Here is a 1,153,433-nt window from a genome sequence, read left to right as displayed (position 1 = left end):
TGCCCTGGAGCCGGATGCCTCCATCCTCAGCCATGGCTGGCGGGGACTCTCTCGTCCCAGCTCCTCCTCCGCCCCCTCCGCGTCCTCGCCTCCCCTGTGCAGTGGCGCCCGGCGGAGCCTCGCGTGCCACCTCCCGACCATCGCCGGTAGATTTGGCGACTGGAGCTCCTGCAGGAGCTGCGGACGAGAGCGTGCGCCTGCCCCTCTGAGTTGCCCGGCTCCACTCCCTCGTGCAGGGCGGGTGGGGCGCCTGGTCTGCAGGGCTTGCGGTTGCAGCCCTGGCGTTGGGGACGTGGAGGGGCGTGGGAAGGTGCGTGCAGGACCCGCGCGACTCGCAGCGGCGTCTCCGCCCGGGGGGGCGTGAAGGCGCCGGGTTCCCGAGCTTCCGCGGCTTTCCCCACCCCTCGCTCGCGGAAAAGCCACGTCCTGCCGCCCCCTCCCTCCCCGGACACGTACCTCCTCGCCCCTCCTCGGAGCTCTTTTCGGATTTGCTCGCGCTTCTGGTCTTGAGAGTCCTGGACTGTTTCCCGGGAAGGCAGCCCTGGGCAGAGCGCCCTCGGAGCCGCCGGCGCCGGCCCGGCTCCCTCCGGGGTCCCAGCAGCTGCTTCTCTTTCTCCGGCTCGGGCTGCAGGGCTAAGCATCCCTGGACCAGGGGCCCCGCGGAAACCTGTCGCGGGGAGACGTCGCCGGGGCTTGGCTGGAGCGGGAGGACCCACCTCGCCTCCGGGAGACGCGCACCTTTGTCACCCTCCACGCGCCAAGGAAGTTTCGAAGGTAGAGAATCGGTCCCCAACTTCCTCCGGACATGAATCAGACAGCAGGAGCCTCCAATAACGTCAGGTGTCCCCCGGGGAAAGGCCACAAGGTAAGGGACCCGCGACGGAGGGGCTGGAGCGGGACCTTGGAGAGCAGGTGGCGGCTGCCTTCTGCGGGCGAGCGGACACTCTCTGGCTTGTGGGTTCCGAGCTGCCGTCCGCCCCTCCTCGACCCGAGAGGGGGGTCCTTGGGTCCAGACAGTGGACGAGGGGCGCCGGGGTTTGTGCGAAGAGGAGGTGTTTAATCGACGCAAAGCCAACGCCAGGCTCTGCAGGTGCACCTGCTCTGGGCTGCGCGGGGCTCGGCTCGCTCGCTGGGGCTGCAGCTGTCTCCCAGGATTGCGGAGATTTCGGGGTGGGGGCGGGCGGGAGAGGTCAGCGGTGGGCAGCTGGGTCCCTCGGAATCGGACTGTGACCCCCCTGGGCCGGAGCTTCCGGAAGGGGCTTCCCGGGAGGCATTCTGGGCTCTGCCCGGGGCGCACGCTCTTGTCGGTGTCTCGGGCGCGTGCTTAATTAACTTTAATGGGCAGCTGCGTGCCTGGATTGATTTCGAGGAAATGACTGACGTTCGGAGAAAAGAGGGCGGGCAGCGGCCTGAGGAGCCGTCCCAGAACCGCCCCGGTAGCGTCGAGTGTGAGAGAGATGCCTAGGGAAGCTTCTCTTTCCACCAGCAGAGAAGCAGATCCCTACGGAGGTCTCGGAGGTCTCGGGTCCCCGCGGTCACGTGCGCAGCTCAGCCTTGCTTGGCCTTGGCCATTCTTCTCAGCCTCGCCGGTGCCCCCCTTAGGTTGCCGTTTCTTAAGGAAACTCCTTACCTGGGCTGTAGAGGGAAGCTGTGTGGCCGTGTGTATATTAATGTGCTTTAAAAATATTTTAGAGTATTTCTGTTTGTTTTGAATTGAAAGCAAGCAAGCAAGTACTTTGGATCTTAGGTTTGATGGTTTGATTGGTAGCCTGAGTCTGTGTGCTGTAAGCTTTTGTCTTGCGTTTGCTACGGCTGTTTTTGCCTCTACGTTTTTGTATGCAGAGGCATACGTGTTTACTAGCATGGGAGTAAAAGATTATTCCCATTAATATCTATTCGTTGGGAGTTGGACCTATGTGGAGCTGGCATTAGTAATGATATTAGATGCATTCATAGATGAAGGAACTCCTGGTCTGTTGAGTTATATAAGGATTTAGGATGGGAGACTTTTATTTCTACTCCAATCAGGTCTAGGGGAAATATTTGGATCCACAAGTCATATCTTGATGTCCTTTCTCATTAACTGTGATTCGAGCAGTTACACTTTTCACATTTGCCTTATTTAATATCCATAGGAAGTGTCTTTTTCATATGCATAAGCTGGGATTATGACTTTAAAAATAATCAAGTTTCACTCATCAGTGAGTATGTAGTAGAGATATTCAGAAGATCATTCAGTAATTTCTTTTAAGAAATGCCTTCAGTTCCAGGGGTAAAGTGGCTTCTTGGCAAGACTGCAGGGTATTGACACCAATAAAACTTTCCGGGAAGTGTTCAGATACACAGCAACAATTTAGAAGGAACTAGAAAACCTTTAGTCATGAGTTAGGGATCACACTATGCATCCGGCAGGTGTCCAACAAATGCTAGGGCCATTGAATCATATTAATTCAGTGAACAGTCATCCATCATTCATTTAGCAAACCTTGTCAGCTCCTGCTAAGTCCAAGAACCCAAACCCATCCACTTAGAGATTGTCTTCACTGACTAGAACCCAGCTGTAGTCATTCTGCCCTTGGTGCTTTAAAACCTCTGATTTCCCATTGCCTAATGTGAGATTGTGAATTATCCATTTTCTGGAGGAAGACGTTTCCAACCCCCTTCCTCCAAGAGAATCTGGTTAAGTTGTAGCTGCCCTCACAGCTTGTAGATGGCCATGGGTAGTTTGTCTCAGAGGTGGCTGCCGTGAGATGCGAATGCTGGGATGGAGGGTTAGGGAGCATTCTGGCGAGAGTGAGGGGCATGTAGCCGGCAGGAGTGAACAGTGCAACTTGAAAAGTACTGGACAGACCAAGTGAGACTTCAGTTGCAATAGTTTTAAAAACAACTCAAACTCAATAGTATCTGTTTATTTTATTAGACTTTTGAAATAAATTTGTTCCCATTTTCCACTGTTGGAGGGTTCCTCTTGGGAGGAAGGGCCTCAACCTCTCTGGAAAAGCTTTCTGTTGGGCTCACTTTTGTGTGATTCATTTACTGATTCCTGTCACAGCGATCCCTGCCTGGCAGTGTATCACGATTTGTTCTGGTGCAGACACTCCTGGGGAAACACTTTCCATCTTTCTCTTTTCAGGTGGCTGCTCTGTGGTTGAGTTGAGCTCATGTGTTGAACCCTCAGAACGGGGAGAAGAAAGATCCTTTTTGTAGCTTTGTAACTTCATTGTTGCTGACCATGGGGGTCACTGACCATCTGCTCATAGCTGCTAAGGACCACAGAAGGTGACCAGTTCGACGGTCACCCCTCGTATGGGCAGGAGCCACTGGCCCTGGGAAGATGGCTCCCAAGAGTGACAGTCCCCTGGGACTGGGAAAGTAAAATGTCCCCGTGGGATCACACAGTCCCGCCTACCCGGTATTGGTCAGGGCACAGTGAGCAAATTCATCAAGCACCTGCTAGGTAGTGGTCAGCAGCTAAGGCTGCTGTACAGACACCAGGAGGAAGCCTAAGGTTGGGTGCAGCCCATGGAACAATGGAACCCACCTGCCTGGGGTTCATAGGGGTGGATTTGCATCCACAGGGCTCCCTGACTTCTGCCAGCTCTGGTGTGATACCCTCTGGAAACTCACTGTCTTTCTTTCTTCTTTTAAACATACAAAACTGATTACATACAAAGTGCAATTCACATATGAATACAAAGGAAATACACCAAACTCTTAACTGTGATTAACCTCAGCTCAGGAGGCAGAGTGATTCTTATTTGGGCTCTACTTTCAGGCAAATCTTCTAGAGTCATAATGTAGTGCAGGTTTTTTTTTTTTTTGAGAGCTTAATGAAAATATTTTGCAGTGATATTACTAAACTGTATGAACATTTAAAATTTTTGGTTTGAGTAACTTTGATTATCTTTGTGCCAGGGAGTTATCAAAATCCAATATAACCTTCATAAAAAGAAGAGCCGTGATTTTATTACGTGCACAAATGTTTGCCTTTATCACAGTCTAGAAGATACTGAAGTCTACTGTGTAAAACATGGGATTGCTAACACATCTCATTGTGGAACCGCCGGACAGCTTAAACTCCAGTGTGTGCTCACTCAGATCCAAACTTATTCTTCCTACAAAATTATTCTGTAGTTCGTTGAAGTTTTTTTCCTTACGTTTTTCTCCATAGTTGTTAACTTGTTAATTGCTTCATCACCACACATTACGAATTCTTTTCTCCATTGCTTTTGGAAACATGAGCTGTCAGTAGTGCATGGAAAGGACTGCGCTGATGGGGGTGGGGACTGCCGGACAGCCTCACATTCTGTTTTCTGACTGTTGCTGAAATCTCGGCTGCCTCTGACCACCGATGACAACTACAAATGCGGAGATGGGAGTTGGAAGAAACAGAAAAAGTAGCTTTAATTGATCAGCAGCAAAGAAGGAGCACAGCAGGCCAGTGCTTCAAGGACTGTGCCCCGCCCCCCGCCGTGGATAGTGAGGCGTCTTACAGGGTCAAGGAGCAGGGCGTGGTCAGCTCGTGGACATCATCCTGATTGGTGGGTGGTGAGGTCATTGGGAGTCAGCCGCCATCAATTTATGGCTCCAACCCATCTGGGGTCTACAAGCTTGTGGGCAGCACGCGGTTGACTTCTCCCCGCCCCCCAGGGGGCGGGGCTTCAGCACCTGCACAACTGCTTTCAGGACGTGGCTCAGAATATTACCGTAGTCCTTGAGAAAGAACTAAAAGTCCTTAGCTTCGTCGAATGGCTAAACTATTATTCCTCTGTCTTGACTGTTTTCCTTTTTCTCTGTATTTTCTCACTTCTCTGATTAAATTGCTGCTTTGCAGTTTCTCTGAGGACAAAAGGCAGGTGGAGGGAATGAGCCGGGGTCCACTCTGGGAGGCCTTGCAGGGCCCTGCTTGGTTACATGACCTTCTGGCTAGAGTGTTAAATTTCTAAGGTCATGCATAGTTAGAGGAAAATAAACATTCACATTGAAGAGATTTGATACACTGATCCACTAGATAACAGTTGCACTTAAAGCTTTGATTTCAGTTGCTTTTATGCTGGGCACTTTTGTAATTGCTTGGAGAGGTTGTCAAGAGGCTGAGATAGCTGGTTGACCTGGGGACTGGACCCCAGCAGGTGAAGGCTTCTCACTGCTCCCCCATCTGTGGGTGGGACGTCTGCCCTCCATTCCCACAGTGAGAGCCCTTCCAAGGACACAGCCTTGAGAGAGGTGGTCATGAGACCATCTAGACTGAACCAAGTGAAGGCCTCTCTATATACATGAAGATTCTGGCAAGCAGTGTGGTGATCTGCTGGTCTTGTGGCCACCCAAGGTCTAAGTCCCTTTCTTCTTAAAGCTGCCACCTGCTCATCTGGAGTGGTCTGCCACTTTCAAGCTATGGCAGTGGCCACGAAGCCTATCTTCTGCAAAATCTGCTAACTTTGGGCTGTTCTCCAGTGCCTTTGATTGTCTGGTTTGCATTTTGCACGGAGATAGTTGTATGTGTGCAGCTGGTTGGACACAACCTTACCTCTGCCGTCGTTGGGACCGAGGCTCCCTCTGTCTTTCTCACCAGTAAATTCGGTGCCCAGACTTTAGAATCAGTGGCTTGGGGAGCCTCACCTCCTAGAGCTCTAGAATCAGTGGCATCAGGTTTCTATGATAATAGCTCATCAGCCTTAGTCCTGACTTTATTTTCTTTAATCTTCCGTCGAGGCTTGGTGCTTCTCTGCGCTTCGAGACCGTATCCAGGGAAGAAGGGTCAGCCCACGTGACTCCTTCCAGCGACGCTTACTCCCCTGTCTTCTCCCCACTGCGCTGTGTTCTTTTTGTTTTTGTCTTTTTGCCATTTCTTGGGCCACTCTTCTGGCATATGGAGGTTCCCAGGCTAAGGGTTGAATCAGAGGTGTAGCCGCCGGCCTGCGCCACAGCCACAGCCACAGCAATGCCAGATCCAAACCACGTCTGTGACCTACACCACAGCTCATGGCAATGCCAGACCCTTAACCCACTGAGCGAGGCTGAGGATCGAACCTGGGTCTTCATGGACGCTAATCAGATTCATTTCCACTGCACTGCGACGGGAACGCCTATCTATTCTTTATATACTGTATATACCATACACACACACACACCACACACACACACTCACTAGCTTGCATCTGTTAAGCCCCCAACTTACCATCCATCCCTCCACCACCTCCCCTCTCCCTTTGGTACCCACAAGTCTGTTCTCTCTGTCGGCGAGACTGTTTCTGTTTTGTGGATAAGTTCATTTGTGTCGTATTTGATTTTAGTTTATTTATTTATTTACTTATCTATCGGTCTTTTTGTCTTTTTAGGGCTGTACTCATGGCATATGGAAGTTCCCAGGCAAGGGGTCCAATCGGAGCTGAAGCCGCCGGCCTACACCACAGCCATGCAATGTGGGATCCGAGCCGCCTCTGCGATCTACACCATGCGAAGCTCACGGCCACACCGGATCCTTAACCTGCTGAGCAAGGCCAGGGATCGAACCCCCAACCTCCTGGCTTCTTGTCAGATTCGTTTCCACCGCACCACAACGGGCACTCCCATTTGTGTCCTATTTTAGGTGCCACATGTGAGTGCGACCACACGGTGTCTGTCTTTCTCTTTCTGGCTGACTTCCCTTAGCGACTTTGGCGGCACCCGTGTTGCTGCAGGTGGCCTTCTTTCAAGAGGATCCTCTGCATCCTAAGAGCCAATGTGTTGTAATAGCTGCACATGGAGTGCAACCTGTAAAACGGTATAAAATTAAAGATTAAAGAAAACACCCAAGACCTGGCATCATAGGGAGTGTTGCTCAAACCTCTCATGTCGTAAAGGCTGAGACCCAGTAAAATACAATTAGTTAACGAGAGAGTCAAGACCCGGCTCCCAGGTGTTGGCAGATTCCGTGGAACCAGGCTGTTCACGTGTCTTTTCCATTTGAGCAGAAAGCCAAGGGTCACGTGCTGTACAGGTGGGCGTGTGCGGTGAGTGGATCAGCCTAAGGAGGCGTCATGGGTATTTCACATTCCCAAGGGCGTGTCCTGGTCAGGGTCTGTCTTGCCTGCCAGGCTCTTTTGCTGAGCAAAGGGCTTCCTTGTTTGATTGATGATGTCTGCAAGAAATAGGAAACTCAAGTAAATAAAAAAATGTATTTTTTTTTTTTTTTTTACTACCCAGAATCTAAATCATCCTGGAGAATTTTAGAACATTTAATGGAATGCATAAAACATAAATTGCTTTAATGACTTCCAGGATATTAAGGAAAATCTATTTATGTTATTTTGGTTTTACATTTTATGGATTTTTAAAATTTTTAATTGTGCTCGTTTCATCAGTAAAATACATAAAACAAACATAAGCTCATGCATAAGTTAAATTTCCAGGAATAGAGGGTAGTAAATGAGAAGTCATTGTTTTTCTGGTCTAACGTGTGGGATTGTTTTATTTAAGTCAAAATCTGTGTACCTCAAGCGCAGTATTTTAATGATCTCACATCTTGTATCCTGTGAAGGAAATAGCCTGGAATTTTATGAACCCCAAATCTGATATTATTTTTGACTTTGGACCTGGAAATCTGTGTATAGTCTCGGAGGTGGGGGAAAGTTATCTGATGCCTTGCGCCTTCTCTCCCCACGATTTTAGGGCCTTCGAAAGGTTGCATTGTTTTCATGCCACACAACTGTAAATGCTCTTCCAATGTCTCTAGCTTCCTTCTTTATTTTTTAATTTAATTTTTCTTCATTTTTTAAATTGACCTATAGTTGATTTACAATGTTGAGTTAATTTCAGGTATACAGCAAAGTGATTCAGTTACACACACATACATATATTCTTTTTCATATTCTTCTCTCATATAAATTATTATAAGATATCGAGTATGGGTCCCCGTGCTCGACAGTAGGCCCTTGTTATTTATCTCTTTCATAAATGGGAGTGTGTATCTGTTAATCCCAAACTTATATCTTCCTTTTTTAAATGAAATTTTCAAATGCGATGTCGAGACGTCATAAGACATTTAGGCGTGATTAGATAATTACAAATGATATTGGACAAAATGTGGTTACAACAGAACAAGCTCATATATTTTTTTTATGCTTTTGAGGGCCACACCTGTGGCATATGGAGGTTCCCGGGCTGGGGATCCAATCGGAGCTTCAGCTGCTGGCCTACCCCACAGCCACAGCCACGCCAGGATCTGAGCCACATCCGTGACCTATACCACAGCTCACGGCAACGCCAGATCCTTAACCAACCGAACGAGGTCAGGGATCAAACTGGAAACCTCATGGTTCCCAGTCGGATTCATTTCCACTGCGCCACGATGGGAACTCCTTTTTTTTTTCAAGTTCGTATTTTTATTTTTATTTTTCATAAAATAAAAGATGCAGATGCACCAGGCCTACGTTAGAGTAATCTCGAATGTACGAGCGCAGATGTGGATAAACTCTTTTGGTGGAGGATTATGGATGGAGGAAGTGTGAAAATAGGGGAAGAGAGTAAGGGTTGAGCTGTGCCTCCTGTTTGGGGTGGGGCTCAGGGGAGTGGTTGCAGCTCCCTGGGCCTTTTTTTTTTTTTCCCCCATTAGTTGAAAACTAAGGATACCCACTAGGACTCAGAGCCCCATCAAGCTCTTATTTGCTGACATTCCAACCCTAGAAACTGCCATAGGCAAAGTGGTTCCATTATTAAGACATCCCAGAGTTCCCGTCATGGCACAGTGGTTCACGAATCCGACTAGGAACCATGAGGTTGCGGGTTCCATCCCTGCCCTTGCTCAGTGGGTGAAGGATCCAGCGTTGCCATGAGTTGTGGTGTAGGTTGCAGATGCGGCTTGGATCCTGCATTGCTGTGGCTCTGGCGTAGGCCGGCGGCTACAGCTCCGATTCGACCCCTAGGCTAGGAACCTCCATATGCTGTGAGAGCAGCCCAAGGAATGGCAAAAACAAACAAACAAACAAAAAAAAACAAAGGCATTATTAAGACATCCCTGGGCATAGAAATCCAAGGTAGTTCTGTAGTAAAATACACTCCATGGAAACTCTACGCCAGTGGAAGTCCTTCACCCTTTAGTAGAAAACAAACACATACTTTGAATATCTGATGTAAGTTTGAGCCTGAAGATGGGAAGGCACTGAATGAAATGAAAAGGTGATCAACAATTTGACATGGCTTCTCTATCCCCCACTTTTTATAACTTTTTCTTTCTTTTTTTTTTTTGCCTTTTTAGGGCTGAACCCATAGCATATAGAGGTTCCCAGGCTAGGGGTTAAATCGAAGCTACAGCTGCCAGTCTACACCATAGCCACGACAGCAACAGGGGATCTGAGCCGCATCTGCAACCTACACTACAGCTCACAACAATGCCGGATCCTTAATCCCCTGAGTGAGGCCAGGCATCGATCCAGCATCCTCATGGATCCTAGTGGGGATTCTTAAGGACTGAGCCACAAAGGGAACTCCCCATTACTTTTTCTTGAGTGTTAATCTTATTTCATCTTCATAGCAGCCACTAAGGTAGATACTTAAATTTTTATTTTTCCTTTTATTTTTTTCAACCGAGGAAACTGAGCTCCATGGTTATATGCAAATCACTGATGGTCACAGGGCTTGTCAAATGAATAAAATGTTTTCAAACTGAAAATGTGTAATGTGAGTGATACATGAACATTTTATTCAGTAACCTTCATTTATGCTTCTTTCAGCCTCTAAGTCTACCTATTACTTTCTTCAGTGCCGAGTATTATTTATGCATCTCATAGGCATTGGAATCCTTGTTTACTATTCTTAAAAAAAAAAAGATGGAGTTCCCCTGCAGTGCCATGGGCTAAGGAGCTGGTGTTGTCACTGCAGTGGCTTGGGCATGCATCTGTATGTTCATATCAGCATTATTCATAATAGCTGAGACCTAAAACACCCTAAATATACATCAACAGATGAATGGATTGAGAAGATGTGGTACCTCTAGACATTGAAATACTACTCAGCCAGAAAAAAGAATGAAATAATGCCATTTGCAGCAACATGGATGCAACCAGAGAGTCCCATACTGAGTGAAATAAGTCAAAAAGAGAAAGACAAGCCCCATATGCTATCACTTCTATGTGGAGGCTAAAATATGGTGCAAACTAACCTCTCTACAAAACAGAAACAGACTCAAAGACATAGAGAACAAACCTGTGGATGCCGAGGGGGAGGGAGAGAGGGTAGGATGGACAGGGAGTTTGGGGTTAGTAGATGCAAACTGTTGCATGTGGAGTGGATAAGCAATGAGATCCTGCTGTACAGCACAGGGAACTATATCATACTCTTGGGATAAATCGTGATGAAAGATAACCTGAGAAGAATGTCTATGTATGTATGACTGAGTCACTTTGCTGTACAGCAGACACTGGCACAACATTGCAAATCAACTATACGTTAATTTTTTAATGTAAATAAAAAATGAATAAAGTCAAATAGTAGGATTGTAGTTGGTCAGAGAAGAGGGCAGTCGGAAGTGTTTTGGTCGCAGGAGGGCCTCACACAGGAAGGCAGAGTCATTGCTCACTGCTCTTTCTCTGTATCCCACAGTCACAGAAATAGCAGGTGGCCTCAAGGCTCCACAGGCAAGAAACTTTTTCTGTTTCCCTAATTGGTGACTGTAATCTTTAGCAACTAAGGGACCCATGGAGGGCTAATAGACTCTTATTATGTAACATTTCCTGTCTTGGCTTCCGATGCTTTTTGTCTGTGACCCTTGAGAATAGATTTTCATTCCTGCCATTGTAGGAACTCTGCAGCTTCACTTCCTCTGTGTAATAGTCAAAAGTCCGAGAAGAAATTGTCAAGAGGGAGCATGGTAGGAAAAAAAAAAAAGAATAACCAGGCGATGTGTATCATCTTCTGCCACACTGTATCGGCTTTTGTCCTGGTGCAACATTTCTTTCCTAATACGCTCATCAAACTGCCAGCTGGCCATCTGTGCAACAGAGATGCTATTCATTGCTTTCCGGGACTGTCGATGGCCTGTGAGAAGGACTCTGGGCGCAGCTAAGTACACCAGGGCTGACCACCTGCTCCCAGGGCCACACCGCCACCGCCACCGGGTGAGCGGAGCCAGTCAAACAGTCTGTTGGAGATTGGAGCTGAGAGACGCACCCATCAGGGGACGGGGACTCGTGTGTAAAACCACATCGATGCCGGTGGCCACGCACGGCCAGGGGATGCTGAGGATGGCTGTTGGGAGAAGGGCGGAAGCAGCAGCGATGACAGAAATGATGTCCCCGAGAGGCAGAGGACCTGCCTCACTTTGCTTTCTGGCAACAGATGATGTGAAGCCTGAATCGACTCCCCTGTGGTTTCCTCTTAGGCTCCTCCTGTTCTCTGAGATGTCCTGCGACGTGAAATTGATGGAACATAGAGAAAAGCCTTTCATTACCAGCAGGATTTCCTCTGTTCTCTCCCTCTCCTCTCAACTACCAAATAGAAGTGTGTGTGTTGAACAAACTTTGTGAGGAGCTCTTTGCCTTCTTGCTTTGTATCTCAAGAGGCGCAGGGATGGGAGCAGGAGGTGGGGAGAAGACGGTCACTAAATGCTGTTGAAGCAGGTGTGGGAGGGGTGGCCTCGGTCCAGGTTGTTCCAGGGCTGAGCTGGAGCCCACCCTCCCAAAAACGGAGGGTGTCTGGGAGGCTTTGTGGCAGGAGACGAAAGGGAACAAGACAGAAAAAGATGGTGTCGGTGGCGGCCACGAGATGTTACGTTGGGAAGCAGAACAGCAGTGTTTGTGTGTCACTTTCCAGAGACGTGTCCCCAACACCTCTGGGCTCACCGAGGTGCTCTAGGGCCAGACCTGGGTCTTCTGTGCCTTCGGAGTTGGGGCGTTTGATGTAACAGTGAGCATAGATGAGGTTGGAACAAGGTCCCGATGGCCCAAGGGGGCCCAGAAAATCCAGATTGTGTCTACAATGCATGTGTTATTGGTTTGGTTTGGTTTTGTAATATGAGCTACTCTGTTGGGTTTCTCCATTTGTCGCCGGATTAAATGAGCCTTAACAAAATAGTGAGGAATGTTAAAGTCCCGGGTGGCTCAATAAGCCTTAGACTCGCCCTCCTTCTTCAGTGAATCCCCAGCATTCCACTGACTGCGGTAGGCTCTTGGGACCATCGTGAAACCACTTTTGTGGGTTTTTTTTCCAACTGTGCCTGGGACACACATCGTCTGCACTTTGTCCCCAGATTTGCAAAGCCCGTTAGCTTTCTCTGGTCCTTTGGCATGACCAGCCGCGTGATTTCCTAAGTGACAATGCCCAGCCCGCTAATTTCACAAAGTTAACTCCCCAATTCATGCAAAGACAGGCTTCTCCGGCTCCCAGCTCGCTCTGCTTCTGGAAGCCTGGGGGAGGGGGCGCTTCTCTGTGCCTCCTCCCTGGTGCATTTCTCACTCCTCTTCTGCACCCCCAGTCCCCATTTGTCACTTCTTCGAGGTTGAGTTCAGGCAGGGAAGAGAGTGGGGGGAAAGGCAGAGTGAATATGGTGGGCGAACGGTCACCCTGGGGATGTGGCAGATGCACCAAAGGGACCTTGTCCTGGGGAACTTTCAGGGCGTTTTCTTTGGACGCACTCCCCCCTGGCCCCTCGCCCTCCAGGATATTGACTGTCTGTGGCAAACAATGAAGTTTTTGGAAGAAATAGGCAAAGAAAGCCTGTATTTCCTTGCTCACACTGTTTACTGATACTGCATCAAGAAGACTTCCTGTTTTCTTTCAGGTATGATTCACCAGGACATTATCAAAACTACTTAATCTTTCTAAATAGTTCCTGTATTCTTCAAGTAGCTGTTTTAATTCTAGCCACATCAGACTCCGCTAAATGACTGGCGGAATCCGTGGCAGGGGCGCTGAGCTGTCACATCACTGACGCTGCTGGGTTGCAGAGCTGTAAGTTGAGGAGGGGTCCAGAGAAAGATTGATGGAAAAGGCAAAGAGACCCAGTCGCAGTCTTTAAATGAGGTGTCATTCCAAACAAGAAATGCCACTCGGACATTTACCAGCTGGAAAAGAGGAAGGAGAGGGGGACGAGAAGGAATGTACATTAAACTTATGAAGTCCAGCTACGCCTTCCTGATTTTACCTCCCCGTGGTCCCGTGAAGCACACGTTTCCCCTTCGTCATAAAGGAGAGCAGAAAAATACGCATCTTTGGTCCCTCTGTTACATTTCAGCTTTTATTTTAAAGGACAGGTTAAGGACGTTACTGCACTAAAGGCAGCTTTGAAGATGGAACAGTCACGTGTCAGATTTATGTCCTTACCCAACTTTTCAAACAGTGAGAAAAGCTCTACATACATGTATTCGATTTTATGGGGGACATGGACGTCTCATTCCTGACCCATCAGATACCATAATTTTTTATTTTTTTTATTTTTATTTTTTATTTTTTTGTCTTTTTGCCATTTCTTGGGCCACTCTCGCTGCATATGGAGGTTCCCAGGCTAGGGGTCCAATCGGAGCTGTAGCCACTGGCCTACACCAGAGCCACAGCAACGCGGGATCCGAGCCACGTCTGCAACCTACACCACAGCTCACGGCAACGCCGGATCGTTAACCCACTGAGCAAGGGCAGGGATCGAACCCACAACCTCATGGTTCCTAGTCGGATTCATTATCCACTGCGTCACGACGGGAACTCCCACAGTTTTTTAAATTTACATCACTCGACATGAAAGTTCTCTTTGCAGTGCTCTGGAGACAAGGGGCTCCACACGTATCCATTTTTGTTTTGTTTTGTGTTGAAATTCGTCCCCGGAACTGAAGTCACAGAAGGACACGAAGGCAGCTCCAGGGGCGGGGACCCGTGAGGAAATTTGAGGCAACGTGAGTTCTTTTAACGTCCTCTGGATCAATTGCGGCGTCTGCAGTAGGAGGTTCAGCGTTCGAAAACTGGTCGTGGAATTTGGGTTGCAGGAGAAAACTAGTGATTTGGGTCTGGGTGTGGTGTTACGGGAAATAAACTAGAAAGTTCATACAGGGCAGTCAAGCAATGTCTAGACAGCAGTGAGACTGCAGTTGGAAAGAAAGATGTACATCCATGGTGCACTCGGAGTGGTTAACCCCCTTGGGTAAAGTGCAGCGGTTTGGAAGAGGAGGAATAACCTTTGTGATTAGCGGTGATGAGGCAGGAAAAGGAAGATGGTTTCTCTGTGGATAAAGGGTGGAGTACGGTGTCCCGGACGCAGCCTCCTTTCATGGAACCCTGCTGTGGTCCTCGGAGGTCCTCTTGTAAAGAGGACGCAGAGGGTAAAGTAACTTGCCGAGGGTCAAAGGGCCATGAAGATGCAGACCTGGCTTCAGACCCAGACTCTGAATCTCACTGCACTGTGCTCAGCGCATCCTGGAGAGTGAATGGGAAAGAGGAAGTCAGTGAGCCAGCATCTTCCTTTGCTAGTTGGTCACCGGTCGGTCGTTGAATAAATAAAGCTCTTCTACATTAGAAGAGCGTCGTCTTACAGGAGCAGCCGCCTCCTGCTTTTGGGGAAATGATGGGCTCTGATGTCTTTGCTGAAAGACCGTTTATTTTCCCCAGCTGATCTTGCATCCATTAAATCTCACAGCTCTCTCATTAGTTCTAATGAGTTTTTGCTGATGCTGTATGTTTGCTCCTTCTATCCACACATGATGACAGCTCACTTCTCTCCCCCCTCTCCTCTCTTCTTTCTTTCCCGCCCCGAAGCATGTGGAGTTCCCAGGTCGGGGATCAGATCCGAGCCGCTGTTGCAACCTTCTGGATCCTCTTTAACCCATTGTACCACGGCAGGAACTCCTCTTACTTTCCATACCTTATTGTTCCAATTTATTTATCTTTTCTTAGGCTCTATGTTAGGACTTCTGGTACCATTAAACAGTAATATTTCTACTGAGCATTGCACACCGTTCTAGAATGACTGGGGGAGCAATGGTATGATTTACCGAGATGGACAAAAATGAGAGAAGAGCAGTTTGGAGGCAAATAGAATCACCCCTCTGACACGTCCAAGTCTACATGAACGTGTGTTTTGGAAAGAGGTGACATGAGATTTAGACTTGGGAATCCTCAGCTTATGGGTTTTATTTTATTTATGTATGTATGTATGTATTTATTTTTAGGGCCACACCTGCAGCATATGGAGGTTCCCAGGCTAGGGGTCCAATCCGAGTTAACAGCTGCTGGCCTACACCACAGCCACAGCAACACCAGATCCAAGCTGCGTCTGTGACCTACACCACAACTCTTGGCAACACCCAATCCTAACTAACCCAGTGAGAAGAGCCAGGGGCCAAAACTGCGTCCTCATGGTTACTAGTCAGATTCGTTTCTGCTGAGCCACAGCAGGAACTCCCGTGGGTATTCTTTTAAAGGGTGAGATGACCTTCCAAGTTCTGCTCCAGGATGTTAAGAGCTGGAGAGAGAGTCGCACCCACCCTTACGATGAGACAAATTCAGTTGACGTGCTAGTTCACGGTGAGGGTGTTTTTGAATCCCTGGAAGAGATGAAGTTAAGGACAGTCAACCAGCCCAACTCGAGGGAGATGGGAGGCCACAGGCAAGGCAGGACTCAGACCCAATAGGAAGAATTCAGCTGGAAGAGTCCTGACTTCGTGAAGGTTAAGTGCAGGCAGGTGGGAACCCGAAGCCTCTGGGGCTGCTTATTGGGGGCAGGGGAACCTTCACAGCCTCCTGAGCCGAAAGTATTGTGTCATGAATGATAACTCATGCAGCTTGCATCCTGGAACAGAAAAAGGCTCTCCATGGAAAAGTTTGGGAAATTCAGCACATTCTTTTTTTTATTATTAAAGTATAGTTGATTTACAATGTCGTACCAATTTCACCAACACATTGGTTAATTAAGAGCGTTGGAGCAATATTACTTTACTGACTTTGCTGCTTATCCTGTTGCTCTGGAGGTGATAACGTTGGGGTGTGCCGGAATTCTCACCTATATTTGCAACTTTTTTGTAAGACCAAAGGGACTTAAAAATAAAGGGTTTTTAAATGGGAGTTTAAGAATTATGGAGACGAGTGTATGGAGGAACATGTGAAACTGGTTATCGTTTTTAAAACAAGCAAACAGAGGAAGGAGCACTTCTGGAAGCTGAGCGTGAGGGTTTAGAGAAAATATATACCAGGGAATATATTCCTCAGCCATAATAAAGACTGGAATAATGCCACTTGCAGCAGTGTGGGTGGATCTAGAGATTGTCATACGAAATGAAATAAACCAAAGACAAATATCATATGCTATTGCTTAGTGTGGAATCTTACAAAGTGGGACAAATGAACTTATTTACAAAACAGAAATAGACCCACAGACATAGAAAATAAACTTATGATTACCAAAGGGGAAAGAGGGGGACAGATACCTTAAGAATTTGGGATTAGCAGATATACACTACTGTGTATAAAACAGACAAACCCCAAGGATCTACTTTACCGCACAGGAAACTATACTTACACCTTGTAATCACCTGAAATAGAAAAGAATCCGAAAAATAATATGTCCACATGTAGACCTGAAACTAACACAATGTGGTAAATCAACTTTATTTCAATAAAAACCAATTTTAAAAAAGTTTGGAGAGGAAAAGCAGTGCCAAGAAAATAATGTCTGGCAAACGGAGAAAACGACACGGCTGGAACTGCACCTGTGCAGGTCCCGCCCGTGGACCCATCCTCCAGCAGAGGTGATGCCGCGGTTCCCTGAGGGCGGGGGCTGGTCAGTCTTCTGGCAGTTAACAGGGCACACGAGCACAGTATCGAGTTTGGGAGAGGCTTTGCCACGTAACTCCTTCATGAAAACCCAATTCCGTGTTTCCCCACATTCTTTAGCTGTGAGTACTTTTTTCAAAGAGCCCTTTGATATCAGCTTCACGAGTTCAGGAGTGAGGTCGGCTTGGGGCCAGTTATACAAATGCAGTTCACACCACAGAATAGCTATTTATTCCTTAAGCAGGTTTGTATGTATGCATGCAGGTATTTTTATTTTTTATCTTCAGGGCTACACCTGTGGCATATAGAAATTCCTGGGCTAGGTGTTGAATCAAAGCTGCACCTGCCAGCCTACGCCACAGCCAGATCTGAGCCTCGTCTGTGACCTATGCTGCAGCTTAACCCATGGATCCTTAACCCGTTGACTAAGGCCAGGGATCAGACCTGCATCCTCACAGACATGGTTCTTAACCCACTGAGCCACAAAGAGAACTCCAAACGAGTATTTATTACACATCAGGTAACATCCCTTTAGACCTGGGGTGCTGAAGAAAAAGACTTGGGCAAAACTCACATAGACACAGGCATGACAAGAGCGTAGTGGCCTTGGGTCAAATGAGAGTGAAACACCCCAAGAGCATGGAGGTACAGAGATGAGAACCGGATCTCCCAAGCCTGCTGATAGGGATGCAGTGAGAATCCAAACGGGTGGGGGGGGTAAATCCAGAGGCATGTGCTGTCATGGAGAGAAAGGATTTTGAGGTCGGTTCCTCCTACCCACTCGTCCTCTTGGTTTCCACGTGGATTTTGATGCAACGAGGCGGCCTTTCAGCAAAGCTGTTTCCCCATGCGGTGGGTTGTGACATGATGTCTTCTGATAATCTTGGATTTGGAGGACGGGAAATAAATCCAGTTTCTAATGCTAGAGTAGGAATAAAAAGGAAAATAATGAGCCCTGATTGCCGTGATAAATTTCCCTGTCATATTCATTACACTTCTCTGCTGTGCCATTTGTGCGGGAGACCTTGATGAGGCCTGGACCATTTGATGTACTTGGGCTCGGAAGTTTGATGTACGCTCTCGGAATTGTTTTAGGCGAGAGAGTTTTTCCTGCTGATTCATGAATTATGTGGGCAAGTCAGAAGAATGAAGCATGATGGCCACTTCTGGGTCCATTTCTCATCTTTGCCCATGCAGACGGAAGTCTTCTTCAGACTCTGGATCAGCCACCCGTCACTTTAGAGTCCTGAAGTTTCCATCCAAGATGAGGAATAGCCCGGCAGCTTGCCCGACTCCCTCATTAATCCTGGATCAAAATTCCCCAGGGCTTCGGGGAGATCCTTTCAGGCAGAGCAGAGGCAGATGTGGGAGGGAGTGATGGGCCACGGAAGATGTTGGGGGAGCCTGTGCTCACGGGCCTGCTAGCCGGCTGACCAGGGATGGGAGGGACAGGTGAGTGGCCCCTCCAGGACCAGGCGCCATCCCTGTGCGCATAGCCCCCGGCACTGCCCCTCCATCAGACCAGCCCCCTGGAGGAAAGCCAGGCCCTGCGGACTCCTTGGCCCCTGAGAGCAATTCTGTGTCCCTGGGCATCTCTCTGGGAAGAAGGGGAAAGGCAGCTCTGCTGCCTACCTCCTGCTGACCCTCTGGAAGCATCACCCTTGTGTCATTGCGGTGCCTGGAAGCAGGAGGTGACGTGAGGTCACAGGAAAGCCCCTTCCTCTGCCATCTGCCTCTGCAGACACAGAGACGATGTCCAGAGCGAATGACTTTATCCAATCCAGTCTGTCTTAAGGGTCTTTGAATTTTTGCCTAATTTAGGAGATGTTATGGATTTTTTTTTTAATACATCAAGACACCTAAGTCGGTGATAAAGCAGTCATCGTTAATTGTTTTGAGGTCGCCAAGGACTTGAATACCCTGAAGAAAGCCGTGAGCCCTCTCCCCAGAGAAATCCACACGTGAACCTGGTTGTGTACATGACACATGGTATTGACGAGTCAGTCTAGAAGGAACACTCAGGGTCATTGCAGAAGAGACTGGTGTTCTCCCCCATATCTGTGCCAGGGTTTCTTCTTTGTGGGCATCGGGCTCTTTGGGAGGGTTTAGTTCTCTCCTCATTTACTGAGTTAACCCTGATTCATCTAAGCCAGAAAGAATGACACATCCCCTTAGTCACCCCAAAGGGACCGGCTCCAGGAGCTCAGGGCTAACCAGTTAGTCTGACATTGCCCAGGTCGTGGTGGGTATGGCCCAGTGATCTCAAACGGCAGGATTTTCCCCGGGAAGCTAGGATATAGCCACAGCCTTGAACAAAACCTGCAGACACTCCTGGCGCAGATAGGATTAAGCGTCTCTTTGTGAGAGCTTGGACATCCCTTAGTGTTTGTCCCCTTTTCGTGTGTTTACTGTTATTTGCAACAAAATGAATTCAATTTTTTCCTCATGGATACTGGTCAGGTTCATTTACCACTGAGCCACGATGGGAACTCCAGTTTGTCATTCTTCTTAAAATTTAAAAGAATATGACAGTTACAATGAGTGCTCAGTGAGTAAATTAAATGAGTTTTCCTTGTTTCCTCTGTACATCTAGTATCGCATGTGTAAAGTGCATAGGAGTTCCCTGGTGGCTCAGTGCGTTAAGGATCTGGCATTGTCACTGCTGTGGCTCTGGTTACAGCTGTGGCGCAGGTTCGATCCCTGGCCCAGGAACTTTCACATGCTGTGGGAATGGCAAAAAAAGAATAAAGTACATCAACAAACGTAATAACTATGTAATCAGAATTTTGCAAAGAACGTTGCCGTCATGTAATCTAGCCCGTGTTGCAAATCCCAATTCATCAATCTCGAAACAAAAACCATACATTTCTGTATTTAGTAGTAGTTTAATTGCAGAAGACGGAGGTTCTGAGTTGGAATTACATGGTAGTGAAAATGATAAAGAATATTCTTTTTGACTTCTCAGAATTGACTCTACCTTCTTCATTAACATTTAGCTAGCATTTATCCTGTAATCTTTTATGTCATCGAGAAGAATCAAATGTTTGAAAGGTAGATATCTGATAACCCTCCGTGTCTTAGTTTGTCTTGTTTTTGAAAGGAATTAGTATGGGGTGATATATTGTGATAAGAATGACTGAATTTCAGGTGAAGATATATGCCTTATGATTTCCGTTTTAAATCTTAACCACCCACAGAGTTAAATTGCAGTGAAGCTCATAAAAATCACCCACTGTAATTAATGACACATTGCAATTCTAATGATACGCTTTAGGAGTCTGAAAAGATCTAGTGGTCCGTTATTAATAGGACACCCCCCAAAAAAGTCTGTGTGTGTGTGTGTGTGTGTGTCCCTGAAATGCTGGATTTCACAGGGAATAGGCAGGTGGAGAATGACGGGAAGTTGATATAAATTTCATTTCTATTTCCTAGATTCGAGTAACATAATTAAGCCCCCAAATATCAGACCAACACTGAAGACTGACTAAGCATCCTTGTTTATCGAAAGATAAAATTTTCTCTGGCTGATCGATGGCTAATTCTCCATCATCCAGTACAGTGGGGTGAGAATCAAGTTGTAACTCCACCTAACTTACCGGTAATGAGGAAATCTAAATAACAGAGCCACCTTTGTCAAGAGTAGACTTTAGGGGAGTTCCCGTCGTGGCTCAGTGGTTAACGAATCCAACTAGGAACTATGAGGTTGTGGGTTCGATCCCTGGCCTCGCTCAGTGGGTTAAGGATCTGGCGTTGCCATGAGCTGTGGTGCAGGTCGAAGATGCAGCTCGGATCCAGCATTGCTGTGGCTCTGGTGTAGACCGATGTCTACAGCTCAGATTAGACCCCTAGTCTGGGACCTTCCATGTGCCACGGATGCAGCCCTAGAAAAGAGAAAAAGACAAAAAAAAAAAAAAAAGAGTAGCCTTTAGGGCTTTTTGGTCCCCTCTTGTCGCTGTTGTTGTCGTCCTTGTTTTCTGTCTGTTGGCATGTTTTTCAGTCTGTGCAAAATGAGCGGCTAGAAGTCAGAATGAGCTTGGACCCCCAGGAGGTAGCAGGGAAGAGGTGGTTATCATGGGTCATTGCAAACCCAGATCTCTCTGTGCTTGGATCTGTGCCTTCCCGTCAGTTCCCCTGGGCGGGCTGTCTGCTCTCTGGTCAGTTGCTAGTCTGCAACTTCCATGAGGACAGGGCTCTGGTCATTGAGCCACCCCAGCTGCCTAGAACGGGGTCTGGCAGATGGAGATTCAATACGTAGTTGTTGATCGAATTAATCATGCACATTTGGTATTTTGTAGGGCAATTCCATCCTTTTATTTCTCATCTTTTTTATTTATTAATCTTTTTCAATCATTACCAGATGTCTTCCCATTTTTTCATTTTTCCAAATTAACTGTGCTACATTTATTCAATTTTGAAGATGACCTATTGTTACTGTTATGGTGGGTGTGCCCTGCAAACCTATCATAATTTTAGGGCATTTCTTAAGTTTTACTTTTCTCACTGAAAAGGGGAGGCTGTTATTGCGTCATTTTTAAAAGTTTTTCGAGAACTTAATTGTTGTAGGCTTATCCTACATAGGTTTTTTTTGTTGTTGTTTGTTTGTTTTTCCTTTTTTTAGGGCTTCAGGTGCAGCAGATGGAAGTTCCCAGGCTAGGGGTCGAATTGCAGCTGTAGCTGCTGGCCTACACCGCAGTCACAGAAACATCAGATCCGAGCTGCATCTGCAATCTACACCACAGCTCATGGCAACGCCAGATCCTTAACCCACTGAGCCAGGCCAAGGATTGAACCCACGTCCTCATGGATACTAGTCCGGTTCATTACCACTGAGCCACAACGGGAACTCCCGTGTTAGTTTTTATTCCTACGTGAAGCAGACAGTCAAGTTCTACTAACGATCTAAAGGTGCTTCTAAAAATGAAGAGATAACAGCATCCACTTCTCAGTGAGAAAACTTATTCGTCTTGTAAACCTGTATCCATTGCCTCTCCTAACGGAATATATCCGCTAAGCCCACGCTGACTTTTCTGTACATTTATGTTGTAATCAGCCAACTACTGGACCATGACTCAGAGGTTTTCAGTCGGGCCGATTGAGTGGTCTTGCCAGACAGTGATCATTTTTTACTTCTCTTTTGCAGAATTCATACTTCCATCTTTTTATATCAACTCTTTCTTTAGTTACATTAACGGTATGAGGAGCAATGCTGGTTAAAAGTAGCCATCTAAGTACATGAGCAATTACTGTATCAATGCAAATACGAACATGGTGAAAAGAGGGTAATAATATTAACGAATTCATGAAATAACATTTCAGATGACAAAACCGCTGAAGTTACTCTTGGGGTCTATAAGCTTGAGAAGATTGTTCTTCCTTATTCACCACTGCTTAGGGAAGCAAACATGTGTCTAGAAGTGAATTTGGCGCTACCTGGAAAGAACTCTGGGGGAGATTTTTTTTTTTTTTTCTTTTAGGAACGTGTCTTGAAAAAAATTGGATGAATATACAAAAATATGTGTAAAGAAATAAATGTTCATTATAATAAGGGGGAAAAAGCAATATACTATGCAAACCTACATAGCCATTCTCCAGAGATGGTGTCCTTTATACATGCAACAGAGTCGACTGGGAAAAGCGTTCCATTTTTGTTTATACAAATTATGCATAAAAATTAATTTATTAATTAATATGTAAAAATGTCATCAGAAAAAGTTTGTTTCCTGTGGTTGTATTTAGATACGAAGGTTGGGAGTGATTTACACTTCCTGTTTTCCTGGGTTCTGTCTGTTTTGTCTGATTTTCTGCAATGGTGCTCTGAACTGAAAAGGCATTCCTTCCAGGAGCCTCTAGCGCACATCGGAGGATCCAGAGCAGGGAGAGAAGAAAACCCTCTTTTTTTTTTTTTTTTTTTTTTTTTTTTTTTGTCTTTTTGCCTTTCCTAGGGCCGCTCCCTCGGCATATGGAGGTTCCCAGGCTAGGGGTCTAATCGGAGCTGTAGCCACTGGCCTACACCACAGCAACACTGGATCCGAGCCGCGTCTGCAACCTACACCACAGCTCACAGCAACGCTGGATCCTTAACCCACTGCACGAGCCAGGGATCAAACCCGCAACCTCGTGGTTCCTAGTCGGATTCGTTAACCACTGAGCCATGACGGGAACTCTAGAAAAACATTATTGACACGTTAGTAGCTCTGTACTGGCCTTTCTCAGGCTGGCTAGATTCATGTAGCCAACCCACGTCTACTTTCATGAGATTTTCTCCTATGGCAGGAAGAAGAAATTCTAAGTTCTTTACGAATGAGAGAATCACTTGAAAATATCTATTTTCTAGACACTGAATCTGAAAACCCATGGCCGTGTTGCCTGTGGGTATGGTTGGGGGGAATTTTTTTCTTTTGCATAGTAGGATCCACTGGTCCAGCGGTCGTGTGGATCCACTGGCCTCTTGGTTGCATTTAATACACCGTATTCTGGACGTCGATTGAATGATGTGTTCAAAATTAGGACTGTATGACTTTTCCCCTTCGTGGTGGTCTGATTCTCCGACCCTGATTCTCTGTTTGTTTATTGGTGTTTGCAGTCTTTATTTAAAGTATAGCTGATTTACAGTGTTGTGCCAGTTTCTGCTGTGCACGCAGCAGAGGGACCCAGTCACACATATGCGTACATTCCCCTTCCTGTATTACCTTCCATCATGATCTATCCTCAGAGACTGGGTATAGTTTCCAAGCTATACAGTGGGACCTCATTGCTTATCCATTCTAAATTATTTTTTTTCATTTTTTTGGTAATAATCCTTGAAAACCCTTTTTTTAAATTTTATTGGATTTTAGTTGATGTGTAATGTTGTGTTAGTGGCAGGTGTGCAGCAGCATGAATCAGTTGCATATAGAATGTATCCATTCTTTTTCAGATTCTTTTCCCTTACAGGTTATTACAAGGCATTAGTATAGTTCCCTGTACTATACAGTAGGTCCTTTTAACTTATCTATTTTATAGGTAATAGTGTGTGTGTGTTAATCCCAAACTCCTCATATATCCTCCCCCCACCCACATTTCCCCTTTGCTAACGGTAGGTTTGATTTTGACACGTGTGAGTCTGTTTTTCTTTTGTAAATAAGTTCGTTTGTTTGTATCCTTTTTTAAGATTTCCACGTAGAAGTGATATCGTATGATATTTGTCTTTCTCTGACTTACTTCATACACTATGATCATTTCCATTATTATTTGGACCTAATTATTTATCATTGCAAAACTTTTGCTGGAGAAAGAGCCGCATGAGAAGAAGCTCATTAGCTCAATGATGCTGAGACATGCCAGCTTCAACGCCGGCTCTGTACCCTGTTCTGTTGTTTCTGCATCACGTGGGCTTTGCAGTGAGGACATCGCAAAGTCTGTGCATGCCCGTGGGACCCAGTCCTCATTGCCTGCACACGGGTGCCCTGGTCAAGGGGGCTCCTTCTGTCATCGCTTTGAGTTCTGTAGATTGCGGTAGCTACTTGTGCTGGGGCAGTTGACATCAAAATTCCTTCCTGCTGTTACCTGAAATTCTTCTGTTGGCACCTCGGGTAGGAAAGTGCCAGTGTTAGGACTGGCGATTAGGGGAAAATCTAGCTGTCAGTAGGGGAGACACCTTTTAAGAGATCCTGCATCCCTAATGTTCTGATGGCGCAGAAGATGCCACTGTGTCGAAGATCAGAAGTAGTGATAAGGCAAAGCGTCAGGGTTTACTGCTCTGGGTGTTTGTAAATGTCTTCATAACATTTCTATATGGAAGTAAAGCTGATTTACAATCCCGTGTTAGTTTCGGGTGTATAGCAAAGTGATTCAGTTATATATATGTGTGTGTGTGCACGCGCGTGTACATTCTTTTTCGTACTCTTTTCCACTACAGGAAAGAATGCTTTTTCATATTCTTTTCCACTCCACTCTTTTCAGTTCCCTGTGCTGTACAGTAGAACCTCGTTGTTTATCCATCCTGTATATGAAATAGTTTGCATCTGCTGGTTCCAAACTCCCCATCCGTCCCTTCCCCACCCCACCTTCCCCTTGGCAACCACAAGTCTGTTCTCTTTATCTGCGGCAAAAGTCTTACTGTAAAATAATGTTTCTTACAGTCAGTGGTATCTTAGATTCAAGCATCATATTTTGTAACGTCCCCTTTACAGTCCTGAAATAGAATTCATAGATCATAAGACTATATATATGTATATATATATATATATATATAATTTTCAAAAATCAATACACTCGTCTCTCTCCAATATGGCAGACAAATAAAAGGATGTTAATATGTGTTCTCTGTGAGAATCCTTTTTTTCTTTTTGTCTTTTTGCTATTTCTTGGGCTGCTCCCGCGGCATATGGAGGTTCCCAGGCTAGGGGCTGAATCGGAGCTGTAGCCACCGGCCTACGCCAGAGCCACAGCAACGCGGGATCCGAGCCGCGTCTGCAACCTACACCACAGCTCACCGCAACGCCGGATCGTTAACCCACTGAGCAAGGGCAGGGATCGAACCCGCAACCTCATGGTTCCTAGTCGGATTCGTTAACCACTGCGCCACGACGGGAACTCCTTTTTTTTTTTTGCACCGCTAAGCCCGAACACGTAATGAAGTAGTAGTCAGCTATTCGGATCCACCTATGATACATGACATCAGACTAGAGAGAAATGGTCATCGGAAGCCGTTCATTCCAAGAAGCCCATGAAAAGAAAGTGCCCAGGTACAGCTGGATGCTGGAGTGAAGAGCTGCACTACAACAAACAATAGCAGAATGCTTTGTAGTGATGGCACCAAGAAGAAAAGAACCTTACTTGAGGTGGCGATGACACAGCTTGGAAAATTATAAACCTCTGAGGTAGAAGTAATGAGGGGGCCTTTTCACAGAAGAGCTGGGGATCGTTTCCACGTGCAATGTCAGCATAACTGCCTCTGTTTTGACATTGGACGGGACAGTGACAGCTATCATTTAAAGTATATTCTCTGCTAGGGAATTCTTCTGAAAGTCCCGGTGGGAATCGGTTCTCTAGCACTTGAAATGATCCTGGAGACAAGGGACAGTGTTCTTCAAAACTCAACCAGAGGCGTTCCCGTCATGGCGCAGGGGTTAATGAACCCGACTGGGAACCATGAGGATGCGGGTTCGATCCCTGGCCTCGCTCAGTGGGTTAGGGATCCGGCGTTGCCGTGAGCTGTGGTGTAGGTTGCAGATGCGGCTCAGATCCCACATTACTGTGGCTGTGGTGTAGGCTGGTGGCTACAGCTCTGATTCGACCCCTAGCTTGGGAACCTCCATATGCTGCTAGAAAAGGCAAAAAGACAAAAGAAAAAAAAAAGTCAACTGGATAAAATCATAACACAGGTGCCTGTAGAGAACTTGCACATAGACCTCTGGGGGTATTATCTGAGAAGAGTGGGAAAAATAACAGCTCATCCCAAAATGGATAAATAACTTGAGTCATTGATTTTCATAAAGTAAGTTTACATCGTTGGGCTGTATAATTTTAAGATGTGTAAGTTGGCAAGAATGTGAAATATGTTTTTAAATCACCTTTATGAATGGAATTCGGTGAGATCCCTGCCTTTGGTGTGACTTCATCCACTGTAATCATATTTGCTTTTCAATCTCCCGGAAGGAGTCTCAAACCTCTTCTCTTACACATCACTGCAGCTTTTGCTGCCACATTTCTCCACTAAATAGGACACTGAAATGTTTGCGGTACGTGGAGTAGGTGTATGGCATAAATAAATTATTCTGTTGCTCAAGACTGCATCTTTAATCCCCAGAATCATTCCTCTGCACAATCATATTCTCTCAAAGGTTTTTGTATGTTCATGTAACTTCTTGTAAAACATAGTTATCCCGTGATAACCATGTCCTCGGCCCAGTCCATTCAGGCTGCTGTAACAAACATACCACAGCCAGAGAGAGATTAACTTTTGCAGAGGCTGGAGGCCGGGAAGTCAAAGATCAAAGGCGCCATGGGACTCAGGGCCTTTTGCGGGGGGCACTTCCTGGCCCAGAGAAGGTTGGCTTGTCATTGTGTCTTCATGGGGCAGAAGGGAAGAAGGAGCTCCCCAGTGTTTCTTTATAGGGCACTGATCCCATTCATTGGGGCCCCACCCTCATGACCTAATCACCCCAAAGGCCTCACCTCCAAATACCTTCACACTGGGGGTTAGGTTTCAACATGGGGCTTGGAGGGAACACAAGCATTCAGGCCATAGTGGTACTCAAGTGGTGAAAATTTATTATCTAGGCGTTCCCATCATGGCTCAGCAGTAACGAACCCGATTAGTGTCCATGAGGATACGGGTTTGATCTGTGGCCTCGCTCAGTGGGTTAAGGATCCGGCGTTGCCGTGAGCTGTGGTGCAGGTCACAGATGCTGCTTAGATCCTGCGTATACTGTGGCTGTGGTGTAGGCCTGCAGCTGCAGCTCCAATTCAACCCTTAGCCTGGGGATCTCCATATGCCACACCTAAAAAAGCAAAAAAATAAAATAAAATAAAAAATTTAAAAAGATAAGAGCACTGTGTGAAAAGCTCCTTTTGGAAGTAGGGAGTTCCTGTCGTGGCTTAGTGGTAACAAACCTGACTAGTATCCACGAGAATCCAGGTTCGATCCCTGGCCTTGCTCAGTGGGTTAAGGATTCAGTGTTGCTGTGGCTGTGGTGTAGGTCAGCAGCTGTAGCTCCTGTTCGACCCCTAGCCTGGGAACCTCCATATGCTGTGGGTGTAGCCCTAAAGAAAAATAATAATAAATAAGAAAAAATGGAAATAAATTTGAAAAGCTAGAATTATGAGAAAAATTACAAAACAACATACACATTCAAATTTATCTAATTTAGCTCTTGTTGTATTTAGTGATGCTTCATTTGCTTCAAGCAGAGAAAGCAGACATTATTCAATAAGTGATGCTGGAACAGTTAGCTTTCTGGAAGAAAATCAACTTAAAAGCTCTATAGCATAAACACATAATATTGAATTCCAGATATATTTGGGGAAAAAAGTCATACAAAATTATAATGAAGATAGTGGATAGAAAAATATATTCACGGGGTGAGAGTAAAGAAAAATGCTTGAAAGAACCCTGAAAGCTTTTAATTTATAATTTTTTTAATCCATGAGAATGGAAGGCAAAGTGTGAAAAATATTTAGAGCAAATGTAACAAAATTTCATCAAACTAATAACTAAAGAAGTGAAGTTCTGGCGTTTCCGTCGTGGTGTAGCGGAAACGAATCCAACTAGGAACCATGAGGTTGCGGGTTTGATCCCTGGCCTTGCTCAGTGGGTTAAGGATCTGGCGTTGCTGTGAGCTGTGGTGTAGGTCACAGACGTGGCTCGGATCTTGAGTTGCTGTGGCTGTGGTGTAGGCCAACGGCTACAGGTCTGATTTGACCTCTAGCCTGGGAACCTCCATATCCGAGGGTTCAGCCCTAAAAAGGACAAAAAGACAAAACGAAAAAGAAAGAAAGAAAAAGAAATGAAGTTCTCATTGATGCTAGTTTAACAAAAAGTATTGAAATGATAACCATCATTTGGTAGAATTATGTGTACATGTCGTGTAGATAACATAGAGCAGACACATCCACGGAGTAATAAATATGTGTGTGTGATGGATGCACACAGGCGATAAAGTTTTAAATGACTGTGTATTAAATGAACAAAAGAAGATTGAAATAGGGTATCTTGCGATACATATGTAGTGTTTATATATCACATGCATTTGACACAATGGCAAATAGTCATCTTCGAGAGTATTTTCAATCTTCCTAAGGCTCAGGTCCATGAGAACATCAGAACCTTAGTCAGTGGGTGACAGTATCCTCCAGTGAAAGCTCGAAATAACGAGATACATGGAAAATGTTCTGCAAACACATTGGAAGTCACTGCATTCTTTTTTTCTTTTCTTTTCTTTTTTTTTTTTTTTTTTTTTTGGTCTTTTTAGGCCACACCCGTTGCATATGGAGGTTCCCAGGCTAGGGGTCGAATCTTAGCTATAGCCACTGGCCTACACCACAGCCACAGCAACTCAGGATCCAAGCCATGTCTGCGACCTACACCACAGCTCATGGCAACGCCAGATCCTTAACCCACTGATCAAGGGCAGGGATCGAACCCGTGTCCTCATGGATGCTAATCGTGTTCGTTAACCACTGAGCCACGACAAGAACTCCAGCCACTGCTTTCTTAAGGATACTTCTAAAGACTTTTTCTTCAGTGTGTATATATTCCCAGTCATAACATAATAAAGGCTCAGAAATATTTGTAATTATCTCTGTCCTTCTAAACTTTATTTGATGCACTTTGCAATATTGGTGTTTAACCTCACTGTGTTTGAGATCTTATATTAGCTTAAAATTTGGAAACACACTTTGGTATTTTTATCCTTGCACTTTCCCCAGGATGACCACTGAGTTATAATACATTCATTTATCAAAACTTTGAGAAGGTGACCTTTATCGTGATTTATCAGGAAATAGTCCCTCCGGTTTTTAAAATTTTATTTTTATTAGCATGTAGCTGACTTACAGTGTTGTGTCAATGTCTGCTGTACAGCAAAGTGGCCCAGTCATACATATAGATACATTGTTTTTCTCACACGTTCTTCCATCATGTTGTATCCCAGGATGTTGGGTAGAGTTCCCTCTGCTGTACAGCAGGACCTCACTGCTTATCCATTCTCAGTGTGATAGTTTGCATCTACCAACCCCAAACTCCCCATCTGTCCACTCTATTCAGTTGATTACTTTTTGCACATTTGACATTTTTAGCCTACATCAGTGTTTTCACATTACCAGGGAGATGACGTGTGGATGATATTAGGTGAGTGTTTGTTTCTTAGTGAACATTCTCGAAAACCTCAGTAAACCTCAGGTCAACTAATATTTAATGCCTACTGTCTCCTATTTCTCTGCGGAGCTATTTCGAGCTTTGTCATCTTGGGGAGATGAGGTACCCATGACACGATGAGAGAAACATTCAAAAGAAGCTAGAGTGAGTGAGCAGAAGAAAACTGAAAATATTATCAATTGGTAAGAGGCAGGTACATAAACAAAAAAAAAAAATGCTCATGAAATTCAGAGAAGCTTGTGTCAGCTTCTGTCCTAAGGCGGACCGTGAAGTTTATCTGACTGTTTTTTTCCTAGTCCTCTTTTTTCTTACTTTCGAAGGTTTTCACACTTCTAGCATGTTCCTTTATTTTCAAAAAAAGTCTGGTAGGGAGGAAGGGCGGGTATTGATCCTTTCATCTCTAAGCCAGAAGGAGAAACTCATGGAAAATTTAAGTGACTTGCCGAAGGTCAAAGAGTTTCCCGGCAGGAACACTGGATGTCGAAGTCACTGAGCTGGAGTTCTGGAAGCTTCCATCTGTAGCAGGTGACCTAGTAGGCCCCAGCGTCCAGGACTGGAAGGGGACAGGCCCGAATCACGGACACACTTCTGCACACATCCCCAACCCACCGGCATGTCACCTGGGACCAGGGGGGAGACCCCCCGCCCCAGCACGGGGGGCCCTCCATGACAGTAATCATGGAAACCCCAGGCCCAAGTTCAGGGCCCGCCTGTGCTGACCGATGGGGATGCCTTCACGGAATGAGTCATCTTGAGCTTGCTTTGGGGGTGCCATTGCTGCAAGGCCAACACTTACTGAGGTTCTGATAAAGTTAATGTTTCTATGTGAGAATTCTATGTGTGCTCCAGAAATTTGACAGATGATAAGGAAGAAAAGACAAACAAAAATACTGACTTCTGGCTGAGTGGTGGAATCGCTCCTCCACTAGCCTGAAGCATGCCATCTGATTAGCCGTCTTTCAGGGCCAGGTATTACCTTCTCAGCTCAATTACTGATGCTTTAAAATGCACGAACGTTTTCTTTCTGTGATGGTGCCACCTGCCCATCTCTGGCTACTCAGAAAAGGCACAGGGAAAGAACGTTTTCTTTCTTCTGTCTAAAGATGAAATTGGGTTTTAAAGTTTGAAAACTGTGTTAGTCATCGAACAAGAAGCCCTCCGCCTCTTCTTCGTCTAAATGATTGGAGAGAAGTGTCTCACTGGGTCAGGAAATCCTACAGGCTCTTCCTTCAAAATACCTCCAGGAGTTCCCGTTGTGGCTCAGTGGTTAACGAACCCGACTAGGAACCATGAGGTTGCAGGTTCGATCCCTGGCCTCGCTCAGTGGGTAGAGGATCTGGCGTTGCCGTGAGCTGTGGTGTAGGTCACAGATGCGGCTCAGATCCCGTGTTGCTGTGGCTCTGGCATAGGCCGGTGGCTACAGCTCTGATTCGACCCCTAGCGTGGGAACCTCCATACGCTGCGAAAGCAGCCCAAGAAAATGGCAAAAAGACAAAAAAAAAAAAAAAAAAAACCCTCCAGAACCTGATCATGTCTCTGCACCCTGGTTGCCACTGTCGGAGCCACCCATCACTGCCACACTTCATGGCTGGTCTGCTTCTCTCCCTGTCCCTCTGTCGTGTTCAGCACGGCAGGCAGAGTGGTCCTGGAAAGATCTAAGTGGGCGGCTCTCAGGGGTCTACTCAAGCCCCTGCAAGGACAAGGGATGAGTTCTCATGCAGCGTAAACCCAGTCCCTACAGCAGCCCCTGAGCCCTCAGCCTGCCTCTCACCACCTGCTGCTGGCTTGTCACTCCCCTAAACGTCCCTCTGCCACCCAGCATGCCCCAGCCTAAGATATGTGTCCACTCTTCTCACCATGGGCAAACTCTTCACCCAGGTACCTGTGTGCCCTACTCCCCAGAGAGTTCAAGTCTTTGCTGCAGCGTTCACTTCCCAAGGAAGCCTTGCCTGTCCCCTGATTGGCTGCTGTGCTCTGCTTGCTCCCACTCTGGATCGTTCTCATCCACTTCTGTTTGTCCACTTTTTCATAATGCCATGATCCCGCTCTCCTAATGCCGAGGCTGTGTTCCGCATGTCGATATCTCTAACTAAAACTGGGGGGCCTCCCAACCATCTCCGGGGTCAGGGAAGGGAGGTGGATGTTGCTGCCCTAACTTATGCCCTTACCAGCAAAACTGAGAGCGCAGGCTTGCAAGAAACTCCCATTAACAGTGAAAGGCTCTGAAGGGCACCCCAGATGATATTGTTCAAGGAAAAAGTGATATCGATTTGAGGTGCATTGAAAAATGCTTTCGAAGGGTCCATCCTGAATGTGAAAATGTTGTCGAAGTGGCTTAACCCATTTATTGCCTTCCTTTTTTATCGAAGTATCATTGATTTTCGATGTTGTGTTAGTTTCAGGTGTACGGAAAAGCAGTTTAGTTATAGATACGTATTCTTTTTCAAATTCTTTTCCGTCGTAGGTTATTACAAGATGTTGAATCTAGTTCCCTGTGTGTTACCGTAGGTCCTTGTTCCTCCAGTTTATACACAGTAACATGTCTGTGCTAATCCCACATTCGTATTGAATCCCTCTCTCTCTCTCCTTCCCCTTTGGTAACCGGAATGTTGTCTTCTCTGTCTGAGTCTGTTTCGGTCTTGTAGGTAAATTCATTTGGATCATTTCTGAAGATTTCACATCGAAGTGATATCATGTGACGCGTGTCTTTCTCTTTCCAACTGACTCCCCTCCGTACGGTCGTTTCTGGGTCCACGCATGTTGCAGCAAATGGCAAGATTTCATTCCTTGTTGTCGCAGAGTAACATGCCAACATTGTGTATATCATGTACCACGTCCTCTCCATCCATTTCTCTGCAGATGGACCTTTCATGTTGTGGCTCTTGGGCATAGTGCTGCCAGGAACATCGGGGTTCGTGTCAACGTGTTAGTTTCCCATCCTTTCTGGATACGTGCCCAGGAATGGGATTGCAGGATCAAAATTAGTAACTCCCTTTTTAATTTTTTAAGGAAGCTCCACTCTGTTCTCCATCGTGGCTGCACCAGTTTATACCCCCACCAATAGTGCAGGAGGGTCCCCTTTTCTCCACACCTTCTCCAGCCTGTATTCTTTGTGGTCTTTTTAATGATGGCCGTTCTGACTCGTGTGAGGTGGTACCTCATTGTAGTTCTGATTCGCTTTTCTCTAATGCTTAGCGGTCTTGAGCCTCTTTTCATGTGCCTGCTGGCCATCGGTATGTCTTCTTTGGAGAAATGTCTGTTTAGGCTATTTCATCCTTTCTTATTGACAGGAGTGATATATGATAAATAATAATGTATAAATAAATCCCAAGTATTATTTTAATAAACTAAAGACAAGGGAAAATTAGTGTTTTGGATTTTAATCTCAGAATGCCATTTCTTTCTCAGTGGTACATAAAATAATGGTTTGTCTTACAACAGATGCTGTTTTTGACTGATAAGATATGGTATATAATTTACTTATTTTCATGTTTGTAATCTATCAACTTTATTTTCAGGGTTGAGTTTTATGTATTCGTTTTAGAGTCTCTTGCACTATTATGTATTTTTAAATTGAGAGGTAGACATATAATAACGTGCTGATTTGGGGTGTACATCATAGTGATTCAGTGTTTGTATTTATTGTGAGATGATCACCCCAGTAAATGAACATCCATCACCATGTGTGGTTTCACATTTTTTTTCCTGTGATGAGAACGTTTAAGATCTATTTCCCAGCACTGTTCTAACAACCATGCAAAACTCTTCTGTAGTCACCGTGCTGTACCTTACACCCCCAGGCTTATTCATCTTACAGCGGGAGGTTTGTATCTTTGACCCCTTCACTTGGTTTGCTCCCCTCATCCCCCCCCAATGCCCGCTCCCCCCACCCGTGTCGACTGCCATTCTGTTCTCCGGACCTGTGACCTTTTTTTCTTTGAAATCTTCTTTTCCTTGCAAAATATGCGTTCTCCTTCTGGTCATTTTTATACTGCTGTGGGTGTTACTCTCATGGCTGCTTAAGAATGACCATTTCTCTTAGTTACAGTGGTGTTACCTGGGCAGGAATTGACCTAGTTTCAGAATGAAGATGGGAGACACAGGAAAAAGAATAGAGATGAGAGCAAGTGGTTTTTTTTTTTTTTTTTTTGAATATAAATAAATACTATGATGGAAATCTGAGTTAGCAAAATGCACTAGAAGGTCGACTTATGATTATTAAGAGTGATTTAACTACACCACAGCCACAGCAATGCAGGATCCGAGCTGCATCTCTGGCCTACACCACAGCTCATGGCAACTCCGGATCCTTAACCCACTGAGCGAGGCCAGGGATCGAACCCACAACCTCATGGTTCCTAGTTGGATTCATTTCCACTGTGCCCCAAGGGGAACTCCCACACAGCCTTTTTATCTCCATCTTTTTTACTTCATAAAACGGCAGAATCCTTCTCCTCCTGTCTTGGTAATTAACATGTCACATGTAATATTTAGAAAGGTGAAAATTCTTTAGAAATTAGACTGGACCAACATCCTTCACCTTAAAAGACAACAGGCGTCGAGGGGAAGGGCCTAGGAGATTTGATGTCTGTTTTAGGGATGTGCACGGCTGCAGGCAGAGGGCGGAAACAGAGGGTCCCGGTCCGAAACCCAGCTGGCTTCCTGGACATGGGCCAGTCTTTCCTGAAAGTGTGTAACTGAGGGAACGGTACTTACCTGAGATTTTTAGCTGTGTCTAGGTGAAGCACAGATGACAGGCCATTCCTTAGATTCTCTGAGCCCGAGTGTGTGTTCTGATCTGGATGCCTCCAGATCAGAGGCGGGAGGGAGGCTCAGAGGCAGCCCAAACCGCGGGTGCCAAAGCTGAAGCCTCTGCTCCCCGCCGCTCTTCCCTTCCAAACACCCACATCCATTCCTTCCGTGGCTCCGAGTGATGCTCTGGCTGGAAGGCAGCCTCTGCCTGGAAGCCGCGGGGGGAGGGCGAAGTGGGAGAGAAGAATGGGCTCCCCTGGACGGCAGTAGGGGGACCTGGAGGGAGCAGCACACCTCCCCGCTTAGGAAGAGGAGTTCCAGCACACATCTGCACGCAGGTGCTTCTCAACAGCATCCGCATCCTTCCTCTTCCTTTGGTTTTTTTTCTTTTCCTTTATTTATTTAAAAAAATTTTAAATCGACGTATAGATGGTTTACAGGGTTGTTCCAATTTCTGCAGTACGTCGGAGTGACTCAGTGTTACATAGATGTGCATATATACACTACATAGATATATAAAGTGTGCGTGTGTGTGTGTGTATATATATAAGTGTGTGTGTGTACACACACATACATTCACACATTCTTTTTCAGATTCTTTTTCCATCACGGTCTATCCCCAGAGACGGGGTAGAGTTCCCTGTGCTCTACAGCAGGACCTTGTTTCTGTCCACCTACTCTTCCCTTTGACATTAATCTCTGCTCTCTAGGCCTCAAAGCCTCGGTCCCCACCCCACCATGTTTTAGGGTTCACTTAGCTGTTTGTTTGCTTGCTTTTGTCTTTTGTGGGCTGCACCCACAGCCTATGGAGGTTCCCAGGCTAGGGGTCTAATTGGAGCTGAAGCCTCTGGACTACACTACAGCCACTGCAGCGTGGGATCTGAGCCCCATCTGCAACCTACACCACAGCTCACGGCAATGCAGCATCCTGCACCCACTGAGCAAGGCCAGGGATCGAACTCTCATCCTCATGGGTGTTAGTTGGGTTTGCTAATCACTGAGCCCTGACAGGAACTCCTCACTTGGCTGTTTATCATGTCTCTGTATCCACTTTTACCTAGCAAAACGCCTAGCATGGATCAGAGGTTCAAAAAGTGATGCTACAAGTTCCCTGGTGGCTCAGCTGGTTAAGGATCCTGAGTTGCCAGTGCAGCGTCTTGGGTTTCAGCATCTTGGGTTGCCGCTATGCCGTGGATTCCATTCCTGGCCCACTGTGGGTGCGGCCGAAAAAAAGTGATGATGGAGGAATAGGACATGCATGTGACGGAAGCTCACCTCCTTCCAACAGTCCACAGTCCTGTGAACTCTCAGTGGCCAAAGAGTTCTCCCCTTTCTGCTCCTCTTCTACGAGTCCTGCTTAGAATGTTCTAGTTGGAGGGATGGCCGTGAGCTGTACTGCTCAGGGAGCCATAGGTTTGAGGATGGTGTGATGAACATGTAATCAAGAGAGCCAGGTATGAAACACATCTTTTAAAAAATGAACCAAAAAATTCCCTCTCCTTAAGTACTTCTGAGAATAGCCGGGACTCAGTTTAATTTAGGGACTCAGGTTACCCTGATACCTACGTCAGAGCTTAAAACCCAAGAAACTAACACATGTTGCAGTTTAACCTCAGGCACCTGCTTTTACGTCTTAACACTGGAACCAGCTCCTTGGCGTTCGATTGGATACGCTTATTGGTGAACACTTGCCTTTTGAAGGATTTCCTAGGAGAAAAGGGCTTTGTGGTCTTGGATCTGTTTCCTTCTAAGTGTATGTTCCTTGCTGAGTCCAGTAGTCCCTCTGAGCCACACTTTCTCTTCTCCTACGGGTGGGGCTTATGCCATGGCTTCTCCTCACCGTCCTTGTAGGGATCAAAGGAGTTAATTGATGCGCGCCCTTTCAGATGCCTTCAGATCGAGGCATCGCTCATGTGTTAGGGACTCTGATTACTCAGGGAACACGTTTGCAACCTAGTAGAACTCCCCAAGGCCTTAAAGGAGCTGCGGATAGGAAGAATTCCAGTTGGATTAAGGAGGAAAATGCTTTGGTGTCTGCAGGGGGCTCTCTGGCCACCTCCCGCTGCAGTTGTAGACAAACCTCACTGCCTCGATGCCCTTTAAGCACTTCTGCGTGACAGCAGCTCGGCGAGCACCAGGCCTGCCATCCTTCAGCTACACAGTCTGTGTTCTCCTCTTCTTTTCCTGAACCACTGAAATAGCAGCATCGTTCAGAGCAGCTCATTTCTGGGGTTGACAGCTGGATTTCAGAGCTGGAAGAGAACTCAGGGACGGGGAGATCGTAGAACGTAGGATTAGCCAGCCCCTCAGTGGCCTGTGCCGTTTTTAGCAAATCATATAAAACTCTAGGTGGAACAAGTGCATTTTCCTATAGTGGTTTTTATTTCAGTCCTAATAGTGATTCCAATACACAGTCAAGAAAAATGGCCAAAATTATGCCACTGGAACATGAGGTCATGGGGAGAAAGGGTAGGAAATATTTATAGTTGCAAACGAGGCTCTTGGAGGAAAACCCAGCCATTTGTCTCACTAGTGCTTATCCCAGAAACAGTAGAAATTTCAATGGAATGGTTTGTTTTTTTCCTCAGCATCCCTTTTCTCCTACCTATTTCTCTCCAAAATAATCCAAATGCCTGCCTCTCCTTTTTTAAAAAAATTGTTTTATGGCCGTATAGTTGATTTACAATGTCCGGTTAATTTCTGTTGTGCAGCAAAGCGATTCATGTATATATCTGTATGTATCTCCATCTATCTATATGCGCATACATTCTTTTTCATGTTCTTCTCCATTATGGTTTATCACTTTGGCTCACCTTCTTTTTCCTTTTTGCACATTTTCTTATTATACTTGATTTACAGTGTTGCGTCAATTTCCGCCGTACGGCATGGTGAGCCAGTCACACGTATGTCCTTTTTCTCATATTATCTTCCGTCATGGCCCATCCCGGGAGATCGGATAGAGTTCCCTGTGCAAGACCTCACTGCTTATCCATTCTAAACGGACTCGTTTGCATCTCCCAACCCCAGACTCCCTGTCCATCCCACTCCCTCCCTGCTCCCTCTCGGCAACCACGAATCTATTCTGTGTGTCTGTGCCTCTCCTCCTTGAAAAGCCCTGGGATCTATCCTGTGACATGTTCTTGATATTTCTGACTTAGATACTCACACCCTGAGTCCCAGCCAAGTCTTATTTTTATTTCATTGAGAGTTTAAAGAACACGTGATGATAAAACGATGGGCACTTGGCCTGAAGGTCCAAGACAGGTCACACAGCATAAGTGTGCCTGTGTCATCAAATGAGGACCCCAGTCCCAATCCCACAGTGTGTGTGCAGGCTTCCCCAAAGCCAGACGGAATCCTCGCAGGCCAGCAGGGTGCCTGAGAATTCACCTCAGTCCTGACACCGTCGATGGGAGGTAGGAGCAGATGCCGCAGGTGAAGGGTGCACACCCACCAGCCACCTTCCCCTTCAGGGTCAATCGCCAGCCCAGGTCCTGCCTGTGCCTCTGACCAGCTGCTGCCACCATGGACTCCAGGGATGGAGTCACCTGCTGATGAGCACAATGTTCGAGAAAACCCATTTCCTCACTAGATCGTCATTTTTCTTTTCTTTTTATGGCCACCCCTGCAGCATATGGAGGTTCCCAGACTAGGGGTCGAACTGGAGCTGCAGCTGCCAGTCTACACACAGCCACCACACCACCAGATTTAAGTCGTGTCTGTGACCTACGCCACAACTCACGGCAACGCCAGATCCTTAACCCACTGAACAAGCCCAGGGATCGAACCTATATCCTCACGGATATTAATCAGGTTCTTAACCCACTGAGCCACAAAGGAGACTCCAAAATCATCAATTTATAAGGAAATCAAAGAAAACATAGCAACAAAGGCCAGAAGGGATGAATGGGGCCAGGCGTGGGGAGAGGCCACAGAGCTTCCTGCCCCCTGACAGCGCCCTCGCCGTCCCCACATGTTCACCGCCGTCACGCTCTTGGAACCCTGTCTGTCTAGGTTTCTATGGAGACATCATCACACAGGCATGATTGGTTGAATCATCAGCCATTGGCAATGGAGTCAACCCCCAGCCCTTCCCCCAGCCCAGATCCCGGTTTGGGACTGAAAGTTCCAGCCCTCTCTTCATGGGCTTGGTTCTCAGGCCCCCAGCCCCCACCCTTGAGTGGGATCCAGAGGTCACCTCCCCTGAAGGATTTTCAGGACCCGAGACCAGAAACCAAGTATGATTCCATCACGTTATTGCTCAGGAAATTCCCAGAAACTGGCTGAAGACCGCATTGGTATTTTTCCTATAAAGCACAATGTGGCAAATATCCAAGATACTCTTTTTTTTTTTTTTTTTCTGTCTTTTGCTTTTTTAGGGCTGCATCTGCCGCATATGGAAGTTCCCAGGCTAGGGGTCGAATGGCAGCTACAGCTGCCGGTCTACACCACAGCCATAGCAAGGCCAGATTCAAGCCGCCTCTGTGACCTACACCACAGCCCATGGCAGTGCCGGATCCTTGACCCATGGAGTGAGGCCAGGGGTTGAACCTGCATCCTCATGGATCCTAGTTGGATTCGTTTCTGCTGTGCCACTATGGGCATGCCGAGATGCTCTTTTTTTGAAGAACTGTTCTGTTAGAGCATGGCTTAAACACACAGTCCACCTGTGCCTTAACCAGGACTGGACTATGATACACGCTCCACACAGGCGTCTTACGTAACCTGGCCTAGTCTGTTCCTCAGGACACATTAGCATCCGCAAGGATGCAATAACCAAGAAGAAAAGGGTCCCCAAGTGCTGATAAGGTTCTGCAGATGAGGCAGGGTGCTGCGCAGTGAACTGTAGAAGAGTAAACGGTTACCATGGGAACGAAGCAGATTGGTGGTACCTGACCTGACCCAGTGGCCACCCGGGAGGCCTGCGTTAAAAGATGCTCAAACACGTTCTTCTCAATATGTCCTATCTCACTCAGAACAATTTGACGTCTTATCAGGTTGAGCTTTGCTCTCTCAAACACGCAGTTTATCATACAGATCTCTGGGGTACAGCAGCTTCGATGGATGATGCTGGCAGAGGGGTCTGTCCCTGCGTCAGGAAGCCGAGGCACCCCCAGGGTCTGCTGCCTGGGAGTTGGCAGCCAGAGCCGGAGTCCCCTGCTTCGTGGTCTTCCCCGGGTGGGTTTCCTCGTTATCTCTTCAGGGCCCCTCTGCTGGTAGGAGGTGGCAGGTCCATCCTTTGGGGAAGGCTGCCTCTGAGTGGTGGCAGGAAGGGGGACCACAGAGGCATGGATGTTTGAAGTCAGAGGAACCCCGAGGCGCTTGGTCTGGATCCTTATCTCACAGATGCAGAAAGGAGAGCTCTTCTCTTAAGGGCACAAGCCTGTCATGGAAAGTCCATGTTCTCTATTAAGATGCGGAAAGGCCCTTTCGATGCTGATGTAACTGCAGTCTTTTGGCTGGACCGTCTTCCCAGTTCCAGCCCGAGATTTTTACGTGAATTCTTGAAATTCACGAAGGAGGGCAGTTTGCATGGTGAGTTGCTGCTGGGTGCTGCCTTGTCTGTGTTTGTTGCTGTTTGATCAGTCGTGCCAACTACAGAAAGTAAGTAACCTCCACAGGCGGCTGAAGGCATAGATTTAGCATAAACCACGTTGATGGGGCACAGCTCTGGGCCATCTGTCCTGCCCCAAAGGCACAGCCCACCCAGATTCCTTGGCTTCCTCTGCTCCGTCTCCTCTTCCCCTGGGTCCTCCACAGACACGCTTTCCTCCTCTCTGTGTCCCTCTTGTCCTCGTACTCAGCAAGTGCTCACAAAGGAACAACTCTTGTATGGATTCTCTTTGTCTTCCAAGGAGAGAGGAACTCTGGCTCATCCTAATTTGATTTGACTTTTCCAGCCAGGTGGATTCTCCCTGGGGCTAAGTTCCCCTTTTAAAAACAGGGCCAGGGACTATGGAAGACAGTATGGAGGTTCCTCAGAAAGCTGAAAATACGGTTGTCTTATGATCTAGCAATTCCAGTCCTGGGCGCATATCCAGCCAAAACTACAACTCAAGAAGATACATGCACCCGTGTTCATAGCAATGCTATTCGCAGTAGCCAAGACATGGACACAACCTAAATGTCCATCATCAGAGGAATGGATACAGAAGATGTGGTTGTGTGTGTGTATATAGTGGAATATTACTCAGCCATAAAAAATGAAATAAGACCATTTGCAGCCACATGGATGGACCTAGAGATTATTATACCAAGCGAAGTAAGTCAGACAGAGAAAGACAAATACCATACGATATCACTTATATGTGGAATCTAAAATAGGACAAACAAACTTAGCTATGAAACGGAAACAGACTCACAGAGAACAGACTTGTGGCTGCCAAGGGGGAGGGATGGTTTGGGACTTTGTGGTCTGCAGATGTGAACTAGTATATATGGGATCAATAAACAATAAGGCCCTACTGTGGAGCGCAGGGAACTGTATTCAAAATCCTATGATAAACCATAATGGAAAAGCGTATGAAAAATGCGTTTATATGCATAACTGAATTACTCTGCTCCCTAGCAGAAATTCACACAGCGTTGTAAATCAACTATACTTCAATTTTAAAAAATTGGGCCACAGAGGGAAGAGAATCCTTAGAGAATTCTATCTATTTTCATGTCTGAGGATGTGTAAACAGCTTTTTGTAGATTTGGTTCGCATTACTTCTGTCCAAGGTCCTTACCCAGCCAACCCACTGTAACCCTGAACTTCAGGTGAGTTTGGGTCTGGCACCTGCAGACCGTCCTACTTGGACACGGGCTGTGACTAAACTGCAAAGTCACAGGGACGGTCTCAGGACAGGAAGGTCTGCCAAGTGCTGCTTCAGGGAACATGTGAGCACCCAGCTCTGAAAGGAACCAGAAGAGACCCTCGAAACATGGTTTTCCAGAAGGAATGAGTCAAAGCCCCATGATTCTTTGCTGGATGCCAAGCCAAGAAGCCCAACTCCCCAGAGAAAGTGATTGGTCAAGGCTGGAAGGGCTGACATGGGGCGGGGATGCTTAGCATCACGAAGCCTCAGTCTCCATGGAAACCCCGTGGATTCTATGATCTCCCTCTGGACCAACAAGTCACCCTATGTTGTCAGCCTGCAGTGAACTTCAAGAAGGCCTGGTGAGTTTGGAAATCTCCGGTGCACTATAAACAAAGACCAAGTTTTTTTTTTTTTTTTTTGAAAGGAGGGAAGAAAAGTCTTCGTGTGCAGCCCTTAAAGGTTAATGGTAGTGAAGATGAGTCGTTGCAGGTTTTGTAAAATGCAGAATCCCACACCAAAATGCCTAATGAAGGTGCTTCTTCCATCAGCATGATTGTTGCTGTCCTTTCTAGGGTTAGCCTTTCGGATATCAAAATCCCAGAGTATCCTAGTGACACTTCGGCAGAAGAGGCTCCGTAGACTCCTGATGTGTTAATCTTCAGTTGAGCAAGGTAATCGTGAGGTTACTTGGGGAGTTTTCCCAAGGCAGAGCAGGCCAGAGAGGGGGTCGGAACGCTTGTTGAAACTTGCAAATCTGGCATCTCTGTGCCTTGCAGATTATCTGTATTTCACGTGTAATGCGTTCATCTTCACCAACTGGCCTTCTGAATGATTCCTCGTTACTCTACAGATTTCATGAAAGATAGTTATGGAATGAAAATAGTATACATGAAGAGAGTATCACACACGAGTGGAATAAAGGATGCCCCGTTTTTTCCAGAATCTAGCTCACATCCTCCGTGTCATTTATTATGTAAATCAATATGCTCGTCACATATCCTGTCCCAAACATAATGTCAGGCAGATTTAAGTAGCTAAATATAAAAGCAGAAATAAGGATAACGTGGCACCATGAAAACCAAGAAAAATGAAGATAATTACCTGCTCCATCAATAGAGAAGAACATTCTCAGCATAAAAGCAATAAAATGATCATGAAGAAAACCTATTCTTAGATTGTAATGGTCTAATAAACAAGTTATATGTGTAAACATTATACCTTTAAAGTCTAGAGCAGGTGGAGTTCCCGCTGTGGCGCAGTGGGATTGGCAGTGTCTCTGGACCGCTGGGACACAGGTTTGATCCCCAGCCCAACACAGTGGGTTAAGGATCCAGTATGGATTGCTGTGGCTGTGGCATAGGCTGGAATGGTCTCAGATGTCATACCTGCCCGGGAATTCCATATGCTGCAGGGTGGCCAAAAAAGAGAAAAAAAAAAAGGCTATAGCAGAAATACAAGGGAAGCAAAAATCAGATAAGCTATTTGCAACACATTTCATATGTACTGTACTTAATGTAGTAAGAGATGAAATGTATTTTTAGGAGTTTCCGTCATGGCTCAGTGGTTAACGAATCCGACTAGGAACCATGAGGTTGTGGGTTCGATCCCTGGCCTTGCTCCATGGGTTAAGGATCCAGCATTGCTGTGAGCTGTGGTGTAGGTTGCAGACAAGCCTCGGATCTGGCGATGCTATGGCTCTGGCGAAAGCCGGCAGCTATGACTCAGGTTAGACACCTAGCCTGGGAACCTCCATATGCCACGGGAGTGGCCCTAGAAAATACCAAAAATATATATATAATTTTTTTAATTGGGCAAAATACATAATCAAGATGTTCCAGAAATAGATATGGATATGCTACAATATGATTTAGCATAATCAAGATGTTCCAGAAATAGATATGGATATGCTACAATATGATTTAGCAATCCCACTGCTGGGCATCTATCTGGAGAAAGCCATAATTTGAAAAGAACTATGCACCCCAGTGTTCACTATAGCACTATTTATGATAGCAAGACATGGAAGCATCCTAAATGTCCATCAATAGAGGAACGGGTGTAGAAGATGTGGTACATACATACAATAGAATACTACGCAGCCATAAAAAAGAACGAAACCATGCCATTTGCAGCAACATGGATGGACCTAGAGATTCTCATACTAAGCAAAGTCAGACAGAGAAAGGCAAATATCATGATATCACTTCTATGGGGAATCTTTAAAAATGATGCAAACGAACGGATTTACAAAACAGAAACAGACTCACAGACATAGAAAACAAATTTGTGGTTTCCATAGGGAAAGGGGGGGAGACGATGGATTAGGGGTTTGGATTAGATGTGCACACTCTTGTATATGGAACAGTTGGTCAATGGGGACCTGAGGTCTAACACCAAGGAACTCTACCCAATATTCTGCCCCAACCTATATCAGAATGGATATACGTATAACTGAATCACTTTGCTGTACAGCAGAAATGAACACAGCATCGTAAATCACCTGTACTTCAGTAAAATAAAAAAGGCATGTTCTAGGACTCTCCTGATGGCTTAAGGATCCGGCATTGTCTCTGCAGCAGCTCAGGTTGCTGCTGTGGTGTGGGTTCGATCCCTGGCCCCGGAACTTCCACATGCCACAGGCATGGCTACTAAAAGAGATGTTCCGAAAAGTGGAAGGAAGCTGGAACCCATTAATAATTACTGCTGTCTTGTGCGTGATACTGAGAACTTGGAAATAACCACTTCTTCTATGAAGAAATATTGATGATGGGACCAAATTATGATACATTCATATAATATTCAAGGTTCTGTGTCAAGCTACTGGACAAAGATTGTATAATTAAATCTCCTGTCTTTCCTCAAAACGTGTACGAGTGAAGACATAGTCATAGGACTATGGTTATAAGACACTGAAAAGCCAAGAGGGAAGCAGAAAATTAAGATATTGTGGAGTTCCCATCATGGCTCAGTGGTTAACAAATTGAACTAGGAACCACAAGGTTGAGGGTTCGATCCCTGGCCTTGCTCAGTGGGTTAAGGATCCAGCGTTGCAGTGAGCTGTGATGTAGGTTGCAGACTCAGCTTGGATCCCATGTTGCTGTGGCTGTTGTGTAGGCCGGTGGCTACAGCTCTGATTAGTCTCCTAGCCTGGGAACCTCCATATACCACAGGTGCGGCCCTAGAAGAAGACAAAAAGACACACACACACACAAAAGATATTGAGAAAGTCCCATAAGACGTAAAGATGGGATCGTGTGAACAAATCGATCCTAGTAAGGCAAGTTCGAGAAGCTTTCAGCCCTGGAGACCTTTTCATTGGGGACACGCTCTGGTCCCTAACACGCTGGCTACGTGGCAGCTGCAGAGAGCAACAGTGAGTGAATGAAGCGACTGCTTTTTGGAAGGGACCCGAGGCAGTTCCTACTAAGCCCGCTCTCCTGTCACCCACCTGCAGAGCTGAGGGAGTTGCCTCTGCCTGAGAGGGTGACACTGCAGACCGAGGGAGAGAAGGAACGTTCACCAAGCGATGCTAAATAAAGCAGCAGCTTACTCGTGTGGGAAAACATAAAACCAGCAACTCTTGCTCCAAATTCCCACGGAAACGGAGTCCAGGTGCATTACAGGTAGAGAACAGACCTGTCGTTGCCAAGGGGGAGGGGGGTGGGAGGGAGGGAGTGGGAGGGACGGGGAGTTTGGGGTTATAGATGCAAACGATCCCATTGAGAATGGATAAGCAATGAGGTCCTGCTGTACAGCACAGGGAACTGCATCCAGTCTCCTGGAACAGACCATGATGGAAGATAATATAAGAAAAATTATACACACACGTGACTGGGTCTCTTTACTGTGCAGCCGAAATTGGGCCATTGTGAAGCAAGTATACTTTAATTTACTTTAATTTTTAAAAAAAGAGCCATAGAGATAAGAGACCCACACACACAAAAAAAACGGGTAAATATGGAAAGCAACACTAAAGCTTTTGGCAAGTACATAGACAAATATCTTAATGACCCCACTGGGGTGGAAAGGGTTTCACAGACAAGACACACACGTTACAAACCACACCCACCACAAAAGGTGTAAATCATTGGCGCATTATAAGAGATCATTTTTTTAAAGTATGGGGCTGGAGGAGCTACCACAGTCTACATGGAAAGAGAATTCATTTGATCTTTTTTTTTTTTGTCTTTTTACCATTTCTTGGGCCACTCCCGCGGCATATGGAGGCTCCCAGGCTAGGGGTCCAATCGGAGCTGTAGCCACCAGCCTGCACCACAGCCACAGCAACGTGGGATCCGAGCTACATCTGTGACCTACACCACAGCTCACGGCAACGCCGGATCCTTAACCCACTGAGCGAGGCCAGGGATTGAACCTGCAACCTCATGGTTCCTAGTTGGATTTGTTAACCACTGAGCCAGGACAGGAACTCTGAATTCATGTGATCTTTAAAGCTAGGAACGTTTTTCTTTTAGGGGGTGCAAATTTAATCATTTAAAATTCCATCTCCTCTTTGGCTTCTCCCAGGGTGTGGCGGCCCTGGATGAAGGGTGCAAAGGTCCAGTGATTTTTCGTGCTTGTCTGAAATAGTTCCCACTTCAAAAGAGAAAAAGATAACCAAGGATAGTCTTTTCCCATCCAGGTTATCGAAACATGCTTCCACAAATCAATAAATGAAATATGAACCATTGAATATAAAAATGGACCAGTGATACCATCCAGCAACCCAAGGAGAGAAAACCCCAATGGGCAATAATACATTGATCTGAACGATCTTGGATTGTATATATCGTCAGGAAAGCACAGGTTCAAACTCCAGTGAGACATCATTTCTCACTGTCACAATGGCAAACCGGCACCTCCTGACACAGCCACGTATTGGAGAGAGGAACAGCGGCAGTTGTCATTACGTGACGGGTAGAAAGGGCCACCCACCCTGGCAAAGTTAATGAGGGAGTGGTTCCAGCCCATGCATAAGCCCTGGAGGGACTCCTTCCAGGAGGCTGTTCAGTGCTGGGATGGAGATACATGCAAGACTGTTTATCGCAGCCTTGTTTGTACAAGAGACACTTGGGGAACAATTATTAAAGGCACTAGTGGAGGCGTGGATACGTGGCATACAGCATCAAACTGTGACGGGCTAGGCAGGGAGGGGGGCACAGCTGCCTGAATCAATCTGGGGGAGCTTCACGCACCCAGCACTGAGGGGAAAGTCAAGTTGCAGGGGGCGTGCCGTATATGGTGCCATCCTGGAGTGTAAAGTGCCAAGCGAGGATGTGCCCTGAGTAGCCAGGTAGAAGCTAAGGTAGCTGAAGCAGGTTTGTTTGGTTTTTTTCCCTGTGTTTTTATTATACTGCTTTTCTTTTCCTTCTGAGTTGTGTTATTTTGGAACGTTTGATGATAGTCTTTTTTATGGATCAAATATATCATCTTATTCCTTGCATTTCTTATCAATTCCTTTATGGTATCTGAAGAACAGAAGCCTTTTCTTTTTCTTTTTCTTTTTTTGTTACTAGTCGACGCTATCAAATTTCCTTTTGGGTTAGTATGGCTTGTTTAAGAAATGTTTTCTTCCCTCAAGTTTATGAAGTTATTGTCCCATATCATCCTCGAGATGTTTCATAAATTTGCCTTCCACATTTAGGTCTTTATATTTTATGGCATTCATCTTTGCAAATTGTGAGCATGGCTTTTTTCAAGCGGCTACCTGATTGACCCATTGAAGCAGATATTTGAATGTGTGGGCTAATAAATACCAGATTTAGGATGACGGTGCGCCCTGGATGGGCAGGAGGAAAACGCCATTCGGGGTTGGCAGGGCGGGTACGCAACTGTGTTTGTTAGGTTTTGTTGCTTAACCTGGGTAATGGGTGCGAGGGTCATGTGATTTTTTTGTTTGTTTGTTTTCTCTCTGCGTGTCTGAGATAGTTCTTACTTCAAAAAGAACAGAGGGGTTCCTGCTGTGGCTCATCGGGTTTAGAACCCGACCTAGTGTCCGTGAGGGTGCACGTTCGATGCCTGGCCTTGCTCAGTGGGTTAAGGATCCGGCGTTGCCAAAAGCTGAGGCATAGGTCACAGATGCGGCTCCGATGCCACTGCTGGCCTGGGAACGTCCATATGCTGCAGGTATGATGGTAAAAAGTAAAAAAAAAAAAAAAGAAAAAAAAACAACAAAGAACAAAAAAAGAAACAGAAGATAAAAAATAATCAAAGAGAGTAGAGCATATTTCCCAGAGCTGAGGACATCTCTTCAAATGGAAAAGACCCACAAATAGGACAAATGAAAATAAGATCCATGCCATCCGTGATATTCATATTTAATGTGTAATTTTAGATGAATCTGAGGACATGTTCTTAAAAGCCAGAAGTAGGAGGGAGGAGGGCAGGGAGATACGGGGAGAGAGGAATATTCCATGAAGCAAAGCAGGCTCCTTACAAAGAAATACAAGTTCTTTGATGCTTTGCTTATTAAAATGCCTCAACCGGAAGACAGTGGAGAACTGTCCCCAAGGTTGGGAGGGACCCTCCAAGATGTGACCCCGACCAAGCTTCCCGGGAGTGTGGAGATGAAACAAAGACATTTTTGCCTTGCAAACTTGGATGCATTTTTCTTAACACAAACCACCTCAGGAAAAGATAATTAAGATTGTACTCCAGCAAAGCAAAATCAGAGCCTAAGAAGAGAGAGCAAGTTATTTTATTTATTTTTATTTTTTGTCTTTTTAGGGCCACACCTGAGGCACATGGAGCTTCCCAGGCTAGGAGGCGAATCAGAGCCACAGCTGCCAACCTACACCAGAGCCACAGCAACGCGGGATCCGAGCCACATCTGCGACCTACACCACAGCTCACGGCAACGCCAGATGCTTAACCCATGGAGCGAGGCCAGGGATCAAACCTGAATCCTCGTGGATACTAGTTAAACACTGCACCACCATGGGAACTCCCCACAAGCTATTTTAAAAGGATGAAAGTAAACAAGGAAAAAGTAAAAAAAAAAAAAAAAAAAAAAAAAAAAAAAAAAAAAAAAAAGAAAAAGAAAAAAATCATTAGGGATAATAGTCCAAAATGACAGGTGGGCAGCCTGGAAGGTAAATTACAGCTTTCAATAAATATTAAATTTAACAAATCTCAGAGTTCCCGCTGTGTCTCAGTGGTTAGTGAACCCAACTAGAATCCATGAGGTTGTGGGTTCAATCCCCAGCCTCGCTCAGTGGGTTAAGGATCTGGCGTTGCTATGAGCTGTGGTGTAGGTCGCAGACACAGCTCAGATCCGGCGTTGTTGTGGCTGTGGTGTAGGCCAGTGGCTACAGCTCTGATTCGACCCCTAGCCTGGGAACCTCCATATGCCGCAGGTGCGGCCCTAAAAAGACCAAAAAAAAAAAAAATTTAAGAAATCACGTATATGATTTTTGGGGTTGTAAAAAGATCTACTACTTCTATTTAAGAAGATGAAAAATTGAGTTGACGTCCTCAGTCTTGCCAAATAAAGCTGTTGCTTGTAAGCTAGAGCTTTATTTGTCCTACGAAAGAAAAAAGGTTGCCAATTGTATTTCTCCCAAATGCTTTCATCTCCCTTAGCACTTTAATTTTATATTTTATTGAAAAAGTCCATTGGAGTTCCGTCGTGGCTCAGTGGTTAACCAATCCGACTAGGAACCATGAAGTTGCGGGTTCCATCCCTGGCCTCGCTCAGTGGGTCGGGGATCCAGCGTTGCCGTGAGCTATGGTGTAGGTTGCAGACGTGTCTCGGGTCCCGCGTTGCTGTGGCTCTGGCATAGACTGGTGGCTACGGCTCCGATTAGACCCCTAGCTTGGGAAGCTCCATATGCCACGGGTGTGGCCCTAAAAACACACACACAAAAAAAAAAGAAAGAAAGAAAAAGAAAAAGTCCATTTGGAATTATTTAAAATTTTTAAAAATCATAGACCAAGAGGAAGCATAATTAAAAGGGAAAATATTAAATTGGTTATATATTGCTAAAATGCTCAGATTCAGAGTAATTTTCAATAGAGAGGCTTTCTTGTTGGTGTTTTCGGTCCATCGTCGTCTTGCCGTGAGTCACATGGTCAATGCACGTTTCTTCCCTTCCCTTCTCTTCTTTTCTGTTCCCTTCCCTTCCCCACCCTCAGCATATGGAAGTTCCTGGGCCAGGGATCGAATCTGAGCTGCACCTGCAACCCAGCACCCGATCCTTAACCCACTGCATCATGGCAGGAACTCCCGACATTTCTCTAACAATGTTACACTATTGTATTTTATTTTTTATTTTTATTTTTTAATTTTTTTTGGGTCTTTTTGCCTTTTTAGAGCTGTTCCCGCAGCATATGGAATCACTTCGTTTTTAAGGACTATTTGTTCAGTTTTTGTTTCTGCTTATTATTCTTGGTATTTTCATTGTCATTTATGTTTCTCGCCACACACACACCCCCATTGTTTCCATAAAAGAGGCTCCACTTGATCTTAAAGCTAGAAACCTTTTTCTTCTGGGGTGCAAGTTTATTAACTGAAAATCCCATCTCCTCTATGGCTTTAGTCACACTGCTCAATGCCACAGGGAATAGTTACAGAATCCTACCATTTTCAACATTTTTAACTAATTTTGAGTTTCCCGAGTATATCAGAAAAGGTTTACTTGCAATTTTAGAACAGCATGTAAATACTACAGACCTTGATATTAGCGCAGTGAAGAGAAGGTTTCATCCTGGAAAGCACAAGAGGTAATACAGGTGCCAACATTCTTCATCCTACATCCTGCATCCCTCAGGAAGTGCTGTCTAAAACTGATGGGTACATCATTACCAAAGGCAGTTCAACCTGCCATAGTAAATAGACCCTGAAATCCCAGTCTTTTCAGTGGTAGGTTCTCTTTCCATCACTTAAGTGAAGGTAGGTGACCTTGAAGATGCTGAGTCAAGGGCCCAGGTCCCTCCCACTTGTGGATTCATCATCTCTGAATATTTGAGAAGATTTTCACTCTAACCTCAGAGTTGGAAAGAGCCATAGGGTTCTCAGAATGTGTCTGGGATGCTTTATGGGCCAGGCCTGAGAAGAGCCTCTGCTTCTGCCACATTCCAACAGCGAGAACTTAGTCCCACCAAGAGCGGGCTGGGACGTGCAATGAGCTGTGTCACTTGCAGGAAAAGGAACATCGGCTGGGTGAGTAGTAAACAGATGTCCTCCGAAATGGGCACAGAAACGGGGATTCAGATTTGTTATGAAGATGGTAATGATGATTTAAAATTTGTTAGGCAATGATGATGATTTTTAAAAAGTGAAAATATAATGGAAGAAAAGTTGTTAGAAAGAGAACAGTTGAAAATTAGGACCAACAGGCATGTGCAAAGATGCTCAGTGTCACTGATTTTTAGAGAAATGTACATCAGAATTACAGTGAGGTATCAGCTCACACCAGTCAGAGTGACTGTCATTAAAAATTCTATAAACAGTAGATGCTGGGGAGGGTGCGGAGAAGAAGGAACCTTCCTACACTGTTGGTGGGAATGTAAGTTGGTGCAGCCCCTGTGGCGAACAGGATGGAAGTTCTTCAGAGAAGTGAAAATAGAATTACCATACGATCCAGCAAGCCCACTCCTGGGCTAATTCCAGACAAAACCAGAATTTGAATAGATCTGTGCACCCCAGCGTTCATAGCAGCGCTATTTTAATGGCCAAGACATGGAAGCAACCTAAATGTCCATTGAAAGAGGAGTGGTTAGGAGTTCCCACAGTGGCTCAGCAGAAACGAACCTGACGTGTATCCATGAGAACAAAAGTTCGATCCCTGGTCTTGCTCAGTGGGTTAAGGATCTGGCGTTGCCATGAGCAGTGGTGTAGGTCGCAGATGCGGCTCAGATCCTGCGGTGCTGTGGCCATGGTGTAGACTGGAAGCTGCAGTTCCAATTCAACCCTAGCCTGGGAACCTCCATATGCTGTGGGTACAGCCCTAAAAAGACCAAAAAAAAAAAAAAAAAAAAAGAAAAGAAAAGAAAAGAAAGAAAGAGGAATGGACAAAGAAGATGTGATACATGCAGACAATGGAATACTACTCAACCATAAAAAAGAATGAAATAATGCCATTTGCAGCAACATGGATGAACCTAGAGATTCTCATACTAAGTGAAGTAAGTCAGAGAAAGACACATATGATATCACTTACATGTGGAATCTAACAAAGTGACACAAATGAATTTATTTACAAAACAGAAACAAACTCAAAGACCTAGAAAACAAATGTAAGGTTATCAGAGGGGCTAGCAGGTGGGGGGGATAAATTAGGAATTTGGGATTAAAATATACATACTGCTATAAAGAAAACAGGTAAACAAAAAGGCCCTACTGTAGAGCACAGGGAACTGTATTCAATGTCCTGTAATAACCTGTAATGGGAAAGAATCTAAAAAAGACATGTGGCGTTCTGGTTGTGATGCAGCGGGTTAAGAACCCAACATAGGGTCTGTGTGAGGATGTGGGTTCAATCCCTGGCCGCACTCAGTGGGTTAAGGATCCAGTGTTGCTGCAAACTGCAGCATAGCTCCCAGAGGTGGCTCGGATCCACTGTGGCTGTGGCTTTGGCCTCAGGTGCAGCATGGATTCGGCCCCTAGCCCGGGCACTTCTATATGCCACAGGCATGGCTCTAAAAGAAAAATAATAATGGTAATAATAAATTTAAAATAAAAAGAATATAGGTATGTATATAAAACGGAATCACTTTGCTGTACACCTGAAGCTGACACGGCATTGTAAATTAACGACGCTTCAATTTTAAAAAATGCTTTTAAAAAAAGGACAATAGGAGTTAAATTCTTCATCTTCTGCATCAGGCAGTCTGTAGATTCTGTTGGAAGTTGGTAAATCAAGAAGTAGCTGCCTAAGCTTCTTTCCCAGGCCCTGGAGGAAGCTCCCAGGGACACGAACTAATTGGGTGGTGCGGATGCTGGCTTTGGTGATGACTGTGGTGGTGAAGGATAATTTACATTTTTATTGTTACTTTTCTGTGCTGTTTTGAAGTTTCATTCTTCCGCCTATGGCTATCTTTTGTTATCGTTCAATTAATCATAGTAAGAGTGGTAAAACAGAAGCAAAAATATTAAAGCCCAGGGCAGAGAGCCACTTGAATAATAAGTAACTATAGACAAGGAATAAGAAACAACATTGTTTCGTAACATGTATTAGCACACGAACAACGAATCCCCATCATATTAGGGGCGAAATGCAGGATACAAAATTTTTGACAAATACAAGCTGTTTCATATAAGTAATAGGCCTAGAAAAGCCTAGAAGGAAACTGTTATTATTTTGGTACCATTTACTTATGATGAATTCTTTGATCGTCTTTACATTTGTCTCATTTTGTCTTTATTATTTCCTAGATGTATTCCTAGATTTATGATGAATTCTATGACGGCCTGTACTTTTGCGTCTAGAAATTGAAATTGATTCTAGTCTCAAAAAAAAGTAGAGATGAGCCCTGAATGAAAACATGATAACGTGTCAGTGAAGCCGCGTATGTGGTGCTTGGAACTGGCGTTGTCTGATGATGGAATAACCGTGAGATCGAGGGATCGAGGTCCTAGGGTTTTATCCCAAATATATTGCTAATTACACACGTGGTCCCACGTGAGTGACTCTATCCGTGCCTCCGTTTCTCATTTGCCAAGTGATGTTTACATTTTCAGTAACCACAAGCGGCACATGTTCTTACAACCTTACTTGTAATGTGCTTGTGCTACGGAAGGATGTGAAGCCGATTCAAGACCGCAGAGCCCAGCGGTAAGAACGGGGCTTCTTTTTTTCTTCTTCAGGGACAAGGCACCTGCGAGGTGGGGAGAGTCTGGCTGAGATTCAGCTAAAATCTGCTGCCTGTGGCTTTTATCCCTTGGCCTTATTTTTGCAGCTTCAGTGTAGAGCCCGCAAAACTCTTCAGGGGAACACGTCTGCCCTTCTCGTCTCTAACTAGAGAGTCCCCATTCACGGTCCCTCTGTCTTTCTGCCACTCCCTCATCAGGGTGGCTTGATGACTCAACTAGTGCACTTATAATATTCTGTCAACTGGAAAAAAAAATGCACCGTCTGAAAGGTGAGAATTGTTTTATTCCATGGACAAAACAGAGGACTTAAGCCCGAGACGCAGCCTCTCAGGGCCATAGCTCGGAGGGGTGATGGTGGGGGGACGGTGGAGCCAGGATATAGAGGAGTTTTTGCAGCAAAGACCAGGGAGCATCAAAAGATGACTGTCAAGGAATTCCCGTTGTGGCTCAGTGGTTAACGAATCCGACTAGGAACCATGAGGTTGCAGGTTTGATCCCTGGACTTGCTCGGTGGGTTAAGGATCCGGTGTTGCCCTGAGCTGTGGTGTAGGTTGCAGACATGGCTTGGATCCCACGTTGCTGTGGCTCTGGCGTAGGCCAGTGGCTACAGCTTCAATTAGACCCCTAGCCTGGGAACCTCCATATGCCGCAGGTGTGGCCCTAGAAAAGGCAAAAAGACAAAAAAAAAAAAAAAAAAAAAAAGGAGGAATTTCCTGCACCCCTTTAAAAAAAAAAAAAAAGATGACTGTTAATTAAAGAAAGCCAGACATCTCAAGTTAAAGAATTCAGCGCTTTTCTAAGTATGCGGAGATGCGAGAGTCTGGGCTCCCGACATCATTTCTTTGATACACACCTCAGCTCTCTGGGGCTGGAATCCTGTGCTTTCTCATCCTGAGTCCTCCTGGGGTGCATCGCTGGGGGCAGCTGCAGTGGCTGACGGCTTGTCAGGGGGCAGTCCAGCCCAGGCAGCTCCTGTTGCCGTCCTGAGCGCCCTCAGGGCTCCCTGTGGGGTCGGCTGCAATGTGATGGCTTGATGGCTGCAGCATCCTTGATATGACAGCAACATTTTTTCACCCACAATTCCATATCCTCTGTTCCTGGTGACTTAAAAAATTATGCATAACCTAGGAGTTCCCATCGTGGCTCAGTGGTTAACGAATCCGACTATGAACCATGAGGTTGCGGGTTCGATCCCTGGCCTTGCTCAGTGGGTTAAGGATCCGGCGTTGCCATGAGCTGTGGTGTAGGTTGCAAGCATGGCTCGGATCCCGCGTTGCTGTAGCTGTGGTGTAGGCCGGCGGCTACAGCTCTGATTGGACCCCTAGCCTGGGAACCTCCATATGCCACAGAGGCAGCCCTAGAAAAGGCAAAAAGACAAAAAAAAATTATGCATAACCTAAAAGTTGAGAGTTAAGTTTTATTTGGGGCAAAATGAGGACCAGAGCCGGAGGCAGCCTTCCGAGAGCGCTGGGAAACCCTCCAAAGAGGTCGGGGGAAGGTCCGCGTGGAGGGGATTCGGGTGAAGGGGGAGGTCCAGGCAGCCGGGCACACATTGTGCAGAGGTCACCGCTAGTCTCATGAAGGTCACTGCTGGTCATGAGAAGCGGACGTCACCATGAAGGACTTCAGGGCTTTTCTAGATACGAGGCGATGCGAGAACTGGGCTCATACAGTCTTCTCCTGAAAATACCTGACGATCTGACAGCCTGTTCTGCCAGTTTTCCCAGAGCCCAGAGTCCTCCCTCCTGGTCTCCCCCCTGAGCTCCTTCAGGGGGTGTCGAGGGTCCGCAGCTGCCGAGGCTCCTCATTCAATCCGAATACGATCAGGTGGCCCGTGCCCGTCCCAGCTCACAGTCCCAACCTGCCCTCCTCCGCCTTCTTCCGCTCGGTTATTTGGCTGTGTGAAGTGGCTGTAGGAGAAGAAGAAATTTCTGATGCCATAGAGTACCTCTGCAAAGGACTGAATGCTGGGTCCCCCCAGATCCATCCATTGAAATCGAAGCCCCTAATGTGATGACATCAGGAGATGGGGCTTTGGGGAGACAGGTCAGGACGGTGCAGCCCTCACGATGGGAGTTTAGCCCTCACATAGGGACCCCTCCGACTCTCTCAGTTGCTTCCTACCACGTCAGGATGCAGTGAAAAAAAAAAGTCCGCAGCCTTACCCAGAACCTGACTGCAGCCCCCCCTCCTCCGAATCCCAGCCTCCAAAACCGAGAGCTAGATTTGGGTTGTGGCTAAGCCACCAGGCCATGATGTTGGGTTTCCCCAGCCTGAAAGGACCACGACAGCCACTTCCCCCAATCCCGGAACACACTTCAGGTCTCCAATTTTATATCAAAGGCGGTGGCACGTTGCCTGCCCACCATGGAGCTGGCACAGCTCTTCGTCAGCTAATATTTCGAAGGCGTACCAGAAATAAAATCAGTCTTTAAATACGCATATAATGAGGAGCATTAAACAACCCGCTGGTGGACAGAAAATATTTACTTGTTTGTACGTAGTTAGCTGATCTAACAAAAAAATACATCTGGGAGATCCCAGCCAGAAATATTTCCTAGTGATAAAATATAAACCCTTTATGGATTACACACCTTTTCCCCTCTCTTAAGATTTCCAAAAAAATGACCCTTTCTGTACAACTTAAATAACATCGGGCTTTCTGGAGTGCTTACCGCATTCGTATCAGCACTCAGTTAAAATATATGTTCAGTACCGTATTTTTTTCTAGTCTTTTAAGAAAGCTTCACACAAGTGCTTTTTCAAAGGCTTTTGAAAATGAAATATTCCAAGAGGGTCTCATGTATCACTGCTGAATTGAGTAATTCTTAGCAATTACACTGAAATCCGTTCACTTTGGAGTCAGCCTTCTTTCCTGAATCTGTCGCATAATGAATGATGCTCCTTCTCAAAGCTTACTTAGCACCTTTGCAAAAATGACAACTTGAATTTCACTGAGAGTGCCTAGATTTAACTTGCAAACTCCGTGATCTTTGCTTTGCTGTGGAATTCCTTTTTTTTTTTTTCCGTCTTTTGCCTTTTAGGGCTGCGCCTGTGGCATATGGAGGTTCCCAGGCTAGGGGTTGAATCGGAGCTGCAGCTGCCGGTCTACACCACAGCCACGGCAACGACAGATCCAAGCCGTGTCTTCGACCTATACCACAGCTCACAGCAACGCCAGATCCTTAACCCACTGAGTGAGGCCAGGGATCGAACCTGCAACCTCATGGTTCCTAGTCGGATTCATTTCCGCTGTGCCATGGCGGGAACGCCTGCTGTGGAATTCTTGATGGGGGTAAGAAGCCACACTATTGGCCTTTAGTAGTTTGATCCGGTGAATAAGTTGTTCCATTTCTTCTCCTATAACTCCCCCCCCACCCAACCCTCCACAGGGGCTTTCTTGACTCTGGCTTCTGGTTGAATTAGGTCAGCGAGAGTCACTGGTGGAGCCAGAAGGAGACGATGGGGGTGATTGGGGTCCCCAAGTAGGAATGACGACCCTCCACTGCCTAATGTTCCCGTCAGGCAGGGCTGCCCTGCAGCTACTGGGTAAATGATGCACAACAGAATCCCCCACTGGCACAAACACTGCCTCCTCCTCCATCCCGGCTCCACGTCCTCTGCCACGTCTTCTCTGAATCCTCCAGATGTGGGTGGGCAGGAGGCACAGCAGATCCAATAATTAGTATAGAGTTTGCACACAGATATACCACATTTGATGGAATCCCTTTTCCTCCCTGGATCCTCAGACCACCCCCCTTTGAAACACACATGTTTATCCTGCTCAGTTTTCCACCCTCCGTGTCTAATGGACTGTAGGACCATAGCAGGTGCCCAGTCAATGTTTGTTGAATGAAGTTACGGTCATTTTTAGAAAAAAACGACTTTGCCAGTATGTATACACTGTTAAGCATGCATGCCTGGCACCGTGAAAAAATTCGAAATAGCCTTAACAGTCTTCTTAGGAAGAATCGCCCCTGTAAAGGCAGCAAGTGGAATATGCAAACAGCTCATACAACTCAACAGCAACAAAACAACCCAATTGAAAAGTGGGCAGGAGGGAGTGCCCGCTGTGGTCTGGCTTGGCTCTGTGGAGGTGCCCACTTGATCCTCCCCCCGTGCAGTGGGTTAAGGATCTGTCGCTACTGCAGCTGTGGCGTAGGTCGCAATGGAGGCTTGAAATCTACCCCTGAAACTTCCATGTGCTGCACATGGGGGGAAAAAAATGTATGCATATATAAATAAATAAATAGAAAACAAGGAACAGCCGAGGTGTAGTGTATTATTGTAGTTATTATTATTACTTTTCAACGCTAAGATAAAATTTCCAGTTAGGAAAGGAATTACTGTAGATCCAATTTGAGAATATCCTCATGGGCAAAAATAGAAAATATATATGAATATGTGTTTATGCTTGCGTGGGAAATTTCTCAAAAGATCCACAGAAGCTCTGGGTCATGGGGCTGGCAGCTGGGGCGAGGCTGGGAACTTGCCGTTCATTTCTGCCTTTCTGTGTGTGAGCAGATGTACCACGTGACCGGGTTACTGTCATAACTGTATCCCCCCAGGCTCTAAAGGAGAAGATGATTTTGCAAACATGTAACGTGGGAAAAGATCTCGTTGGAAAGAATGTTAAAACCCAATGGCATCCCTACCAGAGACAGCTGCATTTGGGGGTAGTTCTAACTCAGGGTCCACAGCACACTTAAATGTACTTCCTCCATAATTGCATTTCTTGGATTTCTTTCAAATCATCCCCAGTGTGTGGTGCTGTTAAATAGATACATTATGGTCGTGTATTTATCTTTCTCTGAGCTCCCTGGCTGCATGATTAGTTAGGCAGAAATGCAGGGCGGTGAGCAGTCCTAGAAGCGATATTCTGCAACTCGGGAGGCAAGAGAAGCTCCGGCAAAGCGTTCTAAAAACTCGAGGACCATATTCTGCTGCTTTAGTCTATGTAGTGGCTTCTCCTCTTCCGGTTTCTCCCTCTCTTCCTGAGTTTCTCCTTCCTTCCTTCCTTTGATGGTGAATCTCCAGGGTTGCGTCCCCCTTCATCTGACCACCCAGCATCTATTGACTCTCTAGCTGTGACAGGCAGTGTTCTGGGCACTGAGGGTACAACTGTGGGGAAACCAAGGTCCCTGCTGGATGGCGGGGCTCTTACCGGTGCTGTGAATGGGGTCTGAGGGCCACCCCCTCCAGGGTCACCTGCCTTGTTTTCAGGCACTCAGCAGGGTGTGGGGAGGGAGCAGGAATGGGGCGAGTCAAACACGCTGACGCATGGCTCAGGGCATCCTTTATGAGTCGCCTGAAACAGGGACAGTGGAGACCCCTTCTTAGAGCTTCCAGGAGCACGTGTTTCTGGTTCAGTGTAACCACGTGCTCCTCAGCCACCCTGTGTGCTCCGCCACCCGCAACCCACAGGAAGGGAAGCCGATACTTCATCTGAGAAGGCGTTTGGGCACAGAACTGCATCTTGGAAGCTGTGCGCAGTTTCCTTCTGTATTTAGAGGAATCCGAAGGAGAAGGGAAAGTAGCATCAGGCAGTGATAAGGCACTGGTCTCCCGGTTACAGCTTTAAGTACCTATTAAGCTGTATAAATCCTCTTCAGAGATATTAACTCACCATCAGTGGCAGTGGATTGGTGTCAGGAACTTTTTCAGCTCTAGCTGTCCGCCAAGAGTCTTCAGTGACGTCAACACCTTGGAAAGACACATCAGACTCTTCTCCAAGGTGAGCTTAGAAGGATTTCAGAGCTTCCATCCTTGGATGTTTGCTTCCTACCGCTGCAAAACCTGCTAAAAACAATCTCATGTTAAATTGTCTTACTCACTCATAAATCTAATGTGTGTGCACCACATTTAAAGAAATTGGGAGGAGATAAGATGCCACCTGTGATGGACGTGTTTAATACACACCGTGATTGGCGGGAGCGCACACTGCCCTTGGATTCATGTTCTTGAGAATCTTGCACGTTTTCTGGCCTTTCCAAGCACAATTACAAGTCAGACTTTGGAAGACTCTTGGCCCTGGAACATCTTCCAACAGAAGTCAGAGAGAAGGCCATTAAGATGAAGTACAAGGACAGACGTGTGGACGGAGTTTGGATGGGAACATTTTTCTCTCCGTGTGGACTTCCAATTTGGCCACCATGTGGTTGTTCTATGCGTGTACTGGGAACAATGGTTTGGGAGTTCTAGAAGGTGTGTATTAAACATGTCCATCCATGTAGCATCTTATCTCCTTCCAATTTCTTTTCTTTTTTTTTTTTTTGGCCACACCCACTGCGTATGGAAGTTTCCGGCCCAGGAGTTGAATCCAAGCTGAAGCTGCAACCTACACCGTACCTGCAGCAACCCTGGAAGTGTTAACCCACTGTGCCACGGTGGGGGCGCCTTTCATTCCGAATTTGATGTCCTTATGACTTGAGAAATAGTTTTGCATGAGGAAAGAACAATAGCTTCGGATACATTTCACATGTTTTGACTAAAGAGCTTAGGCAAAAGGGAAAATATAAGTCATTTTATTAAATATGGACTGTTTTACTTCCACGAAATCAAAGACTGATTAGTATATTTTAAGGAAGCTCTCCTGCATTTATTTGATTCACTTCATGTCCATAAATATAACTGATGTAGATTTCACATTCTTTCTACATTTGTGTACCCCATTAGAAAAAAATAAAATGGGGGGGGGAATAAATTAAACTAAAAATCCTCTGAACATAGAAACAGTAACACTGAGTGGGTCCAGGGCTTTAAAAATAAGTCATAAATGAATGAATGAGAATGAAATATTAAATCTGACCCATGGGATGCCATAGGAATATATGGAACAGACAGGGTATTTTATATTTAGCAATGATTGATTTTTTTTCCCCTAAGCATATCATTGTCATTCCAAAGATAACATGCAATTCTAAGCATAGATGACTTTATTTCCATTTGCAGTCGTTTGGAATAATTTTTACTCCTCCCTTTCCGAGACACACATTATCTGGGACAAAGGTGACAGTTCACCCCAGACCCGTTATAATCCCAAAGCTCTTCTCCTTATGCCCTGGCAGCCCCGGGGCAGATGTGGGATGGCATTAGAGGGAGAGATTTGCTCGTCAGTGTGGCCCAGCAAGGAGTGTTTTGTTTTCCCTTGCCTTGTACGGAAAGCTTAGACCTTGAGTTCAACCCTTGGATAGAGATTTGGGTCTGTGGTTTTCTGGTGGGGGCCTGGCATCTCTCAAGGCAATGTTAAAAATTGACCCAATAATCTCCTAAAGTATTCCTCTCTCACAAATGCTGGGGGGGTCGTGCCTTCGTATGGCAAAAGGGATTCTCCAGAGTTCATGAGACTTGTTGGTAAAAGTCATCGCCGCCTCGGAGCCCTGTGTCCTGCCCGCATCAGCCGACTGTCCCACAGTAGACACGATCTCATCTTGATCTTCCCTTGGTACCAGCAGGAGCACAATTGCACCTGCTCGAGACTCACACTGGAATGTTTCTGACGGGAGGAGGAGGTCACACTCGCTGGTCTGGCTTTGCAACCTCTGTGCATCACATCCTCAGGTTCTGGCTGCCTGCTACACACAGCCCTCAACCTCAGAAGCCTGCAATCCTGTGCCCTGAAAGTCCCACTCACTTCAGCGCATGCCTGCAAGCAGTTCCGTTTCGTGTCCTGGCTTGTGTGTCTCACCGTGTGGAGCCCCAGACACGTTCCTCTTTCAGCATCCTTGCATCACAGTGGACCACTTCCAACACCAGGCTTTCTAAGCCACTCCTTGTCTTAGGATACCTAGGGTTACCTTGTATGTTAAACTCTCGCTTTGTTGCTCAGTAGCCTTAGTACATCCTATCTCTTCAGAAATATTAAAAGGGTATCAAAGAAAGTCAGGGTCAGTTCTTTTCTTTTTTTTTTTTTTTATTATTTTCCCACTGTACAGCAAGGGGGTCAGGTCATCCTTAGATGTATACATTGCAGTTACAGTTTTTTCCCCCACCCTTTCTTCTGTTGCGACATGAGTATCTAGACATAGTTCTCAATGCTATTCAGCAGGATCTCCTTGTAAATCTATTCTAGGTTGTGTCTGATAAGCCCAAGTTCTTTTCTTTCTATGATCATATCATGCTGCAGATGCTCAGTGATGGGCTTAATCCTTCCGGGGTTCACTCTCTTGAGAAAACACTTCCAGGAGAGTGAAGTTTCTCTCCTTTTTTTTTTTTTTAATTGGAGTATAGTTGATTTACAGCGTTGTTAGTTTCAGGTGTACAGCAAAGTGATTCAGTTTTATTTATGTATATATATATATATATATATACATAAAACTAATATATATATAGATTCAACTTTTTTAGATTCTTCTTTCTTATAGGTTATTATAAGATATTGAATATAGTTCTCTGTGCTATACAGAAGGTCCTAGTTGGTTATATGTTTTATATATAGTAGCATGTACATATGAATCCCAAACTCCTAATTTATCCCTCCCCAACTAGCTATGTCTGTGAGTCTTCTTCTGTTTTGTAAATATGCTCATTTGTATCATTTTTTATTTGATTCCACGTATTAGATCTCATATGGTATTTATTAGATCTCATATGATATTTGTCCTTCTCTGTCGGACCTCACTTAGTTTGATAATCTCTAAGTCCGTCCATGTTGCTGCAAATGATGTTATTTCATTCTTCTTCATGGCTGAGTAGTATTCCCTTGTGTATATGTGCCCCGTCTTTTTTATCCATTCCTCTGCTGATGGACACTTAGGTTACTTCCATGTCTTGACTTGGTTTCTTTATATGTAAAATGAGGATTTATATTCACTTCAGTTGGTTATTCTAAAGAGTAAATTACAAGATAAAAGAAAGAGCCTGCTCGTCTCATGAAGAATTATGGTGGTCACCCCCCATCACCTTTGGTTCCCATAGCAACTTACAAATATTATCTCATCTGATTCCTGAGACACCGTTATGAGTGTTGTGAGATTCTTGAGACAGTATTATGAGATGGAACAGGCATTTTTATTTCCACTTCTCTGTTGAACAATATTAAGGGTGATTTTTAGACTGACTTGCTAGCAAGCAGTATTTACTGGAACTTTGGAATCGTAATCATACTTTGGTACCTTGGCCTGTTGAATAATTGTTGAGTAAATAAACAACTCGAGGCAAGAAGACTGTGTTTTCATGCAGAGAGATGATGTGGCAAACAAATAGACATCAACCCAGTTAAATTAAGTAGCTATATGTATATTTATTTTCTTGACATACAGTTGATTTACAATATTGTGTTAATTTCTGCTATACAGCAAAGCGACCCAGATATACATATAAATTCTTTTTCAGGTTCTTTTCCATTATGGTTTATCGCAGGATATTGAGTATAGGTCCCTGTGCTATTATGCAGTAGGACCTTGGGTTGTGGCTATATTTTAAAGCTAAATTTCAGTTTTGAGTATTTAAGTAGGTCACGGGAGAACATTTGTATTTTCATCCTACAATTCGATTAGCAAATGCTACACAAAATATCTCAGCAACCCAATGCAGTACTATGGCCTATTAGGGGATGAGGGAAATTGATCCAGGAGTTCCCGTTGTGGCTCAGTGGGTTAAGGACTCAATGTTTTCTCTGTGAGGATGCAGGTTTGCTCCCTGGCTTCACTCAGTGGGTTAAGGATCCAGTGTGGCTGTGGCATAGGCTCAGCAGCAGCTCCGAATCATCCCCTAGCCTGGAAACGTCCATATGCCACAGGTGTGGCCCTAAAAAGAAAAAAAGAGAGAGAGATTGGCATACTAAGAACTTCCGTCTCTTGGCTGAAGTGACTTGAAGGTGCCCCCTGTGTTCTTATTATACACGCCGAAAACAGACTGTAAATTGATCTGATGGTAATGAATCCAGAGGTGAACTAAGGGAAATAAACTGAATTTACTTCTAACTTACTGTTCCTTGTCAGTTTCCTTCCTTTGTAATATACTTCATAACAAAATGCCTGACGTGATTTCGTGATGAGTGTGATTAATACTAAGGTGGTTTTTAAGGAGTATGAGTAAATAGTCAGAGGAAACAATGTTTTAAATATAAAAGCTATCTTCCTGGTGTAGCGCAGATACCTAGAAAAAGACTAAGCTTGCCCTCTGCTGGAATTCAGAATTACACCACTGGCAGTTTTAGGAGCATAGGGAAGAAGAATCTACGTGTCTTTTACTTCCCACGTTGAAAATTCGAGCCTTCTTTTACCAACTTGGTTAAACCACTTTAGTGTCTGTTCTAAACATAGATCCAACTATAGGAACCAAATGCTGTCAGGGTAGAGCTTCCACGTCCTCCTGGAAGACGGCTTTGGCGAGCAAATGGTCAGGTCGTCTACAAAGTAATCAGAGCCATCATTCCTGCTCTTACTCATTTTGCAAAATAGAAGTAATCAACCGGCAGACGATTAGGAGTCTTAGTAGTTTTGCCTGGGTGTTCGGTACTTAATATAACCCCAGGAATAAAATCATGCCAGCCTCTAAAACATCATCCATCAAGTGGCGGTGACTGCAGACTTGGGAGTTGAGGGAAGGGGAGGTATCAGGCACCAGATGCTGGTCACTAGCCTTTGGAAGAAGCCGTCCTCCCAGCTTCTTAGCTCTGAGCATCGCTAGGGTTATCACAGCACCTGCTGCTGCACCAGTGCCAGTGAGGGCGGCAGGCTGGCGACGCCCGTGGAGGATGGAGGCAGAGGTGACGAGTACGGATCAGCTGGAAGGTGAGGTGCTGACGGCTGATGTGAAGCCCGGGAAAGTGGAGCGCTCTTCCTCCCTCCCTTCCTCCGTCCATCCCTCCCTCTCTGCCTTCCTTTTTTCTTTTCTCCTTTCTTTTTTTTGGCCACCTAGAGGCATATGGACTTCCCAGGCCAGAGATCAGATCTAAGCCACGGCTGCCCCGATGCTGGTCCCTAAGCCACGACACCCGGCCAGGGATCAAACCCGTGTCTCGGCCTTGCAGAGACACCACTGATCCCATTGCACCGCAGCGAGAGCGCCTGTCCTCGCCTGCTTGCTAAAGGTGGTTTAGCCCTCTCCCTCGTGAGATTTCCAGCAGACAGCAGCCGATCCCTATACTGTGCTGCGACGTGAGCCTTTACACCTGCACCCTCAGGCATGCGCAGACCTCAGAATCTGGAAAGTAAGAAGTTTTTATGCCAAATAATGCAGGTCAACAAAGCAAATCGTTTCATGGATCTCTTTGGCTCAAGTCTTTCTCACCTGTTATTATTGCATCTGGCCAAAGGTTCAGAGAGAAAATAGTGCCGTGTGATCCATAGAAGCTAGAAAAGCAAGCCTTTGGGGGCGGGGGCGGGGGTGGGGGTGGGGGGAGAAGGAGTAGCACATCCCAGACCTCTGCATCAGCCTGCCATTCAGACTTTAGTGTCTAAAATAGCAGGCTGCTCTGATTTTCAAGCAGTCAGAGCAAAGTGGATTTAGAAGTTACATACGCCTCCATGGAGGACATTATATAACTTATTTGTTCTGGTTTTCGTTAATAGCAGCAACTGGCTCCTATTGCCTCGATTAAGGGTGTTCTGCAAAAATAGGAGAATCGCAGTTTTTTTTCCCTAGTTTACAGAAAAATAGCCAATGGGTTGCTTTTTTCTCTTTTTCTTTTTCTTTCTTTCTTTCTTTTTTTTTTTTTTTTTTTTTTTGGCCCTTTTTAGGGCCGCATCCACAGCACATGGAGGTTCCCAGGGTAGGGGTCAAATTGGAGCTGTAGCCGCCGGCCTACACCACAGCCACAGCAACACGGGATCCAAGCCGCGTCTGCCACCTGCACCACAGCTCATGGCAATAGCGGATCCCCAACCCACTGAGCGAGGCCGGGGATCGAACCCGCCACCTCATGGATGCTAGTTGGGTTCGTCACTGCTGAGCCGTGAAGGGAACTCCCAGTGAATTACATTTTACCGATCTTCAAGCTTCTCTCAATACTTTTCATAAGACGGGTACCTACCAGGACTCTGCATGTTGCACATTGATCTCGATGAGGCATGATATGTGTTTAGATTTAGGTATTTTGAGGAAATTTACTATCACCCCACAGTGTTTTGTAACCAGGTCCTGAATTCCAGAGCTCTTCTAGGTGAACAAATCTTAGATTCCCGGTGAATTCCAGTTAAAATTCTCAAAGCTGAGATGCGCTATGAGGATAGAATTTTTACTTGTAATGGCCTGTGATAGCTCTTTGTTCTTTTAAGATTCCACTCCCTGGGCCCCAGGTGAGAATGGAGGAGGCCAGCTCTGGGAAGGGGGTTCCTGCGGGAAAGAAAGCAAGAGTAACCTTGGAGAGGGAAATAAATAGGGCCAGTATGGACTTTTCTGAGCCGTAGGAAAAATGCATGCGTACAATCAGGTGCAATCCTCATACTGGACATCCGAGAAAAAACAAAACAAAACAAGGGTGTTCCGGCAGGAGCAGGCCTGTCACTGGGCAGAGGGCTTCCCCCCAACACCACAGTCCAGGCAGCAGGTTGATGGCTGGGTCAGAGTCCCCGGGGTGAGGCGGCACAGAGCAGATTTCTCTCTGATCTGTGTTTTATTCTTCTCCGCGTTCCTGTGACTCTGGACCACAGCTTGTTGATGGAAATCAGCAAGCAGTTATAATCCTGGAGGTTAACTCTGCCTGATGGAGTCCGACGGAAAGAAGTGAGGATTATGCTATGATATCAGTAACCCTGAAACAAGACAGAGATAAAATAAAGAGAACCAGAAACGCCGGGGGGTCGCCGGAGGGGTGGGTGATTGAAATGGCAGAAGCCAAACTCAGGGCAAAAGAGCTCACAGCAAGGCGCACCTTATCTCAGCTCCGTCTCTTGGTCGGAGAAGTGGGAAGCTTAGCCTTGAACTCGACCGAGAAGACTGGTGCTGGGTTGAGACACAGAGGCCACGTTTTGCCCGAAGCCAATGTGGCTGGACCATGACATCTGCTTTCTCTTCTGCTAAAATACTGCAGTGGTATCGCTCTGATGCGACTGGGCTCCGACCTGAAACTCTCCCCCATTTAAACCGGAGAAATTAGAGGCATTGTAGTTTTTGAATAACATTCAGAGTTCACCACCAGAGGCTGGTAAACTTGCCACCTGCAGGACTTGGTCACCAGATGGTTGGCTCCTTCTGCTGCATTTCTGGGTCTGGAGCTAGGGTGGGTGGAGCCCCAAAATTTGTATTTCTGACAAGTTCCTGGGTTGTGCTGCTGCTGGTCTGAGACCCACGTTGACCAACCCTGGTCCACATTAATGCCTAATAAGCCAGGACCCACTTGTCTGGCTATGGACTGAGGTGTTCTTTCCTCCTTTGGAGAAGATGAACTAAGAGAAAAAGTTATAATTCTTATACTGGGACCACCGACTAGAAATTAAAAAAAAAGAGTAATGTGACAATCAGATTTTCATCTGGCAGGTTAAATAAAATGTAAAGACAAAGGCATATGTCCTTTGTCATCTTTTGAGGTCCTTCGGGGCGTATATGATCTCTGTGCTGAGGCCTTAAGGGCGTAATTCCTGGCCAGAGGTTTTGCCGTGGAATGATGAGCCATTGAGCCGTTCACTTGAGTTATGCAGCCTGAAGATGGTACCTGGTAGGGCAAGCTCCCCTGTACCCACACTCTGAGCCCCCTCCCAGGCAGATTCACCCAGTCTCACAAGATCACAACAGAGGGACGCTTCCCCCTGGGACAGGCTCTTTCCTCCTTCCTGGATCACGGCTGCAGCTACAGAGTTCCCGTCTCCCTTAAACGTTTTTACCGCGGACATAAACAGAGTCCTTAGGCTGACTGCATTCAGACACCTCCTCACTGTGGGCTGATGCATCCAGTGGTTCTCAAGCTGTAGCACCAAGCTCACTTGGGGGACGCATTAGAAAACAGATTCCTGGGAGGGTTTCCTGGTGGCTCAGTGGGTTGAGGGTCCCACGTTGTCACTGTTGTGGTGCAGGTTTGATCCCTTGATCCCTGGCCTTCATGCGAATTTCTGCATGCTGCCAAATAAATAAATAAATAAATAAATAATAAATTCCTGAGACCCACTCCAGAATTTCTGCCTCAAGTCCATGTCTGATGCTGGAACTCCAAAATCCACACTTGGGGTTTCCAGCTGAGGGTGTTGCTGCTGGTCTACATGTGGAAAACCATGGGCCTGTGTCACAAATACATGGAAAAATTCTACGTTGTGAAGTGCAGATAATTATTCAGAACCGTGCAGACATGGGCCTTTGCCACTGTCCATTGGTAGCAGCTCACATAACCATCCTGTCCCGTAGTCTGATGAGAAAGAGGTAATTTTCCTGAATGTATGTTTTTGCTGCTTCGACTTGGTGCCAGGGCAAAATGCAAATAAGATGCCAGTTTTAATGAAGACCCCTTCTAACATTTAGTATGATATGCCATTCCAGCTTGCTTCACCCTGCTTGCCACCAACGCGTGGCACTGTCGAAATGTCCATTACTGCTCTCAGTTACCAACTGCATTAAAGACATCAGAGAAAAGAACACACTTCCCCAAAATTCTCAGTCCAGGAAAGAGTGGATGCAGTTCAAGGACCTTCATGTAATGTTAGGTTTCTAATGTTAAGTCATAGAAATTAGAGAATGGAATTAAAATGCATTTAATCCTTCAGGAAAGAGTCTTACTTTTCTTTAAGCAACTTGTGCATTTTACCCTGTAATGTGGTTGTAATATTTGCATTAATTTTTGTATTACGTAGGAAGAGGGCAGGAATGGGGGGCGGGGAGGTGTCAGATTTGCCTCCAGCGAAATAACACTCCTTGCCCCCCAGTCCTTACCTCCTGGGATAAGTTCAAGAAAGCTTTTCTTGGGGGAGGGAGTGGGATGGATTGGGAGCTTGGGGTTAATAGATACAGACTATTGCCTTTGGAATGGATTAGCAATGAGATCCTGCTGTGTAGCCCTGGGAACGATGTCTGGTCACTTACGATGGAGCATGATAATGCGAGAAAAAAGAATGTATCCATGTATGTGTAACTGGGTCACCATGCTGTACAGTAGGAAAAAAATAATGTGTTGGGGAAATTTAAAAAAAATAAAATTATTCCAAGTGCAAAAAAAAAAAAAAAGTTTTTCTCATTAAATGAGCCTATGAAACCAAAGCCAAGGGTCTGTCAGAGGAACAGTGCACTTGACAGAGCCCTGATCCATCAGGGAAATGGCACCCAATGAGGTAGCCGGTGAAACACTCATCCTGAGAAACAGGATGAGAAACAGTTGGGGTGGCTAGAAAGAGAGCAGAACCTCAGCTGCAGCATCATCTCAGTGGGCTGCCATTTGAGCCTCAAAGAGGACAGAAGATCCTCTGCAATATAGTGACACAAAATACCAGCTGAGCTCCTCAAATCACACTCACTGACAATACCAAGCTTCGTCTTCAGAAATATTACCTAATGATAGATAGAACCCTTCAGCATGGTGCAAGATGTTTTGGAGAAATGAAATCCCAGGCTTGCAAACACTTTTCACTACATTGCTTATCCCCAGAGAGGCACTGCTACTTTGAGAGTCAGAACAGCACTTCTTTGATCACTGAATTCCACGAGTAACTTCCAGCAAGTTGCACAAGGAAAGCCTCATGTCACAGGTGACAAGGGATGCGGACGATGGAGGGGCCCGCCTTCAAGACTGAAACCTTCTCGTCTTGTTGGCCGCCCACTCCGTGCTTTCTCTTCCCAGTTGCAAACGCTACGTTCAGGCTGCTCCAACGCATTTTTCTCGTGCTGAATGAGGCATTGAATTAAATTTTCTAAATACAAATTAAAGAGGATCTCTGTATTACCGGGAAGATTTGTGTCTTGTTAAACAATCTAATGGTTTGAGTCCAGGGAGTTTGCAAGAACGACTCCAACAAATTGGTCTGGCCCCGACTTTAAAATCTTTTCACATTTCCCTTGTATATGCCGCACAAATGCATAAATCTTAAAGCAACTAGCGTCAGCTGAAAAAAGAAATGTTCTAAGCATTTACCGTGAATAAAAGATATCTGAGAAAATAGGATGAGGGAAATTGGGAAAGATTGAAACGAGCAGCAATAACGGCCGAGCTGATTGAGCCCACTTCAAGAAAAGAGGACACGGGCCGGCCGTGGATAGAGTGCTTTCTCCTGTCTGTGCAAGATATTTATCTTGACGAAGAAATGTCCAAATACAAAGTGATTGTTGCTGTCTGTCTTTAACTGTATCTGCTCCTGTGTGATTCACTAATGTAACATGTATCCCTATTCTCCTTGGCTTCTTATCGATGGCCACGTGGAAATAAACAACCCATGGCTGTGAGATGGAGGGAGTGCCTATGACATGTAAATTGATGAAGGCACGAGCTTTGGGTCTCATCAGGTGGTTCCTATAAGCCAACATCAGGCACACATGCTTAATGGTTTTTTTGTTTTTTTTTTTTTTTTTTTTTTTTGGTCTAGAGGTATCTAGAGGTTCCCAGGCTAGGGGTCCAGTCGGAGCTGTAGCACCTGGCCTGAGCCAGAGCCACAGCAACACAGGATCCGAGCCACGTCTGCGACCAACACTACAGCTCATGGCAATGCCTTTGGATCCTAAACCCACTGAGCAAGGCCAGGGATCGAACCCGCAACCTCATGGTTCCTAGTGGGATTCACTAACCACTGAGCCACGACGGGAACTCCATGCTTAATGTTTTTTGATCCGTACTGCCAGCTTGCCCTCCAGAAAGGTTACACAAGCTTACAGTATAAGAACCAGTAGACAGAGATGCTACCAAACTTGACCTGTACCGAGACAACTGAGTAGTGTGCGACGAAATATCTCCTTATTGGCTTACTTGGCCTTCTTTTCGTGGTATAGTGTCTGGTTGTAGTTCTTTTGGATTTACTGTTCTTACTCTTTGCTGATCAGTTTGGCGAAGACATTCGATCGATCAGCTCCTGTAATTCAGTCGTCTTGTGGTTAATATTCTTATGTGCCTTTGAGTTTTCTCTCTCCTTTTTTGAGATATTTCATTATTGTCTTGCATTCCATCTTCTTCTTTATGGTTTCTGTCTGGTGATTCATGTTTGGAACTGCCTCCCTATTCCAAAATTACATAAATTTTTATCTTGATTTTCTCGTCCTTTTATGACTTCGTCTTTTATATTTAAATCCTCAAAACATGGGGGTTTGACTTTACAGTAGTGAGTACGGCAGAGATTTACCTGCCTTATTTTCCAAAATGAATAGGTCACAAAACCTATTGAAGTAATTTTTTTTCTTTGATTGGAAATCCACTTTCATCCTACAGTAAATTATCATTTATATCCGTCGCTATGACTCAGAGGCAAATTTTAGTCTCTAAATCTTGTAATAAACTTTAGGACACATGAGGCATTCCTGTAATATTCAAATCCCTCCAAATTCTTCACAGATATTATTTGGACTATTTCCAAGATTGTGATAGATCCTTTTAGTGAATAAAAAATTGACTCTCTCCCCCAGTACAAGTCTTGTCCTCTGTACCAGGGTCAGCACATGCTTTATGTAAATATTTGAGGTTTTTGACCACAGGGTCTCTGTGCTACTCAGCTCTGCTGTCCTGCCAAAGAGGCAGCTTGGGTGGTGGCTCTGCAACGGTGGTACTTCTCTCCAGAGAGTCTTTATTATGTGTGGGCTTTATTTATTGAATTGCATGTAATTTTCACAAAAAATTTTAATTTCCACCAAGTGGAAAATAGTCTTCTTCTGACTTTTCCCCTCAACAATTAAAAAAGGTAACACATCCTTAGCTTATGGGGCAGGCAAAAGCCAGTGCGTTATCAATAGACTGGTAAAATATATTGTTTTGAGTTGGCATGGGTATCGGTTAGGTGAGGTGACTTACTACCAAGTTATATAGACAACCAAACTACAGAAAAACAGAAGTTCATGGGTATGTAGACATGAGCAAAAATCTTTTTATTTTTTCTTTTAAGGCTGCACCCGCTTCACATGGAGTTCCCAGGCTAGGGGTCGAATCAGAGCTATAGCTGCTGGCCTACACCACAGCCACAGCCAAGGTAACACCAGATCCGAGCCGCATCTGCCACCTACACCACAGCTCACGGCAACACCAGATCCTTAACCTACTGAGAGAGGCCAGGGATCGAACCCGCAACCTCATGGTTCCTAGTCAGATTTGTTTCTGCTGCGCCATGACGGGAACTCCCAAAAATCTTTTAAGTATTTATGTGTAATATCCCATCTTCTGTCACTATATAATGTACAGAAGAAATTGAGACTAGGAGATCAGCTATACTTTAATAAAAATTCCAAGCGGCAAATAAGTTTTAAGGATCTAATGTACAGCACAGTAACAATAATTAACAATACTGTATTGTATACCTGAAACTTCTTAAGAAAGTATATCCTTTTTTTTTTTTTTTTTTTTTTTGCTTTTTAGGGCCGCACTTGAGGCATATGGCAGTTCCCAGGTTAGGGACTGAATTGGAGCTGCAGCTGCCGGCCTACACCACAGCCACAGCAACGCAGGATCCAGAGCTGCATCTGCAACCTACCCCACAGCTCACAGCAGTGCAGGATCCTGGACCCCCTGGGCAAGGCCAGGGATCAAACCCGCATCCTCATAGTTACTAGTCAGGTTCATTTCTGCTGCACCACAGCGGGAACTCCTCCATTTCTCTTTGGATGCACACATTTCATGTTATCGAAAGGGGTTGGTGGATGTAAGGTGACATTTAGGATGGAGAAGCGGCGAGGTCCTGCTGTGCAGCAGAGGGAACTCTATCCAGTCTCTTGGGAGAGATCATGTGGAAGATAATATGAGAAAAGGAATGTATATGTGTACATATATGTATGACTGAGTCACTTTGCTTGTACAGCAGAAATTGGCACAACATCGTAAATCATCTGTACTTTAGAACAAAGGAGGAACTTCCCTTTGTGGCTCAGTGATAACGAGCCCGACTAGTATCCATGAGGATGTGGGTTCTATCCCTGGCCTCGCTCAGTGGGTTAAGGATCCGACGTTACTGTGAGCTATGGCGTAGGTCACAGACATGGCTCGGATCTGGCGTTGCTGTGGCTGTGGTGTAGGCTGGCAGCTGTAGCTCCAATTTGACCCCTAGCCTGGGAACCTCCATATGTCGCAGGTGTGGCCCTAAAAAGCAATACATATGTACATACATACAAACATAAATACATAAATAAATAAAACAAATTCCTTTTCCTATAATAATTTTGTCAGATGCTTGCATAGTGCTACAGATTTCTTTTGATCAGTGTATCTTATAATTTCTTATTCTATGCCTTCTATCTTTCTGTGTACTTATTTTTTGAGATGCCTTCCTAAGCCGAGTAAGTAAAGATTTTAGTTTTGTCTTTACTCGAAGTCTTTATCTTTTAGTTTCAGATTTAACTATGGCTATAATTGCTAGTACATTGAAATTCTCCTCTCTACTCTTCTGCTTTTTATTTGTCACACTTGGGTAAGCTTTTCTTCTCTTGCCTTGCTTTCTTTTGAATTAAATAAACTAATTCATTTTCTTTCTTCAGGAATATGAAAATGAAATACACTTTTTTTTTTTTTTACGGCCACATCTGATGCCTATGGAAGTTTCAGGGCCAGGGATTGACTCCAAGCCTTAGTTGAGATCTACTCCACAGCTGCAGCAACTCCGGATGCTTTAACCCACTGTGCCCGGCTGGGGATCGAACCTGCACCTCCACAGTGACCTGAGCCGCCACAGTCAGCTCCTTAACCCACTGTGCCAGGGCAGGAACTCCTGAAATATGCTCCTTCTGCCTTTGGTCATTACCACAGACACTCTAACAAGCCATTGAATGTAATATGTCAACATTTAATCAATTTCTTTATTCTCATCTCAGCAAACACGGACTTGAGGCGAATTTACCTCTAATCACGTCCGCCCTGCCTTTGCTCTGACTGTCCTAGTACTGCTGAGGCTTTAACATGCTTGATTGTTTTTCCAATGGTTTTAATCATAGATGGTCCCTGACTTATGATGGTTCAGCTGAAGTTTTTTTTTTTTTTTTTTTTTACTTCCTGATGGTGTGAAGACGATACCCATTCAGCAGAAGCTGTCCTTGGAATGTGAATTTGGATCCTGTCCCGGGAAGTGCTGTGTGGTCCCATCCTCTCTTGTGATGCCCAGCAGGGCAGCGAGTGGCAGCCCCCGGCAGCCCTGCAATCACAAGAGGGAACCACGATCCACTGACAAGCATCCTGGACCCAGAGGCTGTGCTGCTTTCCGCGTTCAGCACAGGGTCCGTTAAATGACATGAGATAGTCAACAGTTACAGAGCGACAGAGTTACGGAGTTACACATAGAGCAGACCTGTTAGAGGACTGTGCCCAGCTGGGGGCCAATAGGAGTGTCCTGGGCACATCTGAGGTGGGCAGGGCCAAGCTGCTGTGGGCCCTGGGTCAGGTGTGTTACACGCGTTTTCAACTTAGGATATTTTCAACTTACGATGGGTTGATGGAGATGTAACGCCATTGTCAGTCGAGGAAGATCTGTATTTTGACTGTTTAAATTATTATTATCCATTGACTTCACTCTTTTATCTCGCTTGAATAAATACATATGCGTGGAACCTTCCCATAGGAGAGACAGGTGCATGTTAGCTTTATAACACATCGCCTGAAGGTGTTCCACATTCACTGTCCTTAGTTTTACTTGCAGCCAGAGAGAGCAGAGCATTTCAGGTGCTTCACACCCCCCTCAATGCTTGGTCAGGTTTATTTTAGCCATTCTAATGGGTTTTAAAATATTTTTCCCAGATAACATACAGGGCGGAGCAACTTATTCATTTCCTGTGCTTATGGGCGTCTCAAATTAATTCTTCTCTTTTTATTCAAGTCCTTTTACCATTTTATTATCAGGAGGCTTATCTTCTGCTGATTGGTAGGGATGCTTTCTCCATTCAGGACACAAGTCCTTCGTCAGATACATGCAAATGCCTTCTCCTAGTCTGCCTTTCACCCTTCATGGTTTCTTTTGATGAGCAGAAGTTGTCAGTAGTGGTGAAGTCCAGTGTGTGTGTGAACTTCTTTATGTGTCTTAGAAGGATATTTACACCTGTTTCATGGTCCAGCATGTGCTCTACTTCAGTTGAAGTTCATGTGCTACACCTGTCTCACCTTACGGAGTTCCACTTATATGTACATTTTATCACGTTATTGTCTAAGAGTTGAAGAGGGCTCTGTTCTTTTTTCAGTCCTATATTTTTCTTCTCATTTCTTCAGATTGGGCGGTAACTGTTGACATACCCTTAAGTCCACAGGCAGCTTCTCCTGCCATCTCCAACTGATGTTAAGAACATCCAAGGATCTTTTTTTCAAATGTCAGATGTTTTTCAGTGTTTGAATTTCCACTCAATTTATTTTTCGGACTGTACCTGTCTCTACGGGGATTACCCATCTTTTCACTCCTTAGAACCATTTTTCCCTTTAAGCTGTGGCCGTATGTGTAATAGCTGTGCTTGGTTTTTTGTCTGCTGATCCCAAACTATTGATGACTCAAGGTCTGTTGCTATGGGCTGTGTTCTCTTGAGTGTGTATAATACTTCACTATTTCCTTTGCACATCTAGTCTTCCAGATATTGCCTTCCATAGGCTACCTGGTGTCTTCCTCACACATCTGTGCTTCACAGGTCTGTTTTGTTGTTGTCTTTTTATCTTTTTTAGGGCCGCACCCGCAGCATATGGAGGTTCCCAGGCTAGGGGTTGAATCGGAGCTGTAGCCACCTGCCTACACCACAGCCACAGCGATAGCAGATCCCCAACCCATTGAGCGAGGCCAGGGATCAGACCCACAACCTCATGGTTCCTAGTTGGATTCGTTTCCGCTGCACCACGACGGGAACCCCTTCACAGGTCTGTTAAAACATTTGCGAGATTTTGTGGGCAGACTTTGGCCCCTCCCACTGTGGCTCCTTCATTTCTGAGATTTCCCACCACAATGTACAGCTGCCCTGGCTGCCTCAAACCCTCTGCTGTGGCACCTATAGCCAATAAGCCTGGGGCTCTCTGCTTTCTTTCTAACTATGCTGTATTCCATGAACTGAGAGTTTCATTAGGGGAAAGATGGATCTAACTTAGTGAATGTCTCTCCTTTCAAGGGTTCAGCTTATCTCTCCTTTTTAGGGGCTCTCTAGAAGCATCAAATTGTGTTATTTTTAAATTTTTTTCTGGAGTTGACAAGAGTAGTCTGATGTAAGCTACTAAACCATTACTACAATCAGAACTGTCCCAGTTGGTGTTTTAGCACGTCAGCTCCCTCGAGCTGTGCTTTATGTGGTTATACTCATCCTTTGCTTTTTGTGTTTTTATTTCTATACATTCTCCAAATATTCTTCTAGTTTGGCCTGTGAGTTTTGATAGTCACTGGTCTGTCATCACACTTTCAATGATTTCTTGAAACACAGTCATTCTACTCATTTTACTTTCTGTCTCCTGCATCCTGGGGGCTGATATACAAGGGGAGGGTGGCTTCTTTTGATTTTAAGTCATGATGGCTTTTTCATGTTTATGTGAGCTGTTTTCTTATTGTAAGTTTTTCTTCCCTTTGAAACTTTGCCTATAGAAATTCTTTGAAGGTGGACATTAAAGTACATTTCTACAGAGAAGAATTTGTTGTATTGTCCTTAACCAAAATATGGGGGACAGATCTAAAACTGGGTTGCCATAAAGTAAAATTTGGTTTGTTGCTTTGGGAGCCACACATATAATGTGATGGTGGTCAGGAATAATAATTTTTTTTGTACTGTTCCACAAGCAATAAGCCTGAGCCAGACCATTTTCCCTAAAGGCCTCATGCAGAGGGTGTGCTTTTTTAGGCACCACTGGTGTCATCCCTCTGCCATTTCAACCTAACTCAATCTCTGGCCATCAACCCCACCTCCCGGGCTGCTTGGGACTAGAACTTGTATCCTTTCCTGATGCTCCATTAAAAACCCTAAAATTTCTCCTACTTAAACTCCTATTAAAAGCACATATTTTCTTTTTTTGGTCTTTTTGCCATTTCTTGAGCTGCTCCCGTGGCATATGAAGGTTCCCAGGCTAGGGGTTGCATCGGAGCTGCAGCCACTGGCCTACGCCAGAGCCACAGCAACTCGGGATCCGAGCCTCATCTTGACCTACACTACAGCTCATGGCAACGCCAGATCCTCAACCCATTGAGCGAGGCCAGGGATCGAACCCACAACCTCACGGTTCCTAGTCGGATTCGTTAACCACTGCGCCACGATGGGAACTCCAACATATATTTTCTTAAAAAAGAAAGAACAGTTAAGCATTTCTTTTGGAATGCTGTAACGCCAAGCCCTTGTTTCCTCCAAAGGTCTCTTTAGTGATTTTGCTGGGAAAGGAGGTTTTCCTATCAGCCTTTGTTTCGTGCATTTCAAAGCTGTGTCTTTAGTTCATAAGGACTTCTGGGCTTTTTGGCTGTTCTTGGGAAATTATTCTCATCACTGATAAGAAAGGTCCTCCTTGTACATCCCACCAATACCGCCTTTGTTTTCTGCTTTGTCTCTGCTATGTCTAAGCATAACTGTACCTCTCATCCTTGTCAGCATTTGCCTGGTATTTTCTTTATAGAACTTTATTTTTATCTCTTATATTATGACGTATCTTATACTGGGTGAAAAATCACAAGAACACCCTGGTAGTTAAATAGATAAATGTGGACCATTTGTCATTATTGGGAGTGTGAATATTTTTGGATATAGTCCTCCTATATTACTTTGTGCTGTCTTCTTTTAATACTTCCTAGCCACAAGTCTGTTCTCTGTGAGTCTGTTTCTGTTTCTCAGGTATGTTCATTCATGTCATATTTTAGATTCCACAGGCAATTGATAGCATATGGTATTTGTTTTTCTCTGACTTACTTCACTTAGTATGTGACTCTCTAGGTCCATCCATGTTGCTGCAAATGGCATTATTTTGTTCTTTTTTATGGCTGAATAATATTCCATTGCATATATGTACCACATCTTCTCTATCCATTCATCTGTCAGTGGACATTTCGGTTGTTTCCATGTCTTGACTCGTGTGACTAGTGCTGCAATGAACACTGGGGCACATGCATCCTTCTGAAATGTAGTTTTGTAGGAATGTGTGCCCAGGAGTGGGATTGCTGGATCATATGGTAGTTGTATTTTTAGTTTTTTGAGGTACCTCCATACTGGTTTCCATAGTGGTTGTGCCAGTTTACATTTCCACTAACATGTAGGAGGGTTCCCTTTTCTCCACACCCTCCCCAGGGTTTATTATTTGTAGACATTTTCATGATGGCCATTCTGACTGGGATGAGGTGGTAGCTGGTTGTAGTTTTGATTTTCCAGCTCTTATTTTCCCCTTCTTGTGTTATTATCTGTTGCTCTATGAAAGTATCCCTAGACTCAGTGGCTAACACATACGTATTTATTGGCTCAGTGGCCGTGGGTCTGGAGTCTGAACACAGCTTCCCGGCTCCTCTGCTCACATCTCACCAACCTGCAGTCCGGTGTCCACCTGTGGCTGCAGTCACATCTGAGGCTTCGTGGGGGAAGGACCCACTTCCAAACTCATGTGGTCACTGGCTGCCCTCAGTTCCTGGGGGGGCTGTTGGAGGGAGGGTCTCTGTTTCTTGCTGGTTGTCATCTGGATGCCACATGCGTCTCCTCACACCCATCCAACTGCTCATTCAGGGCAGGTGGCTTCTTCAAAGCCAGCAGGAAGCAGACCCTCCTGGAGGACTGATGTACACGCAGTCACAAAACACCTATTGCCTTTGCCGTATGCTCTTGTTAGAAGAACATCCCAGGTCCTCTCCACTCCAGGAGAAGGGGCCACCCACGTGCATGGACACCAAGAGGCAGGGGACCGGACGACCACCATAGTGTCTGTCCACTGTATCTCCCAGCTCTTTGTGCACTGAGATTATTTTCTTTGTTGCTTTTTTAGGTGGTTTGGGATTATTCATATATATTTTTAAAATTGGTTTTATTGAAGTAGAGTTGATTTACAGTGTGTTAATTTCTGCAGTACAGCTAAGTGATTCAGTTATGCATATAGATACATATTCTTTCTCACATTCTTTTCCATTATGGTTTATTATAGGATATTGACTATGGTTCCTGGCGCTCTATAGCAGGATCTTGCTATTTATTTTTAACATTGTTACTCATATTTTCCCAACAGTGTCTGGAGTTGATTCCATTATATGTTCTTTGCCAAATACATTCAGGTTATTTAATGGGTAATATTATGGGTTAAAAATATTAGTGCTAATCTGAGGTGTTGGATGTGATCCAGAGAAGAGCTTGCCCTAAACATAATTACGGTTTCAGAGGAGTTATTCACTGTGGGTTCATATCTGAGCCTACCCTAGGAGCAGCGCCCTGGGCCTTTGTCCCTTAGCTCTGTGCCCTTAGGTAAACACACCTTCCCCAGTCCCCGTTCTCAAGGGACCTATTTGCTAACTTAGGAGAAAAAGTAATTTAGCCTCAAGTGTTAGTGACTAATAGCATCTTTTTTTTTTCTTTCTTACTTATTTATTGTTTTTAGGGACACTCGTGTGGCATAGGGAAGTTTCCAGGCTAAGGGTCAAATCGGAGCTGCAGCCGCTGGCCTACACCGCAGTCACAGCAACATGGGATCCGAGCCACATCTGCAATCTACACCACAGCTCACGGCAACGCCGGATCCTTAACCCACGGAGTGAGGTCAGGGATTGAACCTGCGTCCTCATGGATGTTAGGTTCGTTTCCTCTGAGTCATGATGGGAACTCCCTAATAGTATCTTTTTATGTGATTATTGAAATCACATTTTCATGATCTCCAAGGCCTGTGTGCCTGAATCCAGGGGAGCAAAGCATCATGAGGGCCATTGACTCTGTCAGAGGATCAATCTGCTACGTGTCCGAGCTCTGAGCAGGATAATCAGTCGGCACCAGCCCCGTGAAGTGTGGCGTTAGAACTTCTGTCTATACCAGTATGCATCTCTGCCCTTTGAAAACGCCAGAACACAGCTGTACTAAACATCTGAACAATGCTGGTCCCTTAGCTCATGGACTCTGTTCACTTTGCAAGGATAGAAAATATTAATGGAAATTCTGATACATGCGCCAAATGAATTCCTTTTCCATCACGGAGAAGGTTTTTAAAAATGGAAATCATTTGGAGTTGCTGCTCTGGTGCAGTGGGTCGAGGATCTGACTGCAGGGGCTTGGGTCACTGCAGAGGCTTGGGTTCGATCCCCGGCCCGACATAGTGGGTTAAAGGATTTGGCATTGTCACAGTTGTGGTGTGGGTCATGGCTGTGGCTCAGATTTGGTCCCTAGCCTGGCAGCTTCCACATGCCATGGGTGTAGCTGAACAAAAAAAAAAAAAGGAAATAATTTGTTCCCTTACAAGACCATGTTTTAGGTCACAAACCAGCCTGACATTTTCATTTAAAATTTTTTAAAAAATCATTTTCCTTTTCTAACAGGCTAGGCAAAATCCTTACTAGTTCTGTAGAGAATATTGAACATACTTCCAATTTATGCTTATTAGTATGGGTGTCCTTAGAACTCAGAAATCCTGTGTATGTGTGTGTGTGTGTGTGTTTATAAAATTGCTGGCACAAGTTGCTCCAGTCAATATTTAAAGTGCTAAGCTCAACACAAAATCTAAAATTCTATCAGAGAGGAGCTGCTTCTGCCGCTTGACAAATGTCCTCCCTGCCGAGCCCCTGCTCACAGCTTTTTCTGGCTGTGACTTTGGAACAAAGCCACGATTCTCCCACCGGAGAATGTTTGGGGATGTACTTTGAATGCTAAGTCATCTGCAATGATGCTTTTTTCATCCACTGATTGTGCGGTGTGAAGACATCAGTTAAACTAAAGAGAAAGCAAAATTGGTGCCATACCTAGACTAGTTGTGATGCTTAGCACACGCGAGCACGTACCCAGAATACGTTCTGATCAGGGTGTGGCTATGGAGATGTTGGCGATGGGTTTGCCTGGAGTCACTCATATCAGATCTGCCGAGTGCTCAAACCATGTCATTAAGGACAAAATATGAAGTAGCTGGAATCTGTGAAAATTTGGATGTGGTCAGGGTAGGTTGTCCTTGGTACCAGCGAGGAACAGGTTCATGCAGTGAATCAAGGGTATAGAAATATTACAAACTGGGTTCTCGGCTGGCTCCAAGCTTGTCACTGGCCCTGAAATCGTGGGCATGTGATGGTTTTCAAGCACCATTTACAAACGATGGGCAGTTCGTGCCACCTCTTTCTAATTGCCTCCTCATGGTGGTGCAGGGGACACCCCCTCAGCGTGGCTGCCGTCGTCAGTTTCTTTTTGTTGTTTCTTCTCTGTACCCTATTTATTTTTTCTTTTTATGGTCACACATGCGGCATGTGGAGGTTCCCAGGCTAGGGGTCGAATCGGAGCTGTAGCCGCCAGCCTACACCACAGCCGCAGCAACATGGGATCTGAGCCGTGTCTGTGACCTACACCACAGCTCACAGCAACACCGGATCCTTAACCCACGGAGCAAGGCCAGAGATTGAACCTGCAACCTCATGGATACTAGCTGAGTTCTGAACCCACTGAGCCACAACAGGAACGCCTCCTTCTCCTTCTTACTTGAAAAGGACGAGTTGATTTTGAGGGAGACTCATGACCTGATGACCTCTGGATGGGTGGTCACCGTAGTTGAGAGAAGGACACTGGGCAGATGATTGCGGCCCCCAGGCATCAGTTTCTTATTCCTGATTTGGGGACAGTCACCCCGGGGATTGGTCCTGCTGCAGCGAGGTGATGGGAACAGTTTTGCTTCCAGGAAAGGCAGAGATGCTGGCGGGAGCATCCGCACGGTGTCCTCCAGGGAGGGGCTGGACCTGGCCAGGACCGGATGCTGGCTCTCCTCCGCCTCCCTCCCTGTATCCTCTGTGATGCTCCCACCCACCTCCGCCTCCGCCTGCATCACACCAAAGGTGGACTTGCCTAAGTCCTGGGTCAGCATTTCCAAGAACCGTTTGCTTCCTCTGAAAACCTTATCTGCGAGCGCGTTTCCGGCTTGCTGTGCAAGGAATTAAACCCACCCCGCTGGCTTGCAATAATAACTCCCCCGCCTGCTGCTTTGGAGACCTTGGTGTGTTTCCTTCAGCTTGAAACAGAAATGCTTCATGAAGATGAGGTTTTTCTGTCCTTTCCATACAGAGGAGTTGCCGCATGTGAGTGGGAAGAACGTGTGTGACGTGGTGGCGTTCAGGGAGGCCACACATCATTATCATCATCTGCGGCCGTGAGGGCGGCCCCAGGCTGGCCGGCGACAGTTTACTGTGGTGCGTGGTGATGCCGTAAAGGGATGTTTATACCCCCCACCCCCGACCCCTTGGCCATTCAGAAATTCATAACTCTAGAAATGCCTTCTGCAGATCGAGCATCTGTCTGTCTTCAGCATCTCCCTAGCTTTACCCTGGAAACGTATAGGCCACAGAAGGAGGACAAAGGCATAGGATTCTTGGGGACGTGGCTCAGATCGTCAGTGTTGAAAAATGAGACACATGAACATGGGGAGATCTCGACAAGGCTCTTTCCTTCTGCAGAAGGGCGCAGGTGCTCCAAAAAGCACACGCACCGAGCAAAGGACCCTCCCCTGTGGATCCCTAACGCAGGTGATGGACTGTCCCCTTCCCACGGGTCAGGTCAGGGCGCACATTCTGCTCTGGTGGCTCATTTGAAACACATGGTTCCTGGGAGAAGAGGGAAAGACGAGGGGGGTCGCAGGAGGGCGAAACCAGAGAAAAATGGAGTCACCAAGATTTCCTTCGAGAGCAAAGACATTCTGTTACTTTCCACAGATGGACCAGAACATAAAAAGTCGCTGGACCATCAACTAATCACCCACCCCTCTGCGGGCACCATGGGAGTGTTAGAATCTTTCATGACAGGGTCTGAGGCTGGCATGGGAGAGGGGGACCAGCCACATGGAGGCCAGGCTGGGGTGAGATGGAGGGAATGGGCAGAGCTGGAGAATGTAGCCAAAATCCGGCCTCTGTACCCAGGTACCAAATGGAATCTCAGAGATGGAGTTATGGGTGAAGTCAAAAAGAATAGCTTTATGGTTTTGCCAGGCAAAGTGGGCCACCTCGGGCTGATGCCCTCAAGACTGAGTCCCAATCCGGTGGTGGGAGTGGGTGTCAGGCATTTCATTGTCAAGGGGGCGGGGTTGCTGATAAGGATCCAGGTGCCTGCCGGGCCTGCAGGCCTTCAGTCTAGACCTCAGCTGGAGTCAAGTGTTTCTCCATAGGCTTCTGTTGTTCTCAAGGTTACCAAACTGTGACCTTCCCTCTGGAATGAAGGCTGCTCCATCAAGGAGTTAACCTCTTCCCTGGGGGTGGGAAACTCAAAGGTAATTGTTCCGTGTTTCTTTGAGGAGGAACGGGGACCTGCCCCCAGGCTGCATCATTGTTTCTTGGCTGCTCCTCCCGTGTCTCTGTGTCCCTCCCTGGATCAGCAGCTGCTTAAACTTGCCCTTTGGAACTCAGGGAAGGTCATGGGGGCTGCAAGAAGTCTACTTGCAAAAAAACAAGAGAAGGGGGACCCAGAAAGGCTTTGGTACCCAGCCCCCCACCCCCATCCCGGGCGTCCTACTCGGTTTCAATACGGGGTGGGGGGGTGCAGTCCAAGGACAGGTGGAGACATTGTTATGGACTGAATGCGTGCCCTCAAAATGCACATGAGACCCTCCCCCCACAACGTGATGGTATCAGGGCCTCTGGAAGGTGATTAAGATTAGAAGAGGTTATGGGTCTTGGGTCTTCAAGAATGGATTTGGTGGCCTAATGAGAGTCACAGAGAGTTTATGAGGACACAGTGAGGTCTTCAGCCCAGAAGAGGGCCACAGCGGGCACAGAGGCTGCCAGCACCTTGACCGTGGGCTTCCCAGCCTCAGAACTATGAGCAATCGATTTCTGTTGTGTATAAGCCACCCCGTCTGTGGCATTTGGTCAGAGCAGCCCAGACAGACTAAGACAGACTTGACCTGCCTGAGCCTCCAACTCAGACTCAAGACACGTGTCATACTGCAGCCCCGACTCGAGGCTGGAATCAGACAAGGAGACAGGAGGCGCACATCCAAGGGAACACAGTAGGGCCACTTATCCAAGTCAGTGACAAGGTACGAGGAACCACGTGCTCCTTGAGAGACGGCCGTCCAGCCCAAGTCGTGCCGGAAACAGAAGGCGAGACACGAGGACTGAAATCATAGTTCGGAGCTGGGCAGGGGAGCAACTCTAAGACACACGTGCAGAATCTGAGTTCTGGCTCCACCGTTAACAAGCGATGGGACGGCGTGTCTGTACCGGAGATGGGCGTGATGGTGCCTGTTGAATAGGGCTGGGCTGAGTCTAAGTCAGCCAAGGCATGAACACCTAACCCAACAAACCCCAGCTGCGACAATGCTAGATCCTTTAACCCACCGCGCCGGCTGGGGATCGAACCCATGCCTCTGCAGTGACCCGAGCCTGCAGTGGCCCTTTCTTTTTCATTATACAAATCCCTATCACCATTCCAGAATAACCAAAGAGTGCACCTTCTACTCCTGGGTATTTTTAAAAGAGGACCACTCTTTTGGTCTAAAGGAATGACTTGCATAGAGTTAAACTGCAAATGCTTTGGCACCTGGGGGGCTCCCCATCCTGTTGGGGCTGAGGCTGTGCAGGCACCTCCGCCCCTCCCTTCACGGTTCTCCACCCTCTCAGGACCACGGACAGCACCCGCGCTCTGCGGCTGCCGCTTGGGCGGGGCTCAGACAGGAGGAGCAGCTCAGAAGGGGTGGGTGGGCGCGCTCCTCCCCTCCCCCTCCCACAGGCAGCTTCCGCTGGGCACCCCGGTAAGCAGCGGCCCTTGCTGGGGTCAGTTCCTGTCCCCTTCCAGCCTAAGCCTGGGGAATGGCTACTGGCCCAGGTACTGTGCTGTTCTTAGCTGTGTGTCCCAAATCTTGCCCACCCCTTTAAAAACTGTCCTCCGATTTTGCTCTCCTCCCTCTCCCACCAGGAGTGTGCCATCTCTGTGCTGCCCTGGGCACTCCTGGAGCCCTTTAAGCCACACCCGGATCATTATTACCATGGCTTTGGAGCGCTTCCGAGAACATTCAGCCTCGCTCCCTTTTCTCATCACCTGTAACAGCTGACATTTTAACCTTTGGCATAGAGCTGCTCACAGGCCCGCCTAATGGGCCCACAAAGCAGAGGAGAGAGAAATGAATGCTCCTTGCTTGCAGTTCCCTGTTTTAATTATGTAGAATATGGTAATTTTAAAAAGCATTACTGAGATGCTTAGTCAAGTAGCAGGTGTTACAAAATTGCATTTTTATTATCCTTCCCCTTAGCAGACATGGAAATTATGGTCTCCCCAGCTATTTTACCACTCGCTAAATGTTCCTTGTCAGTTATCACAGATAATGCTTCTTTTTAAATCCTATGCCGACAATGAGAGACTTTTAGCTTAATTAATTTTCTATATTAGAAGACTTTATATAAATGTAAGATAGTGGGATTAGTATTATTAACAAGAAGCGTTATCATCAACTATGAACGTATTTATAATTTATATGTATAAAAGGGAGTCCCTGCTGCAAAAATAGGAAAAATTACGGGTAAAATTGATGGTCTCAACATTAAAACTTTCCGCAGAGCTACACTTTCTAAGTAGGACATATCTGACCAATGACTTGATATAAATAAATAGTAATTGATTATCCATGTATTCTGATGCATCCAGCATATCCAGAAGAGAGAAACATGCCCCCGAACTGCCCTAATAAGAAGGAGGGAGGTTTGGGTGACGGGTGAATAGGAGGCGGACGCCTGGGAGGCCAGGATGTGGGTTTGAAGACAAAATACATGCTCTCAAACCTTCTTAACCATGAGCTGCGCACTCAGTACAGTTGAGAGAAATGCAGCCTATTGCACCACATACGTTATCCACAGACTAGACCACCTGCTCCGGTAGAGGGCGTCTCCTTCTAGCATCAAGACAAAGAGACGTTTACTCACTGAAAGAAACTTTGGGGCAATGGAGGGGAAATACGGGAAATACTCTTTTTCCTTTTTCTTTTTCCTTTTGGGCCACACCAACAGCATATGCAGGTTCCCAGGCTAGGGGTTGAATCAGAGCTATAGCTTGCTGGCCTACACCACAGCCACAGCCACGCCAGATCCGAGCTGCATCTGTGACCTACACCACAGCTCATGGCAACACCAGATCCTTAACCCACTGAGTGAGGCCAGGGATCGAACCTATGTCCTCATGGATGTCGGTCAGATTCATTTCCGCTGAGCCACGATGGGAACTCCTCAGGGAAAATATTCTTGATGGCATCAGTGAACTGGTTTTCAATCCCACAAGACTGTCCCCAATTCAGATGCCAATCACAGGTAGTGGGTCCCAGAGTTCCCATTGTGGCTCAGCAGAAACAAATCTGACTAGTATCCATGAGGACGTGGGTTCGATCCCTGGCTTCGCGCAGTGGGTCGGCGATCTGGCATTGCTGTGAGCTGGAGTGTAGATCAAAGATGTGGCTCGGATTTGGCATTGCTGTGGCTGTGGTGTAGGCCTGCAGCTGTAGCTCCGATTTGACCCCTAGCCTGCGAACTTCCATATACTGCAGGTGCGGCCCCAAAAAGCAAAAAAAAACAAAAACAAAAACAAAAAACCACCAAAAAACCCAAGCAGTGGGCCCCCCCCATTACCCACTGTCTGTCCAACTTGACTACGAATTAGGCCTCCATGAACCCCCTTTTTGAGCTCAGTAATTTGGTACAACCCCTCGCAGAACTCATGTATTTGCTTTTACATGTACTTGTTTCTCGTGAAGCGTGTGATAAGGGATACAGATGGATAGCCAGATGAAGAGGTGCATGGGGGAGGTCTGGGGGGGCCCCCACAGCTTCCATGTCCTCCCCAGGTTTGTCGCCCTCCCTGGACCTCCAACCCGGAAGCTCTCTGAACCGTGTTGATTGGAGATTTTTATGGCATCTCCTTTACATAGGCACGATTGATGAATAATTCCACCCCAGCCCCTCTTCCCTCCTCAGAGGGTGGAGAGGTGAGGCAGAAAGTTCTCATCTGATTTGGTCTTTCATGTGACCAGCACTAAACCATCCCAAACTATCCAGGAATCCACCCAGAGTCACCACATTAGACCAGAAGACACTCCTACACCCAGCCAATCCTCAGGGATTTAGGAACTCTGTGCCAGGAACTGGAGTCAAAGAACAAATATTGGAACAAAAGATGCTCCCGGTACACAGGAAATTACAAGGGTGCCCTGTGTCAGGAACTGCAGGCAGAAACTGAATATCTGTTTCTCATTATGCCAGAGACCCACGGTGGTACCATCAGCAAAAGCAATCTGATGATGGCTTAATCATAGCTGTCAGTTCATTCATCTTCCCCAAGTTTTGTTGTGGTATCAGAAAGGCTAGATCTCTCAGGAGAATCACAGGGACAAAAATGGCAAGCCATCTATGGGAATTTACCAGTCAAAAAAGGTGGGCAAAGAAATGCCCTTTATTCATCTCCATCCCTGCAGAGATTGGACTCAGGCAACCAGTCCCCCAACCTGGACCTGAGAAATAAAGGAAAGAGGAAGATGAGGAGAGGAGGCAGGAAAATGATTAAATATCGGGATGGCACGATGATAGATGCCGTTGGAAATGACGGAGATTTTAAAATATGAAAGAGAGAAAGAAAAAAAAAGGAAGAAGGAAGGAGAGAGGGAACATTTTTAGGGCTGCACCTGCAGCTTATGGAGGTTCCCAGGCTAGGGGTCCAATCGGAGCTGTAGCTGGCAGCCTGCGCCACAGCCACAGAAATGTGTCTGTGACCTACACCACAGCTCACGGCCTCGCCGGATCCTTAATCCACTGAGTGAAGCCAGGGATCGAACCTGTGTCCTCATGGATGCTAGTCAGGTTTGTTAACTGCTGAGCCAGAACGGGAACTCCAAACATCTATCCCTTTAGAAGCTCCTGCAGGACCGCCCCGCCCCAACTCTGAGAATGCAAAAGCCATGATCCTCTTTTGTTCTCGGACCTTGGTCCGTCAGCATCAAGGTCAAGCCCAGAAGTGGGTCCCACTGCAACATCTCAGATCTACAACGAAGTGCCTTTCAGCTTTCACACCTGCTGCCCTGTAAACTCTCTCCTTCGCTCACAAAGCAGCCCCAGCTAATTCTCAAGCTCTAAGTTTTTGTTTTGTTTTTAGAAGTTGTACATAAAGCATGTCTAAAATGGTTTCTCCTGATAGACAGGTTTTTTTTTTTTTTTTTTTTTTTCCCTAAGTGAAATTACAGTGGCAAAGGGAAAACAAGCTAGATTTGATGGCATCAGTTCTGTTTTGTATAGTGTGGCTTTTTCTTCAAATATCTCAACAATCTTCAGGTGTTCAAAATATTTAAAATGTTTATAAAAAGTATACACTTAGAGAGGTTTAGCGCTGAGCAATAAATGGGTAACATGTGACTTAAAATATCAAAGAGCATTTTTCTTAATGCAAAAAAGAATCCTACAGCTAAACATAGGCAAGATAGGACAAGAGGGAAAAACAGGCAAATATCGTGAGCAGACAGTTTATATGGAAAAAGATATTTAAGAAGATGGGTTGACTCTTAAATAGCATTCAGTGGTACGTAAGATTTTATCTTAAATGTTTTATTTCTGCTTAAAACATAAACGTGCATTTGTGACCCAGTCTCTTCACATGATCGGCATTTCCTGTTTTCCCCATTAACTAATTGTCCCCGTGAGGCACTACCTTTTATTTCCGACTTTAGTTGCTTTACATTAAAACTTAACAATTGTCCACGTGCAGACTCCTTCTAGTTTTCCTGTTTAACCTTCACAATCTTCTTCACAGTTTTACAGAGAGAGAACGTTCATACACACATTTCACCCACGCAAAGCGTGCAACTCCATAATGTTTGATATGTTTACAGAGTTGGGGGGCCATCAACTTAATTTTAGAACCAAAGGAATGCGTAGACCCATTTGCAGTCACCCCTGATGAACGCTCCCCCCCTTCCCCCCAAGCCCAAGCTCCCCTATCCAATCCCAGGCAACCCCTACCGTTTGTCTCTCCGTCTCCCTTACCTGGACATGGCATGTAAATGGAGTCGTACACCCTGGAGTCTTTGGGACCGGCTTCTTGGACTCAGCATAGGCTGTTTCTAAGATCCCTTGCAGTGTGACCGGAATCAGCACCTCATTTCGTTTACGGCGGGAGAATATTCCATTGTAAGACTCCCTCCTGTTCTGTTTCTCAGCTCATCTGCTGATGGATGCTTGGCTCATGTCCTCCTTTTGCCGATTCTAAATCATGCTGCTGTGAACATGTGCCCACAAGTTTTGGTGGGCACGTGCCTTCCCTTCTTTTGAGATGTACCCAGATCGGTTTTGCTGGGTCAGATGTCCTGAACATCAGACATTTGCAGGAACTGCCAGACTTTTCCAAGCAGCTGCACCCATTTACCTTCCCACCCGCAATGGACGAGGGACCTCATTTCCCCACGTCCTCACCAACAGCTGTTAGTATCTGACTTTTTTTTTTTTTTTTTTTTGGTCTCTTTTGTATCTGACTTTTTAAAATAGGGATGTCAGTGGATGTGAAAGGACCGCTTGTGGTTTTGAGTTACTGTGACTTTTGTAGGAAAACAAAAGAGTCAAACTTATATTTTGAAAAATGGATGCTTGTGGCATTTTTAGCAGGGAGGAACTCACGTGTGGGGGGTGTGCTTCAGCCACAGAGTTGCCGTGGGGCTTGCGACGCCAGACCATTCCGGATGGATGATTCCTCTTGATCGCTGGGATGGAGGACAGGTTCCTGACAATCATTCAGGGCTTCGTTCCTTTCTGGGCCCGTATAACCGCAGGCGCGAGAAAAGAACCCTGGCCAAAGTGCAGAGATCTGTGCGTTCCCAGCTCCAGGTTTAAACTGAATGCATAATCGCAGAGGCAAAGTCAAGTCCCTTTTTTAACCTACAAACATTTGCTGTGTTCACAGCTTTCGGTCCATAAGCACTGGGCTTTTTCTCTTCTACGAAAGATTCTGCAGGAACCCTAAAATATGTATTCTGCTATCCTGCTTCTGTTAGGCAGGTGTTATATAAAGGGATTTTACGTGGCCTAAATATAATAGGATTTTCATACATTTAATTGCTTGTATTTTCCAATAATTTGCTTATTTACAAAGCTTCTGTCTATAGATATTCCTGTAAAAGAGCTGTCCATAACTGATACTTCTGGGTGTTCCCTGGCGGCTCAGCTGATTAAGGACCTGGCATTGTCACCGCTATGGCTCCGGTCACTGCTGGGGCTTGGGTTTGATCGCTGGGCCAGACACTTCTGCATGCTACAGCATGGCCTAAAAGAAAAAAGTTAATACTTCTTACGTTTCATTAAGAAAGTATTTAATAGCAACAACAACACTGCATGAGTCAGGAGGTCTTCCCTGCGCTAAGGAGGCGGGGTTAGCTGAGCAGGTGAAATCGTTGTGGTTTTAGGCCAGAATGTTGAATCCTGGCACGACCAGGGATGTGAAACCCAGGCTCTGCACCCTGCACGCCTCCCCTTGTGAATCGGGTACATGGTAGAACACACGAGTCAATGGCCGGTGGAGACGAGACGCTCCACTCCATCCCAAACGCGTGGTGGTCCATAGAAATCTACAACCTAAAGTAGCTGGGGCCCCTTTAAGGTAGGGGACTGGACAACGTCATCACATTCCTGAGAAGTTCATGATGTCAGGGGCTCGAGGAAAAGACCCCTCTCCACTTGTTCGAGGCCAGAGACAGAGATTAACTGACACACTTTCCTCTTGGTCTACACCGGGACAGGGGAAAGCGCCGCCAAAGCTTAAGGTCTTCTGATTAGATCTGGAAGCTCGTTTATGTATCCACTTGGGATTTCTCTGACTTCGATTTCACCAGTAGAACAACCTAACTAGGCATAAAAAAGGGATGAAAAAACTGTATGATGTCAGGTCTTGCTTAAGAGTGCAGTGGACATAACAGTGGCATCCGTGTCCCTTCACTCATGGTCTCCTTTGTCCAAGAAACACGTACTGAACACCTTCTTTTTATCTGACACAGGTTGAGAGCACGAGGACCCAAAGAGAAGCAGGCCAGCACATGCCCTCCTGGGTACAGGGAAGCTGACATGGAAAAATACACGAGATAAATTATTGGAAGGGCTGCTTTAGCTGTAAGAAAGATAAGGGCTTATGTGCCATCACAGCAATTAAATTTTTTTAATTTTAATTTTTTTATTTTAATTTTTTTTGTCTTTTTGCTTTTTCTAGGGCCACTCCTGCGGCATATGGAGGTTCCCAGGCTAGGGGTCGAATAGGAGCTGTAGCCACTGGCCTACGCCAGAGCCATAGCAATGCGGGATCCAAGCCGCGTCTGTGACCTACACCACAGCTCACGGCAACGCCGGATCCTTAACCCACTGAGCAAGGCCAGGGACTGAACCCACAACCTCATGGCTCCTAGTCGGATTTGTTAACCACTGTGCCACGACGGAAACTCCTAATTTTTATTTTTTAAAGTATTCTATTTTCTTTTTTATGTTTATTGTAGTTGATTTCCAATATTTGGTCAATTTCTGCCCAATTTTCTAATTTTTAAAATTGAACTCTGGTTGATCTGTGGTGTCCAACCTAGAGAGTTTAATGTTCCGGTATCCTGGAGTTGATGCTAAATTTAGTCTCCATCTCTTGGTGACGGGCTCCTGCGTGGTGGCGAAGGAGGAGTTGAGCAATGGTTCGTATGCAAGCAGGGTGACATTGATCTTAACGAGTTTTGCATCAGGGATGCGTCAGGGTCTGTCAAGCAGACTTCCTGCCACCGGGTCCATAGGCTCATTGTCCCTGCTCAGAATCCCTGCAGCAGCTTCGCAGGGGCCTGGCCTCTTGGCCTTTGGGGGCAGCTTGGAGAAGACAGTCATTTTTAAAACATGGATCTAGCTGTGTCCTTCTCCACATGGGGGCTGTGGCCCCGTCACCGTCTTTCCCATAGGAGATGGCTTGCGGGACTGTCACTGCTGGTCTCAGCCTGCCTTTCCATTCTCATCTTCCACCCCCCAGCCCTGCATCTGGGGGCTCGCTCTCTGAACCACTCATGAACTTCCTCTGGCGGCTGTCCCTGCCCCTGGCTCCACGTCCCTAACTGCTGCAGCTACATTGCTCCTTTGAGACATGTCTCAGCTGTCACCACAGGCTTTCGCTTTCTCTGGTGTTTGTCTAAACACTCCACAGGCCTTATTATTTCCATTCTTGTATCATATTTCTCTTCTTCAGATTGCTGTTGTCACTCTTGTTAATTTTGATGTCTCCCACCAGACCCTGTAACATCCCTGAGGATAAAGAATGTTTCCTATAATAAAATCACTGTGCTTGGTATATTATTAGTGTCACATCATAGTTGAAGTTAATTTGTTTAATTCCTAAATGTTTTCCCCAAACCACTATTGTCATCCCTGCGCCTTTTGTCAAATAAATTCCGACAGACCTCATGTTTTTCCAGAAGATATCGTCCTGAAAGCTTATGGGTAAATCAAATTATATAGAATGAGCAGTCAGAAAGCTCACCATTCAAAGACTGTCCGTCCTGAATTAATCTGTCTTTTTTCTTATGCCCTGTGATGATTAGTTTTATGAGTCAACCTGACTGGGCCACGGGGTGCCCAGATGTTTGTTCAGACAGTACTTTGGGTGTGTCTCTTAGGATGTTTCTGCCTGAGATTAATAGTCAGCAGAGTGAGTAAAGCTGACTGCCCTTCCTAACATGGGTGGGCCTTGTCCAATCAGTTGAAGACATGAGAGACTGAGTGAGGGGATTTTCTACTTGACTGCTCTGAGCTGAGACCTCAGTTTTTTTCTTGCCCTCAGGCTCAAACTAAAACATTAACTTTTCTTGGGTCTTGAGCCTGTTGACTCAGGGGCCAGAACTTATACCGCTGGTTCTCCTGGGTCTCCAGCTTTCTGACTGTAGATCTTGGGACTTGACCAGCCTTCAAATGCATGTGAGCCAATATCTTATAATAAATTTATGTATTATAAGATGGACTGCATAATTATATAATCTATGCAATAAACTTATAGATTTATTATAGATACATATATGTATCTATATATAGCCATAGACTGTGTGTGTGTGTGTGTGTGTGTTCTTTTTCTCTGGAGAGCCCATTGAGGATGGAGCAGAAGGATGGACAAAACAGTGGCTCCGTTAGAGCAGGTTTGGAGAGAGCCTCTCAAAGTCCACGAGTCCACACTAAGCAAAAGTAGACGGGACACAGGTGCTGCAAAGTGTGGCAGATCCCCTGCTCAGACCTCACACATGATGTGGTGAAAACCATGAGATAAACATGCCCTCTTGTAGACCAGACAACAGCAAAAACTAGAGAGATAAGCCAACACTCACTGATAAATATAGGACGCCCTTTGGATCCCATGTTTATAAATGCAGGGGGGAGAAAAAAAACATTTTGGAGTTCCCGATGTGGTACAGTGGGTTAAGGATCCAGTGTTGTCGCTGCAGTGGTTCGGGTTGCAGCTGTGGCTCAGATTTGACCCCTAGCCTGGGAACTTCCATATGCTGCAGGTGTGGCCCTAAAAAGACAAACAAACAGAATTTAGATGGGCAGCATTTTTTGGTCCACGTTAAGCTGGATTTAGTGTGAAGGTCCACAGGACAAGATGATGGGTCTCTGTGTTCATTTCTAGAGAAAAGTCGTCATTAAGGATCCTAACATAGGGGTTCCCATTGTGGCTCAGCAGTAATGAACTCAGCTAGTATCTAAGAGGACGTGGGTTCGATCCCTGGCCTTGCTCAGTGGGTTAAGGATCCAGTGTTGCTGTGGCTGTGGTGTAGGCTGGTAGCTACAGCTCAGATTCAACTCCTAGCCTGGGAACTTCCCTATGCTACGGATGTGGCCGTACAAAGACAAAAAAGGAAAAAAAAAGAAGAATCCTGACATAGGAGAGTGTTTCTTAAATCTAAAAAAAATGCCGTGGTGGTTATGCCTGCCACTTTCCTGGCAAATCCACATTCCTTTATTTACTTTTCATTTTTTTGTCTTTTTGCCTTTTCTAGGGCCGCTCCCGTGGCCTATGGAGGTTCTCAGGCTAGGGGTCGAATTGGAGCTGTAGCTGCCGGCCTACATCACAGCCGCAGCAACGCAGCATCGGAGCCCTGTCTGCAACTAACACCACAGCTCACGGCAACCCCGGATCTTTAACGCACTGAGCAAGGCCATGGATCGAACCTGCAACCTCATGGTTCCTAGTTGGATTGGTTAACGAGAACTCCACATTCCTTTAAAAGCTGCTCTTCAACTCAGTTTTCACCAGTTTCTTCCACTTACCTCTTAAACCAAATCATTAATTACAAGTATTTTTCACTTGGAAACCAACTGCTTGCATATGCTTATATATACGTATAATATGCATATATATATGTTTAATATATGCAGGCATTGTGGGTAATTTACACATAATTACTGTTGCAATTGCTCAGAATTCCCTGCTTGCGTGGGTTGGAGACTGGACTCTTATTCATTCTTACACGTGATTTTTTGTGAATGTAAAAAACCGGAAAAGCTTCTCAAACCCCTCCCAGCCTCTCTTTCCCGCCACTTGCCCCCCAGGCGAGGACGCGCGCGCGCGCGCGCACACACACACACACACACACACACACACACACACACACACACACACACACACACGTGAGTTCAAGCCTGATGCGCTGATGCCTGTTGGAATAGCTCCAGTTCTGCCTGGGCAGCGGCCTGGTCCTCGGTGGAGGAAAGCCGCGGCGTGGGGAGACCTCCTCTGTGCGCTCTTCCCCGCCGCTGGGGTTGGTCAGCATTTGAATTTGACCACCAGCAGCAGGCGCGCGCTCGGGAGCGCGCTCCGTGTGTGGTCCAGGAAGCTAACCCGCGGGAGTGAACCATTCATCCGCCCGGGAGAGCCCAGGGGGTGGTGATCTGGAAACCCAGGGCTCGGTACCTGGGCCACCCGCCGTTAGGGGTGGAGTAGGGTTGGGGGATTGGAGTGGGGTTCGGGCTCCGGGGCCAGGCCGGCTCCTAGGGGCGGGGCGGGGCTGTGGGAAGCCGGTGGGTTCCGGTGCGAAGAAACAAAGACGCCCGAGGGGCCGAGGCGGGGGCGGGGGGCGTTGTGAAGCCTAGAAAGCCAGGTGTGCGGGCACAGGGTGGCGGTACGCGCTGGCGCCGGCACCTGCTGCTGCCGAGCAAGGCGCCCTGTGCCGTGGACATGTCGCGGCGGCAGATTCAGATGCAGACCCGGAGTGCAACCATGGAGACGCAGTGTGCGTCCCTTGGTAACCCGAAACAACATTATTTATGAGCTCTCAGCTCCCCCCTCCTCAGCTTTGCCGCGCTAGCAGCCGACGTGCCGGGCAGCGCCCGGCTCTGCCTGGTCTCTCCCTGCTCTCCCGCGGGCGCAGCCAGGAGGTAGTCGCCGCCGATCCAGCGCACACGCCGGGCGCAAGGCGGCGGCTCCACCCGCGGGCATCGCGGTAGTGCCTGTTTGTAAAAACCTAGAGAGCGTGCGCCGCGTACACCCGGCCGGAGGGGAGGGGGCGTCTAACCCAGCAGGGGCTGCTTCCAGGGGCTTCCGGCTCTGTCCAGACAGTTCGGCTCCCTGAACCTTGGTGCAGCCCGAGGCTTCCTGGTCCAGCCGGCTTCAGGCAGAGCAACCAGTGTGTGTACGCGCGCGCGTGCACACACTCAGACACACAGGCACATACACACAGGCCCGCCCGCCCTGCTGTCGCCGCCGCCCCGCCGGGGTCCCCGCCCTGAGGGACAAGTGCGGCGCCCGCGCTGCCTGCCCAGCAGCCCCGGAGGCGGCCGCGCCGCCCAGTGTCCCCGCGTGCGCCCCGCGCGTCGCGCCGCTGTCGCTGGCGGAGCGCGGACCGCCGGCTGGCCGGACACGCAGGCTGCCAGAGCTGGCCCCGCAGCTCGCAGCCTTTTCCCCGCGCCCCCGCTCCCGGCGCCCGGCTTTTGTTGAAAACAGCAACCCCCACACCTTCCTCTCCGGCTTATTTTTCTTTCTGCGCGGCGGCCAAAAAGAGTTGATTGCTATTGTGATCCGCCGGGGAGGGGAGAGGGGCAGGGTGGCGCAGGGGGAGACCCAAGCGCTGGAAGAATTTTTTTTTTTCCTTCAAAAGCCAACTCCACCCAGTCCTCGGCCGGTCCGATTTCTACTTTTATCGTCACCGAGACAATGGATTAAGTTACTCTTCTCTGGGCCAGAAGTCAGGTTCGGACTTGGGGCAGCATGAAGGAAAAGGCGATGATTAAGACGGCTAAAATGCAAGGGAACGTGATGGTGAGTGCGGGCGGGCGAGGCGCGCGGGGCCCGGGAAAACCCGCAGTGGGTACCGGTGATGGGGGGCGAGTCCCAACCCCCGGGAACGACCGCGAACCCCGTGCGGGGCGCGGCGCCGCCGCCGCCACTTCCCACCTGGACACCCCCCCCCCCCCGGCCTCCTCCCTCCCCCGCCCCCGGCCCAGCGGCGGCCGCCTGGGTGCGGAGGATCGGGTGTTTATTCGCCAATTGCAACTTTGCGGCTCTGCGCGCCCTCGGCTTTGGGCAGGTGGCTTGTGCCTTGGGCGAGGGGCCGGGCGTGCGAGGTGGGGAAGGGGCGGCAGACCAGCCCTCGCCGGCCACCCGTGGGTCCCAGTTCCCAGCCGAGCCCCCGGGCCGTTTGGGGAGACTTGCGGAGAGCGAGGTCGCCGAGGCCAGGGGAGGAGCGCTGGGCCCGGGTGCCCGCGCCGGCCTCGGGGCTGCGAGTTCCGGAGCCTGAGACCTGTTGGGGTCCGCCGACCTGGGGCTCACTCGGGCGGGAGCCCGTCGCTCGGCTCCGGCTGCTGTCGCCGCGGCCGCCGGCCGGGCGGGGCCCTGCTCCCGGGTGTGACAACGATGGCTCCCCCGAAAGGCTGGCTGTGCCGGCGAGCGTCACAGCGGCACATCCTCCCCGGGAGGAGGACTGCGCGCCGGGGACACCTCCGATCGGCGGGGGGGCTCAGGGCTGCAGGCCAGGGGCCATCTTCGCCTTGCCAACTTTGCTAACTCGAGGACCCCGGCGTCCCGCCTCCCCGCCGCCCCCGCCCGCTTCCGGGGACCGCGGCACCTTTGGCGCCCCAGCGGCCCGCTTCGTGAGCGCGGGCGGGGGACCGCGGGGGGTCAGGGCGCCGGACCCTCCTGGCGAGGACGAGGAGGTTGCCATCTTGGTCTCTGGAAAACTGTGTGTGTGCCGGAGCGTGTTTATTTGGCGGATGGTTTAACCCTTTCGGGGTTGGTGTGGGATGCTTGGGAGGAGGGACTCTGCCTTCCTCCCACACGCCCGCCTGCCGGGACTTTGTCGTAGGGGAGCGGTCGCGAGGTGGGGAGTGCAGTGTGACTTTGGAGGTACGCGTGGGAAGGCAGGAATTCCTTCAGGTGCAGAGTCTCCCTTTGGTGACCACGGGAATGGGGTCCCTGCGGTGGGAGGCGGGGAGCAGAGGTGTGTTTGGGAGAAGCCAGTCAGCGATCCATCTGGAGGTCTTGCTGTAAACAAAAAGAGACCAGACAGGACAGATTTCTTCGCTTCGAACCCGTCCCCAGCCGGGCTTAACCACGCCCACAGCAGGACACCTGTTGCCTGGCGGGGAAGGAGCACCACCCCTTCAGAACTTGACTTTGGCCTGGGGTGTGCGCTCTGCTCCAGACAGACCTTGCGCGCAAAGTAACTGTATCCAAGGGGCTATTTTGTGGAACCCCCACCCCACCCCCCAGATGACAGGCCCCTCTTTCAAAGGCCTTCATCAGGCTGGTCCTCTGGCTGCCTGAGCGGCAGACCTACTTGTGAAAATACATCTGCATCCCTCATTTCCCCACTGCCTGTTTAGCTGTTGTGGTGTTCAGCATAATTTCTTATAGAAACAGGGCAGACCCGTGCGTGGAGTAATGTTTTCGTATTAAATTCCCACCCACACCCGCAATTCTTGTCTTGTGTGATGCGGTGGTGTTCTAGTAAAACCTACACACTTGGGACAAGGCCAGAGAGAGGCTTTTAGAGTCGTCCTAGTGATAATAACGATGATGGGGCAATATGGATTCTCCACCTCATCTGTTGTCCATTAAGTGTTTCTTCTAACTTAGGTGACACATTGTGACAGGGCAACATCTTTATGTGGCATCTTCATTAAAAAAAAACAAAAACCAAAAAAAAAAACCAACTTTTAAGGTCTTTGCTCCCACCGTCCCGTCTCTGCATTTATTTCAGAAAATAAAGACCGAGGAGAAAGCTCATCTCATTTTCACTCACACTCTGAATCAGGCTGTTCTTGGGGTGCCTGCTGTGTATCCTTCTCTGTGTCTGCGTTTCATAAGGGCAGTCAGAGTGGGTTGATCCAAGCCTGGAGAGTTCTACAGCCACCAGTCATGCTTGTAGGATGGTCCGATTGTTGTTGGCCTGCGAGAGGAAGGAGACACAGACTCGCCTTCTCATTCTGTCAGTTCTTCAGTGGATCATTATCCCTCTGCAGTCGTGTTTGTGCCTTTTCTGAAATGTCGCGTTCCACCTGAACCCACGCAGCTTTGATTGAGTGATCCTGCTGCCCTGCAGTCATTATTTGGAGACTTAGGGAGCCCCAGTTTCTCATCAGCTGTCTTGAAGGCTCTGCCTAACCACAGCCTCTCTCGCATTGGTTGATGGGCAGATTCTGTGCCCTGGCAGCCTGATTGGCATTCAGGTAAGAGTTGACATTCCCGATGAGGAGGGGCTGATCTCCTCCTGTGATTGGTGCTTGAGTTGCTGCCCATCTGACTGCTGGGAAGAGGGGTGGAACGTGCTAGATTAGGCAGCATCTGACCCTCGAGAGGTGGGCAGCGAGCCTTGGACACAGACTCTCCTCACCCATGTCCTCATGCGTGACCATCCTGGACCTGGGGACTCTTGTTCCCAAGAACTGTGACAGTGGCACCTGGCTTGTCTTGGCGGTGCCATAACCCTTACGCACACGTCTGTGTGCATCAAACCTTAGCGGACGTTGTATTTCGTACGCGTTGCTCTAGAAGTTCACTGCTGCTGCCGCCGGGTAGGTGATGGAGGAGGAGGAGATTGTGCTGGCACGCGCCCTCGTCTCCTTCTGGCTGCGTAAATGGGTGAAAAAAAATAACGGGCCGAATCATTCACAATTTCTGTTTTAATTCTCGAGGAGAGTCTTTTTCATAAACTTTATTTTTCTTGTGCTGAGAACTCAGCCAGCCACGTTCCGCCTGCGATGTCATCCACCCGGAGAGAGATGGAGATTCTTTTCACTCTCTCGAAACAGAAACTGTTTTTAAAAAATAACTGTATTCTCCATGTTCCTGTTGGGGCTCAGCGAAAGCAAGCCCGACTGGTATCCATGAGGTTGCAGGTTCGATCCCTGGCCTCGCTCTGGTGTTGCCATGAGCTGTGGTGTCGGTCGCAGATGCGGCTCAGAGATCTGGTGCTGTGGCTGTGGTGTAGACCAGCAGCTGCAGCTCCGGTTGGACCCGTAGCCTGGGAACTTCCAGATGCTGTGCGCATGGCCCTAAAAAGCAAAAAATAAAAAAATAACTGTATTTTCATAAAATCTGCATTTGAAAATTTTGCGTGGGGGATGACTTGCACTTTTTTCCCACCCAATCTTCCTCTATTCTTTTGTTGATATCCTTCTTTTTAACCGTCGTTTAAATTAAATGGGCTATTTGAGGGCGGCATATCCTCTTCCAGTAGGTTCTAGGGTCAGTGGAAAATTCTATTATCCAGAGGCTATTACTTCCTGCTAAATTCCCTTACTCTATCCATACGAGCTTTTCCCAGACATTGAGTTGCTTACTGGAGATTGAGTTAAAAAATCAAAGTCCCAGGGCTACCCTCTGCCCTATGTGGCAGTGTCCCCTTTCCTTGGTGTGTGTGTGTGTGTGTGTGTGTGTGTGTGTGTGTGTGAGTGGGTGGCTCTGCGAGCAGATGGTGGGTAAATGAGGATGGACAGGCCCTTGGTGACCATAGCTGTGTCACAGGAGGTTCAGCGAAGAGACACTGAGGTCTGCCACCCCCTGGGATGCCTGAGACTCGCATGGTTGATTGATGTTGGCTTTAAGTGCAAGTCGCAGTCTGGGAGTTCACTGCTCACATAGGGAAAGCTGATGTCCTCCTGTGGCCACTGGCACTGCTTGTAGGGCTCTGGCCACTGATTGCATCTGCCCGTGATGTCAAGAGCTCCGGGTCTTTTCCGACTTTGCCTTCCCCTTCCTGTGCTGAGTGGAACCCTGGGCAGAAGTGCCCACACGAGGGCGGGCTCTCAGGCTCTTTGGGTACCTGACTGAGTTCCATGAAACAGGGTGACTTCCCAGTGTTGATGCTCTGCTTGTAATAAGCCTAGTGAGCAAAGGAAAGGCTTTGAGGTTTCCAGGTGAGTTATGGGGCTTTGGGTGGGACACAGGACCCCACAGCCCACTTGGGAACAGTGACTGACGTTTGTGAGATGACTTTTAGAGGATCCAGTATCTTCCCTCCGTTGGCCGGTAGTTGGAAACAAGACACCTGCCTCCTTGTGGGAGTTGGCATCCTAGTGACATAAAAGCTGTGGTGCTGGCCCTGAATGTGGTGTGTATTGGGTGGCATTTGTATATTGGGTGGCTGTCTTGAAGTGGGTTCCAGAATTATTTTGGAGGTCACGGGTTTCTGAGACTATCCCCATGCATCCCGGGGGTGTGATAGGTACCTCCATGTGTCTCCTTCCTAGTCGGTCAACATCCATTCATAAAAGCAACCCCATCACCGTCCTCTCCAAATATTGATTCATCCCACCTGTCAGCGGGGGGGCGGGACGTGTGAAGCAGGTGCCGTTCTACACCCCACTCAAACAGAAGTCTCGGGATTGGGAAGGCGTTAAACACCAACTTTGAATAAAAGATTGAGAGAGGTGCTCGGATTTCCAGGAATAAGGTCTTAGACCCGGAAAGAGGTGATCAGCGACGGAAGTTTCGTAACTTGTCTGGAATAGAACTGTAGTGAAAAGGGAGGGCTTTCCTGACTTTCCAGGGTCCTTTGTAGGTCTTGACTTCATGGCTCGCTGAGTCTTCCTCTTGGGATGTGTAAACACCCTACATTGGCTGTCTCCTGTGCCACCCTCATTCCTCTCCCTCCTCTGATCTGTCCCACTTGCTGATCAGATTACTCCGCACTTGCTCACCGTCTGGAGTTTGAACTCCCTGTGTTGATACCAAGAGGTGTGGTGGGTTCCCAGGACGTTAGCATCTTCCTTCTCTCTCGGTCAGGTGCTGGGCAGGGAGCATCCAGGTGGATGCATGCACCAGCCAATGGACAGATGTTCTTTTCTCTACTCAGCATGGGCAGCCTTTGGGAGAAGGGTCCGTGGGTCTGGTTGTACTTTTCTTTCTTTCTTTTATTTTAAGGATCTCTCCAAGGTCGAATGCCTCTGATCACAGAAGAGAGAATTCTATACCTAGTGTGTTTTCCATTTATACCTACGGTGAAATTGCAGCTCGTGCTCATTTTAGGGGTCGCCATGGGTGGTTTTTTCCAACACCACCAGGCAGTTGTCTGACACCAGCTGGGTGTCCTGTTATTCAACTCGGTTCCAACACTGTCTGTCTGGAGGTGGCATCATATCCCACAGGTTAAGGGCTCCATCACAAGATTCGCCCCACTTCTGGCTCCAGTTTCAAGTCCAGGTGCTCGTGACAATTGGCAGGAGATTAGAGGTTCCCAGGACTCCTCTCGGAGTTCCATTAATTTGCTAGAATGGCTCAGAGAACTCGGGACTCGAGGCTGCTTACTAGATTGCTAGTTTTATTACAAAGGATATTAAAATATAAATGAAGAGCCATAGGAAGAGGTATACAGGGTGAGGTCTAGAAGGTTCCCAGACACAGGAGCTTCTGACCCTGGAGAGTTGGGGGTGCTTCTACCCCTGAAGTGTCCAGTTCACCCACCCCAAAGCCCTCCCAACCCCATCCTTTTGGGTTTTTCTGGGGCCTCCGTGACATAGGCAGGGTTGAATCGACCCCTTCCCGAAGGTCACGGGGGAGGGGGGTGTGAATGAGAGCTTCCACCCTCTAATCATGGTTGGTTCTCCTGGAGATCACCCCTTATCTTTAGGGGACTTCCCCTATCCTTAGGGGGTCACCTCATTAACAGAAATTCAGCTGTCATTTAACGGGGCTTCTCATTTACTCTGAGTCTCTGAAGCAGTTTCAGGAATGGAGACAAAAGACTACGTATTAGGGCAGAAGATGCCCGCATCGGACCTGTCGCTCCAGAGAATCCAAGGCTTCAGGAGCCGAGAACCTTGGATGCAGAGCAAACTGTATTTGCTGTAAATCACAGCATCCCAGTTACATAACTGCTGCCTCCGTGCCCTTTTTATTGGGGGGGGGTCATAAATTTACCCCGGTTCGTTGTTGTCTTCTCCCTTCCTTCCTTTAAAATACATTCAGGGATGCAGAGAATTTTGTGACCTCTTGGGTTATGGGAGGCAGTTCCATTCAATTAACAGGACCGCAGTGTAGCGCTCAAGAAAGCACGCCACGCCGGCCGAGAGGGCAAGGACGGGGCCAGGCAGAACCCGGCAGAATCCCCCTTTGCCCCTGCGGCTCCTGTGAGGTCGGGGTCCATCCAAGAGGCGGACTGTCTGGGGATCCAGCCGGGCAGTGAGTTTCAGCTGCGGCCGGGAGGCACAGACCTCAGGGATGTGGTGGAGGACCCAGAGGTGTCAGGTGATGCTGTGGGCAGGTGGGGCCCAGGGCGGTTGTCCCAGGGCAGAGATCCCAGCCTCGATCTCCGTTTAAGTCACCAGAGGAACTTTAGTACCAGGGGAGTGGCTGGTCACACCAAATGGCCAACACACACACACCAACAAACATATATCCCTTCAACACACACATATATGCACATATGTACACCCAACACAAACATATCTGTACACACACTCCCTCAATACTCACACAGACACCTCAGCGTGCACACATACACCCCCCCCACCCAGCGTACACACACAGACTTACCCACCATACAGCCTTCTAACATACATGTGCCCACATGTGCATGTGCATACACACACCCAACACACATGCATACAGCTGCACACAGCCCCAGTGCCCACACATGCACACACCTCAATACAAAATACCCAGCACACACACACACACACACACACACACACACACACGAACCCGACACACAGCCCTCCAGCATCCATGTACCCCCATAGACACCTGCATAGTCACACGCAGCACACACATACATGCATATGCACACACCCCAGTACCTACACACACGAAACCTATGCCCAAGACACCCGACACACACACAAAACAGATATAACACATGCTCACTCACGCACACACAGTCACACAGCCAGGCAGGCCACGTTCTTTTTTTTTTTTTTTTTTTTTTGTCTTTGTGCCTTTTCTTGGGCCACTCTTGCGGCATATGGAGGTTCCCAGGCTAGGGGTCGAATCGGAGCTGTAGCCACCGGCCTACGCCAGAGCCACAGCAACATGGGATCCGAGCCGCATCTTCGACCTACACCACAGCCCACGGCAACGCCAGATCCTTAACTCACTGAGGAAGGCGGGGACTGAACCCACAACCTCATGGTTCCTAGTCAGATTCACTAACCACTGCACCACGACAGGAACTCCCCATGCAACGTTCTGATGTAGTCGTTGCAGCCTGGGCGTTACTGTGCTTGAGGGTGGTTCTCTTGGCAGCCAAGACGGAGAACCACTGGACTGGGGGTAACTTTTTAATCAACGGTTGTCACCAAGGCCTGAACACGCGAAGCTGCCATTTAGCAGAAGCCCTCTCTGCTCATGGAAGGGCAGAGTCAGGTGTGTTTCAGGGGCGGTGGAGGAGGCAAAGTGTCTGGGAAGACAAGAGGAGGGTCCAGAACAAGGACAGGGAAGAGGCCCTCGGGGGAGAGAAGGAGGGAGGAGCCAGGGAGAGCTGGGCAGGGCTCTGTGCCCTGGGTACAGCCTGGGGAGGGGACGCGGGCCCAAAGCCCACTGTCCTCTGCTTTTGCTTCTTGCCCAGAGCCGAGCCATCCGTTTGACTGCAAGATGCTCTGTTTGTGATTGACCTGAACATTTATTTCAGACCCATAGAGCGAGGCGGGTCAAAGAGGGACCACGGCTTCTGGAGCAGCAGGAGAGATTCCAGAATTTGCCATCAGCTCTCTGAGCAGCCTCTGCAAGCGGCTCCCTGGTCCGCTGTTTGCTCGTGTGTAAAATCAGGGCGTTTGAAAAGATGTTCATTCCTGAAGTCCCTTTTGACGCTGCTGGCGGTGGCCTTGTTTCTTCAATGCTGACCTCAGGGCATGCTTGAGAAGTAACCTTCCAGCCAGAACAAATGTTTTGTTGGCCGTAATTCCCTCGGCACTGACTTAGGTGGTTGTCTTCCAGCTTGCTGGCCTGTCTTGCAGTGTCACTGTTTATAGGTGGCGTAAATGTGTACACCAGTTCGTAACTCACAAAGTCAAAGGCCGTCATTCCAGAACCTTCGCTGACGCGGGCAGAACTGTGTGCGTGTGCCCCTGCCTGCAGGTCTGCTGTGACGCACACACGTCCCAGATGTAAGCGCTTGCACCACGGCCGAGCAGAGTGCAGGCTTGGTGGATGGGAGCTCTGTGGGCACAAGCCCTTGGGTAGCTCTTGACTGTCTTAGCTATTGAGGGGAGTCACCACGCAGTAAGAACCGTGGTGCCCAAGGGTGTTCTGGCTTCCAGCCCGTGCTCACTCATCTGTGGCGATAAAAGGGCGGGGGCACACGCACACAGTTCTGCCTGCGTCAGCGAAGGTTCTGGAATGACGGCCTTTGACTTTGTGAGTTACGAACTGGCCGGCCACAAGACCTGGTCATTGATGCGCTGGCTGTGGTTGGGTTTGGCCTTGGGAAGAAATGCAGGGCTGATCACTTCATCGTAATGGTATTTGAAAGGTAAGATTTTTCTCCTTTTTTTCCCCCCTCAGCCTGCTAGGCTGATGCCCCAGTTAGGCAGCATAGAGAGTTTTACTTCAAATCATACTCATTTTGTGATTTGGGGATTGTGTATACGCAGCTTGCAGTAGACCTTGTGCTGATAGGAACCCAAGTATGAATTGAATGAACTGGAAAACAGTCTCGTATCCTCCCAGTGCTTGACGCCGAAATGGATTTTCTAGAGTCCATTTTTGACTCCAGCTGCATAGGCCAATTTTCTATACCTTCTTCTTCTGTGTGTTTGGAAAATGAGAATCAGTGTTCAAAATTCTCCTTTTCCGACAAAAAGATTCAATGAGAGACTGGAGTCGCCATGCTCCGGCAGAAAAAGGATTGACACATTTTATAAAATTTAATCTAATGATTACAACAGGAAACCAAGGGTTTTCTGGTTAAATACTAGTTTCCCAGAAATTTCTGTTTCTCAGGCCAAATCAAATTCTGATAAGCTTTCCATAATAGATTTTTTTTTTTTTTTTTTTTTTTTTGCTATTCTGCTTCCTATGACTCAGTTAATTGTGCCTGTTTTAAGATGACCCCGCTATCGTTTCAAACTTCCGTATGCTAATAACTTAGAGTTTCTTGAGCATCGGTAGAGATTATGAAGCAACTTTGCATCCACTGTCTCATGACATTAGAGCGACCCATTGTGTTGACAGGGCAAATACCATTTCTGGTTTTGGTGGAAAGAGCTGAGTCTGGGAGAAGTGATTTCGTGGGAGGGTCAGGGCTCAGCTGCTCCCCACTCCCAGCTCAGGGTCTTTGCTGCCCACTGCGTATTCTCGCAAAAGTCCTCTTCTTTCCAGCTACAACTGGAAGGAAACATCGAGCCCGAAGGTTGGAAGGGAATCTAGAGATCATCTGGAAGGAGATCTGTTCTAATGCTTTGTCCTTTTGGGATTTCTAGCCTTTTCTAGAAAAATATGTAGGAACTAGAAACTGGCTCTTATTTTTTAATTTATTTTAGTGACATATATTTGATCTACAATGTTGTGTTAATTTCTGCTATACAGCAAAGTGATTCAGTAATCCATATATATATATGTGTATGTATGTATTCTTTTTCATGTTTTTTTCATGATGGTTTATCACAGACTGTTAAATGGAGTTCCCCGTGCGGTGCCGTAGAACCTTACTGCGTATCCGTCTTTTATATAATAGTTTGCACCTGCGAGTCCCAAACTCCCAATCCATCCCTCCTGCTTGGCAACCATCAGTCTCTTCTCTCTGTCTGTGAATCTGTTTCTGTTTCATAGAGAGGTTCATTTGTGTCATAGTTTAGATTCCACGTGACATTGTAGGGTATCTGTCTTTCTCTTTCTGACTTACTTCACTTAGTATGATAATCTTTGGGTCCATCCATGCTGCCGCAAATGGCATTATTTTATTCTTTTTTATGGTTGAGTAGTATTCCGTTGTGGATATATGCCACATCTTCTTTTTTTTAGAAAAATTTATTGGAGTATGGTTGATTCACAATGTGTTAATTTCTGCTATATAGCAAAGCGATTCAGTTATCCATATATATATATATATATATATATATATTCTTTTTCATGTTTTTGTTTTATGATGATTTATCACAGAATATTGAATATAGTTCCCTGTGCTGTGCAGTAGAACCTTATTGCTTATCCGTCCTTTATATAATAGTTTGCATCTGCGAGTCCCAAACTCCCAATCCATCCCTCCTGCTTGGCAACCACCAGTCTCTTCCCTCTGTCTGTGAATCTGTTTCTGTTTCATAGAGAGGTTCATTTGTGTCATAGTTTAGATTCCACCTGATATCAAATGGTATTTGTCTTTCGCTTTCTGACCTACTTCACTTAGTATGATAATCTTTGGGTCCATCCATGCTGCCACAAATGGCATTATTTTATTCTTTTTTATGGTTGAGTAGTATTCCATTGTAAATCTATACATCTTCTTTTAAAAAATTTATTGGAGGAGTTCCCATTGTGGCTCATTGGAAACAAACCCGACCATGAGGTTGTGGGTTCAATCCCTGGCCTTGCTCAGTGGGTTAACGATCTGGTGTTGCCGTGAGCTGTGGTGTAGGTTGCAGACGCGGCTCGGATCCCGCATTGCTGTGGCTGTGGTGCAGGCTGGCAGCTATAGCTCTGATTCGACCCCTAGCCTGGGAACCTCCGTATGCCGTGGGTGTGGCCCTTAAGAGAAAAAATTTATTGGATTATAGTTGATTTAACAATGTTGTATTCGTTTCAGGTATATAGCAAAGGGATGTACATATATCCATTCTTTGTTCAGATTCTTGTCCCATGTAGGTTATTACGGAGTACTGAGTGCAGTTCCATGTGCTATACGGTAGGTCCCTGTTGGGTATCTACCTTATAAATAGTAGTGTGTACATATTAACCCCAAACTCCTAATTTATCTCTCCCCCTCACATTTCTCCTTTGGCAACCCATAGGTTTGTTTTTGAAATCTGTGCATCTGTTTCTGTTTTTATAAGTATGTTCATTCGTACCACGTTTTTATTGGATTCCACGTATAAGTGATATCATATAGTATTTGTCTGACTTACCTCACTTAGTATTGTAATGTCTAGGTCCATCCATGTGGCTGCAAGTGGCTTTATTTCATTCTTTTTATGGCTGAACAATATTCCATTGTCTATGTGTATCATGTCGTCTTTATCCATGCCTCTGTTGATGGACTTTTAGGTCATTCTGGACAAGTCCGGTCTTCGAGAACTTTCTTCTTGTTCCTTTGAAGCCTACCTTCAGGCACCTTCCCACAGTTCTAGTTCTAAGCCTCTGACAACAGAAAGTTAGTCTAATCCCTATTTTTAAGGGACAGTCTGACCTTTCATCTGACAGCTGTCCTGTGTCTCCTTTGTGGACTCTTTACCAGGAAAAACGTCTCCATGTCTCTCCAGTTTATTTACATTTGATCAGAGGGACCATGAATTTGACCATTAGAAATACCTTGTTTCCACCCAACCATTGCTGTCTTTTTCTGTTTCTCGGCTTCCCCAAGTTTCTTCCTATTTTATTGTTGTTGATTTTTCACCTGTTTAAAACGAACATACAGAGCTGTGCTTAAGTCCAGGTCGTCTTTTCAGAATGTGGCAGCATCTTTTCTGAAAATCTCCGGAGAATTGAAGGCTGGGACTTCCGGACAGAAAGTCGTGGCATTTACAAGTGGCTTGGGTTTGGTTGCAGAAAAGACGGCAGCAGCCCCTGCAAAACTTTGCAACAATAATGACCCTTGTGCAAAAGCAAAGATGATTTCATTCTAGCTGATAGAAGGTGAAAATCTCTCGCCTGCTCTTTGATGCATAGGAAGCAGTTCAGTATCACCTGGAAACAAGAAACTCTCCAACAGCTTATAATGAGCCTTCCTTTTTTTTTTTGTCTTTTGTCTTTTGTCTTTTTAGGGCCACACCTGTGGCATATGGAGGTTCCCAGCCTGGGGGTTGAATCAGAGCTGAAGCCCCCTGCCTACACCTTAGCCACAGCAACACCAGATCTGAGCCAGGTCTGTGACCACCACAGCTCGTGGCAATGCTGGATCCTCAACCCACTGAGCAAGGCCAGGGATCGAACCCGAGTCCTCATGGATGCTAGTCAGGTTCATTAACTGCTGAGCTACAATGGGAACTCCTATAATTAACCTTTCTATTTCCTTGAGAAGCATCACGTTACTGAACCAAACTTGGGTCTGCTTGCCCGAGTGCGGTAGAGCCAACCCATTGACGCTGGCTTGTGGTGAAGGACAGTGTTTAGGGCCGGCATCAAGCAAGGAGTCCAGGTAGCTCGTGCTTAAGAGGCTCGAACTCCCCGAAGGCTTTGAGGGAAAGGTTTTTAAAGACAGAGGAAAGAAGGGGACTTGCTGGTGGGGGGATGATCAACCCATGGATGTTCCTCCCATGGGTGGGTGCTGGGGTCCCTGGGAGTCAGCATCATTCACCTGGTTTTAGCCAGTCCGGGCTCTGCATGCTGGTGGGCAGCATGCACTTTTTTTTTATCTTTTATTTTTTTTGTCTTTTTTTTTGCTATTTCTTGGGCCGCTCCTGCAGCATATGGAGGTTCCCAGGCTAGGGGTCCAATTGGAGCCGTAGCCACCAGCCTACGCCAGAGCCACAGCCATGTGGGATCCAAGCCGCGTCTGCAACCTACACCCCAGCTCACGGCAACGCCGGATCGTTAACCCACTGAGCAAGGGCAAGGACCGAACCCGCAACCTCATGGTTCCTAGTCGGATTCGTTAACCACTGCGCCACGATGGGAACTCCCACTTTTTTTTAAAATTTATTTTTATTTTTTATTATTTTTTTAATAGTTATTTCCCCAGTTGTTTTCCTACTATCCAGCAGGGTGACCCAGTTACACATACATGGACACATTATTTTCTCTCCCATGATCTTGCTCCATCATAAGTGATGCGACATCGTTCCCAGGGCTACACAGTGGGATCTCATTGCGCATCCAGTCCAAAGGCAAGAGTTTGCATCTATTAACCCCAAGCTCCCCAACCACCCCACCCCTTCCCCCTCCCCCTTGCACTTGACTTTTCTTCCACCTGGCGGGGTTTCAGTATCTGCAAAACAGCTCCAAGCACGTGGCTCAGAATATTCTCTATAGCCCTCAAGGGAGGAAGAAGGGCCCGGGACCTTGTTGAATGGCTAAACTATTTATTATTTTGTCTTGCTTGCCTTTTTTCCCGTCTTTCAGCATTTGCTCATTTCTCTGATTAAAGGTACTCTTTGGAACTCAGGGAATGCCTCGGAAGCTAAAGTTTTCCTACAGACTTGGAGGCAGGCAGAGGACATGGGGGTGGCCTGTTCTGGGAAGGCCCCATAGGGCCCGGTTCTGTTATAATATTACATTCCGTGGTGGGAGGTTATCTGCCTAAGGACCCTCTTGTAAAAGGAGGGAGAAGCTTAACTAGGGGAAGGCATGTGAAAAGCACTTGAGGAGTTCCCGCTGTGGCACAGTGGGTTAGGAATGCGACAGCAGCGCCTTGGGTCATTGTGGAGGTGTGGGTTCCATCCCTGGCCTGGCTCAGTGGGTGAAGCATCTGGCGTTGCTGTGAGCTGTGGTCTAGGTCACAGACGTGGCTCGGATCTGGTGTTGCTGTGGCTCTGGCATAGGCCGGCAGCTGCAGCTTGGATTAGACCCTTTGCCTGGGACCCTCCATGTGCCGCACATTCCTCGAAAAGAAAAGAAAATAGAACAGATCTGTCGGGAGAGTTGAGATGGGCTGGAAGATACTAACAGAGCCTTTGGGAACCACTGACCCCCGACTCTTGGGCAGAACTGTCCTCAGTTGTGGGGATCAGAGGCCTTCCAAAGAGAGCCACGTCGATGGGCAGGCAGGGGCTGTGAGACAGCACGAGTGATGCAGACTGCTCTTATGTCACCTCGACGCCAAGATCGTGCCTGCCTCGTGTGCGCTCTAAGGTTGTGATTCACCTCTGAAGGTTTGAGCAGGTGGTGGGCTTTGCTGTCTGGAATGTACCTCTTGCTCAGCTCTCCTCGCTCTAGGGAAGCGGTGCTTTTTGCAGGCTGACTGGCTGCTCTCCGAAGTCTTGCTGGTGATTCATTGCTGTGGAAGAAGGGAGATGGAGAGAAGCCAGGCGGTGGGTTTCATTAATGTTCAGAATGGCAGGTGCACAGAAGCTCAGAGGGGAAGGAGAGGCATTGTCCTCTCTTAACACCTGCTGCTGCTTCGTCGGAGTCCCCTGAACCAAGCAGACGTCCTCCCTCAAGACGGTGACGTGCCAGCTCTGTTTTTCCTGTGGGACTTGCATCACGCCCGGCTAGAGGATCTTGAGTCCTGCTCCTAAGACAGGATCCCCGCCTGAACCCCACCAGCCCCTCATGACCCCAGCCTCAAAGAGAATCCCTTGACGCCACAGAAGGTCAGGTGTTGGCTGACCAAGAAATGGGAGGGGTCTCTCCCTCATCCCCCTTTTGTGTCTTGGTTTGCTTGTGTTTTTTCCCAAATTATGTTTTTCTCTGAAAATACGATTTGGGTTAATAAGCCTACTGGAGAGGGAAGGACCGAAGGGCTACTGGTTTCTGGAAAGGAGAGGAGGCTGGGTTATCAGCTTGCCCAGACCAGGTGCCGAGTGCCCTCTGCTGTGTGGACACCCTTGACAAATTGATCCGCTATGAAGGAGAAATGTTGCTGCCGTATCATAAACAAAGGAGGTTGCAGCCATCAAGCCGTCATTACAGCCTCTCGGAGGGTGAGCCCCGAGGGAGCTCAGGGTGAACACGAATGGGCTGCCGCTGCAAGCCTTCAGCCCCTGCAGGCCCCCCCCCCCCCCCCCCCCCCGCCAATAGTGTTCCCTGAGGGGTTCAGGACGGGAAAGAACAGGACCCTGGTCCTAGATGGCCAAGATGCACATCAAAGGAAAGAGGTCAGTGCGCCCAGACTCTTGCACCTCCCCGTCCTAGAAAAGCGCTAATGCATTAACTTGAGACATCTGGTTTTCTTTAATTAACAGTCATCTTTTGATGTTGCGACTCTTTGGTCTTTGTTGCAAAAAAACCGCCTGTATATCCTGGCTCCGTCCTCACCTCTAGGGAACAGTCCTTCAGCGCTATCTGGAGAGGCTTCCTCCTGGGTTTACAGTCCTCAGAAATGCAACAAAATGTAATTTTCAACTTTGCCATTGTGCTTTTTTTTTTTTGGTCTATACCGCTTTGGTCTCAGATTTTGACTGCCGCTTAAGTGCTCCAAAGGCTGCTTTGCAAAACACAACAGTGTGATTTAATTTGATCTCTCCACTGCTGCCCTGCTCCCGAGAAATGTGTTAGGCTCCGAATACTTGAGCTGCAGTTAAAAGGAGGGTGTTGAAGTCATCAGTGCACACGGACTCTGCTTGAGGGGCGTGTGCGTGTGTGTGCGCGCGCACGCGCGTGTGCACGCAGGCACCGCTGGGCTCGTGTGTGCTCCCTGGTACGTGAATACTTAAGAGGCTAAGCTTTACATTCTGCTCGTCGGGATATTTCAAGACCATACAATCGAATCTAAAACAAATGCAGGAGTTGCCCTGCTGTAAATTCCCAGTTTGGTTTCTGAAGATGAACCACGCATCACGCCTGTTGACCTGAAGAAAAACACGTCATAGGACTTGGGGGTGTGCGTTTGATTGGGGGACCGCCTGAGGACTGTGGCCAGGAGACAGCCTGTCAGGAAGGGGAGAAGCCAGTTTCTGGGTGATTTTTGGCTGGAAAGCAGGTGCAAATCCAGTGTACCTCGCGGTGAGAGATTACTGCTAATCACGGAACAAATATCCCAGGTTAAGGATTTTAGTGCTTTTCTACGCAGGGAAGACGCAGGAACCTGGGGTCATTGGGGTTCTAACTGGGATGTGCATTCCCTCGCTGAGGGCCTGCCTGTCCGCAGTACCCGTTGCCTCATCCTGTTGACATCCTAGATTCCTCCAGCCCTTTGCGGGGGTTAGGACTTAACTCTGTGGCACTGGAGGGGATTTACCAGTTCTCATACCTTCTGTGGTGAAGGGCCCTTTGTTTTTGTCTTTGGAAATTGCCATGCCATCATGGATCGGTACTTTTATACAATGTGATAACAATGCAGTAAGTTAAGCAATGAATGATAAAGTACACAACCAGAGTTTGTGTTCTTAGATCCCAGAGTGTGGCATTACCCTGTCCAGTGGCTCTAAGCTTTTCTGAATGCATTACCCTGTCCAGTGGCTCCATTGCTGTGCTTGTTCTCAGGTGGCTCTGGGCTTCGAGGGCTGTACCCCGACCACTAGACCCCCCAGGGCCAGCAGACTTGATAGAGGTCCCCAGTCCTTGTCCCTCTGGAGAAAAAAATTGGCAAAGAGACTGAGGGAAGTGAGGCAAATAGAGTGTTTATTAAGAGAGACGCATAGGCGGGCTGGGCTGGAGCCAGGAGAGACAGACAACAGAAGGAAAGCTCCCTGTGCTTTGGAGGTGGTTTCCATCCCTTGCATGGGGCCGTCCTTCCGGCTTCCTCTGGCCCATGGTCTTGCTTGGTCTGGGCTTGAGCCCACCCTTGGCCAGACTCAGGACCCTCCCCCCCGTGTGCACACAGCATCTTTTAGCCGAGACGGGTCTCTGGGAAGTTGGCGGGGTGGGCTGTGGTCTGGCGTCTCTGACCCCAGCGGGAACTTTTTGCGCGTGTGTCATAGCCGAGGTCTCCTTGACCTCAAGCATGGGAAATAGGTGGTCTCTCTTTTCTCCACGGCTCCTCCTTGCTCCTGCCATCAGCTTTACCTTGAAGTATCTGTTCACAGGGCACAGGTTCCAGCTGTCCGCCAGGACCCGCATCTGCTGCCTCCTACTGGCCTCTCACAGAACCAGGGACAAGAGGTTGCCCCGGGCTCTGGCCTGAGGCCACGCCCACCGTGCAGGGGGCGCGGCCTTGGGAAGCCTCGGTGTGGGAAGCCTGGGGGTGCGCAGCCGGCTGTCACCTGCCCAGGCCCCTGGTGGGAAATATAATGAAACACAAAATCTCCTCCCAGCCCAGGAAAATCTCACCACCAAGTCCAAAGAGAAAGAAGCCACTTTCATTATTGAATAAGTGTTCAACTGTACTGCAAAGACGGGCAGAACCCCCTCTTCTCGGTAGCTAAGTGGGTCGAAACGATGGTGTTTACAACATGGAGTCTGGTGGCAGGTTTGGCCTGTCTCTCCCCAGGAGCCTGGGAGGCCAGTAAGCTTTAGTCTTCTTTTTTTTTTTTTTTTTTTTTTTTTTTTTTTTTTCTTTTTAGGGCCACACTCACAGCGCATGGAAGGTCCCAGGCTAGGGGTCGAATCTGAGCTGTAGCTGCCTGCCTACGCCACAGCCAGAGCAACGTGGGATCCTTAACCCACTGAGCGAGGCCAGCGATGGAACCTCCGTCCTCATGGATACTAGTCGGGTTCATTACCGCTGAGCCATAACAGGAACTCCCAGCTTTATCCTTGGGGATTACTTTTTAGAGATGGTTCCTGCATCCTTGAGGAAACGTTTCTGGGTTGTGAGACTGGCCAGAGGCTTATTTAACAATTAAAAAGATGTATAAACAAGATTTGAAAAGAACAGAGGAAGAAGGTCAGGAAAAAAAAAAGGTGGGGAGTGCGGTGCCTCTTCTCTTATTTGCAACAGAGAAAATTAAGCCGATTGTTTGTAATTTATATTATTTATATTTGCCCTCGTGCCCCTAAATTCCAATGGTGACACGTCCTGTTTATTTTTCTTTTCTGCCTTATCAGTAGCATGCTTTATGGGAGCAACCAGGTCTATGAGTTACAACCACCAAATTACTTTCTTAGAGTAACCGTTTCATTTAAAAAATGATTCTTCTTCTTCTTCTTTTTTTTTTTTTTTTTTTTTGCTTTTTAGGGCCACACCCTCGGTATATGGAGGTTCCCAGGCAAGGGGTTGAATTGGAGCTGTAGCTGCCGGCCTGCACCACAGCCACGGCAACTCGGGATCCTTAACCCACTGAAGGAGGCCAGGGATCAAACCTGCATCCTCATGGATACTAGTCGGATTCATTTCCGCTGCACCATGACATAGAACTCCCTTAAAAATGATTCTTGATGGGGTGCTGACAGGGTGGAATTAGACTTTCCTTTTTTTTTTTTTTTTTTTTTGAGTTTGGTCATTAAGGAAGAACTGGGTGTTTTCCCACTTTTTGCTGAAGTTTCTCAGGGGCTCTGATTCTTTTCAGTGATTCATTTCTTTAGACATTTAGGAAATGTTAATTACTGCCCATAGGACTTTGTTCTAAAGTCCATCACAAAGGCTTTTCTCCTTCTTCAGTACCTATAAGGGAGACGCTGTTAAAAATGCTCTCGTGCAGATTTTAGAATCCCCTGTTACATTAACAGTGCAAACGACAGCTGATGCTTCGCTGTGACCCAGCAATGCTAGGGGGCTTAGAAATGTTTGAGGACCACCCAACAAATTCGGGAGATGGGGAATTTTTTGTGCAGACTAGTTCCTTGAAAAAATGGACTCAGGGTGAATTTAGGGAATCAGAAGAGCTGGAAGGTCAGTGCGGTGCAGCACGGGGGTCTCTGCCAACCCTTTTCCCCCAGATCACGGAGTAGCTCATGGAGTCTGGGGGAAGGGTCGCTGCAGTAGAGTTAGAAGGCGGAATGTCCTCCTTCCAGCAAAGCCGAGGAAGGCGAGGAGAGGGCTCTCACAAAACTAGGTCAAGGATGATAAGAAGAACCATCCTCTTGAGAAGAAGGTCACACCTCTAACTGGAAGGATGACTGCAGCAACCTCGTTCCTTGGGGCTGTGCCTTTAGAGCAGAAGAGGGAAGATGCCCTGCAGCGTTTCTCTGCTGCCCGGGAGCTCTTCGTGCAGGGCGGGTGGGAACGGCGATTCCGACCCTTTGCGGTGGCTCTTCTTGTGTTGACACACATTCCCCCGCGGTCTTGGCACAAGTGCATCTTCTTCTAGAAGCTTTTCTGTCCACTTCACCCCACCTGTCTTCCGTCCTCTCTCCCCTGGACTCCTTGATGTGAAACGCAAATGAGGAGGGTGAGTGGTCCTCGTGCTGCTGTATGGTCGTAGCAGCAATGGATCGAGTGCCTTCTGGACGTTCCCAGGTGGAACCTTTAGAGTAGAGCTTTTGGGGGAAATATATCCCCAAAGGTAGCAGAGAAAGAAAACACCTGTCCCCTTCGAGGAAGTGTGGAACCAGGGTGTGTTGTCCATTGCAGGAGATCTGCAGAGAATTTGAAGGAGGGTAGCCCCACCCCTTATACCACCAAGCAGGTATAGCCCCTTCCATGTGTGTTTTTATGATAAACTCTAACTAGTCCTCAAGTGAGAGACCTTGACGGTACAATCGTGGACACGGTTCATGCCAACTGGACCTGGTCAATGGGTGAGTGTCTGTGTCATTTTTTTGGCTTCATCCAGAGAGAAAGCAAGCCCTTGTGGCTTTATGACAGGAGGGAGCTTTGCATGTTGGAGCGAGACATCCACTCATATTAATGTTAGACACCTGCCCACCGCCACCCCCCAACCCCGGCAGCAACAGGGCGAGGGGCAGCTCTCTCCCTGTTGGCATTTTAGAAAGATGCTCCTGGGATGCTGGGAAAGGCATTCGTGGGTCAGAAGGCTGATGAAATGGCTTCTCTGGGCTTCAAAAAGAGACATTTCAGAGAAATGAAAGAAGTGCTTACAATTGCAAGTTTTCGAAGGTAAACAAAAAAGGAGAGGAGGGAATCCCACCATTTTCAACGGGGAGAATAAACCTTTTATTATTTACCCCCTTTTTATTGAAGCATAGTTGATTTAAAATGTTTCAGGTGTACAGCAGTCTGATTCAGTTATCCATATGTACCTATTTCTTCTCAGATTCTTTTCCATGATAGGTTATGACAAGATACCAAGTTGAGTTCCCTGTGCTTACAGTAGGTCCTTGTCGTTTATCTGTTTTCTGTGTAGAGTGTGTATCTGTTAATCCCCCCCATTCATCCCTTCTCCCACCCCAAGCCTCTTATTTTTTTAAATTATTTTTTAAAAATGATTTATTTTTTCCATCATAGCTGGTTGACCGTGTTCTGTCAGTTTTCTACTGTACAGCAAGGTGACCCAATCACAAATACATATATACATTCTTTTTCTCACATTGTCCTCCATCCTGCTCCATCGCAAGTGACTAGATATAGTTCCCTGTGCTACACAGCAGGATCTCATTGCTTATCCATTCTAAAGGCAATAGTTTGCATCTATTAACCCCATATTCTCAGTCCATCCCATTCCTTCCCTCTCCCGCTTGGCAACCACAAGTCTGTTCTCCAAGTCCGTGATTTTCTTTTCTGTAGAAAGATTCATTTGTGCCCTACATTAGATTCCAGATATGAGTGATATCATATGGTATTTGTCTTTCTCTTTCTGACTTACTTTGCTTCATATGAGAGTCTCTAGTTCCATTCATGTTGCTGCAATGGCGTTATTTTGTTCTTTTTTATGGCTGAGTAGTATTCCATTGTATATATGTACCACATCTTCTTAATCCATTCATCTGTCGATGGACATTTAGGTTGTTTCCATGTCTTGGCTATTGTGAATAGTGCTGCAGTGAACATAGGAGTGCATGTGTCTTTTTCAAGGAAAGTTTTGTCTGCATATATGCCAGGAGTGGGATTGCAGGGTCATATGGGCGTTCTATATTTAGTTTTCTAAAGTACCTCCATACTGTTTTCCATAGTCCAAGCCTCTTATTTTTAATTTGGATTTGTCTTTAGAGCCCTAACATTCAAATGAGTCACCTGGACAATAGCCAGCAAAGCTACCGACACTCACCTGTTGAAATGTCAATAGGATTTGAGGCAAAATTGAGGCTCAGGTGACTGCCAGGGACCCCGGTGCTTGGTGGAACCGTTTCTTCTTCCAAGAATTATATGAGCAAGGAAGGCAATGAGCTGCATACCTGGAGCCGGGCTTGCCGTGGGCTGGAGGCGTAAGAGTCCTGCCGCAGGGGCAGGGTAGGCTGATTGCAATGAGCCACGTACCTGGAGCCAGGCTTGTGGGCTGGAGGCATGAGGGTGATTTTTTTCAGTGCTTGGCAGGTGGTAAGCAAGCAGGTGGGCACTTGGCATGCTGCCCGTCACCAGACTCCCATAGTGGTCCTGGCTGGAGGTAAAATTATCTCCATGTATCAAATGCAGCTCCAAGACCTCCCGCTGGAAAATTGCTGTGGTCACTTAGGTAGAAGGAAGAAAGCCAGGATCACCAAGCTGGGAGACGCGGGGCTCACTCTATGGTTTTAAGAGAAGGGATCAAGCTTTGGATTGCCCAGGCAAAGAGGGACCCCTTTAGTACATTAAAGAGGCCGTTACTCGGTAAGCTGTGATGCCCTGTTTCCCGAGGCCGCATGAAGGGCATTGAAAGCTCATCCAGTAATTCAGTTTGGTGGCTCTAATGACACCTTTACTTTGCATTGTATCTTCTTACCCTTCATCACAGCATCTTTCTTTTTGCATTTTTTTCAAGTTTTACTGAAGCATCGTTGACTTATTTTGCGATCATCTCACCTGCACCACAGAGTGGTTCAGTGGCACACACACACACACATAGCCATTCTGTTTTAGATTCTCTTCCCATTTAGGGTATCATAGGATACGGGGGAGTGTTCTCTGAGCTGTGCAGCAGGTCCCCGTTGACGTCCATTCCGTATACGGTAGTGACATCATCTTTTAATTACTTCTTCAATTTGGGCTCCACAACGAAAGGTTTGTGTTAATTAGAAATTATGCCCAAGACGTTAAATTTTTTCTGCATTACAGGCGTTCCCCAGCTGCACCCTGTCTGCTACTTACATGGGAGGGAACTTTGCTTAGAGGGCTCTTTGCTGTTTGCAATCCCTACCTACGTCTGTGACAAGCGAAGGGTCCCCTTTGTAAGGAAGCAGGTGGGCAGATTTCTTCCACTGGGCAGAGCAGTAACACTTGGGGACTCTTGGGCCCTGGCTTTGGATCCCTTACCCTTGGGCAGTTCGCCTGTCCCAGCATCCTCATCAGTGCAGAGCAGAGCAAGGGGAGGGGATAAAACTGAACTCCAGTGATGCTAATGATCTCATCAAAAGGCCGCGGCTGGAGCCGTGGGACCGTGGTGGTGACAGCGAACATTCTGGATCTCACGTCGCCTAATCATTGCTCGCGGGGCTGGCGGGTGATGGGCCTATGCTCACCATCTAGGGAGTGTCTCCTCTGGAGGCGTCATGCAGGTCATCAAGGAGACCCCCTCGGTGGACCAAATACGGTCCTGCTCTGGGGCTTCCATTCTAGTGGCAAAGGTAATACATAACTGATCCACAGCCGACTCCCTGCTGCAAGTCTGATGCGCTCCGCAAAAAAAGTCAACTGAGATTCTTAGTATTCCAGCACAGCCGCTGCAGTCCTGTTTGCGATGATTTTACACAGAAAAAAGGAGTTTTGAGGAGTTCCCATCTTGGCGCAGCAAAAACGAATCCGATGAGGAACCATGAGGTTGCAGGTTCAATCCCTGGCCTTGCTCAGTGGGTTAAGGATCCGTTGTTGCCATGGACTGTGGTGTAGGTTGTAGACGCGGCTCGGATCCTGCATCGCTGTGGCTGTGGTGTAGGCAGGCAACTGGAGCTCTGATTTGACCCCTAGCCTGGGAACTTCCATATGCCTTAGGTGCGGCCCTAAAAAGCACCCCCCACCCCCAAAAAAAGAGAGAGGAGTTTTGAGACTAGCATCTTTGTGGAAGGTATGATCCATCAATGATAAAGATGATTCTCCCAAACTGTCCATCCAAGACAAAATAAAAATGTCATAATTTTGCTGGATTTTTTAAAAAAGTTAAATTTTATTTATTTATTTAGTTGACTCCTGTGGCATGCAGAAGTTCCTAGGACAGGGATCAAACCCACGTCATAGCAGTGACAATGCCGGATCCTTAACCTACTGTGGCACAACCGAAGTCTGAAATGCCATAATTTTGAGTAGCTCTCTTTCTTCTTTTTATGGCTGCGCTTGTGGCCTATAGAAGTTCCCAGGCCAGGATTCACATCAGAGCTGCATCTGTGGCCTACGTCGCCAGCACAGCCACACCAGATCTGAGCCACATCTGAGACCTATGCTGTGGCATCTGGCAATGCCGGATCTTTAACCCACGGAGTGAGGCCGGGGATCAAACTCGCATCTTCAGAGAGACAGCTTTGGGTCCTGAAGCTGCTGAGTCCCCATGGGAACACCTGCATATTTCTTGAAAGGGATTACATCTGTATATAGCAGCAGTTTGCTCCTACCGCAAGGAGCTTAAAGAGAGAAGAATTTCAATGCGATTGAGAGCGAAGCTTGAGTCTCCGTAGTCTGTGAGTGTTGTGGGAGAAGTCGAGGGTACCCAGCTGAGGAGAGGCCTGCCGAGTCCCTTGGTTAGGTGTGAAGACGTGCTCAGAGGTGTCAGGAAGTACGCGGGTCACCGGAGAGGAACGCCAGGTGAGCAGAACCAGTTTTGACATGTGGAGCTGGAAGGCGACGTAGTCCCGAAACCAGATCCCAGAGAACATAGAGCCAAATCAGAGTGAATCACTAGATAGAAAAGCGACAGGGACGCTTAGCTAGCGGGACCTGGCATCCCCAAAGTTGAGAACAAATGAACTAAGAAGGCGAATGGAAGGGTCATGCGTGTGCTTTTGTTTATAGATGGAATCTGTTTTCAGAGCCTTAAAGGACCCTCAGACCCAGCTCTGATGAAGAGATAGGTTCAAGTAGAAGAGAAATACTGCAAGCATCTGTTAAATTAGTGTCAAAGCTCACTCGCCACTGGAAAAGCCAAAATTTAAGAGCCAGGCTTTCTGGCGCCTTTTGTGCTGGTCGGAGCACAGCTGGATGTTCGGTTTGGGGACTTTAGCAGAGAGGAACAGAAGAGAGGTGTCACGATCACCAAAGGTGAGCTGTGGTTTGGCAACGGAGATGTGCAATGCATCATGGTTAACGAGGGGTGAAGATTCGTTTTATGTCAAGTGTCAACCTGACTGGGCCACAGTGCCCAGCCGTTTGGTCAGAAATTATTCTGCACATTTCTGTGAGGGGGATTTTGAATGAGATCAATATTTAAGCCAGTGGGCTTCGAGTAAAGCCGATTGCCCCCCATGAGGTGGGTGGGCCTCACCCAATCAGGTGAAGGCCTGGATCAAAACGCTCTCCTCCCCCGAGCAAGAGGGAATTGTGCAGCAGCAGACAGCCGTCAGACGTGAACCACAACATCAGCCCCTTCCTGGGTCTCTGCCTTTCCACCCACCCTGTAGATTTCAGACTTGCCAGCCTCCATACTTGAGTGAGCCAAATTAAAATAAAATCTCTTTTTATCTGAGTGCACACACCATTGGCTCTGTTTCTCTGCAGGGTGATGACTACAGAAGTCAGGGATATGGGATGGAGGGCATGACAAGTGTTCAGAAGTATCTGGAGGGCTCTCTTGGAAATAGGTTCAGATTTATTTCATGTGATTGTTGCAGCACTCCAGATCCTAGGATTGAAATTGGAGGCTGGCAGGGTTTAGCTGCATCGAAGGAAGAGAGAAGAAATTGACACACTGATATAAAAATTAAAAAGGGGGGGGAGTTCCCTGGTGGCATAGTGGTTAAAGGTCTGTGTCGTCAGTGCTGTGGCTTGGGTCGCTGCTGTGGTGCAGTTCCATCTCTGGCCCAGAAACTTCTGCATGCCACAGGCACAGCAAAGAAAGAAAGGAAGAAAGAGAGAAAGAAGCAGCAAGCTCTCAGGTATAAACATGATGAAGCTGCGGAGGATGGTGTGAGATTGGCCTTTTTCCACGTGCCACAGCGCAGCCATAACCAATGTGTGCCAGATGGCACAATTCGAAACATTTTAGTGCTTGTCAAGTTAAAGGGGAATCAATTGGACAAGATATTGTAGAAATGACTCCGTGTGTCCGTTGAGAGTTAGAATTTTTTTTCATAACTGGTGGCCCAGTTATACGTACCTTCTTTTTCTCGCCTTCTCCTCCATCACGTTCCATCACGTTCTATCATGAGTGATTTGATATAGTTCCCTGTGCTCTCCAGCCGGATCTCATCGCTTGTCTACAAAACAGATCTCTCAATTCACTCCTTCCAAAAACCGTGTTCCTTGGGCTCCTCGATCTCAGTGGAAGGGCAGAACCATCATTCGTGGCGGAGGTGCAAGCTCAGACTCCGGGATGGTCCTTGGTTCCTCTCTTTCCTTCACCCATCACGGCCAGTCTCTCCATCCTCAAGCTGCTCAGGCTCCAGGTGCCTCCTGAATCTGCCAGCTTCTCGTCTCCTTGAGGACTTTCACCTCGGGCCGCGCCGCCATCCTCTCTTACCTGGACCAGAAATAGCATCCTCTTTGGCCTCCCTGCCTCCACTGTGGGTCAGACACAGATGATTCCTCTGTAGCCTCCAGAGGATCTTTTTCAACACAGGTCAGGTTACTTCCTCAGTGGCCTCTCACTCCAGGAGGATACACCCGTCTCCTTACCCAACCGCCCCCTGTTTGCAGCCTCACCTGGTCCCCGCCGCTCCCCCATCCTGCTCTAACCTGCTGGCCTCCCTGAGATCCCTGCAGCCCATCAGCCTGATTCAGCCTCTGTTCCCTTCTTTTCCTCCCCTTGGCCAAGACTCCCTGCCGTAGATACTGGCCTAGTCCTTCTGGAATGCTCTTCCTCCAGACCTTCACACTAAAACTCTTCTTCACTCTGTGACTCCCGCCCCAGTATCATGATGCCTCCATTGTCCTGCGCTAACCAGCATCTGGTACTTTCTTGGAGTCATTCTATGTGTGCATTAGCTGCAATGACCCTGGAATGTGAGCTCCTTGGAGTGAGGTCTTGCCTTTTTCACTTTCTGCCTCCCCAGTGCCTGACACATGACGGTGCTCCGGGATTGGGCAGGTTATGATCTTTTATAAAACCCTTTTGGGTGGCACTCTCTATCTTTTGAATGTTTACAATTTTTTTTCTTTTTTTTTATTACTCAATGAATCTATCACCTCTGTAGTTGTAGAATGATCATCACAATCCAATTTCACAGGATTTCCATCCCACAACCCAAGCACATCCCCCACCCCCAAAATGGTCTCCTCTGGAGACCATAAGTTTTTCAATGTCTGTGAGTCAGCATCTGCTCTGCAAAGAAGTTCAGTCTGTCCTTTTTTCAGATTCCAAATGTCAGTGAAAGCGTTTGATGTTGGTGTCTCATTGTATGGCTGACGTCACGTAGCAGGATAATTTCTAGGTCCATCCGTGTTGCAAAAAATGCCGGCATCTCGTTCTTTTTAATGGCTGAGTAGTATTCCATTGTGTATATGTGCCACATCTTCTTGATCTACTCCTCTGTCGATGGGCATTTAGGTTGTTTCCATGTCTTGGCTGTTGCAAATAGTGCTGCAGTGCACATCGGAGTACATGTGTCTTTGCGAGTCCTGGTTTTCTCTGGGTAGATGCCCAGGAGTGGGATTGCTGGATCCAATGGTAGTTCTAGTTTTAGTTTTCTCAGGCATCTCCATACTGTTTTCCACAGTGGTTGCACCAATTTTGAATGTTTACAATTAAAAAAAATTTTTTTTCATTGAAATGTAGTTTATTTACAATGTCATGTGTTAGTTTTAAGTATAGAGCAAAGTGATTCAGTTATACATACTTATACATTCTTTTCCACTATAGGTTATGACAAGACATGGAGGATAGTTCCCTGGGCTATACAGTAGGTCCTTGTTGGTTATTTATTCTCTGAATAGTAGTGTGTATGTGTTGATCTCAAATCCTAATTTACCTCCCCTTCCCTTTGGGAATCATGAGTTTGTTTTCTGTGTCTGTAAGTCTGCCGCTGTGATGTAAATAAGTTCATTTCTATCTTTTTTTTGGGGGGGGTCTTTTTGTCTTTTCTAGGGCTGCACCCGCGGCATGTGGAGGTTCCCAGGCTAGGGGTCTCATCGGAGCTGTTGCTGCCGTCCCGCACCACAGCCACAACAGTGCCAGATCCAAGCCATGTCTGCAACCTACACCACAGCTTATGGCAACACCAGATCCTTAACCCACGGAGCGAGGCCAGGGATCGAACCCGCAACCTCATGGTTCCTAGTCAGATTCGTTAACCACTGAGCCACCACGGGAACTCCCCCTTTTTTTTCCGATTCCACATATGAGCGCTATCATATAATGTTTGTCTTTCTCTCTCTGGGTCACTTCACTTAGTATGACAATTTTTAGGGCCATCCTTGTTGCTGCAAAAAATGACATAAATGTTCAAATAGCAAAACATGACCCTGTTTTCCACGTACACGTGTCTTCCATTAAGAAGGAATGTGTAAAATCTTTATTAGCACAGATAACCTTTTCAAAAGCGCATGTATTAAGATTGGAGTAAAATTTACCCTAAAGATAAACGGAAAAACAAAAACAAAAACAAACAGGTTTGCCATTGAGAGGAATTCAAGGCATAATAGAGTTCCTGTTGTGGCTCAGTGGGTTAAGAACCTGACTAGTATCCAAGAGGACACAGGTTCGATCCCTGGCCTTGCTCCGTGGGTTGAGGATCTGGTGTGGCCGTGAGCTGTGGTGTAGGTTGCAGACACGGCTCGGATCTGGTGTGGCTGTGGCTGTCAAACAGGCCAGCAGCTGCAGCTCCGATTTGATCCCTAGCCTGGGAACGTCTCAATGCTGCAGGTACAGCCCTAAAAAGAAAAAAAAAGAGTAATTCAAGGCATAAAAAAATACAAACTATTAATGAATTTGAAGTGGGGGTGGGATTATTGAATCTGCTCGATACTGTGTAGTGACGTCTATGGTGAAAGAATCTGAAAAAGTATGGATACAGGTGTACATAAGTGAGTCACTTTGCAAGAAGCATCCTGTGTGGATTGTCACGTATAAATAAAATGATAGCTGTGTCAATCCATCCCCGCTTGCAATGCACTGGCAACATTGTAACATGCACCCTCATAAATTGAGGTCAACAGAAGTTCCTTCTGCAGGCACCTGATACTGAGAGAAATCCGTGTCCTGTTCCTTTACCGTCGGCAGCTCAGTTTCAATGCGGATCGGTTCTGACAACTATTTTTAAGCAGTTTTCCTGTCATGTCTCTCCTCTTTGGATCAGGCACCGTCGGGGACACTCAGTGCTGGGCACGTTCTGTTAGGCACTTATTGAGGCAAGAGTGCCGGCCGGATGCCGTCCAGCTGGTCCTGGGACACGTCCAGAACCACTTAGCTGAGAACTCTGCGTTCAGTGAGGAATTCAGAACTTTTGAGAGTTGAAGACACTAACTCAGTGCTTTTTTGTATGTTAGGAAGCCTCCTCAGTGGTGCCTGGGGTACCACCCCCTAACCCAAACCATGAGATTTCTATGAAAAAGGATATCCACACTAAATGGAATAAATAAAATGATTGATTGCTTCAGATCAGTCCCTGTAAGTTCTGCCCCCAGATGAGTTCAGGTCAGATCAGATTTTGTTGCCTGCTGAGTCTTGGAGAACTTGATGGAGTTGGAAATTATAACATCAAGATATGAACACGCTCAAGTGAAACGAGTAGGAGTCATCGAGTTGGCTGCGGGTAGGAAGTGGTGTGGGGCCACTCGGAGGGGAGAGACAGTGAGAACTCGGGGAGCAGGGGCTTCAGGAAGGGGGTACACCTGCAGCTGTGCTGTGGCCGAGGAGCCTCTGCAGACAGCTGCGTCCTCCCCACCTGCACCCAGGCTCCCTTTCCTATTTCATTTCTGCTGTCAAAATAGCTCTTTGAATTTGGTGCTTAGAAGGGTTTAGAGATACTAAAAATTGCAGCATTTCCTACAGAGCTATTTGTAAGAAGAAAGCAATTGAGGTGGAGAAGTGGGTTGTTGAAAATAATAGGGTGAACTTGAAAGAGGAAAAAAAAAAGAGGATTAAAATAAGGGCAGACTTTGTGATATTGAAATTTCTCCAACTCAGTCTTCTTCAAAGAGTTTTATTTTGGTTTTTCTGAAGGGGTAGAAAATTAAGCTTTCAAAAATGATGTGTTGATTAAATTATTCATTAAACTTTTAAAATTAAATTTAAATTACATGTATTAGGTATGTATATATACTATATATATATATATAATTTATAGAAAGGAACAGTTAAGCTGTTGAACAGCTAAGAGGTCCATTCTCCAGGTCATCTCTATGGCCTCCCCATTAAGACTCTAATCAGTAAGGAGATGTACATATATACGATGGAATACTACGCAGCCATAAAAAAGAACAAAATAATGTCATTTGCAGCAACATGGATGCATCTAGAGATTCTCATGCTAAATGAAGTAAGTCAGAAGGAAAGACAGTCATACCATATGATATCACATATATGTGGACTCTTTAAAAATGATACAAACGGACCTATCTACAAAACAGAGATGGACTCACAGACATAGAGAACAGGCTTGTGGTTGCCAAAGAGGAGGGGAGAGGGAGTGGGATGGACAGAGAGTTTGGGGTTAGTAGATGCAAAGTATTCCATTTAGGATGGATAAGCAGGGAGGTCCCACTGCACAGCGCAGGGAACTGTATCCAGTCTCCTGGGATAGATCATGATGGAAATGATTATTAAAACGGAAAGTAGGGAGTTTCTGGTAGGGCTCAGTGGTAACGAATCCGACTAGCATCCATGAAGTTGCAGGTTCAATCCCTGGCCTCGCTCAGTGGGTTAAGGTTCTGGCATTGCCGTGAGCGGAGGGGTAGGTCACAGATTCAGCTCAGGTCCCACGTTGCTGTGGCTGTGGCGTAGCTACAGCTCTGATTTCTGATTTTACCACTAGCCTGGGAACTTCCGTATGCTGTGGGTGCATTTCACTTTTTTTAGGCCTTGGAAACATTTTAAAGCATTGCAGGGAAGCCCTTTATCATTGCATGCCTGGGAGTCTCTGTTCTAAACTGGAGAACACAATGAATATTCCACGTCTGGCTCTGAGTGATAAAAGAGAGTTCAGCTGGTTCTGGAGGGTTCTTCTTTGCAAGGCATTGCCCATATCGTCACCTATGAGGGTTCTATATTAGCAACGCGGAGTTTCTTATGAATGCCAAGAATCGAGCGGCACCTCTTATTTTCTGAGTAGCCAGAGAGAAAACTTACTTTTGCGATCGACCGAAAACTGACGGATTTCACGAAGCCAGTTGCTACGTCCAGAATTTCCCGTTTCTTTTTCCCTGATGTGCCAGCTGTGTGTGCCTGAGTCGTTGTATCAGGAGGGAGCCCGTTCAAGTTTCAGGACTGTCTTCTGACCGCAGGACATTTGCGGGCGACAGCTCCACCGAGTTCTGCTTTGCATGGCAGATTTAAGGGTGCCATTCAGGGCATGGAGCCCTTGCACAGCCTTATGTTATACTGCTGTCACCAAAATGAATTCGTAACGTTTTCCTCACTCCAAAAAAGTTGGTTTTGAATGTGGATCTTGGGAAAGTCACTTATTCTTACTGTGTGCAGATGAAGATGTCAAGGCTCAGAAACCACCTCTGTTGTCAGCTCACGCGGTGCACAGGTGTGACCTTTGAGAGTGCCCTCTGCCTTTGTGTTGTTGGTTCGCAAGCTGTACCAGTATTCGGTTATTATTAGATGATTTTTCTCTCTGCTTGGAGCGCTTCCCTTCCCTCTCCTGAGCTCCTCCATCAGGAGGTCTGAAGTCTTGCTTTTATTTATAAGTAAAAATGTCAAATTGCTTTTGCTATTGTCTCGCTAGCATTGCTAATACCCTCTTGAGTTTGAAGCAGGAAAGGTGTCTCATGGTCTAACCATGGAACCTCTTCCGTTTTAAGTCTGTATGCGCTTGGAGGGGAGGCGTTTGTTCTTAAAAACCTGCTGGGGGAGTTCCCCTTGTGGCACGGCAGAAAGGAATCCAATTCATATCCATGAGGATGCGGGTTCGATCCCTGGCCTTGCCCAGTGGGTTAAGGACCTGGCGTTGCTGTGGCTGTGGTGTAGGCCGGCAGCTGCAGCTCCAATTGGACCCCTAGCCTGGGAACTTCCATATGCCGTGGGTGTATCTACAAAAAGAAAAGAAAAAAAAAAAAAAAGAAAAAAAAGAAAAAAAAAACGCCACTTGCAGATCATTGTGTTGAGGGAGAAGCACAAAAATCAGGCTCAGAGCTTACGTGGGGACCCCAGGATTTCTGTTCCCAGTTGTGCAGAAACCCACGCCTCCCAAATGTAATAGCAACCTGCCAAGCGTGCTATAAGGGTGTCCAAAGTGATTCTGCCACGTAAGAGACTAGAGAAAGTCCAGATTTTGGCCCATTTTCTGGCCTCCTTGGGGATGTCCTAAAATAGAGTGCCCCGCCTGGTGCCCCGCCCCCATTCCGGACACCCCGTGCATCTTAGCTCCAGATGTTAGTGCAGCCCGACTCTCCTGGCAGCTGTTTGATGACGTCCACTCTTCTTTGGCTAATTTCTTATTAGAACTCCCTCCAAAGTTAGGGAGGTGGAAGCAGAGATGAAAAGGATCATCACTGACGGTGAGAGGGAGCACTTTGAGGAGGGTCGGTCGACGGGGATGGAACTTAGGTGTGAGGTGACGACAGGTGGAAGGTGACACTGGCCCCTTGAGCTGAGGATGGAGCTGCTGCCTGTGCGAAATTGCTTCTCTGCCTGGACCAGCTGATTCCTGTGTTGCTTCCTGTAAGTTTAATTTAAAAGAAAGAAAAAAAAGAGAGTTCTCGTCGTGGTGCAGTGGTTAACGAATCCGACTAGGAACCTTGAGGTTGCGGGTTCGGTCCCTGGCCTTGCTCTGTGGGTTGAGGATCTGGCATTGCCGTGAGCTGTGGTGTAGGTTGCAGACATGGCTTGGATCCAGCGTGGCTGTGGCTGTGGTGTAGGCCGGTGGCTACAGCTCTGATTGGACCCCTAGCCTGGGAACCTCCATTTGCTGTGGGAGCGGTCCAAGAAATGGCAAAAAAAAAAAAAAAAAAAAAGAGAGAGAGAGAGAGAGAGTAAATAATACTATTTAAAACTACAGGACACTAATATCTTTAGCCGTGTCTCAAAAGGATGAACACATCAGAATTTGAGAAAAGCAAAAATCAGGAAACCCGAGGCAGCCCTCACCTGCGCCTGGAGCTGTCCCTCCAAGACCAGTAGCTCCTCTGTTCGTGGTTCCAGAGAAGCATGTTCTTGGAGCCGTGGGGCCTGAACTGTCTGCCGCCTTTTCTTCCCTGATGCCTTTTCTCCTGTCTTTCCCCCTGTTCATCAGGGTTGCATGGCTCACACTGGCTCTTGCTTGGAAAGCTATAAAAAGGAAAGAACATATTTACCTTTTAAAAAATGTATTTTATTGAAGTGGAGTTGATTGACCATGTTGTGTTAATTTCTACTACACAGCCAAGTGATTCAGTGATACGTATAAATACAAATATATATATACATTCTTTTCCATATTCTTTCCCATTATGATTTATCACCGGATATTGAAGATGGTTCCCTGGGCGACAGTCGATCCTTGTGGTTTATGTAGTTTTTTTTTTTTTTTTTTCTGTCTTTTTGCTATTTCTTGGGCCGCTCCCGCGGCATATGGAGGTTCCCAGGCTAGGGGTCGAATCGGAGCCATAGCCGCCGGCCTACGCCAGAGCCACAGCAACGCGGGATCCGAGCCGCATCTGCAACCTACACCACAGCTCACGGCAACGCCGGATCCCCAACCCACTGAGCAAGGGCAGGGACCGAACCCGCAACCTCATGGTTCCTAGTCGGATTCGTTAACCACTGCGCCACGACGGGAACTCCTGTATCTTTTTTTGTTGGGATTCCCCTGTCAGTGATAGCAAATGATATTTGCCTCTGTGTGCTCATCTCCAGGTCCATCCATGTTGCTGCCAATACCATCATTTCATTCTTTTTTCTGGCCGAGTCGCGAACGTATTTACCAGTTATTTTATAAATGTTGTCACCGTAGGAGCATGCACGTGGGCAAGTGTGTAAGCAGGTGTGTTGAAGAACAATTTCTGGGGAGCTTTCTTATTTCTGTATCTGTGGCCGACTCCCATGACATGTTGTGACATGATTTTTCCCATGACATGTTGTGACATAATTTTTGTCTCCAGTGTGGGGCACCAGTGACTCTCGCTGTCACAGTAGAGCGGGTAGGAACCACGGCTTGGCTTTTCAAACTGGAGTGAGCCATCTGGATCATCTGAAAAAAATCTTTCTAGAATGTTTCCGTGCGGTTGGTCTGGGGTGGGACCTGGGATTCACCCAGAGGGGTGCTGTCGCTGCATCCTGGAGTCTCTTTCTAAGCGGCGAGGTCTCCTAGGGCCCATGGTTTGGTGAGCCCCACAGGTTTCCCCCAAGACTGCTGTTTCTGCACCTCGGTTCATGGAGGTGAGGGCACCTGCTTATCACAGTTGGATCAGGAAGGTTTTTTCCTGGGAGGAAAGGGCTGCTTGGAGAAAACATGCCACTTTCCTAGAACTTTTCACCAGTGTGTAAACCCATTCAGAAAGTGATTGCACATAGGTAGGAGGGATATGGGGAGTTCCCTTGTGGTGCAGCAGATTAAGGATCTGGCATTCTTCACTGCCGTGGCCCAGGTCACTGTCTTGGCGTGGGTTCAGTCCCTGGTTGGGGAACGTTCACAGGCTTTGAACACGGCCAAATCAATCAATCAATCAATAAAATGCATCTTTTCTTTCCAAAAGAAACAAAAAGAGAAATATTTGTCACCTCTGGGCAATTTTAAACTCCTGGATGTTTTACAAATAGAAGGTTGTTGGGGCATCACTTTCCCACCTCTGCCTCCCGGGCACTAAGGGTTTCTGAGTCCAGAAGGCATGGATGCTGTTAGGAAGTGGCTACCAGGCTTCCCCTCCCAGACACCTGGGTGGAGCCCAGGTATCTAAAGGTTCTGGGAAGATAGGAATTAAGTACCTCCAGCCAAAAAAAAAAAAAAAAAAAAAAAAAAAAAAGTTTATGAAACCTTGCTGCAGACTTAGAATACTTCCACGGGTTATATGACTCTTCCAGCCCAGTGTGCCAAGAGTGGACTAAGCCTCCTGTTTAAAAATAGTACTCTTGGGAGTTCCCGTTGTGGGCAGGGGAAATGAATCCAACCAGTATTCGTAAGGACGTGAGTTCAATCCCTGGCCTTGCTCAGTGGGTTAAGAATCTGGCGTTGCTGTGAGCTGTGGTGTAGGTCGCAGGTGTGGCTCAGATCTGGCATTGCTGTGGCTCTGGCGTGGGCAGGCAGCAACAGCTTTGATTAAACCCCTAGCCTGAGAATCTCCATCTGCCGCAGGTACGGCCCTCAAAATGACAAAAAATAAATAAATAAATAAAAATAAAAATAGTACTCTTGGGAGTTCCCATTGTGGGCAGGGGAAATGAATCCAACTAGTTCCGTAAGGACATGGGTTCAATCCCTGGCCTTGCTCAGCAGGTTAAGGATCCAGCATAGTGGTGAGCTACGGTGTAGGTGGCAGACACAGCTCGGATCCAGCATTGCTGTGACTGTGGTGTAGGCCGGCAGCTGCAGCTCCAAGTCGACCCCTAGCCAGGGAACCTCCATATGCTGCAGGTGTGGCCCTAAAAAAAATTAGAAATAAAATAAGAACAAAAATAGTGCTTTTGTCTTTACCTTTCATATTTCCATCATTTCCCGCAGCATCAGGCTGTTATTTTTACCTTTCTGCTGATGGAAGAAGAAGAACCCTTTCAAAGCCCTCTCCAAAATGACCAGATCTTGATCCTATCGCTCTTGGTCACACAATTCCCAAAATCACCTAGTTCTCTATAAACCGCTTCGTTGATCCTTCGCGCCGTTTCCCGTCCTCCTGGAAGCGTCAGGAGAGGCTGCGGGATCAACGCTGACGTTCGTGCCGGTTGTTCGTTTTAATCCCGTGAGAACACACGGCCTCGGGCACACTCGGCCTGTGCATTAAGCCCCACACTGTGTCATTCTTCACGGGACGGTGGCTGCCACCCACGTCATAGACCCGAAAGTTAGCATCCGTGAACCATACCTCAGTGGTCTTTGCAACAGGACCCGAGGGTACTTGGATCACTATGGAAACGGACATGGAAAATAGAGGGAAATACACAATGTAACAAGTTTTTAAATTTATTGTGCTCTTTCTTGACTTATAGTTGATTGACAGTGTTGTGTTCATTTTGTTGTCCAAAAAGGTGATTCGGTTATGCACCTGCATACCCATGCTTTTTGTGAATCTTCTTTCCCATGACGGTTGAGCACAGGATCTGAAGTGTAGCCCCCTGTGCTCTGCAGGAGGGGTTCAGCCCCTCTGTGGATACTAGCTCACATCTGCTAACGCCAGCCTTCCACGTCTGCTGACCCCCGCCTCCTACGTGAAATATAACTTTAAATCGCTCATTTGAAGAGGTCTTCATTATTCCTTCGGATATAACTGAGAAGAAGGTAGCAGTAAAGCCTCCTTGCAGCTAAATGTGTTTTTGCAGCCTTAAAATGCCTGATCCTGTGAGTTAGCAATGACGGTCACTTCCACCAAGGCAGAGGGGCGAGGTAAGACCGAGGCACTTCCCCTGTGATCCAGCTCTCACTTCCCATCCACGGACCCTGCAGTTGTGCCCCAGTGGGGACAGCAGGAGACCTTCTCAGAACTTCTTGGAGAAGATCACGGTCTGTAACCGTGGCTTTGGCTGCAGCGAGATGTTTGCAAATATCACCTCTTCCCTAGACAGTCATTCAGTTCCTTGCCCCACAGACCTGGCCATGCGATTTGTATTGTCCCCTCAAACGTGGGCAAAGGTGACAGCTTCACTTACAAACAGAAGTGATGGGAGTCTGCTGGTGGCTCTCCTCGCCGCTCCTCTCCCCTCAGGAGATCAGCATGTGCCCTGGGTGGGGACGATGCTGTCAGCCTGGGTCCCAGAGTGGAGGGGACCCTGAGCAGAGCGCCTGCTGACCCATGGTGGACATTTAGCAAGAGTGAGAAACAAGCCTTGTTCTTATAAAGCCTCGGAGAGCCTGGAGATGCTTGTTACCGCCGCCCAACCCAGCCCATCCTGCCTGGTACCAGACGCCTTTGATGCGAACATCAGGGCTCCTGGAATTATGTTTATGTTAAAAATTATAGTGTCCCATTATTGCAAAAAAGGATTAAACACAGCTTAAAAATACACCTGACGCAATGGAATTAAAAGGCACAAGATTCCTTATAACACAGACACACATGCGTGAGTAAAAAAAATGAGGGCAGAAACATACATTCAGAGTGAGCCTGATACCATCTGATGGGATGCCAGCTGTGAAGTGCCTACCCAGGGCAGCAGCCTGTGGGCTGGGGCTCTTTCTGGAAGCTGTTACAAAGAGGAGCACGTTCAGGCTTCAGTAAACCAGGGCTTTCCTCTCCGGCGAGCTGCGCATACAGCAAAAGATAGCAGGGCGGGAGGAAGGCTCCGCCACTTTATTAAGAGCTGAGCAGGTTCACAGCAGCCTCTGAAATGGAGTTCTGGACTCAGGCACTTGCTCTAGGTCACAGGCTGGGGAGAACCTCCTGCCTCCTGTTCCTGCCCAGCTCCCATGTCTCATCCTTTGTCCCAACGGCACCAACATACCTGCCCAGGAAGGAGGACAGCCAGGTGTGGCCATGCTGACACACCCAGCGGTGTCCCCCAGCGAGTGAACACGGAAAAGCTGAGTCTTTGCACGACCTCCCATCCCCTCTGCTTCCATCAGGGGACAGGAAGCCGGCAGCACCAGCTCTGCCTTCGGTCACTGCAACCCCGCAAACCGCTAAATCTGATCAATTAATGTCCTGGTCTCCCCTGGGAACCCAGAGGTGGGAGAGTCATTAATGACTGCGATCAGGTGCAAGGCCTCCCATCTACCCCCCCTGCCCCCCCAAACTGCAGACCCTGCTGGGTTTTCTCTTCTTGGTTGAAGATACAAGCAGCTCTTCCAGCCACCTGTCACCGATATCACACGGCATCTCAAGTCTGAGAGGCACATTATTTGCATGTTTTTCGATCTTTCATACCACGGTGTGTCCCAGAAGTAATGACATGTCCTGTTTGAATGGGGAGTCATTTTTCTCTGTAAGTGATCCCTGAAAGGATGTGTATTGAACCAGGGATCTCTGAAATTCGACGAAATGTGACAAAAGGACATTTGTCAGAGCAGAAGTATCCCCTCGCATCCGAGAAGTAGGGGTTCTGCAGGGTTTGTGCGGGGTTTATGGGGGGCTTCGCAAGACCAGCTGCTCTGGGTGCTGGGCACCCTGCTTTGGAGCACACCAGGTGCAGGAAGCCATGGCGGGAACCCCTAGTCCCTGACAGCACAGGTTCCATGGTTGGGGACTGGAAAGCCCCTGCTCCAAGTGGCCAGAGACACCTCCTTGTGGCAGCCAGTGCTATAGATGGCCTTTGAATCCCCAGGAACCACAGAAGGCATGGAGGATGGAGTCAGATGCTGCCAGCCAGGCAGGAAGTCAGGACACCCCAAGTGGCAAAGGGATGTAAAGGGAAGTGAGATGATCGGGCCCTGGGGACTTAGGGGGCCGATCTTAGAACCCTCAGATCTCTTTATGGTGAAAACCGTTGCTCGTTGGGAAGACTTGCTTCCCAAGACAGAAGGTGGGGTGAACAGAACATCCTAAACCTTGAAAGTGGCCAATTCTGCTTTTGCTGTGTGTGTGTGTGTGTGAGAGAGAGAGTGAGAGAGAGAGATTGTTTTTCTTTTTATGGCCACACCTGCGGCATATGGAGATTCCCAGGCTAGGAGTCAAGTGGGTCCTTAACCCACTGAGTGAGGCCAGGGGTCAAACCAGCATCCTCACGGACGCTGTGTCCGATTCTTAGCTCATGGAGCCACAACGGGAACGCCTCGGTGGTGTGTGTTTTTGATCTTGCAGGCTAAGCATTTTGAGATGTAATTTGCAGACAATCGCACTAAGCTGAGGGTTGACACTTTCTTGGGACGTTCAAGAGCCTGGGGAAGACGTGTTCATGAGCAGAAGACTCACTGCGGCAGGGAGGGAACCGGGGGAGCAACGGCTGTGTCTCACTCTCACGTTTTCACGGGACCACCGGGGACCGGAGCTCCCGAGTGGGAGGGGGTGGGACACAGAAGGCTGGGATTGGACGTCCACACCACGTCGATCACGCCATGCTTCACCGGCACCAAACTTGTTAAATCGGCACCAAACTTGTTAAATCTGTGCATAAAGTCGTGTACAGTTCCTCACCAGCTGGATAACCCTGGGCTCCTCATCCGATTTCTCTGTGCCTCAGTTTTCTTAAGTGTAATGTGGAATATTAATAGTATTGCCGTTTGGGCGTTCCCGTAGTGGCTCAGTGGATAACGAATCCAACTAGGAACCATGAGGTTGAGGGTTCGGTCCTGCCCTTGCTCAGTGGGTTAAGGATCCGGCGTTGTTGTGAGCTGTGGTGTAGGTCGCAGACGTGGCTCGGGTCCCGCGTTGCTGTGGCTCTGGCGTAGACCGGTGGCTACAGCTCCAATTAGACCCCTAGCCTGGGAACCTCCATATGCCACGGGAGTGGCCCTAGAAAAGGCAAAAAGACTATATATATATAGTATTGCCATTTGGGTTTTTGAGGAGGTTTAAATGAACATCTTATATATAATATGTGTGTGTATCTTATGTATGTACACCCATGTCTACACATATGTTCACTGATGCAAATGAAAGCCGCTATGAAGCCCCTATAGCCAACTCTCCCTCCTTCTTGGAGATCTGACTTAAGCTCTCAGCTCTGGGCCCTTTCCAGGGTTTTGCTTCTTCTTTAGAGATGACAGCAAGGAAACCCCTGCCTTGGTTCTGGATCTGGCTTCTGGAAGGGCGAGAGCTACTGCAGCCCCGACTGCTCGGTCACTATGCTGATGAGCAGTGGACCCTCTGCCTGGCTGATGGGCTGAGTCATCGAGGGCTGGATCCAAAGAGCCCAGGGCTCTGGGGCAGGTGTTCCTGTGGGCGCCCACAAGGCAGGCTGTGTGCAGTAAAAACTTGGGGTTCCCTGGTGGCTCAGCAGGGGAAGACAGAATGCCGGCGTTATCACTGCCGCAGCTCCGGTTATTGCTGTGGGGTGGGCGCTCTCCCTGGCTGGGAATGTCCATGTGCTGTCGGTGTGGCTGAAAAAAAAAAAGAGAAAGAAATCTTGCCGTTTGGGACAACATGACTCGATCTTGAGTATCTCATGCGAAGGGAAATGGGTCGGACAGAGAAAGACAAATGCCACAGGGTTTCAATTCATAGGAGGAACATAAAACCAACAAAATGGGGAAACCAACCCAAACAAAAACAAACACAGACATCCATCCCTCTTAGGAACCAGCAGCAGATAGATGGTATTTTAATTTAATTAATTAATTTATTATTATTATTTTTGTCTTTTTGCCTTTTCTAGGGCCGCACCCGCGGCATATGGAGGTTCCCAGGCTAGGGGTCCAATCGGAGCTGTAGCTGCCTGCCTATGCCAGCGTCACAGCAACGCGTCTGCAACCTACACCACAGCTCATGGCAATGCCAGATCCCCAAACCACTGAGCAAGGGCAGGGACCGAACCCGCAACCTCATGGTTCCTCGTTGGATGTGTTAACCACTGCGCCACGACGGGAGCTCCACTGCATGTTTTTAAGGAGCACAGCGTGACGAAGGTGGCTACTGGGGAGTATTAATAGGTGAGTCCCCTTTTCTGCATTTTCCCCATGGGAAACTGATGACTGATTCAGATCCCCTCCAGAGCTTCTGCTCTCGAAAAGTCTGGAGGAACTGGTTTTGGAGAAACTACTGGTCAACTGAGAGTGAATTAACTGACGGTTCATGGAACCAAAGCTCTGCAATCCTTGTGGGCCCTGCCGTGGAGCCATCACTTAGAAGCACCTGTCAGCCCTGAAATCAGAACCCACTTGGTGTGGAAACAGAATCCCATTCCCTCCGTGCCCGGTTCCTTGGAGCCAGTTGCCCTCCCCACCCCCTACCCCGTCCCTCCCTACGGTAGGACAGCAGGAAGCGGCAGCATCCCTCACATCCAGCTTATGAGACATGGAGTCAGAGCAGCCCCTTGGGGACCATCGTCCTCAGGGAAGATGACAGGACCTCCAGGCTCAGCAGCCACCGCCTGCTGATGGTTTCGGGGGAAGCGGTCACGACAGACTTTTCAAGAGTGCTGGCTCTCGTGAAATCCTATCACGTGATCCACTCAGAAGCCACTCCATGTGGGCTCAGGGAGGCACACTTCAGCTGTGGAATTCCCTTAGAGTGTGGCATCCTAGCAACACATTCTCTTTTTTAAAAAACATGTTTTATTGAAGTATCGGTGATGGACAATGTTGTGTGAATTTCTCCTGTCCAGCAAAGTGACTGATACATATATATGTATATATTCATATTCTTTTCCGTCGTGATTTCAGTATCTCAGGATACTGAATGCAGGGCTGTACGGTAGGACCTAGGTAGGTTCATTTGTGTCCTGTTTTAGATTCCACATGTAAGTGATATCACATGGGGTTTGTCTTTCTGACTTATTTTGCGTAGAATGATAATCTCTAGGCTCCTGTACGTTGCTGCCCGTGGCATTATTTTCATTCTTTTTCATGGCTGAGTCATATTCCCTTGTGTATTTGTACCACCTCTTCGGTGGATGGACACTTGGGTTGTTGCCACGTCTCGGCTGTTGGGAAGGATGCTGCGGGGAACGTGGGCGGGCGTGTGTCTTTGTGAGTCATGTTTTCATGTAGATGTGGGCACAGGAGTGGAATTGCTCGGTCATTTGGCAACGCTGCTTTTGGCTTTTTGAAGACCCGTCACACTGTTTCCCATCGTGGCTGTGCCAAGTGACGGGGGCATACATTCGTTGGCATATCTTGCATCTGTGGGGGAAAGAAAAAAAGACAGTTATTCAGTGGTGGCAAAAACACGTGTCTCTCCTTACAGGAACACCTTCCGCCTGTTTGCTGGAGTCTTGGGGCTTTCTCACCTCACCCCAGGGCCCTCCTCTTCTAAAGGCTTCCCCTGATTTTTACTCACGCTTAGAACAGCAGTGACTCAGAACCTAAGGCGTCACCCTTCGGAGGCTGGCCCCCCGGACCATGTCCCAGAGCGAGGGGCGCTAAGGGGTAACCCTGGTCGTGCCAGGAGGTGATGGGGTTTGAGGATCCGAGGCTGCCCCCTCGGAGTGAGCGTGGGGTGGCCTTGACTCGGGGAAATCTTTAGTGAACGTGGCTGCCACCAGGCCCACCGTGGCAACCCTGCTTCCCAGGCACAGCGCGCTTTGCAATAGCATGAAGCATGACTCATTTTCTAAAATGGTTCTGGGAGCCATTCTCCAAAAGGAATTCCAAAAATATTGTGAACGGAGGCAGCGTTTCGAGGATTAGCTGTGCTGCATCCCAAGGTGACTCTCCTGCAGGAAATCAGGCTTCTTCGTCGGTGTGTCTCGGCTGATCTCTAAAAGCAGCCTCGGAAGACTGTAGGTCACACTCGTGTACCGAGAGCTTCTCTACTGAATTAGAAACGCTGACTAATTACCAGGAACTGCGTATAAAATCCCAGGGATCAGAAACTCACTGACTGAAAGCTCACATTAACCACTTTTTTTTTTTTTTTTGGTCTTTTTTAGGGCCACACCCATAGCATATGGAAGTTCCCAGGCTAGGAGTCGAATCGGAGCTGCAGCTGCCAGTCTACACCACAGCCACAGCAACACAGGGTCCGAGCTGGGTCTACAACCTACACTACCACTCACGGCAACACCAGATCCTTAACCCACTGAGTGAGGCCTGGGATCAAACCTGCGTCCTCATGGATACTAGGCAGATGCATTTCCACTGAGCCACGATAACTCCCACGTGAACCGCTTTCTGAAAGAAAGTAACATTCAGCATTTAGGATTAGAAGGGAGGTGCTTGAAAGATGTGCCGTTTTAGGAAGAAAAGTCTCACATTGGTCAGAGCTCTCTCCAAGAGAAGGCAGCAGCACTCAGCTGGTGCAGAGCTTTCTAGAACCTTCGACAGTCTTTCTATGAAGTTAAATGACGTTTTGTTGTCATTCTAGTCTCATGGCGATAAATACAACTTTTCTTTCTTCAGGTAAACATTCTAGGAAGAAAAATATTGTTCTTTTGCTCAACAAACTGGTTATTAAAGTATTTCATGGGGAGAAGCCTATTTAAATTCCCTGCCCTGTCCGCCTCTGAGGCTGTCAGGAACAGCCTTCCTCCCAGCCGTGATTTCTGTCATACCCCGAGGACACCAGTTCCTTTGATAAGTGCTTTTTCTTTGGACGACAATTGAATTTTATTTATTTATTTATTTATTTACTTATTTACTTATTTATTTATTTATTGTCTTTTTGCCATTTCTTGGGCTGCTCCCGCGGCATATGGAGATTCCCAGGCTAGGAGTCGAATCGCAGCTGTAGCTGCCAGCCTACACCACAGCCACAGCCACGCAGGATCCGAGCTGCGTCTGCAACCTACACCGCAGCTCACAGCAATGCCGGATCCTTCACCCACTGAGCAAGGCCAGGGATTGAACCCTCAACCTCATGGTTCCTACTCAGATTCGTTAACCACTGCGCCACGACGGGAACTCCGACAATTGAATTTTAGTATGTTTATCTTGAACTTGTATGATGGCTGGTGGCCTCAGCCCTGAAAAGCAGCAGCCCCTCCTAAAGATGTCCCCATGGGTGTGGACATCACAGGACCAGAGATCCAGCTGTTCTGCAGCCCTTTGGGGTCTCAGTTGGCCTCGCCCATCAGCTGGTCTTCTGCCTGAAGCAGCCTTCCTGCGCTGGTTCATTTAAGGGGTTCCGGAGTAGCTCCTCTCCCAAAACGGGCAGGAAAGCTGTCCCCTCTCCTTCGTTTTCGGAGCAGAACCGCAGAAGGAACTCTGTTGATCATTTGCAGATGACAAAGGTGGCAGCTGTGAAAAGCAAGAGTCGATCTTGTTTTCTTGTCTTTTTGCTGTTTGCCTTTGATTGATCGTTTTGTTTATATAAATTCGAGGCCACCAGCATCCACAGACGGGCAGGTCTTCTGATAGAGACAGCTTCCTTTCTTTTCCCCAAAGAACACTCAGAGAGGTGGCAGTGGCCGGAGAACACCGGCCATTGGTCCCCGTGGGCTCAGGACAATGAGCCAGAAGCAGCTGTAGTCAAGAAGCATCACTCCTTAGACTTGCTCCAACCGTGGGGGAAGGTCACGGGCGCTGGAATCCACCCAAGCTCATGACTGTCGTGGTTGGAGGGGGGCTGGACCCCGGGAGCCTGATTTCCATCCAAGGTCATCGTCTTTGTCTTTTCTGTCCCTGCCCTTGACCCCTGATGCGGATCTACCTGCGAGAGCCCTGTTTCAACCGGACGTGGGAAAACAGTTTTTGACCTGGTGATGTGCAGAAGCCCATTGATCTGGGACATTTTTCGACTCCGGGACATTTGCTGCCGGGTTTGCCATGCGGCACGGTCAGCTCCTGGCCCCGCTTCTGCCTGGAGGGACGGGCGTCCGGGGTGATGCAGCTGGAAACGGGGGGCCCGCCCAGCTCGTGCCCTGGCCAGCTCAGACACGTCTTTGTCCGGGTTGAAAATATAATGACCTTCCTAATAACGAGAAGGGGAAGCCGTGCCAGCATGTTCGCTGTGTCTTTCTCAGCGCCAGGGACACTTCTCCCATCTTCCCCGAGTTAATTTGTTCAGATGCTTCACTGACTGTCTGGCATTGAACCAGCCGCTCGGTGGCACATTAATAGGCAAAGAGGAAATGAAAACGTGGCCCCTCAGATAATGCAGACAGGTCTGTCTCTCCACCAGCCCGTTCTTTACCTTTCCAAAAATTATTTTGTTCCAGTATCGTTTATGACAGGATATTGAATATGGAATCGAGTTCCCTGTGCTCGACTGTAGGACCTTGCTGTTTATGCATCCCATAGATGCCAGTTGGCATCTTCTGACGCCAATCTCTCATCCTTCCCCCCGCCACCCGCTCCCCCTTGGCAACCGCAAGTCTGTTCTCTCTGTGTCTGTGAGTCTGTTTCTGTGTCGTAGACAGGTTCACTGGTGTCGCAGTTTAGATTCCACACAGAGCTGATATTACGTAGTATGTGTCTGTCTCTGGCTGACTTCACTGTGATGAGCCCTAGGTTCCTTCCTGCTGCTGCGAATCCATTCTGTGCAAATCCATTTGGTGTGTTGTCCTTGCCCACCTCCCGTCTCTCTCTCACACACACACGTGCACACGCACACACCCGGCTGGCTGCCACCCCCTCTATGGATACATAAGTCGGTACGTGCCAGGTGCTTTAGTGACCCAGGCAGGCAGGGTGGACACTGGTCAGCGGATCGGGTGCTGGATGCCTGGTGGCAGCATGACTTTCTCTGTCCTGGCTGAGGAACCGGAGGCTCAGAGGGGGCTGGGGCATCCCGGGAACACCGGGGACAGTGGGTGGACAGCCTGACGGGGGCGGAGCTGGTCCTGCCAGGTGGCGTGGAAACGACAGAAGGACGGACCTTGCGAACAGGGACAGCCCCGTAAGCTCATCACCTGCTGGGCTCAGCAGACGAGTGAAAGGGCAGGAGACAGCCGAAGGCAGCAGGTGCCGGGGGAGAGAGGGCCTGGAAGCAGACCCATGGGGACACGGGTGGGCTAGGTCCGTAGGAGAAGGAGTGGCTCAGAGGCTGAGGGGTGGAGGGGGAGTGTCCTGAGGGGGCAGTGCCATGGCCAAGCTGCCAGGCTGTGAGTCACAGCTGTTAGGATGTGATTCCTCCACCCAGGACAGACCGCTGCCTCTTTGAACACCTGCGCATCAAGCCCCCCCACCCAGAGGGCCTTCCCACCCTCAGTGCAGAGCAGACCAGCCTAGGCCCACCTCCCCACCCTCACACAGGCCCTGTCCCGCCCCAGGCACACACGGCAGTGGCCACATGCTTGGACCCATCATCCGGTTGATTGTGGTACCCCGGGGAATATGCGACAGCGGCCCCCCTGCACAGACACAGAAACTGAGGCTCCCATGGTCAGGCCCTCCTGCGCCCGGGCTCTGGCTCTGGTCCACGTGTCCACCAAGCAGTGCTGCCGACCGGCTCAGCTGACCTCCCTCCCACTCAAGGGCCGACTGTCCGGAGCCCGTGGGGGACCCAGCCACCTGCTCCTTCCTGTGCCCATCTTTCTCCGAGGACCTGGTCTGCAGTACATTCCTGCCACCCGCACACGTGAGGAGCCACTAGCTAGTGGGCTGAAATGTTACTGAATTTGCTTCTATTGCCCAGGACCCCAGTGTCACATCAAACCCTCAGCGGCGTCTGGGCTGAGACGCTTATCTGGAGGGGAAAGTACAGCTGTGTGGTCCACTCTGGCCAGAAGCTCTAACTCTTCCTAGGAAACAAGTAAGTTTTATAGCAAAGTCAGAAGGTGCCAGTTTTCATAGAGGCTCACAAACTGGTGCCTAGAGCCAGGCCCACCTATGAAGGTAACACCGTGATCAGCAAAGCGGGGACACAGGGGGGGTCAGCTGGCAGCAGCTGTTTGAAAGAGGTGCTTTGTGTTCTGGATTGAAATACATTGGGATGGTCAGGGCTGGGTGGCCCTGCTGGCTCAGGACGGAGAACCGAGGTCCGACACCATTGTAGGGACCACGAGCTTGTCCCCAGCTTGCTGCCAGCTCCTTCCTGGTGCAGAGCGAGGGGACATCCCCTGTCCCCTGAAGCCAGACGCTGCCCTGGGACTGAGTGATTGCACCTGCGATGGGGAACAAGTGGCGAGTGGCACCTCAGTGCAGCCTACAGAGCAGTGAGGCGCGAAGTCCTGTGGCTTAAGCCTCTGGGTATGTGTCGCTTTGCAAACCCAGCTGCCCAGGCCAACCAAGACACCAAGCAGAAGCCTACGCGATTCCTCAGGGAGCGATGCTCAAGACTGGGGCCCCAGGAGCCTTGAGAGGGGGGTTGCCTGGAGCATGGCTCCCAGGCTCTGAGTGGGTGTGGGTGAACAAGGAACCGTGTGGACATGGGGCCCCGGAGGATGCGACAGCTTGGGGCCATGATTCTTTGTGGCTCAGTGGTTAACAAATCTGACTAGGAACCATGAGGTTGCGGGTTCGATTCCTGGCCTTGTTGCTGTGAGCTGTGGTATAGGTTGCAGACGCGGCTCTGATTTGACCCCTAGCCTGGGAACCTCCATATGCCGCAGGTGTGGCCCTAGAAAAGACAAAAAAAAAAAAAAAGAAAAAAAAAGCATCTTGTCTCAAATTCTAGAGCCACTCTGGGGATAGACAGAGGGCCTAGCCGGTCCCGTGAGCCCACAGTGAGGAGACGGGGCGGGAGGTCCTGCTTGCCCATGGTTGCCCCTCAGGGGAGGCCTCTTAGGGAAAAGCAGCCCTTCCCTCCTGATTCTCACTGAGACCCCAGCACCTCCTGTCCTTCTTCCCTCCGAGCTGCCCCTGGTGTCTGTCTTGGCTCCGTTCACCCTGGTGTCGGAGGGCTGGGGGGGGGGAGGGGGAGGGGCTGCGGGGAAAGGGCCTTGAGCCGCCCCTCGGCGGCCGTGGAACAAGAATGCACACTCTTTGGTTTCAGCTCTTGAGATTATGGGGGAGGAAGTGGAATGGAGGGGGAGTTTGGGGGAGTAGATGGAAGCTATTCCGTTTATAATGGATGAGCAGTGAGGTCCTGCTGTGCAGCACGGGGAACTCTGTCCGGTCTCTGGGGAGAGACCATGATGGAAGAGGGAGTGAGAAAAAGAATGTGGGCACGTGGGTGACTGGGCCGCTCGGCCGAACAGCAGAAATTGGCACAACACTGTCAATCACCTGTGATAAAATAAAATAAAAAGGAAAAACAAAGAACACCCCAGACTGATGAGATTCCACAAGCAGAGTCCCACTCTCCTTAGGAAAGGGTGGCGTGGGTTCGAAGGACTGTTTGGGAAGCTCAAGGGTCCTCGTGTGCTTTCTACCCCGGGGCCCTTCCCTCTCTGAAGAGGGGGTGTCTCCCCCCCCAGCCCCCATTCCCCCTCCCCGCTTGGAGGCTGCGTGGACCCTGAGACCCAGGCCGTGTGCTGTGTCTGGCACCTCCTGGCTCCTGTTTCCCACCTTCTCTCTGCCCTTCATTCTGCTCCTGCGTTGGGCTCAGATGAGCAGGCGAGCTTTCCAGATCTGGGCAGCGGGGACTTCCTTTGGGCACCGAACTCTGTCGTTGGGCGGCTCAAAAGGTGCACGAGGAAGCGGTCAGATTGACACTTGACGTTTAGACGGGCCTTCAGATCCTCTTAGGAAAAAATGAGGGTGTCTCGAGTAGAGAACCAAGCTTCTCGGTCTTAAGAGAGCAAAGCCAGGAGAACGACACTGGATCTTTCAAAAAAGCAGACAGACTCTCCTGCTTCTGGGAGGCCGAGTGCTAGGAAACATCTAATAGATGAGAAAAAAACCAGCACGCATCGAAGGAGCGGTTCGTTCACACATGCAGCGGGTGCTGGGCTTTCTAGGGATATTGCGGTTCAGCCCCATGAGCCTAAGGCCGTCCCCAGGGGCCACGACCCCCTCCACCCACCCCACCCTCTCCTTTCCTGGCTTCCCTTTTTTCGTTTTCTATTCTTCAAGCCCTGTCCCTTATAGAAGGAAAGCAAAGAACAGCGGAGAATCCACAGCCCCCCAAGTGCCTCTTCTTAGGGCGCCTTGCACGGTCATCACATTTGTCGCAGTGCTTGCAGGGCCCACCTGAGCCTCCTGGTTAGACCGTCTGCAGTGGCTCAACCTCATCCTCTCATGAAACATTCTCAGGCCGTCCGCACAAAAGCACTTTTCCAACATCCATCCATGCCAGCACAAAAGTAGGTTTTAATTCATTGGTGTGCTCCTATGATACAAAGGTTCCCCTCTTTTCCTAAGTAAAATGCATTTTTTTTTCTGGGCTGCCACTGTAATTCTCTACAAATTGGGGGGAAAAATACTCACTAAAAGGGAGAATGATGTCCTTTTTGGTAATATTTTTATTTTTCAGTGCGTAGCATAAAAGGGTATGTTAAGAGCATCCTCCACTAAGTTAGAAATACTGCTGTTACCCGCTTTATAGATGGTACACACTCCTTATTTTTTGGTCGATATTGACTCAATGCTGAAAACTGTCTAGGTGCTACATAGAGTCTGGAAAGTACAAGCATTACATTTATAGGGGCGTGTCATTTTCTCTGACTGCCAAGGATTATTCTCTTATTTATTGGACAAATGTTTATGAGGTGCCTGCTCGGTGCCAGAGCAACAAGCGAAATAGACATGGCCCCGGGCCTGGTAGAGTCCACACGTTCACGGTCTGGCCAGGAAGACAGAGATTCGGCAAGCAATCATCGAAATTAGTCTTCAAAGATAACTATGGGAGTTCCCGTCGTGGCTCAGGGGTTAACACATGCGATTAGGAATCATGAGGTTGCGGGTTCGATCCCTGGCCTTGCTCCATGGGTTAAGGATCCAGCATTGCCATGAGCTGTGGTGTAGGTTGCAGACGCGGCTTGGTTCCCGTGTTGCTGTGGCTGTGGCTAGGCCGGCGGCTACAGCTCCGATTCGACCCCTAGCCTGGGAACCTCCATATGCCGCGGGAGCGGCCCAATCAAATGGCAAAAAGACAAAAAGAAAAAAGAAAAAGGAAAAGATAATTATGATAAGGACTCAAAGGTGAGAGGGGGGCTCTGGGAGGCTGCTCATGGAAGGACTTGACTGAGGCGAGGGTTCGGGACCCCGTCCGAGGACAGGTCTGTTTGAATGGCTTCGTTCATGTACTTGGCATTTCTGTGCATGGGAGAGGCCTCGGGCTTGATCCAGGGAGATGGGAGATGGAAAAGACGAGATGCATTCGCGTTCCCAGGAAGCTCCACACTCCGGTGAGAAAGACACATAGATAAGCCGACGTGCACAGACGGTGTTCTGGGAGGTAATTTGCTGATGCTCCCAGGAGACGGCTGCAGAGAGGACAAGGGTGGCTCTTGGACGGCCCAGGGATGACCTATAGCCTAAAGCTCGCGCTTCCAAAGCCAGAGCAAAGAAACTGATGCTCAGAGAGCAGAAGCATCGTCACAGCAGCCGGAAACAGAGAAGGCCCCTGACTGTTTTGACCCTGCTGGTGGTGTAGCCACACCTGCTGGGGTAGCCTGGCTCCTTCCTTTAAATAAAGTCCTGCAGACCTGAGCGAGGGCCCCCGCACTTCCTCCTCCCTCTGGACGCTGCTTCCAGGGACAAGGTTTGGCCAGTCCCTGCGCGTTGAAAGCAGAAAGCACGCAGGGAAAGCCGTTGGTCCCCCCCGCCCAGCTGCAAAGCTGAAACTGGCCTCCCCTCCCCCACTGGACAGTCAGCCCGGGTGTTGGCAGAGGGTCGAGGACATGGACTCCCCCGATGAGACCTCTGTGTGGTGGCTTCAGTAGGATGGATACAGGCCACATGGGCAGGAACTCAAGCTTCTAGGCCTAGCCGACTGTTGCTCTGTCGCCACTCAGGCTCGGCGTGCACTAAGAAACAGCGTGTTTGCACTAAAGTAGCCTTTGTGAGATTGTGCAGGGAGATCCTCATTTATAAGGGACACTCACTCAAGTCCCAGAGAGGCACAGTGGCTCGCTCCATGTCGGGCCACACCCCCTCCACCTGTGCTGTCTGTCACGACTCCCGTTTCTTCTTACACCTCCCCAGGCGTTGGCTCTTGTGTCCAAACATCTGTAAATGCCCAGGCGCCCACCCCGTAACCCCACCCTCTGGAGGAACCAGCCTGCCCAGCGGGAATTCAAGCCACCTGCTCAGCTGCCCCAGCGTCTTCATTTCGGTGGTCCCAGCCCGGGCCAGATCTAAATCAAAGCCGCGTGTTTTCGAAGCATCATTGCTTCAAGACGAGTCATCTGGCCTCTTCTTTCAATCAGCTCACCGCTCTTAAAATCCCCCCCCCTACCCCCGCCCCCAGAGAAAGTCAGGAACGTGCAGAGCTATGGCTGGTCAGGAATTCGGATCCTGGGAGAGATCCCAGAGGCCCCGAGGGGTCGAGGCCGTTCTCCCCAGTGACCACGTGGCTTCAAGAACCTTCCTGTGGTCGACCCGGAAGTTAGCCATGAATCAGACCCAGGCCGTCTCCACCGGGGGAGGTCTGGTTTAGTCGTAGACGTGTGCCCTGTGCACGTTTTCCCACAAAGGTGAATGAGCTATAGTGTGTGTCAGGCACGTAACACATACCGGGAGAGACACAGAAATAAGCCCTTGAAGCCATAGAGCCCGTTGTCCTGAAGGACCAGCTGCCGTTGGTACCAGGTCAGGTGCTATGTACCTGGAACCCGTGGATGCCAGGAGAACAGACCGAGAGAGCGGCAGACAAGGGCATCAGCCCATCAGCTCCCTGACCTGCGTCTGGGTGGGGGCCGGGGGTGGGGGGCGGGGGCTGTGACAGAGCAGACCCCCAGGCCCCTCTGAATTTGGTGGTTGAGTCTCTGTCCCCGTCGCCATGGGCAGAGCTGGACACGGCTGCACCAGCTCCAGGCAGCTCCATCCCTTGGGTGACTTTTTCGTGCAAAAGAAAGAAGACAGGGGACCCTGTGGGGGTGTCATCTTCATCTCTAGCAGCCTGCGTGCGTTTCCCAGTGTCTGCCGTCCATGCCGGCAGCTTTGGGTCTTTTTCAGAAATGCGGATTCAAAGGATAAGCTTTTCAAACTTCACTGGCTGCAGAGCTAAAGAAGGCACATTGGGGCAAGATAAGAAATACAATCCTATTTTAAAAGGGTACATTTCTGCCCCTGAAGCTTCGGAATGACACATCAGAGGAATTTCCAGAGTGTGCTAAATAAGAATCTGTCTCCGCCTGTCTCTTTTTCTGTTTCTCTCTACATGCTGCCCACTCAAGCGGTGCCTGAAGGGCTGGCCCTTCCCCAGCCTCTGTCCAGTTTGGCGCCAGCAAGGTGCACTTTTTGTTTGTTTGTTTGTTTGTTTCGGGCTGCACCTGCGGCATATGGAAGTTCCCAGGCCTGTGGGATGGGCGATCGAATCAGAGCTGCATCTGCCAGCCTACACCACAGCCACAGCAATGCCAGATCCGAGCCACGTCTGTGACCTACGCCACGGCTCCTTAAGCTAGGGAGCGAGGCCAGGGATGGAGCTGAGTCCTCATAGATACTCATCAGGTTCGTTACTGCTGACCACAAGGCAGCTCTGCTAGCTGGACGTTTCCACTGCAAAGGGCTGGAGGGCTGCCCACTCGTCCACCCCTGTACCCGCCTTTATTAACTGTCTTCAGTGGGCTGGGCCTTGCCCCACATCCTGGCCTTGAACCGCAGACCCTTCTGGCTGGATTCTGCATCTTCTCACTCTGAGATGGACAGGATTCTCACCTGCCCACAGCACCTGTTGGTTGATGCCTGGGGCCCTCCTAAGAAGCCATAAGCCTTTTCACGATGCCAGGCAATGAGAAGGACCCTACTGGTTCCCTGGGGAGCCTGTGGGCGTGGGCTCTTGACCCCCAAAGGCACTCTCTGGTGTTGATTCTTTCGTGAGAGCTGTGTGGTTTAGGAGGAAGCGTAAAGCCACGGAGCTCTTTAAGCTGGGAGGGCTGGAGCACAGAGTGCAGGGAGGAGGCGGGCCTCCAAGATCAGTGCCAGGAGGTGGCCCAGCTTTTAGTCCTTGGGTGCACAGCCTGCTGGTCTGGAAACCTCTCCTCACAGGGAACCTGGAGGGAGGAGGGAGCCTCAGCATCCTTGGACCTCGGGCGGGGGTAGGGGGGCCTGCCGGGTACCACCTGCCTCCTCCCTCCCACCTGCGCAGAACTTTCATCTTCTGCTTGCTTGTTGGGCACCATGTCCAGGCAGCACAGAATGGGAGGGACAAGCCCTGTGCTCACGGTGGAACAGCCACTGTGCTCGGAGCTGACCTTTCTAAGGTAACGACCAGGACGCTGCTCAGATCTCGGGCTGGCCTGGCCCGATGATGGTGATGGTGAGCTAGCCCATGTGAGACGCTGGCATTCCTTCACCCTCCCGTTGTTCTCATATCTGCTGCCCTCTTCCCTTTGGGACTCTTCTGACTTTGTAGGTGCTTCGTGAGAGCCTTGTTCTTCACTCGATATCCTTAATGAAGTTTTATTCAGAAGGGTTCAAAGGCAATCATTTTATTAATGAGAGACCTCCTAAATACCCAAATCTAAATATCCAAAGGAATGAATCTCTAATGGCCAATTTGTGGCATTCTGCCTGTCACGCAGGGAGATACTTTGAGTCTACAGAGACCTTCCTGTGTCTCTCAAATTCTGTCTGAAAATGTCTGCTGATTTCCTGAGTGCGATCCATTCAAAAGAATGACTAATCCTGGAAATTTCAGACATTAGCTGGATTCAGTACTTTAGTTCCATTCAGGGGCCTGGCAGGGCTGTGAGCACCGCCAGGCCGTGTCCGGCCAGCCCCCTTCTGCCTCTGGTGCTCCCCGGAGGTTTCCTTTGGCTCCTCTGCCTGCTTTCAGATCTTCATTGACTTTCTAATGGCTTGCTCTGTTTTCCTTCCCTTCCTCTTGTCAATGTCAATTGCAGACACCCCCAGGAAGCCACACACACGCTCCATTCAGCTCCTGCCTGGGTGTGAATGAACTAGGAGCCGGGGAGGAATTTTTCACAGATGATTGCCAGAAAAAATGTGTCTGCCAGCGTCTGTGTTTATAAAATGCAGTGCTGCTTCCCCAAAGCCAGTCTCGTTTGTTAAACATGGAATAGAGAATTTGTATTTAATATTAAGCACCTCCTTAGCCCTGGTGGGCTGCGGCAATGGATGCTGCTTGTCTGGAGACAGAGAAGCAGGGAGAAGGATGCGCCCCCAGCGCCAGCCTGGTGCAGGGGCCCTGCCTGCCGCCCACTCCCTCCCCCACCCCACCTAGCTACTCACTTAGGCAAATGAGCATCTGCTGTGTACACGGAAAATGGTCCATGGGAAATTAAGGATGCTGCTGCTGCTGCTGCTGCTGCTGCTGGCCTGTGAAGGAGGCCCTGGATGATCAACAGAAGGCAGATTGTTCAAGAAGCCCTGGGGATGCACTGATTCTAGAACCCCGGCTCCAGTCTGTCTGGCCCTTCACGTGGCGGCGAGCACATGGTCCTGCCCACGTGTGTGTGAGCGTGAGTGTGTGTGTGTGTGTGCACTCACCCTCCCCTGGAATAAGACCTTCCCCAGCCGCTTGTTTGAACACAAACTCAGCCCAGACATCTCTTTGGATCCATGAGTAGAGGGGTGGGGAAGGTGGTGTGGCCCCTGCTGGGTCCGTGGGACGCGGAGGCTGTGTTCTGAGGGACAAGGAGGTGGGAGCGGGGACATTCCAGGCAGAGAAGGAAGAGCACAAAGGTCACTGTCCTAAGAAGGTCTGTGGGCGGCTGGGAGGTGACCTGGCTGTGACACACAGAGGTCAGCGGCAGTGCCCAGGATGGGCAGAGGGGCTTGAAGGCCATGAGGCCAGTAGCGGGTACATGTAATTTCATGTTTGGGTTTTTTTTTTTTTCCAATTTGAGACGTCTTCCTTTTATTTTATTTTACTGAAGTATAATTGATTTACAATATTGTGTTAGTTTCAGGTGTACAGCACAGCAATTCAGTTTTTTATGCACACACACACATATATACATATACGCACATAGGTGTATATATATTTTTTCTTTAATGGCCGCACCTGCACCCCGTGGAAGTTCCTGGGCAGGGGTTCAATCGAGCTGCAGCTTCGGCCTCCCCTCAGCTGTGATTCTTACCCCCTGCACCAGAGCAGGAGCTCCCATTTTTCAGATTCTTCTCCCCTTTGGTTTATTACGAAGTATTGAGTGTAGTTCCCTGTGCTGTGTGTGCAGTAGGTCCTTGCTGATGACCTGTCTTGTATACAGTAGTGTATCTATGTTAACCCCCGCCTGCTAGTTTTGTCCCTTGGAAGATGACACCCCATGAGGGCACGCGCCCCACTTGTTAGTTCCTGGAACAAACCAGGGTGTTTCTGAACCAGGCCCCCTGACTGGTCCTTTGCCAGGGGCATCTGCTTCAGGGACCCCCGCGACCACCGTCTCTAAAGGGGCATCCGGATCTCGCTGGCCGGATGGCTCGCCCCGCCCTTGACCACAGAGCGCCACCCTGCCTGGACTCCTGTCAGAATTCTACGGCCTCGCAGTGGCCCTGTCACTCTGTCCCCTTGCGTAGCGTGGTCAGTCTCTCTTCTTCTCTTTTTGCAGTTACTGGCAACAGGCCCATCCCAGTGCTGTGACTCTGTGGGTTTGTGGCACCTCTGTAGACGGAGGTGGGGAGACAGATGAAGAGGATTTAGGGCAGGCACGGGCTTTCCTCTTGTTATTATTTGGACACTGAAGCCTCACCATGCTGGTGCCTGCTTGAGAGATGGTGGGAGAGAGAGTGTGTGTGTGTGTGTGTGTGTGTGTGTGTGTGTTTGTGAAAGACTAGAGTTTGGCAGTAAGGGGGGATTGGGCCTGAGTGTGCCTGGATGTTTTTGCCGTGAATTTTGGCCCTATTGCAAGAAAACCAGCAAACCGACAGGACTCGTTCTGCGAGTCAGAAATCGCTTGGGGGCTGGGCTTGGCCTGAGCCATCACTCGCTTCATGGCTTTTTGAAAAACCACTTTGAAGCATGAAGATGCGTATTGAGGTGGATAAATGGGACCTAGAGAGATTTTCTACTCTGTCTTCCTTACTGGGATTTTATTTTATTTTTTAAGGCTATGCAAACCTGTTGAAGAATATATACAGTGTCATAGGAGGTAAAAGAAGCCCCCCCAGACCGCTGTCTGTACGGAACCCCCACCTGTCCCCACCCCTGCGAGCCTCCCGGGGGTCGATAACTGTGGTTCCCGAGAAAGGGTAGAGGCTTCTCAGTCCAGCAGTCCTCAAGAGTGTCCAATATGACAGGTTCAACAGGCTCAAATAAACAGGGGCGTTAACGGCGACTGAAGAGATTAATTTTGATTCACATTTAGGGCATGTCGTGACGCCAAGAAAGAACTAGGAAGGAGAAGGTCCCTGTGGTCTCTCCTCTTAAGAAGCTCGTGATTCATTTCGTCATGTTTTTAAAGATACTTTGAAAATGCAAATGCGTAAAACAGAACCACAGATGATCTTGCGTGTTCCAAACCTCGTTGACCACCCAGTGCGGTTCTGCATGAGAGGACAGGGGTGCCACCCAGACGCTCATTGCCCAGGCATCTGGCAGGGTCTGGGCCCAGCTCCCCTGCAGGAGCAGGGTGGGGGTGGGGGTGGGGGTGGGGTGTGCTCGGAGGCCTAGCCTTTCTTGCAGGCACTGATGCCTTTTCAAAAGGGGCTTTTAGGCTGTTAAGACTGGTGGTTGCCAGGGCGGGGGGGGGGGGGGGGGGGAAAGCGGGATGCATGAGGAGTTTGGATTAGTAGATGCAAACTATTCCATTGAGAACAGATAAGCAATGAGGTCCTGCTGAACCGCTCAGGGTGCTCTATCCAACCACTTGTGCTAGAATATAATAAAAGATAATACGAGAAAAAGAATGTATATGGAGTTCCCATCGTGGCGCGGTGGGTAAGGAATCCGATCAGGAACCATGAGGTTGCGGGTTCTGTCCCTGGCCTTGCTCCGTGGGTTAAGGATCTGGTGTGGCCGTGAGCTGTGGTGTGGGTCGCAGACGCGGCTTGGATCCCGCGTTGCTGTGGCTCTGGCGTAGGCCGGTGGCCACAGCTCTGATTAGACCCATAGCCTGGGAACCTCCATATGCCACGGGAGTGGCCCTAGAAAAGGCAAAAAGACAAAAAAAAAAAAAAGAAAGAAAGAAAAAGAATGCATATGTGTGTGTGATGGGGTCACTTTGCTGTACAGCAGAAATTGACAGAACATTGTCAATCAACTATAATATTGTTTATCTATAAACAATAAAAAGTAAGAAAAGGCAGCTGCAAAGGTTCAATACATTTGCCTTGTCTGTGGGGGGGCACGTTCCAAGGCCCCCAAGAGATGCCCGAAATCACAAACATACTGAACCCTCTCTGTTCTGTTTCTTCTTCTTCTTCTTCTTTTTTTTTTTTTTGTCTTTTTGCCATTTCTTGGGCTGCTCCTGCAGCATATGGAGGTTCCCAGGCTAGGGGTTGAATCGGAGCTGTAGCCCCCGGCCTACGCCAGAGCCACAGCAACACGGGATCCGAGCCACCGCGTCTGCGACCTACACCACAGCTCACGGCAATGCTGGATCCTTAACCCACTGAGCGAGGCCAGGGACCGAACCCGAAACCTCATGGTTCCTGGTCAGGTTCGTTAACCACTGAGCCACGCCGGGAACTCCCTGTTCTGTTTCTTCTTATAGACACATACCAATGATAAGTTTACTTTATAAATTAGGCACCATGAGAACTTGACAACAATAACTAATAATAGAATAGAACAATTATAACAATACACTAAAAAAGTTATTCAATATTCACTCTCTCGCGACATATCATATTATATGCGTTTCATGCTATTTCCATCTTAACTAAGCGCTTATCACAAACGGGGGCCATACCTTGGGGTTTGAAGCGTGATGGCAAAACTAGCACGAATTTCTTTTTCCTTCTTCACAGTTTCAGGGATGGACCATCTGTAGATCTTATCAACTTCTGGGTACAATTTTTCCTTTGCTTGTTAAGTCAAGAGCTTTCATTTTTCCACTTAAAGGAGGCACTTCTCTCCAGATTGCCAGCCTCTCTCTTCTTGTGCTCGGGGGCATTTATTAAGTAAAATCAGGGTCCCTGAAACACAAACATTCTGATAACCCAGACAGCGAAGTGGCAGGGACACAGATGACGGGAATGCAGACTGGGGCACCTGAGGCTGAGCGGAACCCACCAGTGCTGTAGCATCCAGAGTGGCCAGTTGGAAGATCGATCTGGAACGTGGAGAGAGGCCGGACCTGGGGGTCAGGTGGGGTCACGGACGTGTCGGGGTGAGGAGGCCACCGGCACACGAGACCTCTTACGGAGAGAGGGAAGGACGGCGTGATGGGACCAGGACCCAGACAGCGTTTGCACAGTGAGCAGATCAACAGGCAGGAGGCGGCAGAGGGGGCAGAGGGAAGTGGGGAGTTCAGGGCTTGGGGAGGATCCAAAATGCCAAAGAGGGGGGCCCATCCGATGTCCAGAGCCGTTCTGAGGACCCATGAGGACGGAAAGACAGAGGACTTTGCTTGCAGAGTGAATAGGAGGCAAAACCAAAACCAAAACGCTGAAATCATGAGGGCAGAACAGTCTGCCTATAAAACCAGCCGCTCATGGGAGCTCCGACGCAGGAGTCACAACCCAAGGCCAAGGGAGGGCGTTGTTTTCTTCGTGATCGGAAGGTCTGAGGCTCTTCCTGGTTGAAGGAGGATGCTCGGGGCTGAGAAGGGCTTACACACAGTCTGGGGGGGCCGGGCGGTTGCTGGAGGATGGGCCCTAGATGCCAGGAGCAGCCGCTGCTTCCTGTCTTGTTTCTGCTACAGACCCTGGAGCCTCTCTTAAGGCTTCCTGGCACACTGCCCACCCCTCCACATTTTGACCGAGGGACCCAGGTTTCGGGGGGTCGCTGGCTCTGTCCAGATCCCTTTCCTAGGTGGTCATGGCTCAGGCTGTGAGGTCCGTAAAGAAGGTGCAGGTAATGGATCAGCCTTACCCCGGAGGCTCTTGCGGTCGGGTTGGTGAGCACCTTATTTGATGTTGCTTTGTTTGGGGGGACAGCCTCCTACCCCTTCTCGCACCTCCCATAAGAAACCTTGGCTTGTATCTTTTCCCCTGGGGAACAACATAATCCAGAAAGCCCTGCTGTGATTATCTCACTGCCCTGTCCAACAGCTCTGTGCTCTCGGGGTGTTTGTCTGGATGGATTGTGGTAGAAGCCCTGCCTCCTAAATGCCAGACCTATGGCTGGCTGTTCTCATGATGCTTTCTGGAATGATGCTTTGGTTTTTGTTGTTGGTTTGTTTTGGTTCTATCTTGGCTGTGTTCGCAGTGTGCTGACGTTCCCGAGCCAGGGATCAAATCCTCGCCACCGCAGCAACCGGAGCCGTAGCAGTGACCACGCTGGATCCTTACCCACTAGCCACCAGGGACTCCTGTAGAGGAATGGTTACCTGGTTAATGTCGTAAGTGCTCAGTTGATGTGAAGTGAAATTTTCTACCGTTTGTCACTTCTTTCTTGAGCTGCTCCCGTGGTGTATGGAGGTTCTCAGGCTAGGGGTCCAATCGGAGCTGTAGCTGCCAGTCTACACCACAGCCACAGCAACTCGGGATCCGAGCCACATCTGCGACCCACAGCACAGCTCACGGCAACACCAGATCCTTAACCCACTGAGCAAGGCCAGGGATCGAACCCGCAACCTCATGGTTCCTAGTCGGATTCGTTACCCACTGCGCCACGACGGGAACTCCTGTGTCACTTCTTTGTAGCTGCTGTTCACGAGGACCTGGCGACCCGACCACGAAACAGCTGTGACCCCCTCCCCACTTTATGGAGGATTCTGTTAGGGGCCCGGGAGGTGAGGCGGCTGTTGTCATGTACCGCGTACAGCTGATGTATCACCGGGTCAATCTTGAGGATTCAAATCCAGATTTTTAAAAATCTAATCTCTTAATGGGTACGTTTTAAAATGTTTTACTTTTTTTTTTTTCATTTTGTAAAGTTTCCTTGAAATACAGTTGATGTACTCAAATCCAGAGTTTAATTCTCTCCAGTGTGTGGACATCAGATCCAGTGTTGAATTAATTTTTTTTTTTTTTCCTTGAGAGGATTCCATCAAGAAGGGCAGTTTGGTTTTGCCAGACACAGCCTGTGCTGGGCTCTGAGTTCAGGACAGAGGTGCCCACCCTCCAAAGGGCTAAGATACAGGGAATCAAGGTTTCGTTACATCCTGGGGCGGGGGCGCATCTTGATTCCTTCTCGTGAAGAAAGGACCACTTGAAAGGCCTATTTCTTTCTCTACTCCCTACTTATTTTATTAATGGTTTATAAGTCTCAGCTGACTCTCAGGGCAGAATAAATCACACCCTTCACCATGAGAACTTGAGAGGAAAACAAGCGTTTGGTTAAAACAATTTATGGCAAATGCTTAAAACTAGTAGACCCCGCAATCTTTCAAGGTCTTGTCAAGTGCAGAAGTCAGTCAGAAATGACTGAAAAAGGCTTACCGTAGAGAGCTCTAAATCTTTGCATAGTCAAGTGTATCTTAATGCAGGAGAAAATTATTCCTGTAAATCTTTCCCTGAAAGAATTTTCGTGTTCTTGTCTGTAATCTTACAATGTGGCGAGGTGGGGAGAGACAAAAGCCCGTATTATCTCCAGCCTGCAGCAGCGAAATGAGATAGTTCAGAAGGTATTCCTTGAAGAAGCCCCGGAAATAAATGTGAATATTTCCATTATCTTTTTTATTTGCTAGTCTCACCCACTTCTCAACACATTTTTTTTTTTATCTTCCTTTAAATGTCCAGAGTGCCCTCAAATCTGTATTTCATTTTATCCTCAATACCAGCAGAATTAAATACGGGCTGGTGTTATCACTACCACTTTACAGATAAGGAGACAGAAGACGAGAGATTCGGGATAATTTCCTAAGATCACACAGCCTGGTGGAGATAGAACCAGAGGGGGGACGTGGATCTCCCCGCATTTTTTCCCCAAGTAAAACATTTCTAGGAGTGCCCGTTGTGGTTCAGCAGATTATGAACCTGACTAGTATCTGTGAGGATGTGGGTTGGATCCCTGGCCCTGCTCAGTGGGTTAAGGATCCAGCGTTGCTGCCAGCTGTGGTATAGGTCACAGAGGTGGCTTGGATCCAAAAGCAAAACAAAAGAAAAATGTCTCATCTCTTCTAAAAGTATCCTTAAAATTCTGTGTGTTTTCGCTGAAGCTCATTCAAGGGTGGCTGTGGTTCAGGATATAGATGATGGGAGGTGAGTCTTGAGAGACCTCGCCCCCACGTCTGCTCATTTCCTGCGTCTCTTGGGCACGTGGGTGGCTTTTCAGGGCCCCGCTTTGCTCTTGTGTGAAATGATGGAGCTGCAAAAGGAGTGGTTGCCTGATCACCTGAACTACAACTCAGAAATTTGAGAATTTTTGTCATGCTGTTGTGTCAGTCAGGGTTCTCCAGAGACACTCTACCCGCAGGATACGTGTGTGTGTGTGTGTGTGTGTGTGTGTACATATATATGAAGAGATTAGGAATGTAAGTTTTGTTGGCTTGGCAATTCAATTATTCAAGAAAGGAAATCCTTTTTTGGAGGGTTATGAAGCATAGTTTCTTATTTTTATTTATTTTTATTTTTATTACTCAATGAATTTATTACATTTGTACTTGTGCAATGATCATCACAATCCAATTTTATAGGATTTCCATCCCATAACACCAGCCCATCCCCCAACCCCCCCGACTGTCTCCTTTGGAGACCATAAGTGTTTCAAAGTCTGTGAGTCAGCATCTGTTCTGCGAAGAAGTTCAGTCTGTCCTTTGTTCAGATTCCACCTGTCAGTGAAAGCATTGGATGTTGGTGTCTCCTTGTCTGACTGACGTCACTTAGCAGGATAATGTCTAGGTCCATCCATGTTGCTACAATTGCTGGTATTTCGTTCCTTTTAATGGCTGAGGAATGAAGCATAGTTTTTTTTTTTTTAAGTTTTTAAAGTTCCGTGGAAGTAAAGTTGGTTGACACTGTTGTCATCCCCTTTCCTGAAAGGAATGTTATTTCAAGGAGGGGGCTCACAATTGCGGGGTTGGCAGGTGTGGAGTCTGCAGGCCAGGTCAGCAGGCTGGAAACGCGGGAATCGGTTCTACACTACGGTCGGGGGGCAGAATTCCTTCCTGCAGGAAAGAGGGTTTGCTTTTCAGGCCTTCAGCGAATCGGGTGAGGCCCGTCCGTGTTATGGAGAATAAGATGCTTAAAGTCAGCGGATCATAGATGCTCACCCTGTCTACCAAACAGACCCCTTCACAGAAACGTCTAGACGAGCACTGGACTAAACAGCTGGGCACCGGAGCCTAGCGAAGCAGACACCTATGATGAGCCAACACAACTGTGGCGCAGCGTCTCTTTGGACTACGATGCCTGCTGTAAAAGACAAGCATCACTGCTACAGGGATGTGTGTTTCTTTGGTCCAAAGAGACCTAAATTGCTTCGACAACTATGACCAAGTACGGTCCAGCCTGAGGAATTTCGCGGGAGGTCAAATTGCCAAACTAAGAAAATTTAAATTTCCAATACTGGAGTGCCTTTCCCTGCCCATCTGCTAATTTTCCCAGTTTAAATTTGAGGACACTCAGCTCTTCCTTGTAGCACAAATATTCATGCCTGTCCAAGAAGCTTGATCAGGTTGATGCACCATCGACATGATATTAAACCGAGGCTGAAAACCCGATGCCGATGCCCAGCGAGGTCGGGCAGATAAGAGACAGGAGCACGAGGACGCAGGAGGGGTGGGTAGTAGGTGTGCAGCTGGGGCCACGGTGACCCGGAGGTCACCAGCCTGACCTTGGATGTTCTTGCCAGTTGTCACGATGACCAGAGCTCCTCATAGTTTAAGATAAGCTGTCAATGTGAGTTATTATATCAAATTCCGAATTTTTACAGCGTTGGCAATTACCTGGTAAACAGTGAACTTCATTGTTTACTTCGCTAGCGGGCTACCAGAGTGCGGCATCTCTGGATCTCAGCAGGTGTCGTTCTGCCATGATGTCGTTATGAATCAGATGGAGGAGAATGTGCCAGAAAAGAAGGCAGTGGCGTGTGGATTAACATCCCCCCGCAAAGAAAGCCTTGAGGGGTTTCTGCAGACCTCTGTTCATCCTGCTCTAATGAATGATCGTATTCATGGCTTTGACGGAGAAATAAAATCTTCTCGGAGGAGAAAGTCATCCTGACACCAGCATCCTTGATACATAGGCGGGCTTCCCGCAGCCTCTTTAGTACGTTGCATGCATTGTGTGACCTAAGCTCATAATTGTCAGGGAAGACCCTATGATGGTTCGTGGGTGTTATTTAATTTATTTATTTACTTTCTGTCTTTTTAGGGCTGCACCCACGGCATGTGGAGGTTCCCAGGCTAGGGGTCGAATCTGAGCTACAGCTGCTGGCCTACACCCCAGCCACAGCCGCTCAGGATCCGAGCCGCATCTGCCACCTATACCACAGCTCACGGCAACACCGGATCCTTAACCCACTGAGCAAGGCCAGGGATCGAACCCGCAACCTCATGGTTCCTAGTCGGATTCGTGAACCACTGCGCCACGACGGGAACTCCCAGAGCCTTCACTCTTAATCAGCACGCTCGCGCAGATGAGTTATTCAGTCTGAGGGTGACGGAAGGGAGGGACAGGTTGTCATGGTGTGGATGACACGTCCTGCCCTTCATCCCTTCCTGCCACTGAGCCCTCTGCTGGGTGACCCTGAGAAGGTGGCCAGGGAAGCCTGCTGTTCAGCCTGCTCAGCCCCCTGCAGCCGGCTGCTTAGTGCAGAACCCCGGTTCAGGGGGTGCTGGGCTGCCCAGGAGACAGAGTGAGGGGAGGCTGGAGATGGGGAGCGGAAGGCCTGCGAGGCATGGGGGGGTTTGCCCTGGAAGAGAGGAAACTGCATTCAAAGCTGGGAGGCAGGGGGTTCCCACCAAGGCGCTGTAGGTTATGAGTCCGAATGAAGTGGCTCGGGTCCCTGCGGAGGCATGGGTTTGATCGCCTGCTCAGCACAGTGGGTTAAGGATCTGGTGTTGCTGAAGCTGCAGCTTGGATTCAGTCCCTGGCCTGGGAACTTCCATATGCTGCAGGTGCAGCCATAAAAGAAGAAAGAAAGAAAAAAGCAAAGTTGGAGTTCCCATCGTGGCACAGTAGTTAACAAATCCGACTAGGAACCATGAGGTTGCGGGTTCGATCCCTGGCCTCGATCAGTGGGTTAAGGATCCAGCGTTGCCGTGAGCAGTGGTGTAGGTCACAGACGTGGCTTGGATCCGGTGTTGCTGTGGCTGTTGTGTAGGCCAGCGGTTACAGCTCTGGGAACTGTAACCCCTAGCCTGGGAACCTCCATATACTGCGGGTGTGGCCCTAAATGACCAAAAAAAAAAAAAAAGAAAGAAAGAAGCAAAGTTGGGAGCCAGAGGAGCATGAAAGCAGCTGTTGGCTCATGGAGTGTAGACGACCCCCACGTTGGGTCTTACACGTCCACAGGCAGGGGCAGGAGGAGGCAGTCGCCATCTCTGATGGCTTCCCTGTGGGGACCAGCTGGCCCAGCCCGTCTGACTCAGGAATCCAGGCTACTTGGCTGGGCATTTTCTTAGTGGTTCCCAAAGGATGGGCTAACATCAGCTGCTCCGAGGACCACAGGTCTTTGTGGTTTTCGAGAACTTCACACTTTCAGCCTGTGGATGGGCAGATTTCTTAAAGGCAACCCCATGGTGTAGCAGGTTTTTTCCCACCCCTCAGCCAACCCCGGCTCCAGCACCTTGGGGTGTCTCAGTTCTCTTGCATGTGTATTTATCTGTCCCAGCTTCTAGAAGCAGCTCTATGATGTGATGCCATGGCTGCCTGCTGTGCTCATTATCTGGAGCCAGTTCTCATCAGTGCTTTAAAAACTGCCCTCCATGTGAAAGCTTTGAGGATTTTCCTAGTGTTAAGAAAATAAAGCAGACAAAACCCAGGTAGGATCTCAGTTCTAAATTCTGACGAATGAAGAAGTTACAAGAAGGCAGACTTTGGATCCATCTCTCTGTAAATTCTTCCTCACATTGTTCCTAAAAGGAGTAGATGATCTTTGGAGGAAATGACTTCCTGTCACTAAAACAGAGGTACACCCTCCAGGGCTCTTCTGGGACCCCCCCCCCACACCTCCTGTCCTCTGCCTGCCTCTTGTCCCTAGAAAACCTTTAGCTAAAGAGTAAATCTAATCGGAGAAGTGAGAAGATGCAGAGGCTAAGCAAAGCAGTCAATTAGGACCAAACAACAATCCTTCAGTCATCAAGCAAAGTCAAGAATTTTCGTTTCACCTTCAGGGCTATAGATAATATTCTGAGCCATGTCCTGTGAGCTGTCTCGTAGATGCTGAGACCCCTGCCAGGTGGAAGATGTGAATGACACAATGACCAGACTGTAGCCAGGACATCAGTGGCTACAGTCCCGAGAAATGGCCTCTAGGAATTGGGAACAAACTGACCCTGGAACTGAAGATGCATTGTCCTTGAAACAGTCAAGGTGACGCTGGTCAGACCACCCATGACCAATTTCAAGATGACTGTCCGAGCTGACTGCTGTTTCTATGTGTAGCTTTCCCCTTCCAAAGCTGCTGCTCCTGATCAGTCACGGGAAGTTGGCCTTTGGACATGAGTCCGCCTTCTCCCCAGGTCTCCTGAATAAACCCAGCTTTCCTTTCTTCCAACACTTGCCCCGTGTATTGGCTTTTGTGTGACTATACCTGCGTTTGATAACATCACTAGTGAGGTGCCGTTGGAGAGACAGCTGTTCAAGCCACGCATGGAGGCCGAGCAATAATCCAGCCGGTGGCCTGGTCTTCCAGGTTCTGCGGGGTCAGAAAATAAGGCTAGAACGTGAGAGAGAGCGTGTGCGAGGACTTGAAGCTCACACTGTGCCCGTTGCAGTGCCGCGTCCCCCCAGCTCAGCATGATCCCCTGCTGGGTCTGCAGTTGGGGTCTGTTGTATGGACGGGGATCTCCAGCCATTCTGCAGCCCCTGCAGAGCCAGGCCCTGCCTCTCAGAGCTTGTGAAAACATCCACATCCACCCACATCCCAGCTGACCACAGGGATCCTGGTGACGGGAGCTGGCGGACTTCCTCATCCGAATGCCACGGACTCTGGGTGTACAGGGAAGAGGATGAGGCACGGAAGGGTTTATCCTTCCCTAATTCGGCACTGACCCCTGGGTCATTCATCTTATTCTCCACTCTCCCCGTTTTCTGATGTTTGAGCATAAAAAGTTTGGAGCCACCACTTTCTGTCTCATTCTTCTGTCATGTGGAGAGACATATATTGATTTCCTTCCTCCCTGAGGTCACGTGCGCTGTGGTTGATCACTTTGGACAGGCTCTCTGACTCACGGTGACAAGGGACGGGAACTGCCGTAGCCAGGAGACCCCACAAGAAGTAAAGACTTGGAGTTCCCGTCGTGGCTCAGTGGTTAACGAATCCGACTAGAAACCATGAGGTTGCGGGTTCGATCCCTGGCCTTGCTCAGTGGGTTGAGGATCCGGTGTTGCCGTGAGCTGTGGTGTAGGTTGCAGATGCAGCTTGGATCCCACGTTGCTGTGGCTGTGGCATAGGCCGGTGGCTGCAGCTCCGATTCGATCCCCTAGTTTGGGAACCTCCACATGCCGCGGGAGTGGCCCAAGAAATGGCAAAAAGACAAAAAGACAAAAAAAAAAAAAAGAAGTAAACACTTGATGCTGGTGTGAAGGCTAGTGGGGCGGGAGCAGGTACCCGTAAGTGGAGGCTGCCCTCTCTGCTCTATTTCTTCCGACGTTGTCCTGAAGGATTGCCTGCCCCGCCCGCTCCAGGGGAAAGAGCTGGGAGACTCCACATGGAGGCATCCGTGGTCCAGGCATGCACCCCATTCTGCTGGGCAGAACTTTGTCCTGGAACCAGGCCCACCCCTACCCCGCCCCGCAAGGCAGGCTGGGAAATGCCGACCGGGTGGGTGAGTGAAGAAAGATGGGGAGACGTGCCCCAGACACACCTGCTCGTCTGGCCTGGAGCCCAGGGTCTTGAGTAATGCTGGGTACATCTGTTTCTTTTGAGTCTGATTTTTTTTTTTTTTAAACCGCAGGATATTTGGAGGGGCCTCGCATTCTTGGCACCTCTCTCTCTCCCACCTATAGGCACACAGGGCCCCCCCCCACCAAGGCAACCTCACTTAGAGCAAGAGCGGCTACACCTGCAATCAGCTCTCTGGACTCTGCTCCCTGACAGCACCTGCCAGCTCTCCCTGAGCATCTGGCTCATTTCCTGAGCCGCCTGGGGAGAGGGCCTCTGGTCCGTCAGGGCCTCCGCTGAGCATCCGTGACCATGGACGAATTAAAACAAAAACAAAACAGAACCGCTTCCCAAGCCCTGGGAAGGCGAACTCCGCTCTGCACGCCCACGCCCTCTCCCACTCCCTCTGCTTGTGGGAACATTTACCTGCTTGGCAGGGACAGCTGCCCAGGGAACCCACGTACTCCCCTCCTGCCATGCGTCCCGAGATTCTCTAATGAGAGGCGTTGGGTGGCACAAATTAGTGATGGCATATTTCGAAGGCGAGCCAAGCACTTGGCCTGCTCTCCGCTCTGCTGGGGGCCGGGGGTGGGGTGGCTGTTTTGATGCTGATGGTCGCTAAGGGTAAGGAAATGACAATAGCAGTAAGCCAGGACCCCCCACCCACCCTGCCCCCGCAGTCTAATTAGCAGGCCTTGGACTTCAGCGCCCTGAGCGGTGTTCCTGGCACAGAGCATGTCTGCTGCTAACGGGGCCCTGAACCCAACTGCACATGCTCAGCTGGTGTGGGGCGCGGGTCCCCCCTACTGTCCTATTTTGGAGGGGACTTTCTCCCCCTCCTTTTAAAAAATTTTTACTGCAGCCTCCTGCAGAAAAGAATATGATTTGTTGAAATAGTAAAAAAACTCATTACCTACAGACACTTTAGGTGGGAAGCCAAATTGTTAACTTTTTCTCCTAATTAATTCCCACTCTGAAAGGATGAACTAGAGTTTGTTTTCCACTCTGTTTTGGTGTGGGGAGAGCTGATTGCAATGAGATTTATGCCACCTCCCGCTACACATCCTACTTCTGGGTGTAATTACCATGCAGTGGGGGGTTTATTCCTTTACCTTTTTTTTCCCTCTTGCCAGCCCCTGTCCTGCATTCTCTCTCTCTCTCTCTCTCTCTCTCATTAGGATACATTTACCACCTCTCATGGCTGTGTGTGCTCAGCCAGTTCACTGGGCTTGTTGCTGCTGGATGGGTCTCAGGAGAGCTTGATGAGAAGCTGCAGGAGGACCCCACCCACATGGGGCTAGATCGGCCCTCCCTTGGGTTGGCTTGTATCTCTAAGTCCCCTTGCTGGGCTGAGTGTGTGTGTGTGTGTGTGTGTGTGTGTGTGTGTGTGTGTGTGTAAGGCTGGATACCTGGACAGTGGATAGATGTAAATTACATATACATTACATTGAACATGACAAATCCTATTTCAAGTTTTAAAATATTTTTTGTCTTTGAACTCCATGGATTTGGCTTTGTCTTCTCTCAGGACCTTTTCCTAGGAGTGGGCATCAGAGGTGTAAGACAAGGGCAATTATTTGTATAATCTCATTGCAAGCTTTTAAACAGTGCCATATAGATGAGTTTATACCGTGGTGGGAGTTTCAGGTGTACAGCAAAGTGATTCAGTTGCACACGTGTAATACAGATATTCTTTTTCCGATCCTTTTCCCTCAGAGGCTACTTCAACACGTTGAGTGTACTTCCCTGTGCTGCGCAGTAGGTCTTTTTGTTGGTTGTCTATTTCGTGTGTGGCAAGGTCTGTATGTTGTAAATTCTGAACTTCTCATTTATCCCTCCTTTTGGTGACTGTAAGTTTGTTTCCTGTGTCTGTGGGTCTCTTTCTATCTTGTAAAGAAGTTGACTTGTATCTTTTTTTTTTTGGATTCCACGTATAATAAGTGCTATATGACATCTGCCTTTCTCTGACTTCACGAAGCGTGAGAATGTCTCGGTCCCTCCGTGAGGCTGCAGATGGCATGATTTTGTTCTTTTTTACAGCTGAGTGATAAGCTCACTCACCTTTTCTGATAGAATAAAAATGTAAAGTGCCTAGTGTGTTAAGAAGACTCTAGAGAGACACATCAGCATTTGTGATGCCTTTGCAGTATTTTTGTGCGCGGCCATGGACCCGCCTCTGTAAAGTACACAGAGGTAAGACTATGTCGTAATGAATCTGATTTTTTTTCTGTTACATTTACTATAAATAATAGTAAATTATTGGCAGGTGGCATGATGAGGCTGTCATGTGATCAAGGGTGCGGCTTTTTTTTGCAGTTTCCGTGACCGATTCTTTTGAGTCTCTTCCGAAATTGGGGGCAGCCGTCGACCCCCCAGAGGAGAGATGTTTGGTTTTTGAAAACAGCCCCAAGCCATGTGGAGGCGAGGCTGACACGGTGTGTGACAGCCCTCTTGCAGCTGGGCTGGTGTTGCGCAGCAGCCAGAGGGACTGGGGTGTAGACATTGTCTCCTCACTGCAATGATTTCACTTTGTTCAAACAGATGGGCCACGTTCTTCACAGCAGCTGCCTTCCGGATCAGGAAAAAGGCTTGTGGGAAAACGCCGTTTGGGCATCTGCCCTGCATGTTCTAGGAACAGATCAGCGGTGGTTGGCACAAGGGAAAGTGGAAACGGAAGAGTGGGAGCAAAGGTTGAACTTGACTTTGTTGCAGGGAAGCTCACGCACCACGTGCTGGTCCAGCTCCCTCTGAGCACTTGGGGTTTTCATCCCTGGGGAAGGGGTGTGTCCGCTCTGCAGGTGATAAGCTTCCAGGTGGGGGTCTTGAGCTGATACCTACCTCCAGGGGGGTGGGGGTCCTTGGGTGATGTGGGTGCCCATCATTGCCTGCGGACACGCCTGCCTCCTCCATTGGGATCCCTTCAGGGAAAAGTCCAGCCTTTCCAAGGGGTTCTAAACCCTCCCGGATGTTCGGTGTCTTGGGAGCCTTCCTGCTCTTCCCCATCCCAAGCGGGCGGGTAGTGGAAAATCCTGCTGTGCTTCGACTTTTCATAGCGGTGGTTATTTCTAACACGCCTTTAATGACGATTAGTCTTTGAAAATTGCTCAGAGCTATTTTAAGGCGTCTCAGAATAAAACATTTCTCCAGGAAGGTGAGAGAAGCAGATGCCCCACAGCTGCTGAGAACAGTGATCTCTGGCACGGATCCAAGCCCCTTTGTGCTCAAGGTTCAGGTACCAGCTCAACAAACTGGCTTCGCCTGCATCGGGAATCTGAAGCTCTGCGTTTAAACCTCATGTCCTCTGCTTACCCTCTCAGGAGGAGTTGGAAGATGATGGAGTTCCCTTTTCCTGGCCATTCACCCACCAGGTCTGTTCCTACCTGTCGTTCTCCGGGGTGATGGCACCTCTGGCATGGCTGGAGGGTTCAGGAGAGGGCTCCTCTCCCAAAGGGAGTGATGCTCGCCGTTGTCTGAGTCGGTCCACTGTCTGCCCAGAACACAGTGCAGCCACCTTGTGTCATACCTCATGGCTGATTCGTTTCCTGTAGTAGCGCCAATTATACAGAAGAGATTGTGTAGCTGGGGAGAAAAAACAGGCAGCACCATATTTCTGGCAAAGCATCCTGTCCTGGCATTCTGGAGGCAGCTCAGATCTCCATTTAAAAGAGCCTGAATCCAATCCAAAAATGGGCAGAAGACCTAAATAGACATTTCTACAAAGAAGACATACAGATGGCCAACAGGTACATGAGAAGATGCTCAACATCACTAACTATTATCGAGATGCAAACTGCAATGAGGTACCACCTCACACTAGTCAGAATGGCCATCATTAAAAAGTCTACAAATAACAAATGCTAGAGGGGGTGTGGAGAAAAGGGGACCCTCCTTCACTGTTGATGGGAATGTAAACTGGAATAGCCACTATGGAAAACAGTATGGAGATTCCTAAAAACGAAATATGGAACTACCATATGATCCAGCAATCCCACTCCTAGGCATCTATCTAGAGAAAACCATAGTTTGAAAAGATACATGCACCCCAGTGCTCATAGCAGCACTATTCACAATAGCCAAGACATGGAAACAGCCTAAATGTCAACAGCAAAGTGGATAAAGAGGACGTGGTACATACATACAATGGAATGTGGTACATACATACAATGGAATACTACTCAGCCATGAAAAGAAGGAAATCACACCATTTGTAACAACATGGATGGACCTAGAGATGATCATACCATGTGAAGCAAGTTCTAAAGAAAAAGAAAATTCCATGATATCGCTTAATATGGAATCTAAAAAGTGATACAGATGAACCTCTCTACAAAACAGAAACAGACTCACAGACATAGAAAACAAATGTATGGTTCTCCAAGGGAGAGGAGAGGTCAGGGGAGGGATAAATGAGGAGGTTGGGGTGAACATACACACACTACTGTGTATAAGGTGGGTAAACAACAAGGACCTATGATCTGGCACAGGGAACTCTATTCGATATCCTGTAATAGACCATCATTGAAAAGAAAAGAAATTAACCAAGAAAATATGTTTTAAAAAGAACCCAGATGAGCTTGGGGTTAATAGATGCAAACTGTTGCCTTTGGAATGGATGCGCAATGAGATCCCGCTGTGTAGCCCTGGGAACTGTGTCTCGTCACTTAGGATGGAGCAAGATCATGTGTGAAATAGAACGTGTACATGCATGTGTCACTGGGTCACCATGCTGTCCAGAAAAAAACATTGCATTGGGGAAATAATTAAAAAAAATAAATCTAAAAAAATGACCGAAACGCCAGCCCAAATGGATGATTGCGTTTGAAAGGAAAAATCTGGAAGCAGCAGTGGGTCTCCTGAGGAGAACCACCTTCCCCATGGTCATAGTCTTGATGACTAGCTCTGTGCTGTGGTTTTTTAATCCAATGGTTTACTTTAAATCCTTATCCGGCTTGGTGTATTTCTACAGAATTTGATACCAGTGACCTTGCTTCTCTTTGATGTTGGCTTCGCCCTTTGTTGCTGTGATAATACGTGCTCTTGCTTTTTTCTGCCAACTATTTCAAGTCTCTTTTGTGCTTCTCTGTGTTCCTGAACTTTCAGCACTGGTCCCTGGCCTTCCTCTCCTCAGTCCTCTTAATTATGTCATGTCCTAAGTCACCATGACTTCATTTGCTCCTTGGGTCTCACAGACACCCCTTCCTGCCACATGTTCCGTCCCAGCCCCTGTTGCTTGAGAACTTCCTCTTGAACATTTTGAAAGGCTCATGGGCAACAGGGCAGAAGGGAAACACATCATCTGCCCCTCGAAACTTTCTCTCCTTCCCGTATGTCCTCTCACAGTGAATGGTGCTGCCATGTGCCCCAGAGACAATCTAGAAGCTGAAGAATCATCTTTAGACCCCACCTCCTCATTGAAGTCACATACGACGACCAGCAATTCCTGGAATTTAATGTGACGTTTCCCCTTGCCAGGCCTTGGCGCATGTGCTTTCTTTTTGGATGCTTTTCCTTCATTTCTGTACTTCACAAACTCCTACACATCCTTCAAGACCCAATTCCAAGGTACTTTGTATTTTGGAGACTTGAGGCCCCCTCCTATCCAGAGTGAGTGAACTGCTCCTTCATGTGTTTCCTCTAAAGATTTGCAGTATTTTTTATCACACTTATTGAAGGCTCCTGGGCTAGGAAATTAGCCTCGCCAGGGCTGTCACTGTTTTAAGGAATATGCCATATTGTAAAGTGGACGACGGGAGCGAAATGGACGTGAGGTAGGAAAGAGGACAGGAAGGGTGGGTGAAAAGAAAGAACGTAGTACATGTGTAGCGAGAGCCAGGAAGGACTGGGGTGAAAGCTGGGGGACCCTGTGGGTTCCCTCCTGAGGTTCAGGGTCAGAGCTGGAGAAAGCCTCCTGCCTCAGAGGCCACTTTCTGTGCGATGGAGTCCCTTGTTCCTTTATAAATACTTCTCTAAAGCATGGAAGGGACGGAGTTCCCTGGCGGCCTAGTGGTTAAGGATTTGGCATCACTGCTGTGCTCAGGTTCAGTCCCTGGCCCAAGAACTTCCCATGTCATGAGTGTGGCCAGAACATAAATAAAAGATAAGGTGTGGAAGGGACGAGGCCCTTCATTGAGCCCTCACAGCTCAGACTACTGAGAATTTACTATTTGTGAATATGTGCTAATTTCGTGATTTTCTAACAAAACTTTGTCTGGCCTTATGTGTTAAGATGTAATGAGTTTTTCTGGAAAATGTGTGTTAGATGCTTCCATTATTGGCATTTCTGCAACTATGACAGAGTCTAGTGATAAACACCGGCCAAGGTCATCGGCAGCAGCAGCTGCCCACCGGGACCACCAGGCCCATGAACTGTGCTCTCTGGATGCCCTTGGGCTCAGGCGCTAGGCCCCCAACCCTCTGTCTGCACCTGCTCCCATGAGACTTTGCTCCCATGGGGCCTCAGTTGTCACGTGAGCTTCCAGAACAGGGGACCGGGTGGGCATCCTGCACCAGCATTGCTGGCTTCTTCCTTGTTCACAGGTGTCATTTCTGAGACGTGGTGGCAGGAGCAGGTGTATGAGAGCTGGCCTGGCTCCTATGCCCTCCTCATTCTTCTTTTCTCCATGTTTCTTTTTTTGGGAAAAAAGAAGCTTTTGGGTTCATTGGGACACGTGTGTTATTAATTTTGGCTGTGTTTGGTTCCTCATATCAGGAAGTGTTTTGTCTGTCGGCCAGTATTTTAATCTGCTACCATGGCCCTTATCTAGCACATCTCATAGTACTTATTGTCGAAAAGAGTCTGGGGCCTGGAGTTCCCGTCGTGGCTCAGCGGTTGGCAAACCCGAGTAGGAACCATCAGGATGTGGGTTCGATCCCTGGCCTCGCTCAGGAGGTTAAGGATCCAGCGTTGCTGTGAGCTGTGGTGTAGGCCAGTGGCTACAGCTCTGATTGGACCCCTGGCCTGGGAACCTCCACATGCTGCAGGTGTGGCCTTCAAAAGACACACACACACACACACACACACACACACACACACAAAATCTGGGGCCTACACTCCCATACTAGCTGCCAGTTTGGGTCTTGGGCATATCGCGGTGTCTCTGCATCTACACCACTCAGCTGTTAAACAGTTGGTTGTTTCCTTGGTTTCCCCTTGTTGACCCCTGTAGACCTGGTTTTGTCCACAAGACCCAGGTGCTAAGAATTAAACCCTGGCTCCCACGGTGAGTTCCTCTGTGGACAAAGATGCACGTAGCTTCATTTCATCCGTCTGTGAAAAACTAAGCCAGGGCACCCCTTGTATAATATTTCCATCACCCGGAGAGGTCACAGCCCTACAGGTGTCCTGCTCAACTGGAACCATCCTTGTTTCTGTACAGAAGGATTTGCCCGCTTTCCTGTGGAGCTGCCGTTGATGGTTGATTGATTTTTTGATGATACAGACTTGATGAGGGTTCAGCTCTCCACGGAGGAAAGTGATACCAGAGAGATTTATAAATTTTCGGGCCCTTGGAAAAGGGTGGATGGGAGAGAGGCTTTGTGAAGGGAGCTGCTTGACTTTGTGACATTGAAGGGGACAGATGAATGAGCGAGGAGGATCAAAGAAGAATCAGAAAAGCATCTCCCTGGGGGTGGCAAAAAGCTCCTCGGGTTTGGGGAAAATCTTTTGTGTTGCAAGGTGATGAGATTGAAAAATACAGCTATATTCAGGTTTCTGACATCAACTGTATTCGACTATAGTCTCAATTGACTCGTGTATGTGTGTGTGTGTGTGTACGTGAGCACACGTGTGAGTGGGTCTGGTGTTTATGACACAGCTAATTTTCTTTTCTTTTTTTTATTTTAAGGCTGCACCCGCAGCACACGGAGGTTCCCAGGCTAGGGGTCTAATCGGAGTTGTAGCTGCTGGCCTACACCACAGCCAGAGCAACGCCAGATCCGAGCCACATCTGCAACCTACACCACAGCTTATGGCAACACCTGTCCTTAACCCAGTGAGCGAGGCCAGGGATCGAACCTGTGTCCTCATGGATCCTAATCAGATTGGTTTTCACTGAGCCACCACGGGAACTCCGACGCAGTTAATTTTCCTATGAGATTTTTTTTTTTAGAGAAAACACGCCCCACCCCCCTGCCCCCAGAAGCCTCCACCCACCATCCACCAGAGAAGAAGGGCAACGGTCCCCACTGCCTCCATCCTGCCCTCCCCCTCTGTCCCATAGCCTCTCGTCTCCCTGTCCCGACCCATGCTGGTCCCTGCATCTCACGGCTGTCCTGTTCCGCTGAAGGAAAGTGATTAAACAGATTATTCGTAAGCGACTTGTTAAAAGCAAGTAGGGCTTTTATAAAGCACGACTCTTCCTAGAAGAGGTATGAGACAGCATGGAGAAAACCTCCTTTCTCCCAGAGTCAGCCCGTCAGACACAGACTTCAGGGAGATCCAGGCCTCAAAGGCGAGGGGAGATTTTATCTGCCTGGGAGTTCCCGTCGTGGCTCAGTGGTTAGCGAATCTGCCTAGGAACCATGAGGTTGCGGGTTCGATCCCTGCCCTTGCTCAGTGGGTTAAGGATCCAGCGTTGCTGTGAGCTGTGGTGAGGTCGCAGATGTGGTTCAGATCCCGCGTTGCTGTGGCTGTGGTGTAGGCCGGCGGCCACAGCTCCGATTCGACCCTTAGCCTGGGAACCTCCATATGCCACGGGAGTGGCCCTAGAAAAGGCAAAAAGACAAAACAAAACCAAAAAACAGATTTTATCTGCCCGCGTGAGCAGCCTGTCCTGTGCTCGCTGCGGATGCGGGTGGCCTAGGGTCCCGTCCCTGTGGTCCTTCTCCTACCCGAGGTGCACCACATGCTGCATAATTTAGCTGTCAGTTTCCCTTGAGGAGATGTCGACTGAAAAAACAGAGCACAACGGAGAGTTGTGAGTTACGATTTGGGGCAAAATGGGGCTGCAGCCCGGGAGGCAGCATTCAGAGAGCTGAGAAACCGCTCCACAGAGGTCGGGGGAAGGTCAGTATAGACGTGATTTTAGCGAAGGGGGTACGTGCAGTCAGGCTCACATCCCAGCAGCAGCTTGACGCTTGTCACAAGGACCAGAGGTCGCCGCGCACAATTTTAGTGCTTTTCTAAATATGAGAAGATGCAAGATTTGGGCTCCTAAAACCTTCTCCTGAAAACCTCTCACTCTCTGGACCACCTGTTCTGCCAGTTTTCCCAGAGCGCAGAGGGCCCCCCTCCCGACCCCCCCCCAACCCTGAGCTCCTTTCAGGGGGTGCTGGGGGTCACGGGGTGCCGCGGGTCAGGGGTCACAGCAGGTGGCAAGTGGCATGTCTCACTGGCATTTTGAATCCGGATTGTTCTTAGACACCGCTGAAGAGCAGGGGCCTGAGCTCTGACAAGGCGTGCGTGGCCTCAGCTGGACAGGCCCGCAGCCCACAGTGCAGGGGGGTCCCAGCAGAGCCCCCCAGAGGTCACCAGGACATCTTGCAGAGATGGGGCGGGGGCACGTGGTAGGATTGGCTGCCTGGCCCCCTTTTTCAGCTGTCCCCCTGGGCATGTTTCTCGGGCAGGCTGAATGCGATGCTGTCCTCTGCTGGATCACACTCAGGTGACCCCGAGACAACCTGCCCACCCCCCACCCCCCAACCCCCTGGTCCTCTTGGATTTCCCACCACAAGCTTGGGAGCTGTCTCCGGGGCCTCTTGTTGGCAATCTGTGGGATTTGTGTGTGTGAGAGAGCATTCATTCTCTTGCAAACTATACACGGGCAAAAGTCAAGGGTTCGTAAAGCTTAGGAACTGGGAATCCGAGAAGGAGGAGTTAATTCAGTTACAGAAACAGGACGTGGCGAAAGCAGCCGAGGTGTGGAGTGGGGGCTCTCTGCTGATACTAGCTCAGTGCCTGGCACCCAACTCTGGGCTCAGAGAGACCAGCAGTGAGCTTGGCTGGTGCTCCCTTGATCAGGATCTCCAGGAATCTTGTGAGATCCCAGAGAGTGGAATGGGCTTGGTGGTGCAGCCTGCCCTGTCCTCCTGAAGGGCGGCCCCGGAACATTCCGACACGAGTTCCCTCCAAACCGTGCACTCCCACGGGCTGCGCGAACGTGCAGGGAGCGCAGACGCCGTCGGGGAGCTCACTGGAGAGCAAATCTTCTCATTGTCTTTTTACTTTTTAAACACTTTACGCAAAATTCTGATTAAGAAGGAAGAGGTGGATAGCAGCGGTATCTGCAATCGTCCAGACATGGAAAGAACGCACGTGTCATCTCAGAGGAATGGAGAAAGAAGATGGGGTACAGACGCATGATGGAATACCACTCAGCCACAAAAAGCATGAAATAATGCCATTCACAGCAACATGGGTGCACCTAGAGATTCTCACACTCGGTGAAGTAAGAGAGAAAGACACATATATGATATCACTTCTATGCGGAATCTAAAAGAGGGCACAAATGGACTTATCTATGAAACAGACAGAGACTCACAGACAGGACAGACTTGTGGTTTCCAGGGGGAGGGGAGAGGGATGGACTGGGCGTTTGGGATTGGCAGGTGCATGCTGTCATGTGTAGGTTATGGATCACCAACAAGCTCCTACCGTACAGCACTGGGAGCTATAGTCAATATCCTGCGACAAATTAATGGGAAAGAATGTGAACAAGAACAGATATTAAATGTATATATAAAAGAATTAGGAGGTGGAGCAAGGCTCCTTTGTCTCCACGTCCTTTTGCTCACCCCCAAAGTATTCAGTCTAATGTTTTTGCTCTATGTCCTTTTCTTTAAATCGGTTATTATAAAGATATATACCCTCGAACTCATGGGGATGCTTTTTAATGATGAGATGTCCTACGGACGGGTAATTCACAAACCATAAAGTTGACATTTTTAAGTGCATAATTAAACTGGGGTTCAGTATACGCAAAGTTATGCAACCTACACCCTGATCCAAGTTGAGACTATTTTATCATCTCAAGGAAGAAACCCATACTCCACGGTAGTCAATCCGCAGTAGTCAGTTCATGCTGAACCCGCCCTGGTCACCACTTGTCTTTTTACTTTTTGGCCGCACCTGTGGCATCTGGCAGTTTCTGGGCTGGGAATCGAACCTGCTCCTCAGCAGAGACCTTAACCTGCTGCGCCACAGCCAGCCCTTCCCACCTTTAGTCTTTTAGTTTCTGACACTTTGCTTATTCTGGACGTTTTCTGGAAGTAGAAGTCTGCGTTCTCTGCGAGTGGCTTCTTTCGTCTGGTGCAGTGTTCTCTGGGGTCGTAGGCTGCCATGTGCATCAGAGCATCATTCCTTTTCATGACCGAATAATGTCCCCGTGTGCGGCAATGCCACGTTTGTGTATCTGTACATCAGCTGTGGACACTGGTCACAGGTAACGCTGCCCTGATCATCCGTGACAGGCTTGATGTGGGCATGTGCTCCCCAGGCGTAGGGACCTTGGTTGATCTGGTAGCTGTGTGTTACCTGCTTACCCAGAGGCGATGCGGTGCTGGGACAAGTCACAGTGACATAAAGCCTCTGTTCTTGACAATATTGAGCCATTCTCTTTGAACTGACACTCCTGGGGTGTTTCAGGCCATTGGTTAATTTCAGGTTCTGAAGGAGCAGGTTTTGAGCGCGTCTGCTGTTGATGTTATTGTGTTTATGAGCAGTAGCTTCCTTGCACCTGCTCGCTATGTCAGGATGACGGGCTACAAAGTTCAGGAAGTGGTGCTGTGCCGTAGCTCTCATCCTGGTTCCTAGTTTCCCCTCATTTCTTTGCTTTTGACCCCAGTTAGTGTCCATTCTTGAGCTTTGCTTGTAAGTGATGCATAGTATTCCGGAGACCGAGTTCCATTAGACTCCCCACCTTTCGCAGAAAGACACCCTAACGGGGGAACTGTCCTATAGCTAGGAGGGGGATTCCTCTGAAATATTTTCCCTTCCTTGCACTGTAAGCTCATACTCCATTGTTTTCCTTCATCCACTTTTGGGCCCATCTTTATTGAGGCAAAAATCTCCATTCGTTAACGTTTCTTGATACTAGAGTGTAATTTGATGAGTTTTTCAAAAACGTGTCAAGTCATGTGAGCATCATCACAGCCATGATGTCAAATATTTTTATCACCAAAAGCAGTTGCCTTCACGCCTTTACAGGCAATTCCTTCCTCTCCATGCTGGCTTTTGGAAGCCGTGAGTCTGCTGTCTATCACAGCAGTAGGTTTAGTCTAGAATCTCATGTGAATGGAATCTGGGTATGTTTCCTTTTGTGTCTAGAATCTTTTTTTTTTTTTTCTTGCTATTTCTTGGGCCGCTCCTGTGGCATATGGAGGTTCCCAGGCTAGGGGTCCAATCGGAGCTGTATAGCCACCGGCCTACGCCAGAGCCACAGCAACGCAGGATCCGAGCCGCGTCTGCAACCTACACCACAGCTCACGGCAACGCCGGATCGTCAACCCACTGAGCAAGGCCAGAGATCGAACCCGCAACCTCATGGTTCCTAGTCGGATTCGTTAACCACTGCGCCACGACGGGAACTCCCTAGAATCTTTCTCTTAGTAAAAAGCTTCTGAGATTCAGCAGTGCCGTAGACTCTCAGGGGTTAGTCACGTCCTTTAAAAATGTTTTTATTGGAACAGGGTTGACTTACCAAAGTTGTGTTAGCTTCAGGTGGACGGCAAAGTGAGTCAGTTAGACATGTATCCATTCTTTTTCAGGTTCATTTCCCAAATAGGCCACCACAGAGTATTGGGTCAATTTCCCTGTGATGCACAGCAGGTGTTTGCTACTTACCAGTTCTGTATGTAGGTGGTACATATAGACAACAGAATACTATTTGACCATAAAATGGCCATTTGCTGCAACATAGATGGACCTAGCGATTATCACACAAACGAAGAAGTCAGACTTCCTTTGTATCATTGTGGAGAATTTTGTTGTGTGCCCATGGCTCTCTTGGTTTATCCCCTCAACAGTGGAGGGACATTTGGGTTATTTCCTGGTTTTGGCTCTTTTGAATAAAGCTCTCAACACTCACATACAGGTAATTTTGTGAATATAACTTTTCATTTCTTTTGGGACAATACCTTGGAGTAGAACTTCTAGTCATCCAATAAGTGCCTGTTTTATACGACACTAGCACATGGCGAGTAATGGTTTCGTGAATTTGCTTGCCTCTGTAACTTCTTTGGTAAAGGGACTTTGTAAATTGGGCTAATTTATTATTAGGCTATTTGCCTTCATCTTATGGAATTGTGAGAGTTCTAAATATGTATTAAATAAATATTTTGTAAATAACTTCTTCCGCAGTGGCTTGGTTTGTTTTCGTAACAGCCTCAACAGTGCTTTTTTGAAGAGCAAAGTCTTTTAATTTGAAGTCTAATTTATCATTTTTTTCTTGTATGATTTTGCTTTTTCATGTCCTATTTTGTCTCATCCAAGATCAGTAAGTTTTTTTCGTTTTTGGAAATTTTATTGTTTGCTTAAATTTAGTTCTGTAATTCATTTCATATTAATTTTCTTTCTTTTCTTTTTTTTAGGGTTACAGGCAGGTCTTTGTATGTATTTGTATCATATTTGAACCACTGAATCACTTTGCTCTATAGCAGAAATTAGCAAAATATTGCAAATCAGCTATACTCAATAATTTTTTTTAAATGCCTGAAGTCAAACAATGGCTCTACCACTCACTACGTGTATGATCTGGGGAGACGGACAGAGTTTCTTTCAGGCTCGTCTTCTCATCTCTAAAACGGGGAAACCACAGAATCCATTTCTCAGAGATGTTAGGAGCATTACTTAAGTTAGTTCTTGAAAAGCTCACAGCAGATACAGAAGATTTTCAGTAAATTCCTATGACTGTTATTCTTGGCTTTGTTATTACTCTTCTCATTTTAATTTTTTTGGAGTATAGTTGACTTACAATGGTGTGTTAGTTTCAGGTATACAGTGGAGCAATCAGTCATCCATATAAATATATCCATGCTTTTTTTCCATGTAGGTTATTACAAACTATTAAGGAGGTTGCCCGGTGCTGTGCAGTAGATTCTCATTAACTATCTTTCAATACACTGTGTGTCTGTGTTATTCTCTGCCTCTTACTTCTTCTCCTCCCCACCCCCGCCACACCATAGTTTCCTCTTTGGAAACCATAAGTGTGATTTTGAAACCTGTGACTTTGTGTTATTATTATTTTGACCGACAACATGCAGGGTGTTGGGTGGAGTTTGGCCTCGGAGTGGGAGCCCTGGAGGCAGGTGAACCACAGACATGAATAAGCTGAGACCTGGAATCAATCTTTTTTTTTTAATTGAAGTATGCTCGATTTATAGTACTGGCTTAGTTTCAGGTGTACAGCACAGCAGTGCAGTTACACACACACATATATGTATTTATGAGATAGATAACATATATCATGAGATAACAATAATATATGAGATATGAGATCTATAACATATATCGTTATATATACGTTCTTCAGAGTCTTTTCCATTAGAGGTGATTTTACAGAATCACCTTGGACCCAGTCACTAGGTCCTCGGACCCAGAGTCAGTTCTTCCGAAGGAACGAGAAGCCTGGGTCCTCGAGGCCCCGCAGGTTCTCAAGTCTTGGGTAGTAAGGGGTCTCAGCCAGCCGCTTTCATCCTCTCGGGGACTTTTTTCTCAACGACGACGATAGTGAGGAAACCTAATCACACCACCAGCGACATCAAAACACCAGTTCATTCCACTTTGGCCACAGCCAACCGTGGTGTAAAGCCAGGTTTGCCGTGATGCTGAAGCCTTTATCGCTCAGGGATTCGGGCGCCGCACGGAGGCCCTTTGATAAAAGCGCACTCCACCCCCCCCCCCGCAAAACCCTAATAATGGACAATGTGGTTCTTTAAAAATAGCAAGAACTTCCGATTCCATCAAAAGACATCTTAGATGTAATTGTACAGTGAAAGGAAGCGATCTGATGTTTAACCTGGATGGGAAGGGCGGAAACGACTTTCATGGAAAGTGAAGCAGCAGTGTTACCATTTTTCAAAACTCCGTTGCCTGAAATGCATCCCCGTGGAGCTGGGAACGTGGTACCTGGTTATGCGTGAGGAGAGGAGGGAGAGACCACACAGGCGTGTCCCGGCGGCATCACTGCTGGATTTAGAAGGGCAGTGTCAGGTGGGCTGTGCTCACAGCATCCCCAAGAGCTGGAAGGACCATCGAGCCTGTGGGCTGGGACCCCTTTCCCGCTCCTTCCCAAGCTTTCCCCTTCCCCTGCGCTCCTTCCCAGCCTTGGAGACCTCTGCGTGGGTGCTTTTTGTTTTTGTTTGTCATGGCACCAGTGTGCCTTAAATTCAGAAATCCCCCAGTTTCCTTTCTTCTTCTCCTCTGCGCCCCTATTCTCCGCATGCCCTAAGCCTAACTGGGAGCCCTGTGGTCCTGCTGTCATCTCAGATGGCATGGTCCTGCTCTCCTCTCCAGCTGGACCACACACAGGCACACCTTCGTGCAAGGGCTGCTGGGAAATGTAGTCCTGGGCTGGGGAGGCGCAAAGTTGCTGTAGGGAAGAGGAGACGCATGCTGTGGTTGATGGCCAGCCATCTCCGCCACCGTCTGTCTGTCCTGTCCTGTTGTATCACCTGTGTTGTAATTGCTCCTGTGTGCGTCCATCCCCAGGGTCTCTGCTCCTAGAGATAAGTGCTGTCACGTGTTTATCTTTGCTTTTCCAGCATCGTTTCATACACATGTCTTTTACACACACACACACACACACACACACACACACATTTACAGGTAAAATTTGGGGCAAGACACTGGCTCTCTCTGAAGATCATTTTGCACTGCAAGTTTGTGGCTATCCCAAGATTAAAAACTGGGTCTCCTAATTCCAACGTCAGAGCCATCTCTCCTTATATCTGTGATTATGATCTGATCTATACAGTAACTTAAGAATTCAAGAGGCGTTCCTGTTGTGGCTCAGGGGGTTAAGTATCTGACATAGTGTCCGTGAGGATGTGGGTTCAATCCCCAGCCTTGCTCAGTGGGTTAAGGATCCAGCAATGCTGAAAGCTGTGGCACAGGTCGCAGACGTTGCTCCGATCCGATGTTGCCGCGGCTGTAGTGTCGGTCACAGGTGCAGTTCCAAATGCACCCCAAGCCGGGAAACTTCCATATGCCCCAGGTATGGCCCTAAAAAGGAAAAAAAAGAATTCAAGAAATTACACAGTAACTTAACAATTCAAGAAAACTTTATACCAAAGTGCTTCCTTCTACATCTTCAAAGGAGAGCTTAGGAAAAACTCGACAACCACATATTCGGTCACACCAGCAGAAATCAACCCCAAAATTGAGGCAGATGGGAGCGAGGGGAGGGAGGTGTCCTGGGCTCTGTCGTTGCCGCCTTGGCAAACCCTGAGCTTCAGAGAAGCCATCTTCGTGCAGAGGCTGCCTCCAGCAGGTGCAGCTGTAGGGGAAACCGCCCCCTCTTCTTCCTGCTGCAGCACAAGGAACATTATGGAAATGGGGCTCCCGGCTGCCCTGACAGCTGTATTTGCATCCTGAGTTAGGAAGGGGCCTGATTGGGCAAAAGTGCACCATGCCCAGGGACCCACTGCATCTGTCTTATTTGTTCTTCCATGTGTCTCCCCAGGAGGACTTCTTTTTCTTTTCTTTTCTTTTCTTTTTTTTTTTTTTAATTTTATGGAGGTGTAGTTGAAGTTCACGTTCATTCTGTGGACCTGAACTGAATCCCCACTTCCGGCCCCTCCCTGTACTCAGGAGATCCATGAATACAGGGAGGTCCATGGTCACATGGTGCTGTGACCCTGTGACCAGGGCCCTGAGGACATCAGCGTCCTTGCTCACAACTGTCCAGACCCCACGCTTCCAGCCAGAGAGGAGGTGATGGTGCCCTGTGTCCTGGGGCTGAATGATGGGCTCTGGACAGGAAGTAAGGCCTGGGTGGTGTCATATTGTTTTTTGAATTTAGTTTGCCCTCGAGATGCTTTGGATTCCATAAATCCAGTGGGAAAGCGGACCATTCCATATCCCAGGAGAGGTGGAAGAATGGAGCCAAGTAGCAGAGAAAAAAGAAAAGAGACCCTGTAACACGCCAGGGAATAAAGAAACTAAGTTTCTTGGATGTGGCATTTGACAATTTGAAGTGGATGGATAATGAAATTGCTGATATGGGTGGAATCGGGACTCTGGAACCAAATAAATTACTTCAAGTATGTGAGTATGGAAATCCTTCTTTTGGAGTTCCCGATGCGGCTCAGGGGGTTAAGAACCCAACACAGTGTCTGTGAGGATGAGGGTTCGATCCAGCATTGCCGCAGGCCGAGGCGTAAGTTGGAGATGCGGCTTGGATCTGGTGTGGTGGGGCTGGGGTGTCGGCCAGCAGCTGCAGCTCCAGTTCCACCCCTAGCCTGGGAACCTCCATATGCTGCAGGTGCTGCCCTACAAAAGAAAAAAAGAAAGAGAATCTTTTGAGTTCATAATTGTCCTCTGAGGAGAAATCTTTGGAGAAGGAAAAAAGACCTTAGCAGCCATCTGAACCATAGCTGTGTCTTACTTCTAGGCATCTGATTAATCACGAGGGTAACTCTACTAACTTCTCTTTCAAAACAAATGCTCAGTTCATTGTTTAGAAACTCTGTGTAGAGAAAGAGGGAGAAAACCCTTGGTTCCACTGGTGGCACTTAATTTAAATGAAGTCTTTTCTTGCTCAGTCTTCACTGGACATGAAAAAGAGATAGCCATTTGGTACTCTTTAGAGATGTCTTCATGCAAAAAAATTGCTTTTAAACTGGTTCCATGCCATCAGGTCTTCTTCAAAAATTCTCAGTGCCTTTGGTCTATTTGTCTAAGTAGAGAAATAAGTACTTGTACTAATTTTTTATGGCTTCCTCTGAACTCCTTCCAAGGTCTGTTCATCTTATTCTGCAGGCCCCAGATGGGGCATGACATTGTTTTTTAAGTGTTTTTTTTTTTTTTTTGTCTTTTTAGGGTTGCATCCACGGCATATGGAGGTTCCAAGGCTAAGGGTTGAATAATAGTAGCTGTAGCTGCCAGCCTCCACCACAGCCATAGCAGCGTGGGATCCAAGCCATGTCTGCGACCTACACCACCGCTCATGGCAACACTGAATCCTTAACCCACGGAGCAGGCCAGGAATCGAACCCACGTACGCACGAATGCGAGTCAGGTTGTTACCAAGGAACTGCCGTGGGAACTCTAAGATATGACATTTTTAATTAAGATGCCATCCGGCCAGACACTTGCTGAGGCCTTCCAAATCGGAAACAGTGCCCTTGAGAAAAGATTGGGCAAATAGAAAGAATTTAACCTCCTCGTCTCCACCCACATTTGGAAGGCCTCTGGTCAGCTAGAGCCAGGCGCCGAGAAACACAGAAATCACACCAGAAACGACAGCAGAATTGAGTGTAATCTTTGTCCATGTCACTGAGATGCAGCAAGACTGAATTCAGCTTTTAACCAGAATCACTGGTGAGCGTCTCCTTTTAAAACCCTGCAAGTTCTTGGTTTTTCAGGCATAGACGAGTATATAGAAAAAAAGTCATAGATGGTTTAAATTTCAGCAAGAAATACTGTTGCCTTCTTGTAAGGAAAACTGGCCAGGAAAACTGGTCCTTGGGGCAGGTGGCATTCATGTGTCATGGTTCCTTCATACTACAGAACACCTGGCACAGGGATGGACTCATAATGTGGGTACTCAAGAGATTTAGGGTGTCATTTCATGTGCATGAAACTCTAGAAAAAAGAAAAAAAAAAGGGAGTTCCCATCGTGGCGCAGTGGTTAACGAATCCGACTAGGAACCATGAGGTGGCGGGTTCAGTCCCTGCCCTTGCTCAGCGGGTTAAGGATCGGCGTTGCCGTGAGCTGTGGTGTAGGTTGCAGACGCGGCTCAGATCCCGTTGCTGTGGCTCTGGTGTAGGCCTGTGGCTACAGCTCCGATTCGACCCCTAGCCTGGGAACCTCCATATGCCGCGGGAGCGGCCCAAAGAAATAGCAAAAAGACAAAAAAAAAAAAAAAAAAAAAAAAAGACGTACTTAGAAAATAAGTTTGTAGTCAAGTCACATTGCCCCAGAGTAAGATCTATTTGGTTCGGTTCGGTTTGCTTAATATTTAGGCAGGCAAAGGTATTTAGAAAATAAGCATATGTTTTTATTGTTTAGATGTCATTCATTGTTGGATAAAACTGTGATGCATCCCTTCGAGTTTCATGGCAGTCCCCCTGCAGTTTCATCCATGATTACAAGAGAGAACTCTCAAAGACAAGGAGCAGATATTAATAAACTTTTTTTTTTTTTTGAAAGCTTTCCATCAGTGTACCGTTCAACCCAGGGAGACTCCTGGTATTGTTCCTGCAGCTGAAATGCCTTTTCATTATGTTGACTCACTAGCTATTAGATTCTGTGTGTGGACTGAGCAGGTTTCAAAAAGCATCCCCAGGTAGGTATGTTTCTTAGAGTCTCAGGACAAAACTCCTCTGGGAAGCTTATTCTGCCTTGTGGGGGAGCGGTGGGGAAAGACTGCAAAGAATTCCAGTCCGCAGAGAAGGATCTTGGTAATCGCCACATAAATTAATAGCCATGAGAAGGAAGGAAGCCAGACACCATCGTGTGTGTGTGTGTGTGGTGTGTGTGTGTGTGTGGGTGGGTGTGGGTGTGTATGCGCCCGTGTGCCCTTAGAAAACTAAACTAAATGTCAGTAATATTCCATCTCCATCAGACTTATAGCTTCATCTCCTGACCCCGGGACAGTGAAACTGTTCAGAGCAGATCGGTGGAGGGGGCGTGTGGTTCCGAGCTCTGCCCTTTTGTCCGGGGTGAGTTGTCGTGGCAGGGCTGGTGGTGAGAGTCCTGAGGCTCTGTGCCCGGGGAAGGACAGGCACGGCTTTCTTCATCCGCTTCCCCTTGGTACCACTGATTTGTTGTCTGAGTTAAATATAGAGTTCAGTATGCAGGTGTGTGTAAGTGCAGCATAAATAAAGCTGTATTCTGCTTCGGAGCCAAGGGGGCTCCCTCTGGGGAGCTGATGTCATTTATGAGCAATGAGCAGCAGCAGCACATGGGTGTGGGGTGCTTTGTCACCGGCCAGTATGGAATTGGTCATCGGGATGAGCTTGGAGGGGGGCGTAGAGGCAGGGGAGAGAAGATGCCCGATGGAACTAAACTGGGGCACCGGGACTTGAACCCTGGAAGCCAGTCCCCAAACTCATGGACAGCCAGCCACTCAGCACCTTTTCCCCAGTGACCCTTTGTCCCCAGAAAATCCCAGAATGTCAAGATGGGATTTTCTCGGTGAGCTTCGTCTTAGGTGGGTGTTTTTTTGCCCCTTCCTTTTTCCTTGACGGAGGAGGGAGGAAGGGCGCGAAAGGGTGATGCATCAAGCTGAGGGATGACGAGAAGCTGGCGGCTCTTGCTCCTCGCGCCGGCCAGGAGGGCTGACAGTGCTGGAGTGGGGCTGGGCAGAGCCGCTCCTGGGGTTTGGATGCTAGCAAGGTGAGCGTATGGGCCTGGCCGCTATGTCCCTCCTGATTGCCACCCGGCAGAAAGTGGCGACCACTGTGTCCTCCAGTCTCCCTGCAGAGCTGGTAAGGGGTGTGTCTGCATGCGCGTGGGGGGCGGAGGGGGGGGGCCAGGGGCCAGTTTACCTTGATTCCTTTGGAATGAGGCTTGAGGTTGACACTTTTTCTTTTCTCCCAAATTCTGATCTTACCCACCCCTTTTCCAGACTTGAATGTCACCTAGACTGCTGAGAAAGCAAAGAGGGAGAGGGGTCAGGGAGGGAGACTTTTCCAGCCTGCCCTCCCCCCCCCAGGAGATGCCTGCCCTCAGGGAGGGAGCCCAGGGCGGTCCTGGAAGAAGGGGAGCTGGGAGTTTGCACCCGGATCACTTCCTCCTAGGGATGGGCAAGCGTGGAGGAGCGGAAGCGCTAGGAAATCAGGGACATGAGGAATTATGGAGATTCCGGCAGTAAGTCGGAGGAATAAATGATTCCCGGAAATGCAGTTTTGGTGAACTCCAATTTACTATGGAGATTGCATTGCTTTCCCAGGGCATAAAAGCGAGGAGTCAGCGGAAGACGTGGAGTGTGATGCGTGGCAGCAAAGCTGAGGAGGGGTGGGGTGGAGAGTGGTGGGAGACGAATGATTCAACTCCTTCAGCTGGGGTTTCTTTGCTCAGGAAACTTAAGTCAGCATTTTACCCTGGCAGGGGACGTGGGTGTCTTCCCAGATAAACCCTCTCCTCGCCTTTCACTGCCATCCCCAGCCAAGGGCTCACGGTAGAGAAGGTGGGCTGAGTAGTGGGGTGAGGACGAGGACGGGGTACCCCGTGCCCAGGGCTGTGTGTGTGAGCCTGTGTACAGGTGTGAGTGAGAATATGTAAGTGTGAAAGCTCGTGGGAGTGTGTGGGAGTGTGTGTGCAGAGCCGGGTGGGCGTTTGAGGCGTTTGAGGCTGTGGGACGGAGGAGGTCTGGTCCTCGCCCTTCTCTCCAAGGACCAAGGACAGCATGGTTATCACCTTGTCTGGGATGCTGGAGGAGGGGCCAGAGCAGTGCCCGCCCAATCCGGCCTCACCTGACGCCCCGGCAGGCGGCCCCGCCCACAGACGGCCCCGCCCAGTGACCACGCCCTCCCCGCCAGCCCCGCCCACACCTGGCCAGCCGCCCCAGCCCCAGTCTTGCCTGTGATTTCCAGGGTGACCCTTGTATTGCAGAGGAGTCACGAGAACTAAGAGGAGAACTGTTTAAATTCTGAAATGGACATGTCTTTCTTTTACCTCCTCCCAGAGCCGTTCTGTCACTTCCAATATGCAGTTGGGAAAATGGGAGGCATTTGTTGTGGGGCTGTGTGTCGGGGAGAGTGCTCAGATGGGCATGATATTTTTTTTTCACCTTTAGTACCGGCGTTTATTGCTTAGGCAACGTGGGGTGACTTCCAAGAACAGGCGAGTCCCTAACCTGCTTTTTGTGCAGCCTCCGAAGGTGGGAGTGGGGGGTCCACAAGCTCAAAGACTGGCGAGTTCCCATGGCTTTATGTTGTGCCATTCTTGGTATGAGGGCATTCTTGGCACAGGGTCGTGGATGGGGGGCAGCCAGTCTGCAGTTAACACATGTGGGAAGTAACATAATGTCTTTCTATCAAAGGAAATGCTGGTGACTCCATTTTGCTGAAATGCCTTCCTGTGACCCCCACCCCCCCCTTTCTGTCTTTTCCCAGTAACAATTGTTTCAAATTAGCCAACGGGAAGAAAGTGCGCCCTGACCCGACCCATGGGAAGGGGACAGGTCCATCACCTGCGTTAGGGATAAATAGGGGAGGGTCCTTTGTTCGGCATCCACACTTTTTGGAGCGCCTGCGCCCTTCTGCAGAAGTAAAGAGCCTTGTCGAGATTTCTCCTTGTCCACGTGTCTCACTTTCCACCCTGAGGACCTGAGCCAGAGTTATTGTAATTCCAACACCCATAATTTTATTTTGTTTATTTTTGAGGGGAAATCCTTTTCCCCTTTGTCCCAGCTTTCTTGGGATTTAATGGACATACAACATCATGTAAATCTAGGGTGTACCATGTGACGACGAGATGCTCTTACGTCTCGCCAAGCGATTGCCACGGTCGGGGTGATGACGAAAGAGGCCAGCTCAGGGAATTACCATTTCTTTTTTAACCTGTAATTTTAAAGCCCACCGAAGCAAAGAAGAGGAAGGAAAGACTTCTGAGCTTATGACGCTTCGGAAAGAGAGGTTCTGTTGCTCTTTGAGGATTTTCCATTGTGAGCCGAAAGCGGATTCAGATTTTCCATCCCCTCTGGGTTGTTCTTTGTCGAGAATGTCTTGGGCACAAAATGTCAGGAGGCAAACCCCACAGAGAAGGTGCAACCGTCCTTAGAGTGACAGGAAAAAGGGGTCTCTGGAAGCCGGAGGATGGCTGTCGGTGCTTGCACCCCACAAAGTCTAGAAAAGCAGCCTGCTGCCCATCTGAAGTCAGGGTGGCTGTGATCAGCACCCAGAGCAGATGTGGATTTTGGGGGGAAGAGATGAATTCACTGCGCTTTGAGGAGGGCGTTGATGTGTAAACGTACATTGGTGAGGGAAGCAACCATTTAAATATGTGTTTCTTTTGGGTGTCATTTGAGCTCTTAAAAAAGGAAAATAGGGCAAAACTTCCTTTCCCTGAATTCAGTAGCTTACATTTTTAGAGGAAAATAGACAGTCGAGAGGAAAGTAAACAGTCAAGGAAAACTACAGAAATCTCTCCGCAAGTTTTTAGCAGCTATTATTCCCCCCCCCCCCCCCCGCCAGGGTCGCCCTTGAGGCTTATGGTGGTTCCCAGGCTAGTGGTTGAATCAGAGCTGCCGCCACCGGCCTACACCACAGCCACAGCAATGTGGGATCCAAGCCTCGTCTGCAGCCTACACCGCAGCTCCTGGCAATACCGGATCCTTAACCCACTGATGGAGGCCAGGGATCAAACCTGCATCCTCATGGATGAGCCACGTCGGGAACTCCATTTAGTAGCTATTCTAATCAAAATTAATTTATTTATAGTTAAAATTAGTGTTAATTTTTTTTTAAAGGAGATTCGGTTTTCTGCAGCTGTGATGTTTAGTCTCCTTTTATGGGTTAAACTAATGTATGTTTACTTATAGCCTCTGGGCTCTGGCAGCATCTGTCTTTACAGCATTATTTCACCCAAGCCATGGGACCAGTCTTGAGGACACAGTCCCACTGGGTCATTCACTGGCCATCAGTCTGTGCAGGACGCTGACTCTTCCCACTCATGGTCCTGCAGGTCTCTTGAGCCGGCCCCAGAGTTGCAGTCTCGCACCCTCCGTACGTCTCCTCCCCAGCTTCTCTCTTTTCCGTTTCATGCATATGTGGCAGGGATTTCAAAAAGTGTTGATTCAGTGAATGGATGAGCCAGTGTTTTTGAAAACAATGGATCTAGCACCAGAATGAAGCCTATCATCTTCCAAACACACCCCCGGCTGTCTTTCTTTGACTTCCTCCATGCTGACACCAATATTTATTTAAACTCTATTTGGTCTGGGTAAGAAGTATTGTGTGGGCATGGTCTGCCAGAGCCAGGGGTGCCTTAGGAAATTCTGCCTCAAAGATGCTTGAAGTTCTATTCCTAATGTATCTTTTGTGATGTTTCAACCTTAGCAGCAAATCACAGGGAACCACACCTGGTTACTGTTGAAACACAAAGTTGCACCTTTGGGAGTTTCCCTTGTGACTCCCTGGAAATGAACCAGACTAGTATCCGTGAGGAGGAGAGTTTGGTCCCTGATCCCACCTTGCCCTCGAGCTGTGGTTTAGGTCGCAGATGTGGTTTGGATCTGGTGTAACTGAGACTGTGGCTGTGGTGTAGGCTGGCAGCTGTAGCTCCAATTCAACCCCTAGCCTGGCAATGTCCATATGCCGAGGGTGTGGCCCTAAAAAGCGGAAACAAACAAAGTAGCAAAGTTGTAACTTTGGAGAGTGTTTGTGCTCTTGCTCCTCTTCCCCGCCACCGCCCCCAATCCCCAATCCATACACCTCACTTCATCTTTGTGTCTGCAGAGGTGATAGGACAACAGAGGAAAAAAAAATTAGAAAACAGGAAAAATTTGGAAAACTAGGAAGAAATTGGAATAATAGGAAAAGAATTGTGTGCATGTGGGTGTGTGTGTGTGGATGTGAGTTCTAGCCCCAGAATCAGGTCCCTCAGTCATCTCCACCATCCATGGCATTCTTCTACCCTTGCTTGAGTTGGACTGTTCATTTTATATTTCCCCAAGATCCCTTGGGGGGCAGAATCTAGACCACATTGAAAAATAGATGGTGGTTAATACCCCAGCTTCTCAGTCACCCAGCACATCACCTGCTTGGACTCAGGGAAGCACCTTTAGGTGTCATCTTTACTAAGAGGGGCACTGCCTCTGTTAGCAGCAGATGGATGGGTGTGAAGTGCAATTTCTTTTAGGGGTTCTTTTCTTTTCTTTTTTCTTTTTTTTTTTTTTGTCTTTTTGCCTTTTCTAGGGCCGGTCCTGCGGCATATGGAGGTTCCCAGGCTAGGGGTCGAATCGGAGCTGTAGCCGCTGGCCTACGCCACAGCCACAGCAACGTAGGATCCAAGCCGCGTCTGCGACCTACACCACAGCTCATGGCAACGCCGGATCATCAACCCACTGAGCGAGGCCAGGGATCGAACCCGCAACTCATGGTTCCTAGTCAGATTCATTAACCACTGAGCCACGACGGGAACTCCAGGGGTTCTTTTTTAAAAATTTATTGAGGTGCAGTTGATTTACAATGTTTTGTTAATTTCAGTTGTACAGCAAAATAATTGAGTTATACACACATATGTATCTTTTCAGACTCTTTTCCCTTATAGGTTGTTACAAAATATTGAGTAGAATTCCCTGTGTTCTACAGCAGGTCCTTGTTGTTTATCTGTTTTATATACAGTAGTATATATCTCTTAATCCCAAACTCCCAATGTATCCCTCCCACTACCCCCTTTCCCCTTTGGTAATGGTAGGTTTGTTTTTGAAGTCTGTGAGTCTGTTTCTGTTTTGCGAATAAGTTCTTTTGTATCACTTTCTAGTAGATTCCACATATAAGTGCTATCATATGATATTCGTCTTTCTCTGTCTGACTTCCTTCGCTTAGTGCAATACTCTCCGGGTCCATCCATGTAGCTGCCCATGGCACTGTTTGATTCTTTTTATGGCTGAGTGATATTCCATTGTATACACGTACCATATCTCCTTCATCCAGTCCTCTGTTGATGGACATTTAGGTTGCTTCCACGTCTTGGCTGTTGTTAAGAGTGCTGCAGTGCACACTGGGGTGCATGTATCTTTTCAAATTATGGTTTTCTCTGGATATATGCCCAGGAGTGGGATTTCTGGGTCATGTGGCAACTCTACTGTTAGTTTTTTGAGCTGCCTTTGCAGTGCTTTTCTTTGAGGGGGCTCTTAAGGGAACTTCTATGAGGGCTGTTGGGTCAATGATGTAGCGTTATATAGATTTACACTCTCCTTTATTAGATCTAGAAGGAGTTGCCTCAGCTTTTTCCTTTTACAGGTGAAAGTCAATGACCTCTTTCAGTTGAGTGCTATGATTCTAATCCAGACGGTGTCAGTCCTAGTTCAGGGTGTTTCCCTGTGGCGGCTGCCTCTTCCCTCAGGTGCCTCAAAGGAACAAAGCGAGAATGAGGGAATAAGAAGCAAGGCTGCTACTTTCAGGAAAGAGTCCTTCTCTCAAACCGTGCCATGTGAGATAGGAACTTCTCCATCTGCCTGTGGGTTCCATGCCATCAACTTTCAGCAGAACTTCCGCTGCAATATTCAAGGGAAGTGGGATATGTGAGGGCACGGGGTGGGAAGTTACCTTAGGGCTAATTTTTAAATCCTTTTTGTATCCAATATGAAATGCACCATTTGCTATTTTAGGGATATCAGAATTACTTCTGTGCCCTGTGTTTTGATGTCTAGAGAGAACCATCCAGTTGATCAAGGATGACTATAGGTTTAGTCTTGGAAGCATCTTGACTGATTCTCAAACATCTGCTGGAAGTCGCTCATAGAAGTTCCCACCATGGCGCATCAGGATCAGTGGCATCTTGGGGGCACTGGGTCACAGGTTTGATCCCAGGCCTGGCACAGTGGGTTGAGGATCTGGCGTTGCCACAGCTGCGGCTTAAGTCCTGACTATGGGTCGGATCTGATTCCTGGCCCGGGAACTCCATGTGCTGCAGGGTGGCCAAAAATGGGAAAAGAAGAAGAAGAAGCAACTGCCTATAAACTAATTTTTCTGTTTTTTCTTGTTTTTCTGTTTTTTGTTTTTGTTTTTGTTTTGTTTTGTTTTGTTTTCCTGTTTATTAAAGGCTCCCTCCTTTTTAGTAATACTGACGGGTTGTATCTTGTCAGAGCAAAGAACAGTAAACAAGTCAGGGATGCATTTCTTCAAGGTTTAAAGAAAAAAAAAGAACAGACCAGCACGTACACAGCGAGTCAGAGTGGCCGTGGTCCCTGGGAAGGTGTCTTCTCATCAGACTCCCAGCTGAGTGTCCCAGGAAGAGGGGCGTTTAATCTCTATTTTTGACATGAACATTCCTTACTTCTGGTCAGTGTGCCCTTTTCTCTAACAATGAAAGCAGGTGTACAGTGCATGTTTGCTAGGCCACAAATAGACTGCTTTAGTTGGCATGAAGTCCAGGTTACCTCATGTATAAGCCAGGGTGACGTCCGCAGATCTCCGCGTGTGAACATGTCTTTTCTGAGTTGCAGGTGTCTGTTTTCATTTCATTTGGTATTGGTTTGCAGAGAAAGAGGAGGTAAGATAAAAGAGATAGCATTCCGTGATTGGATATTTTGTTCTTGGCTGCAGCCACAGCATGCAAAAGTTCCCAGGCTAGGGATCGAACTCGTGCTGCAGCAGTGACCTGAGCCACAGCAGTAGAGACCTCCAGGCCCGTAATCCCCTGAACCACCAGTGGACTCCCTGTGATTGGATAGTTTTTAAAATTAGGATTTTCAAATATGTCCATTAGTGGAACAGTTCCTTCTGTCTTAAAAAGTCGGTGAATAGAGAAAACGTGGGAAGTTCTTGCTTCTCCTTCAAGGCTCAATCTTACAGTTTATTTCTCAGGAAAACCTCTGGCCTTCCCGGTCCAGACAGACCTAGCCGTCCTCAGCCCTCTGCATTTGGCCTCAGCCCCTTAGGATTAATGGAATAAGCCGTGTGTCTTGTGTATCCGTGTTTTATCACTACAGTATGTCGTACGTTGTGTGTGGGGGAAGCAGAACAGACAACTTCACACTCGAGTGTGTATCTTCCCTTCAGACTCCTTCCTTTGGTAGTTGTCGTGGGTCCTTTCCTTCCAAGCTTTCTGAATAACTTTTACCTGTTCAAGTTCTTTCAATCTTCCCGATGGATAATCTTTTCAAACAATCTGCAAACAATAAAAAATACTTTGGTGCCAAGAAGAGTAAATAAAACAGATACCCAGAGTGAGGGATGTGGGATTTGGTTTCCTAAAAAAATAGTTGTCCTAAAAGTAAGGAAACTGATTGTGTCCGGGTGTGTGTCATCAGTGTGGGGTCCCTCTGGGAATTACCTGTGGAGCAGAAGTGCGCTCAGCCATGGCACGGCTGCTGAAATAAATGACGAGGTAATTTGAGGGAAGGCATATTCTCTCTCTCTCTCTTTTTTTTTTAAATCAGCACCCACGGCATATGGAGGTTCCCAGGCTAGGGGTCGCATCAGAGCTGTAGCCGCCGGTCTACACCACAGCCACAGCAACGCCAGATCCTTAACCCACTGAGCAAGGCCAGGGGTCGAACCCGAAACTTCATGGTTCCTAGTTAGGTTCGTTTCCTCTTCGCCATCATGGGAACTCCTTTTTTTTTTTTTTCCATATTCTCTTTGAATTAAAGACACCCCCCCCCCATCTCTCTTAGGCCTATAATCACACCAGGCTGTCCTTTCTCCTGTACCGATGGCTTCTCCAGGATGCCTGGAGTCATGCATTTCTTTACACATTACACCGCAGCTCACCTGGTGTTGAAGTCCAGATGCTCTCATAATGGCAGTCACAGCTTGGTCTTCCCAGCTTGAACTGGAGAAGAGTCTCATGGGATGAGGCAGCTGCAGGGTATATGGAAGCTCTCACTCTGGGGAGTCACCCTCACTTTGGGGTGCACACTAAGTGCCCCTGTCCCCAGCAGGCTGGTTTGGGGATTGCTGCTTCCCCTCTGGCTTTCCTGCCCCAGTGTTGACTCCAGACATGTGGACACAAATGCCTCAGGGCTGAGACCAAGCCAGGTCCATATTTAAATACCCATTTCCCAATATCTCTGTGAGTGAGTGAATTACATGCCCTTTATAAGTCAGTCTCATCCAACACATGTTTCTTAGGTAAGTTATTGCCCTAAACTGGATGTTCACCGGCCACCTCTGAAGGCTCCTTCCCATGCTTCCTGCTTCCTTACCTAAAACAGAGGCCAACTGATGCTCCCGAAATACAAAAAGCACACATGCTCTTGCACATGCCTGTTTCACATTCAAACAAGCCGATCATGCTCATTGGAACACAACCTTTCTCTTATTTTAGGTGCTCCCAAGTGAAAGCAGCTGAACTTAAGATCAGGCGAATGCATTTATCAAACATTCAACAAGTGCTTGCTGGGCATCTGCAGTGCAGCTGGGGATGTAGCTGTGTACCAAAGAGACAACGTTTTGTGTTCATGTCATGTGCATTTTAATGAGAGAAGACAGCATGAAAGAAATACTTGTCAGGTGGTGACACATGCTAAGAGAAGAATAAAGCTGGGAGAGGGGGTGATAGGGAAAATCTGTTTCAGAAAGAAAGGTCCTAGAAGGCCTTTCTGATAAAGGTATGTGAGCAAGAACTGAGTGGGGAAAGGGCCAGAGCTGTGAGCTTATCCCAGGAGAGTCAGCGGTGTCTCTTGTCACGTTCCAGCAGAGTTCTCCTCTGCCCTTGGGTCACAGAAGAGAGGGAAGCAGCAAATTAAGATATTATGGCGTTCCCATCATGGCTCAGTGGTTAACGAATCCAGCTAGGAACCATGAGGTTGCGGGTTCGATCCCTGGCCTTGCTCAGTGGGTTAAGGACCCGGCATTGCTGTGAGCTGTGGTGTAGGTTGCAGACTCGGCTTGAATCCTGAGTTGCTGTGGCTCTGGCATAGGCCGGTGGCTACAGCTCTGATGCGACCCCTAGCCTGGGAACCTCCATATGCCGTGGGAGCAGCCCTAGAAAAGACAAACGACAACAACAACAATAACAAAAACCCAACTTTCCTAACGGTGTTTGTAGAACTGTCTTTTTTCTGAAACTGTTAGCTCCTTGAAGATAAAGCTTTTCTTTGCACCTCGACCTTTATCAAGGGCTCAGTAGATATTTTCTGAACAGATGAATCCTGTCCATCGATAGTCAGTTATGCCTCTGCATGGACAAAAGTTCTCTTGTGTTCCAAAACAGTAGGAAACGGCTAGAGGACTGTGGCAGTGTCATGAGACTCGTATCACTTAAACATGCTCGAAGACTGATTCCATCTCCCTGAAGCCCTGGCTCAGCCATGGCGGGAATCTGTAATGTCCTCCAGATGCGACATGAGGAGCCCAACCCTTGCCTGCAAGGAGAAGCAGACACCATGAGTTAGGTGTTCTCAGGGCCTGAGCTGGAAGTTTTATGCCTGTGCATAACCTTCTCCAAAAGTATCAATGCTTTGGGGTCGTGAAGGACATAATGGGGCTACTTACCTTGAGCTGCAGCTCCTTGAGTACCCCGATTTTAGTTGTAAGTAACTCCTTGGTGTCACCTGCACGTGTGCAGCCAGGACATCTTGCAGTCAGTACAGAAACCTGACAGAGAGAACAGCACTAACTCCTCTGGGATACTTGTTTCTGGTATCTTGTTCATTCCTTCTGCCTTTTCCCATCAAATCCACAGAGCCTCGCTTGACCTCTTGGGCACTCACTGACTTCCTGCTTCTCTGAATCCACGTAGCATTTACTGTTTAAACCAAACGAGTCTTTCAGTGAACATTTCCTGTTGAATAATCCCAGTGATGGAAATAGAGTCATGATCAAGGGCAATAAGCTCCTTAAAGGGGCCATTTTTTATAGTCCATTTCTAGGCTACTTAAGATCATTTTGCAATTTCAGTTTGGCTGGAGAATCAAGATGAAATGACATTCTTAAACTCTTCAAAGGTGGAAAATTTATATTCAAATAGCGGGGAAAATAAGTCTAAGCAGCTTTGCCGTGTGATTTGCATAGCGTGTTACGCATTTAGCATTTATGACTGAAATGGACGGGAAGTGAATAGGTTCTGGGCCTGACAGTGTTTCCTTTGAACACAAATCTATCTTAGGGCTGTCAGAGCCAGTGGGAAGATTCCTTCAGAACCAAAACATTGGTCACTGGCACAAAATATTTTGACATTTTCACTTCAAATCAAGATGCTGGAATGCAGTCCCTCCAAAGTCCATAAACCTGACACAGGGCCAAGCAAGTAAATGGAGTTCTGATTCCTCATTAGCTTTGTGCTGATTGCAACCTGTGGGCATCTCAAGAGGGTTTGGTTCCTTGTCTGCTGAGAGGAGGAGGACTCAGTGCCTGGCTAAAGGCCCCTGTAGTTCTCTACTTAGCATTACTTATGCAGGGGTGTTCTGGCTGACAGCCCTGCCCAGGGATCCTGTGCTCTCAAGCAGAGAAAGTCTGCCCTTCCTGCATGCCCAGGGCCTCGGACCTGACCTCTGGCTTTGCACCAAGAAGACTCACTGCCAAGGTTCTGGTCTTTCCATCAGAAGAATTGAGTTTCCTGACCTTGGGAAGCTGCTTGGGCTTCACTGTTTTCATCTTGAAAGAGAAGCATTTGGAAGAAGAGAAAAAAATATGAGCAACAGTTAACACTTCCTCGGAACGTACAATCTCCTGGATGTTTTAATTCACTCAGAGCAGACAGCTCTGCGACAGATACCCCCTAGCCTCTCCCATTCATAGAAGGGAACCTGAGTGACTCGTCCCGGGGCACACAGCTGGTAGACCAGATGTCTCCCTGGGAGCCCAGGCATGGATCTGCTCAGCCGGTCTCCCCATGCTGTCTGCCAGCTGAGCCCCAGGCCCAGGCTGAGGAGATGTGGAGAAAGGAGAGGACTGGCAGATTGCAGGGAGGGGACCGCTTTCCTGATGGCCACCTTTGTGGGCCACCACTGTCTTCTCAGGATGCCTGAGAATGCTGCACACCCCCGCCCCCCCCCCCATCTCTGCCTTCCTTTCCTGTCCTACCTCCCTTGGAGACCAATCCAGCCCTGGGTCATAGCCTAGCATCAGAAATCCTGCCAATAAACCATTGTGGAAGCTCTAAAACAACGCCCTCTTCATCAGAGAGGCCCCAGGCTGCCAAGGTGGTGAGAACATTCCGTGACCTCACCTGGAGATGCTTCCCAGCATGGCCCGGTCTCCAGGTCCTCCTTCATCAGAAAGCCATCAATCACAGCCATAACTACACCTTGCTGGACTCCTGTAGCTCCGATAGGACTTGGTGATAGTCACTCATGAAGCTCTTTCTTCAAACAAAACCTTTAAGTAGGTGCAGGATACGGAAGGATCCCGGGGAGCCGGCTCTGGCTCTGGCTGGTGGAGGTGCGGACAGACAGAGCTCTGCGGCTCCACCCTCAGGCTGCCTCGCCCGCCCCAGGCATCTCTGTGCATCCCAGCGCGCCCCAGAAGGCAGACCCTAAAGGGTACTTGACAGTCACTGAGCTCAGTGACCTCCAAGGCCCCTGCCACTTCTAAACACTGCTTCCGTTCTGCTTCCTGGTACTGAAGATACTTTAGAAGGTCCCACAGATGGGTGCTCACTCGCAATGTTATTATAGACCGTGAATAGGCAACATTAAATTTTATGATGAAACAAGGGAGAGGAATCTGTATGGTTACCTTTTCCTGCCCCAGTGGACCTCCCGCTTCCCAGGGAGCAGTTTGGACAACTCAATATCGGCCACGCTGTGCCGCTGTCACCGCTGGAACCCTCGGCTTTTTGTGAACTCCCTTCAGTTTGGTCATCTGTACTATTCTTGGTTACCTACCCCGGGCATTTTTGTATTGTGTTTTGTTTCTTATGTGTATTGTTTCAAAGTTGCAGTCATACCAACTTTTTTTTTTTCATAGATTTGAAAGTTTACTCAAGTACCTTAAGTTCAAAGATGCCCTGTAGATACAAAGTTTAGCTGTCCTACAAAGCCGAGGCAGGTACATGGATCTCAAGGAACTTGAGTGAAGAGTCATGTTTAGTGCAATCCAAGTCTTCGCCCTTCCCAATGTCATGGCTGTTTCTCTCTTCTGGGAAGAATAAGTCTTGGCTGCTTTGTCATACCTCTGGCCAGCTTACTGCTAAGTGTAGTAAGTGGCTGCCACTGTAATAGAATTTGTGGAGTGCTAAAATCAAGATGCCCCTAAATATTTCCTTTATAGATGAGCAGCTGTGCCAGAAAGATCTGTGTGGTTCAAACCTATGCCCCAAGGCTAAGAGCTTTTCTAAAACGCCAGAATTCCTGCAGGTCTTGGCTGTGCCTCACTCGTTCCTGGCAATACCTGGGGTATCATAGGTATCCTGAACAGGCACCTTCCACAGGAGCCCTCACAAAGCTGCGAGATAACGACCAAAACGCACCCCTTGGAGCTTAGACATCTTTACGCATGTGTGTTTGTCCCAGATAACAAGATGGGAAGGAAAAAAAAAAAAAAAAACAACCCAAAAAACAAGTTAAACGTAGACGGATACTTTGGGGCTTCCTGAGTTCGTAGAGCATTTTGCTGCTTGGATTTCTCTTCTGTCATCAGCTAATGTGTCCACCACATTTCCCAGGTCGTCACTAGATGTGCTGCATGTCGGGAACTACGTACAAATCATCAAATTGGGGGCGGGGTGCACGTTTGGGTGGAAGGACTCAACAGGCAGCATCCTTTTGGTGTTAGTTTAGGCACATTTCCAAGGTCAAGTGGTCTTGGGGATATTGATGCTGAATCTCCAGGGTTTGGGCTCAAATAGCAGAAAATCAAAACGCGTCAATGAGTTTCCTGTGGCTTTTGGTGATGGCTGTGTTTGTTGTTTGTTTGTTTGGTTTTGACTTTTTGCCTTTTCTAGGGCCACCTCCGTGGCATATGGAGGTTCCCAGGCTAGGGGTGCAATCGGAGCTGTAGCTGCCAGCCTACACCACAGCCACAGCAACACAGGATCCAAGCCGAGTCTGTGACCTACACCACAGCTCACGGCCACGCCAGATCCTTAACCCACTGAGCAAGGCCAGGGATCGAACCTGCAACTCATGGTTCCTAGTCGGATTCGTTAACCACTGAGCCACGACGGGAACTCCCTATATTTTTGATGTATAGAAAACAGCGACAAGAGTAGCCCTCCAAACTCTGAACTGATTTTTAAACAGTTTCTGTGTGCACAGGTGAAGCCACAAAGATTGTGGTCAGAGCCAGAGCGCCCAGTCCCTCCATGTCTCTTAAGATGATCTGGAGTTTTTGTGCTCCGCTTCCAAGGGCTTAGAGACTGCAGTTTATGTGGAGAATTTTGTGCAACTTTCTGTTTGTTACAGTGTTATCATCTTGCTTCTTATTGGCTGTACAGATAGAGTCAATGCCTTCCTAAGGGGCGTTTCTCTTAAGATAGGCCCTCTGCATACTTGTCTCCTGTTACGGTCGTGAATGGCTTTAAAGAGGGCCGGGATGGTCTGGTTTGTCAAAAGATGGCTTACATCTGTCCTTTTCTGTGTTTTTATTGTTTTCGATAATGGAGCCACAAGCAGACCTGAGGAGAAAAATAACTTTGGAGTTCCTGTTGTGCATCAGTGGGTTACGAGCCTGACGTAGTGTCGGTGAGGATGAGAGTCTGATCCCTGGCCTTGTTCAGTGGGTTAAGGATGTGGCGTTGCTGTGAGTTTCGGCATAGATCACAGATGCAACTTGGATCCTGCATTGCTGGGGCTGTGGCGTAGGCCTGCAGCTACAGCGCCCATTCAACCCCTAGCTTGGGTACTTCTCTAAGCTGCAGGAGCAGCCCTAAAAAGAAGCAAACAAACAAACAAACAAACAAAAAAAAAACCTTTATTTCACAACCTACAAAAAACATTGTCAGGCACGAGACAGATTCTTATTCCCCAAGGGAATATATAGGCAAAGAAATGAACGAAGTTGCGATTATATGAAAAGACCCGTTTTTCAGATTGTATCTTGGAGGTCTTTCATCACAACTCAGCCTTAGAAGGTCCTTAATTCGATTCGACTCTGGTGGGTTCTGCCCCAACATAGGGAATCCCCAGCTCTGTTGTGGGGGGCAGGGGGGGGGCTGCAGGATCTGCCTGTGTTTGCACAGAGGGGCCTCACTCAGCTGGTTTCACTGTTCTCATGGGGGCACAGCAGATAAAAGGCACACGCTTTGGTGGTTGGTCCTTGGGGGTCAGAGCCTGGGACCCAACTTCCGATCTTTTCTAAATGAAAATTAACTGCCTGGGAAGGAAGTGTATGACGTCATTTACAGTAATTAATAGCGTATCAAGAATTCGGTTTGGGGGCTGGGAGATGCTCAGAAGAGGCTTGAAGAGTATGGAATGCAGGAGCTGGGGGCGCCGCAGCGAGGGGGGCCCCCCATGCGGCGCAGCTGTCACCCAGGAGGCTGGACCTGCTGGAGGGATGGTTTGGGGCGAGGTGTGGCCTGCCACATCCTGGAGGGAAGCGTGGAGGACGCAGGTGGGGAGGCTTTTTTTCCCAGCTACCTTCATGTTCAACAGCATGTGGTGCTTCTGCGGGAGGCGGTGAGTTCCCTCTGTCATGACGGAGCATCTGGGTGTCCTGCAGCTCTGCTTGGGCACCATGCTTGTCCTGGCCCCTGTGTCTCAAGGCCGTGGGCGGGCCTGGAGGCTCAGGACCCAGGGTGGGGCTGTCCCTGGGTGGACGTGAGGGGCTGCAGGGCTGGAGGAAGCTGGACCTCAGGGACCTGTCCAGACAGTTAGTGCCCAGGGATCCGGGTGGTGGGTGCGGCCCAGTGACGGGAAACACAGCTCGTAGGAGGGTCTACACCATCCTTGGGTCCATAATAACACACGCATTGTCGAGGACAAACCTCAACCCAAACTGTAGGCTTACACCTCAGGTGTTTTTCCTCGATGGGGGGTAGACCCCGGGATGTTGGGGTTCAAGGATTGTATTTCATCTAGAGTCAGAATCCATCCATGGACCTCAGGACAGCCTTTGTGGTGGGGAGAGGTGGATATAAATGGCTGGAGGCAGAAATAGGTTTTATTCTGGCTTCTGTTATCTGTGGTTCCTTCCAGTGGCTTTCTCAGTGCCCACAGGGGTGCTCAAGTGCTAAATGCGGCCACCTTTGAAGTCACAGAGAGGCGGACGCCAGGGCTGGTCTCTCCAGCAGCAAAGCCGGGATTACATAATTCAGCCTCTGGGGTGGGCTGTGCGGCCACGTGGACTGAGCTGCAGTCCCTGTTCTGCCAGAGGCTGTATTTGTACCACGTGCATAGGACGTGGTAGGGCTCGGGGCGGGGAAATCAGAAACTAGTCCTTGAAGAGCGCACCGCAGAGTATCTGTCTCTTGGAAGCCCTCGGTAATTGTTTGCTGGGATTGTTTACAGTCATCCCAGGCAGAGCCAGGGGTCTTCAGTTGTCCCGGTTGGCGTGGCTGGGGATTTGGTGCAAAATCTGAAAGGGTCCTGGGTTTCCGTCTCACCCCAGGGGCTCACCTGGGAAGAGGCTCAGCTCTTCCGAAACTGCTAGATGTGTAGGAAGTGACGTGAGGGGCGCCCCCTGGCGTTCGGAGGTGCGGCGGCTCAGAGGGAAAGCACCTGAGCTGTGGCCACTCGCCCAAGCTTTTCACTCTGCACTCCGGTGAGTGCGTATTTGGCCTTTTCGGCAAACATTCCCATGCTTATACCGGAATCTAAGAAGTTGCTGTTTGTTCCTGTCACGTTTTAGAGTGATGTCGGGCATCTGGCAGGGGTTGGCAAGCTTGCTTTCCTGCAGGACCCCAGGGAGCATTTGAAATGTATCCACCGAGATCCTAACCAGGAGATGGGCTCTAAAGGGATTCCGGAAAAACCCAGGTCTCTGGTTTCAAAAATGCCCAGCTGCAAAGCTACAGAATCAAAAAAGTATGGTCCTGGCACAGAAATAGACACTTAGATCCGGGAACAGAATAAAGAGCTCAGAAATAAATCCGTACACTCAGAGTCAGTTCGTTTATGACAAAAGAGGCAAGAATATCCAGTGGAGGAAAGACAGTCTCAAATAAGTGTGCTTCAAAAAACTGGACAGTGACACGTGAAAGAATGATATGAGAACACCCTCTAATACCACGTACAAAAATAAAATGAGTTAAAGACCTAAGTGCAAGACCTGAACCCATAAAACTCCTAGAAGAGAACACAGGCGGAACACTCTGACGTAAATTGCAGCAATATTTTTTTTTTGGATCCGTCTCCTAAAGCAAAGGAAGCAAAAGCAAAAATAAACAAATCAGACCTAATTAAACTTAAAAGCCTTTGCACGGCAAAGGAAACCATCAACCAAACGAAAAGACAGCCTACTGAAGGGGAGGACATATTTGCAAGTGCTATGACTTGTGAAGGGTTAGTATCCAAAATATATAAACAGCTCATACAACTCATCATCCAAAAACACGCTGATTCAAAAATGGACAGAAGGTCTGACGAGACATTTTACCAAAGAGGAAGTGGCAGATGGCCAGCAGGCACACGGAGAGATGCCCAACATCGCTGATCATCAGAGAAATGCAAATTAAAACCACCGTGAGATAGCACCTCACACCTGTCAGAATAGCTGTCATCAACAAGAACACGAGTAGCAAATACTGGCAAGAACGTGAAGAAAAGGGAACCCTTGCACGATCTGGGGGGACTGTAAATTGGTGCAGCCACTATGGAAACTTGTATGGAAGTTTCTCAAAAATAGAACTACTATATGATGCAGCAGTTCCATCCTTGAGTATATATATATATATAGAAAGAAAGAAAATGCTAATTCAAGAAGATACAAGCACCCAAATGTGTATTGCAACACTGTTTGCAGTAGCCAAGGTAGGGAAGCAAGCTTAGTGTCCGTAAACAGATGAATGAATGGAGAAAGAAGACAGGGTGTATATACATGCAATTGGATATTACCCAGCCATAAAAAGAATGATATTCGGCTATTTATAACAACATGCATGGACTTGGAGCATATTATGCTACATGAAATAAATCAGAAAGAGAAAGATAGGAGTTCCCGTCGTGGCGCAGTGGTTACTGAATCCACTGGGAACCATGAGGTTGTGGGTTCGATCCTGGCCTTGCTTAGTGGGTTAAGGATCTGGCGTTGCCATGAGCTGTGTGTAGGTCACAGATGAGGCTCGGATCCCACGTTGCTGTGGTTGTGGCATAGGCTGGTGGCTACAGCTCCGATTCGACCCCTAGCCTGGGAACCTCCATATGCTGCAGGAGCAAAAAGACAAACAAACAAAAAAAAAGAAAGATAAAAACTGTATGATATCCTTATATGTGGCATCTAAAAAATACAGCAAACTAATGCCTATCACAAAAACAGAAACAGACTCAGATATAGAGAACAAACAAGTGGTTACAAGTGGGGAGAGGGGTGGACAGAGAGCCAAGAAAGGGTAGGGCTTAACAGGTACAAACAATTGTGCATAAAATATATAAGCTACATGGACATATTGTACGGCAGAGAGAATATAGCCAATAACTGTAAATGGAATATAACCTTTAAAAATTGTGAGTGAAGCTTATATAATATTGTACATCCACTGTACCTCAATTAAAAAAAAAATCCTAGGAGTGGTTCAGTGGTTAAGAACCTGGTAGAGTGTCATAGGGATTTAGGTTTGCTCCTTGGTCTTGCTCAGTGGGTTAAGGATCCAGCATTGCCCCAAGCTGTGGCCTGGGTCACAGAGGCGGCTTGGATCTGGCATTGCTGTGGCTGTGGCCTGGGTCACAGATGCAGCTTCGATCTAGCGTTGCTGTGGCCAGATCCGCAGCAACTGCAGCTCCAATTTGACCCCTAGCCTGGGAACTTCCATATGCTGCAGTTGCAGCCCTTAAAAATAAAAAATAAAAAAAATCATAAAATGAGCAGCCAAGGAAAATAGCTTCTGAGAGTTCTGCTGGGGCACAATGGAAACAAACCTGACCGGTATCCATGAGGACTTGGGTTCAATCCCTGGCCTCACTCAGTGGGTTAAGGATCCGGCGTTGCCGTAAGCTGTGGTGTAGGTCACAGACACAGCTTGGATCTGGCATGGCTGTGGCTGTGGCTGTGGTGTAGGTCGGCAGCTGCAGCTCCGATTCGACCCTTAGCCTGGGAACTTCCATATGCTGTGGGTGTGGCCCTAAAAAGAGAAAAGAAAAAAGAAAAAAAAGTAGCTTCTGATAGTTCTTTTTTTTAACCCTCATGAGGAGCCTGAGAGAGAATGAGGCAGGGGTCCTTGTGCCCATTCTACAGATGAGGCAAGCAGCACGGGGAGGGTAAGAGGTGCTGAGCTCACGTACTTAGGTCGGGTGCTGCTCGGGGTCGTTAGAGCTCTGTTCACTGGCCAGCACTTCCCGCATCTGACTGGCTGAGCCCGGGAACATGCATTTCTTAGAGCAAGCAGGGAACTTGCTTTCCGGACCCCCATCAGGGGAGAGTCTTGGGGTCTTTCCATCCTTCGGTCCAAGCCCCTTCCCTCTCCTCCGTGCTGGCCTGTCTCAGGGTTCTTCACTCCCAGGCGTGTGGGCAGAACAGAGAGCTTGGCTGTGTGTGGCCAGACCGATGCTGATGGATGGCTGTGTCCTGCGTTCAGGTTCTGTTGGCCCCAGAACTCAGGAGTGCCGCCCACCTGGCTGCAAAGGATTCTGGGGAATGTAGTCTTCCTGCGTGTCTAGGAGAAACAGCCTAGTGTGGTGAAACTAAGGTGTCGTTTCTGTCACTGCTAATGACCTTAGGGCCATGAAAGCTGAGTAGTGAGAATCTTCTTTCTAAGGATGGAAAACCCTGAGATTCAGGAAAACTCACGGACTTGGGAGAGGCCACCCCCTGAGAAAGGGGGACAACAGAGGATTTAAGCTCATCTCCTACCTCCGTGTCCAGAGAGCTTGGGCCAGTCCACACTCGCTGCCCATAGCGTGTAGGGCTGGAACAAAGCTGGGCCCAAACTCGGAGCTCCCAGCTGTTCTCTTAGCACTGTGTCCCCTGTGTGATCGGAGCTGGGTTACCACGTGGACGGGGGACTCAGGCAGGAGCAAGTCTTCATGACCGGAGGGAAAAAAGCAACTTTAGAGGTTTCTGGCAGGTTTTCCTGTTAGCAAGTGGAAATGAGTTCTTCGACTTCCTTAAATCTGATCCTTCCTCTCCTGACGGCCTTCTCTCTCAAAGCCTCACAGGATTAGAGCTGCAGGCCCTGCAATAATGAGAACCTTACTTGTAACCCTTGGAGAACTCTGCACTGCAGCTGCCTCCCTGGGGAAATACCCTCCAGGCTTGTTTTCTGTTCAGCATTTCCAAACAGGTACACTTCCAAACGAGAACTTTTCTGGAAGCCAGGAGAATCTGTCTTACTAAGTGACATTTCTCCTCCTTCAGCGGCCTCGCCCCAGTGGTCCTGTTTGTTCACGTCCAGCTGAGCCAGGAGCTGCTCCTCCTCCCCCTGGCCCCCAGCAAGCCCAGGGAGCTGCCCCCTGTCAGTGGCATATGGTCTGAGGGCATCCCAGCAGCTCCAGGCTGACCCACCAGCCCAGGGCGTCCAGCCATGAGCTCATCCTTTCAGAAGACGAATGGGGCTCAGCCAGCACTCGGCCTGGTGACCTTGGGACACTGAGGCTCCAGGAGAATTCATTGGGCTTCCAGGCCTGTGTGAAACATCCCTGACCCTCAGCTCTGGCCCCGCGGGAGGGACCCGGAGCCCTGCCTGGCTGGCCTCCTGCTGAGATGGACAGCAGGGGTCCTGGCCACTCTGCATCTGTCATGAGAGTCTCCTCTCTTTTCCCAGGCCAAGTTCAGTGTCAGAGGCCTCTTGCCAGCTCATTCATTCCTTCTGATGGCCAAGGACCACACAGGTCTCTCCTGCTCTCTGGGTCCAGAGCCCTCATGGCATGAAGCAGCCATCCTGCCCCCTCCCCTCCCCCGCCAGAGGTGGTGGCCACTTTCTCACCCCAGAAGTGACTTCAGAAAAGATTGAAAGATGCAACTGAATGGCATCACCTGAGCAGGAAGACCCCGTAAACCCTGGTCCCAGGCACGTGCAGAAAACTAGGACTTTGTCCTCAGCCCCTTGCATGAGGCAAATGACCTCTACATGCCTAAGGTCACGAGGTCATTAAAGGTAGGCGTGCCCAGAACTAGAAGGGTCCCCATTGCTGTCACGCCGCCCAGCCAGGGGGGTCCTGGTGGGCGGTAGGAATCTTCTTTTCCTTCAAGGTTGCTGAGCCGTGGCCCTTCCTGACCTGGCACCACCGGCTCCCAGAAGGGCAGCCCGACTTGGCCGAGTCCCTGGACTTGGCCTTCCGTCAAAAGCCTCTAAATAAAGAATACGCTTCAGCTCACCTTCTCCTCCCAGGTCTGGTGCTGCTGCATCCATCTTTCAGAAGCGGAAGGCAGCATCTCCACGTCCGCCACCCCACGCGTGGCGCTCTCATCTGAGTGGTCAGGACGGCAGCTCAGAGGCCTGGCCCGGTGCAGCATCAGAGTCCCAAAAACTCACATCAAACGGTCCCCAGGGGAGACCCCCACTCAGGAGGGATCCTGGAGTCCCAGCAGTCAGAGACTCATCATTTAAAGCAGCATCACTGATTCACCACGATATCTCCTGAATGATTTCTCATGGATTGATGAGCCTGTCTCCTTGCGTATCAATGCCTGGCTTTATTCCAAACCAGAAGATGAAATGCTGGATTAGGTTTGGGTCTCAGCTTCTATTTTTTCTGTTTTATTGATCCAAGTGGCAGCTACAGATCGAAGCATGAGCTGGATTGTCCCTTCCATTCATTTTTTTAAATGGGCTTTTATTTTCCTCAGTGATGAATGAGGGGAGATTGACTTCTGGAGACAGAGCTTGAAGTCCCTGAAGCAACCCAGAGTTTGGAACTGTTGAAGAACTGGACTGTGCAATTGCATGGAAATTGGGCTCAGAACACACCTCTATCCAGGTTCGTGCCCAAGTCCATTTGGTTCCTGGCATGCAACCCTTGAAGAATGGTATTTGGCTTTTGTTTATTTGGCATTTCAGATGCTCATGCATCTGGCTCCCATGCCAGTCAGAAAGAGTCACAACTGGAGGTCCCGTTGCGGCTCAGCAGGTTAAGAACCCAGCGTCGTCCCCGTGAAGATGTGGGTTCGATCCCTGGCCTTGCTCAGGGGGTTCAGGATCTGGTGTTGCTGCAAGTTGCAGCGTAGGTCGCAGTTGCATCTTGGATCCAGCGTGGCTGCGGCTGTGGTGTAGGCCTGCTGCTGTTGCTCCGATTCAGTTCCCAGCCCAGACCTTCCATATGCCACAGGTGCAGCCCTTAAAAGAAAAAAAGAGGAAGAAGAAGAAAGACAAAAGAAAGAGCCAGAACTGGAAGTGGGCAGGTCGGTTGCAACGGAGTGGAGTCACGTGAGCAGGACCTTATGGAGACCCCTCCCTACGGTGCACTGGGATGCTGCTGAGTGTAGGGTCCTCCTGCAGCACCTCTGTGTCCCCTTACGTCGCCCTGCAGGCCAGCATGGTCGTCAGCCCCTCCAGGCACCCCGCCCGCCAAAGAAAGGCCAGACAGACCCCGCCCTTGATCCACCAGAACTTCTGCTGGGAGGTGGCATCTCGGTGGGTGTGATCCCCGCCCTGCTTTCCAGCAATGAGAAGTGAGGCTCGCACCCCAGGCAAGTGAGGATGCGCCTGTGTAGCTGCCATTTCCATCAGGAGACCCCACGGCTTGATTTGTAGTGTTTGGGGTTCACGCTCTGGGAACCATGGCTTTAGATGGTTCCATGGCACAGGAAGCTGCTGAAATCTAAGCTACCTCACTAGGGAGACACCCCCCCCCCCCACCAGTGAATCGTTTTTAAGTATGCCGTGAGACCTACACTCCAAGCTCGGTTCCTAAACTTTAAAAACTCAGAAATGACAAAAATGGTCAAGGCAAGAGATGCGGATTCTATGGATCATTATTTCTCTCTCACTTGAGGCAAAGATTTGTGTGGCAGCAGAGGCGGGTGCCTGGAGCCAAGCGTCTCCAAGATGTTGGGGACGTGGCTCGGATCATCAGTGTTGGAAAATGAGACACACGAACGCGGGGAGATCTCGACAAGGCTCTTTCCTGCTGCAGAAGGGCTCGGGAGCTCCAAAAAGCGCGCGCCAAAGGACCCTCCCCTGTGGATCCCTAACGCAGGTGATGGACTGTCCCCTTCCCATGCGTCGGGTCAGGGCGCACCCTCTTCCGGTTGGCTCATTTGAAACACATGGTTCCTGGGAGAAGAGGGAAAGAGGAGGGGGTGCAGGAGGGCGAAACCGGAGCAAAACGGAGTCACCAAGATTTCCTTTGATGGAAAAGACACTATGTCACTTTGCACAGAGAAAGGCAGGTTTTTAAACAAATGAAATTGCCAAGGGTGCATCTCAGCAGCTTTCCACTCGCACTCTTGAGATTAGTCACTGCGCGTTTAGTGCTGGAAAGGGGCTGGGTGACGATCTCCCCCTCTCGTCGCAGAAGAGAAGGCTGAGGCTCAGAGAGACACCCACTCTCACGTCCTAGAGCCAGGACGTTGAAACGCTGGTCTGAAAACCTGTGGACGGTAATTCTCACGTTACGCTCTTGTGAGGAAACTGTATAACGTGATGGGAAGGATTATACTAGTGGCAAACCACTACCTGCTGCCAAGGTAGATGTTATGTCCATTTTACAGATGGTAAAACACACGCTCAGAAACACTAAGTCACCTCCCTGGGGTCACAGAGAAAAAGGGTGTCTGAGCCAGATTTAGTATCTCGGCGGGTGCCACCAGAAAGCCAAGTGCCTTGTGTATTTTCTTCCCATTGTATGAAAATGCATTTTTCTTGCCCCCCCCCTTTTGGCAGACACGTTCCTTCCAAAGAAACTAACAATGAAAGACCTACATGTAAGCGCTTAAACTACTGAACTCTTAGAGGAGAAGCCTAGACATCCTCTGTAACAATAGAGCCAAGTAGAAATTCCAGAACTGAGAAAGATCCTATCTGAAAAGAAAAAAATCTAACTGTGACCTTGGATTAAGCCATGGTTTCTGAGATGGGACCCCGAAAGCACAAACAACAAAGGAAAAATAGATACATCGGACATAATCAAAATTAACAAGTTTTGGAGTTCCCTGGTGGCTCAGCAGGATAAGGATCCAGCGTTGTTACTGCTATGGCTCTGGTGACTGCTGTGGCCTGGGTTTGATTCCTGGCTCAGGAACTTCCTCATGCCACAGGCACGGCCAACATTTTTTTAATGTATTAAGAAGTTTTGTGCATCAGGGAACACCATCGGGGCAGCGGAAGAGTTCACAGGATGGGAGAAAGGTTTGGCACCTCACATGTCCAGCACGAGATTTGTATCTTGAACATATAAAGACTGTAATTCGGAGTTCCCGTTGTGACTTAGCTGGTTAAAAACCCAATGTGGTCTCCGTGAGGATGCAGGTTCGATCTCTGGCCTCACTCAGTGGGTTGCAAGCTACAGTGTTGGATCTGGCCTTGCTGTGGCTGTGGTGTAGGCAGGCGGCTGCAGCTCTGATTCGACCCCTAGCCTGAGAACTTCCATATGCTGCTGGTGTGGCCCTAAAACAACAAGACAAAACAAAACAAAGCTATAATTCAGTAATCAAAAAGGAAACAGTGTAATTGAAAGGGAGCCCATGTTATGTGTATCTTTTTAAAAAAAAAATCAATGCATTGTTTATAACAACCATTACAAATTTCTTGTGCAATTTTTCCATCCATCATCTGTGAGTCTAATCCTATGGAGTGATTTCCTCTGGGAAACGGGTCTGTTTCTGGTCCTCCGTCTGTCTAATAACTTTTCATTGAATGTAGCACATCGTGGATGATATGTCACAAAGAATTGAGTTTTAACATTTCTTTAAAGTGTTTCCGTTGTGTTCTGGGAGACAGTTGGCTTCCGGGCTGGTCAGAGCAGGTCTGTGTCAGAGGCTGGTGGCCGCCCCCGCTGCCAGCTGCTCTGTAGACTCAGGCTCTGATTCTTGGTTCCTTCCCGTTGAGGCCAGCGCTCCCCTGCTGTCTCCGCTTCTCTGGGCTGTAGGTTGACCGTGACCCCAAGGTGGACAGCTGGTGTGAACAAGGAGCTTGCGATTGCTTGCCCTGCTCTCGGGTCGCTGCCCTGCACGACCTGTGATCTGTTACCCGAACACACTTGTTTCCTGTATTTAGTCCAGTGATGGAATTGCTGCAGTGGGAGGTTCAGTCTGATAATTCTCTGTTGGGACCCGAACCACAGATCTCGCCTCCTTATCCGTTTTAGAAATACTTAAATGGTTTGCAATGTTTAAATCCTCTTGTGGGGGGAAGTTCAAGGTAAATCCTACAGCGAACAAAGCATTTGGAGTGCCCGTGCATTCCTTTGAGACATCAACAGGTTTAGGTTGGTTTTTTTTGAGGAGTTAGAAATTTGGTAAAACCAAATAGAGTTAAACAAGGGACAGCTATTTTGAGTTAAAACGTCACACTGTTCTACTCAGAGGGTATTGTGCCGAGAAATATTGTACAATTCTCATTTTATAGGTGCAGACATGTGGCGTCGTCCTCTGTGTGGCATGGGCTCGCCTGGGGACATGGTTTCAAGGACACCCTGTGTCTGTCTCACTCTGGACCACAACGCAATAGCCTGATCACATCTTCCTCTCTTGATTGATCTGCTCCCTCATACTTCCACTCATCTAGAAAATTTGCCAGGACCGTAAAAGGGACAGATATTAGCTCTTTCAAATAACTCCGCTGTCCCCTGGCTTTAAACAATCGACATCATCAGCTGCTCGTGGCCAAACGTTGAAGGAAAGAGCAGTCGGATCCCTAACTGCTCCCCTTTGCTGAGCTCTCCCGTGCCGTCAGCTTTCCCATCTCTCCCCGTCCTGTTTCGCAGGCTCCCCCGGCCTCTGGGACTCACCGTCAGGTGCTGCCTCCTTTCCTTCCAGTGCGGTGTTTGGCGCTGCAGCTGGCTTAGTCGGTAGTTCACGACCTCGTGGTTCTCATCAAAACCCTCCCAGCTCTTCAGCCTCCGTGTTCCAGTTCCTCGCATCCTGTGCCGCTCTTGATAAGCCCAAATGAACCTCCTTTCACCGTGCTTACAGGTCTCCCAACGAGAATGAAGCAGCGATTCTGGATCTTAAAGGATCAGGACGGAGCGCTCACTAATGACCCCATCAAAGGTCAAACCATCCCGTTTCATAATCCGGGACACCTGCATGAGAACGGTGGCTCTTTATTCAGCGCAGTCCTTCCAGAATGTGCTTTTGGAATGGTCCCATTTTTCATTCGGACACTTGAACCTGATGACATGAAATTTTGGAGAAACCCACCTCCTCGATGACGCCTCGCCTCAGTGGCGTGAGAGAGGACGAAGCGCCTCGTAGCAGCTTCCAGGGTTCCTGGAGACCCTCCGTCTCCTCTGTCCCCAGCGTCCCTTCCGCCTCTTTTTCCTTTTCGGCAGCGTCTGACTTCACTGACCTTTATCTTGAAACGCTCCCTTGGGGTTTTCCTCTGACGGCGCTGGCCGCTCCTTTTCCGCATCCTCGATTGATTCCATGTCTTCTGCTTGACCTGTTAGCGTTGAAATGCCTTAGAGCCCAAGTCCCATGTGTCTGCTCTTTTCTGAGCTCTCGTATTTCTGGATGAGCTCTTCCACCTTCGTGGTCTCAGATGCTAGGGATGTGGTGAGGATTTCTGATAGCTGTCTCCAGCCTGGTCCTAGCAGTTGAACCCCAAACGCGGTTTTCAGGGTGCCCATCTGACCTCTCCACGCACAGCCCTTCCTCAGTCAAGCTATGACTCCTCATTCCCGTAGTTTCCCAAAATTGTTCTTGGGCCATCATTTCCCGTCTGGGTATCGGGTACCCACCACCACCCCGTTGCTCAAATCAGGAACCTTCGAGCGACAATGCATTCCTCTTTTGTCTTTTGCCTCGTGACTGTTCTAACCCATTCAGCCCCTCCTACAATCCCACTTTTCAAAATATATCCTCAATCAATTCATTATGCCCCACCCCCACTGCTACCCTACCGGTCCTGGCCAGCATCGTCTCTCATCTGCATCGCTGAGGTCACTTCCCAAAGATGCCCCCCCCGCCCCTGCCGTGCCTCTTCTTCCCTCCTATAATCCATTCTCCATAAGGAAGCCAGCCCCCCACAATCCTGTAAAGATGTAAATCAGAGCAGATCACCCCCCTGGCCATCCTAGCCTGAAGCTCCTTAGCAAGATGCGAAGCTGCCTTGCAAGATCCCGCCTCCCTGCAGTGCCCGTGCTCTGGACATGCCCGTCCACTTTCTCTTCCTCAAGTGTGCCAAGGCCTTCCTGCCGCGGCACCCTCATCTCTGCCGTTCCCTCTGCCTGCAACGCTCTGAAACAGGGGGCCACGTGGCTGCCTCCTTCTCGTCATTCGAGTCAACCCAAAGGTCGCCTTCTCAGAGAGGTGCTCCCCAACCACTTTGCTTAAAATCTACCCCCCGACCCCGCAATCAGACCATTTCCAAATTCTGTTTTTTTTTCTCCTAAACATGTATCACTATAAAGACATGGACCGGAAATAGTTATTGGCGGCGATTTGGGTTCCCCTCTCTGAGGAGGGAAGGCCCTTATCGATGGTGTTTTGTTGTTGTCCGTGGTCCAGTGCCCTCAGTATATGTATGTATGAAGTCAGTGTGTCTAACCGATAAAATCGGAACCTTCAGTTTTAAAAGTGGGTTTCTTTCTCTCAGGGATGCCACGTATCTGGCATGCAGGATAATGAACCGGAAGCCTAGACTCCCGGCTAGAAGGCTGACTTTGCCTGGGCTGAACCTGGGCTCCCGTTTGCTTCTGAACCAGACACTGTCCCACCTTCCTCTCTTCATAGGGTTCCTGGGAGATCGGATGGAAATACAAGTAGCATCGTAGAAAGCACCCCGGGAATGTTAGGTCTTCGATCATGTTCCCCCTGAAACAGCCCCTCGCAGAGCTTTCTGTGCTCTGATGCAGAAAAAGGCAGAGTTCGTGTGACTAGGCTGTGGTCAGACAGCCTGAGCTTCAAGGCCCTGGCATCTTACACCCACAGGACCAGCTGGACCCCTGGCGGGTGGTGGTGGTGGCCAGGGCAAGCATCCCTCCCGTACCCATCAAAGTACCACCACCGAGATGTCCCCCCCAGCTGTCCTCATCTGGTTTGAGATTGTGCTTCCTGTGACCTTGATCAGTAACACCCATGTCATCCCCTTGCTGTACCGCGGAGCCCAGCACCGTGCCAGCTCAGGCTAGGTGCTCCAGGATTAAAAGTTCCATGGGGGCAGGGGCAGTGGCTGCGGGGGTAGGAAGTGGGAGGAGGTCGCTGAGAGGAATGAGAGCGAAGGTTCCAGGCCATTGTTTGCCCATCGGGCACTGTTTCCTTCACTCTCTGGAGACTCAGCATGCCAGCTCTGCTTTTCCTCCTCGACTCGTCGTGACATCCAAGACAGCAATTGTCCCAGTGCCTGGAAGGAAGAGAAGAGTTCAGGAGTTCCCGACGTGGCACAGCAGAAACGAATCTGACTAGGAACCAGGACGTTGCAGGTTGATCCCTGGCCTCACTCTGTGGGTTAAGGATCCGGCATTGCCATGAGCTGTGGTGTAGGTCACAGATGCAGCTCAGATCCTGTGTTGCAGTGGCTGTGGCGTTGGCCGGTGGCTACAGTTACAATTGGACCCCTAGCCTGGGAACCTCCATATGCTGTGAGTGTAGCCCTGGGGAAAAAAAAAAAAGAGTTCATGAGCTTGCTGAGCTCCCAAGCAGGCATGTTTGGGACTTTCAGTGGAGTGGTTGTCACAACATTATATAACTCTCACTGGAGGGGAGGCTTCCAGGCTGTTCCCAGCGGCGGGGCGCAGGGTGACTGGTCACCCTTCAAAGAAGCGTGTGCTGCTCTTTCTACTTGGAGGAAATCACGGTGGGTGGACTCTTGCTAGAAGGAAGCAGGCTGAGCACATTGCAGGAGCAGAATGGAAGGTACCTGAGGCTTCTGGAAGGGCCTCTTCTCTCCCACAGGACAGGCAGAGAGCCCTTCCGAGGCCTGTTTGTTTTTCATTAAGACCCATCCTTTGCGGACCAGAAATGGTTCCTCATGGCATTTCCGCCACCGTTTTGCAGCTTCTCAGTTATCACTTTCCCCCACATCCTCAGAGCTTCACATCCAGCCCTTAAAGCTAGTTTGAAGGGAGGGAATTGGGTGACAGGCAAAACAAACACCATAAATAGAGAAAACAATTCCCAAAGATTCTGCCCCATTCTGAGATGAATAACGCAAACCTCCATGGTGTTTGTTATGTATGATGCAAACAGTCAGTATTGATGATGCGCAGAGAGAAATGGCTGGCACCAGTTAACAACTCCTCTGGGTTCGGGCTACACAACTACCATGTCCCATCTTATTGAAAGAGTTTCTTATCTTTTTTAAAATTTAATTTTGTGAATCATGTGATGTTGATAAGAGGAAAACCAATATCCTGTCTAAAGCCATATTTCTTCACTCCTCCCACCTCTGTCAAATATTTACCTGCCTCTGCCATTTTCTTTTCTTTCTTCTTAATTTTCAACACTGGGTTACTACGTATTTAGCACACACAGTGTAACTAGCTTCAGTAGCTCATCGTTTTCATCCAGAGATGTTTTATTCCAAGACGGGGAGCATGTGAAGTGATTGCCTTGGTTTTCAGATTCCCTCCAGAGGGAGCGTAGTCTTTAAAGAATTGTGGCAAGAAACACTGGCAGAATGTGGCCGTGTCCACATTCTGAGGATGGTGTTAGTATTGATTTAGTAACAGCCTACAAACAATGACCAAAAGCACAGTTCTTCCGAACTCTCAGTTTTCCCTTCCTGCTGTTACCGATCACAGTAGGTGATGCTCTATTCGATCCAGCCTTGCTCTGCATCTCAGGGAGCCTTCATTTGCTTTGGGTCCTGCAGGAACCACATGCGTTGTGGGGTCCGGGTGGTCACGAGGAATCAATCCTATGCTGTTCTCTCCGGAGAATGTGTGAATTGTCTTTGTATCTCTTGCTGACCACACCCTGGACTTGCAGCTCCACACACACCCCTGGGTTCAGGTGAAGCTCCAGGACGTTACACACACACACACAAAACATACAGAGCACACACACACAGTACACAGAAACACACAGTACACACACACACAAAGAGTACACAGACACAGTACACATACAACACACACACAGAGTACACACACACATTACACAGAAACACATAGTACATACACAACACACAGAGTACACACACAGAATACACAAACACACAGTACAAACACACACTACACACACACACACACAGAGTACACAAACAGTACACACACAACACAGAGTACACACACACATTACACAAAAACACAGTACAAACACAACACACAGTACACACGCACACACAGAGTACACACTCATACACCAGCTCTACTATCAGATGTCAGGATGCAGGGTTTGTTTATATTCTGAATTCTGTGTCCATATGTTTTTAATTTTGTCCTTCAGATAAAAAGAGCAGAGCTTCTCCATAGAAAACCAGTGTGAACATTTCTACTCCTGAGTGTGGCACAGGGTGAAGGGGATGGAAGGAGAAAGATAAGGGGAGAGGAGGTAGAAAAAAGAGAGGCAGTTCCTGCTGTGACTCAGCGGTAATGAACCCAGCTAGCATCCCTGAGGACGCAGGTTTGATCCCTGGCCTCGCTCAGTGGGTTAAGGATCCGGCGTAGCCGTGAGCTGTGGTGCAGGTCACAGACCCAGTGTGGATCCTGTGTTGCTGTGGCTGTGGTGATAAGAAAGAAAAAATCATTTGAAAAGCTACTTGAACACGGAAAATAAGACACTAAGAACCCAAGCGACACAGAGCGGATTGTGCCAGGCTGAGGGCAGGTGGGGACTGCGGGCATTTGCCTTTGAGAAGGAAGGAGAGAGGAGAAAGCAGAGGGAAAAAGGAAAGGTGTGAGAGCGGAGCTCGAAAGTTGGGGAGTGAGCACAAGGGAAACGTGGAAGCGCCGGGAGAAGCCCTAGCGCTGAGGTCGGAAGGGGCTCCGAGCCTTGCCCGCCCCCTGATTGAAAGATGCTCGTGCCATGCACGTCCTGCCACGAACCATCCCCGCTCTGCTTAGAAGCCTCCTCTTGGGCACTAACAGTAGCCTCGTGAGAGTTGTGTGTGTGTGTGTGCAAATGTACACACCTACCCTGGGCGTCTTTGCAACCTTTATCCACAGAGTTGTCATGGAGGGGTGTCACTTACACAGGGAGGGGGCCTGGAGCGGGGTCCAGAGAGGGTCCTGCTCTCACACACACACACACACACACACACACACACACACCCTCACACACACGCATGCATGCATGCACGCGCACACACATGCGCACACACACCACACACACACATGCACACACACCCTTCTTAGGTCTGTGTTCCCCAGATCCCAGGGGCTTGCTTTTTCACACCATCTGCATCACAAAAGCTGTAGGACTTTGCCATTTGCTTTCATAGAATTGGCACGTTTGAAGCACTGCCTTTGTGTCTCTTCAATAACAGATTGTGGTATTACAAAGACTTTAGAGACTTGTCCAAAAATACTTTAGAAGTCTTTGTTCAGTTACTCCAAAATGGAGAAAAAAGATTAGAATAGATTTGTCGGTCCCGGTTAAAAATACATCCAAATGGTTATTTGAAGAGGGGGCTGTCAAAACATCTCACCTAGAGCAATTTTAGTTTGAGTTTTTACTACTCTTAAATGCTTACCTGTGACCTTTGATGTTCTGATTATTCTGGGACTCCTGGCGTTTCTATTCGCTCAGTCTGCCAAGAGAGGAAGTTTTAGTCCCAGGCTGCATAATTTCCTTCTCAGCCATAAAATAATTTCTTTTCCAAAGGTGTGGAGGAGAAGGAATTGTGGGAGCAAATATGGTATTTATCATTTGAATTAAAAGACTCAACCTGGCCCACGGTCCGGCCAGCAATCCACACATCGTGTCTGTTGTTCGGTGCCCGATTCAGAGAATTTGATTAGTTGATGTGTTTATATGCGAGCATCGTGGGCATCCAAACCACTTTCGTGTGTATTATTTTCCTTGTCATCCGCAAATCATCCTGCGGAAAGATGGATGGTAATTGAATAAGTTGCCGTGAGGACTTAAAGACGGGGCTTGTTGGAGACAGCAGATTTATTAGAGGATCCATTTCCTTTTTTATTTTACGCCAGCGCTCATCAGAACACGTCTTTCCAAACACGGGAAACTAGAAAAAGTAGATGGGGCTTCTCAAACTTTTAGTCACATAGGCCTGAACTGGAGGTGCCCGTGGCCACCCTCCCACCCCCCCACCCCAAGGGCTCTTTGCAGCCTAAGCCCCACGGCAGGGCTGGAGGAGCCTTGCATGTCCCATAGTGTCCAAACCATCAGCCACAGCCTGCCAGACGCCAAAGGTCATGATTTGGGAGGTGGGAACTGGGTGGGGGGAGCAGACATTAAAACAGCAGCGACTCAGTTTTAGTGGTTGGTACCCGAAGGCAGGACTATTGATGTACAGTATTTAACACATGATGCTCCTCAGGTCATCTGATTACTTCCTAAGGAGGGTCAGGAGAAGTGGAGTCTTGAGATGAAGACTACGTTTCGCTCAGAAGACAAGACGAGGCTGTCTGCTGGGGTGGGCAAAAGAGGGCAGGGAAGAAAAAAGATGATTCAGAGGTAGGAGGCTGGGAAGAAGACTGGAGGAGGATGCCGGGAGAAAGGGTGCCTTTCGCTGACATCGGAGCAGCGTGGACCCGTCGCCAGTTTACCTTGTGCAGCCCCATCTTTCGTCCTCTGCTGCCTTGTATTTACATAACATTCTTCTCATCATCTGTCACAACGGATGATCCAAAGCATTGCGGTGATGAACGCGCCTGCCCTTTCTTAAAAGAATGACGCTGGCCTCCTTAGCGCTTCAGAGTTTTCCAGTCTCTTGCACATTTGCTCTTTTCAAATGTCACTGGTGACACACGAGAAGGTCATGAAATTCAGTTAAGGGGTCATGATCAGCCTAAAAAAAAAAAATGCAAGAAAAAAAAATCAAGACCCGGTGCAAAGTATCTAAGAAAATGAGCTGTTACTTCCTGGAATGTTGTGTATTACGTGTGGCTTTCGTGTAAGTTTACTGTGAGGCCTTGTAAAATACACCTCTCATAACAGACTGTCCTCATAAAAGTTTGAGAAGCTCAGAACCCCTTTTGGGACCATGAGAAAGGAGAGGGACGCAGAAAGGAAATGGTTAACTTCGTGGTCTGAGCTGTTCAAACACTGCCCTGGGAAGGCCAGTCTTTGGGACAGACCCTTGGCTGCTGGGGCGTTTGCTTCCAGCCCTGGAAACATCATGCCCTGGGGAAGAGGGCTGTGTGTCCTGGCCTTGGGCCATGTGGTACCAATTTGATCAAGGCGCTTGTCCTCACGCGGGATTTCCAGGGAAGCCTGATTTTGCCCTGAGGTGGTCTGGAGGTGGAGGTCCGTTTTGTGGGTGCCCCGTGCCTCCATGACTGCTCCCTAATAAACCCCCAGCACCAAGCCTCAGGGGAACCTCCATGGGGAATTAAGCATGTTTCTGCGATTCCAGGAGCAGAGACCAGGCAGCTTACACCGGTTCCTCCTGGATTCGGGCTCAGGGACTGTTTCCTCTTCCTGGCTTTAACCTGTATCTCTTGCTGTACTAAATTGTCCCTGAGCCTCATAGTTTTTTTCTGAGTGCTTTGACTCCTAGGGAATTACTGAGCCTTGGGATGGTCTGGGGGCCCCTGAGCCGAATCAGGTGTACGAGTGACACGTGGAGGAGGTGAGAAGCTGGCCGGAACGCATGCCACGTGGGTCTGGACCACGGCTAGACAAGGGCTTGCAGGCTCCAGCGGAGGGGTTTCAGGACACTACCTGTCCAAGTGTCGTCGGCTGGGCTCCCCCCAGGTGAGACCACCAGAAAAGGAATATCTTACCCCTCTCTCAGTCTCCATGGAGGGCGTGAACCCAGTGCACAAAACTACCAGGGCCTGTCATAAAGTTTATCTCCAAAAATAGTCCTGGCTTTTCCGAGATTGTTTGTCTGGACCTAGTCTGTCCATCAAGGAATGACCTCAATGGTATTTAATTGTTTACATTATTTTTCATGATGGTATATGGTAACCAATGAACCATCTCTTCAGAATCCACAAGGGTTAAAATCAGTATGAAATGCAAGTCCAAAGCCCAAAAGAAAGTTGAGTGAGGGCAGTTCTTTCTCGATTCCTTGTCGGGCTTGCTCTTATCATTCCCTGTTGTGTGGGGAAAACAACACAAAAAGATGAATAGTGAAAGCTTTGAAATCTAACTATGAGGGCGTTCCAAAGGAAATTAAACCTAGCACGATTACGTTTTAAAAATATAAATATGGAGTTCCCGTCGTGGCGCAGTGGTTAACGAATCCGACTAGGAACCATGAGGTTGCGGTTCGATCCCTGCCTTGCTCAGTGGGTTAAGGGTCCGGCGTTGCTGTGAGCTGTGGTGTAGGTTGCAGACGCGGCTCGGATCCCACGTTGCTGTGGCTCTGGCGTAGGCCAGTGGCTGCAGCTCCGATTAGACCCCTAGCCTGGGAACCTCCATGTGCCGTGGGAGCGGCCTGAGAAATAGCAAAAAAAGGACAAAAAAAAAAAAATATATATATATAAATATAAGAGAGCATCTTAGCACCTAGCCCTTCCCATCCGGCTATAGCTCTTTTCCCATCAGGAGGCAGAAAAGAAATTTTGAGAACCCTTATTAATGAATGATGAATTTTTATGGCACTTCTCCTAAACGTTTTCTTGCATCGTTAACTGAGTTGATTCTCCCAGGTTCTACTTGCCATTTAATCATTTCCAAACCCTACATAGTTTGAGAACAGCTGTTGGATTCTAGCTTCTGTTTCCCAAGAGCCCTGGGGTTTGGGTGGAAATCTCGGCTGAGATGGGAGGAAGACCAGCCGGCGGGTGGTCAAGGCTGGGCCCCGTCCCTCTGCATCGACCAGCGTGGCCAGGAGACCCCACGATACCAATGGGGAGACCACAGGCGTGGGGGAGGGAGACCAGGAGGGCACTGCTGGACCTCGGGTCCCCACGGATACGCCCCCTCCCAAGGGGCCTCTCCTCCTCCCAGGGGGCTTTTCTCTGGGTTCCATGCCTGCGGGACCACACCATGCTAAACCCCTTGGGTTTTGATCAGCTAATTTCAGCCGTTGCCATAGCACCATCCGGAAAGACAGCGCCCCCCTCCGAGGAGCCGCGTGCTCTGCTCTTTCTCGGCCATAACGGCTCATCACCTCTGCTCACTCGCCTCTCCTCCAAGTCCGAGTTCCACGGAGAGTTTACTGTTTGCTTTTGAACCTGCGCAAGCATCTCTGGATCCTGGATTCTGACAGCCCTAAATCTCAAGATTTGGTCCCCTGGGTCACTTTTGATCCATTCTCCACTTTCAGTAAATTTCTTTCCCCAGCCTACCCTTCCTGTTGGAAAGCTTCATGCTTTCTAGAAAATTGAAATATAATCGATTTCAAAAGTTCCAGGTGCACAGCTAAGTGATTCAGTTATACATGTAGATGGATGGATGGATGGATGGATAGAGTCTTTGCCATTATAGGTTATTACAGGATATTGAGTGGGGTTCCCCGTTCTCTACATGGGTCCTTGTTTGTCTATTTTGTGTACAGTGCTGTGTGTCCGTGAATCCCAAACTCCCAATTCACCCCTCCCCGCCTTTCCCCTTTGGGAACGTACGTACGTTTGTTTTCTCTGTCTGAGACTCTGTTTCTGAAATGATCATGTCCCTTCATCGTTTATTCAGAGCGCAGAGGAATTTAGACACGGGGTCTTTCACTCTCCCGGCCACGTGTGTTTCCCACTGAGGACCCGTGAGCTCTGTATTCCACTTAGTAAACACAGCTCGCATCCGTGTTGACACTGCCTTCCTCTGGCAGGTGTCCGGAATCTCAGGCTCCCGATCTCACACTCAGGGCTCCCTCTCTCCGCTCTGGCTCTGCCTCCAGCTCAGGTATCTCTCCAGGTCGCTGTTTCCACTGGAGTCTGTGGATGGGCGCCCTGGGTTCTGCGCCACTTAAACCTGTGTTTCTGATGCATCAGCGCCTGGCTTTCCAGCCTCAGTGTTTAGGCCTCTGGCCCCCACCCCCCCGCCCCGTTCCCTGTTTTGTCTTCCTGTCTCTCCTTCTCTGTGGCTTGCCTTTCTCTGCACCCTGCCATCCCCAGCTGGATCCCATCAGCCGGGCCCTTTGCCTCCGGTCCCTGCACCTTTCCTGGTCACCTGTGTGCCCTCCTCTGAGGTCTCAGGTGACACAGACCCTGCATGCAGCGCTCTCCCCTCCTCTCTGGTTCTCCCCGGCCCTGGGCAGCCGGCTTTTCCCTTCTTCCAGGAGGATGCTAAGAGCCTCTTCCTCCCTCTGCTCCGCCGGAAGCCCCCGCCCGCAGCCTCCTTCTTCCTCAAGCTCTAGGAGATGTGTCTGCCCCTCTTCAAGTGCAGCGGAGCCCGAGTCTGTCTTCCTACATCCACCCGAACCCAGAGCAAGGTGAGCCACCTCCTCGCAGGTCCCCGTCTTGGTCCCGTGGCGCTGTTGGTTTTGCCACGTGGGGCAGAGCTGAGCAGTCATGGACAGCATCGCGCCTCCTTCCTCGCCCACAGGGCGCCTGTGCCAGGTGCCCTTGGGTTCTGGGCCCCCGACCTGGCTTGTCCTCGGCCACCCCTGGGTCAGCCGTGACACTTGTTTGTTTGCAGTTCCTTGAGCGAGAGGCTCCAAGTATGTCCCAATACGTTGCCTTATTCTCTCTGGCAGAATTTGGTTTCAGCACGGTTCTCTCTGCAAACCATAGCATGTTCGCCTCGTTTGCTGAAGCCTTTAAGGCACGGCTGTCGGTAGCTCAACAAGGTCACACTTCATCCAAGCCCATCTTTCCCCCGAGTGGACGGGCCCAAGGTCGCGCTCCATCCATGGGCCTTCTTCCCGCTGAGTGGACAGGCCACCCTCCCCTTGCCTGCCCCCCCCAGGGCCCCCTGCTCTTCCCCAAGTGATGCTCTTTCTCCAAAGTAAGGCCAGAGTTCCCGTGTGCGTTTCGAATCCGACTAGGCCATGATTGCGGTCTCCCTGCCTTGCTCAGTGGTACGATCGGTGTTGCGTGAGCTGGGTAGGTTGCAGACTCGGCTCGGATCCCGCGTTGCTGTGGCTCTGGCTGGTGGTACGTCCGATTAGACCCTAGCCTGGACTCCATATGCGTGGAGCGCCAAAAATACAAAAAAAAAGACAGTGTGTCTGTCACGATGCTGAGGGTCCCTCTAGGAGCGGTGCCGGCTCACGCCCCGTGGGGGTTCGCCCAGCAAGGCCTGCGGCAGAGCCAGCATTTCAAAGGCTGCTTTTGCTGCTCAGAGGGTACATGGTGGAGGCTTCTGGAAGCCACTGGGCCTGTGGGGAGTCCCGGCCTCTGCCCAGCCTTGTAGACCTTGGCCTCGGTGTCCAGGCCACGTGCTCAGAGTCCTCTCTGGCTCTGGTCCTTTCTCTCCAGGACGCCGCACCCCTCCCCGGAAACGCCTTTCCAGAAGTTGCTGATGGTCCTCCCCCAACGAGCTTGTCCGTGAACCGTTTCCCGGCTCGGCGACATTTCAGGGGATCTCAGGGTCCTCGAGCTGTTTACACACAGGCAGCTTGGCTCAGGCCCCTCCCTGAGACCGTCCCCTGGAAGCTTCCACTGCCTCCGGCCAAGGCAGCGCCTTAGTGGCCATCGCCTGTCCCTCCTGTCCTTCCTGCCCTTGGCCGGAGTCGTTGCTTCCTGCTCACCCCCAGGGCACCACCCACTCAGGTGATGACCTGTGTACCAGTTTCACCAGCTGAAGTTGTAAAGAAAACATTTTGACCCGAAGATCCCACCTCGAGGACCAGGCTTCTCTGTTCCTGAAGGTTCTGGGTTTTCCTCAGCCCCAGGATCCTTTTAAACCATAAGCCTGGACCCCTCCTTCTCACCCCAACGCTCAAACAAGATTTCTGAGCATCGGGTCTCAGGGGTCCATGACCTTGGATGAAAGAAGAAGAGCTCATGGTTATTTTCACTGATGTCTGCCTGATACCCGTGACCTTCCCCCCGTCTGTTGACCAAAAAACCACGGCAATTTTGCTGTTACCTGTTCCACCAAGTCATAGGCGTTTTCGCGTCACAATTGAAGGGGTCTCAAAATGTATGGTTGGCTCTTGTCATGAACTGAAGACTGGAGTTGCTTCAGCCCTGGCCCTGCTTCCTGGGCTCTGGGACTGGGGGCAGACCCTCCGGCAGAAAGGCTGCTGTGGCTCAGGACCTGGAAGCCCAGCAGCCTTTCAGCCGCCAAACTTCCAGCAGCTGCTCTCACGGTTGGCGTTTAACTCCCAAGCCGGGGAGATCCTGATGTGTCTGGAGACCAGAATATCTTTTCCTTATGAAGCGAGTTACGAAAGCTTCCATTCTCATGCCCTGATCATGTTTCTTTGCAAAACAGGCGTTCCGCGGCTATAATCATCAAAACGCAAATGTCGTCCAACTTGATGGGATGTTTCCTTGGGAGACACATCCCATAGTTAAACGGTATTAAATTATTGAAGCCAAAACAGCCCTGGTGCTAGTGTCATTAAGCTCCGAATCTTACTTGCATGGCCTGCGCTTTAAATGTACTACGTTGTGGAGTTCCCGTCGTGGCGCAGTGGTTAAGGAATCCGACTAGGAACCATGAGGTTGCGGGTTCGATCCCTGCCCTTGCTCAGTGGGTTAACGATCCGGCGTTGCCGTGAGCTGTGGTGTAGGTCGCAGATGCGGCTCGGATCCCGCGTTGCTGTGGCTGTGGCGTAGGCCAGTGGCTACAGCTCCGGTCCGACCCCTGGCCTGGGAACCTCCATATGCCGCAGGAGCGGCCCAAAGAAATAGAAAAAAGACAAAAAAAAAAAAAAAAAAAAAAAAGTACTACGTTGTGATAATAATGTGATGATAAACCTGCATGAATACATTTTTTCTATTTTAAAAAATATCCCCAAAGAATGGGTTTTCTCTGTCATTTGATGGATTTTATTTTGTGTTTTTAAATATAGGATTCTGAGAAGGGAGTCGTAGGTGTCACCAGTTGTCCGAGGGGTTCATCTTTTGGGGGTCTCATTTAAAGAGACAGAAAGATCTAGACGGTCTGTGCTAGAGACACTTGCCTTATCGTCTCTCCACTAAATTTTCCGGCCTCAATCCCTTTTGTCTTCAAAATTTACCTCCCAAATAAGTATGTTACTATTTATAGTAATTGCCTCATGCCTTCCTGTATTTTGAGGCTGTCCCCAGCTCATCAATAAAATTGCTGATCTCAGCTATAACTAGAGAGGGTTCCTGTGCAGAAGGGATTTCCCTGTATTACCCCCCAACATCCTTAAATCCTTAGCCCAAGACCCTGCAAGGGCGGGAGATGGAGCCGGCCTCTTGGGTTGTGGTCCTAGGACTCTAGGAAGTTTGATTTGTAGCTGCTATATTAGATGCTGTGGACTCCTTGAAATATCTTTCAAAATAAATACATACAGCATAGTTAGTTTTTTTCTTCTGCTTTGTCCCTGGAATATATACACATTTGCATTTAAGAAAAAGAAGAGGACCGCTCATCGTGGCTCAGTGAGTTAAGGACCTGACATAGCATCCACGAGAATGAGGGTTCGATGCCTGGCCTCACTCAGTGGGTTAAAGATCGGCATGGCCGTGAGCTGTGGTGTAGGTCACAGATGCGGCTCACATCTGGCGTTGCTATGGTTCTGGTGTAGGCTGGCAGCTGTAGCTCCGATGTGACCCCTAGCCTGTGGCCGTAGAGAGGAAAAAGAAGAAGAAAAAAGAAAACGTTTGTTTTCTCTTTGTCTCTCTCTGTCTCTCTTTTTGTTTGTTCCTCTGCACTGGGGTTTGACTCTGCAGCCGAGACTCTTGCATTCTGAGGCTGTTTCCTTGTCTCCAAACAGAGAGGGTCCATCTGAATCGCCTCCAGAGCCTCGTCCAGCATCAGCACCGTTTACGCGCAGTGTGAGGAAGGGCTGCCTCGGCCCCTCGAGCGAGGCGTGATGGTTCTTTTCCAGACCATAGGGTCAGAGGATTGCCTGCCGGGCTCTAAATCTTCCCATGAGAGGGGCCTGTGCCCCCCGGTCCCCTGTCTCATGTGTCTTTGCTGCAGTTGGATTTGTCATCCTGAGTGGTTCCATTGGCTATTTCTTGGTGGGTTAATTTTCTAGAAAAGAAAAGATCCCGTTCATGATCACGGTTCTTTTTGGAAACTCATAGGATCTTAAATATGCTACGTATTGGTTCAAAATGCCTCTTTTCACTTGGTGCCCATTCCAGTGCCAACAAGGAGGAGCAGATGTTTTTTTTTTACAAAAGGTTCCCTTTTCAATGTACTCTATTATATGACGTTGTTTCTAGACCCCTTTGCAATGTGAATGTAGTTGATCAATTATAGTTCATTTGTAGGCATCAAACAGCCCGTGGTTTTTTTCTTTTTTCTTTTGTTATTGAAGCATAGTTCATTTACAGTCTCGTGTTAGCTTCAAGTGATTCAGTTGTGTGCTATATGTGTGCGTGTATATATATATATATATATATTCTTTTTTGGATTCTTTTCCATTATAGGCTGTTACCAGGTACTGAGTAAAGTTCCCTGTGCTCTAAGTAGGTCTGTATGGTCACCAGTTTCATGTCTAGTAGTGTGTATACGTTAATCCCAAACTCCCAGTTTATCTCTCCCCTGACTCCCACTATCCCTTTGGTAACCATAAGCTTGTGTTCTTTGTTCGTGAGTCTCTTTCTGTTTTGTAAATAAGCTCTCTTGTCTCATGTTTGGATTACACAGGTAAGGGATATCGAATGGTCGTTGTCTTTCTGCATCTGAAAGCACGTGTTTCTAGAGACCTTGGTCTGTTGGTGCCAGGGCGTCACTGAGATGGTTGCTCTGAATGCTGCAAATGCTACGGTCCGCTATTAGGGCTTCCAGCTCCATCAACATCGACTTAGGAAGTGGGGGGTCAACTAAACACACCCCCTTTTTGCTCTGTACCGGTTGTCAAGCTAAATGTGTGCCTTCTCCGAAACTATACCACCTATGCTTTTATCTAAAAATAGGATGTGCCCGGTCAGATCCTTACAAAGCAAGCAAGGTGTTTCTGTTGCTGGTAGGATATCTTTTAAGCAGGAAAGAAGCTCAAGGATGTCCTTGTTCCAAGCCTGTGAATGGATAGTCAAGGCAACTGAGATTCAGGGGAAGACGTGCAAGTTGCCTGAGGTCATACAGGCGAGAAGGTGGGGCAGTCCCCTCCGTTACTGCTCCAGGTCCTGCCATGCCTTTCTGCCACCTCTGAACACCACTGCCTGTGCCATGATCCCTTCTCCATGGCCAAGCTCCCTGATGCCAATTTATCAGTCTCCCTTCCTCCCTTTCTCTCCTTCCTTTGTGTGTGTGTGTGTGTGTGTGTGTGTGTGTGTGTGTGTTGCGATCTTGACTCCTCTTTTGTCCTGCCTTTGACTTAAGACAAGGTGCAGTTTTTTGGTGCTTGACGTGTACAGCACAGCTGCCCAGCACTTTCCTTTCCCTTTTATTAGTGCAAATTATTAATCCATCCTTACACATAATGCCATCTTTAAATGGTCTGAAAGTATGAAACCAGCCAAGGACAAACAAGTTATCCTTGCCAATGTGTGGGCATTGTTTGCGTCACCCTTCAGGAATCTTGGCACTTGTGATTCATTTGAAATTCACTGTTTTTTTTTTTCTCTCCTTTCCCTTCTATCATTGACTTACCTGAAGGTTACTTTTGTTTTCTAAAGACTCAAGCAATAGGAAATTGAGGTTGGTCCATCAGTTTATGTGGTCAGTCCTAATCACTAGTTGAATGGCCACACCCATCCGATCCAGATTGAGAGAAATGACCTTTTCTGAAGCAAAAACCTAAGCAAAATGGCCAAAACCCGCAGCTTCAACTTGACCTGTTCCTAGACCTTGATATCTTGCTACAGCATCCTTCCCATTCAATCCTGAGGCCCCTGGGCCAGCACTCTGTAAGGGTATTTCCTGGGGTCTGCATTTTGGGGTACAGTCCACACCCTTCCTTTGGGAAGAAATCACTCACTGGCTACTTGCGAGGCTTCCGTGGGCAGAGAACGCTGCGCCACCATGTTTGAATGAGGTCGTGAGAAGGGTCCATTAGAAAAGGATTACGGGAGTTCCCATCGTGGCGCAGTGGTTAACAAATCCGACTAGGAACCATGAGGTTGCGGGTTCGGTCCCTGCCTTGCTCAGTGGGTTAACGATCCGGCGTTGCCGTGAGCTGTGGTGTAGGTTGCAGACGCGGCTCAGATCCCGCGTTGCTGTGGCTCTGGCGTAGGCCGGTGGCTACAGCTCCGATTCAACCCCTAGCCTGGGAACCTCCATATGCCGTGGGAGCGGCCCAAGAAATGGCAAAAAGACAAAAAAAAAAAAAAAAAAAAAAAAAAAAGAAAAGAAAAGGATTATGCTGTGGTCAAGTGATGGATTTACTTTAGGACTTGAAAATAAATAAGGATGGTGAATAAGTTACCCTCTTACAATTCATCACCTTTCATGTGTAGCAGTGACACAATAATACCGTAATCACTTTGGCTTTCCATGTTAAATCAGGGGAATCATGTCATTCATTACGGATAATGAACCAGCAACACAAGCCTGAAGTGACGTCTCCCATCCACTAATGATTTGTTGTATTCCTTTCTGCCCCTCATCAGTTCCTTCTCCCTGCGGGACTTCCTTGTGATGGTGGTGGTAAAACCAAGGGGACTGAGACATCCAGCTCCTGATTACACATTCCGTCTCTATGTCCTGAGATTCTAGCATGAATGCTTTTATCCAGAGAGGCATTTGTCAACTTACGCGCACCTAGAAAGGCCATCTGGAAGATGGAAAAGCATCAAGAAGCTCGGAAGGATACCAGAGGCACCGACTGAATGTTTTTTAATCTTGTCTCAGCCGCAGATATCCACAGAGATTATTCCCATAGATCATTCTGCCGCCATTGGCCCTTTTTGGACGTCTTTGGTACAATATTTTTATTAGCTATATTGACAAAAAGAGGAGAGCAAGTTTCCTTGATGTCAGAGACCTTGGCAAACACAAAGGCTTTAAAAAATGAATAGACTGTCTTATAAATGTGGACCCTTTGGCTGAACCACGGGTGAAGGGGCAAGAATGGTGCAGCATCGGGGAGAGTGTGTGTGTGTGTGCGCGTGCGAGCACACTCACTCAGACACACGCATAGACTAAAATAACATCCGATAACACGTTGACTTAATCCTTTTAGCAATGTTCTAAAATAGTGTTAATCTCTACTTTCTCCCATGAGAAACCTGAAGGAACCGAGTTCCGAAGGTATTGCCTACAGCAACCTCGAGGCCCCGAGTTCGGGAGGGTTTTTGTCCTGTCATTTGAGATGTCATGTGGCTGTGGCTTCCGTTTTCATGGGCAGGTGAGATGCAGAAAGAGCCCCAGCTCAGATGGTGCCCGGCAGATGATGCCTGGGCATCCTTTTGACTCTTCTCAGGAAGCAGGGCTAGGAAACAGACCAGACTTCCCTCTATGGCAAGTGTTCTATTCCTTCCAGCAAGGAGGTGTTTTCCACCATGCGGTACAACTTCTGGTTTTCACTTGTTTTATTCAGTGTCCGTGGGAGACCAGTTATGTATGTATAGTGGTGACCCTTGTGCCAGCTTTGCACGAATGTTTGCACCATTCCACGGAGGAGGTGACATTCCTTGGGATCTAGAAAGTCGATAGAATCTTGCATCTTCAGTGAGCATGCCTGGTCCTCAGAAATCATGGTAGGAGTTATATCCCAAGGCCAAAGAAAGTCAAGAAAAATTTGAGAATAATATCCAAAATTATGACATTGTTCTGTTGCATTTTTCTTAGTCTTTGCAGCTCAAGGCTGATTAGACCTGTGAGTCGTGATGCAGACATGTGGAAATCCCTGGGCTCAGTGAAAAATCATGTTAATTGTAGTATCAGGGAGTAAGCTGTGTTTGAGCAGCTTTGAACTTGGCAGGGCGACATCGTTCCCAGGCACCAGAGAGAAGAGTGGTAGTTAGCCGTGACCCTGGCAGGTACCTCGGAGGAAAGATTTCAATCTGTTTACACTCCGCAAATTCATTTTCCCTCCGAGTATTCCCAGATGTCCACTGAGACAGAATCATCAAACTAATAGTAAAAATCTTCCAGGACCACAGAGCAAAACTTATCCAAAGGCTCTGGCTGGAGCCAGAGGTGTTTTTTCTTTTCTTTTCTTTATTATTTATTTATTTATTTTTGCTTTTGAGGGCCACACCTGCAGCATATGGAAGTTCCCAGGCTAGGGGTCGAATCAGAGCTCCAGCTGCTGGCCTACGCCACAGCTACAGCAACGCAGGATCCCCGACGCACTGAGCAAGGCCAGGGATCGAACCCAAAACCTCATGGTTCCTAATTCTCCACAATGGGAACGCCCAGAGATGTTTTTTCCAGGTTCACAGGTAACCCTTCAAGGAATCCCTGTTAACAGCCACACTTAGTCTTTAAAATAACTCACTAGATGAATAAATAAGTGAATAATGTAAGCATTCAACACTGCTAGTATATATAAGAAATCAATTAATTTCATAATCTGGAAATATTACATTGGCTTCTTATCAATGGTCTTAATTCCATTTGGACAGATAGCCACACTGGGAGGATTTAATAACTATTATAAGTGGCATTGTGCAATATCCATTCCTCTAGGATACTATTCTTAACGATTTTTATTTTTTCCATTATAGTTGATTTACAGGGTTCTGTCAATGTCTACTGTACAGCAAAGCGACCCAGTCACACATATATGTACCCATCCTTTTACTCACGTTTTCCTCCATCCTGCTCCATCGCAAGTGACTAGATATGGTTCCCTGTGCTAGACAGCAGGATCTCATTGCTTACCCACTCCAAAGGCAATAGCTTGCATCCACCAACCCCAGACTCCCAGTCCATCCCACTCCCTCTCCCTCGGCAACCACAAGTCTGTTCTCCAAGTCCGGGTTTCTTTTCTGTAGAAACGTTCATTTGTGCCGTATATTAGATTCCAGATATAAGTGATATCATGTGGTATTTGTCTTTCTCTTTCTTTCTTTTTTTTTTTTTTTTTTTTTTTTTGTCTTTTTGCCATTTCTTGGGCTGCTCTGGCGGCATATGGAGGTTCCCAGGCTAGGAGTCGAATTGCAGCTGTAGCTGCCAGCCTACGCCAGGGCCACAGCAACGCAGGATCCGAGCCGCGTCTGCAACCTACACCACAGCTCACGGCAACACCGGATCGTTAACCCACTGAGCAAGGGCAGGGATCGAACCCGCAACCTCATGGTTCCTAGTCGGATTCGTTAACCACTGCGCCACGACGGGAACTCCTGTCTTTCTCTTTCTGACTTCACTTAGTATGAGAGTCTCTGGTTCCATCCATGTTGCTGCGAATGACATTATTTTTGTTCTTTTTTATGGCTGAGTAGTATTCCATCATGTATATGTACCACATCTTAATCCATTCACCTGCAGATGGACATTTAGGTTGTTTCCATGTCTAGGCTATTGTGAATCGTGCTGCAGTGAACATACGGGTGTAGGTATCTTTTTCAATGAAAGTTTTATCTGGATATATACCCAAGAGTGGGATTGCTGGGTCACATGGTCATTCTATATTTGTTTTCCAAGGATCTCCATACTGTTTTCCATAGTGGCTGCACCAGTTTACATTCCCACCAACAGTGCAGGAGGATTCCCTTTTCTCCACACCCTCTCCAGCATTTGTTGTTTTAGGATACTTTTTTGTTTGTTTGTTTTTTTAGGGCCGCACCTGTGGCATATGGAGGTTCCCAGGCCAGGGGTCTAATCGGAGCTGCAGCTGCCGCCACGCCACAGCCACAGCAATGCAGGATCTGAGCCACATCTTCGACCTACACCCCAGCTCACGGCAACACCAGATCCTTAACCCTCTGAGCGAGGCCAGGGATTGAACTTGCAACCTCATGGTTCCTAGTCAGGTTCGTTTCCGCTGTGCCACGACGGAAACTCCTAGGATACTTTTTAATGAGCCTTTTAGAGATAAATGGCCACGCCACTCACAGAAAACAAAAAACTCTAATGAAAGCCCTTTCTCTGCTCACCCTATTAGACCTCCTCTGGAGAGAAGGCCTGTTCATTCCTGAAAGCTCCTAGGAGGCAAGCAGGATGCTGAGGCTGCCCAGCTCTGGTGCCTTGAGTGCATCTCCTTAATGAATTAGGACAGAATCTTTCTCGCTGACACATATGCCCAGATGTTTCGCTTGATTGATATCCAACTATTTGTCTTTCTCTACTTGCCTGGGGAATGTAGGATGTTAGCAGGCAATAAATCCTGCCCTTCCACCAAGACGTATCGATAAATTCAGGGCAAGAGCGTCTAAACGTGCTTCCGCACATCTTTGCCATGATAGGCAACCGAGCTTTGCGACCATATTTTAGTGCTGTTGTTACCGAAGGCTCGTGTAGTCATCTGACAAATGCCCATTGCTTCTGCCCAGGGTCCCGGTCTCTGTCATAGGCACCGGTGTGAACAGTGAAGGCGATGGGATAGCCCTCTTCTCAAGGAGTTTGTACCTCGGGGGAGGGGACCCAGGGGGGCCGTCCACGTCAGGAGGAGCTGGGGTGCCCGCGGGGTGGCAGGTCTTTCGGATTCCTTAAAATCATGCGCTGGAGTTCCCGTTGTGGCGCAGTGCTGAACGAATCCGACTAGGAATCATGAGGTTGTGGGTTCGATCCCTGGCCTGGCTCAATGGGTTGGGGATCCGGCATTGCCGTGAGCTGTGGCGGAGGTTGCAGACGCGGCTCGGATCCCACGTTGCTGTGGCTCTGGCGTTGGCCGGTGGCTACAGATCTGACTGGACCCCTAGCCTGGGAACCTCCATATGCTGCAGGAAGTGGCCCTAGAAGAGGCAAAAAGACAAAATAATAATAATAAAATAAAATAAAATAAAAATAAGATCATGCCCTGATTTCCGAACTAGCATGGCCTGCCTGTGGGTCATGGTCGTCGATTCTGAAAGACGCTCTTGTGGTGATAACAGCCTCTTCTCATGACTGGTGTCTCCGTGGTCGTCCGTCTGAGCTCCTTCCACTAGATTCCCAGGGCGGTTCCTTCCCGCGGACCTCCTCCGAGAAGACCTTGTCTGGATGAGGGGGACTTCAGGGAGCGTCCCTCTGGTTCGAGCACCTTCTCTGTATACTGCAGACTTCCTCACGTGCGTCGTACTCAGACGCATACTTTCTTCCTAAGGAACTTCTGATGGGGGAGATACGGCAGAGTCTGTCACATTCAGGCTGAGCAAATGTGTGTTGCCTGAGTGAATGAATGGCAGCAGGTAGAGGTGGGTGTATTTTGCAAGGCAGGTACTTGCTGATGTGATCTGGTCTCAGCAAGATGACAAGTAACTTCTAAAAAATCATGGAAGACCTCTTGGAGGGAGTGCTTTTGGGGTGGGCTTGGATGGAAGGCTAGGAGCGCGCCCGCTGGAAATTGCATTTCACCACTCCCTGCGATGTGCTTTGGTGTGTGACTCATCAAAATGACAGAGGAAAGTGACCAGAAGTCTAACGGGGATGTTTCTTCCAGCAGAGGACTTGGACAGAGCTGGCTGGAACCCCTGCTCTGAAATACCTACACCGCAGGACTTCTAAAATTACCCACTACTACGGGTTTGTAAAACATGATTATAAAACTCCCCCACAATGGAATCTGTTATTAATTTCATCAACAAAACCCACAATGGGAATTCCCGTTGTCGCTCAGCAGGTTATAAACCTGACTAGTGTCCATGAGGATGCAGGTTCAATCCCTTGCCTGGCTTACTGGGTTGGGGATCCCGTGTTGCTGTGGCTGTGGTGTAGACCAGCAGCTACAGCTCCAGTTTGATCCCTAGCCTGGGAACTTCCATATGCCACAGGTGTGGCCCTAAAAAGCAAAAAACAAAACAAAACAAAAACAAACCCCCCCAAACCAAGCCAAAACCCTTCATGGATTGAAAGTTTACAGATAAATTCAGAGTTTATAAGTAGGTGTCAGGGGACCTATTGATGTCCTCGCTTCCAAGATCCATTGCGAGTTTGTATAAAGTGAGCATTTTTGTTTGTTTTGGTTTGGTTTTGGGTTTTTTGTTTGTTTGTTTGTTTTGCTTTTTAGGGCCACACCTGTGGCATATGGAAGTTCTCAGGCTAGGAGTTGAATCAGAGCTGCAGCCAGCCTACACCACAGCCACAGCAATGTGGATCTGAGCCACAGCTGAGATCTATGCCACAACTTGTGGCAATGCTGGATCCTTAACCCACTGGGCGAGGCCAGGGATTGAACCTACATCCTCATGGTATTAGTCGGGTTCTTAACCCCCGGAGCCACAATGGAACTCCAAAAATGATAATGTTTTAAAATCTGACTGAGGAGTTCCCTTCGTGGCGCAGCAGAAACGAATCCGACTAGAAACCATGAGGTTGCAGGTTCGATCCTGCGTTGCTGTGGCTGTGGTGTAGGCTGGCAGCCGTAGCTCTGATTCAACCCCTAGCCTGGGAACCTCCACATGCCGAGGGTGTGGCCCTAACAACACAAAAATCTGAAGATAAATTGTAAAGCTGTCTTTTCCCGATTAACGAATCACTTTTCAAAGATCATAAAATTCGTATTCTTCATGAAGACGGGTTCCGACATGACCTGTGTGAGGCTGCTTTCCCAGGTCCTGCATTTATTTCCTATATTTGGGGGAAGGGCGTCCGCTCTCAGAGCATAACCTCTTCTCTCTGGATGTCTTTTTATCTGGAAGGAGGAGGAAGAGGCGGAGGATGGGGTGAGGGAGAAGGAGGAGGAATCGAGGAGAAGACGAAGAAAGTGACAGGTGAAATCGACCAAAAATAGGCCAGATAATGTTTGCTTCCAACGCAGTCTCTCACCCCTTCTCAACTTCATCCTCTCCCACGTCACCAGCGCTAGTTCAGTGTCCCATGCACTGAGGACCCAGGGATAAAGAAGGCCAAAGATGATCCGGAATCCTTTCTGAACGGTGAAATTCTTGGCACGCAGACCCGTCTATAGGACCTGCCTGTCCCCCAGGATGAATGGGAATTTAGCTCATTATTGTTCACCCCACCCCCCGATATTTCAGGAATATCTCCAATATCAAATGAGAAGACAGAGTTACAAGTCATTGTTGACTTGTCTTTCGTTTTCTGAGAGCATTTTAAAAACATTTGAAGCATGAAAACTGAGAACGGCCGTCTTCCTTTTCATAGGAAACCAAAGTCTTCTAAGGCGGCCTCGTTTCCTTTGTGATCAGGCAGCAATGGTGTGATCAGAATGCAGGCTGTCCTTAGTCATTCCTGGGCTGGGCAAAGCCTGCGTGTCGGAACTCCCATAGCGCCCTCAAGTGGCCGTGTCAAGCTCTGCGTTGCTTTCCATCTGCCCCAAACGAGCACATTCACAAGACTCTATTTGCATTGTCTGCTGTGTTTGCTGTGCTGCTTTTGTTTCTGCAGTTGATGGAATTCATCAAAGGGGTATCGGAACAAAGAGCTGTAAGTGAGTAGGCTCTGCCGAGGTGTTTGGGGATGGCAGGAATGTTGTCACAAGGATGCTGTTGGGGTAGAAGGACTGGGAAGAGAAACAAGAAGAAGGAATCCGAGGAAAAGAAGGACCCGCGAGACCATGAGAAATGTGTTTGCCTATTTTCTTCGCGTTCTTTCCTTCCTCTGGATCAAGACAAAGAACAAACACACAAACCCAAACAATCGGAATAGGCTACAAGCTGCAAGATAAGGGAGCACACTTTCTGAGCCTGCTTTTCTTTCTTTTTTCAACTCCCAAGTGCTGCCAAAAATCATCTGATTTATTACTGGCCCTTGCTGCGGATATACAGGAGGCTGATAAACATGGAGCAAAATTCCTATCCAACCAACTTTTGGGGACCACCAGCCCTGAAGGCTGGATAAAAATGCAAAGGCATTGCCCTCTCCATGAGCTATTGCAGGAGGCAATTCCAGAGCTTCATTTGAGGAGTAATACAAACACATATGTGAACCAAAATAAGTTTCTTCTCGGAGATTCAGAGTGCAAATTTCTGTACGTTCAGCGGGGCTGGAATATATTTACTTGTATTTTTGAGCTTGACCCCGACTCCTGGTGCCCTGGACACGTCCGGCCTGCAGGTGGCCCACCCAACTCCTGCTATGGTCTGGAGGGTTCCAAGCCCCTCACCCTGCAGCTCACAGAAGCCCCGGTTGACTGGGATCCAAACAGACGCTTCTGACACCAAGTCCAGGGTTGCTTTTTAGGAGCCCCTCTGAAGCAATGAGGTTGCACAGGGAACAACACTTGGGGACCACCAAAGTGCTGCTCCGTCTAAGAGTTTTATTCTCATTATTTAATTTGGGAAAGCAGTGACTCTTCCCTCCCTTCTCCGCTCCCTGTTTTTGAGCCAGGCCACTTCTCTGTGGCGTTATCCACCCTGGATAGAGACTAGCTCATAGGACGTGTTTGTTCACATCTCTAGGAGACTTTTGAGAGCTGAAATCCATTTTCCCCCAGGTACTCTGGTTGGAAGACTGTGTCAGAATCAACACGAAGTCCAAATGCCCAATCGTAGACAAGAAGAAGAATAAGGTGGAAAATCTTGATGTGTTTCCTAGAGTAGGAAGTATAGACAGCCCCCGTTCTTCCAAAGGGTGGGTATACATAAGAAACGTTGGCTTTCCTCTATGATAACAGGGCCTTGGAACCTTTCAGGAACCTGGATGTGTCCATAAAGCCGCTCATCCGCGTGTTGTAGATGAGAACACTGACACGCCGTAAATTCTCCTCGTGCAAAGAGTCCTTTGAAGAAGAGCCAGAGGTCACACTGTGTCTGTTGGGAGCCCCTTGGGCTGAATCACTCTTCCTGACGCGAAGGGGCTAAAATGTGGTTTTTTAAATTAGGAGGCTGTTCTAGATTTAGTTGAGTAGCTCTGTGCTGTTGTCACTCTGGGTTTGCATCAGTGCAGGCGTTTTCCCCCTTCTTCTCATGGCCACAAAGAGGCTGCAGTAGCTCCGTGCTTTCATGTCCTTACACACTGTGTTCAGAAACCAAAAATCTGGGGGGCAAGGTGGGGGGAGAGGGAAGTGGTCCCTCCTGGTACCCCTGTCTCCTGTCCAAGAGGGCACGATCTTTTGAATGCCACCCAGAAAACTTTTTTACGTTTCCTTAGCCAAGTAGATACCCTTAACGTGAGGACAGAAATTCTACAGTGATGGGGAGAAAGTGAGAAGGGATGGGGTGCAACTTTGGGGGAACCCAGAGTCAATCCCACAGGCAGGGCTCACCACTGAGAGTGAAGGATTGTGTGTGTAAGCAGATGCTTCCGGAAAAATTTCCCAGAATTCCTCTGGAAAACAACTAGAAAAGCTTTCTTTGGTACTTTCTCCAAAGTGCTAAGTTAATGCATAATAGGCAGCTTTTTCCCCAGTATAAAGCATCATATGAATCTAGGTGTTTTTTTTTTTTTTTTTTTAAGCAAATGAACAATAGGATTTATCTTTGTGAAGCTTTTCAATCATGCAGAGAAAGATGTGGTCCAGGAGCTAAAAAACCAGGATGGCCATAATCTCAGATGGGGATTTTCTTTTCCTTGAAAGATGGTTGACGTCAAAGGGAGATGGAGTCTGTGCGTCCCTTGCTTTAACTCCCTTCCTGTCGCTGTGCCAGTCGGTCAAGGAAATCACCATCATTCCGCTGTAATCCTAAGGAGAGACCAAGGGCTGACGGCTTAACCTGAAAGGGTCTGTTCTCCGAAATGCCATCCCCTCGTGGAGCTGCCTTTCACCATGTGGATAAATCCAGGCAGACCGCCTGCTTTGCCAGGGAATCAGTAGCGAACTCTTGAGCGCAGGTCCTGAGGTTCACGTGGAGTGGACAGCAGTGAAACGCAGATGTCACGGGTGGATGTACTGTTAGACTTGTACTCATTCCAACTTTTCCCACAAGCGTTCCCATCATGGTCTGAGAGTCCCACTCGAGGGTCTGGTCTGAGTAGGTCACTGGTTGGAAGTTTTATGCTCTGTCTTAGCATGTTCATGCGTTTTGTATTCTAGTCCATTGTATGTTTGGATGTAAGAATTGTAGTTGTTTTTTTTCTTTGAGGAAATGAAGACTTCCAGAAAGACGATTATCTTATGAATTTGAATATCTCGATTTAGAAACTCGGAGCTCGTTTAGAGCATATACACAGCCATTTACATCTCATTTAGAGCTACACTGAGGTTGTGTGGGATTTTCGAGCAGAGAGAGAAGAAAGGAATCCCGAAACTCAGACACACACCTAGCCTTACGCGGCTTCTTTAGATGGCGAAGAAGTCCCTTGAAAGCAGTAATTTAGCCTTTATCCTCTCTCGCGCAGATCGAAGTGGTTCTGTATGAGTGATGCGGTTTGGATCTTGTTGGGGTGTAAGGAAGTCATAGTGGTGATTATGGGGGTACCACGGGGGATGCGGTGATGGCACCTGCAAGGCACCCCAGGCTCAGGCCGAGGAAGGAACAGAACACACCTTATCCCATTGTACCTGGTTTTGCTGTGAGTGCGGAAGAATCTGTCCAAATTGCAGGCTTAGGTGGCCGATGGATTTATTTATCTGGCCAGTGGGCAGTTTCTGTTGCCCTGACAAGCAAAATATAAACATAAGCAATTGTGAAGAGAATAACTTTGGGGTGTTCCAAATTACGCGGGCTTGAAATGCCGTGGGTGGTATAGACAAACCTATCTTTCCGAAGAAAATGGTTCAGATGTGGGTATAGAGGGGCTGATAGAGTTACAGTGGACAGTGAATCGAATTATCCACGTGAAGCAAACGCGTGGCTTCATTTCAGTTTTATTGCCCCTATAACATCATCTGTTTTCATTATAGATGATGCATCTCATATCCACAGACACAAGGACCAGGGTTTTGCATCGATAACTCTTGTATTTGCTCAGGGCGGTGTGAACATACATCAGATTGAAGTTTCTTTTCTTTTCTTTTCTTTTCTTTTTTTTTTTTTTGCTATTTCTTTGGGCTGCTCCCTCGACATTTGGAGGTTCCCAGGCTAGGGGTTGAATCGGAGCTGTAGCCCCTAGCCTACGCCAGAGCCACAGCAACGCAGGATCCGAGCCGCGTCTGCAACCTACACCACAGCTCACGGCAACGCCAGGTCGTTAACCCACTGAGCAAGGGCAGGGACCAAACCCGCAACCTCATGGTTCCCAGTTGGATTCTCAACCACTGCGCTACGACGGGAACTCCTGAAGTTTCTTTTCTTTTGCAGGGTTAGGTCCCATACTTCACGGTCAGAGTCTGTTCTGTGTACACCGTTGTCTTTAGCCAGAAATAGTAACTGTGGGCATGTGAGAATGCATTAAAATTCTAAACAAACTATTGAGCCCCCTAAAGAAGCATCAACCCATTTTTCTTTTTTAAGGCTGCACGCATGGCACATGGACGTTACCAAGCTAGGGGTCAGGTTGGAGCGACGGCTGCCGGCCTCCACCACAGCCACAGCAACGCAGGTCCGAGCCTCGCCTGTGACCTACACCAGCTCACAGCAACACCGGCTCCTTAACCCACAGAGCAAGGCCAGGGATCGAACCCGAAGTCTCGGGGTTCCTAGTCGGAGTCCTTTCCACTGCGCCACGACGGGAACGCTATCCCATCAGCCCATTTTTCAATGTGCAGGTATAGTCCTGGGAAATTTGGAGGAAATCTTGAGTGAGGATGAATAAAAAATGGATTTAAAATTGAACATTTTAATGGGTCTGAAAGGAGTAGATTCAGGAAAATTAAGTTCATAAAAGTTGGTTTTCAACTTGAACATGTTTATTAGCTTCATTGATTTTTAATTCACGACAAGATTTTTTTTATTGCATTCAAAAAGCAGTAAGTCTGTACCAGAGGCACTGAGGAATTTTAATGAAATTAATTTTGAATGTAAGGCTTTTTTTTCCCCCCTTGCAGTTCTGTAGAGCTCGCCTGCCAAAGTGCATATATTCCGACGAGGTGGGAGAAGCTCTTTGCTAAGGTGCAAAATCAAAGTTTCTCTGAGATAAGCCCTAGTAGGAACTGTATCTTAGCTTCGACAGTCTCTTTGGTATCTGATTTGTCAGTTCCCTTTTGGTCTCTAACATCTTCCTGAGATGAGCCTTACACATCGCAATTTAAGAGTAAAACAGGGAGTTCCCGTCGTGGCTCAGTGATTAACGCATCCGACTAGGAACCATGAGGTTGCAGGTTCGATCCCTGACCTCGCTCAGTGGGTTAAGGATCGGGCATTGCTGTGAGCTCTGGTGTAGGTCACAGATGTGGCTCAGATCCCGCATTGCTGTGGCTGTGGTATAGGCCAGCAGCAACAGCTCCGATTCGACCCCTAGGCTGGGAACCTCTATATGCCGCCGGGGCAGCCCTAGAAAAGGCAAAAAGACAAAAAGACAAAAAAAAAAAAAAAAAAAGCATTCTGGAAAATGTCCTGAAGGAACCAACTGGCCTCGTTCTATTCTGACTTTGAGTGAACTGCTAAGATAACCCCCATTTATTTAAATAAGCGAGGCCAGCCTCTGTACCCTCGGGGAAAATCCCCACCCGCTGGGTTAGGGTTAGGGTTAGGGTTAGGGTTAGGGTCTTAATGGATAAGCCCTTCCTGGGAGCAAGCAAACAGCCAGAGAATCTTTAAGTTGACCTTGATGCTGTTTAGAGAAATGCTCTCGTGACTCTTCTAGGGCAGGGCTTGTTTCGCAGACTTGAGGGTCGCTCCGAAGCACCTGGTGGGCTTATGAAACTGCCGGTGGCTGCCTCCAGCCTTGAGTTTGCGATCCTGTAGGTTTGGGGTGGGGCTCAGAATCTTCACTCCAACACAGTTCTAAGGGATCCTTACACTCCCGGTCCAAGGACAGTCTTGGAGAGCCACTGGGCTTTTGGATTGAAAATCCTCCTCTGTGTTCCTACCGTACGCGACGAGGGTGTCCTCCAGTGGTTTCTAACAGTCTTTGTCTAATGAAACCAGCAGGGCTGTAAGTGCAGCCACACGAGCAAGAGATCAAGAAAACCACATCTGTTCATCAAAGGAAGGCCTTGTCCCTCCGGCCTTGGAACTTATAGCATCAGTCCTGATTCCCTGAGAGAAGGGCTGGCTGTAATCTGTAGGGGAGCAGGGACGATGTGCATTTTCGTGGTCCCTCCCAGCCCTGGGACACAGCTAGAACCGACCAAGGGCTGGCCCATGGCGGGCATTCGAGTATTTCCTGAATACGCACGGGAAGTGCGTGCGACAGGCATTGACATCAGCTGCACCGTGCTTCACAGTGGACTTGGTTTTAGGTTTAGTGAGCATGATGTCAGCATGTTCTGTGACCAGCCATCTCCCCCACAGTGGCTTCCAGAAAATCAAGATTCCCATTGCTTGAACCTGTCTACCTGCAGTGCTTTGCTATACAGCAGAAATTCCCACAACAAGGTAAATCAATGCTATGTCCATAAAACTTCAAACAAATATATAACACTAAAAAAAAAGAAAGAGTCCCACTTCTGTCGGTCGGCTGTGATACAGCTGGTCTGCCGTGGGCGCAGCTGAGTGGCTTGGCTTGGTGCTCCTTGCCCGCTGAGCTTAACTCCAAACTATGGGGTGGGTTCAAGTCTCTCCAAGTGTGTTTGGAGGCCAAGCAGAGGTGGCCTCAGCTACCCCAGGCCATGTTCTTGTATGGGGAATCACTTGGGTGCCAGGGTCAGCCAGGCCCTGCGGGTACGTCGAAGGCCACGTGTCCACTCACAATTCCACCGGCCAAAGCAAGCCGTACAGAAGTCACGCTGAAAGGTGTATGGGGTGAGTGGACATTTCTGAGTAGCGTTCCAGTCCCTCTCTGTTCTGAGACTGGAAATAGTGACTGACCTCAAAGATGGATCATTAGGGGCTAGAAACTCCTGGCTTGGAGATGCAGTCATGCTGACAGCTGTGTGGACCCTTGGAGGAGAGGCGTTGCTCAGAATCCCCCATCACACACTTGAGAAGGGGATGGTTCTTCTTGGCGCTTGCTCCATAGTCAAGGCTGGTTTGTTTTCCTTTTCACGCAGGCCCTGGTTGTTTGTTCATTACTTTTATTGGTGCTCTTCCAGGCAATGCCCTACCTCAAAGGACTAGTCTTAATTCTGGCAACATTTGACATGGGTAAGAGAGAGAGGGAAGCGGTTCTTTGAGAGACTTTTGCAAATTTGACTGAGCAGATGTCTGGGAAGCAGGTGGCCCTTCTCCCTCCTGGGCATGCCTCGGGGATGGCTTCTGGGCCTGACTGTCTAAGGTGTTTCATTGCCGCTATTTGTCATCGAGAGGAAGCCCTTTTCTCTCTTCCTTTTCTGTGTCTGGAAGCCAGATGCATGAATGCACTGGGACACGCAGCGGTTGGACCAGGAGGCCAGTGCCCTGGGCTTAGCTCACCTTCTTGTGCTCTTTCCGGCTGGTGGGTTAAGTCAGCCTCACCCCCAGCCTTCCTTAAATTCTAGTCCGGCTGTTCATTCGAAGACCACACCACATCCCCTTCCATTCTTTCTAACTGAGGTAGTTTCTAATAGAGCCACAGCCTTTTCATTTTCTGTAAGGACTTCTCCGGGCCTGCAGTTGAGTGTAATTTACGTGGAGGGTTAAATGAGTCAGCATTAGCTCTGTTTTCTGCTGTCTAATGAAGATCCTACGTTTGCCTGACCCTGTTTCCATCCATTCTTTTTTTTTTTTTTTGCCATTTCTTGAGCAGCTCCTGCGGCATATGGAGGTTCCCAGGCTAGGGGTCCAATCGGAGCTGTAGCTGCTGTCCTACACCACAGCCACAGCAACACAGGGTCCGAGCTGCATCTGCGACCCACACCACAGCTCACGGCAACACCGGATCCTTAACCCACTGAGCAAGGCCAGGGATTGAACCCGCAACCTCATGGTTCCTAGTCGGATTCGTTAACCACTGAGCCACGATGGGAACTCCTGTTTCCATCCATTCTTTTCTTTTCCATTGCTCCATCGCAGTGAAAGCCTAAGAATCCCTTTGGGTGACATGATGAAGAAAAAAAGCCCCCCAGATCCCCAAACAAGTGAGGGTCTGAGCCCTGGACTTCGAGGCCTCTCTCAAGTTCAGGGTTATGGCCAAACCGGACTTGGTCCTTGGACATGCCTGCCGTCGGTCACAAGAGAGAGCAGATAAAAGCCTTCTCTTCTTCTGTCACCTCTGTTGGTTAAAAAAGGGAGGCGCTGCATTGCAGAGGCTCGCAAATGTCACTTGAACATGAAAGGGAAGCAGATGCAACTTAATTCACCTGGGGTTTGAAAGGCAAGGCGCTCTGGGGGCATTGCGGAGTGGAAGTCACTCCCCTTGTAATCGAATAACGCATGATGCATGAATGCAGACCTTTCAGACGACAACGTGGTTGTGCTCAAACCATCAGCAGAGACAGACAGAGCCAACAGACCTCTGAGGTTCAGGCCCTAAACATCTTAGGAGCCGCGGAAAGCATGGGGGAAGTTCTCCCTGCATAATCAGAAAATGGGAGCCGTCGGAGGTGGGTCCCTCCTTTGGGGGTAAAGGGATTATTTAGATCATTTCTGAGGCGAGGTTTGTAGTAAAAGGTGAACTTTGATAACTCCTCAGAGAGTAGCAAGGAATTTGTAGAGAATGAAAAATACACAGTCTGCTGATCCCAGTCCCAAGCAAGGAGCGATGGAGGAGCAGAGGGATGAAGGGGGAAGAGGAGGATGACAAGTGGGAGGAAAGGGGGAGTGGGTCACGGTCCAGGGTCCATGGCAGAGGTGACAGATGGGGGGGATCCGATCCGTTCCCACAGCCCCCCACCCCACCCCGGCCAAGAAGGATTCAACTAGGCTTCGTTGAATCAGTGGTGGTTTACTTGCTTGGGATCAGCTTTGCCAGGTGCACTGACAACCATGAACTTGTGTAGGAGCTGTTGGAGCAGGTCGTCGTATGTATATTATGAACTTTGTGTAAAAAGCAGGCAAATGCACAACCTCCGTACTAAGATGCTGGGGGAAAGTGCTGCTGGAAATTCACATTTAACTGTATTAATTTTAGAATAAGCCTTTTTGTGTGTGTTAAAATAAGTGTTTTTCTTTAAAATGTATTCATCTTTAAGTATCCATTTGAAATGCTCCAGGGGAACTCAGCTCATGCTTTAGTTCTGAGTTAAAGCCAGGAGTGGCAGTTCCCTTTTTTTGTGGTTGAAGTTTCCTATTTGTCAAGTTTGTAAAGAAGTTGGACTATTGGAGTTTCCATGGTGGCTCAGCCAGTTAAGAATATGACTAGTATTCATGAGGTTGTGGGTTCGATCCCTAGCCTCACTCAGTGGGTTAAGGATCTCGTGTTGCCGTGAGCTGTGGTGTAGGTCACAGATGCAGCTCAGATCTGGTATGGCTGTGGCTGTGGTGTAGGCTGGCAGCTGCAGCTCGGATTCAGCCCCTAGCCTGGGAACTTCCATATGCCACCGGTGCAGCCCTAAAGAGAAGAGAGAGAGAGAAAAAAAGAAGTTTGCTCCTCGGACCTGTATTCATAGTCATCTTGCAAAGAAATAATTATTTTAAAGAGAGAGCACGCTCTGGATTTATGTAATTTGTACTGTGTTTTCTCAAGCTACTGATATACTTGTTTCCTTTCTCCCTATTTGTATGAGTACAAGGTGGTAATATATTAAAAAACACTGATGCCCGGCGTTTGGGGGAAGCCCTCTGTCAGAGTATGCTAAGGTGGCCATTTCATTTCTCCAAATAGCAATGTTTGGAAAAGAATAAAACTATTAAACAGGGTGCTGTTCTTTCCAAGAGAAAGTAAACTACTGGATATAATTCTGTCCTAGAAATAGGAAAACCTCTTAGGTAATGCAAATCATGCTTAGGCTGCAGGACTCAATATACTTGTGGTATTTTTACAATGCTTAGCTTGCATAGAGACCAAAACCTTCCCTTTATTGTCATTTAAAAAAATGACTCTCCGCCGGATTTTGCAGCATCTGCCTTTGACTTGTCATATTTGTTGTGTAAATTGGTTCCAGGGAACGTAAACACACACTCACACCTTTATTTACTGAACAGGGAAGAAATAATCGTATGAAACTAGACTAGAAAAAAATGGGTTGGTGAACATGGTTTTAAGCAATCTTGAGGAATTAAAATCTTGATATGAAATAATCCACCAAAGGTTTTCAAAAATGCTTCCCCATACCTAGCCAGTAAGCAGGGTTGGAAATCTTCAATGGAATGCATTCAAGAGAGTCAGGTATTCAAGGTTGAATGGGAGCAGTGGTGTTGACACGTTTCTCTGCTTAGGTACCCCTGCTCTTCAGAATCCGTTTCCTTATTTAGGGGATGGGGTTCTGAAAAGCTTATCCGAAGCAGGAAGCGAATCAATTATGTACCATAAAGGGCCCCAGTTTGCAGCCCTCTGCAGTGACATGACTTTTCATCCTAAAATATGAGGGTTTCTTCTTTGCAGTTGGGACCGCAGAGTCCTAACAGTATATCCCAAAAGGCACTGTGTAACAATGCTTAAGGCGAATTTGGATGTGCGCACATGCTTGCACACATGCACGCGCAGACTCACACTCAACGTCTAGAACATTCTTTAAAATGAATTGTGCTCAGTGTGCAGGTGGAGGAGCGCTTGGCCCTGGTTCTGGAGGGCATCCGGGAAGCTTTGCGGTGGGCAGATGGTTCCAGGTGATTCGTCTCCCTGCCTTCGTATTCACATTGGCCCCCTTGCGGGGGGGGGGGGGCTCTGCTTGTCCTGGACCACCCCCCCCCGCCCCCTGCCCTCCATTTATCCTGATTAACTTTCAGATATGCTTCTCTTAACCCAGATTTGGCACCTCCGCTCTTCCCCCAATCATTTATGAGTTCAATAGCTTTTTTTTTTTTTCATTTTATACACTATTTTAAATAAAAACTACTGAGGCTGTCGGAATTATTTAGTCAGGGTTTTTAACTTCTACCAAATTGTAATTTGAAGACCCACGGGCTCACTTGGGATTAAAATGCTAAGAGCCAGGCACTCGTGTGCCCTTCTTATCTCACTTTCCATCTATTCTGTTCTTGCAGATAGGCACACATTTATGAAGTATTGTGTGTAGTATCGAAACTATTTCCGTATAAATACTGTGTTTTGTATAAACTATCCTGGTACAAGAACTATTTATCATGATTCTTTCAATTTGTGCAAATACATAGTCACCTTTCATACATATGTGTGCACATATATTTCAAAAGTCAGACCCTAACAGTGTCTATATTTAGTGAAATGTCAGCTCTAGTTGCTGCAGCGAGGAGCAGCAGGGGCTTGCCTTTTAAGTGGCTTTGGAAAGGCAGCTTCAAGGATCTAAAGCACAGCTGGGCGCAGGAGGAGAGCTAAGAGCAAGATTTCCTATTTATCCAAACGTGATGACTTTTCAAGTTTAGTTTTATGGTTCTAGTAATTGTTGCCTCTGTCTTCAAAGTCAAGGGAAGCATTGATGCCCTAGGTCTGTGGGTGGGACATCTGTCTGTGCTATGGTGTTGGTGGTGGGGGAGCCTCCCAGCTGTCTGGATACTGGTTGTATTTGTTTCTACAGTTTCTGTAAAGGAAACATTCTTTCGCATGATAAGATTGCACTAATCCTCTTATTGAAGGGAAACCACAGTGGATTTGATTAAACAGAGGATAGGTGTGGTATAAATTTAAATTCGAGCCAGACTACCTGCTAGATGGACAGCTTGGGAAGAGGGTGGAAAGGATTGCAATGGGGTCTTCTCCCAATTATTCGCCTGCATCCAGTTTCTCCCCCCAAGTTCAGTTCACAGAGGGAGGAAGCAATTTCAGGACCAGGGACCAGCGAGGACGGAGGTGTCTGTCTGTCCTCAGTCTGTCTGTCTGTCTCTCTCTCTGGGATTTCTGGGCCTGGACAGGGTGCCAGGAGATGACCTTGGACTCAGATCTAACAAAGGCTGGCAGCCTGCAGTAGGGCCTGCCGATTGCCCGAGGCCTCGCCTGCTTTTCTGAAATGGCCACGGAAACCAAGGCGGAGCAGAAGCACCGCTGGAAGGTGAAGATGCCCACGCTGACCTGGAGTGGAAGGGGCAGCGTGGCGTCTGGACCGGTCCAATCTCTCCACCCACCACCCTTCCTCCGGAATGCAGGGTCCTAGTCTTGGCTGAGCTCAGGTTGGGACAGATCCATCCCAACCAGAGGGTAGCAAACAACTGGGAAAGGGCTGCGCGGGGAGGATGGGGGTTCGAGACCAGAAGGACGGGCGCCCAGATCCTCAAGAAAGACGATGGTGCGGACTCCAGCAGGAGAGAGAGGATCCCCGAGGCCAGAGGCCTGGAGGAATGGACCCCGGGAAAGGGAGGGGAGAAAGCAGCCAGTCAGCCTGCGGTCTGGAGTCGGAGCCCAGCGCCGAGGCACAGCCCATGTTTTTCCACACAGGGGCGCTGGAGCACGTTTTAATGCAGCAAGATGAGAATGCGCACGCTGACCCGTGCACCCCACCTGGGGTCGTTTCAGCCCTCCCACTGCCCCTCACGGGGGTGGAGGGGGAGGACGGGCTTTGGAAAAGTTGCCAGCATCACGGCTGTCGCCGCCTCCGATGGCATTTATTGGAGAAGAAAATGGAGTTCGCGATACACACAAATAAGTGCGAGCAGGAGCGTTTCATGGAGTTGCTCTGAAGGCAGCCACAGGCCTTCCCCAGCTTGCCTTCCGTGACCTTTTCCTTCCCTTTTTGCTGAGATCGGGCGAAGGAAAAGGGATGTTTTTGGAGACGGGCTTGGCTTGGGAAGGAAGGGGCGGGGGTCGTCAGAGACCACGTCCCCTGAGCGCCCCCTCTCGCAGCCCCGCAGTTTGATCTCTCCACCCTCCGCCCCGCCCCGTGCGCACCCCTAGGCTCTAGGGGTCTCGACTCGAGCTGTGTCAAGTTAGGCAAGAACAGCTGGGAGAGAAACACGAGGGGGAAGCGCCTGCGAGGGCGCGGGGCTGCAGCTGCCAGCCGGGCGAGCGCGTGGACGCGGAGCGCAGCCCCGCGCTGAGCCGAGGCTGGCGTCAGGGGGTGGGGGGGAGGCCTCCCCCTCCCTCCGTGCCCCCGACGCCCCCTCCCCATCGCCCACCCCTTCTCGGCCTGCGCTCTCTGCGCTCCCGGGGCCCGGAACCCCGGATCCCGCAGCGCGTCCCCGATCCCAGCCCGCACCCCGACTGCGTGGCCCCGCCGCCTCCTGGCTGCCAGCCCCGGCCACCCGGGCCCCGTTCAGGGCGGGTGGAGGGGCCGCGTGGGGAGAGGGAGGGGGAGGAGCAGCGGCGCGGGGGGCCCGGGGCGGGGGAGCGCGGAGATTCGCTCCGGATGCTCGCCCGTCTCTAGGTGGTGCCAAATTCCAGGGCCTAGGCATTTTCCCTCCCTTTACGTTGTTTTGGTGGTTGTGTTTGCCCTTCGTTCGGTGGCTGTGATTAGGCCGTGCGTGGCCGCGGCGAGGAGTTGCAAAGCAGAACAGAAAAGAGGGAGCGAACACACCCCCAGACCCCGGCCTCGCCGAGCCGCCGGGGGAGGGGGCGGAGGAGGCTGAGCCCGGCCGTCGCCCAGCGGCGACTTGAGAGTGGCGCGCGGGAGGAGCGGCTGCGCTGCCGCGGTCCTTTCTTCTCCCTCTTCTCCGTCTTCGTCCCCGGGTCCCCCGCCGCGGGTGGGGAGCGGGACCCCGAGAGGGAAAAGCCGAGAGAAAAACGCCCGGGAGAAGGCCGGCGCGAGCGCGCGCGGAGACCGATGGCTTCGCTGTACCAGAGGTTCACCGGCAAGATCAACACCTCGCGGTCCTTCCCGGCGCCCCCGGAGGCGAGTCGCCTCCTGGGCGGCCAGGGGCCCGAGGAAGACGGCGCGGGACCCAAGCCCCTCGGAGCCCAGGCGCCCGCGGCGGGGCCCCGGGAGCGCGGCGGCGGCGGCGGCGGCGCGGGTGGCCGGCCCCGGTTCCAGTACCAGGCGCGGAGCGACTGTGACGACGAGGACGTAAGAGCATCTTGGTGGGTGGGTGGGTGGAGGGCGGCGCGGGGCTCGGGCGGCGCGCGGGGAAGACGCGCCGGCGCCGCGTCTGCGGGGGTCTTGGGGCGCCCGCCTCGCTCCCCTCCCCCATGCCTCCCGGGAGCGCCCCACAAATACACTCCTTGCGCGGATGTCGGTCACCGCCGTCCTGGAGCGGGTCCCTGTCTGCAGCGGCGGCGCCCAGGAGTTGGTGGCTTTCGGAGAGCAGCGTTGGTGGAGCTGCGCCGCTGGGATGTGGAACAGGCTGGGGGTCAGGGATGAGTGGATGTCTGGTGTCTAGTGCATGGTTCCCTGGATCCGAAGGAGAGAATTCCATCTGTCTCTGCTTACAAGTTGGTTTCTCTTTTCTTTCTCCCTTTGCTCTCGCCGCCCTCCCTCCCTCCTTTTCTTCTTCTTCCTCTTTCTCTTCTTCGTCTCTGACTCCTTTGTAACTGGAGGAAGAGACGGTCTTAGGCTCTTTTCCTCCCCCTCCCACCTGTCACTGGAATCTGTCTTGTGCCCTCCTGACCTCCCAGGCTGCCCCTTCACACACGTGCCTCCACCCCTCACTTCTCCACCACTTCCCCCTTCCCTCCACTGCCCGTAGGGTGATGGTGATGGTGGTGGTTTTGCCTTCTGAAAAAATACAATGCAAGCCCCGGCATCCGCCCAATCTCCTGTCCCAGGGCCCAGCACAATTTTTGCTGATGCCAGTCGGGCCCTGCCTGTCCGGGATCCTAACCTTGGACTAGCAACAATCTCAGACTGTGTCAGCGGAAAACTTCTCCAGGAGCGCGTTTTCTACTCTTCTTGGGCTGGAAGCCTGGGTTTCAAAGGTTGGATTTGCATATCACCTTAGTAACAGATGACTCAGGCAGGACACCAGCCGCCGGGGATGATGGATGATGGATGAGTCGGCCACCTTTCTTGATCCCTTCAGCTATAGGAGGGCCAGGGAGAGAGGAAACATGTTTCTGAGACCTCCTCTTGCCAGAAAAAAAAAAAAAAAAGAGAGAAAAATCCCAGGCAAGCACTCAGACAGGCAGGCAGGGCTGGCTGGGCTGATGCAGCCCCTCGAGATAGCCTGGGTGTGCGGGATTGTAGAGCTGACTGCGTGTGGCCCTGGGAGTTTCCCACCTGGACAGCCCCTGGGCCCAGGTCCTCACATATGCCTCTCAGACAAGCCTCTCTGCCCTGATGTACGCAGGGCGGTTCATGTCCCTGCACTGAGCGGGTCGTTCAGCGTATGTCCTGCCTTGGGTCACTGGTTTCTGTTTGGTGTTATGAATGGGGGATGTGGAGACTACCATAGAGATGATGAAAGTTTGTGGGACTTGTGTGGGGGGGGGGCGTGCGCGTGTGCGCGCACACACACACACACACACACGTATCAGATCTTCTCGAGATTTTCTTATTTTGGATTATTTCCAGGCTCCCCGGGTTGCTTAGAGAGCTCTCAGAGAGACGTCCCTGGCTTCCGTGGGTCAGGTCCTGAGTGAAATGCTTGAATTCTCAGGCTCAAGGATCCAGAATCTTTAAGGACGGGTCTCACTGGGGCAGTTGAAACATTCTCAAGGATGGAACTATTGAGAATCTTGGGGAAGACAACTGAGCTGCAATGCAGACAGAAGTGAGGCACCTTTTGCCTTAAATCTGACTTAAGACTGTTGGGTCCTGTTCTGCTTGGGCGAAGAACGACGAGTGATTTCTTCTTTCCTGGCTCTAGGTGTCGCTAGGAGAAAGGACACCGGAGGCTTTCTGAATTGCGTTTTAGATGCTCTTCACCCATCCTCCCCACCCCCCATCTTAGCTTTGAACTATATTCCTTCTTTTCAGTTTGATATATGTCTAGAACTGTTTCTCAGGTCAGCAAAAGGCTAGAACCGAGGAACACATTATGAATTTAACATTTGCAAATGATTTCTGCTGAATGACTTGACAGGGTACATGTAATTTACATTCATTGACTTCTGAGATCAGTGGTTTTTTTTTTTTCCTGGAAAATACAGAAAAGTGTATATGTGTGTGCATAAATGTAAATATAGTGTATTGTATATAGTATCCTTAGGAAATACATACATACGTATATGTATATATACACCATATTTAAAACGTATGATGAAACAATGACACCTGGCTAAATGTGGTATGAATGTCTTGAAAACCTTTATGTGCTTTTCTCAGAAAAATATACAAAATTGGAAACAGCGTGTCTAAAAATCTACTAAAAGATGTATGTATTAAACAAATTACTCTTCCTCTAGGAGCAATGGCTGCAATTTGCTTGATAGGAGTTATTACTATCTGAAGAAAGTAGATGGAAACACCGCTTTTCTAGAGTTCCCCTGTGGTGCAGTGGGTTAAGGATCTGCATTGTCACTGCAGCGCTCCAGTCCCTGCTGTGGCGAGGGTTTGATCCCTGTCCCGGGAACTTCCGCATGTTTTGCCCACAGCCAAAAAAATAATGACTGCTTTTCTGGTATTAGTCGTTGTCACAAATAAAGAATCATGAGTAATCATTCTGCTACCCAGATTTAAACCTGGAGATATAAACTAGTTAGGGACACATTGCACATTATTCTGTGTATCTTTGGTGTGACCATGTGACATTTCCCTAAACAGTTTGGCTCCCAGTGGCACAGGTGGGAGCTATCCAAGGTCCTGAAGCATCCTCTGCATCAGCACACAGGACCTCTTCAGCACTACGTCTGGAGTCCCAACAGTAAGCTGGTGGTATTATCATTCTTCTGTAGCTTGTGGTCAGGGAAGGCTGTTCCATGGAACAGGTGCAGCTCTCCACCTTGGTTACTGAGATGCTGGTAAGCAGCCTACCTTTAAAATCCAATGAAATGTCTGCCTTCTCTGTCTTCCTCTGTACAAAGGGGGAAAGAAAATATAGTTCTTGAGCTCTGTACGTGTGTACGCAACATGCCTGAATGTGACCGAGAGTGGCAGTTCCTCGCAAAATAAAATTGAAGGTAGTCCCCAGGTTTAGAAGAGAGGGGTCACATGCTGAGGTCATGTGGCAGGTAACTAACTGGCAGTGCAGTGCCTATCTTCACCAACTACACACCGCAGGGACTGCTCCACTGTGTGGCACCACATCAGACCCTCTTTGGGGTGGGTGAGTTTTAAGACATGATGTTCAGCCTTGAAATAGAAATAAAGCCAGATCGCTTTTTTGATTAGCGTTTCCCCATCAATCTTAGATTTATTTAAATATGAAGTCAGTAACATGGGAATCCCCTAGATTTCTTTAAATATAAAGGCAATGATGTGGGAACCCCCTTTCAGTAATCAATAGCTGTTTTGAGGTAAAACTCATTCTCTATGTTTAAAAATAAGTTGACTCTTAAAGGAAATGGTGCCGGAAGTGACTTTTACTGGCGTTTAAAAACTTCCAATAAGAAATAACTTCAACTAATTTCACGATACTGAACCCTGTCATGTCCCTGCTCGAGCTTTTCCTTTGGGTTTCATAAAGGCTCTGGATGTCTTGGAGCCCTGTCCAGACAGTAGTCCTCTTGGAGCCATGTCAGCATGTTCCTGTATTCTTCATTTTTGGTGACACGTGATTTCCTAACAATACAAATGTGATGACAGTAGATTTCAAAACAGCAAATTGGCCAAAACAGAGATTGAGCAAAAATCACTGCTCATGATGTCTATCAGCTTATGATGTATTTCATCTTCCTGAATGTCTGCGGCAACCAGCCCTTCGTCTCACTCTCCACGCTGATTTTTCACTGGTATGATGTCAACAACCTCTTAGTTTCTCCTTGGGGTTCATCAGCATTAATTTTTTAGGTAGCATAGTTCCACAGAAATCCTTATATGCCCGTTACTTTCTTTTGCTCCAATTTTAAATGCTTCTTTCAATATTTAATTACACATTATCTTGAGAAAAAGGCTCAAACTTCCACCCATCGGCACGATCCCTTTGGTTGCATGACTCACGTGCCAGTGCTGAGTGTAACTCACCTACAGAACAGCGATCGGATCTTGCAGGGTCATTTGGAGCTTCCAGCTTCTGCATCAAGCCATCTACAACGGATTCCATCAACGTGTGACAAAGATCCTCTTGCCCTTGTTAGCTGGGTGGCAGACTTCCTGTGATTGTCTTCCCTGCAGAAACTGCCCAGGAATGTCATCAGTGTCCTCTTAATGGCGTTGTTTTAATGGCCTGAGTGATCTTTAATCTTTGTTGTCATCACTTTTGCTCTTGAGGACACCCCCCTGCCCTTCAACCCTTTTTCTTGGGCTCTTTCGTAATGTTGCATGAATTCCTGTCCTCTTCTCTCTGACCTCGGCCTTGGCAACTCTTTGGTCCATCATTTTTCCCTCCTCCCTTTAGTGCAGGAGATTGGAGAACCTACACTCTCAGGTTTGGGTGAAGACTTTCCATGCTTTCCCTTCCATGCTTTCTTCTTACGATGCAGTAGATGCTGGATGAATGAGGATGAAGACAAAGGGAGCTGAGTATATTTTGCAGCTTTGGTATGCACAGATGGCAAAATTATTACTAATTTTATTACTCAAATTATTCCTCTGATGGACCTCTCCTAGGATTTCTTCGGAAGGTCATCTGCTTCTCTGTTTCCCAGACTTGCGGAAGTGTGGATTGGAAGAACTGTGGAGTCACCACTTGATCTCTCTTACCAGCTTCCCTCCGCATGCCAAGCAGCTGCCCTAGATGGTTGCTGTGGTACTGACAAGATAATCCATGTGGACTATATTCCTAACACTGCCACTCCCCTTCTCTCATTCCAAATAACTTTCTGCCTCATCTCCTTATTTCTGCGTCTCTTAAAGCTGTCTCTTCCACCCTTGAGCGTGGCCTGCAATATACATAAGGATGCACAGTTACCTTTGCTCAGTATCTTGATGTCCTCCTTGTGCCATGAAGTATTTCCCTAGATAAGCATTGAGGTACCCTGGTGGGTTTCATGCCCTAACACACTGTATCCTGGTTCCCTGCTGGATCCCATCGCTGTCTTCCTGAAAAAGTTTGTTTTCTTCGCTTCAGAATGTAGGTTAAACTCATGAGAAGTGTTTCCTGCCTAAAACAGCCACTCTTGGAATGTTTTGGGAAAGGATCCATAGCACAGTGATACCGATCTTTGCTGACTGTCTCAGGCCAGAGCCTGGAGTCATAATTGGGAAGTCGTCTATGTCACAAGGAAATAAGACTGGTGACGTCAGGATTGAGTACCAGCTGACTGATGGCGAAGCCCAACATAGCATCAAAAGTGCATTGCCTCTGCATTGCACCTTGTATTTTTAAAAAACACCACTGCGTGTATCTCATTTCACCTTCATCCTTCCCTCGGCTGGGAGGAGAACCATAACAAAGAGCTCATCTGTTGCTGGAAGATGAAGAAGGCTCAGCCTGACTTTTTTCCTTTGGATGAGGCAGTTGTCGACTAGGAATTAGAGCAAACACATGTCAACGTGTTAACAAGCCTTTGCTCTCTGGAGTCAGCCAAAAAAGTGTGTTTGCTGAAAGCCAAATTTATGTATGAAAAATGAGCATTCTGCCTTTTCAGTCGATGCGAGTTCTGTGTAGCAGTAAGACATTTGGAAGTGGGCATGGCAGCCTCCTTTCTGCTTTCCTTTTATTCCTGCCAGTGCACACTTTTAAATAATTTACTTGTGTATGTTACTTGTAGATTTAGGGAGGTCTGAAGCCTTAGAGTAACGTAACATCCATTTATATTTTTGACAATGGACTCAAATCCCTTTCCCTCATCAGATTAATATCCTAGCATCATTGCGTAGACAGGAATTTCTCCAGATGTTGGCTTTGGACATTTTTTTTCTGGGTCAAATAGAGCTTTTTATTTCATACCCCAAGCCTTTTCTCCTTCAGAGGCAGCATGATTAATGAGCTTAATTTTTGCAAGCAACTGGCAGGAGTTGCTGAGTAAGATGTACATGCTGATTGCATATAACCCTGTTCCTTTTAATTACTCTGATGATAACAATGCATTTATCAAGTGCATACGAAATGCTTCTTCGCCGTGTGCAATATTGATCCCTGTCATAGGACATTGCCTGTAAAGATAATCTGTACAGGAATTCTTTTCAAATTAAATTCTGCCTAATTTAGTGTTAAGGGCACTGAGTGCCCATGTGCCGTCTGATGATTTGCTTCCATTTTAAGCACATTGCTTTGGTTTTATGTACATGTAAAAAAAAAAAAAAAAAGCACTCAGCCTTTCTGGTTAATGACTTTGGGGAACATATTCTCTCTAGAATGATCTGGTATCGTGAGATTATCTGAAATCGAACATTTAAACATTTGAGAACGTCTCATTTTACACACGAGAAGACGACGCGTAATTGTGTGAATAAGATTGTGCGAATCACGTGTGTTCTCTGGACCTCAGCGCAGCTCAGCCTCCCCTCTGTCCTGTCTCCTTTTCAGTCTACTCTGTGGCTCCATAATTGAGTGGAGGAATTCGCGTAATTATATCACTGCATTTTAAAAGTCTGAACATTATGAAATCTAACAGCCTAAATGATTTCGGTTCTAAATGGGTATGCTAATTGCTAGAGAGAAAAACAAACAGTTTGGCCCCAGTAGTATACACGTTTTCCCTGCATGGGTTTCCCCAATAGTTTTACTGTTTTCTCCATATATGTCTTTTTTTTCTTCTCCCTCTCTCTTTTTTAAGGCTGCACTGGGCCATGTGAAAGTTCCCGGGCTCGGGGTCACATTGGAGCTGCAGCTACAGGCCTATGCCCCAGCCATGGCAACACCAGATCTGAGCTGCATCTGTGACCTACACCACAGCGCAGCTCATGGCAACGCCAGATCCATGGTGGGGAGTCCCTTCATGTATTTCCTTCTGTTTCCCAACACCTCCCAGATTCATTTGAAGCACAAGAAATGTTCAGCTTTATCCCATGATCAAGGAACATATATGGGGAATTTCGCAGGAAGCCTAGAAGCCAGTAAGGCCCCCAAGATCTAGAGAGAAGCCGTTTAGGTGGTGAGCGCCCTGCTTCCCAGATCGGAGCATCTCAGTTGGCAGCAGCAGGTCCCGGGGATGCTCTGGGCAAAGGCCTGGCGGGGATGGAGCTCTTGGAGGGATGCAGGAAAGAGGGAGAGGCCAGGCGCTGCATATGGAGCAGTTCTCACGTCAGAAAAGACAAGCCGACCTTCACTTAAACCTGCGGCGTGCAGAGAAACAGCTTGAAGGCATTTAGTTTGCACTAAAATCATCCGAGTGCGAGTGAAAACACACACACACAGTTTTTATTTTCTTATTAAAAGATAGTTGATTTACAGTGTTGGGTCACTTTCTGCTGTACGCCAAAGTGACCCAGTCATGCATATACACGTTCTTTCTCCCATATTATCTCCCATCATGGTCTATCCCAGGAGACTGGACAGAGTTCCCTGTGCTGCACAGCAGGACCTCATTGCTTCTCCATTCTCAATGGAATAGTTGGCGTCTGCTAACCCCAGGCTTCCCGACCCTCCCCCTTGGCAACCACAAGTCTGTTCTCCTTGTCTGGGAGTCTGATGCTGTTCTGTAGACAGGTTCATTTCACACACTTTTTTTTTTTTTTTTGGTCATTTTAGGGCTACACCCGCGGCATATGGAGGTTGCCAGGCTAGGGGTCAAATTGGAGCTGTAGCTGCCGGCCTACGCCAGAGCCACAGCCACGCCAAATCCGAGCCATGTCTGCAACCAACACCACAGCTCACAGCAACGCCAGATCCTTAACCCACTGAGCAAGGCCAGGGATCGAACCCGCAACCTTATGGTTCCTAGTCGGATTCGTTAGCTACTGCGCCACAACGGGGACTCCCACACACGGTTATTAATTCTCAGTGAACTTAAGGATCTTTCTTAAGTCACAGTCACTGTAAAAACCAATTTTTAACTTTCTGTAGTGTTTGGATTTCATGTGCTGTCAGCTTTTACCTTAGATAATTTGGGGTCAATTTAACATGCTTCTGTTAAAAAGAAGTGGGATAGGTGACATCAGCATCGTCCCCAGCTGGGACTTGAGAAGCCCAATGGGGCCTTTCCATCTCCTATTGTTTACTGTTTAGGAAGATTTATTTTAAAGACAGAACTACTGGGACTTCTCGTTGTGACTCAGTGGGTTAAGAGCCCAACTAGTGTCCATGAAGATGTGGGTTCGATCCCTGGCCTTGCTCCATGGGTTAAGGATCCAGCATTATCATAAGCTGTGGTGTAAGTCACAGATGCGGTTCAGGTCCAGCATTGCTGTGGCTGTGGTGTAGGCTGGCAGCTGCAGCACCGATTCAGCCCCTAGCCCGGGAACTTCCACATGCTATAAAAAGAAAAATTGTTTTAAAAAGATAGAACTACTGGAATTAAGAGAGCCGCTTCATATAGCAACGGGCTCTTTGCTATATGATCTGTGATGTATTTATGTGATTGTATGTATTTATCGTATTTGATGTGTACCTAATATATTTTAAGGTGACATCAGCCAGAAAGGCAGCAGGAATGGAACAAGGGAACATTGAAAGAACTAGAAATAACGGAAGCTGGAAGGGAAGGAAGGACAAGGCAGAAACCAGAGCGGAGAAGTGCAGGAATCAGGGCTCCAGTCTCCTTCACTATTTTCTCTAAAACACTCGCACTATTAAGCTGTACGCAGACCCTGCCCGTGACTCATGCACAATGTCCTCCAATAATTAAAAGATTGAAAACAAAAAGGAGAACCCTCTTTAAAAGTCCTAGGAGGGGGAGTTCCCGTCATGGCGCAGTGGTTAACGAATCTGACTAGGAACCATGAGGTTTCGGGTTCGATCCCTGGCCTTGCTCAGTGGGTTGAGGATCCGGCGTTGCCCTGGGCTGTGGTGTAGGTTGCAGACACGGCTCGGATCCTGCATTGCTGTGGCTGTGGTGTAGGCCGGCGGGTACAGCTCCGGTTCGACCCCTAGCCTGGGAACCTCCATATGCTGCGAGAGTGGCCCAAGAAATGGCAAAAAGACCAAAAAAAAAAAAAAAAAGTCCTAAGAGATGATGTTGGGACAGCATCACCCGGCTTGAGCCCATGGGCGTGGGGGCTAAACGTTACTGTGGGGGCGTCCCGTGCACAGCGTCTGGACCCTGATGGCATCATCTGTGGGCAGAACCAGCACTTCCTCACCTTCTTCTACGGGAAGTTGCCTTCCACCTTCCTGCATCTCACACCAGACTTCTTAGTTCTCAAAAGGACGGAAGTGGAGATCCCTCTGGGAGTCAGCAGGTGCTCAGTGCAGGAGTCTTCTCCATCTCGTCATTCCCTGTCTTTAGGGGGCATGTTTGCTGGGTGACGAGGAGGAATAAGAAGGGACCTGTTTCCTGAAACACAGGTGTGTGCGTTCGTGGCAGGGGTCAGGTGGGGAGGGAGGAACTGGACAGTCGGAGTGGACAGGTGGGTTTCTAGATAGGGAGGATGAAAGCAAACGTTGTAGCCGCCAGGGTCTCGAGGAGGGTCAGCCTTAGAAACCCGCTTTCCGGGCTTTGGCTGGAGAGCTTTCAAGTCAGAAAGGGGGTCAGAGGTTCACTCCGGGAGGCCTTGACTTTCCCCGCGAGGAGCGACGTCTCAGGCCCTGAGTCTGTGTCCTTGGTGGGTGCTCTGCTCTTCCGTGTTAAGTGGATCCTGGACTCCATTTTACACAGACCTGCTTTTAGGGTGTAGACACAGGCCTGCTTCTCAGGAACAGAGAGCATCGTCGGTATTCTTTCTCCCCAGTCCGGGTCCTGGCCAGGGCCCAGTAATCTGCATTTTTGCATGTGGAAGGGTGTCACGAGCGTCTTTGCCTTCTCCCCAGGTTTTTCGTTCCTCCGAATGGATGGAAAATTCAGCTCCTAAAGGCCTGCTTCTCTGTCGGAGGGAGAGGGGGGGTGCCATAAAAGAGGGGACACCGTTTCTATAGCAACAGCGGCTGCCTGTGATGGGCAGGGCTGTCTGGTTTCCTTGTCGGGCACTGGCCTCCGAGAACAGCAATCCCTGATACGCTTCCTCGCCGCTGTCCTGAGGCTCCGCTGAGATCCTATCAGCCAGTGGCTTTTGTTTCCACAGGTACGAGGAGCGCACCTGAGCGGAATCCTGATGTTGTCTGATCTTTCATCCTGCTGCCTCTGCTCCAGCGGGTCTTTTTTTTTTTCATCATAGCCGTAGGAAGAGCACAGTCTTATTCTTTAGGCTTTTACTGCTCCTGGGCTTCATCACTGTGTCTCTGAAGCAGGGCAGGGCTCGAGGGGTCATTTCTGGCCCCCCGTGTCTACCACCCCCGCTTCCAGACACCTGACAATCCTCTTCCTCCGTTCAGAGACTTCCAGAAGTTTTCCCACCATTGCCCAAGCGGTGCTGCCTCTTGTCCCCAGCTGGTGCATCCTGATGCCAGGCCAGCCCACTGCCGTCTCTTCTCACCTCACTGCTGACAGCGGCTCTTGAGGGTCAGAGCTGCCCTCGCTTCTCCGGGCTGGGAACCATGCAGGGGCCGCCCAGTTCCCCAGTTCAAGCCAAGGTTCCTGTAACGACCGGAAAGCCCTGCGTGAGCGGCCTTCACCTTGGCTGTGCCGTCTGCCTGACCACCCTTCCTTCCTGCCCCCCAGGTCTCTGCTTCAGCATCGCTCTCTCAAGGGTCCACACCGCCCGCCCGCCTTGCTGATAGGCAGCCTCCCCCCGTTCCTGATGTGCCCCACCCGAGCTTCCCTCTCCCCAGAGCGTTTCTCACCGTCAGTATGTTACGTCATTTTCTTCTTACACCTGTTTTATTTTTGTCACCGCTGCTTGGGTATCAGCCAGCTAGTCTCAGGATCTCCGGCTGATTCGTTTCCCGATGTCTCCTGGTGCCTCGTACGGTGCCCGGTACAAAGCGCTCAGGAGGGTCTTTGTTAAAGGGGTGGATGAAGACTGATCGCCTTCCGGCACGGAATCTCTGCTCGCTTCTGCTGGACCGATCACAGGGCCCTTACCCCACTTCTCCCGATTTCTTTTGAAGTTGAAAGAATTCAGAAACTGGAATGCTGAGCCTCCTGCGTGGCTGCTTTGCAAGTGTCTGCAAATGGATCCTCTTCCTTGCGGGAGCTCATGTGTTGTTGAGTTGAATCAGGCTCTTCCTTCAGACAGCAGTCGAGACAAAATAGTTGCCAGGGAGGCAGTAGAATTTACTTTTGTAGGACCTGCTTGAGATGCATAATAGTTAGCATTTGTAATGTGTTGTCTGAGTTTAAAAATCCGTATGAATTAGGAGTTCCCGTCGTGGTGCAGTGGTGAACGAATCCGACCAGGAACCATGAGGTTGCGAGTTCGATCCCTGGCCTTGCTCAGTGGATTAAGAATCCGGCGTTGCCGTGAGCTGTGGTGTAGGTCGCAGACGTGGCTCGGATCCCACGTTGCTGTGGCTGTGGTGTAGGCCGGCGGTTACAGCTTCGATTAGACCCCTAGCCTGGGAACCTCCATGTGCCGTGAGTGTGACCCTAGAAAAGACAAAAAGACCGAAAAAAAAAATCAGTATGAATTAAATTTTCTATGTCTGTTTCTGCTGACCCTGTGTGTGTGTGTGTTTATCAGAGAAAGTCATCCCGTTAGGGAAAATGCAAATCTTTGAGAAGAAAAGATTCTTATAAATAGAGCAGTAGCAATAAGTTGGTTTTGATTAGAAATTTGCATTTTACCTAATTTTTAAGTTAAGGGGAGGAAAAAGATCACATCGTCTTTTTCCCACAGTACCTGTGCTCCTCTCTTTCTCTGGCAGGTAGAAAGTCAAATCAGAGTGTTTTTCAACCTGGACATCTTTAGAAGGAAACTGAAGTTCCCAGACCAAAATGCACAGATTTGGGCAGAAACAAAATGTTCCTGGATTCTGTAATTTATTTGAAACTGCCCGAGGCTCTGTGGCTACCTGCGACATTCGTTTTTATGATAATAAAGTCAGAGCTGTCTGCACTTGGGATGGAATTAGAACAGGGAGCTGGAACCTTTAGGTCTGACCCTGACATGCCTTTCTCTGTCCGTCTACACCCTGGCCTGGCAGGGCTGCCCTCCAGAACCTGTCTCACGTCTGCAGTGAAACCTTTTTTTTTTTTTTGGCTTTTTAGGCCACACCTGTGGCCTATACAAGTTCCCAGGCTAGGGGTCGAATCGGAGCTGCAGCTGCCAGCCCACATCACAGCCACAGCCATGCCAGATTCGAGCTGAGTCTGTGACCTACAGCACAGCTCACAGCAACGCCAGATCCTTAACCCACTGAGCGGGCCCAGGGATGGAACCCGTGTCCTCATGGTTCTTAACCCACTCAGCCACAATGGGAACTCCTGCAGCGAGCCTTGGATTCAAGACTCCTTGAAGCAATTATGCGAAATAAAGATTTGCAGTTTCGTTTTCTATGGCCAGACGGGGTGGGGTCGTGGATAGATGCTGTGTGTTCTCTTATGCCCTGACCCAACAGGGCTGAGCTGTTTCACCACTTTGTGGGTGGAAGGGGAGAGCCGTCACACCAGACCCTCCGTTTGGAGTAGGTCTGTGTCACAGGCAGTGATCTGAACGGGTCATCGGGGACCTGCAGGCAAGCTCATCTTTCATCTAAAGACACACTAATAAGCACGTGCAGTTCCTTATTTGTCAGCCGGGGCAGAGTGCAGGCAATTAGATAAAGATAATGCAGCAGATAATAAGGAGGTGCATAGCCCTGGACTTTGGCTCTCTGACCACCGGATTTAAAGTAGCCAGAGTGCCTCAGAACACGTAAGGCCAAAATCTGCCCCCCAGATCTCCCCAAAGTATGATTTCTGCGGTAATGACGTGCAGAATAGGACGGTGGGTTAATGTGCCAGACTTGCAAAACTGGACAGCCTACTTCAAGTCTAGAGAGAGAGGGGTGGATGGTGCACTTGAGAAGCCACCTCACACCCCTCCCCCTGTCTGGCTGTCTGCACCTGAGAGGCCCAGGGAGCCCTGGACCCTGCAGAGCCACCGGCAGAATGGCCCTGGCAGGGGATCCACCCCCAGGGCCCGCCGTCCCCCTCGCTGGCTCTGAGCCTCAGGTGTGCAATTGCAGGTGCTCAGGGATGATCCCAGAGCCACCACATCAGCCTCGACTGTGGGAGCACGGTCATCCAGTGGTCCAGGACACACAATTGTCCCGAGGAGGAGGGAGGCCACGGGGTATGTGGGTGGGGGTCGGGGGAGGGCGCCTCGGGGAGGACAGCAGCCTGGCATGCAGACTCGGGGTTCTGGGAGCCGGGGCAGGGGATGGGATCCAGGAAGGTCATATGTCTCGGGGGCGGGGGGAAGCATCCTGTGAGCACTATGTCCACCTTAACTGACCCGTAGAAGCCAGACCCCAGGCCTCGTTTGAATTTGTTGTGATTTTTCAGGCTGCTTCCTGAGTGATGAGTTCCTGATTGGAGCCTCCAGAGCTTGAGCCTCTCTTTAAAGCAATTACACCTTTATTTTTTTCTGGCTGTATCCATGGAAGGTTCTAGTTCAGGGATCCAACCTGTGCCACAGCAGTGACAACACCAGAACCATAACCTGCTGAGCCACCAAGGACCTCCAGCCATTGTGCTTTGAGAATATTTTACTTGGAGTTCCTGCTGTGGCATAGTGGGTGAAGACTCTAACTGCAGCTGCTCAGGTCGCTGTGGAGGTGTGGCTTCGATCACAGGTTAAAGGATCTGGCATTGATGCAGCTGCAGCATAGGCCACAGCTGCGGCTCGGATTTGGTCCCTGGCCCAGGAACTGCCATGTGCCCCAGGTACAACCAGAAAAAAAATTTTTTTTAATAAAAGAAAATCTTTCACTTGTCTGTACCATTTCATATGAGAAAGGGACGTTGGTATTACTGAGTTCTGGAACAGCGGCTCAAACATCCCAGAAACGCACAGTTACTAACTAGCAGGCTTTTGTCATGACCTGTTCTTGCTGTGGTTCGTGAAAGCCCTGCACGGAAGGCCAGTTGTGTGTCCACCCGACACCGTGATCGCCGGACACAGGGCTGGGCTGTCTCTGATGGTCCGCATCATGGGCAGGGTACCACAGGAGGTGGGCAGCCTGCCACGGTGGCTGGGCTGGCCCAGGACCCAGACCGCCTGGGCTTGGACTCTGACTCTGCTTACCCCTTCCTCATCATTTAGCCTTACACAGTTCCTTTTACTGTTTTTTGGACTTCAGCCTCCTCCTTTATAAAATGAGGGGCCAAGCGATGCTATTATTCTCATTGGCTTATTGAGCAGTTAGAGTTCCCGCATGTAAAACACTTGGATCGCGGATGAGCCCAAGCTTATCCTAAAGTCCTTGCTGCAAGATGTAGTTGCTCCGGGAAGGAAGGAGGCAGGGCCTGGCTGTGCCCTGAGGCGAAGCGTCTTGGGGCTGGAACTGGGAGGGAAGGGAGTGTGATAAACCCCAGGGGTCGCATAGGCGTCGACTCCAGCTGTGATGCCATGTTTTTATAACTTACCTGTGACTTTGATGAGTGGTTTGGTCATGGGAGCTGGCCTGAGTGGTTCCGTGGTTTTAGGTCCTCCTAATTCTTTTTTTTTTTTTAATTTGTCTTTTTAGGGCTGTACCCGCAGCATATGGAGGTTCCCAGACTAGGGGTCTAATTGGAGCTGTTGCTGCGACGTACGCCACAGCTGCAGCCACGCAGGATCTGAGCCGCGTCTGTGACCTACACCATAGCTCATGGCAACGCCGGATCCTTAACCCACTGAGCGAGGCCAGGGATCGAACCCGCAGCCTCATGGTTCCTAGTCATATTGGTTTTCGCTGCACCACGACAGGAACTCCAGGTCCTCCTAATTCTGATGCCAGAATTAATCAGAGTTTATCAGGCTTCCCTCGAGGTGGGCTTGTAGCCTTCACCCTCCTGCCTGACTTTGAGGCAGGAAACCTGGAGATTTGGAACCAGAGGTTCTGGGTCAGACGTCCCTCCTGAGAGGAGAACAGACCAGGAAGGGCAGTAGGTTCTGGGAGATTCATCCCTAGGGTGTGTCATCTTGACAAAGACCAGAACTCGCCAAGGATGTTCCCGGGGACCCTCTGGAGCCTGAAGCCTTAAAACTAAGCTAGGAAAACAGGGTGGCGGGGCGGGGGGGGCATGTAAAACATGGCTTCTCTTGGAGTCCATTCTGTGATTGCAATTTTGAAATATTACACGTGGTGAGTGCTTAGTAAATAACATTTCGCCAGTTGTGGGCAGAGTAAGTCCAACCAGGAGACACTGAAAATATTACTGAGGAGCTGGCTGCGAGGGGAAGGGGAAGCCAAGGCCCGGGGGGTTTGACTTGAGGATTTATTATTCAAGAACAGGCTGGCAAGCACACCATATGAAACACAGTGAAAGAAGGTGTGGACTCGGTGGAGCTGTTTAGGAAAACAGTGGGAAATTCGACCGCTATGGAAAGGGTGCTGGCCAGAAACGGACGTATTGAACCCCACTTCTCATTCTCTTCCTCTTAAATTTCGCTTTAACCTAATGCCTGGCTTTGAATCACCTCTGACTCTATTAGCCGTGATGTCGGCAAATTTTCTTTCCATTTTGGAACATTCCAGAAGCCTCCCCACTCACTCGGGCACCAGAAACAGATGGATGGAGACCTGGGTGTCTCGTCAGATTGTCTGCTCAGAAGGCAGATGTTCCTTTGAAGTGGCTTCTGTGACTTTATGAGGCTGGAGAAGGCTCTGCTTCACCCCCAGCAAGGGAGAGGGGACAGCCATCAACAGTGAGAGAGGGTATTTAGAGTCAGTGGCACCTTGGTGGCATTTCTCCTGGAGAAGAGACCAAGGAAGGTGGCGTAGTTCTTCCACTCTCGGGTTTATCTAGTCAAATGATGGCCTGTCTCTGTCTGTCTGTCTGTCTCTCCCCCCACCCACCTATCTGTCTCTCACAGACACACACACACACACACACACACACACACACACACACACGCACACACAGGAATGCCCTACACAGTGATTAGCCCAAGCGGTAGATGCCGCACCTTTGAAAGCAGGACTTGCCAGGCCCTTGATCTGGATGTTCCTCTTGGAGGCTCAGAAGCCTCGAGCTCACAGACTAAGGTTTCCCCCGACCCCCCCCGGGGCCCAGAACTCACCACACCTGCCGGCTTTCCCAGGACTCAGGTCGTGGTGCGAGGTCAGGGTGTGGACCACACATCAAGGTGCCGAATCTCTCCTGGACGTGGGCAGCAGCCCCCTGAGCTCACCAGGGCATGGGCCAGAAGGTGCAAGATCCCCAGACACGTGAGAGAGAGAGGGGCGGGGGACGTGGAGGCTTTGCCCAAGGGACACAGCCTCGGTGAGTTCTCTACACGCAGAAACACTCCAATGCCGACTCAGAGGAGCAGTGAAAGCCTGGGAAAGGGATCATGGGAGTTCCCATTATGGCTCAGTGGGTTAAGGACCTGACGTTGTCTCTTTGAGGATGTGGGTTCAATCCCTGGCCCTGCTCAGTGGGTTAAGGATCTGGTGTTGCCATGAGCTGTGTGTAGGTCACAGACGTGGCTCAGATCTGGTGCTGCTGTGGCTGGGGTGTAAGCTGGCCCCTTCGGCTCCAATTCAACCCCTCACCTGGGAACCTCCATATGCCTCAGGTGCGGCCCTAAAGAAAAGAAATAAGCAGGCATCAGGTCTCATGAAATACTCGTTGGTCAACCCTGGTGCCTAAATCATCCTGAGGTTGGCTCGTGGGCCTCGGCAGTTCCGAGTCTGCCCGCTGACCACGCACCTCACGGAGGCTGATGGGCGGTGGGTGTATCTTACTAAGTCAGGAGGACCTAGCATGTCTCTGGGCACCTGACTTGCTCTCTGAGTCAGTGTTGCTCAAAGCTCAGTGCCTTCCAAGCTCCTGTGTTTCCAGCCTCTCAAGGAAGCACATGTCAGGCTACTTCGAGAGCAGAAACGCATGGCAGGAATATGAAAGGAAGTTGCCGATTAACCCAGCTCAACCGAGAGGCAAGATGCAGATTTCAGTGAAGCCAGGCCAGAATGAGAAGGGGAAATCTCTGTCCAATTTTGGAAAAGCTCCTGATAGCTCTGAAAGCCTTGCGTTGGGGAAAAGTGTAGCCCATATTTTTTTTTTTTTTGTCTTTTTTTTTCTTTTTTGTTGTTGTTGTTGTTATTGTTGCTATTTCTTGGGCTGCTCCCGCGGCATATGGAGGTTCCCAGGCTAGGGGTTGAATCGGAGCTGTAGCCGCCGGCCTACGCCAGAGCCACAGCAACGCGGGATCCGAGCCGCGTCTGCAACCTACACCACAGCTCACGGCAACGCCGGATCGTTAACCCACTGAGCAAGCGCAGGGACCGAACCCGCAACCTCATGGTTCCTAGTCGGATTCGTTAACCACTGCGCCACGACGGGAACTCCCCCATATTTTTTTAATGACATGATTCTAGTTCAGTGTTGAGAAGTCAGAGCACATTTGCTTGTTGGGAATAATCAGCAGCTCCTGGCATTTTTCCTGGTCTTTGTGGCTCCAAGACTGGCCTGGTCTCACTTTCATTGAGTTCAAATAAAATCTGTTGACGAGTAAGATATAAAATTTCACTTAAAAATAAAATTATGGGAGTTCCTACTGTGGCTCGGCGGAAATGAATCATACTAGCCACCATGAGGACGTAGGTTCGATCCCTGGCCTCACTCAGTGGGTTAAGGACCCAGCATTGCCATGAACTGTGGTGTAGGTCGCAGACGCGGCTTGAATCTGGGTTGCTATGGCTGTGGTATAGGCTGGATTCAACCCCTAGCCTGGGTATGCCTCCGTATGCTGTGGGTGCGGCCCTTAAAAAGACCAAAATAAATAAATAAATAATAAGTTTTAAAAAATTATGAAAAACCTAACTTAATCTAATTCTTTTACCATCCGTAAGTGTGCGTGTATTTAACTGTTAGCTTTGCAGTTCCTTGGAAGTAAGATCGGGTGCTTGTTAGAGAGCTTAGGAGACGCTATGCAGATGCACGTGCCAAGCTGCCTTGAAATGTCTGCTCATGCAGAAAAGAGTTCATGGCCAAGAAGTTTGGGAAACATTGAACTCTTTTATTTGAGGTGTTCTTGATTTACAGTTTCAGGGGTACAGCAAAGGGATTCAGTTACACATCTACATATATGTATCTATCTATCTATCCTTTCTCTCTCTCTCTCTCTCTCTTTTTTTTTCTTTTTGTCTCTTAGGACTGTACCTGCAGCATATGGAGGTTCCCAGGCTAGGGGTTGAATCAGAGCTGTAGCTGCCGGCCTATGCCAGAGCCACAGCAGCGCAGGATCTGAGCCGAGTCTGCAACCTACACCACAGCTCACGGCAACGCCGGATCCTTAACCCACTGAGTAAGGGCAGAGATCGAACCCACAACCTCCTGGTTCCTAGTCGGATTCGTTAACCACTGCACCACGACAGGAACTCCGTGAATTCTTAAGATTATCGTATTTGCTTTAAATAAAAGCTTTGCAGTGAAATGAGCATGTGGAGTAGGCGTGTCTATGGCAGGATGTCTCCCTCGTTTACGGCGGTTTGTGGAATGGCAGTATTTGGGGTCCCAGAATGCGTCCCCTCCCCGCGTCCGCAGGAGGAGGAAATCTGCGGCTCCTGCTGCCTTGGCCTCACATCCAAGTTATCAGACGATACACGCTTGTCTGTGACCCCAGCCTTTTCCCAGAGCTGCTCTAACACACACCCCAAACTGGGAGGCTTCGACCCACAGGCGTGTGTGGAATCACCGTTTTGGAGGCAGAAGTCCAGCATCCTGGTGATCGCAGACCACCCTCCTCTGAAACCCGTGGGGCTGGGGGGGGGGACCTGTCCACATTGTTCCAGCTTCTGGGGGGCCCGGCGTTCCTTGGCTTGTGGCCGCCTCGTTGTCGCATTTTCTCTGTGGGTCCCTTCCCTTCGTCTCCGGACTCCAGGATATGGGACCTAGGGCCACTGGACCCCAGCGTGCCTTGAACTAATGACCTCTGCAACAACCCTCTTGTTAAGCAGGGACACAGCCTGGGGTGGGGACCGCATACCTTTTTAGGGAACCCAATTCAACGGGTAACTCTGACTTCCTGATGATTTTCTCAAAGGAGGTAGCCTTTTGGTTATTCTAAACTGTTTGGAGGGTCACTCCCTGTCTTGTTGGAGTTTTAAGGGCCAATGATTTGTCACTTACGTTTGACTCATCTGGTCCGTATCGTGGATCTGTTAGTCAATCATTATTGCCGTTGGATTGGTGCTTGCTGTTCTGGGTGAGTTTTCGTTTGGGGAAAGCAATGGGGGGAGGAAGAGAGGAAACTGAATTTTTTTTTAGTTAGAAAAGCCAAAATGAGGCGTTCCCCTCATGGCTCAGTGGTTGACGAATCCAACTAGGAACGATGGGGTTGCAGGTTCGATCCCTGGCCTTGCTCAGTGGGTTAAGGATCCGGCGATGCCATGAGCTGTGGTGTAGGTCACAGACGCGGCTCGGATCCCGCATTGCTGTGGCTCTGGCATAGGCTGGCGGGTACAGCTCCGATTCGACCCCTAGCCTGGGAACCTCCATATGCCGCGGGAGCAGCCCTGGGAATGGCAAAAAAAAAAAAAGAAAAAAAAGAAAGAAAAGCCAAAATGATAAGATATTGAGGTATTTTTTTCATTGTGCTCATGTATGTATATGGTCACGGTCAAGGCTGAATGGCTTAAACAGGCAAGGGATCTTCGTGGGTTAGTTAGTGTCATTGGACTCCAGAGAATGGCACCCGGACTGTCCAAACCCAGAGGTGTCTAAACCGTTCCTTTTTTTCCCGCAGACGGCCCTCTTCATCCGCGGGCTTCTCTAGGTCCTGTTCTAGGATGCTGTGTGCCCTGTGGGTCTGGGAACCACAACTGCTAATTATATGATGGAGAAACCGCAGGACCTCCACACCTGTCTCTGTCCTCCTGTTCCAAGGCCTGGCAAATAAGGCCCTGGCAGGATCCCTGTTGGCAGAGGAGGCCTTACTGCTTGCTATTCCTTATTTCTTCTTTCAACCCCACAGAGATTGCCAACATGAGTAGCAGGGAAATTAGAAAATAGAAGTAGGGAGTGGCAGAGTTCCTGTTGTGGCTCAGAGGGTTGGGAACGCGACATAGTGTCCATGAGGATGCGGGTTCAATCCCTGGCCTCACTCCTTGGGTTAAGGATCCAGCATGTCTGTGAGCTGTGAGCATGGGTCACAGATGTGGCTCAGATCCCATGTGGCTGTGGCTGGGGTGTAGGCCAGCAGCTACAGCTCCAATTCGGCCCCTAGCCCAGGAGCTTCCGTATGCCGCAGGTGCAGCCCTAAAAAATATAGTTAAAAGTGAGGCGTTTCTAGACGGCACTAGAAAACCTGTGTGTATGCCGAGCTGTCAGAACACGCAGGTGTCTAGAACCTGATGCTCCGACGGTAACCAAACACCTTATCCATGCCTAGCTCCAGGGCTGGCGTCCTGGGGGCCAGGATGTTGGCCTCATGGTTTTCCCTCCAGCCCCTCGAGCGTGGGGCGCGGGCTCCCCAGGGGTGAGGGGAGGAGCCAGATGTGTACGGAGCAGTCACGTGAGCAAGGTTCCTAGGACGCTGCTCCAAACCTGCCTGTCCCAAACCTGCATTCACACCTGTGACTGGTGATGGCCAGTGTCGCCCCTGCTTTTAGCCCCGATGCTGAGTGGAAGCACTGGGGACTCGGGTGAGAACGGTGTGGAGAGGTTCTCAGGGCTGCAGGGAGCTGTTCTGACTTGCTTCCGGCCAGCACCGCCCGTGCCTCTCCCTGGGGGCTGGGCCATGTCATCGCTGTCCCTTTGGGAGCAATCGCAGTGTCCCCACCCGAGTTTCTGACACTGTGAACAGGCGGGTAGCAGTTTCTCTGCTGAGCTCCACTTTTCCTTCTTCCCTTTATAGACCCCTTTTTATGGCCCCCCTTCCTGAAATCCCACCCCCAGTCTGGGTTGAACGTCCCTGCGACAGGCTCCCAGATGTCGTCTGTACACAGCTGTAGGAGCACGTATCACGCACACCACAGAGGAAATTGCTACCTTCTCTGTCTTTTCCCCTGGAATTGGAGCTCGTGGAGGTCAAGGGCCAAGCCTGTGCTCCAGGCCTCCGTGGGGTCCAGCCCGGGGCTGGCGATGTGGTCACGACTCAGAACTCATGCATCCACCCTGCTTGTCACGCTATGCTCATCGCTTCACCAGTCAACAGTCCAGCAGGGGAAACGCGGACCTAAATGGCTAATTCCGGGGGCTGACCGTGGAGAAGAGGCAGGAGGGGTGCAGCCGCCTGGTCCCCGGGGGCCCCCGCTGCGGTCGCTTCTCCATTATTCATCATTTCCGTCCCAGACACCTCCCCGCGTGCCGCGCTCCGTTGGAAAGACAGGAGGCTATTTTTAAGATGTGTCCTTTCCAAAAGCAAGGGCCCCGTCTCCCTCGGGCTTTCTGGCTCCTTCCCAGCCGTGGGTAAAATCTCTGTTTTTAGGGAGAGAGGGGAGTGTTTCCCGGGAAGAAATGCAAATGTCACAGGCTATTAAAAGCAGCGTCGCCTCTGCTGCTCTTTCCGCTGCCATCCATCCAGGGACTCGGCGGCCACCCTGAGGGATGTTTTCTTGTTGCAAGTCTGCTTTTCCAAGATGCCCCGTTTCTGCCTTCAGCTGGGCCTCGACTGTCATCTGAGTGCCCTGGCTGGCTGGGGCGGCCCCTGGGTCCTGCGTCTCAGCTGCCTGGCCCCTGAGCCTTCCAGCACCCCATGCGGTCTTGCCTCCGCGCCAGGCACACAGGCTCACCCCTGGCCCCTCTGTTCCTCGCCATTTCATGACAAAGCCTAGACGTCCTTCAAGGCAGCCCGGTGTCACATTCCCTGTGCTGCGTGTGGACGTGGGGACAGGGCCATCAGAGGTCCCTTCCTTGCTGCCCAGGACACCACTCTGTACAGTCAGCACAGAACAAGGGGCGTCACCATGATTTGTGCACATACTGGCGTCGCCGCCAGGTCCGAGCCCCTTCAAGACAAGGGCGTGTCTTTTCTTTTTTCTTTTTTTTTTTTTTTGGTCTTTTTGTCTTTTTTGTTGTTGTTGTCTTGTTGTTGTTGTCTTGGGCCGCTCCCGCGGCATATGGAGGTTCCCAGGCTAGGGGTCGAATCGGAGCTACAGCTGCCGGCCTACGCCAGAGCCACAGCAATGCGGGATCCGAGCCGCATCTGCAACCTACACCACAGCTCACGGCAACGCCGGATCGTTAACCCACTGAGCAAGGGCAGGGACTGAACCCGCAACCTCATGGTTCCTAGTTGGATTCGTTAACCACTGCGCCACGACGGGAACTCCAGGGCGTGTCTTTTCTTTCTGGAGCAGCTCGTGCTTGAAGCGCAGCACAGATAAAATCCATGTGTGAAGTAGGCAGAACATGTGATTAGCGAGAGGTACCCCTTTCTCTGGGTTATGTCTGAAGTTTCAGCACCTGTGTGTTTTCTGAAACAGGCAGAGCCGTCCATATGACGAGCAGAGGAGTAGGTAAAACTGACTCCCATCACTGGTCTGGTCCAGGGCCCGGGGAACTTTGTTCTTCCCCAAGGACTGCATGTGAGGCCTCTCTCCGGGCTTGTGATGGAGCCAGCCTTGGTCACATGCCCCCAGACTGGGAACCGGTCATGTCTCGCTTGCAGCATGAGCCCGCCCTGTCAACGGGAGAGGGACCAGTGGTGGGGGCGGGGGGGGGGGGCGCATCAGGATGAAGGGTCCTTGGAACTTGCCAGCTCCTTGGGGTCATTCTGCATCTTCCTCACAGAATCCCTGCCCCTCAGGTCCTGTGCTCCTGCTCTTGGCTCCCAAAGGTGGTCTCACGGGCCTGTCTTGCATCCTGGATGTGTGACGGGGCCTGGGTCTGGTCCCTGCGACAACTGTCCCTCTCCCTTCAGCCGTAGCTCCTGGTGTGTGTGTAGCTGTGAGGCCTGTCACCAGCGCCACTGACAGCAAGCCTGGGAGAAGGCGGAAACAAATGAGAAGAGAGGAGGCGAGGAGGCTGTGAGGCTGCGAAAAATGCTCAGTTTCCAGGATCCCATTCCTGAGACGTTCCTTGATTGAGAAAAAACCGCGAGGGGCCCAGGGGAGACAAAACCGGCAGTAAAACGCAGCCCCTCCTACCCCCTCCCCTCGCTGCCTGGGGAAGGGCAGGCAGGCCCCCCGAGTTCCGGGAATTAACCCCTTACTCCACGGGCCCCCTTCCCCTCTGCTGACTAGTATCTGTAAGAGCGTTGGCACTCGAGCATGATGGGCGTGGGTACCAGTTAGGACCCGGTCAGTGGGGTGAGCAAAATAAGCCTGCCTGTCCCCATGCAGCCCCCACAGTTCCTCCGAGAGGCACTGCCCTGCTGCCCCCGGGCCTCAGATGGGGCTGGCTCCGGAGTCAGGCCAAGCTCTGCTCGGGGAGCAGCAGGGCCCCGGGCTGGGGGTCTCCTCCAGTCAAGCTGGCATGAGGGCTTCAGAATGGGGGAGCGTATCCTGGGTACCCCTGCTTGTCCCCCTGGCCCACCCTGGGAAGGGTCTCCAGCAGGACCCGGATGGAACCGTCTTTGATGATGGAGGTATTGTCCACCTGTGCTGTCGGGACCAGTGGCCAGTGTGGCTGCTGAGCACTTGGGCTGTGGTTTGTGCCACTGAATTTTCACATTTTATTTCATCGTCACCTATTTATGTTTAGACGGCCCTGGGTGGCCGGTGGCTGCCGTATTGGACAGTGTAGGCTGTGGGGTCAGGCTGAGAAATCTGTATGCAGGTAAGCAATAGGAAGACGTGCTGATGTGGGTTTTATTTGTTTGAAAACCCCTATAGGAGTCACTTTACAGGTACAAGGAGTTCAGTCGGTGGGTCTTCATCAAAGAAATAGTCCTTGCCTTCATGGTGTACACGTTGCCTTGCCTTATTACTATCTGATAGCATGTGCAAAGGGCCTGTGCTCAAAAGAGGAGAGACGCTGAATTCTTTTTTTTTTTTAATGATTATTTATTTATTTGGCCACCCCTTGGCACATGGGGTTCCCGGGCAAGGGATCAGATTTTGCCTCATTGCAGCTGCGGGTACTTAACCCACTGTGCCTGGCCAGGTATTGAACCTGCATCCCTGAGCTCCAGAGACACCACAGATTCCATTGCGCCACAGCAGGGACTCTGAGACTCTTAATTCTGTCTCGGGCGCATCAGGGATTGTTTTGGGAGGCTCGAGTGCATGTGCTCGTTCCTCCCAGGTGAGCAGGCGATGACCGTGGGAGGGAGGAGGCTGTCCCCGGCTGAGGCGGCAGCCCCTTCAAGGGCCCAGGCCCTCGAAAGAGGCTCAGGGCACCCACGCACGCAGGTGGACCTAAAGAGGGGTGTTGCGTCGACGGGGCGAAGTGATGGGAAAGGACTGGGAGAGGGGGTCGTGGGGCTCACACCCGAGGTCACCCTTTTCAGGGTGATGGGAAGCCGTGGGACACTGGATGTGGACACGTGGCAGGGTCCCCTGTAGTTCATTTAAGAAACTGTTCCGCGTTCAGCCTGGAGAATGGCCCGGGGATGCTCGGTTGAGGGAGAGGGGACATTTGGAGGGAATCAGCCAGGAGATCTTGCCCAGACGGCCTTGGTGGCCTCCTCGGAAAGTGTGGAAGTCGAGCAGCAGATGGAAGCCGTCGCAAGCACAGGTCACCTCTGGTTGCGCCAAGGGTGTCTGTTGTTTCGTTTCGGCTTCAGGGTTTCCCAAATAGCAGGTCACACCGGAAAGAAGGGGACAAGGCGAGAGGGGTTTTGAGGCTGAGGGGACCTGGCAGACGTTGGTGAGGAATGAGACGTGAAAGGAGAGCTGAACGTTCGTGTTCCCCCAGATTCTAAGTTCAAGCCCCCCCCACCCCTCCTCCCGCCGCCCCGCAATGTGGTGGTATTCGGAGATGGACCACTGGCAGATAATTCGGGTTAGATGAGGCCGGGACGGTGGGGCCCTTGGGATGAGATTTTCGTCTTTAGAAGAGAGGCTTCTTCCTCTCCCGCTGCCACGTGAGGACACTGCACAAAGGAGGCCGTTGCCAGCCAGGAAGAGGGTTCCTGCCAGGCCCGGCCGTGGGCACCGTGGCCAGTTGCATGTCCAGCCTCTGGACCCACGAGGAGAGGAAGCCTGCTGTTTAAGCCGCCCCGCCCATGGTGATTTGTCCTCGTGGCCTCATCGGACAGACACCGTCAGGAAAAGGGAGTGTGGCATCGGTGCTGAGAGAGGGACGGAGCCAGTGGAGCCAGTGGAGGAGGCAAGAGTAATGGGTTTGGGGTATAAAGAGCCCGATGTGGGGAAAGACCAGGAAGGGAGACGTTTGCATTTTGACACCATTACTCTCTTGGTGACATCTGAAGCTGTGCCGCTGAGGAGGTGGCCCCGGGAGAAGTGGGTCGAGAGGACGGCAGGTGAACACACTCAGGATCCTGCAAGGTGTTCAAGGCATCAGGGGACTTCCCGCTATGGCGCAAGGAGATCGAGACATCTCTGGAGCACTGGGACACAGGTTCGAACCCTGGCCTGGCACAGCGGGTTAAGGATCTGGCATTGCTGCAGCTGTGGCATAGGTCGAAACTCCCCCTCAGAGGTGATCCCTGGCCCAGTGACTCCATGTGCTGCGGGGTGGCTCAAAAGGAAAAAAAGGGGGGGGCATCAGGCAGGGCAGGAGCGGCTAAAAAGAAGGGGAGGGAAGGCCATCGTGGAGCCCAAGGACAGTCAGCTCCTTAGATGAGAAGGCATCGCGCCCGCAAGTCCCGTGAAGGCAGGAAACGCCCTGGGGATTCGGCAAGTGGGCATTATTGGTGTCCACGGCCAGACTGGTTTTAGGAGCACAGGTGCGGGGGAGGTCGCCATGGCTGGCACAAGGAGGGTACATCACACACTGGAAAATGAACGGGAATGACAAAAACCTGAGGCATGAAGTCAGCCCAGACTGAGAGAGCTCTGGAGTTTCTTGCAAAATCCTGGAAGGGCCGTCCTCGGGCATGGTGGCAGCTCCCGGGGCAGCCTGCAGATGCCCGGAAGATGCCATCCAATGAAGGACGGGATGGAGGACCCTGGGTGGTACAGAGGGCCTCCTCAGCCCCAGGGGTGCTCTGATGCCAGACTCTCGACAGTTGGAAGGTTAGTCAGTTACCCCCAGGGCCTCAATGCACCACTTTAGTCTTACTGGAAATTAACCTGTGAGTCTTGTCAAATAACAAAGAATTGGGGTCTTCCCTGCACTTACACAAAAGTGCACACACCCCTCTTTTAAGGGACAACAAAAATCAGCCACAGCAAGTCTGGAGACCCCTAAGCACCTCAGAGCTGACGGTCCTGTGCTAAGTTCTAGGGGACAGACCTTAGCATAGGACCTGTGTAAGGCCTGTGCTGTGGCCAAGGGTCAAGAGTTGGACTGCAGAACAGGTGCCAGGTAGGAGCCGTATTTGAGGGATGGTTACCTAAAGTCAAATCCTAAATTATTTCCATATTCTGCATTGAAAACATGCATAGTTTATTTATTTAGTTTTTGTCTTTTTGTCTTTTCTAGGGCCGCACGCACGGCACATGGAGGTTCCCAGGCTAGGGGCTGAATCGGAGCTGTAGCCACCAGCCTACGCCACAGCCACAGCAACACGGGATCTGAGTTGCATCTGCGACCTACACGACAGCTCACGGCAACGCCGGATCCTTAACCCACTGAGCGAGGCCAGGGATCGAACCCGCAACCTCGTGGTTCCTAGTCAGATTCGTTAACCGCTGAGCCACGACAGGAACGCCTGCATAGTTTATTTTTGATACATCTTGAAATAAAAATAAAACTGTAACAATAGAGAACTTGATGATTAACTTACTTGCTTTTTCCTCTGTTATGACAATTTTAAGAGTTAATAACTGGGCCCCAGAATCTGAGGGAAAAAAATACAGTTTTTGGAAATATTCAAATGATATTTATGAAAGTATTTGTCCTGTTATTTATATTTTAAATGCTTACTTTGGAACTCAGGGTAGTATTTTGTTTTTAAAACACTGAAACCTGGTTGACAGCTGGCTTTTCACAGACCACTGGTTATTTTCTTTACTTTTAATAATCCTTTATTTCATCATAAATAAATGTTCCTGTATTTGCTAGAGTCAGATGAATTAATCAAGTCAGCAGTTACTTGATTCCTCCTTAAAGAGGCCTTAAAAAAAAAAAAAAGAAACATGGCTTTGCAAAATTCCAAGTAATTTGGCGGACTTAAAAAAAAAATCAGTTTTGTCGGGAGTACCCTTTGTGGCTCAGCGATAACGAATCCAATAATATCTGTGAAGACGTAGGTTCAATCCTTTGGCCTGGCTCAGTGGGTGAAGGATCTGGTGTTGCCATGAACTGTGGTGCAGGTCGCAGATGCAGCTTGGATCCTGTGTTGCTGTGGCTGTGGTGTAGGCCGGCGCTACAAAAACTAAACAAGTAAATAAACTCTGCATGATTTGGAATGGATCTATTCATTTATGAGCTTTCTCCTCATTTACACAGAGGTCCTGGAAAACTTTTAGGTGTTTTATGTGGTCAGGAGGTAGATGTGTTAGATCTGACTCACATGCTTTCCATTTTTCCTTCAACGCTTCTGTTTGCTTCTCTAAGATTTATTTTTCCCGAACGGCATATTCAGTTGCTGAGGTCATGCAAAATTCTTCAAGAAAATAACCGAGTCAGTTTTCTTTATGAAAATCCGTTTTAAGCAAGAATGGCCCTCCGTTTAACAGAAAACCGAAATTGGTAGCATGGGGCATTCTTTCTTGAATACTGGGTCAATCGAGGGACCGGCCGACTGTATTTGTGATGTTCGCTCCGACCCTCTCTAAGGAGGTGGATTATCCGTGGACTCATCTCTGAAAATCGCGAATGAGCTGTGGCTTATTGAGGTCCTGGCATGCTATTGATGGCCCTTATTCTTTCACAACGCCTTTAAACCACCCTCGCTGAGCTAATGGAGGTGCCACCTTGGGAGGATTGCGCATAAAGCGACACAAGAACCGCATAGTGTAAGATGGTAGCTCCTCCCACACGTGCCTGTGTGCGTGCGTGTTATTTTTTGCTGACACCGTTTCCGTGATCAGGTGATGCCTTTCCACGGGAGAGGCTGAACTAGAGCAAACTAACCATCGGAATCAGAGTTTGCCAGGATGATCCCGAACAAGTGAGTTATGTACACTGCTGGTATTCACGGGCCCCTGAGATGGACCTGGGGTTGCTGGCACAAAGGAGAGAGGGAAAGATGCGTCATTTGCCTTCTCTGTGTGCCAGCATTTCAATACATTCTCTTACCCTAGCCTCATCATAACCCAGTGTGGCGGGGCTTCTTCTCCTTTTTACAGAGATGGAAACTGGGTCTTAGATTAAGCGACCTGCCCAAGGCTTCCAGGTAGTGAGAGGGAGAAGCACAGTGAGAACCCAGAACTTTCTGATTTTATTTTATTTTTTTGTCTTTTTGCCATTTCTTGGACCGCTCCCATGGCATATGGAGGTTCCCAGGCTAGGGGTCTAATCAGAGCTGTAGCCACCGGTCTGCGCCACAGCAATTTGGGATCTGAGCCGCGTCTGCAACCTACACCACAGCTCACGGCAACGCCGGATCCTTAACCCACTGAGCAAGGCCAGGGATTGAACCCGCAACCTTCTGGTTCCTAGTCGGATTCGTTAACCCCTGAGACACAACGGGAACTCTGGAGAACTTTCTGATTTTAAAAGCCTTGTTTCTTCCCCTCCCCTGGTTCCCACGTCAGAATGGCACATCTTCATCCTTCAGCTCCATCGGCATCGTCTTCATCAAACGGCGACTGGGGCACTACGTTTATGGAGATTTACAAACATATATGAAAGTAGAAGGCATGACATCATAAACCCCGCTGTGTAACTCTTGGTCAAAATTGCTGCACCCATTTCACAGCCGGGAATATTGAGGCTAATCCGAGATGTCATGTCATTTCCACGGAAACTAGGTCCTTGCCTTGATGGTCCTGGTTCGTTTCGTTTTGTGCGAAGCCTTTACACAAACAGTGCCCTAGAATGTCTTCCTGCAAGAGGGTAGGAAGGTCCCTCTCTCATTAGTGAAATGCAGATTATTGAGGAGCGGGTGGGGTGGAGGGGGTCGGGGAGGTGCTGGAGTCGTCTTGGGTCAGCTTCCCTGGGTATCTCAAGGAAATCCAGCCAATGAAATTAGCCTAGAAATCTCAATCCCTCGAAAACAGAAAAATCAGCCGTGTTAAGGAAACACCTATAATCTCAGTAGCTTAAATTTTGCATCTGGGCACCCCGTGTGCGTGCTGATGTGGGCGTTCAGACTAGGCGTGTGTACTTTGAAGGTGTGGACAGCAGAGGGCAGAGTTTACTGAGTAGCTTCTGTTTTCCAGGCTTTGCAACAGTGCCAGGAGGCTTGAGGAGGAACGCAGCAGGGATCAAACACTGCTCCTTAGGCCAGAAGGGAGAATGTGTCCTGGGAGGGAAAGCTGGCCAGACGGGCAGGGCTTGGATCAGGTTCCGGCTCTGAGAGTGCCCCTTCAGTTCCATCATCATTTCAGGATTTTTCCTGAGGGGGGCTTGTCTTTGGAGAGTTGAATGCCTGTCACTGAGGTTTGTTTTGTGATAAACAAAACCCCTGTCCAGAAGCCTGGCCCCCTGACTGTGCTCACGGCAGGTGGGGATGGGGTGCTGGGCTGAGCTGATCCAGGTGTTTTGCAAAACCTCCTGGGCATCACTGCATACCTGACAGAATGCCAGGTGGGGTCTGACCCTGTTGAGTCCTGAGAAAGCTGTCTGGTTGTGCATGTGTGACATGTGGGTCTGTCTGTCTTCCAGGCTTACAACAGGCTAGTGGTTTTGAAATACTACAGCAGGCATTGGGCGAGGACGGGGCGTGGCCTAACCAGAGTTATCAGCTATCCATAGGCTCCTGCTACCAGATAGAGTGGTTTTTTCCCCACTGTCCACCAAGGGTGGTTGGGCTGTACTGAGTCTGACATTCAGAAGCATAGCCTGTAAGCTGTGCCTGCCTACCTTCGGGCTGGTCCCAGCACCATGCTCATGTGCTCAGGGGCGTAGGTTTGATCCCCTGGTGGCGGATCACGGCGGATGGATAAACTTGATTGTCTGAAGCTACACGAACCCTGACTCTGGGCTGCGCCGTCTGCAAGTGCTGTGCTCAGGGGATCCTGGGCTTGGAGGGCTGGGCCTCAATCACACAGGCCCCGCCGGCGACGGGCCTGATGACCAGGAGGAGCACAAGCAGTGTCTGTCCCCCCTCCTGACAACCCTCCTGCTTCCAGCTTGTCACTTGTCCTGTCTACAGCCTGGTACTCTGTGCTCTCCGCAGGTTAGTTCTTGGCTTCAAATTTCCCCACATCCCTTAGACCGAAGTTCCTGGTATGACACAAGGATCCTCAGAAGAAACTGGTATTCATGGATGCGAAAAGTTATTTAATTTCTTTGTGGCCACCCCTGTGGCATGGGGAAGTTCCTGGGCCAGGGATGGAACCCATGCCACAGCTGTAACCAGAACCATGGCAGTAACAACGCCAGATCCTTAACCCATTCGGCCACTAGAGAACTCCTATTATTTAATTAAAAAATATGTTATTATTATTTCTGTCGAGGGCCACACCGTGGCACGTGGAGGTTCCCAGGCTAGGGGTCGAATCAGTGATGTAGCCGCCAGTCTACACCACAGCCACAGCAGTGCCAGATCCCGAGCTGCACCGTGACATGCATCACAGCTCACAGCAACGGGAGATCCTTAACCCACTGAATGAGGCCAGGGATCTAACCTGCATCCTCATGGATACTAGTTGGGTTTGTTACTGCTGAGCCACAACGGGAACTCCAAAAATATGTTATTATTTTCACAATAAACCAATCCTACACCGATTTGATCAAGTCAAATTTTCTTAATAAAAAGTTCAATTGATTTTTTTTTTCCTCACAGAACTTAAGCTGATTCTAAATCAAGGTATCAATTCCCTGGGGCAAGGGAGGGGACTAGAGGAGTAAACAAAAAAAGGCATATCTGCGCTTATACTTTTATAAAAATGCACATAAATAGATGGGGGGTTGTATATACCCAGCAGCAGCCAGTGGCAGTCTTGGAGGAAAGAGGATAGGAAAGATGACGGTTATTTTTTTTATGATCTGTACCGTGTGAGTTGTGAGGTTTGCAAATATTAATGAATGAATGAAATAAGGTAAGAACAAATTCTGTGGATGCGTAAAAGACCGAGGTAAACAGGACAGTCATGAAGGGGATTTCTGTCTAACTAGATGCCAAGCCTTATTCCAATGACTGAGGTCATTGTGATTGCTGTGCCTCACAGGTGTTGGGGGACAGACTGCCCAGACCAAGGGGCAGAACAGAAATGGCCACACAACTCACTCAAACATGAATCCACTTAATCCTTACAACCATCCCTGAATGCTTTAGGAAAACTGAAGAAGGAAAGGTTAAAAGCCCAACATATGTATGAGTAATTGGCAAAGAGAGGAGTTGTCACACATTGGTAGGAAACATTATTTAATAAATATAAATCGTTTATTGATCTAGAAAAAACATAATCAGTTGCCTTTCTCATTTTATAGAAAAAAAAACCCATGAGGATTAAAGAATAAAATTTTTGGAATTCCCTGGTGGCTCAGCAGGTTAAGGACTCAGAGTCATCACTGCCAGGGCAAGGGTGCAGTCTCTGGCCCCAGAACTTCTGCATTCCATGGGTGCAGCCAAAAGGAGCAGTAAAATTTTTCGTAAACTTTAGGAGAAAATATGGAACATCTTTATAGGAATTAGGGCATGGAAGGATGTCTTACACAACACAAAAATGTGCAAGTGATAAAGGAAAAAAATAAATATTTTTCTATAGGCAGAAAATTGACAAAACAAGCCGCAGACTAGATGAACACATAGCTGCACATATAACTGATATAGAATTAGCGTCCATAACATTTAAATCCTTAGGAATCAGTAAATAATAGATAAATAAACTAATAGGAAAAGACAAAAGCTATCAGTGGGTACACTCCAAATTTGGAAACCAGAATGACCAATAAACTTCCCTAAAGAGTTCCAGTCACGCTGGCAGTCAGTAAAATGCAAATAAAAATTTATGAGGCCCAGGTGAGATTTCAAAAATGTAAAGCATCTAAAATTGTTATAATTTGGAGGAAAATGAATTCATACATATTGTTTGTCATAGAAAAGTAGGTACAGCTATCCATGAAAGCAATTTAGAATTGTCTCTAATTAGAATTCTCTTTAATAAGAGTGGAAGCTGTTTATATGCTGTACCCTACAATTCTCCCTCTAGATATAGTCCCTAGAGTAGACTGACATGTGAAAGTGAGGATTGATGCATAGAAGTATTTATTTAACAGAAGACAAAACAATTTAATATTTATAAATAGGGAACAAGTAAGTCATGGTAGTATATTCATGATTAAAATACTACACAGCAATCAAATGAATGAACTAGATATTTTGATTTACTATGGATATGCCCAAAATACCCCTTTGCATGGTGACAAAGATTATAGGTGTGGAATGATACCATCTAGGTCAAATTTGAGCCACACAAAACAGTTATTGTTTCTTGTTGCTGATGTATGAAGATAAAGTAAAAAAAAAAAGATAAAAAGTATAATAATGCAGGATGAAAACATGCACACCAACTCCAAGCTCAGGTTATTGGGAAAGGAGAAGGAAGGAACCTTGTGGCCAGTTCTGGGCCTCAACTGTTTCATAAGGTTTTAGTTTTAAAGATATTATTGTAAGTACAACCAAGTGATAGCATGTTAAACCATGAATGTGCTGTATTCTGTATATGAAATATAATTTCATATTTCATACTTTTTAAAGAGTGAAGGGGAGTTTTAGAAGAAATATAGTCATATTCATGTCAAGTACCATTGGTTTCAATGGAAAGAGGGACATGTCTCTAGTTGAGGATGGTGTGTGTGCAGAGGACCAGTATGAAGTGTGGGGAATGCCCTTGACCTGGAGGCCCTCCTGAAGCAGCCTCAGTACTTGAGACACTGACCAGAGCCTCTCAATGCATCAACCTGCCAGAGCATCATTTCCCCCTTCAGGTTATTGGGGACAGGTTTGCTGTATGCATAAGGGCCTCATATAGTGGCTCTCCAAGGGCCTGATACTGAAAAGAAAGCAGCCAAACAGGGAAGGGAGGGTCAAGAGCCAGGAACTGGGCGAGTTCCACCTCATCGTGTAATTAGAGAGTGGCCATGAGCATATATGTTCTTGAAAAGAAATGCAAACTTAGAAATACATATGTTAGAATGGATAGCCCTATCTGAGCCCACTCTCCCCTGGCTGTGGCAAATAATTCTAATGCCCCCTTCCTAACTTAAATTTAGTGCATAGATGATAAAACTTGTATGCATACACCATCCCCCCAATTCAATATAGGTGAAATAAAATAATGTGTAGTAAAGTAACATGTTAGGTGTTCAGACCCTAAATGGCAGTGTCCTGCTACAGCATTCATGGCGACAATGAGGAAATCAAAGCTTATGCCTGCTTATAAAGAATAAAACTGGGTTGAAAACAAAGAAGATCTGAAATTGAAATAAACTGGGAAAAGCGAGTCCCAATTTCTTCCTAAAACAGATAATACAGATGAACCCTAGAATTCGCAAGTGTCAGGATAAGTCATGATAGCCTTGTTTTATTTGTATGAGAAAAGAAGAGGAGAAGCATTATCCATTGAAGTAAAGAAAGGCTGCAGCCCAGGATGGGTTGTAAGTCGTCAGAGTGGAGAACGTGGGGGCTGTGAGAATCTCGGTGCTGGTTCAGGGCTTATTTTTCAGTGTGATGTCAAACCAGCGTCTTCTGTGATTATGACATGTATGGGAGGGGAGGCCATCTCCGCTTGTCAAGGCACACATTCCGTCTTCGGTATGTAACAAGGCCTTGGAGACAGCATCCTTTGCTCCTCAATGCGGAACACATGGTGGATTGGAAAAAGAACCAGAAAGAGAGAAGGTGTGTAATAAAGGACCCAGAGTTCCTGCTGTGGCTCAGTGGTTTAAGAACCCAACTCGTATCCAGAGGATGCAGTTCAATCCCTGGCCTCGCTCAGTGGGTGAAGGACCTGGCATTGCTATGGGCTATGGCGTAAGTTGCAGACATGCTGGGATCTGGTGTGGCTGGGGTGTAGATTGGTGGCTGCGGCTCCAATTCAACCTCTAGCCAGGGAGCTTCCATATGCCATGGGTGTGGCCCTGGGAAAAAAAAAAAAGAAAAAAGAAAGAAACCCAAAGGACCCTATCAGGAAAAGACTGAAAAACAAGAGACACCTTCCTTCCCGGGAAATAATTTCAATATGTAATTTTCACAATGTAGATTTATCATTGGGTTATAACTTTTAAGCACATGGGAAACACTATAAAATTTTCTTTTTTTTGGCTGCACCCACGACATATGGAAGTTCCCGGGCCAGGTATCGAACCCTCACCACTACAGAGACGACACTGGATCCCCAACCCACTGTGCCATAGCAGGAACTCCTCTTTGTAAATGACCTTCTTAACAGAATTTATTGAGACTACATTTCCTGTGCTTTTATTGAAAATACCTTTGGTTCTGAGATGTTCATGTGTAACCAAGACGTTTTAAAATCACTTTGGATTGTTCCGCTGTGTCGTAACAGGGCCTCCAAACCCAAACCACCCACTCTGTTGGTTCTGCAACAATATACTAACTAGACATAATGTTGACGACAAGGGAACCAGCTTCCTTTTCCATAAGTAGCTTGTTCAGTTCCTTTATTTCCTTGTAAAATCACTCAGTATCACCATGCACTGAAGTACCACTGATTTATCCTTGCTGTGGGTGGACCCCGTGAGCCACACAGCTTCTCAGGTGCACAGACGGTAGCCTCCTGGCCTGCACTCGAAATGCCAGCGGAGTCTTGCCCTCCTTGTGATGACTGAAAAAGCTCCTCATTTCAAAAATGCCTTTTCATTTGCGGAATATTTAATTTTTCTCCAGGAGTTGTTTTTATTTCATCAGCTGGGCAGTAACCACATGAGAGCAAAGGCCAGGTGATGGATCTCCTTTAAAAGCACCTGCTGAGAATAGGATAAATGCTCTGGGAAAAGGATGTAGGGAAAATGATGAAAGAATAAATTCTGGGAGTGCCTTTGTGGTGCCTTGGGTTAAGGATTTCCATTGTTACTGCAGGGGCTCAGGTCACTGCCGGGATGTGGGTTTGATCCCTGGCCTGGAAACCTCCACATGCCCTGGGTGTAGACCAAAAGAAAAAAAAAAGAAAGAAAAAAAAAAGAAATTCTTTCTTCCTTATGTTATGCTGTAATTCTCTTCAACTGAGGGGTATGTGCAGGCACACACACACACACACACACACACACACACACACACACACACACATTTTTTAGACTTCATTAAACCTGCATACATCTTCCACCCTAAAGACAGAGCAAGACTCCAAAATGTAAGAAAGATTTAAAATTCTCTTAGATTCTGAGCAAGATGGGGGCAAAGTCAAGCTGCTGAATTATTCCCCAAAGCTCATTTAGTGACAAAGTTGTAGGTTGGTTAGGCTTGTTAAAGCTGCAGCAAAGTGCTTAGTTGAGGAATTACAAAAATTAGAAACCAGTGTAGGATATAAATTAAGACTATCTGGAGGCTAGAAAGATTTGGGGATTTTTTTTTTTTTTTTTTGGTTGTTGTTAAAATATCCAGCCAACTCCTGAAAAATAATGAGTGGTTGCTATAGCAACCGTGCTTTCGCACGACACACGGAAGAACATGAAAAGGACTGGAATCAAAGGAAGCCACCTGGCTTTCAACTTTAATTTTGGAGAAAGAAATTCACCAAAAATGATTTCTAAAACAAACTCTATTTTATTTTCCTTTTAAAATTACTTTAGAGCGGGAAAAAAAAAGCGTTGTCTTTCTCTTTTAAAATTCAAAACCCTACCTCGAATTCCCAAGGAGATGAAAACATTTTCTTTCCATGTCAGAGTGCCCTGCCCTCCCTCCACACCTTCATAGGCATCTCCACGAAATTGCTTCTGAAGCGGTTTTGAGGATTGCTGTCCTCGAAGGCCAGCTAACAGGTTTTCCTTGGGCACCTGCTCTCTGCTCCGCAGCTGCTCTTGAAGGAGATGCAGCCCATGGCCTTGCTCTCAAGGGTTCCTGTCCACTTGGCTCAATATCAACAGCTCTTGGGAACCTGTGGAGAAAATTTAAATAGAAGTCAGCAAATGGAGAGGAGGAGTTATTAAAGGCAGAAAGGATATGCCTTCGAAAAGAAGGCTCCCAAGAAAGGGAAACAACCCAAGGGCCCATCAACATGGATGAAGCAGAGGAGCGGATGAAGAAGACGTGGTACTCCGTGGAATGGTACCCCATACACGACGGAATATGACTCAGCCAGAAAGAGAAAGGCAAAGGTCATGTGTCATCACTTATATGTGGAATCTGAAATAGGACACGAATGAGCAGACTCAGACGGAGCGAACAGACTTGTGGTTGCCAAGGGGGATGGTGGGGAGGGATCAGCGGATGTGAACTCGTGTCTAAGGATGGATAAATACCAAGGTCCTACAGGAGAGCAGAGGGAACTACAGTCAATAGCCTGTGATCCACCAGAAGAAAAGCATATAAAAAAGTGTATATATATATACTTTATATATATATATATATATATATATATATATATATATATATATTGTGTGTGTATGTATGGATAACGGAGCCACTCTGCTGTACCGCAGGAATTCACACAACATTGTAAATCAACTATACTTCAGTAAAATTAAAAAAAAAAAAGAAAGGAAGGCTCAAAGTGAGGGGGCAAGGCAGAGCCTGAATTCTCCATTGGCAGGAATTTGGACACAGTTAGCGGGGTGATTGCAGGATGAGGAGAGGGTGGTACCCAGGAAAAGGTATCAGACTGGAGGGGGCATGGGACGTGACTTCAGGGTCGGGAGACAGGCAAGGGGACTTGGGGACAGCCGCAGCTTCTCTGACTCTGGGTGGGCTTGGGAGCCCCCTGCCCCTCTGAGCTGGCCCTGGAGATCCTGCGGTGCTGCCCCCTGCCCTGCAACCCCCCCACCCCGCTTCCTTCCACGTTCAGACCCCCCAGTCAACCTCCAGACTCTCTCAGGGAAGTTTGTTTCACTGTCATCGGAGCCAGGGGCAGGGCCATGCTTGAGGAATAATTCAGGGTCCCAGGAACTGGACGGGGCAGCCACAGTGGGTGGGGTCTGAAAGGCATCAGATTCAAAGTGGGAGGGGGCACAGGGAAGCCACCAGGGATGGTAAAGGGTCCGGGGTCTCCTGCACCCCAGGTGGGCGGGACTAGGGAGCTCTGTCATTAGGGGCCAGAGGGAGGAGGGGTGCAGGCAGGGGGGCGGCCCTGGAGGAGGGGGCTGGAGCCTGAACACCTGCCTTCTGTGGCTCCCGCCAACAGCCCTCAGCTTCTATCCATCATGTCATGTCCCCTTGAAGCGGGGCAGCGAGGTCGGCTGGATCTGGTCCACCAGCACCTGCCGAGCCGGGAGTGGGAGGAGATGGGAGTCTCACCTGGTGAGGTCCCCATCCTGGGGACACAAGGAACCTGACAGCAGTTTAGGTCGTGCGTCTTTTTTCCTACCTGAGGCAGCAGGGGAGACGTGCTCGTGCATCTGGAAAGGTTGCCCAGGAAACCGTGTACCTTATTGTCCAGACTGGGGGACTTTTGAGGGCAGACTGCCATTAGTTAAACTTCACCCTGGAACACAGACTCCGTGAGCTAGACTGTGTCTAGCAAAACGGGGACATACGGTCACACGTATCTCTGCCTCCCACCCCCTCCCCCGTCTCAGTGTCCCTGCCACGTGTACCGTCACAGGTTGGAGGATGTAGCCGTGAGGATGCAGTCGATGCGGCGTGGGATAGGCTGGCCTGGGAACCTTCTAGAAAAGGGCGGCACGATGGGCATTGGGACTCAGTGAGATAAGACAAAAACCAGTCTATACCAGGAGCAATAACACCTCCTTATGCCTGGAGAGAAGCAGACAGGTCTGCTCCACATGCTGCTTGGAGACACCAGAACCTTCAGAAAGGGTCTTTCAATGTGTGTTCGTTATGAGAGGGAACTGGGCTTTCTTTCTGGGCATCTTTCTGTGGCTTAGTTTGTTGTAGAAAGTGACAGCTCTTTTTTTTTTTTTTTGCTTTTTAGGGCCACACCCACGGCATATGGAAGTTCCCAGGCTAGGGGTCAAGTCGGAGCTATAGCTGCCGGCCTACACCACAGCTACAACAGGAGCTCCCAAGAGTGACCGCTCTTGATGTTGGCCAATAGGCTTGTGTGTGCATAATGCAAAAATGGGTGTTTATCTTCACGACGGGTCCTGAAGGCTTCTGGGCTCACTTTTCCTGGGCTGGGCTCCCCCTTCCTTCATATGAAGAATCAGCTGGAGACGTGACCTTCCCTTCAAAGACATTATGTCCTGGATATACAGTGGGCTTGGGTGATATCAGCCCCTAGGAGCCTGTCCACACAGCACAGAAAATAACTGAGTGGTTGTCTTGGGGGAAGGGTGCTGGTCCGTGTGGGAACCCAGCCCCACCCCCTGGCCCTGGGCTATCACTGAACCAGTGAATGAATGAACACACCTCGTTCAGTGTATGCTGGCACCTGCTCCAAGGGTAGAACTCCGTAGAAAGTCCTTTTTCGTCTCTTGCACCTTCACTGGAGGTTCCCTGCAGGCTGGTTTTGATGTTCTCAGTACTTCAACTCTATAGAGGAGCAAACTGAATCCTGGAAGTTTGGGAACTCGAGGCGGCGTTGCAGACGGAGTTCTTGTGATGGAGAGAAGAGTGTGGCTTTTGGAGTCAGACAGTGGGGTTCAGATCTGGGTTCTTCCAGAGAGGACTGTCAGGGAGCTCACATTAACATTCCTCTGGTGGGTAAAAGGGGATAACACCTCTTCTGTTCCTCTAAGTGGCGAGAGGGGAGCAGGGCATAGCCAGCCCCCCAGGCCACTCACTGGGGCCCTGTCTCCCCGGGTCGGCTGGAATCAGTGTGGATCGGATCCAGCTTGCTCAGGCCTGGTCCGCTGCCACCTAACGTTCTCCTTGATAAGGTGTGGCATCCACAGACCTGGGCAGGAAGAGCTGGAAATAAAGAACCCCTGCTTGCTTAGGACTTGCTGTGCGTGTGTGTGTGGTGCGCGTGCGCGCGCACGAGACTGACTAGTTTGAACAGTGAATCGTTAGTTTCGTGCCACATGCCATGGTACTAGGCTGCTGCCCTGACCTGATTTTGACTACCTGCCCTGAGGGACTGGACCAAGGAGACCCTCCTTGGAGGAGAGATGGCCCAGCTGCTCAGGTAGGCAGGCTCTAAAAAACTCTCTGGGAGTTCCTATTGTGGCTTAGCTGTAACAAACCCCACTAGTATCCATGAGGATGCAGGTTCGATCCCTGGCCCCTGCTCAATGGGTTAAGGATCCCGAGTTACCCTGAGCTGTGGTGTAGGTGGCAGACGCGGCTCGGGATCGGTGTTGCTGTGGCTGGGGCTGTGGCATAGGCCGGCGGCTACAGCTCCCATTCACCCCTAGCCTGGGTACTTCCATACGCCGCAGGTGCAGCCCTAAAAAGAGAGAAAGAGAGAAAACCCCTCTAAATGTCTCCTCGTCCTGCTCATCTCTCTTTAGATGCCAGGAAATGGCGAGAGAGGCCCATGAGGTCGGAACTTCTGGAGGAAATCTTTCCACCCTCTTCCCCGACCCTTCATCTTTGGCCCCTGTCACCCAGGCCTCCGTCCCACCGCTTCCTCCCTCTTCCTTTTTTTCTAATGCCCTAAACCACCGATCAAACGGCTGAGCACTGCCTGTGTCCAGGTTTTCTAAGGTGGAGGCATAGGTGGATATAGGAGCAGCTCAAGGATGGTCCTGGGGAACTTTCAGTGAAGGAAGAAGGGAATGCACATCTTATCTTTTCTCACCAGCCACTGGGCATCTTTCTCTGGGAGATACTCCTGGGGCCGGGCAGCCTCTCCAGCCATTCCTTTCCTGGGCTGGTGGCTTCATTCATTCAGACTGGCCTGGGTACTTCCAAGACTTTGTGCCCACAAGGGTTTGGAGGGACAGGAAGGGGAGGGATGAAGCAGCCCCACACATTGTGGGGTTTCCCTGGATCCCAGAAGCCACAACCGAGAATGAGTTGTGTTCTGAGGAAGAGAAGTACTGTAATTAACACAGTGCTTTAGCGTTTATAGTGTGCGTTTCTGTACTTGTTAAAAAAAAGATGTCATCTGATTCTCTCCCGACGTGGGGGGACCCTGATCTTGTGTAGCTAGCCAGCATGGTGGAGTTGAATTTTTAACCTTAAATCCAAGGTTTAAAGCGGGCTCGTGGAAGCAGCGGAGGATATGCCAGAGGAGCAAGAGCAAGGTTGTGCCCTTTGATAAGGATGGAGACGGAGCCTGGTTTCTACTTCACAGGAGGAAAATGGTAAAGATAACACCGAACCGAGAAAACCTAGGCTCTTTGACCTACGAGGCTCATTGACGAGATGTCAGGAAAGTGACGTCTTCCATGAGACTGCAGGTCCCCCAGACTCCGTTTTCATCACGTGACTCCCTTCTCCAAAGCGCGTCTGGAATCCTCGAGTGAAAGGGACAGCTGGGGCCAACTTCTCATAGGCTGGCATCGGTTTCCTCCCACTCTGCTCTCCAGCTCTGTGTTCAAAGACCCAACTCCGTGCATGCCCTCCGCCCTCAGCCATGGGGTCTGGGTGCCTTCCAGACTCACCATCCCGACGAGCCAGGCTCAAGGAGAAACCAAAATGACTGTCTTTTATCACCATGATTTTATAAAAGAAAGGACATTTTAACATTAAAAAACATGTAGGAAGAACATATTTTCCATATAAATACCATGGTTTTTATTTATTTCTTAATTTTCCTTTTTTTTTTTGGTCTTTTTTAGGGCCGCACCCGCAGCATGTGGAGGTTCCCAGGCTAGGGGTCGAATCGGAGCCGTAGCGCCGGCCTACACCACAGCCACAGCAGCACAGGATCCGAGCCGAGTCTGTGACCTACACCACAGCTCATGGCAACACTAGATCCTTAACCCACGGAGCAAGGCCAGGGATCGAACCCGCAACCTCACGGTTCCTAGTTCAGATTCGTTAACCACTGAACCACGATGGGGACTCCCTCTTTATTGTCTTTTTTAAGGTTTCATTGAAGTAGAGTTGGTTTGCAATGTTGCAATCATGTCTGCTGTTCAAGAAAGGGATTCAGTTGTCCATGCACACACATCCATTCTCTTTCAGATTCTTTTCCCACATAGACCACCACAGACCGCTGGTAGAGTTCCCCGCGCTATACAACAGCTCCCCCTTGGCCGGTCATTCCATAGACCTCAGTGTGCGTCTGCCAGTCCCAACCCCCAGTCCATCTCCCCGCACCTGTCTCCTTTGGAAACCATAACTTTTTCAAAGTCTCGGAGTCTGTTTCTGTTCTGCAAACAAATTCATTTGCATGCTTTTTAGAGATTCCACATTTAAGTGATAGCGTTTGATGTTTGTCTTTCACTGTCTAACTTCACTCAGTGTGATTATCTCTAGGTCCATCCAGGTTGCTGCAGAGGCGTGATTTCCTTCTTTTTTACGGCTGAGTCATATTCCTTTGTATAAGTGTACCACATAGATACCATGGCTTTTAATGGAAAAAAAATCTTACCTTTACAAAACACTCATTCTCTCTCTCTCTCTCTCTTAAATTACCACCAATTTTGAAGATATCATTAAGGACCAGAGATCCATAGACAAGCATTTAGGAGTCACTGATGCGTTTCACGCTGGATGAGACTATTTCACCATCTGGAGTGTTCTTCTGCATCTTCTTTTATCCAAGTCTAACACTCCTTCCGGTCCCCAATTGCCCATCCCTGCTCTGAAGCCTTCCCCAGCATCCCGCAGGCTCCACCTCCCCCAACCCAGAGCTTTCTTGTCTGCTTGCCCCAAGCAGCCTTTGTGGCATCTTTTCTATACTGAGTATTCTCTTCCGTGCCTTGCCGAGGAAATAAGAAGCATTTTCTATCTCCTTTTAACTTCTATTATTTGTATCAAATGCTACCGCCTAAGTAAGCTTTGAGAGGCAGCTGAATAATAGGAGACGTTCTGTGATGTACTTGCTGTCCTCTGGAGCTGTGTTGTTTAATTAGATGTACTTCGGTTGTTTAGTGACCTAAGTTAAGGCAGAGGATCGAGAGAGTAGCCTCACATATGTTGTTATTAAAAATTATCACGTTAAAGAAAAGCTGCGGCTTTCTAACTTTCATACTGTGCTCAGCATTTGCTGCTAACCAACGTAAAACACAGATCTTGGATTAAAGCTGCAAGAGACCATTGCATTTGTGTGAGTTGTTTCAAAATAGATACATATGCTCTCTATGATTTCTCGTCCCAAAGAATCTGGAACCCAATTGATGGGAGACAGCTGGAGATGCAGTGACTTTGAGAATCTCAGAGGGAATCAGAAGCTCCGAGGGACCCAGGGAACGCAGTTTGGACAAGTTGGAGGAGTGTCCTGGGCACAGGAGACTCTGCCCATGACTGAGGGCAGAAGCAAACACGGCCTGGTCAACAGCATGTATGGAAAGGGTGCAGCTGTATTTTTCCTTGGCTTTGATTCTGTCCTGGCTCTCACCTGCGGTCAGCTTTACATGGAAGGGAAGTGCCAGTGGGTCCCCCATGGAGACAGGTGACTCTTGTGGGCTCTGGTGAAGCCCCTCGATCTGCTGTCTGCAGGCTGGACCCCAGCACAGCCGGGGCTGTGGTTCAGTCTGAGTCTGAAGGTCTGGGAACCACGGGGACTGATGGGCAGGAGATGCACTGTCCATCTCAGTGGTCAGGCAGCAGTGGAGGCTCGTCCTTCCCCTAACGTTTGGTCTCTTCAGCCCTTGGCAGACCGGATGGTACCCACCTGCCCTGGGGTGGGGAGGGGGGCGATCTCTTGTACTAAGACCACTGATTTACATGCAAAGCCCGCCTGGAAACACTCTCACAGATGCACCCAGGAACCACGTTTAACCCGGGGGGCTCTGTGGTCAGTCATGCTGACACATAGACTGAACCACCAATTGTCCTGACATTGGAAACGGGAAAGTTCTGCAGGTGCTTTCCGAGGTGGATCCGCTGCCGTCTGGATGTGGAGGAGGAGTGTGGGACCCAGGGTCGGAGCGAGGCTGCTTGGGGGGTAAACGTGCAGAGATGCAAGCAGAGGAGGGGGCGTGGAGGAGGCCGGACCCCTGAAGGGAGGGTTCCGGCGGCAGGTGGCAGCACACAGGCGCCTTCCTGTAAGTGAGCGGGCATCTGTCTGCAGTGTTTCCCTGCTGGTCATCCCTCAGGCAGACCCGGAGCCTGAGGGGTCTCTAGTTCGGCAGCTCCCTGGGCGTCTGCTGCCTTTCCCTGCTTTTCCAACCAGGGTTCCCTGAGGGTAAATTCCTGTCAAACGGGGAATTGTGGAGCTTGGTGGTGAAGTCTAAAAGGATGGTCACCAAGCTCGGTGGTGACTGTGACCCAAAGATACCACGTTTGGGGATTTCTAAACACGCGCACAGTGAGGCTGGATTGACATCCCTACCTGAGAACAGGTACTTCTGGTGCCGACGTCGAGGCTCCAGGACCCACGCGGCGCTGTGTGGAGGGGTCCGCGGCCATCCACGCATGCGCAGACCTGCTGGGCAGCAGCAGGGGCACCGACCCCGTTAGTCTTTTCAGGGGTGCTGTGCCCAGATTCACAGTCCTGTGCCCTTCGCTGGAATCTGCCCTCTGGGCCAGTCTTGTGACTGCACTTCTGGGGCAGTGGGAGCCCCCCACGGTGCAGAGCTTGCCCCAACCATTGGCTGAACCCCAAACAGCCCTCTGCCTGGCTTGGCAGAGCCCGGTCTCTCCTGCCTTTGTCCACAGAAGCCTGTGCTCCTCGCCTGCCTGACACCCCCACTGCCCATCCAGATTACCTGACCTGACCTTGACCCTGGGCTGCTGTGGCTGCCTCGCATCCTGGCTCATTGCACAGGGATGCTGCCGTGATGGAGGCTGTCTGCCCTGACATGTTTCTTCTTCTGAGGCAGTTCCCTTAACTGCGGTTTGGCAAAACCCTTCTTTCAAGGGTCATAGGCTTCAGAACAGCGTGGCGTGTGGCCATCCTGTTCCTGCTCCGTGAGGTCAGTGAGCAGGGTCCATACAGTTCAGGCAGCTCACCCCGATCCTGTGCCACTTAATTCTTCACCTCTGCCCTGTTTGGAAGCCGAGGATGCTGTCTGGGGAAGCCAGGTAAGATTGGAAGAGAGGTGCCTTTATGCAGGGGGTGTGCACAAGTCTTAGAGGTTTTAGCTGATTCTCAGTGCCAGTCGAGCCATCTCGTGGCGTGGCCGAGTCCGAACGGGTGGAAATGTGGCAGCTGCTCATTCCATCTGGAGCACAGTGTCCAGTTCTAGGAAAGCCCCCTTTTTCTAGCTTTCCTTTTTTTATTGTGGTATAGTTGATTTGCAACATTGTGTTAGTGTCTGCTGAACAGCACAGTGATTCAGTCACACATATATATCCAGTCTCATTTCAAATAGTCTTTTCCATTATGGCTTATCACAGGATATTGAATGTAATTCTCTCTGCTGTACAGAATGATCTTGTTGTTTATCCGTTTTATATATACTAGTTTGCATCTGCTAATCCCAGGCTCCCAATCTGCCCCTCTCCCAGCAGCCTCCCCCTTGGCAACCTCAAGTCTGTTCTCTGTGTTCTTGAGTCTGTTTCTCTTGTGTAGATAAGTTCAATTGTGTCATATTTTTAGATTCCACATGTAAGTGCTATCATATATTTGCCTTTGTCTGACATACATCACTTAATATGATCATCCCTAGGTCAATCCATGGACCTGTGAATGGCGTTGTTTCATTCTTTTTTGTGGCTGCGTCGTATTCCATTGTGTATGTGTACCACATCTTCTCGATCCATTCCCCTGTGGATGGACACTTAGGTTGTTTCCACGGGAGACCTGTTTTTAAGAGAAACTTGTACTTTCCCTGGAGTTATTGTCTAAAACTATGATAGCAAGTATAGCACAGGGAACTATATCTAGTCACTTATGATGGAACATGATGGAGGATAATGTGAGAAAAACAATGTGTGTGTGTGGTGTGTGTGTGTGTGTGTGTATAGGACTGGGTCACTTTGCCATACAATAGAAAAGTGACAGAACACTGTAAACCAACTATAATGGAAAAAATAAAAATCATTATGTAGTAAAAAAAAATAATAATTGTGATAGCAACTCACCATTCATGGACATTTACATTTGAAGTAATTATACCTGAAACTGACACATTGTAAATGAACCATACTTCAAAAAAACAATGATTTGAAACATTAAATAAATGTGAACCCTCCGATTTTCCAGCACCAGCCGCTCGGAGCCTGTGTGCCCAGGGCTGGAGAATTAGGCAGCACAGACCCAGAGCGTTTCCTTCTTCTCAGAAAGATGTCCCGAGTGGTGTCAGCCAGGGTGGCAGGGAGTCTGAGATCCTGTGGTCTTGAGGGGTTGTTGAAAAAACTGAAGCTGAAAAGCAAAAGCTATGCAGGGTCTATGCTGTGGAAACAGATGGTTCTCAACAACGGCTCAAGAGAACTTAAAGTCTAATAGAGGGACTGTTCAAAGGAGTAGGTTTTAGTCCACACAAGTACAGCATTTTTATCAGAACCAGACAGAAAGAGGAGTGTGAGTGGTGGTCCCTGGAACCGAGAGGTTCTTTCATTCGCGGTGTCGGCATAACAGGTGTGTGGTTACTGGAGATACTGGGGGCCGGGGGGGGGGGGTTGGGGTCCTGCCGTGTCATGCAAAGATTTTAGAACCAGGTCAGTGTGGCCCCAATCCCAGTTCTGTCACTTTCCAGCTGTATGCGTGAGCCCCGAGACCCCCCCCTCCAGCTTCACCTCAATAAAGTGGGGACAGGAGTAGAACTGTCTTAAAATAGCATTGTGGGTATTGGTGAGATGACGAATACACAAGCATCCAGGGCGGGTACAGATGCGTAGTGGGTGCTCAGCCCATGCTGCCTTCCGCCCTCCCGTCCTCTTCCCAGCCGGTTCCAGCTGCCCAGAAGGACACCATCCTGATCTGTGTCCATTCGTTGTGCATGTCTGACGTGCTAATGAAAATCCACCCCGGAGTTCCTGTCGTGGCGCAGTGGAAACGAATCCGACTAGGAACCGTGAAGTTTCGGGTTCGATCCCTGGCCTCGCTCAGTGGGTTAAGGATCCGGCGTGGCCGTGAGCTGTGCTGCAGGTCGCAGACGTGGCTTGGATCTGGCATTGCTGTGACTCTGGCATAGGTGGCAGCTGCAGCTCTGTTAGACCCCTAGCCTGGGAACCTCCATATACATGCTGCAGGTGCAGCCCTAGAAAAGACAAAAACAAAACAAAAGAAAACTCCACCCCACTCAGGAAGTCAGGTGGAAATGCGAGGAACTGAGGCTATCATAGGGTTACCCCTGCATCCTTCCTAGTGTGTTTTCAAACTAAACTGTTTTAAAGTTTTTGATTTTTATTTTTTTACATTTTGAAATGATAGCTGATTTACCATGTTGTGCCAATTTCTGCTGCACAGCAGAGTGAGTCACTTACACACATACCTCCTTTTTCACATCATTTTCCAGCATGGTCTTTTCAAGAGACTGGTTCTTTTTTTTGTCTTTTTGCCATTTCTTGGGCCGCTCCCGCGGCATATGGAGGTTCCAGGCTAGGGGTCTAATAGGAGCTGCAGCCACTGGCCTACGCCAGAGCCACGCAACTGGGATCCGATCCGCATCTGCACCTACACCACAGCCAGGCAACGCCGGATCGTTAACCTACTGAGCAAGGCCAGGGACCGAACCCGCAACCTCATGGTTCCTAGACGGATTCGTGAACCACTGCGCCACGACGGGAACTCCACAAGAGACTGGTTCTGGTTCCGTGTGCTGCACAGTAGGGGACTTACTCGCCCTCGTAACAAGCTGTGCCCCAGAGGTGGGGAACCACCCTGCGAGGTGGGTCCCATCCAGTACGGACCCATCACAGTCCTTCCAATAAGGGTTATGTGTGTAAGGTTCCGAGTGTTGATCCACTGGGGTCCTACCTAAGACCAGAGTGTTTAGTTGTAAATCGCATAAGAAAAACCGCAGAGGGAGAGTGTCGTTACGGGAATCAGATCGCAACTGATAGAGCGTCTTTAACCCCAGTCAGTATTCTAGGTCCAGTCGTTGTGGCGGTGTGCTGTTCCTGCTAACAGCGGTCCCCCGCCCAGTTCCAGGATCCTACCCAGAGTCACCGGGGTATTCACTTGTTCTGCCTCTTTCATCTCCTTTCAGTGCAATGTCTCCTCCATCTGTCTTTCTTGTCTTTGGCGACCTTTCCATGTTTGAGGTTTTCTGCAGCGTGTCTCTCAGTGTGATTTGTTGGGTGTATGCTTGTCGTTAGAATTTTGGCCAGATAGCCCAGGGTGCAGCGGAAACCAGGGATGGGGGTCCTCTTTGGGGTGTTTGCTCTGCAGGGGTCCCTCCCTCCCTGCTCAGCATCTGCCCCCTCCCGTTGTCTTCTCATCACGAAGTTTCTGCTGCAGGCAGACACCTGCAGGCGGGTGGCCTCTGTATGCAGCAGCAGCCTGTTCTGTCCTGATGTAACATGGATGCTGTTTCTTGGCTTCGTGAAAGCTCAGCTTTGACTCCTGCTCCTGACAGACCCTTCTAGAAACCCACCTGGGGCTTCCCTCTTGCTCTAGAGGAATCACTCCTGTCTTCCTGTCCCTTCCAGATAGAGGTGGTCTTTTCAAACCTCACCCTCAGGGTGGGTGCGGAGGGCAGGTAGGCTCTTGTTGAGAGTTGGGGTGGCACGCAGGTGTAATGCTGGTTGCTCCCAGGCCAGGGTCCCCTGTTCTCTCTCCCTCTGGGTCCATTCTATCCCTGGATTCCGGGATAGAAGGCATGAGTCTGGCAGATTCCTGTTTCGCACTTGCGACCCAGCTTCGGGTAACTTCCAGGCAAAGGGGGGTCAAGGCGAAGGAGAACAGAGTGTGGGAAAGGGGGGCGGCCCTTGCGGTTCTGCCACAGACTGCTCTTCCTCGGCATGCACAGGTGGTGTCACTTTCAGTGTGTGTCCCCACAGCCATAGCATGGCTGTGTCATCATCATCTCTACGATCAGCTACAGCTTCAAAAACAGATGGTCTGGAGGTCCCGGTGTGGCTCAGCAATAACGAATCTGACTAGCATCCATGAGGACGTAGGTTCGATCCCTGGCCTCACTCAGTGGGTTAAGGATCCAGCATTGTTGTGAGCTGTGGTGTAGGTCACAGACGCAGCTTGGATCCTGTGTTGCTGTGGCTGTGGGCAGGCCAGTGGCTACAGCTCTGAATCGATCCCGAGCCTGGGAACCTCCATATGCAGTGGGCAGGAGGCTAAAAAGACCAAAAAAAAAAAAGAGAAAAAGAAGCTGGTCTTCTAGTTATTTCTGCAGCAAAAATGGGTTTATGCAGGATCAGCAGAGGATTGCAACTCGGGGTCTGCAAACAGGTCGAGTCCCATGCAAGTCCCTGCAGGCAAGGGAAGCACAAGCTTTTATACAGGGGACCAGGGAGTGGGCAGGGCTCCAGTAAACAAGGTCCAGGCTTTTCATTGGCTGAGTCCTTGCCGGGAAAGGGGAGCTCCACTATCCTGCAGGTGGTGAGCACGCCCCCTGCTGGTCTCTCAACGCTGTTGCATTGAGGGTTCTGCTTCCTGACTTTTTCATTTAATGGATTGTTCTAGGAGGACTATGCTCATTAGACTTTTATGACAAGCCTATGAATTAGATGCCACTACCCCTTTGTACAGATGGAGGTACAGACTAGAGCTAAATCTCCTTTATTTCAGGGACGAGGAACTTGTAGCTCAGGTTGTGTCATTTGCCAAAGTTCACTCAGCCGGTTGGTGTGAGACCCTGCTGGTCTGGTCTCGGGTGTGTGGTTTAAGCACTGTGGGCCTTGGCTTCCTCGCCCACAGCCTTGGGTCACCGGAGTCAGTGCCTGGAGGTCATCAGGAGTCTAAAACAGGTGGAGCTATGCCCGACATGTGAAAGGCCAGCTCATTCCCCCCTCAGGGAAAGAGGACAGACGCAGGCCGGTCCCCTCTCACCAGACACTGAGCTTCCATCAGAACAGACTCAGAAAGGAGCTGCCCTTGAAGTGCTGGTGGATTTAGAGAGATGGAGAGAAGTGCAGGAGGAAGGGCCCCCACTGAACAGAGAGGCTGTGAGGGCACCACTGTCATAGGTCCAGCCACCTGCCACCTGCCCCCCACCTTTCATGGGTCTGGGCTGTGCCTTGGTTGTCTGAGCGCATAGCAGAAAGGCTGGATCATCCACCAAGAAGGCTTTTCTATAACAACCTGCCAGGACATGGGTTGAGACGGATCCTGAATGAGGGGCCTTTTCCTGATGGCTTTTTCTCTCTAAGCAACCTCTTTGGCCTTAAATAATAATTTTTTTTTAATCCATGGTCAGTCCTCATTAAATGAAATAGTAGAGGAGCAGTAGAAGGGGAACCCTCAGCGCCCGGGAGGTCACCTGTTCTCCCAAGAAGCTCCCGACTCGACAGCACCCAAAGCAAGAGGCAGTGTTTTGAGGGAAAGAAGAGCTCCCCACGGTGTCTTGCCCCGTCCCCGAGCCCCTCTGAGGAGGTGGACCTGATGCCCCATCTTTCTCCCGCCCGCCGTGTCTGACGCCTCTGAAGGGCCCGTTGTAGTGGCAGGTGTGTGCTCAGTAGAGAGTGAGGTGGTTCCAGAAGAGCACCTGGGACCCGGTTTACAGGGGAAATAGTTGTGTCAACAAGTGATTCGCCCCAGCAGCGCCCCCTGGACCAGTCCCCCAGGTCCCAGGTGAGAGCAGGCAGGTGGAAGGAGGAAGAGCTGGCTCGGTGCTGCTTGCAGCCACCCTTGGTTACAGTGGGGTCGCCCGAAGTCAGAGGTGACAGTTAAGCTTCTCCAAAGACCTTGAATGACACGTCTATTCAGTAGAACGAGGAGGCAGGGATTGGTGGAAAGCAATGGAGATTTGGGTCAAGTCCTGACCGGACCGTTTTCTGGGCACAGAAATTGACACGCCACGAAATCAATTCAGTGTATGCATGTGCGGGAAAAATGATAAATAATCGCATTTCCCCCTTTTACAGAAGAGAAAAATTCCCAGAGACTTAAATGACTTGATAAAGTTCTCTCATCATCGACCCTGTGCTTCCAGTCCCAGAAAAGATAAGAATGGAGCACCCAACATTTGGGTATTTATATAAGAATGTCCTTGTATCAGTGAAGCAAGTTGGTGACATGAAATCGCTAATGTGCGTGAGACGCTATAAGACAGTCCTTTGTGCCTACTGGATTTCTTGGTATTGGTGCTATGTCCATATAGCAAAACAGTATGTCATCATTAAAATCATATTTTGGAAGGACTGTTCATTATATAAGAAAATCTCTATATTACAGCAGTAAGTGAGCACAGTGGGAAAATAAAATCTAAAACTGGATATAGAGTCCAAATATTGTAAAAATACTGGGGAAAAGTAACACAGTGACCCTGTGATATTGGCTGTGTCTCTGAGGATGAGATTATGATGACATAATAATTTTTATTTTATTCTACATTCTTCCAGATATTTTGCAATTAGCGTCAATTATATGTATAGCTTCCCCAAAAGCCCCACCCCAACATGCTTAATTTAAAATACAACCAGGGGAGTTTCCGTCGTGGCGCAGTGGGAATCCGACTAGGAACCATGAGGTTGCGGGTTCGGTCCCTGCCCTTGCTCAGTAGGTTAACGATCTGGCGTTGCCGTGAGCTGTGGTGTAGGTTGCAGATGCGGCTCGGATCCTGCGTTGCTGTGGCTCTGGCATAGGCCAGTGGCTACAGCTCCGATTGGACCCCTAGCCTGGGAACCTCCATATGCTGCGGGAGCGGCCCAAGAAATAGCAACAACAACAACAACAAAAGACAAAAAGACAAAAGACAAAAAATAAAATAAAATAAAATAAAATAAAATAAAATAAAATAAAATAAAATAAAATAAAATAAAATAAAATAAAATACAACCAGGAGTTCCCATTGTGGCTCAGCAGTTTAGGAACCCGACTGGTATCTGTGAGGAGGCGGGTTCAATCCCTGGCCTCATTCAGTGGGTTAAGAATCTGGCAGCGCCACAAGCTGTGCTGTAGGTGGTAGATGCATTTTGGTTCTGATGTTGCCATGGCTGTGGTGTGGACTGGCAGTTGCAGCTCCAATTCGACTCCTGACCTAGGAACTTGCTTACGCTGCAGGTGCATCCATAGGAAGAAAAAATAAATAACAACCAAACAGGTATTAGTAGTCATGGTTATATGGCCAGACTGCCTGGGAAGTGGGTCAGCTCTGGGAGCAGAGGGTGATGGCTGGGGTTTCACAGCACGGCTCCCGCCACGCAATACCCAGCCTTTCCCGCTGCCCTCTTCGGAGCTGTGTCCGTGTTCCAGACCATGTGACCCCTCACTATCTGGCCCTCAGTTGGCCCCGGCTCTGCTCACCCCCACTTCCCACTTGGTGAAGTGTGGGTACACCTGGAACCAGCTGGTCACGCCCCACTTCCCGGCCGCTGCTCAGCCTCCTGGCTGACTGTCCAGACACTGCGGAGGTGGCCTCACTTTGGTCTCCGGGAGAGAAGGGCTGGTGTCTGACAACAGAAACAAGGAAGCAGTGTCGCTGGTCATTTATCCAGGAATCCTGGGACGCAAGGTGCATTTCCACTTCTTGCGCTGTTAGAAGCTCCTCGAGGGCAGGAGCCCTTGCAAGTCAGCAGCCTGGCTCCAGGGTGCCCAGCAGGATGCTACAGACACAGGATGAGCTCAGGAAACTTTGTGTCCTTTTTACAGTGACATGTTAATTTCCGCCGTATATCAAAGTGATTTGATTATATACACATATTATTTTTTATATTCTTTCCCATTATGGTTTATTGCAGGATATTGAACACAGTTCCCTGTGCTCTGCAGTAGGATCTTGTTGTTTCTCCATCCTGTATAGAATAGTTTGCATCCGCTAACCTCAAACTCCCAATCCTGCCCTCCTCCTACGGCCCCCTCCATCTTAGCCACCACAAGTCTGTTCTCTTTGTCTGTAAGTCTATTTCTCTTTTGTGTCCTATTTTAGATTCCACATTTAAGTGAGATCTTATTTGTCTTTCTCTTTCTGATTTATTTGGCTTAGTATGACAGTCTCTAGTTCTATCCATGTTGCTACAAATGGCATTATTTCCTTCTTTTTCATAGCTGAGTAGTATTCCATTGTGTATATGTACCACATCTTCTGGATCCGTTCCTCTGGGACACTTAGGTGGTTTCCATGTCTTGGCTATTGTGAATAGTGCTGCTGTGAACATAGGGGTGGATGTGTCTTTTCAAATTTGCATCTTCTCTGTATATATGCACAGGAATGGGGTGGCTGTGTCATATGGTAATTCCACTTGCAGTTTTTGAGGAACCTCTGTACTGTTTTCCATGGTGGTGAAACCAACTTAACATCCACCCTGTGCCACAAGAGCAACCCAAGCCAGTGAAGTGACAATGCTGCATCCTTAACCTGTAGGACGGCTCCCTTTTCTCTGCACCATCCCCAGTATTTGTTATTTATTGACTTTTTAGTGGTGGCCATCCTGGCCAGTGTGAGATGGTACCTTATTGTCGTTTTGATTTGCGTTTCTCTGATCATTAGCGATGCTGAGCCTCTTTTCATGTGCCTATTGGCCATCTGTATGTTTTCTTCAGAGAAATGTCTATTTAGGTTCAACTTTGAAACATCAACTGTCTTTATGTATCCATCAAATTCCTCTGTAAACAGGAAGATTGTGTTTAGCAGAATCATGTTTTTAAAATACGGTATTATCCCATTTGAAGTTTGGTTATGGATGTGTGACAAATTACCCCACGTTTTTTAGTTATTTAAAAAAACAAGCATTTATTATTTCCCAGTGTCTAGAGGACAGGCATTTGAAAGCGCTCAGCTGGAAGGTCTGGCTTAGAGCTCTCGGGACAGAACATCCTAGATGCTGGGTGGGCAGCATTGTCTGAAAGCCCCACGGGGGTGGCAGCCCCACGTGGCTGTTGTCAGGGGCCCTCCGTTGGGTCATGTGAGCCCTTCCTCGTAATGTGGCATCTGGCTTCTCGCCAAATAAAAGATCGGGGTGGAGGTGGGGGGCAGAGACGGACCAGGATGGAGGTGCAGTGCTTTTTTATGACCTAGGGTCCCCAGTTGCTCTCAGGCAGTTGTCGTCACTCACAAGAAACAAGTCCCAGGGTCCAGCCCACACACTCTTGAAGGGAGAGGCCTCAGAGACTGTGTGGCCATACTTTTGGGTTTCAGGAAGTTCAGGAGGTTCAGTGAAGCGGGACCGAGCTGCTGGGCTCCGGCGGGGCTCTGAGGAGTGGCATAGACACCGCCTTGTCAATGTCCAGACTTCCGGGGACCCCTCCTGCCCCCTGCTGGCGGCGTTCACGTCCAGGAGGGGTGGCCCCGCTGACTGGCCCCAGCGTGAACCGCCCTCCCGTCTTTAGGATGCTGAGGATCGAAGGACAGCAGTGTCTGGAGTCCCCTGCCTTTTGCCATCCAGCTCGAAAAGGGGACGGTCACCCCTGCCATGGGAAACACCTTACTGCTGCCTCACTGGGCCGTGATGTGTGTGGTTCCTTCATCTTCCCTTGCAGGGACTTGGAGGGGACCCTTGCACCCGTACACCTCCACTTCTCAACGTGCGTCCAAACAAAACAAGCCTCTAAATTCATTCCCGCCCCTTAAAATGTCTCTACAGGTAAATCGTGCCTGGCTGGTCGTCCCCACGGACACCGTAAACAGCCTCTAGATTTGCTTCACAGGCAGTCGCATGAGCACTTTGGCTCTTCTGATGGAGAGGAAAGATTTGCGATTATTAGGGAGAATGGCCGAACAGACGCACGTCTTTGGCAGGCAGCGAAAATGGGAATCAAGTGACAGAAAGCGGAAGTTTGTCCCTCTTAAGGGAGGGGCTCACTGGACCCAGAGCAGAGTGGAGGAAAATCTACCCCATCACCCTTTCTCTGAATTACAGCGATACCGGCTTATATTAGAAATGAAACAAGCCCTTCACTCATCAGTAAATACTGAGCCCCCCAGGTGTGTTGCCAGGCTCCAGAACTGCATTAACCATTTGGGGTACAGAAGGGAACACCAAAAACCCTCACCTTCATCAGGCTTATATTCTAATGGGTAGAAACCCCCCCCCAAAAAAAAACCAACCCCAAGTACATCAGTAAAAATGATTATATTTTATCTGGTGATGAAGTCTAAGGAAAAAAACCACGGAAAGTGTGGCCAGGGTGGACCCTGAGACGCTGACACGTGGCCGTAGAGCTGAGTGCGGCAAGAGTGACCATGGGCTCTTGCAGGGAAAACCACTGCAAGCAAAGAGCAGAGCAATGCAAAGGTCCTGAGGCCAGCAGGCCTGTTGTGTTACAAGGAAAACCACCGCAAGAACACAGCAGAGCAATGCAAAGGTCCTGAGGCCAGCGGGCCGGTCTGTTACAAGGAAAACCACCACAAGAACACAGCAGAGCAATGCAAAGGTCCTGAGGCCAGCGGGCCGGTCTGTTACAAGGAAAACCACAAGAACACAGCAGAGCAATGCAAAGGTCCTGAGGCCAGCAGGCCCGGTCTGTTATAAGGACATCAAGGAGGCCTTTGTGGCTGGAGGAAGGTCAGGGGCACAAGGAAGAGCCTGATCAGGTCAAGCCTTATTGGCTGATATTTAAGGAATTTGCCTTTAACCCGGGTGAATTGGCAGCTGCCGGAGGGTGGGAGGGAAGAGGCCCCCACCTGACAGATGTTTTCCAGGGTCTTCGTACCCCCTGACTGCTTCGCTGAGTCACCCCCACCTTCCTCCATCACAGGCACATCCTGCCCGTCCTTCAGTCTTTGCTTGCACGTCCTTTTCTGAAACGCTCCCTCTGGCACTTCAGACACAGATTAACTGCATCCCCTGAGCCCCAGGAGCCTCCTGTGCTTATTTCTACCTCGGCACCTAGCTCTGCATCAGGCATTGCCGGTGGGATTTCCTCTGGTCCAGAGGAGCCAGGGAGGATGGACTGCCTTATGGTAAGGGTACCTCGCTGGAGCTCAGGATTCCTGATTTACTTCTTCTCCTCCCCTCTTCCCTCCCTCCCTTCCCCTTTTCTTTTTTTTTTTCTTCTTTCAACACACACCTATAATCCCAGACAGTAGAAGGAGAAGAATGAAGCGAAGCAAGATGCTTAGAAGGGAGGCTGTAAGAACCAGAGGAAGAGGGCAAAGCAGAGAAAGGAGTGAGCAGCAGCGGTTCCTGAATAACAGAGACCAGAAGTGTGTGCTCAGAAGATGCCCTTCGAGTTCATGGTTAGGACATGGCTTGGGAGCTGTGTGTAAATTTGAGCACTTGTTGTTCTCACTCTGCTGCTCACCCTCCATTCATCCCTTCACTCGTTTGCTCAGTAAATATCTGCATGAGGACCCGACTGACCGTACAAGGAATAAGCATTATTTCTCAGCCTCCTGGCCAGTTTGCATTAGGTCTTTTGTTTGAGTTTTGTAAAATTATAGTTGATTTACAGTGTTGTGTCAATTTCTGCTGTACAGCAAAGTGACCTAGTAATACACTCACACACACACACACACACACACACACACACACACACACACACACACTCACTCCCTTTCTCATGCTATGTTCCATCATGGTCTATCCCAAGAGACCGGATACAGTTCCCTGTGCTGTACAGTGGGACCTCATTGCTTATCCATTCTAAGTGGAATAGTTTCCATCTACGAACCCCAAACTCCCCATCCATCCCATGCTCTCCTTCACCCCCTTGGCAACCACAAGTCTGTTCTCTATGTCTGTGACTCTGTTTCTGCTCTATAGAGAGGTTCGTCCATGCCGTAATTTAGATTCCGTATATAAGTGATATCATATGATATTTGTCTTTCTCCTTCTGACGTCACTTAGTATGAAATTCTCTAGTTGCATCCATGCTGCTGCAAATGGCATTACTTTGTTCTTTTTTATGGCTGAGTAGTATTCCATTGTGTATATGATGTACCACATCTTCTAAATCCGTTCATCTGTTGATGGACATTTGGGTTGTTACCATGTCTTGGCTGTTGTGGTAGGGCTGCAGTGAACATAGGGGTGCATGTAACTTTTTGAATGAAAGTTTTGTCTGGATTGCTGGGTCACATGGTCGTTCTATGTTTAGTTTTCTGAGGAACCTCCATACTCTTCTCCCTGGTGGTTGCATCAATTTACATTCCCACCAGCAGTGTAGGAGGGTCCCCTTTTCTCCACACCCTCTCCAGCACTTGTGATTTGTGGGCTTTTTAATGAAGGCTATTCTGACCAGCACGAGGTGGCAGGTCCTTGTAGTTTTGATTTGCATTTCTCTGATAATTAGGAAAGTTGAGCATCTTTTCATGTGCCTGTTGGCCATCTATATGCCTTCTTTGGAGAAATGTCTGTTTAGGTCTTCTGCCCACTTTTCGATTGGGTTGTTGGTTTTTGTTGCTGAGTTGTGTAAGTCGTTTGTATATTTTGGACATGAAGCCCTTGTCAGCTGCATCGTTGCAACCACTTTCTCCCATTTCATAGGTTGTCTTTTCTGTCTTTTTTTAAAATGGTTTTAACTTTGCTGTGCACAAGCTTTTTAAGTTTGAATAGGTCCCATTTGCCTGGCATCAGCCGTACCAAGGTGTTTGTAGGTCAGTCTCCCAAGACAATAGAAATGAAAGCAAAAATAAACCAAGGGGACTAAGACGGTTTAACCAATCGTCCTGGGCTTGCTGACCTCCCACTGTCCGGGCTCCTCCTTGCTGATTTTCGGTGTGGCCACTGCCCCGAGCTCTGACCTTCCTCTTTGTCCCTCCCGACCTCGCCACGGGACCACGGGACCACGGGACCTTAGGCACGACGTGAGGCTTTGCCTTCCTGGAATCACCTCTTCCTGTGCTGGGTCCGCCCCTCGGCACAGCGGCTCGTCCCTCAAAGCTGGTGGCTGCCCACTGGTTGGGAAAGGCTCCTGGCTGGAGGGGCAAGGAAGGGCATGTGCTTTTCTTGCTGTTTTTTTTTGCCCAGACCTTGAGAAATGTTGCTGGACAATGTTGTCATAGTCTATGAAGCTTGTTTGTCAGTGGCTGGAAACCTGGACACGCGTGATGAGCGGCCCGGGAGGACTAAGGCGTTCTTCCCTGCTCACTGTCAAAGTCAGGTGCGGCGCCCGCAACGGAACTGCTTCCGTGACCCAGCGGATGTGTTCTGATGGTTAAGCAGAGTCTTTCAGAGCCGCCCAGACTTCTGAAAACTGGCTGCTCATGTGAATTTATTTGGTGGCTTGGACTTGGCCCCCACTTGAGACTTTCCCCAGGGGTCTTCTAGCTTTTGTAGACACGTTTGGGTTTCTGTTGTGCATTTACCTGCTTCTGCATGTTGTAGCTCTTAACCTACGAACAATTCATGGCAGACACAACTAAGATTAGGGACAAATACTCAAAGATCTGACTCTGGTCCCCCCCTGCTTCTCTGACAGATAATCTAAGGATCAGAACACCTTGCATGAAAGAAGGCAAGGGGGCAGGCGGGGACCTGGCCACGGCTCATTGCCTCCCCCTTGTTCATTGTTCACGTGGAGAGGGTCGGCCAGAACCCCCGATGGGAGACGTGATCTAAGCAAAGAGCTGGTCAAAGCGCCTCTAGCCCTGGGCTTTCCAGTCCTGGCCAGTCCCTGGGTGGGTGAGCCTTGCCTCTGATCCACTGCGACAGGCGTGGTTGCAAGCCACACTCAGCCCTTCCTGCAGCAGCCAGCACACCCCGTGTCCCAGGTCGAGGCTCCCTGAACTCACCGTCTCCAGGGCCTGAATCTTTTTTTTTTTTTTTTCTTCTTCTCAATTTTATTATTTATTTATTTATTTATTTTTGTCTTTTGTCTTTTTTTTTGTTGTTGTTGTTGTTGTTATTGTTGCTATTTCTTGGGCCGCTCCCGCGGCATATGGAGGTTCCCAGGCTAGGGGTTGAATCGGAGCTGTAGCCACCGGCGTACGCCAGAGCCACAGCAACGCGGGATCCGAGCCGCATCTGCAACCTACACCACAGCTCACGGCAACGCCGGATCATTAACCCACTGAGCAAGGGCAGGGACCGAACCCGCAACCTCATGGTTCCTAGTCGGATTCGTTAACCACTGCGCCACGACGGGAACTCCAAGGGCCTGAATCTTGAGGAGGAGCCCTCGTTGCTCATGACAGCTCAGCCGCTCTTTGGCACCTGGCTGACACCCTTTCGTGCTCCCTTTGCCCTTCCTTGGGATCCGGCGGTAGCCCATCAATTACATGAATCCCCAGACACAGGAAGCCCCAGCGGGTCTGTGCCTCTGGTCTGCGCGTTCCCATTCTACGGCCCCTTGAAGCAGAGAGACAAGGACCTCTTACTCTGGGTGAGCCCCTCCTTGGGACTCACTTGGATATAATTTCGTTTAGAGCATCGTGAGCAAACCCAGCTCAGTTAGTCGCTGCCTTTGCTCCCAGAGAGAGCATCACCTGTTAAACGGTCTCTACTGTGAAAACTCTGCTTTTGTACCGGTCTGTCCTCCCTGCCAGGGGCTCAGTCCTTTCAGAATAGGAACGGAAATTCTGGCTCTGATCCGTCTGCATCTCCAGCGGCGCTTTAGGGGCCTGACAGGTGTCATCTCCTTGGTGCTCATTTATTGAACGTGCTGGTGGACAGTGACTTTTTTTTTTTTTTACTTTTTTATCCTTTATATATATATATATATATTTTTTTTTTCTACTGCACAGCATGGCGACCCAGTTACACATATGTGTGTACATTCTTTTTTCTCACATTACCTGTTCCATCATAAGTGACTAGACAGAGTTCCCCGAGTGCTACACAGCAGGATCCCATTGCTCATCCATCCTGAAGGCAACATTCTGCATCTGTTTACCCCAAGCTCCTGATCCCTCCCACGCCCTCCCCTTCCCCTGTGGCCACTACAAGTCTTTTCTCCAAGTGATTTTCTTTTCTGTGGAAAGCTTCCTTTGTGCCGTGTAGTAGATTCCAGATATAAGTGACATCATGTGGTATTGGTGACAGTGACTTTTCAGGGATGAGCAGAACAGGTGTGGTTTATATTCTAGCTAAAGGGTCAAACCCATGCCATTAAGCACATATTAAAAGTTGTCGTGGAGTTCCTGCTATGGCGCCGTGGGTTAAGAATCCAACGGCAGCAGCTAGGGTTGCTTTGGAGGCACGGGTTCAATCCCCCAACCAGAGGCGTGTGTTCAGGGATCTGGCATAGGTTGCAACTGTGGCTTTCATTCCGTCCCTGGCCAGTTCCCGTCCCTGGAACTTCCATATGCCGCAGGTGCAGCCATAAAAAAATTTTACGGTAATTATCACAAAGTCACGAACTCTTGCTCTGGCCACCTCATAGGATCGATTGTGCCCTGAGTGGTGTCTTCAGTCCCCAACACAGACTGCCTACACCGTTCAGAGTCCTTCCCTTCAAATCTGACATGACAGCTAACTGCGGACGGATCCCGCTGTGCTGCCTGCGCCAGGCTGGGCGCTGGCGATTCCAGAGTCGTTCACTCCGTTTGTGTTCCGGTGGGACGAGGGGGTAGGTGGTAGAGGAAGGAGAAGCAGTGATCCCGTGGTGGTGACCTTTAGGAGGTGTGTGAAGAGTGACCGGGGCGGGGGTGGGGTGGGGGGGCTTTGCTGGGGGAGGGTTGGGAGGTCTAAGAAGATGACGCATGAACTGAGACCGAAGCGGCAGAGGAACCAGCCTGTCCCCAGGGAGAGGCAAATGCTTTACCTGCGGGGAAAAGGGACCTGGACCTCTGGACCACTGATGAGATGGGACGGCCGTGAGGCCGGTGTGGCGGGCGGGGTTGTGCAGGGGAGGGTGTGAGGAAAGGGGGTCAGGGCCCTGGAGAGGAGTCTGAGCAGGGGCGCCCTGAAACTGGACCTACCACACATGTGGACGTGGAGGTGGGGGCCCTGACCTTGACAGCATGTATGAGGAGGCAGGGGGCTGTGGCTCTCTTGGTGGCATTCAGGCCTGTGGGAAGGAAGCCTGACCTAGTGCCAGGCACTGGCACAGAGATGCGCCAGCTCTGGGGCTCCGTGATGCCAACACTGACCAGGGACCTTCCCTATCTGGTGACAGCCCAGACCCGGGCCCGGAATGTCCACTCGAAGGCCCTTTTCACAGGGGGGCTGAGTATCCGCTCTGTCCCAGAGCTCAGAGGGATAATTTGATTTCATTTGAACTTCAGCAGCTCTCATTGCCTTTGAAGTCTCATTCAGTTGAATTTAATAACAAGTAAATAATTCATGAGGGCTGGGACATGAAAGGAAGAGGACAATAAAGAAAGGGACCCGCCAGATACAGAGAGGGCACCTTGTCCCCCAGCCCTGCCTCCGTGATGGGCAGGTCAGCTTGTGTGGGGGGGGTGCCATCACTCCTTCAGGATGCTCCGAGTGACATCTGTGGGCCCGGGCTTGAGCCAGTCGTGGGCACAGGCTCGCCCCTGCCCCTCCGGCTCTCAGCCACCAATTTGCTCAGGGGCCCGCGGTCCTCTCTGAGCCACTGTTTCCTGCCTGTACGATGTCAGAGCCTTTACTGAAACAATTGATTCAGACAGAGGTCCTGCGTGGGTATGAAACGGTTCGATCAGGTCATTTACACGCTGCTAAAGCATCACCCAGAGATCCTTTGCTAGGTGCAGGGAGAGAGCTGTCAATCACCATCTCAAACGAGCTCTCAGTCTCCACGTTCCCAACGGCCAGACAGACACGTTCTGCGCGGCCGTAGGAAGTGGCCAGCATCACACTCAGAGACGCCATCGAGGTTAGGCTGAAAGTCATCAAGCTCTTTGTCACTTTCATTTCCTAGGAGACATGGATACAAAGTATCGATATAGACACCAGGAGAAGGCAATCAGAAAAAGCCACAGGTTGACAAGTAGCCCATTTTTTTTTCTACAACCCCCTGATGTTCTGGAGGCTGGCAGCTGCTAGGGTGGGCACATTCTAGACTAAAACACACAAACCCCTCCACGGGCAACTTGTTAAATCCTCATTTATACAAACCAGCTCCACAAGATGTACTTGAATAATGAGGGAAGTTCTTAAATGCGAGACGACCTTCAGAAATCATATTCATTTTTTGGAGTTCCCGTCGTGGCTCAGTGGTTAATGAATCCAACTAGGAACCATAAGGTGGCAGGTTCGATCCCTGGCCTCGCTCAGTGGGTTAAGGACCCAGCGTGGCTGTGAGCTGTGGTGTAGGTCTCAGACACGGCTCGGATCCCATGTTGCTGTGGCTCTGGCCTAGGCCAGTGGCTACGGCTCCGATTCGACCCCTAGCCTGGAAACCTCCATATGCTGCGGCTGTGGCCCTAGAAAAGGCAAAAAGACAAAGAAAAAAAAAAAAGAAAAGAAAAAAGAAATCATATTCATTTTTAAAAAAGTGTGACATGTGGGGAGTGTCTCTTGTAGCTAGTTAAGAACCCGACTGGTATCCATGAGGATGTGGGTTTGATCCCTGGCCTCGAACCAGGGGGTTAAAGGATCTGGCATTGCCGCCAGCTGCGGTGTAGATCACCCATGTGGCTGTGGCTGTGGTGTAGGCCGGCAGCTGCTGCTCCTATTCGACCCCTAGCCTGGAAACCGCCACATGCCACAGGTGTGGCTATAAAGATATATATGTGTATGATAAAAGGTGTGAAATGTGTTAAATTAGCTACCTAGGAAGACATCTAGCGCTTGGGGTCTCCCTTCTTAAGAGTTGTCCAACCCAGATTTTTTGTAAGATGCATATTGAATTGTTTATAGGCCACATGCCGTTAATGTTTGTATTCACTTCAAATAAGTTTTGAAAGTATATAAAGAGGTAGTGGGGGAATGAGGAACACCTGTCAACAGCTGGATGATGGGAGTAGGAAAATTAATTATACCCAATGATGCTGTCTAGTTTTTTTTTTTTAAGTTGCCTGCTAAGATTTATTGGTGGTATTGGTGGTAGGTGCATTTAATCTCTGGTAGCCCATTATTCTTCTTAAAGGGTAAAGAATGAGTCGATTTGATTAACACTCCATTAACCACCCATTGTCACCCATCCAGACACTGAACCTCTGAAGGAGCAAAGCCCTGATGGGTATGTTTTGGCAGCAGAACAAGGAGAGGGGACCCTTCAGAGCTTAGGACCCTCATGGGGGTGGAGGGTCTGCAAGACCCGTAGCCTCAGATACCTGGTGTCCACACCAAGGGGAGGTGAGAGAGGCTGAATTAAAATTGTGGTGGAAGACGAGGGGGCGCTCAAAAAAGTAAAACACAGCACTTAATACGTTGACTGCATATTGATCGCTATTTAAAAAAAAAAAAAAAATACCCAGAGGTTCACATGGCTCTAGAGAGAAGTGTAAATAATCAACATAGTTGAAGTGGGAGGGCTGGGAGCCGTGTTTTGATGGCTTTCTAAGGCTGGGTGTTTATCAAGGGTAGTTTTCAGGCTGCAGATGGGCAGGGAGTTGTGCAGGGGGTGGGGACCACATTTGCACCCTGTTGGTCTCCCATGGGGGTTTTGGAGGCAGAAATAGTCAATTTAGTGAGTTTGTTCAATTCAGCCCAACTCAAGTGTTTGTGCTGTTGGACGCCAGCTCAGCTCATCTCGTGTGGCCGCAGGAAGCACAGAGATGTGGTGTCTCCTCCGGGGTGGAGTTACCGGAAACAGAAAACTCCAAGGCCGAACCCCTCCACTGGCTGGCCAGTCAGGGAAGAACCCCACTGACCCTGGATCTAGTGTTTACTGCCAAGTGGACGTGCTGTGACAGCAGAGATTAGCAGGAGGCAAGGACAGAAGGGGGAGGGAAACCCATGAAGGGACATCAGGCCCGTGTCAGAAGCCTGCACAACCTGACAGAAGAGAGATGGGGCACGTCCATGCTCTGCGGGGTGGGACCCGTGGAAGAGAGGTCACGTCCATGATACATGGGAGGGGACCCACGGAAGAGAGGTGGGGCACGTCCATGCTATTCAGATGGGCCAAAGAGTGGTGGGGCTTTGGCAGTGCTGAGTGGGTTTCCCGCAGGATTAGCTGGTGTTCACCTGTATGTAAGAATTTCTTAGAAGGTTCCACTCTTCAAGCTCATGCCTCCAAGAGGAAAAGGGTAGGGAGACCTCCATATCTCTCTAGGTGGTTGAGCAGACAGACCCACGGCCCCAGGATCTGGAAATTGCTGTCCATCCAAAGTTAGAAAACCTTGCATGGTCTGGGGCCACTGACAGTCTGGATGGAGGGAAGCAACCAGAGAGCGCGGGAGGTCAGTGTGGGCTGGAGGGCTGGGTGCGAGCAGGTTTAGGATAAAGGATAATGAGAGAAGGGTGAAGAGGAGGGGCATTGGAGAGATCAGCTGTTTGGGGGCCAGAAGGAGACCTTGCTCATTCAGAATGGGGCTTCCAAGCTCAAGAGTGAAAACAGAATTTGAATGGTCCCGTGTTGGAGGCTCGATTGGAGGGGCAGACCCTGGGTTTGTTGTGATTGGCGATTAGCAGTGCCCCTCACTGGTGCGGCTGAGCATCAGTTTTTGATCAGGGCTCTGGCATCAGACTTGCAGGGTTCCAGGGAGCAGATGTCAGGCCTTCAGCAGCACCAGCTGCATGGGGTCGAATTGGTAGGAGAGCTCCATGCCCCCGCTCCCATCACCCCGCTTCACCCTGCCATGACCCGATGTCCTCACCTGTAGCAGGGTAAGCATGGTGTCTGCCTCAGAAGACCGGGGTGAGCATCAGACAAGGAAACCTATGCCAGTTCATCTCACTGTGCCTGGCACACGACACTCACTCAGTAAACATAGGCCATTGTTATTGTCACAGGTGCTTATACTATCCAGGCACCTGTCAGAGGGAGTCATGATTTAGACCAATGGCTAATGGAAAACACTTATGTCAGTTATTTTCTTGTCTGGGTGGTGCCAGAAGGAACAGTAAAAATAAAAACAAGCATGATTGTTTGCAGACCTGTTTTAGTTGATGGAATTAGATGTCTCTTCTATTTTTCTTTGTCCTCACCCTGCGCCATAAAATCTCATCTAAATATAACTAAGGGGAATTTTCCCACATCGTCAAAATATTTCGAGGCATAGATCTGGATCCTTTTACTTAACAGAAAAATAGTGACGTGCATGTATTTCTAATTTTCTAAAAAAAGCTTTGTTTAAATTTCATTTAGACCCAAATAGTCCGGGACGGGGCAAAAGAACCCTTGTTTTCCAGTTGACCCTCCTTTATGCCAAAACATTCTCCTTGCATGTTGGCCAGAGTGCATCACAAAGGCGGGGAACACTGCTCCAAGGTGGAGTAATTAGGAACGTTCAGCATCCTTGAACTTGAACATACCGGAGTTGCCCAGGATACTTCGTGTTCGGTATTCTATCCTGGCAACGAAATCAACATTTACATCATAATTCCCATCAGACTCCGGGAACCTGCTGTCCAAGAGAGTCCTAAACCAGCTGGTGAATTTAAATCAGATATTACGCTGTCGACAAAGGAAGGAGAAATCGTGAAGCTTTCTAACAGGGAACACATTGACAAGAGATGAAAGGCATCCTTCAGTAAGTATTGGGGAAAACTGCTGTCAACTTTCTGATCGTGACAGAATGCTTTGCAGAAATATTTTGCAAGAGTTGAGCTCCCGGAAAAGGCGCTCCGACTGTTCTTCTCTCTGTCACAAGGTGCTTCTACTCAGGACCTCATTTCACACAGCCCCGGTCACCCCAGCCGGACTCAGCAAATGCCAGACTCTTTGCAGTTCAATGGCGACGTCTCAGTTTTCCATGGCAGAACCATCCCTTTCAGATGATCTTGACCCTATCATGTTCTAGCCGAATCATCTCGAGCCGGTTACTTCAACTTTTTGGGTCTCAGTTTTGTTATCTGCAAAATGGGCACAATAGTGCCCTCACCGTATAAAGATTACATGAGATCGTGAGCCAGACACATGAGAGTGAAAGTTAACTTTCATTCAGTTACTGAGGTCGGGGAAGGAGGAGACAGTGGGGGCCACAGTACAGAGGTTATTTCCCAGTGAGTTTCAAAAATTCCGCAGGAGTTTTATCTTCCTAAAAATGAGGATCCTAACTGCAGGGCTCACACCCTCTCCCAGGGCGTTAGGCTCCGCTGCCAAAGCAGATACAAAGAGTGGAGTTGGGAACATAATGATACAGTTCATCTTTCATCTCCGGGACCCACTTACAGAGTTTCCATTTTCCAACTGTTTTCACCTGTGCCTGGGAGGCTTCTGCCGTCTGCCAGAGTGTCTGCCCTGAATTCCATGAGCTTTCTGTGATACTGGGTGTTTAAGCTTGTGCGGATGCTTGCCCCTAGCCATGGTCTGATTCTGACATGGGCTTGCCTGGAAGCATGCGAGGGCTGAGGCGGGAGGGGTTGGTGGAGACGGAGGTAAGAAATTGCTCATCAGTCCTGGTGCTGCACTGCTGGCTGACTGCTCCCAGCTCCCTGGCATGTGACGTTACGAGGGATGAGGGGCAAACTGGGATTTACGTCTGCCAGGCAAAGGGAACCTTACTTGAGAGTTCAAATTCTAAGCCGAAGGAAAGGATTTCACTCCAGTTATTAACAGCTTAGTTATAAAGTCAGATAGAAAGCCAAATACGTGTTTTTTTGCGACAAATGGTCCAATCCCTGCCCTTCACAAACATTCAGTGGCCATAAATCCTTCCCATGCCCACTCTTACAGACATGTGCTGTGTGTGCCAGCTAAGGTTTACTTTAGTTACTCAGGTAGATTTTAAAATCTGGGACTGTCTTTTACTTCATTTAGATTTTCTTCTCCAGAAGAGGGAACCCTCCCACCCTGTTGGTGGGAAAGTAAATTGGTGCCGCCACTATGGAGAACAGCATGGAGGTTCCTTCAACAACTAAAAATAGAGTTGCCATATGACCCAGCAAAACCACTCCTGGGCGTATGTCCAGAGAATACTCTAGTTCTAAAAGGTACATGCACCCCAATGTTCACAGCAGCACTATTTACAGTAGCCAGGACATGCAAGCAACCTAAATGTCTATAAACAGGTGAATGGATAAAGATAATGTGGTACCTGTACACAATGGAATATTACTCAGCCATAAAAAAGATTGAAATACTGCCATTGGTAGCAACATGGATGGACTTAGAGATGATCATCCTAAGCAAAGTAAGTCAGAGAGAGACAAACATAATATGATATCACTTGTGGAATCTAAAGAATAATAGAAATGAATCTATATGTGAAACAGAAATAGACTCACAGACACAGAAGACAAGCTTATGATTACCAAAGGGCAAAGGGGGAGACGGGATTAATTAGGAGTATGGGATTAGCAGGCATACACACTACTATGTAGAAAGCAGGTAAATAACGGGGACCTGCCATATAACACAGAGAACTATAGGCAGTGTCTTCAAATAACTCGTAATGGAAAAGAATCCAAAGCTGTACACCTGAAACTAGCACAATATTGTAAATAAACTATCGTGAAATTAAACATTTCTCCTCCAAATAAGAATTTAATCAATAAATCTTGAACGAATGGGTGCATGGATGGATGGATGGATGGGTAGATGTATAAATGGATGAATGGGTGCATGAATGGATGCACAGATGAATGGATAGGTGGGTGGATGGATACATAGGTGGATGGATGGGATTTTTACTCTCCAATAAAACTTTTACATTCAACTTTGTTTTGCAAAACAATACGCAGAATACTTGATTCAAATTACTTATTTCCTATCGGCCTTTAGAAATCAGAGTCCCTCTTGAATATTCACCTGTGGGAGAGACAGGAAGCATCCCTATTCTGGCCTCTGCTGCTCCACAAATGCCTCTGGGTAAATTTGACCTGAAGCCATTCAGTTACGCTTAGATTTGCTAATTCTCCTGAAAGTCACTGAAAAGGGACTGTTCACCTTATACTTTTCCCAGCAAAACAAAGCCCAAGGCATTTGCTCCTCAGCACAGGTCTGAGTAGTAGCTCCTCAGTGTCTATCGGAGATTCAGATATTCCTTCATCTCAGCCTCTCTCGAACTGCTTGATGAGCCCATTGTTAGAAGCGGTGGTTTCCTTTGCAGCGTTTCTGATCCATCTCCCCTGATTTCTTCTTTACTGATGGATTAATCTAGCCAAGCTTCTGCTGAACCAGAGGTCACAATTATTCAAGGGCTAGCTCTTTTCTTAGAAGATGGAGAACAATTCTATGAAAATGAGAGGATATGAATAGAAAAATAGAACAAAATGAGCAAATCCCAAGCTCGGACTGAGCCCAGAGCAGATCCGGTTCTTGCTCTTCTTTAGCTCAGTACAGGCTGGTGAAACGGCTTCCTCTGAGTGAGGACCTCAGGGCTCCCCAAGATCCTCAGGCATCAAAAAGACCTCTTTTCATGAGCTTTTGCTTTCTGTAGCAGCAAGGTGGACCCCTGGGAATCATTGCATGCAACCAAAAATATCTTTTAAAGGGATCCCTTTGATTATCAGAAACCTAATTTATTCTTCTCATTTCCCAAGCATTTCATTTACTAGATCTGTTAAGACATCCTATTATTGCATACAAGATAAATTTGTAAATTTCACATACGAATCACTCACCATAATTTATTGGAGGGATCTCAGCACAGGACACCCAGCGTTTTACCTTTGAGGCATATACATTACTTTTAAGGAATTATATTTTTACCCACTTTAAGCCATCCTTTTTTAAGGCCTGAATCCTATAACCCTTGTCTCTGTGTCGTCATGTTTTGTGTTGACACACTCAGCACATGATGTGTCTTTATCTGTCCTTGAGGGTGAAGGGAATCTAGGTTTCGGACTGAAGTGGAACAAGAGCCATTCTTACCTCAGTGCTAGTTCTTTCAAGACTCTTCTTGAACACGAGACTCAGATTCCTTTTTCTAGCTTCTCTTGCAAATCTGTATGTTTTTCATTGTTTAACCTGATTTGGAACCTGCCATCGCACAACCATGAAACATGATGACGTGCAAAACAAGTGTCCAATGCCTTGAACGTGGGAGAGATTCCTGCTAGAGGCTGCTGCTTAACTAACTGAGCACTTGCTAGATCTGATCTGCCCAATGGGGCGGATGGGAAAGGGCTGGATAAGATATCGGGGGTACAGGTGAACAGGCAGGTACAGAGCCACACACAGTGTTTCCAAGTGAGGGGTACACATGGCCCAGAAGTCATCCTGCCAGAGGGACTCTTCTGTCCTGGTGGAGCCCAGTGCCTGCTGGTTCTGGGACTGAGACACGGAGGTGATGGCAGTTTCTCTGCCAGTCTGCCTCAGGGTCTCCGCCTGCTGTGATTATGCATGCGGAGAAAAACAGCCGTCTGGATGAGACTGAACTTGCCACCCATCACAGGGCTAAAGAGGAGATGCTTGTGTCTTCATGTCAGGGGTGTTGCTTGACAGCTGAGAGACAGGAAGGAAGAAACAAAACCTGTGAGTGATGTTAAGGCGAGAGAATCTAGTGTCAGAGACATACAGCTCTTCCTAGAGATTTGGCAAGTTCAGAATAAGCCACAAGGCAACACGTGTCATTTATTCAGGCAGCTGTAAATCTCTTCCTCTGCACATCTGCAGTGGCATATCTGTGAAGTGTCCTCACCATCACATATGCCATGGCAGGAAGATGACAACCGTGCATTGATTTCTGCAGAGAATGCGAAGTCTCCAGAGACGCCGTAAAATCTGAGTGTCTTGTTTCCGGAGGATCACGGGCATGTTTATAAAACCTGAATACCTTCTGGAAGGTTAGCGGTCCCCAGGTAAGAGGGAGGGGCAGGAGGCCTGTGGAGGTCTTGATCTTTTTTTGGAGGGAGTCGTGTGCCTTTTGACAATTTCATAAGCACATGACACACAATGTTGCATCACTGGGGCATCAAGAATGGCTGCCCTGAAGGAGGAAGGAGATACCTCTGTCCGTGGTTATCAGTCAGGACCAGTAGTAGCTATCCAGCCAAGATGTGGTCCCCGCCAACAATATTCATGCAGACAGTACCAAGCTTGTGAGTCATTGATGGGAAGCACAGAGGGAGGGCCATTGTAGACTAGCAAAGAAGGCAGAACTCTTCTAAGGTGTGTTCAGTGTGTGCTTCCAGAAACATCTACGGAGGGTGGGAGAGGCTTCATGGTGCCCTCTGCATAGAGACAGTTCTGCTTCAGTTCCTGGTCTGATCTTATAACACATCCACCAAGACACTCACTGGTTCTTTGCTGTTATCTCTGATTTAGCTCCTCTAAAATAAAAACCAACTGTGAACACTTCCAGGATTTTATGATCTCCTGTGACACAGCAAAGCTAGGAGATAGGTAATAGCATTCATACTTTTTTAACTGGTGAAGATGTGGAAACGCAGAAATATTAGGTAATTGACCTGGGATGGGTCGTCCTAGCATCAACCTGTGATGTTGGGAATTTCCCAGAGTCCCTCTGTGTGTATGTGCTTCTGAGTTGGAGTTGGTGAGAAGGGAAGCTGTGAGAGCTTTGGGAGGTAAAGTGAAGCAGGGGTTAGAGACAAACGTGGAAGGACCAGAAGGCTCCAGCTCACCTGTTCTTTGCTGCCTCGTGCCTTCCCCCAAGCCTAGCTTTCTTTCCTTATTGCCAGCCCTGCTGACCAACGCTGACCCCAGGGTCCCCACCAGAGGCTTTCAAGGTGTTTTCTGCACACTTTTATTTCCCAGGCTGTCCCCACAGATGTCCCCACGGTCTAATTCCTGTAGTAGATAGCACTCAATAATGGTCAAAAGTTTTACTCCCAAACTTGAACTCTGAGTAATATGTTCCCTATGGCTAGCTAGGTGAGAGGTGCTGCCTTATGTTTCATGAACTTTTGTTTATTTATTTATTTAGTCTTCTTAGTGCTGCACTCATGGCATATAGAGGTTCCCAGGCTAGGGGTCAAATCTGAGCCGCAGCCGCTGGCCTACACCACAGCCACAGCTATGGGAAATCAAGCCGTGTCTTCAACCTACACCACTGCAGTGCGTGGCAACACCAAGCTCACAGCAACACCAGATCCTTAACTCACTAAGTGGGGCCAGGGATCGAACTTGCATCCTCATGGATGCTAGACAGATTCGTTTCCACTGAGCCATGACGGGAAGTCTTTCATGAACTTTTGATTTGTATCATTTTTTCATTGCCTTTTATTGTGTTAAGATTTCTCCTTTCTTCAACTTCCTTCCTTGTACCTGGTATTTTTAAAGGGGTTTTCCTAAAACTTAGTGCCCTGAACTAACAATTGAAGAGTTGATTGTAATGGTGGAAATGCATCATCTAGAGATATCTCTTTGCTTTATAAAAGTAACAGAAGTGGCTCCTTATAAAATAACATTCTAAGAGACTAATACACTTTTGACTAGAATCAGTACACATGAGAAACACTAATGTGGTGGGAAGTCGTAGGAAGTCATCCTGGAATGAAAAATTCACCCTGGATAATTAATAATGGTCAGTCTAGCTAAAGATCTGTTACCTTTGGATTTTCAAAGAACCAACTTCTCACTGCATGGATTTATTATTTTTCTCTTTCCAATTTCATTTCTTCTGCTCTATTCTTTTCTTTCCTCTGCTTGCTTTGGGTTTAGTTGGTCTTTTTTTTTTGTGAGTTTCTTAAGGTGGGATGTTAGGTTATTGATTCAAGATGTTTTTTCTTAATATTATATAGTTTACAGCTACGATTTTCCCTCTAAATGTGGCTTTCACTGCATCCCATAAGTTTTGATATGTTGTGCTTTCATTTTCATTCAGCTCAAAGTATTTTTTAATTTCCCTTATGGTTTCTTCCTCCATCCATTGGTTGTTTATGAGTGTGTTGTTTAATTTCTACATATTGGTGGGAATTTTCCACCTGTTGTTGATTTCTAGATTCATCCATTGTAATCAGGAAAGATACTTTGTATGCTTTTAACCTTTAAAATTTATTGGAAGACTTGTTTTGTGGCCTGACATAGGGTTTGTCCTGGATAATGTTTCATGTGCACTTAAGGAGAATGAGTATTCTGGTGCTGTTAGGCTGTAGGAGTTTGTAATGATTCATAACGGACCTAGGTTTCTAACAGACTTTCCAGACAGAACCTACCACTGAACTCAACATACACACACAATTCAATTTTCCTTTTTCTCTCCGTAAAACTACATTATAGCTTCCAAATTCAAATATAAACATATATTTTCTTGGCTGTCTGGTATTTAAAATGGTCTGTCATCCCAGAAACCATTCAACTGGCTGTATTTCTCACAGTGCTGGTCATTACTGAAAAGACCCACATGTGACTATTCGCTTTAATGGAAATACCATTTTATCTTATTTTCCATTTCATACACTCTAGAAATTTGCACGTAAACCTAAAGAAGGACACAGCTGTGGAAAACACTGGGTTTTGCTTCTCTCTGAGCCTCTGTGTTTGTTGGCTCAAAGGTAAATTACCTTTCGGGAGCCCAAAGAAATAAAATAATGATCAGAAATGATTATTCCCATCCATCCCAGGCCATCCCTGAAGAGAGAGCAGCCTCCGTTTGTGTGTTTGTTTCCTGACCAGAGGTAGCCTGGCCTGAAGGATGAGCGTGTGACCAGGAATATAAGACAGTCCCTGAGCGTAGGACCCAGAGCCTGTTAACATGTAAACTGCAGTGGAAACCGTATAAAACCAAGGAAAAGAAATCAAGACGTGGTCCACACACGTAAGATTTGATGTTGAAATAACATCTTGTAACAGATAGGCCCCCTCATCTAATATATGAAATAAATGTAGGTTGTTGGAAAGAGATGCAAGACTAAATTGTCTGTCACTTTCTAGCTGAATGTTTCTTAGACTCTGGGCCCCTTGGTGTGTCCATGAGTCCCGTGGCAGTGCTCATAATGCCCCCTTCAGGGATTTGCTGTAATCAGCAGCAGCAGTGTCTTAAAGTGCTGTTATGGTGCCCAGTGTGCAATGCATCTTTAGCACAGAGTTGTATTTTTATCACTGTTAAAAGTTATTCTTTGAGATTTTGAGTCTTTCTCTCAACTTTGGACCCTGACCACGAGACCTTCCTCCCTCTGACCATCACATTCCTTGGTTTCTATGCCCAGCAGCCATTGGGTAGGTCTTAAGCCAGCAGCCAGAGCACCCAGGGGGATCCTTGGGTGCTGTTTTACTGTCTAGACAATCAGCACTGCATCCAAGTACCGGAAGCTGAGCTGACAGACCCACTGGGGTTGTTTATAACAAGGAAATGGGTGTCTCAGGGGAAAACAACTACAGCAAAGACTCTGAAGTTCTCATCGTGGCTCAGTGGCTAACAAATCTGACTAGGAACCATGAGGTTGCGGGTTCGATCCCTGGCCTTGCTCAGTGGGTTAAAGATCCAGTGTTGCTGTGAGCTGTGGTGTAGGTTGCAGACACAGCTTGGATCCCTTGTTGCTGTGGCTCTGGCGTTGGCCGGGCGGCTACAGCTCTGATTCGACCCCTAACCTGGGAACCTCCATCTGCCGCGGGAGCAGCCCAAGAAATCGCAAAAAAAAGAAAAAAAGAAAAGCAAAACAACACTGGAGTTCCCGCTCTTGGCGCAGTGGGTTAACAATCCAGCTTGTCTCTGTGGAGGCACCAGCACGGTGGGCTAAGGATCCAGCCTCACCGTGGGTAGGTCGCAGCCCCTGCTCCGATTGGATCCCTGGCCCGGGAACTTTCATAGGCCACGGGTGCAGCTGAAAAAGAAAAACAAAAGAAAATGACTTCCAACAAAGGAGACCACGGAGGTGTGTCTGGTGAGATTGGAAGACAGAGAAAAAAACATGAAGTTACCAAACACTAACATGAGGACAGCAAAGGCGCTGGTGATGCCACACGGAGGTCTCTGGGGACATGTGACCCAGAGCAGTGGAAGTCAGAGCCAGAGGAGAGTCGGTGGAAGGGTGGATGGAGGTGAGAAGGAGAGGCCCTGTGACAGGGAGGTGACTGAGCCAGGCGGAGGCTCTGCCAGGACCGAGTGAGGGCTGCCCTCGGTCCCCAAGCCCTTGCCAGGGTCTTCCTGCTCCTCTCTACATACAGCCCACGTTTCCCAAAACTCTGAAAATTTGTGCAAAGCCAACACGTGTGGCATCATATCTTGGCTGTACTTCCATTACATAAGATGCTGTCTTGCTAGAGAGAAACAGAACTGTAATGAAATGATGGCGCAGAAAATGGGTGACCATTTTTTTCTTTTCTTTTTTTTATTGGAGTGTAGTTGATTTACAATGTTGTGTTATGTTCAGGGGCACAGCAATGCGAGTCAGTTGTATAACCATATATATCTGTTTTCTTTAGCGCCTTTTCCTCATTAGTTATTACAAAATATTGAGTAGAATTCCCTGTGCTGTACGTGTCCTTGAAGATGTCTCTTTTGTGTATCGTCGTGTTTATACATTAATCCCAACCTCCTAATTTATCCCTCCCGCCCCCTTTCCCCTTTGGTCACCATAAATTTGTTTTCCATGTCTGAGAGTCTGTTTTGCAGATAGGTTCATTTGTGTCCTATTTTAGATTTCACATGTAAGTGCTATCGTATGATATTTGTCTTTCCCTGTCTGACTTACTTCACTTAGTATGATAATCTCTAGGTGCATCCATGTTGCTGCAAAGGGCATTATTCCGTTCTTTGTTATGGCTGAGTAATATTCCCTTGTGTATATGTACCGCCTCTTTTCTATCCATTCCTCTGTTGATGGACACTTAGGTTGTTTCCATGTCTTGACTATAGTCATAAACATGAGGGTGCGTAGCTCTTTTCCAAGTATGGTTTTCAAACCTTCACACTGTTTTCCGTAGTGGTTGTACCAATTTACATTCCCACCAACAGTGTCAGAGGGTTTCCTCTTCTCCACACCCTCCCCAGCATGTGTTATTTGTAGACTTTTTATGGTGGCTGTGAAAAGATGGTCAGTGTTGCTCATTATAAGAAATGCAAATAAAAAACTAGGGTGCCCGTTCATGCCCGGTGCCTTTATGGGAATGCGGTCAGCACACTGGGAGGTCTAGAGAAAATAAATCAAATGGACAGTCCAGCCATGTAACATGGCCTTTTACAGTAACATGAGAATTCTGACCCACCATCAATAGGACACATGCTGGGGTCATTTTACCAGGGGGCGGAGATGGATGTGCGCAGTCACTTTCTTCGGCTGGCACTCACCAGATGTGATGGCCCCCTGGCTTCGGGGATGATGCCTGGTGCGAGAATGAAGCGACTGGACTCACAGCACAGAGATGAAAACTGAGACAGTCTTTCTTCTGCTGGAAAAGCCTAGAATTAACAGGCCACCAAGAAATCACCCTCTAGATAGATGCCTTAGCAGATTCTAAATGGTCTTTCCATGGAGTTCAATTCCACGTTGCTGTAACTGGCTTTGTGAGCCTCGATCCTTGGGGTCCAATTAGTTATGTGGCTCCGCCAGGAATTCAGGGAAACTTTCTGTCTGGAAGAATCAAATGGTGGTTTTTACACGGATAAAACCTGGGCTCTCCAGGTCTTGAATCCATTCATTGACTTGTTCCCTGTAAGGGGCCCCACCTCCTCGGAAATCAACCCAGGCATCGGTCAGAGAAAGGGCTAGTTTGTCATCCAGGCAAATACTTGATGCCTGGGTCTTGGAACTTGAAGGTGAGGCGTTCAGTCAATCAGCCGGAAATTTGCAACTTCTTTGCAATTCTCTTTGACTCCAGGAGACAGAGCACATCTAGAAACTGTCAATATACAAACACAGCTGTACACAGAATTTACATTTCAGTCGACTAAACATACAGCAGTGCGATTGACTTAAGCTGGATTGGCAAAACTGGAAATTGACCTAGACACGAGGTGACCCATCATTTACCATTCAAATGGGGGACATCAGAGGGGAAAGCGGGGGGTGCTTAGCATTCGTGTCAAGACCACAGAATCACCTTGGTTGGCCTTGGGGGAGCCAGGATGCACTGTCACCTTGCAGAGGGTTTGGGGCGTGTTGGTCTTACTCTTCCCTGTCAGGAAAGCCAAGAGACCAAAAGATAGATCCCCTCTGGGTAAATCAGCTAAACTTGACCTTGAGAGTCCATTCCCAGAATTATCAGGAGTGTAGTTTTCAGGAGCTTGCAATTTTGTGCACAGATTTTAAGTTCTGCCGTTTTTCCACTCCTGTCGCTATGTGCTCCGGTCTCTGCTGGAATTTTTACCGGGAAACATGGTTAAAATGTATTGGGTGCAGAACTAGGATATTTCAAAGCAGGCTAAAGGATTTGAAGATATTTGAAAAGTGTTTGCCGAGAAGAAGCCTGCCGAGCTTATGAGGCCACCTCCACTTTGCCTTCTGAGTGCACCGATTTTGCTATCCTTGAAGACTTTATCATTTGAATTTTAAAAATCTCTACTTTTATTCCCTACTCATCGTGACTTTCTTCATTTCTTAATCCCAGGCTGGCTTCGACGATTTTTCCCAAAGTCTTTCTAATCTTCCGGCCCTTGGGGGAATAGTGGAATTAGATTTAAAATAATTACCTTTAAAGAGTCCCCGTTTCGACTCAGCAGGTTTAAGAGCCTGACATAGTGTTGAGAGGAGGCAGGTTCGATCCCTGGCCTTGCTCCGTGGGTTAAGGATCTGGCATTGCCACAAGCTGAGGTGTAGGTCACAGATGCAGCTCGGATCCTGCATTGCTGTGGCTGTGGCTGTGGCATAGGCTGGCAGCTGCAGCTCTGATTTGACCCCCTAACCTGGGAACCTCCATATGCTGCGGGTGTGGTCCTAAAAAATAATAATAATTTGCTTGAGTTATGTGTGTCCTCTCTTATTTTCCTTTGAAATTCCACTTTTTAAAAATTCTTTCTGTGTTGCTGAAACATTACCCATAATGTTCATTTTTACAGTCAGATCGACTATATTTGATATGGTTTGGGCATTTCGTAGATACTGACTTAGGTTGTTTTAAAGCAAGTAAATTAATATCTCAAAGCCACAACCAAAACCAGAAGCTAATGCCAGTGGTCCTTGTGGCCATTTTAAGACAACAGTGATCCCTGTGGACATTTTAAAAAACCACTTGCCCAGAGAAAAGGGCTATAAGATGGAACACTTTTTTTTTTCTTATGTCAGGACCACGTTACACTTATTTCAAGTCCGGGTGAAAACATGAGAGTTAGAGTCTTTGCTGAGGAGAGTGAATCACACAAAGCGTGGGGCTCGCCTTGGGAGGGGCCCCAGCGTGTCCCCGGCTGAACTGCTTGTCCCCTTGCAGTCAGGCTCTGTTTCCAAGGGCTGCAAGCTTACGGCCACCTCCTGCCTCCCTGGTTGTGCTGGGGGTGGGGGACCAGGGCGGTGCCACTAAAGATAGCTGTTTCCGAGGGTGGGAAGACCCCATTCCTTGCCCTGGCTTGGCCCCCCACCGCGGGCAGTATCGGGATCAGTTTGAGAACAGAGAGAGAGTCCTTTGCTGAGGCTGCTCTTTGCTGGACCCTCGCCCTGCAAGGTGTTCCGGCTCTGACCTGAGCTACACCTGTCCTCCGCAAGGACATCAGTTCAGATCTGCTTCCGGTGAGAAGCTGGAGTCTCTGTCCCTCTACGAACACAAAGATGAGGGCTGAGATGGATATGGGGTGTGGGGGGCGGGGGGGAGCGGAGAGGAGGTGAGAAAGAGAGATGAGCCAGAGAACTACTCCCAAGAGGGGCCCCCCTGCAGTGTGTGGACAGGTCCACCGGCCGCCTTTACAGTGTGGTGGGTGTCACGGCATCACCGCCCTGGTCAGCTGGCATCGATAGCCCAGGCGTGGCTCCCCACATCCCTGACTTTTATTTAAGGGCACAAGCTTCTCCTCCTGGAAGAGGCTCTGGAGCCGCGTCCTCGGTCCTGCTGTCGCTCGCATGTCCTGTAGATGGGGGCTGTTGGACTGTACAAATAAAAGTGAGTTGGAGGGTTCCCACTGTAGTGCAATGGGGTCAGCGGCATCTCTGCTGTGCCGGGACACAGGTTCGATTCTCGGCCTGACACAGTGGGTTAAAGGATCATGCGTTGCCACAGTTGCAGGGTAGGTCACAACTGTGGCTCGGATCTGATCCCTGACCTGGGAGCTTCATATGCTTTGGGGCGGTCAAAAAAAGAAGGAAAAAAAAGTGAGTTGGTATATCTGACAGCAGCCACACCTACAGACATTTAGCCAAAGGCAGCCTGAGCTGGGACCCAAATCAGGGTTTTCCTGCTTGGTCTCCCCAAGCCTGGGAGGAGTAACTGCCGAATCACTGTTAGGCCATTTGCCGAAGGATCACACTCTAGAGGTTCTGGCTTTAGCTGAGTCACCCAAGATGCAGCATATTCCTTTCGGGGTCAGAAAGGGGGTAGTGAGCAGTGGCGGCTGGGCGCTTCTTCTCCACCTTGTTGAGGCATCATGTCTTCATCAAGGATCTTGAAAAATCCATCCCTTGTTAAGGACCTGACATTGCTGCAAATCGTGGCGTAGGTTGCAGGTGCTGCTCGGATCCTACGTTGCTGTGGTGTAGACCAGCAGCTGCAGCGCCCATTTGACCCCTAGCCTGGAACTTCTATATGCTGCAGGTGCAGCTGTTAAAAACAACAACAACAATGACAAAAACAAACAAACAAACAAAATCTCAAAACCACCCCCACTCCTTTGTCCCCTCCCAAACCTCAAAGTTTCTTTCTCCTGATGTGCTGCTTTTAGACACTCAAGCTTGGCAAGGGGTGGTCACCTCACCCTGGACATGCCTGAAAGAGAGAAGGGAAGCTTGAAGGGCTCTTGGCTGCCGTTTCCTACATTCTGTCCACTGGAGTCAGAGTAACAAAGATGCCACCTAGGAAGGCGACTTCAACAAGAAGGCATCTCTAGGCAGAGCCAGGTTTGCGCCTCAGCGTGAGAGCTGCTTCTCCTGTACTTCTTAGCTGTTATAGACGGTGGCTCCCTTATAACCTGGGTGGTTCGTATCCAAAGATGGAACTAGAGTTGTGGTGACCTTTTTCTTGGTTTTTGTTGATGCTGGAACCCCAGCCGGGATCTAGAATTCTTTTTTTCAGACAAAAGTGACAGATGGCCAAACTCAACCCTTCTGCTGGTGCTCCTTCTCCTGCCACTTTAGCCTCAAATCATAAGCATGTTCAAAGACAACAGCGTTTAGACTTCCTTCGCAAATACAGCCAAACCACGTTTTATCGCATCTGTCTTCATTGCTCTTCACAAATATTGTTTCTGATAAATTGAAGGTTGGTGGTGACCTTGCACTGAGCAAGTGCATCCGTGTCATTTTTCCAGGAGCATTGGCTCACTTCATGTCTTGGTGTCACATGCTGGTAATGCTCCTTACCTTTCAAACTTTTCTGATTATTATTAGATTTTTATGGTGGTCAGTGATCTTTGCTGGTACTGAGACTTACTGAAGTCTCAGATGATGGTGAGCGTTTTTTTAGCAATAAAATATTTTTTAATTAAAGTGTGTGCATTTTTAGAAAGAATGCAATTGCACACTTGGTAGACTACAGCAGAGGGTAAACATAATTTTTCTATGCACTGAGAAACCTAAAATTCACTTTATTGTAATATTCACTTTATCATAGTGATCTGGAACCGAGCCCACAATACCTCCAAGGTCTCCCTGTGTAGCTGTAAATAAACATATAAATGTAATTGTGACTTTACAATACACATGAGATAAATAAAGCAAGAATAGTCTCTCGGAGATGTGGCAAAGACAGCTATGGACAAAGCACCATGGACAGTGCTTGGATCTGATGTTTTCAGGTCTTTCTGGAACACATGGCCCATAGAGAAATGATTCTTTGTTGTCAGCTGGGGATTCAAGGGAGTCAGCCTAAGCCTAAAGGAGGCAGCATGTTTTAATCAGTTGCCAAGAGGGAGGAAGTGGGATGGACGGGGAGTTTAGGCTTAGCAAATGCAAACCATTGCATTTACATGGGTAAGCCATGAGGTCCTGCTGTCCAGCACAGGGCGCTATATTCAGCCCTTTGGGATAGACCAAGATGGAAGATCCTACGAGAAAAAGAACGTATCTATGTGTATGACTGGGTCTCTGTGCTATACAGCAGACACTGACTCAACATTGTAAACAACTATACTTTAATAAAAAATATTCATGTACCTTAAAAAAATAAAAATAAAAAAGAGGAGTGAGCTAGACGTCATCAGACAGCAGATTCCAGCAGGATCCCGTGCACTAAATGAGGGACTTGGGCAAAGAAATCCACTTCCTGGGTTTTACCTTTACGTTGGGGGAGGAGTGGGTTGGATTTCTGTTTACTCTCAGTTCGGCACGATGGTCAAAGGTGTTATGGGGGGGGAAATGATCAAATTAGTTTGAGGAATTTTATTTATTATTTATTTATTTATTTATTTAGTCTGTTTAGGGCCGCACCTGCAGCATATGGAAGTTCCCAGGCTAGAGGGGTTGATTCAGAGCTGCAGCTGCTGGCCTACACCACAGCCACAGCAACGCCAGATCCGAGCCACATCTGCCACCTCTGCTGGATCCTTAACTCACTGTGGGAGGCCAGGGATCAAACCCGAGTCCTCATGGATACTAGTCAGGTTCGTTACCACTGAGCCACAACGGGAGCTCCAAGGTTGATGAATTTTAGACTTTATGCCATTCCATTGACCTCCTTATCGTAAGACTTGGAGCCTGTCTTAAGCTGATGTGAAACACACAAAGCTTCCAGAAGGGAGGGTAGCAAGTGTCACGAGCTGGACTCAGTGGCCACAGGTCTTTTTCCCAAGGAGTATCCATTGTGACTGATGAAATCCAGACCCATGTTGGGAAAACTGCACAGATGACCTGACAGGCTTCTTCCCTTCTTGTAGTCTCTGGCGGTGGCTGCATAGAGGAGGTGAAAATTAGAGTTTCCTGTCAACGGTTCTCATTGCTAAATCAAGTGGAAGCCCAGGGCGATGGGAACGGCCCGTTCAGAAATAGGTCATTGCCATCAGCTGCTTTTCTGTCTTTTGTTCTGTAATTATAATGGGCATCGGGAAAGTTATCAAAATCCTATTTGGAGAATATTGGATTAGCAGAATGTTTGATTAAATCAATAATTGGCATGGTAAGGGACTTTTCTCGTGCTAATTACATCTGGAAGAACCAAAGTTGTCTGTGGGGATAAAATGTGAAGCTTTGTTCATTATGTAAATGAAGATAACTTAAGGAAAAAAAATTCTGAAAAGGTGCCCTTTGGATCCTGGCTAATGGAGAGAGACTCCAGGAGAAAAAGAATGAATCGTCTCATGAAACTTGATACCAATTCTAATTATAATAGAAATGAGTTCAATTCATAAATTGTGTATTCCTCTGAAAAGTTAAATAGTAGCCTGAAAATGTAAAAATAAATTGGATCTTTCATTTTCACACACACACACACACAGTTTTTTTTTTTTTATTTCAATAAATAAAACATAGTATCCTTGAAGAAAAAGCATGGCAACCTGAAGCATTTGGCAGATTAGGTCAGGCCTTACCCACTTCTTCCTAAATTTAAATCGAGGGGGAGAAGTCGTTTCAGCTTCTACACATTGAGTCCTAGACCTTGGCAGTCTAGTGGGTCACTGTCTGTTTTGAGGCAAAAATCACTAAACTCCAGTCTCCTTCCACTCTTGTTAGCAGAGAAAGGGCTGAGCAGCTGGTTGCGTGGCTGGGCCTATTGCGTGCTCATCATTGGTCTAAGTATCCCCCTTGGCTTGCTGAATATACTCTCTGCATGTCAAGCGAGGTGTTTGATGTCACAAAGGGAAGCGGGACGTTGGTTATGGTCCTCGGCTTGGCTCACCCTTTGAGGAGATCGGGGTCTCCAGCCTCGCACCTCTGAGACCACCAACCGGTGCGTGGACATCTCACCCGCCCCCTCCGTTCCCTGCCTCCTCGGATTCTTCAGGCCTCTGCAGGACCTCCTCATCCCTGGTGTCTCCCTCCTCCTTTCCTGTGGCCACGCCCCTGCCTCGGCCCCTCCTCTTCTCCCTCCTCCTTTCCCGTGGCCACGCCCCTGCCTCGGCCCCTCCTCTTCTCCCTCCTCCTTTCCCGTGGCCACGCCCCTGCCTCGGCCCCTCTTCTCCCTCCTCCTTTCCCGTGGCCACGCCCCTGTCTCGGCTCCTCCTCTTCTCCCTCCTCCTTCCCTGTGGCCACGCCCCTGCCTCGGCCCCTCCCTCCATTTCTGGAGTCTCCTCAGCGGTCTGTTCCTTCTCCTCCTGCCAGTGCCTTTCGTACTTTGCAGCAAAAAGGGATTGTTCATGCCCTCGGTGGATTTCCGTTGCCCTCACGCTAAAGTCTGCACTCCTGGGTCAGGAACAAAGAGCCTGCCGTCATGTGGCCTCGTCCCCTACTGTGCCTCCAGGGCGCAGCTGCCAGCTGCCCGTGGGTGCCCTGCATTCTCAGGGCTTTGACCTTTCATTCTCTTTTCCCAGGATGGTTTTCCCACCCTTCTCCTCCAGCGAAAGCATCGCTTATCATTTTAGTCCCAGTTCACGTTGGCTCCTCAGGAATGCTTCCCGCTCGCTGCAAATGAGTGTGTTCCCTCCGCACTGCACCCTCTGCCTTGCCCTGGTTTGTGAACCCTGGACAGAGGCAGAGAGACAGAGAGACAGAGAAACAGACAGAGAGAGAGAGACAGATAGAGACAGAATATAAAAATTAATCCTTGTAGGGGGTTCCCATCGTGGCGCAGAGGAAACGAATCCGACTAGGAACCATGAGGGTGTGGGTTCGATCTCTGGCCTCGCTCAGTTAGGATCTGGCATTGCAGTGAGCTGTGGTGTAGGTCGCAGACGCGGCTTGGATCCTGCGTTGCTGTGGCTCTGGCGTAGGCTGGTGGCTACAGCTCTGGTTGAACCCCTAGCCTGGGAACCTCCATATGCTGCAGAAGCGGCCCCTAAGAGAGAGAAAAGACAAAAAAATAAAAAATAAATAATCATTGTAGTAATTATCCTCATTATCACTGATAAAAATATGCCCCCAAAGAAGGTAACTCCAGGCTATGACTGTAGGTGCCTTAAAAATGGCACTTTCCATCTTTAAAACGTGTCGCTGTCCCACCTCACAGATCACGAAATGGATTCCGGGCGGTGAAATGCAGTCCCCGAGCGCCCACAGCGAGTCGGATGCCACTCTGGGCTTTGTCCCTCCCTCCTCCTTCTCCAGCCCCCCCCCCCCGACACAGGTGTCCCCCCAGAGATTGGTCCATGTCCTTAGTGGCCACGAAAAAGTTCCTGCGTAGGACTGAAGAACCTCCGTCAGAGAAGAGTCCTCGTCAGGAGATGTGAGGACACTCAGATAGGACGCTGGTCCCCAGGGGCTCCGGAAACAGGAGACAAGTGACTTGTGGCTCAGTCATTTTTATAGAGCTTGGAGGCCCTCAAAGAGTAGATAAAAAAGCACTTCCTTGATGGCCTCGTGCTTTAGGGACCCGGTGTTGTTACTGCTGCAGTTCAGGTCACTGCTCTGATGCGGGTTCAGTCCTTGACTAAGGAACTTCAGCATGTCACCAGTGTGGCCAAAATAATAATAATAATAATAATAATAATAGTAATAATAATAATGGATAAAACGAGAAAAATGTGGGTCTTGAAGAGGAAAAGTGTGAGGTGGGGCTGATCTCATTCTGGGGTGGCAGGTCCCCAGCCGGATGTGGGGCAGGTGAGGTTATTTTCAGTAGTGGCTTTGGAATCCTTGGGGCGCCCTTGATCTCTGGCTCCCACAAGCTTGGTGACTCACTGTCCCCTCACAGACTTGGCCTCACGCCAGGGAGGCAGCCAGCCAGCTCAGGGGTGCCCTCGGGACTGCGTGAGCCTCCTGCCGGCTCCCTCCACCTCCCCCTGCCTCTGCTAATCAGGGGTCTGCACCCCGCTGGGCAGCCCGCCTGTGGGAGGAGACACAGCCCACGCAGAACGAGCTTCCAGGGCTGGAAGTCACTTGCACACTGGGCATCGCCGAAGCTCAGTGCAGTTTCCGGACATGGAAACATTTCCTTCCCAGAAGGTAGGTTGGCTGTGGATCACGGAGACGTGTCGTTTCCAGGCATCCCTCAGGGGAGCCCCAAGGGTGTGACAGACAAGTGCTCTTTGTCCACTGGGCGCTGCTGGCCCTGTGGGGCTGGGACTTCTTTTAAACATAGAAGCCAGGGAGGAAGCAGCATTTCTGGGTAGAAGTGTCTGGCACTGTGGTCTCGTGCCCATTCCCTCGTCCCCCTTATAGGCATGTCCTTAGATTCATTCGCAGACCCGTCTGCAGAAAGGTGGGAGCCTGCAGGGACCCCAGCACGCGGTCGGGAGAAGGAAGGAGATGCTGTGAGCAAATGCCCAGATGCCCAGCTGTACTCGTTCTGCAGGTTCCCTGCCTGGTGCCTTGATCCCGTTCAACCCCAGGTCGCATCCTGGCTCCTCACGCCCACCCTTCACGGGGTCCGTCCGTCATACACAGTTTCATATGGTGTGTGAGTCCAAAGCAGTTTCTTGTCCTCAGGGAGTCCCGTGTCATCTGGCCTCTGCCATTGTCCCAGCCTCCCCTTCCCAGGAGCGCGTGTCCGCTTCGTTTCCTGTGTGCACCCACTTCCCTTGAGGGGGAACTGCTTTGTGCGTCCAGGGATGGCTGCACACTTTGTGTGTGCCTGCCTACCTACACACGCACCGCAGATACGGGGGACACGTGGCTTTCTCAGCTCTCTCTCTCCTCCCCCCGACTCCCTCCGTCCAGTGCACCTGCTGGGTTGCTCCTTACGTGTCGCGGGTCTCTCCGTGGTGTTTCATTGAGACGTGCATTTTGCTCTCTGTAGCCTTTACTTAGAAGGGCCATGATTTAATGACAGTCAGAGTCACCCCTAGCTAGACGGCAGGTTCCAGGACGGCAGAACCCACTAGACAGTGTTCTCTGCAGGATCTCCAGAGCCAGCCACCCCTGACCAGGGTCACCAAATATCTCTTAACTGAAGGAATATATCATAGCCGAGGAGTCTGTCCTTAGGAATCATAATTCAATGTAAATTATGGGCTTGGGGTATTTTTTTTTTTTTTTAGCCACACTCATGGCATGTAGAAATTCCTGGCTCAGGGATCAAACTCTGCACCACAGCAGTAACTGGAGCCACTGCGGTGACAACGCTGGATCCTTAACCCACTGCCCACAAAGGAACTCTAGGCTTGGAGTATTTGCGTGTGTATCTTACACAATTGAAATTTGTATTAACACATACAACCCATCAGTTTCTCTGCAACTTGACATACTTCTAAGCATGCTACAGAATCTTTATTCCAGATTTTTGGAAAGGTGAAGAGCAGATTTCATTTCGTTTCACTTGGACAGGGAGCAGTATTTGGTACCCTTCTGTCAATACATTTTCAGATACGCATCACTCGGGAACCTCCTAAACCCTTTCAAAATGCTCTCACCGGCCCTTAACACACTGCTTGCCCCTCATTTCTCAGACACTTCAAACCTGGAGGATGGCTTCTGGAAACCTCGATTCATAAGTCCTCCAGGAGTTCTCTGGACAAAGGTAACGTACAGCATAATGTTATTACTGAAACCTCGGAACCGGATGCAAAGAAGATAATTTAGGCAGCGCTCTGAAAAACATTAATCTACTAATGCCTAAAAGGAGGAGACTTGCAAAAACGACTGCAAACATAATTTTACTCCAACCAATGAGCGCAGTCCACAGAAATCCACTCCCTAGAAGTTATAGCGCAGTCCTATAGCCAGTCTCTCCGAGTAAAACACGATGGAAGATCGTATGAGAAAAAGAATGTACACGTATGTATGACTGGGTCTCTATGCTGTACAGCAGAAATTGCCACGACACTGTAAACCCACTATACTCTAATAAAAATTTGTTAAAATTTACCGCACAGTCCAGCTGCAGAGCTGTGCTCAGCATGGTTGCAATTTACCTGTAGGTGGAGGCATCGGAACTGCCCTTCCTCCTCTCAGCCTAAATCCCTTCAAGAGACTGCAGGCACCTGCAAAGAACCCTTGAAAAACATCCTCAGGAACCCAAGTGTCCCCTTACACCTTCCTGATGTTAGTCCTGAAAATGGTTTATAAGGGCAGAGAAATGACCGGAAAAACCTCTTGGTTTCCACGCCCTGGAGGACAGCTTCTCCAACCTTTTATGCGACTCTCCGAACCCAGCTGCACCTGCTTCTGGCCTGACCAGTTTGGGGGCTGCCTGGTCCCCCCCGGGCCCCGAATGGTCCTTGGAGGAGGGAAGTCCGTTCTGGAAGCCAGCCCCCTTCCCTCATAACCCGTCCCCCGCCAGCCCGCGCAGCCCTTCTTCTTCACCCTGCATGTGGAGCGGGCGAGGCTCTGATCCGGAGCCATCACACAAAAGCAGAAAAGCGCGCAATCTTGGAATGTGCAGGGATCTTAGGGATGTGTGAGTCGAGTCGGTGCCTCCTCCCCCAGCCCATTCTAGGGATGAAATATCATATTTCAGCACTGGGTTGAAATCTCTGCAGGAGGGGTTGCCATGAGGAATCCATCCATCACAGAGCAAGGAAGAGCCAGTTGGCCGGTGTCAGAGTCTCTGCCAAGGGTCCCTGGTGCTTTAGACCTGGGAGAACGGTGTGGGGGGGGGGCACCTGGGTGGGATGTAATTATCCTGTTGGAAAGAGCCCAAGTCTTGGATGCACACTTCCCTTCCCTGTGGGAACAGGTGCTCAGGGATGAGCGTGGCCACCGGCAGCCGTGACCTTCATGTCCCCCTCCTGGGGCATGGAGAACGAGGATACCAGGCTATCATCGTAGTGATTTAAATTGAAAGTGACTCTCATCTCGGCAGGGGGGGGGTCAAGGTGGCCTCTTCCTCCCAAAGTGTCAGGCCCTTTTCTCCCCCTCGGCTCTGTGTGCAGTACACCGCTGTCCAGGGGTTGCCCCAGAGCCTTAGCTGGTGTCATTCCTAGAAGCTGGGATTAGTCCCTCCAAGCCTGGGTCTCTCGGAGGAAAGAAACAGACCAGTTTTCAGACATCGCCACCCTGGCTTCTGCTCCCTGTGTGTTTCCTTTGCATCCATGCCTCTCCTTTGCAAACGGGGTGTTTCTATGAGCAAAATATACCTGATCTGGACAGCTTGGCTTACTCTCTCAGAAGTTCATTAAAAGCTTGCTTGCACGCCCATCACGGCTTTTTACGAGACATGGCCAAGGTGTTTCATGTGTCTCATGGCAATAAGCACACTTCTCCTGGAGGAACCTGTACCGTTTACGTAAAGAAGACACTTAATTCAAGTGAAGGGAAACAGTGAGTGAGGGAATGCTTGATGATGGCATGGGCGGTGCTTTGGGCAGCGAAAGCAGTGTTTGGGAAAACCTCAAGATGCTCAGAGCTTGAGGAAAGCTTGGATCACGCAGCTAAGTCCCGGTAATAGACACACACAGAGACACCGATGCGGTGCCAGCCCGGCTCACCCGGAGGACAGATTCCCAGGAGAGCTGCCAGGCTGAGCCCTGGAACGTGTCAACCACGGCCCGTGATTGCCCGTGAGTTCTTCCATCACGAGAATGGATACTGATCCTCTTTGGGAACCATTCGGTTGGAAACCCGAGACCAGTACTGTCACAGCCTCGACCTGCGACTGCGTGGACAAAATTGCAAAGGCTGGAAAGAGAAAAAATGTCACCATGAGTTTGACTCGGGGGGAGGAGGCCTCTGCTGTCAAGCCATGTGTTTGAGCAATGATGTTTCTAAATTGATTGTGTGTAATATTAATTGAACACGGCAACCGTGGACAGGAACCCAGTTCAGCACGGAGAGCATTGAGGCCTGTCCAGTGACTGAAGTGAGCGGACAACGTCACGCAGCGAATAAACACCTTATCTGTCAGCCTGACGAGGAAGCGTGGCAGGTACCCGAGAAACACCTGGACCGGAAACACCTCCCGTCCCAGCCGTGGTGCCCACATTACTGTGACCCCCCTGGATGTGTGACAGGAGTTCCTCCTTCTCCTGAGAGCAGAGGAAGCGGACCTGACCTGGCGGTGGGGCAGGTGCAAGGAGCACCCCCTGCCCCAAGGGATTTCATGGGCAGCACGTGTCCTTAGGGGTCCAGTGAGACCAGCTCCACCCGCTTCCCATCGGCCGGCTCTTTGCCCGCCTTATACCCACCTCTCCCTCTAGGGTTCATGCTGGACCACAACCACCAAGCCGCCTCTGCATCCCCCTCTGCCCCCAGCAGTAAACAAGCCTCTGTGCAGCTCCCACCACCAGTTGGCTGCAGAGAGAGTCAGAGAAACAGTGGCGTTGCCCTTCAGCGACAAGGAGACAGGTCACGATGCTCCTTTGCTCTCATATCTACAGGACCTTCCAGCTGTGGTCCTGCCTCCGCATGCAGACCAAGCTTACCCGAAATACCTGCACTGGTGTCCCGCTCCTGCTTCTGCTCCCAGTTCCTAAGTTCTGGGAGCGAGCAGTGATGCAGAGCCCTGTAGGGCTCAAGGGTGGAGGAGCAGCGGGGAAGGCGCTGATCAGATTCCTCCACAAGCACGCTGGGTCCCCGGGAGTGGCCCAGCCACTGGCCGCCACCTCTTGCACCTGGCACTCCAGACCCTGCCCTGAACACCACGTTGCTTTGATGTTAAATACACACCTGAGGAGCCCGCCTGAAATTCAAAGTCCATATTTATAGGTTGTGGATCCCACCCTGAGCTCTCTTCATTTGTATGCACTTCTGAGAAAAGGGCCAGATCTGAGAAGACAACCATAATTCCATTAGCACACATTGACCCACATGTTATAAAAGAAAGGCCAGATATCCCAAAGTTATGAATCTTACTTTTTTCTTTCTTTATTTATTTTATTTTATTTATTTTATTTTATTTTTTTTGCGTTTTAAGGCTGCACTGATGGCATATGGAAGTTCCCAGGCTAGGAGTCAAATCGGAGCTGTAGCCACTGGCCTACACCACAGCCACAGCCACAACCATGCAGGATCTGAGCTGCATCTGCGAGCTACACCACAGCTCATGATAATGCCAGATCCTTAACCCACAGAGCGAGGCCAGGGACTGAACCTGGGTCCTCATGGCTACTAGTCGGGTTCGTTAACCGCTGAGCCATGACAGGAACTCCCCGAAGTTATTAATCTATTCACACTAAGTTTGCTCTGCACATGATATGAGACAGGCAGGTGGACACGGGTGACTCTTCACTGTGTTATAATTCACAACACTTGCCCTGTCAAATCCAAGAAGCTGATGTGACGAAGCCTTTGAAATACCACGGGGATTGAGCTTGTTAGTATCTCTGTCAAAATGCCAGTGTATACACAGCACTATCTAAATCCATGGAGTTTTAGAAACATCATTTAAAAGAAAGGCTCGCTTCTAATAATAACACAGTGATGAACCACAGTGATTGGAGAATTGCCTCAAAACCTTTTTGGAAGTGGGCAGAGTGTAAATAAATCAGCTCCTATATAAAGAAGATGCCTGAGGGCTTGTGACCTTCTGGTCATCAGATTTCTATGTATCAAATTAGAGATACATAGAATCACCCACTAAGTTATCCGGAACATCCCTTGGGGTAGAATTCTGTGAGCTTTCTGTAAATCCCAGCTTGCATTGAAGACCCATTGGCTTTTGACTTTGTTGATGAAAGTGGAGTCTGCTTTCCTGCCAAGCTCATGACCCAGCATTAAAGGGCTCCAGGCTCATCCCTGGAGAGATTCTCAGGTTTTGGGGGGCGCGGATGTGTGGCTCTTGTTGGCTACAGCACCTGCGTACCGAGACGAGGATATCCAGTTTTGGAAAGCCATAATTAGTAGTTTATTTTCTTTCTATATTGAAGAGGGTGAAAGCACCACATGGGCTTCGTTATGGCTCTTCTTTCTCTTGCGCCTTCATTTTCCAAATGGAGACATTGAGGCTTCTGCCTTTGTTACCTGAGTTTCTGGAAACATCCGAATTTTATGACCTTGCAGTGTGTACTTTGGCACACAGTAGGTTTTCAGCAGATATTATTTGAATAGATGAATGAATGAAGGAATGAATTCGGTGTATGTTCCTAACTGCCTTTGGGTTCTGACTGTATTTTGCAACATTCCATTCCTTCAGCTTTGGTAGAGGGAACCTTTATAAACCTGAGAGCCAGAATCCCTGGGACAGCCCCGACTAACTGAGAGGGAATTACATGTGCACTCAATGAGCGTTTCTGTCCAGTCTCAGGTAAAGCAGGTGGCTTATCCTTTATGTCATGAGAAGACATCCTCAATAAAATATTTCTCAGATGTCCCCAAGGAAACGAGAAATGGAATGACCCATCTATTTTTCCGTAGTAATCCTAACAAAAGTAACTAGAGCTGACTGAGCTATTGGAGAAATGAGTCACCTTGGATTTCACCTGTCGCCGGGCTGGTGTCAAAGGTGGATCTAGATATGAGATAGTGCCCTGTAAGTGAGGCCCGCTGCTGGCTTGCAGCCGACTGTATCAACAAGAGGTAAACCGACTGCCCAGAAAGAGACCTCAGCTGAAGTACCCTCGATTCATTAAGCATCACTTATTCTGAATCCTCTTGTTATTTGTGGCTTAGAATTGAAAGACACCACACTCCCGAGAAAGGTACAGAGATTACCACAAGATAAATTGATAATGACCTCATCCTCAGTTCATTCTACAGGTACTCAGTTACGGGGTTTAAATAAGTGAGAGGGGTCATATTTTTAAGTGTATTAGGAGGAGAATATTGGCGCTTAAGTGAAATCAGCACAATGTGCTGAATAACGGATCAGACGCTTTCGTGTGGTTGGCATTAGATCATTTACTGGGTTTGAGATTTGGGTGTCTAAGGTGAATATATCCATCCCTGGGCCGACAAGTGGGGAACAGAGACACGAAGACAGTCTCGGGTCGCCTGTTCATAGTGTTCCCCAAATATGTTTAAACGCGGGATGTGAAAATGATGAAAAATGTGTTTCTATATTGTGAGATGGGGGGTGGTTCTGAAAGCTACCAAGTATGAAAAACCTCTCGCATCGCATCTTTAAGATGAAATATTCATTAATTTTTGTAGTATTTATGCATTACTTAGTTTTGTTCTTGAGTGTACTGTTGACTGGATTTGGCTGGACTTTCACTTGAGTCGCCACTTTAGCCACTATTTATATAATTGAGAAAACAATGGAAACGGCGTTCATGGGATCTCTGCCTCCTGTCTGTGGAATCCTATCCTTTCTGCGTTTTTCTGTTCATTTTGACCAAAAAAAGAGCAAAATGTGAAAATACAAATCACACACACACACACACACACACACACACTTATGTGGGGGAAGAGCCTAGATGCTGCTGAAACAGACCTACTGTCAGCATCACAGCAGATGTTCATCTGCCAGCCCTGAACCCAGGTCTGAACTTGACACTCACAGCCTTCCATATGCCAGTACATGGTGCCCAGAGAGCAGATTGTTTCAAGGTCAAATGAACCCTCTACGATGTATTCTTTGCCAGTATCCTTTGCTGAGTAGCCGTGGTCAGACACTGCAGGGTGTAAGAAAGCTGTGGAAAGCAGCCTGGGATTTCGTGGTCATCCCCCAGGCTGACTGCAGGCTAGTCTGGTGCCTGCTTTGTGTGCTCAGAGCTCAGTGCCAGGCTGGGGAGGAGCTGGGAGGAGTGGAGTCTGCTTCGCTCGGAAGGAAATGGGCAGCCCATGCGGAAGGGGTCGTGGGTGCCAAGTGAACCTCCCCAGTGATCACAGTTCTTGAAAGTTCTAAATCAGGGCGTTCCCATCGTGGCGCAGTGGAAATGAATCCAACTAGAAACCATGAGGTTGTGGGTTCAATCCCTGGCCTCGCTCAGTGGGTCAAGGACCTGGTGTTGCCCTGGTGGAGGTCACAGATGCTGCACGGATCCTGAGTGGCTCTGGCTGTGGTGAAGGCTGGCAGCTGCAGTTCCGATTTGACCCCTAGCCTGGGAACCGCCATATGCTGCAGGAGCAGCCCTGAAAAGCAAAAGCAAAAAAAGAAAAATAGAAAAAAAGAAAAAAGGAAGTTCTAAATTGGCTCCTTGGTATTCCATCTGAGGTGATGTAACACCCTGAACCAATCACAACTATGATGCTGTCAGTAGATTCCAGAGTTTTTAAGCCACGTGACTGGGGAATAATACATGTTTAGCTCTCAAATAAGCTTTAACGCAGCTTAACATTTTATTTTTTCATAAGCAATCGATATTTAGGGAGAAAAATTAAAAAGTGAGTAATCAACTAAATTAAAAACAAGTAGAAAAAGAAATAGAAAAGTGACCTGTGGAGTTGCCGTTGTGGCGCAGCAGAAACAAATCTGACTAGGATCCATGTGGACGCAGGTTCGATCCCTGGCCTCGCTCACTGGGTTAAGGATCCGGCGTTGCCGTGAGCTGTGGTGTAGGTTGCAGATGAGGCTCAGATCCGTGGCTGTGGTGTAGGCCGGTGACTATCGTTCTGATTCAGCCCCCTGGTCTGGATCCTCCATATGCCTTGGGTGCGGCCCGAAAAAGACAAAAAAGAACAAAGAAAAGAAAAGTGACCTGTGATCTAATCCCTCAGAGGTCATCCCTGTAAAGTCTGGCAAATATGCCTTCTGTGATTTTCTAGGCACCTGTGGTTCTGTTTAGATCGACATCTATCTATAGAGCATCTCTTTGTGCGTATAAATACGTTTCCGTTACAGAAATGGTGTCGCATTTCTGTCACCTGTCTTTTTGCATAGGCACTAACGGGGAACACGTTTTCATGTCACTGACCACACATTTGTCATTTTTTCCTGGCCGCTTGACCCCGTTTCTGGTCTGTGCCGTGGCAGCGCTTGGGCCCTGACAGCTAGGGAACCACTCACCTCCTGGCAAGGCAACCTCTGCACTTTGGCGGAGAGCGTCCTTAGGAAAACATTTCCCGAAATAGAGTCGCTAGGTCAGAGTTATGTTTTTGATACATTTGGTGTGTGCTGGAAATCTGTCTTTTAGAAAAGTTCTGTTCATCTATTTTCTCACCAGCTGTACATAAACAAGCCATTCTCATCGGACTTGCGTCAGCACGAGGTATTATAATGCTTCATTGTTGCCCTCTGATGGGTGGTGACTATTCATTTGCATTTTGTTGATTTACAGGTGAGGTTGACCTTTTTTCATGTTTATTGACCATTGTTTTTTCTTGCCTCTTCATGTCCATTATTCCTGCCATTGGAGGAATTTTTTTTTTTTTTGTCTTTTTGCCTTTTCTAGGGCCACACCTGCGGCATATGGAGGTTCCCAGGCTAGGGGTCGAATCGGAGCTGTAGCTGCCGGCCTACGCCAGAGCCACAGCAACACCAGATCCGAGCCATGTGTGCGACCTACACTACAGCTCATGGCAATGCCGGATCCTCAACCCACTGAATGAGGCCAGGGATCGAACCCGCAACCTCATGGTTCCTAGTCAGATTCGTTAACCGCTGAGCCACAGCAGGAACTCCCGGATGAGATTTTTTTTTTTTTTTTCCCCATTGCTCTGCAAGGTCTTTATTTGTTGGTGTGTTGGTGTTTTTACTGTGGTGCATTGCTTTTTTTCCATATATGTTGCAATTGCCTCCCACGCTCGCCTTCGCTTTATTATATGGCTTTCAATTTGATTTATATTTTGTCACAGACAAAAATCTTTACTTTTTATGTAGCCAAATTCACGAGTCTTTTCCATTATGCTTTCTTAAATATTCAGAATCTCTGTGAATTCCCTTGTTTGCCCGGATAGTGAAGCTAAAAAAACAGCAGTAGGGTAGACATTGCCCCTCCTGAAGCCGGGATGATGTCATTTGTGGCAAGTGTCATTGACATAGGGGTAGAGAGCCTTCTGATGTTCACAGCTGAAGTATGGTAGAAGGAAGGCACAGCGGAGTCCCATGCGGTGATGCAGTTACCAAATGTGGGAAGTGGGAGTCTCAGACAACCCCCTACCTACAATTTCCCCTTCCTTTTTTACCTGCACCACTCCTAGTTATCCAAGGAAGCCCTAACCCAGGTGCTGCTGTGAAGGGATCTGCTGATGGAATTAAGGTCCCCGATCAGTTGACCTTCAAATAGTGAGATACTAGGGCTGACCTCATGACATGTGCAGGATTTTCTCTGGCTGGTTGCAGAAGGGGCATTCGCTGTGGATGGCCTGGAAGCAAGCACATGTCCTTGTCATGAACCACCAATGGGGGCGGGGCCACAGGGCAAGGCCACGTAGCAAAGAAACATGGGTGCCTCTGAGGGCTGAGAGCCATCCTGGGCGACCTCAGTCCTACAGACCACAGGAGAAGAATGCTGCCAACCACCCGGGAACCTGCAAGAGGACTCCAAGCCCCCAGAGCAGTTCACACCTTGCTTGTCCGTGCCTGTCACCTCAGCACCTGGGGGGTGTCTTTTGTACAGCAGGTGTTCAGTATGGGTTTGTGGAAATCCACGGTCCTAACTGAACACCCATATCAAAGAATTTCACATCTCCTCTTTATGCGGCTTGCCTTATTCCGATAAATATCCTGGGCAGACTGATCGGATGGACTTGTATTGGGGAAAGACAGATTAAAATGATGACCACCTCACACAGCCGTGGACTACATGAAGGAGGCTTGAGGGCGTAAACCAGAAGCATCTCGTCTCTCTCGTCTCTTTCCCTCCCTCCTTCTGACTCTCTTCTTTCTCTTCCGGAGCAGGAGGACACGCACAAGCATAGGACTAAAGTTTTAGGGGACATCTGTCGCGCTGTTGCTCTTCTACTTGACTGTAGGCTGGGTGTGGGAGCTTTGACTTTTGACTTCATTCATTTCTGTATTTGATTCTTTTCCCACAACAATCATGAAATTCTTTTGTAGTTTTTAAACAGCCAGGACAGAGCCAGTGTTACCTGTATCTCCGGTTCCTCTTTCCTACAGGAACCCCTCCCGGCTTAGACGGCCTGCCCAGGTGGGTCACATTTCAGATGAGCTTCCCCAAGTTTTCCAGGGGCCAGAACAGGTCCTATAGGTACCCTGGCAGCCTGAGCCCTGCAGTCATTTCACAGGATGAGCAGACGTCACCTTCACTTGAATGTGGACATACTCTGGTGAAGGGTGGAAGGTCCCCTTCCTGATACCCTTGTCCTCCTGTGTCTTAGTCCCTTGGGGCTGCTTCAGCCACAAAGGTTTATCTCTCCCAATTCTGGAGGCTGGGGATTCTGGAAGTTCTGGTGTCTGGGGAGGATGCTTCTCCTGCTTTGGAGACACCACCTTTTCCCCGTGTCCTGGCAGACAGAGGGAGCACCAGTCTCTTCTAAGAAGGACACGAATCCCATTATGGGGCCCACCCTCATGACCTCATCTGAACTGAATTATTGCCCAGTCTCCAAATAGTATCCCTTTGGGGTCAGGGCTTCAACATCTGGGTTTTGGAGGAACAGAAACCCTCAGTGCGCACGCCCTGCCTGTCTGGAATGCTTCATCTTTGGCCACCAGCAGTCACCTATGGGCTAAGACTGGACCGGGACACTCACTTCCAACTCGCTCTTGACCAGTGTTCCCAGCCGGTGTCTGGACGGGGGAGTGGGGTGGAGGTGGGAAGGCAGACTCTTCTTAGAGGGGAGGGGAGGGGAGAGGAGGGATATGAGGGAATAGAGACCTAGTTGTGAGCACGGGACTTGGGGCCAGCCTCTGCTCCTTACCGGACACCTGATTTGTCCTAAGTCAGTCTTGCCTCATCTCGAAAATGCGTCATAATGGGACAAGCCCAGGAGTGATGGGAAGTCATGCATTAACAGGAAGAGCTGGCGTGTGCCGGGTCCTACCGCAAGTGCTTTTCCGGTTTCACCGGATGCATCACTGATGATGGTAAATGCTTGCTCATTACTGTTAACAGCTTTAATTTTTTGAAGCAATGGTATTTAATTTATTTTGAAATTGCAAATGTCATTAAAGGAAACGTGCTATTTTTAGGGCATGCATTGAAAACACTTCCAAAATCTCTCACCCTCCTGCTTCCTACTCAGAACCGGTGCTAAATAGGGGTCCTCATGACTTCCGGAAGCTCTGCACACCGAGTCGGCTGCCGACTGGGTCCAGACGAGCGTAAGCGTAGGTGGGGCAACACTGTGGGTGGGACAAGGTCTGCCCCTCAGTCCTGGTTCTGCCTTGAGATGCCTGGGTCTGCACGATTATCCCAGCCTCTGTGCACGAGGAAGTGGAAACCAGCCATGAAATGGGGATTTAGCTCAAAGCGGGAGGCATGGCGAGCGGAGTCTGGAAAGCGAATGGCGGAGGAGATGGTGCAGAAAAAATGCCCGGGTGCTGTCCGTGGTCATTGCCTGCAGCCTCTAAACCCGCAGGGCAGCAGCACTGTATCAGCAGAACATTCGTTGTGCCCTTTATTATAAGGCAACATGAATTCTGCTGTCAGTTCTGTCTAGAACCCTGCAGGTGCCTGCGCAGCCTGCAGGCCCCACCCCCTGGCTCTCTGCTGGCGGGGATTGGCTGCTGGCGGACCCCCTTCCCGCCCAGCCCGCCCCGGCTGAAGCCCAGCAGGCAGCCCCTAGGGTCCTTTTGCAGCTACCCTGCCTCCTGGCTGCTGGATGGGGAATTGCAGTGAGATTCTTTCCTTCGAAGCGCCTCCTGGTGAAACATCCGGAGCTGGTCCCGCAGCATCAGGTGGACGTGTGCGGAGTGGTTAATGAGGCCTCGGAACCGTTATATCGGGGAGGACTGACCTGTTTACAAACACGATGGCAGATCGGCACCGCTCTGGTGGGTCCCGGCTGCTCTTCTTTGAGGCCCCACGGAGAGCATCCCAGCTTGGCCGATGCAGAGCTGTATTATTAAAAAAGGCTTGAGTCTCAGTGATGTTTCAGGCGTTTGGAAGGAAATGTCTGGGAAGAAACAGAAAAGATTGTAGAGAAACTGGAGTTCCCGTCGTGGCGCAGTGGTTGATGAATCCGACTAGGCGCCATGAGGTTGAGGGTTCGATCCCTGGCCTTGCTCAGTGGGTTAAGGATCCTGCGTTGCTGTGAGCTGTGGTGTAGGTCGCAGACGCGGCTCGGATCCCGTGTTGCTGTGGCTCTGGCGACAGCTGGTGGCTATGGCTCCGATTCGACCCTAGCCTGGGAACCTCCATATGCCAAGGGAGCGGCCCTAGAAAAGGCAAAAAGATCAAATAAATAAATAAATAAAATAAGAAAATATTATAGGGAAATGGCAAACTACTTATTTTTTTAACTGCTGAGCCAGGAATCCCAAGTATTAGCAGGGGTCAGGGGGAGATTCTAGGCTCAAGGGGAAAGAGAACAAGAGTGAAGCCTCTCATTAAGCCAGGGATGTGGAGGAAACCGGGCAGGGAGGTTGGTGGGGGGTGGGGGTGGCAGTTCAGGCCCTGGACTTACAGACAGGTGGGTACCACTGCTCTCCTGACGAGAACAGGCCAGGGAGAGCTTGGATTTGTATTGTTATAGTTATTAACAAAGAAAAGCCACCAAACACCTGAAAACAAATGGATGGATGTTTTTCTCATATCTCTGGAATCGCCAGGGTTTCTGCTAATGGCCTTCTGACTCTTTATGAAGACATGAGCCCATACTCATGCTTTTTCTTTGCTGTCCTAAGCGGGGAGAAAAAGTGCCACCAGGACATTTGGACGTGTCACCTTCAATAAGGAGCCTTTCTTTTGAAAATGTGTAGTTCAGCAATAGGGAATAAATTGAATTTTTGAGAGCTGCCTTTCTCCTTGGACTAGACCCACTTCCTTTGTCCTGGGCTCCTGGGTGCCACTCACCTCGGCTGACAGAGAGAAATGTGGGAAGGCACCAAGATGCCTGAAAACAGCCCCGGGGGCTTATCCATCAGTCCAGCAGTCTGTGGGACAAAGGCTCCGAGGGGTGGTGGCGACACAGCTTTTTCTGGGAGAGTGTGTGGAAAAGAAAGCAACTGGGGAAGGGTTTGCCCTGAGAGCAGTTAGCCCGGGAAAGAGGGAGGCCCAGATTCGTTGCAGAAGCTCAGAGCATTAAATCTCAGAAGGATGGGAGTGCCCCCGAATTATGGCCGCCTCTAGTCCTGGCACATGGAGAGAAGACACAGGGAGTTAGTCTAATCTGACACCCAAAGATGTGCCATTGGTGATGTTACTGATGTTGATTCTGGCGTTATACACACCTGCATAGGGTCGAGCCTGGCAGGTGCACAGCGTAGTTGGAACACTCAGCCTTTTCAGGGTTATGATCTTTTTCCTTCTAAGCATCACGGCATCCTGCTCACCCCCGGCTGGCTCTGGTACCCACAGAGTCCACAGTCCTTGAAAAAGAAGGGTCCTCTGTGATGCCAGGAATGAGCTAAGAATTTCATCTCGAGGAGTTCCCATTGTAGCTCAGTGGGTTAAGGACCTGATGCTGTCTCTGTGAGGATACGGGTACACTTGTGAGTTCAGGCTCCATCGTTGCTGCAAACTGCAGCTCTCATTACACCCTGGCCTTGGAACTTCCATATACCACAGATGCAACCATTAAAAAAAATTAGAATTTCATCGAGCAGGCAGCTTCCCCGAACCCCCCTCTCCTGGGCCCTCACTGCCCCAACACCTGACACTGACTCTGTAACCCCCCTCCTGGAATGCTGGCCCAGGCGGCTCCCTCAGCTGCTCACTTTCACACCTACGTTTATACTTGTGCAAGAACAGAATTTGAGGGCATGTTCAGGCAACTGGTGACTCACATTGGAGGCTCTGCCAGCATGCTCTCCCTGCAGGTCGCCTTCCTCAGGCCCCATTGCTGGCTATTTCTCTGTGCCCTGCCCTTGAAGACCGGGAGGAGAAAGGAGGCGAGGCAGCCTGTCCTCTGCCTGGCAGATGCTTTCTGGTGACTGCTTCTTCACCCGGGTCTTGGCTCTGGTCCCCAACAGCACCCAAACCCATGTTTCCAATAGCTGATCGGCTTCCACTCGGATGTTGAGCTTGACTCTGCCACTTGGATGATAGCTTCCATCCTTTTCTCAAACCCGGCTGGGTTTTCAGGTGATACTGCTAAGGTCCGTGCAGTCAGCCAGCCTGAGCAGGCGCTTCCCAGGTGCTGGGACTCACACGGCTGCTGTTCACTGTTCAGATGCTCCCTGGATATTTCCGTCGACCTCTCATCTCTCATCTCACTTCCCTAACTCTATTCTCAGGAAGAAGAAACTTACCTCCGTTTGGGTGCATCCCTCCGATTCAGACCCGGGCTGTCCTCAGTAGGGTTTCTGCCTCCAGAGCACATCCGACTGGTCCATGAGCCACTGGTCACATTTTATCTGATCCTCTCACCTTCTTGATGACTGTCCTTCAGACCCCTTATTTGATTATTTCTTGCTCTCCATAGGAACTTAATTTTCTCTTATTGTTCTTTGAAAAATTTCAGTGCCTTTTGGTGTCTGCCTCAGGCTGAGAATCTCTGGGGACCTGAGATCCCTAGATGTCATTCCTATGCAGGGATTTTATTAGGGAGCCCTTGGGACCAACTCCTTTGGGAAGGGCAGGGAGTTGGAAGGGCAGACGGCAGGGGTGAAGTGCAGTGTGGGGTCTGTGGAGGTCTCTGCTGACCCACAGGGAGATTGGAGCTGGTCCATAGAAACTTCTCCTCCACCATCTGCTGAATGTGGACCTAGGACATGATGCAGTTGGCTCCTAGAAGCTGGGATGGGCTGTCTCTGCCACCCTGCTGGTTCCACCTATGAGCCACCAGCCACCAACTCTCCCAGCTTTGGAGACCCTGGGGACCTCAGCTGTGAAGGGTCAGGGGGCCGAACTTGGCAGCACACCACAGCGCCCCCTGTGTTTTTGTTTATTCCATCAGTGCCGCTGCTTTCAAGAGTTGGGGTCTAATAAGTACTCACTAGTACTACACCCATCTGGTCCAAGCCCTTCGTCCATGCTCCCATTGTATTCTGCTGATTTGGCTCCCCCACCTGTCCTGTTAGGACCTGCCCCTACGTCCACCCAAAGCCACCATTTGATGCTAAGTAGATAACCTCCTATTACAGACACAAGTACAAGTATTTCTCCCTCCCCTGTGGTTCCACTGAAAGTTCCGTATCTGGAGGCGCTATGATAAGTCTCTGAGCATAAAGAGTGAAAACATGAGCAAGAGTCTTTCCTGACAGCTGGTGAGATGTCACCCACGAAGGCAGCTGCACCTGTTCTGGGCCAGACTTTAGTCTTTGAACTAGTCTCTTCCTAAGGCCAAGGGAGCTTCTGCTGTGTGGACTTGTAGCAAAATCTCAACTCCACAGTGCTTAAACAAGAGGCGAGTTATTACTTGGGAGCTTCTGCTGTGTGGACTTGTAGCAAAATCTCAACTCCACAGTGCTTAAACAAGAGGCGAGTTATTACTTGTGGATAAAAGCCCTTTGTCACATCAGGCATCTCACATCCATTGGTAAATATGGGTGACCTTTCGAGGTGGCCTCAGCTGACTGCTGCTGCTTTGCTAGGTGCCACCCTCTGCCTGTCACTGCTTGATCACGCTCAGTAGCCTTCCCCAGAGCAGAGGTCATTGGACTCAGGCTCTGTGCACCATTCAGTCTCAGTGTCCATTATTGAACTCTCCAGTTGTGTTGTGAAAGCCGCCACGGACAACACGTAAACGAATGTGTGTGAGTGGTAGTGTACCAATAAAACTTTCTTTATAAATACAGCAGGCCCACAGGCTGCGATTGGCTGACTCGTGCTCCAGAGTGTAGCCCGAAGAGGAGCTCAGAAGCAAGGGCTCAGATGGGGGTGGCGTAGCCTCTTGAACACGATGACACCGTTGCGTCTTTGGTTGAGTCATTTAGAGCTTTAGCCATCATTTAATTCACAGCTGACGATTCATCTGTCAACCCTAGAACATTGTCTAATCCCCAACCCCATCCCTATTAGCAAAGAAGCGATGGAGGAGCCGGCTCTTGGGAGACTTCCAGCATCAGGACAAGTTTGGTCTCCGCTGCTGCACTTGCCGTCTTGGAGGCGTCCTAGGGTGGCTTTTCATCCCTCCCATCCATATTTTGCTGGGCCAACTCACTGAAATCTTTTTGAAATGAGAACCAGAGTGATATCTCTGACTATAAAGTCTTGGTAGACTGTATCCAGTTAAGCCTTTTGGTTGCTGAATGTTAACCAGTTGGGTGTGTTTGTGGGCTTTTTGGGCTAATGAGCTCCTGGATGGTCACTGGGGTGATTAAACTGCCTGAGGTCTTGAAACCCTCCCGCTCCTTCCCATTTTTCCATGTCAGATGCCCCACAAAACAGATGGACGCTCTCAGTTACACATGACTGAGGCGACCCAAGCAACACATAATGAGAGTCACCCCAAAGTACTCAGATGAATCCCTAAAGCCAGTGCAGGGTGTGACCAGGATATTATTTAAATTCAGAGGACAACAACTATAGCTGGAACTCAAGACTCCTTCTGGCCTGAGCTTTTACTTAAAGTTAGTTGCCTGAGGTTCCTGTAGAGGTGATTTGATGACTTTCCAGGGCCTTCTAAGAAATAGGAGAAATAAGACATAGCAACAGATGAAGAAATAGCCACAGACTGTATTAGATTTCTCTTGAAAAGAAACCTTAATCAAAGGTTTCTGGGGCACACCACCCCCAGCCTGGATCCAGTTCAGCCCACGAGCACAGCATCTCCTCTGATGGATGCAGAGCTCACAAATAATGATGACACATGTGACTCTGTCCCTTTGCAGGGCCGCGGCAGGTGGGCGGTGCCATTATGTGGACAATTGAAGCTGCCCAGATGCTTCCTCTGAACTGCTGACCGCTGAGCCACTGTATCCTAGCGGCAGGCCTGGGCTGACGTGGCCGGTGCAGCCACGCTCCTGCGCATTCCCAGTGGTTCCTGTTCGAGCATCTTCCTGCTCGGTTGGCTTTCCGTGGTCAAGGCTCGGTCCGAGTTCCTTGGTCCCTAATGCCTTCCTGACTAGAAAGTTCCTCTTGAGAAACAGCAGGTACAACAATGTCTTGGGAGTCCACTCAGTTCCTCTTCCCAGCTTCAACCCTCAGCCCCCTGGGGTTTCCGACCCTGGTTGGGGTCCAACCCCCGTCCCATGACTTTAGACTTTTGCCCTGACCCCATGTGGTAGCCCTTGCAAGGGTCAGGCTGGGGAGGTTGCTGGACCCCCTCCGTGTGGATGGAGCCCTTCGGCGCCCCCGTTAGGAATGAAGGGTTCCCTGAGCGTCTCTCCCTGCAAGCCCCACAGGCCAGAGGGGAGTCAGGTAGTGAGGGGCCAGGCTGCAGAGCTCCTACCCAGAACTCCAAGCTCTTAACCTTCCAGGGCGACATTCCACCCTGGGAGCTCTGCGTGCAAAGAGGTAGCTGTGAGTCCTGATGATTGGAGGGTTCCTGGGAAGTTGCTAGAAGGGTCCTCTAACCTTGTGGTAGCGGAGCAGTGCCTTTCAAAAGCATCACACTCCCTGCAGGGACCACAGGCTTCGGTTTGCATGACAGGAAGCCATCCACGTCAAATGGTGTGTGATCCCCCAGGCCGCTGCCCCAGTGCAGCTGGGTCCTTTATAATCTGTCATGTTCAATAAGCCTTGGATGGCAGCCTCTGGCCCCAAGAAACGGAAGGCCGTGGCCCTAAACGCCCACTTTTGTCTTGGCAAAGTTATGTGTTCCTTGAGTATTTTCCAATGTTTGTCTTAGAAAACCAGGGACACTGTCACTGTTCAACCCCCAGGGGGCCCCATGCTCTGCTGTACCTTCCTCCAAAGTCTTACATCTCCAGCGCCTGGTCCCGTTCAGCCCTCGGTCCCCCAAGCCCAGCCTGGATGCGGACTGGCCCTCTCTGCCAGCCAGATGCAAAGCTGCCAGCTGGGGCATCAGCCAGGGTGTTTCTCTGCCTTTCCACCGTGTCAGACACAAAATCCAGAATGTTCATGTGGCTGTCTTGATCTTTGCTGCTTTTTCAGATCAAATGAATAAGATGGCTTCAATCAGAAGGTGTTATATCTGTGAGACACTGAGACCTACCCTTCTCCCTCCCCCAACAAAAATAAGAGCTCTGCTCCTTCCCTTATTCTATCTACCTGACAAACAGCACCTGGGTCCAGAGAAGCTAGAGAGAGAGGGTTCTCACAGCGCTACCCTGTAATCCCTCTACCGGGTGTAGAGAATGGCTAGGGCCTACAAACCCTCAGCACTGCCTACGGGTTTCTTGTACTGATTCTCAGAAGAGCCATTCGTCTGTTGCATCAGATGATAGATCAGTCGCAGCTGGAGAGGTTCCATGGTTCCCCAGACCCAGAGGTCTACATAGAAAAAATGGGACTTGAAGCCAGGTCACCTCTCTCCATGTTCTTGTGCTTTATTCCACCTGAGTCAGGAGTCAGATGATCACCTGTAAACGATGCCACAGTTCTCAAGGAATTCACTTCTTCTTCTTCTTTTTTTTTTTGATTTTAGGGCCACACGTGCCACATATGGAGGTTCCCAGGCTCGGGGTCTACTCTGAGCTGCAGCTGCCAGCCTACACCACAGCCACAGCAACGTGGAATCTGAGTTTCATCTGTGACCTACTCCACAGCTGACAGCAACACCAGATCCTGAACCCGCTGAGCAAGGCCAGGGATAGAACCCACGTCCTCATGGATCCTAGTCAGGTTCATAACCTGCTGAGCCACAGCAGGAACTCCCAGGAATGAACTTCTTTTAGGCCATTATGTGTTATTTAGTGCCTCCTTCATTGTACTAAAAAAGGTAACCTATTTCTACAAGCGCATCCCCAGCTAAGGCTTTTTAAGGGTGGAAAGTCATTGATTTTCCTCTGACACACTCTCTTTCAAGGGGTTAGGCGTTCCTCTGTGGTCTGTGCCTTGTCTGCTATCATGGAAAGATTGGCTTAGGGATGCATTTCGTTATCGGGAGTACAGAGAGCCAAATGGAACCTGTCTCGTAGACCCTCCATCCGTCACCTGGCTGGCTGTCCCCAGTGGGTGGTGATGGAGGATGTGGGGACATTTAGGAAGGTCGCCCCCCACCACCCGCCCAGTGTACAGCAAACCTTGGCATAGCTCCAGCCTCTGGCATTTCGATTGTGCATGAGTGAGAGTCATTTTCAGAAGCTAGAGGGAGGTGATTTGGAAAACAGCTTAGAGGCAGATAGTTAATTAATCCTAAAGCCATCTCTCTTTATCATCTTGGCAAAGAAATGCCTATCTTAATACCATTCAATAGAGGACTCGCTAATTTTCGACTTAGCCCCGGCAGGTGGGGGCGGGAGAATGCCCAAAACAGGGAAGTCATTTGACCTCAAGAAATGCCTGTTCTTTTGGAGTTCTCTTGTGGCGCAGCGTGTTAAGGCTCCAGCATTGTCGGTTACCAGCTCTGGCTGCTGCTGTGCTTCGGGTTGGATCCCTGGTCCAGGAACTTCCAAATGCTGCGAACATGACCCAAAACATTCCCATTCTTGTGAAAATAACCATAAATAATTCAGTGCCTATAGTTCCCCCAATTAAAATACTCATGGCTTTAAAACCAGGGGCAGCTCTTCTGCCAGTGAACAGTCCAGAGCCACCGAAAAATGCAGCCCAACACTGCACCATACTTTTCTTATCTTTCAGTGGACGCTTCTGTTCCTTTTGCTTGGCCTTCTTGGGATGAGAGCTGTCTCGGTGATCTTTCCACTCTAGTTTTCTTTGCTGAGCAGGCCTTGATGTTCTTTGCTCTTTACCTAAGATGTGACCTTGGTTTTTCTAGAAGATGCCTTGTGTGCTAGACTCTGCAAGCCAGGGCACTCCACTCCCATTCCCAGGCTGTCTTGAGTGCGTTGTAATCTCTAAGTATTGGGAGGAGGAGCCCAAATTGTCATTTACACAGTCTCTGCTCCCATGTTTTCCCCAGTCCTATCACTTAAGGTTCAATGACCAACCAACCACAGCAGGTAAAGTCCTTGGGAGATGGGAGCCTGAGAGGAGAAAGGGAGACGCTTGTGTCCCAGCATGGAGGGACAGCCCATCGCCGGTGTACTTGACCTGGGAGCAGCCGTGCTCTGGTGGCGGGGCTTGCTCGGAGCCAGCCTCGGGCTCAGGACGCCTGGAGTGAGCCAGGAGGAGGGCTCCATGGTCCACTTTCCTTTGCGTCTCTTTCTAAGGACAGATACAGTGACATAAGGGCCCACAAGGCGGTTTCTCATGAGCACCAAGAGCGTGTTCTTACTCACCCCAAACAGAGCACCCTTGACCCACTTCTGGACCAAACGCTGCCCAGCAAACGCAGAGCCGTCTTCCCTGAGTGGGACTCGGTGCCACTTGGAGTCCCCGATGAGCGGGTCTCTGGTGACAGTGACTTCGGCGATTGTGAGCTCTAGAGGACACGGACAGCACCTAGCCCTACCGCTCACTGAAAGCGCCACATTCTTCCTTTTCCTCTGAAAGAAGTATCTGCTACTATGCTCGACGCATCCTAAACATTCCGAGAGAAACAAGTGCGGTGAATGAAGCCGCATCCCTGTCGGGGCTATTCCGTCGCTGGATGCTGGCTGTTAATGTTTAGGTTGAGATTGTTGCAGCTGATATGAAAACAGTATGTGATTGTATCTCTGAACATTGATCCTGGGCATTTGCCAACACGTTGATGTAATATCTTCTAAAGAAGGCTTCATTTAATTATAAATACGTCTGTTTCGCTTCTCTCTCTCTCTCGTCCAAAAATATGCTGGGGTCCCTCTCAAAGCTCAGAGCCAGCGTGGTCAAGTGCAATCAAGAGCGAGACCTGGGTCGGGGTAGGTGTCGCTGGTGTGAAGGGAGGGTTTGGCAAGATCCCAGATTCACCGAATACGGTCCCAGCCCACGTGTGGACTCTGAGTGGCCTGTCATCCAAAGATAGTCTCTCCCTGTGCTTCTTATGAATTGATGGTCTTACAATTCCATAGAGATTTATTGTTATATACATTTAAGGGTTACTGCTTGAGTTTTTAAAGACAATTGAACTCTTGACTATGAAGGCAAAAATTAGCGCCCGGCTGCAGTCTGCTGAGGACCCACTTCCGGCCCCCCGTGTATGCCTCCCACCAAGCGCCTGGCAAGGCCACCAAGCTTCAGCTCCCCCGCCCACAGGGGAGTCAAGATGGGCACCTGGTCTTTCTGTGCTGCCAGCGTTTTGAGTTGGCCGTGGCTGTTTGTTTTGGTTATTTTTGCTTTTATCCCTGTTTCATTTCCATTTGAAATCACCCTTTCTTTCTTTGGCTGAAATCAAATAATCCACCACGACGTATCAGAGATGCAGGTCTGTTCCATAAATTCTTATCATCTCAAGTCATCCCAAAACTAATTCATGAGATTTGTTGCATCGTAGTTCCAACATAAAGCGTCAGTGTCCCGACCGGTGAGGCAGGTATAGTAACGAGAGGTCCAGTGTGCTGGCTCAGTGATGCTTTCTGATCTCAGCAAATTCTTTTGTGAATGGGATTGGTTGGTATTTGAGTTGGGAGGTGATTTGTCATATGCGCCGTGGGCAGAAAGGCTTATCGGCCACCAGAAGGGATCTGTGGATTTCAACAGGCTCCAGGGAGCCAGGGATGGGCAGCTGGGTGGCACCTGGGCCGTGGAAGTGCAGGGACGAGGGCAGCTCTCTGGTCCCCATCCGGTCTCTCCCTCCTGCTCACCCTCCTGCCAGCTGTCCTCGGAGACAGGCATCTTCCCTGGGTCCAGCCCAGGGCTTGGAGCCGACCCTTCCCCCGGACTCCCAAGTGGGAAGAGCCCCAAGGTTCCTCATCGCTCTCCCTGTCCACCTGCCTGGCTTGGCTACCACCCCTGGGCATCATGTTCTGATAGGATGAGCCAAGCCTCTTCCTGGCGCCTGTGGTCTGGCCTCTGTCACCATCAGACTGATAGGCTGACAGGTCCAGGACCGTCCATGGAGTTCCCTTTCCAGTGTAGGTTATAGGCATCTAGGATTTCTGACTATCTTCTACCATAAGGCCTTTAAGAGCCTCTCTCTCTCTCTCCACCCCCCCTCCCTTCCTCCCTCCCTCCCTTGATCCCTCTAGGAATTAATACCTTGAACGTTCAATCTCATCTATGTTTTCTCTAAAACTGCGAGAACCAACAAGTGACTCTGCACCATCTCCACAGCCGTGCTTCCAACATCACCACCGTGTGTGACTTAACCTGGTACTTTTCACTCACTGCTACATTTGCAATGTCCATACCAGAATATCCACCCTTTTAAAGAGTACACTTCAACGGTTTTTTGTGTCTTCACGGAATTGTGCAGCCACCACGTGAATCTCACTTCAGAGCATTTTCATCACCCCAACGTCACCCCGTGTCCATTAGCTGTCACTTCTCATTCATCCCTAACCCAGCTTCCAGCAACCTCTCATTATTATTGTTAGTTTCTATTTGCCTCTTCTGGTCCTGTCATCTCAATGGAACTAGGTAACATGTGCTCTGTGTAAATGGCTTAGGATGTCATTTAGGATAATGTTTTGTAAAGATCCGTCCATGCTGTAGCACATATCAGAACTTCAATTCCTGAAACATAACCTCGTGTGTGGACGCAACACCACATCCTGCTCATCCACTCGTCACTTGGCGGAGTTGGAGTTTGGGTGGTTTCCATAGTTTGTCTGTGGTGAGTGAGGCTGTCATGAGTGGCTGTGCAGAAGGCTTCATGAGGACGTGGCTACGAAATTCTATAATGCAGAGTGTGGAGACCCACAGGTCAAGAGGCCTTGGTAGGAGGGTAGGTGCTTGACCATAAGGAAGTGTTTTCTCTATTAAACAGTCCATGAAGCATCCCATCTCGTCTGTATCTTCTTTCTTCCTGTCCAGTCCATTCATGCGTTTACTCCATCAGTAAACAATGAGCATGATTTTTCAGGTACTTTATTGGGTTCCAGTGATGCTTCAGTTAACCACTTGCGTATTTTTCAATGAAATTGGGCATTTCATTCCTTTTTTTTTTTGGTCTTCTTGCCTTTTCTAGGGCCGCACCCGCAGCATATGGAGGTTCCCAGGCTAGGGGTCCAATCGGAGCTGTAGCCACCAGCCTACACCACAGCCACAGCAATGTGGGATCCGAGCCGCGTCTGCAACCTACACCACAGCTCACAGCAACACCGGATCCTTAACCCACTGAGCAAGGCCAGGGATTGAACCCGCAAACCTCATGGTTCCTAGTCAGATTCGTTAACCACTGAGCCACGACGGGAACTCCAGGGCATTTCATTCCTTAGAGAGAGAACTTTTTAAATTCTAAAAGGCAGTGGTGTTGAAAAATGTTGGACTCCTCCTCCAGGCATTAAACCCTCCATTAAAATAAGCAATTTCAAGATATTTGGTTTTTCTCTAATTGATGCCTTTCCTCTAGGGTTTTTTTTTTTTTTTTTTGCGGGGGGGGGATGCATTTTATTTTGGTTTGTGTCTTAAAACTTCTCCTGTCCTTGGCATATCCCCAGAGTGATATATTCTGCAATATGTTAAAGAAGCTTTGTTTCCTAACTGGGATTCGGTTCCTTTTCCCCACTTTTAATTATAGTTTAAGTCTGCAGCCTTATTAACCTCCTCCAGTTGGAGGTTTCTTTCCTTTGAGGTTTTGGATTTGCCCATCAGAGGCGCTCTGCTAGGTGGCAGCTCTGTGTGAAGCCCCCGTGCTCAGTGCTGAGGGGAATGCAAAGCTGGATTGCATCTCGGCAGCAGACCCCACATCTGCCCTCGTTGGTGCCATGTGCCAGGGAGGAATTCTGTGTGTGAGGTCCCCTTGGAGGGGCCGCCCCTGGATCCCATCACAGGGTAGGGAACCAAGAGAGTGGCGTGCAAGCTTAGGAGCTAGCAGGGAACCTTCCGGCCTCATAAGGGAAGAAAGAGATACAATTGACCACGGCAGGTGGCGGGGAGTTCGGGTCTACCAAGGGCTGGACTGTAGCACAGATCACCATCTGAAGAACTTTTGAGAATGTGGACCTAGAACATGCCACACACACACACACACACACACACACCCCATTGACTAGTCCAGAACCCCAGCGGTGGGTCACGGGGTTGGGGGTGTTTATGTGGAGCTTCATAGGTGCCAGGGTTGGTTGGGAGCCTCTTTTCTTGCAAGCGGGAATTGTTTAGGGCTATGAGGGTAAAGGTGAAGCGTGGACCACTTGGCACAAGCCTTGGCACGGCCACCCCCAGCTCGAGGTCAAAGGTGAGGCTCTACGTGAAAGAGAAAGGAGTTTGGCAGGAAGTACCTGCTCTCACGTTCCATTCAGTCTTGTTGGTGGGGGGAAGAGCATGTAACCAACGGAGACAGGAGGCTACACAGGAAAAGAGTCAAAGGACAGGGTGGACACTGAGTTCTGTAAGTGACCACAGGAAAGAAAGGGCTGCCTGGAGAGCCAGCCCCCAGGAAGGGTTGGTATGCGGGGCTGACTATGAACTTGCTCTGAAAGGTTGTTCTCTCTGATAAAGATCCTGTGCCCCATCCTGTGTTTTCTCTACATCATCCTCTTTCATGTCCAAGTCATGAATGTATTCACACAACACGTCAACGTGTACGAACCAATGCCTATTTGCCAGGCAGTGTATTGGGTCTCAGCAATACTTAGCTCTTCAGTGCTCCCCCAGTGTGTGCGTGGGGGGGGAAGAAATGTATTGTGGTTTCCCTTCTTTACTTTGCCATCAGAGATGTGACAACAAGGGGCTGTGTGTGCGCGAAGGCAGGGTTGCCTGCCAGCTTCCCTGGAGAAGGTTTCTCTTTCCAGGGTGGATTTAAACAACGGGGAAGAATTTTCCAGGTCACCAAGAGCTGTGCCTTTCCGATTTCTCTCTTTATTCTTTCTTCTGTTGGAAACCCTTCTGTAATGCTCCCTTCCTGGTCCCTCAGCCTACCTTGTTCCTTCTGCGTGTCAACTCTTATCCATCCTGGGGGGGTCTCTCCTCTTTTCAGTGTTTCTCACTATAACTTTGGGACTGACAATGGATGCCTTCAAAAGAAAAAGAAAATGTAAGCCTAATCTACGAGTTATTCTATTTGGAGTAAAGGGAAGCTGGAAGGTACTCCACAGGCAAACATAACTCTGGCCCCTGTAAAGTTACTAAAATGGCTTTCAGTCTCCAGAGAAGGAGATGTGTCTGGACATTTTTCTCAGCATCACTTCATCCTTGCAGAAAGCCGGTGAAATCTGAGATTCTCTTTCAGATACCAGGTACCAGGAGCAGTGCTAGGTCATCTGCCATAGACTCTGACACACTGGCCTTAGGGGACAAATATTGAGGTCTTGGATGAGGTATAGTTCATTGGAGATTCTGATCTTTCTCAAGATTCCTTCCCACGGGCTCAGCTGGGCAGCACAGGCATGCAAAAGAATGCAAGTGCCTGAGAACTGCCTCGACTTTCAAGCCCCCCTCCCATTTGCATGTGTTAAAATAGATCCTTCTCCACTGACCAGTTGGAAGTAAGTCCCTCACCTGTTTGTCTTTAAAGGCATCCTTGCACATTCCTCCATAGTCAGCCAGTATTAAATATCTGCTCAAAAATCCAGCCCTGTTCTGGATGTTTGGGGCATAGAAGCAAAGAGGGAGGTATTTTCTTTTCTTTCCTTTCCTTTTTTTTTTAAAAACAAAACAAAACAAAACAAAAAAAAAAAACAATTTGGAGTTCCCCTCGTGGCTCAGTGGTTAATGAATCCGACTAGGAACCATGAGGTTGCAGGTTCGATCCCTGGCCTTGCTCAGTGGGTTAAGGATCCGGTGTTGCCGTGAGCTGTGGTGTAGGTTGCAGACGAGGCTCAGATCCCACGTTGCTGTGGCTGTGGTGTAGGCTGGCAGCTACAGCTCTGATTGGACCCCTAGCCTGGGAACCTCCATATGCTGCAGGAACGGCGCTAGAAAAGGCAAAAAGACAAAAAATAAAATAAAATAAAATAAAATAAACCAGTTTATTAAAGTATAGTTGATTTACAATGTTCTGTCGATTTCTGCTGTACAGCAAAGCAACCCAGCATACATATATATACATACATTCTTTTTCTCATGTTATTCTCCATCATATTCTATCAGGAGTGATTGGATAGAGTGAGGGAGGTATTTTCCACCCAAGAGTTTAAAATTAAATTGCAGCCGTATGTGTGCTCATGTGGAGATTTGTGGGGGTAACGGCTTTCCATGAACCCCTGTGTCTGTCCAAACTGGATGCAGTCCATACATTTTAAAATGATACAGAAAAAAACTTGTTTACAAAACAGGAACAGATGCATAGATTGCAGAGTCAAACTTATGGTTACCAAAGGGGACAGGTGGGATGGGGTGGGGTGGGGGGATACATTAGGGGGTTGGTTTTAACAGATACACGCTGCCATATGTGAAGCAGGTAACCAACAAGGACCTCCTTGCAGCACAGGGAACGCTACGCAATACTGTGCAGTAACCTCTATGGGAAAAGAATCTGAAAAACCAATGGATATATGTACATGCATAACTGAATCACTTCGCTGTACACCTGAAGCTAACACACCATCGGAAGTCAACTATAAGCCAATAACATTTTCACAAATAAGAGAAAATCCTTTTAAAAACTATGGACATGCTTGTCAGGAAAACCACCAAAGGGAGACTACTCTTGGCTTGCAGTTTATTTTTGTTTCAGCCCTGCCTTCCCATTAGGTATGAACAGCTAGAAACCTTACTGTCTTTAGAAGGGAACAGCAGGGGCGAATAAGGCATGGAGGGGAGAGCAGGTGCAGAAAGGACAAGTCGGTAACATAGAAGAAAGGACCCGGACCTCAGGGCTTCGCTGCCCAGACAAACTGATGCTTCGCATTTTCCAGAGAGCGCCTCGGATGAGTCCCAAACTCCTGCATGAATGCAGGGCTACTGGTGCCAGGTGAGTTCTGAGCAGAGCCATGTTCAGAATGTTTTCAGCGGACGTTTCTGTTTCTTAGCCTGAGTTTCCTTGCTGAGGTCATGCGTTTTGCCCAAGGCAAATGATCACTTGGAAATGCTTTCATATTTTCAGCCAGATCTTGAGATTCAAGGAGCTACACCCTTTGCGTAAGCATTTTACAGTTTCCAGAACTGTCATCTAGAGGAGTCAGGCCGGCTCCTGGGCCCTGGTGCTTCCCAGGACAGCTTTCTTTCCAAGATGAGACCTGCCACTTCCAGAAACAGAGCCTTTCCAGGGCTGTGACCTGCAGTCCTTGTTTTCGAGGGGCATTTGAGCTCCATGCTCCAGTGTTACCTGTGTTGACTTAGCAAGAATTCAGATTTTTTCTGTTCATTTGATGGTGTTTTTCGTTGTGAGAAACAGCTCTCTTGGTTTGTAACTGCTGAGCATGAATGGTTTCCTTTCATCTCTGCCAAATGCCTGTAAGACAGCTTCAAGGATCCTGTATTTCAGGAGGGTCAACTGAGGCTCAGGTGAGATTACCCGTGTGGCTCAAAGTCAGAGAGCCTGTAAACTAGGTGCACGTAGATCCTGCCCGTGTCGGCCAGCCTCGACCTTCCTAAGCCTGTCCGTCTCCCAGGGCTGAGGCCACAGGGTCTGCTTGGCGCTATTGCCACGGTCCTTACCGAGGACAGACTGGCCTGTCTCGCACCTGTCACCTGTCAGGCGGCTTGCCTCCTGATGCAGCTACTCCCTGGGCCCTGATCCAATCTCATTTGGAGCCTTTATCAGTGAGCAAATCTGTTTCTTTCTATTCGATGCCGTTGAGGCAGAGGCAGACAGATGGGTGGCTAAAGATAACACCAGGGAAACCAGCCTCCCAGGAAGGGACAGAGCCACTGCAGTTAAACGTTGCCCCCTCCCTAGAGGCTGTGGAGTCAACAGAAAATCTGATGAGGGTCCCGAGACTACGGGCCTGTGGCAGCCCAGACAGAGGGGAGGCAGGAGCAGCCCAGACGGCCTGATTAATCCTGCTCTAGGTAGATACACAGGATCAATAAAATAAATGAGCTGTTTTATCCAGGCCAGCCATTCTGATCCAGAGATGCAGACACAGAGAGAAACGCAGACACCCTGATCACCCGGGTAGAACCTGCTGGCCTGTCCTTTGTGGAGAATGCGGGCGGTAAGAAAACACAGCGTGAGTCATTCTTTACTCTGAAGCAGGGCTGTGCACCGGCATCTGCCCTGCAAAACAAAAGCAGAGGCAGCGATCAGACCCGAGGCAGATGGGTTATCCGCACACAGCAGGTCTCCAGGCCAAGGCTGAGGTGCCTTCTGCTTTTATGCATTTATTTGTTCATTTTTGACGTAGAGTTGATTGACAGCGCTGTGTTCCTTGAAGCTGTACAGCAAAGTGATTCAGTTAGATGTGTATATACGTTCTTTGTCAAATTTTTCTCCGTTGTGGTTTATCATAGGCCGTTGACTACAGTTCTCGATGCTGTGCCGTAGGGCCTCGTTGTTTATCCCTTCTGTGTCTAATAGCTGACACCTGCTAACCCCAGGCTCCCCGTCCATCCCACTTCCTCCCTCTCCCCCTTGGCAACTGCAAGTCTGGTCTCTATGTCTACGAGGTCGTTTCTGTTTTATAGATAGGTTCATTTGTGTCCTATTTTAGATTCCACGTATTAGTGATATCATATGGTATTTGTCTTTCTCTTTCTCATTTACTTCACTTAGTATGATCATTTCTGGTCCATCCATGTTGCTGCAGATGGCATTGTTTCATTCTTTTTTATGGCTGAGTAGTATTCCGTTGTATATATATGTACCACGTCTTCTTTATCCATTCCTCTGTCAATGGACATTTAGGTTGTTTCCATGTCTTGGTTCTTTAAAATAGTGCTGATGTAAACATAGGGGGGCATGTATCTTTTTGAGCGATAGTTTTGTTGGAAAATGTTCCCAGGAGTGGGATTGTTGGATCACGTGGTAACTCTATCCTTAGTTTTCTGAGGAACCGCCGTACTGTTTTCCATCTTCTAACAAAGATGTTTGACACAGGCCTTCGTGCAGCTTTCTAGAGTCAATGGACTCTTACTTGTTGAGTCTAACTTGATGCACGTTCCATTGACATCAGGGCTGGTCAGATGTTAGGCATTTGTAGTGACTTGTGGAGGAATGTGAAATGTATTTCTCTAATAAGAAAGACGCTAGTGATAGGGAACCCACCAGGAACCAAGCGCTCTTCAAACATTAGCTGATAAAATCTCACCACCACCCAATGACATAGGTGCTGCCATCCCTGTTTTTTTGTTTTGTTTTTTTTTTTTGTCTTTTGTCTTTTGTTGTTGTTGTTGTTGTTGTTGCTATCTCTTGGGCCGCTTCCGCGGCATATGGAGGTTCCCAGGCTAGGGGTTGAATCGGAGCTGTAGCCACCGGCCTACGCCAGAGCCACAGCAACGCGGGATCCGAGCCGCGTCTGCAACCTACACCACAGCTCACAGCAACACCGGATCCTTAACCCACTGAGCAAGGGCAGGGACCGAACCCGCGACCTCATGGTTCCTAGTCAGATTTGTTAACCACTGCGCCACGACGGGAACTCCCCATCCCTGTTTTTTTAAGGGCCACACCCATGGCATATGGAGGTTCCCAGGCTAGGGGTCAAATCAGAGCTTCAGCTGCCAGCCTACACCACAGCCACAGCAATGCCAGATCCAAGCCACGTCTGCGACCTACACCACAGCTCACGGCAACACCGGATCCTTAACCCACTGAGCGAGGCCCGCGATCAAACCTGCGTCCTCATGGATACTAGTCAGATTCGTTTCCACTGAGCCCCAATAGGAACTCCCATCCCTATTTTTAGATGAGGAAACTAAAGTCTAGATACCTGGCTGGTGGTATGTTTCTGTAGCAAGTGATACATCTCTACTTGGGGAAAGGCAAAGTCATCATCATCACCTTCACAGCATCTTCATCATCACCATCATGTCACCATCCTTATTACATCATCATCGTATCATCATGATCATCGTCACCCCGTCACCATCACGTCATCATCATGATCATCGTCACCCCGTCATCATCACCAGCCTCATCACATCATTACCATCATCCTCATATCATCATCATCACCGTCTTTACCATCATGACATCATCACCCTGACGTCATCATCATAGCACCACCATCATGACATCATCATGACGTCTTCAACATGATCATCGTCACCCCATCATCATCATCACCAGCCTCATCGCATCATTATCATCCGCACATCATCCTCACTATCATTACCATCATGACATCATCACCATGACGTCATCGCCCTTTCATATGAGGAGCTAAATATCTTGTTTAAGATCCCTCCAGTGGCTCATAAATAAAATTTAGAGCCAGGATTTTTATTAAAATTAAAATGGCGCACCTTGGACCATGAGCTCCTCCTCAGACGCCCGAGGCCCTGAATCCCCACATCCCTTCATTCCATAGATTGCCCTGATACGTGATGGCTCTCAACAGCTGTCATGACACTCTGATCAGCCCGCCTTTATCCCAGCAGAGCCAGCTCCATCCCATCCACATGGCCGTCACCCATCTGACGGCATCTGCTTTCTGTGAGCCATTGTCCAAAGGGACCTTTGTAGGTTCCATCTCCTAAAACTCCTAAGTCTTGTCTGTTATCCTGAGGATCCTATGTATCCTTCGTTGCTAGTCCTAATTTTCTTCTTTGCGCACACCTCGGACATGATGTTTTAGACTCTCCTTTGCTTCTGAAAACCAGCTCTTCTGCAGGTCTCTTTGTCCTGTGCTGGGAGGTTGTCTCCATTAACTTGACCAGGCTCTTAGTCCTCATGGGGCTCAGCTGTGGCCTTTGTCCTGAGGACCTATATAGGGATTCCTCAGTTCCGAGAATTATTATCCTAGGTGTCCTTCTAGGTTTTTTGACCAGACCTGTGTTCCCATGGTTGACCTTGGCCTAAAACCTCACCATTTCCACAATGACTGATACAAAGAAACTGACCGCGGTCAAGGGAAGGGAAGTAGGAAGAACCGAACTATGAGGATGAGCAAAAGCCACAGGAATAGGATATGTGTCCTTCGAAACTGCACTCTGTGGATGGGTTCATCTTCTATCCCTGGATTAGTGCCTTTTTCTCCCAAGGCTGGATTTACATTGGCCCATTTGACTTTTTCTGCTGTGGAGAACTGTTTTGCCCTTCTGAGCTGTAAGGTTGCAGCACCGGCTGATGTGTGTCAGGAAGGAGCAGAAACACCTTTGTAATCACAGAACAGCTCTCTTGGTATCTCCACTATCTCCTTCCCTCCTGCTCCTGGCTGGTGTGTGCCTGGAAAACCAAGTCGGTTTATTTATTGGCTTGAAGTGTGAGAGCTGTGTGCCCGGAGTTGGTAGGTAAATTTCTTTCTTTCTTTTTTTTTTTTTTTTATTGGTCTTTTTGCCATTTCTTTGCGCCGCTCCCACGGCATGTGGAGGTTCCCAGGCTAGGGGTTGAATCGGAGCTGTAGCTGCCGGCCTACGCCAGAGCCACAGCAACGTGGGATCTGAGCCGTGTCTGCGACCTACACCACAGCTCACAGCAACACCGGATCCTTAACCCACTGAGCAAGGCCAGGGATCGAACCTGCAACCTCATGGTTCCTACTCGGATTCGTTAACCACTGAGCCACGACAAGAACACCTTGGTAGGTGAATTTCTACATGAGCTTTTGTTCTCATGACCTGGGTTCTTGGCTCGTGGGCGGGTTGCCTGGATCTGGATTCTATGGACTTTGGCTTCTCCTCTGTCAAACAATGGACTGTCTTTTCTGGCTCCAACATCCCATATCCTGGAATTCAACGCTGCTGCCCAGGGTACATCCCAACAAAGCTGGAAGGGGTTTGCTTGATATTTTACCCTTGGAAATTCCGAGAGCAGGGACTGGTCTGTCCTTGGACACTGCTATATCTCCACGGTCCCTCCCAGTGCCTGGCACATGGCAGTTATTTCATAGGACCCTGAGCTGAGATTATAGAAGGTATTTATAGTCATAGTCCAGAAAGAGCCCTGGGAAAATTGGCTTTTGTTCTCTGCATATCCTAGTGCTGTTCCTTTCATAAGACCCTGCTTGACGGGTATGGGGCTGATCGAGTTTGCATTTTGATAACTGACATATACCATGTACGAGCCCCAGAACTCATATCGAAATCAGGCCTCCGCGTGAAGCCCATTCCCATCTTCCAACCCCAGGCCTAAGAGTCACCTAAGATGTGAGCAGAACAAAGGCTGGCCTGAGCTGAGAGCTGTGAGATGGTCCAGGTCCACGTGGAGGAGCCTTTGGAACATTCTCTAGACTCACCGTTCACCTTTGTAATCCTGCCAAGGAGTCCCCACCAACACCTGCGACGTCGGAACAAGGCCTTCCCTTCCCTGCTCTGCCCATCCCGCTGGGCCCTTGAAACTTACATGGCCCCTGATGACTTCGAGTGCAGAGCTTCCAGGATGGTAATTTCTCTCTTACATCGATGCATGAGTTTTCTGTTTTTTCTCACTAACGTAGTGACTGAAACGGGCTGGCACTGTTATTCTCATTTAATGCATGACCACAGTGGGATCCAGAGAGGTTACTGACCCAAAGAGAAGTCTCCTTTGGCTTCTGTCGCCCCTGAAGAAGGATGCGCCTGCCTCTAAATGAGCTGTATTCCAATATTTTATACCGATGCCACACCCCGTCCTTCCCGCCACCCGTCCTTCCCTCCCTCCATCCTCCCCTTCCTGCCCCACCCTCCCCGTCCTTCCCCCCTCCTCCCCTCCCCGCCTTCCCCTTCCCTCCCTCCCTGCCCCTTTCCCCTTCCCCCCGCTTCTTTCCTTCAGTCACTCATGCCACAAATATTTAATGAGCCCCAACTATGTGCCAGGGGCTGTGGAATATTTTGGAAATCATGCAAGAAAAGAATTAAAATGAATATATAAACAAGAAGGTATCAAAGAACAATAAGAGCCCTGATGAAATTTTTTTAAGGGCTGCACCCCAGGCCTAAGGAAGTTCCAGGCTAGGATTCAAATCAGTTGCAGCTGCCAGCCTATCCCACAGCCACAGCAATGCCAGATCTGAGCCAGATCTGCAGCCTTCACCACTGCTCACAGCAACACCGGATCCCCAACCCACTGAACGAGGCCAGGGATGGAACCCTCATCCTCATGGATACTAGTCAGATTCGTTTCTGTTAAGCCACTATGAGAACTCCCGAAAAAAAGTTTTTTTTTTTTCTGTCTTTTGTCCTTTTAGGGCTGTACCTGCAACATATGGAGGTTCCCAGGCTAGGGGTCCAATCGAAACTGTAGCCGACGGCCTACACCACAGCCACAGCAACACAGGATCGGAGCCGCGTCTGCGACCTACACCACAGCTCACAGCAACACCAGATCCTTAACCCATGGAGCGAGGTCAGGGATCGAACCTGCAACCTTGTGGTTCCTAGTTGGATTCATTTCTGCTGCACCTCAGTGGGAACCCCCCCCAAATTTTTTAATGGTGATCCTGCAAATGACCCCATGAGAGGGAAACTAAATAAGTGTTATCTGAGCACCTTACTGTGTGAAGAAGTAAAGAACATTCCAGATAGAGAGAATCCGACTGTTTGAATCTTTGCATGTTGTTATCAGCTGCGTAGGTCTGCACCCCAGACTATTTAACCATGACGTTCACTCTTGACCTCCTTGCCTTGGATTAGGTTCTAAGTCCTGGGCCACAGCTGAGCAAGTTCGTATACAGGCAGATGTGATTGGCTCTTTTGTCTTGAATGCCGGCTCCGCCCCCACAGGGTGCATCCGTTTGGATGCATCTCTTACTTGCTTGAAGTTTTAGTTTTCCCACCGAAAAGAGGATATAGTAAGAGGACCTATGTAACATCGCTGGAAGAGAATTAGATGAGTTGCTCTATTTACAGGGAAGGGCACATTTTAAAAAATTGCAGTTAAAAAACACACAATATAAAATGAACCGTCCTAGCTGCTGTAAACGTACCTACCTACTGTTCAGCCGTGTGGAGTGTATTCACATTGTCGTGAAACAAATCTCCAGTGCCGGGTACATTTTTAGGGAACAACCTGTGTTAGAAATTAATCTTTGCTATTTACACGTTTTCACAAACAGTCTCTTATCACTAATTATGAAACTAAGACCAAGACATGTCAGCATCTGAGAGTTAGCCTCAGCTGTGGTCAGCAGCTCCCTAGAAATGTTTTGTTTTGTTTAGAATTTTCTTTGAACACCGTTTCTTCATTACTGCAAACCTGGCTCCTGGCAGATAAGCCGATATCCCTGAGTTTAAATACCCGATTTTGCATTATTTCAGTGGAGATTTTGATCCCGCTAATGGACACACGTCTTTACCTTCCATTCTGTCCCCCTTCCCATCTTCATTATCTCATTGTAGCTTTTCCCCCCTAATTTCTTTTGGGTATTTTTTCTCCCCCCCCTTCTCCTCTCATTTCTTCTGTCATCCCTTCTTCAACCCACCACTGCTTGTTTTAATTCAGTGAGGTTGAAATTGATGATGCTTGGACCAATTAGACATGCCTACAGCTTGATCTTCAGACAAAACCAGGATTCAGTGACGTCAGAAAGAGACAGACACATACCATATGATATCACTTACATGTGGAGTCTAATATACGGCACAAATGAACCTGTCCACAGAAAAGAAACAAACACAGGGGCCTGGACAATAGACTTGTGGTTGCCGAGGGGGAGGGAGTGGGATGGGCGGGGAGTTTGGGGTTAGCAGATGCAAACTGTTGCATTTGGGGTGGGTAAGCAATGGGGTCCTGCACAGGGAACTGTATGCGACCACTTGTGATGGAACATGATGGAAGATAATATGAGAAAAAGAATGTACATCTATGTGTGACTGGGTCACTTTGCTGTACAGCAGAAATTGACTGGACATTTTAAATCCACTATAATAAAAAAAATTTTTTAAAAAACCAAACCAGTATTGAGCCATGACAAAACCAAGCAGGTGGCACAGCAGTGGTAGCTGAGCTGCAAAGGAAGTTGACCTTCATGGCTAAGGAGTGCTTTTGTCCCCATAACCACACCCCTGAGCTTCCTTTTGGCCAAATCAACTATGGAAATAAATTATTCAAGAAAATTTCAGAGAATTCTTGCTGGCTCCCAGCCTCTGAAACTCTAACCAGACACTGGGTTTGAGTTATATATTTGCCTGTGGAAAGACTTCTGGATGAATTGATGCGCAATGGGGCAAAACCTCATTAATTTAATTTTTATTTATTTTAAATGTCACATAATATGGAGTTATTTCCCAGTTAAAGGTTCCTATGCCTGAATTATTCTTAATATTTGATAGCGCCTTCCACACAAAAAAGGACGTTCGTGACCCAGGAAGTAGGCAGAATTTTGGGTCCTATGATCTCTGTCCCCTGGTGTCACACCGGTGGCTGTGTCACAGTACATGGCACAGGGATTTTATAGATGGAATTAGGTTTCCTAGCCAGTGGATCTTACGATAGGGAGTTTATCTTAGATTATCTGGGTGGACTCCTTATAATTCCATGAGCCCCCAAAAGAAAGAATCCTGCCAAACAGAATGTCTTCCCCAGAGCCTTTGAAAGAGACACAGTCCTGCCGAGATATATATATATATATTTATATATATAGTCTTTTTGCCATTTCTTGGGCCGCTCCCGCGGCATATGGAGGTTCCCAGGCTAGGGGTCTAATCCGAGCTGTAGCTGCCAGCCTACACCACAGCCACAGCAGCTCAGGATCTGAGCCGTGTCTGCGACCTACACCACAGCTCACGGCAACGCCGGATCCTTAACCCACGGAGCAAGGCCAGGGATCGAACCCGCCACCTCATGGTTCCTCGTCAGATTCATTCACCACTGCGCCACGACGGGAACTCCATCCTGCCGCTATTTTGATTTCTACCTTGTTAGACCTTAAGCAGCGAGTCCAGCCACACTGCGCTGGACTTCTGCCCTAGAGAACTGCAGGATGAGGAATGAGTGCTGCTTTAAGCCGTCAAGTCTGCGGCAACTTGTCACAGCAGCTGCAGAAGACTAATACACGCTCCATGCACTGGCGGGTTATTAGCTTCTGGTTGTGGCTCTTTTTTTGTCTTGCAGAGGATAGATTTATGCCGCTCTCACCACAGCTTTTTGCCGCAACTGCTTTCTGGCCAACACTGTCCATGGACAGGAGCCCGAGCTGACATAAATACAGTTGCATAGGTTAGGATGGAGTTAATTGACCTTTCGGAAACAGGTGACACCGTTCCCTCCTAGAAATACGCCCTAAGCAAGTGAGTTGGGTCAAAGCGTAGGCTCTGATGTGGTGCTTGCACCACAGGACTCCCTGGAGACCAGGTGTGTTCCCTGGGAAGTAAGTCACGAGTGTAGGATTCTGTGGCTCTTGCCACATGTGTTGTCTCTGAGTCTCTGCAGATCACAGCAGGGCTGTGCCGTTTTGATGGGTACCCAGGCGATTCTGCTGCTGCCAACATTTGAAAACCAGGGCTGTACTCAGCCATCTAAATAGCTGGTTGAGACCCAGTGGAGCACTCAGTTAGTACAAGAGACCATCTTTTCCAAAACAAACAAACAAACAAACAAGGTGAGCAGAAAAGAAAAGAGAACATCGGAATGCCTTGCAATAATAGGGATAACTGTGTTTGGTGAAACTTTTTTTCTGTGTGAGTGCATCTGTGTATGTGTGTGTGAACCCATGCATTTGCACGCGTGTGTATACAGGATCACCATGCAAAACATCACAAAGATAACAGATATTTGAGAGACACTGCTATAATCTGATCCCGTGAATTCCAAGCCTTTGTCTGGTTCTCACCAATGAACGGGGGCTCCGCTACAAATGCTCGATGTCTGCCTCCCTGGCCTGCCTGTTACAGGGCTACTGTGTAAAGAGGGATGACACGGGACATGGAGGGGACCTGACCAGCCACACTAGAGACTCTCAGTGGCACAGTTCCTTTCCCTTGGGGACCTGGCCTGCTAAATATGTCAATGGAAAGCATTTACTGTGTCCAGTGGAGAATAAAATTCCTTCAGGCATTTCCCAGAGATGCACACCTGTTAAATACGAGAAGCTGGCTGGCTGCAGATGTGTAGAAGTGTCTTCCAGGTCGGATAAGATGTCGGTTGATGCAGAGCAATGACATGTAACTGAAGCAGTCTCTTCAAAATCAGCTTCAACAATGCAACCCAAAACTACAATGGGGGAGTTCCCGTCGTGGCGCAGTGGTTAACGAATCCGACTAGGAACCATGAGGTTGCGGGTTCGATCCCTGGCCTTGCTCAGTGGGTTAAGGACCCGGCATTGCTGTGAGCTGTGGTGTAGGTCACAGATGTGGCTCGGATCCTGCGTTGCTGTGGCTCTGGCGTAGGCTGGTGGCTACAGCTCCAATTCGACCCCTAGCTTGGGAACCTCCATATGTCGCGGGAGCGGCCCTAGAACAGCCAAAAAGAAAAAAAAAAAAAAAAAAAAAACTACAATGGGGCGCCACCTCACACCGGTCAGAATGGCCATCATCAGAAAGTTCTACAAATAACAAATGCTAGAGAGGGTGTGGAGAAAAGGGGACCCTCCTACACTGCTGGTGGGAATGTAAATTGGTACAACCACTGTGGAGGACAGTATGGAGTGTCCTTAAAACGAAATATAAAACTATCATACAATCCAGGAATCCCTCTGCTGGGTACACATCCAGAGAAAATCATAATTCAAAAAGATACCTGCACCTCAGTGTTCATTGCAGCAATATTTACAGTAAGTCGTGGACGCAACCTAGATGTCCACGGACAGAGGAATGGATAGAGAAGGTGTGCACATACATACAATGGAATATTACTCAGCCATAAAAAAGAACGAAATACTGCAATTTGCAGCAACAAGGATGGTGCAACTAGAGATGATCACACCAAGTGACGTGAGTCAGGTAAAGAAAGACAAATGTCATGTGACATCACTTACATGTGGAATCTTTTTTTTTTTTTTTGCTTTTTAGGGCCACACCTGTGGCATATGGGCATATGGAAGTTCCCAGGGGTCCAATCAGCGCTGCAGGGGCCAGCCACAGCCACAGCATCTTGGGATCCAGGCCGCTTCTGTGACCTATAGCACCGCTCAGGGAAGTGCAGGATCCTTAACCCACTGAGTTGAGGCCAGGGATCAAACCCCCATCCTTATGGATACTAGCTGGGTTCGTTTCCACTGCGCCACAGTGGGAACTCCTACTTAGACTTTTAAAAAGAACCGTCTCTGGTATGAAAACTTCAGGTTGATTTTGAAGTGGAAACCCTTCCCTTAGCCAGTGCGATGCCAGCCACAGCGGGCCTAACAGTGGTTCTTGGGTACCAGGCGGGGTACTGAGTACTCTCGTATGCCTATAGTATAACCCATCAGCTGACAGGAGAGGATAAAGGGGCTCGGAGGGGCAGGGCTGGCATTCTGTCATGGTAGTCAGAGCTGAGGCAGGAGAGTGAGGCCCCGCCTCTGGGCCCAGGGCTCTTCCCAGAAAACCAAGCCATGTCCCTGCCTGCCATCCTCCGACCAGCTGTGGCCCCTCACAGAGCAGAGGGGTGCACATACCCTGGTCCAGATCCTGAGAGTAGATGTTAAGTCTTGGAGATTTTTCTTCCTGAAAGAAGGTGGCATTTGCACATTTCTGTGCAGTGAGCTCTGAAGAACAAAAGGTCATTGGCAATGGGAAGAGAAAACCTTTATATAGACAGCATCCTGCAATTACTGCAGAGAGGTTTGCCTTCACCCCTTGATCAGGAAGCCGAGGCGTCGTTGTGGAGCAAACTCAGAAACACCCGAGGCCTCAAGGATCCCCACGCCCCTTTTAAAGTGCTTTCATGCTGACCGTCGTTGTTCTTTTTTCCTTTGGCTCTTATCTTCCCTCGCTGACCACAAAGCCGACAGCCACAGGAAGGCAGAAAAGTACAATAAATGGGCCTTCTCTCCCCATCCCTAGCGGACATAGCGTCGTTGGAATAAGTCATAGAGCCTTGCAAAAAGCAACGCTCTGAAAACACTGAGGCCAGGGGAAGGCTCTCTCAATGGTCAAAAGGCCTCCCGGCTGAGCGCAGGCCTTCTCACACCGGTCCCTGTATAATGGAAGGAAGCCACCAGCTATGGCTTTCTCCTGCAATACACAGCTCACATTTATAGCGAGTTCCACAGTTTGAAAAGTCACTGTCACATTCTGTGACAGCCCTTTCCGTGTATGTCCCGGGTCTCAGACTGGGGGGGAAGAGGGGAGTCCTGGGTCTCAGACTCGGGGGAAGGAGGGAGAGCCTTTGGACGTGCCCCCAGACTACCTGGAGCAGGGTCTGTGCCCCTTAAGATGGAACCCGAGGGAAGAGGCAAGACCCCCTGGAAAGGCTCGATGGTGCCCTTTTGGAGGCTGGGTCCTCGTCTCTTTGGACCCCAGCCTCGCCAAAGTGTTCTGTGCCCCAAGGCAACACGAAACCAGCAGGGTACCGCACTTAAGGGAATAATGCAGAAGGAAATAACATCTCTTGACCAGAGACAAGTGGTCAGAAGGTGCCTCCCTGCGTAAACCCACAGACCTGGACCAGTCACGGGGTGTGACCCAGTGGTGACCGAGGCGGAGCTGCCTGTCATCCCATCAGACAAAACATCGGATTCCTCTGAAACCTGGCGCCAGTGAACCCAGCTACAGAACAGAAACAGACTCACAGACACAGAGAACGGATTTATGGTCGCTGAGCAGGAAATGGGAGGAAGTGGGATGGATGGGGAGTTTGGGGTTAGTAGACGCCAACTATTCCACTGAGAATGGAGAAGCAATGAGGTCCTGCTGTGCAGCACAGGGAACTCTGTCCAGTCTCCTGGGATAGACCATGATGGGAGATAATATGGGAGAAAGAACGTGTATATGCATGACTGGGTCGCTTTGGCATACAGCGGAAAGTTGACCCAGCACTGTAAATCAACTATAGTTAATAAAAAAGAACAACACTATAAACACCACCTCGGATGTTATAACGATCCCTCGGATATATAATGTTCTTGCCCACCTGAACTTGTAGATCCCATAGGGAACCAAGACAGGACAAAGTCAGGGTCCCAGGTGGTAATGCGGTATGTTTATATAAAGTTGAGTTAAAGAGTATTTAAGTGGCCGCTGGAGTCAGATTGGGAAAGGATGAGTCTTGAAATGGTTATTTATTTTTATTGTTTATTTTTTTGTCTTTTTGCCTTTTCTAGGGCTGCTCCCGCGGCATATGGAGGTTCCCAGGCTAGGGGTCCAATCGGAGCTGTAGCCACTGGCCTACACCAGAGCCACAGCAACGCGGGATCTGAGCCGCGTCTGTGACCTACATCATAGCTCACGGCAACGCCAGATCCTTAACCCACTGAGCAAGGCCAGGGATCGAACCCACCACCTCACGGTTCCTAGTCGGATTCGTTAACCACTGAGCCACGACGGGAACTCCCTTGAAATGATTATTTACCTTAGAAGCCATAGACCTGGATGAGGATATTCCAGCGCTGAATTTGCGACTACTTAAAATTCAGCCCTTATAAATACAAGAGATGTACTTCGTGAATGTGGCCCTGAAACTCAAACAATAAGTTACCTGTGGTTATCTCTAACTCAGGGGAGACTAGAGAGCTTTGGTAACCCCGACACCCCCCCGCCCCCGCTCCCCACCCCGCCAGTGCAGTCATGGCTGTCACTTCCCCCCCAGTCAAAACTCTAGTTTCGTTGTAAGGCTTATCCTGTTCTGTTCATGCCAGGAATCACTAACTTGCTCTGGAAAGCTTGACCTGATTTGAATGTCATTTTATCTTTTTAAAGTATAAAACTGCCTTCATAGTTGTTAATTTTCTATGAAATCTCTCATTTCATGACATCTGACCCTACTTAGCAATCACTTTGCGGATATGCTACCATTTCCACAAGGCAAAAGTTTAAACAAGGATGGACTCATTTATTTAAAATTCAGGGCGTTCTCTTGTGGCGCAGTGGGTTAATGATCCGGCATTGTCACTGCAGCAGCTCGCATCGCTGGCCCGGCAACTTCCACACACTGCAGAAACAGCCAAAAAAAAAAAAAAAAAAAAAATCCAAATCAATAAATCAGTAATGTTATGTTTGATAAAAATTGGAGCTAAAAGTGACATTGCAATTCTTGGTTTGCCCACAGTGTCATAAAGATTTGGAATCTCACAGGAGGAATTCTCACTTAATACATTGAAAAAAGAAAAAAAAACCTTTCTGTGTAGAAATGTAAGGACGTGCAAGGTACCTTTTAAAATATGGCTTATTAACAAAATATCTGAGTTAATGCCGGTTTTTTGGGAAACTTCAACAACTGTCCCTTTCACCCCGAACACTGAGGTTTATGAATATCCTTTTCTTGGAAGTGACATGGATAATAAAAGTATAAATGACTTAGAAAATTATGATAAGCGTGGCAGAATCTCATTTTTTTAAGCTTTGCATAATGAAGGATGACACCTACCTTTCCTTACCCATATTTTTCAGTGATTAAAAGTTTTCCTGATGCTAAGGTTCTCCGTGGTCTGTTTCCAGGGTTACGAATCCATCATACGTACCTTTCCAAAAATCATATAAATTCTAGTTCACACTATTTTTATCAGCCATCGATGAAATATTTATCAGCTTTTCTTGGTCCCTCGCCCACAGGTCTTACTTAAAAGACTCTTTAAAGGGGAAGCACCAGAAGCCCCGCCAAGTCACGTGCCTCGGCGTGGCATCATTTTGTCAGCAGTCCCGACCTCTGTAGGTGTCTTATGTTGCTTAACTTAGAACTTCTCTTAAGTGGGAAGTTGAAGAACCCTGAGCTTAATCACTTGCTGTGTTTCCATAGCGACACGATCTATAGATGCCTACAAAGCTGATGCATTTCCATCCCCAAATACAGCCACGCAGCCCTTGAAAATGGCTTGTGAGAGGTCCTGAATTCCAGTAAACCTTTAAGCTCCTAAGAGTATCACCATTTCTTTGTCTTGGCTTTCCATCCTAATAAAAGAATACACTACTGTCTTTCCCATAGAAGGGGGTGGTGCTGTCCAGATGGTGGTGACCTGGCATCATTTGAGGGGCACTGAAAAAGCCCCCCACCCCAGCCCTGGGATCACTCTTTGTGCTTACCGGCTCTGGTGCCAGAAATGTGCCAGTGTTGGTTTTGAGTGGGGTGTCACCATCTCAAAGATGAATGGCCTGCATAGCGATGTCCCATCAAGGGCAGCAGGACACTAAGGTTCGGAGCCCTCTGCCCCCTCCATGCAAAGGGGTGAGGAGAAGCCACGCTCACCAAACCTAGACTTTTCCTGTACGCCAATGGCAGACAATGTACAGCTTCTTTTGTGAATTATTTAGTATGTAAAGTGCTGTGCTGTTATTTGAGAAGCACTCATTTGAATCCCTTGCATCTGCATGTGGACTTGAAATCACGCCTTTTGCCATTTTATTTTTTTGTTTTTAATTGACGTGGGGTGGATTTGCAATGTTGATTTGCAGTGTCATTTTGGGTGTACAGCAAAGTGACTCGGTTATATTCTTTTTTCAGATTCTTTTCCATTATAGGTTATTATTAGATAATGAATATAATTCCCTGTGCTATATAGCAGGTCCTTGTTATCGGTTTTATGTATAGTAGCGAGGATGCGTTCTTCCCAGACTCTTAATTTATCCCCCCCCCCTTTCTCCTTTGGTAAAATCATAGGTTTATTTTCCATGTCTGTGAGTCTATTTCTGGTTTGTAAATAAGTTCATTTGCATCCTTTGTGAGATTCCGCATTTCGTTGATAGCATAGGATACCTGTCTTTCTCTGTCTGACTTACTTCACTTAGTGTGATAAACTCCAGGTTCACGCAGGTACCTGCAAATGGCCCTATTTCATTCCTATTTTGGGGCGCAGAGAGTTTAGGAACATCATCTTCTAAAGGTCTCTGGGCTCAGCCTTGTGGTTGTCAGTCTGGCTGTTGGGGGGTTCGGGAGGGTGAACAAGCGCAATGGTTCACTTCCAAAATCACAAAGCATCATCACACATCCAAACCTTGGAAAGTGTGTTTTGGGGTGACCGCTGATTGCTTCGGGAGAAGACAAACTAAGGCAATGACTTTACAGGTTGGAACAGCCAGGATAGGCTATGTTACACTCCAGTAACAAACACGCCCCAGAGCTCTGAGGAAGAAAAGCCACCTGTCTGTCCCTTGTCTCCAGAAGGGCCCTGCTTCTCTGCCCTTCCTCACCCGTTGCGCTGTGATGTGGTGAGGGAGGCTCTGAGCATCTCGCAATCTCAGGTGCTGATGCTGCCCTGGCACGTTGCTTCTTTCCAGAAGTCATCGACCCGACCGGAGCTGTCATGTGGTTTCTGCCAGTCACAAGGGACCAGGCGTGATCTCATAAAGGTGCCCAGAGCCAAAAACGTTTGGCCACCAGCACCACCCCCACACAGGGATGGTCCTATGCGTATCATTGGACGGACAACTTCCAGAAGTGAAGCATGCGTGTTATTCTGTGATGACCAGGAGGCTTTACGCTGCGTCCCTCTGATCCCGTGTGTGGTCCTGACCGGCAACCAGATTCTGCCTCCCCGTGAAGAGAACACTCAGAACCAGCTGCTCGGGGTGAAAGCACAGCCCATGCAGCCTGGTCTTTGGGTGTTCTCTCAGAAACAGACCCCGGGTTCTCCTGCCTCTTTCTCCAGAATCTTCCTTCCTCATGTCCTTATGTGCCTGAGATCGCGTCCCTGAAGTGGAGCTGGTATCCTTCGGGTAGAGATGAGGCTGCTCCATAGGCTGATGCCAGCACCTGTGGCGCGCACGTCCCAGGTACAGATGCTTGACCTTCGAGCTAGCAGTTTCCACCCGCCCCCTGGCATTGCCCAGCCTTCTGGCCCGTCATCACTTTCTCTCTTCCTCCTCATCTCCTGGCCCTCTTTGGTTTAGTTCGGCTGGTTTTCTCAAGCTCTTTGGTTTATTCCTTCACCCCTGCCTCTAAACCACCTTTTAAGCACATCACTTGCACGGTGCTAAAAATGTCCTAAACATTCATCCCTCCAAAGTGGGTGTCCCTTCTCGGCTTCTGTGTGATGCCTGGCAGCTCCCTCGAAGCTGATGTACTGTCGTGGTCCATGACCATGAGAGAGAAGGGGTGTGGGGTGCGTTAGAGTGGTTGTTTAGATGAGGCTCCTGTTGTAAAAGGTGTCTGGGGAGTTCCCTGGTCACTCAGGGGGTTAAGGATCTGGCATTGTCACTGCTGTGGCATGGGTTCAATCCCTGGCCCAGGAACTTCCCCATGCTGCAGGTGTCTGAGTGCAAATTATCGAAACATGTTCAATCCTCTGTGAAGGCAGGATCTCCGTGGAGGAGTCGCTCTTCCAGGCTGATGCTGGGAACACTGGGGGCAGCAGGGCCAGCCGCATGACACCCCGATATTCACATTCTCCCTCCCCTGGGACCCCTCCTCATCACCGAGAGTTCACCAGGCTTCCACGCTGTCCTGGGCACAGTCAGGCATTCAGAGACTGTGGACTGGCCTCTGCCCTTGGGAAGCTCTTGGTCTCATTGAGTGGGTCTGTTCAGGGAAAAACAGCAGATAAGTAAAGCACTGCCACACTGGACTGCCAGCGTCACAGGCACCGAGCTGGGGCTTGTGGGGTGCTTGTGTGGCTTGTGCTTGTTGACCCAGAAGCTGCCATAGAGCCGGACGAAGAGTCAGTACTCAAAACCATGGCTGGGATGCGTCTATTACAGAATGATGGTGGAGGTGGGCGTGACGAACTCCGGGTCTGTCCATCTTCATACGCTTTTCTCTGATGGGGCACTGAGACGTTTGGGGAGGGATCTGTAGATACAGTTCGCAGCATCCTAAACCGTGTTTAACACGGCTCTGAAATACCTCTTCTCCCTGACAGGATTAAGTGGGTAATGACTACATCTCTGTTTCTCTGAGTAGATGTGGCCAACCCTAGCAATCAGCATTTACCCTTTATCAGGAATCCCGGATAGAAAGCCCTGTCCCCCGTATTCCAGACACGCCCCTGATCTGAACCCCAAACAGGAAGGAAGGACCAGCCAGGCACCAGGCAGACCTTCAGCCTTAGGCAAGGCTGATCATTTTGAACGGAGACAAACATCAGCGTGTGTCTTTCCCTGAGCAGAATATGATTTTGGATTTAGCCCATGTGACGTAGGAAAAAGAAAGCAGGGCCACTGAGAGACCAGCTTCTCACCGGGGGCTCTTCTCTCTGGCCCCCATCGGCTTGGGCCTGCAAGGTCTCTGCTCCCCTGATCCCCAGAGGCTGAGAATGGCAGGTGCCGTGATTGGTTGCTTTGTGCTGAGCTGCAGGCTCTGCGGTTGCTGGAAAGCAGCACTAAAAGCCAGGGAGGTTCTCTGATTGCAAGAATCCCCGGCCATCAGCCCTCGCGCTGCTTCACATCAGCCTGCGGGAGTCCCACGGACTTCCTGGCACCTGCAGAGGGTACACTTCTGACCTGCAAGCGGCAGGGATGAGCACGTCCAGGCTGCCCGGAGTGAACAGATTAAAACGGTTTTGGAGGGTGAGTAAAAGGACGCAAATCACCTTACTGGGGGAAAAAAAGTTAATTTCTAGGGGAAAAAAAAAAAAGCTAACCTGCTATGCCTGCCTTATCTTACAAAGCTCACGTTTTCAACTGCGCCTAGGAGATGCCTTGCCCAAGGTTTAGACAGTTTGGAATTTAATTCTAACTCATCCGCAGAAGATGCAGTCAGCAGCCACTTTACCTTGGGGTATTTCCTCACAGCAAAAGTTTTCTAGAAGAGGCAGGTCAGCGAAGTGAGCTGCTATGTGACGGCTGAGGGGACCTCCTGCCACCTGCGCATAGACCAGCGTACTCGGATCTTAGCCTCGGGGTGTGGTGTCCAGTGGGAGGGTTCATAGCTAAAATCCTGAAATTAAGGTCTCTCTGTGTTTTCTTTCGGACTGTGTAGTCTCTCAGCAGCTCTGGATATCTAGAAGGAGAAAGCTAAGAAAATCTCAAGCTTTGTATGGCACTCTTAAAGCATTCAAAAGCAAAAGCAGGTGCCATCGCAAACCGTTCAAGTGTGTGCTATGAATCTAATCCTCTGGAACGAGGAGACCAGCCCCACGCCAGCCTGAGAGCAGGTAGCTTCTGGAATTTCATCTTCTGCCTCTCCCCACGGACGCGTAAAACCCCCGTGGACGTCTTAGCTTGTTTTCCGTTGTCACAATCTGGATTCAGAGCAACAAGTAAAGACTTCTTTTCTGAGTAGTTGCTTGGGATTCAGGGGAATGGGAAATAGTCAGGCCTCTCATCCATCTGTCAAAACCCTGGGGTCTCCAGGATCTAGGGAGGAATGAGGGACCTGAGGGTGGTAGTCGGTGACCCCTTAGTAGAAATGGCAGCGCTGGAGCAAAGTTGTGGGTAGGTTCCCAGCTTGCTCGGACATGATCTGAGCCTATGATTTTTGTGGGTGTGCTGGAATGAGGTGCTGCTCATTGGAAGTCACTTCATTTGATGAATACGTAACAGGTCGTCTGTGCATTGAATGCATCTCTGACCGTCTGTGAGCTGCAGTTCGTTCTGTGTGATGCTCTCAGTCATTGAAGAACGGCCTGGGCTTATAAATGTGTTGAGTCAATTACTTCATGAGTCGTAATATCTCTTTATCTGAACGTGTCGGGATCTGATAATGTGATTTTGCCAGTAATGGTGACATGACTGCTTAAGAAGCAAGGAGCTGCATTCCATAACTGCATTCAGAGCAATTCCCTCCCAAATGGAAGCATATATATATATATAGTGTGTGTGTGTGTGTGTGTGTGTGTGTGTGTGTGTGTATTTCATCTGTGTAAACAAGAGCATTTTAAAACCATTTAAATGGTGAAACTGCAGAAGCACCAAATGCTGCTCGGCACAGCCCTGGGCTGAAAGTCCGAGAAGCAACCTTTTGGTGGGATTCGTCTCTTGATCTTGGACACGCTGTTGCTTAAGGGCCTTCACTTCCCATCTGGAGAGAGTGGATGGATCTTCCCAGCCCTGATTTAATCTGAGCACATGGAACACGGATCTCTCTGCGCTCCTGGTTCACCAGACATCTGTCTAGATTGTGTCTGAGAAAGCCTGATTGTTGCGTGTCCTTCCTTTTTCACAGAGCAAGCTTCCTTTTAGCTATTAACATGCCCAAGGGTCTAAAAACATCACCTGCAGCCCCCCAATGCTTCACCTGAACCCCTCGATAAGCTGCGTCTGGAAGGGAGACCCCGGGGGCCTCGGTGTCCTCTGTGTGGTGCACACAGACTCACGAACTCAACGCACCTGCGATGGCCCTAGTCCCTGGAAGGGGGCCTCCGATGAGTATAAAAAGACACCCAGATTCCTCCAGCTGCAGCTCCGTCCAGATGGGGAAGCCGGTTCTAACTCATCTGAGGATAACGTCCTTCATTATTTAGAGACAGACATTTAAACAGGCAGGGTCATGACTCTGTAGCCTCAGCTCTGAATGATTCGCCCTCTTTTCCCCCGGCGGTCGTGTGCTGATAACTCCAGATTGTTCTTTGTAACATGTCTAAACATCAAAGGTAGATTAGAAAACAGTTTCCCAGAAAGGGTTTTGAAGCCCCGTCGTGGAGTGGCTCTGCAGCATCACAGGCAAACAGCAAAGCGAAGTGCCCGGCTTCTTCCATCTGGCCGCCTCATGTCCCCAGGCTACACCCCGTCCAAGTCACAGGCTGGATGGAGCTCCCCCAGTGCCGTCACCTGCTTCGGTGACAACTCCTACACGTGATTAGGGCAACTTTGAAGGAAGCTTGGCTGTGGCGGTTTGCAGTCAGTGGCAGTGGCCATCTTCCCATGGTTTTGGTGGCTTCTGTATGTTTGTATTTTGTTATCAGTAGCTAGTGGGAGTTGTTTAAACAAACCTGGGACTGGTCCACCTGCACTGGTTGGAAAGAGAAATGCTTGGGGATCCCTGCTTGAAATGGCTCTGCTGTTTAGACTGCATGCCATAGTCAAGGGATTTTCCGGTTTCCCAGGAAAATCTATAAATCCAGTTATTGGATGCTGAGTGAAGGCCTTTGATTCAACAGAAGTTTGATAACGGAAATCTGTGGACCAGAAAAGCTGTTGTTGGCTACGGTGACAGGAAACCACCCACACTTGAGCACTGAGGAATAGCCACGCTCCGGAAGGGCAGGGTGTTGTCATAGAGCCACAAGCAGGTGCAAGAAATTCCAGTGCCACCCCCTCTTTCCCATGGTTTTGCCCTAAGCGTCAGGTGACCACCCTACACGTGGGTTCTTCTTCTCTATACAACTGGGGTGAAGAGTATACATCAAATGAGTGTGATTCTCTGTCCAGGTGGTATAATATCATCTCCAGGAAGCTTTCTTTTACTGTCTGTACCCGGGCTCCACAGCACTCCAATTAAGTTGAGTCACCGTAGGTGGGGCCCGTGATAGCAACATTTTTTAAAGCTCTCCAGGTCGTTCTAATGGGCAGCCAGCATGAAAAATAGTGAGATAATCTGCAGGTCCCTCTGGGTCTTCCATTCTATATAAGAAGATTCTCTAATGGTTATTTCTCAAGGTCAAAAGCTCTGTACCGTTTATATTGTGGTCGTGACAGTGCTTAATATTCTGGTCATTTCAAGAGACGATGGTTGAAAGTGATAGAGCCAAAGATACAAAGGCCTTTATTCCCCACCCATGCCCCACAGTGGCTTTTCAGGCTGGAGACTGAATATCCTTGGTGTAGACAAGGCATCTAATGGCCATCTGAATTTTTAATTCCCTAATGGGATACTCTAGTGTCAAGTAGATACAACCAGAGAAAATCACACTTTCCCCCAACTCCAAGCTTGTTTTTGTTGTCCCTGAGGTCTGATCAGGTGTTAGGTATATAGCGACTAAGAAGACGTCGTCCTGAGGTTAATTAATTTACAATCCAGTGCCAGTGGAAAAGAAGCAGTGGTTGTGTGCTTTGGGCGGATCTAGTCTAATATTTGGCTGTGCAATTTTCCAGTCTCAAAAACTTGGCTCGTGCCTCCAGAACTGGAAGGAAGACCCTCGCCCCTGTCATTTGCCCACTTAATGGTAGTTGAGCTTGGCGGGGGGTAAACATTTTGTTCTTCTGTCCACACTTCTTTGGGACACAAAGATGTCCCCAAAGCACACACGCTCCCAGCCTTGCACCCACAGGTACTCTGAAAGCATAAAGCGTTTGCACTGACGTTCCGCAACATACGTAATGTGTTTAGATAGGCAAGCCTACTTTGAGGCATTTCAATAAAGGAGAAAATTACAGTGGGCTCTTTCAGGAGCAACAGCACAAACATGAACACCAGCTTACAACACGTGCTAGTGTTTGATTCTGTCCCTGGGGAGTCTGAGGCGGTTCCAGGTTTGGCGTCTTCGCATCCCAGGTTTACCTCCGTATCTAACTCTCAGGCAGGCTTTCTTTGGGTCTCGGAGAGAAAGTGGTCCGAGCACCTGCGGTCTAGTTGTAGGATTCAGTTGCCTCTAGGACCTGGGTTTAGTAGGGAAGCCGTTTCCTCGCTGTGAACCTCTGTGTCTCATCTGCGTTGGGATGAGATTAGTCTTTCCCTAATGTCCCGGGATTCTCCCTGGACCATTTCCTTCAGCTTCTTAGGAAATAAGAAAGACTTTTTTTTTTTTCACTGCTTGTGGCGTGTGGGAGTTCCCCAGCCAGGGATCGAAACTGCACCACTGCAGACGCTCGAATGGCAGCAATGACAACACCGATCCTGAACCCACTGCACCGCCAGGGAACTCCAGGAAAGAATGTTTTAAAGCTGTTAATCCAAAAAGGGAGTCAGAAAGGTTAATGAATTCCTTGTCCTCCAGGGGCTAACCAGTCCACTGACCTACCAGTGCAGTTTGGTAGAAAAGGCATCGGCACTGCAGGGCAATTAGATTTGAATGTGGATCCTTCCGCAACCCATTGAACCCCAATTCCCTCTGATGGGAGGAAAAGCTGGTAACACTAGTATTATGCCCTTAGGGTATATATTTGGATGAAGATTGAAGTGGGTGACATCTGCACGGCACATAGTATGAAAACACCAGCACGTAGTAGGTGCTCAGCTAATGAGGTCAGGATACAGCTCACTGTCAAGGGAGGCTGAAGGCACTCATCCCAGCCAGATGTCTGCCCCGCCAATGAGGAGTCTCTGCGTAGTGGCTCGGCGGTGCGGGAGAGGTCCTGGGGTTGCAGTGGTGCCTTTGATGCAGGCAAACATCGCATCCCAGCCGCCCAAGATGGTGGCGTAAATGATGTCGTGACGTAGGTGCCTCCATCCCGTTCCTTTCTCCCTCCTCCGGTGCATCTCTGGGTGGAGACCAAGGACTGTCCTTGGAGTTGAATGTCTCTTTGTAGTCTAGCTTTTATTTTCGTGTGTTATCTCTCCACACAATGCCGAGCAACTGCTTTCAGCTCTTGGAGGGGAACAAAATGTAATCCATTTGCACAATTCTATTTCTCAAAGTCTCTAAGACGTCAAGTAACCAGTGACATTTCCCAGCCAGGCATTTTTGGTGTCAGGTAGACCCTGTCACGGCTCTTTATTTGGCCTTGAATACGGCCCTTTAGAGGAAGTTCTGAGTTTCTTTTAACCAACCCTCAAAAATGATTAATTTGGCCCTTTACTCATGAACATTAAAAGCTGGAAGTTAATAAATATTTTATGATCCCGAAGCTACCATGCATAGCTGATTGATATTGAGGACTGACGAACTGAGGGCACAGAGAAGGCTTCCTCTTTCCAGAACCTGCACAATCAATGTAAAGTGGGCTTTCACCAACCCGCTGGGTGTGTAACTAAGGTCGGCTGGAGCAGGAGTCTCTGGGGAATGGGGCTGCCTGGAATCCTGGTGTCGCTCCTGGACGATCTCCAGTTAGTCAGAGCTTCACTCCTCTGCCCACTGTTCCAGGTGAAGGTGGCTAGAATTCCAAAGAGAGGGAAATGGCCTTACTAGCAACACTGTCAGTTCATCCAGTGATGTCAAGACGTCAACGAAATAGATACCACTTCTTTCTCAGAAGGTGGTGGGTTCCTGGGCTAGAATGTAGTTTTGCAAATCAGATGTCAATCTTGCAATAAGAAGCAGGCAATTCTTCCTGTCTTGTCCTCTTTGCCAGTATGAAAAGGACTTAGGTATACATTTAGCTCAGACGGTGTAATTTTTTGCTGCAAATATGTTCAGGAACTCAGCTGCCATGTTGGCTGTCTTTAAAGATTTTTCTTTCTATCCCTCGTGAACCAGAACAGATGCTTCAGGTTTGCTATCGATTAGACGGATGGACCTTTCAAACAAGCTGAAAGAACTAGGATACCTAAGGCCAGTTTTTTCCAAAGGTCTAAAAATCACATGAGTTCACCTTGTGTGCTGGCAAGAGCTGTTACTTCTTGGAGATAAAGAGCATCAGATAGGTTTTTCTTGGGAAGGCCTTTCAAAGAACTATTCCTAACCAGTCTAATCTTGAAGAAGCTGGCCCTGTCTTATGCTCATAGAGGAACCTAGAAAGTTTCTACTGTCAAGCATTTTGAAAGACAATATACTGAATTGTACGGGGGGAAAATGCATATATGAGATGTGAATTGTCAGATAATTTGCTTGATAGCGAATGACCAAGGAGCAACCGATATGGTGGCAGAGAAACCCAATGAACAAACGTGGGGATAGGATGTCTGTGGATATTTTATGATTAGGGAAATAATTTCCTGGATGGACATTCTATGTTTTGATGGTCGATGCCATTTTCTGCCAATGTTGCTCAAGGCAAGTCACATAGTGTGAGATACAAACATACTTGCAAGATTTTCACATGTTGTGATTTAAACCTGGTTACCAGCATCTTAATGAAGAAAAGACTGATAATTATCCTTGACAACGAGTATGTGGAGGAACCCGCTTTTGTAGGCAGATGGATTTCTTAGGGTAAATGGAGTGGCTCTTTAATCACCTCACTCTCGTTGCCTTACCTGTAAAATAGTGATGAGATTACTTATCCTGGAAGATTTTGTGAGACACGAATGAGATCACAATGTAATGAGCAAGCATGGGGACTGTCACTCACTGACTAGGACAAGCGTCTCTTTTTCCTCCTATGGGCACAAGCCCATGTTTAATCTTTAGCTACAGCTTGTAGATTGAGGGTGTGTGTGCTAAGTAAGTATCCTTGAACAAATGGATGGATGGATGCATGGATAGTTGGATGGATGGATAGATGAATGGATGGTTGGATGGATGGATGGATGGTTGGATGGATGGATGGTAGATGAATGGATGGTTGGATGGTTGGATGGATGGATAGTTGGGTGGATGGATGGATGGGTGCTTGGATGGATGGATAGATAAATGGATGGATAATGGTTGGATGGATGGATGGTTGGATGGATGGATAGATGAATGCATGGTTGGATAGATGGATGGATGGTTGGATGGATGGATGCATGGATAGTTGGATGGATGGATGGATGAATGCATGGTTGGATAGATGGATGGATGGATGGTTGGATGGATGGATAGTTGGGTGGACGGATGGATGGGTGCTTGGATGGATGGATAGATAAATGGATGGATAATGGTTGGATGGATGGATGGTTGGTTGGATGAAGCTAGCTTACATCCAATTTATGTCTACATTAAAATTTATGATTGAATATGAATCACTCAGGAATTCATCAAGTCTATTTTTAATCAGTTCACATGAACTTCAGCCTCATTACTGATATTAACATTACGTATTATCTGAAAATACCAGAAAAGATTCCTTTCCTCTGTTATTTTTATTCTTGCCTGACCCTCTTTAGAAATAGTCACAGTATTGGGTAGTTTGGCTATTAGCCTTTATACATAGACATTATCCATGCAGTGCTTGTATTCATCTTTGAATTTAAGAGAGCCCTTTGATCTAGGAAGTAGAATGTGTCTACTCTGCATTTATCAGTTAAGAAAAGAAGGCAGAAAAAAACCAGTCATTTAGCCGCAGCTTTTTAGGGGACAAATGTTGGTGGATTTCTGCCTCTTGATGCTCGGGTATCTTGTGTCTTAAGCTGCAGGAATGCTGAACTTGAGGTAAAGACAGACTTAAAAAAGCAAGCATTTAGATCATGAGACCTCGTCTTTGCAAAGATTTTTTAAAAGTCTTAGCTGAGTAGGCAGTTACCATTGATTTCTTTTTTAACACTGAATTTTCTTTTTCCTGTTAAACTGGTTAAGAGCATTATCTGTTCCTTTACTAAAATTCTTAATTCCCATTTGATGACCCACCGACAAACAACAAACTTCTCCTACCTCTAAAATGCCCAAATCTAACTCCTGCAAAAGTTAGCTAATACCTAATCACCAGCTGATCAATTAGACGTTTCAGTTCCCTGACTGCTTCTAGGCACCAAGCCTTTTGTTGGTCGCAGGACAAATTCAGGCAGAGGGGTGAATGAGGGTGCGGGGATTTAGTATAAGAATGCATAGAGGTGAGTTCCCACTGTGGCACGGTGGTTGAGGACCTGGCATTGCTACAGCTGTGGTGTAGTCCCAGCAGCGACTTGGATTCGATCCCTGGCCCAGGAACTTCCAAACACTGGAGGTACGGCCATTTAAAAAAAAAAAATTCACAGCGCGGAGTGTGAAGCGCCCAAGAGACAGGAATAAAGTGCCGTTGAAATACCCAACAGGGCAATTCATTTGGTCTGAGGGCAGGGAGCTTGGAGGAAGACCACAAAAAAGAGAGATTTCAATGAAGAATAAGAAAAAAATTCCCATATGGACCAAATGGAGTCCAAGCAGAGGAAACAGCCGTCCAAGGCATCACGACGTGAACATTATAGAAACCTACGCAAACAAGACTGTTCCCGTCTGGCTAGTGAGGGAGGGGTCCGGGGTGGGAGTGGGGATGGGGCTGACCGAGTGGGGACACGTCCTATCAGCAAGGATGAGAAACTCGGGAGTCACTGACCCTGGAATTATTCCCAATAGCAAACCTAGAAGATCATGCATTTTCTATTCAGTGTTTTGTAAATAACACTCAGAGATAACGCTTCCTCTATTTCCATATATTTAGGTGGGCAAACTAGGGGTTCTTAGGCATCTTTGCCTGTTGTTGCTGTGGACTAGCCAACCAGCTCCGGGGATAGGTTGCAGGAGTTGTTGTTTGTGGCTATTGACATGCAGATTTCCATACCAGATTGAAGATATTGGGATAAATCAAAAGGCTATAATATGTCTTGATTCGCTTGGTGTCTGTTCTTGAGCATTACCTGTATGTACAGCCATGTGCTAGAAATCTCGGGCGTGATGGGAGAAACGGGAAAAACAGCAGCATGTGTGCCCTGGACTTGTCATTTACATACCGTTTTTATACGTCTGCCGTTTGATATGCTGTCTCGTGCTGTCCATGGAGAAGCAGGAGTCGAATATTGTTGGAGCTGTATTTGGGTAAAAGTTAAATAGAGCAGCTAAGTTTTGGTTGAAGCCTTGAATGGTGGGTGATGTCTTAATAAACAGAGAAGTTTGGTTGAGGCGATGTGAGGGAGCAGGCTGAATGGAGGGAGGGAGACAAGGACATCTTGGAAATGGAACGGCCGAAACAGAGGATGCTCGTTCCATGTCGGCAAGACAGTCAACACATTTGAGGAGTTCCCGGTGTGGCTCAGAGGGGTAAGGACCCAACGTTGTCTCAGTAAGGATACAGGTTCGATCCCTGGCCTCGCTCAGTGGGTTAAGGATCCAGCGTTGCCATAAGCTGTGGTGTAGGTCGCAGATGTGGCTCAGATCCTGTGTTGCTGTGGCTGTGGTGTGGCCAGCAGCTAGAGCTCTGATTATACCCCTAGCCTGGGAACCTCCATATGCTGCAGGTGCGGCCCTAAAAAGAAAAGAAAAAAGAAAAAAGCTGGTCAGCACATTGGAAATGTTGGGTGGATCCATGAGTATGGAGCTCTTAGGGTCTTTTATCCTTCCTGATGCTCTAATGTATTTGATGTCTGCCTTCACAGGCGGTGCTCCCCTCGGGGGGGCGGCGGGGGCGAGCCTCCAGGACTGGGGCTTAGAAGGGGGCAGAGCCTCCCCTGGAGTACCATTCTCAAAGTCAAGCAGAAACATTAAAATAGGAGGAGAGCAAAATTATTTATCTCCCCTGCCCACCCTGTGTGTCTGTGTGCACGCAGACTTGGGGACCAGCCTCAAAGGCCAAAGCCAAACGCAAGCCCTCCAGCCTCGCAAGTGCAGTCCTTGTCCATATGCAAAAGGGCACCTGTTCTCTGGAGGAAGACTGTGCCGGTTCGAGTTCGGTCTGATGAAGTCCAGGAAAAAGGGTTTCTCAGCGGAGAGGATGCCTAACGGCAGAGAAAAGCTGTCTGCAGCCCTCGATCTACCCACTTTTTTTCTTAAATGGTTTCCACTGTGGATCTCAGAAACCCATCCCACCTCCGGGTGCTGTCGCTGCTCGTGTTGTTTGAAAAAATCAATAGATTATTTTTGACGATAAAGGCGCTGTTTGGGGAGGTACAGGGTAAGGAAACGGAAATCAGGTGTCTGTCCAGCCGGGGGATGAAATAGAAAAGAATCATCATACAAATCCAGATGAAACGGTGTGGATCATACGTGTGCAATTCTGATTATCTTTTTGGAACAGCTTTATTGATGTAAGGGACATACTTACTGGATACTTACTGGACACTGGATATTTGACTGTATACTTTACTGCATGTACAAAGGGGATAATTTGATAAGCTTTGGCATGTGTGTATATCCAGAAACCAACCCCCAAATCAGGATGTGTAATGACTAGATCATCACCCTAGCCGTGTCCCCGAGAATGAGGAAATGAATTTAGCAAATTTTTGTGTTCTTCAGACTCATCTGAATTTCTGGGGGTGCCTTTGATGTTCTGTCCAGTGTTGGTTTCCAGGCAGGTAATTACCTTTCAGCCGAGGAGACGTTCACGCTGCTGCTTTCAAGGAGCACCTGGGCTCAGGGACCCAGAGCCAAGTCTCTGCAAAGGCCTTGGCTTAGATTCATCTGGAAACATTGCCTCGGCCCCTCAGAAAGCTGCCGGGTGCCGGCTCCATCAGGGGTGCAAGCCCGCCTCCCGACGAGCATGGAAGGTCCTGTATAGCGAGTCTCCTGTCCCATATTCCCACTTAGTCGAAGTTCAGCTTTTCCCCCAAAGATCAGGTGGATCCCCGCTGCGTGACTTTTAGTCCGGAGTTCGCTGGGAGTCAAGGAAACTCTCCCTTCTCCTGTCTCACCTCCACGTTCCCCTGGGGGAGCCCCATCCTCCGGAGGGCCCCTTTCTGAACCTAGAGCTTCTGCTGCAGCTTCCACTTTGCAGAACCCAGCTTTGTGTTGTTACCAAGCTTGGCCTCCCTCGCAGGTTGCGTAGATTTCTGTACCCCCTGCCGAGGCTCCTAAGGTCCGTGGAAGCACGTATTTTTCAATATTACGATGGTGGTGGTTCTGCAGTCTCTGGAGACCAGGCGGGTTCAAGCCGGATCTGGGCATCCGGGACACGTGAGGAGGGCAGACGTCCCTGTATTGGCCTCACACATGGTAGTGGCAGCAGAGACAGTCCCGTCCACCTTTTATACCTGTACAGGGCAACGTTGGCATTTGCCAAGATGCTACACGACAGGTGGCCGTCGTCACACTTACGCCACGTGCACATGCGTGACTGCCGTTTGGGGACAGTTGTGCGTCCTTCCTCAGCCAAACAACGTGGCAGACAGAGCCTGGCTCACTCCACGTTCCCCACAGACCGCGTGGTGAACTTGGGTCTGCGGAAGCAGTTTATTGAGGGCCACGCAGCACCTGGGTAAAGCCAGGACTGTGGAGGGTGCTTTTCTTTATTCAAAGCAGTAACAGAATCCTCAGGGAATAACCCGACCTTTTGAACAGGTAGCTTCCTTTTGAACAGGAAGCCTTCAGGCACCTTTGTCTGTTGCCTCTCCCCGCCCCCCAGCCTCCATCCCCCCCCCCCCTAGCCTCCCTCCCTCCAGCCTCCCTCCCAAACCCCCCACCCCACCCCCCACCACCCAGCTCAGTCTGGAGGCCCATGGAAACAACTAGAGATAAACCTTCCCCTCACCGCCATTCAGGCACAAGCCTTCCCTCGGGATCCTCCATCATCAGAGGTCAGAGCCTGATCCGTGCTTTGCAAGCAGAAGGTGGCCCAGATGGAAAAAGGAGACTTTCAGAGTTCCTGTCATGGCGCAGTGGTTAACGAATCCGACTAGGAACCATGTGGTTGTGGGTTCGATCCCTGCCCTTGCTCAGTGGGTTAATGATCCGGTGTTGCCGTGAGCTGTGGTGTAGGTTGCAGATGCGGCTCGGATCCCGCGTTGCTGTGGCTCTGGCGTAGGCCGGTGGCTACAGCTCCGATTCAACCCCTAGCCTGGGAACCTCCATATGCCACGGGAGCAGTCCAAGAAATAGCAAAAAGACAAAAAAAAGAAAGAAAAAGAAAAGAAAAAGAAAAAGGAGACTTTCCCTGACACTCGCCTCTTTTCCCCAGTCTTGGCTCCATGACATCATAGGCACAGGGCCATGGAGGTGGCAGCCACTGACCCAGGTCAGTCAGTTTATCTGTGGACGATGAGGGGCTCTCATGAAGCCCTTCTGACATAGCAGGATGTCCACGCCAATCCCCCTTTGTTCCGGAGATGAGTCAGTAATAGTCAATTAATATAGACGATGTCACCCAGCAGTTAGATTAGAGTGGCTTTGCCACTCGGATCCCGGCCACTGAGCCTAATCACATCCGCCTAGAGGGCCACCCACGAGGATGGAAAAGGGCAGAGAAAGTAAACTCTGCTCCTCGCAGACCTAGAATTGCTTTCCTGCCAGCGGCACATCCAGCATGTGGCCTCCTCTCCCCGCCCCAGCCCCGCCCAGAGCAGAAGAGAAGGGTACCCCTCTCTGCCGTGACACCACGGGCGTCTGGGCAGGGAGTAAGGCCACTTGGGTTTTACAGCTGAAATCAGCACTTACAACTGCAGGCTGGTGATAATGACCAGGCAGCGGTGGACGTTCAAAATTGTGAACATCCAGGGGCATGGAGCCCCCGTGTGATGTGGGCTGTGCTGTGTGTCTACAGATTGCGCTGCTATTTTTTTTTTTTTTTTTTCTGTTTGCGCTCTTTCCTCTTCCTTCCATATAGATGGGATTGTTTTGTGACTTCATGTCATCTTTTGTCTGTTCTCTCTTACTCATGCAGAGGGTGGGAGAGTGGGCAAAAGGGTCCTTTGTGTAATTTTCACTTCTTCTATTTAAAATTTTCTCCAACAGCCTAAGCATGATTCAACTTTGATTATATAACAGAGATAATTCTGCATCCAAATGGTTACAGAACTGAAGGACCTCATCTGTAGTCGATAGAGGTCAGGCACCTGCGTGTGTCCGGGGTTCTCCAGAGGAACAGAACCAATGTTATAAGGAATGGGCTCACATGTGTATGGAGACTGACGAGTCCCAAGATCTGTAGGTGCACTGGCAGGCAGAGACCCCAGAGTTGATGGGTAGTTCCAGGCTGCTAGGTGGTTCCAGGCTGCTAGGTAGTTCCAGGCTGATGGATAGGTAGTTCCAGCTGAATCCAAAGCCTGGAGATCCAGGAGCTCTGATGGTGTAAGTTCGAGTCCAGAGGTGAGAAAAGGCTGAAAGCATCAGGCAGGAGGCATTCGCTGTGACCTGGGGTTCGGTCAGCATTTTATTCTGTTCAGGCCTTCACCTGATTGGATGAGGCCCACCATGTCAGGAAGGGCAATCTGCTTTCCTTGGCACTTGGATTCAAATGTTAACCTCATCCCGAAACAGCCACACAGACACACCCAGAATAAAGTCCAAATGTCGGGGCGCCTGTGGCCCAGCCAAGCTGACATAAAATTCCTCATCACAGCACATAGGGACAAAGGGGCTTCCGAAGCCTCCCCCCGGCCTCATCCCTTAGCTCAGGAATGAGTCTTGCATTAGATGACGGTTGATGAGGATGGAATGGGTTGGTGGGCCTGCCCTTCTGGATCCACAGCCACCTGCCCTCACTTTCCCCAGAAGAGCCCCAGGTGGACACAGGACTCACTCTGGGTCGGCATCGTGGTCCCCCACCCCGTCACGATCGACTCACCTGGGCCATTGGTTTACAGGAAAGGTTTATAGGCTTTGCCCCAATGTGGGGAGGCCTGGCTGGAGACACCGCCAGGGCTCGTCTGCAGTTGCAGGCTGCCTCCTGAGTCAGGATCTGCTCCCTTTCAGAACTTCTCCCTAGGTTTTGACTCCTTGGTAGCTTCAAATGTTCGGCAGCAATTTAGAGGTTTCTTGGTTATTCGTAATCTTTTAGCCTACTATCCTTTATCAACTAAGCAGGACTTATTTTTTTTTCTTTTTTTTTGTCTTTTTCTAGGGTTGCACCCGGGGCATATGGAGGTTCCCAGGCTAGGGGTCCAATCGGAGCTACAGCGGCCGGCCTACACCACAGCCACAGCCACGCCAGATCCGAGCCGTGTCTGCAACCTACACCACAGCTCATGGCAACGCCAGATCTTTAACCCACGGAGCGAGGCCAGGGATCGAACCTGCAACCTCATGGTTCCTACTCAGATTCATTAGCCACTGCGCCATGACGGGAACTCCATTTTTCTTGATGAACAGTTAATTTTGGACAAAGCTATGGGTGGCAGAGTTAGAATTACACATTTCATTAGTGTGTTTATCTCTTTTATTAGTTCTCTCTGAAGAATTTTCGCACGAGCCTAGCACTGGGTAAGTGACAGAAAATGCCGCATGGCTGCCCTCAGCAGGTGTTCTTGAGAAACTGGCCCAATGGTGAGGAGTCCGTTCTGCGATGCCCGGCACTCCTCAGGCTGGTAGGCTGGGCGTCCCGTCTACCCGGGTGGCACAGAGAAACCCTCCAGGGAGCTTTTCCAAATAGGAACCCTGCTAGAGGCCACAGGCCAGGGTTCTGGTTTAATCACTTTAGGGCACGGCCTGGGCTGCGCAATTATTAAGGTCCCCAATGGGTTCTGATGTGTGGCTAGGGAAGCGAACCACTGGGGCAGAGCTTGGGCGATGTCCGGTCTTTAAAAACCACTTGAAAAGAAAAAAAAAAAAAAAACAAACTCAGGGAGTTCCCGTCGTGGCGCAGTGGTTAACGAATCCGACTAGGAACCATGAGGTTGCAGGTTTGGTCCCTGCCCTTGCTCAGTGGGTTAATGATCCGGCGTTGCCGTGAGCTGTGGTGTAGGTTGCAGACGCGGCTCGGATCCCACATTGCTGTGGCTCTGGAGTAGGCCGGTGGCTACAGCTCCGATGCGACCCCTAGCCTGGGAACCTCTATATGCCGAGGGAGCGGCCCAAAAATAGCAAAAAGCCAAAAAAAAATAAAAAAAATAAAAATAAAAAAAAATAAAAACCACTTGAGCCACTGCAAAAAAGGTCTGGGAGTTTAGCTAATGCACATGCTGACGGTCAGTGCCAAACCCTACTGGGGCCATTCCGGAGTGTTTTCATCTCAGAAAAGTTTAAAACATAGAACCTTGTAGTTCCCGTCTCCTATAAGAACTCATAAGAGAAACTTCTAGCTTTCCTGTATGAGATTTCCAAGCATCATATTTTTTTTTCCCCTGAATTTTCTTTTTTTTTTTTTTTTTTGTCTTTTTGCCATTTCTTGGGTCGCTCCTGCGGCATATGGAGGTTCCCAGGCTAGGGGTCTAATCGGAGCTGTAGCCACTGACCTACGCCAGGGCCACAGCAACGTAGGATCCGAGCCGCGTCTGCAACCTACACCACAGCTCACGGCAACGCCGGATCGTTAACCCACTGAGCAATGGCAGGGATCGAACCTGCAACCTCATGGTTCCTAGTCGGATTCGTTAACCACTGCGCCATGACGGGAACTCCTCCCCTGAATTTTCTTTGGAAGCATGGTGAGAGCAAAGCAGGAAGACCAAACAATGCTACTATTATTTTAGTGCCCGGAAAACGCGAGGTTGCAAACATGTTTATCGCTTGAAACTTTAATCCCACCTTGGTCCACGGGCTGTTGTGAAGCTTTGTGTCAATTGAACAAATGCTGTCCAGGGTTGAAAACTTCCTGATCTCCTTGGGGAGTCCTGATGCAAGACACGGGCAGGATCTTCTTAGAATTGGCTTCCTTTTTTTAAGCTTTGTGACGCTCCCCTTCCACCTTTGAGATGAATGAAGGAAGCCCAGATCTGGCTCCACAGCCCTTGCTGGCTCTTCTTGATGTGCTCAGATTTTATAATCGGCAGGAGAAAGAACAACTTGAGTCATAGTTTCAGGGTCTGGGGAGAGGATTTCCATTTTGAAAATGGGTTTTTCCAGGCCCTCAAAGTCTGTCGCCTGCTGGTGGTCTAGGCTTCTGCCTACCTCGAACACTCATTGTCATTTAGACTCTGACAACCCTGCGGATACTTTTCTGGGACACTCATAAAAATAGGAAGGCACAGGGACAGCAGGTCACAAATCAGGAACTTTGAGGCTGGCTCCATGCAACAACGACTCATCGCTCTGCCCTCTCCAGACTCTGTGTGAGCTATGGCTGCAGATGGGTCAATTTGCTTATGGTGACTCCAGCATTAGTCATTAGTAAACCCATGTGTGATGGTTGTACTGCAAAGGAAACGCTTAAACCACACAAGTAAGAGGACAGACAATTCAAACCTGGAACGTTAATACTATTTTCACAACAGAGTTGTTGAGAGCATTAAATATGGAAACGAGGTGAAGTTAGCTCATGCCTGGTATATCAAAGTTGCAGTTAGCATCGAGAGTCAATGTTTGTCTTTTGTTTTCCATGCTGGTTATTAACAAGATATTGAATATAGTGCCCTGTGCTATACTCTAGGACCTTGTTTATCCAGCCTATATGTAAGAGTTGGCCTCCACGAACCCCAAAATCCCACAAATCTGTTTTCTGTGAGTCTGATTCTATTTCATAGGCAAGTTCACTGGTGTCATATTTTAGATGCCACATATAAGTGATATTGTATGATATTTGTCTTTGTGTTTCCGACTTGACTTAGTATAAGAATCTCTAGGTCCATCCATGTTGCTGCAAATTGCATTACTTTCATTTTTTATGGCTGAGTAGTATTCCATTGTGTATACCTACCGAATCTTCTCAATTCATTCATCTGTTGATGGACATCTAGGGTGTTTCCATGTCTTGGCTATTGTGAATAGTGCTGCTGTGGACATTAGGGTGCATGTATGTTTTCTTTTTCTTTTTTTGTCTTTTCTAGGGCTGCTCCTGCGGTAAATGGAGGTTCCCAAGCTAGGGGTCTAATTGGATCTGTAGCCACCGGCCTACACCACAACCACAGCAACTCGGGATCCGAGCCACGTCTGTGACCTACACCACAGCTCATGGCAATTCCGGATCCTTAACCCACTGAACAAGGCCAGGTCGAACCCACAACCTCATGGTTCTTAGTCAGATTCATTAACCACTGCGCCACGACGGGAACTCCAAGGGTGCATGTATGTTTTCAAATGAGAGTTTTGTTTGGATATATGCCCAAGACTGGGATTACTGATCCTGTGGCAATAGAGTATATATTTTTGCTGCTGCTTTGATATTGAAGTTGCACAAATGCAAGTAGATAATGGACTGTGACAACAATTATCCGGATAGCATGGGCCCCAAACCTCACCCCTGAAGGAACGCCTTCCTCTACACACCACAAGCAGGATTTGAGGCCATCTTCAGGTGGTGGGGTGTGGCCTGGCCATCACACAGCCTTCTTTGGCTTCCTGGCCCCGGTCAGAAACTGGTCTATGCCCATGACCTGCACTCTGTGTGGCTGGCACAGAAATGTCCCTACCCCTGGGTATTTGTAGACATCACAGCAAGGACAGGCCTAACAGGGCAGAGGTGGCTGGGTGAGTCATAAACAACCGGCACATCAATACCTGGGCACAGAGGGGACCAGGCAGGTAAAAGCGAGACGCTTGGAGGAGACGCCTGCCTTGTGCTGCGGGGCAGCCCTGCCCGCGCCTGCGACCTCGTGCCCTTCCAGGGGCTGTTCCAGCGCAGCGTCCTGTATGGCAGGAAAATGGAGACCCTCGTGGCCCCCTTCCAGGGCTCTTAGGAAAGGGACTCGGTGTGTGGAAAGGGCCTATGAAGCACACGCGCTGAATAGATCATTACTCTGGTGGTAACTTAGCTGGTGGGGGGGGGGGGCGGGGAGCTCTTAGCAAGTTCCAGGGACCTGGTTCTCTATGGAGCCTGCATCCCAGACACCAAGCCCTGGAACGGTGCTCATCTCACTTAAGGGTCGGCTCTCCCTGGGCTTCCCTGTGTGATCTCCCCGCAGCCCCTGCCCCCGGGGCCTCCAGGAACAGCCTGGAGAGGCTGGGGCATCATCGCCTGCTGCTCTGTAGCCCCATCCATGGAGACAGCTGTAAACAGACCCATCTACGTCCCCCCCCGCCCCGGGCTGAACTGCTTCAGCGGGGCACACGGCTCCTGGATGGCCATGCTGGAGGGAGGCCGGGAGCCCTCTTCTGATTCCCTCAAGATCCTGGCTCCTCTGTCCAGCCTGTGACCGAGCCGGGTGGGGTGAGGGGTGGGAGGTGGGGAGGGAGGGGGCCTTGGGCCCCGCCCAGAGTGATGCCTTCCCCGCTGGGGACGCATGACAGACCCTGGTGAGTCTTCTTGGCAAGGATGTGCTCGCACATGCAGCTCTGATTTCCTTGAATCGTCGGAAGTCACACGGCGCTGGCCACCCTTGGGGCAGGTCGTCCTCAAGGGTAAGTGGGGAAAGGTGTGTTTGTTTTCTGTGGCCTGATGGATGGTCTAGGAGAGCTTTGCCTGGAAGTAGCCGTAACGCAGGACTGTAGTTTTGCTTCTGTTACCCACCAGTTTACCCAAACCTGCGTGTTTGATACGTGTATTCACCCCCTGGGATTCTTTACATGTAGGTAAAGAAGGACCATCTCTGTATAATGGATCTATACACACATATAAACACAGTTTACTCACAAACTGCACTTGTCTGGGCATTTTTTTTTTCCTGTGCTAGACGCCACTTTCTCTGTCCCAGGCATTAGATTATGGCTCCGCTCCTGAGCCTGTTGTCATGTGTGTATTTTGATGAGCACACTTTGTGTGAGCACCGTGTGGAGACAGCACGGGCTCCTTCCTGAACCCCTGATACTGTTTTCTCCGAGTGTTTTCCTTCCCTTGTGAAGAACGGCCTTGGGGCTCAGCAGTTTTGTCCCCTTGTTTGAAGTAAGCTTTTCACTGTGGGATCACTGTAGATTTGAATCCACATGGAGGAGGTGACACGGGAAGATCTGGGGGACCTTTCAGCGGGTTTCGCGCAGGGGTGCCGTCCTGCAGAACCAGAGCATTCAACAACCAAGCCGGGACTTTGACCTTGATGCAGACAGGACCGGGGACGGTCCATTCCCCCACCCCCCCGCCCCCGGATCTCCCCTGGTGCTACTGCACAGCCCCTCGTGCCCCCTCCCTGCTTAACCCTGGTCTGTGCTACGCTGATCTCTCCAGCTCTGCAATGTTTTCCTTTCCAGAATGTTACACAGATCGAATCACAGTGTTTGTAACCTTTGGGATTGGCTTTTTCCACTCAGCATGTTTCTCTGCAGATTATTTATATACCCTCGTGTGGTTTGAAAGAATCCGGAGCCTCTGAAAAGCCCGAGTCAGGATCCAAGGACATCGGAGCCATAGGGCAGCCGTCCGTGAGTGACAGGTTCAGAAAGGTCCTCTGTCACTGAGAGGTGGCGGACAGCTGAGGACAGACTGCTTTAATTTTGCCAGAAGCCGAACTGGGAGACGAGGCCCAGTCCCTGCCCAGCCCCCCCCCCCCGACAGGGGATGCTTGGCCACCCCCACCTTCCTGGTCACCAGCACGGCGGTGACCCCTGTTTCACAGCCTGCAGGAGCTTGTGCGTGTGCCCCCCAGCCCAGCCTGAGCCTCCTCCCTCCTGCTCGATGATTGCAATCAAAAGAAATGCATCTCCTCGAATGCTTTGTCACGTGTGATTTGTAAACATTTTGTTGGGAAGGAAGGTCCTTAAAGAAGCCGCCCAAGGGATGACGACCTTGCATGGGACAAAGTCAGATGTCGTCCTTGCCTTTTCTGGGGCTCAAGTCTTAGCCCGTGTCCCACCTCTAGTCTCGTTCTCGTCTCCTCTCCAAAAACATCCCGCCCTGCAGAGCTCTCACACCTCTGCTCCCGGACCCTTGCAGACCCGGACCGTCAGGGACCCCTCCCCTTCCCCACCTCTCTACTCGGTTCTCTGAGCACCTCGGGGCTCCTCCTGCCGGAAACCCACAGCCTTCCCTGCAGCCCCACCTGCGTGTCACCACTGCCATTTGTCTGGTAGCTCGAAGCTTCACAGAGGCCAGGTCTGCAAGGAAAAAGTATCCTGTGTGTGTTCCTGATGCTTTGGTCATTTGGAGTCGTCTCACGAAGTTACCTTTTCATCTGTAGTAGAAACTTTGCTGATGCAACCAAGTCAGTTGACGTCTCTCTTGGCTGGGCTCCTCATACACCCCATGGCCCCACCGACCCATCTGGACACCAGCAGGGAGCTTTTACAGAACTAACCATGGCTTCAGGTCAACTCTTTTCTCATCCATGTCTCATAAACCATTGAAAGGTCCTGAAAATGTTGTGATGAGGGCTGTGTGTTAGAGCGAAGGAAGTAGCTTAGAAAGAGAGGTGGTGGTGGTGCGGCATTATGAGTGTACTAAGTGCCGCTGAACCGTTTACTTTAAAATGGTTGATTTTTAAAGTGTGGATTTCCGTTGGGTAAATTATTCTTTTAAATGAGTATCATGTTGGGAGTTCCCGCTGTGGCACAGTAGGTTAGGAATCCAACTGCAGTGGCTCAGGTCTCTGTGGAGGAGGTACGGGTTGGATCCCCAGCCCAACCCAGGGGGTTAAGGATCTGGCATGGTTGCAGCTGGAGTGTAGCTTGCAGCTGCAGCTTGGATTCCATCCTTGGCCTGGGAAGTTCCATGTGCCGAGGGTACAGCCATTAAAAAACATTTGAAGGGTTCCTGTTGTGGCGCAACGGGATTGGTGGCATATTGGGAGCCCTGGGACTCGGTTCGATCCCCAGCCTGGCACAGTGGGTTAAGGATCCAGCATTGCCACAGCTGTGGCTTAGGTGGCAGCTGTGGCTTGGATCTGATCTCTGGCCCGGGAGCTCCATATGCCTCGGGGAAGCCAACAAAGTAAAAAAATAAAAGCAGAAAATAAATGTGTGTGATATCTCTTCAAAGGTGAAGCCCCCAGTCTTTTCTCAGTAGATAAATACTCCTGTTATCTACAGGGGTGCGGATAGAGCATTCCCGAATATATTCGAGCAAAAGCTTAGAAGGTCCATGGCGTGAGAAAGGGCAGAAGAGTCCCAAAGATGCTCTTTTTCTCAGTGTCAGTCCTTAAAATGGCATATAATTAAAGACTCAAAGACGGGAGCTTTGCACGTTCAGCTTGCAAGAATTTGGGGGGGGGATATCAAAATGAAAAATGTGACATCTATCGTTGGCAAAGCAACCTTAGCCCACCCACATGGCACATATGTAAAAGTTGCCAGTGACGGATTCTTTCAAATCCCGGGCTTGATATAAGCAACTCAGTTAATCATTCTAACTGTGAAAACCTAATTATATGCGTTCCCTGACATTTTGAAATTTACAAGTGTCCTGTCATGCGTTTCTGTCTAGAAAAGGAGCTCCAGTGTTTAGCAGGATATAATTTACTTTTAGATTTTATATAGTCTATTTATCAATTTGCATGATTTTGAAAAAGCAGTGGAGAACGCTGGCACCAAATATAGACACATGTTGCATTGACGTCGATGTCGCTGAATCCGTTTCCCGGCTCTGCTCTCTGCAGCCTGTTCGCTGTTAAATCTAGTCACGTGAGGGTAAAAAGACTTTTCCAAGGAGCGGGACCCCAAAACTCTGGATCGCAGTGATTGTAATCTGCAGTTAATTGGTTGTGATTGGAGCAAAACGATCTTGGCTCTAAAGACTGTTGATGAAAAATCAATCAGTCAAGCTAAGAAAGAAAGGGAAATTTTTATTTGAAGATTACAGCCAAATTTGAGGACGAACACCCAGGAAGAGCATCTCAGAAAGGTTTGAGAACTGGTCCCCCATTACGAGTCAAGGCAGGCTATCCTGTTGTGGCTCACTGGGCTGAGATCCTTACGTGGTGTCCATGAGGATGTGGGTTCGATCCCCGGCCTCAATCAATGGGTCAAGGATCCGGCTTTCCATGAGCTGTGGTGGAGGTTGCAGACGTGGCTCGGATCCCACGTTGCTGTGGCTGCGGTGTAGGCCAGCAGCTGTAGCTCCGACTGGACTCCTAGCCTGGAAATGTCTATATGCTGCAGGTATGGCCCTAAAAAGAAAAAAAAAAAAAAAAAGTCAAGGCATAGTTATGTGAGTTTTTGAGGCAGAGGGCTGGACACCAAAGTACGTGTTACTGACAGTTTACCAGATCCAGACCTAAGAGGCGTCATCACGGTCAAGGACAAGACCAAGGACAGATGCCCTCTTTTAAGCCCTGGGAGAATGCTGCTCTTTTTGGTTGAGCAGGTGTTCCTCAGTTGGGGGAGGCTTGGTCCAAGCGTAACACAGACACACGGTGCACAGCGGGGAGAAGGGGAGGCCAAAGGCCAGAAAATGTTTGCTTTCCGTTTTGCTTGTCTTGCCATAGAAGTAGGATTTTATTTCCTACTTCAAAACAAATTGGCTTTTAAACAGACCTAGAGTCATGTGCAGAGTAAGACACACTGGTTTTCCCGTTCAGAGTCTCACTTTATAAACAAAGCACAGAACCCAGAGGGTCCTCTTTGGGGCAGGAATCTTTAAGACAAATGTTTTTGTAAAAGTAGCATCTTTTCTTTTATTTTATTAATTTTAGTGGCGTATCGTTGATTTAGAAAGTTGTTAGTATCAGGTGTACAGCAACGTGACTCAGTATACATATATTAATATTCCTTCCCAGATTCTTTTCCCACATAGGTTATTACAAAATATTGAGTATACTTGCCTGGGCTGTACGGCAGGTCCTTGTTGGTTATCTATTTTATATGTAGTTGTGTGTATATATGAATCCCCAACTCCCAATTTATCTCTCCCCTTACGTTTCACTTCAAACTGTTTCTGTTGTATCAATGGTTTAAAGTAGCATCTGTTTCGAAAAGCCATTGTAGATGGATCTTTACATGTAATCGAATTCTCCTAATTATGTATCTTTTTGATTTCTTTTATCTCAGTGGTATGATGCAGAAAACAGGCATTGGCTCATAGTTCCTCACCACTTCAACATGAAAAGAAAATAAATCATCAACCTCCATGAGTCCTTGTGGCCTCAGAATATCAAAACCTTGTACTGCTGAGACCACACGGTAATTACAGGGGTCCAGAAACGGAGGCCAAAAAGGTCTTAGGAGCTAAGAGTTGGCTAGAGAAAAGGAAGCGTTTCCTTGGACAAAGATAGAGCTGAACTGGTGACAGTTGCCAGAATCTCACTGCCTATGTTTTTCTCATCAGTATTTGAAGAGCCCCAGGTAACCAAAGATACCCCATCCTCTGCAGTGCCCAGATTGCCCTGGCTGATTCAGCCTTCTGGAACCTGCGATGTGCTATTTGTCACTCCTCTGGTCATATTCCACTCTGCCCAACATAATAAATATTAAGCAAGCGCTATGTACTTACATAATTTGCAGAATTGATCGGCTGACTTAAAAGCTTGATTCCCTAACAGAAGAAAATGGAGTGCTTTGTGCAAAGGTTAAATGCACGGTTTAATTGGCAATTGTGCATTAGAAACCTATTGTAAAGCGATTACAGTTTGAGGGACGGTCCAGATAGCACAGCGAGGGACATAAGTTTTCAATTTTGGCCATTAAAAAAAATCGGGTCCTGGAATTTAAGTGGAAAAAAAAAAAAAAAATGGGGCAGCCTCAGTCTGGATAAGTGCCTCACCAGAAAGTAATTTTCCTCTTCCTACACTCTGCTTCCCACCTTGGAATTTTGAACACGCTAAATATGCAGATTTTAAAGATTCGTCCCTTGCCTAAGTAATTTATTTGGATCTAGGAAATTGTTACATTTCAGAGAAACACACACACACACACACACACACACACACACACACACACACAATCTTGGTCATGTTGGGTATCTACCATTTCAGTTGCAGGAAATGGAACTCAAGCAAAGTCTTCTGAAACTAAGTGAGGCTGAGCAAGAGCATTTCATGACAGTGATTTCCCAAAAATATTAAAGAGAGTGCCTAGCAGGAAGTTAAGGCTGTCGTGTCCCCTGTGGGACGTGAATGACGTGCCCTCCCGTCTTCCAGTTAGAGTCGGATCGGATCGGATCGGGAGCCTGAAGCCACGCAAAGTGGTCGTAGGTAAATCTGGGTCCCAAAGAGCACTGTTAGATTTCAGGGGCCTGCTCCCTCTCGGGCAGAGGCTGACCCCCAGGGAGGTCTATTCTAGAATGTTCACCCTCGTCAGGTGCCTGCATTTTTCCTGAAGGCTGCCCAGAGGCCTGACGAGGCACTTCTCATCTGCAGGATTCCTGCTCGGCGGGTAAGGCTTTGGGTGGCTTTCCCTTCTGTCTCTCACCATCATCGGCCAGTTTAGAGAATGAGCAGCGGTACGTCTGGTGGGACATGAAAATCCCCCTTGTCGTTCCCAGATCTCGGACGCACAGTGAAGTTGAAACCAGAAAACCCTTCTTCAGATGTGATCAAAAAGGATCCCGTGACGTCCGAGTTACTGAGTTTTCCATCCTCGTAAGACAGAGTGTAAGCGTAGAGAAGCCCAGTGGAAGCCACCAGGCGTTATGAGCACAGTCTTTTGTGACTGTGAGTTCAGAAAGGGCTTTTTGCCTCTTGCCTAAGGTGAAAGCCAGGTCAGGCCTCCACAGCCTTTAGGCATCACTGCGATGCTCATGGTGGCTCTTGGTTCTGGGATGGAAACACTGAGTGTCCGAGAGAAACTAGAGAGTCCCATGGCATTGACCCACCCATTGGAAACCTGAAAACACGTGCATTTAGACCTCAGCGCAGGCATCTCTAATGCAACAGGACTTCCAGGAGGCTGTGGGATGCTGCCTGGGAAATACCACAGCTTCAGACTCTCTCTCTGGTTAGGCTGAGAAAACCTCGCAGCAAGAACCATTCCCAATTTTGAACCAAATGACAGTGAAGGGGATTGAAGAGCATCCATAGCGGCTATCGTGGTCTGTGCACATAGGTCAGAAAGGAAGAATTTTCCGGCATAGCGAGGCAAAGAGAAAGAGCGTATTGAGAAAAGAAACACTGCTAGCACAGCGGGATGACTTCCTGATGACACAGCAAGCCGACCCCATGCACAGGGTCATGTCTGGTTTTATAGCCCAGGCTGAGGGGAGGTCTCAGGATACACCTGTGGCTCTGCTGATTGGTTGGGGAAAGAGGGGTCTTGTTGGTTGGTTGGGGGCATATAAGGCCCCTATAGGGGGGGCAGGGTGAGGAGTGGGCCACATACCTTTCCTAGGAGGGGGCAGAAGGAGTAGACCAGGTTGCTCGAGGTGGGAGAGGGGCCATTGTGGTGAGACCAGCAGGGCGATGCTAAGAGTCTGGTCATTCTTGTCTTGGCCAGAGGCTTTGAGTTCTGTCTCCTTGAAGGGGCCTTGAAGTCCACCAGCAGCATTTCATTAACTCTTTTTCCTGTAATCTTCCATCTCCCCATTTGGTGGAAGAATGGTCATCACAACAGGAGATGGACACAAGATGGCTCAGTACTAACAAATGCCTCGTTGGCTCAACGTGGCTGCTCAGAAGCCTGCCTCCCATCTGCTTTTCTGAACAGGACCTACAGTAACCATGGTGAATATGGTGTCCTGAGATGCTGCTGGGTCTTCCCTGAGCAAATCTGCCTCTGCCAGTAGCCTGCCATGGTGCCTGAGACCCTGTCGCCTGTCACTGTGCTGGTGAAGAGCTTGAGCCCTGGGCAAGGCTGCAGAGCCGAGTTCTGGCTTTACTTTTGCCTATTGTTTTCCATCATGGTTTATCCCAGAAGATTGAATATAGTTCCCTGTACTCTGCAGTAGTTGTTTTATCCATCTTATGTGTGATAGTTTGCCTCTGCTAATCCCAGACTCCTAACCCCCCACCCCCAGCGACTGCAAGTCTGTTTTTGTGTCTCTGGATCTGTTTCTGCTTTGTAGATTAAGTTCATTTGGGCCAGAGTTTAGATTCCACATCTAAGTCATATCATATGATATGAAATATGCCTGACTTGCTTCGTTTAGTAGGATAACCTCTAGGTCTGTCCCTATAGTTGAAAATGGCAGTGTTTCATTCTCTTTACGGCTGAGCAATATCCCATTGTGTGTAGGTACCACATCTTCTTAATCCATTCATCTGTTGATGGACATTTAGGTGGCTTGCATGTCTTGGCTATTGCGAGTAGCACTGCAGCGAGCATAGGGGTCCATGTATCTTTTATATTTTTGTCCAGATGTCTGCCCAGCAGGGGGATGGCTGGATCATAGGGTTGCTCTATATTAGTTGAGGAACCTCCATCCTGTTCTCCATAGTGGTTGTACCAACTTACATTCCCACCAACACCCTCCCTGGCATTTATTGCTGGTAGACTTTTTGATGGTGGCCATTCTGACTGCTGTGCGGTGATACCTCCTTGTAGTTTTGCTGTGTATTTCTCTAATAATTAGTGATCATGAGCATCTTTTCATGTGTCTGTTGGCCATCTGTATCTCTTCTTCGGAGAAAAGACTATTTAGGTCTTCTGCCCATCTTTTTGTTGGGTCGTTTGTCTTGTTACTGAGTTATGTAAGCTGTTGGTGTATTGGGGGAATTACTGGCTTGAGTTCTTACTAACCCAGTGATTTAGAGGAAAATGTGAAATGGTGATAATGGCAATACTACCTCATAATGGCATTGGTTGGGTGGGGTTGAGTTAACACCTGTAAAAATCTCAAAATAGCACCTGATGCATCATGAGCCTGCAGTAAAGTTTCTTGTTTTTACTATATGACCTCAGGACCCTGTCCAGTACCTGTAAGACACAGCAAAAAACCGCTCAGAGGAACGAGTGACTTAAGTCTCCTTCAGACCCCTGGGCTGAGGCTGTGGGGAAAGGCATTCTTGGAGGGGAGGGGAGGGGTGGCAGGGGCCTGCAGACCGGGCCTGTGTGCACGGAGGACGGGCTGAGTGGCACCAGGGTTCCTACCATTTGGGAGACAGAAGGGGCACCCTGTGTGCCTAGAAAGGCCTGGAGCATCTGTGATGGACAAGGAGGCCATGACCAAGGTGACTGTGCAGACCTGGAGCTGTGAGGGTGTCAGGTCCATCCTGGTCTCGCACAAACGCTCTCATGATACAGATATTAATATTCCCGTTTCACAGATAACCAGTCCAAGAGTGTCTCCCCGCTGGGATCCGAACCAGGTTACTGTCCAAACTTGGAACCACTCATGTTTCAGCTGAGGCTCCCCAGCTGTCGGAGGTGGAGGAGCGGTGGGGCAGTGCTCTGCATCCCCCAAGAAGCTCCTGTGAATCCAGGTTGTCCTTCCTAGAAAGCAGGCTCCCAGGGCAGCTCCCCCTTCCCCTAGGGCAGAACCAGCATTGGCATCACTGGAGGGGCTGTCACTTATGTCCATAACCAGGTGTGGCCAGGTGGGATGGGTCGGGGAGGAAACCACGGGTCCAGGAAGAGGAGAGCCACCCCTGGGATTTCCAGTTCTAGGCAGGGGTGCATGGGACCTTGGAGGAAAGGATGCTTATGTCCACTGGTGGGCTTCTCTTTTGAGGCACCTGCTCAGGAGGTCACAACAGGGACGTGTCACCACTTTGTGTCCTTTAAGCAATTCTGGGATCAGCCAGGGTGAAAGCCCAGCTCTTTAAAAAGTTGCTCTTGGGTGGAGAACTTTGACCTACCTCTTGCTCAGGACCTGGGAAGAAAAGCATGGTTGTGGTTTTTCTTTTAGGTGCTAAGATGGATTGTTTCAGGGCTTCACGTTTTCCTCTTCTCCCCTCCATAAGCGGGAGGGTTTGGCTGCTGTGACCTTTGTTGCAGAGTCCATGGCTCTCTGTGATAATCTCCAGCACTGAGTCTTTCCAAGCTGCAGCTCCTCCTTCATGTTTGTCCTGGAGACGCTTAAACAACCCTCCCCTTGATCCATGCTGAGGGTTCAGGCAGCCCCATCTTGACCCCCCCCCCAATTTATACATCCTGTGCCTCATACGTGGAGGGACAGGGCACAGAGGGTCACATGGCCAGCCTGTGATGGGCCTCCTAGGATGCAATTGCCACTGCTCCTTTTCTCCATGGAGGTAACTTCAGTGTAAGAAATCCTGACTGAGTCTTGTGTTTCTGCAGCCACAGGTTTCAGAGGACAATGACTGCCCATTTTAGGACAGATTCCCCTGGCATTTCATTTATATTTTGTAATACTTTTTTTCTAGTCCTTTGAAAGAAACGACAAATGCAATCCTGGTACCATGTCAATATTCCCTAAACAAATAAAAACACCCAGCATGTAGGAATTCTGGGAAGATCAATGAAAATTGAACAAGGCTTCCCATGCACGCAAAACAGGGGCTCTATTTGCGCTAAGTAATTAATGCTGAGAATCTCAACCGCACCAACCTTTCCTGCATTGTTAAAAGAGTCCAAGGAAAGAGCAGGTGATCCCAGCGGCTTAGGGTCTTTTCAGTTGTAAGCACAAAGGCACGTGATGCTGGAGGACAGGGGTCTCGGCTTGGGAGGGAGCTTGGCAATAGCCGTGGTCTCAAGAGCTGGGGCATCAATCAACCCTCAAGTGTGTCTTGAGAAGCTACTCTGTAAATCAATGTTCAATTCCTTCATTCTTTGGAAAGATTATTTACTGAGGACCTCCCACGCACCATCCTGAGTCATCACACAGGATAAAATCCCGGTCCTAGAAAATCACAGGCCGCTGGAAGATGGCACAGGAAAATGGCCATAATGCAAGATGGCAGGTGCATTCATGCAGGAACAGAAAAGATGCTCAGAGTGCAAAGGCAGGGATGGGGTCATGGGTCTCAGAGCAGGGTGTCGGAGGAGTTCATCCAAGAGAGATCCCTGAGCTTCCCAAGGACCAGGCTGCCCCAGGACAAGAAGGAGATTTGAGAAGGCATCCCACAAACACGCAGAGTGTACAGAGGAATTGAAGCATGTCACAATGGAGGGGAAGCCAGCCCCCATTCTTAGACCAACTCCCACAGCTCTCTAGGAGTGACCCTTCCCTCAAGGCATCTGATTCCAGGTGCAGAGCTTTGCTTCTTTAGGCTCTTGGCTGAGGCTGGATGTTATTTCATAACCCAGACCTGCAGGTATGGGAAAGGAGGCACCGCGGTGAAGACAGCAGGTCAGAGGAAGAGAATTCAATTGCATTCCAGAATAATGGCAGGGAACGTGTTTCACCTGTCTAAGAACTTAAACCACAGAATTTCTCTAGGCATTTCAGCTCATAATGGCTGCAAACTATCTTCTCTGCCCTTAAGTCTGATCTCAGAGAGACAGCAGTGAGTGATGGCTTGAAGCAAGATCGCAATTCCTTGCTCAGGAATCGAACCTGGGCAGCCTGGGTGAAAACCAGGAATCCTAGCCACTAGACCAGCTAAAAGCCAAGAGCAGAATTGCCCTGATTCTTGCCCCCATTGAAAGTAAGAATGTTTCAAGGAGGCAAAGACTGTAAAAACAGGTACAAAGTTTACTGTCAGAAACACAGAACATCTTGGGAGAGCACCCAGAGAAGTTGTCTATTTAAGACGGAAGCAAGGCAGTAACGCACACCCAAAGGAGGAGTGTAGGTATAGGAGAGAGCTCCAGAGAGGTGATTTTATTTTTTTTTTTATTTCTTTTTTATTACTCAATGAATCTATCACCTCTGTAGTTGTAGAATGATCATCACAATCCAGTTTCACAGGATTTCCATCCCACAGCCCAAGCACCTCCCTCCACCCCCCTCACTGTCTCCTCCGGAGACCATACGTTTTTCAAAGTCCGTGAGTCAGCATCTGTTCTGCAAAGAAGTTCAGTCTGTCCTTTTTTCAGATTCCACATGTCAGTGAAAGCATTTGATGTTGGCGTCTCCTTGTATGGCTGACGTCACTTAGCAGGATAATTTCTAGGTCCATCCATGTGGCTGCAAAGGCTGGTATTTTGTTCCCTTTCATGGCTGAGGAATAGTCCGTTGTGTATATGGACCCCATCTTCTGGATCCACTCCTTTTTTTTTTTTTTTTTTTTTTTTGTCTTTTTTGCTATTTCTTTGGGCCGCTCCAGCGGCATATGGAGGTTCCCAGGCTAGGGGTCTAATCGGAGCTGTAGCCACCGGCCTACGCCAGAGCCACAGCAACGCGGGATCCGAGCCGCGTCTGCAACCTACACCACAGCTCACGGCAACGCCGGACCGTTAACCCACTGAGCAAGGGCAGGGACCGAACCCGCAACCTCATGGTTTCTAGTCGGATTCGCTAACCACTGCGCCACGACAGGAACTCCTTTTTTTTTTTTTTTTTTTTCCTTTTTTTAACCTCTTATAGGAGTCAGTTCTTCCGGGTCTCTGTCTTCCTTTGGCCGGGTATCTTGTTTCATCTTTCACACGTGACCAGCCCTCCCCAATCGGTATACACATATTTGGCCAAGTCGGATTCCAGAGCAAAGCATGATGGGAAGGTTATCTACACTTTTTATGGTCTAGCATCTCTTCCCTTTCTGACCCAAAGGGGTCTTTCCGCCTGTGTAGAGTTGGCATGTCCCTGCCTGCGAGGATGGGAAGTACGTGACCTCTTGGTCTTCTGATCCTGTCATTACCATCGTTTAAAGGGTCCACAGAAGTGAAGTCCCAGCTATTTTCTGTGCCTGAGGTTATTTCCGTCTTGAAGTATGAACAGGTGGCTGGTGGTACGTGTCTATCCTGGAGTCCGGCTACCTCCTGCCTCACGCAAGGCCTGTGTTTTCACGCCCGTGCCCATCCCTTTCATCTTCTCTCAGGCCGCTGAGTGTTCAGGGAAGAATTCCTGCAGGAAGAGACGGGGCCAAGTGCACCAGGGATGCAAAAGAATCCAACAGCTGAACTCCCCGGTGCCCTTGGATCCCAGCATCGGCCCGAAAGGGACAGCTGAGGCCTTGCCCTCCGGCCACCTGCTTCCACACATGCCTCAGGCTGCCCGTCCTCCCGCTCGTAAGACCCCCCTCATCTCTCCCTCAGGGACTGTGCCAGCTGGAGAGCAGAGAGGATTAAGGACTCTGTCAACAGCTTCCAAACACGGGGACAATTGCCAAGACGCAAAGGAGTCTGGCTGCCTCTCTCTGACAGCCCTGTCCACCTGGAGGTGAACATGCTGCCTGGTCCCCACAGCTATGCGTTCCGTGTGGCACTGTCACAAGTCAGGAAGTGAAAACCTCCCCCGGCTGGGAGCCACGTCCTCCCCTCCAGCCTGAAGAATGTCGTTGCCTGGTTGGCGTGGCTGCCGGGGCCCCTCCTGCCACTCCCAGGAAACAGCTGCCCTCTGTCTCCGTGATGCTGAATAATGCATGCACCACCAGGTGGGGGCCCTTTGGGAAACTGGGGAGACAGACAGACGGCCTCGACGTTCCAGGGACTGGGCTGCATTTCCAAGCAGAAGCAGCTCTGTTCCCTTCTCATACGTGGCACCCGGGACGGGCACACTGGAGGGTGATCTTTGGGGGTCATCCAAGCCTCCTGTTCCAGCCACTAAATTGCGCCTCCAAGGAGCAATTTGTAGCAACCTGCAGCCCTCGAGGACAAGCGACGGCAAACACTCAGAGCGCGGCAGGCACAGCCACTAATGAGCAACAAAGTCCCTGCTTCTTTGAAATGGTGACACAGCCCGAGAAGCTGGCAGCACCCTTAACACATTGCAAATATGTGTTTAGGTTCTAAATGACAGGGCTTTCAAGACCAAAGTCTCTCTGAAAATTCCAGCAACCCAATTTATCCACCAAAGCACCACGCGGGGCATCTATTTTACATGGGGCCATTTGAAATGGAGATTTGAGAAATGTGCTCTTGCTGTAGGGCCTCCAGAAAGAGACCTGATGTGCTCACGGATTCTCGTGACCCCTGAGGACTCTGCCGTAGAGTCTTAACCAGCCCTCGCCTGGCGCCTGGCGCATCCCCGGTACTCACGAGATCTCTTAATGGAAAAAAGCATGAGTAATGGAAGGAGCAAATGGCCCCGTGGAAGCCCGGAGGCAAGAGTGCGCGCTTTGGAGTCAGGCACACCCAGTTCAGAGGCCACATCCACGTCTGCCTTTGTTGGCAAATTCTGTAAACGCTGCTACCTTCTCCGAAAGCTGGGGAGGAAATGCTTATCCCTTAAGGTGTTGCTGTGTGGCTCCAGAGAGCTCTTGCCTGGTCTCAAGAGCAGTTTAATAAACATCAGCTCCCATCGGTTGCTTTACATCTGCAGGCGGAGAGGGAACTTGGATGGTTTCACGGAGACCGGAAGAGAGGAGAGTTTGCTGTATGACTGACTGTGGAGGTTACACCAAAGAGAGCGGAGGAACCAGAGCTCCGGCCTCTGGATGGTCAGGGGAGCGCTGCTCTTGCCTCCCCCAGCAGGGTGGTCTCCGCTGCAGGGAAGGGGCCCCTCCCTCGTTTACCAGTCCGCTCGCTGGGACAAGTGCGGTCTGTGGACCAGCATCTCAGCATCACCTGAGAGCCCTTTAGAAATGCAGAATCCCCTGCTCCAGCCCCAGGCAGGTTAGAATTGGAACCTACCCCTTCACAAGATCCCAGATGATTCATGGTCCCTTTGAAAGGAAACACGGGCCGGTCTTCTTCGTCCGTCTCCTTGATTGATGAAGTCCCACGGCTGGAGGGAGAGGGCGCACGTGGAGATCTCTCTGAATATTAGGCTGAATTGAGCAACCTGCCGATAAAACAGAGCATGTCTATCTTATCCTAATCCTACCTACTGCTTTTATCAAAGGGACCATCCTGGGCCCCGTATACAGATGCATTTTTCCGGGTCCTCTTTTTCCTCCAATTACAAGAAAGGATACGGGTATTGAGGGCCTGTAAGGAGGCACCCACACAGCAGCCAGTTTATCTCTGAGCATCTGGAAGACAGAAGCAAACTTGCCTGGCTTAAGGGACCTCCCGGGAGCCACCAGGGCCCCGGCTTACTCCATGAGGAGGGCGCCTCACCTAGGAAAGCTCTGGGACCCAGGGAAAGGGTGAGCCCCTCGGGGTTCCTCCTCCAGCCGCTGGACCCTCTCTGCCCACAGCTTTTGCCAACCATCTGTCTTACTGGAGAGTAACACAAACTCTTCTGGAAAAATAATGGAGGATGGCTCAATGTGAGAATGTGGATTCCAGTTTCTTGTCCTGTCAAGCTCAGAGGAGAGCGTTTTGGAAGATCTGATATTCACAAGGGCCCGTTTCCAGGGACAAAGGTCACACATGGTCCAGGGATCAGGGATGGGGCTGCAGGAGCTCTTGGCTTTGGAGAGGGAGAGGGAGAATCCCTGGCCAAGACCCAGAGATCCTTACACATCCTTCTTCATCCAGAGGAAAGGAGAGGGCTTTATGATGGTCTTCCTTCAAAGGGGGTTTCTCTTCCAATTATAAACAGCTATGGGTCCTTCTTCCTTCCCATTGCCTGGTAAAGCTGCACCAGCTCCTCCAGGGGCGCCAACTCGCAGGAGAGGCCAGTGTGTTCTCACTCCCCCAGCTGCCCTTGGCTGCTCTGTCCTGCCCTGGTACCATGACTGACGGTGTTTTTAGCAAAGTTCCAGTCTTTGTGTAACTGTTGTTTCTGCCAGATCACAGACTTCCCACGTGTTCAGGCTTCACCCTACAGCTCAATTCAACCTGACGAAGGGATTAACTGTGGAAGCAGAACCCTGCTTTCTGAGAACCAAGGAAACACTTGAGAATATATGAGACCTGTACGAAACACTTGAGAATATATGAGACCTGTACCGATTGAACCCATGTTCCGTAGGTAGGCGGTTTCTCTTCCCACGAAGTGGGAATGAAAATGCTTACCTTGTAGAGGTTTAAACATCAGCTCCACCTCAAGGAAATAGAATTACAAAAAAAAAAAAAACCCTCAGGAATCATCATTTGGTGAATACTCTCATTAGATTCTTTTTGCAAAAGCACAAACGTAAACAGATGAAGGAGGGTGTGGGGGTTGTCAGGACTAAGAAACAGCCTGAGGTTTTGCACCTGTTCCCCTCTAGGGTCCCTCATCCACAAATACTTGGGGCGCTGAAGCCCCATCGGCCCATTGAAGTGAAATTGGTCCTTGATGCTTCCAAATGCCAGCTTACGTGGAATTGCAAATTATTTGACCCCGCTCCACACCAAAAGGGTAGAGCAGGATGGAAAGGAATCTCAAATTCAAAGCATTAAGAGCTTTTGCTCCCTGTACATCAAGTGTCTCTGAAATGGTACTGTGTACACGGGACCGTGAGTTCCCTTTTGGCCACTCATTTTTTTTTTTTAAGACAATTACATTTGGAAAATTACATCTTATAAAAGAAAATAAAAGCCTTTAAGCTATAAACAGACATATTGTTCTTTTTTTTTTATTTTCCCACTGTACAGCAAGGGGTCAGGTTATCCTTACATGTATACGTTACAATTACATTTTTTCCCCACCCTTTGTTCTGTTGCAACATGAGTATCTAGACAAAGTTCTCAATGCTATTCAGCAGGATCTCCTTGTAAATCTATTCTAGGTTGTGTCTGATAAGCCCAAGCTCCCGATCCCTCCCACTCCCTCCCCCTCCCATCAGGCAGCCACAAGTCTCTTCTCCAAGTCCATGATTTTCTTTTCTGAGGAGATGTTCATTTGTGCTGGATATTAGATTCCTGTTATAAGTGACATCATATGGTATTTGTCTTTGTCTTTCTGGCTCATTTCACCCAGTATGAGATTCTCTAGTTCCATCCATGTTGCTGCAAATGGCATGATGTCATCCTTTTTTATGGCTGAGTAGTATTCCATTGTGTATATATACCACATCTTCCGAATCCAGTCATCTGTCGATGGACATTTGGGTTGTTTCCATGTCCTGGCTATTGTGAATAGTGCTGCAATGAACATGCGGGTGCATGTGTCTTTTTAAGTAGAGTTTTGTCCGGATAGATGCCCAAGAGTGGGATTGTGGGGTCATATGGACATTCTATGTATAGATTTCTAAGGTATCTCCAAAGTGTTCTCCATAGTGGCTGTACCAGTTGACATTCCCACCAGCAGTGCAGGAGGGTTCCCTTTTCTCTGCAGCCCCTCCAGCACTTGTTATTTGTGGATTTATTAATGATGGCCATTCTGACTGGTGTGAGGTGGTATCTCATGGTAGTTTTGATTTGCATAGATATTGTTCTTAAAAGCAGGTGCCATTCGGTAGCTAACCTGTTCTTCCCGAGGGTCGTGGAAGCCAGGGAGGTCTGTTGAGGAAACACGAAGGTGATGGATACCCAGGGCATCGGAGGGCTGAGTTCCCCCCTCACCCCCGTCCCCTTACTGCACGGTGGGGCCAGTGGACCCCTTTACTGTTTCCACCTTCCTCTGCCAGCTTCAGGATGGCAAAGCTCAGAAGCACTGATGTGACCACAGAGGAAGACGAGAGGAGAGGGGGCCCAGATCATCCAGTCCGTCTCAGGGTTCAGGCTCAGGAACAGGAGTCACGTGGCATCAGAGGGACTCTGGAGAGGCCGGGTGGGAAGGAATTCATGGTGATTCATTATACATTCTCACCCTGCTCTAGCTTACTGGATGTTCAAGTTTATTTCTCCGAGCACTTGGAATGTAATTAATATAAAAGAAAAGAAGCAAAATAAATCAAGGAATGCTGGAGCACTTCACATTTAAAATCCATCCAACATCGGTTTTCCCATTTTTTTCAACAGAAAACAAATTACCCCAGGGCGCTGCTGAGATGGATTTTGCATTTATACTGCCTTTGGGTGGACAGTCAGTTAAGATACTGGGTAAGCCAGGGAGTTGCTTGTATCAAAGCGAGCAGAAGAGAGGCAGCAAGTGCCATTATCACAAGGCTCCTGGCTTCCCAGTTCACCTGCTGGCTCCCCTCCCCACCCACTCCACCCTTGTCCAACAGCCTTTTAACAGTTAAAGGCACTTGGAGTTCCCAACTTGACACAACAGGATCAGCAGCATCTCTGCAGCACCAGGATGCAGGTCCAATCCCCCGCCCGGCACAGTGGGTTAAAGGATCCAGCGTTGCCGCAGCTGAGGCATAGGTTGAAACTGTGGCTCAGATCTGATCCCTGGCCCTGGCCCAGGAATTCCATATGCCGAGCAGTGGCCAACAACAACAACAAAAGTTGCAGCTGTCCTAAAGTGCCCAGACTTACGGGTTACCTTCAAAGAGCTGTGAGAGGGTAACCCTATCTTCCAAGATAGCTGGAATATCATATTAATATTAAATCACCTTCTTCAGCATATGCATCAGTTCAGAGGTCGCCCACTGCATATGTGTTCACCTTTGGGTGGCCTGAATGCAAGGAAATGTGGATTATTCACGGGCTCTCTTTGGGTTGCTGGAGTCCTTAATACAGCTTTTGTCTCCTAATGTATTTGGTAGGCTCTTTGTGTATGATCGCATTATGTGGGTATTGCCGGCAGTAAATTTTAAATTATATAGTCTGCAGTTTTGCACTAAGAGATGGTAGGAGATGATTCATCATTTTCCTTGTCTTCCTGTTTACATGCCGACACATAATTCATGCTCAGAAACCATCTTTCAGCTCATCTGGAAGCGCTCCACTGCGCCACCCCAGAATCTGTCTCTGCCAATCTGGTGTTATAAATCACTTTTCTATTAAACAGCAGGGCTAGAAATGCAAACATATGTACTTTAAATATGTGGAGCCATCTCCGATTCCCCACCAATGAGCCAAAATTAAAGGATTGTCCCCCCAAAATGTGCTAGACTTGAAAGAATGAGTTCTTTGACTTTAGAGCCTCAGAAATTCGCGTCATCTGTATACACATGTTGAAGAGATGAACACATATCAGTTTCCCAGATGGGTCTATATTTGGGGACTGTGCATTTTGCAGGGTTCTTGGCACACTGAATCTTTATTGTTCCAAAAAAATTGCTTTGTGAGATTTTTTTTGGGAAGTCCATTAAATGGCAAGAAAATAAAAAAATCTGCTTAAATTATGAGCTTGACGTGCTATGAAACCAGGTGTCATCCAACTCCTTGACCTTGGCCCTCCGGCCAGGAAAGTGAAGCCAGGATTCAGAATGATGCTCCAGACTCAGCAGTGCTCTTTTTAAAACATTTTTAAATGATTTTTATTTTTTCCACTATAATTCGTTTACAGTGTTCTGTCAATTTCTATTGCACAGCAAAGTGACCCATTCACAATATATATATATATATATATATACATTCTTTTTCTCACATTATCCTCCATCCTGCTCCATCCCAAGTGACTAGATATAGTTCCCTGTGCTAGACAGCAGATCTCACTGCTTACCCACTCCAAAGGCAATAGTTTGCATCTCTTAACCCCAGCTTCCCAGTCCATCCCACTCCCTCCCTCTCCCCCTCCCCCTCGGCAACCGCAATTCTGTTCTCCAAATCCATGAGTTTCTTTTCTGTGAAAAGTTCATTTGTGTATGTTAGATTCCAGATATCAGTGATGTCACATGCAGGGCTCTTAATCTCAACAGAGACAAAATCCAGTTCACCAAACCCGCCTACCTCTAAGGATCTGGATTTGGACATTTCAGAGTTTCTGCAGCAACTGCTGTTTTGCCCAGCGAATGCACATAATCGTGGCACTCCAGACTCCCTGAACTTTGGTGTTATCTGATTTCACTCTACAGATAACACGCAGACTCGTGAAACCCTTCACCTGGTATTCTTCGGGGAGGGAGAACGTCCCAGGGAACTGATGCTTATCCATTTAAGAGGTTTTGTTTGCGTGTGTGTTTTACAGTGCAGCTGTTTTATTGGAATCTTTTGAAACTGTCTTTCATTATTAAGTGCATGTGTATTTTCTTAAGCAAAGTGCACCCAACCCAATGCTGTTTCATTCTTGGGTTCCGCTGAGACTTGTTATGACTGCGTGGGTCTCACTGTCACGGTCAGGTACCTGCGTCAGAGCTCACCTGGCCTTCTATCTGGGTCCTCTAAGGGGTGTGTTCCAAGCCTTAGTTTGCCAGGCTTGTTTTTTAAATGAAGAGCTGATAAATCCTAAAGAAATGCTGTAGTCCCTCTGTACAGAGTCAAGCGTGATGACTTCCATGAGCGAGTTTTACCTTCAATTCCCGAGATCCCAGGGCTCTTGGTGGGGGTGGGGTAGGTGCTTCTTCCTTCCTTGTGGCTGGTCTTTACCGCGTGATCTCCAGGTCATTAGGGACTTAGCATATGCATGGGCAGCATGTGCAGGTCTTCGTTGGAACTTGACTTTGAAGAGTGTTGGCCAGGTGCCCACGTGGACACAGGGTCCCTTCTCTCACCCCGGCTCCCTTCCTCCCCCATCCAGCCTCTTTCTTCCTTTATTACTTTTGTTAAACAGCCTATTCCCTGACCTTTTCGAGCCTCTGACTCAGTGGCTTCGCTTTTGTGAGCAATAAATCACAAAAGTGGCTTAACTATTGAAAATTTCATGAAAATGGTTATGATAATGACTTCATTACTCTCTGAGATTTCCACATCTTCTCTTGGTTCCAAGGGAAGCTGGCCGTGCAGAGGCACCTGAGAATTGCTATTAACCTCGGCTGAATTAAAAATAGGATGAGCAGTGTTGGAAGCAGGCCAAGCCTTTTGCAGAGATAATGGTCATATTAGAGCCTCCCCAGTTTAAATATAACACTGTTGCATTATTTTTTTAAAAAGGCATATGAGTTCATGGTAAACTAAGGATGTAATTTAATTTTCCCTAAATTAGTTAGAAAAAAAAAAAAGAAAAATCTTTACGGTGCTTAATTCGGTGACCACAGGGACAGAAAGTCTTTGGGGGTGTGTCTCTGCAGCATGTCTCATGACCCCCTCATTCTGCCCCAAAGCCCCAATTCTGCCTTCTTCCTCTTCTCCTGAGATCCGCCTGCATCCACACTGCTGTCTTCTCCCAGACCCGAGTTCACTCTACCCGTTTTCATCTCTAAGCACCTAACCCTCCATTTCCTCCCACACCCCGGAAGATGCTCATTTCCAGAGCAACATGCAAAGTCCACCTTCTCCGCCGTGCTTCCTCCAGCTCTAGCAGGCCAACCTCCCTCACGTTCCCCGTGGTTCTCCTGCTCCCCACGGCGGCGTTGGGGATAGAAGGACAGAGACCGGGAATACAATAGAAGGTACCCTGCAATAGAGAGGGGTCTTCCAGTAGATCTCTCCCGATCAGGAAGACCATGTCCCACTTTCGAATCTCCTTGGGCTCACCTGCCTCCCCTTTGGATCTGTGTTGATCCGCTCCAGGCTGAGGTTAAAGGCACACGTGCTCGATCGGGAACCTTGATGGCTTAGTTGGCAGGAGCTACAGTGCCCTAAACTTACGGGTCCCAGGAAGGGTCTTGGTTGCCATCCTTCATCGCATAGGATGTTACACTCCTTCCTTAAATGCTGTACTGTGCAATTATTCATCCAATGGTTATCCTTGAGCTATCCTCCACACCCCGTGAGGGTGTGGCGCCCCTGGTGAAAATCGGGGAGCGAGGGTTGAGCGTGAATGAGAAGAGTTGTATTTTCCACTCCTGGAGGCTTTGGACAAATGTGCATGACCTGAGTCTGTACCTCCTCCCACGACAGACCCCTCCCCTCCAGAGAAGCATTAAAGAGATGCTTCTCTTGGGCAACGAGAGGACGTGACCAAGGATGAGCTGAGTGTGTGCAGACCTTCTCCGCCAGCAGAAGCACAGCGCCCCAGGGCTGGGGTGGTGGCCTTACTGCCGGATGTGCTTGCTGCCCATCCATCCACCCGTTCATCTGTTTCACAAATGTCTCTCGCGCAGGCACTGGTGCTAAGTGCCGGGGGTTCCGTGAGCACGAGAGAACTCCTGATGTCGAGTCAGAGAGTCGGACGAGAATCCCATGGGACTGCATAAAAGAGGGTAAAATTGTCCCTGAGACTCGTGTCCTGAGAGGGCTGAGATGCTGGTCAAGGGCCTGGGGTCACAGATCTAACCTGCCTTCCCTGGGGAGCCTGAAACTGAGACCTGGAGGGCGAGTAAGATATGTAAAGAGATGACGACGGAGTTCCCGACATGGTGTGGTGGCAACAAACCCAACTAGTATCCCTGAGGACGCAGGTTCGATCTCTGGCCTCGCTCAGTGGGTTAGGATCTGGCGTTGCTGTGGGCTGTGGTGTAGGTCACAGGTGTGGCTCGGATCTGGTGCTGCTGTGGCTGGGGTGTAGGTCAGCAGCTGCAGCTCCGATTCGACCCCTAGCCTGGGAACTTCCATATGCCGTAGGTGTGGCCCTAAGTTTTTTTTAAAAAATTAAAAATGAAATCAAAAGCTGGTGAGAACATTCTAGGCAGAAAGAAACTGCAGAGCCCTGTGCAGGTGGCTCAGGTTGAGTGTGGCCGGGGAGAGAGGATGGAGGGACTGGGAGATGTGTGCAGCCCTCCTGTGTCCTCTGGGCCACGTTACAGAGCTTGGCGTCATCCTAAGAGCAGGGGGACCATGACAAGTGCTGGGGGGATTGTGTAGGGTGGGAATGGTACCACATCTGCCAAAACCCCCATTCTCTTGGGCACGGAGAGCAGTTGGAAGGAGAGTCAGCCTGGATGTGAAAGAACAGCTCGGTAGTCCTGCTGGTACCCGGGCCAGGAACAGCACCAGCCTGGACTGTGAAGGGGATGGTTGACGTGGAGAGAAACAGGCAGTGCTCAGGGGTCCATGTGACCAAGTGTTGGGGATCAGAGGAAGGGAGGTACCCAGGATGGCTGCTAAGTTCTGCACCCCAAAGTAACAATATAGCCCAACTTTGGTGAAACCGTACCCTGCTCATGTTTCGGAATTGGTCCCCAGGCTGCCCCGATCGACTGCAAAGTTTGGTTTTTCATGAGTCATGGCATCAAATCAAGACCTAACTTTTAAAATTTGCCTCGTACATTGAACAACAGAATGAGCCATCTGAGCATGAACATCTGACAACTTCAATAGTTTTCCTTTTCAAAATGGAAATCACAACTCTTCCCCAATGTACAGAGTTCGACTTCACAATTCACCGAAATTAATCAACGACAAAAAGAAGATTCCTAGTAGTAGCTGGAGGAAATTAACATCAGCAGCAGTATTTGATGGCATAAGAGGTCTTTTGCAGTGTATGATCAGTTCCTTAATTGGTAGCATTTTTACAAAGATTTTTATTGCAGAATAAGCTTATCATGAACAGGAAATGACACAGACCTTTCACACGTTTTTGGGTTTTCAGAAAAATGTGTTTGTATGGGCAGTTTTCTGAAATGAGTCCGTATGATACATGCATGTATAATAATAATAGGTACATGAGGGAATTCCCGTCGTGGCGCAGTGGAAACAAATCCGACTAGGAACCATGAGGTTGTGGGGTCGATCTCCGGCCTTGCTCAGTCGGTTAAGGATCCAGCGTTGCTGTGAGCTGTGCTGTAGGTCGCAGGGGCAGCTTGGATCCCTCGTGGCTGTGGCTGTGGCTCTGGTGTAGGCAGTTGTAGCTCCAATTCGACCCCTAGCCTGGGAACTTCCATGTGCTGCGGGTGCGGCCCTAAAAAGCAAAAAATAACAAAAATAAAAATACCAATAGGTACATGATTTTGAGCAAATCACATTACCTCTCTTGATCTCCCCTTTTTTGGTAATGGAGTCCTTAGATTGTATGTTATCTAAATCTTTAGCTTTTCAGATTTTTTTTTTAATCCGCTATTTCACTGTCACTGCTTCTGCCCAGCGATAAAAGAAGGTTTGCTTGTGATTATAAGAAAAATTGGGGAAGAAGAGAAGACTTACTGGTTTGAGAGCTACTGTTACTATGTGACAGACTCTGTGTGTGTGTGTGTGTGTAAAATCTCATTAGTCATCATAGCACCTGTAACGTCTGTGTAGGCAAGGTTTCGTTTTATCCCATCTAAGAATAAATAGACCAACATTTAAGGAACAAAGTCATGACAAACTTCTCTAATTTAAACGTAGGATTGTCTGGCTTTGAAGACAAAATTCTTCCCCCCCCCACCCCCCACCCCGCCATTGGAGCCTCTCATTTTCCAGCAGCCCCCACCCAACTTCTGTCAGTGGAAGCTGTAACATTTTGATTAGCAAGTGATGTTTTAAAGCAGCCTTGTGATTTTTGTCCCAATAGCCCTAATCTGTAGCTTACAGGCGATTGTGTTTAGGGTGCAATTAAGCCAGGGAGAAGCACAAGGAGGACGCTAAGCGGTTCAGTTTTAAAGTATTCCTTTCTAAGAGGCATCTGAGGCACGTAACTTTTCACTTAGGTGTCTAAGATGCCCACGTCATTATGTGCGTCCCTTGAGAGGGAACCAGGATCCCGCCCCGAGGCTGTGCTGTTCTTTCTTGACTGTTCCTCCCTGGTCCCTGCATCCCCTCCCTTCCCTGATCAGCAACTGTCTGAACCTGCCCCTTGGAACTCAGGGAAGGTCCTGGAGGCTGAATGAGGCCCCTTTCCTAAAAACAAGAGACGGGGGACACAGAGAGATGTTTGTGCCCAGGAGCCCCACGGGGCCCTGCTTGGTTACATTTTTGAGCCTTAAAAATGAAGGAAATTCTGGAGTTTCCATCGTGGTGCAATGGTTAACACATCCGACTAGGAACCATGAGGTGGCAGGTTCTATCCTTGGCCTCACTCAGTGGGTTAAGGATCCATCGTTGCTGTGGCTGTGGTGTAGGCCAGTGTCTACAGCTCCGATTAGCCCCCTAGCCTGGGAACCTCCATATGCCGTGAGTGTGGCCATAGAAAAGACAAAAAAAAAAGAAGGAAATTCTGACAGCGGCTCCAATATGGGGGAACCTGGAGGACGTGCGCTGAGTAAAATAAGCCATCACAGGACACATCTATATGCTTGTCCATGTACACGAGGAATCAAAAATACTCAAATTCGTTGAGTCGGAAAATAGAATGGCAGTTGCCGGGGGGCAGAGACATTGCTGTTCAGCAGGTGTGAGTTTCACTTGTGCAAAAGATGAATCAGCGGTGGGTGTGTAATACACTGTGTGACTAAGGCTAAGAACACTGTATTGAACACTTGAAACTTTGCCAAGAGGGTAGATCTTACGCTATCTGATTCTACCACCCTGATAAGATTAGAGCATCCTTGCAGAGGTACCTACGAGGCGTCCTTCCTTCCCCGCCAACCCTGAGTGTGCTTCTCTGTACTGCTCAGCATCCTCCTGGACTTTTCTCAACTCACTATCCTGGGAGGGGTTTACAAGCTGTGAGGCTGAGCATGGGGTTGTCATTCGAAAGTGCTTCAAGAGTCAGTGCCAGGCACGGTCATTGTCGTATCAGGTGGTGGGAGCCCCTGTCATTGATGGGCGTGGACCACCAGGCAAAACTAGGATACGCTGGGCATTGCTCGACCTCTGTCTTTTATCTCATGCGTCTGCTCGGTCCCTCCTTCACTCCTGCTACCATTTATTTAACCTGCTTCGAAATTTCAGGAGGAAAATCAGTGGATGAGAAATCAATAAAGATGAACCCTCGCCCATATGCAGAAACATCATGAGGGATATTGTTCTTCCTTATCCTAGGAACGGCAAATGTAAAGGATGGTATTACAAACGCGATAGCTCAAGCGTAGCAGAATTAATAACCAAATGGGATCTCCAGATCAATAATTCTCAAATGGTTTTGCGCAGTATGGTAATTCCCAGTGAATCTTTCAGACTGAATCGGACAGTCTTATTTTAAAAGCAAGTTGGAGTGACTTTTATTCCCATGAAAGATGCCAACTTGATAGTTTAAAAAATTGGTAGTTTATTTTTTCGTTTTTTGTCTTTTGTCTTTCTAGGGCTGCACCCATGGCATATGGAGGTTCCCAGGCTAGGGGTCAAATCGGAGTGTAGCTGCCAGCCTACACCACAGCCACAGCAATGCCAGATCTGAGCCGCATCTGTGACCTACACCACAGCTCACGACAAGGCCAGATCCTTAACCCACTGAACGAGGCCAGGGATCAAACCCGAAACCTCATCATTCCTAGTTGGATTCCTTTCCGTTGCGCCACGACAGGAACTACAATTGGTTTTGTTTTTTGTTTTTTGTTTTGATAGTTTAAACCCAACACTGCAGAGGTAGCGTATAGGAAGTCAGTTCTTTCTCTGCATTTCTCAGAGGTCCTGGACTTGTCGAACCCCTTTCAAGTGCTTATTCATTTCATTTCCACTACAAAGTTGGCATGTAAAAAGGTACTGTGTATTCCTCCTTTTAAGGGAGGATACTAGTAGACACACCTTGGTTTCAAATAAGTCACTTTGTTTTGGTAGTTAAATAGCAGAGAGGTCTCTTTGGCGTCAGTGCTGTCAGGAGACCAATGGGCAGGCTGAAAAAAAAAAGAGAGAGAAAAGGAAATAGGGAAAGGACCTGTTTTCCTTAATTTTTAGTAAGACCCTCTAGATATTGTCTCAGGCTCACAAGGGACAGAAGAAGAATTCGAATCAGCCTGCAAAGAGATTATTCAAAGTAACATGGATTTACTTTTGAGTCCTGCTTCATATTTTTAAACACATGCTTTGGGCTTGTCAAGAGCCTGGAGAAGAGATACTTCTGGTTTGGAAACCGAAGGTCCTAGAGGAAATGTAGGGGCACAGAATCAGACGGGGAACCCGAGAAGCTTTTTAACCGTTAACATCCCCCCCCCGACGCCCCCCCCCCATACAGATGCAGACAGACAGACAGACACACACACACATTTGTAGCTGATATCACGGACTTAACTCATGAAAGTGTTCACGAAGGGAAGGTTCTTGTCTCCTCACAGGGAATTCAGAAAGTGAGAAAGAAAGGTGAGGATTTATTTAAGTGAGAAATAACACCTCTTAAAGAGAGGCAGGCAGGCAGAGGAGCCAGCAGCTGAGATGCAGGGGTTTGGGGCTTAGAGCCTTAGTCCTTAATCTTCATTCCACCTCCACCTTCCCTTCCCGAAGGGAGGAGGGATTTCTGTCCTTCTTTAGCTTTGACTGGATGTGTCCCGGCATCGGTGCATGATGGGTACTTCTTATCTGCAAGGCTAATTGTATTATAATTTTATTGTAATGAGGGCATAAGGAGCAACAGGTTACCTTCGGATGCTGGAGAATCCCGCCCTCTTCCTCGTTTCTTTGTCTGCCTCCAGGGCTCTGATGGCCCCGAAATATGTGGCTTCCTGTCAGTCTGGAGGGTCCTGCTTTGCTTGGTCTGCCCATGGACGCTGCTGTTTGCATGATGCGGGGTTTCCTGCCATCTGGCCCGTGCCCCCTTCTGTGCTCATGCCTAGCTACCTGCCTGCTGTACCAAGAGGTTCTATAGGCAGGCAGGAGGCGTGAGAGACACGGTCCCCAGCTCAGTAAGTATTCGGTAGAGGTCTGCTCTGCCAAGAATGCCAGTCAGAAAACCACTTCTCCCTTTCACAAGGTAGAGCCAATCAGACGGGCTGCTTGGATGCAGAGAGCTGACATTGGAGATGATTGCTCCTCCGCCCCACGGCTGTGACTTCCTCTTCATCAAGGGACTCAAGCAGCCTTTTCCCCCTCGGGGTCCTGTTCCTTCAGCTCTGAATGAAAGTTCTTCCCAAGGTGTGACCATGGCCACTGCCTGCAACACAGTGACAGAGCTCGAATGTCCTCTGGCCCCACCACTTCATTTTACACCGGAGAGGCTCGCGGCTCAAACTGATGCGGGAACTCGGCCGGCGTCCCTCTCTGAGGTGGACGTACGGATTGGGAACATCCCTAAAGCGCCCTCAGTCACCTCTCTCTGGTCCCTTGTGCTTCTCCACCTCCTCCCTAAAACGCCAAGTCCAGGGTTGTGGTTTTCCAATGAGGTCCCTGGAGATTTCCAGGTTGTGCCATTTTTCCTGCTCAGTAACATTTATTACATGAGTCCTGGGCGTTTCCGTTGTGGCTCAGTGGTAAAGAACCCAACTAGCATCCTTGAAGATGCAGGTTCACTCTCTGGTCTCGCTTGGTGGGTTAAGCATCTGGTGTTGCCGTGAGCTGTAGTGTAGGTCGCAGAGGTGGCTCGGATCTAGCGTTGCGGTGGCTCTGGTGTGGACCGGCAGCTGCAGTTCCAATTTGACCCCTAGCCTGGGAACCTCCACATGCTGCGAGTGTGGCCCTAAAAAAGACCAAAAAAAAAAAAAGCGCACTAAAGGCAGACTGTGCTTACCTATAGGATATTTGATCAACAGCAGTGTCAAAAGAAAGCAAGGCTGAGGATAACATCAACGTCAGTCCAAATGATGCTACCTGTGTGTGCTTAAAAGGGCAGTGTGTGTGTTTGCATTAAAGACAAACACTTTATCTCACGCCTTCCGTCAAAGCCTGGTAAATGGCAATTATTTGGTTTTGACACTTGGAAGCCTACATCCAGCGATAGAGGTACTTCTGCACGCTGAGCAGTGTTTTTCGCTCTGCTGCAGACTCCAACGCTGACGGGAACCCCGGGAGTTCTTGATGAGGTTGTCTCTGTTAGCAGCTCTGGTTTTGTGCTGATCCCACAGAGTGATAGCTTGGGCACAGTGTCTCTGGCATGAGAGATGAGGCAGCATATGCCCTCCCCTGTTGCCTCTGCCCTGCCACATGCCACGGCAGGTGGCTGAGAAACACCAGGCAGTCCTGAGCGGAGAGAGGAGGGTCACCCCACAGTCGGCTGTGGACCGCTGGTCTCCATCCTTTGGGTCCCTCCATCCCCACTGTGGCCGGAGCAGGTTGGCAGCTTGCCTAGGACCACGGGTCTGAGCTTGGGTGCCTCAGGCTGGATGCTTAGAACCGAGACGCAAGTGTCAGGGTAAAGCCGGGCTCAGGAGTCAGGATGAGGACCCTCTCTGGGTCTGAGGGCACAGGGCAGGAGGTGGTCTCAGCACTGGAGGATGCCAGGGAGATGTAACCATCCCAACCCCGCGAACGGGAGGAACACGCTCCCAAAGCCAGCAGGACCGAATGCCTGCAGGCAGCACACATCTGAAAGCAGGACCCCAGCCCCCACGCTGCCCCCGCCCCCGGCAAAGGATGGCTGGACACCCTTGGGCAGGTCTCCAGCCTTAGAAGGTTGTGTTCCATCTACATCATCCACGCAGGGACCAGGGCAGGAGGATGCAGGGAGACAGGTCCAGGGTGGCTGGACCACGGCAGGGCTGCACCTAGAGGCTGGGCTACATTCAGAGCCCAGGGACCCCAGCGCTGGGGAAAGGAGGCTGCAGGGGCTGGAGTAAGAAGGGCTGGACCCCGATGGGATCACAGGCTTGTGGACGTCTGGGAATGAGACTGTGCCTGTGGACACACGCCGACGGATTCTTCCCATGCTGACATCCTTGTTGTGGTAATACCGAGTGATCGCGGGCGTTTGCCACACTGGTCTGTCCGTGGGGCTCTGAGGAGCATGAAGGACAAGGCAGGGTTGACCAATGAGTTTGATTAACGTAAAGCAACCTGCAGTTTGGCGTTTGCATGTAAAGGCAGATTCTGTTTTCCTGACTCCACCAAGTTCCTGGGACCGAGGTTGTCACTGGGGCTTTGCTCTGCAGCGGGTCTGTGGAGACCGGGAGGGAGCGAGTGCTGCCAGTCCTTTTTGGATGATTGGGATCGCTGGGTCATCTCTGGCCACCGCAGCATCATGCTGGGCTGCTTGCCAACCTGCCGGATTCCCAGGAGCAAGATGCTTTTCTTTCCCAAACATTTGCTGAGCACCTGCTCTGTCCAGAACCATGTCTGTGCGTTATTCCCCTTGGCCTCCCAGTAAAACCTGGAGGATGCCCATTTTACAGATGAGCACACTGAGGCTCCGCAAAGTCGCCTACGGTCATAGCATTGAGAGGTGATGGAGGCAGAGGCCTCGAGGGTCCACTGTCACTGGTCCTGTGTTTCCCCCGAGCTACATCCTCGTTTCTCTCACTGGTCTGTCCCACTCCCTCCTGTTACCCGCGAGCAGAACAGCACTAGAATCGCACGAAGCCGCTTCACCTCCCGCCCACCCACAGGCCCCTTTTCACGCAGAGCCTCCCTGGGGCAGGGCCTGCTGCTCTCGGTGGTCCGGAGGGAGGTATTATCATTGCCGTCCTTCACAAGGAACCGGTGGAAAGTTTGTGTTTTGTATTGCATTTATAGACAATAAAATTTTATGACTGTTTTCCTGAATATATCATGTAGGAATTTCTCTGCCTCAGCTTCTAAAACTTTTGAATTTATGCTGCTCGGAGTCCAGGTCATTCTGTGAACAAAAAAGTCTCTGCAGGCCACGGATGACCTTGAAAGAGGTGTCTTCGGCCTTCATCAAAAACCAGCAACCAGGAGTTCCCACGTGGCTTATTGGGTTAAGGATCCAGCATTGTCACTGCTGTGGTTCAGGTCATTGTTGTGTTGTGGGTTCGATCCCTGCCCCAGGAACGTCTGTGTGCCACGGATATGGCCAATTAAAAAAAAAAAAAAGGCGGAACCAACTTTAGGAAGGAGATGGACTGTCTAGGATGGGCTGGGGGAGGCGGGGGATGGAGAGACTCGGCGAGTCTGCACGTCCTTAGAGCAGAGCTCGGGGCGGGACAAGGATGGACGCTGATGTGATTAAATGATTTTCCGAGATGAAGATGCCAGTGGCTCCTCTGGATCAGTTTTCCATCTTGACTCTTGCTCGCGACATGGGGAGCCTCCGCTCTGCTATTCCAGACGACTGTCTAGTCCCCACCCCAGGCCTGCCCCATGTCCTTTCTGTGCCTCTCTGCTTGTCCGTCCCTTACCTTTGGAAGACCACCTGTCCCCTTTCTTCTAGATCATTCTACTCACTGATGCAGCATCATGAATCCCTGACTCATTAAGCCTAAAAGGCCTAGAGTCACCGTCAGCGAGGGCCGTGCATGTCCACCCCGAAAGGTTGTCAGTGGCTTGCTTAGGAGTTTTGAATATCACGCTTATTCATGGCCTTTGAGGTCAGTGGGCATCCTGGCCGATAGCCATCCTCCGGGTCCATCCGCCAGAGGGGACATGGCAGCGCCCAGCATCGTCATTCCCACCTGTGTCACGGAGCTAGAAGGAACGACAGGTTTGCTAGATGATAAGAGTTACCGCAGCAGCGTGGTCTCTCACGAACGCTTGCCCCAGGACCAGCAGAAGGAGATCAGGCCTGGGAGGGCCGGGGCAGGACAGGATGATGGGGCAGGGGTGGGGGTGGCGAGGGTACAGGTACTGAAATAAAGTAGCAGGCGTGCTCTTCATTGGCTCAGGAGTCCAGTCACGTGCAGGCAGAGAACCAGCGATCAAGGGTAACTGACAGCAAACGCCAGGCCGAGAAGCGGAATCCGAGGCTGACCACCTGGACCTCCAGGCAGGTCCCCTGCAGTGAGGAGAGCTTCTCCACGGAGAGCAGAATCCAGACAAAATCCCCGGGTTTGGGTCCAGGCCCGGATCCCTGGGAAGAAGACGAGCCCCCTGTCCACGTTGGACCCGTGTCCAGGGGGCCTCTGTAATTAGCCCTACTTTCCTTCCGTGTTTCATCAAACCTTTTGTCTAGTCAAGGAGTGGTCTTCACTGCTGCTTCTCTGCACAGCTCAATCAGGGTATTTAGATCTGTGTCTCCAACTGTATTTTCATTTATGTGTTTTTTTTTGTTTGTTTGTTTTTGGTCTTTTTAGGGCTGCATCCACAGCATATGAAAGTTCCCAGGCTAGGGGTGGAATTAGAGCTACAGCTGCTGGTCTACACCACAGCCACCGCAACACCAGATCCCAGCCGCATCTGCAACCTACACCACAGCTCAGGGCAACACCAGATTCTCAACCCACTCATCGAGGTCAGGGATCGAATCCCGCACCCTCAGGGATGTTAGTCAGGTTCTTAACCCACTGCGCCACCACAGGAACTCCCTGTATCTGCATGTGTATCTCAATGCTTCCCGGCTTAGGACAGGCAGGCAGGAGCCGGAAGTCGGTGGAAAACCACGAGAATGAGTTGGGAAAAGGCTTGAGGGCCAGGCACCAGGAAGTGCTGGAATCTGCAAGGATGCTCCCAGCCTCATCTCGCTACTTATGTTACAGATGACTAAATTTCCTGCTGGTGTTGCTAGTAAGTAATGGCTGGTTGTGTGTTCTGAAGAAAGAAACGGGGTTAAAAGGATTTCACCGGGAAGCCCAAGAATGAACCTGTCGACTGTGTGGAGGGAAGGTCCGACCCATCGTGAACTGGAATGATCTCTGAGAGTTTGAATTGAGGCATTTTTTCCATGAGAATGGCTGGAAGAGAGAGAGAAGCACGTAGGCTGCAAACACAGCAGTGGGATGCAGTTATGACTTACAGGTGGCTGCAGAGAAGGGGCTTCTGCAGGCATTCATTTGTGGATTCAATGATAAATCATTCATCACTGCAGTCATATAAAATATTTAGAGAGCAGAGCACCTGTGCTTAAGGAGATCTAGGCTAATGAAATGTGAAGCGCACTTGTTACGGTTGAATTGGGTCCACCAGAAAATCATATGTTGAAGTCCTCTTACCTTTCAACACTCAGAATCTTGCCTTATTTGGAAAGAGGCATTTCAGATGTCGTTAGTTAAGATGAGGTCACGATGGAGTGGATTGGACCCTTAATTCCAAATGATGTGTGCCTCAGAAAGCGGCAGACCCGGTACGTGTAGAGAGAGCATCACGTGAAGATGAAGGCAGAGATGACGTGCTGTGGTGACAAAGCCAGGGACACCCAAGACTTAAGCCCCGGAAGCCAGGAGGGAGGCTGGCAGACTGTCCCTCCCAGCCTCAGGAGGAACCAGTGCTGACACTTTGACTTGGGACTTCCAGCCTCCAGAACTAAGAAAAAAGCTTTCTGTTGTGGAAAGCACCCAGCTTGGGGCACTTTGTTACAGCAGCTTTAGCACACTGATACAGTACTTGAGAACAACTGGAAGGCAATACGAAGCAGAACTTGTGAATAGAGCAAATATTACAATGTTCGCAAATATATTACAGAGTGAGAGTGTGTGGGTTGGGATTACTCGGAAAAGCCTCCTAGAGAAATGGAGTGGCATATTTAAGGGAGGGTGGGGTTGGTCTGGGAGGATACATTCTTTCAGCACGTACTGCTTAGTCATCCATCAAAGCGTATTGGGGTGGCGACCATGCCAGTTGTCCTGGTAGGCGCAGAGCCCTGAACTACATTTGGACAAAGCAGAGGTGTCGCCTTTCCACAGAAGAAGTTCCTGGACAGAGCAAACAGCAGAAGCAAAGGCCAAGTTTGGAAATGATCCCCTCCGAAGGCTGTTCCGGAAAGGAGGTGGCCTGGGTGCTCTGGCCACTTCTTTAATGGGGCGCTCTTGGCAATGACCTCCCGTGGTATTTGCTATCTGGGGTGTGAGAGGGAGTCAGATCTTGGGGATGGATTTTTGTTTTACCATCATGTGGAAAAAAAAAATCCAGCTCTGAGCCAGGTGCCTTGTAAAAGGTTGCACCAGCAGTTGTTGGCCTGTGACATCTCTGTGTTTTCAGCTTCCTAAGCACCTGCCGGGGACCAGCCAGGACCCTCGCTTCCTTCTGGGTCCAGGCCTTCTCCCAGGACGTTTCACTCCGAGCCTCTATTCTGGGTCCTGATCACCACTCCCCCTGCCCCACCTTGTGCTGGAGGGGCTCCAGTGTTAGTACTTAAGCAGACAAATCATCAGTTCAACCCCCACCCTCCCATTCGGAACAAAGCCAGTTCTCTGGTGATGTGGCCTTCCTGGCGGCAGGTAAAGCAGCTTCACCTTTTCCTCCTTCGTTTCCTAGAGGGTAGCATTATAAACAATTTATGGGAAGAATCATTTCAGAAGCCCGAGAGAGTCACACCAAACGACACCTGTAAGCCTTGAGAAACCCATCATTTGCGACCCCACGGCACTTTGGAGAATGTCTGATCTCTGCGTTACGGAAGAGGAGCCCAGGTCCCCAGGGGCCCGCAGACCTGCCCCAGGTCCAGGAGGGATACAGGGAAGGAGGACAGACGGGAGCATGGTTTTATTGAGACATAACTGCCATGCCACGCTCACTCTATGTTTAAAGTGTACACGTAATGACTTACACGCGTCATGAAATGATTGTCACAGAAGTTTAGTGAACGTCCATCATCTCATACTGATGCACAAGTAAAGAAATGGAAACAAAGTTTTCCCTGGTGATGAGAACTCTTAGGATTTACTCTCAACAATTTTTATACCGCATACAGCTATGTTCATTATATTTCAGTTGCTTTCTTTTTTTCTACATCTTTGTCGCTATCGATATTTTCATCTTTTATTTTTATTTATTTTTTTGTCTTGTAAAATTTTTTTTTTACTGTTGTTTCCCCAGTACAATTTTTTTTTCTGCCGTACAGCATAGTGACCCAGGTACGTATACATGTACACATTCTTTTTTCTCCCATTATCATGCTCTGTCATAAATGATTAGACATAGTTCTCAGTGCTACACAGCAGGATCTCATTGCTAATCCATTCCATTCCAAAAGCAATAGTTTGCATCCATTAACCCCAAGCTCCCAATCCATCCCACTCCCTCCCCCTCCCCCTAGGCAACCACAAGTCTATTCTCCAAGTTCATGAGTTTCTTTTCTGTGGAAAGGTTCATTTGTGCTATATACTAGATTCCAGATATAAATGATATCATATGGTATTTGTCTTTCTCTTTCTGACTTACTTCACTCAGTGTGAGTCTCTAGTTTATCCATGTTGCTGTAAATGACAGGATTTCATTCTTTTTTATGGCTGAGTAGTATTCCATTGTGTATATATACCACATCTTCCTAATCTAGTCTTCTGTTGATGGACATTTGGGTTGTTTCCATGTCTTGGCTATTGCAAATAGAGCTGCAATGAACATGCGGGTACATGTTCTTTTTTAAGGAAAGTTTTGTCCGGGCATATGCCCAAGAGTGGGGTTGCTGTGTCATGTGGTAGTTCTATGTATAGTTTTCTAAGGTATTTCCATACTGTTTTCCATAGTGGCTGTACCACCTTACAGTCCCACAGGAGGGTTCCCTTTTCTCTACACCCCTCCAGCAACTGTTATTTGTAGACTTATTAATGATGATCAGTCTGAGTGGTGTGAGGTGGTATCTCCTGGTAGTTTTGATTTGCATTTCTCTAATAATCAGGGATGTTGAACATTTATTCATGTGCTTGTTGGCCATCTGTATATCTTCCTTGGAGAATTGTCTATTCAGCTCTTTTGCCCATTTTTCCATTGAGTGGTTGGCTTTTTTGCTGTTGAGTTGTATAAGTTGCTTGTATATTTTAGAGATTAAGCCCTTGTCCGTTGCATCATTTGAAACTATTTTCTCCCATCCTGTAAGTTGTCTTTTTGTTTTCTTTTGCTGTGCAAAATCTTGTCAGTTTAATTAGGTCCCATTGGTTTATTTTTGCTTTTATTTCTGTTGCTTTGGGAGACAGAATTGAAGTATAGTTGATTTAAAGTACCTTCTTAGTTTCAGGCATGCAACAAAGGGATTCAGTAATACATACATGTATGTGTGTATGATTGAATATGTACTTATATATGTATCCTTTTTAAAATTCTTTTCCCTTAAGGTTATTACAAGATATTGAATACAGTTCCCTGTGCTATAGAGTAAGTCCACACACACACACACACACACACACACACACACACACACACACATTTTTAACGGATGCATTTGTGGCATATGGAAGTTCCCAGGCTAGGGGTCCAATTGGAGCTGCAGCTGCAGGCCTATACCACAGCCACGGCAACACCAGATCCAAGCTGCATCTGCAAACCGTGCCGCAGCTTGTGGTGACACAAAATCTTAACCCACTGAGTGAGGTCAGGGATGGAACCCAAATCCTCATGGAAAATATGTTGAGTTCTTAACCCACGGTGCCACAGTGGGAACTCCAGTAGTATGTATATTTTTAAATTTAGACATACCTGGGTTGGGATCCTCTTTCCCAAACTTGCTGATGGAAAAATCTGGTGGGATAGACTGGGGTCTTGGGGTTAGTAAACGCAAACTATTCCATTTAGAATGGATAAGCAGTGAGGTCCTGCTGTGCAGCACAGGGAACTATATCCAGTCTCCTGGGATAGACCATGACGGAAAAGATTATAAAAAAAAAATATGTACATATATGTGTAACAGAGTCACTTTGCTGTACAGCAGAAATTAGCACAACATTGTAAACCAACTATAATAAAAAAATGAAAAATCTTTTAAAAATAATATAACTTTTAAAACTTTGGTTTCCTCATTTATGAATCAAGGCTTCCTAGAGCTTCCAGGCAATTCAGACACAAGATTTCTGCACAGCGTCTTACTGATCGCCCCCCGCCGGGACCAAGCCGGCCCACCTCACAGCATAGCTGAGCCGGAACAGGCCTGGTCCACAGAAGCCCAGGCTCCCAATGTCCCTGTCACCTCCTGCATCAGAATCTTGACTGGGTGACAAAGTAAAGGGGGACATGGGCCACCACATGGTGGCCCAGCTTTGGTTTGTTTCTGTAACACCTTATTGAAATATAATTAACACACCATACAGGTCATTAAAAAAAAAAAAAAAAAAAGAGCTCAGATTCAGATCCAGATACTGGTTCAAATCCTGGCCTTGCTACTTCACTGCAGAATTGGGGGCAGAGTAGTTAACCTCCTGTTACTTTCGTCATCATGCCCTAGTTTCCTGGGCAGTAAATGGGCACCGTGATGATGCCCACCTCCCAGGGCTGTTGTGGGGATGGAGGGAGTTTGTCCAGGGAAAGTGCCTAGGGAACTATCTGCAAATGCAACTCTTATTAGTGGCAATGGTGAAGGGACTTGGCTGCAAATGATAGACGGCTCTGGCTAAGACCTTTGCTAAACAGATCCTAGTGGACCCACCCAAAGAGAAATAAACAGTGTGCAATTCAGTGTTCTTCCGTATATATAGCCTTTTCACCCAGCCCTGTAATCATTACCGCCATTCATTTTAGGAAGTTTTCATCACCCCTCCTAAAACTGGACCCATGAGTAGTCGCTCTTCAGCCCCTGTCCCCAGCCCCCGGCAGCTTACTTCCTGTTTCTGTGGATTTGCCTATTCCGGGCACTTCAGGTACATTGAATTGTACAGTGACCTCCTGGTCTGGCGCCTCTCACGTGGCATCATGTCTTCAAGCTTCATCCGTGTCACAGCCTGTGTCAGTGCGTCGTTCCTTTTCCCTGCTGAGGAACCACACAGGGTTCTTTCTGTTTGTTTTTTCTCTTTTCTATGGCCGCACCTGCGGCACATGGAGATTCCCAGGCTAGGAGTCCAATGGGAGCTGGTAACTGCTGGCCTACACCACAGCCACAGCAACGCCAGATCCTTAACCCACTGAGCGAGGCCAGGGATTGAACCCACAACCTCGTGGTTCCTAGTCGGATTCGTTAACCACTGAGCCGTGATGGGAACTCCACCACACAGTGTTCTTGTCTCATTTGTTTTACTGCACTATAGTTGATTTACAGAGGTGTGTAAATTCTGCTATACAGCAAAGTGATTCAAGTGATATATATACACCTAGTTTTTGCATATTCCTTTTCATGGGGTTTATCCCAGGACAGTGAATAGAGTTCCCTGTGCTGTGGAGTAGGACCTTGGTGTTTATCCATCCTGGATGTACTAGTTTGCATCTGCTGACTCCAAACTCCCCATCCTTCCCTCCCCCACCCCTCCACCTTGGCAACCACAAGTCTGTTCTCTGTGTCTGTGAGTCTGTTTCTGTTTCATAGGTAAATTCATTTGTGTCCTATGTTAGATTCCACATATAAGTGACATCACATGGTATTTGTCTGACTTACTTCATATGATCATCTCTAGGGCCATTCATGTTGATGCAACTCACATTGTTTCTTTTCATGGCTTAGTAGTATTCCATGGTATATATGTACCACATCTGTTTTATCCATTCCTTTGTCGATGGACATATATTAAGTGGCTTCTATGTCTTGACTGTTGCAATAGTGCTTCTATGAATATTGGGAATTGTGTGTATTTTTGAATTAGAATTTTCTGTGGACATATGCTCAGGAGTGGGATTGCTGGATCATAGGGCGACTCTATTTTTAGCTTTTTGAGAGCCTCCATACTGTTTTCCAAGTGTTTTAACATCCCCTTTCCACGTAGGCGATGTTTTTGCCATGCCAAAAGCTAGAGAATTCTTTTCCTGCTTTTTCTTTTCTTTGCTGCATCTAAAGATTCACCCCGAGGGGTGACTTTGGGGTCAGATGCCTGGATCCCATTTGCTGCCACTTACGACGTGCACACTGGGCACCTGCCGTCCCTCCTCTCAGCCTTCTTATCCTTAAAATGGGTTTAATAAAAATACCAAACTCCCAGGTTGTTAAATTAATGATTTAGTAAACCATTAATCCCCTGAAATTGGGTTTGGCACATTATAAACCCCTTCAAAGTTAAATATTATACAGCATATTCTGTTTTCCAATATAAATATGTTACACGATACATCAACAACAGATATACTCATATATCAGCATCTCATCCTTAATATTATCTAATGTTTCGATTTATTATGACTCCAAATCGCTATGCCACTAAAGTAAAGAACCTTCTAGTTATAATTTTATGCAGCAAAAGAAAAAAAATCGAGATTGGTACCAGTGATCTCAAAGTGGTTTAAATTCCTGGACTAATGTCTTAGTCTTCAATGAGAGATTGACTTTATTCTTTTAAAAGATGAGGGGACTCTGGGGAGGGGAGCAGAGCCTGTTTCTCAGCTCGCTGTTGCTCCGAGTGGGAGGGGGCTCCTGGTTAGCCTGCATGTTCCACTGCTCCATCTTCAGTGGATTCCAGAGGGCCTAGGCATCTCCCCAGAAGGAAGGGACGTGTGACCATGGGGGACCTCTGCCCTGTGGACGACATTGGGGTCGCGGGCCTCACTGCTCCCTTGCTGTCTCTTCTGTCATCGTGTCCGGGCTCTTACACAGAGACCCCGTGGCAGAGAAGATGGAAAGACCTCAGGCCGCCAAGAAGGGAAGCCAGCTCAGGACACGTCCCCAGAGGGCTCGTGCCCCCCAGCCCGGCCCAGGGTCCCCTCTGCACACCCGTCCGTGCTCCCACCACCTGCCTGGTCCCGTCCACTTTCCTCCTTCCAGCCTCCAGCCCCCACACTGGTTCCCACTGCGGCGCAGACAGCGGTGAGAACCTCATGTTACAACCCCCAGGGTGCAGGGGCGAGGGTGCATGGACACCAGCTCCATGCGCTGCAGGGGGCAGGATTCAGACGGCCAGAGTCCGGAGGTCTAGAGGCAGCTCTTGTCTCCTGCCCTCCCCGTGGCTGAGTCCCCACCTGGGAGTTTTCCAGAACCACCTGACTTCTGCTTCAGTTTCCTGGTTTACGCGGTGTGGCAAAGACACCTTCATGGGAGACTAGAAAGCAGAGGGAACTCAACCAGACCCCTTTGAGTCACAACCTTGACAGCTCGTAGTGGCCAATTCCACTCTCTCTCTTTTTTTATTTTTTTGGTCTTTTCTCTTTTTAGGGCCTCACCCGCGGCACATGGAGGTTCCCAGGCTAGGGGTCCAATCGGAGCCGTACCCACCGGCCTATGCCACAGCCACAGCAACACGGGATCCAGGCCAAGTCTGCAACCTACACCACAGCTCACGGCAATGCCGGATCCTTAACCCACTGAGCAAGGCCAGGGATCGAACCCACAACCTTATTCATGGTTCCTAGTCAGATTCGTTTCTGCTGCGCCACAACAGGAATTCTGCCAGGTCAACTCTTGATTGAAAAAGCCCTTGAAACATGTAGGATGGAAAAGCAGGGAGGTCCTGCTGTGCAGCACAGGGCACCACATCCCACCTCTCGGGATAGACCGTGATGGAAGATAATATGAGAAAAAGAATGTATATATTATGTGTATGATGAGCCACTGTGCTGTAGAGCGGAAATTGACACAACACTGTAAATCAACTGTACTTCAATCAAAGCAAAAGAAAATGATGCAAAAGAAAGAAAAAGCCTTTGCGATCACATCCCTTCCCCCATGCCTGGTTCTCGGTGTCAGGTGCGTGCTGTGCTGTGGGCTTCTGTCCGGGCTCCCTTGGGCTTCGGGAGCGGGTGTGTTCGTGACCTCAGATCTGCATCCCGGAGTCCGGTCCCCTGACCTCACCCGGGACCCAATTTACTGTGCTGTCTGGGCTCCAGCCTCTTCTGCTCTGCGGCGACCAGGGAGTCAGACCGACCGTCGTTCTGACACCCCCTCCTTCTCTGCTCTCTTGTCTCTTCTCGGGTCGACTGAGTGACGGTGGACGGACCGCTCCTGGCACAGAGGGTCCGTGCGGTCCTGGCTGGGCAGACGTCTCAGGGCTCTGAGTGCCCAGGAGGGGATCCCGGGAGAAATAAAAGCACGGGGTCCGTGGCAGAGGACCCCTCGTGTGTGCTGGAATAGTGCTTTGTGACAAAGTATGTCCCACCAGGTTCAGGAAGGTCCCTAGAGCCCACGGCTCTGTGAAGGGCAGGGGAGCTGGTCACAGAGGCAGCTGGTAAAACAGAACGGGGAGTTCCCATTGTGGCCCAGCAGGTTAAGAACCTGACATAGTCTCCGTGAGGATGTGGGTTCAAGCCCTGGATATGGAATGAAATGGAGTTAAATTGTTAAAATGTTCCGTTATGTGAATTGATGTAATATTGACTTTATAGAGAAAATATTGGTGCACATTATAATCCCTAAAGGAAGAAACACAAAATATCAAGGGGTGGCGTTCCCGTCGTGGCGCAGTGGTTAGCGAATCCGACTAGGAACCATGAGGTTTCGGGTTCGGTCCCTGGCCTTGCTCAGTGGGTTAACGATCCTGCGTTGCCGTGAGCTGTGGTGTAGGTTGCAGACGCGGCTCTGATCCTGCGCTGCTGTGGCTCTGGCGTAGGCCGGCGGCTACAGCTCCGATTGGACCCCTAGCCTGGGAACCTCCATATGCAAAGGGAGCGGCCCTAAAAAATGGCAAATATATATATATATCTCAAAGGGTATGTATACCCAAGAAGTCAACAGGGACATTAAACATGAACCCTAAACACATTTCATCAGGAGTTCCTATTGTAGCGCAGCAGGTGAAGAACCTGACATAGTGTCTGGGAGGATGCGGCTTCAATCCCTGGCCTCACGCAGTGGGTTAAATGATTTGGCGCTGCCTCCGGCGACAGTGTGGGTCACAGATGCGGCTCGGATCCGGTGGTGCTGTGGCTGTGGCTGTGGGGTAGGCCGGCAGCTGTGGCTCCAGTATGACCCCTCGCTTGGGAAGCTCCCCATGCAGCAGGGGTGGCCCTAGCGAATAAAATAAAAAACCCACAGAGGGAAGGAAAGGAATCTGTTTGAGAGGTCCTCTTGCGAGGTAAATGCGAGAAGCCACTGCCCTGCCTGAGACTCTCAGGGACACTCCTGAGGGCCCTTCCCCCTGTGACCTCCAGCATCTTTCGTCGCCAAAGACAAGCCTGAGCTGGTATTTTCCACAGCACCATCTGTCAGGGAGGGGACAGCTCTGAGTGGCAGAGCTGATCTTGTCTCTTTGGGGACCCGTTTGCGCTTTGGGACTATAAATGACATTTTCATTTGTTCCGTGATCACGGTCGGGGTGTGTTTGTCGGCTGAGCCCAAGAATATCATTTCCTGTCCAATAGGAAACCCCGTCCTTTCCCCGAGGTCTGCATCCTCAAATTCTGTTGGCAGGTACTAGGGGGTGCGATTTACTCTGAAGCCTTCACAATTCAAAGGAGGTGTAGACGGGTTTCGCTTTTTCACTTAAATAGAGGAGAACTGGCGTTGACCGCAGCAGTCCTGGCTGGCATTTAGGAAGCCCTATGCCTTTGAGTCGGGTGGAGGTATCTGATTGAAGCCCTGCCACAGCCTCGTAAGAAAGGGCCCTTATGGTCACCGTATCTCAGGGGAACAAGGCAAAGCAGGGCAAGGTGCCCGCTGCCCGTGGCTCGTGAGGGGCAGAGCTGGGGGTATGAACCCCGGCACTGGCTCCAGAACCCGTGAGCCTCTGGACTCTACGTATATTTATACCTATATGTGTATCGACTCTTCTACGATGATGCTTCAATATCCTCAGTATTTCATTTCACAGGTGTGCTTTCTTCCATCTCCCTTGATGTTTACAAAAATCCTTTTATGGGCACAGGACACCTATTATTATCCTCATCGTGCAACTGAAAAACCGAGGCCGGAGGCATCAGGATTTCCCCGATGCCCGAGGCCATCCTGGAGGTACGGCAGGTTAGGACACAAAAGGTAGATCTCCACAGGCAAATTCATTTCTCTCCCGATGTGAGCCACACAGAGTTATGACACTGTTGTCATGGTAACATGTCAAAGATGAGATGAGGCGTTCACTGGTGGCCCAGCATTTAAGGATCTGGAGTTGTCATTGCTGTGGTGTGAGTTGGAGTCCTGGTCTGGGAACGAACCCATGCCTTGGGCTCAGCTAAAAAAAATAGGATCAGCTGCATATTTCTCTGGATGACTGCGCTGCTGAGGGACACATGTCCATCCAGCCAGGTCTTTGCTCACAACCTCTGGACAAAGGTTTAGAGTTTCTTTTTTCTGGGAAGAGGGGTGGGGGTAGGGACCACTGGAGCCCATTTCTCTACCTAATCCCGAGCAGGATGCCTGAACGCATCTTCTCGTGGGATTGAGTCTGAGCTCTGTCCCCATAGACTCATTCTATTCCCCTGGAGAGTATCTGATTCCCCAAATGGAACTGAAGTTCTGTACTTTGCAGAGAAATGGCAAAGCTCTCCCCCATACCTGCCTTTCTAACGTCCTTGCTCTTTTAATTTCCGCTTCATATATGCATTGTGTTGGGGTGAAAATATCCAGAACACCATTTAGTGTTCATTTATCTCACAGCGTTTAAAAGCAAAAGATCACCTCTGATTTTTCATCTCTGTATTTAGCTGAGTTTATGTCCAACGATGTCATGTTAGTAATATTTTAAGACGTTCCCCCTTGTCCATTCTCACGGTTCTCACCAAAGCCCCTTTGCAGAAGGCATTCAGTGCATACCTCAAGCAGTGGGAATGGAAGACTCTACCCTTTCTTTAATTGGCAGGCCTGCTGACTGTGCCTGAGATTTCATCTGAACACAATCCACTGGGGCGTTTGCCTTCTCTATTGAGACCAGGAATAGAAAATGACCTGTGAGACCCCCAGGCTCAATCCTATGCCTCCTCAAGGCAAGATGGCATAGCGTGAACTGTTTGCTAGAATGTTAGAAATTCTGCCTCCTGGAAAATCACAAGACATTGCAGCAGAAGTTACGCGTCTGTACGAATGTTTATCAATAGATGTTGTTTCATACGAATGTTCCTCTGTGTTCCAAGATTCGGGCCAGGAGGGACCGAGGATCTGACTTGAGAGTCACATTCAATTTGCCACCTGATTTCTTTCGGGACTAAGGCTATTGCATCAAGTCCTACTAATGTGGATAATGATTATTCCAATATTTTCTTAGGAGCAAATCAACAGTGACAGTTGTTTAATTGCTGTCAGTGGATTTTATGCATGATGGACAATGAGTTTCAACCTCTCAATTAATTTGAAATGGGTAGTGTTTCCATCTTGAAATGATGTCGCATATTTGGTATTTCCACGTTATGCTGAGTCTGGACCAATACACTTTTGGTAAAAGGCTGTAACTTTAACAAATTCAACCTGAGAACAACAGGCTTGCTCCTTCTCTATTTGTTAGTAGAATACTGGGAAGTTTCATTGATAAAGATATGGGTTAAAAATTCCTTTTTTGTGATTTAAGCACATGCTGTCTTTTGGTGTAGTTTTGTTTTCATTTTGATTTTATGAGCGTATAGTTGACTTACAAAGTTGTGTTAGTTTCAGGTGTACTGCAAAGTAAATCAGTTATACATATGCATAAATCCATTCCCTTTCAGATTCTTTTCCTGTATAGGTTATTACACAGTATAGAGTAGATTTCCCTGTGCTCTACAGTAGGTCCTTATTATCTATCTATTTTATATATAGTGGTGTGTATATTTATTTAATCCCAACCCCCTAATTTATCTCTCCTCCACCCCACAGGTCCCCTTTGGTAACCATCAGTTTGGTTTTGAAATCTCTAGGTCTGCTTCTGTTTTCTAAGTTCATCTGTGCCATATTTTAGATTCCACATATAAGTGATATCATATGATATATGTCTTTGTCGTTCTGGCTTACTTCACTTAGTATGAGACTCCAGTTGCCTCCATGTTGCTGCAGGTGGCATTATTTCACTCTTTTTCATCGCTGAGTAATATTCCATTGTATATATACCACATCGCCTTTACCCGCTGTCTGTTGATGGACATTTTGGTAACACATATTGTTGTGAATCATTGGTGGGGCACAAAGAAAATACGTTACAAAATAGCAGTTAATTCAATGAGCTGGTATATCTGCAAGTTGTCCATTGGAGAAAACAAACATATTCATAATTATGTTTCCTTTAGAATGTAATTGATAGGAGTGTCTTCCTACCTTTCCCTATTTTATCCAAAACATCTTTTTTTTTTGGAAGCACTGGACGCATTTGGAATTTCCCAGTCCAGGGATTGAATTCAAGCCACAGCTGCAGCAAAGCCAGATCCTTTAATCCACTGGCCGTCCAGGGATCACACCTGCACCTCTGCTGTGACCTGAGCTGCTACTGTAGAATTCGTTACCTACTGTGCCAGGCTGGGAATTGAACCTTCACCACCAAAAGACAACCCCAGATCTTTAACCCACTGCACCACAGCGGGAACTTGTAAATTTCTTTTAAAGTACAAGTAGAACTCCCATTGTGTGGAGCCATTATAGGTCTAAAAAATTTTTTAAAGATTAAATCTTACAGAGTATTTTCTTTGACCACAAGGCAATGAAATTAGAAATCAAAACTGATAAGATATGTGTGTATGTATGTATATATATAAAACTAATAAGATATTTTTTTTGCTTTTTTTTTTTTTTTTTCTTTTAGGGCTGCACCTAGGGCATATGGAAGTTCCCAGGCTAGGGGTTGAATCAGAGCTACAGCTGCTGGCCTACACCACAGCCATAGCAATGCGCGGGATCCAAGCTGCATCTGCAACCTTCACATAGCTCATGGCAATGCCGGATTCCCCAACCCACTGAGTGAGGCCAGGAATCGAACCCACATCCTCATGGATATTAGTCGAATTTGTTTCTGCTGCACCACAGCGGGAACTCCATTAAGATATTTAGAAAAAGGACAAAATGTTTAGAAAATAATACTCTCTTAACCCATGGGTGAAAGAAAGTACAGGGATGATTAGTAAATATTTTAAGCTAAATGACAATAAGATAGATAGATAGATAGATAGATAGATAGATAGATAGATAGATAGATAGATATCTCACAGCTTTTGGTATGTAGCTAAAGTAGTGCTTGCTAGGAAATTTATAGCTTTAAAGGTTTATATTAGACAAAAAAAGAGAAAATCAATCATTTAAATATCCCTCAAGAAATCAGAAAAAATGCATGTGAACCCCAAGTAAATAGAAAGGTGGAAATAATATAAAAAGTAATAAAATGGAAAACCGACCAATGATGGAGACAACCTACACAAACGAGGAGAATCAATACTGTTAAAATGTCAGTGATCCCAGATTGATTTATAGCTTTAATAAAACTCAATGAAAATGTCAACAAGACAGTAAACACTGACAAGCATAGGAATTCTCAGGAACTAGAAGGGCTAAACACATTTGGAAAAGAAGTACATATTTTAAGGATTCCTATTACCTGTTTTCAAGAATAGGATGAAGTTGCAGCAGTAGAGTGCAGTATTAGCATAAGAAAATACGAATAATCAATGGAACTTAGCCGTGGAGAATCCAGAATTAGACACATACTTGTACACCAACTAATTTCTGATAAAGTGGAAAGACATGGATAAAATAAGGGGAGAAGATGAACTTTAACCCCTACCTCTTATCATAAACAATAATCAATTTTAGGTGGATCATATGAGTAGCCATGAAAGCTACAATGATGATGCATATAGATTCATGAGAAATACCCTAACTTTGGAGTTATAGGTAGGGATTTTTAAAAAATACCATAAAAGATCAGTCGGTGGATTTCATCAAGATAAAAATTTCTGCTCAGCAAAGGACATTGTTTAAAAAAAAAGGTTACGAACCCGACCAGTATCCACGAGGATGCACGTTCAATTCCTGGCCTTGCTCACTGGGTTAAGGATTGGCATTGCCTTGAGCTATAGTGTAAGTCACCAGCATGGCTCGGATCCTGCACTGCTGTGGCTGTGGCATAGGTTGGCAGCTGCAGCTCTGATTCAACCTCTAGCCTGGGAGCTTCTCTGCCACAGATGTAACCCTAAAAAAAAAAAAAAAAAAAAGGAATAGTCCAGGAGTTCCCTTTGTGGCTCAATGGGTTAAGAACTCAACATAAGTGTCTGTGAGGATACAGGTTTGATCCTTGGCTCCCTCAGTGGGTTAAGGATCCGGTATTGTCACAAGCTGTGGTGTAGGCCTGCAGCTGCAGCTCTGCTTTGACTCCTAGCCCAGGAACTTCCATATGCCACAGGTGTGGCCATAAAAAGAAAACAAAAAAGAGTAGTCCAGCAACAAATTGGTAAAATTACATTCAGCTGCATATATCTGATAAAGGATTTGCATCTACAATATTTAAAATGCCTACAAATCAACAATTAAAAGAGACAAGAGGGAGTTGCTGTCTTGGCTCAGCAGGAACAAACCCGATTAGCATCCATGAGGACGCCGATTCGATCCCTGGCCTTGCTCAGTGGGTTAAGGGTCCAGCGTTGCTGTGAGCTGTAGTGCAGGTCACAGACATGGCTCAGATCCTGTGTGACTGTGGCTGTGGCGTAGGCTGGTGGCTACAGCTCCGATTGGACCTCTAAGCTGGGAAGCTCCATATGCCGGGGTGGCCCTAAAAAGACAATAAACAAACAAACAAACAAATAAATAAATACATAAGATAAAATAGACAAAGACTTGAATAGGTCCTTTACAAAAGATGATATATAAATGGTTAATAAACTCATGGAACAGTGCACAAGATCATCAGTCATTAGGAGATGGTTAAAATCATGTTAAGATGCCACTTACACCCACTGGAATTGCTATCATCAGAAAGATGGACAGGGGGAGTTCCCGTGGTGGCGCAGTGGTTAACGAATCCGACTAGGAACCATGAGGTTGCGGGTTCGGTTCCGCCCTTGCTCAGTGGGTTAAGGATCCGGCGTTGCCGTGAGCTGTGGTGTAGGTGGCAGACGCAGCTCAGATCCCGCGTTGCTGTGGCTCTGGCGTTGGCCAGTGGCTACAGCTCCGATTCGACCCCTAGCCTGGGAACCTCCATATGCCGCAGGAGCGGCCCAAGAAATAGCAAAAAAAAAAAAAAAAAAAAAAAAAAAAGACAAAAAAAAGAAAAGAAAGATGGACAGGGAGTGTTAGCAGGATGCGAAATGACACGAATGCCTGTACCTTGTTGATGCAGGTGTACAATACCTCTGGCTACTTAGGGTAACATTTTGAAAGTTTTTTATAAAGCTCAATACATAGCTCCCAACTGCAATCTGTTGTGCTCTTGGATATTCGCCCCAAAGCGGTGAAAACCTAAGTCCTTGAAAATGCTTGTTCAGGGATCTTTTATAGCAGTCTTACTCATAGTACCCCCAAATAGAAAGACCCCCACAGATCCTTCAAGGAGATAAGGGAAAAAGCAATAGTGCTGTATTCATACAATCAAGCCTTTGTAAGCAGCGTTCAAGACTGCACATCCCGGTCCAGTGCCATCGGAGGATGAATCTCGGACGTGAACCTCACGTTGCGATGGAGCAGGACAGAAGCCCCTCCCCCGTGTCCCCCACCTGCCTTTTGTCTGCAGAAACACGTTAGCCCAAGAGTAAATGTAACCAGAGAAGTGAGAAAATGCAGAAAGAAGGGAAAACACTCAAACAGGACAAATAATAATAGTTGTGTCATGGAGCAAACGCAAGGACGCTTAGTTCCTGCTCCAGGGCTGTAGATGATATTCTGAGCCGTGTCCCGTGAGCTGTCTTGTAGATGCTGACACCCCCACCAGCTGGGAGAAGTTAATGCCGTGATGACCAGTCCAGCCAAGACATAACTGCCACATTTCTAAGAAGTGGCCTCAAAGAAAGGGGAACAAACTGACCTTAGAACTGAAGATTGACAGTTAAGATGGAGCTGGTCAGACCACCACACGATCAATTTCGAGATGACTGTCAGAGGTAACCTTGCTGTTTCTTTGTGTAGCCCCCGCTCTCTGCCCATGCACCCCTGAAACACCCTTTAAAAGTTCTTGCCCCCCCCCCCCCCGGAGTTCCCGTTATGGCGCAGCACAAATGAATCTGATTAGGAACCATGAGGTTGCAGGTTCCATCCCTAGCCTTGCTCAATGGGTTAAGGATCCGGTGTTGCTGCGAACTGTGGCGTAGGTTGCAGTTGTGGCTCAGATCTGGTGTTGCTATGGCTGTGGTGTAGGCTGGTGGCTGCAGCTCCGATTCAGTCCTTAGCCTGGGAACTTCCATATGCTGTGGGTGTGGCCCTAAAAAGCAAAAAAAAAAAAAAAAAAAAAAAAAAGCAATGTCTGGCATGGATGAGTACACACTCAGCATTGGGTGTATCAGAAGTTCAAGAGCAGTGAAAGAAGTCAGAACTGGCATTACTTACAGGAGTGTGGGGGTGGGATTGTCTAGCAAGGGGAAACAAAGGAAACTTGGGGGATGATGGAATGTCCTCTATCTTGATTTGATTATATACATTTGACTGTCTGTACCCAAATAAGTATATAAATTTGTCAAAACTCACTGAAATGCATACTTAAGATCTATGTCGTTGTTGTTTTCTTTTCTGGCTGCCCTGAAGCACATGGAGTTCCCCAGCCAAGGCTTAGATCCGAGCAGCAGTTGCAGCCCCATGCTGCAGCTGTGGCGATGCTGGATCCTTTACCCTGCTGTGCTGGGCTTCGGATCGGACCTGGGTCCTGGTGTTGCAAGGATGCTGCCCATCTCGCTGCACCACGGTGGGCACTCCAAGATCGTGCATTTTGTTGTTATCTCAATGTAATCTAGGAATTCCCTGGTGGCTCGTCAGGTCAGAGAGCTGGCATTGGCACTGCTGTGGCTGGGGTTGCTTCGATGGCACAGGTTCGATCCCTGGCCTGGGAACTTCCACATACCATAGGGGTGGCCAAAAGTAAAACAAGAAATAAATTTCATCTCCATAGAGGAAGGGGGCACGTCTTGATAAGTGGCTCCACTCTTTGCGCACATGAATGATACAGCAGGGTTCCTTGGATCCTGGAATGGAGCCATGAATAAGGTCGCCCTAAGATTCATAGGACACCCCAGGGTGCGGAAGACCCATGTGAAGCTCATAAGATCCTCAGCTGCTTTGGGGACCTTCTCGGATTCTCACATACCACGTGGGCGTTCATTCAAAACGTCCTGTGAGCGCAGGGCCAGCGGCAGAATGAGACATGAGGCTTTCTCTCTTCAAACACGTTACAAGAGGCCTTTTTCTGGTTTTGTGCATCAAAGACAAGCATACTATTCATTTCTGCAAACCAAACCAAACTTTCCTCAGGAAAGCCGCTTTCATTTGATAGAGAACGAAAAATATCAATTAACCGATTAATTAACCCAGCGAAACCAGGAGCCAGGGAGACATCAAACTGCTTGTGAAAAGATTACCTGACCGCAGAATAAGGGCACAAATAATTACTTCTGCTGGCACCTGGGTTTCCTCCTGTCCCTCTGAGATAGTTGAGAAAATTTAAATAGCAAAGAATCCTGATTCTCTGCTGGCTCTTTCCTTCCACTTGTAGAAGATTGTGTGTCTGTGTTTCCAGGGTTTTATTTTGTTCCCGCCTTAGCTGGGGAGGGGGAGCGTCTGTGTGGTGCACGCACTGATCTGCTGCTTTAGAGCCTTTCCTGGCTTGCAGCTCCTTGAGAACATCATGAGCGCCACGGGGCTTTCCGCGGGTGTCATCCGCAGAGAATGCTGCCTATGGCTTCCGAAGGTTTCTGGACCCGAGGATTTTATCTGGCATCCTCTAGGGGCTTCACGTCGTCTGCGGTCAGAGCCCTAGTTCTCCTTTGTCGTGCGGTTGCCGCGGAAAGAACCCAGCCCGAGCTGTGTGTTGGCATCGGGCGGAGGGGTCTGCGTGTTGGCATCGGGCGGAGGGGTCTGCGTGGGGAGGGTGTGCAGGTGCCCTTCCCGCTCTGGTCCCAGCAGCCTAACGGAGTCGCCCCAGAGCACATCTCACAGGCCTTTGACAAAGGCTCTGCTGGCTTCATTCTCTGCCTGTGAAGTCAAGCCGGAGACAAATGGATTTCTCCCCTCTTGCTGATCCTACATGGGAGCTCCAGAAAATCGGGTGTTTCTACCACATGGGCAAGGAATGCCTTTCCCAAAGATGGATCCAGACAGCTTTATTTCATGGGGGGGAAAAGAAAAGGTCTGTCTCTAAATGCCATCCTCCTCGGTGGCTTTTACCTGGCGAAGAAAAATCAGACTCCTGCCTGAAAGAGGGCTTTGTCTGAAAGAAGGCGGGGAGGGTCGGTGTGCACGTGAGGGCGCTGGGGCCGGGAGTCCAGCGGCGCACTTGGGCCCCGAAGTCTAACAGCGGGACGTGGAGGAACGTGATCTTGGATTGTTGAGAGCCCTGGGGGAGGTGCTGAGACTCAGACAAGGCTCACACACCGGGCGGGTTCGTGGATGGGATTTCCGCCGGGCTCAGTTTCTCCTTGTGTAAATGGGGACAGTGACCCGATGTGCTTTGCAGGGTAAAGGCGAAAATACCCCTGCGGGTTGGGATGCTGCTGCTTGTCAGTTTCTCTACCTTTGACAACGCTGAGCTGCAGAAAGCCTTCGGCAGCAAAGGAGGAAGACCCAGAGAAAGGTGTGGGTTTCTGCCCGAATTAGCAGAGGGATGGATGGATGTTTCTTTCCCATGAGCTGTTTATTTCCTAGGAAATCTACAGATGGTTTGGAAGGTGGTGTCTGGGAAGGGTGGAAGAAAAGGCAGCCCTGGAAAGAGCATGGCACAGGGCAGTGACACGGCCACTACCTGTAAGGCTGAGAGACTGCGGCTTTTCTGGGGCTTCTGGGCAGACAGAGCGTGGTCTGAGAAAGAACCAGGGCGAGAGTTCCTGTCATGGCGCAGTGGTTAACGAATCTGACTAGGAACCATGAGGTTGCGGGTTCGATCCCTGCCCTTGCTCAGTGGGTTAACGATCTGGCGTTGCCGTGAGCTGTGGTGTAGGTTGCAGACGCGGCTAGGATCTCGTGTTGCTGTGGCTCTGGCGTAGGCCGGCGGCTACAGCTCCGATTGGACCCCTAGCCTGGGAACCTCCATGTGCTGCAGGAGCGGCCCTAGAAAAGGCAAAAAGACAAAAAGAAAAGAAAAAAAGAACCAGGGCGCTCCTGAGGGCCAACATGAAGTGTCAGGGCTTGCAGTGCAGGGCCCACGCTACAGAGGGACTTCAGGGGATTTATTCTCCAGTAAAAGATATCAGCAAATAGATTTTATTGTACATAGCTCATAACAGGAGAAGCATATTTATCTCCTCCAGTTAAACTGAAAATCAAGGCCCAACTGGCGTTCGCATTGTGGTTCAGAGGGTCAAGAACCCGACTAGTATCCATGAGGATTCGAGTTTGATCCCTGGCCAAACTCAGGGGGTTAGGGAGCCGGTGTGGCTGAAAGCTGCAGGAAAGGTTGCAGATGCAGCTCAGATCTGGTGTTGCTGTGGCTATGGCATAGGCCTCAGCTGCAGCTCTGATTCAACCCCGAGCCCGAGAACTTCTGTTTGCTGCAGGTGTGGCCCTAAAAGACAGAAAAAAAAAAGTCCCTTATATTTTATAGACGTGTGTGTGTGTGTGTGTGTGTGTATGTGCACACACACACGCACGTGCCTGTGAAATGGAGTGAGAATGTCTGAGATCAAGTTAAGCTTTCATTTTTTATTTTTTATTTTATTTTTGTCCTCTTGCATTTCCTAGGGCCATACCCACGGCATATGGAGGTCCCCAAGCTAGGGCTCTAATCAGAGCTGCGGCCACCGGCCTACACCACGGCCACAGCAATGTGGGATCCAAGCCGCATCTTCGACCTGCACCACAGCTCACGGAAACGCTGGATCCTTAACCCTCTTAGCGAGGCCAGGGATCGAACCTGCAACCTCATGGTCCCTAGTCGGATTCATTAACCACTGAGCCACGATGGGAGCTCCAAGTTAAGCTTTAATGTAGTTCATCCTTTCAGTGAAGCAGGGCTGGGGGCGGAGGCCAGAGGAGGAGGGGAGCCGTCTGCCCAGGCGGGGGCGGGAGTGGGGCACTTCATCCCTCTTGGTGTTTAGAATCGCTGGCCTAAGTTCTGTGCGAATCCTACCTACCGACCCTCAGTTAGATCCCTTAAGCTTTCAGTGTTCTACAGACAATGTACGTTGATGTATTTCATTGATACCGCAGACATTGGCCTAATACTGTAAATCAACTACACTTTAATAAGAAGAATTCCCCAAAAATGTATTTTATTGAAGGACAGTTGATTTACAATGTTGTGTTAATTCCTGCTGTGTAGGAAAGTGACTCCGTTACCCGTTATACATGTGTATGTATATACATATGTATATATTCCTTTTCCTATCCTTTTCCATGTGGCTCATCACAGGATGTTGAATAGGGTTCCATGGGCTAAACAGTAGGACCTTGTTTATCCGTCCTATATACAATAGTTTGTATCTGCTGCTCCCAAACTCCCCGTGCTTTCCTCCCCCAACCCCCTTCCCCTTGGCAACCACAACGCCCCTTTTCTATGTGAGTGAGTCTGTTGCTGCTTTGGAGAGAAGTTCTTTTGTAGATAATGTACTTTCTTATTTCCTGCACCCAGACAGACTTCTCCCCCACAAATACCATTCTACCAACCCCACAACACACACACACACACACACACACACACACACACACACACACACACAGCTCTTCCTGTCAGTGGCATATGAACAAATTTCACTGAAACTATTCCTGATCAATTGTCCTAGTTCAGCCACTTGGAGCAATGCGATAATACCCATATCCAGAAAACTACACTTTGGAATAAAACTTTTATTCAGTGGTTTCAAAAAAAAAAAAAAAAGTCCTATTTCATAAAAGCAGGAGATGTGTGTATGTGTATGTGTGTGTGTGTGTGTGTGTGTGTGAAGGGATTATAAAAGATTTTTTTTTTGAAAGGTAAAAGTTACATGAAAGAAAGACTTAGATTTATGCCCTGAGAATATCCAGGCTGGTTGAAAAGGTAAGACTAAAACTAGTATTTTAGATGGCAGTTCTCCATCTACAACTAGAGTGGTTGCTTTGCCAGTTCCACTGTCTGGCTGGCAGAGTTACCTGAACCTACTGTCAGAACTTCTCTTGAAACCCATCTGACCCCAGACAATTATAAAAAGCCTTAACTACTAGGGCCACTCAAAAGTGATCTCGGAGAGACAGCGCTGGGTGATGGCTTGGAGAGAGATCGTAATTCTCTGCTCAGGGTTTCAACCTGGGCAGCCTGCATGAAAACCAGGAATCCTAGCCACTAGACTAGCCAGAGGCTGAAAGCAGAATTGCTCCAATTTTTGCACCCGGTTGAAAGCAAGAATGTTTCAAGGAGGCAAAGACTGAAAATGGGTATAAAGTTTATTGCTAAGAGTCACGGTACAGCATGCGGAAGAGCACACAGAGAAGGAGTTTATTTATTTAAGTCAGAGCCAGGCAGTAATTAATACACACCCTAAAAAGGAATGCGGGTGCAGGCGTCCCCGAATGAGGAGTGGCCAAAGAGATGATTTAACTCACTTATTTGGGACAGTTCTTCCGAGTCGTTGTCTTTCTTTGGCCAAGCATCTTGTTCTAATTCTCACACCCGACTGAACACAGGATCCTCCCCAACAGGTGTGAGCATCTTTCGGCCAAGAGGGATTCCAGAGCAAAGGGTTCTTGGATGTTATCAGGACTTGCGATGGCCTGGCGCCCCCTCCTTTTTGACCCCTAAGAGTCTTACTGCGCATGTGTAATTGGGGAGGTCTCCTTGCCCCCAGGAGTGACGGCGGGGGTCATCTTGTCCTTTTCCTCCAGCAGAGCTCAGCTCCTGCAGAAACCGACGGCACTAACAGCCTGAACCCAGCCAGAACCCAGGTGGGGATTTGAACTCACGTGTCAGGACTCAAAGCCTGCCTAAACCCAGATGGGGACTTGAACCCATGTTTTAAATTAGCACTCAGCTGATGTCTGGACTCACTGAGGCTCAGGTTCTTTATGCCTCTGCGCAGAAGGAATTCAGCAAGAGACAAAGTGATGGGCACGAAGCAGATTTATTAGGATAGGACGCCTGTGAGAGACGCAAGTGGGCAGGTGCAGAAGCTCTGCCCTGAGGATCTGATGGGCTACAGTTTTATCCTCCGAGGGATCCTTTCTGGGAGTCGCAGCTCCGCCTTAGCATCGGGTCAGGTGTGTATTCAGATCAGCTGAGGGGCGGTCCTCAGACTCCTGCCCTGGGTCTGAATCTGAATGCAGCCCTCCTCCCCCCCCCCCCCACCCAAAGACCCGAGGCAGTTCTCCAGCTCCCAGGAGTCAAGCCAGCCTGCCTTGTGCTGATGGCTTCTTTTTAACTTATGATGATCTCCCAGCATCCCCTGGATTTCCCTCTCTATCTGTGATCCTCCGCTGGGGCTTTGACAACCACCTGTGCCTACTCCATCCCTGTCACCACCATTAACCTTCTCCCCACGTGTCAGAGTGAAGCAAGGCCCAGTGTACTCGGCCTAACAAGTCCTAGCTGTTCTCAGCCCAGGGGCCCAGCTACCTCCTACCTCTTACCTCAGAAGCTCATTTAAAAGCTTTCCCTTTCGGTGAGATTTTAATCTTCTAGGATCAACATAACATGACGGTAAAATAAACATTTAGACAATCTCTAGGAGTTCCCATCCTGGCTCAGTGGAAACAAATCTGACTAGCATCCGTGAGGACTCAGGTTCAGTCCCTGGCCTCGCTCCTTGGGTGAAGGATCCGGTGTTGCTGCCATGAGCTGTGGTGGCGGTCGCAGACGCGGCTTGGATCTGGTGATATGTGGCTGTGGTGTAGGCTGATGGCTATGGCTCTGATTCGACCCCGAGCCTGGGAACCTCCATATGCCTCGGGTGTGGCCCTCAAAAGACAAAAAAGGAAAAGAAAAGAAAAGAAAATCTCTAGCAAGAAGCCAGGTTGGAAGATTATGGAGAGAAAACTGGGGGAGCATGGAGTGAAGAGGTTTCAAGCAGCAACTGGTAAAATACTCTCCAACCTTTTGTGCCAAGTAAACCCACGCGTATACCATACATTTCAGAGAAGATGGGAGGGACCGGCGTCCTTTCAGAGTAAATCTTCTCTGCCCAGAAGAAAAGGCTAGAGTCTGTGTTTTCCTTGCAGATGAATTGGTTGACTGCGAACACAAAGGGAAGCGGGGTATCAGGGTTTCTTTGGAGAGACTGTTTCTGAGCAAAGGAGGGTGGGGAGGGGATGCATCACTTCCCACCCCCACTGGGATAAATGCCTGGAGCAGGTCAAGGTAAGCGCAGGTGAACAGGGATGGTGTAGACCAGCAGGGGGGCACCCCCACCTGCAGCCGAGAGCAAGGGAAGAAAGGCCTGGAAGCCCAGATCTTATACGAGTTCAGTGGCCCTGGATGCCCTCTACCCGCAGACTAGCCTGAAAGGATGATATTGCTTTAAATCTTGCCCTGGCACACCATTTTAAAATTGGAGACGATGTATTGTTTATCATTATTTGGAAAAAAATTTGCATTCGTATAGAAATGGATAGGAGTAAAATACACCGTCTGAGCCATAGTGATAATAAAACGCTGATGGTGCCTGGATGACGGCAGCAGTGGTGGTCTTCTCTCTGGAAAGAGAAATGATGTGGAAATTTCTTTTTCTTTCTTTCTTTCTTTTTTTTAACAGCCGCACCCCTGGCCTATGGAGGTTCCCAGGCTAGGGGTCGAATTGGAGCTGCAGCTGCCAGCTTACACCACAGCCCCAGCAACGCAGGATCCAGCCACATCTGCAACCTACACCACAGTCCATGGCAACGCCAGATCCTTAACCCACTGGGCAAAGCCAGGGATGGAACCTGTATCCTCACAGACCCTCTGTCCTGTTCTTAACCCACGGAGCCACAATAGGAACTCCCCTTTCCAGGGATTTTAATACGTCAGCTAATTGATTCTTTATCACAGTCTCCGAGCAGCTCTTATGGGTGAAGAAACGGGGTTTGGAATATTGAGGAAATGGCCCAGGGTGGCAGAGTTTTTGCCCTTCGCCAAGCCCCATCCCACCACCATGCCCATCAAGGCTGTTTCTGTGCCCTGACCTCTCCTGATTTTGAAGATGCCTTTTTCCCCCTTTTTTGGTCTCCCTGTGGCATATGGAGTTTCAGAGCCAAGCTGTGTTTGCCACCTGCACCACAGCTGGGCCAGGGATTGAACCTGCATCCTGGCACTGCAGAGAAGCCTCAGATCCTGTTACGCCACAGCAGGAACTCCTCTTTGGAATTTTTATTTGCTTTTTGGCCATCACACGCGCAATATAAAGACTCTTGCTGCAACTGCATGTGTTGTCGATATAATTAGAGGTGGGCTTTTCTTTTTTGTATTCATAGGCTTAGTTTACTACGTAAAATCTATGAAGTGATGGCAACTGTCCCAGCCCATCATGAATTTTGGTGAGATAAATGGTGGCCACACTGAGGTTCTAAGAAAGATCAGAGAAGGAAGCATGAGCTCTGTAGATGTGTGTGCACTGTCTTAATTACGGAAGACACTTCCTTTGCCAGGGTGGATGAGAGGGTGGGAGTACCTTCTTAGACACTTAATGAGTGAGTCCAAGGACAGACACAGGGATTGTCTGGATGTGAGTTAGTACTGAGGGTGTAATGCGGAGATCTAATTGCAGGGAGGAGGGGGGAAAGGGTAGTCAAATTTTTACTGGTTTAGGAATTAAAATGAAGCTTCGAGGAGTAAAAGCACATAAATCACACATTTTATTGAGTGTGGGGGCCAGAGCGCATCTGAGGTTCTGCAGAAAGACTCAAAGGTGAGAAAATGAAGATGTTGGAAGCTAATGAGAGAGGGGCTTGCATGGGCAGAATGCATTATTAAGGGAAAGGAGACAGATCTTTGCAAATCTAAAGACAAGGAGAGTGATTCAGCAAACCACGAGGACCAGAGAAACAGAAGGCATGTGGAAATTCCTGATGGCATTGGGTACTGCTGGAGATCTATATTCCTCTTTGCTCAGGGCCACTGGTCTCTTCAGGAAAAGAGTGTTGGGGAACAGGGGTGGGAGGTAGTAAGGATGGACCAGGTGGGGCAGCTGGCACCTGAGCGACCTCCTGCCTCCAGAAGGGAGGAGCTGAAGGTCATGGTCTAGACACTGAAATCCATTTTCCTGGGGGCCGTGTGAAATGCTGAAAGGTCTTATGCTGCTTCCAGAGCAGAGAGTTAGACAATTAGAACTATTTTAAGGTTGATGAGGCAGTGGGCTTAGATGAATTATATCCCCAGAAGCAGGGAGAAAAAGAGCCAGTGAAATGTGAAATTCATAAGGTGGAGCCACTCCCCAGACCCGTAGGACAGGAGGCAGAGGACAGAGTAGCTGTCTGAGCACTGGGGGCAGAACTGTGCCTGCATCAGGCAGAGCTGGGGGTACTGAGGGGACATCATTGCCTACTTTCTTACATCCTCTGGGAAGAACATTGGCCCCTCTCATCCTTTCTTTTCGTCTTCTGCCTGCCCTTCCTGAAGAGAATATGCTTGTTCAGCCCCATTATAGAATAGAAACTAAATGCTTCCAGACTTTTTTATGGCAGAGCACTTCAGAATTCTTTGGTTTCTATACATCGTATCATATCATCTGCATATAATGACAGTCTTACCTCTTCCCTACTAATTTGAATTTTTTTACTTATTTTTCTTGTCTGACTGCTGTGGCTAGGACTGCCAATACTATGGTGAAGAGAAATGGTGAGAGTGGGCATCCTTGTCTTGTTCCAGATTTTATTACCTTTTCACCACTGAGTATTATGTTGGCTGTGGGTTTGTCATAAATAGCTTTTATCAGTGAGATAAGGGTTTTTGTCTTGAATGGATGGTGAATTTTATGGAGTGCCTTTTCTGCATCCATTGAAATGATCATGTGGTTTTGCCTTTTACTTTGTTGATGTGGTTGATTTGATTGATTGATTTGCATATGTTGAGTCATCCTTGTGACCCTGGGATGAATCCAGCTCAGTCATGGTATATGACTTTTTTGTGTGTGTTGTTGGATTCGGTTTGCTAATATTTTGTTGAGAATTTTTGCTTCTGTAGTCATAAAAGAAATTGGCCTGTAATTTTCTTTTCTGGTTGTACCTTTGTCTGGTTTTGGTATTAGAGTAATGGTGGCTTCACAGAAGGTCTTTGGAAGTGTCCCCTCCTCTTTAGTCTTTTGGAAGAGTTTGAGAAGGATGGATATAAGTTCTGTGTATGTTTGGTAGAGTTCCCCAGTGCAACCATCTGGCCCTGGACTTTTGCTTGTAGGGAATTTTTTTTTTTTTTATTACAGTTTCTGTTTCACTTCTAGTAATCAGTGTGTTCAAGTTATCTATTTCTTCTTGATTAAGTTTTGGTGGACTGTATTTCTAGAAAAAAAATTTTCTTTGTTTCATGATGCTGTTACACTTAAGGGATAATATGGTGGAGTAAACACTTAAAATGATACCAAAAAATTGTCATATGAATTAGAATATGTGGTTTCTATACCTGAGGAAAGCTTGCAGTGTTATTTTGTTCACTTCTCTCAACTTTTCCATGTTTGTTCCACCATCTGTGCAATTGGAATGGTATGATTTGCTCCATTACCAGTTTCCCTAAGGGGCACATGAGATAAATGCATGCAAACATATTGTGAAAAGCACAAAATGCTTTATAACCTATGGTGTTACTTTTGTAAGGCTTGACCAAAACTGTAATCATGTCTGAGATCTACAAAATGATAAAGGAAAGATAGATTCTGCAGCAGACTCAAACATAGTATAATTAAAGTCTGACTCTAAGAAGGGAAATCACTTCCTGATGAATTATGAGGCCCAATTTATGGGATAAATTATTGAACTAGTTTTTTAAAAGTCCAAGAGTGGTAATAATTTATCTTGATTAGCAGAAAGGTTTCACAAACTATAGCATGCAAAACATCGATCCGCTCCATCGGGGCCCTGAGCTGGCTGCTGGGCACAAGCCAGGCACCCCGGGCTCTGTGGAGGGCATTTCTGCTGCTTGATGTGTGACATCGCATTCGTGGTGTGAACAGGAGCTGGATGTTATGATGGAGAACTGTCAGTGTGCAGGACTGGTGCAGGGAAGTGGAAGTGTGACATGGAAGACACGTTTCCTCCCAAGATCTTTAAATCTTCTTGAGTGTATCTCTGTCATCCAGATGATGAAGCAAGTCAGTTCAGAGTTGAGATTTGCCCCTCTAGAGGCTTTCCCCTCGCTCCTGCATTTTTCTATCAACCCAGGCCACAACCAGTTAACAGAAAGAAAGTGTGAGACCCCTGCTAAAGTCATCATTGTGGAGGGAAGAGAAAATTGGAAGCTGGGGTCTCAATAGGTTGCCCTTGACTAACACCAGCTAACCTCCAATCAGTCCCTTAGTGTAGCAAAGTTTTGTGAGATTCTGGTGGGACCTTAGGGTGGGTTCCAGCCTAGAATCGCCACCATATTTCCTTCTCAGCCTCACTTTAGGGAGGTCAGGTGTATTTAGAGACCGCTAGGCTTCAGAGTGAGGGCATGAAATGGTCCTCTTACTTCTTCAGCGGAAGAAACGGAGGGTAGTCTCACCCTTTCTAATGGATGTTCTCTATTGGCACCTGACCAGACCCTCCCCTCCGGCCACCACCCCACCCAGAAGCACTGGTTCCTCTACCTGGGCTCACCTGCCTGTTCTGGCTGGCACTCACTCTGTCTGTCTTAGAGAGGGCACATCTCCCACTTACAACACTCAAATCAGCAGCCAGCACAGATGGGGAAGACCTCAAATCAGGTACAAGGTAACCATTCCAGCCCTTTGTGTAAGAGAGTCTTGCATGGACCAAGGGTTTCTGTGGTTTCATGGAGTAAATGGCAAAGCTGTAAGGACCTTGCTTGGCTGCTGTTGGGTAAAAGAGATCCGTGATATCCACCCAACCATTTGTTTTCTTGAATCTTAGCATTTTCTCCCCTTTGCTCCCAAGAACAACTATTAAAGGGCAAACGACTTGACAGCATGTCTGGTTGTCACTTCCTAATGCAGTCGTTTGAAAGGTTGAGAAGCCAAGGCATCATTGGAAATGACACATATTATTGGTCAAACTTAGACCAAGAATGGATTGGAAAGGGGTTAAGAGCAGGGACATATTGTGGGCAGGGACTGTCCCCCTTTGGACACCGTCCAGAGGGCTCCTCCAGCTCTGAGGGAAACGCGGGTCGTAGTGTAGAGAGAGGCAATGAAACAATAAATTGCATGTTTCTGTAATTTAAATAGCTTACATATATGTATCTTGTTTTAGTCTCCTAACAGGGCAGTTTCTGTTTTCATCCATGCTGGAGAAATGAGAGAACAGAGATTGGGTGGGATTTATGCCATCCACCTCAAATCACTGCCAAATATGCTGGTTCATCATACATCCCGGATAGTAACTGAGGGCCAGCAGAAAGAGGGCGGGGCCGGGAGGTAGACTTGGTTATAGGAATATTTTACCTATTCAAGTGTTTTTTGTATCATATTTTTCAAGAAATAGCAAAAGCGCTGTGTGGTCTAGGACAATGCAAATGAGTAGAATCCCATGCAAGTGTATTTTTTCCAATTTCTTTCTGTTTAAAAATTTATTTTGTTGAAGTATAGTTGTTTACGATGTGTTCTTTTCTGGTGTACAGCAGTGATTCATTTTTTTTTTTTAAGTTTTTCTGCTATAGTTGATTTACAATGTTCTGTCAATTTCTGCTGTAAAGTGACCTGGTTATACATACATATGTATGTATATACACACATTGTTTTTCTCACCTTATCCTCCATCATGCTCCATCACAAGTAATTAGATATAGTTCCCTGTGCTATACAGCAGGACCTCGTTGCATATCCACTCCAAATGCAGTAGTTTGCATCTGCTAGCCCCAAATTCCCAGTCCATCTCTCTCTCTCTCCCCTTCCCCCTTGTTCTCCAACCACAAGTCTGTTCTCCATGTCCATGAGTTTGTTTCTTTTCTGCAGATAGGTTCGTTTGTGCCATATATTAGATTCCAGGTATGTGATATCATGTGTATTTGTCTTTTTCTGATTTACTTCACTTAGTATGAAGTCTTTTGTTCTATCCATGTTGCTGCAAATGGCATTATTTCATTCTTTTGATGGCTGAGGAGTGTTCCTTCTTAATCCATTCATCTTAATCCATTCATCAGTCCATGGACATTTAGCTTGTTTCCATGTCTGGGCTATTGTGAGTAGTGTGCAATGAACATGGGGTGCATGTATCTTTTTCAGTGAAGGTTTTGTCTGAATATATGCCCAGGAGTGGGATTGCTGGGTCATATGGTAGTTCTATATTTAGTTTTCTGGGGTACCTCCATACTGTTTTCCATAGTGGTTCTACCAGATTCCGGTTTGATAGATAGGTAGATATTCTTTTTCATATTATTTCCCATAATGGTTTATCACAGGATATTAAATATGGTCCCTGTGCTATACAGTAGGACCTTATTAATCCATCCTATATGTACTAGCTTGCATCTGCTGACCCCAAACTCGCGTCCACCCCTCCCCTCCCCTCCCCCTTGGCAACTTCAAGTCTGTTTTCCATGTGAGTCAATTGCGGTTTTGTAGATGAGTTTATTTGTGTCATATACTTGGTGAAAAGTATCTGGTGGTGCCGTAGCACATAACATGGGGGGGGGCACGTAGTTAGGAAATGTGCAGATGGCTGCTGTAACAAATACTGGGCATGCCTCAAAATCAGTACATTGTGCAGAATCACACAGTAAAAGCCATGGGTTTTGGGGAAAATGGGTTGTGGACAGAACCCCATTGACTCTGCCAGTGACACCCAGATGGGAACCTAGTAAAACGGAGGCACCGTTTACATGCAGCACATGGTTAAGAACTGAGTGCACACCATAGTTGATACGGCCTTTTACCCTGAGAGAGGCCCAGAGCTTGTCTGGGGATGCGGGCCCTGGAAGGGAGGTGGCTTGTGAGTTACCCTGGGGTTGGAAGAGGCGTCATCTGAAGTCAGAGGGCAAGTCGTGACACGTCACAGATGGATGTGACTCGTGACAGGTGGCAGGCTGGGGTGGCGGCACCGCTTGGGGGCGGGTGTGACCTCCTGCAGCCCCCATGCAGCTGCAGGCAGGTCCACGTGTGTCCGTGTTTCCCATGGACAGAGTCACACAGAACAAACATGAAACCAGCGTAATGCTCGGGTGGTTCCCTAGGACGTCACTTGCACCAAAACAAAGTCATGTGTTGAAAAGAAGCATTTTGAACAGAATTGATGGCACGTGGGTCCTCCCTCTGAGGAAGATCCTGTTCAGAATAGACTGTGGATGAAGAAGAAACACTGAAGTATGGGTTTCTGTGGTGGCTCAGGGGGTTAAGAATCCAACACAATCTCAGTGGGGATGCGGGTTCAATCCCTGGCCTCACCCAGTGGGTCAAGGATCTGGCTTGCCACAAACTGCCGTGTAGATCGCAGATTCGGCTCAGATCGGTGTTGCTGTGGCTGTGGTGTAGGCCAGCAGCTGAAGCTTCGATTCGACCTCTAGTCTGGGAACGCTCATACACCGCACACGCAGCCCTAAAAAGAAAAAAAAGAGGAAGAAGAAACACGCAAGCAGGAAGTGCCACGCTGTGAATGCATAGGACGGGTCAGGGAAGTCAGTCTGGAGTTTTCTTGCGGGAAGTGATTTTTGAAGAAACGCCCTGAGCACGTGGAGGAGTAGAGATGAATGCAGTGGGGAAGAGAGGGAGGGACGGAAGAGGGGTTTTCTGGGGGACAAGAGGGAAATGAGGTCACGTAGGTGGGTTTGGGCGGAGCTAGAGTAGCCATGGACAACATCACGATGAAGAGGTAGCTTTAAAAGTCTGGACGTGGTTGGAGCTTGAAGTGTGGACGGAGGGATCAGAATTTGCAGAATTCTTGCCATCGTTCTGTCTCTTCCAGCCCATCATTCAACAGTATGTATTGAGGTCCTTCTAGGTACCAGGCACTGCTCACAGCAGAGGACACGTGAGCGTGGAAGGCAGAGGATCTGCGCTGAGGCGCTTACATCCTGGCAGAGGAGACAAACAACAAAGCAAGGAAATAAACAATGTCAGACATCAAGTAGAAATAAGGGCTTGAGAGTCAGTGAAGCAGGATGGGGGAGAAGGAGTGATGGTGTGTGGGGGAGGTGACTGTTTCAGAGCCGCAGCCAGCGACCTGTTCCCTAAGGAAGGGCTGTGGCCCATGTGGAGTGGGGAACGCGTCGGGAAACGCAGGTCCAGGCGGAGGAAACCTCAAAAGCGAAGATCTCGAGGCATCTGGAGGCAGTGGAGGGGGGTGGGGATGGGGAGAGGGAACCCGCGTGAGGGGACGTTAGACCAGCACGGCCACACCCACAGGAGACCGGCGTTCAGGGTAAGAGGGTAGGGATTGGTTTTTTGTTTTGGGCTTTTTTGTTTTTTTGGTTTGTTATGGCCGCAAGCCCAAGGATTGAATCTGAGCTGCAGGTGCAAACTACACCGCAGCTGCAGCAATGCCGCGTTCTTTAACCCACTGTGCCGGGCCGGGGATTGAACCCGCATCTCCACAGTGACCGGAGATGCTGCAGTCAGAGTCTAAACCCATCGTGCAGCAGCAGGAATGCCCCAAAAGGTAGGTTTTCTTCTAAGTTCCATGGGAAGCCACTGAATCTTTTTGAGAAGGAGTTTATCATGATCTGACTCCCATTTTTCAAAAGATCGTATTGTTTCTATGTGGCGAATAGGCTTTAGGGGGTAAAACTGGAATTGCAAAGGTCAGGTAGGGAGAGGCGAAGGTGGCCTGGACCAGGGTGGTAGATAGAAGTGGGGTTAAAGAGGCAGGGAAGGAAGGAAGGCCAAGGCCGAGGTGGACTCGGAGGTGTTTTGAAATGAACGCCTTCAGAAGGCACTCGTAGACGAGAGGTGAAATATGAACGTGTGAATCCAGGCTCTCTTCGACTTCCTCTCCCCCAGCAGCCAAGCAGGTGGAAACTCCAGTTTCCTTCCGTGAGGTGACTCCGAGAGAAATGTGTTAGGGGCTCAACTCTGCCCTCTTACAACTGAAGCCCTAACCCCAGTATCTCAGGATGTAACTCTGTTTGGAGATAAGGTCTTTGGAAAGGTGATTAAGTTCAAGTCAGGCCATTATCATGAGCCGTAATGCAAGGAGAAGGATGGCCTTACAAGCAGAAATTCGACATCCAGTGGGCACAGGAAAAGACCCTATGAGGACACAGGAGTACGGTAGCCACCTGCCAGCCAAGCAGGGCCCTCAGGAGAAACCAAAGCTGCCAGCACCTAGATCTTGGAGGTCCAGCCTCCAAGCTGAGAGAAAATAAGTTTCTTTTGATGAAGCCACCTAGTCCGTGGTGTGTTGTTACGGCAGCCCAAGCAAACTAATACAGGTGGTTCAGGGACAGGAACAAGGAAGTCCAGGGCTTTAAGTGTGTTAAAAAGGTCACAGGTGAAGGTCAAAGAAGAAAAAAAAAAACTATAGTTGAGCTGACATGAGACCTCAGAGCAAGTCGAGTCATAGTCGTAGGCAGGAATGGAATTTTTCTGATTTGGGACTAAATATCTTCAATTATTTTCTTAGAGCCCCTACGTCTTAATATATCCTTGTGGTTTAACTGTGGTTTTCACCTCTTGACACAGGCTAAGGTCAGTGGAGCTAAAGAGAAATAGCAGATGATGGAAGTTTCTGTCTGGTTAGGTTACAAGAATCTGCTCCACCAGCGAGGAAGAATCACAGAGGGAAACTATAGCCTTGTTGACGCCCCAGAACTTCAGTGCTGTAAACTCTCTTTCCAGTTTGGGAGGAGTGAGGCAAACACAGGAACCTGTTTAAGGAAAAGAGTCCTGAGGTTGATCCCCAAGGGACAGCGTAGCATAAGAAGCGGATCCTTCTGCCTTTCCAGCAGTTGCTGTCAATTACAGGAGGATGCTAATTGGAAGGATGAAAGGGAAAGGGGTCCATACAAACCGTAATGAGACAGAGCCGGTCGAGGCAAGGGAATGAAGGTCGGCTCGTGAGCGAATCCGCTTGTTCTCCTCCTTCCAGGATACTGTCTTCACCCGCAGGGTCAGGATGAGGAAGCTGGTTAGAACAGGTTGAGTTCTGTTTATCGCTGAGCCATTTTTAATCCCATAGCTAGTTGGGGAAAAAATATGAGGAATCATCACTTCAAGGATGGAAGCTAGATCACCTCCCCCAAGCTCGCGGCTTTGGAAGCTGAACTGGAAGGAAATAGACACTGAGATGCGACATCATGTGACATTTGGACGCATAGGTTTCCGCTGTCAGTGGCTGTGTCATTACTTCCTGCCTGCACCTCTATTTCTGCACCTCCTCCGACACTGGCTTCCCAATGGCAGCCTCAGACCAAGTGATTAGGGCTTTCTGAGCAGTCCCTGTTATGTTCTGCTTTTAGAGGTCTTGGGGATTGTGTTATAAAAATATATAACTTGCAGGACCGATTAGAGATGCCAAGAGCCCCAGCTCTTTGACACACTAGTTATGTAGTGCTAAAAATAGCCTTTGCAAGGAGCAGATCAAGTGCATTTTACCTACAGGCGCGCCTCAGAGATACGGAGGGTTCCATTCCAGACCACCCCAATAAAGGGAATATCGAAAAAACTAGTCGCACCAATTTTTTGGTTGCTCGATGTATAGAAAAGTTATATTTACAATATACTGCAGTCTATAAAGTGTACAGTAGCATTCTGTCTAAAAACATGCATACCTTAATTTAGAACACTCTATTGCTAAAAAATGCCAACCATCATCTGACCGTTTAGTGAGTAACATCAAAGGTCACTGTTTACAGATCATCACAACAAATATAATCATGAAAAAGTTTGAAATAGCGGGAGAATTACCAAAATGTGACACAAAGCCATGAAGTGAGGACATGTTGCGGAAAGATGGCACCAAAAAAGAACTTGCTCGATTCAGGGTTGCCGCAGACTTTAATTTATAATGAAATAAAATGCAGTTATCTGTGAAGTGCAACAAATCAAAGCACAATAAAATGAAGTCTGCCTGCACATATGTTTGCCCTGAGTTTTAAGTGTTCCTAGGTCTCATCACATATAATGCATTTACTGATGAAGATGCCAAAACATACCGTTCATAAAATTCATGACAGTTTTCAAACTCTGAAATCTTATTTTGTGGCGGGATAGAGAAGCTCCCTTTAAGTCAAAACACAGAGTTCTTTAGTGCCATGTGATGGTGAAGAACATCAGTTTCAAAGTCGCAAAGATCTGGGTTTAATCTGGTTCAACCCCTACTTCGCTGTTACTTTGGACGTGTTATCTGTCTCCCTAAGCCTATTTCCATTTGAAAATGAGACATAGTAAGATTTTTCTAGTAGGGTTATTGTGAAGATGCAAACTGTATTATCAGAAGCTTCTTATGCTGCTGGCATAGAGTAAAGAGGGCGCACATGGGTTTCTGAGATGTTGATGATGATGATGATGATAGAGAAGATGATAGACAGTGAAGATGATGCTGGTGATTCTGGGCGGTAGTGACAATTATGAAAATAATGTGAGGGTGGTGATGTGATGTTGATGGTGATGACATGATTGTGATGCTGAGGAAGGTGATCATGGTGATGGTGATGAGATGATGTGATGATGACCCAGTGGTGGTGATGATGTGATAATGATGGTGCTGATGGTTATGATGAAGGAGACGAAGATGACCATGATGATGATGTTGACCATTATGGGTGGTGGTGATAATGAAAATAATGTGATGTTAACTGTGATGCTATGATGGTGATGACGTGATGACGATGAAGATGATCTTGATGATGATGATGGTGATGCTGATGTGGTGATGATGCTGATGCTGATGTGATGCTGATGTGGTGATGATGCTGATGCTGATGTGATGATGATGTGATGATGACAGTGCTGATGTGTTGCTAATGTGATGCTGCTGCTGCTGATGATCATGATGATGTGGTGATGATGACGATGCTGATGTGATGATGATGTGACGATGATGTGGTGATGATGACAGTGCTGATAAGATGATAATGATGTGGTAGTGATGATGCTGATATGATGATGATGCTGCTGCTGATGATGATTACGATGCTAATGTGATGATGATCATGATGCTGATGTGGTGATGATGATGATGATGCTGATGATGTGGTAGTGATGATGCTGATGATGATGTGATGCTGCTGCTGCTGCTGATGATGATGTGATGATGATGTGATGATGACAGTGCTGATGTGATGCTAATGTGATGCTGCTGCTGCTGATGGTGATCATGATGCTGATGTGGTGATGATGACGATGCTGATGTGATGCTGCTGCTGCTGCTGACGTGACAATGATGTGGTAATGATGACAGTGCTGATGTTATGCTAATGTGATGATGCTGCTGCTGCTGCTGGTGATCATGATGCTGATGTGGTGATGATGATGATGCTGATGTGATGATGATGATGATGTAGTGATGCTGCGATGTGATGATGTAATGATGACACAGTGATGGCGAGGATGATGTGATGTTACTTGTGATGGTGTGGTGCTGTTGACATGGTGATGGTGGTGGTGGTGATGACATGATGTGAAGATGCTGCTGCTGTGGGTTATGATGATGGGGGTGATGACTGTGACAGTGTGACAGTGTTGGCGATATTGTTGTGGATGGTGATGATCATGATGTTTATTGGAACAGAGTTTCTCTGAAATGAAATGTAGTGCTGCCTTTTCAGATCATTGGGCAAAAAAGAAGGCTCTCTGAGGACGTGTCCCTCCTGTGGCTTGTGCCACAAATTGTGGGTATGCTTTCCAATAGGAAAGAGATGTTATTTAAATTCATTTCAAGAAATGCACCATTTCATATTCCCTCGTATAATATAAGGTCAACAAATAGAGATGGAGACAATTGTGCTATAATTTTCGGTAAATTTGTTCAATCATAATATTCATTATTACTGTGCCAGAGATGTATTAGCAACTAACAACAAAACCTTGAGGATAGTGTTGCCCACTTAATACAGAAAATAAGCTTAAAATTACTGTTTTGGCTGGGGAACGTCCTTGGATCAGAAAAGGGAGATAAGGAAAAGTAAAATATTTGACTCTAGTTTAGTGTATGTCTTAGGTTTTAAGCATTTCTTTTCAAAAATATGTACAAGTGAATATTCTCTCAAACCTCAAACTTTTTCACTGTGATTTCTCATCATTACTCTGATTGTTTGGTCTTATTCTGGTCCTGTGTTTAACTAACAAGAGATAAGAGAAGCCAAAGGGCACAAAGATCACTCCCTGAATGTGCAGTGTATACAATGGCATGTCTAGAGGTCACTGCTGTTGACCTGTGTGACGTAAGAATCCGTAACTGCCAAACCAGGGGAGAAGTTACAGTCTGTGCCCCCACCCCCACCCCCATGTGCATGGGGGAAGCAGGCGAGGATGTGGTTGCAGGAGAACTGATATTCTTGCTCCTCCCTGGGCATCTGTGCGTGATGCACTAAACCAGACCTACTCGGTACAGCTCAAGAGTGCTACTCAGTGCAGACTGGTTGCAGGAATGAGTATATAAAAGAACACATGAGGCGGTCATGGAGGTGCCTTCCACATGGAGAGGTCCTTGAAATCAATCTGTTCTTTGGAGGAGTCGGAAGAGTCAAGGTCTTATGCATCAAGGCTCAGGCTCTGCAAGAAGGAACATGGAAGGTTATTAGTCCTTTCTGGACACCTGCTCAGAGATATCTTTGTGTCTATGGCCATACCACCCTGAAGGCACCCAGTCTCATCAGAGAGTCTTTGTTGCAAGACCGTTGGTTAACCAACTGTAATTACTAGGTTTATGTTCAGAACAGCTCACCCTGAGAGTCCGCACAAGTCTCTCAGCATGTCTGTGCTTTGATTTCATATTTGTTGAATGAGTAGGTTCAAACAAAAGTTCTCAAAGAATTTCTGAGGACCCTGGGGACACCCTTGACTTTTTTTTAGAAGGTCTGGAATGTCAAAACGATTTTTATAATAATACCAAGATTTTACGTGTCTTTTACACTTTCATCCTTTCACACATATGAAAAATTCATTAATTTAGTCTTAGCGTTCACACTGCAGATAACCTTGTCGAGTTTTGATGTAATATCAAAGGAGAGAGTCTACGATTACCTAAAAAGGCAATTAAAATATCATCCCCCTTTCCAGCTCCATATACGCATGAAGCCAGATTTCCTTCATATACTTAAACCAAAATAGTACACTGTAACAAATTGAAGGCCAAAGCAGATGTCAGAATCCAGCTTTCTTTTGTGAAGGCGGTCATTACTGAGATTTGCAAAAATTGTAAATAGTGCCATTCTACTGATTTATGTTTTTGTTCTGAAGATTTTTTTTAATAAAATGTTACTTTTATTAACACAAGAGGTTTTTATTTTAGATAACTCAATACATGTCTCTAAAATTTCTTAATATATATATAAGCAAAATATAAACAAAACACATAAAACAAAAGCGCTCTGAGTTTTCTCAATGACTTCCAAAACTGAAAAAAGGTCCTGAGAAGAAAAATTTTGAAATCCCCTAGATTAGGTTATTCATTCTTTTCCAGCCTGAGAGCTTCTTGTCTGTGAAAATGCCCAGTCCCTGCCGTGTCCTCTGAAGGGTAAATGTGGTTAACCTGGACCTCATTGTTGCCTTGACAACGTTGGGGAAACGAGTGTCTATGAGAAGGTGGTAAATGGGCCGGTCGAGCATCCAGAACGAAATTGTTTGGTTCAGACTAAGGGAACTGTCAGAGGAGGGGCATGGAGAAAGCAGCTTCTCCTTCTATTTATCGATTTATTTATTTATGTATTTATTTATTGTCTTGACCCGCTGAACGAGGCCAGAGATCGAACCCACAACTTCATGGTTCCTAGTCCGGTTCGTTTCCGCTGAGCCACGACGGGAACTCCCGCTTCTCCTCCAGCTCTGATATTCTCCATGACGTCATACTCTGAACAGCGTATGTTCCACGAAATGCACCTATATTTTATTAAGAATTTTTTTCTTTATTTTTGTATTGAGACACAGTTAACTTACAATGTTCTATTCGTTTTCAAGTGTACAGCAGTTACATGCACACACGTGCGTTCTTTCTCAGATTCTTTTCCATTATAGGCCCTTACAAAATACTGCGTAGAGTTCCCTGTGCCGACCAGTAGTAGGTTCTTGTGGTTTAGCTATTTTTGTGTGTGGTGGTGTGTGTGTTAAATCCCAAACTTCTAATTTATCTCTCCCCACCCCCACCCCCGCCACCGCCATTGGTCACCATACGTTTATTTTCTGTGTCTGAAACTTTCTGCTGATGCCAATCACTAGCTCAGTAATCTTATTGGAACTCACAGTGCTGGACCTGGTGATGGGAATTAACTATCATAAAACTTCAAAAATTGCCTCGTTTGTCGGTCATTTTGACACTAGCCTGGGTTGTAGCACCGGACGAGGCAGGTTGGCAGCTGAAAAGGTGAGCTGTGGAGGCAGTTGGACCCTCTCTTATCTACAGGATTCTTAGCAAGGCTTCTATCCCATGAGTCTTTTGAAACATCTGTAATACTGGGTTGTTAACTGTCATCTTTTTGTGCCCTGGAAGATGCTTTGTGTGAGCTTTTGACTCGAGTCCCCAAAACACCACACTAGGGTGACCCCGTGAGCCTCGTTTTGCGAATGGAAAGTAATCGGAGAATTAAGGAAAAGCTAAAACCACACAACAGCTACGCGGACAGGCTAGCATTTCTACCCAAGCTGTCCGATCCAGAAGCTTTGGATTATTTTTCCAGACATTGAATGCGTTCCAAGGGTCGCCTTTTAGAGTCCCTGGGATAACTGAATAAAGCACAGCTTGCGAAGTGTCCAGGGCGATGCCAGGTGCAGAGTAGGTTCAGTCCTGGCCCCCCGTGTCCTGCCTGTCCCCCTGGGTCACAGTACTTTGCAGAACTGTGTTGTTCCATCTGAGTAGGTCTAGTCACCTAGTACCCAAGGGAACAAGTTTGTAGTCAAACTTGTGGCTACCTACCAGCAGCCGAGCACAGCGCCCTTTCCAGCCTCACTGCAGGCACCGGCCACTCTCATTGATTCGTGTCGTTCAGGGGCCGCCACCTTTCCTTTCAGGTCCAATTTGAGACCTTTTGGTGTCATTTTCTGGGAATGGCAGCCTATGTTTTGGGTCTGCTGCTGGCCGGCCCTCTGGCGTTTCTGGGAGCCTCTTAAAGCTGCTGAGGAAGGAAGGCTGTCTGTCTCAGGGGCTGCTGTGGCACCTGGGGCCCCGCTGAGCAGGTGCCCTCTGTGCAAACAGGGGGGCCTGCTGCCTGGTCTCCAGCACCCGCGCTAAGGGGCAGGGGTTGGGCTGTTGAAACCGTAAGGGTCTCCTGTCCATCGGACACTCTCTTGAGGCCTCCTGATCACTGCTGGCCTCCCCGGGTCCTGCTTCTCCCTCTCCTGGCTTGTTCTATATCCTGACTAAACAGAATCCCACTGATTTAGGCACCTGCAAGCCCCCTGCTGCTAGCACAGCCCCTGGAGCTGAGCTAAGGTCCGAGTAAGTGGCCCATGTCTCCGGCTAAAACAGGCCTGCACACTCCATCCGTTTTTGACAGGCCTCTCTCCTAATATTGACTTATTTTATTTTATATTATTTTATTTTTTTGTCTTTTTGCCTTTTCTAGGGCCACTCCCGCGGCATATGGAGGTTCCCAGGCTAGGGGTCCAATCAGAGCTGCAGCTGCCGGGCTGGGCTGCACCAGAGTCACAGCAATGCGGGGTCCGAGCCACGTCTGCGACCTACACCACTTCTCACGGCAAGACTGGATCCTTAACCCACTGAGCAAGGCCAGGGATCAAACCTGCAACCTCATGGTTCCTAGTTGGATTCGTTAACCACTGCGCCACGATGGGAACTCTCTAATATTGACTTTTAATTAAAGGGACTGTCCATCAAAGTGAAAAGCATGCCTGGCTTAGTACGTTACCTCAGACTACGGGGAACACACCTCTGTTACTTCTTACGGCTCTTTGGGGACAGCTGGGGATTTAGTGTCATTCGCTTTCTTAGGAGAATTGAAACGGACATTAACCCAAAGGGAAGCATTCTGTACACGGCCTGGGTAAAAACTACGTCCAGGTGCTTTGACCCGTATGTGCGCCACTTAAATTTCACCTGAAGATTCATTGCTAAGCGGGCAGCCAAATTTCCCTTTTCATTTTTTTGTTTGTTCGTTTTCTGGGGAGAACTCCCGGCTGCTTGTGGAGTCCCAGGCCAGGGATCAGATCAGAGCTGCAGTTACGACCTTCACCCCAGCTGCAGCACTGCCAGATCCTTAACCCAGGCCAGGGATCGAACCTGCGTCCCAGTGCTCCAGGGATGCTGTTGATCCTGTTGTGCCACAGCGGGAATTTCTCCCTTTTCTTACTTGGAATCAGATTTTAGAAATTTGGGGATCTTAGAGCTCCCGAGTGGCTTAGTGGTTAAGGATCTGGCATTGTCACTGCCGTGGCATGGTTTCAATCCCTGGCCCTGGAACTTCTGCATGCTGTGGGTACAGCTGAAGACAAAACAAAACAAAAGAAATTTGGGGCTCTCCAGAATTTTACTGGAGTTCATTTTAAAAATCCCACGGTAGGGAGTTCCCACTGAGGCTCAGCAGGTTTAGAACCTGACTGGTATCCACAACGAAGTGGTTTCGCTCCCTGGCCTCGCTCAGCGGGTTAAGGATCCAGCGTTGCCATGAGCTGTGGTGTAGGTCACAGGTGCAGCTTGGACCCAGCGTTGCTGTGGCTGTGGTGTAGGCTGGCAGCTGCAGCTCCAATCCGAACCCTAGCCTGGGAACCTCCATATGCCGCACCTGCGGCCCTAAAAGAAAAAAAAATATGTTAATAATAATAATCCCATGGTAGGTACGTGGGGGTGGGGCGGGAGACAAGAATGTTCCCGAGGGGAAATGTATGTAGGTGTTTAAAGTGTTTAGGAAAGAGAGTCAGAGAAAGAGCCGCAGACGAATGAGAGGTGACCTTGACCGTGACCGCCCCTGGGCCTGTCAGTGTTTCCAGGGTGTCCCAATGCTGTGCCCAAGCCACCCTCTTCACAAGCCTCTGCTTCCCCTGCACCCAGCCCTGAAGCCCACCCCTCCGCGGTCTGTGGAGCTCCCAGAAGTCCTGCCTTGCAGGGCCTCTCTCTCCAGGCCAGAAGCACAGAGCCCCGTGCCCTCCAGCAAATACAGCCCTTGCATCCTGTTCCCACCAGAGGCTCTTCTGCCGTTTTCCTGGCCAGGGACTTTAGGTTTGTTTAACCTCAGCTCCTAGGATGCAGCAGAGTTCCAGACAGTCAGTGTCTGGCCTGCTCACCTCGCCCGCTTCCTTTGGCACTGGCATCTTTTGATCTGTAGCCTTTTGAGTCCAGTGGACATGAAATTCCCGTCCCGGAGGGGCCCTTCTCTCTGTTCAGCTCGGCCTCTCGGCCGCTAGCTCTGTGATGTCCCACAAGACAGGGAAGGAGGCAGAACAGACAAAGGGGGGCGCGGGATGTGCGGGAGGGGCCTCCAGGTGGAACATCAGGGCCAGACGACCCCCCCCTTCCCTCCACCAAAGACAAGACACGGCTTATGCCACAGCCAGGGCTGCCAGCCCCCCTCCAGGCCACGCAGGGAGGCCAGCACTTCCCTCCCCCGTCATCATGCCTCCGGCTTTCCGGGTGTCAGGTGGCTGCTCCCCATGCTCGGGGCAGCGCACTTTCTGCATGAAGCAAAATCCAGTCTTAGCGGTGGCTAATCATCCGTGTAACCATGCACCTCATTAGGGAAGATTCCAGAAAGAAGAGCGCGCCGATAATTGCCTTCCCCTTTTGGGGAGTATTTGATTACATCTACTTTTATTAAGAAGCAGCATATTAAACTACAGTTTGAACATAAAGATAAACTTTGGTTGTTTTTTTCATGTATAAGAGACTGAGGGAAGGGCATGATTCTTGGGAATGATTTTTTTTTTTAAAGGTTTCGTTAATTGGGAATGTATTGCTTTCAAGTGTACAGCAAAACGATTCAGTTTTACACACATGCATGCGTATATATATTTGTATATGGATATATGTGTGTGTTCTTGTCATATTATTTTCCATGGTAGGTTATTGCAGGGTTTCGAGTATAGTTCCCTGTGCGCCACAGGAGGTCCTTGCTCGTTTACCCATTTTGTGTGTAAGAGTGTGGATGGGTTAATCCCAAACTCCTAATTTCTCTCTCCACCTCCCCTCCCATCCCCTTTGGGAACCCTAAGTTTGTTTTCTGTTTCTTCGAGTCTATTAGATAGATTCTTCTTGAGAGGTAGCCAAGACAGTACGGTCAGATTGGCACCAGGAGAAAGAGAGCAGCGCTAACACTTAGAACACCTGCACTCCCCATGGATCAGGGCCAGGTGACCGTCTATACATGCCTGTCCCTGCCTTTACTGCTTCTTTCAGAAAGCAGGGACGCTGGCTTTCGAGAGGGTCTGGTTAAGTGTGTGCAGTGCCACTCGCGGAGGGCGCAGCCGCACAGGCGCGGGCTCCCTCACTGATGCCCAGAAGCCTGAGAAGTCAGAGTTCTCAGCAGGCAGCACACAGGCTGCTCTTGTCATCTCCCGGGACCTTTCCGTGGTAGGAGCCTGCAGCCCTGGCTCCATCCCTGTCCTGTCTCCAGAGTTCGTCACTGTGGGATGGTTCCTAAGTTCTGATCAGCATTTTCATGGGATTCCGTCATTCCTGTGTCACAGCCCTCGCCTCCAGCCCTGGCTTCACCAGCAAGATGATCAACGCAAGCAGGCAGCCCGTCTGCCCATGGCACATGTGCAGAAGCCCTTGCCAGTGGGAGTTGGTCTTGTGTGCAGGCCAGCTGCTCTAGCAGTGGGGGCCGGTCCGCTCAGCCCATGACCATCTGCACGGCCACGGACAACTCCAGCCCGCGCCTAAGCGGGGGTGGGGGGGGTGGGGGGGCTTGACCCCTTGGCACCCACAAGCGTTGGGCCCCAAGTTGTAGTATTTCCTGAGCTGGGATTCTACTATACACTTAGAAAGAGGAGCTGATTTTTTAATAAGTTAAAATGGAGACTTGCAAGATAAGATTTTTTTTTTCTTATCCTCAGATACTAGTTACCAAAATGCGTGGGTCTGTGTTGATTTTTGACGTAGCTTCGTTGTAAAAGCATCTCAGTGTCTACCTGTCTGCTGGATGCTAAACGTGGCTCTGGGGAAACGATGAGTATAATTTTAAAGCTATTTCGTTCCAGAGTCACTGCTTTTCGTGTATTTCATTACAAAGCGTTAGGAATGTTTTGGTTTTTTTTTGTTTTTTTGTTTTTTGTTTTTTTTTTGCCTTTTTGTCTTTTGTTGTTGCTGTTGTTGTTGTTGTTGCTATTTCTTGGGCCGCTCCCGCGGCATATGGAGGTTCCCAGGCTAGGGGTCGAATCAGAGCCGTAGCCACCGGCCTACGCCAGAGCCACAGCAACGCAGGATCCGAGCCGCGTCTGCAACCTACACCACAGCTCACGGCAACGCCGGATCGTTAATGCACTGAGCAAGGGCAGGGACCAAACCCACAACCTCATGGTTCCTAGTCGGATTCGTTAACCACTGGGCCACGACGGGAACTCCAGGAATGTTTTTTTTTAAATTAAAGCGCAACCTCCTGTGGAAATGCATGGCCCTCATTTCCGTCAGCGTCTTGTGCTCTAGTCTGTTCCCACACGCCTCAGCCCCACGCCTGGCAAACCTGATCATCGGAGGGTCGTGGTCAAAGACCAAAAAGACCAGGGTCCCCACTTGGGTTCCTTTGACTGACACCCCCCCCACACACACACCTGCCCCAGGTGTTGATGCCCGAGTCAAGCAGCTGTGTCCCCAGAAATAGATCTCAGAGGACACACTCTGCTGTGGTTCTCACGCAGGTACCTCTGCTGACTTCTCTTCTTAAAGGTGTATGTATCACTTTGGACCTTTCTGCCCTGAGCCATTGGTTTGAAGAATTGTCACACTGTAACGAAATTAATTGCTCCTTCTTAGTAAAAGGTAACATTTCTAAGAATGGTCAAGCCGGTGAAGGGCTCAGTCTGTGATCACGGCCCTGCCTCCTGGCCAGCTCACGGCCCCTGTCCACTCTCTCCACCACAAAGAGGTCTGAACTCTGAACAAAGTGGGAAAACTCTTAGGAATCTTGCTGCTTCTCCGGTAGCTCTGGTACTTGAGGTTGTAAGGCTTTGCTGGTGCCTAGCAGGTATCTGTCTAGACCAGAACAGGCTTGGCTTGGAGATATAAGAAGAGAGTTTCCAGGATAAATTATTGTTGGTTTCCCCCCCCCCCCCAGTGTTAAGGATGTTATCTTAGACATACAGACCGGGAGTTCCCATCATGGCTCAGTGGGCTAAGAACCCAACTAGTATCCATGAGAACGCAGGTTTGATCCCTGGCCCCACTCAGTGGGTTAAGGATCTGGCATTGCTGTGGCTGTGGTGTAGGCTGGCAGCTGCAGCTCCCATTCGCCCCGTCGCCTGGGAACTTCCATATGCCATGGGTGCAACCCTAAAAAGAGAAAGAAAAAGAAAAAAGGAAACACCTAACTCAGAACATTTGGAGGGACAGTTTCCACACTCTAAAAAATTCGAAGTTACTTTCATCTCCTGTTGGATCAGAGGCCCTCCCTGAAGAATTTGCTCATGGCCTTGTTTTCATAAGCAGCTTGGGGGAAACTCGGGAGCAGTGGAAACCGAACTAGAATTATACCCTGTGTTGTCACTGATAGGAGCAGACCACTGTGCCCAGTCCCGCCTGCCAGGAGGGTGGCACTTACACCTGTTTCCTCACAGGAAAAGGGGGCACAACAGGAAAACATGGGGCTGTGAAGGTGCCGTGGGTTTGGAGCGGTTGTGATGGGACCGATTCATCCAAATGTGTGCCTCCACCTTCCCAGGGTCGCCTCCCAAGTAAGAGGCGTCTCCTGTTACGGGCGCTCTTGCTCCGCGTGTACTCGGAAGTGTTTGAACGTCTTCACCGCGGTTTTTGAAAATGGTTAATGACATTAAATCACAGCCCTTTTGGCGTTCCTGTCGTGGCTCAGTGGTTAATGAACCTAAGATCCGCGAGGAGGCGGGTTCCATCCCTGGCCCCCCTCCGTGGGTTAAGGAGCCAGCATTGCCTTGGCTGTGGTGTAGGCCAGCAGCTGTAGCTCCGAATGGACCCCTAGCCTGGGAACTTCTCGATGCTGCAGGTGCAGCCCTAAAAAGACCAAAAAAAAAAAAAAAAAAAAAAAGAAAAGAAAAGAAAAGAAAAAATCACAGCCCTTTAAGGAGAGATGTGTGTGCCTCTGTATCTGTGTCGTGTGTGTGTGTAGTGTGCATATTTGGTGTATATGAGTGTGGTGTTTGTGTATGTGTGTGCTTGTGGTGTGTGTGTGTGTTTGTGTGATGTGTGTGTCTGTGCGTGTGTGTTTGTGGAGATCTAATCATTTGGGAGCACGTATGGCGAACACCACCGTTACTCAATCTAGATTGTTCTGTGTGGAGTTAAAAAATGATTGTCAAGTTGTGTGTTCCATTTTCTTTGTGGTCCCCAAACTGACCCCGGTGGGGATGTCCCGGGGCCCCCCTCAGGGGCAGGATCGTGGGGTGACAATCCGCTTTTCCGAGGTGGCGGCTTGGAAAGACCTCATTTATGGGGACAGACACAGAAATACAGCAGCATTTACAGCAGCGCGCCGTGCATGTGTGTGGGTTTTAAAAACCTGTGTCATAGTAACGTGAGCCTCTCTTGCTGTGGCACCGATGATAACTGTGTTTAGGGTGCAGAGTCTCATTAGTTTGATTTTTTTTTTTTTTGAATACAGAACATTTATTACAGCAAGATATAAAACAAATATAGTTTGAGATGTTCATAATGTTCATTAGTTTGATTTTTGAATCCAGATAAACTCCTAGGAGACGATAGAGAGCTCGGGGAAGGCACTGAGTGAAACGTGGCGGGGGTTGGGGGCCGGGGGCGCGTTGCTGGTTCAGGGGTCTTGCTTGTTGGCAGCACCTGTCATTTGTTGTAACTCTTCGACCATTTGTCCTCAGGTGATTTTAGCTTTAAATAAAGAACATACATGCACTAAGTTTTGGGGAAAAAAAAATAATTCGCAAACCCGGGAAAAGATCCCGTTTTTTTCCTATGGAGATAATAAGCATAGGAGACCATTGTTTGGAATAAGGATGCTTTTGTCCGATTCAAAGCTTAGAACAGTTTCTAGCTCTCAGTGGAGGCTAAGGAGAGTCAGCAGGATATTTTGAAAGAAAAGTTACATGTCGCCTAAAGAAAAGGAAAATAATTGTTTATCCGCCATCACTGCGTTTAATGGGGCTGCAGCAGGAGAAGTCACACGGAAACCCAGGCGGGTGTAGCTGGCCTGTCATTTTACCGAAAGCAACGCGGTGATCATGATAGTGGGGTTTCTGGGGTTTTTTTAAGGTTCCAGCACAGAGCTCTTGAGGGTTAGACTAAATGCAAACGTAGTTTGTAAATGTATTCCTTTGAGCTTCACAGACGTGAGCTGAGAAAGTGAATCTTTCTGCAGAAGCATCTCTTAAAACCACCCCACCTTGGAGTTCCCGTCGTGGCGCAGTGGTTAACGAATCCGACTAGGAACCGTGAGGTTGCGGGTTCGGTCCCTGCCCTTGCTCAGTGGGTTAATGATCCGGCGTTGCTGTGAGCTGTGGTGTAGGTTGCAGACTCGGCTCGGATCCCGCGTTGCTGTGGCTCTAGCATAGGCCGGTGGGTACGGCTCCGATTGGACCCCTAGCCTGGGAACCTCCATATGCCGCAGGAGCAGCCCAAGAAATGGCAAAGGGACAAAAAAAAAAAAAAAAAAACCACCCCCCGACCTCTGAGGCTGACATCCAGGCCTGCTGGTGGCAGGAGCACCGGAGGGCCCTGGCTTTGGGGACAGCAGGGCTTGGCTGCAGCTGCTGTCCACCTACGCGGCGGCCTTAGACAGTCACATCCCGCTGAGTCTCGGTTCCTTTATTCAGGGAAGTGCCACCACGGCAGGGCTGCTGCGGGGACCGGGCAGGATGTGGCCTGTGGTCTCATATAGCTGTTCAGTAAACCATGGCCGTGACTCCACCTATTAGTGAATTAGTTATGCATTCATTTTACCTTGGGATTTAATTAATAATGGTAATGAGTGGCCTGGTTACCACTCCAACAATAACACACTTGCAGGCCAAAAATCCTTCTTAGGAAAGGTATCGACGCTTTTCCAGCTCCTTCCATCCCCTGGTTTCAGGAAGGCGACGAAAGAGCCCGCCAGAGTTGATACCTGGGCCAAGCCCTGTTTTAAGCCCTTTGTTGGCAATAAGATGAAACCCTCCCGGCCCCCCAGAGGTGTGGACCGGTGGCCTCTCATCTCTGCAGGTGGGGACGCTGAGGCAGTTAAGCAACTTGACTCAGTGAGGAGGTGGCAGAGGTGTAACTATCCCATACCAAGGATATAGTTTTTTAAAATGTGTATTCTTTATCGACGTATAGTCCATATGCAGTGTTGTGCTAGTTTCTGCTGTGCGGTGAAGTGACTCAGGTATGCAAATATCTGCTCTTTTGCATATTCTTTTCCGTGCTGGTTGATCACAAGATATTGCATGTAGTTACCAGTGCTATACACCAGCATCTTGATTTGCATCCCTCCAACATATAATGGTTTGCGTCTACTAACTGCAAACTCCCAGTCCGTCCCGTCCCCTCCCCCTCGGCAGCCACGTGTCTGTTCTCCATGTCTGTGAATCTGTTTCTGTTTCACGGATAGGTTCCTTGGAGCCGTATTTTAGATTCCACATAGAAGTGATATTATGTGGTATTTGTCTTTCACTGTTTGATTTTGTGTGATCATCTCCAAGTCCATCCATGTTGCTGCAAATGGCATGATTTCATTCTTTTTTATGGCCGAGTAGTATTCCATTGTATATATGTACCACACCTTCCTTCCTTCCTCCCCTCCCCTCCCCTCCCTCCCTCCTTCCTTTCTTTCTTTCTCTTTCCTTCTTTCCTTCCTTCCTTCTTTCTTTCTTTCTTTCTTTCTTTCTTTCTTTCTTTCCTTCTTTCCTTCTTTCCTTCTTTCTCTCTTTCTCTCTTTCTCTCCTTCTCTCCTTCCTTCTTTCCTTCTTTCCTTCCTTCCTTCCTTCCTTCCTTCCTTCCTTCCTTCTTTCTTTCTTTCTTTCTTTCTTTCTTTCTTTCTTTCTTTCTTTCTTCCTTCCTTCCTTCCTTCCTTCCTTCCTTCTTTCTTTCTTTCTTTCTTCCTTTCTTTCTTTCTTTCTCTCTTTCTTGGCAACCCCACTGCATATGGAGTTCCTGGGCCAGGGATCGGATCTGAGCCACAGTGCCAGGAACGCTGGATCCTTAACCCACTGTGCCAGGTCAGGGGTTGAACCTGTGTCCCAGTGCTCCCAAGACACCCTAATCCTGTTGAACCACAGCAAAAACCCCTCTCATCTTCTGTATCCATTCCTCGGTTGATGAATAGCTAGGCTGTTTCCATGTCTTGGTTATTGTGCATGGTGTTGCTTTGAACAGAGGGGTGCAGGTATCTTTTTGAATTGTAATTTTATCAAGAATATAGTTTCCTGAGTTCTTGGTACGGCACAGTGGGTTAAGGATCTGGGGGTGCTGCAGCTTCGGTGTAGGGCACAGCTACAGCTGGAATTTGATTCCTGACCTAGGAGCTTCCATATGCTGCCAGTGCAGGAGAGAGAAGAGAGAGAGAGAGAGAGAAGGAATATAGTTCTAAATGCCAGCACTTAAACTGTAAGTAAGATGCTGCCTCTGGTGCCAGGACTGGCATGGGTCAGCACCCCCACCCCCACTGCGGGGTCTCTTCTTCTGTGGGAATTGTGTTCAGAAGCATAATTCACACATCACTCTTGGATCTCTTATCTTCATTGTCATACCTGAGCGATGGATCTGAACAGTGCTGTACAATGAAACACACGCATTGCTCTTTGTACATCTACAACACTCATGACTCATTTCTTAAACATCAAAGTAGCCACCAAATGCCAAGATTCCCCACCACTGTGCATCTAGGAGAAGGCGCTAGGCGATCTGGGATACCATGCTAAGTGGTGTTGCAGATGCATTTCGTGTCTGGGGTTAAGATCTCTGGGATGAGTGTGCAATTTGGATAGGATCTGATTTGAAATTGGCCGCGCATGTGGATTTTAGCCTCAGAGCACGTTGCTATCAGTGGCCCCTTTTTCACAGTCACACGACATCCTGAGGAATTGGGAACTTCTCCGCTGCAACAGCTGGCATCCTGCTACCTGCGAAAAATGTGAATCACCCCCTGGCTGCCTGAAAAGACCATCTCTCAAACCCTCGGTGTCAGGCTCAATAAAGACAAAGTGGTGTGGGGTTCGGAGTCACATACTGGTTTGGGATGTGGGTCCTGGTGACTTTATCTCAGTGACTTAACCTCACGCCTCGGTTCCTTTGCTGTCCAAGCCGGAGTCAGCCCACCTAAGGGCACCCTCATGGAGATTCTGTATAATAGGGGTGTCAGCAAGGGCCCAGGACAGGGCAGGGTGTATTCTAAGCAAGGAGGTGACTTCCTGGTCCCTCTGTATCCCACTCTGAGTGTCCACCCCCCGCCCCCGGCAGGGGTCGCTCTGTCGCTTGCACGTGACAGTGATCCTTGGCCAGGTCGTGTTCCTCACTTGTTGGGTCCACTATCTGCGCTTTCAGTGAAGGTTTTCTGAGGGGTCTCCCACCTGGCGCAGGTGTCCCTGGGAGTCCACAGAAAAGCCTTCCTCAAACGGGACATGGGCAAGAAGGCAGAGGCGGCCACCCCTCAAGCATCGGTTTGCATCCTTGGAGGGTAATTCTTCTCCGCTCTCCTCCTGGGCCTTTCCTTCCTCCTCTTCACACCCCGAGGACGAAGCTGTGCCCTGTGAGATGTGCGCCCCTCACCTTGGGCACAGCTCCAGCTTTAAGCTCCCAACGGACTGGAGCGGAGTTCCCGTGTGGCTCAGGGAGTTAAGGGTCTGGCGTTGACACTGCAGCTGCTTGGGTCACTGATGGGGTACGGGTTTGATCCCTGGCTTGGGCATGTCCAAGGCCAGTGGGCACAGCCGAAAAAAGAGAAAGCAAGACAGAGGGGAAAAAATGGACTGGGCTGAGCAGCCCGCATGTTGCAGAAGAAGCCTGGCCAAGGCCTTCTCTTAGGGGCTGTTGCCTTGGGGTGGTTATCAGTCGTAGGCTTGGTGGAAAGAATTCACACATAGTGGCTTGTTTATGGTAGCTTGGCATCACAGTGAAGGCCGTTGTCCCAGCCTTTCAGGAGGAAGAAACAGAGAACAAGCAAAAACCTCGAAAGCGTGTTTGGATAAATAACCATTCCGCGGTTTCTAAGGGGGTTGGAAGCAGCCGTAACGGGTCCACGTGTACCTGGAGGTTACACTAGAGGTGGCGACGCTGGAGCTACACCCAGACGTCAGGATGTCCCAGGACGTTCTGCTGAGGCCCAAGTGGGGCCACACCTGACGTCTCGCTGTGGTCTCCCAGGCAGCACCTGAGGCCAGAATCCGAAGGGTCACGACACCCCCATCCTGGCTCCAGTTCCCGCCTCGTCAGGAAGCAGGCAGTGATGTTCCCCAGCGCCCTCCGTGAACTGGGACCGGCTCCTTTCCGCCTGCCCTGCTGGCCCCACGAACGTGATCTGCGCAGCTTCTGCTTGCTACAGTCCCTCTTGCATGGCCCTGGACCATTTATCTGGGAGGAGTGCACTTGACAAGAGATGCTGGCTTTGGAGTTCCCACTGTGGCGCAAAAGGATCGGCAATATCTTGGGAGCCCTGGGATGCAGGTTCGACCCTCGGCCCGGCAGAGTTGGTAAAGGATCCAGCGTTGCTGCAGCTGCAGCTTGGGTTGAAACTATGGCTCGGATTTGAACCCTGGCCTGGGAACTCCACATACTGCGGGGCGGCCAAAAAAGAGAGAGAGAGAGAGCTGCTGGCTTTGAATCCTGAACTCGACACAGCTGAGTATATGGAAGAAAAAGGCTGCAACTTTCTCTGTGAAGGTTTACCCATCTGTAAGATGAGACTTCAAATCGTCTTCTTCATGGGGTTTTTTGAAGGATAATTAATTGAGTTAATGCGCAAGAGCTATAAGAATGCTGAGAAGTTGGTATTGTGAGTGAGGGTTTGTCTCGTCATCAAAAATATCACCATCATGGAGTTCCCGTCGTGCGCAGTGGTTAACGAACCTGACTAGGAACCATGAGAACGCAGGTTCGATCCCTGACCTCGCTCACTGGCGTAAGGACCTGGCGTTGCCGTGAGCTGTGGTGTGGATCGCAGGCGCAGCTCGGATCCAGCCTTGCTGTGGCTCTGGTGTAGGCTGGCGGCTACAGCTCTGATTGGACCCTAGCCTGGGAACCTCCATATGCCGTGGGTGCCGCCCTAGAAAGACCAAAAAAAAAATCACCATTTTCACCAACAGGAACATAACAAGTGCTTATAAAGACAAAGTAATGTGCAAAGCCCCGTGGGGTAATGACGGTAGGCTGGATATGGCTCTTTTCTTCAAGGAACTTACTCTCCATTCGAGGCAATCCATGATAATAATAACGTAAAGCACCAATAGTGCTTTACGTTATTATTGTGCTAACCAATTGTGCTATCTACACATCATTATGATGCGTAGATAGCACAAAATACTGTGGGAATTCCAGAAGCAGAGGATGCCTGGGAAGCAGCTGAGAGGCAGACGGCAGCATCCTCCATGGTCCTCATCTCTTCGAGATGGAAGCTCAGATGATGAGGTAGGACTCAACGTGAGCACCCCGCAACCCCAGGTGAACGGGAGCCTGATGAGAAGGCGTCAGCCTGCCACCCGCACCGGGTGAACTGGGTACTGTACCGTCGTGGGGGCGTTTTTACTGGCTTGTGATTCTGACAGCACGAGGACGAGGGAAGAGGTGCTTCGGGACCCAGCTCCTTCCAGTCCTCTTTGCAGATGCATGAAGACAGCGGTCGTCGAATTCAGAAATAGCGCATTGTGTTATAGAGAGCTTTTCTGCATTTCATGTATTTTCCCAACATGGCCTCGTTTGATGCTCAAGACATTCACCTTAGTTACACGAGGCACATATCCTTTGCCCTGTTTGACAAATGGGGACTGAGTCCCAAGAAGATACCTGACTGTGGTCATGAGAGAGTGGGGGAGTGAGTCCCGGCACCCCTTCTGGTCGGCTTGTGGTCTGTGGGGCTGAGAGCTGCCTGTCGTGGGTGGTCTTAGCCCATTTATAGACCCCTGAGGTCATTGTCACTGGCTTCTTCCAGGACAATGAGATGATTTGCAAATAACAGAAGTGGACACATCATGCAAATTTCAACCAATTAATTGTATTTCTGAAATAAGAATAACTAACGTACCCCAACGTATTACAAACAGGGACTTGCACCCTGAGTACACAGTAGGCAGATAATGAGTACGCCGTGTTCATTGCAGCACTGTTTGCAGGAGCCAAAAGGTGGAACAACTCAAGTGTCCATCCGTTGTTGAGTGGATAAATAAAATGTGGTATATACACCCAATGGAACGTCCCTCAGACATAAAGAAAAAGTGAAGTTCTGATATAGTCTACAGCATGGAGAGCTGGAAAAAATTATACTAAGTGAAATAGGCCAGACAGAAAGGACACTCTGTGATTCCACGTATGGGAAATATTTAGAATAGGCAAATTCATGGAGAGAGAAAGTAGTAGTTACCATAGGCTATGGGGAGAGAAAGAGGGACTTACCGCTTAGCGGTTACAAAGTTTCACTTTAGAGTGATGAAAAGCTTTTGGATATAGGTACTAGGGATGGTTGCACAACCTTGGAATGTATTTACTGCCACTGAATATAGACTTAAAACTGGTTAAACTGGCAGACGATACATATATACACACTCACACACATACATATATACATGACTTATTTCAAACAACTTTGTTGCAAATGCCAAAAGAGTTTTCACCCTTCTCCAGGAGAAGCAGTCCAAAGCCAGACCTATTCCAGATCTCACTGTTCCTGTCCTCAGAAGAAAAGACACATCCATCTCAGGCCCCCTTATTGGTGGGAATGGGTGGCCGTTGTAAAGACAAAAGATGCTCCTGCTGCCACATTTACAGCTTTACCTGCATCGTGAGACAGGCAGTGCCCATCGTCCAGGACACCTGAGCTCTTCTTGTAACTGTGCAGCTCCTCTTTTGCCTCGTGACTCTGACTTGGAACGTGGACGAGGCTTTTGTCCTTTTGGTAGGTTATATGACAATTGCCAATGTGAATAGAATAAAATAGAAAAAAAAGTGTGTATGTGTATAATATATACATATGTATGCAGGCAGATCCTCATTTATTGCGCTTTGCTTTACTGTGCTTCACAAGTACTGAATTTTTTTTTTTCACATTGAAGGCTTGTGGCAACCTTGCCTCAAGCAAGTCTATTGGTGCCATTTTTCCAACAGCATTTTCTCACTGAGATTTATCACATTTTGGAAAATCTCATCATATTTCAAATTCTCCTCCAACAAGAAGATTTCAACTCACTGAAGGCTCAGATGATGGTTAGCTTAAATCAATAAAATCAGAAATGAAAAAGGAGAGGTTACAACTGACACCACAGAAATACACGAAGATTATGAGCGACTACTACGGACAACTATACGCCAATAAAATGGACAACCTAGAAGAAATGGACACATTCTTGGAAATGTACAAGCTTCCAGTCTTAGAAATGAACAAGAAATAGAAAACATGAACAGACAAATTACCACGAATGAAGTTGAATCAATAGTTTTAAAATTCCCAACAAACAAAGGAAGAGAACCAGATGATGTCACAGATGAATTCTATCAAACACTTAGAGACGAGTTAAGACCATCCTCCTCAAACTATTCCAAAAAATTGCAGAGGAAGGAACACTTCTGGATTCCCTTTATGCAGCTGGCATCAGCCTGCACCAAAAGAAGACAAAGATACCACAAAAAAAGAGAATTACAGGCCAATATCACTGATAAACATAGATGCAAAGTTCCTCAACAAAATATGAACAAACCAAATTCAACAGTACATTAAAAGGAGCATACACCATGAACAAGTGGGATTTGTCCAGAGATGCAAGGCTTTTTCAACATCTGCAAATCAATCCGTGTGATACATCACATGAACAAATTGAAGGGTAAAAACTTTATAATCATCTCAATAGATGCTGAAAAGCTTTTGACAAAATTCTACATCCATTTAAGATAAAAAAAAAAAAAAAAAAACTCTCCAGGAGTTCTCGTTTGGTGCAGTGGAACGAATCCTACTAGTATCTATGAGGATGAGGGTTCGATCCCTGACCTCTCTCAGTGGGTTAAGGATCTGGTGTTGCCATGAGCTGTGGTGTAGATAGCAGATGTGGCTGGGATCTGGCGTTGCTGTGGCTATGGCATAGGCCAGCGGCTACAGCTCCAATTCCACCCCTAGCCTGGGAACCTCCACCTGCTGAGCATGCAGCCCTAAAAAGACTTAAAAACTCTCCAGAACGTGGGCATAGAGGGAACCTACCTCAACATAATAAAGGCCATATATCATATATCACAATGAACACCCTTCTCAATAGTGAAAACTTGAAAGTCTTTCCCCTGAGATCAGGAGCAAGACGAGGATACACATTCTCGCCACTTTTATTCAACATAGTACTGGAAGTCCTAGCCACAGCAATCAGACAAGAAAAAGACACAGGAGAAATCCAAGTGGGAAAGGGAGATGTAAGAATGTCACCATGTGCAGGTGACGTGATATTTACATAGAAGAGTCTATAGACACCACTAGGAAATCAGTAATAAAGTATTTTTAAATTAAGGTATATGTATCTTGTTTACCTAGACATAATGCTATGGCACACTTAATAGGCTACAGTGGAGTGTATACATAACCTTTATATGTACTGGGAAACCAGAAATTTCATGTGACTTACTTTACTGTAATATTCATATTGCGGTGGTCTGGCACCAAACCCACAATGTCTCTGAGGTATGCGTGCGTGTGTGTGCGTGTGCATGTGTGTGTGTGTGTGTGTGTGTACTGTGAGTTTAAAAACATAGCTGTAGTAACTTTTGGGGGGGAAATGTTTTTAAAAAGTGAAGAAATGGCACATAATGACTATCATAATTTTTGAGATGCATGTTACGTTCTTATGTTTTCCATGAGAAGTATTAATATCACAAGGCAGAGGGGACCTTCATTTTACTTCATGGCTGATGATGACGGCTGTGCATTTATGAAGTATACACAGGACACAGATGTGTGTAGAGTATTGAGAAGACAAAGTCTGTAAAGAGATAACCATTGAACTTTTTGCAAGAAAACTCTAGCACGTTTATCATTCTGAGGAATTGACTGGTGATGGGAAAGACGAGGGGCCTGCCTACCGTTGTAACCTTACTTATCCTTCACTTCTCAAGAACCGTTTGTCATCTGTTTTTCCCTGCCATGCTAAAACATATGTCAAAGAAAATGTAGCTACTTCCTCAATTTTTTTTTTTTTGCTTTTTTTAGGGCCACACCCGTGGCATATGGAGGTTCCCAGGCTAGGGGTCGAATCAGAGCTATAGCTGCCGGCTTACACCACAGCCACAGCAACGTGATATGGAAGCCACATCTGTGACCTACAGCACAGCTCAGAGCAACACCAGATCCCTGACCCATTGAGCGAGGCCAGGGACGGAACCCACATCCGCATGGATACGAGTCAGCTTCGTTTCCACTGCGCCACAACAGGAACTCCCCCGTATTATTTTTTTAAATCCATATTCCTTTGATCAGTATGCCATATATTTCATCGTGTGTAGCTGCAGACTGGAAAAGAATAGGTTGAATGTTCCAAAATTGTGGAAATGAAAAGATGTCCTAGGTTTTCCAGGATGGGCAGAGAAGTCACTGAGATGGGGGGTGGTTTTGTCCAGTGATGAGGAAAAGAGGAAGTGGCCCCCAGGTCCAGGGGTCTGGCCAGCCTCCAGCCTCATGAACAGCCTCAGGCAACTTCCTCATCCTTGCACCGGGAAGCAGCCATGAGTAAAAGGATTTGTGATGCTCCATCCGTGGGCTGCATGTTTAGGACAGACTCTGAGCCCTAGGGCCTTTGGGGCCATGCAGGGCACAGGTGCCTCAGACTCTTATGGAACACAGACCAGACAGTGACAGAGAGCTCCCTTGGGCAGCATGAGGGCCATTCGTCCATCTGATGGCTTCGCAAGGAGATGGCCTTCATCTGTCAGGGGACTTTGAAAAGCACATTTTCTTCCAGCAATTATCAACAAGACCTGAATTTCAAGGCACGTCTCCTCAGATGTCCAGAGTCAGTGGCCAGCTGACCTTCAAGCCCAGACCTCGCGTGGCACGGTCCCTCACCGAAGGCCATCTGTGCCTTCCTGGTGGAGCTTCACAGTGGCCTTGGGGACCGTCCAGCCACAGTGTCCATCTCTGATGCTCTCTGCCCTCCCGGAAGCCACTTTCGCATTGTTCATCCCTGACGGCCCGGGGTGCTTGTCTTAGGTTTGGACAAATCCCGCTTAGTGCAGAAAATCTCCCATGTTAACCGTTTATGTCACCTGGTTTAGGTAAATGGCGTGTTGTCATGCAGCTGGACAAGCTCATGAGTGCCTGTCCTCTGCCATTAGCATCTGGGTCAAGAATTCCGTCCTCAAGAGAAGAGAAGAGCATACGCAGAGAAGCCGAGGAGCCGGGAGCTGGACCAGCAGAGGGACGGGGCGCACCGGCTGCTTCCAACCGCGTCCATCTGCGTAGCTGGCTCAGGCCGGCGGCTTGGCCACACTTCTGGAACCAGCAGTGTGCCAGGGCCAGCAGAAGGGGCTCTTGTCACTCTGCCACCTCCCCTGATCGAACAGCAGCTCCTGGTGGAAAAGCAAGATCAGCTGTGAACGGGGAGGCGGGTTGAGCCCCGCCATCCGCAGGGAAGGTTGTCCAGAGATGTTCCTGCTGGTTTTGTCCTGGAATGACTGAGGATGCGCAAGGGTGGGATCCGTCTCGAAGGTGTCGGAATAGTTGCAGAGGACTTGGCACCACCGCAGTAGAGACGTCCTTCTACAGAACGTGAGTCTGGTACCAAAGAGGCGGAGCCACTACCACGCAGAGGAGGGTGACACGTCTTCCACCGACACCTGGCCACTGCGCATCCAAGACCTGGTCCTCCTCCCAGCCACCTGGGATCCTCTGGAGCCCAGGATCTCCGGAGCCTTGAGGACCTTCCTCTGAGTCCGAGACCTTGCTCATCAAGGGGCATGGTTCCCACATCCCTCACTGTGCAGCGCAGCCCCGCAGCTGAGCTCTGCCATGTCAACATTCCCCCCGGGGGATGAGGGAGAAGGGAGGGCAAGCAGGCGACAAGAGGCTGGAAGCACAACCTAGGAGGCGGGACCAGTGTGCTGGGGCTGCCCGTGCTCTGCTGCGGACTCGCTGGGGGACCTCAGAGCTGAATGCCACCTCCCTTGCACCTGCTCTCTTCAACTACTATTCCTCTCCAGGGGGGAGAGTTTACGCCTCGCCCTCTTTCAGCAGGTTCGAATAGCGATGACATCATATGTACAGACATATTACATGTTCTGTACTGGAGGCCAAAGAAAGCAGTCTCATCTAGAGGATGAATGCTTTCCAGGTTTTGCTCCCTGCAAGTGGCAGGGAAAAGAAAGCCTCCATAACAGAGTGTGTTTCTGCAATTACTTACTGTGCATCTACTGTATGGCAGGCAAGGTTCGAAACACTTGTGTTAGCAAGCAAAGATTTCAAATCCCTGTCCTTTTGGAGTTGGACGTGTGAAGAAATCGGGCTGCACGTAGAATGAAATGATGATGATATGCAGACCATGAAAATCATGCGCCAGAGAGTGACACAAATACAAGTTTCAGGAAGGGTTGATTTTTAAAATTAGTGGCGTGTTCCCAGGCTCTGCTGCTCTGATTGACAAGCTGTTGTCTCTCTCTCTGTGCTTGGAAAATTCAGTGAATGGGGTGTCAGGAGTGCAGACCGTTTGAAGAGGGAGGCTCGTGGAGTGACAGGAGGTGGCATCTCTGGGCAGATAAACGGGAGCTGATGAAAGAAAAAAAACATCTTGAGGGATCGTGAATCTGGGTGAAGGGAGGTGATGGAGAGAGGGGTTGCAAGAAGAATATACTAGTGGGAGTTCCCGTCGTGGCACGGCAGAAACGAATCCGACTAGTATCCATGAGAATGTGGGTTCGATCCCTGGCCTTGCTCAGTGGGTTAAGGATCCATGAGCTCTAGTGTAGGTCACAGATGCGGCTCGGATCCTGTGTGTCTGTGACTGTGGCACAGGCCAGCAGCTGTAGCTCGGATTGGACCCCTAGCCTGGGAACTTCCATATGCCGTGGGCGTGGCCCTAAAAAAAGAAAAAAAGAACCCAGCATAGTGTCCCAGAGGTGTCAGTGGGTGAAGGATCCTGCATTGCAGCAAGTTGCAGTGTAGGCTGAAGATGCGGTTCAGATCCCGTGTTCTTGTGACTGTGGCGTAGGCTTCAGCTGCAGTTCCAATTTGACCCCTAGCCTGGGAATTTCCATATGCTGCAGGTGTGTCCCTAAAAAGAAGAGAAAAAAAAAAGAATATGCAGGTGATTTTAGAATGGCTAAGCAGTGAGGTCCTCCTGTACAGCACAGGGAACTGTGTCCAGTCTCTGCGGACGGACCACGGTGGAAGTAGTAAAGAAAGAGAATGTACATAATTGTCACTTTGCTGTACAGCAGAAATTGGCGCAACATCGTAAATCAACTACACTTTAATAATTAAAAATATATATATCTAGGTGAAAAATAAAAAGTAGTTATCAACCGAGGCAGAAAACCATTTCATAGACGTAATAAATCAACCAGACAACGGCTCCCACCTCCCAGGTGCAGGAGGAAGCGCTCCAGGCGGATGCGCCCGCTAAAGGTCACCGCGTCAATGACCGCAAGTCCTTCCCGCCCGAGTTCCACTCCTGCACCAGCAGCTTGCAGGGCACCAACGGTACCTGCTTCAGAGGGAAAGTCAGGCACGGTGTCCCGCTGAGCTGCCTGGTCCTCTCATTGCCTCACGGCCCCGCAGCCTGCAGGGAGCACCATCTGTATGCTGAGTACTAGGTGAGGTGGACGAGAATAGCAGTGAATGAGGCTGGCAGGTCCCAACCCCTGTGCCACCCGGGCTGGGGTAACAAAACCAGAGCCTGGGAGGTGGAGGTGACCCTCTCCGACATGCACAGCAGCCTGAAAGCCCAAGTACACAGCACACCCTACCCCGAGCCCATGGAGCCCCGCTTTCTTTCTCTTTTATTTTGGATGGCTCCACAGCATATGGAGTTCTGGGCCAGGGATCAGATCCAAGCCGCAGCTGAGACTTATTTAACCCACTGTGCTGGGCCGGGGATTGAACCTGCATCCCAGGGCTCCCAGGAGGCCACCGATCCCACTGTGCCATGGTGGGAACTCTGGGGCACTGCCTTCTCACCCGACTGCAGAGAGCATCACTGACATGGATTTTGGGTGTCTTTGTATGTCAGCATCCCTGACATGGAATTCGTATGTTGGGTTTGCTCAACCCCCCTGCCCTGAGCACAGAGCACAGGGCAGTGCGCAGGGGGCTTAGCCCATTTGGGCTGCTCTTACAGAAATACCATAGCCTGGCGAGCTAATAAACAACAGAAATTTACTTCTCACCATTCTGAAGTAAAGGTTCTGGCAGATTCCACATCGGGTGGGTCCCCTCTTCCCTGTGCATAGACAGCCATTGCTCACCATGTCCTTATGTAGTGGAGGGGCGAGGGAGGCCCCGGGGCTTCTGATAAAAGGGCACTAATCCCAGACATGAGGCTGCCTCCCATGACCTGATCACCTCCTGCCAGTCCCACCTCCAAAGGCCATCGCGTCAGAGTTAGGCTTTATCATATGACTTTGTGGGGAGGGGGTGACAAATGTCCATGGCAGATGCTGAGTCTAAATGTCCTGAGGCCCGATCTGCTCTTGCCCCATAAAGGGCAAGATTAATCAACATAAGGGACCAAGGAGCCCTTGGCTTGAAACACAATGATTAGAGAAAATACAACGCTTGGTAGGATGAGCAGATGGAGAGGATGCTGAAAAATAAATGAGGTGTGAGCATTACAATTTATCCCCGTCACTATAGAACTGCTTATTACTAAGCTCCGTGTGGGCACAGTGCAGGGCCTGGGAAAAAGGACAGATGAGAGGTGAAAACAAGTGACAGTGTCTCTAGCGGGGACGGCGCCTTGCTCTGGGGCCTCCTGGAGCATCCTTTGTGTGGCCGTACCCAAATTTATCCAGAGAAATGGATCCACTCTTAATTGGTCAACGTGTTCTTTCAAGTCGACCCTGACCCGCAGTTTTAACTTTTCCCATTTTTGATCCTTTCCCCACCATTTTTCTTCGGGTGCTTCGTACGTCTTGCTTGGACGACTCCACACACTTCCGAAACTGATAGCTCTGGCCCAGCTCATTTGCTACACACTGGAAAGAGGCCTGTCTACACGGCACATCTGCTCATGACATTTCATTGCCTGCATTTTCCCAGTTGTCTGCAGGGTAGTTTTGTCCCCTTAATGCAGAGCATCCTCCCAGTCCAAGCCTGGCCCGCGCCACGCCTCCCACCACACTGCCCCCACCCCCCGGGATTCCCTACAACCCCGCCAAGGTCCTTCTTGCCCAATGTCCCCCTTCATGTGTGTGATGTCCCACTGACCTGTCCTTTCTTACCTGGTCCACATGACCTCGCTTTATTCCAGGGAGCTTCTTACAGAAGCTTTGAGAACCACAGGTCCATTGTTCTTCCTCTGTGAACACCTGCCTTCACGTTCATCTAGGTACTGTTTGCCTCCCCACTAGATTGGTCGTTCTTCAAGGCCAAGGTTGTGTTTTCAGTATCTGTGTTTCCCCAGTGTCTCAATAAGGTCTGGTGTACAGTCGATGCTCAATAAATGTCTGGGAGTTTGATGACAGAGGCCAAAAAAAAAAAAAAAAAGTGACCAATCAGAACCCTAATAACAATTTCTCGTTTTGAATGAAGTCAACCCCTCAGCAAGTTGGAAAATAACGTTGGGCTTTGGGAACCGAACTAGTTTGCAGTCATTCCTCCTCTAGAAAAAGATCCTGTGTGAATTCCATCTGACCCCAGGATGAGAGGGCCACTGGGTTAGAATTCAGCCTTGGGGGTCCTGAGGCATTTGTCTGTACTGGGCCTTCCAGTTTCTCATCACTACCAGCAGATGCTAAGTTGGAAACCAACCTGGGCTTGAACAGGAAGCTTCCGAGTTTGCAGGCATTCAGGCTCCTGATGGAGGAACTGGATTGGCTGCCTCTTCACATGGGATTTTTGGCTCTGGATTGGCATCCTTGGGTTGGGCCACAGATGCTGGTCCAATCACCTGTGAGTGACATGGTGTTCCTGTCTTGTCCTAAGAAGGACTTCTATCCAGAATGAGCCTAGGGATGGATGTACAGGTATTTTCTTTCTTCTTCTTCTTTTCTTCTTCTTCTTTTTTTAAGTTTTGCTTGAGCTTTTTATTTTTATGATTTTTATTTTTTCCATTATAGTTGATTTAGTGTTCTGTCATTTTTCTACTGCACAGCAAAGTGACCCAGTCTCTCTCTCTCTCTCACACACACACACACACACACACACATTCTTTTTCTCACATTATCCACCATCATGCTCCATCCTAAGTGACTATGCAGCAGGACCTCATTGCTTATCCACTCCAAATGCAATAGTTTACATCTATTAACCCCAGACTCCCAGTCCATCCCACTCCTTCCTCCTCCCCCATGGGGGAGCAAGTCTGTTCTCCAAGTCCATCAGTTTGTGCCACATATTAGATTCCAGTGATATCATATGGTTTTTGTCTTTTTCCATCTGACTTATTTCACTTAGTATGGAGTCTCTAATTCCATCCATGTTGCTGCATATGGCATTATGCCATTCTTTTTTATGGCTGAGTAGTATTCCATCATTTATATATACCACATTTCCTAATCCAATCATCTGTCAGTGGACGTGTAGGTTGTTCCCCTATCTTGCCTATTGTGAATAGTGCTGCAATGAACATAGGGTGCATGTGTCTTTTTCAAGGAAAGTTTTGTCCAGATTGATTTGTGGGATTGCTGGGTCCTGTGGTCGTTCTATGTTTAGTTTTATGAGGTCCCTCCAGACTGTTCATATCGTATTTTCTATTGGAACATAAACCCTAAGGAGCAGGAAAACAACTTCCATCCCTAATACTGCAGTGTCAGTGAGCACATCACCTCCACTCCTTGTCAGAGTTATGGCAAAAATCTCTACCCAGCAAGTGACCATCGTTCATCTGATGGACAAGGAGGGTTTCTGAAAGCTGCTGAAAAGCGAGAGGGAAGAAGGTAGCCTTGAATCTAGAAATGATTGTCCTGGGTTTCTTCAAGTGAGTCCTTCAGGTTGGGTAGCACTGTTAACTTGGGAGCCTTGGACAGATTCTCAACACAAGCCTAACGTAAAGACTTGAGATGTTTGATGTCTATGTCAACTGTATCTATTATCAGGAGGTTTACGGATGATAGCAATCAAAACGGAATTGTGATTTTGAAGTCTCGATGAGGAAGACACATTAAAATGGGAGTCTTTCTGGTCCCTGTGAGTTTGACCACATCCCTGTGCTCCTTCCTGCGTGTCCTGCTCCTCAGGATGGGCTTTAAGAAGTCATTGATCTTTTGTGGTCCTCAATCTTGCGTCCCTTCTGAGATGTGGCTTGAACTCGGCGAATGTCTGGTGTACTATGTTCAGCGCAAGGGCAGTCTTCTCTACAGTATCCTGAGCCTCTTTGTAAGAGACATACATTAGACCTCGTTTCAGGGGTGCGTTTTCTCCATCACGGGCAGACCCTTCGGTAGGTTGGCAGACTGGCATATTTTGTAAAGGGATGTGTTGAAAAGAGGGAGTTACTGGGTGCTGGAGCCTGAGGCTGCCTTAGGAGCTGGCTCTGGGGTCAGCTTCTGGAGGCTTCCAGGAGAAGCTGCAGGGTCAGAGCATCCTCAGGAAGGGAGAGAAAGACATGGAATAAAAGGGAACTGTGGGCCCGTGGACAGGCACTGTTACTCTCACAGAACTTAGAACAGCGGATTTCTCATATTTCACAGGCGACCCTTTTCACAAAAGTTTCACAAAATCCTACCCTTATGAAGAGCTGTATCCTCTGCATTTTCTGTTTCATTCTACTTCCTTTGAATACTGGTTGACACAATAAGTGACAGAATAAATTTCATGATATAAATCTCATTTTTAATTTTCTTAGGAAGGCAGTCGTCTTCATTTGGTTGTTTCTGTGTCCCTATCAGGTATAGTTATCTTTTGTTTCCCTGGGGAGCTGACGGAAAGTCTGACTGCCATTCAGTGCTCAGTTGCAGGTGTTCTCTTGTTATCATTATTTGATCAGCTGGGCTCTAATTCTTTTTCTTTTTTTTCCTTTCTTTCTTCTTCCTCTTTTTTTTTTTTTTTTTTTTTTTTTTTTGGCTTTTTGCCTTTTCCAGGGCCACTCCCGCGGCACATGGAGGCTCCCAGGCTAGGGGTCCAATCGGAGCTGTAGCCCTGGCCTACGCCAGAGCCAGAGCAGTGCCAGATCCAAGCCGCATCTGCGACCTACACCACAGCCCACGGCAATGCCGGATCCTCAACCCACTGAGCAAGGTCAGGGATCAAACCCGCAACCTCGTGGTTCCTGGTCAGACCTGTCAACCACCGCACCACAACGGGAACTCCTTCCTCTTTTTTTTTTATTTTTTATTTTTATTTTTTTGTCTTTTGTCTTTTTAGAGCCGCACCTGCCACATATGGAGGTTCCCAGGCTAGGGGTTTAATCGGAGCTACAGCTGCCAGCCTACACCCCAGCCACAGCAACGCAGGATCCGAGCCACATCTGCGACCTACGCTATAGCCACAGCAACACTCTTCTTTTTCAAATGGCTGTGCCTGTGGCATATGGAAATTCCCAGGCCAGGGACTGAATCTGAGCCAAAGCTGTGATTTGGATCCTTTAACCCACTGTGCCGGCTTGAGATCAAACCCGTGTCTCTGCAGTGACCCGAGCCACTGCGGTTGGATTCTTAACCCACTGTGCCACAGCGGGAACTCCTGGGCTCTAATTCTTTTTTTTTTTTTTCCCCCTGGGCTCTAATTCTTAAGGACGTTTACTTAGTTGTAATTTTCAGCAAAAGAGACTCTGAAAAAAAGCCGTCGTAAGGCACATGGAACTTTTATGCTTAATGAGTTGAAGAACTATGTTCTCGTGTGTTTCATTTTGGATTTGTAAAATGTAAGATTTTTCTCTTTCGTGGTTATTGTTCTTCCCTTTTCATTTTTTCTCCTTTGAAAGTGGGGCATCTATAGTGAGGGACTCAGGGGCTCCTACGTGTTCTAAGCCATGGAGCCCTTTGTTCTTATGCTTTGTGACTCTCATGGGGCGGGGGGAGCAAGTGGAGGTGCCCAGGCTGGCTGCTGAAATGGGGATGGGAAGGATGGATCCCCAGGTTCTCAGGAAGCCTTGTCTCCCAACCTCACCATCCTGGGCACGAGAGAGGGTTCTAGTAGCCCAGGTGAGACCATCGGGCTGAGCCGTCCATCCTTCAGCTCCTGTGGTGGACCTTGTTCTGAATTCCCAGGGCAGCCTGCCTCTGTGTCCATCTCTCCGTGATGGGTAAACTGGGACCACACTGCCCTGTAAGGCTCCAGGAGGAGCTCTGGGTGCTGTGAGTCTGTCTGAATTTCTTTGCTGATGATGAGTTGCCGAAAAGGAATGATCTGGTTCTGAGCTCCCTGGTGCACTTGTCCGCTTTTTTAAAGCAAATTTAAATGGAAGTATAGTTGATTTACGGTATTCCGTCAATTTCTGCTCCGCAGCAGAGTGGCCCAGTCATACGTATATGCTCATTCCCTTTACTGTATTCTCTTCCATCATGGTCTCTCCCAGGAGGTTGGATGTGGTTCCCTGGGCTGCGCAGTAGGACCTCATTGCTTATCCATCTAAATGGAACAGTTTGCATCTAACCCCTAACTCCCCGTCCATCCCACTCCTTCCCCCTCCCTCCTGGCAACCCCAAGTCTGTTCTCTATGTCTGTGAGTCTGTTTCTGTTCCATAGATAGGTTCATTTTAGATTCCGCACATAAGGGATATCATATGGTCCTCAATTTCAGTTGAGGTGCCACTCAAGTTTGCCCCACGTTCTCTCCTAGTGCACCCATTTTTCTGTTGTTTTCTGTGTGCTGAGCACTGAGGATGCAAAGAAGATGGATCCTAAGGTGCTGTCAGCCCAGCAGTGAGAAGAGCCCACCCCGAGTCCACTGGGTTCTGTGGTTGGTCTACTTTGGTTTCTGATGGGATTCTTCAACCATCTCCGTTTGTGTGCATTTAACAGCTGGAACCTGGACTCAGTGGCTTACACACAGCCAGCAAGTGAACTGGGATTTGCAAGTCAGAAATTATTCTCTCTCTCTCTTTTTTTTTTTTTTTTGAGTGATATAATGTATTCCCTTTCCCTTGGCTTTCTTGAATTTTTAGATCAGGGATGGCAGTGCCACCATCTACCCATCACACCCATGGCAGACAGTGTTAATCATTGGGGCAATTTCCTCTGATAGTCCAGGCGTGGCCTAAAATTCCTTCATGATGAAATAGCCAAGCATTTCTATCATCAGTGAGAGGTGGCTGCATGCAGTGTGAAATCCATGCCAGAAATGATTCTGCCCTTCCAGCTCATTCCGTAACGGATATTCAGCATTTCATTTTCCGTGGGTCTTGCCCTGGAGAAACACAGATGGGGCTAAGCAGCCAGGCAGAAATGCCGTGATGTAGCAGCAGTTCACACAGGTGTGGGACAGAAAAAGGGTAGTGAGACAACAATGAGGCAAGGGATGAAGGCTAGAGGAGGTAGGAGGTGGCGTGAGAAATGGGCATTGAAGGATGAATAGGAGCTCATCAGATGGGAGGTGTTACAATGGAACTAGTAAGACTGCTTTGACAGAGGCATGTTTTCTTTGACTCTCCTTTGCTCAAGCCCTTGCTTTGACCTCCAAGAAGAAATACCAAGTGTCTTAGATGGCCACAGTTTGTACGCATCTCCAATTTTAAGGGTTCCCCTTGGATGTCATTAGCGCCATCATTTACACTCAGCCCCAAAGCCAGGTCAGATGTGTTTTGCAAAGTTGGACGATAGTGATTTCATGGACTGACCCTTCTCTGGGAGTTGTCTGCGTGAATCTGCTTATTTATTTATTTGGTGTTGAAAACGGAGGAGCAGCTTGAAGGACACGTTACGTAAGACATGCTCTCCACGCCGGATGAACACTCTTCCTTGACCACCACCCTCTGTCTGGGCTGGAAGGCGGGGCTGAGCAGAGGCCCTGGGAAAGCAGAGAGGGTGTGAAACCCATGCCAGGAGGATGACCCAGGGGCTCCTTTGAGGATGTCTGTCCTGACACACCACTGACAAGGGGACAATTGGAAGAGCTGAATCCCCCTCTGAGCCTTGTCTTACCCACATCATATGAGACCTTGTTCCACTGCTGGCCGAGCCGGTGGCCCCAGAAATTTCAGCCGGGGACATTAGAGACCGCAGACAGGGCATCTGTTGGGCGCCTGGTGCCAAGTTCATCCTGGCAGCGTGAAGCGCCCAAAGAGGAGCAGGCAGTGGCCGGCTGTGACTGCCAGCTCAGGTGGCCGGCCTGCCTGGGCGCCAGCGTGCCCTTAGCTCTCTGGCCGTGCTTCAGGGTGCAAGGTGGGTCGTGGAGGGTGGACAGGAAAGGCAAAACATTTGGAATGGGATTAAGCTATTTCAGCTTGGAGCTTGAACATGCTTTAATGAGGTTTTCGAAATGCCACGCGGTCAGTGTTGCACCTGGTCCCCTGCCCGTTGACTTGAGGCTGCCATCCTACCCCAAGGTGTGAACAGCAATGTGAGGGGGCCTAAAAGTTTCAGCTAGGCCAGCAACTGGCACTTTTCAAACGTTGGATTATCAAACTTAGGTTGTCCCCCTGGACGCCTAGAATAACATTGCCCAGCTGGAAGGTATTTAGGGAAAACCTGATTTAGAGATTGTGGTGCTTCTACACAGAGGGCAGAGAGGTGGGCTCAGCCGTGGCTTCACATCAGACCCATCAATCAAACCTCGCTCTCTGTGACCTTGGGCAAATGCTCCCTGACCTTGGGCAAATGATCTGGTCTTTTAAAGCCTGGTTTTTTTTATCTATAAATTAAGAATTAGACAGTTATTCCCTAGGGTTGTTGTGAGGGTTACATAAGATGGTGCGGGCGATAAGGAGGGGCTCCCGAAGGCTCTCAGTACATTGTATTCAGTTAGTAACTTTGGGGGGGCCACGCCCGCCATATGCGGAAGTTCCTGGGCCAGGGATCAAACCCGCACCACAGCAGTGACCACACCGGATCCCTAAGGTCACCAGGGAGCTCCTGATAGGTTTTATTTCGACTTTCTCCACCCTTGTTTAAGGTGAGGACACTAGAGTCGCAGACGTGGAGTCCACGCCACGTAGTCACGGGTGGTCTGAGCAGACCAGCCTCCTTCCTCCTTCCTCCTCTCTCCTTGTGCTGTGCTCCCTCCCCGCCTGTCTCCTTTCCGCCTTCCTCTCCCTTCTCTCATTCAGCTCATGGTCTATTCCCCTTTTCCTCCCACCATCAGCAAACATCATATCGTGGTTGGTGGGTAGCTTGTGGTTGGTATGCATTTTTGCAAAACACACGCTTTGCATGAGTGTGTATTTTTTTTGTTAAAAGGTGTGTGTTTATGTACATACTATATTTTTATGTAAATAGATGTGTAATATATGCGTAGGTGCATACGGGTGTAAATTGGTGTTTCTTTTGCCTGCATTCCGCCCTAAGCGCTGAGTTGAGGACCCATCCTGCGGCTCAGCTTACCTTGCGGCTCGCCCACTGTTTGGGGTGTGTGTGTCTGGCACATTCTATAGAGCTCTCCACATGGGGGGGTGCCCAGGTTGCCTCCAGACCCCCCTGCCCCCCACATCCTCTTCCTTGTACCTCCTAAGGCAGGACCAGAGGCATTTATTTGTTGCAAGGTTCTCTCTCCTATTCGGCTGTGAGAGCAGCCTTCCTGGCTTACCTACAAAGCACTTAACACACATTAGTGTCCCAGTAGACATGGGGCTGTTGGCTTCTTCGGCAGCTGGACACGGTGGCTCAGGCCAAGCCTCCCGTGGCCTGGTGTCCAGAAAGAGTGACTAGAGCATTCCCTTCCCTTGGAAGGGTTTATGATCAGCCAGGGAAGCATCTTTTGGGAAAAGATGAAAATCATTCAAATGTGAGTGCTTGCAATTGAATTCCCTCGAATACACCACATTAGTCATTTATCTAAACAAACAGTTTTGAGCATGGAGGTGTGGGTTTTGCAAACCGTTCAAATGCTTTCAGTGTTCTCACATCCACAGGGGATTCCTGCTTCCAGGATCCTGAGCCCTCATTCCAGGGAACGGGGGTGGCGTTTGGAGCAGGTGGTGTTAGGATGTACCAGGGCGGGCGTGAAGGCCCATGGTCAGGCTCAGTCTCCCTCCAGGGAGTGACACGCTGTGACAGCAGTGTGGGAGGGGAGCTGTCCTATCAGGAGAGTCATTTGTATTCCCGGGCGGTGTGTCGTCTAGGCTGCTGGTAAAAGCATTGGGATTTGTTTCCCACAGCCTTTCCTTTTTGGGGGCGGGAGTCATGGTCTACCTTGATGCCAGACGGGTTTTTTTTTTTCCCCTGCTGAATTTGTGGGTCTGAGTGAGCCAACATTCCTTTAAGTGACATGCAACAGAGTCACTGGAGACCTGGGGTCTGCAAACGTTTTCCACAAAGAACCAGAGAGTATGTGAGACTTTCCAGGCCACTTGGCCTTTGTCTTAGGGGTCAGCCCTGCCACTGAAGTGCAGAAGCCTCCATTCGAGGATGTGAGAGGGAAAGGGCTCGGCTGTGTTTCAGTAAAACTTGATTTGAAAAGACAAGCGGTGGATCAGGTGCGGCCCAGGGGCCACAGTCTGTGGACCCTGGTTGAGAAGGACACGTGCTTGGTATGTCTTGAAATCACCATACTTTTAGCAGATCTATTAAGACAGGTCACTTCCTATTACGTCTCCGTTTAACTGGCTGGAATTGTAGGGGGACACTCTTTCTTCAATTTCATTTTTATGTTTAAAAGACTTACTTGGAGTATCGTTGACTCACAATGTTGTATTCATTTCAAGGATACGGGCAGGTGAATCAGTTACATGGATACATAGCTCTATTATTTTTTCCCACATAGGTTATTACAGACTGATGAGTAGATTTCCCTGTGCTGTACAGGAGGCCTGTGTTAAGGATCTATTGTATCTACAGGAGCGTGTATGTGTTAATCCCATCCTCCTACTTCACCCCCCCCCATAGTTTCCCCTGTGGTAACCATAAGTTTGATTTAAAAATCTGTGAGTTTCTTTCTGTTTTATAAGTTCTTTGGTATTATTTTTATTAGAGTCCACATATTAGTGTTAACATATGATATTGGTCTTTCTCTGACGTATCCATGTTCCTGCAAATGGCATTGTTTCCTCCTTTTTTATGGCTGAGTAATATTCCCTGGTGTATATGTACCACATCTTCTTTATCCATTCCTCTGTGGATGGACATTTAGGTTGCTTGCATGTCTTGCCTATTGTAAATAGTGCTGCAATGAACATTGGGATTGCAGGTATCTTTTCAAATGATGGGGTTCTCTGGATATATGCCCAGGAGTGGGATTGCTGGTCCATATGGTAACTGTAAATTTAGTTTCTTAAAAGCCACTTTTCCGTAGTGGCTGAACCAATTTACATTCCCTCCAGCTGTGTAGGAGGGTTCCCTTTTCTCCACACCCTCTCCAGCATTGATCATTTGTAGACTTTTTGATGATGGCCATTCCGACCAGTGCGAGGAGATACCTCATTGTGATTTTGATTTGCATTTCTCAAACAGTGATGTTGAGCATCCTTTCGTGTGCTTTTTGACCCTCTGTCTTCTTTGGAGAATTGCCTATTTAGATCTTCTGCCCAGTTTTTTGATTGGGTTGTTTGCTTTTTTTGATATAAAGCTGCACAAGATGTTTGTATGTTTTGGAGATGGATTCCTTATCTGTTGCTTCCTTGGCAAAGATGGTCTCCCAGTCTGTGCCTTGCCTTTTCCTTTTGTTTATGGTTTCCTTTGCTGCGCAAAAGATGTTAAGTGTAGTTAGGTCCCGTTTGTTTGTCTCTGGTTTTATTTTCATTGCTCTTGGAGGTGACCATGCCACCCTGAACGTGCCCAAGCTTGTGTGATCTCAGAAGCTAAGCAGGGTCAGTCCTAGTGAGTGCTTGGGTGGGAGCGGAACAATCTTAGCAAAACCAGTAGGAGTAATACAAGGAGAGGACAGAGGAGGAGTTGGTACTGGATGAATCTGAGCCCAGCTTGGCTGAGCATGCCAGAAAACCTAAGTAAGAATAGCTCGTGGGAGAGAGAAGTGTCTTTCTTCCTCCTGTAGGTGAAATTTGAAGGTAAGCAGCCTTCAGCCTGATGGTTCTTCAAGATCCTTCTCTTTTCTCCCGTGAGTGAGCTCGGGCTCATGACTCAAGATTATGGCAGGTAGAGAGATGGGGAAGGGGGTAGGGGGGGAGGAGAAGAAGAAGAAATTAAGAATATTCACCCTGACAGATGCCTTATCAGTCACTTCTACTTATAGCCGGTCATAGCTGATTTTATTTTATTTTTTGTCTTTTTGCCATTTCTAGGGCTGCTCCCTTAGCATATGGAGGTTCCCAGGCTAGGGGTCCAATCGGAGCTGTAGCCACCGGCCCACGCCAGAGCCACAGCAACTCGGGATCCGAGCCGCATCTGTGACCTACACCACAGCTCACGGCAACGCCGGATCCTTAGCCCACTGAGCAAGGCCAGGGGTCGAACCCTCAACCTCATGGTTCCTAGTCGGATTCGCTAACCACTGAGCCACGATGGGAACTCCTGATTTTGTGTCTGTGCAGCTGGGCCGTGGCCAGACTAGATGCTGCTCTGGAGGACTTGGGGGTGTTTAATGTGATTGACATTTAAATCAGTAGACTTTTGAATAAAGCAGAGTACCTGCCACAATATGGGTGGGCTTTGTCTAATCAGGTGAAGGCTTTAAAAGAGAAAAGAGATTGGCCTCCTCCAAGAAAGAAGGGATTGGGCCTCCAGCTGGCCTTTTCCCTGGGTTTCCAGCTTGTTGGACTTCCCTAACCTACCCTGCAGAATTCAGACTCGTAGCCCTGTAATAGAATGATAGAATGAGCCAGTTCCTTAACTCGCTCAAAGTAAACCAATTTCTCCCCCCCATATATATGTATACACACATATATATACATACACACACATAGTAGATAGGCAGACATAGACATGTAGATATAAAGATACAGGTACAGCTATATCTAAATCTGTATCTCTATATCTATCAATAGATCTGTATGTGTCTGTATCTATGTATCTCTATCTCTGTCTATACACGCACACATCCCAGTGGTTCTGTTTCACTAGAGAAACCCAGTCTTAAGGAAACACATCCATGTTCTCCTCCCTTTGTGTAATTTTCATGTGTGTGTGGATATATATGCACACGCAGGAAATATATAAAGCATATATATAAACTCTTGATTTTTTATTTTTAGCTTGTTTTTTAGGGCTGCACCCGTGGCATATATGGAGGTTCCCAGGCTAGGGGTCGAATCAGAACTACACCTGCTGGCCTACGCCACAGCCACAGCCACGCCAGATCCGAGCTGCGTCTGCAACCTACACCACGGTTTACCATGACGTTGGATCCTTAACCTACTGAGCGAGGCCAGGGATCGAACCCCGCAACCTCTTGGTTCCTAGTCGATTTGTTTCTGCTGAGCCATGACAGGAACTCTTCTGAACTCCTTTTAAAACTTGCTTCACTTCTTTGGATCCTGCTGACTCTCCGGGGAATCCTATCTTGCTGCCCATAGTTGCTTTGATTTTCAGAGACTTATATGTTAGAAGTGCCTTTTCCTGCAGGTGTTAATGCTAAAAAATTCAAAATATTCAGGGGTCCCACTGGAAGGATGTTCTGATCCCTACCTCATAGCGACAAGGCAGCCAGCCTGCCTGTTTCTTGTACGTGGTTTTGCTGTGTGAACATGGTAGGTGCTTGCTGATGGGCTGGTTCTTCAAGCCACGCTGCTTAGCTAATGGGCTCCTCGTGGTGGATAAGCGGACATCAGAAGAGGGAGAAAGTGCACAGAGCTACAGAGGGACCCAGGCCTGCACCCTAAAGACACCCAATTAGCTGAGCCTGTGCCAGCCTCCCTGGGCCAGCACACCTGGAGGGGAGAAAAGGATGAACGCTGAGCTGAGCCCACGTGAGCAAGGCTCCATCCAGGAGCACCTGCTTGGGACGGCTGAGGCCCGGTCCACGCCAGGGAGCTGACTGGGGGGCTTTGGGGTTTCCAGCAGCATCTGTGCCAGAGGGGATGGGAGGCGAGTAAATGGCAAGGCGAGCAGCTGGTGGTATCATCCTTGGCAGGCAGGCCGCCGTGCTCTGCCAGGATCGGCGGCCGGTGTCCAGCAAGCGCAGTGAAGAGCTGGGAGCTGGCTGGCCGAGGGGCAGGCATCGGGTCGCCCCTGCGGTATTCCAGAGGGTGTCAGGTGGCAGAATGAGGATGCCCTGCTTGCTCTGGCTTCTCTCCCGCCCCCAGCACAAGGTACAGTCACCTGGGAAGGGCTGTATCCATGCTGCGCTCCCTCAGATGGGGTCCTTCCTGGACCCACTCTGGGGGCTACCCCAGAGGGAGGCCTTGCCCCACCCTTTGAGCTGCCTGCGCTGCGCAGATGCTGGGATGCTCAGGGACCTCCTCTTGTTCAGAGAGTCCGGGGGCAGAGCTCCAGCCCCCTCTGCCGCCGCCGCCCCCCTTTGGCCGGGGCAGGGCTTGAGGGGCCTCGGGAAGCCTGCATGTGCCTGTTGCCTGGCAAGGGTTTTGCCCAAGCAGGACAGGATCTACATGCCAGCTGGGCCATTAACTACTGACTCTCTGACTTTGGAAGAGCTGCTTAATTGTTTCAAGCCTCAGTTTCCTTGTAAGTGGGCTGAAGTGTGATACTCCCACCTTTACAACTTGAAGTCCTAACCCCCTGGGCCTCAGAGCGTGACTGTATTTGGAGGCAGGATCTTTAAAAAGGTTGATTAAGAGTTCCCGCTGGGGTGCAACGGGATCCGGGTATCTCTGCAGCGCCAGGACACAGGTTCGATCCCCAGCCCTAGCAATAGTGGGGTTAAAGGATCTAGCACTGTTGCAGCTGAGGTTTGGATCTGATTCCTGGCCCAGGAACGCCATATGCTGTGGGGTAATCAAAAAAGGAAAAAAAAAAAAAAAAAAGAGTGATTAAAATCAGTAAAAAGAGGGGATTTAAAATAAGTAAAATGAGCTCCCTGGGCGCCCCCTAGTCCCCTGTGGCTGGTGTGCTTGTGCGAAGAGAGAGCAGGACTTGGCCATACACAGAGGGACGACCGTCTACACACAAGGAGCAAGGCCTCCTTGGATCGTGGACTTCTGGTGGTGCCGTCCCGTGACAGCCCTGTGCACTAACGCGGTGTGGACCCAAGGGATTTTTTTTAAAGTTAACATAATAGGTATGGGAATTCCCGTTGTGGACCAGTGGGTTAAGAGCCCTACACAGTGTCTTTGAAGATGTGGGTTTGATCACTGGCCTCGATCAGTGGGTTAAGGATCAGGCATTGCTGTGAGCTGCAGCATAGGTCAGAGATTTGGCTTGGATCTGGTGTTGCTGTGGCTGTGGTGTAGATAAGCAGCTGCAGCTCTGATTCGACCCCTAGCCTAGGAACTCCCATATGCCACTGGTGCGGCCCTAAAAAGCAAAACGAAATTCTTTTTTTTTTTTGCCCACACAGTTGTGAGGGCGCCGCATCCTATATCTGCCTGATGTTTCCTCTGATCAAGGAATTTTTGTTGTTGTTGTTGTTGTCTTTTTGCCATTTCTTGGGCCACTCCCACGCACGTGGATATTCCCCAGCTAGGGGTCGAATTGGAGCTGTAGCCATCAGCCTACACCACAGCCACAGCAACTCAGGATCCGAACCGCATCTGCGACCTACACCACAGCTCATGGCAATGCCAGATCCTTAACCCACTGAGCAAGGCCAGGGATCGAACCCGCAACCTCATGGTTTCTAGTTGGATTCGTTAACCACTGAGCCGTGGCAGGAACTCCTGACTGAGGAATTTTAGATGATGGTGCTGATAACACATGGGAGAGTTTAGTTCCAGCCTCTCACTGAGATGGGGCTCGCTCTTTCTCTGCAGTAATAGTCACATGCCTTTAGCTTGACAGATAAACTTGAGCATGGCGTTTTTCTTCTGGAGGGCTGTCGATTAATTTTAAAATACAGATAAAAGGCAGCACTTTTGCTCTCTTAAAAGATTTACCCTCTTAACAGATGTTTAAAAAAATGAAGCATAGTTGATTTACAATACTCTGTTAGTTTCAGGTGTATAACAAAGTGATTCAGTTATACATATAGAAATATATGGGTTTTTTCTCAGATTCTTTTTCCTTATAGGATATTACACAATATCGAGTATAGTTCCCTGTGCTATTCAGTAGGTCCTTGTTGGGTACCTATTTCATAAACAGTAGTGTGTATCTGTTAATCTCAGTAGATTTCCTTTTTATTGAAGTGACATGGGTTTATGACATATGTTTCATGTATATCTATGTCGACCTCCGTGTGCTCTGCAGCGTGCTCCCCACCACAAAGCTAGTTTCCATCCATCACCGTTCCATGGCCCCCCTTCAATCATGTTGCCCTCCCCACATTCCAGTTTGGTGACCACTATTCTCTTCTCAGCATGTTTGGGGTTTTTTTTTTTCTTTTTGCCTTTTTGCCTTTTCTAGGACTGCAGCCATGGCATATGGAGGTTCCCAGGCTAGGGGTCGAATTGGAGCTGTAGCCACCGGCCTACACTAGAGCCACAGCAACACGGGATCTGAGCCGTGTCTGCAACCTACACCACAGCTCGTGGCAGCACCGGATCCTTAACCCACAGAGCAAGGCCAGGGATCGAACCCGCAACCTCATGGTTCCTAGTCAGATTCGTTAACCACTAAGCCACGACAGGAACTCCCTTTAAGTTTTTTTAAATGAAATTACAGTTGATTTGTAATCCTGTCCTGTATGTGTTTGGTATTTTTGTTTGTTTGCTGTACTTCACATATGACTGAAATCACATGGTATTTGTTTTTCTCCATCTGACTTCACATAATAGATTTTTTTTTTTTTTTGGTCTTTTCTTGGGCTGCTCCCGCGGCATATGGAGGTTCCCAGGCTAGGGGTCGAATCCAAGCTGTAGCTGAGGGCCTACACCACAGCCACAGCTACGTGGGATCCGAGCCGCATGTGTGACCTACACCACAGCTCACGGCAATGCCAGATCCTTAGCCCACTGAGCAAGGCCAGGGATCGAACCCACAACCTCATGGTTCCTAGTCAGATTCATTAACCACTGCGCCATGTCAGGAACTCCACATAATAGATTTTTTAAGCATACAGTGCAGTGCTGTTAACCAGAGGTACTGTGTTGACAGCAGATCTGGAACTTTTGCATCTGGCCTAATGGCAAGGTCGTACTTGCTGAACAGCAACTCCCCGTTGGCCCCACCCCGACCCCAGGCCCCTGGCAGCACCATTCTATTCCTGCTTGCAGGAGTTTGACCGTTTCATATTCCTCCAGGTAAGCAGGATTCGTCCTTCTGTGACTGGCTTTCATCACTCAGCACAATTCTTCCAGGTTCACCTGTGCTGTCTGGCTTGGCCGGAAGTCCTGCCCCTTCTCTTTTAAAAGCATCAAAGTCAAGCAGGCAGAAAAGTGGGCCGCTGGGCAGCTGGTGCCAGAAAAGCCTCTGGAAAGGTTCTGGGGGCACCACCAGCCCTTGCCGCGCTTTTCCAGACTGGCTGACAAGGGGGTGCAGGGTGCTGGGGGGGCAAGCGCCCCAGTGACCTGATGACCTGGTACCAGCAGGAGACGCCTTTGAAATATCAGGGGTCATCCTGCAGACGTACCTGAACTTTGCATTCTATGCATATTCATTCTGGATGGAAAATAACCTTTAAGTTTTACTGAGAAGTAAAATAGACGTGACCAGGGTTGCCTGTCATCCCCACCCCACCAGCTGAGCTCCCCGGGGTACCACCGACTTGGCTGGACCCAGGGCCTGGGAACAGAGCGACGAGGAGGTTCTGGGTGGCGGTTCTGGAGTCTGGTTCGCAGTGGATTCCCTCTGTGGTGTTAAGTGATGGGTATTTAAGATTTGACCCCCCTCAGGGCTTTTGATTTAAGAGGAAGCTCGGAAAGACAGAGCAGTTGTGAGATGCTCAGGAATGAATCATTTTGCCCCAAGGGCTGCTTTCCTTCCCCCCCCCCCCCCCCCCCCCCCCCCCCCCCCCCCCGCCGACTCACCCATCACCAAGGTCCCCTGGGTAGCTGAGGTCCAGGTGGGTGAGAGGTGGGCGGCTTAACTGCCCAGGGCCTCCTTTCTGAGTCTTTGCTGCTGGGGCCTCCACGGCAGGTTTGCTTGGGGAACCTCCCACCCAGGCGGCCCCACCTTTTCCTCTAGAGCTGGCTAACTGTCTATGGCCCCCTGAGGGTTTGTGTGGCCTGGCACACTTCCTCCAGCCCACACTGCTCACAGCTTATGTTCCAGACATTCTGGGTGGGAATGGCCACACACAGGGATTCACCCACTGCTGTTCCTGCCCAGAAACTCCCTGTCCTTCAGGGAAGGCTAAACAAAAGGCAAACTCGAGAGCTTCCATTGTGGCTCAGTGGGTTAAGAACCTGACCAGTAACCATGAGGAGGGGGGTTGGATCCCTGGCCCTGCTCCTGGGTGAAGGATCTGGCATTGCTGTGAACTGCAGTGTAGGTTGCAGACGAGGCTCGGATCTGATGTGGCTGTGGCTGTGCCTGTGGCCGGCCTCTGCAGCTGTCTTAGACCCCTAGCCTGGGATACGGCCCTAAAAAACACACCAAAAAAAGGCAAACACAAGTCAAAGCAAAGCCCGACATTGTGACGAGGCTCTCACGCAGGAGTTTTCCTTCTGCACTCTTGGCCCAACAGGCATGCTCGCAGCTGCCTACCCTGACCTTCTGGAATCTGTGCCAAGCATATACTTAGACCAGAATTTAGTTCAGGCTGTCGTTGAGGTGACCAGGCAACTCTGCAGCATCTGGATGGACGCAACCATCAAGTGCAGGGAAGGACACAGAGCCTTGGACTTGGCTAGTGTGTTCTGTTCATGTCAAGTGAGCAGGGTCAGGGGGCTTCCGAGAGGAACACAACCAAGAGACGCCTTCTATTAAGCACCCTTGAACTGGAAACATACCTGCTTTGCCTTCTCTCTCCAAGGAGCCACGCTGGGGGCAGAGCCTGGGCCAACCAAGCAGCCCCTTGGGAAGGACTTGCCAACTGCTGGCCGCTTGGTAGCTACCCTCCTGTGGCCTGAGCCCTTCTGTGGGACAGAGGCTCAGGGCCTAGAGGGTTAGAGAAGAATTAACCGAGGGCCCTTCACACCCGAGGGGCAGTGGAAGACCTCTGGGCACTGAGCTAGCCCCGAGCTTCTGGAAGGCACAGGTATCCACACCTGCGAGCTATTAGGTAATTCATCTCCAGCAACTGGGGTCCGCCTGGGGGCAGCCTCGGAGCAGGAACAGCTGGTGTCTGGGGCCAGTATCAGCAGCGAGGACATCAGGCCGGCCATCTCTGTCCCTGCTTTCTCCTTGAGCTCAGGACTCAGCAGGGAGCCCTCGAGTTCCTGTGAGGTCACCCCCCAGACACCTTTTTTTTTTTTTTCCCTTTACATCGACAGACACCCTTGAGGTCCTGGTTGATTTTCAAAGAGAAACAGAAGATTCATTGAATCAAAAGATGGAACCTAATAAGTTTTCGGAGTTTTAAGGAAGATAAAGGTCAAGCTTTGCATACTAGTTTTCCTGCCAAAAAAAAAAAAAAAAAAAAAATCCGGCAAACAGAAAAGAAGCCATTCGTGGGTGCCCACAGGCCACCTTCCTCCTCAAAGGCCTCAGGCACCTGGCAGAGGAAAAAACAAAGCACCTCACCACGTGTCCCCTTTGTCCCCCCCATCCCCACCCTGCGTGTGACCTGAGGGCGGCGCTGCCGCGGGGAGGCAAAGGGCGTGCGGGGGGAGGCCACAGATCCAGCCACCTGGGCATATGGGCGACAAGTTACCCGGGCTGTGGGCGCGCCCCGCCTGGGTCCTCCGCGCTCCCGCGGCCCCTCCCCGCCGGCGCCCCCTCCCCAGCCCCCTCCCCTCCCTGCCGGCCGGAGCATGCGCCGTGCGCCGCGGGAGGCGGGCGGGAGCGGCGCGCATCACTCGGGTCCCCTTCCTGCACCGCGCCGCCACTTGCCGGTTGCTAAGCAGTTAGCATTGTTTCTGTGGCGATTGCAGAGGCTGTTGCGAATTGGAGAAGCCCCGCTAAGCCGCAGCATCGCCCCTCTTGGGCTCCACTCCCCGCTCTCTGCATCGAAAGAGAAAACTAGGCTGGTCTACCCCCTCGCCCTCCCCCACCTCCCCAAACAGCCGTGTGGTTTCGGAAGTATGGACTAAAGCCCAGTCCTCCCGCCGACTGGACTCGGGTGGCCCCAAACTCCCCGTCAGACCGCACCTGCTCCCGTGTCCGGGTGCACCCTGAGCGGGAGACCATGACTACAGCCAAGGAGCCAAATGCCTCAGGGAAGTCCGTGCAGCAGCAGGAGCAGGTAATGCTGCTTTCGGGAGTGTGCCTGGGTCTCCGTGTGCGTGTGCGTGCGCGTGGAAGAGAGCGCGGTGGGGGGAGTCTGTGTCTCTTGAACGATTTTGTATTTGCACGACTGTAGCCACCGGAACCACGGAGCTGGCCGGTGAAATAAAGTGCCGAGCCCTGCTGCGGGGGGCGGCCTTTGTCCTCTCCCCACTTCTATTCTTGAAAGATCCCTGGTCCATCAATAATGCATGGACCCCCGAGCATCTGGCGAGGTAAAGTTGACGTGTAGGGACCTCTGGACAAAGGCCTCTCTCAGAGCTGCCAAATTTAGCGTGTCAGTCGTGAGGAGGTCCAACTACTTTGTAATTTGTGTGTGTGGGTTGGGGGAGGATGGAGGAAGTGACTCCCCCCCCCCTTCCCACCCCATTCAGCTTATTCTGACTCTCCAGCAGGACTTTGCTTTGGCTGTAACACAAGTGGAAACAAAACGGATGAGCTGTGTTTAAAGGACTTTTGGGGGATACCTGTGCCCTTTTCCTCCCTTTTTCCCCCCAAGTATTTCCGAAGGTGTTAACCAATTGCTGCTGTTCATCCTGGCATTTAGAGCATGCAGGCTCCCCGAGCTAGGCAAGCCAGAGGATGCACAGTTAGGACCTAGAGGGGCCCTGGCTGAGAAGTGGCAGGTCTTGAAGGGCTGGTGAGGGTGCCCAGGACTGCATCGGTGTCCCCATCTGGCAGCCGGTGGCCGCTCACTCTGCCCTGAAGAGGCCCTGCATCTGCAGAGGCTGGGGAGTAATGGGGAACAGCAAGCTGTTATCTTATAATTCCCTGCTCAGAAGATCTTGAGGGTTCTTATCTTTTAATCGCTGCTTAGTTCTCCTCAGGCAGATCATTAAAATAGATCCTGGGAGACGCTGGTAGGTTCTCAGAGCTGATTTTCCTTATTTATTTTAGGGGTGCCATTAGCTGTCACTTGCTAGGTTTGGGGCAAAGAAAGGAGACTCCTCCTGAGTTCAGGAGGACAAAGAACCTTCGGGGACCCTGTGTGCCTGTCCCATCCTCAACTACTCAGAGACCTTATGAAGACAACTTGGGATGTGCATGTAGTGTGTGCTGCATATTTGGGGTCATTTCCTCCAAGCCCGTTGTTCCATGAAAAAATGAGACCCTCCTAGGAATTGTGTCCCCATCATCACCTAAAGGACTTCAACACAGCTTTATGTCTTGCGGGAAAAAGATTTGGTAACTAGGGGAAATCTAGGAATTCTCACATGCAGCGGGCGGGCTCGTGTGAGGGTTCGCGCTCAGTGTTGTGTGAACACAGAGGTTGGCAGCAGGCGAGCCGAGCCTGGCTCCATGATATTTATTCAATTAAAAAAAAAAAAATCTGTCCACCCTAAATTCACATCCTGTGACTGGCGGGGCTTCCTTTCCTTCCAGATCTCCTCCTCGCGCTAGCTGTAACACAAACATGCTCTGGGCTTACGGCTCTGGCAAGGTCTCAGGTACCATCCCTGAGCCCGGGCAGGGGCAGTTGCTATGGATGGACCATTCACAGAACCCAAGGGCCTACGCTCAGAAGCCCAGGCTCTGTTATGTAAAAGCAGGTCCATGTGCCATGTTGCTCCCCCTTTGCTGGATACCCTCACGTGCCAGGAGACTGGAAATAGTTCAGGGTGGGCTTGGGGGGGATGTATGAGCTCTTGTTTGACTTGATACTTTTGGATGGTGGGAAGTCCTTTACTCCAGAACCTGCTGAAGCCACGGACTCGAGCTGGCTAACCCTGAAGGCCAGAGGTGGCAGTCCCATCCCATGCACCCAGGCCAGTCCACTTCTCTCTTCTTGGTGACATCACCTTGACCCCGAGGACTGCGCGGAGCCCACCCTGTACAGTCCGTTGAGGGTTAGGGTTAGGGTTAGGGTTTAGGGAGGAGAAGCAGAATAGGATGGAGAGCTGAGATCTCACCTCTAAAATACAGAGACCTGTAGGGAATGCTGGCTAAAATCTGAACTGCTCAGAACACACAGAGGTAAATGAAATTGTGCCTGAAAGACCGTATCTTCTTCCTCCAGCATTTGTCAGTTTGCAAAAGCGATTTAAACTGCTTCTCTGCCGAGATGGCCGAGCCCTCTGTGACACCTCCAGTTCTTCAGATCATTTTTCTCCTTGTTACTGGTGAAGGGATGGCCTCTTCCCCGGGCTGCAGGAATAGGCTCCATCTTTTTAGGAGAGAGGAAGAGACAGATGCTGGTCGTGGATCGATTTGGCTTTTGAGTTGGGTGTCATTGGAGTGTACTAACTTCGTGGCTGCCTCCAAGTCATCAAGCCTTCTGGCTTGTTTGAAGCTCTTAGCATTACCGACGATTTGGATTTAGTGTCGCGTGATGCTTATCTTGAACGGTCTTCACAATTTTTTGGTTATTGCAGTAGACAACCACTTAGTTCTCAGCAAGGGCACAGAGGTAGTGCAGTCTCTTGCCTGCTTTGGTGGTTGGAAGCCAGGCACTTAGGTGGAGGCTGGAAATAACTTTTGTATGCCAAGGATTACTGCTGATTAATGAAAAAAAAAAATCTAGGAGTTCTGGTATGGTGCAGTGGTTAACGAATCTGACTAGGAACCATGAGGTTGTGGGTTCAATCCCTGGCCTCGCTCAGTGGGTTAAGGATCCGGCGTTGCTGTGAGCTGGGTGTAGGTCGCAGACGTGGCTCGGATCTGGCATTGCTGTGGCTCTGGCGTAGGCTGGTGGCTACAGCTCCAATTTGAACTTCCATATGCCACGGGAAGCGGCCCTAGGGAAAATAATTAATTAATTAAAGAAAATCTAGGAAATGACAGAAAACCAAGTGATTTTACCTGTGAATTAGAGATTGCTGAGGTTTTCCAAGTTCTTTTCTGAAATATATACTGAAAATAGATGAATATATGAAACAAGGTTTTTTTAAGGGTACTGTGTGAACATGTTGGAATAAAATGGAGACTAGACTTCCAGAAGTCCGCGTCTCCTTCTCTTTGGAGATGCTAACATTTATTTTTCAATGAACTAGTAAAACCCGGAGGTATTGGGAAATGGTATGTCTTTTAAGCGGAGACGATTAGACCCATCTTTTGGCTCTGCTGCCAATCAGATGTTAGGCTCATCTGAGGCCCGCCAATCAGATGTTAGGCTCATCTAAGGCCCGCCATGAGATGTTAGGCTCATCTGAGGCCCGCCAATCAGATGTTAGGCTCATCTAAGGTCAAAAAGCAATCCGGCACCTGGTGTTACCACGTGTCAGAGGTCGGCCTGGTAGGTGCCGTAGCAAAAGCTGAGGCCACTTTGTTTTACCGTTGAGTGTATTCTCGCAAACTAGATCCTTTCTTAGAGAACCAAATTAAAATCAACAAAAAAGCACAAATTGGCTTTAAAATAGCCTATCCTCATTTCAAATGACTTCAGGTTGTAAAGTGGCAACTGATCCGTGGAGAGTGAGGGGAGACAGGCAACTTCCTTCTCCACGCTTCTCGTCAGCCCTGGCATGTTTTTGTTCCTCAAATATTGAGCAAAAATGAGCCTTTAGCGGCAGATTATGGACTCACATGTGTGTGGATGTGTACACACACACACACACAGACAAACACACTTGGGCAGGACTTGTGCATCATGAAATCACAGTTGGAAAAGACTTCACAGGTGCACCCCAGGGACCTCATCCCCCTTTGGCTTGGGAATCCCACATATAAATGAGACTATGCCTTTTCTTAAAAAGATCTTCAAGGAGTTCCTGTCGTGGTGCAGTGGTTAACAAATCTGACTAGGAACCATGAGATTGCGGGTTTTATCCCAAGCCTCGCTCAGTGGGTTAAGGATCCGGCGTTGCCATGAGCTGTGGTGTAGGTTGCAGATACGGCTCGGATCCCGTGTTGCTGTGGCTCTGGCATAGGCTGGCAGCTACAGCTCCGATTCAACCCCTAGCCTGGGAACCTCCATATGCCGAGGGAGCGGCCCAAGAAATGACAAAAAGACAAAAAAAAAAAAAAGATCTTCAGGAAGGTCTGTCTTTCTATGGAAACGGTCCGAGGGCCAGCTTGGATCTCTTGCTGTGTGTTCAGTCCGGTGCCCTCTGGAACTTCCTAGGTCTGAGAGTCAGTGGGTCTGAGGGTCCTTCCCAGTGTACCAGTTCTTTTGTGGGCCTTCTCAGTTTTCTGTCCGCTGCCCCAGTCCAAAGGGGTCGGCACTGTGTGTCTCTTCCACGATGGAATGCTGGGCCCAGGACCTGGTGTTGACTGATGGGTCCCATGGAGAGTTTTCTAAGTGGAGAGAATTGTACAAACCACTGCGAAGTGAACACTAAACTACATGGAGCTTAGGATTCCGAGGGAGGGCGGGTTCCCCAGGGTCCGGAGGTGATTCCTGCAGACATTCGCTGTCCAGGGCTCTTCGCATTAGAACCTGCAGCTTCTTTCAGCAGGAGCATTCGATCCCGAGACAGAGGAGCTGGCTCTGACCATCGTGAGAGTTCAGTGTGTTTGTAACTGGGTTAAGGGCAAGGGCAGTGTGAGGGGTGTGAAGGCCGAGGTGGTGTGAAAAAGAAGGGGGAGGGGAGGGGGACCAGGAGGAGGAGAGAAGGGGGAGGGGAGGGGGAGGGGGAAGGAAGAAGGGGAACACAAGATGCAGTGTTAGGAAGGGCAAACGTGACTTCTTCCTGAGTCTCACCGTAGGAGAAGTGGCCCGTTCATGACTCAACAAATGGCACTGGCTGCCGTAACTGTACTCGTGTAAATTAAATTCTTTTCTGCCCATGCGCGGACTTCTCTATGACTCTTTGGGTTTTGGTTTTTGTTTTTGTTTGCCTTTTTGTCTTTTCTAGGGCCGCTCCCGAGGCATATGGAGGTTCCCAGGCTAGGGATTGAATCAGAACTGTTGCTGCCGGCCTACACCACAGCCTCAGCAATGCCAGATCCAAGCCACGTCTGTGACCTACACCAATGCTGGATCCTTAACCCACTGAGCAAGGCCAGGGATCGAACCCGCAACCTCATGGTTCCCAGTCGGATTCGTTAGCCACTGTGCCACGACGGGAACTCCATTATTTTGTGTATGTGTGTGACTCTTTGGATCGAAAGGAAACTTGAAGGAACCACGTGACCAACAGGATGGGCAGGTGCTTAAGAGTGTCTAGAAATACCGCTGGGACATGTGAGCCTCCTGAGAGAGGGAAACAGAGCTTCACTTAGGCTGCTCTTCAGGTTGATGTGTCAAGGGTTTGGTGGAGAACTCAGGAGCTGTGGGTACCCTGGAGAGCGGGTTCAGAACGAGAGCACTGAGCCTGGAGTAGCCAGGGAGCCGAGAGATGAGGGGAGCAGCGAGACATCTGGTCTTTGAGGGGGGAAAGAGGGGGCTGGTGTGATGCTTTTCATAGAGGAGGGATCTTTTGTCTGGTTCCCTAAGAGAACAGCACAGCCATGGGGTACACATTCGCCTGAAGCCATAGTCTCTGGGTTCTGGTGTCTACAGGCAGTTTCCAGTTTTCTGGGATACAAGTCATATGATCTATTACAAGAAGCCCGGAGTTCCCCTTATGGCCCAGTGGGTTCAGGACCTGATGTCTCTGTGAGGACGCAGGTTTGATCCCTGGCCTCCACCAGTGGGTGAAGAATCCGGTGTTGCCGCAGGCTACAGCGTAAGTCACAGATGTGGCTTGCATCCACTGTGGCTGTGGCTGTGGTGTAGACCAGCAGCTGCAGCTCCAATTCGACCCCTAGCTTGGGAACTTCCATATGCCACAGTTGCAGCCATAACAAAAGAAAAAAAGAAGAGAAAAAAGAAGTCAATTAAAAAGGAGCTCCCTGGTGGTCTAGTGGTTAGGACTGCACTTTCACTGCTGCGGCCGGGGTTCAATCCCATGTCTGGGAACAGAGATCCCACCTCAAACCACTGCACATCATAGCAAGAAAGGAAGGAAGGGAGGGAGGAGGGGAGAGGGAGGGAGGAAAAGGGAAGAAGGAAGGAAGGGAGGGCAGAGCCAGCAAGTGTCACCTAAGAGAGTAAAAGAAAACCCAGACAACTCCCAGTGGGCTGTATCCACAGCCCAAATTCAAAACAAACGGAAAGCAGCTGACTTTCTCTTCTGTAAAATGCTTTCTATGTGGGTGGAGCGCATTTCGTGGTGTTTCACTGACGTTCCATTGAACGTGGTCCTGCACTTGGTCTTCGGTGCCGGGGCTGCACGGGAAGCTTAACGGGGACCTTCACACGCTCCACAGAGGAGACCTGGAGGCCAGAGGGTTGGCGAACGCTTTCCCTTAACCTTCACCCAAACGGCTTCAGCGCCCGCGTGCCCGTGGAAACGGAAGATGCTAATCACTTCCAATGATGAACAGTCGCCACGTTTCCGCCTCATCGGGAATTGTAGCTTTATTATCTTTGATGGAAATGAGCCATGCCTGTGTTTGGCATTCAGTGATTGGGTTTTGCACTAGGCATCTATCACGCTCTCTTGTTGAGAAAGAGAAGACAGATTGAGGCTGTCGATCAAGTTCTAAACATTGAGGAAAAACATAGACGAGGGCAAAGAAGCAAGTTCTCGAGAAGCGTTGGGATCCATGGTTGGTTGAAGTTCTTGCTTTAAAACTGACAAGTTGTGGGAGTTCCCGTCGTGGCGCGATGGTTAACAAATCCCACTGGGAACCATGAGGTTGCAGGTTCGGTCCCTGGCCTTGCTCCGTGGGTTAAGGATCCGGCGTTGCCGTGAGCTCTGGTGTAGTTTGCAGACGCGGATCCCATGTTGCTGTGGCTCTGGCGTAGGCCGGTGGCTACAGCTCCGATTTGACCCCTAGCCTGGGAACCTCCATATGCCATGGGAGCAGCCCAAGAAATGGCAAAAAGACAAAAACAAAACAAAAACAAAAACAAACAAACAAAAAAGTGACAAGTTGTGTCAGAGCTGGTGGAGTCTTGTTTCAGACCTTGGGTGGGGACCCAGAATGAACTAAAAGGTTTTTATTTCACTTTGAGGGTCGGTGCCTCGTGACCCAAAACCTGGAGGAGAGAACCTGGGCTTGGTGGCATTTCAGCCCACGTCCTGTTTATGGCCATTCGTCCTGAGACGGATGTTCCCAGGTTCTGTGGGACGTGGCTGTCCCATGTTCCTTGAAGTGGGGAGCTAAATGAAAGAGGGGAGGGGTGCAAAGGATTTTAAAAAATAGCCCAGGTAATGTGATCAAGTCCGGGGGTTTATGCTCCAGCCTGCTCCACCATCTGCCACCTAACTCTTTAGAATTCTTACTGCCCTGTCCCCACAGGCCGTTAATTTATCACTGGTGCCTCTCAAGGACCTGTAACTGCTCATAGCTGACTCTCTTGATCAGATCTTTGCATGGGCTTGCTCAAGGACCGAGACAAATCCAATCCCTGAAAAATATATAAAGTCGCACCTTGGGAGCGGCTGTGACTGTTGGTAATGAAACCCAGTGGCATAGTGAATGGCTGACATTTTTGGTACAAAGTTATGGCAGAGTTGATGACAGACAAAAGAGCGTGTTTCGGCACCATCCTTAATGAAAATGCAGACGTCCCAGTAAAGCCGATCTTGCCATCCTTTAAAGCACTGAAGGGTTGTGTGCATTTTAGCAGTTCTGTGAAGTCCGGGTTTACGCTGGAGCAGGTCCTGCATCCGGCCAGGACCAAATAACAGGTACCGTTGCTGTGTTCAGCTTCCGATTCCAGGAGGATTTCATGCTCATGGGACTGAAATTTGCAGCAATTCCTTCTTAGGAAAAATGGCCATACGCGTAGATGTTGAGTCAGTGCCGTGGGCCCACTTCCATAGCTGTCTATTTTTAGCAGCGGTGGCTGGGATGCCGTGGGATCTGGAATGCCGTCCTCCCCGGGCGACTTTGCAAAACTCACGCGTGAGAAGATAAAGTCTTGATGATGGCGTTTTCCGTGACAATTTATATGGTACTCGGTATCTGATCGGTTTTTGGAGAGATTTAGCTTCTCCTGCAAAAACACAAGAGAAACTGCTTTTTCCCCAGTGGAAGCCCCATGAGACGCTGAGCATCCAAGTCGTTAATCTGGAACATGGGCTGTTAACAAGTGTCTGTGCGCCCACGTGGAGGTGGGAGCCGTGGACCAGAAGGCACCAGCATGGTCGGCTGATGGAAGTGGGAAAACGGGTGGGGGAGGCTCTTTTGCAACCTTTTAAAAGGTCAGAGTCTGCCTTCTGACACGCTCACGCGGTTCCTCTTGATGATGATGGGAATCCCTGTCCTTGGAAGGGTGGGTTGAGCCCCTTTAGTAGTTTTACCCACGGCAAGATGAGCATCCAGCCAAAGAAGGTGAAATAGATCCCTTTTCTTCGCTTCTTGAAAGATACACCAGAGATGCCCTTGAAGGGTGGTGATGTATGTTTTACAATTAATGAAAGAACTCGACTTCTCTATATTGAAGAGGCGATTTTTATTCTTCTTCTTAGACTCTTTGAGGTTGTTTCAGTGTTCATGCAGGGAATTCTAAAATGATGATGCTAAGTAGGTATCTGAAATTGGATCCCTGAATGGGAGAGGCGAGTAAACATATTTTTAAATTTTAATAGCTGCCTAATACCCCATCCACTTATTAGACAGCTGTTGGATCAGAGGAAGGTTTTTATTTGGATAAACAGGTGATGGAGGCAGAGTGGGGAGGTAAGGAGAGTGGGCGCAACAGCTGAAGTCGGGGGAGCTGAGGAATCCCCACCTGTGCCTCGAACCTGAGGGTCGCAGAGCGGTCTGTGTTGGGGGGGTGGGATGTTCTGAGGGGCGTGGAGGGGATCTGGGGGAGCAGGACCCGCTTACAGGAGAGGCTTTCAAAGCCACAATGTCATGGAAAGGATTGCCGTGGGAAGCAGCCTGGGGTTAGTCAAATTCTCAAAGACAGGCAAGGAAACCGAACTTCTCATTATAGAATCCTGCTTAAAAGAACACAATTTGGGGGAAATACATGAAACTTGGAGGTAAAAAAGACACTTTGTTGGGGGGAGGGATTTAAGCTAGGCATGGACTGGAAAAGGCCCTGCAAGCTTCTGGTTTACAGAAAGCCAAAGGGGTGTGTGATGTCCTCAATAAGACTCAAGTCTTAGAAGCAATGAGGTGTTTTAAGGCCTCACGGCGTATGCGCACGCGCGCATGCACACACACACACACACACACACACACACACACCCCTACCTGTTGTGCGTATGTATGCATGTGTAGATAGATAAGGAAATATATACTCGTATTTCAGTAGCCTGAGAATTTTTAAGACTCTGGATAATTAGAACTTCTGGTTCTGATTTCGAAAAACAGTGTGAACTGTCCATTCCCCCAGGACCAAGCCACGTGGTCCACACTCAGAGAAAGAAATTAACCAGTAAGAGAACCTGGGCAGGTAAAAGCCCTTGTGTCACTAAAAATCCGAAAGCCTTAGGGCCTCAAAGCCCCCCGGGCATTTCATCAGTTTTACCTGCGCATCTCAAGGGCGGGATGCGGCGCGAAGGGTGAAGGGCCGTTCAACATTCACCCTGCCCGGAGCCCTCCTCTCCAGGCCTGGGGGCCACGCGGGCCTTGGCCCGGCCGCCTCTGACTTCCGCCTCTTCCCCTCCTCCCCGAGGGACCCTGGAGATGATGCCCATCGCGCTGTGGGCATGAAGAAAACGCGTGTTCCGCACCGGATACTATTCTTGGCTTAGAGGTTTCAAGCTGCTGCTGAAGGAGGCCTTACAGTGTGTGTTGGCGTGACAGCGCTGTTTGCGTGGGTCTTTGCTTTTCAGCATCTGGTGAGGTCTTATGTGTCCATTTCTAAGAGGGGTTGTTCTAGGAAATCATAGAATGTTTGACTTTCAAGGCATTTTTATAGATCGTCTTGCCCAGTGACTTTTTTTTTTTTTTTTTTTGGTCTTTTTAGGGCCGCACCCATGGCATATGGAAGCTTCCAGGCCAGGGGTCAAATTGGAGCTATCACTGCTGGTCTACACCACAGCCACAGCCACTCTGGCGCCAAGCCTCGTCTTCGACCTACACCACAGCTCATGGCAATGCCGGCGTCTTAACCCACTGAGTGAGGCCAGGTATCAAACCTGTGTCCTCATGGATACTGGTTGGGTTTGTTACCACTGAGCCACGACGGGAACTCCTCTCTAGTGATTTTTGATCTTTGGTTTTAATAACAGAAACCCATTCCCCAGAGAAAATAAGCCACATCCAACATGGAAAAGAAGCGAAAGCCCTTCCTTAGCAACCCTGGGATGTGTCAGCAGAGTCTCAGAGCAGCTTGGAGCACAGCTTACAAACCAGACCTCTAATTCAGCAGTAGATGAAATAAGGCTCAGAGAGGTTCAGTAAATTACCAACATCACACAGCTGACAAATGGCAGGTGCAGGACACAGAACCTGTCTTTTCTTTCTTCTTTTTTTTATTTATTTTTATTTTTGCTCCACATCTAGCAATCCCAGGTGAGACACGGGAAAAGTAATTTCCCAAGAAGATTAACACAAAAGCTGATATTGACCGGAAACTGCAAAGGAAATAAAAATACAGTATTATAGGTGCATTAAAAAAAAAATCCTTGTCTGCTGGTCAGTTTGGAAAAGGTATGTACTTAGGGCGACAAAGGATCTACTGCGATTCTTTGTTTTCATGCCATGTGGCGAGACAGAACTGTTTCTTCGTGTTATTGCACCATCCCTGGAGGCACTGTTTTTCACAGCAACTTTTCATATTTAATTAGTTAATCAGTGAATTGGCTTTTGAAACGGGACGGGGGGGGGGAAGAAATGAGGCTATAACAAATGTTTTTCTCCCCAATGTTTAAAAGCAAGCCAAAATTAATAAGTTCTGCCTGCCTTGAAAATATGCAGGAGATAATTTGCAGTCTCAGCTTACACCTGAATGGCTTCAAAGGTGGTCGTTATAGAACAGGTGGGGGAAGATGGGCGTGAAAGAAAGGTCCCAGCGCCACCTGTGCCCACCGGGAACTCAGCTGAGGGAGTTCAGATGTTGCAACATTTGGGAATTTTATCCGTTTACAAGCTTAAACCGAACCAACGGTGTATTGATTGTTACTTCCCTGGGGTTCCAGATCCTTTTCGAGGGTCTGATGAAAGGCCAGGATCAGCTCGCCAAAAAAAAGTCGCATCATCTTGACCACATGCGGCTCACGGAAGCCCTGGGGTCGTCTGCCGACTCCAGGTTGAGTGGTTCTGTCCCCTTCTGTGGTCTCCAGCAAGCTGGCCTGGTCTTGAGATACATGGATGGAAATGAGCTCAGTGCCAGAGTTTATGCAAACATTGAGTCCGAGGCTGTCACCCCTGGGGCTGTGCTGGGCACCGGGGAGGCGCTTCGGGGCAGGTAGGAGAGAATGGGGCTGGGCAAGGAGTCAGGGAAGAATGGGTACCATACCCCAAGAGTGATAGATGATGGATCTGTGCGCCGTGGCGGGTGGTGAAAGTTTAAGGAAGTGCAGGGGTGTAGCTGGGGGCATCCAGTAGGTCTTAAATCATATTTGAGACACTGAAATATTATTAGAAGCATGAGGATTTTGAGCTTTTTGTTGTCTGGGCTCTAAAAGGCAAAACCAGGCCTCTGTGGATTTGGGTCCTTGGGCGGCAGCAAAAGCTGAGGGTCAGCAGGTGCCATTCAGGTCCTGGCTGCCATGCCGGCCGCCTTCTGATCCCCAGAACTGCCTGGGGACAAGCTTGAGGACCTTCGGCCTCTGCTCTTTCTCCAAGAGGGGCAAGTCTGGTTTCAGGCCCCTTCTACTTGAAGATCTCAGGACTTTGATGTGGAACCCGTTTCCCTTCCCTGCACACAGCCCTGAGCCCGGCAGACACAGAACACGCCCCGTTCCTTGTGTATCTCCAGCACCACGCACAGTGCCTGTCCCGTGAATCTGTGTGCAGCACGAATCAGTGAAGAAATGAAGTGGCCTCCTCTCAGCCCCCTCCAGTGAACCATCCATGGAACTCAGGGGCTGTGGTTCTAATGAATTAAAAATTTGGAGCCCGAGGGGAAAACAAAATCCAAGCCACAAAAGGACCAGCTCACCTTCCTTTCCCTTGAAGTGTCCCTGCCATGCTTTCTGTCCCCACATCCCACCCCCACGAGACGCACCTGCAACCATTTCTCCACATAAGCATCCCCTCATTGCCATGGCTTTGCCACACATGGGCCCTCCATCCTGCCATGGTTCATACTCTAACATTCAGTGCATATTCTCTCATTTACCAACTGTGTAGATGAAGGAGCAAACCCATTGGTGAGAAAAGGTGACCTGCTGAAAAATAGCCAGTGGGCCTCCCCCAAGCCTTGTTGGGTTATTGCTGAAGCAGAAGCACCAAGTCTTTGTCCTTCAAGGAAGTGATTTGCTGAACTGAAAAGATACGATGCAGATTTCACCACCTCCCCCAAGATGCAGAGAAAGTGGACGTGGCATTTGAGCCAATCCTCAGAAACTCGGTGGGAGAAGATCTTTGAGGGAACACGTAGGAAAGAAAGTCAGTTGGGATGGACAGGATGGGACGTTCTGGAACATTCGCCTTGTTTGTCCACGGCTGGGTGTGATTGCCTGCCTTGCGGAACTTTTTCACGAGGCGGTATGGGTTCAAGAGTGACTTGGGTATAACAGGATGCAGTACTTTCGTACGAAGCAAGAGGTGGAACGGGGAAACTTTGGTTTATAGAGCCAGGCTGGTAGGGAGGCATATGGCTTAGGAGAAAGTACCAGCTTTGGATTCAGATAGACCTGAGTTTAAATTCTAGTTCGGGCACTTAGGAGCTAGGTGGCATCGACTTTGGGTAATCTCAGTTTCCACGTTGGGCAAAGATGACGGGTAATAGCTGCAGATGTTGTCGGTGTGGTGGTTATGGTGTCAGACCATGTAAAGGAGTCGAAACATGATATAGGTTGGGTCAACATTTTTACTGGCTCCATGGTCCCAGTCTGGCTGTAAGGGAGACAGGTCGCCAAATGGAAGGGAAGGTTGACGTTATGTTAAATGTGTTTCAATGCATTGAATGAAGTAGTTTGCTTTATTCCTTAACTGATGGTGCTGTGCTTGAAATTGCAGAGATAATAAGCTTCACTTGAAGCAATGAGTCTGCCGTTTTCGAATGTTTAATTTCACTTAGACGTGTGGCTTGAAGAGTTATGTTGGGGTCCTTGAAGCTTAGTTGGGTTTATTAGTCGTCAGAAATGCATTTGCAACTTAGTTGCTTATCCAACTTAGTTCCCTAGTGAAACTGTTCCAGACAGGGAGATGTTAGCAGCTAATGTATGCAGCTTTGCCTGCAAAGATTCTATGTTTTCAGTGTATTCAAATCTTAGAGTGTAGCTGGGTTTTAAGGCTACCGAACATGGTTTCTGAGGAATTATGTGTCCTTGCAATGAATGGATATATGATTAGAATTTTTTTATTAGTTTACTTCTATACTGTAATACCCCTGTTGAAAATTTTAGATTTATATAATTGTGTTGTCATTGCTTGAATGAGGAAATTATACTGAAAGTAACAGACAGTAATTGAATTTAAGAAAAGCACGGAAGAAAATAAAGATCATTCTGCACCAAAAGGCTGGCTTGTGCCTTTTGTGAAGCCTGCAGAAAATGCTCTCATCAAATGAATACTAAGGAAAGGAAATACTAAATTTCTGTGTGTGTTTTTCACTCTGATCTCAATTTCGTGAAAGAAACTCACAAAAAGCTTTTAATTCGGTAGCGGCTTCTGAGCTGATTCAATGTCTTGAATGTTAGGAGCATACAGTTGTATAATTTTATTTAGAAACGTGAAGCATTTGAATGATATAGGACTCAGTATTTATCTTCTTTTGCACACTCATTCTATGTTTGGGAATGTCAGTTATTTTCTTACATTATCCTGTAAAGAGATGTAATGAGCTTAAAGCGAGAGATTTGTGGGGGGAAATTATTAAGCCCCACGTCAATTACATGCATAAAAATCCTTACATTTCTCCCAACCCCTCACCCCCACCCATCTCCTGACTACTGGACCACAAAGCTTGGGCGCCTCACTGAAGCCCCTTGCACATGATTTGTACACTGCTCAAACTTTCTGGAAAGATAAATCCCTGGACTAGCTTTTGTGGAGCGGGATGAAGTTGCCCAGTGGAAGCCTATTTTGGTAAAACTAGAAATCCCTGGCAGATAAGTTATCCCTGCAGGGTGGGTATGGAGAGGTGTCTTTCTGTCCCTTTGTTCACTAGGAGATGTTACTTTGTTTCTTCCTGGGCTGATTAAGTAACAACCCAGATCCTTTGTTCCCAGCCCTGTGCAGGGGGCGTCTATGTTGGAGGAGAAACAGCTTGAGTGCATTTGGCCAGTTCCCGGATGGGTTCTCTCTTACTCCTCTGTTGGGGGTTGTAGTCACTGATGTGATGTGAGCCCACCTGAGCGGGTCTGTCCGCTCCATCCCATCCTCGCCATCCACTCTGGTTCAGATGGGCATTATCTTGGTGCCCTGAGCTGACCTTGACTCGGTTCCTAAGTCTTGCAGCTGGGAAAGTAATACAGGATACACTTGTCTGAGGAAAGTAATACAGTATAAACACCTAAGGGTCCCCAGCTGTGTTCTCTGAGCGCACTAGTCAGCATTTATTGCAACAGTCTCACTGATTTTTTTTTTTTTTTTTTTTTTGTCTTTTTGCCGTTTCTTGGGCTGCTCCCACGGCATATGAAGGTTCCCAGGCTAGGGGTCGAATTGGAGCTGCAGCCACTGGCCTACACCACAGCCACAGCAACGCAGGATCCGAGCCGCGTCTGCAACCTACACCACAGCTCACGGCAACACCGGATCCTTAACCCGCTTGGTGAGGCCAGGGATTGAACCCGCAACCTCATGGTTCCTGGTCGGATTCATTAACCACTGCGCCACAACGGGAACTCCTCGCTGATATTTTTTTTAAAAAACAAAAAGTATATCTGGTCACTATCCCTTTCATGTAAAAACCCAAAGACTGTTTTGATGTACGGATTAAAATAAAGCAATCATTCTTTTGCCCTCAAATGGTTTTTGCTCTCAATCAGGTGAATTTTTTATTTCCAAAGACAAACATAAAACTCCTAATTTTTAACTTTAAAATTTAATTTCTAACTATTTCTAACAATAATACCATTGTATATGTATTACATTGAAACACTCATGCTAATAAAAATGCAGCACAAGCCATATATACAATTTAAAAAAATTTTTAGTAGCCACATTAAAAAATTAAAAAGAGATGGGTGGAATTAGTTTTCATTGAATCCCAAATCTTATGATTCCAACATGAAACCAATACAAAAAAGTTTTAACAAAATCATTTACATTCTTTTTTGTCCATACCAAGTCTTTGAAATTGAATATGACTTTTAGACCCAGAGCACATCTTAATTCCTAATAGCCACATTTGAGTGCCAAACCTCCATATACAGCTAGTGTGTAGCATTTTTGATAGCAGCCCTATAACTCTAGTTGGTTTCATACAAATGCATATGAAATATCTTCAATCATACAGTAAAATAAAGGTCTTATCTCCAGGTAATAGAAACTGTTTCTATGGGCCATATTATGATGAACAAAAATTAACTTATTGTGGTTCTGTTTGAACTCAAATTGGCAAATGTAGTAATTTTCTAAAGTTTCAGAAAAGAGAGTATTCTGCCTATATAAATATTTACTGAGAACTGAGAAAAAGGTACTATTCCTTCAGTATGTATAAGGTAGTACTCATTTATATAACCATTTACTGCGAACTCAAGAAAAGGTAGTATTGGAAGTTCCCTGTGGGTTAAGGATCTGGTGTTGCTACAGCTATGGGGAAGGTTGCAGCTGAGGTGTGGGTTTGACCCTTGGCCCAGGGAACGTCCACATGCCATGGATACAGCCAAGAAATAACTATATCAGTGATTTTCACATGGTGGAAAATAACATTTTATTTTTTATTTTTGTCTTTTTTGCCTTTTCTTGGGCCGCTCCCACGGCATATGGAGGTTCCCAGGCCAGGAGTCAAATCGGAGCTGTAGCCGCCGGCCTACACCACAGCCACAGCAACTCGGGATCCGAGCTGCGTCTGCGACCTACACCACAGCTCATGGCAACACCGGATCCTTAACCCACTGAGCAAGGCCAGGGATCGAACCCGCAACCTCATGGTTCCTAGTCGGATTCATTAACCCCTGCGCCAGGGCGGGAACTCCTTTTTTTTTTTTTTTTTTTTGAAAATAACATTTTTAAAAGTATGTCTCTGTATACATAGATACATGTATATATGACTGAGTCACTTTGCTATACAGCAGAAATTGGCACAGTATTGTAATCAACTATAACCCCAAAATAATAAAAATCTATAAAAATGTTTAAAAAAAGAAAAGGTAATATTCATTCAACATATGTATTTGCTGGGCATCTACAAGGTGTCAAGCACACTTCTGGATGCACCAGATCCAGAGAAAATATACGAATATTAAATGTAACGAGTTTCGATTATATGCTAGGCATTGTTCTCTGACTCCCTAGAATATACACTCATGGCCTGGCTTAACCTTTTCCAAAGAAAAAGTGCTATGGTTTTTACAAAACCTGCTTTCCTTGTGTCCCTTTCTACCCCCCTTAAGATGAATACAGGCTGTAGGGTAAGGCAGCAGCCTTAGCTAGTGGAGGAGCGGGGCTGGGAGGGGATTTGAAGCATTAAACGATTTTTTGGTTTCAGTCTTCATTATTGCCGCGCGCTGGGGATTGCTGAAGATGTAAGTGGGACATGTGGCCACATACAGGAGGGTCAATAATGATTCTTCCCTCCCCTGCAGATGCTGGCCTGTGGACTTTTGTTTTAAGCAAAGGGGATGGTAATTAGAAAGATACTGGGAGTTGGGATGGTACGGAATGGGGGGGGTGGCAGGGGGGGGGGGGGGGGGGGGGGGGGGGGGTGGGGGGGGGTACAGTGGAAGATATTGGACCATATGGACGAAGAAAAAAAAAAAAAAAAAAAAAAAAAATACTGCATGAGTACGGAATTGCACAGGCTGAGAATCCAGCCTTGGGGAAAAGAACAGCTTTTCTCCATAGACCCCTTTTTCCCTCATGTGGGGAAGCTGGCTGCCTGCAGTTTCCACCCCCACACCCCCCACCCCAGCTCCATTCCTGGGAGGGCGCTCCCCCCCCCCCCCCCGCCCAAGCCTGGAAAAGTTCATGCGAGGTCTCTGCCTGGTCTGGCTAAGGTCGCATGTCCATCAGCAGACCTGTCGCCTGGTCATGGGACAGAGGCACTAGGACTCCACATACTGAGCCGTGGAATGGAACCAAGCACTGTGGCTGGTTTGCCCTCCACCCTTCCTTGGGCAGGAGAAGCACAGTGTGTCTAAAGCTGCATCCCTGCCCCACACCCTCTTCGTGCTCTGACGCATTGACAATAAACTCTAGAAGCACAAGGGTCAATGGCGGAAGGATGACAATTTTCATTTGTTCTGAAACGTGGGACCTTCGGTACTCTGTGTCACGAAGAGAATCCTGCTAAATAATTCATTTTTCAGCTGTTAGGCAGCACGGAAGGCTCCACACAGCATGAAACCTAACCTCTGCCTTCAGGGAGCTTAGCCATTTTCTGTGGCAGGGGAATGAGAGCAGCCTGATGAAATCACAGCAGTGCAGTAATGGAACAAAAGACCTCTGAGACACCACCGAGCCTCCCAATTCCACCTGTACTCAGGAAGACAGCAGCATTTATTGAATACGTACTATGAAGAGAACAGTATCAAATACTGAGGGTATTTCCTTTTTCTTCTTTTTTTCCTCCGTTTTGTTCTTACAGCTGCACCTGTGGCATATGGAAGTTCCCACTAGGGGCTGCTCAGAGCGTCAGCTGAGGCCACAGCCACAGCAACATCGGATTCAACCCGTATCTGCAGCCTATGCTACAGCACACAGCAACTCCGGATCCTTAACCCACTGAGTGAGGCCAGGGATTGAACCCATGTCCTCACAGATACTAGTCAGGTTTTTAACCTGTGGAGCCACAGTGAGAACTCACTGAGAGGGGTTTTCATGGGCAGTAAAATTATAGCATCTGTCTTCAAAATGTCTGAAACAAAACACTGCTCACAGGAGCAAAATATGCTTATTTCAAATGCCTGGACTTATGTCACGTGACTGTGAGGTTTATCAACCTGGTTTCATGGTGTACAAACCGAGATGGCATTTCTGTGGCCTTCTGGGATAGGGTTCATTGTGGAAGCCAGCCTGCTTGCAGAGAAGAATGGGCCCACGAGCCCTCTTTGGGGAAAGTAAATGGAATAATGAAGGAAATTCAAAACCAAATAAAATGCTAGCATTCCATACACATCTTGAAAAAGTTTCTAAAGTAGTTTAGGCATGGAGGGTCCTTGCAAGCATGACAATAAAAGGATATTGTTTGCAAGATTCACTTTTCCAAGATGGCTCTAATGGTGACACTCTCTTGGAGTTTATATATATTATAGATCTTTAAATGGGCACAGTTAGCCTAATGCAAAAACTCTATCGTTTGTATTTAAAAGGAAAGACAGGAAGGAAGCTATTTGGCAGCAAATGCTGTAGGAAATGAGGTCTCCATAAAAAGAGCGTTTGGTTGGGTGATTGCGTGTATGGGGTCCAGCCGTCACTTGGCATTTGGCCCTGTGTTTGGGGCAAGCTCTGATCACGGTGGCAGATGGCTCTGTCATGCTCTACACAAGAGGTACCTGTCCATTTTCATCAGCAACTAACTTCTTTCAAGCACTTGCTGCTTTTGGTTCCCCAGCCGTGGCGTTTTGTTGACCCATTTGCCATCTCTCATATGAGTGCACGGCATCGTCCTTTTTTGACAGGAGAACAGCAAGAGTGATGATACACTTACCTCTGAGCATTGGAGCCCGCCGTCCTTACAGATTTCAGCCTTAGCTCCTTTCTTCTTTTTCTGGGAACCCTTGGGCCCCTGGGAGGAGGGTGAGGCATGCCCTGTTGAGTTCTGGTAGAATTCCCACCACTGTTCCAAGTTCCCTTTTTTAGCTGAATACCTGCAAGTGAGTCATATTTGGCTCTGAGCTAGTTAAATTTTGAAATAGATAAAACCAACTTGGTTTCATCGTATCAAAGCTTAGTTGGGTTTGCTATGAGTGAAGGCACTTGAGAGGTACAAGGGAGAAAAAATATAGGTGCATATAATATACACAGGTGCACCTAGTACACACACACACACACACACACACACACGTTTTCCATTTACAGTTAAAAGGAGAGTGAGTTCAGGAGGAAGAGCTAAGTACACTGTGTCATTTTTTCAGTCTGGACAGACTGGAAAGGAGGTTTCAGTGGGTGGGGTTCCATGAAAGAAATGGGGCATATTCTTTCCTATTTGGAGATATCCCAGCGATTGACTGGATCGGGCTTACTAAGCAACTCCTGCATCACTTGTGGTTCACAGTTACCTTCGTGTCAAGCAAGTTCCTTGGGAAGTTATCTGTTCCTATCTGAAATGTTCCAGTCCCTCTTTGCTTGGTTTAACTATGTTTCAAATATTTTATAAGAAAACAAAAAGCAACCCGATGTGTGCTACTGTATGTATGAACCACATCTTCTTTATCCAGTCATCTGTGGACGGTCGCTTAGGTTGCTTCCGTATCTTGGCTTTTGTGAATAATGCTCTTTTAAACTTCGGGGTGCCGTGTCTTTTCCGATTAGTGTTTCTGCTTTCTTTGGGTATACACTCGGGAGTGGACTTGCTGGATCATACGGTGGGTCTGTTTTTAGTTTTTGAGGAACCTCCGTACACGTTTCCATAGCGGCCGCACCAGTTTGCATTCCCATCCACAGTATGCAAGGGTTCCCTTTGCTCCACATCCTCACCAGTGCGTGTTATTTGTGGTCTTTTCGATGATAGATGTGCATTTCTCAGATGCTTAGCAGTGTTGAGCATCTTTTCATGTGCCTGTTGACCATCTGTATGTCTTCTTTGGAAAAAATGTCTGTTCCGGTCTTCTGCTCATTTTTTAATAGGGGTTTTTGTTTTTGTGATATTGTCTCGTTTGAGCTGTTAATGTATTTTGACTATTACCCCCTGTATCAGTCGTATCATTTGCAAACGTTTTCTCCCATTCAGCAGGTTGTCTTTTTGTTCGGTTGATGGTCTCCTTTGCTGTGCCGAAGCTTTTAAGTTTAATTAGGTTCCATGTGTTTATTTTTGCCTTTGTTTCCTTTGCCATAGGATACAGATCCAAAAAAAATATTGCTGCCGTTTATGTCGCTGTTCTGCCTTTGTTTTTTGTTCTTTTTTTCCCCTAGGAGTTTTATGGTTTCTGGTCTGACATTTTGGTTTTTCATCCATTTTGAGTTTATTTTTGTATAATACGTGAGAAAATATGTCTATTTTCGTAGAATAGTCCTCATCCATTAAAAAAGAATGAAATGTTGCCATTTGCAACAACCTGGAGGGTATTATACCAGGTGAAATAAAAGGGGAAGAGAAATACCAAAAAGAGAGCAAATGAGTTAGTTACCGGTGGGCATAAGGGAGGGCAGGGTACAGGTAGAGTATGAGGAGGTGCAAATGACTGTGTGTAAAGCAAATAAGCTACAAGGATATACTGAACAGAATAAGGAATAGAGTCAAGATTTTATAATAGCTTTAAGTAGAGCATCATCTGGAAATTTTGCCTATGTTTGACACCTGAACCTCATCTAATATTATAAACCAGCTAGACCTCAATTTCAAAAAATTATTTGGGGATGAACTGCTGCCTCTCTTGCCCCTTCAGTGCCAACAGGGCTTAGTAGTGGCTTTATTTCCATTTGCCTTTTTCCCTTCCTTCTCATGGGTCCGTCTCGGAACTAAGCTCCAGTGTTGTCTTTTTCTCTGATCTCAGACATCCCAGCGTGTGCTTTTCCTTTGCAGATGGACGTGACCCCTTTGTCTCCCTTCTCTCAGCTTAATCCACCCACATTGGGGTCACGGCCCCAGCCCCCCCCCCCCATACTCTGAATCAGCTTTGTGAATATTTTCTGGGCACTTTTTTTTTTCCACCCAGGCAGGTGGTTGTGTGTTTTAGGAAAGTTCTGAGTTTTAACGGATGTAGGAATGGTGGTGCTAGATGACTTTGCAGGGAACTTTCTGGATTGCGGAGCCTCTCACAGGCACGTACTGATTTGTGTCTCCCAAGCTCCTGGGGTGGATCAACCATCTCAGTTTTCCACCAGAGGAAGTGGAAGCTCAGTGGGAACTTACCCAAGCCCACATGGCTGGAGTGTGGTGGAGGCGGGGCTCAGACCGCTTCCTCAATCCCTGTCCAATCAACTGAGGAGGGACTAAGGAATTCTCTAGCAAATAACATTGTCCAGGGAACCTCTTTGCATCAAAAACAAATGCATGCCTGGCCTGGATAACTGGACGCCCCTGCATCTAGGACTGACTTTTATGGCTTTATTTCAGGTGCAAATTTAGATCTTATTTTTCTCCGTTACGGGTGATCTCAGCACGTTGCCCTAGGAATCACTTTTAAAGTTGCCATGAGTTTAGCTGTGGTGGAAATTCCATTCCCAAAGAAACAGAGCAGTATTTCTTAATTAGGTATTTTCTCTAATAATTCAGAAAGAGAGTCACTTGGCCCCATTTGCTTTATTTTCACCATAAACTGAAGCTTCGAATGGTGTGCTCTCATGATTTATTCAGAACTGCACCCAGATTGTCGGTATTCAATAAATATTATCAATAATCAGAGGAAAGACACATATTTTCTGTCATATACACAATTCTAAATGTTTAGGCCAAGGGCACATTTTTAATGGATTCAAATAACAAATATAAATTGTGCTTCTCTGTTGCCCGGATATCTACCTATTTGGAGGTTTTTATTGTCAGAAACTGCCAAATTATGTGCATGCATCATTTTAATTGGACCTCAGGCCTGACACTTTTATTGAAAAAAATAGATTTCAAATTATTTTTCATGCATAAAGGCTGCTCAGTCTGTGCTTCATGGGTGAAGTCTATCTCAGATGGGGATGACCTTCCTGCCATGTTTCAAGGAAAAAAAGTAAACCTCCCTATCTCCTATCTTTGAGATTTGGCAAAAATTGTTCAACTAACTCGCCAAAGAGCTATAATGAAAGGGCTGTAGGGAAGGGAACAAACCGAACTGTGCCCGATTCTGCTCATCAAAATGTCATCTCTGGACCAGGGATGTCTGTGGCATCCAAGCCCTGGCTTCTTTTCATGGTGATATGAGCCTTCTGCGGCTCTGGTCCTTATCCAGAAACACGGTGTTGTCCTATCTTTGGTGGTTCCTAATTCACGGGAGACGAGTCTTTCATATTCCTAAGTCATGCTGGGAGGATAAAAGTCAGCGTTCAAAAACTGTATTTTGATGAAATAAGGATGCGCATACAATTATGATGAAATTGAACCTCTGACCCTAGAGCCATCATCTCAGAGATCTGAAAACTCTCCCTGGTACCAGCGAATACCTTGGCATCTCTTGTCGTCCTGGTAGGCTTTGTCCCCATCTAGAGAGGTTGATGCTTGCTCAGTGTTATGTGTTTATCAAGAATGAGCAAATCTGCCATTACACGCTATTGTTAATTTTAGCCTGTAAGTGTAGAAACACCTTACAGCATTTGCAGGCTGCAGTAATCATCAGCACATCATTTGTGTAGCTGCTGCACAGAAATAATACCACTTTGTTTTCCCATCATGATTTTCTCTAGAGAGCTAGCTGTGCAGCACTGATGCGTATCTTTTCCTGAGGTATGTGGCAAAGAAAACCATCTGATTTCCCAGGAGGAAGGAGGGAAGAAAGGGAGGTGGCTGGTCTCCCTGGACGGAAAACAGTACCCCGTGGGTCCTGGGAGGGTCGGTGTCGCTAAGGATACAGAAAAGCACTTGTGTCAGAGTTCCTGTCTCAAGAAGTTCACAGTATTTTTAGAAAGATGGGGAAGACGTGGATCTGGGTCTCTGGTTCACTGTTAATATTTGGCTTGAGGTTTGGCTGCTGCATATGATTGTGAGAGTCTGTGTGAAGATGGATGCTCCTGGGGAAATGTTAGGCTTCTAAGCAGTGTTGAGAATTAAAAGCAGAGACTGGGGATGATGGGTATCGGGAGAAAATAGAAGAATCTGTAATTATTAGCATTATGAGGATAAAAAGGAGTGTATGGTTTTTTTGTTTGTTTGTTTGTCTTTTTTGCCTTTTCTAGGGCCGCTCCCATGGCATATGGAGGTTCCCAGGCTACGGGTCTCATCAGAGCTGTAGCCACCGGCCTACACCAGAGCCACAGCAACGCGGGATCTGAGCCACGTCTGTGACCTACACCACAGCCCACAGCAACGCCGGATCCTTAACCCGGTGAGCAAGGCCAGGGACTGAACCCAAAACCTTATGGTTCCTAGTCAGCTTTGTTAACCCCTGAGCCACAGCGGGAACTCCCAACTTCTGTTTTTATTCGAGGAGTAGTGTTGACCGCATTTCTTAGGAAAAGAGCGAAGGTAAAAGAAAACTTTTACAAAACTTTGCTCAGGGTGTTGTGAAATTGCCTTTCATAGAAAGAAAGAAACTGGAACTGGAATTCAGAACTCAAAAATGTCATTGCCTGAACGAATTTCCTCTCCAGTGTAGTGGGAGAAATGGAAAAAAGACAGAGAAATAACAGGGCATGAAACGTGTGCCTTTCTTTCCTTTGTTAGGCATGTATTCCTTCACTCTCACCGTTTCCGCTGGTAATGTGGTTTGGTTTTCCAGGATGCGAAGAAAACGCACCGATCGTATAAGCCATGTGATAATTTGCAGAAGAAATCTCATTTGCTCGGGCTATTACGTGTCTGTTCTGCCTTCCGTGGAAATGCGCGTTACTGTGAATAATGCCCATCACTAATGCTTTTAAAACCGGAGTGCTGTTGCAGTGCGTTTCCTGGGACCCCTCTGCTGGAGATGGTTATTATTCAGATCTGCTGGAACAGCCTTCGTCAGGTCCATGAGCTTGGAGGTCATGGTCGCAGAACCTCCAACCTCCATGTCCCCTTGTCCTCAGGTCCTCACTTGGAGTTTTACATGTGACCAAGGTCAGGAAGTGGTCTGTGGGAGTGGCGTTGCTTTTGGTGGATGTGGGTTCTTGGAGATACAGCACAGGAGAGCTGATGAGGCCAAGCAAGGTGACGAGAGGCAGGAACGACACAGTAGAAGGCACGGGAAGGACGGGGCCCTGGAGTCATCTAGATGGTCCGTCCCAAACCCGAGGCAAGGGTCTCGCAGCAGTGAGGGCACTGGACAGGTTCGTATGCAGTTGGCGGAGCAGTCACCAAAGGGCTTTTCTGGTGATGGATTTAATGGATGATGTAGAATGAAGGGAGAAACAGGGACAGGAAACAATTAATTTGATATGAATGTGGTCCTGAAAATCCTCCTTGTTGATCCACCTGCTGTGGTCTGACATAGCAGGGGAAGCCGTGGGAATCCTATTGATTTCCGTTTCGTATCAAGAAACCATAAAGTATTAAAGCAGAAAGGAGCCTGGGTGATCATTACATTCATTCTGAAAAGAGACAGCGTTGGGCCCATAGAAGGAAAGGGTTTACCCAGCTCCTGTGTGTGTGCTCATAGCAGCGGGAACCAGAGTTATATTCACCCATCACCTCCTTGGCATCAACCCCATTTTTCTAGAGAGCAGAAGGGGGTCTCGTGGTCACGCTGTGACAGAGACATAGTGTCGGCAAGGCCAGACCCAGCACCTTGGCGAAGGAGTTTCACAGACATTGACAACGTCTGGGATCATCCATTAGGTTCTTTTTCCTAATTCTCATCAAGAAGTTTTTCTTAACTTCCTCACAACACAGCGAGGGTTGTTCAGGAACCCTGAAAATAAACATTTCCAAATGTGGATATTTCCCTGTTAATATGATCTTCCGTCTTTCTAATAATCATTACCTGTTTTTTTTTTCTTGTGTCAGTTTTTGGATACATTGAAACCACTGGTTTTAAACTTGGGTATCTCTTAGCAAGTAAAGAGAGTAGGACACTGATGTTTTGTTTCTGAGTTTACTTAAATGTTCCCCATGACAGCTTTGATGTCCACTTCCGTTTTATTCCTAATTTCAACACATCTTTCCTGGGCACCAAACGCAGTCTTTTCCAGAACAGCGTGGTCCATGGGAACGGAATGTGATGATAGAATAGTTCCGGACCCACCACCTCCAATAGGGTTACCACTAGGGTGCGTGGCTGTTGCATTCTTAAAATGTGGTTCCCGTGACCCAGAAATGGAAGATTTAACCTTAGGAAGTTCTAATTACATAACATTGAAATAGCCACGAGTGGCCAGGGGCCATCCAGTTGTACAGCAGGTTCTAGACATGGGTTTTGGGTGGGGAGATAAAGATGCTTCACTGCCCCTGATTATGAGATGCTGGCAGCCCGGAGTGGTGGAGGAGGGGAGGGGGGTGAAACGTCATCCCTGGCAGGGGGTCAGGTCCTGTGGGAGCACAGAAAAGACAGCAGGACTCTTCCTTGGGGTGGGACTTTTCAACAGAGAACTGACACTTGAATCTTGGTGGATAAGCTGAGTCTACTCCAGATATCAGAGAGGAACAAGGAGAGAAGGGAATTTTCAACAGTGGGGGAGTGTGTGCAGACTCACAGTGTGTGCGATGGACTGGTCACCAAAGGGAGGTGGTGAGGGGAGGGGCAAGCAGGGAGTTTGGGATCAACGTACGCACACCTCTGTATACAAAGTAGATGACCAACAAGGTCCTTCTGTCAAGCACAGGGAACTCTACCCGGTATTCTGCAATAGCCTATATGGGGAAAGAATCTGAAAAAGAATGGGTATATGTATATGTATAACTTAATCATTTTGCTGTAAACCTGAATCTCACGCAACATTGTAAGTCAACTGTCGTGCAATAATAAGTGAAAATCAATAAATTTTTAAAGTCTGAAAAAGGAAGGAAGGAAGAGAGGCAGGGAGAGAGAGGACGAGAGAAAGGAAGGAAGGAGAAAAAGAGGAAAGGTAGGAAGGGAGGAAGGAAGGAAGGAAAGGATGAGCAGAGGGACCAAAAGGGACTCTTGTAATTTTAGGACGTATGTAAGAAATGTTGTACTTCTGGACTCTCACCATGCACTTGGACACTTTTCCCCATTGTTGGAAATTCCTTCCATATATTTATATCCCCTCCTGCTGTAGGGAGATGACCTAGCAGAGGCCTCTGGTGAGAAGTCAGCCTGTGGAATTCTGCACACTTTAGCCCCTGCTCTACCATGACCTGCAGCATGACTGCAGGTAAAGCAGCCTGCTGTTTGGACTCAGACTCACCTTCTGGAAATGAGGGGTTATATTATGGCTCACAGCCTGAGGCAGGGGTGGTGCAGTTTGGTGGCTCCTTCCCACCTCTAGCCTTGGGCGTAATTGGCCATAAGGACTCCTCCATGCCCAGGTTCCTGATGACCTTCCCCCAAGACCATGACAGTATCCTTGGTGTCATCTTTGATGCTGGGTGGTATTGAACCGAGGATTCTGGGAGGTGCCCGGACGTTGAACAGATGGCCTCTGTTGTCACTGCTGGTTGATCCCTCCCAGCTAACATAACAGTTTTATGCTTAGAGTGCATGTTTATAGCTGCATTATTTCCACCGCTTTCAGGTAGCTCATCCCCAAGATAAGTGCTTTCTCTGGAGCCTGGGTAAGGACTGAAGGAATGGTATTTGGGACTGGCAGTGGAGATGTGATTTTGAGGGGGGTCATTCATCTATCATTACTTCAGTCGCTAGTACTCAGTCCATGGGGGCTGTCTCTGGGGCTTCTTCTGAGAAGAAAAGATTTTTTTCCCATGACCTACCTGCTGGCAAAATACAAAAGGTTCCTGCCAAGCCCCGAGGGATCCCACTTAAGCTGTACTAATAGGCGGACAGATAACTGGTCGACCAGAAGAGCATCTATGAGAAGAAAGAACTCACTTCTGTAAATGAACCTCTCAGGCTTTTGATTCTGAAGCCCTTGAATTCTCTCTTCATCCATGATGCTCATACACCTACAGAGAAGCCAATTTTAGGACCAGTAGATCAGGAGGGCGTTGCTGGTGGGTGAGGAGGATCCAGCTTTGGAAGATACCCGCGGGGGAGAAAACCCACTGAATTGCCTTTCTTGTGCCCCCTCCCCATTGGCAGCCCACCCAGGGCGTTGTGTTCCTGTCATCTCACAAGGTGAGCAGAGTATCACACACGATATGATCATTAACTCAGCAGGTGTGGTTAAATATAGAGCTCTAGTGTGAAATGAGTAGCCTACTGGAAATAGAGCCACTTTCTCGGTCCCTAAAAATGCACTCTTTGAGTTTCCCCAGATAGGATTGCTATGCATGTGCCTAGTCAAGTCCGGGATTTTTCTTTTTTTGACAGCATGCATAACTAAATACCCACATTTACATATATATTTACCTGGGAGCGGGCTAAACCTATTATGCTTTCCCTATTTTCACTTATTTGTGTGATTGGATCTGTGGCCAAGGACCTCAGAAAGTATTCATTTCTCCCCAAGGAAGGGATCAAAAGTGTGTTCTCCTTTATGTCTTAACCTGGTGCTCTCCAAGCTTTCATGTGTGCACATGTCTACCTGGGTATTTTGTCCAAGTGCAGACTCTGACTCTGTGAGTTTGGCACAAATCCTGAGATCCTGCCTTTCTGACAAAATCCCCTGCAATGAGGTGGCTGCTGGCAATGTGGGTAAGACTTTGGGTCTTTGTATATATGTCCGCTGTGAAGAAATTATCTGAATTTAAATAGGAACCTCTTAGAGTTTGAAGCTCTAGGACCAGTGGAATCTGAGAAATAAATAAGGGCAGTTGTTTATCTGTGGATCCAGGTTTAGAGAGTGTGCAACCATTTTGGAGTTCTTGAGTTTTTCCAAAGAGAAGCAAAATGAATCCTTCCATTGTCAAGGTCTAGGAATAATTTGTCTCAAATACATTTTTGAGAGTGTGTGTGTGGCCCTTTCTTACTCAAGTTGCCCTCCAGCATCCCTGACAGCACGTTGGCAGCACCATAATTGGAAATGGTAGAAAACTCTGGCCTTGAAAGTAAGATGCTTATCTGGGTCTAGGGCACTGGAGAATTGCAGGAGCTGCTGAAGACTGGCTGAGGGTCGCAGGAGCAGCTTTGTTCCTGCAGGAGGAAATGCCCTCATTAGGAAGCCTGTAATGGATACTGCTGCACCAGCCCCACTCTTACTAGAGAAGGGAGTGCCGTGCCCATATATATGATCATACACGTTCCCTTTCAGCTGTTCCAGTAGCTCTGCTTCAAGCATGTTTGTTTTCCTTTATTTTCTAGTGTCTTTGAGGAAAATCCATGTCATACTGTAACTCAGTTTGGAGAGAGATGACATGTTCAACTCTGAGGAAATATACGTATTTCCCAGGTTTTTCTTTTTTTAAATAGAGACTTTGATGTTTGATTTCTAGACAGTCTTTAGTGTGAAAGACAAACGCATTTATTTCCTATCAGTTTTCAGAAAATGTTCCCAATTTTAAAACCTCTAGACTGGCCTGCCAGTATAGCAGTGACACTTACTCTTCCATAATTCTAGGGCTTAAATCATGAGCAGCTAGAAGTATAGATTAATGCTTTATACAGTTTGAGAGCTGAGCCCCAGTGCTGCATGTAGATGTTTAAAGCATCGATTTCTCTCAGACAACACTGAAGATATTGAATACCCCTGAATGAAGAAGGTTGGTTCACCTCTACAGCACATGTGACTCACTGTAGAGAATACTGGGGAAACATAGTTTTTCTTTATTATCAGATGCACCATGGCTATGAAGAATGCTTTAAGTTATTGCGAAAATTATAATCAGAAAAAGAAAACTTCCTCAAGAATTTAGGATCCAAAACAACATTCAGTTTGCTCCTTGGCCATTTACTCAACCTCCGACTTTCAATACTTTTAATTAGTAAGGTCCATCATTAGAATTAGATTATACCTTGTAGTTATTTCTATCAAGCCTTTTAAACATGTTTGCTCATGGCAACAAACTGTCAGGGAACAGAAGAGGAGGAAAGTGAATTCAAATTCCTTAACATCTTTCTTTGTCACTAGAAATAAGATTTTAGCAGACTACTTGCATAATATATCCTCAAATCATTTTTATAACTTAATGAAATAAATATGGACTAGCTTTAGGGAGGAGGAGCAGTCTCAGCTTGTCATTCTGTTATGTGTTCATTTATATTATTCTGCTTGCAAGCATTACGGGCATAATATCAACACCTCATCTTCGGAGAGAATTTTACCTGTGCACTGACTGAATTGGTGTAGAGTTTGTATTTCATTACAGATTTTTTAAAAGGGGTTGGAGGAGGAGATAAACCTTATCACAGATTCTCCTGTGAGTGCTGAACCTGGATATTCTGGTTCCTTTTCTGGGAAAGTTTCTTTCATACTAGGCCCTCCAGAGGGGATGGTTTGGGAGGGATGTGGTGAGATACAAGGGTGAAAGGAGGTGTGGCATTAGTGTTGGTAACAGTAGCTGTCACCTGTACCCATCATTGTGATGCAAGATCAAACATGCCTGATACCAGGCTGGGGCATTTGGAAAGTCCCCATGTCCACTCTCCCCTTTGCTTCAACTGCAAGTTCAGGGGCTCCTCATGTTCCATAATTCAGTAGGACGACTCACAGAACTCCGAAAGCCTTCTGCTCATGGTTGTGGTTTATTACAGCAAGAGGACATAGATTAAAATCAGCCAAAGAGTGGAATGGGTTAGCAATGAGCTCCTGCTGTGTACCACTGAGAACTATATCTAGTCACTTATAATGGAGCATGATAATGTGAGAAAAAAGAAAGTATACATGTATGTGTAACTGGGTCACCTTGCTGTACAGTAGGAAAAAAAAAAATTGGGGGGGGGGAGCAGAATCAGTCAAAGAGGAGTTCCCACAGCGGTGCAGCAGATTAAGGACCCAGTATTGTCTGTGCAGCAGCATGGGTTCAGTCCCCAGCCCGGACACAGCAGGTTAAGGATCTGGCATTGCTACAGCTGTGGCATAAGCCTAGCTGTGGCTTAGATTCAGTTCCTGGCCTGGGAACTTCCATGTGCCGTGGGTATGGCATAAAGGAAAAATCAGCCAGAGAAAGAGAGGCATGGCAGAGTCCAGGAGAGCTCTAGGTGTGAGGCTACCAGCTGCCCTCTCCAAGTGGGGTCCTGGATAATGCTACCTGCTTTCAGCAGCAATACGCATGGGTGTGTCCAGCCAGGGACGCTCACCTGAGCCTTGGTGTTGGAGTTTTTGTTGAGACTCGGTTGAGTAGACATGGTTGACCACCCACATGCTGACCTTGGTCTCCAGCTCCTCGGGGCGGGGGGGGGTCCAAGCTGATACCACGTGACCTGAAGCCCACCCTGAATGGTGTTGTTTAGAGGCTCTCAGCAGCCCAGCATCACCAGGTACACAAAGACCTTCTTAGCAGGCAGGACATCCTGAGGGCTTGCAGATTGTCCCCAGGAGCCCAGGGTGAAGGCCAGACGTCTCTTTGGGCAGGTGATGAGTGAGCTGGGGGCATGGTTGGTGAATCTGAGAAATAGGACCTGTCAGAGTGAATCCCTCAGCACAGATGTGAGGAAAATGGGGCCCCTATGTTTGAAGGGACCCCTTGCTGTGGACACATCCTGACAGGCAGATCTGCATGGAAACTGAATGGAAATGGAGAAACCTTTTAAAACCATTTACAAGTAATTCAGAGTATTATCAAAGTAACCTCATATTCAAATCCAGATACTCTGCTACTTAGCAATAACAACAAGGATTGTATCTTTGCTATTCCCTTGGTCTTTGCATCCATCATTTGAAAGTCACAGAAATGTTCCATGATTCGTTGGTCTTTGACAAAGGCTGTGATTCGAGCTTTTTACAGAGTCAGGGACTCCGTAATTTCATTTCTGTAGTTGCTAGCTAGCTAGAAAATGACTTTCAACCTACTTTCTTAAGCTTGGAGTGAAATATTACTAAACTGGGGAGTCTTTTTTGAATCGTCATCACAGCTGTTCTCCCGTAACAGCCTAAGGTAAACCTTGCTGGGGGACTTTGTATCTTCGGAAGACGTCCAGTAAAATCGATCCAGAACTTAGCTGTGCACACATAGAATTCTTATTCACCCTGTCAGGGTCAATGTTATGACTCTGTTGACCAGCAGTTCTGTTTCTAATTACTTAAGCTGTGGAAATAATCACACATGTGCCAGATTTTTATACATAAGCAAGATATTCATCACAGATCATTTATATGTATGAACAGCTTATAGAAAAGGGCAACATTGGACCTGTTTCTGAGGGAAGTGGCTATCCATGGTGGATGTTCCATAAATGTTTAAGATTAGGTATGATTCAAACAGAGGGTAGCAGAGCTTGTACAGCCAGGAAAATGATCTTCAAAAAAAAGGACCTAAGGCTCTACGGACATGCTTCTTCTACATTAAGAAAATATTACAAACTGCATATAGACAGCATTGTGCACATTGTGTTGCCTGCGTGTATGTGTGTGTGATGGGCTGAAAATAATGTTACACAGTAAACTGTTGCTGCATCTGCTGAGGTTAGGTTTGTAGAGGGAGGTGGAGAAGGAAAGACAGTGGCATCATTCTTATTCTGTTCCTGAGGCTTCTGTTGCTGCCTCCCACCTACAGGGAGGGGCTCCTGAACTGGTTCAAGTAAAGCCCCAAAAAGAATGGAAACCCAGGGAGGCAGGGAGCCAAGGAGGTTTAGGAGCTAAATTGCTTTCAGCCGTGAGGTCAGATGAGTTGAGTTTCTTAGGACATCCAAAAGGAGGAGTCTAAAAAGTAAGGAGGGAATGATGAACTGTGCCTAAATTATTGCGTGCATGAGGGACACAGAAGTGACCATGAGAAGCAAGAAGGGTGATCGGGAGACATTCCTGGTGAGCAGAGGGCCAAACTCTTTTCAGTGGAGGGCTGACAGATGTGAAATCTGGTCTGTGTCTTCAGGTGACCCTCCAAGGCCTGAGCCTTCCGTGAAGTGTGCTGTCAGCCCAGGGGCCTTGCCGAGGAATTGGGGGACAGTCAAGGAAAGGGCAGCATTTTACCTGACATTTGAGGGACATGGCCATCCATGGTCGGTAGGCTTGTGGTGACGTGGAGCTCTGAGCAGGAAGTGACCATGAAAACCGAGGAAGTAACAAGAAGCGTGTGGCCAAGTCCAGCTTGACAAGGGAGGGTCACCTCCCCTGATATTTAGGAAACTAAATGAACACAGCACCTAGAAAAAAAGGCTGGACAGAGATCCATTTTTAATGGTTTTACCTCTAGGTGTTGAATGGTGTTTATTCTTTTATTTTGTGCTTCTCCTTCCTTTCCAAATGTTTTACAGTGACTCCTGTTACTTTTGAAATGGGGGATGGAGGAGCTCAGTGCTGTTTCTCAAGGTGGCAGAGGCTGTTTACTGGATGCATTTTTTTTTTATGCAGACTACTTCCGTTTCTGGGTTTACAAGCTTGGCTGGAACATTTGTGGATAGGATCTTACAAATTTGCCAGCATCAGCTGTGCCCCTCAGCATCCTCAGACCCCTATTGCCCTCCCTGTGCCCCTGACCGTTCAGTGGGAGCTTGGAGCAATAAACACAGAAAAGAGGGGCCAAGGCTGGGTTAGTTCCTCTGATGTCCTTCCTGGATTCTCACTGGAGCCTGGGATGGAGGATAGGCTCTGTAGCTGCTGGCCAAGGGAAGCAGAATTCCTCCTTGCCTTTCAGAGGAGGAAGAAAGTCACTTTGCAAACCTCAGACCAAAGCAGATGTGTCCTTATTTTAAAGACTGAAGATCTAAGGGAGCAGGTTGACATCTTGAAGAAAAAAAGAAAGCGCTACGGGTCAGTATCTGGGGAGAAGCAGCCTTCCATCAGCACGGATCGCAAACATTTGCTCAAGGTACGTGTGAACAGGATGCTGTGAACCATCCAGAAGGTGATATTTGTTCCTCCATCCTTGTGTGGCTCCGGGGGCGGTGGGGGCAGCAGATTGGAACTGCTCTGGTTCTCTCGGTTCCCATCTGCACACACATCCCTGTCTGTTCTCCTCGCTTGTCTGCTCCTCGTTCTTCCTGCTGGACCGGAAATGACGTAGGGATGGGAGCCTGGATCTCATAGCATCCTCCACTGTATCGATGCAGAGAGGGAAGCCAAACCGTGTGCGTTGAAGGAGGAATAAATGGGCCACATGAGCTAAATAAATAAGGAAAGGATGTTTTATTTCCATGTAAACCTGAGAATCCTGTGCCTGTTATGGCGCCAGGGGGAGAGGAGGAGACTGATGGAGACAGAAGCCAAGGGTCAGGCTCCACCCCTTGGATGAGAAAACATTTGGGGGAGGCGAGATTTAGGAGCGTATGTTGAGATCTGCTGGAGGGTGATTTTACCTCTTCTGTAGCTTTGGGGAGGCGGTGTGGTGGGTGTTTTTGTCAGCAGCTCTAATTCTGGCCTCTGCATCCCAGGTAACTTGTATCTGCCATCTGCAATATAGAACTCTCATCAAAGTATACAGTAGGTGTTAGATTCTGGCCAGGATTCAAATCCCATCTCAGATGCTCACTGGCTCGGGGGAAAGCTGAGATGCCTGGAGTGTAGTGGCTGCTCCGTAAATGCCCCTGGGAGCTGTCCCCGCAATTCGGTGGTATTCTGTGGAATCACCAGTGTTGGGATGTTCGGGCCTGATCATCCCAAGCTTATTTCTGCCCCCAAAGTGTTGCTTTAAACTTCCAATGTTCCTTTAGGCTTCCAGTGCAGGAAAACTGAGATTCTTGAGATTGAGTGTTCACTTCATATTTTTTCCATACATAGACATAGGAAATATGCAGGGGGAGTTCCTGTCGTGGCTCAGTGGTTCACGAATCCAACTAGGAACCATGAAGTTGCGGGTTCAATCCCTGGCCTTGCTCTGTGGGTTAAGGATCCGGCGTTGGCGTGAGCTGTGGTGTAGGTTGCAGACGTGGCTCGGATCCTGTGTGGCTGTGGCGTAGGCCAGCAGCTACAGCTTGGATTCGACCCCTAGCCTGGGAACCTCCATAGGCCATGGGTGTGGCTCTAGAAAAGGCAAAAAAGATTAAAAAAGAAAATATGCAGGGTTCTGTGCGGGCTCAGGGGAGAGTGAGAGCTGCGTGCGGGGGAGGTGGTGGAGGTGGGCTGTGACCCAATGTGCACTGCCTGGGTGGCACGACCAGACCACACTGGTCGCATGTGGAAGAAGCAATAGGTGTGAATCACTCCCTCATGCCCGCAGGTGCAAGACACGCACCTCTCTTGTCCGTTATGCGCTTGTATCTAATGAGAGTCTTAGAAAAAAATCTCCCAGTGCTACACACCTGAATTGTGAATGGTTATCATCTCACCTAACAGCTGTCAATGCTTTGCCGCTTCTGGGTTCCATAAATAACCACCAAGACGCTTGGTTGGTTGGACCCAGGGCTTGTTATTAACCCATAAACAGTGTGCCCTGGGGGTCATCAGCCGGGACGCTCACAATCTAAGCTGTGCCCTTGGTGGGAAATGTCCCACGTCTTTAATAAGCCATCATTGCAGGATATTAAGAATACAGAGTCCATCCAGGAGGCTGCAGAGCTGGAATAGATCCCATAACCCACATAAAGTGTTCTAACAACGACAGCCCCCTGCTGCCTTGCATTTGAAAGGCACCGGCTCTGCTGGAACACAGCCTTCCTGAAGGAGGCTCATGTTTTGCAGCCTAATTTGCAATTCTGCAGTTTTTTGCGGAAAAGCACCCATCAGTATGTTAAGCACAATGTATGCAGTTTATGGTGTTGATGGCTGTTAGTTAGGTGCTTCGTGGGACGTAATAAAATGTCATGTGGGGTTTTATCTTCTCATGGCTTGATGGAGAGCCCATGCCTGTGTGTCCAGATCAAAGAAGGCTCCCAAGACGGACCTCTGCGGCAGTGTCAGATCTCAGTGTGACTCGCAGCCTCGCAGCCCCGCCGCCGCTTGGTAGGTCTTGGAATTGAATCTGGGAGACGTGAAGTGTCCAGTCTAAGATGACAAGGTGGCAGAGCTGGGACTGGCCGCCTTTTCCGCTGGCCTGAAGGGCCCCTGCCCCACTGCTTTGGTGACGAGCCCGGGAAGAATAGGAAAGCAACAAGTGCCAGGGCCTCCTGGAGGCAGAGAGTGGCGGAGGGGGAGGGGAGGCAGACTGATGGACTACACCCGCTCCGTGTTGGAGTCCCTGCCCAGCAGACACAGGCTTGTGTGGGCGACAGGGGTCTGGAAGGGCTGCTGAATGTCACTCCCACCCCCACCTTGGAGGAGAGGTCAAGGTCGGCTGTGTAGTTAATTCCAGATGTACGTGATTCAGACGAAATGCAAGACCCTCCTCTGGGGCCGCTGGCAGCCTCACCTCCTGCTTTGTCCCCTGATGCCTGTGGCATCGCCCACACCAGGGAAGTGTATAGTTTTCCCGATGAGGACAAGACAGCCAGCCCCTCTTGCCACTCTCTATGTCAGTACTTGTCACCCACATACTAGTATCATCAGAGTGATGGGAAACCCCAAACCTTGTGGGCCAAGTGAGTCAGGAGAGTGTGCACCTGAGGGCCCGTGTAGGATTTTGATTGGTGGAGAGGCGGTGGGAGGACCACGGTTAAAGATGCAGGAGGCAGTAGGAGGCAGGGAGCCTGGATCGGGAGGGCAGGACCACACCACAGAGGGCCAGGCATCCTCTGCCCACTCGAAGTGATGGGCGCTTTGCAGCTTCCTCTGATGGGGAGTCATCAGCTGGAAGGAGCATCAGAAGGCTGGACTTTCCACTGGGGACCCAACTGCGGAGTCGGGGCTGGAGGAGCTAGAGTGGAAAAGAAGCAGCGTTTAAATGTCAGAGCGCCTCAAATATCTTTTCAAAATACACCAGATACAAGAAGATACATCACTCTGCAATCTGCTTCGTCACTTCTCATTTCAGAGTTGAACTTGAATGAACTCTAAGAGGGGGCAGAGGTGGAAGACTTGGCTATAAGTGATACCAAACCCTATGGCTGAGTCACTGGCTGTCCCGTAAACAGGAGCCCAGTTCTTACTGGCTGTATTCATCCGTCTGCACCTTATTCCCTCAGTCCTTCCCCAGAATTCCTATTCTTTTTGCAAACATAAAGTTAAACCCAGACGTTTTCATGTCAAACCGTTGTACCGTTTTCAATATTGTAAGAAGAGAAACAAAAAGTTGTCAGTTCTTGGAGTTCCTGTCGTGACTCAGCGGAAACGAATTTGACTAGTATCCATGAGGACGCAGGTTTGATCCCTGGCCTCACTCAGTGGGTTAAGGATCTGTCATTGCCGTGAGCTGTGGTGTAGGTCGCAGATGCGGCTCGCATCTGGTGTTGCTGGGGCTGTGGTGTAGGCTGGCGGCTACAGCTTGGATTCAACCCCTAGCCTGGGAACTTCCATTTGCCATGGGTGTGGCCCTAAAAAATTTTTAAAAGAGAGAAAAAATAATAATTGTCAATTCTTTAAGGGTAACGGCATTCGGGAGCTGAGCTTTCAGAATATGTCTTCTAAAATTTAGCACCCTTGGCAGGTGCTCTCCACACAGCAGACACATCCCCGCCAGGCTAATGATGAAATGGGTTGGGGTCCAGCCCTGTAGGATCCCAGCATTCCTGAGCCTTGATGGGGCTCAGAGGTGCCGTCTCTGTAGCACCCACCCAGGCAGACACGCGGGAGCTGCCCGATGTCTTCCCGGGCAGGTCCCATCAAGCCCTGTTCTAGGAAGTGGCCCAGTGACACCAGCGCCCAAGAGGTAGAAACTGGAGGAGGTCACTTTTGAGCATTGCTCGCCTTGCAGTGGGAACAGAGGTGATGCCAGGGAGGCGGAAGGAAGACGAGGTGGCATGTGAGGCAGCAGCTGTGAGGCGGCCCTTTCGAGCCCTGCAAGGACGGGGGACTTTTGTCTGGTGGCCCTGAGATCGACACAGACCCTGTCCTGGACCTGGGGTCCGGCTGGCCGTGGTGCCGGGCGTCTGGGCGGCTCCTTGCTGACAACCTTTCTAACTGAGCCTGTATTTGTCTCGCCTTCTGGCAGATATTTTCCATATGGCATTTGGCGTATTTTTAGCCTCGATTCAAATCATTTCCTTCAGAAGATGAGATCGTTTGCCAAGATATCACAGGGAAAGGTGGGTGACAAAGTTAGAAGTTGATTACGTTTTTTGAAAGGGCTCTAGAAGTTTTATTCTGAAGGAACCACCAAATCTGACTCCCATCAGGCTTGAGAAACCTGCTTCTGAAAATCTGGGTGTCCCAGAGCCCCTCTGACCCATGACCTGAAAAGCCTTTTTCTAACATGTAAAAGATGCTGTGATGACAAGTCTTCTTTTTTTCTTTTTTTTTGGTCCTTTTGTTTTTTTAGGGCCGCACCCACGGCATATGGAGGTTTCCAGGTTAGGGGTCGAATCGGAGCTGTAGCTGCCGGCCTATGCCAGAGCCACAACACGGGATCCAAGCCGTGTCTGCGACCTACGCTGCAGCTCCCAGCAATGCCGGATCCTCAACCTACTGAGCGAGGCCAGGGATTGAACCCACGTCTTCATGGATGCTAGTTGGGTTTGCGAATCACTGAGCCACGGCGGGAACTCCTAGAGGCTTCTTGCGAAGGCAAATATCTGTGGGATCATCAAATTTTGTACAGCATCAAAAAAAAAAAAGCTAAGAAATGACACTGTTGAATATAGAATGATGACTGGCCAACAGGGACCTGCTGCACAGCACAGGGAGCTCTACCCGATATTCTGTGATAACCTATATGGAAAAGCATCTGAAAAAGAACGGCTCTATACGTATCGCTGAGTCCCTTTGTTGTACAGAGGAAGTGATCTCAACATTATGAATCATCTAGACTTCAATAAACCTTTTAAAAGCGGGAAAAAAAGAAATGAACTCCAAAAGCCATGATTCTGCGAAATTTAACGTCTGAACATACCCAAGCCCCTGAGAATGGCAGCCCGTTACGGCGTGTGAATGAGTCAAGCCCAAAGCGCCAAGCAAAGGAGTAAGACGAAGGGCTTCAGTGTGAGACTCGGGGTGTTAACTCAGGGTCCGTGCTGATGTCTGTACCTGTGTTTAAAACGCCTTTGGGGGTGCGTGTGTTTGGTTCATCACTGAGGGGGGCTGGGGTGTTCCTGCATCACCGTCGCCTCTTCGTGAATGTCTGAGCCCTTTGAGCTACAGGCCCGTTGACTCTGGCACAATCACTGCGCCCACACAATGTCCTCTTTGACACTTGCTGACTCTCCTCCCGGGCTCTCTCCTGCTCGCCATTCCTCCCCTCTCCTTCTGAACATGATCTGAAAGCAAACATCGGGGATGCTTTTGCTGCAGTGCCCTGGCCCTGCCCTCCTCCATCGCAGCTCCCATCCATGTCTCCTTCTTCCTGCGTCCGGCTGCACTGTTCCAGCGAAGGGCCGGTGCCAGTGTGTCTCCTTGAGGTCCTTAAGCCTCTGGGGTTGCTGTTTAAACTCCAGATTTCTGAACTCGCACCTGACTGGACGTGAGCAGCCCGGATGGTTGGTTTCCTTTCATACAAAGCGCTTGATTGTCGGGCCGAGGGGTCAGTTCTTGGGGTCATTGCCAACGTAATCGACATGCAGAGGCTGTGTACGAAAATGCGATTTAATCAAACGTCTGGCTGCTTGATCTCTTTTGAGATGTGTCCAGCAGTACGTGTCATGCATTGAAAATCCTACTGAGTTGGAATTTACAAAGAACGGAGGGTGAGCAGAGCAGCCCAGACGACAGGAAGATGGAGCAGTGGGGGTTTGGGCTGCTTTATTTTTCTTTCTGGCTGCACCCACTGCACGTGGATGTTCCGGGCCAGGGATGGAGCCCACGCCACCGCAGTGCCAACGCCGGATTCTTAACCCACGGCACCACAAGGGAACTCCCGGACGGGTTTATTTTTAATACAGTGGCTCCGTTGGTGGGGATGTGGAGTGGGGAAGAGGCAATGGCTGGCGGCCTGCCCAGGGCCGAGGGCTCTCTGCACTCGCGGTGGAGCGTAGGTTCACCAAGCGGCTTTTCATAAAGAGCCCACAGGCTAGAAAAACCTCACTTCCCACAAGTTTCCAGGAAGCGTCCCTGCAGTCAGTGGGCACGTTCTGTGTAACAGTCCATTTGAATTCAGCAAATAATTTGTCTGGCAATTAACATAGATCCTCTAAAATCCAGCCCCCATCCAGTGAATGGGTGCTTTGATACAACGTTTCCTTTCTTCCTGTTTCATTGCCATGGATGAGGGGCTTCGCCTCTGGGAAATGACAGCGGAAGTAGCCAGGCTTGTGCAAAGGAGGAATGTTTTAAATTCCTTGGGATGCGGCTGTTGCAGTTCCCTCCTGGTAGGTGGCCCGCAATTTGTTGATCCTTATAGGCACAACGTTGAGTTCATTTGGACTCATCTTAATTGATCAGGATTGATATGGAAAGATCAAATGCTGGGTTTAGCCCTTGTAGAGGGACTCACTGTAGATTTTTTAATTTTAATTTTTTATTGAAGTAGAGTTGATTTACAATGTTGGGTTAATTTTAGGGGTACAGCACAGTGCATATATGTTTGTTCTTCTGCAGGGTCTTGTCCATTATGGATTATTATGAGATACTGAATGTATTTCCCTGTGCTATACAGTAGGTCCTTGATGTTTATCTATTTTATATAAATTAGTGTGTATGTATGAATCCCAAACTCCTTATTTATCCCTGTCCTCTTCCCTCCCCCACCCCGTCCCTTTGGTAACCATAAATTTGTTTTCTATGCCGGTGCGTCTGTTTCTGACTTGGAGATAAATTCATTTGTATCATGTTTTAGATTCCACAGATAAGAGATATCATATGGTATTTGTCTTTGACTTGCTTCTCTTAGTATGATAATCTCTAGGTCCATCCATGTTGCTGCAAAGGGCATTGTTTCCTTAATCTTGTTGGCACAGATAGATGCAGGAAGAATGTCTTGATGCCTTGATGGCACCGCAGTTGATGTAATCACTAATGCTGTTTATATTCTGTGACTTGAGCAGTTTAACAAGGAAGCAAAGCGACAGTCCCCCAAACACCTCGCAGTCAGCTCAGCCCACAAGTGTCTGTCGGGTCCAGTCTGTTCTCTCCTTTTCCCAGCCTTGGAAGTGCGGTCACAGAGCCAGCTCGCAGGAGTGGCCTCAATTCTCTTGACCTTCACCCAGGTGTTCTGGTCCTCTGGCCGTGGTGAATAATGCATTCCTCTGGCGTGAATGCATTAGATTTTCTTGTGTTTTTAGAAATTGGAAACTCACACGGCGGGCGTTGTGGTCTCTTTGTTTAGACCCGTGTTTTACAAAATCCTCCCTTGAATTGTCCAGGTATTGAATGGAGAGAGATTTGGCAATAGCGGCCGTAGCTGACATGTATCTGTCACATAGTGGGTACCACTTTGTCACAAAGTGCCCCCTCCCGCCACTGGACTGTCACTGCTTTCCACTGTTGTGTTGGCTTCAGCGGCACAGTAGAGTGATTCAGTTATGCGCACGCTTACATTATCTCAATTAATAGAGGCGTCCTCTTCATCGCTCTTGTTACACCCAGAAAACGTGATGCTGAAGCAGTTCACATTCTTGCTTCAGGTGGTAGACGTGGGCCTGAAATCTGACTTGGAAGCCCATCGCCTCTGCAGGAACATGGTTCTGCTCTTGGGGGCTGAGGGTGTGTGTATAATTTTCAAAGAACACGTGCCTTGAGCCCTTCCTTCCTTCCAGGATTTGGACTTTCGGACTTCTTTCGTTTCTTGTTACATAAACAGGTAGACCGCATTCTCTAATGAATGGAGAATGCTAGGGTGGAAGCTGTTTTTTTAAGTGATTTTATTACTGCTCATAAATCACTGACATATCCTTCAGTCTAATACTAATGCATGGCTCCGTCTTCCTCTTGGTGTTTATAAAATGTGTCAAACAGCACTTGTCAATGATGGGATTCATCAGTGAAGGCGTTCCAAGGTGGCCCTGAGTGTTTGCACAGTCTTCCTTAGAGGCAGGTGTCCATATCGCTGAGGGGGTCCCCAGCTGAGTCCTTCTACCTGTGGGGGCTGTGTTCCAGACAGAGGGGGCAGGTGTGCAGGACTCGAGGACAGGAACCATTCTGAGGTTCCCCTCCTTTGGGTTTTGGGCATGAAACCCACCTTGCAGTGTTGTAGATGCCTTTCTAAAAAAAGGTCTGATGAAAAATGCTGAGGCAGGTGGACTAGAAAGAGACCATTCCCCCCAAGGTCAGGAGTCACTTCAGCCTTCTTACCTCTTGCCAAAAAAAAGCAAACAACAAAAAAACCCAAAAACAACCAAGGACCACCTGAGCTCTTGCTTCTGTGTTGGAGGCAGCATCATCCCTTTGAAGCAGCAGCATTATCCTGCTCCTTCCCTGTCTCTGGTCCTTTGTGTCTAGTCTCGAGGTACCTATCTTTAACCTTTTGTCCTCCATGCCACAAAATTACAATTAATTTCCATTTTCCAGGCCTTGTCATTTTTTCCTGGCTACTCCTCCATTGTCTTCTCCTATAATATAAATATGAGAGAACAGTTTTTTGAACTCGCAAGGTGATAGCTTCAGAATCCATTATAGAGAATATTTTGGTGCAGGGCCGGGGAGCAGGGGCTGCTGATCTGCCTTGTGGTGGGGTGGCGGGGGGCCCGGGTGAGCTTGAGGCAAGGCTCGGGTCCTTTGGGGCTGGAATCATCTCAGCACCTGAATCCTCATAGTTCTTTTCTTATGATCATTGAGATTGCAATTCGGGATGTCAACTGAACAGAGTTAAGAGCTGGTGTATCTCTAAAACTGATGAAGAAAAGACGTTCCAGCGGGGATGGGTGGAGGCAGGACTCTGCAGGCGGAGGACGGCGAGGCTGTCAATCACCAGGGCCTGATGCCTGGGCGGCCGAGTGTGATGGGCAGGCCCGGGTCGGGTCTGAAGGGCGTGGACGGCTGTACGAGCGCCGTGATGCAGAAGAGGGGGACGTGCAGCAGGGGTTTGAGCCCGGATCCAGGGTGTGGCTGGATGGGGGGTTCAGAGCTGAGGCCTCCCCACATTCGGGGGGCCGAGGAAGGAGGGCATGGGGTCGGTGGATCCTGTCTGGCCAGCCCATCGCCAGGCGCTGCTTTTTGGCAGAGTCACCAGGCTGCACGAGCGACGTCAGATTATCTCCCCCGAGCTTTGCTGGGCTGCACGAAGTGGGCACAAGTGGGCACTGACTCTTGGTGGAGCACCCCACACACACCCCAAGAGGGGCTCTGGTGGTCGTTGACAGATTTCATCACGCTCAGGACCATTCTGGAGGCAGACCAGACGGTCGCTCTGGGAGTTGACAGAACAGCCGGTGTTGCTTATCCAGAAATTGACGTGAACGCCTGTTGGCTTCTGTACCTTTCAATCAAGAACCGCGTGGTGAGCGTTTTGATTTAAGAGGACCGTAAATGAATTAGACCACTTCTTTCCTTCCAAACGCGAGGCCCAGATGACAGCACAATAACATCCACTTCTTGAACGCTGAGGGCGGTAGATGTCAGTGACGTTACCGGGGCGGAAATGGCCAGCCTGTCCCTGCCGGAGTCTCATGTCCGTGCTGGAGTGGCCGTAGTCACCGCGCTTATAAAAGAATAGCCAGTAACCCACTTGGTCGTGGGGCAGAGGGCAAGAAACGGACAGGATTGAAGGGGTTTTACTTGCAATGTTCAAAACAGCCCTTGATGCTGACAGAGACCCAGCTGGATTGTTGGGCTTTGCTGAAAGTGATGTGGGGTGTATTTCCATCGTGCGGAGGGACTGTCAGTTGTTAAAATGGAACAGATTCGAATGCCTTGGAAACAAGAAGGCGGCTGCGGCTTCCCTGCTTCCTTCGATCATTACAAGGCCGTGCACTTGGTGGCCTCAGACAGAGCACGCATGTCCCCAAGGGCACACAGCGAAGAAGGAGCAGAGCCCAGTTCCCAGGCACGGCATCTTCAGAAGCGCACAGGCCTCTGCTGTGCACGGCCCTGAGACTGGAAGCCGATACTGTCTTGATTGTGAGATGGTGCACGTCTCAGCCAGCCTGGCAACGCAGCCCCAAGTCTGGAGTCACCCAGTGTTCCTGTGAGGTTGTCACCTCCTGTGCCGGCGGACCCGTCCCTCTGGGAAGGTTGGATGAATAAGTCACTCAGCTTCACTTTTCTAAGGTCTGTTTATTTATTCATATTTTATTATTATTTTTTTTCTTTTTAGGGCTGCACCTGTGGCAATGAAAGTTCCCAGGCTAGGAGATGCATTGTCCTGCAGCTGCCAGCCTACACCACAGCCACAGCCACGCAGGATCTGAGCCGCATCTGCGACCTACACCACAGCTCACGGCAATGCCAGATCCTTAACCCACCGGGCAAGGCCAGGGATCGAACCTGTGTCCTCAGGAACCCTACGTCAGGTTCTTAACCTGCTGAGTCCCAGCGGGAACTCCTCTGAGGTCTTTTTAAAAGGATCATGGCATGGGAGGAGATGCGACTGATGGCAGGGCTGGGGGGACACTGCTCCGTCCTGGACCCACCCTCTCTTCCTCCTTGACACCCGCCGTGGGTAGGGTGGCTGCCCCTTGGCAGAGCCCACGCTGTCGTTGTCTCCCTCGGGCCTGCCCCCACCTTTGAGCCACGTTCCATCACACGTGCCATTTGTAAATGCCTTGGGTTGGTTCCTACGTGTGATGGGCTTTAGCACCAGTTCTGCTGCCAACTAGACCAGTGTGGCTACGGCCGAGGGACCCAGGAGTCTCGTAGAATGATGTGGGCTCCAAGCCAGCCTGAGGATTCAGCAGCACACCTCTGCCTGAGCCCCGGTGCCACCGTACCACCTCACCACCTTGTCCTCAATGGTATGAGCCGAGTAATAACCGCAAAGGGCTGTTATGGGGGTTAAGGTAGAGACTGTGATTTAAGCGTTGAGTGCTTGGCCGCTGCCGAAACAGCACGGAGAAACCCCACGAAGCAGCCCCTGGGCGTAGGGTTGAGTGATGTATCCAAAGTGATGTAATCACTTTGTCACTTGGACGTGTCACCAGTTCCCCACCTGGTTTTGTGGTGCCTTCATCTTCCCCACGGAGGTGTTTCCTGCCACCAGCTGCCCCCTCTGTCCCACATGGACCCCGCAGTGTCCATCCGCAGAAGCACTTCAGTGGGTCCTTTGTCTCCACCGCTGCTTCCTTCTCCTGCCGTCCCCACGCACTGCAGGAGGAAGGATGCTCTGGCTACCGGGACGCGTCCTGCTGCCCCTCCCTCTATTCGTCATTTCTCTGCCTGTGGAGCCTCCGAGTCACAGGACCCGTCTGTGTCTTGAAACAGACATGCTCTTTGCTTGTGATGGAAACACTCTGATCAAGGAGCAGGTGGGGCTGCTTCTTGCCATCACCTGCCACCAAGCGGATCCTCTCAGGTAAAAGCCTTCCTGCCCGCTGCCCTGACACGGAAACGTTCTCCGCAGCAGAGACTCCGAATTCTAGTCACGTCCTATTTACCAGCCCCCCTGAACTTCCTAAAGGTGAAATTATTTGCAAGTGAAGCATAACGTCACTCCTCCCAGGATAAAGGAAATTGTGTCATCACACATTGAGTGGAGACCCAAAAACGGACTTCTCAAGCCTCTCAGACCCACTCTGTGCGTGCTCTTCTCACTCCTAATCGGAACCCCCCATGACCTGAGGGACCCTGAGCGACCTTTACACCTGAGCTGCTTTGTCACCTGTCATGCCACTCGGAGCATTAAGTTCACACTCGGGTCTGCGGGGACTCGCGCTGATGGCTTTAAAGGCACCACTGAGCCTCCTGGTAATTTTCAAAATGCAAAACACACATGTCTCGGGGATACACTAAAGCAGTGGTACGTCCATGCTGACTCTGGATTTCCAGTAACTGAAAATCTAGTTAATCTCAGTGAACTTTCGCCTCCAGTCAAAGGCTTTCCACTTACTCCTCCTCCCCATAGCCCTTCTTTTGAGATTGATCCGAGAGAGAGGATGCTAGAAGCACCCTTCACGTAAGCGGAGCCCATTGAAACCACGACCACTCAGGCACACAGGGACCCCTGAGTGTCACCGTGGGTCGGTCGGATGGGCGCCTTGGACCAAACCCAGTGGATCTGAATTATTTCTCCTGTTCAAGTCGGGGAGAACAGAGGACGTGTCCTCTCTGAGTTCAACATTGTCCATCCAGACTTGACTTTTGGGTTGAGGACACAGGAGATGATAAACTCTGGATCTGGGCTTTAAAAGATCTGAATGGTGGTGTATTAAATGAAAAAGATCCAGCAGATAATCCCCAGCCTTGGATAAAGCTGTTGGTGTAAAGAGTGATGTTTTAGGCAGAAATTAGTTTTCAGAACATTAAAAGATTCCAGTGATAATATTTGCAAATCCTTTCATTTGCATGAAAAAATTAGCAACTAAATCTGGCCATTAAAGCGTAATCTTTATTTGACCAAAGCATGATATAAAAATGGAATAAACTGTAATTTATCTTCACTGACAGCTAATTACCTGGAAGTCTGATTAAAGGGAAAACTAAATTTACTTAATTAGTGTTTTGGTGTTTCATCTGTATACATGTAAATATGCCCATCTCCACGTCTGCAGGAACATTGCTGGAAATAAATTACCATTTTTATTTTGTCCCATTCAAATGTTGCCAAACCCGGAACAACAGGGAAAGAATGGGTCTTTTACTAACAATGGTAACAGGTGTTTGTAGACCATGAGCCCCATGGAGAAAGCTGGTTAGTGGGAAAATAGGGTGTTTATGACTAAGTCCTTTTCTTTTTTCTCCCCTGGCTCACCCTTCAGCCAGAGGAGAGCTTGCTTGGGAGGGAGCCTCTCCGGCCACTGCATCCTGGTCCAGGCCTGGAGATGTTTGCCAGTGGCTCCCCCCGCCGCCCCAGACAGCTTCTGAGAGCCTCTGTCCCTGTGAGCGCCTCAGCCGCACCTGCTCTCTGTTAGGTGTGGTCTTTGGGGGTGTTGCCGTTTCAGAGCTTGAAGAGCCATGCAGTAAGTGCAGCCGAGGGCCGGGGATGCTTCTCAGTCCTCACCCACCTACTCCGATGCTCTGAATTCCGGCAGATGCCCTTTTAACAAGAGGCCTATGTCCCGTGCCCCGAAGTGGGGGAATGAAATCATCTTCCTTTGTGAGTGGCTGAAAGGGAAAGACATTCCTGTTCATTTTTTAAATGTGATTGGAAAGTCACGGGATGCTACTCTTTTAATTTTTTTAACTGAAGGACAGTTGCTTTACACTGTCGTGTTCCTTTATGCTGTAGCGCAAAGTGATTCGGTTACGTATATGCCTTTTTTTCCTGTTCTTTCCCATTGTGGTTTGTTCCCTGGGCTCCGCAGTAGGACCTGGTTGTCGGTCCATCCTAAATAGACTAGGTTGCACCTGCCGATCCAAACCCCCCTCCTTCCCTCCCCCCACCTCACCCCTTGACAACCCCAAGTCTGTTCTCTGTGTCTGTGAATCTCTCTCATAAACAAGTTCATTCGTGTCGTATTTTGGGTTCCATATATAAGTGAGATCATAGGGTATTTATCTTTCTCTGTCTGACTGACTCCGCCTGGTGGGATAATCTCCACGTTCTCCCGTGGTGCTGCCGGTACCATCGCGCATCCTCTTTTTGAGCTGGAAAGGTTTTCCTTATGTACATGGCAGCCCTGCCCATCATTCAGTTATATGCGTATAAATAATTGGACTAAAAATATTATTTTTAAAAAGCACCGCACTTTTTCATCAAAATCCCTACAGACATGAAAATCTTAATTAAACCTGACCGGCTGCTTCCGAGGCCTGAGGTTCCTGAGATTATTTTTCCTCCTCACTGGACGTCTTCTGTGATTAAAGTAGAATATAAGCGGTGAAATAGCCAATTATTTAAAGGCTAGGATCATTGAAACAAACCCGGAGCAAATGAAAAATCACTTGAGACTCAGGATGTCAGGGATGAAAGAGGCTCGCACAGAGTCTGCATGTCACCAGCGCTGGCACCAAGATCCGTTCATTTCATTATCCCCACTCTTCCCCGGGACAGAATTGTCTGGCCTAATTGGATGTTCTCCAAACTAACTGCTTCTGACAATATTTCTAAAAATCTCCGCGTAGAGATTTAAAAGAGGAGAGAGATTCTTAGTGATGGGGTGAGGATTGCCGTCCCCGTTTCTGGAAGCCGGTCCCTCTGCCCGTGGCCCGGGCGTCTCCCGTGCCTTTTCCCTGGCAGTTACACCGTCATTCTCTGGAATCTTCTCTCTTGTTTATTTCACCCCTGGCCTGGATGGCCCAGGGGTTACCCAGAGGCAGGATAACACGAGCAAATGCAGCTCATTCTTCAGGATGCCACGGACCCCTGCAGGTTACCAGCTGTCTGGGTCGTTTTGCAGGGTTTTAGGGAAGTGGCCCGTCTAGTGAATCGTCATTAGAGGGTGGTGCTGAGAGCGTTAGTTGGTTCAATCAGGTGTTCCGTATGAGAGGACACGTCTCCTTAACCCCGTCCTCGAAGTGGGCCGAGGATGGAGGACAGAGAGCCTAGGAAGAGCCAATGGAAGCATCTGGAAGACGCATCGTGACACCCCAGGCCACGAGGAAAGGCACGACTTGGGGGCTTGATGTGTGCTGCCTCGTCGGCATCAAGGAAAGAGATGCTGTAGTTTTCTTGCCAAACCCACAAACCCTTGCGTCACAGACACCGTTGCCTAACACGGGCCTGTGCTAAGCCGTGAGTGGTCAGTCCCACGGGAAAGATGGAATTGCGTTTCTGGCTCGGCGCCAGGAGATTGCTGTGAAAGGTACGGTTTTTAGGAAGTAATGAACTTCTCAGAGTGTGCTCCACACGTGCGACCTGCAGCTGTGTGGGTTACAGTGACAGCTGTGGGAAGGATGCCTCATGTGGCTGCCCCACGCCCAAGCCCCCCCCCCCGGCCCCTCCCTCTCACAACACAAGTGCTGAAGGAACGTGTGTTCGGGGAAAGGTCAGCATTAGAAGGTTGGCCGTGCATCCTGAAGCAGAGTGAAGAAAAGATGCTGAAAGACTTACTTAGGGATTTTTTACAAGGACACAGCCCCTGGAGTCGGGAAGCGGGCAAGAGCTGCATTCGGTTCCACTTGACAAGCAGGTGAACACTTAGCAAGAATAAAAGCTGGGGTGAAGGATGCTGCGAGGGGGACAGGCAGGCCTGGTGGGTGAGTGGCAGGAAAATCGGTGGCAGACAGATGAACCGGTGACAAAATTAACAGCCGGGCGTGTAGCCCTCTGGGTCCCCCTAGAGAGCACAGAGCAGGCTTCTCTGATTAATTCAGAGTGGGGGTCACCGCCCAGCAGTTGCGGGGCCTTGTCTGAGCAGGTGCACCATGGCACACATTTGGCTGCAGAGAGTAGGGTCCAGTAGCTGAGGCCGGGCAGGAGGGGACCTTGCCCCCCTTCCCGCACCTGCACCCCCACAGCCTTCTCTGCTCTCACTCCCAGGATGCACTGGGGGGTGGTCTGCTCCAGGCACGTGCCATGCATGTAGGAGATGGAATTAAAGTTATTAGCACATGTTTGCACAAAGAAGTGGGGTGCATCGCTGGCCCATCCCCTCTGGGGGGACTGGCCTCCAGCTCCGAGCCCTGGAGAAGCCCCCTGTTCAGTCACCCTGGTGGGATTTTTCATCCGCAGACCCTTGCTGGTCACAGGAAAGCAGAAGATGGGATGAATAATAATGATGCTTGGAGTTCCCATCGTGGCTCAGTGATAAGGATCCCAACTAGCATCCATGAGGGTTTGATCCCTGGCCTCGCTCAGTGGGTTAAGTAGCAGGCGTTGCTGTGGCTGTGGTGTAGGCTGGCAGCTGCAGCTCCATGTCCAGCTCCCTAGTCTGGGAACTTCCATGTGCCACATATTTGGCCCTAAAGAGAAGAAAAAATGATGGTTGACCGATCCCACCCCCTTCCCAGGCGAGCCCCATCCTGCACCTGCCTGTCACAGCCAGGACAGTAGCAGCGTCCAGGCAGGTGAGCCCTGGGCCTGTGCTGGCCGTGCTTGGCCAGCCTGAGGTGACCCCTGGAAGGATGGGAAGGTTCAGAAAGGAGGCTCATTTGCCCACACAGACGTTAAGTGGCAGCATTGGGATTTGAACCCCGAGAGACTACAGAGCCCGTGTTTGCTTCACCCCAGGGTGCCCCGTCTCTGCCATAGCTGAGTGCAGTGGTCTCAGGAAGAGAGGATGGTAAGTGGCTGGTCCCACGTGGTCTGGGTCACGCCTGCTGGATGGAGGGGGGAGAGTGACAGTAGCAGCCCGTGGACGCCGGCTGACCCCCTGCCCCCTCAGGTCACCCCTGACTGGCGCACTGCCCGCTGTCCCCGCAGAGCTGCACTGGCAGCCTGACCCGGGCAGACCTCAAGTGGAGGAGAAATAAACAACCACAGAGCAGCTGCTGAGAGCTACCTTCATTTGTCCTTAAAAATCTGGATGTTTATGGACTGAGGATGGGATTTAACTACCAGCGGTGCTTTGTTTGTGTTTTAAGAAACAAAGAGAAATGAACAGCCTCCTTCTGCTGCCACTCATTCCCTCTTAGAAACAGAAACTGCACATATGCATCAGCAACACGAGGCCCGAACGAGGCGCTCAGTCGTGCGCCCTTGGCCCTGGTGGGCAGACCCACACTATCAGCATCTTCTGGGAACCTCGGACCTGCAGTCTCAGCCCCACCTGCTGACACAGAATCCACATTTTAACACGATCCCTGGTTGTTTGGATGCACAGGGTTTGAGGAGAGCTCTTTGAAAGATAAGAGCAGGGAGTTCCCGGTGTGGCTCAGCCGGCTAAGGACTCAACATTGTCCCTGTCAGGCTTTGGGTTGCTTTGGGTTGGATCCCTGGCGTTGCCGTGAGCGGTGGCATCGATTGCGCAGGTGGCTCGGAGCCTGCATTGCTGTGGCTGTGCTGTAGACCAGCAGGCTGCAGTGCCGATTCAGTCCCTGGTCCAGGAACCTCCAAATGCTCCAGGTGCAGCCCTAAAAAGAAGAAGAAGGAAACCAACAGGAGCAGATTTGCCTAATTGTGCATTTGGTGACGTTTTTAGTAAAGCTTTTGGTTGAATTCCATGTATATTCTTATAACAAGTGCTTGGACTAGACTTATTCTGAAGTTTGTAAATTGCTGTAGAAGGAAAGATACAGCTGCATTCAAGTGGAGGTGGGCGCTCCCTGCTGCTTGGCCGGTTAAGGATCGGGCGTTGTCACTGCTGTGGTTTGGGTTCAATCCCTGGCCTCGGAACTTCCGCATGATGCAGACACGTCCAAAAAAAGAAAAAAAGAGAGTAAGAAAGAAAAGTGGCTGTGCCAGCGTATCAAGCGCCAGAATAAAGTCCCTCTGGGGTGAACACACACTGAGTTTATCTCCTGCATCAAGGTGGATGCGGCCCATGCGTCAGGAATTTTCCATGAGAATTGAGTCAGGAATTCTCCATGAGAATTGAGTGATGGAAGAATTCTAAATGTTCTCCTGTGTCTTTTACTGGCAAGTGGACAGGCCTTTTCATGAACCCTGGTTCCAGGGTCTTTAATGGCAAAGACAAAACCACACCTGATAGCTAACCTAATCGAACGGAGCTCTAGTCAGATAAGAGCTGACTCTTTGGCAAATGGAATAAACTGGAAGTCATCTCTGGCCAATACGGATGCAGGAGCAGGAGCAGGAAGCCTGCAGTTAAAAATTAAGCTGGAGGACGGCTGGCTTGCTGTGAAAATGACAGGCACATCTCTGAACAAACCTCATATACTCCTGTGGCCAGGCCTTTCCAAAGAGAAGACGTATTTAGAAAATAAATTCCCTGGTCCCGTGTTCTCTTGCCATCTCTTCTGCCCATCAGTGTCCGGGGAAAGAGCCCTGAAGACCCTGCGGATGGGGGTTTTCCCCTCACCGTGTATTTCTGAGGCCTTGGCCGTGTGCCTGGCACTGTGGGAGGCGCAGGGGCCAGAAGCAATAAGTGAGCCACGGTGCTGTGTCCCTGGGCAGCAGCCCCCACGAATGCCATCAGTAAGGCCGGAGCAAATCAACGGTGCCACGTCCACGCCTGTGGAAGTTTCCTGCCCCACTGCTCCTGGCTGGCAGCCCCCGCCCCCCACCCCTCATGCGCTCAGAGCATCCATCTATCAGAACATCTTTCGGGTTGTTCTTTCCTGTTCATTTCCTTTGTTCCCGGTCTAATAATAACAGCTGATGTTTCTGGACAGTGTCGCGGGACAGGCGCGTGGATGATATGCATGCATTTCGCCCCTTAATCCCGCAGCCCCCGACGTTTAATGCACGGCAGTATTCTCATCTGCATCCGGATGCTCACCCTCTGGCTGCTGCGACAACTTGTGACCTTCTCTTCCACACACCCCAGGTGCAGACAGCCTCCCTGCGAACATTCTTCAGTCCTGGTGTCCCCAGGGGGCCCCTCTCCCCGCAAAGGCAGACACCATCCTGGCGTCTTTGTCGATCCATTTGTTTGCTTGCTTTTGGACTTTAGAGGCTCGGAATCATGCAGCACATAGTCTTTCATTCAGTTTGAATTTGCTCAAATTCGTTTCCGAGAGGGTGCTCTGGCTGGTGGTAGAGACCCCTCTTGCATTTCTGGGAAGCATTATCCTTGTATGAACACAGTACCCGTCTACTCTTTCTGTTGTCCACGGCCACACCTGTTGTTCCCTGGCTTGTGTTTCCTGCACAGCACTGCTAACGTCCTCCCAAGTTATTTCAGTGGGTAAATGCCTGCATTTGCATAGAGGATTGCAAGCTGTGCGTAGGATGCCGCCAGAGCTTTCCAAAGCAGAGGTTCTAAGTTACACGCGCATCAGCAGTGTGGAGGCCAGCAGCTCCCCTCCCCCATTTTTGACAGATTGGTGGGTGGGTAATGGGATCTCATTGTCATTTTAATCTCCTTTCTCTGATGGCTGAGGTGCTTGAGCGCCTTTTCCTGTGCTTGTTGTCTGCGGAGCTGTCCTCAAGCGCCTCTTCAAGTTTTTTCAGTCTGTTTTTATTGCATTAGGTTACCAGACTCCCCCTTCCCACTTGTTGATTTGGAAAAGCTATTCATATATTCTGGATCTGAGACCACCAGACAGGGTATAATAGACATCCCCTCTCTTCCTCGCTCGCCCTCTCACCCAGTGGTTTTCACAATAGTGTCTTTTGAAAAACAGTATGTTACATTTGGGATGAAGTCTAATTTGTTCATCTTTGGTTTTTGTTTCATGTTTTCCTTTTGTTATCCTCTAATGAAATCTGGGCCCCGTCCAAGGCCATGTCGTGCTTTCCTTTGTTATGGTCTGGAAGCTTTATTATTTTGCCATCCACGTTTAAGTCCATGATTGATCCAGCACGTACTTGTGAATGTGGTGTGAGGCAGGAGTCGTAATTCATTGTTTCCATATGGATATTGAATGACTTCATCCCTGTTTCTTAGACACGCCATCCCTGCTCCACCGTACAGCGCTGGCATCTTTATGAAAGGTCAGGTGACACGTGGATCTATTTCTGGTCAGCCTCTCTGTTCCCTTGGTTTTCTGTTTATCCCTAGACTGAAATCACATGATTTAAATTACTGTATCTTTTAAATAAGTCTTGTTAACTGATGGTTTGAGATACCAAGATGGTCTTTATCTAAAGTTCTTGGCCTTTTACAGGAAAGGACGTATATGCCGAGAACTATGGAACATTAATCAAGGAGATTAAAGAAATGCAAAGAAATGGAAAGATACTCCCTGCTCCCGGTTGGAAAAAAAATTTCATAAACACTTTAGAATCAGCTTGTCAGATTACACACGTGGACACACACTCACAGGCAGCAGGTGGGATTTGGGGCTGAGATTGCTGTCTGTCTATAGAAGAGGAAATTGATGAGAATTTACATAGTCATAATAGGACATTTTCTAATCCATGAATGTGACCTACCCTCCCTTTGTTTATTTTTAAATTTTTAAAGGTTTTTATTATAGCCGATGTACAATGTTCTGTCAGCTTCTGCGGGGCAGCAGAGTGACCCCGTTATAGGTATATATGCATTCCTTCTCTCATAGTCTTATCATTTTTATTACAAGTGATTGGATAGAGTTCCCTGTGCTATACAGCAGGACTTCGTTGCTTATCCTCCATATACTTAGATTTTAATTTCTCTCTCTCTCTCTCTTTTTTTTTTTTTTTTTTTTGTCTTTTTACCATTTCTTGAGCTGCTCCCACGGCATATGGAGGTTCCCAGGCTAGGGGTCGGATCAGAGCTGTAGCTGCTGGCCTGGCCTACGCCAGAGCCATGTCTGCAACCTACACCACAGCTTATGGCAACGCCAGCTCCTTAACCCAAGGAGCAAGGCCAGGGATTGAACCTGCACCGCATGGTCCCCAGTCAGATTCGTTAACCACTGAGCCACGACAGGAACTCCCAGATTTTAATTTCTTTTAAAGTAACACCTTAAAGTTTTCTATGTAGCGGTCCTTCACATTTTTATGAGATTGATTCCTAAGTCTTTGGGGGTTGTTGATGCTAATATAAATCCTTTTATTCTTTGCTATTTTTTCTGTTTAATTCCTGTGGTACTCACTTTCCTATTTGCTTATGTTAGTAAAATGGAAATTTCAGTGAAGACTAATTTTATACCGACTTTGAATTTCTTAGTCCTAATTTAAAACAGGGTTTTGCTTTATAAAATTTTGTAATTTTATTTTTCATTATGGCAAGAGGACATTTTGGATTTTTTATTCCTCATCCTCACAGTACTTAGCTGAATATTGACCAAATAAATGCCTTACTACTTGTCAATGTATTGACTGATGATTTGTGAAGGAACTTTATTCTTTTCTGATAACCCTAAAAGTGATAACTTATTAGTCCAATTCCTCAATAGTCAGACCATTTTAGCTAACTCTAAGAAATTAAATGTAACTAAATTCCATGGGTATCTCATTCCTCTTTTACGTTTCAGCTTTTAAAACAAATAACTTTCTCTTAAGTCAAACACGCACAAATTCCTGCAAATGTTTCTGTACCACATCTCATCTTGTTAAGGCCATTTTGTTTGAATTAATTTCATTCTTAATGAAATAAGAATGTTAATATAAAGAATGAAATAAGGAAAAATATGAAGAATGAAAAACTTGGAAGATGATCAGCAAATTTTGTTGAAAGTTGATGCTACTACATCAGCAGCTCATATTTAATGAAGCTCCAGGTTTTACCAACTAGGCAATATTACCTTGTATTTTAAGAGTTAAAAAAATGAGTTTACTGAACAAAAGTTTCTTTCAAATGTATCATTTAACATTAAAATGAGAGAATTCTCATATTGCATTTTTATCATCTTCGTATGATACGTGTTTTAAATGAACAGGAACAATGAATATCTGACCTTAATATGTAAGGCAAGAGGTTAAAGTAAAAAGAAATTCATCTAAAATTAAAATTAAAAAGCTACATTAGTTCTCTTTGATCTTGTACCCAACAAGTACAGCGTCTCTTTCATTAATGCATTATCTTTAGAAAATAGTCCGGGTTTGTTGGAATTGAAATAAGATTCACTTAATCAGCTATCGTAGTTCATCTGTTAAATTACAGCACTTTGCTCTCCATTTGTAAAATAATCTTCAAACTAATGAAGTAAGGTCAATTGCATGCAGTTTTATTCTAGCCAAATTGCTGTTAATTGCATCAAGGGCTTCGCTAAGGTCAATAAATGTTGCCTTTTTATATCCTCTCTTGAAAATGGCAGAAAATAAACTCCTTTTCTCTGTCATGCATTCAAGCTCGGGGCAGCACATGGCAGGAGAACTATTACCTGGTCGGGCCTTTCATTACCTGATTTGAACGTGTTCCGTTTCTCAACAAAGATGGGAGAGACGGGCGTTACTGAAGCCATATTAGGAAGGAACTTTCGTCGCACGTTCTCTGTGTTGCTCTTACCACAGCAGTGGTGTCCCTCAAGTAGACAGGCTTCTCCTGAATACCTCCATCTAGATCATGGACTTTAACTTCTCATGATAATCAGTTTGGACCATGTCACCCGCTTTCCCTTCACTTCCCTTGCGGCGAAGAGTAAATGGTTGCAAGTTGATTCCGCTCTCTTTATGTTACCAAGTACGAACTCATTGTGCTTGCTGCAGGACAGGCCAGTAAATCAGGAAACGAGTTTGGAGCCAAGGAATAAGTGATAAGTGATTTTATTCAGAAAGGCAGTAAACCAAGCAGATGCCACACGAATGTCCTCAGAACCACCTTATCCCAAGCAGAATGCAGGCTTCCTTGACACCAAGAAAGGGAGGGGATGTGGTTGGTTGTTGCAACTTCTTGGGGGCTGGACTCCTTTGTTCTTGAAGCTATTCACCAAGGTCAAGTCATGATGTTCCCCTAAACCTCCAACATGAGGAATGTTATTCTTTGATCTGCAACTTTTATCTCTCTGTGAAGGGTCAGAGCCTTGGCAATAGGCTATTCTGTATATTTCAGGCTATAGGCAACATTCTTAATTTGTAGCAAAAGCAGTAAGATACAAAGGTTAAAGTAAAGAAACAGATCTACTGTGGAGTCCAATTTGTTCTTCCTGGTTTCTTTTACAGTGTGAGTATACAGCTGTCTGCTTGGGTGCCCTGGGTGTCACTCCAGGAGGGAGCTATTCATGGGATTCACGGGGAATTGAGGTCACCTTTGGACCCCTAATGCCATGCCCTCTTCGTCTCTCAAGTCTCTGCACTTTGGTTCAAAATCCTAAATGATTTCCCGTAGTTTTTTCTTGTCATATCCCCAGTTTCAGGCCCAGAGTTTCTCTGTGTCTGTGACCAACTGCCCCCAAGCAGCACAGGATGATCTTTCGAAGCCAGAGACTCATAAGACCTGAAAAATAACCTAGCATAGACCCAAATAGAGTAGTACAGGCAATGCATTGACCCTTCTGAACACAACTGGATTTGGTGCTTTGCAGCAAAAGTCTTCATGTGACATGTCACTTGGGTCAGCTCTGGGAAAAGAAACTGAAACACAGTAGAAAATGATTGCCTTGTTTAAAGTTCGCTGGGCATAACAATGAACTATTTTCCGAGTGACAGCCTGTGTGATTTATGACTGTACTCCAGAAAAATTAAATTATCTGACATAAATAAGTAGAGAGTATGGGGCTTCAGAATAACAGGAAGCCGTATAATTACTGTCCTCTCCCGCTGGGAATCCATCACTGATGGCCTGGGCTGAATCTGCCTTCTGTTGTGAATTCTTACTGAGCCTGTTGAGAGTCTGTGCATGTGAGATGCTGGATGCTGAGGGCTGGTGGCTGATTGACAAACCTTTGGTTGTTCCTCTTGCTCAGAGTTATCTGATGGGATACAAGTTGCCACTGAGGATCTAGTGTTTATTTTTAATGCTGAGAAGCAGCAGTCAGAGTGCACTGCCATGCCACTGCCTCAAGGTGCCTCAGGATGTGTGCTTCTTCCTGGCTGTTTCTGGAATGGCTCCCCTTGAAGGTCAGGGTGAGGTGAAGGCCTTTGTAGATTTCTTCCTGCCTGCCTTAGTGAGGATGTTATGAAACCATGTTGCTTTGCTTGTTATGTTGTGCTATGGGATAGAAGTCAAAATCAACAGGGTGGAATCTACCAGGGATAAATGCAATCTTTCTTGTTGGTTAAAAAAAGAAAGCAATTTGGAAAACACCTGAGCAGAGATCGCGAGAGTATTTGCTAGCAAGACAAAAGACCTGGTGTCTGAGTTGACCTCATGCTTCACACAGGCCCAGCTTGAGATGCTACTGTCAGAATTGCAATAAATAGGTATTTTGCTTAATTACCTCAAATTATTATTAATTAATATTTGCTCTATTAGGTGTTATTAAGTTACTGCTAATTGACCATATAATCCACACTCGGTCCCATGAAGCTCTTCTTTTTGTTTCTTCTTACAAGCCACATCTGAGGCATGTGGAAGTTCCCGGGCCAGGGATCAAATTGGAGCTGCAGCTGCCGGCCTCCACCACAGCCCCAGCAATGCCAGATCCAAGCCGCATCTGCGACCTAGGCTACCGCCTTCGGCAACACCAGGTCCTTAACCCACTGAGTGAGGCCCGGGATTAAATCTGCGTCCTCATGGACACTATACCAGGTTCTTAACCCGCTGAGTCACAGTGGGAATGCCAAGATGCCCTTCTTAATTGGGCCTCAGGGATGAGAAAACGGAGTGAAAAGCATTGGCTAACTTGCCCCATCCTGCAGTGTTGGATGTTGAACTCAGTTCGTCTGCAGGGCTCCCCACCTCGCTGTCCTCTGCAGTGACTGCCCCATGTGTAGCATGTGGGTTCAGTGGGGAGCGTTGAAAGCCTAGAAGCCACTGGGTCCAGAGCGGGCCCTATAGCCATGTGTGAAGAAGATGAAAAGCAGAGCCACAGAGGCAGTGTGATGGTCTTTCTACAGCATCTAAACTGACTCAGCCATGTACTCTTTACTCAGTGGGAAGAACTGACATAACAGCCAGTCCCAGGAAGACCATCAGAACAGTATCTGAGGCTCAGCTCAAGAAGAAGCCAGGCAGCACCTTGAAGGAACCCTGGGGTGGGGGTGGTTCCTGTGGGTCAAAGCTCTTACCACTCAGTGTACAACAGGCCAGTAAGTCGAGACACAAGGTGTTGGGGAAGGATAGACTTTATTTGTAAATCCAGCAAACTGAGAAGATGGTGGACTCATGTCCCAAAGAACCATCTTCATGCAGTGTAGATTCAGGCTTCTTTGTATAAGGGAAAGGGGACGCCAGAGGGTTCAAGATTAAAGAGTGAAGGCAGACTGCAGACCTCTTGGAGGCACCTGGCCTTTCAAGGGAAGCATGACATTTCTTTGGTCTTCAGCTTGCTCCTCTAGGCTAGATCCCAAATCTGCAAAAACTTCAAATTTGTGGCAGGTGTTTTTACTCTACCATTCTTGCCTATGAGCAAGTTGTCTGTGCGGAAAGCAAACATACCTACAGCAAGTAGTGGCCAGGACTAATCAGAGACTGTGGGATAGGAACTGCCTTCAGGGAATGTAATGAGCTATTGAGCCATATCTCTCGAGTATTTATCTCTTTCTGTGCACGGCTAGAGGAATAGAGTGCTGAGGCTGAAGGATGAGCGAGGCAGTTCAACGTGATGGTAGTTTTGTTCCTCCTCAGGTGCACCTGCACCAGGGAAACTTTGAAATTGTTATTAGATGAAAAGACGTTGGTCCTGCCTCCCTATTGATGGAGCTTTGACTCCTTGCGCAAGGGTGGACAGGAGGCCCTTAGCCAGTGCCACGTTCTGCTGTAAAGGGGTCATCCTGCGAGATGGTGGGTCGCAGCCACCACAGTGGAGGCCTGGCTGTGAGCGGGCAGCACCTCGGCAGCCGCAGCTACAGCATTTGGAGCCGCTTGGAAGGGCAGACTGACCCTTGTCGGCGCTGCATGTTTACGAGGCCTCGGATGGCTTGTGGGCTCCTGATGTTTCATATCACAGCCCTGGGCCAGGAAGACCCAACTGGACCCATACTCTAGAGTCCCGGGGGCTTTCAGAAGACTGAGGCCAGAGTCCTCTTGCTCCTGCATTGCTCACTGGGGTGCATTGCTCACTGGGGTTTTCAAAGCTGTCCAGGTAGGACTGTTGTGTGACCAAGTCTGAGAAGCCTGGCCGAAGGCCGAGGAAGCCAGCCACAGCACCCAGCCCTCCTGGGGATTGGCCGAGAGATGATTCTCTGGGCTCCATTTAACCTTTTTTCACATTATTTTAAGAAGAAAGGAGGTCCTGCTGAACAGCACAGGGAACTGTGTCCTGCCACTTGGGATATAGACCATGATGGAGGATAATATAAGAACGGGAAGGTATGTGTGTGTATGACTGGGTCACTTTGCTGTGCAGCAGAAATTGACAGACCGTTGTAAATCAACTATACTTTAATGAAAAAATATTATTTAAAAAAGAAAGGCATTTGGGGTTCCCTGGTGGCCCAATGGTGAAGGATCTGGTGTTGTCCCTGCTGTGGCGTGGGTTCAATCCCTGACCTGGGGACTTCTGCATGCTAGGCCATGACCAAAAAAAAGGATAAATGGACCAATATATAATTAGGAAAAAAAAACAAGAAAAGCATTTGTTATGAAACGTACTCAATGTTCAAGAAGAGTCACAGGTTCCTAGTTCAGGGGTTTTTAAATGGCAATTTCGGTGCCTTTTGTGTTGCGAGCGATTGCTGGAGAAAGTGGCTAAATGACTGAACCCTTTACTTAAAAGATGTACAGTGCTGTCCAGGTGGAAGTTGGGTTGAGGGGCCTTCAAGTGAGGACCTGAGGGTCCTCTAAGGGGCAGCCCTGCGGGTCTTGGGGGAAGGGGAGGGGAGGGAAGCAGTCTGTCTGTGGCCCCCAGAATGGACCATCCCTGTTTCAGCACGGGCCTGTCCATCTGCCGTCTGTGTATTGACATCTGCTGGTTTATTTTGTTTCTAAATAACTAGCTATTTTTAAGACTATGTTTTAGCTGAATTTACTAATATAAACAGTTCGTTTTAACTTTTGACCATTTTCCTTAGCTCACTGCACTCTTGTTTGTTTAACCTGGCTTTGCCATTGAAATGACTGTAAATTACCACAGCATGTTTATTTCAGTTTGTTCATTACATAGATTAAATTGTAGCTATGTTGTGCTTACTTTTCATCTTTTTTTTTTTTTTTTTTTTTTTTGGCTGCACCTGTGGCATGTGGAAGTTCCAGGCCAGAGACTGAACCTGTGCCACAGCAGCAACCAGAGGTGCTACAGTGACAATACCAGGTCCTTAACCCACTGCACCAAAGGGAACTCCTTTTGAATCATTTTTCTTGGGTTGATTTTAATATGTTTAAATGATATTCATTAATGGCTGTTTACTTTAAAAAAAAAAAAAACTGCTTTCACACTGGTGAGCATGGAGTTGGGGCAGAAGGGGTGCTGCTGTATCAGCGTGGCCCTTTGCATGGTCTATGGACTCACATACCTAGTCCTGCTTCAGTGTCACTTTCTTACCTTAAAAACTAAGTGTAAACATGACCAGTAACTACACACTGATCAGGCTAATGAAAAGTATAAACGTCCAGCCAAGTTTATTGCATGAAACCTTGAGCAAAACAGTGGTGCAGACAGGGCCTGCTTTGCATTTTTCCATCTACACGATACATCCTTCTCTCTGTCACTTTCTACGGGACAGCACCACATAGGCAGAGACATGCTTTGGACACAGGGCACCCTGATGCTCACCTGGAGACCCAGCAGTTCCACCCAAGTCTGGACACTGACCTGCCAGCCCAGCATCGCTGCGTTTTTTCCTGTCACCCATTTCATTGATGAACCAAGGGAAACAGGTCTGAAAGTGTGGGTCCGTCCTCCATAAAACTGCTTGACACCTGCCAGGCGGTGTGTGGGCAGGAGATTCCATTCTGGAAGTGCCCTCCGTGGAACCCCCTCTGTCCTGCCCCCCAGCGTGGTTGCAGGGGAAGTCAGCTGTAATTCCTGCATCTGAAAGGGTGACGAGGTGACGGGCAGGCATCTCTGTCAGGTGCTCGCCAGCGTAGCATCCTCACTCAGGGGCCTGCCTGTGTGAACTGCTCCCAAGGATGGACACAGGGACGCCTGGCAGTGAGTTCCACCCGGTTTGCAAGCCCAAAGCACTGCTTTGCCTAGACTAAGTGACAGCCTGTCTGTGTGGCACAGTGTCAGCCTAAGGAAAGCATCTCAACTCGCCAGTTCTTTCAAGAAAGAGGTGCATCCAGGAATTAATGGCTCCGTAGACTCCTGTCTAGCCTCAAGGAATGCAAGGGCATGCCGGTGCCAGAGTATCACTGGGTTTTACCATGCTGGACAGTCAGGTTCTGCCCAAAGGCACATAGGAACAAAATAGAATTCTTAGGACCAGAACTGATTTTAAAGAACAAGTCACGACTCAGATTCAGCCCAGAATATGCACTTCACAGGGCTGAGTGTGATCTGCACACGTCTGATCGAAGTTAAGAAACAAAGGACCCCGAGGGACCCTCTATTGTGTCATATTTTCTGGAGAGAGAATCCCCTTTTGGGTCCCTGGGTCTCATAGAATGGGTGCAGCTGTCAGGTTCAGGTCAAACAGGAGCAGAGCGTGACCCACTTACGCTGGGGGCTCTGACTCGCATTGAACCCACAGCCAGACTCCTGATGCTGTGCCCGGTCCCACTCTTCATCTCACTGCCCCTCCTGAAGAGGGAACAGGGCCCAACAGGTGTCCCAGCACTGGGGCTGCTGTCTTGTCACAGCCCCTAACCTGAACTGGAGCCTGGCTCTGAGCGACGTTTCTGGGATGGGAGGAGAAGGATGACATGGGTCGGGGTGTGAGGGCGTCCTCGCGAGGGGACCCCAAGTAGGAAGAGGACAGAAGCGTGCCAGGTGGGCAGGGGTGGGACAGGACCTGAGGCTGGGGCGCTAGAGAGGACCCTCTGCATTTCTGGCCGAGCACCACCCTCCGAACTCTTCCCTGGTGGGAGAGCCTCTGCAGCGGGAGACGGACTCTGCACCTTAGCTTTTGGTTAGAATCTCCTATCAGGAGGCGGGGGTACTTCGTGGACAGAGCAACGGTTGTGAGTTTCACACGCACAGGAAAGTCATGGAAACGCAGGGGCTGGTCCCATCAACAGATTCCTGTTCACTTGGTCTGGGGCAGGATTGAGCAATGGTCGTTTCAAAGCTCCTGCAGGTGATTGTAGTCTGCAGCCAAGATGGGGTTCATCGGAACTTTGGAAACTAAAATATAGCTGATTTGCAACATTGTGTTAGTTGCAGGTGTACAGCAAAGTGCGTTGGTTCTATCTATCTATCTATCTATCTATCTATCTATCTATCTATCTATCTATCTATCTACCTATCTATCTTAGAGACCGATAATCTACTTTTTTAGTCTTTTGTTTGCCTTTTTAAAGTTTTATTGAAGTATGGGTGACTTATAATGTGACAGTGTCTGCTGTACAGCAAAGAGATTCAGTTATACATGTACACACATCCATTCTTCTTTCGATTCTTTTCCCACCTAGATGATCACAGAATACCGGGTAGAGTTCCCTGTGCTGTCCGGCAGGTCCTTGCTGTTTATCTCTTTGATGTATAATAGTGTGTATACTGTCAACCCCCAACTCCCTCCCCACCCCCTTTGTTTTCTGAATCTGTGGGTCTATTTATGTTTTTTATACAAGTTCATTAGAGTATTTTTTTAGATCCCACATTGAAGTGATATCATCTGATATTTGTCTTAGTTAAGGACCTCATCAGAAAAATTTTAAATCAACAGGTTTCCTGAGTAGGAGATTGAGGAATTAGATGGGGTAGACTGTCCTAAAAATAAAGAAAAGGGTAAAAACAAAACAAAACCAAAAAACAGAGTTGAAGGAACTAAAGGCAGTTGTTACTTCGTCATCATCAAGATACGCAGTTTTGCTGTCTTCATGTACGTTTCTCCCTGTGAAGCCCTCACTGTGTCTGAGAATTGTCTTTAGTGAGAGTTTTCTGATGAGATGGTCAGAGTTATTGACAGGCAGGAAAGTGGGCGTGCACGGAAATCTTCCCAAGTTTATTTTGCCTTTGAGACGTGCTTCTGAGTAAGAGGAGGAGGACGGTAAGGACCCCTCCTTTCCTGGGGGGCACGGATGCCCTGGGAGGGAGGGCTCCCGGGGTCCCTGGAAGTGTCTGAGAGACAGGAGGGAGCAGACAACATCAATAGCCTTTCACACCATAGAGCCCAGCGGCGGTTCCCAGGGTTGCTGCCAAGGGCCAGTCACACAGGTGGACAGGGACCTGGGCTCCTCGCTGGAAGGGACCCAGCGCCTCCCATGGTGCCGGCGTCAGATGCTCCACTGTTACCCTGTCTTTACTGCCAGGACATGGAGTCACCTCGTGTTGGAATGGAAAACCTCCTGTGTCCGTTGTTGGTGCACCGCAGGAGTCTGTAAGTTACCTAGTTGGAAAGTTCCTTCCTTTTTATTTCGAGTCTGCCAGTCAGGCTTTCTCAAGTGACTCTGATGAATTATTTCTGCATTCACGTTCCTTGCATTTCTAATTTGATTGCCTCTACAATGTGAAAAGCCATGAACTTGGAAAAATCTGTACAGACTGTTGTTACATGCATACGTGCTTCTTAAATATTAATTTCTCATTGAATCTAAAAGCCGCAAGGGTTTTTTTGTTTTGTTTTGTTTTGTTTTTCGGACAATAGTTTTCTTTTTTCTTTTGATTCTTTTTTCCTTTTTTTTTTTTTTTTTTTTTGCTTTTTGGGCCGTACCTGCAGCATATGGAAGTTCCCAGGTTAGGGGTTGAATTGGAGCTGCAGCTGCCGGCCTACACCACAGCCATGGCAACACCCGATCGAGCCACATCTATGACCTACACCGCAGCTCAAGGCAATGCCAAATCCTTAACCCCACTGAGTGAGGCCAGGCATCAAACCTGAGCCCCAAGGATACTAGGGCTCAGGTTCATTACCGCTAGGCCATAACAGGAACTCCCAGTTTTATTTCTTGACTTCCCCCCCAAATTATCGCTAGCTTTTCATTTTGAGAAAGTCAAAGAGGAGTTTCTGTCGTGGCTCAGTGGTTAATGAACTTGACTGGCATCCACAAGGACTGGGGTTTGATCCCTGGCCTCTCTCAGTGGGTGAAGGATCTGGCGTTGCTATGAGCTGTGGTGTAGGTTGCAGATGCGGCTCAGATCCTGTGTTGCTGTGGCTGTGGCGTAGGCCAGCAGCTAAAGCTCTGATTAGACTCCTAGCCTGGGAACCTCCATATACTGCAGGAGCAGCCCTAAAAAAAAAAATATAAATATATGTGAAAGAGGATCAGATCCAATATTTTCATCTAATGAAATTGAGTAGAGGATGAAACATTAGGAAATATCAGCGTATATAGCAGGAGTAAGGGCAAATATGTCTCCTGAAACCTTTATCGTGATTGTGTGTGTATTTAGGCTGTCATGTCTATTGTTTATTTTGTATTGTGGGACATGAAACAATCTTGGAGAGCTCTTGGATAATGGTATCTGTTACAGTAGTCTTCCTGCCCACACCGTGGATGCCAGGTCGGTCAAGTCTCGAGTTTTCTGATAAACGCAGGAGTCAGGAGGAACCAGCCGCAGCCTGACTCCATCTCTCCCTCTAGTTGAGTAGCTGGACCAGTGGTTCTCAGAGTGCAGTCCCTGGACCAGCAGCGTGAGCATCACTTGGAAAGGTGTTGGATAAGCCCATTCTCAGGAGCCCTCTCCCAGATCTACTGTGTCGGAAACTCTGGGCGTGGGGCTCAGCAGATGATGTTTTAACAAGCTGTCCAGGTGATGCTTTTCTGATACGTGGCTGCAGTGGGAACATCTGGCCAGCCAGGCGTGTGGATGGTCCATTAACCCTTTACAGAAGACCCACGTCTATACATTATCAGCTGAGCTCCAGGAGGTCCCTGGTGGCTCAGTGGGTTGAGGGTCTGGCATTATCACTGCGGTGACATGGGTTCTGTCTCTGGTTCGGAGATTTCCACATGCCACGGGTGCGACCAACTAATGACAATAAGCTCCACAGACATTTAAGTCTACAAATTGATCTGTTGGTGGAGTGTTTTTTTCTTTTCATTTTTTTCAGCTAAAATGTGTCTGTGATCTCGTGCCAGCGGTCACTTGACTCAGCCTCCGCAATGTCTGGGAGTTCTGAGCGGCGGGCGTGGTCCCTGTCCTCTGGTTTGCCGGCTCTCAGCCCTGCTCTGGGCCTCCAGGGGCCGCTGCCTTTCATCCACTCTCCACTCTGCCTTTTCTGGCCTCATTTCCCAACCCTACTTCCCTCGCTCCTCTGGAAAGTGTCTGTATTCTCAGGTGCCCCGCTGCCCTGACCCATCCATTCCCTGGGGGAGGTGGCGGTAGCAAAGCAGGAACCTGCCATGTGAGCGTCTTTCATGCCTGAGGGCACGTGCCAGCGATTTTAGACCCCAGCAGGTGAACGGGAGGGCTTCTGCTTCCTTGGGGGCTGGGCAGCTGGAGGGGTGCAGTGTGCTCTCCCGCTTGACAGATCAACCCCAGTAGATAATTGCTTTTTCTGCTCCGTCTCTGGCTGGGTCAGCTTTTGTGAGAAGGTAGGGCCAGCTGTCAGCTCTTGGTAGTGACAGATGACAGTACGCTCTGTCCATTTACATTTGTTCTGTATCCTGTTCCCGTATCCTCGCCTCTTCTTTTTTTCTTTTTGTCTTTAGGGCCACACCCGCAGCATATGGAGATTCCCAGACTAGGGGCTGAATCAGAGCTGTAGCGGCAGTCTACACCACAGCCTCAGGAACTCGGGATCGAGCCACATCTGCGACCTACACCACAGCTCACGGCAATGCCGGATACTTAACCCACTGAGCGAGACCAGGGATCGAACCCACGTCCTCATGGATACTAGTGGATTCATTTCTGCTGCACCATGAAGGGAACTCCCCCATTTTCCCCCCTCACCTCTCCTGAAGAATATTAGCACAATTGATTAACATTGGGTGCTAGCTCACAAAAAAGGATTTGAACTTTTGAATGCGACTCACTTAGAACTCCTGGGTTTTGGTGGAAAGAGTAGACGTAAATTCTTTCAAGCACTCTTGCCTCAGAACCTGATGAAATACACGTGGAACTTTCCGGCAGACTTTCTTCTATTCCTGGTGTCGGGAAACACATTCCACTAGAGGTCCTTCTCTAAGAAACTGAGTGCGGACGCCTGATTCCTTCGGTCCAACTAGCTTCTTATCCCCCCCACGTACCAAGCGCCTCTCAAACGTGCGTGATGGAGCAGCTTGAATGAGCTCACCTGAGCAGACCAAACTTTCAGATGCTCTGCTTCTCTGAGCCAAAGGTTTAATCCCGATTCAGGGCGGTGTCGTTGGCTGCCAGGAGAAATCCTCTTTCAAGTCTGAATGACATGCTGCCATGAGAAGGGATTGCTTCTGCCCATACTCGGAGGGGGCGCCGACCTGCTCTGCCCGAGGGGCAGGTGGGCCATCCTGGCAGGTCCTGGCCTCTGGGGTTGGCAGGCCTGAGAGTTAGAGGAGGCCCTGTGGACAAATTCTGCCCCCCTCCCCACCGCCAGGGGTCCCTGGGAGGGAGAAATGTGAGTGGAATTTAGGGACAGATTGCCTGTCCCCAAATGAGAGCAGAGGACAAGACAGCCAGGTGTGCACCGGGGCAGACACCTGACTTGAGGAGGAGCGGGAAGGCCAAGGGACCAGAACAGATCTGCAGAAACAAGCCCCCCCGGACCAGACGAGCCCCTGCTGGCTGTAGGTTCATCCTTGGCCGTGAATGCAGTGGTCGGGGGAGAAGGCAGGAACCTGCCAGAAGCAGAGGCGCTGGGCCCTCCTGGTTCAGTTGCATCGTGGATACGCTTACCAAGCTCTTCCCGAAAACAGGCTGGACATGGTGCGGGCAGGATGCAATGAGATGAGCATCCCAGCGTGGGGGCTGCTGCAGCCCAGATGAGGACGCACCTGCCGGGGAGGGGAGCGGGCGGCCAGTTCTGGGATGAGCCAGAATCAAAGCCTCTGACTGGGCGCTGGCTGGTCCACAGTCAGCCCGCGTGAAGACTGCTGTGGGCTTTGATGGTGTCGGAGCAGGTTTTTCAGGCGGAGATCATTTCAAGAATCCTGGACCTGGAAGCTCGCGCTCCCCCGTCACAGGTGTGTGTACAAGCACGACTCGCAGCAATTGGAGCGACTTGCTGGGGTGATTTTAAAGGGACCTCGGGATGTCTCATGGGGGTGGGAACGTTGTAGAGAACAGCTTTCTGAAAGGGAAGGCAGGTGCCTGGTCCAGCGCCGGCGGCTCCCCAGCACAGGCCACACACGCATCAGCCATCCTCCAGCGTGTGACCCTGAGAACACTGGGCTGGCCCGTGCGTGGCAGTGGCTGTGCACCAGGTCTTCAGCCCGTTGCCCTGACTGGCTGGCGACAGAGACAGTGCTGTTCCAGGAGATTTACCTGTTGGGACAGGATCCAGGATGCCATGGGGGGGCCAGAGCTGCATTTTAAACATTATTCTGGAGTTCCCGTATGGTGCAGCGGAAACGAATCCGAGTAGGAACCATGAGGTTGCAGGTTCGATCCCTGGCCTCACTCAGTGGGTTAAGGATCTGGCCTTGCCGTGAGCTGTGGCGTAGCTCGCAGATGCAGCTCGGATCTGGCATGGCTGTGGCTGTGGTGTGGGCCGGCAGCTGGAGGTCTGATTGGACCCCTAGCCTGGGAACCTCCATATGCCGCAAGTGTAGCCCTGAAAAAGCAACAAACAAACAAACAAAATTATTCCTGATGGAGTTCCCATAGTGGCTTCCTGGGTTAAGAACCCAATGTAGTGTGTAAGGGTTTGATCCCTGGGCTCGCTCGTGGGTTAAGCATCTGGCGTTGCCGTGGCTGTGGTCAAAGATGAGGCTCCGATTCAACCCCTAGCCCAGGAACTTGCACATGCCACAGGTGGGGCTGCCAAAAGACCACCACAACAACAGGCAAAGAGGTGGTCCCAGCGTGCAGGCTGTTGGGTGGGGCCATCAGGAGGGAATGGTCGCCTGGCTGCCCCTGGCCCTTCTCCCTCCTCAGCACCACTTGTCAGGGATGCACTCTGTGCTCCATCAGGAGCCGGGTGGGATTAGCCAGTGGATTGGAAATTTTTCAAACCACATTTCTAGATGTGCTCGTTTATTTTTTTCAAGAAGTTTATTGTGGTAAAACGCACATAAGATGAAATGGGCCATTATCACCATTGTTTACGTGTCCAGTTCGATGGCATGACATATGTTCACCTCGTCGTGCGGCCACTACCACCTCCAGAAAGAACCCCCGAGTCTCACAGAAGTGAAACTCTGTCCCCATTAAATGCTAATTCCCAAGCCCCTCCCCCCAGCCCCTGGCCCCACTGTGCGTGGCCATGAATTTGATTCCCAGCCCCTCTGGGGCACGTGGACTCACACAGTCGCCTCCTTTGGAGACAGGTCGTCGTCAAGCTTCCTCCCTGTAGCCAGTGTCGGTTGGAATTCCCTTCCTTTTTTTTGCTTTTTAGGGCTGCACCCTTTACATATGGAGGTTCCCAGCCTAGGGGTCGAATCAGAGCTACAGCTGTTGGCCTGTGTCACAGCCACAGCAACGCAGGATCCTTAACCCACTGAGTGAGGCCAGGGATCGAACCTGCATCCTCATGGATGCTAGTCAGATTCGCAACCTCCTGAGCCATGACGGGAACCTCCCAAAGCGAAGGCACTTGCCCTGGACCATATCATGGTGTCAGGCAGCTCTCTTGCTCATGTGGTGCTTTTGGGACTCTGCCAGCATCGGGCGATTGGCTGGACGTGTGAAGGTTTTGATGTGTGGGAAAGGGCTGCTGGGCCTGGCCTGGAGCAGGTGGCGGTCCTTACTGGTGTCAGCGTGCAACCAGGCCTAATTGTGCTGGAAGGGCTGGGGCTGGTGGCAGCGGCTCTGTGCTTCGACTCTACTTTAGAAATACTCTTAGTGAAAACAGATTCGATAGACGAGGCAGCACTAGCCTGTAAGATATCAGACTGTCCATAAATGCTGTTTTCAGGAGTTTTCACGGCTATGTCTCTTACTTAGACATACGTAACTGTGCATTAATCATGTGGTGAAAAATAGGATGGCTTTTTCTACTCAGTGGATAAACACGAAACAGTATGCCGCTGAAAATGTTGCTGCTCTACTCAACTTGCAGGTAGGTAGCGAACCCCATGAAGAGGCGACGCACGTAAGGAATGCTTTTGTGTCCTGTCGAGGAAACTTCTGTCAGTTGTCAGCCCTTGGCCTTGACACCCCTACATCAGGTGGCTTCAGGTTTGCAGGCAGTGGTCCCCCTGCTCCAACCTCATGGCTCTCCTGGAGCTGGTCCCTCTGCCCGCTGGCCCATCAGGCGACTCTCTGGTTAATAACTCGCAGCTTGGGCTTCATTCATGGAGAGAACTCATTTCCATTGCATAGGCCGTCATCCTCTGTGTTAGTGTGTCGTAATCCAGTCCCTAACTGGAGGAGTTTCTCCTTATTGTGCGGCACAGGTGGAGTAGAGAGTTTTGCCACATTTTGCTTTTGGAGAAAGTCAGTCATTGCATATCGCCGCCCTCATCTCACGGTAGGCGGGGCTCCTGCATTGTAGTGGGAGAGTCTCACGCTAGCCGAAACCTTTTTTTTAAATTTTATTTTTGTTAGCGTGTAGTTGATTTGTGGTGTTGTGGCAGTTGCTGCTGTACAGGACAGTGGCCCAGTCATGCAGATACATTCTCTTTCTCATATGCTCTTCCCTCACGGTCCATCCCAAGAGACTGATGGAGTTCCCTGTGCTGTACAGTCGGACCCCATTGCGTATCCATGCTCAGGGGAAACGTTTCAAGTACCATATGCTGTCACTTATATGTAGAATCTAAAATATGGCACATGTGAACCTATCTACAGAAAGGAAGCAGACATGGGCACATAGAGAACAGACTTCTGCAAAGGGGGAGAGCAAACCATTTCTGTGACCAAGAAGTCAAATGAGTTTAAAAAATCAAAATTATCATCATAACAACGGATAGTTATTATGTATGTGTCATGGGCTAAGGAGAATTAAAGCCATTTTATTGTACTCAACTCATGATTCTCATAACACTCCTATGGGACTGGCGTTCTTACCTACATTCCTTTTTTTTTTGTCTTTTTAGGACTGCACGTGTGGCATATGGAAGTTTCCAGGCTAGGACTAGAATCAGAGCTGCAGCCGCCGGCCTACACCACAGACACAGCAACGCAGGATCTGAGCGGCCTCTATGACCTACACCACAGCTCACGGCAACACCGGCTCCTTAACCCACTGAGAGAGGCCAGGGATCAAACCCACAGCCTCATGGGTGCTAGTCGGGTTCATTACCACCGAGCCATCACGGGAACTCCCTTACCTACATTTGGCATCCGAAGAACCTGAGTGGTCGAGTTTCACTCGAACAGTTAGTGGCAGAGCTGAGACAAAAGCACCGGCAGCCCAGGCTCTTCATCGCTACTCAGGACAATGTCTAGAACGTGCATCTGAAGCCCTGACCACTTGCATCGGCCGGGCACCTGCATTCGATGTCCTGGTGAGCCAGAGCAGCCGGGAAAGTCTGGGTGCAAATGTCACCCCCGCTCTTGGTTCATCTTAAGTCCAGGTTGGGGCCTTTGGACTGTATCTTCTGGACATAATAGAAGTGCCCTTCAATAATTTTAAGGAAACTTCTTTTTTTATAGAGGCAGTCTGCCTGGCACTGCCACATTTATTTATTTATTATTTATTATTTGTCTTTTCTAGGGCTACACCCACGGCATATGGAGGTTCTCAGGCTAGGGGCCTAATCCGAGCTGTAGCCGCCGGCCTACACCAGAGCCACAGGAACGCGGGATCCGAGCCATGTCTGCCACCTACACCACAGCTCACGGCAACGCCGGATCCTTAACCCACTGAGCGAGGCCAGGGATCGAACCCGCAACCTCATGGTTCCTAGTCAGATTCGTTAACCACTGTGCCACAACCGGAACTCCTAAGGAAGCTTCTTATCAGTGTATAGAAATAGGGCAGGATGGGGTCTTTTTGAGGGTGGAGCTGTGTCTTCTTTAATCTTTACTCTCTCTGTCCCAGGACCCAGCAACGTGATGAAGCCACTCAAATAAGTTTGTGTGACTCTTAGGCATCTTTCAAAGCTGCGGGATTTTAAGCCGTCATCTTCTCCCGATTGCCAGACATGTCTCTCCATGTATTTTATTGAGCAGGTGAAAGCAGCAAGGTGGACTAAGCCAATGTATCATTTCAGAGGGCGAAGTAAAGAAATTGGAAATAGTTGGGTGAAAATAGATGTACTGTCACACCACGATCCGAAAGTAAGAGATGGATTTCAGGTCCTAGTGAAAAACATGTTGATGTGACACCTGGGCCCCAAGCAGTGGCGCAGTCCGAGGTCTTGCAGACCCCAGAACAGAGGGCTCCCTGGGTGGCCCCGGGGAATTTTTAGATCCAGAATTTGACTTCGAGACTTTACCACGAGCAAATAGAACTCACGTGAAATAACTAATCTTGTGGTTAAAAAGAGCTTTCCTTAAAAAATGCGAGACGTGTGGAGAAGGAAAATCTCTCCTTTTCGGAAGAGTGTTCTTTCATAAAGAGAGCATTATGGATTTCATTGTGATTTTGCCATTTCCCCATACCACGGGTGATCTGGACAAAAATCCTCAGTGAACGCGAGGATCATTAAATGACAGATTTTTGGGGCATAAGTTGGCCACAAAATTTTGCAGTGTCCTTCCACAGATTCTTCCTGGTGAAACATGAGAAAATGAGGTCCCCTTTCTTACGAACCTGTCTAATGACCGTCACTTCACCAAATGGTCCAGCTCGGTTTTGCCAAAGTTGGAACAAAACACGTGCTTCTTGGTAGCCTGCAGCCGGCCACCCACCGCATCCCGTGTGCACTATTATTGCCAAGAACGTTCCAGGGAAGCTAATCATGACAAAATAATCAGGTGAATCCAGGTTGTGGGACTTTCCTGAAGAAGTCGAGCCTGGATCCATAAAAACAAAACTACACCAAACAATGTCTTCATGAAGGACAAAACAAGCTAAAAAGTGTTGAAACAGAGGAGAGGATATTATATATTAAAGGAGGTCAAATGGGAGTTCCTGCTGTGGCTCAGCGGTAATGAACCCAGCTAGTATCCATGAGGACCGGGGGTTGATCTCTAGCCTCGGTCAGCGGGTTAAGGATTCGACCTCGCCATGAGCTGTGGTGTGGGTCGCAGATGTTCCATATGGTGCAGGTGTGGCTGTAAAACAAAAAAGAAAAAGAGATAAAATGGAAAAAAACAGTACGTGCAAAACATGAACCTTGATATGTTGCATGATAAGAAGACATAGATATGAGACATTTTGGAAAAATCAGGGACTCTGGAAAGGGTTCTATATTGTTACATATTTTACAGATGTTGGCATCAGCTGTAATAGCGTAGGAAATGCATGCTGAAATATTTGAGAGTGTTGTCTGTAAGTGGCTTTCCGATGGTTCAGCAGGAAGTCTGTGCGTGTGTTTGGACACATGCTTGCATGTGTATGGATATGTGTGTATTGAAAAGTGAGATCTTGGCTGCAGTCAGGTGGTAATGGTGCGTGACGCCCTCGTGGGGTCTAAGCAGGTGTTCATTGTACATTTTATACAACGTTTCCCTGGCTTTGATTCTTCAGAAGAAGCAGGGTTGGGGCAGGTGGGAGGAGTGTGGTCTGTGCTCGGCAGGTGAGGCCAATGGTGAGAAGATGCCAGGCTGGCTCCTGGTCAGACACCCTGTCTCCTCTCAAACACCCTTTTCCTGGCTGGTGGATGTGTTCCATTGCTTTGGGGTTGCAAAGGGGCAGCTGTATTGATGTTTCTTTTCTCGGAGCCATAAATAGCCAGGGGTCAGAGGAGGGCTTTGTTGGAGGCTGGTGGGGAGGCAGCAATTGTGAAGCTTCGTCTTGTGTTGTCCTGCAAGGGCCTTGTGCCGGGACCATTGCCCTGGGGCAGGCCCTGCTGGATGCCAGCATCTCTAGCTGCTGGGCAGACCTGGCCCTGTTTCTAGGGAAGCATGTTTTGTCTTAGCTTCCTCCCTGGGTACATGGGTGGGTCGGTCCTGTAGTCAGCACCTGGCAGAGGTGGAGATGCGCAGAGAGCTGAAGTTGTCCAGAATCCCAAGGCCACTCAGGCTCCGCGGAGCAGTGTCAGCTGCTCAGCTCAGTGTCCAGCCTCACCCAGCCCCACTGGTGGAGCCTCTCTGCCGGCGAGGAACCTGGCAGAGGATGTGTCCCAGGAGGGGTGTGAAAGGTGGGTTTGGGCACAGACATGGAAGTTCCCGGTGGGATTGGCATCTTGCTTTGATAACAGACACTGCCCTACCCTGGGCCTCAATGGCACTAAGCAAACCTGAGAACCGCTGCCACTCAGAGGCATCCAGCACCCTGTCCCCTGCCTGCCTCTCCTCCTGCAACTTCACTTCCTTTGCAGCCGTGGTTGGTTTTTATTATTATTATTATTATTAAAGTATAGTTGGTTTAGGGAGTTCCCGTTGTGGCTCTGCGGAAACGAATCTGACTAGCATCCATGAGGATGCAGGTTCGATCCCTGGCCTCACTCAGTGGGTTAAGGATCCAGCATTGCCATGAGCTGCAGTGTAGGTCACAGATGTGTCTTGGACCCTGTGTTGCTGTGGCTGTGGTGTAGGCTACTCAACCCCTAGCCTGGGAACCTCCATATGTTGTGGGTGTGGCCCTAAAAGGACCAAAAAAAGTATAGTTGATTTAACAATGTTGTATCAATATCTGCTGTACAGCACAGTGACCCAGTTATACAAAGATAGGCATTTGCTTTCTTATATCATCTTCCATCATGTTTTATCCCAAGAGACTGGATATAGTTCCCTGTGCTGTGCAGTGGGACCTCCTTGCTTATCCATTCTAAATGGAATCGTTGGCATCTATTTAAACCCAAACTCCCCGTCCATCCCACTCCCTCCCCTTCCTCCTCGGCAACCACAAGTCTCTTCTCTATGTCTGGGAGTCTGTTTCTGTTCTGTGGATGGATTCATTTCGTGCTGTCTTTTACATTCCACACGTAAGTGATTTCATATGCTATTTGTCTTTCTCTTTCTGACTTACTTCACTTAGTGTGAGGATCTCTAGTTGCATACGTGTTCCTGCAAATGGCATTACTTTGTTCTTATTTATGGCTGAGTAGTATTCCATTGCGTATATGTACCACATCTTCTTAATCCATTCATCTGTAGGTGGACATTGAGGTTGTTTCCATGTCTTGGATATGGTGAACAGTGCCTTTGCAGGTGTGTTTTGAAAAAAAGGCAGGAAGCTAGCTGTGTTGTCCATGTCTCCAGATTCTGACAGTGACCCCCATAACAAATATGCTTTTGTATAACAGCCATGCATGTTTGTGGGTTTGTGTGTGTATGTGTGTGATATATATCTGGGTGCAGGGGACTCTATAGATGTGTTTGTATGTATATATGGTACAAGTTTTCAGCAAACAAGGCTTACACTTATTCTTTGATGTTTATGAATATGCTCCCTTCTTTCAAGAGATACTGCTCTTGAAGTCTTCCTAAATCTACTGCACAACCTACACGTTGAAAAGTGGATTAAATAATGTGGCTAATATAAGAACTTCTAATAAATAGGAGAACAGGGATCTGACACCAGTTCTGCCTGTGTAGTGTGTGTGTATCATCAGGGGAGTGCATTTATATGTATTTGCACGTGTTGTGTGCCTGCTCGTGTGTGTGCATGTGTGTGTGCATGTGCATGCAGTCTGTGTATATATTTGCATTCATATTTGCAGTGAATTCACGACAGCAGGTGGCCCATTGCCCTTGTAGCTTGTCTGTCTCCTCCTTTGGGGTGAGGCTCTGTGACAGCTACGGGTGACTTTGTTCTTGGTGCCTGAGCTTCGGCTTTATTTCTCCCCAAGGGTAATGTGATTTCTCAAAGAAGCCCCATGCTTTGCCCAAGATGGGGTGACTGTGTGATGAGCCAGGAGGGGAATCTGCAGGAGAGCCTGCATCCCAGATGAATGGCTGAAGAAGATGTGGTACATACACACAATGGAATACTACTCAGCCATAAAAAAGAACAAAATAATGCCATTGGCAGGAACATGTATGCAACTAGAGATTCTCCTACTAGGTGAAGTAAGTCAGAAATTACAAGCAAACCAGGTTTTTATGTCTGCGAGATGGACTCTTTCCTTCAGGAAACCCATTCCATCACGCACTAATCTTTGCTGAAAGAGCAGCAGTGCGGACGTATTTAGGGTGTGCCAGGACTGCAGGCTGCTCACAGGTGACTGTGCAGAGCGTGAGCTCTGGGTCTGGGTCTAGGTCTCTGCTGCAGAGCGTCCTTGGGTAAAGGACCGTCCGCTTGTGTTTCAACTTTGCTGCTTTTGAAATGAGATTAACCAAGGGGTGGTATCACTGTCAAGGTGTCAACAGAAGTTTGATTAACTTCTGAGGCAGCCTAGCAGATATGCCTGCTTTGGTAGGAATTTTCGTTCGCCCAAGTTCAAAGGTTTGTCCTGCGTGATTTTCCAATCAGTAGCATAACAACAGCAGTAGTCCCAGTAATAACTACCAAGCTCTTTCGTGGGCTCCACTCAGTGCTGAGTGCTTTTTTGTGCACGTTTCTCTCTATTCATTAACTGGGAGGAAACTCCAGAGGTACGTGTTTGCATTCGTTTCTGTTCCTTTCCCCCAGGGGGTTGGTGGCAGATATTTCACTCTTCGCCCTGAAAATCTCAAACCTGCCAAATCACCCAGGAGAGAGAAATATTAGCTCATCAGAGTCAGTCTATCAAAATGAGCTTGGGGACAAAGTGGGCCGTAATGCACAGACTCCAGCTGGTCTTAGCATGGCCCGCTGTCTGGCAGAGCCCAGGGTGAACCATCGGAAAACTATTTTTCCATTTTCAGGCTGAAGTGGAAAAGGTAAATGTGAGCCAGTACCTGGAATTCCTGTATTATTTCTGTGTCGCCTTGCCGTTCTGAACCGAATGCGTGCAAACCCCTAAATCGCCCCGATTCCCATCCCTCGCTTTACAGCCTCCCGCTCTCCATTTTTCTTTCGGATCCGCCAATTAATAGCAACACTTTTTTGTGTCTATTTTCAAAACAGTATTTGATACGAACATAATTCCCGTGGATTGCCTTCCGGGCCATGCTGGTTATTCCTATGTGCGAAACAGAAGGACTTCGGATCCATTTTATTTATTTATTTATTTTCTGTCTTTTTAGGGCGCACCTGCGGCATATGGAGGTTCCCAGGCTAGGGGTTGAATTGGAGCTGCAGCCGCCGGCCTACACCCCAGCCACAGCAACACGAGATCCGAGGCCTGTCTGCAACGACACCGTAGCTCACGGCAGCACCAGATCCTTAACCCACTGAGCGAGGCCAGGGATCAAACCCGTGTCCTCATGGATGCCAGTCAGATTCATTTTGGCTGAGCCATTACAGGAATTTCCTGATCCATTTTAGTGTATGGACGTTGTAGGCACTGTTGATAATTACATGAAAAATACAAGGGGGCTTTTGGTCGCCGGCGGATTTATGGCTCCACCGTTTTACCAAATGCTCGTGAATTATTTGAAATAATATCCATCTCTTAGGTCCATGAAAGGATCCTTAAACCTCTCTGCCGAGCGCCCTCTCAACACGCCCACGTGCGGGGCCTCTGGCTGCACGCCGCCGCCATCGAGCAGGTGTTTGTGCAGACGCTAGGTCGGGACTTTATGCACAGATGTCCTTCATCGTCACTCGTGCTGGGGGGTGTCTTCCTTTGACACTTGAGGCCACGTGGCTGAGCACGGGCCTGAGGCTGGGTTGCTAGGACTTAAATGCAGGTCTCTGTAAAGGCCGAGGCCGTGCCCGCTCCTGGGGAGGCGTGTGGGCATCTCCGGCCTGGTGGTAGCTGATGTCAGGAAACAAGCCATAAACATGTGGGCGGGAGGGGCCACTTTAGGTGCCACGACGGGGCACCAAAGGCAGGTGTGCCCTCAGAGGGGAAGGTTCACGGGCTCCAGAAGCATTCAGGAAGGATATGGGGGGGGCGACCTTGGGCAGCCCCCCAACCCCCAGTGCTGGAAAGGACTTGCGAGGGTGGGCGGGCACTGGAAACAGACACATGGGCGAGGGCAGCCCAGGGCCTGAAGGAGGCAGGAGGCCACCTCGCCGAGCCGATGAGAACAAGACAAGACGTCTCCGACCACAGCTGACCAATGTAGGTTTGAACCGTGCGGGTCTGCTTCTATGCGGGTACTTTGCAACAGTAGACACTTTCTTACTGTGTTTGGTTAAATCTCAGGATTCAGAAGAACTGCAGATACAGAGGGTCGGCTGTAAATTATACTCGGGAGTTCCTGCTGTGGCGCAGTGGGTTAAGAACCTGACTGTAGTGTGGCTTGGGTTGCTGTGAAGGTGAAGGTTCAATCCCCAGCCAGGTGCAGGGGGTTAAAGGAGCTGGCACTGCTGCACCTGTGGTGTAGGTCGCAGCTGTAACTTGGAGCCCATCTCTGGCCTGGTGCGGCCAGAACATTTTAAACATATGAAAGGAAAAAAATGAATTATACTGAGATTAAACCCCCCCCCAGTTGTTCAAGGGTCAACTATCGGCCTGCTCTCTTGCTCAAAAGTATCATCCATTTTTTGGGAAAACCAGTGAGAAACAGATGGGCATATTCATTGACTTTTATTTCCAAGAAATAAAGTCACTACTTTTAAAACGAGGCATTTTCCATCATGCGCCTATCTCCATGCCTTCCACCGTGAAGCCCTGCCATGAGAGGTGTGGCCTGGTGTCTGGCCGCCCTCCCCACCCCACCCAGTCCGTGTTGACCCGTTTTGCAGGGGAGGGAGGCATGGCTGATGAGAGTGGGCTCGAGATCCATAGGAGGTGGTGACATTCTGCCCCCCGCTGCTGACGGTGTCCTGGGCTTCTGTGCAGCAGTATCCTCTGCTCTGTCAAGTGAGATGCTCAGCATCACATCACGGGCTGTTGTGAAGTTCAGGTGAGCTCCCGGCTGGCCAGGCTTTGGCACACCTGGAACCATGGGGCAGCCCAGCTGGGCTTCCCCAGGAAAGCTTTGAGCAGACGAATTCTTTGGAACGGAACCGAATTCTTCCACGTGACCTGGTGTCGGGGCGGGGGTGGAAGGAGCTGAAGGATGGGGTTTGGTTACCCAGTGAGGGGTCTGGGGGTAGGCTGGCAGAAGGCTGGTCTCTCTCTGCCAGCCTCAGGGCGCAGAGCCTGCACGCGGTCGCCAGCTGCTTTCAGGGCTCTGCCCTTCTTTCCATTTATACACCTGTCACCGCAAAGGGCCCAGGATGAACCACAGGCCGCCACGTGCACACACCTTTCCTGTCTTTCTGTTACTATTTTTTCCAGTATCCTTTTCATCATCTGACACTGGTTGGCAAGCTCATAAGGGCAGAAATTGCCTACGTTTCCATCAGCTGCTGTATCCTCAGCCCCTCGAAGAGGGCACAGCAGGCAGCGGGCATGCAATGATAGTGGCTGAATGAATGAATGGTGCTTGGTGAGGCCCTAAACCCCGCGCCGCTCACTGTGTTTATAGTGTCAGGATAGTGAGGCTTCCCAGACAGTGGTACTCTTCAGAGTCCATAGTTTCCAAATTGACATGATTATCCAAGTTCCTGGAAGCCCTTAAAAATGCCCAGGTCTTGGAGTTCTGTCGTAGCTCAGTGGAAGCAAATCTGACTAGTATCCATGAGAACGCAGGTTCAATCCCTAGCCTCGCTCTGTGGGTTAAGGATGCGGCATTGCCATGAGCTGTGGTGTAGGTCACAGACGCAGCTTGGATCCCACGTTGCTGTGGCTATGGTGTAGGTCGGCTGCTATAGCTCTGATTCGACCCCTAGCCTGGAAACTTCCAGATGCCATGGGTGTGGCCCTAAAAAGACAAAAGACAAAAAACAAAAAAAGGTCCAGGTCCCCTGCCACCCTTCCGGCAATGCTGGGAGTTTGACTTCTGGTGGTAGGATAGGACGGGGTGGGGGGGGTATTCTTGACTCAGATGGTAATCCACGCTCAGGAACCACAGACAGAGTCTGTCTGTCTGCACGGGAGAGAGTTAAGCCAGAGAAAGAAAGCAGGAGCCAGTGCCCTTGTCTGCAGCCTGGAGCCACGTCTAACAGGAGTCTGGAGTGAGCCGTCCCCCGACAGGCGACTGGGGGTGGAGTTTTTGTTTTGTGACATTGAAAACAGTTAGTCTAGTTGATGCACCCTGCTGTGCCCGTCTCGGCTGTGCAGCAGAGTGACCCAGTCACACATACATGTGCGTCCCTTTCTCCTGTCATCTTCCATCACCGTCTCTCCCAAGAGACTGGATGTAGTTCCTGTGCTGCACAGCAGGGCCTCATTGCTTCTCCATTCTAAATGGAAGAGTTTGCGGAGCTCCCATCATGGCGCAGCCAAAACGAATCAGACTAGGAACCATGAGGTTGCAGTTTGATCCCTGGCCTTGCTCCGTGGGTGAAGGATCCGGTGTTGCCGTGAGCTGTGGCTCAGATCTAGCGTTGCTGCGGCTGTGGTGTAGGCCAGCAGCTGTAGCTCCAAGGAGACGCCTAGCCTGTGAACCTCCATATGCCGCAGGTGAGGCTCTAAAAAGAAAAAGACAAAATAATAGTAATAATAAAATAAATAAATAAATAAATAATTTGCATCTGCTAACCCCAAACTCCCCCTCCATCCTTCCCTTTAGGCAACCACAAGTCTGTTCTCTATGTCTGTGAGTCTGTTTCTGTTTTGTAGGTAGGTTCATCTGTGCCATATATTAGATTCCACGTATAAGTGACATCATATGGTACTTGTCCTTCTCTGACTGAACTTCACTTGGTATGAGAATCTCTAATTGTATCCACGTTTCTGCAAATGACATTATGTTTTTTTTTTTTTTGTCTTTTTGCTATTTCTTGGGCCGCTCCCGCGGCATATGGAGGTTCCAGGCTAGGGGTCCAATCGGAGCTGTAGTCTCCGGCCTACGCCAGAGCCACAGCAACGCGAGATCCGAGCCGCGTCTGCAACCACAGCTCACGGCAACGCCGGATCGTTAACCCACTAAGCAAGGGCAGGGACCGAACCCGCAACCTCATGGTTCCTAGTCAGATTCGTTAACCACTGCGCCACGACGGGAACTCCTGTTGTTCTTTTTTATGGCTGAGTAATATTCCACTGTGTACATGTACCACGTCTTCTTAATCCATTCATCTGTCTGTGGACATTTAGGTTGTTTCCATGTCTTGGTTGTCGTGAACATATAGGTGCAGGTATCTTTTTGAATTAGAGTTGTGTCTGGATGGATGCCCCGGAGTGGGATTGCTGGACCACATGGTGGTTCTGTATTCAGTTTCTGAGGGACCTCCATCCTGTGGTGCATAGTGGCTGCCCCAACTCACATCCAGCAGGGTAGGAGTCTTCCCTTTTCTGTGGGGTGGATCTTGGATAGGCTCCTGAGGGAAGTTGAGGCTTATGATGCGTGGCGAGAGTGGGAAGTCGATTCCAGGGGAAGAAACAGGCATCCGTTGCCACTTAAGTAGAGTTCAGCTCACAGCACCTGGATAGTTCAGTGGCATTTTTCATTTGTCAGAGGTGTACGTCTTATTTCTTAGTGATTTGTTTCCTTCTCAAACGTGCTCCCTCCTGCAAGTGACATCGCAGGAGCCCGCTTCAGTCCGGGGCTCTGGGCTTCTTTCCAGGCGGGGAGCCCGCCGTCCAGTGAGCTTGAAAACTGCCCTTCCATTGATGGATTATCGTCCCCCCGGTGAGCACGCAGCCCCCACAGAGTTCACAGCGCCCTCACCTCAAGTATCTAATTTATGTAGAAACATCAATAAATTATTTAGGAGGGCATTCTTGCTGATTTCAGCAATTCCAGGGCAACGGGGGCAGGGGGGTGGGGCACAGAGGGGGACTTTGAAAGTCATGGGCGATGCTGGCTGCTCAGCTTCATCATCCGGGGACCTCATGGCGGGGGGGGGGGGGATGAGGAGGTTAACGGAGGTTGAACCTGCTTTCACTGTGATAGGGATCGTGATTTCAGGAAGATTTTACTTAAGTTCTCATTCTCTACAGAGATCAGTGTTCTGATGATTTCGTGAAGTTGCCTTGGCTATTTCCATGTCTCTTCTGCACTTGGTAATTAGCCTTTTGCGTCTTAGAATTGGTGTCAGACCAAAGAGATTTGAGAGTATTTGTCTGATGATTTATTTTCGGTGCCTAAATATTTAGAAAAGTAAGTCAAGAGACTAAGCGAGGTGTTCGTTTGCAAATGTTTGAGCTCAATAATATCTTGATGATGTATGACAAGAAAATATTGATTTTCCTTGTGTTCTGGCATTCCCCAGAATATGATTGGCAAGTTCATTCTTAGGCAAAATCCATGCAGTCAAAATTCTCATGGTAACTTTTGGATGTAGCAAATGCATTTTTTTTTCTGAAAGGATTAAACATCTAAGCTTTGAAGCTGGGTGGGTGATTATGACAAAAGCTAATTAGTATCGTTTGTCCTAATTTCTAGACAGTAGCCTTAGAAGGATGGCTTTTATTGCAAGCATCCATGTGTATATTGCATGATTCTAACAGAGTCTGCGGGGTTTCACTGTAGATACCAGAAGGTATCCATTCCAGTGGGGACCCTCTGTGAGAACGTTCATCCTGAGGCAAATGATGTGCAAGTGTGGCCAGAAGCTGGGTTTTTCACGCCTTGATTTATCCATTTTATTAATTCAACACCTATTTTATCAAGCATCTACTCTATGCCAATTATCCTACAGTTACTTAGGTCCAACCGGGGAAAATAATAATGAACGAGTGAATCTGTAATATATCAGGTAGGGATATAAAGAAAAATAGGGTAGAGGGCCGAAGCATGACATTCAGGAGTTCCCTTCTTGGCTCAGTGGTTAATGAGCCCACCTAGCATCCATGAGGACGCGGGTTTGATCCCTGGCCTCGCTCAGTGGGTTAAGGATCTGGCATTGCCTTGAGCTGTGGTGTAGGCTGCAGACATGGCTCAGATCCCACGAGGCTGTGGCTGAGGTGTAGGCCAGCGGCTACAGCTCAATTGGACCCCTAGCCTGGGAATTTCCATATGCGTGGGCGCGGCCCTAAAAAGACAAAGGGGGGGGAAGCATGACATTCATGGGGGGATCAGGAGGCCTGTCCCCTCAGTGGGGAGGAGGTGGCCCCGAAGTCATCTGGGCTGGACTGTGCTCACCAGTGTGAGGCTCTGGGTTTTATTTTGAGGGAAGCTAGTAGCGCTGGAGAATTTCAGGCAGAAAAGCAACAAATCTGCCTGTGCTGCGAATACCCGTCTCAGTAAATCGTAAAACTCCAGACAAGGTGAGAGAGAGACTGAGAATGGGGGCAGGAGACAGGGGGTGAGAAGATCCTGTGACGCTGGTGGCGCAGGCTGACCTGTGAGATGCTCTTTAAACATCGCTGCTGCCATCACGCTCCCGTGTTTGCACCCCGGTTCACATGGACGCGGTTGTCTCGCACACAACAGCACGTGGATCGCTCTGGTCCACCAGAGAATCCGAACGAGCAGGAGCCGGGGTGCTTGGCGTTCCTTGTGCTCGGCGGGTAGTGGGGGCCCCCAGCTGTCCCCTGTCAGCAGCCTGGGTACCAACTGTCTCCACAACAGCCTCGCTTTCTCCCCCAGCCCCTCCAGCCGGCACGGCCTCAGGCCTCCCCTCCAGATTCATGTCTGCTGACTGATGGCCCCTGTTCCAGACTTTTCTAGGCCCCTCCTGGGTATGTCTCTTTATCTGCAGACCCTTCTGTGGGTCTTTGTCTTCCTTCAAATTTAGCACATCTCAAACCTTCCTCTTCCTAAAGTCTGCTTCTCCTGAATCCATCGTTCAGGGAGCCCGGCCTGCATTAATCTGGGTGAGTCAGGCAGGAAGCCTCTGTAATTCTTCCTGTTTCCCCAGACCTTCGTGTGTCCACCTGGGCCAATTCACCAGCCCCCGTCCCCCGCCACACATACACCTTGGCCAGGGAATATTTATAACGAAAGATGTTGGTTCTTAAAAACGGGGAGGTCGTGGGAGTTCCCGCTGTGGCTCAGCAGGTTAAGGACCTGATGTTGTCTATGTGAGGATGTGGTTCCATCCCTGGCCCTGCTCAGTGGGTCAGGGTTCTGGCGTTGCTGCGGCTGTGCTATAGGTTGCAGAGGCAGCTCGGATCCGCGTTGCTGTGGTTGTGGTATATAGGCCGGTAGCTGCAGCTCTGATTCAACACCTAGCCTGGGAACTTCCTTATGCGGCAGGTGCGGCTCTAAAAAGAAAAAAAAAAATTGGGGAGGGTGAACGGTGTGTGCTCCAGAGGGCAGGCAGGTGACCTGATTTAGGGGTTCCCTGAATGAAGGCCATGTTTAATATCAAGTATAGAGGCCACCTTGGTATGACCGGGCTCTCAGTGGCCAGTGAGCCAGCAGCGTCTCCCCTGCTGACAGTGGTCCTGCCATTATCATACGTTTACAGGAGAAAGGAGACTGGTTGTTGAAGCAGCTGAGAGATGCCGCGTCCAAAATGTGCTTTTTCACCAGGTGTTCGGCTAAGCGGGCACGTATAGAGATTTAACTGAGGGGAGACCTCCACTGATTAACTTTTCATTCGTTTATTAACTCCTCTTCTACAAAGAAACAGATGACAAGAAAGCCACCCCTGTGGGCTGTTTGCGCCGAGGGCGCGTGGGGACAGTGCCCCTTCTCAGATCCCCCCTGGCTGGACTCACGTTCAGGGAGGGGTGGGCTTGGGCTCCGGGGAGGCAGCCAGACCTTCGTCATCCAAGATGGATTTTGTTGATGTGACTTTGCTAAGTAAAGGTTGGACTCATAGATCATAGGGAGACTTTCAAAGGAGAGTTGAAATTAAGCCGTGTTTCTTATTAGTCCTCAGTTAATGGGAAAATTAAATTAACCACAACCCTCATTCCCAGAGCTTTCTGGTGAATTGATGTCTTGCTGTATTTGGGTTAGAGAAGTCCCCAGAAGACACAGGGCTCTAATTGTGCAGAATGAGGAGGTGGAAAGAAGAAGGACCTGCCGACGGGCTGCCGAGTTCCCAGGCGGGAGGCTCGTGGCCAGGGCGTTGCTTTGTGAGAATCCTTGGCAGAGTCTGATTCTCAGGACAGACCAACTGTGGGTCGAGAGCTATTTAAAGCATAACTTGGGAGGCAAAAGTGTTGCTTTCTGCTCTTCATCAGAATAAAATTAATCTAAAGTGTAAATCCTACCCTAGAGTCATTTTCATGCTTGTAATTTGCATGTAAAAAGCAAATGCTCTCCTTCTCTCAATTATCTGTCACTTGCTCTGGTCTCGCAGCAGGTGGACCAGACTTAGAAATCCACAAAGTGGAGGACAGTCCCAGCGGTCTAAATGGACGAGGAATTTACGGTGGGCTTTTTTAGTCTTATAAAAAAATTTTAACTGTCCCAATGGAGAACCCTCCCCGGACAACACATGACAACCTGAATGATTCTTGCTGAGGCTTAAAGCCTATCATGGAAACGAGAGTTTGTATAATAGCCCTTGCCTTAGAAGGTTCTAGTGCAAACTGAAGCTGCTTTGTGGACCAAGGACTGTTAGGACTCCGTAAAAGCGTGTATAGATTCTTCAGGGGGAGCGTTTAGTCAGTAAAGACGTGATTGTAGTGGTCAACCAGCGTCTTAGATTCTTGTCTCTGGAACTTTGGCCCCCACACAGGAAACTCTTGCATTTTCGTTTCTCCTTTTGGACCCAGGAACTTTAGACTTTGCATTGGTTACCTTTTAAAAAATTCTTTTTGGAGTTCCCTTTGTGGCTCAGGGGTTAACGAACCCGACTAGGCTCCGTGAGGATGCGCATTCGATCCCTGACACTCGCTTAGTGGGTTAAGGATCTGGTGTTGCCGTGAACCGTGGTGTAGGTCGAAGATGAGGCTCAGATCCTGCGTTACTGTGGCTGTGACGTAGGCCAGCGCTACAGCTCCAATTTAACCCCTAACCTGGAAACTTCCATGTGCTGTAGGTGTGGCCCTAAAAAAGCAAAAAAAAAAAAAAAAGTTCTTTTTTTGAAGGGGTGCTTTTTAGGGCCACACCTGCAGCATATGGAAGTTCCCAGGTTAGGGTCAAATTAGAGCTGTAGCTGCTGGCCTACGTCACAGCAATGCAGGAACCAAGCCACGTCTGCAACCTACACCACAGCTCGTGGCAACGCCAGATCCCTGACCCACTGAGTGAGGCCAGGGATCGAACCCACATTCTCATGGATACCAGTTGGATTCATTTCCACCTCGCCACAGTGGGAACTCCCAAAAAGTTCTTATAATTTGTGGAACATATGAATTCTTTTGGGGTTTTGGGGGGTTTTTTTGGTTCATTTTTTTTGTTTTGCCTTTTTTTTTTTTTCTAGGCTGTACCCTCGGCATATGGAGGTTCCCAGGCTAGGGGTCTAATTGGAGCTATAGCCGCCGGCCTACACCACAGCCACAGCAACATGGGATCTGAGCCCACCACAGCTCACAGCAACACTGGATCCTTAACCCTCTGAGTGAGGCCAGGGATCAAACCCGCAGCCTCATGGTTCCTAGTCAGGTTGGTTAACCACTGCGCCACGATGGGACTTCTCCATGAATTCTTTTTGAATTGGTCTGATTCGGTGCTCCAGGCACTGAAATAAGAGCACACGTGAAAGTCGTGGGGGCTGTGATTGTGTGTGTTTTACCAGTTGCATGGCCCCTGCTAATAGTCCATGTTCATTAATATTCAGAGCACTTTTTGGCAGGAGCTACCATTGTCCCCCCTTCTGGGAGAAGAACTGAGGCTCAGAGAGGTTTAGTCACATGCTCAGTACGCCAGCAAGGACAGAATTGAGACTCAAACGCCACCGTCTAAGCCCCAGCCTGCCTGGTGACCCCTGTGCTAGGACTGTGGAAAAGACCCCTGTCCCAGCCACTCCAGGGTGGTTCTGTTGTTTGGGGCAAGGAAGGAAGAGATGGAGGAGTGGAAAGAGAAGGTTTGTCTTTTCCCTGTAACCTCAGGGAGAAAACCTGGCCAGCTTGCTTCTTCCTGAGCTTAACGAGAGCTGTCTAATGCCTGTATGGGAGCAAGGAGGAAAACGCAGCCCTGACAGATCGCAGAGATGATTAACTGACATCATCTGTACGGAAGAGCCTGCAGCCTGAATAGCCTTGATTTCCTAGGTGTTCGGGACACAGTCTCTCCTTGTTAGTAGAGGCAGGACATTATGATAGATGACTAGCTGTACCGGAAATAGGAAGGAAACGGGACCTACTTTTAGAATCATCTAATTATTTTAGAACAGAATGCAGCCACGTCTCATGATTTTTTTTCCTTGACGGTCTAGCAATGGGCATCCCCTGAGCAGGGGTACAGGGCCCCCCGAAGGATGAGAAAGGTGCAGGATGATCGAATGTAACCTACATGTTATAGACAAGGAGGTGGGTGGGCCCGTCTGCTGAGAAAGGCGACTGTTGCTCCTGAGGAGCACGTTTGGGTTTTAATTCTCCCTCCATCAACCTCATTAGAAGAGCAGAGAAGATTCTAGAATCTGCCAAGTGATGGATAAGGGTGTGTCCCCCTGCCCCCTCAAAGTAACGTCTTTGTCATGAAGCAGCGGCTGAACTACTGAATCAATCTTTCCCATGTTGTGTGCAGTTTGATTTTAGTGGGAGAAGTTTCCAGAAATGACCCATGATAAATTATACGCCACGGCAGTAGGCTGCTAATGCTGAGATGAATTCTCTTCTGATGGGGAAGCGGCCCACATTCTGATAGAAGTGTTGCATTTGCCGGGTTTGGGATGGGTTCTCGCGTATTTGTTTACTTTCCAACACTCCTGAGATGCAGGTGACAAAGCTGGCCAGCAGGTATACACAGCGTGCCTCTGCTTTGTGTCATTCATCGGGGGAGGAGCGTGGCGAAGGCATCTGTAATAAACAAATCTCTTTCCCCTTCCAGGTCCCCAAATATTTCTGCACCCTACTGCCTTGGGGCTTTAGGGCCATCTTTGAAATAGAACAGTTTGGGAGTTCCCGTCATGGCTCAGCAGTAACAAGCCCAACAAGTATCCATAAGGATGTGGGTTCGATCCCTGACCCTTGCTCTGTGGGTTAAGAATCCGGTGTTGCCGTGAGCTGTGGTGTCGGTCACAGATGTGGCTCAGATCTGGCATTGCTGTGGCTGTGGTGTAAGCTGGCAGCTGCAGCTCTGATTCGACCCCTAGCCTGGGAACCTCCATATGCCGTGAGTGTGGCCCTAAAAAGACAAAGAAAAAAGAAAAGAAAGAAACAGAACCATTTGGGGAGGGGTGTGCATTCAACTTCATCATTCCCTGAATGTCCGTTTCTAGCTTCACGTCCAACAGTGGCGATGCTATAAAACCCAGAGTTATTGGGTTTTATGCAGAAGTGTTAGTAGCAATCAGTGCCTTCTTCGTGGATTGTGTGATGGCTAAGGGTGAGAATTGCGGTTGGGAGAGGCTGTGTTGAGCACCTGTGATCAGCCAGGCAGGCACCTGGTGCTGTGTGTGTGTAGCTTAGTATTCTTCCCAGTGCCTCTGTGAATATTCATTATCAACCCTAATTTAAAAACTGAGAAACTGAGGTGAGTGTCATTTCAGCCGCTGGCCTAAGGGCGTTCCCCTAATTAGTAACAGAGCCTGGATCCTGCCCCAGGGGGATTTGACTCCAGAGGTGGCATGCACTACCACCACAGGAGCAAACTGCTCTTCTCGATGCTTTTGTAAGGTGACGCCTCGAGGGCGTCCCCTTGTTCGACTTGGTCCTCAAAGCGCCTTCGTGGTCCATCTCACCACCTGTATTTAGGCACCAGTGTGATCATGCAAAGAAAACATTCTCTCAACGTGTGTCGTTTTCTTCCCACTTTTATGACCATAGTTTTTTCTCCGTCTCAAGTGAACGGACAGTCTCTGTGATTCTCTTCCGATTCTGGTTATGCTGCTTTCATTTTGCAGCATGAAACCTCCGCAACAGGCAGAAAATTGGGTGCACCAGCGCATGCAAGTGTCACTCTTCCACAGGGTATCCAATGCTGGTGTCACTGAGGCATAATTTGCGTAGGGGAGCAAAATTACGTCTTGCAGACCTTGTTCATTTATCACTTCTGTTCCCCTCCTGAGAACGGCAGGACTCAGGCACCCTGAAGGTCATTTTTACACGGCGCACTCGATCGCTTAGGAAAACGGATTTTAAAAGCACTCTCTTTAGAAGGAAGGATATTGTTTCTCCAGGGTAAAATTTTTCAGTCCAGTCCTGGCAGGGTCTTATCCCTAAAGAACCCTGCACTGACGTAAGCTGTGCAGTGGGGCTTTGTTGATGGGATAGCGGCTGCATCGGTAATTAACGGCGCACGAGTATTTGAACCGCAACCCAATGGTTGTCCTTTCAGATGGGTGTGAGGTGGTCGAGAAGGCAACGGTGATAATCTTTGGATTCTAGAAATTCATAGAAGCTGTGTTATGTCTACAGAGGCATTTCTTTTCTCCCTTCCTTCCTCCCTTCCTCCCTTCCTTCCTGTCTCTTTCCTTCTTTCTTTTTCTTTCCTTCTTTCCTTCCTTCCTTCTTTCCTTCCTTTCCTTCCTTCTTTTTTTCCTTCTTTCCTTCTTGCTTGCTTTCCTTCCTTCCTTCCTTCCTTCTTTCTTTCTTTCTTTCTTTCTTTCTTTCTTTCTTTTTCTTTCTTTCTTTCCTTCTTTCCTTCCTTCCTTCCTTCCTTCCTTCCTTCCTTCCTTCCTTCTTTCCTTCTTTTCTTTCCTTTCTTTCTTTCTTGCTTTCGCCACACCTGTGGCATATGGAAGTTCCCAGGCTAGGGATTGAATTGGAGCTGCAGCTGCTGGTCTACAGCACAGCCATAGCCATACCAGATCCTTAACCCACTGAGCGAGGCTAGGGATTGAACCCGTGTCCTCATGGATACCAGTGGGTTTTGTTACCACCAAGCCATGATGGGAACTCCCCTTTCTTTCTTTTTTTAAAAAAAAATTATTACAGTGGATTTATAGTGGTCTATCAATTTCTGCTGTTCAGCAAACTGACCCAGTCACACGTGTAGAGACATCCTTTTTCTCACACTATCCTCCATCATGTTGCCTCACAAATGACTGGATACGATTCCCTGTGCTGTACAGCAGGACCTCATTTCTTATCCATTCTAAATGGAATAGTTTTCATCTACTAACCCCAAACTCCCAGTCCATCCACTCCCTCCCCTCCCCCTTGGCAACCACAAGTCCATCCTCCAAGTCTGTGAGTCTGTTTCTGTTCTGTAGATAGATTCACCTGTGCGTATTTTAGATCCCACATTATAAGTGACATCATAATCTCTACTTCCATCCATGTTGCTACAAATGGCATTATTTTGTTCTTTTTTATGGCTGAGTAGTACTCCATTGTATATGGATACCACATCTTTTTAATCCATTCATCTGTCAATGGACATGTAGTGGTTTCCATGTCTGGCTATTGTGAATAGTGCTTCAGTGAACATAGGGGTGCAGTTATCTTTTTAAATGAAAGTTTTGTCCAAATGTTTCCAAATAGCCAGAGCAATATTGAAAAGAAAAAATGGACTGGAGGAATCAGGCTCCCTGGCTTCAGACTACCCTGCAAAGCTAGAGTCATCAAAACAGTATGGTACTGGCCCCAAACAGAAATATAGATCATGGAATAGGATGGAAAGCTCAGAAATGAACCCACACACTTATGGTCAACTAATCTGACAAAGGGGAGGCAAGAACCTTTCTTTGTCGTAGGAAGAGGAGGAATATTCCTCTTTGCTAAGGAACGTTTGCTTCCCAGGCACTAATGCCTCTTGTGGCTTTATTGTGTCATTGCTTTAATTTAAACATGGCACTCACATTCAGATGCAACCATACAATAAATGGTTCCGGAATTGGACATCTCAGCAATTTCTCAAACATGGCCCTTATTTTGTTACAGCTGTGCTGATGAGTCATAATTTTTCAAGGCTCTCCTATCATTTCTCTACAGTGGGCACAATCGGGTCTTCCCTGTTACTTCCCAGAATTGCTGGAAAGATGAAATCATTTGGGTGTTGGAACTCTGAGCAGCCGGAACCCAGTGCCGGGTGACCGTTGGTTTATACTTTTGCCGCCGTCAAAGCACCCAGGAATTGTTCTGAACATTCATGTTGAGGGCATACTCTGGGCACACACCTGCCTTCATCTTGTCGTAGAAAATGAGAAAACAGGCCTGTCTTTGTGCACAAACAACCTGGTGGGATGTCACGGGTGTTGGGGGGTGGGGACACTCTCGGGGGTTCTGGGGATGGAGGGAGGAAGCCATCAGGTGCTGCCTGCCTTCAGTACTGCCACGCTTTTGCCTTTTCTTTCTTTTTTCTTTTTTTGTTTTTTCCTTTTTCGGACTGCACCTGGAAGTTCCCAGGCTAGGGGGCGAATCAGAGCTGCAGCTGCCAGCCTACACCCGTAGCAATGCCGGATCCTCAACCCACTGAGCGAGGCCAGGGATCGAACCACATCTTCATGGATACTAACTGGAGTCATAACCCACTGAGCCACAATGGGAACTCCTGCCAGTCTCTTTAAATGGCTTCAAGGGTATAACTTCTGTCCAAGTGGAAGGTGGGGGTGCTTCATGGAAGAGATTGACTTTTAACCCAGCATTGGGTGAGAGACATAATTTATAAAGTTATTATAAGTTATTACATACAAACATGTTCTGTATATATCTTGTATATTACAATGTATAAGTAAACATAGTATAACACGATATGATATAATAGACTTTTTATAATCTATATATTAAAAGTTCTTCAGGGGCCAGAGGATGAAAGGGCCAACACCCAGAGAAGCCTGGGGGGTCCCACTTGGAGAGGGTGTAGGGTGTGTATACAGGAGTGGGGTGTCCTTTGAGGACAAGCCACAGAGGGGAGCTTGCAGAGGGCTGAGGAGGTGCTCAAATATATCTGAAGGCAATGGGGAGTAAAGGAGGCAGAACTGGGGAGGGGTCGTTCCTGTCATGTTACACACACCCAGGGGACCTCAGCCCCCTGCTCTGCAGGACGGTGACACCTGGTTGTCCCTGGTTCTCCCTGCCCCAGGCAAGGAGAGCAAGGTTTGCTGAAGACAGGTATCAGAGACAGCTCGGATGGCTGGGCGTCTTCCCGGAGGTGAAAGGGAGGCCTCTTGAGACAGACATGACCCCAAGCAGCGGCGTTTTAAGCGTAGGCAAGGCAGCTACTTCAAGGGCTGGTGCAGAGTAAACACAAGCTCCAGGGGCCCGTTAGGGATGAATTTGGAGTGTGTCTGTCTTGTTAGGTATGTGCTGAAATGATGGGCCTGGATGAGATCATAGGAAAAGCGTTTTCAAAGAGAAGAAGCCTGAGAACACACAGTCAGAGAGGCGGCAAAGGAAGGGGCGGGGGTGGGGGTCCAGCCACCCCCTCCCGGGCAGCGGGGAGTTTCAGCCACAAGGTGAATGGGCGGAGTTGGAAGAGAAAGCTCTTTGGATTGCCTTGGGCTTCTGCGTGATCGAGGTGCATTTGCCACAAGGTGTGATGCTCCACATTTTAGGTTCAGCTCGGACCCCTCCACTGCACTGGGCTTGATGTATTTCCTGCTGTGCCTCCTGGGCATTTCTTCCTTGCAAAGAGCTCCCTGAACCCTGGGCTCCTGCATATCAATAGATCGCTGCTGGAAAGAGCCGCCTCTGGGGCTGATGAGGAGCCAGGTACTTAGAGCTGCATGCTTGAGGACTGGGGGGTGGGGGTGAGAGCTGGGGTTCAGCGTGTCTTCAGCTGCTGCCAGGCCTCGGGGAGTAGGCTCCCTGCCGGCCCCTTGCTGCCAGGGAAACAGGAGCAGCGCTGGCTGAGTGGTAGAAGAAAGGGGATTTTTACTTGGTGTTTATCGATTTATCTGCGTGGCCAAATAAATATGCATTTTGCCTCCTGCTGCCTCTGTTTTACAAAATCAAAGCAGAAAAGAGCAGCTTCTGTAAAGGAACTTGCTCCCTGCGGGCTTGTCCATGAGGCTTCCAGGAGCACATCACTGAGAATTTCTTCCCGTAACCAAGTTCCATGGAAAGATGGGGACGCCTCAAGCACAAGTCTCTGCAGAGAAAAGGTTTCATCGATGCCTCGGCTGTTGGAGCCGGAAAGGCTTTCAGACCGCGTCTGGCACACTTGTTCAATTTCAAGGTCTGGAAGCACATTCAGAGAGGGGAGGTGATAGCGAGCCCTGCCTCCCCGTCACCTCGAGACCTATGTGCCAAATGAAGCCACAGAGCCCCCGGCTAAGGGGCAGAGCGCTCATGTGCCCGAAACATGCAGCTCCTCGCACAGTCTGAGAATCTCAACTGGTGTTTAATAATAATGACCCGCCTACACCGACGGACGCCATATGAGCAGCCTGGAAATCACTGTTCCTATTCAGTGTCCACAGACGAGGAGGTGGATTAAACAGGAATGCTGAAAAAATGCACAACCAATTCCAATACCAACCACTTAAAACAAAACAAAAAAAAACACCCCCCCCAAAAAACTCTAATACTATGAGACAGAAAATTAATATTGGGCAGTTCATGTCCATGTATAGTGAGACTTTGTCACAACTGAACTTTGTAAATGTGGTCAATTAAAGTAGCCCGTTGAGTGTGGACATCTGTTTGTCCTTGACTGATGACTTGGGATCAAAAACATCCCATTTTGGAGTTCCCATCGTGGTGCAGTGGTTCACGAATCCGACTAGGAACCATGAGGCTGTGGGTTCGGTCCCTGCCCTTGCTCAGTGGGTTGGGAACCAGTGTTGCCGTGAGTTGTGGTGTAGGTCACAGACGCAGCTTGGATCCCGTGTTGCTGTGGCTCTGGCGTAGGCTGGCAGCTACAGCTCCGATTAGATTCCTAGCCTGGAAACCTCCATATGCCACGGGAGTGGCCCTAGAAAAGGCAAAAAGACCAAAAAAAAAAAAAAAAAAAAATCCTGTTCTTCCTGGAAAGACAGTAAGTCTCTAATCGCTCAGATTCTGAAAACATTTCCTCCATGTATTTGTTATCCACGGCTGCCTGCCAAATTACCCCACAGCCTGCAGCTGGAAAGGACAGAGCTGTGTCCCCCAGGATCCGAGGGTCCTGTCCAGGCTCACTCACAGGGTGGCTTCCCCCAGAGCGAGCCATCCAGGTGTCCAGTTAAAGCAGAAGCCACGGTGTCTTTCATCTTTCATCTTGAAATCAGTTACCCTGTTTGTTGGTTTCCTGTTGGTCACACCAACCAGGTCGCACGTGGAGAGAGCACGCAGGTGTGCATGCCAGCTGGTGGGGGAGCTGGGGACATCCTGGAGGCTGCTCGCCACACCCCTTGTCCGACTACATTGCTCTTTTCTTTGGAGCCATCGAAAAATCATTTATTCCAGTTTAAGTCTTCCGTGAGTACGTGACATGGGTTTGGTTTAGAATTAAAAAACCATCAGCCAGATGGGCAAGCAAGGACTCACACCCACCAACCCAAACTACATCCTCAGAGGGATACGGTTCCAGATAATTCTTTTGAAATAAACCTTTCCATGTATTTTGTAAATTTCTAATTATTACTTGTATGCCGTTTTATGCTGGGAAAGAACCATGAGTTTCTCTTGCTGTTAACCAGTCCTTCTCCTAACTTTGCCATTATTATTCTAGTTAAGAAATGCTTACCAAACATTGAATATTAGGTAAAATGCATTGCGAATTAATTCAATGGTGGTGCTGGTTACCTTTGAAAGCAATGTATCCAATTATACGGTCCTGATTCTAGGGGAGGACATTGGACGATGCTTTAAAGAAGAAAAGGGACACTTTACAGTAATTACGATTTTGGAAACTAATCCCTGGGATTTCATTGTTCCACTTTGTTCACTGCAACCCCACGTTATTGACTAATGAATCTTTTCGATCTTGAGAAGCTCCAGACAATGGGTCCCTACCTTTCATGCATCCTGGAAGCTGAGGTCCTTCCCACTGAACCAGGTCTCGCCTTCTAAAATCTGTTGATTAGAAAGACAGACAAGGATAGTTTCTGAGTATTCGGAGCTGGCTGCTCTCAGTGAGCCCGTGGGGAGGTTGAAGAGTGGACAGTGGACACACACACACACAGACACAGAAACACACACAACAGATAACTCACCCACAGATGCACAAACACACAGACACAGAGACACACAGACACACACAGATTCATACGCACAGATTCAAACACATAGACATACAGAGACACACATAGAGAATCACTCCAGACACACAGAGACTCATGTAAATATACCCAATTCACGTTCACATACACAGACACACACACACGTATACTCACACACAAAGACACACATAGAGTCACACACTAATGGACACACCGTAGACTCCCCAAAACGCACGCCCATCCCTGCACACGCACAGCTGACTTGACCTGGAACAGCAGTTGTTCAGTCCCAGGTCGGCTGTCGACCCCTGGGCAGGTGGTTCCCAAAGGGAGGGCTTCAGACCAGCACCACCTGCATTACACGGGATCTTGCTGGGAAGGCGGATTCTCAGGTCCCACCCCAGGTCTGTGGGGTCAGCGTAGGTGGCTGTGACTCCTAAGCACCCTTTCGTGACATGGTTCAGTTTGAACTCACAGCAGTCAGAGAAAGAGCCAGATGGGTGTCAGGATCGAGTGGTGAGAACACCTGATAAGGCTTCTTCAGGCCGTGAGAAGCATGTCTGCTCCTGGGAAAAAGAGGGAACTGTGTAAAAATAATGCACCTGTGCGTTCCTGTTCAAGTCACGGGACCGGCCGCTGACAGCCCAGGGGATGTCGCCTCTCCTGTCGGTGCGCAAGGCAGCCTTTCATCTTTGAGATGAAGTCACATCCTGCGTCCTTATCTGGTATCATACGTCCCATTAATTTCTCTGCTCTCCCCAGACAGATGACAGACTGCGGCAGACACCATCTCAGGCCACTGATATTTATGGTTTTGCTGCCAGCCTTCTCCTCCAGCTAGAATTCCTACCTGCATTTTAAGTTTCCAATTTAAACGAAGACCCTTAGAGATTTCTCCAAGGGTTCCCTTTTCCAAATGGCATATTTCTCTTTTTTTTTTTTTTTTTTTACTGCACTTACTTGGTCCATCACGTTGTTTTGTAAAAAAAAATTTGTGTGTTGTGTTTGTTTATTGTAGTTATACTTGATTTTACTTTTTTTTGTCTTTTAATCTTCACATTTGCTTATTTAAATGGTTGAGCCACAGCCTTTACTACATATTTGCCTTTATTAGTGGGATTTTTCCTTTTCTGTAAATCCCTCTTTCTTGTGTCTTTTTCTATCCCACTTAGAGAAGACCGTTTACAACTTCTTTCAGGTTTGGTTTAGTATTGAAGAATTCTTTCAGTTTTCCCTTGTCTGAGAAGCTCTTTATCTCTCCACCAATTGAATGATAACCTTGCTGGGTAGATGCGTGTTCTGTCTTAACTGCCTTAATTTGACTGATAAAGCTTTACAAGGAAAACTCACCCCCAGCCTTTCTGGATATCAGTTCAGCATCCGGCCAAGTGCCTACAAATAATCATTTGTGCTGTTTATCTTGATGCCCTCATGTGCATCTGGCTTCTCCCTGCCATGCTTTTGCCAGGATGTGCTAAGTAGATTCACTCTTGGTCCCTCTCTGCTCTCTGCATGTCCTTGGGACTGTTCCTCTAACAAGGGGCCACAGATGGTGGCTCATGGGAGCTGTTTTTGGTTTGGTTCTCCTTTATGGCTGGTTTCCCTTTGGAACCTCAATTTAAAAATTGGGAAATTTCAGGCACAAAGTAAAATGTATGGCTTCCTTTGAGATCAGCGAAGATGTAGGGCTACATCTTCATTCCCATGGGAGCTGCTTAGTGGTTATACCCACTGAGGCGGGTGTGGATTCCAGGGGCAGGATTCCTGTACTGTGTCCCGTATGGGACCCGAGCACCCATTAGTCATCACAGGTGCACCAGTGCCTTTCTTAGGTTGGAGACAATTTTTTTTTTTTCCCACTGTACAGCAAGGGGGTCAGGTTATCCTTACATGTATACATTACAATTACAGTTTTTCCCCCACCCTTTCTTCTGTTGCAACATGAGTATCTAGACATAGTTCTCAATGCTATTCAGCAGGATCTCCTTGTAAATCTATTCTAAGTTGTGTCTGATAAGCCCAAGCTCCCGATCCCTCCCACTCCCATGTTGGCCCAGCGGAAATGGAGACAATTCTTTGTAAGGAATGCTTGCTTCCTGCTGTTGGCTCTGCCCTTACTCGCTGTACCTCTGCAGCTCTGCAAAAGATTTTAACCTCTGTCTCTCTTTCCCTTCTGTGAAACGGGGGTGGTAATGGTGCCTAGCTCATAGGTTGTGAAGATTCAGTGTGTTAATAGGTGTGCCTAAAACAAGCCTGGCACATACTGAGCACTCAAGAAGTGTGTGCTGCTATTGTTACTGTTCTGAGGGCCAGCAGTGGCGGCAGTAGTAGGAACAGGATTTACCCGTGTTCCTCTTCTAAGAAGAAAAAGAAAAGCTGGGTTAAGCAAGTCACGTTCTGGCATTCCCATTGTGGCTTACTTAGTGGGTTAAGAACCCTGCATAGTATCTGAGGATTTGGGTCCCTGGCCTTGCTTAGAGGGTTAAGGTTCAGGCATTGCTGCAAGCTGTGGCATAGGTCGCAGATGCAGGTTGTATGCTGAGTTGCTGTGGCTGTGGCGTAGGTGGGCAGCTCTGCAGCTCTGATTTGACTCCTAGCCTGGGAACCTCCATATGCCGCAGGTACGGCTCTAAAAAGAAAAAACAGGAAAGAAAGGCATGTTCTTGGGCCCATCTTTTAATAAAAGTGGGACAAAGCACATTTCTTTTTACAAGTAAAGGATTTTCCTGTATGTTTAATGTGAGGCACAGTATTTCAGTGTAAGGAGGTTAAATCTAACTTCTGCAATTACCCGCTTTGGTCTTTGATAGATTAATGCTGGAAAAGCAAATGGCTTTCTTATTTCCTTGAGCCAAATCCAAGTACTGGGTTTATGTGGTTTGAGTTTCCTTGTTTGATCTTTTAAAAATGTAATCTCTTGTTTATCGGGGGATAATTTTAGGTTTTCAGAAAATTTGCAGAGAGGGTGCAGAGGGTCCTCGCCCACCCCCGCCAGTGTCGCGTTGTTAACAGCTCGCTTTCCACGTACATTAGACAAAGCCGAGAAAGAGGCTGGTGACTTAATGTGACCTCACCTGCAGACTACGTGGATTTCACTGGCTTTTTCCCCAGATGACCTCTCTCTGTTCCAGGATCCCCTCCTGAACCACATTGCATTTGGTTTGCTGCCCCCAGTGTCCTTTGATCTGTGACAGTTTCTCAGTCTTCCTCTGCTTTCCCTGACCTTGAGTCATTTACTTAGATCATTATTACAGCTGAATTGCGCATGCCCAGATGTATACATTGGGATCCTAAACCCCTGTACCTCAGAATGCGACTCTCTTTGGAGACAGGCTCTTTAAAGAGGTCATTAAATTAAAATGAGGTCATTAGGGGGTGGGGGGCTTAATCCAGCCTAACTGGTGTCCTTATAAGAAGAGATTGGGACAGAGATATACATGGAGGGATGACTTTGTGAAGGCGAAGCTTGGAGACGGCCGTCTCTCAGCCGAGGAGAGAGCCTTCAGAAGGACCCTCCCTGCGGACACCTTGATCTTTGACTTCTAGTCTCCAGACTTTGGGGAAGCAGATTTCGATGTTCACGTCACCCTGTCTGTGGCATTTGTTAGGGCAGCTCTAGGGAACAAATGTGAGATGGACTCTATGAGGTTATTTTACACTTTCATTAAAATCCATTTCTGTGTTGTTTACATTGTTGCTGCGACTGTGCCAGCTTTGACCACGGGCAGCTCTTTCAGGTTGGTTCCGCTCTTCCTTGGCCCGTCCCCCACTTTTGGTATTTGAGTACTTCTCTCCTGGTACTTCAAGATGGTCCAGGCTCCAAAGAATGCAGGTTCCTTTTATTTTCAAAAGGCATTTAGAAACCAAGGCCTGTGGCACCAGGGTTTGGTTCAGACCCGTGGCACCGGCTGGTTCGATAATTACATCACCATCGCATAGCCTTGACGCCCGCCCAGCATTTCTCCATGGGGAAAACATGCCGCTGTCCAAGGTCCTGATTGTGAAAGGCTCTCGTGCTGAGGAAGAGAGAAAAACGTTGGAAGAATATCCCATTTCAGCACAGTTACAGTCATTCTCTGTTCACATTTGTGATGCGGATGAAGGAAGCTGTATCACTTGGGCGAAATAAATTCAAAAAATCTTCTAATGTAATGAGTCGTACCTGTCTTTTTGCAAATCCATCCCTTAAAGAGGACAAGAGAGTCTATTTAAAGGGAAAATATGATAAGGCGCTGTCCAAAATGTTATGTGTGAATAAAGATTACACGAGTTCAGATTTGCCTAATGCCGTGTCTTAGTGATGCCCGTTCAAGAGGAAACGTGCTTAAGCTGTGGCTTGAAGGGTTGAGTCCAGATTTATGTATTTCCTGGCAGGTAAGATGTGTGGATTCTGGAGGAAGCAATAATGAGGTTTACAGAATTTTATTCTAACTCTGCTAATAAACAGGTGCGGATGGGCTTCAATGTCTATTTGGATTAAAATGTTTCAGATTCAATATTTTACTGGATAAAATGTTTTTTCCGCCTTCACTGAAGCTTATGCATTTTAAGATTCTTCATGTTCTGTGCACAGAGGTTTGATGGTGTCTTTGGGCAAAATCAATATTGTGACACACTATCCTTTTTCCTTTTGTCTTCCTAATATGTTGATCTTTGAGGAGAAAGGTAGGAGACAGTGCTGGTTGTAATTAAATAACCAAACATTATTTTTCTCTTGAGGATCTTTAATCAATGGGTGTTAAGAGCAAAATGGATTCTGCATGATTACGGCAGTGGATTTTTTTTTTTTTCATTTTTACTGCTAATAAGCATTCGAGTCCCATAGTGTAGGATATTTTGTTTCTTTCCTTTAAAAGAAATAAGTTTGATGTTTTTCCTTAGAGCCTGATTCATTTGCCAGACTAAAAAGCATTTACGTCATTAACACATGGGAAAACTCACTGTCACAATTCTCTCTTTTTATTAAGGAATAGGTACACACTTGGTTCCCCGACAAAAGATGAATTTCAATGGTTAACTCTTAGGAATGAAGACGCATGTGTCTACAAGAGTTGTCTGAAGTGGTTTGGACTTGAGAATGTCTTCGGCCCCAACCGTGTGGGAAATTCCCATCAAATCAGATACTTCTAGAACTGGACAGATCCTTGAATGGTCACAGAAGACATCCTGCTCTACCTCTAGTGAAAGCCACTCCTAGATAACCTTGATAAAGAGAACACTTGTTGAGGTCTAGAAGAAATGTCAAGGCCATGGACACATAAGAGCATCCTTAAAGCCCCTGTCTTTGATGACTAGTCATGTGGGGATCAGGGCTTCACCGTGAATTTGGGGGGCACAGTTAAATCCATCATCATGGATTTTCAGTTACACAGTAAAAGCTTTATCTCCGAATTTCCAGCAGTGCCAGAGAAAGAGGAATAACATGGTGTTACGTAAGACATCTTTTAAAGCGTTCCATTTCTAGGCTGCCTGATCAGAGGGACTTTGCTGCCTTGCTAGCTTTACCCGATTCTCCCCTGGTCTCTGCTCTGCCAAGGGTGCGCGTCTGAGCAGGTGAAACATCCCACAAGCTCACAAGGGTCGCCCGCTCGGTGCTCTTGCTGTCCTTCCTGCCCTGAAATCTTACGTCACTTGGTCGGGTATCTCACAAACCCTCCTCCTTATAAAAACACCTTCCTCATCTGAATCCTCTGGTCGCCACTTTCGAATATCACGGGTTGAGTTTGAGCAACATCAGCATCGCTTCCAATAACACCTGCGAGTTTATTAGAAATGCAGACTCTCTGCCCCCCCCCAGACCTCCTGAGTATTAATATTCCTCATGAATATTAGAGCTTGAGGAGCACTGCTCTAACTTGGTCCTGGATACAAACCCAAAAGGGTGACCCGCTCCTCCTCCTCCGGCCACTCTAGGGCTGTTGTTAAAGTCCCCCTCAGTCTCTTCCACCTTCTCCTCATGGGACTCCTTTCCATAAAGAGCGCGTCTGATGTTTCTGTATCGCCTAGCTTTTTATTCAGTTATTCAGAGATCACAGAGCTGTTTCGATGGCGCCTGTTGCATATTGCAAGAGTCTTTTGGATACTAAGGTAATCTGCGGTGAATCACAAGACTGCAAGACAGAGACAGGAAGGTTGCAAATAGTCAGTGGTTTAGAGTAATTTCTGTTCACTGTCACCACCCTTTAGTCACATACCATTTTTACTTTCTAGAGAAAAAATAGAGGATATTATACATTTTACCCAAAGCCACCTTTTAAGTCTTTTTAGCTTCAGACATTTATTTCACATTAAATACACAAAAGCTTTTATAAATGAGGGCTTCAAATCATAATCCCTTCTCTGTTTAATTTTTTGTCATTGTTTATCATTGGACTTTCGATGTATGAATAAGGTTATGTGAGTCAAATGCTTTCCTTGCAACTGCTTGAAAAATTCAATAACCAATTACTTAAACTAATTGAAAATTAAGTGAAAATCAAAACAAGTAGAAAGCAAGTTTTCTTTTTTCCCCACCAGAAAAGCATGCTGGTGAGCCAGATAAAAACAACCTGCTTTCTCATGGAAAGTAATGATCTAACAATCACAAAACACTTTGCAGAACACGTTTTTTCCAGCATTTCTAGAATATAGAATTTTGTTTTTAAGATGCCAATGAGAACAGATGAAGCAGACTGTTTGTAAATTGCCTAGGTTTTTGAAGCCACCGTGTCCATCATTTTCCTGGAAAGTAGGTTCTAATACTTCTACCTGAAATCTTCAGACTCTGCCTCATGGCAGCATCTCTCCACTCACCAAAGAGCTATTTTAAAACTCTGCCCTTTGCTTTGCCATCATTAATGCTGGCTTCTCTTTTTTAAGTGGATAATTCAGGCTGATATGAACTTCAGGAATGTTACTATTCGGACTATCAAAATTCAGGTATACCTAAAAAAAAAAAAATAGAAGGAAGAGCTTTTCTCTCAGAAGGAAGAGATTTTCAGCTTCTGAGTTTCCTCCTATCTTGGTTATGTGCTATCATTTAATTTAAAATAAAAGGGAAAATTTTCCTTATAAGCTAGGTACTTTAGATCAGTCTTCTCAAAGCGTTCCTTTATTTAATTGCCTTTATAAACCCTTTAGTGGTTCTCAATTTCCTGTAAGATAAAAGAAATTTCCTGTAGTTCCCGTCATGGCTCCATGGTTCATGAACCCGACTAGTGTCCATGAGGACATGGGTTCCATCCCTGGCCTCTCAGTGGGTTAAGATCCAGCGGTGCCATGAGCTGTGGTGTAGGTCGCAGATACAGCTCGGATCCCACATTGCTGTGACTGTGGTGTAGGCCAGCAGCTGTAGCTTCCAATTGGACCCCTAGCCTGGGAATCTCCATATGCCACGGGTGCAGCCCTAAAAAGAGAAAAAGACTGAAAAAAAAAAGAGAGAGAGAAATTTCCCATCTCGAGATGCAAAGCGCCCTCAGCTGAAATGCATTCCCTCTGACACTTCTCTCCATCATTGCTCTCTCTGCTCCCTTTACAAGTCCTCTGCTCTAAGTAACCTACATGGTATATCCCAAGCCTTACTCCATCATTCCTCAGAGCCTGGATGCGTTAGTTATCTGTTGCTGCAAACAGATCACCCCCAAACTCGGTGGCCTAAAACAACATCAGCCCCTTATCATGGCTCACATTTCCTGTGGATCGGGAAAAGGGGAGTAGCTTGGCTGCTTGGTCTGACTTGTCCTCTCGCCAAGGTTGCCGTCAGGTGTTGCCTGGGGTTGCAGCCTCATCTGAGGGCTGGGCTGGGGCTGGAGGCCCCACTCCAGATCATGGGTGTGGCTGGCACATTAGTGCTGGCTGTTGTCAGGAAGAGCCTGTTCCTCTCTCCTCGGGGCTGCTTGGGAGTCTCCTGGTGTGGCTGCTGGTTTCTTTTGTAGGAAATGATCTAAAAGCCAAGGTGGATGCTGTGATGGCTTTTGTAATCCAGCCTCAGAAGCTCAATGCTGTTGCTTCTGCCATCCTCTGGAGGCTATGCTTAGCCAGCACGGATTTAACTTGGAAGGAGACCCCGCCACGGAGGGAGTAACAGGAGGTGTGGATACAAAGCCCTTGGTGGAGACTGGTCATCTCAGAGCCTTGTCTAACACCAGCACTGCTCACCCTGCCCCACTCCAGGCTTCCTCCCACACACAGAAAAACTCCTCTGCCCTGTGGACCTTCCCGACACCCTGACCCACCCGAGTCAAATGAAACCCTGTATCTATGCCAATCAGACAGCGTGTGCCGTCTCTGCATGTAGAGGGTTTATCTTTCCAGCTGGGTTATCCCCGAGGTACATCCTTCAAGGGCAAGGTTCTAACTCTCAGAATATGCTTCACACGATACAGTTCTTCATGTTCATTACTCATTATTAAAAAGGTAAATCTGCTGCAGCGAATAGATGCAAACCCTCCAACACCATTTGTCTTTGGCTAAAGTTAATTTGCATTCCTCGAGCATGCTTAAATTTGGTGTGAATGAATGCTAAGGGTCGGCAGTGTTGCTGAGCTTTCTGCAGGACTGGTCTGTCGTTGCAGCTTCTCTGGATTGTGAGATCTGAGGCAGCAACGTGGATGAGAGACCAGGCGGCTTTGAGAGCCTCACCGCAGGGAGCCCTGGGTCCCTGATGAATCCCGATCCCCTCCTGAGTCAGTGAAAGGAGATGAGGTTAAACTCCGTATGATTTTAGAGTTGCCTTTCGACCTGGTAGTCGAGCCCTTCTGGAATTATAAATCCAGTAGTGGTGGTATTGGGCCACCTTGTGGCATCGAGAACCTTCCACTCCCTGGCTGGAATGAGGCACGTTTTCTGTACTGACAGTGCTGAGCCATTTTCCTCCTTAGAGAGCTCTGTCTTGGGAATTGCGTTTGACGTCTCCTCCAAGTATCCAGACAGCACAGTGGTTTTGGATGAAGCCAGGCCAGGCGTGGCGTGGGAGGGGCTGGGAGGGCGCGTGGCCCCCTTCTGCCCTCTCAGCCCCCGTCTTGGAGTTCTGTAACTGTGGGGAGAACCAGCTCCATGGTTATATCACACTGAGTTCTAGCCTATCAGTATAGTTAGCCTTACGGATTTGAAGAAATAAGAGTCAAACTGGATGATAGAAATGCAGTTTTCCTGCTTTCAACTGTGAGCAGGAACCTCACTGGACCTCAGGAAACGTTTCTACCTAGAGGTTCTGGGAAGTGTGTGGCTCCCCCCATCCCTCCACCAGCTCTTGCTATATGCAAACAATTAATATACAAAATTTCTTGAGCAATTTCTTTCTCAAGTGGGTTAAGCAAGTTTCTCAAAATCGTGTTATAGCATCAGCTTGCTTACCAAGGCCTTTTTTTCCCCTGTACCTGTGGTATCTGGAATTTCCTGGACCAGGGATTGAATCCAAGCTGTAGCAGCGACCTAAGGATCTGGCATTGCTGGTCCTGAACCCACTGCGCCACAGTAGGAATCCACCAAGGCCTTTTCAGTGATCGATTGAAAGTCAGTTATGACCCGGGTCAAGTTATGCGGCATCCATTTCACTGGAAACCGATCTAATGGTCATTTTCCACGTGTCATCAGAATGTACAGCCTCTTGCCAAGGACGTGAATGCAGCGGGGCCCTGGTTCCCAGGCTCTTTGACTTTATGACAGTCTCAGAAAGCCTCTTGCCACCAGTCACCTTCCCGACTGGCTCAATGGCACCCGAAGTTCCTTAATTAGAATATTTTTCTGTCTTTGTGGAGTTCCCATTGTAGCTCAGGGGTCGATGAACCCAACTAGCATCCGTGAGGACGCTATGAGAATGTGGGTTTGATCCCTGGCCTCGCTCAGTGGGTTAAGGATCTGGCGTTGCCGTGAGCCATGGTGTAGGTCGCAGACGTGGCTTGGATCCTGTGCTGCTGTGGCTGTAGTGTAGGCCATCAGCTGCAGCTCCGATTCGGCCCCTAGCCTGGGAACCTCCATATATCGTGGGTGTGGCCCTAAAAAGACAAAAGATTAAAAAATATATATTTTTTTCTGCCTTTGTGATTATAATGCTTTCCCCAGTTTTTCTGCATATGGTTCACGCAGGGATCTTGTTGAAAAGTGGGTTCTGTTTTGGAAGACCTGGGCTGAAGGCCGTGTGTCTGCTGGTCTGTCCCATACATGAAGGGATACATTAGCCTCTAGGAAAGTAACGCCTGACCCTTTGCTCGCTGACAATCAAATGTGCGACACAGGCCTCTCCCACAGGCCAAGGAAGTGCCCTCAGCTCCTGGAGCACAACGGGCTCCAACCTGAACAGGTGGTTTCTCCCCCTGTTTGTCCCACCCCATCCCCCGCCCCCAAAGAAGCAAAGAAGGAAACGGTAGATTTCGCCGTCTTTGCTCCTGCTCCGGGCAACGGCTCCACCGTGTCTACACCGCCAAGTTAGCACCTGCCTTGTCCCCATGCACCCGGCACGCGCCCTTGGTCCTGGGATGCCCATCGTGGTGCCCCTGTTCTTCCTCATCTGATCAAGTCCACTCTGGACCACCCTCCTCACATCTCACCTGAGCGCCTTCAACCAGCACAGAAGCCACCTGTTAGCCTTTCTCCTTCAGTCTTCACCCCTGCCTGGCGCTGGTGCCGGCGCACAGGTGAAACAGTGGCTTCTCCTCCTCAGACACCTGCAGTGGTTCCCCTGGCCCAGAGCCTCACTCCTGAGGTCTGTTCAATCACCAGTCACGGCTGCCATCACGGTCTCGCTGGGATGTGTCCTTGGCCATGAGCGGGCCGGCCTTTGCCAGGTGGGAGTTATCTCCCCTCCAGGCTGCACAAGTCTTGCACCTTCCAGGCCTCAGTTTACACCCCCACGTTCTGCACGAAAGTCTGTGTGGCTCTGCCAGCCGTGCAGATTCAGGTCTCAATAGCCTGCCCTCCCCGCCTGCCACAGCATCTAGCTTTTGTACCGTTCTTTACTGCTGTGAGTGTTGTTCGCTTAGTTCTTCTTACTGGGTTGTAAATTTGGGATGACAGAGACTCTGTTTTATTCATCTTTTTGTCTCCTAAATCAGCCAGTGAGGGAGCCTGTGTACAATAGATGTTTAATAAATGTTTAATCCCCTTATCAAGTCAATGAATGGGCTCCTTGGATGCTGTTCTTGAGTAGATTTTGTGGAAGGAGAGTAGAAAAGAGGAAAGGACATTATATAATCAAGTAATAAATGATGCAGAGATGGGAGGCCGGGAGGAGGGTCTCAGGTGTGCCTGAAGGGCAGCTTTAGTGCGGAATCGTAGACAGCATTTGGGAAGTAACGTTTGTAAGGAAACCATAGCTTTGCTTTCATGACCACCTGGTGAGATCTCTTCTACCTCCTTAGGAAAATTTTATGTTACAGGTTATTTTTCTATAAACTTTCACTGCTTTTAAAACTGAGAGAAAACTCCCATAGGAACATGAACTTGAGGCTTGGTAGGACATGCAGCTCTGCCATCAGTTTAACAAGACAAGTGAGGGTCTCGTGTTCAATGTCGGGTGTGTTCAAATACCTCCAACCAGGAAGGCCAGCCGTGGCGGAGCCTGTGGTTTCAGATCCTCAAGGTCAGAATCTCCTCTGTTTTAAGCAGCTTGTTGTAGGGGAATAAAGTTTATGTCAGTGGTTGCCGGCAACAGTGGACATTTGTCAAGCTTTAGTGTATGTGTAGCAGTGACTATGGGATGGCATGTAAGAATTAAAATCTCGAAGAATGAAAACAGTGTCTTCAGAGAAGCTCATGGCGTCATCCCTGGACTTTTGTCGTGAGAGTAGTGAAGGAACACGCTTAGATTCCACGCCTCTTCGCTCTTTCCCCCGTGGAGGTTGGGTCTATCTGTATCCATAAATTGGAAGGTTAACCCCCGTCAAATGCTAGCTCCCTATTTCTGTGAGAGTGACCAAGGATCGGTATTCAGTGAAGAGTCACAGCTTATGTTTCAGACACAGTGGATGTGTTTTATTTCTAGATAGTTGTATCATTCCAGGGGTTACACTCTCGCTTGATTTGCCTTTTTTTTTTTTTTAATGTAGCTCCCAGCTGATTTCTGATGTGTTGGCATTTTTCACACCTCTCTTGACTGCTTGATAGCCTGGTGGCCTTGGGTGAGACCCAGACCCGGCAGAGAACGTTCTTGCCGCCCCCAGAGTTGCTTGTGGGTCTCAGGGGGAGGGGGTGCTGGGGGGCACCTCCCCTGCACCCTGCATTCTGCTCTGGGCTCCTCTTCTGTTTCTTCTCTTGGAAGTGGTTTGAACCAGAAGCTGGAAGGAAACTACAGTCTGTAAAATAGGTGAGGAGTTCCTGTTGGGGCTCAGCAGATGAAGGAAGACCCCAGCTAGGATCCCTGAGGATGCGGGTTTGATCCCTGGCCTCGCTCAGTGGGTTAAGGATCTGGCATTGCTGTGGCTGTGGGGTAGGCTGGCAGCTCCACTTCAGCCCCTAGCCTGAGAACGTCCATATGCCACGGTGCAGCCCTAAAAAGACCACAAATAAATGAAATGGGTGCATGTTGTTCTGGTGTAGAGAGAAGAACCTTGGGATCTGAAGCAGTTTGAGGCCAAGGTCATGGGCTCTGGAACCCGGCCAGTCACTTGAGGAGTGATTCCATGAGATACGTGACACCAGGCACCTTCCTTAACCACCGTCACCCTCAGTGTCCACATCTGCAAGTGGACATAACAGCGTCCAGTTTCCAGACCCTGCCTCGGGGCCTGCGGGCTGCAGGTTGGAACCTTCTGGCTGCTGTTATGTGGCCGACATTGCTCTGCCCTTGCACCTCGGGTGGCTGTACACATCCCTTCCCGTCTTGGAATGACAGCACCTATGCGTGTAACAAGAGGGAGTTGGACTGGAGTATCTGTCACATTGTCTGAAGACTTTGATTTCTGTGGACTGTAAACTAATGCATTCGAATGGCGCCCAAAGCTTTGGACCAGGCTACTCGTTTCGGTCAAACAGATCATTAGAGGGAAAGTGAAACCAGCCATTTGTGACACCCTGGTGAGTGGCTTGTTTGTGACCGTGACCCCCCATGCCCAGTGTGTAGTGAGAACTCAGGAAACATTTGTTTAATGATTGAAATAGCTCGTATCCATCACAGCGCCAGGAAATGGCTGGCACGTTCAGCAGGCGTGTTTGAAGTGATGAATGACAGTTTAGAGAGGACTGGGCAGGACAAGGAGGAGAGGGCAGCGAAAGACGGTGACACAGCCTGTGCTGGAACAGTGGGAGAGCATTGTCACCCATGGCCAGGGAGCGTTACTAGGGAAGTGGGAGAACACTGTCACCCCATGGCCTGGGGAGCTGCTACTGAGACCTGGCAAATGCTGTGGCCTCAGAGGAAGGCCCCTGAGCAGTGCCAGCAAGCACCCTGACTTCTGTGCCTGCCTTTCTGAGCTCCCGAAGGTCCACTGGCCAAACCCACTGGAACCCAGAGCACAGGGGGACCAGGCTGAGGCGGGTCCTGGAGGTCAGCCTTCTGGGGCAAAGAGCAGGGGGAGAGAGGAGTGCTCGGGGACTATATAGGGCGAAGATATAACTCAGGAGTAGCTGCCCACGTCGTGTGTGTGTGTGTGTGTGTGTGTGTGTGTGTGTGTGTGTGTGTGTGTGTGTGTGTGTGTGTGCTGGGGTGGGCAACCAGAATGTTCTGTTTGCTTTGGAACCCTTTGGTACAGGTGCCCACGTCTGTGTGTGTGTGTGTGTGTGTGGTGTGTGTGGTGTGCTGGGGTGGGCAACCAGAATGTTCTGTTTGCCTTGGGACCCTTCGGTACAGGTGCAGGAAATAACTGCCTGTTTTGCTCTAAGAGGTTTGTCTCTTCCACCCGTGAAGTTAACAGGGAGGGCTGGGGAGTCAAGGCAGGGGTTAACTTCAAACAATTTCACCAGGTTTGAGGAGTCCATTTGGCTGTTTTTGTTTTTGCTTTTTCAACATCACCATTTTATTTTGCTTTATTTTGGCTGCACCCACGGCGTAGGGACGTTCCCAGACCAGGATTGAATCCGAGCCACAGCTGTGACCTACACCACAGCTATGGCAATGCTGGATTCTTAACCGACTGTGCTGGGCTGGGGAGCGAACCCTTGCCTCCGCAGAGACACCAGATCCCTAACCTGCTGTGCCACGGCGGCAACTGCAGATCAGCACCATTTAGGTGGGAGGGTGGATTGGATGAAGACGGCGACCGGGAGGGATGGGGGATATTGGGAAGGGCTGGGGGGCGGGGGCCGGGGTGGGGGGTGCGTGGACTTTGGCTCAGTCGGGGTTGGTCACTAACTACGGGAGCACAGCAGTGCCATCGCTGGAGTAGCTTTCATCCAAGAGGCCGGGCCCAGAGCAGAGTCCCTGATGGGCTTGCAGTGAGGAAGCAGCCGCTGGACGGTTTTGTCCCAACTGTGAGTGTGCTGTGCTTCCAATGCTCGGGAGAGAAGAGGCTTCTCCTTAGGACCAGCATCTACTACCCGTTTGGAGCCTGGTGAAGGCTCGCCTCCTAAGGCTGTGCAGGTGTCAGGTGTTACAGCCCATCTGTGCCTCTTTACTGAGCAGCATCAAAGATGAGCCCAAGTGGTCGGGGAGGGCTCTCACAGCAACAGCCGCTGCAACAGCAGAGTGGCCCGTGTGCACGGGACTCAGCCTGGATTTGTGCAGAGGTGACTGGGGGTCATGGAGGGAGGAGGAGGCGGGAGGCAGTGGGGACAGGGAGGGGGCAGGGCCTTATAGGGTCAAGGAAGGGGAAATTTACAGGGCTGGTCAGTGCAGAGGCCACGGGGCAGCTGTGTCTGCAAGCTGGCAGTCCCGCTGTTGGGTACTGCCCTCCAGACCCTGGGATGGGGCCCTGTCTGTGGGAGCTGGCCAGAAAATGGTACCTTCTGGTTGGCAGCCTTGAGGTTCCCTGGGTAGGTCCTTCATGGAGCAGGGGCTAGAGTCAGCCTAACGGTGCAGCCGGGAACCGTGGGAAACTCAGAGTCTGTTCAGGCCCTGGTGGACGAGGCTGAGGCCTAGTGGAGAGCAGGCCCCTGACAGGAGACTGGTTAGGTCTTTTTTTCTGGCCACATCTACGACATGTGGACGCTCCCGGACTAAGGGTCTAATTGGAGCTGCAGCTGAGGCCCCACCACAGCCACGGCAGCACCGCATCCTTTACCCACTGAGCAAGGCCAGGGATCGAACCCACATCCTCGCAGATACTATGTCGGGTTCTTAACCCATTGAGCCTCGTCGGGAACGCCACCTGTAAGGCTTCATTGGTAAAGCACGTAGGCATCTCTGAAACAGAGAACACGGAAACACGAATACAAAACTCGGCTGTCCAAGAATCATTTTATAGGCAGAACACATCGTGGTGACAATTAATGAAATGGAAAATTGGGCGAGGCCTCCCTTAATCACGCTTATAAATTAGCTGCATTTTGCAGCACAGCCGAGGCTCTTGATGATATTATTTAAAGCCAAGAGTGGAAAGAACTCCTGAGCATGAGTTTATTTCTCTTCCCATATCCAGGAAGCAAATGAGTCAGGTTATTCAAAGCTGCTGATGCAAGTTGCCCAACTGCACACAAATACGAGGGCTGTATTCAAAAGAGACCCGTCTACCACACAGACTTAGCTATTTGTTTGAGGGCCTCCTCCGTGCAGATAATCTTGTGGGAATTTGGGAAGTTCTGGTGATGACATGACGTGACCTCAGAGGTGTTCGCAGCTCTGCGGTGGAGACAGGTGTAAGCCTGCTTTGGGCTTACTCCGGGGTGCTTCTGCGGGGGGCGTATCTCAGCCCTTTGAAGGTTGTGCTTAGGATGTGGGGCTGGAGGGCTTCGGCAGAGCAGGGCCCCTGGACAGCCCCTCCCTGCTGGTTCAGGGTCACACGGGAGTAGGGTCTTGCTGCTCTGGATTCTTGGTCGCCAGGAGGAAGTGTTGCAGTGACATGTAAAACCACGAGAGATTGGGGTGGGGGGTCCCATCGTGGCTCAGCGGGGATGAACGTGACGAGTATCTATGAGGCCGCAGGTTCGATCCCTGGCCTCACTCAGTGGGTTAAGGATCCGGCATTGCCGTGAGCTGTGGTGTAGGTCGCAGATGTAGCTCAGAACTCGCCTTGTTATGACTTGGTGTAGGCTGGCAGCTGAGGCTCTGATTCGCCTCCTAGCCTGGGAACCTCCACGTGCCTCAGGTGTGGCCCTAAAAAGACCCTCAAAAAATAAAAAAAAAAAAAAAATCCAGAAAACACTAAGAGATGAGGACTCTGGGAAACATCAGTGAAGTGGGTTATTTAATAGTTTGTAGAAACACAGAGCCACAGAACTACTCCAGGAAAGGTTGTATGACTAGATCGTTGACACAAAATTCCGAGAGGATCATTTGTTTCTGACACCGGGAGCTGAGTCTGTCTGTGAAGAGAGTGATGCGCCAGGGGTTCTGACCCCACATCACCCTCCCGCTCGCGATGCCCTTTCTTCACGCCGCAACGTGCGGTGGTTTATTTTCCTGAGAAATTATTTTGGTAAAGGTCTCTGTGCACAGGGAAGTAACAGCCAAGATCATCATTTTACCATCGGAGGCAATTTTATTTTATGATCCCACTTGCATCTGTTGGCTTTTCCCTCCGTCAAGTCCCTAAATGGATTGTGTGGAAAGAGACGCGTGTTATTGTATGCGGGAGCGTTGTCCTGAAATTAGTGGAAAGCTCCTTCTATATTGTTTCTTGAACTTTTTTATTTTTAAAATTTCCTTGGAGTTTAGTTGACTTACAGTGTTGTGTTAGCTTCTATATTGTTTTGTATTTATGAAGTTGTTTTGAAAAAGCTTGGGATGAGGTGAAATTCTTTTTTGGGGGGGAGGGGGGCACATGTGAAAGTGCCAGGGCCAGGGATTGAACCTGCACCACATCGGTGACAAGGCTGAATCCTCAACCTGCTGAGCCCCAAGAGAGCTCCCAGAAATTCATCTGCTTTTGAAGACAGTTTTGGGGTGATGAGCTTAGTTTTATGTCTTAGGTTTGTGTATAGTTGAGACGTTCGTATAGGTATCTTCTTTATGTTATGGAGTTTTTTCTTTCTTAGAAATATAGGCCCTTTCAGGAGTTGGCTAATGTTGTATTGAAAAGCCCAGTGATTGGAAAAGAACCTTCGGACTTCAGAAGAGACTAAAACTTGGTTGAAGGAGGCTACAGGCCCGAGGTTGCACGTCAGTCTTAGCGGAAGTATTTTAAGCATCTAACTATGCTTGCCTGGGATTTAGACATTGTTTTGCATCAATAACAATAGATGTAAAGGCTGCTTTCCTTCCTTAGCTCATCTTGACCTCAGTGCTGATTTGTCTTCCCTGTGCGTCTTGTGTCTTCACCGGAAGCTGTTCCAGGAAGGAAGCCACCTCTCTGCTGCTTCTGGAGCCCCTGCAGGACCCGACACAGCAGCCTGCAGGCACCAGACCTTTACTCAGTGTTGATAACCAGGGGCAGTGAATTCTTTTCTTTCAAGTGTAGTTGAGCTACGCTATTACATTAGTTTCCGGCGGACAAGAGAGCGACTCGCTCTCTTTCCCCGTTACGCACCTTCCAAAGTTGTTCCACCTTTCTTGACTGTGTGCCTAAGCTGTGTGTGCATCCCTCTGACTTATTTTATAACTGGAAGTTTATCCTTCTTAATCCCCTTCCCCTGTCTGCCCTCCTCCTCCAGCAATCACTGGTTTGTTCCCTGGGCCTGTGAGTCTGTTTCTGTTTTGTTCTCTTTGTTCACTGGTTTTGAGGTCAACTCCTGGAGAGCTGATTGCATGGCCTTGGTGTTAAAGCATAGTTGATTTGCAATGTGTTCTCAAGTTCTCTTGTACCACAGAGTGACCCATCACACACATTTCCCTGTGCTGTCCAATAGGAGCTTGGTTTTGACACTGAGTCTTACTGAAACAGGCGAGACCCAGGGGTGGGGGTCAAATAGGGTGAGTTCTCTGTCTGGTACCCGCGTGCCCAGTTCCCTGCACTTCTTCTGGGGAGGGGAGGGGTCTCTGATGAGACATGCGCTAAGGCAGAAGTCGTGAAGCCAGCCCAGGGGCGGCGGGTTGGGCACTGGTGCCCTAAGATGCCAGCCAGCCAGGATCTGTTCCTACATGGGCACATTTCCAAGCTAGTCTCTTCCATGCCAATGAATGGAATTTGCATCTGAAACACTGTCATCACAAACCCTTACTTTCCTGTAACTGTCAAGTGTTGTAGAGAATGTGGATTTGGGTTTGAGCATCAACACATTGTTCAAGGGGAGAAAACGTTTGCCCTTTTAGTCTAATACTCTGAGCAAGAAGGTGGGCTTTCCTCAACACCTCTCCCGCTAACAGTCATTGTCCAAAAAAAGGAATTCAGGTTTCCCATCAGCTTGAGGGAAAATAGAAGGTCTCTTGGGAGTTTCACACGGGTTGGTGTCTTCAGCTTTGGGGGGTGTCATTAGGCACGTGTGGCGATGATCCCTCCGTGGTCTAGACCTGAGAAGCTGTGTGTCTGTCGTGCTGAACGTGAGATATGCCCTCGACTCCCTCCGCACAGACGAGGCAACTGCAGTTTCAGCAGGACCTCCTCCTGCCTGGGAACTTTGATACATTAGGATCAATCGGTGAAGCAGCTATTATTTTAGGATCCACATAAAAGCACTCCACGTGTCACTGAGGCAGGAGGGTCCCTGCCAGAACCTCTGATTCAAGTGGAGGGACCAGCCAGTCTATACTGAGGCTGCGAGCTAGGCAGGCCTAACGGGTCATAAATGCTGCCTCCTCTCATCGCAGGTACAGCCAACTACCTGGCAGTGCATCACAGTATCCAGGGCCATGGCAGGAAACCTAATGCAGCTCAGGTGTGTCAGGACTGTTCACAGAGGTGAGGGCAGGCCAGGGGAGCAATTAGGCAGGTGAGCCCCAGGAAACAGCAGCCCCTGAAGCGGATACCTGCCCTAAACTGGCCTGCAGGGGCCAGGGCTGCCTCTGCCATGGGATGGAGCCGCTCCTGCCAGGCCACCTGGGCAGATCAGGGCAAGCTCAGCTAAGGAAGCCCTGGAGCTCTATCTTCCTTTCCAGACATATCCTACCTGCATCTCCTGTTGGCCAGTCTTTTTTTTTCCTAATTGAAGTGGAGTTGATTTACAGTGTTGTGTACATTTCAGGTGTATGGCAAAGTGGTTCATATGTATCCTTTTACAGATTCTCAGATCCTTTTCCCTTATAGATTATTACAAAATACTGAATATAGATCTCTCTGCTATTAAGTAGGTCCTTGTTGTTTCTGTGTGTTATGTGCAGTAGTGTATTTATGTTAATCCCAAGCTCCCAGTTTCTCTCTCCCACCCTTTCCCTTTCGGTAACCACAAGTTTGTTTTCTGTGCCTGTGAGTTTCTTTCTGTTTGGTAAATAAATTCCTTTGTATCTTTTTTTTTTTTTTTTAAGATTCTACATGTAAGTGATATCACGCATTTGTCTTTCTCCGACTGACTTCCCTTAATAGGATAATCTCTAGGTCCATCCAGGTTGCCGCTGATGGCATGATTTCATTCTTTTTTTATCTGTGGGCTAATCTGCAAAGATGTGCAGGGCTGTAGCTTGTAGGGTCAGAGGCCAGCCTCCCAGGACGACGCGGAGCAGGGTGAAGACAGGGGCCGAATGAAGCTGGGAGGTGGCAAAGGGAGAACCAACCCTCAGCACAGGTCCTCTTCGAACCCCACTCCCTGCCCTGGGAAGACAAGAAGGATAAAGCATTTCCAGGAAGATGTGCTGGCCTTGAATCTGGTGGGACTGGAGATTCCCCGGTGAATGTTAAGCTCTGGTCTCAAGACAGCAGATGGACAGCCCCTTCTTAAACCAATTTGGAGGGAATCTGCCAAACCAACTTACCTGGGCACAGGTGAGACGTGCCTGGGGACGGTGGTTCTCATCCCTTCGTCATTATGAACATCACCTGCACAGATTACAAAACGTGAGCAGTCTCCGTGCCAGTCCCCAGAGGCTTCATTTCAGGACAGTTCCCGGGGCCCGGGAATCTCCGTTTTGACATCACGCCCGAGGGTCCCTAGCAGCATTTTTGAGAAATACACGAGTTTATTTTCAATAATCTTTCTTGGCTTGCCAATTCGTTTCTCCCCTAGGGACTAGGTAATTATTATTTCTTTTGTCCAAAAATCTTTAGATGGCTCTTTTTAGAGGCTGTCATTAAGTTCTGGTCTGGGCCACTTTTCTTCAGATAAGAGGACGAATTACTGTGACGCTTCCTTTTTGATCCAATTTTCCAACAAACTACTCATGGTTTGCATTCCTTAAAACCCCACACAGGTTTTCGTCACCTGTTCCATGATAGTCAAAGTAAAACAAATATTTCTGTCTCTCACAATGTAGTGTCACCGTTAAACCTATCCCTTAGGTCTTCTGAGTACATTAAAAACTGTGAATATATATTTTTAAAATCAGTTTTACGTCCAGCAGCGGTAATGATGGCCTTAAGTTTAATTGCCGTTTGTAAAATATTGGATCATAAAGTAATGACTTCAACTGAACGGATGGAACATGAACAAGCCAAATTTGGTTGAAAATATACATGTGTTCCTGATGTATTTAACTTCCAGATATCTACATTTTTGCCATTTAAAGTGCAGAATTTGTTTTGATACTTTCAGGAAGAACTATTTGAGAATGGGCTGTATAAATGGCTGCTATATAAAAACAAACAAACAAAACTTACCATAACCTACGTTTTCCATTTTCTTACCAATGCAGAGGCACGATTTTTGCACACAGGTGCAGCAGGACCTGCAGGTCTGCCCCCGCCAAAGGTCCAGACTGGCGTCTTCCAGCTCCCTCTTCCCGTCTTCAGGGTCACCTGGTGCCTCTCACCCTCCCTGGGTCTGAGGGTCTCTTGCGTTTTCCTCCTCAGTACATGTTAAATTCTCTTCATCATATTTCTTCTGTCCTCCCCCTTTCATTTGGAGCTGCCCCTGGCGCTGTGCTGTGGTGATTGAGCTCATTAGCATTTTCTAAAGGGAGGGGGGCTTTCTCTTCGGGTCTGCAGAGCAGTGAATTTGCACCTTTTCAGCATCTGTCTATACTTTGGCCGCACTCAGGGCATATGGAAGTCTCCAGGCCAGGGATCAAATCCTAGCCGCAGCTGCAACCTGCACCTGATCCTGAACCCACTGCTCCACAGCGGAAACAGCAAGCGTCTTTTCAGCATATTTGAACAGCACCTCTTAGACGCTGAAACGTCTCTTTGTTGTTGTTGCTTTTGTGCCCTTGGCTGTGCCCGAGGGAGAGGATTTCATTGAAATCCTGGATTCAGGGGGCCTTGATCATGTGTGAGCACAGTGGCGGAGGGGCCTTGAGGGAGCAGCAGAGGCAGAGAGAAGAGGGATCTCGCTGTCCTGTGAGTGGCCCCATGACTCCCCTCCCCCGCAGGCTGTGCAGGGTGGACCCTGTGCCACTGACTTCACCTCTGGGCATTGAACTCATCCGAGCCCCACCGCCGTCTCCAGGACTCGGGGACCGGGGACCACGCAGAGCCTCGCTTTCTGCTTCCGTCCTCCCAGGTGCCTTAGGCACACCCTGGCCACTTAGTATCTTTGTGATGCTTTTAGCCCCTTTATGAAAGGGTAAGAGCCACCGATAACAATGAGTAAGTAAATGCACCAATAGGATAGAGATGGGAGGTGCGTCCTACAGGCTGACAGGAAGGATATTGACGGATGTGTGTCAGTTGCCAAATAGTATTTAAAACGTGTTCTTGGCGTCTTAAAGTCATTTGTTGTCCTCAGAAATATGGAAATACAGTGACTAGAAAGCTGTTTTACCATCCTGAGATGCACGCACCATTGATTTTGTAATTTGTTGCTACCTTCTACTTAAAGTAAATGGTCCATGGTACATAAAAGAAATTTATGTCAGTGCTTTTCATGGTGAATAAATATTAGAAAGAAAATACATTTAGACAATAGACTGGGGCCATGTAATGGGCGATCCTTTGGTCAAGTTTGTGTGGTTTGTTTTCTTTCAATAATTTTACTAGTTGCTATGTGAATATTTTATTTTGGGGGTATTTGATTCCACTTGGCCGGATATTTGACACATGTTCAGGCACAGTGAGGGAAATCACCAATCCTGGTCCTTCGTCCTGGGCTTTTTCTGATGTCAATAAATAAATTGAATAACTAATTAAGGCCTGCCTTCTTCTAGAAAGTACCACCAGCTGCCGGCCTATGCCATAGCCATAGCAATACCACATCTGAGCCAAATCTGCCACCTACCCCACAGCTCATGGCAACTCTGGATCCTTAACCCACTGAGCGAGGCCAGGGATCAAACCTGTGTCCTCATGGATCCTAGTTGGGTTCATTACCACTGAGCCGCAACTGGAACTCCAGGATGCAGGTTTGATCCCTTGAGTTCACTCAGTGGGTTAAGGGTCCAGCATTGCCCAAAGCTATGGTGTAGACCTCAGCGGCAGCTCCGATTCAACCCCTCACTGGGTAACTCCCATTTGCTGCAGGTGTGGCTGTAAAACATACAAGAAAGAAAAACAGGTCTTCGCAAAGAAAATGTCCAATTAGCAAATTAGTTGTTGTTGTTGTTGTTTGTCTTTTTAGGGCCGCACCTGCTGAGACCAGCTCAGCAGGATGGGGCTGAAGAACGGGTGCTGTGAAACTTAAGGGAAAAAGTTAACATGAAACAAGACACAGAGACATTTATCTTAATTCAAGGTGGGAACCGGGGGACTCAAGGTCTCAGGGACCAAGAGCGCTGCCTCAAGAAACCACACTGCTTTTATTGTGCTCTTGAGGATGCCGTCAAGTGAGGAGGGGGTTGTAGGGGCAGGATATAGGGGTTTTTTTAAGTTATTTTAAAAGTCACATAGCCGGTTGCGGATGAAGCTTTTATTCTGACCTTTAGGCATTGGACAATCATTAGCACTTGAAGAAGGTTGGCGTCAGCTATCTCTGCATAGCATTCTAGAGCATCACCATTGTGCTTCTGCAGCAACCCAGCAGGGCCTAGGTTTGCACCTCGGTTCTCCTTGCTAATGCATATCCTGCTAACGACCCTCATAAACCCCTTGGGGCCATGAGATTCCTCTTTCTTTTATTCTTAAGAGGACATATCATGCTGTGCAAATGGAACTTGCCAATCTGCACAGGTTCCGCGTGCCTAGACCAAGGCATTATGTCCTCATTCAGCTGACCCTCTGAATAACTTATCCTTTAGGTCTTTGTGCTTAAGCTTAAGTCATTCACCAGCACAGCGACTGTTTTTCAGGCAGGAAGGTGGGCTAAAGTAAAGCAGGACAAGATGGAGTTTTCAGCAAAGAGGCTAAGAAAATACTGTAGAAACATGTCTCGAGACATGCACCCCCAGCAAGTCAGAGCTGTAGCTGCTGGGCAACACCACAGCCGCAGCAACGCAGGATCTGAGCTGCATCTGCAACCTACACCCCAATTCACGGCAACGCCGGATCCTTAACCCACTGCGAGAGGCCAGGCATCCAACCTGGGTCCTCAGGGGTACTAGTCTGAGTCGTTTCTACGGAGCCATGACAGGAACTCCCAGCCAATTCGTTATTTTGCAATTATAAACGAGGCATGTCATTAAAATGTTCACCTCGTTTTCACATGTGGATGTGGCCATAATGTGCCACAAACAGTGGAGCATGTGACTTCAGTGACAGGCATGTCCTGCCTCCTGGAAGTGGAGCAGTAGCAGGATGGTGGGCCGCTGGCTGGAGGTCTTTACATGTGTCAGGTCCTGTGCTCTGAAGTTTCAGAAATCAGCTCACACTGGTTGAAGTGACATGGGAAATAAAATATTTCTTAAAGAAATAGAGGTGCGCTGTTAAATCTAAGGGAAAAATTTATTCAGGCCTCAGGAGAAAAATTAGGTCAAGAAACGGAAAACCAGTAGGGACTCCTCTCTGGCTTTACGTCTTGTCTCTTTGTATCTTGGTCTGATTCATCATATTCTGTAACCTACTTGATTTCCTTCTGAATCCATAGGCCCTTTGGGAGCAGGTGCTCCCCACTCTGCCTCCTTCCAGGCTCATCTTTCAGGAGAGTAGAGGGGCAGGAATAGACTGGAATGTTTTAACCCCACACCTCAAATCCTGGACTAGGCTTCTGACCCGGCTGGTCCAGTTACGTGAGGCTGTCGGGGGAGGGGATCCCAGAGGGGGAAAGAAGCTCTGGGACCCATAGGGGGAGGGGCTCCCAGGTGGAAGGGTGTACCTGCACCCATGGCAGGGGTGGGTGGGGTGGGGGAAGGGTGGCTGGGATCATTTGTCACGAGGCATTGGTGTACCTTGACAGAAGAGTGTCAGGGTTGCAAATCCTTTTGGGGAAAAAATGAGCTAAATTATTCTAGTTCCTATCATTAAATTGCTGGTGATCCTTGCCTTTGAGATGTGTTTTGGGGTTACTTAATGTTTACTGAGTGCCTGTGGGGATTCTTGACCTTGAGAAGGGACACCCTGAGCTTGCTAAAAGGATGCCCAGTGTAGGACACTTGTCTCACAGTTGCTGGCAGGTTTCAGTGAATCAAGGCAAAGATAGCCATTATCTAAGGCTGCTTTTAAGACATTTTTATCATACACAGCAATGAAAGATTCAAATGCTCAATTTTAAGTTCTGCAACTTCCTTTCGTAGCCATATTTTTACTGAAAGGGACCTCTCTTGGGCATGACATATTGGGAGATTTCTTCGAACCATGATGAGGTCGCAGTGCCATTGCTTTTGTGATTGATGGGACCTGATACCTTTAAAACATTACATCAAAATAGGTTCAAGTGAGACTGAACTGCGAAGGTAAGAATAACTGACATTTTATCTAGTTTTTGCAATTTTTCGTGACGGGCAGGTGAGGAACAGTGGTGTGTTTTCGGCTGTAGACGTGTGTATTCTCTTTCATATTCTTTTCCATAAGGGTTTCTCACAGGATGGTGAATATAGTTCCCTGGGCTGCACATAAAGACCTTGTATATCTATCCTGTATGTCATAGTTTGCACCTGCTAGTCCCAAACCCCCAACCCATCCCTCCCCCTCCCCCTCCCCCTTGGCAACCACAAGTCTGTTCTGTCTGAGAGTCTTTCTGTTTCCTAGGTGAGATCATTTGTTTCTTCATATTTTAGACTCCACGTCTAAGTGATATCAGTTGGTATTTGTCTTTCTGACGTACGTTGCTTAGTTTGATAATCTCTCGGTCCATCTATGTTGTTGCAGATGTCATTATTTCATTCCTTTCATGGCTGAGCAGTATTCCATCATACGGACCACATCTTTATCCATTGTCTGTTGATGGACATTTAGGTTGTGTCATGTCTCTGCAATTGCCAGTGCTGCTGCCGTGAATATTGGGGTGCATGTATTTTTTTGAATTATAGTTTTGTCTAGATGTGTGCATAGGAGTGGCATTGCCGGATCATATAGCAACTCTATTTTTAGTCTTCTGAGGAACGTTCTCCATAGTGGCTGCACCAAGTTACATTCCTACCAAGAGCGAAGGAGGGTTCCCTTTTCTCCACACCTTCTCCAACATTTGTTATTTGTAGACATTTTAATGATGGCCAAGAATAACGCACATTTTGAGTTAATTTCATAAAGACACGATCAGACACAGTTGATTAAATTGAAGAGCCTAAAATAAATTTGGAGGTAAAAAAAAAAAAGTGGAGGGAGTTCCCGTCATGGCACAGCAAAAACGAATCCGACTAGGAACTATGAGGTTGCAGGTTCGATCCCTGGCCTCGCTCAGTGGGTTAAGGATCCGGCATTGCGTGAGCTGTGGTGTAGGTCACAGACATGGCTCGGATCTGGTGTTGCTGTGTCTCTGGCGTAGGCCAGAGCTACAGCTCCGGTTAGGCCCCTAGCCTGGGAACCTCCATGTGCCTCGGGTGTGGCCCTAAAAAAGGACAAAAGCCCCCCCCAAAAAAAAATGGAGAAGAAATTTTAAAAGATAGATAATTATAGTCAATGTTTTACCTGTTTTTTTTTTTTTCTTCTTCTTTTTCTAGAACTGATCCAAGGGGCACTCCCTCTCCAAACTCTCTTGCTGAACTGTGGGGTGGGCGGGGTGGGGTGGGGTGGGGGTGTGTGTGGCCACTGCCTTAGCAGTTGTGATGGATTTGATCTCAGTGCTGAGCCCTCAGCCAGTGAGAGAAAGTCCTGTTATGTAAAATAGCCAACTTCAGAAGTTTGCGGATTCATAGGAGAAAAGGAGAGTGGATCCCAATCAGTGTGGACACAGCACAGGTGGTGGAGAGCCCAGGGGAAGCTGAGGAGCAGGCTGTCCCTTTGAAAACACCCGGAGGAAGACAGGGACCCCCCCGCCCCCTGGCCAGGGGAAGGGGGCTGCCTGGGCGTGGGGGGCCTCCTAGCATAGGGCTTATCAGCTCCTCCCTGTCACCCAGACAAGGATGACGCGTCATGAGCTGAGAGTCCTCAAAAGAAGGGCTTGTCAACAAATTTAATTTCTGGTTGGCGAAAATCAGCAGGTGCTTTTTAAGAGGAAGAGCCCACCCTCCACCACCAGAGCCCCCTCCCCCTCACGCAGCATTGGTTTCTTCTCTTTGAGAAATGGGTGCCCAGCCCACCCCAGCCCTGTAGTCTATTACAGAGTCACTGACAAGGGATCAGCTTTAACTCGTATCCTGTGGCCCTCATCTGTCCCTCACGCACAACTAGCCAAAGCACCCAGCGTACTTAGAAGACAAAACCAGCAGCCATGCGGGGGGAGAATTTCAAGGACTGGAGACATCGTCCTGCTAAGGGTATGGTCTCTGTCGAGCTGCTGATTCCCTCTGTCCTCCAGAAATATTTTGAACGCTCAGGGACCTGGACTTGCATCTGGGTATAGCCCAGAGAAGGTCTGTTTCGGTTTGGAGAGCCAGAGCAGTCCTCTAGCCTTAATATTCTTCTGAAAGCCGCCCTGGTGAAGAGGAGATTGATTGGCTCAAAGATGGATTATTATTGAGAAAAATAATTGAATGTGCTTCCTCCTTCCCTAGTGAGTGGGCCATCTGGTTGACCCCTCTGCCTTCAGCAAAGGGAAATAAAATGCGAAATTGCCAGCTGTCCCCATCATGGCTGGCGAGGCCTGGACCTCAGCTGTCACGCAGCCCTGCCCTCCTCCTGCCCCCGTCACTCCTGCACTTGGCAGCTCTCTCTGTGCTCTCATCTCCTGGGAGGGGGCGCTTCTCTAGGCGAGGCCTCCGTGTCCTGCAAAACTCGTCTTGCAGTCTCACTTCTTTTTTTTTTTTTTTTTGTCTTTTTGCCATTTCTAGGGCCGCTCCCGAGGCATATGGAGGTTCCCAGCCTAGGGGTCGAATCGGAGCTGCAGCCCCCGGCCTACGCCAGGGCCACAGCCACGTGGGATCCGAGCCGAGTCTGCAACCTATACCACAGCTCATGGCCACGCCGGATCGTTAACCCACTGAGCAAGGGCAGGGATCAAACCCACGACCTCATGGTTCCTAGTCGGATTCGTTAACCACTGCGCCCCGATGGGAACTCCTTGCAGTCTCACTTCTGCTGGCTGTTGCTCTTTTGTCCTTTCGGCCATGTGAGTGCATTAAACAAATGCGCCTGTGTGGGGTGGACAGGGAGTTTGGGGTTAGGAGATGCAAACGATTCCATTGAGAATGGGTAAGCCGTGAGGTCCTTCTGTACAGCACTGGGAACTCTATCCAGTCCCTGGTACAGGCCATGATGGAAGAGAATAAAAGAAAGGAAAGTCTATATATATGTGTGACTGGGTCATTCTTCTGTGCACAGAAATTGACACAACATTGTAAATCAACTCCGTTTTAATGATGAAAAAATTCAACCGAAAGAGAAAAAACATGCCTGATGTCCTTTCAGCCACGCGAGGCTGTACGTACCGTGCGTTGGACAAACACGCCTGTGATGCGTACCCGAAACACTCAGGGGGTTAGTGGCTGCTCGCGGGATGTACCTGCGCCACCTTCCTGCAACGGGCATCCCCCACCTTCAGGGGCCCAGCAGAAGTTAAGATTCTGATGCCCCTTCGTTAGCACTTAGGATGCAAGGAGAGTGAACAAAAGGTTGGATGTCTGTAGCCTTTATCAAGTCCTGGGGGGTTCATGTGCTCTTGAGTTTTGCCCATGTTGCTGAGACCTTGTCTGGTCGTGAGAACGATCCATTGTAAAGCCACGGTTACAGAGGTTCTCTGAGTTTTATGACTTCTGACGGGCTTTCCGACCCACTTGCGTTTATTCCCGTGAGACCCACGCTGTCGTTTCCCTAATTTTTGAAATAATGGCCCCAGAGCTTTCCCCTGAACCCCTGCTCCTCATCGGAAGGCAGCAGCATAGCAAGGGTAGCAGGGCAATTCCACGAGAGATGCAGCTCAGGCCGAGCTAGGGCGTGTTGGGTGTGGGCACAGAGAGGAGAGAGAGGGCTGCATGCGGGGCCTGATGTGAGGGCGTGCGGGGCTCTGCAGAGGATGGAGCCATTCTTCCTTCTCTTTCTGAATTCAAGAACACACATCGTGTTTATTCAGACGTCTGGGGTGACATACAACGTAACGACAAGGAAGCTCCCCACTTCTTTTAATTTTGACGTCGCGCAGCTGAATGCAAGGAGCTTGCTGAAATGTGACCAGGTGGCGCGTGTTGGCCCAAGAGCTCCTGCTCCAAGAGCCGTAGACTTTGTAAAAAACCAGATTCACTGCAGTAGATGGGGACGTTCTTAAATCAGTCCGCAGCACACGGCGGGGTCTGTAAATTTCGTTTTTGTCTGTATTTCTGCCATTCACGTTGTCAGATTGGCAGGAAAAATATCAAGCGCTAATCACAAGTTGCTCAGATAATAGCATTCTGAAAAGATGAATTTTCTATTTAAAACAAACCATCTAGGGAATTCCCTTTGTGGCGCAGCGGAAGCAAATCTGACTCATATCTCCGAAGATGCGGGTTCAATCTCTGGCCTCGCTCAGTGGGTTAAGGATCTGCTGTTGCTGGGAGCTGTGGTGTAGGTCACAGACGCGGCTCAGATCTGGTGTGGCTGTGGCTGTGGTGCACGCCAACAACTGCAGCTCTGATTCAGCCCCTAGCCTGGGAAACTCCATATGCTGCACCTGCAGCCCTAAAACAAAAGCAAACAACAAACAATCTAGTAAAGGATTTAGGGTTTTTTTATTCTCGAATTTTTTATTTTTAACATCATAGAATTAGACATACTCAAATGACTTCTATAGAAAAACAAACACACACACAATAACAAATCCAATCTGTGGCTAAAAGCATGTTGGATGGCAGGTATTTGATGAATGAAAACCCGTAATGCATTATTTGAAATAGAAGAACCAATAACGCTTCCCAGCCCATAAAAAACACTCATCAGTTTTAATGAATATCACTGAAACACTCAAACACTAGTATAACCATTCACAAAGGATCTTTCCATGATATAAGGTATTTTAAACAAAAGCACCAAAGTTTTTTTTTTTTCCCGGTAGGGCCAAACCCACGGCATATGGAAGTTCCCAGACTAGGGGTTCAATTGGAGCTATAGCTGCCGGGCTACACCACAGCCACAGCAACGTGGGATCCAAGTCGTGTCTATGACCCACCAACGTCTTTTTCAAGTTTGCTTCAGTATTTTGAAGTCGTACTTTCAGAAGGTTTTTGTATTTTTTTTCACGTTTTAAAGTTTTCCTGAAGTATAGTTGAGTTACAGCGTTGTGATAATTTCTGCTGTACGACCGAGTGATTCAGTGGTACATACACATCCCTCTGTTTCAGACTCTTTGCCCATGTAGATTATCACGGAATATTGGGTAGAGTTGCCTGTGCTGAACAGCAGGTCCCTGTTGGCCAGTCGATCCATATGCCACAGTTCCTTATAGTTTCCTTTTTCCTGGGTTAAAAATAAGTATGAGCAACAGTTACGTCACTAGGGACAGGGGGGTGGCCACCTTGAGATGTCAGTTTGCATCACGTCTTTTTGGGCCATTTGCTATTTCTGGCATAGTGAATGCAATTGGGCTTGTATTAACGCTTTACTTTCTGCATCAATCAACCATTGCTTCTCCGACAGATGTGCCAGAAACTAAAAAAGTTCCTTCTTACAAAGGCATCTGTAGATTCAGTCATCCATTCAGCACATGGTCCCTGGGTGCTCGGGTGCCCCAAGTTGTGTATCAGGCATTGGGAGCAGTCTGCCCGGACACGGGCATTAAACACGTCACTTAATAGTGCAGTAATATTACAGAAAAGCATTTACAAAGTGTTGCAATTGTATCCAGATGAGAAGGATAATGAACTCTGTCTCTGAAACCAGGCAGGGCTTCCTAAAATGTCAGAGGTGATATTTTAGCTGACAACTAAAGAATGCAAAGAGATTTGCCTGCTGAAATGAAGCTGGAGAGGAAGGTCAGGACACAGAAATTGTATGTGCAAAATGGGGGCAAGGAGGAGGAGACACAGAAGGAACTGGCTCCAGGAGCAATAAGCTGTGAGCAGTGGGGGAGGACTTAGGCTTGGCTCAGAGGTAGAGGGAAGGAAAAGAGACTAGCTTTGTTGTGAGGTGTAAAGGTCTTTTTTATTGAGCACAGAAGCCAAGACTTGCAGAGAAAGCTCTGAGTGCAGAAGAGGTACATACCTGTGTCCTGACACCTGTGTCCTGGGTGGCTCAGCAGGTTAAGAATGAGGATGCGGGTTTACTCCCTGGCCTCATTCAGTGGGTTAAGGATCTGGGGTTGCTGCGAGCTGTGTTTTAGGACACAGATGCAGCTTGGATCCAGTGTGGCTGTGGCTGTGGCTGTGGTGTAGGCTGGCAGCTGCAGATCTGATTCAACCCCTGGCCTGGAAACCTCCATAAGCCACAGGTCTGGCCATAAAAAGAAAAAAAGCAGCACTTTGAATAGCACTGTTTAATGACGCTTTCTATCACATGCCCAGAATCAACCACTTCTCACTACCTGCCCCACTATCACCTGGGACAGGCCTCCATCACTCTGGCCTCCTAGTGGGTCCCTCCTGTGCCTGCCCTTGCCCCCCTATTCCTTGCTCTCTGTGCAGCAGCTCCCTGGTGATATTTTATGGGAGTCTGCTTTGTGCCCTGTTGTGCACACACACTTTGCACTCGGAGGAAAAACCAGAACCTGCACTGCAGCCTCCAGACCCTGCTCTCCTGGGCCCCCGCTCCCACCCTCCTCACTCAGCGTGCTCACCTCACTCTCACAAACTGCCTCACAGACTGCACACCTGCCCCACTCCCCTCCGATTGTTTGCCCTCAAAGGTCCGCCCATATCTTGCTCTGCCTGGAGCTGCTCTGACCCAGCACCACAGACCAGGTGGCTTAAACACAGAGAAGTGTCTCTCACAGTTCTGGAGCCTGGAAGTCCCAGGGCACTGTGCTGGCTGCGTTGTCTGATGAGGGCTCGGCCCTTGGGTTACAAATGGCCCCCTTCTCTCTGTGTCCTCACAGGGCCTTTCCTCCATGTGTGCAGATGGAGAGAAGGGGGAGACAAGCTTTCCTGTGCCTCCTCTGTGAGGGCACTAATCCCATCACGAGGGCCCCACCCCCATGACCTCATGTAACCCCATTACCTCCCAAAGACTCTGTGTTCCTAGGCCATCACGTTGAGCCTTAGGGCAACAGCATATGAATTGGGGGGCGGGGCACCGTTCTGTCCACAGTTCAGTTCCCAGCTGCACTTCTTTCAGTTTCTATTCCGATGTCTCTTTATTAGGAAATCTTTCTGACTTTTTTATATACAAACAATACAAGATCCCCTCATCCTGCTTTTTTCTTTTCTTAATGTTTGCCTGTTTGTTCTTTGTGCCCTATCTCTGCATCAGAATACAACAAAGAATGTGGAAAAAATGAAAGCTGCTGGACTTTTTTGGGTGGATAACAGTGCCAATATCAGGTTCTCAGAACAGGGCTTGACTGAATGAGCCCTGGATACAGATCAGATGGATGGATGGGTGGATGGATGGAAAGATGCGTAGATGGTCGGGAGATTCGTTCACCTCCTTAAACCAATGTATACTTATAAATGTGCTTTTCCATTTTATTGGATATACAAAGTACGCATGTGGTGCCAAACAGAACAGGGAGTATATTACAGCTCATCTAGACAAAAATGTGTAATTCCATTGAACAGTGCACCCAGGGGATAATTTGTTAACTTCTCTTACTCTTCATGGGAAGCAGTAACAGTTCTACCCAAGTGTTTGATAATTCATCTCCTGGAAGTTAAGACAAGGAAGGCTGAATTTGGGATGCCAAATTAGATGTCCAAGTTAGCCATGTTAATCCGCATTCTAACTCAAAAGCATACCTATGCTGTGCTGTATGTGTAAAGATTAAATATGCATATAGACCAGGACCGGAGAGGAAGGTGCAAAAAAGAAAACTTTTGTTTTCTTGGCGTAGCAAGATTGTTCATCGGGTTTTTTTTTTTTTCTCTTTGTTTCCTATTATTATTATAGTCATATAGTTTGTATAATTAAAAAAAAAATTTACCTGCACATCAAATTTCACCTAAACCAGGTGGAAGCACCCCAAACACCCCGTCCTAACCACTCTGCTACCAAAGAACTCCCACCCTGCTTTGTAAACACAAGACTGTTGCCTAAAGGACAGCTTCATGCATCTGTACTTAAGAAACTGCTTCAAGGGTCCAGAATCACATGACTTAAGTGGGCTCCGCTATCCGCTCCTGGTTGGTTATCTGGTTGTTCATGCTTCCATCCAATAATACGGGCTGAGTCTGTGCAAAATCTTTTCTTAGCCCAGGGAGCATGGAGGGACCAGAGTCCTTGTCCCCTCTCTGATCTGTCCTGACCTTCATTCATTTTCCCACCTCCTGGAGCAGTCCCCTGGCGGCGTCTTTCTTTTCCATGACCCGCGTGTCCATAGCATGTACACTGTGTGTAAAGAGTGTCTGCAGTCCCTCATTCCCTTCCTCCCTGGGCTGGCCCTCCTGAGTCCCTTGAGGGGCTTCACCTTCTCCCTTCCTGGCGAAGCAGCCCATTCTGTCACTCAGCTAATGCTTAGACGTGCTGGAGTTTTGTTGGCGCATAATTCCTTCTCTGTGAAATTACCTTTGGGTTCCAACTCTGCCTTCTGGAGCCATGTAGAAGAAGTCTTCTCTGTCTGGCATGTGGTGATTCAAATAGACAAAGACTCTAAGTACTTGGTTTTTGCAACTGGACTCTTCCTTCAACTTTGCTTCGCTTGGCGTATTTTGTGGTGTCTCTGTCTGCCAGGCATCTCTGTGCACAGACTCTTTTCATCTTTATCTCTGATGGTACCCAGCCTAGATCTGGACTCCACGTTGTGAGTGTATTTGGGCCAGACAGGGAGATACTGGGAATGGCACGGCAGCATTCTTTCCAGTGCATTTTTGCAAGTAAATTAGTTACGCTACTGGCTGCACAAGAAATTGAGGCAAAGCAAAAGTCTTAATTGTTGGGGGTTTTTTGCATGAACTTCTACCAATGCTTCTAATAGATGTGTTTAAAACAAAATATAGAATTCTAGATTACTCTTGTTGGAAACAAGATTTAAAAGATATCCATCGTTTGAGCTGATGAAGACACGAACACTGATTTTATCAGTCTCGATCTTGAGTAAGATTCCGTCTCGAGTATTAAAACATTCTGGTTTTGGTGTTCCCGTTGTGGCCCAGTGGGTTAAGAACGCCACTCGTGTCCATGAGGATGCAGGTTTGATCCCTGGCTTTGCTCAGCGGGTTAAGGATCCGGTGTTCCCGTGAGTGGCAGGATAGTAGCAGATCCAGCTCAGATCTGGTGTTGCTGTGGCTGTGGTGCAGGCCAGCAGCTGCAGCTCTGATTTGACCCCTAGCCTGGGAACTTGCATGGGCTGCAGGTACGGCCCTAAAAATGAATAGATAAATAAATAAATAAATAAAGTTCTGGTTTTGCGCCTCACCCTGGGATTTAATCTGAACAGTCTTTGAGAAATGCCCACTCCAAGTGTGCAGCGATGGTGTACCCGTCGTGGTCTTGTAAGGAGGACTCCTGCAAGATTTCTGCTGGTCACAAATTTGGTGAGAATGGCTTGTTTCCTTTGTAAACTTGCGTGAAATGAAACGCTGCTGAATCAGTGAAATCTGATCACTTCTTGTCCCTGGTCCAGTGATTTCCTTGCACAGAACACCCTCTGCAGAAGAACGTGCGATCGAGTCCATGTAACTTCTTGTCATGATGTTGTACTTACGTTTCGTCTTATTTTCCAGTGCTGAAAAGCCACTTATTCAACAGGCAAATGAAGTTCTCGATGGCAAGTGAGAATACTGGTAGAAATGTCTAAAAACTCAAGAAAGGTCTACCCTTCCTGCCTAGGTTGTAATGGTCCTTGAAGTTTTCTTAATGTGAAAACCTAGATAACCAGTATTAGATATTTGGAGTCAGATATTAATTGTTTCCTATCCCGTGGTTGCGTGTTATCTTTATTTTGATTTATAGCAATTGCATGCTTTCTCATGCATGCTTTCTCATCCTTGGGTAAAGATGAGGCTCTGGATTGCATCACCTGCTTTTCGAGGCCGTCTCCATTCAACTGCGTGTTTGGAGCTCCCATGAGTTGCAGTTGTGGGCTTCGAGGAGAGACTGTTTTGTGACCTGTGTGGAGGCAAAAGACACAGTAGTTCGTTTGCAGTGTGACCATATGCCTTTTTTTGCCCTGAAAGAGTTTCAGTTGCTCTTTTATAATTAATACTAATTATTAGCAGTTTGTACCTATTATATTTCTTATTGATGATGAATATTACCCCTTTGTCTCTCAAAGGATCCCAGTTTGGACTGTGCATTTTATAATCATCCTGACTGGAAGGGGACTGAAAGTTTGGTCTCCGCAGCCACTTTGCCCGATGAATTTCCTAGGCTTCTTCAACCCTGAGCATCTTTCAGCAATGTCTGCAGATCCCCTCCCAGCCCAACACCTGCTCGAAAGCAGACAGGGCTCCCTGGAGGGGCCCAGAACCTAGATTAGGAAGGGCTGGGTTATCACATGAATGGAAACTTGGGAAGCCCTGAAGCTTTGCGGGAGGGGCTGTGGAAGAAAAGGCTCAAGAGGGTGAGCCCTAGACAGACGTTGATTAAAATTGCTACATATTATGTGCTCCATAAATGTTTGAATGTGGTGACCTGACCCAGAAGTGAAGAGAGCCATGAGGGGCCTCAGGGCTGGAAAACATTCATGACACTTGGGTTTGCTTAGATGGGGGTTCATAAAATAGGTTGGCTCTGATAAGCAATGCCACAATCGCCCTGTGCTGTGAAACCTAGTCCACTGGGTGGAGAAGCCTTAAGTTACAGAAAGCTATGACCACCCTATCATCTCAGATTCTTTCCTGAGATAAGGCTTTGCCACGAGGTGGAGAGGGCGCCTGGGGCTTTTGGATATGGAGGCAGAAGCGGGGAGAAAGGAGCCTATCAGAGCTTCGAGGATGAGAATTCTCTCGAGTTGAGTGAGGGGTCTGTGTGTGGCTTATTTTAGTTCCTTATTTTACTCACGGAGTTCCTCCCTTTTCTGCTCTTTTTTCTAGGAGCTGGTGGGGAGTAATCCTCCACAAAGAAACTGGAAAGGCATAGCCATTGCTCTGCTTGTCATTCTGGTCATCTGCTCCCTGATTGTCACCTCGGTGATACTGCTGACACCAGGTACGTCCCTTTAGTCTCGGAAAAGCAAGGTGCTGTAAGGGACAAAGGGTATAATTTTACTTTGCGATTTTTTTTTTTTTCAAAGCCACTACTTCTTATGTAATTTATTTTTCCCAGGTTCTAATTCTCATTGTGCCATATGGTACATTGGCTTTCAGTGGAAAAGATCCATTTTAGATGTTTTGAATTTGTTTAGATAGCTGTTGACTAGGTGGAAATTCTTGGCATATATTAAAATGTATTTATGCTTGATGAGCTTAAAGAGGGTGTCATTAAATAGAGAATAATTTTATGTATCTCATGGATGCCTGCGTATTCTATCAAGGATGAATTAAGAAAATTATTAAAACGGCATATAGTGAATGTGAACTATAGATAAACTACGTATCAGTTACTGCTGATGAAATAAGAGATGTATAAAGCAGAATCATAAATCTCTCAAGGAGAGGAAAAAAAACAAAAGTTGTGAGCAAAATCCTATAGCAAAACGTATATAAACATGGATTATGGAAGATTTCAAAATAAATTGTGTAGAAGTGAAGAGAGAGAGAGATTCTTCATGAGAAGCTCACGGAGAAGGCTATATGCAAAGTAGGCTTTAAGGGAGCGGTAAGAATTTAGTACCAGGAGAGTGGTGAGCTTAGGGGAAGAAGAAAGCCTTTGCCTCTAAGATAAATACATGAGAGTTATGATAGGAGGGCATTATGGCTACACAGAAACAGAGTGTAGGAGTTCCCGCTGTGGTGCAACAGGAGTGGTGGCATCTCTGCACCACCAGGATATAGCTTCAATCCCAGCCCGGCACAATGGGCTAAAGGATCTGGCAGCTGCAGTGTAGTTGCAGCTTTGGCTCAGATCTGATCTCTGGCCCAGGAACTCCACATGCTGTGAAGGGGCCCAAAAGGAACAAAACAAAACAAGGAAACCGTGTGTAACTATCCATTCCCCTTGTCATACTAGGTGTCGATTTGTGTGGACCAAAAAACAAAACAAAACAAAAAATTCCAACTCTCAATAAATAGACTAAACGGTTATTAGGCTTTAAGATGGAAAAAATGCATGGTAAAAAAAAAATTGGGGGAGTTCCTTGGTGTCCCAGCACTTAAGGAGCTGATGTTATCAGTGCTGTGGCTCAGGTCACTGCTATGGCACAGGAATTTCCACAAGCTGTGGGCACAGCCAAAAAAAATTTTTTTGACAGGCACAAAAAGTGCAGGCAAATTTCGAGGTATGCTTAAACTATAACCACAAAACTTAAATAGAAAAAGAGTAGCCTGTACTCTGAAACCAAAAAAAAAAAATTTTTTTTTCTTAGGGCCGCACCCACAGCACATGGAGGTTCCCAGGCTAGGGGTCTAATCAGAGCTATAGCTGCTGACCTCTACCACAGCCACAGCAATGCCAGATCCAAGCCACGTCTGTGACTTACACCACAGCTCATGGCAACCCCAGATCCTTAACCCACTGAGCAAGGCCAGGGATCGAACCCACAACCTCATGGTTCCTAGTCGGATTCATTTCCACTGTGCCACGATAGGAACTCCTGAAACCAAAATTAAATACAGATATCACCCAATGGAAAAATGGGCAAAAGACCTGAATAGACCGTTCTCCAAGGAAGATATACAGATGGCCAACAAGCACATGAAAAAATGCTCAACATCCCTGATTATTAGAGAAATGCAAATCAAAACTACCATGAGATACCACCTCACACCAGTCAGAATGGCCATCAGTAATATGTCCACAAATAGCAAGTGCTGGAGGGGGTGCGGAGAAAAGGGAACCCTCCTGAACTGCTGGTGGGAATGTAAGCTGGTACAGCCACTATGGAGAACCGTTTGGAGATACCTTAGAAATCTATACATAGAACTACCATGTGACCCAGCAGTCCCACTCTTGGGCATATATCTGGACAAAACTTTCCTTAAAAAGGACACATGCACCCACATGTTCATTGCAGCACTATTCATAATAGCCAAGATATGGAAACAACCCAAACATCCACTGACAGACAATTGGATTCGGAAGATGTGGTATATATACACAATGGAATACTACTCAGCCGTAAAAAAGAACGACATAATGCCATTTACAGCAACATGGATGGAACTAGAGACTCTCATCCTGAGTGAAATCAGTCAGAAAGAGAAAGATAAATACCATATGATATCGCTTATAACTGGAATCTAATATACAGCACAAATGAACACTTCCACAGAAAAGAAAATCATAGACTTGGAGAATAGACTTGCGGCTGCCTGGGGGGAGAGGGAGGGAGTGGGAGGGATCAGGAGCTTGGGGTTAAAGGATGCCATCTATTGCTCTTGGAATGGATTTACAATGAGACTCTGCTGTGTAGCATTGAGAACTATGTCTAGGTACTTAATCACAACACAACAATGGGAGAAAAAGTATGCATACATGTATGTGTAACTTGGTCCCCATGCTGTACAGCGGGGGAAAAAAAAATAAGAATTAAAAATAAATTAAAAAAAGATATCACAAGACAACTACAGATCAGTATCTCTTATGAACATGGAACAAAAATCCCAACAAAATACTAGGAAACTGAACCAAAGTAACAGCAAGATATAAAAAGGGTTATACACTATGACCAAATGGGATTTATCCCAGGAAAGAAAATTTGACTTAACACATGAAAAGCAATGTATTATACCCATATTAATAGAATAAAGGGGGAAAATATGATCTCAAACGATACAGAATAAACATTTGATAAAAGTCACAATTGTTTCATGATAACGCACTCGACAGACAAAGAAGAGAAAGAAACTTTCCTACCTGATAAAGAGAATCCGTAAAAGACGCACAGCTAATATTATATTTAGCAGTCACATAACTGAAAGCGTTCCTGTTAAGATCAGGAGTCAGACAAGGAGAAGACTCTTTCTGCTTATCATTGTATTGGCGATTCTAACCAAGGCAGCTAGGCAAGGGGAAAAAAGACGTTGAGGTCAAGACGTAAAACTATGTTTGTTCGTAGATCGCATGACTTTGTGTATAAACGATCTTAAGGAATCCACAAACGCACACAAAAATGCATTATTACTAAGTAATGAATTCAGCAACATTGGAAAATACAAGATCATTATGCAAAAATGATATTTATTTTTATACACTAGTAATAAACAATTCAGAAAGGAAATTTAGAAGGGATTCCTTTTACGTGCATTTCAAAGGGAATAAGATAGTTAGGAATCAACTGAACAAAAGAAGTATAAGGCTTGTAGGTGGCAGACAGGGCTCGGATCCCGAGCTGCTGTGGCTGTGGTGTAGACTGGCAGCTGCAGCTCTAATCTGACCCCCAGCCCGGAAACCTCCATATGCCATAGGTGCGGCCCTAAAAGAAAGCGTGGGGGTTCAATCTAGCCATCTATATATGAAAGTGCCAGTAACAGTGGCCTCACGGTGACGAGGTTTCAGGGCAAGTTCTGCAAAGAGAGCTGCTGTCGGAGCGAGGAAAAGAATGGATTCACCTGTTGAATTCTAAATGAGTTCGATTGGAGAGGGACGGGGACGGGGGACATGGTAAAGACAAATACGGTTCTATTTTACAATTGTGCTGTTGTTTTCTACTCATTAAAATGAATTAATAAGAGCTGGGGATTTGGACAACTATATATTTGTAATAGGAAATGAAGTCTCCCTCAGAATTTGCAGAGTACATGCATTCTTGCCTTTGCTTTTCTTTGAGCTAAAGTGTGCTTTGTGTGAGAAGATGATTACTGGAGGTTGGATATACTGTGGTTTCCAGCCCTCAGTTTGGAACTTAGGGAGCAATGATATTGTAGGTCACGGGCAGTTACTCCTACGCTCCCAAGAGATGTGATGTCATGTCACCAGCATGCGAGGGCTCCCGCAGCCATCGCTTCAAGGGGACATGAATGCTGCCTGGGCCATCATTTGAAAGTCTACGAATAACAGATGCTGGAGAGGGTGTGGAGAAATGGGAAACTCTTACACTGTTGGTGGGAAGGTAAATGGGTGCAGTCACTCTGGATAACAATCTGGAGGTTCCTATTAAAACTGAAAATATGATCCTTCAATCCCACTTCTGGACATATATCTGGACGAAACTATAATCTGAAAAGACGCATACCTCCCAGTGTTCATAGCAGCATTATTTCCAATAGCTGAGATATGGACACAGCCTAGATGTCCATTAACAGATGAATGGATAAAAACGTGGTACATATGGGCAATGGAATATTACTTAGCCATTAAAAAGCTTGAAATAAAGCCGTTTGGAGCTACGTGGGTGGACTTACTTCGTTTATCCTACTAAACGAAGTAAGTCAGAAAGAGAAAGACAGATACCATATGATATCACTTAGATGTGGAACCTAAATCAGAACATAAATGAACCTATCTACGAAATGGAAACAAACAGACATAGAGAATAGACTTGTGGTTGCGGCGGTGTGGGGGAGGGATGGATTGGGGGTTTGGGATCAGCAGATGCAAACTATTCTATATAAAATGGATAAACATCAAGGTCCTACTGTAGCGCACAGGGAACCCTATTCAATATCCTAGACTAAACCATAATGGAAAAGAAAAAAACCAGAGCGGCTGCCTGGGGCTTCTCCCACACCAATGGTCCAGCGCAGCAAGGCTGGGTGGGAGACGTCTGGACTGAGAAACTTAAAGCTAAGCAAGGGTCAGTCCCTGGATCTTCTCCTCCCTCTGTCCAGCTCAACACCAGACAGAGAGCTGGCCCTGGGTCTTCCCAGCTGCACAGGGAAACGTCAGCTCCCATCCTCTGAAATGCAGCCGCTAACCGTGGGAGTATTTTACATTCAGTTCTTGTGCAGCAGAAGCAACCACAGCAGCATCCCTTCTGCCGTAAATAGAGAACAGTGTCATTGTAAGCCGTTATCTCTTTGAATGCTGATGGCTGGTTGTCAGGGGCAACAGCAATGAGGGTGAGACGCTTGTGAATCCCTGAGTTCCAGAAAAGGCTTTGAAGAGCACGATGTCTTTTATTCTTCTGTTAAAATTAAAATGTGGCTGAGCCTGCTGACCCTTCAGCTCTGTTGGGTTTCCATCGCTAGTGCCTCTTTCTCTGGGCTGTGCTGCTCGAGGGCTCTGTGTCCTGGGCTTAGCACCGTCAGACAAGTCGGGTCAAGGCGAATGCTGCCCATCCCCGGCTTTCTGCATCACTCTCCCAGGATGCAGCAGTGGCTTTTGTTTCCATGTTCAAGATTCTGCAGGCAGAAGAGGGTGTCACATTGTTGCACGTTTTCTCCAATTCACTAATAGATACAGCATTCTCATAGGAACCAGTGTGCCTGTCGAGCGATTAGACACGAATGATCCTGTGAGGACGGAGGGCGTTGAGCTAAGTGCAGGTGGAACGTGGGAAAAGAGGATGCTTGCGTTCTCCGTGAGAGCTTCGACCCACTTAGAAAGGCAGCAGGATGTGCACAGGGAGAATTTCACGGTCGTGTATTCATTAAGCACAAATCAAATAGAAGTCCGGGGGGGGGGGGGCTTGGGTAAAGGCCTGTTGAGTTGTGCCAATAGCTGAGTCATTGACATGACACACTGAATGGTGTCCACACCAGGAGCTGTTTCCACTGGATGAGGGAGTCCCTTCTGGGAATAATACCTTGGGCTTGCATACAGTTTTTGGTGCATCCCCACCAGCCTTGCCTCTGTTTGACAGATTGACTTGAAACTGATAATATGTACTTTTTAAAGAACTATCTTTTCGGAGCTCCCTGGTGGTGCAGCAGGATTAAGGATCGGGCATCGTCTCTGCTGTGGTGCAGGTTCAACCCCCAGCCCCGGAACTTGCGCATGCAGTGGCCAAAAAGAAAAGTATCTTTTCAAGTGCCACCTGTTTCCAGTCTTGTATTCTGATTTGCTGAAACTCAGATGAAAATAGCGGCTTTCTGCTTATTCCCCATATCCATCCTGAGCTCGTTGGATTCAGTCTTTCGGTGGAGACATTTCTGAGTTCATGTGCGTGCCCTCTTCCAGCTTGGTGGGACGGATGGTGTCCAGGGAGCTTGAAGGGAGGCAATCCTTCTGAGCAACAAGTCCCTTTGTTCCGTGGTGCCGCCGAATTATCACCAGTTAGGCACAATTTATGTTTTGAAAGTCAAAGTAAAAGTGTTTTTAAGGCCATCTTCGTTCCAAAGGGATTAGCCAGATGAGAATGTGTCCTTTTCAGTTTTGTCATTGATTTCTCCCTTGCTAGTCTGTGCTCTTTTCTAAATTTCTCTTTGGAATAATAGACTCAAAGTTACCTTTTTTCCTTTCGGATATTAAATGTGTATCTGTGATAGGTCACACACAGCGTTTGCCTTTTTTGGCGGCTCCAGCTTTTGCGTTCTGATGAAAAAGACAGACATTCTCCAGCACCACAGTTGTGGTTGTGGGAACTGAAATATCCAGCAGGATCCTGTGTGCGTTCAAACACCCCTGACATTTGACCTCGGGGAATTTTCGCGTTAGAGAAGATGGCCATGGTTTGTCATGGAAAACACTGGACACTTTCAGACAGTCTGAGGTATGAGACCGAAGAGCCTTAGATCTTTGAAAATTGTTGAAAGGTAGACTTTGGTCGGCAAGCAGAGTTATCAGAATATAAGACGCATTCATTTTTTCAGCTTTTGCGTTCTGATGAAAAAGACAGACATTCTCCAGCACCACAGTTGTGGTTGTGGGAACTGAAATATCCAGCAGGATCCTGTGTGCGTTCAAACACCCCTGACATTTGACCTCGGGGAATTTTCGCGTTAGAGAAGATGGCCCGTGGTTTGTCATGGAAAACACTGGGACACTTTCAGACAGTCTGAGGTATGAGACCGAAGAGCCTTAGATCTTTGAAAATTGTGTTGAAAGGTAGACTTTGGGTTCGGGCCAAGCAGAGGTTATCAGAATATAAGACGCATTCATTTTTTGGGAGGGAGCGTAGCAGAGATTATTGTAATGGAATTGAAATTTCATAACTATTTGATTTAGAGCTAATGTTTTAGCTGCATTGCTAGCTCTCAGCTCATCAACTTTTTAAACATTTTTCAATTGGACTCAATAGGCTTTATTGAGAGGGAAAGAAATCTAGCAAATTGGTGGCTACAGCGCGTAACTCAGATTCCTTTATAGGAGAGTGTAAGTGCATCCAAGTCTGAATCTTAATCACATATTCTCAACACACACCAGAGTCACAATCATCCAGCGTGGTTTCACTGCCCTCAAAAGCCTCCGTGCTCTGTCTGTTCAGGCCCCGCCCCGCCCCCATAACACACCTGGAAACCACGGATTATTTGCCATGTCCATCGTCTTGTCCTTCCCAGAATGTTGTGCAGTGGGAATCACCCCGTGTGCAGCCTTTTCCCGTGGCCTGCTTTCACTTGGTACTACGCATTGAAGGTTCTTCCATGGCTTTTTGTGGCTTCGTAGCTCATTTCGTTTTAACACTGAATGCTGCTCTGTGGTCTGGATGCACCCCAGTTGATTGATCCTCTTACCTGCGGAAGGGCATCTTGGCTGCTGCCAGGTTTGGGCGGGTAGGAGTAGAGCTGCTGTCCACATCCCTGTGAAGGTTTTGGTAAGGGTGTGTGGTCAGTTCCTTTGGTAAATACCAAAGAGGCATGATTGCTGGATCAAAGGATAAGAGTTTTATAAGAAGCCACCAAACTGTCTCCCACAGCAGCTGCCCCTCCTGCATCCCCGCCAGCAACAGGTGAGTCCCCGTTGCTCCACACCTGCTGTTGTCAGGGTCCTAGATTTTCTCATTGCTCATTCGGAGGGGTGTCTAATGGTCTCTCGGTGCTTTAAGCTTATCTTCAAAAAATTCTGTAGCCAACAATTTTTAAAACATTACATATGTGATAGATGAACATATATATGAAATATTATATTATTTGATGAATTTTCAAACTGAGCAGACTACGTAGCCCACACCCAGATCAAAAAGACGGAAGGTAGCCCGTGTCACAAAAACCCCCTTGGAGTTTGCAGCTGGCTCAGCAGGTTAAGGACCCAGCATTGTCACTGCTGCGGCACGGGTTCAATTCCTGGCCCCGAGTGTCACAGGTGCAGCCAAAAAAAAAAAAAAAAAAGGCCCCTTCATGCCCTTCTCATTATTAATCTGATGTCTAACATCATAGAATGCTTTTGCAGACTTTTGTACTTTTTACATTTACTTTATTGATATAGTCATATAATGTTTATCTTTTGCACCTGGTTCTTTTGTTCAATAAAACATTTATGAGATTTGTTGTTGTATTTTAAGTTGTATTTTGGTCTGAGTTTTAACCTGAGACGGATTATCTCTGTGAGGTCCATATAATCCATATGAAAATTGCACAGTAGCGTAATAACTTTGGTGTATTTCATAACACGTAATGCCTTCCTTACTATTTCTTATTTTTTTCTTGTAGAAATAGATAGTTTGCCCTTTTTTTTTCCCCAGGCATTTTCTGTTATCCTTCCTACATTAAAGGCATCCCCCAAATCCAATCTTGTCTTAGTCCATCTATAATCAATTACTGTGCCCACGCGCCCTGTCGTGGGACGTATGGGTTAATTGATGGGTTGGGTGTTATTCAGTTGCACTTGGGCATTTGTGGCTGTGTTTGTAGATTCTTTTCACACCCAGCTGCCAGGCGATGCCTTGAGCGAATGCTGCCTCTCTAGTTGTGAAATAGATGTTTTTGCTACTCTTGTTCTCATTGCTTTTGATCCAAGTTAAGGTGCTAATGCTAACGGAGATGAAGTGCTGTCCGTGGGTGGCGGGGATGGTGTTTGTCCTGACAGCCCAGGATATGGGAGAGATGGGTGAGGACGAGGCAGCCCTCGTGGAGAGTAGTTTAGAGGATGAGGGATTCGAAAGATGGAGCCGGGGTAAGTGGAAGGCAATCCAAGGACATCATAAGCCCGGCATGCTTGCTGGACAAAGACGCCCAGCCTGGAAGCCCTGGAGGGACATAAGGTGGACAGGAGTTGGAGCTGATGGGGGAGTTGGGGAGCTGGATTGGAGTTGGAGGGGAGTTGGAGCTGATTGATTAGGAGTTGAGCTGATGGGGGGGGGGGGGGGGGGGGGGGGGGGGGGGGTGGGGGGGGAGCTGATGGGAGTTGGAGCTGATGGGAGTTGGAGCTGATGGGGAGTTAGAGCTGATGGGGAGTTGGAGCTGACTGATTGGGAGTTGGAGCTGATGGGGAGTTGGAGCTGATGGGGTGGAGCTGATGAGGAGTTGAGCTGATGAGGCGTTTGAGCTGATTGATTAGGAGTTAGAGCTGATGGGGGGAGTGATGGGGAGGGAGCTGATGGGGAGTTGGAGTGATGGGAGTTGAGCTGATGGAGAGTCTGCGTGGTGCTGGATCTGAGGTTGTACTCGAATGGCTCCTGCTGTCTACGACAACCTCTAAGTCACAACTGCTTGTAGAAAATGATAAGACCATGCATGATCTTATCATTGGAAGGGACAAGGGACATATTTGCACTCAGAGAAGTGTGGGTCATTCAGGAAGCTCATGGGCCTGGTCAGCCTGTCTGTTAACCACTTAGGGACCCGCTTGAGCAGGCGTCCAAACCCAGGTGTTGTGATGGATCCGTTAGACTGGTTTTGTCCCTAGGGAAGAACACGCCGAACTGAGGTGATTCGAACTGTCGGTGTTTACCATGCTTCCCAAAGCCAGCAGTCTAGACTCGGCCAATGCCAGGGTGATGCAGCGGCTGGAAGGCCATCTTCCTCTGCTGCCGTCATCGTCGTGTTGACACAGTGGCTGCAACGGCCTCGCACATTGCATCTCACACCCTCACGGGAAGGAAGGAAAATCAAAACTTGCCACGTGTGTTTCTGCCCGTCCCTGACACTAGCCAGGAGCAGCCTGTTTGCTCTCCTGTATTTCACGGCCCCCCCTTATCTGTCTGGATTGAGAAAGCATGTGTTTCATAGGCGTCCCCCTCTGCTGAGTTGGAAGAGGGGAGTGACTCTTGGGGGGGCGTGTAGCACCTGCCACAATAGGACCCTTTGATTTATAAAATACTTGAGGAATGAAATCTACATCCCTGAACTTTTACCGTGAGTTTGCACCATTCTTTAAATGGAAACAAATCTGAAAAGAAGGAGTTCTGGCAGATTCTCACAGAAGAGAGAATTAATTGCTTTGCTACTAACTGTATAGTTAGTTGCAAACTTCCCAAGTACCGTAAAGTGGGTCCCTGGGAGAATCTTAACAGTCTTTCTTTTGACTTGTCATCATTAGTTCTAGAAGGATTGTTAGGTGCATCTTGCTTATTTATTGAGCCCTTCCACTAAAGAGCCATTTATCTAAAGGATAGCGGTAGGTGCTCATTATTCATGCTTTGCGTTAAGACTCTAAGTTAAGGCAACGCATTTACCCACAAAGGGGCACTTTTCTTTTTCTTTTTTGTCTTTTTGCTATTTCTTTGGGCCGCTCCCGCGGCATATGGAGGTTCCCAGGCTAGGGGTCCAATCGGAGCTGTAGCCCCTGGCCTACGCCAGAGCCACAGCAACGTGGGATCGAGCCGTCTGCAACTACACCACGCTCCGGCAATGCTGATCGTTAACCCACTGAGCAAGGGCAGGGACCGAACCCACAACCTCATGGTTCCTAGTCGGATTCATTAACCACTGCGCCACGACGGGAACTCCAAAGGGGCACTTTTCAAAGTGTTGCTACATCATGCATCCTACTGTAAAGGCAGAGTTGCCTATGAACAGTGCAAAGGAGCATGTCCTATCCTGGCACTCTGGTTTTCTCTGGAGTCTATTGCCGGGTTTAGATGTGAGCCTGTTGATGAATTTCAAGTGAATGTGGGGAGCCTTCGGAACCATCTGTTACCAGGGGCTGGATGATCTAGTAGTTACTGTTTTGGGGAAGACTATGGTCAGTTTGGACCATGAAGGCAGCAGTTCAGAAGTCTAGGTTGAGTTACCAGGTCTCGGTCAGAACGCAGAAATCGATGATATAATAAAATCAGAGAATTAGTAAGAAATTGTCCACAATGAACTAGGCAGGTCAGGAAACTGAAGAAGGATGAGGCTTCAGGCTGAAAGCACCTGCCTTCCCTCTGAGACAGAACTCTCACGTTGAATCCTGGTTGAACAACCACTTATCACTTAATCAGAAACAACAAACATGCACTTTTTCACGTTGCTCGTTCATATTCGCCAAGGCCCAGATTACTGCTAAGTGAACTCTGTGCTTTCATATGAGGTGTTAAAACCACCAGAAACTAGATTAAGTGCTAATGTACAGAACCTCAGGTTGAGTCAGTCTTTTTTCCTCATCACTTTTCCCTTATCTAGATTCTTTTTTTATGTATTTTTTTAGATGTTCAATAAGTGCATTTTCAGAGGCTGCCTTCTAAAATGTAGGTTGGTTGGAAATGGGGTGGCAGGCGAAGAAATGGCTCCCCTAAAGATGACGGTGTTCTGATGAGTGGAATCTCTCATCCCAGCTGTGCTCCCGTCAATCATCTTGAGATGCGGGGGGCAGGGAGGGTTCCTGCAGTGGCTCCTAAGTGCATCTCTGTAGGAAGGGGGCAGAGGGCCAAAGACAGGAGAGAGGGCCATGCGACCAGGGAGGCAGCGATTGCAGTGATGCAGCCTCGAGCCGAGGAGCACCCAGCGCACCGGAAGCCACGGGAGGCAAAGAGAAGGTTCTCTCCTGGAGTCCCCACAGGCCAGCTGACACCTTGATTTGGGCCCCTGGAGTCGGATTTTACACCTCTGGCTTCCAGAACCAGGAGAGAATACGTTTCTGATTTCACATTTGTGGCAACTTGTTACAGCAGCCACAGGAAGCTGATATAAAGGCAAATAAATGCAACATTTCAACGGGTGGCCATATCTTAAGGGCAACATGTGGACTCGTGAAGAGATGAGAACTAGAGAGAGATGCTCTGGACACTGTGGGAACCGCGGGCGAGGTGACGGCCCTGCCTCACCTTCGGCCTCCCCGCCCACTCCCTGTAAGAACCCCTCCCCTCCCTGGGGGCCTGTCTCCGTTTCAAAAGGGGATTCTTTAAGATCTCCGCCACCAGGAGAGGAACTGCAATTCATTGACATAAAGTGCATCCTTGTGTTTTCAAATTTTTGCAAAGAAAATCACTCTCTCCCACATTGACCTCGTTCTTTCTCTCCTGTTTCTTACATGCATGAAACGGATAGAAGCTCCATTTACAGTTCATAGAAACTTAAGTGCCAGAGCCAAGTTCAAGGCAGATCAATCCACAAAGCTAATAAAACTCAAAACATGGGATTTTGTATGACAGAGGGTGACCGTTCCGGGAACTGAATCATCCCTTAAACGTGCATAGGGCATTTGTGGTCGTGACACCGGTGTTTTGGGTGGGACGTGCCTGCCGTCACAGGTCCAGGTGAGAGAGCCGCACACCTTGGCTCACCTAACACTCTGTGCTTCAGGAAGCAGAGTCAGCTGGCCTCGGCTTGGAGTGTCACAAAGGCACGTGCTCATGCAGACACTAAATGCGAGTATATGCTTATGATCAGAACACGATTTATTAATAGTTTATTTCAAGGAATATGTATAAACAGAAAAAATAGTGAAAAGATGTTAAATGAATATTCAGAATCTAAATAGTAATGCTTTTCTCATACTCGTCTTTCTACAACCAATCCCTAAATACCACTGATACCGACCATTTCTGATGGTTGTTCATCTGGGATGTATTCCTATAATTCTGTGCCTGACTGTGAGGCTCCTAAGTCGATATTCACAGATAACCTGCCGTCCAAGTAGAACTCTTAGCTCACTGCATTTCCTGCCACTTCCTTGACTTCACTCTGGGTTGTAGGACCTATCAAGTTACAGTTAATTCCCCTATAGATCTCTTTCCTAAGTTCACAGGGAAATTATATGTATTTTTATTCCACTGATTTATTTTATTTTTTGTCTTTTTAGGGCCACACCTGCAACACACGGAGGTTCCCAGGCTAGGGGTGGAATCAGAGCTGCAGCCACCGGCCTACACCGCAACCACAGCCACGCCAGATCCGAGACGCATCTTCGACCTACACCACAGCTCACGGCAACGCCAGATCCTTAACCCACTGAGCAAGGCCTGGGATCAAACCTGCGTCCTGATGGATGCTGGTCAGGTTCATTTCCGAGGCGCCACGACGGGAACTCTGTTCCACGATTTTAACTGGCATTTCGTGGCCTCTCACTTGACACGAGGGAGAAGTCAGCTCGTAAACAGTCATCTTCCTCCCAGCGCAGCACCTCCGTCTCTGTCTCTCAGTTTGGGGTAACGTGCAACCTCCCCCTTAATAAAATCTCCCACGAAACAATAAGTTGATTTAAAATAGAGAATTCTACCACAAAATTGTACTTCAACATCCTTCCGCTAAAAAACCACAGATATTTTAAATAAACGCAAACGCATCTTGCTTTCGTATTGAAAAAAAATGAAATTCATCTAACTATCAAGAATGGATTATAGCCTTAGCATTTGCTACAAAGACTATGGATAATTTACTACAAAGAACCTATGAAAATAAAATCAGGAGAAATTGTTCGAAAATTAAATATAAAGGAGTTCCTATAGTGGCACGGCGGAAACAAATCCAACTAGGAACGATGAGGTTGCAGGTTCGATCCCTGACCTCGCTCAGTGGGTTAAGGATCCGGCATTGCCATGAGCTGGGGTGTAGGTTGCAGACACGACTCGGATCTGGTGTTGTTGCTGTGGCTGTGGCGTAGGCTGGCAGCTGTAGCTCCGATTGGACCCTAGCCTGGGAACCTCCATATGATGCGTGCATGGCCCTAGACAGACAAAAAAATAATAATAAATTAAAAATAAAGAAGTAAAATGGAGTATTTATTTAAAACATTCGTAATTTTTGCCTAAACGCATATTTCTCTTGTAAATCCAGCAATGTGGATAAAGCTATAATGAAAGGTTGTACTTGTGTGTGACTAAACAATTTTTCTTGAGATCTTTGTGTCAAGTTGACTCATTTCTTAAAAGCCCATCAATAGCTACAACTACCTTATTGTTATCTGGACCTTGACTTTTGTAAATGAGCCAGTTTTCTTAGCAATTCCAATAGATTGTTTCTATTTAGAATAAAGACATAAGGTGGTATCGCAGGCAACATGTCTGTATAGATAATGCTAATAAAACATCTAGGGGGGTTTAGAAGGGCGGCAGAATAGAAGATCTATATTCAAGTATTTATTGTGTTTCTGTGCACTGGCAACAAAAATTTGGAAGTTGAAATTTTGAAAATACCACTTGTAGCCTTCTGCTTGGGCTGGCATAACAAAGCTACAGACTGGGTTTAAACAGCAGAAATTAATTTTCTCATAGTTCTCAGTCTTCAAGCCCAGGATCAAGTGCCGTCAGGGTTGGTTTCTTGTGAGACTTTGCTCCCTGGCTGACCATGGTACCCTCTCACTCTGTCTCACATTGCTTTTCATCTGCTTGAATGTAGGGATGGGAGAGAGAGGATGGGAAAAGAGGAACAGAGAGAGAGAGGGACGGAAGGAGAGGGAGAGAGTTTCTTTCCGTGGCTCCCTTCTTACAAGCCTGTCAGTCCTGTTGGATCAGGGCCCCTCATTTGTGATCTCATTTTAATTACCTCCTTAAAGGTTCTGTCTCCAAATACAGTCACATTGGGGGATTAAGGCTTCAGCTTATGCATGTCCCCTTTGAGCTCGAAAGCACTTAGAACTTGACCTCAGCCACATGACCCTGGAAAGTGACCCCTGGCTGTGTGCCAGTCATTGTCATGTGCATTCCTCTTTGATCTGATTTGTAGGCTGAGTTTTTTCTTATTAAAGAAGGTGTGTGTGGAGCTCCTGCTGTGGCACAACGGGATCCATGTCTTGGAAGTACTAGGATGCAGGTTCAATCCATGGCTCAGCACAGTGGGTTAAGGATCCAGGGTTGCTGCCATTGCAGCTTGGGTTGCAACTGCAGCTCAGATCTGATCTCTGGCGGGGAACTTCATGTGTCATGGGGCAGCCAAAAATGGAAAAAAAAAAAAAAAAGAAGGAAATATGTGCATTAAAATGTTTTTTCAACCTTTTCTTTATACATAAAACTTTTTTACCTGGAGAACGTTGTTTTTATCAGGATCATCATTAGTATGACCTGCATTTTGTGATTTTATTGGCTTTCTCATTCTTGTCCACAAGCCAGATTCTGTGAATAACAGATTCTCGTTTCTCCGGCACATGCTCTTGGCGTTAACTTAGCCTTCTGGCATATCTTTGGAGAAGCTACTTAACTGAGCTCTCAGGAGCTCAGTTTACCTTCTACAAAGTGGTTTTCCTTCCTCCTCCTCCTGTAGGATCAAGAGGTAATAACAGTCAGTGCCCTGAAAACCACAGAATATTTTAGAGTTGTCAGTTATTCCAATTTCTAACAAAAGCAGAGCTTACAAGAGACGTCTAACTCATCTGGGTAGGTTTTCTTTGTTGGTGACTTGGCTCTGTCAATAGCTAACTCCTGCTGGCAGTGATTGAAAACACCTTCAGGAGTTCCCCTTGTGGCTCAGTTGGTTACAGACCCAACTCATATCCAAGGGGATGCGGGTTCGATCCCTGGCCTCACTCAGTGGGTTAAGGTTCCAGCACCCTGAGCTGCGGTGGAGGACACAGACTGGCTCGGATCCGGCATGGCTGTGGCTGCGGTGTAGGCTGGCAGCTCCAGCTCTGATTCGACCCCTAGCCTGGGAACCTCCATGTGCTGCGGGTGCAGCCCTAAAAAAGCAAAACCAAAACCAAAACCACCTCAGAAGGTATGCTTCAGAATAGCCCATTTTAGTGTCCTAGGAGTTCTAATATTAAAAATCTCCCAGAAGAGCTTCCAAAATGTTGTCCAATAACTGTACAGTTAAATATTTAACAACACTGCTATTTAACAAGCATCAGAAAAGAAAAGTAGCGTTATATCCTGACCTACACAAAGAACACCTACCTCACTGCAGGTTACACGATACCTTTCCCGGCTGGTGAGCTGACCAAGACGCCGAGTTAATTACCTGTTCCATGTGGTTATCCAGCGAAAGGACTGAAGGAAACTTTTCAATTGTTCCCAAATTACCTCCAGGATCAAGTCCAAACTATAAGAGCCACCGGCCACTTCTTATATGTCCATAAGTATGTTGTCTTTCACTTTAAGATGACAGATTGAGCATAGAAAAAATTTCCTTTTGATTTGAAGCAGGGAGAAATGAGAGACAGTTTATAATAAGAACATAGTTTATAAGAAGAACATTTTAGTTATCAATGTGGTAAAGGGTCTTGTGGGTCTAAGAGCAGATCATCTTGAGGACGAGCTAATTAGGCATATTGGAAATGAAACTATAATTAAAAAGTTAGAACTCAGGAGCAGAATGAAAGCACTGTCTCGACATGCTAAAGAAAAAATGGATAAAGTGCCAGATCAAATTGAAGAAATCAGGCAAATGCTCCCAACAGCATAAAAAGGTGAAAGACAGGAAGGAAGATGCTCAGAGCGTGGAGGTCCAGGGGGCAGCCTGGGATGATGGAGAAATTGTACGATGGAGAGGGCTCCTGGTACTACTCGGAGAAAGGTAGTTTTAGACTGAAAATAGTACTGCCTGGTAAGCAGGATGCCTAAAGAAAATCTGCAAGTGGACATTTTCCAGGGGCATTTCAGAATGTCAGATATAATGAGAGAATCTACTTGCCTCCCAGTTTCATCTCACACTTTCTGCTGCCACGCCCATGATTGCCTGAACATACCGCATTCGCCAGCCCCTTCTGCCCTGGGCGTCCTCCTGGCTTGGATGTTCTTCTTGTATCTTTTAGGTTCTTTTCTCAAAGAATTCATTCTGAAATTGCTCTTACTTTTTTAGTCTGAGTCTCCTTAAGTATTAGCATGGCGAGTCCTGCTGCCCCCAGCGCTGCCCTGTGGCAGTGCGGTGTGCTTTCAGCTTTGGCTCCACTACTCTGTGAGCTTCTCGAAGTCAGTTAGGAGATCCTGAAGTTGTGATTAAACAGCGCTCAGCTTAATTCCTGAACTTGGCAGTGACTCATGCTGGTCATCCCCTCAAGGGATTTTTGGCACGTTACCAGGCTGTAAGTTAGCCGCTAGTGCTTGACCATGTGAACGAGCTAGCAAGCTGCAGCAAGGCCAGTGGTGGGTGTGTCCTGGAGGGCAGAGCCAGTTATTGACAGAATCCAACGTCCTGCCTCTGACAGAGCACTTTTTATAGTGTATCTCGGAATGTGTCCACCACAAGGGGTCCCTATTTAAGTCACACAGGTTTTTAAAATATGTTTGAAAAACAGGAAGTGGAGTTCCATTATGGCTCAGTGAGTTAGAACCTGACTCACATCCATGAGGAGTCGGGTTCAGTCCCTGGCCTCGCTCCGTGGGTTAAGGACCCAGCAATGCCATGAGCTGTGGTGTAGGTTGCAGATGTGGCTCAGATCCGGTGCTGTTGTGGCTGTGGTGTAGGCTGGCAGCTGCAGCTCTGATTCGACCCTTAGCCTGATAATGCCACAGGTGCAGCCCTAAAAGGGAAAAAAACAAAACAGAGGAAGTAATAGTTTTTTAAAAAATGACAGATTGAGCATAGAAATTTTGGATAAATAGAAGAGTGGTTTGTGAAAAGAAGAATTTTCAGAAAGTGAATGAGTTGGCTTTTTGTATGTTACCCAAAGTTTGTTTATTTTTTTCCTTTTTTGGGGGGGGGTCTTTTTGCTTTTTAGGGCTGCACCCATGGCATATAGAAGTTCCCAGACCAGGATTCAAATCAGAGCTGCATTTGCAGCCTGCACTGCAGCCACAGCAATGCCAGATCCGAGCTGCATCTGCAACCTACATGACAGCTCATGGCAACGCCGGATCCTTAACCCACTGACTGGCCAGATCAACCCGCACCTCATGGTTCCTAGTCAGATCTCCACTGCCAGATGGCTTCCGTTTTTTAATGTTTCTTTTTTAGCATGGACTAGATCCTTACAGTTCTTAGATATTTTATAAGATATTTCTGACCATATCTGAGTGTTAGTCTTTTTTTTTTTTTTATTTTTTTTTTATTTTTTTTTTTTTGTCTTTTCTAGGTGCTTCTGTGATATGGAATTCCAGCTAGGTCGAATCAGAGTTTACACTGTCTATGCAGAGCCACAGCCGTGGATATTAGCCGCATCTGCACCACCACAGCTCACGCATGCAGATCCTTACCACTGACGAGCCAGGATCGAACCCGCAACCTCATGGTTCCTAGTCGGATTTGCTAACCACTGAGCCACGACGGGAACGCCTGTCGTGTTTTTAATTGACATCTATTTGACCGAACGCCGTGTAAGTTTTGATATCACCACCTGTTGATTTGATACATTTTCTGTATATGAATACCATTGCCTTGACCGGGTTAGCTAACGTCTCTGTGGGAATAATTAAGATCGAGCCTTTTAGGAAGTGTGATGTTTATAACACAGTATTGTTGTCTGTGATCCTTATACTGTGCATTGGCTCTTCAGGACCTATCAGCTCATTGCAAGCATACTTCTTAATTACCAGATCACAGTATAACTTATTAGGTTGATATCTAGTAACCTTTTGAATTTTCATTTATTGTGTTTTCCGTACTGAACGCATCATGTTTGGAGCTGAGTGACTTTTTTCTGGGCTGCTTCAATTGCAGATCGAAAGGTCCCAGCGGGAAGAACTTGGTTTGGTTTTCACATGTTTCGGTCAGCACCTGGGAGAGCTCCACATGCACTCAGGTCTAAGACGGCAGCCTTGAACCTTATCATGCTGTGAATTTCAAAAGACTTTTACACACATTTGTCCTATGTGATATTCAAGAAATCAGTCAGCACCCCAAGTTTCTGAGAATTTCAGTAATCTGTAACATCCAGAGAGGCCAAAGGAATGAAACCATCGGAGATGTAACAAAATCTATGCCCTAGAATCCAAAAGAAGCTTTGGGGATTTCATCCAGAAATTATTTCTTCTTCTTATGTACCATAACAAAAAGTCTTGGTTTTCCCAAACCTGCCACAGATTTTGAAACAGGAAGGTGAAAGAGGCAGAGGGTCCTGTTGAGGACACACACTAGGACAGCCCAGGAAATGAAGGCTGGCTGGCTCAACAACCAGAAACCGAAAGGAGAAACAGACATGACAGCCAAGCCCACAGATCTGAAACCACCTCACGTGGGCGCAGGCAGACCTGTACACTTTCCCTAGCACTGAGGGTGCCCCCACACAGCAACACAACACAAAATGGATGGAACATGCCGCTGAATCTTCACAAAAAGTGCGGTGACAATTGACGTCTTTTATTTCAGAGGGCGGTGGCATAAACAAGCATTCTAGGTCAATGGTCAGAAATGGTTAAGATAAAGGGCTTCTTATTAGTATCACTGAAGTGAGTGTGGTTCGATGTACTGTCTTGTGGGTTTAATCTGCTTAGGCTCACAGATCAGACCCTGATGGCCCTTTGTTTTCAAAGCAGACAGATAGATTTGGGTGCCTGTAATGGCAAGAACCTCTTCTGAGGTAGATCTAAAACCCCAGAAGCTTCAACCTCGGAGACAGGATAAAGCTCCCAGGTTCCCACGTCTCCCTGCCGGTGCCATTAATAAACATCTCTCTTGGGATGGATGTTCGTTTAGTGCCTTCAAGTCTCATCCAGGTGTTTACTCCTGAGCGTGATGATCCAGGCGAGGCAGGGCAGAATCTGGTAGTGTGCATGGAGATTTGGGGGCGTGCTTCTATCTGAAGGACTCACCCCCAACCTAGAGGCAGCCAGGGACAAGTGTGGCATGTGAAAATGAATACCCAAGGAATGGTTTGGTTGTCTTTGAATTTCCAGCACCCAACACTTTGTCTACAGTTGGCATTATAAAAGCTTAATGGGAGTTTCCTGGTGGCTCAGCAGGTTGAGGGTCCAGCATGGTCCCTGCTGTGGCGAGGGTTCATCCCTGGCCAGGGAACTTCCACATGCTGCAGGTGTGGACAGAATAAATAAATTATGTAAATGCTTGTGAATCGCTGGTTACATAATACAGTTGAGATCTTTTCGGAACATTTGTTCTGTCCTTTTTTTTTTTTAAAGTATCGTTGGAGTTCCTGTTGTAGCGCAGTGGTTGACAAATCCGACTAGGAACCATGAGGTTGCGGGTTCAATCCCTGCCCCTTGCTCAGTGGGTTAACGATCCAGTGTTGCCATGAGCTGTGGTGGAGGTTGCAGACGCGGCTCGGATCCTGTGTTGCTGTGGCTGTGGCTGTGGCATAGGCTGGCAGCTACAGCTCCCATTCGACCCCTAGCCTGGGAACCTCCATATGCCTCGGGAGTGGCCCAAGAAATAGCAAAAAGACAAAAAAAAAATTAAAGTATCGTTGATTTACAATGGTGTGCCAATTTCTGTCATACAGCAAGGTGACTCAGTTGTATATATATACATGTTCCCTTTTTTATATTATCTTCCATCGTGGTCTATCCCAGGAGACTGGATATAGTTCCCTGTGCTGTACAGCAGACCTCATCCTTTCTCTCTTGACTGTTCCCACTTATTGCTCTTAAGTTAGTCCTGAAACAATTGTTTACCTCATACCTAAGAAAGATGATCATTTATGTTTTGCAGATGGAGAGGATGCAATGATGCCATTGCCCCGAGTCGTGGTTCCTCTTACCATAGTTTTTGATGCTTAATTAAAAACAAAAAGCATGACTTGGAGTTCCCACTGTGGTGCAGTGGGGTAACAATCAGACTGCAGTAGCTTGGAGTAGCTTCAGAGGCAAGGGTTGGATCCCAGCCTGGGAGAGTGGATTCGGTGTTGCTGCAGCTCTGACATAGGTCACAGCTGCAGCTCAGGTTCAATCCTCATCCCAGGAACTTCCATATGCCACAGGCGTAGCTATTAAAAAAAAAAAAAAGCACGACTGGCTTTTGTTCAGCACTGATTTATAGAAATTGGGTTTTTATCATATAGACTATTTCTGAACAGCAATCAGAACGTTTTGTGGTCCTTGCTTTAACCAAAAAATGAAACTTTTGACCATTTACCTTTAACTGTTTTCTTTTCCAGCGGAAGATAACAGTCTGTCTCAGAAGAAGAAGGTCACTGTGGAAGACCTGTTCAGTGAAGACTTCAAAATTCACGACCCCGAGGCTAAGTGGATAAGCGGTGAGTCCTGACTGCATGCAGGAGGTCACTTTCTCACTCCCTGCCACTTTCTGAGAGTTTGGGTTTCGTCGCTTGCCTTTCATGTTTCTCCCTCTGGCTGCAGAAGTGGGTCCACAGAGCTCTTGCTGTGAAAAGCATTGTGTTACCACGCAAAGAAAATGTGTGACTGGTAGAATAGGCTGCTCCTTCCTGAGAAATGGGTCCTCCGCGTCATCTCCCTGCATCCTCATTTCTCAGATGGAGATGAGCGATGTTGCTAAGCAACGGAACAGGGAGAGAGAGATGCGGCTGAGCCTTCGTCTCTTCTCCACCTTCTTTGTTCCCTTCTCCACCGCTCGGGCTTTCACTCCCAGCTAGACACAGGGACCGACAGGAGCGAAAAGGATGCTTCTGGAATGCTGTCTAACGAGGCAAACAGTGGCGCCCACTGCGCAGATGCAGCAGGTTACTTTTCCTCTTGAACTTTAATCTGGATGAAATCTCGTTTCCTTCTTTGGGGGAATTTTTTTCAATAACAAAGCAAAGTAGAACTGGAGGCAGAAGGCGGTATATTCATAATGCATTTGGAGGGGGTGTTCAGACTATAACCTATTTCCTGTAACTGGGTCTGAAATTTTTATTATTTATTTTTGCCTTTTAGGGCCACACCTGCAGCATATGAAGTTCCCAGGCTAGGGGTCAAATAGGAGCTGTAGCTGCCAGCCTACACCACAGCCACAGCCACACGGGATCCGAGCCATGCCTGTGACCTATACCTCAGCTCACGGCAACAATGGATCCTTAACCCACTGAGCGAGGCCAGGGATGGAACTCGCCTCCTCATGGATACTAGTCGGGCTCATTTGGGCTGAGCCACAGGGGAACTCCTCAAATAATTTTAGAGTACAGTCGTGGGAGGAAAGATGTTGGGACTGCTCCCCCGTCCTCTGCAGCCTGTGTGGCAGCCCCCTTGCTTAGTCTGGTCCTAGAAGGTCTCATACTATCTCCATGGATGTTGTTTGCATTTAGTCTCGGCCTCAGTGGGATGCACTTGAAAACTAATCCTCAGGTCAGAGCACCCTTAGAGATGAATGCTGGAGGGCTAGTTCACATTCTGGATTTTATATAAATGAGGCCCAGAGAGGTTAAGTGACTTCTGAGGTCACAGAGCTAGTTAGTAACACCGCTGTGGCTGGAAGCTTGTCTCCTGACTGCCCATTTTGTGCTCTTTCCACCACTGTTTCATTGAAGGACCCAGTGTCACTGTTTTCTTGCTGTCAAATGCCCCTGACGTCCTTCGTAGGCGTCACAGACTCTTGAAAGTCAACCAGCAATGATTCTTTGCATTCAGTCTCATACCAGGGCAGTAGCTTCTCCTTTGTCCTCTGCTGTGGCTTTGGTATTAATTTCTGATCCTGAGATTAGCTTATTTAAAAATGAAAGAAGTGGCTGGATCTCAGAGGAAATGTATTTTCTAAGAGGGGGTTGGGGAGAAATGAGAGCAGCGTATTGCGAATACCAGGGGGAGGCCTGTGGAAAAATCTAAAACCAGACAGAGCCAAGGTCTTTATTATTTGCCTGAGGAAGTAAATTGACCTTTTGTTTTGAGGAGGCTCAGCATCTCTTTTCTCTTTATGTTTACCCATCACCCAGGGAGGGGTAGGCGTGCTCTGGGCTTGATCTTGGGAATGGAAGATGATTGTTTTCATCTTAAGACACACAGGCAGTGTTCCGGAGATAAAACAGAGATCAAGCCATCGTAATGGTGACACACAGTGCACAGAGAAGGGTGTGATTTTTCATTCTGCCTGAGAAGCAGTTTCAGAGGTGGGGAATAAACTCGATCTCAAGGGTAGGGGGTTCCGGGCAGGTCAGAGGAAGCCCTGTAGAGACTCTATGAGCTACTGAAATAATCCAGGGAACTCTTTCTATTCGGGTGCCCCTGGTTTCAGACTTGCCCAACATCGGCATTCTCTATGCAAGAAAAATTTTGTTGTTGTCTTTTTAGGGCCACACCTGCGGCATATGGAGGTTCCCAGGCTAGGGGTTGAATTGGAGCTGCAGCTGCCAGCCTACACCACAGCCACAGCCACGCAGGATCCGAGCCGCGTCTGTGACCTACACCACAGCTCATGGCAATGCCGGATGCTTAACCCACTGAGTGAGGCAAAGGATTGAACCCACATGCTCCTCATGGATACTAGTCAGGTTCATAACTGCTGAGCCACAACGGGAACTCCATCCCTATGCAAAAAGTTTGAAAAACGTAAGCAGAGATCTGGAGGCCCGAGAGCTAGGTTTGGGTGGGAGGCCACGTTGGTTATTCTTGAAAGGTATTTGTATCTCATGAGCTAATTAATACTGCAGACACATGGCGCTAGTCCTGAGATATGCTGGCTTTCTGGCCAGAGGAAACAGCCCAAATTTCATTATATCCACAAAGCTGGGAGTGGAGCAGTTGAGAAGTGGCCCTGTGCCTGGCAGAAAATGCCCTGCCTGCCTGTTTCCACAGGTTAAGTCTGGTAACAAAGACCACCTGCCATTCACATAACCATGCCTTTGGCGTTCAGGACTTTCACAGGCAGAGTCCTCCTTTATAAATACACAAACTGTGTGAAATTTTGCTGGATACTTGTGAAAGCATCCAGGTGGTCAGGTCTCCCCGGAGATCAGGCGCCATCAAGAACGTAAAGGAACTGGTTCCCCCTGCCCTACTTTTAGCTGCTTTCCTACTTCTTTCTCATTTATTTCCCTTCCCGATCAGTCCCTTTCTTCCTGCTCCCTAAAGATGTGACAGCTTAAAGTGAATGAAGTAACTCCGCAGCGATTAGCTGTGCCTTCATAATTGATTTTTACAAATACCATAAAGGACTCATTCATTTTTTCCATTACAAGTCTAAGTGTTAAGATCCAGAGCAGGATTTCTGTTCATTCACAGGATTATCGAATGTTGTCAGGCTGAGATAAGCTTTAGAAATGATCAGAACATTAATTCATGCAATGATGTTTATTGAGTGTCTACAGTGTAGCCAGCAAATTGCTGGGCCCAAGAAAGGTGAGCAGTCTGCCGTGGAACGGTTTGCCTGTGGTAGACTTGGAGTCACCACCCATCTACCCACCACACCACCAGTACCACAGCCTCCTTCATCACTTCTTCTTCCTCCTTTCTGCACTGTCTGATCCTTTTCCTCTTCCTGCCTATTACCATCACTGTCATCGCCACCATCACCACCACCATCACCACCATCACCACCATCATCACCACCATCGCTATCATCGTCGCCACCATCATCACCACCATCACCACCATCACCACCATCACCACCATCACTATCTTCATCACCACCATCATCACCATCATCACCACCATCACCATCATCACCACCATCACCACCATCACCACCACCATCACCACCATCACTATCTTCATCACCACCATCATCACCACCACCATCACCATCATCACCACCATCATCACCACCATCACCACCATCACCACCATCACTGTCTTCATCACCACCATTACTATCTTCATCACACCCCACCATCATCATCGCCATCACCACCACCATCACCATCAAAACCCCCATTGCTATCATCATCATCATCACCACCATCACCCATCATCCCACCATCACCCATCCCACCACCATCACCACCATCACTACCTCTTCATCACCATCATCACCACCATCACCTTCATCACCACCATCACCATCATCACTATCATCACCAAAACAACCACCACCACCACCACCAACACTACCGTTATCACCACCACCATCACCACCACCAGCATCACCAGCATCACCTTCACCTGCTGGGGGTTTCCCATGTCCTAAGCTGCAGGCTAAGTGCTTCACACACAGACATCATTTAATTCGCGTAACTACCGTGTTACAGAGGAGGAAACGGAGCCAAGCGTGTTTAAACGGCTTGAGTAACCCCACCCACTTAATAAGTAGCAAAATTCAGACTGGAACCTAGGACTCCCTGGGTTCTGTAAACGGCTGCATTGGATAGCATGGAAGCCCCGTTTCTGGCCAGTTTCTTTCACAACCTCACTGGCATTATCATGTGTTTTAACCAGAACTATAGCTGTGAGTATTTCAGAATTATCGCCATACCTTAAATCCTCTACTCTGGCATCCCTGATCCCCATGGTGCCTATGGTGAGCTAACAGAATGCCCAAGCAATAAAGAAAAGTGGTGTAATTCCCTACAGAGAAAGAGGCTTGACTTTTTTAGTGCCCATTAACCACCAAACTTAACAAATATATCTTGGGTTTAAAATTGGAGCTAATAGTCTAGAACTAATACACTTTATTTATCAGGACTGAGTGTGTTGAGTTAGAGTGAAATTGCTCCTCACCCATTTTTATACCAGGGACAATTTTTTCATCTACCTTTTCTGAAAATGATTTCTGATAACAGCCTTCAGATTCTCTACTGTCTTAAAGCCCTCACGTATTTGTGGCCACCCCTGGGGGCAAAAGCCGCAGGGGGCACGTAGAGCAGAGTGATTAACACTTGCGCGCTCCGAACCCCTCCCCCAAAGGAAGAGCCATGCTCTTCCGGTCGGCCAGGGTGTGAGCTCTCCACGGTTTGCTTAGTTGAGTAAACTCATCTGTCTTTCAAAAAAGTGACCACAATTGTACCTCCTCACCTTTTGGATTCCTTGATGTGCTGCACTGGGATTCTGTTATGAATTGGCCGCCGCGATGCGGTCTTCTGGTTACTTCGGACACTTCGTCTATTTATGTACATGGACCAATCTTCCTGGTCTCTCCGCCTCTGTTCCGTCTTTCCAACTCCTAGATGATGTGTCAGTTCCAATTTTTTCCTCTCGCCTTAACTCTCCAAACCTTCTTCCCGTCCTACGTCTCATCTAAACCTACCAGAAGGAAGCTGAGGCATATGCCTACCAGAGTTCCCATGGTGGCTCAGTGGGTTAAGGATCTGGCATGGCCATGAGCTGTGGTGTAGATCACAGATGTGGCTCAGACCCCGAGTTGCTGTGGCTGCAGCTCTGATTCGACCCCTAGCTTGGGAACTTTCATATGCTGTAGGTGCGGCCATAAAAAGAAAGAAAGAGTCTCACTAGCTTACCTCCTTATCACTCAGCATCTGCACCTGCTGTGTGCTCTGCCCCTCCCCCAGCCTGTAACCACGGATGACTTGACCTCTGTTGACAAAAATCTGAGGTGAACTTGCCTCACTCATGAGGACTGATGGCCCAAATACCTCCTTTCTTCTCTTCAATGTTCTTTTTTGTTTGTTTGTTTCTGTGTCAGATTATTCCCAGCCCTAAGCAGATGTGTTCTTACTTCTCGCGTGGAAACACACCCGGGAAGCCTAGCTTGAGCCCCCTTCCCCAGCAGGCACTGCCCGACTTCTTGTCCTCTGCGGTTTGAACCGGTGGTCTCCCTGTAACATCTCCAGTCCCTCTCCTGTGTTCTCTCTAAACCCTGTCTTGTCAGGCGTTCACCCCCAGCACCCCCGGCCCACCTCCTGTCAAGGTCACCAGTGGCCTCCAGGCTGCTCAGCCCTCATCTCGGTCCAAGGATCGGCCGCCCTCGACACCGCCGACTCCTCCCTCCGGCTCCGCGCTTTCTCACCTGCCTGCGGGCCATCTCCTTGCGGTTTTCTTTCTACCCCGTGGGCAGTGCCCTCTGGGGCACCTGTGCGGGTTCTCACTCCTTCTCTGACCCTTCGTGTTGGTGGGCCCGGGGCCCAGTCCTCGTCCCCCTCCTCAGAGCCACACTCCCTCCCTCCGAGTTCCGTCTAGTCTCCTGCTCCACCTGCTGATGGCCCCCGACCTCCTCTCCAGAGCAGACCTCTCTGCGGAAGCTCTCGGATGTCTCATAGACAGACACCCTAATGTTAAGATCTCCAAATCTGAATTCTTTGTGTGTGTGGTTTTTTTGTCTTTTGTCTCTTTAGGGCCACACCTGCGGCATGTGGACGTTCCCAAGCTAGGGGTCTAATTGGAGCTGTAGCCGCCGGCTACTCCAGAGCCACAGCAACACAGGATCCGAGCCACATCTGGGACCTACACCACGGCTCACAGCAACACCGGATCCTCAACCCACCGAGCGAGGCTAGGGATCGAACCCGCATCATCATGGTTACTAGTCAGGTTCGTTAACCACTGAGCCACCATGGGAACTCCCAAATCTGAATTCTTGATCCGCCCCCTCCCACTCCCCAAAAGCCAGCTGCAGCCTCTCCCCGTTCAGTCGATGAGAACAGGCTGCAAACCTTGGAGACCTCCCTCCCCTGCTCTTTCTCTTGTGCTTCACATCTGCTGCACCAAGAACTTCTGCCAGCTCCGCCTTCAAAATGCTCAGTGCCTGGAGTTCCCGCTGTGGTCCAAGGGCCTAAGAACCTGACCACAGCAGCTCAGGTCGCTGTGGAGATGCAGGTTCCATCCTGGGCTGGCACAGTGGGTTAAAGGATCCAGTGCTGGCACAGCTGTGGCTCAGGAACTTCCATGTGCCACAAGTGTGGCCTTAAAAATTAAAGAAAAAAAAACAAAAAAAAAAAAAAAACCCGGTGCCCATCCTAGACTCAGTCAGACACTGAGGCTCCTGACTGCCAGGGGTGTATTAGGCAGAAGTTCATCTGAAGGTTGCAGGACTGGGGTCAGGCGTGGCAGCGGGCAAGGCCAGGAGCAGTGCCCCTCGGTGGCCCTTCAGATGCCAGGAGAAGAGATCCATTACGTGACGGGGTGGAGATTTTAGATTTCGAGCCCCGAGATGAAATCTTCAGGCCTCTGACGCTTCCCTGGAAGAAATCATTCGCTCCCAGGACTTTAGGGACCGTCTCTGGGCTGCTGTCTCCGCTCTGCTTTTCCTGCTCAGTGCCCTTCTGAGTGTGCGGCGTGTGCGTGTGTGTGTCTCGGACTAATGCGCGTGTCTGCTGGGATGTCTCATGGGACCTCGAATCCACGTGTCCAGGACTCAACTCTCCTCCCCGAATCTCGGAACGTTCCCTGCTTCCCACGGCTCTGGGGACAAGGCGCACCGTCCTGGCCAGGGTCCTCCTCCATTTCTCAGACCCTCCGAAATCTCTCCCGCTTGCCTTTCCAGCCCCATCCGTTGGTTGTCCTTTACTTGACTTTTCCGAATTTTCCTTTCCTCTGGATGGACTTGAACTCCTTCTCCTTGTTTCCAAAGTCCGTCTTCTTTTTCCATCAGGGTGTCTCTTAGGCAGGAGGTTCTTTCTTCCTTTCTTCCCAGAACATTCTCTCCTCTTGGGGGTCCACTTCCGCCCCCACAGTCTGTTGTTTTGCTTGGATCACCCCCTACCTCTCATGCTCCAGCCAGCTGGTCCGTGTCCCGAACCCCTCCATTTAGGCGCCCTGGCATCCCGGGCTATAGTTACACACATTAAATATAATTATTTAGTTGATGTCTGTCTTTCCTGCCACGTGTAAACTCCACGCGAAGAAGGTTCAGCTCTGTTTATTTACCGTGATTTTCCCAGCACCCAGCAGAGTATCTAGTCCACGGCCATCTGCTGGCACTTCTGGAGCATTTTCTCCTTTGATGCTTAAACAAGCTGGTTTTAAAGATGAGGGAGCTGATGGGGGTGCCGTGTGACAGGGAACGGTTGGAACTCCTTTCTGACGAAGTTGATTTTAAGCAGAGAGCAGCGTGTGAGCATCCCAGGTAAGCTTTCTGGGGAAAAGCATCCCGGGACACATGGAACAGCCACACAGAGGCCCCGAGGTAGGAGCCTGGCATATCCAGGGACAGTGTCCAGCTGGGGAACTTGGAGCCCTCGATGAGCCCCGCGTGGAAAGTGGGACCGGGTTATGCTGGTTCTTGGGAGGGAAAGGTGCCAGATGAGCACAGGATAGAATTTAGAGACGCAGAGCAGCGGGTTTGACCTGCTGGCACGGAGGGTTTTAGAAGAGTGGGATGGCGCAGTGAAAGCTTAGGCCCGTGCGTCACAGCAAATACATTTAGTATCTCTGAATTGCACGTTGATTAGAGTAAATCCGAAAAGAGAGATGAGTGCTCTTTTCAAAGATAAAGGCAAATCACCTGTAACTCCATCAACTCGAAATCATCGCTACCATCTTCATATTTATCCCTTCCGATAGTATGTGGAATAGTGCTGATTGTATGTGTTACATGGGGAAGTTTATAAGCCATATTGTATCATGGTTCCGTGTGTCAACTTTCAAAGGATGCACAACGTGAGAGCAGAGAGTTACGTTTTATCTGGGGCAAAATGAGGACCGGAGCCAGAGGCAGCCTTCCCAGAACGCTGAGAAACCCTCCAAAGAGGTCGGGGGAAGGTCCGCGTGGAGGGGATTCGGGTGAGGGGGAGGTCCAGGCAGCCGGGCACACGTTGTGCAGAGGTCACCGCTAGTCTCGTGAAGGTCACTGCTGGTCATGAGAAGCAGACGTCACCGTGGAGGACTTTAGGGCTTTTCTAGATACGAGGCGATGCGAGAACTGGGCTCATACAGTCTTCTCCTGAAAATACCTGACGATCTGACAGCCTGTTCTGCCAGTTTTCCCAGAGCCCAGAGTCCTCCCTCCTGGTCTCCCCCTGAGCTCCTTCAGGGGGTGTCGAGGGTCCGCAGCTGCCGAGGCTCCTCATTCAATCCGTGTACGATCAGGTGGCCCGTGCCCATCCCAGCTCACACACATACATAAATACATATTTCCATGATGATTTTAACATCTCAGGAGACTCTCAGTACATAAATTGTATTAATTCAATGTCTTTTTTTTTTTTTGTATTTTGTCTTTTGTCTTTTTAGGGCCGCACCCACGGCATATGGAGGTTCCCAGGCTAGGGGTCGAATAGGAGCTGTAGCTTCCTGCCTACACCACAGCCACAGCAACATGGATCTGAGCCGCATCTGTGACCTACACCACAGCCACAGCAACCCCAGATCCTTAACCCACTGAGCAGGCCAGGGATGGAACCCGCGTCCTCATGGATACCAGTTGGGTTCGTTAACCCCTGAGCTACAGTGGGAACTCCCAGTCAGTCTTTAGAGGTGGAAAGTGTAGGCTGTGAGTGGACACAGAGTGACAGATGTCAAAAGCCACGGGAGCGGTAAACGAGTAGGATGTCCAGGAGAGACGGGCCGTGGAGGGCGTACGGCCAGGACGCTGGGAGACGGCGGCCTGGTTAATAAGAACGGCATCTCCCAGGATGGGAGTCAGCCTCTGGGACGGGATCACGAGGTCAGAGCAGAAGCTGATGGCAGATGGCTCAGCAGAATGTTCTCGAAGTACTGAGAACGGGCGGGAAGCCCGGGGAGGCAGGAGCCTCGTGGAGGCATGGAAAGTGTGTGTCCTGAGGCGGCAGCGTCAGAGATGCCTGGGAGGAGGTGATGGCAGATGGAGGCCACGCAGCGAGAAGTGGTTCTCTTGCAGGGAGGGGACCCCGTCCAGGGCCTGAGCGTGGGCTCCTGTCTAACACTCAGCAGGGAATTGTCCCAGGAGCCAGCCACACGTGCTGACAGAGAGACTTTATGGGGAAGAGGGGCCCGGGCGGACAGCAGCAGGGAGAGGGCGTCTCGGGTTTTATGGGGATGCGCTTGGGTTCCGGGTTGTCTCTGGCCAATCATCTTGCTTGGCCCTTGGTCTGGCCCAGGCCCTTCCTGAGGGTACAGACACCTGTCAGCCGAGGTGGATTCCAGCACCCAGGATCCTGGTCATCTCTCCCTCCTACGGGCCCCTCCCACATCCCCCCCCACAGTTAGTCTTCTGGGAAGCACCCCGCTTCCTCCTCAGGGCCTCCTGCGGTGAGACAGCTCAAGCAAGTGGCTCTTATTGTGCCTGGTTAAGGTGGGTGGTTTCGGTCAATGGTCCCCGAAGAGCCCCCCTCCCCTGCCCCCATCTAAGAGGCACGTTTTCTGCAAGTCTCTTGAACCCTCTAACTCCTTTAGACTGGGTCCTGTTTCCCCTTATCAGACGAATTAACCTGGCAAACACCCTCTTGCTAATCCCATCTCAGACAATGATGGGGGGAAGAAAGAGGGCATGGTATTTGCATATCCACAGCTCTTTGCTTTCCCCTCTTGGCACTTGCCAACTACAGGAAAAGAGTCCCCTGTGTGTCGGGGGCATCGGTCACCTGGCACAGGTAGCCTGGTGCCACAGCACCTGCCGAGACGCCCACGTTCTCAGTGAGATCTGCTTCTGCAGACTCGCTCTCAGGAAGGCAGCCTGGCCTGAACCTGGCCCAGCGTCTTTAAGGTGCAGGCGGGCCTGGGGCTGGTTGGCAGAAGCTGCTGAACGGGCTGGAGTAGCTTGTCTGCAAGCTCCATGCAAGGCCTGGCCTCGCCATCTGTTCTCTCCTCGACTTGAGTGGACCGGGTTCAAGACCACTGCGGCTGCCTCCAGAATCTCTCTGCTGTGTTTGTTTATGCTCATTCCATTAATCCAGCCACTTGAAAGCAGAGAGCCTCCGTGTCTCTCGGATGCAATACTAGAGAGACTGTAAAATTGGAGAAAATTGCTTCTTTTGAATGTAGGAAAATATCAGCTGCCTGGTTGATCCTGGGAAAGTATATGTTTTGGAAGATAAAATTGGAGACAGTGCCCAGGACTCCAAGCAGCTCGATTTCCATATTTGCTTTATCGTCTTCCCTATTGTCCTTCTGAAAAACCAGATGGATTTTTTTTTTCCCCAAAGCTCAGGGGGTTAGATAGAGGGGGAATTCGCATTTGAAATGGTTTGGGGTATTTCTGCTGCTTTTGGAAGGCCACATTTTTCAATCAAAACCATTAAGTCTTGGGATTGCTGAGCGTGGAAAGTTCCCTGGGGGTCATGCAACACAGCCTGTACCAATTGGCCAGTAGACACTGCAGGGAGAGGCCAGGTTGCAAAGAGTGAAAATGTCCTCGCAGGGTCCTGTGTGTCGATGGAGGTAACGACAGTGAGCATTTGAGGTCGGGGCAGAAAAGGCACGTCAGAGCATCCCGGGCCTTCGTAAAGCCCTTGGGAAACTGACGGAGTGTAATTAGAGGACACTTCGAGGTAAACCGCCAATTTCCCATCTCTGGCTTTGGCTGTAGTTTTCCACATTTCCCCTTTCCTCGGGAGAAGAGAAACTCAAACGCCTGGCGTGAGGCCACTTACGCCGTGGACTGTTTAATGCGGTAAAGGCCGTCTCGCCATTGCTCCCGTGTACCCAGACCAAGACTCTTTCAACAGCCAGCTTGTCCCTGCTCCGCCTCCTTCTTAGGCATCTCCATCTCCCACCTTCCCGGTGCCCGAGCTGAAACTTAGTTGCCAACCCTCCTCTCGGTGTTTCCTATTGGAGTTTCCTGCAGGAAACCTCGGGAAGCCAGTCCCATTTAGTGCCCGGCTATGGAAGCAGTCGTGGCAATGGGACAAAAAGAACAGTAGCGCATGAAACAATTCAGTGTCTTTGTCTCTGTTCTTCCTTCCTCTCTCCCCCGCTTCAGAAACTCGCTTTTGCTCTTTATGACTTGATTCCCAAGTAAATTCTCTCTGGCTTTTCCCAAACAGAAGTAGTTGCTCACTCCCCCAAGTTGTGATGAAATTCTAAAACTTCCATCAGGGCTTCCACTGGAGCATCAGCTTAGGCTCCCATGCAGGGCCGAGAAGCATCTGGGGTGGAGGCGGCAGCCAGCCTGGTTCTTCCCTCCCCAAGGGGCATAGTGCTGTGTGAGTATCACTCTTGCTGCTGGTGGTCCTCTGCCTGCAGGGGCCCATCCTTCCAGAAATGACGGGCGGCCCCAGGGCCCTGCTGCTGGTCTGGATTGGGATTTGGGGAGCTGCATCCTTGCAGGCTCAGCCCTGGCCAGCACTCTCCCAGCAAAGAGAAGCATGTTCTGAGCCTCCTTATCACCTTATAGTGGGCCAGTGCCACCTCCCTGGGAAATTTAGATGCAGCCTCTTCTTGCTGAACCAGATGCAGATGCCTTGGCAGGAGCAAAGCGTAAGATCCCATTTCAATGCATTTGTTTGCATGACGAAGAGACGGACCTGTTTTTTTGGATCTAAGAGAGACACACACAGTCACGGACTTTTTTTTTTTTTCTTGAGAGAAGGACTCTCGAGTGAGATTTACGTGTTATGTTTCATCCTCAGTGAGGTGGGAGATGTTTTTCAGGGTGGTGTATGTGGTTTCAGGCTCCAAGGCTGGCAAGGGCTTTTTCTGAGCATCCTCCCCAGCACTCCGGATGCTCTGAGGTCCTGGTGTTACTGCAGGAGGTCTGCCTTCAGGGTGGGGGCAGAGTGCAGCCCCCCACCCCCACAGATCGGGACTCACAAGTCCTGTTGTGTGCTCCTTTCTTCCAAATATAGGGAGCCTGCGCAGTGAGGGGAGTCCCCATGCCCTGCAGCTGTTGAGCCCAGGGGTGGGATTCCTCCGTGTCTAGAATGGTCCTTTTAAAGCAAATCAGGAGGTTCTATGCGTTAGAGACCTGCGTCCTTGAATGCCGCAACTCTCACGCAAGCGCTGACGTTATCATTTGTTTCCATTAATTACCCCCACAACGTCCTTAACCACGTCAGCCGGCTAGAGGCTAATGAATTCGCATGGACGTCTTTTCCAACATCGATCATCTTCTTCATTAATAAAAAGCGAATCCCTTGATCTCTCCCATGATGGAGTGTAATCCCCAAGGACCCATCAATCCGGGGCCCCGCAGAGGGTCTTACTTGCCTACAGGTGTCTGTTCGCATCTCTGCCTGGCCCTTGACAGCGAGCGTCTTAGAACCGGGAATGTGTGGGAGTGACGGTTCTGTTTCCCTCAGCGAGCAGATTGGCCGCCGTGTAGTAAAGCTTCCGTACATTCTGCCGTGACTGAATGAATACTCAGCCATCAGGCAAACAGAGTGGTCCCAGAAAGGACTCTGCTGAAATGCATTTCCGGTTGATTGAAAGTAACCAGGTTCTTTGTTTGCGATGACTTGGCATTGTAAGAAATTGTACACACACATATAAAAATGGTAAAGATGGATCCAACTGTGTTTTCTTTACTTACTTGGAAGTTTTACGTACTGTACCAGAAGCATCTACTGCGTGGTAGAGGCAGCTCCGGGCACTAGATTTGTTCGCCCCTTGTATTTTTATCCTCGCCGTTATTGATCATCTGCAAAAGGTGCCAGGTGCTGTGCCAAGCTCTTTGCACACTGTTTCCCTGAATCCCTCAAAGCCACCCCGTGAGGGACACGGGATGTCACCATCTCCACGTTATCCAGATGTCCCACGTCTTTCCCCTGGATGGGGTCACCCAGGAGCCTAACGATGAACCCAGGTCCTGTGCAAAGTCTGTGGCCTTTTCAGTGCTTGTCATGCTTCCTGGCTTCTTTGCAGACGGACCCCACTGCACCCTCCGTCCTGCGCCCCTTTGTGGCGCCACGTGAGCAGTCCTGTCTGTCTTCACTTTGTCCCTTGCGTGGACACCATTGCTCCTCTGGTCTCCCAAATTCGAGGCCACAGAACTGCTTAAGGACAGCCTTTTGTGCAGGGCCGAGGGTCAGAAACACTCACAGAAGCCAGAAGACAGAGTGGCTTAGAGGTGACTGTCACATACCCCTCTTCTAAAGGTCCCTTGGTCTTGCTGCCTCGGAGAATTTCCACTGGCCTCTCTTGTCTGCTTGCTTAGAGGTCCTCCCAGACTGAGTGGCCTTGTTTGGCCGCTGCTGCTTCCACTACAGACTTTCCAAACCCACTGTCACTTCCCGGCACGGAGGCCAACAGGGATGGGATTCAGGTAGCGAGCCGTGGACACAGGAGCCAAAGCTGCCTGCACACTTGGCCAGAGGCTCATCTTCCCTTTTCGCATGTTTCGGGGGCCTTCTGGGCCACCCCCATGCCAGGGTCCTGTGCTCTCCTTGCGAGCTGGGTGTCTTCCAGAAGGAGATGTTTGAGAACTGGGGTAGGTCCTTCTAATTGCTAGTGTTTGATATGGAATTCACCTTTTTTGTCTCTTCTTATATCTCATGGGAGCAGAAAGGGGACGTTTATAAGAATAGATATATTGGCGTCTGCATTTTTTTTGATGCTGAGCAGGTTTGGGGCTTTTATAAAGATCCAAATTTCCCAGAGTTCCCTTTGGCACAGTGGGTTAAGGATCTGACGTTGTCACTGCAGCAGCTCAGGTCTCTGCTATGGTGTAGGTTTGATCCCTGACCCGGGAACTTCTGCTTGGCACGAGTGCAGCAAAAAAAAACCAAAACACAGAAAACCCCGAAGATCCAAATTCCCAAATTTCCAACCCAAGGGCCAGCCTCACATCTGGCAGAGGCCCAGCGCCCTCTGGTGCCAGCGGGCACTGCCTCTTGGTTGTGATCATCTCTGTCCAGGTGCTTTACTTCTCTCCCACACAACCCCCCCCCCCGCCCCCGCCCCCCACTCCCCCCCCCCAGGAAAACAGGAAGCGACTCCTTCATGCGGCTTCATGGCTCAGATGACTTTAGCCGTGATTGTGACCAGCAAGCTTCTGTTCTCAGCTCCTGCCTTGGGTGCCCCTCAGCCTGTCTCAGCAACAACCTAAAAGCCAAAGTAAGGCGTTTTTCCAAAGTAAAGGTGCATTTCTGGGACCGCTACCCTTTGCCAAGCGAGGAATCAAGAAGCGACTTCATTTTTTAATTTCTCCCTGGTCCAATCTTTCCACAGGGCTTCACCCCCACCAATAGTAAGGGGAAGAGAACAGACCTACAGAGCAACGGGGTGCTGCCTAGTGGCATCAGTGTTACAGAGAAGGCTGCTGGGCTCAGAGAGTTAAGTCACTTGCCCTGGGCCACACAGCTGGCAAGTGGCGGGACCAGCCTTTTTAAAGGTTCTGCCTGCCTTACCCTGAAAATACCTTCTGAGGGTTCTGGGAACTTGTTTCTTGTTCAGGGGGATGTTTAAGTTCGCTAAATACAAGGGCGTTGATGGAGGCATTGGGAGGTTGAATCCACATGGGCGGTGGGAGTCCGGACGGGTCTGCAAAGGACAAGACAGTGTTCCCAGGACGTTTCTTCAGGGTCACCAGCTCCTTCGGTGGCCCGTGGCCTCGTCCAGGGCCCACAGCCCGCAGCCCTGGCTGCTGATCTCATGTGAGCCTGGCATCCTGGGATGCTGGCAGAAGTGCCAGGCTTGGGTTGGGGGGGGCTGTGCCTGTGCCCCCCCGCCTCGGCGCCTCAAGGCTCCGCAGGGCAGCGGCTGGAGTGTGAGCTTGGCTTCCTCCACAAGAGGTTAGCCGCTTCTTTTGGCTATTGGTCTTGTTTCTTCTATAAGCTTCTCAACTCAGACACCTCCGGGCACCAAATGCCTTCCTTAAAACAGTTGTGATCTGCAAGCACAGATGCCTAAGAAGCACCCAGATAAACCTTGAAAGGGTGTTGGTGGATGGTTATGTTTAGGACTGAGTCTTGTTTTTTTGTTTTCAGTCGGATAGCTTTGTGGGTAGGTTTGCAGTAAACCGGGCTACCTACCTGGGGGCTTGGTTAAGTCCCAAGTCAGGAATCCTAAGGGGCAGATTTGTACGGACCCCACCTATTTGCTGGCTTGTTCTTACCTCTGACAACAGGGATCGTGCAGCGATAGCCAGAGAACAGGAATGCAGCTTCGAAGGTCCTTGGGCTCTCTGATACCATGTTCAGACGGCCTCAGAAATGAGACCCACGTCGGACTGTACAGCCACCCCCTAAATGCAGTTTGCCTGTGAATAAGCACAAGCAGCATGGGAAGGAGAGGGAGGGTGTGCTGAGGTCTGATGGGCTGAAATCAGAGGTAAATGGCAGCGTAAGGTAATACCAGCCTGCCAGAGGGCATTTTCTTTTCCAGCTTTCTCCTCAGTGACGCTTGGCTTTAAAATAGGTTTTTAGTGAACACGAAAATTCTAGGTTTTTAGTGAACACGAAAATTCTAGTCGGTTATTCATCTTTCAGCCACATTGTTGGGTAGTTAAAACTTAATTTGGGGTTAAGATCCCCACATGTCAGGTTAAACAAACACACTCATTGCCAATAAGAGTCTGTTCATTGACCAGCTGATGGACGTGAGGGACAGTGGCCACGCCAGCACCTCTCTGAGTCCTTCTTCGAGCTAATGACAGCCTTTCTTCCTGATGCCCAGCTCCCGGGGGCAGCGCTGGGATAAGTCATTGCATGCCCACGAGGAGATGCAGCATATTCGAGGCTGAAAAAATCTTTCCGCTTCCCTTTTACGCTCAGGCAAACCCGGAGTCTCCTTCCCTCTTTTCATCACCTTCCTTTGCCTTTAGAGCCTCAAATTCACCCAGAATCTCTGCCTCCTTTTGAAGCAAGGACCGAGTTTGGAAGAACAAGGGCTCAAGGGTTCCTCCACGTCCTCTCATCCCCTCCACTGGCACGTGGACTCGGTGATGAGGGGAGATGAACGGGCTGGGATGCAGGGGAGCAGGGTCATTCTGTAATTTTTATTTGGGGGCTCAGGTTTTAGAGTAGCCCCACTGCCTGAGTGTGTGATGTTTATTTGAGGTCCCGTGGGACGCCCCAGACATAAGCAGGGCGGCTTGTCACTCCCGGCTCCCGAGCCAAACAGGACAAGCTCCCTTCCACTGCTTGTCCGTGATCTTGGCACATATTCTCCTGATGTGTCTTTTTGTGGCTTTCCTCCTGGGCAGTAACTTAATCTCTTGAAGTGATTTATTTCCAGCCGCACTAGCTCACAGATTCCCTCGTGGCACCAATCAAGCCTCAGTCTCCAGGGATCAAACTGCTTAAAACAATGGAAACAGGTAAAGCAGTGTCCTTGCAGCATCATTAAGCGTCTGTTGGATGCCTAGCACTCTGGCTAGGTGGGTAATTTCAGGTCCTAAAGAGATAGAGGGTATGGTTTGTACCTTGTTGGTTTTTGGTTTATGATTTTTGTTTTGGGGTGGGGTTTATTTTTGCATTTTTAAAAACTAATATATAGTTGATTTATAGTGTTTCTTCAATCTCCATTGTACAGCAGAGTGACCCAATCACGCACAGTTCTCTGTGTTGTACAGTAGGGCCCCATCGCCCATCCATTCCCAATATAACAATTTGCATCCAGAAACCCCACGTGTTATCCATGGTAGCTTATAAGGCATCCGTTACTTTTCTTTTCTTGAGGATTTCAGGGTGTATCCCTGCCCCCAGTGCGGTGTCCAGGAAGTGTTGGGTAAATGAATGCCCCAAGTGACATAAATGAATTTATACCCTTTTGTTCCAGAAAGGACTGGAAGCAGATCAACACAAAACATCAAGTAGCGCTAAGATCCCAACAGCAATAGCAAAAGGGAGATACTGGGAAAAGCTAAGTGCACGTTGATTTAATAGGAACTTCAAAGGCATAAAAACTCTCTGTGGGCTGGGATGCCCGAGGGGGCCGCCTCCTTCTTGCCTGCACCTCTGCCCTCCTTCTCGTCCTTGTCCTTCTCCTCCACCTGCTCCCTGTCTGGCTGGACGTGCATCCCACCAGGTGTTGCAGGTGCCTGAGCTCGTTGGATGTTCAGAGCAATCCTTTGCGGCTGGTGGGACCTCTGCTTTACAGATGAGGACAGTGAGGCTTAGAGAGGTTCCTGGAGCATCTCAGTGTCACATGCACCAGGGAGCTGGTCCTGGAAGCAGGACGAGGCTTTCGTTCTCACTGTCCCTTCTTTCTTCATCTGAGCCTTTGTTCAGGAGATCAGCCGTAAACATCTCACTTAGGGGAGAGTCATTTCACACTGTCGCTCAGGTGTGGCCCAGATCAGGGAAACGGCCTTTTAGCAGCCCATTAAAATCCATGCAGCCCCCACGGCTGCTGTCTTAGCGGAGGCCTAGGACACCCCCCACCCCCCACCCCCCCGTTTGCAGGCTAACGTGAGAGTCCCTTGGAAGACAGTGCGTCTGACGCCTCCGGGGTCAGTGGGAACAGCCCATGCCGTTCCGTATGGGATCCCAACCGAGGAAAATGACCCGCAGGGCTGTCTCGGGGTCTGCTCTTGGGTGGCTGTCAGGTGAGAACTCTGAACCCCTAACCACTGGATGGAGGTCCCCAGTTCCTATCCCCTTGGAGAAAGAATTCAGCCAAGAGACTGAGAGTAATGAGGCAACTAAGTGTTTATTAAGAGAGAAGGGAGAGAAGATAGATGTGGAGGAAAGACAGGCAGGGGCTGATGGCCGGGGGCGGGGGTGGGGGTGGCACAGAGACAGAGACGGAGATCAAGGGAGGAAGACAGCAAGTGCCCTGTGCTTGGAGGTGGTTTCAGTCCCTTGCATGGGGCCGTCCTTCCGGCTTCCTCTGGCCCATGGTCTTGCTTGGTCTGGGCTTGAGCCCACCCTTGGCCAGACTCAGGACCCTCCCCCGTGTGCACACAGCATCTTTTAGCCGAGACGGGTCTCTGGGAAGTTGGCGGGTGGGCTGTGGCTGGCGTCTCTGACCCCAGCGGGAACTTTCTGCGCGTGTGTCATAGCCGAGGTCTCCTTGACCTCAAGCATGGGAAATAGGTGGTCTTCTTTTATCCACGGCTCCTCCTTGCTCCTGCCATCAGCTTTACCTTGAATATTGTTCACAGGGCACGGGTTCCAGCTGTCCGCTGGGGACCTGTCTCTCTCCTACTCCAAGCCCACACATGAGATAGAACCAGATCTTCCTGAGGCTCAGCTTCCGTCACTTTCTCAAATCTTCATGGTGCTTTGGGGACACGTGTGACTTCAGTCAGTGAATTCTAGTTCCGTGAGGGTCCTTCTACAAGAGGACATGATGTCGACATGGATCTCATTTGCAGGACACACCCGTGTCATCCATAAGCACAGACGTGGCGCTTTCCACGCTCAGGGAACCGGGCGCCTGGGCAGGTGCACCCACCCACGTTCTCCAGGGAAACCTTATTCAACTTGGCATGAGACAGCGGAGCTTCAGTGGCCCATCATTCCATGTAAATACGTAGAAGACAGGCCTAAACTATTTGGATATACTTTGCTCCGAAATGGTTTTCTTTTAATCTTTCGAATGCCGAGGGAGATTAAAATAGTTAGCGTCTCATGACAGTCATCTTCCATAAATGAAAACGCCATTTGATGGTGTGAAGTCTTACTAGTTTTAAGAAATAGGAATGCCTGGAGTGTTTCATTTACACCACATTGAAATCTTTCCACTCTGCAGTGATGTTTTAGTTTTTAAAAGAATTCAGGGCAAGAAGCCCTATTTCTGGAGTTGCACATGGCTCGTACTCTGCTCAGGCTCTGGCTGTAGATACAAGCAAGGGGTTGTTTTATGTGTGAGCGAGCGGCTTCATGGGTCTGTAGAAAACATCCATCCTTCCTGGGTCCCTTCTGCAGTGGAGCTGCTAGTCTTCTCTGAGACATGAAAGCATGTGGATGAGACGAGCCAGGAACAGCGTCGGAAAGACGTCCCACCTCCCTGAAATGGAAAGAGCGAAGTCTGTGGAGGTGGGTGACTTTATCCCATTTACACGCCAAGCCTCACGGTTCCCAGTCCAGGTTGTTCCCGTCATGCCACCGCCTCCAAATCAATTGTACTCCATGCATTCATTGTTCTTTTGATCAGTAATTGGAAAAAAGATGGCATAAAGAAAAATAAAAGAGGCATTCCCCTTGCGGCTCAGTGAGTTAAGGACCTGACATTGTCTCTGTCAGGATGGGGGTTTGATCCCTGGCCTCGCTCAGTGGGTTAAGGATCCAGCCTTGCAGCAAGCTGCAGCATAGGTTGCAGATGCCGCTGGGATCTGGGGTGGCTGTGGTTGTGGGGTAGGCCGGCAGCTGAAGCTCAGATTCCGCTCCTAGCCTGGGAACCTCGATATGCCGTGGATGGGGCCCTAAAAAGACCCAAAACAAGGAGTTCCCATCGTGTCGCAGTGGTTAACGAATCCGACTAGGAGCCATGAGGTTGCAGGTTCGATCCCTGGCCTCGCTCAGTGGGTTAAGGATCCAGCATTGCCGTGAGCTGTGGTATAGGTGGCAGATGTGGCTCGGATCCCGTGTTGCTGTGGCTGTGGCAGAGGCCGGCAGCTGCAGCTCTGATTTGACCCCTGGTCTGGGAAACTCCATATGCTGCGGGTGCAGCCCTAAAAATAAGAACAAAATTCCTATAGAAACAGATCACCTCTCCACTGCAGTTCAGCCGTTCAGATACCCCAGCCAGAGTGCATGTTCATGACAGACAGTTTACTGGGCCAAGTCTTACATTTTTGTGAGGAAGACTCTCTTAAGATTTGAGGATTTCACAAATACTATACAGCTGAGTTTTTTTGGTCTTGATCACAGCATGTGGAAGTTTCCAGGTCAGAGACTGAACCTGCAGTGACAATGCCAGATCCTCAACCCACTAGGTCACCAAGGAACTCCATATATTTTAATTTTTAATAATATGCCCACGGTGTGTTTTAAAGATTTTTTTCTCTCTCTCTTGAATAAACACGGGCAGACAATTTATTTCAGGAAAAATATAATGTAAGTGGATCTCTTAAATGCATTAACTGGAATCCTTTTTCTCAGAGTCTGAGCCTGCAGATTTCCTGTCTAGAAGGAATGAATTAATTTCTGAAAAGCAGCATGAAGATGTTATGAATGTTAAAGCTATGAGAATTCACTTAATATAATTAACTTGACCCAAAAGGGGAATATGGGAGCCCAGAGATTTCAGGGTTTTACTGGATGAGAATATCCCATTACCAGGTATCATCTCTTTATCCCATAATGTTCAGCATCTTTACTGGGAAATGTCTCCCGAGCACGGAGAAGGAAACACACACAGGGGGAGACCAGAGAGGGTCTGGCCCCCTTATGTCCAAGGCACAAATGCAGCTTTGACCTGATAGGCTTTGTAAGGGGGCCTCTCTAACAGGAAGAGGAAAGGGTTCTTTGGACCCCCCAGCATCAGCATCAGCATCAGCATCAGCAGGGCTGCGGAGCTGGACCAGCCTCCCTCCTGCTCCTGCAAGATCGGGCGGGGGTGGGGGACAGTTGGGAAGAGGCTGGAAGTCAGCCTTGATGTCCCTTCGGAAACCAGGAAGGTACACGTGACACAGTCAGCTTTAACTGTCCAGTGGTGGTAGCTGAAGAATTCTGGATTTCTTTCTATGGTTCAGCCTGTATGACTCAGAGAGAAAACGGGTCCCCCATCTTCACGGAAGGCGCGTGTTCGTTCAGTGGGGCATCCACTCACTCTGCCAGCGCTGTGGTGGGAACTATGCGTAGGGCACTGTTCTGGGTACAGGGACCGTGATGCTTCTCCCCCTCCCGCGGGGAGCTGACATCGTAGTTCAGCAGAATCATATTCCTCGGAGCTCGAAGCCTGGAAGCGCCGAGATGAGCCTTCTGATCTTGTAGCCCAGCCTCTCCTTGTACAGATTAAACAGCTGAAAACGCTCAGAGAGCCTGTCCAGCGAGAGCCCCTTCTCATGTGAACTGTACCCTCAGAGAACTTCTTTAACCTGCAGTTGAGACTGAGGGAGAGAAGGCAGGTGGAGTGTCCCATCCTCAAAACAAGAATGAGAGGCGTTCCCGTGGTGGCTCAGTGGGTTAAAGACCTGACATAGTGTCCATGGGGATGCAGGTTCGAGCCCTGGCCTCGCTCAGTGGGTTAAGGATCCGTCTTGCCATGGGCTGCATGTCACAGATGCAGCTCGGATCTGATGTTGCTGTGGCTGTGGCATAGGCCGGCAGCTGCAGCTCCGATTCAACCCCTAACCTGGGAGCCTCCATGTGCCGCAAGTGCAGCCCTAAAAGGAAAAAAAAAAAAAATGTCGCAAGTGACCTGGGACTTAAGTGAGATGGTTGTGGTCGATGTAGTTCAGAACAGAGCCTCTGAAAACGTCCAAGGTCAAGTGTTGAGAGCTCAAAAGAGTAAAAAGAGTGAATCACGGGCCTGATTTTGGCCAAAGGTGATACACATCCAATAGGCAGCTTAACCAACTCAGCAATTAGTTTTCCTCACCTGCAGGACCCCTGAGCTAGAGGCTGTGCGGCTGGTGCCACTGCCCCGAAGTGTCGTGGGGGAACCCAGCTTCTTTGAGATCGGGGTTTCTCAGCCTCAGGACTGTGGACATTTGAGCAGATCACTCTGTGGGGCGGGGGGCGGGGGTGGGGGGCGTCCCGCGCCCCACAGGATACTGAGCAGCATCCATGGCCTCCATCCTCTGGGTGCCAGTAGCATCCCACCCAACGTTCCACCAGACATTGCTTCTTATTCCTTGGGGTGCGAAGTCGCCCTCCCCTCTTCGAGAACCGCAATTATAACGTGGCTTTTATCTTCAGATGCGTGAAAAATAGAAAAGCAGGCAGTTAAGTTTGTTGGAAACTAACTGCCTTGCAGAGGAAACAGTAGCCTCTGGCCCCAGACTTGGCTGTGTGACTGCCTCAGAATTCTTGCGCAGAAGTGCAGGAGGGGCATGTCTTTGACTGGGTGTATTCCGTCCGCAAACAAAGCCCAGAGATTCCCGCAGTAAAGAAGAGGAGGCTGAGTGGATCGGGGCAGGCATCCGGCAGCGTGGACCAGAGGAGGCCAGAGGGGATGGGTCAGCAAGGGCATGTGTCCGAGAGGCCCTGGCCTTGCTGTGCACTCACTGGGGCTCCATGTCCCTGCCTTCTGGGACTGCAGGGTGTCGGTGAGCCCCGCAGCAGCCCAGTCTCGAAGAAACCGGCCAATTGAACTTGACGCCAGGCGAGACTTGTAGGTCCGTACAAGTGCGTCACGGACCCCATCAGACTGCACGTCATAAACCTCATCCCACTGGGTGGTGTGGAGGATGGAGCAGCATAGTGGCCCATTGCAGAAGTCTCTCCAAGTTTCATATTTTTTTCTTTATTCTTTTTTTTTTTCTTTTTTTTTTTTTTAGGGCAGTACCTGCAGCATATCAAACTTTCCAGGCTAGGGGTTGAATCAGAGCTGCAGCTGCAAGCCTACACCACAGCCACAGCCATGCCAGATCTGAGCCACATCTGTTCACAGCAACGCCAGCTCCTTTAACCCACAGAGCGAGCCAGGATCAACCCGCGTCTCAGTACCATTTTCAAATCTGCCGACCACAAGGAGCTCTCCATTTCATCTTATGAGGTTAAAAATTAGTTTTAAAATGTTCATTTTTTAAATTATACCTTTCACTCATTTGACTTTTATCTTTTTTTAGCCGTCCTGGCATATGGAGGTTCCCAGGCTAGAGGCCGAATCGGAGCTGTAGCCGCCAACCTACACCAGAGCCACAGCAACGCGGGATCTGAGTCACGTCTGCGACCTACACCACAGCTCACGGCAACGCCAGATCCTTAACCCACTGAGCAAGGCCAGGGACCGAACTCTCAACCTCATGGTTCCTAGTTGGATTCGTTAACCACTGCGCCATGACGGAACTCCCATTTTGACTTTTTAAACAGAAAGTGTCAATCACGTGTGAAATTAGAGAATGATCAAGCTTCAACAGTTAACAAGCCACGGTCAAACCCTTGTTTCAGTTTTACCCTACAAACACCCCCCCCCAACTATTTTGAGAGAAACCCCATGCACCATATATTTTATTTGCACATATTTTAGTATGTGTATCTGGGGACCCCAAGACACCCTCAGGTTTGATGCTTCTCTAGGACGACTCCGGGACTCGGCATAGACCTAGAGCCACAGCTACGACTTCTTAGGGCAGGAGGCCACAAAGCAGACTCCCCAGAGGGGAGAGGCACGTGGGCCACATCCCAGGGAACCGCACACCAGCGTCCAAGAGTCCTTGCCTGGTGGAGTTACACAGGACACTTAAATTCCCCCCCCCAACAGGTTGTGGCCACACCAGTGAAATGTCATGTCCCAGGAACCTCACTAGAGACTCTGCTCACAGGCTGGTGGCCAGCGTGTCCCCAAATCCTCAACTCCAGAGGGAGGGGGTGAGCAGAACCTACGCTGACAGTGGTTTAGGCACGAGACCCCTCTCCTTAGTTGGTGGAGGTCTTTAGATTTAGCTAGCCCCAGCAGCTGCGGGAATATGCCCCCCAACACTAAATTGTATGTGTTAATATGCTGACAATGGTGCCTTTCCTTCTGTGAATTTTGTCTTTAAAAAAATCCCACCTGTCACCATTTCTATAAAGAGGAATGTGGAGGGGGGTGAAATTTACGATTTGACTGGGGACACACAGTGATCTACCACATGTTGGGTGAGGCGATTGAATTCTGTTTTGTAAGAGCATCCTAGGAAGATTCTGTTGAGCGGAAGCCAGTGCCCTGAAGCAGGACGTGGGTGGTGCTGGAAGGCAGGAATCTGGAGGCGGACATGAGGGTCGGGAGCCTTCCTCGAAGCACAACTGGTTTGAGAGCCTACCAGGGGCACTCACGGTGTAGAGGTGTCTGCCTCCGTCCTCAGGATGGGTCGTAGATGGGTGCAGGCTCACGCTAGCTGACAGCACACTCGGCATGTCCTAAGAGGTGGTAACAGGCTTCGTGGAAACACGGCTTTATGCCCCTGCTTCCACCACATTTGTTTAAGAAACAAATAAACAAATACACCAGAACTATACCCAAATGTTTTTAAATAGGCTAAGCTCCCTTGTAAAAAGTTATGTGCCTGGAGTTCCCTGGTGGCTCAGTGGGTTAAGGATCCGACATTGTCACTGCAGTGGCTCAGGTCAGTCCTTGGCCCGGGAACTTCGACATGCCGTGGTGCGGCCAAAACAACAAGTAAAAGTTAGGTGTCTGATTCCAGCATGAAAGCCTGTGACCTTGTCCCAGGAGGATGCCGGAGTCCGTGTGCCCTGGTGTGAGCGTGAACGTGACTCCATGCGTGGCCAGTGCTGGAGAAGATGCAGTGGGAGAGGGGGTCGTCTGCAGAGATGAGGGAAGAGTCTTCCAAACAGAAGGGAGGGCCTGAGCGGGGCGAGGAAGAGCTGTGCCCATTTGTCACAGCGAAGCACCCAGGGGAGGAGAGCCACAGGCTTGGAGGTGGGCAGAGGTTGTGCTCCGACCGTGGAAGGCTCTGTGTGGGGCGCTCAGGACCTGGGAGGTCATTCTGTGAGCACTTGGGGGCGCTCGAGGCCATCAGAACCACGGTTGAGGCTTATGACTTTGCAGCAGGAGAGGAAAAAGGACAACATGCAAACTAAAGCACAGGTTTTGTGATATGGTCGTTAATCTTTTGAAGTTCAGTGGTCCCTAAGGCTTCAGTGCTTGTAACAGAAAATCTGAACTTGCCTTTAAAGGTTTCAGCCCAGGCAGTAGCAGAAGGGCTGCTACCATTGATTCTGCCCCGTGTGAGTCCAGATCCCCTGAGAATTCCACTTATTTCTGCTCCCTCCTCTAGCATGGAAAGTTGAGAATCAGTCTAGGAGCTGAAGGTACATTTCTTGATACAGTGTTGCCTGTAATTGTAGCCCCTGCTCAGCCAAGCAGGCAGTTACAGGTTATCCCTTTGTGTGCTTGCCTTATCTGTGTTCATTTATTTAGCAGATAACTCACTGAGTACTGTGGCCAGGCCAGGCTATTGATGAGGAAACAGCATCAGAGGGAGCTAGAACAGGTGCCCACTTGAAGTCAGGAGACTCCAGGGCTGGGTCCGTTCTCACCAGCCCAACCTCTGAGGTATCAGTTTCTTCATCTAGTAAATGTACCCATAATTGTGCTTTTCTCCACGACTGGTGGGGGCAAGGTGAGACCACTCCCCTGAGAGCACCTTGCGGACACAGCCTTGGCTGCCACAGGTGATGGGGAAAAAACTGGGCTCTTGCTTCCAAGCCTGATTTGACTCTTGGGCTTCAGCTAGATTCGTCAAATCCCACAACAAAAACTTCTCCCTAGAGGATCATTTCAGGAACCCTTGAGACCCGCAGCCACAGCCCTTCGGATCGGAATCACATATTTTGTGAAAATATTCCAAATATGTTGTGGAACGTTTCCATAGATGCCCGATTTGGGGGTAAGGAAAATTGAGGCCCCTGCAGATTTTTGAGACTTGCTGACTATACAAGGAGACAGGAATGAAATCCCAGTGTTCCTAATAAATATGGATAAATAATAGGAACGATAACATATTCATGTTTCTGCATTATCCCCGCCCACCAACGTTGGTGAATTCAGAAACAGGCCTTCATTCTACCAATACGCAGTTGGGTTTTTTCATTTTTAAAATTAGAGTTGATTGACAATGTTGTGTCAATTTCTGCTGTATAACAAAGTGACCCAGTGTCATATATATGTGGTTTTAAATCCTCAATTATATATGTATAAAACTCGGCTGTTTTTAATTGGTTCTAAAAGCGAAACCCTGCCTAGAGCATTTTATGAAACAGTGCCCCCCAGTGGCTGAGGACACACATGACAGTCACAGGAAGGGCACTATTTTTAGTCTAGCTAGAGAATTGACTGTCAGGCTGGCATTCAAAGAGATTCATGGTCTGGCTGCAGATGTATGTATTGCATATGTGCAGCAAGTAAGCTTGAAGACAGATACTATCTGGCTTGTTAACTGGGTGTATGATTTCTTGATCACTGACCTATTAATTCTCTTATTAACATATAACGTTACCTAGAGTGTAAATTTAGCTGCCTGTCATTTATAATAGCATTAGTGATGTGGCAGGTGCTCATTTGTGCAAGAGCACTGCTTTCTGCCAAAGCCAAGAGCCTCGGTAATTATTTTCTTAAATGTAGCTAGGCATGATTTGGAGAGATATGAGTCCAGGAAGAGAGAAGTCAAAGGATCAACCTAGGGGACCTAATTTTTGTGAAATATTACACGTTTCCTGCTTCTTGCTCTATCCAGCAGAGATCATGACAACCAAAAACCTCAGCACCACATTTCTGAAAATGAAAATTAAGTACCACCACTAAAAATAGCCTTTCATCCTAAAAAATATCCAAGTTAACCTTTTTAAAATGTACGCAGCTTTTGGCTTAAAAAAAAAAAAAAGACAAAACAATAAATGGAAAATATACACGACCCATTTCTTTTTTTGCTGTAGAGCTTGATTAAAGTCAGATGAGTTTTGACACTTGTCGTTCACGGTTTTAAATTCTTAATCATACCATCACCTGGGACCCGGGGACACCCCTTTCTGGAATTATGTAAAGATACTGTATTGAAAGAGAATTTGTAGTTTGGGAGATTAAGGGTCATATTTGATGACTTGAACTGAGAAAAACTGTCCCATTTCATGTTTGCTGAATTGGAACTGGAGGATTTTTTCCTGGCCAACCAGGAACGTGTTCTTTTCATTATGTTTTGTTTTTCTGTTTGTTTTTATTTTTGTTTTTGGGGGCCGTGCCCATGGCCTATGGAAGTTCCCAGGCCAGGGATTGATCCCGTGTCACAGCAGCAACCCAAGGCACTGCAGGGACAATGCCAGGTCTTTAACCCACTGCCCCCATGGGAACTCCAACTGCGTTCTAGATTGTAGCATCTGAAAAGGCTAAACGTCAAAGTCAGGTATTTTGCGAACTATCTGTCAAGTCTCTTGTCCTGTTGAATGTTCTGAAATGGCAGTTTTTCTGGTTTTTTTTTTTTTTTTTCCATCGTGAAACGGGGGTTGTAGGGTTTTGAGGAAGAACGCAGGCAGGAGGAGGTGCCATTCACACCACGCACACCAAGGGACAAGCTGTCCACGATTCAGGAAGGTCCTCCCGCCCACCTGATTGAGGCAGCGTTTGTTCAGCCTCTGTAGCATTTCTTCCCCGCCCCCCTTTGCATGTTGTACTTTGTTTGGAAGGAGGTCACTGTGCCCCGGAGTCAAAGGTCATGTCCTGCCTTATTGAGAGCAGAGTATCTGTACAAATTATTTAGGATTCTTCTGCACGAGAGATTTGTCTGTTCTCTGCCATTTATTTACTTATTGCATCATTTCCTTTTTTTTTTTTTTTTTTTGCTTTTTTTCTTTTTGTCTTTTTAGGGCCACACTGCGGCATATGGAGGTTCCCAGGGTTGAATGGAGCTGTAGCTGCCTGCCTACGCCACAGCCACGGCAACACCAGAGCTGAGCCGTGTCAGCCACCTGCACCACAGGTCACAGCAATGCCGGATCCTTAACCCACGGAGCGAGACCAGGGATCGAACCTGCGTCCTCAGGGATGCTAGTCAGATTCGTTTCTGCTGAGCCGTGACAGGAACTCCCATTTATTTATATTGATATCAGCTCATAGATATATAGTTTATCCTTTGCGTTATAATTCCATGTTGCTTTTTTTTCTCCAATGGCTCCTGCTTTGTCCATTGGAACTGACCCATGTTGGCCCCGGTGCCATTTCATTACTGTGGGTTTTTCTTTTCTTCTCTTTCCTTCCTTCCTTTTTTTCTTTACTTTTTGCTTTCTGCTGCTACAAGATGCTCCAGCTTACACTTTCCCTTCCAGCCCTACAATTAGCCATTTCTCCAAGGAGCCCTGGTTCCTTCTGTTGAATAATGGTGTCAGGAATCATCCGTCACTGGTCCTAAGGCATCACTATGTCTAAGCCGTCATCGCTGACAGAGGGAGGGGTATGCAAGTGTGTCCTAACCCGTGTATTTCCACATATCTCCGTATCTATTGATTTATCTATGTCTACCATCTCTCTGTATCTCTATCAAGCTAAACATGAGTTCATACTGGTGTCTCTACATGGAATGTTCTAGTTGCTGCTTGTTGGCTTATCTGTAATTTCCCCATTTACAGTAAAAAAATTTGACCTCCATCACCTACCATCCATTAACTGATTTTCTCAACTCCAGCACATGTGTACAGAAGTTCCAGAACTACTGAGCTGTACCCCAGTGAAAACAAATTCACCTGCCTGAATGTAGTGTTTAGGTACAGTTTCTTTTTCATTAGCCTTCGTCTAATTTTTTGTTTTTTTTAAAAATTCATATTTTAAAGTTTCTCCTCAATGTTTTTGCCTTTTAAAAAGTTTATTGTTGTCTTTATTGGACACTTTTGTATTATGGTAGGATATATGTGCACTTACCATTTAGCTATTTTTAATGTACAGTTCAATAGAATTCAGTATATTAAAATGTTGTGCAGCATCACTTTTTCTTTATCAACCCAAACAGAAGCACTGTCCCCGTTAGATACTAACCCCCCGCCCAAGCCTCAGTCATCTCGTTTCTACTTTGTGTTCTTTGCCTATTTCAGGTGCCTTATAGAAGTGGAATTGAGCAATATTTGTTCTTGTGTGTCTGGCTTGTTGAACTTAGCATAATATTTTCAAGATTCATCCATGTTGTAGCATGTATCAGAATTTCATTCCTTTTATACCCGATTAGTATTCCATTGTTTATATATCGCATTTTGTTTCCATTCTCAGCTGATGGACATTTTGGTGGTTTCCACATGTTGGCTCTTGTGAATAATGCTGCTGTGAGCATGAGTGTCCAAGCATGTGTTTGAGCAGGTACTTTTCAAATGTATACATCCGTGATTTGTGGTATACTAGTATCTTCTACAAGAAATTCCTTTCCAGTCTGGCTTCCTTTTTTATTTTCTTGTCTAATTGCCCTGGCTAGTACCTCCAGTACAGAGTTGAACAGAAGGAGTGAGAGTGGACATCCCTGTGTGTCTCCTGAGCTTCAGGGGAAAGCTCCCAGTCCTTCACCATTATTTATGATGCTACTTCTGGGTTTTTCATAGATGCCCTCTATGAGGTGGAGGGAGTTTCCTTTTGTTCCTAGTGTATTTGGTATTTTTCCCATGTAAGGGTGATGGATTTTGTCAAATGCTATTTCTGTACCTATTGAAATGATCATGCAAGTTTTTTTCTTTCTATTAATATGGTGCATTACCTTGACTGATGTCCTGTGTTGAAAAGGAAGCCTTGTATTTGGAGGATATATTCCACTTAGTCATGGTGTATGATTCTCTTTAAGTTGCTAGGGTTGGTTTGTTAATATTTGTTGAGGGTTTTGCATCTGTATTCATAAGAGATATTGGTCTGTAGTTTTCTTGTGATGTCATTTTGTTTGTTTGTTTCAAGGTATTACTGGCTTCATAGAATGAACTGAAGGGAGTTCCCTTCTCTTCTAATTTTCAACATTATTTCTTCAAATATTATTTCTTCTCTTTTCTCTTTCACATCTCCTTTTAGACTCCCATTATGCACATGCTGATACACTTAATGATGTCCCACAGGTCTCTGAAATGCTCTTGATTTTTCTTCACTTTCTTTCTTTTCTTTTCTTTTTTTCTTTTGGGCTGCAACCATGGCATATGGAAGTTCCCAGGCTAGGGGTGGAATTAGAGCTGCAGCTGCCAGCTTATGCCAAAGCCACAGCAACGCAGGATCTGAGTCACGTCTGGGGCCTACCCCACAGCTTACAGCAATGCCAGATCCTTAACCCACTGAGCAGGGCCGGGATTGAACCTGCATCCTCATGGATACTAGTCAGGTTCATTGTGGCTGAGCCACATGGGAACTCCTCTTTTTTCTTTCTGTTTCTCAGACTGGATACTATCAACTATCATCAAATTCACTGCTTCTTCTTCTCTCAGTTCATATATTATTTTCACGTTTCTAGTGAATTTTCCTATTTCATCTGTTGTACTTTTCCAGAATTTCTATTTGGTTTATTTTTGATAATTTCTGTCTCTTTGTTGATATTCTCAATCTTATGAGACATAATTCTCATTATTTTCTATAGATAGTTTCCTTCAGTACTTTGAACATATTTATAAGTTAAAGGGTTTAAAATATGGCTAATGTCTGGTCTTCCTCAGGAATAGTTTTTATTAACTGCTATTTTTACCATACTTTCCTGTTTCTTTGTGTGTCTCGTAGATTTTTGTTATACAGTGGACATTTAAATAATATAGTGTGGAAACTCTGGAAACCAAATTATCCTTCCCCCAGGTCTTATTAATATTTGTCATAATTTTTGATATTTATATTTTTAATGGCGTTCCTGAACTAATTTAATGAGTCTGCATTCTTTCCATGTGTGGGCACTAAAGTCTCTGCTGGGTTTGCTTAGTGTTCAGATACTGATTGGACAGAGATTTCCTTAGATACTTTGAACCAATAAATCTCCCAGTTTTTACCAACAAGCTCTATCTGTGTTTTAGGACACAACTTCAGTATTCAGTCAGGCAGTTTACAAGCCCTATCATAGTCTTTATTTCCTGCTTTCTCAGAGTCTCAAGGTCAGATAGAGGTGAGAGATTACATCATTCTTAGATATTTCATTGGCACACATAAAGTCATGCACATGAAAATAGCCTTCGATTCCCAGAAATATGTTTTGAGTTTTTCACAGCCTTCATGGATATTTCATTCCCTAGCTTTTCCTTTTAGGTCTTTGGTCAACTTCTCATTTACTCCAGCTGGTATCATCACCTCAGGCAGCTGCTATGTTAAACAACTGTCACTGATTGTTTTTGACAAGTGCCCCAAGGGAAAGGTTTTTCAGTGAGCAAGCTGTGAGTCAGATCAAATAAAAACAAACCCTGTGTGTGCATGTTTCCAAGAAACAGCCAGACAGATGAAATAATGACAAATTTCTAAGTGGGCCTTTGGGGAGCTATAAAGCTGTTCTTCCACCTCCAGTAGTTTCTAAGTTGGTGATTTTAATTGTGGCTATGACCGTGAAGCTCTTGGGTTTTGAGACCACCATGTAGATGGGGAGAGGAAAATGGGAATAAAACAAGTTAAAAGGCTACAAAGCTCAGCATTATGACCAAAATGCAGCCTTTTTTCTCGAATAAATGCATTTCAAATACTTGGAAGCTACTGGTTAATGGCCAACATTTGGGAAGATTTATTTTTGCAATCCTGTTGCTTTTTAAAGCAGCGGATTTTCAGAGGTCCTTACTCTTGCCATTCTGGAAGTGGCTTCTCCTTCCAAAGGATTTTTGGTGGAATCTTTTTCTTCTTTGTATTCACAATGACCTGATTCTCATCTCTGACACACGTAACATTGGATGATACTCAAAAGCCTGCTTGTTCCCCACCAGTGCTTTCAAGGGTTTTCAGGAACGACTTTAAGATATTCACAATTTTCTGGGCTCCTATGAGAAGTGTGTTTTTGTGGGGGTGAGGGTTGAGTAGATTGAAACCCATATTTCTTACATTTTTAGGGTTTAAGAATATATTTGACAGCAGTAGAATTATCTGGAAAAGAATCACGTTGGCACCTTTACTCTGCAGTGCTGAAATGGCTCGTACTTTGAGGACTATCCTTTGAGAAATGAAATGCATGTTGTCTTGCTTTCTTATTTAATGCGATTCTCAGTATTTAGCTAAATTTTCCCAAATAACATAGTTGAAAGCAATTTCTCTTTCATTCTTCTCTGCATAGAATATGTGAAAAACATGGAACAGACGATGACCCATAATATACCCGAAAGGGAAATATGTTTTACTTTGCTCTCTTGAAATTAAGATCCGTATTTAGTCCCACTCTTGGGCATCTATCTGGACAAAACTCTACTTAAAAGAGACACATGCACCCGCATGTTCATTGCAGCACTATTCACAATAGCCAGGACATGGAAACAACCTAAATGTCCATCGACAGACGATTGGATTCGGAAGATGTGGTATATATACACAATGGAATACTACTCAGCCATAAAAAAAGAATGACATAATGCCATTTGCAGCAACATGGATGGAACTAGAGACTCTCATCCTGAGTGAAATCAGTCAGAAAGACAAAGACAAATACCATATGATATCACTTATAACTGGAATCTAATATCCAGCACAAATGAACATCTCCTCAGAAAAGAAAACCATGGACTTGGAGAAGAGACTTGTGGTTGCCTGATGGGAGGGGGAGGGAGTGGGAGGGATCGGGAGCTTGGGCTTATCAGACACAACCTAGAATAGATTTACAAGGAGATCCTGCTGAATAGCATTGAGAACTATGTCTAGATACTCATGTTGCAACAGAACAAAGGGTGGGGGAAAAAATGTAATTGTAATGTATACATGCAAGGATAACCTGACCCCCTTGCTGTACAGTGGGAAAATAAAAAAAATATATTAAAAAGAAAAGAAAAGAAGGAAGAGTAGGGAGAATGAACAAAAACAAAAATGAAAAAAAAAGACTAGTTTCAACCTTACCATTGTAATAATCCCAGAATTATTTACAGAGAAATAAAAATATATAAATGCTAAAAAAAAAAAAAAAAGATCCTATTTAGGATAAAAAAAAGTGAGTGGTCCCCAACCCAGACACTGCTTGGTGTGGTCATGGGATTAACCCGGAGCAGCACTAGCAAACATTCCTTTCTGTACTTTCAGTGAGGAAGAGAGTTAGAGTGTGCTTGTACGTTTTCCCTTTCTTATAGCAATTGGTTAACAGAGCTGGGGACAATTTTCTTAGAAAGTTGCTCTGGCAGCCTGGAAATTTTCTACCACGGTTTTCTAGGCCTGTCTGGGCCACTTGGTGTTTGCCCAGGTCTCCAGCAGATGCAGAAATTGATTTTCAAGTGAGCAAAATATACTATCTAGTTTCCTAAGGCACTTTTTTCTTGGATGACCATTCAGTGTATCAAGTAGCAACTTACTCATAAACAAAGCACTTTTGGTTGAGTTACTAAAGGCCCTTGGCCCTTGTGGAATGACAGGGAACTTTTTTTGAACAATGAACCTTTGTGCATCTGGCGAATATTTAGAACGTATCCCCAAATGAGTAAGTTTAGAAGAAGAACACATTTAAACTCCACGTGAAGAAGACGCGATGCAGAGGAGTGTTAGTCTTTGGTTTTTAAGGCTCATATGAAAGGACATTGTGAGCATATTTTTGGGAGGGAACTTGGAGCCTTCTGAACCAAGACTGTACTGTGGACATGAGCGGAGACGTGTGTGGGGACAGGAGGCAGAAACAGAACTGGAGTGGGTTTAATTTCATGTCATTAACAATGCAGACAACAAGGAAATCTCTCTGCAATCCCTGGCTTGTGCTCAGCCAACCTGTGTCTGGACATGATCCATTCCGTGTGGTTCAGTGTGTTCTTAAGGAGGAAGCCAACCCCCGGAGACAGTTCTTTATAGTATCCATCTCAGATTTATCCCCAGAATTGTCTATCCTCAGGTCTATTTGTTTACAGGCGACTCAGAATCAATCTATTTTTTTTTCCTTTTTACAGCTACACCTGTGGCATATGGAAGTTCCAGGGCGAGGGGTCAAACCGGAGCTGCAGCTGCCAGCCAACACCACAGCCACAGCAACGCAGGATCCAAGCCACATCTGTGACAAACCCTGCAGCTTGCAGCAACGCTGGATCTTTACCCTGCTGAGCAAGCCAGAGGTTGAACCCACATCCTCACAGACACTACGTTGGCTTCTTAACCTGCTGAGACACAACAGGAACTGCAGAGTCAATCTAATTTTTGCAATTTCTTCAAATCCTGGAGAATGGAGCTCTTATCTCACCACCACCATCTTAATTGAAGGAGCCTCCGATTACAAGTCTGAGAAGAGAGTATCTCGTCGCTCTCTGTTGTTTGCTGGTTTTGCAAGCAAGATAGTCAGCCTGTCTGCGCTGCTGCTCTGTATGGTTGGTCTGTTTGTCTCTGTGCCCTGCCTGCCTGGGACTCGGGACTGAGCGAAGCAACCCTGACTCTTGTTCCCAGCTTGGGACATCTCTGCATGGCCACTGCTGTTGTGGCTGTCTCCTCTCCCAGGGGTCCAGTGCCACCTTGCTGTCCTGTACCTGAACCCCAGCCCTGCCTGGGCACCGCGATCCTTCACAGCGTTATTCTTCCTTCACATTGCAGTTCGTGAGGGTTGGGCTGGCCCAGAGGGTTATTGCGTGCCATCTTTCGGGGACCGAGGTTCCTTCCTCCAGTGGCTGTGGTGTGTATAAGGGTTCAGATTCCTCCACTGGATACTCTGTGACTTGGTGACAGTCCCAGGAAGGGAACAGGGAGTCTTTCCCAGGAGGCTTTTAGGGGCTGGGCGTGCAGGGTGTACACCGCTTCCACCTGTATTTCTCACTGCTTGGGAGTTGTCACAGGAGCTCGTCTACCTGCCGAAGAGGCTGAGAAGTTTTGTCCAGTTGGGTGAGTAGGGAGCACAAGCCCAACGAGAGGTCAGATAGATACATCGCTCTGCCTCAGCTGGTGCTAGAATTCAAGCATGGAGCCCCACCTCACTCCAGAGGCAAGGCAGGCTGGTTGAAGGCTCAGGAGGGAAAGGCAGTAATTATAGTTTACAAGCCTGTCAGCCTTAGAGGTGGGTGATTGCATTCATCTTCTGTGTTAAGAGAGTACAATTTCATACCTGTGAAAATGCTTAAAATATGGTAACGCAGCATGAAAATGAGTGGCAATATCTTTTTAATAAGTGGCTCTGGGACAACTAGACGCACACAAAAGAATGACTCTGGACCCTTAACCTCACGCTGTGTGCAGGTAATATATCAAAGTGGATCAGAGACCTACATGTTGGAGCTAAAACTATGAAAGTCAGGAGAAAACAGAGGAGTCAATCTTCTGGATTTGGCAAAAGGATTCTTAAATAAGGCACCAAAGTATGAGGCACACAATAAAAAAAGCAGATAAATTGGATTTCACCAAAATTAAAAGCTTCTGGGGTTCCCTGGCGGCTCATCAGGTTAAGGATCTGGCATTGTCACAGCTGTGGCTCGGGTTCAATCGTTGGCCCAGGAACTTCCACATGCCATGGGGCGTGGCCAAAAAAAAAAGTGAAAAGCTTTGGTGCTTCAGTGGGCACCATCAAGAAAGTGAAAAGGCAGCTCACAGAGTGAGAGAAAATACTTGGTACTCTCTGGCAATGAACTTGTCTTCGGAGGATATAAGAACAGTTGTAAGGGCCCAGGGAGGTAGGTCATAGCATTGTCACCCGTTCAGAGAGATGATTCACTGTCATACTTAGCGTCAGGTTCAAAGCCAGTTTGGACACCTCTCTCTCTCTGGTCCTGAGGCCACATAGAAAGGCCATACTGTGTGTTCCTGAGAATTTAGAGCAGGTGCATGGCTGATGTTTCATTCAGTCATCAAATGTGCTTTTCCTAACCCACATCAGCCAGTGTGTCAAGGACATTACAGAATCACTGTAAATCATCCCTAAGAATGTGTGGGCCAATGAGAGAGGTGCTGAAAGACTAGGGGAAAATCAGAAATTATTGTATTGGAGTTCCCGTCGTGGTGCAGTGGTTAACGAATCCGACTAGGAACCATGAGGTTGCGGGTTCGGTCCCTGCCCTTGCTCAGTGGGTTGACGATCCGGCGTTGCCGTGAGCTGCGGTGTAGGTTGCAGACTCGGCTCGGATCCCGCGTTGCTGTGGCTCTGGTGTAGGCTGGTGGCTACAGCTCCGATTCGACCCCTAGCCCGGGAACCTCCATATGCCATGGGAGCGGCCCAAGAAATAGCACAAAGACAAAACAAAACAAAACAAAACAAAAAAAAAGAAATTATTGTATTAATTGCCAAAAAAGGTGAATTTGAGCAAAATCCTAAAGCAGATTAGTAAACACATGGTATAGCCCATAAAATGTATTGTATCCCGATGTAACTGAATTGAAAGCCATGCAAATAGTCCATTATCCCAACTTTTTATGGAGACGCTAATAGGATCCTACTGTAGTGTTGTTTTAATTGCTTCTATATTTTCACATGAAATTGATGTATTCAGCTATTAGTTGGTAATATAAGTTCTCTCATGCCCTAACAGGATTTGTTAAACTTTTCAATTATTAATGCAACACAATCCTCTAGATGTGTGCCAGAGTAACTCTTGCCATAAACCATCACCTGATCAGTTTCACGATTGTTCGTAGAACCGGAATCCACTTACACCAAATTCATCCCGTCATTAAGGATGAAAGTCCCTGAGGGAGTTCCTGTTGTGGCTCAGCAGGTTAAGGATCCAGCGTAGCCTCCATGAGAATGCAGGGTCCATCCTTGGCCTTGCTCAGTGGGTTAAGGATCTGGCATTGCCACAAGCTGTGGTGTTGGTTGCAGATGCGGCTCAGATCCGATGTTGCTGTGGTTGTGGTGTAAGCTTTGGCTGAAGCTCCCATTCGACCCCTGGCCTGGGAACTTTTGGAAAGTCCATATGGCGCAGATACAGCTGTAAAAAGAAAATTGAGGTCATTGACAAGAAGCTGTGTTTTTTAAATTTAGAATTATGGCACTCCATTCATAAACATTATACACACTTTCTCTCCGTCATATATACTTTTAAACGTAATTTCCTTTTAACTTTGATTGCTCAGCTAATGGAAAAAGCTCTAAATCTGTGAGACAGATTCTTTATAATAGCATTGGGAAATCTGTATTGGCTTAGAGATAATCTTATCACAGAAATGACAGGGGTTTTTTTTCCCTTCTATTACTGGTCACCAAAGTGTCCCCATGTATTTCTATGTGTAATGTTACATAAAGCACTTTGGGAAGCTTAGGTTATTCATGATAGACTCATCGATCCTTCTAATAGGAATTAGGAAAAAAATGTCTTCAAACTTGCCAAACATGACGCCGCGTCATTAAAGCTTCAAACCTTGCTTTCAGGTGAAGAAAAGAGAATTATAAGCTGAAAAAACCCCCAGCGTTTTAAAGCTCTTCTCATTTGCTTTGCAAGGAGTCATGCCCCTTTGTGGAAGGGGACCATCTTTGCAGAGAATGTGGAGATGAGAGTGGTTCCTTCTGCAGAAAACAGTCACCCTCAGACCACTAGTGCCCAGTCACCCTGGATGGCAAATAAAATCCCCGATCCTGTGTGATAAACAGAAGTCACCGGCGACAGGCAGGGAGTGAGGTCATCGGCAGAGACCGAGCCTTGTCCTTGCGGATGACGACGCGTGCTCAGCGCCCGGGGGCCGGCGACTGCTGGCTCAACTCAGTCTCCTCTCTGGATGGATAACGTCTGTGAGGACAGACGCAGTCACCACTGAGATGTCCGCCAATAGATGTCACACGCGGAGACGCGCTCTGGTGAATTCGTGGCATTCGCCGGAATTGGAAGCACCACCCTTGGCCCTGCAGTCTGGGGGTGGCTCTACCTCCATAGCTGGTAGGAAAATAACACTGCATTTCATGAAAACTATCCTGAGAGCATCCCTGAGAAAGATCATTCGCTTTTTCTCTTCGGCCCGAAGGCCCTAAATCCGTCCAATTACAGAATTCCTTTGAGTGTCCTCCAGAGCCATGCCTGCGGTAAGCGGCATGGTTTTCTGTGGCTTCTGTGCCCTGCTCCTCAACTTTGGTTTCACTCACGCTTCTGCTCTGTTAATGCTTCCTTGCCCAGAGTCCCCTCTCCCCCGGCACCGGCTGCCTCTGATTCAGTGGAATGAGCAAGGCTGGAGCATGGGCTGGGCTTGGGCTGGGGCGCATGCAAAGGGTCCCGGGAAGCCCAGCAGGGCTCTCCCCGCCCTCAGGGCGAGTCAGCCCGTGTACGCTCATCACCAGTGGAGTCCAGGCTTCCCACAGCCTTCTCTTGGTCCCAGTGGTCCTCCAGCCCCACCACAGGGCTTGTCTCCCCCACAGAGAATCCAGGGATTGGGGGACCCCATCTGTGGCTTGCTCCGCAGAACAGATCTGCACCCAGAGGCGTTTCCCAGGGCACAGGTCCCTGCCCGAAAGCCCCGCTTCCCTTCCCCCCAATTCCGTGTGTGTCTCTCTTACAGCCTTGGCTGTACAGGAGTCCTGCCACCAGTTTCCCCTTGGCTTTCCGTGGAGGTAGTTTTGATGCATTCGTGGTGGGAAGCAAGCTTCACGCTCTCTCATCCTGCCGTCCTGATCCGTCCTGGACAGTGTCCTTGGTATCTGGACCTCGGCATCACCCAAGAGCAAGGACTCCCCGGGCGCGTGCCACCCAGCAGTGACTCAGGAGAGCAGGTGGAGGGAGGTGGGGTAGGGGTGAAGCGTCGGAGAAATGCTTGCCTGGCCCGAAGGGCTTTCTTAAATTAGCATCAGTAATTTCATGCTGAAATTTTCTTCGGAAGCTGTGAGTTCCAAAGCCATGAGCTTGGGGCTGAACGAAAAGAAGAGGTGTTTACATCCGCAGCTACACACTTTTTCAGACTCTCTTTATTTGGCTCTTCATCAAATCCATTCTCCTGTTCCAAGGAATTCTTTTCTTTCAATTGTCGTAAGATTCGCATGATATGAGATGTACCTGCTTCAGGTGTGCCGTTTTCAGGCGTTCAGAACATTCACGTTGCTGTACAACCATCGCCACCACCATCTCCAGAACCTTTTCAGCGTCCCAAACAAACTCCGCCCTCATAAACACTACCTCCCCTTCCTCCCCGCCCCCCAGCCCCTGGCACCCACCTGCTGCCTTCTGTCTCTGTAGATTTGGCTGCAAAGGGATCTCATTTAAGTGGAACCATGCAGTATTTTTCCTTTTGTATCAGGTTTATTTTACGTAGCATCACATCCGTAAAGTTCATCCATGTTGGTAGCAGGTGTCAGAATTTCCTTTCTTTTGAAGGCTGAATAATATTCCATTGTGTGTGTGTGTGTGTGTGTGACATTTTCTGTATCCACTCATCTGTCAGACGGAACATGGGTTTCTTCTACCTCTTGGCCACTGTGCGTGTGTGGGCTGTGCTGCTGTGGCGTGAGTGTACACGTGTTTGGGTCTCTTTCCCTGCTTTTGGGAGTACACCCAGAAGTGGGGTGGCTGGAATGGGTTGGTAATTCTGTGTTCAGTGTTTTCAGGGCATCACCATGCGTGTCTTAGGAATTCTAACTGTTTTCAGAAATCACCCACAAGTGGTGGTTGACCTAAGGGACAAGGCAGCTTTGGGGCCCTTTTGACAACAACACTTTAGGAAATGAGGCCTAAAGAAAAAAAAAATATGCTTTATGTACAAATCAACAACTCATTCCCAGCTCTCTTTCTTCCATTCAAACAGAATTGTTCTTGTTGGTGAGCCTGTTATGACACGAGGCAGAGGTGGCTGGAGAGGTTATCTGATTTCGACAGTCTGACGTGAAGTTTACTTTGGGGGGGATCTTGTGTGGCCCTTCAAGAGGTTAGCCACTGGAGTTCCCGTCCTGGCGCAGTGGTTAACGAATCCGACTAGGAACCATGAGGTTTCGGGTTCGATCCCTGGCCTCGCTCAGTGGGTGAGGGATCCGGTGTTGCCGTGTAGGTTGCAGACGCAGCTCGGATCCTGTGTTGCTGTGGCTCTGGGGCCGGTGGCTACAGCTCCGATTAGACCCCTATTCTGGGAACCTCCATATGCCGAGGGAGCAGCCCTAGAAAAGGCAAAAAGACCAAAAAAACAAAAAAAAAAAAAGTTAGCCACTGCCCCCTGGCATCCGTATGGCTGAATAGTTGTGTCCTGTTTGCTCATCGAGTGGTTCTGTGGTATCTTCCTTTCTTAAACTCCGCAACCATCAGACACAGCAGGACACGGGGACGCAGGATGGCATGGCAGCAAGAGGACCACGTCTTATTCCTCAGCCAGGCAGAGACGTGCATTCTTTCGAGTCTGAGTTTCTGTGTTCATGAAATAAATAAGCTGAACCCGTATTTCTTCCAGCTCCAAATTTCCACAATGCAAACCTCCCCCCGCCCACCCATCCCTGGAGCTTAGAGAATTTTAACAACCTGCGTTGGTGAGACTGCGTCACACCTGCTAGCTCTCCTGTGCTCCTTTCTCTTCTCTCTATAGAATTAGTGACGCCTTCTCGGGCCTGGTGATGTTCCAGTGAAATCTGTTGTGGCATAATTTTGTTTAATTTCATTTGTAAGACTTTTCCAAAAGTACCTCTTGGACCCCTGGAAAAGCTGTGTGGTGATTGGTTCAGACAGATGCAGGAAAGCATCCAAAATGCATGGAGTCCAGAAGACTTGAGACAAGAGTGCGTTTATGAGTCTGAGAAGGCACTGAGAAAATTGCCCACCACGAAAGGAGAACACGGACCTAGAGTTAAGCGCCAGGGAAGGTCTCCGAGGAGAAATGCATCACATAAACCAATGCAAGAAACTATGACTCACAGTCATTAAGGGCACATATTGTGAACACGTGGCTGACTCCTGTAACAGGGAGAAGCAACCAGGCAGATCAATTTGGGGAAAAACAATGGTTTATTCACTTGACAGCATCCTATACTTTGAAGTAGCTCATAGAGTAATGGTGAAAGCCAGGGCTATTCTAAGAAATGTAACATGCATGAAATGCAAAAATAAAAATAAAATTGAAATATTTAGTTGCTAAGGTTTCAGTAGATGGAAAAAGAGAATAGAAACACAAGGGAAATCAAATTGTCGCACTTGCAAAATTTGCCCTCGTAGTTGAGCAATAATCAGTGACATTTCTGAAAGGACCAGGGCTCAGCTGTCTCTGGTGCAGTTCATTTTGGCACTTTGGTGACTCTTTGGTTAGGACAATAGGTCTTTGGTTGTTCCGGGCACCAAAATGTCACCTAATTTCCTGTCTTCACCCACATGCTCCCAGCCTTTTGTCGATCACGATTTTGGGTTTTTCTTTCTTTTTTTATTTCCCAATTATTGTATTTTTTAAATTTATTTTATTTTACTTTTTTTCCCTCTGTACAGCAAGGGGATCAAGTTACTCTTACATGTATACATTTTTTCTCCACCCTTTGTTCTGTTGCAATATGAGTATCTAGATATAGTTCTCAATGCTACTCAGCAGGATCTCCTTGTAAATCTATTCTAAGTTGCATCCGATAACCCCAAGCTCCCGATCCCTCCCACTCCCTCCCCTCCCCAGGCAGCCACAAGTCTCTTCTCCAAGTCCATGATTTTCTTTTCTGTGGAAATGTTTATTTGTGCTGTGTATTAGATTCCAGTTATAAGTGATATCATATGGTATTTGTCCTTGTCTTTCTGGCTCATTTCACTCAGTATGAGAGTCTCTAGTTCCATCCATTGTTGCTGCAAATGGCATGATGTCATTCTTTTTTATGGCTGAGTAGTAGTCCATTGTGTATATATACCACATCTTCCGAATCCAATTGTCTGTCAATGGATGTTTGGGTTGTTTCCATGTCTTGGCTATTATGAATAGTGCTGCAATGAACATGCGGGTGCATGTGTCCTTTTAAGGAAGTTTTGTCCAGATATATGCCCAAGAGTGGGACTGCTGGGTCACATGGTAGTTCTATGTATAGATTTCTAAGGTATCTCCAAACTATTCTCCATAGTGGCTGTACCAGTTTACATTCCCACCAGCAGTGCAGGAGGGTTCCCTTTTCTCCACACCCCTCCAGCACTTGTTATTTGTGGACGTATTACTGATGGCCATTCTGACTGGTGTGAGGTGGTATCTCATGGTAGTTTTGATTTGCATTTCTCTTATAATCAGAGATGTTGAGCATTTTTTCATGTGTTGTTGGCCATCTGTATATCTTCTTGGAGAATGGTCTATTCAGGTCTTTTGCCCATTTTTCCATTGGGTGATTGGCTTTTTTGCTGTTGAGTTGTATAAGTTGCTTGTATATTCTAGAGATTAAGCCCTTGTCCATTGCGTCATTTGAAACTATTTTCTCCCATTCTGTAAGTTGTCTTTTTGTTTTCTTTTGGTTTCCTTTGCTGTGCAAAAGCTTTTCAGTTTGATTAGGTCCCATGGGTTTATTTTTGCTCTAATTTCTATTGCTTTGGGAGACTTACCTGAGAAAATATTCATGATGTTGATGTCAGAGAGTGTTTTGCCTATGTTTTCTTCCAGGAGTTTGATGGTGTCCTGTCTTATATTTAAGTCTTTCAGCCATTTTGAGTTTATTTTTGTGTATGGTGTGAGGGTGTGTTCTAATTTCATTGCTTTGCATGCAGCTGTCCAGGTTTCCCAGATGCTTGCTGAATAGCTTTCTTTTTCCCATTTTATGTTCTTGCCTCCCTTGTCAAAGATTGATTGACCATAGGTGTCAGGGTTTATTTCCGGTTCTCTTTCTGTCCATTGGTCTGTCTGTCTGTTTTGATACCAGTACCACACTGTTTTGATGACTGTGGCTTTGTATATTTTTGAAGTCTGGGAGAGTTATGCCCCCTGCTTGGTTTTTGTTTCTCAGGATTGCTTTGGCGATTCTGGGTCTTTTGTTGTTCCATATAAATGTTTGGATTGTTTGTTCTAGTTCTGTGAAAAATGTCTGGGTAATTTGATGGGATTGCATGAATCTTTAGATTGCTTTGGGTAGTATGGCATTTTACAATATTGATTTTCCAATCCATGAACATGAATATCTTTCCATTTCTTTACATCTTCTTTGATTTCTTTGATTAAAGTTTTATAGTTCTCAGCATATAAGTCCATTACCTCCTTGGTCAGGTGTATTCCGAGGTATTTGATTTTTTGAGGTGCAATTTTAAAAGGTATTGTACTTTTGTATTCCTTTTCTAATATTTCATTGCTGGTGTACAGAAATGCAACTGACTTCTGAATGTGAATCTTATATCCTGCTACTTTGCTGAATTAATGAATCAGTTCAAGTAGTTTTGGGGTTGAGTCCTTAGGGTTTTTTATGTATAGTATCATGTCATCTGCATACAGTGACAGTTTTATCTCTTCCTATATGGATGCCTTTTATTTCTTTTGTTTGTCTAATTGCTGTGGCTAGGACTTCCAAAACTATGTTGAATAGCAGTGGTGAGAGTGGGCATCCCTGTCTTGTTCCAGATTTGAGTGAGAAGGCTTTCAGTTTTTCCGCCTTGAGTCTTATATTTGCTGTGGGTTTGTCGTAAATGGCTTTGATTATATTCAGGAATGTTCCCTCTATACCCACTTCGGCAAGAGTTTTGGTCATGAGTGGATGTTGGACTTTGTCAAATGCTTTTTCTGCGTCTATTGAGATGATCATATGATTTCTGACTTTTCTTTTGTTAATGTGGTGTATGACGTTGATTGATTTGCGTATGTTGAACCACCTTGTGAACCTGGGATGAACCCTACCTGGTCATGGTGTATGACCTTTTTGATATGTTGTTAGATTTGGTTGGCTAAGATTTTGTTGAGAATTTTTGCATCTATATTTATCAAAGATATTGGCCGATAGTTTTCTTATTGGCCGATAGTTTTTCTTTTGAATTGTCCATTGTATGTTGGTTATGTGAAAACACATGAAAACATAACACGATCTGTCCCTTCAGAGGGTGACACACGAGGCGAGCATCATAGAAAACGTAGCCCTGAGGTTGGGGTGGTGGGGAAAGCCTTGAGCCTGAGCCGAGGTCACTGCCTATCTTCCGTAGCTCCTCTGTCAGTGCCTAACTGATCAGTAATTAGTTGACGTTCCAAGTTGGATTGTAGGGCAGTTCCATGAAAGGGAGGGGGACTGACTCTCTGTCCCTCTAACAGACATTGCAGAGTGTCTTCCTTGGGTGCCCAGGCGAAGTGGGCAGCCGTGCTGCCGGGGGAGGGCAAGCATGCAGTAAGAGGTTAGCACTTGCACAGGGGCCGGCATAGAGGGGCCTTGGAAATACTTGGTGAATGAATTGAACCGAAGAGGTAAACCCAGGATGGTGTTTGGAGGATCAGGCCATTGTTCAGTCAGATACTTGGGCACCAGCTGGGTAGGTGTATACGTGTTTGTGTGTGTGTGTTGTGTGTGCCGTGTGTGTGTCATGTGTGTGTCATGTATGTGTGTCGTGTTGTGTATGTGTCTTGTGTGTGCGTATCGTGTGTGTGTTTTGTGCATTTGTGTCTTATGTATGTGTGTGTCTTGTGTGTATCTTGTGTGTATGTGTTTTGTGTTTGTGTGTTGTCTGTGTGTCTTGTGTGTGCATGTGTATATATGTCGTGTGTGTGTGTCGTGTGTTTGTGTCTTGTGTATGTGTGTGTCTTGTGTGTTTGTGTGTGTCTTGTGTGTATGTGTCGTGTGTGTGTCTTGTGCTTATGTGTCTTGTGTGTGTGGGGTGGGTGTGGTGTTGTGTGTGTGCTCCCATGACATTTACCAGTGTTGATCTGGTGACACCACTGTGTTCTGTATGGTAAACGTGATATAAAACTATTGTGTGGGGAGGAACTTTTCCTTCTGATTCCATGGGGTTGGGAGTAGGAAGCTTGGCCTTTTTAGTCACACCCAGCTGATGGCCGTGCCCTCCGGGGTTAATACGTGACAGAGCACACATGTAAATCAGGGCAGCTGCATGCGCTGAAAACAAATGCAACCAAACAAAAACAGGAAAGGGGGAAAGTGACAGCATTCGGGCACATAAAAAAAATCTGTTCCCTAATAGAACAGACCTATTCCACTGCAGGTCGCAATTTCAGTATCATTCACCCTATCCCTCCGCTATCAGTTCTGATAAATGAGACGCAGTGATGACCTTTATCTGCTGGACCAGTGGCTATAAATTGAGCTGAATGTCCCATCAGCAAAGAGGACCGAACTCATTACTGACCAGAGCTTGCGATGTTGCTTTTGACCGCAATGCGTACCATTAAAACGAGTGCACTTCACCGCGCGTAAAAATAACCTCTTTCACCACGGAAGACTTGAAACCGGTTCATCGATTTTGTGGATGACGGGGTACTGTACCCTAAAGACCAGCTGTGCCTTATTCTATGTTTGTTAAAGCACAGTGCAATCGGTGTTTTGAGTCAGGGTTGATTCGTTGCTTCTAGGACGGAGTCTTTATCTAGGACATGCATGGAGTGTAATCATCGGGCTTACAGTCCCGACAGCTCAAGTTTCATCTTCCTCTTCCTTTAATCCATCAGAGTGGATGGATTAGATCCATTCAATGACGTCAGGCCTTTTCATTTTAACCCCTTCGGGTAAATATGAAAATGTAGTTCTGCCAGTGTGCGCCTTAGTAATGAGTGAACAGCACCTGAGCTCTGCTGAAGCTGGGACAAACCAGTGTTCGTATGTCCTGCTGATGTCACTTGCCCCAGTGTGATTATTAGAGCGTCACCCTTCTTGCGCTTTCACGTGTCCTGGTTTAGATGATAAAATACAAAGTCATATTGGGAGTATATGACCTTGGAACTGTCGTAATCCTAGACCTTCAGATTATAATTACATGAATATAATTGTATTATAATTGTATTACATTTATATAATTATATCAGATAACGATATAAATTAATCATATGTTATAATTATGTACATAGAATTATATCAAGCCCCACATGTAAACATTACTGTGACATCTGAATTTTCCTAGGACTACCCAGGCGTCAGTTGTTGGCTGCTAGTAGTGTTATGCAGCTTAGTGGCACTTAACAGTTGCGTGTGGACATTATTCTATTGTCACATTAAGAGAGATGCCATTCACACCCCTTTTTTCAGATGGGAATGTTGAGACACACAAAAAGGTCACATAGTCTGAAGTTACAGTTACTTGCTAGTAAAGGTGAGCCTTCTCATACCTCAGGCTAACAATCGACCATGAGAGGTGGGTTCTCAGTCCACTGTGAAATAAAGCAGGGACTCCCATGCATACAATTATGACGATATGTTAATGATAGTGTGTGACAGGTGCTCCGCCCACGTGGCCTCAGACGCCCTAATCCAGCCTCACCCCCGCGCTTTCGGATTGGTTGGTTCTGACTCTCTAAGTGCCTGATTTTCTCTGACTCTTGCAGCAAAGTCTCTGCCGTTCAAAGCCCCAAGGGAAAGATTCTTGGGTCAGAGCAGAGTCGGAAGACAGGTGGATTTGTGATCATGACGTCATTGGGTGATAATCTGAGCCCCCCTCCCCACCCCCACCACCCCACACCTGGAGGAGGAGCCTGGGCAGGTGAGCTCTGCCTCCACAGCTCCTGGAGCCATTCCGTTAGGCTCCACCGTCTACTAAGCCGACAGACCCGGGCAGCCACTCAACGTGGGGAGCGATCTGCCATCGAGGTCTCATATTTGTTACACATGCCAGGTCTGCTCTGAAAGAAACAGCCCACCAGCGTCCTCGGTATAATCAGGTGCTTTGAGGCTTGACAGTCACAAACAAGCAGGTCTGAAGCAGTGAATGGTTCTTTCAAAGGCTACCTGCCTACTTTCCCCGAGAGAGTGAAAGAACCTCTAATCATTTGTTTCTCGGCTATTCCACCCCAGTGAATAGACAGAATGGCTTCATGTAAGGATTTTCCTCATTCTGTGTGGGATACCAGTCTGCCTGCTTCTTACATTTTGAATTCTTTTGTTTACTTTTGAGTCAGAAGAACGAGAGTTGTGCAGAGGCAATCTTTTTTTACACATCCTACCCCAAATTTTCCTGGAATATGATTCATAACATTTATTTTCTTTACAGATAACATAATAGGTGAATGTTTGGTAGAAAGATGTAACCATTTCTCCTTTTCAGAGATCTGAGTGTTGCAGGTGGAGAGAGCATCTTTTATTTATACAAATTATTCTTTCTTTTTTCTTACTTTCAAAATGTCTTCATATGGCTGATCTCAATGAATCAGCAGTTACCCCTTTGGAAAAATAAGGCATTTTAGTATTGAAAATGAAAGACCGAGATAAAGTAACTTGACTCAGGAGACTGCTACCATGGGATTCAAACCAGTCTCCTGACTCCAAACTCAGAAATTAGATTTCATCTCTTTATTAGGATTAGATTTGTCTCTGAGCAACAGAAAAATGAAATCGGTACTGGTTTAAACAAGATGAAATTTAATTGTCTGACAAATTTACTTCTCATAGCCAAGTCGAGAGGTAGGTTCTATGCTCTGTCTGTATTGCTCCTATATTCATTTCCAAGATTGCTGAAAGGTCCAAGATGGCTGCTGTAGCACCAGCCATCATAACAGCATTCCTGCTAGCAGGTACAAAAAAGGGAGAGGAGAATAGCGTGTGAGATCCCTTTAAGGACACTGCTTACAACTTTCAGTAGGTACTTCTGGCATATCCTGTCTGAGGCGAGCCTGATATAGAAGCCATGTGTTCAGACTTCTATTCCAAACTTCCCTCAACAATCTGTCTACTACCTTTGGCATTTTTCATCAGTTTTTTTTTTTTTTTAAGGGAAACACTGAAATTTCTGTCTTTCAGGCCATTCATTAGTCTTTGTCGGTAGAAGGTGATTTTTCTCATGGAAGCCTAGATAAAGGGGACCCTTTTGGTTCAATCTCTAGGTCCTTTTATTTGCTAATTTGTACCATAATCATCACGTAGGGTCAACAGTATTGACATAAAGCCTGAGTTTACTTTCTGCAGTGCTCTGCTTCCTCCGTGTCATGCCGATCGGATTTTTCAAAAAATATGTGTTCTGTACTCAGACTGGAAAATCCCTGACGCTCGAAGTCTGTGGATGGTCCACGCTGATTCGGCTCTTAGCATTGCGATGCGAACGGATGGCCCACAGAATCACGAAGGATGCTGCTTTTCTGAGAAGTAATTACTGATTGACTCACAAGCTATGGCACTGGAATAACATGAGCGCCATCTTTCACTGACCAGTGAATTTCAGAAGCCTCTAAGGTTTCAAGACTTTTGAAGAATCTCTGCTTTTGATAGTCTGGTCTTCTAAGAAACAGTTCTGTTCAATCTGCAAGCTGGTTCATTTCGACACAAGTTCGTAGCCAGAATTACATTTCAAATGGTTCGTGATTTTTTTCCCCCACGTCCACCTGGGAAATTTTGTCCATCCCTTGCGAATAATGAACTTTTATTGAAGAAGACTTTTTTTAAAAGTAAAAATCAGGAGGCTCATGATTTTATGTTGCTAGAAAATAAACATGTGTCAGATATTTTACTTAGCTTTTGAATTCAGGAGAAAACCCATACGATCTGAACACAAGAGTGAAAAAACAGACATCCATATAGGCAACCGGAAGTGCTGAAATGAATGTGCTGGGAACTTGGCTTTTTCCCTGAAGTGGGTGCTGTGGTGTGGAGGGCCCAGCTGCGTCTGGACCAGACAAAACTCTGCATCTTTCCAGCACAAATGCTTTGTATGACCATCAGTTTTCTACAACTTCCAAGTCATAAAGTAGCTCAAAGACAGGCATGAACAACGAAAGAGCCAAATTGCCCAGAAGGGTTCCCTACACAATGGCTAATATTCTACTGCACGGCTACCCAGTGGTTTTTTTGCCCATTTCAAAGTCTTTTAAAACATTTTGACACCTTCGATAAGGTTTGTTATCGATTTGCTCTAAGTGAGGTTTACTAAATAGTAGAACCATTATGCTATAACCACTTTAAAGACCCTTCTTGGCATCTTAGAATCCTCTTTGGCCGTGCCCATGGCATGTGGAAGTTCCGGGGCCAGGGATCAAACCCGCGCCACAGTGGCAACCAGAGCTTCTGCGGTGTCAGCACCGGATCCTGAACCTGCTGCGCCATAGGAGAACTGCAGGGAATCTTAGATTTTTATAACAACTCATCACAAATATTCTTTTTCAAAGTAAATTTTATTGGAGGATAACTGACTGACAATGTTGTGTGAGTGTCAGGTGTACAGCACAGTGAATGCGTGTGTGTGTGTGTGTGTGTGTGTGTACACCTTTCTTTAGATTTTTTCTTCTTTAGATTCTTTCCCCATATAGGCTGTCACAGAGTATTGAATAGATTTCCCTGTACTATATACAGTGAGTTTAGGGAGCAAAGGACTTGTTTCCTGACCTTTCATTTCTCTTCTCCCCACCCCCAAACAGTTTTATTTGAAAGACTCCTTACCTGCATATTTTCATTCATGATAGAGTCAAGTGAAAAAAACAAATTGCAGGAAAAAAAAAATCCTAATTCTACAAATGAGTTGGATTTTTTTCGCCCTTAGCCACCTAAGCGTAGTTCCACAGTCTTCAATGCGGAAAGAGGTGCTTTGTTGCCTTGGGTGGGGTTTCGGTCTAATAAGCTGTTTTAAAATCTAAACCTGACTCTGTTGAGACACATAAAAATTGGTCCCCAGAAGAAGAAAGAAAATTTAAAAGATTTTAAATGCTCCTTGGGCAGTCCCTGAATCGAAGGCAAAATGGGGCCATCTCAGATCCTGGGATGAAAACTAAGTGAAATTTAAAGCCGTGCTTGTCATCTTTGAAATGTAGCGACTTTCTAAGTAATTTCCAAGCTGAGGCCATTATTTGTTGGAAGGTACTTGGCGATGTAATTACCCAAGTTGTAAAAGAGGATATTGTGGTGTCATTTTATCATAACTTGAAGCCCTCAGATTTTTTTTTTTCGTCTTTTGTCTTTTGTCTTTCTAGGGCTGCACCTGTGGCATATGGAGGTTCCCAGGCTAGGGATCGAATCGGAGCTGTAGCTGCCAGCCTGCACCACAGCCACAGCCACATCTAGATGGAATCCGAGCCACACCTACGACCTACACCACAGCTCACAGCAACGCCAGATCCTTAACCCACCAGGCAACACCAGGGATCGAACCCATGTCTTCATGGATCCTAGTCGGGTTTGTTAACCGCTCAGCCACGACGAGAGCTCCCAGCCCTCAGAACCTCATCACCTGCCACCCTCCGTCCACCCGCGTGCCCGTACCTGCTTCAGCCCCCGATCATCCAGCTCTTGTTCCCAAGAATTCAGACTTTCCAAAGGCAGTTCTTTGAAGGCGAGGGAGGTGTTGCTTGCAGTTCTCGTTTATTCACCTTCTCAGGATCCTGCAGGAGCGTAAGCCAGGCTGTCCTGCTGCAGATGAGCAGTCGCTGGCTCGAGTGTGGATCCAGAGGCCCACGGGAGGCCCTTGACCAGAGGGAGCACGTGTGTCAGCCAGCGATTCCGTCTGCGTCTCGCTTAGTGGGCAGGGTGATGCTGGAAGGCCCTGGGGGCTCAGGCTCTGGTCTCAGAAGGTCGGCGTTGTCCTAAGTGGGGCCAGTGCGTGCGGTTGGCATTTAAGGAGCTTCATGAGAAAAGCTTGCTCTTCTGAAAGACCTTTTTGAGCCAACATTGCCTCCTTCTGACCTTCTGTGATGTAAACCAGAAAGAAAGAAAACCCAGAGTAAAAAGAATTTTTAAAATTTTTGGAACCCTTTGGCTACTTTAGGCCCAAACACCCCCATTCAACTGCTGCCCTGCTCCAGCGTTTCTGGACCTCTGCTCCAGAACTCCCCAGAGCACCCCATCCTCAACCAGGGCTAGGGAGGCGGTGCCCGTCTGGCCTTCTGCTTTGGCGCCTCCGTTTCTTGCACCTGTTCTACCCACAAACCAGGGCTGCACGCGCAGCCTGTTTTAAAATCTCAACCTGACTCTGTTGAGACGCATAAAAATTAACTAAGGCATTTTTGGGGAATAAAATAGTGTCACTTTGACTGTCTGGCTATTGCTATCCAGAAGAATGTTCTGCCTTAGGCGGACTGGATGCTTCAAATGTGTCTTGTACAAAGAAGGAACTAAATTTTAAATTGTATTTCATTTTAAGTAATGTTTAGTTAAATATGATTAAGAACATGTGGCTAGTGGCTACCTGTTAGCCCCTCAGTTCTGGATTATAAATATGGTCCAACTAAAAATTTTCAGTTGGCTTCTATTTCCTAAAACAAGTGTCAATTCTAACATCAGTTTTTCTACTTAGCATTGTTTCTTGCTGTAACTCTCCAAACAAACCTTTCTATTTGCAAACCAAAGGAAAAAAAAAAAGCCACTCTTGGCCAGAGGCAGTGTATGTATATCTGGATTGAAGGCTGTCATTGATGGCTACAAATTCTTGCCTCTGGCTCCTGACTTTGGAGGGAGAAATTTCAGAATTTTTATTGTATGGATAGTGGATACAGGAGAAATATGATGAAAACACAACCACGAACTGCCTGTAAGCAAAATATCAGATGAATTCTATAAATACAAATTACTGTAAAGCCCACCAAAGATAAGATGTGAGAATGAGCCAACATAGATTTATTCTCATTTTAGCTGCGTGGTCTTTTTTTTTTTTTAACTATCTTAACTTTTTTTTTTTTTTTCTCCCTGGCCCCCTCCCTTAATGACCTGAACTTTAAAATCACTTCTAACTTTTTATTATAGAAAATTCTAGACTTTAAAGGAAAAAGAATAGTGAGTGAACTCTTGTGTGTCCATAACCCAACTTCAACCATTATTTCCTAAGGGCCAGTCTTGCTCCGTCTGTAAATGGACCTTCTTCTCCCCCACGCCTGTTATTTAGAAGCAAACCCCGCTCCTGTCTTGTTTTATCCTCTTTGTTTCACTCTGCGTCTCTCTAAAAGAGAAGGTCTTGGTGACTTGTTAAATACAAAAGCGTAAGCACCATATCACACTAAAAGAAAAAATGACCCCCAAACCGTAAGCAACAGTGTCTCCCGTTAATTATCCTATTAATCCTGTTCACAGCAGTAATTATCTTCTTAGTGTTTAAACTTCCACCTGTCCTGTACATGGCATTAATGGTTGGAAGGAGCCAGGCCATGGTCGCTATAGTTGCTTGTGTCCCTGTGGCATTGCTCGCGGGGCTCCTCTGTTCTCTTGATGTCCTGCCAGGTCCAGCTGGGTCTGGTAGTTTGATGGGATGGGAGGTGGTTTGGGGTTTGGGCGTGTTTGTCCTGGCACCTCATCGGAAGTGCCGTGCTCGTTCTCAAGGATGCAGTTCGAGCTGATTGTCTCTCCTGCGGTGCTGCCGCCCCGGGGTGATCGGTCCCTTAACTCGTCAGGGGCTGCAACGTGGTGATATTCCGATTCCATCAACCTTGGCCGTTCACAACCGGAATACCCCTTCCTATGAGATGGAACTTCCCCTTACCTGTGATTTGGTTACCCAGGTTCTATGGGAAAGAAGGGAAATTTTCTTGTTGCTTTCCTTTTCCTCTACCAGCTTTTAAATAATGTGCTGATGTATAAGCATCCTCTAAAGATCAGTGGAATTAGTTGTTTCATTTTGAAGTATCATCCTAAGTTCGTACACTGATACAGAACTCACGAATGAGCTTTGCTGATGCGCTCTTATTCTTGCTGATGCTCTAAACGGCTGGTCCTCAGCTGGTGGGCGCCTCTTGCAGTTGGTTTCCGAGTCATTTTGACTTAGTCCCGGTAGAGTTTGATAGCTTCGTTGCGCTCCAGCATAATTCCTGTCCCATTTACCGAAGGAATGCTGATTTCCTTTGGTGGGAAATAGTATTTCTAGACTAGTGTGGGTGTTAGGATCTATATTTTACGTTTTGTATTTATATTTTGAGACCACCATACGGATACTGTCTTAGGAACTACATGCTTGTGTGTTTTGCTTGTTTGTTTATTTTTACAGCTGCCCCTGTGGCATATGGAAGTTCTAAGGCTAAGAGTCAAGTCGGAGGTGTAGCTGCCAGCCTACACTACAGCCACAGCAACACCGGATCTGAGTTGCTTCTTCGACCTGCGTCATAGCTTGTGGCAACGCCAGATCCTTAGCCCACTGAGTGAGGCCAAGGACCGAACCTGCATCCTTGTGGATACTAGTCGTGTCCTTAACCCACCAAGTCACAGTGGAAACTCCACCTATGTGTTCCTTAGGAAATAGATGCTATGTGTTATCAGGACATACATATAAATACAAATAAATTATATCTGAGAAAAATAAAGCAAGCAATAAATAGAACAAAACATTGTTTCTATTAGCATTATTTAAAATGAAAGGATAATCATGAGAAAAATCAAATCTACTCTATTTATTATGTGCACTATTTGTTTCAATAATTAAAATCTATTTCTATGCGTCAATTCTTTGAGGTATTTATATAATCAAGGAGTAATGTACTCTACAAAACCAACAAATATTTGCAAATTATACTTGGCAATGAGAACTAAATTATCCCAATTTTTAAGAGATCTATTGTACCATAAAATGCCATACATTTTTAAAGATTTTCACCATGGGTAAGGCTTTTGAAAGCTAAAAAATGAATTACCATTGAGCAAAAATAAACAAAACATAAAGTTAACTGATATAGGATACACAGCATAAATGATGGGAATTTTATCTTATATTTGGAAGAGTGCATAAAATCATTCATTGCATGACTGCGTGTCTTTGTATCCCAAGTTTGGGAAACGAAATAAAGAACAGTCATCACCTGCCTTGTGCAGCTCCCCATGCAACTGACTTCTGTCGCCTTAACCTCTTTAGCTTTGAGGACTTGCGAAGCGACATGGGACAATTAAGTTAACGATATATTGTAAAGGCAGAGCACTGGATACTTGGCCTGTGCAACATCACTGGCCGGGCTGATGCTATGGGGGACGTTCCCTGGGAAATCTTTTCCTAGGACCTCACCCCCCGCGTTCTTGGAGTCCCCGCGGAGCATGGCTTTTCAGTTCTACCTGCTGGCGGTCGCAGCGTTCAAACACACTCCCCCTGTGCCATTGCCTTGCACTGCGCCAAGGGCATAAAGGAGCTAAAACAGAGTCTCACCAAGAGGCACAGAAGGGGTCATTTGAGAAAACCACCATGTCCACCCCTCCTTCCTTGGGCGTCCCCTCCGAGCCCCTGCCTCGGGGCTCAGAGCTCTCCCTCCTGGACCAAGTGTTCTGCCCGCTGTTCCACACGTGGGTTGGCGATTTGCTGAGTCAGACTAAGGATAGGATGAATTTGTTAAATGCATCGCACGTTTTGTTTAGCCTTTACTTTTTCAACATTAAAGGGTAGCTGATGTACAGGGCCGTGGCAATTTCCGCTATACCGCATAGTGACCCAGTCACGCGTCTGTGTGACTCTAGCATCGACTTTCCCATCTGTCTTCATGCTGAGAGTTGGAAAACCCACAAGCTGTGGCCTCTCCCCTTAAGAGTCCTGACTCCAGTGGGAGGGACGGAGAGTTGTAAGCAACGCACTGGGAGGAGCAGAAAACTTGACGAAGGGCATGTGGGGCGTTGGCAGAGAAGGATTAATTTGGCCTGGATTAATTCTGCCTGGCGAAGCCCAGAAAAACTTCCCAAAGGCGAGACTTTTCTGCTGAGCCCAGGAAGCTTGTACCTGGCGGCAGCACAGAGGGCAGGGAGGCAGGCGGTGCGCGGGGCCTCAGAGGGTGCAGGGATGCTGCCTGGGGGTGGTGGCAGTTCAGGGGGGAAGAGAAAGCCAGGCCAGAGCGGGAAGGACTTCGAATCAGACTGAGGAGTTTGGGCAAGGAGCCAGGGGAAAAAATCTTGAGAAAAGCAGGGTGGCCTTGTCTGCGTAGAGAACAGAAGAAAAGTCCCACTGGGAGGCTCTGGGTGGGGGGCGGTGTGTGCTGAGGGTGGTGACTGTCCAGCCCGGGGCGGGAACACTGGGAGTGAAGAGCGAGGGGGAACCCAGAGGTCATCAAGAGGAAGGATGAGCAAGCTCGGGATGGAACATGGGCAGTGAGGGACCCGAGCTGCTGCAGTCGGGTTCTTAACCCCCTTTGCCACAGCAGGAACTCCCAAAGATCACCTTTTTAAAGCATGATTTAAATATGCTAGAGAAAATGTAATTTTAAAAAGTTGCAAATCTCCAGGGAGGTAGGAAAATTCTACCCTTGCACTAATTTTTTTTTTTTTCTTTTTCTAGGGCCGCTCCCGCGGCGTATGGAGGTTCTCAGGCTAGGGGTTGAATCGGAGCTGTAGCCGCTGGCCTACACTACAGGATCCGAGTCGCGTCTGTGACCTACGCCACAGCTCACGGCAATGCTGGATCCTTGACCCACTCATCGAGGCCAGGGATTGAACCCACAACCTCATGGGTTCGTTAACCACTGAGCCACGACGGGAACGCCTGCCATTGCACTAATCTAATTGTAGTCACACTGCTGAAGACCAAAGACAACAAACAGATCTTGAAAAGCAGCAAAAGGAAATGATGTGCAGGGAAATCATTCAGTTAATAGCCGACCTCTTGGGAGTTCCCATTGTGGCTCAGCTGTAAATGAACCTGACTGGGCATCCATGAGGTCGCAGGTTCGATCCCTGTCCTCGGTTAGTGGGTTGAGGATCTGGTGTTGCTACAGCTCTGATTCAACCTCTAGCCTGGAAACCTCCATATGCTGAGGGTGTGGCCCTAAAAAGGAAAAAAAACAAAGCCAACTGCTCATTAAAAACCATGGTAACCAGAAGAGGGTGGAATAGAATTTCAAAGTGCTAAAAGAAAAAAAAAAATAAAGGTTCACCTAGGCGTCTACATTAGGAGAATATATCCCAGGAATGAAAATTAAACAAAACGACTTTCAGATAAAAAGCCAAGTTAAAAGAATTGATTGCCAACAGATCCATATAATCAGAAATCCTGAAGAAAGTTCTTTAAGAAGTTGGAAAATGATATCTGATGGAAACTCATATTTTTGACAAAGCATTAAAAGCCTCAGAAGTGGTAAATCGTGTGTAAATGCAAAGGACAATTTTTTCATTTTGACTTTTTCTTCTTAATTTCTTTATATAAACAATAATTATAACGCTGCCTGGTGGAAAACGTGAATTATGTCAGTGTAACATGCCTAACAGTTACCTCGGCGCGGGGCTGGGCATGGGCCTGAAAATCTGTCAGATTTCAGGAGAAATGGTATGTTATTAACCTTCGTAGATGCTGAAAATTGGAGTACCTACTATAATCTCTAGGACAGCCACTGAAAAAGGGCAGAGAAATGCAGTTTAAAATAGAGAATTAAACATTGTGAAAACTAGGAGTTCCTGTCATAGCTCAGCGGAAAGGAATCTGACCGGCATCCCTGAGGATGCAGGTTCCATCCCTGACCTCGCTCAGTGGGTTAAGGATCCGGCATTGCCGTGAGCTGGGGTGTAGGTTACAGACACGACTCGGATCTGGTGTTGTTGCTGTGGCTGTGGCGTAGGCTGGTAGCTACAGCTACCGATTGGACCCCTAGCCTGGGAACCTCCATTTGCTGCAGGTGCAGCCCTAAAAAGACAAAAAAAAAAAAAAAAGAAATTGTGAAAAATATTCCAACAATAAACTGAAAATCAGGAAACAGGAAAGAGGGAAATAAGAAATAGAGCACAAAAATAAAAAACAAGCACCCCCACGACCACCACCAAAATGGTAGGAGTTCCTGCTGCAACGAAGCAGGGGTTAAGGATCTAGCATGACCTCTGTGAGGCTTGGATTCAGTCCCTGGCCTGGGAACTTCCATATGCCCTCGGTGCTGCTGAAAAAGAAAAAAAAGATTATGGACCAAATTCAGCCATGTCAGTAATTCCCTTAAATGTACATGTGGTACATTTACCAGGATAAGACCGTATTTTGGATCACAGAAACGTCTTAATGAGTATTAAAAGACTGAAGTCATGTACAGAGCATCCTGTGATCAAATGAATTTAAACTAAAACACCATAGAAATAAGAGGACTAGACTAACTTTACATATTTGGAAATTAAACAACGGTCCTAAATATTCATTGGTCCACGCAGACTTTGCAGGGAAAATTAGAATTAATTTGAACTGAATAATACCGTAATTCAGCCTATCAAAATTCATGAGATGTAGAATGCCATGCACCGAGGGGAATTTTTAGCTTTAATAGTCTTACGAAAAAGATGGAAAATCAGGAGTTCCCTGGTAGCTTAGCACATAACAGCTTGGCATTGTCATTGCTGTGGCGAGGGTTCAGTTCCTGGGCCAGGAACTTTTGCGTGCCGTGGGCACAGCCGGAAAAAAAAAAAATGATAGAAAATTAAATAGAAGATCTAAGCTTCCACCTTAATAGACCAGAAAAAGATGAGGAAATTGGAGGCAAAGCAAGTAGAAGAGAGGAATAAAAAAAGAAAAGAATGTAATTCTGTGAAGTAGAATAAAGAAAATATAGAAATGATGACATGTGGGAATTAATCCAGTCTACACGGCGGTTTTCATCATCAACTGATTGCAGTGTGAAATGCCCTGTACCTTCAGACAGGCTCTGTGTTACACCCTTCACTCAGAATGAGAGTTCTATGTCTTCTTCCCACTGTATGCCCTGCCTCCCCACCTTCCACGTTCATTCATGGTATGTGTACACCACGTGCGTGCACACACACACACACATACACCCCTCTACGTGCATACTATTCAGTCAAAGTGCCCTATTTATCTTCTAAGGGGATATTTGAAATCTCAGCGGATTCTACAAAGGACCGGTGTAGGATTTAACATACAGATTCAAAGATATTCATGACAGCAAAACCACCAGTTTCTCTGAGAGTAGCAAGGGCATCTGTGGACAAAATGAAAATAATTTTGCAGGGTATGGATGCAGGCTGAGGCACATCTACTTATGCAGATTTCACCCCCAAGTTCAGATACAGGACATCATTCCCTTCAGTACCAACTGTCTTCCACCCCTTATGGTTGCTGTCTGTGTCCCACCCAAGAAAATTCTAGAATATTCTTAAGATTTTCTGTGTGTATGTGTTTGTGTTTTACATGTCAGTGTGGAGAGTGGGAGACGTGATGCAGGGAGAGGTTTCATAGGAGCTTCTGTTGAAGGAAGATGAATATATTTCACCATAGTGAAAGGACTCATTGAGAAAACACGGGATGTATTTTGGTGGGAACCTGTCAATTCGTTGCACGGAAGTGTCTGTCCAGAGCTAGTGAGGTCCTTGATGTCTCGTGTTTCTTTTTTATTTCCTCTCTTGTAGATAAAGAATTCATCTACAGAGAGCAGAAAGGAAGTGTGATCCTGCGAAATGTTGAAACAAATACTTCTACGGTGCTCATAGAAGGCAAAAAAATTGTAAGTACGCCCTTCCACGGCCAAGATAAGTTGGGTTTTCCCTCCGCCAAGTCAATAAAGCAGAAAATGACTTTCGGTTTCAACTTTCAGGGTAGCCAGGCAGAAGCAATCAACTTGTAATACTACAGGCTGAGCAGCCAAAGATAATGTGAAATGGAAACCACACTCATCTAATAAGTTGAAAGCACACTTTCTTTGCATACCCGGGAAATTGCTCTGCAGGTGTTGGGAACAAGTGTTGCATTTCATATGTAATTGAAAGCTAAGTCCCAAGGCTTTGCACATTTACTGAACAATGGCAGTAATGCAGAGAATACTTCAGGGGGACTCGATCTCATTTTTTTTACAGATGCGTCTTCTTAGGCACAGGGCATATTCATTTAGGGGCTGACTGTACTTAGGCTCATGACCTTAAGTGATGTTTAGGCTTTAGAACAAGTCCTGAATCGATACAAATGCCCCTGCTACACCATCGGGGAAAACCAGTTTTCCCAAAGATAGTGACATCAAGATTTGGAGTTCATGTCCAATTAATGATATTTATTAAAGAGTAGAGTGAACTTATGTCCCAGAAATCCACTTAAAGACAATCGCCTTTTTTTCCCCCATATGTTCATGCTCCTTCTTAAAAGGACTACATCTTCAGCTTTAGGGAGTTGATCATTTTCTTGGCCAATACATCCAGGAACTCTCAGGAAGAAACCAAAGCCAAGTCTGTGTTAAAAGCAAGCATTGAAACAGGTCACAGATCCTGAATCAGAACAATGATTACAAGCTCCTGGTATGACTCAGAAACACAGGCATCCTAGAATCCTGTGGTCTGGAGATTAGAGGCCATAGACAAAAATTAGCTGCCCGGTTTTCCAGGTAAGGATCACGGAGCCGAGTTAGCGAGCGGGCTTCTCGGAGACCCCTGGGTGAGGGGAGGTCCCCGGAGACTCCGTCACAGAGAGCATGAAAGGATGATTCCACGTTTGCAGCGCCCATGCCCCCGCCCCGTGCAAATACTGCCCTATCTTCTCAGAAGCAGGACACACGCTGTTTAAATACTCTGCCTGCCTTTCTTTCGGGTGCAGCAATACCTTTTTCTTTAGAGATAAACACGTCATTGAGCTTTCGTGTGGGATGGATTCTGCCCTGGACAGAGACTGTTTGCTGGTGGAAAGAAGGCCTGGCAAGATGGTAGGATGGTGTCGTTCCCAAAACAACAGATTGAATGAATTACATAATATTCTACAAAGCGGGACCCGACCTGGAAAGAACGAAGGGTCCCGTGGTTTTGCATTTAAAAAAGATCTTTGGTAGAAGGACTCCCGTAGGAAAATCTGGTTCAGCCCACTTAAAATTAGTGATGCTGCAGAAATGGTTCTCTAATATTAATCGAGAGGGGGGCACGGTCAGACCGTGGGCAGGGTACGTCCCTTTTAAATTCAGAATGTTATCAATACCTCCTATGAGGACGTCCGTTTAGGGAACGCAGGGTGCTGTCCGCACGGCTGCACTTAGTAAGGAAATGCAAGGCTGGGAGCTGCCTGCTCACTCCAGTCAATAGCCTGTGACAGGTTGTGTGTTTCAACTCAAGTTCTTCTAGCTAAGTAACAGGGTGACTTCAGACACGTCCTTAGGTGGAGAAAAAAAGGAAGCGCTCATCTTGGAAGCTGGAAGACTCATTCCAGGTAATGACATGTCTTCTTAAACTCTCATGTCTTTACTCACGTCGTGAACCTTTGTTGGACACCAAAGGTGTCCAACAAAATATTTGGACAAAATATTTTTTCTTTCAAAATATTACTGCTCCTGATTGATGCTCTTCACGACTGTGCCGGTTCATCTTGTCTCAAAGCGACATCTAAAGGCTCCTATGAGACAAAGGAAAGAGAGGAAGTCCTTTAGGGCTTGCGCCAGCACTTAGAACACAAATACTCCGGATTCAGGTTAAACTTCTTATACGTCAGGGACTCCATCTCCAAGGTAAAGATGGTGTTCCTCTGGCGCCTGGAACCGTCCAGCCACCGGACGTCCGGCTCCCCTCTGTGTTTTCTCCAGCAAGCATTAAGAAAGGGAAGCACGGAGTTCCCGTCGTGGCGCAGCGGTTAACGAATCCGACTAGGAACCATGAGGTTGCGGGTTCGGTCCCTGCCCTTGCTCAGTGGGTTAAGGATCCGGCGTTGCCGTGAGCTGTGGTGTAGGTCACAGACGCGGCTCGGATCCCGCGTTGCTGTGGCTCTGGCGTAGGCCGGTGTCAACAGCTCCGATTCGACCCCTAGCCTGGGAACCTCCATATGCCGCGGGAGCGGCCCAAGAAATAGCAACAACAACAAAAGACAAAAAAAAAAAAAGAAAAAAGAAAGGGAAGCACGATGTTCTGAAGGTCCAGGGTCAGGGGAGCCTCTGCTGGGGGGTAGGAGTGGGAGGATGAGTGGGCTGGAGAGAGCAGAGGCTCGGGGCAGGGTTCTGCCCTGTTCCCCTCCTAACGGTGGCTCACCAGGAGGTCTCTCCTGACTTGAAACCTTGAGGTTGTCTCAGCAAAAGTCAAGCTGAAGGCAAGAGCAAGAATACCCTCGCTGCAACTATACTCTTTCGATAAGGATTCTCTTTCTGCCAGGATAAGAAAGACTAAGAGCCTTATTGCTGATACAGAAGAAGTTTTAATGGTCTGGATCCAAAGAGCTACAGCCTTCCCTGAAGCCACAGCCTCATCCAGAGAAAGGTCCTACTTCTTTTCAGTTCTAGGTGGGCTGAGAGAGGGGAGGAAGCTGCAGAAAAGGGTGACGCCAGCACAGGTTAGTCATGAGTTTTAAGGAGAGAAGCCTTCTCGATAACATAAAAGTGTCAGATGGGGAGACCTGTTGTGGCTCAGTGGTAGCGAATCTGGCTAGCGTCCATGAGGATGTGGGTTTGATCCCTGGCCTCGCTCAGTGGGTCAGGAATCTGGCATTGCTCTGAGCTGTGGTGTAGGCTGGCAGCTGCAGCTCCGGCTCGATCCCTAGCCTGGGAGCTTCCATATGCCGCAGGTGTGGCCCTAAAAAGAAAAAAAGCAACAACAACCAAAAAAAGTGCAAAAGCAGCAGCAGGTGCTGACATGGAAGCTGCAACAAGTCATCCAGAAGCTCCAGCTCAGATCATTAATGAAAGTGGCTACACCTAACAACGTATTTTCAGTGTAGACAAAACAGCCTTCTCAGAGTTCCTGCTGTGGTGCCGTGGGTTAAGAATCTGACTGCAGCAGCTTGGGTTGCTGCTGAGGCTCAGGTTGGATTCCTGGCCCAGCATAGGTCCCATCTGTGGCTCAGATTCAGTCCCTGGTCTGGGAGCTTCCATGTGCCGTGCATGCGGCCAAAAGACAAACAAAGAAAAAACAAACAGCCTTCCATTGCAAGAAGAAGATGCCATCTAGGACTTTCATAGCTGGAGAGGAAAAGTCCCTGCCTGTCTTCAAAGCTTCCAAGTTCAGGCTGACCCTTGTTACTGGGCTAATGCAGCCAGTGATGTTCAGTTGAAGCCCGTGCTTATTAACCTTCCTGAAAATCTTAGGGCCCTTAAGAATTATGCTGAATCCATGCCACCCAAACTCTATAAATGGAGCAACAAAGCCTAGGTGACAGCACACCTGTTTACAGCATTGTTTATGGAGTATTTTAAGCCCATAAACCTACAGCTGACCTACTGACCTACTGCTCAAAAAAAAAAAAAAAATTCTTTCAAAATATTACTGTTCATTGACCTCCACCTGCCAGGCCATTGATCCAGCAGCACCTGGTCACCCAAGAGGTGGACGATGAGAGGTATGTTGTTTTTATGTCTGGAGAACACATCCCTTCTGCAACCCGTGGATTAAGGGATAATTTTGACTTTCAAGTTGTATTATCGAGGAAATACATTTCATCAGGCTCTAGCTGCCATAAACAGATTCCTTTGACGGATCTGGGCAAAGTTCATTGGAAACCCTTTGGAAAAGATTCGCCATTCTAGATGCCACTAAGAATATTTGTGACTCATGGGAAGAGGTCAAAATGTCGACGAGGACGGGAGTTTGGAAGACGTCGATTCCAACCCTCGTGGATGACTCTGAGTGGAGGACGTCCCTGCCAGTGTGGTGGAAACAGCGAGAGAACTAGAATTAGAAGTGGAGCCTGAACAGGGGCTCAGTGCTGCCACCTATGGATAAATCTTAACCCATGAAGAGTTGCTACTTAGGGACGAGCCAAGGCAGTGGTTTCTGGAGACGGAATCCACTCCTGGGGAAGATGCTCTGGCGATTGTTGAAATGACAACAGAGGATTTAGAAGATCGCATAAACTTCCTGAAAAAGCAGTGGGAGGGTTGGAGAAGACTGAAATTTTGAACAAAGTTCTGTTGGGATCAAATGCTATCCAACAGCCCTGTATGCTACGAGTCAATCCAGAGGGCAACCTTCATTGTTGTCTTATTTTAAGAAATTGCCACAGCCACCCTGCCTTCAGCAACCACTACCTGGATGAGTCAACAGCCATCAGCATGGAGGCAGGACCTTCCAACAGAAAAAAGATGCTGACTCACTGAAGGCTCAGAGGATGCTTAGCATTTTTTTTTTAACGACAAAGTATTGTTTAGTTAAGGTACATACATTGTTTTTTAGATATAGTGCTGTTGCACAATTAATAGACTATAGGAGAGTGTAGTCTATTGCATATAACTGAAATATAACTTTAAGATGAGCCAGGAAACCAAAATATTGGTGTGACTCACTTCATTGCAAAATTTGCCTTATGGTGGTAGGTCTGGAACCAAACCCACATCTTCAAGGTCTGCCTGTATTTGCTCTCCCAGGAATTTCAGAATACCTTTAAAATAGTTTAAATATTAAGTTTAATGTACTCTGTATGCTCCTCTAAGACTTTTTTTGTCAACAAATCAACACATTATCAAAAGACCGTTGTTATATTATGTATCAAAATGAAACACTCTAAATATATGTCATGGCCCAAACTGGGTCTGTATTTTTTTTTTTTTCATTTACCCAATGATGGGTTTTTAGATATTTGGACATGGCTTCCTGGTTCCTGAAGAATCTCATGAATCTTCTCTACCAAGTAGAACACTGATTTCTTCCTTCTCTCTGTCTCTGTCTCTGTCTCTCTCTCTGTATCTCTGTCTCTCTCTTCGGTTGAAGTGCATTTTAAATGGACTTAATACATTTTACTGAGCTTAATGGCCTGGATTTCATGGTAATTCTGTAATTCTAATGGAAACTTAGCACCATCTTCCCAATTCTTCTACAACGTAATAGACTACAAATGCTCTGAAGGATGCCGTGTTAGCTTTTGCTTGTGATTTAGGCCTTTAAATCTGGAATCATCTTTGCAGATTATGTCATTCAAACCCTTCTTGTCTTACATGAGGAAACCAGGACGGTCCATAAACACCTGTGCCTTGACCTCCACCTGCCAGGCCACTGATCCAGCAGCCCCTTCAGCCTAACAACCCACTGCGTTCCTGGGTGACACTCATCCAGTCCTTCATCCTATTTTTAAACTGTCCCATGAGGAATTGTCCTGTGGAACAGCGGGTTAAGGGTCTGGTGATGTCCCTGCAGTGACTTGGGTCACCGCTGTGGTGCCGGTTTGATCCCTGGCCCAGAAACTTTCACATGCCAAGGGCGTGGCCATAAAAGTAAATAAATAAATTGTTCTAGGCACGTGGAAAAGCTCCTTGGCATTTTGACTCATTCCAAGGAATTTTTCATATGTAAGTAACCTAAAAAGTGTTTTTAAATAGTGAAAATACCTGAAACTAAAGAAGTGAGATAAGTAAATAAAAATAAATAAAGTACGATGTAGCTGGACTCCCCACCATGGTGCAGTGGCTCAGGTTGCTGCAGAGACATGGGTTCAATCCCCAGCCTGGCCCATTGGGTTAAAGGATCCGGGATTGCCGCAAGGTCACAGCTGTGGCTCAGATTCAATTCCCGGCCCAGGAACTTAACATATGCCACAGGTGCGGCCATAAAATTAAAAATATATATATGATGTATTTAAAATAACGTTAAAATAATATGATTGCCTATGTGAAAAACATTTATGATATTATACTCAGTAAACACAGAAGATAACAATATTATACATTCCAATTGACAACTATCAACATCATCTATGTGCATTAAAAAGGCCCAGAAGTGAGGAGTTCCCGTCATGGCGCAGTGGTTAACGAATCCGACTAGGAACCATGAGGTTGAGGGTTCCATCCCTGGCCTTGCTCAGTGGGTTAAGGATCTGGCGTTGCCATGAGCTGTGGTGTAGGTCGCAGATGCAGCTTGGATCCCGCTCTACTGTGGCTGTGGTGTAGGCCGGCGGCCGTAGCTCTGATTTGACCCCTAGCCTGGGAACCTCCATATGTCGTGGGAAGCAGCCCTAGAAAAAGGGAAAAAGCCAAAAAGCCCAAAAAAAAAAAAAAAAAGGCCCAGAAATGAACTTTGAACTCTGACAGTAGCTCCTCTCATTGGGTGGTGAAATTTCGTATTTTATTTTCCAGTGTAACGATTTCCATTTTTTTTATCGCCACACCCACAGCATATGGATGTTCCCAGACTAGGGGTCGAATCAGCTACAGCCGCCAGCCTACGCCACAGCTCACAGGAATGCCGGATCCTTAACCCACTGAGCGAGGCCAGGGATCGAACCTGCATCCTCAAGGGTACTAGTCAGATTTGTTTCTGCTGAGCCATGACAGGAACTCTGCCATTTCTATAATTGCTGTTTCAATGCCATTTTCTCAGCAATTTTAATCCAATTTTGAAAAACTTTAGCCTCACATTTCAAAGACACTAATTAGACTTCTTGGAGTTCACTTTTGGCACAGTGGGTTAAGGATCTGGCATTGTCACTGCTGCAGCCTGGGTCACTGCTATGGCGTGGGTTCAATCCCTGGCCCAGGGAATTTCCATGTTTTGAGCAAAGCCAAAAGCAAACAAACAAACAAAAAATCAAAGAGGGAGTTCCTGTTGTGATGCATCCGAAACTAACCTGATGAGTATCCATGAGGACGAGGGTTCCATCCCTGGCTTAACTCAATGGGTTACGGATCCGTGTTGCCTGAGCTGTGGTGTGGATTGTAGACGCGGCTCGGATCTGGTGTTGCTGTGGCTGTGGTGTAGGCCAGGAGCTGTAGCTCCGATTCTACCCCTAGCCTGGGAACCTCCATATACTATGGGTGTGGCCCTAAAAAGACAAAAAAAAAAAAAAATCAGAGACATTAGACTTCATCCATTGATGTAAGAACATAGACGGTTCCTGGTAATACTTGGAAGGGAAAACAAGTAAATTTTTAAAAAAGCTTCCTGTTTTTATGCTTATATCAGGTTTTCTCACTTTTTATGTCTTTACGTGTTTAATGACTAATATGCTTGTTTTAATTACTTATTTAGATCACTAAATTAACATTTATATAAAAGACTTTTTGCTGCATTTATTTTTTATTTTTTGTCTTTTTGCCATTTCTTAGGCCGCTCCCGTGGCATATGGAGGTTCCGAGGCTAGGGGTCGAATCGGAGCTGTAGCCACTGGCCTACGCCAGAGCCACAGCAACACGGGATCCGAGCCGCATCTGCAACCTCCACCACAGCTCACGGCAAGGCTGGATCCTTAACCCATTGAGTGAGGCCAGGGATGGAACCCACAACCTCATGGTTCCTAGTCGGATTCGTGAACCACTGGGCCACGACGGGAACTCCTGCTGCATTTATTTCTGTCTTTGATGTTATATAATCATTAGACTGTGGGATTTGAGATTTTATCTCACTCTCTAAAAATTAATGAATTCTGACTCCTCACAGAGAGGGACATAATTACAAGTATGATTAGAGCTGTGCCAGAATCCAGGAAGTGACAGAGCAACTCCAGAACAGGGTCGAGAAGGAAGATACGCAATAGAATGGGAAACTGCTTATTTTTTTCACTCCATCCAGTAGATTTTACTTTGACCTGGTAAATTTTCACTTTGTCCTATTGCATTTATGTCCATCGGTGTTTCACATGCATCTTCTCACATCTGGGGGCGGGGGGGGCACTTCCCATCTCTTCTCCCCAGAGCCCAGTGCGTGATGACTGGGGACCCAGGGCTCCCAGAGATGCCCCTGGCCTCCTAGCCTCTGCCTCCTCTCCCATTCCCGCCACCATCCTTCCTTGCACTGAACACCAATGCCACCAGACTCACGGCTAGACCAGCATCTGTGATGAGGCAGGTGTGCCCAGTGGGCGTTTCCACCCAAGGCGACTGCACTTGGCGTCCAAGTCAGAGCCGTGAAGGAGCCGTAACTTTGGCTTTGTCTAGTGGAGACGGTAAACACTGGCACCCACAGTGCCCATTGAGCTGTTTGGCCCACAGAGTAGTTTTTTACCAACTCAAAATCCAGATTTCTGGCTTTCCTTGCAAAATAGGAAGACCTGGTGGCAGCAAGACCTCATTTCCTCCCAGAGAGCAAGTCCGGCTGGTGGAGCAGGCAGCAGCCAGCCACCCCCACAGGCACCACAAGCACTGGCCTCTACCCAGGCTGGCCTCAGGGTTTCAAACCTCCTTGGTCCAGAACCAGAAGGATGGCTTGAAAAGTCAGTGTCTTTTGCAAGAATATTGCAGAAAGCTGTGAAGTCTCTGTATCCTGTATGTATTTCTATCCGTTATCTGTCCCTCTGTGTTTTTTTTTCCTTTTCCCCTTGGGTCTCGGATGATATCTTTCATTTTATTCCTGATTTTCTTTCTTTTACTCCCCCACCACCTCCCTTTTCTTTGTCTGCTTCTTGTATGACAGGATAGAACAAAAAAACGGAAGTAGCTTTTATTTATTTTATTTCTAATGTTCATCTCATAGCCCAGTCTATATTGTTTTTTACTTTTTAATTAGATGAATAGAATAGTTTATACTTGTGTCTTGAAAAGACCTAAAAAGGAATAAAGTAGCAGCTGCGTCTTTCTGGCCCCAAACCTGCAATTCTCTGTAGGTTGGGGGTGGGCTGATGGCATTCTGCCCTCACACCTGCACCCTACTGTCTGACATTCAGAAAGAAGCTCCTCTGAACAGAACCCTGGGCTGCACGAGGTGGGTGGGTGGGTGCGTACAGAATTAGAATGACACGGTGTTTACTCCTGGGAAGCTTTCAGCCCAGATCTAAAAGAAGGAACCATTTGAAGGAAATATATTCTGAATTGAGGTACCATATGGGGTGAGAACAAGGTGAGGAAGGAGAGAAGGGTCTTGGCGTTGAAAGTTGATAAAAGATTGACGAGCTGGAGGAAGACTGCCATCTCCAAACAAGGGGAAAGGGCATCCCTGGCAGCGTGAACAGGTGGAGTAAAGCGGGTTTGTGGACGGACCGTGGGCAGGTTCTCTTACTGGGGTAGCTTGTCTGGGTGAGAGGGGCTCAGAAGGCTGTAGCTTAAAGACGCAGGAAAAAGAGCAAGTCACCAAGAACTTCGTGGTCTACGCAGCGGTCTCGTCTTTACTCCATAGGAAATTGGAAAGAATAAGACTCTTGAGGCTGAGTGGGTGACTTAGGAAAATAACTCTAGGCCAGTATGAAAGTGGATTTGGAGAAGAGAAAAATTATGGGCAAGGAGCTGCCTCAGGTCTAGGGGCTGCTTCAGGTCCAGGTGAAGAGGGATGCGGTCCTAAATGAAGGCAGGAAGATGGGGAGGGGAATGGGCTTCGGGCACATGGGGGAGGCACATGGAGAACAGGTGGGACTGAAACAGCGGTCTTGCTGTCGAGGGGCTTTTTTGAGCCTTGTGGGTGAGAAGAGTGACCAACTTGGAGACCGGAAGCCAGGCGAAGTAAGGCGTTGTTGAGTAGACAGCCAGGGGTACTTTGAGGAAGAGGATGCTGCAGTGTTTACACAGAATGAAGCAATTCATAATTGACATTTGCGTGCTTACAGTGGGACCACAATTATCCTAAGCTCTGTGCATGTTATCCTCTTTTAATTGAAATCCCTAGCCATCCTGTGACTACTCGTTTGATAGAAGAGAAAGCTGAAGTTTACGGAGATTAAAAATAACTTTTTCTGAATAACATAGCTGGTAGCTAAGAGTCTTGAGGACTGCACTCATCTTTGTCTGATTCCAAACGAAATTATTTCTAAATGGCATAAAGGGCCCAGCTCAGCCTTTGTGCCTACAGTTGTCCAGAGGGGACCAAGTCCAGCATTGAAGGGTGCCCAGCTTCAAAGGGTGTTCGCACCTGGAGGTCACTGCATATTGCCTAAAATAAAGATCAGAGCTGCAAAACAGTGAGTGAGGTTAGCCTAACACACACACACACACACAGACACACACACACACACACACACACACTCATGCCCCTCAGTGCATGGAATGATCTGTTTTCATGGTTAGAGAGAACTTGGTTTGTGAAGCCACCTGGGGAATTTTCTCAGTGGTAGACCCTTCGTGAAGGTCCTTCACCGTGTTCTGCAGTGGCTGCATTTTCAAGTCTTCTCTGGCTCTTGCAAGCAGTGCTAAGAGTGGCACCTCAGTCTGTCTGATTCCAAATGAGATGATTTTTAGGGGAATTTGGGGGCCAGGTGCAGGTTGTACCTCCTAGTCCATGGGGTCCCTTCTTCCTCACGGACTAGGGAGGGTGAGATCACAATCCCCATTTATTTTGTTTGCAGAGTTGCACAGGGTACCTCTCATGATTCATTCATGCTTGCCAGTCTTTGGCTTTTGTTTTATCGTTACTAATCTTGTGTATGTAGTTCTTTATTTTTTCCTTTGTGAGATTGTTTTCACAAAACAGCCTCTGGATAGATTGGTATTTTCTACTCTTCATTTCCTTCTATTACTGGGTCATTTGGGGCCCGCTATCATTTTGTATCTCTCTCTCCCACCGATGGCCACCTTTCCTTCTCTACATTCATCATCATGTCCATATTTATCTAGTATAAGAAAATAAGACACAACCCTTTAGATATGCATCTCACCAGAAACATGCCTAGAGAGCTGTATATATGGGATCGTCATATATGTGGACCAGTATTTTTTAAAGTCAGAATAATGTTATGAAAAAAATTGTGTTATTGATAACTAAAGAGCCCCCAATAATGCCACATGTAAACTATACACCAATATCACTAGTGGGTATAAATGCAAAAATCACACATAACATATTGGCAAGTAGAGTTCAGTCATGTATCAAAAGTATGACGTGCTCTGAACAAGGAAGGTGTCATCATGACAACAGTTTTCAAATATCAAGAAATCCACCAACAAAAGCCATTCCAGCTGCAAAATAACAGAAAAATACTTAGGATTCTATCACAGGGTGCTGAAATGGCATCTGATAAAGTTTATCAACCACTGCTAATAAAAATCCCAGGTACGATAAGGATAAAAACTGTTTAAATATGACAAAGAGTATTTACAATGAATCAGCTAGCAGTGAAAACCATTCTAAATGGCAAACAGTAAAACCGTTTTCATTATAGTGAGGAAGGAATACCCAACAGCACTATTAATATTTAATGTATTTTTGTAGATCATGGGAAATATGGTGTAAAAAGCAAATCACATGATTGGAATCGGAATGAGGAAAAAAGTTGTATCTGTTGTTCTGATAACATAATTCTCTTGGAAAACCTAAAAGACAATAGTTAAAAAAAAAAAACTACTGTAATTAATAAGAAAATGTATTCCTGTGGCTGAACACAAAAATACGGAAATAAATCAGTAGCTCTCTCTTCATTAATATAAGTACCTAAAAGTGTAAATGGAGAAAATATTCCATTCATAACAAGAACAAAAACTATAAAAAGACCTACAATAAATCAAAGAATTGCAAATAGAATAAAGCAAACTATAAAATCTTGTTGAAGATTTGAAAAAAAAAAATTAGCTATAGTGTAATCTTAGGTGACCATACAATATTTAAAATGTTCCCTCTCTTAAAACTGGTACCAAACTTTAGCATAATCCTAATTAGGACATTGAAAAAAAATGTTGAACATTTGATAAAATATCTTAATTGAGAACAAACACTAGAATGTAACCACAGAAAGTTTAAAAATATATAGTAACACGTACTCCTTTAGCTGATAGTAAAATACATAATAAAGACATTGTACTAACTCATTAATAGTAATAACTAACACTAATAACTGATAATAGCTAATAGCACAAGGCGTTGTAATTACTTCATTGGATTTTCACATCAACCACGACGTTATCTCCAACTTGCAGAGGCACAGAGAAATTAAGAAAGTCTCTAAATTCCGCATAGAAAATGGTTTAAGCAGAGTATACGTCACAGTCTCTCTGAATCCAAAGGACAAGTTTAAAACCATCAGATTTTACATGGGAATAACATAGCAGTGAAAGACTAAAGAATTCAGAAGTGCGATTCACTATAAAGAGAACTCGATGAGTAGAAACACTGGGAGGGATGATGACATACTTAGAAAACAATACCAGCATAACTAACTCTTTATCTATACTACCAGGAAATAATCCCTCCTTCCACAAATATATGGAGTTAAATTCTAGTTGTGTTAAAGGTTTAAATGTCGAAAAGCCTCTATCATTTGGTTTAGTACAAAAGAGAATTTTTTTAAAAAAATAAGAAATCTAGAAGCTATTTCAAAAGATAGCCGTATTTAACTTGCTATAGAAGAGTTTTAAGTTTTAATATTAAGAAAGGCAAAATCGATAAACAAATAATGGACAATATTTGCAATCCATGTAACAAATAAAAGGCTGATACCTACAATCTACAAGGAGCTCTCCCAAATTGATCAGGAAAAGGCAAGTAATCTCATAGAGAATGGACAAAGTACTGCAGGAACATCCTTCTGAGACCAAGGCCTACTTTGCTTGGGAAATTGATCTTGGGTTCATAGTCTTGGTGCAAATGTTTAGGAAATGTGCCCTGTAGTTTTTGCATCCATTATTTGCACCTGGTGATAAGGTAGACAGCCTATAATTTTCAGAGCCACTGGGTGGTGTGGAGAGAAGAAACAAAAGACAAAATACACTTTTGAAGATATAGTGACTGATTTTTTACCACATTTGGTACAAATGTTCCATAAACCCTGACCATAATAAAGATAAATAAAACCACACCAATGCAAATTACACTGTAACTATCAAGTGTTGGAAACCATTGAAAATAGAACTCCTAGGAGTTCCCATCATGGCTCAGCAGAATCGAATCTGCCTAGTATCAGTGAAGACACAGATTCAATCCCTGGCCTTGAATGCTGGGTTAAGTATCCAGCACTGCTGTGAGCTGTGGTGTCAGTTGCAGATGGGCTTAGATACTATATTGCTGTGAGCTGTGGTGTAGGCTAGTGGCTACAGCTCCAATTCGACCCCTAGCCTGGGAACCTCCGTATGCTGCACGTGTGGCTCTAAAAAGACAAAAAAGAAAAAGAAAAATAGAACACCTTAATGGCAGTCAAAGCAAAGAGACCTTTGTATAGAAGAATAAACATTAGTGTGACAACAGAGTCTTCACCAGACACTATGCAAGCCAGAAGAAAGTGGAGTGACACCTTTAAGGTGCTGGGAGAAAAAGAAACTGTCAATGTAGAATTCTATATGCAGTCAAAGTATCTTTCAGAAATAACGATAAATAAAGAATTTGGAGATTAAACTCTAATTGAATTCATTGGCAGGGTACCTGCATGTTGAGAAATGTAAAGGACATTCTTTAGAATAAAAAAGCTCATAGCAGATGAAAAGGTGGATCTACATAATAGGGTGACAAGAGCTAGGAAGGATAAATATGGTCAGTGCATGGCTGGGCTTTGGATGGAAACAGGTAGAATGAATTAACTAATACTGAAAAAATGCATCCATCTTTTTATAAAAGGGTTCTCCAAATGTGAACTATGTCCACCTTCTTTTAACCTTATGTAAAATTTCGGAACTTTCTCTCCTACTCTAAAAATTGACATTAAAAATACCGTCATGTATACAGAAGATCTTGGGACATGTTATAACCTTCTCGAGTATGACACCTGGGGCAGAAAACTGATACAATATGACAGCAGTATAAAGACCAATTTCTTATGTCCCACGTTCATTGTGTCCACAAATTCTCTTTATTACTCCCAGAAGATTTCAGGATTCATTTTAAAAAGTAAGACCACATTATAAACTATGACATATATTTTAAATATAAAGATAAGCATTCCCATCGTGGTGCAGCGGAAATGAATCCAACTAGGAACCATGAGGTTGTGGGTTCCATCCCTGGCCTCGCTCAGTGGGTTAAGGATCCGGCATTGCCATGAGATATGGTGTAGGTTACAGACGCCTCTTGGATCCCACGTTGCTGTGGCTGTGGTGTAAGCCGGCAGTTACAGCTCCAAATCAACCCCTAGCCTGGGAACCTCCATATGTTGTGGGTGCAGCCCTAAAAAGACAATAAATAAATAAATACATAAATAAATAGAAAGACATTGGTTAAAATTAAGTAAAAGTGGAGTTCCCGTCCTGGCACAGCAGAAACGAATCCGACTAGGAACTGTGAGGTTGCTGGTTCGATCCCTGGCCTCGGTGGGTTAAGGATCCAGCGTTGCCATGATCTGTGGTGTAGGTCACAGACTCGGCTCAGATCATGAGTGGCTGTGGCTGTGGCATAGGCCGGCAGCAACAGCTCCATTTCGACCCCTAGCCTGGGAACCTCCATATGCCACGGGTGCGGCCCTAGAGAAGACAAAAGATAAAAAAAAAATTAAGTAAAAGTGGAAAGATATGTCATGCAAACAGTAACCAATATGAAGCTTGAATGGCTCCTTTAATAATCAGACAAAGGAGACTACAGAACAAGGAATACTACCAGAAACAAAAAGAAATATTTTGTAGTGATAGAGGAGTTCGTTTGTTAAGAAGGCATGAGAATCCCAAAGGTGTATTCAACTAGCAATAGAGCCACAGTCTTTGAAGCAACAATTGGTTGAGCAGAAAGCAGAAATGGACCAATCCACAATTATAGTTGGCAATTTCAGTGGTCCTCTCTGAGTAATGGATAGAACATGTAGGAGAAAAGCTTGGTGAGGAGACCAAAGTCCTTAAAACACTGTTGTGAGTTCCTGTCCTGGCTCAGGGGAAAGGAATCCGACTAGGATCCATGAGGTTGCGGGTTCGATCCCTGTCCTTGCTCAGTGGGTTAAGGATCCAGCATTGCCATGAGCTGTGGTGTAGGTCACAGATGCGGCTTGGATCTGGTGTGGCTGTGGCATAGGCCAGTGGCTACAGCTCCAGTTGGACCCCTCGCCTGGGAACTTCCATATGCCGTGAGTGCGGCCCTTAAAAAAAGACAAAAAAAAAAAAAAAAAAGAAGGAAAAGAGAAGACTATTAACCAATTGGCCTAACTGGCATTTGTAGATCACGCGACGACGCAAGGGCACAACACACATGCTTTCTGAGTGCACGTGGAATGTTTATCAAGGTAGATGGTAGTCTGGGCCTTTAAAATAGTCTCAATATATTTCAAAGGTTGGAACTTATACAAAGTATCTTCTCTAACAAATACAAAATTAAACTAGAATTCAGAAGCAGAAATATATCTAGAAAATACCCTGCTGATTATAAATTTAACAGCATACTTCTAAATAAAAAATTGGCCAAAGGAGAAATGAAGTGGAAATAAGACACTAGTTTGAAATGAATGAAAATAAAAATATGTGATATCGAAATTTATGGTACACAGCTAGGCAGTATTTACAGCTCTAAATGTTCATAGTATATCTAAGCTTTCACTAGAAAAAAAGGAAAAAGTAAACCTAAGTACACAAAAGAGAGATAATGGAAGAAATCAGCCCAGAAAATGAGAAAAAAATAAACACTATCCAAAGCTAGTTTTTGGAAGAGATTAATAAAATCAACCAAGAACAAAGGTAAAGGATGGAACAACCAATATCAGGAACAGAAGAGAGGCCTACAGACATTAAAAGGATAGTTGAAAATATTTTGAGCAGCCTTAGGTCAATAAATTTGACAACACAAATGAGGCATATAAATCTTTGAAAGACAAATTATCACAGTTCACTGAAAATGCAGCTAGGAAGCTGAATAGTCATATGTTGACATGAGAAAATCTAATCCATGGTTTAAAAACTCCATATATAGAAAATTCAAAGCCCAAATATTTTCTCTGCTGAATTCTACCAAACATTCAAGGAAAGCACAATACCGATTCTGCCCAAACTCATAGAACAAATAGAAGAGGAGGAGGAATAAATTCCCAAATCATGTATTAAACCAGCACTACTCTGAAATAAGAAAACAAAGATACTGCCAGAAAGAAAACCACAATTTCCCTAAGGAACACACGTTCAGAAGTCCTTAGTAAATTCATAGCAAATCCCATCTAGCGATATATAAAAATGGGTGATAGAATTTAGAATAGAATTTATCCAAATAGAATTTATCCCAGGAGTGCAAGTTTGGTTTAACACTGAAAAATCAAACAATGTATTTTACCACATTGGCAGACTTTGCAAATGCTAAACAACCTAATCATCTCTCAGTCGACACAGAAAAAGCAGTTGAGAAGGGTCAACAGTCCTTATAACATTCGACATTTATTGTAAAAACTCTGAGCAAACTGGAACTAGGTAAGAACATCCTCAGCCCCATTAAAGGCATCTATCAAAAGAAAAAATGGGAGTTCCCACTGTGGCTCATCGGAAATGAGTCTAACCAGTATCCATGAGGATGCAGGTTTGATCCCCATCCTTGCTCAGTGGGTTAAGGATCCGGCGTGGCCGTGAGCTGTGGTGTCGGTCGCAGATGTGGCTCGGATCTGGTGTGGCTGTGGCTGTGGTGTAGGCCGGCAGCTGTAGCTCCGATTCGACCCCTAGCCTGGGACTCCTACATTCCTTTATGCCAGGAATGTAGCCCTAAAAAAAAAAAAAAAAAAAAAAAAAAGATTAAAAGATCATCAATATGGCATTAAATAGTGAAGAGTGAATGCTTGTCTGAAAGATCAGGAAAAGGCGAGGCGTCCACTTTCATGCCTTCTCTGTGGCTTCATACTGACAGTTCTCTAGAGCATAATTAACAAATATAAAAAGAAGTGAAAAGCATCCAGTTAGGAAAGGAAGGAAAAAACCGTTGGGGGGGTAGATTATGTAGAAAATTCTAAGGAAATTTACCTGCCCCCCCCCAAATTCCCAGTAGCACAATTAATTAAATTTAACAAGGTTACAGAGCATAGGCTTAAAGTACTAAAATCAATTACATTTCTATATGTTAGCAATAAGCAACTGGATATTGAAATGAAGATACCCATGTATATTTCACATATACAAAACATCAATAATACTAAATACTTGGGGATACATTTAACAAAATCTGGGCAAGACTTATATGCTAGAAACTACAAAACATGGTTGAGAGAAATTAAAGTTGGTTTTTTTTTTTTAAAGGACTCCTTTCAAGGAGCTTACATGCTGATGAAGGAAACGGGAAATAACTACATACGTACATAAAAAATTACATAGAAATTTACCCTATAAAATAAATAACCATAGACACACCAGTATATGGGTATATGGGTATATGGGTGAGGATCCTTCTTACAGCATTGTGCGTTACGACAGCAAACTAGAAACACATCACAGGTGTCACTCACAGCCTCTGCATGTGCAAATTCGCCTTGTGCTAAAATGGATGTGTGAGCCCAAGTGAACGCTCAAGGTACTTTACAGTCAAGCTCGGACACGTGCAAAGTGGCAGAAGGGTGTCAGCTCTTATCCTGCAAAGAAGCATCCTTCTCGTGGTCTGTGTAGTGCCACATTCTTCACACACCTGTGCTCTTTGTTGGCAATTATGCTGTTTGAAATGGCCCCAAAGAATCACCCCGAAGTGCTGCCTTGTGTCCCAGAGAAGAAAAAGACTGTGAGATACCTCCCGGATCAAACACGGTGTGTAAAGTGAGCCTTGTTCGGGCCCAGGCTGTGGGGCTGTCAGCCATGCAGTCGGTGTTAATGAATCCGTAATATATATTCAGTAAAATGCCTCCAAACAAAAACACACTTAAGACGAGGTTCTGTGTTGATTGGTTGATAAAAATACTGTGACCAGAGGCTCACAGGAATGGAATTCTGCATTTCCCCTGGGAACAGTGTTGGTGGAGACTTTCTAGAACGTAACGACCAGGAGCAACAAGAATCTTAGGCAGCAACCCTCCAGTCAGGACTGAGTAGATGAAGATATATCCACATCATACAATTGTATATAAGCTTGAAAGAGCACTAATTCAGGCTACCCGAACTGTGAGTTATTGGTGCATGAGAAAACTAAGGTGAGAGTTGAGTAAGGTGACGTCACTTTTAGCTGTGGTTGTCCATCTGTTGCATGTGGTTGTGTGATCCTTTGAGTGGTACACCCCAAGCTGACAAGAGAGGGCTCTCTCCAGTGGGTGTGAGGGTCTGTACAGCAGTGTGAGTACATCAGAGAAGAGGAGTAAGTCGGAGCGAAACACAGCATTTTTGATGCTTTCACCTAAGTAAAATTACCTGCGTACTAGAAAGAAATTTGAAAGAAAAAATGTTAGCCCCCATACACTGACTTGTGAGCCAGCATCCATGATGGTGAAAAAGCAAGTTGCAGAGCCGTGTATGGGATGTGCTTCTCTTTTCGGAACAAATCTATCAAATACAAGCTTCTGCATATAAGAATGAGCAAAGGAAAAGATATAACGATACAGGGAGGTTGGGAGTCTCGTGGGAGACGGGTATTTGTTTTTGTATTTATTTCTGTTGATGTGTTCAGGTAGATACAAAATGTTATATTGACATTTGAAAAAAAAAACCTACAAATAAAATGTAAAATACTGTTAATTAACTGAACATTGTCCAGTGAACAAAAAAGGATGTAGCCATTTTTAATAGGCTTTTAGCAAGGTTGGAAAATGATACCAGCAGACACCATTAAACTACAAGATTTTGAGTTATCTGTAGTACTTTAAAATTTGTTCTTTTTTTTCTTTTTTTGATTCTTTTAGGAATCGCTAAGAGCCATCAGATATGAAATATCTCCGGATAGAGAATATGCTCTTTTTTCCTACAACGTGGAACCAGTGAGTACTACTCTTTTCTATCTATATATTTTTTTAAAAGCTTCTTTATTCCGGTACCTCATTAAGTATTTTTCCCCTGAATCTTCATTCCTGGTCATCTTTGACTCCTACAAGAAATAGTTGGTGGGTCCTGGGAGGGTCTCTTTATGTGCCACACTGCCACCTAGGGGAGAGGAAAGGTATGAACATCTTTTTGGCAGGGGGAAAAAAAAATCACTGCTTTTTAGAGCCTGTTTAGTAGGATTTTCTTAGTGAGGTGGTGAGAAGTTGTCTTTTTAATAGAGATTTTACTTCACCCTTTTGTGCAGTTACTTTTCTTGCCATTTTCTCACTTACGCCATAAATTTTATCCTGGGAACAAAAAGTGACTGCCAGGCTCCCCCTAAATTAAAATCAGGTGTTAATCATCTCTCAGCCGTCCTATATTCTAGAGAAGAGTTGAACTCTCACTTTCATTTTGTAGACCTGTTTTTAGCACTTCAAAGATGAGTTTCCCATCAAATTTTACCAGAATTGTCTATAAAATCTCACCCTAGGCTTTAGGTAGCAGGAAAGTGGGTCTTGTCTTTTTTTTCTTTTAACATACTAATATTTTATAATTCCTTTTGGTTCTTTATATGAGCAAGAAGGTGAAATGTCTGTGTATAAGTGAAATGGGTGTTCAGCTTATGATATGAGCCTCTTAGAACTGTGCCTCTGTGCAAAAGCGCATCATTTATTCTCTGGCAAATAAACTCTAGAATTCCACCACCTTTCCAGTTCTTTTGAGACCATTCTCATTAGGGTTTTGTGAAGCATCATAATTCAGGTCTGAGTAGCTCTTTGGTGAGTTTGAGAGGCTTCCTGGGGCCCGAAGCGGGCAGGCTTGTGGCTTTACATCCCAAGAGGGAAGCTGGGGTTGGCGTGGAGGTGCAACTCCAATTCTAGCAGTTTTAGAATATCTTTTAAAAGTTACCTGACAACTGGATTATTTGTTGGAGACAGCCGATTTGATTCAGATTTCAGGTGGAGATTTATTCTTCCAAACTTGGATCGTTTAAAATTCTCTATCTTCGATTTTCCATTTGCTCGTTTTTTAATGTCCGTTATGGAAAAGCTTTCATTTTCTTCCTCCCAATCCTTTGGAACAACTGGTCGCCTCTGTCTAGTCGATCAGGGAGGTCCGTGAACTTGACGTATGGAATGGCAGGTTTCAACCTTGGGATTCTGCACATCCTGCACCCAGCCCACGTGCCTCTAAGCATGATGTCCAGTTTCAACTCCTTTCACCACCCTGGGAAGCTACCAAAAAATGTCATCTCCACACCTAAGGAAGAGAAAAATGCCAGTAGATATTTGAAGGACTTTCCCAGGGATGAGGGTAATGGGTTTGTTCTGGGTTCTTCCAGGAAACACAACAGCTGAGTGAGAAAAGCATAAGACAGACAGATTTCAGGTCATCTTACTAGAGAATCTTTTAATAATGGGAGAATCCCAGCAGTGGGATGAGTCCCCTTGTTTGGGAACGAGCTTCCTGCTCCTAGAGCCTTCCAAGCAAAGTTTTATATTTGTTCTCAGACTCTTTTAGAAAAGATTCTCTTATCTGGAATATGGCAGTCTAAAGTGGACCCCTAGAGTTCTGTCCAGGATAGCATTCGCCAATATTCTTTTTCTCTCTCCCAAAGCTCCTCTTGAAGTGGTGCACTGGAATCCCATTGCACCTGATAACCTTTTTGGTAAAGACTCTTTTGCTAAATCTGAGTCTTCACCACATAGAACATTGGCTGTAAACGTGAATCTTGAACTAACCGTATCTGCCTATGTGGCACCTGCTGGCCTCTGGCGTAGACCTGTGTTCAGTTTGTTTTCTCCACTGCAGGAAATGTAAAAACTTGGCGTGGATCTGGCTAGACTTTAAACTGTAAAAAATGGTTTAAGTATATTAAGTTTAAATATGTGCTTTTTAAAAAAAAATATATCTGTACCGATGGATACTTTTAACTCGAATCAAAGAATTAACCGTTTATAATTTTGAAGTACTGAGAAGTTACTTTATATAGACTATCCAAGCAAGTAGTCTGTGCTTTTGGAGGAAAAAGTAAGAGGAAAGAGCTTGGAATTCTGCAGCAGAACTCGGAGTTTACTCTTTGGAAAAGTTTCCTAATTGGATAAACTACAATGTCGATATTTTTAGAGTATCCCTTTTCAACGGAAGAACCTAGATCCATAATTCTCAGCAACGTGGAAATAGAGCACCAACCGAGGCAGCAATTTGTGCCAAAGAGATCTATTATCTTACCTAGTGGAGCTTGCAATATTATCAACTAGGTGCTACTGTGAGTAGAACAGCCAAGTGCTTAAACCAAAGGGATTTGGCCTCATTGGTGGATTGGGGGATATAGGTTCTGTGACGTGGAACTTCAGCTGGGATCTGACAGCCCTTGGGCAGCAGCGTGCATGAGGAGGAGGAAGTAGGGAGAAGTTGAGCCTTCCAGAGAAGGGAGAGGGCGGAGGGGTCTTGCGTTGTTTATGGGTTTGGTTTGGGGATTATTGACTTTCCGGCGACGCTGGGACATTGAACAGGAGATTCCAAGTGACTAACTGGAAAGATGGGTGTGATGCTTGTAAACAAAGTCTGGGATGGAGAGCAATCTTAGGGTCCTCGTCTCAAAGGCGGAAAATAAAGCCTTGGGGTAGATAAAGTCATCTGCAGGGAGAGTTATATGAAATACTTGAAAAGTGAAGAAGGCTTAAGACTGAGTCTTGAGGAGAGTCAATGTATTATGAAGGTTATAGAGCAGAAATCTTCTAGGGAGTAAGAAAAGGGGAAAATGCAATGAAGCATCTCACTCTGTATAGAAAGAAGAGAAAGTGGTCCTAAGAGAAGGAAGTAGTCCCCTAGGCGTTAGGGTACCTGGCCCTGACCTTGAACCTCTTCTCAACCCCACTCTTTCCAGGTGATCTTATTCTTTCTGCAGCTTGAAATCCCATCCCTAGGATTTGGAATTCCTGGTTGTATTCCTATCCCAGGCCTTTCCTCTGAGCTCCAGGGTGGATGCTGTTACAGGATGTGTTATTGGCTTGGTCGCTGTCCTAACCCACTGTCCCTAGAACCTTTGGGACTTGGTGTTGAGGTGTGTGCGTCTCAGAGCTCTCTGCTGGGGAAGTAAGAGAGGATGCATCGATGCTTCGGCTTCTGCTCTCTGTTGGTGACGGGGCCCAAGGAGCGTCCACACCCCCATACTTCTGGGTTTTGAACGTTTGAGCCCAAGTGGCTCCGTGGCTCTTCCCCAGGCCGGATGTAAGGTCCTGTCCAGTTAGTTGCACCAGCGCGACACTGGCTGAAGCCTGCGTGTGGTCAACCACCTGGGCAGTGGGCTTGAGAAGAAGGGGTGTCTGAGGGCTGTCCGTGCAGGAGGGGTGGGGAGAGAATCAGTAAACAAGGACAGATCTTTTATGAGTCTGGATTCAAATAAGACGGAGGGAGAGACTTTTAATTTCTATAATAGATAATTGCATATTTCTTCTTCTCATTTATTCAGACTAGGTGCAATGTTGCACCATTTCCCAGTTATTTTACAAAAACTGGTTTTATTTGCCCACTTTTACATGGTCAGCTGCTCAAAGAGAAGGGAGGTCTTTTTATCTCTCGTGTACCCCCACCCCAGCCCAGGACTACCCGTGTATGTTTGGTGCTGAGCAAACATGCGTGGGGCCTTATCTTCTCTCTGAACTTCTGAGCTCTGGATCAAGAGCCACAGTGACTCGATGGACTTTCCGTCCTTGAAATGTTGTCAAATATACGAAAAGATAAAATTATGTCATGAAAGGAGGAGACCCTATTTGTGAAACATTGTAACCACCTTCCATGTTTGTTCTGGAAATGTAAGATCAGGCTAATTAACATACCTTTGTTTCCTCCTAAACTCTCCTCATTTTACTAAATCTGTAACCTAGCTAACATTTCTGAACATCCACAGATTAACTAATTTTATCTGTGTGTTTTATTAATGGCCTCAATAGTACCCTCTTTTTTTTTTTTAGTCTTTTAGGGCCATCCCCATGGCATATGGAGGTTCCCAGGCTAGGGGTTGAATCAGAGCTACAGCCGCCAGCCTGTGCCAGAGCCACAGCCACACAAGATCCAAGCCATGTCTGCAGCCTACACCACAGCTCATGGCAACACCAGATCCTTAACCCACTGATCGAGGCCAGGGATCGAACCCATGTCCTCATGGATGCTAGTTGGGTTTGTTACCACTGAGCCACGATGGGAAGTCCATTAGTAGCCTTTTAAAAAATTTAAAAAGCTCTCCATTAGATTTGAGAAAGAGTAAACCCAAGCACACTTCTCCATTTTCCAGGTCCTATAGGTCCATCAATGGTCTGGAATTGGAAAATAATAAACAATATCATGCTTTTATTTATGGGGTCTCAGGCTGTTGTTCACAAAACGTTTCTTTATACCATCTCATTTCTTCTCAAAAGACCATTCCTGCCTCGAAGAGCCAGATTTCCTGTTATTTTGTTTGTGTTATGAACAGCTTCATAACATTTTTCAGTGGGTAGCTTCTGAAGGGTTCTAACTAGGGTAGACATTGGAGGGGGGAGAGTAATTTCTTACTTTTAATTTGAGAATTACCTTAACTAAATTATACAAACGGGGTAAACTTCCTTAAAACAAGAATAATCTAACTAGAGCAGCCAGCCATGTGCCTTCATATTGCGGTAAATTTGGCAAAAGTGAAGATTCCAAAACTCTTTGGGAAGAGGAAAGAAATTAAACTGTCATATCGTAGATCCTTGAAGATACTAATATATTTTATGATTTTCAAAGAAGAAAGAGGAGTTCCTGTCGTGGCTCAGCAGAAAGAAATCTGAGCAGCATCCATGAGGACGCAGGTTCAGTCCCTGGCCTCACTCAGTGGGTTAAGGATCCGGCATTGCCAGGAGCTGTGGCGTCCGTGGCAGATGTAGCTCAGATCCCGCGTTGCTGTGGCTGTGACGTAGGCCGGCAGCTATAGCTCCAATTAGACTCCTAGCCTGGGAACCTCCATATGCCGCAGGTGCAGCCCTAAGAAAACAAAAACAGAAAGGAAAAAGAAATTATATCTGAAATATATTCTTCCTTAGAGATTATTTTCTGAAAGAGCCAGTGAATATTTGTGAAGAATTTCATTGTAATGTTTAAAGTTCATTGGAGTGGTTGTTCTTAAAGCCAAAAGAACATTGTTCTGATCCAGATAAAATCTTGTCCAAAATTTGATCTAAATATAACACCCGGCAATCACCAGCATGGTTGTGGATGGGCTTCTGTCCCTTGTGGCCACTGGGTTTCTCATGGGCTGTTGGCCAGAGACTGTCCCCAGGTCCTTGCACCAGGGGGCTCACTTTGGGTCAGTCAGCTCCACGGGGAGACGTTTGATCCATCAGAGCATCAGGGAAGAAGAGCCCAGACGGGGCAAAGGATGGAGGCCACAGTGAACGCCGGGCGGGGGGTGGTCGGGAGCCATTCCAGAAGCTTCCGATGACACCGTCAGTAAGGAAGTCCTGTTCCTTATCAGTGTGGCCCTGAATGAGCCCACGATCTGCTGCAAGGACTCGAGAGACCTCCTTCGGATGACACATTCCTCCCCTCCTTACCCGGCCCCCAAAGTTCCAGGAAGTTAGAGAAGCCCCCAGGTGTGATTCTAGCGTCTCTTGGGGGCATTTCTCATCCGTCCTCTGAAAGTGACATGCTGGTGACCTGGGGTGGCCCGAACCTCTGCAGTTCTTCCGTCAGAGAAATGGAGATGCCATCCTGTTCATTAGTGACCGAGGGGGATTATGAAACCAATAGCAATCATCACTTAGCCGTCTGGGTTACTGTGTGAATTAAATTCATGACAGGAGGAGAGCCCTGATCCAGACCTCAAATATAGTGGGTTCTAGCTGTGTAATTTCTTGTTTTTATTATTATTATTATTATTGTATTGTCAAGCTTGGTGGAACAAAGATGCTCCATAAATCCAGGGCAGCGCAGTGTTGCTATGATTCTCTTAGGAACCCCAGTTAAAACTGACTCATTTTTTTTTCCTTTATACTATTTCTAGAGTCTCAAATTTAGCAATAAAATTAGAATACGGGGGGAAATCACGAAGCTGTTTAATGTGGATATGTTGCTCTTGCTTCACTGTACCCATCTTTTTTTTTTTTTTTTTTTTGGTCTTTTTGCTTTTTCTAGGGCTACTTCCCGCGGCATATGGAGGTTCCCAGGCTAGGGGTCTAATCGGAGCTGTAGCCACTGGCCTATGGCACAGCTACAGCAACGCGGGATCCGAGCTGTGTCTTCGACCTACACCACAGCTCACCGCAACTCCAGATCCTTAACCCACTGAGCAGGGGCAGGGATTGAACCCACAACCTCATGGTTCCTAGTCGGATTCGTTAACCACTGCGCCATGATGGGACCCATCTTAAAGAACCTGGTGACGTTTGTGCTGGAAAAAGGGCAGTGTACCAGGAAGTGTTACTGTGTCCATTCTGTCTTCCAGGGACTGTCTATGAGCCATCAGCGATGAGGTCCCTCGCTGGCTGGGGACATTAACTGCGCTGTTTGTGGCTCCTGGGGTGGCCTTTGCATCCACACCGCATGTCATTATTGTCATGTTTTTTTAAACATTTATTTGATTGAAGCACAGTTGATATATGACATGGTGTTAGCGTCAGATGTACAGCCGAGGGATTCCGTTATACGTATTCTTATCATATTCTTTTCCATTATGGTTTATTACAGGAGATGGACTATATTTCCCTGTGCCACACAGGGGGGCCTTGTTGTCTGTCCATCCCGTGTAGAGTCGTTTGCATCTGCGAACCCCAGGCTCCTGGTCCGTCCCTCCCCAGCCCGACCCTCTTGGTCCGGCGTTGTCTCTCAACCACCCCCAGTAGGCCTGCCTGTGCTACATGGCACAGAGGCTCTGGAATCCGTTGGTGGAGCTTGATCAACCTTGGGTGTTCTTCCTTCCTGCAGAGGCAGGGAGTGGCGTTTTCTTGGGTCTCAGCACTTAAAACTTTGCACCATGTCACAGACCTGCTCTCTCTGTTTGTGCTAGATGCTGGTGACCCTTGGGAGTTTGTGTCCCTGGGGTCCAGTAGCTTTCCCCCACCGTGGACAGGGGGTGCCCAGCCCCTAAGGGCTCGATTCCTCCCCCTCCCCTGCACCCCTCCCCCAATCTTCCTGCTCAGACCTGAGAAAAGGTGTTTTGATGCTGCACTGCTTGTTGCAGGAATCTGAAGCTGTTTTCACATCTGAGAAATGGCCACCCTTTTCCGGCCCTTGTACGTTGATGTAGCCATTTTGCCGTCTAAGGGAATGTGAACTTGATCATTCACGTAAAGCTTCAAAAATAGCCAACCATGGAGAGGCCTGATCCTGCCTGTTTGGTTTAAGGAGAACGAACCTCAGCTGAATTCCAGACTCTCCAGTGTAGCGTCAGGGGGAGTTACCCAGGCACCTCTATCTAGGAGAGTTAATCTTTTAAAGTGGCTTGAGACTTTACAATCACAAGGGATTGGCTATAAAGTATTGAGCCTCTACGTATGGACCGACGTATGCAAATCAATTCCCGTAATTCTGAGTGCGCGCATCCCTCTATGGCAGCTGGTACCGTTCTGGTTGTGTGTTTCTGATGTTTGCTACCGTCCAGCAAACATGAAATCTTTGCCCCGTGGTGACCCGTCGGCTGCTAGACCAGGTCTTTCTGCCTGGTCTGCGGAGCTGTCTCTGGCCTGCCTCTGGGAAGCAGCTGATCCCAGTGCCTCCTGCTGGATGAACCCTGGCACCTTTCCAGGTGTCGGGCTGAGGTCAGCGTGGCAGGGAGGTCCCCGTGTCCATCTGCGGCTGCCTCCGGCTCGGCTGTGGAAGGGCAGGGCCATGGTCACTGGCAGCTCTGCAGCCACTGTGATGGCAGCAGGCGGACCCGTTGCCTTCCGTGTGGAAGCTGTCCCAGAACCGCCTGGAAGGGTACCTCGGCCCCTACCTACATTTCTCAGAAGCCCCTTGGTTCTGTGACTAAATCCAGACACCTTCCCTTCCGAGCAGGATTTATAAAAAAATTGCTGACATCGATTCGTGGGCGCTTTCCCTAGGGGGCCTGGTTGTCCGTGAGTCTCGCTCTATTAGATTATGGAAGGTTGTCACTTGACTTTGGAAGTGTGCCTTGTTACACCGCCAGTGAAGTGCTGTGTGTGGCCGCCCAGGCTTGTAAGGGGCCAAAGGTCGGAGGTCTTGGGAAATGGGTTCAAGGCTGAGTTGATGCCAGCAGGGGCGGGTTCCACTCACCTGCTTAGAGGAGAGCAAGTAATTTCTTTGCCGGAGGTTTGGTCCTGGTTGGCGTTTTTTGTTTCTTTTTGAAATTACAGCTACAGCTTCTTGGCACTTTTTGTTTTTTGTCTGCTGTTGTTGTGTTGTTTTCGTACAGAACTGGTTTGAAATGCACAGGCACAGAATTTTGGTTTTTGTTTTGTTTTGTTTTTTATATTTTTTTGCTAGAGTATAGTTGGTTTACAGTGTGGTACCAATTTCTGCTGTGCAGCAGTGACCCAGTCATACCTGTGTGCACATTCTTTTTCTCATACTATCTTCCATCCTGTTCTATCCCAAGAGATTGCATATGTGTCTTTCTATTCAGGTTTTAACACTAAGTTTAAAAGCACAGGAGTTCCCGTCGTGGCGCAGTGGGTAACGAATCCGGCTAGGAACCATGAGGTTGCGGGTTCGATCCCTGGCCTTGCTCAGTGGGTTAAGGATCCGGCATTGCCGTGAGCTGTGGTGTAGCTTACAGACTCGGCTCGGATCCCGCGTTGCTGTGGCTCTGGTGTAGACCGGCGGCTACAGCTCCGATTCAACCCCTAGCTTGGACCTCCATATGCTGTGAAAGCAGCCCAAGAAATGGCAAAAAAAAAAAGACAAAAAAAAAAAGACAAAAAAAAAAGTTTAAAAGCACAAAATTGGATATAGGAAAAATGTGACCCAAACAACAGTTCTTTTTTCAACAAAATGGAAACATTGTTAAGGTAGTTGTACCTGTGTGTGTGTGTGTGTGTGTGTGTGTCTGTGTGTGTCTGTGTATATGTCTGTGTGTGTGTCTGTGTCTGTGTGTGTGTGTGTCTGTGTATATGTCTGTGTGTCTGTGTGTGTGTGTATGTCTGTGTGTGTGTGTGTCTGTGTGTGCGTCTGTGTGTGTGTCTGTGTGTGTCTGTGTGTGTGTGTGTGTCTGTGTGTGTGTGTGTGTGTCTGTGTGTGTCTGTGTCTGTGTGTGTGTCTGTGTGTCTGTGTCTGTGTGTGTCTGTGTGTGTCTGTGTATATGTCTGTGTGTGTGTCTGTGTCTGTGTGTGTGTGTGTGTGTCTGTGTGTGTGTGTATGTCTGTGTGCGTCTGTGTGTGTCTGTGTGTCTGTGTCTGTGTCTGTGTGTGTGTGTGTGTGTGTGTGTGTGTTGCTCCGACAAGAGGGGAGAACGTGAGAGTTTAATTGACCTGAATCACTCTCTGGATCCCAAGTGTCATGATTAATGTTTTGGAGCACAGCTTCTGTAGGGTGCCTGAGATATTTACTTGCTTCCTGGAGTGGTACAAAGAGAGGCTTTCTTGGCATGTCTACAGGCAGGAGAAAAGTCCTAATGAGGCCTCGTAGCCAGGGCTGGGGTGCAGTTTCAGCAGTTGTAACGAGGGATGCCTTGTTTGCTGTGACCTGTGACCTGCCCTATGACCCGGGCCTGCCTTGTGACCTGGGTGTGACCTGTGACCTGAGGTGTGCCCTGTGGCCTGCCTGCGACCTGGGGCCTGCCCTGTGACCTGAGGCCTGCCCTGTGACCTGTGCCCCATGACCTGAGGCCTGACTTGTGACCTAGGGCCTACCTGTGACTTGTGCCCTATGACCTGGGGCCTGCCTGTGACCTGGGGCCTGCATTGTGACCTGGGACGTGCCAGACAAAGCTCTGCCCTGGCCCACCTCCTAAGTGCCTCTGAACTGGTCTCCGTGCTGCTCTTCTGGCCCCGCGCTGGCTGCTCTCCCTGTGTGGCTGGCTGGTGTGGCTGGCTGGCCTTGTGACCGTAACTAAGAGCAGTGGCCTTCACATCAGACCGAGGGCCCCTCCTCCTCACGGACACCCAGGCCCCACTGCCCCCCACGGTGCCTTCTCAGTGCTCCCCACCTGCCATGGCCTGCTGATCTGAGGGCCCTTGACCTCGCTGGCCCCCTCCCGCTCCCCATAACGCTGGGACCACTGGGAAGGGACGCTTCCTTCAGGTGGAGGCAGAGGGCTTTGCGGCTGCAGCTGACGTGGCAGAGGAATCATTGAGTTCCCTCTGCAGCGTTGTTTCTCCCAGCAACTCCTGGGGGTGATGACAGAGAGTGGGGAGTCTGAAGAGAGAAGAGGGATGAGCTGGCACCTCAGTCCACTGGGAAAAAGCCTCCCCTTTAACGCCTTTAACGCTAGGGGATTCGAAGTCTTGTCGGGGTTTGTATCCATGAGGCTGCGGTGAAGACAGATAGCCAGGTGCATGCTTTTCCCCAGGACCGTTCACTGCCCAGTTCCCAGCCCAGGGATCGGTGGCCTCTGGGGCTGGATTTGGTAGGTGAGTAATATTGGGGGTTAGGGCTGTTTTCAAAGGAGTGAGTATCATGAGCGACTGTGGAAACTCACCTGGTCACGGAGGGACGTGAAGCGGAGGGACCACAGGTAGAAAGCGGGGAAACCTTTGGGGGACCAGAAATCTGGAGAGGTGAGGAGGCGTGAGCAAAGGCGGCGGAAGGCTGGAGTGTGGTTGTCAGAAGGCCGGGGTGAGTACGCAGCCACGCAGGGAACTCTCCCAATATTCCGTGGTCACCTATATGGGAAGAGAATCGGAAAAAGAATGGGCTATGTGTGCATGTATACCTGAATCTCTGTCGTCCAGCAGAAATGATCCCACACTTGTAAATCAACTCTACATCAATAAAACTTGAAAAATGAAAAAAAAAAAGAATACATATGAGATGGTGCAGGTAGTTTCGGAGGGAGACTAAGCCAGTGGAAGGAAGAAGACAGGGGAGGGAGTCCAGGCGCTGAGAGTTTGGATGAGCTGGAGGAGGAGGGATGTGGCCTGGAGAGGCGGAGGGAGCTGGCGATGGGGGCCGTACGTTTCTCCTGCATCTTCTCACCCTGTGGCTCCTGGGAAGCCTGGGGTGAGACTAAAGGATGCTCCTCGGATGATCTGTCTTCAGGACAGAAACAGATCATGGACCTGGAGAGCAGATCGTGGGGGCAGTAGGGAGGGCAAGGGATGGACAGGGAGTTTGGGGTTGATGGATGCAAACCGTTAGATTTGGAAAGGGTGGGCAAGGCGGCCCTGCTGTACAGCACAGGGAACCGTGTACGTGATCGGCTCCCTTCTCTCTTTCAACAGAGTTTGAAGAAACATTTTAAATCAACTATTCTTTAATTTAAACGGAGGGGGCGGGGCATGTCGTGACCCGCCAGGAGCCTGGCATCAGTGAAGGCAGGAGGTGGTGGCAGCATTCAGGAAGAGACCTCTGGTCAATGGGCAGGTGTTTCAGCGGGCACAGAGGAGGGTTTGGGAAGCAGGGCACAGTGAGGGGTTGGTCCCACAGCAGACGCTGGGCACCTGTGCATAGAGGGCGTTGAGGAGGAGGCTGTGGCGGCTTCCCGGGCAGTGGTGGTGGTTAAAGACCCCCGGCCGGAGGAGGGTCTCCGAGTCATTTAAATTAACCGGGGGAGTTGTGTCCTCAGTGATAAGGGAAATGAAGAAATGTAAGTGAGGAGCTGAGTGGCACAGTGAGGCATGACGTAGAAGCCACTTAATTGCTTCTGTTATGAATGGCCGTCATTGTAATGTAGTGAAGGGGGGGGAAGACTCAAAATCTCATGAAAGATCTGTTCTTCAGTCCAGTTTAGCACTCCATTCTTGTGGGTAAGCTCGTTAACCCAGCGACATGCAGAGACTCCGAGCTGATGGATAGGGACTGAGCTGCTGGGTCTTCCCATCAGCAATGAGAGCTTAGAGAGTCTTGCAGGATCACGCTCTCTCCTTGGCCATCAGGGCATTTTTGTGTTCCCCCAAACACGAAGGAAGTCGTCCTTGTTGGAAGTGAGGACCCGTTCCATTTGTGATTTTCACTCCAGCTGCCATCAAAGTGACTTAAGAAAACGTTACGAAGATGCCGTTCCAGAGTGTTATCAAGAGCGCACGTATCGCCATTTTGGCGCAGTGGTAAAATGAGAAAACCCGTTTCTACAAGCAGGTTAGGACATGTCCTGGCTTTTTTCTAGGCGACTAAACCTATTGTGTTTATAATAACAGATTTCCTGAATGGAATTCTCAAGAATTTGTTGTGGTCCCACCTCCTTCTTAGGGTTTTCTGCAATAAGGAAGCTGTGTAATTTGAAAAACCCCATGATGCGCTCCGTGCGTGATTCAGCAAGGGGAGTCTGGGGAGTCTGGAGTTTGATTAAGCAATAGCTTTTAGTTGTCTGTGGTCTTTTTCCATCTTCCTGGGTTGCATTTCTCCTGAGTGTTATGGTAGCAAAAAGCCTGAAAATGAGAGAGGAAGGCTTTGGTGCTGCTCTGTTGTGTAGTGATGCCCACAAACCCCTTGGCGGGGTTGACAGGTGCATCTGCTGTGCTAGAACCTCCGGCCGAGTCAGGAGCCACAGTTGTTGAATCTGTGGAAGTTCGCAAGCAGAGGCAGTGCGTTGCTGGAGTGGTTCCTCAACTGGGTGCTGCCTGGGTCTTTCTGTGACTTGCCTCTACTGGCCAGTGGCACCAACTCAACAGACAGTGTCTGCGAGATTTCCTCTGTGTGTGTGTGTATGTCCGCGCACATGTGCAAACGCTCCTGTGTACACTTGTGTGAAGGGGAATAGTAAATAATTTCCACTGAAGGTGAGAGAGCAGAGGTGGAGTGTACCGTGTTATTATCCCAGCAGCTCTGCAGTCTGTTATATAATTAAGCCCAGATATGGAGGCAACCTAAATGCCCATAGACAGATGCATGGATTAGGAAGATGTGATACATATATACAATGGAATACTACTCAGTCATGAAAAAGAATGGCATAATGCCATTTGCAGCAACATGGATGCAACTAAAGACTCTCATACTAAGTGAAGTAAGTCAGAAAGAAAAATACCCTATGATATCATTTATATGTGGAATCTAAAATAGGGTACAAATGAACCTATCTGCAAAACAGGAGCAGACTCATGGATAGAGAACAGACTTGTGGTTGCCAAGAGGGAGGGGGAGGGAGTGGGATGGACGAGGAGTTTGGGGTTAGTAGATCACACTGTTCCATTTGGAATGGATAAGCAATGAGGTCCTGCTGTACAGCACAGGGAACTCTATCCAATCTCTTGGGATAGGCCATGATGGGAGATAGTATGAGAAAAAGAATGTACATATGTGCAACCTCAGAGACCACGGCGTGATCTTAAAAGCCAGATGGGAAGATGCTGTGGGCAGACTTGCCTTTCTGGTTGGTATGACTTAGGGACCAGTCACATCCTCTGCTGAGAGTCACCAGGGAACCCACAGTGGGTGAGGCCTGTGGGTCCAGTGTGACCAGAGGGAGGAGGAGACAGGAGGAGTAGGCAGGCAGGGAGGACACAGGTCCTGGGGCCAGTCTGTTCACGGGTATTTTTTATTTTTATTTTTGTGTCTTTTTTTAGAGCTGCACCCACGACATATGGAGGTACCCAGGCTACGGGTCTAACTGGAGCTGTAGCTGCAGGCCTATACCACAGCCACAGCCACACCAGATCTGAGCTGCATCTGCGACCTACTCCACAGCTCACGGCAACCCTGGATCCTTGACCCACTGAGCAAGGCCAGGGATCGAACCCACAACCTCATGGTTCCTAATTGGATTCATTTCCGCTGTGCCATGATGGGAACTCTTGTTCATGGGTATTTAAATGCACATTCTGGAGTTCCCATAGTGGGTCCGCTGTAACAAACCCGACTAGTATCCACGAGGATGTGGGTTCCATCAGCTCTGATTCAATCCCTAGCCTGGGAACTTCCATAAGCCGAGGGTGTGGCCCTAAAAAGACTATATACACAAATAAATGTACATTCCCTCCAAACCCCTGGGGGGGGGGGTCTTGATTGGGAACCCAGGAAGGGTTAGAAAGACCAGAACAGGAGAGCTGCTTCTAATCTGCAGGAGCCCACCCTCCCCGCCTCACACACCCATGCACAGCAGTGGGGGAGGCAGCGAGGCCGACACAGTAAGGAGAGAGAGTTATCAACTTGACCCCCGGCATCCCCAGAGAAAAGGAGGCTAAACTTCCTGTGGATCCTGGAACAAAATGCTTAGAGGCGAGAACACGTTCCCAGAGGTGAGCCCATTGGCAGACACTCAATTTCTCAAAAGAGTAAAACGCCCTTGACTCTCCCTGCAGGACCTGTGACTCCCTGCTGTGCACTGAGCAGGGGGGTTGGTGGGGGGGGGGCAAAGGGTGAAGGTTAGTGAGCCAGCCGTCCAGGGCAAGTCTGTCTGTGCAGCAGCACCCCTCCTCCCTGTCTCTGTCTCTGTCTCTGCCTCTCTCTCTCTCTCTCTCTCACACACACACACACACACACACACCACTCACTCACTGTACTTAGTATATTTCCTCTCTAGCTTTGGCCATTGACAAATGTCTTCCTTCTTAAGGAAAAGCTTGAGACAACCTGGTTGGGTGAACTTGACTTTCCTGCGGCACATCCATGTTTTTGTGAGCGATTTATAGAAAAATGTAGGTGGTGTGTCCTTCCCTTGCTAGAAATCCCAAGGGGCGAACACTGATGGCCAGAAAATGCCTCCACCTCCCCTGCTGGTGAGCCTGCCCAGTCCGTGCATCTTATCTTTCCGCCCTCTGGGTTTTCGGGGGTGGGGGGGTTTGGTCTGCCAGACGGGTCTCCCTGAGAGCCAGTGTAGGACCAGACCCTTTTGGCTACATGATCTGCATTAGGTTTTTTAGTGTCTAGGAGCCAGGCTGGGGGAGGGAGCTAAAGAACACAAAAAAAGTGAAGAAAAAAATCTTGCATCCGCTGGGATCTTGAGGGGCAAATGGCAGGTGTGCTACAGAAATAAAGCCCTGGAAGGAGTCCTGGGTGAAAACACTGGGGTCGGGGGGAGAGCCCAGGGAGGCGGGGCTCGTTCAGTTTGGATGGAAGCCTTTGGAGGAAGGTGGAGGGTCCCAGGCAGTGAGGAGGTGGAGCTGCCTTCTGGGGAGCGGTGAGGGAGGGGGGGCATGCAGGAGAAGAGGAGGACACACACAGCGCTCACGCCAGCCCCGCCCGGGCTCCCATCCTGCCAGCTCCTTCTCCAGCACATCAACAGCCGAGCCCTTGGAGGCTCTGAGCGCGCTCAGCAACCTCAGGAACAGGTGCAGGACAAACGGGGCTTTATGGGAAAGTGAGTTAGGCACCTTGTGGAGGCTCAGATCTCTCCTTGAGATCCAGCGTGGAGGGTGAGAGCTTATCAGCTCCCGCCCCTTTTTATAGTAAAGAGCTTTCTGAGCCTCTCAAGCCTTTGAAACCAGCACATCTTCTCAGCAGCCACACTTATCAGATGCAACAAGGAGGGACGCGTCACCAAGCAGGGCAGAAGGACTCGGAGCTGACAGCAGCACAGGAGGCTGGGCTTACTTGGTGGACCTGGCCATAAATGCCACCTCCTCTTAAAACCTCCTATATCCCCAGAATGTCCTAAGGTGACTTTGGAGGCCGCTACGGCCTCCTCCTAACTGCCTTAAAAAAAAAAAAAATTGTATTGGAATATAGTTGACTTACAATGCTGTGTGGGTTTCAGAGCTACAGCCCAGCAAATCAGTCATACGTATACACACATCCGTTCTTTCTCAGGTTCTTTTCCCGCATAGGTTATTACAGAATGTTGAGCAGAGTTCCCTGTGCTCCACAGTCAGTCCTTGTGAGTTGTCTGTTTTGTATACAGTAGTGTATGCGTGTTAATCCCAGCCTCCTAAATACCCGTCCCACCGCCTTTCCCCTTTAATAACCAGACGTGTGCTTTTTTGTCTTTTCTAGGGCTGCCCCTGAGGTACATGTAGGTTCTCAGGCTAGGGGTCCGATCAGAGCTGTAGCTGCTGGCCTACACCACAGCCACAGCAACACCAGATCCAAGCTGTGTCTTTGACCTACACCACAGGTCATGGCAACGCCAGATCCTTAAACCGCTGAGCAAGGCCAGGGATCGAACCCGCACCTTCGTGGTTCCTAGTCGGATTTGTTAACCACTGAGCCACAACGGGAACTCCCACACAAGTGTGTTTTTGAACCCTATGAGTCTGTTTCTGTTTTGTAAATAAGTTCCTTTGTATCATTTTGTATTAGATGCCATGTATAAGTGACATCCTATGATGTTTGTTGTTTGCGCACTGTCAGAAACCAGGTTTTTGGAGGGTGTCTTTCCTGGGAGCGGGTGCGTGTCTGACCCCAGGTAGGATCGGGTGCCCTGCCCAGGGGCTGCTCCCAGGATAGCAGACAGGTGCTACCCCAGGTGCTACCACAGCCTTGCCTTCCCCCAGGTCCGCAGGCCCCTGGGTGTCTCCCTTCTCTGCACGTAGGCAATATGGAGATTTGTCCTGCCGTGTCCTGTGACAAGGTCTCTGCTTAAAACAGAGTCCCGAAGGGCTTGCTTTGAGACTCTGAGGTCTGGGTGGGTGCAGATGGAGTGGAGCCTGGGGCAACCCAGCTGGAAGGGCAGTGGTGGAGAGTGCCACGGCGACACGCTCTGGGTGCCAGCCCATCCTGTCCTGGTGAAGGCTCGCTTCTCAGCCTGTGGGCAGCCGCCTTCTCTCTGTGCTCACGCGCCTTGCCTGGGTGCCCGGGGGTGCTGAGAGAGCTCTCTGGCGTCTCTTCCTAAAAGAACACTCATCCTGTCACACCAGGGACCGGCTTTATAACTGCCTTTAACCTTAATTACTCCCCATGGGCCCCGTCTCCAGATGCAGCCACGGTGGATTGGGGCTTCACTGTGGATTTGAGGGAACACAGCTTATTCTATATCCCCCAAATTCATGTTCTCATCCCGTGCAAACAGCCTCCCAGAGTCATGACTCATTCCAGCATCATCTGCAAACCTGGGTGCAAAGCCTCAGATAAACAGCATCTGGGTCATGTGTGGGGGAGACTCCAGGTAGGATTGAGCCTGAGGCAGATTCTTCTTCCGCTGTGAACCTGGGAAACCAGACGAGTAAGTGTGTCCAAAACACAGTGGGGGTAGGGGGGCGGGCAAGGGTAGATGCTGGGCAGACACTGCCATCCCAAAGGCGAGAAGTCAGAAAGGAAAAAGGGGTCCCGGGCTCCACGGATGCCCAGAGCCCAGCAAGGCAGGTTTCTCTGTATCTTAAGGCTCAGGATGCATCCTCTTTGGCCCCAGGCTCCCCCTCCTGGGCCCAGTGGGGCAGCAGCAGCCCCCCCCTCACGGCTCTCGGCAAGGGGTCCCTGCCCTTGAGACCTCAGGCAAGCGCATCCTGGCCACCCAAGCGGAAGCAGGTGACCCAAACCCTGAGGTCCTCTGAATTGCCTTCAGGGTCTTTCACGGCTTTTCTTGAAGGATGGAGCATGGCTGCAGCTAGCCAGTGCTGCGGTCCCTTCTTGGAAGATACGAGAAGTCTGGTGTTCCCTCCCAGCCTGCCCAGGTTTTTTGTCCCCTTGGGTCTCCGATGGCAGTGCTTCTGCTGGTGGAATCCCATCTCTAATTCCTGCCTGTTGCTGAGGGGCTGGCTACCTCTGTGGCTCCCACCCACACCAGCACCCTTAGCAGTGGGTCTGCAGGAGCTTGTGTTCACTTCAGAACAAGCCTTCTCACCATTCGTAAGGTGCCCGGTTCCTTTTGGCTTAGCCATTCCTTCTCCAGCTCATCGCACCCTTTGCACATTTCACTCAGTAGCGGGAGGACCCAGGCTGCACTGTCAGCATCCTGCTTAGAAATCCCCTCAGCTGAACATCCAATTTCATGGCTCACAAAGTCTATCCTCCATCAAAGACCAGAACACAATTCAGCCAAAATTATCTGCCACTTTGTAACGGGAATCGCTTTCTCCCAATTTCCAGTGGTGTCTGAGCTCTCGTCCGAATGGCCTTTCTGTCCACAGTTCTCCCAGCCGTCCTCTCTCCGCAGTCCAGGATCTTCCCAGCATGCACCTCAAAACTCCTCCAGCCTCTGTCCATCACCCAGTTCCAATGCTGCGTCCACATGTTTAGGGGTTGGTTACAGCAGCACCTACCTCATGATACTGTAATCTGCTGGTCAGCTCGCACTGCGATGACGAAACACCACGGACTGGGTGGCTCACACAACAGGAGTTTATCTTCTCACAGTTTGGGGACGGAAGAGCCAAGGTGCTGGCAGATTTGATTTCTAGGGAGGGCTTCCTTCCTGGCTTGTGGCCGGCCGTGATCTTGCTGTGCCCCGACGTGCCTTTTCCTGGGAAGGTGGGTCAAACGGTGTCTTTTCTTGTCAGAGCACCGATCCTATCAGATCAGCGACGCCCTCGTGACCCCCTCTGACCTTAGCTGCATCCTTACGGGCCCCTCTCTAAATGCGGACACACTGGGGATTAGGGCGTAGGGTGTGGATTTGTTGGGGACCCAAACATTCAGTCCAATCATCTCTCTCCCTCCTCCGACCTCCCTGGTGGCCCTCCTGGCAGAACCCGAGACTATCACGGCTCCCTCTTCCTCTACCTTTCCTGGTTCCGAATCCTCAGAAAGCCCCGTTGGTGCTTCTCCCGAGCCTGCCGGGCAAGGGTTTGTCCCGTGTACGGATTTAACTGTGAGTCCCTCCTTCTCACACAACCTACTCGCCTGGGCGCCTTGGTCACCGTGGTTGCGGTCCAGGCCGTCGCCACCCCCATCGTGTGGTCCAGAAGACGGGTCAGCAGGCAGCTTGTTAGAAATCCTCAATCTCAGGCCCCTGCTCCAAAGTCCATGAGTCAGAATCTGCACTTGAAGCAGACCTGGACATGACTCGCCTGGGCAGTACGTTTGTGATACAGCAGGGACCCCCCCCCACCCCGCATGTCTCTGGTCCAGATCTCTCACCTGGTCTCCAGAGCATGTGTTCTGCTGCCTCCTGGGGCCCCTCGGACCCAGGCCCAGCATGTGCAAACTGAACTCATCCACTGCACCCCCAAATGGACATCTTTCTGCGCTCCGCATGTCAGTGTGGTGAGGTACCCGCCGTCACCCCCTATTTCCAGGGCCCCGGGTAAAGGCCCTGCGTGTCCCCCCACCACCCACCACCAGGCAGCATCACCGCGCCCTTGACCTTGAACCCATCCACGTCACTCCTCCGCACTGCCGCCATCCGGGCAGACCTTCATGTGTTTCCTAAGAGCTGCGTTCACCTCCCGAGGGCTCCTTGGCCTCCGACCTCCCTCCTCTGCACCCAGCTGTCACCTGTGCTCCTGCTGCCTTCAGGGGGACCCTTCTAACTCACCAATCTGATTATCCCCTCCCCCGGTTTGCAGCCCTTGGGTTCCCCTCTCATCTTGCTGCCAGCGTCCTTGCCACCGCCTTCAGGAAGTGGTCTGTTTCCGTTTGACACACCTTCATCTGAGACGTCCAGCCCTGCCCGAGCCCCTTATGGCCTTTGCTTCTGCAACCTCTCTGTCAGCAACACGGCCCCCTCTATCACCCCGGAGCCGCCCCACGTCCTGTAAATCCCTCCGGTAGGTGGATCAGTGACCCCTGTGTGGACTGTAGGGTCCACAGCATTTAACAGTTTGCTGGTCGCAGGCTGATGGGTCCCCACCTCCCTCCACCGGCCTGGAAGATCCTCAGAGATGGCCTTGCATGCTGGCTGTCCCATAACAATCCGCCACTAATATTCAATTCACAAATGGAAGGCCCCCCTTCCGCCCCCGTGGTGGCACGTGCCCACTTCCTGGCTGTGAGCCCACTGGTGCCGCGTGGACCCCATTGCTCCAGATCCCATCGTGGCAGCAGCCGGTTTCAACTTCCGTGATTGCAGGTTCTTAAGTCACATGCGTTTTTGTTAAGCCGTGCATGTGCAAGAGGGGTTGTGCAGCCGTACCTTTTAAAGCCTCCCCTACTAAGGAGGCTTTTCATGTCATAAATATTTAAGAATGCTTTGTGGCTGATCTCCATAATTACGCAGCTCAGAAGGCAGCAGAAACGCTGCCTGTCGTGGCCTCTGGTCGTGATGTCCCTTAGCCATCCCCAGTCTCTTCCGGGATTTCAGTGTGTAGCTAATGTGATGAAAAATCGAATTTTTACTTCTCTTTTTTTTCCTGGCTTATAGCTTTTGGGGAATGAGCCATTGTATGAGTTTTAAAACCTGTGTGGACTTGTAACCATCGCCACGCATCAGGTCTACCCACGCTGCCCCTTGGCTGCAAGCCCTCGTCCGCCCCAGTCCCTGGCAACCGCTAATCTATTTTTTGTCCCTGTGGCTTGACCTTTTCTAGAATGTCATATAAATGGAAACACACAGCATGTAACCTTTTGAGAGTCGCTTTAAAGAGGAGAGGTTTTTATGTCCAAATATGGAGAAAATCTTGGGTTTCTTTGCAAGATCCGTTCCTTCACCGTCTCAGCATGTGGAGGTTTTGCTGGAGGAAGAAACGAATCGGTTGTTTTGGTGGAACACGTGGCGCCACATTGAGCTGTGGGAGATGTGGGTTGAGTCCTGAACTTCGAAGTTAAGGCCTCTCCAGGCTGCACCCCTCTGCACAGGGTGGGGTCTCGGCTCATGGAAGGTGACTGAGACTGAGAGAAGGAAGCCACAGAGAGTGAAGAAGACAAGGACGAGCAGAGAAAGTCAAGGCACATCTCTGAGCAGTGATTTCAGCTGGGGGGGCCCTTGGAGGAGCATCCTGGGGGAGCTGAAGCAGGCAGGGGGCTGGGGCAGGGGGCTGACTCGAGCTGTTGGGAGAGGCAACGGGAGGGGGAGGAGGCATTTCAGAAGGGAGAACCCGCGAGCAGGTGCTCCGGGTGGGATGTGCTCAGTGGGCCTGAGAGTCAGGCTTATCCACACTGTCTGCCGGGAGCAGCAGCATGTGAGCTGAGGTTGGCGAGATGGCAGGTTACGGCCCAACTGATGTGTCTGGGTTGATCCTTTATGCTGCCACCGTGGAGAGGGAGCCACGTAGTCACTGAGTGGGAGGACGAGGCGAAGTAGCAGGGAACTTTGGGAGAGAAACCCTTTCTCAGGAGGGCTGTTCACACCACATGCAGCCTCAGCTCGCAGCAGCCTCCTGGCCCTGCTGGACACTCAGGCCCCCAGGGTCACACACGGTCACTGTGCAGCTGTGCCACTAACGGACCAAGGGAGACGTTTCCAGGAGGACCCCCGAGACAGCTCGGCTCTCCTGATGGAGAGGCAGTCCCCCTCCCCGCCATCCCTGCCTTTAGGGAAACTGTCATGTCAGGCCAGGGGCCAGACCAGGAGCAAAACCCAGAGGAAGATGTCTGAGCACGTGCAGAGCCAGGCCCTGGAGGGCACTGGCCTTCCTATGCCGGCCACCACCAGAAAAGCTAAGTCCTGGTGGTAGGAGCCACTGCCTGCAGGGTTTTGTTACTTACAACTGAATGAGCTCCCAGTGACCCCATGTGTGGCTTCCTCCCTCTGGGTCCCCTTTGACCTTGTCCAGCTGGTGACCTCTTCCCTTCCATGGGGAAATTTAACTCTTTGTGCACGCCTCCCCAGAGGCCCCCAGCACTGCATGAAATGCAGTAAACTGTTAACCATGCCTGTCTCCCTCTCCCTGAGCTGCGAGCCACACCCCCCCGACATGAGCAGTGGCCTGTTCCCTTGGCACTTGGCAGATGATAAATGATCAGCAAGTATTGGCTGCATAAATGCAAACACAAACCAATGTCACAGGCTCAAGAGAGGGGAACCAAGGGGCCTCTGAGTTCTGGCCAAGTCACGGCCCGAATTCCTCCGCAGAAGGGAGCGGATGGTTGAGGCGTGAGCTCTGACCACCAGAGTGTGGTGCTTGCTGCATTTATCGTCCAGACATCACCAGTAACCCCTGCAGGGTCAGGGTGCTCATGTCACCTCCGACATCAGTTCTGCTGCATCCAGGCAGCCTTTGTCTGTAAATCAGAGGCCGTTGGCTTCTGTGTCTGACCAGTAGGTCAAGGGGCTGCTCTGTCCATGACCCTGGCACCGCTGACTTGGAACCCTCTTCCTCTGCCTCTGTTTCCACTGCTGCTGCCCTTGTCAGGGCTCTCGTTTCCTCCTGCTGAGACATACAGTACCCTCCCCGCTCCTCCCCCGAGAGGCACCCCACAGGCTGCTGGGTGCTGTTGCCCTAGCTGGCCCTCATCATACCCCTCCTCCATGCAAAACATCATACCTGCGCCCAAGGGACCAGCAGGGAGGGGAGACTTGGCCATGGGGAGGGCACTGGCTTTTATGTGTCCATCCCCAGAGTCCCATCCCCTTAGCCAAACAGCGTCATGGACCTTTTTAAGATGGTCTGGCCCGTTTCCCACTTCCCAGGAGAAGGAGGAGCCGTCTGCTGACCTGATACTGTCTCGCCGCAAGTCCTGGGACTCAGTGTGGTCAAGTCAGGCCGCGACCCGTCTTTCAGCCCCAGGGCTGCCTTTTCTGTTCCGTCACCCCATCTGCCCCTCCGCACTGCTCTGCGTGCACCTGTCTCAGTGACCCCAGAGAGGACCTGCTGGCACGTGCACAGGCTGATCTGTTTCAATCTGCTGTGCAAGGAACTGGCCAGGGTCCTGAAGCAGAATCCTTGGTGGCAGGATGGCCAGCAGCGTCAGGCTTCTCAGGCCTGCAGCTGCCGCCCCCACCCCACTGCCCTCATCGGCAGTGCTGTGTGTGCCATAGACACAAGCCTTTGGTGAGGAATTTTTCCCCAGTCGCATCTGTTCCCCCAGATGATAATGCAGAACAGCTGCAGACGGCTCTCTGGTCAAGGACGCTGGAGCCAGAGCCCTTGCAGCTTCTGCTTCTGCACAGGCTCACTCTCCAGACCACCTGAGAGAAGAGCTGGGCCCTCATCGAGCTTGAAAATGCTGCTTTTCTTCACCTGCTCCAAGTCCCCAGTGTCCCCAGAAGGGTCCCACTGAAGGGAGGAGGCATCTTTCACTGGCTGAAATGGCTCTTCTCTAAAAGATGCTGGCAGGGAGTTCCTGTGGGTATTTTCATTCCTAATCACAGGACAGAGACCGGTGCTCCTAAATTTCTTCACGATGCCTCTAGGACGGGCGATGTTAGTTTAGCATCTCTTCCTTCACGATATACACCCTCAAATTAAGTTTGTCCCCCACTATTATGGTGGGTAGCGCTTCTCACCTAGGCTTCTCTCACGGAGACGTTTCTTGCCTTTTTATTAGCTTGCAACTATTTCTAAGATCTCATCCCCATAAGTTAGTCTTAATTGTCTACCCCAGACTCAGGAATTTTTAAATACCCTGGATAAAAAAGCTAGCTTGTCTGTTGAAACCAAATATCCATGGGCCTTACCAAAGCAATAATGCATGTGTTCCTGAAAAATGCATTTGTAAATTAAATCAAATCACGATTTTTGAACTACTCATTCGGACTCTATCTTTGTGTCTACAGCTGGTCCTCCCCCCTTATTTATTCTTCTGTGGACCCTGACACACACCCAGTTACCCAGAAGCTTCGTGGACAAACATTTGCTCCACTAAGGAGCAAGAGGCTTGTGAAACGGTGATGGATCCGTCTATTCTCACAAAGCCATTTATCAACAGAAAACAGAAGCTGGATCCAATGAAAAAACCTCTACCCATATGTATCAATTTACTCAAACCTTTCTCTTCGCTGTCACCTGAGCACGCATGTCCCTGGGTGTACTGGTTATTTTTCTCTACTTTGTATTTTATGTTCCTGGACGGGTGGGGTTGGGTGAGGTGCAGGTACCAGGCTCTGCAGTTGTTCGCAGTATCACTGAAGGATGTTGGTTGGTCTCAGAACGTCTTCCTCTCGGACTGGGATCATCAACTGATGCAAGCAGGTGCTGTCCAGCCCTCCCTTCTTCTGCCTCTCTCGGGGCGCATCTTTGTGCGCTGATTTTAGCATATTCCATGGTTCCCACATTGTAGGATTTTGAGACTGCAGGGGTCTAAGTCACTGTCCAGCAGGACAGCTTCTCTGGAAGGGAGCTTTCCTGTCTCTCGTGACTGAGCTCATTCCCTGGAGACCGCCTTTCCCCAGGCTGAGCAGCGTTCTTGCAGAGCCTCATCTACATCTGCTTTGCAGAATTGCCCCTCTGCTGAATCCCATTCTGCCTTAGACACCGCAGTGGCCAGGGGGGACTTTTCCCCAGTCATGGACATGCTCTGTCATCACTGTCTAAGGTGGTAGCCACCGCCCACACATGCCTTGGAGCACGTGAAATGCGGCAGGTATGACAGAGGGTCTCAATCCGTGAAATGCGGCAGGTATGACAGAGGGTCTCAATCCGTGATCTTATTCAACTGTAATTCCCTGCAGCTTAGCCACGGAGAGTTGCCACAGTTAGTCCGGTACCAGAGCGACCCTGCATAGAGTTTCTTCTTCTTTGTCATTCCATGACCTTCAGGTCTTGGGCAGCAGCCCTCCTACATCCTTCATCTCTCTGCCCCCTGAACAAGTACGTGTCCTTGATTCACCTAGTCAAATATCCAGATTAATGGTTGCAGTAATTGAGTAAATTAGCGAACAAATACGCGCGTTTTCATTCTGCATGTAAATCTCGTCCTCAGGCGACACTCTGTCTTCCTGTAAAGGGAGGTTTTGGTTTCCTGACTGTGGGGGGGAGGGGTGTGCAAGGCGGGAAGACAGGACCAAGGCCGGGGGTGGGTCCTGTTTCCTTCAGCTCCCCCTCCAACAGCTGGGGAGACACAGCCTCTTCGGCTCGCACGTATCCTGGGCTAATAAAAATAAGATGTGCAGGGAGTGCCCATTGTGGCGCCGTGGAAACGAATCTGACTAGAAACCATTGTGGGTTCGATCCCTGGCCTTGCTCAGTGGCTTAAGGGATCCGGTGTTGCCGTGAGCTGTGTGGTGTAGGTTGCAGACGCAGTTTGGATCCGGCGTTGCTATGGCTGTGGTGTAGGCTGGCAGCTGTAGCTTCGATTAGACCCCTAGCCTGGGAACCTCCATATGCCACAGGTGTGGCCCTAAAAAAAAAAAAAAAAAAAAAAAAGATGTGCAAAGCAATGCAGATGGCCCTGCAGTGATCACTGGGATGGTCACTCCGTTGGCAAAATGGCCCATCTTGCCCAGTGGTGTCCCTCCAACCACTCTGCCTCCAAGAAAGCACGTGGAGTAGAAACGTAGCACTTCCAACAGGAAACCCACCATCCTGCAGTGAACCGATTCCCGAGGCCTGGGCCTGGGAATCCCAGGTCCAGCTCCTTTCATTGATCAAAAAGATACGTCCTTGTCATTTTCCAGAGCTTTCTCTGTGTGTTTTCTTCCTCCCATGCAAGTTTGAACACCCTTTCCTGGTGTCTTTTTAGAACCTGTCCGTATCAGAGCCTTCAGACTTATGGTAAACAGAGTGTATTCCAGGATATGTTTTCATTTGAAATGGAAAAGCCAAGTTTGGCAAATATGCCTTTATCAACCAATGAGGCAGACACGACTTTTTTAACTCAAACCAAAGAAATCCATCCTGTTCCTAAGTGTTTATCAACTACCTACCGTGTCCCAGGACACCATGATGGGAGGAAGATCAGTGTCCCCACCAGCGGCTGTGATGGGCGTGTCGACCCAAGAAAGAGGCACATGGAAGGTGCCGGGCCCTGGGATAAGGTGTGTGTGTGTGGCTCGCGTGGGGGTGGGGAGTAGAGCTTGCATTAGGAAGCAACATGAAGATTTGGTTAGTGGTGCCCTCCACCAAGCATCTTTGACCTTGTTAGGAGGGTGGTCATGGCCCAGGGGTGCAAAGAGAGCCATGCCAGAAAGACCGCTGGGGAAGGAGTGTGCAGGCATCTTGCAGAGCCTGGAAGGGCAGCCCTGTGCTCCCTCTGTTGCTAATTCACCATCACACATGCCTGGGATGAGTTGTGATTTTTTTAAATTCAAGTGTAGTTAATTTACAATGTGGTGTGTGAGTTTCAGGTAAACAGCAAAGTGATTCAGTTATACCTATACCCATTCTTTTTCAGATTCTTTTCCCATATAAGTTATTGTAAGACACTGACTATAGTTCCCTGTGCTTTTCAGTAGGACCTTGTTTATATGGTCATGTGTCTATGTTAGTCCCAAACTCCTAATTTACCCCCCATCTTTCCCCATCAATAACTATAAGGGTTTTTTTTTATGTCTGTGAGTCCTTTTTTGTTTTGTAATGAGTTCATTTGTAACATATTTTAGATTCCACATGTAAGTGAGATCGTATGATGTTTGATTTGCTTCACTTAGTGCGATAATCTCTAGTGCCATCTGTGTTGCCGCAAACGGTATTCTTTCATTCTTTTTTATGGCTAAGTAATACTCCATTATATATATAGGCGCCACATCTGTTTTATCCATTCACCTGCTTATGGACGCTTAGGTGGCTTCCATGTCTTGGCTATTGTAAAGTATGCTGCTTTGAACATTGGGGCCTGTGTGTCTTTTTGAATTTAGAGTTTTCTCTGGATACATGCCCAGGGATGGGAGTGCAAGATCACATTACAGTTCTGGTTTTCATTTTGGAGGCACTTCCGTGCTGTTTTCCATCGTGGCTGCATCAATTTACATCCCCACCAACCATGTGGGAGGGTTCCTTTTTCTCCAGGATGAGTTCTTAACGTGCCCAAAGGGTTCGGTACAGGGCAGAAGCTGCTGCTCCTGATGAAGGTGAAGACACAGAGGGGGATCGTGGGTACGGTTGCGACGATGGCGGCCGATGACACCAGGGACAGATGTGGAGGTGGTGATGCTGAGGGTGCTAATGACGTTGACGGCGATGGTGCTGAGGGTGGCGGTGACGGCGGCAATGACGATGAAGATGATGTTGGCGATGACAGAAACGGCACTGACAAGGCGAGTGGTGACAGCTGTGCTAATTGCACGGGCGTCAATGTCGGGTAATTATGGTGGTGATGACAGCCGTAGAGGGGGACTTGGTGTCATCATTTCTCAGTGGCCCTTCTTTGGGAAGAGAGTCTGAGATAATGAAAAGCCTGTTAGGAGACAGGGGACGTGGGGGAGGGCGTGCAGCAGGGGGAGTGGGCCTGGCACACTGTCTGCCCTGCTGCATGCTGGGAGCCAAACTGCCAGGATTAAGGGGTTTGCGGGTTCAGCAGCATTTCCACTCTCTAAATATAAAGAGCCTCGGGCCCTGATCCAGTAGGAAGATCACAGCTGCCAAATCCACCACCAGCTGCAGGCCTGGCTGGGCATCTTTAGGGGCCAAAAAAGGCCATCCCGTGACAAGCAGTTTCCAAAAGGCTTGTGAGTGTAAAGGCGGCATTCTAGGTTCAAGGAAGGTGAGGCCAGACCTCTGCGCTCTGAGTCGCAGAGCAGGTCTGGGGGAGTCGGATGAAAATGTGGTACCCTGGCTTCCATGTCCGTGGTCTTCGCTGATGCAGGAAGGTCCCGGCAAGATTGCAGATGGTGGCAGCGGTGTGCAAAGAATGAGTAGAATCTGGCAGAGGTGGTCAGATGCCAGCTCCCCTTCTCCTGAGGGCCCCGCCCTGTGGCCCCACAGTGCCACCTGCAGACCGACCCACAGACCTGAGATCAGGATCCACTGTTGTTTCACCACCTTCTGGGTCAGGGGAGCCCCAGTCGGCGGCCTCCCCAGGGAAGAGGGCACTGCCCATGGTCCCCACCAGACATCAGAGAGGGGTGGTGACCCGAGAAACGTGTGCCTGAAAACACTGCGGCTTACAATTCGGAGAGGAGGAGGAGGAGGATGGAAGCAGCAGCAGAAAAAAAAGATTAATTTATAAATGTTACCCAAAATAACACAAAAGCAACCATTAGCCCCTTCCATTTACTTCTGATCCTTGTCAGCATGCGTTCACATTTTCGAGGACTGTTCAGTAAGTCCAGAATGTGGACCAGGACTCTTTTAGGCACCGGGGCTGCAGCGGTGAACAAAAAAGACCAAGTCCCTGCTCCCTTCATCCTATTGGGAGGAGACTGTCCATTATAACTATGTCAGGTCGGGGGACCAGTGCTGTAAAGGAAGCGGAAGTCGGGGGAAGGTGGAATAGGGGCTGTGGGGGGCGCGGGGGGGAGGGCAGGGACAGGCTGGGCCTTCTGAGGAAGTCACATGGAGCAGAGACACAGGATGGGGGTGGGCGGGTGGCCCAAGGTCTCCCAGGCAGAGGGAAGCCAGTGCCCAGGCCCCAGTGCAGCATCAGGGCTGCCCCTTGGAGGGACCAGCTGGTGGGCGTGGCCTCGCTGCACCTGTTGGATGGTGGGCCCTGAGTGGTCCGTGAGCTCTTCATCTTTAAAGACACAGGCACAGCGATGCACAGGGCTGCCTCCCCAGCTGACCTTTACCCCACAAACCACCCTAAACGCGGCTGCACCAAATGAGCAAGAGGAGAGGCAACCACGCACCCTCCAGGGCTGGGGGAGGCAGGTAGTCTCCTGGTCGGTGCCCCCTGAGACGGGCTGACTGGCGGGTACTGGAGTAACAGAGGAAGGGTCTCCCTCCTTCCTTCAGGACTGGCGCCAGTGGGAAGCAGCACTGCGGTGGGGGATTGGGGGGCTGGAAGGGAGCAGAGGGGAGGGCGCCTGGGAGACAGGGAGCTTTTTCTGTCCCCTTGGTTAATCGTGTGATGCTCTGCCAGCAGAGCCATGGCTGTGGGGGCACGTGACAGGTGTCCCAGACACTGAGGAATAATCCCCATCCCTCTGCCAGTGGCTGCGTTCACATCAGGCGTGAGTGTGGTGTACACGCTGTTAGCACCCCATCTGAACTGCTCCGCTCCAGCCGGATTCCATTTCCTTGGCAGAACAGCACAAATCTTGGTTGAATGACGATGCATTTCACATTGTTAATAATTCCCAGTGCATGAAAGCTACCTTCCTGAGATCAGAAGGTTCATTTTCTCCCCCCCCCCCTTTTTTTTGGCTGCATCTGTGGCATATGGAAGTTCCTGGGCCAGGGATCAAACCTGTGAGCTATGCCACAGCCGCACTAACATCGGATCTGCAACCCACTGCACCTGGCCAGGGATCAAACCTGTGAGCTATGCCACAGCCGCACTAACATCGGATCTGCAACCCACTGCACCTGGCCAGGGATCAAACCTGTGCCTCCACAGCCACCCAAGCTGCTGCCATCGGATCCTTAGCCCATTGACCACAGCGGGAACTCCACGGGGTGGTTTTCTTTTCTGTCAACCCTTGAAAAAACCAAATATATGAGATTTAACTCCAGAAACTAGGTGGTGCTCATTCCCTCTGCTGTTAAAATGGTGAATTGCTGTCATTGAGATGTTGGACAAGAGATTGTCAGCTCTAGCCAGCTGCTTGTTCAGAGTTTCAGGATGGGAACATTAAAAAAAGTCACGCACGCCCTGGATCCTGGTGGCACTGACGTGTGTCTACATGGAAAACAGAGAAACAGACGCCTTGCCCAGAAGAAAGCGCTTTTTTTTTTTTTTTTTTTTTTTTTTTTCTGCCTGTGGTCCCCAGTCTTGACGCCAGCTCTGGGGTGGAGGAGATGCGCCTTGCACCTAAGGGATCAGTCAACCAGAACCTGAGCCCCTTCTGTGTTGAGCTCCCCACTGCAGGTACTGGGAGGCTGGGGGACCCCACAGGGGAAGCAAGCCGCTGCCCTTTAATGTGGATCCAAAGTCCCACACATAGTGAGCAAGCTCATGTGTTAGGTGGCACTGCTCACAGCTCTGTCACGTGCTGGAACTGTGTTGTTCATGATTTAGTAGCTACACAATCCTAATTATAGAACATGCGTGACCTGCGGGCTTAAAGCAGCCTCCCTGTAGGCAGGAGCACCAGCAGGGGCTGTCAGCCAGAAGACGTGCTCTTAGCTGGCACCTGAGGACGTGCAGGCATGGCACCCAGCCTTCCAAGGCAGTGGCTTCTGACTTCCTTTAAACAGGGGACAACTCTGGCAGTCACCTTATTCCCATGGGTTCCCTGGTCGAGGTGGTCCTTTGGGATAGGAAAAATCCTCCGTCGAGAAGGACAGCCCGGCGGATTACGGGTGGAAATTTTCATGGCTGTGAAAGCGTTGCACCAGAGCGCGGGCGGCCCTTCTGTGATACACCCATGTACCGAAGCTGTTGCCAGAATTGCGTGACTCATTACTCTGCTTGTCTGTCTGTCTGTCTGTATCCTTTGCTAGACTCAGGCTTGAAGGCAGGCAGCGTCGTATTCATTACCGTATCTGTATCTTGCCCCGTGGTGTAATCAAAGTAAATCCTGCAGATCCTGCAGAATGCATGAATGAGGTTTTTTCCCCTGGCGTAGCAATAATTGTCATTTTCACCCCAGATCATCTCTGGCCGATGCTGTTTGTGACGCTGAATTCCTAGACTGTCCGCTGCCTCTGATTCTTTGACGTGTAAGGATACCCACTGGGTGGCAGGTTTCGGACAAAGGCGATTAACTGGGGTAGCTCTGGGGATGTCACGTGGGATCTGTGTCTGACCTAGACCAGGTCAGGACCCCACCGGGACATCAGCTCTTTCCCGAGGCTCTCCATAGGCATGTAAATAGAGATGCAAACCCTTGTGGATTATGCAGCCTGGGCTCCCAAACCCAGGTCAGGGGCAGGAGTGCCTGTAAGGGGACGGCATTTGTCCTTTGATGAGCTTTGTGTTTTTTCAACCCCTCGATGTGTATCTGATCCCTGTGGGATGGATGGTCAAGCCCTGACTTGGCGGTGATGAATTTTAGGATAGCCGTGTGCCTGGGGTGTTGCTACAAGCCGGGTGAGCAGGAGGGCTGGGTGACTACTCTGCTCCCTGGCTCTCACCTGCTCCGCTCACCCTCCAGCTTTCTCTCCTTGGCTGTGGCCTCCTGCCCCTGCTGCCTCTTCCTTCCTCCTCCTCACGCACCCCCGCCCTGTCCTGTCTTCTGCCTTTTGCTTCCTTCCTGGATTTTCCAAACCTGGCTGTGCTATAGGGACAGAGTCCTGGACCCCAAACCACGTGCCCCTGCACTGCTCCTCTCTACTTTGAGAAATTCCTGGAACTCTTTTGCCCCGACTGACCTGTAAACACAGTGTATGAGACCATTTAATAAAGACCCCCCCATCCAGGGAATCATCAACTAGGTATGATTTTTTTACAGAAGTAAATCATAATAGTCGTGGATTGGCTAAAGATGGCCTTTTTTCCCCTGTTATAGTGACTTAAAAAAAAAATCTCTACAAGGTGGCGCTTTCCATGATACTGCAAAAAGGTGGACACAGGACCCGTCATTTGCTAAGTCAAAAAGCTCGTCTTCTCCCAGCTCCTCCAGTGCAGGGGAGCGGAGGGCAGCGGGGACGAGAATGGCCTTTTTTGCCAAAGGAGCCCGTGCTGCACTTTTCTTTGCCTCATTATACCTGATGTGTTCTGACATCCCGGGTTGAGCCGGCGCTTTGGAGTACTTTTCTTTGTACGTAAAAACCCTTATCTCCCACTTAGGACAATGCAGGACTTACTTTTCCCAGGGTCAGGTATTCATTTCAGTCATGAAAGGGAAAAGGGCATTTGACCCATGTTACAAAAGCCATTGTCGTGCGGTCGGTGAAAAACGCCTTGAGGGCCCCCCCCCCTCTGCCCCCAGCTTTCTGAGTGCTCAGCCAGGTGCGCTGAGTCGTGGAGAAGAGCTGCATCCTGGGTGCTAAGGATTTGCACCCAACTGGCTGCCATCACAACCGGCAGCTGAAACCACGTGCAAGCACCACTCTGAGAAAACCATGAAGGATGTGCCTTTACAGCCACGATATGTGAAGAGGTTAAGAAAATGGAAAGCAGGGAATTCCATTCATGGCGCAGTGGTTAACGAATCTGACTAGGAACCATGAGGTTGAGGTTCGATCCCTGGCCTTGCTCAGTGGGTTGAGGATCTGGCGTTGCCGTGAGCCGTGGTGTAGGTTGCAGACGCGGCTGGGATCCCGTGTTGCTGTGGCTGTGGTGTAGGCCGGGGGCTACAGTTCCAATTAGACCCCTGGCCTGGGAACCTCCATATGCTGTGGGAGCGGCCCTAAAAAAGGCAAAAAAAAAAAGAGAAAGTCTGGCCTCTTGAAGAGGAATATACGAGAAACTTCCAGAAAGAAAATGGATATTGAGGTGGTCCTTGAAGGAAGCGTGGGGGAGACAAAGGCCTGGGTGGAAAATATTGAAGAAGCAGCCTTTGCACTCAGGCACTAGCTGTTTTGTAAAAGAGTCTAAGAGTGCCAGCCAGTGAGTTCTCAGAACTAGACGAATGAGGCAAAACTGAACAACCTAGGACGATCATAGCACCCAGCTCTAGGAAAATAAAATCCACTTCTTCAAATTTTTGCAAGCATGAGAAATTATTTGTATTGGCCCATCTGTTGCATTCTAGAATAACTGAAAACGGGAGGTGAGGAAAAGCTGTGATTCCAGTAATTGTGTGGAGGAGTTCCCTTGTGGCTCAGCAGGTTAAGAACCTGACTAGTATCCATGAGGATGCGGGTTCCATCCCTGGCCTCACCTAGTGGGTCAGGGACTCAGCGTTGCCGTGAGCTGTGGTGTAGGTCGCAGGTGTGACTTGGATCCTGCATTGCTGTGGCTGTGGTGTAGGCTGGCAGCTGCAGCTCCGATTTGACCCCTAGCTCGGGAATTTCCATATGTCGCAGGTGCAGCCCTAAAAAAGAAAGAGAAAGGAAGGAAGGAAGGAAGGAAGAAAAGAAAGAAAAAGTGTTTGTGAGGTTCTTAGCTAATAGTCAGCTCCTGTCTCTAGAAGGTGATTATCCACGACTTTAAATTCTGAAAGTAGTGAAGGGGCCCCCAAGACCTTCTCAGCACCTTGAGGCCCAGGAAGGCCTATGTGGAGAGTCCAGAAGGCAGGACAGCAGGGCCTGTTTGGGGCGTGGCAGGTGCATGTGCCGTGAGTGGCGGCGTCGGAGGAGGATGCAGCAGAGCTGGGCGGTACCTGCCTCACGGCTCACCTGCCATGAGCCCCACCCTGAGGGGCACATTAGTTTGCTGGGGCTGCCGTCACAAGTGCCGCAGGGTGGGGGGTCCAGACCACAGACACATAGCTCCTCACAGCTCTGGAGTCTGCAGGTCTGCGACCCAGGTGTTGGCCGAGGGCTGTGGGAGGCTCTGTCCAGGCCTCTTCCGAGCTTGGCGGTTGGCTGGCCACCTCGGGTGTTCCTTGGCTTCTAGAAGTGTCACCCTAATCTCTGCCTTCCCTGTCATGTGACCTTCTCCCTGTGTGCGAGTCTGTGATCCAAGGTCCCTCATTATAAGGACACCAGTCACATTGTGCTAGAACCCACCTTAATGACTCATTTAACTTGCTGACTTTGCAAAGTCCTTGTCTCCAAATGAAGTCACGTTCTGAGATTCAGGGGTGAGGACTCCAGCACAGCTTTTTGAGGGGGATTGAGGGGGGGAACGCAATTCAACCCATGGCCTCTAGTGAAGGAAGCACAGCGAAACTGTTAACTGTCTTCTGTTCAGAATTCTGTTAAAACAGTGAGATATTCGTTTGCCCAAATCAGGACCAAATCACAGGCTAACGTTACCTATTAACTAGGCAACTTCACAAGTACACTTAAATCTCAAGTCCTGAACTTTATTCCAAGAAACATGGCTTCATCAACCCTTCAAAGGTGAAAACCAAGTTTATGAAGTCAAAAAAGAAACATGCTGATTGAAGCACCCGACACTGAACTTCTAGGTGTGAATGATTCAGAGGAAACATTTCTTTCAACCAATGCTGTTCCTTCTTGCCCTCCTCAGCCGCAGATCCCAGACACGGTGACACAGGCACCCAAATGGCCCCCCAGTTTCCGAGTGGCCACCCGAGCTTGACAGTGCGTTTCTGGTGTCATTGATCCCAACGGTGCATGAAATTAACAGCATTAGAAATAGACCAGAGCAGCCCTGACAGACAAAAGGCTGCTGTAATCCACTGGCAACAAACCCAGTGCCAGGAAAGCTTTGCCAGACCCCTCGGTGTCCTTCAGGAGGGAACCTGACCACAGATCGGACGCACTGCTTCCTTTTTTATGTCCCGGAACTCAACCCCGTGCTGTCACCGAGAACAGGCTGGCACAGGCCATGTGCATCTCTAGGTGACAAGGGTCTCTAGGTGACTCCGAGGAGTCTTTATTTTTATGGTGCTTCACGCCGTTGTTCCTCTTAATTTATAAAGTGCTGTCTGACTCGTCGGTCTCTGGGCACCTCACCCACCGTCAGTGCACCGCTAATGGCTAGTGTGGCCGTGGACCCTGGGGTAAAGGAGCTGAACGGCACAGATGCTCTGTGCACAGCTCACCCTTCTCTTTTCAAAGAGGCTTCTGAGCGCAGAGCTGGCCGTAGCTGCCTCTTGCTCTAAGGGTGATGACAAGCTCTGGGAATGTGCACGGTGTTTATTTTGCTCCCATGTCTCTTGGTCGCCGTGCAAACTTGCAAATGGGTGCAGCTGGATAGGGTTGCTTGTGGAGAACTCAACTGTTGGCACTCTCTGTGCTGTGACATCAGGGGCAGCGAAGGCCCCACAGGTGTCCAGACGGCAGGTCTGCCTAAGGCCTGTCACTGTTTGGAAGTCACAGCGTACTCTCATACAATTTGCCTCTTTGATCTCACAAACTATGCACCTGAAGCTGGCAAGGTGGACAGCGTTATCCTCATTTTATGTATGAGAGCATGGGGGTACCTCCAGAGAAGTGGTCCTATTGAACCTTTAAGAGATGCCCTGCTGGGCCCTGGGGAGACATGGAGGAAGCGTAGGTGCCTATGACTCGGGGACGGAATCAAATCTGGAACGTCTGCATTCTGTGCGATTGCAGCTGTGTGGCATCCTGAAAGAGCCAGAATGATAGGGACCATAATGAGATGGTTTCCTGGTTAAAGGGAGGGAGGGTGAACAGCTGGAGCCCAGAGGGCTTCTAGGGCAGCAGAACCGCCCTGTGTGATACCGCCCTGGTGTGCGTGCCGTTGTACACCTGTCCACATCCACAGAGGGAACACGAGGGAGCCCTGGTGTAAACCGTGGACTCTGGGTGACGACGATGACGTGTCAGCGTAGGTTCCTCAACTGTAGCCCATGCACCGCGCTGCCGAGGAGCAGTGCAATGAGCGGGGCCGTGCCGTGTGCGGGCAGGCGGTACATGGCAGACTCTGTGCCTGCCTCTCAATTCTGCTGTGAACCTCCAACTGCTGGAGGAACTAAAGGAAGTCTGTTTTAAAAGAGGGGATCGAGGAGGGAAGAAGGAAGGAACAGAGGGAGGGAGCAGGGAGGAAGGGGGATGTGGTCCCCGATAAGGGACCTCCTGCAGAGCTGGGGCGAGTCCTCGCCCCTTTCCAGCCGTTCTCATCCCCTGACGCAGGAACCCTTCCTGGACCCACAGCACTTCCCTCTCAGGGCGCATCCAGCCAGAGGAAAAGGGTTGAATCTGGGCTCAGAATGTTCCCTCCCATCCTGCCTCCTCTCCTCTGCAGGGTCACTCTTTGTCTTTGCAAAGCTGAGTCACAGACAGGCTCTCAACGCACCCAGGCTGTCCAGCTGCTGTCGACTTCCTCCAGTCTGCTCGCTCTTTGGGCGCGTGGGAACTTGGGTGAATCATATTCCCTTTTGGTTAATTTTTTTCTCCTGTCCCAAAGACAGTTTCATCAGATAATAATAATTAGTGCCTTGAAGTGCTTAATATGTGCCAGGCACCACGTCAAAACGTTGTGGACATAAATCTTCCCAAGAAACCTACGGAGTAGCCACCGCAGCGTCTCCTCTTTCCAAGAAGAGGAAACACAGAGAAAGTCAATGCCATGTCCCAGGCACTGTTGTCTGGGACACCAAGTCCCAGACCTGGGTCCGTCCATCTGCAAAGCTTGTACTTTTTTGAAGGTAATTGCACATCTGTCCTATTATTTTAATCATGAAGCATTTCGGGGGTGCGGCAAAGCACAGACAGCGCTAATGGTAGACCCCCCACATCCAGAACACTCCGGACTCAACAAAGACGGTCTGTCTGGGTTGCTGTGCCCGGGCTCTTGGAAAAGTTGTGTTCCGTTGCTGTTGGTGGCCTGTTTAAAATATGCCAGTGAGGTTTAATTAGCTGGTATCATGGTTTCAGGCTCCTATTTAATTACGGATGTGTTGGGTCTACCTTTCTGCCAGTTATAGAGTGAGGCGGATTGAAGCGTTGGGCTGTCTTTCCAGATTTGCCTAGTTCTCTTTTCAAGTCAGGTGTCACTTAATAAATATTGATCCTCTCTTGGTAGGACACAGACCGATTCAGGATTTTTATGTCTTCTTGATACCTGACCGTTTCATCATTTTGATGTGCCCCTGATGGTATTCTCTTATCTTGGTCAATATTCCACGTTATACAGTCGGTTTTGTTTGTCAATATATTGATGTAGCCAACGTCGCTTTCTTTCAATGAGTCCTCAGACACTGTGAGGTTTCCCATCCTTCTGTTTCAACCTCTCCGTATCTTTCCGTTTAAAGTGTGTTTCCTGTAGATACCATAGCGCTCGATCTTGCTTTTTGCTTTGGGGTTTTTTGGTTTGCTTTCAATTTGACAATCTCTGCCTTTTAAACAGAGTGTGTAGAAAAGGCTTCGCGGTCTGTTTTTTAAAAAAAAAAGTTTTATTGGAAAACAGCCATGGGGCATGTGTTTACGTATCGTCTAAATTTCTGCACTACGGAAGCAGTTGCAACAGCCACTGCATGGCCTGCAAAACCTAAAGAACCAATTATCTGTCTGTCTCTCTAGAGAAAATATGTTCCGACCTTCAGTTTAGACCATTACATTTAATGTAATTGTCAGCATGATTTAGTTTAAATCTACCTTCTTACTCTTTGATTTTTTTTTAATGTATCCCATCTGATTCTTAGTTCAATCATTCCTGTCCTCCTTAGGTTACTTAAGGTTTGTTTTTTTTCTCCTTTCTTTCTTTCTTTCTTTTTTTTTTTTTTTTTTTTTAATTTTCTTTGCATGGCCATGCCTGCAGCATACGGAAGTTCCCAGGTAGGAAGTCGAATCAGAGCTGCAGCTACAGCCACGACGACACCAAATCTGAGCTGTATCTATGACTTATGCTGAAGCTTGTGGCAACACTGGATTCTTAACGCACTGAGCGAGGCCACGGATCGAACCCACATCCTCACAGAGACAATGTCGGGTCCTTAACCTGTTGAACCTCAGTGGGACCTCCATTTTTTTTTTTTTTTAATTTTCCACTTTATCTCCACAGTTGGATTATAAACTAAGGCTCTTCTTTTTGCTCTGCGGTTTACAGTGAACACCTTTCACCTACTACAGTTTATCTTCAAATGATGTTATACTATTTTACATAAAGTATGAAAACCTTAAAACAGATTTTTTTTTTTGTCTTTTTTGTCTTATTAGGGCTGCACCCTCAGCACATGGAGGTTCCCAGACTAGGCGTCTAATCGGAGCTGTATCCACCGGCCTACGCCACAGCCACCGCAATGTGGGATCTGAGCAGCATCTGCGACCTACACCACAGCTCACGGCAATGCCAGATCCTTAACCCACTGAGCAAGGCCAGGGATCGAACCCGCAACCTCATGGTTCCTAGTTGGATTCATTCCCACTGCACCACGACGGGAACTCCTAAAACAGGTTCTTTCATTTCCATTATACCATCCTTTGTGATATCTTGTCATACATTTTATTTATACATGTCATACACCCCACAGAGCATGATTTTGAGTTTAGGAGATCAACTAGTCTCAGAAATGATTAAAATAAGAAAAATAGCTTTATGTTTTCCCATCTATTTTTATTCACTCTTGATCTTTTTCTATAGATACAGATCTCCTCCTGAAAATTTCTTTCTTTCTTTCTTTCTTTTTTTTTTTTTTTTTTTTGGTCTTTTTAGGATCACATCCGTGGCATATGGAGGTTCCCAGGCTAGGGGGCAAATTGGAGCGACAGCACCCAGCCTACTCCAGCTCTCCTAGCCACATCTGCGACCTGCACCACAGCTCACAGGCAACAACGGACCCTTAACCAAATGAGCAAGGCCAGGGATTAAACTTGCATCCTCATGGACACTGGTCAGATTTGTTTCCACTTCGCCACGATGGGAACTCCAGGAGTTTCTAATAACATTGTGATGCTGGTATATGCTCAGCTTTTGTTTATCTGAAGAAGTCTTTATTCCACTTTTGTTTTCTAAAGACGTTTTTGCTGAATAAAAAAATTCCAAGTTGATTTTTATTTCCTTCAGGACTCAAATGGAATGTTCTGTCATCTTCTGTCTTGCATGGTTTCTAAGGAGAGCTTTGTTGCCTTTCTGGTTTTGCTCCTGTATCTGGAGTTTCTTTGTTCTCCAGGTGCATTCACAATGTCATCTTTCTCTTTGGTTTTCAGAGGTTTGCCTATGACATTCACCAGTGTAATTGACTTGGTATTTAACCTGCTTGGGGTTCTGTGAACTTCGTGGACCTGTGGTCAGTTGTCTTTCAGCCATTACCTCTTCCCACGTTCCTTCTGTCCGCTCCTCTCTCTGTCCTCTTTCCCAGCTGCCCTTACATGTGCATTAGACCAGGCCATGCACATTTTTTTTCTGCTTTTTTTAGGGCTGCACCCACAGCACATGGAGGTTCCCAGGCTACGGGTCCAATCAGAGCTACAGCTGGCGGTGTACACCACAGCCACAGCAACGCCAGATCTGAGCCGTGTCTGCGACCTACACCACAGCTCACGCAGTGCTGGATCCTTAACCCACTGAGCAAGGTCAGGGATCGAACCTGAGTCCTCATGGATCCTAGTTGGGTTCGTTAACCGCTGAGCCATGATGGGAACTTCCCAGACCATGCACATTCTTTGAAAGCTCTAGGTGCTCTGCTCTTATTTTTTGTTCATCTCTTTTCATAAAAATAATGTTCAAGAATAGAAGTTAGACCCAAAAGAATAATATCATAATGGTTACATTTATACAAAGTTGAAAAAAACCCACTCAGACTCTATGGAGATAAAAGTCAAGAGGGGGGAGGCTACCTTAGGGTACCAGTGCAGTGATGGAGCGGTACCCAGAAGACTTGGTCCTGCCTAGTGAAGTCCTGGTTCCTGATTGGCACGGTTCACTGCAGAACCTCACTGCACTTTTGTATACATGACTCGTGCACTTTTTTTTGGATGCGTTGTTCTTCAATTTAACATTTTGTTGGTACATTTAAAATGCCAGTATCCCTCTTCTAGAAATTACACATTCTGTTTATGTCTATAATCTTTTGCATTATATTTTTATGAATACTGTGGAGAAAGGATCTCACTTTATATTTCTTCTCTGTGAATAACCCATTTTTTATCATAATCCATTAACTGTTCTGTCATGTCCTGATAGTTTTTATTGCAGTAATGTATGATGGTTTGTTTTCTTTCTTTCACCTCTGTTTTATTTATCCATCCTTATACAATGCCAAACTTGTCACTTACCATGGCTTTATAATCAATCTTTGTACCCGATGTGGCCAGCCCCTTTGTCTAATCTTCTTTTTAAAAGTGTCAGAGTTCCTCTTGTGGCACAGTAGTTAACGAATCCGACTAGGAACCATGAGGTTGCAGGTTCGATCCCTGGCCTTGCTTAGTGGGTTAAGGATCTGGCATTGCCATGAGCTGTGGTGTAGGTTGCAGATGTGGCTCGGATCCCGCGTTGCTGTGGCTCTGGCATAGGCCGGCGGATACAGCTCCGATTAGACCCCTAGCCTGGGAACCTCTATATGCCACAGGAGGGGCCCTGGAAAACGCAAAAAGACCAAAAAAAAAAAAATTGTCTTGGCTATTATTTGCCCATTATGCTTCTCTATGAATCAGGAATTCATTTGAAAGTCTTCCATATAAACCAGGGACCAGCTTGAACGTTCCATCAAAATCCCAGTTGGTATTTTTATTTTTATTGAAATCATACTGAATTGAGATATTAGTTTGGAGAGCATTGGCAACGAATAATGTTGAATTATCCCATGCTGGAATACAGTATATAGCATACATAAGTAGATCTCCTTTTAAGTGTTCTAATATAATTTTATAATATTCACTACAAATGACTTAAATATTTTTAGAATAATTATTTCCGTATAATTTTTAAATAGTGGGAATTCGTTCTTTTTAAAAAAATCACACTTTGCAGTGATTGTCAGCCATGAATTGAAGTGCTAACGACTCTCTAAGGGCGAATCTTCCATGTGGTGAAATAAGTTCAGTTTGTTGGGTCCTCGCTGATGGTTCTGTACAGACGTCTGCAAACAGTGGCTGGTTGTTGCTCGTTTACCTTCCCTGCGAGTTCTGTTTCCAGTTTATTTGTAGCATCTGCCTTGCTGCACCGGTTGCTCCTTCCCATCCGGTATTCACCTAGAAACCATGCGAGGCTGCACGATCGTCCTTGTCTCAATTTAAAGTGACTTTTTCTATCTCCTATGCTGTGCATATTTCTAAAGGGTCGCTGCCCTTTAGAGAATTAGTAAAACTCTCTGCCATCCCTAGTTTTAATTTCTTCGTTTTTGAATTATAAATAACTCTTGGATTTTTAAAGGATTTTAGACAGTGTGTCTAGAGAGGGGATCATACTTTTTTCTTTTTGTTTCATCTCTTGCTAAATGAAACTCCCAATGTTAAAAGGCCCCGTCCTGCATTCCCGAGATACCTGATTTGGAGGTGAAGTCTTTTTAAAATATTCATCGCTAGTTATGTTTTGAGGGCCTTTCTGGCCTTTTGTCTTTATTTGTCAGCAGTTATATAAGCAAGAGGGTGTTTAGTGCATCTGAGTATGATTCTGTTACAGTTCATTAATTCCTTGTAAACTAGGTATTTCTGTTCCTTTAATGGTCGCAGTTCTATTCAGGAGCATTTTTGCCTGGGGCAATTCTAATATTTGTTTAGAACATCATACATTACATTTAAGTTTTCAAAATTATTGGAAAACAGCCATTTGTATCTTTCATCTGATGTTTTCCTAATGTAGTTACACCTCGCGTTTCATTCCTAATATTGTTCATCCTGTCTTGATCCTGAGCCATGTCCACATAATTTTGCCTGTATCCGTTTCAGCTACTTGTGCCTTGATTTTTATTTTCTCTTTACGTCTTTATTTTCTCCCTCTCATTAATGTCTCCTCTACTGTACTCTTTCCTTTTTTTCCACTCTCTTTGCATTGACTCTACTTTAAAATTTTTTGAGGTTGAAATCCTAGCACTACTTTCAGTCTTTTTATGAGGGTGGATGTGAATTTCCCTCTGTTGTTTTAGGCGCACCCACCAGTCTGGGTATGGAGTGTTTTATTGCCACTCCATTCTAAACACTTCATATTTTACATTATACCTTTTTACTCATGTATTATTTAGCTTCCATGGATCTGCTTGTTTTTACCCTCGGCGTTTTGTGATAGATTTTCCTCATGTGCTGCAACGCAGCGTGTATGCTGCTTGAGGTTGGTTTCCGGAAGACACTGGAGACGCCGTAGGTCTGCTCCGTGACCAGCTGTCCTAACCACGATGAAATTTCTGTCTGTGGAAACGGATCTAAAACGGTCCCCCTGCTCCATCACCCGGAACGCAGGGCGAGTGGATGATACCTACGTGCATCCTTTGCTTTGTCTGCACACCAGCCTTTTTCTTTGCATCCCTCCTTTCTCTTTATGGCATTTTCTAGGATGCACAGTCGTCTCTGCTGCGGTTCCTCTCCTGTCACCCCCTCCTCCATCTCGCCATGGCCGTCTCGTGTTCCATCACCCCGTGTTTTTTTAACCCTTCTCCATCTCTTGTTCCATCACCCCGTGTTCAATCAACCCTTCTCTGTCCCGTGTTCCATCACCCCCTGTTTAATTAACCTTTCTCCATCCCGTGTTCCATCACCCCTGTTTAATTAACCCTTCTCCGTCCCATGTTCCATCACCCCCTATTTAATTAACCCTTCTTCCAGAGCCAGGACGATCCACCAACTGTCTCCACAGCCTCTTTGCCTTGACCTGTGCGTCTAGTTCCTTTTGTCATCACCACGCACGCGGCATCACCCTCTTCTGGGTTCAGCCTAGTCCCATCCTCACCTCCGTGGCCGATAACCTACAGTAGCATATCTGGCCCTCACCCAGGTAGTTCAGCTAAGATGTTACATTGTTGCTTTCTTCCAGCCTCTGCGCTGCTGTTAGTAATTCTGGGTTCAAGCCAACATGTGTTCTTCTGCAGGAAATCTCTCTCTTTTCCCTGATTGCTTGCATGCACCTCTTCAGTATGATTCCTGTATGTGGGGATTTATTTCTATTTACCCTGCTCCTGACTAGCTGTACTTCTTAGCTTTGAGGAACTATGTTGGACATCTAAAGAAATTCTTATCACATTCTTTTTACTCAAAGAAGATGCCTTTCTTGTATTCTTTTCCTTCCCTCTAGACTGTCTTATTTCATCTCATGTGTCTTTTCCTGTTACTTTTTTTCTCATTGTCTCTCTCTGCTGTATCATACACTCTTTGCCTTAATCTGTATTCCAGTTCATTAATTTCATGTCAATTATGTTTCATCTGTTGCATAATGGGTCCATTAAATTTTTTTTTATTTCAGCAGATATAGGCTTTTTAGTATCTGGAAATTCTGTTGGTTCTTTAAAAACTTTTTTTTCTGTTCCCCTTCCGTGTGGCTTATTTTTTATGATTTATCATTTTTATCGAGCGCGCTTCAGAAGCGAGAGTGCCATGACCGTGTGGCCTTCACGGTGACCCTCTAAGGTGATGTGTGTGTCACTTTGCTGGTGCCACAGAAATTTTGATTTTCTTGAGCTGTGTTTATGTTCATTTCTCCTTGGAGATCCCTGAGCAGCAGAAGGTGCAACTGTGGACGGCATCCACCCTCAGGGCGTGGCTTATGATTTCAAATTCTCGTAGCGAAACCCTCAGCCCTCCCCACCGCGTCCCACCCAGAGCCCTGGCTTCACAGAAAACTGTATTGCCCTCTTCAGGGGTAGTGGATAGAGTTTTCCAGTACCGTTTTCAAGGCTTTATTCAAGCATCCATAGTTTCAGCTCATGACCATATCAAGGCCCAAGGCACCCTGCCCACACGTGGGCATTAAACCTCAGACCCCAACCCTAAGCTTGTATCCAGACTTGACACCCCCCCGTCAGCTGCCCAGGCCTAAGCTGGAATTCTCTTGTCTGATCACGAATTTTGTCTTCGTTTCTGGCCTCTAGAGATTTCCTTCATGTCACGTTTCACGTATTTTCAGAAAGTTTCATGATGCGTGTCTGCGTGTATTTACTTGATGGGAGGTGTTCTCTGTCCCCTTCATCTACCACGTTGTGGGACCCGGTGCCACCTGGATTCTTTGAACTGTCCTGTAACCAACCCCCCCGCGTGACTTTCCCAGTCTCGGTCGGCTCACAGGTCTGTTCACAGAAGAATTTACTTTGTGGCCTTGTGGGCTTTGATCTACAGGCAGTGTTCTTCTTTGTTTACACACGTGTTTATTTTCACTCCTGTCCCCGTGATAGACTGGACTCTCTCTCCTGTGCTCCTGTGTACCTTTGGTACCTCTTCTGGTGTTTCTATATCACGCATACACATGCACGTGTGTACACACACCTGCGCACACACACTTCAGCGCACCGCACGGCAGTCTGTTCACAGTCAGCACAGAAAGAACCTTCCTGTCTTAATGACACGTGTGCCCACAGCCTCCGCTGGTCTTACTGTCTTGCCAGGTTGTTCCCACTTTACCTCCAAGGACCAGCTCCTAAGATCTCCGTATGGCTGTCATTGTAAGTTTCAAATTCCCGCCAGAATCTGTCTTGACTTTCAGGAGATCTACTGGTGCCTTTCTACCTTGGGATTTTTCTAGAAATTGGTACGACTTTCTGGTAAACCTTTGCAGGGTCAAACAAAAGCGTTTACCTTGACCTTTGTCCCGCATCAGATACAGCCACACAGAACTCAAGGCCGTTCATATAGTCCTTTGTTTGATGGGCGTCTGTTGGGCACCGGCCGTGCTGTGGCTGGTGCATTCGATGCTGGGTATAGACTGTGAACCGGCAGAGAACGCTTCCACTGGGATGTGGTGCAGCTGAGGAGGTGAGATTTCTATTCATTAACCAAGTGTTGGTGAAACGCGGGCTGCCAACGTGAACTGCTTGCTTACGGGCGACAGAAAGCATTGTCGGTTGGTGTGATTGCAAAGGGCTTTTACTAACAAACAAACTTAAAACTGAGTCTGGACCAGGAGGAGGATTTATCCAGTCCAGCGATGTAGACGGGAGGGCATTTAGGCAAGGACTAGAAAATGAAGAACGATCCTGAGGTGAGAATATCGCATTACCTGGGGCACAGAGAAAGGATGGCCTCCAGGAGGAGGGAGTGGGGAAACCGGGCTGAAAATCGAGCCCCCTACCATGTGGAGGTACCAGCTTCTGACAATGGACTTGTGCTTTCTTACAGCAAGTGTCTGCTGTTTCACTGAAAATCTCTTCATGTAGTTCTGCCAAGGCATCTTGCTTCTATGGGCAACATTTGATCTTACATCAGTGCTATGTCAAGTTGTATATTGAAACCCAAGTGAAAATCTGTTCCAACTTGCACTTTTGATGTCATTGGCAGTCGTGTGCGGTTGTGCTGTGGGTGTGCTCCACGTGCCATTCTCTGGAAAAATTCTTCCCAGATCTTACTCAACATCTGACATGATCTTTCTTAGTTTAAATCCCAGCAACTTATAAAACACTGAGCTTTTTTGCATTGGATTGTAATGTCCAATTCCTAACCTCTCACCCTTGTAAGAAATTGATGCTGAATCATCTTTTCTTTAGTTCTTTCAAGCTCGAACTCCAAATCTAAACAGCCTTTTAAACCCAAGCTGGCTGCTGCTTAAACTCCTATGGTGCATCGTAGCCTATTTGGTGGCTGGCCTGGGATGACTTTGTGCCTGTGATTGCATTATGGATGGTTTCAGACAGTCAACCATGCAGAAGGCTAATGAGAGCTGTGGTGGTTACTTCAGGACTTCTGACGCACGTATTTCCTGTAACGGTTGTTATATGGAATAGTTCTACCTCCTGTGGTTGGAGAAGGTAGACTCTTCATGATGGAAGACGTGGGTTGGCTCAGATGAATGATGTTGCTTTCTTGCAAGCTTCGGAGCTGGACAAAGGCAGGAGGATTGCAGTGGTTGCCAGCCGTACTGGACGGATGAAGTAGTGGCTCTGATGATCACGGGCTGCTCTAAGGCCGCAGGGCTGACCACGGTAAAGCTCTGTATAGAGCCCTGTATTCCGGACTCATCGCTTTATGTTATTCCTACCAAATGAAGCTTCTAATTGATAACATCTGTTATTCCTAAAATTGTGATGACTGGCCAGTCCCTCCCCCAAACTTTCTTCCTTAATCTAGAATGTCAGATGCATGCTATGGCAGCAAGGTGTCCCTTAGCAGAGGGACGGCAGCAAGGGCTGGTCACCCCTGCATCTAGGCTCCACGTGTAGTGAACTTGGTGTGAAACCACTTCGGTCCTTTGATATCATCTTTAATACAGACTCTTCAAAGCCACTGTCCAGCTGCAGACTCCCTCTCTGCCTCCCTCTCCATCCTACCCCGCCCATCCCCCCATCCCACTCTGCCCATCCCCCACCTCTCCATCCCCCCTGCCCATCCCCACCTCCCCATCCTCCCTGCTTTCCTCTTCCCTCTTCTTTCTTCCTGCCACCTCTCTAGTCTGCTGGTGTCCCCTCCTGACCCAGGGCGTCCATCCATATGGCCTCCTGGTCTTCGCTCTCCTCACTCATTCTTCTCCCTTCTTTCCTCAGATAAATAGGGTGAGGTGTTCAGCTTCTTTAACTGGTTTTTTTTTTGTTTGTTTATCATCTTTGTGTTTTTTTGAGTGGGTTCAATTACAGGAAGAGTTGGCATCTAAGTCATAAGCACACAGCAATGCAGTCAGGCTGAGATGTTTAAAGGAGAGGGGGAGAAGGCGGCCTGGATTTGGGGTGTACGTTTCCCCTGCAGCCGGTGGTGATGGAGCTTTGTTCCAGGCAGAGCTCAGGTAGGAGTGAAACACACTCACGCCCAAGACAGGTTACTGCGCCTTGTTTTGAATGGCTTATTGGGTTTATAGCTCTGTTTTCTTTTCTCTGACAAAGTTATCCTACCCTCCCTTGAAGAATGTGTTATTATTGGGGTTCCTTGATTGTGGGTAGTTAAACTAGTGTCAGCCGCAAAGCAATCAGTAGAAACTTCGAGATACTTTTTCTCCTGGAAGCGTTTCGTTGAATTGAAGCATCCTGAGGTCTTAGCCTTCACCGTGTAGCCCACTTTTATTAGCCAACAAAGCCCAGGGCCACAGAGGGGGAGGCCTGGAGGGTCCAATGTCATTTCTATGAGATGCTTCCTGGGGACTTGACCAAAGATCGTAAAATGGGCGAAGTGTGAGCTGTGTTGTTCCCCTCGCCCCCGTTGCCACATGCAGACTTTGGCCAGTCAGACCCTTGGGTCCCAGCTTCCTCAGCTGTCACGGGAAGAGGATCCTTCACCCCCCTCGTAGTTGCCTGACCCACGGGCGCAGGATCCAGGCAATGGGGTCCCTTGAGCCCTGGGGTCAGCTGCAGGTCCCACGTGGACAGGAGATCTCTGGGCAGAGGTTAAAGTGTGCGTCTCCTGGGGGCCTTTCGCTGTCCCATACAGGGGAGTTAGCAGAGGCTGTACTGGGCCGGACACCAGGAGGCCCAGATGCTGGCCCATCTTTACCGTTTGTAGATTTCCGGAGCCAGAGACCAGAGGCGAGCAGCTTCCTCGCCTGTAAGGTGAGCGAGTGGCAGACAAGCCCCTGGGTGCCCCGCTCAGCACCACCGTTTTAGCCTTTGTATGTGTCCCGGGAACGGCCAGTAGAAGTGCTCTCGGTCAGAGTAAAAACCAAGACACACCTCTGGAGCCCAGCAAACCACACCTCACACACGGACTCCCGAAAATAATAAAAGCCCCTTTTTCTTAGATTTGTGATTCACAGGGTTGGCTCACACTCAAATTTCTTTCTAAACGATTATTATTGATTACATATGGTCTTTTCTTTCTTTTTGTGGCTGCACCCACGGTATATGGAAGTTCCTGGGCGGAGGATCAAACCCATGCCTCTGCAGGGACCCAAGCCGCTGCAGTCGGATTCTTAACCCACTGCACCGCAGCAGGAGCTCCAATTACATAATGATTTTAAAATATTATCATCCACTTTCTCTCCCGTTTTTTGAGTGTTAGGTATGTATGTAATATTTACCCCTTTTTTTTGTGCGATCCAGTAGCACGAAGCACAGTGTTGAGTGTTAATCACTCCTGCCTTTTTCCCATTAAATGATAACCCCCCCTTCTCCAGCGCCTGTTATTTCTTTTCTGTTCTCAGTCTCCGCCAGCCTACCGACTCTAACCACCTCATGTAAAGGAATCATATACTGCCTGTTTCCTGTGTCCGGCTCATCTCCCTCAGCATAGGGTTTCCCCTCCCATTTGATTTTTTTTTATTTTTTTATTTTTTGTCTTTTTAGGGCCGCACCTGTAGCATGTGGAAGTCCACAGGCCAGGGGTCGAATCAGAGCTGTGGCCACTAGCCTACACCACAGTCACAGCAACACCAGATTTAAGCCGCATCTGCGACCTACACCACAGCTCACGGCAACACTGGATCCTTAACCCACTGAGTGAGGCCAGGGATCGAACCCGAGTCCTTGTAGATATTAGTCAGGTTTGTTAACTGCTGAGCCATGATGGGAACTTCTCCCTCCCATATTAAGAGAATCTTCTTCCCAAGGAGATTTAAAAAAAAGAAGAAGAAGCAGGCTGCCAGCTTCCTGGGATGGGTTAGGTCCCGCCCCACCCAGAGGCCCTGGTATGGCTTTCTCAGGGCCGATCTCCCCATTGGTGACATTGAGTCACCCTGCCAGCCCTGAGCTCTGGGAAGCCTCGCACACGTCCCAGGACAACCATCTGTCCCATCACCAGGAGGAGCTCGGTCCAGAGGCCTCAGGTTTTTACCAAAAGTCTCTGGATAAACCCACCAGGCACTCCGTCAGGCCCTAACTATCCGCCAGCCATCACCGACTTCCCAGGTGGTTGTTGAAGAAGCTGATTCTAACCCACCCACTAGAGCTCTGATTGGGCACCTATGGGGGGAGATTTGGGACTCTGTGTTCCTAAGAGCTGAACCTGTTGCTCTGAGGGCCCTTACAGTCTGCTGTAAACAGCTCGCCACTGTCTGAAATTGTGCGCTTTGGAAAGTTCCAACGTCTCCCTTTGTTTTTGAGTTGCAAGAAGGTGGAGTCCAAAACAACCTTGGGGGTGGGGGTGGGGTCTGAAAATGCCCACACAAAGGGCTGAGGGCTTGGCAGGGAAGGGACACGTGCTGGGGATGGAGCAAACCTGCTAGTTGGTGCTGCTCAGGTGTGCTCCTCTCCCGGGGGCTCCGGCGTCACTCCTCCGAAGAGACGATAGTTCTTTGATCCAGAACTGGGTTCAACTCAGTAAGCAGAGTAAATAACAAGAAGAGAAGACAAAAGGATCTGGCAGCTAAAAGTCACTGTCTCCCTGCCTGGGGAGCAGTAATCCTTCCCCTCGCGGTCACCATAGCAACAGAGAACATCCTGGAATGGACAGTAGAGGAAAGAGCCCATCTGGAGAGAAGGTAGCAAACACATACGTTCCCTGATATTATCTCATGAAATGATCATTTCATCAAGTTAAAAATCCCTAATGTTTATTTAGCGACGGAAAAAACCCCGCTGCCCATTCGAGGTCAGGGAACGCGTCTTCGGAAGTTTCTCTGCGTAGCCGCTGACGTCACAGCATCACCCCAACACCGAAAGCTCGTTGTGCGTCCCCTGCACGTCCATGTGCCTCTGATAGAATGTGTTCGGTCTGGTTTTTAAGAAGATTCACTGACTGAGCCCAAGACACGAGGTGGGGGCACGTACCTGGGGGTTTTACCCAGGACCCAGCACCTTGTCTTTGGAACAGAGCAGAGATGCAGCTGTGAGGACGGCCGGGGCGGGAGGCGGAGTTTCTATCAGCCCCTGTGGCCCTCACTCCACCCCACGGCTCAGGCAGGAAACAGGCGTTTTCTTGGAGACACACAATGTATTGTTTGTAATTGTTGCCCGTGTGGCCAAGAACCTGAGACATGAGTCTGGTGTCTGATGCCACCACCACCATCTCCCTCTGTCGATGACAAGGAGCCTTTGGGCTCAGGCCACCTGGCTGGGAATGTGGGGTATCAGCTGGTCAGGAGCCATGGGTCCTCCAGGGTAAGACACTGGTCAACCCTAAGAGCAGCTTCTGTTCCATCTCTGCCCATCTATGCCAGGTAGCAATGACTTTCGCCACCCCAACACCACCTGCCTGCCGTGTCATCAGATAAATAAGTGAATCTGCATGAAGGCCTTTGGCTTCTTGCATAAGTATTAGTGCGTATTAAGGTGAAGGCTTAAGGAGACTGAGGAGGATCCCTGGAGTCCAGGCTGGTGGCAGACAGTTCGGGGAAAGAGAGAAAGTTTAAGAGAGCTTGCAGAAGAGGAGGACAGGGGCCCTTCAGGTGACCTGCACGTGTCATGCTTCTTTTTCCTGGCAAGAAAACTTGGCCCCAAGTGGCTTAGTTGAGGAAGAGGGTGGGACAGACATACGGACGGTGGAAAGACGGCCATCAGAGCCACAGACCCAGGACTCAGGTGACGAGAGCGGGACTCCGTGTTTCTCCTTCTGCTTCTGGGCTCGGTGCTAGCTGCTCTCTCCAGCTCCTTCCCTCAGCTGGCTGCTAGAAGTTTCCAGGCCAGATCATTCCGGACCTCTAACCCGAGGGAACTAGCACCAAGGAATGTGAATTCCTTGCAGATCAGAGGCCCACAGAGGCCCGTGGGCATCCCGGGCCCAGGCGCCCTTTCCCCGTCCCTGAGGGCGCTCAGCAGAGATGCTTTGCGATGAGAAAAGGCTTCTTTGAGGGGCCGGATGCTGGAGCCCCGTCTCGGGGAAACGTGCCTCCTGCAGGGACCTGGTCCCAGTGTTTTTTTCTCATGCTTAGTTCTCCCCTCTAATTGTTACATGACTGATTCCTTTAGAATTTCAAAATCTGGTACAGAAAGGAACTTTGGACTTCAGACTAGTTTGGTTCCCATAACGTCTTTACAGAACCTCTGTCGGCGGATGTAGAAACCAAAGCTCAGAGTTTATGATGTGCTCAGAGCACATAAGTAGAGGCAAGGCTGCAGTCCAGGCTCCAGACTCCTCTGGCGGCTGTGTCCGTGGCTGACCTTATACCTGTACCCAGGACCCAGCACAGCCCACTCCCTGGAATGCTTCAGATGCACGACCTCCTTCTAACGTCAGGCCAGTTGCATGAGTCCAGGTGGCATCTCCATTTCATGGAGGAGGACGCTGAGGCTCAGACCATGTCTGTAACCCACCCAGGTCTGCACAGCCCTGAGGGACGTGGCCGAGAGGCTCTCCCTGGTCAGTGCTACCCGTTGTCACCCCAGTGTTTCTCACACCTGGGGCCCTTGACTCCGTGTTCATGATTCATCGCCTGTTCACTAGTATCTGCTGATCAGCCTAAGCCTAACACTGCCGCCTGTCCCCTGCAACCAATCCACTCAAGTCCAGGTTGGAGGTGCTGCTTTTATCCTCTTGTTATGCATGAGACAAATCGAGAGTCGGGACAATGAAAAGAATGGTTGTGCAGTGCCTTGCTTGCCACCAGCGATGTGTGGTCACTTTTGTGGAAACCCTGAGCCATGTGCCTGGGAGGGAAGGTTCCCATTTGTGGTGGATGAGCCATCGGGGGAGTATACAGTGCTTTAGGCAGAAACTCTTGAGAGAACCCCGAGAGCCTTCAGTGATGAAACTGACAGCGGAGCACCGATGTGGACCGCAGCTCAGTCCCTTGTTGGCGTGTGTGTGTGTGTGTGTGTGTGTGTGTGTGTGTGTGTGTGTGCAGACAGGGGGAGGTACAGTAAAACCCAGAGGTGGCCTTGGAGGAGCCCGTGCACCTGCTTGCACATTAGCGTCACCTGACACGAATGCAGTCAGTCAGCTCCTCTGGTGGTTGGGCTTGAGCAACCCGAAAGGTTGCTTTTAAAAGGTCCCGGGTAACTAACTCTCTTGGAGCCACTTTGCACACCAGGTACCTTGGACAGAGGTTCTCAAACACCAGTGCACTTGTCCAGGAATGCTTGTTTTAGTGGGTTTGTGGTTGTGTGTTGTGTGTTGCCTGGTTGTTTTAATTTTATGGCAGTACAGTTGACTTAATAAGTTGTGCCACAGCAGAGGGAATCAGTAAGTCTCTGTATGGTTTTGCCGAAGTGCAGATCCAAAGCCTCACCGACTCGGATGCAGTAAATCTGCATGGGCCCAGGAATCTGCATTTTCAGCAAGCGCCCTGTGTGATTCTGATGCAAGTTCATGGTCGGGGGACCGCACCTTGCAACACTCTGCTGCAGCACCGAACTCAGAACAGCCCTGAATTGCCATCTGGCGAGTCCTGAAGAGCTGTGCGAGCTAATTAGCTTCGGTATTTTTAGCTCAGGGAACAGCGCTACAGAACTCGGCAACCCAGCCCAAATGTGGAAGGATTCTTCCTTAAACGCTCCTTAGAGGACACTGCGCATATGCCAAATGTAGAGTCGGGAGCGACTGATCACTTCTTGATGTCAGCCCCATCATAATCACGCAGTGTCTGGATGCCCTGCTTTAAAACGCCGCCTCCTCCTCCTCTAACCCTGGTTGAAAATGCCTTTCGAAGGCAAAACATGGCGTGATTCCTCAAATGCCTTTGAAATTGTCAAACCAGAAGATACATTTAGAGCCCTCTTGTGTGGGACACAGAATTTCATACACACCGCATTGCCCATGTGGGGGGGACGTGCAGAAGGATGGTAGACGCCAGTGGGCTGCCGTTTTTCCCTCTGCATCCCAAGGAGAGTTTCAAGGATGGGTTTACACCGACTTTTCCTTCTTTTGACCCTGCCCACGGAATCGCCTACAATCATTCCGGTTCCATCAGCGACCAGGAGCACCGCTCTCTGCATCTCTGTGGGCTTAGTTCCTGCCTTCCTGGCATCATTTTATCGTCACCCGCAGACAGCACTTTCCGTATCATTTTGGTAGGTCCCTCCCCGTCCACAATGACAAATCATTCACACTACGTCAAATAAATGCCACTTTAAGATCACTTTTCCTTCACTTGGGGATACCCTGCCCCTTACATCTTTTAAGGCTGAGAAACACAGAGACGCTCATCGATGAAAATAAAAGCTATTCTTACAGCACAGCAATGAAGCCCCACTCCATTTTCAAAGTTCTTTTTCTTCCCAAGGAGAGTCAACTCCGGACCTGATTTTTTTAACTGTTTCCAGCTACTTTTCCTCCCTCTGGGATTTGTCTGTTTTCATCTTCTTCTGGCAACTGTGGCGTGATTTGGGAGACTGCTGAGAATGGGCCTGTAATGTTTAGAGTGGGTATTAACCCTGCGAGGTTGTGAAAAGTTGGTGTAACCCTGTGTCTACGTAACCAGTTGATTATAGGCCTTTTTTTTCTCTTTTTTTAATCTTTTCTTTTTTTTTTTTTTTTTTTTTTGCTTATTTAGGGCCACATTTGTAGCATATGGAAGTTTCCAGGCTAGGGGTCACTTCGGAGCTGCAGCTGCCAGCCTACATCATAGCCTCAGCAACCCCAGATCTGAGCCACATCTGCGACCTACACCACAGCTCATGGTAATGCTGGATCCTTAACCCACTGAGCGAGGCCAGGGATCGAACCTGAAACCTCATCAATACTAGTGGGTTTGTAACCTGCTGAGCCACACCAGGAACTCCCAGGGCCTTTTCAACATTTGGTCAACATGCACTTTCTTTTTATCATGTTTTGGGTCTATTTTATTCATTTTTCTCTCTGGTCTTTATTATTTTCTTCCTCCTGCTGACTTTAGATTTTGTTAGCTCTTCTTTTTCTCATCCTTTTCGGTGGCAGGTTAGCTTGTTTGCTTGAGGCTCTTCTTGTTTTTTGAGGAAGGGCTTGTATTGCTGCAGACGTCCCTCTGAGACCTGCTTTCGCTGCATCCCCTAGACTTTGTCTGGTCGTGGCAACACGTGCTTTCTAAATCGTTATTTCACCTCTTCTGACTTGATAAAAAATGGTCTTCCCAGCCTCTGGTCTGCAGGTTTTCATCTCCTGCCCTGTGTTCACTGCTCGTCTCCCAGCCACCTCCCCTCTCAGCTCCAGTGCATCTCCTCTCCCCTCGAGCTGGACACAGAGCACATGCCAGAAAACAGTGCCATCCAGCGCTGGTGTGTACATCCACCTTGAGACTCGGGAAGGGGGCATGTGCCGGGTGGAGCAGGGAGCTGCCTGGTGCAGAGAGGGGGCCCTCATCCCCGCAGGTTCTTTGTGGGTCCTTCTTAGAGATGCGCTCAGCCCAGTCTCCTGCCTGTGCTTCGTTTGTCTGTCCTTGGACGCATCTACCACTTCCTTGTGGAATTTCTTTTACCACGTGCCTTCCCCTTGTTAAACGGAGAAAATAATTTTTTATTCTGCCAGTAGGAGCACAGAGCAGCGATAACGAGGGAGATAGTACCTCCTGCTTTATGGTTTATTTTATATATATAACCAGACGTATATATAAAATGATATGTATACAGTTAATTATATGTGTGTATATATACACACGCAAACATATGTGTATAAACATCCTGGAACAGATGGTTCCAGACAAACCATTTGTGCCTGTTTTCCTGCCGAGTTTTGACCATTCCACTTTCTCTGTGCCTGTCTGGGTGGCAAACTGTATAGTAACAATGGCATTATATTCTAGTAATTCCAAATCGAGAAGACATTGGAGGAGTGCCCATTGTGGTGCAGTGGAAATGAATCTGACCAGTATCCATGAGGACTCGAGTTCAATCCCTGGCACCGCTCAGTGGGTTAAGGATCTGGCATTGCTGTGAGCTGCGGTGTCGGTCGCAGTCACAGCTTGGATCCCACGTTGCTGTGGCTGTTGGGTAGGCTGGCAGCTGCAGCTCCGATTTGACCCCTAGCCTGGGAACTTCCATATGCTGTGGGAGCGACCCTGAAAAAAAAAAAGACGTCAGAGAGGGTGATTATAGCATAAGAATCACACGTGCCAGATTTCGTTATTCTGGAAACATAGGGCAGACCTGTGGCACCTGGTTACCCTGTGTTCGTGTGTGTGTGTGGTGTCCAGTTGAATGAGACCCACTGGATTATCTGGAATCACTCTCAGGGCTGGGATACAAGTCCTACCTGCTATTCAATAGTCACACTTGGCTGTACAGCAGAAATTAACACAGCATTGTAAATCAACCGCTCTTCATTTTTTTTTTTTTTTGTCTTTTTGCCTTTTCTTGAGCCACTCCTGCGGCATATGGAGGTTCCCAGGCTAGGGTTCTAAATGGAGCTGCAGCCACCGGCCTACGCCAGAGCCACAGCAACGTGGGACCCAAGCCACATCTGTGACCTACACCACAGCTCACGGCAATGCCAGATCCTTAACCCACTGATCAAGGCCAGGGATCAAACCCGCAACCTCATGGTTCCTAGTCGGATTCATTAACCACTGCACCACGATGGGAAATTATTTCTTTTTAGGGCTGCACCTGCAACATACGGATGTTCCCTGGCTAGGGATCAAACCAGCGCGGCAGCTGCCCACCTACACCACAGCCACAGCTCACAGCAACGCCAGATCCTTAACCCACTTAATCAAGGCAGGGATCGAACCTGCATCCTCATTGATACTACTTTGGTTCGTTACCTCTGAGCCACAATGGGAACTCAGAGACTTCAATTTAAGAAAAGAAAGAACTCTGAATGTTTAGCTGAATCAGCTTGGATACACAACCCTGGGTGTCTCATACAGAAGGATGCCTTTCGGTTGCAGAAAACCCTCTGCTGAGTGTGGGTGAGAGAACACACTTCCATGGACCTGTTCAGTTGCCCCTGAGACTCTGTTCCGGGCGGCGCTAAGCCTCCCGCGTGGGCCACTCGGCTCGCGTTGTGTCTTTGTGGAGCCAGGGCTTGGGGTTCAGGAGCTCCCTGGCCATTTGCAGGAAAAGCTCCAGCCCTTGCTTCTCCTCCGACACCAGCTGATGGACACGAACCCCCGAGGGAGGGGGTCTCGCCAATACGCTGCCCAGGCAGGCCGTCTTGATGCCGCGTTAAAGAGTTTCAGCACGACCGGGGAGGCAAGGGACCTGGAGAAGTTCGAGATGAAAGGCGTGGATCTACAAGGACTGCAGGGCAAAGGGAAGCATGTTCGGACGTTCCTGAGAGACGGGGGCCTGTCCTGGGGTCCGAGGGGTCAGGAGGGAAAAGGAAGGGATGGAGAGAGACCAGCTAATGGGTCCCATGTCCGAACCTCACCCTGCGTGGGACCCCAGAGGGGCTCCTGCGGCGCATAAACGGGAACGTCAGGAGGCGGCTGAGGGGAGAGACGCCCTCGCCTTGGACACGGATAAACGGGCTCGAGGATCCACGCAGAGATGCGGAGCCGGTGATGAAATCTGCAGCGCTGGAAATGTGCTGCGAATGCTGGTGGCATGAAACGGACTCGCCACGAAGCAAGCAACCAGCTCTTCAGCCTCGTGTGGACACACACACATTCAGAGGTTTAGAGGAAAAAGAGAAAAGACAGGTGGAGAAGGATGAGGGTGCTGGACTTCTTTCCACGGGCCTTGGTGGAGGCCTGGTTTAGACGCAGCCGGGGCCCCGAGAGCAGGTGGGCACGTCCAGGGCACCTTCTCGTGCAGGCAGGACGGAGGCGTGGGTGTTGGTCTCTATATCGCGGTGAGTAAGTGCCAGATGAGGCTCCATCCATCAGCACCCAGAGAAGAGAACCCCGCGTCTTCCATATCTGCCCTTGGAAACGAGCCCCGTGCCCTTGACCTTCAGGGCCACGAGAGACCAGGGGTCAGGGGGCTCGCAGTGTACTCAGAGAAGGACAGAGAAGCCAGTGAGCTGCCGTGCAAGGTGGAGGTGCAGAGGCTCGGCCCTACAGCTGAAAGTGAGCCACCCTCCCCAAGTCACCCACCTCCGCGTCCTCCTTCCTCTCCGAGCCTCACTCTGTCCCCAGGATCCCTGGGATTCGGTGCTGTTTCCCCGAGGCCTTGACATCGTTTGGCTGACAACCTGTCTCATTCAGTCGGCAAGCTAGTGATGACGCTGGGTGAAGCATTTCACTGTTGGTTTCTTCTTTATATTGTTCTCCTGAATTGGATCTACCGATAGCCTTTCCGGCTGGTTCAAAAAAAAAAAAAAAAAGAAGGATCTTTAGGGTAGGAAATGCTCTCTCACCAGCCTGTTTTAGTGGAAGCAACTTTAAGCGACACCCAAAAAGACAGCAACCCCCCATTCTCTTCCTGCCACGTTCTATGACCATCAGACCGATCGCTTTGCATCCCTGAGCCTCCGTTTCTTCCTGTCAAAGATGAAGCGAGGAGAGACTCCTCCAGCCAGAGGAGCAGGTGTTGTGAGGGTCAAGGTGAAGGATGCAGAAAAAAACAGTTTGGAAATTCTCAAGACGTTTACCATGGGGGGACGTCTTCTTTATTTTTATCTTCCGTCTCTACAAGGCTGGTCCTACCGGCAATATATGCAGTGAGAAAAGACAGAAAAGAGAGCAAGAAAAGAAAAATGTTGTCTTCGCAGGCAAACTCAGGAATGAGTCAGCAGAACGGCCTGACAACACAGCGGAACAGAGACGGCAATGAAGACGTACGGCCACTGAACATCCTTTCTTAGCGGCCGGTCACACAGAGGATGGGGAGTGACGGAGCCGGGAGGACGTCGGGGCGCACCGGTGTGTGTCCTTGAAAACTAGTTAGGAAGGAAAAACCTCCTGGAAGGCTTCTTTCGAATCTGGGGTTTCTCCCTAGCAACGCGGAGGCCGATTTCCTCTGTTTCCAGAAGATGAGCCCAAGACACATGGACCTGCTGTTTGAATTGACATGTCAAAGTGGAAACCGCAGGAAGTGATTAAAGAAGAATTACTCAGCTATTTCTGGATCTCAGGGATGCTCTGAAATGGATATTTGTAAACATGATCCGAGACACAGCTGAAAGTTTTACCATTCATTTCTGAGATACGGTCTTTATGCAGATGCAATCCTCACGTTTAATTGTTTTTCTGCTCCAATGTTCTCATAATCACTCATCCCTGGAGAGTATTGTGTGTGAAGGAGGAAGAGGATGAAAGAAACCTCTCTATTAATAAGTTAGATGTATGGGGGATGATCCCAAAAGAATGAATCAGAGAGAGTTCCCTGGTGGCCTAGCAGTTAAGGACCTGGCGTTGCCTGTGGCTCAAGTCACTGCTGTGGGGTGGGTTCGATTCCTGGCCCAGGAACTTCTGTATGCTGTGGGTGAAGCCAAAAAGAAAGGAAGGAAGGAAGAAAAGAAAAGACAAGGCAGAAACTAGAGCGTAACAGGGTGGGTGTGTACAGAGAGAGAACTGGGCATTTGAAGAGACCGCAAGCCCCAAGAGGAAATTGCCACCCCTTCTCTCTTAAATTTAGAGTTTGGGGGAAGAGCAGTGACCCAGGAGGAGAGGAGGTGAGATGCAAACCCTGAATCCAAAACGTTTTTCATGACATTCACAGTTTGAAACTGGCCGCTCTGTGTCTCTCTGGTTCACTCTTGCTGGGGTGTGACCCTGAACTGTGGGTTCGGTATCACGGGGAAGGCACAGCCGTGGGGAAAAGCAAAGCACATTTTGTTTAGATGGAGTTGTTTCCTAACATTTATCTTATATCACTAGGAGCTGAACATGTTTCTTTTCTTAACTAAATATTTGCCTGTGGGAGTTCCCATGTGGCTCAGTGGGTTGAGGACTTGACGTTGTCCCTGCAGCAGTGGGTCACTGCTGGCTGGGTTCAAGCCCTCGCCTGGGAACTTCCACAGGCCATGCATGGGGCCAAAAAAATAATTTTCCATTTGTTTCTAGTCACGTGGGGCCCTCTTTAGAATGTTTCAGTGTAAATCATCACAGCAAGAAGTTTAACTTCACGGCACAAAATGGATGACCCTGGCAGAGTGTGAGAAGAAGGCGCCAGGTGCAGCGAGTGCCGTAGAGGTGACCGTGACCTTCTGGCAGAAGGGGCAGCTACTCTGTGAGGACTGATGCCTCCAGGAAGCCTTCCAACCTCATCAGCCTCAGCATCAGGGCTTGGAATTCACGGAGACCAGCAGGAGGTCACATGTTCTGGCCCGATACTGGGTCTCTGGGGCTCGCGTCCAGGAAGGATGGTGAATGAATTGGGAGATTAAAAATTGGCAGAGACAGACTCTGAGGAGAGATGAGATTTCTGCAGCGTCTGGGAGAGGAAGGCAGGTGGACTCGGCACGCGGGCGGGACTTGATCACCCCCTGCATGGCCAGGAGCTTGTCAGACGGGACGTGCTGAGGCTGAGCCTGGAGACCTACACGGAGGTCTGGCCCCCTACACGAGACGAAGATCGACTCGGGCAGCACCCAGAGCGCGGGGGCAGGGGTGCAGCCCTCCCTGGGACTTGAGGGAACCCCTGAATGGGAAGGACGTTTAGGGTCACCAGATTCAGTGTCACCGCTCCCTGCATTTTCCCTGATGCCCCAGCCAACTCGGCTTCCATACTTTTGTTACCAGGGGCCAGGAAGCCTTGTCCCCATGGAGACAAGCTTTAATCCCCAGATGTGAGCATCCCCGGGCTGAAACTGCTTCCTTATCACAGGTGCTCGGCCGCATCACCCTTCCTTGGCGCGAAGAACAGGTCTGGGCGGACTTGCAAAGCTCTTTGAAACCGTAGGGCCCGCCGCCACCTCCCCTTCCTCTTCTCTCTTCCGGGCAGACCACCTGCCCCAGCCCTCTCTCAGGTGTCTCCCTCCCAGACTCCAGCCCACCCGGGCACCTGCTCTGGAGTGTTGGGTCCCACAGGTCTTCCTCCTGGAAAAAAAGCAACACCCTCGGCTGGGTCCGTTTCCCCAAGGGTTCAGGGAAAGGGTTTCTGGATAAGTTATTCATCATCTTTTCCCAGAAGGACCCCGAGACCTGGTTAGCTTGAGCCTCATCGCCCATTAAAGATGTGCTCATTTGTTTTACTTATTCAGAGGAGGACCTGGGTGGAACCGTCGGGGAGCGGGAGCCTCTCCACCCTGCAGACCCACCAGCTCGTTAGCCGGACACACGGCATGTCTTCCAGCGCTTCTCGGAAGCAGGGTGGCTGCTGCGGGAGGGGTTAATCCCCAAAGCTGGGGGCAGGGGGCTCAGAAGCATGTGTCGGGATCAGGATCTAGGAACATACTGTCACGTGGCCGCTGGCGAAGTGTTTTTGAAAAAAGAGAGGGTCCCTTCCCTGGCCTCATCTCTCCGCACGTCCACTGGCGGAGGGGCCGCAGGGGTTCTGGCTTGACTGTGTGATCTGTGCCGCCTTCCTGCGGGTTGCCATGGACACGAGGAGACGCTGCGAGGCGTGGGACGGGTGCCCGCCCAGGTGTCTGCGCGTGCCCAGCCTCCTCACCCTGTGCAGTGACACCTGCGCCTCTCCTGGGACATCCCTTATCCCCCCACAGCGCTGTTTACACGGAGCCTCGGGGGAACACAAGCGGCGTCGCAGTGCCCTGCCCCCCCCCAAGTGTCTGGCACGGTCCACAAAACCTCGGCTCGGGTGTGGACGCAGACTGCTTACTTTCTCCCGGGGGGACTGGCCGGGTGTTCCCTCTCGGTAGAAGTGGGTACTGCCAGCCAGGACCTCGTGGAATTGTCCTTCTCTTTTGGCAACAGAACCTTCGAAATTGTGAGGAGAGACCCTCGGGGTCAACCCTGTATTGTCTCCGATTTTAAAGCCGAGACATCACCTCTTTTCCAGCTTCTTTGTAGAGTTTTTCTTTTTTCCTCTCAGGCTTTTTTTTTTTTCCTCTCTCTCTCTCCTCATCATACTCCTCCTGCAGATAATTTTTATTTTCTTTTCTTTGGTCTTTTTAGAGCTGCACCTGCGGCATATGGACGGTTCTAGGCTAGGGGTCAAATCGGAGCTGTAACCACTGGGCTACGCCACCTATCACGGCAACGCCAGATCCTGAACCCACTGAGCGAGGCCAGGGATCGAACCTGTGTCCTCTTGGGTACTAGTTGAGCTCATTACTGCAGAGCCACAAGTGGAACTGCCAATTCTTCTTCTTTTTGAGCCGTCTGGTTTCTAGCTCTCGCCTCTTTGTCTGCCCAATCTGTCCTTTTCCTGTGTTAATCTTCCCCAGTACTTTTAGCCTCTCTTCACCTCACTTACTGCATCTTGTTTCCTTAACCACAGGTTCCAGGCACGATGACCTTGACCCCAGCTTGGGAGAATCCTACTCTGAGCTCATCCGCACGCTCCTGTGGGTTTAATTTCCTTTATGAGTAGCATATAGGATCAAATCAGAAAGGGGTGGTCATTCCGCTGGAGCGATCTGCTGGGGATTGCACGCACCCCTTCTGGAACAGCCCTTACAGCAGCTCTCCAGCCTCTGCTTGAATCCCACCTCTGCTGGGGAGCTCACCCCTCCAGGAGACCATCCATCTCTTTATTGGAACAGCAATAAATAGAGAGACGGTGCTGACCCGGCGCCCAGTCCAAAGGGCAAAATCTCAAGTGTTTTCTTCCCTCCACCAGCCCTGGGACTAGGTCAGCACCCACTGTGCCCTTCTCAGTGGAATTCCTGTTTCCTTACAGTCCAAAACAGTAGAGGAAAAAAAAAAAAAAAAAGAGTTTCGTGGATCTCGTACAACGCTAGTCGCTCGTATAATTCTCCTGAAAATGTAAACTAGACCAGCGCTTCCTTTCTCGTGGTTTGAACTTTTTAAGCACATACTCACAGCTCAGACCTCTCTGCGGCTCAGAAGTTCATTGCTTTGGCTGAGTTCTCCCATCACGTGATCAGCAGGCTGAGGACTGAGCCTCTGTCTTCCTCTACCACCGTGTAAGGATAGTAGGGGCTACTCAGGAGCAGTTGCATCCTCGTCCCAAACTGTTCCAAACCACCCCACCCTGCCCCCAGCCGCCACACCCCCGACTTGTTCATTGTCAAGGGAGTTCTCTGGGCTATGGGGCCAAGCGGGGAGCACCAGCTGGAGGGTCCCTGTGGTCACGCAGGCATCCCAAGCTAGGGCGTTGTCACTGGGTGGGAGGGGACAATGTGCTATGAATTGAAGGGACATTTCCAAAGTTACAAAGTCCCATGAAACCTGGCAGCCAATTGTATATGGACAGTAAGGGAAGGAAGAAATAGGAATGATTGGAGCTAATCCCAGTATTTTTCAACTGAGGATTTCAGAAGCTTACTTGGTGTAAAAGTTTGGGATAAAAACGTCTTATGCAGAAAGGCCAACCAAGCCAATATAATAAGCCTGGACCTCAGCAGATAGGTCAACTATGAAAATATGAATCCAGGAAGAAGCCACAAAAGAAAACAGAAATGGGAGTTCCTGTTGTGGCTTAGTGGGTTAAGAACCTGATTAGTATCCACGAGGATGCAGGTTCAATCTCTGGCCTCCCTCAGTGGGTTAAGGATCTGGTGTTGCCATGAGCTGTGGTGTAGGTCGCAGATGCAGCTCGGCTCCCACAGGAGTCTAGCCTGTGTTGCTGTGGCTGTGGTGTGGGCCAGCAGCTACAGCTCTATATGCTGCAGGTGCGTCTCTAAAAGAAAAAAAAAAAAAAAGAAACCAGAGATCAATGGGATCCTCCAGATCTGGGGTGTTGACCAACAAGGGGAACCCCCCAAGAGTGGCAGGTGGGTGCCTGCATCCGTTCAAGGGGGTCTGTGGCAGCAGGAGAAGCAGGGGGCGGGGGCGGGAGGGAGGTGGAAAGCAGGAGGAGACGGAGGGCAGGGCCGTGTTGTGGGATGAAGCGGGGAGCAGGGCTCCCATCCTCTTTAGGACAGACCGCAGGGACTGAGCAGACGGGACGTTAGCCAGATGCCACTGCATCTGGCAGCAGGACATCCCCTTAGAGGTGAAGTGCGAGGACGTTGGGAGGATGACGCAGTGGGTTTGAAGAGCTGGAAACTGAAGCAGTGTAGACCTTTCTTATGAAGCACTGTGAGCATTATAAAGAAGGAGAGCTCAGGGGCCAGGGATTTTTTTAATGTGGGAGATTTGAATTCTGTAGATTTGGGAGAAGGAACAATGAGAGGGCATGATGAAAACAGTATGGCAGGGCATTCTGTGGTCGGGGAGCGGACAGAGTTCTGCCGGAAGCAGAAAGGAATGGGGTCAAGGTCTCGGAGGTCAGCCCTGGAGAAGAAGGATGGAGGGAGCCCTAGGGTAAGACACTTGCTCCAGGGATGGGAAGCGGGTGATGGATTTGAGAAGGACGCAGGAAGTACGTTCGGCACAATTTGGGGATGGATTGAATTGAGCAAGAGGAGGAAGGAGGCACACCATGGAATCCAGAAAAACGAGGTTTTCAGCTCGGTTTACTGAACAGATGGGAGAGCCCCCAACTGAGATAGGACATATGAAAGGAGAACTTGGTTGTCAGGGTTTTGAAGAGTTTATTTTGGAGAATATTGAGGTTTGGGTGCTTGTGTGGCGTAAGATGGAGCTGCCTGGGTGGAAATCCGGTTCCTTAGTCTACAGTGGAGGAGGTAGGTCTGCGAAATTACCAGTATTCAGGTAATAATGGTTTAAAACTGCAAGAGCAGATGCTTTCATAAAAAGGATGTAAAGTGAGCCTGTGGCCGTCTGCGGAGTGGGGCTGAGGTGGGAAGGACCAGAGAGAAATCAAGAGTGTGGCTCATGGAGTGATGGAGGGAAGAGTGAGAAAGAAGCTGTGGCCAGAGTGATGCTTCAGAAACAGTAGAAGCCGGCCAAATATGAACTTAGCCCGAGATAAACCCTTGACTGGTTATTTTATTCCGTTCGTTGAATGCCAGTATCAACTATTTTGCATGATATATATATTTGGCTTTTTTTTACTATTTCTTTGGGCCGCTCCCGCGGCATATGGAGGTTCCCAGGCTAGGGGTCCAATCGGAGCTATAGACGCCAGCCTACGCCAGAGCCACAGCAACGTGGGATCCGAGCCACGTCTGCAACCTACACCACAGTTCACAGCAACGCCGGATCCTCAGCCCACTGAGCAAGGGCAGGGACCGAACCTGCAACCTCATGGTTCCTAGTCGGATTCGTGAACCACTGCGCCACGACGGGAACTCCCATGATATATTTTTAAAATAAGAATGCTGAAATTGTTTTCCCATCCTAAGAACGGGTTTTGAGCAACAAGGTTTCATGCTTTCATTTCCCAAGAGCAATTTGACGGTGTCGGAGGAAACCAAAGGACTCATGTTCGTGAACTTCTACAACTGCCCTCCCAGGGAAAAATCTCAATCAGACTTACCCATTTCCAACTCTTTATTCTTTTTCCCGTGATCAGAAGTATTTAGAGTTGGTTTTAAAGAAAGAAACAGAAACACAATGGACAGAGACCACAAAAAAAAAAAACGTTCTCTCTCCAAGGAAAAAATTCTTTCCATGAGATGAAGCTATTTTAAAGCCTTTGAAGACAAGGCATTGTGCGAATCAAAACTCTTGAAATTTGTTCTTTCAAAGTTGTTTCGTTTTTGCCTGTGGTTCCTTGGGCTCCAGGTCGAGGGAATATTTTGCAGAAAAGAATGATATTTGATGATTTCGTCTCGGAGCGATGAGGAAATCACTTCATCCTCCTCCCACGCCCCCATTTTTTTTGAGCGGCGCTTGCGTCATAATCGAACTTTCATTTTCGAGGCTTTCCATTGGCATTAGCAGTTTCCCCTAGAATGCTTCCTTCGCTTGTATACTCAGCAGATCTAGCATCTCGGGTTTTATCTGTCTCTACCTCTTGACTCGCATTTCGTTTGGATCTTTCTAATGCGTGATTTCGTTTGCCAGATGTTCTGTTACGTTTCCCATCCATACGTGCTTTTTGCCTGGCAGTACAGACGGAGTATTGGAAATGGATAGCCCTCTAGTCTTCTCCTTATCATGGCCCGTCGGTGATTTTCATTTTGTCCTCCTTTTTCTCATTGGTTCCACTCAGAAGATATTCACAGAGTTGAATGTCAGGGTCATTTCCAGGTGTCATTAAAGAAGTGTGCACAGCTCCTGGTGTGGCATTGCTGCACCTGTGGTGCAGGTCGCAGCTGTGGCTCGGATTTGGTCTCTGTGCCCAGGAACATCTTTATGCCGCAGGTGTAGCCAAAAATAAATAAATACAGACATAAACAGAAGATATGTCTAGAGATTTGGGACTGTTATAACCAGAGAATGGGCTGAAATCACTGTTTCCAGATGGATTAAATAAGGAGAGCTTCAACCAGGAAAGGCAGTATGTGTCCTTCCATATTTGCATATTTATTCTGTCTTACTTTGCATATTTATTCTACCTGTTGGTATCCTGGATTTTTCAGTGGACAGTAATCGATGTGGACTTGTAACTTGAGAAGGTCCCCTTTGTTTGCGCAATTTTCAGTGTATATTTAGAGAGAAACAGGCCTGAGATCAAATCTTGCTTGAGTTTGACTCAACTTTCCTATGTTACAAATGAAAGAATAACAACGACCTCAGAGAGATTGAATGGACCCAAGTATGCTAAGGAGCCGGCACCACCCAACCAGAGTGTGTGCTCCGGAAAAGCTCCCCTCCCACATCAGCTTGATCAGCAGCATCCCCACAGCACCCCCGCCAGTGCCTCTGGCTGCTCTCTGGTCACAGAGGCTTTCACTCCTTTAATAGGGACTGTGTCCATCTGTTTTAGAAGTTGCTAGATGTTTCTAGGGAGGGAACCCGGTAACTCCACACAGTCCTCTGCTGGCGGGCAGATGACAGCATCTGATGTAATGGCAGCCTTTTCTCTTTGGATTTTAACTAGATGTATTATTTATCTATCACTGCGTTAGAAACTACCCAGAGCTCAGTGGCTTTAGACACCAGCATTTGCTATCCTGCAGTGACTGTGGGTCAGAAACTCAGGACCCTTTGTTGGAGTGGCTGTCTTGTCGGCTCTGGCTCACTGCTCAAGTGGTGGCCATCCAGCTGTCAGATGGACTGTGGCATCCGAGGACCTGACGGGGCGGTGCGGTGCAGGGGGGGGAGCGAGACTCCACTTCCAAGCTCCCCCTGCCCAGTTCCTTGCTGCTGTTGGTGATCTGATGGGAAGGGAAGGAACCTTGGCGCTCACCACATGGGGCTGCCCAAGAGTCCCCACAAAATGGCAGTCGTCCTCCCCAGAGCAGATGGTCTGAAAGGGGGCAAGCAGGTGGCCACAGGGCCCCATCATTGCTGCCACAATGTTCTGTTCATCTGAGTCACCAAGCCCACAGCACTCAGGGTATGAGTGACCACCAAGCCCGCAGCACTCGGGGTGCGGCGTGACCACCAAGCCCGCAGCACTCGGGGTGCAGAGCGACCCCTCCTCCCTCCCCTTCTTTCTGCCTCCACCCTGCCCTCCCTTGCCCATTCTCCATCCTCCTCTACCCTTGTGGCCCTCGGCGCCGCGTCTTAACGAGCAAAGGTCATCTTTTTCCTGCCTGGGGTTACTATGAAAATAGAATGAGATAAATAGCGTGAAAGGCTGCTTTTGGAAGGAGAGTTTAGAAACACTGCACCACATGGCACCAGATGCCATAACTGAGAAGCGACACGGATCCACTCCGCTTCTGCTCTAGCATCCGAGACGCTGTCCCAGCTGACTGCGACGCCGCTTAGTCAAAGCTCAAGGACCTTCGGGGGTGGGGAGGCTCTCTGAGCAGTGTCTTCCTAGGCTGCAGGGGCCCCTTCCTTCTTCTCCTGGGGGAGCCCCACACATCACTTCTGGAACAGCAGCAGGTTCTCGAGGTCGGGGTCAGACTGCCCTGGCTGCTCGGTAAGGTTTTCTTCACCATGCTGCCCCCTGGAGGCTATTTCTTCATAACCAGAGCAGAACCGAGACTAATTTCCAGCCACATGCCCATCTTCTGCCCTCCAGCAGGCCACCCGACTCCATAGTTCTGCTTCAGGAGACTTGGGGTCACCAGAAATGAAAGTGGGGCTTAAGTGCTGTGTGTGTGTGTGTGTGTGGGTCCTTTCTCTGCAAAGAACTATGAGCCACTGAGATTTCCTGGAAATTCATTCAGGGCCTGATGCTGGCGGGGAGACAGGGCTGTGGGCGCATCCTGCCCACTCCCTCTGCAGGCTCACTGCCACGGTCAGCCCCCACATGCAGCCGGCGTAGCAGGCGCTCTGCGGTTGCTCTGTGTTCCTGGCCTGCGTGCCCCTCACCTATTTCACTGCGTTATTTTTAGAAAGGCGGTCTTCAAATGCTGGTCACTGAGCATCTGCCCCCGCGGGGGGCCAGCTCTCAGATGTCCCACAGGGAGAGGAGGTGAAGTGACCCTGCTCCACACCCCGGGGGCGTCTCTGTCCAGAAAGCTGGAGAGAAAGGAGGCACGGTCTCCCTTCTTTTGGGGTGTCCCTCGCATTCTCGTCACTGCATTTGCAGGGTGGGGAGTGATCTCCTGACTCAGGAGTTTACAAGGGACATCTGAGATGTGGGGGTCACAGGCATTTGGAAATGCTTTGTTGTTGTCCCTACCTTAGTTTTGAAAGCCACCCTCCCCTTTTGATGAGTTTTTCATTTATTGACCCTGACGCCCAGCCACGCACGTCACAGCGTACAGGGGACGGAAGTTGGTCTTTGGTCCCGTTAAGCATCTCCCGGCTTCAGTGGTGCAACTTGCCCTCGTGGAGGATACGCAGCGGCATCCGCCACGGTTACAGGGACACCCGCAGTACGCAGGTCTCGCCGCCTCGGATCTGCCAGCCTCCAGCTACCACAGTGTCCTCATTAGTTCTGGGCTACATCTAGTTGAGCTGGAAATCTGTGCCTCCTGATTGAATCGCAAACCAGGTAGTCATGGAGACCACATCCAGCCTCCGGCTGCCTGGGAAACCACGTGCACACGGGGGAAGGCAAAGGACCCTGCAAATTAACTTCCCGCCTCCAGGCCCCCTCGCTGCCTCCTTCTGGTCCAGTGCTGTTCATTAGGATTCACAGCCATTTGAAAATACCATAATCACAACCGTTGTCTCAATGCCTGTTTTGTTTTTTTTTTTGTTTTGTTTCTTGTTTTCTTTGTCTGTTTCAGATATATCAACACTCCTACACTGGATATTATGTCCTGAGCAAAATTCCTCATGGGTAAGATTGTTCTTTCATTTTCTTTGAACAAGAAAACTGCAGAACAAAGCACAGAGTGGAATGCTGACGCATTGCTTGATTCTTAGGGCAGGACATGGGGCACCGTAAGGCTTGACAGCCAAGAGTCCCGATGTTGGGGGACCTCTGAGATGCCTCCAAGGGCCGAGGGGGTCGCCTGAGGGCCGTGACTTGCCCGTTTGTGAAGCCGTCTTGCTAGGACCTCTGCCACCTCCTGTTCTGGTTCCCAGGTTCACCCTCCAGGTCCTGCAGAGCACAGCTTGCAGTGCTTGGGGATCAGCTGTGGCCCATCTGGGGACGTGGTGGCTCCCCTAGGGCTCGGGGCAGGGGTGGGGGGCTCTGGTTATACACACAGTAGAGAGGGTGACACCCCTCAGCTCCTCTCGCTTCTCAAAAATGCAAGAATTGGGACCCAAAATGTGAGTGGGAAGGAGAGACATGCATGCAGGTGTGACTTTGTGCTTTCCAGGGCTGGGTGGATGCAGCCGAAAAACAGGGGGGCGTTACTGGCAGCTCCTCTTTGCAGCTGGAGGTGTGAGGATGTGGTAAAGGGTTGGTAGAGCCATCCGTTGAATTGGCACAGAGAAAACCAGTTGCAGAACAAGGGAAGCAAGGCAGGGATGGTGTTTTAGTGCTTCTGCTTTTATTCTTTCTTTTTTCTTTATTCTTTTTTTTTTTAATCCTTTTAGGGCCGCATCCACGGCATAGGGAGGTTCCCAGGCTAGGGGTCCAATTGGAGCTGCAGCTGCCGGTCTACACCACAGCCACCGCAACACCAGATCTGAGCCCCATATGTGACCTACACCACAGCTCATGGAAATGCTGGATCCTTAACCCACTGAGCACAGCCAGGAATCGAACGCACGTCCTCATGGATACTAGTTGGGTTCGTTTCCACTGAGCCACAACGGGAACTCCTTCTTTTCTTTTCTTTTCTTTTTTCCTTTAGAGTTTCCCAGCCAGGGATCTGATCCAAGCCACAGTTGCAACCTAGCAACGCTGAATCCTTAACCCACTGCTCCCAGCTGGGAATGGAACCTGCCTCTTGGGGCTGTTTTTATTCTTTCTTTTTCTCCCCTGTCTTCCTCCTTGCCCCAACTCCCCCACTTGCCTACAACCCCCCGCCCGCCCCCGCCCGTCTTCTTCTCCCCACTTCTTCCTTCTCCTTCACAGCCTCCAGGGATTCTCCCACTTTTTCCTTGGAAAGGTGAGATGCTCAGGAGGCATTCGAAGAAATTGGGGGAGATACTGGCAATGGTGTGGAGACTCCTGGGACTCTCTAGGGACCCCCTGATCTTCCCAGGCACATTTAAACAAACAGCAGGAGTTGCTAAAAAAAATACCGTTCCGTAGGAGAACATTAACCACAGCCTGGATCCACCCAACCGCTGCTCTCTCTTTTCCGCTCGGTGTGGGTAGAATGTGGCCGCATCCTTGGAAAACAGACATGGAGAGGATAACTTCCTTTGGGCTTCAGATAAACGCACGACACATAAAGCTGTGCAGCAAAAGGCGATGCATCGTCTGTTAGACTGTTAGGAAAATCAAGGCCCAAGAAACGGAAGATGCCCTCCTGTAGGAAGAACAAAGTGTCCACAGGCCTTTGCGTGTCCAGTGTATTGAAATAGAAACTCAACTGTTTGTCTCTCAGGAGGAATTATTCTATCTTTTTCAAGCCGCTCTGCATCCTCAAAGGTCACGGCAGGCAGGAGGATAATTATGCCCTGAGACTTATCTGCCCTTCTGGGAACAATAGAATCTATTATAGATGATGGATGTTTCATTCCATCTTATACAAACTTGTAACACTCGAAACTCAAAAAGCGTTTTGTACATGACACGGTGCGTTAGTATTTCACCGCATCGGTTAGAATGTAGGACAGACAGGTTCTGAGGAGCTGGCCCAAGGGTTTGCCAAACCAGCTGCAAATCTAAGGACAAGCTGATCTGTGCTGAAGGCTTTGTTTCCTTGCTCACAACGGGCTGACGATCTCCTGCAGAGGATGCCAGCCAAGAGGGAGCTGCTTTTTTAACATTATCATGCTCACTTTAAATAAGCATGCAATAATAATTGCCATCATTTTGGATTGCGTCTCTTGTGCATTTACCGCAGGACATCAGCCCTGCAGGAAAAGCCCTCGTATTGTCCCTTCAGAGTGAGAACTCCAAGAGGTTAACTGTCCATCATCCTATAGCTGGCGTCCAGGAGGGCTGGGATCCGGCACCGCCTGGCTCACTCTCAACCACGTCCATCAGAGCATGGGCTAGGTGGTCGCTGGAAATATCAGATTTGTACTGGTGCCCGCTCACTTACTGCTTTCCTGAGGAGTCTCTATGATTCGAAGAGGTAGCCTTCGTGTTACCTTTATGAAACAATGTCTGGTGGGTGAGACTGTCTGCAGCCCATCTCATCACCATGGAAACTGACAGCCTCTCCAAAAGTGGCCTTGCTCAACCACCCAGCTCTTCCGCTCCGCCTTAAGGTCATTTCTGGAAAGTAAATGAATGAATGATTCTCAGATCTGTCCGTTTCTTACCTGTATGAAGGAGACAGTGGATTCCCAAACCGGCTGGGCCTGGAGGCCTTGAGTTTTTGCACCTTCAGCCTCCAAAAGGGGCTTGTGGAGCTCAGTCTGTTCTGCCAGATGGCAGGAGAAGGACCAGACCCTTAGGGGGGATTGGGGTCTTGAGGAAAGCACAATTGTCTTTTTAAAATAGAAGTGTCTCTATTAAAATGTTTAAGTTTGCATGGTTCATAGGCCCCAAAACCTGAGAGCCTGCTCCATACTCCTGGAGACACAGAGCTGCATCTTTCTCTCAGATTCTCACCCTCCTTTTATCATCCTGTTCCCTAATTCTTCACGTCCAGGCGGAGGCCATGTCGTCTGCAAGACGGGGTTATTGGGCGTCGATAGCTTGGTTTCTCCCCCTTAGCTTCAGGTTTTCCAACCAGAGGCAGGGAAGGATCAAGTTAATTTCTCCGTGCCCTCTAAATTCTGGCTGCCTTCCTTTGTGCCTACTGGCAGAAGACTCTGGGGAGGGTGTACCCTCTTTTCTGCCCCTTCCGTGAGCCCGGAAGAGGCCTCCCTGTCCCACGTTTCACTTCCTGCTCTGCAGCTGGGACCAGGTAGGAACCCATGGGCAGGTAGTGGCTCAAGGGACCCTGGAAATCCCAAGCCGACTGATTTCCATCCGTCCAGAGATCGAGGACCTGAGCGCAGGTGTGCTGACTTCCGCAACTAAATGTTCAAAAACCGTTTTCTTAAGGGACATGTATCTTTGACACAAATTTGTTTACAGAGCCAGAATGACAGCTGGTTATTTTTAACGCAGTGCCTCACTTGGCCTTTTCATCAGCAAGTCTAGCAATCTTTCATCATAGAGATTATAACGAGCTAAATAGTCTACAAGGGTCCCCAGGTACAGTTTTCATAGACGTTTCTGGTAGACTTAGCTGTTTCTTGACGTTTTCCGGTCAAGGGTCCACCATGTGTCTTCAGAGACGGTTTTGGTAGACTTGGTTGTTTCGTGACATTTTCCTGATGTGACTTTTTTTTTCTTAGATTAGTTTTCCCTTTAGTTTGAGAGCCTTTTTTAAGAAAAAAAAATGATATTTATATATAACTATAATTTCTCATATCTATTAGGATCACTCTGAAAATGATATGGACGACAGAACACCAATCCTTCCATAACGGAAACCCATTTTAGGAAAAATATGGCATAGTCCCTCATTAGGTAGCATTGGCATTTCGGTATCTGGCAAACAGAGCAATAGGAGACCAAAAGCTGAGACGTATTTGAAGGTATCTTGTTGACATGTCAGGCTGTGGATGCTTTTGCCCTCACCTTGCTTATTTACCTGTTCCAACCAAAATCGTGCAGAAATTGTCTTCCTTTGGAATCCTGGTTGACTCATGAAGTTACATTCTGTATCTGGAAATAATGAACTGAAACATAAATTCCTTCTGCCCAGGATGACTCTGAAACCTTACAGAGAAGAGCATCCCCTTTGCTGAGAAAAGAGACATGTAGGTGAGAACACAGCATAGCACCTTGCTTAAAAGCATGACATAGGAGTTGAGAACTGAAGCCCTGTGGTCGTGGAGACCCGACCTTGAACCTGCAGCCAACTTGGGCTGCGTGACCTTGAGAGTGGTTGTACGTCCACAGATCTTAGTTTCCGTGTTCTTGAAGGATGATAATAAGGGCGCCCACCTGGCAGGCTTATTATAAGAATTAAATGAAATGCTGTATGCGAAGTGCACAGCAGAGAATTTTGCTTATAGAGAGTGCCTGGGAATGTTATTTCTTAATATCCTCACACATCCCCAACATATATGTATAGTCTCATAATTAAACTGTATCCGACTGTACTTTCTAGGCAGCTCAAACCCTTTCTGTTACAAGGAGGGGCGTGATGAACCCACAGTAATGAAATTCCCTTTAATAATTTCTTAAAGCTGAGACGTGTTCTGTGACACTCGGGTAATTTTAATGCCCACGAGATTTTTAATTTCTCTTTTAAAAGAGACGTCTTGGGCCTCAACCGTCTACTCTTCTGAATGCTAAAATCAGTTCTTTCTTAGTCTCACTTCAATCTGACACTGCAATTAATTTTTAAGGCATTCTTAACTTGGGACATTTAAGACAATGAATGCAGAAAAGACAATATAAGTCAACAAACATGTACGTATTGAAATGCTGTACTGAGCAACAAAACCACAGTTGCCATCCTTAAGGGCTGCAAAATCTTGTCGAAAAGGAGAGACGCAGACTTCTGTAACTATATGTAATGAGGTGCCTCCAATGGGGCTTTTTTAATTAATCAGCCTCCCGTCTTAATTTTTTTATTGTTATTTCCCCAAAACAATTCTTTTTCTACTGTACAGCAGTTACACATACATGTACACTTTCTATTTTCTCACATTATTATGCTCCATCATAAGTGACTAGACGTAGTTCCCCCGATGAGTATTTTAAACACTGAGCACCAAAGAAGAGAATGCTGCGGGCATCAGAGATGGATGAAGGACCAGACACAGCAAGTCCTGCCTGAGCTGAGCCTCAGAGTCGAAGTTTTCTTTTGTTTTGTTTTGTTGAATAGATGGAGACAGAGAGGAGGCTTTCCCGCTCGGGTAAATTATTAATCAGGCTTGACCTTTTCCATGAGCCAGCATCTTCCTGGGGGTGGTGGGGTGCCAGGCGAGGCCCCAGCAGGGCTGTTCCCAGGGGCCTCTGCCTGGAGAGAAATAGGGCTGTGTAGGTTCAGGATCAGCCTGGCGTGTGGAAGAGGAGACCCCATCCCAGGAAATGGGTCTCCACAATGCCCCCACCCGCAACGAGAACACAGTAGAGAAGGGATGTGGTGAGGACGGCAGGCTTAGCTTAGGTTCCCTAGGGTGGGGGAGGAGGGGGGAGGAAAGAGCTGCTTGTGAGCATGGATTCACTTAGGGGCTGGGGGGCAGTGGGGGTGCAGGCACGGCCCAGTGCAGAGAGCCGCGGATGGGGGTCGTGGGTGTCTGGTGGTCGCTCGGAAAACGAAGACAGATTTCAAGGGTTTATGTTCCGTGTTCCTCTAATTAAATCTTTGGCAGCCTGTGCCTGTTGTGAGTTGAGCCCGGTGCATGAGAAGATTGCAAGTAGCAAGTTCAGGAGGGCAGTGGTGAGAGCGCCAGTGCCTGCATCTCCTTCCCCAGGACACACTGCGCAGAGCTGCCGGAAGTCACATGGCTAGGATTGTTTGTACCCCCCGAGGAGGTGCCACCATGCAGCCCAAATGTAGGAGAAAGAGTCCTTAGAAGGGCACCTTACGTGTCTCTACCGTGGCATCGGCAAGGCATAGATAATGTCCTGTTGCTTGCTCACAGGATCTTTCAGCACTGTGGACAGCTCCAGCTTGGTCTCAGCGGCTCCCCCTTCTTCTCCCTTCCGCCCCAGGCCGCCTTCCTCCTCTTCCTCCTTAGAAAGTGGGACTCCTAGCAAGCATCCCCGAGAAAGCGTGAACGTTAGAGTCCAATCGATCTGGGAATAAATTCCCAGTCAGCCTCTTCACCTGAGTAGTCATGGAAAAGTGACTTTGCTTCTCTGGGCACTATTACGCCACATAAATAATGAAAGGAAGATGCCTGACTCGTAGGGTTCATGTAAAGGTAATAACAGCGTAGGATAACAAGATGGTACGCTTACGTGCCTACTTGGGGTGCAGAAGCACGACAGGCTTTCTTCCTGGTGGAACCAAACCCTTCCGTTGTACAGCCAGATCTAGTTAACCCCCCTCCCCCCAGTTCCCCTCCGTTTGAACAGAAAATGACTTTCATCCTCAGCGCCAGCTCTGATCAGTTCTAATGGCTTCCTGGAGCTCTGAGTATGAAGGTAGTGTGGAGCTGGGCATGGTCGGTGAGTCTTGCTTGCAGCGAGAAGGCAAGAAGGATGCTTAAGATCCCTTGCAGGTGCCAGCTTTGCTTCCGTGAAGACCACATCAGCGATGTGTCACACACTGCCCCAGGCAGAAGATGTGCCCCACCTTTGTGCCTGCCATCCCTCACCTCCACCCCAAACACACACACACACACACACACACACACAAACGCGCGCGTGTGCACGCGCGCCAGAAACTCCCCCACGGGGCATCTTTGTCCAAATCCTTCATCCCCGGTGTCAAAACCCCTTCCTCTAAAATTTTCCTGCAGCCACCTGAGCTCCTCTGGGAAGTTTGCCTCTCATTTCATACTGTGATTTACCCTTGCACTAAGTTTCTAGCTACCTTGTTGTTGGCAGATAATTTAGGCGCTTAAATTTTCTGAACAGAATATTTAGAAATGCTTTCAATATGCGTTTACTGCCCAGCACTTTTCTCTCCCAAGTTCTAGGGTGGCAGAGGGAGAGGTCTTGCTGGGAGGGGCTTGGCCCGTGTCTGTGGCCCCCCTGTGGCTGTTGCCCAGGGTGAGAGCCGGGCTGCTCGAGAGCAACCTCAGCAGAGGCTGCACCGGCAGATGTGAGCCATCCGGAGCAAAGCCCTCAGCCACACGTGACGGAGTCTTTCCATGGAATCATTTCCTGTCCTCAGAATCCCGCCTCTCACGTCTACAGATTTTTCAGGCAGACAAACCCGTTTGGAAACGGGGTGAAAACATGCAAGATGCATCGTGTTTTTCAGGCACCTAAACTGCACTTTCACATCATCGATTTGTTGCCAGCACCGGAGGAGTCCAGAGATGCTGGCTGAAAATTGGAGGAAATGAGTTAATTAAGCAGTACTGTCTGGTAAGAAGAGGCAAGCCTGGACCTCACCCGGATCAGTTATCACCAGGGTCACTGGAGGATGGGGCCGCGGGAGGGTGTTTTTAAGTTACTCACGTGACTCTAGTTTGGATAGTTGGGGTCGACTGGCCATGCCCCTTTCTTCACTTGCTGTCATCACTAAGTGACCCCCAGGATTATCCTTGGAGCTGAGAAATGACCCTTCTGTCTCTGGGAGCAAGTGACCTAAGTTCCCCCTGAAACATTAATTTCCTTGTCCTCTCAGCAGACGCAGAGAGATAGTGGCAGGCCTCACAGGTCCGGTGTTCTTGGAGATTTATTTCATGGTAATCAGGAAAGGCCCCATCGCATGGACGTCTGCCTCACAGAGAGGAGACAGAGCCTGCTCTTCAGTCTTCGGAATTCATCCCCAGAAAGGGGCAGCGAGGCTTCCTCTCCCCCTGGGTCTGGGCTGGAGTTTGACGTGTGCGCCACCTAGTGGACGCATCCGGGAAGAGCCTGTGGCGATACCGCTTTTTGGAGCCTTGGGTACACAGGGCCTCCTCTTGAAGACTCACAGGGCCGGTTCTAAGTCACGCAGAATCCGAGGCATGTAGGTTGGACCCTTTCACCTGGGCTTGCATGACCATCCCCAGCGAAGGATTTGCCTGCATCCCCGAGGTCAGCTCTCCTCTGGCTCACAGACCTTTTCCTAAAGAGAAATACATGCCTGGAGCCTTGGCTGACTCGCTGGATGGCTGCGCCCAGAGGTTTGCAGCGCGTGCTGCATCCAGTTCTGCTCCAGGACGACTGAGCGCCCAGCGTGAGCCAGCCCTGCGCTCGCGTGGGAGGGACCGCGGAGAGGCCCCACGGATCCCTGGCTGTCTCCTCTGTTTGGTTTTGGTTTACATTACCTGCGCTTCTCTGGGCTCCAGACTGTCCCCACAGTGGGCTGGACACAAAGCCCCCTGCTTTATTTACGTTGGGGACCTCACACCGATGAAGCGTCAAGGGCGGCCTTGACCAGGCGAGCAGCACCCCAGGACAGCAGAGGGGTGGCCTCCCAGACCCCAGAGAGACGCGCATAGGTACTGATCACATCTGTGTATTTACAGCCTCAGTGCAGCAAAACTCACACTTTTTAAATGCACACGTTTCATTAAGTCTTGACTAAGGGGTGTCGTCACAGAGCACGTCCACCACCGCCGTGGGGGACATTTCCGTCTCCCCAGAACGTTCCGTCGTGCCAGCCTCCACCCCTGTGGCTGCCCCTGGCATCTGTCTCTGTCATTTTGCCGTCTCTAGAATTGCCTTGAGTGCGGGTCACCCTTCTGCGGTCCCGTGTGACTGGCTTATTTGTCAGCACAATTGCTCTCCAGGGTCACTCACAGCCTTGCTGGTGTCTGGAGATCTTTTTTTTTTTTTTTTTTTATTGCTCAGAAGTGATCCAGCAGTGGCTAGACCGTCATCTGTTTGTGCATTCACCAGGTGACACTGGAGTGGTTTCCAGCCTGGGGCTATTAGGAATAAAACTGCTATGAACATTTGCATACAGAATTTCTTATAGGCCTATGTTTTCTTTTTTCTTGGATGAACAGCTAGAGGTAGAATTTCTGGGTTATATGTAACGGTGCGTTTAGGTTGGTTAGAAACTGCTGAATTGTGATCCGAGGTGGCTGTCCCCTGTAGACCTCCCGCCTTTTTAAACTCACTTCTCTGTAGGGCTGGGATTTTTGACTGCCCTCCTCCCCCTGGCGCCTGTTCTGGCTTCTGCCCTGACCCGGGCTCTCCGGGGGAAGCCCTCCCACCCTGGTCCCACAACCGCCCCTTGGCAGCGCTCCGTCGGTGCCAGCCCCTTGGGGAAGGATGTGGCGGGCGGGATCGGAAATAAGGGGCAAGAGCAGGGTGGAAACGTCTTGAAGAGGCAGGTCCCTTGGGGCCACAGTGCCCACCGCCGGAGCCGTTAGGAGGGCTCCAGCCCCAAGCATCGCTCCCTCCTTGGATAGATTTTGAAGAATTTCTTTTTGAGAACCGTCCCCTTGGAGGAGGGACCAGATCCCAAAATGTGCACGTTCTGGCACCTTGGCCCTGCGCTGGGTCCGTCTCCTTCTGCTTCGTGGCTGAAAGAAGGAGCACAGAGGCCCCCACACCTGGACCCCCACATCTGTGCGGCAGAAACCTGCCCCGGACCGTGGGGCTCCCGTCCAGGCTAGCGAAGGGCGCCAGACGGGATAGGCCGTCTCAGACGTCCCTGTCCCGTCTTTTATCGTATCTTGACTTGAGGGCCGTGAAGGAGACCTGCAGGCAGGGCCGGTCCCCCGAGAGGCGATTGGTTTGCAAAGTGCTGCCCATCCAGGCTGCGTGTTGGGCTAATAAATATCTCTGGAGCCACTTACGGTGGACAAAAGAACATAACGCTGTGCCATCTCCTTGCTGGAACGGCCTGATTCCCAGGCCCGGGTAGCACAGCATCCAGATGACGCGGCTGTCTGCTCCCGTGAGATTTTCGGCTCCCCCGGACTCTGCACCTGCCATGCCGCCGGCCGGACACTCGGAGGCAGGGTCCATGCACCGCTGGGCCTGAAGCACGCAGATTAAGAAGCCGCACGACGCTAAGGCCTCCACCCCGCCTGGACTGGAGACTAACCTGACCCGCCCCTGTACCTCCGCCTCCCCTCTCTCCAACGAGACCGATGGAAGGTCCCACACTAGGAAGAGAGCCTTCTCCACGAACATGGACATCTTGGTCCCCAGCAGGAACGAAGGTCAAGGCTTCGCCGTGTCTCTGAACATCCTGCCTCTGATTCGCCGCATCACGGCCCGAGTGTGCATTTCTATCGACCTTTCAAGGGCTTGGCGGGGCTTTTAAGGCAGTGCTAACAACCACAGCGTGTCCCCCCCCCCCCGCCCCGCCACATCCCCAGCCCAGCAGCCCCCACTGAGGGTGAGGGAGGGAAGCATCCAGATGCAGGGCCGACGTGAGCCCTGTCCTTTACCACCAGCGGCGTCAGAACTAGACTTCCTGCACCAGGACTGAAGCTCAGGGCAGACTCTCCCCGAGACCCTTGACCCGAGGGTGCTGCCGGCCATGGGTCTGCCTCCCTCCCGTTCCTTTGCTCCACCCCCTGCTCCCGAGGCCATGGCAGCCCCTGCTGCTGACCTTGTGACGTCTGAATGCCACCCGGCACCCAGGCGCCATCCACAGCCCCCTTCCCAGACCCCCCGGGCTCCAGGCCCGAGCCATCCTCATTCCACTTTTGTTTGTGTCAAGCCTGTGCCGCACGTGAAATTCTCTCCTCCTTCCTCCAGACACGTCTTTAAAGACCCTACCGTGTCGGCTCCACCTACTTCCTTCCCCTTATCTCTTTGTTTCATTTATGGAGGGTGAGTGACCGTTCACACGCATCTGCCGGCTCTTAGCGAACACTTACTCTGCGTCTGATACTGAGACTCCAACACGTCCTAACGTACTTTTACTCGTGACAAATGATGGCATAATAGGTCACGGCCCCGCTGGAGCGATGAGGCAGCAGAGACCAGCAGCTGAGGTCCCGGGCTCCAGGTCACACAGCTGGCCAGGATCTCGTGGCTGGCCAGGATTTCGGCCCTGCTCTTCCGGCTCCAGGCCTGGCGTCCTCGGTGGGACACGCTTTGCTTGCATTTCGGTCTAACAAGTGACAGCTCGGAATGGAGCGCCACCTCCTTCAACCCGGAGGAAACGCGTCCCCCCTCGGGCTGAGTGGCTTTGACCTCACAGAGGGGGTGGCATGGACGCGTCGAGGGGTTGGTGGGGGGGTGACCCAGGGACCAGAGTTGTTTGATCAGCGTGTGTGTGTGTGCGCGCGCGCGTGTGTGCACGGCCTCCCCCTGCAGCTCAGGACCCATTCGTTAACACTGGTGCCGTTTTCCTGTTTTGATTTGACAAACGAAAGACACCTGAGGCCAAGGATTGACCGCTATCAAACTAAAATTGTTCATCAGAACATATTAAGTACAACACGCTAAGCAGCCCGCTGGGTGAGCCCCTCAAGGAGCCTTCACATCCCTGCAGATCTCGGACCCCCCGCCGGGGACCACGGCACCCAGCGAGCCCTGCTCCAGGGCATCATGCCCTGTCCCGTCTGTCGCCCGCCCATATACCCATATATAAGAAGCACGGCCACTCGGAGGAGAGGCTCTGGGGTTTGGAGGCAGTGACGCGTCATTTTCTTCCATAGCAAGTCACCCCTGAGAGTTTCCGTCCTGCAAGGACGTGGCGGGCGTGCACCTGCATGGAGACGACCTCGCAGACCTGGGCTGAAGGTCACGGAGCTGGGTCCTCCTGCTGACCCCTCCTCCTGAGTAACCTCAGCACTGCCCTTTGTCGCCTGGTTCCTAAAGCGTTGCCAAAGGAATTGCTCACGATGCTCTGAAGGGTTGTCCGTGACATTGTAGGACTTTGGAAAGAACTCACTACACGTTCTCGGTTCTGCATTAAAATTCATACTTCCGAGTGCTGGCCATACACGAGCTTTAAAGTGACCGTATCCTGTTCCTCCCACGCCCCCAAACCCTGAGAAAAAGAGGGGAAATGCGTCTTTAGAGAGCCAAGGAGATGCACGGGCACTGACTGCCTTCTCCCCCTGCACAGGCAGGTGTCCATCTGGAGCTCGGGGCTGGACCACCTGGCAACGCGGAGCACTCAGTCCAGGGAGAGAGCTCGGCAGCCTGATTTTTTTTTTAATCATATGATGTTTTTAATTAATGATTTTTATTTTTTCTATTATAGTTGGTTTTACAGTGTTCTGTCAATTTTCTGCTGCACAGCAAAGTGACCCAGGCACCCATATACATATACATTCTTTTTCCCGCCTTATCCTCCATCAGGCTCCGTCGTAAGTGACTAGATGTCATGCCCAGCGCTGGACAGCAGGATCTCCCTGCTTAGCCATTCCAAAGACAATCGTTCAGCCTGGTTTGGACGGAATAGAATCCGACCTGTTATGTTGAACCTTTTTGAAGAAAGACTGAGGGAACAGAAGGCTCCATGTGGAGACAGGAGACACCTGAGCGGCGGAAACGGGCGGCTCCCCCACAAACAGGAGAGCTGTCCTCGCCCGGAGGAGGCTGGGGTCTGAACTGCAGCTCTCAGCTCCCAGGTCCAGCTTACCAGGCACCTGCTCATGACCAGTGAGCTTAGCTGGTTCATTAACGTGAGGCCTGTTGTGTATGTCATCAAAAATGAACAGATTGGAGTTCCCGTCGTGGCGCATTGGTTACCGAATCTGACTAGGAACCATGAGGTTGCACGTTCGATCCCTGGCCTCGCTCAGTGGGTTAAGGATCCGGTGTTGCCGTGAGCTGTGGTGTAGGTTGCAGCCGCGGCTTGGATCCTGCATGGCTGTGGCTCTGGCGTAGGCCAGCAGATACAGCTCCGATTCGACCCCTAGCCTGGGAACCTCCAGGGTGCAGGTGTGGCCACAGGTGCAGCCCTAAAAAGCAAAAATAAAGCAAAATACACACACACACACATAAGGGAAACATATCTTTGTGAAAGAGCTGGCTCTGACCCCACAGGAAGGACCACTGAGCACAGGCCTCGCTGCTGCTGCTGGGGTGGAGCTGTGGTCGGTCTTTGCGTCCGACTCTCACCCTCAGGCCCCCTTGTTTCCCAGATGCTGAGCAGCACAGCCGCATTCACCGGAATGTTTATTTTCAGAGCGGGGTGCCCTCTGCCACTTGCAACTCCCCGTTGACAACACGAGGCCTGTTCTGTCAGAACAGGGCATCCACCCGAGCCCGTGGGCTTTGGCATCTAGTCCTATTTGGCCCATGATTTTTGGACCCTCAGAGAGAAAGCTGATCTTACCACTCTGAGTTCCTAGGCGCCCTGTTTATCTTCATGTGAACCAACAAAAATTCACTTTTATGTCAAATTGTCTGTTGCTGTTTTGTTACCAGATTAATCCCAAACCCTAAGAATGGAAGAAATACTTTTTGCCACAAAGCAGAGAATTCAGTCTGGGATAAAGGGTGTTTTCCCTGTTTGTGGAGAAGAATGGGGTGTGTGTGTGTGTGTATGTGCATCTGTGTATTGTATGTGTGTATATGTGTGTGTGAGTGTGTCTGCGCATCTGTGTGTATTGTATGTGTGTGTGTGAGTGTCGGGGTGTGTGTGAGTGTGTGTGTGTCTGCGCATCTGTGTGTATTGTATGTGTGTGTATGTGTGTGTGAGTGTGTGTGTGTCTGCGCATCTGTGTGTATTGTATGTGTGTGTGTATTGTGTGTGTGCGCGTGTATGTATGTGCATCTGTGTGTATTGAATGTGTGTGTGCATCTGTGTGTATTGTATGTGTGTGTATGTGTACGTGTGTGTATGTATGTGCACCTGTGTGTAGTGTGTGTGTGTGTGTGTGTGTGTGTGTGTGTAAGAGGACAGAAGGAGAATGCTTCCCCAAAAAAACTTTCTGATTTAAGTCCATTTCTTTCTTTTCCCCCAATTAAAGCCAATCTGAAAATAATTTAAAATCATAGTTTGTCGTGAGACAGCAGACCTAGGAAAGACTCCTTTAAAACTAGAGGCCTTTGCTGCCGATGCAGTGATCTTCAAAAGCAGTGTGAGACACAGAATATTTTCATAAAGAAATGGCTAAAACTCTTTTCCTTCCAATTTCAAGGATTCCTCACTCAATGGAATCAGATGCAGGAATGGGTGCTGCCGAGGGCACGACCAGTGGGACCTGCCCAGCACGAGCCTAACGGCTTCCGACGGGTCCGCAGAAGTGGCCCACAGGCCATAATGGGGAGGTGGTTAGGAATCCTGATGTAGACTCATCCGGGAGTTCCCGTCCTGGTGCCGTGGAAAGGAATCCGACTAGGATCTGTGAGATTGCGGGTTCGATCCCTGGCCTCGCTCAGTGGGTTGAGGATCCGGCATTGCCATGAGCTGTGGTGTAGGTCGCAGACACGGCTCGGATCCCGCGTTGCTGTGGCTGTGGTGTAGGCCGGCAGCTGTAGCTCCAATTTGACCCCTAGCTTGGGAACCTCTATATGCCATGGGTGCAGCCCCTTAAAAAAAAAAAAAAACACAAAACAGTTCCCTGTTGTGGCGCAGCAGAAACAAATCCGACTGGGAACCATGAGGTTGCAAGTTGAATCCCTGGCCTTGCTCAGTGGGTTGAGGAGCCGATGTTGGCGTGAGCTGTGGTGTAAGTCACAGACAAGGCTCAGATCTGGTGTGGCTGTGGCTGGCACCTATAGCTCCGATTGGACCCCTAGCCTGGGAACCTCCATATGCCGTGGGTTCAGCCCTAAAAAAGAAAAGAAAAAGCAAAAAAAGAGAGAGAGAGAGAGAGACTCATCCAGATTATTCTTTTTCCAACCAACAGGTTGAATGATTTAAAGAGCCATGTTTTCAAAAAGTTATTTCTCAATCCCAGAAATTTCACAAATCCTAACCAAAAAATGGCAAGCCCTGATAGAGAGAGAGAGTAGTCTCTGTGTCAGATCCCATCCTAAGGGCTTTGCCTTCACCCTCCCTGCATGCCTGCAGGACACCTATGAAGCAAAGGCTGTTCCCAGCCCTTTTGGCATATTAGAAACCCAGGCGTGGAGGGTGGGATAGCACAGCTGGTCAGTGACAGAGGCATTGGCACTGCCCGGCAGCCTGGTTGACTCTGGCAGGTATGGGGGCACCCCCTGGTTCCACCGCTCTGCGCTTCTCTGGTCTGTGTTTTGGCTTTTTGTTCCACCCAGTCTTCAAAGGAATGCGTGAAGAGCTCCAGATCAAGACAGGACAGCTACTTGGAGGCCCTCTCGAGCCCCCGCCCCCACCCCCACCCCCAAAGCAGCAGAAAACACGAAGCCACGGGAGCAAAGAGGGGAAACATAACAAAAATGTGGAAGTTGGAAAGCAAAGGAAGAGTGGGAAATGATGCAGCCCAGACCTAAAACAGGTGGATCCTGCACCTGAACTGACTCGCTTTCCCCCGACGCCCCCCCGCCTGGGCATCCTCAGCCCACAGAGCACCGGCGGGGCTCCGTTTAGACCACCGCCCCCGTGGCACGTCCCCTGGGTGCCCGTGGTCTCCACTCCGATGGGCTAACCCTTTAGAAGGTCAGCTCTGATGAGAAGGCTTAGGAATGGGGCCTCCGGGTGCTTTGGGAAGATTCTTGGGGGCAGGGGGAGATGGTAGGAAAAGAAGGACTCAAACTTAAGAGGCCGTCGGGACCCCAACTTTCCCTCTGTGTCTCCTCTGAAGATGGAGGTTTATTTCCTGGAGGGATGGAGCAGAGTCCTCGGACAGAAAGCACATGGAGGACGGTTTAAGTCTGCAACAGGGGTGAAGGGACGTTGGGCTGGATGGACAGACTTCCTTCTCTGCCTTGTCCCAGCCGCCCGTGGGCATGGAGCCCTCTTTCCCGGGAGACGCCCACCAGCCCAGGCCCAGGAGATGCTGATACCTGGGACCCAAGGGGCCAGGCCCACCTTCCAGGCTCCCCAGAACGTCCCTCTGGCTCCCCAGTCCCCAATTCCAAAACGTGGACTCACAAGAAAGGGCCACGATTTGGCCAAAGACATCTTCTGGCCTGAAATTGAGGCAGCAACAAACAGCAAGGCAGGCCGTCTGGAGAAGAGAGGAATCGTGGAAGGAGAAGCACGGGTTGGGGCAAGATGCTGTTACTGAGTAAAGGCCTCCGAGGGGTCGTGTGCTGCTCTCGTGAGACATAAAATCATGGGGACGTTTTCAAGGTCAGAGAACAGGAAGCCCTGGGAAAGGAAAACCACGACAGAGGTGAGACCTTGATTGAAAGGTTGAAAGTCAAAGGGGAGGACATTTCCCAGACGACACAACAGAGACAGAGACAAGGAGACACGAAAAGCGGGAACGAAGGACGCGCCCCAGAAGACCGAGCAGACGGGGAGACGGAGGGGACGAGCCGAGAAGTTTAGAAGCACCCTGAGGAGTTCGCCAAATGTGATTTTCAAGGATACAAAGGAGTGTATTGACAAAACAGAAGGAGACTCTCTTAGAGGTTATTCTCACAACAGACCTAGAAAACGAACGTACGGTTTCCAAAGGGGAAAGAGAGGGTAAATTAGAAGTTTGGGGTCCCTGTACCTACTGCTGCGTGTAAAACAGATAAACAAGGACCCGCTGTACAGCACAGGGAGTGTATCTTATAATAACCTGTAATGGAAAAGAATCCGAAAAAAATGTAAGTGTATATGTGTGTGTGTGTAAATACACACGTGTGTATTTTTACAGCAAAGTGACTCAGTTATACATATATACACACATACTTATATATAATATATATGTGATGGAATCACTTTGCTGTACACCTGAGACTAACAACATGGCCCATCAACTGTATTTCAATAAAAAACTGAAAAAGAAAGAAAGAAATGTAATTTTTAAGCTACTGCATCCACTGCCTATGGGAGTCGATGCTGCTTCCCTCCAGCTGAAGTTCACTTCCGGCCACACAACGACTCGTCCTTCCGTGGGTCAAACCCTCTCCGGAGCCGTGCTGGCTGCTGGCCACGGAGCCAGGAAATCAGCCCCACAGGGCCCTCGTGGACGCAGGTGCTGCCCGGGGTGGCCTGGCGCCGGTCAGGCTTCCTTTGCAGGACTTGAAAGCTCAGCGCCAGGAGTCACCGTCGCTGGGCATGCCTCTGGGCTCGGCGTCTGCAGCGTGCCGCTGGGCAGCCCAGGGGACCAGGTGAGTGACGGAGGGGCAGGCTGAGAGTGCAGTCTCCCGGACCTGCTTCTCCCGAAGCCCCGGGCGGCTGGGCGATCAGTTGTCTGAGAGTTGGACCCTCCTTCCAGAGCCTCCTCTCCCACCGCACCGCCGGGAGTTACAAGGTTGTTTCAGCCTGGTTCTAAGGAGAAGCCCCGGATCAGATGCAACGTCTGAGTCCTGCCCTCGAACCTGACGGAGGACAGGCAGACTGAGGGGCGGGGCTGGGATCAGCAGAAGAGGCGATGGAGCCACGGAGGGCGCGATCCCAGAACCAGCCGAGGCATCTCCTGTGGACAGTTTCTCCCAAGGCTTCAGCGGCGGCAGCGAGGGCTTGCGGTCCCCTCCAGCACTGGAGGGGCAGGGCGGGGAGGGAACAGAGCAACTGGGATGTCTTTGCCTGGGCCCTGGTTTGCCGAGTAGCTGTAGAAGCTCCAAAGATCATTTCCCTCTAGCGTTCTGTACTGTGCTGCTTTCTAGTTTACTGCCTACCTGAGCTGTTGGAGATTTAACATTGTCTGGCTTCTCTGGGTTGTGCTTTTAAAAAAAATTATTAACGATAGACACAGGCGAGTTGGTTTAAAATAATCCCTTGAAGGGCCTCATTGGTGTCTTCAGATAACAGATCCTAGCGCCCGGTCAGGAGCAGGGACCACAGCGCAAGGAGCCCGAGAGCCCTGCTCCTACACGCATGCGCATAGGACATGCCCACGTGGTCAGGTCCCCAGGGCTACAGAGGGGCCGCGGCCGCCCAGCCTTCTCAGGTGTTCATTCTGAGACCCTAGGACAGCCGTGCCATCAGAGTGCGATTCATTGATGCAGACGCTGGGAATTTACCTGGGCGGGTTCTCAAGATTGGGTTTATTTAGGAGTTCCCACTCTGGCGCAGTGGGTTAAGACTTCACCTGCAGCAGCTAAGGTTGCTGCAGAGGCACAGGTTTGATCCCTGGCCCGGTGCAGTGGGTTAAAAGATCTGGCGTCACCACAGCTGCATCTCAGATTCTATCCCTGGCTTGAGAACTTCCATAACCACAGATGTGACCATAAAAAATTTAAAAATTTAGGTTCATTTTGAAAACGTCTGGACATCTTATAAAAATTCGTATTTCTAGGATCTATGCAGAAAGAGGCATGTAAGGGGTGATTGGGGTAGATTGAGGGGGACAGAAGACCCAAACAGGCTTTTACAGAGTGAACTTGTCCTCCCATCTGTGACAGCACAGAGATGGACATTTGGCTGGTGTCCAGGACCCCTGGCCGCCACGTTGCTTCCCCAGCAACGGCCTCCATCTCGCGCCCCCTGGTGGCTGCTCCAGGCGTAGCCATCACGTAGAAGGCTCAGTGAGCAGGAGGACCCAGCGAGAAAGGGACGCCCTCTCTGTGTCCTCTCCGTGTGGTGGCCCTTCCTAGAGGTGGATTTACAGCAAGGCCTCGCCCACCTGTAAGCGGGGCTCCGGGCCCAGGAGGGATGTTTTTGAGGACAAAAATAGGAAAGGGCAACATCTCACTCTGCAGAGCACACGGGGTGGGAACCAGGACTCTGCCTCTTAAAGCAGCTTCCACAGTAACCACAGCACAGGTGATTCCTGTGCGAGTGAGAGGAGCTCTAACCAGCTCATGAGGCACACGTGCAACTCGGTGCCGCACCCAGTCTTTCCTCCGCTGAACAAAAGGCAGACAGCGTCTTTTGTAAGAATTTATCCTCAGCTCCACCCAGGAGGTAAGTCTCGCCATCCCCCCTCTACACGCCCGATTCCAGTGTCTTCTCCCAAATGTCTGACAGCTCAGATATCGACTGGCGTGTAGGTAGAGAGCATAAGCACGAGTAAAAAGAGGCGTTTAGAGAGGGGGAGGGGACAGACTCTAGGGGAGAGAGGAAGGGTGAGAAAGAGGTGTCCTTTGAGCAGGTCAGCGGCATGTCCAGCGGGAGGCCCCTGAGGCCCCATGTCCTGAGCAGGGCTGGAGGCTCACCTGTGTGGGGTTTGGGGCGTTCTTGCCTTTCCCGTCTCTGCCCGTGCAGACGGGCTGGCTGGGCCAGTGGGAATTTGGAGAACACAGGGAGGTGGCTTTTTCCCTTTTGTGGATACGAGTTCAACGTGGGCACCTTTCACATGACACCGGCAAGGTGACTTGGTGCCACCTGCCTTAAACCACCCCCTGCAGTATTTTCTTCTTCCCCGTGTCCTCGTGCTGGATGCTCCTGTTACTGTGGCTGAATATCAGTCTACCCCCAAAGCTGGTGGTTTAAATCTGACATGTGCTTCGCTTGTAAATCTGCTCAAGGGCTTATCTCTGCCTCCACGCGGTGACAGCAGAGGCAGCTCCAGGCTGGGGGCCCAACTCAGCGGCAGGCTCCCTCCCTCCCCTTCCTGGCCGTCCTCGCTGGCAGCGGAGCCCACGGGCCGAAATGCCTCCACGTGGCTTCGCTTTGCGGTGTGGGCTCCCTGGCAGCGTGGTGGCTGATGCGTGGGCGAGCTCCCCCAGAAAGAGAACCCGTGGATCATTCAGTGTTGCCCTTGAGACTCAGCCCGAGGGGCACTTCAGAGACATTTGACACCCACGCCATCCAAAGGAGATACGCTCCAGCTTTGATGGAAAGCCCCAGGTTTCAGAAAAGCATTTGGGACCAGAAATAGCATTGGGGGCATGTTGGGAAAACCTCATTTGTCACACAGGCCAGAAGGATTTGCCAAGTCTTCTCTCTGAGGTTTGTATTTTAAGTATAATACGTATAGCAAATATGCATTTTGACTTACACCCACACACTTTCTTCAAAAAATCAGATCCGGACTTTCTTGAAGAGCATATTATCTGCCGGAGCCTCGCTCTCATTGTGTGAAAGACAGCCTGTCCTTAGCTCAGCTTTGCATGAGTGTCAATGTAAGAAACGCGCCAAGCTCCTTCTTAATAAGGAAGATGCATAGTCTCCCATCCAGATAAGTTGGTCTCTCTTTAAAGTGCGACTTTTTTTTTTTTTTTTTTTTTTTGGTCTTCTTGCCATTTCTTGGGCCACTCTCGCAGCATATGGAGGTCCCAGGCTAGGGGTCCAATCGGAGCTGTAGCCACCAGCCTACGCCAGAGCCACAGCCATGCAGGATCTGAGCCGCGTCTGCAACCTACACCACAGCTCACAGCAATGCCGGATCCTTAACCCACTGAGCAAGGCCAGGGATCGAACCTGAAACCTCTTGGTTCCTAGTCGGATTCGTTAACCACTGCGCCACAACGGGACCTCCTGAAGTGTGAGTTCTTGCTACTTAAACGAGTGTCTAAAGTCGCTACCATTTCTCCTGGATCTCCTGTCTCTCCTTGGGAAGAGGTGCTTGAATAGAAACATGGAAACTGTAGGAAATCTTTAGCAAGGAGTAGAAACAAGTGTCATTAGTATCAGGACAGGAAGAGGTGTCTTTCCCCCCGTAGCTGTGCTCCCACTTCCTAGCGATGGAGTGTCCGCTGTGGGTGCAGGAGGGTTCATGATGACGCGGCCACTTCAAGAGCCCCCACGCCTTGCACTTTGCTATACGGCAGAAATCGACACTACCTTTTAACTCAATGACACTTTGAAAAGTCCCCGGGTTTTAAAACTCTTACTTTCTCATCCCATTGTTTTATTCTATTGAAATGTTGGCAGCCTTTCCGTCTAGCTCTTACTTGAGCAATTGCTAAAGTGCCAGGCCCTGGAAGAGACCCCATGATGCAAGAACCCCGTCTTATTCCAAGACCTCAGAGAACCACCTGCCAGGAAGAGACCCCTTGATGCAAGAACCCCGTCTTATTCCAAGACCTCAGAGAACCACCTGCCAGGAAGAGAACCCACGGGACGCGCGGTTCAGAGAAACGCCGCTCGCCATGTAGGTGTCCCGCTCAGATGCTGTGAGCTGACAGAGGGGTGCTGACCCCCCGTTTCCTCGGTAGCATAGGGGGGTGGTTCACAGGACACTGGCTCAGTGGTGAGCAGTTCCTGGCAGACCTGCTTCACCGTCGCACTGCCTTGCCGTATGTGTGCATCTGACTTTCCTTCATCACCTACCTACAAGCTCATTGGTACCAACTTGTCCTCTAAACCACAAAGAAAGCTTTCAGGTGGCTGTGGAGTCTTCAGGGTTTGCCTGCTTGTCTTTTACGCCGCTTATGTTCGCTGAAACCACATCTCAAATAAAAGGGTTTTGAGCAATTTGTTCTCTGGACCGGTGACAAGCCGGTTCCCAGGAATGGGCAGGGGTCAGGGTGCCAGGAGATGCAAACCCAGGAAGGGCAGCTCTCTGAACCGGCCGCGTTGGGCGCTCACCTCCATCTGCTTCCTTAGAGAGCTCCTCCTGCTCCTCTCAAAAACTCCTGTTGCACCAGTCTCCGCGGGGGCTCTCATCTCTCTGATCCACGCTGGGAAACAGTCATTGACTTCCTCTGAGCGTGTATTATTTATTTATTTATTTACTTACTTACTTACTTATTTTTAGGGCCACATCAGCAGCATGTGGAAGATCCCAGGCTGAGGGTTGAATCGGAGCTATAGCCACCGGCCTACGCCAGAGCCACAGCAGCACCAGATCTGAGCCACATCTGCAACCTACACCACAGCTCATGGCAACGCCGGATCCTTAACCCACTGAGCGAGGCCAGGGATCAAACCTGCATCCTCCTGGTTACTAGTCAGACTCATTTCTGCCGCACCACGATGAGAACTCCTGAGCCTGTGTTTCGAGGCAGCCTTCCTTCATGAGTCCTTTCCCTCTATCACGGGATTTTATTAAAGAGCAGGAGCCAGAAAGCCCTTGAGATGATTTAATGCCATTTGGCGGAAGCTCGTAGAAGGTAAACAAAGACCTTTCTTCTAACTGTGAGCCAGCCGAGTGGCACCTGCTCACTGTAGAGGAGTCAGCTCAGGGGTCCAGGCCCACCGTGCGCGAAGCCAGGGGACACTCACACTGTCTTCCCACCTGCGGAAGGTCACCTGACGTGCAGGTGCCTGAGACTGCGCCTTAGGCCACACGGGCCACCCAACTTTAGAAAAGCCTTGACCGCGGAATCATGTCCACCTCTCCCGGGTCCTGAGCTCCTGTCTCAGCAGCAGCAGCAGCAGCAGCAGCAGCAGTAACGCCTCTGCCCTGACTTCCAGGCCTGGGTGCTGGCCGCCTCGTTTAAACCTCCCAGGAACCTCGTGCCGAGTTACCCGATCTCACAGAGAAGAAAACGAAAGCTCAGAAGGTGAAGCCATGGGCCCAAAGACCACACAGCTTGTGCTGCAGCTCTTGGGGTGCCCGCCCAGACCTGGGTCCAAAGGCCGCTTTCTTTCCCACCCAGAACAGCCCGGAGCTGGGGTGTCGCCCCTGTGTCATTTCACCTGGGAGCATGCGACTAGATGTCCACTCAGAGCAGGGCCCGGAGCGGTGGGTCCAAGGAGAGGCACGTTGTGACGTGGGGAAAAGGTGAAGGTGCCGGGTCTTGCCGGTTGTGCAGAGTGAGCGGCTTTACCTGCTGGGCGGGTTGGGACCTTGTCCGAGCACCAGGGGCCGATCAGAGCCACGCACAGAGGCACCCGGAACCTGGCCACCCTGCCGGTCAGTGTTGACCAGGGCTGGCTCCTTTTTACCTGCTTTTGTTTGGTCAGCAGAGCAGGCCCTGATCCCTGGCGATGGCAGAGAAAAGTCGGGGACGGGGGTGCCCCTTCGTCCCGCAGACTTTTCTCCACTTCTGTCCAGAGGGCCGGCGTGGGAGCTCAGGCTTGCTGCCTGCTCCCGCCTCCTTTGAGCTTGTCCACCCCTTCCAGTTGCAGAGCAGGGATCCCAGTGCGGGGAGTATCACTGGAGGGAGCATAAGACCAGGGGCGGCGGGGGCGGGGGCCTTGGTGCCAGGTCATTAGCAGAACAGAGATAAACTTGAACCTAGAGTCTGCAGAGGAGCCTTAACGCCCTGCTGGCAGCCACTGGGAGGGCTCCCTCCCGTTCTTTCCCTCCCCGTCCCTCCCTCCTCTCCCTCCCCTCCCCCTCCTTCTTTCCCTCCCTCCCTTCCCCTCCCCCTTCTTTCTTTCTTCCCAGCCCCCTCCCCTCATCCTCCCCTTCCTCCTCCCTCCCCTCCTCTCCGTCCTCCCCTTCCTCCCCTTTTCTGTTCTTTTTTTCCTCCTCTTCTTCCTCTTTCTCTTTTCCCTGCCCTCCTCCTTCCCGTCCCAGCTTTACTGGGATGTTACCCACATACCTACCGTGGAATTCATCCATTTAAATAGTCCAATTCGGTGGTGCTTCGTGTACTCCCAGGGTGGTGCAGCCATCACTTCCTTCACCTGTAGCATGTGTCCTCACCGCCAGAATACGCTTCACCACTGAGCCAAGGCTGCAGACCCCTCCTTCCCCCCCCCCGCCTTCCTTTAATGGGTCTAGACGACGCCAGGTATCGAGTGACAGGGAAGACACAAGCCCCTGTGATTTAAAAAATCCATAGGACTTGTGGTCATGGACGTGAAGGGGTCCTGGTAACGTGGGTAGAGATGCGTCGCAAACATTTCAGAACAAGCCTCCCCCACTCACTCCTTGGCTAAGTGGAGCCTCTCTGCCTCCAAACGTCTACGTCCAGACCTTTCAGGAGGGCGGCACTTCTGAGCCACCATAGACAGGGAGCCGTCAGAAGACAAACCGTAGGGTATGCACCCAAATGTCGGGAGGATTGACGCCCTGGAAAATTCCTGCCCTCGAGAACTTAACTATAATCGAAGACCTACCTCAAAAATGGTACCTAGATCTTTCAGTGCTGGATCAGTTTAAGGTTCTATTGATGCTTACCCGGCAACAGTGGTGATGAGACTGGATCCGATTTGTTCATCCATGCGTCCATCCATCCGTGCATCCAGTCATTATTCAGTCAACGTATGTGGATGTCTCCCATGTGGCAGACACCATTCTAGGACTGAGAGTGTGTCTTATATTTTTTATTTCCCACCATGCAGAGTGCATAGGAAGACTCAGAAACCACTTCTCATTTAACACAGAAAATGCTGAATTTTTTTTACGACTTTTCACCGTGAAAGCTTAGGAGCCAGAAAAGCAATTTTGTGCTTTTCTTTTCCAAATGCTGTTTTTGTTGGGAAGCTTTTCAATCCCCTGAATGAGCTTAGGAAGATAAATGAGTCAACTTTGCTCCAGTAATTTACTCTTCAAAAGTCAACATGATTTATGCCCTGTTTTGTTGATTGCTCACATAGGCAAAGTCAGAACCGATTACAGGGTTAGGGTGAGATGCAGAAAGTCCAGGTAATTTTATTCTTCCTTAATCATTGTGGCTAACCAGTTCATCTCCACCCTGGAGACGGTTCATCAGAGCTGACCATGGATTCTTTCAGAGAAATAATGAGTAAATACAGAAAGGGAAATACGGGGAGGGCAGCGACCAACCCCCACAAATACCCACGCACCTGCTTTCTTTTTCTCCCTCCCTCCCTCTCCCTCTCTCTCTCTGTCACACACACCCCTTTCTGAATGATCCAGGCCATGACGGCAAATCATTTGAGGACCTTGGACCAGGCCTTGGCCTTCAGGCCTGCGAGTGGGCCTCCGTGTGAGGCGGACACGCTGTCCTCTGGAAGCGCAGCCAGGGGCAGCGGATAAAGCTTCCTCTGGCTTCCTTTGGTCTCGCCTCTGAAGGTCTTTCTACTTTGTTCCTCAGTCAGCTGGAGATTTCTTTTCCCTTTGACCAAAGCCACAGATGACTCTTCAAACAAAAGTTAATCAGCTCTGTGTCCTTGAGCTCATCACTCGCCACTCAGGGCTTCCCTTTACCTGAAAAACGAAGGCTCTCCTTGTTTCCCGAGGCTGCGGTGATAAGGACCACAAAACCCAGGGGCTTGAAACAACGAAAGTTTATTCTCTCCCAGCTCCGGAAGGACAGAGGTCCGAAATCGGGGTGTCCATGGGGTCATGCTCCCTCTGACCCCATCAGGGGGCTTCCTCTCTTCCTGCAGCTTCTGGTGGACACAGCCAGCCCTCGGTGCCCCTCAGCTTGTGCACGCGTCCTTGGGGTCTTGGGCTCCATGGTCCGTGGGCTTCTCCCTCTGCGTCTGTTCTGGGCCTCACCCTCTCATAAAGATTCCAGGGACTGGGTTTGCATTAACCTCCCTCCTTTCTGAGGATGACTTGAGCGTGATGCCGTCTGCAAAGAGCTGATTTGCAAATGAGGTCACCGTCACAGGCCCTGGGGTTAGGAGTCAACATACCTTTGGGGGACACAGCTGGACCCACAGCGTGTGGCCTTGGCTCCTTGATCTCCACGCTGCCTGCGGCAGCTTCCTAGCCTGCGTGGTTGGGTGGACGCTGGTGCCACCACCAGAGAAGGGGGGCAGAGGGGGCTCAGTGTCACTTGCGCCAACACAGAGGACTAGGGGGACATCCACGGGGAGCTGCCCTGTGTGCCAGCTGAAGTTTGGGAGCGCCTGGGCCAGGGGTGTGGCATTGGTGCTCCTCGGAGCAGGCGTGGAAGGTGGCCGTGACGGTGAAGAGGTGTGGCCTGGGGGAGCAGGTGCAGCCAGCGGAACCCAGGACGCTGACTTTTAAGGACTAGGCAGAAGAAGAGCCCTCGGGGGGAGAGTCTGGCAACTCGATGGTGACAGGAGGGCCGTTTCAGCTTCACAGTGGATGGGAATCACGTTATGCTAAGTTGAGGATGAGGCAGGAGGTCAGAAAATGACTCCTGCACGCGACCTCCTTGCTGAGGTCTGGGTGAGAAGACAAGAAGGGCGGGTCATCAATGGACAGAGATGCCGTGTCAGGTATGGGCGTTTTGTTCGTTCCTTCCTTGCACTGGTTTTGTATGTAAATGGGGTCTAATCAGAGCTACAGCTGCCCAGCCTACACACCAGCCCCAGCATCGCCAGATCCTTAACCCACTAAGCAGGGCCAGGGATGGAACCCACATCCTCCTGGAGACGCTGCCAGGTCCCGAAGGCCCTGAGCCACAGCAGGAACTCCCTGAAATCCAGTTTAACCTGAAAGCCAAAGAATCTGACACAGTCACTCACCGCTGCAAAAATATAGGTTTATTTCCTAGACGCCAATGACGAGGATGTGGCTGAGGGATCCACCCTCCCATCCTAGGAATGAAGGCTGCGTGCTGGGTTGCTGAGTCCTGTAAAGTAAATTTGTCCTTATATCTGTTGTATGATTAGACCGTTTGTTAAAATTATATGTAAATTGTGCTGTGGGGTCGACGTAAATGTTTGCCAGTTTGCCAGGGAACAAACGGCCGTGGATCAAATACCTACAAGGTAAGCATCATGCTACCTGCTTTCCTACAAGTATCTTATTGAGTCATGTGATCGGCAAGCAGGTGTCATGAGCCCGGCCGCGCCACCGATGGGTCGTGGTGTTGGAACACACGTGCCAGACTTCTGCCCTCCAGCCTGAGGTCTCTCCTCGTACTCTGCTGCCTCCACGCTGTAGACACTTGTCTGTGCTGGGGACGCGGGGGGAGAATGTGTGCTGGCTGCAGAGAGGGAGCAGAGCCCTCCTGGGCCCAGGGGAGCAGCTGGGAAGGCTGGAACGCACCTGTGCCCGGGGCCCCAGCCTGGTTCTCACACAACCTCCTGAGACACTTCATCTGCTGGAGACGCGGTTGCCGGGTAGCAGTTACGGGAACTTACCCTTGTTAAAAGCGGTGATCTGCGGAGCCGGAATATCCTAGACACCTGCTAGAAATCCTAATGTACCAAACTGAATATCAGTATTGAGTAAGGCTAAATCTTTCTGACCTCCTACCCTCTCCTCTGTGCTTGGATAAACTCGGGCCAGGTGAATTCATCAGACCTTCACACCTGCGAATGTTCTTCCACGAAGCGCCGCCTCCATAACCCCTGCCTCCTTGGTGGTTTATCCGTGGGTTGAGTTACCAGTGCTGTGCTGGAGAGAGCAGCCATCCTTTTTTCAACTCGACCTCGAGATCACAGTATGCCGGGAAGGACGTTTTCTAGCTTTCCCATATTTCCTATGATGATTTTTATAACCAGTGAGATGGGAGCTATTAAAATTCTCTGGCATTTTTTAGCTTTTTATTTAGAAGTCATTTCAGACAAAGAAAACTTGCCGAAGTAGCACAAAGAGAGCTCTTAGAGTCCTCACCCCGTTTCTCCTCCTGCTGCTGTATTTTATAACCACAGCATAATGATGGAGAAAATTTACCCTTGTACGTTATTATTCATTCAATTACAGATCTTATTTGAATTTGACGAATTTTCCTCCCCGTGTCTTTCTTCTGTCTCAGGATCCCACATCCCTTTAGACGGTTTTTCCACTCCGTCCCCCCCACCCCCAGTCTGCGACGTTTCCTCACTTTCTCCATCTTTCGTGGAAGGAAGGGTCACTTTTGAAGACCCCCTGGTCCGTTCTTTGCTGTGTGCCTCCATCCGAGTCTGTCTGACGTCCCCATGGTTGGAGTGAGGTGATGGATTTTTGGCAGAAATACTCTTGCCCCCCCACCCCCACCCAGGTTGTCCCCAGCAGGGGTCCTCCTGCCCGGTGGGATCCAGCCAGGGAAACAAGACCTCATTCAGGTCAGAAGCAAAGGAAAGCTCTGTTTTTCGGTGGAAGGCTGGGGAGGTGAGAGCGGGGCTCTAGAGCACAGGCTCTCCCCTAGGCTGGGAGGCTGCTTTGTGGGGTCTCCAGGGTGGGAAGGGGCAGGGTTTGGGGGTGGGGCTGCTCTGCGGCTCAGGCTCCAGGTCTCAGTGCCAGGCCAGCATCTGTGCACATGGCCCGCCGCCACCGCCGTCTTGAATCGCATGTCAATCTCTTTCACTCCGACCCCCTTGCACCTCCAGGTGCAAGGTCTCTGCTGCAGCCCCTGTGGGCAAGTGAAACTAGACTGAGCAGAAAGGGACAAAAAGGTTGGACTTGTTTTATTCCTCACATTCTATTTTTATTCCTCAGGAAGCGTTCCTGGGCTTTGCCCGTGACAATACCATCGAGGTCTTATTTTTCCCAATGCTTCTTGCGGAAGGTTCAGGACGTTGATGCGTTTTACCAAGGGGATATTGACCTTGGGCTCTTGGTGAAGCTGCCGTCTCCCAGTTTACATTGCTGTAACCTTGCTCCTGTCCCCTCACCCCACCCACACCCCGTTGTGGTTGAATAGCACCTTGAGGGAGATGCTTTGAGACCATGCAAATCCTGTGTCCCTTCAAACGTTCCCCCACTAATTTTAGTGTCTGTCGTGGATCCTGTCTGCAGCCTTCATTCCTGTGATGGTCCACTGAGGACAGTGCTCCTGCTGTCTTTCCTTCGACGTGTGTTAACTGGTCTTCTCTTGTGAGGCAGAGCTGGCTCTCCACCTGCATTTAGTTTAATCATTTATTTGATTATTTATATTAGGGTGGATCCATGGATAGTATTTGATTCTACGGGATAATCCAGGATTATCATTATTTTGTTGCTCAAATTATTCCACCTTTGGCCTTGAAAAATCCCTGTAGGTTATCTTCTGCCACCTGTTAACAAGCCCTATCTTTTTTGAGTATGTCCTTACTTTCTGGCTCATTAGATTTTCCAGACTCATCCTACATTTTCCCTGTTCTAGCCTGGATACAATGTCTTCTCCTAAGAGCCTTTTTTTTTAAAAAAAAAAAACTAGAAGATGGTGCTTAGAGAGCAATGTGTGGGCACTGGATGTGCTCGTTGTTACTGGGTTGTCAGATCTAAGCTTTTTCATGAATAGAGCAAGGACATACTTGCATGTGTCTGCAGAGACACACATGTCTATACATTTGGATCCATCTGTGTATGTGTGTGTGTATATGTATTTTGGTCATAAAATGTAATTTTCCAGCAGCCTTTGTGAATTTCTTCCTTGCATAGATTGCAAAGTTAATAACTGATTCATATCCTTCAGCTCCAGTATTTTACATTAGTGAGCTTGATATTAGAGGTAAATTTCATTTACAAAAGCCTCATTTTCACAAGTGTGAAGCTTACCTATTTCTAAAGAATTATGTTGGTAGAGTTTAAGGTAAACAGTCAGCTCTAGAAACAACTTAATACAGTGCACTGTAAACATTATGCTATGAGTGTCTTTTTTTTTTTTTTTTTTTTTTTTTTTTTTTTTTTTTTTTGTCTTTTTGCCTTTTCTATGGCCGCTCTCCACGGCATATGGAGGTTCCCAGGCTAGGGGTCCCATCGGAGCTATAGCCTCCAACCTACACCAGAGCCACAGCAACGCCAGATCAGAGCCATGTCTGCAACCCACAACCACAGCTCACGGCAATGCCGGATCCCCAACCTACCCGAGCAAGGCCAGGGATCGAACCCGCAACCTCATGTTTCCTAGTCGGATTCGTGAACCACTGCGCCACCACGGGAGCCCCTATAAGTGTCTTTGAACCTGTCGCAATGATGATAGTACTACTCTTCTATAAAACCTTTTTACACATCCAGTTTCTCAGGAATATATGAATATATATATACATAAAATTAGTTTATACTGATACCTCTGGCTCCAGTCCAACATCGCACAGTTTATGTTAGTTTTCACCTTTTCCTTACAACATTTTTCTCCAGCAGTGAGAAACCTGGCCCTCCTTATCTCTAGTATGTTTAAATATTTACAGAGCAGTTTGATCGTGGCACACACATAAAGATGTTTCGGAATTGCTGAGCCCGTGCCTGTGAGAAATGCAGTGAATCACCTGATGACAGCAGATCTTTGCGCCTTGAGCTTTATGTTGTCTGGTCGATATCCTGCTTCCCAAAATTGCTGTTGTTGGTCGTTTTCTTCCCAACCTCTTCAGTATAGTTTTGTGCTTCGTTTGTAATGGCGTTTTATTCTGTTACTAGTGTTTCTATTCCATGTTGAGTTCCCCTACACTTTGGCTGGTTTTAATTGTTTTATTTGGGGAGCATAGGAAGCGTGGTGAAACCCTCCCGTGACCTGAGACTGGGCATGATACCAAAAATAAATGCATACATACATACACCAACCTAGAGAAGTGTGTCTCTTTTCTCATCCCAGTCTCTCCTTTCCAACCACCCCCTGTGCATAACCAATCTCTGGTTTCTGGTTTGTGCTAGTATTTCTTTCTTTCTTTTTCCTTTTTTTTTTTCTTTTTCTTTTTTTGCAGACAAAGAGATACCTGTATATTTTCTAATACCCTTTTCTTAAATGATGGCTATTCCACTGGGCTTTACACAACTCGGTCATGGGAATCACTGTATCGGTTTATAGAAATCCACCTTTTTATTTATTTTTATTATAGTTGCTTTACAATGTTCTGTTAATTTCTGCTGTACAACGAAGTGACTCAGTCACACACACACACACACACACACACACACATTCTTTTTCTCTCATTATCCTCCATCATGTTCCATCACAAGTGACTAGGTATGGTTCCCTGTGCTACACAGCAGGATCTCATTGCTTATCTACTCCAAATGCACTTCTTTTTTACAGCTGTACCATAGTTCATGCAAACACATCTCATTTCCAACATTTTGTAATTTTAAAGTTGCAGTGAATATTAGCTTCTGCATGTGTATTTTTGTCTTCTTGGGAGTGTACCTTCTAGAAGTGTTCTGGGTTTTATTGGGTGTCACCAAGTTTACCTCTGAAAGGACTGCACCTGTTTGCATCCCCACAAGCAAAGTGTGAGAAAGCCTTTTCCCCACAGCCTCACCAACACAAGGTATCCTGCTTCCCTTTGGGTTTTTTTGGGGGAGGGGGCAGTTTTATAAGGGAGAAATGATATCAGTGCCCTTTCAATGTGTAATTCTCTAATTTTGCATGTGTTTGTGTACTTTTCAGCACACCTGAGGGCCTTCTAAATTTTGTGTGACTTATCTGTTCCTGTCTTTTTCTCACGTTTGTTTTTTTCAGTCTTTTATAACCTCAGTATTTGAGAGTTCTTTATGCAGTATGGATATTAGCCATGTTCCATGGTATTTGTTATGAATATTTTCCCCCAGTTTGTCAATTATTTTTTATTTGTGATTTTTTTTGTCATGCAAAATTTTTTTAATGTTTGCATAAATTTAACTCCTCTTATCACTTCTGGATTTTTGAGCCACGCTTAGAAAGCCATTAGCTACATGAGGTGGAGGGAAAAAATCATCCATGTTTAGGAAAATCCTTTGAAATATTAAAAACATACAAATAGTAGGATTTGTTAAAAATTTGTTTGGAACCTGGAATGTTAAGACCCCCTCCCTCTTCTGACTGTCTGGGTACCCGCCTCCCAGCTGATTCCTGCTACCATCGTGTTGCTGAAACTCGGCCTGTGTGCACTGGTGCCGAATAGAAATTCAGAGACAGAATTTTGAGTGAAAGTAAAAAAGATAGCTTTTACTGCTTTGCCAGGCAAAGGGGGCCACAGCAGGCTAATGCCTTAAAGACTGTCCTATCCCTTTGGGAAGAATTGTGGGGAGTTTTTATAGTAAGAAGGAGAAAAACAGGTTTTCAGTTAGGAATCAGGCTTGAGCAAACATGCATTCTTCTTTCTTCGGGGGACTCTTCGTCATCCAAGCTGGAGGCAGGAGATCTCAGTCTGATTCTGAGGCTGGTCTTCTGGGTTATTGTCTAGAAAACAGTACTTGGGAAAAGGGCATATTGAGCAGAGATTGGAACAAACTCGGAAAGTTCCTGAAAATCATCATGTGCTAATAATCTTACCCCCCAGGCAACTGTGCTCAGGGTGCCTAATCGGTAGCTTACGGGTGATTGTGTTTAGGGTGCATTAAGCCAGGAAGAAGCACAAGGAGGATGCTAAGTGGTTCAGTTTTAAAGTATTCCTTTTTAAGAGACGCCTGAGGCACGTAACTTTTCCCTTAGGTGTCTAAGATGCCCACGTCATTATGTGCGTCCCTTGAGAGGGAACCAGGATGCCGCCCTGAGGCTGTGCTGTTCTTTCTTGACTGTTCCTCCCTGGTCCCTGCATCCCCCCCCTTCCCTGATCAGCAACAGTCTGAACCTGCCCTTTGGAACTCAGGGAAGGTCCTGGAGGCTGAATGAGGCCCCTTTCCTAAAAACAAGAGACGGGGGACACAAAGAGACGTTTGTGCCTGGGAGTCCCACTGTGCCCTGATTGGTTACAGCTGTCATCCTTACTAGCACCTTATCATCCGTCGTAAGCTGTCGTTGGGGAGTTCCCATCATGGCGCAGTGGTTAACGAATCCGACTAGGAACCATGAGGTTGCGGGTTCAATCCCTGGCCTTGCTCAGTGGGTTAAGGATCTGGCATTGCTGTGAGCTGTGGTGTAGGTGCAGCTCGGATCTGTGTTGCTGTGGCTGTGGTGTAGGCCGGCAGCTACAGCTCCGAGTAGACGCCTAGCCTGGGAACCTCCATATGCCACGGGTGCGGCCCTAAAACGATTAAAAGAAGACAAAAATACCCAAAAGGTGTTGTTAGTTTCTCCAGACCCACCTCCACACGGTCTAAACTGCCCCGCACCACTGCAGACTGCCTTTTGTCTTCCCCAACGCGTTCTAATCTGAAACCTATTCTCTCTTCTGTTTTGTCTTGGCAATAATATTAAGCATTTACTTTAGAATTTTTCCTGAGTCAAGCACTGAATCCGTTTTCCTTCCCTACTTGCCTCATCTCCTGGGTTCAAGCAACTCCTAAAATTCAGCTTCTTTCTCTTCCAAAGACCGTTCAACCCCAGCCTCTCATCAAACGGGCACATTCATAGCCGTGTCTTCTGCACAATGACCATTTTAGCAAGTGACAAGGTGCTCAGGTGACAGTCAGGCCTATTCAGCAGAACACAGGTGTAATTCTTCTGAGGGGGCAGCTTCATCCAAAAGAAACACGAAAATCTATCCTTTCTGCATGTGTAGGCAGTGGTAGCTGCAAAATATACTGAAATAGTTAACATTTATGAAAGTGTTATTTCTGTTTTCTTTTTTCATTTTGCCTTTAATTCATTCTGACCTTTATTTACGTACATAGACAGGCTTTTTTAGCATGGCATTTTGCACATCGATAAATCAAGAATGAAAAATGCGATATTGGAAAGAAAAAAAATCCTTCTCTCAAGCTTCCCCTCACGCCTTCTCTCCTCAGTGTCTCTCTCTTTCCCCCTTTCTCTCTCTGTCCCTCCCTCCCTCGCTCCCTTCCTCACTATCAACACAAACCAAAAGGTGGACTCTGTTCTGAGACCACTGGTTTTGGAAGATCAGACTGACCTGGCATGATGCTTAGGGAAGAACCCACCTGCCAGGGAGGCCCAGGTGGAGGTGTGAATCTTGGGGCTTATTACTGCGTCGCTGTGCATCTCTCTCTAATCCTGACTGTTGTGGCTGTTTTAAAAATTGATCTACAGACCTCTCTCCATGTTCTCTCTTGATGAATTTTTGCTGTGTGGGTTAAGCAGGGAGGGACCCTTTGCTGCAGCTTGTAAATCAGAAATATATAGTGTGTCTGTGTCTTTATATGTGTGTATAAATGGGTGTGTGGGTGTGTATACACGCAAATGAAGGCATCTAATGGAGGCTGAACGAGATACCTTATTTGATAACACAAGCTCTTGAAAGCGACGCAACGGACGCAAAATGAGTACCGTATAGCTGGAGGGTACTATTACCGCATCACAAGGCCTTCTTTCCCACCATTTTGCTTTGTTTTATTTTTCCTTCCAGGGATCCTCAGAGTCTGGACCCACCGGAAGTCAGCAACGCAGAGCTGCAGTACGCGGGGTGGGGCCCTAAGGGACAACAGCTGGTAAGCACGTCGCTTTCGGTGACCACGTGTCCGTGCTGCTGAAGTTCATGTTTTGCGGGCTGCCTGGAGCTCGCTCTGCTCAGAATTTGTGTTTGTGTGAATTACGTTTTGGAAAAGGACACCAGGACATCGGCCTGTGTCCCTGGCCCTTTCTTTGGGTAAAGAATCCTCTCGAAAGTGGACAGCGTATGCCTTGGTCTGGGTGTTCGATGTGGGGGTTGAAGGCAGTGCCTGACCGTAGCTGTGTGTCAACTACAGACTTTCTGCTGAGACTCAGAGACAGGCCTCCCCCGAGGGCTGCAGACGGGGCGATCAGAGTCGTGCCATCAGTGAGGTTTCTTTGGTTTTGCCCTGGGAACGCTGGCTCTTTCTTTGGAGGGCTTTATGGGGAAGGTAGATCGGCCGGCTGTTGTGGAGCAAGGCTCCCCTGAAAGGGGCCCCTGCCGATCCCCACAACCAGCACGGGCCACTCCCTGTATATCCGGTACCTTCATGATTCCCACCCAAACGGCCAAACTAAGCGGCTCCAAGACACTGAATGGCCAGCGTGGTATAATGAAAAGGCCTCCAGGCAAATGGTTAAAATGGTTAAAAGACAGGGATTTCTCACTGGGTGCTCACAAGGAGTTGCCAGGTGCCGAGTGGAAGAACTGCTAAGGGGACCTCTCAGGCTCGTCCCAACTGTAGCGTTACCCTCATTTAAGACCAGGTGATGCCCCCCAGCTCCACTCACTTTACTGCAGGAAGCTGTGCTGCCCTTTGCAGTGAGTATCTGCGGTCTGATAATTAGGTGACAGACTGGCTGTTTGTATCACCATTTTCTTCTGCATGTTTAAGCTGATTAATAAAGCTGCATTTCAGAAACATTCTTTTCCTAAAACAGCACAGAAAGGCATTCCCGTCATGGCTCAGTGGTTAATGAATCCAACTAGGAACCATGAGGTTGTGGGTTTGATCCCTGGCCTTGCTCATTGGGTTAAGCATCCGGCCTTGCTGTGAGCTGTGGTGTAGGTCGCAGACGCGGCTCAGGTCCCGCATCGCTGTGGCTGTGGTGTAGACCGGCAGCTACAGCTCTGATTCAACCCCTAGCCTGGGAACCTCCATATGCTGTGGGTGTGGCCCCAGAAAAGACAAAAAGACAAAAAAAAGACAAAAAAAAAAAAAAAAAAAAAAAAAAAAAAGCACAGAAAGTGAGCTCTCTCGAGCTCTCTCTCCCTTTTTTTTTTTTTTTTTTTTTTTTTTTTTTTTTTTTTTTATGGCCACAGCCTCGACACATAGGCATTCCGGGTCAGGGATGGCATCTGAGCTGCACCTGTCACCTGTGCCACAGCTTGCCACTTGCCAGTGCTGGATCACTTAAACCAATGTGCTGGGCTGGGAATTGAACCCATGCTTCTGCAGCAACCTGAGTTGCTGAGGTCAGATTCTTAACCCACAGTGGGAACTCCAGAAAATGATCCTTTCTAAAACCTTACGGTGAGATTCTATTGGCCAGGCTGCCTGTAGTCTTCGGAAGTAAAGCGGCCTTCCTTTCCCTATAGTACGGTTACCTCTCCTTGGTTGCATATTAACTCCACCAGCTAGACTTTGTCTGAAAACACAGGAGGGCTCAGGCCACAGCACTCTTTTAGCTGTTACCCATGTGTTCCTGAGGCTGCACACTTAGGGATCAGAGGTTTCAGAAGGACATTTAATTGATGGAAATTGGTGACGGAGTCAGGAGCGTGTAGGGAGCTGACTCGGCAGGAGGACACCAATCCGTGGACTCCGTCACAACCAGGAGAGAAAATTCACCTTTGCTCAGAGGCGCTACATCTTACACAAGCAAACAATGCGGTTCCGCGGGGATTGTAGCACCTCCGTATTGAGGACTCATCTGACTCATCTCCAATAGTTGACTTTACGTATTTCTTTCTTTTTAGGGCCGCACCTGCAGCATATGGAGGTTCCCAGGCTAGGGGTCGAATCGGAGCTGCAGCTGCCAGCCTACACCATAGCCACAGCCGCACCAGATCCTTAACCCACTGAGCGAGGCCAGGGATGGAACCTGCGTCCTCGTGGATGCTAGTCAGATTCGTTTCTGCTGAGCCACAGTGGGAACGCCTCAAAGAGTTCACTCTAAAGCCCCCTGAAAATCAGCAGTGAAAGCCGTTTCTGGGAAGCACATCACATCGTCCCATACACGTGACCCTGGGCCTCCATAGAGCGCTCCCCCCACCCCGGTGTCCTTGTCCTTCAGGAGCCCACAGCGCCACGGCCTCACCTGGACGCCCTCCCACCCCTCGGGGACAGCCCGGCAATGGGCACCATGCTGAGGGGTCCTTGTCCAGCCTGTTTATCGTCGTCTGGAAAAGGACCTGGCGCCCTGAATGCACTCAGGGTGTCATCCCCCAGCCCCTTTCCTTGCGGCGGTGACCCTCGCTAACCCCGCAGACCCCGGCGGGCACGGGGCGAGCCTGGACGCCGTAGCGCGGTCCTGTCTTCTGGAAAGGGCTTGCAACTTAAGGAAAAATGAACCCAGAGTTGCAACAGGAGATGCTGTCTGCAGACACACCCATGCACACCTGCTTCAGGATGCCGACTGGAACTCAGGGATGCTGGGGCTCCAGGCTGCCCCCTCTCCGGGCAGCCCCTTCCCTGCTGGAAACCACCTGCCTCCTGGACTTTACACTCTGGTCATGCCGCTCAGTGGACAGGGCTGGCTTAGGATGGCCCGACGTAGTCCATTCATCTCTTAAAGGATCGCCAGCAGCCAAACTAGGTGGCAGCGTCCCTGAGCCACGCCCCTGATGCCCCGCCCACACTGCCAGGCAGCCCTTCGGGCGCCCACATCTCACAGGCAAATGCCTGTGACATGAGTTTCTGCCCACACGGCTGTCCCCAGCGAGGCGGCCCGAGCACTTGTCCCCTCAGGACTCTGAGTGCCTAGTGCAACCCCTGGCGCTCAACAAATGTTTGTTGAGGCCAAAAGTGAGCGTATGAACGGAGTGGTCAGCCATCAGTCAAAGTGTTCTCATGGTCCTTGGTCACTTAAGTGGAAAATAACCAGATGGCAGCAAATAGCCTGAGTGTACGTGTTTGTTTAGCATGTCAGCAGCGGGGAGGGAGGTCAGCTTCCTTGCTGCTTCAGGGGAACCAGGTTCCGTGAAGTCCCCGCTGCCCACATGTGGGCTTAGCACCGGAAGTACTAATGTGCTCATGGAATTTTCCTGTTTTAAACTTTTTCAGCTTTGCTATTTTTCTAAGTTCGTGTACTGAGTGTGGTAGGCGGTACAGCTCATAGCAGAGAACACAGCGTGTGTGCTGGCGCGGGATCAGCACGCTTTCCCATCACACTCAGGTGGCACGTGTTTTAGGCGATCATATGCCCCTTGGCTGTGTCCTCACCTGGGGAACGTGATGCTGGGACATGCCCCCCAGGGAAAAGCACTCCTGGGCATATTCTCTTGGCAAAAAAGGATCAAAACCCACACACAGGCCTTGCAAACGCCAACAAATCCCTCATGACCACTTTATTTTAAAAAATAAATATTGCTCCCTAGGAGCTCTCATCGTGGCTCTGTGGTTAATGAATCCGACTGGGAACCATGAGGTTGCTTGTTCGATCCCTGGCCTTGCTCAGTGGGTTAAGGATCTGGCGTTGCCATGAGCTGTGGTGTAGGTTGCAGTTGCGGCTCGGATCCCGCGTGGCTGTGGCTCCGATGCAGGCTGGTGGCTACAGCTCCGATTCAACCCCTAGCCTACGAACCTCCATATGCCATGGGAGTGGCCCTAAAAATGGCAAAAAGACAAAAAATATACATATATTGCTCCAAAAGGAAGCCGGCTCTCGTGATAAAGAGTCAGGCTGAAACGAGTCTTTGTCCCTCGGGAGCGGAGAACACAGCTGCAGTTCGAGTTCACTGGGCACTCTCCCAGTATCACTGCCTCCCCATGTGCAGAGATCCTGGCAGTGCCTTGGGCTGGAGAACCCCCTGAAACCACAGGAGGGTGGCAGCAGGCGCCAGGAGGGGCTCAGGGCATTTTCTCCAGGACCACCATGTGGCCTCCGATTAGCAGCTCTTACTTTTTAGGATAAATTCTGAAATGAGCACTGCCCGACTGGCCCCTGCACGTAGGTGAGAGGGAGAAGCTTGACCTTGGGAGGAGCCTCTGTTCTGCCGGAAGTTTGCTTCTGAAACGGTGCTGGTCTGTGGTCTTGATTGTTCCCGGATGGCTAACCAGGTTGTTTCTGGAATGCAGCATTAGCCACTGAAAGCCTAGAGACAGGAAGATGGGTTCGGCTGGATTAAGTGAGAAAATAGATGGAGAACGTTGAGCAGGAGCCGCCCCTCTGCCCCCGCCCGCCCTGTCTTTATGCAGTCGGTGGACACAAACCAGTTCAGAATTCTCTCCACTGTCTTCACTTCAGGTGCAGATGAGTTTCTGCCTAAATTGCGAGCTCCCCTGAGTTCTTTTCTCTGATCTTTTCACGAAGCCCTGCCCCCCCCCATGTGTGTTTCTCTGTTTATAGGAGGTTCTGTCTCTCTACCTAGACTGTGATTAAATTATCCTTTCATTTCCTCGTATGTTGTCTCTGCTATAGAGACATTCGGCAAAAACGCACAAACGCGGGGGGTGCCGCGCAGCCTTCTTTGCACAGTCGGCCGCCAGCCCACTTGGAGGTCTGGCCTCTTCAGGGCCCCTTAGCGGGTGACACACACGCCGAGGGAACTTTGCGAATTTCTGGCACAGCGATGTTTTCTTTTAGAATCAGGCGCGGTGCAAACTTCTGCAGGCACAGCTGCACAGCATCAGACAGTATGAAGCATTCGAGGCTGGCATCTGTGTCGATGCCCTCAGACCGGAAACAGAGAGATGGGTCTCACTTTGCTGCTCCCGTGATGGGGACATGTGACCAGCTTTGAAGGGGGTGCCGAATAAGCCAGGCGAGAAGTCTGCAGAATTGCCAAATGAGGAGCCAGCAGAGCGATGGCGAGGGGACCGGGTGGGGTGGGGCTGGCGCTGTCCTGGGGGGGGGTACTGATGGGGGGTAGGGGGCGTGACAGCCCCAGTGCAAGAAAGCTAAGGAATGCTTCCGGCTCTGCTTCCCACTCAGAAGAGGAAGCCTTGTCATCTCTGGGGGTGAGGCACGGCTGAGGGTGAGCAGCCGCTCCGTGTCTCCTGGAGGCCAGAGAACAGAGTGGGCTGCGTTGATGGTTATGCCTGCTGATCACGTGGCCTGGTCCCACAGCTCGCTAGGCCCTCGGGTACTTTTCCAGGGAAAGTCACGGACAGAATAACTTAGCGAGGCGCGCGTGTCAAGACGTCCTGGTTTAAAGTTGTTTTTTCATCAGTGGATCTGCTGTCACCTCTCCTGCCAGGGTCTCGGAGAGGGTGACCTGGACTCCCACCCCCTCGCCCGGCCCCTGGAGCTCTCGGGGTGACCGGTGTGACCAGCCGTCACGGTGGTGGCCCATCAGCCACACAGACGGGAGGGACCCGGAAGGCCAGTCCCCCTGAGTGTGCCCAGCTGGGTGCCGGTTCCCTCACCCCCCTGTGTGCACTGCTTGGCGACATTGCTCCTGAGAGCTTCCTGTCCTGAACGCTCCATGGCTTCTGACGCTGCAGCCGAGAGGCAGGGTCCTTTCCACACTGCTCAAGCTCCGAATGGGAGATGCCACTGTCACCGCCATCACCAGCTCTCGGCAGCTGCAACCGCTTCATGTCGCATGTTGCCTGTCACCCTCAGAGCTGTGTGCTGCCTTTCCCTGTCACTCTGCCCAAGCTTCGTGTCCTGTCCGTGGCGGGGGCTGCAGGAAATGGGCCCTGCCCAAGCCTCTCGGATCCTCCAGTATGGCTGGGTTCCCCTAAGCAGAGCCTCCCCGCAGGCCTCGTGGCCATCTCCTGGGTCCCTTCCCGCTCGCTTGGCGTCATGCCCATCAGGCCGGTTCAGCTCTTGGCGTGGTCCCGGCCTCCTTCAGAGGGCAGACTAGGTACCTGCTGCACCTGCTGGCTCCGTCCAGCCCCACGCGTCCGTCAGGCTCCCATTCCCGAGTTCCAGCAGCCTTTCCTCATGGGAACCTTTTCCCCTGTGCTCCCTGGGTCACCTGGTGGGGACCCCTTTGCAGATCCTGGGCCATCTTCCACCTTAGTGATGGTCATACTTCTTAGGCCTGGCGCGTGGCAGCCGTGGCTCCAAAGGACTGAGTCCATTCTAAGAAAGGAAGCTTCAAAAATTCCCTTATGGGTCTTTTTGTCTCAGTGTTTTCCCGTCTACTTGACACCACCATCGGGAGGTTCTTTTTCTCTCTAACACCCCCACAGCACAAAAAGAGAGCTGCTTCCTTCACGCCCTCGCCAGCACTGGCTCACACGTCCTCCTCCCAAGATAGCATCTTGACATGTTTTCTATTAAGTCCGTGAAGGATTCAGAAAAACCCAAGCCGAAGGTTTTTGCATTCACACTGGGTCGCTTCAGAGCATTTGAGTTTCCTCTTTAAAGAAAAAGAATTCTTAAAAATAGCTCATGAACATTGTAAAAATTCATGCCACCCAAATGTCAATAACGCACCATAAGATGCTAGATGAGATTGTTCTTGAAACACCCAGATACTGTGTCAAGTGCAGTAAAGGAGCAGAGAGATAATAGATGCCAGGAGTGGGGTGTGTATGCTCCCCGAACCTCTGGGGAGTGGGCGTCTGCAGAAAGCTTGGCAGCTGTGGAGAGGCCCCTCGGCACCTGGGGTGACAGCCAAGTGCAGAGAGAAGGGCCCTGTGGGTGGGCTCACCCCGCAGCACTGAGCTTAGAGGATGGGCAGGTGTAGCCAGGACACCTGTCACCACACCATATTCACACCTAGAAGCCCTGAGCTAGGGCCACAGCCTCCGTATCCACCTCAGAATCTGAAGGGCCTCATCTTAAGCCTTAGAAAGAGAAAGACATTTTACTTAATTTGTCCTGGTTATCAGGGACCACTCATTTAAAACCTTTGGGAGTTCCTCCTGTGATGCAGTGGGTTAATGATCCAGCTTGTCTCTGTGGCAATGCCAGTTCGATCCCCAGCCTGGTGCCGTGCATTAAAGGATCCATTGTTGCCACAGCTGCAGCGTAGGTCGTAACTGTGGCACAAGTTTGATCCCTGGTCCAGGAACTTCCAAATACCCTGGGTGCAGCCAACAAAACAAAACGAAGCAAAAAACAAAAAAAAAAAACCAAAAAAAAACTTAACCTCTCAAAGCCCCGGTTCCCTCACCTAGAAAATGGTCAGCACCATGCGAGTCTTATAGGGCCCTTGTGTGGATTCAGTCCATCTATTTAAGTGCTTGGTGTGGCATCTCGTGTGAAGAAAGTGCTCGTTGAATGATGGCTTTTACTGTTGCCGACGCCAGGCTTTGTAGCACAATGGACAGCTTGCTGGAATTCTGTTATTGCTGCTGCTCTTAGGAATATTATTTGTCTCACTCAAAATGTAGAGAACGGAAAAAAAGTAAGAGCATCATCCGATGCGAGTTGGGTGCGTGGAGGAAGGTGAGCGGCAGAGCAGGGAGACGCTTTTCATGGTGGAGGGTCTGGGTGGGGTGTCCACACGCTGTCTGCGCTCCAGCCCTTCTCGGACTCGGGGGCGGGGGGGGCGCTGTTCAAGAAACACACTGCAGATGCCTACCCCCCCACCAGCCTTGGGCTCCCCGTGGGTTTTCAAGTGTGTGCCTCTTAGAAGATGGTTTTCAGGTGGCAGTTCCCTGGGTCTGAGCCACCCGGGATCACCCCCGGATGGTACCTTCGTCCTAAGAAGCCTGGACACTTGATCCCAGAACGTATCCTTCCTCTAACTGGTGCCATCCTGGACCATCATCCACCTCCCTCCCCCACCCACCCTCTGGCTCCTGGTGACCCACCGTTCTACTCTCGGGTTCCATGAGTTTGGATTTGTTTAGATGGCACATGTAAGTGGGATCATACAGTGCTTGTCTTTCTGTCTGACTTATGAAATGTTACAAATTAAGCGACTGGCTGGAAGTAGTAGCTATCACTATGGTGATAACATTTTGCAGTAGCAAAGGGTGTCCTATCAACACGCTCTGAGTCTTAAACTTAGTGTGCCGGGTCAGTCACGTCTCAGTAAAGAGGAGGCAGGGGGAACCTGACCAGAAACCTTTTAAAAAGCCTGTGGGGCCTCCTGCCTCCTTCTCCCTCATATAAGCCAGAGCCCCTCAGTCTTGGGACCCACAGCTGACCGGCTGTTCCCCAGGACACAGCCCCCAAGGGCATCACTGCTCCCCCAGGTCACAGCCCCCAAGGACATACCTGCTCACCCAGGTCACAGCTCCCCAGGGGCCTCACTGCTCACCCAGGTCACAGCCCCCCAAGGGCATCACTGCTCCCCCAGGTCACAGCCCCCAAGGACATACCTGCTCACCAGGTCACAGCCCCCCAAGGGCCTCACTGCTCCCCCAGGTCTGAGTGATGGGGGTGGGGGGCAGGGAGCATCTTATCAATGTCAACAGGTCCAATGATGGGAGAAGGATTGATCTTTCCAGCCAGAGGGGATTATTTAATGAGATGTCGCAGACATGGAGAGGACCCAACCGAAGTGACATCCCATTAATTACGTATAAAAGCCTCGAATCCGTTTGGGTTAATTTGGTATTCATTGTAACAACATCCATCACGGGCCCTGAAGTCCGTGATAGTCGCCAAGAAATTGATTCACAGGGCTGGAAGGCGCCTTCTGCGTCCTCAGGTAGTGGACGGTGCTGGTGTGGTGGGTGATTTAGCAGCTCCGCTCAGGACTCTTCAGATTGAATGCAGGGCTCGTTCTACCTGAAGCACGTCCTGGCTCTGCGGGGCCGCGCACTCGAGTCAAGGAGCTGAGTTTTCAGCAGTTAACCTGCACAGTGGGTGTGGCGCCGCGGAGCCACCTGAGGATCACGGCCAAGGAGCAGGGACGGCGGGGAAGTGGTTGCTGGGCAGGGCTCTTCCCTCTGCCCAGCAGGCCCCTGAAGATCTGGGAATTTCAAAACCCAAAGGCAACTTCGTCCCTGGGAGACTAGAGAGAAGGTGAGGAAAACGGCACATTATGATTTCAGTGGAGATTTTTAAAAATTTTTGTCCTGCTGTGTGAATATAGGGGAGGGGCATGAGAGATAATTCACTCGTAAAATATTATGCAAGGAGCAGTGGTAACGAACCCAACCAGGATCCATGAGGACACAGGTTCCATCCCTGGCCTCGCTCAGTGGGTTAAGGATCCGGCGTTGCCATGAGCTGTAGTGTAGGTCACAGATGTGGTTCGGATCTGCCGTGGCTACAGGCCGGCAGCTGTAGCTCCAATTAGACCCCTCGCCTGACAACCTCCATATGCCATGGGTGCAGCCCTAAAAAGCAAAAAAAAAAAAAAAGAGAGAGAGAGAAGAAAAAAAAAATATGTAGAGTCTTAAGACATTCCTGCACTTTAGCACAGAAGCCTCCTTTAAAGAGAAGCCAGAAGCTGTATAAACAAAGACAGTCGTCGTAATGCCGTTATCTATAATAATAATTTCTAAAAATTTTATGACCACACCCACCACATATGGAAGTTCCCAGGCCAGAGATTGAATCCAAGCCATAGCTGCAGCCCACGCCACAGAACTGTGGCACCTTTAACCCACTGCTCCAGGCTGGGGATCGAAACCTCACCTCTGCAACAACCTGAGCCCTGCAGTCAGGTTCCTAACCCACTGGGCCACAGCGGGAGCTCCTGTGATGATCATTTTAAAGGCTTGAAATATCCGAAGTTTCTATAGGAAGGCCGTCGGGTAGAGTGCAGTGTGCATTCCCAGGGTGCTTCTATACAGCTGTCAAGAAATAGTAGGCATGGGAAATTAATAGGACATGGGCCATCTATTGAATAAGCTTAGACCTGAAAAGAAGCTGTTTGGTGTGTATTTGCGTCCTAGGGGAGATTAACCACCAGGCCTGGCCAGACTGTGGGCATTTTATCCGATTCTGAAAGTTTCTTGGATAAGCAACCTTACACATTCATTAAACATTGAAAAGAAAATATATTGTCAAACAGAAGGCTAGGAATTCCACTCAAAAGACGTGTGTTCCAGCTGAGCAGATGTGGTGCTTTTTTGTGGGGGTGCACACGCGAGTGCCCCGGTCCTCGGGTTGATTGACGTGCCTTTGATCCCGATGGCTCCAGAGCCCCGGGCGTCTGCCCTTTCTCCCTGGCCCTGCAGCGCATCCTTAGGAGAGAGTTGCCCACCTCTACTTAAAAGCCAAAGCCATTAAGCAAAAGGCGGCTTTGAGGTTGGAAACCGGGCCCGATGGAGCTGTGCACACAGGTCTGGGCAGATAAACCGTGTTCTCTTCCTCATCAGAGCGTCCCTAATGCACGTGCAATGGAAGCGGTGAATTATTTTTTTTTTATGATGAATTGAATTTACAAGGGTGCCCCCATCAGCCTGGGGAAGATGAGCTTAGAGAATTTCAGGCTCATCTATCAAATAGAATTTCAAAGCAGGACCAGTGCTCTGCATTGAGAAAGAGTGCATTTCACGATAGATTCCTTAGGTAATGTAACGAGACAGTTACAAATTAAAGTAACCTTTCTAGACATTAGGCTGTGGGGGCGGCAGCCACAGTTACATCTGCAGCCACGGGCAAACCCATCCTTCCCCATTATGTGGGGACAGGGAGGTTTTTCCAGGCGCCTGGGGGGTGACTTACACTATCTGTGCTGCTAAGAATTCTCTTTAGTGCCCATAATGGGCTTTTATGGGCTCTTTTGCGGACCTCTCCCATTTGGGTGGAAGAAACACCTCTTTATCATAATTCCTAAAATGTTTCACTGTCAGAAAAGATCAAAGTCATGATTCCATCTCCCCGTCTCCATAGAATAACCATGACTTTTTCTTTCTCTAAACTGCTGTAATAACGTCTGTCCCACTTATCGTAGCAGTTAATCAGCCTCTTCGTTTTATTATTCAACTATTTCACTTTTGAATAACATTATTTCCCAGACCAAAGGTAAGCTGCTCAAGGACAAAGAATTTCTATCACACTTCAATCTTGCCCAGCCCGTGGCCCTGCGGAGCAGAGTCCGGCTTCTCAGCAAATCCCTGGGAAAGAAGCAATATCCGGAAGAGACAGGAGAGTTTAATGTCGGATCTGTGGACCCAGAGTTCATGGAAATTAGAAAAACTTGATGTGACAAACTAAAAATTGTTAAGATTTAACAACCTGTCTGATGCTTAATTAACTCAGCAGTTCAGCCCATGAGCAACACAAGGAAGGGAGTCCGGATTTTTGATTCAGACGTTTTTCCCCCTTAGAATGGTTTTTTATGCTCTGAAAGATCTCAGAGCAAAGATACGAGTTTTCACCATTAAAACTTGTCAAGAAGAACGGGCTGGACAGAGGGCTCTGACCAAAGACACACGTCCCACCAGACACATGTGGGAGTTCCTGTCGTGGCACAGTGGTTAACGAATCTGACTAGGAACCATGAGGTTTCAGGTTCGATCCCTGACCTTGCTCAGTGGGTTAAGGATCCAGCGTTGCTCTGAGCTGTGGTGTAGGTTGCAGATGCGGCTCTGATCCCGCGTGGCTGTGGCTCTGGCGTAGGCTGGTGGCTACAGCTCCAATTCGACCCCTAGCCTGGGAACCTCCATATGCTGCCAAAGTGACCCAAGAAATGGCAAAAAGACAAAAAAAAAAAAAAAAAAAAAAAGACACATGTGACATCATTCTGTCCAGCATCGGAGGGGACAGTCAAGCCTCAGTGATGTGTAACCTCACTCCTCCTCCGGTGACTGTGTCTGGTTTGGTGAACAGCACAGAGACAGGTAGAGCACCAGACGGAAAATGGAAAACATTTAGCTCACAAGAGACGGGAAGCTCCCAAGAGCTTTTGAAGGCACTTTAGCAACGTCCAAATTACGTGTGAATGATTCTCCCTCTTTTTTCTTCAAAACAGACTTCCCAGGACCCCTGTGTTTTAACACTGTGTCAGCCGTGATTGATCATTAGAAATCAATGATAAATCCTGGAAAGTCATAATACATCACTTTTTTAAAAGAACCTTTCTTTTTCTTCATTTCGTAAATTTTTTATTAAAGTATAATGATTTACGATGTGCCAATTTCTTCTGTACAGCACAGTGACCCAGTTGTGTATATATGTGCATATGTGTGTCTCTATAAATAAATATATATGTATGTATATATATTCATATTCCCTTTCTTGCATTATCTTCCATCATGGTCTGTCCCAAGAAAAGGGCTATTTAGTTCCCTGTGCTGTACAGCAGGACCTCATTGCTTATGCATTCTAAATGTAATAGTTTGCAGCTACTAACCCCAAACACCTCATCCATCCCACTCCCTCCCCCTTGCCAACCACGAGTCTGTTCTCCATGTCTTTGAGTCTATTTCTATCCCGTAAATAGGTTCATTTGTGCCACATTTTAGATTGCACATATAAGTGATACCATATGATATTTGTCTTTGCCTTTCTGACTTAACTTCATTTAGTATGATAATCTCTAGTTGCATCCATATTGCTGCCAATGGCATTATTTTGTTCTTTTTTGGGGCTGAGTAGTATTCCATTGTGTATATGTACCATATCTTCTTTATCCACTCATCTGTTAATGGGCATTTAGGTTGCTTCCATGTCTTGGCTATTGGGAATAGTGCCGCAGTGAACATAGGAGTGCATGTATCTTTTTGAATTACAGTTTTTCCCGGGTATATGTCCAGGAGTGGGATTGGCTGGGTCATATGATAGTTCTTTGTTTAGTTTTCTGAGGAACCTCCATACTGTTTTCCATAGTGGCTGCACCAGTTTACATTCCCACCAACAGTGTGGGAGGGTCCCCTTTCTCCACACTCTCTCCAGCATTGCTTACTTGCAGACTCATTCATGCTGGCCATTCTGACCGGTGTGACACGGTCCCTCATTAAAAATCCATTCTTGACACCAGTGTCGTCTTCTGTGCTTTGGCATCGCTGTTCCCACAACCCATGAGGTTTTACTCCCTTGTCTCTCTCCTGGGGAACATGGGTGACTCCCTGTGACAGAACGAAGATGCGAGAGAGCATAAGTGATCAATGCATCGGTTTAAAAATAGCAGCCCTGTGTTTATTTTATGTACCTCGTGGCGAAAATCTAGTTTAGTTCAGCTATGTCCACTTATAAAGAACAATTAGCAAACTTCTGAATTGATTTTTCTATTTGTCCTTCAGTTTGGAAACCTAATCATTTGTCTGGGCGGTTTTAGTTTTGACTATAATGGCTTTGATGGCCATTAGCAGCTGGAATTACGTCTGCCTCAGTGGAGCCCAACTTCATTAGCATAAATCACACATGTTGGTAAAAGCCAAGTCCAGGCCAACCCTCTGATTCGACATTTGCCCTGAGTGTGTGCCACTCTGCGCCTCCAGCCCCATCTCCCTGGTCCGTTCCCTTGGGGGCAGTGCCTGCCGTGAGCCCCACCCGGGCTTCCCAGCAGGACCCAGACTCAGATCCTGGACCCCGCATTGTGTCTGCCGGACCTTCTGTGGCGCTTCCTGCGTAACCGCTTCTCAGTGAAGGGGCCACCAGCTCTTGCTCAAGTCAGACCCCTCGGCCCTCCCCACCCCCAGCTCGACCCATTAGCAAGTCCCGGGCATCCTGCTTCCTTGGAACTGTTAGGCGCCATCCTCTCCCCTCCGTCCCCACTGTCACCTCACACTGGTTCCTGTGACAGCTGGCCTCCCTCCCAAGTCTATGCAGCTCCAGAATATTCTCCACTCCGTCCCTACGTGGTCCTGTCAGCCTCCTATGTAAAATCCCCTTGTTGCTCTGCCTCTGGGGGGAAGCCCAGACCCCTTCACCCTGCAGAGGTGCTGCCCCAGGCTGAGGACCAGCCCTAACAAATGCTACCCACCACCTCCCCAGCCTCCCAGCCCCCCACCTCTGCACCTGGGTTTTTGCTGTCCCTTCCGTCAGCCCAGAACTCTCTCCCAGTCCCAGCCCTCACCCTGACCCTGACCTCGTTTGCCTGGTGAAAGCTGCCTTCCACCCTCGGGTCATCTTCCCAGAGCCTCACCCTCAGCCATGATGGGGCTAAGAGACCCCTGCGGGTTCTCCCCCCACCCTCACCCCCACCCCGTGCCAGGCGGTCGTCGCTATGCTTGTCACACTGGGTTAGGTCCCAGCCGACTGTCAGGTCCTTGAGAACAGGAATGGTCTCCTCTTCACTAATGTACCCGCAGCCAGTGTAGACTTGACTCTTGGGAAGCACAAGGACTCAACGACCGACTGAAGGACGGACTCCATCCATTGAAGCGTTTTCTCGCCTGCCGTCTGGTAGATGGACCGTGTCGTGCTAGTTTTGGGTGCACAGCAGCGTGATTCAGTTATGCACATACATGTATATGCACATACTCTTTTGCACGTTATTTCCAGTGTGGTTTATTTCAGGATATTGACTCTCGTTCGCTGTGCTCTAGTGGGACCTTGGTGTTTATTTTACAGGTCGCGGTTTGTATCTGCTCATCCCAAACTCCTAATGTATCCCTATCCCCCTCCCCTTTCCCCTTTGGTAGCTTCAAATATGCTTTCTGATGTCTGTGAGTCTGTTTCTGTTTTGTAAATAAGTTCATTGGTATCATATTTTAGATTCCATATAGAAACGCTATCATATAATACTTGACTTTCTCTGTCTGACGTCTTCCTTCACCTTGTGTGATGATCTCTAGGTCCGTCCATGTTGCTGCAAATGGCATCATTTCATCTTTTTTATGGCCGAGTAATATTCCATCGTGTATAGGGACCAATTCTCTTCGTCCAGTCATCTGTCAGTAGACATTAGGTTGCTTCTATGTCTTGGTGATTTTAAGTAGTGTTGCTGTGAACATGGAGGTCCGTGTATTTTTTTCAAATCAGAGTTTTAGTGGTTTACAGATATATGCCCAGGAGTGGGACTGCTGGATTACATGGTAACTCTGTTTTTAGGTTTCTGAGGAACCTCCAGACTGTTTTCCATAGTGGTTGTACCAATTTGCATTCCCACCAACAGTGTAGAAGGGTCCCCTTTTCTCCACACCCCCTCTGGCATGTATTGTTGGTGGACTTGTTAATGATGCCCATTCTGGCCGGTGGGAGGTGGTACCTCACTGTAGTTTTGACTTGCATTTCTCTGCTCATTAGTGACGTGGAGCCTCTTTTCACGTGCCTGTGGGCCATCCGTGTGTCTTCTTTAGGGTAATGTCTGTTTAGGTCTTCTGCACATTTCTTGATTGGGTTGTTTGGTTTTTCATAATTGAGCTGTGTGAGCTCTTTCTCTATTTTAGAGACGAATCCCTTGTCAACAGCATCATTTGCAAGTATTTTCTATGGTTCTGTAGGTTGTCTTTTCTTTGGTTTATGGTTTCCTTTGCCGTGAAAAGCTTATAAGTTTGATTAGGTCCCATTTGTTTTTGCTAATTAAGGCATATTAATATTAAATCAGTTACCCAAGGTGCATTTGTCATATTTTTCCTGTATTTTCACCTATTGTAGCAGCAGGTCTTCCATCTTTGGCCACAGGTGGTGACATTCCTCCCTTAAATCTCAGCCTTTTCAGCCTCCAGATGAGTGACCATTACCCACGACATGGTATTCAAGCTCAGACTCCGTGAAATTCCAGTAAACTTGCATGCGTTAAGAAAAAAATTGTAGTTGCATGTACATGTATTTATTTAATGAAATTCGTTTTCTCCATGCCCACACATGCTCATGTTTCTGAAGTTGGCCGAGATATGCGCCCCTTTAATGAAATTTGAGTCATCAAGATGTGCTCCGAGGTCACCATTCTCTGTCTCCTGTGAATCTCATCACCCCAGGATAAGGTTCCTGGTGGACTTGTGGTGAATTCTGTTTTTAAATTTCCTGTGTTATTGCATTACAAGATTCGTTGACTCCAGAATCTTCCCATCAGAAGGCACAGAATAATAAAAGCATAATTTAATCAGCCCCTGGAAAAGTCAACCAGGCTGATGAAACATTAGCAGAAGCTCTGAAGTTCATCTCACTGTTCTGTGGCCTCTGCATCTCCACACATCCCTCTTGAATCGTATCTGAACCGTAAATCAGAGTTATAACGAAGCCAGCCTGGCAAGCAGCTGCTAGGCCTGCCTTTCAGCTCCTATGTCAGCTAATAATAAGGAAATGTGCCAGTGTTTATGTAATTTCCCAGTGAGGTGGCAGAGGCTGTAAATCCTTTCTTCCAATGACCCTCATGTTTTGTAGGCTGGGGGTTCACCAGCCTGGCACACACTTAGTGAAAACAAAGGGTTATGGTAGGCTGGATTTGGACCAGGAGGGCTTGGGCATCACTATATATTAAAGCTCCCAGGAGCTTCTCGTGTGCAGCCAGGTCTGAGCATCAAGGGTTTAGATGCCACAGGCCAGGTAGGACAGCACGACCTCTTGAATAAGCTCTGAAGCCTCATGGACACCAGTCCAACTTGATAAAGAAAAAAGAATCTGTGAGATTATGGATTATGTTTTTAATCACCAAGCCTATAGCAAAATGATGTGTAACATATAAAATAGCCAGGCATTAGAACATGCCCAGCAAAATCATTACATCCCAAACGTGGTGGTACCCCGTTAGGTCAGAAGGCCACTCCCAGGCAGCGATTGACTGCATTGCTGTTTACCTGGGTCCTGGACCGTCAGTTCAATTCACAGTTACAGTCAGGATGTTACAAAATTACTGTGTTTTCTTTTTCGTTTAATCCTGGGTCATTGCCCTCATTGATGGATGTTTTATGCAATATTAATAATTTCTGTGATTGTCTCTGATCGAATCTGAAAGCAACAAAGTATACTGAAAAGACAGCCATCTCTAACCAGAGTGCGGCATTTCAGACAGCAAGTTGTCACTACATGGCTGCTTCAATTGGGACCCAATAGCTGATAATAAAAGCCCTCTCATCTCCCAAAGCAATAGAAATTAGAGCAAAAATAAACCCATGGGACCTAGTCAAACTGAAAAGCTTTTGTGCAGCAAAGGAAACCCAAAAGAAAACAAAAAGACAACTTACAGAATGGGAGAAAATAGTTTCAAATGATGCAACCGACAAGGGCTTAATCTCTAGAATATATAAACAACTTATACAACCCAACAGCAAAAAAGCCAATCAATCAATGGTAAAATGGGCAAAAGACCTGAATAGACATTTCTCCAAAGAAGATATACAGATGGCCAACAAACACATGAAAAAATGCTCAACATCGCTGGTTATAAGAGAAATGCAAATCAAAACTACCACGAGATACCACCTCACACCAGTCAGAATGGCCATCATTAATAAATCCACAAATAACAAGTGCTGGAGGGGCTGTGGAGAAAAGGGAACCCTCCTGCGCTGTTGGTGGGAATGTAAACTGGTACAGCCACTATGGAGAACAGTTTGGAGATACCTTAGAAATCTATACATAGAACTTCCATATGACCCTGCAATCCCACTCTTGGGCATCTATCCGGACAAAGCTCTACTTAAAAGAGACACGTGCACCCGCATGTTCATTGCAGCACTATTCACAATAGCCAGGACATGGAAACAACCCAAATGTCCATCGACAGATGATTGGATTCAGAAGAGGTGGTATATATACACAATGGAATACTCCTCAGCCATAAAAAAAGAATGACATAATGCCATTTGCAGCAACATGGATGGAACTAGAGACTCTCATCCTGAGTGAAATGAGCCAGAAAGACAAAGACAAATACCATATGATATCACTTATAACTGGAATCTAATACACAGCACAAATAAACATCTCCTCAGAAAAGAAAATCATGGACTTGGAGAAGAGACTTGTGGTTGCCTGATGGGAGGGGGAGGGAGTGGGAGGGATCGGGAGCTTGGGCTTATCAGACACAACCTAGAATAGATTTACAAGGAGATCCTGCTGAATAGCATTGAGAACTTTGTCTAGATACTCATGATGCAACAGAAGAAAGGGTGGGGGGAAAATGTAATGTATACATGTAAGGATAACCTGACCCCCTTGCTGTACAGTGGGAAAATAAAAAAAAATTATAATCTAAAAAAAATTTTAAAAAAATAAAAAGCCCTCTCTGCAGAGCCTTTGATGCAGTCACCGCAACGGGCATTGTCTTTTTTGTTCCCCCTTTCGCCATCCAGCAGTGAGAAAATGGAAGTTCAGAAAACGCAAGGTCTCTGTCCAAGGTCACATATGGATAGTTTCCGAATGGAAACCTAAGCTCTGACACCCTGGCTTCCTTCTCTGCATCAGTCTGTCCGGCTGGGTTCCCTGCCTTCAGCTGAAAAGCTAGAATGACTTATGACGAGACCAGATGCGTTCATGTCTATGAAAAGTCTTTGAAAAATCTCTTCAGTGCCCTGCAAATGCAAAGTGTTATTATTCCTGCACGTGGTGATATTTGTATTCAAGGCCGCCCATAAGAACCGTGTTTGCAATATCCAGAAACTGGCTGTCTCCTGCTGCAGCCTCTGGTATAGTTAATCTAACAGCGTTATCTTTCTCCGTTCTCGCATCCGAAAAGGAAAGGAAGTGTTGACCTCACTGTGCTATTTCCATCTGAAATCCCTGCGGCCTCCAGAAATGAGCTGTCAGAGCCCCAGAGCAGACACTAAGCCCACTCGGAATGAAATGTTCCTTCTGTAGGAGACGGATCGTCTCAGCACAGAGGGACACACGCAGCCTCTTTGAGGATCAGACGAAGAAAACGGAGTGTCCCTTTCCCCGGGGAGGGGGGAGAAGGATGGGGGGCGGTCAGCCTTTTTTTCGGTTTTACGCCTTGAACTAGTTTTTGTTTCGGATGCATGTTTACTGTGTTAGTGAAATCCTTTATAAAGACAAGGGAATATACATGGTGCAGGGAGATTACTAAAATGAAGATGCAACACGGAACAGGGTCCCGCTCCCCTCCCCCACCAGACAGCCAGTCTCAGAATTTTCTGTATGCTTCTCTGCTGGTTTTTTGTTTGTTTGTGTGTGTGTTTGTTTTTAAAGTTCTACCGCCTACCGATGAGTCCCTAGACAATATACCGGTTATGGTCTTAAATTTATTTGTTGTTGTTGTTGGGTTTTTTCTTTTTTTGCCTTTTTTTGCTTTTAGGGCCGCACCTGCGGCATATGGAGGTTCCCGGGCTAGGGGTCCAATTGGAGGTATAGCTGTGGACCTACGCCACAGCCACAGCAACGCAGGATCTGAGCCAAGTCTGCAACCTACACCACAGCTCACAGCAACACCGGATCCTTAATCCGCTGAGCGAGGTCAGGGATGGAACCCACAACCTCATGGTTCCTAGTCAGACTTGTTTCCACTGCGCCGTGATGGGAACTCTGGTTACGGTCTTAACTTTATTTATTTATTTATTTTTTTTAGGAATCAAATCTGATTCTGATTCTTTTTTTTTTTTTTTTTTCCCACTGTACAGCAAGGGGGTCAGGTTATCCTTACATGTATACATTGCAGTTACAGTTTTTTCCCCCACCCTTTCTTCTGTTGCAACATGAGTATCTAGACATAGTTCTCAATGCTATTCAGCAGGATCTCCTTGTAAATCTATTCTAGGTTGTGTCTGATAAGCCCAAGCTCCCGTTCCCTCCCACTCCCTCCCCCTCCCATCAGGCAACCACAAGTCTCTTCTCCAAGTCCATGATTTTCTTTTCTGAGGAGATGTTCATTTGTGCTGGATATTAGATTCCAGTTATAAGTGATATCATATGGTATTTGTCTTTGTCTTTCTGGCTCATTTCACTCAGGATGAGAGTCTCTAGTTCCATCCATGTTGCTGCAAATGGCATTATGTCATTCTTTTTTATGGCTGAGTAGTATTCCATTGTGTATATATACCACCTCTTCTGAATCCAATCATCTGTCGATGGACATTTGGGTTGTTTCCATGTCCTGGCTATTGTGAATAGTGCTGCAATGAACATGCGGGTGCATGTGTCTCTTTTAAGTAGAGCTTTGTCCCTGAGCCTTTGTCAGGGCTGTGTGGTTGGCTGTTGCACGCAGATGTCCCCAGGAGGAGTTGGTCCAGTCGCCTTCCACGCATATGCAGGTGATTTCTAGTTAGTTTAAATATGCTTTTAGGAGTTCCCATCGTGGCGCAGTGGTTAACGAATTCAACTAGGAACCATGAGGTTGCGGGTTCAATCCCTGCCCTTGCTCAGTGGGTTAACGATCTGGCGTTGCCATGAGCTGTGGTGTAGGTTGCAGACGCAGCTCGGATCCCGCATTGCTGTGGCTCTGGCGTAGGCTGGTGGCTACAGCTCCGATTCAACCCCTAGCCTGGGAACCTCCATATGCCGCGGGAGCAGCCCAAGAAATAGCAAAAAGACAAAAAATATTTATATATATGCTTTTAGTGTTGTTCAGTACATTTTGCTCACGTTTCCTGTTGCACACATGCCAGCGTTTCATGGGGTTTAATTTGCATATGCTTGATTACTAATGAGGCTGAACATTTTTCAGAGGTATCTTTATCACTCATATTACATCTTCTACAAAATACTTGCTCACAACTTAATCTGTTTTTTCTCTGAGGTATTTTTCCCTTCCTTATTGATATGTACAGTATCTTTATGTATTCTAAATTCTAATTATTTGTCCATTTTATTATTGCCAATATTTTTTGGATTTTAAAGCTTGTCGTTTCACTCTTAGTTTGATGTTTTTGCTAGGAAAAGATGTTAATTTCAATGAAATTAAATTTATTCATTTATGGTTTGCATTTTAATGTTTTTTGAAAAAGATTTCCCCCCTGAGAACATAAAGATATTCTCCTGTATATCTTCTAACGTTTCTGTAATTTCATCTTTCAAAATATGTCTTTAATCCTGCCTGCAGTTAGTTAAGGGGTAGGGTGTGAAGCAGACTTACACTTATTTTTTCATAGGAATAGTCATTGTCCCAGAACCATTTATTTTTTTAAAAAATCTTCCTTTCCTCACTAATCTTCAGGGCTCTATCACTTATCAACTTTCATGAACGTAGGATTTTGGTTTCAGACTCTTTCATGTCCCACCGACTCTGTCTATTAATGAGATGTGACCACACATCCTTAATTACCGTAGCGTTATAATAGGTATGACGTCACACTTATTAACAATAGGTATTGTTATGTCCATTGTATGAGAGATGCATGTTCTCCAGGAATGTCTTGGCTGGTTCTTGGGGGTGGGAGGGGTGGGGGTCTGTGTTCTTTTAAAAACACTTTGGGGAGAGGAGTTCCTGTTGTGGCGCAGGGGTTAACGAATCCGACTAGGAACCATGAGGTTGCAGGTTTGATCCCTGGCCTCGCTCAGTGGGTTAAGGATCCGGTGTTGCCTTGAGCTGTGGTGTAGGTCGAAGACGTGGCTGGGATCCCCCGCGTTGCTGTGGCTGGGGTGTAGACCGGTGGCTACAGCTACGATTCGACCCCTAGCCTGGGAACCTCCATATGCCGCGGGAGCGGCCCTAAAAAAGGCAAAAAGACAAAAAAAACAACAACAACAACAACACTTTTGGGAGGTTAGTGGGAGTTGCATTAAACTTACACCCCAGTTGTGGGAGAATTTATAAACTTCAGCTATTGAAATTTCCAATACATGGTCTAGCTGCCAATTTATTTACTTTTTCAAAAAACTGTTTTTCGTGAAAGTCTTAATTTTCTCTGTAAATTTCTTGCAAATACCAGGCTTAAGTGTATCCCTAGGTATTAGAATATTTTTGGAACTATTGTATACAATTTTAAAATATAATTTTCCTAATTTGTTGCAATTGACTTTTTATTGATTTCCTCTCCATCAGCCTTGCTGCAGTCACTCAGTTCCAATAACTTATCTATGGTTTCTTTGGATCATGGATTTGGGCAGTTCTATCCTCGCCACGTCATGGCAAATGCATCTCTCCCCGTTTCACGCTGCTCCCTCTGCTGCCGTCTCTTGTCTTGCACCTCATCAGAGAGGAAATGCTTTCAGGTTCACACCTTACAGTGAGGTTGCAGCGGGCTTGTTTGGTACGTGCTGTTGACCAGCTTAAGGAAGGTCATTTCCATGTCTAGTTTGCTCTGAGGTTTTGCTTGTTTCTTTGTTTTGTTTCTGTTGTTGCTGTTTTGGTTTGTGTTCTATTATTCATGACCTTGGGTGGAAGCTGAATTTTGAAATAGGGTTTCTGCATCTCTTGAGAGAGTCCATGTGGCTTTTCTCCTTTAAGCTATCGGTGTAGTATTGTACCGATCAATAGAAAACCAGCCTTCCAGGTAAATCCTAGTAGCTAAATCCAAATTTCTTATGTACATACATGTTTCGGTGGCTTTTTTTAAACTAACGTTTTCTTGGATTTTTGCATTTATGTTTGAGAGTAAAATTGATCTACTAGTGCTGCAATTGAATACATTGTTGAATTAGACTTAAATCACTTTATTAAAATCATACTTAAATAGGAGTTCCCATTGCGGCTCAGCGGGTTAAGAACCCGGCATAGCATCCATGAGGATTAGGTTTCGATCCATTGCCTCACTTAGTGGCTTAAAGAGCCCGAATTGCCACAAGGTGAGGTGTAGGTTGCAGATGCGGCTCAGATCTGGTGTTGCTGTGGCTGTGGTGTAGGCCAGCAGCTGCAGCTCGGCTTCCACCCCTAGCTCGGGAACTTCCATATGCTTCAGGTGCAGCCATAAAAAGAAAAAAAAAAAAAAAGGTACAAACACAAAACTAGGTATAAACTTACATCACTTATAAAGCCAAATATAGTTTTTTTTTATCTGTCTTTTTAGGGCTGTACCCATGGCATATGGAGGTTCCCAGGCTAGGGGTTCAATCAGAGCTGTAGCTGCCAGCTTACACCACAGCCACAGCAGCACCAGATCTGAGCTGCACCTGCGACCTACGCCACAGCTCATGGCAACGCCGGATCCTTAACCCACTGAGCAAGGCCAGGGATCAAACCTGCAAGCTCATGGTTCCTAGTCAGATTCATTTCCGCTATGCCACGATGGGAACTCCAAGCCAAATATAATTTACCAATCTACAAAAGTAAGACATTTAAAAGCAACAGGATGCATTTATGGTGTTGGTGTTGTATTGAAACTGTACTGCAGCGGAAACAGGATTTTAGCCCTGACTATTCTGAGTGCAGCCTCTTCCTTCTCATGCCTGCGGTACGTTACCCTGTGCCACGATGGCTCAGATTCCCCTGACTTTTCTGCTGAGAGGCCTCCTTTGGAAAAATACAGAATGATATTATTGTTGCTTTGCTTGGCAGAGGTGTATTATTTACACATCAAGTTCACTTTTAGGAATTCCCGTCATTCTCACTGTAACCTGACATGCAGTAGAGTGAAAGCGTGCAGGACAGGAAAAAAAAAACAAAAACCCCAACCCTGGTTTCATTGGCTCTGATCTCTTTTCCACGTGGTAACGGCCATCAACCCCATTCATTCCACGGTATTTCCACACCTTCAGTTTGTGAGGCAGCATGCTGCCTTTGGGGCCACGAGCTAACCCCTGGTCCCCGAAGGCTCCCCAGTCCTATGTATGCCAAATGGATCAAGCAAGGCTGGTAAAGCCAGAGCATTGCTTGGGGTTTCATTTTATAGGACACCATTGTCGCTGGGCGGGAACGACCCAAGACAAGCAACTGCGAAGTGTTTTGGTGCAACTCAAACACTGTCTAAGATTATCTGCATACCACCCACGGGAGCCACGTCAAGTTATGGAGCAAAGTGGTGAGCCCTTGGAGGAAGATCTGGGGCAGGATTTTAGGTGCTCCGTGGAGAGAGGGTAGAGAAGGACTGAACATAGGACGCAGTAAGGAAGCTATTCCATTTTCAGCTTTTTCTCCAACGGTGGCTTATAGACCAGGAGAAGGTCTCAGACAGCCCCCGGTACCTGCTACTCTCCCTTTGGAACAAAGAGCTAAACGAAGCCTGAGGCCAGATCTGTAGGTTGACTTGGAAAAAATCAGAAATCCTGTTTTTTTTTTTTTTTTTTTTGCTATTTCTTGGGCCGCTCCCGCGGCATGTGGAGGTTCCCAGGCTAGGGGTTGAATCAGAGCTGTAGCCACCGGCCTATGCCAGAGCCACAGCAACGCAGGATCCGAGCCGCGTCTGCAACCTACACCACAGCTCACGGCAACGCCGGATCGTTAACCCACTGAGCAAGGGCAGGGACCGAACCCGCAACCTCATGGTTCCTAGTCGGATTCGTTAACCACTGCGCCATGACGGGAACTCCAGAAATCCTGTTTTGTTTGGTGGTGTTCATTGAGGCTTCGTCTTCACTGCCAGGGATACTGGTGTTCCCTTGACACTAGAGAGACAGAAGTTCCCTTCCAAGTGAAACTTGTTCACGTGGAAGGTGAAGCGATTGAAGAAACAGGCTGTAAATAATAGGACCAGATGGAGTTCCTCTTGTGGCGCAGTGGGTAACGAAGCCGACGAGGAACCATGAGGTTGCAGGTTCGATCCCTGCCCTTGCTCAGTGGGTTAAGGATCTGGCATGGCCGTGAGCTGTGGTGTAGGTTTGCAGACACAGCTTGGATCTGGCGCTGCTGTGGCTCTGGCGTAGACCGGTGGCTACAGCTCCGATTTGACCCCTAGCCTGAGAACCTCCATATGCCGCAGGAACAGCCCAAGAAATGGCAAAAAAGACAATAATAATAATAATAATAATAGGACCAGTGGTATGCAAATCAAAATCCAGAAAAATCACGGAGATGCTTGGCGTTTAGCCAGACTTTGGGGAGCACTCCCATGGTGAAAAGAACAGAGTTTAGAAGCAGCCGAGCTGGGTTGAAGCCCAGCGCTGCCACTCATGACTTGACTGTATGATTTTCATGACCCCTCTGAGCCTCAGTTTCCCCATGTGTAAGTGGGGTAGAAAGCCAGCCTGTGAAGGTAACTGAAACAACTCACGGATGGCCTTACTGGACACGATCGCAGATGTTCCTTCTCCTCCTGGTCACTCATGTGGAAGGAGAAATCCAGGAGCCTCTTGAATCCGAGCCAACGACAGAATGTTTGCTCAAACGGAGAGAAATTAACAAAATGGAAAAAAAGCAGACTTTGGAGCCAGACAACCCTTTTAGCTTTTTTTTTTTTTTTTTTTTTTTTTTTTGACCTTGAAGCTTCTGAGTCGGTTTCCTCATCCATGAAATGAGGGTGATTACGACGCCTGCTCTGCATGATTATTGGGCGAACCTGAGGTCATTTGTTTACTCACCGCACTTCATCGCAATCACACAAAGTATGCAGTAGGTGCTCACTGAACAACGGCTCTTGGAGTTCCCGTCGTGGCCCAGTGGTTAACGAATCCGACTAGGAACCATGAGGTTGCGGGTTCGGTCCCTGCCCTTGCTCAGTGGGTTAACGATCCGGCGTTGCCGTGACCTGTGGTGTAGGTTGCAGACGCGGCTCAGATCCCGCGTTGCTGTGGCTCTGGCATAGGCCGGCGGTTACAGCTCCGATTCGACCCCTAGCCTGGGAATCTCCATATGCCGCGGGAGCGGCCCAAAGAAATAGCAAAAAGACCAAAAAAAAAAAAAAAAAAAAAAAAAACGGCTCTTTGCTGTCGTCCAGATGAGGGGATGACCAAGGTTTCCCCTCCTCATTTGGCAATGACCTTTTTCTGTCGGTTGTCTCCTCATGTGCCTAAAACATTTTCCGGTGTTTGGAGAGAAACCGTTTAATAAAAGTCTGGGGTCCAGAAGCATCAAGATGCAGAGGGGTCGTTCTCCAGGGCTTTGGGCACTGGCGCTTTGCAGTTGTCACTCACGTGACACAGGTGTCACTGCAGATTCTAGAGATGCGCCCACCGCATTAATTAGAGGTTCAGCACATCTGTCCACCACCCACTTCCCCTTGTGACACTTTTCTTTGAGAACCCTTATCTCTCTGCTTCATTTCTCTACAGTCAGTCACAGCCTGCCTCTCAAGAGGTCTCTTTTAAGGATTAAAGGGTGGTAATTTGGATACTAGTACAGATCTTCCTTGCCCTACGATGGGTTACATGCTGTTTAACCCATTGTAAGTTGAAAATATCCTAAATTGAGAATGCAAGTAAGGAGTTCCCATTGCGGTGCAGTGGAAACGAATCCAACTAGGAACCATGAGGTTGCGGGTTCGATCCCTGGCCTCGCTCCGTGGGTTAAGGATCTGGCATTGCTGTGAGCTGTGGTGTAGGTCACAGACACGGCTCAGATCTGGCGTTGCTGTGGCTCTGGCATAGGCTGGCGGCTGCAGCTCCCATTAGACCCCTAGCCTGGGGACCTCCATGTGCGGCGGGTGCGGCCCTACGAAGGACAAAAGACAAAACAAAAACAAACCAAAAAAAGAAAATGCACGTAATACACCTAACCCAGGGCAACAGCAGCTTGGCTCCTCCCACCTCAGATGTACCCAGGATGCTCCTATGCGCCCCCAGCTGGGCACAATCCCCCAACACAGACCTGCTCTCTAATGGGGTATTGACCGTCTCGTGGTGTTTAATGGACCCTGTGCTGAAGGCGGAAAGCAGCACGGCCTCTGGGTCCAGGATGCTTGTCAGTGGGTCATGGTTCCCCCTCGTGATCACAGGGCTGCCAGGGGCTGCCGCTCGCTGCCCTGACAGCATCATGGGATGGGACCACGCAGCGCCGCCCAGGCCAGGATGAAAATTCACATGCCAAGGACAGCTTCTCCACTTGTCCACTACAGCTTTCACACTACCATAAAGCTGAAAAATCCCAAGTTGAACCATCGTGAGTCAGGGACCATGTGCACGGCTGCTCCCCTGCTGTTTGCACACTGGGCACTGGTTCCCAGGAAGGGGGATGGTGCAGAAGCTGCCCTGAAGGACCCACGCTGATGGCTCTGTTAGGGCTCTGCCAAGTCACGTTGCCATAACTCCCGGGGATATTTCGCAGCTTCAGTGTCTCCTGCAATTCTAAGGAGTTTGAAAGTTTGTTTTATTAATTAACATTTCGTTTTGCGAAAATTTTGGAGTGCACTGATTTTCCAGAAGTGCTAATTACCAAGCTTGCAGCAGAAGATGGGCTGCGCATTAAAATCTTTCATCACATGCTCCCTGCAGAGCTCAAAGATGCCCTCGCACAGCCCAGCCAGCCTCCCAGAACAGCGGGAGGCCCCGGGGGCAGGTGGGAGCGCTCCCAAAACACACAGGGCCCTTCGGGTCCCTCCACTCTGCCCCCTGGGTATCGACACCTGCCCTTAAGAGACGTGTGTCCTTTGATGCAAAACCTGACGTGTTATGCCAGATAGCGAGGGCCCCTTGGGGCCGGGCCACCCCTCCCCCCACTCTAGGCACAGTTCCTCTCATGGGGCTCCTTGGGAGTCTAGAAGGCCCTGGAAGGTTCTGGCTAAGCCTGAGCCAAAACAGAGGGACACCCCTGAAGCACGTTCCCCGTGTCCTCGTAACAGGTGTACATTCACTCCCATGAAGGCTTGTGTGGGGATGTGTGCTTCTGTGTAAGAAGACATGAGAATTGGGGATTTATAGGCATAACTTTTCTCATTGATCAGCCCAGGAATTATTCCCCTGCCATATAAATAATGGATATCAGCAGAGCCCTCCCAGCCCTTTATAAGTCCCCTGAACCCAGGGTGACACGCCATCCCTGTTTTTCTGGGGTGTTCAGTGTGAACTCCGAGGCGGCCCCAGACAAGCAGATGCCTGCTCACTGCTGGCACCCCCAGGGGCACTGGCACCCCCCCAAACTCGGCCCACTGTCGCAGCCCCTCCTGTCTTCCCCCAAGCACACGCCCCCCACATGATCTGTCACCTCATCTCCTTAATTAGGTCAGTCACCTCCCCTGTTCCCCACAATATGCCTAAAAAACAGATTTGCCATCTTGGACAGCATTTCAAAAGGCACCTTCTGTTTTGTCGTTAAAACGCACCCTGGGTCTGTGGTTGGCAAGGGACAATTGGAGAAGGGTGGCGGCGCAAGGGTATGAGGTGGGAGCTGGAGGGGCCTGGATGCCACCTGCTGCACCCCTGCCCCCACGCCACCCCCGTGTGGAGCCGTGTCCCTTTGGGGATTAGGGGAGGGCTGCGTGAGGCCCCAGGAACTCCGCTGCGGCAGGAAAGGGCCGTGGGGCAGCCAGGGGACGGAGGGCAGCAGGCAGCTCACACTAAGAGCATGAGCCCTGTGTTTGCCCAGAGCTCTGCCAGTGTTCGTACGAGATAACAGAGAAAGCGAGGACATTGCGGTGGCCTCAGGGAGATTCATATTTGGACAAGGCACACACACGTGACATGATCTGAGAACGTTGTGCAGAATTTTAGAAACTCAAGAGTCTCAACTCCCTGTTTCTTTAGACGGGGAGTTGTGCTTCGCTGTCGCTGCAGTGCAGAGGTTAAATGTTTCACCGCGTCACACGGTGACCGGAACTCGAGAGTCAGAGGAGGGAGAGGGCGGTCATCACGGAAGGCTTCCCATAGGAGGCAGGGTAGATTTGGGCTCTGCAGAGCAGGACAGGAGGGCCCTGCTATGGACAGAGTATTCATGTCCCCAAATTCATATGGGGAGACCCTCGTCCCCCGTGTGATGGTATTGGGAGAGGCCTTGGGGGTGGCTCGTTTCTGAGGGTGGGGTCCCCATGAATGGGTCTCGTGTCCTCAGAGGAAGAGGCACGAGAGACCGTTTCTCTGCCTCGTGAGGACACAGCCCCAAGGCACCGTCTTGACCGGGAGGAGGGTCCTTACCAACCTCCTGACCGTGGACTTCCAGCCCCCAGACTGTGCGCTCCAAGGGGTGCCGTTGAAGCAGCTCAGTCTGCGTCCTGTTACAGCAGCCTGAGCACAGGTGTTAGCAAGCGGTAGAGACCTGGAGGCAGGCGTCAGTGACAGGGCCCTGAGCGGATGGGGCGTGTGCCACGTGAGGAGGCCATTGGCCTGTCCCTCCTGGGCGGGCCCCGAGATGCGTGGCCTCGGTGAAGGAGTTCCTGCAGACATCGCATGAAGGCCAATTACAGAGAGTAAGGTGGGACTGTCACGGGGGCAGCCTGGTCCAGAGGCTGCAGAACCAGAGCCTGGGCCACCCCTCAGCTTGGTCACTCACGCTGTCACATCCCTGCCTCTCATCTTCCTCAAGCCTGGGGATCAAGCAGCACTCGCCCATGGGCTGATTTAATTTAAAATATGTATGGAGTGCCTGTCGTGGCTCAGCAGTTAGTGAACCCAACTAGCATTTATGAGGATGCTGGTTCAATCCCTGGCCTCGCTCAGTGGGTTAAGGATCCGGTGTTGCCGTGAGCTGTGGTGTAGGTCACAGACATGGCTTGGATCCTGAGTTGCTGTGGCTGTGGTGTAGGCTGGCACCTATAGCTCCGATTGGACCCCTCACCTGGGAACCTCCATATGCCGCAGGTGCGGTCCTAAAAAGACACACACAAAAAAAAATTGTGATGACACATTAATGTTGAATGGAAGAGCTGGGGCAGTGGTGGGGGAAAGGGCCAGACTGGTCCTAGGGCTCCAGCAGGACAGCAGAGCCCTGCCCCTTGGGTGCTGGTTCCAGAAGGTTCCTGACTCTTGTCACTGAGTCTCACAACGTGATGTTGGAATTAGCAGCTCCACCCAAGGTCTCAGATCCCAGTATTTGGGAACTAGAGGAAAATGAACATGGAATGTCCGCTGGGAAGCGAGGACCTGCCCCAGTGCCCTGCACAGGTGCCCGGGGTCACCTGACGGCAAGAAAGCTAGTCCTGGGGTACCTGGCCGGGGCGGGGGTTGCCCCAGCTGAGTGTCAGCGGGCAGTGGAGCCTGGCTCTGGGTCTAGGCTGCCCCCTTGCCTCCTGCCCCGAACACCACCCACTGACTCCACAAGCTCTGTGCTCTTCCCGCCCTTGCTAAGCCGGGCACTTCTAGAGACATCTGGGCATCTGATGGTCAGAGTCTGGACAGGACCAGCTCTGGTGCACCCACCTCAACGGGCGTGAGAGGAAGGGCAGGATTGCCGGGCACAGGCTCAGCGTGGGCCCGTCCGGTCCCTCCACCCTCAGCCCTGGGCGTTGGAGGTCGGGACCCGCTGTCTGGCGAGGCGGTGGGAAGACGCCAGGGTCTCTGAGCAGCAGTAACGTAGGTGCCCGGTGAGGTCTGGTCCTGGAGGAGCAAAGCCCCCACGCACAGGGCAGGAGGTGCCCCCTGTGCCTTCTCAGTGCCCCCGGAAGTTCATTGCTCTTCATATTGTTGATGCATTGACACAGGGACTCGTTTCAGGCAACAGTGAGAGAAACAGGGAGTGTTGAGGTGAACATGGGGTCCAGGTGAAACCCCACCTCCTGCGGCTCCTCGGACCCCAGCCACGCGAGCGCTGGCTCCCTGGGCTCTGCCTGCCCCCGCCCCCACCCCCGCCCCAGCAGTAAATGCCTGTCTCCAGACCCTCACCTGTCATATACGACATCCAGGGAAGCGGGGGTCAGGATGCTGGCGTGTTGGTTGCTTTATTCCCAATTCCAGGACGGGGGCCAGGCTCACGGGGGGTAGTTGATTCATTTTCATTATTTATTTTCCCATTGTAAAAATAATACAAAATATAGAAAGCAAAAAAATACGAGTGTGGAAAAACCTTCTTAGAATAAGACCAGGAGACCCGGTATCCAAAAACAATACAGTGAAATGTTAGTGTGTCCTCTTAATCTTGTTTCAAGAGTAGACGTGCATTTAGTTAATAATAACTGTGGTTGTAATAATCATTGTGAATAATTACTTTATAGTTGTAATTAGTTTTCCGTCCCAACTTTTTGCCTGCTGTGATTCAGTTAGTGTTTGATACCATTGAATACCTGTTCTAAACACAATGGTAAGAAGTATAGGAATTTTTTTTTTTTTTTGTCTTTTTGTCTTTTGTTGTTGTTGTTGTTGTTGCTATTTCTTGGGCCCCTCCCGCGGCATATGGAGGTTCCCAGGCCAGGGGTTGAATCGTAGCTGTAGCCACCGGCCTACGCCAGAGCCACAGCAACGCGGGATCCGAGCCACGTCTGCAACCTACACCACAGCTCACGGCAACGCCGGATCGTTAACCCACTGAGCAAGGGCAGGGACCGAACCCGCAACCTCATGGTTCCTAGTCGGATTCGTTAACCACTGCGCCACGACGGGAACTCCAGGATATTTTATTCAATGGATTTACAGACATTGCACCATTTTCCTACTGGACATCTAGCTATTTACACTATTCAGTATTGCAGTTGATGCAGTGGAATAACTTTGGGCCTGAAATATCACTGACCAGGAATTACTGAGTCCAAAAATACAGGAGTCCTTCTCATGGCTCAGTGGTAATGAACTCGCGAGTAGCATCCACAAGGACGAGGGTTCAGTGGGTTGAGGATCCCGCGTTGCTGTGGCTGTGGTGTAGGCCAGCAGCCGAAGCTCCAGTTCAACCCCTAGCCTGGGAACCTCCATGTGCTATGGGTGCAGCCGTAAGAAGACCAAAAAAAAAATATATATATATATATTTAAATGCTTAAATGCTTTAAATATATATATTTAAATACTTTAAATACTTTTTATCAGTTGAGTTTTTATTGAAGTATTGAACATTTTTTTAAGGCTCTTGATACGCATTTACAAATTGCTTCTTGTCTGCCTAATCAGGCGTGTACTTCACCTACTGCCTAAAATATCGGGTTTTATTATGCTATGATTTTTCAAAAATCTTTGCTAATATGATTCAAGTGCCAAGCTGTTTAAATCAGCGTGTATTTAATTATATCTCGTAGTCGATGGAATGAATATGTATTTAATAGTAAATTGATTATTTCCCATACATCAATACCCATGGCATCCTTCTTGTGAATTTTCTGGTTTTCTTCTGGGTCCATTTCTCTTTCATTGTCTTGGTGGGTAACGAACCGAAAAGAGCCCTGGGAGGGAGCTCGAAAGGTGGCAGAAATAACCCCTGGGCACTTCACAGCGAAGCCCAGAGCTGAGCTCTGCAGAGCCACCTCAACGGCACGTCTCAGGAGCAGAACTGCGGAGGCCGGTGGGCTCTTCTGAGCCGGACTCTGATTCCCTCCTCTGGGGAGGTGCTAATGAGCAGTAACAGGCTTGGAGGTGAAGAGCCAGAGGGAACAGGGGCTTCAAAGACCAAGAATAATCGACAGACCAGATAACGAGCCCCCAGTGGCTGGAGAGAAGGTTGGCTGTTGATCACATCACCTTGGAGAAGCATACAATTCTCGGACCAGTCACCCTGGAAACGTGGGAGGGATGAGCTGGCCTGTCTGGGACGGTGTCGGTGGCTTCATTGTCCCCTCAGATCGAACGCTGCACGCTTCAGACACCTGGTACCACCCAGGTGATCAGCCAGGAAGATCTGAGTCACGTTTCATCATTGGCAGCCTCGGCCCTGTGTGTTTGGACTGTGACAAAGGCCCAGGACGTACCAAGAAAAAAAAAATGGATTTTCCATCCCCTTAGGAAGATACTGGAAAATTCATTCACTTTTTCGGAATCTGAAGACTATGTTTGGTAGCTGATGAGGCTTGAATTTAACTTCGATATAAGAAGACTGAGAGCATGCTCGGACTGTTCCCTACCGGTCGATGCTTTCGTCAGTTCTCTCAGGGCTTTGGGAGAGCTTTCAATCCTGTGTTTTTCTTCGGAACCCCCTCCCATAACAGCCCAGCAGTCCAACCGTCCACACCGGCAGAACTGCTCGAAATCATTTAGGATTTCCAGCTGGAAAAGGCAGCCAGCTTCACCGCGCATCAGAGCACCGGTGGCCCCCCCTCCAGAACCCAGATGGTCTGGGGACAGGGTCCTGAGTTTTCACATTTCCAGCCGGTTCCCAGATGCTACTGGCGCCACTGTCCCTGGCCTGGCCTTTGAGGATCACGGGATGCAGGCTGAGCAATTTGTTTCTGATTCTCTGATTTGGCAGCCCTGTGACCTTGGGTCAAAGCTGAACTTCTGTGAGCCAGGATCTCATTTCTAGAAAATAAGAGTAACGCCTTCCTTTCCAAAGTGTCTGGACAGAGAGGCCACAGATCACAGCCTCTGGGGTCCCCTGCCTGGGTACAAACCCTGGCTCTTCTGACTCACAAGGTACCTCATCTGGGGCAGGTGTGACCTCCGATCTCTAATTTCCATTCCCCTAAAAAGGAAAACAATAATTCATAATCACACCTACTCGGAGATTTAAGTCAATGCATATTTGAATGTGCTCAGGATAGTGTTTGGCCAGCAGTACATACTATGTGAGCATAAAATAAACTAAATATATGTATAAGCATCTGTCCATGGCTGGCACCACGCTGAGCCCTCCACAAGTAGCAGTTGGCATTTTTGGAATAGTTGGTATGATTCCATTTATCAACAACTATCCAGCACCAAGTATTTTCAAGGATGCGATGTGGGCATAAAAACAAACACAAGCGCAGGTCTCCATTTTCTTAGCAATTATAAGACGTTGCTAAGGAGACAATTAAAACGGGGGAGGCAGCCTAAAACGAGTTTAGGAATAGGGAGTTTTTGTTTTTCCTTTTTTAGGGCCACACTTAGGGTATATGGAGGTTCCCAAGGCAAGGGGCTGAATCAGAGCTGCAGCCGCCCACCTGCACCACAGCCACTGCAACACCAGATCCGAGCTGCATCTGTGACCTACACCACCGCTCATGGCAACGCCGGGTCCTTAACCCCCTGAGTGAAGCCAGGGATCCAACCTGCGTCCTCATGGATGCTAGTTGGGTTCTTAACCCACCAAGCCAACTCCCAACAGGGAGTTTTGCCAAATGCTCTGCACCAGCTCGGAGATCAGTGGGCAGTGTGTTTTGGAGGGGAGTTCCCCGTGTGGCAGAATGACACAAAGAGCTTTCAGGGAAGTCACACTCGAGCTGAGCCAAGACGTCTCAGGGTCTAAAGGAGAAAAAGAAAGATGCTCAGGGAGCTCCTTTGAGTCGTGTGACATTGGCTTGGGCTGATGCGGGCGTGTTCAAAGGCCAGTTCCAAAATATGTTTCCATTTTTGAAGTGAAGTCTCAGGGGATTGTTTTGCATTAATATGAAGACATGCTGCCCCCAAGCCAGGTGAGCCGGTGTCCTCTTCCTCGGTTCAGGGGTGTTCCCTGCCACATGCTCACATCACCTCCCCTCCTGGAACAGGTGCCCACCACACGCTCATGCCACCTCTGCTGGGGCTCTCCAGGTAAAAGGATGCTCGGAGACCTCCTACTGGGAAGGTGGGGTCCAGCATGTGCACCGGTGCTCAGATACATCCAGGAAACTGGCCGTACAATGTCATCCGTCCTCAGAAACCTCCTCACCTGCGTGCATTTGCCTCCCCCGCCCCAACACCACAGTAACCCCGAAATGTTGTGTTTGCCCTGTGGAGTAAGGGTCTCTGCTTCATTCACAGCCTGGTCATCTTTGATCCTCGGCGCGGCTGTCAGCCAGGGCAACCCACTTGCTCTGAGTCACTGAGTCAGGCCCAGTTCGCAGCGACTTCCTGTCTTTGCAGGCTCACCCACGGGGAGCTTCCAGCCTTCCCCCTCTGCCTCTCCCTAGCAGCCCCGTGCTAGTGACCAGAGGCCCGGGTCTGGTGCACTGGTCAACGTGGAGCCCCTGCCTGTCTCTGAGCACGACCCAGTGCCACCCTGTTTGGTTCCCAGTGCATTAACGAAGCACAGTGGTTGTGAAAGTTGCCGTCTTTGTTGGTGGACATTTCGGGAATTTGAGAGCAGAATGAGCTTGATCACTGACCCAGGTGAGCGATACCCAGGCAGAGCCACCAGCCCCTTTGGACTGGCAGGATGTGGGGGAGTGGCCGGAGTTGCCTCTGATGACGTCACTGCTGTGCCCTCCCCCACCCCCTGCCGATCACCCGCCTTCCTGACACTGCTTCTGGTGATTTATCCTCATCACTCTGACTGCCAGCCTCCGAGAGGTTTATGGATCTCTGAAGTGCATCAGGCGCCTCCTCCACTGAGCCAGGAAAAAAAAAAAAAAAAAAAAATCAAGCCTTCAAAGCTAATACTTGCAAAATGTCAGGAGAGACTCTCCAGAAACCAGAGTGGTGATCACGGATGACAGCGCAGGAACTCGTGTTCATTTTCTGCCACAACTGGTATATCTTTTTTTAAGCATGGATGAGAATGTGCCTGAACCAGACCAGCAAAGATTTTGTCATTATTCATAATACCTGGCATGGGGAAGAGCTCAGAGAGAGGGGAGAGGGAGAAGGCAGGCCATGAAAACACAGTAACTGTAGCAAAAGAAGTGTATATGTTCCCTGGGATTTTTCAGTTACAAAGGACAGAATTCCCACTTAAAATGGAAAATGAAAACAGAGTCTCTTACATGGCAGGGATGGGCAGAGGTGGATTGGCATCAGGCATGGCTGTATCCAGGTGCTGGAGCAAATCCTCATTCACATGTACATGTGTCTCCCTCTGTCTTGCTTTTCTGCTTTCTCTTTTCCCTTATGTCTCTTCACTTCTACTTCCTTCTGGGTATTCCTTTCACTCTCTCCCACTGTAAAAAGACATCTTCTGTGGAACCAGGACGGTTAATAATCCCTGGGACCCCTGGAACCCCCAGGACCCAGAGGCAAGAAGCCGTCAACCTCAAAATTCCATCAGGAAGATGCTAAGGGGAAACCTGGACTGGCCAGCACGCGTCACGTGCCCACACCAAGCATGACGGTGGCCAGGAGAAGGTCCTTGGAATTCAGGGCCTGGGCCATATGTCCATGCTGGTGTCCAGAGCAAAAACTGGCTCTCACCGACGGCCCCAGAGCCGCAGGACGTGATGGTGGGATGGCCTCAAACTAGGCAGATGGAAAGTAGAGGCTGTCACCAAGTGGTACCCGGAAGGTTGAGGGGTAAAGCAGCAGCGGATGCTCTGCTGAGTGGGTCTCCGGTAATGCAGCCGTCCGTTTGTCAGTGGACCAGTGTGTTGGTGCAGAGCGGCTGTGACCATGCTGCTGATCACAGCACACCTGCAGTGGTTTTCACTGGGTGCAGGAGGCAGGGTCGGGGGGCCTCCAGGCATTCCTGTGTGCCTAAGCCCCTGTAAGAGGCCCTCTGCATGGCTGTGAAGGGCCCTCCCAGCCTGAATCCTTTAAGAAAAGCAGCTTGTTCAGTGGTTACGGCTGATCCCAGACGGTGAAATTATTCCATGGCATTTCCAGTGACACATGAGGTGCTGGGGGAGGGCCAGTCCCCAGGGAACAGGGAACTAGGGTCCTGAGGGACAGAATGGCCCATCCAGGCGCCACTGTGGACAGCGTGGGGCCTCAGGTGGAGGCTCAGGGCCGGCTAAACCAAAGCGGGAAGGAGACATGGGCAGCCGTGGCTTGCGGAGGCTGATGCCGTGATGGTTCAGGTTCATTCAGGCTGTTTTCATAAGGAGGGCAACTGCTGCTCCACCCACGGCCTGAGACAGAGGCCTCCCCAGGGGCCAGGAGCCCGGGGTCCTGTCCACCTGATTGTCCCGTTTCCCACGTCTGGGTGGGCTCCTGGCCTCCCCACCTGCCCTGGCTCTGGGGACTCCCAGTGGGCCCCTGCGTCCGTCCACCTTCACCTTGCCTACCCTTAGCCTGTGTCCAGGCAGCATCACGCCCCCAGAATTCAGCCCCATTGCTGTGTCTCTTCAGCTGCCACCTGCCCAGGCTGCCATCATCCCTCGCTGTGCCACTCCCCACCCCAGGCCCTCACCCTCCCTCGCCCCAGCCCACTTCTGCACAGCGGGGGAGGGTTAGAGAAACACAGAGTCCTCCTCTCAGGCTCGCACTTAAAGCAGGCGATGCCCACAACTGCCACCAAAGAAGTGTTCTTCCTGGAAGGAGGCACAGCCAGCAACATGGCCTGGGGACCCGCACCTGCCTCCCTGCCTCTGCTCCAGCCTCATCCACCACGCCACCGGCCTTGGCCTGGCCACGCCACCCCAGCTGCCCTTCCAAGCTCGTTCCCTCCTCCCCCAACGGCCGCTGCTCATCCTTCACGTCCCAACTCAGGAGCCACTCTCAGGGCACCCAAGCCCCACGCCCGGGGCACACGGGCACCCTGTTACCTGCCCCCCAGCACTTCCCACTCGGGGGGGGGGTCCAGAGCCTGACCGGGCCCTTCAGAGGCCTGGGGAGCAGGGCGGTGGGGTCTGTGAGGCGCTCACACACGCGCTCACACCGGGCACAGGCTGGCTGCCTCCTGACATGGCCCCCACCCTGATTCCTGGGTGTTTAGGAGCCTCCAGTCTCCGTGGTCAGTACAAAATTGCTCAGCACCCAGGGAGAATTCAAGCGTGGACACTGGACATGGCCACCAACTCACTCCCATCTTTCACTTCCAGCCTTGTTCCTCAGCTCTAAAAGATATAACACATGTGAACTCTCCAGGTTAAAATGTGGGTTCAGGAGTTCCCCTCGTGGCACAGTGGTTAACGAATCTGACTAGGAACCATGAGGTTGCAGGTTCGATCCCTGGCCTCGCTTCGTGGGTTAAGGATCCGGCGTTGCCGTGAGCTGTGGTGTAGATTGCAGACGCAGCTCAGATCCTGCGTTGCTGTGGCTGTGGTGTAGGCCGGGGATTGTAGGTCCAACTCGACCCGTAGCCTGGGAAGCTCCATATGCCGCGGGAGCAGCCCTAAAAAGACAAAGGCAAAAAAAAAAAAAACAGTGGATTCAGCAGGAGTGAGGTTATCCTGAGAAATTTTTCTGGGGGGGGGGGGACTCTGAAAAGGAAGCATTTCCTGAACATTGGAAGGCTGCGTTGAGGGGAGGTGGTGATGCCTCGGACGATTCTTCTTGATTTTGATTGACATTGGAAAGGATGAAAAATCAGCGTCCTTTCTGGTAAGAAGAATGGTTTTAGATTATGTACAAGACTTTCTCCTTGGTTCCGAATTCTGCCCTTTGGCATGAAAGCCTGCGTTAATTAGCTCCAGGGGAAATGTGACCGAACCTGTGGCAGTGATTTTTGGAGGGAAGGGCAGAGGCGGGCGTGTTGATAAGAGGCTGAGAGAACCCTGTAATCAGGCTGGTGTCCTCAGAGCAAGGATCTGACCGGTTGATGATACTTACTGTGCTGAGAGTCTTGTTAAATTGCTTCAAAACCCTCAAGGTTTCTTCCCAGCAAGCTGTTTCCATTCACCCTCCCCCAGCTCCTCGCGGCAGCCAGGGCAGGTGTGATTATCTGTATTTGATGGGGGGGGGACAATCCAAAGGCAGAACAATTCCGTGAATTTCGAGGCCCCGCCGCCGCTGCCTGGGCAGGAACCAAGATAAGAGCTACGTGTGCTGCCTGCGGGGCATGGACGAGCTGGAAAAAAGATGTGTTCACCAGAATAGACTCTCACGCGGAGCAGACGCCCAGCGCCCTGCCTGGGCTTCAGGGTGCTCATGCCCCGTGCTTGTGGGCTGATGGTAAAGCTCCCACACGGGATGAGAACCACTGAGAATCTTGAAAAACCCTCCGGGCTCCACAGCCTTGCCCTCCCTCATTGGTGCATTTTCCAGACACGGTTACAAACCAGAGGAACAGCCCAGATGAGCAGCAGAGTGGCCACAATCAGCCACAGGAGAGCAAAACCAAGGACAGAAAGAATTTATTTCATCTGCAAATTGATCCATTCCTGGAACTGAGCTTTGAATCATGGGAGAACGAGCCTCGGCACCTTTGGGTGCGGACGTGGCAAAAGACAAGCCAGATGTCATTCCCCTTAGCTCAGAGACCACAGCTTTCCTTTCCGTCGGGTTCTGTCGATATGGTCTGAGAAGGCCAGTTATGCGTTCTTTCCAGCAGGCTTTCTCACGTACTCGACACACGCAAAGCCTCTTCCTACGCGGTTTGCGGACCGCTCCTTCTAAGTGTTGCCATCTGTCTTGCCCCAGCGGGAGAGCATGTGGCATCTTAGCGACTTGGGGTATCATTGTCTAGTCTGATAATTGGCTAAGAACACAGGCCTGTGGTAGTGAGAGTTCTTTTTGTTATTCGTGAGTACAAGCGCCTCGTGTGCTTCTCTGATCCACCGGTTCTGGTCCCTCACCCAGGTTTGATCGCACAGCGAAGGCCATTCCCGATCTCTATCCATAGGAGTTTATCCCAGGGAGACGTCGGAGACGCAGCAAAGCACAGAGATGCACGCAATAGCGTCTGCCTTGTAATAAAAAACAGAATAGACGTCAAACAAGAGAGACAGCATTAAATACATTATGGTTTCTCTTCTAAGAGGCATGTCCCAGAGAATGCTTAATGACAAAGGGAAAGCATTTCTGATATACTTTCTAAATGGGTATGCAAAACTGAATCTTTGACTGTAGGGTTTTTTTGGTCTTTGGGGTTTTTTGTTTTTGTTTTTGTTTTTGTTTTGCTTTTTAGGGCTGTACCCAAGGCATACAGAAGTTCCCAAGCCAGGGGTCAAATCAGAGCTGCAGCTGCCGGCCTGCACCACAGCCGCAGCAACTCGGGATCCAAGCTGTGTCTGTGACCTGCACCGCAGCTCACGGCAACCCCGGAGCTCAACCCCAACCTCAACCCACTGATTGAGGCCAAGGATCGAACCCGCATCCTCATGGATACTAGTCGGGTTCGTTTCTACTGGGCTAACATGGGAACTCCTGACTTTAGTTTTATTAAAACTAGATCTTGTAGCTCACCTACCAACACCCTCTCATCTAGAAGGGAATAAAATACAAGAAAGTTTATTTTCAGTCATATTTTGTGTACCTTGTGTGGCTTGTAGGGTTGTGAATATTTTTTAACATTCTATAATAATAGCGAACACACATAATCATGATTGGAGTTGGGCGGCTTTGGCTGCCCTGTTTTCCACCTCGTCATCAGCCAGACTGATTACGGGATCCCCAGCCAGCTGGTTTGCTCTTCAACAACCCCCCAGCGCTGTTCTGTGGGGCTTCTCTTTCATGCTGGTGTAGGTCCCTTCTTGAAATCACTCCATAGTAACTTCACTCCAGCGGAGACTCAGAATCCCCACCACCCATGAGCCCAGGGAGGGTGGGCCGCCCTGGGAGCCTGATGGCTGCCTGAAGACACCCCCGGGGGTCCTATATCCGCCAAGCAGATGTGCTGACTCGCAGGTCCACTCGGAAGGGTGTAGACAGCAGGTGCTCCCAGGTGACCCTCTCCTGCAGGGTTCCACAAAGCCATCTCCTCCTGGTCCCCAATGCCCGGTGACTGCTCCGGACACAGGGTCCCCACTAGTGGGTCTGGCCACATGCCCTGCCCCCCAAGCCCACAGGTCCCCACAGGGAGGTGCCAGGTGACCAGAGCCATGCACCTGGGAAGGTCACGGCTGCTGCCCGGTTCTACTCCATCAGATGCCACATATCAGAAATGGTGTCACCCACCCCCGGAGTCCATATCTACCCTCACCAGGCGTCCAGGGCAATAGAAATGGAAAGTGACCTGAAGGTCCGTTTCTGTATAGAGGGGACCAGCCATTAAGTTCTGAGTGCAGAGGGTTTTTCAGTCCATTAGCCGCAATTGGTCACTCTGACTTGCTATTCTGTGGCCTGTTGATGAAACCATTCAAGGGAGCAGAGGTGACATTTCTAGTTCAACTGGAAATGAAAACCATATGGAGATGGGAAACTGGTCAGCACCAGCCTCCCAAGGACAAGCTGACCTCTCCGTTTGCCTCTTCGCCAGATTCTCCCGAGAGACGTGTTGACCGGGATGCCAGATGTAGAGGCAGAATGTCTGCATCCTGGTGATATGTGCGTGGTGTCCGGTGGTGTGAGTAAACTGTGTGCAGTGTTTCCAGTGGGGTTGGAATGACCTACAGCCCAAAGGACCCACTTTGCTCTGCGAATCCACTGCTTCCCTCTGACCCCTGCTGAGCCAGGGGCACTGCCATGGCCGCCCAGCTCTTCCATGTCCGCAGTATGGATTGAACTTCATGGCCTGGGTGCCAGGACTTTCCAGTTCCATGTATTGCGGAAATACGAGTAAAATCATTCGTGGCCAGGAAATGGATAACTCAGGACAAGAAGCCGAAAGCCAGGGCGTTAGGAAACGGTGACCACTCCTGGGCTGTGTCCTCAAGGTCAGGACAGTCACTCCACCAGGTCAGGTAGAGAAGCCTGGGTGTCACGATAATGGGGGATTTTAATGGACGTGTATACCAAGAATCTGTTTCCCCCCCTTACAGTAGCATGTGGGGTTCAGTATGCATATAGAATTTCACCGCCATGCTGAAGAGTTCTTCTTTTGAATACAAGTGTGGTAATAGCATCACTAATTAATTTGCTGAATGTCTTTTCCTGATCTCGAGTATGCATGGGGTTTTGGGGTTCAACAGCGTTAAATATGAAGGAAATCTTAGGGCTCATCCAGTCCACCTCATACTTTTTTTTTGTCTTTGTCTTTTTAGGGCCGCCCCTGCGGCATATGGAGATTCCCAGGCTAGGGGTCCAATCAGAGCTGTAGCCTCCAGCCTACGCCAGAGCCACAGCAACTCGGGATCCGAGCCGCATCTGCAACCTACACCACAGCTTACGGCAAAGCCGGATCCTTAACCCACGGAGCGAGGCCGGGGATTGAACCTACCACGTCATGGTTCCTAGTCGGATTCGTTAACCACTGAGCCACGACGGGAATGCCTCAACCTCGTACTTTATCGTGAGGGACATGAGATTCAAGACAGTTCAATTACCTGCTCAAAGCTGGACAGCTAGCAGCCCAGCTAGCATTTAGGTTTCTACTTGAAGTCCAGTCTCCTTTCAGTTTTGTCATTGCCCCTGAGCTGTGCTGCCGTCTCTTAGTCCAGCACTGAGCTGTTCAAGCTGGTTGCCTTTGGTACCGTGTGTCTCTGAGCTTTGTTGTAACCACCCAGGGCACATGTAAATGATGCGCTTTTGCTGTCTTCTATGTGAATCAGTTTTAAAAATAATGAGAATATAAATTAGCACCACACACACACACACACACACACATTTCTACTCAGTAAGTGAATAACCTGAGGTTGTGTTACCTTTTTAAGATTCCCAGAAAAGTCAAATAACGCCTCAGTTCATCAAAACCCAGCTAACTCATATACTAAATATCAAGATACTTTTTCTCTATACTATTTACATGGAAAAGAGCAATAATAACAGCCAACAGTAAGGAAAAGAGCTTCAAGAATGGAATAGATTTAATCTAATCCCTTTTTTGGTTCTGGCAAATGAAAATCTATATTTACATTGATGATCTTACGCGGTAAAAGATCCACCTTCCTTGTCCTATTTAATAAATCAGAAAGTAGGGGAAAAAATGGAGATATTTCCCCAAATAAGGAGAAATTGAAAGATCTTTCCCTTAGTTAGAAAAAAAAAAATCTGTTAACTGAAAGTTCTCATTCCTTCAGAGAATTACCAGCTACTTGAACTTGCATAGAATTTACAGTAACTGTGAATAGATCAACCATAATTAGGCAAAGGTGCTTGTTAGAAAAATTAGACTAATGAAAATGTGATTAGTTTTGTAAGAACAGTAAAAGACACTTGCTTGGTTTGTACTACAAGGAATCGCTGTTTAGAATCCGTGTGTGGTTCAGGGCAAAAGGGACGTGCAGAAGTTTCGGTACCTGCTGTTCCCACCTGCTACTGCAGGGATGGCAGAAACACTTCAAATGCCTGGAGATGAAGGAAGGAGTTGGTTTTGGTGAATCAAGACAAAGAGCAAATTTTGTGGAAAACAGACATCGTCAACTGGCTGTGAAAACCAGTACTTTTACTTGCTGATTGAGGCCCGCCGTGTACGTGGTCCACTTCGGGATGCCGTGTACGCGGTCCTCTTCCGGATGCCGTGTACGCGGTCCTCTTCCGGATGCCGTGTACGCGGTCCACTGCGGTCCACTCCGGGATGCCGTGTTCGTGGTCCTCTTTGGAGCACCATGTACTCGGTCCCCTTAATGGGGTGACATTTGATTGAAAGGAACTCACTCAGCTGATATATATTGAATTTCAATACCATTTGCTGACAAGAAGTGCTCCTGAAACTCAGCCTCTGTTTACCAGTGTTGAGTCCAAAGGCCGAGACGGAGTTTTGGGTGTCAGAGAAAAGAATGGCTTTACTGCGTTGCCAGGCAAAGGGGGCCACGGTGGGCTAGTGCCTCAAAACTGTGTCCGCCAGGAGGGGGCAGTGAGGAGTCTCACAGTGTCTGGGGGGGAAGGGCGTGGCCAGCTCGTGGGCGTTCTTCTGATTGGTGGGTGGTGAGGTCACGCCGGGGGGGGGGGTCTGTGCCGTCACTCTTCTGGTTCCAGTTGGTCTGGGGTCTCCGTGCTCGTGGGCAGCACACGGTTGGCTTCCTCCACTTGGTGCGGGTGAACAGCTCCAAGGACATGGCTCGGAATTTTATCGCTAGTCCTTGAGAAAGAACTAAATGTCCTTGACCTTGCTGAATTGACTGAAGTATTATTATTTTGTCTCCCTTGACTGTTTTCCTTTCTTTCTGCATTTTCTCACGTCTCTGATTAAAATTCACTCTTTGACCAAAGTTTTCCTACAGACAAAAGGCAGGCAGCGGACAAGGTGAGGTCTGTTGAGGCCCCGTAGGGTCCTTCTCGGTGACAGAAGGAATAATGCAGTAGGACAGCTTCCTGACATTGTCGTCGGCGCACTTGCTCATGGGATACGAATGGGGCAGGTGGGACGGGCCCTATCGAGGACTTGAACCAGAGACAGTCTGGACCCCACAGCCCCCTCCAGATGCCCTGCTGCCTGTCATACATTTATCTCTGTTGGCAGATGAAGAGACGGAGGCACCTAGTAGCCCAGCACTGGCCCAGGTCCCCAGCATGTCCTTGTGCCCCTAGAACATGGGCTGCAGATGCCCTTGCGAGGTCTAGATTGGGCTGAGCTGTGTGGGATTTAGACTCACTTATATAAATGTGAATTTCGTAGGGCCAGTGACCCCGCCCCCAAACACACCCCTGTGCCCCCGTGTGTCCTGTGTTCTCAGTAAGTACGGCAAGAGTCAGCGCGAGACCTGGTCAGACCTGGATCCTGGGGGCCTTGAACCCCAGAATAGAATAGACACGCAGACTCTGCCCCAGAGTTCATAGAAAGCCATTTCAGGCTTGATATATAACAGAAGGACCAAGCAAAAGTGGTGCTTAACTGACCGTGACAGCGGTGTGGAAGATAAATCCGTGAAGAGACAGTGGGGGCCGGGAGAGCTGCTCCTTTGGGATCAAGGCAGCGAGTGAAGGCATGAGAAGGCCCTGCAGGCAGGCGAGGGACACGGGCAGTGTGGGCGCTGCTCAGAGGTCACCTGCCACCCCTGGGAAGGTGTGGTGCTCCCACAGGAAACAGAACCTGACTGATGGGCAGGTGGGCTGAGCCCCCGGTGCAGAGCCAAGTATGAAAAGCAAAAACTCAGCCACGGCCCCAGTATCTGATCTTGCCAGGGGCCTGGTTTCCTGCCCGCCCAGTGCTTGGCATCCCTGCAGACTCGAAGGTGCCTTCCTCATCCTTTACCCAGATATCTTTTTTTTTTTTTTTTTTTTTTAGGTGGTACCTGCAGCATGTGGAAGTTCCCAGGCTAGGGGTTGCATCAGAGCTCCAGCTGCAGGCCTACACCACAGCCACTGCAACATGGGATCTGAGCTGCATCTGCAATCTACACCATAGCTTATGGCAACTCCAGACCCTTAACCCACTGAGTGAGGCCAAGAATTGAACATATGATGGGAACTCCCTTTTTAAATATTTTTATTCTTTTTTATGACTGCACCTGTGGCCTATGGAAGTTCCCAGGCCAGGGATTGAATCCAAGCTACAGCTGCCACCTCCACCGCAGCTGTGGTAACACCGTATCTTTTAACCCCCTGCACCAGTCCAGGGATGGAACCCCCACCTCAGCAACAAACTGAGCCCCTGCAATTGGATTCTTAACCCACTGCGCCACAGGGGGAACTCCCACTCAGATATCTTAACCTGAATGCCAAAGGAAAACGTGAAACATCTTCAAAGCAAAACGCCCTCTTCCCTGCAGGTTGTTTGCTTTTGTTTTCCTCCCATTAAAAATAAAGCCAAGGTGAAAAGGGATTTAATGTCTATCATAGCACATTTTCCTTATTCAAAATGTTAATTGGCTATGGTCTTATTTGACTCAAAAATTTATTGGGGGCTTTAGTATACATAAAAGAAGTTAAAACTTCATAATACAACTTACCCTCAGGCAAACTTGTAAGAATAACTACTGAAATGAAATTAGGATGCATACTTGTGCCTGGAAGTTTTCCAGCTCATTTCTGGCTGAAGAGAATACTTTAAAAGGCAGGAAGCCTGAGCAGAAAGCTAATGCTTGGTGGAGCTCTCGTCACCTTTCTTCCATGAGAACCATCTGTAGGAACTGCCCTTTCCGCATCTTCAATTTAAAATGTCATTATCTGCACTGTTTCCTATGTTTGCAAATACTCTTTCTCTCTGGTCTCTTAAATGACCTGATGGTATTTTTTAGAATTTTTTTTTTTTAAGCTGATTGAGTCCTGTTCTTGGTCCTCGTAGCTCAGTTTTCATGGACGTTGAATATTTGCATCGTGTTCTGAACTGCTCATGGGGATGAAGGCAGAGGATTTAGAAATAAAAAACACAGGGCAGAATTGATCCCCGCCTCCAGAGCAGGCTGATTTTTACCTTAAGAGCTTCAGGAGATGTTAGGTTTTTCCGGGCCGCTGCTTCATAAATGTGGTTGCAAATTGGACCCGCCAGGGTGTTTCTTGCGCCAGAGCCACACCCCAGGCTGATCACAGGCTCTCGGACCTGGCAGTCGGATTTTTCAAAGCTCCTCCAGTCATTCCGATAGGTGTCTAATCCAAGATCCCCTGACCTGTGCCACCCTCCTCCCCCACCCCAGGACTCTGTGCCCCACGGTCAGAATTGTGACATCTTCCACTGCACATGGGGCCCCAGCTGCCCCAGGGAACGGCCCGAGGACCACGTTGCCTCCTCCCAGGCTTGGGGGTCCTGGACCCGCTGTCTCGGCTGGTCCCCCTCCGTGGTCTCCATCCCCAGCTCCTCAGTGCCTGGGTCCTCCTCCTCGCCCACATAGCTGTGGCCTCAGCTGCAGAAGACCCACCTAGAACCACGTTGCTCCCCTCCTCAAGCCCCCACCAAGGGCTTCCTGCCTTCCTCTAACCCTGGAACAGACCCTTGGGAGCTGGTACCTGGGCCTCCACTCCTGTTCTTACCCCTCACCCCGGGCAGCTTCCCAAGCCCACATTTGCCTCTGGTGTCCCCTAAGCTGTGTCCTCTGTGGAATCTAACTCCTCAGCCCCTTTCTTCACCCTGCTCCCCGTTCGGATCTTCAGATCTCACCCTAGCACGCACTTGCTCCTGACACCTGCCACAGCATGGCCGAACCTGGAGGACATGATGCTCCATGAAATAAGCCAGACCCAGAAGGAGAAACACTACTATTCTCGGTACCAGGACCCTGGAATTGTCAGATTCCTAAGCACAGGAACGTGGCTGCCGGGTGCTGGGTTCCAGGATGGGAGTTAGTGTCTAATGGGGACAGGGTTTTGATTTTGCAAGATGAAAGGGGTTCAGGAGGTGATGGCGGTGGTGAATACACCCCAGTGTGACTGCACCTCATGCCGCAGGACTGTACCCTTCACAGTGGGGACGTGAGCAAAGTTTGTGTCGTGGAGGTTTCACCACAATAAAAATAAAATTTGCAATCCCTTTCTCTGGGCATCCTTGCCTGTCCTTTGGCCTAAATTGGTAGGTAGCACTGTTCATGTTCCCAGACCTCCACTGTGCCCGGCAGAACATTTTCCTGTGAAAGTCGGTCTTCTTTACGGGATTGTAAATAGACTAAAAGCTCGGGACAGGTCCCCCCTCATCTGTCACGCTGCTCTCCTGTGATTGGCACAGCGTAGGTGCCCACTAAACGATGTGTTATAAATATTGAGTGAATGAATCTCAGATTTCCAGTTTCCCAGCACACCCGTCGTCATTGCTAGGAAAAACGCAGTTGCTGCGATAGTCCATGCAATTTGATGTTGACGTTCCCAGGAGTATCGGATGAATTGTCCGGTAACGGTAAATGATGACATGGGTGAACTCGGTGAAATCTGAGGCTTGATTGACCTTAAATGTAGATTATGGAAGGTGGGGGGGACCCCACATGTTCCTGAGACCATGTTTGTTCCATCAAGTAAACCCCATGGGGAAAAGGCAGACCACATTGCTGGCTTTGGATTTTTTAAGAACACCCTACTTGTCAGCACTTCTGGGGTTGACTCTCTGTTTTTTTTTTCTTTTTCCAAATTAGATATTCATCTTTGAAAACAACATCTACTACTGTGCGCATGTGGGGAAGCAGGCCATCCGTGTGGTCTCAACTGGGAAGGAAGGTGTGATTTACAACGGCCTCAGTGACTGGCTCTACGAAGGTATGAGAGACACGTGAGGGGGCGTGGTTTCTTGGGGGCGAGGTTTCTGGGCGTGGTTGGGGGCATGGTCTGGGCGTGGTTTTTCAGGGGCATGGTTCTGATTGCATGGTTCCCAAGGCCACTGCCGCTACTTCATTGGGGTTGTTAGTAGTAGCGTTTCCTCAACTCCAGCTGTAAATCAAAATCCGATTTCTTGAGGTTCTGAGAAATCACAAAGATACTGTGGACCGGGGAGCAGTAGGTGGCTAGCGATGGCCTGCAGTTGAGCACTCACCTGGTGGCCAGGTGTGCAGGGCTTTCTGCAACCGAAGCTCCTCCCTGAAAGACGGGAGGTGGTGGTGCTACCCTGGGGAGCTCCTTGTGCTGGGAGGTGACTTTGGGAACAGTCAGGATCGCAAACACCCAGGTTTCCGGCTCCCTCTCTGAGAGGTCGGAGGCCTGGTTCTCCCTGAGGAAGGGAGAGCTGGAACCGAAATAAGAGGCTAAAGCTTTGGAGAGAAGCCAGAGTGACTTGTTGGCCTGAGTGCATGCACCTCATCGGACATGTTCTACCACTGGGTTTCCTCTGGTGCCAGAGGACTCCGGCGGCATGCATTATTAAATAATTAAAAATCTGAGCAAGCAGCTCTCTTCTTAAACATTTATAATCCGTCTCCATGCTAATAAGAACTTATGTTATAGCAATAACCATCGTGTATTGATTGCTGTTAGGTGCCAAGTGCTAAGCGAAGCACTGTTCTGCTTTTTATGACCTCATTTCCCCACTGCCTTAGTTCTGGCTGCTGCTGTAGAACACCACAGACTGGGCAGTGCAAGCAATGTCTGCCTCTTGGAGTTCTGGAAGCTGGATATCCCCAGATCCGGGCTCCAGGGAATCTGGGGTCTGGGGAGGGCTCCCTTCCTGGTGTGCAGACAGCCACCTTCCCCTGTGTCCTCACGTGACAGAGGAAAAGAGAAAAAGGAAGCTGTGTCTCTTCATCCTCCCAGCAGGGCACTAACCCCGTCAGGAAGGCCCCACCCACATGATGCCATCAGCCTCTCAAAGGCCCCACCTCCAGAAACCATCCTTCCCCTTGGGGACTTTAGCTTCAAGAACAATTTTATGAGGCATCCAGTCCATAGCACCGTCGTGGCAGCGTTCTGAGATGAATGCTGTTATGGGCATTTCCTGGGGGAGGCATGGGGAGGGGAGGTCATTGTCCCAAGCCTCCGTGAGTCTGGGCAGATGTCCTGGGGAATGTCACTATTCAAGTCCAGGGCGGTTCCCTTCCTCGAAGTGCCGGTGTGACCAGGATGCCTCCACACCTGGCACTGTGCCGACAAAGGGCTTGTGTCCTTCTCAGCCTACCAGCCTGAGACCACGGATCACAGCCGGAATTCACCAGGCTGCTGGGTCAAGGGGGCATCAAGGGATGTAGTGGCCGGATCAAGCCCAGAAAATACTGTGCTATGCCTCTCTTGAGCTGGCATGTTGCCTGCATGGGCTTCATGCACCCTAAGGTATAAAGCAGGTAGACACATGCATGCTTAGTCTTACTTCCCATCGTAATTTCACAGAAGTCACTGAGGCACAGGGTTCTATGACTTCATCCCCATTTTTTTAAATTGAGATGTAAGCCGTATACAATAAAATGCGCAACATGAGGACATGATTTGATGAGTTTGACAAACACATACGCAATGTAGGTCCATCAAGACATTCCGTCCACTCAGAAAAGACCCCTGAGCCTTTTTCCAGAGGCCACCACCTCCTGACTTCTGTGCAGCTGGCTTTCTCACAGAATGATGGAGCCTGCGCACCTGTCAAAGCTGCCCTCCTGGGCATGGTCTCCCTGGAAGCCCGTGTTTATTCTAAGGTGCTGCCGCCGCTCAGAGCACCCAAGAGTCCAGGTTCTGAGCTGCCTTTGGGCCCCAGGAAAATCGATTTGAGGTTTTATTGGCCTCACACCGGGATGTCACTGGAATGAAATGGACACGGTCCATTGTCTGCTGTACTTATGATGTTCTTTGCACAAACAGCCCTCGGAGCAGCAGGCCCCGAGTTCCAGGGATCAGTGCAGTGCCAACCCGGTGGCCCCCAAAGAGAGAAAGGGCCCCTAGGTCCCAGCTGGAAGGGCCTAGACCTGCTCTAGGTATAATCTCCTTTAAAAATCCATCACCAGGAGATTTAGAATATCTTTTTTGAGAATCTTCCTAATAAAATAAAAAGCTGATTGCCTTGCAGTTCAGGGTAAGCTTTCACTCTAGCCAATCCACTGAAAAGAAGTTTTTCTTCAAGGCATTTACACGAAATCATGTTGGTGCGATAACAGGGCCCCAAATATTCTAGATCAATCACGTTGATGTGGCAGCTTAATCTACTTAGTGTTGTTCCCTGGAAGGTTATATATGCTGATGCTCAGATTTCTGAAGTTGGGAGCCTGGGAGCCCTGGGGGAGCTCGTTTCCTTTTTTGCTAATATGTAGGTAACACTTTGAAGATTGCCTTTTTCTAAGCTGTGACTTAACTGTCTCACTGCCAGATGCTCCTTTCAAAAAGGAAAACAAACAAACAAAGGAAAAGAAAAGATTAGAAAGAAAAATAGCCTTAACGCCTTTGCAGGGGACCTGAGTGCCTTGGAGATGTTTGTTCTAAGAAACTACCCTGCCATCCACAGGCTTGTTGGCCAATGCCCTATCGATTTGTTTTGTTTCCCAAAAAGGATCTTAAACATTTTGACCATGTCAGAATTTGAGGGCTGAGGGAGGGGAGGGAGGAGACGTGGTGGCTGCCAGGAAACCCCACCATTATACATACACTCTGCAGGAAGCTTCCCCGTGGAACTGACCGAACCCCCACAGCGGAACGCGCCCTGGGCTCTGCCTGCAAACTCAGACCGCATTTCTCACTGATTCTCCCCACTCCCTGCCTTCTGGGGGGGCCACACACTGCTTCTGATAAACAACAGGCGTGCCTCTACTTCATTCTTCTAGGCAAATGCCATGCCATTACAGAGAATTTCGATGTTGATGGGAGCTTAAGAACTGCTTTAAAATGTCCTACAGTTGTTTTAAGGTTTCCTGCAGTTGGGCTATGCAGAAACTAAAACTAAAATGTTCCTAGGGTTCTCTGAGCACTCCAAAGGAGAATTCTACTGAGAATCTGCCCTTTCATGCAAGTCTTAGCCGTTTGGCAAGGCTCCTAGCAGGTGGGCATATGGACAAGGAGCTGGATTGTCCAAATTTTTATGAAGGGGTCGTTGTTACCAGTGTCACAGAGCTGGTTGAATCTTCAGTCGCTCTATCTGTTTATGTTAGTTTCATGTCATCATTGCCATCAAGCACGTGAGGTGGAGTGGTTCAGCGCGGAACTTTGGGGCAGGAATTTTTCAGTAATGAGACTTGAGGTCATTACGTTTCCACGGAACCATGGGACATCCGGACCTCTTGCCAGCGCAGGCGTATGCGTACTCCTCACTCAGTGATGTCATCGCAGAGTGGCTTGTCCCCCCGCACAGAACTGGGGGGTGGCGGGCTCCTTTGAGGACCCCTCTCTGCCCAGGTGTGCACAAGCCCTTTTTCCCTCAACTCCTCTGGGACCCGGCAGAGGGGCTGGTGGCAGGGAACTTGAGGAGCGTTCATGAAGCACAGCCTGGCGTCATCGGGCTGCGGTGCCCGGGGAGCTGAGACGTGTCTGGAAGGTGTTTGTTTAACAGCTGGTTGGGTGTGGCTGAAACCCCAGGGCTGCATTTTAACCTGAGCTAGTCCAGAGCTTCATGGGACTTGGAAACAGGGTCAGATAGAGGGACCCTGCTTGGCTGGGCGGCCGGCACAGCGGGGGTCGTCGGGGGTGTTGTTGAGCAAGGCCCTCGGCCGGCTGTGCCCACATCAGCTCAGCTTTAGGACCAAGGCGACCAGGCAGCCTGGCCAATGGTGACAGAGAGAGAAGCAGGAGAGGACGGGGGCAGGGTGCTTCCGCTGTGCCCCTGCCCCGTCCCACTGTTCTCCCTAGCTTGCCGCTGCTTTCCTGTGGCCCCGAAGGCCACCTCCCCCTGGGGCGCGGGGGCACAGTCCCCCCACTGCACTGCCTCTGCCCCCCTGCCCAGTTGCTCCCCAGTGCCATGCTGCCAGTGGATTCCCTCAAGGGCTGGTTGGGGGGCGGGGGCAGCTGGCCCCTCCAAGGCAGCTGCAGGTGGAGGCACTGGTGATGCCTCCTAAGACCGGGCTCAAAATGCTCTGGAAGCCCCTTCACGCTGGAGTCAGGCCTGCGATCAAAGTCGCTGGCGCTTTTCTAAGCTAGAGTTAGTTAGAGCTCCCGTTTGACCCTCGAGCCCTGGCACACAGTCTAACTCGCTTTCGTTCACACGCTGGTCCAGAGGCTGCAGAGCCTGGGGGAGGCTGAGGCCAGTTTGCAGGGCTGTGCACTGTCTCCTCAAGCCTCTCTCCGAGTCGGCCTGCTGACCTCGTGGTTTTCTGTCCACAGAGGGGCTCTGAGCCGCCTCAACACGAGGCCAGGGGCCTGGCGGATACAGCAGGGGTCTCCACTGACCTGTTTGTGGTGTGATCCCCGCCTCAGGATTTGGGTGATTCCAGGAGGCAGGGGCTTGACGGGCTCTCGTGGGAAGAAAGGGTCTTTCTTGTTTAAAAGTTTGCTGGAAGGAGAGTTGATTTACAAGGTCGTGATCCTTCCTGCTGTGCAACAAAGTGATCCAGCTACACACGGACACACATCCATCCTTTCTCAGAGTCTTTGCCCGCCTGGGTTATCACGGAACATTGGCAGAGCGCCCTGTGCTGTACGGCAGGTCCTGCTGGCCAACCGTTCCATAGACCTCAGGGTGCACGTGCCAGTCCCCAGCCGCCCATCCACCCGACTCCCCCAACCCCCCGTCCATCCCTCCCACCTGTCCCCTTTGGTAACCACCAGTTTGTCTTCCAAGTCTGCAAGTCCGTTTGGGAGAAACATTATTGTGGCAGAAGCACTTACGGGGGTGCATGCGGTGACTTTGAATATGTGTGCTTTCCACAGAAAACACATCCTCTGGGGCGCAGAGCTCTTCCTGGTCCATCCAGATCACCCCAGTCCTTCTAAAGTCCCCGCAATGAAATTGCTAAGTAATATTTCCCGTGGAATGTGCCAGCTGGCGTTCACTTAAAGTCGTGGTGTGTGTATTCGGTGTTTGGGGAGCTGGGTGTTGTGTTGCACGCTGATGCTTCTGCGGCCCACAGCCCACTCAGTATGTGTCATAAGCAGACCAGGCCAGTTGGGGATCCACCATGGCCTCCGCCTTTTAGTGGGTAGCTCTGGCCTTGGGCTAGTAGAGCAGGAAGAGGACCTGACACACGCCAGATTTTTATAGTAAGAAAGCATTTCTGGAGTTCCCGTCGTGGCTCAGTGGTTAATGAATCCAACTAGGAACCATGAGGTTGAGGGTTCGATCCCTGGCCTTGCTCAGTGGGTTAAGGATCCGGCGTTGCTGTGAGCTGTGGTGTAGGTTGCAGATGCGGCTCGGATCCTGCGTTGCTGTGGCTATGGCATAGGCTGGTAGCTACAGCTTGGATTCGACCCCTAGCCTGGGAACCTCCATATGCCGCGGGTGCGGCCCAAGAAATGGCAAAAAGACAAAAAAAAAAAAAAAAAGAAAGAAAGAAAGAAAGGTTTCTGATGCCTTTTGCCCTATTTTTAAAACTCCCCGTGTGCATTGAGATGATGATACTTCGTAGCACGTTTGGACTCACTCTGGAGTATGAATCTGCACTGGGTTCTTCTCCTGCTACTGTCTCTAAAATACCAGTTAGGGCACTTCCATTGCGGGCACACTGCATCCTGGTGCTGGATGAAGGGAACTGACACGGCCACTCTGCCTGACTCTGGCCCCACTGGTAGTTTTCAAGTGAGTTACGTGGCTGGGGTTCAGTGACCTTGGAGTCCAGTTCTGTACGCTGCTGTTCAAACCACAGATTGGTAATTCTCTGGAGTTAGCGTTGCTTGCGTCTCTTATTTACATGGCGGGAAACCTTGGTCAGACCAGAAAATCTCTATCAGGAAATTGCCAGAAGCTGGTGATTGGCTTTACAAAGCCCTCTGGTGTCAGAGCTGTGGTAAAGGGCAGGGGCTTTGCAGCAACGGTGCCTGTCTTTGCATAATAGCGTCACCCCTTAAACGCTGTGCGAACCGAGGGGAGCATTTAACCCTTTGCGTCTGTTTTCTTGTCTGCAAAGCAGGAGTAAAGACAGTATGTGTTCCCTGAGGTCTTGGAACCGTGCCTGGGACGGATAAGCCACAACGGTTGCCGTTACAACTACTCTTACTTTACCTGGTAGTTTCCAAAAACTAGTAAAATAGCAGGTGCCTCCTTTGCTTTTTCATCTGGCATTGTCAGGAACCAGAATCACTAATGTGTAGTCTCTTCTCCTCCAAAATCAGTTTTGAAAACTGACAGTAACTGAAAGTTACTGTCTATAGCGTGTTTAGGTAGGAAGTGCACTGCTTCCTCCTCCATCTGGAAGGGATGTCTGTGCAGACATGACCATCTCGCTGGAACTTTCCTTCTGCATTTAGAGCCACCGAGCTGGAGGTACAGCCCTCATTCGTCACCCAACACCTGACAGCCTTTTAAGCTATGGGCACCAAAGATCTTGTAAAAAGCATGCTTCCTGATGACGCGTAGACATTAAATCCTTAAAAACTCATACTCCAGTTCACCTATGACTTCTAAAGAAGATTTTGAATGTGAAAGTAATGATCAAAGTGCCTGAATTGAAGCAGCCTCTGCAAGAGCCCCCAGACCTGCCAGGTGATAGACTTTCTGGGCAGCAACAGTGCTTTCTGTATCTAATGTAAGTGAAATGAGCATCTCCAGCTCCAGGGAGAATTAGTGACCATGACTTGGGGAGCAGGTGGATTTTACCTTGAAAACCACGCGGAGGAAAGGCCAGAGCTCTTTGGCGGGGACTCGCTCAGCTCCACGCAGAAGTGATGAGATGATTTAGTCTCATTTGTTCCTTCTGTGCTTTCTCTGACCCCCTGAGAGATGCTGGGTGTCTGCACACACCAGCATGTGAGCAGTGCTCTAAGGCGGGGAAGGCAGAGGTCAAGTGCATGGCAGAAGGTGATGGCCAGTCTGCACCCAGCTGGCTGCTGTGGGCCACCTCGCCCCCCGGGCTGGTCCAACCGTACCTGTGCCTTCCACTGCCTCATCCATCCTGCCAGTCTCATCAGACCCCTCCCTGCCAGCACCTTCCCCACTGTGTAGTCCCTACACACAGGATTTTGCCTCAAGCCGAGATGCATGATTCTGGAAACTCTCCAGGGGAAATCAGCTGGACACCCTTTCAGCACCATCATCAGAATTTCCATTCCCAGAGTTCCCGTCGTGGTGTAGCAGATTAAGGACCCAACATTGTCTCTGTGAGGGTGCAGGTTCAATCCCTGGCCTTGCTTTGTGGGTTAAGGAGCCGGCGTAGCTGTGGCTGTGGCATAGGCCAGCAGCTGCAGCTCTGATTCAACCCACGGTCCAGGAACTTCCATGTGCTGCAGGTGCAGCCATAAAAAAAGAAAAGAATTTCCATTTGCACATACTTCCTTCAGCAAAAACAACAATCCGATTATTGACATTCCTATCCCCAAAGGTAAAGGAAGCAGGGGCCAAGGGGGTAGATTGAGTACCTCCTAATAGCGCTGGCCGCGGCTTACCTATTACAGGAGTAAGAACAGGAATATCTAATGTTCACTGAGTGTTTCTCCCCTGCCACGCCTGACCTGAAGGCACTGCTGTTGTCCTGCTGTAGCTGTGGGAGCGGGCTCACCAACGTTAAGTGACTTTCCTGTGGTCACACAGCCAGTAAGTGATTCTAGATGTGGCCTCCTGAGCCCGCATCTAGTGTTCAGTGTGGGTAAAAAACTGCGTTACTTTCTGCGTATGAACGTAGACTTGATGGATGCCAAGTTATGAGTGGACCACCCATCACCAAGGCGTGGTCGGCTCGCTCAGCATCCTTCAGCACACCCGGCTCCGCCAACGCACGGCTCAGCACAGATGCAGGAGCCCTGGGGGCCTGCGTCTGAGTCCCTGCCCTGCCACTTAGCCCAGCCGGTGACCTGAGTGAGGCACGTATCTTGTGTCACCCCCAGATTCCGCATCTGAAAACGAGGCTCCGAGAGCTTCCCCAAAGCATGGCGGTGGGGTTGGACAAGAGTCTGTCCCCAGGAGCAGGGCAGAAGCCCGTGAACTTGCCAGTCGTGTCATTATGCATCAGCATGTGGACGTGAAACATTCCACCAGGACCAGCCTCCACCTGCCCATCCTGATGCCTGGGCTGCCATCAGACGCGGCAGAGCCTCAGGTGACCGTGTACCCAGCCCGGGGTGAGCGTCTGCCAGGAAGCAGCCAGAGGTGTCTTTAACAGAAAGGTCAGACCCGGACTCTTCCAAGCCCAGCATCTCCAGGGCTCTCTGGGAGACAGGTTAAGAGCCGTGGTGGGGTCCTGTGTCTCTCCCGAGATCCTCACGGAGACTTCGTGCTTCTTATCTTCCTCTTCGTGGCTCCTGTTTCCCAGACATGTTTCAGCAGCGCCCTGGTGGCCAAGGCAACCCGCTGTCTTGGTCTTTAATGACTGTTATGTCTTATTGTCTCCTGGGAGCACCCAGGCCAAGAGTTGCCATTTAAACTGTGTGATCGATGGACTGTTTAGTGGTGCGGCGGGGGATCAGCCTAGTCGGTCTCCGGGTGTCACCTCAATGGTTCTAGGCTGGAAGGATGCTGTGCCTGAAGTCGGGGTGAGACGGTGGTGCCGGCTGAGGAAGGAACAACCTTCTGCTCTTAGACGGAGGCCTGGGCCCCGGGGCAGCAGCGAGGGCCCGGCCATGGAAACAGCTTCTGGAGAGCAAAACCGGAAGCCTGACCTGGAGCTCACGCTCAAGTTCAGTGCTAAGGGCAGAGCTCGCGACCTCCCTTTGCAGCCCAGCGTCCTCCCCGGATTGAAATAAGCCAGCTGGAGGAGGGGTGGGGATGGGCTAGGCCAGCCGCAAATAACGAAAACAAGAACCAAGCAGATCCGACACCAGCTCTGTGATTCAAAACAAGGCACACCGCTCATGCCCCCCACCGGAGAGGGGGTGGGGCAGGGTCTGCACCCCGTGACACTCAGGCGCCCGGGCTGCCGGGGGCCCCCCGCCTCTCGGGCAGGTGCTCGTGGAAGAGGAGTTTCCGTTCTGGTGGTTTGCAGGCTGGCAGCCACCTGCTTGGCCTGGAAGTGACGCTGGCCGGCACCCCTGCTCGCAGCTCAGGGCCCAGGAGGTGGTGCCCGCAGCCGTCCAGAGGCAGGAGAAGGCGGCGAGCTTCCACGTTCTAGCAGCGGCGCTAGATGCCACGTCTGGGCAGCGCACAGCCCCCAAATCTGGGGGACAAAGTGGAGAAGGAATTTACTGCAGGGGTGTTGGGGGTCCCTCAGCGCCAGCGAGAAGATTGAGGATCCGGTTCAGGAAGCAGCCAGAGGGCCGGGGCGGCCATGGGAGGGCTGCAGGGCCGGGGAGCTGGGGGTGCAGGGCAGGGTCGGGGCCCTCGGAGCACACGCGACCTTCGGGAATTGCTGTGGCTGCAAATGCCGTGTCCCCCACGTTGGGCCATCGAGGACATTGCCAGGCTCTGTCTCTTTCCATCACTGCAGACTCGCCTTCTTCCCTCCTTCATGGCTCGCAGCACAGAGAAGCCGCCAGAATCACTAGCCTGGGGGGTTAGCTCTTCCAGGGGAGGTGGGTCAGTGCCCACGTCCCTTCTTGGTGTCTCCTGGGAGTCCGTGAATTGATGTCCATGGTGCCTCGTGGTCAGCCCCCAGCTGTAGGGAAGAGACCCAGGAGGCTCAGGCGTGCCCGAGCTGGCCGTTGAGTGGCACTGAAACAGGTTCACAGCCCCTCTCTGCTTCGCAGAGTCAGAAGCCGAATCTGCGCTTGATACGCTAACGTGGGCCTGATTCGCACCGCAGAAGGATAACGGGTTCTTTTAATTCAGCGTGAAATAAAAAATCAGAAGGAAGACAAGTCAGAGGGGGAGACACTCTCTAAACAAGTGGGAAGAATTGTCTTGAGGAATGTTTCTCGCAATTAATTATCTAGTCCTGGGAGAGTTGGATAAATAATATATGACGTTCCGCGGTTGTATTTTTAAAGCTTTTTAATTATGCATCAACTGTGAGACTAAGACGACATCTTCATCTTTTTGTTAGCGTCTGAGTGAAATCGGGGTATTTGTGGCTGAAATCGGGACTCTAATTCCGTTGGGTCTTTTCTGTCTTTTCAAATCGCGGAGGGACAGGAGACCAGCTGCCCTGGCACAGCGCGTTTTGTTCTAGTGTTTTACTGAAATGCAAACAGCAAAGGCTTGAAGGACAGCTCCATGCATCTCTGGGCTCAAAACAGCTGCGTCTGAGACCCAGGGGCCAGATTCCAGCCTCGATCTTTGGCCATTGAACCTGCTTCCCAACACCTCTGGGCCTTAGTTTGTTTTCCCTGCGCTGGAAGCATCTCTGGATGGACCAGGTCACGCTGCTCCCCCTTCCTGGCTACGTTTTCCTGGGTGAACCAACGTTGGCATCTGTAGCGAGGTGTTTACCTGCTCTTGGCTTTCCTTGGTGCCTGTGCAGGAGCAGAGCGCCCGGCTGTTGACGGCGGGGTTCCTAGCAGGCAGCACCTCTGCCATCAGGCAATCCTGCTCCTCCTTCTTAGGCCCTCAAGGAAACTCTATGCTGTCAGGGCAGCAGCCTGCCTGCTTCTTACCCCTGTTTTGCTTTCTTTCTGTAAAATTTGCATTTTCAGTATCACTTTCCTTCCTTGGGAAGGTTGGGAAGGGGTGGTGAGATGACAGCTCAGCTGTGACGGCTCAGAGCCACCTGGATGAGGAGCACGGAGGAGACGCCCTCTTGTCACTGATCCTGTGAACAAGGGCCGTGCCTGGAAGGAGACCCCAGGGTGTCGGTTTCGGATCAGCCTCACGTTCTTACTCAGCCTCCTGCCACCAGGAGAGGCCACCCTGGGAAGGTCGAGCAGAAGACAGAAGGTCACTGCCACCGCGAGGGTATCCCAGAGTGACTCCCGCTCTGCAGAGGGTGGACGCGCAGGCCCAGTGCCCCACCGCACAGGCTTGTGACTCGGAGTGCCCAGCGCATCCCAGAACCCAGGGCCTGCTTCCCCAGGGAGGCAGACCGTCTGCTCCCTCTGGGCTCCAGCCCTGAGTCGGCTTCTCCCCAGACACGCCCTCCTCCCAAGGCATAGCTCAGTGGAAACAAGCATCTGAGCCCAGGAACCACCCAGGCGCCTGCTGTGCCCAAGGAGGAGAAGCCCATGCAGCTCCAGAGAGAAACACCTGTCCGGCACCTGGTCCTTTGTGCCGGAGTCAGCGCACCTGGCACTCACTTTGTTACTAGAAAAACCAAACAGCCGTGTGGACACGGAGCCTGGAAGGTGCTGGGATTTTAAGTAGATGTTCTGGAAACGTGCCCAGCCCTCCAGGAGGTTTTAGGGTCACTTCTCAGAGGACACAGGCCCTGCCCGGCCCTCAGGGCAAAACCGCCAGACCACAGGGTCCCGGATCCACTCCTCTGCCCCATGGTTTTCGGTCCTTTTAAGGGTCTGGCTCAGGCTGTTCATCACACTTGGATTTTCTGGTCCCCGTCCCACGGCTTCCGTCAAAGGTTCATTTCCCGCTGCCGCCCCAGTCCCTGGGCCCGTGTCCCTGCACCCATGTCCCTGCATGGGTGCAAGGAGAACATGGGATCCCTGCACAGCCCTGGTGATCCTGGCACCACATGCCCCACCTCTGCTGTGCGCCCGGCGCCCCCGCGTCGCCTGAGAGCTGGGGGCTGACAACACGGGCTGTGACGCGTGGGAGGGAGGCCCGAGGAGAGAAGGACGCGGACCCTCCTTCCTGGATCGTGGATCGACACGGAGCAGGCAGCCAGGAGGCCACACCAACCGCGTGAAGCAGTGTCCGGGGATGCGTCCCGCACTCATTCCGCCCAGGATCCCCGGCGGCCCTGGCGGGGAAACAAAGGTGCTTTGTGCGCCTGCCCTGCCTTCCAGACGCTCGTTTTTGCGGGATGCTGCTTCATCTCGTCCCAGTTACAGCAGAGACTTCAGCACCACTTTGAGCAGAATGGCCTCTTCTGATTCAAGTCGCAGAAACACGGAACTCAGAAAACCAAGCACCCACGAATCCGTGAATTCCGAGAGCTAATTCCTTCGGCCTTTTCCGCATGTGTCCTTCTCACGTGACCTGCCCAGGACCTGGTTCCCCGTCTCTTTTCCAGTTTCTGTCTTTCACTGCACGCTTGCAGGGGGCAGCGGGGGGGCGGGTGCTGTAAGGTGTGAGCCACCCTAAGCTCGTCCTCACAGGGAGGTTTATAACGTGGCCTGGAAAAGCTGATGGGTGGAGAACCCGGGGTTGCCCCGCTGCATTGTTTCACCACCGGGACGTGACACGGGGAAGCCAGGGGACATTCCAGGCTCCCCTCCCGCGTGCTGGGGAAGGACAGCGGGCGTGGATGAGCAGAGCCTGCCCTTCCACGGACGGCAGCTGCCGCCCCTCAGGCATTCAGCACGTCCAGCCTCTGGCTTCTCCTCCTGCCCGGCTTTTAGGAGGCCCCCAAGGAGTCTTGGGGTCCAGAGCCTCAGGGACTCAGGGGTTGGGGTGCAGCCCTCGGCACGTGGTGACCCCTTCCCACATCCTCAGCAGGCCGGAGGTCCCCTGTGTTCCTGGGCCAAGAGAAGCTTTCCTTGGCCTCTTTGGGGAGCATAGGAGGCCTGGATGGGTAGGTAGCTAGGAAACAAAAGCCACTGCCATGAGAACAGGAGTTTCAACTACCTTCCCATTTTGGCAGCGGTGGGTGGGTCTCCTTTGTGCTGGGGTTCTGTAGAATGGAGTGTTTCATTGTAGCATTTATTTACCTGAGAAGGGAAGGATCATGTTACAGGAACATAAGGCTGAAGAGGGATTGAAATCTACATGAAAGAGACCTTCCGGCAGTGGGGGAGCTGGCCTAACTGGCCTCTGCTGACTCTGATTCAAATGAGGCAGGAGGGAGGCGGGAGGAACTGGTTTTCCCCCCACTGAGATCTCCCAAAGCAGAAGATTTTAAAACACTTAGCTACAGATGAGTGTGTGTGTGTGTGTGTGTGTGTGTGTGTGTGTGTGTGTGTGTGTGTGTTGGGGGTGGGAGAAGACAGGGAGAGAGACCCAAGCAGAGACAAAGAGAAATAAGAGAGATCAGGGGTTCCCATCGTGGCTCAGCAGAAACCAATCTGACTGGCATCCATGAGGACACAGGTTCGATCCCTGGCCTCACTCAGTGGGTTAAGGAGCCAGCGTTGCTGTGAGCTGTGGTGTAGGTCACAGATGAGGCTCAGGTCTGGTATTGCTGTGGCTGTGGCGTAGGCTGGGGGCTGCAGCTCCAATTCAACCCTAGCCTGGGAACCTCCATAAGCTGTGGGTGCGGCCCTAAAAAGACAAAAAAATAGAGAAATAATGAGAGAGCAACGGAGAAAAAGGTGGATTTCAGGTCAGCTGCTCAAATCCTGCTTTACCAAAGTTTGAGAATGTGCCATCAGCGTGGTGGTGGCGGCAGCTGCGGTCTCCTTTGGGCGTTACTGGAGGAGAGTGGCCGAGTCGCTTTGATGTAGCTGACGGATTTGCAGCCAGTCATCAAAGAGCACATCAAAGCCCAGGGGTGCCCACCCCCCAGAGCAGCTTCTTGAGAATCACCTACTTAGCAGTCTGTGGCCACTGGAGATGCGTTTGCAGTCTTCTCTTCCCAGTGTGAAAAAGCGGGGACGGGAGAGGCAAGGCAGGCCACCAGAGTGTTTGGCGAGGCTGCAGGTCATTGAGGTTGTCCTGAACATCTGAGCCATCACAGCCCTGGGAGAGAAAATCCACCCCAGACACAGGAGGACACAGGGAGCGACGCTGCCCCCTGGTGGCCATCCCCGGCACACCAGGGCGCACGGCCCTGTGCTCCGGAGCCCAAGTGCAGGAATTGGCAGGTCGCTCTGATGATTATGCGATGCTTGCAGTGAGTAATATGCAAATCAGATGGTGCTGATTAGCGAGGGAGGCTGCCGCATGGCAGGTAAAAGCTCCTTTTGCCTCCTGGCTTGACGTTCACCGATTTCTTTTTTAACTCTCCATTTAATTCTGCTCTCGGCACCAGAGATGAAATATTTAGCGGCAGGAAAAAGGCAGCAGATGCACGCGGGAATAAATAAGATTTTCTGTATTTAGAATGAGGCCATTTATTTCCGAATACGGATCTATCAGGCGTGTTATTTATGTCCTTTCCAGTTTTCCAGGACGCAGATTTCTCAGGGCACTTTGGTTTCCCCGTGTGTATGCAGCAGCGGGGGTGGAGGTGCCAGGCAGGCACTTACTGACTGTGAGAACCCACGGGGCCATTTTTAAAGGCACGATCGTGACCCCGTGTGACAGCATGCTGTTTGGATCTGCATCTTGTCTCATGATCCGTGATGCTGCTGTGACCCAGACTGACAGAGCCCCAGTGCCCAGCGACAGCCAGGGCTGCCAGGCTGCTCCAAGCAGGCAGAGGGCGAGTGGTTTGTCCTCTGGTCGGCCAGACCCAGCCATGGGGGACAAGCAGTGGACCAGGGGTGGAGAGACCAGCCCTGCCGTCTGCTGTCCCGGAGAGTCTGGCTAAGGCGCCCAGCCTCCTCCCCACCGAGGCCTCCACGCCCCACTCCTCCACGCCAGGTCCAGTCAAGGCTCTGACACTTCCTTTGAGCCAGCTGCCCTCATGCCGGAACTCAGTTTTCTCCTCTGTGAAATGGGACAACAGGAACAGCCCCACAGTGGCTAGGATTGCAGTAGGATGACTGCAGTGCCAGGCGCAGCGTGAGCGTGGAGTCGCTAGTAGGACAGAGCACAGAGGGGGCTGAGATACCCCCCACTGCCTGTCCTGCTGGGTTGGGTGGACCCTAGGGGGCACCAGTGGCTGTTTGTGCAGAGCCAGGTGTGGGCTGGATGTGAGCGTCGGGCTTCCTGCAGCAGCCGGCTTGGGGGAGGTTGGGGGAGGGGGAGTCAGGCGCAGGTGAGCCAAGGTTCTGCAGGTCCGAGTCCTCAGAGGACCCGGGGGTGTGCTGAGCCACGTCTTCTCTTCACGGAAGCCCCTCCCCTCCAGGCTCCAAAGGCACAGCTTCCAGGAGTCCCCTGGCCAGGAGGCTGGCCGTCCTGCAGGCTTTGGAGCCTCCGGGAAGCCTGAGGCCCCATCCCTCGATCAGAAGATGAAGCCTCCCTGCGGGAGAAAGGGGAGCCTTGTGTTTGACGTGCAGACACCGCCCGCGTGGATTCTGCCGTCTCGTCACGTGGCGCCCAATCCAGCTGGGCGCTCGTTGACCAGCAGACTCTTCTCAGGCTTCCAGAAACTTCTCTCTACAACTCTCTTTTTCACACGGGGATTCAGGCACCTGAGATGCCCCTGTGCTTTGGACCTGCTTGGCCAGAGAGCGCTAGAGAAACAGAGCCTGGTTTGCTTGATTTGAGGCTTCTGGGTGCCGTTTGGCTTTTGGCAAAGGGGGCGTTCACTCACTGTGACTGTTGCTTTTCACTCTCAAAAGAAGCTGACATTTCCTGCCAACCAGGGCACAAAGTTGAGAACATTCGGCCACAGGACCGCTGATCCTGCAGAACACAACTGAAATGTGCTGCCTTTCTCCCGGAAGCGCGCTCCCTCAGAGCAGGGAACTCCCGGTGGGCCCTTCTCGAACTCATTTCACTAGTGATTAAGTTGCTGGTAACTGGAGTTCCCGCTCCTGGCCCGGATTATTCCCCAGGCCCCGCAGGACCGCCTCGCGCTTCCTGCCGCATTGGGAGCTGGTCTGCGAGTCTGCGTGGAGGGCGCCACCAGAAGGAGGCAGCAGGAAGGATCCAGGACGTCCCGGCTTTTCGGAAGGGAGCCCACGAGCCCCGCCGGCAGCCGCATCTCTGCCCCACTGCCCCGCGGCGGCAGAAGGGACCCTACTGGTGCCCTTGGAAAAGCAGCTCTTCCATTGTCCCCGAACCCCTTCATCTCTGTTCGCCCCCCAGGGCGGTGCTGCCCAATGTAGGTGTTTTCATTTCCTTCTGTAAATTGGACCTAAAATCGCAGGCTCTTGGAAGCTTGCACACCTACCGTGGTCCCCCGGGGGCGCCGGCCCTCCTGTGAGACTGGGGTCCCGGGAAGAGCGTGGTGCTCGGGTCCAGCAGCCCCAGGCCGCCTCCAGCACTTACCAGCCCAAACTGCAAGAATACATTCGTGGGCAGAAGCCTCCGCTGCCACCCCTGGGAGGTAGGAGGTGGGAGCAGGCACGGAGCGCCTGGTGGAGCTGCAGAGAAAGTTGTGGTCGCCCTGCAGGGACCAGCTCCCATCCTTGCCCCGGCGCCGTTACAGCCATCAGGGCTCGTGCCTCGGCTCCCGTTGGTGACAGACAGGACCGTCTCCATCTCGCCTCGCTGATTCGGGATGACCAAGACCCTCCCAGAAGCAATGCCTTCACCCCATCTGTAAGCACGGCCACCCCAGTGGGTAACGTGGATCGCCGGACCCAGGGGAGGGGGGCAGTGCCTAGTTGTCACTCCGGTGACGTGTGCGTAGCGTGTGAGAAAACATCACAGCAGCGGGGTTGTTGATGCTGGGGCCCTCCCTTAGAGGGGACTGCCTGTGGTCGCACAACCCCCCCTCACAACTGATGTTATGATGAGAGCGGACAGATGGAGGGACGTCAGCCGACACCTGGAAGCCACAACCTCCTCCCCCACCCCCACTCTCTGGAGGTGGCGGCAGGTGTGGAAAAGCCACAGTGGGGGGGGGGGCGCGTGAACCAGCCGAAGGCTCCAGAGGGATGGGGCTTCCCCCAAGGAGAGTCACAGCCCCCAAGCCCCCTCCCTGTCTCCGCAGGGCTCTGTCCCGCCCTGCCCATGTGGCCTGGGGCCTGGAGAGACCCTCCGGACAAGCCCAACCTCACCGTGGGCGCTCGGGGGAGACAGGGAGCCAGCGGATTGAGGCGGGGCGGGCCCCGGACTCCAGGCCATCAGGGTTGGAAGCGCTTTGGGCACTTGGGTAGCCAGGGCTGGCCATGCTTTTCCCACCTCCCTGGGAGGAAGGGGAGGCAGCAGGGCCAGCAGGTGCCCTGGTTGGATGGACCCGTTTCCACAACTCCCGGGTCGCAGCGTCCTGCCACAGCCCAGCCCCCGGCAAGACCCAGGTTGGGAGCACCCATAAGAGCAGGTTTGCTGGACTCAGCTGACTTCCAGGCAGCCCACATCTTTCCAACTACAGGGCCCGCCTAGGCATGAAGTCAGTATCATGAAGTAGGATGGTGTGGGAGAGGGTGGGAACTTTGATGCAACAGGTGAAGTTGTGTAGGACAGAAGATACCAAATGCATAAGACAGGGTGAGAACGGGAGTGTCAGGAATTCTGCTGTGGCTCAGCGGATTAAGAACCCCACACAGGGAGTTCCCGTCATGGCACAGCGGAAACGAATCCAACTAGGAGCCATGAGGTTGCAGGTTCCATCCCTGGCCTCACTCAGTGGGTTAAGGATCTTCGGCGTATGTCAAAGATACAGCTTGGATCCCGTGTTGCTGTGGCTGTGGTGTAGACCTGCAGCTGCAGCTCCAATTCAACTCCTAACCTGGAAACTTGCATATGCTGCAGGTGTGGCCCTAAAAAGAAAAAAAAAATTTTTTTAAAAAGTGCAGTGTCGCCAGCCTTTGGTCCAGAGTATGTGTGTGCGTGTGTGTGTGTGCATGTGTGTATGCACGCATGTGTGCCTGCATGTGAGAGAGACGGTGGGTCGTGGTCAGAAACACTGTGGCCATTGACAGTGACCAGACAGGGATGACCGCATGCAGGTGCATGACAACAGGGGGCTTGTGAGCCAGTGAACAGCCTTTGGAGAAGGCGGGACAGGCTCCTGTTCCCTCCAGGGCTCGGGGGTGGGGATGGGAGCCACAGCCTAGTAAGACGTGGACACAGCATCCATGTTCCTTCTGTTGGACCCCCTCTCAGGCTGGGCCCTTCCAGAGCTGCTGGTTCTGAGCGCCCCGCTTCTCTGACCCAGCCGGGCCCTGGCCCTGGGCATCTGGGCAGCCATGAGGGGGTGAGGGAGGCACAGAACCGGGCGCTGAGTTCGAGAGGCTCCCTGGGCCACGAGAGGCAGGAGAGGGGAGCCATGCACAGAGCAAGGCAGGGCTGGCGGGGGTGTTTCTGGCACGACCTGGTTTTTCTCACCCTCTGCCTCTCCCCTCGTGCCATGCTTCTGCCTGGCTGGGTAGGAAGACAGCTGCTGTCACGTGCAGTCTTTGGGTGTTCAGTTATCTAAATAGTTAGGTGTGTGGTATATGGGCCCGTTTGCGCTCCTGCCCCAGGGAGATGAGGCAGGACCCACAGAGGAGCCTGAGGAGCTCCGGGGATGGGAGGGAGGGATGGGCCACTGGGGGGACGGTCGCTGCTGCCTCTGTTAGGACAGGAGATGTTGCAGCATCTGTCTACTGAGAGGAATCCTCCAACTGAAAGGGCGAAATCCGTGACGCAGAGAGAAAGTGGACGACTGCTGGGCTGGTGGCCTCGAGCAGGGTCCAGGCACCCGTGCAGGGCTGGTCAAAGCTAAAGTCAGGGAGGGCGCGTCTGTGACAACTGGAGGGAAGGTGGGGGCGGGCAGGTGGAGAGGTGGCGGGTGCTGGCGGCCATCTCTCCGCTCAACAGAGAAGGCGGGGGCTCAGGGGGTCCGAGCAGAGCGCACGTGGGCATCTTTATCCAGGAGAGAGGGAGGCGGGCAGGTCGGGAGAAGGAGGCAGGACGAGCTCTGAACAGGAGCTGCTAGAGGGCATGAGCTCAGCCTGGAACTGGACGGCGTGGTTATGTGTTTTTCCTGAGCCAAATGCAGCCAGATTGGTGCAGGCATGGAGTCAGAGACCAGGGCTTAGCCAGAAACTGAGTGGGTGGCCAGGAGGGTGGAGGAGGGGGGAAATGAGGGCACAGAAGAGAGGTGGTCCCCCTGGCTGGACCACCGGCACGGGCGGGAGGGAGGAGAGCAAGAAGGTGGTGATGGAGACGGCCAGGCTTCCCTGACCTTGGCCGTGGGGGCGGTCCAGGGTCTGCCCTGGCCTGGGGCTGAGGGAGGTGCAGAACACGCTCTTTGGGTCAAGACCCTCGAGGGGTTGCGAAGGGTCTCCCACGTGGATATTGAAAGGGCAGGGAGTTAAAGAGAGTGAGGTGAGCTGCGAGCGGAAACCCTCCAGACACTTGTAGGCGACTCACCCAGAAGTAACGTGCAGTCTAAGGGCACAGACCAGGGCTGGATTCTGGAGGGAAGACGGACGGTGATGAGAAAGCCCAGAACACAGGCAGGCCGTCCAGGAGCCCCCGGCTGAGGGTGGGGGACATACGGGGGCAGCAGAGCCCTCCGGGAGGTGGGGGACCCGATTGAGTTAAAGCGAGAAGGCAGAGCAGGCGCAGAGAAGCGACTGGGAGCAAAGGTGGACGGTGACCTGCGGTCTCAGGGGTGCAGCAGGAGGGCGAGAGGAGACTGTGTCGTGGCCACAGGAGTCTGTGTCCTGCCTCCCATGCTGGATCCAGAACCTGCGCCCAAGAAGCCTGCATGGGCGGTGGCGTTGGGGAAGGAAAGGGGGGCGGCCGCAAGCCTAGGTGAGGCGGAGGCCAGCGCTGCATCCCGAATTCTCCCAGCAGGAGCCCAGGGCTTCTCTAAGGAAGTCTTCGGCTCCAGGTGACCACAACCAGGAAATGCTGTCCCCACACCGCACGGGAGCTCTGGCCGGCGGCTTCCCCAGCCCTGCCATCGGACCCTCCCTCCCTGGCCGGTCTGCTGGTGGCCTGAGTCCTCCTGACCTGTGAAGGGGCCCTGCACCCAGGGCTCCCCAGCCTGTCGGGTGCCCAGGCACTGTGAGGTTATACGCGGTTCCCGGAGAGAGCGCAGTACAGCCTGGTTCCGGGGAACCCTCGAGGGACAAGGCCGCCAGGGATATTTCGGAGCAGTTGCCAGGTGGTTCTCACGCTCACACTTGCCGGGGAGGTGCTTGCTGAGCTCTTCCTGTTTGCAGGGCGCTGGGCCGCTGCCCTGATCCCCGGCCGCTGCCCTGATCCCGGGCTTCCCGGGGGCCTGGATGTGCTGGGCCTAGAGAGCCGTCAAGGTCAGGGAAAGTTCTGGGGACGGATGTGGCCCCAGGGGCTGGGCCTCCCACCTTCGCTCTTGTCACCTCTCTTTAGTCCACTGAGCGGCTGCTGGGCGCCGTTTGCCCTGCAGCCTAGGACGGGGTTCTCTATGGATGTGAGTGGCTCTGGACCTGGAGCTGGAAGGTCTCCCCAAAGGTGACCTGGTTCCCCCCACGCTCCCCGCCCCCCTGAGGCCTGCCCAACTCCAAGTCTTGCCTGATCTTCTTCTAAATATTTTCTTAATTCAAATTAGGCCTAGATTGTTAGGGTTGCTAAATGACGCAACAGGAATACATGGGGGTTTGTGGAACTTGTGTCCTTACGTGGTAGTTCAGTGTCACGTTACACAGGGGCGAGCAGAGGCGCATCTGGGGTCGCCTCTGAATCTATCACACCTGAAAGCAGAGACTGCATCTGGTGCCCGGTGGCAGGTGCTGAGTGTACCTGTGAGACCAGCAGACGCCTGCTCATTTGCCAGGATGCCCTGAGTTAAATCCACAAAGCCCTCCTCCTCAGACCGTCAACAGCAACCACCTGCTTCTTTTGGGGGGAGGTTCCCCTTAAGCCATGGCCACCCCTTCTCCTTCACCCCCGCCATTCACGGGCCCAGCCTGTGTTGGGGGAAGAGCTGTGCATGGGGGCGCGGCCTGGGCTTGGGGCAGAATCGAGCTTGTGTGCCCACCTGGGCCTGGTGACTTCGCCTCTTCAGCCTGACACACACCGAGGGGCTTCAGGGTGGCAGAGGCCCCAGAAGTTCAGGGGACAGCACGGTGGGGACAAAGCGTGCTGTCCACAGGGGCCTGGCGCTGAGTTCAGGGGCTGGCCTGGCTCGGCCAATCCATCCACCCTAGAAACAGCACGGCACCGGCATCCTGTCACCAAACGTGTGGCGACCAGTGTCCCCCACCCCCCAGGACACCGACCTCTCCAGCTGCTCCTCCCGAGTCTGTATGTATCTGTACAAACCAAACGCAGACTCTTGTTCTTTGAACAACAGAACAAGAACATTTAATATGGATGCAGTTGGGTACAGAAACTGTTCCCAGGGCTGTTTGTAATTTACAAGTAATTAACCTCGCTTCTTGAAAAGAAACACAAAAACGTGAGACCTAATTTTCCGGTACACATTGTTTTTGATATCCGTTAATTATTTTTAAAATATGTTTTCCCTGATATTAAGAAATAATTATGCAGAATATCTCAGACTGATTAAGGTGACTTTTGCTCTGCTAGGATTTTCTTTGAAAACGTATTAGAATGAGCTTCTCTGCAATGCGTCCTAAAAGGAAGTATTTTCTCCTCATCTAATTTTAAAGCCAAAGCCACGGCGTGAAAGAAATGTTCCATACAGTTTTAAAGCTATCATTTTGCTTTGTGGTGAAGAATTCTCACTTTCAAAAGAGGACAAGACAGAGTCAGCGCTTTCAGGAAACCTTCGTAAATACAAACCGTGGTGCATCTCGGTGGGTAGTGAAGTCACCCTCCAATTAAAATTCCAGTTGCAGAACCTCAATCACTGTTACTTTCTCACGCATGTTATTAACAGGACGATCAGCTTTGGCAAAATACCAGGAAGATAAATACAACTGTCTAAGGACATGAAAAATCATTGCAGGGTTGGTCGTACGTTTTTACCCTGGACACTCAGCCAGCCGCTATTATGGATTATTAAATTAATATCATAGACTATTATGGTGGAACATTCCTTTTTTTTTTTTTTTTCATGGCATGCATTTCAGGAGCTGCATTTAAAAGCATTTTCAGTCAGTGCCGGGGCACACGTGGCAGGCTTTCCAGGTTGGCTCGGCTGAGTGATGCTGTAAGATCCACCTGAAGTCCCCACTGGCCAAGTTCATTCTCAGTTCATTTCAGTGGCCCGCACAGGGTCTGAAATCACACGTGGGCACTGGGGCCGTGATGGGAGAGGAGCAGGAAAGGCAGAATGGTGATGGAAGGAGCCAAAGACAAATGTCATCTCTTTCGGTATTTTTTACCGATGCACTCCTGTCATGTACCAGCCGTGTCACCTGAGCGAGTTATTGAACTCCCTTTAATTCTCTTACGGGAAGCATAAAGATAATGATGGTACCTACTTGGAGAGGTTGATAACTAAGAAGTAAATGAAAATTTACTGAAATCCAGGCACACACACACACAGAGACTCATAAAAACGTTTGGCCCACAGGTTTTGACAGGAGGAAGAGAAGAAGAACGGCTCACCCAGGCCTGGGGGGAAAGGAAGGGCTGCCGGGAAGGGCTTTCTGTGTCGGGGATGCTGGAACGGGGTAACCTCCGCCCCCTGCTCCACGGTGCCTGGATCAGCCCTTCCATCAGTAACGCAGCATTCACGTCCTTGACGAGGTCTTATTAATGATGAAAAGGAAAGCAGGGAAGACTTGAGTGGGGGTTGTTTTGGGGTTGTTTTGTTGCGGCAGGGTAATTTTCACAGATGCGTTACAAAATGGGCAGTGAAAGGCAGCAGCCCTCCGTGCCTGACCCTCTGCGTACCCGCTATGGCTTGTTCCTCCCAGCGAGGCAGAGAATCACCCGCCGGCATCCCCTGGGAAGTGAGAGCCATGTCCTTTCCCCTCCTCCAGGCACCGGGAGCAACAGGTTGCTGACGTGGTTTCGCGGATGTCAAAGTGGTTCTCTCACCAGGTGCCCCGGCTTACCAGGCGCAAGGCTGGGTGACAGTGGCCCATGCTTGGTGGCCACATCCAGCTGGCCTGAGCTCTTCTGCTTGATCTTCTCCAGCTCCCTCGGGGGGGACCCTGACTGTGAACTTCGACGCCCCCAGGCTGACATGCCATCCGTGATAATAACAGACATTTTACGGGTCTTACCAGTATGTTGATCATAATAACAATATAACTCAACAGCCCAGTGAGGCAGATACAGGGTTTACAGATGAGAAAAACCAAGGCATCAAAAAGCTGAAGTCATGCAGCACGCGAGGGGCTCTGTCGGAAGGTGAATCTCCTGAGTCTAGAGCAGGGTCCCACCTCCTGAGCTCTGCACACCCACGTCTGTTGGGTGGGGTGCTGTTCACCTGGCTCCCTGCCCACCAGCTCCCTCTCCAGGAAGCCCTCAGGGATGGGCGCAGTCGTGCTCCCCAACCCACCCCCAGCCGATGCCCGGCGCTGTGTGATGCTGACTTAGCACGCGTGCTGCTCCTTGAACTTGGAGCAGAACGGAGAACGAGGTCTGGCAGCACAGGCAACACCATCCTCCCCGACCCATCACCTCTGTCTGCAGAAGCCCGGGTCACGCAAGCTCCCTCTTCTCTCCTGCGCCAAGGACAGCACACAACTGACAGTGGACTGACAGGTCTTTATTTCTTGGGGTCTTGAACGATTTTAAAGGCACACAAGGTCATTCTGCAGCAAGGGCCCCTTCTGACCGTGGCCACCTGCGCCGAGGCTGTGGGAGGCCAGACGCTTGTGTAAGATGCTCCCTTTTGTGTGAGATCCTTGCAGCAGAAGCAGGTTTCCAATGAGTCTTTCTTCCCCCAGAGCATGCATCACAGCGTTTGATTAGCTGGCACTGGGTGTGGTCCCTGGGGAAGACTCTGGCCTCGCAGATGGGATGGTTGACCAGAACAAGGGCCCGTGACCACCCGCCCCCCACTCCCACCAGCCTGTTGGGGGCTTCAGGGTTCCTCCAAGGCCATATGTCTCAAGGAGGTTGGTATGCAGAGCTGGAGATGCTGGGAGGCTGAAGGCGGGGAGCAGGTGGCCTGAGCTCCTGTCCTCACCGAGCACCCGCTCTGCTCTGCGCCTCCCGCCACCTCCCAGATGTGCCCCGTGGACTGGTCCAGACTCAGAGTTTCCAGGAGACGAAGCCTTGGCCACCTCTGCTCGCAGCTGGTGGCGGCTTTGTCTAGAGCTCAGGAAAAAGTGTGCTGTTGGGTCTGGTGATGGACCTTCTAGAATCTGCTCAGAGGAAGCTCCGCCCACATCTGACTCAGGGCGGGGAACTGGCCGTGGTGCCACTTCAGGGCGTCTGCCACACCTGGTTATTCCGAGGACCCAGTAAACTGCATGTCACCGGACATGTAAATATTTGTCCAGTATGTGCTGGCACTGTTGTGACAAATGAAATACAGATTATTCTAAAAGAGACATCGAGTGATTTGAGCTGATCTAAAATGCGACCTCTGCAGGTTTTCCCGTGAGAAGGGGTGCTGGTATTCAGAAGGGCCGAGAAGGAGTGATGTAAGCCAAACCCCTGACTCTGCAGTTGAGGAAGAGCGGCCTGGAGAGGCAGGGTCCGGCTGGGGTCCCGGTCTTGCCGTGATCAGGAGGCCTCGGGAGTAGCAGGTGGAAACCGTTTTCCTAGGCGATTCTGTTTTTGTGTGGCTTTTTCCCCAGAAGTCACCTGTCGCTCTACTGGGACAGATCCCAGTTCTGTGGGGCCCAGAGCTTGTGCGATTTGAGGGACCCTCTTTAGGACAGAACTCTGGTAATGACCATAAGATGGACTGACATGGGCCCTGGCCTTTAGCTGCTCGGCCGCCGTCCGCCCGGCTCATCTTCCTGCAAGTTCCCCAGACGTGGTCCTCTCCCAGCAAGCACCCACTCCAGCCCGGGGCCCCCTGATCTTTGCGTGAGATAATTATCACTTGATTAGCTTCCTGATGCGATCCACTTGTGCCTTCTTCGTATCAGCTCAGTAATTTAGAAAGAGGGGAGGCGTGGGGATTGGCGAGGCTTTTTCTACTTAGGAATGAGGTGCGTGGCCCGAGTACGGGCACCCCTTCCAGGAGCAGCTGCCCGCGTGTGCAGCACAATGGGGCAGGGGCGGCAGGAGGCTGTAGGAGGCAGGGGTCTGAGCCCAAGGCCAGGCCTCGGGAGCAGGACCAGAGACCAGGGACAGGCTGGCTCTGCCCCCCAACCCCGGCCTCGGAACACCCAGCGCTGAGCAGCATGTCCAGCCTGCCTCGCCGGGTCTGAATCCTGCACTGGAACCTCCTACTTCAGAAATAAGCCTGAGTTCAGAGGGGCAGCACTGCTCCAAAGTGTGTCCTCGGAGCTCAGCAAGCGCGATCTGGTTCTCAGGGTCCCGGTAAGAGTCAGTGTCTCTGCTCATCCAGCCAGTTAGCACGTCCTCTGTCAGCTTCCCTGCTTGTTTGCTTATCCACTGAGTGTGCGGGCAAGCGGGTGGCTGGATGAGTGAATCCGTGAACCAGAATGAGAAGCAGAAAAACATCTCTGACACGTGGTCCCCGCCAGGGCACGAGCAGGTACATGGAAGGCAGGGGGTAGGTTCTGGAAGCTCCCTCTAGTGCTCACGGTAGAGGTAAAGAGGGCAGGAGGTCCCGTCGTGGCGCAGTGGTTAACGAATCCGACTGGGAACCAGGAGGTTGCGGGTTCGGTCCCTGCCCTTGCTCAGTGGGTTGACGATCCGGCGTTGCCATGAGCTGTGGTGTAGGTTGCAGACGCGGCTCGGATCCCGAGTTGCTGTGGCTCTGGCGTAAGCCGGTGGCTACAGCTCCGATTCAACCCCTAGCCTGGGAACCTCCATATGCCGCAGGAGCGGCCCTATAAAGGACAAAAAGACCAAAAAAAAAAAAAAAAGTGAAGAGGGCAGAGCAGGGACAATCCAGAGAGACCGTGGAACCCGACTAGTATCCACGAGGATGCGAGTCCAATCCCTGACCTCCCTCGGTGGGTTGAGGATCTGACGTTGCCATGAGCATCTGTGTAGGTCGCAGATTCAGCTCGGATCTCGTGTTGCCCTGGCTGTGGTGTGTTGTAGGCTGACAGCTGTAGCTCCAATTCGACCCCTACCCTGGGAACTTCCATATGCCGTGGGTGTGGCCCTAAAAAGACCCCAAAATAAAAAAAAAAAATTCAAAGAAAGAGGCCCACACAAGAATGGGAGCCAGGTACCAGCTCAGGCTTCCTCTTCCCTGGCCACCTTTCTCCTCAAAACTTTTCTTAGTGGAACTTGCTCTCCGAACACAGTGGCTTAAAACGGTGGCCGCTGCCCTCTGGGCAGAGCTCTCGGCAGGCCTGGCTTTCTTCTGTCCTTGGCACCAGCTGGGGTACCTGGGATGCTGGGCTGAGCCACCTAATGGCTCAGGACACATGGCATGTGGCGGGGCTTCCTTATGGCATGGCGGGTGGTCTCAAGGGGAGCAGCCCAAGCACAGCAGAGCCCACCGCCTCCTATGACCGAGACTTAGAAGCTCCACAGGTCACTTCTGCTGCCCCCTGCTGGTCCAGCTCCCGCAGAGAACCCGCTCCGGTACCGGGGGAGGGATGCAGGGATGGAGACCCAGCTCCTGTTAATGGGAAAGTGTCAAGTCCCAGAAATATCATTGGGCCCATTTTGGAAAATACTGCCTCCCACACCAGCAAGCTCTGTAGGGGAATTTATACTAAGGTATAGATGACTTCCCAGGAAAAAGCAAAGAACATTAATAACCCAAAGTGACGTCAGGAGGTTTGATGGGTCCGGTTCTGGAAGAGGCTGCTGATGTTGCTCACTCCACGCAGCTGTGAGCCCTGAGATCGTGCCCACATTAGTCCACCCGGGCAGCTAAATGCACGGACCAAGCCTGGCACAGGCACCTATAGGCTTCCACGCACTAGGGCCTCGGGCAAAACATAAAAGGTAATTCATCACGTTCAGGAGGCCTGGGGGCTTGGAAGCCTCGGATACAGATCCTTCTGTGCACCTCATGCTTTAAGCAATGGTCTGGCCACCTCTGCAGCGCTTATAAATTCAGGCACATCCTATTTTCTGCTTTTGGAGGCACTCTTTAATGTTTCACTGTATCGCTAGCTCAGACAACGCAAGCTGCCCCTGAATCTCGCGCTGCTGACAGCACATCCTGGTAGCAGGGAGCTGGCAGTGTGGTTGGCCCACCCGGGCAGCGAGCAGAAGCTCAGATGCCAGGGAGAGAACTAACATGCGGAACAAGTGGATGGTTGATTTAAAAGCAGGAGAATGAGGGCTCTTAGTCTTGCTGGGCTGGCCTTGACCTCTGGCCGCTCAGGAGGTAGAGCGCCGTGGTTTCCACACTCTCACACCCCAAGCCACACACAGCTCGTAGACGTGTGTGTTGTAGTAGGACTTAGATTCCAGGGTTCAGCCTTGTGCCCCTGATAATGAGTCTTGGGAGTTCCCATTGTGGCTCAGTGCTCATGAACCCAACTAGTATCTATGAGGTTGTGGGTTCGATCCCTGGCCCCACTCAATGGGTTAGGGATCTGGCATTGCCCTGAGCTGTGGTGTAGGTCTCAGACGCAGCTCGGATCCTTGTTGCTGTGGCTGTGGTGTAGGCCAGCAGCTGTAGCTCCGATTTGAGCCCCAGACTGGGAACTTCCATATGCCGCGGGTGCGGCCCTAAACTAAAAAAAAAAAAAAAAAAAAAAAAAAAAAAAAGAGTCTTGGCCTCCAACCCTCCCCGCACCCCAAGAAGATGAGGCTGAAGGGGCCAGTCTTGTAGGAGCAGGTGTGTTGGAAGGGCTGGGGGCGAGCATGGCTGTGAGCGCCCGCTCCCCAGAGGACTCAAGGTCTCTCGTTTCCCTTTTCCTGTCTCACATCTGGGGCCCCTCACCCACCTTGGGGGATGTTTTCAGCCAGACCCAATCCCATCCAGCCTGTCTGCCTGGGGACACGGGGCTGCGACAATCAGGGGGACAGCGAGCACACCTCTGTGCCCGGCCTCCTGGCACCCACTGTGACACACCTGGCTGCCCCCCACCTGTGCCCCCCAGGTCTGCATGACCCCCATCAAAGCCATGGACCCTGGTTGGCGGGCACTTACTCCTGCCGCGGAGGCTGCTCCCCGAGGGTGGCCCTCAGGCCTCAGCTCTCTCTGCAGGGGTCTCTCTTGCTTGCAGATGGAGGAACGTGCTTTCCTGGCTGTTCCCTTGCAGACCCCGGGAGGGCGCTCTGTCTTCTACTCCTGAGGGACTGTGACATCGCCCTACACCCTGCCTCAGAGGGTTTGCTGGAGGACCACGAGACCTTCTTACTTTCTTACCCTCCTCTGGACCCCCAGGTCCACACCACGTGTCTGTCACCTGCTTGAGCATCAGTCACCCCTGTGCCTGCACCCCCGCCGGCAGGACGGAAGAGGCAGAGGTGGCCACACCCTTTCCTTTGAAGGTGGGAGCTGAACGCTTCTCAGACCTTCTCTCTCATCCCCGGATCGGAGTTCCCTCCCATCGCCCTGGACGTCGCGGGAGGCTGGGTCTTTATTCTGCAAGGCCACGTGACCAGCCATGATGCCTTGCTGCTTCTCCTGAAAGGAGGGCTGGGGTGTGGGGGAGCAGATAGCATCCCCTCTCCCCGAGAGCCTTCTCTCCTCTCCCCAAAAGAAGGGGACCCTTTGTGTCCGCAGCCTGTCCAGGCCTTTGGTTTCTGCGCTGCGCACTTGTAGAGGGTCGGCGGTCGCCTCTGGTTGACTGACTCGGTCTCTCCCGCCCTGTGGCGTGGGGCGCTGCGTACTCAGCCTTTGCTCAGTCGGGGTGATGGCTCTCACCCTCCAGTTCCTCGCCGTAAAAGGGGCTCCACCCAGGGTTCTTAGGACTTTCAAGATGAGCAAAGACGAGCGAGGCGCGGGCCGTGTCGGATGCTGAGGAATAAGAGGCGGCCTCTCGAGCACCTGACTTGCTGGTTGCGGGGCCGGCGGGACGGCGCAGATCCCTCTGCCAAACTGCGAGTCGCGGCAAGGGAGAGGCAGGGTGGGGCCGAGGTGGCACGCGGCGGGCAGGGGGATCCCGGGCCGGGAGGATGGGGCGGGGTCCATCCCAGGAGGAAGCAGCTCTCCGTGGTGAGGTTCTGACCCCAGGCCTGGCACTGGGGTGTTTAATAAATGGTGGCACTGTGACTCCTGCCACCGTTGTGTCCCTTTTGCTCTGACCGAGTGACTCCTGGGTGAAGAGGGTGCGGGAAGAGTAGAGGGACATGCTGGGGGCAGCGGGGGGAGCCCAGGGTGGCCGTTTGTGTGGCAGGCGATCACATCTGATGAGGAACAGCGTGTCAGCACCAAGGCTGTGAGCAGGGCACGGCGACATGGCACGCAGAGCGCCCGCAGCTGTGTCTGTGCAAAGTGCGTGGTTGTGAACAAGAAAAAAAAAAATGGTTTGATCAGACTGGACTTCAGGAAGGGTTGCAGCCCCAGTGGGTGGAAGCTGAGACAGGCCAGCTTTCCTGGGCCTTTGGCGGCTAGGACTATGTGTGCCAGGTCGGCAGGTAGCACACTCAGCATCAGACGTGTGTGCACCTGCGCCAAGGAGCTGGGGGGGGGGGTTGGGGGTGGCGCTGAATCCAGCCCGGCTGCTGTCAGAGCCCAGCCCAGAGTAGCCCCCGTCCAGGTTGGGACTGGCTCCTTGAGTTCCAGGGCAGCGCTTGGCTGGCTCCCTCCTACCAAGGAGGAGTGGGCTCTCCAGAGACCAGCCTGGGTTTCCTGTGGCTGCCGCGACAACACGCCGCCAACTGGAATTTATCACTCCAGCTCTCGAAGCTGAAGGCCAGAAATCGGGGCGTCTCCTCCCGCTTCGGGTGGCTGCTGTCGCTGGTGCTCTTGGCCTGCAGACGCGACACTCCGGTCTCCACCGCTGCCGTCACATGCCACGCCCCCTGTCTGTCTCTGTGTCTCTTTATGTCTCCTCATAAGGACACCAGTCATTGCATCAGGGGCCCCTACCCCCGCTCCACGGTGGCCTCCTCCTCATGCACATCTAATTACACCTGCGGTGACCCCTTTCCCGATGAGGTCACATCACCCATTCCAGGAGGCGGGATGGCAGGGCATCTGTACCAGGGACACAGTCCAGCCCACAAGTCTTTACACAGAACCTGCTATTCTTCTATTCGAGAAGGGTATAAGCTCCTCAGAGTAGGAAGCCTATTTCCTATGTACTGATAAGGCCTGTCAACTGGAAAAGGGCACACAACCTAACCCGAGCGACGTCTCGTCGGGGGAACTTACTGAGGACTATAGCCTGGGAGACGGCTTCTCAACAGCTGCGAGGGCCTGTTCCAGAGACACAGCATAGACAGGAGTTTCTGCTGAAAAAAATCATATAGTCAAACATCAACAGTGCTTCTAATCACAGAAACCAGACATCTCAGCTAATGATTCTGGTAATTTTCTAGGTGGGGGGAGAGGCAAGAGTCTGGGCTCATTGAAAGGATTCCTAGACATGCATGTTAACTATCCAGGGCCAGCATCCTGTTTTTCTTCATCCCGAATTCCTCTCACGGCACCAGACGGCTGCCGTGGCTGAGGGCTTGGTGGCGGCAACATCCTTTGTTTCCTCAGATGGCAGGCGGCATTTTTGTGTCAGCAGATTGTGTGCGTGCCTTTCCAGCACAGTGTCTCTTTGATCAGATGTGGCATAGTGCACGAAAGTCACCTGCAGAGCTTTGGCGGAAAGGGGGCCTGGGCTCGCCCCCTGGTGCCAGTAAAACCCACTGTTCTGCCTGGCATGGGACCCTGGCATCTAAGAAGCCCAGGCAATTCCTGTGCATTTTGCTGAGAACCTCCCTGACAGGCCACTGTTATGGAACGATGTTGGTGGCCCCTCTTGGTTTGCAGCTGAAAAACAGCCTGGAAAATTCAAACTCTTCCTCTTTGCTGGACGGGCCTTCATCACCCTGAGCCCAGAGAGATTTTTGTCCTTCTGGATATGCCCTTAACATGTGTGTCATGAGTGACAACATTTGGGGGGGGGGGGGCGGCTTCCTTAAGAAGAAATGACAAGAAATGAGGGAAATGGCCCAGATCCTTCCAGGAGCTCAACCTCTGTGGATAAAAATTTCTGCCTCTTCAAGCGAATGTCTTCAAGTGTGTCTTTCGTGGGTGGTTCTGGGACGGTCTTGGACAGGCCCCGGGGGTGCAGGGAAGAGCCGTCTTCCTGTTCTCGTGGGTTCTTTGCTCTTGCTCATCCCGTGGTTCCAAGACAGAGGTTCGTGCAATGACGTCATTTGATGAAATAGCTTTTTTTGGCCCCTGCCCAGCTCTCTCTGGAAACGACATTTGGTTCATGGCCTTTGGTTCACTGCCTCATTCAGCTGGAAACCTGAAGAACACATTTGCAGAATGGGGGCTTTTGTAACTCATGCAAAAGTGTCACAATTTCCTCTGCCTGGTCCGTCCGTCCCGTCATAGTTTCTTATACTGTATTTTATCTCTTTAATGAGCAGCTGACTCACTGACAAATAAAAACACCAGGGAACAGGGTGTTACAGGGCGTCTGGGGCAAAGAAACGGAAACCAGCCTGTGTGTGTGGCCCTGCCTTTGGCGGGGCGGGATTTCTTTTTTATTTGCCATCATCTCGCGGTGGGATGGAGTGGGAAGGAGCTAACACTTGCCAGCCCGCACCAGACGCTGGTCAGCCTGATGTAGTGAATCTCGGGTTCCCGCCCAACCAGTGCAGTTGTCGCCGGAAGCCTGTGGTCCTTTTCTGCATCCATGTTCTCTGCAGTGACCTGAGCTCAGTGGAAATGCTCCGGCATCTGGAAGTGACAGAAAGTGTGCCTTTGTGACCAGCCCTGGGCCTCCCTTCTCCTCTCTCTCTCTTTCTTTCTCCCTCTCTCATCCCTGCTTGTGTGACCCTGTGTGGCCAGACCTAATCAGGAGTGTTTTCTTCTGGTCTGAGGGCAAGTCTGGAAACGAGGTGGACACACGACCGACGGGTGAGAAGATGCTGGGGCCCTCCCACCCCGAGCCCATCGCCGAGCCCTGGCCCATTGAGAGCGAAGGTGGCAGGACCACCAGGGCTGCTGGTCTGCCCTCCCTCCCTCTCAGGAGGTCAGGGTCACAGCGAAGCTGCAGATGAGCTGCGTCTGCAGGGTCGTGTTGTCTGCCTGCTTCTTCTCAAAGCTTTGGTTGCAGCCGCATCTTTTCTGTCGGGATCTTGCAGAGCTGGCGGGGAACGGATGCGCTGTGCAAACCACAGCCAGGCCTGCAGTCTGGTCCCAGGTGGACCCTGCCTCCTCCACCTCCACCCCCCTCACTCCCGGCGGTTTCCCTCCCCCCACCCCACCCAGCCCTGCAGCAGCGCAGCCGTGATTGAGCAGAATCACCCACAAATTGCATTGCAAACAGTGCCTATTTTTTCCAGCAGACCATCTGCTGGAGCCTATTATTCACCATTCTGCACGCCGGCCAGACAAGTCAGGTGGTTCTGTATCAAGTCATTTTGAATCACCTCATTCCCAAACCTGCACCTGAAAGTCACTTTGCTAGCTGCCGAAGACTGGAAAATTACAAGCCCTGGAGAGTTGCCTGGCTTCCTTTTTTTTTTTTTTTTTTTCTTTTCTCACCTCAGCAGATCTTTGAATTTGTATCAGCTCTGGAAAAGCTTCTGAGTCGCTTCTCAGGATGTTAGAAGATCACCAAACACCAGGGGGTGGGGGGTGTGCTAGAGGTGAACGCTGGGGGCTCGTCCTGGGGCCCCTTCCCCACCCTTCATGATCGGCTCGGCTCCAGGCCTGGGATGTCTCCGGGTGGTGGGAGTCAGAGGCGCCCGGGGGCTGCCAGTGGGTGAGACTGCTGTCTGGTGCTGGCCCTGAGTCACACTGAGTAGGGGTCCCTGCAGGCTGCCAGCAGGCTTGGGGGAAGGACTCGGGGGGCAAGGAAGACGGATTTGGAGGGAGGACAGCTCTTTATGGAGGGCGTAAGTCCTAGCGTTGCTGCTGCAGCTCACACAAGACATCAGGGTTGCTGACACTCAGGGGAGCCAGTGATGGATGGGTGAACTGCACCCTTAGCCCCCAGCCTCCCTGGGAGAAGGAACCACAGGGCCCACTGTCAGTCCCTGAACTTGGCAGGGACACCTGCATGGCCACTGCGGCAGGGCCCTTGACCCCACCCCTACCTGCCTATATCCTGCAGCCATCAGGCCCCATGCCCCCTTGGCCAGCCCGTCAAGGCCGAGCTGGCTCCTGGCCGCTGCCTGGCCTCTCTCTCCATGTGAGACACACACACACACACATACACACTCTGTGACCATCAGCCCTTAGCTTTACTCTGATTCACATAATTCTCTGTGTGTTCCGGGCACTCAGTTTGTTTTCTCAACGGGATCTCAGGCTCCTCAGTTGCTTTTCTGTCACTACTACAGGCTCAGAGCCGGTTTATGGTCTACACCTAGTAACGACTAGCAACTGGGACTCGTGTTATGTGACTGCAGAGCTGTATTGATCATTGTTTCAAAAACAAATCTGGGAGTTCCCGTCCTGGCGCAGTGGTTAACGAATCCGACTAGGAACCATGAGGTTGCAGGTTCGATCCCTGGCCTCACTCAGTGGGTTAAGGATCCAGCGTTGCCGTGAGCTGTGGTGTAGGTTGCAGATGCGGCTCATATCCCGCATTGCTGTGGCTGTGGTGTAGGTCGGTGGCTACAGCTCCGATTCAACCCGTAGCCTGGGAACCTTCATATGCTGCACCCACAGCCCTAAAAAGCAATAAGCAAAAAAAAAAAAAAAGCTCTAATTAGCCAAGACTCCTTGGGATGGGAAGGAGTGGCAGGTGGCTCAGGGGGAAATCCAGGAGAATTGCCGTCTCCATTTCAGCCCCATTGAGGACAACGCCACGCTGCGTCCCTGGGGCAGGGCGGGGAACGGCATCCTTCGCTTTGGGTGCCGAGTCTGCCGGCCTCGGAACGCCATCCCCTCCCCCACCGCTGGGGAGTCAGTGCGCAGGCGCCACCCTTCGGCGCCCCTGCAAGGAGCTTTTCAGGGACTCAACCTCCAACACGCTTGACCTCTTCGCTTGGTTCAGCCTGGATGTCCTCTGCTTCAGAGTGAATTGATCCCCCGGTTCTGTTTCTCTGACCGTCTTAAAATTGTCACCCACAACCGTACCATAAAAAGTCAATTCGGGAAGCCCTTGTCGGGCTCATTGTGCCCAAATTTGTGCCCAAAGGGGGCGGGGGGTTTCCAGGCAATTAGCCCCTGTTCGGCCCGGGCCGTGGTTGATGGGGTTGAGTGACTGGCTTCCTTGCTGGACTCTGCTGGTCAGCGCCTTCCTCTGGAAGGAAGGCCTGTCCCGGGCTCTGGGCCGCCTCCAGGGACGTTGCAGAGATGCAGGTCCCCAGGGCGCGGGGTTTCCTGCGCAGCTCGCCTGCCGCCCGCTCCACTCCCGCAGGTCCTCAGTTCTCTGCTTTCTTGTTTCCCTAGAGGAGATCTTGAAGTCCTATGTCGCCCACTGGTGGTCGCCTGACGGCACTCGGCTCGCCTACGCCACCATCAACGACTCCCGCGTGCCGGTCATGGAGCTCCCCACCTACACCGGCTCCATCTACCCTGCGGTGAAGCCCTACCACTACCCCAAGGTAGGCGGCCGCCGAGGGCCGGTCTCTGCCCTGCTCCTCGGCGCCCCCTCCCGGCCGGCTCAGAACGTGGCGCTGAGACAAGAGCAGAGGCGTCATGAATTCTCCCCATCACGCGGCGTGAAATTCCCATCTTGTCTCAGTTGAAGTTGTCAGTGGGTACTTAGTTTTGAGTAATAGAACTACTCTTAATCCTTTGTCTAAGCTTCATCGGGACCAAAATGCGTGGCCTCCTGTGTGATTGGTCACCCAGAAACTCAGGCTGCCCACTCCGGGGCACTCTCTCTCCTCTGGCCCTTTTTAAAGAATTTGGCTTCTGGGAGGTCAGAGGGGCCATGTCTGCCCAGCTCTGGGTCTGGGCTGTTTTGTGCTTGGTCGTGTTCTGACCCATACTGTTTCTTCCCAGACCAGTTTGTTGGCACAAAAAGCCCGCAGAACTGCAAGGCGGCAGCAGTGGGTGGGGACAGGGAGCCAAGCCTGGCCTTGTACACAGATTACAGCGTCTTGGCATGAAGGGAGAGCCTGATGCCAAACCCTCTGCTCCTGCTTGGAGAGAGGCTGGTGTCTGAGGCCATGGACACGGCTCTGCCCCCTCCCGCCTGGTGGCAGAGTCCCTGCTTCTGCCCAGTCTGCCTCCGAAGGGCCCCTCCAGCCTCCACCAGTGAGCCCCGAGCCCGGGCTTCCCAGGCCGTCAGAGCCCAAGCTCATGCCTCCTGCCGTGTACACCAGCAAGATGGGCCCACCTGCCCTCAGGCCTTGGGGGTTCGTGTTCCAATAGAAAGTCAACCTATTCTGGCAACAGCATTCAGATGCGCCCCCACCCCACCCCCGCTTCCGAATCGGAGGCGAGAACTAGTGACCCGTCTGTCCCCGGCCTGTGTGATTTCCTCCTCTGAGGCGGGATGGTGGGGGGAGGAGTGAGGGCCACAGCTGCCCACCCCTGCCAGGCTGGGGCTTGTTCCCGGGAGGCGGAGCCAGGGTGAGGACTGCCTGCACCCCAGGGGGAGCCAGCTGATACCCCGTCCCCCATCAGCGCCCCCCATCCTGGCATCACCTCCAGGAACCTCCTCCAGTTTCCTCTCCCCTCCTGGTCCACAAGGGGCGAGTGCTCGCTGGGCGTCAGTGGCCTGGGGGTGGAGGAGTGAGAAGGGAAGGCCGAGTGGCCGGGTCACCTCTGTCCTGACGTCTGTGCTCATGATCTGCCCTCGACGGGCTTTGCTCCTGGCCGCTGAGCTCCAGCCCCGGAGACCAGCCCATGAAGCTCCTGGAAGGCCTGGCACCCGGGCCCGTCCTGGGGGAGGTGCTCACTCATGCCTCTGTCCCTTTTCCCTCCCAGGCTGGATGTGAAAACCCCAGCATCTCCCTGCACGTCATCGGCCTAAATGGACCCACGCACGACCTGGAAATGATGCCGCCGGTGGACCCGCGAATGAGGTTTGCTTCCTTCCCCCATGATGATAAGGCGGCAGCGACGAGATGGGGTTCCCTTCGCGTGGCCTCTTTAGGCTCAGACTGATTTTCCCCCCAAGTTCAAGATCCAAGGAAGCGGTACCTTTTCCAAGGTTGTCCTCACTGCTTTATGGTTTGGTTTTCTGGACAGGAGCACCAGTCAACCAGTGCTGCTCTTTCTTACCTTACATCCGGCAGGCTGGGCATGGGGGGCGGGGCTGGCCAGCTGCATGTGCCTGGTGGGCACACTGCCTGGCACCCGGCCGACGGTGGAGGCCGCCCCTCAGATAAACAGACACAGTCTTTCCGGGAAAGTCCACGTCATCGGGCTTTCTGTCAGTGGAGCCCCGTTTCCAAGCACGATTTAGAGCGTCACGGCCTCTGCCAGCTCCAGGAGCTGAGGGGTGGATCCTGTTTCCAGAAACAGGATTGCCGGGGTTGGCAGGACGTATTGACAGAGCTCATCCTGTTGTTAGCGGCTGGTTTGGGTGCATTTTATTTTCTGATCAAAATAACTGGGTCAGATCTATCTCAGTGCCGTGATCTGAGCATCCGTTTCATTTGGTCCCCATGTTCAGGCAGCTTGGGGACCGGTTATGCTCCGAGTCCACTGGTACCAGCCTTAAACTTCTGTCTGCTGAGAACATCCATGGAGACTAGAAGGGGACTGCATGGCACCAGGGCCCGCTCGTTACCGGTTCTGCAAGTCCATGTGGGCCCAGCGGGACCGGGGGGCTCCACTCTGAGACTCAGCAAATACCCACCCCCGTTTTGCCCTAACTCTAGCCTCGGTCTTCACTGTTGAGTTACAGTGGCTTCTGGCAGCTTCTAGAAGGGCAGGAGCTGTGGCCTCGGCTGCTCTCACTCCTTCACAGGCCCAGCTCAGGGACAGATACCCAGCACCCGGTTCCAGTGGCTGGGATGTGCCAGCTTCTGGGGCGGGTTCCGCTGCATCTTTGTGGGACCATCTGCCCAAGGTTCTTTCAGCTCTTCCTTCTGCAGCGAAGTGCCGAGGGCTGTGAGGGCCTCAGCCAGACAGGCCAAGTGCAGGGCTCCCTGCCACCTCTCCCTCCCTGCCCTGGAGCGGCCTCCACGCCCTGGCGCGGGCAGCCGAGCCCAAGGCCTGCCTCTCAGTCAGCCCTTCCTGGGGGAGCAGAACCTGAATCCGTGCTGGTCGGGAAGTCAGATCAGCGTGGCTGGTAGGAGTTGCGCTGCAGCAGGAGAAAGCGCCCAGTTCCGGCTTTGTCTCCCCTCCCGAAGACCCACCTGGCTGATTGTTTGCCTCTAGCCCCCTCCCTGCCAAGCCTCCTGGGGCCTGGTCCAGCAAACCCTCCGAATTAATATGGAACGTCACCTGGAAAATTTAAGCCATCTGTTTGAGTTAATTGAAAATCTCGTGGAGTCAATTTGGTGATGCTGTTTCCACAGGCTTGATTAGCTTCAAGGACAATGAAAAATTAGTCAGGGCTTTTGCTGTTCAGACGCAGCCTCCGGGCTTCTGCGTCTCCGATCTCCTGAGCTAAGTGCGAGGATGCTGTTCCCACGCCGTGCACACGGCAGTGTGGTTGTGTCACGCTTGCTCATCGCCGCCCCTGTCACCCCCTTGGGATTTCTCAAAGTGAGCACAGGTCTATCAGAGCCGCCGGTTCCGGAGCCTTTGTTATTTGCATCCTTTAGGCTGAGAGTTTCGCGTGAATGGTGGTTACGATGCAGCGGAGGGACAGGCCTTGAGCAAACTGTTCCAAGCGGTGAGGACTGCAGGTGTGAGCAGGGCGTGGGAGAGAGACCCCCGGTCGGAGGCGTCCTCAGCCCAGCCCTGCCCGCCTTCGGGCCAGGGGACTCCGTGCTGTGGGGCCACCCTCTGTGTTGTGGACTCAGGCAGCCTCCTGGCCTCCACCTGCTGGAGCCCCCGTGATGTCAGAGATGCCCCAGGCTGCAAACCATAGGTTCCGAATGAAGGTACTCACTCGAGCCGCCTATCTGGGTTCAAAGCCCAGGTCAGCAATCTTGGGCAAGTTACTCTTCTCCTGCTTCGTTCTGCTTCCTCATCTGCAAATTACAGATAGCTGTTAGGAGTGAAAAGGTTTGGAGTTCCCGTCATGGCGCAGGGGTTCACGAATCCGACTAGGAACCATGAGGTTGCGGGTTTGATCCCTGGCCTTGCTCTGTGGGTTAAGGATCCAGCGTGGCTGTGAGCTGTGGTGTAGGTCACAGACGCGGCTTGAATCCTGCATTGCTGTGGTTGTGGTGTAGGCCAGTGGCTACAGCTCCAATTCGACCCCTAGCCTGGGAACCTCTATATGCCTCAGGAGCGGCCCTAGAAAAGGCAAAAAAAAGAGCGAAAAGGTTTGCTCTTGTGGTGGTCGTGAAAGTCCAGCAAGATGAGGGACAGAGCCCAGGGCTGTCCTCCCGTCTCCCAGCCATAAACGGATCCCACCTGTGGGCCAGCAACGCGCACCTTTGGAACTCAGCCCTGCTCAGCCCTCAGACCCCCAGGCCCCTTCTCACGGTCCGCCGACGTCACCCCTTAAATGGTCAGACGGTGATTCTCGGGCAAAGTAAATGAGCACGCGTGGCAGGTTTTATGAACTCGTTAGTGAATAAGGGAACCAGTGAGATACTAGAACCAGTCCAAAGGCCATTGGAGAAGCTCCGTGTATGTGGACAGTCTGACAAAGTCTGGGGGTTGTGGATCCCCAGGCCCCTAAACTGCGACCTTGGGGGTACCCAAACCCCAGTGTGCGCTGTCCACCCACTAGAGTTGCCCAGGCCATCGACAGCCAAGCCCAGGGTTGCACAGGCATGATGCCCAGAGGTGGCCTCTGCTCTTTACAAGGCTCAGACCCCAAACGGAGCTCAATCAAAACAGAATCCCTGGTTCCTCCTACAAACCTGCCCTGGCCGCCCTCCTATCTCTGTTCAGGCAGCAGCATCTTCTGGTGCTCAGGCCCTGCCTCCCGCTGTGCCGCCTGCAGGATCGTTCTCCCGGCATCGCCAGCATCCACAGCACCTCCCCTGTCCGTCCCCCGCCCCCGGCCGCCAGCCAGGCCCTCTCTGCTGTACCCCTGTCCCCAACCCCCAAATCCCCTTCAACAGTGTCAATCACTGCCCCCTCTGCTCAGAACTCCCTGTGGTTTCCTGTTTCTCTCAGAGTAAAAGCCACCATCCTACAATGGCCTAAAAGCCCAAAGGCCCTGCCAACCTCTGTCCCGTGTGCCATACCCTGCTCAAGCCAGCTGGGCTCACCCTTGTCAGGGCCTTGGCGCTTCTGGAAAGTTCCTCCCACACGGGCCAGAGTCAGCCCGCAGGTCCTGGCTCAGTTCCCCTCTCTCCTCACTCTGGCTTCCTTCACAGGACTCATCCCAGCGGGATACTCGACTCGCTTTCTCTCCTGTGTCCCTGCCCCGCCCGTCACCTAGAAGGCCACGTCCGTGACGCAGGGGTTTTGTCTGCTTCCTGCGAAGCCCGATCTCCGGTTCTGGATCAGAACTTGGTCACGGTGCAAACTCAGTGCCCCTTTGCCAAATGGGTACGTAGACTTAGAATTAGCCAGGAAGGAGCTCCCATCGTGGCTCAGCAGGCTCAGGACCCGACGTTGTCTCTCTGAGGATTTGGGTTCGCCTTGCTCAGTGGGTTAAGGACCCAGTGTTGCCACAAGCTGTGGCATAGGTCGCAGATGCGGCTCAGATCCCGCATGGCTGTCTGTGGCTGTGGTGTAGGCCGGCAGCTGCAGCTCCAATTCGATCCCTGGCCTGGAAACTTCTATGTGCCACAGATGTGGCCATTTAAAAAATAGGAGAAGGAGCGCCCATTGTGGCTCAGTATGAACGAACCTGACTGGTATCTATGAGGACGTGGGTTTGATCCCTGGCCTCACTCAGCAGGTTAAGGATCCGGCGTTGCCATAAGCTGTGGTGTAGGTCTCAGAAGCAGCTCGGATCTCACGTTGCTGTGGCTGTGGTGTAGGCCGCAGCTATAGCTCTGATTAGACCCCTAGCCTGGGAACCTCCATATGCCTCGGGTGCGGCCCTTAAAGGACAAAAAGACGAAGGAGGGAAGGAAGGAAGAGAATTAGCAGGACCAGGAGAGCAGGTGAGGTTTCCAAGGTTGGCAGCGGCAGGACAGACATAAACCAGAGGGGCTGGTGGAGGAGGTGTGTTTGCAGGCTCCTGGGCGCCTCTCTGGGCCCATAAAAGCCTGTTTCCAGTGCCAGGAGAACCTTTTCCTGCCTGCAGGCAGAAGGGGGCAGGTTCTTTGGGTTTGCTGCTTCATAACTGCCTGCAGCTCAAAGTGACTTTTATGTCAAAATGGCATGTCTGGGGTGCCACAGTCTGGTGTTTTTTTAACACTAAAGGAACGAATCTAGAAAAGGCAGAGACAGCTGTTGCTGGGTCTTTGGGCTGAGTGACAGGTGGTCGGCGTGTATCCGTGCCAACTCCTGCTTCTTCGGTCTGCTCCTGAAACCTGCAGGCACGGCCCTTTCCTTCTCAGTGGGTTGTGTGTCTGACGGCTGCTTCCAGGAATCCCTGCACACACGGAGGCGGCAGCCACCCTACCTCCACCGCCCCATCACTGGAGGACGAAAGCCCACACGGCCGCAGTATGGACGGTGGCCTCACCTGGGGGGAGCACCATACTGAGGGGTAACCCCGTGAGAAAAAAAAAACTCTGGGCTTTGCCAGGGAAAGGCTCCAACTAGAAAGTCTGTTGTAATAGCGAGAGCGATCCCATCTCAGAAACCTGTGTCATCTCAAAATCAAACAGAAACCTGTTGTCTTACATGGGGTAGAGAGGAGTTTCCCCAGGCTGGGCTGACTCTTTGGAGGAAAGTGTCCACCGTGGTTGGCGGGTTCCCAGGAGAAGCTGTAAGGGGTGCATTCCCCCCTGGGGGGGACGCTTGCCAGGTTGTGGGCCAAAGAGGTGACACGATGGAAATGGACTTCAAAAAACGACTGGTCTCAGGGTCACGTCGTTCTTGTGTTTTGCAACGTGCAACGTGCCCGCAGGTGTTCCTGTCCAGCCGTGAGCCCGCTCCCAGGGCCTCTCAGATGGGGAGGCAGGCCCTTCCGCACGGGCAGCGTTTGGTAGTTGGTGTCGTTACAGTTTGCTCCGTGATGCCTTCTATTAAAGAGCGTCATTTGATAAAAAACCTCTCTCTCGGAGTGTTTTTGCTCCAGCTTAATCCACGGAAGGAGCATCACTGGGAAATGCCAGCGTTTGTCGCAGGCTCTTTATTTCACGAGATCAGCGGGCCTTTGGCTCCCTTGGCCTTGATTGGCACACAGCTGTCAGAACCTTTGCCAGAATTTGAAAAACCAAGAAGTGACACGGTACATTAATCCCTGTGAGGGAGACAGCGCTCTATTAATATTTTACGGCAAACAAATGGATGAATGAAAAATTCATACACTGCTCCTCGGGAAGAGTCACTGTCTTTTGATTTGAAGGCACGTTTGGCTGGAGAGTCGGGAAAAGGCTGTAATATTTTTCCAGCCAAGCTGTGCTTTTCAACAAGTGCGGGTCCCACGTGCTGCAGGGCCTGGCACAGCCCCGCTTCCGCCCATCAGGACGGGCCTCACTGTGCACGGACGTCTGTGGTTCCCTGTCTCCCCACAAACTGAGCCCCCCGAAAACCGGGCCCTGGGTACATCTGCACCCCCAGCACCAGCAACCGCGTCCACTGCGTGCTGAGCCCTGCGGACGGAGCGCTCTTTGAAAGAGTAAAGGGATTTAGGGGCAGAAAGCGCTTCAGAACAAAGCAAACGGCAATCGCATTTCTTCCAGGAATCTTTGCTTCCTGTGAAACCGCATCGGGCTCTTTTTAAAATGCAGTTTCTAAGTCCTCAGGATACGATAGATCTGTTGTCTGTACCTCACTTCCTCTTGACTTCGAATCCATCCTTGTGTGTTTCAAAGCCCAGCTCCAGCTCGCCTTCCTAAATCCGCCTGCTTCACAGCCCGTTGTCTCCTCGCCTTTAACTGCGGCTGATTTCTCTTTCTCCTCCAGCACCTTCTCTGCCTACCGGCGCGTGTATTCACTCAGAGGACACGCTGAGTGAGGGCAGAGGTGGAGACAGAGCATGGACGCGCCCTCCTGTGGGCACCCCGTCCCCACCAGCATCACTCGGCTCACCTGGTTTGCTGGTCCTCAAACTGGGGCTTCAGTGGAGCCACCTGGGGGCCTCCTTAAACCAGACGCACCCCCCCCCACACCGGAGCTTACATTCAGTGAGTCTGCGGTGATGCCTGGGAATCTGTATTTCCATCCCGCCCTCCAGGCGCTGCTGGGCTGGGGACCTGAGAACCACTGACCCCCGGTAATTGAATGCTGGGTGCAGAGGCGTTTCCCCTCCAGGGCCGGGCACTTGGCAGGTTTGCACGGACACCCGGTGTCATGACTTCTCTCTGGACAGGCCCCTCCGCCCGAGCGTGGGTGACCACAGGCGGCCAGCCCCCTCGCTGTGGCCAGGCCACGCACAGGTGGACGACGCAGGTATCTAAGGGGCTGGGTTTTCAACCAGACCCATCCCTCCTCACCCCTGCTTCCAGTCTTCTAGAAACGGGGTGAAGCCTTTCCTGCTGTCTCAGTTAGTGTGGGTATGTTCCTTCATAATAATCACGATTACATTTCTGGAGGGAGAAGACAAAGACATGTGATAAGCCCACCGACTTAAATCGGAAACTTGGAACCTCCATGTGCCACGGGAGCGGCCCAAGAAATGGCAAAACTGGTACAGCCACTATGGAGAAGAGTTTGGAGATACCTTAGAAATCTATACATAGAACTTCCATATGACCCCGCAATCCCACTCTTGGGCATCTATCCGGACAAAACTCTACTTAAAAGAGACACATGCACCCGCATGTTCATTGCAGCACTATTCACAATAGCCAGGACATGGAAACAACCCAAATGTCCATCGACAGATGATTGGATTCAGAAGATGTGGTATATATACACAATGGAATACTCCTCAGCCGTAAAAAAGGATGACATAATGCCATTTGCAGCAACATGGATGGAACTGGAGAATCTCATCCTGAGTGAAATGAGCCAGAAAGACAAAGACAAATACCATATGATATCACTTATAACTGGAATCTAATATCCAGCACAAATGAACATCTCCTCAGAAAAGAAAATCATGGACTTGGAAAATAGACTCGTGGTTGCCTGATGGGAGGGGGAGGGAGTGGGAGGGATCGGGAGCTGGGCTTATCAGACACAACTTAGAATAGATTTACAAGGAGATCCTGCTGAATAGCATTGAGAACTATGTCTAGATACTCATGTTGCAACAGAAGAAAGGGTGGGGGAAAAAACTGTAACTGCAATGTATACATGTAAGGATAACCTGACCCCCTTGCTGTACAGTGGGAAAATAAAAAAAAAAAAAAAGAAAAAAAAAGAAAAAAGAAAAAAGAAAGAAAGCTCTGAACACTGACCCAGGAGGTGCACCCAGGAGGAGCTTTTATCTTCAGTTACCTTCTTCTTATGTGCAAAGGCATCTCTGTGTTATAGAAAATAATAATCTCTTAGAGTTCCCATCGTGGCTCAGTGGTTAACGAACCCAGCTGGGATCCATGGGGCGATCCCTGCCTCACTCAGTGGGTAAGGATCTGGCATTACTGTGAGCTGTGGGATGGGTCAAAGATGAGGCTCGGATCTCATGTGGCTGTAACTGTGGCTGTGGTGTAGGCCAGCAGCTGTAGCTCCAGGTTGGCCCCTAGCCTGGGAACCTCCATGTGCCCTAAAAAGACAAAAGATAAAAAAGAAAAAAAAAATCTCTTGCCATCCCCTTACTCACTATAGGCATTTTGACAGATTTTCTTTTGAAATTGTTTTTCCCTAGAAATGCACACTCATTCTTTGCGTGTTTGGTTTTTAATGTCTGTCATTTTCCCAGCACAGCTTATTAAGTGTTCTTTTCCCCACCAATCTGGGATAACACTTGTATGAAATATTCTTATATATGATGGAAAAGAATATAAAAATATATACATGTATGACTGAGCCACTTTGCTGTACAGCAGAAATTGGCACAACATTGTAAATCAACTAGGTTTTAATTTAAAAAAATCTCAGATAAACGATTCTGCTCTAACATAGACCACGGTCATGGAAGGCAGTCCATCACTTGTAAACCCACTCCCTGTTAGGTGAGTAAAAATCTCTACTGTGGAGTTCCCGGTGTGGCTTAGCAGTTAACAAACCTGACTAGCATCCAAGAGGACACAGGTTCGATCCCTAACCTCGCTCAGTGGGTTAAGGATCTGGCGTTGCCGTGAGCTGTGGTGTAGGTCACAGACCCGTCTTGGATCTTGCATTGCTGTGGCTGTGGCTGTGGCTGTGGTGTGGGCCAGCAGCTACAGCTCTGATTTGAACCCTAGCCTGGGAACCTCCATATGCTGCAGGTGCAGCCCTGAAAAGCAAAAAAAAAAAAAAAAAAAAAAAAAAAAAAAAATCCCTACTGTATCATTAATAACTGTTGATATAAATTGCGTCCAATTAACCTTCCTTTTTAAAACCATCTTGGCCATTTTTGTCCATTTCTTTTTACATGTGAACTTTAGAGTTATTTTATTAGATGCCTCCCCCCTCAGAAAAGAAACTCATTGGTTTTCCTCCTGGAATGAAATTCATTCCTTCAGAAAATGTTATGCATTGACTATGTCTGAGGCACAGGGCAAGGCGCTGAAGGAACAGAAAGCCAGTGGTGTGACTCTGCCCTCGTGAGGCTGAGAGAGAATCAGTTCAGGTCTCCCCAAACCCATCACGGTTCTTTTTTTCTTTTTTTTTTTTTAGGGCTGCACCTGCAGCATATGGAGGTTCCCAGGCTAGGGGTCGAATCTGAGCTGCAGCTGCTGGCTACACCACAGCCACAGCACTAGTTCCCAGCCGCGTCTGCGACCTACACCACAGCTCACGGCAACACTGGAGCCTTAACCCACTGAGCGAGGTCAGGATCGAACCCACATCCTCATGGATACTAGTTGGTTTCATTACCGCTGAGCCACCGCGGGAACTCCTTGAGTTGCTTTTAGTATAGAGTATATTCAAGTAGAAGAGAAGCTTTAAACAGGAAGTATCAATTGTTAAAGACACATTGAAGTATTAAATATCATTAAGACCCAGAGCAGCAGAGAAATTTCAGATCAGCCTAAATTTGTATCATTTCTCAAAACTTCATTCCTTATCACTGGATTGTTGTGGCCTTTCCTTTTCCATGATCTCTGATTCCGTCAGGTGGTTTTAGGTGTTTCGTTACTTTCCCTGGACTTTGGAGAATGCTGTAACCCACACGCCCGTGTTTGCAGTGTTGCAGGCATCCCTTTGGCTGTGTCTCCCGAGATCTCGTCCCTTCGCGTTGCTCTGCTTCCTCCACCAGGAGGGCTTAGGACTCAGCCGTGAGGACCCCCTGCCGTTCGCTGGGTTCCTCTGTGACGCCTTCTGGGGGGGCTTCCCTGATTTTCCTCAATTTCCCTGGATGCCGTCTCTCCTGTCTTCAATTTCAGCTCTTTGCAGCCTCCTCTCACCCCTCTGCCCCATCCTGTGTGTTGACGGCTTCGTCCTCCTGTTTTTAGTGTGATTTGCCTTCTCCTCTTCACGGACTGCCCTTCCCAGACCCCACCCTGGAAGGAGCGCCCCCCCCCATGTGGCATCGGGCCACCGCAGGTGTGACAGCTCTGTCCACTCCCCTCCCTGCCCTCAGGGGCCAGCTGAACCCTTCCTGGGAATGCGGGAACTCGCCGTCAAGCTGCAGCACCGCCTGGTCCTCTGCTGGGCGAGGCTGAGCGTCCCCTCGGCCTTCCTGAGAGCTCTTCGGTGACACCCTAAGTCAGCGGGTAGCCATGGAAAATTACGATCCTCTGTAACACCGAGGCGGTAAAGGTTTGGCTTCCCAGATTCCTGCCTATAAAAGCCCAGGGTTTCTGAGGATCAGAAAAGGAGGCAGGAAGAGGGTTTCCTTCAGCTCCTCACCGGCTGGTTTCCGTGGTGAAGCAAACTCGGGCATCCGAAGTTCATCCGCCTCTGTCTCTCACAGCCGGAGGCTTTCAGCGTTCGTTTTGAGTGATGCTGGACTTTTCGTCTCTTTGCGTATTTAACACAGAGTTGGCAAGGCAGACATGGCCGTGTGCTCAGTGTCCACTGGTCGTGGAGTCCTTGCTTGATGAGTCTGTGCTGGGGGCGGGGGGTCGGGGGGCACACAGCCCCTCCCTGAACAGTCGGCAGTGACCTGGCACAGGCCTGGGCTGGGTCCTCGACACGAGCCTTAGCATCAGCGTCCGCTCCGTTTTTCCTGCATGTGACCATTCAACTCACGGCTTTGAAAGCAGGGAAGATGGAAGATACGCTAGGACCTGGGAGACCTTTTTTTATTCTACAAAGACTTCCGCTCAGGGCCAGCGTCTCTAAATGGACACCTGTCTTCTCTTGCTTCCCCTAACCTGTGATGTTAGAGAAGAGTGTCGTTCCACCCAAAGCATCACTTCTCGGCGAGGACCTGGACTCCTCCTTGAAATACTGCGAGCGCGCCTTTGAAATGGGCTTATTCCTGGTGACGCCTTATCTTTGGGGGCTGTCTTGAGTATTTTGGGGTGTTTTTTTTTTTTTTGTCTTTTTGCCTTTTCTAGGCCACTCCCGCGGCATAGGGAGGTTCCCAGGCTCGGGGTCGAATCAGAGCTGTAGCCACCAGCCTACACCAGAGCCACAGCAACTCGGGATCTGAGCCACATCTGCGACCTAGACCACAGCTCATGGCAACGCTGGATCCTTCACCCACAGAGCAAGGCCAGGGATCGAACCCGCAACCTCATGGCTTCTAGTCAGATTCGTTTCCGCTGCGCCATGACGGGAACGCCTGTCTTGAGTTTTTCAAACGACCACCAAGGTGGTCATGGATGCCATTTGCAGAACTAGGAGCCATCGACGAGAGATGAGATGTCACTCTACAGGTAATGAGACCTGAGCGTGATGTTCTGAAGGCCACTCGGAAGAGGTCCCCAAGCTGCTGGATGAAGGGTGACGAGATGGGATACCTGCCTAGAGGCCAGGAAGCATCACCGCCTCTCCGCGAGGTGATGATGTCATCTTTCCGGAGTCCTCTGTGATTTTTATTGTCTCATGAGTTTAAAAAAAAAAAAAAAAAAAAAAAAAAAAACCTCTCGTTATATTTCATCACCATGAGAGCCTCTAAAGGCGCCGTAAGATTTTTGTGAATTTCCCATGGGACAGATGGAGCTGGGCGTGCACTTCTGTATGGTGTCATGTACTGTTGTTGGAGCAAAGCTCCTCCAGCCTCCGAGGGCGGCCGCATCCCACCCCTTCTTCCAGGTGATGCTCCACAGCCCAGCAAAGGAGCCGCAGCACCAGGCAGGTGGGGCCACGTGTAACCGTCCCAACATGCAGTACAGTTACTTTTTTCTTTGTACAACGTGTCTCCTGTGACAAATTCGGAAAGTGAAAAAAGGGGAGCACGACTGCTGCACGTGTGGTCCCCGGGCAGGTGCTTGCACGTTTGGAAAGTGGCAGATCTCCGCACAGGGAGGTCCTGACCCCCTCCGCCCGCCCTTTCCGGGCACAACCTGAAAGGGGAACGGCAAGGTGTTCATTGATCACACAGTTGCGTTGGTGCTGCCGACCCAGCCCCACCCCTGTGCCATCCTCACAGCTCCGTGACCCACTGGTGTGATTCACTCTGGGGTGCCACCAAGGAGTTTATTCCCAAAAGGAGACGTTTGAAGTCATCTCCTTACGTCAGTTACAGTGGAAATTTGGAGTAGTATGTGGTCACTGGTGGTCTTGCTCTCAACCTTTAGTCCGGCTCCCCTGCATCCTCCATGTTCACATGTGTGTGGTGTGTGTGTGTGTGCGCACACGCACGCATCACCCAATTGTAGCAAGAATCCTGTCAGGTCATTTTAGACAGAATCCCCCATCCTCAAAGTCTGGTGGCCTTTCTCAGCCCCACCCTTCTCCAGGGGATGTGTGGCCACCTGGCCTGCCTTCAGAATCCCGTGGTCAGTCTCACCCGAACCCCCTTGTCCCTGCTGTTTCCTCTTGGCAGTCGTGCATCCACTGCCCCGCCCTTCTCCCCACGTTTCCTGGCTGCATTCGAAGTCGAGCCCCTCTCTCTCCCCCTGCAAATCGCCATTGTTTGTGGCCTCACTCCAGTTGCAGTAGCACTGGATAAAGTCAGCCTTACCTTTGAAACAAATGCCAAGACACTTTTGTCTTTCATATTCGGCCTAAAGGATGCTAGCACAGAAGAACACCGTGAAAACTAGAAGGAGGCAAAGAATGAAGGAAACAACAGGGTCCCTCTTAATTAGTATGGAGGCCCTGGGAAAAAACCGTCATCCCTGGAGGCTGGCTGGCTTTGTCTTCCTTGATTTCACTGATGAAATATATTTAGTGCAGTTTGTCACTGGGACCCCACATCACACCTTGACCAGACCGGCTGCATCACACCTCCCCACTTGGTCCAAAAACAAGACTTAACTCAGGTCTTCGCTCAGGCCCTCAGCTTCCCGGCTCTCTTCAGTGTGCGTCCGACAGGGACCAGAGACCATTTATGACATGATTAAAAATTAAAGATGTTACCTGCGCAGCAGGGCTGGGCACAGACCTGAGTTATTTTGAAGGCGCAAAGCTGAACACGTGTTTCATGCATGCAGTCATTCAGGCAGATGGCCCTGTACCATTGTTACAAACGTGGCTCCAAGCTTCCAGGCAGTGAAACGGCAGCAAAACAGGGTCCACAGAGAAGCCACTAGAAGGATGTGTTACTTCCCAAGCAGGGGCCGCAAGAGCACAGGGTGAGAAGGCAGATCCTGTAAACACCCGGGCCCAGGATCCCCGGGGCCTCTGGGCTTGCGGAGCAGACAGTGTGAACAGACACAGCCCCATTTCAGAAAATCACAGAAATGGAGAAGGTAGAAAGCACACAGGTCAGGCTGCGCCCGGCGACCCTCCAGCCGCCGCCTCCATGAAGCCACGAGGACTGGGATGCGATCTGGGCTCTGCTCTCCCTGCGGGAGCCCATGGCCTGGGTCTGAGGCCTGGACTTGCTCTCGACGTGGGTTAAATGGGTAGAAGCAGATCTGAGGAAGGGAGGGCAAGCAATTTGGTCTCTTGGCTGGTGGAAGCCTGGCTCAAAGCACCTGGTTGTGCAGGCCTTTCTGTTGACGGTAACTACCGGACGCACTAGTGCTCTTTCCAGGGTCACGGAGTGTCGGCAGCTGTGCTGTGTCTTAGTGATAAGGGATCTGGTCAGACCACGCCATCATCACCCTGAACCTGCCGTCTCATTGCAGACAGAGCCGGGACAGGTGGCAGGACCCGTGTTCTCGGGCCTCTGGAACAGCCGTGGAGTCAGCCAAGGATGTTCCTTGGGTGCAGTTATTCTCTTGGCGTCGCCTTTTTCCTCCTGTGTACCTTTTTTCCCCCTAAAAATCCCGTTGGGAGGGCTCTGGGTAACTGCATTAATTCCCAGAAGCTCCAGTAGCCCCCTGCTAAGTAGGGGGCAGCCTGGAACACGGTGGGGCTTTGGGTTTGGGTAAAAGCAGGTGTAATATGCAGAATGTCAAACAAGTCCTCTGGGGCCACCAGCCAGTTTCCCTAATTAGCTCGGGAATGTCCCTGGGGATCAGACTTTCCAGAAAAGGGAAAGGAGCACAGAGGCGTCCTCAGCTCCGGGGGGAAGGGGAGGGGGAAGTTATGCATTCAGCAGCCCCCCTACCTTCTCCAAGCCCTTCCTCACTCTGGCTCTGTTGGCCTCTGGAGACCCCCTGGTGGCTTCAGTCACATGGAGTCGTGCGGCTGCCTGGACTGTGGTGTGCAAGCAGGGTCAGCAGACAGTGTCACCAGAGGGGCAGGGCCCAGGGCCATCCTCCTGGGGGGGCGGGGAGGGACCGCTGGTGCAGGTGCACGCCTCTGGGGGGAGGGGCAGCTTGAGAACCGCGTTCCGGCCTGCTGATTCCAGGCCGGGCCCTGCTGGGCTTCCCCCGGAGCCCCAGCCGTGACCAGCGCCGGGCGGGCGTGCCCGGTCCCGCCTCGCGCTCACTGCGCGCTCTGTTTCCAGGGAATACTACATCACCATGGTGAAGTGGGCCACCAGCACCAAGGTCGCCGTGAACTGGCTGAGCCGGGCGCAGAACGTGTCCATCCTGACCCTCTGCGACGCCACCACCGGCGTCTGCACCAAGGTACGGGGTCTGGGGTCGGGGGGTCGGGGGGCGCCGAGTAGGGGGATGCCCTGAAGTCAGCTCTGGGCCCCATGCTCGCGGCTGGTCCAGGCCCTGCCTGTGTCCAGCTCTCTGCTTGGGTGCCACCTTGTGGACGGATTGAGAACTGCCGCAGGCTTAGGGCTAACCCCTGGCGCACAGCTCCCAGGCCGGTCCCTTCCCTTTCTCCTCCCTCACCTCTGCATGGCACATGAGCCTGCTCCTCATCTTCTGCCTGACACTCGGAGAGGGATCCCAGGACCCCAGAATGCAGCACTGCAGCCCTGCCTGCCCATTTCAGCCCCTCTGTCCCCCATCAACCAGAGCCAGCCTGAGGGTGGCACCAGCAGGTCTCCTGGTGTTGGTCAGTGAAACCGATTCATAAACCCAGGCAGGTCTTTCAGAAACTCTTTTTTGGCCCTAAATTTTATTTCCCAGCTGAAAGAAAAAAAGCTGTGCTGTGACTTGGGAGAGGCCCCCAAACAGTAGCCCCCCATCCCCCTGCCAGCCGCAGAGCACAAGGACGGTTTTGAGGCGAATGGTAGCGAGCTGTCTCTGAAACCAGTGTCCTCAGGTGGGCCCGTGATTTACTGAATCTTTCCTATAATTGAGAGATCCCAGGTTATTCTGCTGGGAGGGGAGGAGAGAGTGGACACTCAGCCAGCAATTCTCACAGCCCACGTCCTCTCACACCCGTGCCGCTGGTCTGGGGAGGGGCTGCGGTGAGACCGTCCTGCCAGTGGTCCTCCGATAAGGGCGCCCCCACCTGGGAGCAGCGCAGGCACACGGGTGGCATCGAGGGGCCGCCTAGCAGTTCTTGGTGGTCTGGTCTGGTCTGGTCTGGTCTGGTCTGGTCTGGCAGCACACAGCCTTCCACCTGGCTCTCTGAGGTCGCCTTTCGACACAAGCTTTAAGTCCTCTTAACGTCTCAGTCTGCCAGGACTGCCCTCCTTCCTCTAACGCTTTGATTTCATTTCAGAAACACGAGGACGAGAGTGAAGCCTGGCTCCACAGGCAGGTAACTATGCAGCGCCCGAGTCCCACATCCTCCGCCCACACCAGCCCCCAGATCCTTTCTCATGGTGAACCTGCAGGAAGCCCCAGGTAGACCCCCACGTGCGAGGCTCTGGTGGGTGGCAGGCCGCTCAGCCCTGGCTCACTGGGCCCCCTCGGGGCCCTAGTGCTGCGGGAGAAGCTGGCCTCCAGGAAGGGGCTGGAACATCCCTGCTCTTGGGCTTGTGTTTGCTGAGATCTCAGTTCTCAGCTAGATGCTGTCCTTTTGATGCATTAAAATGGTGAGTCCGGGAGTTCCCTGGTGGCACGGTAGGTTAAGGATCTGACATTGTCACTGTTGCAGCTCAGGTTGCTGCTATGGCGTAGGTTCCATCTCTGGCCTGGGAACTTCCGAATGCTTTGAGTGTGGCAAAAAGGAAAAGAAAAGAAAAGAAAGTGTGAGTCCAAAAACGATTGCCTCCGCTGAACCTACTTTGGTCAAAGAGGATAGACATGCGGCTGATGTTCCTGTTTTTCCTGGCGTGGGTTCACGATGTCCCCTCTGAGAGCGGGTCACCTTGAGTCTTCCCGGGGACCAGACTTCAGGACCGTATCTGGATTTCCCATCCTGGACTCAGATACGAGATACACGTGAAACAGGCTTTAGGAACTGGAGGTCAGGGGAGGTCGGGGAGGCCTGCAGGAAATCACTCGGACAAAAAAATTCAACCTCCACGAAAAAAAAACCCTCGGCACGGGCCTTTTTCCCTTCAGTTCTTTCCTTCTCATTCTGCACCTCAATGTTCGAAAGCACAGGTGGAAAGTTTGGGAAGCTTCCCATCTTGTCCTGATGGGATGAAAATTGTCCAGAAATTCTGGGGGAAAATTCAAATCGGATTCGCGTCGGAGAATGATGGCGGAGGGGTGCCCTTTGCCTCTTTGTGGACAGGACAGACTCCGTTTATGGAAAATAATTAAAGCTGGACGGCGCAGCGCTCAGCAGGGGCTGGCCAAGAACATTCCAGCAGCTCGGGGTGCGCGTCGTCATCTGTGGAATGAGCGAGCTGGCCCCGCCTTCCGCCAGTTATCCCAGGGGTGGTGGCCTCATAAATGGCGCTTTTAAATCTGTCCTTCTCCTGCTCTGTGCCAGCCTGACGCAAGGAGGCCTGCCCACCATGCCCATGTCTGTCTTCCTGCGTCCAAGGTGGAGGCCAAGGCCATGCTGGGAAATGCCAGGAACGAGAGTGCAGGGGCGTCTTCGAGTATTCGCTGGGGGCTTGCGTGGAGGTCTGAGAATGCCTGGACCAGCACCATGAGCTCCGGTGCCCAAAGCAGCAAGCAGGTGCAGTTCCTCTTAGAAGCAGACAAAATGCCGAGGAGATTGAGATGAAAGGGTCAGGACGAAACCTTCTCTCCATGGTCGTGTGTTGAACTCCCCATGGGTGGGTCGTCCCAGGCACCTGCTCGGCTTTGTGGCTTTGCCAGCAGGGATCCGCCGCTTCCGCTGAGCGCACATCAGCCACGCGCGCGCCACGGCGTCGACGGACGGACCACAGCTTGTTCATCTGCGGGTGGCGTGGGTTGTTCTGCCTTTTGGCTGTTGTGAGTAGTGCTGCTGAGAGGGCGAGGCCAGCGGAAGGAGGGCAGACCCCCTCAAGGACCCCCCTCCAGCCGCTGAGAAGGGAGTTCCTCACCCAGCGAGCTCCCTCTCTGCTCAGGGTATCCTGGGGTACAGGCCCCCCCCACATACACACACGTGCACACACACAAACACACTCACATACTCCCACACACACACACACACACACCCTCATATATACACACATACAGGCACCCATACACTCACACACAAACACACACTCTCCCATAGACACACATGTAAACACACACTCACATACACACACCCCGTCACGGCTGCCGTGACCTTCAGAGTCCATCCTGGACCAGGTCCCCTAGGGGCCCTGCAGGCCCGTGGCCATTTGGGGCAGAACCCAGAGCCCAGAGCCCGTCTTCGTGTTTTGAAGACTCCCTCCCCCAGGTCAGCTTCTGCCAGTCTTTCTTCTTTAAGCAGAATTTTGGTTTCGTGATTGCAGAATTCAGGCAGGGAGAATCAGACAAGACGAACATGTCTGATCCACGGCAAGAATCGGCAGAAAGGGTCAAAGTCACTCACGAAGAGCCTCGCCAGTGAAAAGGACTCATTTTCTTGGATGAGCTGTGCCTGGAGGTGGAGGGACCGGGCGCTGGCGGGAACGGCAAGTGTCTGGGGTGCAGGATGTCAGAAACACGGCCCCTCAAAGCCACGAGCTCAGAACCACGATCAAGACCCAGGTCTCCTCATCAAAAGTCTTGCACTTTTCCTCGAAAATTCCGTCTGCGGCACGAGAAACCGCATCTCTGGGGGGGTCGAAGAAGACTCTCGCCCTGGAATGTCCCCAGGATCCGCGTAAAGATGACATTTCGATGCCGGAGGCCTTCTCGGTGTAAAAACAATACTTCTGGCCAGAATTAATTATTTATTGCATTCGCTCAGAGCATTTTTCTCTGCCAGAAGTGCGAACCCGTCCCGAGGACACTGAAGCAATATTGCGATGCCCATCCCACAGTGGGCAAATAAAAAGCACTTTTCAAAAGCCAGATTTGCCCCTGCGTTTTCCATTTCCTCAATTTTTAAATACCATGCTCCCGACTCGAAATAGAAAAACTAAATATTTGCAGATTACAGGTTTCATTTTCCTGCAAATATTCATGAAGATTAAATGTCACTTTAATCACCCGTCGGTTTATTTCTCTGGGCCTGTCCGATTTGCATGTGCTCACTCACCGCCGGGAAATGACTTTTCCTCGTGCCAGCTGGGGTTTATTTACCATTTGCTCTCGTCCGCCTTCGCGTGGAGCTCCTGGAGTCAGAAAATGCATATCGTCGCCGACAAATTGGTGCTCACGGATGGGAACTTTCAAGCTGGAGCTGCAGCAAGGCTGCGACGCCACCCGCTGCGACCAAGTCCCTTTCTGCCCATCCCTTTCTGCTAACAAGGCGACCGCCAACCCACGGGGCCCAGCTGCCGGGGCGGGGTGGGGGTGTGTGGATACAGTGGCTGCTGCACCTTTGGGATGGGGCGGGAGGCGCCAGATGCGGTAACACGCAGCAGGTGCTGGCTTGAAATGCCCCCAGGAATTCTTTCCTCTGGGGAAAACTGGGAGTGCTGGTTTTGTTTCCAGGGGAAGAGTGACCATAGATCCAAGCAAAGGTGCCATCGAGGGAGGGCCCCGTGGGAGATTTCCTCTAGACACCCTGCAATGAGCATAGGCGTCCGGGCGGGGGGGGGACTGCATCCTCCCACCTGCATCTCAGAACCTACCGAGTCCGTCCCTGTTCGCTTGTGTTTTGTTCTCTTGCCTCCTTGGTGGGCTGCTCGGTATGAGATGGATTTTATCAAAAGAACAAAAGGCAGGATTGAAAGAAGAGCAGGCTTTTGTAGGCAAAATCAGGCTTGTGATAAATCAGAATTCTTCTCTTTATGATGGATGCTGAATGCCCCTGATGATAGAAATGAACCTATTTCCAAACAGAAGTAGATGCACAGAGAACGCACATGTACAGCAAATTTGTGGTTACCAGAGGGAAGGAGGGGGAGAAAAATGAGGAGCTTGGGATTAAGAAATACGCACTATTAAAACATAGTAGGCCTTGTATAAAACATACAAGGCCTGCTGTTTAGACAAGGAACTATATTCAATATAATAACCTATAAGGGAAATGAATCTGGAAAGAATAGATACGGTTTCAGTGCATCACTTTGCTGTACACGTGAAACTAACACAACATTGGAGATTGAAGATACTTCAATTTTTAATTTTTTAATTTTTATTTTTTTGTCTTTTTAGGGCCGCACCCACCGCATATGGAGGTTCCCAGGCTAGGGGTCCAATAGGAGCTGCAGCCGCCAGCCTACACCACAGCCACAGCAACGCAGGATTCGAGCCACGTCTGCAATCTACACCACAGCTCACGGCGACACTGGATCCTCAGCCCACCGATCGAAGCCGGGGATCAAACCCACAACCTCATGGTTCTTAGTCGGGTTCATTAACCACTGTGCCACGACGGGAACTCCCCTTCAATATTTTTAAGTGGTTTTTAAAAAGAATGCCCCTGGAGAATTTTACAGGGTACCTGGATTCCACGTGCCTGGATCAGCGGGATCCAGGATCAGCCCAGCACGCTCCCAGCACGGAGCGCCTGTTGGGCTCTGCTTGGAGCTGTGTCCCTGGGGGACGCCTTGTGAACCCCTCATTGTTCTCTTGGAAAGGGACCCTCCCTCATGATCCCCACGCAGCATCCCCCCTTTCAGCTGCGTCTCCCTGGAAATGACACGGAAACCACATGAAGCACGATAGAGACCTAACTGGTGGCTTTTGTCCCCAGAATGAAGAGCCGCTGTTCTCCAAGGACGGCCGGACGTTCTTCTTCGTCCGAGCCATCCCCCAGGGGGGACAAGGCAAGTTCTACCACATCACCGTGTCCTCGTCCCAGGTACGTCCCGCTGGCTGCCGGTTCTACCGTGTGGGTATCGCCCCCCCCCGGTGTCTTGGCATCTCCAAGGTCCCCAAAATAAATCCACTCCCCAAACCCCAAAGGGGGTCCCCAGGCGGGGCCTAACGGGGCGCTCGGGAGCCAGCTGTTCTAACCAGGCAGAGGCTCGAGTTTGCCCCTCCTGATATTAATCGCAGATATTAAGCGGCTTCAGACAGCGTCAGAGGCAGTCCAGGTGCACCGTTGGGTGTGAGCCCGAGGATGCGTGTAGAGGATGGTTTGCCCACCCTGCCAGGCCGGCCTCCCCCTCGGGTGCAGGGTGCCCCCGCCTCGCGGTTAGGCTCGCGCACTGCCCTGCCCTGTGCTGCGGCTGCACTGTCACCTCTGGTGGGACGAGGGCAGAGCACCACTGAGCAGGGGAGTGAGCAGTCAGTATACGTGCATGTGCACCATGCAGCCTGGCGAGTGCCCGCACCTGCACAGCGGCCGCCTGGAGCGTGCCCACCCCACCGGCGCTACCCCAGGGCTGCGCTTGGCGGGGGGCCCTGCCCCCAGGAGGCAGGGGAGGGACCAAGGACTCCCAGTAGCACCACCCCCGCCCCTGCTGTGGGCTCCGTGTTGAAGCAGTTAAAGCCGTGTGGGATCAGGCGTGTTAATAAAACGTTATTTTACAAACATTACCAGAGTTCCCGCTACGGTGCCATGGGTTAAGAACCTGACTGCAGCGCTTCAGGTCATGGCCGAGTCATGGGTTCCATACCGGCCTGGCGCGGTGGGTTAAGGACCTGGTGTTGCCACGGCTGCGGCTTAAGTCACAGCTGCAACTCAGATTCAACCCCTGGCGTGGGAACTTCCATATGCGAGGGTGCGGCCATAAAAGAGAGAGTTATCAAAATATTCCATGGATATAAAGTGGAGGATTCCGAGTCACGATAAGACCCCAAAGGCAGCCTCAGAAGAGAGGTGCCAGGAACGTCCGCCACAGGGCAGCTTTGGTGGGGCAGGAACAGAAGCCCGCTGTGACGCGGTGACAGGGGTCACGGGGACGCGGAGGCTGGGATGCTGATGTGGTTTGCAGTCGGCTGAATTGCAGGGCTGGCAGAAGGTCTGGGACCGGCTGCCGTTCTGCTCTGTACTACTGGGGCCTGTGTGCTCGGGCCCCAATTTCTGCCTTTTTTATTTGGAATCACTTTGTTCAAGACGGAAGATGCTGAGCTGTTTTTTTCATTCAGCCCCTCCCGGGTTCACCCCCAGGATCGGTATCTGCTGAGTCCCCCTTAGACACCTGGCAGGAAGCAGGCCCCCACTCACCCACCAAGAGGGCCCCCCCCAGCCCAGGCCCCCGCCCTGCAGAATGCCCTGTGCGCCCAGCTTTCCCATCTGGCCCTGCACCCCCCCCCCAGCTCTCCCTTCTCCTGACACCATTTCTGGGTCCCTGTGCCCCCAGTGTGAGCCTCGGGCCTTCTGCCTGGGTTGACACCAGCTGCGTCCCGTCTGCTCTAGAGGCACCTGCTCTCAGAACCCGGCTGCGGGTCACAGCCTCGCATGTCACCATGCTCCTGTCCAGACAGTGACGTCTTTCTCCTTCTGTCATGATCATTCTCCTGGGGCGGGGTGTGGGGGGCGCTTAGGGAGCAGCAGTGTGCAAATGGGCGACACGTGGTAAAAGGGCCTCGTGGGCATAACGGCCGAGTGAGGAAGAGCCGGGGTGCTCTCTCCTCCCTCTCTCCTTCCCTCCCTCCCTTCCTTTATTCCGTCTGTTTCCTTCCCCGTCTCACCACGTCCCCCATGTTCCCTCTTTCTTGCCTCCCATCCTTGTAGGAAAGACCCAGGGATTCAATTTACAGATTTAAAGGCACAGCATCAGCAGCCCTCGGAGGGAGTACAGGCTCCTAAAACGGGGAGCTCGCATGGGCGGTGCTGACAGTCGAGGTGCTGGCCGGTCACCCACTGTCCCTCCACTGCCCATCCTCCAAGGAGGGGCGGGCTCAGCCCGGGGGTGGTGCCCAGGCCAGGCGGGGGCACGGGGCAGGTGCACCCCCCAGACAGGCGCCTCCCTTGCGCGCCACCTGGCGCCGAGGGCCCGGGGCTGAGAAGCGAGGCTGGGGTCCAGCCGTGTCCTGTCTGTGTTGCAGCCCAACAGCAGCAACGACAACATACAGTCCATCACGTCCGGGGACTGGGACGTGACCACAATCCTGGCCTATGACGAGAAGCGCAGTAAGATGTGAGTGAGCGCCAGCGCGGGCCCAGGGCAGAGCGGGGCGCGGCCTCCCCTTCCCCACGACGTCCTGGTTTCTCCCTGAAAGCCTGTCTTAGATTCCTGCCGACAGCCCCACGTCCCAAGTCCCCAGGCCCCAGGCTTGGGGCTGAGATGGGCCAGGCGGGTTGCTGAGCCTGTGTGGGTCCCAGGCACGCTGAGTGGGTCGCCTCACTCAACACGGCAGCCCCGTGTCGCAGGTTCATTGCTTCCCCGTTTCAAGGACAAGGAGGCAGAAAGAAGTGAAGTCACTAGGGCAGGCTGGTCGGCCAGTATCCGGAGGAGCTGGGATTTAGCTCAGACAACTGGGGGTCCAGGCAGGATGCTGGTCAGCCTCCCGGTCCTGGGCCAGAGCCAGCTCCCCACCTGCGGGTCCCCGCTGCACATCAGCCAGCCCCAGGGATGGAAGCAGCCTGTGTCTGGGTTGGAGCGAGTGTTCTCCGTCCTAACCCCCCAGAAGCTTAATCCTGTGAAGAAACGCACCCCAGCCCAGGTGTGCACCCAGCATCTTCACCCCCTGGGGCGATTCGGGCACACCTGGGCCAGTGGAGGTCAGCCGGGACGTGTCCCTCAGCCTGCAGGTGCGTGGCCGCCCCTAGCCCACCCGCGTGTAGCCGGCCCCAGGCAGGAAATTGCTCACTGTGGCCCCTGAACTTTACACATTCCCGGGAGGTCAGCAGAGGCAGGGCCTGCGCGGGAAACCCAAACCTGCCCCAATGCCAACTGACTCCTGTGCACCTGCTGGTCTTTGCAGCTACTTCCTGAGCACGGAGGACATGCCCAGGAGACGCCAGCTCTACAGGTACGTTACACACACACACACAACACACACACACACAGCAGTCTCCCACCAAGGCCGACATGGGGAGTCGGCAAAGAAAAGCCCCATCAAAGAGTAGCTTTGAAATCTGGGGAGAAATAACAAAAAATGCTGAGGCTTGAAGTTCCTGTTGCGGCTCAGAGGGTCAAGAACCCAACTAATATCCATGAGGAGGCAGGTTCAATCCCTGGCCTCGCTCAGTGGGTTAAGGATCCGGCATTGCCACAAGCTGCATAGGTCACAGATGGGGCTCAGATTTGGCGTTGCTGCGGCTGTGGTGTAGACGGGCAGCTGCCGCTCCAATTGGACCCCTCGTCCGGGAACTTCCATAGCTGCAGGTGCGGCCCTAAGAGACACGAGACTGTGCCGAGGCTCTGAAATTTGAAGGTTCGTTATGTTTTTCTGCTTTTGTTAAATGGTGATTTCCGGAGTTCCCGTCGTGGCGCAGTGGTTAACAAATCCGACTAGGAACCATGAGGTTGCGGGTTCGGTCCCTGCCCTTGCTCAGTGGGTTAACGATCCGGCGTTGCCGTGAGCTGTGGTGTAGGTTGCAGACGCGGCTCGGATCCCGCGTTGCTGTGGCTCTGGTGTAGGCGGTGGCTACAGCTCCGATTCAACCCTAGCCTGGGAACCTCCATATCCGCGGAGCGCCCAAGAAATAGCAACAACAACAACAACAAAAAACAAAAGACAAAAGACAAAAAAAAAAAAAAATGGTGATTTCCTCTCCCTCTTTCTCCCTCTGGATAAGTGCTGGATCCCTAATAGTCTTTTTTTCACTTTGAATCAAATTTTATCTTGGCGGGATTATCCTCGGCTGGGTTTTAATAGACAGGAGCTCGGGTTCGGGAACCTGCGGGGGGAACTGGGGTGGAGGCGGGCCCTACCCCAGGCTCACTCCATGTGGGACGTTGGTCCAGCTCCAAAGCCTCAAAGGAGGCAGGGTCTGTCCCTCTTCAGCACAGATCCTGTCACCTGCCCCCTCCGTTACTGCCGTCGTCAGGGAAGGTTTGGGTTCTGAGGCGGGATTCGCCCTGGGAGCTTTGTGCTGGTGAAGTGCGGGTGGGCACAGGGCAAGCTTTCCTCCTGATGGTCCCGCGATGAGGGGGCGGCTGCTGGGCCTGCCACGTGCACGGGGCCACCCGAGAGGACTCCACTGTGCGTGGACCTCGGGGTCTGAACGGGCCGAGGCTGGACCCCTCCCCCACTGCTGGGGGGCCAGAGAAGCCCCCCCCCACCCGGGCCGTGGGTCCCTGTGCCGAGAGCAAGGGCTGCATGAAGGGTTCTCCAAGGCGGAGGAAGCTTGGGGATCCATGTGGTCCCGGGTTTGTGTCTGGGGACAGTCATCCCAGCTTGTCCACCAGAACGCCTCCCAGACGTGCCTTCACCAAATTAGCAAAGGTGGCCGAGGCAGGCCACCTCCATGCCCCTCGGACTTGTCTCTTAGGAGCCAGCCTCTCTGCCCCGTGGAACAGCTTCACTCGTGCACGCGCTGCAGATTCAACCCCGCCCCGCGCCAGGCACTCTGGGCAGGACTTCTTCCAGGGTCACTAGCTTCTGGCCTTTAGCTTCTGGAAACAGGCTGTAGGCTTCCTGATGTGAAATTGTGCTTGACCAGAGTGGCCCCGGCAGACACCTCAAGGAGGTCGCCCTGTCCTTGGCCACCCAGGGAGAAGCGCCCCCCCACCCCCACTGGCTCTGGAAGCAGCTGGAGCTCAACTCAGCCACTGCTGCTGGGGTCCTCCTGCTCCTGGCCCGGTGGCGGGCACTCTGAGGAGCTCAGAGTCCCAGCACGCACTTGCTCCCCAGGGGCTGGCCGTCGGCGCAGGAGGGGAACTGCCAGCAACGGTGCCACATGCCCTCTTCCCTGCGGCTCCCAGGCAGCAGCCGTGCCCGGGGCTCTGGCAGTAGGGACGCTCCAGGGCAGGTGGCAGCAGAGCCAGGCCATGGTGATGCCCCCTCAGGGAGACAGGAAGGAGGCAGGTGCCCCCAGGACACCGCGGGAGGAGAGAGGAGGGAGCAGGACCCGTGGCCTCACTCCCGTGACCTCGCGCCCTGTCCCCGCAGCGCCAGCACGGTGGGCAACTTCAACCGCCAGTGCCTCTCCTGCGACCTGGTGGAGAACTGCTCCTACTTCAGCGCTTCCTTCAGCCCCGGCGCCGACTTCTTCCTGCTCAAGTGTGAAGGTGAGTTCCCGCCCCCACCTGCCGCACGCCTCGTCCTAAACCGACGCTGGGACCCCAGGACAGGCGGCCCTTCTGGCCCAGGATGGGGCTCACGGGAGCAGTGTCCCGACCTGCTGTCTCTTGCCTCTGGGGTGTGCCACCTCTGACAAAGGCTGGGTCATGTGTGGCAGGTGCTTTCTAGGCTCTGGGCCCCTTAATGCCAGCGTTCACCTCCTTTTCCATAAAAAAACCACCAATCTAGAGCTGACGAACCCACGCCCCCTACACCAACAGAAACAACACAATTGCTGAGATTCCTAAGCATGTGTAAGGATTGATGGAAAAGAAGATTTAGACAGGAAAATGAATCCTTTTTCTACAACCCAGTTCGTGGATAATTTGTCCTAAGCTTCAGAATGTCTTGATCACAGCAGTCAGCGTATACAAAGCAGTAGCCCACGTCCCATAACAGACACAAATAGCTCTGCCCCTTCTCCTCACATCTTGAAAATAGGGAGTTCCTGTTGTGGCTCAGGGTGTTAAGAGCCCAAGAGAGTGTCCATGAGGTTGCAGGTTCGAGCCCCGGCTTTGCTCAGTGAGTTAAGGATCCGGCGTGGCCATGAGCTGTGGTGTAGGTTGCAGACACAGCTCAGATCCCGAGTTGCTGGGGCTGTGGTGTCGGCCGGCAGCTGCAGCTCCAATTCGACCCCTAGTCTGGGAACTTCCATGTGCTACATGTGTGGCCCTAAAAAAAGAATCTTGAACAGAAAAGATAGGAACCCACGGAAAGGTAAAAAATAGTAAACATAGTTGTGACAAGATACGTCTCCAAGGAGTTCCCGTGTGGCGCAGTGGGTAACAAATCCGACTAGGAACCATGAGGTTGCGGGTTCGGTCCCTGCCCTTGCTCAGTGGGTTAACGATCCGGTGTTGCCATGAGCTGTGGTGTAGGTTGCAGACATGGCTCAGATCCTGCATTGCTGTGGCTCTGGCGTAGGCCGGTGGCTACAGCTCCGATTAGACCCCTAGCCTGGGAACCTCTATATGCCGCAGGGGCGGCCCAAGAAATAGCAAAAAGACAAAAAAAAAAAAAAAAAAAAAAAAAACGTCTCCAAAAAGAGCCAGATCTCCTGCGATCTTCCCGAGGAATGAAACTCCGCCACCGGCACTGAGTGGCCACCCAGCAGCAGTCTGGTCCTCTGGTCCCCAGGGAACGATGAGGAACCTCTCCGTCCTGTGTCTGCGACAGCCTTGGTAGGTCACTCCATGGGGAAGGTGACGGAAGCGCCCCCAAGGAAGAGCTGTGGCAGACGGCGTCTCCCAGACGTAGGTGGAAACATGAGGCCCAGCGTGAGCCGGGGCCTCGGGCCCGTGTGGGGATCTAGCTGCTGGGGTCTGCCCGCGTTCGCTGATCAGGAGTCCAGCCTCCTAACTGCCTCCCTCTGGGTCAGGGGCTCCCTGCGAGTCCCGTGCAGGGAGTTTTGTCCGACGGCCTCACTCCGAGGACGGCAGCCTCCAGTCTGGTTTCCACAGAGCCCCAGCCCCGGGTTAGAATCGGAGGTTCTCCCAAGAGACCCACGACCCTGGGATCCCGAGTCGGTGGCAGATTTCACAGCGGCGCCCGCGTTGGGCGCATTTGGACAGCGGGTTGGGAGGCGCGTGTGCAGATCCCCGCCCTCCTGCTGCCTTTCCATCCTATGGGGGTGACATTTCTCTTTACGTCTACGTCCCAGCCACGCGTCCCGGCTTTTTCTCTCTGAAGCTGCAGGTGAGGTGGTCTGCAGGTGTTTCAAGTGACCGCATGGTTTCTCAGTTGTCCACGTGCAGGAAACAGAAGCACAGTCGTCCCAGGCCACAGACATGACCCAGCCCCTGAGGCCACCGTGAGCTGAGCCTCGGAAGGGCTGGGACGTCCTTCCCACACACATTCCAGCAGTAACGGAGCAGGTGCTTGGGGTCCGAAGGCTGGATCTCAGAGGTCTCCAGCTCCACTTGACTGAGAAACTTAGGTCTTAATTGATCTTGGAATTTCCACCGTAGGAGTATCTGAATCGTTAAAAACCTAGTTAAGTTTTGAGGCTCTTGCCTCACCTTAAGGAAAGCACACACGAGCCCTCTTCTCTAGGGTCCGGCCGTGCAGCCAGCTGCACCCAAAGGCGATGTTAGGATAAAGCATTTTATAAGGAAATCATGTATATTCCAGAAGTACGGTAATCTTTCGGTTTACCCGGTTCATTGGCCTTCGCAATGACCTTTGAGAAACAGGTCATTTGGAGTTCCCGTCGTGGCTCAGTGGTTAACGAATCTGACTAGGAACCGTGAGGTTGCGGATTCGAGGTTGTGGGTTCAGGATCTGGTGTTGCCGTGGCCTGCAGTGTAGGTCACAGATGCAGCTCGGATCTGGTGTTGCTGTGGCTGTGAGGTAGGTCGCATATGAGGCTTGGATCCGGCGTTGCTGTGACTCTGGCTTAGGCCAGCAGTTACAGCTCGATTAGACCCCTAGCCTGGGAACCTGAAAAGACAAACAAAAGAAAAGAAACGAAATAGGTCATAGAACTATCTCATGTATGTCCAGCTTCCTGCAGTTTGAAAACGGCACTCTTGATTCCTTGATGTTCACATTCCCGTTTCTGAAGCCTTGTGTTTATGGTCTGATCACACGCCGATCTCTCTGGAGCCCCTCAACCCCCTGGTTTTGCCTCTGCCTGATGGCCCTTCTCGATAGTTCTTCTCAGACTAGGGTGGATTTGATCCTCTCCTGCAGGGGGAGTGGGGGTTGGACCGACAGTAGTGAGCTCGCCCAGGCAGCATGGACGGGGCTGTGGGTTCACGCTCAGATCCATGGGCGGGACCCTCCGGGGTCACCCGGTCACCCCTGCGAGGACACCTTCCATCCTGGGAAAGCCCAGTCTCTTCCTTAAAGAGAAAAGCACTCACTCTCTGAATGATTTTCCTGGGTCACTGCAACAAATGACCACCAAGTGTGTGTCCTAGAGCCACAGACGTGTACCCTCTCCCAGGCCTGGGGGCGAAGTCTGGAAGCAGGTGGCGTGTGAAGGGCAATGATGCTGGGGGACTCTGCTCCATGCGCTCTCGGCTCCCGGCACCGCCAGTGACCCTGTCCTGGCCTGGCTGTAGGTGCAACTCCCTGTGCCATGTCCAGAGACCCTCTCCCCTTAAGGACACCAGTCCTGGGGTCCCCACCCTAATCTACTGTCACTCGTCTTAACAGGGATACGTTTACAAAGGCCTTACTTCCCATAAGGCCTCCGGCACAGGCACTGAGGGTTAGGACTTCGGGGACACAGCTCAACCCACAGCCACAACGCCTCCCTTCTGAGACCCGAATCACCTTCCCAAATGAAAAACAGGGGACAGGAGGTTAAGGATCCAGCATAGGTCACAGCTGTGGCGTGGGTTCCGTCCCTGGCCCAGGAACTTGCACGTGCCACAAGCACGGCCGAAACAATAAAAAAAGAGGACAGAAAACTCCCCCGTTGTTGTCTTGCGGGACACAAAGTGAAGGGCAGCCCGTTAGACGTTTGTGAATGGTTTGGCCACATTCTCGAAGGAATGAGAGGCGCCTCTGAGGAAAGCCCTCGACCCAGACCTCGGTTCTGGACGACAGCTATGACGGCGGACGTCTGACACGTTCGAGGAGGAATTCAGCGCCGGTGTCAGTTGTCGCCAGGAATCCTGCTTGCAGCTCATCCCTCAGGATAAGTCCTCATCCCCTTCACGGAGCCTCGAAATGTCCTGTGCTCCTGCTCCCTGCGTTCAACCCTGGACGACGGAGTCAGACGTCCCGTTCACAACAGCTGAGTGTCGGGACTGCGGCCTGTGTGTTCAGTTTTTCTCTTCAAACCGAATCCCAGGAACAGGATTGATTTTCCTCTGAGGGCGTCCACAGGATGCTGTCTTTCCTGTTTCTGGGAAGCACCTTAATCCACCCAGAAAAAGGGCCCCGTGTGTGACTCAGGCATTGGCTACTTTGAGCGATTTTTTTTATAGTTTTAAAAAGAAACACATAAGCGGCTTTGTCCAGAACCAGAGACCGTGAGGCCTCCTGTCCGTTCTGAGCGCGGAGAGATGCGGTCCGCGTGAACCGCTCCTGCTGCGGCCGGAGCCCCCGCTCCAGGGTCCCCCCGGGCTGTGGCACCTCGGTGTGGACGTTGAGGTCACGCGTTAAAGTGTGACCCGAGCGGACACCGAAGTGACTGAGTGTGTCTGGTTCCTGTTCCTGCTCCCCAGCGGTGCCCAGGGCTGTGTTGTCACCACCCTTGCCACCGTCGAGTGACACAGACAGCCCAGCCCAGGAGCCCTCAGCTGGTCTTGGCAGATGGCAGGCAGGGCTGCACTTGGGGCTGTGCCGCTTGTCCAGTGCGCTTGCTCCGGCCTCATCTCCTCATCCTGAAAACCGGGGGGAAGCAGGACCATCTCATCAGCTGGGGAAGTTCCGCAGGAGCAGGAGCAGAGGGCCGAGCCTGGCAGCTGATAGGCAGCGAATGCTTAACGGATGACAGCTGATGTTGCTGTGGCCGCAGCGGCCACCACCGTCACTGTCACCACCACTGAGAGCCCCTTAGACGTCCAGGCACGAACTCGCGTCCAGGGCTGGACTGAGGCTTCCTTGACATTAACTAAGCAGTGTCCCTTTGTGCTTCCAAGTGGGCAGATGCCCTCACCCCCACCAAGCTGGCACCCTGGATCCAGGCTCCCATGGGCAGGTAGAAAGTTCCGGAAGTGACCAGAGCCCAGAGGCACAGAGCATCAGCTGCCCGCTGTTAGGCGTGGAGATGAAGCCCTGGTGGAGTCACAGGCACCTCTGCCTGGGGCCTCCACAGCCAGTTTGGGCAGAGGTGCCCAGTGGCCAGGTTTCCCATTTCCTCAAGCACTTTCCTCTGTGCCATCATCCCTCGTGCCTTTCCTCCTTCAGTCGCCCAGGCTGCCGCCGCCCGGCTGCATCCTGTCCTCAGGGACCTTAACTCACTGGGGGCCTCAAGCACGCTAAGGTGCCACTGTGCCTCCTGAGCCCTCCTTGAGTCTCAGGCGTGACACAGGCGTCATCTGGCAGAGCAGCTCCTCTTGACCGGACGTCGCTGGACGGGGCACAGCGGATGAGAAGGACTCTGAGGCCAAGTCAAGCTCTGCGCGAGAGGGAGTGTCACCAAGAATTGGAGCGATGGGTCCCGTCTGCCGCGTGCAGCTGGGGGGAGGGGTGCCCCCGTGCCATGCACCCGTCACGATGGTGTCATCCCCAGAAGAGACGACACACCCCGCACGCTGGAATTGTGGGACCTGGGATGTACTGGGGGGTTGAGATCCGTCCTGAGCGCGCCTTGTGCTGCAGAGAGAGGAGATCAGATCATCTTACAGGGAGCTGGTTTCCTAAAGCCCCGCGGTCAGGGGCCGTGAAGCGATGACAGCCCGTGATTTCAGAAAACAGCATCATTCGTGGAGACCCTGGAGGGACAGAAAGGGCTGCCGTTGACACCAGCACAGAGTTTCTCTCGAGGGGAGGCTGTTGCCCAGAACCCGTGGTTGAAGGACAGCTCTGCCTGCCGAGCACCTTGGGATTGGGAAGAGAAAGGCCCAGACCCATCCACGTGGCCCCCGGGTAACACTGGCCCACACTTGCTCCAAGCAGGTGTCCCCGACATCTGACCCACGGAGGAGTTACATGGCTGCTGCTGCTCTCTTCATTTCAAATAATGCGCTTCTGGAGTTCCCGTCGTGGCTCCGTGGTTAACGAATCTGACTAGGAATCATGAGGGTGTGGGTTCGATCCCTGGCCTCGCTCTGTGGGTTGAGGATCCTGCATTGCTGTGGCTGCGGTGTAGGGCAGCGGCTACAGCTCTGATTAGACCCCTAGCCTGGGAACCTCCCTATGCCACGGGTGTGGCCCTAGAAAAAAAAAAAAAAAACAAAAACAAAAAGACAAATAACACTTCCAGTTGTGCACAGCCCCGGAGCGAGAAGAAATAAATATGATGCTATATATGATAGCATGATAAAGTAGGTCATTAGTAAACAGTGGTAACAGCAAATAACCTGTATCCCTGAGGAAACTGTTATTAGCTTCACACGTGCGCGTGAAATCAATTCTCAACCACAAGGTCTAAGAGACGAAAGCAAGGAGTTCCCAGGGTGGCTCAGCAATGTCTCCCTGAGGACGCAGGTTTGATCCCTGGCCTCACTCAGTGGGTTCAGGGTCTGGCATTGCTGTGAGCAGCAGTGTAGGTCGCAGATGTGGCTCAGATCCATGTTTTTGTGGCTGCAGTGTGGGCCGGCAAGCTGCAGCTTCAATTCAACCCCTGGCCCAGAAACTTCCATTTTGGGGAGACCCCCAAAAAGAAAGGAAAGGAAGGAAGGGAGGAGAGAAGACAAGAGGCGAATGATGCCTCGGGGCTGCCGCATCCCCCAGACCTCTCTCAGTCCAGGCGTCCGGGCATCAACCTGGGCTGCCGTTTCCTTGGGAGTTTGTCCAGGTGAGTGTTGGGACGAGGTTTGAAATGCCTCGGAGACCGGCCTGTGTGTCTGGGCGCGAGCACATCTGTCCAGTCCTGGAACGTTGGGGGCTCTTCCCTCTGAGGTTGCAGTTCCAGGAGCAAGGAGAGGGATTCTCCAGCAGGCGACCTCACGAGCAAAGTCACACAGGTGCTCCAGAAGACACCTGCTCATCGGTCGGTGCTGCCAGACCCCAAGCAAACCCTCGCCAAGAGCCCCCATACACCCTGGTGACAACCAAACCGACGTTGCCCCTGGAAACGGACCTTCACGTATTCCCGGTTAGCGTGAGTGTTGGCAGGTGTCTGCGCTGGGCCGGGGCTGGTGCCAGCATCCCTTCTGCAAAAGCAGAGGTCGGGTCCTGGGCGTGCGCTCCTCGAAGCGTCCATTAGAAATTGATAATGCTTGTGGATGCGGCAACAGTGCCCCTGGAGCCCATCTCTGCTCCTCTCCTGTGCCCTGACTCAGGGCGATCAGGGCTTCACACGCCAGTCTGCCCTCAGGGCCTCCAGCCAGCCCACACTCCTGACCGTCGTCCCACCTCCTAAAGGTCATCTCTCTGCCCCGCATCTTCCTGGGCGCCTGTGTTTCTGGCTTTCTAAGACTGGTCGAGCAAACATCAAAGATAAGTGGCTCCTCTGGCCCCGGGGAGGAGTCCTGGATGGACCAGAACACGGAAGCCCCGGGGAGGAGCCGTGGATGGACCAGAACACGGAAGGATTTTTGCAAAGTAGGTGCAAATGCATCACATGGAAAGTGGAAGCCGAAGGCCAAGATGTGTAGCAGTGTTGGTGAAAGACATTACCAAAAAAATTAAAGGTTTGTTTTCCCAGAATTCAGACCCAGCCAGAGGCGGCAGAGGCTGGGAGCTGAAGGCCATGGTGGACTGCGATGGTCTCACGTGGGGCAGTGAGAGGACGCCCACCCCTGCTCCCACAGCTGTTCTGCACGGTTAGAGAGACACTCGGCCGTGGACTCTCCTAGCAGGGACGCCGGCTGGAGCGGGAAGAAGGACTGGGCCTCCAGTGGCCTCCAAGACCAGGACCCCAAGCATGAAGGACAGTGGCTGACCGCTGTCCCTCCTGCCCCCGCCAGGACCGTGCATCAGCATCACAGGGTCTGTGACCACCGGGGGTGGACCTGTCACCACCACATGGCAACAGCCAACCAGAGACCACGGAGGCTCAGAAGAAACGGGAAGGAGGACTCAGACGGAACCACAGAAAGAGGAGCCAGGGGGACGTTCGAACCCTCACGGCAGTAAGTAAGTCCCACGGCAGTGTCCTCAAAGAGGACCCAGGGGTGTCTCTCTGTTACCCAGGAGCAGGCCACTGCAGAAAAGAAGTGCACCAGCTGCTGGCGACTTGGCAAAACGCTTGCCAGTGTATTTTTCTTAAGTTCCAAAGAAGGGTTGAATAGATGGCATGACTGTGTGTCCATTTCCCCAAGAAAACCCTGAGATAAGCCCTCGCCAAGGTCAGAGGAGCCAGTTAATGACGTTGAGCGCCCTCCCTTCACCCTCGGCGTGTCTCTATTTGGGCAAAAGCGTGAACAGAACATCATCAAATAGTCACCGCAAAATCCAGCGGAAGCATTTCCCAGAAGGCCATGCGTGGTCGAAGGTGGGAATTCAGGAAAAGCTTGAGAGGTCTGAGAAATAGATTCCAGAAACATGGTCTGCCTCGTAAAGGTCCCAGAGAGACTGACTGTAGAGAATACGGGAGGACCTAAAGCAAGGTAGAAAAAGGGGGAATGCTCCCGGACTTTGAGTCATCACAAGGGAAAAAACTATGGAAGGTCTTAGAAGAATGTAGGGAAAGCCTTACACTGAGTTCCTCCTAGTGAAACCTGACAATTCGAAGGTTAGAAATTATGTAAGAACACAGGGAGAAAGGAAAAGGAAGGTTTTTCCCTTTTCTTTTCTCTTTTTGTTTTAAATATTCAGATTAGGTCAGACTTCTCAGCTTCAAAACAGCAGCCCAGGAAACAAAACAAGCCCATAAAACGCTGCTGATAGAAAATGATTTTTTACTCTCAGTCCCAGGCCCACTAAGCTCCTGATCATAAAATGGCCAGAAAAAAAGCAATTTGGGGAGATTCCATCATGGCTCAGTAGTTAACGAATCCAACTAGGAACCATGAGGTGGTGGGCTCAATCCCTGGCCTTGCTCAGTGGGTTAAGGATCCGGTGTTGCTGTGAGCTGTGGTGTAGGTTGCAGACGCGGCTCGGATCCGCAGTTGCTGTGGCTCTGGCATAGGCCAGCGGCTACAGCTCTGATGAGACCCCTAGCCTGGGAACCTCCATATGCCGCAGGAGCGGCCTAGAAAAGGCAAAAAGACAAAAAAAAAAAAAAAAAAAAAAAAAAGCAGCAATTGGGGATACTCAATATGTAAGTTACCAGTCACACATGTGCCATGGAAAAAAATGACAGACGGATATACTTAAACACAGGAAAGTGGCTTTAAAGAGAAAGGAAGACATAAGAAATACGAAGCAATGGTGTTTCCGTCGTGGCTCAGCATAAACGAATCTGATTGGGAACCATGAGGACACAGGTTCGATCCCTGCCCTCGCTCCGTGGGCTAAGGATCCAGCATTGCCGTGAGCTGTGGTGTAGGTCGCAGACGCGGCTCAGATCTGATGTTGCTGTGGCTGTGGCGAAGGCCAACGGCTACACCTCCGATTCAGCCCCTAGGCTGGGAACCTCCGTATGTCGTGGGGGTGGCCCTAAAAAGGAGGAAAAGAAAAGAAAAAAAGAAGAAGCAATGATGAACAAAGAAACTAATACATTTTTTAAAATATATAAATCCCGATTGGATAAAATCGAAGGCCATACAATGTAATGCAATTGCTAAACAAAGATTCCTAAAATCAAAAGTGTTTTTAAAAATGTGAAAAAAAACTCTTGACAATTTCAACAGGTTCCTGGACGCAAACATGCTTGCAGGTGTTGAGATGGGAGAGAACAGGTTCCAGACGCTGGAGGACAGGCCCAGGGATCCCAAAGCGCGGTGGGGGGCGGGGAGACTGTCCCTCCAACAGGCGGTGCTGGGAAAACTGGACCCCACACGCAGAATGAGCTGGACCCGTGTCTTACACCAGACACAAAAATCAGCTCCAAGTGGATGAAAGGCTTACAGGCAAGGCCTGAACACACAGGGGAGACAGCTTCATGCCATCGGTCTGGGCAGTGGTGTCTTGGATATGACACCGAAGGCACAGGCGACAGAAACAAAAATAAGTAAACGAGATTACGCGGAACTTAAAAAGCTTCTGCCCAGCCAAGGAACCAATCAACGGAATGAAAAGGCAGCCTGCGAGATGGGAGAAAGTTCTTGCAAATCATCAGTCTCGTAAGGGGTGCTCTGAATCAAGTCCCCTCCCTTTGTGCTGGGGCGGCCAGAGAGCTCAGAGGGAAGGCAGAGCCCACGTGGGCAGGTCTTTACAGCACACATTGCGTCTGACAGCCATTCTCCTGGATTCTCACTTTTTTTTTTTTTTTTTTGGTCCTTATTCTTACATCATTCTCTTTTTCTCCTCCACTCATTTTAAGCTCCTTTTATTATCCTTTTATTATTTGATCTTTCTTATCTGCCTTAAATCTTTTGTGCCTCCAGATCCAGGGCAGAAGACAGGGGAGAGGGGAATGGCTGACCGGTTGACCAGCAGATAGAAAAATCAAACCACTCCTTCAGGTCGCATGCAAGGCTGCCCGCAGCCCCACCCCATCATACGTATCCCGCCGGGAGGATGTTATGCCTGGGTCAGAGCTGTTCAAACCCTTGGCAGCACAACCAGTTTCCAAGAGAAATATTAAAAAAAAACTTACACAAAACAGATAAATGTGATGACGTATTAGAATTAAAAATTCAAAAGTATAGCATGTGTTTTTCAAGTCAACCAAAGACGACTGTTTTAATGAATACAAAATATGTATGTTATAAATTGGGGCATGCAGGTAAAAATTATAGCCTTTTTAAAACCACCTTCATTCTTTTACATGCCGCTGTCCAAGTTTCCCGGCACCAATTACTGAAGAGACTTTCTTCCACTGTATGTTCTTGCCTCCTTGGTCATGGATTAGTTGACCATAGGTGCTTGGGTTTATTTCTGGGCTTTCTGTCCTGTTCCAGTGATCTATAGTTCTGTTTTTGTGTCACTGCCATACTCTTTTGATGACTATAGTTTTGTAATATGGTCTGAAGTCAGGAAGCCTGATTCCTCCAGTTCTCTTTTTGTTTTTCAATATTGCTTTGGCTATTCAGAGTCTTTTTGTTTCCATACAAACTTTCAAATATGTTGTGCTAGTTCTATAAAGAATGTCATTGGTAATTTGTTAGGGCTTGCACTGAATCTGTAGATTGCCTTGGGTAGTATAGTCAGTTTGACAATACTGATGCTTCCAATCCAAGAGCACGGCATATCTTTCCATCTGTTTGTGTCATCTTTGGTTTATTTCATCAGCGTCTTACAGTTTTCAGAATACAAGTCTTTTGTTTCTTTAGGTGGGATGGACTGGGAGTTTGGGGTTAGTTGATGCAAACTCTTACATTTAGAATAGATAAACAACGAAGTTCTACTATATAGCACGGAGAATTCTATCCAGTCTCCTGGGATAGACCATGATGGAAGATAATATGAGAAAAGGAAAGTATATATTTATGTATGACTGGGTCACAATTTCTGCTGTACTCTACAGCAGAAATTGGCACAACATTGTAAATCAAGTATAATTAAAAAAAAATGGAGTTCCCATCATGGCTCAGTGGTAACAAACCCAACTAATCCATGAGGTAACAAATCATGAGGACTCAGGTTCAATCCCTGGCCTTGCTCAGTGGGTTGAGGATCCGGCATTGCTGTGAGCTGTGGTGTAGGTCATAGATGTGGCTCGGATCTGGCATGGCTGTGGCAGCTGTACGTCCACTTCGACCCCTAGCCTGGGGACCTCTGTGTGCCGCAGGTGCGGACCTAAAAAGACCAAAAAAAAAAAAAAATCCACCTATGAAAAGAAAACAAGGTCTAAACTACCAGTTATAAGTTTCAGGGATGTAATATACACCACAAGGAATATAGTCAGTAATATTATAAACTTTTTTATGGAACAAAATGAAAAAAAATATCAAATCACTCTATTGTACACCTGAAACTAATATAACACTGTAAGTCAACTATACCTCAATAATGAAAAAAAATTATTATTCACTCTTAAAAAATAAAATAAAATAAAATCACCTTCCCCATCCATGAAATTCAAACCAAACCTTTAGAACCACTGCTGCCCTAAAGGGCCGTTGGTGGAATAAATGCCTGAGGTTTTTCTAAAGTCATTTCAGTACCTATAAAGCGCTCTGCTTAGCCCTTCTAGACCTGTTAAATATCTTACACATGGAGGAGTTCCTGTGGTGACTCCGTGGTTAACGAATCCGACTAGGAACCATGAGATTGCGGGTTCAATCCCTGGCCTCGCGCAGTGGGTCAAGGATCCGGCGTTACCGTGAGCTGTGGCGTAGGCTGGTGGCTACAGCTCCGATTAGACCCCTAGCCTGGGAACCTCCACATGCCAAGGATGTGGCCCTAGAAAAGACAGAAAGACAAAAAAATAAAAATAATAAATCAATATCTTACCCAACCTGCAGGATCCAACCCTGCTTCCCTCATCACACCCTCTCCCCCTCCTTCCTTGGGGCGCTGAGAGCACTTTTTTCTCTTTCCTCTGATGCACATCGTACATCTCGCTTCTAGGCCCTGAGCTCCCCCCGGCAGGACCCGTGTGGTCCGAGAGGCACAGCAGCCTTTAACAGACGGCGTATTAGTTGAGTTGATCCGAGAGCATTCACTGAGCCCCGGCCGTTTGCAGGGACAGTGACACATGCCTTGTGCGCTCGGGACCCAGCCCAAGGCCTGAAGGATGAGCCAGAAGGTCACCCGCCCTCCCTCCCCGCAGGTCCCTCTGCCCGCGGGGCGCCCACCGCCCCTCCCCCACCCCCGGGCACCGCTCTCTTTCCCTCGGCACGTGTCACACCTGCCGCGGACGTTTGTGTGTTTTCCAGGCCTGTCTCGCCCACAAGGATGGCAGTTCTGTGAGGCAGGAACCACTTGGACTGTGTACAGTTTTCTAGAACTGCACACAGTGGGCCTCAGCGAATCCATGTTGTTTGAAGGAGTGAACAAAATCTGTGTCAAAATTCTACACTTCGGGGCCAATACAGATGGAGCTTAAAGTCACAGGGATACCCTCGACCTTCCTAGAAAAGAAGCTAATTCCCATGTCCTTTTGAGGTGCCCTAAAAGATACCTCGCATGCTCTGGAAAACCAGAATATTCCTTAAAACCAGATTTCCTGCCATCACGCCTAAAAGGAGGCTTACGAGATGTGGAAGTGTGGACATTGATTTAATTTTTTTAAACAGAAACGTTGCAAACAAAGAGAGTCAAAAAACAGTGAGAATACAGAGTTCCTGTCGTAGTTCAGCGGTTAATGAATCTGACTGGCATCCGTGAGGACACAGGTTTGATCCCTGGCCTCACTCCGTGGGTTAAGGATCCGGCATTGCCGTGAGCTGTGGTGTAGGTGGCAGAGGCGGCTCGGATCCCATGTGGCTGTGGCTGTGGCTGTGGTGTAGGCCGACAACTGCAGCTCTGACTTGACCCCTAGCCTGGGAACCTCCACATGCTGCAGGTGCAGCCCTAAAAAGCAAAAAAAAAAAAAAAAAGAAAGAAAGAAAAGGAAAATAATGCAGTATGCCATTTTAAATCAGTTTGTTTAGTGGCGGAGATTGGTTGGTCCAAATGAATGTTCCAAGTGACTATGGATTTTCCACGTCTCTTCTCCTTTGCTTCAGAGGGAAGCATTGGGGCCTGTGGATAAAGTTTCAGGGAACCACGTTTCAGCCTGACATAAAATCCGTGAAGAGTCAGGAGTGTCAGTTACGGTGGTAATTGAATGGGCAGTGTGCATACACACAGTGACCCTGAGCTCCGGTCCCGGGAGTTCTCCAGGCAGAAACTCGACAACGGGTGAGAACCATGTAACATGAAACAGACTCTTGTGTTCATGGCTTTATAAGGTGGGGAGACGTCATATAAGGAGGGGGTGTCCTGAGGCAGGGTGGGGAAGGGGATCGGGTTAACCCCAGCCCCACACGCCCTGCTCAGGAATTTAGGTTTCAGCCTGCAGATTAGCGTTTGCACGGATGTTCATTGCTAATACAGCCTTTTTAACAAACATAATGGGTAATGGTTTAATAAACAGCATAAGGTAGACATCAAGCGGGTTGCCAGTTTGCAGCCGTGTATTTCTGGTGAGAAAGCTCGTCCATCTGCAGGGACGTGGCGGTGGGCCGGGCTCGTTTCATTCCCCCCCACCCCGTGTCCCACGCCGAGCGAATAAAAATGCCAAAATAAACTGGGTGCTGAGACTGCAGTAAAATTTCTCCTTTGATTTTATTCTCCCATGCACACAGAGTCTAGTTTTTTATAGACTGGCTCTATATTGGGCAGTTATAAAGTACTTTTAAATGAAAACGTAAGTTCATACTAACAAAATACAGCTGTTAGCTGCTTACACAGGGGCGTTAGGGCTCCGTTTTATGTTAAACAGGGCTCCGCTGCTGAGAAACCAGAAAGCCGGTGTTGGGGTCATGAGTCAGTGATGCTGTGGTCTAGGCAGGTGTGTGACCGCCTGGGAAAGAACAACTGGGTCGGTTGGCCCGTGGACAGTGGATGCGGACATGCCCCTTATCCTCTGGGCTCTTCTGGCGCCGCACGGGTTAGAGTCAGGCCCCTGGGTGTGAGTGAGCGCTCCAGCCCGAATGCCCCCACTGCCCGGGGGAGAGGGGTGCTGCTTTCTGAGCCTTTGTTTCCCCGTCTCTGAAATGGGTTGTTTTCTGGGTTGGGTTTTTTTTTTTAATTAAAGTATGGTTAATTTACAATGTTGTATCAATTTCTGCTCTATAGCAGAGTGACCCAGGCATACATATATATATTCTTTTTCTCCTATTACTTTCCATCTTGAGCTATCCCAAGAGACTGGATACAATTTCCTGTGCTATACAGTGGGACTTTATCCCATCTAAAGGCTTATCCATCTAAATGGAATAGTTTGCATCTACGAACTCCACACTCCCCGCCCATCCCACTCCCCCCGCCCCTTGGCAACCACAAGTCTGCTCTCTATATCTGGGAGTCTGTTTCTGTTCTGTAGAGAGGTTCATTTGTGCCAAAGCTTAGATTCCACGTGTAAATGATAGCATATGGCATTTGTCTTTCTCTTTCTGACGCACGTCATTTCGTGTGTGAGACTCTAGTTGCATGGGCCCTTTGCATGGAGAGCAGCATCTGCCAGGGAAATTCGGCCTCATCCCCTTAGCTCTTGGACAGGTCCCCACAGCCAGCAACACCCACAGCCTGCGTGGATGCCCTCGTGCATGTTGGGTCATTCGTTAAGCAGACACCCAAATTCTGCAGTCCCGGCAGAAGCCTCGGGATGCTCCAGAAAGTTAAAAACCATCGTTTGTTTGACCTCAAGCACAATGTTTCTCAGTGAAAAATAAGACAGAGACAGATCCCCGATCTAGATGGGTTCTCATTTCCCTTTCGAGTTTCAACTTCTCTGCACCCCATGAAAAGCCAGTCAGGTGACATACTCACGCTTCCTGGCACTCTGTTCCCATCAGTGCGTGTGCGAGGCTGCCGTTCACGTGTACATGCATGATGCGTACGTGCACATTTGGAAGGCAAGTGCACACCAGGCGGCACCTCGAGAGCCTGTCGGCATCTTGCCCACCAGCCCGGAGGCCCCAGGAGGCCAGGGACCCATCCCCGCCGCAGGCAGGGGCCCTTCATTTGTAATCAGCCTCACTGGCTCTTGGGGATTCGGGCTGGGTGTTTGCCCAGGTGTCATCCCAGGATGACGGACCCTTTCCCTGTGTGGTACCCCCGACTCGGTGCCTCTCAACGTCAGCATACCCCCATGCTGTCCCCAGTGAGTGGGTGCCATCCTCCCTGCTCAGAAGCTGCCGTCCCCCTCGCTGTCACCTACAGAAAGGACCACAGGACTCTCCTTCCATAAGGAAAAGGACACAGCAAGACGAGACGGGAGTAGCCTGTGCCACCCACTGAAGAGATGCTCCTGATGGTTGTGGACCAAATGCTGTCCAACCGCAGTCAGGAGGAACTGGTCCTGAGACACCGTGGTTTCCATGGATACGCGGAAGCTTTCTCCCATCACGGGTTGACATAAATGCCGTGAGGCTGTGGAATAAAACCTCTGCAGTCCAGATGCCCCGACTTAGAGTTACTGAGAACTTGGGCTGGACTGGGTAGAAATTTTAAAAAGAAAAAAAAAAAACTTTTCTGAAAAAAACAAAACAAGAAGAAAAGGCTGCTGAAGAGATGTTGATTCTGTTTAAGAAAACTACTTCCAAATAGCATCTCTGCAGTTCTGGGCTAATTTCGGTTTGATTTGTATTCTCATTTCAGCTGGCAGCAGTTGCTTAGAAAGTTGCAAAACATTGGTTTTTTTTTTCTTTTTTTTTCAAAAACTCTCTCACAATCAGACTTCTCATACATTCAGTTTAGACTTTTTCCCTTTAGTATGAGTGGACTCACTTTATCTGTTTCATCAGTCTTCCTTGTCACGACACAAAAGCTCTCTGTCACCGCAGCTCATTTAACTGCGCCACTGGGACCCATATCCGGGCACCTCTCAGGGCACTGCCTTCAGGGGAGCCCGGCTCTGCCTTCTTGGCTCCAGAGCACCAGGGACCTTAGCTGGGTAAGAAAGCTGCTCGAATTTCTCTGTAGAAAAGTATGCAGGCGCCACGTCTCGTCGTTATCACACATTTAGTTAGTGCACGTGAAATAATTTATGAGGGGGCTTTGCAAAGTGGGACACAGTGCATTTTCACCATAAGGCATGCTTGCCTGATGGCCCACGACACCCTCCCTCCCCAGCCTCCCCAGGTCATGCATCCTTGACCTGGAGAGGCTCTACCTGACGAGAACGCAGGGATTCAGAGCCTGACGCTGCTCTCAAATCGGTGGTCCCATCCCCACCCTCTCTGCCAACAGAGAAGGAGGACATCAGACACCCGGACGCCTGGCCTGTGGGTGCCTGGCTGGTCAGGGCAGAGCCCGTCTTTCGTCCTGTCCGCACATTCCAGGTGCCCCTGACCTTTATTCTCTCTTGAACTTTGCAAAAAAAAAAAAGCTTTTTGCGAATGGTTTCCCTCAAAAATCTCCTCGCCAGACCTGCGCCCTGCGCCCGGGGAAGCCCCAGACACTAGAGGGCGCTGCAGCCCCGCGAATCTCCGCGTCTTCCTCGAACCGCCAGGGCCGGAGTTACCCGTCATTTCCCAGTGCCCTGGTCTGCTCTGATGTGGAAGGCACGCCACCTGCCACCTCGACCAAACTGTCCCACCACCCAGCGGTGCCACAAAGGACTGATCTGTCCAATTCGATACATTTCTCTTGGATATGCCCACTGAGTGCCAGGCACGGGCTAGGAGCTGAGTATGCAAACATGAGCAAGACTGCCTGCCCTCAAGCAGCCCAGAGTCTGCGAAATTACCAGCTGGCTGAAGGCAGAGGAGCCCAGGGGAGCGGGCGTTGCCAAGCACCTCTGCCAGTGGTGGGGCACCTCGCCCTTGTGATGGGTACCCGCAGGTCTCAGCGCAAGGCTACCGGCCCTGTGTCTCCAAGGAGACAAGTATGTCCCACCCATGGGGAACAATAAAAGGCAAATGTGGCAAACTGGGGACTCTGTAGGTGCCCAGAGAAGGAGTGTTTGGTAAAAGTGGGCAGAAGAAGGGCCGATGGTCCTCCATCGAGGAGAAGGAAGCAAGAGGAAGTGGCCTCCTGGTGCCTTAACTGCCTTATCTATAAAATTGGGATAACAATAGGACCTGCCTTGTAAGATTTTTGCTGTAGATCAAATATGTGTGTGTCCCTGCCCCCAAATTCATACATTGAAATCTAGCCCCCAAGGTGATGGAATCAGGAGTGAGGTCTTTGGGAACTGCTTAGGTCATGTGGATGGAGCCCTTGGCATGGAATTCGTGCCCTTAGAAAAGGGACCCCTTCCTCGCTGTGAGGACGCAGAGCGAAGGCCCTGGGACTCCAGCCCCCGGAATTCTGAGAAAGAAATGTGTTCCTCATAAGCCACCATTCCTGCACCTGTTCTGACAGCCCGAACAGACTGAGAGAGGAATGATCGAGTTTCAGTGGTTTATTGCCTATGAAGCACTTGGGGCGGTTGTTGTCGCCTGTGACGCTGATGGTGGTGGTGATGGTGGTGCTTGCTGGTGGTGGCGATGTGGATACTGTTGGTATTGAGGCTGGTGTGGATGGTGGTGGTGATGAGACGATGGGGTTATCTGCTGTTTAGGATGGAGGTCGGTGAGGGTGGTGATGATGGGGCTGGTGGTAGTGAAGACGGTGGTGTGGTCGGCTGTTGGTGAGGATGTTGGTGATGTGGTGGTGGTGGTTTCTTTGTTGTTGGTGATGGTGTTGCCTGCGGTTGGTGAGGGTGGTGGTGCTGATGCTGCTGCTGATGAAGATGTTGATGAGGATAAAGACGACGGTGTGGTTGATGCCGATGGTGAAGAAGGTGTTTCCGACACTGATGACGTCGGTGTTGATGGCGATCATGTGGTCAGTGAAGCTGTCGCTTTGTCACCTCCCTCGGACCTGGGATCTCAGAGCTGGGGCCGTCTTCTTTCTCAGCTATTCCTTGCAGCGAGGGGACATGGCAGGGAATGCCCGATGCCTGGCACCATAAATCTGCGTAGCGGTCCGTTCATAATGGCTGTTATGTTTCCAATCTGAGCAAAAATTGGGCTAACGTGACCATAGTTTATCACTGCATGTATCTGTGGAAAAAGGATTTTATTTATTTTCTGGTCCAAGAGGGTGGACTTCTTGGACTAGGCAAAGCGGATGTGGAAGATCCAGCCTGGACCTTCAGAAACCAGGCTTGCATGCGTGCAAGCGGGAGAGCTCAGGCGAGGCTTGAGGCCACGCTCCCAACGACCCCTTGTCCGCCCTGCTGCTGTGGGACCACGATGTTCGGGTCTAAGCAGTAAAGCACCACCTGTTAACTGCAGAAATGACTATCGTTTGTGGGCCTGGAACCAGGAAAGCCTTCTCTTTTCTTGGGATTTGGAGCCTTGTCTACAGTCTGAGCAGGATGCGCAGGGGGGGTGCCCCGGCTGCCCGGCGGAGGCACAGCTGCTCGGAGCGTGGTTGTGACAGTGACCCACTTCTGTGCCATGTTTCGCTGGCCAGGGGCTGGATTGGAATTTTGCTGAAGCTGCCTGGGAAAGTGTCCTGGGGGGAGGGAGGGCGGCAGGGTCTTAGACTAACGGGGTGAGCACCTTCCGAGGGGGGCTTTTCAGACAAACCAAGAGCCACCTCTGGGTCTCTGCCGTGGGTTGAGTTGTGCTCCCCCAAAGTATGTTGCCGTCCTAGCCCCTGCACTTCAGAGTGTGGAACTAGGATCGCTGAGTATGGAATTCACTGAGATGAAGTCACTCTGCCGTAGGGCAGGCTCTTCCTGGTATGACTGGTGTCCTTAGAAGAGGAAAATAGTCGCAAACACAGCAGATGCCACCTGAGAGCAGAGGAACCTAGAACAAAAGCCAGATCTTACCGAAGATGCCTTATCGCCAATACAGTAAACCACAAGGGCTTCAGGAGCTGTGTGCCAGGAGCGGTGGCCAAAGATAAATGCGTATTTCTCGTTATAAATCACAGGGTCACTGAGTGGGAACTTGCTTTAAGTGATTGCCTTAGAGCAGCACTTAGAGTTCTCAAAGTGGCGCATGGATTTCATCATGCATGCAGTCTCAGACCTGTCACACGCCCACGGGATCAGGAACCCCTCTGGGGGCCGGGGGGGCACCAGTGAGCAGGAGCCACTGGATTGGGGAGAGTGTGTGAAATGCCCCAGCCTTGCCGCCAAGACCGACTTCTCACGTTCTTAATTTTTCTGAAATCATAACAGATCTTACCATCTCTAAAATCTTATTAAGTTAACGGTTCACCTTGCAAGTGATGGCGTCTTAGAACAGATGGAAAATGGCAAATACAGGGAGTTCCCATTATGGCACAAAGGGAACAAACCTAACGAGCATCCGTGAGGACACAGGTTCAATCCCTCGCTCAGTGAGTGGGTCGAGGATCCGGCATCGCCGTGAGCTGCGGTGTAGATCGCAGATGCAGCTTGAGAGGCACCTGTGACCTTCTGGAATCTTCCAAACCTTCCCTTCACACCTGATGCACGGAAGCCGGTGGGGCCTGGCCTCTGGCCCCACTTCTGTTTCTGTGCCTCTGGGGCTTTCAGAAGGGTGTCTGCCCTTGAAGCTTTGCCTCTGAGATGCACCCTCTCCAGGGAAGGAGCCCCTGCTGAGGGAAGCCGAGCATTTGGCTCACCTGTTTGTAGGCTCGTGTCCCCTCCCAGCACACAGACCCCACCTCACCAGCCCAGCCCGCCCCCGGGGTCGGAGGCTTCAGATAAAAGCCGTGCTGGGGGAGGGGCCTGGTGCTTACGGAACATCTGTTCTGTCGCATTGTAACAGTGCGGCTGCTGGAGCAGGAGAGAGTGAATTACAAGTGTCACTCCTGCGGCTGTTCAGAGTGTGTTTCTGCTGCTTCGCAGGGCATTCGCATGTGTGTTATGAAATATTTCATTGCCGGGTTATCCGTGGTTACTTTGGTTTAAATAATTCTAAATTGCTCACGGATGTGATAAGAAAAATGAGGAAATTGCGGGGGGGGAGATTTTTTTTTAACACAGAACAAATGTAAAGGATGAGTTTTAGTGAGGAGCCCTGGGCTGGTGTGGGCACACACACGCACGCACGCACGCACGTGCGTATCAACACAGCCACACACCCGCAGGAGACGCTGCTGTCCTGGGAGAGCGTGACGTCTGCTTCCCGTCCTTTTTTTCCTCACCAGCGGCGTTTCTAGGACAATGCTCTGCCTCCGTTCTAACATCTGTGTTGGGTTTTTTTCCCTTCTGTTTCCATCATTTCCATCCCAAAGCAAAGAAATACATTTTTATATTTACGCGTCGCCTCTGATCCCCAGGAGATACTATACTTTTTTAAAGTGTGCATTTATTTTTCAAAATATTTATTCAGGGTCCTCCCTTTGCAGGGGACTCTGGGGCCAGCGGTCCCTGCCGCCCCCATCCTTGCCCTGCAGGGCCCTGGGTACATAGTCCCAAAGCTCATCATACAGAAGGAAGCAGCAGGTATAATAAAAAGCAGTAGAACACTTAATGAATAATTCAGAAAGCTAAGGACTCACTGCTTTTTTTTTTTTTTTTTTTTTTTTTTTGCTATTTCTTGGGCCGCTCCCACAGCATATGGAGGTTCCCAGGCTAGCGGTCCAATCGGAGCTGTAGCCACCGGCCTACGCCAGAGCCACAGCAACACGGGATCCGAGCTGCGTCTGCAACCTACACCACAGCTCACGGCAACGCCGGATCGTTTAACCCACTGATTGAGGCCAGGGACCGAACCCACAACCTCATGGTTCCTAGTCGGATTCGTTAACCACTTCGCCACGACGGGAGCTCCTAAGGACTCACTTCTTGCTCAGGGGTGTCAGGATGTCTTGAGACCCACAGAAGGTTAGGGCAGAAGGATGTTTCTGGACCCTCTGATCCACACGTTTTCCGGTGAGCTTTAAGTCCTGGAGCCTCTTCTTCTAAAGGGAACTTGCTGAGATGCCTGGGAGGGAATCGGCAGCCCTCCAGAGGCTCCCGGGGGCTTCCTTCGAAAACCTCCCGTCCAGTCTAATCACTTCGTATTGCAGGTTAGAGAAATGTGGAAGCAAAAAGCTTAAGTCAGAAGCAAAGGCTCCTCAAAGGAAGTAGAAATTAGTTGTACCAAGAGCCTCCGTGGAACAAGGACGTTCTGGTCTCATGTCAGCAGCTATTCTGGGGAATTGCCAAGAAGCAGTTATTTGAAGACTGGCCCGACTCCACTCAGCCGGCATCGGTCCCACTAAGATGAACGCCGAGGTTTACTGTTCTTTATCATTAAGAAATAGACATCCACGAGGGACCAAAGGGATTGGCTGTGCCTGATGTCAGTCCTGGCGATACCATGAGCAGTTCTGTGCTCGGTTTCTTCATCTGTGAAATGGGACAAGGTGCCTAGTTCATAGGGTTCTTTTAAAGACCAAGTGAATGACTGTGTGTAAGTCCCTTAGAACAATACCTGACACATTGCAGTCACGGTGTGGTCATGAACTCTCCTGGTTGCTGCTATTTCTGCTTTTCTTATTATTATCGTAGTGGTGAAACAAAGGAGGGAACAGTCAGAGAAAGCAACGGAGAGAAGATGTTTGAACTGAGCCCTGAAGGCTGGGCAGAGGGTTAGAGGCAACTAGGAGGGCAGGGCTTTTCTGGAGGTGGGAAGAGCGGGCACCAATGTGCAAGACAGCACAGCTTCCCTTCAGAAGAACCAGGAGTTCGGAAGCATGTGTTGGATGATAGACGAGGTCTGAAAAGGTCTTCTGTCTCGTGCCAAGTGCTTCACCCTTCTCCTATGGGCGGTGGAGACCCACTCAGGGGTGTTAGCAGAGTGCCGAGGTCAGAGTCCTGTGGGAATCCTTGGGTGCAGGTGAGGAGGGCAATGCTGGTTACCATGGCGATGGCAGGCAGCAGGAGATGCTTTAGCAGGTGCAGGGGAGGGATCCAGTGAGGAACGGATGCCGCATTTTGAGAGAGCAGAGTGTGGAATTACCTCCCTTTAAAAGGTGTGATCTGCTTGCTCTCCGTCCTTGAGTCCGAGAAGAGAAGCAGGAAGCCTGGTGTCTCAGGTGTCAGAAGCATTAGGGGGTCAGCTCCTGGTCACCCCACCACCCTGCAGGCAGGTGACCTCCCCACCTCACAGGTGTCCATCCTCAGCACACACCCTATGCTTGGCAAGTCACTCCTGCTTTTATTCAGTGGACTGGCCATGAGAGGGCGAGGGGGTGGTGGCAGGCAGCCTGAGCAGTGATGCGGCTGGAGTCAGCAGGAAGGCAGCGGCAAGCAGACCGACCGGCCTCGCTGGCTTCCCCCTGGCCATCTTCTATTGGGATCTGATCAAGTTCTGAAGCAAAGAAGACCTAAAAAGTAGCCCGTTCTCATCGTGCTTAGAAAAAGGAGCCTCATTTCTTCGCATGACATCATGTGTACCTCCAGATAACACCGTTCTTCCCAGGAAGCTGGACAACGTATTCCAACGAGAGAGGACATTGCTGGGAAGAATTTAGCACCCTCCCTATAATAGGCACTTCAGGCTCCCAAGAAAATCTACACCTCTTTCCTTCACAACAGCCCTGAGTTGCTGTAATCACCAAACTTAAAAGACCTTCATTACAAAATTTAGCTCTAGGAGTTCCCGTCGTGGTTCAGTAGTTAATGAATCCGACTAGGAACCATGAGGTTGCTGGTTCGATCCCTGCCCTTGCTCAGTGGGTTAAGGATCCGGTGTTGCCGTGAGCTGTGGTGTAGGTTGAAGATGCGGCTCGGATCCCCCGTTGCTGTGGCTCTGGCAAAGACCGGCGGCTACAGCTCCAATTCGACCCCTAGCCTGGGAACCTCCATATGCCGCGGGAGCTGCCCAAGAAAATGGCAAAAAGACAAAAAAAAAAAAATTAGCTCTAAGTGATCTTTTGCACTTTTTAAAAACCAAAGCTAACCTCTAAAACAGGTCATTGGCGACTGTGAGATTATTCGAGAGAACACACCACAGCCTCTGAACTGACTGCACCAGTATCACGATTTCCCAAGGCAGGCGTCCTGTCCAGGAACTCTGTCCTTCATTTAATCAGCAAGTTTCAGTCGGCCACTTACTGTGAATAAGACTCTGTACATGTTCCTGTGTGGAATATAAAGTTGCATAAACTGGGTCCCTTAAGCACCAGGTGTAAGCATGAAAAGATAAGACATTGGTGTATCATTCAAACTCAAGATCAGAACTTAATTACACTGGTTGAAATTCATCACAGAACTACCAGATCGCAATGGAGGCAGACAACGAGAAGTGTTATCACACGTCTGAGAGACGTGAAAGTACCAGGAGCTGCAGGCAGTGTACTCAGAGGAGCCTTGACCCCATCACGGTCCAGATCCCAGCTCCGCCACGCCCAGGACAAACGCATCCGCCGATGCATGCTTCATCTTTTCTCCTGTAGTTTGCCTAATCTCACAAAACTAATGAAACTCGGCTCCTTCCTTCCTCCTTTGTCGTCTGCGGGTTATGCGAAACATCTAAAAACGTTGCCTGGTGGATGCAGGGAGGGCATAAACCTGCTGCTATAGCTTAAATATAGATCGTTCCTAAACCTAACATGTCTGTGGATTAACTGCCCAAAGATGCCAGCTGACTTTGAGGAGCGTACAGAAGCCGCGCAGCTTTTATGACTGGGATGGTTTCTCTTATTAAACATGCCTGTCATGTGTCCAAAGTGTCCCATGTGATTTCTAGAGGAAAAGGTTGCACGTGACTGTAAAAAGGTTAACGTGACATTTTCCCTGTCATTTGTGAGCAGGTAAAACCACACCCCGACATCTGTGAACCCCACAGGCTGACGCTCTTTACCCGCTGCGTGGGAAAGAGGGTCCCTTGCAGGTTCCCTGGACACTTGAAATTGGATCAAAGACTCAGTGCTGTGGGACGTGGCCAGGGGGACCCCACATCCCAGGTCCAATGTCAGCCATAACGAGGTTTCAGAATCAACTAGCAACAACATCCGTCTGCAGGGTGGACTAGGAAGTCCTGTCTTTGGTACAAAGACTGTCGTATCTGCAGGGGTTTGAGTAGCCCGGCAAGCTCCCTGCTTGTTCTCAGGATAACATCACCTCAATGTGTGAACTCTGTGTGCCGGGCGTTCCTGGCTCAGGAGCTGGCAGATAAAGAGATGGGGTGCTGTGCCCAGCGAAACCATGGCCCACTGTCTGTGCCCGCCGGAGCGCTCCTTGCACTCACCCTGCCGGCCACTTTGAAGCCATTGGCTCAAGAGCTATTCGGGTGATGACGGCCAGACCGTCCGAGCCTCCGTTGTTTGCGTACCGTCCGTTAAGGCTCTGGTGGAAATTATCTGTCCCTTAAACGTCCTTTGGGCAGACAGCTGAGAGCAACGAGGACAAGCACCGTCTCTGTGAATTTCCTTTTATCCCGATGACTTTCTTCTTTTCCAGCTTTGAGTCGTTTTCATTCCTTCGCTTTCATCTGTAATTGTCACCTCTCCCATCCAGTCAGGCGGGTAACAATGTTCTGACATAATGGGACTGGAAACCAGAGATGCAAAAATAGATATTTTCTGCTTGCAAGTCTATTGTGTAATTCAAAGCTTTTCTTCTTCCAACTGGACTTTCTCCCCCATCTGGAAGCCGTCTTGATTGACCAAAATCGCCGCATGTGTTGGTTGTGAATTTCCTTGCTGCGGTGTTATCTCCCCCCTCGGGAACCATATAAACTTGGAAGTCAGATATTTACCTTGAGCCAAGTTGTCTATGCGCCATCCAGAGTTTGTAAAAGGCCACATGTGGTTCGTGTTGCAGCCTCTTGTTGTGAGCAGCTCTGAGCAAATGGAACGGTTTTCATGCAGGTCTGCGTTTCAATTAGAACAAGGGTGTATCCGCTCTGAGACATGCTGACCTACTAAGGACTTAAGAACTGTTAGGACGGGTCAGAGAGAACCAGGGTAAATAATTCACATCTGCGCAAGTGTGTTCACATGTGCCTGCTCACCTGAGTCTAGGAGCATGTGCATGAGCGTGTGTCCACAGGAGAACACATAGAGAATCGGGTATTTGATATATGACCTGGTTGACAGAAGCCTCTACAGTGACATAGAATTACATGCTCTCGTTTGAAAGCAAATCCTATATCCTAAGAGTAGCCAAAAACACGCAGCCCCTGGAAGGGCTGCTGGGACAGAGCGGAGAAGCCATCCCGCTTCACCATCCTCGCTCCTTCCCGCTGCACCTCGCCTCCACTTCAGATTGGGAACAGCGCCCCCTCCTGGGCAGGAGCATCTCCTCCCGCCCGTTTACATCTCGGGAGGTTCCGGGCCCCGGGTCACAGCATCCTAGCCGGTGGAGCAGGCCGTCCCCTCTCCAGGAGCTGGTGCAGTGAGGCAGTGTCTGGCACCACATCGGAGCCTAGAGCGGTGGCTTCCACATTAGTGCTGCAGCCTCTGTTCCTCTTACTAAGAATAGACGTTACACCCTGTCGTCCACGGTTAAGACCCAGAGGAAAAAGTCCTGGGCAGGAACCACGAAGTAGCCGGGGGCAGAGCTAGAACCAGAGCAGTTGTGACCGTGTCCTTTCCGCGGAGTCAGTGTGCAGACGCCACACGGGACAGAGAACGGCGGTTAAGCAGGGTGCTGTATGTCCTGGCCGTGTCTACAAAGCAAAAAAGCAGGACTTCCCAGGTTTGTGCACACGGATGATGGAGGAGAGACTTAGAGGCAGCAGTGATGGAAAAGGAAGAGCTTCCTAGTGCTCAAAATGACACATTTCATCAGCTGGTTGTTGGCGAGACGTGATAGACTCTGTCTCCGCAGTCACTGTCTCACTGTAGCAAAGCATTGGAAACACGGGTGTTTTGCAAATGTATTCAAGCAAAAGTACATTTTCGAGAGAGGATACCAGTGCCTTAGAACCCAGCCCTCCATGCACCGTGAGTTGGAAGGTGAAGAGACACTAGTGGTTGGAATCCAGTGTCTCTGCCCTCCTGGGACCACGCCCCCATCCTGGGACCCTCAGCACCTCCTCTGGAGGGGTTTTCTGGCTCCTCTGGCAAAGGCACAGGTGGACATGAACTTCAGCCCAGGACGTCTCTGGAGCCACTGCGTTTCCGTGAGCCCCCTTCTCATTTCCTCTGATCCCAGATGAAGGAGGCCCTTTCCGCCCAGGTCCCAGCATGAGGACGTGCCTGCAGGAGAGCCCAGCACCGCCACGGCTGACCCCTTCCCAGGACGTAACATTAACAAGGAACGAACGTGTGTTGTTTGAAAGCACTGAGGTTTGGGGAGTTCCCATCGTGGCTCAGCGGAAGCGAATCTGACCAGCACCCATGAGGATGTGGGTTTGATCCCCGGCCTCACTCAGTGGGTTAAGGATCCGACGTTGCCATGAGCAAGCTGTGGGTAGGTTGCAGATGAGGCTCAGATCTGGCACTGCTGTGGCTGTTGATCCCTAGCCTGGGAACCTCCCTATGACACAGATGCAGCCCTTAAAAAAAAAAAAAGCACTGAGGTTTGGGGGGTTTGTGTTGGAAACCACAAAACCACAAGCTTATTTAGTGAAGACTGACTATAAAATCTCTGTGACACAGCAATTGCACTGTGAGAACGAGCTTAACCGATTCAGTCTTACCTGTGTGCAAAAATCTGTGATAGGAGTTCCCGTCGTGGCGCGGTGGTTAACGAATCCAACTAGGAATCATGAGGTTGCGGGTTCGGTCTCTGCCCTTGCTCAGTGGATTAAGGATCCAGCGTTGCTGTGATCTGTGGTGTAGGTTGCAGACGCGGCTCGGATCCCTCGTTGCTGTGGCTCTGGTGTAGTCCAGTGCCTACAGCTCCAATTGGACCCCTAGCCTGGGAACCTCCATATGCCGTGGGAGCGGCCCTAGAAAAGGCAAAAAGACCAAAAAAAAAAAAAAAGTGTGATAGAGGGATTTATGCTTCACTGCTTATGGGAATGAAAAAAACACAAGGAAACAGCCTAAATTTCCATCAGAAGGGCATGGGCCAAATAAATTATGGTATACCCATCTAGTGGAATACTATACATCTGTTAAAATGAAGAGGTACAGCCTGTGTACGAACATTATTTCTGCCATGGTATGTTACAGTATTTAGCATTCTGCAGTGTAATGTTTTCAGGCTATGTGGTATTTTTCATAAGAGTCCATGTGGTATTTTTCATAAGAGGCATCTGCCTACCCACCTCATGTGCCCTGCGATCTTCCAGTGGGGGAAGAGGCTGAAACTGCATCTGAGTCAGCCTCTCCCCTGCTCGTGGCAAGCCCAGCAGTTGTTGCTCAGACGTAGCTGCCGTTCAGTAATATCTACTACGTGGCTCCTTGTTTCCACGGGCAGGGCTCTCTCTGAGATGTGGTCCAGGAGCGGAACTGGCTGGTTGTGTGTCGGGGATCTTGGTTTTTCATAGCTGACGCTCAATTGTCCTCCGAAGTAGCTGCCACATGATGTGTATTTATAATAATATATATGCCACGTATATATGAAACATCTAATAGGGAGTATATATGTAATATGCAATGCACACATAATATAGAACAATATATAATGTATGTTACATGTGATAGGAAATACATGTATACGGTGTATGATATATGTGATACCATACATGCCACATTATTGCATTGCCCTCCTGTGCATTTGGCCTCTTCCTCTCGCTGTTGTCAGACTGGGTATTAAGACAACATACAGATGCTGTGGGCCTGAGATATGCTATATTACACTGTATGTAGCATACGTATTGTTAGGAGGACACGCCATGTGGCAAAATACCTTTTAAATGTGCAGGGAAATTATTTTAAATACTATTTTCCAGATACCAGATGCTCTGGGAAGGGAGCAGGTGGAAAGGAGATGAGAGACGGACAAGGACATACGGGCAACCCCACATCCGTGATCATGGGGGTTTTTTAATTGAAATATTGTTGATATGCAATGTTGTCTTGGTTTCAGGTGTGCAGCGGAGTGCTTCAGTTACACACATACGTACAGACATATGTTCTCTTTCCCTTATAGGTTGTAACAAAATACTGAGTATCCAGCAGGTCCTTGCTGGTTATCTGTTTTATATACAGTAGTGTGTGTGTATTAATCCCAAACTCCTAATTTATCCCTCAGTATTTGTTTTTATTTTATTTTATTAAAGTAAGCCAATATAGTATAACCTTAAGGTGTGATAGGAGTTCCTGTTATGGCTCAGCTGGTTAAGAACCCAACTAGTATCCATGAGGATGAGGGTTCGATCCCTGGCCTCGCTCAGTGGGCTAAGGACCTGGCATTGCTGCAAGCTTCAGTGTAGGTCACAGACGCAACTCAGATCCGGTGTGGCACTGGTCTCGAAACCTCTATATGCTGCCGGTGCGACCCTAAAAAGAAAAAAAAAAAAAAGAGTTGGTAAAGCTGCATATTTCCATGAGCCTTTTAAATATTTTTATTTGTATGTTTAAAATAATCGCTTCTGTGTAAATCTGATGACATACATGCAGAGAAACATTTTAGGCCATTTTAGAAACATTTAAGGTATTTTTGGAAAGTGGAGGTGAGCGGGATCTTTTACCTGTCACTTGGTTCCTTTCTTTAGTGTTTGCATTTTTTGGAATCGAGTTCATGAATTTGAAAATGAGAGGGGAATCATCCAGGCTCAGCAGCTTTCCTGTTGTATGGATGAGGCATAAAGCTCCCCCACCCTGCCTTGTCTCATCTGCAAAACGCGGTTGGAAGCACCTGCTTTGCAGAGCTGCTGCGAGGATTAGAAATTATTCATATTAAACATGGGCGGAGTGGCTTTTACACTAAAGAAGTAATCATTGTTTACATTATTAATAAGAAGGTAAGCTACGCTCTGTTTGCAAATTCACTCACCCTGAAACGTGCAAAGAGACACAGCTTCGTTATTTCTCAGTAACCGATCTGTTCCTCCACGCGAGCCCCCAGTGGATCCATTTTCCAGTGGATCTTCTGGCCAGAAATTAGTTTGTCTCAGCATTTTCACCCTACAGCCAGGGTTACAGGCAAAGTCTCCCTGCTGCCACCCCTCCCCTGTCCCTGGGTCAGGCATGCCAGATTTGGCTAATAGCAAGACAGGACCCCTGGTAACAGTGGGTTTCTGGTAAAACACCACGTACAATTTTAGTAGTAAGTCCCAATACTGTGTGGGACATATTTACATTAAAAATGTGTATTGTTTCTCTGAAATTCAAATGTGACTGGCTAACCTGCCTTTCATGTGGGCGGTCTTATCTGTGGCTGGGGGGCAGGGGCACATGGTCGGGGATAAAGCCTCAGACCCTCTGGACTCTGGATGTGCCCCCAGACAGTGTCCGTCCGCCCAGCGGGGCGTGGGGGTGCTCTGCTCCGAACCAGCCCCACCTGCCTCTCCGTGGTTCCTCAGACCCCATTGCTCTTCTGCCGCATCCTCTCTGGGCCCCGGACTAGAAGGTCCCCTCTGCGGTGGGGCAGGAAGTTCTGACGATCCTGGCGATGCTCCCAATAGTACATGTCCTCCAGCGCGGAGGCAGCCACCTGCTGTGAGTTGCTGGTGACCCAGGGCCCCAGCCTGAAGCAGAGACAAAGCAGCACTGGAGCCACAGGCTCCCACAAGGGTCCATCTCACTCTGCCCGCCTGCCCGCACCTGCCTTCACTTCCTCTCTCTCCCTTCATGCCCTAAGTCCACGGGGGCCCAAAGGGGCAGCTCTCCCTGCTCCTTCTGCTGTGGTCTGTGGTTATTCGGTCAGCATTCACCCCACAAGTACCTGATCAAGCCCCGAACACTCTTCCAGATGCTGCAAATAATGGCAGTAAATAAGACATCGTCTCAGGAGTTCCCGTCATGGCCCAGTGGTTGATGAATCTGACTAGGAACCATGAGGTTGAGGGTTCGATCCCTGGCCTTGCTCAGTGGGTTAAGGATCCAGCGTTGCCATGAGCTGTGACATAGGTCACAGATGCAGCTTGGATCCCGCGTTGCTGTGGCTCTGGCGTAGGCTGGTGCCTACAGCTCCGATTTGACCCCTAGCCTGGGAACCTCCATATGCCGCGGGAGCGGCCCTAGAAAAGGAGGAAGACAAAAAAATAAATAAATAAGACATCGTTTCAGAATTTGTTTGTATGAATTCTGAACTTACATTCTAGTGCAGCTGAAAGGGACAGTGAGGAAACATACTGACATGGCAATGCCCTGTGAGTCGGGGGTGGAGGCTGGTTGGATGGTCACGGAGGCTGTTTGTTTCCATTGAGTGGTTGGTGGAGGCGTGTGAGCAGAGACTTAATAAATATATGAAAAATCATTTAGAAAGCCCTTTTTTTCTTTCCGGACCTCTCCCCTTTGTTTGGGCTGCACCCTTCGGCATGTGCAAGTTCCAACATGGACCAAATCCATACCACACGAGGAACGAGAGCCACAGCAGTGGCAACACCAGATCCTTAACCCGCTGAACCACAAGGGAGCTCCCTGGACTTTCCTGTTGCTAAAGAGACTAACAAAGTCGACCTACAGACTCCACTGACGGCTGCCTGGCCCCAGGTCCTGATCAGCAGCTAGCTGCCTTCTCTGGCCAGAGCTGTGGCTTCTGTCCAGCCTTGGAGCTGGAAGCTGCGAGCTGCATCATCAGGGAAAACATTTGCAGAACAATCCTGGTACCGGAGGATGTTTTTCCCAGCGCTACCCGGAGACCAGCGGAGGGCGTGGCTTCCTCCCCAGGGGCAGCAGAGCCACCTTGAAAGGGACCTAGGGCTGAGGCTGGAGCGACTGACCAGACCTCAACACAACATGGAGTGTGTCTGGATGATCAAATGAGGTTACCAGGGTCTCACCAGATGGAGTCTTAGTGAAATGATGTTTTATAGTCACCCAAACCCGTTTAATTGGGTTTGTCGTCACCGACACGGGTTCACAGGTAGAAGATGCGGCTTTCCCACCGGGGGCCCGGCCGCTGCCATCCGCCGTGGCTGACGCCTCTTCCGTGGAGCTGGGCGCCCGGGGTCCCCGGATGAGCAGTTGGAACGAGGGCTTGGTTCTCTTTTGTTCTCAGCTAAACTAATAGCCATCTTCTCTTCTGGTTTCTCTACCCAACGCAGGTCCTGGGGTCCCCACGGTGACTGTGCACAACACGACCGATAGGAAAAGTAAGTGCTTTGGGGTCTTTTCTTCAATGTTCCTGCAGCCTGGGGGCGGGGAGGAAGCAGAGCAGCTCTTGGGACGATGCGGGCGCACTTTCTGTTTGGAGACAGAGTTGGGCCCTGGCAGTTCGGAGGGACCCCCGACCTCACCGATCGCCAGCATCGATTAGGCGTGAAGGTCCAGGCCACCCACCAGAAGGTCCCACAGCCCCTGCAGGGCGTGCCAGCCGACCCTCTGGGCAGAGCCCACGGCCGCATGACCGGGCGGCCAGCGCTGGGCCCTGGAGCCCCGCCTGCCCGCGTCCTCCCTCTTCGAAATCCCCCCCACCCGGGGCCGAGGCTCCACGATGCGTGGAGCTCATCTGTCTCTGTGGGTCTGGGGGCATCATCATGGCTCGGGGATGCCACTTTCCAGAGCCCCTCAAGGACCCACGTGGGTTGGGGTCGACGTGCGCGCCTGTGTGTTTATGTGAAACATTGGCAATGAGGTGTGCAGGCCCAGGCCGACCCTGGCAGAGCTGGGGAGGAGAGGGAACGCCTGTTCTCGACCTTTCTCTGCCCTGCCCCCAAGCAATCCTGAGCTTTTATTTCCATGCCCCCCCTTCCCACGGTGCCACAGCCCCCGTGCCACCTGCCCCGCAGGACCTGCTCACCATCCTGCCTTCACACAGAGTCAGACTCACCGCAGTCTCTGTAAGTCCCTTGGGAAGTGGCTGGCCCCTGTCTCGATGGCAGGATCTCAAGCCCGAGGAGAGCTGGATCGGGGGGAAGTTTTGAAAAGGAGCATATCTAGATGCTGGTTAAAAAATGCTTACAGGAGTTCCCCCTGGGGCACAGTGAGTTAAGAATCTGACTGCAGGAATTCCCGTTAAGAATCTGACTGTAGGAGTTCCCGTCATAGCTCAGCGGAAATGAATCTGACTAGCATCCGTGAGGACGCAGGTTTGATCCCTGGCCTCACTCAGTGGATTAAGGATCTGGCGTTGCCGTGAGCTGTGGTGTAGGTTGCAGATGCAGCTCGGATCTGGCATTGCTGTGGCCGTGGTGTAGGCTGGCAGCTGTAGTTCTGATTCAACCCCTAGCCTGGGAACCTCCATATGCTGCAGGTACAGCCATAAAAAGAAAAAAGTAGTTACAGGAGTTCCCTGGTAGCCTGGTGGTTAAGGCTGAATAATCAGTGTTGTTACTGTAGTGTTGTGGGCTTGATCCATGGCTTGAGAACTCCCAAATGCTGCAGATGCAGCCAAAAAAAAAAAGGTTACCGTATTCAAAAGTGGATAAAGTGGGTTTATTTAAAGAGATGATGTTTGAAAACGTCACTTGGGGCTTCCAGCTTCTTCTAGAGTGTGGCTGTGCTCCTGGCCCTGTGGACAGGAAGAGAAAAGCTGGAAAGCTGTGTGGGATTTTTAGAAGTGACATGCATCACTCCGTCAGCCAGAGCCCCCGCATGTGGGCCGCCTGGGCCAAGAGAAGCTGGAGACACCTGAGCTTTAGCCGTGTTCTTCACAGTAAGGAAAGCGGAGACGGAGTCCAGGAGGCCAGGCCCTGAAGGGAGGGACCTGGGGTAACTCTGAGCTACTGTGGGTTGATTCCTTTGGTCGGAGCTGGCTTGTCAGATCGTCGCTTGTCCTGAGCCCTGGAGGCACACTCCGGAGGGACCAGGTGTGCAGACAGGTGTACTCAATGCCAGACAGGTTCAGAGAAGGCGGGTGGCCCCGCCGAGGAAGGCTCTCTGACTGTGGCTGTGCACGCCAGGGCCCAGCACGGAACTAGCAGGGCAAGGGGTCCAAAAAGAGCGGAAAGGGGCTGGTTTGGGGCGCATGAAGGCTTGAGACCTGATCCTGTCCTTAAAGAGTTTAGATCGCTCGGGACGTAAAGGACACAGAGAAGAAGGACAGAAGCCGGAGTAATAAACGCAGCATCTAGGAGAAGACATAAAGGCTTACCTATTCCTTAGAGCCTGGTTTGAGCCTGGTTTGGGTTCTCAGTCTTTAAGCCAGAGACAAGGTCCCAGGAGGCCTGAAGGAAGAGATGGGCCTTGATCCAAGGCTCCCGAGGAAACCGGTCCGATTTGGTAGGGAATTGAGATTTCAGTTATTTCTCTCATTGGGAAGTCCTCATTTCCCCACGCTGCTGGGAGCAGCAGAGCTGGATGTCTGAGACGTCTCTGGAAAGTCAGCAAGGTGATGCCAGAGGAGCGGGTTTCCCGTTGTCCGTGGTGGCATCCAGCCCCAAACGCGGAAACGCAGGGTGTACTGCTGGTTGGGTCCACAGCAGCGGAGAGCCCAGCGCTGCCTTCCTGCCCAGCAGGAAGGCTGTGGGCCCTCCCCTGCCCTCCGCCCCATCCGTCTCACCCAAACCTTGCCCTCCATCTGCATTTGACCCCAAATTGTCCTCTTTGGACGCCGTGTCCCTACGCTCCTGCTCCACTGCTCCTTGGTCTCAAATCTGTCTTGGACGGCTGACCCACACCTACTGCCCTGACCCTTACAGGTAGGTCCCGCCTTTCTCCGGGCACACCTGGCAGGTGCACTCACTCACCTTGCAGGTGTCTGGTAACCGCGTTTCCCAGGCTTGAGCAACAAGCAGATGCTATTTAAAGGGGAAAAGTAAGACTTCTGAGGCTCTATCTGTGGACCCCAACTTAAGAACACAGACTTGGAGTTCCCGTGGTGGCACAGCAGTAATGAACCCGGCTAGCATCCATGAGGACGTGGGTTTGATCCCTGGCCTTGCTCAGTGGGTTAGGGATCCAGTGTTGCCATGAGCTGCAATGAAGGTCACAGATTCAGCTCAGATTCTGCATTGCTGTGGCTGTGGAGGAGGCCAGCAGCTGAAGCTCTGATTCGACCCCTAGCCTGGGAACTTCCATATGCTGTGGGTGCAGCCCTAAAATGCCAAAAAAAAAAAAAAAGAGAGAGAGAGAGAGAGAGAGAAAGAGAAAGAAAAGGAAGAAAAGCATTGACCTGACGCTACGTCTTATTTCCTAGGAAATATATTTCAATCCCAAACGGGCACAGCCAAAGAGGGCTTTCATAGTTTGGATCAGCAAAAGGTTATTGAACTTTGGCTCATCATTCAAATGAAAAAATGTAATCCCCAGGTAGCCTTTTCTGGCATGATGGGCAGGACACGTGCTGAGAGGAGATTTATCTGTTGACGACACTGGGCGTTGTGGGACGTCCTCACGCCGTGGCTCGTTGCAGGGAAGAAGGAAACCTGCTTTGTTCTGGGAAATCAGGGATTTCAGAGTAAACATGCCGTTAGACGACCGATCGGGCGGCTTTGCTGTGAAGACGGGAGACGGAAGGACCCGAGAGGCAGGGGATCTGCCCACGCACAGGCTCCCGGACGTGTCCTGTCCTCAGCCCCGATTCCCGCTTCCTTCTGTAAAAACCACGTGCACGGGTGCCGCCTGGTTGTGGCCCTCAGCTGAGTGCCCCGCGGGCTCCGTCCATCTGGGAATAACCCATGATCACCACTCGCTGTGTGTGTAGCCGATGCCGGACCCCAGGCCTTGACCTCCAACCTCACCCCCACCGCCAAGGGTTCTGATCACCGGGGTCCCAGAGCATGGTGACCCCTGACCTCTGCCTTTCTCCCCCATCCTGACCCCATGAGGAAGGTTGCAGACAGCCTCAGCTCCGTCCCCAGGAAAGAAAACTGAGATTCACGTGGTGAGAATTCTGACCCAAGACTGTTTCTTCTGGAATTCTGACTGTGCAGTATCAAGTAATCTCAATGAGAGGGGACAGTGAGGGGCGGTTTGGAAAAATAAAAAGGAAGGATTGGGGGATGGAGGAAAGAAAAAGAGCAAGATGAGGCAGAGGGCGCCCGCCAGCGAGCTCACACCGGTCAGAGATGAAAGTTTAAATTCTTTAGTTGTGTCCATGAACACCTGCCTTAAGGTTGTGGCCTCACGGAGACCATGTGACCTGCAGGTAATGATGTGAGCTGGAGACCCCACCCTGGACCCCAAGCCTCAGCCCTGTTCTTTGTGCTAGACAGTGACACCACGGAAAATAAGGGGGGCCAGCCTCACCCCAACTTGCCCGCGATCACATGGCCACAGCCAGGCCAGACCCTGTTCATGTGACACACACACACACACACACACACACACACACCCAGTACAAGGTCCTGACCTTGGGGCCTCAGGTGCAGACCTGGGACCCCAGGACCCAGGCCTTGGCTCTGCTGCCACCTGGGGAGCTCACTCTCTAGTCACCACTCCAGAAACAGCCCAGTTTAACCCAAAGCGGCGCTCAGTCCCTGGTGGCCTTTGAGCCGGGCATGAAGGGCCCACGGCCATGGCACAAGTCAGGAAGGCAGCTCCCCTGCACGTGGATCGGGGACAGTAAGGGGAGGGGGGAGGCCCACCAAAGGGCCCACAGCGGAGAGGGCTCTTGGGGAGGTGGCCTTTGGGCAGACTGAACAGCTGTGACTGCCAGCTCTGTGTAGCCCACGTTGTGTGACAGACAACAGAAGCTGTGGGAACACGACTCGGCAGGTGGCAGACGAGCCCTGGAAGATTTGCATCCGGTTCTGAAGTCGGCGACCATTCCAAGGGTCCCAGCCCTGCTCGGAAATTTGAAATTACTGTTTCAGAATTCTTTGTCCTTCCTGCTCCTCTGCCCCATGGCCCCACAGCCACCTTGGGTATATTTGACTTTTTTCCTTTAGAAAATCGTGTCTACGAGCAGAGCCTGCGGTGTCAGACGTGACTTGGAATTATTTAGAAGCAGTTTCCTTAAGCGCGTAATTACGGTTGGGGCCAAAGTACACTCGTTAGGCGCTGGGTGTGCTGTCAGCTCGGATGCTGGGGAGAAAAACCAACACAATCCCCTTTATAGTTGCCGGCTTTAAAGTGAGCATGAAAGCGGGAGTGAGCTGGGTGTGCAGACAGCTCGGGTGTCAGAGGGCTGTGGGCACCACTCAGGACAGAGTGCCTGGTGATGGGTTCGGGGCCGTTTTTGTGTCTGCAGCGCCCGCGGCGTCCCGGCAGCTGCACGGACCCCAGATTCGCAGCCGCTGATAGGCACCTTCCCCGCAGTGCCCGGATGGCCTCACCTGCCAGCTCTCTGCTATCGCCCGGCCGATTGGAATATCACAGCAGTTCCTTTCTGAGATTATACCAGACACCGGCTACCTGGTGCCTGTCCCCTTTCTCACTCGTTCTCTCTGCCTGGGAGCCCCTGCCCCCCGCCATCCTCCTCCGAGGGACCACCTAGGGGCCGTCACCTGTGCTGCCAGGCACCTGGCAAACAGGAGGGATGACGGGGAGATGCCAGGAGGTGCCAGCGACTGTGGGACGGGTTCGGTCAAGCCCTCAGTTGCCTGTGTGCGTGGAAAGTCCTCTGTATCCCCAGGCCCCATACGGGCAGCCCTTCTGGAGGGACCAGTGGTGACCACGTTTATGGACGGCTCATTCTAGGCCAGAACACAGCAGGCTTGGGGACGAGCTCTCGGCTGAGTGCAGCGTGAGTGAAGCATATGGCCCCTTCTGCCCCTGGGGGCACCTGCTGGGATCCCCGTGTTCCCTGGAGGCTGGATGGCTGGCAGGTCCCATGGCTTCGAGCCCACCGCTGCCCCTTCCTGAGTGGGGACAGAATTGGTGGGGTGGGGCGGCATCGGCCCACAGCACACACAGGCTTTGTCCCTAAAGCTGCTCCCCTGCGGGCACAGCACCAGCGCTGAGATGCCTACATCACCAGCCTTCAAGTTCCTGAGAACCCAGCTGGAGAGTCAGACAGAGGACAGGGACTCCCAGCCCTGGGACTCGGACTCCAACAGCCGGACGTGGGAAGGTGACAGACATGGTCTCGTCTGGAAGGCACCGGCCCGGGTCCCTTCTGAGCCTCGCTGCCTGGGGCAGGATGAGCAGGGAGGACGGGTCCTGACACGGTGGGGACAGATGCTCAGGCAGAGCCGTCCCACCTATGCCAGGAAGGGCCTGGACCATGAGAGGCCTCAGCAGATCCAGGCCAGCGCGGACCCAGGCGACAGGGCAGCGCTGCCAGGACCCACAGCCTCCATGCAGGGTTCACTTCCCTGCTTCCTGCAGAAATGTGAGAAAGGGGCCAGCAGCTCTTCTCTCCTGTAGCTCCGCTGCCGTTTGGCTTCCATTTGATTCTGGTCGCTGATGTCCCCCAATTCATCCAAGTGGCGATTCCACCAGTGGCCTGAACCAACAGGCTCTGGGAACAGGCCCAGCCACGGGGGCACAGCTGGAGGCGGCCCTCGTGAGCCGGCACGGCTCCTACAGGCTCACGGTGTCCAGATCTGATAAAGCTAATTCCACCAAATATTGGAGGGGCTCACATTTAATTAAGGAGTGGCCATTGTATGCTCCAGACCGCGGGTCCCCCCGGCCCCGGAGTCAAAAAAAGGAACCTCCGGGAGCAAGCCAATCTTTTCCTGTTTCCTCTGCCGAGCTCCTGCCCTCTTTGAATGCAATTACGGGAACAAATAAAGTGGCTTAACTGAAGTCCCCGGTGGGCCAGCCAGCTCTCTGCTGATAAAACCAGCTGTGTGGGCAGTCATGAAATGAGAAATCTAATATTTAACGAAATTTAATAGTCTGATGCTTTGGCGCCTTTCTGGGAAGGTGGGATTTCCATACAGAGAGACTCTGCGGAGGCCGTGCGATCGGAACACGCGGGGCTCCCCGGCCCGGGAAAGCGGGGTTCCGGTGGCCCGTGTGTGTGCCTGCTCACTCCGGGCACACATCAACCTGCGCCTGAAGCGTCCCCTCAGGATCAGCATTGAGGTTGCTGGTGTCAGAAACACTAACCCCAAGGCTCCCAAGGGAAGAGAAGGTGATAACAGACCTTAGAGGGGGTTCCGGGCTATTCACGGGGACACATGGTCGTCGCCTCGGCCCCACTGGAGCCCCGCCCGGCCCCCCAGAAGCAGGCGCTGGTGCTGCTTCTCTGACAGCACCGGACTCATCCTCCTTCTTGTTGCTGAAAACTTTCATCCTCCGCTCCCACGAATCCCTCCTGCTCACGAGCTCCCGTTTCTCCGGCCCGACCCACCTTCTCCCACCCCGAGGCCCTGGCCTGTGTCTCCCCGCCCCAGGCTGATCTCCAGGCGGGCCGAGAGGTCCAGATCGCAAGCCCGAGACCCTGCGGGGGCCATGCTCCAGCTCCTCCCCTAAGCGCTTGTTTGGGGAACCTCAGCGAATTTCCTCGGTTCCCAGGATTCATGAAATCGTCCCTGGGTGTCCCAACACCCAGTCAGTCGTTTAATGAAAACGGGCTGCGGTTTTGTTTCGGTTTTTGCTTTATGCGGGAAGCAGTGGTTACTAGTCAGGCCCCAGCTGCTCCAGCTCTTACCACCAAGAGGTCTGAACGCCGGGACCCTCTGAGAGCCTTCGGGCTTTCTGAAACACCCAGCAGGCCCTCCGCCCCTCCAGTGTCCTCCGCCGTCGCATGCCCCCTTCCTCCTGGGGCCTTGAAGGGCAGAAAGACTTCAGTCAAAACCAGCCGTGGCTGCGGGGAAGAGGCCTCATTTCCAGGGGATGAACCAGATTCCCACAAATGGGTCTATTCATGTTCCTGGAAATTAGGGTACGTTGTCCCTGGGATGGGGACAGCCAGGCGAATGGCCACATCTCGTAGAGCTGGGGTTAAGTGTGCCTGGAGAGGGTGCCTGAGATGGATGGTCAGGGCATCTCTGTGAGGAGGTGACATTTGGCTTGATGGAGGAGAAGGAGCCAGGGACAAGAGCTCCAGACACAGAGCACAGCAAGTGCAAAGGCCCTGAGGCAGCCAAGAACTTGGAAGATGCTCTTTTCTTCACTAGCTTGTGGGGCTCTCTTAATTTTCCTGCCCTGTACGTGTGGAGAGAAATGGACACTAAGCAGTTGCCGTCTCCTCTGTGTGTGCCTGGAACCCTGTGTTTAGGGGCTGAGGGCATTCGGACCCCAAGGAAGCCAGGGTCATCTGTGTTCTGAAGAACACGGGCTGGCGGTGGGGCACGCCCTGCCATGCTGGGGTTGGGCCTCCCTTCCCCAGCTTACGTGTGTGACCACAAGGAGAGGGTGCCGTCCCTGGGCTGCGTCTTTGGGTCTCGGACCTGAGGTCACGTCTGCCTGGACCTCAGTGCACCTGTCTCATGGACACAGCTGTCCCTTCCAACTCTCTACAAAGGGCAGAGTCTCCTGCGTGCCATGCGCTGCTCGGCCAATGTATAATTTTTTAAAGCTCTACCTATTTGAAAATGAGCTTCACCATGTCTCCCCTCACATTTTCACTGATGCCAAATGCCCAAATAGTGCCCGGCGGCTTGTGAAACATTTTGTTTATTTGCACATCGTGAGCTCTGAGGACTTTCCCTGGCCTCTGCCCCCGGGGAAGTTGGCTGGTCCTGTTCAGGGGCCTCCCTGGACCCCTGAGTATGCTGATAGAGCAGGTGGCTTTACAGATAAGACACTCAGTGCTGGAGGCCCCCTGGCCACGAGCGACAGTGAAGCTCCAGGGCCCGCGTGGAGCGGACACCTGAGCTGTGCCCGTGGCTCCTAAAGGCCATTGTCACGGGGGACGGTTGTGAGGTCAGTTTGTTCTTTAAAATGTTCTCGAATGTTCCCAGTGACTTGTGGAGCCCAGGGTAGAGCCCCTGGAACAGGACGTTTCCAGTGGACCACGAGCTGTCCCAGGCGGGGCTGGGATGGGATGAGAGGCAGGAAGAGCCCGGGTCCTCTTACCTGCCGGGGGAAGGAGGAGCGGGAAGGGCCGCTTCTGCGGGAGACCAGTGCAGTGGGCGGTGGGGGGAGACAGTCACCGCAAGAGCCTGGGTGACTCGTGACAACCTAAGGGACACGGAGCCAGCACGTCCAGGGTGTCCAAGGTCAGGGTCGAGCCGCCTCTCTGACTCGGAGGGAGGCAGCCCAGCCCGCTGCACGCAGATGTCACGGTCAGCTCAAGTGACCGTCCAAGCCTTGGTCTCCACGGTCAGACCCCCTGGGCTAAGGCAGGAAATCCGAATCCATCCACTCTCCCTGAAAACATCGCAGAGGTCCCTCTCAGCTTCTCCTTTCCTCAGTGTCCCTGTGGCCGTGACCCTTGGAAAAGCACCGTTCTGTAGGCACGAGGTCGGTCTCCCGACCAAACACACCCAGAGCGATTCGTGTGTGAGACACGCGCTGGGAGTGAGAATCTCGGGGGCGGGGGGGCAGGGCCCCGATGCCATGCAAGACCCCACTGCCGGCCGCCCAAGCTCCTGATCTGAGCCAGACCTCCATCCCCTCGTCCTGGAACCCGAGCTCCGTCATAGTCTCACGCCTGCGGCTCTGGGTTCGAGCCGCGGAAGCAGCCATCCTGTGCTCCAGGCCGGATGCGGGAGGGAGCAGCAGGAGGCCCGTGGAAACCCACAGCTTCAGCCAGTGGTGGCTCAGCCTGAGCGCGTCGTTTTCTCTCCCTTTCAGAAATGTTTGACCTGGAGACAAACGAGCACGTACAGAAGGCCGTAAACGACCGACAGATGCCCAAAGTGGAGTACAGGAAAATCGAGATTGACGATTACCGTGAGTGCCGCCTCCTCTCCTCTCAGAGGGAAAGCCGGGAGTCCCCGCTGTGGTGCAGCAGTAATGAACCTGCTTAGTACCCATGAGGACACGGGTTCGATCCCTGGCCTCGCTCAGTGGGTTAAGGATCCAGCATTGCCATGAGCTGTGGTCTAGGTCACAGATCCTGAGTGGCTGTGGCTGTGGCGTAGGCTGGCGGCTGCAGCTCTGATTCGACCCCTAGCCTGGGAACCTCCATGTGCCACCCATGTGGCCCTTCAAAGAAAAAAAGAAAAAGAGGGTGACAGGGAAACTGGGACATGCACAGATGCCGCCGTCAGGGCCGAAAATGAGGGCTGGAGAGGCCCGCAGGAGGGAGGTGGCACTGGGACCTCTCCTGGGGGTGCCGCTGAGGAACAGCCTGTGGCTCTCAAGTCCCAGCCCTGCCGAGCTGCTTTCTGCAGAGACCCTTCTGGTACAGAGAGCCCAGGGCGGAGACTTCCTCCTCTAAGAAAGGGGAACGCCACAGGAACAAAGCGGCTGCCCATGTGGATGGCATGGCCCGACTGGTCCAGACTGCCCTGCAGAGCCTGGGGCCCTGGTACTCAGGACAGATCCAAGGTCGTGAAAGGGAGCCCCCGGAGTAACTGCGTACCTTCATGCTTTCCTTTGCCTGGGGAGAACCACGGGCAAGAAAACAAGTCGAGTTTAGATTGGTGGGGAGGGGGGAGGGGGGAGGGGAGGGGGATGAACCAGCAAGCAGCCTCCAGGTGTCTGCCACCCCCTCGTGTTTGTTTGCAGACCTCAGGCAGCCCCGTAATTGCGGGCCCGAGGAATGAAGAGATGGGGTTCCTGCATGGGAGCCTGCACGGCGCATGCTCCGTGGGGCCCGCCAACCCCCAGGGTCACACTTCCGCCTCCTGCCCGCCGCCCCCCACGCCTGCGCCTCTGTGCCCATCAGTCAGTTTTTCTGAGCCCTCCCTCAGAGTTTTCTCCCGTCTTCTACTTCCTGTCACTGCCGTTGAGGCCAGATCCGTCCTTTACAAGATCCCGACTCACCTCCCAGCCCAGGTCCCTCCTCCGCCCGGCACACCGGCCATCCCAGGGCCGTTTCCCAAACCCCACACACGAACGGGTGCCTTCCATCCTCTCGTCCAGAAATGCAGAGAAAAGCCCTTAGAAACAAATGACCACCCCCACCCCCATTCACCCCCCCCCCCCCCACGGCCACGTGACTCCTCCTTGCGGGTGAATGGGATCAAGATGCACAGGGAGCAGGTGCAGCTGCGTGGGGGGAGGGGGCGGCCGCTCATCGCCCCTTTGGGTCCCAGAAAATCTGGACGATGTGGCCCGACCGACCTGTTTTTATCTTATTATGCTTTGGTTTTCATTTAATGCTACCAGAGGCTAAGGCTTTCCTTAGGGAAGCCGTCCATGGGCGGCAGGAAGGCTGTCCGAACGTATCCAGCCGCTTGTGGCCAGAGTCTGCCCGTGGGCTTATCAGTGGCAGAAAGCAGCCCAGACCATGTTTTATGGATAATTCAGTGATAAAGGCTGGGGTCCCTGGGCCATTGATCTAATTTGCAAGCCATTAACATTCAGCCAGAATCAGTAATAAGACCCAGGTCAGAGCAGGCTGCTAAGCTAGCCCCCCGCCTGGGGTGTAGCTATAGTAATTGTACTGAAAAAGCCGCTAATTCCAATTTAATTGCTAATCTGGGCTGTAGTTAACATCAATAAACAATTTCTGACTTGGGCGGGAAAGTTTGTCTGGGGAAGGACAGAAAAGGGTGATGAGGGACCCCTCCCCAACCTGGCTGGGTCCGGGTTGCTAAGGACCAGACCTGAAGGTCCTTTGCCCTGGGAGCCAGCCTGTACCAGCTCCCTCCTGCTGCTTCAGGACAGCCAGACCTGCCCGGCTCACCCTGCAAACCAAACACAAACCAAGCATAGCCCCTGGCTTTGCAGAGAGGGTGCCCACAGCTCTCAGCCTCTCCCCCTGGGTCACTGCCCCCCGCCTCACCACCCCACCCCGCCCTCAATCTCCGCCTCTCCCTGTCCCCACAGCTCCCCAGTATCCATCCCACGTAATGCGGGTTGCAGCAGTGCCATGCTGTCTTAGGGACTTCTTTTCTCCCTGCCTAGAATCCTACCTTAGCAAGCGCTTACAGTCGTCCAGGCTTTTCTGTTTTTCAACGCCTCTTGTTTGCAAGGTTGCATTGAAGCTTCAGATGGAGAAAACTAAGCCTCAAAGAGATTGAGCGCTTTGCCCAAGTCCAGAGTGAGCCCATCACCCCGTCTGCGGAGGTCCGTCTCCTGCCTCCAGGGGCGCTCCCCGAGGCAGGCACACCGGGGCCAGTGCTCACCTGCCCTCCCCTCCCTTCCTGGCCCCCTAATGCTGCCTTGTGCTCTGTTTCTGCCTAGACTTGCCCGTTCAGATCCTCAAGCCTGCAACCTTCACCGACACTGCCCACTACCCCCTGCTCCTGGTGGTGTAAGTACCCGGGTGAAATAGGACCAAATGCTTAGGAAGGGAGAAAGCAGAAGCGTGAAAACTTAGAACAATTTAGCATGTTCTTTCTGTAACTACCAGTGCCCCGGATGTTGAAGGAAGGCAGGCCCTGTGTCTCCTCGCCCCACTCATCTTGGGGATTTGAGACACTGAAAGCAGGTCTTAGATCGGACTCCATGGGCCCGGCTTCAGTGGCTGGTCAGGGGACCCAGGGACCCAGGGATGCAGGAAGGCTGATGGGCTCTGGGGAGCCAGCCACATGTTTATAGGAAGGCCACCTCAAACAGGCTCTGCTTCCCCTCAAACCAGAAAGGCAAGAACGCCTTCACAGCAGCTGCTGCTAAATGGAGCTGGTCACTCCTGTGATGGGGCCAGACAGACAGCCTGGGAGACGGAGCCCAGGAGGGAGGGGAAGCCTTCGGGCCACGTGGGAAGGCAAACCCAGGCCGGGGAGAGAACTTGTCAAAGCTCCTATCCCCAAGAAAATGCCCTTTGGGGACAGCGACCTTCCCAGTGCCCTTGTGCTTGGCACGGCTCTGGGAGCCCTCCGTTTCCCACCACACTCCAGGCAACAGGGCCTGGGGTCTGGAGTTGGGCAGGTCGGCTGGGGGTCAGGGACCCCTCCTTGGGGGGACAGCTCCCCGAGAGAATCATAGGACCTGGTGACCAGGGGTCATGGGTCCCTCCTGGGGTGGGGACAGCCCCCTGGGAGAGAATCATGTTGGACCAGCTGCTGCCCTGAGCAGCCTCTGCCAAGGCCCGCCTGTCTCTCCAGGGACGGCACCCCGGGGAGCCAGAGCGTGGCTGAGAAGTTCGAGGTGACCTGGGAGACGGTAATGGTGAGCAGCCACGGAGCCGTGGTGGTGAAGTGTGACGGCCGGGGTAGTGGCTTCCAAGGGACCAAGCTCCTGCATGAGTCAGACGGAAGCTGGGCTTGCTGGAGGAGAAGGACCAGGTGGAGGCTGTGCGGTGAGCACCCTGGGCGGCGGGGAGTGCGGGGGGCAGGGCTCCGATCAGGAGGGGGCATGTCCTGCCTGGGCTGTGCCAGGTCCTCTCCAGATGCGTGCTTCTCGTCATGCACCTGCTGCCTGTGATTTGCTCGTGCTTACAGAATCCTCTGGGCAATTCCAAAGTCGGTTTCTGCTAGGTCTGTTCTCCCCAAGGCTTGGATACCGGTTTTTGCTCAGCCGGGTGACTTGTCTGTTTCGCTGTCGAAACCAGGTGCAGAGACCATGAGGGGGCTCCTCTCAGCCTCCCGGCCCTGTGGTCACCCTTGCCAGTGTCACACACGTCTTCACGGCTGGTCACAGGGGAGAGCGAGAGGCCGAGGCGTGGGAGGGGAGGACGGAGGCCGGAGAGGGACGTGAGTGGGGCTGGAACCCTGCTCAGGGCACTTGCTCCTGAGAAAGGACCCTCTGCACACCCCGAGTCCCACGCGGCAGGTCAGAGTCCTCGCTCAGCCCTGGGGACCCACACTTTTTGTCCCGTTGTCCCTTCGCTTCCCAGCCCTGAGGCAGCAGGACCCATAGCGTGTCCCAGAGAACAGGAGGAGACTTAGCACAGGAAACAGAGGCTCAAACCTATCATGGAACTTCATTGTTGGCCTGGGGAAAAAGACGTCAGGCACCTGTGCCAGGCTGACGCCCCGCTTGCAGGTGCGGTGACACAAGTAGAGTTTTCACGGTTTGACGGCACAGCGGACGTCACCCCGGGTGCAGCTGGACCCACAGACTCTCGTGCTCGGGGACAAGAAGGGCGCAAAGCAGGGTCATCACGTGCGTGGGGGTAGGGCTGCTCGAGGCTGGACCCCAGCCTCTGAAGAAGGTGGATGCACAAGCGCCCAGGTGACGAAGTGTTTGTTGCCCGAAGGACCGTGAGTGAGCTGGAGCTCCCGTCGCCTCTGTCAGCGCAGATGTGTGCTGTGTAGGTTTAAAAGGTTTCCCTTTACCAACTTGAGAAAACACTTTCTCTCTTGTTTTTAAAAAGACCAAGAGCGCGTGGTCCTCGGTAAGTAACTTTTAGGTGGACGGAACCTCGAGTCAGGGAGTGAACAGTGGGTCCCCTCAGGGGACTGGAGCTGGTGAGGGGACCGGCAGGGTGCCCAGGCCCCGTGTGCATTCCCCGCAGAGACGGGCAGGGAGAAACCGGGGCCTGGAGAGTCTGGGAAGGCGTCTGTTAGGAGTGCTTCCACCTGCACGTTAACAGCAGCTCAAGTGCTTTGCAGGTATGGAGCAGTGCTGGCTCTGGGAGTCCAGAGGGATGGCGGGCCTGAGGCTGCTTGATCCAGAGACAGTGCCACCAAAGACCCGGCTCCCGCCATCTCTGCGCTCCGCCGGGCACCCGGGCTCAGCCTCGGGCTGAGTGAGTCTCCTCATGCTCTCAGCATGGCTGCCAGAGCACCTGCAGCAGACTGAGAAGGGAGCCCGGTCCAGAAACTTCCAAAAGGATGGGAGGAACCTCCCCACATGCACCCAGAAACCTCCCCTGACGTCTCCCTACGATTCCAGAGCCAGAACCATCACCACCCCCAGAGCCCACGACAGGGACAGCCCCCTGAGACCCAGTGGGCAGAGGAGGGAGGGTGGGTGACAGCACAGCTGGGGACAGAGGAGCAGCAGGTGGTACCTGGCCAGCACCAGCCTGTGTGCCCCAGGGCCTCCTCAGGAGAAGGGCGTGGGGCTGGGCGTGGGGCCCCCTCAGCGGGCAAGCGGGATGCCCTCAGTGGTGATGACAGAGCCTCTGCCCACGGGGCCTCCCCTGTCCTCCTCACCTGCTGCCACCTCCTGTCCCTGCCCATCCTGGCCTGACACCTCCCAGAGAAGCCTAGAGGAGACCCTGGGTATGGGCACAGGGCTGAGCAGGGGGACGAGCGGGCACAAGGGTGATCCGCGCTCATGGCATCTCTAAAAATCAGGGATCGGTCAGCCAGCTGTTCAAAACAGGACAGAACCTGAGTCAGCAAAACAGCAAATAATGTCAGCTTCTAAGCCAGTGGGGCTAATTTACAGCAACAAGAACACCAGCCCTGGCCAAGCTTGCAGCGCCAAACAAGGAGACCTTCTAGGAAGCCGACCCCCAAGTGCCTCAAGCCACAGAAAACTCCACTAAGCCTTATTTCAGATCTGGGTCTGATTTGCATTCATCGAAAAAGGAAGTAGCCCAGGGAGTTCCCACTGAGGCGCAGCGGAAATGAACCCGACTAGTATACTTGAGCTCACAGGTTCGATCCCTGGCCTCGCTCTATGGGTTGAGGCTCCAGCACCACGGTGAGCTGTGGTGTAGGATCACAGACACAGCTCGGATCCCGTGTTGCTGTGGCTCTGGTGTAGGCCGGCAGCTGTGGCTTCAACTCTACCCCTGGCCTGGGAACCTCCATATGCCGTGGGTGTGGCCCTAAAAAAAAAAAAAAGCAAGAGAAAGAAGTAGCCCAGTTTTACCAGTTTAAGAAACCCTGAGACCAGCCCCACAAGGCTGGGCAGTTCTCCAGACTTCCTCCTCCTCCTGCTTCTGCCCTGCAGCCCAGTGGTCGCAGCACGTCCCTCCCAGGCTGAGGCCCGAGTGAAGGAAGGTTGACCCCAGAAGGGAAGCTCTGGGCCCGGCTGGGGGAGGGGTGGCTGCAGGAGCACCTGGAGCAGCTGCCCGGAGGGGCTCTGGGAGGAGGTGGCTCTGGGCCAGGACCCCACCCTGGAGGGTTCCTAGGCAGGAAGTGAGAGGTGGGCGCTCCACACAGACCATGTCGCCAGCGAGGATCAAGGCGAAGGAGGCACAGCCTGGGCTCGCTGACACGCACCTCGTGGGTGGGCCGCGGAGGGCAGAGGACACAGAGGTGGGGCGGGGTGCGGGGAGACCCCCATCCCAAGGTGCCCTCTGAGCAGCAGGGTTCCAGCCGGGGGTGTTTAGCAAGAAGGTGGCAGGTCCTCTTTGTTCTTCGGAACCATGATTCTGGCAGCAGGGCAGCAAGAGTCCTGGCAGAAAACATTCCAGTGGGTGATTTTTTTTTTTTGTCTTTGGCTGCACCTGCGGCCTCTGGAGGTTCCCAGGCTAGGGGTCTAATCGGAGCTGCAGCTGCCGGCCTACATTGCAGTCACTGCAACATGGGATCTGAGCTGCGTCTGCGACCTACACCGCAGCTCACGGCAACACAGGATCCTTAACCCACGGAGCGAGGCCAGGGATCGAACCCATGTCCTCATGGATATTAGTGGGCTTTGTTACTGCTGAGCCACAATGGGAACTCCTCCAGTGGGTGATTTGAGGAGAGATAAACAGCATGGGTGTCTGCAAAGGCCTGGCAGGGTTAGGAAGATCGGGGGCTGGGGCCTGGCGACCTCAGGAGCAGGAGGCCAGCCAGGGCTCTCGGGGTCCCTGAGACAGGAACTGGGGGGCAGCACGGCACCATGGAGGGGGCTGGACAGGGTGTTTCTGGGGCAGAGTCAGCAAGATTTGCGAGCGAATGCCAAGATGGACAAGCCGGGAACACAGAGCTGGACAGAGAGTTCTGTGACCTTGGAGACACTATGCCACCCATCACGCAGAGCAGGACAAGCCTACCCGCCATGTCGCCCAGCAGGCCCCTCTCCGCCACGTCAGTCTCTCATGGGGAGGTTCCCCGACTCTGAAGGCACTGAGAGTGGCCGTGTGGTCTGCGACACCGGCATCACATAGGGTCCCAGGAAGCAGGACCCAAATGCCCTCAGCCACGCGGAAGGCGCGTTAGTGCAGGCGGAGCACAGCAGGGCCAGAGCCGTCAGACCACGGGGCGCAGACCCGAGAAGGACAGGCCGGAGGAAGAGACCGGGCTTCTGATGCCAGCTGGGCTCGCGGCATCTCTACTGGGCTGATGGGGAGCCCAGAGCCAAGGGGTCCAGCCCAGGACCCCAGGCCAGTCACTGGCGGGGACAGCTTGAGCCCCGGGGCCACGTGGAAGGTTGGAAGGTGTAACCGCCGGTGGCCATCAGGCAACTGCAGCCAAAGGCCAGGTCTGTCCTCCACCTGAGGGCTCCGAGGGGACACAAACCCATCACCTCTGTGGGCTCCTCCTGGACCCGCACCAACAGGGCTACATGGTGCCCGTGGCTTCACCAGCTCAGGCCCTTCCTCCGGTTCCAGTGCTCCTGTGGGTCACAGCACAGAGTCAGCGCTGCCACCCGCAGGTGTCAGCCCACCTCGGCTGGATCCTCCATCCTTGCTGAGCCTTGGGCCATCCCAGTGAGAAATGTGCTCCGAGAGCTCCCGTTGTGGCTGAGCAATAATGAACCCGACTAGGATCCATGAACACTCGGGTTCAATCCCTGGCCTCACTCTCTGGGTTGGAGAGCCAGCGTTGCCATGAGCTGCCGTGCAGGTTGCAGATGAGGCTTGGATCCTGCGTGGCTGTGGCTATAGCTGTGGTGTAGGCCGGCAGCTGCAGCTCTGATTCAACCCCTAGCCCAGGAACCTCCATATGTATGGCCCTGAAAAGGAAAGAAAAAAAAAAAAGGCTCCAGCCGCATCAGCCAGGCTCCTTCTTCCCCAGGCTCCATTGTTCACCAGGAAACAACCACCACGTGGGATCCGCCTGGCTGATTAGTGCAAATAAAGCAGCAAGATAATGCAAATATTGGATACGGGAAAAAACAGCTTTCCTTGGAAGACTCCAGAGGCCTTTGCAAGTGAAGGTCATTACCAAGATCCAGAAGTGAGGCTCCAGGTGGTTAGATGGAGGGGCCACCCGCAGCCGTGGAAGCAGGGCTGAGGATAAAAAACCCGAGACGTTTTACAAATTGGAATGGAGCCCAAGACCCGGCCCCGTGTCCTTGAGATGCACGAGGCCCCCTCTACCTCCGGGGTCTCCGAACTGCCACATGGACCCCAGCAGGGGTGGTCTGCCCCCCCCCAGCCGTGGGGCAGAATTCCTCCAGGGTGACCATCCCCCGCCCCCCCCCAGATAATCCCAGGGGCATGTCTGTGTACCAGGGATTCGGATCCCGAGGAGAGAATTCAGAAACTTGGGGAAATGTATGCATTGTTCCACGGGTGTGGTCATGTGGTTGGTGAAGTCCGGCCTGTGTGTGTGTGTGTGTGTGTGTGTGTGTGCATGCGTGTGTGCATGCACGCGCGTGAGCACACATCAGCTCCTAACCCTGGCAGACACGACTGGAAGGCGCCTGGCTATCCTGTGATACCCCCGCAGTGTTTGGGGGCTTTGTGTGTGTGTGTGTGTGGATTTAACATTTTTTATTTGTAAATACAAATAATCTACAATTTGTTCTTACGGAAAAACCTCATTCGTACCTACCATTGAGTTATTTCTGGAGATCGTGGCAGCTGTCACCTGGATGGGACAGATGGCCCGGAGCTCTTTAATGGGGGGATGATAACGTGTCAGCTTGGAGAGATCTGAGTGAGAGGCTCCATGACCTCTGCTTGTCATTTGAAAACTCTTCTAGAATAATACTTTCAGAGGCCGTACTTTCATGAGAAGGACGTTTAGCGTTACAAACATGATCACTGGCATTTGGCTTTTAGCAAGAGACAAAAATGATAAAAACAGCTCTTTTTTTTTTTTTTTTTTTTTTTTTTTTTTTAGCCGCACGGTGTTTTTAAGAAGCAGGAGTTCTAGAATACTGAGTTCGTTTCCTAGGGCTGGACCAAGGTGTGGGCAGGGCTCTCACACCCGGAGGGGATGGTCCTTCTTTGCCTCCTCCAGGCCCTGGTGGTTGTGGCCGTCTTTGCCGTGTAGACCGTCCCCCCCAGTCCCGAATCGTCGCCCGCCCAGCTGTATCGTCCCTGTGTCTCTGTCTCTCCTCCTCGTAAGGGGCCACCAGTCACGTTGGATTAGGAACCTGCTCTACTGTGACCTGATCTTAACTGCTTACATCTGCCGTGGTCCCTGTCGACAGACAGGGTCACACACTGAGGTTTGCAGGGGGCAGAAATGCAGCGTATTTCGCAGAATTCAACTCACAACAACAGCGGAACTCAACCAGGCAAATTCCCTTGCGCCCCCAGCCCTGCTTCCCAGGGGATCCACAGCAACCACACTTCTTCATCAGGTGTCCGCCTCCGAGTTTCTGCACATAGGTGTCATCACACACCATTTCTCATCGTGTGACTTCCTGTCGCAGCAGGTCGGGGTTCAGCTGGGCCACCTCTGCCCTCCCCGTGCAGCCCCATCGACGGCCCGGTGAGCTCCGCTACCCCGGGCACAGGATGGCTGGGTGGATGGAGCCCACCGCGGAGCCAGGCGGTCCATTCTAGCCCGCCCTTCCCCTGCTTTCCTGGAAGTGTTGCTTTGTCTTGCACTTGGTAACTCTGTGCCCTTGCTCATATTTCCAGCTGTCCCTGCCACTCGGGCTGCGCCCAAATGTTTACCCTACAAGTGGTCTGTTCCAGCGCCTTTGCCTTGAGCTGTAGCCCCGTTGCTCCTGCTGCACTGGGACCAGGTGTCGGTAGGGTCACTTTGATGCCCATTCACAACTTGCCTACACGAGATTCTTTGTCAGAGACCCACAGATGCGTCTCCTTGTAAATTTGCTTTTTCCCTCCTACATCTAGAAAACACCCCAGCATGTCTGCCTTCTGTTCCCACATTCGAAGTTACTGTTCGTCTTTCAGAGAAAATCCACCCAGAAAATCCTTTCTCACTGGAAGGGCCTGGCATCGCCCACCGTCTGGTGTTGCTGTGAGAAAACCCACGTCACTGTCTTTGCTGACCCTTGGAGATGGCCTGTTTTCAAAGGAGGATCCCCTTTGCCCTGGGCCTGAAATGTCAGCCCCAGATGTGGGACTTTTCAGTCTAGGAAACGATTGGTCTTAGGTCTTGGAAAGTTCTTTTTTTTTTTTTTGTCTTTTTGCCATTTCTTGGGCTGCTCCCGCGGCATATGGAGGTTCCCAGGCTAGGGGTCGAATTGGAGCTATAGCCACCGGCCTACGCCAGAGCCACAGCAACGCGGGATCCGAGCCGCGTCTGCAACCTACACCACAGCTCTCGGCAACACCGGATTGTTAACCCACTGAGAAAGCGCAGGGACCGAACCCGCAACCTCATGGTTCCCAGTCGGATTCGTTAACCACTGCGCCACGACGGGAACTCCCTCTTGGAAAGTTCTTACTCGAATGTGTTGGGGAATTTCTCTTTGTTGTTTCTTTCTGGAACTTTTCTTGTACTGACTGATGCTTCTGGGTTTATCCTCAGTATGCCTTTTCTCTCCTGTTTTCCAGGCATTCCGCTGAATGTTTATTTTCAGGTAGGACCCCTCAAGTTCCTAGGCCTCTCTCTTCACCCGAGAACAAGCTACTCCTGTCTTACTGGTTCCGTACTTTTTTCTAGCTCTCTTATTGATGGTTCTCTTCTGGTCGCTGCATTATCTCTATTCCTCTGGGTTCCTGAATTTTTCCAGGGTTTTGTCGTTGCTGCTGTTGTTGTTTGGGTTTTGGTTTGGACTCTCTCATCTGGAAGATTCCTCATATTTCTGATGAAACGTGGCTGCTTCTTCATTCGTAAGAGAGCCGCTCACGCAGGTGTCAGTTCTGTGCCCAGTGTGAGCAGCCGGCAGGTGCGCTGTGCCCAGGGCGGTGGAGGGCTTCCAGTGCTTCACTGGGGGGAAGGTATGTGTCCTCCCCAGGGCGTCCCTCTGTGCAGCCCAAGCAGCACATTCAGTCAGAGACACCTGTCGGGTTTACTTGTTGCAACCCTGCCCCTCCCCACAACTGAGACTTGGGAAGTTGGGGTGACATGTCTGAAGCTCTCATAGCCTCTTAGTAGCTGGACAGGAACTGGACACAAGACACCCAGACTCAGTGAGAGTGGAAGCTTCTGAAGGCAAGGCCCATGGCCTAGGGAGCCTTGGTCCCTAAGACTTAGCCCTGAGTCCTTGCAGATGGCACATGCTTGAGGGATGGGGGAAGGGGGGGATGTGATGGACCCGTGTTCCTGCTCCCACTGGTGTTCTAAATGGAATCAAACCTACATCAACCCCAGAGCAGACATGCATGAATCAATTTTCTGCAAATAACCTGGGGAAACCCGTTGCAATAAAATAAACAATAGCCCACGGTTGTCGCTCAGTATCCACGGGGACTGGTTCCAGGACCCACACGGATCACACAGGCCTCAGATGCCCAAGCCCCTTCTATGCAATGGCAGGGTATTTGCACAAAACCATCGCACGTGCTCCTGTGTACTTAAGATGCAACCTGGGGCGTAAATGTGATATGAACAGTTCTAAGTACAGTGTGAGTGCTGTGCATGGGGTTGCCGGCGTGCAGCACATTCAAGTTTTGCTTGGATTTTTTTTTTCAATATTTTCTATCTGCAGTTGGTTAGATCTGCAGATGTGGAAGCTGTGGGTACTGGGGTTGCGGGGGTCGGGGTCAGGGGGGTGACTATAATCCAAGTACAACATTTTTATCATCCCAAGAAGTCAGGGACATTGCTGCTCTGAGCTGGGCCCTCCCACCCCTGTCTGTTTGCCAGAAGCGCTGTTCTAACCATGAAGGGCTGGCAGTGTCCTGGGACTGGGGTCCTTGGGCAGCTGGCACAGGAAGGGCGGTTATAAATGAGGGGGTGGCTTGAGGAGGTAATGGCCCGGCCCTCTCGGAGCAGTAGTGACAGGAAGCTTGATGGAAGGAGGCTTGGTGGCGGTGGCAGATGTGGGGGGCGACTGGTAGGCTCAGCAGCCGTCATCCGCCAGCAGGCTGCGGGACTCCTGCTGCTGAATTAGGGTCCAGGAACCAGAACGCCTCCAGTCACGGCGGGGAGACAAGGGACCAGCAGGGTGAGCAGGTGAGACACCCGCAGGGTGAGGCAGGAGCCAGGCAGCCCAGCCTGCAGCCCCAAGCTGGCCGCGTCCCCGCAGGGCCCCAGCAGGAGTGATTCTGCCGCCAGACAGGCCCAAGACAGGGACCCCTTCCCAGGAGTTGGGAACCAAGGACACTGCAGGTGCAGGGGGGTCCCAGTGCCCTGGCTCAAAGCCCTGTGACACCCAGAGTGCCTTTGCTCCTGGCTGGCCCCGGAGGACCCTCCCCGAGCCTGGGTGGCTGAGAGTCACCCGGTCCCAGGAGGGGCAGATCCACGCACGCAGGCCCGAGAGTCTGCAAAGCAGCCCCTCTGCCTCGTGCTAGAGGGTCTCTCCACAGGCCGTTCCACAGTGACCTCAAGGGCACTGTGGTTTCTTCCGTGGGCGTGCGGGCTCAGGATGCACCAAGAAGGGCGACAGCAGTGAACAGTTCTGTTCAACTCCAGTGCCTCCCTCCTTGAAGTGGCAGGGCAGGGCCGCAGGGGCCAGGGCACGGCCGCGACCCGCACTGACGTCTCTCCTCTGACCTTGCAGGATGATGCTCAAAGAGCAGTACATCGATAAAACCCGGGTGGCCGTGTTTGGGAAGGTGAGGCTGCCGGCTCGTGTTTGAATGCCCCCCTGCTCCGGCCACTGACCTGCTCCATCACCCAGGACCAGTCGTCATTTCCCGGGAACGCCTCTGGTCCAGTCGTGTGCAAGCAGTTGTTTTTCAAGCGAGATTTTCTTTTTCTTTCTTTTTTAAATTTTTTATTTATTTATTTATTTATTTATTTTATTTTTGGTCTTTTTAGGGCCGCCCCCACGGGATATGGAAGTTCCCAGGCGAGGGGTCCAATCAGAGCTGTAGCCGACGGCCTGCACCACAGCCACAGCAACGCAGGATCCGAGCCACATCTGCGACCTACACCACAGCCCATGGCAACGCCCGATCCTTAACCCACTGAGCAAGGCCAGGGATTAGACCCGCATCCTCATGGATACCAGTCGGGTTTGGAACTCACTGAGCCACAACGGGAACTCCTGTTCAGAGAGTTTGGATGTTGAGTGATCCCAGCACAGGGAGCCCTCAATGACCAGCTCCTGTGTCCATGTTTCTTTTCAGATTATCTGGAAGGAAATCTAAAAATAAGCCTGGTCTTTGTGGGAGTGGACCTAGGCCCCTAATGACTTTCAGACGCCAGCCTGCTGTGCTTCTCAGGAAGGGGATGGGGGAGGCGGGGTCTTTATGTCTGTCTTTGTGGCCATGGTCACGTTCATTCACTAGCCAGGGGCTGGGGCATGGCTGGGATCCAGGTGCAGGCAGGGTCCCCTCCCGTCCCCTGGCACCCTCCCCCCATCGTTAGGCTGCCTGGACCTGTGACCTCCGCATCTCAAGGCAGGAGCACAGTTGGACAGGGGCAGGCCCGTCCTCCCTCTGAGGGACCAGACCCCACACAGTCCCCTGCAGTGACATCCCTGCAGGCGGAGGTTTGGCCAGGTAACCTTAGGAATACGACATCGTCCCCTCGGAGCCCAGCGCTCCGTGAAAGCCGCATGCATCCTGTGGGGGTGCCAGAAATACGTGCTGGACCTCCACGGCTGCACGGGAGGACAGGCCGGCCCGGACCCCGAGTCCAGTCTGAGCAGGCAGAGGCCCACCCCCTCCTGGGAGGCCTAGAGCCAATTGGATCCCTCACGGCGTCACCCTAGGTGTTGGCACTTAGCCCACGTCCCCACGGAAAGTCACTGCCCCACAGACTGACCGCTGGCTCAAGGGGGGCGCCCAGGCCCGGTCAGCCTCTGTCCAGTCTTGGCGCTTCCCCGGTTGCACCATCTCATCCTGGGAGCTCAGCCTCCCACCTCTGGCTGCAGCCAGGGCGGGCACCTGAATGTGGCCCGGCACAAGGACCTTTCCAAGGTCACCCTGGACACAGATGCAGTGTCACTGGGCCGTGAAGAGGCTTCCCAGGCAAGGGGTTGATTCAGCTGAGGGTGCTGTGTCCCATCCGCCCTGCGGAACGCAGCTCACACCCCATCCCTGAGACAGCGGAGGACGTGTGCCCGTGTGTGTGTGTGTGCGTACACCTGTGTGTGCATGCACCGTGGGGCTCTTTGCTGCCCCCCTCCAGTAGCCACCCTGCCCAGGCCCCCGCCTCTTTGAATAGCGCCTCAGGCAGAGGTTTGTGGATCCCGCTTGCAAGTCTCCGTGGAGGAAGTCAGCCGGTTTCCTTTAGCTGCTGAGTGTCCCGTGCTCTTTCTAGTTTTTTTATGTCACTTCCATGAGCCGGGGAACAGTCGGGCTCCGTCCCCCTCACCCCGAAGCACAGGACCTCCTGGGGCCGCGGACCCAGCAAACCGCACCCCACCCCGCAGGACAGGGCAGCGCCACCCCCTCGCTGAGCCCCTGGAAGCCGGAGGTTCCTGAGGCAAAGGTGCTCAGCGCTTCTTTAAAAGACTCTTCGTTTGGAGCAGTTTGGAGAGAATTACCCCCCCACCCCGCATGCGCAGCCCCCCACCCCTGTTTGGTGCCTTTGTCACCACTGATGCCCTGAACTCCGACAAGGAAGGCGGCAGGGAGCCCCGTGCGAGGATGCTGGGCTGGAGGGGACCTGACAGCGCCCCACACTCTCACAGCGCTCCTGGCCCACACTCACACCATCCACACTCATGCCGTCCACACTCACACTGTCCACACTCACACCATCCACACTCACGCCGTCCACACCCACGCCGTCCACAGTCACACCGTCCACAGTCACACTGTCCACAATCACACTGTCCACACTCACGCCGTCCACAGTCACACCGTCCACACTCACACCGTGCACATTCACACTGTCCACACTCACGCCATCCACAGTCACACTGTCCACACTCACACTGTCCACACTCACGCCATCCACACTCACGCCGTCCACAGTCACACTGTCCACACTCACACTGTCCACAGTCACACCATCCACAGTCACACCGTCCACACTCACACCGTCCACAGTCACACCATCCACACTCACACTGTCCACACTCACACCATCCACACTCATACTGTCCACACTCACACCGTCCAGTCACAACGTCCACAGTTACACCCGTCCACACTCACACTGTCCACAGTCACCATTGCTTTTCATCCTCATGTGACTTGAACACGAGGCCCCACGAAGAGGGCTGTTTGCGTCACATTCTATTCCTTTGGAAAAGTGTTTGCTTTTTATCTTTTCACCTGCCTTAAAAACAGTTAAGCTTACATTTTTTAAAAAAGAAAAACCTCCCTGACCGTGGCTGCTGGACTCACGGACTGGGGGTGGGAGGCCGTCTTCCTGAGCGGGTCCCTGACTTGCTCACCCGTCTGTCTGCCGCTCTCGCCCAGGATTACGGCGGCTACCTGAGCACCTACATCCTCCCGGCCAAGGGCGAGAACCAAGGCCAGATCTTCAGCTGCGGCTGCGCCCTCTCCCCAATAACAGACTTCAAGCTCTACGGTAAGGGCCCCCGCCCGCACCCCGCACCCTGGGAGGGGAGGGGAGCTGTCCATCCACTGATGCCCCTGAGCCACATTCGAGGGGACGCCCAGAAGCCGCAAGGCCGCTAATGGCTCTGGGAGTCGTGAGCAGAAGGGAAGGAGGCGTCCTGCCACCACTGCCGCCAAGGGCTGCCCTTCCTCTCTGACCGCAGAGCGGGCAGGGGCCCTGTGCCGGTGTCTGCCCGGGCGGGTGGGGGTGTTCGGAGCTGGGGGCGGGGGAGCCGCTGCTCTCACCTGCCCGCAGCACCTGCCCACAGCACCTGCCCGCAGCACCTGCCCGCAGCACCTGCCAGCTTCTTTCCATGATCAGGTCCTCACCCAGACCCTGGGCCTGGGCCAGGGAGCCGGGAGGACGCAGACATAGCGGACTTAAAAATAAGGCATTTCTGATGGAAACGTCCTGTTGGTGGTGGTTCCTGCTCCCGAATGTTGACCTGAAGCGTGTGTTTGTTTAAAACGCCGATCAAGTTTTGCTGACTGACGTTTCCCTGTGCGTTGAAACCCCGCCACCAACCTATTGCAAGGTCACTGTGGTGCTGTCTGGTTGTCCACATAAAGACCCAAGAGGGTGACATGGTTTTTCAGAAACAAAAGGTCACCACACAGGTGGAAGGGAGCCCGCCCTCCGCCCGGCCCCAGGGCGGCCCCCGAGTCAGACAGGGCCGAGGCCCGTGTAACGCTCTCCCCTCTGCTTCTGTCCAGCGTCTGCATTTTCCGAGAGGTACCTGGGCCTCCACGGACTTGACAACAGAGCGTACGAGGTAGGTTTGCGCGACCGCCCCTTGGCCGTGGCGGAATCGGATGGCGTGGGCCGGCCGCTCTGATTTGCTCACCGCCTCCCTCCAGCCCCAGCCACCCTGTCGCTCCCTTTCCATGACCAGAGGTCACGCTGAGAAGACCTCTGGACCCCCCTCCACCTCCCTGAGAACTGGGTGACTGTGACTGTGACCGCTCCTGGTCGGTTGCCCATCCTGGAACCGAGGGATGAGGAGGAGAGCTGGGAAGGCCTTGGGGTGGAGGAGGCTGTCCCAGGACCTGCAGGCTCCGGTGTGAGTGGCCACCGCCTCCCATCCTCGCTGTCCCCTTGGCCGAGCGCAGATGTCACATGGGGCATCTCCTCACCTGGCACCGCAGAGCCTAGAGCCCTGCTGCAGGCAAGGCTGCCGCTTCCAGGCTGAAACCCCCTTGGACCCTGGGACTTCCTGTCACCTCCCTGTGGCATCGGGTGGAAGGATGGCCAGGGCCCCCTGCAGGGGGAGGAGACCCTTTGTCCGACTCCCTTCTCTCTGCACGTCCCTCTTCCTGAGGGGCGCCCAGGCAGGGAAAGGGGAGGCTCCTGGATGTGCTGTGCGTCCCACAGCAGGTGGGACCCCCCCCCCCGGTCAGGGCTCCAGGGTGCACCCCGCTGCCTGCCGCGGGTGCTAGCTCTGTCCTCTCTCCCCGCGTGTGCAGATGGCCAGGGTGGCACCCCGGGTGTCGGCGCTGGAAGGGCAGCAGCTCCTGATTATCCACGCGACCGCCGACGGTGAGCCCCCGCCTGACGCGGCCGCTGTGCTTCGGGCAAAGCATCGCCCTCAGTGGGGTTACGGGTTTTGACAAACAGGTTCCTCACTCGCCTCTCTTCTGTTTTTCAACAGAAAAGATCCATTTCCAGCACACAGCAGAACTCATCACACAGCTCATCAAGGGAAAGGCTAATTACAGCTTACAGGTACGAGGCACACCTGCTCTGCTTCCTGGAGCAGTCCTGTCCATGGAGCCAGAGCCGAGTGGTACCCAGGCCATGCCACTGCCACACACTCCTGTGTCGTGGTCATCGGCAGCAGGGCTTGCTTTTCCTGCTCGCTAACGGTAGCTCGGTTCTGCACGGGTGTTTTCGCCCCGGGAGAACGCTGCCACCGCCCCACCCCCCCCCAGGGGTGAGCAAGAGCGGGCCCCACACCCCACAGGCGATGGAGGTGGGCCCCTGTCCCACGAGGACGAGCACGGCCGTGGCGGGTCCCGAGCCTCTCGCACTAGCTCCCTCTGCACAGCACACATCTACTGAATACTGGCCGGATGTTCCAGAATCATCTGTGGCTCAGCAGTAGTTAAAGAGCCCTGCTCTTCCTGAGAACCAGACCCATGGCCTTGCCCCCCTTGGCATCAAGTGCTGACCCAGCAGACCAAGTCCAGGGTCTTTCCAGAGATGCATGGTGCTGCTTCTGGAAGCTTCTTCCATCTGCTTCCTGCCGTCGGGTTCGTTTGGCGAGACGCACATAGCCCTGGCCTTCCTGCTTTGCTGTCTCGTGGGGGCTGGCATGGGCTGGGCAGTTGGGGAGCGCATCCTGCAGGAAGCGAGGTTGGCTCCAGTGCTGATGGGTGGGGAAGGAGGGACGTAGCTCATGGGACTTTAGCTCCCATCTGAAAACGTTCAGATCGCAGTAAACCTGAGAGCCGCACGGCAGTGCCAGGTGCAGTGTTTGCACCCAAGGCGGCCACGGTAGGTCACGTGGCAGACCTCTGGGTGCCCGTGTGGACAACTCCCCAAGATGCAGGCCAAGCGAAATCAGCAAGGTGCTAGGCGGTAGGCCCCGCAGGCCCCCCAGACACCCCTGCAGGCACAGCGAGTGTCTGCAGAAGCTCAGTGAGTTTGTAACAGCCATCAGCTGCAGGGGAAGGGCCCCAGGGCCCGGGATGTGGGGAGGGGGAGACAGGCTTCCTGCTCCGTGTCGCTTTGTACTGTTTGATGTTTAATGTACACAGGGCAGCTCAAGTCCCCCCTTAATAAATACTCTCAAGGTGTCGCGACATAAGAGGAAGACAGGGTTCAAAACGCAGGAGGCAGCCTGTCACAGAAGGAACACAGGCTCTCAGGCCCATTCGCCTTGGCTTTGAATCCGTGCTGGGAGGGGTCCTTTTATTCAGGATGGGCGTTCACTGCCAGCACAGGGTCCCAGGCCTTGCTGTGACATTTCAGAGGCACTTCATTGTTGACGTCTCACGAGGCTCAGTGAGCTAGACTTTATGGTGGCCGTCACTGCCCTGGACACCACTGGACACCGAGGTCCAGAAGGGCCCCGGCGCTGTCACAGGCTGAGTCAACACAGGTGCCTGTGGGAGCGGGGCAAGGGTTGTAGGGACAGCTCAGGATTCTTTCCAGGCCCTTGGGCGTCCTGATCCCTGGTGGCCTGGGCGCTGCCCCTGTGGTCCCCGAGCCTGGATCCGTGTCACAGGTTCCAAGAAACACAGCAAGGCTGCGCAGAGCCCATTAAGCAAAGCCAGGAGAAGAAGCCCTGAAATGACTTCAGGCGAGGATCCAGGCGGCGGGGTGCTCCGGCCGGTGGGGCCCCGCGTCTCCCGGGCGCCCCAGCCCCGCGTCTCTTGCCTTCTTGGATGACTTCTCTTGCCTTCTTGCAGATATACCCCGACGAAAGCCATTACTTCAACAGCGCCTCCCTCCAGCACCACCTCTACCGGTCTCTCACCAACTTCTTCGTGGAGTGTTTCAGGATCCAGGACAAGCTCCCCACGGTCACGGCCAAAGAGGACGAGGAGGAGGACTGACCACCCCGGCCCAAGCCCAGCCTGGCTCTTCCTGGAACAGCGGACCCCGGCCTGGAGCCCCCCCCCCTCCCCGACCCCTGCAGACACCTGGGGCGGGGGCAGGAAGCGTCACCTTCATAGCATGTGTGTCTTGGGTCCTGCGGGCAGTTTTGCTTCAGAAACCAGCTCCGTCGTCCTGGGTGGAGGTGCACTGCCACGCACCGGGGCCTCCCCGGAGCCTGGAACCCTCGCCTCCTCCCGCCCCAGGGGGACTGTGCCTCCCACGACCCCTGCCCAAGGAAGAAAGCAAAGGACGGACAGCGGTGGAGAAGCTGGCCCTGGGGTCGGAGCCTGCGAACGGCAGCATGGAGACCCAGCCTGGCTCGGTCCCCGCCCACACGAGAGCATATCCCATCCGCCCGACGTCACCGCCATGGAACAACTAGAGCACAATTATTTTAACAGTACTTGTTCATAGGTTGGCTTGCTCTTTCTGTAATTAGGAGATTCGGCATTTTCAGGGGCTGTACCACGTGCTGCTGTCGCTATGCTAATGGTTAACCTTATGGAATTAATTCGTATTTTTCTATGGTTTCTACCTGACACTGTCTCTGGTCATGGGGTTGTTTTGCTGTGCTTTGTTTTTTTTTGTTTGTTTGTTTTTCTGTTTTTTGCTTTGTTTTGCTTTGTTTTGTTCAGTCCGTCTGTAGGCTTTGCATTGGTTTGGATAAAGAAACAGATCAGAAGTCACTAACTGCTCTCTCCCCAAGGGCATCTTTAGACTTTGTGGAGACATTTCAAAACACCGAGGGGGGGAAAAACATCCAGTACTATTCACTAAAACATTCATAAATAAAACCTCTCTCCCACCAGGCTGCTTTAGGGTTTAGCTGAGATGCGCGCCGTCTGTTCCACCCGTCCCTGTGCCCACCCTTTTCCTCCGTGATAAGTCGGCAGGTCTTTTCAGATGACATTGGGTTAAAAAACCTGAAAAGAGAAAGCGTTGACTCCACCTGCAGGTCGGCCATGTGTGCTCGGGTGACAGGAACCCTGGAAGAAAGTGGGGCCCGTGGGGCGTCACCCCCGCCCTGGGGTGGCTCTGCCCCCACCTCCCACAGCCAGCAGTTTCGTCGAGGTTCTGTCCTGGCCTCATGCGGTGTCCTCTGCCCAGATGGCCGGCCCGCGTCCCGGGCATCTGTGCTCTGTGGCAGGTGCAGGCGGGACTGTGGTCACACGTTGAGCCCTGTCCCCCGCGCACCCCCTGGTCCCCATCGTGTTTGGCCAGAATGCCTGCACCCTGGCTGGGCTACACTTTCTAGGAGTGCCAGTTTGAAATGTATCAACGACTGTCGTTGCCTCTGGAGCTTGTGGACAAGCTGAATGTCCGTTCTGATTTCTCCAGCCTCCTGTCCTTCTGGGGACGGGAGTGGGGAGGTCCCTAGCTCCGTGTCGCTATCTGGTGTTTGGGGTTTCTGCGTTCATCCACGCAAGCTCTGAGCAGCAGGTTCAGTCAGTTGGATTGGAAGAGCTCCACAGCAGGCTTTTTTTTTAGGTGGCGCATCACCGATTGGGAAAGGGTGACCCAAGGGACGGCTCTGAAGGCTACATGGCCAGGCCTTCGCTAGGTCAGTGGACTTGACCGCCTGCAAAGCCAGCACAATCCGAAACAGAGCCAGCTCTGGCTGCGAGGCCCGTAGGAGGGAGTGGGAGTGTGACACAGTGATGTCTGTTCATCCGAGGAGTGGAAATTATTTTCCCACCCGGAGAGCACGTTTCTCACCCTCCACCATCTCGCTGTCGAAATCGTGTAGATTTCAAGGAGTCTTTCAGGTGCTCACTGGGCCCAACCAGGAGCCTGTGTGAAGCACATAAGACCTCCCCGTGGTCGCAGCGGCACCGATGTAAGAAGGACGAGACGGGAGTCCCCTGGCCACTCAGCCAGTTACGTATCGGGTGTTGGCACTGCTGTGGTCCAGGTTCGATCCCTGGCCTGGGAACTTCAAATGCCGTAGGAGTGGTCAAAAAAAAAAAAAAGAAAAAAGATGGGACCCATCAAGCACATGGAAGTCCCCCATCAACCAGAGACGGGAATTTGTGTTTCGTCTTGAAAGTTTCGGGGTGAAGACATAAAGGAAACACTGAGAATAATAAAATTGGCACTCAGGAGCTCCCGCTGTGGCACAATGGGGCTGGCGGCATCTTGGCAGCCTGGGACGAAGGTTTGACCCCAGGCCCAGCACAGTGGATTAAGGATCCAGTGTTGCCACAGCTTCAGCCTAGGTTGCAGCTGCAGCTCAGATCTGATCCCTGGCTTGGCAACTTCCATGTGCCACAGGGCAGCCAAAAAGGAAAAACAAAAATGGTGCTCAGTTGAGGCGTCACACTGCCCGCTAGAAAACTCTAGACAAACCCGCATTGCTTGGAAAGGCATTCATTCGTTGTGCTGTTGTTGATTCAATGAGCATGACATAGCCCAGCCTGCGAGCAGAGGGACCGATTGATTCAATAAACCTTCCAAGCCATCGAGCAGCCACTGCCTCAGAGAAACAGCCAGTCACCCCCGCTGCAGGATATCACCCTTCTTGACCAAGATTCAGAGGAGATGAAACAAAAAAGCCGGACGCAGCCCAGCTCGCCCTCCGGCCCCAGGTCCCCACCAGCACCCCCGCCCCCGCAGCTGGACCAGGAAGGAGGCCACCCCCCCCCCCACCGCCCTCCCCCAGGTCTGCCTCCTGGGCGGTCTTGACTGGCTGGTGGGAGCTGATGGTTCATGCCGGGTTGATGAGCCCCGCTTTCAGAGGCCCTAGGTGTGGGGTGATCAGACCAGCCCTGAAAGCAGATGCTGGCTTGACCGCTGGGCCCAGGCCAGGTCCACTGGGCACAACAGGTCAGCTCTGGGGGGAGCCATGTGGGTAAGCCTGGACCTGCACCTGCCCAGGTGTTGGAGGCCGAGTGTGCTCCCTGGGCTCCTTCCCGGAGCCTCTATTAAAAACCCCAGTGTTGGAGTCCCCGTCATGGCACAGCGGAAACAAACCTGACTAGTAACCACGAGGACACAAGTTCAATCCCTGGCCTTGCTCAGTGGGTTAAGGATCCAGCATTGCTGTAGTGTAGGTTGCAGATGTGGCTTGGATCTGGCGTTGCTGGGACTGTGGTGTAGGCTGGTGGCTACAGCTCCGACTAGACCCCTAGCCGGGAACCTCCATAGGCCACGAGTGTGGCCCTAAAAAGCAAAAACAACAACAACAAAAAAATCCCAGTGTCACAAGACAGACTGGAAGGACATTTTGAGACACCCTTGGCCCTCTTCCGTTAGCACGTGGCTGTGTGCTTTCGGAGGGACAGAGGAGGCAAGAACGGGGAGCCTGTAAGAGCCCGGGACGCAGCAGAGACTATGCTGAGTCCTGCCTCCATCAGCCTCCATGAGCCCCGGACGGTTCCCAACTTCTGCCCCTATTTCCAGCTTGGGAACAACCAGGGGAAGCTTAACACTCTCCCCTGGGCAGTCACGAAGAACCCCCGCCCCCAGCGCCCATCATCCCCACCAGGCCCACCCTCCAAGCCCCCTCTCCCAGCCAGAAGCCCCTGCCTGTCGAGGGCATGTGAGGACCACCCACCCCCGTGCTCCCACCAGCTCTGAGGAAGCAGCCTCTGCCTGCCATGATCTGGGTGTGTATTCGTCAGCTCGGCCGCCTAAGAAAACATCACAGCCGGTGGCTTAAACAGCAGGAGTTTGTTTCTCAAGTTCTGGAGGCTGGAAGTCTAAGATCGAGTGATGGTGAGACCTCTTCCTGGTCCCTCCACGGCCACCCCATGGCTGTGTCCTCCCCTGGCAGAGAGAGGGGGAGAGTTCTGGTCTTCTGCATCTCATAAGGACACTAGTCCCTCCGTGGAGGCCCCACCCTTGTGGCCTTGTCTAAACCTAGTCACCTCCCAAAGGCCCATCTCCAAAAACCATCCTCTCAGGGGCTGAGCTTCAAGCAGTGAACGGAGGAAGCACCTGTTCCATCCTTATCTGCACGCTGGCTTCCGCAGAGAAATGCGGGCTTCAGAAGGGCTGCTGAGGGGCAGAGGGGACCCCGGGGGCAGGAAGGAGGGAGGGAGAGGACCAGCTGGGGGCGCTGCCTCGCAGATCAGGCTTCTCGGGGGGTCTGGTGGGGAGGGCTTCTAGGCGCTGTGTCCTGAGAAGCCTGGGCTCTCCCTTCTGCAAACCTCGAGCTCCAGCCATTCAGCATCTGAGTCCCGTCACTCACAATACACAGGCGACCAGAAGCCCAGAGAAGGCAAGGAAGTTGCCCAAATCACACAGCAAGGCAGGCGCCGCTGCTGGTATTTTTCTTTCATGACAAGCTCGGAAGCCAGGGCTCCCTCCAGAATCTAGCCCGTTCCTCTGGGCGCCAGCCCTGGGCCACAAGCACAGCCAACATGAAGCCAGGCTTGCTGGCGATGGCTGTCACGTCTGGGTTCTGGGCAAATGACACATCGGTGGATGCTCCCATTCCATTCAGTTCAGGCCCCTTTCCTAGGAAAGCTCTTGCCTGATCAGCTGCCGGGGATCCTAGGAAGCCATATAAGCTGTATCCTTTCTGGGTCCCAGGCCGGGCTCCAAAGTAGCTATAAGCAAGGCAGTAACATTCGGAAACAGAACAGCCCGGATCAGTCACACCCTCTAGATCGAAGGCCCTCAAACTCGTGCATGTCAGACTCCACCGTGGCCCCAAAGAGGCCCCAGCCCCAGGATGACAACAGACACAGCACACACGCAAACACATCTGAGAAGCCCCGCACTGAAGGGGTGGCCCCACAGATGCCAGGCAGGTGTCCCCAGCACAGGCTCTGGCCCCCAGGACTCGGGATCCTGGATGGGACCCCCGATTACAGCCTAGCATGGGGGGGGCAGTGGCACTGCAGGCCTGGCAGGGGCGGCCGCTCACTTCCCCAGCTCCTGCGCCTCGGGCCAGATGCACTCGAGGAAAACTCCGCCGAAACCCACCGCTTCTCCGAGGCTTTCCGTTTCCCAGGACCCCATGTCCAGACACTGTGAGACCCCCAGTCCCCAGCCTGTCAGCGCAGACTTACCTCTGGCCACTGTCGCCCCCAGGACCTGACGACCTGCTGGCTGGAACCACCCCCCTCCCTGCGCACAGACCTGCCTGCTGCCCCTACCCACCCACACACCCACACACACTCACTCACACAAACACAAACACCCACTCCCCAACACCCACTCATACCCACACACACCCCACACACCCACTCACACCCCACACATACACCCACACCCACCCCCACCCCACACACACACATCCACCCACCCACCCACACCCACCCCCACACACCCACACATACACCCACACATACCCACTCACACCCACACATACACCACCCACCACACACACCCACTCACACACCCCACACACACATCCACACCCCACACCCACACCCCACACACACCCACTCACATACATATACACACACATACACACACCCACTCACACCCACACCCACTCACATATACACACACATACACACACACCCACACACCTACTCACACACCACACACACACCACCATACCCACACACACCCACTCACTCACACACACCCACTCACACACCCACCCACCCACTCACACCACACACACATCCCACACACACCCCACACACCCAATCACACCCACACATACACCCACCCACACCCACTCATACCCCACATACCCACTCCCACACACACCCACTCCCACACACATATACATATACCCACACCCACCCACTCACACACCCACACACCCCACACCCCACTCCACACCACCACCCCCACCACCCACCACCACACACACCACTCACACACACATCCACCCACCCCCTCAATCCACTCACACACCCACTCACACACCACCACACACACACAACCCACTCACACACCCACTCACACATCCTCTCCCTGCACACACACCACCACATGTACCATACACACTCCCCCATACACACACACACACACACACACCACCACATACCCTTCCCCTGACACACAACACATGTACATACACACACACACACACCCCTCACAGACACACACACGACCCTCCCTCTCTCTCACACATACACATACACTCCCACCCCCACCACACCAGCACAGGGGGCTGTCTGAGGGCTGCGGCTGTTTAGGAGCTGAGTGTGCTCTGCTGACCACGTGCCAGAAGCACCCCCCGCAGTGTCTCCAGACACTGTCACACGGCCCTCCGGGGTTGAAAATCAGGTTCGACTGTGTAGACACTACCCTGACCAAGGGCTGAGTCCACACCCTGCACGGCCGGACCCCAAAGGGGGGTCCCCTTGGCGTTCATGCCCCAGGCACCTCCTGCTGTCCCAAGGCCCAGTCTCACCCCATGAGGCCATCCCTGGCTTCCATTCCAGAGACTTTGACCGCGTCATGCCCACAGCGTTTATTCGGATTCATTACACATCCGTTTGGTGGCTTTGAGCAGAGGAGGGCTCAGTTTTGCTGGGGTTCCTGCCCCGGGCAGCCCCCTGCACGAGGCTACCACTGTGACACAGGCACTGACCCTGCGCCTTCCCAGGCCTGGTCTTCCAGACAAGACACACAGGCCAGGAGCCAGCAGCAAGGTGTGAGGACAGCAGGCAGCCCAGGCGGAGGTCCCCACAGCCAGGACACTGCCCAGCCCTGTCTGTGACCACAGTCAGCCACCAGGCCACGTTCGAGTCCCAACCCTAGAAACCACAAGAGTCAATAAAATATTGTTGCTGGGACTTCCTGTCGTGGCTCAGTGGTAACAAACCCAACTAGCATCCATGCGGATGCAGGTTCGATCCCTGGCCTCGCTCAATGGGTTAAGGATCCGGTGTTGCCATGAGCTGTGGTGTAGGTTGCAAATGCAGCTCCGGCTGGAGCCCTATCTATCCTGGGAAACTCCATACACCGCGGGTGTGGCCCTAAAAAGTAAAAAAAGAAAAAGATTGTTGCTGTTTGAGCCACTCAGGCGGGGCTGGCCTGTGACAAGCACCAGGTAACTAACCAGTCCCCAGACCAGCCTCCTTTCTCCAAATCGGACTGGGGCCCACGGGGTGCACGGCGTCCCTTTTTTATTAAAACGGGAACAAGGTGGGGACGTCTGTGGACCCACGTAACAGGGAGCCTCCTCCCTGTGTGACCTCAAGGCTGTTCCTCGCCCAGGCACCAGAGCTCTGCTGGGGCAGGAAAGGTTAACAAATGGCCGGGAGACTCTTGGCACCACAGTCCTCACGGAGGCTTCCCGGGGCCCCGCCCCGTGCCTGTCACCCCATTCCTTGGAAGTGGGATCCCTGGCTGGCAGGCAGATGGAGTCATCCAGAACAAGGACAGCGCTGAGCCTCCTTTGCAGCTGGAAGGGCCCACGCGATAAGCCTCTGGAACACACGTGGAGCTCCCCGTGGCAGGTCCCACGAAGGGCATCCTCTGGAGCCCTGTCTGCCTTCTCCTTCCTCCTCTCCGGTCCAGAAGGTCAAGCACACTCCCAGGTCACCAGGTGGGTGCACCGGGCTGAGGATGGCAGAGGAGGAGAACGCGCCCAGCCCGGGCCCCCTCCCACTGCTCGTCCTGGGCTTTTCCACTTCCTGTGGCTCCCAGATCACTCCGCGGTCTTGTCACGCAGGCCAGCCCCTGGAAGCAATCGTATGGGACCCCAGACCTCAGGAGAGTGTCCTCAGAAGGCAGGTGTCCCCAAATAAAGACACCAGGGCGGTCCCATTCCTACGTTTACCCCAAAGGCTGATGCAGCCTGGATGGTTTGAGTGGATTTCACTGCCAGGATTCTTAATGGATGAGAGTGTATGTTAAAATCAATATAGGAGTTCCTGCTGTGGCTCAACGGGATCAGTGGCTTCTCTGCAGCGCTGAGACACAGGTTCAATCCCTGGCCCGGTACCGTCCGTTAAGGATCTGGTGTTGCTGTAACTGGTGTAGGTGGCTCCAATCTGATCCCTGGCCCCGGGAACGCCATGTGACATGGCGCAGCCAAAAAATATGAAATAGAATAAAACGGAATGGCATAGAAATAGAAATAATACAATAGAGTAGAATAGAATAAATATATTTGGTATATTCATATATAAAGATGTGGCATATTCATTAACTAGGGAAGAAACAGGCCCAATAATGCCCCCAAATTCTGCTTTTGAGCCTATTAAGATCTTTGGAGCTGAAGGGCTCGGGTTACATCAGCCGATGTCTGGTTTCCATATGATCACTTTTACAGAAATTTTAATATTGCCTAAAAGTCAGACAATCATTCACAGAGGGAGACGTTTAGTGTCCCAGAGAAGACGAGGAGGGGGCGGGCGGCCGGGCGTCTGGGAAAGAAAGCTCTCGCAGCGGAGACTAGTTATGCGCTTCATCCCGCAGCAGAAACACTTCCAGGCCGCCACCCTGCCGTCCCTGCGAACAGCTCAGAGGTCCCTTTCACTTAGAGGTGGGGAGGTCCTTTGGCGCGGGCTGGTGTTCGGGCTCAAGTGGCGGGCCACCAGGATGTGGCTTCTAGAGGGGCCAGTCCAGGGTGCCGGCGCAGGAAGGGCTTCTGGGCGGTCCCCAAACCGCGCCCTCCACCCCAGCCCCGGTACTTCACGGGCCCTGGGGCAGGGTGGAGGGGGTGGTGGAATCTTCCTCAGAGAGAATCTGACTCCACCGCCGCCTCCCGTCCTCCCCGCCCCGCAGGGCCCGCGGGGGGCGGCGGAGTGGGAGGAGCTTGCAGCGGCCGGTGGGGGCGGTGCTCCAGGAGGCGGGGCCACCGCTTCCTCCTCGGGAGCCCGGGGGCTCCCGCCCCTCAGGCCGACCCTCTGCTGCTGGGCGGTGAGGGCTGGGGAGCCTGATGCGAGTCGAGGCTGTGAACGGTGGACCGACCGGCTCTCCGAGCCCAGGAGTAAGTCATCAGGCGTCGTCGGTACCCCAGCACCCAGCTGCGGGCTCTCAGTGCAAACCCAGCCAATAAGCGTCCCCGATTATTCAGTCACTAGGCAGGGCGGGGGGGGGGGGGGCGACTCGTCACCTGCTTCAAAGTTCTGTTTTCATAAAGCATCAGTTGCAGAAGTTTCCGGGCTGCGCTCCTCTGCGTGGGAAAGTAAGGTTCTCGCGCGCGCCCTCCCCCCTTTCCCCTTCTCCCCCGCCCCCAGATCAGTCCTTCCAACCCCCGCAGCTTGGAGGGGCCCAGCCCCGCAGGCATAGGAGGGCGGGGGTCGCAGGGGAGGGGGCCTGCGGGCGGGCAGTGCACGCGTGGAAGCCGGCCCTGCGGGCGGCCCTTCTCACTGCCCGTGAGACCCAGGCGCTTTGCTGCTCTTTCTGAACTTCCGCTGCATTATTGGAGAAAACGAGGCTGGGGGGTGTCCTGGTTGCCTGGGGCTCCCCACAAAATGCCGCAAACCAGGCAGCTGGAACCACCTAAACCACAGAAATGTAAATGCTCCCAGTTCTAGAGGCCAAAGTCCGGGATCGAGGTGTGGGCAGGGCGGGGCTCCCCGGGGAGGCTGTGGGAGGGATCTGAGGGCCTCCCCCCCGGGTCTGGCGTCCCGGTTGTGCCCGAGCGTCTGTGTGTCTGTGTCTGGTCCCCCTTTTGACAAGGATGCCCCTCCCACGGGCTTAGGACCCACGCGAGCGACCTCATCTTCACCTGTGATGATGAAGTAAAGATCCCCAAATAAGGTCACAATCCGAGGCCTGGGGGCAAGTTGGGACTGGGGGAGGGGGCGCAACGACACCGCGCAGCCCTAAGAGCAGGGTTCCTACCAGGGCACAATCTGGGTGTGCGGGGAGGAAGGAAGAGCTCACTGGCTGAAGGATGGTTCCCCCCCCCCCGAAAAGGAGCCCTCCCAGGGGGCTGCAGTCCCAGCCCCCACCCCCTTCCCAGGGCAGAGGCGGCTCCAGGGTCTAAGCTCCTTGAGTGAACAGGAGCTGGGGCCTCTCTGTGTCCTCTGCGTTCCTGGGAGGGGCGACCCCGCAGCCCCCATCCCACCTGACCACAGCCACCTGAGCTGCAGGTCTGCCACCCAAGGCCAGCCCCAGGCATCCACAGCGCTTGGATCCCGTGCGCTGAACCAGATCAGTCAGAGAGAAAACGAACGTGGCCACCAGGAGGCAAGGAAGTAACTCCTTCGGATGCCCGGGGGCCAGCAGAAGGTGGAGGGCCCCACGGACCCAAAGGGCACCCCAGCCTGCTCTCCCGTGGCACCACCTGCCCACCCAAAGCCCCCCATGGCACCCCAGCCACCATATCCTCAGGTTCTGGACGATCCCAGCCCTCCCCGCCCCGTTCCACCCATGGTCTCACGGGGCCGTGACCACCGCTCTCCAAAGTGGCCCCAGGTTAATCTGATCCATCTTTACACACGTGTCTGGGGACGGAGCTCAGCTGCTGAGGGCTTCCTCCCTTGCATCTCAGGAAGGACAATTCAAACTAAATGAACAGATACTGAAAAGGTTAATCTTAGGTGTCCATTTCGTTGGGCCGTAGTCCCCAGATACTTGGTCAAACATGCTAGATGTTTTTGTGAAGGTCTGTTTGAGAGGAGATCAATTTTTTCACTTTGCTGTACAGAAGAAATTGGCACAACATTGTAAATCAACTGAATTTTTTTTTTTAACTTTAAGTTTAAACCAGTAGACTTGGAGTAAATCAGACTGTCCTCCATAGTGTGGGTGGTCCTCGCCCAATCAGTTGAAGGTCTTAAGAGAAAAAGACCGGAGTCCCTGAGGAAGGGAGACCTCTGCCTCCAGACAGCCTTCAGCCCCGGCTGCAGCACCAGCTCTTTCCTGGATCCAGCCTGCCAGCCTGCCCTGTAGATTTCAGGCTTGCCAACCCCACAGTCACAGGAGCCAATTCCTTAAAATCTCTCTCTAGGAAAGGGGTCCTTTTCACCTTGGCACTGATGCTATTTGGGGCCAGGTAAGACCTTGCTGCCGGGACATATGCTGCGCTTTGTAGGGAGCCAGGACACACGCACGCGCTTTAATCCTCACAGCACCCTGGAGGAAGCTTGTGTTTTTGTTACCAGTTCATGGATGAGCATCTAAGTTCAGGGAGGCAGGGGTGACACTGGGAACGTCCCTGAGCTCCTGGGATTTTCCAGACCATGTGCACACACCCCGTCCTCACCGAGGTCCCCTCTTCCTCCCTCTCCAGCATCTGCTCCTCCCGGCGAAGCCCCAGAGACTGAGGCTGAGTCTCGGCTGTCCGGTCAGGCCTGCTGTCTGTTTGGCATGAAAGCGGGCGGGAGGGCCTTGGAGCCCTGGGCAGGATCTGCCCTGCAGACACCTCTACCTTTACTTTGTAATCAAACCTGCTCATAGCCTTCCTGGCTGTGACATTGTCACTGTCACCCTTCTCACTCCTTTCGGGACCCAACAGTCCTACCATGTTTTCAGAGTCATGGTTCCCAGCCCTGATCGCAGCAATGCGCTATGCTCAGTGTTCATGAAACGACACAGCTCGGTCCCTCCTGTCCCCGACTTGTCCTTTCCGTCACCCCCTAGCTGCCATCACCTTCAGCTCCTCCGTGGCCCCAGGCACTTGGTCTGGGTCCACAACGCCTCTCCCGGGAGGGGCAGGTGGGACGAGGCCGGGGCTCAGAGGTGCAGTGTCGGGGTGAGGGCGCCTTCACTGCCTCGGCCGTTCCCTGCGGGTCTTGCTGGGGAGCAATCCCACCCTCAGCCAAACACCAGCACACCCACCCCGGTGCTGCCCTGTGGCCAGCCGGAATTGCAGCGGAGTTGCAGCAGCACAACTGAGCTCCAGGAGCCTCAGCCCGCAGCCCCTGGTCGCCTCCCCATGTGTCTGCCCGCCACCCCACCCCCGCTGTCCGCTACTGATAGAAGCAGCATCTTGGGGCCCACAGGACAGCCCGAGGGTCTCGGGAAATGTCAGGCTGCCCTTTGATTCTGAGAAGGGAAATTAAAGGAGAGAGAAGGGAGCAGGGCAAGGAAGAGCCTGGCACCTTGGGTGTGTGGGGGGGGCGCAGCAAGGCTGGGCAGCCTCGGAGCTTTGCACTCACACTGTCCCCTCCTGGGGCAGCCCGAGGTCCAGAGAGGCCACCCCCTCCTCACCCAGCACTGAAGGAACCAACTAGAGCTCCCTCCACAGAAGGAGGGGGTGGCCTCATGGCTGGGGGGGTCGGGTGTGGGTTTTCCGCGAAGCCACCACCATGAAAGCCCTGTTGTGGGGTCACAGAGACATGTCTCCCCACCAGACGGCGCCTAAATGAGAAAACAAGTTCCCAGATTGGCATCTCAGCTCTGGGCAGACTTGGCTTTTTTGCCTAATTTCATAACGCCAATGAAGACCTACTGTGTGCTCTGGATGTTCCCTCACGATGCAGAGGGTTAAAGATCTGGCATTGCTGCAGCTGTGGCAAAGGCGGCAAGGTGGTGCAGATTCAGTCCCTGGTCCGGAAACTTCCGCATGCAGCAGGCACGGCCAAAAAAAAAAAAAAAAAGACCTACTGTGCGGGTGGTGTGCCCTTCCCACCCCAGCCATGATCCTCATGGGACAGAGCCTTGTGATCAGTGGAGAATCAGTGAGGGGCCTGCCCAGGACAGAGAAGAGAGCGAACCAAGGCAAACCCCCGCCCCCAAGAAGCCCAGCAAGGGAGCAGACAGACAAAATAATAAGGCCTGAGGAGGCTGGGACACGGAGCTCCAGGCAGGGGACCCCAGGTTCAAGGGCGGGGGGGCTTCTGCAGCGAGGTCCCCATCTCTGCCTCTCTCCCTGGATATTTGCAGCTGTTGAGGCTTCTGATTACACCGCAGAGTCCCGAACACTAACCATCTGATGCCCTCACACAAGGAGGCCACCGGAACGGCCTCACTGGCCCATGAGTCTCTTGACCTGGTCCTAAGGCAGGGCGGTCTCCTGCTGAAATGAAACTCCTCCAGCCCAGACAGCTGCGCTCAGGGCAGGAAAATGGAGCTGCCTCTGGGGGTTCCAGACAGGCCTTCACACAGGGACCCGTCATCAAGAGGCCTGTTGCCCAGCTCTGCCCGGCCCCCCCAGGCAGCGACTCCTGTGTTTGCCAAGGGTTCCCGGTGCAACCGAAGGCCTTTCCTTTTCATTTTAGAAAATCCGGAAATGCAGCTTAATGACAAGCAGGAGAGCAGGCTCCTTATCAGAGCATTGGAGCTGAGCCACCAGCGGACACTAATCAGATTGCCCAGAGCCCCTGGGCCTGGCCAGAGGGGCCACCGTGTCCGCAGCTCAGAGCCAGTTCTGACGCCCTGTGAGGAGGGTGAGGCTGGGTGCGGCATCGGGGCCACGGGCTTCAGGGCCAGATGGTCCAGCCACCGCCTGCCTGCTGACGGCTCTGTGCCCCAGGGCAAGTGACCTAACCTCTCAGGGCCCAAGTTCCTCCCGCATGAGGCAGAGACTAACGCAGAGGGGGCTGGGATGGGCGCGGTGGAAGGACACCCCTGGCCTGCTGTGGTCCGTAAACTGAAGCTGATCTTACTCAGAACGTCTAGAAAACTTTCTTTTTTCAACCAAAGAGCTAGAAGGATGCCTGACAATTTGCATTTCAAGTTTCTTCAACTACAACCCGAAAAAGCTTTGGGAAAACAAGCTTCCAGGCGCTGAAGGTGGGCGGGCTTCAGTCCGTGGGCACGTGCCGGTTGGGCTAAGGTCCCCCGGGGTGGGGGCATGGGGTGGGGTCCAGGGTGGCCGCCCCAGAACCGGCGCGAAGCTGGGACATTCGGGACGGACGAGACCCTGGGAGCCAAGAGCCAGGCTCCAAGCACGGCAGGCTGCGCACGGGCCCCTCCAGACGCGGGGCTGGATCCAGCGGCGCGCGGGCGCAGGTGCCCAGAGAGCTGGCGCTGTCGAGGCTGCGCGCGCGGGGCGGCCGCTAGGGGGCGCGCCGAGCCCGCGTCCGGGGGAGGGAGCTGCGGCCGCGTCGGGGGACCGGGCGACCGGGCTGGGGGACCGCGGAGGCCAGGGTCCGAGCCGGGCCGGCGAGGGGAGCATGGCGCCGGGGCCTTGCAGGCAGCGCGGGACACTGCGGTGCGCCCCACCCGAGAGCCGCGCCCGCCGGGGATCAGCCCATGCCCATCCCGAAGGCCGCCTCCTGGAGCGGCCTGAGCTGAACCTGCGGCCAGAAGCCAACCAGCGACCAGGAGCCCCCACTAGACCCGGACGTGGCCCGGGCAGGAGAGACTTCTCTTTTCCATTTTTTGTTTTTACGGATGTGTGCAAATATGTTTATTGCACTAGCTGCTTCATGACGTTGACCCCCTGTTTTTATAGCCTATACGAAAAAGGGTTTCACGGGGGGTTCAAATGAGTTTTTCACTATGCTCCGTTTTAAAAATACAGAAGTGAACATTATGATGACAGGAATTTAAGATGCTGAATTGAGTTCCCTTGGTGGCGCAGTGGTTAACGAATCCGACTAGGAACCATGAGGTTATGGGTTCAATCCCTGCCTTGCTCAGTGGGTTAAGGATCTGATTTGACCCCTAGCCTGGGAACCTCCATATGCCGTGGGAGCAGCCCTAGAAAAGGCAAAAAGACAAAAAAATAAACAAATAAGATGCTGAACTGCAAATACAGACGAAGCGCCTGTCACACCCAACTTGACGTCCAGCTGCTCAGGGACCCCGGCAGGCGCTGGTTTTCTCTTGTTCAGTTCTTGCCACAGGCCTGGCTGGGTGAGGAAACAGTGAGGGACTAAGGGAAATTCGAGATCACATCGGGGCAGATTCACTGTGGACCCCAGGGCCTGTCCCTGCCTGCCTGGTGGGCCTGGATTCCATTTCCAGACCGGCTAGCAGCACCCCAGGGCCCAGAAACCCCCCAGGTACCCGCAGCAGGTCCTGGCCTTGGGCAGAGGGGATGCCCCATGACCACTGGCCTCCACCAGGACACCTGCAGCTCAGACATCTCATGATGTGACGAGCCAGATCCATTTCACCTGCTGTCACTCATCCTGTCCTCATGAGACTTCCGTGTCCTGCGAGCAGCGCAGAGCCTAAACAATACGAATTGTTTGCTAGGAACAGGACTCAGCTGCGTCTAATTTACGCTGAGCGAGTTGAGACTGGAGCGGAACCTGGACCGGTCAACGGGGCCTGCGCGGGGGCCCAGGTGGCCTTCCGACCCAGAGGCGGCCTGTACCCTGTTACGCCTGGGCAGAAGGGTGATTTTGCACCTTTTTCTAATCACCTTTGCCCGCCCACCTCACCCCTCCTCGCCCTGCCCACTTATCCCTCATCCCATAAATACCCGCAGCCCCTTGGCCTCCGGGAGGCGGGTTTGAGGTTTGTCTCCTGTCTCCTCGTTTGGCTGCTTTGCGGGCAAACTTTGGCGGCTCAGCCTCAGATTTTGGCTTTCTGTGCAGCAGACAAGAGGCCCCTTGGGTAACAAGTGCACAGCCCCGCTAGGACACGCGCTCAGGACCACTGACTCCCACTGCCTTCATCAACGCGCTGTTTGGAAACATCAGGTAACGTGGGCTCAGACAGACGTGCCTTATTTGGTGCTTCTCCAGGAATGAAATACGTGTTGCCCCAGTCTTGGGGCGTCCAACAGGGTCCCTGCAGCCCTTCAGGGGCTGTGCCCTCAGTCTGGGCTCCTCGGCTCCCAGAGGCTCATGGATACTTTGAGTCTGTCCTCTGTGTGGTTAGTTCATTCCAGAACGAGCAGTGTTCTTACAGGTGCTGCTGCTCGGGGAGGCTAACTAGGCGGGTTAATGAGCAGTTAGTTGACTAGCATCTGTAAATTCGTTGATCTGTGCTGAAACTCGGTGATGTTAGCAGGTATGCCTGCTCTTCCATGCATCATTTTAAGGTACTATGTTCCAAAGACACTGATTTTGTGTCCTGAGCTTCCCCGACCCCAAAGCAACCGTGTTGCTGGTGATTTAACAGCGCGCTGTTAACATGAGCAGTTCTGAGCACTCCTGCTCTGGCGCAGGGGTTAAGAATCCAACTGCAGCCTCAGGTTGCTAGGCTCAGGTTCGTGATTCCCCCAGCCAGGCTCAGTGGATTCGGGATCCTTCTTTGCCAAAGCTGCTTCATGGGTCACAGCTGGGGCTCAAAATTCCATCCCTGGCCCAGGAACGTCCACATGCCGTGGGCACGGTCACCAAAATACATCCATACATATGAAATGAGCATTTTTGTAGCTGAATGAGGCCATTGTTGCAGTTTAGCTGTGACCTGTGCCATCTCCTAGCAGGTTCTTAAACTCCGATATGGTTGTATTCAAACACAGAAAATAACTTTTTTTTTATTATATGCAGGCAGTGGCTTTCAAAAGTTCAAAGGTTTTTCTGGGGAGACTAGTTTGGGTGTGTGTGAGTGTGTAAAGGTGTGGGCACGATCGGCACACCGTCGCTCCTCTAGATAACGTTCCATGAAAAAGGAAGTCCATTCTAAGCAAGAGAAGCGCCACTGCCCAGCATCCGAGGTTGGTATTACCTTCATCCTACTGACTGGTGATGCCCGCTGATGGTGAAGCCAGCACACTGATTTCTGTAACGAGGGAAGAACCTGGAAATAGGTTTCTGTAATTAGGACAAAACCTCAGAACAGGAGTAAGTTGAAATAAAAGCCAAATATTCTACACACACACACACACGCAACGCAAAGTTTACCAGTGAGAAAACCTGACTAAAAGCAATCGGGGCTGGAGTTCCCATTGTGGCTCAGTGGTTGATGAGTCCAATTGGGGGCCATGAGGTTGCGGGTTCAATCCCTGGCCTTGCTCAGTGGGTTGGGGGTCCGGCGTTGCCATGAGCTGTGGTGTAGGTTGCAGATGCGGCTCAGATCCTGCGTTGCTGTGGCTCTGGTGTAGGCAGGTGGCTACAGCTCCGGTTTGACCCCTAGCCTGGGAACCTCCATGTGCCGCGGAAGCAGCCCAAAAAAAGACAGGAGAGGAAAAAAAAAAAAAAGAAGGTAATGGGGCGGATGGGATTGTTGAAAAGAAGCATTGGGGGGGGGCTGGGCGTGTGCTTCATTCTCGACCCCCGCCTCCGCCTCTGGGCAGGCGCAATAAAATCCTACCTGGGGAAAAAAATAGGAATACTGCTCTGGAGAGTTTGCAGGGGGAGCACACAAGTGGTGTGCAAACAACACGTTAGCAGCTGTCAATCTGTGTCAATACAAGCTGTGCCTGTGTCTGCAGCACACCTGTGGGCATGTCCGCCTGGCAGCCAAGGTGGGTGGCCTGGTCAGGGTCATGTCCTGACCAGCAGGCACACCTGCATTCTCCTGACTGGATGACAAGGTGCCTGTTTTGTTGTTAAGATGGGTCCATGAGTCTTCAGTAAAGACCTTATATCAAAGTCAGAATTTAAAATCTCCTCTTTTCCCCAAGTCACACACAGCAAGGCAACTGCCTCATGCTCAGAACTCGGGGGGCCTTCTCTATGCTGGCTCTGGGTCAGAGCTATGGTGCCCTTGAACTTGACCTGAGGGCCACATGGGGCAGGGGTGGTGGGCATGAGGTCAGCTTGTCCTTAACCCACTGAGCCACCAGGGAACTCTCTAGGCAGCTGTTGGAATTAAGAATTGCTGATGTAATGTGACACCTGCAACAACCATTAGCCTCTTCCCCCTCCCCCTCCCTCCTCCCCCCAGGACCAGGGTGGCAGAGCCCCTCTGCTGAGACCTGGCTGCTTCCCTGTAGTCCCCGCACACCCTCCAGGACAGCAGCGCCTTCCTTCTGTCCCGGGCGGGAAGGAGGAGCGGCATTTTCTGTGCCAGGTGATGGAAAGGCGTCAGGAGCCAAGCAGGCTTGTTTCGGGTGGGTGCCAGCCCAGTCTGCTGTCCCTGTGGGAGCTGTGGCTTCAGGGACCCGTGTAGGAGGGGCGGTGGGCACCTCAAGGTCCTCACCGGGGCTGCCCGTGGGCGATGCATCATCTCGTGCTCACCGCCCAACCCGAGCCGCCACACCGAGCAGCTCGCCTAAAAGCACGGTCCTCCTGGGAGAGCATTTCTTGTGCTTTTATCTTACTGAGACGTGGTGGCTTACAAAAGGCACAACATGAGAGGTGAGAGGTAAGTTTTATTTGGGCAAAATGAGGACCAGAGCCCGGAGGCAGCCTTCCGAGAGCTGAGAAACTGCTCCAGAGAGATCGGGGGAAGGTCAGCCTAGATGGGATGCGGGTGAAGGGGGAGGTCCATGCAGCCGGGCGCGCATTTTTGCAGAAGGTCACTGCTCGTCTCAAGGGCACTGCCGGTCATGAAGAGACATCGCCGTGAAGGACTTAAGTGCTTTTCTAGATACGAGGCGATGCAAGACCTGGGCTCATGACATCCTCTGAAAACATCTCACTATCTGAAGGCCTGTTCTGCCAGTTTTCCCAGAGCACGGAGCCCTCCCTCCCGAGCCCCTAAGCCCGGCTCCTTTCAGGGGTGCTGAGGGTCGGCAGCTGCAGTGGCTCCTGACTCAGTCCTCACGGAGGCAGGTGGCACGTGCCCGTCTCCCCTTTCCTTCCTGAACTTCTGCTTCTGCTCCGAAGGCACCGTCCCCTCCTCCCTTCCTGGGGCCCCAGGGCCAACTTCAAGCCTTCACTGCTGGAGAACAAAAAGCACAACAGGACAACTAACGATGACACCAGGGGGTTCTTGGACCCACACGCCTCTGTCTTAAACGCGGGCATCTATGCCACAGGGTTTTCACTCCTACGCCACGGCCCCCGCCCTTTCCAGGCCGGGCTGCTTTTCCCTAACAGGGGCCGTTGGGCTAAGGGATGGAGAAGGAACTGCTCATCTGTAAGGGCCCTCTGCCTGCCCAGCCCCCCTTTTCAGCAATGATCTCAGTATGTCACCTTGGCTGCAAAGATCTAGGAGCATAACCTCAGAAGCCCGAGAGCTTTGAAGCCTAAAACCCAAACTTTGTGCAGTTCAGCTCCACAAAATCTGGCGTTGGTTTTGACCCTTGAGGTCCAGGTTCTGGTTGCTTTTGTGGAGGAGCGGACTCCTGTCTCTGCACACGTGCTTCTCCAGCTGTTCTTTGCTTCTACATGGTAATTGGTGGCTCTTTTCTAGGTCAAACCCTCTTGCAGATGAGAGCTACTGAAAAATGCGTGCATGCCTGCTGATACGTTAGGTTATACCTTCATCCTACGTGTGGATCTGGGGTTGTGAAAACTTGGTTTAAGGACGTTCAGTGAAAGTCTTGTGGATGGAAGAGGGAATTCAGTGGAACTGGCCCAGTCTCCTCATCACTGCATGCTGGCTTAGCTAGTGTGATGTCTTCCATTTTCCACCTTTTTTTTTTTTTTTTTTTTTTTGCTTTTTAGGGCCGCACTAGCGGCATATGGAGGTCCCCAGGCTAGGGCTCCAGTCAGAGCTGTAGCCGCGACCTACGCCACAGCCACAGCAACGCCAGTTCTGAGCCATGTCTGCAACCTCCACCACAGCTCGTGGCAACGCCAGATCCTTAACCCCTGAGCGAGGCCAGGGATCCAACCCGCAACCTCATGGATACTGGTTGGGTTCGAGCCACAACGGGAAGCCCTCCATTCTCCTTTTTTTAAAAACTGAAATACACATGAAACTTCCCTAGTACCATTTTAGGTGTAGGATTCAGTGGCATTACATACATTCATGTTGCTGTGCAACCATCACCACCATCCCCTCCAGAACGTTCCATGGACCCCAGAGGAAAGTCTGTCCCCATTAAACACCCATTCACCATATTCATCCTCCCCGCCCCCGCCTCACTCTCTTCCTGCGTCTATTAATTTGACCCCAGTTGGCCCCTCCCGCGAGTAGGATCCTAAAGTATTGGCCCTTCTCTGTCTGGCTTGTCGTGTAGCACCATGGCTTCAAAGGTTATCCACACTGCGGCAGGTGTTAGAATTCCCTTCCTTTTCATGCTGATCCTATTCTGGTGTACACACCATGTTTTGTTTACCCATCCGTGCCAGTTTGCTGGGTTTGCTCCTCGCTTTGGGTTATTGTGAAAAACGCTGCCATGAACGTGAGCGAATACATGTCTCGCGGAGACCTCGCCTTCAGTTCTTTTAGGTACATGCTCGGTAGGATCTCGGATCCTACAGTAATTTTATTTTAAAAACTTGAGAACCTGGGATACCCTTTTCCCAGGGGCTGCCCCAACATTACATTCCCAGCAACAGTGCAAGGGTTCCAGCTTCGCCACATCCTCACCAGCACTTTTAGATTGTTGTTTGTTTGGGTTGTGGAGAGTAGACTGGTGTGAGGTGGTCTCATCCTAGCTTTGCGCTTCCCCTGTGATCAGTGATGCTGAGCATCTTTTCATGCGCTCAGTGGCCAGTCATACATTTTCTTTGGAGAAATGCCTACCCCAGCCTTTTTTTTTTTTTTTTTTTTTTTTTTTGGTCTCTTCTAGGGCCGTACCCGCGGCATATGGAGGTTCCCAGGCTAGGGGTCGAATCGGAGCTGTAGCCACTGGCCAACGCCAGAGCCACAGCAACTCGGGATCCGAGCCGCATCTGCAACCTACACCACCACGCAGGGCAACGCCGGATCCTTAACCCACTGAACAAGGGCAGGGACCGAACCCGCAACCTCATGGTTCCTAATGTTGAGTTGTAGTAGCTCTTTTTATAGTCTAATATCAGCCCCTTATCAGATATATGGTCTGCAGATGGCTTTGCCCTTCTATGGGTCACCTTTTACTCTGTTGTGTCCCTGAAGGTTTTTTTTTAAGTTTTAGTTCGTATTGGAGTAGATTTACAATGTTGTGTTGCAGGCATAGAGCAAAGTGACTCGGTGATACATAGATGCATATCGAGTCTTTTCTCATAAAGGTTGTTACAGAATATGGAGGGGAGTCCCTGTGCTATGCTGTACGTCCTCATCAGTCATCTAGTTTATACATGGGAGTGTCCAAATGTTAATCCCAAACTCCTAATTCATCCCTTTCTCCACCCCCACACTTTCCCCTTTGGTAACCCGTAAGTTTTTTTAAGCCTGTGAGTCTGCTTGTGTTTTGTAAATATGGTGATCTCTATCACTTTTTTTAGATTTTTGTCTTTCTCTGGCTTATTCTATGTGGACTGAGAATCTCTAGGTCCATCCATGTTGCTGAAAATGGCTTTATCTCATCATCTTTTACGGCGCATCTTCTTGTGGATACCACATCTGCATGTACCTGTTGTCTTTACCCATTCCTTGCCAGACCAGCTCAGCAGGAGGGGGCTGAAGAACGGGTGCTGTGAAACTTCAGGAAAAAAGTTAACATAAAAGAAGACACAGAGACAGGAAAGGTGGGAACCAGGGGGGACTCAAGGTCTCAGGGACCAAGAGCCCTGCCTCCAGAAACCACAGCTTTTATTGTGCTCTTCAGATGAGATCAAGTGAGGAGGGGCTATGGGTGGATGATATAGGGTTTGCTTACTATTATAAAAGTTCTGTTACTATTTTAAAAGCCACTTAGCTGGTAAAAGGTTAAGCTTTTACTCTGACCTTTAGGCACATAACAGTCTTTGCTCTTAAGCTTAAGTCATTTACCAGCACTGTGAGTGTTTTTCCAAAGCAGGAAGATGGGATAAAGTAAAGAAGGACAAGATGGAGATTTCAGAGAAACATGTCTGGGACCTTTCCTCTGGCCTTGGACATTTAGGTGGCTTCCATGTCTTGGCTGCTGTAAATCGTGCTGTAATGAACGTTGAGATGCATGCCTCTTCTCAAATTATGGTTGTCTCCAGGTAGATGCCCAAGAGTGGGGTTGCTGGATCGTATGGTAATTCTATTTGTAGTTTTCTGAGGCACCTCCATGTGTTTTGCACAGTGGCTGCACCACTTTAGATTCCCACCAACAGTGTGGGACGGTTCCCTTTCCTCCACACCCTCTCCAAAATTTGTTGTTTGTAGACTTTTTAATGATTGCCATTCCGATCAGTGTGAGGTGGTACCTCACTGAAGTTTTAAGTTGCATTTCTCTAATAAGTGATGTTGAGCATTTTTTTATGTGCTTTTTGACCATCTGTGTGTCTTCTCTCAAGAAATGTCTTTTGAGATATTCTGCCTATTTTTTGATCGGGTCGTATGATCTGTTTGTATATTTTGGGAGTTAATCTCTTGTTGGTTGCTTTGTTTGCAGATATTTGCTCCACTTCCATGGCTTGTCTTTGTATTTATGGTTTCCTTTGCTATGCAAAAGCTTTTACGTTTAATTAGGTCCTGTTTGTTAATTTTTGGTTTTATTTTCATTACTCCTGGAGGTGGATCCAAAAAGATATTGCTGTGATTTAAGTCAGAGCATGTTCTGCATGGTTTCCTCTAAAAGTGTTATAGTATCTGGCCCTACCTTTAGGTCTTTCCTCTATTTTGAGTTTATTTTTGTATTTGGTGTTAGAGAATATTCTAATTTCATTCTTTACATGCAGCTGTCTAGTTTTCCCAGAACCATTTATTAAAGAGACTTTTATCCACTGTATATTCTTGCCTTCTTTGTCACAGATTGACTGACTAGAGGTGCATGAGTTTACCCCTGGACTTTCTATCCTATTTCACTGATCTGTATTTCTGTTTTTGTGCCAGTACCATACTGTTTTGATTACTGCAGCTTTGTAATGTAGTCTCAAGTCAGGGAGCCTGATTCCTCCAGCTCTGCTTTTCTTTCTCAGGATTGCTTTGGCTATGCAGGATCTTTTGTGTTTCCATACAAATTAAATTTTTTTCTTCTAGTTATGTGAAGAATGCCATTGGAATTTGATAGAAGTTGCATTGAATTTGTAGATTGCCTTGGGTAATACAGCTGTTTTGACAATATTGATTCTTCCAGTCCAAGAATGTGGTATATCTTTCCATCTGTTTGTGTCATCTTTATTTCTCACATCAGCATCTTAGAGTTTTCAGAGTGCCAGTCTTTTGCCTCCTTAGGTTTATTCCTAGGTATTTTATTCTTTTTGATGTGATAGTAAATGGGATTTTTTTCTTAATTTCTTTTTCTGATCTTTCATTGTTACTGTATAGGAATGTAAGAGATTTATGTGTATTAATTTCACATCCATAGCATTTTCTATGTATAATGTCTTGTCATCTGCAAACAGTGACAGTTTTACTTTTTCTTTTTCAATTTGGATTCCTTTCATTTCCTTTTCTCCTCTGATTGCTGGCCTAGGACTTCCAAAATTATGTCAAATAAAAAAAGAGGTGAAGGTGGAAATCCTTGTCTTGTTCTTGATCTTAGAGGAAATGCTTTCAGTTTTTTACCATCGGGAATGATGTTAGCTGTGGGTTTATCATATTGGTCTTTATTGTGTTGAGGTAGCTACCCTTTATGCCCACTTTCTGGAGAGTTCTTATCACAAATGGCTGACAAATTTTGTCAAAAGCCTTTTCTGCATCTATTGAGATGATCATATGGTTTTTATTCTTTAGTTTGTAATGTGGTATATCACACTGATTGATTTGGGGATATTGACAAATACTTGGATAGCCTAGGATAAATCCCACTTGATTATGGTGTATGATCCTTCTCTTTTATGATCCATCCTGGCATATGGAAGTTCCCATGCTAGGCTAGGGATTGAATCAGAGCTGCATCTGCCAGCCTACACCACAGCCATAGCAACGCCAGATCCAAACTGTTTCTGCAACCTACTCAGCAGCTTGTGGCAACTCCAGTTTCTCAACCCACTAAGTGAGTTCAGGGATTGAACCCAAATCCTCATGGACACTAGTCAGGTTCTTAATCCACTGAGCCACAATGGGGAACTCCTGGTTTATGATTCTTTTAATGTAATTTTGGGTTCAATTTGCTAGTATTTTGTTGAGAAATTTTTGTGTCTTTGTTCATCAGTGATACTAGCATGTAATTTTCTTTTTTGTGGTATCTGTCTGGTTTTGATATCAAGGTAATGGTGGCCTCACAGAATGAGTTTAGGAGTGTTTCTTCCTTTGCAATTTTTTGGGGAAGAGTTTCAGAAGGATAGGCATTAAATCTTCTCTAAGAATTCCCATCATGGCGCAGTGGTTAATGAATCCAACTGGGAACCATGAGGTTGCGGGTTCAGTCCCTGCCCTTGCTCAGTGGGTTAAGGATCTGGCGTTGCCGTGAGCTGTGGTGTAGGTTGCAGATGCGGCTCGGATCCCGTGTTGCTGTGGCTCTGGCATAGGCCAGTGGCTACAGCTCTGATTCGACCCCTAGCCTGGGAACCTTCATATGCCATGGGAGCGGCCCAAAGAAACAGCAAAAAGACAGGGAAAAAAAATCTTCTCTAAATGTTTGATAGAATTCACTTGTGAAGCCATCTGGACCTGGACTTTGTTTGTTGGAAGTTTTCAAATTACAGTTTCAATTTCAGTACTTGTGATTGGTCTGTTCATATTTTCTATGTCTTCTTTGGTCAGTCTTAGAGGATTACACCTAAGAATTCGTCTGTTTCTTCTAGGTTGTCCAGTTCGTTGCCATTTTGTTGCTTGTCTCTTATGAGTCTTTGTATTTCTGTGGTGTCAGTATTAACTTCTCCTTTTTCCTTTCTAATTTTATTGACTTGAGTCCTCTCTCTTGATGAGTGTGGCTAGGAGGTTATGGATTGTGTGTCTTTTCAAAGAACCAGCTTTTAGTTCCATTGATCTTTTCTGTTGTTTTGTCTCTATTTCATTTGTTTTTGCTCTGATCTTTATGATGTCTTTCCTTCTTCTCACTTTGGGTTTTCTTTTGTTCTTTCTCTAGTTGCTTTAGCTGTAGGTTAGATGGGTTTTTTTTGTTTGTTTTTGTTTTTGGTTTTTTTTTTTTTTGAGATTTTTCTTGTTTCCTGAGGTAAGATTGTATTGCTATAAACTTCCCTCTTAGAATTGCTTTTCTACATCCCATATGTTTTGGATTGTTGTGTTTTGTTAGTTGTCTCTAGGTATTTTTTAATTTCCTCTTTGACTTCTTCAGTGATCCATTGGTTGTTTAGTAACATTGTTTAGCCTCCCCGTGTTGGTGCTTTTTTTTTTTAAAGTTTTTTTTCTTGTGATTTCTAATGTCATGGTGTTGTGGTTGGAAAAGATGTTTTGATATTATTTCAATTTTCTTAAATTTACTGAGGCTTGCTTTATGGCCCAGCATGTGATCTGTCCTGGAGAATGTTCCATGTGCACCTGAGAATGTATTCTGCTTTTGGATGGAATGTTCTATAAGTATGAATTAAGTCTGTATGGTGTAATGTATTATTTAAGACTTGTGTTTCCTTATTGAGATTTCTGTCTGGATGATCTATCCATTGATATAAGTGTGGTGTTAAAGTCTCCCACTATTACAGGGTACTGTTGATTTCTCCTTTTATGGATGGTAACATTTGCCATGTTGAAGTGCCCCTGTGTTGGGTGCATATATATTTACAATTGTTATATTTTCTTCTTGGATTGATCCCTTGATTCTTATGTACTGTCCTTCCTTGTTTCTTGTAACAGTTTCTAAAATCTATTTTTGTCTGATATGAGGATTGCTACTCTAGCTTCCTTTTGATTTCCATTCGGATGGAATGCCTTTTTCCATTCCCTTACTTTCAGTCTGTATGTTTCCCTAGAGCTGAAGTGTATCTCTTGTAGACAGCATACAAGTCTTGTTTTTGTATCCATTCAGCCAGTCTATGTCTTTTGGTAGGCACATTTAACCCATTGACATTTAAGGTTATTATCTATGTGTATGTTCTTATTGTCATTTTAATTGTTTTGGATTTGTTTTTGTAGGCCTTTTCTTCTCTGTCTCTTTGTTCTCTTGTGATTTGAAGACTATCTTTGGTGTTGTGTTTTGATTTTCTTTTTTGTGTGTATCTACTGCACATTTTTGGTTTGCGGTTACCATGAGGTTTTGATATAGCAGTAGGTACACATGCAAGATTGTTTTAAGTTGCTGGTCTCTTAATTTCAAATGCATTTCAAATGCCAATATCCTGCATGTATACACTCCCTTCTTGTCGTAATTGCTGGTTTTGATATCCTATCTCTATGTAGATGATTTCTTCCCTTTATGTTTGCTTTTATCGGTGAGCTTTACCATTCACATATATATTTTTTTCTAGTTGTGGCCTTTTTTTTCTACTTAGAGACATTCCTTTAGCATGTGGTATAAAGCTGGTTTGGTAGTGCTGAATTCTCTTAGATTTTGCTTGTCTTAAAACTTTTGATTTCTCCCCTTGAATCTGAATGAGGGTCTTGGTAGAATATTCTTGGTTGTAGGTTTTCCTCTTTCATCACTTTAAATATATCTTGCCACTTCCTCTGGACTGAGGAATTTCTGCTGGAAAATAACCTTATAACCTTATGGAATTCCCTTGTATGTTATTTATTGCTTTCCCCTTGTCACTTTAAATATTTTCTCATTAATTTTTGGAAGTTTGATTAATATGTGTCTCAGCATTTTCTTCCTTGGCTTCCTCTCTGTGCTTCCTGGACTTAACTGTTTCCTTGTACATGTTAGGGAAATTTTCAGCTGTAACCTTTTAAAATATTTTCTCAGGCTCTTTCTTTCTTTCTCTCTTTTCCATCTTAGATCCCTGTCATGTGATGGTGGTGCACTTAATGTTGTCCCAGAGGTCTCTGAGACAGTTCTCATTTCATTCTCTTTATTCTGTTCCATGGCAGTGATTTACACCACCCTGTCTTCTGGATCATTTATTTGTTCTTCTGCCTCATTTATTCGCTATTGATTCCTTCTAGTGTATTCTTCATTTCAGTTATTATTCATCTGTTGTTCTCTAAGTCTTCTAGCTCTTTGTTAACCATTTTTTGTATTACTCTGTGCCTTCATTTCCCCTCTCCCCTGCCAAGACCTTGAATTATCTTTATTATCATTACTCTGAATTCTTTTTTAGTTATGTAGATTGCCTACTTCCACTGCACTTAGTTGTTCTTCTGGGTTTTTATCTTGTTCTTTGTCTGGAACATATTTCTCTATTGTCTCATTTTGTCTTAATTTTTTGTTTGTGGTCTCCATCCCACAGACTGCAGGATTGTAGTTCCTCTTGCTTCTGGTGTCTGCCTCCTGGTGAGTGAGGTTGGTCCAGAGGGACTTGTGCCTGCCCACTGGTGGGTAAATCTGGCTCTTGGTCCTCTGGTGGGCAAGGCCATGTCAAGGGGTGTGTTTGGAAGTAACTGTGAGCTCAGGGTGACTTCAGGCAGCCTCTCTGATGATGGATGGGGCTGTATTCCCACCTTGTTGGTTATTTCCCCCAAAGTGTCCCAGCAAAGGAGCCTGCAGGCTATTGGGTAGAGGCAAGTCTCAGTCCTAAAATTGGGACCACTTAGGGAACTCACATTGATCCATATTCCCTGGGGCCTCTGCCACTGGTGTCCTTGCCCCCACACTGAGCCATAGCCGACTGCCACCTCCCCAGGAGACCCTCCAGGATTTGCAGGTAGATCTAGCCCAGGATCCTATGGAGTTACTGCTTTGTGCTGAGTCCTGGTGCACGTGTAACCTTGTGTGCACCCTTCAAGAGTAGAATCTCTGTTTCTGTCAGGCTTTTGGAGCCCCTGCACTCACGCCTTGCTGTCCTTCAAAGCCAAATACCGTGGAGGTTTCTCCTCTTCATGCCAGACCCTCAGGCTGGGGATCCTGATGTGGGGCTCAGAACTCTCCTTCATCTACAGAAATTTAACTAATGGAATATTCTTTTATGCTGCAGGGTCTTAATATTTTACTCTGTGTGACTTCTCATACCTCTTCCACCTGGACCTCGCTTTCTGGATGCTAACCCCTCCCTGAAGCGGGGCTGACCGATGCTCTCAGCAGCTGGACTGAGATTCCAGAGGTCATGTGTCCCTCTCACCAGGCCCTGCCTGTTCCTCAGCTCAATTGCCCTCCATGACCCCCTAGACCAGCTGTGCTTACGCTGAAGAACAGGGCTGCACCAAGACACTAAGGGTTTACATTTTGATCTGGTCCAACTGATCAGTTGTCTGTTGCTTGTGCTTTGTCAGCAGGGGAGAAAGCCTGCAGAGAGTAAACTGTCCGCCTCTAAGGCATCTGTTATTCTGTGTTAGAGGGCTAAGGTGACAAAGTTTAGGAGGAAGCTAAACAAGACAGCCTGGGAGAATCAGGAAAAGCTTTTTTTGTTTTAGGACGGAAGCTTGCCAGATAGGAATGGAAGTTACCTTATATGAGGAGCAGCAAGTAAATCTTTGTGAGCAATGGGAAGGTGGGGGGTGAGGTGAGGATGACACAAGAGATTAGGAAAGGTTTGAAAAATTACAGTTTTGGGTACTTCCTTCTTTTTAGCATGAATGTGACAACCAGAATTCTATTTCAGAAAAAACTGCTCTTGTCAGGGTATGGAGGACAATGGGAGAGGGAGGAAAAAAACAGGCCAGGTGGCAGCAAGAAGCCTGTTCAGATTTCTGTGGAGAACAGGAATCATGGCAGCCCTACCCTGTGAGTGGAGAGGTGTGAACAAAGCTAGGTGAGACTCAGGTATGAGGAGGGTACAGGTGAAGATGACATGCTTTGAGCCCTGTCTAGTTGAGGGTGACAAGAACACGGCAGATGGGTGAGGGGGCAGCAGGGGAGAACAGCTCACCTGGGACAGATTGAAATTCATGGAAGGTGTTGAGGAAGGCAGTGAGACTTGCACTAACTTGGATTTTTAATTCAAAATTAGGTAATTTGGGGGAACGGTGTAGTACTTGGGTTTAGGCTTGAGGACATTGTTTCATCAGCCTCATTCTTTTTAAAACATTTTTTAAAATTATAGTTGACAAAATGTTCTGTCAATTTCGGCTATATAGCAAAGTGACCCATTCATTCGTGTGTGTGTGTGTGTGTGTATGCTTGTGTGTGTTTTAGAGTTCCCTGTTCTATACAGGATTTCATTGCTTATCCACTCCAAATGCACTCATTTGAATCTACTCTCCCCAGACTCCCAGTCCATCCCACTCCCTCCCCTTCTTCCTTGGCAACCACAAGTCTGTTCTCCATGTCCATGAGTTTCTGTTCTGTATATAGGTTCATTTGTCCCATATATTAGATCCCAGATAAGTGCTATCACATGGTATTTGTCTTTCTGACTTATTTCACTTAGTATGAAAATCTCTGGTTCCATCCATGTTGCTGCAAATGGCATGATTTCTTTTTATGGCTGAGTGGTATTCCATTGTGTATATGTACCACATCTTAATACATTCACCTGTCAATGGACACTTAGGTTGTTTCCCTGTCTCAGCTATTGAGAATAGTGCTGCAATAAACAGAGGGTTGTATGTATCTTTTTCAATGAAAGTTTTGTCTGGATATATGCCCAAGAGTGGGATTTCTAGGTCATACGGTAGTTCTATATTTAGTTTCCCGAGGTACCTCCATATTGTTTCCATAGTGGTTGTACCAATTTACATTCCCCCCAATAGTGAAGGAGGGTTCCCTTTTCTCCACACCCTCTCCAGCATTTTTTATTTGTGGACTTGTTAATGATGGCCATTCTGACCAGTGTGAGGTGGTACCTCATAGTAGTTTTGATTTGCATTTCTCTAATAATCAGTGATGTTGAGCATTTTTTCACATGCCTATTGGCCATCTGTTTACCTTCTTTGAAGAAATGTCTACTCAGGTCTTTTGCCCATTTTTCAGTTGGGTGGTTGGGTTTTTGTTTTTTTTTCTGTTAAATTGTGTAAGTTGTTTTGTATGTTTTAGAGATTAAGCCCTTGTCAGCTGTATCATTTGAAACTATTTTCTCCCATTCTGTAGGTTCTTTGTGTGTGTGTGTGTGTGTGTGTGTGTGTGTGCGTGCACGTGTGTGGTTTCCTTTGCTGTGCAAAAGCTTGTTAAGTTTGATTAGGCCTCATTGGTTTATTTTTGTTTTTATTTCTGTTGCCTTGGGAGACTGACCTAAGAAAACATGTGTACTGACCTAAGAGACATTTGTTGATGTCAGAGAATGTTTGCCTATGTTCTCTTCTAGGAGTTTTATTGCATCTTGTCTTAAGTTTAAGTCTTTAAGCCATTTCAAGTTTATTTTTCTGCATGGTGTGAGGGTGTATTCTACTTTCATTGATTTACATGCAGCTGTCCAGTTTTGCCAGCACCACTTGCTGAAGACACTGTCTTTTCCCCATTTTTATATTCTTGCCTCCTTTGTCAAAGATTAATTGGCCATAAGTGTCTGGGTTTATTTCTGGGTTCTCTATCCTGTTCCATTGGTCTGTATGTCTGCTTTTGTACCAGTACCACACTGTTTTGATTCCTATAGCTTTGTAATATTGTCTGAAGTCTGGGAGAGTTATGCCTCCTGCATGATTTTTCTTCCTCAGGACTCCTTTAGCAATTCTGGGTTTTTTATGGTTCCATATAAATTTTTGAGTTGTTAGCTCTAGATCTTTGAAAAATGTCATGGGTAACTTGACAGGGATTGCATTAAACCTGTGGATTACATTGGGTAGTATGACCATTTTTAACAATATTATTTCTTCCAATCCAGGAGCATGGAATGTCTTTCCATTTCTTTGAATCCTCTTTAACTTCCTTGATTAATGTTTTTAAATTTATTTTATTTTTTGAAGGGCCACACCCACAGCATATGGAAGTTCCCAGATTAGGGGTAAAATTGGAGTGTAGCTGCCAGCCACATCAATGCCAGATCCAAGCCGTGTCTGCAGCCTACACTGAAGCTCCCAGCAACACCAGATCCTTAACTCATTGAACGAGGCCAGGGATTGAACCTGGGTCCTCATGGTTTCTAATTGGGTTCATTACACTGAGACACAATGGGAACTCCTGATTAATGTTTCATAATTCTTAGCATATAAGTATTTTACCTTCTTGGTCAGGTTAATTCCTGGGTATTTAATTTTGGGGAGTGTGATTTTAAAAGTTTTTGTATTTTTACTTTCCTTTTCTAATATTTCATTGTTAGTATACAAAAATGCAATTGATTTCTGAATGTTAGTCTTGTATCCTGCTACTTTGCTGAATTCGTTGATCAGTTCATGTAGTTTTTGTGTGGAGTCCTTAAGGTTTTCTATATATAGTATCATGCCATCTACATAGAATGATAATTTTGCCTCTTCTCTTCTAACTTGGATACGTGTTAAGTCCTTTTGTCTAATTGCTGTGGTTAGGATTTCCAATACTGTGTTGAATAAAAGTGGTGAGAGTGGGCATCCTTGTCTTGTTCCAGATTTTAGTGGGAAGGCTTTCAGATTTTCTCCATTGAGTATTATATTTGCTGTGGGTTTGTCAGAAACGGCTTTTGTTAAGGTATGTTCCCTCTATACCCGCTTTGATAAGATTTTTATCACGAATGGATATTGGATTTTGTCAAATGCTTTTCTGCGTCTATTGAGATGATCATGTGGTTTTTGACTTTGTTAATGTGGTTATGATGTTGACTGATTTCCATATGTTGAACAATCCTTGTGAACTTGAGATGAATCCCACTTGGTCGTGGTATGGTCTTTTTTATGCGGTGTTGGATTCAGATGGCTAAAATTTTGTTGAGAATTTTTGTGCCTATATTCACCAAAGATATTGGCTTATAGTTTTCTTTTTTGGTAGTTATCTTTGTCTGGTTTTGGTATTAGGGTGAGGGTGGCTTCATAGAATGTTTTTGGGAGTGCACCTTCTTCTTCAACCTTACGGAAAAGTGTAAGGACGAGAATAAGCTCTTCTTTGTATGTGTGTTAGAATTCACCTGTGAAGCCATCTGGTCCTGGACTTTTGTTTGTAGAGAGTGTTTTTATTACATACTCAATTTCATTTCTAGTGGTCAGTCTGTTTAAATGAGCTATTTCTTCTTGATTCAGTTTTGGCAGTCTGTATGTCTCTAGAGAGTTGTCCATTTCTTCTAGGTTGTCAAATTTGTTGGCATGTGATTGTTCATAGTATTCTTTTACGGTTTTTTGTATTTCTGCAGTATCCATTGAGATTTCTCCTTTTTTGTTTATTATGTTGTTTATTTGGGTTCTTTCTTTTTTCTTCTTTGAGTCTGGACAGAGCTTTGTCAATTTTATTTTACCCTTTAAGAGAACCAGCTCTTGGTTTTATTAACTTTTTTCTTTTTAATCTGTTTCATTGATTTCCTCTCTGATCTTTATGACTTCCTTCCTTCTGCTGACTTTAGCTTTTGTTTGTTGATTTACTAATTCTTTAAGGTGGTAGGCTAAGTTGTTGATTTGAGATTTTTCTTTTGTGTGTGTGTGTGTGTGTGTGTGTGTGTCTTTGGTCTCTTGAGAGCTGCACCCATGGCATATGGAGATTCCCAGGCTAGGGGTTGAATCGGGGCTGTTGCTGCTGGCATACACCACAGCCACAGCAATGCCAGATCCTAGCTGCGTCTGCAACCTACACCACATCTCACGGCAACACTGGATCTTTAACCCACTGAGCGAGGCCAGGGATTGAATCCGCAACCTCATGGTTCCTAGTCGGATTTGTTCCTTCTGCACCATGACGGGAACTCCGAGATTTTTCTTTTTTGAGAAAGGCCTGTATCACTATGCATTTCTAAGAATTGCTTTTGTGACATCCCATAGATTTTGAATGGTTGTGTTTGGTAATCATTTGTCTCGAGGTATTTTTTAATTTCCCTTTTGAGTTCCTCAGTGACCCATTGGTTTTTTTAGTAGCATGTTGTTTAATTTCCATGTAGTCATTTTTTTCTCATTTCTTTTCCTGTGGTTGATTTCTGGTTTCATGCCATTGTGCTCAGAGAAGATGCTTGCAATAATTTTTGTACTCTTAAATTTGTTGACGTTAGTTTTGTGCTGTAGTATGTGTTCAATCCTTGAGAATGTTCCATGTGCACTTGAAAAGAATGTATATTGTTTGTTTTTGTTTTTTGTCTTTTCTAGCCACACCACAGCTCACAGCAATGCCAGATCCTTAACCCACTGAACGGGCCGGAGATCAAACCTGCAACCTTATGGTTCCTAGTTGGATTTATTAACCACTGAGCCATGACAGGAATTCCTATTCTAGGGTTTTTTTTTTGATCTAATGTCCTGAAAATATCAATTCAATCTAACTGTTGTATTTTGTCATTTAGGGATCTCTGCTGTCTCATTTCCTGCCTAGAGGATCTGCCCATTGATGTGAGTGGGGTGTTAAAATCTATTATTGTATTCTCATCAATTTCTCCTTTTATGTCTGTTGGTATTTCTTGTATGTATTTGGGTTCTCTTAGATTAGGGATATACACACACACACACACACACACACACACATATATATATATAGAGAGAGATTAGGGATATATATATGGGGGGGGGAGAGAGAGAGGGAGAGATGAGTGTAATATCCTCCTTTTGTTTTTTGTTTTTTAGGGCCACACCTGCAGCATATGGAAGTTCCCAGGCTAGGGATCGAATTGGAGCTACACCTGCTGGCCTGTGCCACAGCAACAGCAACACCAGATCTGAGCAGTGTCTGTGACCTACACCACAGTGCATGGCAACATCAGATCCCTGACCCTCTGAGTGAGGCCAGGGATCGAACCTGTGTCCTCGTGGCTATTAGTCAGATTTGTTTCTGCTGCGCCACCACGTGAACTCCTAAATATCCTCTTCTTGAATGGATACTTTTTCATTAAATGGTGACCTTCTTTGTCTTTATGGCCTTTGTTTTAAAATCTCTTTTGTCTGATATGAGTATTCCAACTCCTGCTTTCCTCTCTTTTCCGTTCCCATGAAATATCTTTTTCCATCCCCTCATTTTCACTCGCTAAGATGAGTCTCCGGTAGACAGCATATTGTAGGCTTTTTTAGCTAGTCTGCCACTCTGTCTTTTGATTGAAAAGTCAAGATTGTCTTTCCTTTCCCACATTTTATGACTTTGAAGTCCTTTTTTTACATCTTCATGTTTATCCTTTTGCTGTCCTTGTACTTATTTATCATCACTTTTACAAATAGGTTTTATCTTTTGCCTTTTGAATTTGAATACTGGCTTATTTAAGTGATGGCTTTCCAATTGTGATTTCCTCCATCCTCTGTCTTGTTAACTTCTTTCCTGTTTAGAGGAACCGTTTCGGTATTGCTTTTAGAATGGGTTTAAGTATTGCTGTATCTTTTAGTTTTTGTTTGTTGGAGAAATTCTTTATTTCTCCTTCTATTTAAATGATAATTCTTGCTGGGTAGAGTACTGCAGGCTGCAATTTTTTCCCTTTTAGAAGTTATCTTGCCACCCTCTTCTGGCCTGTAGTCTTTCTGTAGAGAAATCAGCTGATAGTCTTATGGGGGGTTCCCTTATAACTAACTTTGCTTTTCTCTTGCTGCCTTTAGAATCTGCTTATCTTTAACTTCCGCAATTTTTATTATAATGTCTTCATGTGGGTCTGTTTGGGTTCAACTTGTTCGGGGCCTTCAGTGCTTCCTGTATCTTGATGTCTGTTTCCTTTAGATTTGGAAAGTTCTTAGCCATAATTTCTTCAAATATATTTTCAATCCCCTTTTTGTTTTCTTCTCCTTTTTTGGAATCCCTGTGATGTGTAGATTGGCTTGCTTTATATTATCCTATAAATCTTTTATTCCTGTCATTTTTTGTTTTTTTGTGTGTGGTCCTGATTGGGTGATTTCCATTATTCTATATTCCAAGTCGCTTATTCCTTTCTCTGCCTCCTTCCTTCTGCTCTTCAGTGCCTTTAACTCAGCTTGCATCTCTGCAGATGAATTTTCTTTTTTCTTAGCTCCTCCTCACATTTTCTAGTTCCTTTCTAAATTAATCTGTATTACTCTTCACCTCCACTCTTTTAATTCCTTCAGTATTTTCACTCTCTCCTTTTTGAACTCTGTGTCTGTTACACTGCAGAGGTCTGTTTCACTGCTCATTCAGGGGAATTCTGTTCTTTTAACTGGGAATGGTTCCTGAGCCTCTTCATTTTGCTTTTATTTTTCCTATATTCTGTGAGTTGAGGAAAAACAAATACTGTATTCTTGGGGGGTTATTTATATGCGAGAGTGCCCCTGGGCAGTTTATGAGGGTTTACTTTTTTTTTTTTTTTTTTTTTTTCCTTGAGGGCTGCTTTTGGTTTGGATGCTTGCTGTCTCTTTCCTCAGTGTGTGCAGGCTGTTATCTCCTTGACAGGGTGTGTGCTGGTGTGCAGCTTGCTCGTGTTTCCAAGGAGAGAGAGGCAGTGGGTAGGGCCTGCAGCCACTGCCTGGTGGCTGGGCCCTTGACAGTGGTAAGGACCTGTGGGGAGATGGCGCAGGCTGCTCCTGGATGCAGGGCCCTGGGTAGTGGCAGTGACCCTCAGGCAGGTGTAGGCAGTGCCCAGAGCCTTTGGCAGTGGCAACAGCAGGGCTCATGCATTCCCAGGGGAGTGAGAAAAGCAGGTGGCTCCTGGTTGCAGTGCCCACCTCTGTGGTGTCCCCTGAGGTGACTGGGACTGCAGGTGGTGCCTGTTCACAGACCCCCTAGTGATGGTGGGCCATGCTCACCCCTGGAGTCTGAGATTGCTGTGGCAGTTTGTCCTACTGCCCACAGCCCATGCTGTAGGTGCCCGGCCACCCAAGAGCCCGTGTATGCATAAAGTTATCCCTATGGCAGTCCACCCCTCCTCCTCTTTCCCTCGCCAACAACAGTGCCTTGCTGCTCCTGCAGGCCCTGACCACCTCAGTCCCCTCAGCTGTGGTGGTCTGCTCCCAGCCCCTGGCATACTGCTCCCTAGCCCCTCAGGCTGTCTCCACACAGCCAACCCGAGTCCCCTTCCCAGAACTGACCTCTGAGCCTGTCTCAGTGGCTCTCACTGTCCAGCTGTCGCACTTTTCTCCAAGGCTTTGGGGTCCCTCCATCTTGGCTCATCTCCTGTTGGTTGGTGGCCTCCCAGGGTGCAGACTCCCCTCCTCTTTCACAGCTCCTCTCAGGAGTGCTGGTCCCATCCGATTCCTTCTTTTCCTCTCCTGTTGTTCTACCCAGTGATGTGGAGGATCTCTTGCCCTTAAACCTTTCTGGAGGGCTAAGGTCTTCTGCCAGTGTTCAGCAGGTGTTCCCTGTAGATGGTTTTGATGTGTTTGTGAGAGGTGAGTGGCCTTACTCCTCTGTCATCTTGATCTTGTTCCCCCCTGCCTGTATTTGTTAAATGTCCCATTCTTTCTTACACTACAGTCTGTGTTGTGTGGCTGCTTTTTCTTAAATTAGCAAATTCTTACAGGATTTAGACGTTAGCTCTTCTGATAAGACTGCATCCCGCAGGGCGAGGATGCTTGTCACCTCTCCCACAGTCCTCTCCATGCCCAAACCACTGCAGATGACACCACACTTCTGTGACCCATCATGGAGGAAAGGGGAACGGACTTACTTGGATGGAGCAGGCACGTTGTCTTCACTGGCGTTCCTGCCTCTTCCACCCATATTTGCAAAGTGAGACAGGATGCAGACTGCTCACACTCTCACGTGTGACCAGCCATAGCTGGTCACTGCACACTGGACATGCGTCTGGTCTCCACTGGGAACCGAACTGTTAATTGTATTTAACATTAATTTTAACTTAAAAAATTGACACTAACTCAGTTACTGGGAAACACCTATGCTTAGAATAACTTGGGTATGTAAAAATCTACTTTTTAAACTGTAGGTGGTATGAAATCTAAAAAAATAAGTAAAATTCAGAGTTCCCACTGTGGCACAGTGGGTTAACAATCTGATTCAAGTGGTTTAAGTTGCTGAGAAGGTGGAGGTTTGATCCTTGAACCCACACAGTGCGTTAAAGGATCTGGCGTAGCTACAGCTACAGCATAGTTCTCAAATGGGGCTCCAATTCAGTTCCTGGCCTGGAAACTTCCATATGCCACAGGAGCAGCCATTAAAAAAAAACCCACTATATATATATATATATATATATACACATACACACACACACATATATACATGTATACACACACACATAACTTTAAATGAAACAATATTTTAGACCTATTAAATACAATTTTAGAAATTAAAGTCTAAAGGCTTTTTTACTGTAGCTACTTGAAACTTTAAGATTATATATGTGGTTTATATTTTTATTAAAGCACCTTGAGCCAGACAAAACAACAGGACTAAGCGAAAGCATTCCTTTCATGAGAAATAGTTTTTCTAATCTAATCAACCCAAGAAGCTGATCTCCTTTATTCTTAAATGTTCATATGTAACTTCCTCTGAGTTAGCAAATCAGGGCTTAGCAGCTGTGCAAGCCAGTTGGCTGTAGACAGCTCCTGGGGTTTTTAAGGATTATTTCTTGGCAGCTTTGGAAAAAACACTAATTGAAAGGTTAATCAAGTCGGTCATACTTGCATGTTGGTTAAACAAACACCCTGTCTCCACTCAAGACTGAACAGATGCATATACTCTACCCCGAGGCCATTTACTCCGCCGCTATCTTCACTCTCCTTCAAGGATGTAAGGAGGGCAGTTTTCTGAACACTCTGCAGTCAGAATTTTGTCCCAACTTTATGGAACTTCTGTACTTTGAGGATGTTACGGATTCTAAATTATTTCCTAGCAGCACTAAGCCCACCTGTGGCACAGGAGGAGAAAAGGTCAGTTTACAGAAAAGCATCTCTAACTCTGCTTCGGTACAAATGTCTGAGCTGAAAAGTACTCACGTCTGGAGACACCGTTTGTTAAAAGGACACGTGCTGGCACCTTTAAAAAACGTGCTTCACCTAAACTGTGCTGGAGAACAAAACTGGAAAGACTGTGATCTGTCCCACGTTTATCCTCTAGCTGCACAAATACCTGTGGGAAGACGCCTCAGAAACAGCTGTGGAGGCGGATTCCGCGTGAAGGCGCACCTGGTCTGCAGTGCTGTGTGCTGAGCTGAGCCTCTGTGACTGAACTGCTCGGACACGGACGAACAAATGCACGTCTGTTACAAATGCACGTCTGTTACACACGCTCAGGCATCAGCAGTCCTGGCGAAGAGGGGTCGCGATGACGGTTTTGTCCCTACAATCTAACAGTAAGCGTGTCGGAACCGCATCTGGCACGGAAGCAGCTCGGGCGTGGTTTTCTGTGGTACTGGTGATTCTTACTGGTGAGGGCCAGTGTTGTACTTGCTGAGTGCTGGGAATATGCCTCAGCCGAGAATTTTATGACCTGATAGGAAATGGCTGCCTTCCAGAAATTAAATCTGTGGGAGAAAATTTACTAGAAAATACTTTGCCTTGAAATTACTTAAAATGTGATCCAATTTGATTCAAATCATAGAAATCATACAAAAATTGTGTAGGAACAAAGGCTCACTCAGTGCTAAGTAAAGTTCAAAAGTACATTTATTTTTCAAAACTGGGCAAGATATCAATATAAAAGAAACAAGTATAAGAAATAAAAATAAAAGTACAAAACATCTCAAATCTTTAACATCCATAATTTAGAGAGAGCAAGATCTCTATGTACACCATCTTATTCGCAGCTGAAATTCCGTTAACAGTGTTGTGAAAACATTTAAAAACCTGACAAGGGAATCATAAAACCTAATGTGGGCTTTTAAAATCCTATAATACAAAACATAATTTATGTTTTTCTCGGAATAAAATTACACATCTCAATGAGATGCAGCATATTTACTATTTGTCTTCCTGCTTTAAAATGCTCGTCCCAGAAGAAAGCAGCTGGAAAACAAGGACGTCTGAAGGGAGCAGCGGCCGCCGACGCCTCCAGACCACGGGCTGGGCTCCGGTCACCTGTGCAGGTGCCTCAGTGAAATTTATATGTGGGCACGTTGAGGACAACTTCTAGACACCGTGTACACTGCAGCCCCCCCCACGCCCCAGTGCTGAAAGGCTGCCATCCCTGAAGGCCTGAGTGCCCACCCCATGTCTCCAAGGGCAGCCCCGGCCCTGCCACGCTCCCACCTCCCGGGTGGAGGTTCTCAGCTACTTTCAGGGACCCCCCCCCCACAAGTGGCCCAAACCAACCTAGGACTCTGCCTTCTGAAAGACACAGGGAACCGGCGCCGAGCCACCAACACGAAAGGCGAGGAAGACCCGGAGGGGGGCCAGAGCACACACCGCCTCAGACCAAAGGCTTCCAGCAGGGGACCAGGGAGAGGTCAACGGGGCTTCCGCTGCATCCCTAACCGCAACACCTTCCCCGCGTGCAGAGACCCGGGCGCGCCCGCTCCGGCGAGTGCAGGGGGAGGGTCTGCGCAGCAGACCTGCTTCGAAAAGGATATGATTCATAGTCCAGCGTCTGTGTGAGCACTCCAGTTAGAACAAACTCTGCATTGTGAACATCTGCAAAGAACGCAAACACAACCCGTGATGCGCGCCCGCCTGGGCGTGGGCACCCACTACCACCGAAGGAGGGCAGCAACGGTACCTATTCCTCGGGCAAAATACTCTCGACACAAGTGGAGGTCATTCTCACAGGATATCAAAATTATTTCTGACAAACTCTAAGGGAAGAAAACGGGCATCGGTTACGAAAGAACGAGCGTCATACACGACGACGATGACTCAACAGCGCACTTCACTCCTGTTCACCTTGTTTTGCTTGTGTTCCATGAGTTTCCGGAAAGACGGCTGTTTGGACAGCACTTTCCCCCCTGCGCACTCCACAATCGCTTTCATGGTCGAGAGGCTCGGGCAAATTCCAGGAGTGATGTAAAAATATTTCGCCTAAAAATAAAATGAAGGTATGTGCACCATGCTTTGCAAATTAAATTTTTAGAGTACATAATTTCTCCAATTCTACCCTGAGATTTGGCAAAATGTCTCATGTCACGAAGCTACAAACCTGAAGGGGGCCTGGAGGAGTCCAGGTACGTAAATTTGGCAATTACTTAAGCATTCCCATCCTTGGGTATGACCTCGGATTGTTAAAAGCAGCCAGAACTTACATTCCTAGAAGACCTGACCTTCTCTGCGGTAGAGGAGTAAGAACGGGTCCCACAGTCTGCATACTGTTCTGAGCTGTGAAGCTTCTGCATCTTTGTAGAGCAGGAAATGATTTGATGTCTAAGATTTAATTTTCTAACATCCTTGCTCAGGAGTTCCCGTCGTGGCACAGTGGTTCACGAATCCGACTAGGAACCATGAGGTGGCGGGTTCGATCCCTGGCCTGCTCAGTGGGTTAAGGATCCGGCGTTGCTGTGAGCTGTGGCGTAGGTTGCAGTTGCGGCTAGAATCCCGCGTTGCTGTGGCTGTGGTGCGGCCGGCGGCTACAGCTCCGATTGGACCTCTAGCCTGGGAACCTCCATACACCGCAGGAGCGACCCTAGAAAAAAGCAAAAAGACAAACAAAAATGCACATCCTTGCTCGTAAGTGTACCTACCCCAAAACACTATTTTGTCTGAAATTCCTCATAAAAGAAAAAGGAAAAATGAGACCATTTTAGGTAAAATACTCTTAACCCACTGTTGCAAATCGTCCGATTCCTAGGTTGGCTCCTTAAGAATACAGCAGAACACTGAGTACCCTTTATTAATTAGCAACGGTTAGAACAATTTGAAAACCTTCTTGTATCTATCTTATCAAATATTTGAATATTGTAGCCCAGAATTATTAGGCACAACTCAATTCATATTTTTCCAAGATATTCCCCATTCTCCAGTTGAATGTACACTTAATGAGAAAAGTATTAAGTAACATAAGTTGTTTTAAGCAGAAACATCAACTGTCTCTTACCAAGTAAATATCCAGAAACACACTGACATGTTTGTACTGCCTGGGTCTTTCTGACGCACACATCTAGGCTGTTCCGCCCGGCACCGAGCCTTTCAGATACAGGCGGGAGCAGGGCTCTGGAGGCACCGACGGCCCAGGCGGGAGACGCCCGGGCGCACGGGCCGCGAGGCGGCAGCGAGGAGAAGCCAGCGTCCCACCCCGTCCCTGTCACCTGGAGCATCGCGGTACCTTGAAGAGCGGAGCCAGGTGCGCCCTCCTCAAGGACTCTTCCAGACTGAAGGAGAAGAGCACCTCGGCCTCGGCGTCGCGCAGCAGGTAGTTCTGCTCGTCTGCAAGAGAGCGGCACGCGCTCGGCACCGTGCACGCGCCCGGGAGGAGCGCGGGCGAGCGGCTCCGGGCCCGGCGGGCAGGCGCCTGTCCCTCGCGGCTCCCGCTCCCCTGCGGCCCCTCGGCCTGCAAGTCTCAGCTGCTCCCGCCCGCTCCCCTGCCCTCCCTCCGCACCCATCCGCTGTAAGCCGACGCTCCGAGCCCACGGAGCCAGCCAAGAGCCACAGGCTGAAGATGGTCACCGCGTCCCGGGTGTCCAGGTAAAGGACCTCAGGGCTCAGACTTGACTCAATTAGCCGCGAGTCAGTTAACACTTAAAATTTACCAGAAACGCCTTCCTTTTAAGTATGTCACCACGTATAGCAATTTTAAATTACCAAATTTTGAGGGTTTCTTTTTTTTTTTTTTGGTCTACTTAAGGCTGCACCTGCGGCATATGGAGGTTCCCAGGCTAGGGGTTGAATTGGAGCTACAGCTGCCAGCCTACACCACAGTCACAGCAACACCAGATCCTTAACCCACTGAGTGAGGCCAGGAATTGAACCTGTGTCCTCATGGATGCTAGTCGGGTTCGTTAACCACTGAGCCAAGATGGGAACTCCGTTTCCGATCATTTTTAAGGGAGATGTTTACTTTGTCAAAAGTTAAAACTCACAAAATGTTTTGCTCTTATGAATACATTTCTTGTTCTGAAAAGTATTTCTTCATCTCATCATAATAACCAGACAGTGTAACACAGCTCACAGTGGGGAGCTGGGGGCTCAACCAGATGCCACACGCTGGAGGACTTAGGGGCACCACCTCCTGTTTCGGTTGTATGCCCTTCTTTTATTCATAGCCGCATCTGCAGCATGTGGGAGATCCTGGGCCAGGGCTTGAACCCGCGCCACAGCAGTGACAGCACTGGGTCCTTTACCTGCTGAGCCACCAGGGAACTCCATGCTCTTCTTTAAAAATGCAAAAATTGGAGTTCCTGTCACGGTGGGGCAGAAACAATCTGGCTAGGAACCATGAGGTTGCAGGTTGGATCCCTGGCCTTGCTCAGTGGGTTAAGGATCCGGTGTTGCCAGGAGCTGTGCTCTAGGTCATACACATGGCTCAGATCTGGTGTAGGCTGTAGCTGTAGCTCTGATTTGACCCCTAGCCTGGGAACCTCCAGATGCCACAAGCATGTCCCTAAAAAGCAAAGAACAGAACAAAACAAAAAACCAAAAATGCAAAAACCATTCTTATAGCTCAAGGACCAGAGTTCACTGACTTGGGAGCAAGAGTGACAGTCACGAAAGAGATGCTACAAGTTGTTCAGTAACTGCTAGAAAACACAATCAGCCAGGCTGCAGATAAGTCAGGTTGTACTGTTTCGGATGGAAGAAGGTAAGAATGCCTAAAAACTGGAGAAAAAATAATGAATTTAAAAATGAACAAAAGTACTGTCCTGTGAGAGAGGTGGTAATTCTGTGCAAGAAATTTGTATTTCAGACGTTAAGGTTCAAATATGCCTTCTGAAGACCAGTGAGGGTCACCAAGATGCAGTTCATACTGACCCTGAGAGGAGGACACTGAAAAGCAACAGTAACTAAATCGACCCTGTTCCAGGTGAGAGGCTGACTTTCTAAAAAGGGCAGCAGGTACCGCAACTCGGCAGGAGTCCACCTGAACACGAACCTTCCCCAGGAGCACAGAGGACGTGCGGGTCCAGCCTGTGATGATCTACAAAGCCGGCCTGTCACACTGGGTCAATACAAAATCCAAAAACATGGCTGCCCACTTCTCGGACAATGGCCGGGCCCAGAGTGGGGAGCTGAAGCCCAGGCAGGCAGAGAGGCTGCTGTGACCAGGGGGCGGGGCGGGGGGGTAGCGGGGCAGGGACAGGGGTGGAGGCTGACCCACAATGACCGGGGAGCAGAGGCTACACAATGGGACAGTCTGAATTTTTAACAAGTGGACACCCACACACACAGCTCAATCTAGACACAGACCTCGGAGTTCCTGTCGTGGCTCAGTGGAAACGAATCTGACTAGTAACCATGAGGAGACAGGTTCGATCCCTGGCCTTGCTCAGTGGGTTAGGGATCTGGTGATGCCATGAGCCCTGGTGTTGGCTGCGGATGCAGCTTGGATCTTGAGTTGCTACAGGCTGGCAGCTGTAGCTCTGATTCGACCCCTAGCCTGGGCACCTCCATATTCTGCAGGTGTGGCCCTAAAAATGCAAAAAAAAAAAAAAAAAAAAAAAAAAAAAGACCTTGCAACCTTTACAAAAATTAACTCAAAATGGATTAGAGATCTCTAAAACAGAAAACTGAAACTCTCAGACGGTACCCGGAGAAAACCAGCAATGACTTTCTAGACACAAAGCCAAAGGCATGGCCCAGACAGACGGATGGCCTGGAGTTGGTGAAAATCGAACCCTTCTCTCTGTGAGAGACGACGTCAAGAGAAAGAGAAGACAAGCCACACACTGGGACACGATGTCTGTAAAAGCCGTACCTGATAAAGGTTTGTTATCCAAACATACAAAGAACTGTTAATAAGGAAACCCAATTTAAAAAGGGGCAAAAGATCTGGACAGACCACAGAAGATGTGCAGACAGCAGTGAACACAGAAGGATGCTTAACATGGTATGTCACCAGGAAAATGCCAGTTAAAACGAAAATGAGATACCACCGCACGACTCCCAACGTGCTGGCAAGGGTGTGGTGCCCCCGGCGCACTGCTGCTGGGAAAGCCAGCTGCCGGACGGCTCCACAAGACAGCCTGACGGCTCCTGACATAACCAATACGCTCTCACCGTGGGGCCGCGATCACACTGCTTGGCGTGTAGCCAAAGGGGCTGGAAACTTATATCCACACACAAGCTGCGAGCAGAGTGCGGCTTTATTTACAATTGGCAAAACCAGGCAGCAAGGAAGACGTCAGCTGCGGTAGGGGAGTGGATCAGTAAACAGAGGTGCGGCCAGACGATGGAACCATACTTGGTGCTCAAAAGAATGAGCGATGAAGCCACAAAAGACAGAGGAAACGTCAAGGCAAGCTGCTAAGATAGAGACGCCAACTTGAAAGCAGCCTCCCGTGAGCCTCCATCTACACGCCAAAATGGAAAAGGCAATCATGATAAACTGCAAAGTTCTCTTAAGAAACCCTGAAATTTGAGGGATCAAATACAAATTGTCTATTTTTGAATATTAAATGGTTAGAGTATGAACCACCCTGTAACCCTCAGACAGCAACACAGCAAACATTATTAAAGAAAGTCAACTAAAATGTACCATCAATATAGATTTTTCAACAGGTAAAAAATGTTTTCACAAACTGGTAAGCTTGATAAATTTCAATTAAAGAAGAGACTTCTGGAGTTCCTGTCGCGGCTCAGTGGTTAACGAATCCATCTTGGGACCATGAGGTTGTGGGTTCGATCCCTGGCCTCGCTCAGTGGGTTAAGGATCTGGTGTTGCCACGAGCGGTGGTGTAGATTGCAGATGAGGCTCGGATCCTGCGTTGCTGTAGCTGTGGCGTAGACCGGCGGTGGCTGCAGCTTTGATTAGACTCCTAGCCTGGGAACCTCCATATGCCACGGGAGCGGCCCTAGAAAAGCAAAAAAAAAAAAAAAAAAGACTTCTTTCTGAATTTTCTTAGTTATACAAAATCGAGAGCCTATATATGTATACACACATAGTTTATAGTAACTGTTTCTACATTTTTCTTCTGCCTGCTGCACTGTTAGGTTTTATATTTCATTAATATCTTTTAAGAACACAGTAATTTCTAAAATCTCAATTGACAAGGACTTTTCTAAAGACCGTAATACGGCTGGTCCTCATTATCCGTGGGTTTCGTATTCATGCCCACCTGCTACCATTTATCTGAAACGCATACCCAGTTAGTTTCTGCTGCCAGGGCCAGTGACCAGGTGACAGTTTCACCACGAGCCCTTCATGGAACAGGAGTCAACTGTACTGCTGCAGCTACAGATTTTATTTTATTTTTTTCATATTATTGACTTTAATATTTTCATGTTAATGATTTATTCTTAGGTTTTACTAGCTTAGATACAGAATCATGTAATTTCAAGTTTGGTTATAGCTTTGCTGTAAGTAGTGTCTTTACTTTTCTGAACCTTAATTTCTCATCTATAAAACTTGCCGTGAACTTATTAACCCTCAAGGCTGAATTATGTTTAACTACCAGTGGCCAAGGAAAGGACATGCTATGAAATGTTTCACTACTGACCTAACCAGGACTTGCCCCCTAAGGAACCAGGAAGGTCAGGTGAGTGAGTCAGAAGGATGTGGTGCCCATGGGGACCAGGAGTGTCCCTGATGGCCTCTTGGGTCCCTGACCACGCGTCTTGCCTTATCCTTTGGCGGTGGAATCATTCTGGTCCGGGGCGGCGGGCAGTGAGGGGCAGAGGTGAGAACGGGGGAGAAGACCACAGCGCCCCAGGGCAGACTGCGGCCAGAGACACGCGTGTGCGTCTGCCTTGATTAGCAGAGGCGGGACGTCGGTACTCCGGCCACGCAACGCGGGACCAAGGAAGCAGGTGCCCGTGCCCTCCGGATGGGACACGGAGACCGAAAGCAACAAACGATGGAAAGGGCAGTGGAGCTCCAGCCAGACAAGTGGGGGCGAGGGTTACAGGCTGGGTGGCTTCAAGGACGGCATCGCTGCTGCTCGGGCACGACGCCTCCACAGGGAAGGAAGTCCCATGGGGTCAGAGTCATGCTGCACTTTGCAGCAAAAAGGCGCTAAAAGCACTCAGGTTTTTCCAAATGAGTCCCCGCAGCTTTCTTGCGACGTCCCTGCCAAAAGGACCCCACCCAACGCTCAGCCAGCCTGCCGGACCGCGGGTGCGACCTCACTCGACAGCCAGCGCTGGGGACAAGGCGCAGGGCCCAGGACTCAGTGGACGGGAGCACGTCTGCGAGTGCCAACGGTAAGCTCACCAATGAACTTCTGACACTTGAAACACTCCTCCAGCCACTCGGGGGTCACGATGTGCTTCACCACGGAGATGGCCGTCAGGAACTTGACCGTGCGCGTCACCTTGCTGGCGATGAGGTGGGTGCACTTCTGCGCAGACTCGGCGACCTCCCCTCCAAGGATGTAGAGCTTCTGGAGGCCGGGACCACAGGTCAGAGGTGAGAGCTCGGCGTACCGAGCACAGCCTGACTGTCTACAGAGCTCAGCCCGCACACACGGGGCAACTGGACCAAGAACCCGATCTTACAATGTCTGTGTTTGGAATCAAGGCCATACAAATCGAGATGCGAACAGGAGCCCTACCGGACCCCAAGGAGACACCGCCCCCACCCCCCCAGAACAAGTAAAATGTCCCGAGACCAAGGCACGCATCGCATGATGACAAGCAAATATGCCCAGACTTTCTAAGTGGAAATGAGTGCTAATGAGGCTCATTAAGACAGTTCTCTAGGAGCTCCCTGGTGGCCTAGAGGTTAAGGACTTGGCACTGCGGTGGTGCGGTTTTGATCCCTGGCCTGGGAACTTTTGCATGCCTCAAGGATGGAAAAAAATACTGTAAGCAATTCCTCATTAAAGGTTAGTTTAGTAAAAGTGCTGGCAGAACAAACAGAAGGGAACATCCCTAAAAATCCTTATGCAAAATAGAACAGAATTTTACCTTAGTATACTGTTGAACTTGAAGAGGCTCAAATCCAGTGAAAAGCACGAAGGGGGTCAATTCCGGTGTTAGCTTCTTGGTGGGAGGTGGTACATCTTCAATTCTATAAAGACACATGAGGGTGATTTTATTACTTACTTAAAGCTCTTTGGCGTGCCTGTTGTGGTGCAGTGGGTTAAGGATTTGGCATTTGCTAGCCCAGGTTGCAGCCCTGGCTCAGATGTGATCTGTGGCCCTGGGAACTTCCACTCACCACAGGGGTGGAGCTGAAAAACGGCTCCTTAGCAAATGAGGGCGTTTGATGGCTTCAGGTGTGTGCTTTCCTTTCCTCACAGGGAGAAGGCAGTGAGTTTCCTCTTCTTTCCACCACTGACACAGAGGTGGCCCAGGGGCGGCAGCCACTGCCTTTCCACTTCGTCCCCGTCCCCTGCCTTCTCCCCAACACTGAGCCTGGTGCCCGCCGTCCCTCTCCTCCTGCACCAGGAGGCTCGGCTCGGCTCCAGCCCTGCGCTTTCCACCTGCCCCGCCCCGCCCACCCCGGGAGGCACCAGAACGAAGCTGCTGGACTCAAGCACACATTGCAAGTTAAATTTCTCAGTCTTTTACATTTCGCTAATTTTTTCCAAATTTTGTTTTTAGCTTATATTTGGAACAATCTATTCAATTTTTTAAAAGGTAATTTGTGGCATTTTAACGACAGTCATAAAAACATACAATCATATAACTAGGCTTTCATAAGTCCACTAACTCTAGGCAGTGTGGGCATGCGGAGTGGGAGGTGACCGCCCCGCGTGCACACCCTGGGAACAGGGGGGTCTCCTCTAACGAGCCGTGAGCTCGTCTCAGAGGTGAGGCTGGTCAGGTCTGCACACCACGCCCACCCCCTCGGGGTCAGGGGTCAGGAGAGCCTCCCCGGAGCTCTGGAGGACACCTGGGTGCTAGTTCCCCATCCTGTCCCGTCCTCTCAACAGCAGCTCATGGTTTACACACTGAAGGTTCTGGTACAGTTTTGGTTACAGAAAGAAAAACACGGAGTCCTCCTGTGGTGCAGGCTGATCCCTGGCAGGTGCAGCCACAAAGAGAAAAAAGGAAAGCCAGTGGCTTTCCCATCCTCCAGCAACAAAAGCCTTGTCATAATCAAGCTGAGGTACAATCAGCACATCCTGTTTGACATGAAAGTTTCAGAAGCTTTCCCACTTGCCCCATTTCCTGAAACCTGTAAAAGACCACCAACCACACAAAGGGAAGGGATTCTTCCTACCTGGCTCTTTTGGAAGAAGGCTGGATATTCGTTACTTCGTTCTGCTTCGGCTTGGGAGGTAGTCTGACACCCTGCAATGAAAGGCATCGCGTCACTCCACCTCCCAAGGCATCCAGCAGCTTCGAACAGGTTTACACACGCCCCCCAAGCGCCCCACACAGGCAGCACCTCAGAACGGGCACCGCCTGGGAAGCCAGGCGGACTCTGGCCAGACGCCCGCCAAGGTGACGTTCCGGCCCTGCTCTGTATTCACCTGACCCCACGGTTCTGTAAACTGTCTCCCTCCCTCTCTGCCTCCGCTGGCCTCACAGACTCAGCTCTCGACCTTGAACTTTTCACAACACTTTTTTGGGGGTGGGATGGGGGGAGGAACTGCCCCCGCAGCATCTGGAGTTCCCAGGCCAGGGACTGGATCTGAGCCACGGCTGTGGCAAGGCCAGGTCCTTAACGCACCGCACCACACGGGAACGCCCTCAGCACACTCTCCACTCCGCATATTTTGTCTCGTGTCCCAATTTAGAAAACATACTCATTGCACTTATACCCCTAAAAGTAAGACTGTTCTTAGAATAAAACGTCACCTGGACAACCAGGTCACAGTGCCATGGAGGCCAAGGCACAGTGTTAAGGGCCACTCTGGTTCCAGGTGCGCTGCCCAAGTTCCTGGAACCAGCCAGAGGGGGGCGGTGAGGTGTGTCCCCAGAGGTCTCCCGACAGCCAGCCTCTCCGCACAGCTGCTACCCCCCTACCCAGCCCTGCCTGCTCACATCTTAAACGAACACACCTGACTTGGGTTCCACCCGCTGAAGCCACTCGCTCTCAACCTGGGCTGAGAACGGAGAAGGCCTCGCACCACAAAGGCAGCCCTTCCTCCCTTACTCTGCGACAGAGCACAGCTGGCACTCACGGCCAGAGCGACCCCTTCTGAACGTATCCCGTGGGAGATGTCAGCCAAGGTGCTGCAACCACCCCCGCCCGGGACCGGAGGGCACAGCCGCCCCCCATGAGGTCAGGGCCTCCTGTCGAGTGCGCTTCAGGTCCAGGGGCTGTAGTGCACGCAGGTCCCGGCTCCTGCCTCTCTAACCCTACGCAAACACGGCCTCTGCCTTCACCCCCCATCCTTTAAGCACTCGCACAGCTTTCTGAAGCAAATAACGTCCCTAACATGGATAAACACGAAGAGCCGACATCAATGGAAAGGAAGAAAGAAAAGACACAGGGTCTAGTACCCAAGACAGGTGAGAAGACAACACATGACGGCTCTATCACAAATTCCCAATACAATTTTTATGATATAATATGATACAATATAATGATATAAAGTAAGGTTATTAACTTGACATACCATCAACAGCTCTGCTGACACCTTTAAGGGAACTCTCCAAGCATCTAGAGAGAGAAACAGGTTAGTTTTCGCATCTACTGTGTAAACAGAGAACTCTTGAGAGAAGAGCCTTTTTGGGAGCAGGCAACCCTAGACGCACAGGGGGCCGGGCTGATATCATTTCTAGGACTAGCCTGGCCAGACAGGAGCTGTCTGGCCGGAGGTGCAGCAGAAGCACCTGCACCTGCCTGCTGTCCCGCCAGCCAATTCGGGGACCACGCTGTCTGGCCTCCGAGAAACCACCGTGACAAGGCGGTCGGGGATGGGCCCGAGCCCGGGGCGAAGTCCACGGGGGGAGAACCAGTCTGTGCAACCGCTTTAGAGTTGAAGTTGGACCCTGAAGTGCGTCACAGGGACGCCCGAAGGTGATGCAACAGTGAAGGAGAACTCTGTCGTGACTAAAGCCACTCAGACTGGAACTCACGGGGCTTCTGAACGGAAGAGAGTATTAAAACAGAGTCGGAAGGGCCATTTTCTGGAGTGGTGGTCAGTTCAGTAAACGTAAAATAAAACCCTGCAGGACGTGCAGCTGACAGTGGGAGGGAGGAGCAGGTCCCGGCGGCCACATGGCACAGCAGGGGACGCTTTCGTGAGCCGGCTGGAGAGACAAGACTCCAAGAGGCTTCTGCACACTCCTTCCACCTCTAAGAGTCCATTAAAAAAAAGGGACAAACTCAACAAAAACTGGGCAGAGTGCCAAGGAAGAAGGGGTGGAGAGGAAGCGGGAAGAGGGGGAGACCCGAGCCGAGGCCGGCAGTGAGCCCGCACGGGGGGGCCAGCCCTCACCCAGGAGGTTGAGAACCAAGTGTGGAGTCGGAGCAAAGGGGTCCTGCAGGTTGAAGGCTGTGTAGCGCCCACACTGGATCTGCCGCAGCGCCTCGAAGTTCCCCAGAAGGATGTCTCCCAGCCACTGGGCGTTCACGCACGGGATCCTCCACTCTTTGGCTTTTTCATACTTTAAACCCGTTGGTCTTTTTTTTTTTTTTTTGGAAGAGACGAGACAGTGTTGGAGTTAGCCTGGGTTCAGATTTATATTCGTTTTCAACAAAAGCCCATAAACGTCTTCTCACACTAGAAATGGCAGACCTGGGAGTTCCTGTCGTGGCTCCGTGGTAATGAGCCTGACTGGTGTCCACGAGGACACGAGTTCGATCCCTGTCCTCGCTCAGTGGGTCAAGGATCCGGCGTTGCCGTGAGCTGTGGGGTAGGTCGCAGATGCAGCGCGGGTCTGGCGTTGCTGTGGTGTAGACCGGCAGCTGCAGCTCTGACAGCGACCCCTCGCCTGGGAACCTCCATATGCCGCGGGTGTGGCCCTAAAAAGCCATGGGGGGGGGGGGAGGCAGAGCTGACAGTAATCCCTGGCTGCTAATTACGTGCCCACCCAAGACTTGCGTGGGTCCTGAGTCCTGCTGTGACCTCACTGCTGGTTCCGGGGTAAGCTGAATTTCTTGAATTCATCTGATTTTAAACTGCATAGGTGTTTCCCCTGGCACCAGCAGGAATGCCACTGCCATCCTTTTAACGGACTTGATTTTCCTGCTCAAACTTCTACCACAAAACCACGACAAACTGAGAGCTGCGGCGGCAACACCCGCGGCGCACTCACTCTTTGCAGATGAGGACCGTGTTGCTGCGGCAGAGGTAGCCCGTGTACTTGGCACCTGCCAGGTAGGCCATCAGCTTCAGGTCGTCCCTGTCGCTGTCGACGAAGCCAGTCACAGAGATAATCTAGGACGAGAGCAAGTCCGGTCAGATGCGCACGCCGCCTCACAGACGGAGACGGGTCTCCCCTCCTCGCCGGCAGCACGCGAGGCATCGGGTGATAGCGCTCCGCACAGCGTCAGAGCCAGAAGTGTCAGTGCCACGCGGAACACACACAGCCGCCGAGGGCAAGGGAAGCAAGCACGCCAACCCCGGGAGAACCTTTCGGGTGTGTGGTAAAGTGACACTGTTCAGATCCTTTAAAACGAAGGTATTTTAGTAAATGCATAAGTATCAGTGCTTCCTTCTGACCCCGATTTTGAGCTCAGCTGAGGGGGAACCTACAGTGACGACAACGTCCCCTCCACCGTGGCCACTTGTGGTGCCAGACACTTGATTTGTTTTAGGACTTTCAGGCTTAGGAGACTCGACCGAACATCTGTTCTGTGCAGGAAGCAGTGACAGTCCCAGGAGGGCAGAAGGAAGAGAGATGCCTGCTCGGCTGGGCCCCGGCCAGTGGGCCCCTCGCAGCCCACAGAAGACACGGCCTCGGCCGCCAAAGGGGGTGGGCTGCCCGCGACACCAGCCGGAGGACCCCAACGGGCGGGGAGCGCCTTACGTGCTGGGAGCAGGGCTTCCCGCCGGGCGGGAAGGCCACGGGGAAGTGCAGGGCGCGGTGGGGCGGCACCAGCCGCTTCTTCTTCAGGACGGCGTTCAGCCAGTGCGCCGTGACGCACCTCTTCCTCTCCTTTATCGCCTGCAGACAGAACAGCGCGGCCTGTCGTCTGGGTTTGCGACTGCAGGCAGGTTAAGGACAAACCTGGGAGGCTGTGCAGCCTCCCACCACTCCACCGGAAGCCCTAACCACGAGGAGTTTCAGGCGTGGAGCACTCGATTCGCGAAAGGAACCCACTCCGAAGTCTAACAGGTGAGTCTTGGACAACCCGAAAAGGCCACCATCCACACCAGGACGCGAGCCCGCCCTGGGGAAGGAGAGGACACGTGCGGCCACCGGAGAGCAAACGCCCCACGAGAACACAGGGGCCCCAGAGCCACGTCATGAGAAACCCCACCTGCCCACCTAAGGTGAAGCCGAGGCAAACCCCTCCCGAGGAGCTGCGCACTTTTAACTGCAAAGGGGAAAGCAGGCAAAGGCGACGGCCAGGGCCCTCTATCCCATCACGCCAACCCTGCTCGTCCACGGGAGAGGCAGCGGACCTGCGGGCAGGAGGGGAGGCCACGCCGGGCGGAGGGCTCAGGCTCTGCAGGCGGACGGCAGCTCGGAGGGCCCGACCGGGTCGGGACACCCCTCGTCTGTTCCGTGTGGCCGTGGCCGAGCGGGAGGGAGCCCGCCGTCTCCTAACACCACCCGGACACCTCCCCTTCGCTCAGTCCTCGAAGTCAGAAAGGCCTGCTGGCCACAGAGGACTGATCCGCCAGCGCCTGCGGAGCAAGGGTGGGATGCCATGTCCCCGTTTCAGAGGGAGGAAACAGCTCCTCCTGGAGCCAGCGTCCTAACGTGGACTCACCTGCGCAAAGAGCCCGCTGACTTGACTCTCGCAGAGAAGGTGTGTGCAGCGGCTGGAGAACGTGGGGTCCACGGCCCCTCCGTGCGCCTGGATTATCTGCACACACACAAGACGGGGCTCAGGGCGGGAGGGAACTGCCATTTCAAACAAGACAGCGACTGGAAGGGTCCAGGGTGGATTCGCAGAGGTATTTCCCCAAGTAGAGAAGAGACATCAGTTACACTGATGGGCTCTCCCACTCGGCACCACGGAACTGCAATGACCTCTAACACCCGTTCATCCGACTTTCCAGGAGGGGGGAGGAGTAAGACACGGCGCTCACCTTCTCCCCCAAACACCCCCAAGCCCATCCACGTGTAGAGCGATTCACACAGATCATCTACTGAACGCTGGCAGCAGACCTTCAACCTCCAAAAAGGGCAAGCAGCCCTCCCCATGGCTGCGCAGAGCCAAAGGGAAGAAGAGCGAGAAGGAATCAGGACGGGACTAGCACTCCTGAGAGGGAGCCGTGAAAGAGGAAAGGAACCCACCACCTAACCCACCGGGAGATGAGCCGAGACGGAGGGACCTCAAAGTCACCAAGAAAAGCACAGCAGCTGGACCGAGGAGGGCCGAGCAGAGGGAGAGCCGCACAGACCAGCTGCACCACCGCCCTGGACACCACAGCCCGAGACGCTCAGGCCAGGGCTGGGCACTGAGACGCAGGCTCTGGAGAATAAGACAAATATAAGCAAACCAGAGCAGCTCAGGAGTGATTCCCAGTTAGAAAAACAGGAGAATTCTCCTAAATGAGCAGACAATGAAACAGACCTTGCAGTCTCACAGATACTGAGTTCAAAAAGGAGAGAGTGAAAATACCGAAGGAATTAAGAGAGGGTATGAACGGTAATGCAGACTCCTTTAGAAAGAACTAGAAATGGTAAGGAGGAGCCAAGGAAAACCAGAAAATGCATCTGCAGAGACGCAAGCTGAGTTAAAGGCGCTGAGCAGCAGAAGGAAGGATGCAGAGGAAGGAGCAAGTGACTTGGAAGTTAGAACAATGGAAATCGCCCCATCAGGACCGCAGACAGAACACCAAATGCAGAGAGGAAAGCAATGAGAGATCCGTGGGCCCACCTAAAGCAGACCCACCTATTCACCACAGGGATTCCAGAGGAGGAGGAAACAAAAAGGGGACGGAAACGGTATTTGAGGAAATCACGGCTGAAAACTTTCCCAATCGAGAGGACACAGATACCATTACAATGAAAACTGCAGAAGTTAAAGGAGAGGATTCTAAAGGCAGCAAGAGAAAAACAAAGAATTAATTATAAGGGAACCCCCATAAGGCTATCAGCTGATTTCCTCTGCAGAAACACTACAGGCCAGAAGAGAAGAGGCAAAGTTCTAAAAGGGAAAAATTGGCAGCCAGAATACTCTACCCCGCAAGCATACCATTCAAATAGGAGAAATAATGTCTCCATAAACCCTCCCTAGAAGAGCACAGCAACACTAAACCCAGTCAAAAAGAAACCCTAAAAGGGCTCCTCTAAAGAAAACGAAGGTAAGAGGGGTTCCCATCATGGCGCAGTGGAAACAAACCCAACTAAGAACCACGAGGATGCGGGCTCCATCCCTGGCCTCGCTCAGTGGGTTCAGGGTTCGGGTGTTGCCATGAGCTGCGGTGCAGGTCGCAGACGCGGCTCAGATCCCGAGTGGCTGTGGCTGTGGTGTAGGCCGGCAGCTGCGGCTCTGATTAGACCCTTAGCCTGGGAACCTCCATATGCCACAGGCGCAGCCCTGAAAGAAAGACAAAAAAATAACAGAGGATATTACACTTGCCAACATATATGTCCCCGATCTAATACAGGAGCACCCAAATACCTAATGATAAACACTAACAGACATAAAAGGAGAAACTGATGGGGATACCATCACAGTAGGACACGTTAACACCCCTCTCACATCGATGGACACATCCTCTAGACAGAGAATCAAAAAGGCAACAGCGATCCTGAAGCCACAGTAGAAAAGCTAGACTTAAACGACATTTACAGGACAGTACATCCCCCCAAAATCAGAATACACATGGAACATTCTCAAGGACTGACCACCTGCTGGGGCACAAAACTAATGTCCACAAATTTAAGAGTACAGACACTGTTTCAAGTATCTTCTCTGACCACGATGGCATCAAACTAGAAATCAACCACAGGAAAAGAAATGTGAATTTCCAGGGGAAAAGAGAAGAAAAGCAGAAGGTCCCCTCCACTGGGCACTATGGGTGTTTGAGACCAGCCGGGCATCGGACGAGGCTGGCAGCGTCCCTGACCTGCACCCATTGGGGGCCCAGAGTTGCCCCCACCCCCAGCTGTGGCAACTGAACATGCGTCAGACGCAGCCAAAGGCCCCCGGGGGCAGAATCCGTGATTTTCAGAAACTTTACTCTAAAAGGGGGGGGAAAGCAATTCAGAATGAAGTTGGTAAATAACACAAATTCATTTTTAGAAACAGACTCAGGCAGCCGGGCGGGGGGGGGCTGTCCCAGCTGGCTTGCAGCGGCATACCAGGATCTGGTTCCTGCCGGCGCCCACGTCCGCTCCCCCTGGTGTGGATGAATGCCTGACTCCCCTCTGCCCACCTGTCTTTTTCTTGGTTTTTCTCACTCATTCATTCCCCAAACTCTTCAAAGAAATGTAACGCCCCCTGCTGCCCTCCCTCCAGGAGCCACGGACTCGGCCCAGAGCTGGACTGGACAGACGTGGAGGGCCGGGCGGGGGCCCTAAGACAGAGCCGCAACAGGAGGGGCGGCGCAGTTCCCTCTCCACGGTCGCCACGCTCTCCAGCGAGGCCCTGGCGTGCCACCCTGGCAGAGGGAGGGAGCCGAGGCCGGGAGCAGCCCTGAGAATTTCCAACCGGCAGAAGGCACAGCATCACCCTTCCCGACGCCGCCCCGCCCCACCTGCACCTGCCTCCACGATCTCCCCTCCCCTCCCCCTAGAGCCCCCGCACCCCAACCACATCTGCCCCTTTGCAGGCCTCGGGGAGGGGGACGTTTGGACTTCAGGGGCCTGAAATTGCCTCTGTCCCACGGCCTCACTGACGGACTGGAGAGGCTGCTCCAGGTGAGAAATGCGCTGCCCTCAGAACAGTGCAGACATGACGCCACTGCCGTCTGGCTCCCGGCCGTGGTCCAGCCAGTGCTCTCCAGCCCTTCCCACGCGGACAGCACCCTGCAGCTGAGAGCTGTCTTCTGGCCTTCCTTTCCTCTGTCCCCCACTCCTGTCATTTAACAGTGGGCCTTTCGGACTCATCCTTTAATTGGAGAACAAAACCAACCCCCGTACACCGAACCTTTGATCTTTGGGTTTTGCTCTGTTTCTTTTTTAAGAACGGTTTCTGCGTATCACCTTCTACACGCCCACGATTTGGGGCGGGCTTCTGCCGCTGTAACCCCCCAGCCTCACCCCTGCCCACAGCCCTGGCCGGTGCTCGCCGGCTCCAGGGTCTTCCTCACTCCTCCTTCACCATGGAAACAAGCCGATCCCCTTTCTGAATGCCCGTTTCTGTAACAGGGCATCTAAGCGTGGTCTCGGGAGGCATGGCCTGGCCTTGGTCTCCTGCCTCCTGGACCTGCTCCCTCCCCTTTCTGCCCCTCCACCCCCATTCGGTGCCACTCCCGGGGACCCCCCCCCACGAACTCCTATTCCTCTACGTCCCTGGAGACTGTTCTCCAGCTGACCCCCCTCCCCAACCCCGCAACGACATAGCTGTGTCCTCCCTGGGCTCTCCCTGCACCTGGCACGCTGCTCACCGCCGTCTGTGCAGCCCACCCCGCCCCGGCCTCACCTGGCCTGGCACAGGGCAGGCCCTGAGACACCAGGGGTGCTTTTGGAGAAGCACCTGTACAAGGTCACTTTTTAACAGAAAATCTGACTCAATCGGATTCGTGGCACCGCAGGAAAAAGCGTTCCCCTTTGCTTTTCCTCAAAGGCCACCGCGCAAAGCCATTACTCAATCGATGGACGACAGTCCTGCGCCTGGCCTAGAGGACGCCGGGGTCCCACCCAACCTGGGACTCCAGGGCTTCTCCCACTCACCCTTGGGAAGCAGAAACGACTGAGGCACCTGCGAGCCGACAGCCCCCCATCTGAGGTCACCAAACCTCAGCCGAGTGATCTGTGTCGCTTAAATTCTAGGCCTGAGATGAATCTTGAGAGAGTCCTGGAGTTCTTGCCGTGGCTCAGAGGTAACGAACCCGACCGACTAGGACCCACTGGGACAGAGGTTAAGGATCTGGTGTTGCTGTGGCTGTGGTGTAGGTGTGGCTCGGATCTGGGTTGCCGCGGCTGTGGTGTAGGCCGGCAGCTACAGCTCCAACTCGACCTCTAGCCTGGGAACCTCCATACGCTGAGGGTGCGGCCCTAAAAAGACCAAAAAAAGAGAATGAGAAAGTCCAACATTTCCCCCTTCTACCTAAGACCACTGAAGCCCAGAGATGTGCTCCGCCCAAGGTCACAGAAAACGTGACGAGAAGGACCCAGGACACAAGCAGAGCAGACACGTACGGCCCACGACCTCACCCTTTTCCAGGTGGCCAGCAGCTGCTTGTCGGACATCTGCTCCGGATAATCCACAATGGCAAACACACAGCCCAGGAGGAAGCCTTCCTCTGGAACTACGAGAGAACGACAACAGGAGACGTTCGTCAAACCCTGAGCCCAAGCTGTGCGCGCACAGACACCAACAGCTCCTTCCGCAGGGAGGGTGGCGGGCGGGCAGGCGGGCGCAGAGGAAGGGGTGTCCTCCTGGCCGCGGCCTCTCCGCCGGCCTCTGCGCACATCTGCACACGCCTGTGCACGCCTGCAATGCTGCCACACGCCCGTCTGTCCACAATGACGAGACCAACGAAACCAACGGCTCACGCCTGAGCCGGTTCTCGCGGCCCCAAGTTCCACGAAAACCAATGTTCACCCGAGGGCAGGCGCCCCCAAGTCCCCCAGAGATGGAACTGCCCCTTGTCCTAGGAAACTCCCGTCCCCCACTGTCTAGAATGATCCTGACACAAATCCTTAGCCCACCTTCAAACGCTCTCAAAGCACTGACGTAAGCGTAAGACTTGGAAGAGAAAAGGCAGAAATCCACACTAACTCTCCACTGCTGGGTCGTGTCCAAACAGCTGGTGCTGGTGCTGCGGCGGCGGGGGCTGCGGGGGCGGCGGCTGGTGCTGGAGGGCCTGGGGCGCCTGGGTCTGCGTCTGCTGCTGCTGGTGCAGGCGCGCGAGCTGCTGCTGCTGAAACTGTGCGAGCTGCTGCTGCTGCAGCTGGTGCAGCTGCTGCTGCAGGGCCTGCTGCTGCGGGAGGGGCTGCAGCTGCTGCGGGAGGGGCTGCGGCTGCTGCGGGGGGCGGTGCATCGGCTGCTGTGGGAACGGGTGCTGGGGGAGGGCCTGCGGCGGGTAAGGCTGCTGTGCGGCGTGTGGCAACTGCTGCTGCAGCTGCACCGCCTGTTGGGGTGGCAGGTGCAGGACGGGGTGTGGTGGTGGCTGGGGCAGATGCGGCTCCGTGGTCACCTTTACTTGGCTGAACAGCACGGCGTTCGAGTGGCCCTGCTGGCTGTGATTCACCTGCTGTTCTAAACTTTTCGTTGGGGCCGAAAGGGACTGCAAGATCTAGAAAAGAAAAATCACGCAGAGCCCCAGTCAACAATTGCTGACACATGCGGATGCCTGGGAAGCATCAAACTGGACGCTTCGAAACACCTGCAATTTTCTTCTGGTCGTTAAGTATCACCGATTTCGATGAAGTCAATAAATCTGTATTTTGAGACCACCAAAATCCGAAACTGAGGAAGCAAAGAGGAATGAGCAAATGATTCCAGTTAACAGACACCCCCCACCCCGGCTGATGTGTTTGAGGGCCGGGGGAGGGAGCAGCGAAATGTCCCACGTGTTCCTCAGGCTGTGGGGTGACGGGTCTGCATGTGCCTGGCAGTGCCCCTCCGGGGGCCCCTTCTCCCGCCCACGCCCAGACCCCCTCTGGACCCGAGAGCCCCAGGAGCGACAAGCGTGAGGGCACCAGTAGGGACTCATCTGAGTCAAGCCTCCTCTCCACAGCTGCCCCTTCCCGACAAGGGACAGGGCCAGCAGAGGACAGTAAGACCCACACCAGGGTGAAGGCACGGGGCACCCCGGACAGCAGCTGCCAGCCCCCGACCCCTGTGTGTGGTCACCCCGCTCTGTGTCCTGGGTCGAGCCCCGTAAACGAGGAACGGGGAGACACCCCCAGTTGGTCTGTTTACGTGGCCAGGGCTCCCTGACCGAGAACATGAGCACAGTCACGTCAGAAGTGACCCGGAACCCCACAGATGGGACAGAGCCCTGAAGCCACAGGATGCCCTACGGGCCAGCCCACGCCCTCCAGCTCACCCTGCTTCCCAGGGACAGGAGTCAGTGGGACAGAGCTGTGCAAACTGTGCAGGGAGGGGTCGGGACAGGGAGCCAGGAGACACCACGGCACTGAGCACCAGATCGCAGGTGTGCCACCCCCGGGTAGCCCCGAATGTCACGAAGAAAACTGGAAGCCAACTTCTTACAGCCACGGAAACCAGCAACAAAGAGATTTTACTAAAACTCAAATCAATACAATGCACCCCTATTAAAGCATCTTGGTCATTTAAAAAACACTCCAGAAATTGCACTTCCTCATAACTAAAACTATACGAAAATCTCAAGTATGTTTCTCACACCTATCTTCCACTTACACAGACTCCAAAACATAAAGGTTACGTAACTGGCAAGCGCAATGAACTTCAGATTTAGTGCTGAAACAAATGAGGTTAATAACGAAAGAAGGAAGTTCCTGGTGTGGCTCAGCAGGTTACGCACGAACCCAACTGGGAACCATGAGGACGCGCGTTCGATCCCTGACCTTGCCCAGGGGGTCAAAGATCCAGCGCTGCCAGGAGCTGTGATGTAGGTCGAAGACATGGCTGGGATCCTGCGGTGCTGTGGTTCTGGCGTAGGCCAGCGGCTGCAGCTCCAACTGGACCCCTACCCTGGGAACTTCCATACGCCGTAGGTGTGGCCGTTACAAAAAGAAAAAAAGTGGAAGGAGAAATGGACCCCAGCACACACCCTGCAGGTGTGTCTGCAGAGAACAGCATTTGGGATGCGACCATTTCCACAAAAAGGCCTGCGGGGGGGGGGAGGCGGGAGCCCAGCTTGTACGTCTGCGGATGGGCCCTGAGCCCCCCCAGGAGACACTGGTGTGCACAGCGGCTGCCTCTGGGAGGGGAAATGGGAGCCAGAGGCGGAGGGAGAGCATCAGCACTTATTTTTAAAACGCTGCACATTACTGCTTCACCCTCGGAAGTAAACGACCGACACAAAATCGATAGGGAGCGGGGAAACGAACGCGGGGCTGCCCGCCACAAGGTGAAGCGGCTGGTGGCTGCAGGCTGCTGCCCGCCCAGGTCAGTGGGGAGCTCACGGCGGGCCCCAGGTGGGTGGGCAGGGCTGCCCCTCTCTGTGCTCACTTCTCAGGGAGGCCGGACTCGGCGGGGTGTGCCTTCTGAACAGGTGACCACAGGGACCACAACCCCCGGGGGCTGCGGGAGGCCGGGGTGTGAGCAGAGGGAGAACCAGACAGGAGCCCCAAGAGACGGGGGTGGACGCTGGCCTGGAAAGCCGCACACCTGGCAGGCCGGGGGGTGTGGGGAGCGGCACCTTCCACCCTCTGACCGCCTCTGGCTGAAAACGTGTTGGTCCTGAAGACTCAAAGGGAAAAGACTCTTCACGGCTTGAGTACACAAGCTGCCTTACTGCAAACCTCAATTTCTTTTGCCTTTTAAGGCCGCACCCGCGGCATATGGAGGTTCCCAGGCTAGGGGTCCAGTCGGAGCTGCAGCTGCAGCTGCCGGTCGACGCCACAGCCACGCAGAATCCTTAACTCCCTGAGCAGGACCAGGGATCGAACCCATGTCCTCATGGATACGAGCTGGGATTGTTACCATGGAGCCACAAAGGGAACTCCCTGCAAACAACAATTTTTACTGAATGTCACGCCTGAGTTTTTCCCTCACGGCCGTCATAGTCCTTCAAATCACTCAACTCTGAGCCACGTGTCATGCCCAGCAGTGCGACACACACCACAGGCTCCTAACCGCCCAAAATGTGCAGTTCAAACAGGGTTTTGACGGCTGCTATGTTTCCTCAACCCCCGATATAATTTTAAACCAAATCTTTCATTTCAAAGACTCATTTTCTGCACACTGAGCAGCAGCATGTCCTCATGTTCTGGAGGCAGAAGACGAACTTGGGTCGTCAGCGCAGGCACGTGGGCTTCGACGCCTTCTTTGACGTGGCCGTTGATTTTTAACATCTGGGGCTTCCGGGCTCCAGGGAGTCACATGGCCACAGACCTTGTTACTGCAGGGAGTGAACCTACGCCCAGGACATCAATCCCTGACGCCCTGCGCCTCAGTTTAGGGGAAGGACAAGGAAATCATGAGACTTGCAGGACACTTCCACCCTGAGACCCTACTGGACAAGGACTGACACGGGCCACTGAGCAAGGCCAATGGGAGAAGACCGCATCTCTCTGGACCCCACGTGGGTACCCCCCCCAACTTGAAAGAATAAAAACCCCTATGGGACAAAGAAAAAGAGGGCTCTTCTCCCTCCTCCCAGGAACCCCAGGAGCTTTCCTTAATAAAAGCTTTGCTGCCTGCGTGTTCGCGGAGTTCCTGCTTTGACCGCCGTGAACGAGAACCCGATTCCGGTACTATCTTTCTCAGATCACCGAAAAACTGTCAGAAAACCTCTTCTCTGTTCTTGCTAGTGCTGGAGCCATTCACTGGCTAGACGGGGTCCCACCGTGCACCCAGCCAAGAGGGTGGAGTCCGTCTTCCCGGGTGGGATGTCTTGCTGGCAGGGGCAAGATCTGCCCCTGCCCCGGGTGTTCTCATCTTCACTTCAAACCAGACTATTTTACCTCTATACCCAATACAGGGAACTTGGGATTTAAGCCAACCCCCACTGCATTTGAAAAGCACAGCACATAGTGGAAACGCCCGTCCCCGCTTGGGAGCCCCCGCTCGGGAGCGCTTCTCACATCGCAAGCCTATTTCACTTTATTCTTGGGTGGCTCCGGTGGCACGTGGAAGTTCCTGGACCACATGGACTGACCTGAGCTGGGGTGACAACGCTGGATCCCTAACAGGCTCAGACGGCAGGAAAAGGGAAGGCCGCTCCTAACGCCTCAGCCGAGGACAGGAGACTCGTGACTTTCCAGGCCGCCGGAGGCTCTGCAGGCTGGCGCCGGCGACCCTCACCGTGGCCCAGGAGAGGATCTTCCCGGGCACAGGGCACATCCCGGGGCCAGCGGGGCCACCCTCCAGACTGGCTCGCCCTCCAGCCTCCGCCACCTCCAAGTGCTCATGTCTCCCCTCTCTCTGCCTCGGCCGGGCACCTGCAGGCCCCCCGTCCCCCCGTGCACTCTGGCAGCTCCCCGACACCACCTCGCCCTCCTTGCGCGGCCCCTGCCAGGCAGGGACTCTGTGCCCTGGCTGGGTGCTGCTGAGCAGGCCCAGGCACCCAAGGGTGTGCACACTTGTCCCCGGGCTCCACCTTCTCCCTGAGCCCCGTGACCCACCGGACGAGGCCAGCGCTGCCCCTCCCTGACCACCTCATCTTGGGGACCTCGACCTCGCCCCCAGCCACCCCTGCCAATCACTCTCTGGACTGCGGCCGGCTGACAACTCAGATTCACCTCCAGGGCCCTGGTGGTAACACAGAGGGCATGACAGACACAGCTAACGAGGGATGGAACGGGCAGCTGCTGCCCAGCTGCGCAGGAAGGGCACCATGCAAACTTCAAAACGCCAGCTCCACCTTTCATTCCATCACACACTTCTCAGGACACAACAGAAACCCCAGCCATCTTTCCGGAGAATCTCATGATCCGGGCAAGCCAGGCCGACCTAAACTATCTGGACCAAACTCGACGTGCTGGGCAGAAAGTGTCGGGGCGCAGAGCCCTCCGGCTCCGCCACCCACCTCCACACCGCTCACCCAAACGCGCCATGCTCTGACCACCAGGCTGCCAGGGACCCACCACCCTCGGATCCCCTCCCTGGCCTGGACCCCACTGTGCCCACTCTCGCTAACATGCTGGCCAGGGTCACCCACTTACGCGGGCTCCTAACCAGCTCCGGCCACACGGCCTTCCCAGAACTGGGTGTCTGTCGAACCTCGTCCCCGTAAAGCCCTGACCACGTCTCTCCCCTGCGCTCTGCCCGCTGTGCTCACCCCTGCCCCCCTCGTCTCAAGGACCAGGACTATCCATTAGTCACTGCTTAGCCCGAGGCGGGAGGAAGGGCATTTTTAATCTTTTATGCATCTTTAATGGCCACCACTACCAGACTTGGGTATGGGGCTGTGATTTACAATAAGAGGAAGCATTTGGTGACCCCGACTAAAGGCCCCCCCCCCTTTCTGTCTCCACCCACTCCGCGCACTAACTCAGGGCTTTCTTTCCTTGGGGCTCAGCACAGGCAGGCCTACGCTGGGGTCTTCAGAGCCGATGTTCCTGTCACCTGCACCGCTGTGCCCTCACAGTCCTCCAGGACCCACCTGGATTTAAGCTCATCAACACCTGCAGCCGCGAGAGGCCCTGCTGCTCAGGTTTGTCTGCACCACCTAAAACCGGGGCAGGGCACTTGTCTTTCTTTCCCAGGGACCATAAAAATGCAACACACCCTTGACCACCTTCCTTCCGTTAAATTAAAACTATGGCTTCTTCAGCAAGCGAAATGGACTTAGTGTGTGTTATTCACCTCCTGCAAGGTCACCCCAGGCACCTAAGGACCGGGTGGCGGACCGCCGCTTCTGCGGCCCCCAACGAAACGGAGCAAGAGGGGAAGGAAGCCGCTCTTCCAGGACAGCACTTGCCACCGGTGTCCCAGGGCCAGCTCAGCAGTCAGAGCCCCACCTGTGTGCCTGTTGTCACCCTCTTCTGCAGAAGTTACGACGCGGGAATACGTGCTGCACACGTACATGCATACGTACAAGGCGTAACACCAGTTCTCGTGCAAACAGATACTGCTGCTGACGTGGCTGCAGTGAGGCGGCGGCGAACGCCACGGGAAGCTGAGGCCCGCCGCGTGCCCACCGCGGGGCCGCCCGTCCTCTCGGAGGGACTTACGTGGGCCACGTTGGGGGGCCGGCTCATCTGCTGGATGTCGGCGCTGTTGGTGATGTTGCGCAGCGTCCGCACGGCCGGGCTCCAGGCGGCCATCGCCTCGGGCCTCTCGGAGCCCGGGAGGGCCTGTCCCGGGGCCACCAGGTTCCCACGGACCTCAGGAGGCAGGACACCCCCCGGGACCGGCGGCACGTTGGCACACAGGTTAATGAGGCCGGGCTCCTTGCCGGGCGGCAGCCGGCGCTTGGCGGCCGTCAGCGGGGGCACTTCCGCCGGGGTCCAGTTTAGATTCCTCTCTTGCTTTTCCGGGGAGGAATCTGAAGAATCGTCGAACATCAGCTCCCCCTTGGCCTTCTCGGCGTTCGCTTTGGGTGAAAACTGCGGGTCACCTGCAGGGGAGCCTCCCTGAGAACTGGCGGGGCTCGACTTCTCGTCGCTACTGGCCTCGTTTGCGGAGTCTTGCTCCTCATTTTCTACCTCCTCCTCCTCCTCCTCTTCCTCCTCCTCATAAATAATGAGCCGAGGATGGTAGAGCGCCTCGTCCTTCTTGGCCTTCTCCGATATGCAGTCCAGCACCCAGTCGGGGGTCACGATGCTGATACCCGCTCTCTTCAGCGCACACGCGTACTTCTCCTGCAAGTGAAGCACACACACACAGACAAGGTGGCAGGTTCTACAGACTTCCTGGGACGGCGCAGCCCCAGACAGAACCTGAGCTGTCACTGCCCCTCCAGAGACACGAGACAAAAGGAACCACAACCAGGGGTCACAGGACGGCCTCCTGCCTGCCGGCAGCGGCCCTCAATGACTTTGTTTCAAAGGCTATTTGAGATGCAATATGTGGAGCTAGGAATCCTGGGGAAACTCACAAAACGCACGACCGCCACCGCCTCTACAGCTGTCACTGCCTGATGCGCTGCGCCAAGCGTGACCGGACAGAGGCCCGCGGGAGTCACGGAGTGTGGGGACAGCTCCCCAGTCATCCTACATAGGACACGAGGTCGCAGCAATTCTGACTGAGCCAGGCTTCCAGCTTAGTTCCCAAGAGGAAGCAACATGCAGCAGGAACGCCAGCGCCACGTCCCGCAGGCACAGACTGCGGGCGGCAGGTGGGGCCCCCGTGGCCGAGGGCACAGGAGAAGCAGGTACCCCTGGAAACCCATGCCCTCCTCCACAACTAAGCGACATACTTTTTCTGCGGATTTTGTTATTAAATTCCTTCATGCTTCTCGATTTCAATGAAAACTTACAAAAAAATTCAAGAATACAATAGTTTCATCATACCATTTATATATTTTCTCCATGAATTTATCAAAAAATGCAAAAAAAGATTTACTTTTAAAATATGTATTTACTTTCATGTGTAGTCAGCTAGCCTATGTGACAAAGCCACTCTTTTTTGTCTGTCTTTTTAGGGCTGCACCTGCGGCACATGGAAGTTCCCAGCGAGGGGTCGAATCGGAGCCCCAGCTGCCGGCCTACGCCACAGCTCATGGCAACACCAAATCCTTAAACCCACTAAGGCCAGGGATCGAACCTGTGTCCTCATGGATACTAATTGGGTTCATTACTGTTGAGTCATGATGGGAACTCCTCCACTCTCTTCATATACTGCCTCAAATTTTAAGTAGATTCTTTAAAAGTATTCACTCACTGTTTAAAATGTTAGAAAGACTTCACTTTCCTTAAACTAGCTACCTAAAATCAAATGATTTTTAGCCGTAAGTCAATATTGACATAAAAAGAACCACTACGCTATTTAACCAAAGCATACTAACCTCTAAAATTGTTATGTAAAATAGAATTTTTTTTTCTTTTTTCTTTTTTTGTCTCTTAGGGCCGTACTGGCGGCATATGGAGGTTCCCAGGCTAGGGGTCGAATCGGAGCTGTAGCTGCCTGCCTATACCACAGCCACAGCAACGTGGGATCTGAGCCGCATCTGCGATCTACACCATAGCTCATGGCAGTGCCAGACCCTTAACCCACTGAGCGAGGTCAGGGATCGAACCGCGCCTCATGGATGCTAGTCGGGGTCGTCAACTGCTGAGCCATGAAGGGAACTCCAGAATTTTTTACTTAAGCAGATTTGTAAGATTCACCTCAAATTTTCACAGAATAAGTTTTCCTTGAACTGGGTGGCTTACTAAGTTACAGCCAAATTCACTGGCTCAAAATTTATTTTCTTGCCAGAAAATCAGCATGATGAACAGCTTCGAAGATTCTACAGAAGGGGACCTGCTGGCCAGGAGGCTGGGTCAGCGCCCAAGAAGAAAACGGAGGGAACAACTGACGTGCGTAAGCTCTGCCCACTCAGGAGACTTTCCACTGTGAACACAGGCTACTTAATTCTCAACATAGTTACAAACAGGGCTTCACGGGGAGAAAACCGTTCCATTCCCACAACAGAGTCTCCACCTCTGTGGGGCTCAGGATCCGTGGCTTCTCCGCTCGGCAGGCTTGGCCTGACTCGGTCTGGGGGCTGGACGGCTTGTGCTGCCCGGGGACCCCGTCTGGGGACCCAGGACCCCCTCGGCCCCCCCAGCGCTGAGGGAAGAGCCTGTGCGTACGGAGGAGAGATGGTTTTAAACGTTCTGGATGCAGGACAGGACAATGGGACCTCACCGAGTTCCATAGCCGTGCTCGGGGCGAGCCTCGTCAAATCTTGCGGAGGGGACTGCAAACACGCATCTTCACAATAGAAGATGCACTGCAGCTTTGGAGAATGTGAAAGGCACCTCTAGAGAGTCAAAAAACTAACCTACTTTCTCCATGAAATAAACCCCAAATTCTTGGTATTTAAGTCACATCTGGCTCTACACAAAACATATGATCCTCTCGCATCCTTTGTGGACTCAAGCTGTATGTAATTAACATAAGCTCCTTAGCATCGGCGTTTGGAAATGGAACACCGTTCATGGGAGAGACGTGCCAGGAAGACGGGTGACGCTGGACGTGCTGCAGGGCCTGCAGAAGGAGCACGTCCGCGAGCCGCTTACCCCCTTGGGCTCTGGAACCACCAGGTGGGTGCACTTCTTGTTGAGGCTCAGCTGGCAGCTCCCTCCGTGGAAGGTCAGCATGGCCCACAGAGCGCTTCTGTCCTCAGGTGACACCTGGCGGGAACCAGAAACAAATCTCATCACGCGTCCCCAGCTCTGCTCACCCACTCACTCGGCGATAAAACCCACTGGACCGCATGACAATTCTGCCTGATCTGCCCTCTCCCTCCTCAAAGGAAATTCACCTGAGAGCACTGGTGGGAAAAACACGCTTTCAGCTGCACTTGTTATAATGAAAACTTTTGTTCCCATCGTAAGTTTTATACACATCACTGTTTTGGCCTCGACACCAACACACTGAACGACAACTTACGGCCACACTCCAGAGACTAAATAGAGGGCTGTTCCATTCTACAACAAAACGAGAGGGAAGAGGACAAGGATATACCACTCCACCTTGCAAGTGTCATTTCTGGAAATGTTTCGATGCAGGAGTATCACAATCGTATTTAAGGAACTCCAAATGATAAATGGTAACAAGTAAATACCATCATGAAATGGATAAAAGACAGCGAACAACACTGTGTGGGTAAACCTTGCACACACACACACACACACACACACCCCTACGGCAAGCGGAAAAGGGCTGATTCCTAGGCTTGCCTACGCCATGAAGTCCAGACTCCAAAGACAGTGGCTCACGGTGTTCAACAGGCTTTCACGCCCACCACCACACAGCTGCCATTTATTGCCTGCCTACTGTGTGCCAGGCATGGTACCAAGTGCTCCCGGTCCACTCCCAGGCCAGGGCCAAACTCGCAAAAATTACAGCTAACAACTGGAAAAGCTGGCTTTGAAGACCCCGGCCTCCTCCTCTCTGCACTTCCCCACCGTTCTCTACCGCTTCTCTAAGCGCAGTGACCCTCAAAAATCATTTCTAAGAAATAAAATCCTAGTCTGAAAGACAAAAGCAGCATTTGAGAAAAGTAAAGGTGTTAGTTCTCAGAGAATCGTTTAAATGAGTATTTTTCTAGACAACTTACCATACATGGTAAATGACGGTGAAGAATTCCAAACTTCATCTCCAGTGATTTTTTACAGTACAGAAACAGAGCATGTTTTTTCTTTTTAACTGCCTTCACTCAGCTTGCCAAAGACCTAACGCTCTGCATCTACTCTCATCCACTTAACAAATACTTCTAGAAATTACTCTGCATTCCGCACTACTCTGTGGCTACTAAGAACAACACATGACTTTTATAAAATCAATTTAAAAATCATTACTTTATACCTCCTTAGTAAGTGTTAATTTCAGAAGACTGGCTCAAGCGATGTTATTTTTATTAGAAACTTTCATAAAATCATTTACCTGCCACAGCATCTGGAAGTGAGATTTAATTAGTAACACAGATGAATCCCATGAATCATTATATACTTTCTTAAAAGTGAAATAAAAAACATAACCTAGACACGCCCCTATGACAAAGATGAGCCACAGGTGCTTAGGTACTATCTCTGTCCCCCTGGCTGCAGTAGCCCCAGCCCTGGCCCCCACGTGGCCTGAGGCCACAGGCGCGGGATACTGCAGCGGGAAGACTGGGGCCGGGCAGGGCTGCCTGCATTGGCGCAGGATCTCAACTCGGAAGCCCCTCCAACCACTCTCCATGGCCGCACATCTGGGTTAAGTGTCTGACACGCACCCGGCTCCTTCAGCGGCTCTGTGTCCGTGCAGTTAAGAGTTAAGAATGCTCTTTCCACCCACAATGGTAACCACGGTTACCTGGGGGGAGAGGATTATGGGAACATCTGACTGTTCTTTTTTATACTTTCTGTAGTTTCCAAATGTTCAAGGCATTCATTTCATAACTGGGGAAACTTACTTTTTTTTAAAAAGCCATCTTCCTAAATGACAGAAGCCTGGAGGTCTCCTCGACGCCTCAGGGCTGGCCTCTCACAGCTTCCAGACACCCGACCCCGGCCCGAGCCCTGGTCCTGCTCCCCTGGCTCTGCAGCCCCTGCCAGCCTGAGCTCAGCCCTGCGGCCCCTGCGCGCCCACCACCAGCTGCCAGCCGCCCACACCTGGACGCGCGCCCCTGCGCAGCTCTGAGCCAAGGAGACAACTTCACCTGCGGCCGCAGGGGTGCCCCCTGCTGCCTCCTCCTCCGCCGGCCTCCCCATCAGACACCCCTGTGCTGCTGCCGCTCCCTTAGCTTCCTGCCTGGTCTCACCCACCAACCATCGTCCTACGCATGAGAGGCTCATCTGAAACTGCGGGGTCTCTGACGGTACCTAGCACAGCCGAGGCCCATGGGTAGGCAGTCAAGAAATTTCTGTGGATTGAGATACAGGATGAAAGAAAAGGGCTTGGCCGTTTTAATCTTCCGGAGTGAACCGACAGCCCTGGCCAGGCTCTCCCTCAGACTCGCAGCCTGTGCCCACCACCTACCCAGCACGTTAGCACAGAGGCCTGGGTCCCCATCAGTACCGGGTCAGAAGGCAGCAGGTGCTGTCTCCCGACTTCTGCTGGCACAAGCACCCTTCCCTACCTCTCCCTGGAGCTGGGCAAGACTCCACAGAGTTCCAGCTTGTGTCAACACCCTGACGGGAAAAGGCAGGAGGTCCCTGAGTGCCATCAAGCAGACAGCCCTTCCGTGACACGGGGCCCCGCTTGGCACAGGTCAACCATCCCGAGCGCCCTCCAGGAGCCGCTCCCACGCCTGCACCCCTCCGTCCTGGCGTGACTGTGAGTGGTCACACGTCGGCTCCCCTCTAAATGCACCCCCAGCTGAGGGGAGAAGCTGGCCCTCTTTCACCCGCACCCTCGGGCATCGCTTCTGCCACCAAGTATCACCAGGCATTTGGGGAACCAAAGGCCTCGAGCTGCACACCGGACACAGGTTTGTTAATACCTCTTACAACTGCATTAACCCTTCCAGCAACCATGAGGTGTCTGTCCCCAGTACGCTTTTCTGAACCAGAGGTCCCTCTGGACCACCGAGTAAAGCCCTCCCATCCTCTGAACAACTTCTGTTCGGATGAAGCAGGGCTTCCTTTCCGCCCTCTGTGCTGAACTCACTGACGAACTGCAGTAAATGCGCCACGAAGCTCATGCTCACCTGGGCTCGGCTTCGCGTCCGTAGCCCGTCTGCTTCAAGGACGTCGAGCGCGGTCAGAGTCCTTGCTAACGTCACCCTTTGGTCCTCCCCAGCCCTGGCGGTCCCCAGGATGAGCTCTGCACCTGGGTCCATCCACCTGCACGGTCGCTGCCCAGACCGGGGTTCCACCTGAGAGCCGCACGGCCACTCGGTCCCCCGCTTCCTCCGCTCTGCCGCTGCCTCCCGCTGCTGACCTCACCTCGGGCTTCTCCACCTAGAATCCGAGATCTACCCGGACGCCGAAGCCTGCCAGCCAGCCAGAGCCAGCCCAGGGCCCGCTCCCAAGGTGCTGCACCATCACCTGGGCGCCCCCTGCACTCCCAAAACGAGAACAAACCAGGCAAGTCGGACCCATCCTTGGTTCTAAAAAGCACACCCCACTCCTCCCTCCACCGTCACCTCTGTCTCCAATCCCTAACTGGGCTCCTCTCCCTCCCCGCAGAGACTGGTCACCCTCAGCCTGCTGGCCCCACCACCCCAAACCCAAGCAGGCTCCCTGCAACTGCGTTATCGTCCCTTGAAGATCAGGTCCCCTCTACTCCCAGGTCCGGCCAGGCTTCCCAAAAGAATCGCAACGTCACCTGATCAGGGCCCTCCCTGCGGAGCGCCCGCCACAGGGTCCAGCCCGCAGGGGTCCACGGTGAGCGCGGCCTCTCCCTGCACCGCAGCCCCCTCGGGTCACCAGGACCTCCCACCTCTGTCTGCGCCTCAGGCCCACGGGGGCCTCCCTCCCTCGGAGCCGGCCTGAACGACTCTCCACCTCGAGCCTGAAGGTCGTGCCTTCCCCTGCTGTCCAAGCCCTGCCCTCTCTGCTGAGCTTCCAGCCCCCAGGCCAGTGCTACCACAGGACTGCAGAGGGTTGCAGCCTGTTTCTGTTTCCCGAATGTTCTACGGTAAACACCAGCAATCCAAGGTTAAATACATAAGGAAAACCGTAACGCGGGATCCTGCTGGCTGCGTTGTCAAGCTCACTCCTGGACCCAAGTGCCCAGTCGTCTCAATTTTCTGCCCACCGCTGGTTCTCTGCGCATCCAGCCTGGGTGCCGCAACTCCCCCGTCCCCTGGCTCCATCTGAAATGCCCTCTTCCCTCCCCTCGGCACTCCGGCTCTGCCCACGGCTTCAGGCCCACTCAGACCCTTCAAGGCTCTTCTAACCCTGCCATCCACACCGCGGGCGCCTTCTCCAGACTCGCACGTTAACGCCTGTGCCCCGAAGGACAGAGCACGCAGGTGCCCTAGGCACAGCAGACCCTCCTCTGTGCAGCGCACTGGGTGACAGCCCTCCACACGGTTCCAGGCTCCAGGATGAAAGAGCTCTCCAGCGCCAGCCTCGCACACCTAACGGTGTCTAATTTCCTGCTTTAAAGCCCTCGCATCGGCTCCTATATCCACATACTCCTGAGTTTCTTCTGATCCCCAAGTCAGGTTGGCCACACATCTCACCGCTCTGACCCTGATCCCTGAATATCCCCCACAGGACGTCCTGCCCCTGCCCTGTTCCTCCCTCCCTGGAGAGTGGGCTCAGAATCGCTGAACGCAGAAATCCAATCAAGAGAAAGATAATTAGATGCAAAATTTACATTTTAGCAAAAGTACTCTGCGTTTGTGCATAAGGAGTAGTAATAATAAAGCGTTTCCATTTTAAAAACTTCTTTGATATTTATTATAAATGTGGAACATAGAGAAGTATAAAGAAAACAGTAAAAATTACATGTAACCACAACACTCATCATTAAAACGTCTTCGTTTTAACCAACTTCAAAGATCATCACCAGGAACACACAAATTTATAACAAAGATATGAAAAACAATGAAAAACACAGTGCCCACAAAACTCTCATTCTTAGCAGGGAAATAAAAAAGCAGTATTTCAAGAATCTCTATTAAATCAGTATAGCAAAAACAAGAGAGGATTTTATAATTTAAAAAAACTTGCAGAATTTACAAGAGACCCAACAATGCAGTAAGAGGAGGGATTACGGCGGTGCCCTCGCGTGTAAGGCTGAGTCTGGCCAGCAGTCTCTCAGCATGAAACTAAGCACTGCCCGGCTCCACAATCCTCTGTCACAAAGGCCTAAGAAAAAGGCAAAATCAAAATCACCTACTATCTGCTGCGACGCCCCTTCGTCCGAGGCTTCCGAGGCTTCGGCAAACCATGGCCCCCAAGGAACCAACGCTGCAGAGGGAGGAGGCCCGCGGGGTCAAAGACAACGAGGGCGCCCCAACTGCACCGGCCCTGTCCCGAGGCCGCACATTTCAAACCAACCTCTCTACGGAACCCAAAGGACGAGTTTAAACACCACCAACCTGGTGTGTTTATAATAACTGCCCGAGGTTAGGTTCTGTTCCCCGGGGGTGGTGGACAGAATGCATATGAATACACACTGAACGGTCACCTCTCTCACCACCCAGAGCTCAGCACCGTTAGCGCTTCGGTCCCTCTTTCAGACATTTCTATTTTTTTATCTGGCTGATGTCACACTGTACAGAACTATGTTCTAGCGCCGCCGCCCCCCCCCCCCCCCCGCGAATAGCTCCCAGCTCTTCACTCGTGTTCATCAACCTTCACAACTGGCGACAGAGCTCAGCCCCCACGTACACGTACAGAAGCGGTTTCTTAACCAGTTCACGTCGCGGATGCTCTGTCTCCAGTTTTACCTTATAAATAATGCTGTGCTCAACACCTTGAAACATCCATCTGCCCTTATCTCTATTGACTCGGGATAACTTTCTAACCACAGGAGCACTGCAGGGGAAAACCAGAGTCCTCTATGGCTCGGACGGGGCTCAGCTTTTCTGTGTCTGCAGCTCCAGCAGCACTGAATACACTGTTACAAATTTAATAAGCAGAAATTCTTATCTCAGTGCTATTAAAATGTCCATGCCTATTTTATAAAGTGTATCAAGGGTCCTGTGGTACTCTTAATCCCTCTTCATCAAAAAGTTATAAATTCATTTTCCTGCCTTATCTACTGAGGTCTTATTTTTTTCTTACTGATCTCCTAAGTTCCTTATTTATTGAAAAGTTCTCTGCCTTTATTTCTGAATGAATTCTCCATCATCTTTTAATTTCATTCTTCTTGGTTTTTTTTTCATATTCAGGTTTTAAATCCTTGTCATTCTTTAGACTAGAAAGACCATTCTCACCCATTAAAGCTTTAGATCTTAGGACTAAGCATGAATCTTTCCATAATTCTAAGTGTGTTACAAGGTCACACTCAATACGCAGTTGAGTAACGAGCACCTCTAACAAACAGGTTGTAAATCCCACCACGTGTTATGTGTAAGTAACAAGACTAAATGCAGCTTACCTGAGAGAGGCAGGCAGTGATTCCAAAAAATATCTGACAGGACTCCGGGGAAAAACCATTAACTCTGTTTCACGGTTATTAAGATTCCAATGAAATGAGATGAGGGCAACCCACTTCTCTACGTGCTCAGCTGGACACGGCCCGCCCTCTCCTTCCCAGTCCATCCTCTCAGGGCAGAAAGAGGCAGACCGGTGACCAGAGAAGAGTGCGGGGCAGCCTGGCCAAGAGACCAGCCGACAGCGCAGGGAGCTGAGAGGGTTTCTGTAAAGTCCGTCTTCCAAATGAATCTCTCCACTTACAGCATCCATAAAATGGGCACAGCACACTCACAGGGCAAACATCTGAGCCCAGACGCGAGCGAACCACGTACACATGTAGAAAGGTGTACACACACACACACACACACCCCGGCAGAGCAATTACTTTAAAAACAAACGCAAAGTCTTAGATTTATTTGCACAGGGACACTGGCACGACTGTTCTGTCACACAGGAGAACTTTCACAAAAGAACGTGAGTTCTAGCTGCGCCATCACCTGTCTCTGAATCTGGGCTGTTTCCCTGTTAGAACAAGCGTCAGAACATGTGCTTCCCAAGATGCTACCCAGTCTGGAGCCCTGACTTGGAAAACCTGCCACCTGCGTTTTTTTCCTTTTTTGTCTTTTGTCCTTTGGGGCCACACCCGCGGCATATGGAGGTTCCCAGGCTAGGGGTCGAATCGGGGCTGTAGCCACCGGCCTACACCACAGCCACAGCAACGCGGGACCCGAGCCGCGTCTGTAACCTACACCACAGCTCAAGTCAATGCCAGATCCTTAACCAACTGAGCGAGGCCAGGGATCGAACCCACAACCTCATGGTTCTTAGTCGTATTCCCTTCCGCCGCGCCACGACGAGAACCCCTGCCTGCTGCTTCCTCAGTGCTCAGGCTGCCAGGCACAGGACACCAGGCTCCACGTAAACAGCCACGACCTCCAGGCCTGCCCTTTGTCACCCACTCAAAGCAAACATGCCTTTTAAGGATCTGGACTGTCTAGAATTCAAATGGGATAAAATACTACTTCTCTTTCCCTGCAGGAGAAAAGTACACCTATGGAGAAAAAAGATCAGACTACAAACCCTCCTGCAACCTGGGAAGTCTGCACAGGCTGACTGAGAAATCTTACACAGACCTGAGCCCGCTGCCTGCACCCAGCACCTCGCTTCAGCCCATCACCCAGGGCCTGTCTCCATCCTCCTAGCTCAGCTCTGCGTCCTTCTACTCACAAAGAACTGGGGGGAGTGAAGAGTGTGCCGCCTAACCACGTCCTGGGAGTCCCCTTTCTGTGCCTTTAACCGTTTTTGAGCTCAAACAAGACGACAATGTCTTAAAAATTTGAGGACACAATCCAGGACAGAACCAGCCTCTTCTCAAAGACACCTCTCCCTCTCCCAGTCTTTCTCCCCTGTGCTTACAAGGAAAACAAACAAAACTCAAACGCCTAAAAAAACCAAAGCCAAAGACAAACTAGGAACCAATTTCCTTTACCTTTAGACTGTGGAGGAGAAATCCTGGAATTTCGGAAATGGAGTTGCTAAAAGTTCTGCACATCCTCCAAGAAGTGCTTATAAAGGGCTATTTTCTCTGTTTACTTGCGGTCCCCTATAAATATTTAATTCAGTCCGATTCCTTCTATCTGCACCGATTCAATACAAACGCATTTCAGGAAGTGCCTGGCACAGCCGCAAAGCAGGGTCGATGGCATCACCTCTGCCGGGACCTCAACACGTAACATCCTAACCGTGTGACATCAGCTGCTCTCAACAGAGGCGATTTCCAAAATCAGATAGTGCCTGGAACGACTCTCCACGGAAGCGCGACATTTTCAGGGTGGAACGGGGGCCACGAGGCCTACAACACAAAACAGCAGCCCGCAGTGTCCTCATTCCTGCCGCCTGCTTGTGTGTGTGTGTGGGGCGGGGGCTGTTCTAAAGTCACACTCAGGAACTGCTGAATGAATGCATGTTTGAGGAAGCTCCTGGGGGCAGGAATGAGGTCTGGTTGGGCCCTCTGTTTTCAGAACCCAGCCCAGAGCAGGGCTCAGCATGTGCACTGAATTATAAACCTTCCGTCCACCGTCGTCAAAAAGAACAACAACCCACGACACACAACTCAGACTGTCCGATGGTCTCTTCCCAAACCCTTCCCTGAATAATTCACTCGGTTCACACAGACTTGGAATCTTAGAAACAGTCCACCTACGAGAAATCACACACACCGTCCGCGTCAGAGGTGACAAAACTGAGGTCCGGTGGCCGGAGACGCTGAAGCCAAGGCACAGGAGCACCAGAACCCGCGCCCGGGTCCCAGCCCAGCGCGCCTTCCACACAGCCGGCCCCCCCTTCCACAAGCAACGGCAAGCGTCAGTACCCAGGACGGCAGAGAGGACGGAACGCACAGGACGCAGGACAGGGGGCCCTAGACACCCTGCGCCCTGACTGAGGCATCCCTGCAGGAAGGGAGCACCCACCTCAGCCTCCCACCCAGTCCTCCCTTCCCGCCTCCCTTCCCCGAAAAGGATACGGCAGGAGAGCTCCACACTGAACGGACAAGATCACCCAGGAAGGCTGAAAAAGAAAAGTTAACACAGATCAAAAAACAGCACCAATTCCCATGCAAAGTGACAGTGTGTTACTCGCGGTGCCCCTGGAAACGAAAGGCTGGCTGTTAAAACTGTTCACAAAGCATTAACGTCACAGTGTTGGGGCAGCAGAAATTCCAGTTGACAACCAGTCACTGGTGCCCAGGGGAACAGCCCAATCGTAGAATGAAATACCACCAGATCTTCAAACAATTACCCCGTGCGGAAATTTAAATGTTAGGTTCTATCACTGCTTACACCTCTAGGGGGGCAAGAAACCCAGGCCTCATGACTGGGGCCCGCCTGACCCCCATCAAGCTTCCTGCTGGAACCCTGAAGCCCGTCAGGCTAAATCCTCAAGTTTTTGTTTTGTGTGTTTTTTTCCAGGGAAGGCAAACAGATACAACGTTTGTGTATCACAAAAAGTACTTCTGTCCCGTAATGCCCCCCTCCACCCTTTTTGGCCAAACACCCTGCACACAGAAGTTCCTAGCTCAGGGATCGAACCTGTACCAAGGCTCTAACTGGAGCTACAGCAGTAACAATGCTGGCTCCTTAGCCCACTTCGGGTAATCTTTTTATGAGCAGCAAAACTCAGAATAATTAAAAACCTTAGATTAATTATTACCTTTGTAAGTAATTTATATTACTGAAAAATCATCTCATCTGTTTAATTCATTTTTTATTTTACGACTGCACCCTTGGTGTATGGAACGCCTGGGCCAGGGATTGAACCCACGCCTCCACAGCGACCCAAGCCGCTGCTGTCAGTTCCTAACCAACAGTGGGAACTTCTCCATGTAATTTTTAAAATTTACATCACTCATCATCCTGACAGTTCTACTTCACAGAATTACTATGGAAGGATATTTTAATACCGCATTCAGCCAACTGACTGCCAGAAACTTTAGCCAGCTGAAACATACATGTACATCCAGGTCTAATGCATCACGTAAACCTTGAAAGAAATTTAGACAACTGAGTAACCCTTCACCATTTTTTAGGTACCATCGCCAATTTCTTAAAAGTAAGTTTACGGAAGCGTAACATGTGTGACCAGGCTGCAGAAATAACAGGCATTTTATAAAGACTAAGCCCACCTGGGATGCTTACTGCACGACGCCGTGTTACTGTCCCAACGTTCCGACTCCCTTGCTGGATAAAGCGCCCCCAGCTCAAGGGCCCACCCGCACACTTTCTCCGGGATCCCTCACTCACTCGGAGTCCTGGGGACAAGCCCCGGTCAGAGCTCAGACTCTCGGGGTGCGGACCCCTCCTACCTCCACGACGCCTTCCATCTTCCCTGGGCCGGGCCGTACTCACAACACTAACACCAGGGCCTCGGGGCCTTGGCTGCAGGTGGGCACCGGGTGGCTTTCCTGAAACCCTGACTGCTGGTCACCCCGCTGTCTGGCGTCCAGGAGGATTTTTGGAGCTTAGGTCAGGCGCTGTCCTACAAGCTGGATGGTGAGGGCATGGTGCTTCCTGTGCCCAGGGGAAGAGGAGTGACCACAGGCAGCTCTAGGAAGGACCTGATAAGGGGGCTGACACTCTCCACAGGCACCCTCAGGGCTCCACGCAGCAGTCCCCGGCAAAGTGCCCCAGGGGCTGGGGGAAGGTAAGCCTGGGAGCCATCACAACCCACCAGAGCAGCACCACCCGAGGCCTCACCCAGGTTCAGTCTCCTAAGATAATGTGAGTTAAGACGGAAAACACTAAAGCAGAAAGGGAGACTAGAAACGCCCAGGAAGAATGAGCTATTTACCCCAAAGGCAAATGACCACATATAAATATAAACCCACTGCATGTCAGCAAAATTAGCATTTCCAATGACACCCCAGGGCCACTAAGGAAAATATTTCCATCAAAAAAAAAAAAAAATCATTTCTGGGAGTTCCTATTGTGGCACAGTGTGTTGAGAATCCGACTGCAGTTGGATTGCTGGGTTGCTGTGGAGGCGTGGGTTCAATCCCTGGCCAGGTGCAGTGGGTTAAAGGAGCTGGTGTTGCCACATCTGTGGCACAGGTCACACCTGGGGCTTAGATTCAGCCCCTGGCCCAGGAACTTCCATATGCTGCAGGTGTGGCTATAAAAACAAATAAATACATAGAAAACTTTAAAAAGGCTTGGTGTCTAAAGAAGTCTTAAGCATCTTTTCAAATATGTGAAAGACAGATATGTCTCCAGGCAAAAGGATGCCTTGCTTAGAAGGTATCTGTCAAATTCAATTAAGGTAAAGACCAAGGAAAGTGCACTTAAGAGAACCAGGCCTCTGCCTCGATCAGCTGCCAAGAGCTGCCCCCACAGGAAAGGCTGCGACGCAGCACCATCTTGGAGTGCGCACAGGCTGCTGGATCAGTTCTGGAAAATTCCATCATCCTGTCATGCAACGCTGTCATCCCCGAACAGGACAGGGGCTGCCACGAAGTGAACACAGGCTGGAAGCGAGGAAGGAACAGCACGCCTGGGAGTTGTTTTAAAACACTGCAGCCGAAGGCAGACGAGCAGGATGGGGACAGAGGAACCGAGACAGGCCAAACGGGCCGCAAGAAGAGCTGAGTGTCGGCGATTCCTATGCAGCAGCCGCGTCGCAGTGTAAAATGCCCCTGCTGTGTAAAATGAAGGGGCTGGCGACCTGGCAGGGACTGGCCGCTGTCCCGCAGGTCCCTCACACCGGCGCCTGCAGACAGAACAGCCGTAGCTCCACCCAGCGGTGCTCGAGGGCTCCGGCCTCAGGGCTGGGGACACGCCCAAGGGCAGCCTTTGCTGTTGTTTGCTGCCCTGTTTTTTTCTTTAGTGTTTCAGTTTGGACGACTTATATCTAAGTATAAACATATACATACATTATGTGACGTCATCTTACACAAGAATCTCATCTCGGGGTGATAAAGGGGGTATCGCATAAGAGTCGCTATGAAGAGAGGCTTGAGAGCTTCGCCAGATTTCAGGGCGCTGCTGTAAGCAGTTTGGAGCAAGGGCCTGGCTGCGCTTCTCAGGTTCGCTGGGAAAGGCACACAACACACGTGAAGCCCGGCTGATAAGCAGCTCCAGGCCTCTGTCTGAGAGGAAGAGTCGGCAGGAAGGGAAAGGAGGCATCCCAGGCCCCACGGCTGCCAAACAGAAGACGCGAACCACAGACCAGACGGGCCCAAGCCACGGCAGGTGGAAAGGCAGGAACCTGCGGACAGCCACGTGCCCCACGTGCCCGCTGCGCTCGTCGCGGCAAACAGCAGTCATTTGGAAGGCCCAGCAGTCTCGGGAGGGTTTGGTTTACACGAGTCTCCTGTGAGGCAGATCCGTTTTCAGGTTTATCTTCAAAAAGTCAGGTTCCTAAGCCTGCACGAGTCCGTTTGGGCCCCTGGTCCCGGGGAGGGTCAGGACTTGCCAGCAGCAAGCTGGCGTCTCCACTGCCCAGCCCGACTTCACAGCGCTCTTCCCTGACTCCTACCTCTCCTTACGAAGCTTCAATAACTTTCTCACTGAATTGTTTTTAAGGCAACACACATGATAGCACGAAGAAGGGGGAAACCAGGCACCACTTAAAACAAACACGTGATGTGGTGGAGGACGAGGAAAAGCCCTCAAGGACCAAAATAACACAATTACCTTCAAAAGCCCCACATTTAAGCGCCCTCAGTTCAACTACCAGCCGCAGCAAAGCAGCACAGAGGGCAGATCAGCAAAATCCCAACGACTCGCCCAATAGCTGCGGCCCCACTTTCAGGCACAAACTCCCCACAGGTCAGGTTGGACAGTGGTGCAGGGAGCCAGCAGGGCTCAGCGGGACGAGCAGTCGCTGTGGCCCTTTTTGGAAAGCAGGGACATGGCCCACACAAGGCAGGGGCCCCTCAACTCCTCCGCCTGCAGGTGGGGGGCCGGCTCCTGGCGCTCCTGCGACAGGCCTCGGCCTGCCTGCAGAATAGACACATGTTCTTAGGAAAATCCACCAACGTCCTCTGCTTCAGGCCAACGCGTCCACGCCCCACGAGACGTCTCCCCCGCTTCGAGAGGTTCGGACAGCGACAAAACGGAGTCAGCTGTGAGGTGCAGGAACCTGGCTGTGGTGTGACTGGTCGTAAAGGGCCTGAGGCTGAGACGGGCCCTGAGACGTCAGAAGAGCTGCCTTCACCCGGTGGCCTCCCATCCAGGCGGCACCTAAGCAAACTCTGGCAAGAGCTGCGCTGAAACGTCACGCTGTGTGATAAACAGTAGAGTTAAATTCACTACCAACCTTTACGACAGGGAGATCGAAGACTTCCCGCGCTTCCCCCACTTCGGGATTGTCCCCGTCTTCCGAGATGATGTGCGAGGCTAGCGCATTGTAGGACACTTCCTTGGCTTTCCCGGCTTTCAAAAGCTGAATGACCTTGGAAAAAACCACATGAATTAAAATGGAAAACACCCCATTTCATTCTCAACTTATACAAATTACCATGAACAACAAAGTTTCTAATAAACACACACCACGTTTTCCACGTGGGATTAAGACTCTTTCACTGAGTCACATGCAATGAAACACGTGGGGACAATAAAAAGCAGCAAATCTTGATGCGCTGACTGGTCCATGTGGAAGCGACGGCGAACCACGTACCAGCCAGTCCCCGAGGACGGACGAGGTGAACACAGCAGAGACCCGGCTAGGACACAACCCATCCAGGTCTACCCTCAAGGCTTGGGGATGCATGGTTTCCAGTAAGTGGAAAAGTTTCTGCAGAGGAGCTACAGGCGTGGTGTCCTTGTGAATTCAGAGGCATCACCAGGCAAAAATACGCACGCGGTGTGGCATGAGGAGCATTCAACACAATGGGCAGGTGAAGACGATGATGAGACCCTCGATGGCAGTGTCACAGGCGCTACGCAAAACCCGCTGGGTTTTACCCCAAAATACAGAGCTGTCTTCTGGAGGCACAGAAAGGTGTGAAGCAGGGAAGCGGCCTGATCAGATCTTACAGGAAGATCCCTGACAGTGTAAGAAGAACACATGGGGTTGGCTGCAGGTCTGGAGCCAGGACGCCTGTTAAGAAACAGCTATGAACATTCAGGCGAAAGAGGCAGGTAACTAAGGGAAAAGCAGGTCATTAGGGGCAAGAAGCGATGTGAGAGCACCAGCAAGACTAGGTGCCTCCAAGGGGCCTGTGTCGGAGAAACACTGCGGGGATGAGGACTGTGTGTTTGTTTAGGGCACGTCCCTCTTCGGTGCCACTGTGAGACCTAGAAAGACACCCAGCACGTCTGAGGATGAGACCTGGGCCCCATCTGAGACGGGGCCAAGGCCCAGAGAGCGAATGAGCCCTCAAGCACCGAGCACAGGGTGGGGAGTGAAACCAACACACGTGAATGCTCTGCATCCACGTTTCGAGGATTCAGAGAATCAAATACTCTGGCTGTAAAGTTTTTTTTTTTTTTTTAGAAAATACTTTGTTTTGGATCAAAGTGGTTTGCCAAGGACACTTTAAAAGCCCTTAGACTTGATTAACAGTTGAGTGAACATGACTCCTGTTCAGCTTGGTCCAGGTTTTAAGTAACATTTGGTTCAGGTCCCTCTCAACAGCCAAAGTCCTAAAATGAGGTAGGAAGCAGGGAGGAGAAGAGTGGAGAGTGAAGAAAGGGAAATCCGTAGTCAGAAGGAAGAAGCCGTCACTCTGAGCTCAGCACCTGTTCACTATTAAATCCCAAGCCTCTTGACGCTTACCGTAGAAGAAAGGGTGCACCCTGGGAGTCATCCAAGGGCATCTGGTTCCTAAAATACCACCACAGACACCTCCAGAAGGCCCAAACCAATCGGCCTTTCACAATTCCTTCCATGCCACCCAAGTCTGTTAAGTATCTGTCTCCACTCCTGAGGAGACATCAAGACAGTACAGCCGTCTTTTCCTACACATGAGCTTTAGGAAAGCGAGTAGCCTGAGATTCAGCTGAATATTCAATAAAGGTAGGTTCCCACCATGGAAAATTAACATGCTGACGTTCCAACAGATGTATGACTTACAAAAAACTTAGGAAAGGCGACAATATCCTTTGGCGTGAGGTCACACAAGAAAATGTTTCGTGTGACCGTATTAACAGCGCATTACCCACACTTACTGTATATTTAGGAAAACCAAGAAACACGAAGTCGCTGGTAGTAAACTTCAAGGCCACACACTAGTTGCAGACGTACGACCTCAGGTGGCTGCCACACCAGGGGCAACTAACTGCCCCTCCGCAGCCAGGAACCCAGGCCCCTACTCAGCACCTCCTGCCAAAGTTCCCGTAGCCAACCCGTCCCCGCGGGACCCACTGTTGGCGGGGCCCAGGCAGCTGGAGCTGGCAGCAGGTAGGGTGTCCCTGTCTGGATTCCTCCCCACAAAGGGGCAGAGTGGGAAGCGGACAAGGCAGCTCCGCGACAGCACCCCGGTCCCCCACCACGCGGGGACCGTGACAACCGACTCTTAGCGCAGACCCCCACCCACGTGCCCTTCCCCCCCCCATCTGGGCACACCCTCCTCTTCAAGTTTCCACTCCCAGGACCTCTCCTTTCCCCGCCCGCGGGTCCCGCAGACCCCCTTCCCTCCGGCCCCCACCGCCGGCCTGCTGGGCGCCAGGCGGCCCGGCCTCCGCGCAGCCAGGCCGGCGGGCTTGGGGCAAGAGGTCCCGGACGTTCAACGTGCAGGCGCGCGCCCGGGGCGGGAGCAGAGCCGGGGACGCGGAGGACGGTGCGGGGGCGGTGTGGTACCTGCGGGTCGATGTCGCCCACCGCGTAGTACTTGACCTCCCGGAACATCTCCTCGGGAACTTTGGGCGCCTGGTCCGACATGGTCGCGGCGGCCCGAAGGCTCCGCGGCGGCTCCTGCCCCGCCCGGCCAGCCCCGCGGGGCCCGCTCCCCAACGGCGCGGCCCCGGCCCGGTCCTGCAAGTCGGGCCCGCTCCCCCGCCCTCTGCGCCCCCGCCCGCGCCGGGCCGCCCGAGCGCGGGAGCCGCGCGCGCCCTGCGGGCCGCACCATCCCGCCCGACGCCGAGGGGGAGCGCCCAAGTTAGGCGCTCGGCCCGCCCCACCCGGTGTCCGTCTTGCGGCCCGCGGCACCGGGGACACGGGTACCGAACGGCCCACTCCAGAGCCAGGGGGCCGTGGCCGCCGCCGTCCCCACAGCAGGAAGCCCCGTGCTCGCGGGGAAACGCGCCCCCCCGTCAAGGCTGGAGTGGGCCGGTCCCGGGAAAGAAGGGTACGGGCGGCCCTCCCGTCGACACGCGCGGCCGCAAGGGCGGCGCATGCGCACCGCGGAGGGGCGGGCCGGCGACGGCAACCACGGAGGGAACGGGTCCGGCTTCGGGGTCTGGGGCGCACAGAGACGGAGCGTCGCCGGCTGCTGCCTGGCAGGACCCGAGGTAACGCCTAAGGCCCAGGAAAGGGTCCTGAGTCTTGGCTGGAGGATGAGGGCGCTAGGCCGCGTAACCAGCTCCCCGGGCGCGCGCTCGCGGCCAGTGGCTTCTCGCCGTCGCCCGAACCTGCTCCTCCCGGGACCCGGACCGTCAAAAAAACGAGCCCCGCGCCCCTCCCTCCGGCTCTGCTGACGACAGACGGTCATGACGTCTTCGCGCGCTCTGACGTCATCCGGTGGCGCCTGGAGACCGGCGCTCCGGGCGCACCTGCTCTCCCAGCAGCGCTCCGGGCGCACCTGCGCGGGCACGGGATGGGGCGGCGCTGCGGCTGCGGGACGCCAGGCTCCCCGGATCCACCGAGGCCCAGAGGCCCTGAGGCGCCTGAGCGTGAAAATGCACGTGAATCAGCCCCACAGTTTCCTCCCCCAAGTGGTTCAAACCATTACCCACTGCTGCCGCTACCTTCCAAGCGGTAAAGCCCTTTTATTTATTTATTTTTTATTTTATTTTTTGTCTTTTTGCTATTTCTTGGGCCGCTTCCACGGCATATGGAGGTTCCCAGGCTAGGGGTCGAATTGGAGCTGTAGCCACCAGCAACGCAGGATCCGAGCCGCGTCTGCAACCTACACCACAGGTCACGGCAACGCCGGATCGTTAACTCACTGAGCAAGGGCAGGGACCGAACCCGCAACCTCATGGTTCCTAGTCGGATTCGTTAACCACTGCGCCACGACGGGAACTCCAAGCCCTTTTAAATAAACGGTAGTGTAATTGGTTAGGAGAGAAACCTTTCCAAGGTACTGTGGCACCTTAATACAACCCTAACTCATCTCAGAGGCCTTTGTTGTATCACTTTAAGTCTGCGATAAGGGAGACGTTCTGAACGTGAAAGTTGACGTGGTCGGCTCATTGATCGGTACAATGTACACTGACTTTTTAAAAACGGTGAATAGGGTTTTGATTGTACACTTGTGTGTAATAAATGATTTTGTATGAGTAGCAAGTAAGGATACGATAAGCCTTTTAAATATTCTTAGGTTTTATCATTGTATTGTTTTCTGGTTTCGTCTTTTTCATTTGCGTTTTGAACAGTCTGAAACGGTGTTATTCTAAAAGCCAACATCCTTTTTAACAAACAAAATATGAGAACTTGCCTGAATGAGTAAGAATGTGCTGTCCTTCCTTTGAATACCCCAAGCATATATTTAGTATTGACCACTGTAACATTTTACCTTCCATGTTAAGAAAAGAAAAAAAACGGGGGAGTTCTGGTTATGGCGCAGTGGAAACGAACCTGACTAGTATCCATGAGGATGCAGTCATCCCTGGCCTTGCTGAGTGTGTGGGGATCTGGCGTTGCGCGAGCTGTGGTGTAGGTCGCACATGGGCGGCTCAGATCCCACGTGGCTGTGGCAGAGGCTAGCGGCTGTAGCTCTGACCCCTAGCCGTAGGAACTTCCGTGTGTTCTAAATACCAAACCAGAAGAAGCATGCCCTTGTATTGACCTGTGGTGGGAGAACTTATTTAGCTTTTTCCTTCCTTGGTTAAAAAAAGAACTAAGCATGTACTTTTATCTTAGAAAACTTACAGCATACCTCAACTGGGTATTTTATTTTATAAGTTAAAAAACGTGTAACGTTCATCAGGGCAAGTTTACCAAGAAGGCAGATTATGGAACTAAGAAATCTAAAATCTCAACCCAAAGAGACTGTAAAACAGGAGTGTAAACTGCGCGAGGTCAGTACGGTAACATGTACAGCCTCACACAACATCTCCTGGGCCTGGGTCGTGGCCCACAGAGTATCAAACACGGCTATTTTACCAGTAATGACAAAGAAGCATCTTTAGATGGAATCTAATTTCATATGGGTAGTGTCTGTTCTGATGTTATCAGTTCATTTAATAGAAACTTTGTATTTCTTTTAAAGTTGATCCATGTATGACCCCACATAAGACACTGAGCATTGATATTTTTAAGCTTCTTCCAAGTTCAAAGCATGATCATTTTTCTGTTAATCAACCTTCAGAAAATAAACATTGTCTCATACTAACTTCATAAAGTAATACATTTCTCATCTTCTATTTTGCAAAATTAGGTAACGAGGCTAGGAAAAAAGTTAAGTATGAAATTAGAAAAATGGAAAAGTTGGGAATATTTAACTCAAATTGTACTTACTAGTGGGAACTTGAAGCAGTTATTTAGATAAGTATTTCCAAATGGCTTTTTAAAAAAATGCATCTTTTTGTACTGCATACAGCTTCTCAATCTTGTTGTCATATAGTGTGTTCAGTTCAGCTAATCACATACCCCTTCAAGTTAGATATTATCAATGTTTACTAGACCCTCAGTTGGTGTTTACAGACTAAAACATTTGACCTCTTCATGAAAGAGAGAACTTGTGTTGGAGGCATAAGCAAGTTGGGGTTTTAGCACAGGAGAACCTGGAAGCCCAAAGGCATGTTTCTTAGTGGGAGAGATTATTCAAGGACCCACCCAACACGGTTTTGCCAAAGTTGTCTACTTAGTGTAGAGACCTAGAAACCTATTCCAGACACTGTCCCATACACATATACTTTTTCCTTAAAAGAAGTTCTACCATACACACTTTTGTTTCACCTAAAAAGCAAAAATAAGAACGTCCTTCCACGTCAGCAGACATTAGCTGTAAACCATTTATTTAACAGATACACAACACTCCGTTTTTTCATGTGCCTTTCTTTAGTCAGGCCTGTGTTGTTGCACCTTGGTTTCCCACCTGGCAATCACAGAGCACGTTCAGTGTCTTCCTCTGTGCCCGGTTAGGAGCACGTCCCGCACTTCTCCCCATTCTCTGAGCTCAGTGCCCGCGCACAGCCTTAAATCAGCGGTTCTCCCCTATGGGCAGTTTTGCCGCCCAGGAGGCATTCGCCAATGTTGGAAACATTTTTGCGAGTCATGACTAGAGGGACGGGGGTACAACTGTTCTCGCGGCAGAGGCCAGGAAGCTCCCCTGTGACACGACAACCCCCACGAAAACGACCCTGGGCAAAGTAGTCACAGTCTTGCTGTGGGGAAACCGGGCTTAAGAAATGGACCAAGTACAGCATTCCGGGGGATTAAAAACGTGGGGAGTTTCTTGCACGCAGCTTGGTGGCTTGCTCAGACAGCATCCTCCAGTGCTCAGCTTCTGTCACCGTGTGGCCTTGCTGTCTGAGAGCCCTCTGCTTCCAGCTCTACCGGCGAGAAAAAGAAGCCCGCAGCAGAACACGCAGGATCTTCGAAGGCCAGGCCCACCAACCAAGAGCCACAGACGTCCGCGTCCACCCACTTCCATGGCCAGGAGCTGGTCTCGCGACTCCAACCTAAACCGCAGGGGAAGCTGGGAAGTGTAGTCTTCCTGAGCCTCCAGGAAAAGGAAATGGGATTGCTGGCATTTTGCCAATCTCTGCCACTTCTAGTTTCAAAACAATTCTACAAATTAAGGTTACAGAATGCAATATAGTATAAAACAAAAAATGTAAAACAACAACAACAAAAATGTTTGCACAGAGCTACTCGATGGAAATGAGTGGAACTGGGCGGCGGCGGCTGTCCGGCAAGGAGAGCGGTGAGCGGTGTTCTCTTGGAAAAGCATCAGGTGTCTGCGGAAGGGCCGCCACGGATGGGCTGCGTGCCCTCCGCTCGTCTTTCGTCTCCACTCCCACATCCACAGGCCATCCTCTACCTTGTTCTCGGTCCAGGAAGCTGACCTCACTGGCTCCCCTGTGCTCTGGCTCCTCGCCGACTCTTCTGAGGAGGGAGGGACCCAAGCAGGGAGCTGAGAGGGGAGAGGAGGGTGCGGAGAGCGGGATGCGCGTGTTTTGCCCCCAGCTCCCCGCCGGCCGGCTTGTCTGAGCTGCAAAGTCACCTTCCCGTACAAGCCTCTCCTTCTGGGTTCCGGTCTCTCCTTCCTCTCCTCCCTCTGGACTTAGGGTCGCCCCCCATCTGCACCTCCTGCGACACCTTCGCCGTCAGCATTTACACATCCGCGCTCTCGGGTGATCCTAACGGGAGGGTGCGCTGTTATGTAAATGACAGGCAATTCTTCTAAGGGACACTGAGAAATGTTTTCTTTCAAATAAAACACTATGTTTGCCCTCAAAAAACTAACAAATACTTGCATTTGCAAGCCCAGCACTACTGGAATGAATAGTAAGTGCAGCAGAGATTCAGAAAAGAGGGCCTGTGCGCCAGGAGAGCGGTGCACACTTCTCAGAAGGGAGCAGAGATGTTTGGAGGGGAGGAAGCCACAGATAAAGGGACACGAGGTTAGAATGCTGGTACTGCTGAATAAAAGTTGCCCATTTTAGATGTTAGGTAAATAGCTGTTTGATACAAGGGAAAAATGGGGAATAATACAAAATAAATGCCAAGTATATGAAGATCCTGGAGTTTCACCACAGCAGGTTGTTGAACTTGAGGTGCAGAATCATCCTGCAGCTGTGGTAACAAGAGAAAAGAAAATAGCTTCCTAGCTTTTGTTTTTGTTTGTCTTTTTGCCATTTCTTGGGCCGCTCCCGCAGCATATGGAGGTTCCCAGGCTAGGGGTCGAATCGGAGCTGTAGCCACCAGCCTACGCCAGAGCCACAGCAACACGGGATCCGACCTGTGTCTGCAACCTACACCACAGCTCACGGCAACGCCAGATCCTTAACCCACTGAGCAAGGCCAGGGATTGAACCCACAACCTCATGGTTCCTAGTTGGATTCGTTAACCACTGAGCCACGACGGGAACTCCAGTTTCCTAGCTATTTAAAGGTTAAGTACTTTGTGGCAGGCTAGCTATGGCATTAACTATTGCTTCATTTACGGCCTTTGAAGTTTATAAAAATAAAACAGTCATTATGAATTGTATTGATCACTTGAAGTCAAGCACCAGCAGCATTAACATGCCAAGGAATTAGGACACATTTGTTTCTCGTAACTGAGATGGATGAACTAAGCATTCAGACCTGGAGGAAAGAATTGTGCCCCATCAGTGGTCTGCACCATCTTGCCCAGACGGGCTACGCTTGATTTCTGGCAGAGGGCACAAGCGCCAGGTACTGAGGTAAGAGCCCTGAAATGGGGGAGATTCCCTACAAACCAGGGCTGCTGTTTTCTGTACGTAAGACCAAGTGTCTATCAAAGACCTCTTCTGTGTCAAAAGGATTCTGGGGTAGGGTGAGTTCCCAGGTGGCCTACCAGTTGAGACTCAGCATTGTCACTGCTGTGACTCAGGTTCGATCCCTGACCCAGGACCTTCATATGCCATTGGCATGACAAAAGAAAAAAAGGTGGGGGGGATTTTTGGTGCTGGCTTTGGGGAATCCATATTAACTCACTTTCCCAGAGGGGACCCCACAAAAGAGCCTGGGCCAAAATGCTCCATGCCTTTATCACCTGCACACAGAATGAAAACAGTGTAAAAAGGACAAAAAGTCCCAAAGCTTCTAGCAGGATGTCACCTGCTCAGATATTTTGAAGCTTAGAAACACCACTGCCAGGGGCACTAAGCAGCACAACAGCCTTCCCTGAATTCTGTTGTGACTCCCAAGACTTTTCCCAGAGGTTAGAAATTATATCCAAATAGAATGTTGACGGGTATGACACTTTCGGGATGGGGGGAGAGTTGGGCTTCTTTGAAAACATATCCTTCGTTTCATCTCCGATTGTTAACCAGTTAATGAATGAAGAGCCGAGGCGGGACCTGGTTCTGCACCGTCACGCACTGACAAGGGTTTTAACAGTCCTCCCGACCCCGGCTTCTCCCCTGTGACTCCTATTCAGATGCAGTTCCATCTCCAAGATACTGAGTCCATCTCGCTTTTTACTAGAATATACTGAGGACGAGAAAACGGAGACCCAGAGAGTTTAGGTGACGTTTACTCATGATGACAGTTACTAGCCGAATTTGGGCTCCATCTTTTTTTTTTTTTTTGACTTTTACGCTAATTCAGCCTTTTAAAACATTGAAAGGAACAAGAGTTTCACATACGATAGAAGCAGAAAACAGGTAACTCTCTAAAAAGAGTACTTGCGGTATGCCAAGTTCAAGTTGAAAGTAGTCCACTGATTTCTTTGTAGCTGCAATGGACGCACTCCTTCCTCTTTGGGAACGGCTGAAAACGAAGAAGAGACGGTGGTTAGATCCCAGTTTGGAATTTCCCTATTTTAATGTCTTGTGTCAGTTTTAATTTTCTGATTTAATTAGCTTCCTAATTAGAAGGGGTTAAATTAATTAACCTCATTATTTACTATATATTTAATGATTTCTCTTCTATAGGGAGTTACTTAATTTTCAATAATTGGAAAGCTATGCCAAGAGGGAATACCGCCAAGTTTTACACGCACTGCTTTGCCGTCAGTACCAGGAATGGGACAAATTGAAGGGAATTTTAGGTAAGAGATTGGCTACATGCCAAGGCTATTTCCCACTTGTTCTGAAACATGGTACAGGTAAAAAATGTGGGCTGACAGCCAGTCATTTCTATCGAATTAGAAGTCAGTGTACATATCCTTTATATAAGGTTAAAAGATCCTGGAACAGAAGGTTTTATAATAGTCCTACCACATCAGTTTCACTACAGACAACAAAACAATCACAAAACACTGAATAAGGCCAAAGTCTTTTTTTGCTCATCTTGTTGTGTCTTTATTTTTTTTATTTTTTGTCTTTTTTGCCTTTTCTAGGGCTGCTCCCGCAGCATATGGAGGTTCCCAGGCTAGGGGTCGAATCGGAGCTGTAGCCGCCGGCCTACGCCAGAGCCACAGCCACTCGGGATCCGAGCCGCGTCTGCAACCTACACCACAGCTCACGGCAATGCCGGATCTTGACCCACTGAGCAAGGGCAGGGATCGAACCCACAACCTCATGGTTCCTAGTCGGATTCGTTAACCACTGCGCCACGACGGGAACTCCTTTATTTTTAATTATAGTTGATTTACAATGTCGTATGCAAATAATTCTAATGAATAGGAGAGTCTCTGAAATTATCACCTGGTATAACGGCATATTAAAATATTCGATTTTTCCTCAGACTTGTCATCGATGGGCTAAATGGATAACATTTGGGGAAGTCACAGGAAAATCATAAGCCTGGTAATATCGGCATGACTTACCAAAATCAAATAGGCCTTGTTCTTTCATGGTCATGGGTGTTTAAACCCTTGGTGGGTGACCGGGTCTTAATGCAGTGCTGTACCAACAAGATGACCTACTTTTCAGGGACAGTGAGGCTGCATCGACACCACGGCCGAGCTGCTCTTTGCCTCACTCTTGACGCACCGTCCAGAGTGGGCTCGCGAGGTCAGTCCTGTGCAGGGACTGGACAGGCGGGACCCAGGTGCTCCTGTACCCCAGCCGCCTCAGTGCCACATGTCCGCAGCCCGTCTGCTCCCCGGGAGAAGCCCAGGTCCACCAAGAGTTACATGAGCTCTCGAGCGGCGGTACAACTGGAAACACAGACCTAGCAGAGTCAGATGAAGTTATCATCTGATTACAGGAAGTTCACTTCAGCTGAACAAACGCTGGTTGAGCCCCGAGGGGCACGGCTAGGAGGCCTTGCTAAGAAGCGAAGCTGAGCCGGGGGCCATGGACGCCCCAGTCCCATTCTAGAAGCAGCGCTCAGGTGCCAACACGAGTGGTACAGTGTCATGCAGTTTGAGGGGTGGTCCCGTGGGCACTAACTGGGCTGATGGCCAAGAACCTCTCAGGAGGAGGAAAGTCTCGAGGGCTCTGAAGGAGCGGGGGTGTCGTGGGGTGGGGCTGGACAAGGCCCTCCAAAGACGTGGGCTGAACACCTTCAAGGAAGACCGAGTGCAAACAAAGAATGACTGACCGTATTTCTCCACCTATTCTAAACCCCGTCCAAACGGACAGGCCAAAACTAAGGCGGGAGACGCTGGCCTTTTGTTTGGTCCTCTTTGGAAATACCTGCTCCTGTCCGGCTGCTAGCAGGCCAAGCAGCTCAGCTAGTCCCACCTGCCAGACAACGCTTCCCCTCTCCTCCCCAAGCGTCCACGGCCTCTCCCTCTCCGCAGAGTCCGGTTCAGGCCAACCAGGCTGCCTGCCAACCGTAACCTGCCATCACCTACTCCCCGCCCCCAGCTGTGCACCCCAGAACCCCAGCACCAGGGGTATCTCCTGCCACGCCCCCAACCACGCCCTTTCCCACCAACCTGGGCTGCAGGATCCTCTCAAACACCCCCGGAACGTCTGCCGTCCGCGGCGCTGGGCACACGCTGGGTGGCTCCCCTGCAAACAAGCCTCCACGTGCGGATCACACTTCCTCCTCCCACGTCCGCGCTCACACCTCCCGCTTCAGGAAACACCACTGGTGCCCTGAGAGGGAACGTATTTGGTCCCTTCTGTTTGTGATCACAAGTAAGTTACACGACTGGGGCTCTCCGGCTGGATGGAGACTGAGCCGACCACGTGAGAGAGGGTTCATCCCAGCTCAGGGGTAACGGCCGGTTGATGCGTCTGAACGGTGCTCAGGGCGAGGAAAACACACAAGGCAGTGGATGTAAAATGTGGGAGGTCCCCTCACTCCCAGTGTTTATATAAAATACCAAAAAGACTGGATTTTAAAGTACATGTCCCCACCCCCATAATCCCTCCACGACTAACTCCAATGGGTCTTAGTTCTCTTAACAAGTATATCCGCGGCTGTTTAGTCTGGTGCCTGATGCCACGTGGATGACGGATGACTCGTGAAAGAGCAGATGCAGGCATTCTGAATGAATGAACGTTGTGCCAGGGACACAACTGTTCGCTTTGGTTTTAAGGGACCAGCCCAGAGAGTCACCATAATGCAAACGTGACACTTACCTCTCCTCGTGGAAGTCACTGCGCTACTGACATACTGCATTTTATTTTACAGATGGGGAGAGAAGTCCGGAGAGATCAGATCAGGGAACAGAAACTTTTTTCCGTGATGGGCCAGACAGGAAGTATTTGAGGCATCATGGTCCGTGAGGTCTGTTCTGACTTCTCAGCCCGGCCACCGCCCGGAAAGCGGCTTCGGCGGACTTGCACACCAACAAGCAAGGCTGGCTCAGGGGAACCGCTCCTCACAAAAGCAGGCAGCTGGCCAGCTTTAGCCTCGGGGCTTTGCTTTGCTGACTCTGGGTTGGGGCGTCAAGGTCACAAACTGCCACAAACCAGGTCCCAAAGACCAACACCCAACAGGTGTGAGCGGCCCCTGCCCCGGGCCGGCCGGCTGACACGCCTCCGCGTGGCTGAGCTGTCTCCGGAGGGCAGGCTGAGTGCTTGACCACCAGGAAAGCAGGGGAATTAGGGCTAATTAATGCGTCCAGACTTTGAAGTCCAGGGAGAAAAAGGCCTCAGATTAAGTGCAAACTATCATCCTAAGTAATGTATTTGTGGCACTTTCATTAAATTTTTGCTCAAACCTTGAAAAATATGTATCTCCTGGCTGCCAACATTTTCATCTTTGTATAATTATGAAGCCTCCCCAAATAATCCTTTTCAGTTTGTGATACTCAGTGGGGCACAGTGCCAGCTGCTGAGACTTGATGGAGCTGTTTAATTTGAGACTTACTTGCACAGCATAGGTGAAAATAAATAAAGTCTTAGAGAAATTCATTCAGAATATATCTAGTGCAGATGCCTACTGTGAAGTTTATGGGAAAAAAGGAACAGTATTCATCTGCAGGAAGTTAGAGTAATTCAGTGTCTTATCAGAATAAACACAGGGCTTTTAGGAACACAGTCCCAAGATAATAAAAATCATTTTTATTACCAAAAAAAGGGCAGACATTTCAACATGAGTCACCACTTTTATGAGCACTGAGTCACAAAAATAAAATGGCCACAAACTAGGTATATGGTTATGTAAATTAGTTAAAATACCCCCCCTTTTCTTCCTTCTAACATGAACGGCAATTTTGAGCGTACAACAAGTTTTAGGGGCTGTGACTTACCAACCTCCCCGACAATCCTGAAGCTAAGGTTTTGCGATGTTCAAACCCCAGCTCCAGAGTCTCTGACCCTGTACTCTCTTTCCCGACTAGGGTTCAAAGGAATTATTTCCTCAGGTGTAAACCAGTCGTTTCTGTCACTTAAAAACACACTACTGGTTAGAAAGGCCAAGACAGGGGGTCCAGTATTTGTGGTCAGGGCTGAGGAGGCCCCAGGGGGAGGGAGACAGAAAAGCACAGCCCGCGTGCCTTCCCTGGGTGTCACCGACTGCCTGCTCTTCAGCCGTAACAGAAGGGCGCATTCGAGGACCCTGGTGTCACCCACGTGCTCGGGGAGAAGGAAGCGTCTGCCCCCCACCTGTGCGGAGAAAGGAAGATAAGCCCATGGGAAGTGAAGGACCATCTACCTCAATGAATGAACACAAACTCTATTTGTTTCTACAACACGCGGCCATTGCAATGGTTGGCTAGTGTCTCAGGGGGCTGGATCACTGTCATGTTGCCGAGTGGGAGAACTTACTCAATCTGTTTGCCCACATGTGGCAGCTATGAGAACTCGGATGACTGTATGTGTGAAACAGAGCGGCGTGGGCAGAGAGTGCCGCCTTCCACGCTCTCCTCCTGGAGAAAATTCTCACTGCACTGGAAGCTCACGTAGGGGGATCATAAGTGGGGTCCTCGGGCTTTGTCCGGATGCATGTGTTCCCTTCGGCTGCAGCATCTTCATTAGCATCACTGGCCCTTCTTCAGCAGCGCTTTCTACGGAAGGGTCCAGCGGAGATGAGCCCTTGAAACGCAGCGCGGGGCGCTGGCCAGCGCTATGTTTTTCGAGGCCGTCCTTTCTTGGAACCCATCCTCGGAGCAGTGGCTTTATTGTGAAACCAGATGTTTTTTGGGTGTAAAAGTATTAATGCCAGCCTTCCTAATGCTAAATGAAGATCCAAAATTGAAAACAGGAAAGGGAGACGCCGTCAGGGACTTGGGCTGGTGCGTGTTCACGTTCCAATCCGCCCTGTCTCCACGCTTCAGTCCGTGGCTCTCTCGAATCCTCTCTTCTGCCTTGCCTGGTTCCATGTCATTCTTCCTCTGCATTTCCTTAGTGCTAAAATGGGAACCTGGGAGAAACTGGAGGCAGCAAAGTAAAACATACGAAAGGAAGGCTTTAAATCCGGAGAATTTTATGTGGATTCCTGACTGTTTTCACCTTGTATGCTGCAATCCTGACTTGGTTCATAAAAAATAAACGCTTTTTTGTTATCTGTTGCTCATCCGTACGGCCACTTATCAAGGTCCCTGATGGGCCTCTATTGCATCAAGTTCCCAGGCCTGTCTTTCTCACGTTCCACCCAATGATAACCTTTGGGGCCACCACCTGCTGCGCACAGCTGACCTGTGATCCCTTGTCCTGCAACTCCACGTTTCTCTCTGCAACGCAGGGGACTCCTCGTAGCCCATGGCCTGTGATTAAAGCTGGTGGCAAGGAGACCACCCATGATTAGCCGAGGTGTTTGTAGAGGGCAAAGGAGCAGTGGGCTGGGCAGCAGGAGAAGGCACTTGTCAGTTCCAGCTATGACCACACCACCAGTTGCAGAGACGAGATTGTGGCCGTGAGGCATCTTTCCTCCTTGTTTGACATGATTATATGTACGTATACATTAGCTGACAATTTCCTCCCCTTTTCACACTTTCCAACGTAAGCAGAAAGTTAAACTCAATCTCGGCATCTAGTCTACAGGATCTGAAAGGTGAAATGAGACTTGAGCTTCTAAGCACACCAGCTACACCAGTGTGGTTCACTGAAGACTTTTCTGCACAGTTAATCCACTTGGCTTAAAACGTGAACCATGTAGCCTACTAGGGATACTGGATAGATGTCACTGAGGCCCCAAACCTTTAAGGACTCCTCCAAGAGTTCTCGGCCTGATAGCAGGGCCCAGAAGAGAACCCAGGGGGCCGTGCCTGCAGTAAAGCCACGGTATCTCAGAGTCTGGAAGAAACGGTAGGACGTGGTTTCCATGACTACTGTCATTAGTACTGGGCTTCGGAGAGAGTTTCGAAAGGATATTTACGCATCTACGAGAAGGGTCATTCAGAGAGAGAAGTTTTATGACCTAAATAAAAATACAAATACTTACAACAAGAAATGTTACATATAACATGATTGTGGGCCTCCCCAAAGGGCTTCTTACAGGAAGATCCACCTTTCTCTTATTTTACCATAAAAGGCTCAGTAGCTGTTCTTTCACAGATGTTTTTGTGGTGACGAATTTGAGATCAGCATGACTGGATACAAACCGGTCCAGGTAGACAGCGCTAAGGTCAGACAAACAGCTTTCGCTGGCAGCGACACATGGTGGGGACCAGGGCAGACTCAGCTTTAATTTCCTGATCATTAAAAACGCCTCTAGCACACAAGGCTTGGTTGGGAGCAGAGAGGGCTGGGAAGCCAAGACAACCAGGACAAAGGCGGACTTCCAGCACGACACTGGTTTCTGGTTCCTAAACAAGAGACAGCGTCATTATCACCAAGCACAGACCAGGGTTAGAAACACACGCCTGAAGCTGCAGAATCCGCGCTTCCATTTCCAGCTCCCGGGGAACACGCCATCTGGCTTCTCTGCAGGATGGATGCCTTGCCTGTGAAAGCCCAATGGCAATGCTTCTTTGACGAGAGGGAGTGGGGGTGCTGTCCCTTGACATGGAGGTCACCTTGCAGGACCACTTTTTGGATCTCAGGGGCCAAGCTGTTGAGAGTTCTAGAAATGGGGAGTGCGGAGTATAGTAAAAGAATTTATATTGTAATATTAAATTTTTTGGCGTTCCCGCTGTGGCCCAGTGGGTTAAGAATACAACTGCAGGGGAAGTTCCAGTTGTGGCTCAGCTGTAAGGAGCCTAACTAGTATCCATGAGGACATGGGTTCAGTCTCTGGCCTCATTCACTAGCTCAAGGGTCTGGCCTCGTAGTGAGCTGTGGTGTAGGTCGCAGACGCCACGTGGACCTGGTGTTGCTGTGGCTGTGGTGTAGGCCTGCAGCTGTAGCTCCAATTCAATCCCTAGCCTGGGAACTTCTATATGCCACATGTGCGGCCCTAAAATACAAAATAAATAAATAAATAAATAAAACACAACTGGAGGGGCTTGGGTCACCGCAAAGGGGGATTCGATCCCTAGCCCGGTGCAGTTGGTTCAAGAACACTGCCAGCATCTCACACCCCAAAGCACAGCTAACTACCCTGATTTCTGATACCTTACAGCCATTTCCTGTGATTAACTCTATATAAATGGAAGCACATAGTTTGTGTCTGTCTTTGGCTCTAAATTTTGGCCGCGCGAGCCCTCTGTATTACTGCATGTCCTTGCAGCCTCTTCATCCACGTCGCTGTACGTGATCCACGGTCAATGTCACAGTTCCTTCATCCACGTCACCACTGATGGGCATTTAGGCAGTTCTCGGCTTTCATTATTGCGAACACGCTACACGCGTGTGCCCATGCATGGCACTTGGTGGCTAGATTACACAGGCATGTCACATATACACATAAGCCAGCAGTGGAACTGCTGGCTGGGAGGACGTGCGTGTGCCCAGTTCAGATCGATGCTGCCCGTTTCCCCAAGTGGCTGTACCATCTCCCTCCTGCCAGAGGGTGTGCGGTCTTCTTCATTTTGGCCAGTTGGGTGGGCGGGCAGTGGTGCTGCCTCGTAGTTTTAACCTGCATTTCCTTGATTTTGTCTCATGTTTACTGGCCATCTGGTTATCTGCACATGTGAAGTGTCTGCTGTATATTTACTCGTGCTTCAACACCTTCCTGTCTCTTTGTCTCTGTCTCTGCAGCGTCGCGGCACTGGAATGAAGCTTGTCTTTCCTTCTTTTTGTCACGGCTTCGGCATGCGGACATTCTGGGGCCAAGGACTGAACCTGTGCCACAGCAGGGACCCAAACCACAGCCGTGACAATGCCAGGTCCTTAACCCACTGCGTCACCTGGGAACTCTTCCCAAACTGGTGAAGGCTTCCCGGCATCAGGACTGTGGTCCCTGCGAGGGAGCGCGGCTGGGGACTGCCTGGCGTTAGCGACGTCGAGTTAAGGGGCTGGAGACGCGGAGGCAGGGACAGACCCCAGGGAACCTCAAGGAAAACGGGTTCCATTATGTGCAAAAGAAGGTCTTGTCTAGAACTCCAGTTTGGTTCCCGGAGGAGACACCTGCACGGGGAAAGAGTGTTGGGGTCTAGGTGGTCTGCAGTGGCAGGAGGCAGGGCAGGCCTGGTGGACACGTACCCCAGGGCCAGGCCAGGGAACATAAAACACAGGCCGGGCCGGGCGCAGGGCACAGATGTCCCCTTCCAGACCGCACGCTTCAGTGGAGCCATGGACCGTGGCCCCTAGTCCCTCACCCAGTCTCGACAGGGTGAAGACGCTGCCCGCTCCCGGACACACCCTGGAACCGAGCTGTCCAGCTGAAACCGAATGTGAACCACAAAGGTGAGCCACTCCGGATTTAAAAATGCTTTTCTGGTAGCCGCATTTTTTAAAAAGAGGACAAAGAAACCCCATATCCCGAAGAGTATCACTTCAACTTCTAGGCAGCATGAAAAAAGAATTAACGGACTATTTTCCATTCCCTTCTCACACTGGGTCTGAAATCTGGTGTGTATTTTACACTTTCAGCACATCTTAACAAGGGCTCGCCACATTTCAAGGGCTCCCAGCCAGACATTAATAAATAAAGAGACAGAATAAAGCATTAATTCTACCTTTGCGATGTCAGCGGGACTTCAAGGTAGCTAAATAGTTGACAGCACATACTTTTATACAAATATTCCAGCTGCTACTGAAGCAGGGACGACAGAAGATCACCATTCCACGGCCTAATGTGAAATAGAGATCAAAGCAATTATCACTCACGGCTGAAAAAAACCTGAAAGGTGCAAGGCTGAGGGGGACCATTAGAATGAGCGCAGCAGGCTGACCATACCTGAACTCTGATCATCTCATCGTGGTTTACTATGTGTCTCTCACAACACAATCCAGAAAGCACTCTTACCAAAACCCCACAAATACATGGAGGCTAAACGATATGCTACTAAACAACCAATGGGTCACTGAAGAAAGCAAAGGAAAAAGTAAAAAAACAACAAACAACCCTGGAGACAAATGAAGATGAAAACACGATGATCCAAAGTCTATGGGACACAGGAGTTCCCGTCGTGGCGCAGTGGTTAGCGAATCGGACTGGGAACCATGAGGTTGCGGGTTCGATCCCTGGCCTCACTCAGTGGGTCAAGGATCCGGCGTTGCCATGAGCTGTGGTGCAGGTTGCAGACGTGGCTCGGATCCCACATTGCTGTGGTTCTGGCGTAGGCCGGTGGCTACAGCTCCAATTAGACCCCTAGCCTGGGAACCTCCACACGCCGTGGGAGCGGCCCAAAAAAAGGCAAAAAAAAAAAAAAAAAAAAGACAAAGTCTATGGGATGCAGCACAAGCAGTTCTAAGAGGGACGTTTATACCAATACAAGACTGCCTCAGGAAATAAGAAAAGCTCATACAAGCAACCTAACCTTACAATTAAAGGAACTAGAAAAAGAACAAACAAAACCTACAATTAGTAAAATTCAAGAAATCATAAAGATCAGAGCGGAAATAAGTAGAGAGTTAAAAAATACTAGAAAAGATCAATTAAACTAAGAGCTGGTTCTTTGAAAAGTTTTCAAAAATTGATAAAACTTGAGTCAGACTCATCAAAAAAAGAATTGGAGAGCCCAAAGAAATAAAATCAGAAATGAGAAAGAAGTGACAGCCACACAGAAAAGAAAATCATGGACTTGCAGAATAGACTTGCAGTTGCCAAGGGCGAGGGGAGGAAGTGGGTTGGTTGGGGAGCTTGGGGTTAATAGATACAAACTAGTGCCTCTGGAATGGATTAGCAGTGAGACCCTGCTGTGTGGCTCTGGAAACGATGTCTAGTCGCTCATGATGGAGCCTGATCATGTGTGAAAAAAGAATGAGTACATGTATGTGTAACTGGGTCACCCTGCTGGAGAGTAGAAAAATTGAGGAAATAACTATTAAAAAAAATAATAAAAAAAGAAAAAAGTTACAACCAACACCATAGAATTACAAAGGATCTAAGATACTACTTCGAACAATTATACGGCAATTAAATGAACAACCTAAAAGAAATGGATCAATTCCTAAAAATGTACAATCCCCCACGACTGAATCAGAAAGAAAGAGAAAATACGAACAAAAGAATTCCCAGCAATGAAACGGAATCAGTAATTAAAAAAAAACTCACAACAAACAAAAGTACGGGACCACATAGCTTCACAGATGAATTCTACCAGACTTTTTTTTTTTTTTTGCTTTTTTTAGGGCTGTACCTGCAGCATAGGGAGGTTCCCAGGCTAGGAGTCAAATCAGAGCTTCAGCTGCCAGCTTACGCCACAGCTACAGCAATGTGGGATCTGAGCTGCGTCTGCAATCTACGCCATAGCTCACAACAGCTGGATCCTTAACCCACCGAGCAAGGCCAGGGATCAAACCCGCACCCTCATGGATACTCATCAGGTCTGTAACCCACTGAGCCACAATGGGAACTCCTCTACCAGACATCTGAAGAAGAGTTAACCACCTATCCACGAACTACTCCAAAACATGGTAGAGAAAGGAGCCATTCCAAACATATGCTGCAAGCCAGAATCGTCCTGACAGCAAAACCAAAGACATGACCCCCAAGGAGAATTATGGGCCAATGTCACTGGTAAACACAGATACAAAAATTCTCCACAAAGTATTATCAGGCCAAATTCAGTAATACATTAAAAGGAGCATATACCACAATCACGTGGAATTTGTCCCAAGGATGCAAGGATGGGTCTACACCCACAAATTAATCCATGTGACACATGACACTAACAAAGTTAAGAGTAAGAAATCCTATGCTCATTGCAACAGATGCAGAGAAAGCTTTTGACAAAATTCAACATCCATTTACAATAAAAAAAAAACCTCTCAACAAAGTGGGCATAGAGGGAACATACCTCAACGTAATAAAGGCTGCATATAACAAGCCCGCAGCCAACAGCATTTTCAAGACTGAAAAGTTGAAAGCATTTCCCCTAAGATCAGGGACAATACAAGGATGCTCATTCTGGCCATTTTTATAAAACACGGTATTGGCAGTCCTAGCCACAGCGATCAGAGAAGGGGAAAAAACAAACACACAAACAAAAACAAAAGCAATACAAACCAGAAAGGAGGAAGTAAAACTGTCACTGTTTGTAGATGACTTGATCCTTACACAGAAAATCCTCAAGATGCCACCAAAAAGCTATGAGAGCTCATCAATGAATTCAATAAAGTTGCAGGATACAAAATCCACATGCAGAAATCTGCTGCATTTCTATACACAACAATGAGCGATCAGAAAAAGAAATTAAGAAAACCTACTTACGATTCCATCAAAAGAATTCCCAGCAATAAATCTAACTAAGGAGGTAAAAGAAAGCCTGATACTGACAAGAGAGACGGAAGACGACATAAACAGAGGGAAAGGTATACTTACCTAGCCCATGGGCTGGAAGAATCAATATTGTTAAAACGGTCATACTGGAGTTCCCGTCGTGGCGCAGTGGTTAACGAATCCGACTAAGAACCATGAGGTTGTGGGTTCGGTCCCTGGCCTTGCTCAGTGGGTGAAGGATCCAGCGTTGCCGTGAGCTGTGGTGCAGGTTGCAGACGCAGCTCAGATCCCGCGTTGCTGTGGCTCTGGCATAGGCCGGTGGCTACAGCTCCGATTCAACCCCTGGCCTGGGAACCTCCATACGCTGTGGGAGTGGCCCAAGAAATGGCAAAAAGACAAAAAAAAAAAAAAAAAGGTCATACTACCCAAGGCAATCTACAGTGATTCAGCACAGTATCAAAATATCAATGGCATTTTTCAGAGAACTAGAATAAATAATTACAAAATTTGTATGGATTTTTCCATATAATAAACGTATGAAATAAACCTATGCACTTACAGCCAATTAATCTATGATGAAGGAGGCAAGAATAAACAATGGAGGAAAGACAGTCCCTTCAATAAGTGGTGCTGGGAAAACTGGACAGGTACACGTCAAAGAATGAAATTAGAACATTCTCTCACATCATACACAAAAGCAAATTCCAAGACCTAAATGTAAGACCGGATACTATAAAACCCCTAGAGGAAAACATAGGCAGAACACTCTTTGACATAAATCACAACGAAATTGTTCTGGATCTGACTCCTAAAGTAATGGAACTAAAAACAAAAATGAACAAATGGGACCTAATTAAAAGCGTTGGCTCAGCAAAGGAAACCACAAACACAACGAAAAGACAGTCTCCGGACTGGGAGAAATTAATTAATTCATCTCCAAAAATATACAAACAGCTCATACAGACTAACAAACAAACAACCCAATCGAAAAATGGGTGGAAGACCTAAATAGACATTTCTCCAAAGAAAACATGTAGATGCCCATGAGGCACGTGAAAAAAATGCTCAATATCACCAATTATTAGATAAATGCAAATCAAAACAACAACGAGGTACCACCTCACACCAGGTAGAATGGCCATTGTCAAAAAAACCTACAAATAACACATGCTGGGGAGGATGTGGAGAAAAGGGACCCCTCCTTCACTGCTGGTGGGAATGGCAATTGGCACAGCCGCTACGGAGAAGAGGACAGGCGGAGCCTCAAAAAACTAAAAGCAGAACTACCACATAATCCTGCAATCCTGCTCCTGGGCACATGTTCAGAGAAAACCCTTCATCTGAAAAGATACATGCACCCCCATGTTCACAGCAGCACTGTTTGCAATAGTCAAGACACGGAAGCAATCTAAGGGCCCATTTGTGCGTGAATAAATCAAGAAGACGCAGGACATGTACACAAAGGAATATTCCTCCTCCATAAAACAGAATGAAACACAGCCATTTGCAGCAGCATGGATGGACCTAGATATTAAGAGACGTTACGTCAAAGACAAATATCATATGATATCATTTGTATGAGGAAGCTTAAAACATGAGAGAATGAACTTATTCACAAAACAAACTTATCGTGACCAAAGGGGATAGCGGTGGTGGTGGGGAGATGGACTTGGAGTTGGGGTTAACGCAGGTACACCACTGTATATAAAATAGATACGTAACAAAGATACACTGTACAGCTCAGGGAACTATATTCAGTATCTTGTAATAACCTACAACGGAAGAGAATCTGAAAAAGAACCCTCCTGCATTATCGGTGGGACTATAACTTGGTACAGCCGGGATGGAAAACAGCATGGTGGTTCCCCAAAAAACTAACAACAGACTTACCACACGATCAGCACTCCCACTCGTGGGTATTTATGTGAAGAAAATGAAAGCACTGATTTGAAATGGTATCTGCACCCCTATGTTCGCTGCCGCATTATTTACAATAGCCAAGATGGGGAAGCCACGGGGATGCAGGGCCCCCGGGCCGAGAAATGGATAGAGTGTGTGATGCACACACACTCATACCGCAATGCTGCTCAGCAACCACAGAGAATGAAATCTTGCTCTGTGACAACACGCATGGACCCAGAGGATACTGTGCGAACAGAAATAAATCAAAGAAAGACACGCGCTGTAGGATTTCAGTTACATGTGGCATCTCAAAAACAAAACCACAGAACAGAGTCACGGACACAGGGAACAAACAGGGGGCTGCAGAGGGGCGGGGGTGGGGCGATGAGCGTCACAGGTGAGGGGCATTAGGAGGTACAGACTCTCAGTTACCCGGGTACGAAGGGTACAGGGGGGGCCCGAGTCAATAACAATTTACTTATCTGACGACAGATGGTAACTAGCCCGACTGCGGTGGCCGCTGTGAAACGTACGCCAGCACTGAGTCCCCGTGGTGTGTACCGGACACCACACGGTGCTGTCGATCGTAACAGTACCTCCACACCAAACAAGCTCACAGAAAAAGAGATCCGATTTGTGGTCACCGGAGGTGGGGCTGGGGAGGGGAACGGATCACTAAGTACTGGGGACTGCAACGTGCCACACGACATACACAATTAACACCGATGTGTGTTTCATACAGAAGTTGCAGAGCGTAAATCCTGGCTTCACGTCACGAGGAACACATTCTTTGCTTCTCTCCCTTTTATTTTGCGTCATATGAGATGATGGGTGCCCGCGAAGCTTACCCTGGTGGTTATTTCGTGACGTGTGTAAGTCACATCGCTGTGCTGTCCACCTTCGCCTTGCCCGGGGCTCTCTGTCAGTTACGTCTCAATGAAACCGGAAGAGCAAAAGAGACGTGTGATCCGAGGACTGGTAGCCTGGCCTCCCCAAGAGAGCTAGCCAGACATGCGGACTCCTAGGCCCACCCCAGACCGACTCACTCGGAATCTGTATTGTCAAAAAAAAATCCCCATGTGATTTGCCTAAACTTTAAATTTTGAGATGCACTGAGGTACAGAACAAATGACCAAGTTTTTTCAATAAATGTACTGTAAGAATAGAGAGGAGGGGTGGGCTTAGATTGAAAAGATTTCAGAGACAGAGCGACCAAATGTAACATGTGGACCCTGTTTGCATCCTGATTTCAACACCTGAACTACTGAACGGCTGCCAGGTTTGAACATCACCTGGAGGGGTTTTTTTATCTTTTTGTCTTTTTAGGGCTGCACCTGCCGCAGACGGAGGTTCCGAGGGTAGGGGCCCAATCGGAGCTGAAGCCACAGCAATGTGGGATCCGAGCCTGTGTCTGCGACCTACACCGCAGCTCACGGCAACGCCGGATCCTTAACCCACTGAGCCAGGCCAGGGATGGAACCCGCATCCTCATGGATACTAGTTGGGGGTTGTTAACCACTGAGCCACGCCGGGAATTCCTCACTGGAGATTTGATGTTAGGGAAGGGGCGTTGCTCCTTTCAGATGTGATAGTGAACGTAGTTATGTTTTTAGAACCGTCCTCATCTCGAGACACACAACGTGCTTGTGAAGGTCGCAGTGTGATGGCGTTTGCTTCCCACGCCTCGGTGGGTGTCGGGGGAGAGCAGAGGGAAGCGCTGGGGACAGAGGTGAGCGAGACGGGCCGTGAACCGAAGCTGACTGCCGCACGTGGGAGTTTGCTACTTGTTACACTGAACTCTTTAGGGGTACGGGTGCTTGACATTTTCCACACTAGCAAGGTTTTCAGAAATCCAAACGCACTGTTAAAGACAGCACAGACGTCCTGCGGAAGCTCTGTGGAGGCTGGAGGCTGTCCTCTGAGCCAGAGGACACACAGGAAGCGGCCGACTGAAAGAGCTCCCTGCTGTGGACGGAAGAGTGGGGTCCCAGAAGGGACACGCCTGTCAGAGACACGGCTGACCTCGCTTATCTCACAGACGGTGTCAGAGAGCCCCTCGCAGCGTTCTGGCCACTGCATCCCAGTGGGAGCTCATCAAGCAGAGGGCCCTAGAAATAAAGACTAAGAGCCACCCAGTGACGTGCTTCTTTCGCCAGAAGGACGTCCAGGTCTCGTGGGCAGCGCGCTGCCGCCAGCTGCCGCAGTGACGCTTCCGAGCCCCTGATGCGGTTCCCAGGCCCAAGCCTGACCGCAGACCGGAGCCTCTTAATTGCAGAGCAGGCTGGGCCCCTTTGAGGAATCCCTGTGACGTGGCCACACGCGCACACTATGAGCTTCCCTCAGGCCTCTTCGGAGGGACCTGCGGCCCTTTAGCAGGTACAAGGAAAACCCTCCGAGCCTACAGGAAGGGCTGGTTCTGGCTCCCAGCGCACCTGGGTCCAGCCCCGATCTCAGCGGCAGATGGGAGGACAAAGCCCCCGCACGCTGGCCACGGACAGCACGGAGCTGGGGCTCCCCCTCTCCTGCCCTTGGGCTGTCCTCACCACCAGGGGCATTAGCTGGCCCCCCACACAGCCTGCCCAGAAGCACCGGTGGTGGTGAAGGTGACACCTCTGCGGCAAAATTCAACCAATGGGGTGTACGACTGGACGAGTATCTGACACCTGACTTTCAAGGTGAGCTCCCCCTTACGGTCACTCTCCGTCTCCCGGTGGGTAGAGCCCTGGACGTCCGCAGGGAGCCGGCTCCACCACATGCTTCGTACCGGCCTGGCCCCTCCCTGCTCCCCCACTCCTGCTTTCTGAGACCACCTCCCCCCAGTTTTCACCTACCTAAGGCCCTGTCTCCACCTCGTGGGGGGAGCGATGCAGATGCACAGCTGTTACCTTCGCGGACGTGGACCTCTGGGGCCTCCAGACCCCACCACGGCCCCCTGGCCCGAGGGGGACTAGCAGCCAGGGGACAAAGCCTCAGCCCCATCCACCAGTGTGGGTCCGGACACATGAGGACACGGGCGTGGCTCCGGATGCTGGTCAGAGTGGAGACTTCGCAGTCGCAAAACACCCACTCCCTGAGGAGCCACGAACTAAACGCCAGGCCGGGAGGCAAGGGCGGCGGGAAAGCCTGCGAAGCGGCCCACCCGGCCTCCCGCCCACGTCCCCGGGCCGACCCTGGAGCCACGGGAGGCTTGAGCAAGGCGACGTCTGCGAGCTCCGGGCCTTAGGCGCTCTCCAGAAGCGACGTCCCTCTCCGGGCAGAGGAGCCTGTGCTAAAGCGTGTGACTCTGCGCGGATCCCCTGGCGGCGCCCTCAGCCACCGCGCCTCGGGGCCGCGCTCCAAAAAGCCAGGCGGCTCTAGGAACTGAAAACAGGTGTGTGCTCACCAGAGGCCAGGGCTGCTGTTGCCTTTCCCACCGCCAAGCAGAGACGACGCTGCCTTTCCAGCAGCTTCCTGAACTACGCCTGGTCGGCCAGGGGAGGGGGAGGAGAGCCCCCCAGCCACGGGCAGTCTCCTTCGACTTTCACGCAGGGACCTGAGGGCCGCACGGCAGCGGGTAAGGCTGGCGAAGGCTCCCCGTGTGTCGCGCACCCGGTGGAGGAGTGAAGGCTCTCGCTCACTCACAGGAGGTGTTACGCCTTCCACTCCTGGGCGCTGCCCGCTCTACACATGCAGTGATAATCGGAGCATTTGGGCCCAGCCCCTTATATCACCGGAAACGTCAAGGCCGAGGCAAGTCAAGCTTGTTCTATTCTTCCAGCATAAGCTAGTTCAAAAGTCTCACCCCCATCAAGAATTCACTAGCTGGAGTTCCCGTCGTGGCGCAGTGGTTAACGAATCCGACTAGGAGCCATGAGGTTGCGGGTTCGGTCCCTGCCCTTGCTCAGTGGGTTAACGATCCGGCGTTGCCGTGAGCTGTGGTGTAGGTTGCAGACGCGGCTCGGATCCTGCGTTGCTGTGGCTCTGGTGTAGGCTGGTGGCTACGGCTCTGATTAGACCCCTAGCCTGGGAACCTCCATATGCCGCGGGAGCGGCCCAAGAAATAGCAAAAAGACAAAAAAAAAAAAAAAAAAAAAAAAAAAAAAAAAAAAAAGAATTCACTAGCTTTAGACGAGTCACTTCAGCCAGCGGGGGGCGTGGGGGGGGGAGTCATGATTTTCCTCCAGAAAACGGGCTCTCGTGGGCTCACGCTCACCTAAGCACTCACACCTGCCAAGTGCGGTGACGGATGCTGACAGTGCCGGGGACCCCCCCTGTGACAACCTGACATCCTTCACGGAGGAACCCGGGGCGAAGCACTGCTCGGAGACTGGGCTTCCCGGCGACAGACGGAGATGGAGGACCTCACGTAGGTTTCCTGGGAAGTACTCTCAGGAGAGACGCCCACCAGGAAGTGAGGGAGCAGGGCTGGGGTGGGAGAGCTGCCCGCTGCGCATTTGTAACTGAGGCCTCAGGCAGGGCCCAGGAGCTCTGAAGCAGGGGTGCCTGCCGCAGGTGTCCCAAATGAAGGCAAGGGGCCTGGGCCTCAGCCTCCCTGCCCTGGGCAGTCCCTGGCTGTGGGTCACCCACTGGGATGGGATGTAACCTTGGGCAGCAGAGAGCAGATCCCAGGAATGCTGTTCTGAATGTGGCTCCCAGCCTTCAACAGCCGACCCCCCCACACACACCATCTAGGGGTGCAGCCCTGGCGCAGAGGGAGGGAGCTGGAGCCACACCGTGGTGTCCACCACAGCCCACACCCTGTGCCCCTCAAACATGCCTGCCTCTCTCACTATGCTCTTTCCAGCCGGGGTGAGTTTGAGGTGACACCACGGTGCACCCCCTCCACTGCAGCTGGCCTCCAGGCCTCATGGGTGCCCCGCCGATCACCTCCTCCCCTACCATCCGCAGTCGCCTGCACCTCTGGCGATCGGGATGTTGGAGGCACCCCGCCAGGCGAGGCCTCGTTCTTGAAGGATCTGATCCACTGGTCACTGAGCTCTTCCTTTTTTTTTTTTTTTGTCTTTTTGCCATTTCTAGGGCTGCTCCCGCGGCATATGGAGGTTCCCAGGCTAGGGGTTGAATCGGAGCTGTAACCAGAGCCACAGCAACGTGGGATCCGAGCCACGTCTGCAACCTACACCACAGCTCCCGGCAATGCCAGATTCTTCACCCACTGAGCAAGGGCAGGGATCGAACCCGCAACCTCATGGTTCCTAGTTGGATTCGTTAACCACTGAGCCATGACGGGAACTCCACACTGAGCTCCTTCTAAGCCATGCCAGCTGCATCTATCTTGACACTTAAAAGCAGACACGGAGCCCGACCACTGTGGCTCTCTTGTCCGTGTGCACCGCAAAGCCAGCCTGGCGTCCTTCCCCATTGCAGGTACACTTAGCACCACAGGCTTTGCCGGGTCTCCGGGCCCAGGCAGAAGGACCTCTGCTGGAGGCCCTTCCTGCTCTTGGCACCAATAAAAGCTTTCCTTTCAGTGGCAGGAAGTGCATCATTTTCCACTATGCTGGAAGGAATGTCCTGGCGAGTTCCAGGCCACGGAGCCCCAGCATCCCTGCCTGATCCCCGCAGGCACCTGAATCTTCCACGGGCTTATGCACCCCCGTCCTTTGCAGGATGCGTGTTCACCACCGACTCTGACACTGAGCATCAAGACAGCGGGCCGGCGTCAGGTTCTGATGAACGCCTGGAACTGCCGTCTTCCAGCAGTGTGTTCTCAGAACAGTCTTACACGCTTCAAAGTCACCCTAAAGAGCTCCTGTTTCCATGTGTTCTATCCATTTACATTGGCTGGAATACACATTCACATGGAACTATTTTAATATTTTTGTGTATTAATTCATTTAAAACAAAAAAAATAAACCTATTAAATGATGATATAAATGACATCTTTATGAAAAAAACTCTATTTTCCAAAACAAAAGAAATCTGTGAGCGGCACCGTTTATCGGTTTGGCACATCTCTTTGAGACAGCTGGCATCGCATATCTGTTTCTACCTTCCACCTGTTGTGATCCGTTATTTTGGTTTAAACGTATCAAGAGATCTAGCCTCACAGAAATGGGAAATGGTGGAGCATATTAATAGTCTTTCCAGATAATTGTAGATCTTTTTCTGCAATGGTACATCAAAATTCAGTACGTGGGAGTTTATTAAAGGTTTACTGCAGTGTGGACTCCGTTACAGTAAAACCCACTGGGCTCTTTTGCTCTGTGAAAAGGGTATTTTTCAATTGGAGCAACACGCACTGGCCACTTGGATCGTATCCGCTCACTGCTCTCTGGACCTCTCCGATGTTGGTTGACAGCTCTCATGACACAATACCAAAAATCACAGTTGTCAAGATCACCACCCATCTCGTCAGAAAACTCTTCGAGTACTGGGAAGCGGTCAAGTTCACCACAGTGGAATGAGTTTCCCCAAGTTCTCATTTGCACTTGAAAGCTCAAATGTCACTATGGACAGTAAGTACTGTCAGCTGTTTTCCTTAAAGTGAAGGATCACATTATTCCGTTTTTAGAAAATACCTGCTAAATACCCAAGACTGACTAAGGCTCGTTCTTACCTGTTGGCGGTGCTAAATAAAAAACATATCTCTTTAAAAAAACAAAAACAAAAACAAAACCCAAAAACAAAAAAACAAACCCAAACCGCAAGCCCCTGCTAGCGCGCTCCAACCTAGACCCCCAGCGCTCGTCCTCAAGGAAGCCGTCTTCTCCGAGCGTGCGGGAAAGGCCAAGTGCAGACCGGCAGTTTGCTCCGGAGCCTTAGAAGATGTGTGTTCCCAGGTCAGGGTTTAAGCGCTGAGAGCTCCGGGGCTGGCTCCGCCTTGCTCCTGGCCCGGGGACAGCGCGGCCAGCGGGGAGGTGCTGGTGCTGCTCCTCTTTCCCACGTCGAGCCCGTCTGTGCTCAGGCGCCCGCAGCCCCGGCGCGTCTGCACCCTCGCCGAAAACGTCGACACCGTGGAAACAGCAAACCAAATCCTCTGTTACTGCGACAACCGTCTGGACCTTGCAGACCCACTCGCGGGGGCGCAGGGGCTCCTTGGGGCTTGGGAACGGCCCTCTGAAAACCACTGATCTAGATGCTCCAGGGCCCTTCAGACCGTTTTAAGACAGAGGGAGGGAAAGGGAACAGAGCCCGGGAGCAAGAACACAACCGGCTGCCGCTGGCGGTTCCAGGGAGCCGGAGCCGCTTGGACTCTCCCGCGTGACGGGGCCGGAGAGGAGCTCCGGCCCGTGCTGCACGCCAGGCTCTGACGCCTGGGTTAATCCACTCCGGCAGAGGTGCCCACTGCCCAGCCTGCACAACTGTGCTAAGACGTGATTGCGTCTGTGGTCTGTGGTCGATCCCTGTCGCCTGCCCGCAGGCAGGGGCTGCAGAGACCGAGCAGAGAACCGCACGGGTCTCAATCGGGGAGGCTGAGCTCCGCCGCTTCCCCAGAGCCGAGCGGCTGTTCTTTGCTGTCTTGGCCACAGGCTGGGGGGACGTGCTGCAGGCGGCCTCTTGGGCTTCCTTATCCTGAGAGCTTCTACCCCGCAGGTCAAGGAGCCAGCGTGGGGTCTGCCAACTACCATGAAGTGCCTTCCAATTACGTCCTTAGGAAGTGGAGAAATAACCACTGAGGGATCCCCTGACCCAGGGCATCCACTCTGAGCTGGACCCTGACCAGCTTCCATTTGTGAGCCGGCCTCCAGCTGCCGCCACGCCAACAAGGACCGCGCACTCTGGAGTCCGAGTATTAAGTCAATCCCGATGCTGTGCCTGCCACCCTCCAAGTGCCTGGGTGTCTCCTTTCCTCCACGCCCAGTAAACTGTGAGCAGAGCCACGGGTTCTCTGGGAAGGACTGGGCAGATGCCGAGGGCCAGGCCCTAGCACTGAGCTGCAGGACCGTTCGGCCCAGGCACCTGGCCTCTCCGGCGGATGCGTCCTGGGCCTGAGGAGTGGTTTTGGCTGCAGGGTAGGGGCTTGTGGCTCCATCAGCCAGGTGTGACTGTTCTGAGTGCACACATAAGCGACGCTCCTGCCAACCGCCTGTCTCACCAGTCTCTCTGGTCACCGTGCTCTTTTTCTTTTCTTTTTGCTTTTTAGGGCCACACTCGCAGCACTCGGACGTTTCCAGGCTAGGGTTAGTACAACTGGAGCTGCAGCTGCCAGCCTACACCACAGCCACAGCAACTCGGGATGTAAGCCTCGCCTGCGACCTACACCACGGCAACACCAGATCCTTCACCCACGGAGCGAGGCCAGGGACTGAACCCACATCCTCATGGATACTAGTCAGATTGTTCCCACTGAGCCACGACAGGAACTCCCTTTACTTTATTTGTTACTGCGTTCTTTTAACCCCTCCATAGCTCCCTGTGAACTAGCTTTCCCTGGCTGCCCCTGCCCCTCAAAGGCTCTTGTCACTTTGTTGCCATAATTACAGGGGGAGCGGCATATAATCCAAGAGGTGTAATTTCCGTTAAGTGTGTCCTAATCTTATTTTATAGGATTTCAATAAAAGTTAGCATCTATTTATTGCTAACATTTCACCTTCCTTAAAACAACCATGCTTTAAAAATGTAAAACACCACTGCTCTGAGGTCGCCACAAAGAAGGCCGACTTAATTTCTAGTTTGTAAAATGCTTCCCCTCAGATATCCCGCCCACATGTAACACCCAGGTCAGCAGTTTACTCGAGATTATTTAAAAAATTATTTTTTGCTCTTTCAGCAAATATTTACGGAGTCTAGTGCCTTTGAGGCTCTTTGCTGAGTGAGACGGGAAAGTAACAATTAAGACGTTTGCTGACCTGGGAGATTCTTCGTCCTGATGCACTGCCTGCGGCTGGCCGGGACAACCCCCGCTGCCGTCCACACTGTCAAAAACCAGCTCTGCCAATTCAGGAAGCCGTGGAGTCAGGGGCCCACACTATGTGCTCAGCTGAGAGAGTGCCGCCAGTGACTCGCTGCCCCAGGAGCTTCTCTGAATGGGGACGCCGGCCACACTGCAGGCTCGCTCTCACCGGGTCACGTGTACCGTCCTCCCTGGAGCAGAGAGGCCGCACCCTGGTCCGCGTGCACAGGTGTGGGCAAAGCGACCAAGGGGGCTTCAGCTGAACAGAAGGTCTACCGCTCTCTCTTCACCTGCTGAAAAAGGAAAACAGCGCCATCTGGTCACATTCAGCGCACGATTCCGCCTTAACCACGGTGTATGGAGCTTGAGGCGTCCTGAGTGAAAGCGGGATTTCTGCCAGCCCACAGCACCCTCACTCTTTAGCTCTCAGTGCTGTGACATGCGTTGTTTTCTACTCTGCAGTGAGAGAAAGGGACAAGAACACAGACTTTTTATATATAAATAGGGGGACACACTTTTTTTTAAAGTGTGGGCATGACCATGTCTTAGGCTGCAGCCTGAATTCATACTGCATCACAGTGCCATTTTCTTCTCGATAAAACAGCAGGCCGGAATTTTTCTGGCTCTTGTTTGGCATATGGAGAAGGTAAATATTGGGAAGGGCCTTTCTAGCTATTCTTAGAGTCTATGGCCTTTGAGAAAACGGGGAAAATAACCTGGAGTTCTGCAAGCTGTTTGGATCTTTCCCTCATCAGTCGCTGGTCTTCTAGGGCTGCCATGGGCTGAACTGTACCCCCTTACACATCAAATTCATATGATGAAGCCCCGACCCCCTAATGTCACAGTGTGTGGAGAGTATTTTGAAGGTTAAATGAGAGCATAAGGTTGGGGCCCTTCTCCAACAGAACTGTGGTCTTACAAGAAGAAGAAAGAAGGTATTTCTCTCTCTCTCTCTCTCTCTCTCTCTCTCTCTCTCTATCTCTCTCTCTCTCTCTCAGAGTCACTCAGGTTCAAATACTATGTGATTTGGGGGGACAGGGTAATTTCTCTCCAAAGTTCAGTGTCCTCAATTACAAAATGGGGTAATGAGTCCTTACACAAAATTTTATGGTGTGATCATATAGAAATATCTTCTGGCTGCACCCAGGGCATGTGGAAGTTCCAGGACCAGGGATGGAACCCAAGCCACAGCAGCGACGAGAGCGGCTGTAGTGACAATGCCAAATCCTTAACCTGCTGCACCACAAGAGAACTCCCAAGAATGACCTTTTAATGAATTACTGATTTCCCATCGTGGTAGTTAGGGTGGGGAAGACAAATCTTACCTATGAGATCCTTGCAAGCAGGGAGAATAAGGTAACGGTTTATGTTTCCAGCCTTTTCTTACTTTCAGACTTTTAGTCAAGAATCAGTTCTTACTTGAATGAAATAGATGCATACCTTCCCACCAAGAAAATGCAAAACGAGCATTTTTCTATACGCCAGTGACATGGCTTCATCACAAACTGTAAGTAACTTCAACAGACAACTGGGCCTGCAACCCAAGTATTGCTGGAAAGGCCACAAACTCATCAAGACTCGCTTTTGTAGGTGTCCCATAACTGGTTATGATGCCTGGAAAACCACTACGCCTCATTCGGTTATCTGGTTGCATCTTTTGAAGTATCTTTTGTTGGATGGTGTATTCTGGTGTGCCAGAGCAGCCATCGCACACTTAGTGGCACAAGCAGTGGGCATGTGCTTTCTGTTTCACAGCTCTGGAGGCTGCAAGTCCAAGATCAGCGTGCCAGCACGTGTGGTCTCTCCTGAGGCCGCCCCCTTGTCTTACAGAAGGCCATCTTTTTGCTGCGTCCTCACTGCCTTTCCTCTGTGCACAAACACCCCTGGTGTCTCCTTCTGTGTCCAGTTTCCTCTTCTTATAAGAACACCAGTGTGATTCAATGAGGGCTCACACTGACAGCCTCGTTGTAACTGAATCACCTCTTTAAAGACCCTGTTTCCAAATACAGCCAGATTCTGAGGGCCTGGAGGACTTCCACATGTGAGCTTTAAGAGAGAGGAGACACAAGTCAGCCCACAGGCTGCAAACAAAGAAGAGAACCTTCCTCAAAACTGGCAGTTCAGAGGTGCTTTATGGCAGACGGGAGTCTACACCGGATATTAAAAAAAGCTGGAATGTTCTGATGTTTTCCTTTGTGTCTGTATAAGAAGATAAACCAGGGAGTTCCCGTCATGGCGCAGTGGTTAACGAATCCGACTAGGAACCATGAGGTTTCGGGTTCGCTCCCTGGCCTTGCTCAGTGGGTTAACGATCCGGCGTTGCCGTGAGCTGTGGTGTAGGTTGCAGACGCGGCTTGGATCCCGCGTTGCTGTGGCTCTGGCGTAGGCCGGTGGCTACAGCTCCAATTCGACCCCTAGTCTGGGAACCTCCATATGCCGCGGGAGCGGCCCAAGAAATAGCAACAATAACAACAACAACAACAACAACAACAAAAAAAGAAGATAAACCAAAACTTCTCAACATAATTTGGTTTTTCTGGGAATACTTCACTGGATCTCTACTTTGTGAGAGGATTCTGCTTTGTTCTTAAGTTCACGATGCTCCATTTTTCAAAAGATATCCTCAGTTACCACTGGCTTGGTCCCTTAGCAGACACGTAACTGTTAATACAGAGAGCTGTGCATGAAGTGCAGGGGTGGGGTGGGATATAATTTCAAGCCCATGACCTGTACCAAGAGAGACCATCAACACCTGCCTGCCAGAGATGCAGCTCATCCGCTTCACCCAGTCATGGGCCAGTGAGGTGAAATGCAGAATTGTTCAGAGCACGGTTTTTTCCAAAGAAAGGAATTAATGGTTTATGTCTCACACCAATTAGTTCTGTGACGTCAAAAAGGTCACCTGCTCTGAACAAGCACAAGTCTACCCCTGACTAGAGCCGCACAGGGCTGCACTGCATAAGGCGGCCACCATCAGCTGTTTTTACGAGATATTTGGTGAAGCAGCTCTGTGGATAACTGTTACTTAATGAATAACGTTCTCATCAAGATTTCCTAACAGCGTCCTCTCCTCTAGATCCCGGGCAGGAGCTTCTCTCATCTCATTGCGGTCTACTGATGCTCATTTTACGGTTAGAAAGGAAATTTTGTAACAAAACCTGTCTCCCATTCTCAAATAGCTCAAAGCTTCCAACCACATTTGTGGCCAATCAGTAGTACATGTGGAGAATTCCATGACACCCATGGAAAGTGCTTTAAAAAACGCTTCGTGCCATCTTACTTTACTGTCATCTCATTAACCTGATTTTAATTTATTTCATCTTGCTACATCATGTGTCTACTTGGGAAGTGCTTTAAATCACACCTTCAGGATAGGAGTTTTTGTATCTTCACAATGACTGTGAATGAATGTATGGTTATGTGAGTGTGTGTGGGGAAAGAGGTCAACGTGCCCCCCCCCCCGTTGGAGATGCAGCTTTTTATAACAACTGGTATCCAACGTTTCCCTTCAAATGATGCAAATGTGGTTACCGCTCACTGGAGACTGCAGCTTCTCCATGACTCAGAGATAGTTTAAACGTTCCAGCTCCAAGACCCCAGCCAGCTCGTGGAACTGTCTTGCCCTGTTCTCCTTAAAGGAAAACAACCCTTTAAGGAAAGCACCCGCCGTTGTGTAAAAAGAACGCAATCATATACTGGAATCTTCCAGTGCAGAAAAGCCAAGGAAATCATCTTGGACCCGTAACTCAGAACATGCACCAAAGGCAAGACCTGCAGAAAGCGAGAAGCCGCCCAAGGTGTCCAGACCACCCATAGAAGAACGTGCGCAGGAGGCGGCTAGAGAAACATTTCAAGCAAAGTTGACTGGTAAACTTGTTTCACTCGGAGAACTCAGTTCAGGGACAAGCGGCAGCACCACGGACAGCACCACGCTCGGCGCGCGCTCTCGGGCAGGGACAGCCGGCAGCACCAGGGACAGCGCCAGCGCAGCGCCTTCTGGGCGGGAGGCGGACTTATCAGCTGACGCCTCACCTAGGCTGGACCCCCAGCTTGATAAGGCGGGACCGGGTGGGCGCGCCAGCACTGGCTCTCCGGAGCCGCAGCCCCGGGAGGGCTGGGGAGGGGGCGGGGAATCGCAGAAGGCAAGTCCCAGAAACGTGGCTTCCCCAGCGCGGAGTTGAGGCAGCAGCGCTGCCGCTGCAGAAGGAGGGCAGGGTGGGAGCCCACGCGCGAGGACCACTGCTCTGCCGCACCAGCCCTTCTCTTGGCACCCACACGCTCCGAGGCCCAGCTTCTCCTCCCCTTGAGAGATGCTCGGCTGGAGGCGACCAGAGGTGCAGAGCCTTGGGCACGTGACAGCTCAGGCGGGCCCTGGCTGCCAGACGCAGCCCCTCTCCTTCGCTTTCCCAGCCTCTGAGGGCTTCAGAGCTGCCGCAGCTTACAACACCCGCTCTCACGGGTGCTCGCTGGCGGAGGTTGGGGCCAGATTCACAGGCACCCCCCCCCGAAACGCTGCCACTGGCCAGAGGTGACAAACATCGGGAGTGGCTGCAGGCACAGGGCCCACCTTCAGTCGTCCAGAGCAGCCCTCCTGCACACGCCGGCCTATCTCCCGACCTAGAAATGCAGCTGCCTGTGAACCGCAGCTACGCTACGCTCGCCACTTCGGGCCCTCTGAAGACGAAGGGCGGCGTCGCAGCAGCAGACCCGCGCCCCGCCCACCCCTCCTCTCCGTCTTCGGCGTAGAGATCCGGGCCCCGCCCACCCCGCCCCTCCGCCTTCAGCTCCTTCTGACCCTGCTGGGTTTCTGGGGGCAGCGATGTTCGCCTGGAACCTGTTGGTGCTGGCGACCATTCTCCTCCGTGTTCGCACGTTCCACCGTGTTCCACACAACCTGGTGGCGTCCGTGGCCATCTCAGACGTGCTGGTGGCTGCCCTGGTCATGCCGCTGAGCCTGGAGCCTGAGCCGTCCGGGCGCCGCTGGCGGCTGGGCGGGAGGCTGTGCGAGCTTTGGATTGCTCTCAAGTGCTCTGGGGCACGGTCAGCATCTGGACCGTGACGGCCAGTGCGCTGGACCGCTACTGGTCCCTCACCCGCCACCTGGAATACACGCTCCGGGCCGGAAAGCGCGTCTCCAACCTAACGATTGATCGCGGGCACCGCAGTCACCTCCCTGGCCCTGCTGTCCTTCGGCTGGGGGGTGACGTACTCAGGGCAGCAAAGAGTGCCAGGCGGGCCGCGAGCCCTCCTACACCGTGTTCTCCACCGTGGGCGCCTTCTACCTGCCGCTCTGCGTGGTGCTCTTTGGCGACTGGAAGATCTACCAGGCTGCCAAGCTTCGCGTGGGCCCCCGGAAAACCAACAGCATCTTGCCCATTGCCGAAGCTGTGGAGGTGGGTGTAAAGTGATCCCTAAAAATACCCTGCCTGCTTCAGAACAGGCCTCATCGCTGGCACACCTCCTCCCAGGTTTGCAGAAAGTGGAACTTTTTAGTGTGGGGGGAGGAGCCTGGGAGAAGGACAGCCTCACTGACTCTGCTCTGACCTGCTCAGTGTCACATAGCATTTATCCCTAAAGGATTATTTTGATATAAAGTGATGGGTCTGAAGTACATAATTCTACAGGGTCCCCCTAGGCTCTGAAATTCTAGGGACCTGTGACATCCTTTAGAATGGCTGAAGAAATTTGCGTCTGGGGCTGTACAAGATAAATGCGCAGCTTCCTGCACTTAGAGCGGGGGTGTCTGGGCAGGAGGAAGGGAGAGGAGGGAGTATGACTTGGCAGGAAGACTGCCACACACTCGGCAAAGCAGATTAGTGCTGCGACCCGGTCCTTGTTTCCTCTGCAAATTACGGCAACTAATTGGCAGAATGTGCTATGTCCTGGGTCACCGTGGTTCTCAGCATCCCCCTCTCCTGATGCAAGATTAAAGATCCTGTTTACATCCGTCTCAGAGCCTGCATTTACGACCTGCTCCCATTTTCTGTGGGGCCACTCTCCATCTGCTCCCACCCCATCACCCCTAGACTACGTGCAGCTGAGGGCCACGTGCTTGCCTCCCTGAACACGAGTAAAGCTGCAGGAGAAAATACAAACTCTAAGGCAGACAACTGCCCAGCTCTCTCCAAGCGGCACTTAAGGTACAACTGCTACAGCACCCATGAGGGCTCTTTTCTCCTCTTCTCTCCACCCACACTTTCCTGCTTTTTGTTCACCCCTGCTAATCTGACCCTATGGCTCACGATTCAGGATCTATAAGAGTTCCTATGAATCCACTGGGTGTGGAGGCTGCCCCTCACCCCCACCTCATTGCCAAGGATGACCCCTTCAACCTGACTCACATATTTAAGTTAGATTGGTGGAGTTCCCGTCGTGGCGCAGTGGTTAACGAATCTGACTAGGAACCATGAGGTTGCGGGTTCGGTCCCTGCCCTTGCTCAGTGGGTTAACGATCCGGCGTTGCCGTGAGCTGTGGCGTAGGTTGCAGACGCGGCTCGGATCCCGCGTTGCTGTGGCTCTGGCGTAGGCCGGTGGCTACAGCTCCGATTCGACCCCTAGCCTGGGAACCTCCATATGCCGCGGGAGCGGCCCAAGAAATAGCAACAACAACAACAAACAAAAAAAAAAAGACAAATAGATTGGAAATGTACACAGCATTTCTGCTGTTGGCTCTGGGACAACAAAGTCAATTCAATTAAGCGCCCCGAGCACATACTACAGGCTTGCCTACGAAGAGCCCAGCCTAGGGAGAGAGAGATCTACTGTGAATGCTGCAATGTGACTGCGTTTCTCCAGAGTCAGTAGCTAATTCCAAGCATCACCAGTCAATGGAGCGCAGCGGAACCAGAGGTGTAGGTAGGTAGGGGAGAAAAGGGAGGGCATCACTCTAGATGAAGGGAAAGGGGGTGAGAGGCAACCTGGTCCACGGAAAGGTTGTGTGCTGCTGGGGAAGAGCTGTGTGCTGCTCATTTTCACATGCATGGGGCTTACAGAGTGCTGGGCAGAATGGGATGTCAGCTCGGAGTCGTCTCCCCACGAGTCCATCACCGATCCAGCCTGAACGCGTCCCACACGGTCCTGGACCAACTAATCTGGTCATCCAGTACATCTGCCGCTGCAACTGCCTCATATCGAGGGGCCGCGTCATTAGATACCCCTTCACCTAGTTCCCCAAAGACCTGAAAAAGGGGACTGGAAGGGAGGAAAGAGCTTCTTTCCCAGGAATTCTTCAGAGGACTTCCTTAACTTCTTTACAGCAGGGGTGACGCTGAAGCCCCGGACAGCAGGAGCCTCTTCCCAAGACCTGGGGGAGCCTCAGTGGAGAGGCTGAGCTCAGGGTCTGTCTGCCATAAAAGTCAGGGGAGGGCGCAGAACACAGACTAAACCAGACGGAGACAAACATCCTGGCGAGTGCACTGTCCCCAACAGCAAGACATGTTCTGGAAGCACAGCAGCAGGCACCCTACACTAGAAGAAACGTTCTCAAACATTCTAACATTTTCGAAGAGATTCACAGAAACCCAGAAAGTCAGAGGTCCCGGAGCCCTGGGTCCTACGTGTGCCGGGTTTGATAGGGATGTAGCGCCACTGGGACCACGCGGGGACCTCTGTCACCGAACTGCATGTGCTGCACGGCCTGCGTGTCTCCGCTCCCCGCTGAAGACAGCAACAGGGACTCCGTCGTCACTGCGTGACTGTGGACGTTCCCCCTCCTTCCACTCCCAAGATGTGAGCAACCCCCAGCTCGGTCTCACAGCCGAGCGTGGCCGCGGAGCCGCCCGGGCGCTGCACCTGACACCGGAGGACTTTCTCTTGCGGAGGCTGTGCGGACCCACGGCTCGGCATCGAGCTTCAGCCCACCCAGACCCGGCAGGGACGGAGAGGTGCCTCTTCCTGAAGCGTCTGCTCATGTCTCCCAGAGAGGGCCTCTGCTCAGCATCCCGAGACAGTGTCCACCGTCCGCCACGCTACTGTCACCTTCCAGACAGAAGGCAACATCGGCGGGAATGGAAGGAGGCCCTCATGGTGGGCCTCCTCATCGCGAGTTTGTGCCCTGTGGATCCCCTCCTTCGGCACCGAGCTCCTGGGACTTGCCCGCCCCCTGGAAGACTGTCCTCCTGTGGCTCGGCTACTCCAGCTCCCTCTTCAACCCCCTGATGTACACGGCCTGCGACAAGCACGACAACAGCACCTCACAACTTCTCTCCAGGTGCCACTGAGCACAAAGTGGCATGGGCAGGAGGCGCGCGCCAGCCCCGCTCCACCGGGAAGAGGCGGACCTGCGGGCTCCCTGGGGCTGCTGCAGAGCGGCAGGCCTCGCTGCCACACTCCCGGCAGAACGCGTGTCTGCACAGGCAGCTCTGGACCTTGTCGATCTACCTTTATCTGCTCTTCCTCGCCCTGCACCCAACGGCCACGGAGCTGGCCCACAGACGTGCCCCTTCCTTTCCAAAACCCAGCCCGGCACAGTCGTCATCCTTGTCCCGGGGGAGTCAAACAAGGCAGACAAGAGGGAGGAGATCAGGAGATGACACAGACAGAGGGAGCAGGTCCATCCAGACAGAGAGGGGGGAGGTCAACCCAGACAGAGAGGGGGGAGATCGACCCAGACAGAGAGGGGGGAGATCGACCCAGACAGAGCGGGGGGAGATCGACCCAGACAGAGAGGGGGGAGATCGACCCAGACAGAGCGGGGGGAGATCGACCCAGACAGAGAGGGGGGAGATCGACCCAGACAGAGCGGGGGGAGATCGACCCAGACAGAGAGGGGGGAGATCGACCCAGACAGAGAAGGGGGAGATCGACCCAGACAGAGGGAGGAGATCGACCCAGACAGAGAGGGGGAAGATCGACCCAGAGAGAGAGGGGGGAGACCGACCCAGACAGAGAGGGGGGAGATCGACCCAGACAGAGAGGGGGGAGACCGACCCAGACAGAGAGGGGGGAGATCGACCCAGACAGAGAGGGGGGAGATCGACCCAGACAGAGAGGGGGGAGATCGACCCAGACAGAGAGGGGGGAGATCGACCCAGACAGAGAGGGGGGAGATCGACCCAGACAGAGAGGGGGGAGATCAACCCAGACAGAGGGGGGAGATCGACCCAGACAGAGAGGGGGGAGATCGACCCAGACAGAGAGGGGGGAGATCAACCCAGACAGAGAGGGGGGAGATCAACCCAGACAGAGAGGGGGGAGACCAACCCAGACAGAGAGGGGGGCGATCGACCCAGACAGAGGTGGGGGGAGATCGACACAGACAGAGAGGAGGGAGATCAACCCAGACAGAGAGGGGGGAGATCGACCCAGACAGAGGTGGGGGAGATCAACCCAGACAGAGAGGGGGGAGACCGACCCAGACAGAGAGGGGGGAGATCGACCCAGACAGAGCGGGGGGAGATCGACCCAGACAGAGGTGGGGGGAGATCGACCCAGACAGAGAGGGGGGAGATCAACCCAGACAGAGAGGGGGGAGATCGACCCAGACAGAGAGGGGGGAGATCAACCCAGACAGAGGGGGGAGATCGACCCAGACAGAGAGGGGGGAGATCGACCCAGACAGAGAGGGGGGAGATCGACCCAGACAGAGAGGGGGGAGATCGACCCAGACAGAGAGGGGGGAGATCGACCCAGACAGAGAGGGGGGAGATAGACCCAGACAGAGGGAGGAGATCAAAAACACAGGCACGCCGAGAACAGACATAAAATCATGAACAAGTCACAGTGGGAACCTCTGGGGAATAGGAAACATAATTTCAAGTTTCCGTCCATAGCCTGGAATAGTTCCTGTTTCAAAAACACTCCAATCCATGGTCCTGGGAGGTATACCCTAGTACCTGTGGGTATGTCCCAGTATTCAGCCAAAAATATTCTCTCCAAACATATTAAAGTTCACAGCCGTGTCTGCAAGACCAGCTGACATGGCGCTGTGGTTTTGGTTATGGCAACCACACGTACACACCAAACCTACGGAGGAGGCCAAGTTTCCGCTGGCTCCCTTGGTCTAAAAGGCAGCCCATCAACTTGGACCAGGAATGAAAATCAGCTCAAATCCCTCCTTCTATTTTGAAGCAACTGTTCACAACACAGAAATATCTACAAATTCCACAGAATCTGTCAAACTTGCTTCTTTACTGTGGGCTTCGTTTGTATGGAATTTATGTCAATGTTGCCGGACAAAGACTTCTATCTGCAGATCCAAACTCTCTCATCAGTTGCCGCCTTCTTCAGTTTCATAAGCAAGAACTACGAAGGCACGTTTACCAAACGCAGGCACCTGCAGGGGCCTGCTGACTGCTTTGCTAGCTGCGTCTGTGCACGGACAGAGAATGCTCGCGGAGGCCACGCTGGTGAGTGACAAGAGAGCAGCCTTCTACAAACTCAACTGGTGAGACAAGACAACGAAGTGACGATGCAGCACTCACATGTCCTGGAAAACTCTGGCCGTTACACGAAGCTTTAAAAAGACCGTAGACAATAAACTGCCCGTGGTCTGTTATGTCCCTGATTCTCTGGACACCTGGATTTAAAAATTATGTCTAAGTCTTTGAATTATTATAATATGTGTCTATTACATGTATTATTTTGCACACACTAAATTATATCAAAAAAGATTTCAAAAATAGGAAATGTGTCAATTCGTGGTCTTGGTTTGAAATTTAGCCTTGTCTTTACTGCAAAGATGGTTTTTATTCAGCGAATGTGATTCCATAAGGAAACCAGATCCCCTGGTGAAGTCGGACAGTGACTGACGTCTCATCTACGCAAATCGCTCATCTAAGCCTTGGAGCAAACTCCTTCAAGAAGTGACTTGAGAAAAAACCTTAGACTGCTTTCTTCCTGTACACAATACTTGAAGCACTAAACCCACGGATGTTTTAAAATACAACCTGTTTACTTACTCGAGTTGCCTACCCCACTATTAGAACCAGAGAGAAGATGAAATGGCACCAGAGTCTGGGGTTTTAACAGGGGAAGTGTTCCCAAAACCTCCCTGAGTCCCCAAAGCAGAGAAGGATAAACTCAGACACGGCACCTGCAGATGGCACATCAGAATCAAAGGGAAATTTTGTAAAAATCTATTCTATCTGGAAGTCCATGTGAAATTCTTCATTTTACTCCATACTTTCAGTGTCTGTCCTATTACTCCTAATGTTTTGCTTTTTTTTTTTTTTTGAAAAAAAAAAAAAAAGGTTTATTTCCTTCAGACTTTTTAGTACAGCGAGGCTTTAGGAAGGAGTGCCACACTGTCTGGCGGTTTCGAGGTCTCTGTGACTCGCCGTGACTCCGTCCGCCTTGTTGGAGGGGTACGTTATGAATTTCAATCGCCACTGAGGTTATTGCTATTTTCATAAGATGACTCAGTCCCTCTCCTGTTCTTTTTTTCGTTCTTTTTTGGCTGCCCCACAGCACAGGGCATTCCCAGGCCAGGGATCAGATTTGAGCCACAGTTGCAACGGACACCGTGGCTGCAGTAATGCCGGATCCTTAACCCATGTGCCCGGTCGGGGGCTGAATCTGCATCCCAGTGCTGCAGACACACTGCACGTCGCACTGCTCCACAGTGGGAACTCCTTCACTGTTATTATTTAATATATATTTGGTACCTCCCAGGTGTTACTTAAAATACACTCTGCATATGAGACCTGAGCAAGAAATATAGTCCACGGGAAGGAAGAAGTGGCAAATACGGAGTTATTTTGTTTCCATTTCAATACTGAAAGTTGTCTGGGTGAGAAACATTAAAAGGGGCAGGCATTTTCCGTTGTGGCTCAACAGGTTACAAGCCCAACGAGCATCCATGAGGACATGGGTTGGATCCCTGGCCTTGCTCAGGGGATTGAGGATCCAGCAATGCCGTGAGCTGTGGTGTAGACTGAAGACGTGGCTCAGATCTGGTGTTGCTGTGGCTGTGGTGTAGGCGGGCAGCTGTGGCTCTGGTTTGACTCCTAGCCTGAGAACTTCCATATGTCACAAGTGTGGCCCTAAAATGCAAAAAAAAGGAAAGAAAGAAATACCATGAGGGGCAGATGGTGACTGAGCTTGGCTGTCTAGGGTGCGATGCCCTTATGTGTGAAATGCTTTCATTTGCTCTTGGCTGTTAGTGTCATCAAGAAATAGCACGAACTGTAAACAGAAGATGATTTAAAAACATCAGCCCCTCTTCCCTGTGCCATGTTGTCACAGCCAGCTTTACTGCAAGTCCCCAGTGGAGTGTCCAAGACCAACCTCCCCCGTGCCCTTCTTTTCAGCTCCTGGAGATCAGGTGGGTGAAGTGACGCACCCCTCGCGCTGACAAAGGAAAGACGCCGGAGAGTAGCGTCCTTACGACTGCTGCATAAACCACAGGATCTCTGCCAAAGTGTGCGGTGCTGTCCTTCCCACCTTCTGGAAAACCAGGGGCTGGAGACTTTCCGATGCCTCATCATAAGCGTCTTTAAATTGTCGTTCACTCTGCAAACACGCTGCTGGCGGAGGGACCAGCTCTGCTCTGTGCGGCTGGAGCTGACATTTCTGCTTTCCAGTGCCACCCTGCCCGGCCGGCTCGAACCTGGGGGGCCCCCGAGAGTGGCTGGAGCAGAGGGGGAAGGTGACTATGGCATCACCACAGGAGCTTCCTCACGGGCTGATGCCAGTAGCCACGGCGGGGTCCCCTCTGCTTCCTGTCCCAGCCCCACAGCTCTCCCTCAAAGCTGCCAGCACCAGTGGCCACAGCCCCCTCAGAGGTCCTTCATCCCAGCTCCACAGAGCGCCCCCACCCCAAGCTTGGTGGGAAGCATCCTTTCCTGGGGGTCTCTCTGCAGCATACCCCCTGGTCCTGAGACCCTCCTCTGAGGCTTCAGAGGTGGTTCGGCCGGGATCCTGAGCAGGTCCCCTGTGCCCCAGCCCTAGGACGGAGCTGTTCCCACCCCTGGCCTCTGCCACCTGACCAACTCCTCCTCCTCCTGAGTCCTCTGGCCCAACCAGCCCGAGCAACACAGGGGCCAGGCGTCAGGCCCAGGGGTCCTTGGTTTGCACGCCCTCTGTAGTCAGAGCAGCTCACACTTCCTGAGCGGATTCTGGGCAGGGGTGTCGGCTCTGGCCCCACGCTGGGTGTGTTCGTTTCCGGGAACGAGGAGTTCCGAGAGCCCTGGCCCACGGACAAGCCTTGAGAGTGGGCGCGTCTAACACCTGCCTCCAACTTGGGGGTCGCTATGGGCTGAGTTATGCCCCCCCAGAATTCACAGGCTGAGGTCCTAACCCCCAATGCCTCAGGATATACCTGTATTTGAAGGTGGGCCTTTAAAGAGCTAAGTGAGGTCACACAGGTGGGATCTGAGAGGCCGAGGTGACGAGGGCAGAGTCACACACAGAGGGACCGCCACGTGGGGACAGAGGGAGCGGACGGCATCTATGTGCCAAGGAGAGAGGCCTCAGGAGGAGCCAGCCCCGCCCGCACCTGATCCCGACGGCAGCCTCCGAAGGCGTGAGGGGACACCCTGCCCTGTTGAAACTGCCAGGTCTGAGGTGCCCATCAAGGCCACCTGGGCCCTCACCCCGCGGCCCTTCCCCTACCCGCCAGCACCGCTGGTCGGACACCCTCCCGTCAGTTTCAACCTGCGCGGAGGGGAGGCTCGGGCTCACAAAGCAGGGCCCCCAGGCCGCCTGTTTGGCCTCAGGCAGACTGTCTCCCCCGAGGGCAGCGCGATCCAGACCAGGCACCAGGAGGCGGGATGGAGGTCCCCGCCTGGATGGAGAGGGTGGGCGGAGCGCGGGGGGCAGAGGTGGGTTCGAGGGCCCCTCTCCCCGGGCTCCCCCCTCCTTCCTGCTCCTCAGGACATGTCGTTATTCCTACAGCTGGAGGTTGGGGACCGCGGGACTGATACTGATACAAACGGTTTTCCTGCTGAACTCCACTGTCAATTTATGGGGCTCCAGGTAAAACGTGGGCGGCCCTTTGAATTAGAATTGCATTGAAACACAACCCCGCTGGTCTGGAATCAGCAGGAAACCACGCCACTGATTACGAAGTTTGCTTATTAAGGTGGCCTTTCTCGACAGGACCAAATACAGTCTTTTTGACAATGTACCCATTGTCTCTCGAGCGTAAACCTCTTTCTAGAGGTTAGGACTAATCGAATGTTCTAACAAGGTCCAAGAAAGGGAGGATCAGGCCTGCCCTGAGCGGCACGTCACGAGCGCAGGTGGAGCCGTGTCCCCGGTGACAGCTCAAAGCCACATGAGAGGAGCACAAACGAGCCCAGCTCCCCCGTCTACTCAGCTGCGGTTTTAAACAGCGCCAACAGGTGACGGAGAAGCCGGCCACGAGTTCTTAACGCCCCTGAAAATACGTGAAACATGGAGAGGACTGCGTGTGCGCGTGTGCAAGCACGCACCTGTGACTTACAGAGAACATGCAGGGCTGCAAGGTGTACAGGGATCTGGGAAGACGAGGTGACGAGGGCAGAGTCACACACAAAGGGACCGCCATGTGGGGACAGAGGGAGAAGATGGCATCTATGTGCCATCTTACGGCCGAGACCCTGGGGCTTCGGCTTCAGTCTCGGAGCTGGCGTGCCCTCCTCCCGGAGTGAGGTTCCCCGCCGCGGGGCCGCCCCCCTCCCTGCACCCGGGCCCTGCTCTTTGCCCACACAGCCTTCAGGGGTTAAGGCTCCCGGGACGTAGGGATTGCTTTTCGTGTCTTGCATGGTCATGGTTTTCCTGATACTGTTACAAACTGTTTTCCAGCTGAACTTGACTATCAATTTATCGGGCTCCAGATACAATGAGGGTGGCCCTTTTAATTAGAATTGCATCAAGTAACTGCCTGCATGCTTCACTTAAGGAATACTGTCACCTTCATGATGTCAAGTCACCGTGTCCCAGCACAAGGGCCGTCTTTTATGAGGTGTCTCCTACTTCCTTCCTTGGCACCCCCTAACCCGCAGGTGTCTCTAGACCTCCAGTCAGGCCAGTCGCGGGTCCTCGGGCCCGGGAGGATGGAGCCCAGCCACAGGGCTGCGCAGATCCGTGGGGAGCATCTCCATCCTGCCCGCCAGCTTTGCGAACAAGGCCCGGGAGTCCCAGGTCTCGGGCAGCTCTCAAGGCAGGAACTAGAAAATCGTGAAGGTTTTCCTTCAGGGTCTGACCCACGACGGGCACTCTGCCGGTTACCTCGGCGGCACTGCCATCCCCTAGTGCTTCAAGGAGCATCCTAAGGGCAGGCAGCTCGGGCTTTCGCGGGGTGACAACAACGGATACAGAACAGGGACGCGAATTCTACCCAGTGAATTAAGTATCATTTTCTGTCTAGATTAGGCACGAATTCCTTCTTGAACGTGAGGGCCAAATGCATGTCACGTTTTAAAAAATGCTCAGGTGGCAAAGACACCCGCGTTTATACCTTTCACTCAGAGTTTATTTTTGCCGCGTGAAAAGAAGCCAGGTTTTCCAGTTCCACTTAAATGATTCAGAAACGGAACTTAAACGCAACTGAAGACAATTCTGTTGCCCCAGAACTTGAGAGAGAAGCTCTCACGCGCCTACGATCAGGAAATGGCATTTACTGCACTTCCACAACATTTGAAGAGTTTAATTTTTGCTGCAAAAAGCTTAGTTTCCATTTGGCCCAAGACGTGGGAGAGGGCGCCAGGGTGGTTAAAACGGGGCCTTGCGGCTGCAGAGAGGAGCTCCTCAGAGGCCACTGGGCTCCAGAGGCTCCTGGTTGTGCTCGAGGGGGCGGGAGAGCCTGTCGAGGACCAGCCCAGCCTGGGGACCAGCAGCCTGCGGAGGTCGGTCAGGGGCCGCCCATCTCCCCGAAGAGCTTCCCGTCCTCACCCGGAACGTGGCCCTCCGGGAAGTCGCAGAGGCGGGGGTTGGCCCGGGCAGAACTCAGGGCACGCAGGCCCAGAAGGGCCTGGTTCAGGCTCTTCTCCGAAAGAACGGCAGCTTCCACAGCGTCCTGGGGTTTCCTCCACTCGCCGGGAGAGGCTTCCGCCCGTCCTGGAAGAGGGCGCGGCCACCGGGCTGGTTTTGCATGTTATTTGAGGAATTGCAGATCAGTATAAAAACGGCATCTGCTACTGAAAAAGCAGTGATTTCCACTCTCTCATGTATGTCAGGCAGCTGTAGTCAGTGGTCAGGTGAACGCAGTCCTACACACAACAAACACCCCGCTGCCCTTTGCTCTGCCACCACAGGCGCCGCCGAGGTCCTGTGAACACTCGGGAGCCCATCAGAGCCAAGAGGCGTTTCACTCCCGGACCTGCTAGAAGGACAGACCCCATGGCAGGAGCTTTGTGTCTCATCATCAGAGCAGATGCTCGTGAAACGGCGTCTCTGTGTTCTGTTCGTTGCAGACGTGTGTGTGTGTCTGGGAAAATCATACTTCAGGTGCGAAGGGAAAGGTCATTTTCAAGAGGAACGCGTGTAGGAATCACGGGTTTACGTGTGCAGCAGACGCGAAGGAAGTTCTGCCACCAGCGCTGGGAGCTGCTGCAGCCGCACGAGCTGGGGGCCCTGAACACGCGCACAGCCCCTCTGGCTCTTCTCTTCAGCAGCGGTGGGTCTCAGCTGGCTTTCCCACTGAGGAGGAGTTCTTTCGAGAGATTTCCTAGCCGGTGGGCAGGACCCCAGGCGGTCTGCGCTCAGCCCCGGGGCAGCAGCTGCAGCCCGGCGTCTCCTGCCTCCTTGCCTGTCTCTCTCTCCCCGGTTCCCCTGTTCGATGCGGATCCGGATCCGCTCCCGTGAGAGCACCGGCCCCAAAGGGTAACGCCTTCCGGGACCCGGCCCAGCGCGGAATCCGGCGCTCCCTGCTCTTCCCGCCCTTCGAGTTTAACGCCTCTCCCGTCTGGGAGCTCGGGGACCTGCAGGCGGGGACATTTCCGGCTACTCCATGTCATCAATAACTGTGGGCACATGAGATGCTGTCTTTCAGCTTCGAGGGCAACAAAAACCTCTTTCATTGTAACTAAGTTCATTTTCTGGGACTAAAAACTCTTTCTAGGCTCCGACGGGCTCACCTTCCTGGAGTCCTGGCCAAAGCTTTTTCGCTCCTTACATTCTGATGAGCTTGGCTGTCCTTTTCGCTGGGCCCTCGGCTGAGGTGGAGGAACTTTAAATACATCTGGAGAGCTCGTGGCTCCCAAGTAACGACTGCCCAACGCGTCAATCTCTGAGGCCGAACCAGTCTTCACCTCTGAGCCCGCAGGAACCATCACCCCCGAGGAATCTCAGCAGCTTCCTTTCTCAAACGGAGGCCAGTTTATTCTCTCTCCACAGATGGAGGAACCTCACTGCAACTGTCAGGCTCGAAGCCCGGCCCACCCCTCAAATCTGTGCTGAGTTTCCCTTCCTGTTTAAGTCAAAGGGTGAGCGCTGCTATTGGTGGCAGGAAGCGTGTTCCCCGAAAGGGCACTTTCCTGCTCCTGACTCGCAGCAGATTCTTGAACAGGGAGTCGTGGTCCTTTTAGCAGCCTCCCTCCTTTGCCATGAATCCTTAGGAAATTCACTGTAGGCCACCTAGGAAACTTGAATCGTCCCAGAGAAGGAACCCGTGAAAAAGTCACTTCAAAGGCAGGAGAAGCCAGAGTTCCACGGGCCCTCTCCCGTGGCTCTTCCTCCACCGAGAGCGCCTGGAAGGCTGTTCACCTGCTGCGGATGGCCTGCCGACCCCGCAGTCAGCGCCAGGCTCCACAGCAAGCAGCTGGAATACGGGACTGAGCAGGTGCACGCTGACCTCCTGGGAAGCCAGCGGGGCGGTTCCTGGCGAGGATCTGTGTAGGCGACAGGCCGACACCCGCACCACCCAAAATGCGCCGCCACGCCAGCGGCTGTGTGAACCACCCTCCCCGCCAGCAGGCCGCTGCGTGGACCGCGCCTGGGATGCCGGGCCTGAGGTTTTCCAGCGGGAGAGGCGAGGGATGCTGAGATGTCCTTCTCTGGGGATCATCTCAGGGAATCTGGAGTCGGACCTTGGAAAACAAAGGCTCAGGGAGACTCCCCCCCCCCCCCCAGGAGGCTCAGGCTGGGAACGGGAGCCGGAGCTCTGCTTACACACACAGAAGAAAAGCTGTTGAAATGAAAATGCCCACAGTTCCACCCTGCCCGTGACTGGAAAGGAGCAGGCAGTGAGGCCCATGGACCCGCAGGGCTCCAGCCCGCTTTTCTAAAAGCCCAGGCTGGGTAAGATGTGGACAGACAATCAGGAGAGGTGGGCTTCCGGCCCAGGCAGGGGCTTTGATTCCCGGAAGGATGCTGGTGGGACCCTGCTGGGCGGGGATTGCAGCCCAAGTGGCTGGCTTTCAAGCTGATCGGCCCTAGGACCCCTGCGTCAAGTGCACGCCTTCCCCCGAAGACTCTCAGAAGACACCAGACCCTGGGCGCCTCAGACGGTTGTCCTCTTTCTCCTTCGCTGGCGACAAGGAGCTGGGAAGCAGGCTGCCTTAGCTGCTGCCTCCCTAACGCCGCACCTGTCCTCTGCTCCGTGTGGCCAGAATCCCAATGAGGACTTTTCTGAGGAAGGAGAGGTTCTAAACATGACATATTTTTCGCCTCTACGTGTACAAACTAAAGTAGGTTCCTGATATAAACACCTTGGGAAGAGAAGAACCAGCCAGAACCAGTATTTTATCCCTGGTGAAAACCAACTACTTCAAAAATAACAGACATATTTCCTTTACCACTTCCTATCAAGCTGTGCTTCTGTGCCTTTCGAATAAAGTTAGCAAAACAACAACAACAAAACAAAACATTACTTCCCTCCTTGGTCCTTGGAACATTTTGAGGTAGTTTAGAAGCAAACAATAAAATAGCTGTTATAATAAAAGCTGTAAGCTCTTGAGAGGACTTCTCAGAGCTGTCTATGGGGAATGACTGGTTTTCTGAAAGCAAGAAGCAAGTTTAACTTCAGTCACCTCTCTTCAAAAATTCCAAGAGGCCTGAGAGCTCACCCCCAGGCCTCCAAGTACAGAGGGATGAAGTCAGAGGCATGAACGCGGGTCCTACGAGCAGCCTGGGCCCTCTGACCTTGTTGCTCTGCGGGGCTGCCCTTCCCGCTGCTGGTAACACAGAAGCGCCGTCACGGGTGCGAATGCCTCCGAGAGGGGCCTTTCGGTATTTCATGAGCTCTGACTATATTCCTTGTGACAACAGAGAGCCAGGCTCCAGTCCCGGTACGGATAAAAGGAGCTAACCTCTCACTTCTTGGAAGCTGCTGCGGCCAAATCTCTCCTGTTCTCTGAGTGTCCTCCCGCAGCTCCTAGGGCAGCAATCAATAGACGACACGTCGTGTTGATGCCCAAAGCACTGGACCTTCGCCGGCCGCCTCCAAAAAGGGAGCTTTGAGCGCTTGCTGGCGGAGGCCTAATTAGAGATTGTGGCTTACGGATCTACTGTCTGAACACACAGCTGACCAGCGGCCCTGCTCGCAGAGCCTGCAGAAATAATGGGACTCAAACCACAGACTCCGGCACATGGAATCTTTGTTCTAAAAGTGATGGGTTTGTTGTTTTGAACTAGCCGCATCTGCACAGGGGTCTTTAAAATGAGATAAGCTTTTGTGAAAGGTTAAAAAAAAAAAAAGAAAAAAGAAAAACAAAAAAAAAACCCAAAGCACTTTATCGCTGATATTTCAACAAATAGAAAACAACTTTCTATAGAGGTCATTGGAGTTGGTTCCAAAGGAAAGACAAAATCAAATTTCACCCAACTGAACCTTTTCCTGCATTTCATCTACCTCTGTAAATTTTGTCTTCAAGCTTTTCTCCTAAGGTGCAAACCCCCTCTATGGACTGAGTGTCCCCCAACCCGAACTCACACACTGAAGCCTTAACCCCCAAGGTGATGGTATTTGGAGACGGGACTTTGGGAGGTGACTGGGATTAGCTGAGGTCATGACGGGGTGCGGGGGTGGGGGTGGGGAATCTCATGACGGGATTAGGGTCCTTCAGAGAGCTCTCTCTCCGTGCACACACAAAGAACACACATGAACTGTGTGTGTGTCACGTGAACCCTCCTGGGAAGGTGGCCGGATGCAGTCTGGGACGAGAGCTCTCACCAGACACGGAATCAGCGGGGGCCTTGATCCTGGAATGCGGTCTGCAGGACTGTGAGAAAGAACATTCCTGCTGAATGAGCCACCCAGTCTCTGGTCACTGCGGCAGCCTGAGCTGATTGATACACACCCGGCGCTTCAAAATGCAAACGGAGGAGGAACTGCTGTCCTCTTCAAAGCCTGTGTTCCCTATGCCTCGTCTTCACGCACTGCTAGGCAAACACACCCTCCCCGGTCATGCAAGGGGATTAGACGTCAAGGCTGTTGGGAGAGGAACTGGACACATGCATCCGGCTTTGAACGGGAGTTCGGAGAAGACAGTATCGGCCTTGAAAACGGAGAGGAAAGAGGCTTGGACGTCCGCCTGCCTCTCCTCCGGTATTAGAACTAAGCTTGGCAGACTCTGACGTCTTCGCTGGTGTTAGGCTGGGTGCTGACAGGTGCTAACAGACCCAACAGGAGGACTACTCGGGCGCATGTGCAGAGAGAGAGAGAGAGACAATCACGGAAAAACCATTGTCAGCTAGTGTGCTGCACAAAAACAGTGGGCAGACGTGGGCCGCAGACGAATTTTCTAAACTATGATCTCATCTTTAAGGTTTTAAAATTCCTTGCTTCCTGCAGCATTGTCAGCTTCAGGCTTGCAGTCTCCTTCACCTTCCTGAGATGCGCCACCGCGGTTCCCTTCCTGGGGACGCTGCTGCTGGCGTCTGCTGGCGACCTCGTTTCCTGGGTCCTCCTTTTAGCCAGAGAGCCTAGGGATCCTTTTATCGTCAACATTTGCGTGACTGGGTCATATTCCAGAGTGGCCACTTCCGTGTTCCTGGGCTGAAGGTAGCAGGGCTTGCAGTGTATACATTCAGTCCATTTTCGATTTACAAAAACGTCTTCGAATTCAATTCTAAATGACTTCTTCCATCGCTTTATTTTTTTCTAAGCGACGCCATGTATTTGCATGTTGGATCTTCTTTGCCAGGCTTCCGGATCATGGACTCTCTGATCACAGTCCTTTTCTTTCGGCCCTTGGCCTTAGGTCACTCCTTCACGTGCCTTATGGGGTTTTCCATTATACGTTATCTCCGCTGTTTGTTTTTGTAATTGTGTTCATTTTTGAGGTAACGCTGTCTTCTACTCCTGTGTCTTGGCTTCATCCCAGAGCCTCTGTCATGCCTTCATGTTTTCCTGCTTCTGTTATGACTTTGCTGAGTTTGAGTTTTTGACTCACAGTGATCTTATTTTCCGATTTAATGATGAGTAATTTACATTATATTGTCATGGGTTTCATGGTTTTGCATTAGCTAAATGTCTTCTACCAAAAAAACATCAGAAGAGAAAACAGGCTGAGAATGTACGTAGGCAGCTGTGTGAAAAGGGCCTATCAGCCAACACCAGGTTCTCTATTAGCAAGAATAATAAATACACGATTTAAGCATTATTCAATCTTAAAATTATCCTGTTAAGAAAAGAATCAGCACGTTGAAAAAATCATACGTGCTGGCAAAAACGAGCCGTGCCCAGTGCTGGGAGGGTTAAGAATATCTTCAGTCCCAGAAAATATTCCTTCCCTCCCACTGTTGCTGAAAGCTGCCTCCGTGTTTCTGAAGCTCCCTGTGGCTCAATGCACAAATGCCTGAGGAGGTGCATATCCTACTGGTTCTTCCCACCCCCACATTAGGGAGGAGTCCCCCGAGAAGCTCAAAAAAACTCTCTGTTCTGGGGAGTTCCCGTCGTGGCGCAGTGGTTGACGAATCCGACTGGGAACCATGAGGTTGCGGGTTTGGTCCCTGCCCTTGCTCAGTGGGTTAACGATCCGGCGTTGCCGTGAGCTGCGGTGTAGGTTGCAGACGCGGCTCGGATCCTGCGTTGCTGTGGCTCTGGCGTAGGCTGGAGGCTACAGCTCCGATTCGACCCCTAGCCTGGGAACCTCCATATGCTGCAGGAGCGGCCCAAGAAATGACAAAAAGACAAAAAAAAAAAAGAAAAAAGAAAAAAACCTCTCTGTTCCGAAGACATTTTTGAGAAGAGGGTGGCTGGGTCTGAGTAGACTGACCTTCACTCCCGCTGAAAACGGACCCGGTGGTACGGAAGCCTTTAGGAAGCCATTCCTTGGCTTCCTTGTTTGATGACGAGCAGCAAGGCTGGAGGAAGAAAATGATGATCCCTTGGGAGGTGGGATCTTCTCTTTGTAAAGGGCCTTAGGCTGAGCCACGAAAGGCAAAACCCTGTTCGGAAGGGACGGCAAAGTCTGGGCATCTAAACCACCTCACATCATAAGCAGGATCCTTCTTTCCAAGCTGTAGAGATGAAGGCTCTGTGTTTTGTCTGCTTCCCATGCTGAGGGCTGGGGAAGAATGGCAGAGGTGGAGGGGCCTTGTTGACGGAGAGGCCGATTTTGTGAAGATAAGATCAAGCCCTTGAAGTGTGAAAATGAGACAGGACGTCTTTATCAGGAGTCTTGGGTCTGAAGGCACACAGCCAGCGGACTCTAAAAGCAGTGATATGATCAAATGCTTAAGAGAATTCCACAAGAGGGAAGAGTCAAGTCTTCAAAAACGTCTCCAGGGAACCATATCTGGAGTCTGTTGGGACTTGAGGGGCCAGGGGAGGTCAGTGTCCACCAGGGGACAGCAGATGGACACAGAGCAGCAGTAGCAGGAAGCAGCAGGAGGGCCAGTGGTGCCCCCGTTCGGAGGCCTGTCTTGTGTTTGCGCGACCCTGCTCACTCCCGCTGCTGAAAGCTCTGACGTGCTCTTTGGTTTAAGTCCCTTAGAAGACAATCTGGAGAGACACCAACATCAGAAAAACTGTAACATCGAAACCCAGGATTCAAAGTGCTCGAATCCTCAACACACAAATATCCCACCGCAGAGGCTGACCTCCCCGCAGGGTGCTCTTGTAGCCAATCCCCCAACTGTGTCTTCGTGCAGGACACGGACCCCCCAGTGAATTGGTCTGGGCGTGGCTGGTCTGCTGCCCATCCCGACTGCTCCTGCGTCTAGGTTTTACAGTGGAGGAAAAACTGTGAAATTTATGTAGAGTGATCAGAACAGCACCTGCTGGTCTGCACTCAGGGACTTGAGTGGGGCAGGGTTACATCGGTGGACCAAGCCGTTCTCCCATCATGATGGGAAGATGCATGAAAGGAAAAGGAACTCCGTGAGAGGACACGGCAACATTTCAATAATGATGTAGAAGAGTGTTGGGAATCTGATTAAATGGTGCAGAATGATATGCACCAGGGGAGGCCACGGAGCCATGACACCGGGTGTGTGTGTAAATTACAGGAAATGAGAACTACAATACAGTGCTACTGAAAGACATAAGCACTTACCACATAATCCTACTTGTGTTTTTAAGTACATATTTGTTTATGTAGGGCTGTATATCCCAGAACGTTTTAAAGCAAGCAAGAAAGGGTACTTATCTCTACCTGGTAGTATCGATAATAAGTGACTTTTTATCTTTTAAAATCTTTACACTCTAGCGGTGATTATAATTTATAATCAGAAACAAAGGTGTCTAATTTTGAGATCTAGGTAAACTGGAAAGGGTGCTTCCATGAAGCAGAAAGCTTCCTTAGATATTTAAAACAGACTAATTTGGCAACGCTGTTGGGCCCCATGATAACAAAAGCAGCCAAACGCTCCTCTGAGAAGACTGGCTGGAAAAGCAGTGCTTTTTTCCTGATGATTGCCCTCCGTGATTTATTAAAGTAATAAAGGCTTGTTGTAGAAAATTCCAACAAAGTGTGTTTTATTATCTTGCACAGGGCGATCGGACGAGGCATACGGCTCCCCATCTGTCTGCTTCAGGCTCGCGGACGGCCGGGGAGGGAGGCGGCGCGTGCGGCTCCTTCTCCTCGCCTGGGCAGCCCCGCTGATGGGTAGACAGCACTATGTGCGATGAATTATGCATGGAAGAAGCTGTGAGACCGTACATATTCAAGGGAATACATCTGGTTTCCCTGATGCTCCGTGTAGGGCAGAAAAAGTACATTTTTATGGAGCAAAACAACGTGTCAACCCCAAGCCTCTCCTTGCCTGGGCCCAAGATCTACAGAAGAGGGTCTTCTGACACCTGACACACGGCAGTCCAGCTGAGACACGCGGGCGTGGGCACACGTGCGCGGTCTCGCCTGGACGAGATGATGCTGGCAAGCCACCTCGGCCGTGCTCTCCTGAGCGGGTTCGAGGCTGTCTCGGGGTCTGGGGCGGGGAGGGGAGTCTCCTCACGTTTCAATACCATTTAAGACATCAGGGGAAGCCTTAGACGAAAAAGAACGTGTCCCCAAAGGGGTTTGCGGTGAGAGCGCCTCTGGGTGCGGTACTGGGGTCCCACGAGGATGCCAACCAGAGCACGTCCGCGGTCTTCCACCCAGAACGAGGAGGGCAACTGTCCCGACGCCAAGGTCCCCAGGCTCCAGGTCCGCCTCTGCTCTGACCCTCACCCGCAGAGGAAGGGGATGCGAAGGACGAGAGTCTGAATTAAAGCCGAGGGCAGACAAGACGCCGTCCTCACTGCACCTGCCTCAGGTGAGTCCCGTGACACGCAGCAGGGCCGTTGAGCAGCGTGACCCTCCGTCACAACCCTCACACACAGAACGCTTCCTCCACATCCCAAGGCTGGCGTAAAAGCCTCCTCTCGAGGGATGCTAATAGCTCCTGCGTGAATGTCAACGGTCTGTATCTACAGCCAAGTCAGTTCAGGAAATACTGAGTAAAAGGACCTTTTCAGGTTTCAAAAAAAAAAAAAAAAAAAACCATGGACACCTAAACTGTGAATCTCTGAGATTCTGGAAGGAAAGTCCTGCCTAGGGGACGTCTGGAAGGTCCAGAGAGTTTTCCTTGCTAAGAAGGGGGCTGGCGGGGAAGGGGGGCTCTACTGCCCTCTAGTGGGCGGAGCCCAGGGATGCTGGTGAACGCCTCGAAGGCACCAGGGATTCATGGCCCCAAAGGCCAACCGTGCCTTTGAGAGGTGGAGAAATGCCGGCCTCGATGTACAGACAGGCAACCCCCTCCCCTCGCCCCCCGCACAGCTCAGTGGAGCAGCTCGTTGTGTGATGCGCACAGAGGAAACGCGCCTGGGCTCTAAAGCTACGAGAGAACACACGGGAAGGATGTGAGGCCCTGGACATAAGTCAGCATCCCCCAAGGCCACTGGGGAGTCACCTGCTCAGAGAGGACCTTGGCAGCAACTCCAAACACTGGCAGGTCCCTCTCCTGACACTTGTCTCAGTAAAGCTGACTCCCTCTTTTTTTTTTCTGTCTTTTTGCCTTTTCTAGGGCCGCTACCTCGGCATGTGGAGGTTCCCAGGCTAGGGGTCTAATCGGAGCTGTAGCCGCCGGCCTACGCCACAGCCACAGCAACACAGGATCCAAGCCATGTCTGCAAACTTCACCAGAGCTCATGGCAATGCCGGGTCCTTAACCCACTGAGCAAGGCCAGGGATCGAACCTGCAACCTCATGGTTCCTAGTCAGATTCGTTAACCACCGAGCCATGAAGGGAACTCCTAGAGCTGAGTCTCTCAAGAGAGGCTCTGTCCACCCTGCTAAACCCAGCACGCCGTTCATCTTCAAATATCTGAATTGATATGAACTGTGGGGGATTTGGAAAAGGCGTGGCAGTGACCTCCAGTGACCTCTAACACGAGTTTAAGCAGATGCCATTGGCTGTGGAAAGCAAGAGCTTATCAATCAATGCCCCCCCCAAAACAAACCCCAAATCTCAACCTGGGGGAAAGTGAGGGTGCGAAGGCAGGGATTTCTGCAGGTTGAAGAGGTGAGAGAGACAGAAGGAAATGAGGTTTCTGTTGGGCTCCCAGACGAGGGAGGATGAAGACCTTCCCGGCTGAAAGGTGAGAAGAGGCCGGCCAGCACCCCAGTCCAGGACGGGAATGACGTGTTTCAGAGTCAATCCTAGCAGGTAAAATTGGGGGGGCGGAGGGAGGCAGAGAACAACTTCATTCTAGGTGAGAACAAATAGTTTTTGGCTAAGACTTCTCAAAACACTGGAATAGTCAGTTTAAGAATGCACAAAAGTGCTGACATGCAAGGATATTATAAGCTACCAAAAACGAAAGTTCTCTCATAGGATAAAAACGCTTAAAGGCAGCTACTGAACTGCCCCGCTGATGAAGAGACTGAATTAATAAAGGACACGGGACGACGACAAATTAACTTGGATCAGCCCACTGGGTCGCAGGGTGCAACCCCAGGGACGCTGAACCCTCTTCCTTCCCGCTGCCTGTCTCCCTCCCTCACCCTTCCTCTTTTTGTCTAGAGAGCAAATCTCATCGCCTTCTGGAGAGCGCCTTGTGCGGTCACCAGTGAAAGGTCAGCAAGACCAAAGGGGACAATCCTGGGGGGGGGGGGCACAGATGCCCCGGAGGAGCCAGGGCTCCAAGTCTGCTAACAGCTGCCCTGTGGCAGCCAGGCCAGCCGCCTCCCAGGACCGAAGGTTAGAGAAGGGCTGGAGACCGTTATTCCACCTGCCACATCCACTTTCTGGCAAGGGGGACCCCCCAGAGCCTGCTGCTTGTCACAAGGGCTAGGAGCCCACGACAGCGTCTACGTTTGTAAGTGGTCACATTTTGCAGGGTTCTGAGGGTACCTAAAGCCTTTACTATGCCCTACCTGGCCCTTCAGCAGAAGTGTGCCAGCCTGGCTCTAGAGGGTTGTCTGAGAGACCACCGAACAACAGCGTCAGAGACGGGTAAAGGCCAACGGGGCAACGAACCGAACCGCGCAGTTTTCTCACCTACCAGAGGGAGACCAAGGACAGCCACAGACTCAAACGAAGCCAGAGGCCACGGTCACGTGGGCTGGGGCCACAGGATGGGGGATCAAGCTCCGAGTGCTGATCCCACCACAGGGTACACAAGGCTGCTGTCCTCCAGTTCACTGCTCTGACGCCAGTGCCTGGAACAGTGTCCCGCACTTGGAACAGTGTCCCGCACTGGGCAGAGGTTCCATGAATATATGTTCACGAAGACACGGCAGCCAGGCTCCTACTCCCGTCAGCGACTCCCTGCAGGAACCTGATGGTGAGTGAGCATGTGTAGAATTAAAATGCACAGACACGCAGTGTCTAAGCTCAGCCCGCAAACTCAGATGTGCTCAAAATACCACTTTAATTACAGTTCAAATCCTCTTTCCTCTGCGTGGGTGGCTCCCTTCCACAGCCGAGTTGGACTGTGGTTCTAGACTCTTCCCCAGCGCCACAGGGTGGAGAATGGGCCGGCCGATCTAGCCTCAGCCAGGGTCCACGTGATCGGTGGGAGACGCCGTATGCTGGGTGTCCTGCAGCCCTTCCCCCTCCTGGGACATGCCTGGGACACGGAGAGCCACAGCCCTCTGCACCCACACCTGCAGGTCAGCCACGGCTACAGCTGACAGCGCCTGGAGGACTTTTAAAAGTACTGACGCCTGGCCTTGCTCCTGAGTTCAACGGGTCTCGGGTGTGGATTTCTTTTTGTTGAGGTAACATACAATGAATTATTTTAGAGTGAACTCAGCCAAACACCTAGTGCAAGAATCACCCCCATCTAGCTCCAAAACGTTTTCATCGTCCCCAAATAAAACCCTGTACCCATGAAGTGGGTACTCTTCGTTTTCCCTTCCCCTAGCAACCCATCTACTTTCTGCTTCTATGGATTTACCTATTCTGCATTTTGCTGTTGTTGCTGTTGTCTTTTTGCTTTTTCTAGGGCTGCTCCTGCGGCATATGGAGGTTCCCAGGCTAGGGGTCGAATCGGAGCTGTAGTTGCCGGCCTACACCACAGCCGCAGCAATGCCAGATCTGAGCCATGTCTGCGACCTACACCACAGCTCACGGCAATGCTGAATCCCAAACCCACTGAGCAAGGCCAGGGATCAAACCCCCAACCTCACGGTTCCTAGTCGGATTCGTTAACCACTGCGCCACGACGGGGACTCCACACTTTTCTTATCAACGGAATTCTACAGTGTGGCTTTTCTGCCTGGCGTCTTTCCTTTGAGCATATTGCTGTTCGAGCTTCATCCACGTTGCAGCACGTACCAGTGCCTGCTTTCTTTCCATGGCTGGATAATGTTCCAACATATGTATCTACTATAATCCGTTTATCCCTGTGTCTGTTGATGGACAGTGGGTTGTGCCCATCCTCTGACCACTGTGAACGGTGCTGCTGTGAACATTTGGCTGCAAGTATCTGTATGAGTTTTCAGTTCTCCGGGGTACGGACACAGCAGTGGAATCACTGGCTCATAGCGTAATCTCACACTTCACTTTCTGAGGAAGAGCGAAACTGTTTCCACAAGGATGAACTATTTTGCAGCAGCAGCAACGTATGAGGGGTTCCTGTTTCTCACTTATTTATTTGGCGGTGTTACTGCAGCCTACCTAATCCGTGAGAAGCGTCATCTCACAGCTCACTGCGCTTCTGCTTTACGTCTGTCCACCGACTCGGGAGGGAAAGCATCCTCTCAGGTGCTGACGGACCACCTGTGTATTTTCTTCGGAGACGTGTCTCCTCACGGCCTTTGCCAATTTTTAAACTGGGCTGTCTTCTTGTTGTGAGCTGCCAGAGTCCTTTATATATCCTGCATGTTAGACCTTTTCCAGACAGGTGATTTGCACACGTTTACGGCCACTCTGTAGGTCTGCCCCTCTGAGATAATGGCCTTTGCCACACACACGTTTCTAATTTTAAGCAAGTCCAACTTAACTTTCTGCCTTCGTCATTTGTGACTGTAGTACTGTATCTAAGAAGGTCATAGACTTACCCATGTTTTAGTCTGACTGTCAGAGACGCAGGTCTTACACGGAGCTTCCGATCCACTTTTAGTTAATTTCTGTCTATTATGCTAGGATGGCCCACCTTACTTCTACAGGTGGCTCGGCCACTGTCCCAGCAGCTGGGACGCCGCTTTTTCTAGCGCTCCTCCCAGGAGACACTTTTTTTTTTGGTCTTTTTGCCTTTTCTAGGGCCGCTTCTGTGGCATATGGAGATTCACAGGCTGGGGGTCCAACAGGATCCGAGCCGTATCTGCAATCCACACCACTGCTCACGGCAACGCCAGATCCTTGACCCACTGAGCGAGGTCAGGGATCGAACCCGCAACCTCAGGGTTCCTAGTCGGATTCGTTAACCACTGAGCCACGAAGGGAACTCCTCCTTCCAGGAGACTCTTCCATGCAACCAGCTGAAGGCATCACGGATCAGCAACCAAATGCACCCCCCGCCGGTCCCCACAATGGGCTGTAGCCAGGCATCTGGGACACATTCCTCTCATTTCCACCCCCGCTCCCAGCATTCTCTGACCCCACCCCCACCCCCACCCATCGGAGAATTTTTCTAGCCTGGGGGTGGGGATGCTCTGGGCTCCTCTACTGGCCCAGGCGTTGGAATTTAGGCCTTTGGAAACAAGCTTAGAAGACTTTCCTTGGAAACACATTTTCCCTTGAGGCGATGAGTGTGGGTTGGGCTCAGGCTCCTGCTGGTTACCAGACTGTCATTCACTGGCCCACTTCTTCAGCAGACCCGAAGGCCATGGCGACTTAGCTGGGCCACCGTCTCGGGCATCAGTTGCGATGTTCTCTGGTCACAGTATGTGAGTTTCACCATCCAGATGGGTTTCCTCCAATTACCTGCAAATGAGTTCCTTTTCCTGCCCAGGCTCCAAATCCCCAGTTTGAGTTTGGGAAGAACTGATTTCTAAGAAGAGCGTATTTGATAGCTTCCCGATGCACTTCCCTTCTACAGCCTCATCTCAGCAGAACTTGTGAGGCGGGTACGGCACGCTCAGGCTCCACTCTGCAGAAACGCAGTGGGAATCTGACAATGCGTGAGATCTGGGTTCCGGCCTTGGGCTCTTCCAGCTTTGCGACTGGCAGTGCACAGAGGAAGCCTGGGAAAGCACTCCCAGCCCAAAGCCCCTATTGATCCAACTATCAACTAGGTCTGGAGGAGGCTGAGCAGCTTGGATGCGAGGATGGGGCTGAAAAGAGCCGGGACACATCCCTCGGCAGGCACAGTGTCAGGGAGGGGCCAGATGGCGGCACCTGGTACCTCGGGTTACCTCTGACCGTGACCTCTGCTGACGGAGCAATTATTTATTTCCACGTGCAGACAGAGACTCCTTCTCAAAAGTTCGACTTGTTTTGCAGCTCTGAGGTCCCCTCATTGACTGCCCTGTGCTCTAACGACACGTGACCTGGTGCTCAGACAAGCAAACGCGAGCACTGCCCAATGCAGTCTGCCTTGGAGTTTCCACTACTGCAATAACGAGACAGGTGTAGCCTCACGGTCCAAGTTCTTACTCCAGTGCCAGGGTGAGTGAGTGACTGAAGACTGATTGGGTCTGCCTCCTCCACGGGCTCACTGATCCTGGGAAACCAGTCTATTTTCGCTTTCCCCAAAAGCATAAAGGGCTTCTCACCACTGGAAGGCAAATTGACAATGTAAGTTCGTCCTTTGGCTATTTAGGACCCAATGACATTTCTGGGAGCTGCTGCTCAATCCTGAGGGAGCAATTAAAATTCTAAGAGGGGCCTCTACCTGGTGCTGGGAAAAATGAAAACAGGCTCAGCCCCGTTCTCTTAGGAGAAGGTGCCATCCTCCACCAGGGTGAGGGCAGGGGAGGAAGCTTCACCTAGAGCCCTGCTCAAGTGGCCCACGGAGGCGCAATTCAAGAAACTTCAGGGAGACTCCTCTAACTTCAAAAGTGTGGTCTCTGTGTAAAAATGCTACTGAATTTAGGGCATGGCCATTCTTGCTGAACCTCCGTGTGGACTGCATTTAGGTGCCCTTGTCCTTCTGCCCAGCCCTGCTTCGCTCACGCCCACAAGGGCTGATTCCCAGGGCCACCCCAGCTCACCTCCCTCCCAGAGAACGCCAGCTCTGGCACTGGACACACGTCACAAAGAAAATCTTGCATTTGGCTGTGCGAAGGCAGGTAACAATGCTCCTTGCGTACAAGAATGTTATTTGACCTGGGAATGGTGGAAAACTGGAAAAATCTGATCGCCGATGGGGGGGCCAGACTAATTGTGGGAGAGTCGCTGAAGGTACACAGCACAGTGACTGAAACGCATGAAACTGTTCTACATCAGATAACGCGGCGAAACCTTAAACATGACGCTGAAAGGGAGACAAGTCACAGGAGGTCACTCTGATTGTACTGTTCACATGGGTTATTAAAACGCTAAACTGTACCCTGAAAGTATACGAAGCGGAGTTCCTGTCGTGGCACAGTGGTTACTGAATCCGACTGGGAACCATGAGGTTGTGGGTTCAATCCCTGGCCTTGCTCAGTGAGTTAAGGATCTGGCGTTGCCATGAGCTGCGCGTAGGTCGCAGACGCAGCTCGGATCCCGCATTGCTGTGGCTGTGGTGTAGACTGGTGGCTACAGCCCCGATTAGACCCCTAGCCTGGGAACCTTCATATGCTGTGGGAGCAGCACCAGAAAACGCAAAAAGACTAAATAAGTAAGTAAATAAATAAATAAATAAAATAATAAAATAAAAATACATGATGCAACTACAGTATGGTATCAACATTCACTAATGGGGGGACTCTAATCCCTGTGTGGTACGTGGCCGCTTGTTTTGCTGCTGTTTATTTCCACTTACGGCCCAGGCGTTTTCGGAGTCAGCCTCTGAACAACCCGGGTTTGGACTGCACACGGCCACTGCGTGCGGCATTTTTTAACAGTAAATACCACGGTGCGCCACGACCCGAGGTTGTCTGCATTCACGAATGCCGAATCGCCGACACCAAGGACCCGAGGGTCTGTCTGCAGGGCTGACTACATGATGTCACACAGATCTTTGGACAGTAAGGGGGTCAGGTCCCAACACTCCTGCATTGCGCTAGGGTCAGCCGTGGTCCCGAAACCCTTGAGAGGCTGCTCTGCCATTCATCTGCGGCTCCTGCCCACCGAGAGGCTCATGTTTCCGGACGGGCTACCACTGGGGTGTGCCCTCGGAACCCACCACTGTGCTCCTGCTTCTCTCTAGGGCTGCAGGATTCCTGGGCCAGCCGTGCAGCTCCCGTGCACCACCCGGCTGGCCTGGGGAGCTGTTCTGTTGCCTGAGGACCCACAGCCTCCAGTCTGCTCTGCGCTGCTGGGCGAGCAGACGGCCACCCTTCAGGGTACAAAGGAGAGCGGGCAGCAGGGGCTGACCATGTGTGCGTGTGCCCGGGACTGCATGGGGTGGGGGGTGGCACCCAGGAGCGCTGGCCGTGTGGAGAGGTAACGCCAGGCCGAGGCCGCCAGGCTGCAGGGCTGTGATCTAGGCCCTATTGGAGGCCCTCACGCCCCCAGCTGACCGGACCAGCCAGGAGCAGCCGAAGGGCTTCTTCCTCCTGCACTGAGCCTCTAGCACCCTCTCCCAGGAGAGGTAACATGACACTCGTGTTAACTGGGAAATACTGGAAGGAAGCCCTCGTCTTCCCGGAGCCAGCGCGGCAGGTGCACCCACAGGGGAGGGAGTGGACTGACAGGTGCCGCCGGCAGCCCCCGGTGTGCTCGCGGGCCAGCCTCGGCACCCAGCCGCTTCTACTCGCCTGTTCGCGAACTGCCGCATCCTCGGCCTGTCTACTCCTGAGATGTGGGTCTTTGTACAGACTTGTGCTCCGTCACAGCACAGAGGAAAGACAGTCTCCAGGCCAACTTTTCAGGCTGAACCAACATCAGACTCCGATGGCAGGCTCTGAGGACACGTCTCCTCCCTCCTCTCAGGACAGCTCTGATTTCGAGCCCACGTTCTCAGGGTTCAGGGGACAGACGTTTTATCTGAGTCCAATGACAACGTGAGGCTGACCATCAGCCCTGCCAGGGAAACGAGGGAGGGAAGCATGGCTCCCGTCCCAGCATCTGTGCGCCGTGCGCGCATCTGCCAAGGTTCTGGGAGCCCGAGCCTGGGCAGACGGCAGCACCTGCTGGGCCTTTGTTTGGGGTGCGGTGTGACGGCTGATACAAGCTCCCCAAGCACAAGGCAGGGGCCACCTGTCTCTCAGCCATTGTTCCATCATTTTCTGCCCTCTCCTTGGTTCGGGAGCATCTGCTCCCTGCAAATACCACCTCGCTGGCTTCTTTGGAGCCCACGGCACCTGCCGTCGCAGCCAGGTCTGAACATAAGAGATACAGGTATGAACACATTTCTTAATTAATCCTTCGTTTTGGAGTGAGTCTTGTGGGGCCTCAAGAGGGAGGAGGCAAGATGCCTCCTAAATAGAAATAATTCCTACGACAATCTGCTTGTCCCGAAAGAAAAGTGACACAGGATGAGTGGCGATTCTTGCTCTTCATAAAGGCAAGCTAACTTTATAAACACATGCCCACGCTTCCGCACTCTTAGCAGTCATAAGCATCCCTACGCCGCTACAGAAAAAGGCCAACTCATATGATATGCATCTTAACTTCCTTTTCTTCACATACTGTGATGCTCTCACATCAGTAAATAAAGAATTCCCCCTGTGTGTGTGTGCATGTATGTTTGTGGGGGGGGGGGCTCTACACGACACGTCATTCACCATTGGTGGGTATTTACACAACAAACAATCTATGATTCCTAGAAGGAGACTTCTTTGGTGAAGGAGTATGATTTAGAGCTTCCGTTAAGTATTACTAGTTTGACCCCCCCAGAGCTGCATCAATGCTCAATCCTGCAGACTACAGATGGGGGGGCACCGCTTTCCCTTCTTCAGCCAATGGAACCGTTTTCAAACTCTCAAATCTGTGCCCATTTCAGAGGTAAAAAAACCGAACTCCAAAATAGTTTCACTTGCATGTCTTGTCCTAAGCTGAGTATATGTCCCTGTTTTATGTGCCTGCTTTATTTCCTCAACCTTTTCTCACTTTTCTGCGGAGTCAACGGATCTTGATATCAGTTTGTGGGCCCTCTTCACGTACTGTGAAAATTAACCCTTTGGGATGTTACTAGCAAGTGTTTTTTGCCCACTTCATCTTTCAACTACATACAAACAAATTTCTACAGCAAACGCACCACAAGCAGTCAGCTTTATTAATCTTTAATGTTGTGGGGTCTGTGTTTTATGTGCTTGGACCTTTCAGCTGCAGGCGAGAAAAGAACTCTCCCACTGATTCTTCTGCTACTCACGGGTTTTATTTTTGTCTCTAGTTTTTAACCCATTGGGAATTTATCCCGGGGTCGATGGTTTTACAGCTACTGGCCCATTCTCCCACGTTAACTCGGGAACCTGTCGTTGCTTTAAATCCTTTGCCATCCTCCCCCCAGAGGGTAGAGGCTGATCCCTCTCGCCTTGAGTGCAGCTCAGACCGTGTGACTCATTTCTAGTTAAGACAACTGGCAGAAGTGATGCAGCTTCCGAGACGGGCCACAGAGGAGACGGCGGCTTCTGCCAGCTCTCTTTGGGCTCCTTGCTCTGGGGACACTCGAGCAGCCCCAGGGAGAAGTCGCATGGGGAGCTGAGGCCTCCAGCCAACAGGCAGCCATCAACCTGCAGGCCTGTGGGCGAGCCCCACGCCAGCAGATTCTCTACTCCCAGCCTTCAGCTGGAGCCCGATCCGGAGCTGCTGGAGCCTCAGGAGACCCCAAGCCAGAATCACTCAGCGACGCCAGGGGCAAAGCCCAACCACAGAAATCTTGTGAGATCATACGTGTGCACCGTGGTATTGAGACACCCTGTGGGGCTGAGGCGTTCCGCAGCAAGAGAGAACAAACCACGTATTGAACAATCCACTCTTTCCACTAATTTGAAACACCACTGTTTCTACACTAAGTTCCTGTATAAACATGGGTCTGTGTCTGGATGTTCTTTTATGTTCTACCCATCTATTCCACTTGTCTAATTTAATCACAAAAGCTTTACATATTTAATGTCTGGGAGAGAATAAATCCTGCCTACCTGTCCTTCATTGATCTAATCTCAAAATTTAATCGTTATGATTACTGGAAGCACCTTCACCTTTTTAACTAAGTTAGGGGAGAAATGACACCTTGTGATGCTGTCATAAACCAGTTCTCCCAAGAAACATCCCGAGATGCAGATGTGCACGCAGAAGAATTTAGGGTGTGCTCTTGGGATCAACACCTTTGAGAGGGAGAAGGACTTCTCTCAGATTAACGGCGCAGAGCCGGGCGGAGGGAGGAGCTGAACCGGGGCAGAGATCTCAGCGGATCCATGGGGAGCTCCGAAGCTGGGATGACCCTGTGCCCTGTACCGGCCACTCACTGGCGAGGGGCTGTGCTGGGGGAGAGGGCCACTCCTGGGGGAGGTGGCTCCCTTAGGCCAAGGGCAACTTCTTTTTTTTTTGCCATTTCTTGGGCCGCTCCCAGGGCATATGGAGGTTCCCAGGCTAGGGGTCTAATCGGAGCTGTAGCCACCAGCCTACGCCAGAGCCACAGCAACGCGGGATCTGAGCCGCGTCTGCAACCTACACCACAGCTCACGGCAACGCCGGATCCTTAACCCACTGAGCAAGGCCAGGGAGCGAACCCACAACCTCATGGTTCCTAGTCGGATTCGTTAATCACTGCGCCACGACGGGAACTCCTGACGAGGGTAATTTCTGAGGACAAAAGTGTCCGGCGACACTTGCAACAGCTCAGGAAGTACGACGTGCCTTAGTCCTGAAGGGGAGACGTGGGCAGTACGCACACAGACGCTGCGTCTTCCCACCCAAGACCATGGTACAACTTCCCATTTGTTGAAATGTCTTTTGTAACCCTCAAGAATACCTTTTATTTTTTAAAGATTTTTATTATTTCTATTTTAGTTGATTTACAGGGTTTTGTCAACCTCTGCTGCACAGCAAAGTGATCCATGTGTATATATATATATATATAATATTCTCATATATATATATATATATTCTTCTTGTACATATGCTTCTTCTCACATTACCCCCCATCATGTTCCACCACAAGGGACTAGATACAGGTCCCTGTGTTATACAGCAGGACCTCATTGCTTATGCACTTCAAATGCAATAGTTTGTATCTAGTAACCCCAAATTCCCAATGCATTCCACTCCCTCCCCTTTGGCAACCACAAGTCTGTTCTCTAAGTCTATGAGTCTGTTTCTTTTCTGTCAATAGGTTCATTTATGCTATGAATTAAATTCCAGCTATAAGCAATATCATATGGTGTTCGTCTTTCTCTGACTTACTTCACTTAGTCTGAGAGTCTCTAGTTTCATCCATGTTACTGCAAATAGCACTATTTTGTTCTTTTTATGGCTGAGTAGTATTCCATTGTGTATATACACCAGTGCTGGGACAACTGGACAGCTGCATGTAAATTAGTGAAACTAGAACACACCCTCACACCATGCACAAAAATAAACTCAAAATGGCTTAAATACTTAAGCATAAAACAAGTCACCACAAATCTCCTAGAAGAGAACACAGGCAAAACATTCTCTGACATCAACCATACAAATGTTTTCTTAGATCAGTCTCGCAAGGCAACAGAAATAAAAACAAAAATAAACCAATGGGACCTAATCAAATTTACAAGCTTTTGCACAGCAGAGGACACCATAAATAAAACAAAAAGACAACCTATGGAATGGGAGAAAATAGTTTCAAACAACGCAACTGACAAGGGCTTAAACTCTAAAATATACAAACAACTTACACAACCCAACAGCAAAACAAAAAACAAACAAAAAAAAAACCCAAAAAACAAAACCCAATTGAAAAATGGGTAAAAGACCTGAAGAGACATTTGATAGAGATAGATACACAGATGGCCAAAAGGCACATAAGAAAATGCTCAACATCACTAATTATTAGAGAAACGCAAATCAATACTATGAAATACTGCCACACACCAGTCAGAATGGCCATCATCAAAAAGTCTACAAATAACAAATGCCGGAGAGGGTGTGGAGAAAAGGGACCCCTCCTGCACTGTTGGCGAGAATGGAAACTGGTACAACCGCTGACGGAAAACAGTCTGGAGGCACCTCAGAAAACTAAATCTAGAACTCCCCTATGACCCAGCAACCCCACTCTCGAGACTATAACTGAACAAAATTTTCACAGAAAAAGACACACGCACCCCCATTTCACAGGAGCCCTGTTCACAAGAGCCAAGACATGGAAACAACCTCCATGTCCGCTGACAGATGACTGGATTGAGAGGATGTAGTGTGTGTATCCTCAAGAGTCTCTTCAGACATGCTTTGTATAGATTTTGTCGATTCCTTGTGAAGTTTATTTTTTATTGTTTTGTGCTGTCCATGTAAATAAGATCTCTTCCAATTATTCACTGTGTTTGAAGCATGAAAGCATGTGGTTGTTGGATGATAAGGATTTGGGATGCCTTACTAAATTCTCTTACTATCTGGTTTTATACTTGGGTTCTTGTCTTGGATTTTCTAGTTACATGATCTACAAATAATGACCCATTTCATATTGTTTTTTTGTTTTTGTTTTTGTCTTTTTTGTCTTTTGTTGTTGTTGTTGCTATTTCTTGGGCCGCTCCCACGGCATATGGAGGTTCCCAGGCTAGGGGTTGAATCGGAGCTGTAGCCACTGGCCTACGCCAGAGCCACAGCAACGCGGGATCCGAGCCGCGTCTGCAACCTACACCACAGCTCACGGCAACGCCGGATCGTTAACCCACTGAGCAAGGGCAGGGATCGAACCCGCAACCTCATGGTTCCTAGTCGGATTCGTTAACCACTGCGCCACGACGGGAATGCCTCATATTGTTTTTTAAGTTGAGACAGACATATTTTGTCACATGGAATATCCCTGATGACTTTTTAAAGAAATGCATCCAGAATTATGCTTTACTGTCTTAGCCTTAATCTTCTCCAAGGTATCCATAACAGGTATTTTAAAACTCGGGACGTCTGATTAATGGCACCAGCGATCAACTCAGAATAACACAACACAGGAGATGAAGGGCGCCTGAAAACGAGGTTTTCATGCAGGTGCTGCCACTGACAGACCAACGGTGGTCAGTCACGCGCACCTGCTGGGGCTTGGCGGGCGGCGCGGGGTGGGGGGGGGGGGTCTTCCTGGGTGAAGAGCGGTGGGGAGATGCGGCCTTGGCAACCTCTGTGATGCAGGCAGGGAACGGTCAGGAGACAGATCCCAACTGAGGGAAAAGGGAGCAGATGCAGGCCAGGCAAGTGAATGGGGAAGGGCCGCCCACCCAGCAAACCTCAACTGATCATTTCTTTAATCCTCAACTAGTGAGAGAGACCAGATCATACTTTCGAGGTAGGAAGTGCTTCCAAAAGGAAGCAAAAGATGACCGGTGACACTCTGGAAGTGCCCGGGCTGCTGTTTTTACTGTCCTGCAGGGACCACGTGGTATTTAAACAGCCCTAGTGATGAACATGAATGCTGTTTTTTATCCTCAGAATTTAGCCAGTGTTTCCCTCAGGGCATGAACAGAAGGCCTTTGATTTATCAAGCAATTCCTGCCTAAAAAGTCGCTGTCATCTATGGAGAAGACGTGTGAATTCACTGATTTGTGCTGATGCGTAAAGCTCCCTATTGCATTTGAGTTTTTCCACCTTTTGGCTGTTGGCAACAGTGCTGCCATGAGCATGTGTACAAATATCTCCTCCATATCCTGGTTTTGATTCTTTCGGATAAATATCCAGGCGTGGAGGTGCTGGATCACGTGACAATTTCATTTTTAATGTCTCGAGGAAGCTCCCTCCATGGCGTTCTCCACAGCGGCTTCAGTATCTTACATTCTCACCAACAGCGTATAATGGTTTCACTTGCTTCACAGCCTTGCCGACACTTGTTGTCCTTTGCCTCTTTGATGAGGGGCATCCTGACAGGCGTGCAGTGATAACGTCACTGTGATCGTGCACTGCACTGCAAACATTCAATGCTTTTTCATACACCGGTTGGCCTTCTGTATGTCTTCTTTGGGGAAATGCATATTCAAGTCCTCTCCCCCTTTTAAAAATCTGGTTGAGTTTTGTTACTGAGTCGTAGGAGTTCCTTATACGCTTTGGAAATGAACCCCTTAACAAGAACATTATTTGCAAGTATTTTCTCCTGTTCTGCAGGCTGCCTCTTCCTCTGCTGACCGTTTCCTTTGCCCTTTGGTGGAAGACGGTCTTCCGCGTTTCCCTGGTTCTCTTTAAAAGCATCTGCAACCTGCCCCTCTTCCTGCCTTGCCCCTGCCAGCTTGTAGGTGCGGGAATAAGCTGCCTCCGTCAGCACACAAGCTCGAGGGATCCCCATCCCGGTCTTCTACCATCACTTAAACGCTGCAGTTTCTTCCAACACACGTGTCCAGTTGGCAGCCAACACCTTGTTTTAGAACTGACATTCGCGCGTATCTGTTTTTAAGGAAGTAACTGTTAAGCTAGGACTGGACTCACACAGGTGAGAGCACAGCACGTCTGTACTCGGAACCATGAGGAAATCCCGAGAGCGACTGTCCCGCTGGCGGCATTCTCTCTCGTCTGTGTTGTACACCTGCTGAGTGCAGCGACTATAATTTCCCGTCCAAACCGGGATACTTTCAAGACAAAGGAGAGTTGGGAATTATGCTGGGACAGCATATGAAAACAAGAGCCATAAAGCCTCAGGCTTCAGAGTCAACTCCAGCACTTCCCGCAGAACAGTGAGGAACTGACCTTGACGGCAAAAGCGTAAACCAAGTCTCCCAGCGCTGGCTCCGCCACCCCCGTGCTCCCCAAGAAAGATGTGCTGCACGAGGCTTTGTTCAGCCCCCGGTTAGGGGCTCCGGGCAGTGGAGGGACACTGCTCCGGCTGGTGACCTTTGTCTGGACAAACATGAGCATGCGGCTCTGCCAGTGGGAAACATGGCAAGGCGCCAGGCAGCAGGCACTGGGGGTGCCTGGCTTAAAGGCTTCAGGGACCCCAGAGCCTGGGGTCTGGGCCCATGGAGGTTGCACGCCCCAGGCCTGGAGCACAGCCCAGTGTCTGATCCAGCGCAGCCCCTGCTGGGCAGTGTGAGAAGCCCCTGTTGGGCAGTTCTCACATGACCCAAAACAAGAGCTTGGGGTTCCCATCATCTGATTCTCTTCCTTTCAGAACAAGATTGCAGGGAGAAACACAAGAAAGAAGGTGAAGGGGGCAAACAAGGGAGTGGGCAGGGGTGGGTGGGGGGTGTTCCAGGGCTGGGTAGACCTCAGGTGGGCATCAGTCAGCCCCTTTAGTGATGCACAGTGGGACCTGGCGTGTCAGGCATGAAGACACCTCTGGGAAGGACCCTGAGTGCTGCAGAGCTGAGAGCAGCTCTGGAGAACCAGGAGAGGAGGGGGACGGCCCTGGGGCTGGGGGAGGGGGAGGTCTATGTAGCAAAATGACAGGTTTCCTGGCCGCAGCTCCAAATGCATTTTGGTCGCTCTGCTCTGACGGGGCTCAAGCTGTAAACTGCAGGACAAGCAGTCTGTGGGCCCACCTGGGCCACGTGCCCACCCTCCGCTGCAGATAAAAATGATGTTGACAGTAGCTCTGCGGGGTTGCACCCAATCAGAGAACCACATCATCCCAAAGGAACACCGGGTGCTCATTCCACCAGAAGACCCCAAGCCTCCTAAGTGGCGAGAAAACTGAAGTCCCACCCACACCTACCAGCATTTCCTTCTTAGGAGCTCTGCGCCACGTGCCCGGTGGAATCCGGCAGAGGAAGAGACCCAGCCGGCCTGGAACCCGTGCGGAGAAAGCTGCAGAGGACAGAGAAGATGAAGAAGGCCGGCGGAGGGCAGGGGGCACGTCGCGGCGTGACCTGGGAGGCCCTGAGCTCCCCGCCCAGAGAACACCCTCCTTCTGGGAGCTTCTCCAACATCGGCGGCGGCTGTCCCTCCCCCCGCCCCCGTTCCTCTCCCGCCTTGCACCGCTCCCTCCTCCTCCTTCCCCGGTTATTCCTGAGCCCCCTGTGCCTTGCTCTTCTCACACCACATAGACGCCCTACGGGTGGGAACTCTCCAGAAGCTTCCATTCTCGTCTCTCAGCAAAAACCCCGCGTCAGTGCCCAGCCAGGTCCCTGAAGGGCTCAGAGCGGCCCAGGGCCTGTGAGGTCGCCCACGAGCAGGTGCGTGCCCTCGCCAAACACACACTGCACACCCACTCCATGCAGACACACACCTGCTCCCGCCTTCTCTCCTGACCCGGCGCAGCCCCTGGGGAGTCCGCCTATACGCCCCGGGGGCCTGCGCCGGCCCCCCACCCCACCCCCACACTCACCACGGAGCGTCCGCGTGCCATCTCCCTGGACTCACGGCTCCGCGCAGGGCTGGTGCTGCCCAGTCGGCAAGCGGCCTTCCGACGGGACCGGCCCAGCGCTGCGAGCCGGCGGTGCCCCGAATGAGGCATGTTCGCAAGGTTACGAGCCGCCAGAAGGCCAGGCCCGGGGCTTTGGCGGGAGGAGGGACTGGACGGAAAGCCGTGGGCATCACCTGCCTGCGCAGCCTCGCTCGGCTACACGTGGCCCCGCATCAGAAACGCTGCGGCTGCAGCACGACCGGGGCGGGGCTTCCGGACGCTGACGTCACCGCGCATGCTCAGTAAGGCCGCCCCGTCTTAACCGGTTAGAGCGCCCACTGGATCCCATTGATTCCAGGTTCCAGAACAGACCGGACGAACGTCTTCTTTACGCTACTTAACGATGGGAGAAGGCGCACGTTTTGGAAAAACAATTACAGCGAGTTTGGTTGGGGGAAGGTGGCGTGCCCCACCCCGAGGCCCGGTCTGGGCCCCCACTTGAGAGCGATGCAATAGCGATGCAAAAGGAAAGGGAGCCCAGCTGATCACCCATGTGCTGCCCCAGGAAGGCTCGGCCTCCCTGGTGTCTGTGCGACATGAGGAGGAGGTGGGGGGGAATGGGGGGGCCTATGGGGATGGGTCCCAGGAGCACCCAGGAGAGGCAGAGCCGGGGGGACAAGGACCTTCTGTACACAACAGCTTCTGTTGTCTGGAACAATTTGAAAGACAAGAGTTCTCTCTCTTTCAAAGACTTGATATCATTTATCCATTAAATTACCAGGGAGTCCATGCAGTGGATAATGCATGGGGGTCCAGGGCCCCCTCCCATCCCTGGCTGGCTGGGCGGATCAGTGTGGCACTTTCATCCCTTGATAATGTATTTTTGTGTCAGACCCAAGGTATTTCATGGAAAATAGTACTTGAGGCTGGTTACTAAAAGGTAAACCCTTTAATAGGTTCAGTCTTTAGAAAATCAGGCATTTTGTTTTTATTTCTAAGCTCTTTGGTGAAGGGAAGGGATCCAGGGGAGCACCATTGATTTGGAGCCCAAGGCATCCCGGTAGACAGAGGGTGGGAAGTCCTGCACAAAGTCCAGGGCATCAGGTGTTCCTTCCGTGTCTCAGTCGCTCAGCAGCCAGTCACTCCAGGCCACCCTTTGACAACAGCTATACGTGTTTGGTGCCCCAGGCCCGGCTGTCCCTGTGGCCAGCACAGCATGGCCACTGCCTGTCCTTACTGGAGCATTTCAGGTGACATGTGCGCCTCAGTGGACACTGTGTACTCCTG

General features: G+C 49.7%; 4 protein-coding genes and 2 long non-coding RNA genes across 8 annotated transcripts in view; 3 read left to right on the top strand and 3 right to left on the bottom strand.

Annotated features, from left to right (window-relative positions):
• Positions 1-11,958, bottom strand: part of LOC110257611 (proline-rich protein 36-like) — a 13,839-nt gene extending 1,881 nt beyond the window's left edge. The window contains exons 1-4 of the mRNA XM_021079177.1: positions 11,817-11,958; positions 11,146-11,223; positions 457-1,323; positions 1-177 (exon numbers count right to left, since the gene is read on the bottom strand). The exon at positions 1-177 is cut by the window's left edge and continues 1,881 nt beyond it. Coding sequence (XP_020934836.1) covers positions 1-177; positions 457-1,323; positions 11,146-11,223; positions 11,817-11,958 — 1,264 coding nt within the window. The remainder of the gene's footprint in view (positions 178-456; positions 1,324-11,145; positions 11,224-11,816) is intronic.
• DPP6 (dipeptidyl peptidase like 6) lies at positions 243,356-1,000,722 on the top strand. Its single transcript, XM_021079151.1, is given in 27 exon segments — positions 243,356-244,030; positions 631,777-631,891; positions 652,940-653,038; positions 711,259-711,353; positions 730,334-730,408; positions 797,642-797,694; positions 831,278-831,359; positions 878,562-878,682; positions 913,020-913,174; positions 914,508-914,605; positions 928,705-928,828; positions 929,826-929,864; positions 934,269-934,376; positions 936,512-936,603; positions 937,391-937,438; positions 939,524-939,642; positions 970,981-971,028; positions 980,450-980,548; positions 982,952-983,021; positions 983,815-983,954; positions 983,957-984,008; positions 993,353-993,407; positions 996,171-996,282; positions 997,026-997,084; positions 997,776-997,848; positions 997,961-998,034; positions 999,723-1,000,722. Coding segments are annotated over 27 exon segments (2,592 nt in total). The 5' UTR covers positions 243,356-243,790; the 3' UTR covers positions 999,870-1,000,722.
• On the top strand, positions 1,014,971-1,037,834 carry LOC110257517. The gene is made up of 4 exons (XR_002340251.1): positions 1,014,971-1,015,319; positions 1,016,118-1,016,284; positions 1,032,780-1,032,825; positions 1,037,035-1,037,834. It is a non-coding gene; the product is annotated as an uncharacterized LOC110257517 (long non-coding RNA).
• On the bottom strand, positions 1,037,962-1,082,348 carry PAXIP1 (PAX interacting protein 1). Of its 3 annotated transcripts, none has more exons than XR_002340250.1 (21): positions 1,082,149-1,082,347; positions 1,079,665-1,079,799; positions 1,075,376-1,075,419; positions 1,072,814-1,072,877; positions 1,066,348-1,066,461; positions 1,063,354-1,063,983; positions 1,057,304-1,057,820; positions 1,056,736-1,056,830; positions 1,052,174-1,052,269; positions 1,051,264-1,051,401; positions 1,050,550-1,050,671; positions 1,049,730-1,049,914; positions 1,048,905-1,048,948; positions 1,047,560-1,047,630; positions 1,046,299-1,046,401; positions 1,045,604-1,045,772; positions 1,040,547-1,040,664; positions 1,039,192-1,039,326; positions 1,039,028-1,039,103; positions 1,038,882-1,038,942; positions 1,037,962-1,038,419 (listed from the first exon to the last, which is right to left on the bottom strand). XR_002340250.1 is itself a non-coding variant. In XM_021078627.1 (21 exons), the coding sequence occupies exons 1-21, from the start codon at positions 1,082,227-1,082,229 to the stop codon at positions 1,038,404-1,038,406; spliced, it is 2,997 nt and encodes a 998-aa protein (XP_020934286.1). In that variant the 5' UTR covers positions 1,082,230-1,082,348; the 3' UTR covers positions 1,037,962-1,038,403. The 3 variants fall into 3 exon arrangements, 2 of the variants coding, with proteins under 2 accessions (XP_020934286.1, XP_020934287.1); XM_021078627.1 differs by having other exon boundaries at positions 1,040,564-1,040,664; positions 1,082,149-1,082,348; XM_021078628.1 differs by lacking the exons at positions 1,037,962-1,038,419; positions 1,038,882-1,038,942; positions 1,039,028-1,039,103; positions 1,039,192-1,039,326; positions 1,040,547-1,040,664 and adding an exon at positions 1,044,688-1,045,459.
• On the bottom strand, positions 1,088,734-1,112,190 carry LOC102168197. The gene is made up of 2 exons (XR_308943.3): positions 1,110,888-1,112,190; positions 1,088,734-1,088,913 (listed from the first exon to the last, which is right to left on the bottom strand). It is a non-coding gene; the product is annotated as an uncharacterized LOC102168197 (long non-coding RNA).
• Positions 1,115,555-1,119,520, top strand: HTR5A (5-hydroxytryptamine receptor 5A). Its single transcript, XM_021078837.1, is given in 9 exon segments — positions 1,115,555-1,115,648; positions 1,115,651-1,115,740; positions 1,115,743-1,115,949; positions 1,115,952-1,116,081; positions 1,116,083-1,116,142; positions 1,116,144-1,116,335; positions 1,118,855-1,118,925; positions 1,118,928-1,118,972; positions 1,118,975-1,119,520. Coding segments are annotated over 9 exon segments (1,065 nt in total). The 3' UTR covers positions 1,119,151-1,119,520.

This window comes from Sus scrofa, chromosome 18, assembly GCF_000003025.6.
Source record: "Sus scrofa isolate TJ Tabasco breed Duroc chromosome 18, Sscrofa11.1, whole genome shotgun sequence".
Lineage (NCBI taxonomy): Eukaryota > Metazoa > Chordata > Mammalia > Artiodactyla > Suidae > Sus > Sus scrofa.
This window is presented reverse-complemented; position numbering and strand designations above follow the sequence as displayed.

Coding starts and splice junctions, on each gene's coding strand:
- PAXIP1 (XM_021078627.1), bottom strand. CDS start 1,082,229: ATGTCGGACCAGGCGCCCAAAGTTCCCGAGGAGATGTTCCGGGAGGTC. Junction 1,066,462..1,072,813: donor TCACTGCCTGCCTCTCTCAG/GTAAGCTGCATT, acceptor GGTTCCCGCCAG/GTGTCACCTGAGGACAGAAG. Junction 1,039,104..1,039,191: donor TGGAACACAAGCAAAACAAG/GTGAACAGGAGT, acceptor TTCTTCCCTTAG/AGTTTGTCAGAAATAATTTT.